Here is a 1,153,433-nt window from a genome sequence, read left to right as displayed (position 1 = left end):
GCAAACACATCAAAGAGAGGAGAGGAGAGGAGAGGAGAGGAGAGGAGAGGAGAGGAGAGGAGAGGAGAGGAGAGGAGAGGAGAGGAGAGGAGAGGAGAGGAGAGGAGAGGAGAGGAGAGGAGAGGAGAGGAGAGGAGAGGAGAGGAGAGGAGAGGAGAGGAGAGGAGAGGAGAGGAGAGGAGAGGAGAGGAGAGGAGAGGAGAGGAGAGGAGAGGAGAGGAGAGGAGAGGAGAGGTTTTTAGGGTTAGGATTATTAGTAAGTTCTTTTTTTTTACTAGATATTTTAATTTTAAGTTTAGTATCTACTTTGTAAACAAGTAGATCAATGAGTCACAGAAATCAAAAAAGCAATCTCCTTCCTCCCACAAACTTAGTGTTGAAGAGAAGGAGTCAGTTTGTTTATTCAGAAAGAGCAGTATTTCACGAGCAGATATTTCATCTGAAAGGAACAGGTTGTGCATTTTCAATTTCAGAAATCAGATCAATATTCAATGTGTACAAAGGAGTGTATCTTCGGATTTTCTATTTGAAAACATTGTGGCTTGATTCACAAGGGCCCTTGGATGCTGAGTGCTGCAGCATTTAGCTTCTAGGCAGTTTTGCCTAGTGAAGCTCTCAGCTGTGAACTAGGCAGAACCAGGTTCTTTGCAGAAAACAGTCAAACTAAAGAGTCTGGGAATGGGATTTGCAGAAACCAGCACACCACACAAGAAGCTACAGCTGCTGAGGGAGGCAATGCTGGTAGGAAGGCTATAAGTTAAGTCCTATTCCTCACAGGATTCTTGATGTTTATCTCCAGTTGGTGTTCATAACCAAGACCTTTCTCCTGAAATTCAGCACTGAGGCTTTCTTCCAAGCATTGAGGGTGGTGTAGTCCTTTCTTTCCCAACAAAGAAGTGGCAGAGCTAATATTGCAATATCCCCTTCTTCTCTGCTCCATTTCCCTTCCCTGTCTCTGTCCATTCCAGAATACTTATGGTTAAATTGTCTTCCATGATCAGTGTAAGCCAGGTTCAAGCCTCTCTTCACAGGGTTATGTCCAAGTCCAAGTTAGTTTATGTGAACCTGGCTAGCACATGAAATGAGCAGGAGGATGTCTCACTTGTAAATCTTGGTGGTATCCTGAGCACCACCAAGGAGTTTGGGGTGGCTTGTTTACCTGTGCACATCACTCACATTTCTGGTGGTGCAGAATCTGCTATTCAGCCCAAGCAGGTAATGTGATTTTAATCCCCTACCTGTTTTTCACTCTGAGCTCAGTTAATTCCAGTTTTCTTTCATCTACTTAAAGCTAAATGCAGACATGAATGTTTATGGATATATTTATGGATATTTGGCTAATGTGGTAATTTGGTCATGCAATAAATCCCCAGTCACTTGTTAATGAAAACAGTGTTTGTTCTTGTCTTCATGTTGCAGATTAGAGGAGGGTGGTTGGCTCTTGCCATACTCAGTGGTCAAACACCATACCAATGAAATCCCAACCCTTACATAAATATCTAATAATTTTTAATTTAAAAATTAAAACATAAATACATACATATATACATATATACACACACACCTTTTATAATACCAAGTAATCATGTATTTGAGGGGTTTTGGTTGAGAGTTCAACATTGTTAATTTTCAACAACTGAAACAACTCTTGGGGTGGAAGCTTCTACTTCTTAATGTAAATAGAAGACCTGCACATTTCAATTACTTCTGAACAGTTTAACAATGAAAGAAATAAATATTTCTCTTCTAAAGTTTCTTCTTTTTAAGTTGTGCTTTTTCCTTTGGGCTTGTCATGTTATGGTAGTTGTGTTGAATGATGATTTATTGATCAACACTTACGTCCAGCAATGCCTTGGAACACTCTTAGGAGTTCAGCTGGAGTCAGCAAGACTGCTTCCAGTCAGTAGAGTGACTTCAAAATTGGTGTCCTTGGTGTGATTTGCAAATCCTTATCTTCTTTCTACTTTGGCCCTAATTTTTCCTCCTATAACTCCACAAATAATCCTCATGAGAAATTGGTCCCATTTCACCAGTTATGTGTAAAGCAGTCATAGAACTGGAGAACTGGAGAACTGAAGAACTTAGCCCAATACATATTTTTTCATCATAGTAGCAAGCGAGCTTCTAAAAGAGTTAGTCTGAGTATCAGATTACTCAGCAGGTCATCTAAATCAAGATTTGGAAACAAAATATTAAGATGCTGCTTTTGAAAAAAACAAAATTAGTCTAACTAGCTTGGGTCATGTAAACATTTTATGCTATGAGGATACAGGAAAATGTGCAAAAAGGCCCTGCTCCTAATACACTTAAGACTAGGATCTATCTCCTGTGATGATCAGTAAATCCTGTTGCAATGTTCATTTTTGTTATTTGAAATATCTATTTACAGGTGTTTCCCCCTACACAAACATTTCAGTCATTACTCAAATCTGAGAAACTCTAAATATTTCCACCAATATTTAATTTTTGCATTGGATTTTTCCATGTTTTATAAGTAACCGGGTTCTATAGGCAGTGGGAGAGGCAATACTCTTCAAGCACATTAGTCCTAAATCCCTTTCCTGGCAATTGTTATGTTGATCTCAATAGACAGTCTTTGAGATCCAGACATTAGTTTTGCTGATTTTTTCTGATATTCTAAGGTCTGTGGATGGTAAACAGTGTAACACTGCTTAACACAGCCAAAAGTGGCAGATTTATGATGATAGTACTGAAAAGTTCAAGTTAGGTGTTGAACACTTGCTACCTCTACTACCTTCCTCTTTCACTCCTATATTTTCAGCAATGTCATGCTGCTTGGTATAGATCTCTCCCTTCCAACACACTCTACAATCATTTCTGTTTTATCCAACTGGTGTCTAACATAAAACATATACACTATCAAAGGAAAAGCTAGCAAATTCCAGGACTTCCTGCTTCCAGCCAGATGTCCTAACTGCCAGGGTATCAAATTTCTTCCTGCCATTCAGCTTAACCTTCTGGAAGACAATGTCCCAGCACCAATGGGAGTGGATGACTGTGCTCTACAGACATATGGGATGAAGGTCGGGGCACACTGCTGGCATGCAGAGGAGTTATAGTTACACTAGGAGATCATTTCTATCCTAGTCTGGTGCAAAAAGTAGTGGGGTTTTTGTCCCCTGGGACCATGCTTGCACTTTGGTGCTTTGGTGATTCACTGTTTTTTGAAGGTACTCAGATCAACATAGGACCAATACATCCAAATAACATCCAGGTGGTCAGTGATACAAGGCAGCTTCCATGTTTGCAGGACCAGAGCAGGGCCCATCACTCACCTAGTCCCTGGAGCTGTCTCCTCATCAAGCTTGTGTCTGCATAGCAGAGTTTGGATTCCCAAAAGTGTTAATTCTGCTGGGGCCAGGTTCTGAGAACATGCCCTTCCTTCACCGTGTGGCTTCCCTACTTAAGACATTCAGCTGGCCCATCAAGCTCTTTGCTTGAGCCTCCCTCTCTTCTGGCTTTCCCTTGAATGACTTTCAGCAGCCCAGGTGAAGAAGCAATAAGGGCTTCTGCCAAGCCATGCAGCAGCAGTTTCTTTCTTGCAGGACAGCTCAATGACTGGTGATGAAATAAGCTCCTTCCACTTCCTAAAACCTTTCATCTCCATATCTCATGACTCTGAGATGAGCACCACACCCACAGGTCTCTGTGCTGTGTGACAGGGGAGCACACCTGTTTGAGACAGAATAGAGAGAAGGAAAGTGGAGTGATGGAGTCAATGATGTAGCCCACTAGCTGTAGGGTCACATCTGGGGAAGAGGAGAGAGCTTCCATTCCTTGCTCCAGAGTTTATACATGCCATTCATGCAAGGTAGATGCAGATTAGACAGCTGATTCAGTTGTTGTAGCACAAATTAGAACCCGGTACTCGCTTTTATACATGAATGCCACATCATTCCTTTTCAGAGTCGTATGTCTCCTGGCTCAGTTAAGTCCCCGAAAAAGTCATAGAATTACAGAACAGCCCTGGTTGGAAGGGACCTTCAAAGCTCATCTAGTCCAACCTTTCAGAGGAAAGGGAGCACAGAGGAGGTTTATCTAGCACCTGACCAACTTCATCTTGAAAACCTCCAACCATGGGGACTCAACCAAACGCCTCTGCTGAAGGCAGGTCACTTTAACAGGAACCAGTTGACAACACGGGGCTGATAGCATGAGTGGGAGAACTAAATTCATGGAAGATGGAGAAGGGCAAGTGAGGGCCCCCCTGAGCTTCTGGATGGAAGGGAATGCAGCAGTATCTCCACTACCAGGCATACTCCCAAAGAAAGGACTTGCCTAGCTTGAAGGACAGTATCTGCTTTACTTTCTTGCTTTCAGTTCTTAAATTTTGTTTATTTATAAGAGCAGAATCCCACTTGCCCTTGCACTAGAGCATTTTTCAGGAGGAGAAGCTTTCATGCAGTGGGATGTGGTGGAGAGAAGAGGGGTAGGACTGACACAGGAGCCAGCACAGCAGAGGTTGGTGAAGGAAGCAGGATGCCAGCTAGGCATGTCCCAGAGACTGCCCTTTCTAGGGTGTGGAAGGGCCTGCTTGAAATTTTCTGCACTTCAGAAAGCTACCACATTGACTGAAACAAGGACTGGAGACAGAGATTGCTGCTGCAAAGACACACTGGAAATTCTTCCTCATCCTTGTATTTCTGTTCAGCTGAAACAACAGAGTAGAGAGGAGGTCCCCTGTCACCCTGTTTTTTTAAGATTTTCTAAGCCTTCTGATGTTGACATTCTTGTAGTGAACTTTCTCACACACTTTCTGTAAATAACACATTGTTTTGCATTTCTTTATGGAGGAGGAGAAAGTTGATGGACTGTTGGTTTGACCAGTGTCATTGGAGAGGTGTCACTGTCACCCTCGAATCCACTGTTACTCTTGGAAAACTATAAATGTTGGAGTCAGAAAATAAACTTCCCTTTTTTCCTTCACCTTGAAAATGGTGGTGTGCTTGTGTTCTTTTGTGTCCTATAGTGACAGTCCCCCTTCAGATGGTGTTTTAATTTAATTTCCCTCCTTGTGTAAAAAATCTATAATGCCTTGAATCATTGAGGCATTGTAACATTTCCTGGCAATATTCTAATACTTATTAGAATTAGAATTATCTATTACATAGACTTCTGGCAAGTACCTGAGTATTTAGACCTTAACAGGATTTGGGATCATTAGACTTTGCATTGGGAAGCATGGAACCCATCTTCATTTGTGATGATTTGAGAAGCAAGATCTATTAATTTTCTGCTGTGTTTCTTTTCCCATTTCTATGCTGGTGATTTACATGATGGATTTATTAATCTAAAAATGCATTTAAAACCAGCTTATAGTAAAGTAAATTGTACAACATTTCTGAGAGTGTGTTTAGTTTCAGATCTGTGATTTTTTTTATCTTCTGAAACTCATTCACATTTATTGGCCCACATTTTCAAGTCCATTTCTGACTGATGCAACTACAAATTTCCAAAAGCAGGATAACCATCAATTGATTCTGACAGTTCATTTCCTGATTCAATCCTGACTGTAATCATACTGATTTGATGCATCACTTGTTGGCAGGAACATGATTCAGTATTCAATCATAATGCAGTGTTTTGATGAAAAGTTCTCCACACATATATAAAATATAATCGTAGTACAATGTATTTAACTGCCCATTGCTGTTGCAAGCATATGTTGTCCTAGGATTTCTCCCAGGAATACTGCCTAGACATACTGAATGATAATAACTGCCACTAAATCAGGACAGAGTTAACATCACTGTCACTTAATGTGGATTAATTTTACTAGTGCTAATGCATGTAAAAAATAATTAACCAGAAGTTCAATATGTAGAAAACTTATGTTTTAGCCTTCACAACAGATCAGTTAAATAAAGATAAATTCTGTAAAGTTCACTCATTTTTCAATAGACCTTGGTGAAGAGTAAAGGATTTCTGAGGTTTACTTTACAAGGAGAGCCCATGAGCATCAGTCAGAAATTTTTTGTTCATCTTGGAAATGAAAACATTCATGAGGTTTCAAAACATTCTTCACCTGCATAGACAAATTCCTTGTCTTTTATTTTCACTATCTGTGAATATTTATTTGCAAGAGACCCTATGAGAAACAAGTAAAAAGCTGTACTCTGGGATGTTGGTTACAAAGATGCAGAGTAGCTGAGAGTGTGAAAATAGGAAATACTATTTACACAGTTCTGTTTCTGAAAAATAGTCTGTACAATAACAATATCTTCAACAATGCAGTGTCAAAGTTTATACAGCCCATGCTGAACATTTTTTTATTCTCTGGTTTTGAGGGTCTTAAATTACAGTAACATTTTCTCCAGCATAAAGAGCAAACAGACTAGATATATGTATGAAGCTAGCTTATGTCTCCTCAGTGTTGATATTGCATGTAGAAATCTTTGCCAATTAATCTTTTCTTTGGCAGTGTATGGGGCTGCATTTTCAGCTGGAGCATGCTACCCACTTTGCCTCAGTGTAAGATCAAGCCCTGAATATTTTATTTAGGAAAAAAATTATGAAGAGAATCATGTTAATAAATGTTGAAGAGACTAGAGGAAGATGTATCAAGGGTTGAAAAAGCAGAGCTAATGAGGTTTGACAGGTTAACTTTCCTGGAATTTGCCTAGGGTATCCCCTCAAGAAGTAGATGATTTCAAAATCAACATCCTTGAATGAGCTTTTGCATAAGCTTTACCTTTCTGCTGCTAAGTGTTACAGGGGGAAAAAAGTTAAGTGTCTGTAAAAGCAAATAAAGAGAAATTTTAAGGGAAGATAAAGAGATCCAACAGCATGATCCCAGGGGAGATGTGAAAGGAGAGCACAAATGAATCTTTCTGTAGGCAAATGGAAGAGAAATTTTGTCTGGTTTAACTAGCAGTGGGTATAGCTGGTACTCATAAGAATAGCATGGTGCCAGCTTGTCTATAGCTATCAGTACATATATACTGCAGCCAGTACGAATGTGACAGCCAGAGAGTGCCCTGTGGTAGAAAGAAACCTAAGCCAGCTGCAAACTAGTTAGCTTAGTAGCAGCAGGCATCTATTGTGACAGAACAGTCATGGATAGAGTCTGCAAAACCAACATTGCAGAAAGGGAAAATTACCCTGAAATCTAAAATAACCATAGAAATTAAAGCTTAATAGAAATTTAAATGGAAATTGTGCCTGCTGTTAAGGAGAACTGAACAATTCAAGGCAGCTGTTGGTCTCAAGATTCTGTGGACCCTAATAGCCTAGAAATGTTTTGGTGCTGGCCACCAGCTGTCAGCAGATGGATCTGGCTGAGAACTCCTACGTGAGAAATACATGAAGATATTTGCAGAGATATTGGGCTGGCAGAAGTTGAACAGCTTTCACATATACTTGTTCTGTATCAGTTAACTTGCAGTAGGCAAGTTAACCAGCTGTGTCCCATCTCTCAATCATTTGCATCCATTGTAGGGAGTTAATATGCAGAATACTGTTAAAATAATTCATCAACCTGAAATCAAAAGCTCAACACAGTCTCAGAAATAATAATATATACTTCAGTTTCATATAAATTGCACTTAGCTGCATTGAAAACTTCATAATCACCTAATTTAAAGCACAGCAACATAGGGAGAAAATCTTTCTAGACAGCTATTTAGACTGGTTTTTTCTGACATTAGCAGAGATGGAAACTGATGGAATGGATCTAAATGCCTCCTTCCAAGCCACTGACTCTAATGAACATCCCAAATCCACTGCCAACTAAGCACCTTCCTGTTATAATATTGAATTACATTTCAGTCATTTTTTATAAAAGATGAGAAATTTAATTGAGGCATTTTATCACTACAGTACACTATCAAAAGAAGTTATTAAAACCATAGTGCAGTCTGCTCCAGTAGAAGATTTTGAAAAATTAGAAATTTTGGAGCATCTAAAATCTGGAGAGCCCTTGAGAGCAAGTCCTCCTCCAGCACAGTATCTGCTGCTCCTAAGAGCAGCCTGGGATTGCCACTTGGGAATGCTGCTGTAGCATTAGATTTGCAAATATAAGGGGGGTTAGCAAAAGGGAAGTTTAAATGCTTTCCAAGCTGCTTTTGTGTATGATATGATTTAAAATCTTTGTCACAAGTTCAGTTTAAGAGTGGCAGCATCATTCTGAATCTACCCAGTTTTTTTAGAAAGGATTCAGCAGTAATTTTCAAGTTCTATATTTGCCCACCCAGCTTGCTGGCAACATCAGATAATTTTTTTTAAATCCTGTCACGACATTTATAGAACGTTTTTTCCCCCTTTGCTTCAGGAAACAGTCACAGAAGTAACAATTAAAGTGCATTGATTGATAAAAACTGTTTTGTGGCAAGTCAATTACAGGCCCAAACAAGTATATCTATTCCAGTCACCTTCAGATCAGCACTCAGGCTAAATCACCCAGGTAGTCACTTCAGGGGTATACACTGTGTGCAAACTGTTATCTGACTGGCAAAGACTGCTGTGCTGTGAACCCTGAAGCCCCTTTAAAAATGAGCCCTTAAAAAATCCCCACACCTGTGTTCATGGCCTGCAGTAAGACTAAAGCACAAATTAAATGCTCCTTCAAATAGAATGGCTTTTCAGCAAGCTGTATTGGTAAATCCTTTAGGGTCTGGGAAGACACAATGCTAACAGCCCTTCCATTGCTCTTGATGAGAAATAATGGAGGAAGGCATTATTTGACAACAAGTAGTCACTCTCTCCTGAAGAAAAAAAGAATGGCAGAGGAAGAAATGTAGGGGGAAAGATTTCCTGGCTGTCCAGCTTCTGTATAGCTGCTCCAAACCAAATTGTGCTGAAATCCTTTATGTTTTTGGGAGTTTTCTTGCAAGTTGGAAGGCTGGATTTGAGGGTCTGTGCAGCTTCTATTTTGTTTTGGGGTTCTGCTCTGAGGAACAATTTGCAGTCAATTTATCAAGCACATTATGCAACACAAAGGCCGGGATATTCTAGCTAATCTGCCACATAATTAGTGTCTTACTAACTATCACATGGTGGTTTTCTATCCCAAACATCACTTTCAGGCCCACTTATTTTGGCCCCAAATCCATAAGGCTGTCAGTAGCTGGGGTGGAACAAGCCAGTATTTGGGCTGTGACACTGACAGTGTAATGTATGCATTGCAATGACAGGGGGAAAAGGCTTATCTGGGATATTTTCCTGCACCAGGAAGATGTAACTGGATGTATATGTAAAGCTGGGCACACACATGTATTTCCCAAAAAATATATGTATTAGCAACATTATGCGTAAAGATAAAAAAAATATCTCTAGCAGTCACATAAAACTTTGCTGCCTATGTTCCAAAACATTGTCTGTGTGGGACAAATTATTTTTCAACTCTTTTTGTCCAGTGATTGTGTGTCATTTGAAATGAAAAAAAAACCAAACCATTATATTTCTTAGGAATGTATCTATGAAAAGTATCTAAATAAAGATTTGTACAAAAAGTAATTCTAGGAAACCTAAAACGTCTGGTTTGAATACTCCTGTGAAAGTTAATATTCCTAAAGTTAATAAAGTTAATATTCCATACGAATATTCCTATGAAAGTTATTATTTGTACCATTTTTTTCTGGCATCATTTTGTAAAGTTCTAGTGAGTGATCTGAATTGTTGTGTTGACAATATTATAAAAAGTGCATTAGAAATCTACAGCCTGTTTTTTCTTTACTTTCTGGGACTTAAAACTAAAATATAAAATGAACATTTTTGTCTTTAAAAAATTAAAACTTTAATTGCTATACATAAACATAATTCCTAAATTTAAAAAGTCAAATGAGCTACATTTAGTTCTTAGTTTATACATCTTTCAGCATATGAAGATTGTTGAATCAGTAGCATCCTTTAGCCACCATCTCCAAGATAGCTGCTCTTAAAATAAAAAAGAAAAAAAAACTAGTCTTTTTAGCCATAATGCATTTCTATTCTCCACTGGCATCGGTCAAACAGACAAAACTAGTCCTTCAACAGTCCCGCGGTTTAACACAGATACGTGTCTTGACAGCTCCTCTTTCTGCATCGGGTTGGGAGCAGTGAAATTATCATCCCCATTTCTCAAAGCAAGAGCTCCACCATTTGTTGGCCGGCAGCAGTGCATCCTCCCACATGCTTCCAAGGGCGAGCCAAGGAGAGGGAGGCCGAGGTTTGCCGAGCAGGGTGACATTTCAGAAGCGATGCACATCCTCGTTTGCTAGCCTTGCCTTTGCAATAAACAGAGAGCTGTAGAATTCCTGCTCCCAAGACGCTCTCGCTGCAGGACAGTCTCATTTTTCACTGTGCTGAGGAATGGGGGTAGAAAAGTCTGACGAAGAGGAGAAGGGCACTGAGATTTTTGCATGGCTAAGCAGCACATGGTTCAAGAAAGATTCAACACCATCCTTGCCTGGTACCAAGTGAGTGGAACCACGTTGTCAGACGGAGAGGCTGCTGGCACCGCCGTGCCTGAGGTACCATGGGGCATACATAGACCAGTGCCAATGGAAATTTCCCAAATTTATGGCACTTTGAAGTTTCCTGTTTTCAGCTAGGGTAGATTTAATTTCTTCTCAGTAGCTGTTACAGAGCTATTTTGGGGGTTTGGAATGAGAATGGGGTTGATAACACACTGATGTTTTGGTTTTTTGCTAAGTCATGTTTGTCCTATGTCAAGGACTTTTTTCCTGGTCTAATGCCAGTGAGGAGGTAAATAAATAAAAATAAAAAAACCAACCCTAACTGTGAGGGAGCATAGCTGGGACAGATGACCTGAACTGACCCAATTTACTTTATTTTCAATTATGAAACTGTTCTTATCTTAACATACAAGTTTTATTTCCATTTTCCTCCCCATGTCACTGGGGTGGGCAGAGGGGGAAGAAAGGGTGGGTTAAGCCAGTGTCTGTGTGGTGTTTTGTCTCCAGTTGGGTTTAAAACCATGACAGTTCTTTTTGGCATCCAGTGTGGGGCCTGAAGGGTTGAGATAAGGACAGAGTGTGTTAACCAGAGTGTGTTAAAGGAAAATTGTTATAAACAATCACTCTATTGGTTTAACAGCTGCTACTTACAATTTGGACTTATTTGCTCTCATACTCAGCATTTTTTCTTTATTATTCCAGTTATACCTTATTTGCATTAAATGTTCTCTGTGATGTATTTTGTAGGATGGGCTTATGACATGCCAGTGTCTCTGTTTGGGACACCAGTCTGGATCATGTATTCAGCAGTGCAGGCACCTTTGTGCTTTGGGAGTCATCTACTCAAAACAATTAATAATCACACCTTTGGTTTTTTCTCCTCAGAAGAACAGCCTACAGGGGAGACAACTTCCTATTTTTTTTCTTCTCCTTTTTTACTTCCTTGTTCTCCAGGCTGATTACTGTAGTCAAGAAGTTTAAAGATTTTCAATATCTTTTGGCTACCCTTGAAACCAAACATGTTCTTGAAACCAGAACAAGTGTCTATATAGAGCAAAAATTAAAAGCCAGCAGATGTTTCTGGTTTTTTTTTTTCTTTACAAGTCCATTCAGACTTTAATAATATGTCCAGATTACAGAAACTGAAATCTATGAGGTTTTAAGTAGAAATTAGCGTAAATATGGTGTTGCACTGTTTCCAAGGAAGAGTGAGCTCAGGATAGGATCATAGAATGGCTTGAGTTGGGAAGAACTTCAAAGATCATCTAGTTCCAGCTCTCCTGCCATGAGCTTGGACACCTTTCACTAGACCAGTTTGCTCCAAGTCCCACACACCCTGGCCTTGCATGCTTTTAGGGTTGGGGCATCCACAGGTCCTCCAGACAACCTGTTCCAGTGGCTTACCACCCACACAGTAAACAGGATCATATAATACAAAAAGAGTCTCCCTGGGGTAATAAATGTGACTGAAAAATAACATGCAAATGCCAGGTTAGGCTTTGAGCAGTTTTCCAAAGTCTTGACAATTATTATAATTACCAAACTACAGATTTTGTAAATGAAATTGTTGGTTTTGAGACATAAGGAAGAATTTCATTCCAGAATAGAGGACCCAAAGTGCACTTTCTGCCTTTCTACAATGTTTCCAGGCCTTGTGCATCTGTATTTCAGGACCCTACTTTTATAACTTTGTACTTTCATGGAAGAGCAGGAGTTGCTGCAATAATCTCCTCTGACAGCTCCAGCACCAGGCACCGTCACTGCAGTCACTCAGAAATCCAGAAATTTGACCAACCTGATGTTTTCCAGGCCTGAGCAACTCAACAGGAGTCGCAGGTTTTCATTTCCTCAGTAGCTTTTCCTTTTGTACATAAAACATACCCCTATCCATCTTATACACTGTAGGTGTGCATACAGCTCTGTCCATATTACTGTGTAAGGATGGATATCATAATCTACTTATAGATCATGCCTTACCTTAGGTATTGCATGTTATATGTAACAGGGGATGTTATACGAGTCAATCTTCAAATAAAGATCCCAAGCAACTTGAGCCATGTTTATTTATAAAGCCCTGAGTTTATTTACAGGGATAAGGGGCTGCCTGAGCCCAGCAGCACTGGTGGCTGCTGCCCCCAGGCTCCAGCTGCCTGTGGTGTCACTGAGATCATAGTGCCAAAGGAATCCCCACTCTGGCCAGGATTGTGTCCTTTTCCAGGTGACAGTCTTCCTTGAGACATGAATAAATATTTAATGTATTCATTCTTCTTATGACATAATTGAAAGCATATCTGAAGCCACATGAATGACAGATTCAAAAAGAGTATTTTCAAATTCAGAATAAAGCCCAAAAACTTATGCTGCTTTTGGAAATCTGCTCCTCCTCCAGTGAGAAGCTGAAGAAACTCCCAAGAATTGCACAAGCTTTTCAAAGAAAATTAATGAGAAAACTCCTACTGAACTATCTGCTCTATAATTTAAAAAATGAGAAATGCTTTCTTTGGGCATTGAGTTATGAAACAAAATTAAAATATCCACATAATCACAAAAGATTGTAATACATTACTAATTCAGAAACTTTAATAATACTCTATAAAGGAGACAAGTGTGATTAGCTTAAGAGTGCTTACAGGTTTCTAAATTTTTAAAATAATAGTAATTCCTGTGATAAGAATGGAAAAAACTCTTCACATTTTACAGGGCGTGCCAAGACTTCCTGGAATCCTGGAAAGGTTTCTAGATGGCATCAGCTTTTAAATCTCTGTGTGGACACCTAAATTGTTTTACCATTCTGGAGCAGGAAATACATAGCAATATCATCTCAGACTTCTCATTTGGACCTTCAAGGACAGTACTCTGCATTTTTTATACATGGTGAGGATTCAGAATTGTTCTCACAAGACTGGCAGGTTACTTAAACTTGCATAATATAATATCAGAACAATGCATCTATTATCATAACTTACTAATAAATAAATACAAATATTTCTGGAGTCAAATTTTGTTATGCTTTTTGTTCTCTTGGGAGAAGGAGAAGGGTGGAATGTCACACTGTGTGACAAATGAAAATGACCTGAGCCCTTGTGCTTTTATGATCTGTCAATATCTTTCTGGTAATAAGATGCCCATAACTGAACACAGCATTGCAAGAGCATGTTTTGCATCCTAAAACCACATAAAGAAAGATTATTAGCTTCCTGCTCCAATCCAGGATGATAGGGTGCCTGGTGGATGCAACCCAAAACCACATTGACCTTTCTTTCACAGGCACACTATATTGGAAGCTCATGTCTAATTTGTTACTTAATATCCCTTGGGATTTTTAAAATTGGACTGGAAAAAGTATAAGGAAAACTATGTCTCGCTTCAGCAAATTGATGGAATTTTTGTTTCAGAAAATAGTTTCCATTCTGGTCTCTCTTATCTTTTACTGTTGTTTCAAAGCAACAATTTTACAAATATAAATTACACTGAATAACTAATTATTCTGTTCCAGTGGATTACGTTATATGACCCAAATCATGATTGCTTTGGTAATATGAGGGGAGCCTTAGAATCAAAGTTACAAGTCCAGTGCATGGAGCAACCAGGAGCTGGCTGAAGGCTTGCAATAAATACAGAGGTAAGATGTAAGCAGTGAGTAAACAATATTTCAGTAATCACAATTTCTATTAAGTATGTAGGTTTTTTAATGACAAATTAATTAAGAAGACAAGATAATTAAAGAGACTCTATTTTTTATAAATTTAACCAGCTGAAAGCTTTTATTCAGATGAGTGTTCATCTCTATTAACTCTTCTTGCTGAACACTGAGTGTTCAAGGACACAAGACGGTCTCCTTGTTTAAAGTTAGGGGAGCCTGGTGCCCTAACTTTGTATCCCTGAAGGCAGTGTGTAATGCAGCTGGAATGCTAATGGGTGACATGTTGCAGGAAAAAGGAAGCAGGTTATCATATTTGGGACATTGACAACTCAAAGTGTTGGCTGATACTAAACAACAATAGTCACTTGACTAATATGATAGCATTAGAAAAGCCAAGTCCTGACCTGTAACTATATGTCATGTTCAGAAAGTGGATTAAGTTCAAGATGAAATGTCCTGAATAAAAAAAGAAAATCTCCCAAACAACAAGATTCAGGGTAGGCATTATAAATATGGAATTATGAACCAATCTTATCTCTGCAGTTACAAACACAGCTCTGCTGTGTCAGTCCATCTCCCTTCTTACTGGTGTCATTTTCCATACCTTCCTCTCAGGAAACAGAAAATAAAAGACACAGTTCTATAAAGTACATAAAACTGCCAGGTGTTGGTTTCAAGCATTTGTGTATAGACAAAGTAGGAGAGCAGAAGCAGAGGCAAGCCCCTGTGAGCAGCACCCGGCATGGCAGGAGTGTGGTGGGACACAGACGGGGCAGCACAGAGCAGCTGGGAGAGCTCAGTGCCCATCATCTCAGAGCTGCCACCTCCTCCGGGGAGCAATTCCCCACTGAAGGGACTAAAGAAAGCTTCCTGCCTGTGGGAAGAAAACAGCTGCAGTGACCCATCTGCACCTTGTTGTACCTGGGGATTTACAGCTCCATGACCATCTTCTGAACATATCACCGATGCACAAGAGTCTCCTAGACACACCTTAGATTGCAATTAGCTTTTTAATATTGATCATCCATAAAGAAACTGCACAAGCATTAGAACATAAAAGAATATTTATTTTAACAGAACAAAATTCCAGTTTGGGAGTTTTCTAGTATGATCTTTTTCTTTTCTTTTTTTTTTTTTTTGTGAGATAATTGATTGTACCGTAGAGTCAGACTAGTGTCACTCTGTGTATGTGTGTGTTCCCTTTTACTTGGTTTCATTTTACTCTTTTAACTACATAATAAATATAAGGAAAGGAGCAGGACACAGATAATATGAACAAAGTTCCATCAGGAACCTGTGATTTCAAGGTCTGTGCTAGTCTCACATTGCCTTAAGCTTTCATGTTTGAACAGTTAAGAACAAGAGTATTTGATCACGCACTTCAGAAGAGCATTTTGAGGCTAAATCCATTGCATCCCCTAATATTTTTGAGAAGTCTAAAAATATACATACAGAAGTTATAATTGCTCTAGGCTAATGTACTTTATATGTATAATTAGGATACAATAATTCCTTTTTCATGATACTGTAGTCCAGATTTTTAGTTGTTCTACAACAAAAGGTTTTACTTCATCATGGAACATTCACACAGCTTTTATGCTACCTATGCTAGCATTGTTCCAGACTTCAATCACACTAGCACCTGCTTCACGTCTGTCTCACAGAGCTGAAATGCATAGCAGCAATGACTACTTTGTACAATGATTAATTATCATTAGACCTCAGCAGTCATTAATGGGAAAATAGTCAAACATATACTGTTTTCCCAGTAAAGTGAAAGAAAAATCACTGCTAAGTCTGATACTAGATAACGTAGTCATATGCTTAAAAAAGAAAATCAACAATGACAAAACTGTGGTGACAGCTTGGCAGTATGATAGGTGATACTGAGGACCAGCCAGTTGCACAGTAATCCAGATTGCTTGGCAGGATCATAAAACTCAGCACTGGCAAGTTTTTCAAATTGCCTTCTAGCATGTTCCCCACTCCCAAACCAAGATTAGGGATGCCTGTGTCAAATTCATAGAATTTTGCATAGTTTGAATCTAAATACCTCCCAAGAGGGAGATTTACTGGCACACTGGGAGACTCTCTTCCACAGTTTCACCATCCTTAGGGCACAGATTCTTCTTCTGGTGTCTCAGCTGAGTCTACTGATGGACAATTGGAATGGTGGTTCCCCTGCAGTGCTCCATGTGCCTGCTATCTTCCCTGTAGCCATCTTTATCTTATTTAACGGCTTCTAGCCAAGTTTAATGCTGCATTCTTTACTTCAGGCTACCCCTCTTTGTTCAGATTTCCTTCGCTGTGCCTGCCTTCATTGTCCTCTACTCCTCACTCCATCTTCCATGCCCACAGATATATTCTTTATCCCATACTCTAGGTCACTTGTAAAAATACTGAGCAGCTGTAGACACAAAGTGGATCCTATCTGTTTTGACAGTGCTATCAGTTGTAAAAAATCTTTGAGCATACTCTTCCAAAGAATTTCCAAACTGCATTTTGTCCAGAATGTGTTTCCCTATCTCAGCTGTCATTGCATGACATGAGGCAGCAACCAACGCCACCAACTGCTGCTCATCTGTGCAAGGGATTTCTCATCTTGCTGAAGAAATTCAGCAAATTGCCACAAATTATTTCTGACAAATCTACACTGTTTGTAACTCATTTTATTGCTTTAATAGTGGAATTCACAGGTATTGGCACCAAGGCTTTTTTTTCTGTAATTCATTGCCCTGGGACAGGGAGAGGCTGTGGGGAGCTGGAGTCTGGCCTGGGCACTGATCAGGCTGGGAGAGCTGCAGGGGGCTGAGCAGGGCTGGCTATCTCTCATGTCCCTGACAGTTTCCTTACTTTGTTTGACATCAGGGAAAATCTTATCATTGGCCACATCGGTGTCTTCTCCAAGGTAAGCAACAGGACAAGACAAAAGGAACTCAAATTACATCAGGGGAGGTTTAGATTGCATATTAGGAAAATTTCTTCACTGAAAGACTTGTCAAGCACTGAAGCAGGCTGCCCAGGGAAGTGGTTAAATCACCATGACTGGAAATGCCCAAAAAGCATTTGGATGAGGCACATTTTAAGTGAATTCATAATGCAGCAAGTCACTCCAGAGCAGCTAAGTATGGTAGTGAGTAATTGTTTTTTTGGTAACTGCAGCAAACAGCCTTATGCCTAATAAATCTAGGAGAACAGAAAAAGTCACAGTGCTCAGTTACAGCAAGAGATTAGCCCTCACTCCAGAGGCACCACATCCTGCCCAGTCGCCCAGATCCAGCCCTGCTCCCCAGCTCAGTCACGCTGGGCTCTGTCATTTGGTCATGATTTATTTATCCAGAGTGTTAAGTTGTCCTGGCATTTCCACAAGAACTTGTAATGGATATGTAGCTGGCAGAGGGCATGTGTACACAGCACAGCACAGAGCATTGTCAGAGATACCCATCTGGCTGGGAGGGAGCCAGCACACCTATGTGGAACAGCAGAGCTCTCTGCAAAAATACAAACCTGAAATCCCCAGCCACATTCAAGCACAGAAGCGAATTAGCTCAGCTCAGCACTGCACATGCACAGTTTACATCTCCCAGCCAAGCAGGATCAGGGCCAGCAAAGAGATCTGTGTGTTGATCTCTGCTGTGCAAGGCTGGCATTCCCCACAGAGGTGGCTGTGCTGCCTTCTCCTCCTGGTGGCAAAACCAGCTCTTCCCTCAGCATCTTCTGTACAGCAAATGCAGGAATACCATCTGCTCTTTCCTCCCCTTGTTCTTACTGAGCACTGGCTACACCCAAGATGACCTTTGTCAGAAAATACTTATCATCCTATTTATGTCTTGAATTGTTGACATATCTTGTCAAACAATGGATTTACGTCCTGCCTAGTTGATGTATGAAGTCCAAACCTGATTTATAAGTCACACCTCTTTGCTACTGCATTCATTTAAGGGTCACTGAGCTGATCTATGGCTTGAGATTTTGAATGATAAATCACAATTGCATTCTGCATTTCCTGTAACTGATTTTTAATCCAGCACTTTTCACTTCCATTATAATCTTTGCTCTGCTAACTTGCCTGTACAAATAGTGAAAAGATGCCCTGTTTAACAAGATAGAGCTCCAGGGAATACTTTGCAATGCTCAGGCACCTTTAGCACCACCAGGCTCATCAGGCCAGGGAAAACTATTCTAGTCTCTGTATAACCACATCACACACAATCCCATGAACCATTCTGCAGCCTAACTCAAACCAACACCTTTGAGGCTGGTGTGGTCTGAACCACAGTTTTTATAGGTCTCTATTTGTGTCTGACAATGCAAACAGCCAGCATCCACTCATAAGGGCCCAATACACCTACTCTCAGATTTGGGATTATACAACAAAAAGGCTGTGAAACCATGAGTATGGGCTGGCAGGGTAGATTGCGCTGAGTGCTGAGAGTCCAGCAAAGCAGGTCTCACAGGGGAAGGCCACCAAGCCCAGCTGGGCACAGGGAAAGAATATTAACAGAATCCCAAAAAGATGGCAAGGTGCTAAATGCAGGAGTTTTCCACAAGAAGGGGGTCAGACAACTAATACTGCCTATACAACGCATCCAAACATTAAAAGTGTGAGTTACCATCTGCATATTTTGGCTGATCCTTCTGTCTATGAGCATCTCATGCTCTTAACAGAGATGGAATAGGTAGTAAAGTTAAAGAGAAAATAGAAAAAGGAGTCAGCCAACTCAGGTGCAGTTATCTTCCCTAAATTTTCTATTTAAAACAGACATAGAGTTCAGCATGTTACTGGAGGTGACAGCCTCTCATTGTTTTTGATAGTACAGTATCTCTTGTGAATTAGGATAGGAAACCCAGACATATATTTGTATATGATTATTTGTATATTATTGCTATATATAATAACAGAGATTTCTTCTGCTGTTGTACCATGAGTCTCTATACTGGTCAGGCATGTTCTTTCAGGAAAAAGAGCTTGTGTCACTAATTTGTGGCTTTGTCAACTATAATTCAGAAAAATATGGTAGATTTTAACACCTGCAGATTACAAAATCTGGTTCAACTACAACAACTTGTTCATTGAAAAGGAAACCTCTCTCTCTGGTTCCAGTAACAACTGGGTGTTTCTTCATACAAAGCAATAAAAATGTAAACACAGATGAGAACTGCCAAAGTCCTACGGGTAGGTGCCTACGCCCTGTTCCCTTGCTCCCTCTGTACTTGGCACATCACACGGCCCACAGCTATCCTCTTCTTACAGCAGGTGTTGTGACTCAGTCCTGGGGATTGACCCAGAATAGTAAGCCAAGTCACAAAAAAGTCTTTAAAGAAGAATATATATTCATCTCTTTCTTTGGATCCTACGACTAAACCAGATGTAGGGGTGCTGACCAAAAAAAAGAAGGGTCAAAGGCTTCTGTTCCAAAAAGCAAAATGACTGCTGAAAGAACATTATTGTCACCACTTACATTGTGACTGACATTTCCATTCCTGCTGGGCGTTTCTGTGAATGCTTAATTAATGTGTTGAGTGTCATAAGTTCAGAAATGAGACAGGTTGCGTGTGACACACAATAGCATTCTATATGTCTCTGTGATGCACATAAAAAAAATAAGAAGGCTGTTTTAAGAGCACTGCAGGACCAAAGGAAAAGCTGCAGAAGTTACTCCAGGGCCATACTGAGGCTTTTCAGCAGAAACCAACCAATGCATTTGAAGGTGGAGAGAGGAATCAAGGGACTTCAATACACATAAAGCCTGTGTGTGTGGCATGTTTGCATGAGGGAGTCCTCACCTAAGGCAAACATCTGTTTAACATCTTTATGGATTATTTGGACAGGGCAATTGAGTAAGTTCACAGATGAAACAAAGCTGGGTGGGAGTGTTGAAGTGTTGAAGGTAGAAGGTCTCCACAGATATATCCTAACAAACTATGGATGGGCTGAGGAAAATGGCATGAGATTCAAAAAAGTAAAATGCCAGGTCCTGCACTTTGCTCACAACAATGCCTGGCATCACTACAGGCTGCAGGAGGAACAGCTTGAGAACTGCTCAGCAGAAAGGGACTTGGGGGTGCTGGTTAACAGCCAGCTGGATATGAGCCAGATGGGAAGCCAAGAAGGCCAATGGCATCTTGGCCTGTAACAAGAATAGTGGGGCCAGCAAGACTAGGGGAGAGATTTTGCCCCTGTACTCAGCACTGATGAGGCCACACCTGGAGTACCATGTCCAGTTTTGGCCCCTCACTTCAAAAAGGATCCTGAGGTGCTGAGGTGCTAAACTGCATTCAGAGAAGGGCAGTTGAGAGGTTGAAGGGTCTGGAAAACATGTCTTATGAAGGAACTGAGCTGAGGGATCTAGGATTAGTCTGGAGAAAAGGAGGATCAGGGGGGATCTCATTGCCCTCTCTAACTACCTGCAAGGAGGTTGTAGTGAGGTGGAGGCCAGGCTCTTGTGCCATGTCTCAAGAGGAAGGATGAGAGAAAATGGCATTAAGTTGCACCAGCGGAGGTTCAGATTAGATATTAAAAAAACTTTCATGGACAGAGTGGTTAGGCATTGGAGTAGGTTGCCCAGGAAGGTAGTGGAATCACTGTCTTGGGAAGTATCCAAAAGGCACCTGGATGTGGCATTTGGGGATATAATTTATGGTGCTGCTATGCTGGCAGCTGGACTAGACGATCTTGAAGATCTCTTCCAACCCTGATGTTTCCGTGATTCTGTAATTGCCGAGGACGGGATTTCCAAACTAGAGGAAGAAGATAAAAAGCAGAAGCAGCACAGAGTTGGGCAAGTCCCTCGATTGCAGCAAACACAATATTTTATAGTTCTGTTTCTGCAACAATGTTTGGGAATTTTTCTGGTAGGTATTGACAAAAGGCTGAATGGTTTGAATGGGAAAAGTATTTTAAAGAAATCTTCCTCTCATTCACTTCTCAGCTACCATTTCAGATTTCTTTTATTTAGGTGCAGATGGCAGTACTTGTAGGCGAGGAATGGTACTGACATCAGATTAAGGGTTGTGAGAGGCTTGTAACTTACTGAAGCAGATGTCTAAAGTCTTTTAAGAGTAGTTATTCTGTCAGAATAAAAGTATTCTTTAATAATCACATTAATAAATGTTATTATCTACTCTCTATTTATACAATCACAGTTTGAGAAGTTCCAAGTAGAACTAAAGGAGTTGTTGTTCCCTGGGAAACATACATTTGCACGGATCTAAGATTTTTTTAAAGAAACCATTATCCAACATGCTGTTTAGTTACAAATAGTGCTGAGAAGGTGCTTGTGATTGAATAAATCCAGCTGCAAACAGGTTGCAAAACAACTTTTTCTTCTTTGGGCAGCTACCTGTAAGGACTTTTTTTAGGTGACACCTGACACAGAGGGAAAAAAAATAGTTTTAAGGTAATTTCCTCTGTCTCTAAAAATTCATCAGACAAAAAGTAGGAAACAGATGTTTAAAAACCAATAAATTGCAGCCATTAATATTTTCAAAACCAATAATTTAAAATTACTCTTTGCATCTATTCAGGGCTACTTGCAGCTGCTATGACCTACAGGCAGGTTAGCTCTTCTCACAGATTTGTGACAACCAGCAGAGGGAAAATGGATTATCTCTATGCTTTGACACAATTTTTTTCTGCTATATAGACATGCCTCAGAAATAAAACTGCTTGTGATGCTCTGCTGAAGATATTTAACTCTCAATGTCCAGAGACAATGACTGCTTGCATTAATAAATGTTACTGCATAGAATTTTAGGTGTTAGTTGCTAGAGCAGTGTGACGGTGTTCACAGGGGTTTTCAGGTGAGGGAAGAGATGAGAATGTTGACTCCATGTTTGGAAGGCTTGATTTATTATTTTATGATATACATTACATTAAAACTATACTAAAAAGAACAGAAGGAAAATTTCATCTCAGAAGGCTAGCTAAGCTAAGAATAGAATGGAAAAAAATGATAACAAAGGCAGCTGCCTCAGACTCTCTGTCCGAGTCAGCTGTGCTGTGATTGGCCATTAATTACAAACAAGCAGATGAGACCAATCACAGATGGACCTGTTGCATTCCACAGCAGCAGATAACCATTGTTTACATTTTGTTCCTGAAGCCTCTCAGCTTCTCAGGAAGAAAAAATCCCAAGAAAAGGATTTTCATAAAAAGATGTCTGCGACAGAGCAGAGAAATGGGCACACTTTGTAACACTCAGTTCATTTCCTTGGCAAACCAAGGTTAGTGTTCTTGTTTGGAGATACTTCATCCTCTTATGTGAATCCAGCAGGGAGCAAACTGTTGGTAGTTATACTCACACCAGTCTCCAGGCTTGCTTTTGAGTTTGCTTGCCTGCCAAAGCTGGAAGATCTCGGTTAAAATATTTTTTCTTCACTGCTGGCTGACAAGATTACAGCAGCCCTTCCTATCTACTGCTGTAGAGTGAGGTGATAATTAAAGAAACTGAAGCACTAATATTTGCCATAGAAGTTGCATCATTAGCCACAATGACACTTGTACTTCCTGAGAAGGCACCTGAACCTCTGAAAGTTAGGAAACAGTGCAGACAGTGCTGCCAGACTGAGACTTTCTATTTTCAATGTAAGAAATGGGCAAGCACTTAGCTTTCCTTGTTCCATGTGCAAATCCTTTTCTCTGCAGGCCCCAAGCTGTTTTCATTCACCTGTCCTACCCAGATGGGCAGTGTTGCTTTGCAGTTTCACCCAGTGCAGTCTGTGGTTGTTTGCCATGCTCAGTACTGATGGTGGGACTGAATCAACCAAAGCCTTGAGGTACAACTGCTCCACATAACTCTGAAGGGAGCAAACCAGAAGATACCATCTGCCTCCAGCTTTTAAAGCAGGATTTATTACAACTCAGCATATTAGTGCAGAGTAACTTGTCAGGTAGAGAAATCTTATTAAGTCAATGACGTAAATTCACAAATATTTAAACAGGTCTCTTGTTCCCTGAAGCATTGAAGGGAAGATCCCTCTCTCCACCCTGCTTCCTGCCTCACCCTGCCCCTCTGTCCACCTGCTCTACCCTTGGGGCAGAAGCCATCTCCCCTCCTTGTTTAACAGAACCACCATGGGAAGCACAGGCTGCCCCAAACTGCCCCATACAGCAGCAGCACAAGCCAAACAATGAATGCTCTGATAAGAAATGTGGTCCTCATCTCTCAGTGACACCTCACTGTTAGCTGACATTTTTATAAATAAGACCTGTCTTCTCTGGAACATAAATATTCCCAAGGCTGGATTCAAAGCAACATTTCCAACCTTGAACCTCCTCCTCCTCCAGCAGTCCTATGAGTTCACCAGGGTCTTGCTTCAGCAAAATTAATCTGCCTCAGTGAAAGTCTAAGGTGCCAGCAGCAGGACAAGAAACCTTGAGGGCAGAGCCTGCACAGGCTATGCCAAACTCCTGAAGAAGCGCATCTCCATGGGACTGCTCAGTGCCATACACATTTTTTTCCAATCAGATCAAAATGTTGCCTGGTTTTGTACTAAGCATAGCATCAGAATGCTTTTCTAACTTTTCAGTAGACAACTAAAGGACATGTTCAGCGCACTAAATTCTTTCATATATCAGATGGCTTATCTGCAGGTATCTCCTGTTCAGCTTCCATTTCTTGCTCAGTGCCAGACTTAGATAAACCTTTCCACTCATCATTGTTGCTGTTAAAAGGTTAAGTCTTTAGCTCATATCAGCCTGCTGACTGCTTGCCATCTGACTTAACGTGGCCACTGACATGGGGGCTTTAAATCCACAATTTGTCTGCAGCCTGTAAACCATGGTTAAGCTGACATATTGGTCTTCCAACAACCAAGAATTCATTAGGAGGAAATTCCACTGTTATTTAGTATGTGTGCATATCTGCAATGACAAGTGCTTCTTTAACAAGTAACAAATAACCCACTTTTTTTAATGTACAAATCAGAGGGGTTGTGACAGAGACTCTGTACCAAAGAATAAGGCAATAGTGATAAGTCATCCCAGAGACAAATAAACCATATTTGCTATATGTGAGCATGTGCAACCTCTCCTGAATGACTTCCACATCCTGTACAGTACAGGTCAGAGTGCAAGAGAGCTGAAAAGTAACAGTAACTTTACAATAACTGTAAATTGGGCATTTTCCAACCTCTGCACAGCAAGCCAGAACTATACTTCTAATCACTTTGGCATGTGAATTTATTGATTTACCCTGAAAACCTGCATTTCCCTGGGGAATGCAAGCTAGGAAAAATTCTTTTTGTACCACTTCATATCTCTGCCAAGTCTGAGTTCAATTTGGTAAGACAAAAAGAAAGCACCAAAGTTCATCAGCAGTGTAGAAGTTCTCATCATGTGTCTGTGCTCCATCTGCATGAGTTTGTGGTCTCACAACTGCAAGAATTTAGGCAATGCTTGGGCATTTGTTCTGTGTTGGGAGACTGACTGAGTAGGTGTGTGCGTTTATGTGTGGTGGCCACCTGGCTGACCATCCAGGTCTGTCTGGGAAGGGAGGGACTTTTTAATAATCTTTCTGATTAGCAAAAACCTGAGGGATGATGTATCTGTGTGGAAGTGTCCTTGCAATGATTCAGGGTTTTCATGGTACAGGAAGCTACATCAAAGCCTTCTTCATTCCTGGGTGGGCATGAGTGGGCACGACTGGGGAGAAATGGCCTTCTGCAAGAGTGGACAAAGTGTTGACAAGGAGGCATTGCCTCACTCCATGTTTGGCAGCAGATGGGCCAACATGGCTGGGTAGAGATGGGGGTGCTACTCCTCTAGCACGTGTATTCTGCACGAGGCACCAAAGAACCAGTGCCCTGGAGCAAACCAAGTAGCAAAACATGCCAGAATATGGAGCACCTAGCTGCTTGGGGGGCAACACACAGTTAGTGGGAATACAGCGTCACTGAGCTGTGGGTCAGGACCATGAAAAAGACTCTAATGTCTAAAACAAGTGACACAGGTAACACCACCACAGTCTAGATGAAGATATTTGGTTCTATCATCCAGCCACAAGAGTGCAGAGTCTTTCATAAGAAAATATACCTTTCAAATTACCTCAGGCAGTAAGACTCTGCCTGAAACACCTTGTTTTCTCTTTCAGGGTATGAGAGATCACATGTATATTTATGGATATGAAGGAGCAGGTGTATCTTTCAAATACAAGTCCTTTCTGGGGTAGGGAAATGTAGATTATAGACCACTCTTGAACTGTTATTTCTGGGTCTGGAGAAATAACCTACCCAAGCAAAACAAGTCTCACAAGACAGGAAGTAAACATACCTTCAAAAGGTGGTGTATGTGTTGCTGTAAGAAGAGGGGAAATGTGTGGATATGAAGGGGTCTTAAGGAGTGACTCAAAATAAAAATTATTTTCCTAGAAAAAGCAGACACCATACAGAATTTATCTGGGAAAACGATGTGTTTCTATCACAGCATTGGATAATCATCTGTCTTTGTTTATTACTGTTAAGTAGGGGAGAATGAACTGGCAACTAATAATGTATTCAGTGCCTGAAACTTGATCAAGCAACAGAGTTAATCCCAAGTTAAAATTTAATAATAACATTTTTCCCCAAAAATCTGAGTGAAAGTGCTTGATCAGACTCTGAGCATATGTAGGAGTGTATTTTCAAACAATCATTTGGAGATCTGGGAAGCTTGGTTGCCATGCTCTTAATGCAGGGAATATAGCAGATTCATAAGGAAGCCCTGCAGCAAAACAGTTAATAATGTCATGTAAACACTTTCCATGCAGAGGTCACACATAACTGACACACAGCACTGCCAGTTTGATAAAACACTTTTGTAGACTAAAACAACATAAGCCAGCCTGTCACTCATCTGAGCCTTAGCCTCAAGGCTTATTTAAGATATAGAAATGAAAACGAAGTGTGCTTTTCTGATACTCTCTCCTGCTTCTCTTCCACTGGTGCTGGAAGGACCAGTAGGAGTTCAGTACATGTTGGAGGAAATTGTGGTGCCTATTGGTGAATGACACTGCTATTTGTACTCTATGCCCTACATGACCCAATCAATTCTTTTTTGCAATAAACACCACTGCCTGGCTAAAAAACTTAACCTCAGAAATACTGAACCCAAAACAAATGTCATTTGAACTAAATTGGCTTTTTTTTTGTTTGTTTGTTCATTAAAATTGTTCATAAGATTCCATTTCCTGAGGCAAACAAAGGGCAATAGAAGCAGAGATACTGCTAAACATAATCCTTGATGATTTTATGTTGAAACATCAGTGCTTAGCTACACCATACATCTTAATTGTGCTGCTATACTCAAACATTCAAATTAACAATTACGACCAGGAATTCATAAATATCAAACTTTACTTAAAAAGCCTATCTTCTATTTTTATCTTTATTGTATTGTTACCTATCAGGCACTCTACACCAGCTCAGGATTTAGAACTCAAGAGTTTGTGCCCGAACTTAGAATTTTGTTCTGATGTGTTTTAAAAGACCTGTCCCTGAATATGCTATTGGTTAGTATCTGGAATTTTGCTGTGACTGTATAATCAGCTTCAGGTATTCTGTTCACTTACAAAAAAATAATAAAATTGTGGCTGACTAAAAGTATTTTTTCTGCGTATAATACTCTCCCTGATATTATCTTGCAGACTAGTTGTCTAACCTACATCAGTGAAGAAAGCCACAGAGATGGCTGGCTGATTTGTGAGCAAAATAAATATTTTGTCATCCTCCTCCAGCTGTCTGAAGGACCATGAGCCCAAAAGACAATGTCAGGTGTCAGTTCTAGAAGGCTAAAGAAGTGCCAAAACCTTCCCAGGGAGAATAAAGCATATAATGAAAACTGTTAGAAAATTGTAGCTGTATCTGGTTAATGCACAGAACCCATAATTCCATGGGAATAGCAGCAGTATTCCCAGGCACACAAGAGGGATGTGCAAGGGCCATCTGCATTGACACCACTAAGAAGGGAGCAATGCCTACACCAGAAAAAGACTCTTATAAGATTGCTGTAAGTTGAGTCAACTCCTTCTCCAGATGAACACTCAGCAATATTTGTGTCAGTGAAGGAAATCCCATCATTGGACTGCAAGAAATACCCTGAACATTTGACAGTTAGTGAAAATATTAGATTACATTGATGCAGATGAAACAGTCTCTGCACAGAGGAGGTATGTGCCATAAATGGCATGCACAAAGATTTTGGTTTTTTGGTGAAAGCTTCTAGAGAAAGTGTCTTTGTATGCTATATCAGGAGACTGTTGATTCCAAATACAGTTTTTTATTGTATGTTTCAATCTGTGCTAATTTTGCCTTGTCATCTGTTGCATTACATCATGAGGACTTTCATAATTTATTTAATGAAAATTAAGAGCAATGAGCAAGCATGCTCCATTGTAGAGCTCGGTGATTCTCAGAAAGAAACATCATTAAAAAATCTTGAAAAATGAGAAAATTGGTGCTAATGTATTTTGAAAAAGAGTATATTTGTCAGTGGTGCCAGTTACTGAAAAACAAAGGCTGGATAAACAACTTTTCTTTATAAATATAATGTTTTATTTGAGACAGACATTATATTGCTCTTATGGTGAAAGGACATCAGAATAGCAACATATGTAATCATCATTCTTTGCTAGACCAACTAATATTTGAAAATAAAGGCTAGTTTTTTGGGCACAGAGACTCCTGTGTACATAAAACCTTCTTTTTATTTTCCATCGCTTGATAACCATGAGGCTATACACATTATGAAAAACACAACAATGCAGTTTCTTCAATTTTAGGCTCTTTGAAATCTGTATGGGAAAAGTCTCAGGAAAAAAAAAAAAAAGAAAAGAGGAGGAGGTCTTTTTTGCTATCCTTATCACTGTTACAAACATTGTGATTTACTCCAGGCTGTCAGTTCATTTTGATCTTGAGGGGAAATCCAAGTGAGTGGTCTGAATCCATTTTGGAACAGGATTTGACAGCATGGTGAAAATTTGTCATGACAATGGATTAGCCTTCACTTTGGCATGCATGATGAAATCATATTTGTGTTGTGCATAGAGCAGTGTGATTTTCAGTGTGGACTTCCTTACAAAAATATAGAATCCCACACTCACAAATTTTATATCTTGATGACTCCCTTTAGGGTGAACAAATCCGATTTCAGGGACTGATGATTTCTGACAAAAAGGACAGAGAAATTAGCCTTAGACTGCCATTGCAACACATTGATTTTGTCCAATTTCAATCTGCATTGAATTTCATTATATTTTTACTAGTACTAGCATTAACTATAACTATAAAAACAAGCTTTGTCCCAAAAGATTTCTGTTTAGTAATGCACATAATTTTAAGTAAAAATATCACTAGAGAATTCATTATTCACGTTAGACTGGTTGTAAAGCCATTAAATGACAGTTGCCCAAACATAATTACTAATGAGGACTTGTTGATAATAAGCGTTTTCCTGATAAACTCCCTCAGGGATCAGCTGCCAGGATAATGTTCCTCAATACTCCTATGTCAGTTCTGAAGGAAAATACAGATGATTATAACTGGGCAGGGAGCTCAAAGATCAACCAGCAATGAAAAGGAGTGGTCATTTACACAGTGGGGACCATTGCTGGGTCAGAGGGTTGGACAAGGAGAAAAGGGCTGTGTTTGAACTGGGAATGTGTTCTCCAGCTCTGGATTTGTGTGTATCTTTTAGCCCTGATCACATATGTGGCTGCTTGGAGCTCTCCCAAGCAGAAGGCCAGGACAGATTTCTTGGCTTCCTCCTTCAGCAGTCACCATCATGGTCAGCCTGAAGGAATGGTGTGGGCAACAAGGGGAAAGGGTGGCAGCCTTGAGAGTGGCTGTGGGTATGCACCAAAGGGATGGGCTGAAGGAAAAGAAGCTGCTGCTGTGGATGTGAAACACTGATGCCTTTTTCCCTCTTTATTGTCCATTGTCCCATCTTAACATCAAGGCTCAATATTTCTAAGAGGTTTAAATTAGCAACAATTTTCCTTGCTGGTGGACTCAAAGCTCAAAGGAGGATGTATGAAGAGGACAGAGACTGTTCCAACACCCTCACACAGGGAAGTGGGGGGCCAGGTGCTGATCTGTTCACTCTTGTGACCAGTGACAGGACTCAAAGGAACAGCATGAAACTCAGTCAGGGGAAGTGTAGTTTGCATATCCGGAAAAGATTCTTCACCCAGAGGGTGGCTGGGCACTGGAACAGGCTCCGCAGGGGAGTGGTCACAGCACCAAGCCAGATAAAGTTCAAGAAGTGTTTGGACATTGCTCTCAGGCACATGGTGTGACTCTTGGGGTGTCCTGCACAGGGCCAGGAGTTGGACTAGATGCACCTGATGGGTCCCTTCCAACTCAGAATATTCTGTGATTTTAGTAAGAATTTAGGGCAGAGCTATCAGTAATGAAATGATGTCAAAACAGCAACACTCAAGTGCACCTTGAAAGAATAATGAGCCTTTAAAATCCTTAGCTGGTAATGTTATAGCATATTTTGGCTATATCACAGTGATTTAAAACATTAGAAATAGGTGTAATTATACTATACAAAGTTAACTATATATTTCTAAAAGTTAAAAAAAAAAACAAACAAAACAAACAAGCAAAACCAACCCCCCCCCAAAAAAACCACACCAAAATATTGCAATATTTTAAATAGGGGCTGTTTTAATGTATTTTTGTATGATGTTTTGGGGAAAAAAATAAAGTTATTTTACTCATGAAAATGATGAAATTCTACAATGGTTTTCCAGAAAAAGAAACCTGTAAACAAATAAAAGTTCAAAGTTAGAAGAAACAACAAATATTTTAAGGCAACAATGAAAGTAGATACAGTATAATTTTTTGTTTGTTGTTGATAATCATCAAAGATCTCTACTTTGCACAAAATCATTTCGTATCAGGGAATGGGGCTCTGAGGAGCAATTGAAATCAAGTATGCTTCACTAACAGCAATTAACAGCATCTAAGCTGTAGTAGCTGCTGCAGTGAAACAGGGTTAAGCAAGATGAAGGAACTCACTGATTACTTTGAGGAAGATTCCACTTTCTTTTAAGGCTGATGTAAATCTGTGATTACTTCTGTCACTTTTGTAAAGTCACTATGGCCACTAAAGGCAAATGACTTTTATCAGAATTCACTTCTCATGTATATTAACCTAATGCTCATTTTCAGAATTACTAATATCAAAATAAGCAGTAACTGACTGCATACAAGAAGGTTTGTGCATGTGACTGTTCCATGTATTGTTTTTCCCATGATGAACGAAAGCTAAAATCTACGGAAAAGGGGTCTTTTGCAGCCACTTATTTACATTTGTTAATAAATGTCTCCCAATGCTAAAAAACTCTTTATTTCTGAGAAAACACAAGGTCGGACATCCAATGGAAATATGTTTGCTAACAGACCACATGGAATAGGATAAACATTTAATTATGTAATTTTGAAACTCCAAGCGAATCAGCAAAGCTATAATTTGTCACGTTATTTTGGTTTTGAATACTTCACATGAAACTGTCTAATTATATAAATTAGACAGTTGACTCTCATGTTAAAGGCTTTTTTTCTTTTGAGCAAAAAAGGACAGATTTTCTCTCTAGACATTGGAGGATGGAAATTTTCCTGCGGAACCAGTACTGCTTTAGCAAAACCCACCACTTTACAAAACACTGCAGGAGACTCTACTGTGAACTAGGTTTGTTTGTCAAAAGACTAAAGTATTTCCATCTGCCTTCAGCCAGTGAGAAGCTATCCTAAGAATTATTTTATAGGAGACTGAATTGGAAATGATAGAACTGTTTGCTAAGGAACATATAACCTATAATTGATTTTACTCCCCTCAGTTTGAATAATACTTTCCTTTATCTAAAATGCATGAGTACATTTACATCTCTGGCTCATTTTGGCACAAAACTACATTAAAGCTTCTCTCTGAAAATAAGCTGGAGTCTGCCCACATTGTTTACTGTCTTATTCTCCTTCTTCAAATATTAAATCAGTACCACAATCAATTTCAAACTATTAAGTTATAGACTTTGGTATTCTTGATGGATTGTTAGGTCATCCTGCTCAAAAGTGGCACACAAAACCAAAAAAAAAAATAGACATGATAAGTAAATAAGTCACGATATAGTTATGCAAATATGCTGGTGGGAGATGTGCTCAGTTATCCATTTCCACAGGCTTTTTCAATTTTGTAATCATGGCTGACATATACAAGTCATAGAAAACTCCAATGAAGATTATAATCTGAATTATATGTACTAGTTTCTAGATTTATTTTTTTTTAGCATTTTGGAATAATTGCTCATCCAACATGTTTTTGAAGGTTCACATTTGGCGCATGAAAGACCTGACCTAACTATAATGAAGAACTGCTTCTGCTTAAAAAAAAGGTACTGTATACAATCCCCTTGAATTCCCAGCCTTATCCAAAAAGGAAGATGCCTGAAGTTTATTTGTGGAGAGAAGAATGATGTTACTGGGTCCTGTACTGCTTGCAGATCCTGTTTCTTACATACTGTGTTCCTACATGCTGAAGATGATTTGGGTTACTCTAACAAAGAAATGAAGAATTAATGCAAGTTAATGGGGGGAGCAGGGAAGAAGGGAAAACAAAACAAAGAAACCCACAAAAATAAACCCAGCAAACCCCAAACACATGAGTTCAGTACTACGGTTCTCAATAAAACATTACATGTCTTCACTCAATGGTCCTGCTCAGAACTCTGAACGCTCAAACACTGTCACAGAGCAGTGGGTCCAATACAGCCATGAGATTCATCTGTAGCATGCATGGAAGTACTGGACCTTGCAAAAAAGATGACTTGTTTGTGCTGGTGCCAACAAAGACCAGGCAGCAAGAGAACTCAAACTAAATTGAGAGCAGAAAACAAAATAAGATATTCTTAAAATGAACAGTAAAGAATCACAAGGACCACACTTCTTCTAATCAAAGAAATGCAATGAAAGTGTTGCACTGTCATTTGTAGGGCATGTGCAGATGCTTCAAAAAGGTTCAAAAAATATTCATGAGCTGCAAAATATGCCTCTAAGAATAGAGAGAGAAAGACTTTAAGACCTCAATCACTTTAACATAACAAACAGAAGACTGAGAAGCGATTACACAGTATAATCATCTCTATGAGGGAAAAATACTAATACAAGAATTAAGTTTTTGAAACCAGCAGTGTAAAGTGCACCTTTCAACAACAAGGTTGAAAGCTAAAACTTGTCATCCACATTATTAAACAGGCAGAATATTTTAAAGGGGAGGGTAGTTTACCTCTGAAAAAAGGTAATAGAGGAAGTAGCTGATTATCCATGTCTCATGGTCTTCAAATTAATTATTCAAATTAACCATATCTTGGGCTTCATCAAAAGTAGCATGGCCAGCAGGGGAAGGGAGGTGATATTCCCCCTATTCCATTCTCCTGGGATCCCACCTGAAGTACTGAGTCCAGCTCTGGGGCCCTTAGCAGAGCAAAGACATGGACCCCTTGGAGTGAGTCCAGAGGAGGATCATGAAGATGACCAGAGGGCTGGAAAACCCTGGTGATGGAGTCAGGCTGGGGCTATTCAACCTGGAGAAGGGAAGGCTTTGGGGAGACCTTATAGAACTTTTCAGTACCTATAGGTGACCTGCAAGAAAGCTGGAGACAGAGTTTTTAAAAGGGCATGGACTGATAGAACAGGAGGGAATGGTTTTATACTGGAAGGTTAAAGTTTAGATATTAGGCAAAAATCTTTACTCTGAGGGTTGTGAAGCACTGGCACAGGTTGCCCAGAGAAGCTGTGGATGCCCTATCCCTGAAAGTGTTGGGTGTCAGGCTGGATGGAGCTTTGAGCAATTGCTTGCAGTGGAGGTGTCCCTGCCCATGGCAGGGAGGCTGGAACTGAATGACCTTTAAAGTCCCTTCTAATCCAAACCCTTCTACAGTTCTATCCTGCACTGAATCACAAAGGAAGTGCAGCTTCCTAATGAAGTAATTATAAGGAAAATGTTAACAGGTACAAAACAGGCTTCTTCCTGTAATATCACTCTGGGAAATGACTGGACTGTTTCAGGTGAAAATCAAACATGCACAAACATGGAATCAGTTTGAACCAGGCTCCTTAAAGGGAAAGGTTTGCAAGGCTGTAGACAAATTAAATTAAGACTTAATTATAAGCAGTAGTAAAACATCGTTCTTTTCAAACAATCTTTGGGTCTGCCTGGTCTTCTGTACGGGATGTTAGGCAAAACCAACCTTCATATCTCAGTACTAAGCAAAATTATTAACAGTATCTAATCATTGCTAAAGTGATTGCTTTCAAATATACACAGAATTAGTGTAGTTTCATAGTCATATTCAAACATATTTCTATTTCTGCTTGGTTAAAATTTTAAAAAAAAGAATATTTTAGATTAAAGAAAACATTTTGTTTTTCATGAGGACACTAACCTTTTAAAAATGCCACATAGCATTAAGAAAACTATCTGCTGTATTTCTTAGGCCAAAAGCATTCTGAAAGATAATGCAATAATAGAGATTGAGAACATATTTTTAAATAGTAAAAATACACTTGGTTTTGAGAGCTCACAAGTTTTTGAAAACTTTTTTCCAAAATTTTTTCATAATTTTTGTATAGAGATAAAGTGCACAGTAGCCTTTACCTATAAAATACAGAAATAGTTCTTAACCATGCCAGACATATCCACATGCAGTTAGAAATGTGCACTCATACACATGGATAACATGCAATTAACGGAGTTTGGCTTCATGCTTGCAAATTCCATTTTTTCTCCTGTTCCCTCCCCTAAAATTCAACTGCTGTAATGAAAGCCTTATTAGATTTTCTACTTATTATTAACCTGGAGACCCTCCAGCCTCCTCCCTACTCTCTTTCTTATTCGTTTTTAAACTTCTGACCCGATGCAATCTGCCTGCAGGGGCAAATACAGTTATCTCCTTCTAAATTAAAATTGTAACTCATTTGGTACAGTTTACACAAGGCCTCAGCTTTGACACATGCAATTACTATGAACATAGGAGGAACATGATTGCTGAGAGCCACCAGAAATAGAGTTTAATCAGAAAACATGGAGTTGTTCCAACAGATTTGTAATTTCACCACTTGCTATTCTTTTATGTTCCTGAGTGTTCAGATAATTAGATACACTATTTTTTTGCTTCCCAAGAGGCCAGCGAAAGCAAAATTCCTTCTTTTACATTAACAAGATGAAATTATAATACACAAAATCTATAGCTTTTCTGTTGAAATGACAAATTCATACAACACTAATTTTAGTACTTACAAAATGTTACAAATAATTTGTTCTGTAGTATCAGTGTGTATCACAAAATGTAGACTTAGGTGAATTAATCACCCATTCAGATGGATTGCCCAGTCTATCAGCTTTTACTCACATAAGGACCCCTAGGTAGCTCCCTTTGCCTATCTTAAAAGGCAGTGTTTTTTAAAAGTTATTTAAAATATAAGGTTCATATTTTGTACCACTATTAGGGAAGGATCCTCTGGGGTAGTGGATCAGACTGCAGATCCATTAAAAAAAATGGAGATGTTAGGAAGCAGATTCATAGCTCTCCCTGATCTCTGTGTCTCCAACTCCTCTCTGAAAAAGGGATTTTTAGTATATTTGATCAAGTTTAGTGAAATATAGATGAATTTGCAAAGAGACATCACTCAATGTAAGTAGAAAGGAAGATGCAGACTTCAACTATATGTTGCTTTGCATGATGGAACCACATTCTTTAAAGAATAGGGCTGTTCATTACTCAATTGCTTTTACAAATAAAAGCATCTGAGCAGTAAATAGAAATGAATAGACAAGTGCAACATTGCAGGGTTTCGGGGTCCTTTAACTGGGGTCTGAACACATTCATCTTCATTATACTTTAATATCAAGTTCCCCAGGCTGATGGATGGGCCTCTGGGAGGACTGTAGGTCAAGTAGGGAGTAAGGTTACAGAAAAGGGCTACAAAAAATACTTCAGGTAAAAAAATGCATGGCTGGTGATGTGCTCTGTAGTACAAATGCAGTCCTGCAGCTCTGGCTGATTTTTCAAGAGACCACCTGCTTTCTATTTCTCCTTTTATGTTAGCCATTAATTTTGCTGCCACAGGCACAATTCATACTTACAAGGTTGGAGGCTCAGACAAAAGCAGCTGCTGTTTCAAATAGCGCTACTCCATTCCCAAGACAGCCAACTCAGCTGCAACAACATCAATGACGTGGATACACCAAATTCACCAAAAGATAGACTTTCCCATCCTTAACACACTCTTTTATGCTGCATCCATAACAGCAAAGCAAACCCATAAGGCTGGAAGGAAACAAATTGTAGATAAGGCAGGTTTACAGAAAGAAGGAGTCTGGAAGAACAACAGAGAAGCAAAGCAAAAGGAAAAAAAGGAAGAAAAGGTTTTTACAAATATTGGTGATGAGTTTTCCAGTCTATCTCAAGCAAACTTCTTGGTCTAGAAGTTTTTCTTGGTTATTGAAAACCTAACTTGTTTGATAGTAGCAGTTGCCCAATTTATAAAGAGATGGCAAAATAGAGAAATGTTGTATCATCCTGCTTGATTAAGTGTGGGATGTGCCATTGGGACATACTGCCTTTCTGGCAGCCTGTGCACCCCCAGCCTCTCCCCAGCACCCCACACTCAGCAGGCTCTGTGGGAGGAGGCAAAGCACCTGCAGATTTCTCTCAGGTCTTAAAGAGTTTCTGACCTGAAACAGCCCTGGGCAATTTGTGCTTTTTTGTTTAAAGCCCATTTGCTTTTGTCTCAGCCCATTCTGAGAAAATCCAGCCCAGGGATCCCTGCACCACACTTCCAAAGCCAAAAATGCAATCAATGCAACTCAAAGCATCCTGATACTATCACAGGCACAGCTTTTGAATTGCATCGATATTGATACAAGAAGGCAGGAGCCTGCAGCCAGGAGCAGGATCAGGGAAGAAGAGGAGGAGAGAAAAGAACCACAGTAGCCCCAAGCAGTCTGCCTTATGTTGCAGATAAGAAAACACCCCCTGAATCAGCTGGAATTTAACCATGCCATTGTGCACCAAGAAGAGTTAGAGCTTGGGAGCAGCTCTCCACTAACATGTGGGGACAGCAAGGGCTCACAGTGAGTGGTTTTGCAATATCCTGAATGGAAAAGAGGCTGATTGTTCCCTGTCTTATCCAGTAGAGAAGCAAAAGACAAAAAATTCATTTAGTAGCAGCCACACTCAAAACAAACAAAAGGAAGTGGCTCACCACACAGCAGATGGAGATGAGAAACTCCTCAACTCAGAGGCTGCAGCTTCAAGAATTGTGATGGGCCTCTAGCAGAGCCTGCAGGAGCATTTAAAATGTCCTAAGTGTTGCAAAAGAGACCACAGCAGATTCAAGAAATACCCTCAGCTGGGAAAGTTTTAAAAGGGAAGTATTTTATAGATTTGTTTTTATTGTTCCCAAGCCACAGGCTTTTGGACACTGTTGGAGACAGGATAATGGATTAGTTAGCCCATGATTTGTACCAGTCCAGCCACTCCTCTGCTCTTAAGGCTTATATGTCCTACTATCTTCCAGTTAGTAGCAGCTGGGATATTTCCAGGGCTGCAGCTAAACTGCTCAGTTTGACAGTCACATCAGCCTTATCCTCCAAAAGTATGCTTAATCCCATTTTTTAAAACTTGTTTCTGATCTCCATATTATCTTGCAACAATAATTCTAAACTCTGTTTAGAAACTATGAATAAAGGCACTTCATCTTTTTCACTTGGCACTTTCATTGAAAGTGCTCTACTAACCACATTATGAGAAAACATAAAAAATCAGGGGATCTTTATCATATTCTTTACCATACATTCATACAGCTCTTTTCCAGCCTGAAGAAGTTCATCTACTTATTTGTATTTTATCCCTCAGTGCAAAATTATTCTCATAGAGTGTTAGATAGTACATATTTTAGGAGGTAGCTTTGAGAGTTTAAGGTCGATATTTACTATGGATAAAGCATAGGAATTTAAAGGATAACTGTTTCTTTCTATAGATAATTTTCAATTCCTGTTATGGTCTTCTGTTGTGCTGATTTTTTCATGGAATACAGACTCTACCCTCATACCAGACTCTTCTGCATCCCTCTGTCACAGTTCAGATATTTAAAGGCACACGAGCTGACTCTGAGGGAACTGTGAGGACACTAAGTATTGTACATGTTTCATGTTCATGTATGAACATGAAAACACCAAATACTAAGTATAGCAATGGAGAATCCACAGCACTTAGAAAGAAAGAACTGTCTAAAGTGATATATGATGGCCACGAAAATTGATAGTAACAGTGGCTCAACAGGAATAAGGATAGAATAGAAACACTTTTGTAATTCATTTGATTTGTGATGTTAGACTTAAACTTTTCTCCTGTGCTTGTAGATAGAGACAAAAGCAAGTGTATATACTTCAAACGTAAAGACAAAATATCTCATGTCCTGTAAGAACAGGTTTATTTGCTGGAGCAGCATAGCTTTCCGCTAGATGGTGCTCCTTGCCTTGGGAAAGCCATAAAGAGGTTCATACCTGCTGCATTGCGTGGGGAGGAACAAGTTGTTCCATGACCTGGTGAACCAACAAATGCAAAGTGGCATCTTGCAGATCTCAATCCACATTTCTAGAGCCCTAGGCTGCAGTAATTTTGTCCTTTCCTCATACCTGCTAAGGACTCATAAGCACATTTTCCATTTCATTCTCATGTTCCAGTCTTCTCATCACAGAGACTGCCCCAGTCTTCACCCACAAAAATTCACAAAGCCTGTAAAGATGCCTCTAAAACATTTTCTGCAAAGCAAGTTTGTGCAGAAACCACATCTCTCAGAAAGCTGGTTTAAGAAAAAATATCTATATGCATATATTAGGCAAGTTCTTTATCTGATCATATTCATTCTTACTGCTATTCTTTTTATCTCCTCCACTATTTCCATAAAGGTTACCAGCTTCTTCATTTTTGACAGGTAAAAAAAGAAAATAAAATCCTAAATAATGCTGTTAACAGACACTCACTTTTGCTATTCCATTGGCAGATTGTATAGATCCACATCACCTCTCCTTGCCCACCAAGAGGCATTAATTCTTTTGACTTGGGCAACACTTACTGATACCTTCTCCTGTACGCTCTTCCCTCTGGTAGCAGAGCAGCTTTTTCATCAGCCCCCTCAGAATAGCAACATATGTCAAAGAATGTTGAAATACTGGAGACATTTCAGAGATGAGTTGCTGAAATGATCAAAGATAAGAAAAAAGTATCTCCCAGTGAGAGATTCAAAAAGTTCAAATCTGTCCACTTTAAAAGTGTTTAAGCACAATCACTTCCCAAGATAGGAAAAGAAAGTTAAAAATTAGTACAGAACCAAAAACACAGACATAGTTCTGTCCAAGCTAGCGCTGGTGTGCAGCATAGTTGGGTTCATGTGAGTTATAAGATGGAAAAAGCTAAAACTAAGCAGACTATGAAGTCTTCCCAAAGAGAGTTGTGGGTGGAGGTTGGTTTTGTTTTTTATTTGTTTGCCTAAGTTTTTTTCTCCTTGCAAGAACTGCCTGTCTTTGGCTCAAAACAGCTTCCTCTGGTGGGTGGAACAGCCCAGCAGCTGGCAGCACCACCATAATTTTTGTGTCAGAAAGGTACTGCCACAGTCCACTAAAGTGAGATTTCTATTCAGGATGCAAGATTTTCCTGACACCTGGAAGATCACCATTTACAATTGCTGTCACTGGAACACTGCTGATAAACCAGTTGTTGTGACAGAAGTCCACATTGCCATCATGAAGGAGCAGTCCACAGTGCTGCAATGCATTTGGAAAGACCACACGGTCATGTGGGCTGCTGGTGAGATTCATGTATCCAATACACTGAGTACACTCATGGAAAGAATATTCCTCTGTTGTTTGATAGAGTTACAGAGAAGTCTAGTTACAGTAAGACTGGTTTATCACTCTTAATAGAGAAAGACAGTTTGTTTTCCTCACTAGGCTTCAAACCCCTTTAATAATTACTTTGATAGAAGAGAGGAGTGGCTGACCATGGCCCTAGGCTGATCAACAGGGAAATCTGTACTGACAGGCAAATGAGAAATATGAGGCTGAGTCTGATAGATCCATTTAACCTATCCTGCGTGAGCAAGACAGAGAGAAGAAACAGAGAGACAGAGCTGCTGGAAGTTTGAACTGCAGATGTCCCTTCTGTGAAACACTGTGACTGATGGGGGAAGCCCACTGTTGCCTTACCATGTAGAGCCTTGACTCCACGCTACAGACTGCACACCTCTGCACCTGGTAATGATTCCTTAAAGGGAATCATCATGGACATTGAGTGCTCAGAACACTACCCAAAATAAGAATATCTACACATCCTGTCCCAGATTTATGGCCCTCACTACTGAGTGTCTCCTCCTTCGCCTGTCTTTTCCCTGCCCCATGCCCCAGTGCTACCTTGTAGAGCACCTGGTAGAGCAAGGAGAAGTGATAGCAGTGGTCAGAGGGTTCCTGATGTCCTTTCCAGCACATGACCCTCACAGAAACAGTTAGGCTGCATTCTCCTGTCCAACGGAACAGAAGTGGTATTGAAACCGCTGTTACAGTGCTGTATTTCTGATTGCAGAGATGGCAATAAAACACCTTGCATTGTGGCAAACAGAGGTGTCTTATGTTCCCCTCTTTTCAAAGGGGTTTTGACACAATTTTGGTCTCTATTCCAGAGAAGAAGTCCTTGGTAGAAGTCCTCATTACTTTCAAAAGCATCAGGCTCTCTGATGTGTCCTTTTCCACCAGACATACACTTGTTGGATTGATTGACCCTGGTTTGAAGAGCCTGTATAAAAATACAACGTAGGCCTACCACGTTTTCCTGAGGCTGAAAGTGCTCTCAAGGGCCTCTCAAGGCAGCCTCCCCCCACGACTACCAGGTCAATATAGGTGGGTTTGCAGCCTCCTTGATGACTGCTGCCAGCTCACTGGAATTGGCAGTTACTTGAAACCCATCAAAGAAGGACATATATGCACTGTGCTACCCTTTCTGGAATTTCCTCCTTTCAGGAGTTTCCACATGCAGATGTAGAATTCAGCTCCTTCATTCATTGTTACAGAATAACACTGCCCCAACTTAAATGGTAATGGATGAAAACTAGTTTTGATTTGGTTATCAAAAGCTGCACACTCCATGACTTAAGATAAAACATGGCTGAATAGAAAGACTGGCTACAAAATTTACCAATAAAATAAGTGCCTACTGCACAATTTGTCAAAATTGTATTTACTGCAAAGTACAGAGAACCTGACCCTCTTTGGATTCTTTTCTATGAGGAAAAAGCCTTAAGCAGCAGTTTTGAGTGAAGAGTAACATGCCACTGTAACAGAGGTTTGGGGATTTCACAGAAGAGCACAAGACATTGTGGGTTAATTAACCTGTATCTTTTGAAAGGAGATATGAAACGATAGGTTTTTATGTGGTCTGTGGCAATAAATTACATGCATGCAACCAGTTCCTATATGGTAAATTATGTGAGACCAAGGACTGAAAGTATGGTGCATGCATCTGTGTGCATGAATATATCTAAATTATTATTATTATTATTATTATTATTATTATTATTATTATTATTATTACATTACTGTTGAGTATCCTTATATAAATATGATGCAGTTGTAAACTTCAAGCTTCTGCTGAGCTGAGCAGAAGGATACTGAGCTATATTTCTTGAAAGTCATAAAATAAGCCAGTAACTAAAAATTTGACATTCATCACAAGAGAGAGAGCCAAGCTAGAGGGTGCCCATGGACTGTGGACTCTGGCATAGTTGTTTTGAAAAGCAGTATAAGAGATTCTCTTCATCATGTCAGACATCAGAAGGCAATGAGTTAATTGTTCAAAAGAGACATAAGTAGGGGCATAAACTTTTCTCAAGCTTTCTGAAAAATCCCAAAGAGTAGTTAAAAAGGAGGAGAAAAAATGCTTTACACAATAGCAGCAGTGTATCTGAAGAAAAAGGTGTTTTCTGAGAAACCTCCTTTTAAGTCATTGCCATTCCTGACTTTTCAAACACTTTGTGTGACAAAAAGTCTCACACATGCTACAGATAGTGAACTTGAGATTTTTAGGGCAGATGAGCCTTGAAATATATTGCAGCTTGGCTCCCTGTCACACTTTGCTTTTTGTCTCTGATACTGCAACCATTGCCCAAGTCCCTGGCTGCTGGTAGATTTTCTGTGCACTTCATTAGTTTAACTCACTAGTCAAAGAGGTGAAGTCCACCACTTCTGGAGCAATGGCCATTCAGGCAGAACACCACATGATGCCTAAATTGATCTCTGTAACTTCTGCCCCAAAATCCCAGACAGAGACTTTTGCATGAATTTCTAATTCCATTATGGAAGACTGAAAATATTTACAACAGCTAATGTGAGAAATGTAAGCATCCGAAAGGAAACCTTTGAATGTTTAATTTTTTTTTCATTAGTCTTTTCGCAAATCTGCTCTTCTCCAAATTAATTTCAATCTGGATGCTTTTAGCTTTCTTCCAGTCACTGGATCTTGTTATGATCTTGTTTTCTGCAGGGTTAGAGTCATCTACCATTGGCAATCTCCTTAAGTGCCTGTAATTATGAATCCTACAGGATACATCAGACTCCGATTTTCTCACCAGCCAGGTTTTTTTTTTCCAGACCACAGAATATTCTTTTGTTTTCTGGCAGAAATCTCACTTAAATACTAGCATCATTTATGAAGTTGTGATCCTCTGGTACCAATCTCAATCAAGTTGCAAAGGACTCTCCCCTGCTCTATCCAAACAGGAGAGCCATGTCAATGCATGCTTGTGACATGAGTTGGAGCCTGAGCATTGTGTAGGGAGGATCAGCTGATTCTGGGCTGTTGATCTTCATGCCCTCTTAATAAATTCACCATCTCTGAATATTGTTTCCCTTCTCTCTGGCTCACTGTGATGTGAGCCAGAGAATTACAGCACATGAATCAAAGGACACAGATAGGGCTGCAGGCACCACACAGGCAATGCAACTACCTCTGCCTCCTGGGGACAGCATGTGAGGAGCTCTGCATTGTTAGCAAGGCACAGGAGCAATAATCTTCCCTGTTCCCTTTGCAAATCCTCTGCTGGCTGACCTGTGATTACTGCTGGTTGTGGGTGGAGTTGTGGGAAGTCATACAGAAGAGCTTAAAGCTGGTGTAAGACATTTTGTTTAACAGGGGCTGCTCTGTGGACCATCACTATGACTATTTTTCTCTACCACTGAGTAGATTTTCTAAGATCTATCCATCCTTATCAAAGTTCTGGGAAAACTATCTGATCCAGCCAGCAATAGCATACTATGAATGAATCAAAAGTCACTAGCAGGGAGCTCCTGCAAACTGAAAACTGGATACTTAGTGCCATCTTTTTCCACTTTACACAACAGACATTAAAAAAGGAATTACCTTTTGGCAAAAGCCAATGAAAAGTGTTAAAATCTAATCTATACAAGATTATAATAGAACAGGACTGTGCAATTTACAACTGAATCATTTCAAGTGACTTTTACTACTTGACAGGGTTTACAACTTTCACATCAAATTAATGCACTCTGTATAGCCAACCTTACTGTTTGTCATCATTGCTCATTGTTGTAAAATATTTCTTTTGAAATGTTACTAACACAAAATGTTCTATTCAGATAATCATCCTTTTACTGGCTAGATTATCTTGAATTTAAGAAAAGCTGTAGAAAAGTTAGGTACAATATTAACTAACAATTCTGTTCTCCAGCACCAAGAAATTGTTCATAGCATGAAGAACAGTTAAGTAATTCTGAGCTCATAGAAGAGCCTATCTAAATTTAACTGCTGTATCATGGTAATGAGAGACAAAATGCCCTGCATCCACAAACAGATGGTGCTAGCCCACATTAATAAACTCACTGGAGAACTTAATATGCTTAGATTTAGATAGGTTATTCCACTGGATGACGCAGTCCATGACGCATCCTGAGGCAATGTATCTGCATTTGGCAGTTCTTCATCATCCTACTTGGTTCTCAAGGCTACACTGTCTGCTGTTCCTGTGTCCCTGTGTCCTGCCTCTGGGCTATCCTCACTTGCAGACATACAGGTGCAGGTCTTTGTGTTTCTTACTTGTGGAAGCCAAAAACGGTCACTGTGGCACAGCCATATTTTGTATTTTCACACAATCCCTGGATTTTACTGACCTCACGGAAGATCTGTGCATCCATCGGTATTTGGAGAGCAGTTAGTGCAGCCCGGCTCTCCCCAGCAACATCCACACAAACACACACACACACACTCCTTTCCCCAGCAGAGCAAAAGGAGTATACAGGTATGGAAGATATGGATGCCTGCCTTGCCCTGTTCCATCTGAGGGCTGCAGCTGCCAGGGAGCTGGCAGGGGCAGGGGCATGAGCTGGGCATAAGGCTGCTGGCACCACTGTGACTCCCATATGGGCTTCTTATGGCTTCAGGCTGTGATTTTGCCTCCCTAAAATCCAAGGCGACAGATTGAATCTGGACAATTTTGCCCGGGGATCTTTTGGCAGCTCATCCTATCTGCACTTCCAAAAGCATAAAATGTTTGTATATTATGCTTTGCATATTTAGCCACTGTTATTAGCTTATAGTAAATAAATATTTAAAACATATTAAATGTTTTCTATTTCTATTAAAATTTTTCTTTTCTTATTTCTATTAAATGTTTTCACTATTTCAGAAAAATTAAGAATTCATGTGATTGGAAAACAGTATTGAATGCAGTTGGATCGTGGTATTAATTTCATGAAGGCTGCTTCTGGTGATATCACATATTAATTTGATTAATCTTATCAGCAATCTTGATTACTATTTGTGATGTGAATAATGAACAAAGCTTCCAAAAATAAAACTTTGGATACCATTTTCCTCCTCTTCTGAATAATGTTAATGTAGTTCTCCCTAAATAAAGGTTGCCTAATACTAAACTTCTGTAAATAAGTACAATAACTTAGAAATGAGAAATCACAGGACGTGGGTGGAAGAGAACAAGTGCAAACTAGAGTTCAAATGTATTGGAATTCAAAAGGTATTTTCCTAAGATATTGCAATATTTGCACAAAGACACAAGTGGAGTATTCAGAAAACTTTAGATGTTCTTATTTACTTCGTATAATGTGACCTGGAAGATGGGAAGTATTTACTCTGTGTCCTAACTTGCAGAAATTATCATGACAGTCATGGAGCATATCTGGGCATGGAATTTATATGGGGGCAGAGAAATACTCCTTCTTTTGAGCACAACTGCATCTGTAGAATTTGGTGAGCATGTATAGTCTACTTGCAAATGACAGCTGTACCTGAGAAGGCACAGATAAGAAGTCAAGGATTTCATTCCCTACCTTCCAAGATTATCTTATATCAGGGGCATACTTTTTCATTTCCTGAGTATTCCACTTTCCTGAGAGAACTAGAAACATAAAATGTTTTTAGCCAAGACATTCAGAGAGAAAAGAGGGAGAAGGTATATGAACATGAGAAAGAAATGAACACATATATAGAGGGCTACAATCTTAGTGAAGCATTGAAAATATTTGCTACTTTATTTTGTACCTAGTTCCCTTTAACTGGGCTCTGTTTTCAACTTCCTACACCTTGTGTGTGTAGCTATTTACAAGGATGCGGTTTTCCAAGTAGGAACTGAGAGAAGTTCAGTCCAGATCTAAACCATCCCTAAAAACCAAATATTTTTAAATGTCTCTGAGATATTATCAGAACTAGTATGGACTCCTTTTTCTGTGTTTCAGTTTAAAAAAAAATAAGAGAGAAATAAAATACATGGGACAAACTGGGATACTATTGAACAATTGATCAAGTATGAGGCAGATCTCAAATTGCAGAGCAATTTGTTCCACAGTCTAAAATCAGCCTTTGAATGAGGTGAGCAAGGCTCCTGATGACCAAAATTTCTTTTCCTCAATGGGGAAAGGATGAAATCAGCACACACTACACCTTAAATTCCCTGACTCTCATAAGGCTAGGTATTTCCAGTAGTGTGCAGGGGTAGGGTTTGTGCACCAAGTGTGGAGAGCTCAGCACCTGGCAGAGTCTGTGACACCTAAAACATCAGCCTGCTCCTGAGAGGCCATCATTGGGGGGATCTAGAGAGTTTCTTTGCAACGCTGAAGCCAAGGTCATGTGTGAACTATAATACTGTGAATCCTGAGGTAAAATCGGTATTAAGAGAACAATTATTTCTTGGAAATTCTGAATTATGTTATGCTATATTTCCTAATAATTTCTGAATGAGGGAGGTATCTTTCTCTTTTCTAACTACAAAAGCAAGAAACTGCTCTTCTTCCCATAGACCTGCCACTAACTCCAGCCATTCCTTTTCTGATTCAAGAAAATCAGATGGATTCTGTGTTTCGTCAGAAAGCAGAAGAAAAATGTTTGTGCATTTTCATTGCAAATATTTGTACTACTTCTAGTAATTCAACATGAATTTTTCCCTTCACAAAATACTTTTTCAAACAAATATTTTTAAAACCTTTCCTAGTCTAAACACAAAATAGATTTATGATGAAAGCCGTAAGGAAAATAACAAGAAAAATACCCCTACAGAACATGTGAAATCAACTGTAGAAAAATTGTTTTAAGGGTGGAAGTGTACCAGAATCATGCTTGAATAGGTATCAGCTGATTCTACCAAATGGCCATCAAGGTCAAGGACCATCATAAAAATCAAAGCAAGGACTTTTCCAGGCAATAATTTTTTTTTTAATTTTGAAATAAAGTTCACGGCTGCGGTCAATATATTTGCTTTTTATGAACACTTCTTTGATTTATTTTTGAGAAAACCACTTCAGTTTAGCTGTTAAATATTGAATATTCCTTTTCCTACTTCAAGGTTCACAGAAGCATATTTCATAATATTTGTATGCTTTTTATGCATGAGTCCTCTTATTTATACAGCTCCCTATAAATCATATAAATGAGTGACAGAAAGGACCAATTAGAGCTTTTTCGGGGTGGAATGGCTCTTAGATGGTTGTGCAGTCTCATTTTAATGGTTTCAGGTTCCACAGTTTCCCTGAGGAGATTATTTGAGAGCTTACTGCAATTTGTTATCACGATAATCAGTTTCAACATTTCCTTTTCCAATTCACAATACACTTACATCCAACATAATGTATCACACCTCTTGCGCTGCAAGGTAGATTCCATAAATCCTGCAATAAATTCATCACCTCTCCTTATGTCCTTATAAGCCTGTATTAGCTGAGTTATGTAGCACATGGCAGCCTTGAAAGCAACAGCAGTTATGCCTCTTTAGCGATTTGCACAAAAAAGTAGCAAACTCCAATACTACAGACATACTTTATTCAAGCATCAAATTAATTCACAAAAATGATCCATGTTTTTTTAAATAATTCTATGGTTCTGTGTATTATAAGTATAAAATTCTGCCCCTTTTTTTGTGCATGCTTGCAGACTCTTAAGCCCATCTTCCTAGAGTCATATAATAAAATTCCAGGAGCAAGTTTTTTATCGTGCATCTCTGGAAGGATTCAAATAAATTTTCCAGTTCACTACAAAGTAAGCAGTGCTGTTTTGTGTGGCTGACTCTGCCCTGCCATGTAGGCTGGTCCCTTCACCCCTCTCTTTATCACGTGCCAAACTGGTTTGCTTCCAGATTCCTTGCCTGCCTTTCCCATTCGAGTCCTGCCATGGGATTGCCCCTGTTCCAGGGCTCATACTCAGTTCCTTCACTGCTCAGATTTTATTACACAAGAAACAGGGCTTACATTCATCTTTTTACAATTTCAGATTAAAGGGACTACAGAGATAGGGAAACACATTCCTGCAAGTTTAAGACTGCTAGATTGTACATTTTTTAAGTTATCTGTCTTCATTTATACTGATCACAGCAGAATTTTGAAGGAAACAAATGAGAATCAGAAACCAGGAAAGCACCCCTTAACATCCTAGTAGTTCATGTATGTACATATTCCATGAATTGTAATTTGATAACCACCTCCTAGCTTGTTTTAGAAGCTATATTATTCCTGCTGAACAAATGAGTTCTATAAAACTACAAAGTCTCCTGGAAACTCTGTCAGGTGTTAATGTGCTAATTAGAAAATAATTGACTAAACCCATGAAAGCAGTAATAAAAAGTTAGAATACTGCTCATTCACTCAGTAATACAGAACAAGCGCGCTAATAGCAAAGGTTTAAGAGCCAAAGGACCAGGCAGGTGCCTAATACTTTATTAGGTTTTATAACTGAGGAAGATGCTACAAATACCAAAAGCTCTGGTGCAAATAAGAATAATAATAATAAATCATTTTTGGAAGCTGGCTTTAGAAAACAAATAAAACACAACCAGCAACAATAAAGAAGCCTGATTACATCTCAGAGCTGAACCCATTCCAATCCCCCCATTGTGTTCTACACCTACCAGATGGGGAAGGAGGGCATGCGCTGGAGTGCTCTGACGGGCCATGTGCTGGGGAGCCGTGGCCACCACCTCCTCCTTGCTGACCTGCAGGACAGCTTTTACTGGCTGCAGAGCCTGGAAGATCCCTGAGGGAAACTGCAATGAACTCTCTGGCTGTGTGGCATGCAGGCCCTGTTAGAGAGAGTCTCTCCTTCATTCTGCAAAAAATCTGTCATTCATTACTGAAATCAGCCCCGTATGGCTGAACCAGCAATCGGCTTGAAGTCACTGGAGAGGAAAAAAAGGTGAGGGCAGCCAAATTGTTTGGAATGCAGCTAAAATACTTCAGAGAGTTTAAGGTTAAAAGGGATCATTGGATCACATACTCTGACCACAGGCCAGTAAGTCTTACTACCAATCCCAAACTGAGCCAAGGAGCTTGTTTTTGATTAAAACCACTACATTCACATTACATTATCTCAGCTCCTGACCACTGATTCTTTTTATTTTTTTGTTCTCTTCTACCATTTTAAAAAGCTTTAGCACAGCAAATCTTGCAGATCTTTTTGACAAATTGATAATGGGTTCAGAACATAATCATTATAAGAGGCTTTCTCCAGTACTATAATGTTCTGCCAGATCTTTCCTGCACCACTTGATCTTTAATGTCAAGAGCCACATGCCTTGTTCTATCAGTTCCCATCAATACACACTGTAATCCTGGTAGTACATCCAACAATCAGACTGGACACATCGTACCTTATCCAAAACAGCTCGCTTGACATGATTTTTAGACAATTTTTTTCTAAGATATAAGCTCTAATTCCAGAGTCATGGCTTGTATTCCTGAAAAATTTGGCAGTAAATTTGGCCTGCACATTTGGCTGTTTGAAAGTGTTAATTTTATTAAGCAGTCCAGATGACATTGCAGTTGCTCTCACAGCAGTTTACTAAGTTACCATTTAGCACATCCATAGATTTCATTAACAGTGAGTTGATCTTGGATCTCTGGTAAAAATCTTGAAAATGCTGAGCCTGCAGAAACTTGCACACCCCAAAACCATGAAGACTAGCCTCTGAAAACTCTGCTGATCTTTCAGAAGTTCAAAACTATTTCTCTAATTAACACATTGACCATTCAACAGCATTAGTCATTAGAAGTACATATGGTATTAACCAAAGGACTTGGAGACCACTTTGCAGTTTTAAGCCTACTAGATTAAAAACAGAAGCCATGATGTTTCTGCAATTACTTTTATCAATTTACCTGTATTACTGAATAAGTCTATCAGAGTTGTTTTATAAGACAAGGTAATTGACACTAAGGATAGTGTCTTATAGTGATAGTGGTAAGGATACTTATCTCTGTATCAAATATCTCGTTTCTTTTTCTAATGTTTTGCCTGTGGTTTATGTTAAAACAGTAAAGAACAGTACAGAACATCCAGCTTGATCTTTTGAAAATGGACAGAACACGAACGATTGTCTTTACTTCTCAGTAACTTACTTTTCATTTTAAGATTTATTAAACCCCAAACTTAGCTACTTCCTCAGCCAACTCTGTCAAGATCCCACTGTGCAAATTAGCCAGACTTCATTAAAATCTGTCTAGGTTTCCTCGGAACAGAGCTCTCCCCACAGACCTCACCAATTCCAGCCACGTGATGCCGGCACCACACCTAACTTCTCCCAGGTACGGCGGCGGTGCCCATCTAGCACCACCGACGCGCGCTCCATTACAGCTGCGGCACCTCACACCCATCTCCAGTCCGGAGCGTTCCCCTTTTTCTCTAAATTCCCCCCGCTGCCGTACGCCCGGCGGAACCCCGTTAGAGGGGTTCCAGCGAGGTGCCAGCACCTGCGCGGCGCTGCCGGCAGCTCCACGGGGGCAGCCCTGCCTCATTCCCCCTCCAGCCACGGGGGATACGGCGCCAGCGCGGCCCCCAGGCGCGGGCGGGCGGCGCCCCTCATGCGGCCGGGCGGGGCCGCGCTCCCGGCATGCCCGAGGGGGACGCTCCGAGGGGGACGCTCCGAGGGTGGGTAGGTGGGCGGAGGGAAGGAGGGCGGGAGGGTGCGTGCCCACCCCGCCGCCGCCGGCGCTTCCCATTCCCAGGCGCTTCCCATTCCCACCCGACGCGGAAACCGGCGCGCAGGGCGCATGCGCGGGCGGCCGGGAGGGCGGGGGCCGGCGTTCAGCGGGGAGCGCTTCGGCCGCCGGTGCCGCCCGCACTCCGCGCTCCCGCCCGCCGCCGCTGCTGCCGCTACCCGGGACCGGCGGCCGCCGCCTCCGCGCAGAGCCCGCGCCCTCTCCCGCGCTGCGTCCTCCCGTCGTCCTGCCCCGCCATGAAGTTGAGCAGCCGTGGCCGGGGATGCTGCGCGGGCGGCAGCCGGGAGCGCGGGCCGCCGCCGCGCGCCCCTTCGTGCACCAGCTGCGCTTCAGCCCCCTGCAGAAAGCCAAGGTAGGGGCGTGCGGCCGCCGGGCCGCTCTTCGTCGCCGCCGCCGCCTCCTTCCGCGCGTCCCCCTCGGCGCACCGGCTGCCGGGCCGCGTCCTGCGGCGGGCGGGGGCTCCGCTCCGTGCCGGCGGCGCTTTGTGAGCCCGGAGCCGGGCAGCGGGCGGTGCTGGGCGTGTGCGAGGCGGCGGCCGGGGGCGGCCGTGCCCGGGCGGGCGGGCGGCAGGGAGAGAGGGAGTCTGGGGGCGGCCGTGATGCTCTAGTGCGGAGCGTGCGCCTCAACTTGAGCTCCCATGCTTTCTTCAAAGGAAAAAAAGAAAAAACAACTGTTGGTGTTTTTTTGTTTTGTTTGTTTTGGGGTTCCTTTTATGGGTTTTCTTGGCGTTTTGAGATTTGGGAGTTTTTTTCGGTTTTTCTGGTTTTCGGGTTTTTTTTTTAAATGGGGGGCGGGGGAGCAGCCCTACGAAGCCGCTCTTTTTCAGCGTTAAGGTAGGTATTAACCTGGGCCGAGGCATCCCGATGCGGCTGAAGTTTTGCCCCTGGATAAATAGTCCCTGCGGCGTAATTTAGGTATTGTATTGTGCAGGTAGCGGTGAGACTACAGGAGGCGGTATTAAAATGCAAATTTCCAGTTGCGTGGCTTTTTATTTCATTGTTTGGTTTTAGGGTTTTTTTTCCCCCCCTCCGTGCCTCTGCCTCGCCTCGCACGGTGAGCAGTAAGTGGTTGGGTATTCAGAGGGCATGGCCCTTGTCTTAGGCTTTCGGTAAGATCTGGGTCACTGGCTGGAGGAAGAAACACCGTCAGAGGCTCACCTAATGATGGGCTGGCCATTTCTGCCACTTCCATCACTGTAATGCTTCCTAATGCTGTTGTTTTGGGTGCCTGACAGCCTTCAGTACCTGTTAACATTGGAAATTATGATTCACTAATATTGAACCTCTTGGGTCAAGGCACTTTAGATCCAGATTTGATTTGCATTTGAATGAAGTTCGTTTTTGCATTGCCCTGTTGCTGCCCAGATGCTTAATACAAGATATGTATGGCCTGACTTGAAAAACATCAGAATGTGCCTCATGTTACTTATGGGGCAGCCAAGGAGTTTATAATATACTCAAGCAGAAAAGGTTTTCACTTTTTATTAAGTTGCCCAGTGTGTATTCATTGGTTGCTCATTAATTATTGCTTGAACTGGAAAAGGGAGAGAAGGTTTGTGTCATCTGCTTCATTTAGTTTTTATCTAGAGCTTCCTCAATAAATTGCATAGTTGTAAAGATTTCCTGTCCTTTCCAAACCATACTTTGTTCCTGAAGTCATGATTAATGCAGTTAATGAGGTAGAAGTCTTTCAGGGAGCAGAGAGAAGCAAAGATAGCACATGCTCATAAGGACTAGGATTGTCTCCAGTTATAACAACTAATGTTGCTTTCTGCCTGGCTATTTATAAAAAATTTTTAAAATACTGCTGGGAGAGGAAAGCAGACTCCATTTGACAGTTTTTGCAGTATTGAGTCTCACAGGAGCTACTAGCATTGTGGATATTAGTCCTGACAGACCTTGCGATGCTGTGTCAGGGAAGTGTCTGGTTGTAGAACACACCTGCGTTCTGCGTGGGCTGCCCTGTTCCTAGGTATGACAGGTGAGCTTTGCCAATGGATTTGAAGGATCCGTTGTTTTCAGTGAAGATGAGATGTGTTGAAACCGCTGTAGTTTGTCACAGTGCACAGGCCAAAGGAGCAGCCTCCTCACCAGACTGTGTCTCAGACTTGCTTTTTAAGCGAGCAGTCTTTCACTGACATACAGCAGCACAGAATTCTTTAACCCAACCTCCCTTCAGTCTTACTGTTGGAGTTTTATGCAGGAAAAAGCCCATAAGCTGGCATACAGAACTGTGGTAGGTTTTTTTTTCTTTGCCTTAGTCATGTTTTTCCAGCCTCTTCACTGATTAAAAGTTGTGCTTGAGACAGAAGCTGTTAAAGCAGCGCTGTGGAACTGCTCCACTTGAGAAGAAATGCTCCCCAGGTGAATTACAGAAGTGAGAATTCTCCTCCGAACAGCCTTGGAGAGCTGTGGAGCACTCGGTGTGAGCTATTGCAGCTGAACTCACTTCCTGTTCAGCTGCAGGCATGCACTGTGTCACAGGCTTTTCTGTCTGTCCTGTGAATCTAACGGGGTTCCTGGGATTGCACAGGCTATCGAGGAAGGTTAGGAATGTAGCTACACGAAGTAGGGAACCCAGGGGACTGGGAGACAAGACTGCTTTGTCCCGTGGTCTGGTGTCTGTTGCTGATGGTGTGCCAGATAGATAGCCCCATTATCTTTGCTACAACCTGGTCCTGCACTCTGCAAGAGGTTAGATTAGCTTTTTTATTCATTAGTGCAGCTCAGTAGATGCTTTTTAGCATGTTCCAGCCTGAGACTGTGGGAGTGAAAGAAAGGTAGAAAGTGAGAGGGTAAAACAACCACGAGGAGAAAGAACAACAGTACAGAGAGATCCTTTTGACCGTCAAGGAACTGCTCAAGTCATCTTTCACTGACTTTATAAAAACTGGGAGATTACAAGAGCATGAAAGCAGTAAGACCGTTTCAGAGCAGTCTCATCAGTAGAAATTATGGCTATTTTACTGTGATCTGAGTGACAGTAGGGGCCATTCTTGGAGCTACCTGTTTTTTTTCAGTACTATAATAAAAATATTCTTTCTGTGAGAAAGACGGACATGATTTTATTAACCATGGATTTTGTTCATGCTAACATCTTCTGGGCACCTGTCATGTAAGTCCAAGCTCTTGATTCTTGTTACCACTGCAGAGCAGGCAAAAGCTGTCAGTAAGCATCTGTAGCTTTTTTCCATGCTGCTTCAAAACATAATACAATGCCATTTTCCTTTCTTCCAGTGTTTCTGGCCCTTTTATTTCACCAGTACTGGTGTTCATTTGGTGCCTTAGTGAGCTGATTTGGCTCATTAAACCAGCATATCATTGTGTTTTTGTGTTCTGATTATTTTCTTTTGCTGGGATGGCTGTGTTTTTTCTCACTAATGAGCTATATTGGCTCACTGGTAGCTCACATAAGTGCTAGAGCTGACTCAGGGGGAGGATTGAGGAGAGAGTGAACAGGACCACTCTTTCACAGCAGCGATCTGTTAGATTGGCTTAGCTGCACAGGAAAATATATCCGGCTGTATTTATCTCCATGGATGTGTCTGCTGGGGAACTTGCAGAGTGGGGAAGTGGGTAGTGAGACAATGGTTGAGGGATTAATTTCTAGCTCCTGCACTGCTGTCTTTGGTGAGTTGAGCTATAGGGGTGATAATACTGAGGAAGTATAATATGTAATTTCTATCTGATAAGTGTAAAAGAAAAATCAAAACTTCTACTGTGTCAAATAGTATTTCCTTTCTCAGTGTTGTGACTGCTCCTTTGTAGCAAATCATGGAAATTTTGTTGGGAATAAACTTGTTTTAGTGATGTTTCTTATGGTGTTGGTAATTTCCAAGTTGCATTTTTTTTAGCTTCCCTGTGTATGAGAGCTGTGATACTGGTTTCCAAGATGGGAAACAGACCTAGAGAAGTAGAAACAGGGGTACTCTGTGATTTTCTTGCTCAGTGCTTAGGTACGCAGGACCTGATATTTTGGAGAACTTGAAACTTGAGTTCGTATTTTATACCTTCATTGTGAGGTCATACTTAAATCTGAATGCAGTCTCTCCAAACAAGGGGAACATATGATACCTATTTAATTTAAGTGACTTGCCTTACATCAGATTTAAGCCCTTCTGACGGAACAATGGAGATCGGTTTCCCAGGGCAGCCTTCCATTACAAGCTGTCCATAGGTCTTTCACAGTATATGCTGCAGCTCCTGAAAAACTGAGTTGGATGCTGTAGACCAAGTGTTAAGTAAGCTGCAGTCACCCCTCTTGAGATTTCTTTAGTCATGAGCTGAGCCCCTCAAAGTACACCTCTGGATGAACCTTTAAGAGTTTTTAAATCTATCTCAGATCACAGGTGTTCATGCATTACTTGTTGCCAAACAGAATTCGTAATTTTAATGGAAGACATGTCTCTGTGAACATCTCAAATATGTAGGAATGTGATCACCAAAATAGTGTCCACATAAGGTCAGAGCCTGAGTGTATGTCTCCTGCATTCTGGTCTCTGGCAGTGACGAGTGGGGACAGGATCTTCTCCCTTTTTGTCTGATGCTGACACTGTTGCTGTACATAGGTTTTACAGGATAGAAGCTTTCTTACCTGAGAGGATGTCTGAACGTAGATACAGACAGAACTACTTTTCAAATGTTAGCACCTTTCTTGATTCCTAACCTTCTTCAGGAGGTAGACATACTTTTCTCTCCTGCCAAATTTTTGTGTGAGCAGGTACTGAACTACTGCCTTCTAAAAAGAGGCTGGTGTCACAGCCAGACCCTGTACATTTGGAGCATTTGCTTCTTGCTGGCCATTACTATCCCTGCTGTCTCTGGAAGACCAAGAGGCCTTTTCTGCACATTTATGCCATCTTTTATAGCATTATGGATGCAACTGCTGCTTTCATTCTGTGACGTGGCACTAAAAGGATCATTGGTACAGAGAGTCAGGGGATGGAATACCTCACTACCAGTCACCTGCCATTCAGCTTTGCCCTCCAGTAGGAGAAGACTTGCAAGAGTGGGAGGGAGGGAGGAGGTGTGAATTCCAAAGGTCTATGTCCTCACCTGCATTTTGCTTCGCTTATTTCTTAGTGACTGGTCCTTCTCATCTTAGAAACTTAGAAGGCAGCTGCTCTCATCTCCAGAATGCTCCTCTGTTTGCTGCCAGACATGGTGGTCTTGTCTGTGGATGCAGTTGTGTGAGTTGGTGTAACTTTGGTGCTCATCTGACTGTTGTAGTGTGTGAAGTTTTTACTGGGTCATCTGGGAAACAAGCCTATCTAAGAAAAAGAAATTCCTTTTTCTGTCAGTTCTGCAAACTAAGGCAGAGTCTCCATAGGGACTGGAATCCTGTTCTGGAGAGTGAGATTGTGGTTGTTATGGGATGATGGTGCCAGCACTGTAAAATCCAACTGCAGTGGGCTGGTAGCTTAGGGCTTGAAAGTGATATCTTGGAGTGGTATCTCCCGCTGTGTGTTCCCTGCACCTACCCTTGATTTACAGATTTGTGCACCTACAGAGTGTGTTGGTTGTTGAGCTGTTTTGGGAAGTGAGAGGAAGTGGAGAGTGAGCTGCATGATGACTAGATCTGCATTGGGGAAGAGAAGAATATGGATTAATCTTTCCATAACAGCCTGGAGATGCATCAGATTAAGCACAACATGAGACAGCCCCTTATGCATTGTTACTCATCCTTGCCCAGCTATTGTGATATTGAAAAGTGTGCTTTTTTTAACCTTATCTGACATATCTGGAATTGAGTGGTATTCTGCTGTTTCTACCATTAGATATTTTTAAGTTAAGAAATGGTATCAGTTTATGGGAATCACTGACTTTTTCAGTCTGAAATTGTGTTGGAATAATGGTTTTTTATTATTATTTTTATTTTGCAGATTGCCTTCATGACGTTGACTCTGTTTCCTATCCGACTCTTTTTTGCTGCTTTTATGATGTTGCTGGCCTGGCCTTTTGCATTCATTGCTTCAATGGGATCTGATGAGCAAGAGCTTGAAAAGCCCCTCTCCTGGTGGCGAAAGTGAGTCACTGGTGTGGTGAAATACTGAGAGGATCATTATAAAGTTCAGCAGTTCAGAATAGAGGAGATGGGAAATACCTTTTACCTGTCTCAGAGGTCTACTCTTCTCTTCAAAATTAAAATATAAAAATTATTAAACACTTTCCTCAGCTGGGAAATTAGAAATGCCTCAACTCTTTGATTTGCCAGGTGGTCCAAGAATTACACTGGTAATCTCTGGCTTCTTGTCTTTATTGAGGAGGTAGTGTGAAGCTTTGTTGTGGCATCTTCCATTGCATTTATTCCTGTAATGTCAACTTCTGGTTATGAAGATTGACTCTATGGAATGTGCCCAGATTTCATATTCTGAATTGTTGTTTTAAACTGCTTCACCCCACCGTCTTCTACTCTGTGATGAACTGACAAAACTTGTGTTGATTCCCCGAGGGCTTGCCCATACTTTGGCGCTTATTGAAAGTCTGTGGTTGCTTTGATATTGCAATGCTAATTAAGGTAGAATGTAAGACAGTGTCCTCCCATCCATGAAAACTGCTATTTGAGGAGCAGGAAAGGAGGAGTGTATCACCTCTTCTATAGACAACTTTAAAATTGGGAGCTGGCACTAGCATGAAGGAAGCTCATTGTGTTTTGCATCACAGGAGGGAAGGAGGTTGAGAACCACTTTACATTTCATTTGGAGTGATATCAATACAATAACTAATGGAATAATTGGCTTCCTTCAGTCTTGCATACAGTTATTTTGAATCTTTTTAGATTCTCCCTTCCTTATTTGTTCCAATTTTCAGTGTTACCCTGCTCTCCAGCCTCCTATCCGTGTAAGTGTTACAATTTGTGGCGTTCAATTTTTGTGCTCTCTTGATTCAAAGTTTCTCTTTTCATGACTGTCAGTTTAAAAAGACAAAACTCCACAAAAAAACCTTTTCCACTCAAAAAAAAAAATCCACAAGAAACAAAAATCTTTAGGAGAAGATGGGGAAAGGGAAGAACGTAAAATATTTCCAGAGCTCTCATATGTATCCTGTAGGCCTTCCTGTATTTGGGACTTTCTGCCCTATATTCATCCCGTTTTGCTTGAGTAAATGTGAAATCAAGAATCAGGGTAAGTGCATTCTGGCAATATCCTAATAGCATGTTTCAGGGCTGAATTTATTAGAGCTTTTTAGGTGTTACTAGAAAACCTTATTAGGCCTTGTGTAGAAGAAACTTAACAGTCATAGTCTGAATTAAAATTAATGATGAACTAAATGACAGTCTTGGAGACTAGAATGAATTACTGTTCAGGTATAAGTGAAGCTGAACAGCATCTTACCTAAAAAGTGGTTTAAAATCAGCTGAGAAAGAGAAGAACAAAGTATGTGCAGTGCTCCAGCTCTGTTTTAAGCATTATATCCTATCTGAACTTTCATGCACGTAATTTTTCATTTTATTATTTTAAGGTGTTCCTGTGGCAACATAACTGTTTTCCCAACTCTTTACAGGATAGTGGATATTTTGCTGAAGGCAATAATGAGAATGATGTGGCTTGCTGGTGGATTCCACTGGATAAATGTAAAAGGCAGACGGGCATTGCCAGCAGAAGCAGCGATATTAACGGTGGCTCCCCACTCTTCCTACTTTGATGCCATTCCAGTAACCATGACCTTCGCCTCCATTGTGATGAAGGCAGAAAGCAAAGATATTCCTGTTTGGGGAAGTAAGTTGGTAGATACTTCATTTTTCAAGAACAATTTAAAAAAGATTGCTTAGGAATGTTCACTGGGTGTGTATGAGAAGGATTGAAAGAGAAAGGAAATTTTGCCATAATGTATGGTGAGAATTTTTTTTTTAAACTGGTCAACTCTGAATGTCAATTAAAAAAATTGGTGGGGAGGGGAATTTTCTTTTTCCACTTTCTCAGAAGTTGAATCCTTGTATGAAGTCAAAGCAATCCTGCAGAACTCGTGGTTTAATTTGCAGTGAACTTGTAACATTTTAAGACCTGCCAGATGGAAAAGCAAATTAGGATGGGGCTATGGAAGCAAAGACTGATGCTAGACAGAAAGTCTACAGAGGCTTGGTGCAAGTTGGGGTGCCCTCCCAGAAATGTGTTTTAGGAATGTGGTCTGCTCTGAACACTACCCTGCCTTGAGGGAGTGCTGCTAATCCTTCACACATCAATAAATTTGTTTCAGGCAGAGTGTGAGAGATGAGCATAAGAGCAGATTGGTGTGCACTTGGGTTTAGTCATGACAAAAGCAGATGCCTGAGTCAGTAGTGCTTGAATACTATCTTTGGAATTATTCATATATGTTCTCACAAATATTTGAGGGACACCTGTGATTTTTGGTGTATTTGTGACAGGCAAAAAATTGTGTAAGCTTTTGGGCTTGTAGACTTCTACCCAAAGTCTGTGTGGAAGCATTTTGGAGAAGCCCACCATGTTGTGTCTAGTGACTGGCAAAGTTCAAAGAATATCCCTGTGTCTCATTATGTAGATTTTGATGGGTAATATAAAAGTGACAAAAGATTTTACTTTGGCCACGGGTAGGACTCTTAAATGTAAAAGTCTAAACAAAAGTTTTGAGCTCCTTTGCAACTAAGTGGAATCAGGCTGTTGGTGCTGACATCCTTCTAAAATTTAATTAGACAATCTGTTTTTAAGGTCACATTCAAAACCAGAAGCTGAGACATGGCCACAAAGGATGAGTGGTTAGCTATGGAAGTTTCATTTAAGGAATCTTGTCATATAAGGGTCTGCCTGTATGAGGTAAAATTCAGGCCAGATCGGTAGTTGCATCTTAATCTTGTTGAATATCTTACTAGTGGCGTTTAGAAATTTGTGGCAGTGAAAAATCTATGTAAAAATGAATAGATGCTTTGAACCAAAAGGAAGAGGGTGCAGGCAGGCAGGCACGTGTTTCTGAAAACAAGTGTATGCAAACAACACTGTGTGAAAACAACAAGAAATTGAACTCCCTTGTTCAGTACTGAAAGAAGATACTGTTGTGAGACAGTATGTTGGCAGTCTTGTACAGCACAGGTGTATCCAGGCCAACTTGGGCTTTAGGAGCAGTCCAGACGTAGAAGCAGGGGCTGATTTATCTTCTTTCTCAGGTGACTCAGTTGACTGTTTAATAATTGCTGGCTCAGCAAAATAAAAGTAGTCTGTGTGGAGCTCCCTTTGATGTCAAGGTGGTCTGTCTGGAGGACCCAAATTAAATGGGGTAACTCCAGTCCATGTTGTGCTGCTGCAATGGGATGAAATGGCAGAATGGCATTTGACAGTGCTATAATGGCTACTGAAGTATCCCACATAGTAGAGTCAGTGGGAGCCAGGAGAATCTCTAGGGATATGGAGATTGTAGTTCCCCTGAATGTAGCACAAATAATGTGTATTAAGAAGATCGAATTATTTTCTAAATATCTAATTTAATTTTGAGGTAACTTTTACAGGATTCCGTTGAAAGTCTAGACTTCCTACAATAAATTTTAAAAATTACTCACTTCATTTAATTCATATGTGAGTACAACCAGTTACAGAAAAAGAGAACGTGTAGTGATTTGATGGAATATTACTGGAATGTTCAGTGCGGTCATATAAATGAATGTTTTGTCTTGTATAGCTGCATTTGCTTTATGCTGTGCAGCCACAAAAGTTATATGGTCACTTGTGAAACATTCACAAAAATGCGACAGAAGTGAGGCATACCAAAAGTCATAACTGGGATTGAGAGTTCAAAAACCATTTTTGTTTTTAGGGGTGGACTTTTGTATGAGCAACATTAATTACAGTAGTTTGGGATCTTTAGGTAAATGGACCTTAAGAGAGAGGTAGTAATCACTGTATTGATTAGTTTGGCTTAAAAATTAATTCCGGTAAAACTGTGATTTTTTCAAAATCTCTTACTGCTTTGAGAGAAGTTTTCTGTGAAGCAGATAGTGCTGACTATCCTCTCCTTTGATTAGTATTTTAATCCCAATGTTATTTACACCTCTCTACATGCACACACATAAAAAAATACATTTCATGTTATTGGACCACTAATATTTCTCTTGTGCTCATGTGATAGTGTGCTCATGTTTTTGTTGGATTGCCTGGTGAATTGTCAACACTCTAGATATTCATCCAGAATTTATCCCAGAGAGGTCAGAATCATGTTATGTGTTCGTCAGTTTTGTAAGTCCTGCAGGCTTGGTATACCATCTTCAGTAAGGTTTTGGAGCCAGTCACTAATGTTCCTAAACTTGTTGTCTCTTGAGTCTTGAGAATGGTTATTCTGAATCTTCTGGGAAGCTTTGAATAAAGTACGTTCATTTAGGTATCTGACCAGACTTAAATATGTTAAAAAGGAAGTGGCAGAAGAAATTTAAAGAATTTCCAAGGATGGGGACTTTAGGTGAAGAGTACATCCTCATCCTGTATATTCAAGTATGATATAAATAAATGGCTTTTTGATGTAATGACAGTGTTTATTAAGACATTGTACACTGTATACCAGAGGGATCAGGTGCTTTAGCAGGCACAAAATGGTCTGATTGCTAAATGGTTACTAAGATTGGTTCTGCAAGCATTTTAATAGGTTTCTGGAGCAGCTGCCTATATTATTGTACCCTTAGTTAGTCAGTCATGGAATATTAAGCTTCTGATCCACTTGAAAGTCCAGATGATTAAAAGCCTGTTCTTTATGGGATTGGAAGTACTCCACAACTGTATTTGTGTATGAGGGTTTTATTGCTGTCTAACTTGAAGGCAGCTCTCCTGGTTTGCAAAGTCCAATTTCAGAAGCAGACTTATGTCTTGTGACTCTACAGATATCTTCATCCTTTTAAGGAAAACAAAGAAAACCAGATTTAAAAATGCTCTTTGGTTCTGGGAGAAGAGTTATGAACTCTTCAGTCAGTGGTCAGTAGTGAAGAAAATTATCCATTTGGCACACACACAAGGTTAACAAACTCTGGGGAGGAACTGCTTGCCCAAATGTAAACAGTATTTCAATGATCATTAAAAAAAACCCAGTATCTGGAAAGTAGAGAATGCCAAACAGATGGAATATGTCATGATGCTGAAGGAAGATGAATGTTTCTATGCAATGACTTGCCAGAGTTTTGGTAGGCTGGAGATGTGAACTTTGCTGGACCGCTTCAGTCTTACAGTGGGAAAATGACATGAAGGATTCTGTTATACCTTAAATGGTCTGAAGAAGTCAGATCAATTTATCAGTACAGATCCTTAAACGTCTCTGTTTTGTCTACTGAATCCCACTTCAAGTCAGGACAAGGTTTGTGTGTAAATTTTGGATAGTTACACTTCACTGTCTTATTTTTGGCTGTTGAAGCAACCTGGATAAAAGTAGTTTTTCTTTGCTGCAAAGATTGGTCCTGCTGCAGAAATGATTCAGTAAGAAGGACAAGGAATTTATCAGTAAATATGAATTGATGGGGACTTCAGACCACTTTTATGATTTGAGCATTTTCAGTGGCCTGAACTTTTAGAAACTAAATATAAGTGAAAAGTTAATTTAAACTTTAGGCAACTTCTCAATATCTCTAACACCACTCTCTGTAAGAGAGGGAGTTGGTACCTGTGAAATGTACAGGATGATATGTTACCTTAGGTTTATAAAGGGGAAGAAGGTAATTGTGTTTGGCAGAACACAGCACAGCTACAGAGAAAGGGAGAATCATATAGTGCTATAAAACTATCAGTTCTGTTGTAGATGGTTTTTTCCACACCTAGTAAACGCGTGAAATTTCGTTCAAGCTCATTTTTTGAAAGTGCGTTATGGGCCTTTCTCAAGCATCATGACTAAAAGGTGAGAATAAAAGTAATTCAGGGCAAAGCATTTATGCTTGGGTAGCTGGCTATGTTTTCATCTCAAAACTTAAAAGGTGCCAAATTACCTACCAGCTCTGTTGTGCAACCTAATCCTTTAGTCCTGCATCCGAAGTGCCTCCCCACTCTTTCCATACAACACAAGGAAGAGAACTGTAGTAACCCCACAGTACTTTTGTGAGAATCTCACATTTAAACACTTATGAGATTTACTAAAGCAGTCCTTAAACTCCTTATGGAAAAACCTGTTCTAAGGTGAAGGCATTACAGATTTCTTCTCTTTTGTACACTGTAAATCAGGGGCTTGAACACTGAGATCACCAGGATGAATGCCAGCATCCTATGCTATGTTGGCATTGTAGCGTGCCTTGAGTACACACTTGAGCTCCCCATTTCTGAGCAGCATCTTGAGGTTGTTGCCAAGCTTATCCATTTCATCTTCTCCTTTAAAACACTCTGTTTCAAAATTCAGTATTTCCTTCAGACTGTGGGCACCCAGATGGTCCTGCAAGGTTTCAGTCTCACAGAAGCTCTCTGAGAGATTTAAAATATTTGCATTGTCACCTGTGTGTTATAGGTATGTGTTTATCATTTGGCTTGCAGTCCTGGAAAATTCTGTAAAAATTACTTCTCATTTAAACTGCTACTGGAATGCTTTTAAACCACCATTGCTAGTTAGTATCATTTATTGAAGTTACAAACTGCAGTATATAGGAAACCTTCAAACCAATACTGCTGCTTGCCTTAAATACTTTTAGATTGCCAGCAGAAAACTAAAACATAAAATCATGTCCTCATACAGGTGTTGCAGGTATCTCTGAGATAAAAAAGAAGTCTTTGTCCCTCAAGAAGTCCTTAAAGGAGGTGTGTCACGTTTTGAAAGACCAACCCAAATACCACAACTTTCTTCTGTTAAAGCTAAAGAGGACACCAGTTATTTACTTCCCACTGCTGATCTTTCCTTGTCCTATAGGCTGCATTGTTTCCTGCCTTTCTCTTTGGAAGCAGGGAGAAGAACTTTCCCATTAATGCTGCCTCCCATTCATTAATGCCATGAATACTTGGCATGCCTGCAGTCAGGTGGTCCATCTGCTAAGCATTTAGTCAAACTTGAAGAAGTTTTCTTCACATACATTTATCTTCAGTGGTTGATTCAGACTTGAGTCAAATAAGTATATATATTATTTGTAAGTCTGTATAGAAAGTAAGATACTACCACCAGCTTTACAAATCTCTTTTAGAGTATCATGACTATCATAACACTTCTTTGGTAAGAACAATGTAATTCCAAGTGCAAAAGTTCCTAATTTTGGTTGAATTACATTTGTGCATTGATACACCTTTGTGTATTTGGTGTGTATGCTTCTTGAGTTTTTCCATTTTTGAGGTCTCTGTGTCTATATGCACAGGAAGTAATTGTAAGAAAGCCTTAATGGTTTTCTTCCCCTATAACTTTCAGAATACTTTTGAGCCTCTTACAGGTTTCTTTTCTTCTTTTCTCTACAGAAAAGAGCAGTTTTCGTATTAGATGTTACTTCACTAGAAAAGTTGTGAGTTCGGAACTTTGTGAGTGTGTACATTTGAGTAAGGCAACTCTTGAAAACTAAGCCCAAGATAGAGCTTTTCAACCTTTATCCTTCATGGAATTTTGTACCCCTAAATACAGAATACACAACATGGTGACTGCTGGTAGAAAAATAACTGTATTTTTTCCATACTAGAAAAAAGCTGTGGAGTAAATACTGTAAAGTGGATATCCTGCTGTACAAGGCTGCTTGTACAGCTTACCTCCTGTTAAAAGCAAGCAGAGCCAGTTGTGCTGCCTCTGAAGGATTCTCCTGGAGTGTCAGGGGAATGTAGTAGTGGGGTTTTGTGTTGTTTAGGAGAGAGATGAAGTAAAAGCCTCAACTTCAGCATTCTCTGCTTTTACAGCTGTCACTTTGTTTGTTGCTGATTCTACAGTGGTGCAAATGTAACTGCCCACTCAAAAATGTGTGTATGGATACATGTTAGAAGAACCGTGTGTAGTGCCCCGTGTCTGTTCCATAACTTTTTGTGTTCTCTGGTGCCTTGTGGAGCCAGGGGTGATGTTGCCGGTATAAGTGGTTTGCTACAATACTTTCTGCTGTTGTGTGTTATACGGCACTTTGTGTCTTGAATTGAAACAAGGTTCCCTCACACATACCTGCCTGCAAAGAGAAACGGGAAATAATTTTTTCACTGCTGTTGTCCTAAGAAGTTTAAAGACGCCAGCTGTATGTGTTCAGCCTATGAGGAAGAAAGATGGGTTTTGCTTTTGCATTGTGCTGGTGCTGAAATTGATTGCATGGGAGTTACGGTTCTGAAATCAGTTGGAGCTGCCACCCTGCTATTAATTAAAGCAATACTGAGTTTTTGCAGGCTCTTTTTAAAAAGGCTGTTTCAGGCAACTTTCAGTTGGTTAGAATGTCTGTGGCATTCTGGCTGCCCTGAGAGACAGAGGTTTTAATGATTTAGCAGCACTATTTAAATTGCATATTAAATTCCTGTCTAAGACGGTAGAATACAGCATGTCAGCTGTCCTCAGGACTCCTTGTATGATTTGAAATTGGGAATGAGAGGGACTAAATGAAATGGGACTGACACTGCTAAAGAAAAAGCTGGAATAATGACACTCACAAGATCAATTTTGTGAATTGATGGATTCTCTGTCATTGCCCACTAGATTTGATAATTCAAGGGTGGTTTTAATGGATTGAGAGGAGCTGGGCAAGCACATTTTTCAGAATCTCTGAACACTTGAGGTGTGGTCTTCACTATCTGGTTACAGCCAGTCTTGGACTGTTAAATAGCTGAGCAGAGAAGGATATGATTATGTTCTGTTTATTGAACATGTTGCAGAGTTCTACTTGTTTCCTTTAGTTGCTCAGCATGCCAGCTGTCTGAAGCATTTTATGCTTTCACTTCTGGCCTGACTTCGCCTTAGTCCTGCCTATTCCTTTTATCACACACTACCCTAGGTACTGTTTCCCTGTGTTTCAACTTAACTTCTGACCACAGTCTCATCTTGCTTACCTATTTGGTATGTTTTTCAGCTTCTCTTTACAGACCTTTGGCCCTGCTCCTGACTTTCTTGCACAGGAGGACTTGGTACAGCCTTTGAATTTTCAGATTTGTGTGTTTACTGAACATGAAAATATGTGGTGAAAGTAAAAGTCTGTGTAACCTTATGCTCTGTTTTCAGAAGTGGTTAAGAAAAGTAAAAGTTAGCCTTCCCTTGGTGTGTATTTTCAGCTTTTTACTGATGACTGAGAGTTTCAAGTTCACTTAAAGTGTTGGACTTAACCACTAAGGGCCACTGGTAGCTGATGTCTCACAGGATCTTCAGTTTCTGTTTAATATTAAAACAAGGATTCCGTCAGCCTTTTTAGTCCAATGCCTACGGAAGTGAGGCTTAATGGAACTACCCTAATAGGCTAATTCAACAGGCAGGACAAATCCATAGAAAGCTTTCCGTTGCCTCTGTCTTTCAGCATACCAGAGTAGTTTTTCTTTGCATGGGGGTGTGTTCCTGTTTGTGGTGCTGGTCATTTGTAAGACAGCTCACCTGGTGTTCCTCTGGAGCTTAGTAGCATTACAGTAGCTTGCATTTGGGGAGGTTGTAACAGTAAAGCTCCCAAGTTTACCCATCTTGCCTGTACAGTTCTCAGACACTGATGACATCAGTGTAGTCTGATGTTTTCTGTCACAGTGCCCAAAGAAAAATCTGTCTGCCTGCTTAATTTCATGCGTGATAAATAAGACCCTGCTTGCAGCATGTCCTCAGAAAAGAGCCTGGGAGTTCTGGAATTATCTTATTCATTCCTTGGCCTGAAGTAACCTAAATTCTGTCATTTGGGCCTAATGTAAAAGAAACTTCCAAGTGAAGGCTGGGGATGTTGGATCTTTTGCTTTCCTTTACTTTATAATGTTTTTGCTATGGAGCAGTAAATTGCAGCAGTGCGGCAAACTCGGGAGTGGGATCACTAAGAAGAAAACAATTATGATACCAAGTATGGTTTCCCTTGTTATTTTTATTGCTAGTTCTGTGTTTGTGGGGTTTCCCCCCCCCATTATTTGTGCGTTAGTCTTTTTGTGGTTTGTTTTGGGGCTTTTTTTTTTGTTTTTACCTCACCTTGACAGTAACCCCAGCTGGCCAGAGATGATCTTTGCTCCCCTGACAGGCATTGTTCTGTAGATATTGTCTAAGAGCAGGCATGTAGGAAAAAGTACAAGAGTAAGGTGACTTTTCTGATACACTGTCTCCTGAGCTGTGGCAACTTGTGGGATAAGAGTAATATTTCAGAGGCTGGCTGAATGTTTGGGATCTTCCTGTAAGGTTTGACAGATTAGTTTCTCAGAACCTTCAGAATTGAACGATTTTGGTGAGTTAGTGGCTAAACTTCCAGTGGGATAACACCATAACCAGCAGCTTTTGCTGAGTACAGGGCTGTAATTCCTTACACTGTTTTTTTCTTCACACTTTAAGCACTGGCTGATCCGTTAATGTAGCAAGTCTATCCCTGACAAAAAGCAGATTATACAGTGTCAGTGAGCTCTTCTCACAGTGGCTGGAAAAATGAAAACTGTATTTGAGGCAAGTAGAATAGCTGATGTTTTAGTGACTCTTGAACCTTCAAGCAAGATTACGTGATAAAAAAAATTATTGAAAGGTTTTGGAAGACAACCTGCTTAAATAAAGGCATGAAGCACTATATTTGAAGGTGCTTCTCTTGTAGTGCTTTTGGACACTGCAAAAGAGCTGTATGGGCTTCTTATTATTTTTTAAGTATTCTTTGGTGTCCTTGTGACAGACATGCATGGAGGGTATCTTGTGGATTGATTTCTGATTTTTTGCTCATCTTGATTTTGTCTGGCTACATACAAGAGGTTTCCCACTGAGCCTGAAAGAGGATGTCTGAGATCTAATTCATCTGGTATGAGGAACAGGCAAATAAGTGACAGCTGAGAAAATGAGCATGCCTTTTCTGTTGACACTGATTCTTCACAAAAAATAACATCCGTGTATATAATATATCCTGGGTGCTGTACCTTTAGTGGAGCTGAGCTGTCATAGAAGACAAAAGCTCTAAAGACAGAGACAGTTTGACTGTTAGGATGTCTTTTACAAACACTTAGGTAGCAGGGAGATTCCTGCTGCTTTGCTGGTTTGGGAGTGGCTCTAGACTTTGTGATTTTTGTGGAGGGAGGAAATGGCCTATTCACAGCCACAGCTGCATTGTTGCAGAAAACTGCATAATATGTACCATCGTGTTTCACATTATCTGTGTTGTATGTATTGATCCGTTAAAAACTGCAAAGTGCCAAAATTTTGAAAACAGTTTTCCTCACAGAAACTTATGAAAATACTTCAATAAAGCTGCAATAATTCAGCTGAGTATTCAATTCTGCAGTGTAATATAGTAAAATAGTTATGTTCTTTTAACAAAAATTGTAGTCCAGAGCACTAATTGGTGGTGGGGTGGGAATGGGGATGTATGGAGGGGGTGGGGGATCTTTTTCAAGCAAAAGAAACATAAAGGCTGGTCCTTATTTTTGTTTTCCCTCCTCTTCAGCTCTGATTAAATATATCCGACCAGTATTTGTATCTCGGTCAGACCAGGATTCTCGCAGGAAAACTGTTGAAGAGATAAAGAGGCGTGCCCAGTCTGATGGTAAATGGCCACAGGTACTGTATTCTGCTTCTCTGAAGAGATGCTATTTGGCATTTCCAGGCTTTGGATATGCGCTTTGCTTTCTTCATTGTGGGTGGTTTTAGATGGTTTGGGGTGGTGTGCATGTGTATGAAATTTCCCCCACCCCCTTCTTCTAGAAGATAAAAGGTAAGATTTTCATCTATCTCTCATTGCATTGTTTTGAGGGAAACTGGGTAAGTACATGGCTAGACAGCTTTTAGGTGGTACTAAATGGACAGACCACAGCAGGTGAGGAAGGCCTCCAAGAGGAAAGAAATTGTGTGCTCGGCAGAATACCTGGGAAAGTACCGTGTGTTCTTGCCGTTTGCAAGATTTTGGCATTGCTATTATTGGAGATGTGATGCTGGGAAAGGCAGCCCAAAAAATTTGGATGTTCCAATAACCACCTCTGTTAAAACACCTGATGAAAACATGGATAGAACAAATGGCTCAGGGCTTTTTTCTGCCCCTTAAATCTGGCTATTTATAATGTGCCTTGAAAGAGAGCAATGGGAAGGAAAGAATAATATATAAGATCTCAGATTCCTAGACGCTTGTGATTATTTTGGAAATTTGAGGCATTCCTGTGATTATTTTTTTTTTTGAGATTAGTGTTCTGTTTATTTTTTGTGAGATTATTGCTGCTAACAGTACCTCTGTGTACTGGAGGTACTGCAAAAATGTTCTAAACAGCTATAAACAATGTGATAGATGATTTATAGCTTTTGCATCATGACTTTCATCATTAGATTTCAAAGCAAGCTAGGACAGAGTGGGCAATAAAACTAGTAATGTTAGTTCCAGTCCATTGATTTGTTACCTTATAATATGGATTTGGGGCTGGGCTTTGTTTATTTGTTTTTGTACAGTCTACCCTCTTCTGCTGAATTGGTTCAACTTAATCGTTTTTGCTTTTTTTTTTTTTTTTTTTAGAATTCTGTTCAGGTATTTTCAGTCTCTGGCTGGGCATCTGTGCACATACCAAGTAACAGCAAAGAGAAAACTGTTTTTTCTTAGCCCATAAGCAGGAATTTTGTTCTGGTACACAACGGACTATGATACTTTTTCTAGGACCAAAATCTATGAGTGAAAATACTCATACTTAACAAGTGTTTCTGATCATTGTCAGTGTTCCAATAAATGGAATTATTATTAGAGGGTGAGAAAGAGGCAAAATCACAGATAAAGAAAAATATTTTTCCTATTAAGGTAGAACTTTACTTGACATCTTCAGCAGCATTTTTTTTTTTACTCTAACTGAACTGTTTTTCCCTGAGAACATTTTTGCTGTAATCAGTTAATAACAGCTTTGAAAATATGTATTTATAAATAAATTCACATTGAAATAGTTCTTAAAAGTCAACTTTTTTTTTTACTTCAAGATAATGATATTCCCAGAGGGCACTTGCACAAACCGATCCTGTCTAATTACATTCAAACCTGGTAGGTATTATGCTCATTTCTCTGTTCTCTACAGAATGTCCTTGTATCTTCATTTTCTGAAATACCAGTTGCATTTTAATTTGCTTGCTGTTGCAGAAGTTGAGTTAAAAACCTTGCAATAGGGTGAAATTAGAATATAAATTTTGATGCTACAGGAAGATTGTAATTCTACTGTTGAACAAAACAGTTTCAATAATTCAGGTTTTTTCTTGGCTTCTGAGATGCATATGAACTGAAGGAGTAATGTATCTTCCTGAGTTTGTGTCTTTTTGCTTTTTTTTTTCCCCCTTACCCCCTCCATTTCCTATTTTGGGTCTGTCATGCAGCATTTAGATACTCACTGCTACCTTAAGCTTTGTGGTATATCTATTTCAGGCTGCCCAGCATTTGTTGCTCTGTTGTATCTGGCTGATCCCTCTCTAACTCTTCTGTGGAGTTGCATTTTGGTGAAAAGTGCATGAAAATGTTTCCCATGTAACACTGTTACAGAGGCTGCCATTTTTTACAATTTTTACTTAACATCTATGTTCTAAGCTCTTTTCAGTAGGATCACCCTTTTAGTTTATCAGATTAGTAGAGGGTGTAACACTGAAAATTGATACAGCTGTAAACTGCATTTCCAGTAGGGACAAATGCCAGTACTGCAGTAAACCACTAGTCTTTAATGTAAACTTTATCACATAGGCAGGGAGATGGTCAATAAAGAAGCTTCAGTGAGCAAGGCTGCTGTGAATGTGTTTTTGGACTTAGTTTTCTGCCTAGTTTCTGGTCTTACTGTGTGTTTTGTTTGGCTTGCAATTTAAATATCACTTAGAATATCATGCAGTGAGTCAGCACTGTGGTTCCTTGCACTGATTCATTTGGCAGAAGGTATCTCAGACTTTTCTCTCAGCTCTTACCTTTCTAGATGACAGAATGGTATTAGGGAAACACCTACTTCTGTAGCTCTTTGCTCTCCTCTCTTCACCTGAATCCTGGCCATGCTTTGAAAGCTAGCCTGAATCCTTCTTGTGAAGCCCTGATTTCCTGCTCTCCCTCTGTGCCATAGACATTCCAGACACCATGTATTTCATCTTTACATTCTCACTCTGTCTTCCTCTGCTCTGCTGTAGTGCATGCTGCTGTCTACCTCTTGACTGTCTCACTTTTCCTGCTGAAACCTGCATCTGTATCCATCCACCCTTCCAGAAATCCTTTGCTTCAAAAGTCCTCAGTTGTATCATGTTACTTTAGCTCTCTGTTCAAGTTATTTCTATCAGGATGCCTTTCCCCATTCTGGTAACATGGCCTGTGCTCCTTGCTCTTACTGCACATTTTCTTGGTTTTGTGTTTGTGTTTAAATGGTAGTGTTGTCATCTACCACTCAGCTTTTGTCAGCTTTGGATTATTTCAAAAGTTGCTTAGACTGTTCTTTGAGACTGAGCAGAAGGTACTGCTGGCCTCCAAATCTCTTAAGGATTCTATACAGACCACCTTAATTTAAAGATGTTTATACTCCATAAACAATTATTCCTTTTAAGTCTCAACAGTTATTTTGTAAAGCAAATGTTATGCTGGAAATGCAGTGTATTTCAATTACTCAGTTCTTTATTTTAATTGGAATATTAGAGAGACTATAGTAAATTGTCAAGAATAACATAATTTGAGGGAAATCTTAACTTCTTAATGAGAAAAAGAGATATTAAGAGAAGTCTTGGGCAAGTTACTTACCATACTTACACAATCTTTGTATTAGAAACCAAGAAAATGCTTAGCAAATGACATAGAACTTGTGCTGCTTATTTATCAGAACTGTAATTTTCCCATGAAGTGAAGCAATGCTTCTGAATAATAGCTCTAGTTCAATTTGTAACTATTAGTTTTCCCATAGCTACAGAATAGAAGTGACATTAATTCTGTTATTTCAGAGATGACAAATTGCCTATAAATTATTGTTATTCTGATAAAAATAGAAAGCTTCTTTTATGTAAGAAAGCCCAAGGTCTTTACCAAAAATATTGTTGACCACAGGGAATAAATTAATTTAACCATCTTCTGCATGCTCATTTTTTTATATTCATTTATTGAGCTGAATTTGGTACTAAGCTTTGACTTGTGTAAGTAACAATATGTGTAAGTGGTAGAGGATAATTTAGATAATGTAAGCAAACATTTTTAATTAGCTGTCTGCTGAAGAGGAGGATATACATTGTCATTCTCCAGGGCTTGCTTTTTTGATTACTTTTGAGGCTACTTTGAGATTCTGTTTTTTCACCATCAACTACTTCCTATAAGTCTGTTAGTTATATGATTTTTTTCTTGCTGCAGTAAATTTCTTCTCGACCAAAATGCACTGTAAATCAATTATGTATTGTATGTGCCTTCTAGGAGCGTTTATTCCTGGGGTTCCTGTACAGCCAGTGGTTTTACGTTATCCAAACAAACTGGTAAGTTCAGCTTGCAGTGTCCTTGGAATTCAGGGTATTTTCATTGAAGTGCATTGGCCCTTGTGTAACCTTTTAGGTTTAAAAATTCAAAAATCATTATTAAGTTATTGTTAGTTAAGCATTTATTCATTAAGCCTCAAGCAGTATTAGGGAGTTTTAACTGAGACAGTTTAAATGTTTCTGCTTTGAAAGTTGTTCAGGTTGTTACAAGAAGTACTCGACAAATGATGAGACAAATGGCAGTTTTTGTCCAGGATCTGTGTTTCTAAGCGCTCCCTGTTCCTGCAGTGTTTGCTGGAGAGTTTTCTTAATGTCATTTATTGCTGGAAAGTGTTTCTTCATCTCCTGCCTTCGGGGGTGTTAGTCATGAATTACTGTGACTGGATGAATGGTATAGGATAATATGTTGAGGACCTCTGCACCTTTAAAAAGTATCATCTTGTCTGTTTTACATTCACCATGCCCTTGGCTAAGCAATTAGCTAATTTTGACTAGTCTTCCAATGTAAATTATATTCAGGTAAAATGCAGATTATTGCATGTTTATTTACAATATCTGAAGTTTGTCCCCTTCTGAAGTGGAAGTTACTTAGGGAGGGTATGAAGAGTGTCAGAAGTAAAATAAGGACCACCTAGTCTCTTTTACTGGTGCATGTCACATCAGAAGATCTCTGACTAGCCCATTAACACGCCCTTGTTCTAAGAAAGAATTTTGTTTCTTCTTGGTACCTGAGTAGCTTACAAATATTTCCATCCACTGTTCTTTCTGTCATTTACACGGGAAACATAAAACATAGGCTTGATTCAAAAAAGGATCCAAGCAAAGTTAATATACACAGACCACCATTTGCTCTTGTCTGAGTCGAGGTGGAATGGCAATCAAATAGTTTGCAGTAACAAACCCAAAAATTATCTTGGCAGATGCTGTGACAAGAGTAGCAGCGTGACATAGTATCAAGTGCATTGTAGCAGGCTGCCTGGGACTTTTCATTGACATAATTGTTATATTTTCAGGAAGAAAGATTCTTTTCTAAAAATAGTTTGAAGTTTTGATGGCACTGCCATTTAAAATGGCAGACGTGCTGTGACTTATGTCATATTAATATACCTTGTAACTTTTTGTAAATGTTAAGCCCATAGCAATATAAAGCTATCAAATGTTGCTTTGTAAATATCTTCAAAATCCGGGTGCATGCTGAAATGTCATGGTTGCCTGTAGTACATAATATTCGATGTTTGTAAACCAATAGTGAATGTTCCTAACACTTTACTAACAGAAATTTGTGAGCTTCTAATGTTGAAGTAAAACAATATAAATGTAAATTAAAATCTTCATAATTTTTATATTAGTGCAAAAATGTCATAAAAGAAATTCTAAGTAGTTATATAGATATCCATTGTGAGCTGGCATGAGTCTGTGTATGGGACTTAAGTTTTTCCTACTATTTTTACTTTCTGTAAAACACTTCATTTTCAGTGCCTTACTGAGTCATTTAACCTCCTATGATCTAATTCCTAGAGACCTTCCAAACATCTAAGCATTAATGACAGGAGTGATAATTTCTATTACTGCTTTATTTTTACATTAGCTTGGGGGTTGCAGAAGAGTTGCATCAGGGTTAGAAGGAGGAGAGGCAGAAGGAATATGATGTGGTACATGAAGGTGAGGTTTATTTTGGTTAGGAATACAGAGTTAGATTATTTTGTTTCAATTATTGAGCTGTTCCTATCTCAACCTACAAGTCAAGGCTTACCTTTTCTTCCCAATTCTCCTGCCCACCCTGGGGGAGGAGGGGGAAGCGAGCAAGCAGCTGTGTGGTACTTAGTTGCCAGCTGGGATTAAACCACAACACATGTAAGATCAGAGTAGGGAATGAGAATTGGTTTTCATATACTAAGATAACATTTTTAGCAAACTTTAAATGTCTCTGGCTTTCTATTTGTTGTGTTGTTTGACTGATGCATATTATAATTTTAGGTTTAGAAAGGAACTTCTTAAGATCTTCGCTTAGCCAGTGGACTCCAGATATACATTGTGTCCAGTCACCCCACTGTGTTTTGCTTGAAGTGCTTGTTCTGATCCATGCTCAGAGCTTTGAGTTCCACAGTATAGATGAGAACAGTCTTGGATTTGAGTGCACCTGGCTGTTTTGAGAGGCTTTTTGAGATCAGAGCCTGGGGTAAATGTAGTAGGTGTCTGCACTCTGGACTGTATATTTCATTGTAGTCTGTTGAGAAGCTAGGGAAAGCACTACTCTCTGCAGTGGGCTGAAACATGGCAAATGTGAAGAAGTAAATTCAGGTTTTTTCTAGCAAATAAATCTAGCTCTGGTTGCTGTGAAGAGCTCTGTGTTTTATATTTTTTATAGAGTTGCTCCCTGAATAGCAGTCATCTTGGGGCTTGTCACTATTTGTATTACATGACATCTCTGGTCCTGTATCAGTGATTTTTAATAGTAATATTTTAATATGTTTCTCTTCTTGATGCATGAGCAGAAAGAAATTTCTAAGACTTAAAATGTTGTTTACACCTGATATTCCAAATTTTGCTACTGGTTGTCTAGGTTGGTAATATTTTAGGTATTGGATGCCTGAGAGCTATTACCTATATTCTAATTTAAATAAATGCTCTAATGTCTTCACCCATAGGTTCTCTACTGCAATCCTTTTTACAAATTTTTTACTTCTTTCCCTTGTTTCTTCATTTGAAATTTCTGTCAGAGTGCTGTTACTTAGGAAATTATGAAAATATATAAACTATATACCTGTTTAAATATCATAGACCCATTTGAAATGTATTTTATGTCCATATGCCTTCCACCAGTAACTGTGTTATTTGATAAGTGGTTTGGCAGCAGCTCTTGTACACTTTTGGTATATCAGGGTTAACTGAACCTGTAAAACACAGCCAATCTCCTGTTTGAAGGTTGGCATATGATTCTCAGTATATTCTTGTGCCAAATACAAATTCTCTGGAAGATGACTCTTCTGCCTGTTTCTCCCGTGCTGAGTGGAAATAACAGAGGGGATAACATTCAAGGTCAGGTTGGATGGAGCTCTGGCCAACAGGATGTAGTTGAAGATGTCCCTGCTCGTTGCAGGGGAGTTGAAATAGATAGCCTTAAAAGGTCCCTTCCAACCAAGCTATTGTATCATTTTATGTACTTCCACACAATTTAAAGTATTCATTACTTGGATACAATCATTTCAAAGAACAGAGTCAACGAGAATGTTGTCCAGAAGCGTAAGCTGGTAACTGTAATAAATATAAAAGGTAAGTTAGTTATGTAAGGAAAATCCTACTTCCCTTTGTACGCTTGTTGCTTTTATCATAAAGATATTGGCTATGCTGGTAGGAGTCTCCTATAACATGGATCTGCCTCTTGCAGATCAGAATCCCTTTTTCCCCATGCCATTTCCCTGGCCATTATCCCTGATGCATCCTGATGTTTTGGTGAAAAAAAGCATGCCTGTCAACTATGACATTTGGATTGGGAATTTCTTGCAGGATTGTTGATGGCTTACTTGAGTTTGACTTGGCAGCTAGGCAGCATGAGGCTGGATTCTGAAAATACCTGTGCACTGTTCAATGATCCAGACACTTTCATGGAGATCACATTTTTCTTTATCTCACTCTGTGCCTTTGCAATTTAGAGAGCTGAGTTGGAGATGTGTAGTGCTTGGTGCTCCATAAGGCAGATTTAGTCTCTAGATAAGTTATCAGCTATCTACACTGGTTTCTCATGGTTTGTAATGAAAGTTCCTTGTGGGAAAAAGACAAAAACCATAATATGTTTACTTGGAGTGTTATCAGAGACATCAAAACAGCCAGAAACTGTGTAGCAGTAAAACTATGCACATTATAGTTCTAAAATACCACTACATGGAGCTGGGGTTTTTAAATGCGGGTAAATTGATTGCTACAGATAGACTCATCCTTTATCATATTTCGTTTGATTGAAAATAATTGTTAAATGTCGAGTTTTAAATTTTTAGTGTATTTTTATGACATACTGACCCTATTCCCTAAGCTGTTGTTCTATCATTAATTGCATTTTTCACCTTTTATGGATGGGTTTGCTTTCTTTTATTTTCACTTTAGGTGGCCTTTTGCTCTAAATGATAATTAAAACGTGAGATTAACTTATTTTTTCATGGTCATGGCACATGTGATCACCTGAAATCTCTAGAATGGGTTTGGATGGTAGCATAGAACTGAACTGGAACATGCTCAGTAGGTTGGAAAAAATATCTTTCTGATCAGGTCTTTCAGAAACCTGAATTCAATGAGTCCTCTTGTCTTTACATTAATGACTTGAACTCTTTTTCCCAGTTAGAACAGAACTAATTTTTAGGTTTTTAGATTCTTTTTTTGTACACTTAAATCACATCTCCAAGTGATGCAGGTTTTTTTCTGTGCTGTTTCTTAATATTAGTTTAAAATGGGATGATTTTTACCATCGTATTCCTACCTGTTATATATTGCTTTACAGGTCTCTGTTCCCTTTTTGCTATTTGCATCTTGTTCACTTCTTTTACTGTGCTTTGTCCTCTTAGTGTTTCACACAGTGTTCATTTTGGCCATAGAGCTGTATGAAAGATGGGCCGATTACTAACAGGGTTAAGAACTTTTGCAAAGAGAGCATAGAAGTTTCCATGAAAGCTTCTTAGTAATATATTGTCAGTTATGCTGTGTGCAATGTAAAAAATGAAAGCACAATAATTAATTGCAAATGTCACACTTCTTTTCTTAGGACACAATCACATGGACGTGGCAAGGGCCAGGAGCGTAAGTGGTTAATGTTTTATTGCTTTCCTCACTTAGTGTTTATTTATATGGCTTATATGCATATATAGTCAACCAGTTGCTGGTTATTTGATTATTTTTTTGTATTAATTTATCTTTTATCTATTATTCTCTAATTATACTAATAGTCATTAAGCGGAATCCAGGTGTAAATAATGTACTTCAGCTGCTATGATTCTCTTGGTTTGCAGGAAGAATTTTAGGTTTTTATTTCAAATTATTTTCTTTTAGCCAAGTGCCTGAAGTAAAACAACTTGCTTCTGCTCTACACCTGCAAGTTGATTTGGTATCTTACTGTATAAAATCTCTGGCTGTTGTTTGAAATTGGTCTACTCTCACAAATACAGTTGACCCACTCAAAGAATTTGGAGATACTGTTTCCATTATCTTGTCTGAGTATAATTTCGACCTTTTTTTAAAACAAAATGTTATTCTAGAGGTTCTTTAGCAAATTCATGTAATATAAGATATTTTAAAAAACAGTTCTTGCTTGTTTAAAAAAATGTTAAGCATTATTTTCTCATTGAGATTTGAATAAAAATTTCAAAATATTTAGATCAAGAGGAAAACAGCAAATTTTGAACCCTAGTTAAAGGAGTGTTGGCTTCTGTGTTGTTTTGATTGTCCCATGTGACATCCTATATTTCAGTAATAATGAGGAAACCATGGGGATTAGCCAAGATTCAAGTAATTTAGAATTTTGTCAATTAAGTTTTGCACTTACGAACCAGGTCTAATTAAGGACGTGATTTTGAGACTTGAGGAAATCATCAATCACTTGCAGAGGTTCAGCTTACAAATTATTTGTCACTTTGGAAGTAGATGAGTCCATGGTTGTGTATAATGTAAACAGATGCTGCAGCATTTGCTGCATAAAGAGATTTCTCATGAGCTTCTACCTCTTCCCTTGCATTTGCACTGCAATTCATGTGAAAAAGTAACTCAGCCATAGAGGAGAAAGGTGAGCAGCTTACTTCCAACTTAGTATCCTAACTGACGACTCAAGAACACAGAGGAAGACAGAAGAAACCTGTAGGTGTCTTGCCTCAGCTCACTATAGTGTCTAGAAAACCCTTATTCTGATGTGTTGATCTCTGCTAATAAAGTTAAATTAAATTAAAGCTAAATCAGAATCTGTAGCAGCATGTGATGTTATGCAAATTGACTGGGTCAGTTTAAATTACGGCTTGGCTTAATTAGGATTAATTCTCCTGGGTGACCTAAAATGTATTTGTGATGTCTTAGCAGAAAATGCTATTAAGACTGATAACAGGCTTCCTTTTCTCAGCAAACATATCTTTATGTTTTGGCTAACACTAAAACAGAAATCTGGAAATATTTCTGTATCTAGGAGTATTCTGTTTGTTTAAAAGTGCTGTAGCCTGTCAGATGGATTGAAAACTTGTCACATGCAAACTTAAACAATCATTGAAAGTAATGTTTTAACTGCTTTGGCAGTGTTCAGAACAGATAAACTGAGTCTACCTTGAAAACAAAGAATGACCATAGTTGAGTTAGATACAGATTCTATCAGTCTTAAATTTTTATTTAAATTCAGGGTTCAATCTTTGAGGATTACAGAGATGGCAGAGAGAAAAGTTTACTTGTAACTTATTGGGGGTTTTTAATGCTCTTGAACAAGGACCTAGAAACCAGACTTTCGTGTTTCTGTTGTGAACATAAACTTCAAATTACAGGCTCCATTGTTGTCCCTGATTCTTTTCTTTGCTTTGGTGTGTTGGAAGCTCAATAAGAAAGAAGTGGGAGGGAAATGTTTTGCAGCCCTACATGGGTGTATAACAAAATGAGTAGGGTTTTGCTTCTAGGAACTGCACTTTATCTGTGTAAGAGGATTTTGGCCGCCATCCCCTCACAATGATTGACTACTGTGACTACCTAGATACTGTATGAAAATGTGGCTACTTGACACTGCTCCTTAATTTAGGTTTACTAAATCCTTTCCTGGATTTGAATCTTAATGCTTTCTAAGGTTAAGTTGATTCCAGTTATCTTGTATCTTAGGCTATTAAAACACACATACTGCATTTCATTAACAGACTTTGGAAGTATAATGAACTTTGATTCCAAACTGAGGTAATGATAAAATCTCAGTGGTTGCATAATTAATCTTGCCAGCTCTGTGCTGAATACTGCATTTTTCTGAAACAGACTTACTCTTCCTTTAAACATGTTATGCATATATTACCTTTGACTGTCTTCCTGTTTTTGAGTATTTAAGATGCCAATTCAGTGTAAACTTTTGTTCCACCTTACAGAGTGTAATATATAGAAGTACTTTCAAAGGCCTTTTCTGTTAATTTTTATCTGAATATGATTATACTACAAGTAGGATGCTACGTGAAGACTTTGGAGCATAATGCATTACAGTTTCACTACATATATTTTTTTTCTCCATCCTTCCCTATCTTTTTCCCCTTTTAGGTTTGAAATTCTCTGGCTTACTTTATGTCAATTTCACAATTCTGTGGAAATCGAGGTCAGTAAAAAAAACTCCGGTGTATTCTGAGCAGTTGTAGAATACATAATATTGCACATACTTCTGCAGTAAAAGTTTGTATTCATAACTTGTATGTATGTCTGTAAAAACAGGTTAAGATGCTACTTATATTTTATACAAATGGCTTCTGCATCTGAAAATACAGTCTAAAAATGGAATAGCAAAATACAGTTTTCCAGTTGGCATGAGACTTTATTTTTTTTAGTGATTTGAATTGAGTAGATAAATTTCTGGCTCACTTTAAAAAGTCTTTTGTGAACAAATTTCTTGTCTTCTAATGGCCTGATTGCTCTTTCAAGTAGTGTACCAGCTTTGTATGTTAGACATTCAAGTGTGTGAATGCTGATGTACAAACTAAGAAATGTCTTGTAGGGAAAAATTGTAGGTGGTTTCTTATAGGCCATGTAAGTTATTTAATGTCTGGCTAATTTTCTTATTAGGCTGCACTGTTCAGAATGTGAGATTGGAAAACACAGAGAAAATCTATCTATATTCTTAGCTTTATTTTGAGGAAAGTACTGTAATTTTAAGGCTGAAGACTATTGTAGTGAAAACATGGAAACAATTATAGCCTTTCCTTTCAACTTGTTGTCCCTAATGCATTTTACACAGAGTAATTACATTTTTGTGGACAATTACAGTATTTGAAGTGTGTCATATAGGATATTTGACAGATGTTCTGCAATTCTTTTGCTTTTTGAATAATGAGGCAGCTATTTAGGTCTGACAGATGGAACTGATGGCAGGGTAAATCAGTAGGAAGACTATTGCATGTTTACGTACACTGCGTTACAATATTAACATATATTGCGCGCTGATCACTGTACTTGTCATTGCTCTATGTTTGCTTATTTTTGCAATCAGTTATTCTCAAAATTAATGAATATGCAAAATACCAGCCACTCAATTGTTGTATGTATTGTAGAAATTTATGGTTTGCATTATCAATTCAGTTGGACAAAAAACAAATGTGATTTCCAGAATAGTGACGCATGTTTTGCAGAAGGGCCAGGGAGTGACTGCTTCACTCAGGGCTAAGACAAACCAGCTGGTTGGCAGGATTTTTACCCTTTCTCAGGAACATGGTTTTCTGCCCTAAGCAAGTAAAAGGGGTTCTTTCACACAGGAGTGAACACCGCTGAGCTTTCTTGATTTTTGAGGCAGCAGCTGCTAGCAGATACTGGGTTTCTGTAGCTCTTACGTAAAAAGCTATGATCTTTGGTAGTTCTTGGGGGCGCAAAAAAGGCAAACTAACTAGTGACCTTCTGAAATACTCCATACTAAAGCAGGATTTGGCAGAGGATAGAGGAGCAGACATGTTTGCAAGGTTGCTCTCAAGTATGAGGCAGAGTAATGCCTCAAGGCAAGTATGAGGCTGTGTTAATGTGAATGGGAAAACAAATGTGTTTGGATATCAAAGTTTTGAAGTTAAAATGCAGATGGGAATGAAACAATGTTGATGCCTGGATGCAATGGATACTACCTGGATAACTGTTGACCAATTAACATCAACATAGTTAAAAATTATTTACTTCTGGCCACTTCCAGATGCCCTCTTCTTGTGTCAGTTCTCTAGACTTTCCCAGTTTATTCATGCAGCTTTTAGTACAGGAGATTCCAGCTCAAATGCTGTCAAGGCTGTTCTGGAGCTGTAGCAGTTGAATCTGTTTTTGTAAGGAAGTGCTGTGAGGACTAGCAACATATAGGAAAAATTAGTTGTTTTGTGCTCAAAGTCATATTTTTCCTCTGGTCTCTGAAGCTTGTTTGTTGATATTCCTGCTCTGTTCAATCAGCTCAGAGATACAGGCAAAAACCTGGGAGTCTGGATACTGCAGTTAGTGCTGATGATTCAATAACTCAGGAAGACACATGACAAAACATCACAACCTCAGAGTCTTTTTGATTAAATGATAGCCAGTAAGATTTAACAGCCAGCAGTCAGGATCCAAACTTAGCTAGTCTGGGCCTCTCTGCATATAATATATGTTCTGGCATGTTGTGCGTGTCATCCAGTATGTGTATCGAGAAGAGAGCACCCATGTAGGTTTTATAATAGGTTTCTGTAAATATTCGCCCATCCTGTACTTAGAAATGGCATGCTGGCAATGTTGTGAGGAAGAAAGGATGTATGATCATCTGCACATGTAGTTTGTTTTGGCTCATGTCTGTTTGTTTTACTGACCTGTCAACTTTGGTGTTTGTACATCCATGACAGTCTGCAGCAGCTGAGAGTTCTTCTCTTGGTTTCGTTAGCGATGTTGAAATGATTATGCTGTTTATGTTGAGTTAGGCACAGACATGCAGAGCACCTCTGAAATCACCTCATATTCAAACTTCTGCTGTGTTTGGACAAATTACTTAGTAGCCATTTGCAACTCAAATAAATGGAATGAGGTTTGGAAGTTGAAGAAGCAGTCTTTCCATCTCTGTTAACTGCACAGTCTTTGTGGTTTTGTATATTACATGAGGCTGGTGTACCTTGCTTGTAATGTAAACTTAGAAGACAGGAGTCATGTGTTTTCAGCTGCAGTGGTGCACGTAGGAAAAACTCCAGCAAAACTCAAAATATATTCAATATTTGTCCTTTACAGGAAACAGATGAATGTCCAACAGCAGTATTTGGGTACTGTTGATCATACAGTTATGATCAGTAACTTTAAAAACAGCTGATTTTAAAACACACTAATTTTAAAAACACAGCTAGTTTTGTGGTTATTGAAAAGTGTTTGCTGAAATTATGAACTTTAAAATAAAGACTAACAACTTTACCCAGTTGTTTGTCTCTGGTTTAAAGACCAGTGTGAAATTATTGGGTCATAATTTCCATTTTCAGTACCCATAGGTAATTATATGTACTGCAACTAAGCTTCTTGCAGCTTTTTTTCTAATACAGAAGCTTTACACAAGATTGTGAGCATTTTGCTCACTTAGTGCATAAATTATCTCACTGTGCTGCACTACTAAGAGAGTTGTCTGTCTGGTACTGACCAAGAGTGGTGATCAGAGTGATCCTCTCTTGTTCCTCCCATCTGGGAAGTTTGTCATTTGGCAGAATGAAATGTTTTGAAGGTTTTTATTGGTGAGATTGGCCATGATCTTGGGACTTACATAATTTTTCAATGGACACTTAAAAACAGCTTTAAGTACTGGAAGATATTTTAGTGTAGGCCATGCCATTTTGAAAGCTGCCCTTTCTGTTGTGGGTCTCCAGCAGTTCTGGTTTAATTTTCCACTTTCCAACATCAACTATTCTGTGGTTCTCTGATCACCTGCATTCATTTAGATTTTTTATTTCAATGGAGCATTAATGGCTGATGTCCAATTAGAAGGAAAAAAGTTTCAAAACATCTAACAGCAGAAAATAAAAACACTTTTCCTGTGCATATTAGGCAGTCGTACATTATTTCAAAATGTGCAGGGGAAACCGTAAATACCTGATGTCCTTAAAATTTGGATTCTTAATTTTTAAGTTATAAAACAATATTCCTGTAGCATGTGCTTTTTTTGGTTATCTGAAAAGAGCTGAACAATACAGAAGGTAAGTGAGGTTTGTGCAAGAAAGTACTAATACTTCTAAATTATTTTAAAATTCTGAGTCCCACTTAGGAAATGAGGATAAAACTCTGCTTGGATTCCATGTGGTGAGAAATGAGCAGTCAGTGTTATATGAATTTCCAGAAGTATGACATATACTTAAGCATTTAAAAGTTTAATTTTTAATATTTTCTGTAGTCTTAATATGATTTTCTGAGTAACAACAAACTGTATACAATTTTCACTATAGTGCTGTAAGAGATTGTTTCAAATGTTAAATATTTTTGGTATAATTCAGTTCTCTGTATGCAGTTTCTGCCTGTGTATATTCCTTCAGAAGAAGAAAGAAAAAATCCAGTGTTATATGCCAATAACGTCAGGCGTGTAATGGCAGAGTAAGTATGTTGTAATTCTGTGTAAAAATAGATGTGTGATTTTAAATTTAGACTGAAGAAAATATCACAAAATCAGGTCGGTGTGGTTGTCTGCCTACAAAGAACCTTGTAGTCTGCTGGAATGTCTGCAAGACCTTTTACATGACAGTTATGTTCCCCTCTGAGGATGCCAGGGAGCCACAAATACAGCAAGAACTGTTGGAGTTGATTGGTTTGGTATATTTATTTTTTGTTGGTTCTTTTGGGGGTTTTTAACATGCCTTCATATAACAATCCAGTTCTGCTTGCTCCAGTGGGTATTTAGTCTTTTGGGGGAAGGGTAGGTGGAATTTTAGGAAAGTTATGTAACTGAATTTTGTGCTTTTGGGATTGCATTTTAAGCTGTGACTGTTTTAATGAGGTTAAGAATAGTTTCATGTATCCATTGTTAGCCTGTAGTATTTCAAACAGTAAAGCACAGTCAAGTGGCTTTACTTCCATTGGAAACAGAATTGATACAAGGCAAATTAATTGAAGTTTAATATTAATGTGAAGACAGTTAAAACACTTGCCTATAGGGTATAATAAAGGCAACATTTAATGCTTTCCCTCTTTTGTTGCATTTTTATGAATGTCTTTTTCATTTATTTTTTGTTCTTTCAGTAAATCTTCCATTAGTCAGTAAATCTTCCATTAGTCAGTAGATAACTCTTTTCCATATTTACAGTGAACCCTCAGGCCTGTGATCATTAATAAGTCTTGAGAGATTTGTGTATCTTCCTAATCCTGATTTTGAAAGAACTTGTAAAATCATAATTTTCTTTATGTAACTTCTGTTTCCAATTTTAGCCAAAGGCCAGTTTGTAGGTAGTAACTGAGAATTCTTCTCTGCTTGAAACCAGGTCTGTGAGTTTCCTTAAGGGTGTTGAGACAATAATATAACAATAGATCCATTGTACAAAAGGACATTTCTCAAAGGAGAAAAGAACAAAAGGACCTGTTTGAATCATCCTTTCTTGGAGTCAAAAATCTTTGAGGTACTTGCCTCAAAGACTTTTGTTGTTAATTAAAGACCATCACCTGGCAAGTGCTGTCCTCGGACTTTGTGTGGAAGGCCAGGTTATTAAATCGTCATTCTGAGCTCTGCTCCAATCACATAACAAGGATTGTGTGCTATAAGGAATACTTTTGAAGGCCTACAAAAGTTTACAACAACTGGCATGTTGCAAGCCTTCCCCTCTAAGTGCGCTTAAGAGGAAAAATGTGATTATGTTTCTCCCTCCCATCCCTGAAGAATTAAGCATTTGTGATCACAGGAGTGTAGATCTAACAGGAAGACTGTGAGAATGAAAGATGTCAAAAACAGCTTTGGAATGAAGCAGGGGCTGTAGATGCTGTGTTAATGTGAATGGGGAAACAAACATGTTTGGTTATCGAAGTTTTGAAGTCAAAATGCAGATGGGAATAAACCAGAATGTAGATGCCTGGATACCATGGATAACTGTAGACCAAGTAACATTGACATAATTAAAAATTATTTACTTCTGACCACTTCCAGATACCTCCTTTTTGTGTCAGTTCTCTAGACTTACTCATGCAGCTTTTGGTACAGTAGATTCCAGCTCAAATGCTGTCAAGGCTGTTCTGGAGCTGTAGCAGTTGCAACTCAAATACCTTGGGTGCTGTTTTGTAGTAGCATTGCACTCTGCATTGCTGGATAAAGGACAATATTACTGCTTCATCTAGATTTTCTTGAGGCTTGAGTTGGTGGCAGTGTAGCATCTTATTGTCAAGAGGTCCTTTTGGGATCTCTTTAGGTGTCTTCTTACCCCTCCTCCCCACCATATTTCTCTGGCAGAAGTGCCTAATTCTACTGGATATATTACAGCATCAAAGGTGGCACTCCCAGGTAATCATGTATTTGTGAGTCTAGAACCAGTGTTGTGGAAACCTTGTGTCTTGCTCTTGGTTTCAGAGAGGTTGATAGAAGTTGGTGAGTGCAGCAATAGATACAGTTTCTGCTCTTGAAATTGTTTGCCTTCGCAATAATCTTAATTTGTGAACAGCTTCTATTTAGCATTGAACACAGCATTTGACAAGACATCTGTATCTTATGCTACTTCTGCTTGTTGACTTTCTGAAGAATTTTTGGTTTATCCATATTTGACTAGCTTTCCTGTGGGTGGCCACAGATGTGTGATGGTGGTCTCTAGATACTCAATTTATATTTATATATGTAAGTGAACACTAAATATTTTGTTAAGGAGGTGCTGTCATTCACAGAGGTTGGCTTCTTTAGGATATTAGTTCCTTGAACCTTGGATAAATTTACTTGCCCAAAAAGTGAATGCCAAAGTGTGCCTGTGTTATCAGAACTGGAATTACTCATTCAGGGTAGCCACTGCTGCTGAACATGCTTGCCATCCTTTGGGTCATTTTCCTAATTTGCACAAAAAGTATGTGCAGAATAGATCAATCTGCTGTTTAAAATATGGTCCCTACTTATATTTTAATGATATCCCTTGCATTTAATTTTCTCATAAAGCTAATTTTGAGTGAGTTTGTCTTGTTCAGTCTTTCTGGCCTTGTTCTGGCTTGTACTCAGTTCAGTCAATGCCTGTGTCACCCACCAACTGCCATCAGGAGCTGTGTTTAGAGTCACTTTCACATCACTGAAAATGTTGAGTGCTTTTAAATAGGGCATCAGTCCTGCCTGGGTCTCTTTAAAATCAATAAATAAAGTGTGGTGCTGTTCTGAGCTTTAATTCACTTCATGTGTTCTTTATTGGCTCTAACAAAATTCTGAACCCACCCTACTAGTAAGTCATGCCATGTAGGTAAACCTTCTATTGCTTTACTTCTGTATTACTTAAGCAAAATCATCATTTTGGTGTTCATGTGCATAACCTATTATCATCTTATGTTGATGGTAGTCAACATAGGTTAATTGGTCTGTTAATTTCTTGAGTTCCACAGTTTCTTCTCTATATTTTCTACTTGAGTGTCAAACATTCTGGCCCATATTGTTTTTTGGGTTTTTTTTAATCTTCAAATTAATAAGTAATAGTTTACTGGAACTATGTTAGTGTTGTAAAATTGTCAGTCACTTGAAACTTCAATCCCAGCTTTTCCAGAACTATTAGGAACAAATCACTTGACCTTGCAATCACAAGTATTTATTTCTAAAAATTTCTCAGTGGTAGAGGAAATATCTCTATCACTCTTAGAGCATTGGGAAATACTTAGTTTTATTCATAAGACTTGTTGTCTTAATTGTTTCCCATTGTAAAATATTGCACATGACAGAAGGGTTTTTTTCCCTGATGACAATTTTCCTATCCTTAGCTTGTAGTTGGTTACATTGTTTTTTGTATTTTCTCTTATGCCTTAAAAAGTCTTATGCTTCTTAGCTGCATCAACTACAACTTTTTATGCATTTTTACCTTTCTATGTTGTTTTGCTGCATCATAGTTCTTAATTTACTGATAGCTATTTAAAGAATTATTTGTTTTGTTGTTTGTTTGGAGTATTTTCCCCTAAAGAAAATGTATTAGTTGCCTCTTTTCATTGTGGGGTTGTACCCATTTGCTACTGTTCTTAAATGCCTAATTTTCATGAGCAACTGTATTCTGAAAGACATCTCTTAGTTGGACTCAAAGTATTATTTAGGGTATAGAAATTCTGTTTGAAGGAAAAAGTAGATAACTTTTACTCCCACTTTGGGGGGCAGAACGAAGCCGTTACTCTGCTGCTCTTTAGGACTCAGATATGTTTGAAAGAAGTATGTCAGTAGCTTAGCTTGTAGTTAGTTGCAAAAATTCATTTTGTACATAGATAAGCCAGTGGTAGTGAAGGCAGCTGATTGTGAAAATCTGCACTGCAGGCTCTTTGTGCAAGTCTAAAGTAACCTCAGCTGTGATTACAGATATAAGCTGACTAGATGATGATACACAGACCCACAGGTCACTTATTCACATGCAAACACAATTTGTTTTCCTTTAGTTTTAGTTTCTTTTAAAGACTGTCTTTGGAATAGGGAAGAATATGGTTAGGTGGTACAGTCAGGGGGAAAAATGGAAGACAAATTATTGCAAATTTGTTCATTTTTTTTACATGTAGCAGATGTTGAGACTGAAACTTAATGGAAACCAGAAACCTTTGGTCCTTTGTTTTTCAAAACTGTAAGCACCTCAGAACTTAAGTTCTTTCAGTACTCCTGATTTGAGCATTTTGTTTTCCTAGATCTTTTGAGTGTTAAACTCAGCACTGTAATAACATGTGTGACACTGTCCAGGAGTTCTGAAGTTTTATTTTTGGTGAGCCCAGAAAGGCAGCCGTCCTGTAGAAATAGCAAAATGTCATAGTCCAGTTTGCATTTTTCCAGTAATTTTGTTTATCTTCCTCACAGAAACATTTAAAGACATACTTTTATATTTGCAGTAGATGCTGAAATTGATTAAAGTGCAGCATGTTAGACATGGAACTTGAAACATCTGCCTTCCTGATGTTTCCTGTCAGGTGCTTGCCAGGATCACTTTCCCTGTGTTGGAGCATGTCATACAGTTAAAGCACTGACTTACCAGCTTGACATATGAGCATTACATTTTGCTTTTGAAAAATGAGTACTTTTATCCAGCATGCTGGTGAAGGTAAAAAACATTAAAAGCAGTCTTCTGTGTCCATCTTCCCTTTTGTCATCTTCTACATGTTAAAATCAAGGTTTGGTTTTTTTTTTCTTGCAGGCTCTGACAGCATCAGAATGTAATCTTTGCCAGTATATGTGATAGAGTAATGGTAGTTGCAGAAGAGTAGCCTTGAGGATGGGAGTTTACAGTAACTTGCTGGTCTGACTTGTGGCTATTTGTTGTATTCAGTGGCCTGTTGAATCTAACTTTGGAAAAACTGCTGTGTTCTGTGCCTGTGCTGTCTGAAATTTCCTTGGGTGATTCTACACAGGTACTGTTTGGATGCTCAGCATTCAACTTCAAAATCCAAACTGGGGTTTCGGCATTTTTATACCATTAAAGGCATAAGCATCAGTATAAGTGGAATTACTGTAGTGCTGGAGTTAACAAGTATCCATTTGAAGCATTGATGGTGAAGGGTCTAGAGAGTAAATCATGTGAGAAGTGGCTCAGGGACCTGGGACTGTGCAGCCTGGAGAGAAGAAGGCTCAGGGGGATCTTATTGCTCTCTATAACTGCCTGAAAGGAGGTTGTTCCAAGCTGTGGGTTGGCCTCTTGTCCAACACAGCCAGTGATAGGATGAGAGGAAATGGCCTCAAGCTGCTCCAGGGGAGGTTCAGGTTGAACATCAGGAAGAATTTCTTCATGGAAAGTGTTAAATGTCAGAATGGGCTGCCCAGGGAAATGTTCAGGAACCAACTGGATGTGACACCATGGTTTAGTTGAAAAGACAAGTGATCACTTAAAGGTTGGGCTTGACCTCATAGGTCTTTTCCCACCTAAAAGATTCTGTGCATTGTTTGGGTTTCACGCCTTAAACAAAAATGGAGATGAGAGATACACTGTGCACTCTGTTCATTTCTGTGAATACTGTGAGTGTGGCAGGTGGAGAATGTAGTCACAGAACAGGGTTAACTGTGCAGCTTCTTGCTACATTTATTTTCTCAAGGAAGAAATAAATTTTTTAAATGTTAAGTAATACTTTGCAACACTCTGGTTTGAGCTGCCACACTCTGGTTTTTGAATATTGACTACACAAGGAGAACCTCTTCTGTTTTTTACTCCTTGAAGATTTGTGATGTGCAAGTCTACAAGATCAACAGTTACAGGACCAAATTTCAAACAACACCAGGCAGAAATACAGTCATTGGCAGCTTCTTTTTCTGTCTAAAAATTAAACCATTATGAGATGATAGATTCCTTATGTGAATTTCAGACTCATGACTGGACCTTCTTTTGCTTGGAGAATGTCACAAAGTAGTAGTCTGAGGAGAGAAAAGGGACTATCTACTCTGGCCTTCCAAAACTAAATAGTTGGCAGCACTTCAGCTTGGGAAAGGATGGGAAAAAAGAGAGTGGAGGGTTGTTTTGAAGATCAGGAAAATCCCAATGTTCTGAAAGAGCATACTAAAGGAAGTCTTACTTTTCATAGCAGGAGAGATGGAAAGCACTCAACAGTAGATCAGCCAAAAGTAAATGGAGTAAGTCTTTAAAATGTGCAAAAATTGTGGCATTCATTACCAGAGAGATAAAATTACTTCATCAGAGCTGAGATATACTGTAAAAAACATGTGATTAATTAATTATTCTAAAACATTGTAGTGGTACAAAAGGTCTCTGGTTCAGGAAGTTTGTGTACTACTGATGACTAGATTAGATGCCTGCTAATAATTGGAGTTATTTGTCCACTGTGTTTTGTATGTCTTTTTGCTGAACATCCAGTAATGAAGAAAAATACCAAATTACATATTTGGTAGTTTTAGATAGAATCCTAATGTTTTCAGCACCCGATAAAGATTATAGCTGATTTATAGGAGTTTTTCTGAGCAGCCTGTGGAATGTTCTCTTGATTAGTTCACAGTTCTGCTTATGAACAATGTAAAACACTTTGAGAATCTTTTTGTTGAAATGTAGATTCCAAATGTCACAATATTGCCTGTACTATTTTTTCTTACTTTACATAATATTCCAGCAGTCACATTCTGTTTTATGTTTGGCATTTTGCATGCATAGTGGATTGGTATGCAGAAAATGAGGAAGTTAATAATTCATCTTATATTATGACTGCACAAATGTTAGATATAGAGAGCTGTTTGGTATGAGACATCAGGATATAACAGGTATAACTTGTGTTTCTGAGATTGGGTTTGCAAGAAGGCTTTTGGGGTTTTGTTTCATTTGAGTTTATTATTTTCAAGCAACTTGCTGACTTTGAAACTTCATGTAGTGTGATGTCATGATGGGTAAACAGCCAGCACCTTGGGGAGGGCAGGGAAGGAAAAAGTCTCAAGGTATGTCAAGCGAGACATTCATATCAGGGCATTTAAATCTGCTGGACTTTTTAAAAGGCTAGGTTCACATTAAGTGAGTGTGAAAGCAGAGGTAGTTTGAAGAGAAGAGGGGGAGAAATGCTTTCAAATGAAGATATGGGAAAAGTTGTTTTAGTTTTTAGTTTATTAAGAATATGGGAATGTACTTGTGATTTGCATCTCAAATTGAAATTATCTTTTTTTTCCCAATTGAAGTAGAAAAAGATTGCCCTGGAGGATAAATTAGAATAGTTTCATAACTGGTTCTGTAGAAAATCTTGTGAGTTGCACTTGTACCGAGGCCTTACAGTGAACTCTAATAAGCCAGGCTTTATTCTAAGAAATTAAAAATTTCACAATTCTTAGCATAAATAATGAACTTTTTATGTCGCTCAGCTTCGCTTTCTTCAACATTCTGAGCTGAAATCAAGGTCCTTTAAAGCTGCTAGCTCTATACAGCTTGTGATTTGTCTTCTGAACTCAAGAGCCGCTTGAACTCTATCTGGCCTTGGCTGATTCTGTGATTGAACTTTGCTTTGAGCAAAAGTGTTTCTTTCCTTCCTCACTTCTGACCTTTGTTATTGTGAAAGTCTGGATGTTTATGTACCCTCTTTAAGTTCATTTGTTTGGGATTTTTTTTAAGTCAAACAGCTTGAAAATTACAACAGGTGAACAAGACAAGAGAAGCTGCTTTTGTCTTTCTGAATCCCATTTTGTGTTTGTGTTGACATTGAACATACATGTAGGTATTAATTGTAGTGGGGATTTTCCTTCACTGATAGCAGCAATATAATTCTGGCCCAACTACCACCTCTTTTATAAGGGGGTGCACAAAGCTATCAAAAAGATGCAGGTTGTGTTTCCCCTTGTGGTTTGGCTGAGTCTGAAATGACCCTGGCTTTTGCTTGGAATTTGTTTTCTGTCTTAAGTTTGGTTTTGATTTTTGGTTGTTTGTTTTGGGCTTTTTTTAATTTCTCTTGGCTAGGCTCCTTCAACATATTCGGGGACCATTATTTAGCAGTTGTTTAAATCTGGCATTGGTGCTGGGCTGGCAGTCAGTCTGGCTTCAACCCTCCCCCCCAGGCTGAGTGCCCTGATCTTTCTTAGTCATCTTTCTTTTGATGTGTTGGAACAGCATCTTGCTTTTGGTTTTAACAAGCTATTGTTTCATGCTTTGGCTTGTCCATCCTCTCTATTTCCCTTGAGAGAATGCTTGAGTTTCTTCTGTTTCTTCAAAGTCTCTTTTTTTAATTGCCGCCTTTAATCATTTTCAATGACACGAATTATTTTCTGTCCTTTCAGAATTTAAGTGTCTTACCACTTCTCTGATTTCCTAATATGTCAAACAGAGGAACGCTTTACTCTTTCAGTTTCCTAACTTATTTTTAACATGCTTCCCCTTTTGCATCTAGTTCCCCTGTGCTTCAGCTGATCGCCTGTAAGTTCCTGTATTTCTCTTACATGCTATACCTAGTGTGGCCTGGAGAACTGATGAATTTTGGTGTAATATGCTTGGCTGGGCTAGATCTTTGTTTCATTCTTTTATGGAACTGCTCTGGGCAGTACTGTCTGTAGCATGTCCTTGCTGGACACAGTTGACATGGATGTCTGTAGGGATGATTGAGTGCAAAAGATGGGAATAGGAAGTAATCTCAACTGGCTGGGTAGACTCTGCTTCTTTCATCCACTCCTTTCTCTTCTTTTGAGGAAAATTAATTTTGTGTTGTAAAATACCAGTGATTTCATCTTGTATAATATAGATTACATATCTTAATACAGATTATTATAATACAGATTACATATATTACATCTTGTATAATACTATATGGAATACTATAAAGCAGAAATCTTGACATGCTCACAATACCTGATCTCAGGTTGAACTTGGAAATGGATTTAAATCTGCACAGCATGGGGGAGTTCTTCATCTGTATTTTACCATGAGTCTGTGGGGTGTGGTAAGGTATCACAAGAATCTTGTCCATTCCATTAAGGTGGTTTACTGATATACAAATACTGCTGGGACACTTCATAGGAGGGCTGGATTGGTGAAACAAGAACAGATCAAGCAGAGAAAATTTTAGAGGAACTGAATTTAATTGCTTAGATCACTAGTATGAGGCAATGTAATCTTCAACATTCTGCTTCTATGATGACTTTTCTATGTACCTAAATAATTTGGTTTAGTTGGCTTTGTCGTTTTGTTCCGTTCTCCTTGTTTCTTCTTAGGAAGGGGGAAGCTATTCAACCAAGATCACTACCTTCTAATTCCTTGTTTTGTGCATAAATAGCTTATAAATACTATCTATTTTTTTAAACCATATTTGGTACTTTGGAGCTTGAATATTTATTAGTGAGGTGTTCTTCCTAAATGTTTGACTTTCAGCCTCAAAGAGAAGAGAGAAGCCCTGATCAGTACCTTTAAGGTTTAGTGCATGTCCTATATGTCAGAATTCCTGAAGTTTGATAATTAATCAGTGGACAGAAGAGAACTGCCTTATGTTATTTACCTTGCTATTCAAAGGCCTTGGAGTGAGATTCTGGGGAAGAGGCTGTTTGACAGAAACTGTTTGCATAAGAGGTAACTGCCATTACAGATCAAACTACTTATAGTAAAGATGAGAATTGAATGCAGAGTTTTCATCAAAGCCAAAATTAGTGTGGCAGGCCTCAGGATTTTGCATCAATCTTGCCATGAATGTATATTAACTTCACATATGAAAAATGTGGTTAGCAGTAAGGTAGGCAAACTGTAGATGAAAAGAATGAAGGTAATTAAACAAAAAAATTTTGTGAAGATTTCATCAAGCTGGAAAATGCTGCATAAAGGAAATAATGCTTCTTACTATGATAAGTAAAATCAAGTATAATAAAAATGTGGCATATGAGTAGTTTATATGGAGCTATGTTGGCTTTCTAAATTGCATCTTATGTTTGTTCACTGAATTCTTAAAGGCCTCTTTCACACCGCACTGTCTTTCTGTCAACTTTGCCACAGCAAATGCAGGGCAGCTACAATATCAGGATTTCCATCAATTATCTTTTGGTACTACAATTACTACAGAGCATCAAGTTACAAGTGAAGCCAAAACCAGTACTGAATTGTTCGGTGTATAAAGACTTGGGAGTATTTTTTTTCTACCTTTATGTCACACATTTAAAAGTAACTTGTTTGCTTAAAGTTTAACTCTGCTTGTTTTTATATGTTGTGTTCTAGCTGTTCTTTATAGAGAAATGTTGCCTTTTGTATAATATTAATATCAGCTGAAGGTAATAGCTGTTTTGCTCAGGTGATTGCACTAACACATTTTAAATCAATAATAGTAAAAATATTAGCCACAGTTGTTAATAAATATATATTTGGGTTCTAGATTAAAAATTTTGAAACCCTAGTTATTCACTTATATGAAACTTATGTCTATGAAAGTCTGTGCACTGCCTAATTTTTGCCTTGTGTTCTTGCATATTGTCATGGACTCAGTCAAAGCAGATGCTCTGCAACAGATCAAGTACCATATTTCATTCTCTCTTTGTAAACTTACTTTTATTGGCTCTTCCTTATAGTTTTTCAGAATAGAGAGCATAATTGTTACAGGATTTCTTGCTGTGAAAAAAGTTATTATTCTGCTCAGTTTTCTTAGTGTCTTGTTTACAGTGTTTCTTTGGTTTATTCAAGGGCGTTGGGAGTTCCAGTGACAGACTACACGTTTGAAGACTGTCAGCTGGCTTTGGCTGAGGGACAGCTTCGTCTACCTTCAGATACATGTCTTTTAGAATTTGCAAAGCTTGTGAGAAGCCTTGGGTGAGCATATACAATACTTATATGTAAGGTGCATCTTCATTATATATCTGTAGTTTTTCTTTCCCATCATGTAACAATATTGCATTTATGAGTATAAATGGAGTGTTGTCATCATACAATCAGGGAAACACAAGTGTAAAATTAAAACAGTACTGTACTTCACTTGCAAGCAGTACCCCTGAATCCTAATGAGTAGAGTAGGTTGTAAAATTCCTATTTTCGATCTGACAAGTGAGCAGAGTGTGTCTGAAGCATTCATTCCTGAGCTAGAAGACAGTTTCTGAAGAGGATCAGGAATACCGTGGGATTCCTAATATTTGATACAGTTGAGAGTCAATTGCCTTTTTCTGTGACATCTGTGGAGGGAAAACAAATGCTGCCAACAGCAATCTCATGACTGGATTGACCTTGTAATGGTGAGGACAGAGGGGTGACCCTTTCCTGAGAAGGACAAGGTAGTGGTTGATCTCTGGAGCAGGTCACTGCCACATAGACTTTGTAATGCAGCTGTAGCTCAGTGCGTGCAGCGTGGGTCCTCTCTTCTTTCTTCCCATAGTGCCATTTCCTGCTAGGTTTACCTTTCAAAAAAGCCTCAGCAAACCTGAAAAAATTTACATAAACCAAATAGTAGAACTTGCTGCTGTTTTCCAAGCAGGAAGCTTCTCCAGTGATTTTATTGAGCAACTATGAACTAAATGTACAGCCTCATCCTATTAACTCTCAATATGCAAGACCTTTTTTCATTTTCTTGTCTCATCATCTGAAAGTACAGAGCACAGTTTAATGTTTCCATTGTGTATTTTATTTCCTTTCACTAATTTTCCTTCATCTTCAGCTTGTGTACATAAATGAAAATAAAGAAGAAAAAGCTCTGTTGGATAATAAGGAATGTAGGACAGCACACATCATGAATTCAGATGACAAGCATGTACTAATCTGTTGTCAGGGCTTCCATCTGAAAAACGTCCATTAGGATAGGAGAGACTTACAGGGGCAAATGAAGATTCTCACTTTGTTTAAAAAGGCTCTGAATTTACAGCACTAAGGAAGAAAAACAAGTAAAACAAAACAAACCAACCACCCACGTCTCTTATTATGCAGTTGATAATCCTGGGATTCAGTTTAATCCTCTTGTTAAGTTGTCTGGCTTCTGTCTGCTCAATTTAAAGCTGTTCTTTTAAATTGTGCTTTTGTTTTGGCCTCTGAAACAGTTACACGCATTTGTGAGGTTCACTGCAGCCCAGAAGTTCTCTCTCTGGTATGAGCAATTAATCCTTGGCAAAAGATAATCCTCTCTGAATTTGGGCATGTGCCAATAAGAAGGATATTATGCTGGTATTTTTCTGGCACAATTGGATGAAGATTGTAATATGACTTCATCTCTAATGCACATTTGATAATAATGTAGTCATTTTGCTGTTTATTCAAAGGTTTTGAGGTCAGGGAGGCATTAAGATCATCCACTAGCATCCCTAAATAACTGGAAAAGTAAATTTTATCCAATGGATTTTTCATCCAGTCTTAACATTTATTTTTGAGCAATGACATACTTTCAAGGTAACATCCAGTTTTAAGATTCCTATAGTAAGGCAAATTCAGAGTTCTTTTTGGTTTTGATTTTTTGAAATCAATTTACCTCAGTTTGCTCTACTGAAGAGTTACTTCTGTGCACATTGTGTCTACAGGATTCATTATCTTTGTCTGTAAAATTTGCTTAGCCTGTACTCAGCTGGATGGGACCCAGTCCAGAATCCATGCAGGCACAGCAGTGAGTTCTCATGCTTCATCTAAGGAAGAGCTTGGGCTCTGTTAACAGAGTTGTACAGCTGGCTTGTACCAAACTCTGTGATTAAATGACTGCTTTGTCAATGAGATCAATTGATCATAGACTTATCTTCTCAAATTGTGCATTCATTACTCCTCAAGGAGTTGTGTTTCTCTTCAGTCTGATAGTTTGTCTGATCAACAAGCTAATTGCTAAACTATGTGCAGTCTAAGTTATAGCTTTTTTTTCATACATTGCAAATCCTCTGCTTCATTTGATGACTTATTCTGTAAGTGATTGCCCCACTGTTTAAAGTGAATCTCTATTTTTACTTGCACTGAATCTATTGCCATGTTCTGGACGTTGAATCCTGTTTGGATTTTGTGCCTTACTAAAGCCTCTTTGAATATCTTCTCTTTCAGGAAGTGTTAATACAGTTAATTAAGTCTAGTCTGTCTTTTTATGAGATGCTTCTTATGAGTTGCTTTAGGGTAGTTGCCTGCAAGGAGATCCTTGAGTTCTGGTTTGAATTTATTTGCTCCTATTGTTTCAAGCTTCTGTTTGTTCTAATTTCCAATATTACCTCATCAAGTTGACCATGAGGATCCTTTCAGTCAATGCAGCTGTAAGCTACCAAGATCTGCAAGGACCTCAGGCCTGGTGCCTGTCTATTCTTGCTCAACAGCCTCTACCATCCAGACTACAATGCAGATTTCTGCTCTCCATGTGTGTCTAAAATGGTCCAGACTGTAGGTAGAACTGTGTGTCTCCAGAGTAATAACCCTCACAGCTAACTACCTGTGCTGTGACTTCAGAGTGCTCAGAGGTCATCTATAACAAGGAAAAAATCTCTGGACGGTGTTTACCTTATGCATTTGTGATAAAAGCAATGCTCTCCACTACAGGAGGTGATCATGGATCAGGCATGACAGCAAATACCGGCCATGGTAGCCCCTGCTTTTGTGGATCAAGGTAGGGTGTGCCAAAAGTATTCCAGAGGGTCAGTTTTGCAGTTTTTCAGTATACTTGCTCTATGATGGCAAGAAGTTGCACAGAAGTACATCAGCAGACATAAAGCTGAATGTATTGTGCTTTTTTGGCTTAGGGCATGTTTCTCTGTGCTTGCAGTTTCCAGTAGCTAGCTACAAGATCCAGCTGTTCTTCAGCTCTCTGAAGGTTTTTGGCAGGTTCCCAGCATGCAAGAAATAAGCTTATTTTCAAATAGTCAAATATAGCTAAAACTAGCTTACTTGCTAAAAATAGTGATAATTATGCTGTAAAATATTCTACCTTGAGGGATCTCGTTTTCCTTGTGAAGTCTGCTGTGAAAAATTTAATGTTCAGAGCTGTTAATCTTGAAAAATGTCCTTTCCATCTTCATGGACTGAGGAATACTTCCTGTTCTCTTTAGTATGCACTGACCTCAAAAATGAAGCAAAACACCACAACAGCAAATAATTTCATATATCATAAAGCTTAGATCCTGCATGGAAACTATTAAGCCAACAAACATGATTTCATGTGGGAAGACATTTGTTGTGGGCTTTCTATAATTTGTGGCCTCCATTGGGATAAAAGTAACAATTGTAAAGGAATTGGGACATTCAGACCTTTCCATATTGGTTCAGAACCTATTATGAGGTTTGCACTTGGCTTCTGAAGACTTCAGTTTAGCAGCTTATAGTCATCAACATATTAATGACTTCCTGGTTTTGAAAGGTTAGAGGGAAGTGAGCCCACCTTGCATGACCAGAAGTACAATGCTGTCATACCCAGGTTGAAGCAGTTTGCCTCACTGATCCACATGTTGCTTTTGAGATTGCCTCACACCTCTTTCTATATTTACAAAACATAAACCACAAGATGCCTGTAGGATTTATGGTGAGCTGTGTTACTTTCCATACAAGATTTTGCCTTCAAGCTTCTATAGCTGTTCAGGCTTAATTACTGGTGAAGGGGAGATCTTGCAAGTCTTGAGTGCTACTCACCAAATGAGTGCTCCCTCAGTTCTAGAAGGTGAATTTTGAGACAATTCATTGCAAACAAAATCTCTCTGATTTAGAGACAAATGTTACACTACATATTCTGCGTCAGTGGGGGCTTATCTCAAGGGAGGATTTAGATGCCAGCTGTCCTTGTGCTACAGTTGAAATCCAGTGCAGCCACTAGTCTGGGATGTATTATCAGTGGACACTTCTTTCATGTAATCCTGCATGTGAGAAGATGAGTTCTGTGTGCATCTCAAATCCTCTATGGATTTTTTTTGTTTGTTATAGTTCTTTCTACTTTTCTATTTGATCGTGGAAAATTAATGTTTGCAGAAAGGTGTCTCATTCTTTTTTTGCTGTCTAGGACTAAATCTTGAGATAAGTGCTTTAATGCTAGGATGGAGAATTTGTGAATTTTCTATAGGAGCCATGGGTTTCTGGAAGAATTTTTGCATGTTCAAATCTTATAATTCAGACATACAGGTCTTGGCATGGTGTAGTTAGTACATATTGGTAAGTCAGTATAGGTCATGACAAAAGCCATGGGAATTGTATTTTTACTTAAGAGTTGTGATGTTTAGGAAGGGTCACTACAGCAAGCAATCAAGTTCTGGAGCTGATGTATCAGATCATCTTCCTAGCAGAAATGCTCTTATCTTTTTTCAGAAGCTCCTCAGAATGCTGATATTAAGCATTTTATTCATTCTTGTTGCTGAGAGGAAGCTGCTGAAGAGTCCCAGCTGCAGTCTGGGAACACTTCTGCTGTAAGCTTCTCAGTTGTGTGAATAATGGCTTTTCCTTGTCTGCAGCAGCAGGCAGCAAAACAGGCAACTGCAGAAGGACATTGTAGGAGACTTTACTGGCATCTTTTGTCTTCAGAGTGGAAAGATGCCCAAGTTACCCTGAATCAGTTCAGAGGACACCTGATCCAGATCTGCTTGATGCTGTGTTTGGGGAAAGCTGCTTTTCTTTACATCGTACCTGCAGCACCATTTATTTTATTCATAGTAAGATAATTCAGTAGGGCTTTTTTGTTTGGTTGGTTTTGGGGTTGTTTTTTTGTTGTTGTTGTTGTTGGCTTTTATTTTGCAAAGCCAAAACAGGAAGCTGGACTTAGGCAAAAAACCAGCCAACAACCACACAATAGATAGCTATATAAGTATAAAGTTGTTCATCCATCAATGTCTGGTTTTGCAATAGGGAAGGACTACTAGCTGTAGGAAGTACAAGAATTTTGTTTGGGTTACCTCATAGTGGTGTCCAACTCAAGACTGAATGTGAAAAATGAGGACTGTTTAACAGGATTAACAGTATAATCACTATTATGTAATCCCTGATTTATTTTTTTTTTTAGGTAAGATGCATCATGTCCTTCCTGTTCAGTGACATTAGTAAATTTGGAAACGTAATTGGTTTATGTTAGTGTCCTACAATACAGCCATTTTCAGGTGACCTAAATTCCACCTAGTTCTCCATGCTTGGAATTTATTAGCTAGTTCTAGACTGTGTTTCTTCCTGCTGAACTGCTTACACATATGGCTTGTAATCAAGGTAGACTAAAGGACATGAGTTTGTCCAGGGTTCTTAAGCCCTTGCAGTAATTCCTGATACAGCTTGAGAACTAATGGGAGCTTTAAAACTACAGAAATACATTATTTGATAATAAAGTTGTGTAGTAATTCTGAAACCAGACTTTTTAATGCTTTACACCATAATCATCCATTTTTTCATTTGATATTTTGAAATACATATTGTTAAAACTGGGTTGATTTTTAAAATGTGCAAAAATAATATGCTTTATAGACTGAAGCCAGAAACACTTGAAGATGATCTTGATAAATATGCTGCCAGTGCCATGAAAATGAAGAAAGAAAAGGTTGATCTCAAAGAATTTTCAGCCTACTTGGAATTTCCAGTTTCTCAGACATTAGAAAGTATGTTTGCACTTTTTGATGAGGTAAGAAACAACATTAAGTTTTAGAATTTTACTGCTTTTGGTAAACTCCACTTTAGCCTACTTCTGTTTCAATTGAATTCACTGACATCTGCTTTCTGAGCATTATACAATAAAATTTGCTTACTGCCCTTCCCTTTCAACAAGGTAAGGGCACCTATCATCAGCTAAATCATTCCTTCAGCTAGAACTTAAAAGGAATATCAGCTGGACAAAAACTGTCTCTTTTCTAGATGCAAAACATGAAGAGGAAGAAAGGTAGGGTCAGGCTAGACCTCTGCTGCTGCCCATTGCAGATGAATGCAGTGTCTGTTAGCTGATATTTCGTTTACCTTGTAAATAAATGACTTGTTCTTCTATGAGCCTGAAACCTGAAGGATCTTGGCAAGTGAGCCAGTTTTTCATTCCTCTGGCAATGACTCAGAACAAGGAAATGACGATTATCTTTGTGTGGATGAGGTGCTGTCTGGACCAGGAGGTGGATATGTCCGCAGTGTTCTCTCTTGGAGCAGATGTCATGTATTCGGGCTTAAATTAGGGTGCGTTGTCCTCTGGTTCCCTGGTTTTTATTTCAGCCCAGTGATTCAGATGCTTTAATGGAAAAATCTTAAATATGCAAGTGAAGGGTGACAGTAGCAGTGCTGTCTTTCAAGAATATTTAAACTGTGACTTTTGACTGAGACTCTGAAAAGAATCTGCAAAGCTTTCACCCAGGTTCTTGTCCTCATGTGATTTCATTTCAGTGAGGCTTTTTTTGTCATGGTGCATGTAACAATCTTTCCGAATATTCTGCATTTTTAGCAACTGTTAGTTATTTATGAAAATTCTCAGACAAACTGCACTATTTTGATGGAAGGTTTTCCTTCACAGAACGAAGATGGTGTAATTGACATTCGGGAATTTGTCGTTGCTCTGTCAGTTGTCTGTAAGCCATCCAAAACTCTGGAAACAATTCAGCTGGCATTTCAGGTAAGCTGCATTTTCTTGGTCTATGTAGTTTACTTATTTTTAGAAATTACTAATACTGGCATTAGACTCAATAGATGTTTCCACATTTCCTTTTAATACTTGATTACGTTTAAAAACAATATTAATGGAAAGTTAGATTAAGAGTTCGTGTTAACAGGGAATGCATTACAAGTGTAAGTTGTGTAAAATTATGAATGCTTGCTGTTTGAAATTGTTCTCTGTAGAACTCTGGCAGAATCCTTTTTAGCAAATTAAGTTTCAAACCTCAAGTCCTTTGTACAGATTCCTCTAAACAAACAGTCTGTTGAGTTGTACTTACTACTCTTAGAATGTTTCTAACAAATCTGATTTTTCAAGTTAATAAAATACATTTTTTTTAAATTTCCTACATGTTAATAGAGTTTTTTTATCTCCTTTTTTCTTCTTGTTAAAATTTTCTTTCCTCTTAGTCTTACCATGTATGTGTGGTGGTCCTGCAGTCTTTGTCCAGACTTGATGCTTCCCAGAAGTGCTCCTGATCTTGCTCTAGCCTCAGTGGTTTGTTGTAGCATCACCATAGATTGTTAATGCAAGCTTTTTGGGAAAGTGACAGCAGCAATGCTTAACCAATGGGTTTCTGACACCTTGATTTCTTACTTTTCAATTAATTTCTTTAATATTACTGTTTCAACATGCAAACTCTGCTGCATCCTGCATCATCTTTTCCCTTTGCCTTGAATTCACATGGTCTTCAGTGTTACTGAAACTGAGAAGAGCTAAGTCTTGATGCTGTCTTCACTAGTGAATGCATGGAGCTCAGAGCATTCACTTGCATGGTGCTACATTGCAGCCTTATTTTCTGTGTAGTTGTATTCAGCTTCTTCAGCATGATGACTTTAAATACGTGCTGCTGAAGAAATGAGGCTCCTGTGAATGCTTAGTGTCACATGTATCATTCTTAGCCTTCAGCCAGAATCCAATAAATTTGGCAAAGGAGGATGGAGCAAAAATATTTATTTCCTACAAATATTGTGGGAAATCTGCCATTAGTAGCTGCTGTTGTTTATTGCTGCTTCTGAGGGAAAAGCAGAAAGAAAAGTCTCTGTTCTGACTCAGTCCATTTCAGCTATAAAATGGCATAGAAAAATAGATGCTGTTGGTCAGCTCTATGTCTTCATACTAAAATGAACAGATTTGAAGTAAATGTAAAGGGGGGTTTTGGGAAAATACTTTTTTTTTATTTAGCTGTCATGCTTGATAACATGCAAGATAATTTTATCATTTGAGAGGAAGAGAAGCTCAGATTGAATGGTTATTTTCTTTCTGGAAATACTTGAAGTTAATGAAACTGTTTCTTAGGAAAATTTGTTCTTCATTATCTGCTTCACTCCCTGACTCATAATACATAATTTTGAGTCACTTTGTTAATTGCAAAATATATAGTTAGTTGTAAAACTGCAAAGAAGCTTTATGCATGTATTAAGGGGAAGTACTCAGCAAGGGAAAGCAGGTATGGCTCATTTTATCCTGCTAGTGATGATTGGAAGGGTTAAGAAAAGTGTCAAGTTGAGGAAATTTTGCTTATTCTGGGATTAGAAAATAATGAAAGAGAACCTTTTTTAATCCTTTTCTACCTCCTGTCCTGACTTCACCTACAATAAGATATTCACACAGCTTACCTGGAGCCGTTGAAGGACCTTGCTAGTTCGGGTGTGTATGACTTTGAACAGGCGCTGTCCTCTGCCACGTGCTACTTCTTTCAGGAAAAGTGCAACATTTCACATAGCTACAAGTTTTCAAAGTTAAAGTGTTTAGTGTATGACTGAAGAACTTGAAAAATAGTATCATTGTATGGAGTTGTTACAAAACTGGAGGGAGAGGGAGATACACCTGAGGGCTGTGCTGCCATTGAATGAGACCTCCGTAGGCTGGAGAGTTTGATGGGGAGAAACCTGAGGAGGTTCAACAAGGGCCAGTGCAGGGTCCTGCACCTGGGGAGGAAAAGCCCCAAGTCCCAGCACAGGCTGGGCTGTGACCCACTGGAGAGCAGCTCTGCAGAGAAGGACATGGGGATCTTGCTGGGTGACAAGCTGGCCATGAGCCAGCAGTGCCCTTTTGGCCAGGATGGCCAGTGGGATCCTGGGGTGCTTTGGGAAGAGTGTGGCCAGCAGGTCAAGGGAGGTGATCCTGTCCCTCTGCTTGGCTCTAGTGAGGCACATCTGGAGTGCTGTGTCCAGTTCTGGGCTCCTCAGCCCAAGACATGGAGGTAATGGAGAGGGTCCAGCAGAGGCCACAAAGATGATTTGGGGCCTGGAGCATCTCTCTTATGAGGAGAGACTGAGGGAGCTGGGGATGTTTAGTTTGGACAAGAGAAGACTGAGGGGATCTCATTAATGCATGTACATACCTCAAAGGTTTGTGTCAGAACAATGGTGCCAAACTCTTTTCAGTGGTGCCCAATGACAGAATGAGGAGCAGTGGCCATAAACTAAATCACAAGAAGTTCCACCTCAAGATGAAGAAGAACTTATTTGTTGAGGGTGGCAGAGCACTGGAACAGGCTTCCCAGGGAGGTTGTGGAGTCTCCCTTTCTGGAGACATTCCAAACACACCTGGATGCACTCCAGTGCACCCTGCTGTAGGTTACCCTGCCTTGGCAGGAGGTTTGGACTAAGAGCAGCGCTCCAGTATAAGTGCTACACCTTCCCTTCCAAACTGCTAAAGAAATTAAAGGCTGTTGTAAATCTTGTCAATATAGTGTTTATACTGACCACCCAATATTACCTGACTACTTGTTCTGTGAAAATGTAGCAAGTTTTATTAAAGAAATGTCTTGGTCCTTGTCCTATTCCTGTGAAACAGTGTGCAGGCTAGGTGCAGGGGGGCAAAAGGCAATATTCCTGATTTGAGCATATGTTTTCTTCCATGGAATTTCAATATTTTTATTCCCCTTTTGGGGGGGCACCCCCCTAAGGTGCGCTGTCTTGTGGCAATTGCTTCTGCTTGTGTGAAAAATACATACTTATGCCTGTTTTATTCAATCTCATCAGTTCCCACTTTGTCAATGATGTAGAGAAATTAAAAGGAAGTTTCCTAAATGGCACTTTTTACATGGTTTGATATTTTCAGTGTTGTCGTGCTTGAAGAGGAGAGAGAAATATTTCAAAACTTCCTTTCTCTCGCTTCAAATTATATAGGCAAATTTAGTTTTTTAAGGAAGCTTAATGAAGCTGTATTTGCTATGATGTTTTGAGGTATTCAGGTCCATTTCTCAGGGTAAAACACCTTACATATGCAAAAATGGAATGAGACTGTGAGCAATTTTTCATAGTTATCAGTCTGTCAGTAGTAAAGCTAACTCTTTCTGAGGTAACTCTTTAGGATGTAAGAGTATGCAATTGATTGTTTTCTAGAATAAAATACTTGTAGAAAATTATATGCCCATATGTATATGCCCCATGTATATGGGTGGGGTTCTCCTGATTAAGACCATTTAGATACAGACATTCAGTGCAAGCTTGCTCTTGGATTTTGGTCAAAGGAATCTTGAGTTTTACACCTGACCAAGTAGAAATGGTATCTGATTTAGGCTGAGCTAAATATATCTCCCAATATTACAGACTGTGTTGGAGTTTGGACACATAGCTCAATGGACTGAATATTGTTCTCAGTTATATGTTTGCAAAACATGTTAGTGTTTGACAGTCTTGTTGCTGAATATCACAGTGGTTCCAGTGGTTAGACATGTAAACATAGGACTTCTTTCTGATTATAGCAAGCTTTACTTTATAAGCATACACATGTGAACTGATGATGATATTTTTTATCCAGACTAATCTGAAATCCTTAATATATCACATCAGTCTGAGAGTGACTAGAATTTCTAATACCAACCTTTTGTTTTGCTTTACTTCAGTGTAATGCTGTTTATAGGAGTCAGCGTTCAGCTTTGCAATGATTTATCTTGCTGTCTTGATTCATAGCTGTACCAGTCAGAAGGCGGAACTGTAACAGAAGAGGATTTAGCTCATATTCTGAAGACTGCCATGGGTGTGTCACAAATTGATGTTACACATCTTTTTAGAGCTGTAGATGAAGAGGAAAAAGGAAAGATTACATATGGTAAGTATTCAAACTGCATCTGAACTGTCGCAAAATGTCCAAGTTGCTTGCATTCATGTTGACAAACAAAGCAATTACATTTTTATTAAACTCTACCTTTTTTAGTTGGCTTGGTGACTTCAATACTGACAACAGCACTGCAAACAAAGTAAATTTACATTTTAAAAATGAGTTTCACCTTTGGTATCAAATGCCATGTTTTCAGTTTTCCCCTCCTCATCAAGTCACATAATATGAGGATTAGTTCCTTCAAAGTATTCTGTTCTATGATTTCCATAGAACAGAATGTGTATTTTTAAAGAAACATGCCTTAGCTCTGTCTTGTTGTTTTGTGTCTGATATATGAGAGCAGGAAATGGGGGGGTTAACCAGGCTGCCTATTCTATAGCCTGCAATGTAGGTGGAATGGAGGCGAGAAAGTTGCATTTGAAAAATTGAGACCTGGGTGAATAGATTGTGCTGGGAGTCAGAGTACTTATATGTTACTTCAGATTATTTATGTTTTATGCAGTAAGGTTCTAAATTTAGTTGTATCATTTGAGTATGAACTGAGTTGTTGATAGCCAACATATTAAGTATCTCCAGTAGAGGTGCTTATGATATACCCTGTTCTAATTGTTTTCCCTCAGGATAATCAGGATGTATTTAATTGGTAACAATCTTACAAAATAATACATTAGTGTTAGTAAATCATAGTTTCTACATTAGTAGTTCCTCTGTTTCAAGCATACAATATGTACGTGAAACTTCAAATACACAAATATTTTAGAGTTACTGAAATCAGCATCAGGAGAGTATTGCCACTGTCCTTTCCTTTTTGCCTGACTGTCTTCTCTCCTTGATTCCTACTGTACTATTCCTTTCCTTTCTGTGCCTCTATCTGTCACATCCCCAGCATTTCCAAATCCATCCTGCCCATTGCCTTTCTCCTGCCTATCACTGTTGTTCCTTGTCTTCCAACTCATAGTGTGCAGTGACTCAGCTCTTCCCCCCGCCTCCCAATCACCAGCTTCAAAAATACCAGCACAAATCTTAAGCTGGTAAGTGCAGCAGAATTTTAATTTTGGCACATTTCATTGTTTGAGAATAGCTAATTTATAGTCATGTACAAGTGAACTCCGACCAGGTCATGTGAGTTGCCAAAGAATTTATATTTTAATATTAATCTGTAATTGTTGCATTTAATCTGCACTTTTTCCCTAAGTGGTCATCATATGTTCCCCTCACAAGAAAATCTGGACTACTAAGCCACAGCAGTGGCCACTGGAGTGCTTGGCCCTCATTTTCACTATTTTATATCCTGTAGTCAAGAACAGTCTTTTGTGATGGAACACAAAGCAGATAGCAGGATGATGTTTACATAACTTCTTTGAAACTTTTCTTAGCAGTTTTTCTGAGAGAAGTGCTCATTTTATAATAGAAACATGTCATTTTAACATATCTCAAAGTTTAATGGGAGTAAATGTCCAAGTTACTAGATTACAAAATTAGAAGTTGCAAATAAACTTTTGGTATTGCATTTGTCTTGAGAGTTCCTGCCATAAATAATCAACCTCTTGCCTTCCTTGAGAATGTGTGGAACTTCACACATGCTCAATTTGTTGCACTTACTTACTAGAAAGGAGAGATGAAAAAACTTGCAGACCACACAGTTCTGAAGATACTGTCCAGACAAGTTCTGTGAAATCAAAGCATTGTATCTGATGGAACTAATGTTACTTTGGATACACACAGCAGAAATCTACTGCCAATCTCCTTTCTAGGGTGTTGGAATTTAAAGCAGGAATATTAAGTTGAGCCTTACTTGTAAGATAAAAAAGATAAAATACCTAAAGTATCAAACCTAAATTTCTGCATGCACAGCAGAGTCCTTGAAGCCACAGATCTCATCTCAAAGGTAAAGCTCAGGTTGCAAGTAAACAGAATAATCAAGAGCAAAATTGAGGTTGTGAATCTGAATTATTGGAAATCTGAATTGTTGTTGCATGGTTGAAAGCACTCTGGTTGCCAAAGATGTATGTATGACTTCTCCTATTCAGTGTGCAGTTGGCTTAGTTCTTCAGATGCACTTTCATTGCAATGCTTTTCCTTTTAGGCCTAATATAGACAGAGGCAAGATTTATCAGTCTTAAAACATGATTCTGAAGAGTTTGAATAGGTTCTCTAGGAGGGTATGTCAAATTCTAGGAAACTGTCCACCAGCTCTTGATAGACAATTCAGACTGTGAAAGTGTTCTGAAGACTGCCTGGCTTGCTGTAGCCAGAAAAAAAGGGGGAATTGGCCTTATTTAGATTATCTGTATGGATGAAGAATCAGGGAAGGAAGAATTATTTGCTTAAAATAATTCTATATTAACCACAGGATTATAATATTTAGCTTAGTGGAAACAAAAACTAGAGAAGATTAACGAGCACAGAACTTCCAGGAGGAGCATCAAGTAGTAGGAGGGAGTTTCAAGGGGAGGAGAAAAACCTCTTGAAGTTCTTGTAGTACATATGCATACTTAATGCAAAGACATAGACATGAATCTTAACTCCACTTTGGGTTCTTTATTTGTCTCTTTCTTTTAATGGAGGTGGGAAGCAAAATCACCTTCTTTCCCCAAGTTAATAACTGAGGTGATCTTTTCCTTCAGTCTAATGCTTCACAGTTGCTTTCAGTTGGAACTCCAAGATGAGACCCGTGATTAGATGCTGGAATAGTTGGTTCTTTCTACATGACCTTGTTTCACATTTCTGATGAATAAGGCAGATGGGATTCCAAGCATTTTTCATTGCACTCTGCTGAGTACGCCTTCAATAAGTATTCCTTAATACTTTCAGTACTTTTTTTTGCAGGACCCAAATTGTCAGCTTACTGAGATGTATCCAAAATGTTACTCTGTTCAACCAACATTGATGAAGTTTAGGTCATGAAAACCAACATTACCATCTATGTTGAAAAACTCTATGTACAACAAGCTCTTGGATCATATAAATGATAAAGCCTTCATGAGGAAAGGGCAATCCAAATTGAAGTTACAGAATGCTTTAGGTCCATATAGACTGTAGATAAAGGATGCCCACTTTTTGTGAGTGGAAGGATAAGGTTATGTTTATTGCCTTCTCCTCACCTATCCCTTTGCAACAGTTCAGAGGCAGGATTGCCCTACAACTTCAGTGCCTCTGTGAGCCATATGGCATTCCCTTGCCCCCTTGCCCTTTGCAGTATTGAAAAATCATGTCATCTCAAAGAGTGGCAGAGAGGGAAAGCTGCAGTGTTTCCCTTCTTCCATACCAGCCCAGTTGTAGGAGGAACTGGGCTTCACTCCTTTGAAAGGCTTCTTTGGGTGTCATCTGCTCTGCACTCCAGGGAATTCACATCATCATCTGATCATGAACTCTTCTGGGATAGCACAGTGAATTGGAGTGGGAGGTGTGTGATACACTGTAGGTGACTGAATTAGTGAAAACATTCACATCCAGATTTTTCTAGTGTCAGTTTACATTATAAGAATAGCTTCTTGTTGCTTGGTTCCTGTACAGTATATTGTGTCCAGATAATGTCTGAATAAAAGTCATATGAGCAAATTGAGACAAAGTTTCAGTGTCTGATTTTCAACACAGGATGTTACTTCTTGATATTAAAGATTCCCCGCTCCACCAACAACTAATCTGGCTTTTCTTATTATTGTGTTATTATCTGACATTAAAATTGGGAGCTCTTTCCTGTGTTATAAATTATCTCCTCAATATTATTCTCTAAAATATTGGAACTTTTACAATGCTGAAATCTTGAAAGCAGAAGGCAGCAATGACAGCTGCTGTTAGGTTGAAGCAAACTATGAGTGCAAAGCATTAAAGGGCATGTTTGTAAAAGAGTTTTAAGAATTTAACAAAATGACTGCTCTTGATGTTCAGTGATCTTCAGCTGGAGGGCTTCTGTACTTCCCCAGTGAATAGTGAAATGCTATGTCAGGGCATTGTGGTGCTCATCATGCATTTTAATGCAAATCTGAGTCTGTTTACCCCTTCATACAGCTAAGCCTGAAGTGTTTTCAGAGGGCTTAGATAACTCTTTGCAGCATCTCAGCTCTGCAGATGTGATAAAGTTAGGCTGAAAGCTAAAACAAGCACTGGGGATAGCATTATGTTAACTGCTGCTATTTTCCTCCAAAGAAATCATGTGATTATATATGTGTAAGTATTCAAATTTAGCATCCTTCTGTTTCAAAGAGCTGATTCTGTGCAACAACTATTTTTTTTAGATGACTTCTACACATTTGCTGTGTTGCACCCACACTTTGCAGAAGAATATCTCTATGCTGATCAGATGGGAGCTGAGAGTGGCTTGAAGACTTCATCTCTTTCTGCTCCTAATGGTATCTGTACTGACTTCAGCCCTGACAGCGCTGGAGATAGAAGGAGGCCCTTGCAGAAGAAACTGAATTAACACTACAACTGTTACCTTCCTCTCCTGGTGAGAGGGTTGTATTTTCTTGGGATTTTCATAAGTCACTCCAATTATACAGCAAATACCAGTTTTGTGTGTGAAAGTTCTACCTGAATACCATCCTTTGAATCATATGTGCTATGTTTAACAACATGTTCCAGGTTACTTTGGGAAAAGGTGTTTTTTTTTTTTTTTTTTGAAAAGGTCTTTGAAAGGCAAAAATGTGAATGTGCTTCATTATTAATGTTCATATTTAAAAGGAAGCGGCACAACTTATTTATATTCCATTGGCTAGTTCCATGTACCGAGTGTCGCACAAACTGTGCATGTATAAAGAAAATGTAGCTACTATGGTGTAAAGTGCACTTTGGTGATTAGTGTTTTCCCTAGTTATGGGGATGTTTATTTGGGGCCAAACTTTGCTGTCCATATCTGAATAGTCAGTCTTATTGATTTTGGTGGGAATTATTCTCTTGAGCAAGGCAAGCATACTTTGGCCCTTTGTTTTGGTTTCAGTGAACAGTTTGGAAACAGTAATACAAAAACTTGCTAAGGATTCCTTTTTTATTTTTATTGCTGAATGACAAAATTGTTTCTCTTTCCATGGTGGAATGAAAAGGAGAGGCTCCTTATCCCTCACCCCAGCACTTTTCTACTGTAATCTTCCGGATGCAATTAAATGTGAATTCTTTCCAAACTGACATGCTACATACTGTTTGAAAATACATAACTGAGCTGTTTGTGCTTTTCTCTCATAATCAATCCAAATCACATCCACACGACATTTTATGGGAGATGTATACAGAGCTATATTTGATTGAGATTTATCGGGAATCACAGGTTTCTTTTGTAGCAAGCCTGTACAGATAACATAGCGTGGAATACAGCATGGAAACTTTGGTGTATCAGCACAAGTTGGAAAAGGTTGCAGTCACCTCAGAGGCCAAGCCAGCAGCAAGTTGCAGAACATCCTGAAGAAGTGCTAGTTAAATCTCTATAGCAACATTACATATACTTCATATGTATGTGTAAACTTAGAATAGTTTAGAACTGTTTAAAAAAAACACCACACTTGTATTAGTAATATGTATGTTTCCTTTTGTAAAGCCAGATGCCTTAACTGCTACTGGAGGTCTCAGAAAAAAATCTAGATTGTTATAAAACCACAGAGTTTCATTGATTAGGAAATGTGACAGAAGCCTCAAGGAGTAGGAGGGAGGACTCTGTCACAAAATAACTGTGATGGCAACTCTGCTTCCAAACAAAAAAAATCTTTTAAGTCACTTCTGACCAGTTTTATAGGTTTAGTACATGGAAAACTCTTGAGATTATTTAGCAAAGGATGTCTGTTTCTACCAAATGCTTTTATAAGTATTTTTTAAATAGCAGGTGTTTTAAAGCTCATTAGGGTATTGGAATGTGTCCTTAGAAATCCTCAACTGTATGTGGCAGGTCTCCAAACTGGAACTGGCTTTAATAAAGAGGGTAGGAGGAAAAAATGTGAGAAATATGCTTTATGGGGGTATGTGGAGGTAATAATTAAATTTTTGATTTATCCAGGTGACAAAAGCCAAGCTCACAGGGCAGCAGCAGACTCACTGGCTTTGAGTTAAAACTGATAATGAAAAATAGGAGAAATTGATTGGAAAAAATAAGGTGTATGAGAAACTACACTTAAGTAGGAATAGTCAGCTGCACAGAGGAGGAGTGAGTTATTACTGTGCTATATCTGGAGGCAGGGATGGCACAGAATATGTCAAACCGAGCACTGTTAACTCTTTGCTGCAGAAAAGATGCTCATGATGGAGGGGTGCATCAGCATGTGGCCTGCGAGAAGCAGGGTGGTATTTCTTTGTTACTAAGATGTGATAAGGTCTTACCTGAGGTACCTGTTCATATTGGGGCACCTGAGAGAGATGGGGTTTAAATTAATAAAGTCTGGAGGACAGAAAGTACTCAAAAAGAGATCAAAAGTACCCTTTAATGCAAAGAAGAGGAGACTGAAGGAAGATGTGAACAGTCTTTGAATATGAAAAAAGTTGCTATAGAGGAAATAGGAACACTCTTCTCCACAAGGATGGTAGATGCTAGCTATTAATTGAAAAGACATGTTAAGCATTAGGAGAAGTCTCTTACAATATGCCTTATTAAGCTAAGGAGAAGGGTTTCAGGTGGGGCGAACAGCCTGCCCTCCTTCACTGGAGGAAGGAAGCTTTTGAAACTGGAGTTTTTGGAAACAAAAGGCAGAGAGCTCCAGTAGAGACACTTGATTTTGCTGATGATGCCCCAGGGTTACAGGGAGATGTCCCTGAGGTCTGTTTTCTGTAATTACACGGTATGTAAGGGAAGGCAGGTGTAGTCTGGACATATTGTATCTCTACAGGACTGTGGCACATGGCTCAAGCTGGCTATGGTAGTTATCTTTTGCTTTGTATGTGAGCTTGGGAATGTGAGAATTTCAGAATGCAGGGAATGAGAGAGAGTTCCCCAACATGTGTCTGGAAAGAAGAAAGAGGTAATCTTAGAACCCTGTGGACAACTCTGGAGTGAGAGAAGCTCCAAAGAAAGAGATACATTGACCACATCTGTGAAAAAGCAAAGAAAGCTGATTGAAGTTGGCTAAATACAAGTGTGTCTAATTTGCGTGTGTGGTGTGTGAGTAACTTGAGGATCTGTTTGATGAAAACCCATAGGTTCATTGACTTATTTTTTTTTATTTGTGAGGTGTTTTGTAATGTGGTGAGTGCAATAGCTGTACTTGTGTGCACCTAAGCTGTACAGAGTGCATTGGAGGGTGCTGCAGCCTGTAGCAGATGGGCCCTTAACCAGGCTCCACAAAGAGGCACTGAAAGTCCTGTGCACCAGTGAGCTCAGTCCAGAGCTGCTGCTGGAGAAGGCTGCTGACCAACACAAAGCATAAGCAAGTACTCTTGGGGGATTAAAACTCATTTAAAAATTGGTGGATTAAATCATTAAAAAGAAAAAGGCGTAAGACAAAACAGCAGATTCTGGAAGAAAATGTGATTCTCCCTCTTCTGAGAAATTACTGAATGAGATAAAGACATAAAGGGAGGAATGAGAGGATGAAGGATCAGCCTGCATGGAGACATTGTTAGATCACATATCATGTCACAAAAGTTGAGATAAATTAATATAATTCCATTAATTTTAGCATTTGTGGTATATCATATTAGACTGCCTTGTAGTGAGAGAGAAGCCACATCACCGCAGGGTGGTGACCTCAGGCTCTTGAGGGCAGAGGCCTGTGACACATCACATGACTGCAGCCATACTCTTGTTACAGCTCATCCATCAAACCCCAGCTGCAAAAGTGTTTCAGTAGTTCCTGATGAGAAGCCTTTTTAGAGGCATCGACTGTGGAGCAGCTGGATTGTGACAGTCAAGTTTCAGTGACCTGATGCAAAGTCAATGTAGAAATGAAAACTTCCTTTCCCCTTCACCAAACACTGACATGTAAATGCTTTCCATTAAAATACTACTGATTTTAGAGGTAGATAGGTATATTTTAACCAATCAACACCTCCTAAGTTTACAACGGGACATAAGCAGACTTAGCAACTATTTAACTTAAATGATCCTTACACAAAAAATGCAGTGATATGAAGGCATTTGACATTTCTGATGAGCATTTTTGTACTCTTATGTAACACTGCCATCCCTTGCCAGTAGAATTCTTGCATCAACCTGAATTTTTACGTATTGTATGAGATACCCAGCCAAAGCACTGGGTATCTCTTCTCATATGCCTGAACAAGTATTTAAAGTTACCCAGAAAACCACCAAATCCAAAATATCTGAAGTTTGGGGGGCGAGGCGGAGGTGTTTGGTTTTTTGTTGTTTAATTTATATTTTTTCAAACATAATGGAACCCTACTAAAACCAAACAAATGCTTGGTAGGTGCAAATAATGTTTAAACCACTGTCTCTAGCATGATATGGCAAGTGTTATTTCAGATTTTTTGGGGAGTCTGTTGCTGTAACAGATAAATTTAAAACACTTCATAGGAAATTTATAAGCCTGATAGAGAAACTAGGCTGTACTCTTAGTTTTATCTTAATTAATTATACTATATGTTTTAGATGCATTTATTGTAGCTAGAATGATCTAGGTGTGATAAATAGCAACCAGGCGTGTGTGTGTGTTTGCTAATCCCATTTTCAAGGTATAAATCCTTAGGTCACAGGAGTTGAAAAGGACACGTGTGCAGTGAGGAAGTGATGCAACCTCTTTAGTGACCCAGCTGCCAGAAGTAAATACCTAAGTGTCACACAAAGCTCTTTATTAATACCTTCATGCAAGCTGAATAACTTTGTTAGCTAGTTTAGGCATTGGGGTGGTTGGAGTATTTTTGTATTCACAAAATGCAGTGAACATTTTCCTGTAAAAGTCATTGCTGCACTTCAACATCTGTGGTTGAAAACCACATCAAAGCAGGTGTGGTTTTATATATTTATGAGTTCCCTGATAAATTTATCTTTGGTATTGCCAGTAAATTATTCTTCCTACTTTTATATTACCATGTGGTAACTATACCTTCTCATATTAACTGTTTTAGTCACCTTCTGCTCTCTGCTCCTTCAAAAATAGCATCCCCATAAAAGGACAAATTTAAGAAAAAAAAACACAACCAAAAAAAAAACCCACCTGCCATGACTTAAAAAATACTAGTTGCAGAACTCCAGTAGCATGTGCTGTAGATCCTGTGATCTCAGAAAAAAACCTGTAAGCACAGCTTTGCATATGTTATGGGACTAAACTAGTTTGGAGAGAAAACAAAATTCTGGTTTAAAGTTCTGACCAACTACGTTCAGTTTTTCTTTAGCTCAGAGCATGGGTCATAATACTTTCTGAAATGTTGCATTTTACCTAATGTGAACCCTCTGGTTTTTTTTCTCTAGCAGAGCTTTCATGAGTGTTCTAGAAACAGGAAATGACAAATGCACTAGCCAAGAGTTCTACATTAGCAAAATTCAAATTTGGCTCCTAAAGCCATATTGAGGCACAGAAGTTCCCTGTGAACCAGGGATTTCAAGTAGTTGGCTACTTTTCAGGTATCTGAACCTCAGCTGATTAGGAAGACTTAAATTAACAAATTATTCTGCATAAATCACTACAAAAAAAAACCCCAGAAGAATAGAAAATGGAAGTAAGTGTTGTCATCAGTGCCATTTATAATAGTTACTAATTAATTAAATTATTAATTGATCAGTCCAGCAAAACTGCAAGATCCGTTTCACATATGAGCAAGACAGCTTACATTCAGGTAATTTTGCTGTCCTGACTTGGTAGAATTTGAGCCAGGTGATCTTTACTCAGAGGGTGATTTCTTGAAGGTACTGCAACATCCCAGTAATGTCTTGGTCACTGACAGTGGAGATTTCGTCTTCTCACCCTGCCTTTTTTTCTTTGAGTTGTGGAGAAAAGTATTCAAACCATGACAGGAACCCTGTAGTATCTTCTTACAGGCAAAAACCCTCCAGCACCACCTCAGAGATACAAAGGTGATAGTTCTGTGTAATAGTTATGGTGGTGAACTGGATATACAGTGCTGGTCACCAACACCTTATGGTCAAACCATGTATAAATGATAATACTGAGTTAAAACTACTGAGAGAACACAACAGCAAACAGGACATCCTTTAGATGTGTTTGGAATTGGGTCTGTGAGTATTTCCTGCGTCTCATAGTGCTCAAGTTGAGACAGTTCCTTTCTCTGAGAAACATTTCAGGTTTCTTTCAAGATACTAACTCCTTGCACTTCTTCAAGTGGAAGAGTGCTTTGGTTCGTAGAAAGCAGGTTCTTTTTCAGCAGATGGTGTGATGTGCTTTATCATGTGTAACGTGATTAAACTGAAGCGGGTGATACCAAGAGAGCAGAGGATATAAGAGGCTTATAAAATAGAGGGTTTATGTTTCTGTGAGATATGCTGACACATTTCTGCACAGTAAATGTTGACACTGCCTAGATTGTCTTGCAAGTCCATTATGCAAAATCCTTTTACTAGTTGTGTGGTGGCAGTGGCTGTTTATTCCACTTTCCTTAGCAGGGTGGCAGAGCAGAATACTCCTGTGCAGACCAACTTCGGGGTAGAGATTTATTTGCAGTTTTAAAATGATCACTGTCTGGGAACAGAAACAGTAGAATCATCTTAGCACTGATTGCACCTCAGTAAGTTATTCCTGTTACATAACTTAGCTCTTTAGGGGTATTTTTTAATTATCACAGTTATCATGCTTTATTCTGAGCTAAGTTGAACAGAGCCATATGAACATCAGAGCTCACTTGAGATAGCTTGGGGATCTCAAAAAAGGTGCTGTATGATAATCTGTTGGTAGGGTGTTACATTTCAGTTTTTTCACTTTGACCAAAAATGTCAGGAGCAAGAGAAAAAAGTCATGACTTCTGTAATACTCTATTTTTATACTGTCAATGGGGTGTTTTTTAAGAGTGCCAGTTCTGAGCCAAAGTCAGCTGAAGAAAAATCAGGCTGAACTCCTGATTCCAAACCAGCAAGTAGAAAATCCCATCCGTGCCCAGCATGGCAGCTGGCCTTTTCCCACAGTAAAGAAGGATCTTTTCTGCCTCTTGGGCTGGTGAATTCAGTTTACTGTATCCCTAGTTCTTGCTTGTGCTGTCTGTTCTTTGTAGGTTTGTTGCAGCCAGAGGGAGACCCTGCTGCCTTCTAAGCTGAAGTGACATTCATGGACTTTTCTCCCTGAGCCAGCAGCAGCAGGTGAATATTTGAGTCCTGTTCTGGTATTGCTACCCAAAACTAAACTATTTTAGTTTGTGCCTGCCATTAGGTACAGAACTGCTTTTTCTTTTCATACACTTCAACCATTGCAGGTGTGTCCAGGTGACAGCAGGTCTGAAAGAGCTTATGAGATTGTCCTTGTTCCTGTGAGCAACAAGACATTAAATTTAGAAGTATTAGAAGTTTACAGTGAAACCTTAAATTGGATTGACTCCTGACTCGCTATATATATATATCACTTTCAATGTGAGCCTGCTCACTTCCATGTTCCACATGCAGGATCTATAAATGTGCTTGCAAACAAAGTCTCCTCATGGAAACCGAAGAAAGCTGACGCTCACTTTTCATCCTACCATGGTACTGGAAATGAAATTCATCTGACAATAGGTTGTTTCTAAGTCTATGAATGTATATGGGGAAAACCCAAATACATGTCTTTTATTCACTATCCAGCATGAAGACAATTTTGTATTTTAAATGCTAAAGAAATAAACTTTGAAAGATCTTTTATGGGCTAAGTATATATTTTTTGTCCTATGTTTTCTTTTATAATGAACTTCAAGCAAAATATTTCTTATATTTCAAAAAGGACATTTAGGTTAGCCAGTGCTGTATTTTCCAGACAACAAAAGCAGTTTTAAAGTCAACATCTAAAACTGAAATTGTATTTTTAAATATGTGAATTAGAATTCCTTTAAGTTAAACATGTCTCCTTAGCAACTGTATATACTTAGACAAAAAGCAAACCCATTGCAGCTGCTTGTCTCTATAGTTGTTTGTGTTTGGTGATTTGTTTATACTGCTTTTTCATATTGCTCTAAGGGTATTAAGAGTCCATGTAAATCAGCAATGTTAGAGATAGAAGTCAGAAGTAAATTTCTTTAGATGTGATAGAATTTGTTTCCTGGAAGAGGACCAAGAGTAAGCATCAGCTAACCTTGTATTATGTACTATACTACTTAAATGTTGCAGCATTGTGCTGAAAGTATTTGACATCTGTTCAATGGGACCACTTTCTAAACCTTTTTGTAATCCCCAGCATCTGTCCAGGTGTGTGAGACATTTCTAATTTGATGACAGATACTAGTTCATCTTTTTTGGAAAAATAAAATTGAGTAATCGGCAAGCTGAGAAATAACTCAGAAAAAAAAATTTTATCTCTATTGTGGAACTTGCATTGAGGATATCATTTTTATACTTTGGGAGAAAAAAAAAGATTGCTATGATTTTGAACACACTTGAAACTTTAAATGCAAAACCGAAAAAGTTAACACTGAAATGATCACATTTTGGAATTTTCTTGTACTTCTACTGAATCCAAGTTAGGCACTGCCATGAAAAGGATGCTTTTAGCTGGAAACCTGTGTTGACAGAGCAGGAAGCTGTTTTGTAGGGACTCACTTGTGAGTTGTCACGTGGTTGTTCCATCAGTGGTACAACTTCTCTTGCTGACTTCAAGGCTGCTCAAACAGAGCTGGTGTGTTTAAAGAAAAAAGGTTTTTTATTGTAAGAGCCCTTGGATGTGCAGTGTAAATCTGTAACCATATATAGTGCTACTGGATAATAATGATCTAAATGCATATTTTCTGCTGTAAATTTCCCTCATGTGGCTCCAATGATATGTGTACATAGACTATTACCTTTGCACTGAACTGACTATACTTCATAAAATGAAGAGCAAAAACAAGTATTGTACTAAAGATGACCATACCTTGTGGCTCCAATTGTGGAAATACTTTTGCAGAACAAAAGGTATAGCTTCAGTGTTATAAATTTGATTTTTATATTTTTTATTAACATGCATGGAAGACTAAGGATAATATTTTTTAAAAATGAACTTGGTTTTTGTACATTTTTTCAATGTTTAAAACTATATGATTTAACATTACCTCTGAATGCCAGTGATCAGTAAATTTTTAAAGGAAATACCTCAATTCAAGCATTCTTCTCTTGTTGCTTGTCTGATAGGTTAAAATGGACTATAGGGTTTGATGAAGTGAGCATATGATATAGGTGCTTAAACTGTGCTATAGAAGGCATATGATGATTTACTGAAAGGGACCTAAATGATACACTACAAGTGTTGAGTGCAGTTACACAATCATGGCTCATTCTGCCCAACTGGACATTTTCCTCATGAATGGCTTGTAAATTAAATTTTCAGCGTGAAGCCAAATTAAAAAATGAAACAAAAAATACTTGGTTTCCTCTGGATATTTTTTCAATTTTTTTTTAACCACAGGGTTTAAAATAAGGGAAAGAATACAAACCATAATTGTGAGTAAGACTGAGTCTGTGTATGTTTAGGCATGCTTTGTTGATGGGTGTTCTCCGTGTCAGTGTGTACAGGAAAACAGTGTTTGTTTACCTGACAATTGGGAGGATGAAATGCAGGGGTTCAAAGGGGGAGGGAGGGGAGAAATAAAAAGAGAAAAAACAATATCCCTCTGTGACAGTGACATTGTCTCCAGTTCTATTTTGTGTGCTTAAAGAAAAACACTGAAAGATCAAAAAGTATTCAAAAAAGGCACTCCAGAATTCTGGGAGAGTAAGTCTGTCTAAATTAGACTGAATTAGCTCTGGCTACATTTTTTTATTCAGGAAGCAGACAAGAAGGGACCCAGCATTCCAGACAACTATATATCTGAAAAATTGATAATAGAGGGTGGAAAAAAAGGCATCCTCTGAGGTCCAGTGGGTGTAAGCTGAACCATTAATATGAACAGTATCAAGAATAAAAGTGAACCACTGGGGAAGTTCGCCAGAGAAATAAGAGACATTCAGGATGATATGAAGATTTCAAGGGAAGACTTGTTAGTGTTTTACTTAATGTTATTCTCTAATTTCAAGTGATGGAGTTGTTGTGGTTAACCTCAGCTGGCAACTAAGTACCACGTATCCATTGCTCACTCTCCCCGCACCCCTGGTGGGAAGAGGAGGAGAACTGGGGAAAAAAAGGAAAAACCTGGGGATTGAGATGAGAACAGTTTAATAGTTGAAATAAAATAATAACAAAAAAGGTGACAACAAAGAGAGGGATAAAACCCAAGAGAAACAAGTTATGCACAACATAATGACTTACCACCCTCTGACCAGTGCCCAGCCCCTCAATGAGCAGGGACCAGCCCCTCCCACCAATTCCCCCCAGTTTATAAAGTGCTGTTTATGATGTTCTGTGGTAAAGAATATCCCTTTGGACAGTTCTGGGCAGCTGCCCTGGACATGCTCCCTTCCAGCTTATTGTGCAGAGCATGGAATTCATCCCACAAAAGGGTTTGCCCTTGCCTGAGGCAGCAGTAACCCATACTGCTTTCCTCCCAGCATATTTTTTACATGCATTACAGGAACTTTATCACTTTCCACATGAAAGTACATAGAAGTTTTGATTAGGTAGGGCCAGCCAAAGTGGCAGATCCTCTGGTCTTGATTAAACACATGACCTTTGCTAAATGTGTATCCCAGTGTTGGAAGATCCCACCTTGTTCTGCCTCTTCCTCACCTTCTTGTGATGACCTCACTTTGTTCTCCTTTACTGAACAAGGTGACTTTTGCATCCGTGTCTTCTGTACAGGAGCAGCTGCTACCATCATGGGCTGGTTCTCAGGGCCAGGTGCTGTGCCTGTCACTGGGGTCAGAGTAGCTGCAGGGCCTGTTCTCTTGTCATCACATCCAGAGACTTCTCCCCTTGAGGGTAATGAATAAGGTTGAAGAGGACCCAGCAGGCCTGGGCCAGACCCCAGCAGATTGCAATCATCTGTGTCTGGAACAGTCAGGGCACCAGCATACCTTTTCCAGATGTTTTACTAGTAAATTCCACCATCTGCACTTGTTCAAGGGTGAAGTTCCAATGCACTGGAGGTTCCCACTGTCCTGGGTACCTGCCCATGCTGTCCCACTCTCATGGGTTGGCCTGGATGGATTCCAGGCTCCCACCAAAGCCTTTCACTCACTCCCCTCCACAACTGGACAGTAACAAAAGGTTCATGAATTGAGATGAGAATGAGAGTGATCACTCATGGAATATTGTCACAGACAAAACAGGCCAGAATTAGAGATATTAATTAAAATTATCACTAACAAAGCCAGAGCAGTATGATAAGAGGTAAAATAAAACCTTAAAAACACCTTCCCCCCAACCCTCTCTCCCTCCCAGCTCTACCTCCTCCCCCAGTGGTGCAGGGAAACAGGGAACGGGTGGGATGGTCAGTTTATATACTGGGCATGACATTCTGTGGTATGGAATATCCCTTTGGAAATTTGGGTCAGCTGTCCCAGCTGTGCTCCCTCCCAGCACCTCCTCACTGGCAGACCATGGAATGCTGAAAGTCCTTGACTTGGGGTAAGCACTGCTAAGCAACAACCAAATCATCAGTGTGCTAACATTATTCTCATGCTAAACCCAAAACACAGCTCTGTACCAGCTGCTAGCTAGAAAATTAACTGTATCCTAGCTGAAACCAGGACAGACCTGAATGCCCTTCACCTACCCAGGTGTGTGTTTTCTCCCATCTGTCTCACAAGGAAACTCCTGGTTGTGCCACCGTGCTGAGCTGCTGGGGCAGTCGGCTATAACTCGTGCTTGTTCCTCTTCTGCCCAAGCCTCTCAGCTGAGTGTACTTGAGGTAAGTGCTTGCATCATCACTTTCTTCTGGCTGACCCACACACCAGCAGACAAGGAAGGACCACAAGAAATGCTCCTTTTTCAATCCACGCACAGACAATGTTTGGTAGGTCAGGCCTAGGGGAGCAGAGGAGCAGAGTGTGACTGATGGTAATAACAGTGATAATGATAATAATGATGGTTATTGTTAAAAATAGGTTAGAAACTATTGTAAAATAGTTTATAGATCATTAAGCATGTACTGTTAGTTTGGTTATTATATTGTGAAAGGAGGTTAGAAGGGTAATTATAAGAAATACGGTACTCAACGTACCATAACACATCTCAGTAAAGTGCAGCACCCCCCAGGCAAAACGAGCCAGCCTGGACAGAACTGTAATGGGCCAATCAAGCGCCTTAAACCTCCATGCAAATGAAGGATCCAAAAAGAAACCAATCCAAAGGGACAAAAAACAGGATGAAAAGGGGTTTCTGCCACTGAATCTGTGCTGCTCCATCGGGGACATCTGGGACACCGCTACATCGCTGCTCCAGAAGACCCAGTGCTGGCATTGCAGCATCCTCCACAGGAGCGCTCCTGCTGCACTGCTCGTGGGCCCCCTTGCTTTAGGCCTTTCTTTTTTTTATAATAAAAGCTGAAATCTCTTCAGTACTGGGAGCCTGCTCTCGTTTTTATCGGTTATCATGGAGTCACACACAATCCATTCAGGCCTCTGAGATCATCCAACCCACGACATCAGCTAGACCATGGCACAAAGCGCCAGGTCCTGGCTTTCCTTAAACATCTCACAGGGATCCATCATCCAACTCCACCTCGCTGGGCAGCCCATTCCAACATCGAGTCCCCCATTCTCTGAGGAAACTCCTCCTGAAGTACAGCCTAAACTCCCACGTGCAGTTGTCACAGACACATTTTATGAAAAATCCTTTTCTTAGGATTTTTTCTCCTGAGAAGCTGAGAGGCCTCGGGAACAAAATGTAAACAATGGTTATCTGCTGCTGTGGAATGCAACAGGTGGATCTGTGATTGGTCTCATGTGGTTGTTTCTAATTAATGGCCAATCACAGTCAGCTGGCTCGGACTCTCTGTCCAAGACACAAGCTTTTGTTATCATTCCTTCTTTTTCTATTCTTCTGATGAAATCCTTTCTTCTATTCTTTTAGTATAGTTTTAATATAATATATATCATAAAATAATAAATCAAGCCTTCTGAAACATGGAGTCAACATTCTCGTCTCTTCCCTCATCCTAAGACCCCTGCGAACACCGTCACATGCAGTTTAAGACTTTGTCTTCTCATCCTGTTACCTGGGAGAAGAGGCCAACCCTCACCGGTCTGCAGCCTCCTTGCAGGAGCTGTAGAGAGCGATAAAGCCCTCCCAAGACCCCATTTCTCAGGCTGAACACCCTCAGCTGCTCCACATGGGACTTGTTCTCCTGACCCTTCACCAGCCTCACTGTCCTTCTCCGGACTCGCTCCGCCAGCCCGGTGTCCTTCGCTCCGGCCCCGAGCGCGGCCCCCTCCGCCCCAAGCCCGGAGCGCTCCCGGCGGCGGGCCCGGCACACAGCGCCCCCTAGCGGCTCCCGGCGCCGGCGGCCGCGGCCGGGCGGGGCGGGCGAGGGGAGGAGGGGCGGTGCCTCCCGCGGCCGCCGGAAGTGACGGACGGGCCGGCGGGGCGGGCGGCGCGTGGGGGATGCGCGAGCGGCGGCGGCGGCGGCGGCGGCGGATCCCGAGCGGGGCTGCGGCGGGGGGCGGGGGCGGCCGCCGCCATCGCCATCGGCACTGTCACCATGCTGAGCCGCAGCTCCTTCACCAGCCTGGTGGTGGGCGTGTTCGCCGTGTACGTGGCGCACACCTGCTGGGTCATGTACGGCATCGTCTACACGCGGCCCTGCCCGGCGGCGGCGGACGGCGCGGCCGGGGGATGCGTCTGGCCCTACTTGGCTCGGAGGCCCAAGCTTCAGGTGAGCGGGGCGGGCACGGCCCGAGGCCCCTCGGCACCGCCCCTGCCCTCTGTCCCTGCTCCCTTCCGGGCCCTCTCGGCAGTGCTGGGCCTTGTGGAGAGCTCCCTTGGCTGGTGCGCGGGTAGGACTTGGCTTCGTGTGTTTTTATTGATTTCGTCTATCTGCTGTCACACACGTACTGGTTAGAGCAGCGTTGCGGAAGAAATGCTGGGCCTGTTTAATCTTGAGAAGACTGAGAAGTCTTCATTAATTCACGTAAATATGTCAGAGGATGGGTGCCAAGGGGATGGTGCCAGACTTCTAAGTGGTGCCTGGCGACACGATGAGGAGTAATGGCCGTAAACTAAAACACACTTCAATGTGAGGAAGAACTTCATTGTGTTGAGGGTTGCAGAGCACTGGAACAGGCTTCCCGGGGAGAAGGTGGAATCTCCCTGTCTGGAGACATTTCAAACCCATCTAAATGTGTTCCTGTGTTTCCTGCTCTAGGTCACCCTGCCTTGGACAGGGTGATCTCCAGAGGTCCTTTCCAGCCCTGACAGAGACCCTTTCCTTTATTGGCAGGATCTCTGGTTCTCTGAAATGGCTCCACTTCCTTCAACTTCCAGAACAGGTCATCCCATTAAAATATATTTAATGGCTGCTCCCAAAATGAGCTGAAAGACTTTTTTTGAGTACGCCATTTTCTTTCCCTGTGTGTAAAACCTTCCTGCAACTGGGAGAATTAGTGAAGCTGAAAGACAGACCTGTAGTCTAAACATAGAGATGCATGGATTTATTTCCATACTCTTAATTTCTCTGTGCTGTGTTTTGATTTCAGTTAAGCGTGTACACTACCACCCGGTCAAGCATTGGTGCAGAGAGTAATATAGATCTCGTGTTGAACGTGGAGGATTTTGATATTGAGTCCAAATTTGAAAGGTAAGAATCTGGACTAGTAGTATCCATGGTATCAGAGTTCTTTGTTGAATTCTGAAGTGTGCATCCCACCTAGGAGTTGCATGGATGGAAGTGTGCATGAAGCCAAGGTAGATTTCACTATTGGTTAGCTTGGATCAACATGCTGTTCTCAGCCGTATAGGCAGACGTTTTGCAGAAGTGCGCCTTGATCATAATAGGAAAATTTGCTTTCCATTGAGAAAATCCAAAGACAAATGTACCTGGAAGTGCTTGAGGCTTGTCTCTAATCACATGGGTAGGACAGTGGCTACACGTTTTGTTTTGTTCTTAATTGCTGTGGCTTCAGACCAGGAACAGGACTTAGATGTCAAGCCACGTTCTCCTTTCATGTATTTTAGCAACATGCTCTTTCATAACTATTTGTCTGCTAAAAATCACATGACAAAACCTTATTTTCCAATATTCTAGGGTTTGGGGATCTTCTGAAGCAATATGGGTGCCAAGACTGTGCCCTTAGAGAAATTTTTTAGTAGAACACTGACTCTGCATATGCCTCTGAACAATAAAAATGACTGGAACTGCTTGCTTTGTTCTTCAGATTTGCTGTCTCACTTTTGGTTTCTTTGTTTGTTTAAAATAACTGCCCAATTCTTGCCTCTCTTATCGTAGTCTCCAAGGTTATTTCACTCTCTTCATTTTCTATGACTAAAGAACTTGTTGGTTAGAGTTTAGGTCATATTGAACTTCTTAATCTGACAGACCTTCTTGTTTTACTGACAGGGTCTGCTAAGCTATTGAAAGTATTCAGAGCAGAATAAGCTGAGCAAGACTACAGGAATAGAGGAGGCATTATGCAGGGTCCAAGTAGGATGATTTCTTGGCTTGTACAAGGGGAGTGACTTCATGGTTTGGGGCTCCAGTTTAGAGTTCTCTATTGGCATGCCTTAGCTGAGAAGATATTTTATTAATGCAAAGTGCATGGCAAAACTTTGTGATTTTCTTTTTAAACTTTGTATTGTGTATACGATCTGTAATGCATCTTCAGCACATGAAGGCTGTTTTTTTACAAGTGCTGTCATAATTTTGGCCCTGTGACCTATCAGTAGAGGAAAGTAACAAAAGAATTGATGATGCAGTCCTATGTTATCTAGGGCAATAAAGTTGGGAGTGGACAAAGGTTAAACTATCTTAATATAATAGTAAATCTTTGGAAATGCATATATTGTGATATATTGTATAAAAATTACCCCATCCAGCCATGGAACAGGTTAGCCAGAAGTAATTGTGTCTAGTAATAGCTAAATATTTCAGCGTGTGCTATGTCATCTCATAATATATTTATTTTGTATTTTAGGACAGTGAATGTCTCTGTACCAAAGAAAACCCGAAATAATGGCACATTATATGCGTTTGTATTTCTTCACCATGCTGGCATTTTGCCTTGGCATGATGGTAAGCAGGTGCATATAGTAAGCCCTCTGACCACATACATGATCCCCAAACCAGAAGAGATTAATTTGCTCACTGGTGAATCAGCCACACAGGTAGGTGTGCATCCCATCTATGGAAGAGCATCTGCAAAATTAGTAATTTATTTTATAGACATTTCTGGTGTTAGTATCTGCTGTGCTTGCATCTTTAAACTAAGGATGGTAAAACAGAAAAAAAAACCCTCTTTGTAATTATCTTGCTAATAGCAGACCACTCAGTAGAGCAGAGGCAGAGCTCTTTAAAATGCTGGCTAGTTATTGAAACACTATCCTAGTTAACAGTAATTGCTTCAAGGATTCATTGCTTTTGGTAGAAATACGGTATTGCTCTGTAACAGCATGGTGCTGCTTTCTATAGTGAATTGAATTCATTTGAAATAATATGCTTTGCTGTTGTAAAATAGCAGAATAAGATATGAAGGAAAACAGATAGTGTTTGGTTGATCATCGTTTTGACTTTTTTGAAGGAACATCTGGTTACTGTGTAGTCCTGATTTCAAAGTCATTTCTTCTTACTAGTATCTACAACCCTAAGGTATGAAGGTTAATTAGATGAATATTCCTTCTTGATGAACAAGGCTGTGAATGGACACTGAAGTTTTTCAGTGTCAGATTGTGGTGGGCCTTTAAAATCCATTCTGTTGTGTTTGAGCAACAGACTTGATCTGGTCAAAATTAAGGTAAATTGTTTCTTAGCAGGCTTCTGGTTTATGATCTAGTTAATGACTCCCTGGATTCTGTGAGTTAGATTATTAGTTTTTTCAAAATTGTGTTGCTTAGCAGTATGTATTTTTATTCTTTTTTTTAAGCAAATTGAAGCAGAAAAGCAGCCCAATGCCCTGGATGAACCGGTCTCTCACTGGAGGTCAAGACTAACCTTAAATGTCATGGTGGAAGATTTTGTGTTTGATGGATCATCGCTCCCTGCTGATGTTCACCGCTACATGAAAATGTAAGTCGATGACTTCATTTTGTCAGATATGTTATTTATAAACTTATGTCACATTTCTTCAAAGATCTTCCTTGACCTTCTGTAGTATTTTATGTTTAAATGGGCACCTAGAGACGAGGGCAGATGCTCTTACTGCTTGCATTTTGGTAGTGACAAATTGCTGCTAAGATACCATGTACTAGAAAGCCTTACTGCAGATACCTGGTTCCTGGGCAGCTCAGAGTTTACAATACTTTTTCTGTGTGGAGTTACTATAGTAAGGCAAAGTAGGACTACAAAGACACAGGTAAAATGCTATAGCATACCTCAAACCTATTTGTTCTTCAGTTGTCCTTCTGGCCTTCAGAGCAGTTGCCGTCCCTTGACCCTTCCCAGTTTTCCTTCATCTGCAAGTTACTTGTACAAACTGCAAGTGCTGAAGTGGTACAGCTGATCTCCTAAGATACCTTTTTTCCTCCCTTTATGATTCGCTTTATATTGGTTTGACAGTGTATGTTCCTATGTTATGTCATTTTCCTCAAGAAAATTCTAACAAACAGGGTTGGGTTTTTAGGCTCCTAGGTGCAGGCAGTAGCTTCTGCTCACAGCTTGCTTCAAACACTTCCAGTATCAAGCATATAAGTAATGTTCTATAGACTTGTGCTGCTATATGTTGTTACCTTTCTCTACCAGTACCCTCTTAAATCCAGAAGTAGTTGGTTAACCAGCACATCCCAGGATTCTGTGATAGCTTTCCAGCCGGAATAGGTAGAACCATAACAGAAAGGGGTTGTTGGACTGGGATTGATGGATGAGGAAGTTTTTTCTGGTTGATTTGCAATCAGTGCTGTTTAGTTACGGCATTATACAGGAAAAGAGTTTTGATATGGAATAACTAACCTGCTGCATTTTTAGTGACAATAGCTTTAATCATAGTTATTACATAGAAATCAAGTCACTTCAGTTAAATAACCAAGCACTATTTCTGAGCCTCAATTTAGTACTTTGCTGTGTTACTGTTGCACATTGTGTGTTTAGTATGCCATCTCTTAGCATGCATAGAGACTCTTTTCTTTTGTCAACAGCTCAAGTTCAACTTTCAGGCTTTAAAAATGTCCATGATTCTACTCCATAGATTTTTACCAACATCACAGTGTAGATACCTATCTGCCTTTCCAGTGAAGACTTGAAGAATTTGTCTCTGTTAGGATATTGGGCTAAATACTTTTCAAAGATACTGACAAAGCAACTGCATGTAGGTCATAATTTACTAAATAACTTTACAGTGACCAATTTGATAGAGGACTTGAAGGCTAGGCAGTTTTTATTGGATTCATGCAGGTTGGTGAGGTGATATAGCAATCCAAATGAGAGCTTCTGTAGATGGCAGAGAAGATTTCTGCTCCTTGTACAATCCCTGCAGTAGTATTTGACCTTCTCATTTGTGCATCAGCCACCATCACATTCATGGTCCCTTGTGGGTGACAGCATGAGACTGATGTCCTGCCAGGCACCAGTGAGTGGGGGAGATGGTGGGAGGGTGTCATGGTCACAGTAGGAGGGGGATATTTGAAACAAAGGATACAAATATATGGCAGTAAACTTCAGCATATTTCTCTTCCACAGACTTTTAAATTTCCCTTGGTCATTCAAAAGCTTCAGCATCATCACAACCAGTTTCATTTGTATTTTTATTTGCTTATTCTGTCTTTCTACAGAAGGGTGAAAACAAACAAAAATTTTCAATACCTGTTACTTTCAATGAAAAATTGATTCTAGACTAGTGGCTAATTTCTTGCTGTGTGTTAAAAGAAAATGTGCTTGAAAAGATGGTGGGACATTTCTACATGGGTAGATTTGAAAGTGATGAATGAGTGCTAATTTGAATAAAAGTAGTTTTCTTTTTAGATCACTACAGTTATAAAATCCATGTTTAAATATCCTAGGGTTCAGTTGGGGAAGACAGTGCATTACCTTCCAATATTATTTATTGATCAGCTAAGCAACAGAGTGAAAGATTTGATGGTGAGTAATAGAATACCTTTAATTACATTTAACTGTTTTAACAGTAATCTTCAATGTTGTTTTAAGATTTTCTCATAAATTGTTTGCTGTAATGAAGAAGTATAAAGGCACAAAAGGATTCAATGACCATTTAACTTAATGTGACCTAATGTGGTAATTGCAGAAGCTGGATCTGGGTTTTGAGACTTCTCTGGCAGAAGTATCTGTCAGTCACTGTCTTCTATTCCACCAAAGGTGTTTGGATTCCATTGCTTCTGCCTTTTGGGTGGATATGGAGGACATCACTGTAGCAGCAGTAGTGGCAGGACCAGTCTTTTAAGTAGTTTGACTCCCTAATATGAAGAAGTTGTGCTAGCATCCCAGAGTAGATTCTCATGCCTTCTAGGCATATTGACAATATCCACAGCTGATAGTGGAGCTACACTTGAGATAAGTCAGGAGCTATTCTCTTATCTCCTCAAAATTCAGACGTGGGTAAATTTCTTGGTGCTGCTGTCTATCATGTTAGACTAACTTGAGCACCTGAAAGTTTGGTGTCACAATACGTCCAATGATTTTGTGCACTTAAATAAATCAGTACTTTGAAACGTCAGTAATGGAATTACTGAAGGATGAAGTTGGATGAGATTTCTGGAGATTTCTAGTCCAGTGTCTCTTCTTAGAGTAGGATCATGTGGAGTAAGTTTTTCAAGACCTTTTCCAGTTGAGATTTGGTTATATCCAAGGATGGAGAGGCCACAGCCTGTATGGGCAACCTGCTTTAGTATTCAGTCACTCCAGCAGTAAAAAAAAAAAATTAAATAATTTTCTGTATTCGTTTTTTGCCCTACTCTTATCTTGTAGGAAATCATGCAGTCCCTTTGCTACAGGTTAGACATGGCAGTCCCATGTAGATAAATCATGTTGATCTTAGCAGCTTTTAGTTAAGCCTTGCAGTTCTTTTCAGTTGCACTGACTGGAATTTGGTACTTGGAGTTACTGAGAACAGCAGTCTTGGGAGTGTCTCAAAACTGTTAAATGAGCACATCTGAATTATGCATCTTCTAGTTGGAAGCCTTTGTAGATGTAAACTTCCCATAAACCTTTAAGATTGTCTCTCCAATTCATTACTTTAGCTCAGAGAAAAGGTTTTGTTACGTAGTGTTCAAGAGAATCTACAAATTTGTGTCCCTTCCACCCCAGATTTGTACAGCAAAATAAACTCCTGAGCATTTGTTACAAGTCTTGACAGCAGATTGTTTTGTCCAGTATTTTTTTAGATGTGTATTTGTAATTTCTGTATTAGTGGCCATTGTCCGTTGTTTAAAGTTTTATCACAGCTCATCCAGTCCAGTTCAGTACATTCATGTGAACTTCTAACTGGTCAAGTCATGTACCCTGTTTACAAATAAATTCAGCATTCCCTTGTTACTAATGACATTCCTGCAGTTTTCATGCATGCCACAGTTAATATTGTTGTAACTCACTGCCTTAGAAAGTCATTAAAGATCCTGGGAAGTGCTGCAAAGACTATTCCACTAAAACCTGCAAACTTCCCTGTCAGCACTGGCTTATGTGGTGTCTCAGTAGTGATTGGCCAGGCTGCTCTCAAGTCCTGCAGAAAGAGTGGTCTTGTAGTAAACATTCTGTGATAGACTAATTGGTAAGTGAAGAGCAGGCATGAATAAGGAGAGAAGGTGGTACAGCTTTTGTGGAGCCAGGTTGCTATTTGACTGTGAATAGGGGCACAGACAGCATCTGTTTTCTATGCCTGACCTAAATCATGGAGCTGAAGATGCGTTTTTCCTGCTTGTGCTGGGCTGTGTAGATTGTCAACTGACTCTCATTTTCATTAAGATGTAGATCTTCTGTGGTGAGTACTGCAATCTAGAGATTATGTGTTCCTAATGTTCTTACACGTGCTTAAATGCTGTGGGTTTGGGTGTGCACAGAATAAAGAGATAATTTTAAAATTCATACCACTGAACTTATTGACAGTGTTTGCACACTGCTTTGTAGTATTGATTAAGTAGAGTGCTAGAAATAATGATGCTGTGATGCCCATACAAGAGTAGGTGTATTGCAGGGATTTGGTCATTCCTAGCTTTCAAAGGCTTAGCAACCATCACACCCACACTGAGGCTGTGAGGCACCACTTGTGGGCTTTAAGTTATTTGTTAAGAAAGAGTTCATTCTTCTAATCTTACCTTTATTTTAGTTTGCTTTTGGGGTTGGACAATTCCCATCTCTGTCTTCTATTGCAATCTGATTTCCTCCTTACACTACCCCTAATTCCTCCATAGTAATTCTTTGTCTGTGCAGAACGCATTTACCACATGCTGCTTACCCAGGCATTTGCAAAATTTTGTTTCTTGGCCATCCTCCACAGATAAAATTTCTTTTCCCTTTCTGCCATGAATGTAAACACTGTCTTTGATAGACTGAGAAATTGAAATTAGACAAACTGAATTACGGGAATCCTTTGAAAAGGAGAAGCAGTGTGGAATATGTTCGTGTGGTTTTTGGTATACGGCTGTAGAATCTTGCCAGTGTTCTCTACAGTCAGCTGTAACCACACTTGATTTTTTGTTCCATTTGGTTCAGAGATCCCTGACACTGTTCTAGTTTCTCAAGCTTTTCTCTCTGCTGTATTCATAAAATTTTCTCAGCTTCCCTTGCTCTCCTTCATGTGCCTGCATGTTCTGCCCCTGTCTGAAAAGCTTACAGGGTCTTGGGAGGGTGGTGAAATTGGGATTTGTTTGTACTCACTGGAGGGAAGAGTGAATAGGAGAATCAATGTAGCCCTCAGTTCACATGTGAGTGATAGGTGGGGAGCCTAAAACCATGTTCTGTGTCACAAGAATCAGAAGAAGCCATTCACCTCAGTTAGGTGTCAGCTAGATAATTACTGTAGAAACAGGTGCAGAGTAGAGTAGCAGGTCTGAGATGGGAATTATGATTGGGAGTAATTAGGAGCCTGGAGCAGCAGATCTTGAACTCTCGCAAAGAGTGCCCGCCAATCTGTCATCCTGAGCTGTCCTTGGAAATGTAAAACAGACTGCCTGAACTTGTTCTGGGATAGCTGCTGAGTATTCCAACATCTTAGAGGACAAGGGGGTTTTTGTGTTTTTTTTAAACCTGTTTGAGAGGTGGACAGGGACAGCTGTCATGCAGAAGGAGCTGAGGCAATTTAAGACTTTTGGTTTTCCAGCTTAAGTAACATGTAGATGATACAGAAGAATTAGCAGAGATTTAATTTTTGGGGTGCAGAAAGAAAGTTTTTGTGACACTCCAGATCCCAAAGTTATCTTACTTAGCTTTAGCTGTGGCGTTTTCATTAGTCTGAGCTAGTGGCATCATCTTGCTTCCCTGCCCTTTCAATTTCTCTCAAAATCAGCCTCAATGAAGTAAATTTCTGACTGTGGCCTTTGGGATGCAATTTGTTTGTTGGTTGGGTTTTTTGGGGTTTTTGTATAATATTCTAGTTTAGGTAATCTTAGCATATACATTCAGAGAACTGTCAAAATAGTTATCTTAAGCACGTTTCCCACTTTATGCTGCCATCTCAGAGGCATTTGTACAGGAGCAGTGAGGTTGCTATAGGAACTTGAACAGAACAAACTGCTAATTTAACATTTCCTGGAAAAAACACAAAGACTTCAAGCATGATATAGAAGTCTAAGATCTTATTCCCTTTTAAAAACAAACTGAGTTCATAAAATTGTGTGATAAAATTATAGTGTGATACAATCACTTTATTTAAAAAAAATATTAATGGAAGTAATTGTTGCCATTTTTCTGCTGTTAAAGATGAAACATCTTTTTGAAATGCAGGTTATAAATCGTTCAACAACAGAGCTACCTCTTACAGTATCTTATGACAAAATATCTCTTGGGAAACTCCGATTTTGGATCCACATGCAGGATGCTGTGTACTCCCTCCAGCAATTTGGTATGCTTACCTTTAATGACTTTAGGCTAAGAAATCACAACTAACCCCTTAATTTGTTTATTTTATGCACATAGATGATACTTTTTTTTTCTGGATCGCTGGTGAAGAGATTTAATGCTACAAATCTTGTGTTGATTCACCTTAAGTTAAAGATATATGTTGATATGTGGTAGGGAACAAGAATACAGAGGTGAATTAACCATTTAAAAAATTATTTTATTTGGATAGTACTCTGTAAAAGCATTGGAGGACATAAATAAGAAGAGCATTTTCACCATGGGTTTTCCCTATCATCCATGGAACAGAAAAGCTGGATCAGTGGTACATAGGCTTTGATATGAGGTATTCACAGCTGCTCACTGTAGCCATATATCTGCAGTGAAACACAGGCAGGCCATACTAAGTAAAATCCAGCTGTTCTCCTTAGTTCAGGCCAATCTATATTAAAGCTAGGAGTATGTCTGCTAAATATAACTCTCTTGAAAGAGTCAAGTAATTGCTTGCTCAGAGTTTGTGTAGGGCATTTGTCCACCATCACCTCCATAATTTTTTATGAGCCTCCTCAGAATTGAAATTTTCTTATTCCATGTCTTGGTTGTCGCGTGATAGACACTGATATCAAGATCTCTCATCCCAAGAGTACCTCCTGTGCCTGGAAGAAAGGCCTGTGTAAGGTGCTGCTTGTTCCCCCTAAGTATGTAGATAGTGAAACATAAGGTTTGAAATTTTCATATTGGAGTAATTTCTGGAGCAGTGAGATTAGTAGAAAAACTCCAAAATCACTTGAGAATGGCCATGTACTTGCTGTGATGGCGAAGTAATTTGGTGCTCAAATTACTCAAGCACTATTGCCATAAACGCAACATTGTGTATTTTCTGAGAACTGTGGACTTCAATCATAGCGTTGCATCTATGGCCATGTTTCTCACTGACTTTTGTTATCCTTTACTGTGTAGTCCTTTTCTTTCAGCTTTTGATGTGAAGCTCACTCTTCCTGTGTATCAAACTAATGTTTAGAGGCCAATTTGTAAAACTTCTTTTTTACTTCCTGCTCAGGCCAAAATGATTTAATGTGTCTTCCCATTTGTCTATCAGGTTGTCAGCTTAGGTTGTAATTACGCAGCACGTTAAAGGCACATTACGAAACACATTGTAGTTACATAAGTCAAAGGCTTGTAACTGATGGGTTTGGGGTTTGGGCAAGCTAAATAACTTGCCAAAATATAGGTAGATTAGATTTTTACCAATAAAGTTTCCATCATGTTTTGGATATATGGTTCCTTAACAAAACTTGTGCAGGTGACATAAGATTCCTTTCACACTGAACTTGAGCATAACAGCAATGAACTGTCAGGTACTTCTTGCACAATGACTTGTTCTTTTTTGTAGGGTTTTCAGAAAAGGATGCAGATGAAGTAAAGGGAATTTTTGTTGATACTAACTTGTACTTTCTGGCTTTGACATTCTTCGTAGCAGCATTCCATGTAAGTGGTTTTAGTTTTTAGGAAGTACATAATATGGGGGAAAAAAAAGAGGGGAGGTGTGTCTGACTCTCAGGTGTTCTATTTATTAAGAGTTATTCTTGAAAATAGTAATTTCAGTAGAGCAGTGGAAGCATTATCTGGTACAAAAGTCAACTATATTTCCAATACAGAGTTAATATAAAAACCTTAAATAAGGCAGAAATTTGAGATAATTATACAGAAATTGACTGAAATATAAAACTTTACCTTCATTATCACTTTTTTTACATTGTAGTTGAACCAAAGCCCTGAGAATTAATATGCTTGTCAACATTGGTTTAAATTTTGTTGGCTTCTCACAAGGTTTATCACTGCAATGGCATAGCTGGGGCACCTGTACTTGGGTTTCTGTCTCTGACTTGTAATCCCTGGAGAAATTTAGATCAGGTGATATTTTCTGAAATTGCTTCCAGAAATGTTCCTGTAAAATGTGGAGCACTCATGGTTACTTTTTTGTTGTTTGTCCCTTTTTTCAGCTTAAATCTGAACCTTGATTTTAATGAATAACTTCTTTTAGACACTGGGAACATTTTTGTAATCTACAGTTATACTCAACACAGTTCCCATACTCTGGGAGAGATAAGAACTTGCCTGGAATGTTACGTTTCTTTATGCTTATATTGCACACAGTTAACTTGTTTGGAAAGCCTTAGACTTCCATGGCCTATTAATTTAATTTTTCCACTCTGATCATCAGGTTGCAAGGTATCTGTAGACTAGGACAAGCTTTTCTGATAGTTCTTTCTTTTGTGTATCATTTTCCCAAATAATAAAAAAAAACAGAAAAAAAAAGCCAAACAACAACCCCCTTCCATAAACAAACAAACCCTACAAGAACAACAGAAAATTTTCTCATTGAAATCCACTGACCCAAGAATTTCTGGAATCTGTGTTTGATATTTTTTTTAGACACTGAAGTATTAAAGGAATGAAAATATGGAAGAAAATTAAAAACCTTACTACAAATTGAATTCTAAAATGTCCTGGAAGTTTAGGTCAACTTAGTGACAAAATACAGAGGAAACCTGGCTTGCTGCATTGTAGGATTTTGTTTTCTAAAGTTTTGATATTATCCAAATGTAAATTGACTATCAATCCAATACAGAGCATTTTTAGTTTATTTTACTGTGCTTTTCCTTGTGGTGTGTGGTTCCTCAAGATCCTTGTTCTTCACCCTCAATGATGAGTTATCCTGTATTGGATCTCTGGCTTGCTTTACAGGACATTAATCTGGGCAGCATTGCAGTGGTGGCGTTTGAAATTCATCCTGTCATTTTGCATTGCTTTTAGAGCCTGGGCTTCTACAACTTTTCTTTTTAGGTTTTATTTGTGAGTCTTAATTTTAATTTCTGAAGCTTCTTAAACGGGGTTTTTTTTAATGCCATGTTGAATGCATTGTTAACATTTTCAGTCTCTCATTAGTGTATGTTTCAAATGAGCAAATGAGTATGTTTCTTCCTATTTGCAGCTTCTCTTTGATTTCCTTGCATTTAAAAATGACATCAGTTTTTGGAAGAAAAAGAGGAGCATGATTGGGATGTCTACAAAAGCAGGTATGGACTAGAATGCTAAGTGTTGTCTATGTGCTGTCTGTTTTATGGTGTGTGTTTTCAGTCTTGCTCTAAGTTAACACGTTGTAGGTTTATAGAGATAGCCAAATGAGATGGTTTGTGTACGAAGATGGCTAGCAGTCTACACAGATGGTTCTAACTTTGTTAGTTCTGTGCTCATGTATCACTTGAGTTTTAGCACTTGTGTCACTACTGAGGTTTGACTGTCTTGGAATTGGGAATTAGATTAATAGTGAGACAGTTACCATGTTTTCCTTGCTGAAGGAACAGAGAAGTACTTTGAGAAAAGAATTAAGAGCAGAAAAAGTTCTGTGGGTGGAGAGAATGTGCTTTCATGAGTAATGCTGTTCTGCAAGTCCCTTGTGTTCCTTGTAGATAACTACAGGTTCCAAAACATTTGTGGGTGGAAAGTGCTGTATTGTAATGCTCTTGCTTGATTTGGGCTTTGATGTAAACAGGAGCAATAGAGGCTCCTGGGGTGGGGGGAGGGGGAGAGCATGGGAGGGTTGACTTGGTTTGTGTATAGGAAAGATGAGAGAAACATAGTGATCTGACATCCTGCCAAGCCTTCCTAGAAACAGATGAATAGCTTTTTTTCCAATCTTGATTATGAAGCAAAATTGTAAACCTGGAGTCACTTGACCTCTGAGACTATCCCTAATTCTATCATATTTATAGATAGATTACAACATCTAAGGAATATCAATACTGGGGGGGGAAGGGCATTCTAATTTATGGTGAACAACATGTTTTATTATGTGGAGAATCCATATATCATTTTTATGAGTGCATTTGTTTTTTTAAAGCAGTTGTACTGCTGTTGGCATGTGTATGCCAAAAAGTTTATAAAAATTCAAAACAGTCCATTGAATTTCAGAAATAAGAGTCACTTACCAGTTTCAAGACTCAGTAAAGTCAAATTCAAAAGACTTTAACATTTACAAACAATAAATGAGTCTCAGATACTGACATTATATTATCTCACAGCCTTTCAGCTTCCAGGAGACAAGCATCATGAATGTAGCTCCTAATTGTACTCACATATTGCTGAATTGCTTCAGTACAGAAGTCTTCATTAAATGTTCCAATTTTCTTTCGTCTCCTGTGATAAGGATTGCATAAAAAGTTCTTGTTCCCTATTTGCCCAGAGATCACTGGCTGTTTCTAGGACTACTAGATATATCAAGATGTACACAGAAGAAATTCATACTTAAATTGTGTAAGACAGAATTGTACCAAATAGACCATCAGTCTTCTGTCATCTCAACTGTTCATTTAAATATTAATAAGCCTTCCATTTTCATGTTTTCTGTCCAGTGCTTTGGCGGTGCTTTAGTACTGTGGTAATATTTCTTTTCCTTTTGGATGAACAAACAAGTTTATTGGTACTGATCCCAGCAGGCGTTGGTGCAGTGATTGAGGTGAGTTCTTGAAGCTGTAGCGCCAGATACCAGTATTTGCAGCAACATCCATAGTTTATAGTAGAAAAATAATGCTAAACTGGTTACTGGAAAATTCTGCTGTAGCTTGCACGTCCTTGGCTTTCAGTGACAGAGGAGATGGTGTCCCTTGATCAAATAACTAAACTGGAAGTATCCATTTTTTCTGGGATGGTCCAGATGATATTGTAGAAACCAAACACAGTGATGCTGAGGTTCCACGTATCACATCACCCGACAGGCCTCACTCCTGGCCAAGTAAGTGTAACCATGTCAATAAGCCTGCATGGAAGTACTGTCAGAGAGCAGGCTGAGTGCCCACAGGCAGTGCCAGGACTGAGGTGATTGGGGAAGGAGAAAAAGGAGGAGACTGCTGCCTGTGTGCATGATTCCAAAAGTCTGCATCTAGTCAGTTGCAGGTAGCACAGCTGTCTCAAAGTGACAGCAATCTCAGTGACAGTACATCTCAGAGGAATTTGTCTGCTAGGAAGAAGTTTTTCACAACTTGGACTTAACTCCTGTTTCTCGTGCAGTGCTAATAGTGACATTGATTCTATAAGAAATTATTTTCTCACTTGTACCAAAGATAATAGTAAAGGATTGTTGTTACACTATTCCCCTTTTTTTTTTTTTTTGTCTGGAATATATGGTGGGTGAGAAAAGAATATTGGTGTATCTAAAGTTAAGCAAATTAACCTTGTCCACAAAAAGCTTCAGAGAGTGCCGCTCTCCTAGGCACCTGCATTGCCTAAGTTGTCAAATCTGTTTAGCAGTGTGGGTACAGTACATGAGTAAATTTTCAGGTGAACTGAAACTTCAGGTTTACGTTAGGGTCAGGCTGTTACAGCTGTACAGTAAGTAACCAAGTTATTCAGTGCATTCACTGATTTTTGGTTGTAGTTCACTACTGAAATGTAATGACTATGTAAGTGCCAACTTAATCCCTGTTAGGAGTTCTGAGGCACCTTCATCGAAGGCATATAAAAACTTGCTTGGCAGGTGACTGCTGGAATTTTCTAAATGCCTCACCTGGGGTTCATCTTAGGCAGTGCCATTCAGATATCCTAGAATGACTACATTACTTCGCTTAAATTACATCATCTGATAAAGAGACTTAATAGTGCAGGCTCACAACGTTGTACTTGTTTGATGACATGGCATTTGGTTTGTGTAGACACAGGTAGTGTGTGCTGCAATCAGGATGCTACTGCTTTATGCAATGGGTGATTAAAATAGGTAATCTGGAATCCTTCATAAGATGTTCCTTTGTATAATAATCTTTTATGTGCATTTTTTGGTTTTGCTAATCACAGCTGTGGAAGGTGAAGAAGGCCTTGAAAATGACAATCAGGTGGCAAGGTTTGAGACCCAAATTTCAGGTATAGTAGACATTGCCCTGTTAATGATTACACGCTTGAGTCATCCATCTGTTTCCAGGTTGCTGTGCAACTTGACTTCTAGTGAAATGAAGAACCTTTTTAATTATAAAAGGTTCCTGTGTACATCTCTCTATGAATGGCTTAATCCAATAGCAGGATGAGCATTTGCAAACCTGTTTCTTTCTTTGAGTTCTTTAGAAGAAGCAGCTATTTGTATGTATTTATGGTGCAAGAAACTTCAGAACTTCTCTGTCAGTTTTTCTAAATCTTTATGGTGGGGCTGCCACTGTGTTGGAAAGGCACTCTTAAGTGACATCATGTTTTGAAATAAGAAACTGGCTTTTTCATGAACTGTAGGTGCAACTTCTCCGTTGTGGAGCTAACAGAAAATGTGGCATGTTCTGAGGACAGTACACTCTTAGATGATTTTACTTCTGGGTAAAATGAAGTGCTGAGACTGCAGAACATGCAGTGGCAAAGTGCAGTCTACACTAAAAGTTTTATCTTGCTGGTAGAAGAAACAGTTGTCTAATATTCAGTGTTTCTTCGCAAGAAGTGCTGGGGGTTTGTGCTGCCTAAAGTCTGTGTCTGGAGTGATTGGTGGCTCTGCTTGTTCCTATGTCTAGGAACTGTGTTGAAGCAGGCAGAATTTCTGGACATGTGGAAATAATCCATGATCTCTTCATGGTTACGACTTTTCATAAATGCTTCCTGTATCTGACAAATTTTTAGCTATTTGACTTTGCGTTTACTTTGTGAATTCTACTGTTTCAACGACATTTCTCTAAGCAAACAAGTCCTCGAAGTTTGGTATAAAATATTAGGTTAAAAGTTAATCTTTTTGCCTACCCTATATTTAGTAGGCTGCACAGGACTAATATATGACTCTCCTATATAGAAGCTTTTAAAAGCTTTGTTAGCTGCTCAATGTAGAGAGTTGGAGAGAAAATGCTTTCCCCTATGTTCTGATTTGTTTATGGTTTTCATATGTGTTGCAGTTTGGTGCATACAATGACTCTGAAAAGAAAACTGAGGAATATGATGCCCAGGTAAGAGGGAATCCTATGACTTCTGATCTACAAAGTCTGTATATGTCACCTGTTGATTGACTTGTTTTGCTCTTTTTTTCTACAAGCGTATTTTCCACATCTTCACAGTTGTCAAGTGGATCATCACTGTGTAGATGATCACATAGTGAAGATTCATTCTGATAATTTATGAAAGGAAACAGTGAAATAGTTCTTTTGGTTGTTGAATCTGGTTGAGGCATTGCTCTGAGAAGCATTACCACTCAAAAATCTGAAAGCTGATGTTTGTACTTGTTATTTTTACTGAAGGAAAGTTCACGTGGTTCCTGTTTTATGAAAGGAGTTGAGCATAAGTGACAACATTGGTGTTAAGTAGGAAGCTACTTTTAGAGACTGATCTTTGCGCTGTCTCTTGGTGCCAACACTATGAGGTGATTGTCTGAATTGGGCTTCGGAATTTTCACTATCACCACTAGAAGTGGAAGCATAGTGGAAGTTATTGCAGGCATTTGGGAATAGGAAAAGATTTTCAGGAAAAAATTATGTGGCTCTCTTCTTCTCATGGCTATTTAATGCCATGAAAAATCTGTCCATATAGAATGTGAACCAACAAACTGTTTTTCTTATCCATTAGGCCATGAAATACTTGTCGTATTTGCTCTATCCACTGTGTATCGGAGGTGCAGGTTACTCCTTGCTGAATGTCAAATATAAAAGGTACTGTAACTCTATGAATGATCTTACATGGAATTGAAACATTCCCCATTATTTCTATATGGTTATGGAAATCAGTTGTTAGCTTGATGCATAGGCCAGGAACTGGAAACTTCCTTGTCCTGTCTATCTAAAGCTGAAGAATATAGATGTTTTTTTAACGTAATATAAGCAGCAGGCTGTTGTTTTTCAGAGGTTACCTGATAACAACTTTAGCACAGAATTCAATAGCTTGCATGCATGTCAGTCAGAAGAGGAGGAAGAAAGCTGCCATTGATGTTCAGAGGGCCAGTTGGTGATAGGAGAGATGAAAGGAATTCAGTGGTTGAACCTGTCCAATAGCAAAAAGACGCAAAAACCTTCACAAAATTACTTGGTTTGAACAAGAGGCTTCTTTGTTCCTAGATATGATAGCTATGATGGCAAGCAAGCAAAAGCATTTTTTAGAAAGGGCTCTTTATTCCTTTAGAGCCATGAACTTCCTGCAACATAGTAATACTTCAGTAAGAGCTGGACATTCAATATTTCATGAACAAATGAAACCCTTGTCACCTTTCACTTGAAATAGCTGGTTCATTTTCTGTTGGAGATATGCAAGCGTGTAGCAATGAGACTTCGTTGTAGGAAAATCCTGCAAACACAAGCATGGTGAGGCCATGTAGGCATTTTTTAATAGTCCTTAGGCCCAGATGGGATGTGAGAAAACAAGCAGTAGTAGTTTTTCCTAATGTTATTTTAAGCTGTTGCTGCATAAATGAGCTGTAACACTCATACTAGAAACTGGGGCAATTTCTGGGCTATTAGAAAAGCATTTTTTTCAAAAGGTTCTTGTCTTAGTAAGCAGCTAACAAATATGCAGCATTTTAAAATTCTGCTTTTCTGACAAAATTCTTGAATTTGTTTAGTATTTCAAAATACTGTATTTCAGGTATTTTATGAGCTGCAGCTTAAGGAAGTGAAAGCAATTCATATAATAGAATTCTTGCCATCGTTAAATCAGTAAGGAAATGTGTCACAACAAATAATTTTAGCAGTAAATTGTCCTTTAATCTTGGAGGCATTTTCTGATTCATTCTTTAAATACTTGTGGATTACTGAAATGCTGCTACAACTGTAATGTTGCTATTAAGGTGACAGTAACACAGCAGTGCAAGTTTAATTTTAAATTACATAACCAGAGTGTGACAGTTATTAGCTGTTCTCAGAATTGCAAGCAGGAGTATGGGATTCTGTCATTGTCTGTAGCTCTACCATTATTTTGTTAGGATTGTGCTCCATTGAACATCTGGGCCAGTTATTAGATGTAAGGAGGGAAAAATCTAGATTCCTTGTATTTACTTTTTTTTTAAATACCTACTGTTGTGGTTTGCACTGAATGGTACTTGTTAAGTCCTTACTGTGCCATATTAAGTGACTCTTTAATATTTAGAAGACAGTGTTATCTTTGCAGGCCTTAATACAGTCAGAGTTCAGTGAACAGTATTACACACACAGTGCACATATCTCATGTCAGTTATCTGATTATCAACATAGATGTCTTAAAATGGTGTGTAAAAGTATAAAAACAGGTGATAAATCTGTCGAAACTTCTTGTATGGACTGGTAAGTATCGTTTGCTTAAACTGCCTTCTCTGGAGCCCCTGCAGGGAAGGAAGATGTGAGGTATTTAGTTCTTGTCATGGAGAAATTTATAACACAGCTGTTTCTTGGAGTAGTCATGTGGTGTACAGTGGTGTGTATAGGATGTGTTATCATTTTGGCTGAAGAGAAATATAACTGTACTCTCTTTGTTTGTAGCTGGTATTCCTGGTTGATTAACAGTTTTGTCAATGGTGAGTCCCTTCTGTTCTGTTTTCTATACATACATTTTCAGATGAAGGCCAGGAATCAAAAGTAGAATGTTAACTGCTGTCATTTGGATCAGTGTAATACAGATCAATAACTTATTACTAAATTATCACAGTGATTAAAAAAGGGAGAAGAATCAACCCAAAGTGAACAAAATAATTAGATGCATCTTCATTCTTCAGAAAAAAAAAAGAGTAAAATTACTAATTATGGAAGTACAGTTGTGTGATTAACATCTGTGCATTTGTTTGTTTTCCATATTTCATCTTCAGGAGTGTATGCTTTTGGATTCCTGTTTATGCTGCCCCAACTATTTGTAAATTACAAGGTAAGATTGAAAAGTGATGAAGGTCTACTTTTCTAGTCTCTTCTTCCAGACTTGATTACAATTTGATACTTTTTATTTCTAGATGAAATCTGTTGCACACTTACCATGGAAGGCTTTCACATACAAAGTAAGTAAAGCTCTAATTTAAAGTTGTGTGCAGTCATTTTGAAAATTATTTTCTATAAGAAACAGCCTAATAAGAAGTAGCTTAAGGATGGCAGTACTTTTTTTGTTTTAAGAACTAAACTTGTTTGCAACTGTCCTTAAAATAAAAAACCACACTGATTTTTGTTTTTCATAATGACTTCCATATGATGAGAATACTTGCATCCTAGTTTTTATGATAATACTGCGTTTTGTACCATCAGCTGTCTTGCATGAGTGCAGATGTTGGTCCTGCAGATAATCCATCAGTCTCAGTTAAATGCGTTATTCTAAGAACGTTTCAATGCATCACTGACAAGGAATAGTTCCCAAGAAACAGTTAGGAATGCTAAAAGACTTTATTTTGGCAGGTTGCAGGAGCTACCAGAGGCTGAAGTAATGTACACACTGTGCTGTGCCAGGGTGGTAATTGTGAGCTTCTGGGCAAATGTGAGGGGGATTGTTCCATGGGGGAAGAGGGGCTGCATGCACTGTGGTGTCCCCACTGCCTAGACTGCCCTGGTAAGACAGTGCAGTGCTGCAGCCAAGCTCAATAGCAGACCTTGGAGGGGAAGGTGAGTTTATTTAAAACCAAAATCAGCTCACTAACCCTTTGATAGCTGCATACCCACAAGCACCCAGTCGTGTGTCCAAGTGGTTTGTACAGTACTCAAACACCAAGATGATAGACCCGAGTAGCCCAGTCAGCTCTCATATGCACAGATATGGGTAACAAGGGACACCCACTGCTCAGTTCCCACGTCTCTGATGTTCTCCCTCAATTAGCAACTCTATGCTAGTTTTGTTCTTGTACCCCTAAAGAGCTGATAGTGTTTTGACTATCATTTCCCCCCAGTCCCAGTCATTAGGGTTTTTGTACTGTGCTTTGTTTTCCTGATCTTTGTGTCCTGAGAAACCCTGGCTGGATGTGCTGGGATCATCAAGGTGATGCCATCACCATCTACCCTTTTTATTTGTGCTTCCACTTATAAATGCTTTCATTTTTCCTTTGTGCTGATATTTTACAATTGCCCAGAACATCTGTACTTTAAAAGGAACAGTGTTAAAAACTGCTCAAGAAATGGTGTCCAATTCTGAACAGAGGATATGGGACAAAAGAACTAAAACATATATATCTAATGAGACTTCAAAGGCATTTCCATTTCTATGAGCCTATAGCAATTGTCCAACTTTCTGCTGCCTTACTGTTTTTAAGGAAACATGGTGCATCTAGGAAAACAGATTGAAATGTAGCTGTTAGCAGTATAGCAGCTAAGCAGTGTTTTATGTGGAAATAGAGACAAAAATAACAATAAACACAGTATTTGAGGCATATACTAGGCAAATCAGCATGTTTCTTAAGAGGAGGGAGCAAAAGGTATATTAGTGAAATAATTTCACAATTTTACTTCACCAAAGAAAATAACTGAGCAGAAGACATCAGCAGTTAAATAAACTACAGAGGGAGGTTATTCAAGCAAATAACCTTTAGATGAGTACGACCTTGCCTTTTCTTACAGAGCATTTATAGTTCCTGTTTAGACACCATAGGCTATCCACAACAAAGGCGCATGTGTGTGGAGAAAGAGGTCTATTTTTGTTTTCAATGATGTTTCATTTAGACAGCTTTGGAGGGAGTATTTTACATTTTTAATGGATATTTAAAGTTGCTTGCTCTCTTCTTCACTTGAAGTGGAAAGAAGAGTGTGAGGGCTCACCTGTAACCATTGTTTTAGAGAGCTTTGCTTTGTTTTTTCCTTAATTTGAACTCTGACTTTCCAGTTTCTGTGGGTTTTATGTTTCATTGTTAATAAAGAGTGCCTTCAAGTGAGGTAATCTCAAAAGAAAATTATCCAGGTCAAACACTATGGAATGGGCTGCCTTGGTGCATTCACTTGCAGTGCCTTATGAAGACTGCCTGTGTGCCTGAAGGATGGAGCATTTAGCTTTTTCTTCCCATTGTTATTGTAGGATCACTCACTTGGGTGTTGACTTGGAAAGGCTGTCTTTTCCAGCTTACCGAGGTTTTTATTTTTGTTCCATGACAAACCTTTACACAGGCTTGAGAAGTGCTAGCCATATTGCTCAGTCACTTCAGACTGATGGATTTGTTTTGACCTGACTGAAAGAGCTCTCCTGTTGTAACTAATCTCTTAACAGGAGAGAGAACTCTCTGCTGTCCAACACCCCCATTTTCTGCTGGTATTTTCTTCTATCATATAAGCATTGGTTCATTTTGTAGAGTGAGTTTTGTGCTTACATCACTTGCACCCTTCTTATGGTATGGATTAGCATACAGCTTGCTAAACTGAAAGGAGCCATGTTACTGACTCAGTTTGTTAACCTAACAGTGAATATTCTTTGCTGGGTTTGTTTCCTGATGTTTTCAGTGAGTTGAAACAGTTCATTGCAACATGAGTACTAGAGCTGGTGCACTGTAAGAGTTGATGTGTACATCCTTCCTGTAGCCAAGAGCCAGATCCAGAGGAGTTGCCTTTTGGTTAAATTACTTTTCATTATTGCTGCAGAAATAGAGCCTATAGTACGCCTAGTTGATTGGAAATGGTGTAGAAAATTATCCATCCATTATTCAAGACATGGTTACTTCCAGGAAAGCACTGAAAATATTTTAAAGTCTTTCCAAGGCTATTAAGTTAATCTTCTTAAAAGCAATACATTAACAAATTTTTACACAAATTTCTTCAGAAAACGAAAGTGAAGTGACATTTTGTACATCTTGTCATTTGAGTAATGGATGAACGAAAGTCTGAGGGTTTTTCCAGTTCCTTTTGAAGTTTTCTCTGAAATTGAGTGTGTGTTTTTCCCCTCCCATGACAATACTCTCACTTACCTGAAACAGTCCTACTTCCTTTTTACTTGTAACTTCTGGTCTGTAGTAGACAGTATATCTTCATTAAAAGAAGACATTTTAAAGTTTGCATTAGTTTTGCAGAATAACTTTAAGTGTTGTTACAATATGGAGGAAGTCTGTGTTCCCACAGAAAAATACAAGAAGCTTCTAACTTTGTATGACTGATGACTTCCTTTCTTCACAGCCAACTGAAGTCTACTTTTCTTTTATTTGTAGGCATTCAACACCTTTATCGATGATATATTTGCTTTTATCATCACTATGCCAACATCTCATAGGCTGGCATGCTTTAGAGATGATGTTGTGTTCCTGGTCTATCTCTACCAAAGATGGTATGACTTCCTTTAATATTTGTTACAGTTTTTACAATGCTATAGATGGTTGTAGTCTTGTTACTATAAAGAGCTGTAGATTGGGATAGACTTGGAGCAGAAGTTTTATACTATAATAATGTCTAGTAAAGTATGGGCTGGATAATACTAGATATGTATATGCCTAGTGAAGGGACTGGTGAGCAGGGCACCCTGTAAAGGAGATCTCAATACAAATAAGAGGAACTAAACCATTTCCCCATAACTGACAGTAATCCTGGACATGATACAGAGTAGTCAAAGAATTCCTCTTGTCACAGTACTCAGAATTTTTGTCAGTTACCCCTTTTCCCTCTCCACAGCATCCTTCTTTTCACCAGATTTGGAAGTCGCAAATCCTCCCACCTCCCCAAAAAGACAAAACAAAAGAAAAAACAAGCAAAAACTACAAAAAATAAAAACCAAAACTAAACAAACAAAAAAAAAACCAAACAAACAAAAAAAACTACCAAAAAAAAAAAAAAAACACAAAAAAACTCCACAAATCAAATGTGAGACATAAATACCTGAAGTTAGGGAAAGGAGAAAAATTCCTAAGCTTGTATTCACCTTAGCAGTTCTGGGCTTCTAACCCTTGCTGAGGGCCACATCTCCATATGAGGCATGTTCTCCAAGGTGCTCTGCAGGGCAGTAATGAAGCGTGTTGTGTGATGGGGGACTGCCCTGCTCTGCCTTTCTGTTTACCTGGTTTGCAAAAACAAGTTATCCGGTTCTCTTGTAAGTTGAGTACCTGTCAAGTTTTAGATTCTTTGAGTAACTAAAATCAGGTAGAGAAGAAAGCTATATGCACTACTTACGAAATAGTAGAAATGTTCACAGTGAAGTTACAGAAAGTGTATTTTTGTTCCCAAGAATAAACATTTTTGTTTATTGTTGTTTTTGTAGAAATTAAGTGGCCTGCAGCTTCTGATAGGGGCTGGGCATTGGTTTCAAGTTTGAGAGGTGTCCTGGATTGCTTGAGAAAAGACTCCAGCCAAGCTTTAAGGGAGCTAACACATCTCTTAAGAGGTTCTGTTATGAGACAGCTGGTTGAGTCATATTGTGAAAAAGCTGATATGTCTGTACAAATCTTTAAAGATGTTGGGGTTTGCCACAAATAGGAATAGAGAATATGATGACAAAGAAATTAACTTTTAAAATTAAGCATCATAGAACTACTTAAATCTTTCAGATAGGAGGCTTTAATGTAACTAAAGATTTGGGTTTTTTCTGCCAGGCTTTATCCTGTGGATAAGAGCAGAGTAAATGAGTATGGAGAATCTTATGAAGAAAAGTTAAAAAAAAAAGCTCATAGAGAATAACTAAGAACTGAAGAAAATTCTGACCCTTGGACTCTTCCTCGCTTTGTGTATTACCTGGTCTTACGGAAGGAAAAATTTATTTAACAAGACTATTTTTAAAGCTTAAGACAGAACTACATGGACAATACATCTTCTATATTGCCAAAATCTAGTTTTGATACCCTCCTCTTTCAAGACCCTCTTCGTCCTCACAAGGTCTACAGTCTGCCAGATGACATTATATAAACTTCCTGCATTTCAGCCTCTCTTCAGTGAAAACCTAAGCATCCTGACCATTGTAATTAAGATCCAAATCTGTGTTTTTAAGACAACTCATGAACTGAAACTGTGGTGCCTGTGCCACTAGGCTATGAAAACTGAAAAAACAAGACACTGTGCTACAGCAGAATCAAGGATTATTGCCAAACTGGGGGCTGTCAAAAATAAAAGGTATAATATTGGATTATATTCTACTTAAAAATCATTCTCATTTGATAATGGAGATAATTGAAATTGTAGAAATTGTGAATTCCTAGCTAAAAAAATATGTTGTTGGAAATACAGGATAAGGTAGATGGCATTGTTAAACTTCAAATTCTGCCACGTTCTTGGCCTACAATATGGCAGAGGGTTTCAGTTTTCTTAAAGTGAATGAAGGTGTGAAAAAACTGTAACATGATTTCTTTTAATATGTATGCAAGTTTATAGAAATCTTTCTGCATTGTTGACAAACCTGATTTCTTGGCATAGTGGGTATTCATGTAATGCAAATCATTGTTACATGCTGGAAAGGTCTCTTAACGCTTCTTAAATTCTTCATCATTTGGTACCACAGTGACCTACTAGGCCAATTCTGTCATGTTTCAAAGGGAATAATTCCTCAGTCTTTTCCTCCCTCCCTCCCTGCCCCATCCTATTTTTTAGATGAAACACCCATCATTCAAATATAATTATTTTGCTCAAGTACAGGTTCAACAAACTACATGATGCAGAGAAAAAAAATAACCTGGTAAGAACAATTCATACCTTTCAATTTAAAATCTGTATTCCATGGGAATGAAATTCATTAAGGGAGGCATTTTGATCTGTTTCGTTCAAATTTGTAAAAAATAATCAGGTTGAATTATTATACCAAAATACAAACCCCACAGCTATATCTAGAAACCACATCTAAAAATGATTAGAAAAATTTTTTTAATCTTCTAAGATTTTTAAAAGTAAGTTTCTTAGTAACAGTAAAGAAAATACAGAGTGTATTCCTTTCAATGGCAAAAAAAATACAATTTAAAAAATCCAAAAGGCAGAATTCTAGTTTCCAATTCTAGTTTTGCTTTGGTCAGTAAGTTTACAAGTAAACCATAATGATTCTTAAGTTTATTAAATTGCATGCTGTTTGTGCAAGGCTGTTTAACTTCAATTTGTCGTTAATTGAAAATATTCATACAGGTCAGCTCCTGTGGTCTGTAACTACTTGGTGAAGTGGATTTTATCCAGTTCTGGTACTGCAAAAGTCTGAATGTATAAATATTTGGGTCCAAAAAGATAAAGAAGTTTGCCTGACTATTGTGTTTTGCTACAGACTACAGCCTTTCCTGTACTGAAATCCTCCTTACACACCGCTGGCAATGGAAAGGAATCTTGAAGTGAATATTTATCTCCTGTTAATGTTAAAGTCTCCTTATGCTGTTAATTGTGACTACAGATTATTGACTTTAGCATTAAACACACCTAAGTAAGTCTATGCAAAACTGGGACTGCATTTGCTGTATCTTATACCTGTTTTGAATTTGTTTGGAATGAGCTCTTTACTGTTAAGCAAACTAATATTTCACATTAATTAAATGTGTGTGAAAAGTTTTCCTGATATAAAAGATGCATATAGCATGTTCCCTTTTTGTGCCATTTCAAAACAACCGAGTCACTGGTTCTTCTAGAGTAGCTTCTCAAAGTCCAGAATACCGTATTTGGGTATTTCTGATATTTCGTGGCTCATTTTTGTACACAGAAAGATTTCTCTTGCACCTTTACATATTGTGAGTTTCTTGGTCTTCTGTCTTGCATTTCTTGACACTGACCTCATGATATTCTATACAATAGTCATAAAGCATATAAAATTAGAACATTTTAAGTCTTTAAGATGAGCAAGACTTTCCTGTTCAAGTCATTGTTTTATGCATTCCATTTCCAAATAAAAGACTTGACATATAGGATAAAGAGTTACCTTTTGTTACTGGAAAGAAAGGTGGTAAAAAAACTGTAAGTAGTAACTTTGGAGATACAGAATTATATATTAACTAATTTTATATGAACTTTCTGGTTGTGGTAATGACATCAGCTCAAAATGTGGTTCTGTATGTGAGCCAGCTCATGCTGGATAATCAATATTTTAGAATCTAAGTGTCCAAGAGTAACTTAAAAACTTCCTCACTTCTAATGGGATTTATTAAGCAACTACGTGACCATCTCACATTCTTATCTTCATTAGGCTTGTAATGGCTTTGGAAATTATGAGTTTTCTGTGATTTGGGGTTGGCGCTGTTTTAGAATTAATTCAGAAAACCATCATATGCTTCTGGAAGCTGCTCTTGCCCAGGGTTTAGCACTGCACTCCTGATTCTCTAAGGACATAAGTGACAAAAGGCAGTTGGCTGGACTCTGTGGGTGTAGATGGCCCGTGGTGCAGTGCCTCCGAGCTCCATTCCTGCACAGCTCTTCACTTCCATACCCTGCTGCTTCCTGCTCATCATTTCCTGCTGTTCTTCTCCAGGAGGCGACCTTCCACCCTTTGGACTTTTTCCCCAAGAGCCACAGGACAAATGGATTTACAAAACAGCAGCAGCAGAGTCAGAAAGAGCCCTGCCTTCCCAGATGCCCAGTGACTGACTGTTCCCCATCTCCCACTAAGTGGGAGGCCCTGTGTGAGGATTGATGCACTTTTCCAGTGGTTACAGAAATATAGAAAAAAGACATTAAGCTGTTAGAGAGCATCAAAGGAGAGGAACGAGGATGTTGAAGGGACTGTAGGGGAAGCTTTATGAGGAGCAGCTTGAGGTCGCTTGGTCTGTTCATTCTGGAGAAAAGGAGACTGAGGGGAGACTTTATTGCAGTCCAGAACTTCCTTGTGAAGGGGAAGCAAAGGAGAGGGTTCTGATCACTTCACTCTCATGACCACTGACAAGACTTGAGTAAACAGCATGAAGCTGAGTTTAGATGGGGATTTTATTAGGAAAAAGTGTTTCGCCCAAAGGGTGGCTGGGCAAGGGAACACGCTCCCCAGGAAGTGGTCATATCACCAGCGTAACAGAGTTAAAGAAGTGTTTGGACAATGCTTTAGGGCACATGGTGTCAGTCTTAGAAATGGTGCTGGGTAGGGCCAGGAGTTGGATTTGATCATCCGGATGGGTCCCTTCCAACTCAACATATTCTATTTAAGATTTTTCTCTCAGTATAAAGGAAGAACTGTGATGTCTCCTTTTTAAGGATATCTGGAGCTAATCAGTTTGCTTCAGCTATTTCGTTAAGCTATTCTATTTCTTACCACTCCTTTCAATGGGTCCCTAAAAATCTTGGTTTGATTTGGATTTTTTTAATTATTCTTTTTAGAAGCCCCCATCAGAAGGAACAAAATAGATTCAAAAGGCACTTTTAACACTGGGGCATTGTGTCTCACACTGGCCTATGTTTGGTCAAAAGAGTAGAATAGCTTCTCCCCTGGTGCCTCCAGCTTTCTGTTTAGTGGTACTCTGTCCTTTTAGTTCTTGCCGTATGGTACCCCTAAAATGTCTTGCAAGCTGTTTTGAGTCTATGCATGTATTTGGGTATAGTTGCCTCTCAGTTTCTGTCCCCTAATGTTCTTCTTTTTCATCTCCAGCTCCACAATCCTTATTAAGAGAGAGCTCTTATGGTTTCTTTTATGATGATTTGTCCTCCTCTTTTTTGCACACCTGCAAAGACTGGTGGACTATCTTTCTCTTATTTGGGACTTTGAAAAGTTGATTCTGAACATTTTTACCAGGCTTTATTTGCCTGTAGCAGTCTCTAGCCTGAGGTTAGTCTGTGTCAAGCAGTCTAAAGCCAGGTAGGTGTTTCATTGATGAGGTTCATCTGCGTGCTTTGGTCCTGTTAATCACAAGCCAGATGTGACCAGGGAGCAACTGGGAATGAAAAATGCCAGTTTCCCCACTCATGAGATATTAAAGAAGAGGGGATTAGAACAGGTTGCGGGTCAGTGAAGAAAACAAAATTTCTAAAAAATTTTTAAAAAGAAAATAAAATGAGGAAAATAAAAAAATAAAAATTATGCAAATTTAAGCAATTACACTACCAACCAACTGATGTCCAGCCTCTCCCTGAGCACCTTCTCCCCCCGCCCCCAAATCTCCCCTCAGCATTTTATGCTGAGCGTGACACCATATGGTATGGAATACCCCTGGGTCAGCTTTCCCAGCTGTGTCATCTCCCAGATTCCTGTGCACCTCCAGCCTCCTCACTGGTGGAGTGTTGAAGGGAGCAGAAAGGGCTCTGACACTCTGTAAACATTGCTCAGCAGTAAAAAAAAACATCTCTATGTAATCAAGACTCTAGCACAAGTTCAAAACTGTAACTGTAATAGCTCTGTAATAACTAGTACGAAGATATTTAACTCTACTCCAGCCAAAACCAGCACATGGAAAATTAATTTCCCCTCAAACTCACTAATACTGAAAGACAGCCTGAAATCTGAGGAAGAGCTAAGTGTGATGAACTTGGGTGTGGCTGGCTACCAGCCAAGAGTCTGAGATAAGGGTCAAAGAGCTTGGGGAGGAAATACTGGGACTGATGTATGAAAAGCAGCACTGAGCATTTATTAAACAGAATAGAAAAGCTCAGTGTTTGATGGGCACAAAGTATGTCTGATGCAATTAAGACCTGACTTCAAGGAGGCAAATGTGGGAGGAAAGGAAGGGCTAATCAACTGTTTTAAGGAGTAATAGTCAAGTAGGGAGAAGCTGAATCAAACAGTAGCTCTGGGGCTAGTGAGTAGACTGATGCCATTCAGTGAGAAACACACAGTGGCCTGGAAAAAACATTTAAGAGGTGAAGGGACCACTGTGGCTCTGAGGGAGAGTCCCAATCCAGAGGATTGTAGTGGACAGACATGGGAAGAACTAGATCCATGTAAGTCTGGTAACTGTGATACTAGTGCTAAAAAGGGCTTGTTTCCCCACACCACATGCCCTCTGCACAGGGCAAGCCAGAGAACCAAATCACATCTCCATTTACCAAGACCACTGTAAAGAAAACAAAGACTGCAGATGCAAGGCAACAAAGAGAGCAAGTCACTATCACAACAGGCTTCATTCCACAGCAGATAAAATCCATGTGACAGGTGCTCTCAAAAGGGATTACACTGAGCAGCTGGTTAGGCTGAAGGGATGGCCTTGATTAAAGGCACATCACTGTATGATCTATCTCAAGCAGTAGCCTCAGGTGAGACTGGCACCAAGGTCAGCCACATTGGCTGAATATCCCTTCATCAGTGATGACTGTGATGGATGCGATGGCCCAAAAAAGGGTCTTACTCTGACAAATTGTACTGGGTCTGGCAAGGACAGTTACCTATCTTCAGAGCAGCCTGTTTGTGCTTTTCTTTGGGCCTGTGACTAGCAGACAACACGCCCACATCTTGATATTGCTAATCAGTGCTTGGAACAGCATCAGGATTTCTTTTTTCCCACTCTGCCCCCAACAAGAGCAGACTGGGGTGGGCAAGAAACTGGGAGTGGATACAGCTGGGACAACTGACCTGAACTGACCAAAGGAATGTCCCCTTGTATCATATAATGTCATCCTCAGCAAATGTAATGTTGACTGCTCTAATGTGCCATAGTTATCCACATGTCCACTAAATCCATTCTCTACTACAGAGTTAGTTAACTCTCACAGCTGAGTCTTAAGATTTACTGCTAGGTAGTCCCCATGATATCCTTCAGGAGTCTTGATGTCAGGTTACATATTTTCATAGCCTGTGATACAGAAACTTTCTGTCTTGACATGGGTAATCCCCAAGTTCCTTTAAACTCACTGGTAATTACCATCTAATTATAGAGACTCACCGATTTTTGTATTTTTCCCTCTTTCTTGAACAACATAATTCACAGTACTTTGACCTTGAGACTGTTCATGCTGTGTGCAAAGATTTGACACAGGAGCCTCCCTGAAATTCCTCAGTATTGCCACAGTTCTCCTAAGTGTTCCTTCTCCATTTTTGCATGATAAGCTTCCTGGCAAGCTGTTCCACTTCTGATGTTTCATGTTTCTTTCAACTTTGAGAAGTTATTAATCAAACTAATCTGATATTGTTTGATTTATTTTTCACTTTTCTATTTGAACACAGCTTCAGGTTTTTGAAAGACGCCTTCCTTCTTCATCTTGTGACATTTCTTCTAAGAGTTTCCTTTAGCCTTCTCAAATGGAGCTTTGAAAACAGGCACATTTGCAGAAAGCTTGCCTGTTTAAATGGCCATTACTGAAGCTGGACCCAAACATAACATCTCATTTCCTTTAACTTTGTTGCTTGACCATAAAACAGCATTTTATTTTTATCATTCCTCTATCATCATCCATTCCCAGGGTGTCGTGGGTTTACAGGAAACAGGTTTTCTGGGAATGGAGTGGCCAGAGGCCAATAGGTGTTCAGATTCTAAATTGACACCAGGCTTGGCCACTGAGGGTGGATGCGCCTCTGAGAACACAGGGGTTAGAAGCAGAGCACCCCCTTGGGCTCTCTCTTTGATTTCCGGCCAGCAAAGAGGCAAGGCCTCCCCTGCCCGGCTTCGAGCTGGGTGGGGGAGGGGAAAACCTGCACCCGGCAGAGGTAGGCCTGACCCCTCAGGATGGAAGGGTGGTGGGGGCACCAGGAGGCGTTGGGCAGCCCCCCCCCAGGAGAGACAGAGGGAGAGAGGCCCTGAGAAGATTTGGGCAGCCCCCCCCCACCCCAGCCAGAAGACGAGAGAGAGAAAGCCGGTACGGGCCTGTGGCCTTGAAGTGATATCGGCTGTGGAGAAGGAGGGGGAAGAGGGGAGTGCAGCAGGGAAGGAGCCTGGCCGTGTGCAGGAGTTTGTTAACCCCTTTCTGGACAATGAAGACCTCACAGAGCATTTGGACCTTTCCTGGAGGGGAGATGGAGTGGATGATAAAGAGGAAATGGGCAAGTGAATGACAGTTGGAGCAGTGAGTGAGGCTGGGAGAGTAAAGAAGAGGCTGGAAAGAGATGATGGAGTAGCTGGTTGCTGGACTCTTTTTGGTACAGCCATGGACAGAACCATGCTTCCTCGTGACACAGAGGCTGCATGCAGGGGGGAGGCGATGGCTCAGAACTGAGAGGGTTCAGTTTGGAGGCCCCCCGGCCCCAGGGGGTAGACAAGTATGGGGGGACAAGAGGTCCCGAAAGTGAGAGACTGTGTTCTTTTGGAACTGGGCAAAGCACCCTTAAAAAGGACAACCCTCGAAGCAGCTCTGGTCCATGTTCATGTGGTGAGAGCACTGGACATGAAAAGGAAGAGGTCACCATGGCCATCCAAGAAGGACTCCTCTCCTCTTGACAGACTGAAATTGAGTATTTACAGGGTAATGGATGGAGAGTTGAAATTTGGAAGATGTGTTGGAAATGTGGTGGGGGGAAGAGGAAATGCTTGTGTGGAGTTTTCATTTTCCAGGTGTGTGTGTGTGTGTGGTTTTTTTTTTCTTTTGTAGTTTAGTTAATAAACCTTTTTTCCTAAGCTAGAAGCCTGCTTTGCTTATTTCCTGGTCACATCTCACAGCAAACACCAGGGAAGTATATTTTCATGGGGCACTGGCATTGTGCCAGTGTTAAACCATGACACAGAGTAACCCCCTTTCACAGAAATTGGTTGTAAAGCAGGATGTGGATAAGGTTAAGTGTGCCTTGAAGCATAAATTTTGTTGAGAACTATGACTGTGTCCAAATAATCTGGACATTATTTGTCCAGATCAGGGTTCCCAGTAAAAGAGTGATATTGTAGTAAGCACAGAACTTTCCACTGAGGGTCATTAAAGTAATTAGGGAGCAGGACAATCTGACATATGAGGAGATTGTGAGGCGGCTGGAGGAAAGGCTCAGTGGGGATCATATCAAAGTGAATAAATACAAGATGGGTCCAAATTCTTCTCAATGGTATCCAATATCAGGATAAGAGGCAGTGGGCACAAATTAAAATAGAAGAAATCCCATTTAAACATGATTTTTTTTAAGTGTGATAAAGCACTGGAGCAGTGAGGTTGTGGAGTCTCCGTCCTTGAGGGTATTAAAGCCTGATTTCACATGGCACTTGGCAATCTGCTCTAAGTGACCCTGCTTTGAGCAGCAGAGTGTACTAGATACTTCTATAGAGCTCTTACACGCTCAGCTATTCTATGTCTCTGTGATCCTATTTTCTTTTTTCATCCTGCCACCCCTCCAAAAAAACCCCAAAAGCCAAAAAATCAACCATACTCTTTTTCCATGTTACTTCATTCCCCCTCCCCCTCCTGAATTCTCTCCCCAGCCCAATGGCAGACACACAGAAAAACACACGGTACCTGTGAAAAGAAAGAGGAAAGAGCCCTCCTTAACTTGGCCTCTCCCCTCCACCACTGCTGTGGTTATTGCCACCAAGCAGGCATCAGGAAGAGGCACAGGCTGGGACCTGCCAGCAGCTGGTGGAGATTAATGAATCCCTTTTTCTTCCTTTTCCTCTTACTTTCTTTCTGAGCATGCTTCTCACAGGAAATGGTGAACCTTATGTTTGCCACAGGCAATATTCTACTTTAAGGGTACTGTCACCTTTGGAGCAACAGAGATGTAGGGGGAAATACATGTCAAATACATCCTTCAGAGGTCAGACCAAGGGAACCACCTTTATCACTACCCTAGGTGCAGATGCTGATGGATTCAGACTGTCTACAAATCCCCTGCCCCTCAGTATGCAGTGGCAGTGCAGTATTTCAGGTACAGCCTCACTGAGGTGCCATGAAGCCTGGTGTTAATGCTCTGCCTCCCTTGGGAATGCCAGCTGGTGCCTGTCTCTGTTAAGGGCTAAAAGAGTCTGGCAAGCCTCAACTTGTAGGTCACAAGGTGCCAGGGAGTTGACTCCTCAGCCATGCTGATGTTAGGAGATGAGCTGCTTTGGTTCCAGGAAGAAATTAATTGTTTTAGTAGGAAAGGAGGCCAGTCCTCCATGAGCGGTGGGACGCTGACCTCACTCCCTAGTCTGTAAAGACCTCACTAGAGGAAGGGAAGGTACACGTTGTTCTGTCTCAGCAGACCCACAATTTCTATATGTCTGTCCCTGCCACTGGTGAGAATTACTCACTGCATGGCACCACCTCTACCAAGGACAAGACTGTCCATGACCACGGGGACACTAACATCTCCCTTCAACTAGTGACACACCTGAAAAAATAGCCTTCTCTACAATGGGATCTGTTGGATGATTCCTCTCAAAGATGAGGCACTCTATAATCTTTGGGAAGGAGAGAACTCTGTTATATTTCTGCAGGATACTCACAGCAACCTAACTATGGAGCCTGGGTAGAAGACAGTCAGTCACCTCATCCTCTGTGGGTAGAGTGCTAACTCCATCTTGCCCAAATATTTACGCAAAAGTCCTGGGTTTGTTGAATTTATGCGATGTGTCATGCCGCATTTTCATGCAAAGGTTTTTGGAAATTCAAGTAGCATATATCAGCCAGTTGACCAGATAATTTTCATGTCTTTCCAACACTTGACAGAACTCATGGGCAGGACTCCTTGTGGGAGCAATGTTGGCTGAGCAATTTGTATTTCTCCGCACCACCTAATTCTGTTATTGCAGAGATATTTCACATATATTGTCCTTGCCCATGGCAAGGGGGTTGGAACTAGATGACCTTTGAAGTCCCTTCCAATTCAAACCGTGCTGTAATTTGAGGATTTCTACTGATTCATCTGGAAGACACACGGGGCCTAGAGACCTGCACTTCCCCAGGACTCTCCTGCAATCTCTTCACAGTCTGGCATCAAGTATTCTATCATGAAGTCTTCAGATACCAAGGCAAATTTGGAGTAGGAAGTTACACACTATCGTGAGCGATTTGGCTTCTTCATTCATGAGTTTGATGAAAAAGTACGGGGTGAACCACTCCGGTATTTGTAGGGTTTAGTGTGTTCATCTCCACCATAATCTTTCCTACAGTTGCTCTTAGTTTAGACAGATCCTCAATGGAGGGAAAAAGCGTTCCTTGGAGAGAAGCCTTGCGGCTGTGCCCCCGCCGGCGGAGCTGGACAGCGGCCTCCGGCCCCGCCCCGGCCGCCCTGGCCCCGCCCGCCGCTGCTCCGGGCCACGCGGGGGGCACCGGTCCGCCGCACCAGCGCCGCAGCTTTAAAAGGATGCTGTGGCCCGTTCCTTTTTCTCCTGCCTCGCCAATGCTTTTATTTATTTATTAATTCATCTCTAAGCAGCCGCTCCGCGATGCCCGGCGGGCGAGCGGCGGGGTCGGAGGGGCGCCGCGGCTGCGCCAGGTGGACCCGTGCCCTCTTTGGCCGCAACATGGCGGGCAGGGAGCCCTTCACGGCCGTGTTGTCCGCGCTGCGCCGCTGCTACGCGGAGGTCTTCCCGCTGGAGACCTTCGTCCGGCGGCTGGGGGACGGCGGCGCCGGGGACGCCCAGGTGCTGCGGGCCGACGACGCGCCCGGCTACCGCAACTTCGTGGGGCAGTGCCTCGTGTGCGTGCCCCGCGGCGCCCGCGCCATCCCGCGGCCCTTCACCTTCCAGCAGGTAGGAAGGGGGCCGGGGGACGAGAGCCCTGTCGGGGCTTCCCTGGGACGGCGCTTCCCGCGCTCCGTGCGTGTCCGGGGGTGGCGCGGCGGCCCTTGGCCCCTGGTGGCTGCTGCCGGGCGGGCCCGGCCGGCTCCCATAGCCGTCCGCCGCTCCATCCTGGCTCCAGAGCCGGCGGGGAGCGGTGGGAATCACTCCCTCCTCTTGTTGGGGGTGGGAGAGCAAGGCCCAGCGGATAGCGCTGCGTGCCTGCGGCTCCCTGACTCCTTGCCTGCCCATGTGGGTAGGGATGAACGAGCCGAAAGTGGCCGGGGAGCGACTGGGGATGGAGAGTGCCCCAGTCTTGAGAGACTAAAGAAGAAGCGGGTAGAACGGGCTGCAGGTCGGTGTTTAAGCGGAGGAAAAGCTTTTCAGAGAGGGAAGACCGCTTTTTTTCTAGCGCCATATGAGCTAAACTGTGCTGTGGTAGGAAGCAGAGGTTGCGAGCCCAGGACAACTTGTTAAATGGGTTTTGGAGTTGTGTGCCGAGTCGTTCCGTTGAATTTTCTTTTACATAAAAGGAAATGGAGGCCTCAAGAAAATTAGCGTTAGTTCCCTGGAGGTTGGAGCCTGCGCGAGCACGTATGCATGCCTGCAAATGTGGATCTGCGAACACGGATTCACTGGAGCCAGTGGAGTCTGAGCTGCTGAGGGACTCAACGGGAATAATGCAGGGCGTTTCCTGGACATAAAAGCCAGGATCAAAAGGGCAGATGTTAAAAAGACTTCCTTCAAGTCGTCGGCTTACGTTGCTACATATGAACATCTTGCATTACGCTTGGAAAATCTTAATTTTTGAGTATGATGCTTGTGAATAATTAACCCTGCTTTGAAAACTGGTGTTTAGGGCTGTGTATCTTTGCATGTGTTTTTATGTAAAGGGTATATTGTGGTTTATGGAGGAGTAAGTGAAAAAAGCTAATTTTCTTTTTTCTTTGTTTTTTCAGTTATCTAGTCAAAGTGAGGTCACCGCGAGAGTCGTTCAGAGACTGTGTGAAAAAAAGAAGAAGAATGTCCTCGCATATGGATACTCTTTACCAGATGAGAACAGTTCTCAATTCCCAGTCATGCCACTTTCAAAGATACACAGCTACCTACCCAATACTGCCACGGAAACTCTTTGTATCAGCGGCTTCTGGGAGACACTGTTGAGCCGCATAGGGGATGATGTGATGATGTATTTATTGGAACACTGTGCAGTCTTTATGCTTGTTCCCCCTAGTAATTGTTACCAAGTTTGTGGGCAACCAATTTATGAACTTATTTCACACAGTGTAGACTCATCCCTGGTATTTGTTAGACAAAGGTTCTCGAAGTATAAACGTACTAGCTTGCTTAAATACATGCGAAAAAGGCTTATATTTCATAGAAATTATCTTTTAAAGTCATACAGACAAAGATGTGAAGTTAATGTCTCCAGAATGAGAAATGAAAGAAAGAACAAGAGACGAAGCCTAGTGCCCACTGACCAGTGTTCTGCAAAAGCTGTTTCTAAAGCAAGCAAACAGATCAGAGTGGTTACTGAAGATCAGGAAAAACAGAGTAGCTCCACTTCATGTGTTTCAGCCACAGCAGCTCCATCTCTAAAAAGGAAGTTTCATAGAGAACAATCTGAAATTCCAGCCAAGAGGGCAAAAATAGGGGAGAAAGTGAGAGAGGAAAAGGCTTGTAGTCTTGTTCCTGATGTAAACCAAAGTAGTTCCAAGAGATCTGAAACTGGGTATGTAGCACCACGTTCTGAAAGTGTCATTAAAACCCCCCGTATTTCTGAAAGAAGTAACAGTGCTGTGTCTGGTCCTTCTTTAGTTCACACATCTCGTGGCAGGAGAAAGTTTGTGGCAGGCTCTCTTCTGCAGAGATTTCAGAGTAACAAACCTTTAGAGTCCAACACTGAACTGCAAGCAAAATCCCGTAGGAAAAGAGTAGAGATTCGTACGTATGAATCTCAGTTGGCTTCAGGACAAACCAAACCTGTGGAGGGTACTTCAAAATGCAGAGAGCAGGAAAGTCCCCAACCTCATTTATCAAAGAAGTCACCAAATAGACTCCTGAGTTCTGCAGCATACATTGGGAGGAAGTCTCTTCTCTATTCTTGCAGGAGTTTCCAAGAATGTTTTCCTAAATCATTTGTATTGAATCGCTTGCAGGGCTCTGAGGCAGGTGGAAGACAGCTTATAGAAGCTATATTCTTAAACCAAAATCAGATGCAGCAAAGGCATAACCAAAGTCTGCCAAAGTGCAAGCGGAGAAAGAAGACGTTGCCCAAACGCTACCGGCAGATGAGGGATACATTTCAGGAACTGCTAAACAACCATGGAAAATGTGCTTACTTAGCTCTCTTGAGAAAAAATTGCCCCGTTTGGATATCTGAAATCAGTATGAAAAAAATCAAGCTGTTTTGTCAGGCAGCCTTGCCCGGGGAAGCAGAGGTTCAGAAGCAAGCAGAACAGTTTGGGAAAGAGCCTGCTAAGGCTGTGACAAGCAGCAGATGTGAATGTGGTCACACTGATGTGCCAGACAACTTAGGTGCTCCCCTTGCAGAATCTGTGCGTGAGGAGTTGCCGCCGAGTGAGGAGCAAAACCCACGAGAGGCACATGATTCAGCCCTCATGGAGCTCCTCAAGCAGCACAGCAGCCACTGGCAGGTGTACATGTTTGTGAGGGATTGCCTGGAGAAGGTTATTCCTAAAGAGCTTTGGGGTTCAAACCACAACAAGTGCCGGTTTCTAAAAAATGTCAAAGTGTTCATTTCCAGGGGGAGGTTTGCTAAGGTTTCATTGCAGGAGTTGATGTGGAGGATGAGAGTGAATGACTGCATGTGGCTTCGTCTAGGCAAAGGTACTTCTTACATTAAAGGACTAGGTGGTGGGGCTGTCAGAGGATTGGTGTTTATGGTTAAGGTGGGAAGGGGGGGATATTGAATCTGGACTCAGAATTGCTGAGTTCATTGGTAATAACCATAGGTGAGAGAGCAAACCTGGTAGTGTTTGTAACTGATGGTGGAAGGACTCTTAAGCTTGTCTTCCTTTCAAAACTTGTTTGCATTCATGCTGTTTGTATTTAATAGAGTGATGTTTTCATTAACATGAATTCAGAACCTGGGCTAAAAAAAAAAACCAAAACTCTTTCCTGTCCACTCCTACTATCCAAATTGCAGTAATTCAGAAAATCCATTGAAGTGTGACCTAAGCACGAGAGGGATAAACGCTGTCTGTTACTGTAGGAGTTCAGAAAGAACTAAAAGCAGATCAATATACTTGCAGTGGCATGGGTTCCTCTGCTATGGGAGTGAAAAAAACCAGGGTTTTTTACTCCCTCACATCAGCCCTGTGAGAAAGATATGAGTATGAGACCCATTCAATACAGGGATTGCCTACTATAGAATCACAGAATGGTTTGAATTTTAAGTGGCTTTAAGGATCTATTTCCAACCTCCCTGCCATGTGCAGGAACACTTTCCACTAGACCAGGTTGTTCAGAACCCCATTCAGCCTCTTCTTGAGTCTTCCAGGGCTGGGACATGCACAGCCTCTCTGGGCAATCTGTTCCAGTGCCTTACCATCCTCACAGTAAAGGATTTCTTCCTAACATGTAATCTAAACCTACTTTTATCAGTTTAAAATCTTTCCCCCTTGTCCTATCATTACATGTCCATGTGAAAAGGGCTGTCATCATCTGTCACCTTTTCTAGATCCCTTCTCTAGGATCAAGAGAGCCTTACTGAGCACTGCTTCAGCCTGGCTAATTGGTGGTGCAGAAGCCCCCAGGCTGAGTGGTCCCTGGCTAAAAAGCTCTCATGAGGGCAACAGCTGATTGCTCCAGATTGTGTATGAATCCATTTCTCTTTAGTCCTCTTTCCAAATGACAGGTGAATCTTCCTTTCCTTGACTTTGTTCTTCAGACTCTATCCTAAGATTTAAATCTAGGCTGAAGCCAGTGTTCTGGGGTTGATTGCTGTAGGATCTAGTGCATATTTTAATTTTTCTGTGTTTCTGTTGTTCATGTATTGCAATATGGATTGCGCTCCCTTAATTGGTATGCTTAGAGTGTTTATTCTTTCCTGGTATTGTACTTGGATCCTACAGTAATGAGAGCTGAAAATTGTATTCTTTTGTTGAAAAGTGCAATGAGTTTTGAAGCTGTTACAGGTTCTTTCAAGTGTAGGAGGAAGATCAAAAGTCTGATGTTTGAGAACTGATGTCAAAAGTAAGAGAGATTACACTTCATAAGAAACTCTTAATTCTAGGAAACAGTATTTCTTTATTCAGATACTGTGGTTCAAAAGCACACATTCCAAAATGCTGAGGATTTAAATATTTAAAAAGGCTTTATTGTAAAATATGTGTGTGATTCATGGTAATTTGGAACGTCTGATCTTTGAAAAATATAATGCTCTCTTCTCTAGTCATATTTCAGACAAAGCAATATATAGGCTTATTTTAATTTTTGTGGAAGTACTGTCATATGCTTGATGTTTAAACGTGCTTTGAATTGCTTTGCTGCACTGTAGGAGGAGTTGTTTTTTCCTCCAAAAGTAGTAGTGATTTCTTGACAATTTCCTGAATTGTAGTCATTTTTTACATTTGTTGTCAAGAACTTAGAAAAGAAATAAGCTATTTCCAGGGCAGCTACCTATCAGCATCCTGATTCAACTTTCATATTGCAACTCTTCAATCAGAAATTTTTCCAGCAGTGAAATTTTTCCCTAATGTTAACTGGCTTCTGTTGAAGTAGTACTAGTCTTTTTTTAAGTGCTGTAAATACATGAAAATGTTTGTGCCCTGGAGCATGCAAAAACAAAACAGAGTAGAAAACTGAAAATTTATTTCCATTTTATAAATTGTACTGTCAGGTCTGTTGCATCAAAATTAAGCTTTTTTAACATATTCTTGCCATAACCATGATTTGTGCTGAGCAGCTAAACTAATATTTCTGTGTAGTTTCTTTAAGAATTCTGTTGCATTTAGGCTAAATTCTACTCTTTAAATGTAATTAGAAAAATTATTACTGCAAGTTGGCCAAAACATCAGTATTGTAGCCCAGGGCCTTATTCCCTGTTTATTTGTATTTAGATGTAATTACAGATCTACATGACCCTAAATTCAGCAGTAGTTAGGAATGCTGTAGGTTCATAATTGTTGTCCCATCTAAATGGGAAGTACTGATATACTTTGGGTGATTTGTATTTTTTCTTTGTTTTTCTTTGATTGCGACAGTAAGTTTTATATAGGATGTCTGAAATAAAGCCTAACCCTATAATTAGTTAATTTTCATGTAATTGGGAAATCTGAATATCATTCTTATCCCCAAATCACCTCAGTTTACTTTTGTTAATTTTTATAGTATGTCTATGTTAGTTTCAGTCTTTTGTTTCCTTTTTTTTAAGTTTTATATTGTAGTAGATTTGTTTCTTTTCATTTTACCTCTCGTTTCACAATATTCTTGCCTTTGTGCATTACAGATCTTGCACTCTTGATATTGGGTAAGAAAGTAAGTCTTTGGGCTACTGTGGCATGTATTTGTATCCTCTATGTCAGTTTGTCACTGCAGATTAGTTCCTGTGTTAATGCTTTAAGCTTGGGTCAGTTGCATTATTTAATGCCCTGAAAATTTGGAGTGTCACCTCTGTAATTGTTTGTACTTACCTTTTTTCTTTCTCATGACCTCAAGCTAGGGCAAGAATGTTATCCAAGTTGTTTGTGTGTTCTGTTTCTTTACTCATGCTAAGAGTTGATAGTTACTATAACTACCTTTGAATTATTTATTGAAGGTGATCACTTTGTTCCTGCCGATGAACATTGTTTCCGTGAAGAACTTTTGGCCAAATTCCTGTACTGGCTGATGGGTACCTATGTTGTTGAGTTGCTCAGATCATTTTTCTATATCACCGAGACTATGTTCCAGAAAAACATGCTCTTCTACTACCGAAAGTTTATCTGGGGCAAGTTACAGAACATTGGAATTAGGTAACACTAGAAAACTAATTAACCTTTAATGGATATGGATAGAAATCATTTGTTTTGTTGTGTAAAGGTATATTTCTGCTTTAATTTATTGTCTATTTATATCAATTTTATTTACTTCATTTCCCAGAGGAAAATTCAACCTGTGATTGTAGCATGCACAGTTAGTAATTTCAGAAATAGTTTGTGTGAGAAAACTAATTCAAATTGAGACTTCTTTATTAGAAATCTTTGCAATACTAAAATCCACTATGAAGAGGATTTTGTTATAAGTCCAGTTTTTATACCTTTTAACAATGAGTAAAGCATAGTGATATAATCCCAAAGTAACCTTTTAAAATGAGAGTTCATTTTAAAAATACTCAATTTCCTTCAACTGCTTTAATTTAGAAAAAGAAAATACAAGGCTCTTCTGAAATGCTGTAATACTCTATTCATAAAAATCAGAGAGTAGCCTAGTGGGTTTAGGGTTTTTTTTTTCCAAAGGTTAAGGGTTTTAGAAGCCACAGCTCATTTTTCAGTATGGCTGGGATTCCATGCTGGTTTTTTTGGTCTTAAAAATTCATGCATTTAAGTTAGAGCATTATTTAAGACAAAATTTTAAACAATTTAAGTGAGAAAATAGGAAAGACAGTTTTAATGAACAGTGTTGGGAGATGTGAACAGCCCATCTCCTTAGTTCACATCTTTCAGTTTTTTATTATAAATTGCTGGTATCTGAGAGAGCTTTGGAACTGTGAAAAATTAGCACACTTAATGTCTTGTGTTTTAGTGGCTGTTTTGTAATGGTGAACCTTTTGCTTTTTCTCTGATCTTTTGGTCCACAGTGTTATATGTGTGATTTTTTCCCCTCCTGCCCTGTCACTCCCTGATTTCAGCATTGATATCTCAGTGCCACTCTTTGCATTTGTGTTTGCACTTAATGGGGTCTCAGTCTTGTTTGCAGTTGTAGCACAGAAAATGCTCTTTGAATAGTTAGTAGAATTTAATTTGCAGTCCCACACATTCTGTCCTGTCTTCAAACTAACAGCTGTAGTGTTGCAATTAGTGTTTTATGCAGTTTCACTGTACCTAAAGACTATTCTTTGGCACAAAACATGATCAAGTACTGACTTTCACATAGTAGAGATACAATAAAAAATAATAGAAGTAGTAAATAATGGATTTTTTGTGGGGTTTGGGGTTTAAGAGCAAGCAACTCAGGATTTAGCTTTTTTGTGTTCCCAGTTTCCTAGAAAAACGCAATGTGTAAGGTGCTTTGAACTCAAAAGACCTTAATCTAGGGTCTTGTTTCTTCTGTTTTCCTCCCCACGTATTTCCTTACCATGCAGGAAGCCCCTTCTCACCTTTTGCTTGGAAGGTCTCTAAAGTGCAGGTTGTTGGAAGCTGGAGAAACATCCCAAGGAAATGCTGCTGCGTGCTTGCCAAAGGCGTGTCCTAAGAACAGGATGTTTGCTTCTGGCTACGGGAATGATATTTTATAAGGACTTTACTCTCATTCCAACAGCTGCGGTTAAGCTTCACTGACAGGGCTTTCAGCGCTGCTTTTTCATGTGTGATGTGTTACATGAGGTCTGCCACGAGTCCAGCTTTCTGCATTCATCGAGGTGGCCAGCTGCCAGCTTCACACAGGAGGAAAGAAGTTGGAATAGGTCTTTAGAGATAGTGGGATACAAGGTGTTTAGGACAGCCTTGGCCATTTTGAGGCTGTTCAGACACTGTCTGCTCTTAACCAGCCAGGCACTGCTGGTGAAGTAGTGCCAAAGGCTGTTGAGCTGCTTCCATCTTCTCTGGAGGAGGAGTGTCTGGTGACCTCAGTTGTTGCCCTAATGGATGTTCTGTGGTTGTTCTGGTTCTCCTCAGCTGGAGCTGCTTAAAGCAGTTGCTCTGAGCTGGTTTGCAGGAAGGCATTGGTAGCCACTGATTCCTGTTGAGTTCTTCTGTATCCTCCTTTGGAGGAAGAGAATGGATGGAACAGGCTGGACTGAGTGGACCTGGACCTTACTTGTGAGCTTACCTTTGCATTGACTGCATTGTCATTAGGGAGTAAATCCTCATCTTGAAGGACTTTCCTTTTGAGTAGATCATCCTAGACAGAATCCCACTCAAGGATATGGAGCAGGGTTCTCAGAGGGGCCCTGGGTCTTTATATTAGTCTTGCTGTATTGGTGGAGATCAGTGTGTGCTGTAATTGTGAACAGACAACTTTGTATTAATTTTTGAAGCTATAACAAACTTCAGTCCCCACATTAAAAGCAGAATTTGCTAAGAAAACAGTATTTTGTGATACAGCTGCTTCAAGTTAAATAGCCTGCAGAATGTGAAGTTGTGTGTTAAAAATAATGAGCACAGTGTTGTGGTGAGAACACCTGTTTTCCTAAAGCTCATGCCGTCCCTGGCCTTGCCCCACACAGTGGCTGCTGAGGATTAAAACCTGCAGAAATTCTGAATTTTCCCCATCAGATTGAGGTGAGATATCAAAAGACAGCAGGACCATCTAGTCAAGTTACTTCAAGTTTCAGTGCTTAACAGCGTTGTGAGTGCCTGTGAGAGCAGCATGCTTCAGTGGCTGATAGATTAGTGCACATTCAAAATCATCAACACTGCTACAAATGCCACGAAATAAGCAATGAATGTTGCTGCAGGCAAAAAGACATCTCCAGCTGGCCAGAGGGAGTAATGAAGATCTGCCAATATCTGGCCTTTGTCTTCACTTTCAAAGGAAGCCATATCTTTTAATATAGTGATAGAGGTTCGTTGGGGCTTTTTTCCTTCCGGTCTTGAATGTGAGCTGTAAAGGGAGGGAGGGAAATTTGATCATTAAGTTTTTTCTGTTGAACTGGAGTGACTTGTTTTATCCTGGTTATCCATCTAATAGTATAGTAGATGTTGTGTTCAGCAAAGAACGTAATTTTATAAAGAGTAGTGATCCCTCACTGTGGAAAAGCAATCATTTCTGCTTTCCTTTGGGCAGGACCTCTACCAGGAATTTAATTTGAAAATTTGAATATTAATCCTCAAAGCTCTCTTTTCAGTAGCTCAACTCACCAGCCCTGCATGCCACTGTATCTTCTAGGTGTCATGCCCTGTATCCCTCAGATGCCAAGAGTTCCTAGCAGACAGATCATGAGCTTGTATTTGAGTTGTATAGGCATACAAAAGAAGTATTTGTGTGCCTCTCTCACCTGCATTCTTGGCTTCTCAGGTGTCTCCTAGAGCATCTTTACCAGGTTTCCACCATTCACCCACTGCCTTTTGTAATAGTGTGGCCTCCTTTTGCTAAACCAGCCTGTTGGATTGTGTGGGATGTAAAAAGTCTTCATGCAAATTTAGATTGATGCCCAGTCTTTTGTGAGGACTTGAATTGCCTCCCTTACTTCCCAGGGTAATATCATAGCCATTAGTCTGTAGGACACATTTTGTCCATCTGAACAATACAAGCAGTGCAGGAGATTTATCCAGGTCTTTTATGTTGCAGGTAGGGTACTTTAACTCTGCATCTTAAGTAAAAACAAGGGCTTTTACTCCACCGCCATTTTCCCGATTCATTGTATGGAAAAGTATTGATTTTGATATTTTCATGGAACTGTGAATCCTGAGGGGGGGGGATCTGAGAGGAAAACACATTTCCCATTAAGGTGAACTTAGGAAGCCCAGAACCTGTGGCTCTTCATTATTTTCTGCTGTTTGCTTCAACTGTGTCATCAGAGTCCTGCATACCTGAAGCCCTTATGTTGCCAGTGTATCCCAGCACCTAATAAGTAGTAGATCCCCTAACTCTTAGGAGTAGAGCAGCCATTACAGTTTGTATGTTCTTCCCAGAAGCTGTCTTAGAGTAGTTTTCAGAAGGTTCTTTTCAACTTTGTTAATGCCTTTCAAACTTCTGAAACCATGAACAATATCCAACTTCCCATTTCTTGCATTCAACATATTTCATAATGTTGATATGTACCCCACGAATCTGCGCTTAAATTTTAATTTGTGTTAAGAAGGGTTTTTATTTGCATTAAGCAGAAATATATGGTTTCTTTTTGTATTACATTGTCATTCAGATGCTGTGATACTGTTTTGAAATTCAAAATTTCATGTCACTTTCTGTAAAGGTTAGTATTTGTATTATCTTAGAAAAATACTTGGCTTTAGTTATCCTAAAGACATTAAATGTTTTCGTTTTCTGCCTTTCCTATTGCTTACACTAAGTGTATATTTGTATTTTAGAAATCATTTTGTCAAAGTACAGCTACGGCCTCTGTCTTCAGAGGAGATTGAAACTATCCGTCAAAAAAAGTTCATTCCTATGGCATCAAAGCTCCGGTTTATTCCAAAACCAAATGGGTTGAGACCCATAGTAAAAGTGAGCGGTGTTGTCGAACCACAAGCACTCAGCAAGGAAAGCAGAGAAAAGAAGGTTTTTATTTACTTCATTGTTTTATATGCATTTGATGTAGGTAACTAATAAATGGAGTAAGCATTTTTGTTCCATAAAACTAGTTTTAACATGGTGGACTGTAGCATTCTGATCAAAATGCCTGAATGGGTCTGTTGCAGCTTAGCTTCTCCCTTTCCAGTGCTTAATTACCACAAGCCTCCGGTTCCAGGATCACAAACTTCTGTTTCCAAACCTGCCTTAAGCAAATGAGCCCAATAGAATAACATGGCTTGTAAAGTAATCCTGTTTTTTTGATATGGGTGAGTCTGGCCTGTTAGGATTTGCCTTAATACTGATAGTGCGTGTTGATCCGTGAAGTTGCCTGTAGTGCCAGTGGATTGGGTGCGTTACAGAAGAGGGTCTAAGGAAGGGCAAGGAAGCTGGAACAAGCACAGTAGAGAGCTGGGAAGGAAGCTGAGAGTAATTGCGGTGTGGGAACAGACAGAACACTCAGTGCACGCAATAAGCTATTTAAAAGGGTAGTTAGCCAGAAGGAATAGTGACAGCCCAGTTTCACTATCTTGCCCGGCTGAATTAATTGCTTTTCCTTAAGGCTGAGTCTCATTCCCAAGATTGAGTGTTCCCCAAATGGGTGAGATGTCAACAGCTTCTTAGCACTAACTGTTCAGACCATGTGATCCCAAACCAGGTGAAAAGAGCATCAGCTAAAAGCTGCTCTGAGCTGTGGAGTGTTATTTCACATAATATTGCACATTATGGTGTTTACAGAGCTAATCAAACTGCATGACTTCAGTGCTGCTCTGATGTACTTGACTGTCCCCACAGCTGAGTTAAGTCTTTGCTCAGTTACTTGAATAAAGTACCTGGAGAGGCCCAGCTGATGGTGCAGCTGGAGTTAGCATAAAATCTCAGAGCACAACTTCTCTTTGCTGTTTGTGTTGCTGTCATTATCTCCAGCAGAGAGAATGAATGATATTTAAGAAGTTATTTTCAGATCAATAGTGAATTTATTTGCTGGCATTCATCTGTTTATCACTGTAACTATTACACCTTAATTTCCAAGAGTCAAGTATAGGAGCAAAAACATTTTCCATAGGATTTAACTGTACCAAAAGAAAAATCTCTGAGACTGTTTTGTTGCTTTGAAGTAGTTACTGCAGTGATAGTCAGGCTTTCTGAAAGCTTCAGTTGAACAAAAAAATATAGTAAATGCATGAATTTAATCTCAAAATTTATTTAAATTTGTAATCTTTGTATTGCAAAGAATTTAATGTGTTTCAGCATAATTTAAGGTGACTCTCTTTGGTCTCTTTAGATGAATCATTACAACACTCAACTAAAGAATCTGTTTAGTGTGTTAAATTATGAACGGACTATAAACACCAGTTTTATAGGGTCTTCAGTGTTTGGGAGAGATGATATCTACAAGATATGGAAGCAGTTTGTTACAAAGACTCTTGAATCTGGTGGTGAAATTCCTCATTTCTACTGTGTAAAGGTATGTATTTTTAGTTACATATATAAACTAGCTTTTCAAAACTAGCTTGTGCAGATATTTTGTAGCTGTATTAGCTGTAATACGACTGCATAATTTTTTTTTTTCTGAATAAAATTTTGTGCATACTTTCCAGACTGGTTAGTTTTTTGATGGGGGTGGTTGATTGCTGTTTGTGGATGGGTGACCCTGCTTCATTTGCTTGGGTGTTTTTCTGTCCATCTTTCTGTTGTGCAGGAGCTCCTGCTTCTGTGCATGCACTGAATTTTTTGCAGTTACATGTAGCTGGGTATAAAAGAGGGAAAAAGATAGAAGTTCAGATAGCCTTTTGAGCTATATGAAAACCAGAACAAAATGTTTTATGTGCCTTTGAATAAATTCAGTGTCTCTTAAAAAAATTGTTTCTTCTATCTCACTATCATTAGTTTCTGTTGAAAATGAATACATGACTTCTGGTTGGTGTCTTTCCAAGAAGTTTCTTCTCCCACTTGGAAAAAATCAGTGCTAGTGGTAGCCTATTATTTAAAGGAGTTTGAGTTTGTTCTTTATTTCACACTTTTGTCAGTTCTGTCTAGCAGGCAACATTTTGTGTTTGATTTCAATTCATAGCTTTGAATTGGGGCAATGTATACAGAAATATGTAAATTACCCAGGTTTGTATGTGTTGTAGAGGGGCTGGGTTCTCATCTCTCATGTCGCTTGTCATCCTGCCCTGAAATAACTTTCATAATTTTGCCTTGTTGTCTTTCTAGCCAAAGGGTCGAGTCATTGACATAATTTGTTTTATAATAATCCTAAGATTATTATAAAATAATAATTGTTGCTTCTACAGAAAGTTTTCTCAGTTTACTCCTGAAACTTCTACAAAAAGTTTCTCCTAGTTTACTAGGACAAGTAAAAGCAGAGGTAGATTGCCAATATGAAAAGGAAAGGAAGGGAAAGGTAAAATACGTAGGTTTGCAGCTTTCCAAAAGTTAAAATGTCATCTCCATGGCCATATGGTGAGGCAAGCTTCTTAAAATATTTGAACATAAAAATGCTAGTTATTAACCTGAATGATTGGAGATTTACTGTTAGACTTAAGGTTGCATGTGGTATACTCTTCTGTTAATAATAAGAATTGTGGTAAAACTGATGACTTGGATATTCCTTCCTAAGGGAATACTCGATGAGTGGGGAAAGGTCTTTCAGATAAGCAGTGAGGTTTTGTTTTGTCAGGAATTCAGCCTGAATGATGCAATAATTTTACTCCCATGTGATCTGTCCTTCAGCCTTTCTTACATACTACAACAATGCTTCCTCTATACTACCAGCATGTTTACAGCAATATTGCTGAATATGTAGTGGAAGATATTTCTTTTGTTTCAGGCTGATGTGTCCAGGGCTTATGATAGCATTCCTCACAACAAACTGGTGGAAGTGATTTCACGGGTCCTGAAGCCTGAGAAGAGAACCGTGTACTGCATACGGCGCTACGCTGTGATTATGATTACCCCAAGTGGAAGAGCCAAGAGGCTCTATAAGAGACATGTATGACTTCCTGATTTCTTCTCTTTGCTGTTGTAAGCATATTTTGGCCCAAGGAAAGGTTTTCCTTTATAGCTTTCTTTAGCCACCCTTTGAAGTGTTTAAGTACTTAATAAACATTTTTTTAATGCTGTTAGATATTTTCCAGGGGTAGAAAAGCTTGTTTTTATTCCATACCTTTTAAAGTTTTTACTCACTCTTAGTAAAAATAAAGATAAATGTGTTGTGGAAATAGAGATTTGTGGGTGAGACATTTCATTTTAACTGTAGAAGAATTGTTGGATTAAAATAATGCAATAAGGGTGGTTCTTTGACCTCCACTGAACAGAAGAGTCAGTTATTGAATTTTTTATTGCTTTTATCATTTGTTTCTTTACAATTTAAACAATTACGCAGGTTTCTACTTTCAAGGACTTTATGCCAGACATGAAGCAGTTTGTGTCCCAGCTTCAGGAGAATGCCTCATTGCAAAATGCAATAGTAGTTGAGCAGGTAAGTATTGTGAGGCTTCTTTTCAACTGAAAAAGAAACCTACTGAAGAATTAGAGAAAGATTGGGATTTTTACTTGTATGTACATATTATGTGGCGCCATTACTTCTCATCTAGTTAACCAGCACCTTCTTTCTTCTGTAGAAAGACTTTTGTCATCTCTTCTTTGATGTTTGTAACAGGCTCTGAGTGGGAGGAGTGCACCAGGCAAGAAATCTGACTAAAAGTCCTTCTTGACTTCTCCCAGATTTTCTCATTATTTTATCAAACTTTTATTTTAACAAGTGTTTTCTTTTCCTAATTTCATTGTTTCTTGCAACAGTCCTCAAGTGAGAAATTAACTGTCTATAAAAACGGATGTCAACACTTCCTATCTCCAAAACATAGGGAAGTAAGAATGAGCAAAATGTATTATAACCCAAGTAGCTAAGGATGTGACGACTTGCAAACTGCACAGCTTTTTGTCTGTTGTTTGTTTTAAGATCTTATTTTATGCCTAATTAAAAATTTAGAAAGCTGATTTTAAGGATTACCTGTCAAGAGAGATGAGAATAAACTCTTCTTTAGGGAGAGTTAAGTACAAAGCAAACAAGATCAGCTCTTTAAGTTTTTGTTTAAAGAGATTTCTTGCTTTCAGTGAATTAACGTGTGGTTAAAAATTACGTGTATTTTAAGTTTACTCCAGCTGATGCTTTGTTGCAAGAAGCAAGCATCCTGCAGTTTTCTTCTTGATACAAGTGTTTGTTCTCAAGACTTCCTCCTGGGCAAGGAGCATGACAAAGGCATAGAAGTAGGTGATAGCCTCAGACAGTTTCATCATGCATTTCCTTGCTTGGAATCATGGTGTTCCATAATAACAACCTACAACATTTCCTGAGCATCCAATGAGCAGACAGGTATGTTCTTTCAGGCTAGTAATTCCTCTTCAAGTTTTTCTTCTCTAAACCTGGCAGTGGAAAATGACAAGATTGGCAAAAGGTGATTTCTAACATACACATGAAATGATCTTGTCTATCTGTGGACGTAGGAGTAGAATATGTGGTGTGGCTGGTGTACAATTCCAGGATCCTACAAAAATAAGAAAGTCTAATGAGTACCTGGATGAAAATGGAAACTAGCTGGATTGCTGATGTATAAGTACGTTTTATCTTTTTCAAACTGATTTAGAGAACTATACTAGATATTGCATGAGCAGCAGTGTTCTATTTAAAAATATTTTCTGTTTGAAAACAATTTGTGTGTCATTATCTTAAAAGAACAAAGTATTTTGAGAAAAGTGTCATGTCAGAATGGGTGTCTGTACCATTGGTACATCACCTTATCTTTTCAATGCAAGTTATCATGATCTTACATCTGTCAAAGGCTGGGTGCCTTTGTCTGCTGTCTAATCTATGCAATTAGTAAGTATTTTTATTTTAATTTGAATTAAGTAATTGTTAAGGGTATTTAAATTGTTGTAAATGAATAGGGTATTTAAATTGTTGTAAATTAATTTTTTATCTTCTAATTTTTAACAAAATGTTCCATAAATATTGGGTGGACAGCAATGCATGGAAGTGTTTGTAATACCTGAAGAAGTGTGTGTTTTGCAGCAGAATGGGCAAGTGAGTGTGTCAAGACTTTGGGAATCATAAAGATCCAGATGTACAGAAATTGTCCTACAGGATAGAAAGTGGCCAAAAGAGCAGGGTCTTATACATTGTAATAATCCAATATATTATGCCAGCACTTTAAAAAGTGGGTTTAGATGTCATATTTGATTTCTCCTAACAGAAAACAAACAAACAAACAAAAAAATCAACGTCCAACAAAAATTGAATTGTTGGATGTGAGCAGCTTTTTAGTATGTATATTCAGATCTTGGGTTTGGGGTTTGTCTTTTCACTTACATAGGGGTTTGAGCTGCTACAGTCTACTTTTTTAAAGCTTTCTGTGTATCTTCAAAGTTACAATGTGTTTTTAATTTCAAATCTTGTTTTGTTTTGTCATATTTCTAGAGCTTAACTTTCTATGAGACAAGTTCCAGCCTGTTTAATTTTTTCCTTCAAATGATGCATAACAGTATTCTGGAGATTAGGAACAGGTAAAAAAGAAATTAGTTATTTTTTTATAGTATGCTTTGTTTGTTTGTTTGTTTATTTCTTGTTAAGAGGATATGTTTAATTGACTTTGGGGACTTTTGAATAGCTGTCTTTTAAAGATTTTTTAATTTCATGTTAGTGAGAAATTTGTGTATCAGTTTAAGCTCCAAAAAAGCATGAAGAGTTTGGAGTCAGCTTTATATTTAGTAAAATTTCTCTTCCCTACCTGGGTGATGTTAATTATTTACAATGCATTATTCCATAGAATGGGGAATAACCTTCATAACTTATATTATTCCATAGCATATGCAATAACTTACATTTAAAACTGCAAGTGTAATTTAAAAGGAATATACTTTAAAATAGTGGGATCCATAGTGGTGAGCAAAAGCAAGAGTAACATCCCAAGCAATCATGCAAAAGCCTTGTTAGTCATTTCCCTGAAGTGCAATGGTTTTGCTCTTTGGCAAGTTGCAATAAAAATAAAAGGCAGTAGCAATAGGAATTTAAATTATTGGCAACTCCAAAATTAAGAATCAGATGTTTCAGAAAGTATTAATGCAGATTTCTTCTTGTGTTGGTAGAGATACTGACTTGGTACGTGTATTTTGCCTCTAGATGACAAATGTGTACCATGTCTGAAAAAGGAAGTACTTACATGATCATTATTTGTAAATTCAGGGTGATTTATGTTAGAGTGAATAGCTTCTAACTCTGGAAAAAATACCTTTGTTTTAGCTCACTTATTTTAGAATCTCACAGGATTGAGGGAGAGTGAGAAATGCTCTCAAAGAGTCACATAGAAGCATGTTTATATTTTTTCTAGCATTGATGCTTACACTCCCTTTGGCAGGATCATAAGAATGCTCTTGTGGCATACTTTAATAATGACTAACCAACGTGAGTATGCTTCATGGAATTTTAATGGTTTCAGAGAAAGCACACCCTGACAAAACCACCTTCACACTTTCAAATTCAGTCACAACTTGACTGAAAAAATACTGTTTGTCCTGAAATGAACTTACTCCTTTTAAGTAGCTTGTTCTTGTTTGTCAAAAAAAAAAAAACCCTATATGTTCAGTAAATAGATAGAAATGTCTTTTTCTCATGAAAAAATCACAGTTAGTCTACATTACCTTGATGTTTTGAGAAAAATGCTGATTATTGAGCTGGGGACCTCTAAGCAATCTTTTAATACCATTTGATACATTTAACAAAAGTCTGTAAGAAAATAAAATTACTGCCAGGAGTGTTTTCAGATGACTGAAAATACAGGTAGGGTCAGTGCTCAAAAGTAGTATGTGGTCTGAATTTATTCTCTTCAGCTTCACCAAGTCATTCATGTGATAGTGGGGAAATGGACATTACAGTATCTCACTGCTTCAGAGAAGTGTTGTGAAAAGAATTCCCTTGGGTTTTGGGAGCCATACCCATTTGGTTGATGCCAGCATAGAAAATTATTCCAGTGCACTTTGTTTTGTGTATAAGAGCACTTCTCTTGAAGTTGTCACAGTAAGTTGTAACATAAAGAATTAAAAAACTTCAATGAAGGATGTGTCTGCAGCAGAAGGAGGCATTGTGATTTGAGATCAGTTAGACAATTTCTTTATTGAATGGCAGTTGTCTCCTGGAGTTTGTTAATACGAAAGAAATGTGTGAATTAGTGGGGGTTTTTTCACTGTTAAAATTAAAATTTCTGGATCTCTATGTAGATTCTTAGGACAAAAAAAAAAATTAAGGCTAACTGGCAAACATAGCATATTTCTTATGTTATACTCAGAAAAAATATTTAACAGCTATTGTGATCTTGTTACGTGATTTGATTTTTTTGTTTTCTTTTATTCTTTGGTAGGTACTACTTACAGTGCTGTGGAATTCCACAGGGCTCCATTTTGTCAACCTTACTCTGCAGCTTATTCTATGGAGATATGGAAAACAAATGGCTCTCTGGAATAAAGCAGGATGGGTAGGGATGCTTTGTTCTGTGCTCTGTAACAGTAATTCATAGTATGTAGTACATATTGTTGGAAATTTTCTCTGACATTTAGTTTTGAATTTCAAGGATTTCCAACCATTAGGAGTATGCTGCACATCTCTGCAGCTTCAGTGAAACTGTGGTTGTTTTTTGGGGACAATTTCCCCATTGCAAGACTGAGAAGAAAATGCAGAGAAGCCTTTTTGTTTCTTTGGTAGGAGATTTATTCTTAGAAAGGGCACCATAAGGAGTCTTACAAGCTGCTCTTGTGCTTCTGAGAAGTTTATGTCTCATTCCTTCCCACATCATCTGTGGTCTTTCCACCTCAGACGATATGTTTGTTACATACTTTGTGATACTGATACTCCAGGCTTCTGCCTGAGGGCTTTCCAATCCACTGTCGGTAAATCTTAACATTTTATCAAGGTCAGAGCTTTATAGTAGATTTTTATGGGGTGTGTTGGTTCTTGTTTGAAGCCCTGTGTGATTTTTGGTAAATCTTCTCAGTCTTTGTGCCCTGCATGTACTTGCTCCTTAGAAGCTTGACAGAAAGCTAGCCTGATAAAAACATTACCTCTTTTTTTAGCTGTAAAAATTTTGAAGTTCCTTTTACTTTGTATGAACAGATCCCAAACTGAATCCTGGATTAGGGCATTTAGTCATGAGCTGGACCCTGAAACTTGTGTTCAGACATCTCCCTTCATTGCAGTGAATTCTTCCCCCCCCAAAAGAAAAAAAGAACTGTGAGAATACCCCAAATAAGTACCTCTGTCTGGTGTCTCTTCTTGGGAGGCTTGTTGGGTGTCAGAATTTTAAACATTTCCCTACAAAAGTAGTACTTCTTACAGGCTTGAGGATGCTCTGATGTGAGTGTGAAAAGCTGTCTGTTGATTTCAAAGGGTGTTTAGAATGAGGAAATTATGAAACTGATTCAGAAAAATGCACTCTTTAATGTAGCAGCTGTTGTTATGTAGAGCAGATTTTAGAATGTTGTTTAAGTGTCTGTTGAATGATCTTGATAATCTAATTTGTCCTTTAAGTCACGAGAATAAGGTGGTTATTGACTTGGCTGGGCCTGGTTATTGACTTGTCTGGGCCAAGGTGCAGCTGATCTGGTCATAGTGATGGCAGTACTCTTGCTTTGAAGATGAGACTGTACATCATCATTTCCAGAGCTACTTCTCTATGATCTGATAGGCAGGATTTACCAGAAAAATATGGTCATGCTTGGGGTCTGAATTCTGTTGGAGAATTTCAGCCTTTGCAGTGCTAGATGGTATTCTGGTTTACAGTCAAGCTATAGCTTCATAAACAAATTATTACCTGGTAAACAAAGAGAGAGTTGGAGCCCATCAAGAATCTACTTGTGTACTTGGACTGACACCTCTTTCCCTTGTCTTGTCGAGAAAAATACTGCACATTCTCCCTTAGAAAAGTGTAAAGCCCTGTATCCAGGGAAGCCATTGTGGAATAGTTTGTGTGTTGTAAATTCCTTCATGTTTCATCTAGCCAGTCTCATTGCTTTTTTATTATTTTTATTTTCATTTATGTTTAGGAAAGAAACAAAACAGAGAATTTCTTGATGAGTCTCAATTTGGAGTTCATATCAGCCTCTAGCATCTTGTGAATTAAAATAGGCAGGCACATTGTTGCTCTGAAGTGTATGAAAAGACTTTGGAAAGATTACATATTAAAAAATCTAAGATTGGTTTCTTCTTGATTACAGAGTCCTAATGCGTCTCATTGATGATTTTTTGCTGCTTACGCCACACTTAATGAAGGCAAGAACTTTTCTAAGGTATGCTGTTAGAGACATAGTCTGCAAAGTAGTAAGCATTGTCTTTTATGTAGTTATTTTTCATCTTTATGCACATAGGTGTATTTGTTTTATGAGTTAGCAATCAAGGCCTATTTTGGAGTCCTTGGTAGTAGCCTGTGCTTGGGAAAAATCCTAAAACTGCATTCTTGGTAGCCAGGTAACAATCTGTTGCAATTCACATTGTGGGCAATTCCTGCTAAAGTTTGAATTAGGGACCTACCTACTAACCTTCGTGGAGCTTCAAGCAAAAATTAGTGTTGCAGCCTAACCAAAGCAGCTGACAGTTGTCTTTGAAAACCATTTTCCCTCAAATTTTTTAAGATGCCTTATTTACATTCTCAAAATGTTTTTATTGGGAACTCATGCTGCTGTTTTCTGTTTCCCAGGAAAGAAGGCAGCTCTGGTCCAGTCCAATATTGCTAAGAATTTTCTAATCATTAACATTCCATGATGAGTATCTGAAGATACCAATAGCATGGTAGTATGCAGTTCACACTGAAGTTTTAAAACAGTAATTATTTTCAGAATTATTTTCAAAATTCTTTTCAGTAATTCTTTTCAGAAATACCTTTTCTTTAAAAATTGAATCCCAGAAGCTCCTGGTTACTGCAGATAGGAGTGTACAGTCAGTCCTAGGGGAGTTCTGCTGATCAGTTTAAAGGATCCAAGGGATAGGTCTTGAAGAAAAGCTTAGCATCTGCAGTGTTGTCAGTTGCATCATGCTTTTCAGTAGTCACAAAGATGCAGCTCTGTTGTGAGCTTGAAAGGTGATGGAGCAATTAGTTAAGTACAGTTTGAAATATAAATTGTATGAAATAGTGGTAGTGTGTTTTGAAGGCTTCATTTATCCTCATTTCCTTATCAGAACAGAAAGCAATTTCTAGGGATCTGTGGGTTTACAGATAAATCAAACTAACAAGCTTCAAGCTATTAATCTCTTATAACATCTTTTCAGCACAATGTCACTTGAGTAGCAGTGCAGATATTGTCCTTCTTGCCCTTTGAAGTTGTCTGCATCTTTGTTCTAGATCAACTTCTGTACCAGCCGTGTTGATTTTCTGTAGAGAAGTAGCCTTTTCTCTGAGAGATTTCCACAGCTGTTTACAGATCAGATCCTATGAGCTCTCTCTCACAAATGGGGTAGAGCCAGGTTTTCCTAATGTATTATTAGAACTGGGGGACTCAGTACATTAGTTTTGAGGAGACTGCATTAAGACTATGACTCTCCAAGAAAAAGAGCCTACCTCTTCCTCTCTTTAAAGCCTGCACATAAGTACATTGCCAAGTAAGACGAACTGCTTCTTGTCCATGACACTGCTGATCCAGTATGTGGCAGGTAATCAGCAGGCATTCTGGCAGTGAAAACATTCTTAGGGAAAATGTTCCCCTTCAAGACTTTTCATCAGATAAGTGAGGTTCCTGTTATATGGATTCTCCTTGGTTTTGTTAACTTCCAAAAACAGGAACTTGTCATCTTTTTCCAGTGATTTTTATTTCAGAGGTTTCTGTGAGTGTGGTTCATACAGCTTGTCTCAAGTGTTGCATGGCTGATGTGCTTAATTTGCATTAATCTGTAAAATTTTTTCTCCGTTATCATCAAGTTTGTTTATATATTTATTTGCCTCTAATGTCTTCCCTTTCTTTATTTCTAGCTGTGTTCCTTAACCTGAAGAGTTAGCTGTGATTCCCTTCGTTCTTTGATTTCTGCCCTTTTGTTCAAGATTTTCTGTCTTGCAGCATGGTGCCAATTTTTGTCTGCTTTGCTGGGGGGGGCTTAGCCTAACTGTTGATATCTGTTTTAGGACTCTAGCAACAGGTATTCCTGAGTACGGCCTTTTAATAAACCCAAATAAGACAGTGGTGAATTTTCCTGTTGATGATATCCCAGGATGTTCCAAATTTAAACAGCTGCCAGATTGTCGTTTGATCCCATGGTGTGGTTTGTTATTAGATATAAAAACACTTGAGGTTTACTGCGATTACTCCAGGTAAATAGAGTTGTGCACTCCAGTGGGAGAAGCATAAGGGTGTGTTGGGAATCGTGTAGTTAAATTAATTGCAATTAATTGGGATTAATTTGGTATAGACTACAGGGACTGGCAATCCTTTCAACATCAGAGGTGTTCCCTCTGGTACACTTCAGATGGAAAGAATGTGTGGGGAAGGGAACTTCTCTTTAAACTAGCAACCTTGACCATTGACAGAAAACAGTCTGAAGTGGCATAGAACTCCAGACAGGATAATAATGTATCCTACTGAAAAGTTCTGTAGACCCTGAGCTACAGATATTTTCTAAAGATCAAAAAGAAAGAACAGTTTAAACTCAAGGATGAAGCAATATTGCTTCATTAGCTTCATTATAGACCATTTTTAGTATAAACAGCCCTTAAGCATTTAAGTGGAAAATTAGGAGGAAATTTTCCACCAATAGGGTGGTAAAGTTCCTCAGTAGTCTTCCTAAACAGAAAATCTTGGTCACTTTAGGAAAGGAATTTACATGACATGGTTTCCCATAGCAAAGGACCATACTCAACAGCCAAAGAGATTTATTCACTAGCTGAGTTCTTGAAAGAAAAAGTTTATGTTGAAAAGGATATTGATGCTACTGATCTGGGAGACACTAATCAGAATCATAAAATCATAGAATTGTTTATGCTGGAAAAAACCTTTAAGATCAAGTCTAACTATTAATCCAGCACTGCCAAGCCCAGAGTTTTTGTTTCAAGGCTTTGCTTTTGATATGCTTGACTTAGGTAGATGGAACATTAGGATTGTTCCAGTAACTAAGGTGGCTTCAAGCCTAAGCTCTTGCATTGCATGGATCATAGATATAGATAAGATAATTGTCACTGGAGTAATTGATAATGTTCTGGCTAGACAATGTGTTTAAAAATACATTTAGTTTGTTTTTGAGATTATCAGTCTAGCTTTTTTTAGCAGGCTGAATTTTTCAGCCCTGAGATATTGAAGTCAGCCCTTAGCTAAATACCCTTAATGCCACAGAGCCCAGTCTCTTTCAACATTGAATTTAATTATGGTCATCTTTTAGCTACTGGTTCATTGATTAGCAGGAAATCTCTGTAACATGGGAAGTCAAATGAGGCTTACTTTACAGAATTTAATTTAGTCTGTTAGCCCATAAAGTTTAACTACTTTTTTTACTTTTTTTTTCTAGTTACACCTGTACTTCTATCAGATCAAGTCTTTCCTTCAATTCAAGTATAACAGCTGGGAAAAACATGAAATACAAACTGAGTGCAGTCCTCAAACTGAAATGTCATAGTTTATTTCTTGATTTACAGGTGGGAGTATGAAAATGGATGTTTGGCAGTATACTGATTAGTGATGAAGAGCATTAAAACTGCTTTGAGTTCTAACATAAAAGTTTATTTTGAGAGGAAATCCACATAATCTGGAAATGTTGACATCAAATAAAGTGTAGGGTTCCAGAACTGATCCTTCACAACATTGTTAGCTTAGTTGCATAAAAGAAATCTTTTAAGTTTCGCATAAAATGTTTTTTGTCTAGATCTTCAACAAATCCATTATGACATTAAAATATTCTTATAGCTCTGTTTCTGTTCTGTTCTAGATCAACAGCCTTAGAACAGTTCTCATTAACATCTACAAGATATTTTTACTCCAGGCTTACAGGTGGGTCACTGTCTTCTGAAGTTAGTGTCAATATTTCATTACTCTTTCTTGACACATGGAGGAGCTATGAATCAGAAAACAAGTGTGCCATGTAGGTCTGCAGTGTGTGTGTGTATATATATATATATGTATTTTTATATATATATGTATAATGTGTATATATATATATGTATAATATGTGCAGTCGTAAATGTCAGTAGGTAGGTCAAGTTATTCTTGTTTCAACACTGTTCTTAAGTAATACTGTTAAGTTTAGGATACAGGAATATATTTGATGTGTGTGTTCAAGTGATACTTTGCCAAATGAATTTTCAGTGTCTTGGTTTTGACAGCTGACCTCAAGGTAACCTGTCTGTTTTGATTCAGGAGTATGATAAGAAGCCTAATTAACCATTTTATATTTAGATTAGTTAAATATTAGGCAGTTTATATTTAGAACTTTGTATCTGTTAAAGTCATACAGAACTTTGACCAGTATAACTCCAGGTAAAGAGAGGTTTCATTCTACAAAGTTAATTGTAGTTTCTTATTGCTGATAACGTTTTAGTTTCTCCTTAGCTGGTAATACCTTGGTATTTGTGATCTTGGCTTGATCAGTAGAGGAAGTGAATGTTTTAAACAAAGATAAGGGAAAGAAATCAAAACTGATAAGCAAATTGGAAGAAAATGCTAAATTATGTAAATTGAAAACTTGGAATGATTGGCAGCAGCAAGTAATTGGGTTTTTATTGTTTTAACACAAAAATGTGCAAGAAGTTCTTCACTGTTCACAGAAATCAGATGTTGTTCTTTTGCTATGCTCACACTTGTTATGAAGGGACATTTTGGTTTTGTTCTTAAATTCATCTTGGTCCACATTCAAGCTGTGTTCTTTGTCCAAGAAGTGTAATTGGGTTTGTCTGGTACAGCACTGATGTGTCCAGCTCTTAAACTTTTGGCTTGTGGTTGATTTACGATTTTTCTCTGATAGATATGATCGCATAGAATGTTACCATAAAATCAAACAGAAGTAACAAACAGTGGCCTTTGTATGTTATGTAAAAGACTGTCCACTGTGATAACTGTACGTCAGGTTAATTCAGCCAAAGACGTGTAATGCAGCATGGTACTTAGGTCTATCCTTTATATATATGAAATTGTCACTGGTTTTTAAGTGATTACTGGGTTAATTTAATAAACAAGTTTGTACATTGTTGATTAATTGAAAATCAACATTGTAATCGGCTATATTCAGCATAAGCAGGATTATAATGCCAGAGTCTGAAGGTAAAAAATAGTCAGCAGTTTCAAAATATTTTCAAACAGGTGTAAGGAAGTATACAATACAAATAACATCTGAAGAGTTGACTTCCAGATAGGCAAAGGAGTGAGTGTCCTGGGCTGTGAAATCATTTGGAAGTCTGTTTTCTTGCATACCTGAACAGAATTTTTTGTGGGGTTTTGCCTTGTTTTTCTTCCTCTCACTGTCTCTTGTGACTGTTCTCTGGTGGCATAGTCTGTGATATGGAATTGGTGACAATGGGTAGTTTAGTTTTCCCTGCTCATAACACAGTTATGCTGTCCTCAGAGGAGAAGTCTGTTACCAAGGCAGATGGCTTCAAGATCTTCTTTCAGCTTAAAATTTAGAAACAAGCATCATTTGCGTTTGACATTCCAGGCATGTGTATATATGGGAGAGGTGTCATGCAGTAGCAGCGTTGATACAGCTAAAGACTGTTGTGTGCATTTACATGCTGTATAGTGCCTAAGCTATGTAGTCATAGTTTCACTTGAAATTGCAAATTACTTTTTATTAAATAGGCTGTTTTTGTGAACAGGTTCCATGCCTGTGTTCTCCAGTTTCCATTCAGCCAGCAAGTTAGAAAAAATCCTGATTTCTTCCTAAGGATTATCTCTCAGACTGCATCATGCTGCTATGCTATCCTGAAAACAATAAATGCAGGTATAGGATGTTCATGGCAATGAAGTAGTGGGTTTGGATTTGTTTGGGGTTTTTTAGACAGATAGAACATCTTGAATGTGCAGTCCAATGGTGTAATTTTGGGATAAAGATCAGGAATTAATATTGAGAAATGCATAGTAAGAATCACAGTGCATTTTTCTTCTCAAACTCAGTTTTCTGAATATTGTGTTTCAAGCACTAATTTCTTAGTTTTCTGCTGATGCACAAGACTTCACTGACTGCGCAGGTTTCTAATAAAAAATCCTGGGGTGATTTTATAGAAAGAGAAGAGTGACCAGATATACTTCTTAATGCTCATCATTTTCAGTTACATTATTTTCCTTTTCTATCCTAGGGATTGCTAAAGATAACAAGGGTGTATCTGGCATATTCCCTATTCAGGTAGCAGAATGGCTCTGCTACCATGCCTTCACTGTCAAACTGTTAAATCACAAAGCTGTTTACAAATGTCTGCTTACATCCTTAAAAGTCTGTAAGTATTCAGCTATTTTTACAGTTTTGTCTGTGGTTCATTGTAATTAAACTTAGAAACTAATGAATTTTTAAAGTTTTCTAATCCTAAAATGTTGTTCTCAGATGTACATTAATGATCTTTCTGATTTTATTCAAATTTACTAAGTATAAGTAGGCAGATTAAAATGTTTTCCAGCACTGCATTTTCTAGAGCCTCTCACAGGACAGTTGATGCTTGGCACTCAGCAAGCTTGTACATTTCAGAAGGCTTAATAAGACTGTGTTAGTCATGTATGTATTGTCAGCAGGTTTAACTAAATGAAATACAAACGCTCAAGCTTCTATTTAAAAAAATGTAGATTAACTGGCAACTAAACAAGCTCCTCCCACAATTTAAACTTTTACCCAAAAAAGTGCCGCCAGAGTCACTTGGAAACAGAAGCACTGGCTCCACTGCATGTGTATTCTTGCAGAGTTGTGGTGTTGGTGTTTCTCTGACACTTCAGTTTGGTGAAAGATGCTGAGTGTGTCCCTGGCCCCTGAGGAGCTCTTTCCTTAAACAGTTGTGCAGTCTGCCTGCAGGCCAGCCCCAGAAATAATAGAATTTTCAGTTTTGAGACACTAGAAGTGGACAGCAAGAGGTTTTCCTGAAGCAGCCAGTGCTGTTGATGAATTTAGCTGCGGTGATGGCCAGACTCTGTAATTTGCATTCTGAATGAGTCATTGCTTGGTCAGTTTTGTTATACAAGACCAAGAGATTCCCAGGTCTCATTCCAGAGTAACACCTATTTGATTTGAAATATATCATAAGCTTCCTTTGTTAGCTGCACTGAGGTCCAGTGCCCCATAAAGAAAGCAGCTCTTCTTTTGGAAGAAAGCGTTTCCTTCCCATATCGAAGGCTTGCAGTACCGCCTGAGTGCAGAGTCTGAGTTTTGGTGGTGCAGTGTGAATGTATCAAGATGACACTTACACTTCCACAGGAAACAAACTGATGGTTGGGATCTTGCTAGCCACATTCTTGAGAGCTACGGACTTCCTGTATGGAGCAGAATTCCAACAGCCTTTCCCAGAGGAACTTCTTCTCTGAGTTACTCACTGACACCAAAACCAGAGGCCCCAAGTCTGCTCACTGCTCCTGAGAAACCAGGGCAGGGCTGCTTGCTTCACTTGGATGGGACAGGGACTGAAGAACTAAGCAGAGAATGCAGTTGATACAACCAGTAGGACAGTGGCTTCTCTGGGAGCTGCCTCACTTCTCTAAGATCCATATAGGGCACAGCTAGGTTTTCATCTCTAATGCTGAAGGTTTTGCTGTTGGGATCCTAGACTGGCAGACCACAATCTAAGCCAAAGGTCCTCCATCCTTCTCTGTGCATGCTTTGCTGTTTAATCTGACAGTACTTCCACGGTGGAGGCCCAGCCCCAGGCACCTTTACTGCTCAGCAGAATTTCACCTGCCATGGCTGTGTGCATCAGCCGTAAGAGTGGTCTCTGCTGTCCACAAAGTCACACCACCACAGATGCCAGGGAAAATGGGCTGGGAAGTAGAGGTGAAGTTCTCCTAGTTTGAATAGCAATTGTCACTGGGTTCCTTCTGCTGTACCCATAGAACTGCCTAACTTGCCTAACTGCAGTACTGACCTGAAACTTGCATGTGGTCCAGGCCTAACACTGTGCACAGTTTCTTCCCCAGGAAGAGAAAGCTGACCACCTGTCAGGTGGCTTCTCTGGCAGTGAGAATTGCCCTTTGGAAAGGGAATAACCTTTCTTCCTAAATTCCTGGTGAAGCCTATTAATGTTGTACTTCCTGAGTATTGTGGAGGTGAAGCAGGGAAAGTCCAAAGGTCTGTAGAAAGTCAGTGGTGGCGTTCTCTTGAAAAGAGTAATTTTCAGCTATTCTTTCATAAATCTTACCTTCTCTGAGGCAGAATCTGTTCTTCACATCCACAGTGTTAAGACAATCCACTTTTCTTATCTACAGAGTCCAGTTTCTTTTGGAAATATCTGAGACTTCAGGTACTCTATTGAGAGATCAAGGATTCAGAAATCTTTGCTTAACAGCTGCCTGAACAATTAGCAGGCTGTGATTTGTGACTTTACTATGAAACTTTTAAGATGGAAACTTTCACTGTGATTGGTTGACAGATCACTGGGGTCCAAGTAATTCAAATGGTATCTCTCCATTTGCTTATAACCTGCTTAAAATCTTACCTGTACTTGCACTAGCCTTGTTCCACCTGTGCAGCAAGGTTTGATACAATAATTGGTGGCGCTGTACAAAGACATCTTATGGTGACAAGTCACGTGCATACCCTTGGTGTGAACGGGCATCATTATCTCTGTATCCCCACGGTCTCTGGTCGTAGGTGAAGGCTGTTTTTCAGTCCCTGATTGTACATGGTGTTTGTATTTGTGTTTTCTTCTGAATTTGGTACTATACTAAGTGTCCCAATCCTTTAGGCATACACTGAAATCTAACAGAGATATTGATAGTTTTCTATGCAGTTACAAGTCAGTTTTGTTTGCCCTGCACGAGACCTAGTCCTGGGCAATGTTACTGAAATCAGAACATCATCTTGTAGAGAAGGTTACTAGAGAGCTAAGCATTATGTAGAGATGTCAGAGCTAATTCTAAACATGGTATTTTTAGTTTTGTCTTCTGGAAATCAGGTAGCATGTGTGGATGTTAGTAGTCATGACAGGGATGGGATCCTGGAAGTTTGCTCACTATCTCTACATGCTGCAGTAATCTCTAGCACAGAGATAAACAAGGCTGGTAAAAACCCCTAGGTCAACTTAACAGCTGCAATTCCTGTTGTCATTTTGGAGTTTGTATTGGCTGTATAAAACGTATTACCTCTGTAAGATTACGTTGTTGACAGGACTTGATATAAATATGGTTTTCTCTTGTGTCCCTGCACGTGCCTTTCTATTACTCTCCATAGGAATCTAAATCAAGCTCATAGGTTTTGGGGAGGAGATTCTCCCCACTATTGCCAAACCTATTAAATGTCAATGTCAGGGGCTTGTCATGAGTTGTCATTCTTCAGAGTTAAATACTTAAAACAGAGTTATTGTTTAACATCCCTCCGGTTATTACCAGTGGGGAAAGGAGCAAGAGTCTTTCCTTATCATGATAAGATATAAATACATCATCTGTCTCCTTTGCAGATACAGGGCAAATGTTTATTGAGTACTTCTGGCTTTCTGCATCATTGACAATTTTGCTGACTCTGTTTAGTGACAGACTTAAACTGTTGCTAGGATCTTACATGTTCTTCCTAATCTGTAAAAAGTCCTTTTTGCTGTCTGTATTTTTATTGATGGGATGTTCAGTCTTTCAAAGTAACTGTGGTTTAACAGAAGGCCTTATTTGGTGGGTAAAGTTGTTGAACAAATGGGCTTATACTTTTCAAAATGTAATGACGTTTTCAAATCTGAAAAAAAGGCACAAAAACAAAGTAGGAGGAATTTGCTCCTTGATTTTCTTTGTTAATATTTTCACACGCAGTTTTGAACCTTTTTATTTGTTAGTCTGATTTAAGTGTGGAAGAACCATAGCATATTTTATTATAGCTTTTTTTCTCCCCATAATTCAGGTGTTGCAGCTTTTTAGTTGGTTTTAGCTAGTATTGATTTCATTGCTTCATTAGCATTTTCCCTAAACCAGAATGAATAGTTATTTGCAGTTGTAATGAATTGTTTCTGATGTTTTGGTAGGTAAGAGGAAGCTAATCAGGAGGATCCCAGAGGATACTGTGGCACTACTGCAGGCAGTGACAGAGCCGTCTCTTTGTCAAGATTTCAAAGCTATCCTGGACTAACTGATTGTGGTTTATTTCATAATTTTCTCAGGTTTGAAAATAAATACTGTGTCTTTAGGTGACTTCTCTGTAGTTTATTTTGGCAGAATGGGCCAAAAGCAAGTTCACCCAGAAGTTTTATGTGTCTGTTTCTCAGGACATAAAAAGAGCAGACAATTTTGTTAATACCTTCCTGTTCGGGTTTTTTTGTTTGTGGGGGTCTTTTTTGTAAATTCACAGGCTGTTTGAAGTAATTTATGTTCCATGATTCTTATCTTCTTGATGAAGGAATCATTAAACTATGTTTTGTACAAAATTGTTAACTTTCTTGTTTCAATGAGTTGTCTTGAAGGGCTGTTTTTTACTTCTCTGTTCCAGCCAATTTTGTAATGAATTGGCTGGTTAATTACAATAACACATATTTGTTTCCAAGGCCTTTATGTTATAGTAATCTTTAATATGCTGGTTTATGTCACAAAAAAGCAGTTACCTGCACAGGGCAAATGCATTTCATGGCAAGATGTAGAGGCTAGAAATTTTATGCTTTACAGATCACAAATAATATATGTCAAAATTTCACTGTCCAAGCTGATTATTTTTGGTGTATGTTTTATTTATTTTGAATACTTAGTGATACTTTTAATACAGTGTTGTACAGAATGATACTGGTGCATTTATACCTACAAAACAAAAGTTCTTGATTAGATAATATACCAAGTATATTTCTTTTCTATTTGTATATCTTTGGCTCTCCAAAACCAGTTTTTTTACAAGGACATATAGTGGTAGAAAAAGGGAGAGTGGCTTTAAACTGGGAGTTGGTTTACGTTCAGTATAAGGAAGAAATTCTTTACTGTGATGGTGTTGAGGTTGCCCAGAGAAGTAATGGTTGCTTCATCCCTGGCAAATCCCCACCACACAGGGACTGGTGGTTGAATTGCAGTATTGCAGTCTGTCCTTTAACATCATAACTCAGTTCAAAACGTGCAGTCAGTCATACAGGCTTGGGCTTTTTCTGTCTGTGAAGTGGCACTCTTAAAATACATTCTAAAAAAGTCACAGAGCAATTGCTCCTACTAGAGATGAAGAACAACATTCTTGCTCTCCAGCCAGTAGCTCAAACATTTAAACACCCCCATGCCCCTCAGTGGTCTGAGTGATACTGGATGAGGGAGCACTATCGGGAACAACATTGCATAAGAAAGGCCTGGCAGTGCAGAAAGCTTTATTTTATGGGATCGTGTGGCAGGAAGAGACAGCAAGATGCTCCAGCATGAAGAAAGGAGGGAATGTAAACTTCACCAATGGCTTGGATTAGCCCATCTTTCTCTGTGAGAATATAAACTTATGATGTGGTCTCAGCTGAAGGTGTTAGTTTGTAATAATGAAAACAGGGTAATGGTTACAATTCTCCGAGCTGACGTTTGAGCCTTTCCCAACAATTACTGTCTGAGTCATCAGTTTTAAAGAGTAGCTGTTTGTAAACAGATACAAATACAGTGTAGAATTCACAAGAGAAGATTATTTCATTAAAAATATCCTTCCCCCAAAAAGGCAAGGGAAAGTAAAGTAAAACTGGTATGTGTTTTAATAAGTGGAGAATTTGGAGATTTGAAGAAGAGCTGGCAGTCTGTACTGGAAACTTGAAGTTGCTACTGTGGCTTATGATAATTGAAAAGAAAACACTATGAGTATATGCGTAAGGAATAGATTAACCATGTCAGAGGCATACAGTTTTTTGCTCTAAAAATAGCTGTTTATAATGTTGGGAAGGTAGAAGTATTCCATAAAGCTATTCTACCACAAAACTGTTCTAAAAGAAATAGTGTGATCCATTGTGGTGGTAAAATATATTCTACTTAATTGGTAGCAAGGCGGTGCGTTAAACAGCAACTGCTGACAGGAAACGTTTGGGTAGAGTGAATAACTTGAATCTAGAAATATTAAATGAATTACCTCAGGAGCGTTCTGAATCTGTAATGTGGATTTTCAACAATCATTGTACAGCTGGGAAAATTTCAAAATCTTTGAGTTGTGGTGAGGGTTAAGGTCTCAGTATTTAAGAGAAGGTGAGTAGAGGGATTGAGAGCTAAACCACTGAAGGTAACTCCCTGTGCTGCATGCGTTGCAAACTATTCCAGAAGTTGAGCTTGCTGGAGGGTTTAAATGGGATGGGAGAGAAAGAGGGCTGAACATTGTTTTCAGTGTGTCTACAGAGCTGTAAGGAAGGAATTCAACAGAAGCCCCTCTAGGGGAGATCACAGTATGTTGGATGCATCCATCAAACAAGTCCTTTTCTCCACTGTTTTCTTTTGGGGAGGAAATATGGACTGGGAATCCCAGGTTGAGGTAGGTGTCAAATTTCACAATGTAGGAAACTCCTCTGTGTTCCGGAAGGATTGTGCTTTTCTTTCTGCATCTGTTTTCTGTTTATTGTATTATGATAATTTGGATGTGTCCTTATTTATAGTGCTGTTCCAATGCTCCTTCTGAGCCTTTTTCCTTTAATAGGCAATTGATCTCTTGTTTTAGGGTTGTGGATTCTGGCTAAGGCTGAACATCACCATAGCTGTGTTTGTGTCTTTTACTGATTTACCCCCAAAGAACCCAGGTGGTTCTTGCAGCCTAGACAATTCTAGAAAAGTCTAGTCTGTCGGAACATTGAGTTCGCAGCAGGGTATTGGAGCAAAGAAGATTTGATGGAATATGGAGATAAAATATTGGGAAAAGAGTGAGCAGAAGGTGTTTGCATACACATGATCCCTCAAGTAACGCAGTCGAGCTATTCAGGAGAAAAATGTACCTATAGGATATCATCTTATTCTCCATGAATAAGAAGGGGAACCTGTAGCACTAAATTTTTTGGAATAAGGCTACAGTTTTGGAATTTTGGTAGAGGTAACATCAGAAGTGCACTGACAACAGAAAAGCAGTGTTCATGCAAGAGTTGCTCAACACATTTTTCTACATGCCTACTTGAGCTAAACAGTAACTTCAGCTTGTGTTTCCCAGCTATCATTTGTAGTTAGTGGAGCTGAAAATTGTCCTCCCCGAGTCTTGTCCTGGGTTGAACTGCATGTCCGGTGATCCATAAAGTCTTCCTTCTGCTGAATGGAAGGGACAGCTCAAAAGTCAAGTCTGGATACCGTGACAGTGACGCAAGATGGATTCATAGATTTAAAAGTCTTTTAGATCTAGATTAATTATTTTCTCAGCTTCTCTCTGTATTAGTTGGATGTACTTTTGTTTAAGAACAGAACTCTGACTACTTAAACCTGCTGCATATAGTTGCCTGTAGGATTTTAATGAACATTTAGCTATCTGTAGTCAGAAATGTGAATATAAAACGTATGCTTTAGTTAGTTAAAAATTCTTATTTATGTATTTACAGCTTTATAACCTTAATCCTTTCTCTTCCTTGACTCAGTTACTCAGCCTGAAGGCATTGTCATATTTTATCCTCACTTACTTTCTCAATATTTTTTCAGAGGCTGCCAATTCCTTAAGTATTGTGATAAGAGGAATCCTCATCTCCCAGCACTACAGAATGGCAAGGATCTGCAGCCAAGTATAGGAAATCCTGTTTTTCAGTAAACATTAATGTTGTTGTCATGTCCTGTAAGGTTGCAGCTCCCTGAAAGGCTGCTATACATCTGCATTTTTGTTATGCTATTCGGCTATTGTGTTTAGTATGAGAAATAAAGGGGAAAAAATGGGGACTTTTTTTTTTTTACTTTTTTTAGTGTTTTCCACTACAATAAATTCCGGAATCTGCTAAGATAAGGTATTTGTGCAGAATTAATTGCTCAAATTTACTTAACATTCTTTTATCTGCTGATGCTTTATCTTTGCTCCTTGCAATGCTTGAGAATATGAAATAACCACAAAATGACTGCTTTTTAAGTGTGTATAGGGATTTACAAAAATTAGAATGTACTGGTAAAGAGCACTCCTTATTCTTGGAAGGCTCCCATTCTGCATCTCCTGGAGCAGAGGGGCAGGGCAGTGAATGAAACTGTACATGCTTGTGTTCCAATTTTTGTTGCTGATCCTTGGGAACTGACCAGTGTTTTAAAAGTAAAGAAAGAAGCCAGCCACAATACTTAACAGGCTTTCCAAGTCCAATTTCGTTCTGGAGAGATACATGAAGCTGAAAAATTGGTTGAAATTGAAGGAAACACAGCAGCATTGTTTACAGAGTGTAGTGATTGCTGTAATCATATGAACTGTGTATCCCAGGCTGGTTGGATGATACTAAATGACAGCTAATAATGTGTAACAAAGGCTGTCTTATTTTTGCTTACAGACAGGTACAATGCATGTTTATTCTTTTGGATGAGAAAAGTTGCTGTTAGCCCCCTGACAGGAGGAGACTTCTGGTGGTACAAGGCTTGGCTCCTTGCTCCTGCGCTTTTGTTTGACCAGGTGGAAGAGCGCTACCAGAGGTACGCACACGCAAGGAAGGGCAGCTAACAGCGCACAAATGGCCTGTACCCAAGGTGGATAAACTTTCTCCTCTTTCGTGGGGAAGCCTTCCTGTGGAGATAAAAAAAGCAAGCAAAAGAAATAATTTGTAGGTCACTTAGATTTTGCTATGATTTCTGTTTTTATTTTCTTACGCTGTTTTAGTAAGGATAGCAAGTTTTACTCTGTCTACAGTAGCAGTCAGTGGCTGTGTCCTCTGCAAACCCTTCTTGTGGGTCTAGAGACAGCTGTAAATGTTTTACACTTTCAAAGATGTATAGCTGGAATTGTGACACATTCCTAGGGATATGGGGATTGCCCCAAGTGTTATCAAATCTTCACCCTCTCTTGGTTAAACTGTGTTCATTCTTCTTGTACTCAAAGCTTAACTGGTTTCAGCAATTACTGAGTATATTCTTTGTCAAATAGGGAAGTTGTATATCAGAGATTTTGAGGGAATGATGATTTCTGCAAGTCTGTGGCTATGAGTTTTATTTGGGATGATAGGTACTTGATGGCATTTGGGGATGACACTGCTGCTGTGTAATCCTCATATAGTTTTGGAACAGAATCAATCTTCAAACCCCCACACAAGGTTGTATTTGAGAGGGGTCAGAGAAACTGCTATTGATGTGTAACAGTGACATCCAGATGAAAGGTTCTCAGCATAGTCATGTCTTTGTTGCTGAATTAACCAACACTGTAGTCAGACCACTGCCTGCATGTCTGCCTGTCTAAAGTACACATTCATATATCTACCAGAGCCCCAGTGATATTGGTAGCTCTCACTGAGAAATGCCTTCATCCCTGACGTTATGCAGCTCTAAAGCTCTGCTCAGGCATTTGTTCTACCTCTGAACCCCCTGTGGGTATGGAATGTCTGCGACATGTTTCACTTCAACACTTCTGGGCATTGCACACATCCATAAGAAATACGGAGCACGGAATAAGCAGGACACCTCAAGAGGAGACATGTTCTAGTATGTGTAACCTCTTTGCACACTGGAGCCTTCTCATTCTGAGCACTACATGATTTCAAGCTATTTTCAATGGGTCAGCAGTAGATAACAATAATATTAAAGGATCTTGTAAGGGAGGAAAATAGATAATTCTTCCTTTAAGTGCTGAAAATATTTGAGCACGTACATATTTAGGGTTCCAGGCTGTGTAGCTTGGTGGCTTCTGCATCTGCAGAGTAACAAAGGCCATGAAGACAATTAGCAGGAGCAGAGGGCTAATAAACCTCCATGTGATCTGCCAGAAGAGATTGAGTTTTCTTCCGGTCATCCATTCCACATCTTCACTGAACCTTGTAAAAGAGGGCATGTTTATGATGATGTCAGAGCTAGATTGGTAATAGTTTCCCTGTTTTATAGCTTCCTGTAAGTTGGAAACACAGAGCACAGCGCTGTAAATCTTTTCTATTCCACTCCATTCTTTAATAAGACACTGCTTGCTTGAGTAAATAATAATATATCATCCAAATAGGTCTTTATTGAGGCATACCAGAGATGAATGACCAATTTACATTGTCAGTTAATTACCTGAGCATGTAGTGTAAGGTTTCTAAGCTTAAATAAGTGATGATAATATTGCAGCAGTATTCAGATATTTAAAGTAAAAAGACAAAATTGCCAAGGGAATGAACAGCATGCTAGGAAAATGTCTCAGTTACCAGCACCAAATCAAATCAGGTCAGGGTCAAAGTTACTGCAACTTGAGCTGCATTTATATCTTAGAAGAAAAAAATTCCATCTCTTCCCAACATACCTTTTAATTTTATAGATGTACACAACTCCAATCACTTCAAAAAAAGCGATGACTAGAAGAGGCACTGAACCTGCATATCTGTCAAAAATGTCAATCCAGTAACTCCCTGAACCCAGTGTAAAACACAGAGCAATGAGGAAGCTAATTAGACATATTATACCTGAGGAAAAAAAGATATCTTTGTTACTGGAGTACTGAACTTGGTAGGTGTATTTTTGTTCTAAATTGCTGTTCTTTTTCTAATAATTTTTATTGTCTCCCTCTCCGTGGGGTTACAACAAGCTGTTTTCTCATTAGAGGAGCTAATACCACTTCCCAAACTCAATTTTTCCCTGTGTGTGGGCCAAGAGCACTGCTGTTGCAGGAGGAATGCATTCATGTGACTCAGAGCATCCTTCAGTTGTTCATACTTCTTCCATCAGACAGCCTGGGCTGTGCTGTGAGCCACTGTTAGTTTTTGACTGCTGGAGTGAGTTTCAGGTGCCTCATTTCCATGCAGCCATAGGCCTAAACTGCAGGCAGGTGCCACCTTGGAAGTGTAAGGACTCCCTGGATTTCTGTCCCCATTTCCTCAAAGAGCCCAGAGCTACAAATGTGTGTGTTATGTTCCAGCATGTGTCATTTGGATTTCAGCACGCTTCTGTACACCTATTTTTCCCTTTAGTCAAGATTTAGATTTGAGGTAATTGAGAGAAAAAGTGGGAAGGACAGGAGCGAATAAAGGTATTGCTGGATGTAGACATGGGCTACAACTCAGTTTGTACGTCTGTCTAATGTGTTGCTAATTGCTTCTAACTCTGAGATGGCCTTTGGTTCAATTCTGTAAAATATTGGCTCCAGGCTCTTTTTAATTTTTAAAAGTTCACCATTGGAAAATAAATTTAAAAATAATACTGTTAACTCATCAAGTTGGGAATAAATTTGTTTTTACATGAAAAATTGTAAAATTAGGAATACAATTTAGATGCCACAGGAAGACTCTACAAAAGGCACGACAGCAATATTTCCCATAAGAATTTAAAAAAGCACATTGCAGAAATATTAATCTATTAGTTGCTACTACCATAGATTTTTCTGGACCAATTTCATAGTAGGATCTCTCAGACTCTCATTGAGTCTGGTTCTTAAGGAGTAGGTTTGTTCAATAACCATGGCTGGTTGAAAAGATTCCAGTTTTGGTGCCAGAACAGGATCACACACCTTCATTCCTCATTTTTCAAGTGGTAATTTTCTACTCTGACATGTTCACAGTAAATGTGAATGTGCAGCAGCACAAATCTGGGTGAAATAGATGTGAGTGACCTCTCTTACAGTGGTAAGTTCAAGTGCAGGTGGTTATAGCAGACCAGCTGATGTCACTGGGTGCCTTAAAGTGATTTGTATCAGTGCCAAAGGCTTAAGGGAAGGCAAGGCTCTTCCTGATGACTGCAACAGCTCAGAGTGGACTGGACTCCAGGAATAGCAATTTAACAAGCTTTCTCAGACTGGAACAGCTTAATTTGCAAACTAAGAAAAGAAAATGGCCAAGGCAATATAATATTGCCACTTGACAGCTTCTGCCATAACTACTACCTCATCTCTCTGCTTATCTTCTGCAAACACAATCCACTGCCCTTACTTACACTGTGACATTCAGCTAAATTAATACTAAAAATTATTAATTCCTCTTTGATATTAATTAAGCAGTTAATAGTTTGTGCATCTATAAGGAAGTCACCTTCTTTGAACAAAGCAAATACCTTACCAGATAATAGCTCTTTAGGCGCTGATTTAGGTATAATTTGAAGTTCTAGAAGAGGCGTGAAGACACCCTCAATGTTTCCAAACATCGAAGAAAGTCCCAAGCTGAACAACATGATGAAAAACAGGATGGCCCAGGCTTGGGAGCCTGGCATGAGTATGATAGCTTGAGTGAAAACAATGAAAGCCAAGCCAGTTCCTGAGACGCTCTGCAGCATTCACAAACAGATAAAAATACACATTGCAATGTCATTTCTTATGCATAAAGTAATTGTAACACACTGCTGTCCTTTTCTGGAGTCAAGGTTGCTGGTTGCCCTGTGCCCTCTGTGGCAGCCAGCAGTTGAGAAAATGGGCAGTGGGGAGTTTAAGTGTTCTAGGGATATCTAGACAATCATAGAGCAGAATTTTAGCCTGCACAGAGAGATGCGTTCAGAGTAAAGTAGATTGGAGAGTTGTAATTGTAATAGAAATTATTTTGCTAATACCATCTTAAATGTTCTTTTTAAAATCTATGATGTAGGTTCTTCTGGGAAAAATAGGTGTAAATAAGGATATGATTATCACTCTTAACACCAAGAGAATTCATTAATCATTGGTCACAAAACCCCCTATAATGGCCAAGGCATTATAGAAGAAAAGACCAATAGGGAAAAAGCCAATTTCAATCAAATTTCTTTTGATTTAGTCTCCCAAGGACAAGGATATTCAAATCTAAGCATTGAAAAATGCTAATGTTGTTATAACTTGGAAGTAAAATATTTCAAACTGTAAATCAGAAATGGATGCCATCAGAAGAAGTGAGACAAAAGAAACTGACTTGTACCAGGGCTGGAATGTTGTCTTTGGACTTCTCCATCATGTGAGTAAAATAGGCTAGTTTACCATTATTTTATGTTAGGGCTGTCGTGCATTAGCACACACTGACTGTGCCAGGCAGGATCCTTGGAGCAAGTGGAATGAGGTATGACAAGAAAACAGACAAGAAACATCTGTTTTAGTGGTAGGGGAAATGTTATACGAAGGTTGGAAAATAAGGAGAGGCTCATGATGTACTTTGGTGGTGAACAGTGTACATTATAATGGATTTTTTGATACTTTCCTAAATACAGATTTAGGAAATTCCCATTCAGCATTCTTTTTCTATAATCTTTCATCTAGATGTGTTCCCCCATTGTGCCTTTTTCTGCAAACCAAACTAGGACTGAATCTAGTGTCTATGGTAGACTTCTGGTGGGAGCACCCTGGAAGATCAGTTTTGTGGCAATAATGTGTAGTTTTGTTGCCATAACAGACAGCTATACATTCAGACTATCCTACAGCAGTATTGTTATTTCAAATGTTGAAAGATTGATTTGTTGCATGATTATGTGTAATATATCATTGCAGGCAGAACAGAATACATGTACTTACAAGAAAAAGGAAGATACCAATCCTTCTATGTAACTTTGTTTAAGGAATACCTGTTGTAATTATGTTATTACATACCTGATCAAGAAATTCTTGAAGATCACAGCTTTTCAGTTTGAGTCCAGCAATTTTTTCTGGATATGATGAATTCAAAAAACTAATCCAGGATGTATAGTTATGTCGCATGATGCTTTCTTCTGGAAGATCAAACTCATTGATGATATTGATAATGTTCCTGCCAGAGAAGCCAACATATTTAAACTTTAGTTTAAAAGTTTGCAGATGATATGGCTGGAAATGCTATGCTGTGTATTCAGATGCTACTCCAAAGTTGTGTTTACTTTCTGTGCTGCTATTTACAATATAAAGGAAAATATTAATTGACAGCTTATATATAAAATAGTAGAAAATACTCAGACTATTTAATGTTGTCTCAGACAGAAACTCTGAGTACTTTGTGCAGATTCAGTCTCTAAATAATTTTTGTTTTATCAGGTCTCCAGACAATTTCTACTACTTGTGTTTAATAAGTTAGTGAAATAAATTTCTAGTGAAATACAAAAAAGGAGGAGATTTTTACTACTTCTAAGGCTATCCTGAGAGTAAGGTGCAAACCTTGATGCACTACTTGAAATGGGTTGCTCTGCAATTTGTCTTTATTCTTACAAATTATCATCCTTGACTCAGTCCCATGGTACTTTATATTTTTACATTAAACTTCTCCATACAGATGCTCTTCCTTTGTAATGAAAATAAATTCTCTAAATACAAGTCTTTCAAATAACACATTATCACATTATCTATTTAGGCACTGAAACCACAGTATAACTTTGGGAACACAGCTTTCTCACCTGTCCAAGCAGTCCCAATAGGCTGTGGTTGCTTTAAACCCCAAAACAGAAAAGACTGGGATGGAAGCGTAGAGGGATGTCATGCTGTTCACAATTGCTACTGTCACAGCATCCTTTTCACAGTCATTTCTAGAGATAGCATTCAAGCAAGTGAAATGATTAAAAAAGGCAGATTTTCTTATCTGTAATGCAGTTATTTGTGCAAACATTTTTTTTTAAATTTCTTTTCTCCCTCCCTCCCCTTTCCCCTTCTGTTAGAAAATCTAGTGGGCCTTTTAGAAAGACTGCTACTTTTCTATAGATCCTTTAGAAAAATTAAGGAAAACATTTTGAAAATTTAAAGAAATTGCATAAAGTGCAGCAAGAATTCAACCAGCTAATAAAGGTTGTGGTGCTACTCACTTTGTTGGATTGTAGCTCGCAAATGCAATAAGCCCTCCAAAAGCCAAAGAGAGAGAGAAGAAAATCTGTGTAGCTGCATCAAGCCATACACGGGGATTTTTTAAAGTGTTCAGCTGAAATAAGTGGAAGAAATGCATGTATTAGGCTTAAATTAAAATTTCTTTTTCTCTTGCAGTTCTCATAGCTCACCTGTTCTTTCAATTCTGGAATTTTGAGCTGTGTTGCCATCTATGAATACTATGAAAATGGGAATAGGTACTAAACAGGTCAGTAAAACAGGTGTTTATCATGGAGGCTATTTAAATGTGTGCAAGAATTATAGAATGTTTTTTACTGTACACTTTGTCTATCTGATGATAATGTGGTTCTAAGTGATAAAAACTAGGAATAGGGAATAGGGGAAATACAATAGGGAAAATACATTTTTCCTCAATTACTTTCTTTTTTTAAAAATTCACATACTTAACCTGAAGTTAAAGAGTATTGTCTTCCTAAAACTCTATATACAAATACTAAACCTTCACTGTTTTAAGACAGAAAGTGATTCTGTATCTTCCCATATTTGCTTAAAAAATAATTTAATAGAAGTGACTAAAAGCACAAGCAGGCAAGAAGAGAATAGTTATTAAGAGCAGCGTCTGCTCTTCAAAGTGCTGTGAAAACAGCAATAAAAGATAGAAGGTCAGCATAGGTAATACAAGACAAAAGGAGAAACTGACAAGTTTGAATTTTGTTGTAAAGGCAGTATGATACAGGAAGGTAAATTAAAAAGCAATGATTGGTGGATTACAGAGAATATTAAACAGTTTTAAATAGCTCCACTAAGGAGTCCTGATGTTGAAATCTATATAAAAGAAAGAGATAGAGCATGCACAAAATGTAAATGTGATCTATGAATATTACTTTCCTGCAGAAACTACAAAGTGGTGTGTTATGCCCTACCATGTGAATTGCTCTCTGATCCATCATCAAGGAGGGGGAGTAGAAGAATGTTTTGCTGAGAATGTTTTAAAAGCCAGATAGTTCCAAAGTAATGCTGAAGCTGTAGACTATTTCACTTTGTTTTGCAACAGTCTGAGTTAAATCTGCATCCCAGTCATGCAGGACAACTTGTGTGTTTTGTGTCTGTGCGCCTGTGCTTGTGATCCAAGCCCATGGCTAGGAACATATGTAGGAGTGAGAGGTAAGTATGCCAAAAGACCCTTCATAGCATTTTGGGTTTCTCTGAAGCTGGCCTGAGCTTGAAGAGCAAGAACAATGCATCCACGTCGGTGTGGATGGATTCAAGCAATGCCGTCACTGCAGGTGCTCTCTCCACAGGGAGGCCAGTGCTTTGGCCGCAGCAGAACTGGTGTCACCTCTTGTACAACACAACACAGCCAGCAGATTCATGGAACCATTGCTGGCTGAAGTGCTTCAGCAAAGACAAACCCTTCTAGAGGTTGTTTTGAAAGATCATAGTCAAGCCCTCAAAGGCCAGAGTGCTCACTGGCAGCACCTTGTGCAGGTGCTGTTGCAGTGCAGATACTTGGCACTCACGTGGCTCTGTGGCCTTCACACTTTGATTAAGTGCTGCCAAGTCAGTTGATGCTGACAGATGCAACTCCTAAAAGTCTGGCTTTCTCACTGGGAACTTTGGCAAATGAGTGTGGAGATTGTTTACACTGGTACTAGTTGCAGTGCATTTATTGACTCTAAAAGATACCAATCAACCCCCAAACTTGAAAAGATAACGGGCAGGAAAGCATGCCATGACAATGTCATGATCTGGTCTTCAGCAAATTGTTGAAAGTGTTATTTTATATTTATATGGCATACAGGTTTTATGAGCATATGTTCAGAAATAAAAATGCGGATGCCAGAAACGTGGGTGAAGATATACAATCAGTGTTAATGAATGAACAGGGGAGTAAGGAGGAAAGGAAGTATAATTGCTCCCTCAAAAGTGGTAAGATGTTTGGATTCTTGAATATATGAAGCACGGACAGAAACTGAATTAAAAATTACTGGGGTCCCTGTGATGTGTAATTGTGCTGTAAAAACAGCTAATGGTTTTGTGAATTGAGGATTTGGGGGCCTGTGCTGCTTTTTTGTTTGGTTGGTTGGTTGGTTTTTTGTGGTGTTTTGTTGTTGTTGTTGTTGTTGTTTTGTTAAATAGCTGCTGAGTTCTGGGCACAGGCAACAGTTGCCCAACCAAGTTCTTGGAATTGTAAATTGCCAGAGAACCTCCAAATGTTTACAATCTCTAAAGTTCTTTCAAATGTGAAAGAGCCTGGAGAAGGAGACATTTGTATTCCTTAGGTGACACAGGTCTCCCCTGAAGCTGAACCATGCAGACTATTGCTGATGCATGATGGAATCTTGTTTCTTTGTTTCTGCTGCCTCTGGTTATTTATTTTCCAAAACCCTTTCCAAAAGTCTGTTCCAGCTCCTGTGTGGCTTCATCATTTTACAACTTCTGCTTTCCCCTCAGGTGTCACTTCAGGATACTTTTTTGTTTTCTTGGCATCTTCATTTTCCAAGTAACCAAGAATTTTGAGAAGGCGAGTGAATCATCAGATTCTCTGTGCCTGAAAGTCATGAAAAGAAGTATTCATTATTTATTCTGAAATTAAGGGTGGAAAGTGTGTCAGATGACAAAAACCGATTATGTATTTTTGCATGAAAATAAAAACACAGCCTCTCATAATTAAAATCCATATGCATACTTTTATTATTTGTGGTACTTATTCATAAGAGCTAAAATACAAACTTGGAAAGTGAATAAACTTTTAAAAAATGTGGTTTAGAAAAACAAGTAAATTCAGTTAAGTGGTTATTATGTTGAAACTGGGTAAGATGGGACTTTTTGTGCTAGGTGTTACTTTCACAGGCTTTCACAAACAACGAGGTGTCACAGTCATGAGATAATGGATGTAACAGCTGTTACAGAGAAACTACAATTCCTGCTGCACTGCAGAGTTGGAAAGAAGTTGGAAAATATTGCTTCCAGTCAGGGAAGAATGTCAAGAAGGTTGATTTTATGTATTTTAAAAGCAAGCTGAAACAGAGAGTAGGTGATTTAATTCTTACTTTATTTTGCTAAAACTTTTTCTGCAAAAAGACAGGAAAGGAAGCACACATTTGAGAAATATGCTTTACAGTTTTGTAAACTGATGGGGTCTGGGTGAGCGAAGTAAATCTCTGCCTAACAGCCCTCCTGTACAACTCACTTTGAGGCATCCCCTGTGGAGAAGTGTAAAAGAACAACCAGTGTTTGCTCACAGGGAGGGTGGGAATAGCCAAACAGCAAAGGCAATACTGGTGCTGCAGTTGTGGGGTAAGGGGACAAAGAGAGAAGGGCAGTGTTGAAGCTGTGTGCTTACTGTGCTTTTGAAGTCCTTGAAGTGCCACAACCCTGTGTAGCAATTGGAAGGTTAGTTTAACAAAGCCATCTGTCTTACACTAACTTTCTGTGCAATGGCAACACTGATAGCAGGTATCACTTACCAGCCTGTTCCATCAGCTTTTCCACATTTGTAGGTAAGAACATCACCAAAACCATCTTCAGATAACTTTTCAAGGATGTCCCCAGGATCTGCTTCCTCAGACCAGCTAACCATCAGCTGCAGGCTCTCTGCAGGTGGATTTTCATTCTGACTTCTGTTGCCAGTGTACAAATCCATCCAGCTCTTTTACGATGATCTGCTCCTCCTCAGCACTGCAATACCTCCAGGCTTTGTGAGTACACACAAATCTAGTTTCCTGCATTCAGTTCAGGATCATTGCAAACTAAATTCCAGAAATGCCTGAGCTCTTCCAGAGAAACCTGACAGCCTAGCTGAGACCAACTGATGACAAGCCAAGGCGTGTTTTGTTTGTGTTGTCAAAGACATTGCACCAAGCTCTTGTAGTCCTGTCTGGCCCTTCAAAAATGTAAGTGAATATCCTGATCTTCTGTAAAAACCAAGCTTGTCCTTGAGCTCTGGCAGCATTTAGATGGGTGCCTGTGCCACTGGGCATGTAGAAAGAGGGATAAAACAGTCTCATGTGAGCTTTCTCTTGCACTTATCCCTTTCCAGCCAGGCATGTAAAGTATCTCTGAACTTCTTGGCTTATGTTTTCTTTAGTCTGCGTTCTTGTTGTAGGAAAGGAAAGGAAAAATCCAGTGCTCCTGTGTTTGAAGCACTGCTGTGGCAGTGGAGGCAGCAGACGCTCGATAATGTGTCAGTGAGTGCTGCTTTTCCTCCTCTACACCCACCACTTCATGGAGCTTTTAGCCATGAAGGCAGAGTTGTGAGGAGCCTCTGGTGGATTGCAACCACTTAGTGGGACAGTTTGACTTTGCATTTGGGAATGCTGCCAAGGACAGTGTAGGGAAGGTGCTTCTGAAATGGCGAGCTTGTGCAGGGATCTGAAACTCCTGTCCGTATGAGAAGTTAAGAAAAATGGGAAAAGTTGTTCTCCAGCAATTGTATCTTTTAGGAAGAGATATGGGGGAGAGGAGAAATACTATGAAGAAACAGGGGCAGGGGAAAATTACTTTAAACCTTAAAAAAATCACTTTACAGTGTAAGTCCTCAGTTGTTCTCTTTGTGAATTCTTTAAAGATTAAAGCTGTGTAAATTCTGTAGCAGTGGCAGGGAAACCCCATCTTTCTCATGTACTTGTGAAGTACATCAGTTTCACTTACACATTAAAGACTGAGGCACCCATAACATTCTTAAACTTAATTTTCCAGTATTTTGTTACAGCCTTACTACTGAACTGTTAAATTCTTTGCTGCTTATTTTCTTGTGAAAATGTATTAAAATAATTAAGTTGCTTCATCTCAGAAGTGACTCTCATCTCAGAAAAAAGAGCTTAGCTGAGCTCTTGGATAGACATCTAAACCAGGAGTTGTTGGAAAATGGTATGAAATCTGAGGAGAAGTAAAAGGAAAATAAATACTAATACTTACATTAGGGGTGAAGAGATAAATCAGACCTTCAGTGGCTCCTGGTAGAGTGAGTCCTTGAATAAGGAATACAGTCAGGACCAAATAGGGAAATATTGCTGTGACATAAATTGCCTAAAGTAAGGAGATCAGAAGACAGAGGGTTACTGGCAGTAAATTCAGTCAATCCTATTTAAATTATTGCAACATACAATAATAATAATATTAGATCAGACAGCTACAGATCAATACAGCTATCTTTCAAATAAGCAGGGTGTACTTTTGCAGAATATATTTGTAACAAAATGGCTCTTAAAACTGTGTGAGGGAAGGCTGATAGGGCAGAAGTGTTTGCAATGGAAAAGGAGAGAAGCATCATTTTAAGCCACTTGTACTGCTGTTCTCAATTTGTTGGTCAGGGAGCATACTGAATGGTGCCAGTGTGGTAAATGGGGTAAAATGGGGTTTTCCTTGGGGTAAAAAGTATCTGGAGGGCAAGACTTCAAACTACAGGATAATCACTTCTCTACCCTTTCCATACCTTCCCTGTGGTTTCAATTCCTCGGATGGTGCAGAGATAGACAATTGCCCAGCAAGCTGCTAAGCACAAAATGAGCCACCACTGGAATGTGCCACTCTCAGCAATATCAGGCGTTATGTTCAAAGTTTTCCTGTACCAGAAATAATTTACTGCAGTGCTTTCATAACATTCTTCATTAAACCCTGAAAAAAAAAAGTGGCAAGTGTTAGAATAAATTTTGGGCTGCAAAATCTAATACTGAGATGGACTTTCTGCACTCTCTGTAATGTGCACCAAGACAAACTCTCACAGCAGGCTGAGACTATGAGACTTATGTGAGACCTTCACCAGAACATCATCAGCATTTTACACAGGGGATAACTTCCTGATTAGAAGCAGTGTTGTACTCAGTGCAAGGTAAAATCTAAACTAATTGTAGTGAAAACAATGACATTTTTTAGCTGTATAGCTACAAGCTGGTGAAGCCATAACAAACCAGCACCTGAGAATACATCTAAGTCCAGGCTCCCCTGGCCATGTCATGGCCCTGTGGTGAGGAAAGACCCAGGCATTGATCTCTTTGATTTGAGTTTCCAAGACTTCTGTGAACAGGAACTTCAGGCATCTGCATGCAGGGGAGTCAGCGTTCCCCAGCCAGGCTCTGTGCCTGAAGAAAAGGGAACTTGCAAGTGGTGTATACCACAACCTGTCATGTCTGTTTGTCTTCCTACTCTAGAACAGTCCTAAGGCCTCCAAAACAAAGTTTAATTCCACTATGTTTTGTCTTTTTTCTTAGCCTTTTACTAAGGTGGTATTTCTTGCTGTGCCCTGGAACTTGTTCCCTCTCCTGCTCCAAGAAAAAACAGAGCCTGAAAAATAGTTTCAAAAACCTGAGAGCATTCTTCCTTGTCCTGCTTATGTACACTGTCTCTCTTTAGTCTCAGTAAAGGTTTTGTAATGGATAACAGGACTTGTTCTTTATTTTGTTTCCTGCTTTAAAGTCAAGCAAAAGGACTCATGGACTTTCTGGCTATTGTTGTTCTTGTGAGGATGATGAATTTGAGCAAGCCAGCATGACTCTTGTACCTTTTTAACAGGAAATCAAACCAGGACTTGTGCACAATTCGGGGCAAAATAAAGTGTGGTTTCTTGATTAGCCCAGAGTCTGATGTTTTGCTAGCAGTGCTTATGGAGGTGTACTTACCTGTTCTGTTTTCATTTAGAGGACAAACACTCCAAGGAAGAGGTTCTTGGAAGGAGTTTATGAAATACCACATTACCCAAGTTAAAACAGTGTTGTAGTATAAGCTCACCAGAACCGACACCATCCATGAACCAACTCCTACAGAAAGCACAAAATCTCACTTCAGAAGAGTTTTGGAAAAAGTAATCAGTCAGTCACTACACTAGCTGTTACAAGCTCTCATTTCCTAGTTTTTGAAGATTTTCTTCTCCATCCCCCTGATCCTGTCCTGAGATTTTCCAATGAAAGATGGGCATTTTGTGTCCTCAGTAGCCAAACACTGGCACACAATCCCCCAGACCACCAGCCCTGCTCCAGGAATGCTGAGACTCTCTACTTACAGAGAAGGTTAGGGTTGAAATCTTTGCCCTAGCATGTAGTCCATTGTTTTCTACAATACTGGACAACTGTAATTGCAGAGAGCAAAAGAGACCAAATTTCTATAGTGTGCTGTAGCTGCATGAGGCCCCTCTTGTCCCAAATCATGTAGAGGTGCCCTAACACTATTTTACTCCTGTGATGAGGAGGGAAAAATAACCGCAGTTTCTCCTTGCTTGTATTTTTGCAAGAGATTATGAACATGCCTGGTTGTAGGAGATGGGTTTAGCTGGAAGCACCACCTGCAGCTTGGTATTTCTTTCTTGTTGCCCTGCGGCCTTTAGATGACTCCTCTTGCCCTCCCCTTCTCCTCCCACACAGCCCCACAGGCAGGGCCATCAGTGCCAAGCCCATTTCAGGCGCCTGCTTAAAGCAGGTCATGATCTAGCAGAGCTGGCTGAAGCATGCAGGAGTTTTCCCTTGCCCTGCAGGGACAAGGGTGTTAAATACCCAGTAGAGTCAATGCCCTAGCCTCCTCCTGGCGGCTATTCTGGATCACTTTTTGCAGCCTAACAGTGGTGGACACAGGGCACCAGATGTGTTTTTTCATATATTAAATAAGTAGAAAAAAGCTGGCAGCAGAGGACTGCACATCAGTCTGATGCACTATGCCATGTGGATTGTCCGTCATGTCCAGCTGTGTTGATAAAGTCCTTTCAGTAACCCCACCCTCTTGTGGAGGGAAGCCTTCCCATGTGCTTTGGGCTCATTAGGAGGTACCAGGATCCTTGATTTCCTATCTTTCTGTCCTTCCTCAAGTCTAGCTGTTCATGGATAGAGAAGACTGGGTCCTGGAGGGGCTGTGAGGGAGGAGCTAGAAGCACTGTGGGCAGGCAGCTCTTGTTGAGCACCAGGCTATGGTTGGTATGGGGCAGTGTTGAGGAGCAGAGGCCATGTTCATTATGCTCCCCACAGCAAAGGTTATTAGGTTTGCATTTTAGGCTCTCCAAATGATCCTAAAATGTGCCTGCAGTAATGCCTGGTGAGAGCAATACACAATTACAGAATCACAGAATGGTTTGGGTTGGAAGGGACATTAAAAATCATGTAGTGAGTCCCTCCTGCCATGGACGGGGACATTTCAACTTGACCAGGTTGCTCAGAACCCCATCCAACATGGCCTTGAATGTTTCTAGGGAAACCATCCCTAAATATCTCACCACCCCCATTACAAAATATTCCTTTTTAATCCTAACACTAATTTCTTTTTATATCCTAAAACACATCAGGCACAGGTCTGTAGGAAGTGAGTGCTGGGTGGGACCTGTCTGCAGTTCCTTGAGCTGGGACTGAAGGGACCTACCAACGCCTCCAAGGTAAGGAGAGATGGTGTTCCAGGCTCCAATGCTGCCTTTCCTCAGGCACTGCCCAAGGGCCAGCTCAAGGTGTAGCAGTGGGATTCCTTCAAAGAGAAGAGCGATGAAGTATGGTATCAGGAAGGCCCCTGAAAAGACATTTAAGTGTGATTAAGCCACATGATTTTTCTGCATCTCACTGAAATTACTGGTTTATAATTAATCTGCTTTATGAGCCTAACAAAGTCCTTGTAGGATGTGTTGAGAGAGGGATCATTGCTAGGGACACCTACACGTAACATCTGATGCTGGTAATTTTGGCAGTGAAGATGGAGGAGGAGGGACTGGGATGCTTAGTGCTGCAGGACACTTCCCTCAGGCATTACTACAGCCCATTATAGGTAACCTCACTATTTCATCCATTTCCCTTTCTTTTAAGCATCTCCTTTTGTCCTCCTTCTCATAAAGCACAAGGGTTTGCCTGTCCCCTATTCCATCTGTTTTCCCTTCAGTGCATTGCCTCATTTCATTTCTTAAGGGTCTCAGGCCTGTGCTCCTCCGTCCTGCTCTGGAAAAACAGGATTATGTGCTGTATACCCCCAAGAGACCAGGTTATTTTATTGCATGAAGCTCTGCTCAGACCACAGAGCCTCTAGCTAATGAAAAACTGAAAGCAAGGCTGAAGTTGTTCTCTGAGACATGTGAGCCATGAAACTTCATTTCTTCCCAGTTTGTGTCCTTTACATTTTTCTGTTTTCCTTGCAACATCTCCCTTGGGCCAGAAGCAGTGTGTCCTGTTGGTTGCCTGTGGGAAGGGACCAGTCCTACCAACAGCCTGGCTGATTCCTGGTAAACTGTGTCCAATGCCTCTCTTGCCCCACCTTCCCCCAGAAGGGACACACATTTGGGTCTCCCTTCTTTTGCACAGATGCTGATTTTCATGAGACCAGAAGTTTCATCAGTATATTTGTAGCACCTGCCCAAACGTCCAGTTAAATTGAAATGGTGGAATAGATTGAAGTTTATTGCCACTGTGACCAACAACCGCTGTGACCACAAAGTCTCTTTTCTCCAGGGAGACGAAGACAGAAATCCTGCTTCAGTCACCTCCCCATCCTCCTACAAATGTGAACAGATTCTCTGTTCCTCATAGCTTTGTCAATAAACTTGTGCCTTGTTCTATAATTTCTGATTTGCCTCCAGACTTCATAGCTGGGTCTGCTCAGCTCTGCTCTTCCAGCTCAGGAAACTTTCTTTATGCTCCATCTTCAGCCCTGAGAGAGAGGTGGGGGAATGCACAAGGATTTCTGGTCTCCACCTGGAATGGCGCCTGGGTTCTGCAATCACTGGCTATTTAGGAAGGCTGGGCAGATAAAATCTAATCTCTTGAGTTAGTGTTGTATTGCAATAACTTTGCTACCTCTTGTTACGTGCTGCACTAAATCCATACAGCGCCCAGAGAAGGTGTGTTGTTGGATGGTTTAGCCTTTTATCAAGTTATTTGTAGAAACAAAAATCACAAAGCTCTTCTCAGCAAAGAACTGTTCATAAACTGCCAAACTTGGAAATAAATGTCTCACCTTAAGATCTCTATTCTTGAAATGCTTTTAACTGGGAAGCAGGTTTGAAAAACAAATCTCACATTTAATTCCCTCTATGTTAAATCCTCAGTTTGAGGTCCCTTCAAGAAGAACCCAGTAACCTCTTGCCATGCTCAGTCCTGTGATCTGTTTCAAACCTGCTGCAGTATTCCTCTCCATAGCACATCTGAGGGTGCCAGCCCAGCCCTTCTGACAGTCTGATGCCTTGGACTGTCTCCTGAGAAGAGCAAAATATTGAGGCAAGTGACCAGAGCACTGCAGTATGGAGTGCTCTACCTCTTATCCATCCGTCTGGTTCTCCACCAGTTCTGGGCAGCAGCTGCATTCCGTGCTGCAATCCCTGCTGAGCCCTCACCAGCAGAGCACTCCATAAGAAACCAGCCTATCTCCCATATCATATCTCCTGGGAAATTACTGGGTAATACTTAGTGCAAACTGTTATCTCTCTCCCCTTTTCTGTTTGCTAGTTGAACCACTGGCAGCAGAGTGTGTTTAGACATTCTGCTGATAAAAGCATGTTTACTTTGTGCTGGCTTGTGTGTATCTTCAGGCATATTTACATGATGGCAAAACATAGTGTCGCACTTGGAAAAAAATACTGGTTTTCCATGAGAATTATATAAAATAATCTTCTATCTGCAAATATGAAAATATGGCAAAGGAATGGGTTAACAAGAAATAGTTTATGAATCTAATCTTTCTCAAACCTAATTCAAGTAACTGGCTTGTTGTGTAAAGTAAGTTTTTAGTTATTCATTCCTTTGCATTACAGTATTTTTAGTCAAAAAGAAAAGAGAAAAAGAACAGACAGTCTGCTGAAGCACTTGAAGCTTACTCTTCCACAATAAAATCCCCCACCTATAGGAAAACATGGAGAAACATTATCAGTAAGCTATCAGATACAGAATAGTGAGTAGGAACCCTCTGGCACTCTGTAGTTGAGGGCTCTGATTAATAGATAGAGGAGGATGTGCCAGAAGGCAAAAGTAAGTATTTTAAAAAATGCCATGAGAAATCTAACTGTGGAGAAAGCAAGCAGAAAATCCAAGAAGCAGAGAACCTAAGACACAGCAGGTTCCACAAACCAGAGCATTCAAACATAAGCACAGCAAAAGCTCAAGCAGAACCCATGTGATGTTAAGTCCAGGCAGAGCAGAACTCTGTAGATTTGGCTTCCATGGAGGATGGGAAAAGGAAACTATATCATAAAAATCATAAAGCACAAGCAACAAATTATCTTGTATCTGTACATTCTACCTAAAAAAAAAAAAAGTGTTTAGGGTTTTTTTTCCTCTGAAAAAGTGGAAAAGGAAAATTATAGTGGTGAAGCATTTTAAAATAGTTAAAAAGCCTGGAGAAATGCCCATCAAAAAAAAAAGTATTGTCAAAGCATGATTTAGTTGCATCCCTGGGGTGTGACTTAGGAAAATTTTAGTCTACAACATTCCTTCTGTCAGAAAGACACTGAAGATTCATAAAGCATTGATCCTGCAAGTAAAAACACGTGGTACTAAAAGAAGGTCAAGGGAAAAAAAACCCCAAAACTCTTCAGAACTTGCAAGAGTCAGAAGTTATTTTGGAAGGAATCCTGCACAAGGATATCACAAAGCCGTGGAATAATCCCCGTGCACATGAGAAGGCACAGAAGGCTACAGAAGCTTTTTCAAATCAGGCTATCAAAAACTGCAACTGCTGCACTACTGGTAAGCTGGTGTCATTTACAAGAGAGTCCCAAGTGTCGAGGTGTACCAGTGTGTAACAAGATTGCTGAAGAACCATTGGAGTGGGGACAGCTCCACAGCCACAGCAGTAGGAAAGGAAGGAGCAGGTGCACTCAGATACACAGAGGGTTTTTAAAACCTGACCTCTCGATTGCAGTGCAGGGGCAAGTCAGGTCAGGACAGCAACTGCCCGACCATAACCAGCAAAATGACACTTGAAGGGCACAACCTTTGTTGTCTCACCTGCACGTGACAGTCTGGGGGGAAAGTGCATGACTCCCCAGGCAAGGCAGCCTGGGGAAGCGGCCAGTGCTCCACAGGGCAGAGAGACCAGGAGGCTACGGAAGGAGCGCAGTCTTAGAGTTGGCTCTCAGTGGCCAGCAAAGCAGAGTGAAACAACCAAATTGGGTTTGTCACTTGGAAAGAGAGACCAACAGACTGGGCTAGTGGAAATGTAAAGCAGTTTGAAGTATCAGCTGGACAACCTCCTAATCTATGTGTACTAAGACCTGCAGAAATCAATGTGCCTCAGTGAGAAGCAGAGAAAAAGACCCAGTAGGTGTGCTTGATATTGGAATACTAAGACTTCCTAAATGGTGGAGAAAACTGATCAAAAATCAGGAAGGACTGATCCATGATTCAGTCTTGCATCTTACCAATGTCTGTGAATCAGCTAGCAGAAGAAAAGCAAGTGACTTGAAATGATGATTCAATGACACAACAGCATTTGAAGTACCAGAATATGAATAATACTTTTCCTTCAGACAGGGATTTGGGAGTAGAAAAAAGAATTATAATAAAGACTGAAATGACCTGGAAAGTGGTAAAATAGTAGTTTGGAGGAAATGCATCTGTAGAATCTGAAAAATTCAGAAAGCACATCTCAATGTGATAAAATGCAGCAAGCGTTTGGAGATCCGCTTCATTAGTTCTGTTGGTACATAGGAAGAATGGGGATGGGTGCACTTTTCCAAAAGACTAAGAACTTAATGGCAAGATAGCTGAGATAATTTATGCAATTTTATACAATAGGTGGGAGCTGCTTGTTCAGATACAGAGAAGAGGGTAGTAGCTATTTAGAGGGGATTTTCAGATCTGTCCCATTCTCTCCATGGCAGTTCAGTGGCTAAGCAGTGAGGTATAGTCAACACAGCAAGGAATTACATCAAGACATCAGATAGGAAAAAAAGCAACTTAATCACACTCAGTCCTCTCTCTAGAAAATAGCACTCCATGACCTCTTTTATGCCTTCTCACATGCCTCAATCCAGATGAAAAGTACGAGCTACTCTAAGCATTGTATTTGTGCAGCACACTTGTGATGGCACTGATAGTGCCTTGCAGGCCACATTACACACCTTACTGACTAAAACTTGGCAGGGTTGAATTTCCCACATAAATGACTGTATCTCCTTGAGAGACAGTGAGGGAGCCAAAGCCATGTCCAGAAAACCAAATGGACAGTCAATGGCCATTTCAAATGGAGATGGGTAACACCCACAGATAACTCATAAAATAAGCTTGGCGAACTCCCCTGTGAAATGTGAAGGATGCAAGCAGGCAGCTTTCAAATACAGGCATGCACTAACCTGAGATATAAAGGGCAATCAAATATAATGAATTATGAAGGGATTGACTCCACATGTCACAGCTTTTCGCCAAGGGTTTAGGCAGGATATGGCAATAAACCAGAAAATGCAGTTTGTTACTAGCTGTAACCCGATTTTTCTGTCAGACAGTGAATAGTTCTGCTCTTCCCAACATACTGTGTTTGTTTGGGCTGGTTTTGGGTTTTGCTTTTTTTTTTTTTTCTTCCCAGTATTTTTTACTTATACAATTTGTTCCTCCTAGGTTTTGTTTTCCTTTTGAGGACACAGTGAACCAGGCATCTCACAGCACGTCGTAGTTCAAATTTGAGCAAAAGGTCAAGTAGGCAATGGGTTAAGAAAGTCTGTAAATGGTTGTCCTAGAAGTAAACAGTTCTCCCTTTGTAGCATGACTGTAGTGTGTAGCAGCGTGGGGTTTAGATGGTGGTTGCTGCTACATATAGTAGTGTTTATGTGTACTTATTTTCCTAGAAAGAAACTGTATTTTATAGTACAGATATTTTTCGGTAATTTTGTAGGCTCAGGCACTATACACATTTTTAATACCCATGGGTTAAGCAAGCATGTATGTATATATACGACACACATATATATATATATATGTACACACTACCTATAGACCAAAGTAAACCACTGCAGTCAGTTCTAGCTAGAACTGAGTTGGTTTCTTTAAATGTGCTCAGATGGCTCCCTGTGTAAACATATAGATGTATGACTTGTTAGTGTCTCAGTTTTAAGTGACAAACTCTGTACTGGGCTATTTAGAGAATTCTTTTCAATGCCAGTTGCCTGGGAACGTTTGTGTTTGTCTCTACCAACTGTGGCAAACAACCTTCATATCCATTAGTCATGAAAAGTAAATAGCTAACTTAACTCAGGCAATAAACCCAAATAATCAGTAACGGCAGCAGGTGATAAATGTCAGCAGAACTGATATTATATTAGATCTGAGTTACTGAGTAACACTAATGTGCAATGAATCAGGGCCAGAGGTCTGATGGGAACAGCTGACATGAGACAAACGTACAGACACTTGTTTTCATGTCTTGTTTTTGAAAAGATGCAGAAACAATGATATCACCTGAACCAGCTGTAAAACTACCCCAGAAGCCATCCAGCCTTCAAGCATGTCTATGCCCTATCAATACCTGGCTTCTCCATGGCTGTGATTATGGCTGCATGCAGAAAGCCATGGCACCTCAGGGCTCCCAGTCAAACACAGTGCTGCTGGTCTCTCCCATGTGCACATCTTCACATGCACACATGCAGGATTTCTGCTCCAGTACCCCTGAAAATCTGTTGGGCTCTTGCACCTGAGTTGTTTGCTTTCGAAAATGCAAACCCAAACCACGTCAGTGCTTTAAATTAACAAAAGAAAAATGCAGCTACCTTACACACAGATGGAAATGCAAGAGCTCTGTCTTCTCAGTGATCATCATAACTCACTCAACTTTTCCAATGCCAGCTTTCTATGACAAATTATTCACAAACCTCACAGCATTCTGACAGGAAGTCTATCCTGCTACTGAGCTTTTTGAGCTCTTTGTTGAAGGGGCCAATAATGACCAAACACTGGCTGCCCATCCATACATTGACCTTAATTCACCACTCTCTTGTGCCACTGTTGGTGGTGATGCAAAGTGGCTGTTTGCCATTACTGAGTCTGGTGGCTATTTTAAGCTGGTTTCTCACTGGCAGCATTACTACTCAGGGAGCAAAGGAGCAACTCAGCCCTTGCCTCTGCAGCATTTCCCTGTTTTCACTCTCTTTAAACCTGCTGTACCCCCTGTCTTTTTTGTCCCTAGAAGTTCCTGTGGGAAATAGTGGGGTTCTGGAGCTGGATGCACAAGCAAGCAGACTTTCTGAGCACGGCTAAGTCCATAAGACAGGTGACTTCCTTGCAGTCAGATTCATGCTTCTCCTGGGGCAATGAGGACAGGGATGCGGAGCCTTTTTATGGGCAGTAGAACAATATTTCATCTTAATCCCGACTGTGCCCAGTTTTTGTGTAGCCTCTAGCAGCTGGTGGCTCCAGAAGCTGCTCTGTGCAATGAAATGTGTGGAGGAGCTGCATTTTGCTATGGCCCTGCCTGGGATTTTCAAACTTTCCACTGAGCACTTTGTGTTAATTATTCACTGCATTATAGAAACTTCACATTATGTTTGCTTTATTATGTTATTTGTTAATCCTGAATGCTTTTCCCCTTGCTTTCCAAGATAGAAAGATCACCTGAGATGCTGTAGAGGATGTGACCTGCAGTTCCTGCTCCATAAGAGTATTTTCCTTGCAGGTCTCATGCCATATCTGCTAGGGGATGTCTCTCTAAAGACGTTAATCATGTCTCATAAATGCCAGTGTCATTAACTGAATTGACAGGTTTTTCCCCCAGTATTTTCCATGGACAAACACAGAGAAACAATGTGTACTCCTGGCTTTGTAGCCACCCAGTGATGGCACTTTTCTGCAGGAGTTTCACTGGGATGTCGCATTTTTAAAATAAATAATAGAAGCCATCTAGTGTCCTGGGAGGAATCTGACCTACTTCTTCTTGTCTTATCTCTATTTGTGTAACTCTCAGCTGTTGCATATTCAGCCTTAAAAAGCTCCTTGCCACCAAAATAATTTCCATTTTCTTGTTTATAGGCTATGATAAACATACTCTTTAATTTTCAACTTCATTACCTAAATAGATTGAATTCTTTAGTTGTTTGTGTCACAGAAGTTTTCTAACCCTTGAATAATTACAGGGACTTTTCTCTATTTTGTCTTTAAAGATTTTGTCTAATTTTTAAAGTTGACTTTTGAAAGTGGACTTTCAGAAAAAGTCAGAGACTCAGAAGTTGTCTTACCATAAGCAGCAATATCTCTGCCTACTTCCTAGTGTTCTGCTTACATCTGCCAAGGTTCTTTCCCTTGATACAACCTGCTATAGCTGGTTCATTGAGCCACTTACCACAGTCCCTATCTAAGTGGCTCCTTCTCTCTGAAAGACCTTCCTTTACAGGCTACATCCATTTTGGTTCCTTGGTTGATTGAAATAGATGTACTTCATCAATACAGACACCTCAGTAAAACAAACTGGATGTGATAAAATTTTCTGTTACTTGACATTTTCTCCAGGTGTGAATTTTCGGTTTCTCCAGTTAATTGAAAGATAACAAATAACAGTGTGCTGAAACTATTGCTCACTCTTCTTTAGACAGTTTACAGTGGCAGATTTCAAAAGCTTCTGTGAATGGTGAGTTACCAAGTACTCTTTTCAGATCCATTTATATTTACCAAATTGTCTGCTTCCAAAGCAATTCTTTGTGGAACTGGTGCCCAGGCACAGGCTTAGGCAGCTGTCCATGACACCTGGCAGGCTCCTGTTGCTGCTCCATCAACTGAGCATTTTAAACAGCCTCACAGGCAGCCAAAAGCACAATTTAGTTTTGTGCAGGGGCAATTCCAGAGGATAAGGTAGCTCCTCAGAGCATGGGGGGGAATGGCTCCCTCACCATCCCAAAGGGAAGTTCAGTGGCCATTTGTCTAGGGGCCAGTTACCTCAGGCCTCCCCAGGGCTTCTCATTTCTCCTTCAGGTAGCCAGCTGCAGGCTCAGTTTCCTGCTTCCATTGGGACCTTAGTAGCAGTATAAAAACTTCAACATAGATTTGTTCTATCATCTCTCAGGTCAGCATCAGTCTGGTCTTCCTAACCAAACATATCATTTATAATTAAATATATTTCTATGGAAAGAGCTAGTTAACTGCTGCAAGACATTAATAACAATCAGTGTTTTTTAAAAAGGGATATAACTGATATAAATTATGTAATTTCTATGCCCATCAGAGGTTAGTATAGCTGTATGAGAATTGCAGTTCAGTATTTTGGCAAAGTCCCGTTCCAATCTTACTGCCTCCGTGTATCTGACACAAGTATGGAAACCGCCACACGTTCCCCAGGCCGACGGCAAATCCGATACAGCTCAAAATGTACTGGAACTTATTGTCCCATTTGGGTCTGCCATCTTCTTTGGGGGTTTCGGATGTTGCTGATAAATCTTGTGGCATTATAATGAAATGCCCCCTAAAAATGGGAAGATGCTTCAAAATCTGTCTCTCCTACAGGTTTTATGCAGGGTGACAGAAGGATCTTGGAAGAAAGGCGGAGCTTTCTTTTTATCTGATGCAAAGGGCTGTGTCATTGCCAAGGATGCAGTTTAAAGACAAAACCAGGAATTATTATTATATAGAGAGTTACCACTCTTGCCTTTTTTGCAGTTCCTTCTATAGTTAGACAGCTTGGGAATATGTTGTTAATGGGTAACTCAGGATCAAACAGGTTTTTATTTTCTATTCTCCTTATGTTCTCAGACTCTGTCAAAGTGTGACACTGAATATAATTAAAAAGAAACTTTTGCAGCGGACTAATTAAAATTGCAAAATACCTGTAAAAATCTGTGAATAAAACATTGGCATTTCCTTTCTTAGTTTATTAATAGAAGTAAATAAATGAAGTAATCTTTTCCAAATACAAAAACTCAATTAGGAAAAAAAGCCAAGAAAAATTAGACCTTGTATATTCAGACATTAGAATTTGATCCATTTTCACAATAGTTGCTAGAAGTTAATCACTTCCCACCTGTCAATGAATCCCCAGTGACTATTTTTATTATTCATTAATTAGTTACTGATGAATGCAAGAGCCAAATGCTTTCCTTCAACTGAAAGTATGTGAGAATATTTTTCTGTTTTCTTTCAGTCATATCAGGGTTTTGCTGGTGTGCATGCTAAATCAGTTCACACTAAACAAAGCAGCCGGTCAGCTTGCTTGCCTCAGTAAATCAACAAACAGTTCATGCCTGGATTCCCCTCTCTAAATGGGAAGAGCTTCTAAGTGAAGGTGAATTGTTTTCCTCAAAATAAAAGGTGATAAATGGGATCAGGCTGAGGATCATCCCGCCAGAAGCCAGTTTGAGATCAAGGCTGCATGATTCTCCTTGGGCTGTCACAGCTCATCTGCTTACACCTCTGCAAATATCCAGACTCACAAATGGAGCAACTCAACTTCCCACTGTCTTGCCCAGAGTTGTCTCAGAGGGCACACAGGATCTGAACACAGAGGGTGGTTTGGCAGCCCTTGCACAATGTCAGTGGCCCCAGGGCACACACCACCATCACTCCTTTTCCTGATGCTCTTCTGATCAGGAAATGCCTTGGGCTAGGTATGGGCCCTTCCAGCAACACCCCAAATCCCACACCTGGCACCACAGCCAGCCACCTCACACGTGGTGTTACTCGTTCCTGGTTGCTGAGCTTTTTATCAGCAGAAAAATCTGACAAAAAATGTTCTTCCTATTAAAGAGTAACATTTTCAAATAGTTTAAATAGTTACTTACATTAATATAATTTTAAAAAATTGAAAATGGAATGTAAATTAATTTAATCATTCAGATTCTGTGGAATGGGTTGCCCAGAGGAGCTTTGGATGCCCCATCCCTTCATGTCTTCATGTCCAGGTTGGATGGGGCTTGGAGAAACCAGGCCAAGGAAGGTGTCCCTGCCCATGGCAGAGGAGGTGGAACTGGATAATCTTCAAGTTCTTTTCCAACCCAAACCATTGATTCTATGATTCCATGAAGTACACACACAGTGTCTGCACTTTACTCTCAATTTAGAGGAGATAGACTACTCTAAAGATACCTTCTGGAGTAAATATATCCTAAGTGTACCTATTCCTTTTAGGAGAGTGTTTCGATTACAGCCAATATGAGGATCTAAATTGGATCCATTCTTGTTTCAAAAGGAGGGTGTAGGAATTGCTGCAAGGCGATACAAGTGTGTATCACTGTCCATATACACAGACAGTTGGATGAAGAGGATCACCCATCCAGAGGGGACTTGGACACTGTTCCAGGCACTCTGCCTGGGTGCTCTAACAGCGCCCCTTTCCCTCTCTGGTGGCCACATGAGGAATGGGACTCCTCACTGGGCTCCACTGTGTCACATGGAAGGAAGTTAAAAAATTCAAATAGTTGTCAGGTGTGTGTGTGTGGGTGTGGGTGTGTGGGTGTGTGTGTGTATGCATGAACCAGAGCCACCTACCTTGATGGCAACAGAGAGAGCAAGATTTGCACCTTGGTGTGCCTTGGATCTCCCATCAGCACGGATCCCCCAGGCAAGTGGTGCACCCCTTGCTCACGGGTGCCACAGAAGGCAGATTTTGCTCTGTCCTGAGCTGCTGCTGCCCCATTGCAAGATCACCTCTCCTGTCATCAGCAAATGCAGCACTATCTGCTAGGAACTTGGAAGTTATAGGCATTTTATAGAATACGTAGAATTCTAAATTAATCAGGTTGTCATTCTCATACTTAGAAATGTTTTTATTAAATATTAAACTTCTCTATGAGACAAATAATATTAGTGGCTTTGTGCAACACAGTGGCATATAAAGTAAAAACAATTTAATGTGCACGAGAGGACAGCATTAAGTTACCCTTCATACTGGCCACCCAACCAGAATGATTACACATGGAAGAGTCACTTCATGCACAGTGCATCCCCAAGCAGAGGGGATAGAAGCCAGTTTCAAAGAAGCTGGCTTCAGAACCCAAAAGAGGACAAATTATTTGGCCTGGTGCCCCAATCACTTGCAAATGTCACTTTTTTTTCTTCCAGAAGCCAGGCCATCAACTCTTCACAGTGCATTGCCTTGTTATGCAAATGTTTACCTGGAAACAAGACATGGCTACCCTTCAATGAAAATAAAATTAAGGCCAGATTCTTAAAAAAATTTTTTTACTTTCCTCATTGACAGGGCATCCTTCCACATTTGAAAAAAAAGGGGTTTATGATGAATACTTTAAGTTTCCATTAATGGAAGTCTCAGATGTAGCAATAAGGCCAGCACGATCATTTTTTTTCTGGCAGTGGTTCCTGATGGCTTTGTAGATGGCAAAGGTAGGGATGGTCAAACTGGGCACTCCAGCAAGGATTACAATGATAGCGTACACCCAGGGGGGATATTCAACCTTCTCTGTTTTGGGGAACTCCTCCTGAAAGAGCAAACAACCAAGATGCAGCAAGTCATGAGGGGCAAATACCTGGGACCATGCACACATACAATAATTCAACAGATCAAAAATGTGATCAGGACATTGGCCAGCCATAATGGCACAACAGTCTGCCAATTCCATACCAGCTTCCAGCTCAAGGGTTTCCAGCCTCAGCTGTTTTGGGCTTATTTTTATTCTAAAATGATGTAAAGAAAATGGCATGAAAGCGGTAAGAGCCAGGAAGGGAGACTGGGGGACTGGAACACTTCCTTGGCACAAAGGAATGTGGGCATGGGGAGCCTGACAGGCCATCAGGGCCTTATGGTCAATCAGCCTTTTTGTGGGAAGGCTGAAATCAAAGGGTGAGGGATGGCCGAAACATTAATAAGAGGGAAGTGATGTTGCAAAAGAGGAGAAAAGGAAGCAGTCCCATTTCCATGCCTTGTGGCAAGTTTGCCAGAAAACTGTTTCAGATGGAAGATGAATATAATTGACAATGACTCTTGCATTAAAGAAGAATACTTAAAATAATTATAAATAAATATTTGGGTTTACACACTTACATAGCTTGGGTCCCAAACACTGTAGAGCAGTTCTTGGTTGACTTTCACCACAAAATAAAAGAAAAAGATAACTAACATAATGAGAGGACTGATGAGTCTCCAGGTAACCTGCCAGAAAATGTTGGGCTTGTGTCCAGTCATGAACTCAATATCCTTGTTAAACCTAGAAACAAAAAGCAGGAGGTTCAGACTTAAAAGCTGGCCAGGATAAGAGAATGCCTGCTCATAAACAGGGAAATCCAAACTACCCCTTACTGTGGTTCCCAGGAATTTGCTAATGTCAGTTTGAGACCAGAATTTACAAGATCGGGAGTTAGACCTCACTAGTTCAAATTAAGGCACAAATCATTGCAAGTTTGGAAAATTATTTTTGGAGATGTACTATCTTGGAGATGTCTGTGAGGCATATGTGAAATAGCTTCAACAGAAAAGAGTCATTGCAGATGGATTTTCCCCAGCACATATTGCAGTATTGCTTCACAGTTTTTTTATAAGTATCTCAGTACTGCATAAATTAAAGGGAGTGATACAATATTTAAAAAGAACAAAAGCAAATAAAAGTAATTTAATAATTATATTATAATATAATGTTTGCCTAATTTGAATATTTACCAGTTTTCTCAGGCTGAATAATGAAACATTTTTAAGCTTTACGCATTATTTAAAACACCTAAATTGTGTTATTTGGATAATTCATGGAACATGCAGTAGTCAGTGGGGCAAAAATATTTCCACAAGAAGAAACAAGCCCTACATGGAGATTGTTCAGTTGGTGCTTCAACTATGAACAACACACTGAATCCACTAGAATCTCAATTACTATGCAAATTTATTTTATCTTTTCATCCCTAACTTCTGAGATCTGGGTGTCTTAAAATCATGGAGCCCCATGTCCTGACTGCAGCGCATCTGCAGGTGTAGTTCATGTGTGTCATGGATAACACACATGCTCTCCTTCAAGCAACAGAGCTATCTTTCTACCAATGACCCTTTCTCAGAAAAAGGTCACAGAAACTCATCTGGAGCAGATAACACCACTTTTGGGCAGCCCTGAAAAGCTCTGCTCTCAAAGAGGGCTACAGTGGTGTGTACTGGCCAGGAACATTAAAGTTTGGTATGAGGCTTTTTTCTGAATCAAGCACAAACACTAACACTCACCTTGCCCCCACTTTATGGATTCAACCCATGCTTGTGTCCTGGGAATTATTTTAATTTACTTTGTAAGGAGTTCAGAGATCTTAAAGGGAAGGAAAAGCAATGCACATAGCCTTTTCTGTCCTTAACAAATTAAAATAAGCCTTCTTTCTCAAGAATACACAATCTAATTTACCTAACCTGATTCATGCTTCCTTGAGTAGCATAAAAGTATGGGAAATGGGTCACAAGGGCATTCACCCCACTGCCAGGAGCAGCAGCTGAATCTGGCAGAAGTTCAAGTAAAACTTGGTGATTGAATTCCCTGCACTTTATTTCACATTTCTTCTGTATTTATTACAAACATGATGTTGAAACTTGATTTATTACACCTGTAGAAAGTTGAGAGGATAATTTCTCACTGCTCCATCTGATAAAGTCCTGGATTTATCAGCTAAGAACGTATCTCAGTAGCCTGGATTTGCAAGCTGCTGTAAACTAATATCTGCAGCCTGCCTGGAGATCCCTGTGTTGGAGAGCATCATTTAGCACTCCCTGTAAACACTCCTGGGATATAACTCTGTGTTAAACTTCCAGCTCAGTGCCAACATGTGTGTACTTTGCTTCTGCTAATTAAACATTTAATGCAATGATCCTGAAGAAGAGTTATTATAAATATCACCATATTTAAAAGGCAAATGATCTATAGTGGCTTTTATGTAACTGTTGCAAGTATCTATGTTCTGATGCCTACTTTAAAAATAAATTATTTGCATTCATATTAATGCACTCCACTGATGCCTAATATTCTCTTGCAATATCTTAGGGATATATTTATTTTAACTAGTTCTTAAAGAGCATTATTTATTATAATGTATTAATAAAATGGAAACCTTTCACATACAAATTCTTAACAAGCATTATTTCTTTTCACTGAGACCTCTTAAAAAAACCTGAAACATATAAGCAACCCTAAATTATAGCTGCATAATTTCATTGATTTCTATAACAGAAATTCTGTGCACAGAGATGCAGAGAGATTGTAGCTACACAACAATAATCACTTTATGTATAGATATCAAGTAATGGTTAAGCTGTATTTCATACCTGTCTATTCCATAAATGTAGACGACTGAAAACATCTCACAAAATGCAATTATCAGCAGGGGAATAGAGCCAGCATAACCATCAAATAGACTCAGCCAGTAATTACCAGAATTCAGCACAAAAATGAAAGCTATCAAATAACACACCAAACAAACGAGACCTGTGGGGAAAAAAAACCAAAACCAACAGCACACTTAGGTGTGAAAGTGAAAGCAAAATGGGAAAGAAAAGTATTTCCCCAGTAGCTATAAAGCTTAAAAAGTAACTCTTGCAGCCTGAAGGCCACCACTTTTTTTTTAATGGCACTCTGGGGAGGCTGGCTTCTGTTTGGGTAAAACTCTCCTAACATTACACTGGTGGCAGATGTGACAAACAGAAGGGGAGAAAGCTGAGGAGAGAAAACAGGTCCTTGTCTCCATAGATGATGGGATAATGTTGCTCTGAGAGAAATCCTGCCTGGGTGAAGGACTCAGGTCCTCCAACTTCCCAGTGGAGGAGACAGTGGTCATCATGAGTGGGCTGATGGGCAGGCCTAAGGGTTAACAGCTGCCTGCAGGCTCAGAAGGAACTTCACGTGAGCTGCCCCACTGGGGAACATGAGAAAATCTTCAGTAGGTTATCTGGGAGTCTTAAGACCATTCCAGCTCAGAGGGTAGAAGTGAGATGGGCTGCTTTTTCAGCGCACAAGCTGCTCTCTGGGGAGGGTGGAGAGGCCACTAATCTCTAAAAATGCACTTACCAGTTATAAGTTCCTTAGGCAGTCTGGGGGGTAGAATCTTGAGATCTTGTAAAGGTACAAGCACACCTTCCATATTCCCAAACATAGATGACAAACCCAAGCAGAAGAGCATGATGAAGAAGAGGATGGACCACAAAGGTGAGACAGGCATTTTGGTGATTGCTTCAGTGAAGACAATAAAGGCTAGGCCAGTTCCTTCAGCTCCCTGGGAAATATTTAGGATCATTAACATCACACAGCACTTAAATTTACATTGGTAGTCACTAGACTTGGCAATTCAATAGTTACTATGCATTGCTACCATATTTGAAGTATCAATATGTTGAGGGTGTTAAACTTACATCATTCAGGAAAGTTTCCAGATCACAGGTTTCAAACTTGAGGGTTGCAAAAGTTGCTGGATCAGTCATGTTACACAGCTGCTGCATTTGTTCAAAGTTATCTTGGGTTACATTACCTTCTGGCAAATCGAATGCATTCATCAGAGTAAGAATATTTCTGGAAAAGTGAAATGTAAGTAATTTGAAATTATTAATTTGTAAGCATCATCAGGATTCATTTACATCATCAAACACATTATTAAGAGTACAATATGAAGATCGGATTTGACATTGGAAAGTCCACCAGATGTGCATGTGTGATTTTCTTTCTTCCAAGGTGAATATAACACTGTCTTTCATGGCATAGATGACTCTAAATGGATGGACACTCTAGGAATCTGTGCAGAATTTAGGTGCCTGTGTTAGCATTGCATTGTTAGCATAAACACCAGTCCCCAGACTGGGTGGTTTATGGGAATGTCTGAGTTGTCTGCAGCTGTGAATCATACAGTTTCACAGCTGAGTGTGGAGGAACTAGACTGGAAACCACAGAGTCTGACTGCCTGGGTAAAATGAGGCACCTCTGATGAGACCTGAGCTTTTGAGCTCTCCAGGAGGAAACCTAACACATAGCTAACACAGAAACAGGGAATATTACATTTGTGCCCTATGTCAGCAGGAAGAATAACATAAAATATCTTTATGTAGAAAATAAGGTGACTTAAACAATTATTACTTTCCATGGGATTTGTTCCACAAGATTCCATATTTTTATGAGTCATTCTGATGCCATGTGAGTCAAGAGCTGCAATTATTCAGAAATTATAAATCCATGGTCAGCAGGCTAACAGAGCTGCCTCAGCCAAACACCTGCATATTCTGTGGGGTTTTTTTTCCCCAATAACTCACTTGTCAAAACAGTCATCATATCTTGCTGTGGCTCTGAATCCAATGATGGAGTATATGACAGTGGCAGCATAGATGGATGTGAAGCCATTGATCACTGAAACGATCACAGCATCCTTCTCACAGTTGTTGCTGCAATTCAAAGAGAAGAAACAATGGATGTCAATCACATTCCTAAAATAAATAGTAAAACTGGCTACCAAGACTTAAGAAAAAAGTAGTCTAGGATGCATAGGTACATCAGTGTACTCCCGAAAAGCACACAAGTAGTGCTGTTAGATTTAGTAAACTAAAACTTGGTGCCTTAAGCAATTTAATATCTATGGGTTTGGTTTCTTTTAGTGGTTTTTTTCCCCTTCAAATAACCTGTTCATAAGGCATAATTGCCTGAGCTGTTTTCATGTTTGATTCATGGGAAGTAAAGTATGAGGAGCAAAAGAGTCTCCTCCTTTTCAAGCTTGTCATGGATGTGTGCAGAAACACATTGCCATGGGCTGTGTCTTCACTGCTGGTGTATTTTTTTGTGCTGCAAGGTGAAAGGTTTGGGCTTGAATCCAATTATCAGACACGACAAGTGAGCACAAGTTCACTTTTCATAGCACTTAGGTATGGTGAAATTGCAGTAGTCAAGAGCACTTCAGAACAGTTTTGTTTGACTGTTGAACAAAAGATGGTTCAAAATGTTCCCAAGTTTTGGAAGAACAATGTAACATTATGCTGAAAAGATGGGACGAAAAACTCTTTGTAGAAATGCCTCTGCTGCAGGCACTTCTTGGTAGTGTGCTTGTGCTAACACGAAGAATTTGCAGAGCCAGAAACAGACTTTCATCTGAGGGACAACATAAAATATCAATATTAAATTAGTTAATCATTGTAAGAGAAGACTGTAAAACTGCAGATAACTCATTTGTCCTGGGCAAGAAAGGGGTATTGAGATATTGAGATAAACTTGATGTTGTCATATTTAATTTTCTGAACCTGTTCAAGAGGCGAGACAAGCTTGTCCAACCAAGACCTATCACACTGTGTCCTTTCCCCATTTATAGCATTGGAAATAGGCATCTCCTGGATGTAGGACATTGAACGGAAATTCATTGCTGTAGTCTTGTGTCAGTTTTTGCAATGTAACATGAGATTCTCAATGACAGGCTAGAAAAACATTTCTTTCTTTTAGAGAAAGTAAGATGCTCAAGCTCCTTCTCATTATGAATTAGTGCATCCTTGACAGCATTGAAACTTTATTGTATTTTCTGATGTTTTTGTACTGCCAAACCATCAGGGGCAGGCTCACTGACACCTGGCCCAGCTGGTGCTGGCTGCAGGTGGCCCAACACCACAGGGTAACACTATGGAATTTGCATGGGAATTTTTTTACTTATATTCCTTGGGAGTTTGGTGACTTTGTTCAGTTCCCCCCTAAAGTCATGAATCATTGAGCATTGAACGAACATGGCCTGAATGCAACTGCCCCATGTGTTGGGAAACCCAGAGGACACTGCTCCATTTCTTTGTGTCTTTTGGAAAGGTGGATGCTCCCAGGTCTGAACCCATGGCTGTGGGACATTGACTTGGACCTTAGGCAGGGCTTGACACCTCACATTGAGACTTGCAGACACAAAAAATTCCAGGCGATCTTTTCAAAAACACCTGAAATCAAGAGTGGCGGCAAGGAACTTCCTCAGTGACTGAAATGCTGCTGTGGATAATTGAACCCAAACCAAAACTGAAACACACCTCTCTGAATGCATGACCAAACCACATATCCAAAACTTAATTCAAAGATGTTTATCAAAAATATTAGGCTTAGCAAATGCCAGACAGTTTTCCTTTCAAGAATTCTGAAGGGATGGCAGGCACCAAGAGGCATTGGTGGTTGCTGCAATATTTTATGAGGGAGAGTGTAGAATATAGTGCTGCATCATGATTTGCAGGCTGGCTCAGTCTCTGGGAGATGGGATTTCTCACTTCCTGGCCCCAAAGCACACATATAAAGGAATTGAATTTTAATTTCAAGATTGGATATATCTCTTCATTGCAAACCTAAAGTTTTAAACTGTGTTCTGTGAATTGATTTGAAATATGTGCTTTACGACCTGCTCTGAGACCAAGGGCATCACCATACACTGAGGACTCCCAGACAGGAAACTCCTGCTAATCAGCTGGTGCTGGGCAGCCAGCCCCCTTCTCCCATCCTGCATCACCACAGCTTTCTCTAGGAAGTCAGCCAGAGCAGGGACCTGAAATCTTGGTTTGGGAGGGCTAGGAGCAGTCAGAGGAGATGCACCTTACATGTCTGAGGAGAGGCTGTCCCAGTCCCAAGTAGCACAACAGCAGGGCAAAATAGAGATGGTTTATTTGAAAGAATGAAATATTCATATAAAATTTGGGTTTTGCCTGGCTACTTACTGAACAGAGTTGTAACTGGAGAATGAAATGAGGCCTCCAAAGGCCAGGGAGAAGGAGTAAAACACCTGAGCTCCTGCATCCAGCCACGTCACTGGGTTCGCCAGCTCACTGACCTGAGGCATCAGACACACAGCTTTAAGCACATCCAACATTGCTATTTAAACTGAGTATGAGATTTAAAACAACAATTAAAACAAGAACATTAACCATGCAAGACTCACTGTTCTTGAAGAATTTCAACAAATAGGTCAATATTTTTGTCAAACTTACTTTTTTTTTTATAAAAGAAAACCTATCTGAAGTTTTTATGTACGTATTTTGAAAATTGATTAAAAAAATGCTCTGCATAGCTGACAGTTTTCATGTCTGGTTTCAGAAAAGGTGTTTATTACTAAGCATTAATAATGATCATTCAGAGATCTGCTTATGGAAAATGATCCCTCTTTTAATTTTGTTTAAATACTGTTATATTATTAAACCATTCTCTTAGTTTTTTTTTGTTTATAGGGCAATTAGGTGGGTTCTACTCCCAAATACATGATTTATGCTTTAAATTTAGGTTGGTTCTTAGGCAGAATACAAGAAAATAAATCAAGGCAAATAAATTACAACCCCACTGCTGTGTGATGATCATTCAACTCGTTAGAACAGCTTTTGATGGAGGATGGAGAGAGAGATAAAATCTTTGTGTACATGTACACCCTTTATATCCAATGCAGAGGATTTGCCTCACAGAATCAAGGTTTTTTAAGGTGCCTGAGAAAAGCACTGGAGAGGACTAATTTTCAGTCAGTTGTTAATCACAGAGAGGACTACAGCATGTTTCCCTGAGCAATGGGCCAAGCAGTGGCTTACATTAGGGGTGAAGAGATACACAATTCCGTTGGTTGATCCCTTCAGAGTCAAGCCACGGATCAGGAAAATGGTGAGCACCACGTACGGGAGAGTTGATGTCACATACACAGCCTGCACCAAAAAAAAAAATAAACAAACCACTCAAATGAAACGAAATACTTGAATTTTTTTTAAAAAGTGAAGAAAATAGTGAAATAATCGAGGTTTGGTCATTATCAATAATGGCAAGTTTCAAGGGAGTGACAATTAGCATACTACAATAATAAATGATCAATGAAATTGTATTTGTGGTACATTTGGATAATAAATACTTTTTTAGCAATAGTAGTCTATTTAAGAGAAATTGTCATTGTTGAAATTCAACTCAAATCACTCAAAAGCAGCATCAGAAATAATGTACACCCTAAGACCAGACTGATGCAAGGATGGACTCTCAGGACTTTGCTGGGAAGCAGAAGGTTGGCCACTCTTTTGTAGAGATAATATTCAGGACTTGCACAAACAAAAATAAATCTGTATAGGTATGTTTTGAAGAGAATAGCTATAATAAAAAGAGAGTCCCTTGATCTTGCATTAAAGATTAATATTAGTGTTAAAGTCATAATACCTAAAAATGTGTTACTAGGACATGTAAGGACAAGGAAGACTCACAAAAAGTTGATCACAAAAATCTCCACGTAAATCAAATCAAGCCAGATTCCATTTCATTCATCTTTGTTCTTCAAAAAGCAGACCCAGTGATGACACAAAATTTTGGACATGCTTTCACTCAAAAACCAGACAGCTTCTACAGCATTATTAATTCTGTATAAATAAGGGATCACAACAGCATGATTAACATCATCTCATTAAAAGCTCCCCCAAGACAGAGTACCTTTCCTGTTGTTTCAATGCCTCTGATTGTGCACACGTACAGCACACCCCATGCACATGTTAAACACAGCAAGAGCCACCACTGGATACTGCCAGAATCCTCAATGGAAGTGGAGATGTTCAGTGTTTCTCTGTACCAGAAGTAATCTACAGGAGAGCTCTTGGCACACTCTTCTACATAATCTGTAACCACAAAATGCTTGTCATTCTGTACGTCTTTTATTTGCTTGGGGAAAAAGAAGCTAAATAATTAATATCAGTGTTTTAAATTGTACCACTTTATGCCAATAGATTTGTTGTTGGCAAATTTTCAGATTTTTGGAGGCTAGTTTCATGGCAAAATGAGAGATTTGAAAGACAGCTGTTTAATAGGTATTTTAATACTGTGGCTCTTCTCCTCCCATACTTCCTTCAGCAATATTTCTTCTTCTGTTCTGTGGAGCATTGCTCAAGGTCTTGTCAGCTCAAGTTGAATGCCCAGCTCCCTACATTCTGCTGGCCTGTGCAATATTCTGCCCTGGCCTGCCCTTATATGAGGCTTTCCATGCCTATTCTGGGAGCAGAGGGGCAGAGCACTCTGAACTGCTGCCCACAGACCCAGCAGAAAAACCTTCTTCACACAGTGTCATGCAGGGCTGACTATGGAAAACAAAGCTGCTGCCACCAAGCAGTCTCCAAAGAGATGTAGACTTGTCATACTGAGAGGTACAGGCATTTCAAATGGATTATGCTTTTTTTTCCCCCTTTTCAATGTGCTAATGGAGAGCTGTTGAAGAGATGGAAGAAAAGCATTGCTTAAATCTGGAAAATGTTAATGTTTATACTAGATCTGCACTCAGTGAATATTCTGTATATGAACACATCTGTCAAAATCAACCATGACGTTTCATAAAAGAAACCAAAATTTCCCTCAAAGATTTTGTGCTGGCCACATTTTATTTCATGTGAATTTATACAAAACACAAGTATCAAATAGTGCAACGTGCCTGACAGGACTGCCATGCCTTACTGCAGTTTCACAGAAAGGCTCATTTAAAGTAATTTTTAGAAACAGAAATCTGTGCTGTGCAACAAAATAAAATGTTTTATAAAATATACCTGTTCTGTTGTCATTGAGAGGACAGTTACTCCATGGCAGGGGTTCTTGGAAGGAGTTGAAGAAATACCACATCACCCAGGCAATAATAGTATTATAATATAAGCCCACCAGGAAAGATACAAACATTGATGCTATGCCTGAAAAAAATATCAGAACACTCTGTAAATTGCAAAAGTCTTGTCTTCAAGATATATCAAAGTACATGGTATCAAAGCCAACCTCTCCCTCCTCCCCAGCCACATTTTGGATGTAGATTTATCAGTATGGATTTTTTGCCTGAAGGTTGGACAGGTGAGTCCTACGTAGAGTTACATCCTAAAAACTCTTTGAGACTGAAGGTGATGCCCACTTAAGAGCCAGCTCTATGAGAGGACTAATTCCCTACAGACACCACACAATCCTGTTCACAGCATTGCCTGCTGATATCCAGGGAGTCTGGGATGCTGGGCACATGTAAAGCTCAACTGACTTGGGATTTTGGTTGAATGAGACTGAAATATCTCCTCCTTCCACAACATCCCTGCAAAGTCAGCAGGGGTGGTGTTGAACAGGATGGACGGCTGCCAGGAGGCACAGTCTGTGACCAGGTACAGAATTCACACTGGTATCTGTCCTCTTCTGCCTGTTCCCAAGTAATCAACCTCTGGTGACTTCTCTGGCAGACAGTAAATGCTAATCATTAGCTCCTGAGAGCTCCTACGTTCTAAAGACTCTTGAAAAATTCCAGATGCAATGAACAATTATCTTTTGTAACTGATTTACAAATGCAGTGGGTGCCAAAGCAGTCCTGTTTCCTCCCTTTCAAGTGTGTGGTTGAGGTTGGAAGGGATCTCTGGAGGTCACCTGGTCCAACTCCCTGCTCCAGCCCGGCCACCCAAGGTTGGTTGCCCAGGACCATGTCCAGGCAGGCTTTGAGTATCTCTGAGAGACCCCAGAGCCTCCCTGGGCAGCCCATGCCAGTGTCTGCTCACCCTCACCACTTTTCCTGATGTTCAGAGGCGTTTCCTGTGTAAGGAGGCAGCTGTGGAGATTTTTATGCTGCGTGCATAATGCTGCTTGTACAACATTTTCAAATGGATTATTATACTCAGAAGTTTGGTACAGTGGTGAAGAAGAGTTTTCTGCAAAATACTGTTTCTGTGGCTTATGGAATGGCAACTCTCAGATGCAAAAAAGTAAAATTAAGTGGAGCTGAGGTCTATCAGATAAAGATTCAACTAATATTTATCCACAGAACGGTTACAGAACAATTTTTGGCACACCTAAAGATTCATCCTAATGGTAAAAACAGCCAGTATGGATAATACAGAAAATATCTCTGAGGCCAGAAATTGGTCTCAGATTAGGGAAAGGTTTTAACAGGATCCATGGTACTTGGGAAGGTGAACACAAAATTGTCATTGTGCTTTATCATTAGTTTGACCATGCCAATGGAGAGTTAGGAAGAGGAGAAAACGAACAGATCCTGAAATCTCTTACGGCACATCAAAATAAAACCCAGTAGATTTGTTTTTTAGATCACCAATTCAGAGACTTGTGCTTTCTCAGGCAGCTTTTTGACTTACCAACCCCTTTCAGGGTGGGGTGGATAGAGCTCCATACACCCACACTTCCTTTCCTCAGCCTTTGACCAATGGCAAACTCAAGATGAAGCAGGGGGATACCCTCCAGGACTAGCAAAATCAGGAAAGGGATCATGAAGGCTCCTGGAATGGATAAGAAAAATAATGATTCCAATCAGTGAGGTACTAAAACAAAACAAAACCCTTAGGTTTATAAGATTTGATAAGCAGACCTGTAAGCAACCTGTAAGAACTTTTGACATGATAAGCAACTGTAAGCACCTTTGTGGAAACCCTCCCCAGTTTTCTGAGCAATGCTTTTCCTGATTGCCCAGGCAGGGCACTCAGTTACATCTGTAGCTTCAGGCAGGAATTCTTATTCTTCCCAAGAGACACACATAAACAGAAATTACACACTCTCAAGGTTAAAATTTGAAAAAGCTACCTTTGTATTGCAAGTGGAGGAAAGATAGCTACTCTCCTGGAATGACTTCGTCTTTTTTTTTTCCCTGCAAAAAATTATGGTTTTATAGCTGTGACTCATGCAAAGTGTATGAAATAGTTGAATGAACTAAGCAAAGTACCCCTAAATATTAGGCAGGAGCCTTGGGCTGTCTGTCTGAAACAACCGGAAATTCTTGGCATCTGTGTTCAACAATGTTCAGGTTTGATTAGAAGACATCTGAAGTGCAGGGTTCAAACCCTGTTAATGATGATAAAGTTGGTTAGTATAGGACAAGTATTCTTAATTTTTTCCTGAACAAGGTGTACCTTGGATATGGGAGGTACCCCAGAGCACCACACTGCACTGTAAAAGTGCAGAGTCAAATGCTTGAATATTGCTGCACATTAGAATTATGGTTATCTGTCATCACAAAATGGCTTTATCTTCCTAATCTAAATAGGAGCAATTAATCTGGGAACAATGAAGAGAATGTAGACCAGAATGTTAAGGGTTCAGGTCTGAGTATTTACTGACTTTTTCTTCATGTGTGCAATGAAAATCAGATAGCAAGTGAAAGAGGAAATCTGAAGAATGAAAACCGTTCCAGAAACTGAAATTTACTTCCTGGAGATGCCAAGCTATCAAGAAAGCTGGTGAGCTGTGAGAACACAGCACACCTTTTTAGTTTTTTTCCTTTCTTCTTTTTGTGTCTGTGCAAAGGCAGTCATGGGACCTCTTTAGCTGACTGCTCTGTCATAGATAATGTTATGCTTAAAGACTTCTACAGCATCTTAATAAAGGGAACTCCATAAGCACATGGAGGAAATCCCCTGAGGCTGATGGAACGCTCTTGCCATGTCCACCACAGAAGATGGTTCAAGTCTGAGAGTCCTGCAGCAAATTTTACACACTGTGCTGTCAACGGGGAGAGCTGTGGTGTTGGGACTGTGCTGCTGCTGAATCTCCCTGACTTGGAGCGAAAGCCAGGTCTGCCCAGACTGCTAGAACTGTGTGAGTGGAGGTGAACTGTGCACTTTAGGGAGAAAAAATGGATCCTAAATCAGAATATCAGCCTGCCTGCTGTCTGCTGAAAGCAAAAGGTTCAGACTACCTTTGAATGCTTTCTAAAGCTGCTTAGAAACAGCCTGATCTTCCCCCTTTCTGCCAACTGAGATGACAGCTATCAAAAAAGATTTTTCTTTGATAGGTATGATAAGGAGCAACTGGTCATAGCTTGAAAAGACTATAAAGGTTGTACATTTCCTTCTTCAATAAGATCTTTGACCAAGGATATAATTTCTAATCAAGTCCTCAAGTGATCTTACTGACACCTGACCAAAAAAGGTGATGGGACTCCATTAGGAGCACCTCAGCTGAACTACCTGCCGGTCCATGCTTGGGTTTCAAGCCGTGATCCAAAATCACTGCAAGCTGAGTTTCAAAGGGTGACAAGGACTTATCCTCAGGGCAAATGGGGAGTGTTTGGATCAGGTAGCTGTACAGATCCATCTCCTGGACTTGACTGTTACTGTTGCCCAAGAAGGGCTTTACCAGAGAGAATTGAGAGTGTGGCGTAGCAGGGACCCGTATGGCATCCGAAAGAGAAAGTAACAAGAAAAGATCCAGATGAGGCATCCACACAAACTCTGCAGAGTCAGGTTTCAGACTCTTATGAGGTGTCTTGCTTGAGACAGAGAGAGAGAATACTCTGGAATTTAAAACTGCTGGTATAAACACAATGATTGTGTCCTTCCCTGATTTTACCCTCATGAGAGCTCCTGGTCAGAGTGTGGCACGAAGGAAACTGTGTCAGGCTGGCATGGGGCTGGAGCACAGGGCACATTTATGGCTGCTTGCACTTCCATGCACTGTAAGCAACTCTGTCATTGTGAAAGGCCAGACTCCATCTGTGGAGGTTGTCCCACTGAGCCTCCCATCGGGAGGGGGAGGATGGAAAGGAAGCCATCAGGACGTAAGGGGATGGAATGCAACAGTGAGGAAGATCTCATTGCATACACTGCAAAAATCTTGCTTACTACGAAAACAAAAGTAAAACAGTTATGAGAAGTGTTATTCACAGAGGGTGGAGAATCAGCAGAGAACAAACTATTTGAAGCCAAATTTGCATGCACTAATCTAATCAGATGAACAGGGGCCCTTAAGTGCACACCACTGCATGTTCCAGCACGGCTAAGGAAGTCCATAAAAACAAAATGGGACAAGCCTTTAGAAACTGAAAGGACAGTCAGTTCTTTGCAGTGACTGAGTCTGACACAGTTTCAGTGAGTCCCAGAACTTCTGCCAACATGGACAAAACCTTTGCACTGTCAGCAGTGATGCCAGGCACAGGTGGATGAGGAGTCCATTGCCATTTCTGGCTTAGATGCCTTCCAGGTGACAGTCAACAAAGCATGGAGAGAGGGCTGCCCTGTTTCATCTGACAGCAGTACCTCCTGCAGACAGTAAATTTGTAGAAGTCCCTGGAGCAATGGGAAACAGAGGAAAAAACCTTGTTTTGAAAGAGATCCTAGGTACTCAAAAATTGGAATAAGTCCTATATGTTTCACAGGTTTGTGACATGGAAATACACAGTCAGACAGACATGAGTCAGGAATTGCCTGCTTCAGCACTGACACCATTTGTAACAATATCTCCACTAAGACCACAATGCTAAATTTGAATCTGCAACTAGGGGAGTTCATTTTCCTCAAAACCAGGGTGGATCATCATAGTTCACTCTTCCCTGGCATTACAAAAGAGCCACTTTTCTCCAAAGTGCGACAGCAGCAGCCTGAGGCTCCCAGATCTACCACAGAGCTGCTCCACACTAATGCAAGGCTGTTCTTGCAAGGACTAAATGGTCTCCTGAGAAGAGGATGTAGCTGAGATGGGAGAAGTGAGGAAAAAAATAAATGAGATACTCTTCTTCTTGGAGATGACATCCACATAATCCTTTTCCTGAAGAGATAGACTGACAGAGAAGGAGAGGAACAGTCAGCATAGTTGGAAGTTTAACAAACATCTCTACAAATAAATAATAATGAGTCCTTCAGTCTTTGACTAACAAAAAGTATGTCTCAGTTTTTCTTCTGGCTTTCCTCTGAAATGTTTTCAATTTGTCAGTCTACATTTTTACAGTAGTAACTGGGTTTTAATGCAAGCAAGATGAACCACTCTGATTTTAAAAATTGATAATTTTTTAGTAAGAAGGTTTTTTGTGTGTGGCTAAATGACATGCTGTATAGAACTCTGAGAGTACTGTGTCTTTAGAGCTACCATTGGCAACCATCTTCAATAAAAATATCTTTTCTGGTGCACTAATCACTTTTCAGTGATTAGTCATTCACCCTGATGTGTGGCATGTGCATTTTGAATAGCATTTTATGCATTTGAAACTACCAATATTTAGCTGTAGGAATATTGTTATATTTTCAAGAGAAATAAAACTATAGCTCTCAATGATATATAACACTTTTCTCTTTCTTGGGTTCTTTGGTTTCTAGGGTTCGATTCTAGCAGCCAGCTCAGAAATCCATCTCTGTTGCATTTTCCTTTTCTCTCATTTTCTCCCTAACCTGTCTGAAAGAAGCTATAATGGAAAAACAATAATTTGGCTTGGCAAAGCTGCCGTATAGAATCATAGAGTCATTATGGTTGGAAAAGGCCTCTGAGATCATGGAGCCCAATCACCAATCACAGTGCCCATCACTGCATCCTGTCCCCAGATGCCACACGCACACACCTTTAGAACACTTTCAGGTTCACACAGGACACAAAAAAAAATAAACTAATACTTTTTAAGCTGCCACAATTTTATGATCCTAACAAATGAACCATTGATTTGAAAACAGACACTGTATATATGCACACAAACAATGATTGATGTTCTAGTCTGAAAACCTTGCAACTGAGCTATTAGATTCTCATCCTGTTTCAATACTGCATTTCAAAACAAATAATATTTGGTTTGAACATCTGTATAGCTGTTATTTCCTCTCTAATCTAAGAGCTTCTTTTGTCAAAATTTAAAAAATCATTACTACTTGCACACAGTTCATCACAAAGGGAAGGCAGGCAGACTTCAGATGGAGATATTTTACTATACTAACATATTCTGAGACCTCAATTATAGCAACATGTTATTTCATCAACTGCTAAGTGAGGAATTGCTGACATCATTGCTGTCCCTTCTTTCAGTGTGGCATGCAGAGAGATAAAAAAGTTCTGCCTCATGCAGTGGCAAAGTTTCCATATGCGAGCTGTAGAGTTAGAGACTTTTTTTAAAATCAATGGTTTAAACATTAAATAGGCATCTTCTTTTTTATAATGGTCATCAGGGATAAAATGAAAATGTTTAACAGTTGATTAAATGACATGTTGCTCCATAAAGATTAAACAAAAGCTATCAGCAATGTCAGAGACAGCTATCAAATGAAGGGAAATTTCAATCTCATTAAGCTGGTGAAACCACTGAGGCAAACACCACACCTTTTACATTGTGTGCATATTGAACTCTATTTTGCCTTTGGTAATGATGGATTTGACAACTTTTAAGACATTAAAAGATAAAATGTGCTTTGCTTCGCTAGATTTCACTGGAGTAAATTTTCCATTTTAAAAAATATAAACTCATTATCTATGACAACAAAAGTAAGTAAATTATGTAACTACCAATTTATTTTTGTGTATTTGGGTATCTCAATGTGAAAACGTTAACATGGTGCTGTGCTTAGGAAGAAGCAGCTCTTAAATAATTCCAGATTTAAGTTCAACATCTGAAAATAAGCATTACTTATAAATACAGTGTTCCTAACTGTCTTCACTGCAGACAATTTGCAGAGGAAAAAATCCACCTTTTTTGAAGTCCAAGTACCACAATGGGGTAAATTTTATGCTTTACTTTCCATTTATGTTTCATAAGGAATGTAACATGTACAACCACTGGTTCACAAAGTAGGTGGACATCCAGTCTCATTCAGGAGTGTCTTTGGCTGTAGTACTCTCCACACCATTGCTACCAGACCTCACCCATCCAAAATGACCCAAACATTCATCCATATAGTCAAAAAGAAAGACGTTTAGATAGCCAAGCCAATATTTAGAAATTAGAAACAATTTTCAGGAGACAGTCTATGTAACCTTGAGTGACTTTTTCACATCCACTGCAGATATTTCCAGCACAAAATATAGCTGGTTGGTTAGTGGTTTTTTTGGTTTTTTATTTAATGTCTTAATTGGCAACCATAATCCACCATCATATCCAATGTGAGCTTTAGGACTCTAAAATAATCACTCCAGGAACAATCCAAGGAGGAACATAATCCCTGTTTCCAGTGGGAGAGCAGGAACAGGGATTCCTGCTGCTCTGCACTCAGGATTCAGTGAAGACATATCTTGAAGACACAAAGTGTGAGGACAAACACCATCCAGGGTAAAGGCACTTGAACTACTGGGGCAGAACAGAGTTTCCTCAGTGAGCTCATGTTTGCCTTCTAGTGGATAATTTGGAAGAAGGTGCATAATGTTACAGTTTTACCCTGCTCTGTTATAGGGGCACATCTGTGCCCCTGAGTGGACCACACAAATCCAAAGATGAATGAATCACCTTGGCCGACATGTTGAGGGGTAAAGACTAAGGCAAAACTTGCCCAAAATGTGTAGTAAACACACACTTCCAGCTGGATGTGGGTGAAGCTGCTTAGAGGGAGCACAACTGAGGCTGGGTGTCATACACAGTGACTACCACAAGCATCCTATTCTGGAGTGGTTTTGTGGTGTCAGGGAGTTTCCTTCAGCAATCTGACAGCTGCAATCCCAGATGTTGCAGTGCTGCCTCTACTGGGTGCTTGGTATGCTGCAAACACAGCTGAATGGGAATTAGGGATGCAGGAGCCACAAAACCTCATGGGGCAGAAACTGTCTCAACACCAAAATATCTTCAGAAATAAGAACTTTGAGATCTGTTTTTACAATACAAATAATCATGTGTTCAAATTCAAAGGCATCCATCCAAAAAGCAGGCAGTCCTTTTTTTTCTTTTTTTCTGATTTAAGGGAGAAGCTCGAGAACAGAAATTGTCTTGGGAGGCGGACAGTGGTGGCAAGAGCTGGATTTAGACCTACCATGAGAGGCTGAGGTATACAGCAGAGGAGGAGGAGGAGGGATTGCACAACAGCTCTCCATCCTTACGTGTGATGAAATTAGGGAATCCTTTCTAAAAGTCACAGGAAGGCATTACTTGTGTTTCTTGATATGAGTCACAGCATTTGGTGCTGTGCAGAAGAATATTAGAGAAGGCAGCAAGTCTAGCTAGAAGGACACACATCTGTGTATTAGCTTATAATTCCTTTGCTATGTGCTCCCTTTCAAATTCTGCCTAAAATTTGAGTGAGAGAGTCCCAGGGGAAAAAGAACCCAGGGTTAACTGCTGTCAGTGTTCCTGACAGTGTTTCCTGAGAAAGAACAAGTTACAGGATGATGAGAAAGAAAGAGCATTGCTGCCAGAAGACTGACACACACACAAGAAATTCATAAATCTTCACTGACATCAGTGATAAAACCATGATCCATACCACGTTCTTTGCATTTGTTGGGTGCTTGCTTTTCAGCTGCATTTCACATGACTAGAACACAAGAGAAATAAAGACCAAAAAGCAAGGAAGTGCCTATAAATGTACCCTGGAAAACAGGGCATGTCCACTTTCTAAAACTAAGTTTAAAAACCTGGGAAGCCAATGCGTGCCATCAGTTCTGGAGATACACATCCACTTTTTTCAAATTACAAATCTCAAATATAGAAACACTTCTGATTGTGCATGTGCTGTAACTTTTTTGCTACAAGACCTGACTCTGCTGAAAATGACCTCTAGTTTGCACTGCAAACTTTAAACATCAGCCCATGTTAGAGAAATCATAATGATAAAAGCATCTCTTCTTGCAACTGTTATTGTCCCTGAGTCTGTGTGAGCAACTCCCCACAGAGCCCTCAGTTATTCCTACTCTAACAAGGAAAGCAATTTTGAAATATCTTACCATGCACATGTAAAAGAATATTACTTTGAAATACTGTTCCTTAAGCCAAAATTTTTGTTTCAAGACCAAATATTGCAAAGGAACAAATACATTTTACACATATTCCAGAGTGAAAAATGGCCAATAACCAGATAGCAGACAAAAAAGTCAGTAAGAAAATGAAAAAAAAAAAGTTGTTGTATAATATTTAAGCAATGGTTCAGCTTAAAGTTACCTTTCAAAACAAACAGCAAAAGAAAACAGAATTTCTAACATGGTCATTCAGTCCTCACCTAAACCTTCAGGAGTTTCAGTAAATGATGCAGTAAATAATATATGCTTGGATTTTAAATGACTTAATAACACCAACTAAACAAATATTTTTAATGTTGACTTCATTCATGCTGTTAATCCTAGCACAAATTATACAAACACTAACTCTACAGGTCATACATGGATCAGTCCAAGCCCAATGAAAAACCTATTCTAAAAAGATCATTCGGTATCATGAGCAGAATCATAGTCCCAAGTAGTTTATTAATGTTTTAAATACACACTCTCTCTCTATATATTTATGTATGGAAAGCAACATTGGGTTTAGATTGAGAAACTAAACTATGTACATGATGGTGGAAGACTCACTTGTTCAATCCTTTGTCCTGAAATCAAAACAGACCCTTCATTTTCTTTCATCAGTAACCTGACTTCAGTGTGTGATCATGACCTGTGAAATTACCTTCTCTGTCATACAGTCTTCTACAGAGATCATCCCTGCTCTTACAGCACCTGAACAGTTCTAAACATATTCCATTATTTGCTTGCCAAAAGAGAGATTAAACCTGGTTTATACCCAAAGTTAAGTTAGTTAAAATGTATTAAAGACATACCTCCTCCATGGCTCTGACAGAGATACGGGAACCTCCAGACATTTCCCAAGCCCACACAAAACCCTACACAGGTCAGCATATACTGTGCCTTGTTGTCCCATTTTGGTCTGGAGTCTGCCTCTTCTTTCTCCAGGACCTCAAGTTCAGCATGGGAAGGTATCCTGTCCTCCAGGCCAGGATTGGGCAGCTTCAGCTTTACCATGTTTTAAATTTCCTGCCTGAAAGTGCTGCCAGTGAGGGATAATGAGAAAGGCAGCTTGTCAGAACCCTGCTCAAAAAGAGAGCATCTATTTGCTGTCTTCAGCTATATATACTGAACCTTTGGCACTGGACTTGTAAGTGCAGGCTTGTGGTAAAAAGAAGCGTCAGCAAATCATTCAATTGACCAAGTCAGCTCTGACACTTATTAATGCTTTATCTGCCAAGGTTTTATGGAACAGTCTGTTCATCCAGTGGAATACATTGATTTCAGCTAATGTAATTCGGGAGATAATTTGGCTATAAACCCTAATCACCTGTAAGGATATGTAACACCCCTTGCCACTCCCTTGTTTAAACTCACTTAAATACAAATATAGCTCTAGCAAATGAGGAATAGTGGGATTCCACTGGCCTCAGACTAAATATGGAGATTTCATATCATTTTTTATAGGGGAGATAAACTGATTGTGACTCATCATCACGTTCCGTTTCCAATTGTGTATGCCTACAGAATTGTATGTATCATAATGAATGTTTCTCTGTAACAGATTGTAACCTACTAAATGTTCTGACCAAAAGGATGGAGTATGAAAGGGATTATAAAATCTGACCTTTAAAGTCATAAGCATAATCTGCTTACCCCAACACCTCTAATCAGTACAGAACAAGGTCTGAAGAACATGTCTTTTTTATAAATGGGCTTGAAATCAAAGGTCCCTTCACCTTTTCAGTGACCCTAGATATAGTGGTCAAAAATAAAAAAAAACCCCACTGGTTAACAAATATCAGAGATACTACTCCTATCCTCATTATTTCAGCACAATCATAACAACACTATTCCCTTTGAACCTTGTTGTTTTCAAAAGATAAGTTACTTGTCACTGAAGACTATATGTAAAATCTAACACTGTATATGTAATAAGAAATGTTGCCAGCTGCAGGCTCATTGCAGTGATACAGGGTGGTCAAAGTAAAGAACTAGGAGAGATCTTGTAAGTCCAGCCCCTGGAAAAAGAGGTGAACACATTGTAGTATCCCTTTGCAACCTTATCATGTTTGTTCAAAGTTGATTCCAGAGGCTGTTCAATATCTTTGGATAGAAGAGCTACAAAAAAAATCTTCATCCTTCACGTGAACAACTGTATACAGCAGCCTATATGGATTTCCCTGGGTCTTGCAATAGGTATTAATATTTCCCCAAAGTGACTTGAAATATGTCTCAATCTGCTTAGTGATAGCCCTTGCCTTTTTCAGGACTCTGTCAGGTCTGTGCTACCTTCCAATTAACAACTGGAGCAGCAAATTCCTTCTCCTTTACTGATTCCAGCTAAGAATTTCCTAGCTTATGGCAGAACTTCCTTTTTTTAAGTTGCTGAAAGCATATGTTCAATTTCACTCTGTTTCTGCTACTCCAGTGCATTGAGCTGCACAGCTCTTCCTGAATGATACTATTACAGCATTCCCAATCCTTCTGAGAATGTGTCAGGAACATTTAATTACCATGCTACTACTTTTTGTCCTTAGTAGAATGAGAAAACATTGTTCCTAAACTGATCCTTCAGGATCTGCCTTAGCAGCCCCCCCTTAGACCACCTTTTCTTCTTTCAAGCACAGCTTACTACCATAATTAGATTTTTACCTAGTTCTTTGTTCCCAGAGTTGTCACAGAGTCATAGAATGCTTTGGAAGGAACCTTAAGGTCATTTAGTTCCAACCTCCCAGCCATTGGCAGGGGGACATTCCACTAGACCAAGCTGCTCAAAGTCCCCACCCAGCTTGTGGATGGGTCATCCACAGCTTCTCTGTGCAAATTGTCCCAGCGCCTCGCCACCTTTGTAGTGAAGATTTTTTTCCTATTATCTAATCTAAACATACTCTCTTCAATTTTGAAGCCATTGCCGCTTTTCCTATCCCTGCATGCCCTGCCAAAAGTCCCTCTCTGGCTTCTTTGTAGTCCCTTTAGGTACTGGAAGGTGCTCTAAGGCCTCCCTGGAGCCTGCTCTTCTCCAAGCTGAACAGCCCCAACTCTCTCAGCCCGTCTTCATAGGAGAGGTGCTCCAGCTCTCTGATCATCTTTGTGGACACCTCTGGACTTGCTCCAACAGGTCCCCATCTTCCTTGTGCAGAGTGCTCCAGAGCTGGATGCAGTATTCCAGGTGGTGACTTATGAGTACAGAGTACAGAGGAGAATCACCTCCCTTGGCCTGCTGGTCACACTTTTCTTGATGCAGAATTTGGTTGATTCATCTCCTGGGCTGTAAATGCACATTGTTGGCTCACATCCAGGTTTTTGTCCATCAACATCCCTACAGTCCTCTGCGGGGATGCTCCCAGTCCATTCGCCACCCAGCCTGTATTTGTGCTTGGAACTGCCCTGATCCAGGTGCATCACCTTTCCCTTGGACTAGTTGAACCCCATTATGCTCTCATGTGCCCACTTCTCAAGCTTGTCCAGGTCCCCATGGATGACATCCCTTCCTTCTGTTGTGTCAACTGCAACACCATGTTCATGCTATATCTCCTATTTAGTTCAATTAATACATCTAGTTATGGTCACGTGGCAACTGGACTACAGAAAATTTCTCTCTTCTAAGTTTCATGAGCAAGCAGCTTCTATCAGGATCCAAAAATACAGTCCTGATTGCCTTACATTGAGGAAATCCTCTTTTCGAAGAATTTTATCTTGCTCTGCTAACGCGAGGTGCCAGTGGTTGTTAGTTATCTATCAGTTGTTAAATATTTGCAGAAGCAAATACGCTGGTCCAGCACCTAGCTCAGAAATTTTTATCAGTGTAGTAGCATGGCTAATGACCTTGGAAGGCACTGTGCCTTTTTCTGAAGGACTGACAGTACCAGCTCCAGTGTGATCCTCAGGTGCTCGAGGTGTTGTCTATATCGCCACCCTGCGGACTGGAACAGGCAAGGTGGGGTCATTTATTTATTCAACAGAGCCCGTTCCTGTGCCCTAAGGTAATCTCCTCCTTCAAGAGATGCTAGGCTTATGTTTAACAGGTCCCACAGGTCAATTAGGGCCAATAAATCTCTATGAAATTCATCCTTTCATGATATAGACTACTACACAAGAAATGTATTGCATATTGCTAATTATAAATGTAGGATAAAATGGATCATACATTTAGATTTGATTACTTGTGTTAAAATATTTCTAATGACACACTTGGTTTTTCATCTCCTACTCCCATATTTTTAATGTACTACTTTTTCAAAAGCTAAAAAGGGCTATAAAAAAAGTAAGCCAACTTGTCTATAAATAACACAATTTTACAAAAACCCAATTAAAAGGGAAATATCCCCTTTATAAAAATCCTATATTTTGCTGGAACATACACATATAGGCATTTGTGGAAGAATGTGGGCATACTCCTTTTTTAGATGAGCATGTCTTTCATCTTGCAGGATGATGATGATGATGATGATGATGATGATGTTATGAAAGAGCATGAGACAGGGTGGCAATAAAGAAAAGAAATGGTAGCAGAAAGTTATTTGGGATATAAATCAAGGCCAAAGGAAGGATGGAGCCACTGGTTTCCTTTTGTGGAGCCAGGTCTGATCATGGTGTGGTACCAGCTGGGCCAAGGGACTCCTGGCTACGGGCAGCCTTCAGAATGCCATGGCAGCCTGGCTCCACAGGGATGTTCCCAGCTGGGAGAGAAGCTGTCCTCCCCTGCAGCTCAGGTGTAGCCTGACACACTTTACCTACTGGGCAGGTGCTCCTGGTGTAACCTCCCTGGGCCAGCACAGCTTCCTTCCAGCCCCTCAGGAAGCTATCCCATATGGAGAAGTACTGAAAGGTGCTTGTAATGAGGTGGGAGGTGGTCTATTCTTCCAGGTAACAAGTGACAGGACTCAGAGGAAATGGACTCAAGTTGTGCCAGAGGAGTTTTGGATTAGATAGTAGGGAAAATTGCTTCCTGGAGAGGGTGGCCAGCCTTTGGAACAGGCTGGGAACAGGCCCTGGGAAGTGGTGGAAGTGCTCAAGAGATGTGTGGATGTGGCACGTGGGGACACAGTAAGGTGGTGAACCTGTTTGGGAAAATGATTGGACTCAATGGTCATAGAGGTCTTTTCCAACCTCAGTGATTCCACGATACTGTGATTCCAAGGATGGGTTCTTCTCTTCCATGAGAGAGTGGAGGCAGCAGGCTGAAGGACCTGGCTGAAGTGCTTGTCTGCAGTGCCTGATCCTCGCCTCCCCCACCATGGAAGGAGCCACAGCCACCTCCAGGACATGCATGGTGCCAAGGGTACCAGGGCCCCTGCAGGCGCTGGCAGAGCTGAGCCAAGCCAGACTAGGGCTGGCCAGAACTGTGGCAGCAGCTGGAATTGGTGTGGCAACTGTTTCCTGTACAGTTTCCACCTCTGGAACTTGTAGTATTTCATCGTACTGTAAAGGAGGATTTGAACAGAAAACAAGTGCCCAAGCAGCTTGTCTTCTTTTAGGTGTAAGTCCATCTGCTGACAAGGACAAAATCAGAACAGCTGACAGAATTAGCAGGATTTTGAAACATCCTGATAAACGTGGATCACCAGACGTAGCAGCAAAAATAAATTAAGCAAAAGACTGGAATCCAGTTCTAAAAACTGAAGTTTGAAGCCTTGGGTCCCAAAAGATTCAGCAGATTCCTTGTGCAACAGCTTTCAGATCAACTTCCTATGCACAGTTTCATAATAGTGTATTAATTGTTTCTATTTATTGTCACAATAAAACATTTGAGATAATTTAAAAACAAACTGGAATATTTTACAGCTATGTAAATCTGTGTGCAACTATGCTCCTGTGAGGAGCAGGGAGTTGGAACTGATTCTGTGTTCCTTCCAATTCAAGATATTCTGTGATTCTATAATTTTTCTGCCCTCCATCACAGGCTGGAGGAGACTGCCTCAGGAAGTTTTTTAATCTGGATCCTTAATAGGAAGAAGAAGGACAGGACTCTTTTGAAAAAACAATTCCTTGCATGTAAAGCCACCGAGAAAAACACAGGCCCCTGGCAATACACATTGTTTGCAACTAGGTTTCAGGTTGCATTCAACAGTTTCAGAAATGAAATGCAATATGATCCTTTCATTGTGAGTCTGTCCTGCCTACTATGACAAAGGACAAATCTGTAACTCTCCAGATATTTTCATTGTTCCTTGCAATGTACCAGGCTATTAGTATTAATTACATTATTTTCTGACCCTTTCAGTACTGCAGCAGATGCTGGAGTGAAGTCTCTTACTCTTAATTCTGTAGCAACATCTTACCAGCCTTAGTCACATTTTCTTTCCAGTCAGCTTCCACTTGGTAGTCAAAGTATCATATACAGCAATACAATTACTCTTGCTTGTGTAATGAGCCTAAATTGGGAAAGGATGGAAATGTGAAGATGGTGGAGAAGGAGAAGGAGAAGGAGAAGGAGAAGGAGAAGGAGAAGGAGAAGGAGAAGGAGAAGGAGAAGGAGAAGGAGAAGGAGAAGGAGAAGGAGAAGGAGAAGGAGAAGGAGAAGGAAGAGAAGTTAAATGAAATAGTATCTGTGACAGCCCATCCTTTAAAATAGATGGTGAAAACAAAAAATCCTTTTACAAGCTACCAATGGGAAACATCCTTGACCAGATGTGCAAAAAAGGGGCCCCAGGCTCAAGAGCAGACTCAAAATCTCCAGCGTAGGGGATGATAATGACCATTTTAGAAAGGGAGATACACAGGCAAGATATTTCAGAGCTGCTTAGTTTTAAGGGTAATAAGCAATCACAGGTGGTCATGCAGTTTATCTTGCCAATAAATTATCTGTAGATCTTTAACTGGATCTAAGTTTTATGCTCTGTTGTTCTCAAACTCTACCTGATAAGTAACCAAAAGGCACAGCTCTCACAGCTCCTCAACTGGCATGATTGGATTTCCTATGTGAGTGCTTGAAAGCTGCTGCCACCAGCCCACAGCAGTTCAAGCAGGGATACCTAAAGACTTTGGAGACTTCCAATAAACTTTGGAGCCTAAATTTCTTCCCATGAGACTGTAAACTTCTGCAGATTGGAGAGAAGTTTCAACTTGTGCCAACAAGTATCACTGCAAGGGAGAAATAAGGCAGCACTGAGCTGTTTTTGGAACTCTGTCCCAGACCACTGGGAACACAGCAAAAGTAGGATGTCACACACAGTGACTTCCACATGCATCCCATTCTGGAGTAGTTTTATGGTGTCAAGAGGTTTCCTTCGCAATCTGACATGCTGAGAAACTTTATTGTGAAAGTGGCAGTGTCCCTAGCCACAGAAAAATTAAAGGGAACAGGCTATGAACAGTAGGTCTGGTGTAGTTCATCCAGAACTGAGCTGACACTGATGCCCACATGACCTCTTTCTCCTTTTTATCTCCCAGAAAGAGGCACAATCTTTATGTCTATACTGGTAGCTTGCCTAATATTTACTTCAGTTTATATATAAATATTTAACTGAAGAAATATCAGCTCCAGCAGCAGCATGCTTTAGTGTTTTGTTCTTTTTGACATCAGGGAGATAGATGTGCTGTCTTTAATATTTCACTATATACAGTCAGAAGATCACCAAAATATTGTTTCCATCTTTGGACATGTCTCACCTTTGGAATAACTTCAGGGGGAAATACAGGTAAGGAGCAGAGGGGTAGAAATGATTCTGTGGACAGCACCAAATTGATCTCATGATCGGAGGGCTGGAATGTTTCTTCTATGAAAACAGGCTGAGAGAACTGGGGTTGTTCAGCCTGGAAAAGAAAAGATTTGGGGAGACCTTACTCTAGCCTTTCAAGGGGGCTTATTATGAATAGAAATAAATTTTTAGCGCAGCCTGTTGTGATAGGACAAGGGATAATGGTGTTAAACTAAAAGAGAGTTGGTTTAGACTAGACATAAGTTAGAATTTTTTACAACAACGGTTTTGAAACACTGGCATAGGTTGCCCAGAGAGGTAGTAGGTGCTTCATCCCTGGAAACATTCAAGGTCAGGTTGGATGGGGCTCTGAGCAACCTGATCTCTTTGGAGATGTCCTTGCTCACTGCAGGTGGGTTGCACTAGATAAGTTTTAAAGGTTGTGCTTCCAACCCAAACCATTCTGTGGTGGTCAGTTTCCCCCTAAATTTCTTAGTCAGTGAAATGCTGTTGCTTGGGATCTGTCACATCACAAGTGTCTCTCCTCCAGCAGTCAGCAGAACATGTTGACAGTTGTAGATTGCTTCTTGCCATCTTCATTAAACAATGAACAGCGTTCTTTATTCGAGTTTACGATTTAATATGATGAGGTGCTAATACGTTGCTGAGCCAACCCAATCCCCTGTGCCTGCCACCTTCACACAGAGATCTGCCGCAGCACCCATCTCAGTGGAGACAAGTTCATTCTGGTTTGGTCACCGAACACCACGGTTTTGCTCACCTTGCTTGTTATTACTCCCGGAGGTATTTGGGCCAGAGAGCTCCGAGGTGTAGCATTAGGAAATGTGCTGCTCCAGCGGAGCTCACGGGAACAGAGGATGCGGCTGCTGCTGCCGGCTGGAAGAGCCATCAGCCGCAAGGGGGAAGCAGCATCCAGCGACACGAACACCAACCACAGCAGCTGAGCATTTTGCTCTGACTGCGATAAGTTTAGAGGCGAGGTATCTCACAAATATAAACCTGTTACGAACACAAGAGTGAAGAGGCATTTTTCCAGCAGCTGGACAGCCCGGGTGACCTCAGCACAGGGCTGTTGGGGTGCATGAGCGTGAACAGCTGCCACCACTGTTCTCACAATCCATCAGCTCTCTCCAAACTCTTCCATCCACAGACTCCTTGTTTCCAGAAGCACATTTACATTCAGTTTACTTCAGTTTACTTCCAGTTTTTGTTGCAGCAATCAGTTGTTTGCTATGAAATGGCAATTGCCTCATTGCTGAGCTATGCTAAATTTCAGTGAAAAACTTCTTAGCACGTGCATTTGCTGTCTCAGAGAGGCAGTGACCAGGGGAAAGCTCCTGGACCAAACCGTAAATTAATGCCCACTAAATGTGGCCCTTGGCATGCAAACCAGCAAAGCCTTCATATCCACCTGCACCACAACTGCAACTGTAAACCTGCCTTTCATCCTCTTTTCACAGCGATAATTCAAATTCCTTTGATTTCACCCCAGTAACTGAACCCCTGACCATTGTTTCTGCCTTGTATCCTCTACAGAGGATCACTCAGTTTTCTCATCCTCACACAGGAGTGCTCAAACCCGTGCTTTGTAGAGCCAGAGGATGGTGAGGGACTGTGTCAAATACAAATAGATCGAAGATCCTTTATTACAGCAACAAGGACTTCCAGAGTGTCTGAACACTGTCTTAGAGCAGCTGGATTGCAGTTCCTCACAGAGAGCAAGAAGATGAGGGAAATGAAAAGCGGCTGACATGCAGAATGAGACATCTGAAGGATTCTGGAGGAGGGCAGAATATCCTACACAACACTCTGTTGAAGGAATGTTCCCAGTCTTTCAGAGGGATGGTCACCTTCAACCCCATATCTTTAGCTAATGCTCAGCACTTACCTGTTTAACAGTGTCCTTTCCTAAGAAAAAAACCTTATATTCTTTTCTCAGCACCAAGACCAAAACTTTTTACATGCCAATTTAAAAAATTTACCATTTGGAAAGTCTGAATAAAGTAGTAAATTCCAGTTCTCCCACCCACCTTGCCCAAGGTATAAAACAGTGCAGAAATATTTAAAGGTTTTTATTAATTGTTATTGTATAATAGCTGAGTGACAATTTTATAATAAAAATAAGTTCATTAAATACTTTGAAAACAAATTATTCTTGCATTCTACATATGTATATGGGCAGTTCCAAACAATTAATCGATTCAGAAAAGTGCTGGGCAAGACAAAACTTTCATTAGAATTTTCGGAATAACAACCTACAAAGGGGGAACATTTCAGAAGTACATTGCATACCCACAAACATGAGTTTTGGAAGAAACTAACAGGATCAATGATTCTAAATCAGTTATACACTTAAAAAGCCTTCTGAAATAACCCTTCTGTCTTGAGACGATGATTTTCAAAGTGTCCATGAACAACAGTTCAATTAGCTGTACAAATAAATAACACTTCTAAAAAGGGAAAGTGAATACCTTTACTACATTGCATCCAACCCTGTACATTCAAGTGTGTAAGGCTTGAATGTACATATTCATACTGAAAAAATAGCATTTTACCCTTGATTACATTTTCTTTAAATACTTTGAGTGATATGAATAACAAACTATGAAAAAATGAAAAAGCGTAACACCTCTGATCTTTTAAGGCCAACTTACACAAATTCAAGGCATCAATCTCAAATACACTGGCACTGATTCACTGTCTGCTCTCGGTCAGCTGAGCAGCTGAACTGCCTGCAGGAACGTACAAAGTGTGCCACAGCTGGACAGTCACTTTCCACATCCTGAAGGAATTACACAGGGGCTGTTATCCAAACTAATTTGTTCTCCTGGGCACTCAGACTGTGTGCCTATGTCCAGCTGCAGCAGCTTGCCTCAGGGTATCACACACGATTAGCAACTCAGTTGTGTTCTCATCTCCCAACCCGAATATGCTTGGCACCCTGACAAACTGTGGCCCTTCTGGTGTTTGTGATCTCTCGTTTTTCCTCCAAGTTTGTCTACTAAAACTTTATTTATTTATTTATTTATTTATTTAAAATCAGTGTGAACAAAGGATTAATAAGTCAACACAACAGTATAATTAGTACTATCAAGGTGAGCAAAATCTCAACTGGAAAACTGAGTAGTTGGGAAACGTCTATTCTGCTCAGGAATTTTGCTTCATGTTAGATATTTCTACTTAGTAACTGGATTAAGTTGTGCATATTGTTTCAAAAGATTTATCTGCTGTCTTCTGTGCTCAGACTAAAATGAAACCAGGAGAAAATAGTAAGAGAAAAACCCCACATCTGCAGGAAGATGGGCATTCACTTAGCTTGGATTGCTTCCAAACCATGGTTCTGCATGATTGCCTAGTGCAAACACATTTGTCAAGTCTAGTCCTCAGTAAATAATAAACTGCTAATTAATGAACTGACAACCTACCAGCACTAATCAAAGTCAAGTAACAGTGAAGACTAGATGTTATAAACACAAGGGTAAACACTGCCCCTTTGAGGTCTAAGGCTGTATTAGAAAGGGGGAAGAAAAAAGTTCTTAGTATTTTAAATACATGGCACGTTTGAAAAAAGGCGGTTCCTACTGCTAAAGGACCCAAAGTATACTCAAAGTTGTAAGAAACTGAAATGCACTGGGTTTTAAAGTTTTGTTTGTTGCTGGATTTTTTTAATCTAGATGTTTATTTTTTATTATTCCATTTATTATTTTATTTTTTACCACATCTTTTTTTTTACTAGCTAAATTAAAAAGCCCCCTTTCTTAAAAGTTTGCAAAGCTTGTATATCTGTAGGCTTTCATGGTCATGTGTGTGTAAAGTGGTGAACCACAAGCACAAAATTCCAGAGCTGCAGAAGAGGATATGTACCTCAGTTCTGGGAGAAGGGAGACAGGTGGAGAGAGAGCAGTGGCTACCAGTGGAAGCTGCATTTATGCTCCCATCTGCAAATAACAAACAGGACCTGTCCAAGGAGCAGAGCCAGCTGCAATGGCAAGGAGGTTCCTGCAAGCAACCCAGGAGGCAGCCAGTGCCCTGAGAGGCAGAAGCAGCAGCACGGGGACATCCATAATGGTGGCACATTGCTGGGTTACAACTAAAACCTTGACTGAGAAAAAAAAGAAATAATCTTAAAGTATCTTCAATATCTGAAAATATAACTTCCAGTTTATACATTCCCTAGAATTTGATAATGAATCCCAAGTGCCAATGAGACACCAATCTGTTTCTTTATGTGTTATTTGGATTGGCAACTTTTGGATGTTTCATTCATAAAGCACTATATGTATATTAAGCTGGAAGACAATGCAAGACTGACTAATCTGAAACAGGATCAATCTATTCCACCCTCAGAATACTTCCACACACACTTACACACGCACATACATTCACACACATAGGTATATATGTATGTATATATTCATATATATATATTTATATATTTGAACACACAGACAGGGAAGATTTACGTGTCAAGCAGCTGGCTCCAGCACCATCTCTCCCAAACACCTGCCTCAAAATCAGTCTTGCCTAAACAAATTTTTAAAAAATAATAGTAATAAAAAAAGACAATCTTGAGACACCATGTAAAATGTCAGGGATAAGGAGCACAATGTGCTACCACACCTGGGAGAGACAAACGACCATTCTCTGCTGCTGGAGTGTGACCATAAATGAGGCAAATCCCTCTAATCTGAGTTCTGTTTTGCTGCTTCTGACACCTGGGGAGTTGGCGTATCTCTACACTGCAACACACACACACCCACAGAGCTCAGGAGCATGCACAGCTCAGCAGAGCATCTGCTGTTAGTGAGAGGAAAGGCACCAGCACAGCACACATCCCATGCAAACACAAGTGCAAGGAGGAGGAGACAGCAACACAGCAGAAGAATTTAACAGCTTTGGACTACAACTGTGATTGTCCCTACCATGCATGGTGGATCCCACTGCTTCCCCTACTTAGCGTTTTCCTAACATGGCCTTTTCTACCCTCTTGTATTTCTGCAGCTCAACAGCTAGTTCCCAGTATCTCAGATACAGCCACATAAGCTTTCCATTTTGACTTCTGGTTCTGTTCAGCACATTGCCACAGTAGTTATCATGTTTGAAAATATCTTGTAAGCCACTCTCCACATGTAAAGCCACAGCAACAGGATTAGTTGCTGCTTTAACTAGCAGATTTTTCTCTATTTCTAGTCTCTGACTTCTGGGCACTATAAGACTGCAGTAGATGTCCTGTCTTTCCTTCAGTCCCTCTTCAAATTCTTTTAGTAAAATATTGGCTCTCTGTTGCCACTCTTCTTCCTTTGCCAAGCAACTCTGGTACAAGGTACCTTCTGCTCCAGAGTGCAAAAGGACTTGTTTTTCTTGCTCCAACTTCTCCTGCTCCAGTTCTAGGAGCCTCCTCTCTTCCACTAGTTTGCGGCTCTGGGACACGAGGGCTTCCCGGTAGCTCAGGGTCCTGTTGCGTTCCTTTTCCAGCTCCACCTCCAGGTGAGCGACAGCGCGGCGGTTCTCCGTGATTATATCCCGGTATTTGCCTTCCAGGTCTTTTTGTAAAGCTGACTCTTTTCTGTAGTACTCCTCTTTTTCTTTATCTATTTCTTTCTGACATTCTCTGGTCCAGATCCAACCTATTACATATAAATGATATTTCAGATACAAGTATAACATGTAACAGTGAGGGGTATGATTAATTAGCTATGCCTGAATGAAGCTACTAAGTGATAAAAAACTTTATTTCTGCCTTTCACTTCTATTTACATGTCCCCACAAAATGTATTTCTGTGGTCCTTATTTCACAGTGAGTCACTTTAAATGTTCATGCTTTCTCTGAAATAAAATACCTCTATTCTTTTACTGTCTATAGTAGCACTACTTAGATTAGAGAAGGAAAATAAAGTCATGGAGAAACAAACTGGAGGTTTCCGATGCAGATACTGCATGGAAAACTTTCTAGGCACAGTAAATAAATACATCAGCAACATCTAGCATTGTTACCTTTGGGCTCTCCAGCACACCCTGTGTCCATTTTTCTTGAGAGAGCTTTGTATATTGGAGCTCATTAAATATGGATTTGTCACCGTGTGTTGTGAAAAACGCCAATCACTTGTCTTTAAAATTTTAAAAGTTTAACAGTAATAAAATGGTTATAAAAATAGTAATACAATTAGAGTAGTAATAATTTGGACAATTTGAATTAGGACAATATGAGACAACAGAGACAAAGAGTTACGGATGTCCGGGTACCTTTTTCTGGACATCACGAGTCCAAAAAAGGACACATGTTAACAGAGGATTAACCCTTAAAAACAGTAGCCTGTTGCATATTCATACACCTCATACATGATGCATAAATTCTATTCAAATACAGGATTCTGTCTGGTCATCGTCAACTTCTTCCTCTGAATCCTAACAGCGCCTTCGAGGTGGGAAGAAGTTAATTTCTTCTGATAAGAGGGCAATAAATTCTTTTTCTCTGAAAGATTTAGGTGTCCTGTGGCTGCTATCTCTCTGCAAGTCCTTTCTTTAGAAAAAGTATCCTGCATAGCATAGTTTCTGTTTTAACATTTTTTTATAACCTAAAACTGTATTTAACACACTACTTAAGAAAATTAATACAGCATTACTTTCTAACACAACACATATCATATTCATTGTAATATTTGCAAAAAGCCAATCATAAAATACACGTTTTCCACAGTGTGAAAAGTGGTCTTAGCCTTAGCGATACCAACAGCGCTGGTTGTGCACAGCGCTATAAACAAGGAGGCCCGGGGCCGTGCCCAGGCCGGGCATGGCTCCAGGAGCCCCCTGGGGCCGGGGCCCAGCGCTACTCACGGAAGGCGGCCAGGCCCAGCATGGGCACCAGCAGGGCGTAATTCCAGCGGCTGCCGTCACCGCCGGGATCGCGCCGATTGGGCAGGATGTTCCAGTTGGGAGGGTCATTTAAGTTATTCATGAAGGCACCTGCGATGCACAGAGGGAAGACGCGGCCTCAGCAGCGCGCAGAGGGGCCGGGGCCGCTTCTGCCGCCGCCGCCACCGCCTCCTCCCGCTGGGGGACTGGGAATTCTGCCCAAGCCTCTAGAAGGGCGGCCTCGACACTTGGGGGCTTGGCCGCGTCCTGAGTGGCAGCCCGGCCGCGACACGGCCTGCCAGACCCGCTCCCATTCCCATTCCCATTCCCATTCCCATTCCGCTCCCATTCCCGCTCCCCTCACGGCGGGACCCCCACGCACGAGCCCGGGAGAGCGCGAGCCCCTGGCGCTGCCACTCACCTGCCGGCCCCGCCCCCTCCCGGCCCGGCCCATCAGCCGGGAGAAAAAGGGGGTGGACAACACCAGGGCTGGCCCGAGCCTGGAGCGCTGCCGGACGTCCGTCCCCGCCCCTGCCGGGCCCTTTTTATTCCATTAACGCCGCGGGCCAGAGGCTGCCGTGAGCTGCATCTGAATGCTGCCGTCTGGATCTGCCGAGCCTGCTTTCTGTCCTAGAGGGACAGCACGGTCTTTCCTTCACCCTTCTGTCCGAATCTCGTGTCTACGAAATGGTCTTTCCCACAACTTCAAAACATGATTCTGGCCTGTTTATTACGCAAACTTTCAGGCGGTGTCAGAGAGACAAAGAGGCTGATTCTTACAGTATTGGAGATCACCAGGGAAAAATAACGGCAGTAACATAATTCTAGTTTTCGATTTTTTAAAAATGTTCTTTACGCTCGAAACAGGAGCTGTTTAGAAATCTTCCGTCACGAAGCTCTTGGGCGGGGTGGGATCGCTCTGCGGGGCTCCCCCTCGCGGCACTGTTGGTCTGTCCCGCCGAGCCCCGCGCGTGCGCCCTTCACGCCCGCTCCCCCCTCCCCACCCCAAGTCTGCGGTGCGTGATGGCGGCGGCGGCGGCGGCGGCTGCGCGGGGGCTGGCGAAGCGCTGGCTGCGCCCGGCCGCGGCTTCCCGGGCGGTGAGTCCCTGCCCCTGCCCTCTTCCCAGTCCTTGCTCCTGTCCATGCCTTTGTCCCTGTCCATGTCCTTGTCCCTGTCCTTGCCCTTATATCTGTCCTGCTTTCCCGTCGGCGGCGGCCCGGCTCCGCTGTCTCCTCCGTGACCTTGAGTCGCCCGGTGATCTTCCCACCCCCGGCAGGTTCGGTTCCTCCGGTGCTATTTTGGAGCGGCACCGACCGCGCAACTCGTGTCCCGGGGGCAGGCAGGTTCAGGGAGTAGGTGGCTGTGGGCATGGCTGGGCCGCGCCTCCCGGCTCGGGAAGCGAGCGCCGTAGCCTGAGGCCCTGAGCAGGGTTTTGAGGGAGGCAGCGGGAATGGGATGTGCTGGGGAAGGGCCCTGCAGGAGCCTAGCAGGTGCGGCCCGAGCTCCGGGATAGAAAGCTCGCCGCAGACTTATTCTGTATGAGCAAAAGTGCGCACAGGACCAGGGAAGTGATTGTGCTCCTGTACTCGGCCGTGCTGAGGCCGCACCTCGAGTGCTGTGTTTACTTCTGGGCTTGTCACTTCACGAAGGACATTGAGGTGCTGGAGCGAGTCCGGAGAAGGGCAGTGAAGCTGGTGAAGGCTCTGAGCACGAGTCCTGTGAGGAGCAGCTGAGGGAGCTGGGGGTGTTAAGCCTGGAAGAAGGGAGGAGGTGTAGGGGGGAGTTTATCACTCTCTACAACTGCCTGAGCAAAGGTGACAGGAAGGGAGGAAATGGCCTCAAGCTGCGCCACGGGACGTTCACGTTGGACATCAGGAAGAATTTTTTCACAGCAAGTGTGACTAGACATTGGAATGGGCTGTCCAGGAAGGTGGTGGAGTTACCATTCCTGGAAGTGTCTGAGGAAAGGCTGGATGTGACAGTTAGTGTTGTGGTTTAGTTTACACGGTGGTGTTTGGTCATTGGTTGCACTTGATGGTCTCAGAGACCTTTTCCAGCCTAATGTATTCTGTGATTCTGGACATGTGTTGGAAGTATACTTCCCACTGAGTATACTCACTGTATATCTGAGTTGCTTGGAAGGGCTGCTGAGGAGTCTGGCAGGTTTGTGAGCTGTGAGTTATATGTGAAGGCTTGTTCTTCTCCATGGTGAGGTGGGAGTTTTCGGTTTCTTCCCGCTGTTCCCATTCTGCATGCCCATAACGAGCTTGGTATTACAAAAATGGGCTGTAGTTATACTTGTGTTACAGAGCAAGTGCAGAAAAGACAACTGCAGAGAGAAGGAAAGGTTTAAAGAGTGTCTCCGTATTTTGGGTGGCAGTGAGCTGGCCCTGATTGAACCTTTAGTTTCAAAAGGGCCATGATCTTCCTGGTGGCATAAAAATACAGGATTACTACAGTCAGTGTTTCTTTCAGACTTAGTGTGACATCTTTTTCTGCTTTGTGGGCTTTTGTTTGAGCTCAAAGCCTGGTAACACAGTGTGGAACAGGGAGAGAGTAGCTGCCTGGAGGGGAGTACTGGTGGAGCTCCTTATAAATAGGTGATAGGAACTGATCTCATTCCAAGATGGTTGCAGAAACCAGAGGTAGCAAGTGTAATGATGCAGTAGATTTGCTGTTATACAAGAAGATAATTTGAGGAAGTTGGTATGAGAAAGGATAAAACTAGGTCGAGGAAAGTGTACTGGAATTCATTTCAGAGGTGGGGGAAGAGGTGCACATTTGGGGAGGGAAGAGCCACTTGTTAGCATATTGTAGAGTGGTGGGACCGTGAATGTAACAGCTGCAGATATCACTCCAGTGCATTTTAGGTTATATTTCAAATATGGAAGTGCTGATGTCACTGGACAGGTCCCTGATGTGTCTTTGTGTTGCTGTTCTCAGTAATCATACATGCTGAGTTAGGCTTGATTTTTGAACTGTGTAAAGAAGGAATACCAGATTCCGATACCTTGGAGAGGTGGAGACTAATTCTTATCAAAGCAAAGACGGCATACTGAGTAGGTTTGGGTGTGGTATTTTTTTGTTGGTTTGGTTTTGAACAAGTCAGGGGCTAGGGAGTGACATTGCAGAAGGGTAAGACTTGCATCCTTGTGCTAAGTTTATGTATTAATAAATGGTTCTAAATTGGTCACTAATTTCATAAAGAATAAGAGAAATATCTCTGACTTTTGAAGCAACACTCAGCTGGAACAGCATTCCCTACAGCCTTTTTTTTCAGTACTATGACCACCTGAAATAATTGAAATTCTGAGGACTACTTGGCAGGAGAGGAATTTTCCATTACGTCCCATGGTTCCCACAAAGCTTCATCTTTGCTTAATTATGAAGGAACTGCAAGAATACTTCAGCATTAATTGCAAACATATTCTTCTGTTGGTGCAGCCTCAGACAGGTTTGAGAGGCTGGTCACTGTTGCTGGAGTCCATAATGGATAGTCTGGAATACCCTTTTAACTGCAGGCTATTCTCACATCAGTCAAACCTTTTTTGATTATATAGCATGATTATAGGAAAGCCAGAACTTCAGTACAGGTAGCTCTAGAATACATTAATACTCTTGTGTGTGTGCTACCAGTGGTGAGTGAAGATTTGTTACAAGTGTGGGGTAGCTGAGAGTCCCGTAAGTCTATCCTGTGGAAACATTCGTTCCATAATAGTTGTCTTGGCTTCTTTCCGTAGTGGCCAGCGGCGTGCCAGGCTCCTGCACGGAACTTACACTTCACAGTCTATGGAAAGAAAAACGCCTCCACGAAGGTGTCTGACTCGGTACGTCTGTACTTCTTGTGTTGTGATTCAGTCAAGCACTTAATGCTTGACAGGCGTGAAGCTTTCAGGCTTTTACTGGAGCGCTGTGTTCAGGTGCTTTGTGAGACTGAGTTGCTGAAGTGTGTGGCTCTTTTTAATGACAGTTTCCAAGCAAGAGAGTATAACAGATGTAGCAATTGCTGCAAAAGTCTGTTGAGAACATTATACCTATCCTGCTTGTGTTTTTATGAAACTTTTTTGATTTACCTTGAACTGTTTTGATCATAACAAAATGATTTATTTTTCCAGATTTCTACACAATACCCAGTAGTGGACCATGAGTTTGATGCAGTTGTTGTGGGCGCAGGAGGAGCAGGTCTGCGGGCTGCCTTTGGTTTGTCAGAAGCTGGGTTTAACACAGCCTGTGTTACCAAGCTGTTCCCCACCCGCTCCCATACTGTTGCTGCACAGGTGAGAAATGAGGCAGAACAAATGTTTAAAGAATGCCTGCTGTCAGAAAGCTGACTTGGATGTAGAATAATCATAAAATGGTTTGAGTTGGAAGGGACTTGAGGGGTTACCCAGTTCCAATGGCCTTGCCATGGGCAGGGATTCCACACATTAGATTAGGTTGCTCAGGAGCCCATCCAACCTGGCTTTAAAAACTTCTAGGAATGGGGCACTTGAACACCTTGTTTCAAGGCCATGCTTCTTATTTATAAATATCACATATTTAGTTGAAACTTTTTTAAAGGGTAGTATATAATAAATTCACAGGATCAGTAACTTTGGGAAAGATCTCTAGAATCATCAGAGCTTAACCATGAATTTGTAACTGCCAGACTTCATATTAGGTAGCAGGTACATTTCATTTTGCTTCCAAACTAATGACATTGCAAGACACATTTTTTTAATCTCACTTGCAGTTGTTCTTAAAACCCTTATTTCCCCTTATGTCTTTATTTCATCATACTGCCTCTTTTTTCTTCCCCATTTCTAAACATTATCAAAATGCAGTGCTGCTTCTCTGCCTGAAGTGTAACTGTGATTCACTGCATTACAGAAAAAAGAAGAACAAGCCATTGTGAAACTGAGGAGTTTCACAGCCTCATTAAATCTGGCTTGACTATAGTTCTTGTACACAGGTGCATATCTGGTATGTGATTTTTAATAGAAATGAGGTAAACCTACTAAAGCTGTATTTAAGTAATGTAATTCCAGGAAAATGGATTTTCATTTTCAGGGAGGTATCAATGCTGCTCTGGGGAACATGGAGGATGATAACTGGAGGTGGCATTTCTATGACACAGTGAAAGGGTCGGACTGGCTGGGTGACCAGGATGCCATACACTACATGACTGAGCAAGCCCCAGCTGCGGTGATAGAGGTGAGACTCATGGGATTTGATGTCAGCTGTAGTTATAAATAACACAGGCTGGCTTCCAAGGAGATCTCCTTAAAATAACTCGTTTGTTGTGATACACAAGAGCTTCTGATGCTTGTATTTGGGTTCAACAGCTGGAAAATTACGGGATGCCCTTCAGCAGAACTGAAGAAGGAAAAATCTATCAGCGTGCATTTGGTGGACAGAGTCTTCAGTTTGGAAAAGGAGGACAGGCCCACAGATGCTGTTGCGTTGCAGACAGGACTGGACATTCACTCTTACATACTCTGTATGGCAGGGTAAGAAGTTGTGAAGTTAACTTGGTTTGGGGTTTTGTGTTTACATTTACTAATTTTTTTTTCCTTTTTACCCCCAGAGTTTGAAAAAAGATAATCAAACCCAAACCAAACAAACATGTAACTGGTCACATACAAATGAGGATTCCAGGGGAATGGCTTATAGCAGTTCTGGGTTATCTTCTTCCTGAGGCAGTGTGGAGGGATGAAGACAATAGATGCTAATTAGTAAATTAGTACAGTGTCAGCTTTGTGGTCTGGACTAGTTCTGCACTGTTAGTACTTTTGTGTCTGTTAACTAGACCCAAAGAGAATTTATGTAAACTTTTCCCCAAAAGCCCTTTTTTTCCAAAAATTTGACACAGCAGCGTTGGGGAACTCTGAAAGAGGTACAAGCCAGCATTTTTTTTTCACTCATCTTCAAACTGGGAGGAGGGGGAAACAAGGTGTAAATGAATTAAGGCTGGTTGTGCATTCCTGAGTTTGTTCTTTGGCAAGTAAGTGACCAGTGTTCCAGCTTGTCTGCCTATTAATTCTACAAACCATAATTGAGGGAAGTGATGGCTGTTTGAAAATGGTAGTGAGCTACTTGCAACCAGAAATCCAAGTACCTGGTAGCTACTGTTTTTTATTTACTTGGTAGCCAGCTAATTGCTCTCCTCAAGGCTTGCAGTGTGTGTGCTGCTGCAATACAAATGCTCGGTGCTGCCAAACACTGCCCTGATCCCTGAGGGCATGAAAGAATGCTTGACTCAGTGCCTGCTGCTCCTGCTGGTTTATTGGGCTCCTGGAGGTGTTTCTCATTTCTCTGGGAGAGCTTAAGTGCAGCGTGCTTCTACATGTAGGGAGCACTGCAGCTGGTTAATGTGTTGCCAAGTGTAGACTGAAATGAGAAGTCCTGCTGCCTAGCTCCTGACTGCTCAGAATTCAGTGCTTTTGCCACTACTTGTGTCTTTTAAAGCTAGAATAGATTAATTAACAAATTCTTTAATAGTTATGAGGAAACGGTCTTCCCTGAGAGTTGGTGGGGATGTTTTTTATCCTGATAGAGCCCATGTGCAGTGACAGTTTTGAAGAGACTTTTCTTCAGTAAAAGTTCCTTTTGTAATTTTCCTCCAGTCTCTACGATATGATACAAGCTACTTTGTTGAATATTTTGCCTTGGACTTACTCATGGAGAATGGAGAATGCCGTGGTGTTATTGCCCTCTGCATTGAAGATGGAACCATTCATCGTTTTAGAGCAAAGAACACGGTCATTGCCACTGGGTAATGTAACATTTGTGGTGAAGGACCAAAACTTGGGAGTGTTACCAGCTGGAAGTTTGTGTGCTTGTACATGTTTTCAGATCCACAGTGTGGAGAAGATACATTGACTGAACATAATTTATAGGTTCATTCCCCCCACACTGAGAGGAATATAACTGATTTCAGTCATTCCCTCTGAAAAAGGGCACATGCTAATTCTGTGACCGAGTATAAATTTGGTATGAGGTCTAACTTTGAATTCTAGAACAATGACATAAAGTAAGAATGTGTAAGAGTAATATATATGATTCAGATGGTCTTCAGTTTTTAAAACCTGCTGTTTAAAACAGACATTTTGGCAATGCTGCCAACATGTCTGTCTGTAGAGTTCTGAGCTTCCTGTAGGAAACAGCTTTTGTCAAAATTCCAGAGATTCTATTTCATTAAGATACTACCACTGTAATTCTAACTGTTCTAGGATAAAACTATCATATTATGAGTGTAACTTAACATTACTTGGTTGCAAAGTTTGTATATGTATATTAGTATGCTATTTGCATTAGTATTTTGCTCCTTATGGCACTCTCCTATCTATTTCAATATGAAAAATATTTATAAATGTATCTGTGAAAGATACACTTGTAAATAAATTTATAAAAGGTTGCCTGCATAATTTGTCTTTCTGATGTGTTTTTCATGCTTGTGTACTTTGAGGTACATGGAATATGTACATTGCTATTTCTCCTGAGAGTTTGTCCTGAAATTGGGCTGATTGGCTGTTCTCAATAATGTTGGAGGTTAACCTAGATGTTTGCAACATAATAATTCATATTTAATATGTGGACAACCAAGTTTTTAAATCTAAGAATATAAAACCAGGGCAATATGGGCAATCTCAACCATCATTATATACTATTTTTAATAAAACTGCTATTGATTGTTCAAATGAAATGGAATGGTATGGATTGAGAGAACTTTCTGAGATCACCTTTTTTTGTCCTGGCAGAAAGGCTTCTGATATTAACCTAACCATCCTGCTTTGGAATTGGTTTTCTTTTTCTTCAACCTTCTGTCACCAGCCATTTTTCAAGTATGGTTGAGCAAAACTTGGCTAAACCAGTTTTGTTTTCTTTTGGTTGAAATAGTACAGGAGATGGTAAAACTTAAGTGCTTTTCTTATTAACCCTTTCCACTGTCTTGCAAACAGCATAGTTAGTGGTGTGTTGTAGTGTTGTTTTAATTTTTCTTCCTGTTAATTCTGTTAACTTTTGTGTTCTGCAGTGGGTACGGCCGCACTTACTTCAGCTGCACATCTGCTCATACCAGTACTGGTGACGGCACTGCCATGGTCACACGAGCTGGGCTCCCTTGCCAGGACTTAGAATTTGTGCAGTTTCACCCTACAGGTACTGAATAGGAAATAGTGCTTACAATATTATTTTTAATGAGTTGAACAGATTTTTATGTTGTTTTAAAATGTCACAGAATACACAATATGCTGAGTTGGAAGGGACCCATCAGGTGCATCGAGTCCAACTCCTGGCCCTGCACAGGACACCCCAAGAGTCACACCATGTGCCTGAGAGCAATGTCCAAACACTTCTTGAACTTTATCTGGCTTGGTGCTGTAACCACTCCCCTGAGGAGGCTGTTCCAGTGTCCAGCCACCCTCCGGATGAAGAATCTTTTTCTAATATCCAGTCTAAACCTCCCCTGACACAACTTCAGGCCATTCCCTTGGGTCCTGTCAATGGTCACCACAGAGAAGCCTGCCCCTCTTCTTCCTCTCACAAGGAAGTTGCAGACTGCATTGAGATCTCCCTTCAGTCTCCTACTGGCTGAACAGACCAAGTGACCTCAATTGCTTCTCATTCAACTTCCCCTTAAGGCCCTTTTCCATCCTTGTTGCTTTCCTTTGGATACTCTCCAATAGTTTAATGTCTTTCTTGTATTGTGGTACCCAAAACCACCCCCAGCACTTGAGGTGAGGTTGCCCCAGTGCAGAGCAGAGTGGGACAATCCCCTCCCTTCCCTGGTGATGCTGTGCCTGATGCCCTCCAGGACATGCTTGTCCCTCCTGGCTGCCAGGGCACTGCTGACTCATGGTCAATTTGCCATTCATCAGGACCCCCAGGTCCCTTTCCATGGCACTGCTTCCCAGCATCTCCTTCCCCAGTCTGTCCATGCATCCAGGGTTGTTCCATCCCAGGTGCAGAATCCAGCAGTTCCCTTTTTGTACTTCATACAGTTGGTGATTGCCCAGCACTCCTAATTTGTTGGGGTCTCCCTGCACAGCCTCCCTGCTTCTGACGGAATCAACAGCTTCTCCCAGTTTTGCATGTCTGCAAACTTGCTCAGTATCCCTTATAGTCCTGTGTCCAAGTCATTTATGAAGATGTTGAAGAGCACAGGCCCTAAGACAAAGCCTTGTGGAACCCCTGTAGTAGCAGGTCACCAGCATGAGGTCACCTCAAGCATGATGGGCTCAAGTCAGTTTCCACTTTTCTGCGGAGTTTGAGAAGTTGCTTGTGACATGGGTTTAGACTTGCCTGAAGCTGTTGTTGAATATAAATTTGAGAGTAAGACATACAATGTGAGAAAAGTCTCAGCTGTTCTAATTTAAAGAGCAGTGTTTAATATTTTGAGGTGCTGTACTTAAAATGCTAAGTAAGAAGTTTTATGAATTACAAGCTGAAACTACCTCTTAAACTTATATTTCCATTGTCCTTAATGTTTTAAGGGGTTTCATATTAGATACAAGAGCAATGGGATAGGTGCAAATGTTAGGGAATTATATACTAGCATCTTCAGTGAAGTGTGGTAGTTGAAGTTAAGGTCTATATATATATGTAGAACTGTGCTATTCTAGCATGTGATCAGTACCTGAATTGTGGATAACAATGATCACCAACTAGATTTGTAGCTAATTAAATGCTTCATTTTAATTCATGATGCGATTTATGTAAATGGTTTCTATAATTTTACAATGTTATTGTTATACCATAAAGATCCAATGTTCCTTTTACTTAAAGTTTTTCTAGTTAAAGAAGCTTCACTGCTTGTATGATAATTCTGTAGCTTTTAAGATAATTATCAAGTGAACTGCATGAGTTAGTTTGCAAGTAAGCTTTTATGTTCCACAGGATTTGAAGCCATCTTGTACTGCTTCAGCACAGAAGAGGGAACAAAAATGAGCAAATGGACCTTGAAATAATTAACTTCTGGTTTATTAAAAATCTTAAAATAATTGCTGAAGGTGTACAAGGTCTTAATAAAATTCTCCTGATGTGTTGATAGTTGCAGATCACTTCCAGTTTTAATATCTGAAACAGTGTGGATGTTTCAAATCAACTTGCTTACCTTTTGGAAAGAATGTTTAAAAGGAATAACAACACTTGAGGGACAGTTCCTAGAGGTATGATTAGGGTGGAATAAAATAAAACAGGGTCTTTGAGAAGACCTTGTTTATTCAGTGTTCATCCTGATTGTGAAGCTGTGTGGAGAAACCTCCTTTGATGGTGTTTTCATTCTTGAACAGGTATCTATGGGGCTGGCTGCCTTATCACAGAAGGATGTCGTGGAGAGGGAGGCATTCTGATCAACAGTCAAGGTGAAAGATTCATGGAGAGATATGCACCTGTTGCCAAGGATCTGGCTTCCAGGGATGTAGTGTCTCGTTCCATGACCATAGAAATCCGTGAAGGAAGGTTAGTTAAATGCTCTTCACAAAGCTGCAGAATGAACTCTTAATCATGCTAGACTGTGAAGTGCAATAGTTCATTTGATAAGCACATGGTAATTCATGAGAGTGAGCTCTAATGACTGTTAAGCTGATCTCTGTGTGTAAGGCAGAAAATCTTGTTAATTCCTAATGATACTGACAGAGAACAGATGATGTTAAGAGTCTCCTGTTTGAATTCAGTGTGTCTAGAGACACTTGCTCAAACAAGCTTAATGTATATGCTCTTACTACAGACGAAATTATTTGGTGCTGTTCTCTTGGCTGATTACCAAGTTTTACATATTTCTGCAGAGATATAATAGTTGAAAATCTTAAATAATGTGAATTACTGTGAAAAGAAAGCTGGGAGTTGGAAAATGGCCTCAATTCATCCAAGTGCCACAGTCTTATTAAATATGCTAGATATTAATTTTTGTCAGATAATATTTGAAAGAGAACCTGTTTATTTTCACAAATAGAACAAACTGGATTAGAAATGCTACTAGTGTTTGTAAATTCCTGTTATTTATTCCAGTGTTGGTTTTTTTTTTTGCTAGGGGTTGTGGTCCTGAAAAAGACCATGTGTACTTGCAGTTGCACCACTTGCCACCGCAGCAGCTGGCCACCCGTCTCCCAGGGATTTCCGAAACAGCCATGATATTTGCTGGAGTCGATGTCACTAAAGAGCCTATCCCTGTCCTGCCTACTGTGCATTATAATATGGGAGGTATTCCCACTAACTACAAGGGACAGGTGAGGAATACACGTCACTTTTGGGTTCTATTTTCATCGTCATACTAGGAAATTACTTTCCAAATAGGAAAGCATTAAGAATGTTTTTTATAAATGAACGGATGATTAATACCATTTCTAATAATAATATAATAATGATGTCAGAGTACTTAAAACACACAATCTTTTTGGTTTTTTAAAATAACTTGATAACCATGTTCCAGTCCATCTAGAGATGGGAGTTCCAAGAAACATCTAAAATGAAATTACTGACAGTAATTCTTTGTTAGTTGAGCTGAGGATAATATAATTGAACATAGCTCAAAGTAGGCCTCAGTTGCATTCTGTAGCATGAGTTAATGTGAATTATTCCTCTGTAGTTTATGTAATCTAAACACCAAAGGAGATCCTCCAACTGACACTAGTTGGAAATCAATGTGATGGTGTCAACTGAATTCTTCTCTTCATGTACTTGTTAAATTTCAGTGTAAAATTTTGCCTTAGAAGTATGTGCAGATCAGACTTTATGCCTGTGCATTTCTGACTTGCTGCAGAATTGTGGTGAAACAGAACTATGCACTCTTCATAAGAATATGTAGGGAAATCTTGGGGTTTAGCCCTGTCTGTGTTTACATACAGATGTAAATGTATGTATCTGCATACATTTCTCCTTGCCCTTTAGAGCTAAGATAATTCCGTGTTCAGAGGCAGAAGAAACTTTAGGTTGCTGTGTTGCACCCTTCCATGCACGTGGCTTTTGCAGATGAGGAGGTTAGCACTGTGTCAAAGTGTTTCCAGTGGCTGAGCATTGATGGAGTGTGTGCCGTGGCAGGTGATCACACACGTGAATGGACAGGACAAGGTGGTGCCTGGCCTGTACGCCTGCGGGGAGGCGGCCTCTGCATCCGTCCATGGCGCAAATCGACTCGGAGCAAACTCCCTTCTGGACCTGGTGGTCTTCGGTCGTGCTTGTGCCCTGACTATTGCAAGTACATGCAAGCCTGGTAAGTCTCACTTTTCTAGAGGCATTTGCCTTTATGATGTAATTTCTGCCCAATGAAGAGTTATTGCTACCTGATTCAAATTTAGAATGATACTCATAGGCTCTTACTTGTTAGAAAAGGAAGAAATCGGTGTTTATGCTTTTGGTAGGCATGTTCTATGCCAGGCAAATGTTTTGATATTGCTATTTGCTTTGTACTTGATCCTTTGAAAACTAGAATTGGGCTAATGCTATTGGCAAGAGCACTTAGGATTTTTGACAAGTTAACACAGACTATTGAATGTGAAGTCTGTATTTTCTACATGCATCATCTTCTACATCTAAGTGTAATCTGTCTTACACTTGGCACTTTTGTGTAGTGGAATTTGCTGCCACCTTGCTGATTTATTTATAAGAAGGACTGATGTGCAAGTGGTGAGAGAGAGATAGTAAAAATTGCAATATCTCATTCACTGGAGTCTCACTGCTGAATCTTACATATTTTAAAATAATCTGGTTCAGACACAGTTGTTGACCTGAGAAAACAAAGAAGCAAGCCCTCCCTTCCAACCCCCAACAAAATACTGGATGTGGCAGTTACATTGCCAGAGCAGCTGGAGTCCACAAGTAGTCATCTGTTTTCTTATTGCTTAATGTCCAAACTGCACCAACTGCTGAGACTGATGATTCCTCATGGAATCAGCCTAGATCATGTGGTGCCTATTTGGTCTGGCTTTGTGCCAACTTTTTTTTGAATCCTTCTGTGGCTCTTTAGCGTTAGAAGTTGTAGAGGAGGGTTTATTAATCTGAATGCAAAGCTACATGTGAGATGAACTGTGCTGGTAAGATGCTGTGTTTGCTTTGTTGCCCAGTATCATGTGGCTTCCAGCATTAGAGGCAAGATGCAGAGCTCATGTCTAACTGCCAGACTTATTGACTGTTCCTGTCCCTTACACATCCAAGAAAAGGTGGGAGGTTTGGGACTGAGGAGACAAGGAAGCATAGCAGTAGGTGGTAAGGACCATGGGCTTATTCCGTAGTTTAGAAGAATTTTCATCCTGCTTTGAAGGAATGAACAGCAGAATTTTGCCAAACCTATAAAATCTTTATTAATTGTTGTAGGAAAGAATGGGATTCATATTCCACTGTGAACTTTTAAGTACATGGATACAATTGGTGGAACTTCAGGAAAGTTACACTTAATGCGCACCTCAGAGGAAGAAAACAGATTATGTTTTACTTAAATCTGATTTTTAGTAATTGATAGTCTCTGAAACTGCCAGAAACCAAACCCAAGCCTGGCCACCAAACTTACTGAAATTTTCTTATTAGGAGAGCCAGTTCCCCCCATTAAACCAAATGCTGGTGAAGAGTCAGTTGCTAATCTTGACAAGTTAAGGTTTGCTAATGGAAGCATAAGGACCTCAGAAGTGCGACTGAACATGCAGAAGGTAAGCCTGGGGAAGCTCTCAGGGATAGGGTGGGACAAGCTGCAGGCAACTGTGAGGTTTGGTGACTTGGCAAAGTGCACTTCAGGATTTGCCATGCAGAAGAAAAAGTGGATGAGAAGAGTGTGTCTTAAACAAAGGTTGTATCACTTGTTAATTCCTTCTTCATGGTCATTCCCTTGTGTAGTTTACCCGCTGTATAATAGAGTGGGGTTTCAGTTGTTTGGGGTGAATGGAAGAATGTGGGGTTTTTCAGGCTGCAGACAAGTTTGAGCTCAGAACAGCTCTGTATCAAGCTCTTCTGGAGCTAAGGAAGTTACATATGCAGCACATCCAACTGATTTTGTTTTACTGTGTTGCAGGCAATGCAAAACCATGCTGCTGTATTTCGTACTGGTTCTGTACTCCAAGAAGGCTGTGAGAAGCTTAGCCAGATTTATGGTGATCTGGCTCATCTAAAGACTTTCGACAGAGGTAATTTGATAGCAAAGACCACACCTTGCCCAGAGTACTCTGGGAAGAGTGTTGGTGGGTGGCTTTGTGGTTGTTTTTTTTTTTTTTTCCTGTAAACCTAATGTGTTTCTTGACTTTTTAGTTGAAGATTTTGACCATTTTGAATCTTTCAAAATATTTTGTAGAGCCCTACTTACTAAACATAGTAATCAGGTAAATATTTGACCTTTGCAGTTGTTTTCTGGTTGAAAAATCTTTCAAAGAAGCAGAGATTGAAATTGGATTTACATGTGTAAGGTACAAACTGCCCTCAGAACATGTGAACTTATCCAAATACCAAGATGAATGAAGAACTTTGTCAGTATCTTCTGAAAGTTGGGAGTTGCAAAGAGGTAGCAAGACTATTTGTAGACTGAACACTCAGTTTTCATTCTCCAGCTGAGCAGATATCACAATGCAGACAGATACTGCCATGTCACTGTTGATCTTAAGAGAACTTGGTTATTTAAGTGCAACTGATGATGCACTTTTGTTTCACTCACACATATTTCTCTTGTTTGTAGACCATCTTCCATAGTATTTTAATATTTTACCAGGTATTGTGTGGAACACTGACTTGGTGGAGACCCTTGAACTGCAGAACCTGATGCTTTGTGCTCTACAAACCATTTACGGTGCTGAGGCTCGCAAAGAGTCCCGAGGTGCCCATGCCAGAGAGGATTATAAGGTATAAATGTTTCCTGTGACCTGAATGTAGGATTGAATCTCCTTGTTATGTGCCCTCAGATGGATTATTTAAAGTTGTAACATCTTCAAATGCAGTCTTCAGTGTTAAGATTAGTGTAGTATTTTTTGGGGTCCTATTTGTTCTGCTCTGTCTCTTCTTATTTGTTATTTATAAAAGGACCAATACATGGAACACTGGGAATGATCTTGAAAAGAGTTGCTCCATGTATACCTATGAGTGATTAGAGACCTCTAAACCAGGACTATAGTAATAATATCATGGATGCATAAGCAGGATGTAAAGATGCATAAACAGAATAATTGTCTTATGCAAGGAAAGTTACCGTAGAGCTCTTGTTAAGCCTGAGCATTTCAAATTGGACATGGGCAGTGTTAAGAGAAAGCTTGCTGTCTGTTCAGAGACATGCTGGGTTGCAGGTGTAAGTGAAATGCAGCTGATCTCGTGGTTGTGAAGTGATTTGCAGATAGAGCTTCTGGTTTGTACTAATCTCATTTTCTCCCTAGTTACGGGTGGATGAATTTGACTATTCTAAGCCGCTCCAAGGCCAAAAGCGGAAGCCATTTGAGGAGCACTGGAGAAAGCACACCCTGTCATATGTGGATATCCCGACTGGGAAGGTACTTTGAGCTTGGTGCTTGAGGATCTTTTTTGCTGTTAACAGCTGTTCTCATAAACAGCCTTGGAAATTGTGATAATCCTGCACTGTTGATCTCTGGGAAGTGACTTTGCTATTTGAGGTGGAATTGCGCTTCCCCTTGTGTCAGACTAGTTCAAAAGCTTTTTTTCTTCCAATGGTGACAAAATGTGCTGTTGGGTGTTTAGTAGAACAGCTTTATGGTATTTCAAAGATAGAACTGAATTCTGACCCAACAAAAATCTTAACTGTTGGGGTTTTTTGGATCTCATTCTCTAATCCTCTTGTCCTGAAGTTCTTTGTTCCCTTTTACTTTAGGTTACGTTGAAATACAGACCAGTGATCGACAAGACTTTGAATGAGGAAGATTGCCAGACCGTCCCACCAGCCATCCGCTCATACTAGCAGCTTCCATCTCACTTGAAGCCCTCTCTCAGAGGGGCCAGTGTACATAAGCATAGCACAAGCAAACCAAAATAGTGTTGGCACTTTGCGCTGAATGGAAAATGCTGACAAAACTTTTCTCCAGCTCGTATTCTGCTGTGGCTTACTGTACATTTATTAAAAGTGGAATGTAGAACAGCTTATGTTCTTTCACTCATCTGTCAAAAGGGCCCGCGAAAACACAAAATGTGTCTAAATAAAGTCATTACAAGTCTTGTATTTGAATATGCTGATCTGTATATAATTACAAAGCTCTTATTGTGAATGCGTAGTTATTTCCGTATTTTAAGAGCAAGAAATGTGCTCAGTGAAAGGACAAGAGGCAGCGGGCACAAACTGAAGCACAGGAACTTCCATCTAACTATGAGGAAGATGATCTTTACTTTGAAAGTGGTGGAGCACTGGAACAGGCTGTCGAAAAAGGTTGTGGAATCTCCTTCTCTGGAGATGTGCCTAGATGTGATCCTGTGCAACTTGCTGCAGGTGAACCTGCTGGCACAGGGGGATTGGACTAGATGACCTCCAGAGATGCCTTCCAAACCCAGCTATCCATTGCAAAAGTTTTAGACAAGATTTTGTGATGTAGAGACTTAAGCATCTTAGTTGCTGACTTCAAGTAATACTTGAAGAAGATGATATTATAGTAGTAGTTATAACTTTGCATTGTCATACTGTTTTATTGACTGAAAAAAGAGACTTTAACTTACTTCCTCTGATATAGAATAATCTAGATAATAATATCATTACCCAATCTGTATTGTCTCTGGAACTTCTGAAGCCATTTTAGTGGCATGCCCTGTGTATTTCCTAGAGTGTCTCTTCTCAGAGGAGCCAAGGGGCAGAAGATTTGCTTAAATGTTAAAGCTTGCAAGACTCGAATTCAGTGTGGTTTTAGTGCCAGGATGTAACTTGTAAAGCATTAATAGAGCAGCTTCTGGCAGCATTTCTGTGAATAACACAGTTCTTGTAGGACTGAAGGGTACCTAAGCAGGTTGCAACGGAATGTCATGTCAGGCAAAAAAATTGTTTTCTTAACGGGTGAATGTTGGCTGCTCTTGGAAAAAAATCATAATGTTGGAAAACCTGAACTGTTAGAATGTTGCTGCTGGTGGGCGGAAAAATGGAACATACCTTCTTTCACTCTCGAAGGCTTTCTGCACTTTGCACCAGGATGCAGCACGTCGGAGCGCTCTGCCTTCTTGGGCAGGAAGTAAGAAGGGGGCTGCGCCTTGACTTAGCTTTTTTTATTAAAGGAGCCTTGCCTGTCCTTAAGAAGGAGGGAATAAGGTTTTATAATCTTTAAGAAGACTACAGTAAACCAGAACAAGCTCATACTTCTCCCCCCCACCCCTCCCCGCTCCCTGAGGAGAAATCACTGCTTCAGCGCTTTTCCCGCTGCCCTTCGCCCGGGGCAGGCGGGTTTTCCCGGGTTTTCCCAAGCCGGGCGGACCCGCCCCGGGGCCGCTCCAGGAGCCGCCGATTGGCGCGGCGGAGCCTCCGGGGCCGGACACCGCGGGCACCGTGACGCTCGTCCGGGGCGGTCCCGCCGCACCTCCCGCCCCCGCGGTGCTCCCGGCCCCCGCCACCATGCATCGCTCACTCCGCGCCTGCCGCCGCCTCGGCCGCTCCGCCGGTCTCCTCCTCTCCTGCCCGCCGCCCCCGCTGCCTCCCGCCACCCCCGGCCGCTGGATCCCGGCGCCGCCCCGCGCCGCCATGGTGAGCCCGGGCAGGGGAGCGGGGAGCCGTGACCTCTAAGTGCCACCGCCGGCCGCCCTCGCTCCGCTCCGCCCCGCCCCGCGGGCAACGGGGAGCGGGCGGTGACAGCGGCAGCGGCGGCCGCCGGCTGCGTCCGGGCTTTGATCCCGTGTGTTGCTCCGTCGGGAGCGCACCGGCACCGGGAAGACGAGTCCGCCATTCTCTGCCGGGCTTTTGCGGCCATTTCCCGCATCCTTCCTGCGGCCCGGCCCGGCCCGGCCCGGCCCGGCTGGGCAGGCCGGGATGTGCAGCGCGCAGCTCTCCCTCTCCCGCGGCGCTGCCCCGGGTGAGATTCAGGCCCTGAGCACGGCCCTGAGCCGCCGGGCAGGAAAGGTGTTGGTGCGGGACCCGCTTCGCAGAGCCGCGCTGTGCGGTAGCTGCTTCCACGGGAATTTTAGGCGTTTTCTTGGAGCTGCTGAGGTGCAGATAATAAAAAGCTGTATCCTCACAGGAGTGGGAATATTCGTTATTGGAGTAGCTTTGGGGCTGGCTGAAAATTAGGGAGCTTTCAGCTGAGAAGTGTCCGGTGCTTCTAGCGGGCATCATCAGGAGATATTCGTGTATAATCAGTTGACTGTCCGGCTCAGACGCAAGTGGGACTTGATTGTTGCCAGCGGTTCAGCATAGAAACAGAAACACTGTTTGGATACAGAAGTTCAAGTCTCAGTTCTAACGCATTGGATGTTGCATGGAAGCCTTAGTCTCAGGTGTATCTTTGTGAGTTCACTCCTTAAAACGAGGTAATGTAGACTGTGAGAATAATATCAGCAGAAGGCGATGTGTTAAGGATTTTATCGATTCCTTAGTTTACTAAATTGACTAAATTACTAAATTAGTTAATCAATTTATCTAGAACAGCAGTTTCCAATCTGTAATATTGATGAATTTGTAAAAACTAGCATTAGATAAAACAAGCTTTCCAGTGAGTGAAAAAACTTTATGGTGGGTGACACTTAACTAAATAAGAAAACTGGTGTCAAAGCAGAATATGTAACTCAAACCACTGGCCTGTTGGATGGTTCCCTGTTTCTATTTTGCCATTTGGCATCGTCTGAGAAAAACATTGTAAATCATGGCCTTCATTGATTTGCTGAAAATCTGGTGTTTATGAGTCTGGCCTGCAGTCTTACAAGAATGAGATGTGTTTTGCATGACCAGTCCTGTGTGTGTTCTGAGTCCCTGGAGTTTGAATAACAGCACTACTTAAAACATCCCTCAGTGGACTTGGAACTCCAAGCAGCTGTTGAATTCTTACAGGAAAAGTTCTGTATGTTTTTATGTAAAAGAGGAACCACCAAAAGACGTAGTAACTAATATTTAAATTTAAAAAACCAGCTACGCAACAAACCCAAGCCATCACTTTTTGATGTTTGTAGAGATTTTCTCAGTAGCAAGAGTTGTTATAAAACACATTGTGTACATAGATACAACCAAATAGTCGTGCTGTCTTGGTATGTTTATTGTGTTGCCTTTACTTAGTGCTAAATTGCACAAGATGTTGTAAATGGAATTGTCATAGTGGTCCTTCTGTAGCTCAACATTGTAAAATGTTTGGGTTTGAGTTCTAAAGGGTAAATTTCAGAATTTGTGACTCAAATTATGTTGTAAAAGAGAGACGATGCTTAAAAATTGAAACATTCTTCATCTGCTAAAGGAGAGCAGTAAAACAAAAATTGCACATGCTGGTGGCCTGGAAAGACTGCTTTTGACATGCTAAAAATGATGGTTCTTTGAATGGAAATACTTACATCCAAAAGTTGCTGCATCCATAAATGAGTGTAATTTTCCACAGGAAGCATTACTGCAGTGGTTCTGCTGTTTGAGTATCTCTGGTGTGTAATGGTGCAATCAGTTCTGATCGGTGCCCTGCAACAAGGCAAAAGTACAGTTCTGTTTGCCTAACTGTAAGCTTTGGACTGTGTTTGGGTTCTAGGGATTTTGGAGGGCTGACCACACCTTCTCAAGCCTTCAAGGGAAAAGAAAGTTTTGTAAATGTGGTGAATAGTACTTGTGAGCAGAGCCTTGCTTGTAGCTAGGTTAGAAATTAGGTGAGCACAGGAATTTACTTTGGCTGCTGGCAGAGTTTCCAAGTCTCTTTTTGGCTTCTCCTGAGGCCCAGGGATGATGGAGTGTGCCACTGATGCACCATTTTACAGTTGGTCCTCTGGGTCAGGGGGTGACTTCAGAAACCTCTTTACATACAGGAGCTGGGACCTTCAGCTCATAAAGCTGCTCAAGGTGTTGAATTCTGGCCGAGGAGCGAGGGAATCGTGTTTGTTACAGTCACTGCTGCAGGCTGAGAGTAATGCTGCAGCTCAGTTCCTTCAGTCTGCATGAAAAACATCACTTTGCTCTCTTGCCTAACGGCACCTGTTACACTAGGAATCAGCAAATGACATTCTTCTTGAAGCACCTTGCCCTGTTAACTTCATTGGAATTTATGAGCGTGGAATTGGCTAGGAAAGTTGGTTTTGTTTTTCTTTCAATAATGATTTCATTGTACGAGGATGTACTGATCCTATTATCTTTGTTTCATCATCGTTGACATTGGAATTATGTAAGTTTGAGGAATCAGTTGGGCAACTGCTAGCTTTTTTTGTCTAAAAGGTTACAGTGGTTTAACTTTTTATATTGTTTGAGAGCGAATACTTTTCGTTATTAAACCACTGATGATATTGAGAGCTGGGCTTGGAGCTGAATGGGTTCTGCTAATCCAGCTTGTGAAAGCTTTGCATTGTGTGCATTCACAAGGTGTCCCAATGTCAAAAGCAGGGATTTTGAAGACAGTCAATGATCCCAACCGATGGAATATTAATATGCTCACATGAAGACCCACAAGCATCCTGATTAAACGTTTTTGGTAGTGATATACTAAAGAAGCATTTACTGTATTCTGTTTCTTGTTAGCATGTAAATGAATGCTAAGTGACTCAGGCAGGACAAAGAGGATTAAATAACACAGGAATTACTTACTCTTCCACAGTAAGCTTTCTATTCTTGAGGAGTCAGTGCTTGGGAGAGCATCAGCCAAAACACAAGATGTGGGGAGCAGGATAGCCATGTGAGACCTAACCCTTCTTGTGGGCTGGGCTGCAATTTCCTCCAGTTCACAGGCACCACCTCCTCTGAAGTACTCAAAGTGAGCAGGGCCGGTGTCTCTGGTATGTGACTGATGGTGCCTGATGGCAGTGTCTCCATCTGGCTGGGAATGACAGTAAAGAGGCTGGGACACTGCTCTCTCTCTGCTGCAGCTTGCCATCCATGGTGATGCAAACCTGGGCAGGCAGAAGGTCAGGGCTGCTGGAGAGGGTGTTCTGGCCAATACCCAGCTGTGCTTCTGTCCAAGAGCACTGAGGGAGTGTTCTCTAAAGTGTTCACTAAAGAAGGAGCAAGTAAAATGAGCAAAGAGAGAGGAACAGTCTGACTTCAGAAGTGGACTCCTAAGGAAGAGTAAGAACTGTGTGAACATAGATGATGCTTTCCCCATTTTCTCACTCAAACTCTTTATGTACTCAGCGCTGCTGAGGCCACACCTTGGGTCCTGTGTCCAGTTCTGAGCCTCTCAGTTCTGAAAGGACATTGAGTTGCTGGAGTGAGTCCAGAGAAGGGCAGTGAAGCTGGTGAAGGGTGAGGAGCACGAGTCCTGTGAGGAGCAGCTGAGGGTTGTTTACTCTGGAGAAAAGGGGTCTTGGGGGGGGGACCTTGTCACTCTCTACAGCTCCTGAAAGGAGGCTGTAGCTAGGTGGGGGTGGCCTCATCTCCCAAGGTGAGAGGAAGTGGCCTCAGGCTGCACCCCAGGGAAGGTTCATGTTGGACATCAGGAAGAACTTGTTCACTGGAAGGGTGATCGGACATTGGAACAGGCTGTCCAGGAAGTGGTGGAATCACTGTCCCTGGAATTGTTTATGAAATAAGTGGATGTGGCTCTTAGTGCTGTGGTTTAGTTGACATGGGAACGTTTGGTCAGAGGTTGGACTTAATGATCTTGGAGGACTTTTCCCACCTTAATGATTCTATGATTTTCACATCAGGGAGTTTCCTGAGTCTGTGGTTTGTCTGTGTAATAACCCAGTTTAGATCTTTCTTCTGAGGGCTTATCTCTTCTTCCCTGAAGTGTGATGGACTTCTTGCATCCTCAGCATCAGCTGGGAAGGAGTTTTGTCAGTCTGTGACTTGTGTGAAGAGCTGCTCCCTTTCCCTTGCCTTGAACCTGACTCCTACAAGCATGTTAGGGCTCCTATGTCTTGTATTGGAAGAGGCAGTGAGCAGTTAATACAGGTTATACCTCAGTTTTCCTTCAGTCCCCAGGTGTCACTCTGGTTTTTTAAGATTTTCTAGGCTTTCTGATATTGACATTCTTGTAGGGAACTTTCTCAGACACTTTCTGTAAACAACTGATTGTTTTGTCTTCTTTTATAAAAGAAAAGAAAGTTGATAAAACTGATAGTTTAACCAGTGTCATTGGAGAGGTGTCACTGTCACCCTCCAATCTGCTGTCACTTTTAGAAAACTATAAATGTTAGAGTCAGAGAATAAACTTCCTCTTTCTTCCTTCACCTTGAGAAAGTAGTGTGCTTGTGTTCTTTCGTGTCTTATAGTGATACCCAGGTTATCTTTTTTTTGGAACAAAAAAGTCACTTGTCTTAAGAAAGCCGTTCCCTACCTTTTGTCAACTTTATTGCTTTGAACTGTTTCCAGTAATACATGTTTTGGGGATAAGGGAACCAAATCTGCACAAAGACCTCAGACTGTCAATGAATCATGGTGGCACAGCAGTGTTTCTGTTTGTATCCTCTGCTTTTCTTGATAGTTGATAGTTCCTTGCATTTGATTTTATTCTGTCACTGCACTGCAAGACTGACTTGACTTTATTGATAAGAGGTTTGTTTCCCAAAGACTCACCCCTGAGGGTCGCGGTTAGGTCAGGAACCCAGTATTGTAAATGTATATTCCCTGCCTACAGGGCTGAGATTGTTTTACTCTATCCATGATAAAGAAATAAAAAAGACTTCTCCCCCTTCCTGAGGACTCTGAAAGAAGGTAATTTCCTCTCCTGGGAAAGGATGAATACCTTTCTCACAGAAAATTGGGACTTTGCTAACCAAGGTGTAGGAAGAGGAAGAGTGAACTGTTCTTACTTCTTGTCAGTTCCATAATCTTTGTAGAGCTGCATATGAATGTGATCACATCATCACAAATTACTGGGCTGTTCTACAAAAAGTAAAAAATTATTGTCAGCTAAAAGGAATTCAGCTGTGCCTGTGTTAGATAATAACAGATGCTAGGTGGATACATGACATAGAAATGTTACCATACATAAATATTACATAAAATACACCTAGATATATCTACTATACCTATAGGTGTAGTAGATATATATCAGGAGGGGTGATAATACAGAATACTTGAAAGACTGTTACAGGGAAGAGAAAGGGAGGAGAAAGAAGGAAAAAGAAAAGGGGGGACAGTGAGAGAGTGAGCAAAAAGGATAAGGATTTTACGAAGAATAAGGGTATTAAGTTGAGAGCAGAGAGAAGAAAGAGAAGAATTAGAACTTTAATTAAGTGTTGCATTAATTGTTATGTTAAACTTACTTTAACCTGTACCTTCTGCTCTTTACATATGTCAAAATTAGCTTCTTATGTGTGTCCCTTTCACATTTAATCTTCCCATTGAGGTTGTTTATTGTCTCAAGTTTAGCTAAAATTATCAGTTTTATAATGGTCATTGTCATGTTAATAGTGTTTTACTGTTCATTATTATGTCTCCAGGATCTCCTTTATGAGTTGTTGTAATGCCTCTCTAAGTTACCCCATAAGTATTAAGTAATTTAAGTTTAAGATTATTCTAGGGCCATTACTTAAAGATTATTCCCTGCTTCTAAAATAAATAAAAAAGGGGGAGTTGTGAAGTGTCCCTGCCCAGGAGGCGCGAATTCTCCCCAGGCTGACAGCATTGGGCAAGAGCTGTGATTTAAAGATGATTTAAAGAAGATTAAAAGAAGATTCTGTCCCTCCACCCTGTGGGGCGTGCCTCCACAAGCCCAGGAAAAAACACTCCACTCCATTCTGTCAAATAAGGAATGGCCCCAGAATGTTCTTCTTTTCCTGGACCCCCATTAGTTTAAATTCTACTGCAATGTCCCCGCCTTAGTTTTTTCCATTGGTTGTCTTCCCCGACCCACCCCTTTGGAGTGCCTTGCTCCTCTTACTATTGGACCTTGACCCTAAACTCCACCCATATAGAACCCATAGCCCTACTCTCTCGTGTCTTGGCTTGGTCCCTGGCATAATGAAGGGTCCTGGGTTTTGGTAAACCAAGACCTGTCCTGTTGCCTTCCTTTCCCTGTTGGTGGTCTGCTTGGGGTCTGAGCCTCTGGGCTCCAAGAGTTGTTGTGTCCCTCGCTGCAGCAGGACGTGACAATGGTACATGGTTTGTACTTGTGACTTCTGGTGAGACAGCTGCTCAAACTGGAACAATGTCTCAACTTTCCAGATGTAGTTAGAAACACCTGTGACTAGCTGCATGTATTTTTTTTTTTGTGTTATTTTCCATCTTTGTCTTGACTACCTGCTTTCAAAAAGAATATACTGATTGCCAGTGTTTGAATTTTTAAAATTTTTTTTCCTTTTCTATAGTCTTCTCAAGAGGCTTTCAGGACAGAATATGATACCTTTGGTGAACTGAAGGTCCCAAGTGACAAATACTATGGTGCCCAAACTGTAAGATCTACAATGAACTTCAAGATTGGAGGTGTTTCAGAAAGGATGCCAGTAAGTAATTCAAATCTGTGTTGTCTTTTTCTCTAGAGTATGTTTTGTATGTGAAAGTGAACACCTTCTAAATACTTTCTTCTCAGGCTTTTGCTGGAAGTGCGAACAACTTTGAATTTTAATTAAAGGTAGAAATTTTATGGCAATCTATTATTTTGGTGGAAGTATTTCTTGTGTTTAAATAAATTGAATATTGCTTTTGAATAATTTTATGGTGTTGCTTTATTTTTTAATAACCAGGATGAATAGAAATCTGTCTCTCATCTTTACAAAGATGAAAAAGCAGATGGAGTAATTTGATGTAGCATTTATCTAGTTTGTTATTGAAGTAGTCTAGTATAGCATGAGTTGATATAAACTTAATTCATCACATGTAGATATGCATAGGCCATTAATGTGCACCTGCTTTGTCATATACTGAGTCTCTGTGTACTGAGATGTGTCAGTTTTCCCTCAAAAGGCTGTTTTAGAAATGGAGCAAAGTTCAATTCTAATGCACATAACTTTTGATACACAGAGCATACCTGACCTTGCAAAAAGAGCTGTGTGCTTGCCCTCTGGGCTGTTTGGGTGAATGTTGCTGTTGGTGGGAGCATAATCCTAGATGCGTTGGTTGCTCTCTGGTTCGGCTGATGGACTGCTGCTGGGTTTAAGATCAGCAGCAGTTTGGTTCAGAACTAGGCGTGCACTATAAATTGATGACATGTCCTTTGGGGAAAGAAATTGTGTGTTTAAACTTACCCTTGTGTCTCAGGTCCAAGTCATAAGGGCTTTTGGCATCTTGAAGAGAGCAGCTGCTGAAGTAAATCAAGACTATGGTCTCGACCCCAAGATTGCTAAAGCCATTGTGCAGGCAGCAAATGAGGTAGGAATGAGCTGTTCAAAATACTGCAATTGACGCTGTGTTTTTGTTAAGCTTTTCTCAGGAGGGTGGGGGATTGCATTTCTCAGATTGTTAGAGGAAAGCATTTCCTATTAGTGGATCTTGTTCTCCAGAGATCATTTACTTAATATAATATTTTACTATTTTCTTTCTTGCATGTAAAGAAATGATAGAATGTTCAAATGCATGTTGATAAATGCCACCCAAGTGCAGAATTGTGAGTGACCATTATTTGAGGTGTGATAATGCCAGGTGTTTTGCTTTGAATAAATCAACAGGTTTTTTTATCTAGAAGCATTTTTACAGAGCTTTCTTGTCCTAACTAGCTTAAAAACAATCCGGTGGTGGCAGAAGCTGTATCCTTTCTTACCAGCTGTAGCACCTTAAGTCCTAAGACCCAATAGCTTTGGAGAACTCCAGAGTATATCCAGGCTTTTCTTCTGGTTTCTAGGGTTCCCCTAGTTAAAGGTGCATTAGAAGATTTGGTGGATTAAGGCTCCTTAGTTTAGATTCATAAATTCTGAAAGTTGTTTGGGGCTTTCTTTATTGTATTCTAAAAGCACGCCTGCTGTGATACACTTTCCCTCACCGCCAAAATTATTTTCTAACACAACTTAAAAAGAGGAATCAATTTACTCTTGGAGGTGGGAGTGTTGCCCCTATATAAGATGAGACATACAGAAGATCCTTTCTTGAACATGATTCCAGGAGGACTGATGTATTTTGGTAATCTGATTGTTAAGCCTCAGAGTTGTGACAACAACTCCTTTGTGACAACAGCTCCTTTTTCTGAGTCTAATATGTGCGGGTGATACTTCTGAGCACAGATTTTGATACTATTACAGACACCTTTAGAAAACTCTCTGAATGTGTCTAAGATTCAACAGGCTCCAAAAAATGTTTATCAAACACAAGAATGCCTTACAGAAAGGAGGTGTTCGAGACTGACAGCCATCTGCTGGCTTTATTGATGCAGCATGTAATGTCTGCAGGTGTAAGAGGTCTGGAACTTCCCTGCCTGAAATTTCTTTATTGAGAGGTATGGGAGTCCAGTTACACAGAGAGAAGATGTAACCTAAAGTACCTTTTAAAAATACTTTCTGTCTATGTCTGTAGAATATGAAATCAAATTCTGTATATCTCTGTATTTCACAATTCAGTCTTCAAAAAGCATAGGAAGTGGTTTTTTTTGGGTTCTAATATCTGGTATTACGTAAAAACTTCTTAATTATTCTAGTGAAATTCACTAATTTCTATATGTAAATTTAAAAATATAACAGAGAGCATAATTTTAATTACGGCAATAAAATTTTCAGGTTTTTTTTTTTTTCTAGTGGAACAATTTTTTCTGGTTTTTCCATTATAGGTAGCTGAAGGAAAATTAAATGATCACTTCCCTTTGGTGGTGTGGCAGACTGGGTCTGGAACTCAAACCAATATGAATGTCAACGAAGTCATCAGCAACAGAGCTATTGAGATAATGGGAGGGACACTGGGAAGCAAAAAGCCAGTGCATCCAAATGATCATGTTAACAAAAGCCAGGTTGTTAGACTTGTTTTATACTGCTTTTCATTTCAAAAGTTTTGTGTCTTCGAATTGTAAATTTTGAGTTTTCTTATATCCACTGTTTAGGTTAAAAAATGTTTTGTGGACTACATTGGTAACAGTTTTCTGTTTTTTTCAGTTCAAATGAACTTCATGATGTTTTTCAGTGACAGTGTGAGCTTTTCAGATTAAAAACTTCAAATTCATTCATGATTGATAAATTCATCCATAATGTATTAGACAGTGGTGGGCTTGTGACAACCACTGCTACAGTCTTAAAGATGTTAAATACAGGTCCAGTTTCTAAAAGTTGGATCATGATAGGCATTTTATTATGCTTCTCTCTTAAGCTTCACCTACCTTGAAGGAAAGATTAAGCCACTGACTTGATTGTTTCCCTTCCTGATCCTTTGTGCTTACTTAGTATTCTGTGAATGATGGATTTAACATTATCAAAGCAACACATGTGTTTTAAAGTCACCTACAACTCCTTTAAAATCATCTGTCCATTTGTTAGCCATTTCTCATAACTATGATAGTAATTCTTTTTTTTTTGTCCCAAGGTTGTTATGAACAATCTATTAAATTTAACTTTCTGTGGATGTAGTCATAAAAAGTTGATGTGTCAATAAGGAACTGACCCTGTGGAACACCCCTAAGTTGCTTACTCTTAGTTTAGTTTCTAATAGTTTATGAGATAAAGAGAATAAAGCCACTCATCTTTCAGCAGCAATGGTGAGAAAAGTTTGTAAATTAATATACTTGGATTTTTTTTCCACAGAGTTCAAATGACACTTTCCCAACAGCAATGCATATTGCTGCTGCCCAGGAGGTTAATGAGGTCTTGTTACCTGGACTAAAGAAGCTACAGAATGCACTTGAAGAGAAATCCAAAGAGTTTTCCCAAATCATTAAAATAGGGCGCACTCATACGCAAGATGCTGTTCCACTTACACTTGGGCAGGTAAAAAAAAATATTTAAAATTATGCCTTTCTTTGGAAAATTCAAACTTAAGGATGCCTAAATTAAATTGATAGTTTAGGATAAAATATAGGAAAACGGCTGAATCTCAGCCTGAGTATTTTCAGTCTGTACTGGAGTTTGCTGGATATGCTGTACGGTAATACATGCATCATAATTTTTACTAATTTTTTTCTCCATGTGTATTTTATTTCTAAGAGTAATAAAATATAAATTAGTTTTAAATGATGTTTCATTACCAGATAGCATAGCACAGTTTCTCTGTTACATTGCAGGGAAGAGGTACTTGTTGTCTGTAATCTGTAAATTTATGTAAGTTATGTTTTGCCAACACACAGAACTACTAAATACTGTGAATGAAAATTTTCAATACATAAACTTATTTGTATAAATGTGTGTATGTATATATATATATACATATATATATATATAAAGATGGCAAATGTTATCATATTGTCAGGAATGGCTTATATTACAGTAATTTAGTAATGAGTTAAACTGAATTGACAGAACAGCAGTAGAATTTATGGACTTTCTCCAAGAATGCACAGGTGGGGTTTTTACTAACTAAAATTAAGTGAGCAAAGCCCAAGATCCATTTCTCTATTTGTTGTTTGAGAACATTAATGTAATCTTGGAGCTGATTTACTATGGAATCAGATCCTGCTAAGTACGCAACTAAGATAAAAAGCGAGAGAAAGATGCATTATGTATAATTATATATATATTATGTCTTTGTATATTAAGATTGGTTTAATGTATAATTTTTTGGTGCATGGGACCAGTCCTTTAATAGATGTATACTTCCCCTCTTAATGAAAACATGCTTAGATTTAGCATTTGGGTGAAGTTCAGTGCCTTTAGGTTTTTAAAGGAATTGGTCAAATCATGTTAAAAATCTAAATAATCTGGATGCTTATTCTTGCTTGTTGCCTTTGTTCCTTAAACTTGTCCTCCTTTCTTTCGAAGGAATTTAGTGGCTATGTGCAGCAAATCAAATACGGCGTGGCCAGGATTGAATCCAGCATGCCAAGGGTGTATCAGCTGGCAGCGGGCGGCACTGCAGTCGGCACGGGGTTGAACACAAGGGTTGGCTTTGCTGAGAAAGTTGCTGCTAAAGTGGCTGAACTGACGGGTGAGAAACAATATGTGGGAGTGAGTTATCAGTAAAACAGTATATGTGACATGCAGTCAAATTCAAAGTAAATCTGTCCAGTTTCCATACTTCTCATAAGCTTGAACTCTATTTGTATTTTAATGTGAAGCTTTTGTTAATGCTGTGTGTTATATGCCTTCTACTTTGGATTTTTTGTGCAATTTATATTTAAAAGTATACTCAGTGCATTGAAAGTGATTGAAATGATGTGTTTATCCAAGCAAGGCTCTTTGGATATGGATACAGTTTCAGACTTCTATTATTAGCCCAACTATAATGCTTCTGTCTTGATCTTTGCTCCTCTGGCTCTCTTAATTTACAGCAACTTGGCACAAAAGAAGGAAAAAATGCTTCCAAAGCCACTCTGTTTTTTTCATATGAAGAAGTTAACTCTCTGATTTTTTTTTTAAATCCTGTCTTTATAGATCTTTAAACTTAATTTATAGTGTACTTGAGTTTTTTGATCTCTAAACCAGATCTTTTGTGTCACAGTATCAGTTTTCAAAATGCCCCCCCCAGCAAATGTGTACATCTGTCATTTACATTTGCTGTAAAACTGAAGTTGCTTAGTGACAGTATTTTTGTTTCAATGGATTTATTATTCAGTGTGTTTCAGAGGGTCAAGACTGTCTTGTACCCTGAAAGAGAAGTAACTTGCTGTAAACAACAGCTGCCAGGAGCAGTACAGGACACGTTTTGGTGGTGTTCAGAAGCTCTCCCATGTCAGTGGATGTTTTGCATCCTGTATGGACAAATTGTATGAGTAGGGTGGACTCCTGAAGTTCCTTACGCTCTTACAGAGGGTGGTTACTGGCAATAACAAAAGGAGAAGTTTGGATAGGCATCTCTAACAGAAGGCAGCTGTGCAGTTCACAAGTCCATGCAAATTGGGTGGGATTTGGTGTTTGTCAGGAAGTGCAAAACACTGGAAGATATGGCAATCATGCTGCTCTCCTTTGAACTGGTGCTGAAAGCTCAGATCAGTCGTTCTGGGGGACAGAAATCCAGCCCACAGTCAGTCTTTAGTGATGTCTGTAATTTTTTACAGTCCCATTCTGCTGGGACTGCCCCTTCAGGGCAAAGTCCCGAGGGAATGTTTTTCATCATGGAACCTAGGCTTACATCTCAGGCATTTAATTAACATAAACAGAGCTGTTCCTTTCATTGCTGCTGTGCTCTTGCTATTGACAGGCATCCTCCTAAGTCTGATCCAACTTTCCCATGTTCTGGCTGGTTTATTGTTCCCTTCCATTGTGATTACTTCTTACTTACCCTAATGCCTTCACTATGCTGCAGAAACATCTGTTTTTATAACTGAAAGCATCACAGCAATTAACAATCTAAAGTGTCTAACTTGATGTAATACAAGAAATGCCTAAGTTGGGCTAACTTTTGAAAGATTATTGACATTCACAAAACACTGTGGTACAGAAGCAGTGCTTAGAATGCAACACACTATGAAAGGTTGAAATTTGTACCTTTGTTGTTAGGTGGATGCTCAAATTTTATGCTCTTATGTATTTTGGTGACTTTCATTGTGTATTTTTGTATTTAATTTACTTTAAGAAATATGTTTGTGAAGAAAACTCTAGAGGAAAGAGATGATCTTACAGGGTTGTTAATTTTTAATTTTCTATTAAGCTAGTTGTGTGTTTGATTGTCTGGTTTATGTCTGCAAGGAAGTGCTTCACTGGTTTAATGTTTTCCACCCTCTCCCTGTAGGTTTGCCTTTTGTCACTGCTCCAAATAAGTTTGAAGCTCTTGCAGCTCATGATGCCTTGGTGGAGCTCAGTGGAGCCATGAACACAGTGGCGTGCAGTCTGATGAAAATTGCTAATGACATTCGCTTCCTGGGCTCTGGGCCACGCTCTGGGCTGGGAGAGCTCATCCTGCCTGAAAATGAACCAGGGAGCAGCATCATGCCAGGTACAGAGAATACACACAGAGGAAAATGACCTGTTCCTCTTTTTTTTTTGACCACTGTCTTTTAACAGATGTTTACCAAATACTGTTAAAAAAATCAGTAAGTCTGTGATTCTCTCAGGTTTTATCTGAGAGAATTACAGACTTACTGACATTTGTGAGAATCACTGCCCTATTTTACCAAAACCTCTGTTCATAAAAATGTTTGCACAGCTGTGTGCTGGCAAGTGTTTGGGGGAGTGTATATCTGTAAGAATATGGCTTTATTAACACAAACTTACTTCTCAAAGCTTTCTTCTAGAATTGCAGGATCTCTACAATTTTTAGGTAAAGGCTTTTTTGAAATAATCTTTAATCTGTGAATTGTAGCAACACTGTCAGGTAACTTTACTTTGGTCTCTGCTTCCTGGCATGATTCGTGTTATGCACTCGTATTTTCCCTTCTGCAGTGATCTCATTGTATGGGAGGATAAGAAAGAAAGGAATAATACTAGTAAGCATTCCTTTCATCTCTAAAAAAAGTATGTCCATATGAATATTGCACATTCAAAACTATTTTAAGTTGTTCCTCCTGTATAATAAACTATAAAAGAAATAGGTCATGAACATATCTGGCTCTAAAAAAGCAAACAGTGAATGTTCTTATTAGGATTATGTCTAAAAAATAAATGATAAAACCATAAAACAAACTTGCTTGGAGACCACTCTAACTTGATGTGTTTGTTGGGTTTGGCAGGGGGTTGTTTTTTGGGTTTTCTGTTTTGCTTTTTTTCTGACAGAGTGTACTAATTTTATCACAGAGTAATTCTAACACATCAGTAATACTTTCCTTGAGCTGAGTAAGATTTGGTAGGGATATCCCAGAAATGCCAACTTGCACATGTAAAGACAGGTGATAATCTCTTGACTATTAAAAACTGTGGTAATGAACAGCTCTTTAGCTCATGCACATGTTGAGCTGTTGAGCTCATCTTCAAGCTCTCAGAGTCTTGGGAGACTGCTGAAGCAGCCATAGCTGTGTTACAAATCCTTGCTGAAAATATTGGAATAGTAAATTCAATTTAATATCATTTGTGGAAATAACCTTATTTTCTGTGGTGTGCAGATCCAGATGGTTAAGACAAGTTACCTTTTACAAAACATTTTCTATTGAATGTGATTTAGTAAAAGGCTGCTGGCCTGGTTGGTTTGTTTTTTCTCCTTCCTTCTCCTTTGGTAACCTTTTTCTCTCCCTTTCACAACCAGGAAAAGTGAACCCTACCCAGTGTGAAGCTGTGACCATGGTGGCAGCCCAAGTTATGGGAAATCATGTTGCTGTTACTGTAGGAGGAAGCAATGGACACTTTGAACTGAATGTCTTTAAGCCTATGATGGTAAGTTCATAAAGTTTTACATATCTAGGACTTTTTAAGTAACTGTACAGTCAGATAGCTTAGAGACAGAAAAAACCCTCAGTGAACACTTGGACACTGCCAAGGCTGGGGCATCCGCAGCATCCCTCAGATACTGTTCCAGTATCTCACCACCCTTACAGTAAAGAATTTCTTCCTGATATCGAGCCTAAATTCCCCCTCTTCCAGTCTGTACCCATTGCTCAGTGTCCTATCACTACAGGTCCTGACAAAGTCCCTCTCTGCCTTCCCTGTAGGCCCCCTTCAGATACTGGAAGGAAAATAGCCTGTTAAATAGATTGAAATTGCACCGGTTATGAACAAAGGTGCCAGAATGTGCAACTAGTAATATCTGAATTAAATAATTGGTATTTCTTTCTTTGTCTTGTTAGATCAAGAATGTTTTAAACTCTGCAAGACTTCTAGGAGATGTGTGTGTTTCTTTCACTGACAACTGTGTAGTTGGAATCCAAGCCAATACGGATAGGATCAACAAACTGATGAATGAATCTCTGATGTTGGTAACAGCACTGAACCCACATATAGGTAGGTTTAAGGCTCAAAAACTTCTCAGAACATACCAAAATATTTTGTGGTAACATTATTTTGTACACTTCATTTGTGTTGTCACAATGGCCAAGTCAGGTCAAAAGTTAACTTACTTCAGCATCACCAGTTGCAGTTGTAAAAGCTGTGTTCTCCTTGCAGTGGCCATGCCAGGGTATTAGAAAAATAACTGATTAGAGTCAAAAGCAGATTGGAAGAATTTATGTACCTGTTTTTCTAAATTACCATTATTAGAGGTCGAGTGAAAGATTACAATATGAGGTTTTTTTAAAGGAGAAGTTCCCATAAATCTTGGATCTAAATTAATTAAGACAAGAATAACAGAATTTACTTTCAGTTCAAGTAAGGAGTAAACATTTGGTGTGCATTTCCTGCAAATTGAGTGAAGCAGTAATAGTAATGCCCAGCAAATAATTTTCCAAAGAATGTGTCCCACTTTTCTCTCACCTCTGATGAATCATCTAAAATTGCAAATGGATAATTTGTTGGTTTTGTTTTGTAACAGGATATGATAAAGCAGCCAAGATTGCCAAAACAGCGCACAAAGAAGGGACAACGTTAAAAGAAGCTGCTATAAAGCTGGGATTCCTTACATCAGAGCAGTTTGATCAGTGGGTGAAGCCTAAAGACATGTTAGGTCCTCAGTAACGTCTGTAAAAAAAAAAAAGTGTTCTTAATACAAAAAATAAATAAATATGATATAACATAATTCATTAGTTGGAAAAGTCGTCTGAGATCACTGAGCTCAACCTGTGACTGAGCACCAGCATGTCAGCTAGATGATGGCACTGAGTGCCACATCCTGTCTTTCCTTAAACACCTCCAAGGACAGTGACTGAACTGATGATGCCTAAACAGGCTCACCTGGAACAGAGGCTAGACAGAGTTAAGAAGGAATAAAGTAGGTATTTGTTAAAAGGCCTTCAAAGGATACACTTTGGGCTGTACAAGAGCCTGGCCGTGGCTCTGCCCTAGATGGACCCAGGATGGACAGAAGAGGGACGACTGGTCATGAGTTTTCACACTTTCATAAGTTTTGGTCCATTTACACATTGGGGTCAATTGTCCAGTTACACCTTGAGGTTATGAAGTCCCATCCTCCCAAATTGCTCTCCTCATTTCTCTGTTTATACTTTTTGAGCCTGAAGCTGCAATGGTGTCCTTGGGTCTTGCTGGAAAAGGATTGTTTTGTTAAACTAAGCTGTGAAGAGAACTTATTAACACACTTTATGTGATATTATGCTAAGGCAGTACAGCATCTGAAAAATACAAAAGCTAAAACTTAAGGTGTCACTACCACTCCCTGGGTGGTCCATTCCCACGTCTAAGCACCATTTCTGTGAAGAAATCATTTTAATGTCCAGCCTAAACCTCCCCTGGTGCACCTTAAGACTGTGTACTTTTGTTCCGTCACTTCTTACCTGGCAGAAGAGCCCAGCCCCCACCTGGCCACACCCTCCTTTCAGGTGGTTGCAGAGAGTGATAAAGGTCTCTCCTGAGCCTCCTTTTTGCCAGGCTCAGCACCCCCAGCTCCCTCAGCAGCTCATGGGACCTGTACTCCAGACCCTTCACCGGCTTTGTTGCCATTCTGTGGGCTTGCTCCAGCGCCTCCATGTCCGTCCTGAATTGAGCACCCCAGAACTGGACACGGCACTCCAGGTGTGGCCTCAGCAGGGCCGAGTACAGGGGGACAATCCCTGCCCTTATTCCCTGCTGGCCCCACTATTCCCCATTGATAGCGCGGTTTTGGTACACTTTATATGTTTCCCTGGCATTATTGACAGATCAGCTGAACTGACGTTATGGGGGTGATCCTACCCTGCCAGCAGGCGGTGCAGGCCCAGCAGCTGCCCACGGGCTGTGCTGAGGGAGGACAGCGTGCCCAGAGCTCCGGCTCCGTGCGGCCAAGGGCAGCGGGGCGGGCAGCTCGGTGGGGCTGCCGGGACGGCGCTTCCTGCTTCCCTCGGCCCTTCCGCCGTGGGGCGGGGCTGGCCCTGCGGTTCCGGGTCGGCCGGGAGCTCCGCCGCCGCTGTTACCGAGGCCGGGAGCGACTCGGAGACACCGCCGCCATGAACCGCTTCTTCGGCAAGGCGAAGCCGAAGGAGCCGCCGCCCAGCCTCACCGACTGCATCGGGAAGGTGAGCGCCCGCCCCGGGGCGGCCGGGCCCGCTGAGCGCTGCGCGGCCCGGCCCGGCCGCCGCCTCGGCAGCGGTGGCCTTAGGGACGGCAGCGGTGTATCGGTGTGTGTGAGTGTGTGTGGCAACACTGCCCTGCGTGGGCACAGCCTGCGTGTCCGTGTGTGGGTATGTATATCATAACCCACGGAATGGCTTGGATTGGAGGCGATCTTAACCCAGCTCCAACTCCCGTGGCATGGGCAGGGACACCTTCCCCTGGAGCAGGTCACTCACAGCCGCACCCTGCCTGTCCCTGAGCACCGTGATTCTCGGGGTGTTTTGGTGAGCGTGTTGGGGTGTTCGCACACGTACCCAGGGATGTACCTTTGTATGCACCTCCGTACAACCACCTATACCTGCGCTTGTGTCCTGTGCCTGGGAGCGCATCCCATAAACATGTAAATCCCATAAATGAGCATGTACACAGTGAGCCTGTGGAAGGCATGGCTCTCCTTACATCCTCATGGATGTTCTCAGCATTTCCATCTGAGGACTTCTCCGGTTGCACTATCTTAACTCCTGCCGTGGCAGGTTGTAGGAGGGCAGGGGCAGGAGCGAGAAGATCAGTCTCCCTGGCAATACAGGAGAGTGTTGTGTCTCTTCGGGGGGAGAAGGGTTGCTGTAGGATCGATGCCAAAGATGTGTGCAGATGGACAGATAAGCAGGCTCAGACCAAGTAAGAAATGCTCAGGAAACACATGGCAAAGCACTTTACAACTGTTGTTGTGTTGCCCTGCCTGCTAAGAGGGTTAAGAAAACGTGTTAAGATTTATGGTAATTTCATAGTCTTTTTTTGACTTTAAAGTTTATGAAGAAAACTGTAGCATGGCTTTGCAGATCGTGTTGTTGTAAGCTAATTTTAAGAAATTAAGAAAGAAAATTGAGTTTCTTGTGTATTTCTGTCAGTAAACAAAGATCAATAAATACTGTGTGACTAAGCTTTGTCATTGGAACCTGACAACAGTTTCCATGGAAAAACCACACTTTTCCTCTCAGAAGATTTATTTTGGTGCCCAGTGGAGAGACTCTCTAAATGAAATACCTAATATTTGTCAGTGCTACCTACACATCAGTCCGTTGTGTATGGCCACTGGCTGGTATGGGGAAAGAGAAGTGCTCATAATGTTTGTCTTGGTACTTTATCTCACCAACAAAAATCCGTATTGCTTTTCAGCAGTATTAAGCCCAGACATAACTCTAAATATATTTTGCTAGAACAGTGAATAAAGCATCTGATTGAAAATCAGGATTAATTTTCCCATTGTTGCCAGTAAACAACAGTAAATTTGGTGGATGACTTGAACTCCAAAATCCATCTGAGATACTAAGTGCTTAAATTTGCTATTTTGGCAATATAAGTGGAAGAGTAGGAAGCCTTGTTTCCCTCACAGCAACTGAGACTTATTAGTCTGTCAGATTCTTCATGCTGCTTTTGCCAGTTCCAAGTTAATGTCCATTTTCTAATGGGCAGGTAAATCAAAGAAAATTTAGATAGTCTGACTTCTGCTAAGAGCTTGTTCAATCCTAGAGGAGTTTTGGGATATAAAAGTGCAGTTTAAACAGATGTTTTGATTGGCAACATCAGGGATTTTTTTTTCCAAAAAATCCTGCTGAACGCAGTTTTGATCCTCTTCTAGTTGTTTGTAATTGCGCTGTCTAAAAGTTTGATTATGCAAGACAGTAGATTAACTGAAAAGAAGAATTTTGGATTTATTTTATCTATGTGATGACTTTGGCAACCGGTGATGAGTTACAGGGTGGTTACTAGTAAGCATGGGGCGAAATGCTTTCTTTTAGTAGTTTGAAGTTTATGAATTAACTTTTTGTGCCAAGGTATATGTAGTAATCTGTCTGATTTGTGAAAGACTTTTCACAATAGTGGAATTTCTAGGATAGGTCCTGCCAAAACTACAGACATAATTAGATTATTTTAAATTACGTGTGAATTATTATTGAAGAGAGTTGTGTGAGATATTAAAAAGCTTTTATTATTTTTTTTACAATGTTAAATCCAACAATATGAAGGCTCAACTACTGTTGCTTCTGGGGTGTTTTCTGTCTTAGACACATTTTGCTCTACCTTTTGAAAGAGTCAAATTGCTTTGTAAGATCTCTTAACCATGTCAGTTCAGTGGTAATTAGCTATTAAAGGGCAGTTTGGAAATTTATTAGGTGAGCAGTGATTAATGCAACATTTGTTAAAAACATAGACAACTCTTAGGCAGTAATCATGCCTGTGTTTTGGATGTTCTTTCCTGTGTAGACAAGTTTAGTTACCTAAAATTCATTGCATTTCAAGGCAGGGTTTTTATGTTTGCTGGCAGAGCACAGTGAGATGACTCAAAGCTGTGACAAGGCCTGTAGGAGGAAGGATGCACCAGGAAGTGAAGCATTAATACTGCTTTTAAATTTTCTTATTTGAAAAAACACTCTAAACTTATGTTTTTTCCGAGTAGTAAATAGGAAACATAGGGACAAAAGGCTAATAGTTGTGACAACAGTGTAAAAACTCAAATTCCCTTTCTTTTGTGTAAGTTGGGGCCCTTCTGTAGCAATGAAATGTTCCTCAGTGTGCCATATTTGTGAGTAATACAGAAGCTCTTCAAGTCCTAATGCACAATCTTGTTTTTTGGATAAATTAGATCCATTCTCCCCTCTTCTGTCCAGTCGCATTTTTAAGAGCTGAGGTCCTGTGTCATGTGTGTGTGAAATTTTTACATAGTTAGTTGATGTGGGAGGTTCTGTCTCTGTTTCCTGCTAATACTGCTTGAAAGAATCATTATATAAATAAATAAGATTATTTTTTCCCTGTTGAGGCTGACCTCAAAGATGCAGTTACCTGATAAAGATCTTGAGGAGGTGCCATGCTTTAAATGTACGGGAGTCCTAACATGGCAAATTTTTCTCTTTCTTGCTATTAGTAAAATATTTGGATAATAGAAAACTTAATACAAATTTTTCAATGCCAGCTGTGTCCAGGCACTTTAATGTCTTGTGTAGAACGTTCATATCAGATGCTCCACTCAGGATGCCTCAGGCAAATGCATATTGCTGTCATAGAGCAGGGTTTTAAAAGGGTCACGGAGACAGGGAAATCAAAATCCACATAATTGTACATGCTTAGCCACACCAGTAACAAGGCAGAACTGTAAATTTGCACTGATCTGTCTTATGCTATAATTGGAATGCCATTATAATCTAATCCCTAGGGAGTCTTCTTGGAATGAGAAGTTAATAAGCTTTATTTTGTTGTTTCCAGAGAAATGCTAGGGTAGTCAGTTCATTTTAAAAAGGCTTTTTATGAATTTGTGTATACTGTTAGAACCACCTGTGCCCATGCTTGCTTATGTAATTGTCATATTTAACCCTCTTATGGTGAAGGGTTAAAATATATCCCAAATGAGAGTTCTGTGGAATGCCAGCAGGATACAACTAGAAGTTTTCCATTCCACCTTAGTCCCTGGCACTGTGTACTACCAAAAGTTCTGGAATTGAGAACTTCCTTGAGTGGCTTTGTAAGGGAGCATCTCAAAATGATGAGAACATGTTACAATGGCAGAGCTTCCTGCAGCCTCAGAGTGTTGTTTCTTGTGCCCCTTGTAGAAGTTGTTTCACTTGATTCTGGTTCTGGATTCTAGCAAAATCTAAATTGTTTAAAAAATCAATGAGTGAAGAAACAATTCAGTTAGAAACACAACAAAACAGAGGCTGTTCTTTTTTTTTGTCCCATACCTGAATAAAACCTCAATGAATGTTGTTTTCTTTGTTTTCCCCCTCATGTATTAAAGGTGGATAGCAGAGCTGAGTCAATTGACAAGAAAATTGCTAGGCTCGATGCAGAACTAGTGAAGTATAAGGATCAAATGAAGAAAATGAGAGAGGGACCTGCAAAGGTAAGAATTGTCTATGGAATATGAACATGCTCACATGAGGATGTGACTCACACTTCTTGTCATGTGATTCAGCCAGTTCATCAGGTTCTTAAAACTGCATCTTGCCCTACGGATGAGAGATAAGATCCTGCAGGATTATTTTTATTAGACACATATCTTTGAATAGTGTTTTATTGGTTTTTATTTGTTCCAGAGTGTAATGTAATTCCTCCATGAGAAGTAACTTGTTTCCCTTCTTCCTCATTACCTGAATTAAGTCTGGCAGAGAGGCTGTTTCGTTTCTCATCCAAAATAAAAAGCTCCAAACTATGCCTAAAGGGAGCAGGGCAACCTGTTTTTTAAGGGGATAAACTTACAATATAAAATGTATCTGAAAATAAACATATATGATATAAACAGTATTGTTCAAGTACCTGTTGCAGTATGCTAATGCTGACCATTAAAATGTGTTAATGAAAGATAGTTCTGATGGACTAAGTTTGATGTTTTATTCTCCTTACTGAAAACATATATCAGAAGCTAGAAACTGAAAGTATTTTCTATGAGAAGCTTTGTGTACTCTCCTGTTTTGTTAATCATTAGTGCAGGCCAAATGCTGAATGTAACTATTGTTAAACTCTTGGCACTAGTAACTGAGGAATCTTTTGGAAAACTTAAATCCAATGCATTAGGTTTAAACAGCATAATCAAGTGTAAAGTCAGATATTTTATCTAATGTAACACTATTGTATTTTTCAGAATACAGTAAAGCAGAAAGCATTAAGAGTGTTAAAACAGAAGCGAATGTAAGTTGAAATCTTTCTCAGTTTGTGGTTAATAAAAGGTTCTTTTCTTTAGGGGGTGGTGGCACACTTTTATTTCTCTTTCCAGTACTCTCCTGAGGACTCTTTAAAGCAAAATGCTGAAGAGCCCTTACAGAAGTATCTCCTTACATATTTTGCACCAGCATATTTATGATTGATATTCAAGTATATAAATTTGGATTGGTACAAGATGACCTGAACCTGCTCGTTATTACAAATACGTTTGGCTCCTAAACTTTCTGAGAGATTGCCTTATTTTATATTATTAATTCATTACTGTAAATTTTGTATTTGATGACCTTGCTCTGGTTTACTGGAAATTTACCTGTTCCCTATGGGCACCTTTGAGGACTCGAACAGATGTAGTGCAGGTAGTTGTGTCTATGCAGAAACCTCCAGATGGACAGGATGGATGATCCTGTGATCTGCTCTTGTCTAGTGTACTGTCTTGAAAGTGTCCAGCAACAGATCCAAAGGAAAGAATATCAGAACATGGCAAGTGTGCAGGAATGTTTCATTGGAATATCTCAGAGTCTATGAACTGCAGATCTTAGAAGCTGTCTGAGCTAAAGCTCCCATCATCTTGTATTTCACATCCCTCAGATGAATTGTACCTTTATGGACTCTCTCAATTACTTGTTAAGTGTGACTTGATGCACTGTGATACATGGCAACAGTTAAGTATTAGTAAACTTTTACAATCCAAAATATCATATGGCAAGGAATGTGGTACTCGAGTTAGATGTTGTGAGGAGGACTGCTTGATTCTGGCTTGATTCTGGGAAAAACCCTAAGGTTTTTTTCCCTGTTTTTTGACTATGCTGTCTGCTAATCTTCCTTGGTGGGCCCCTCATATTAGGCTATTGTCATATCCCTCAGTCATTTCTTTTTGACCTTGTGGAACAGAAATAGATGCAGTCATTAGTTGTCCAGAAGGTTTTGCATGTGGATCCTCCTTGTCTTTCAGACCTCCTGCTTTGCATGTTAGAAGGGGACTCACGGTTAATTTTTATGCTTTATTTTGCGTAACTTGACATAGTTTACATTCTTGATTTGATACAAGTTTAGCTTTGAGAAAGATGATTTCTTAATTTTTAAAGTCTCTCTTTTCTGTTTAGTCTTAAAGGTTTCCTTTAAGGTACCCTATCTTCCTCCTCCTCCCTGCCCTGAAAAACTCCAGTGTGGAGCCATTGTGGTTTGGATAATCTGCCAACTCTTCCATTCTCTTCACAGCATTAGTGAACATGGCATGCATGTCTGCCTTATGGTGATTAAACTTTTGCTGTATCCTCACCTACTTTGTCAGTCTAGGCAAATATGGTGTTGATGTCAGTAAAAACAAAGCTTAGTTTAGGAATATCTTTGTCGGATTCAAGTGCACAGAATTGCATAATGGCTGGATTATTATGAAGCTGTTTATTCTGCAGATGTGTATAATAAGTGAAAAAAAGAAACTCAACAAATCTGTTCCTATCTTTAGAATACTGCTGCTCGTTGTTCAACTCTTTATAAATTAAGAATGTTTGTGGTAATAAATAGTGTAGTGTTTTAAAGCCATTTTTGCCTTTTCTTTAAACAGGTATGAACAACAGAGGGATAATCTGTCACAGCAGTCTTTTAATATGGAACAAGCTAATTACACTATTCAGGCACTGAAGGATACAAAGACAACGGTACCAGTTTATTTGACTCACACTTGCTTAATTTGTTTAATCTGTGCTACATCAGAAACAAGCATGATGTTTGACTCTTCTAGGTGGATGCAATGAAACTGGGGGTGAAAGAAATGAAGAAAGCTTACAAGCAAGTCAAGATTGATCAAATTGAGGTAAGCTTTTATAGTTTAATAAATAAAGAACAAAAATAATGTACTGAAATAGTGATGAGTGGGCTATGAACTTCAAGGCAAGATGACTATTTTTGTTCACATGAGTTTGTCTGCCTTGTTTATGGGACAACCATCATAATTCCTTCCTGATTTTTCTGGTACTGCACAATTAGTGGTTTGCCTTATTGTAGTGATTATTGTTTCCTTTCTGAGCTAATCTTTAATCTCTCCTTTCCTTGCACTTCAGCATAAATGTTAGTGGATACTTCCTGCTATGTCTTTTTTTGTCCTTTTTTGTTTCCTTATACTAGTAACATCCAGATTAGTCCTTTACCCCCACTCCTCCCATTCAAGGTAGTGGCTGATTAAAAAGAACAAAACCTAAAAAAAAAAAACCACCAAAAAAACCACCAAACAAACAAAAAAATAACCCCACCCCAGACAGTGGCAACAAACAACAACAACAAAACAAACAAAAAAACCAAGCCACTAACTAAACATCAGCAAGGCCTGGCTCTGACTTCAGAAAATGCATAAAAAATCTCCCATAAGATGGCTAAATATAATTTCAAGTATGCTGCACTTAAGCTCTTACCCAATGCCAGTGCTGAATTCCTTTAAGTTCTCCTTCCTATTCTGTGACCTGCATTGTAAACCTTTAGGCAAGTATTGTTTCCTTACCTGTACTCAAGTACAGTGCCAGTAAATAGGCTAAGGTATATTCTAAGTTCTGCTGTGGCACAACTCAGGTTAGTGCCTATTTTCCAGATGGTAGATTTGTCTACATTTCATAAATTGTCTGCTTTTTAAGTATTCCTGTCCTGAATGTGTGTGCTTTGACTTGTATTAATACTGCTTCAAAAAATGGTTTATTGAAAAAGAATTAAAAGAACTGAGTGCTTTGTATGTTGGAATTACTGAACTGAATTTGAGTAAATATGGACCAATTGAAAATTATTCTTGCTTCAGGATATACAAGATCAATTGGAAGATATGATGGAAGAAGCCAATGAAGTCCAGGAGGCACTGAGTCGTAGCTATGGAACACCAGAGATTGATGAAGATGATTTGGAAGCAGGTTAGGAAGGGGGAAGATGATTTTTTTATATTACTGGATATCAAAATCATCATACTGTCATACAGTGATTTTTTTATTTCCTTAGTCAAATGCTTTAAATGTGTTTTAAAAAGCTTTGATAACTTTTTTTGAAACATTAAAGCTGCATTTCCTTTAAGAGAAATAACATGAGCATAGACAAAGATGAGATTCCAGTGGAATGCTACCCTGCAATGGAAGGCAGGGAAGGTTCTCTCCAGTGTGCGTGTGTGTGTATTTCTGACTGGTGACTGATGTGAGGTGAATCTGAATGTAAGCATTCAGTCAGAATCCTGAGTTTCTGTAAGAGCATATTTTCTCTTGCAAAAGGAACTTCTTGCATAATGTTTCAGCCAACAAAATTCAATTTCAGAACTGGATGCGTTAGGTGATGAGCTTTTAGCTGATGAAGACAATTCCTACTTAGACGAAGCCGCATCCGCTCCGGCAATCCCAGAGGTCACTCCTACGGACACAAAAAACAAAGTGAGTCCTTTGCTCTTTAACAGCAAAATTTTTTTTTTTTTTTTTAGGTTAATCACATTTTTGTTGGTTGCGTGATATTTAGGATCCTTAATATTTTGAACAAAAAAGTGTGCTTAATGTTATGTATGCTATTTATGTATTGTGTGTATGGATGCTAAATACAGAGAATTTGAGAATACAGTGTACTGAATGCTCTTAACTGTGCTTAAAGTCACTAGAATGCCATTTTATCACTCCTGTCAAACACTGTTGGACTGCCAGTAGAATTTAAGTGTACCATTACAGCTCTAGTCTTAAAACCATAACAAAAGCTTCTGTATGTTTGCGTTTGGGGCTTTAATAGAGCTTCCTAGTGAGGGAGAACTGATGCTCTTGTTTTGATTCCAGCTGTCACACAGTGTCAATTGCAGGTAGAGACACTTCATAGAAGTAGTAAGGAAGCTTCTTTAAAATGTTCTGGTTGTTGGAGAGTTGCTAACCCATCACTTCTTTTTCTTTCCTACAGGATGGCGTATTGGTGGATGAGTTTGGGTTGCCAAAGATCCCTGCAACATAAACGTTTCAAAAGCACAATGGATACAATGGAACTATACTTTTCGAATTGTATTAAGAACCTTTTTTATTTTAAAATTCTGGAGGACTTGTCTTTCCAGTGTAACCTTAATATCACTACATCCTAGAATGCAATATGAGTGGCTGGTGGTGTTCTTTCTTTGGAGAAAGTTGTTTTACTACTGAATTCTGTTAATGGAAAATTCATCCCAGTCCCCTTCAGTGGAAGCAGTCAGTCTGATAGGTTTTGATTTCTGTATCTTATGGACAAAGTAAAACGTGAAGACTAGTGGTGGCTGTCGATAGCTGAGGTTTATTTTGACTTTGTATTATGTTTCTCTTTCTTGAAACTAAGACTATACGTTGCTGCTTGCTCTGTAAAATAGCTCCCTTATTACTACTACGCCTGTTTGATAAAAGAACTGAAATCAATTTTTCAACTACTGCAGTCCTGAGACTTTTATGCGATTGTACTTGTAACCTTCTTCAAAACTGCTCGGGTTAACATTAACTTTATGTATTCCATGGAGACATAAAATCACGTAGATTAGCAGATCCCTTTGTGTGGCGTTTTTGGCGATGAATTCGGTCTGGAGCACGGGGCAGGTTATCATCGTCACGTGCACGGGTTCTCCAGAGGCGGAGTCTGGTTGGGGACGGGGAAGAGCAGGTCCCGTTCACGCCTCGGCCGCGTCCGTGCTGCTGCTGCCGGGAGCCGCGGGGCGGTGCGGCCGGGAGAGCAAGCCCGGGAGAGCGGCATTCCCGTGTTCCTGCTGCGGAAGTGACGCGCTCCGGGCGCGCCCCGCCAGCGCCGCCGAGGGTTCCTGTGGCGGGGCGAGATGGCGGCGCCCGGAGCCCCGGTGACCGTCACCGTCACTTACAGTAAGCGCCCGGCGCAGGGGCAGCGGGCGGGGACGCAGCTCCGGCCGCGGGGCCGCTCCCGGCCCTTCCCCGCCCCTCCGCCCGCCATCCCGGCCCGGCCCGGAGCGGCACCGGGCGCTGAGGGCAGGCGGGCCCGGCTGCACCGGCGGTGGGGGTGGGCGGGGGCGGCCTCGGCGAGGCGCGGCCCGGGCCCGCTCAGCGCGGGGTCTGTCCCGGCTGCTGCCGTGAGGCTTCGCTCCTTACTGGGCACGGCTCGCCAGGGTCTCCTCCAGCCGGAGCGCGGGCGTAGGTGTGCTGCGAGGGTGGTGGCGGGAACAGGTGACACGCCGGCCTTCGCACAGGTCGCATCTTGGGAGGACTAGAGCATCTCTCTTAAAAGGAAGAGGTGAGGGAGCCGGGCCTGTTCAGCCTCGAGGAGAGATGACAGAGGGTACCTCATTGATGTGAATTAATATCTGAAGGGGGGATGCCGAGAAGATGGAGTCAGGCTCTTCTCAGTGATGCTCGGCAATAGCACAAGAGGTAGAAACTGATGCGCAGGAAGTTCCACCTGAATATGAGGAAGAATTTCTTTATTGTGGGAGTGACTGTGCCTTGGTACAACTTGCCCAGAAAGGTTGTGCAGTCTCCCTCACTGGAAGTATTCAGGAACTTTCTGGATACAATCCTGTGCCGCGTGCTCTAGGATGACCCTGCTTGGCAGGGAAGTTGGACCAGATGACCCACTGTGGTTCCTTTAAGCTGATCTATTCTGCTGTGATTCTGCTGTTTGGGTAATCTTCATTTAGATGAAATATATTGCTGAAGTCAGCACTGCGTGTTAAAAGCAGGTGCTACCCAATAGGCTTTCTTCTGGTTTTTTGAAGAGGTTTGGATGTTTGCAGCTAGTGAGCTGCAGGGCTGCAACAGAGAGTGGTTTCTTTGGTAGGACAGGTGGGTGCTGACCTGATGGAATGGGTCACTCAAAGGCCAGCTGAGTTGGGCTTTTTCCCCCCTCGAAAAGAAAAACCAGAGGAGGGAGAAGAAGGTGGAGGGGAAGATGTGTCTATAAACAAATATAAAACCTTACTGTAAAGGGTTGAGAATAGCTTGGACTCTCCAGTTCTTACAAATAAGATGGGAAACACTGTGGTTAAATTTTAAAGTGGACCTCAGACAGTAGGAAGAATGAAGAAGATAGTAAGGTATTAAATTAGAAATTAGCAAGATGTTTTGCTGAGTTTTGGTAGCAAAACTTAATGATTTTTTATTGTATTAAAAAAATTGAATAATAAATTCTGCCTTTGTTCCTTTTGCACTGTGTTGGTAATGTTGTTTCCATCTCTAAAGCTTATTGTTTATTTCTGATTGCTCATTCGTGTTTTCAAATCGTGTTTCAAATTGTTTTGTTAAAATGTTTCCTTTATCACCTGGTAGTTTATTTAAGAGTCTTTGGTGAGGAATTTTGTGGAATAATTTATTTGAGTCATCATGATTCATGTGCTCACTGGTGCCTTCAGAGAGTTCCATTTGATCTGAGGGGTTTTTCATTTTGCAATGTCAGCAGTTTAATGATTTGACATATTTGTAATTCCAACATCTTGCTGTTTGGCAATAGTCTGAGAATGTTTTTGTCTTTCCAATTGTTTTCTTACCTGATCATGACTTTGTCATTAACAGATAGCAAATAGAAGCCTTTGTTCATCTGTGTGGGCTTCATCTGTGTGATTTACACCTGCAGCTGTCAGATGCGGCTTGGCCACTTTGCACAGAACATTTTTTGTAAAGTTTTGTGTGCATGAGTGAAAGTGGGGAAAGATGGAAGTTAGGGCTGAGAAACAGAACTGACAGTAGACCCATATGTGTAACTTGACAATCTGCAAGTGTGGTGGGCAGACCCTGGCTGTTGATCAGATGCCCACCAAAGCCAATCTGTCACTCCCCTCCTCAACTGGGCAGGGGACAGAAAAGACAACAAAAGGCTCATGGCTTGAGAGAAGGGCAGGGAGAGAGCACTCACCAGGTCACGGGCAGAACAGACTTAACCTGGGGATGTGTAGTTTATTAACATTCAAATCAGAGTAGTACAATGAGAACTAAAAGAGAAAAAACTACTTTTTCCCCGGGCTTAACTTTCCTCCTGAATTCTCTAATTCCTCCTGCCTGAGCAGTGCAGGGGAATGGGGGCTCTGGTCAGTTCATCACACTTTGTTTCTGCTGCTCCTTCCTCCTCAGGGGGAGGGCTCCTCATGCTTTTCCCCTGCTCCAGCATGGGCTCCTCTTATGGATTGCAGTGCTTTAGGAACAGACTGCTCCAGTGTGCATCCCTCACAGAGTGACAAGTCCTGCCAGCAAACCTGCTCCAGCATGGGCTCCTTTCTCCGTGGGTCTGCAGGTCCCTGCCAGGAGCCTGCCTCAGCACAGGCTTCCACAGGGTCACAGCCTCCTTCAGGCAACCAACCTGCTCTGGTGTGGGATCCTCCATGGGTTGCAGGGGCGCAGCTGCTTCACCATGGTCTTCACTGTGGGCTGCAGGGGAATCTGAGCTCTGGCACCTGGAGCAATCCATGAGTTGTTTCTTATGGTGATTTCACTCTGCTGTGAATTTACAGTAAAATTTGTTTACAGTCTGTCCAAAGTGGTACACATAATTTGTAATTAAACTGCTTCTATTATTACACAAACTTCATGTATTTTTTCCCTCAGTTAGTGTTTGGTTTTTTTTTTCTCTCAGTTGCTTATGGGCAGAGCCCTTATACAAAGCAGTTGTATAGATCTAAATGACCTTTTGAATATATTGAGGTTGTGAGGTTTTTTTCCCCCAAAACAAACTGATAAGACGGGCTGTTTATGGAAAGTGCTTGGGTGAGAGGGGCATAATGTGATCTTAAGCTTAAAATTGTCTTGGAATAACACATTTTGTTGAAGCTTTAAAATATTTGAAGATATAGTGTCACTTGTCATGTGACTGTGGGAGGTTGGAGCATTTCAAAATCAATTTTTCTAGCACTCTCCTTTGTAAAAGATATGTGCACTTTAAATTAGAGGTGTGAGAATAGTTTTTCTTCGGGTATGTGTTAAGTTCTCTCTTCCTGCAGAGTAAAAAATGTCTGTTTTGATTTCCCTTGCAGCCAGAGGTGGTTGATTCCTGTGGCTGCTTTCAGCTTGACAGACTGTATGTGTGTGGGAGCAGAGGGTTGTAGGAAGGGTCTGTTGCAAAGCAGAGATTAATAGGGATACTTCTTTCTTCCCCTAAGAACTGCCTCCTGTTTGCATGCAAGTTAATCTTAGGGAGTCTGAATAGGAAGTGGTAGGTGACAGATAAGCTGGGACTTCTCCAAGTGGTTATGTCTGCTTATCAGTAGTATATGGGGAGAAATAGTTTTTGTACTCTGAGAATTCTCTCTGGTTGGTGGTGGAGATGAAACAGGGTAGACAATGATTGCTTGTTTCTCATGTTTGAGAAGGGAGCAAATTATCTCAGATACCAAAGACTCATGTCATTAGAAGTTCCTACAAGTAGAAAATGGAATACATCAGGAAGGTGTGAGCTTTCCTGCTTTAGCTTGTGGGATGTCTGGACACCATCTGTACTCTTAAAAAGAGATAGGGAATAATATTTAGCAGGAGCTAAATTATTCCAGTGAAATACACCCAACTGAATTCTTCAGGTTATTCCAGTGTAAACCAAAATTTTCAGCTGAGGTCAGTCACTTCAAGAGGAAGGAAGTGCGATAGAATAATTTGATTGAGAATTACGATTCTACATGAGAACCTGTCATTTGAGAACTTTCTGCACTAATGGTAATAAGTATTAGAGATGGATTCTCTCTGTAATATTTTCTAGGTTACAATTAGTGTTACTGTTAATCTGTTTTTCTACTAGGTAATGAAAAGCACAGTATTCAAGTTGCTTCCCAACGAGAAGATGGTGAACCTACACTACAAGACATGGCTGTACTTATTGAACAAGTCACTGGAGTTCCAGTTCCTTTTCAGAAACTGATATACAAAGGTAACTTATAAATCTACTATGTTTCTTATAGATGATGAGCTTTCATCAGGTGTCCACGATGACAAAAATATGCCACCAACTGTACTTAAACTGTTTTTTCCTCTCATTCTTCGCTTAGGAAAGTCTCTGAAAGAATTGGAACAACCATTATCAGCACTTGGTGTTAAAAATGGTTGCAAAGTCATGTTGATTGGGAAAAGGGTAAGCATTGCTTTGGACCTTTTTTCCCCTTAAACTATCATCATTTTTGTCATTAAGTCAGCTGCTGGACACAGAAACAAGCTGGAGCATTAACTTAATTTTGTATACCTATCCATGAAGTTGACTTCAGTCTCATGTTACACTGCAAATAACTGCAGTTTGTTCTTTTCTGAAATTACATTATTGACTGGCTTCTGCTTTACATTATTGGCAGGACTCTGCCTAATTTGTGGTCAGTGCTCATGAGCACTGATGACATTCATTATCTGCTCATCTTACTTTTCTGATTAAAAAAAAACTTTCCCAACTGTAGCTACTGAGCCTTGATCATCTATCTAAGTTATTTCTGGTGAAATGATTTGTGGCTGGTTTTGCAACTTGAGGATGAGGTAATAATCTTACGATGTAAATATTGCCTATACTTTAGAAATTATAAGTTGACAAAAAGAAAAAAAAATTGCACTTCTCCTTTTTCCTTCAAATTAATCTCATTAATTGTGTTTATATACATTGCTGATTTAAATATATTTGTAATTACGCTTTGGAAGAAGCTGATGTGGTAGTTATTGAAATATGGAAAGAATAGCCACAGCGTATTGTCTATTCTAAACCCTCAGAAGCCTTTATGTCTGTATCAGCATTGCTGCTTTTTAGCTGCATTGTATCTTTATTTGTTCCTTAGTTGTGAATGTTGTACTTTTGAATACACAGAATAGTCCAGAAGAAGAGGCTGAATTAAAGAAGTTAAAAGATTTGGAGAAGTCAGTGGAGCAAATAGCTAATAAGTTAGAGGAAGTTAATAAAGAGTTCACAAGTATCCAGAAGGTATGCCAGTTTTGTATCACTTTATATCTTTGCAAAGCAGTTTTGTAGGTATTTCTATTTAGAAAAAAAACCAAACAAAACAGTTGAGGTTTTGAGTAGTCAGTAATAGCTGCCCCTCCTAAATGTCCTAGAGTCTGTAATAATTCTTAGTGAATTCCAAATGCCATTTATGAGTTTGCACAATAGAGAGATGGCAATGTTTGGAAAAAGGTAAATACTGTTTCATATGGGATAACTTGCATTCTTTATATCTGGGAGAAGAAGGTCTATTACATGTTTATCATTTTAGTAAACCTAACAGATCTTACATTTACCATGTCAAGAATTGATAAAATACAGAAGAATACAGATTAAGATTGGAGTCCCTATCATGCTTGAAAATACAGAAATAGTAAAATATGTTTTGTGCTCTTGTGGATTGACAGATTTTCTAAGGTGAGTATTGTGTCGGGTATAGGATAATTTTGTGTTTTCTTCTTCAGGGATTTTTAGCAAAGGATCTCCAAGCAGAAGCACTAAAACAGCTGGACAAGAGGATAAAAGGAACTGCAGAGCAGTTCATGAAGACCCTTGAACAGATTGATGCCATTGTAAGTAACTAACCACAGAAGAGAGTCAAATCCCAACAGAAACTTATTTGATATTTTAATGTACTAAGAAATTTATTTTTGGCTATCCAAGTGCTTCACAGTCATTAGTGGATCATAACCTTACATTACATTTCCAGAGTACAATATACCTCTTCCCATATCATGTAGTAGCTCAGAGTTAGATGAGAATAAGGGTCTTGTACAGAGATAAATAGAAAATTTCCCCAACCAGTGTATTTACTTATTCTGTTTCTCTGTCTGCTGGTTGTTCTCTGTAAACCTCATTGTATAATTTTGTTGCATATCAAGATCATAATAGTCTGCTATGAAGGAAAAATGCTGCTTTTCTGTGGTCGTGGTGTCTTTGGGTCTCCTCCTTGGTACAGTGACCTTCTATTGGATTTTTATTTTTTTTTCAGAAATATGCCATGCAAATGATGTAACTGATGAAAGAAATGTAATTTATTTGATGGACTCTTTGTAAAAGTTCAGCAGTGGACTAAATCAGAGTAATAATTTGAACTGGCCATCATCAAATGCTATGTAATATGGATGTGTTCCTGGGAATGGTGGGAAGCTTACTAATTTCCTGCTTTTGTATTGTGAGCCTATGATGACAATGTAGTGTTTGCTGCTTGTTATAGCCAATAGTTCTAAATACTTTTTTAAAAAATTGCTGTATTCTAAGTATTTTGAAGTCTTCAAATTTCTGTTTCATTTTGTGCCTCACATAAAGGAGAGTATTGTGCTGACAGTTACTGAATGCTATTAGACATAAAGACTTCATATAACTGATTTCGTGCTTGAAGTGGCAGATTTACTACGTGTTGTCATGAAAATATCAGTAAGGTAGTAAGGTGACAACAACTGCCTCAGTTGGATGGGGTTAAAGCTTATTTCTGACCCCTTCAAGTTTTGATACCAAATCCTATTTGGAAAAATCCTCAGTACTTGTATTCTGGGTGCAGTTCTGGAACCCAGCAGGCAGCCTTGTAAAACTGTTTCACGGCTTTCTGAATAATCCAAACTCAATTTCCCAAGTTTACTTTTACTTCTGTTACTTTTTGTGGGGTTTACACAGAAAGCATGCTGTGCTGTATCTCCTTATCCAAAATACTCTAAATAGTACTGGACAAGAGATTTTAGGTCTAGTACAATGTTTTAGAAGACTTATAATCAGTGACTTGGTGTTTAGATTTGGGAAATAATGGAGTCCCTGTACTGTGTTTCTTGAGAAAGTGGAGCAGCCAGAGCTAAGACTAATTACAAGTAATTTCTTCCAAAATCTGTAGTAATTGTTTGTTACTTTATTGAATAAGAGCCTGAAATTTTACATTGAAAAGTTGGGTGGTTTTTTTTTTGTTTGTTTGTTTTTTTAATAAGTGAGGGTTTGGATTGCTGGTGATTGCAGTTACACTGCACACATTTGTTTCTTTTAATATACAAAGCTGGCTGTGAGATTTGTCATGAAAACTGGACTAATGTGCAATCTTGCAGATGAAATACATGTAGGTGGGTGGAATCTTTACATAAAATGTGGGAGTTCAGAGTGCTGGTATCACACCACGTCAAATGAACTGGGCACCAGCTTACTGAGGCAGCACTCAGCTGTACTGTGGTTGTGCACTGTGTGGAGGCATCAGTACAGACTCGTAGTGAGGGATGTATATGAGCAATACATGAGTTCCACTGGAGTAGAAAATAGCAAGTAGAAATGCAAAGCAGCAAAGTATTTTATCTTATCGTAGAATTGGTTTATACAAGTAATTAGCGTTCTTCTCAGCAGCCAAGTAAAAAGCTAGTTGTGACACATCTCTTAAATGCTATTGAACATGTAGAGGTGCTGTTGATTGAGTCAACAGCATGTTAAAAAATTCAGAGGGGGAAAAATGTGACTGACTGAGAAGAATGGATGATGCATTGTAGAAGTCAAACATACCAGCAAGCTCACACTATAAATATTCCAGCTTTTTTCTTTGGCAGAATTGTCACAACTCATTAAGGTGTCTCAGCTGCTGTGTGTTATTTGGATCACTCACATATGCAAAGTGAGATTTGGTTGGTTACAGAGAGGTAAGGGTGAGGAAGCCTGCATACTGTTTTCTTTCTATTCTAGGAGTATGACTCTCTTACTGGTAGCAGACAAGCTCATTAATTAGAGGAGCTGAGTTTGGAACTAAATACTTTTACTAGACACCATGCATTCAACAATTGTGAATTTAAAAGATGGGATTTAGAAGGTGGAGAAGTAAGTTTATAATCATACAGTAGTGGGGTGTGAGAGAAAAAATACAGTGTTGTCACTGTCAGAGGTGTGGAAGAAAAGTCCTGAAGGGATGCTTTTGGGTAGAGCATCTGTAACCTAAGCATTGTAACATAAATGTGTTTAAATAGCTACTGCTTTCATGGCATCTTAAAAAATTTTAATTTGTCTGACACAGTCAGACATTGCCATAAGCCACAGATCTTAGAAGCTTTCTTCAGGAAGAATGCAGTTGAGTCTTGTTCAATACTTGAAAATTTGTGTCTGTGCATTCACAGATGTGCTATTTATTTAATCAGTTAAAACAGTTGGTCCAGGAATAGAAGTCAAAGTACACTATTTACAAATCTCAGTGAGAAGAATACAGGAAATGCTTTACTTCGTCATCTGGATCAGTTTTTTAAATATCTGAAATGTTTTTTCAATAAAAGCAAAGTTTTTCTAAGATCTATAGGAAGATTTGAATCCACAGTCATGACAGTATGTACCTGTGAACCAGCTCTGTTTTCACCAATATTGCAGTGTGAGCACTCACTTTGTCCTCAGGATGGTCTCCTATTAAATGGCAGATTTTTTTAATCTAGAAAGACAATATTGCAGAGAACAGATTGTTCTAAGAATGGAAAAAATCTTTCTCTTCTGAAATACCAGTCACTGATTTTGTTAACATAAATTCACAACAAATCTGTCAAATTGCATCTATCAGTATTGAGGACATTGATAGCACTACTGACTCATAGTTATGCTCTGGTGGCCCATCCTCCTTTCCTGAAGAATTTTTTAAATTATAGCTCCTCTGTAGAATTTACTTAAATTAACAAGCTGTTCTGATGAAATTTAACTGCCCCCTTGTCACTGCTATACTTGTCATTGGATAAATCCATATGAAATTAACATTTCAGGGATTAAAAGAAAGAAGTGTTCTGAAAAAACCCCACCACTCTTCCTGTAACAAATATTTTCCAGACATCTGGGAAGTTTTTCCACTTACAATAAGATGAGATCCTATTACTAAACTTTTTGAATTTATCTGAATAAATAAAAATGTGATAAGCATTTCTTACTATAATACTTTAATCTCTTAGCATGAATTGTAAACATGAAATCAGATCTTCAGAGAAAGGTATTTCTAAAGCTCAAGGAGCATTGTCACATGAAAGGGGAGGTTTTCTCCAGCCCTTTGTGTTTGATTTGTGTGTCAGTGCCCCAGGTTAACTGAGACCTTGTGCCCCACCAGTCTGTGAGTGTCCTGTTACCCTTCCCTGAGCAGCCCACTTGATGTGAGGGTGGTTCAGCTGACCTGCTTGGGTCACGTGCAAACAGAGAGGCCCCTCCTGACCTTTAATTGGTCTGTTGGTGCCCCAGCCAAGATTCAGGGGCAAATTGAGGACACAACAGCATAAGAGGGACCCTCTCCTGGGTATCCACAGTCAAATATGTTATCTGCTGCCAGTGACTCTAAGTGCCCTTGAAGGACTCACTTTACCAGTTTATGGAATAGCCCTCCCTTATTAGTACAACAGAAAACTCTTGACAGGATTGCTGGTGGTAGTATCTGGCTGCAAAAATGTACTTAAAGCAATACACTAACCAGCTCTAATCCCCAGCAATGGAGTCTTCCCTATATTTATGCCATTTTTAACTTATTCTTATACTATTTTTACTTTTAGGTGGAGCTAGAGTGGCTCTAGTCATGCATCATGTTTGGGGGGGTGGTTGTACTTTGGAGGTGGGTAATGTCAGTAATACATCTGAGGTGACCTTTGAGGCTGGAGCCTTACATCAGTATTGCATCCAAGGTAAACTTTGGAATGGAGGTGGGCATCTGTGTTTTTGCCACAGTTGCTGGTTCAACAGCAGGAAATCTTTTTCCTTCCTTGGCTGACAGCTGTTATGTGGCTTATCAGCTACAAGTATCATCATGTTCCCCCTCTGCAGGATTTGGACAGACCCTGACCATGGTGTCTCCAGTCCACCCTCTCTTTAGGCCCCCATAGTGTTTATTTGTGGGAAGTTGGGCATGCTGACCTCATTCCATCCAGGGAGCAGTAAACACATTTTCTCCCTATAATTTTCCATATTGTTATATCTGGGTTGGCAACTTTCCACCCTTTTCCATCCTCCACTTCATCCCCCCTTAGCCTCTGTGCTGACTACAGTTTTTTGTTACTTTCCTACCAAGTTTCAGTAATGGAAACTAGGTTGTAGCTTTCTACTCTATCCATCATGCTGTTAGGGCTCAAGAGGGAAACACCTCTGTGGAGATAAGGAGTGTTCCCGTAGGGAGGTGACACAGCCCAGCCGAAGTGCCTCACACCAGTGCACACAGCATGGGCAGCAAACAGAGAGAGTAGAATCCATTTGTCTGAACAATAAAATAAAAAAGCACCTTTTTTTTGTTGTTGTTGTTTGTATTTTGATTTTTAGAAAAGTTTATGTATCTAAACCTCCCAGCTGTGCTCACCTTTTGGCTGAAATGAAACAGATTAGGTTAGGGAAACCTGCGTTTTGGTCTGGAGTTAGGTGGAAAATAAAAGGTAAACTAGTGAGAAACTCCCAAGATTTTTATGCATTTTCACCAGTGAGAAGACAGTGTTTTTAAGAATGTTCACATAAACTTCATATAATGATATTGATCTGTACAGGTGTTTTTACCTGTTAAGAAAAAAATCATAAACCTGAGCACCATTGCTCAGCAACACCCCAGTTTCACATAGCTCCAAAAGTACAAAGCATGTAGCACTTGCCAGGATGACATACATGAATGTAGTGGGTGGCAGGACTACAAAAAATGATGCAGTTTGAATTAAATGAAAAGCTGACATTGTGTAACACTTCACATCTGTTGCCTTCCATGAGTACATTGCAGACATGATCAGATGTACAGCTTAGACTGGCAATGGCTGCATTGCTAATGATACATTCCAGTGATGGCAAGTGATTGAGTGAATGTATTTGTAAGAAATTTGTTCATGTCATAAACTCTGAAAAAGCTCTGAAGAACAGTTAACATACACCACAGCAGAAAAAGCAGTGTGTGTAGTCTGTTGCTGTATATTCCCTAGACACGTGGTAGATTTGCTAGCTCTGTTCTTTGCAGTCAGCATGCTGCATCCCTGGCTTTTTAATACATTTTCTTATATATTCTTTCCTGTGTAATCATCCTTACTGAGCAGGCATGACATTTTCAGGATGCCTATTCAGAGGATTCTTTGATAATTCCAGTTTTTACTGTAAGTCAAATATGTTCATTTCAGCATTAACCTGCATCAACTTGTTTGCTTATTTTACTGCAGAATCTGCCAGAGAATTTCAGTGACTGCAAACTGAAAAAGAAGGGGTTAGTGAAGAGGGTCCAGGTGAGTTTTCTTTCTTTTTTTTTTTCTTCCATAAATGCTGGGCACTTGTATACCAAAAGTTTGTGAAAATGAGCTGTTTAGATTTTTTTCAGTGTTTGTTCTTACATCGGTATTTTGTATGACCTCCCTTTGAAAGGTATTTAATAGCTTTATAAAATAGCACACAAAATACAGATTTTCATAGGTCATGCTGTTTTCAGATAATGTTTGTTATTTACATTAATGGTTTGTCTTATGGCTGCCTGATGATGTGAAGTAATCCTGATAACTTGTAAAGACAACGGGATTGATCATTCCTCCTTTTTTGAATCTTGATGGATCAGAGTAATGACTGAGGTCTGGGCACAAGGATGCAGTTAACTGTAACTCCTGCTGACCTACTCCCGTCCTTGCCAGAGGTGTTCTTTGGAAAATTTAGCTTATACTGCAATGCATCAAGTTTCTTTGGAGAGTAGATCTTTGAGATCTGTACAGCAAAGTAACTGTACTGGGGATGGAGGGTTTAATTGCTTTGGTATGACGCTTGTAAATTCCTAGGCATTATTTTCTTAGAGACCTTGAACTGAAGCTTTGTTAGTAAATACTGGAGTTCAGCTCCCTCCACTCAAGCTTACATAGATGAATGGTAATGCTGCTTGTATTACTGTTTTTATTTCTATTGTGCTAACTTTAGTGCCAGGATGGGCTCCTAAAAATTGTTTGTGGAACTACCTTGCATTCATATATAGAATTTAATGATTTTGTCTTTTACTGTAACCTTATTAAATACCCCCCATTGATGTTTCACAAGTTTTTTAGAATAGCCATATATTTTAGAGGAAGGCCCACCAAGAAGTACTTTATAGGAGAAATGGTTTTAGTTACAGCTTTAGGGACAAAGCACTTGGTACTCAGTTATTGAGATAAGTTCAGGTAATGCAAATGGGAATGAAGGTGGTTGCTGGTGTGGCTGTGTTATGTGGAGGTTCTGAACGCATTCTTGATTCCATGTGCCTAACCAAGGCAGCAAAACTCATAATATACTGGTGGCTATCAACTTTGTGGAAGCTACTGGATCTCCACTCTTGGGTGAAGTTACAGCAGAAGTATGTGGGGCTTTGTTTAAGAATGCTGTTAAAGCATAAAGGGGTTCTGTTGAGCATAGATCAGAATTACTTATGTGCTTTTATAGGCACAGCATTATGCAGCTGTGGGCTATGAACCCTTTGAGGACTCCAGAAGAATCCCAAGGGGTTTTAGAGCTGTCAACAACAGTTTGTTTTTCCAGAGCAAGAACAAGAAAACAGTGGCAAGTTATGCTTATTATTCTTAAGTATCCATGAAAGCAAGGGGGAGCTATTAACTGCCTTCTAATGCTGGCAGGCACACATCTTCTAGGGTGGGAAGATAAATAGGAAAGAGTAGTAGCCCTCAATTGCAGTTTGTTACCACCTTCACTTTTTCATCACTCAAATTCTTAGAGATATGAGTTGATGACAGCTCAAGGGATTGGTTGGAAACAGATGATTCAAAGCAGTGTGATGGCTGAGGAACATTCACATGGCACAACAGTTTGCTGCTGTAGAAGGAAAGTGCTTTCTTACTGTCATCTTAATGCAAATAACATGAAATGTCTGGTTTGACTGTCAGAGTCTGGTGCAGACATAGCAAAAACAAACGGAAGACGTGAAGAGCTAATGTGAGAATCTTTCTCAGGAAGTGCACTGTACTTGCATACCTTGGAGCTGACCTAAAACAGTTTATTGGTTTAAAGTGGTTGGCGTGTTGTGCTGTGTACAGGCTGAGCAAAGTGACCAGAGGCTGCTGGCTGCCAGTTGCTCTCTGTGTGTTACTCTACTTGTGAGAACTTGTGGGCAGGTTCTAAGAAAGCGTAAGGTGCTGTGGACTCCTTTTTTTGGAATGGAGCCTTCTGTCTTTTGAGCAACACCAGCTACTGATGAAGATGAAAGTTCAATGGTGCCTTGTAGTCTTGAGAAATAGAAAAGATCTTGGTTTAATGAAAGCTTGTTTTAAATTTCACTGAGCAGGTTTGTCCCTCCCAGCCTTGGCCTCTGAAGTATGTGTTAGAAAGGAGCTTAGACGTCATGTTCCAAACTGAATGAAGCACTAACTTGTCTGAACCTTTGTGTTTCCTGTTGTTGTTTATGAACTTTGGATCAACTGAAAATATGTCAGCATCAGGACTGGTGATGGTGGGCAGCCATGCTGTTATCCTTATTAGCCTTATCCAATGTCATGTTTGTTTTGGGTTGTGGGTAAATGCAGGTGTGCATAAGCTATTACCAAAACTACTGGAAAGTGATTGTTGAGTTGACATCTTCAAATTCACTATAGAAACTGCGCTTTCAGTTCTTCAGAAACACCTCCAGGTGCCAAACTGTGTATCCAATAACATTTGTTTGTTTTTATTCTCAGGTTTTTCTTGCCCAGTGTGATACCATTGAAGGGAACATTGGCCAAGAAATGGACAAGCTGCAGTCAAAGAATTTGGCACTGGCAGAATGAGGCATCGCCTTACATCATTAGGAAACATAATTGCTCTATGAGCAAGAAGAAAAGTTTGCTCTTTGTTTTGGAGCACATATCCAGCTTCCTTTTTTTTTCCCCTCAAAGCCCAGTCTGTTAGACTGGCACCAGTCAATCATTTCTTGCTGGTTGTCTTGTTTGCCGCTTGGTTAGAACTATTATTTTGAAAAGAAATCCTTCTGAAGAATGTCTGAGCTAATCTTTGTGAATTGTGTATCTTATGGACAATAAGATAGTTTAGTTAACTAAATTATGAAGTTTTCAGTGGTGGGCAATTTTGTCTGATACATCTTTGAATTTATTTACAGCTCAAATCAAAGAAGGTCTATAATTGTACAAGTGCCATAAGTTGCAGTTGTAGGACTACAGCTAGATTGAAAAAGGCAAACTGAGACAACATCTGGGAAAGCTGAACATTCTAGTAGACAGTTCAGAGCAATAAAAAACCCCTACACATTTGTATCTACTTAATGTTTGTATGCATTTATAAATATAAGAAAGCTTGACTATAAGGGAGACGTACCTATTTTAGCCTTAAACTGTCATAATAAATGGAATGTACTGTAACATGTATGGTACTTAATTTTGAGTGGTGCTTTAAGTTGTTACTGAGCTCCTTGATACAGATGTATGTTTTTTACACAGATTTCTGATGTACTGTGGTTTTTATAGATTATTTGTATTTTTATTATTTGTGTTCTGTCTTGAGTTGAGAAATGAAATGAGATTACTCATGCTGCTCAAATACCAAGGGTTCAGTTCAAGCAAGGTATAACTGAGGAGCTATTTTGAAAGGTTTTTTTTATACTTTTTTCTGAATTTACTGAATTCATGATGCTATATTTAATGGGAAAATGCAGTGATTATTCCAGTCTGTTAAGGCGACAGTGAATTTTTATAACATATTGCAAAGAGACACAGGTTTATTTTAGCAATGCCATCTGTGTGAGGGTTATGGCTGAGTCTTGCAGTCACATATGTACCATGCTTAACCTTCTCTGCTAGGTGAGAAGTCAGCTTTTGCAGGAGACACAAACTTTGAGTGGGTGCAGCCAACTTTGCAGTGGTTGCTCAGAGGTTCTGAGGAGAGTGTGGAGCATGTCAGCCTGTAGGTAACATAAATGGACAGGAGCTGCTTTGTCACTGATGCTCCTCATTTGAGGTCAGCCTGATACACAACGACTAGCGAAGCAGGGACTGGGAAGGAGCCTCTTTCTGTGCAAGAAATAAACTCTTCATCCCAAATGAGTCAGACTGAGAATGTTTAGAATTGGCCCTTAGGTAGTGAGGCATTATCCATATGTTTTATGGTTAGCTGTCCTTTCAAGATTAAAATAGAAAATGTATGTAAAAAGATCTTAACTTGTGATAAATTATAAAGCTTAAATAATACCTGAAGTGTTATTATTACAGTATTGTCTTTGATGTTCGTAATTGGAGGAACATTTTTTTTTAGTGAAAAATGCCATTGAAAGTGAATGAAGTGATAGCTGTGCATTACAAAGGGTCACTTATATTCTAAAAATGCTGGTTGACCATACCAAGATTTGAATTGCCATGTTTTTTGCTGTTAACCAGTTACTCCAAGTTTCTATTTTTTCCTTATGAAATTCTCTTATCAGCATCTGTGGAGGATTTCATAGTCTAAACTCATAGGAACCTTATCTATCATGTTAGGGTTTGGTATGGTAGGACTGTGGAAGATTTTTCCCTAGGCTAACTAGTCTGTCATGCTGCATTTCCCCAGCACTTTAGGGTTAAGAGGAGGAAGCATCAGTTTTAGTCATTTTTGTGAAGCCCTGCCTATCCTGTGGCTGCTTCTGGACCAGATTCAGCTGACTCTTAAACCACCAGCAACACTTGCCTAATTCAAGGAATGCAAAATCAACCCCTTTCCTATGATGGAAAGGATCCTCACCCTCCCAAATGTGGGCTGTCTAACACATTGAGCTTTCACAGGTGCACGTACAATAAGCAAGAACCCCCCTGTGCCCATGGAGAGAACTGAGAGCTGTGGCCATGGCCAGGACTGTGTCCATTTCTGCTGTTCCTGTGTAGATTTCTCTCTTGGGTGAGAACATTTACAGGCAGACATTGTCTTCCCAACAGTCTTTCCCAGAAATTGCTGCTTCCTTAGATGTGCTTGTGTGCATACATCCTCAGCCTGTCTCAGAGCAAGGTGGATTAACTTCAGGATGTTCCACAGCAGATCTTTTGAGGGTCTGGTACTTTGAGGCAAAGAGAGTGATGGTGAACCTCTCCCACCAGCACATCTGTATTCAGCAGAGGGTGGGTGTCCTGAGCCACATTTACCTTGCAGGGCTAAGCGGTTTGGTCTCTAGGACAGAAGTATGTGTATGAAGACCAATTTCTGCAGTATAAATTGTTTTGTCTTCCAAATATAAAAATGAGCTGATTTGTTTTGGAAAACAGATGGTTGTATTTAGAGTTATCCAAGACATTCTAGAGTGAATTGACTTTTATACTTAGTTTTGGAGAGGGGAGTCAAAAGCATTTTTTTGTCAGAATAGCCTTAAATTCAGTAAAAGCCAGCATCTGTGCTTTTCAAAAGTGCAGCAGACTGCAATTGTGGGAGGAAGGGCAAGGAAGATGTGATTTTAAATATATTCTTCAGAGTTTGTAAATATAAATAATCAAGCTTAAGCTATATTCTCACTGATTCTGTAGTTCAGGTGTACTGTGATACCTGTTTCGCTACTGATCGTTTCCTCAGCCCAACAATCTGCCATGATTGTGTCAAAACAGAAGTTACTTCCTTTTGCCTTAGTTGCACTTATCCCATCATCTTCCTCCAGTTGCTGTGTTGCTCTGGCTGTGTTTACAGACCTTGGATTTGCCATCCTGGCAAAATGTACCATAGGATTTGTCTTTTATCAAAATGGAAATTGAATTGCACACGCCCTTGGCCCGTTTTCTCTCCCAGATCCCGTGGGCTGGTGTGAGAAGAACTAAACCCGACTCAGGGAAATGAGGAGTCTGGAGCCATGGGATGAGTTGCTCTCTGGAAACAGCACAAAATTATAGTGGCATCCTCCATGACTAAGTCCTCTGGAAGGTAATGTCACTGTAAGCCTGGAGCAACACTTTTTGACTTCTAATGGACGCTCATGGTTTGGAGTGGAGCACTTGACACCGTGGAAGTTGGCACTAGATTTTTTTTTCCTTTTTTTGGTTAACTCACGTTATTGTACTGTGATAAATGAAAAGATAAAAATAAAACATGGAAAGTTCTCTGTCATCCTTGGTCATATTGTAGTCACTAAATTCTGTACTTGGGCTGTATTTTAGTGGAGAAGGCACACAGGGCACTCTGCAGGGCAGCGAGCGGGGCCTCCCAGAGTGTGGGATTCACATTCTCTGAACAGAGAGAGACCATTCTCTCTCTCAGGGTTTTTCCTGGAGAAGCAGAGAAAAGAATGATCAAACCAATTCTTATCTCATTTGCTGCTCCCGTGTTTGTGTGCAAGTGGAATGTATTCTGGAGATTGTTTACCCGAGGTGACCAATTAGATCCACGTGTGTGGGTCAGGACACTCGAGCAGAGAGTCATGAGTTTTAAGAAGTAGTTAGAAGTAAGTTAGAAGAAGTAAGTATGATGTAGTATAGTATGTATCTCTTTAATATAGAATAGTATAATAAAGTAATTAATTAGCCTTCTGAATCCATGGAGTCAGATGCATCATTCTTCCCTGTGTCAGGGGATCTTCATAAAAACTATACCGGAGGGTGCCTGATTCGGGGCCTCCAGTGTTCCCAGGATTGGCAATGACACAGAATTTTTAAAAAGCTGGGTTGGGTTTTTTTTTTTGTTGTTTGTTGTTTGTTTTTTGGTTTTTGTTTTTTTTTTTAACCCAAACCATAAAGTACTTTACACGGTTGTGTTGCACACCGTGCACTGGAACGGGTTGTCCAAGAGAGGCTGTGGAGTTTTCCCCATTGAAGATATTAAAGAACCATCTGGACACAGTCGTGTGCCAGGCAGGTTGGACCAGATGACCCGCTGTGATGCCTTCCAACCTGACCCACCCTGTGATTCTGTTTTCTGGATCAGGACGTATGGGACGCAATGTTTATTATTTTTTACTTATCTGGGTGGTTTGGCGTGAGGGGTGGGGTACGTTTCAGGCAGCTTATTCAGAGCCGTGTCCCACAGCTGGACTGCTGTGTCTGTGGAGCTCTGTTGGTGCTCCAAGGGCTAACTTAAAAGTTCTTAACTAAAGAACATCCACGGCAGAGGAAGGAGAAGGAGTCGGATCCATTCCCGCCCCTCCCTTCCCGGCGCGCTCCCGGCAGCGTCACGGCGCGCGCCGGCCCCGCCCTTGCGCGCCGGGGGAAGATGGCGGCGGCCGGGGCGGGCGCGGGGCGGAAGCAGGTGCGGCAGGAGGAGCTGCGGCGCCTCATGAGGGAGAAGCAGCGCCAGAACGCCGGCAAGAAGCGCATCGACTCGCCCTTCGCCAAATATCCTCGGCACCGGGCTCCCTAGAGCTCGGCTGGGAGGGATGGGTGGCGGGAGGGGGTCCGCGCCCCGCACGGTGCTTCCCTTAACGCGGCCCGCACGTACAACAGCCTGGGGCACCTGAGCTGCTCCCTGTGCAACGCGCCCGTGAAGAGCGAGCTGCTGTGGCAGACCCACGTCCTGGGCAAGCAGCACCGGGAGGTGAGCGGCGCTGCGGAGGGTCTCGGCCGGGCTTTGCTGTTCAGGAGCGCCGGGACAGCGCTTGGGAATCGGTGGCGCTGGGGAGAGGCCGCGCCGCCGGAACGGGGCCTGGGGTTCGCTGCTCCGGGCTCGGCGCGGCAGCGGGAGCGGCGGGGAGCCCGCCGGGATGAGGGGGGGAGCCCGCCTGGCTGTTCCGTCTGGCTTCTGTTCTCTTAAAGTCCATGCGGGGGTTGAAAAGGCAGCCCTTGGAAAGGGGGTCCCGTGTCTTTCAGGGGTCCGCTCCTGCGGTGAAACAGTCTCCACCTTATCGACAGCATTTGGCTGACACTTGTCTGCAGCTCGGACTTGGACCCGACCCCCCGCCTCCCCGGGCTTGCTAGGGGATCTGTGAGCTGTCAAGTGACAGCTTATGCTGCGTTTAGAAAATACACTTTTTTTTCTCTTTGTAATTCAGTAGTAAAGACAGAGAAGTTGTAAAGCAAGTCAGGGAGTTTGTAACTTGGATGCGACCCTTTTTTTTTTTTTATCTTTTTAAGTTCTGCTACTTCTTAGCAAAAACTGAAAGACTGTGTTTAATTTTACAAGTACTCAGGAAAAGACCAAAGGAACAGAGGGAGTTCATTGCCTGCATTCAGATGAGATGACCGTGGCAAACCAGAGTGACGTCTTTCATGATGTTAAAATGTCATGTTTTAATTTTAAAACACTTAATATTCCAGGAGCCTTCCTGCTCTTCTCTCCAGTACCTTACTGCTGTCAGTGTCACTGCTCTGTCTTTTCTTTCTTACTGGTACAGCCTCCCTTGTGTGAGTGTCACTTCCTCTTCTCCATGTCACATCATTCCAGAGGCTGACAGAAACACTGGTCTTTGTTTTGGTACCTGTGGTGTCTATTTCAGTGATACTGTTCTAGAAAGGTATCAGCTCACGTTGGTGAGCTGTTGTAAAAGCTCTGTGTTTTAAGCTGCAATCCAGAAGTTACTGCTAGTAACGTGTCTTGAATTTTTATTTCTTTACAGAGAGTTGCAGAATTAAAAGGCACAAAGCAGACAGCCACTGCCTCAGCTGCTGGCACATCCTCTCATCCTGTCAAGAGAAAAACAGTTGAGACAGAAAATACAGACCTAAAGAGAGTAAAAGGTAATGAGAGGGAAGTTCTTGCCAGAAGCCATCCATTTTACATCTTGAATGTTTTTGGTTTGTTTTGTTCCTGTGGAAGTGAGTATGAATACACCAGACTGTTCAGTTAATGTCAGCCCATTGCTGCTGGAAAGGGGAAAAGTTTGTTTGTTCTTTCTCTGTGAGTTCTGTGTCAGGAGAAAACAGTGCTTTTGGAAGTTTACCTGGTTTTCTTCTGGGTTATTGGGTTAAATTAGGTCATGGAACTGTGGGCTTGGCCCAAATAGATCGAGAAGCAGTGTAAATTAAGCATTAGGAGCACTTGCCTAGAAGTGGTGTTACTCCTTTTCAGTGGAATCAAGTCATTGGTTTTCCTCAAACCACGCACCAAAGTTCTTGCCAAAGGAAAGGCAGTTGATTTTTTCCCTTGGTGCTACCAGACATGTAAATATGTGAGATATGTTAAATATGTATGCATTTGGGGACTTGGTGCTGTCATAGAAGCCTTAGGGATGTTTCTTTTAAAAGCATGGATTTTAAGAAGTTCTCTTGGCTGTTGTACAGGTACAGACGAAAAGCCACACACGTCTTCGTCAGGGTAAGTAGATCTTGTTATTACCTAGGAATTTTTCCTGACTACCAATGGCTGCATTCTCATCCAGCTCTTCCTTGTCTCTGCTTTCTGTACAAGGGCAAAGGGTCAGAGAGTCAGCAGATCCCTGCTTCTGCCTGTTCTCTGGCAGAGTTGTATAGTCCTGAACATGGCAGCATCTTCCTGGGTGGACATAATTGTATCAACTGTTAAGATTCTCTGAGAAAACCGGAATTATTTTACTGTCACTGACAGACTTTAAAGGATTGACCTGTGGTTCTACTACATAGCTTGAACATAGCTAGATTGTAGCGTGTACTCTAATAATGCTGACATCCTAAAAAAGAGGTGGCAGTCTGAAATTAGGAGAAATTTTCAGTGTGTAATTAAATTATATTTATTAACAAAAACTACTAACAAGTGACAGATCTTCATTAGGATGGTTTTTGTCACCTAAAATTCATGTAGGTGCATATGCTGCAGTTGAACTTGTACAAATACAGGACTGTATTTGACTTCAAGGGGTTGGGTTAAGCATCTCAACTGCCCCTAAAAATTTCTGATGGTATTCAGACATCTTTGCAGGGTGGGCAGATGTCAGGTGACACTTGTGGGTCTCCTCTACGCTTCACAGGATAAATTACTACCTTGCATAAGTACCACTTGCTGTTTCCTTGAAGGAATTTGAGTTTGTGTGCAAAATTGACATTTGAGAGGTTCGCCCATTTTTGAGCTTGTTGGTATAATTAGTTTAAAATATAATGTGGAAAAATGTTTGGCTTGCAGGCTGCAGCTACTCCAGCAAGTCTGTGTTTTCTCATTACTGAGCCTGTTTGGCTGTTCTGAATTGCAGTCCTGGACAGCGCTAGGTACCCAGAATAAGTAGCAAATTAGTTAGTAGGTGGAAAGAGGATTACTTTAACCACCATTCCAATTTGTTATGGGTTATTTTTATTAATGTGAATATGCAAATGGAAAAATGGATCTAAAATACATTTTTTAGAATTAACCTGGGCATTTCTGGGGAACTTTAATGAGAGCCCCAGGTGTGTGCTGCCTTCAGACAGTGGCTGTGTTGGCAGCTGTGCCGTTCAGGGCATTGCTCAGGATCTCACAGCCTGCATTGCTCACAGAGGGACTGGGCTGCTGCTGCTGGACTGGAGTCACTGCCATGAAGTTTCTAACAGTTGTGTTGTGGGCTCTTTACCAGGCTGCCAGCAGACTTTTTTGATGAAGCAGAGCAAGACAGTGCCAGTTTACAGCTTTCCAAGGGCCCAGGTCCCAGTTTATTGTCAGGGAATTACGATGACGACGATGATGAAGAAGAGGAGGAACAAGAACAATCAAGCAAATCTTCTGTTGTGCGTAAAACTGAAATTCCACCTCCAACTCAAGAAGTAATAGCTAATTCTCTGCCTCCAGGTAATGCTGACTGAAATAGTAATTAGTAATTCTTAGTAATTAATAGTAATTCTCTGTAAGGAGAAGCTGTGATTTAACTGATGATGAAAGGTTTTTATTTTATTTTTCTAATTATTGCCATTAGGTGATGGTGAGGGTGTGTAATACTGGAAGTAGAGATAAACTAGCAAAATATCTCCTGTTATTGTATGGTGATTGCTTATTGATTTTATGTTCTAGTTGTTTGAGGCTGCCAAGGGAAGTAACATCTGTCTGTTCTTCCCTTGATTCAGTAAGGTACTAACTGAAATTCCTGTGTAGTAGGAATTTTAGAAAATGCCTGAACAGCTGTTCTTTTTGTCATAGACTTCTATCCTTTCCTATAGACTTTTTTGACACCAAAACTCCAGCTGCTCCTATAGTTTCCCATTCAGGATCCATACAGAAAGCAGAGATGCACGAGAAGGTAATTGAAAGGTAAGCAGTCAAAACAAATATTGATAGTCTTAGCAATTGTAAACAAAGATTTATCTTCCAGGAAATAGACTGTGATCCCTTAGAACTTATTGTTGTGTTGCATTCACAATAGTTTGTATATATGTGAGCCTCAGGCATTATTTCAGACAGGTGTCTTGCACCCTAGGGACAGGAGAAGAGATGGAGCAATGTCATACAGAGTCTGTTTGACATCTCTGCAAATTTTAACATGGGGTACTGTGGGAGCTTCATGTCAGCCACTGCTTTCCACTGTTTAAAGGAAACTGCTTGTTGTGTGGTAATGGTTCAGCTCACTTGAGCACTCCTTTAGACTGTGGTTTAGTCTTTCAGAAGTAGAATCTCTGCTGTTACAATGTTGGGTGTTCAGCACACTGGAAAGAACAGTTTAAGAAGCATAAGCTACAGCTCTTTTTTTAACAGTGAGATTTAAGCCTTTCTGTGCAGTTGCTTCAAAGCAATGAGAACTCAAGCTGAAGGAGGAGATTTTGATGATTGTAGGTAAAACTAAGGGCTTAAACTTGTTGTATTTCTACATACTGACACAAAGGATTATGAATTTTGTTTTTGACTATTTTTAACTCTGCAATAAAGCAGATTCTAAAGTGTTAACTTGGGCTGATAGTAATCCAATATTTCAGGAAAGAAAACACTGCTGAAGCTTTGCCAGAAGGTTTCTTTGATGATCCTGAAGTGGATGCAAAAGTAAGTGATCTCCTTGTTTTATGCTACTAGATTTATTTCTGCCAGTTGCAATGATTTGCTGAGTAGTAAGGATGCTTTTCTAGGTAATCAGTCATACTGGAATATAAGAAAATGACTGAACTATTTAGACTAGAATAGACTATTTCAGTTAGAAGTGACCTATAATAATCATCTAGTCCAACTGCCTGAAAACTTCAGGGCTGAACAGAAGCTAAAACTTGTTCTTAAGGGCTCTGTCCAAATGCCTTTTAAGCACTGACAGGCTTGGGGCACTGGCCACCTCTCGAGGAAGGCTGTTCCAGTGTTTGCCCACCCTCTTGGTGAAGAAATGCTTCTTCCTACTGCTCAGTCTGAACCTCCCCTGGTGTAGCTTTAAACATTCATTCTGTCTGAATGAGAAAACATGAAAAGGGATGGAGGTGGGCAGGAAGAGCTCGTTAAAGCCATCTCTTGGAAAGTATTTTTGATTATGGTTCCTCTGTGACTCTTAAAGAAATGTCATTTGTTGGTTAGAATACTGAACTGAGATTTGGACAATGTACCTATATTTCTGTGAGTCATCCCAGGAAAAGCAGTTTACTTAATTTGTACGTTCAGTTTTGCTTTGGAATTGGGGATGTAACAGTCCTAGAATGTCCTTTATGAGATCCTGCTGAAAAGTGTTGAGTTGCTGTGTGACTGATGGGCTGCATCCTGTTGGAATGAAAACAGCTCCATTATGGCACACGCTGTCATCTCTAGTGCTGGTTACACCACAAGAGTGAACCTGGTCTTCAGCCCTCTCGTTTTTTACCACTTGGGGGTTTTATGATGCTCAGAAAAGAAAAGAAAGATATTCACCTGTTTCTCAAAAAAACTCCTACAACTAAAAATCTTGAAATTCAAAACCATTCATACTTCCTTCAGCTTGCACGGTGCCAAATGATGACCAAAATAAACACTGGTATTTAAAATACAAACCTTTTTTTGTTTTGTTTTGAAAAATTTGCCACAGATTTGATGGCTTTCTTGCTTTCTTTATTGAAATATAGTGCTGTAGCCTAAGTCTTTTTTATTTTCTTTGAGTATATTTCCTTGTTCACACAGTGGAAGGCTGCTGGTGTTTTTAAATGGCATTGTGAGGCCAAGCCATGATATCTAATTTGGAGACCTTCCAAATAATGCTTCTTCATGTTCAGTTAGTCCCATTGGCCAAGCTAACACGTTTAGGTGTTTTATTTGCTCTGACAAGACTCTTCTGGCACTACTCATGCCCAGGTGTTGCCATATGTGAATAGTTTTGAATAATGATATTTTGAATATTGAAATATGTAGCTGAAAAAGCCATCCTTTGGCTGTTCTTTTTGGTGGGTTGTTTTGTTTGATTTGTTTTGTTTTGTGCTTTGTGTCTAACTGAAGTAGTAAATTTTTCAAGTACTTAGTTTCATCATAAGTAGGGAATGCAGGAATGCCTAGCAGGAAAGGAGAATCTGCTTATATCTGTGAGGACACTGGTTAGTGACCTTTGTTCTGGTTATTGCCTCCACTGATAAATTTATAAGTGGTTACTTGTTCCATTGAATTGCTTGGAGAGGCTCTTCCTTTTAATCAGCCCTTTCTGAGTGTAACTAATACTCAGAGGAAGGGAAATGTTTGTGACATCACTTATATTGAGGTGGCTGCAGTGGTTCTGTGTTGGAATCATACACAAAATAATTATTTGAATAACTAACTGGGCATTTGAAAGGGAGATTGTGGGTGTGAAAAATGCTTGTTATTTGCATCAGGTACTTGTAGAGTATATAAATTCTGGATTAGATAAATATTTCAAGAAAAAATAATAACTTTAGTGTTTAAATTTATTGTAAGAAATACAAATAATTATGAATTACAAAAGACAACCACAATGCATAATAACACAGTACATACACATATGATAGAAATAATAACAGAACAGAAAAATGAAATGATGACTATTACTTCCCAGTATGAGTTTGCTTGGAAGCTTCTAATTTATTCTATAAACTTAATTCATACTACTTGATTTTGTATAATCACTCAGGAACAAAACACACCAAACTGTTGTCTTTACTAAGTTGATGACTGACATGTCACCAAAAGAGGAGTATGAATAAAGGGAAAATAAAACTAACGCAAAAAGATGGTGTCATGACTTATTATGTTCAAACTGCTTAGTTCTCCTAGCTATATAATTTCTACCCAGTCCTGAGTCAGACATAATCTGTCCTCTAAAATACATTATATGCCACATCTTCCAGTCTTGAATTGTGTAAGTTTCACTTACACAGGTAGACTACCTTGTTTATTTATTTGCATGAAAAGCACAATCTGGCTTTGATTACCTCGGCTGTAGATCTTAAACACATTCTTACCACAACTAATTTTCTGACTTCATGTCTTAGTACTAAATGCCGTCTACCACAGAATAAAAAGCTTTCCATGTCATTAAAATTGGTTTGTAGCTGTACAGTTACTTCTGTTAGCCAACAAAACTAGACTAGATTTGAAATACAGTCAGGCTATTTAACACCAGCAGACTAGTGGCTGAAAGGTTTGATATTTTATGTTATGCCAAAGGTAAACAATTCACTGCTTTTTGGCTTGTGAAATGCCTACTGTATGCAATTGTACAGGCAGCTTACAGAAGAATTTAATAGTTATCACCTGACACAGTGAAATGGCAGACCGTCAAACTCTGTAACTTCTGTTAATTCAGACATTCCACACCAGCTACTTTTAGTCAATAATTATTCTTTAATGCTGCAGTCATGGATGTTGTTTAATCCAGGAGTAGAGTCAGATTTTTCTTCCAAAACCATTGTGCAGCTGCACTCTCTCACCTATATCCATTACTTAAACTGAAATACGTCAACCAGACTTCTCTGATAACACAGCATAATTTTTCATATTTCTCCTGGTTTTTTTACAGTGTCCCAAAGAGTCATTAGACTTAAATTGTTAATTTATAAATTTTCATGTTCTTTAGGTGAGAAAAGTTGATGCTCCAAAGGATCAGATGGACAAAGAATGGGATGAATTTCAAAAGGCAATGCGACAGGTCAACACAGTAAGTAATGGAATCTATATTTATTGATTCTAAATACTATACACAGTAAGGAAAACAACAGTTTCATGCAGCTCTGCAGAATGGCTGACATCTGCATTTGTCAGCTGGTTGTTTCAATGCAGTGTGTGGTTAAATGCACTTTATAAATGAGCAAAGGGTTCTTTGTATTTTCCACTTAAATGAAATTAAGATGAAAACTTTTAATCAAGATCCAGTCATATGTATCTAGTTACATTTGTTGTACTGTATTTTATTTAAATACTATTTAGCTAGCATATACCTCAGATCAGTGTCCTGTATTCAAAGAGGACACAACTGTGGGCTCTTCTTTAGCTCTATATTCATACTCAAACTTTTAAAAACACTACCCATTTGTCTGTCTTTTTAAAAAAGTATCTATAAAGTGTAGGTAACCTGGATTTCATGTTTAATTTAAATGCACTGGAAAGGAACTCCAAAATCTGGGAAGGTGACAAAAGAGTTTTGAGACACGTAAATTGGCCAGTTTTTCTGTACTTCAATTTTTTACTGTTTACCATTGCATGGAAAGTCTTCCTGCAGCAGGTGTTTATCTGCCCTTGTGTACAATTTAAAGATTACCTGTGTTCTCAGTCTTCCCCTAGAGTATTTGCTATCCTTTTAATTATTTTAATTATTTTAATTGTAAATAGTCAACTGCTGAGAAAAGTGGTGCAGAAAAATGTATCATTGCTCATTTTAAAGCAGTCAGCACTATAAACAGAGCAAATGTTCATACAAAAGCGGTGGTGGATACATTTTGCTAGCATAAGCCATTCAGATAATTCTTCAGCTTAGGAGGAATCTTCTCAGTTATGCGTGGACCATTGATTGCATAGCATCTCCCAGACATTCAGATTTGAGAAAGTATATGCTGAAAAAAATAACAGGTTAGAAACACTTCGGGATCCAGTGGGAATATTTAAACAGTCTGTTCAATAAGTGGTGTGTATTTAAGTCCCAAGCCCTGGGATAGAGCTCTCATTTCAGCCTCAGACTGTGGGTATGTGTCGTTTGTTTATGCTCAGTTTCAAATCGTAGAGTATTGAAAATTTCCAAAGATTAACCCCAAGGCAGTCAAAATTCTTTTGAATTTAAGAAAAAGCATTTCCATTTCAAATTAAACCAGACCATTTTTTTGTCTGTATTTGCCCTTGTAAAGATGGGAATATACATAGAGGAGATTGACACTAACTTCAGGTGGAGGGGAGCAGGGGAGGACACAGACACTGTAACGGAGTGGAAGTGGAATTCAGGATGAAGGTGAATTTTCTCAGTACTTTTCTGGTTTAGATTTCAGAAGCAATAGTGGCAGAAGATGATGAGGAGGGACGACTAGATCGCCAGATTGGAGAAATTGATGAGCAGATGTAAGTAGATCAATTTTTCCTCAAATTCTCTGTTCTCTAGCGCAGTAATGGATTGCTCTTTGACTAGAGGGATAAAAACACTTTTAATCTGTGATACTACCTTTCATTAATCATCTGAGTATTTGAAGGATGGACTCCCTCAAATTGCAGAATTATACATAATAAAGACATGGATTTTGATACAAACTTTAACTTTCTCCAAAGAGAGAATGCACTTGAATCACTGAAAGTACACAAGGCAAGTTCTTGGAACAAACTGTCCCAATTCCCCTGTCAGGTGGCTTAATGTCTTCATTTGTATTTCCCTGGGAGTTTTGATTGATGTAGAATTTATGTGAACATTTTGAAGGAACATTTCCTGTACTGAAAATGTCCTGTGCTGTGGCAAACCCTCTTTAATTCTAGTAGAAGTTTACTTAAAGGTTTTGTGGAGTGATGCACTTCATTACATGAAGCGTTTTTTTTGGTTTTGTTTTGCTGAAATGGGGAATGTGGTGGTTGGATGGGCATTGGTTTAATCTCAAGTAACCTGAAACACAGCTCAGTGGAACAGTTTGTTACCATTTTCCTGTAGCTCAACACACTGATATTAACAGTGATAATGGCAATGGTAGCAACTCAAAAAGAAAGACACTAGAAATTTCACTTCAACCCTCTGGGCAGATTTACATGCTGCACATAATCAGTGTATGGTAACAACAGCATTGGGTTCAAACTGAACTTTGCTATTACAGGAATGCCTTTTAACAATGTTAGTGTAATTCTGCAGAGGGCTTGAGCTAAACCTGCCTCTCTTTGAGGATTTATTTTTCTCACTAGCTAAGGCTGCTGTAAGTACATAGAACCAAATTCAGAAGTTTGTAGAATACTTCAAGTTTTAACTGTGATTATTTTTCCCCAAAATAAAAGTTCCAAACACATTTTTAAAGAATTTTTGTAACTTTTGACTTCTGAGTGTATTCAAATGCAGGCTATTTCAAATTAAGTTGAAAATGAAATAAACTCCTTGGCCTTGAAAACTTCAGCTATGACTGCCTGTAAGTATCATATTAGGAATATGCCAGGGGAAACAGGATCCAGACAGTAACCCCTCCATGTTGACCCTTCTGAGCAAATAAGAATGAAAGGGGCAAAGGAGAATCTAAATCAGGCTGGTACTACTTGGCTTTTTCAAAAAAATATCCTGTTTGAAGTGGCTAGAATGGTTATAAAACACAGTTCAAGGACAGAACTTTTAAAGTGAATGGTGACCTGAAACTTTTGGATTGTGTTTACTTAAAATATTCTGTTACAGCAGAGAGGAAGCAGATAAAGAATCTGAACACTTTTTGCTGCTTTTTTTATTTTCAGAGATGCCACCACTAAGTTATCAAAATTGATAATTGATGTCACACCTTTCTCTCATGAAAACCATAAATGGAGCAAAGAATAGTGTTCCTTCTTGTATGGAAGTGGATATTGGTTCTGTGCTTTCAGAAAAATGGTTTGTGACTGTATTGCTGTTGTTAAGTATTTGGATTAGGTCTCATTGCTAGAGAATTGACCAAACCTCTCATCAGTCTGTTTTCATGTGATGAATACTGAGAAGGTGCACTAGCATCTTGAAAGCTTATTTCTTTTTCACTGTTGGGAAGCTGTAAAGCTTCTTTATCCAAAGCTGTAGGAGCAAAGTCTAGCACTGGAGGTGATGGCATTAATATGGAAAGGCCCCAGATGTTAACAGGTGTTTCACTTTCCAACAGTGAGTGCTACCGCCGTGTCGAGCTTTTGCGGAACCGCCAAGACGAGATAAAGGAGAAGTTAAAGGAAGCCATGAGATTAAAAGCAGCACAAGAGAAAGAGGAGGAGGATGTTGGGAGTGAAGATGAAGAAGAACTGCAGGATTTGCTGTCACAAGACTGGCGGGTGAAAGGGGCTTTGTTGTAACATTTCTGCAATGTGTTTGACACTCTTTTTATCTGTGGTCTTGATTCCATTGTTGGAAGGGAGATTCTTTTGTTAAATATTTATTTAAAGAGGATCATAAGCTAAAGAGCCAAGCTTATTAAAAAAATTTTTGTAGATCTACAGTAGTGTATTACTTGTTGTAAAAACTGTATATTGCATATGTTTTACGATACTGGATGCACCTTTCCTATTAAAATGGCTGGTTTCCTACCAGAAGTATTTTAGTGGGATTAATAAATCTGTAAAGGATCTCTAGGCTTTTGGAAGCATTAGCTCAGTTTGGTAATTTTGAGAGTTGGCTTATTGTCTATAGAAGTGCATAGTCTACAAATTTTTCCCAGATTGAGGGTTTAGGGAAAGGGAAATACTATGCACTTATGTTTTCTTAAAATTTGTAGGTGCCCTTCTGTCCATTGCCCCAGCTCCCAATAAAATATGTACATTTTTTTAGGATCTGTTACATTTTCTCTGTGTATATAAGGACTAAGCTTGGAAATGCTGAGCCACAGCTTCTCCACAGTGTATAGCCTGTAATGTGCCATAGCACTGCTGGGTATTTTTCTTTATAGGCTCCTATTTTGCTTAGTGCAGCCATCATGTAGCATATCTCACACTTCTTGAACCAGAGGGATGAGAAGGCAGTGGTTACACATCTGCATCACATAATGAAAGGGTGACAGAATGCCTGAGAGGAAGGTACTGCACTGGAAACTGAGGAGGTAAAAATAATAATTGCAAATACTGGAAATTTTCTTAAAATACTATCTTAGGCACAGAAAGCATCTAAAATTGATTCTGTTCTGATAAACACAGATTAGGTAAAATCAAGAACCAACAAACTTGACAAGACTGGGACATGGAAAGCAGAACTACCTTTGGTAAGTGTCTTTTTTTAAACTTTTGTAAATCTTCAAATACTTCAAATTTACTGAGGACTTTTTGAAAATAAGAGGGACGTGTGGCTTGACTGATATCAAAAAGTAAAGTTGTTAAGAACAGGTTAACCTTTCTTTAAAATATTCTAGATTTAAAACTAGTGAGATTTTAAAGGGAGAAAACAAGCTTTGCTCTTACGAAAGCATTCCAGTTCCTTGCCTGAGAGATGAATATCAACCAAGCAATAAAGATTAGAACAAAACTTAAATGTTTGATTTGGTTGATTTGGGGGAAATACTTGATATGGCAGAAGCCCTCTCCTTATAGTGAGATGCTTTTTTATCAGTCCCAATTTCTGTTATCCTTGGGTTCAGCTCTTCTTATTTATAAAGCTGTCAAAATTCTGGCAATGGTCCCTAGTGGTTTATTGCATGCACACTTTCCTGCTCACACATGCTGGCTTACAGCTGTTAGTAAGAGGAAGTGTAAGTAGCTGTTGCTGCTGAAATGTTTGATGTGACACTGAAGTCTTAAATGAATTAGGACTGTCACTGAGATAGCAACATTCAGAGAGTACTGAAATACAGAATAAGTGTTCAGAGAATATTGAAATAAATAATGAATGTTTGGACAAGTTGGAGAAAACTTGATTGGACCAAAACTGAAATAAAATGTCTTTGCATAGCATGAAACATTGGAACGTCAATGTCTAAGGTGCCTGTCATGCTGCAGTGAAAGATCTCTACCTCCATTTATCCCTGTAAAGAGAACTTCCAGTTGAGAGAGTGGTGCAGTATTAACAGGACAGTCTTTTTCAAAACAAACCAAAGCACAGTCCCCCAATTTCCCTCTGAGAAAAGCTAAGTTCCTGATTGTTCTGTTTATCTTTGCTTTTAACTGACCCCACTCACCAAAGCACACAAGCTTGTTAACACTTAAACTTAGAACCACTCTGCATTTGGCTTAATTTCAGGGAGACAGATGTAATGAATGTCAGGTCACACTGAACATTATGGACATGCATGTTTTGACAGTATAAAAATACTAATCTCTGAGTCTGTAAATTACACTTCTTTTTTGTACACTTTTCTGTAATTTTACTTTCATCTTGCACAGAAATCTGCGAATCATGGTTTCAGCTGTGAATGAGTAGGAAGATAACAGAGCATTAAAACAGTTCATTGTTTTACTCCAGTTGCCTTCATCTTTAGAGGTATCTTGGGGTAAGGAGCTAAAGGCAGTGAGTTTAAATGCAGTGCAGGGATCTTGAACATTCAAATCCAAACCAGTGCACCCCATTGTTGTTAGGAGAAGATGGCAGGAATAAGCACCAGATCACTCATCATTCTATTTGTTCTCCTTATATAGCTTGCTGAAAGGAAAACATGGACCAGCCAGGGGGTGTGTGCATTGCTGGGCAAGTGGCAGTATCCATCCCTCTTGGTTGTATTTTTTTAGGAGTTGGTGCTCTTTTCCTTGGAGGAATCTTACAGATCTCCAAACAGTGTTGTATCCAAGTTCTTTACACCTTACTGCATACAACTGTATCTTTCTTCAGCATTTGAAACAAAGCTTTTAGAGAGCTTTGTGAAGATGATGGGAGTGTCTTTGTCCCTTGAGACCACTGACGTACATGTGCTGTCATGTCAAGAGGGCAAGAAATCATCCTGCTTTTTAGCAATGAAAGTACCATGGCTGTAAGAGAGAAGTATCCTAACCTCATTTAGTAGTCAAGCTAATTTATTAAGGGAAATAATCTCCTGTATCCTAGAAAAACATAGGGATAATTAGTTTGTAATCTTAAATATGTCTTCAGTTTTAGATAACAATTTTATGTACTTCTGGTGAGCTGTCCTGGTAGATTATTATTCTGATAGAACCAGAGGAAATGCTTGTTTTTAAAAATATGTACTTAATTTCTTTCTCACTTCTTAACTTCCTTAAATTCTGTTTCTTAACAATAAAGATGAAAGTAATCCTAATAACTAGCTATGTCAATAAGCACTATTAAAAATGAAATTTTAATTGGAATTAGGAAGACTATTTTAATTCTCTGATCTGCAGGACTTGCAGAAAACTGAAATATCGAAGTCAGGGAGGAAGACATTTGTAATCCTTATTTACTCATATAATAATGGAAAGTTGTCCAAACTTAGGAACTGTGGAATTTCATGCCACCAAAAAGTAGTTGAGATTCCCTAGCTCAGTGGTTTTGGAACTGGGGACTTCCAGGGGCAGAATGTGTGTCTGCATGTTTGAAATGGAGTTCCAGGGAGCAGCTCACCATAGCTACAGCTGCTGCTGGTAGTGAGCTCTCCTCTGGCAAGGCAGGCATCAGTGGTAATTGCTGTGCTAACTTCTCCCCTGCCTTGAAGAAATAAGCTGCTGCTGGCATGGCTTAGATGTGGAACAAGGTCTGTGTTTGATACAGAGGAGCCCAAAAGTGACCATACAAAACCAACAAACCCAAATAACAGCAAACCAATGTTCTCATTTGCTAAGATGATTGTTTTTCCTCTACTACAGCATTTAATTTTAAAATTTGCTTCAAATTGCAAATACAGATTGAAAAGAACATTGATGTTATCTTTGGCCAGGCCCCCTGCCAATAAATTCAACTTGAAGAGAGACAAATTTTGCTTATTACATTCCACTATAATTAGATTCTCTGCATTTTATCATCTTAAAAACACTGAGCTAGAAATGAGAAAAGCCATATTACTAAAATATTTTCAGCACTTAAAAATACTTCTTTTCTTATAATCCGTAAAGGTTGCTCTAGAAAATCAGACATTCAGCCTGCATGAATCATGTTGTAGGTGTCATTAGAAACCACAGTGTGAGTATGTAATGGTACAGAAATTCCCTTTTGTTAGCTACCATCAAATGACTTTGACTCTTTAATTTCAGTTACTGTCATAAGATACGTGCCAGTCTGTAGGGGGACAGGACACATACACTGATGCAGAAACTGATTTAATCAACATTACTGCATTCCCTCCTGGAACCAAGGAATTAAGTACACTTCAGTGCCAAGAAGGGCAGTGTGTACTCACATCCCTAGAAAGTGTTGCTTGGGCCAAGAGATGGAAATTTCAGGTGTGAAGCAATTTTTCAGTGTCTGCCTTCATTTGATCTTCTGTTCGTCAGTTCGTTAGAATTATCCTGGCCCAAAAGCTAGGAAAACAAATGCGAGCAGTTCCTTTGTGTAGACATCTAAACCAGATCTTTCTTCCAAAGATGAGTGGAGGCACTAATGCCTTGCACCATTGGTGGCTGCAGAAGTTACAGGGGATAGGATAGGTCTCGGTTCAAATCCCTCCTTTTGATGCTGTCCTTTGAACACACCCTTTGTGTCACCCAGTTGAGCAGCCTGACAATGACAGTGTTCCCTGCAGAAGCTGTGCCACTGTTGAGCCACTGGATCAGTGAGCACTGTGACTTTTAGATAATCACGACCCTCGCTCCAGAAGGGGAAGGTCCTGTCCCAAGAATATAAACAGTGCTGAAATACATTCAGCTGGTGTTAAGGCTGTGGAAGAAATTGGATTTTCAGACTGTCTTGTGAAACCTGACAAACAGCACCTTGCCTGTGCAGCTCTCTGAGGCTGGGGCACTTCCCAGGTGCCTCTGTTCATGGCACCAGTGAGACTCTGCTGCTTCCTAGGACCTTGACTGGCCCAAATGTGAACCTCGGGGCCCACAGATGCCCTCTGGCTATGCCTGAGAACAGAAACCACTCTGTATTAGCAGAGGACTAACTTTGTTTATTTTCCTTCTGGTTTCAGTTAGCATTCATGCTGTCAGTGTTTTTTCACTTGAGAAACACAACAGAGCTGCTTGAATTCATTTGAGATGTTTCCAGAAACTTAATTCCAATTTGATGACGCAAAAGCTGCGGAATTTGTGCTGTCTTTCATCTGGAAACTCACACTTGTGTGGGCAGTGACCTTTTCACAACGAGTACATGCTTCCTCTTATCTACCTTTGGGCATGAGTGGTTTACTTTTCTATTTCTACTTTTCTTACTATTATTCATTACCCTTTTCCCCCCTTTTTTCTTTGCCATCTTGTCTTTTGTTTGTCTGTTTTGTATATTAGGAGCTTTTTCTTGCCATTCAGAAATATTTTCCTAATGAAATTAAAACAATCTTAGATTTTATCACATTTCTGCCTGTATTTTTGCAAAAAGCCTCTAAGAATACTTCCTTCTTAGTATATGTGTCTTCACTTTACCTCTCCTCATTCCTCACACAAATGTGCCCCTGCACTAGTTTGTTTAAATCTTTCAATTCTGCAAGCCACATGTGAATTATTAATGTGAGAGGTACTAAACACCCCAGAGCTGCTGCTACCCTTTGCCTGGCAACTTTACTGGGAGAGCAAAGCTTTGACCTACTTAGCATTGAGCTGCAATAATATATATTGTTTTTCATTTACAGTAGCCAGGCTAGCCACAGAAATAGCTTTTGCTGTTGAAGAAATGAAGACTTATGGAGGTCTCTGCTGTGAAAGCAGCTTCAGCTCTCCTTTCAAGAATGAGAAGTTAAATACATTTTAGGTAATAAAAATATATTTTAAGTTATAATAACAGAGAACTTTATCAAATTAGTATTACAGCCTATAGTTTTCCTAAGAGTTGGAATAGCTAATTGTCAACATTGGGTAATGCCTCCTGGGTGCTGGGGTGCAGTGAGCTGTTCTGTAAGGGTGCCCCTTGGCACCCTTCATCATCAGGGGTTGTTCTGTGGCTGCATCTGCATGAGAAAGCTGCTGATTTCTACAGGTCTCCAAGTCTGCGTGCATGTCCCGGTCGTGCCCTGGTTCCAGGCACTGGAGAGCTCTCTGTACCCTGGAGACCACAGAGGATAATCGTATGCCCCAAAAGCTCAGAGGGGCAGGGAGGGGAAGCAGGACCCCAAGCTCAATCCCTGAAGGCAGGCAGAGACCTTTAACAGAGTAGGGAGATGGAGGTTGTACAGTCCTGTGTCATTAAGGATGCTGCTCTTGCACTGTCACAAAAGCTGCTTTCTCATGAGGCCAGAGCAGTACGTGTGACAGCAGTGCCAGTGCCCTAAGAGCAGAGGTGGCCAGAGCACAGCCAGGGCAATGCTGTAAGGCAGCAACAGCTCGGGGCCAGCCCCTTCCTTTTGCTTGTGTGTGAAGAGAGAACTCGGGGCTGTGACTGCAGTGCTTCAGCAGATCCAAAGGAGGGTTTGAACAGCTGCAGCAGTGTCAGGGCAGCAGGAGACAGCTCCTGGGCCTGCTCAGCTCTCCATTCCCATCCTACTGCACATTGCCGGGCTCCTCTCAGGGCTGGGCTGGCTCCTGGCAGGGTGGAAGGTGCAGACTGGAAGCCTCACCACTGGGCAGTGCTGCTGGGAATGTACTGGGAATGTGTTACAAAGGGCCTCAGTAATACAGTACTCAGCATCCAAGTTCATTCTTTTGTTTCTGTTTTCCTTCCCCCAGTATCTGATCTATAGCTCAGTCTGGGAAAAGACCACAGATACAAATCAGTGGCTGCTTGTAACATGAAGCCAAATTTGTCTTTTCTATGCAGTGTGAGAAGTTCTCAATGAGCAGCTTTGTTAAAAACCGAATCAAGTTTTGTAGAAATACTGCTGACTCTACTAATTGCACAATCTGGCTCCCTCTAGTCCTGAAGAGACTCATCGTGCCTGACAATGGCCTAACATCCTTACTAAGGTTGCCAGTCTTGCACAGATGTTACACTGTTTCCCAATGAGCACTGGGACCTTAAACGTAATGATATGAAACCTTTAATCATTAATTGAAAACAAGCAATTTGTCTGTGATCTTAGTTTGACAATCCATAAAATAGTGCTTCTTCAATGACAAGTTAGCAACTCGGTTACAAAGAACAAAGTTTAAACAACACAACAGTTGTATGCACAAAGCTACCACGTCTTTTTTTTTTGTTTGTTTTTTTAATCAGGAAAAAAATTCATTTATAAAAACGTCTCATTTAACTTACTGTCGAGTCTCTAGCTGAATAATACAGTGGTTTAGAACACTAACGGCCCATGCTTTTATACAGATTAGCCAAAGCATGAACATCAATGAAAATCAACCCCCGAAAATAACTCGTCTCTGCTTTATGTTATGAGCCACAACAGTGTTAAAACTGGAACAGTAATGAAAGCAACACAAGAGTTAGGAAGCACAGTTGCTTAAAGAGTAAAGGAAGTGTTTTCTTTTGATGTCTCAGAATAATAAGAAAGTTAGAAATGGCAGAAACTCCTCTGTAGATTAGTCCATAGAAAGCATTGTCTCATGGGGCTTTGGAAAAGTCCTGTCTGGTGGCTAATGCACTAGGGCATGATGAGATACATTACAGAGCCCCCAGGCCAGTAACTTCTGAAGACAGCCTAAAATGTAGGAACAAAAACGAGGAAAAGAAAAGGAAAAAAAAGGCAAAAAAAAAGAAAAAAAAATCTTCTCACTATTAAAAAAATACCACTTGAGTACAACCAGCATAGAACAGCATTTCAGTGCAGGCAAGTTTTCTCACACAGAGGTTGGTGGATTTTTTTTTCCTAAATGTCAATTATTGAAACAGTTACAATAATCCAGAACAATTTTACAGCAGTTTTCTAGAGCTTTTAAATAGCTGTGGTACCTTGACATTATTCCCAGTTTTTCCTTCATTATATGCAACCAGAAAAAAAAGAAGAAAAAAAAAGAAAGGAAGCCACAAATGAACAAAAAAACCACAAAACAAAAAAAAAAACCAACCAAAAAAACCCAACAAAACCAACCAAAAACCCCATTTGGATAAGTGCAAATTGTAACAATGGCAGTTCTACAAATGGTTACAGTGACAAAACTTAGTGCAAAGGTGCTAAGGTGAAGAAAAGCCCACAGAATACAGAAATGACACAAAATACTGAGATAGTACTTAGCCCTATACAATAACACACTTTGAAATACCATGTTTTAAAAAGTATTGCATTTGCATTGTGTTTTTAGTTTATATTAAAATGCACTGAATACAGTTCAATTGTTAAAGCTTTGTGTCCAAGGAGTGCAGAGTGGATGAACATGGCGGGCTAATGGGATTCTGGATTTGGAAGTGGTGAGGAAAACAATATTGCATTACTGAGTTATGCAACAGAAATTAAAAAGAAGGTGGATGGACAAACATAAAATGCAGTTAAGAACTAGTTCCAACAGCTGGCAACCAGCCACTCCATTCCCCAGCTCTCTTGGCTTTGGCTGCCATTACCTGTCTCATTTTAGTTAATCTGAACATCCTGAAGTGCTTGGTAAAGGGATGGGATCTGTCCAGGCAGCAGCTTTTGAATGACCTCTAAAATGCTACATGTTTTTCATGATTACCATACAACCTGACTGCATGATTAGTGGGGAGTTAAACAGGGATGTATTTTGTAGAGAAACCTAATGAAAAATGGTCATTTTGGCTGGATAAAATATACACAAGAGGGAATACAAGATAGTGACGGCATCTGGCTTGTACTTGCTCTGAAGAACTTACAGGAATAAGTACTGTGTTGATATATGTAAAACATCTGAGTGCAAAAGGAGGAGCCTGCTCTCTCTCTCTCTCTCTCCCCCTCCCTCCCTAAAGCAGACTTCTTAATATTACATTTTTCCAAAGCAGAGAAAAATGGTTGCACCACTTAAAAGGATCATGTGGAAAGGCACAGGGTACCTGGTATTTTTTCCCTACTGTTTTACAGCCATTTAAATTTAGCAGTTTTTTTCAGACCAGAAAGCTTCATTTGTTGTATGCACAAGTACCTGAAGTTGGTACCTCCTAATCGTGATCTCCTGCTCATAGGCAGATTTTGGGATGGGGGGGTCTCCAGGCCTTTTGGGAGCAGCAGAATGACTGAGGGGGCCAGGAGCACTTCACAGGGCATTGGAGGGACACTGAAAAGTGCCAGATTTGCATGTGCTAGCAATAGAAAAAATGCATCAGAGATGCCAGTTTGCCATGAGGAATCGTTCTACAGTTGGAGGGATCCCTGCACATGGATCTAAGTGTATTTTTATGCCGGGCAGTATTGCCAGAGCAGGACCCAGCTGTCACCATTTTGCCTCATTTACATTTTTCCCCTTCTCTTCACTGTATCTCCCTTGCTGGGCTGGGGGCAGCCCTGCCTTGCTGTGGGGCTGCTGAGGGCCAGCCCTGGGATGGTGTCCGGGGAGAAGGAGCCCGGGCTGGCACCTGCTGGCTGTTGGAACTAGTTGGAAGGTGGTGCCTGGTGTTAGGTGTTATGGAGAGCGGAAGACGACTTGAGTCGGCAACAGTTAACACTAGCAATCGAACAGAAAATAAAAGATGCCGTATTGTTTCCTTGATAACTAGGATCTACCACAGACTCTTGGCAGAGCTGGCAAAGCTTGCATTGTGTCTCATCCCTTCAATATGGAGCAAACTTCTGGCGGTCAGATTTCTTAACCCCGCTCGTCGAAGGAATTTTGGCAGTGTAAGCGGACAAACTCCCCGTGGCCCCCGCGGCGGCCGCGGCATTTAGTGCCAGGAGTGGGACAGTTTTCATGCCAAGCAGACTGGAGACAGGAACGGCATAGTGGGTGGTTGGCAGAGTTGGTAGGGGAGGGGGGGTACTGACGGAGGCGGCGGAGGCGGCCGCCAGCACGGCCATGGAGGTGGGGGGTGGAGGTAGGGGTGGCAGACTGAGAGAGGTTCATGTTGAGGTCAACAGGGGTCGTGACGGAAGCGGTCTGGGTGCTGACTTTAGCCATCTCTAAGCTGCAAACGAAGAGAGGAAGAGGAACAAACAGGTTGGGAGGGTTCAGCCAGGGCGGTGGGGCCGGGAGAAGGAGGAGGAGGAGGAGGAGGAGGAGGAGGAGGAGGGAAGGAGGGAGGGAAGGACAGCAACCACGAAAGGGCAGGATCCAGGATTAGATCGGTGGACGAGGGACAGACGAGTGGGAGGGAGAAGGGGGAGAGAGAGAAAAAAAGGGAAAATGAGGGTCAAAGGAGGAACATGTTATGTGTTAAAGAAGAGAAATAACAAAAGGGTTTTCCATGATTTGATGGGGAAAACATTACTGAGACTAAAGTTCTTTCAGAACAGAAAAAAAAGAAAAAGGAAGAGGATATGGGGGTGTTGCTAGTTCATTTTACATATGAAAAAAAGAAATCTAAGGAATGCAGGTAATGGCAAAAAGATGGAAAAATGAAACTTAAAAGAAAACTTAAAATAACTATGAAGTTTACTCCCCAGCACTGGTATGGTGAATTTTGCTTTTCAAAATTAGGGTATTTTTGAAAGGGGGACGCGGGGGGTTTTGGTAATTTTTTTCAATTTGTCATTTTTTGACACAAATAGTACCCTTAATCATTTTGCTAGGATGAGAGGAGACTGAGCAACAATTTGCTGCTTCCATTTAAGGCATAAAGTTTTGGTTGTTTCGGTTTTTTGTTTTTTAAGTGAGTTAGTTTTTAATTTCATTCACTGTGAGGTCAATGTGCATTTTTCATATAAAACAAACCAGATCAGCCAGTGTGTTCACTTCACTTTATACTTTCCCCAGACTTTTTTTTTTAATATCACAACAAAATATTTATGCAATCTAATTATAAATGAATTAGTAAAAAGGAACACTGAAGAACACCCTGGCTTGCATGGCAGTGGTATCTTTTCTGAGCCTGCACAGTGGTTACAGTGAACATGACAAAGCTTTCCAGCTGACACACAAGGTACCACATGGATACAACAGACACATCCTCAGACAGACCCCACCAGCACCAGGAACTTCCAGACTGACCTGACCTCCGAGCCCAGGGCAGTTATGGGCTCTTGTGAGGGTGCAGGAATCAAACCACCTTCACTTTAATCTAACTCCACCCATCAGCAGGCAAGATGAGTTTGGCCCATATATTTCTGCTTTTCTGTACATTTTCAGACATTAAAATACAATAATTCCAAGGACACACTGTTTTCTTTGTATGCCAAAATGTTTGCCTAGATCAATCCTCCCTTTTCCCATTTGCTTGCTGCAGCTTGTGCACTGGCTTTTAGGTTGGCAAAGAACACAAATACTAATTTCAGGATGCTTTTTGCAGGTGACCAGCTGGGAGCTATGGCAGCCTAGCATAGAAATAGGACTCTGGGTTAGAAAATCTTTGCTAGCTATGGTTGCATGTGCATTCCTAGTCAGTTTGGGGTTGTCTTTTTGGCAATTTCTAACTTGTCAGGCTCCTGGGCTTTCTCCTGAGGTGAGCTGAGGAGCTGTAGCAGCTCCTTGCTTCCAGAGTGAAGTGCCAGCAAGCTGCTGGCTGGCCATGCAGAGGACTTGGTGCTTTTTTCCCACACCCCATCAGGCTCAGGAAGGCTTCCCAGCACAGGGTTTGTGCTGGTCCCTGTTGGGAACTGGGTAAGCAGGCTTGGAGAGCAGCTGTAGCCAGGCTGCAGGCTGGGAAGGAAACATGGTCATCCTCCACAGGGCTTGGAAAGGCCTCTCTTTTCCTCACCTTAGACACAGTTTTGAGAGTAACAGCCCCGTGGCCATTCATTGCCAGAGAAAGGCAATGACCAGCACACTGCCTGCCTCATGCAAGGATGCAATGATCTACCAGGATATACAGGCAATGGGGCCACTGGACTAGAGCTTCCCAAAGCACTGCTGCTGATGGCGAGTCTGAGCTGGGGAGAGGAGTGTGGAGGAGAGAGGGAAATGTTTGAGCACCGAGCTCCTCTCTTGTCCACAAAGAAAAGAGGGCTCTTGGAGCATAAACACCTCAGCAGCTTTTGCTGGGAAACTGGAAGGAGAACATCTTCTGTGAGGAGCTGGGAGGGAAGGAGGGAGAGTGTGTGAAATTCAGACTCCTTTGAGGGAGGTGAAGTTTTGATTTTCCTACCCCAAAGTCTTTATCTGTCCCCATGGATGAGAAACTCAGTTTTTCTAAGCAGAGAGAAGTGCACCCTTGTGCTGCTTGCCATCTACTCACACAGAGGGGTTTATGTCAAGACCACTGAATCAGAGACTCCAACTCCATTGTACATTCTCCACTTGGGGGTGTAGGAACTACATGTGATACCTTAGTATGTTTTGAAAAACTCAGTTTATACAGTTGGATTTTTTAGTATTAACTCAGTATTATTTTGGGATGGAGCTCCATAGAAAGGTACTGCAGGACTGTGTTTCAGTGACTCCAAAATTGTCTACTGTGCATTTAAAAAAACCAAAAAAATCCTTACTGATATGGAGGGGGGGTGTTTGAGCCTAAGCTTTTTCCTGCACCAGCAGGGAGAACAGACCCCATAGGCCAAAAAGCTGGTGCTGGTACCAGCCATTCCAATTCCCTGTCTCTGGTTTACTCTCATAGGTATGACTGTAGCAATAATTTCTCTTTCCCATTTATTACTGGTGGCAACTCATAAGGTGGGAGTTCATCAGTTTAGCTATCAGCTGTCCCATGGCAGTGGCAGTTTCCCAAACCAACAGTGGATGCAACAACGTTGCATGTGAAAGGGGGTGAGGCAGCCTTCATACAGAATTTCACAGTGACAATTTCACACTGTCCCTTTGCAGGCCTGCACCTTCTGAATATATACACTGAAGGCCACATCCTGCATTACCTGAAACTGGTGAAGAGAAGAGAGCAGGTGTGGCTTTGGCAGTCCTGTTGGGTCTGTGAATGAACTTCTCATAAAAAAATACCTTCAGGAAACTGCCCTTCAACAAGGAGCAAGTGCTGCTGGCTAAAATAATTTATAATCCAAAGTCAGATATTACACAGAAAAACTAAACTGCAGTTCAGTCTTAACAAAAGCAAGAAGATGGAATTGGGTAATGAAAATCTTGTTACTACAGTGGAGACCAGTTAAAGAGACAGAAGGCTTTACAGAAAAAAAGACATTTCAACTGCAAACAAGCTAAGACACGCTCTATTTGTACAGAGGCCAGCGCTCGGGTAAGCAATACAGAATCAAACCAATAATTTATAAGATTTAAATCTCTGTTTTGATATGATGTCAATATATTTATATATCTATAATTTAGAATATACTATGTACATATCCAACACCAGATTGCAATAAAAGTCTTAAAGCAAGCTGATAAATTATTCTATAGACAGCAACTTTGGCTGGAGGATAGCTTAAAGATACACAAATATGTTTCAGGAATACTGTGGATAGATAATTTTGGTTTTTTACATCTTATGTTGCTGAAAGACATGGGTTTATGCAGAAATACTGGCCCTGGAAACCAATTTCCATGAACAATAGATCTTGCAGGGGAGAAAAAGATCTACCTTATGCTGAATGCTTATATGGCTGTGATTTTTTGTAATTATTATTTTCACATCCCAGAGCACACTTTGGGCAGTCTGGGTGCTGTACTCGTCTCTTTCCCAAAGCTGTTTTATGCCACTGTCTTTAAAAGAGACAGCATCACCTGTGGCAGGTTTAGGAGGTGGCTCCCAGCACACAGAGGCGGCAGCGGCGGCAGCAGCAGCAGCAGCGGCAGCAGCAGCAGCAGCAGCAGCAGCCTGGCTCTGCACCTCTGTCCTGCCCCAGCACCTAAACCTCACTAGAGCAAAGCTCCCGCCTGCCTCACAGCTTCTCAGCCCTCCCCCAGTGCAACTGAACTCACACTGCTGCTGTGGTGGCACCTGGCTGGACAGCAATATCTCATGTGAAAGGACAGGTCTGGAACAGCGTCACTTTTTAAAATGAAAAAGCCACCTTAATTGCCTATGTTACCTTACAGCTTAATTTAGTACACATTTACTTTAAGAGTCTTCATTTACAAATTAAGTCACTTCATCTAAATACAGTTCCAACACATGGTACATAATAACATAAGATGGTTTATTGTAGATGATGGTAACAAATGACTTCTATCTAGAAATTTAATAGGAACAGAATACTTTGTTTCTGGTTTCACAGGGTATAGATAGAGATCCGTGGTATATGACTGCTGAGGAGTTTTCTTCTTTGCCAAAGTATGTTAAAAGACCTCATATAGATCCCATTCCACCACAAGAACCATTAAACAGTGATCAACAGAAGTGTGAGATTTCACAGATTTTTCTAAAGTGAGTCAAACAGTTTTGTTCACTAGAATTTCTGTCTCTGGTGAGCAGCTCACTGCAACTCCATTAATAAGTACATTATTTTATTTGCATGCTTTAGCTGTCTTCAAGATCCTAAATTGTTATCTTCCGAGATCCAGATGCATGCCATATGGTGTTTGTGCAACTAAAAATGAAGGGGTCTATTCTCGTCTCGATGTGTGGGGAATCCCTGAACACCAAGAGAAGAACATATCCTTAAGGGTTAAAGGAGGGAACACATTTTTATTTGATTACAGGGCTTACGGAAGTGACTTATATTTGCTACAAAGAATATAAATCAAAAGAGCTGTAGGTTGTTTTAAGATTCTGGAAATAGTTTATCTTAGTTTTCACAGTGCCACCCCTACATGTATCTTTCCCTAGGAAGCTGCTTTTGGGCTAAAATATGAAAAGTAGTGGTTTTGTCTGCTATAACACAGAGCTGCACAAACATCCCATTCCTCCACTCCAACCACTGCAGTGCTGTTCTGCAAAACTGGGATGGAGAGGAGGCTGGACCACAGGAAGCCACAGACCTGCTGTGACTGCAGCTCCCACATAAATCACATACTTTGTACTACCTTAACAGCAAACATAGTTAAACACAAAGCTTGATTCATATCACAATAATTTTGTGTGGGGGAAAAATATAAAAGAAAAAAAGCGCCATAAAATACATAGCTATTCCCCTCCCCCACCATATATTGCTTTAGTCCAGCATTTACAAGGAGATCTGTGAGACAGCACTATATCCATTGCACTTTCTTCTCTGCATAATTGCAAATAAAAGTGGGATCAATTTTAATATTTTTCTAAATAATCATATAAAAACTGTTAAGAGACCTAAGCCATCACCATGGCTTAGGTAAACAGCCAGTGCTTTCATTAATTCTGGGACCAGGAAGTGGAGAAGCAGATAGTCTCACCCTGTCTCATTAGGGAATGCTTCTTACAGATTTGTGGTGCTGTCTCTGAAGAAGTAAATCCTGTGCCTCTTCAGCAACCTAATGTCAGTTTATCAACTCTGAATGGCAATTTCCACTTGGTAAATTAAATCTGTTTTGCAATCTGTTTCACTATATTTGCCATTCAGGATAGTAAAATGGGTCTGTGAAAAGTGTCTTTCCTCTAAACAATTTATGATTTTCATTTTATTGAATTTATCCACTGATATTTTAGGTGGATGCTAATATGAGTATTCAGATTTTGCAGCTTTTTCATTCAACATGTAGCTGGAATTGCACGGGATTAAGCTCCTTTTCATGTAAGCCAACAGCAAACCCAGGTTCTAATGATACAGGCTTTACAAACCATTAGGAATTGAGTAATACTATGCAAAATGGACACTGCAAAGCAACTTTCTGGATCTACCCAGGACAGACATTTGCTGGAGAGCAGACAGAGCAATCTCGCAGAAGCATGATCACTTACAAAGCCAACTTACCTTGCATTAATGAGGTACTGTGCTAAGCTGATGTTTGCAGGGGATCCTGTGATTGTAACTTGTCGTTCTGCGGAGCCTTCTGTGGCATTAGCAATCTTGATCTGTGCTCCTGACATCTGCCTGATTTCATTTATCTTACTGCCTTGTCTGCCAATAATGCAGCCTATTAACTGGAGCGGGACAAAGACTGAGATTAGTGCCACAGACACAAGCAAAAACCACTTAACTGCAATCTGTAGTATTGCTAAAAAGATGGTTATGAGCAGCTCAGTAGCAAAACAAAAATATTTTTGCTCTGATGTTTGGAAGGAATCTCTGGTGCAGTCTATGGTCTCTATGGTCATATGCCTCTAGATCCAGTTTTGCTGCTACATGGTTTTAAGTCAGTATCTTATTTCTGGTGTTTCAAGACTATTTCACTGTCTCCATGGCAGAAAATGACAGCATGCTGTGATGTTGAGAAAACCAAACCACTTGCCAGTGGCAGCAGCAAGCCAAGAGCAGCAGCTGGAAGTCAGGCTGACCCATCCAGAGCTGCTGTGTGTGGCTCTGCACATTTCCAGAGCACTGACAGCCCTACACGTCCCTGGATACATGTGGCTCTTGCTTGGAGAGGTACTGTGCATTAAAGTCAGTGGGATTTACAGCTCTCTGACTGCAGGAAGAAGCAGGCATGGGAAGATACTGAAATTTGTCTGCCTGCCTTCACAGAAACTTACCAAAACTCTTATTTTGTGAACAGAACTGAGCCTGAGCTCTGTGCGTGTGTGCATGTGTGTCCCATGGTGTCTCTCCTCCAGCATGGGGAACCCCCAGGAGCAAGTGGGCACGGAGCCAGCAACTGAGGCTGAGATGTTTTGGTTTCTGTAAGGGTGAGGAGGGGGGTTTTGTTCTGTGTTAAGGAAGGATGGGTGCTGAGAAGCCCAGCCATGGCCAGAATGAGTAGAAAATGGAAACTTTGCTCTACAGGTCTGTTGATGCTGGGATAATGTTGCCAGTTTTGCAGAAGGATATGCCAAGATACAGAGACTGCCCTTCCCCTGCCATTCTCCCTGCTGCTTTAGGCCCTGATGTGTTACCCTTTGTGGTACTGTAGCACTTGGAGTAACTGGCCAGAAACAGATTCACGTTGTCCACATGTTTTATCAAGAGAAGAAAACCCTCCCAATGCAATCCTTGCTTCACACTCAGGGACAAACAGAAAGTCAAAGTGGATGCCCAGGAAGCTGAAGCAAAGACCAAGTTTTGACGAGCACAAGAGAAGCAACCACGAGGGGGTAAAAATGGGGTGGCAGGAAACTCACACAGGATTTCCCATCCTGCTACAACAGGAGAGCCTTGCTGAGCTCCCTGTCCTCATCCCAAGGAATCTCTCTGAGTGTGTGACTACATGTCAGTGCAGAGGACTGGTGTGTGATTCACCAGGAAGCCTCTGGCCTGTCTGTGTACACACCAATGTGCCTGCACTGGCTGTCTGTGGGCAACACAGGGATCCCTACGCCTCTGCTTCTGATGCCTCAGTCTCACCGGCCTCTATGGTCTGCAGGGAATGAAGCTGGTGCAGGAGAGGAGAGCACCAGAGCAGGCACCTGCTGGGGTCACTCAGCGGGCTGCCACTTGCATGTGCTGTGGGTCCTCAGTGATGCCCAGCTTGTCACCCAGGTGGGTCAGTGCAAAGAATGTGCCATCTCCTAGCTGAGTTTGAGTTAGGTAGTGAGGATTCAGTCCACACTGGTCAAGGACACTGGTGATGCTGGTGTCTGGAAGAGAGGTTTGGTAACCTTCAGCCTGAAGCTCTCCAAAGCCACCCTTCATTGCTGTGACAATGGAATGTCTGGACACCCTCTGCAAGCTGTGACACAGCCTGTGGCTTGGGCTCTCTCTGGGATGCCTTTCAGTGTAATAACATGTTATTACACTGAAATTTGAGCAGTATCTGAGTATTCAAGAGCTGATGTGTTCTAGAAAAAGTTCAAGGGACATTTAGTGATGGGGATTTGGTTTTACATAAAGAGACCTGCCTGAGATGCCTTGCTCTGAGATGGAATCCTGTCAAACTGCATCCAAACACCTCTGGCGCATTTGGGAGAGGAGCCAAACCTACCACAGACTATACCAAGCCTACTATACACTGTAGTCTAATAGTGTACTTACTAATAAATATAATCATCAGTGGCACAGGGTCCTGTGGAAGGCCTGTCACTTGTGGTGTCCCCCAAGGTTCACTACTAGACCCAGTATTGTTTAACTTATTCATCAGTGACTCAGAGGAAGGGGCAGAGTTCTGCTCAGCAAGTTCCCTGATGACACAGAGCTGGGAGGAGAGGGTGATACCCCAGGGGGCTGTGCAGCCCTTCAGGGGGACCTCGACAGGGTGGAGAGATGGGCAGAGGGGAACTGTCTGAAATTCAACAAATTTGGGGGCTGTGCTGCTGGAAAGCAGCTCTGTGGTGAAGGACCTGGGGGTCTTGGTGGACAACAAGCTGTCCATGACCCAGCAGTGTGTCCTGGTGGCCAAGAAGGACAATGAGATCCTGGGAAGCATTAGGAATAAATAACACTGCCCAGAATAAGTGAAGTCATCCTGCCCCTCTACTCAGCCCTGGTGAGGCCATGTCTGGAGTGCTGTGTCCAGTTCTGGGCTACTCTGGACAAGAGAGACACAGAGCTCCTGGAGCAGGTCCAGTGCAGGGCCACAAAGATGAGTAAAGGACTGAAGCACCTCTCTTATGAGGAAAGGCTGAGGGAACCCAGCCTGTTCAGCCTCGAGAAGAGACAACTGAGAGGGGACCTCATGAATATCAGAATCTGAAGGGAGGGTGCCAAGAGGGTGGATCCAAGCTTTTCTTGGTGGTGCTGAGCAATAGGACAAGAGGCAATCAATGGGCAAAAACTGATACACAGGAAGTTCCACCTGGATGTGAGGAAGAACTTTTCACTGTGTGGGTGACCAAGCACTGGGACAGGTTGTCCAGAGTGGTTGTGGAGTCTCCCTCACTGAAGATGTTCATGAACCATCTGGACACAATCCTGTGCCATGTGCTCTAAGATGACCCTGCTGGAGCTGGGAGGTTGGACCATATGACCCTGTGGTCCCTGCAACCTGACCCACTCTGTGATTCACCCACTCTGGGAATACTTGTATTTTAAGTATCTATAATATACACATATGTACACATATACATACTATATACATGTATATGCATAGATATTTTGACTCTCTCAAGACTTGGCTGGAAGAGCTCACATCAGATGTGCATCAAGCCCAGTAGTCTGTCTCTGTGGCAGTAACCCACCCTTACAAGAAAAAAAAAAAACAACCAAAAACCAGTGTGAGGTATAAAATAAAATTTCTGCTGGTATTTCAAATCCCCTCCTAAGGCCTAAGACCACCTGAGCAGTAGCTGCTATCTCTGCCTTCATGCTCCATAGTCCATCTGCCTGACAATTTCTTTTTGAACCTGTTTCTCCTTTTGCTGTCCAAGGGCCATGGCAGTGACTTGCAGAGCTTGGTGATATGTTAAGTATCACCATTTGTTTTTACACATGAAAGTTTCAGCCGGTATACCTTCCTTCTTGATCTGTAAGCATCAGGTAAAAATGGTTCTCTTTCCACTTTCTCTACACCACCTCTGTCTGTCTTCCCCAACCTCAACATATCTCATTTCTTCTTGTGCCAAAAAAACTCCAAACAAACCAACCCTACAACACACGTTCTGCTTTTTGCCTTTTTCTAGCTTTACTCTGTTCTTTGATAAAGTTCTGCTGGCACAAATGGAAACAGAACTGAGTCAGGAGTCTGGACTCTTAAAGGGTGGGATATGAAGGTCTCCTATAATTCCTCCCACCTCCAAATTACTGATGCTGATAGTTTCTCCCAATATGCTATGGCATCTCTGGTTCAGCTACCTTTCTTCCATTATTTTATTTCTCCATAATATTTTACATATATATAATCTAAAAATAAATATCTTTACATATGTAATTAATATAAAAATAAAATATCTTTACATATATATATTTAAAAATAAATTTTCTTGTAATGCTAAAGCACTGACAGAGTCTAATAAAAGAGTTCAATGCTGCAGAGCATTGACTGCCACAGGAAATGACATGAAGATTTTAAACACTGGTGAAAAAGAATCAGTTTCCTTTCTTATAATGCAGTACTTGTAAAAAGGGCCAAGAATTAGCCTCTGTAACTTGCTATCTGCTGTCAGGAGCAGAGGGGTTGACCACAGGTACTCATGGATCCCCCTGGTTCCCTGCTGCCAACACAGCCAGTCCATTTGCTTTGGCAAAGCCTCTGCATTAGTTAAGCAAGCAGGTGCTCATCATGAATGAGACTCTTCAATCTCTTTTCAGAAAGATACAGGCTGAAACTCCTGGTTTCAGGTTTGGGTTGGTCTGTTTTGAGTTTTTTAACTAGAAGGTCTGGGGCGGAGTACTCTATAGGGGGAAGTATCTCCTGAGGCAGATTATAGTTCTTTACAAACTTGCAGCTGGGCCTGGAAAAAGATGCCTAAATAATCTGTATCTCTTAAGAACAAAACAATAATAATGTTAAGAAATTTCCTTGCCACAACAATGCAAAATCTGGACCATAGTAATTGCACAGACTTTGCAATAAGCCATGTAGAAAACTGATAAAATGTGGGCTACTCCAAGAATATTTTGCACATGTGGGTCCCACTCATTGGCAGGGAAGTATTTGACATACCATAGGGAAAAAAAGGCAATTCTTCAAGTCTGCCATACCCATCTTGGATGGATTAACACTTCTGTTTCTATGGAGTAGTGATCAGATTTACAGCTGCCTTAAAATGTTCTTAGTGCTTTCTGTGGGGCAAGCTGCTTTCCTGTTGCTTGTCCCTGCCTCTCCCACATATATGCAAAATGTGCCTAATTTTTATAATACAGATTTTTAAATTGTTATTGGTCTATTCATGTACTTCCAATAGATGTTTTGGAGTACTGACTTATGAAATCTTAAGACATCTGTTATCTACACCCATGGGTGCCATCTCTTCTTTCTTTTAAGGTTAAGGACCTGTTTATGCCACTTTATTCTGGGATTTAGGTGAAACACACTTATATTGTGTAACTTGGGCAGCAGTAGAAGAACAGACAAGATCCCAGCAAGAAAATAAAGGCAAACAAATGCACCTGTAAGAGACTTTGATGATCAAAATGAGATACTATGAAGACCAAGGTGACTTCTGAGATGGACTGGGAGAAGTGTCCTCTTTGTTCTCTTTTTGGAGTTACACAGAAGTTATGAAAAAACCTAGACAGGCAGATCTTCTGAATTCATTATTTGGAGGGGAAGCCTCAGCTTTTAGCATGTGGAAAATAACTTTCTGTAAAACATATATATTTTTTATTCTCCAGTATCTCTTTGTTATTGAGCAACACATATTAACCTGCAATTGTCAGCATATTGTATGAAGAAAGCAGCATGATGTTGTTACAGAAATTATTAATAACAGAAAAATAAATTTCTGACACTGCCTAAATGCCAGAAGGAGTGAGGAAAATTTATTTTAATATGAAGCTATGCAATTTGTAAAAGGCTATTAATATCTATTTGCTGTAGACTAGGCTAAACTCTCATATCTTCATTGTCTTTATATCTGATTTTGCTCTATCATGTTCTTACTGAGATATGCTTATCATTATCTTGGTCTTTAAAAGTATGTAAAAAGTACGTAGCACATACACTGATTTCTCTGGTAGCTGCAAAGCATGTGGGTATTTGCAGGTCTCATGGTGTTCTCATGTGTGCTGGACTTTTACACAGTTAAGCACAATGATAAGAAAGCTGTGGAACTCGTGCAGAGCAGGGGATCCCTTAGCTGGAGCAGGAAGGGGACAAACCATGGGCAGCTTCAGGGCTGCACCGCAGCTCCGTGCCAGGGCCTGCAGCTTCCTTCACCTTCAGCCAGATAAACAATCCCTGTGCCATGCTGACGGCCTGCCCATCAAAATTGGGACGGGGAGATGCTTATTGGGAAAGCAAAGTCAAATTGCCCACGCAGGCTTTGTGCACAGCTGCTACTGCCTCTCCCACCCTGACCTCCCTCCACACACAGCATCTGATTGGTGATGCCTGTGCCTTCCCACCCTGCTCCCTCACTGCCTCATTTCTCTCTGTCTCCCTCATATCCTCATTTCTCTTTGAATCATTAAGGTTGTGAAAGACCTCTAAGATCATGGAGCCCAACCATTAACCCAGCACCATCATTTCACCCCTACACCAAGTCCTCAAGCGCCACATCCACAATGTCCATTTGAACACTTCCAGATGCCCTTTTGAACACTTCCAGGGATAGTGATTCCACCACTTCCCTGGGCAGCCTGTTCCAATGTATGACCACACCTCCAGCGAAGACATTTTTCCTAATATCCAGTCTAAACTTCCTCTGGTGCAACATCCTTAGACCACTTCCTCTTTTCCTATCATTCACTTGGGAGAAGAACCTCCACCCATCTACAGTCTCCTTTCAAGTAGTTACAGAGAACAATAAGATCCCTTCTGAGCCTCCTCTCTTCAGGCTAAACACCCCCAGCTCCATCAGCAGCTCCTCATGGGACTTGTGCTCAGACCCTTTACCAGCTTCACTGCCCTTCTCTGGACTTGCTCCAGCACCTCAATTTCTGAACTGTGTCTTTCCCGAACTCTGGGGCCCAAAACTGAACACAGCATTTGAGGTGTGGCTTCACCAGAGCCAAGCACAAGAGGACATTCACTGCCCTGGTCCTGCTGGTCACACCACTGCTGACAAAAACAAATACATTTTTGGCACTGGGCTGCCTGGACAGCAGCCCTAGCGCAGCTATGATGGGGACGTGGGACACCAGTATGCATGGTCACGCTGGGAGACCCCAGGGAAGGCACCTGTGAAATTCCCAAGCAGCTCCTGGCAGGACAAGAGCCAGTTCTTCCCTCTGCTCTGCAGCCCTGGGTATGCACACACAGACAGGAGCACACAGGGCTCAGGTGGGCAGCACCGACCTTCTGGTCCTCTAACATACACCTTGACACCGTACAAACATCAGAACTCCTCTCACCACCTGGAGAGCTCCTGCAGGCTCTTCCTAAGCCTCACTCCATTTTAGCCTTGGCTTTGCTCCTTTAGCAGCAACAGCAATTTGCACACTGTGCAGCCATAAAAACCTTCTATGAGAATCATTGGGCAGATTTGTGTTTACTGATCATGGACAGTGTTGAGCCTGGGGCATTTCACACCTCAGGGATGAGAAACTGATGGTTTTTAAAAATTTTGTACGGCACTACAGGACCCAGGGCCAACTCTCTCCCTCCCTTTCTCTGCCATGAACCTCAAAAGACAGTAAGTCAGAAGAGTGACCTTGGATTTACAACTCTGATGGCAAGAACAACATTTGTCTGAAAGTGAAATTAGGAAACTTGTGCTTAGGATAAAGAAGGTGCTCCTAAAAAATTCTCAACTTAATATGAATTTGGTTGCAAAGCAGGAACTGATAAATCAGCAGGGAATTTTTTACCTAACAGAAAGCTTAATGAATCACAGCACTCACACCTCCACTTTGTGGTTCTGTATCTTTTTCTTACTGTAAATCATTGCCACTGAGTTTAATAAGGCTTGCACAATATTGTAAGTATCTCTTAAGTAATATAATTGCTATGTGTGATCCCACCCATGCTTCAAAGCTTTTTCTACTGGAGGGAAATACTTCCATTTTCCAAGGGACTCATTTCTAAAGAAAATGGAAAAAAGACCCCAACCCTGTCTGCAATGAAATAGAATTAAAGGGAAGGCATTTTTATGTGATGCCCAGCATATCAGTTGGGAATTTTGAACTGTTTTAAGATTCAGCACTATGTTGCTCATGGACACTGGGCCTGTTGATCACAACCAAGCCAGAGCTGCTGGAGCAGGAATGTTCCTAGCCCTTGTTTTTTAAATAAACCCTTATACTGCACCTTGACATTTCCAAAGTAGCTTTTTGGCTCAGGAAAAATGCCATCTTGGGTAAATGTGCGGTTCAGTAGAGATGGCCATCGAAGACTCCAGCCCAACATACAGCACACGGGGCTGCACATTGTTCCACCCCCTTTGGCCCCTCTGCTGAGACCACCCGTGCCAGTGCCACCTGAGAGATGAATTTTGGAAGCCCAGGCCTTCCTGAGGCCAGTGCAGCCCCGTGGCACTGTCACCAAGGGGCACGAGAGGGGACAGTCACTCCTGCCCTGCCATCCAGCATTTCACCAACCCCTCAGGCCCCTCCCCACAGACTGAGTGCTGCACAGTTTATCCTGGGCCAGGTGTTTGCAGATCAGCCAAAGGTCAGAGGTGTCCCCTCTGGCGGCAGAGGAGCAAGAGAAGAGAAAGAGATACGGACTATTGGTCCACTTACATCATTGGGAATTGTAAGTTCATGGGAACTGGTTGGAGTAGTGGCATCCAGTCCTATTCAGGGGACAGAGGGAAAATGTTACGCCAGCTGTTTGCAAGAAGGGCAAGACACAACAAATGAAATTTTAAAGAAGGACACATACAGAAAGGAGAGGGAAAAAAAAACGAGAAAAGAAAGGAGCAAAGAAAAATAGAGAACTGATAGTGAAACAGAAAAGAAAGCAAAGGATGCAAAACTCAGAGGGCTGGGCTAATTTTAAATGAGTCTTATTTTAATTAACCTTTAACCCATCAAAGCAACAGATGTCACATGAGATTCCAGAGAGTCATCACAAAAAGCCTCTAGAAAATGAAGGGTATCCTCTAAAAACAAGTCTCCAAAGATTGCTCTAAACACATCAATTGAAAAATTAATGTATGGCTGAAATTGGACCTGTCTACTAGGAATTCTAGAATATGGAAAATTAAAGTGGATGTCAAATGAACAATTAGCTGAACAAAGTACATGTTTATGAAAAATAAAAAAAAAAAATAAAATAAGGACAAAGAAATTAACCTAAGAAAATCTGGAAATTATATGTGGGATTAGTTGCTAAAGAAATGTTGGGAAGGGTAATTTTGGAAGGGCAATGGACAAAGTACTCTAAGCTACATACATTTCTTTGTAAATTGGGTGGACAAAAGGAAAATGCTCAGAAAAAATGGAATTACTGTTCTAACACATAGTAACATTACAGAAATGTTCATCTCACAAATATAACCAGGAAAAGATTAAGGAGCAGGATGTTAATGACAAGAATAAGGAAAACACAAAGCTAGGAAAGGCCATTTAGTATTACTTGTAGGTATTTTATCAGATACATCACAAAGAAACAAAAGTATGTTTTGATGTCATGAACCTTTCTCTTATTTTCGTTTTTTTTTGGTGTTTATTATCTGTGAAGATATGCCAAAAATAGTAATTTCTAACTAGAATATACAAAAAGTAAATATTCTATAAAAAAGTGACTAATTTTGTTTGTTTATATTCAATTATGAATTGCACAAGCTTGTTTCACACTGAGTATCAAGTAGACAAGTTGCTAATAGAATTTGTGATGTATGTGATAAAATGTTATTTGCCATACAAAGCATGTACCAGTACAGATGCACTTCTGTGAAGTTTTTAGATGCCAAGCATGTATATTGTGAAGCACAGTATAAATGTTCATTTGCAGGCTTAAGTGACTTCTCATTCTTCAATCAAAAATTCAGCCTCAGCTTTATTAAGCAGGGAGCAAATTTTAAGTCCTTAACTACATTTCCATTGCATTTTGTAGCTATATCTGCGTTATCTAGTAGGAAATGAGGCACTTGTCCCAGCAGTGATGATTACAGATGCTCTCAAGGCATTTGGCTCTACAAGAATTCAACTTTCAGCATGCCATAGTTTCTTTAATTGGTGTTTCTGTGCCATGAGCACAAACTGTTTTCCCATGTTTGCTTCTCTCTGATCCATGTCACCAAAGCATGGACAAGAAGCATGCCCAAGCACTTCCCCCAGAACCAACTGGTACATACTGTATGGTCCACAATAACTTTGCAAGGACTGAACAGAAGAAACTCAGGGCTTTTAGCCAAGGGCAAAAATGAAGCAGTTGTGATTAATAAAAGTAACAAACAAAGCACGTTTTAGTAATGATGAAAGGAACAGTAACAGAGGTACAGGAGGGAAGAAGAGAGATTAATGTGTAAAAACAGAAGGATTGCTGGTCATTGACCACATTTATTATTAAAATGATGTAATGACCACGGGAAACAAAGCTGTTAAGAAGAAGGACATCCCCAGGGGGTCATGGGTACGTACCAGGGAAACCAGGGGTGGTCTGCCCAAGGGGAGTAAAGGGGGGATGCTGCATAGCCAACTGGTGAAGCTTGGTCAACTGCAGGGCAGGATGGGAAATTAGAACTAACCAATCAAATGGAATTATTTCAGAGCAGAGAAACCATCTTACGTGTTCTAAAACTGGATTAATTAAAATTATATTGAAAAATAAAAGGTTTAATCATTCATTCTAATCTACCATAGAGAAAAAAAACCAAAACAAACTGGTTATAAATGACATCTCTACTGTTATTACATGTAATGGCTATTGTTAATATTAACTAATTACTGTAGAATTACATATTAAAAGAACTCAAATATATCACATGCAAAAAGACCAAGATAACTGTCATTTGTTCCTGGGCCATTGTACTTTCTAGCAATTATTACACAAGGTAAGAGATGTAGCTGGGCTAACACTTGGCTAGAGACCATGTTGGTCAGGAAAGGTGTCCTTAGGCCGTGTCTTTATTGCTAACTGTAGAAAGCAAATGCTGCCCAGAACAAATAAGAGGGAGAGAAACAAAAAGGGAATAATTTACATGTGCTGGACTCACGTCTGGATGAGGGATGGCATACTGCCCCTGAATTGTGAACGCCTGGGAACAACAAGCACAGTTAAGACACGGGTTAGTCAGGTGGGACAAGCAGCATTCCTGTTCTCATCACAAAAGCTTCTCATGCCTGCCCCCCCAGCAAATGCCATCAGCATTGCTTTCCACACTGAGTGAGGTTTAATTGTCTTGTGCTGCTTGATAACCCTTGCACAGTACAGAAAGGTCTCTGTCAGGCTGCCCATGTACCCCTGCAAGCAGAGAACCCCAAGTGCCACTGCCCAAGCTCTGGGGCTCTTGGCCCTCAGGAGCTCTCTTTAGTCCAGCTGTCTGCTGGGAGCAGAGCTGAGAACACTGAGGGGGTTAGGGAGCACAGGGGGTACCCAGTGACACCAAGGCACCTGGGGAGATGCTGATGCCAGAGCAGCAAGAGGCACAGAGAGGAGGGGACAGGCCTGCTCAGGGGATGCCCTGCCCTGTCCCACAGCTCCTGACTGCCACGTGTGTGCAGGGCCGTGTGCCAGCCAGCTCTGAGACACCTCATCTGACAGCCACAGATACCTCATGGGGTGGGGCATCTCATGGAGTTCATGCCCAGGCTGCCATGCCAGCGGGTAGTTGAGCCTGTGTGCTGATGGCAGCCTGTCCTGCAGTGCCTGGGCACAGGGCCAGCAGGCCACTTAGGCCACTTTGGAGACAGGAGCATCATGGAGACCTCCAGCATGGTAGGTGGTCTTCCACAACAAGCCAGATATCCTCTCTCCAAATCCAGCCACTCTGCACCACAAGAACAGTGCAAGGGATGTAGTTTCTGGCATCATTTCTGGCAGCATTGGGGTGAGGTGTGGGAGTAAAAAAGCACATGAGTGAGGAGGGATATGGTGGCATGCCTGGCACAGCCCTTTGTCTCTCCTGCTGGTCCTATTCAACTCTCTGCAGTGGCCTACAGAAAAAAACTACAGAGAGTTTATGATTTTCTATTATGTATGAAAGAAATGGCATGTCAGAAAAAAATTAATGTGCTTGTGCTTAGACAGGCAGGAAAGCAGAAGGACAAATTATAACATAAATATTTGTAGTGGGAGAATTATAAACAGGAACAGAGCTGATTAGCTTAGTTTGCAAAATGCTTATTTGACAAAAGGCCTCTTAGAAAGTAATGAATCCTCTGCAAATGATAAAACAATTCATTTAATGGAGTTCGGATATTAAAACCTTTAATGCCTCAACTGCATGATGCACATTTCTGTAGCAGAATTTCCCTTCTGGAGAAGAAACATTTAATTTCGTTTTTAAATTAGTTATAAAGCCAAGCCATAGTCTGGAAAACATTATGCACATGAGCAGTTTTCAGGGAGAAAACTGTGTGTACCAGGCTCAGTGGGAGGCTCATGGGCAAACATGCATGTGCATCTCTGGGGGATGGGCATGGCTGATGAGTTATGTATCACAAGAAAAGGTTCCATTCCACAAAAAACAAGTGATCACTGTCATCAGTGGGTCTAAAGGAAACATGTATTCAAGCAAGTGAAACTTGTTTAACTGTTTTACTAAATGAGGACAATCTCAGTGGGAAGGGGTGTGGGGCGGGGCGCTCTGTGCTCAGCCAAGCCCAGCAGTAGCTTCAGTGGGGTTATAGCTGGGTCTGTGGGCAAACAGTGGATTTGGAAACCATGCTTTGGTGTCTGAGCCTCTGTGCTGAGTCACAACTGTCTTTTCTGGTCTCAGCTGTACTTCAAACCCAGCTGAGAGAACATCTTTTACATGGCTGTTTTCCAAGCAGTGGTCTGCAAACCAGGAAGAATCCATCACAAAAAGTCACCAGCAAACCTAATAGAAGCCACCCCTTCCCTCATCATTCTGCTCCCTCATACTTCCATGTGTACATAGGAGGAAGCAAAAAAACTGGAGAAGTAACAAAACCAGTGAACATTCAGCGCTCAGACCAGGATTACTTGGCTGCTTAGTAGTCCATGAAAACCATCAAACCAGAATGGACATGATGGGCCTTGAACTTTCTTCCCCAGGAAAAAAAAACCCAAAAAACCAAAAAAAACCAAAAACCCAAAAACAAACAATCAAACCCCCCCAAAACAAACAAACAAACAAAAAAAGCCACCAAAAAGAAAAACCTGCCCCCCAAAAAAAAACTGAGAAAGAAAAGTTTTAATTTCTTAGGCTGCCAAAAGGTCATTTGATTGATTTAGCTTGAGGAAACAGTTTCTGCTTTAGCCCTTGTCAGGGGAACCATGTGTTTTTGGGGCTGAGGGCTAGGGCTTGCTGAGCTCAAGCCTGATTAGAGGCTACTGAGACATCTGTCCTGGAATGTTCCACTGAGCACATGTGCTTTGGATCTGCTTCCATCACAGTCAAGGGCAACTTCTCTACTGATGTAAGTAACAGCAGGGACAAGCTGGTCTGCACATCTCCCTCAATTTAGACCACCATACTGCTGAGAGACATAAAGCAAAGCTGCACCCTCTGAGTACCACCAATGTAGCACACAGGGTAGAAATGTCCAATTTAACCATTGCTAAATAACAATAGGGGAAGAGCAGGGCAGTGCTCAGTTTCCTTTTAGTTTTGTTACTCAATGCAGTATCAAAGAAGCACAAGAGAATTAAAAACAATACTTTAGAGTGGAAGAACCCCAACCTCTTAAGGAAAACTAGAGATTATATTTTGCTAATGTTACTTATTTTACTAAGTGTTAAACAAACAAAATCCTTTCAAGATAGCCATGATGTAACTTAGAACAGAAAAATAACTTCTGATAGCTTAGCTGAAATGTTGAATGGAACTAACAGTGCTAATAAAATTTTTTTTTGGTATTAATTTCCACTTATCAAACCTGGTTAAAGTGGCTTTCCATACTGGTGTCCAAACACACCTTAAGCATTTTCTTAAAAATTTTGCTTAGTCAGAGCACACAGAAATTCAAAGCACACAGAAAGTGTCTGCCTCTTACATTCTTACATCAACAAAGTTGCATTAGAAAAGTGAAAACACTTTTTTAACTGATAAAACTGAAGAGCTAGTAGACCTGAAAATAGGATCCTTTCAATTATTTATACGAAATGCTCAGCACCCTCTAGCAAACAGTTTCAATGCTTTTGAGTAATCATATACAGCCTTTGAAGGCGGTGGCAATTACAACGCTGATAGAATGAGCTGCTGCATATATATACACACACACACACACATTTCTTAAAGGAAAGCACTGCAGTGTAAACTTACATACATGCAGGAAATTATTCTGAACTTTCAGTCAGAGACCAGTTTCTGGCACATTGTTTTACATTTCAATTCAGCTTTGGTCACTAAGGAAGCAGATTTCTTATTTTGATGACAACAAGTAACAGAAGTAGGCTCGAACATAATGAAAGCTACTACATCTAGATTATAAAAATCTGGACATACATCAGAACAAATCATTAGACAATAGAAAGTAAAACTCTGAGACAAAAACAAATCAGAGACAGTTCATGACAAAGGCTGTCAGAAGCATTTTGGCACGTGCTTGGGATGTGTATGGTCCTGTGCAGGAGCTTCCTTACACACCAGCAGATTGTGGTGGCACAGGTTGTCACACCAACAATGCCAGCAGCACCTTGAGCACTCAGCCCCACCAGGAACTCCATGTCCAGCTTCTCATATGATCTCCAAATTGCCCAAGGTGGGACATGGTCTCTGTCATCAGCCCACACCCTGCGACAGGGCGATGACCTGATGACCTCGGATGGGCTGATGGGGTGGGAGGGGGGCCCTGCCTGCAGATGTTCTACTCCGCAGGTAATTGGGTAATTGCTTAAAAAGAGACCTTGGCATCACCTTGGGGAAAAGATCTGGTTGGGTGGGGGTGCCTTGCTGCCAGAGGGGCTTTACATATGTTAATCCTGAGTAGAGAGATCTCTGCCTTCCTCTAGGCTGGGTTTATGGGGTCGATTTCTCCTTGAGTTAGGCAGGGCTTGCAGCATCTCCCTCCTTCACCACTGCTCCAAGCTTGGTGGCTACACAGGTCCCCTTGTGACCCTCCCATGGTGTTTTCAAGGGATTTATCAGCTCTGTTCATCATTGGCTCTTCAGTGAAAGCTTCATTCCCCCTGCAATGGGTGATGGCAGAGCATTCCTGCTATGCCTCTGTCACACACTGCAGACCCATTTCAGACTTTACTAAAAGACACAGAAGAACCAATTGCATGTGGGTTTTTAAATCAGGCAGATGAGATACAGCCTGATTGATACAGCTTAAGGTGAAGGAGGAATCATCAACTTCTTTACATAAAAAGGAAACAGGAATGCTGCTCTTGTGTTATCAATCAGGCTGTATCTGGCTGGGAAGGTCTACACTTCCATGTAAGTAGTTGCAGCCATCTCAGAATTCCATTGCTACTTGGTCCTGAGGGGACTACAAGCAGTGGAAATTATGTGTGTAAATCCTTACTGCAAAAAGCACTATTTGGTCCCAAAAAGTATGAAAACTATGAGAGGAAAATTACACTTTTCATTAGCAGAAATGTCCTGCTGTTTCATCATCTCTGAAAATTGACGAAACTGCTAATACTGCTAGTGAAGCTGCAAGTTAAGGAAAAAAACCCCAACCACTACAATAAGCAGGGCTACCCCACTCAATGAGCTCCCGATTTGGACACCTCTCAACCTGCAGAAGGGCAAACCTTTCTTAATTACAGAAGTCAATGTTAAATCTTGGTAAAACACCAGGTCATCACAATTTTGTGTAAAGTTTGCAATGCAGTGTTCTCCTGTCCTGCAAACGGTAAGCACACACAGTAGACAAAGCACATCAATACTATACCAGGCAAGAAAGAGTAAAAGTTGAAAACTAACAGGCGCTGGCTGAGGCTGGGCCAGGACGGTGTGGTTTCCAGCTGAAGCCAAAATGGTGTCTGCTCTTACCTGGCCACCTGCAAAAATGATAGGTGCAGAGGCAGGTTTGGGACGGTAGGGGATGGTGGCACCTTTGGGTGGGGACTGCAGACAAAAACACAAAGCGGTCAAAATGTAAAACAAAGCAGAGCTTGTATTAAAAAGATATCTCTTTTTATAAATATTGGTCACCTCAGACAACAAGGCATGCAGGTAACCCAGCCCAGCCCACCCTGCCCTCCACCCCATCGGACCAAAAGCACTCCAGAGGCCTCCCGTCTGGGCTTCAAGGGAGGAGCTGAGGACCTGAGTGCATGGCCAAAACAGGCAATGGTGACACCTGTGGTTACATTACTGCCACTGTCAGATGAAGCTATGAAGCTTCATTAAGTATATTAAGGCATTTCAGGAAACATGGGCACAATTTTGAAAATTGTCAATAATTTGAAAATTATAGGCATTTTCATCAAGGATTAAAATGGCCAGATTTTTATATAAATTTATTTTGTGTATCATTTAATCTAAGGGCTAAAAAACTGCCATCAAAATGAAACTTACTGGTCTTATGGCAATGACCTGACCCTAAGGAAACAAAAAGTCCCAGCTGGTCAGAATTACTTCTATTTTAAACAAGATCTGGATGTTTTCTGCCCTATTCTACATCAGAATAAAATGTGTTTCTTTCAGAATGACTGCAGCTCTGTTCTGGACCTGGTTATTGTTCAACAACGTCATGACAGCCTTTGACTGATAAACTTTGCTGCAAGAGGCTCTCAAACACCAGGAAAAGCTGAGTTTAACAGGGCCTCTGGAAATCCCTGGCACAGGAAGGGCAGGCAGCACCCCAGGGGAACCCATGGCAATTGACAATTATTAATAATGTGTTTGAGCATGTCCTGAGTGAGAAGGGACACGCAGGGTGCTCGCTTACCTCCAGCATCACCACGCAGATCTGTTTCACACACTGGATGATGGCGTCGGGAGTGCCGGATATGGTCACCGCGCGCTCCGTCGAGTTGGGCAGCATGTCCCCTGCCACCTGCACCTGGGCTCCTGTGGACTTGAGAAGAGACAGAGCAAAGACACTGTCACTGCCATGCAGGCAATGGCACCTCTCCAGTCATTCACTAAGACAACAGAGTGGATGCACCCCTAAACTCTTTGTCCTTTCTTTGCTGGATGTGCTGGAGCATGTTTGGAAACTCCTGGACGTGGATTTGGCTGCTCAAGCCAGCTTGCCAACACTACCGCTCCAGGGAGGTTACTCCTCAGTAGCTGAGAGCTGAACTTCAGGAGAAGCATTTTAACCCTCTCAAAGACTGATGGTTGCAATGCTGACTAAAAAGTGAAAAGGGTGAAATGAAGTGCTCTTCAATAATAAAAAAATAATAAGAAAAAACCCCAATAATTGAAGAAGCTCAGCTAATCAAACGAGTCACTCTTTATTCTACTGATAAATGCCTCTTTAATCTACTGATGGCTGACTTGTGTCTCTTGTTGAAATTCAGGCTTCCTTATGCTATATGGTACAGAAGCACTTCTAAACCATAATTAGTGTTGATTAAATTAAGTTTTAGCTCATTAATAAAACCAAGAAAGTAATGAGCACTTTTGGTTTTTTTTTTCACTGTTTTTTAAATTTCATCTTGGCACTAGTGTGTTTTAGTTTACAAAAAAAAAAAAAAGGAGGCCCAAACAACCCTTGACATTATTATGCAAACACAGAAGACCTTTTCAGCCAACAGAGAAAAACACAGGCATTTGATGTTGACTAAGCTCTTTAACATATTGCCAAAAGATCTATTCCTGAGTGTTATTGCAATGCAGCATTTGGGCTTTAAAACACAAGTATTTGCAGTAACCATTGACTCTGCATCAGTCAGCAAGGAGTTACTTTGTTTTCCTGCTAGTTAAACACAACATGTGTTATCCTTCTTTCCAAAGACTGATTAATGTACTGATTTCATCTTCTGTTCACTAGTGCTGTTTAAGGCCAAAGTATCAATTCCATGCCCCATAGCAGACTTTGGAATTTCACCATAATTTGATCAATGCCTCATGTTTTTACTTTCTTTTTTTTCATAATCTTATCTCAAAAATAGTACTGCAACCCTACATGTTGTTGACTGCATGACTGAACACAAAAGACCCCCTCCTTTTGCAACTGTTAAGTGTGTTATATGATGATGAAATTAGACCACATCTTGGGCTGGAAGCTCCTTGATCTCCCCCTCTTTCCTGGTATTTGCTGTTTAATGTACATTCCTTGGTATCTGTACATGCAGAACAAAAGACTGCCAAGTACTAGAGTCATTTATGCATTTACTCCCAATGCTACTCCTGTTTATTCTCTGGTCATTTATCAGTAGCAAAAAACAAGTAATATTTTGTCCATTATCCTTATGCTTAGGAAGATGTGCAGTGTGACTTCTTGCTATGTTAACCTTATCAAAACACCTATTTGGCCAAAAACTATCCTTTTACTTCCTTGTACCAGACTACAGGCAATTGCTTCTGAAACTGTGCTCAGCAGGATAATCACTTCAGTCACTTAATTTAGCCAACAGACAAATCTCCTTTAAAAACCTATGTCTTGGGCACATTCCCACAGTGCCCTGAGTGAAGTTACCAATATTTTTAATATAAAATCCAAAGTATGGGCAGCTGTAAAACCTAGAGCTAAGCAATCACTAGCACATAGTTCACACTCATGCCTGCTTCTATTTTAACACAACTAAGAAATCAACTTAAAAGCTCCTTAAAATCTACTGTCTTGGATCCACATTTTAGATTTTAAAAAACAGAGTTTCAACTTTGTAGAGCCTGTCAAAAGCCTTTTATTTTGACACAGGCGAATAAAAAATTGATCAATATGTTATCTTAGTATTCAACACTTCACCCCATTTTGGGATGAATTCAAATTTAGGAGGAATATTTTCACTTCCTTCAGAATAACAATCCATCTTTCTGAAATGTCCTATTCAGATTTTCTCTATATAACTGAGCGTGTACCTGATTTTCTTGTATGAGTGGTTACAAACACCAGATCCTTGGCTTGGCATGGGCTATATTGTTAACAGTCATGCATGGAAGAGCTAAAACAGGCACTCTATGGTATTTTTTGCATTTTTTGCTTAGACAAAAAAGTGGCTCCTAGCACACTGAATGAATACCTCTAGATAAAGTCTGGACTAAAAAAATTCTGCATGTGTTTGGAATGCATCAAATCAGGTCACCTATGGCTCAATGACATTAAGGAGAAACAGGGAAGGAGCATGAAAATGACACTTTTCTATAAAGTAGATCTACTACCTTGGAATCCCCAGTGCTGCTTGGGCTTTTCTCTGACTGTAAGGGCGGTAACTAATTTGGAAATGGCTGCAGCTCTTTGACTTGGGGTCCCCTGAGTATTGCTGGGCAGGATCTGTGCTGGAAAAGAAACTTGAAGAGCCATTTGTCACTGTTGCTTTGCTTAATTGTGTATGAAAGACTTTATACCCTGTAAAGCTGTTTCTCTATTTCACATGTGGTCTTTAATGCCAAGAAAAGTCCAAGTGCAGCTGTGCTCGACCCCAAGTGCAGCTGTGCTTGGTCTCTCAGCCCAAGGCTTTTCCAGGTTTTTCAGTTGACACATGCTCATGTTGGTGTGATCAGCAAAGTGCAGCGGGTAATGCTGGCAGGGCACACTGCAGTAGGATGCTGAGCTAACCAGTGTCCCCAGCACACATCCCAAGACTTACCTCCCTGATTTCTTTGATTTTGGAACCTCCTTTTCCTATGAGGGATCCACACTGACTTGCTGGGACGACGAGCCGCAGTGTTACGGGCGGTTTGCTTGTCACCGAGCTGTTTGTCATCGAAGCGTTGATGTCCTGTAATCACAGTGCCAGTGAGCATTAGCAGGGGATTTGTCACTCCTGGTGAGCACTGAAGGGCTCACAGCAAATGCCCAGGCTGTCTGTGGAGACCTGGGGAGTGTGCAACCAGCCATGAGTGGTTTTTGTGGTAAGGAAAGCCCACCACAACTCTGCTGGTGATACACTGTAAGCACGAAGCCGCTTGTGCCAGAGGAACCCTTCGGATGTCTGGCATTGCAAGATCCATGCTGGGGGACCAGAGGGCAGGACTAGGAAGAGGAGGTGGTGTCTGCCATGAAACCAGCCAAAACAGGTGGAAAAGGCAAAGCAGCTTTTGGATTCACAGGCTTCCAAAATGTGTTTCGGTCTGTTTTGGTCTCTCTTCCAGCACCTCAGTTGGAAAATTTATACTGTGTAATACATCTCTACATTTCACATCTCTTCCCAGATTGGATTCAAAGGAAAATGGTTAAAAAAAGGAATGACAAAGAACGTGAATAATCTGAAGCAGAGAAAATCAGATGATTTTGATAATTCTTCTGCCACCCTCTAGATTTAATTTCTCTTTTGTAGCAGGTCCATAAATATTTATAGAACTACAGAATTTCTAAAATATTTTCCATCAAAGATGTAACCAAAGTACAAAAAGCTCAGCAGAACAGTAATTGCCTGTTTCCAGGTAATGAAACACATCCATGTATCCCAATGTCCAATGAGACTACATTACACACTCCCATAAGCACTTTGACTTGTTGCAAGGTTTAAATTGTTTTAAATATATTTTGTTTGTTCAAAATCTTGTAGGCAAGACAAAACAATCCTTCTAAAGACTTTGTCACAGAGAAAAAGATAAATTTTATCTTTCCACTGATCAGTAGGATGCTTTGAGGGAACTTAGGATGAAAAAATAAAAAACCATGAGCTGCACTGCAGCTGCTCAACAACTCACAAGAATCTCAGAGAGTTTTGGTAACACTATGAGCTGAGAAGACTCATCCATGACGTGGCATGACACATCTATTGCACTCTCCACAAGAGAGTTACCAAAGATTAGGACAGATATGAGAAAACATGCATTTCCTATTAAGTCACTTATGATGCAACAAGAGCTCTGTCAGACAGAACTGATGTGATTTCCAACGCTTATAAAGACTATCACTTTAATAAAAATCAAAAAAACAAAACCACAAAAAACCCAACCAACCAACTAACCAAACAACCAACAAAAAGTGCCTATATTGCGCAATCAGGACTCCAAATTATTAAAAAAAAATCAACAACAAAACTACTCAGCACTTCAAGAAACTCTGCACATCTCACTGAACCAGTGGGAGCCTGGTGACACCACCACTGATTTCTACGGTATGTCCCCAGTTTTGATGGCAGCATTCTTCCATTCAAGAAAAGGCTTGGTATGACCTTACTTAGCTTAAAACAGAAGAAAATAAAATCTTGAATGGAACAAGGCATTGCTGCATGTGACAAGATAGCTACCAAATCTACTAAAATCCTCTACCAATCTACCAAATCCTCTGCCAGCCAGTAGTAACTCATATTCTGTTCAGTGGATGTGTCAGTGAGGGACTGCAATCCAAAATAAAGCCAGAGGGATAACAGAATTTTGCAGTACCCATGTATCTGAGATAAAATTAGGTCAATTTTTCAGCTGGAAGATGACATCTCGCTGCATCATGGCTGTGTCAGGTGGAGGTGAATAATCTTCTTCAGCCACACAGCACAAAAAACTTAATCATGTCTCCTACTTCCATATCATATGCAGCCTGGCCTCAAAGCCTTCACTGAAATTTCTGCCTTCAAAAGCACTTTGCAGGAACTGGAAACCACTGCTGTCTTTATTTTGTCCCTACTATTTAAGAAAAGCAATATCTAAACATGGAGGCTCAGCAGCATGGAGTGCATACAGGAATAATTCCAGCTTAAAAACATGACAAAGGAAAAATAAGCAGAAAAAATCCCCCTCAGAACTGCAGGCTTCTGAGTAGGGATGGCTCAAGACTTTCCCAAAGAACACTCATCTTTCAAACTGGGAGATTCCTACATTTAAGTTCTAACTTTTTTGTGACATTGCATCCATTTCTTCAGGGCTCTGGCAGACGCTACAGCTGGACCTTGTATGGCTTTCTCCCTGCTTGGTGGGCTGCTCTTCAGCCAAGACAGGCTAACTGGGAGCCTGGAAGTGCTGAAGAGCCAGGAGAAGCTCTTGGCATCCCTGGGTCATAGCACATAAGGCTTCCCAAAACTAACCTGGCAGCTCAGAATTCTACCAAACCTCCAAGGAAAAAAAATATACCAAAATTCTTCTTCTCTGGTTTCAAAGGAAATGTTAAACTGTCCAATTTCCACAGCAAGGGGGATACTGTGAGGTGGCTCCTCCCTTGGAAATGACCACCACAGCATTGATCACAGTTGTACTGGCAAGAATTTATGTTTGTCAGAAAGGTATCACCCTAACTGCTTTTATTACCTTCCTTTTCTCTTCTTCTTCCTAGAGCCAAACAAGTGCTTCATAGATGTTTACAGAGGAACAAGGATTCCAAAATTCCTTTTCTTAGTCATCTGAAGAAGGTCTGACTACTGAGCTGTGCCTGCTGGTTATTCCAGTGCTTACGTACCATGTGCTTTCAGAGGATTATGCAGACTTACAAGCAAAGCTAGAGCTGCCCCAGTGAAGTTACAGCTCCACCAGTGAAGTTGCAGCTGCATTTCTTGGGTCTCAGCCTCCAGTCCAAAAATGACTGAGCTAAAATGTCCCCTCTTGCAGTTCCAGGGGTCTGCCGGGGTTAGAGTCATTTTCTAACAACTCTCTTTGTCCCCTGCAGTGAACACTTTAGGTATTCATGTAAATACCTGTAGTAGACCCCATGGACACAGGTAAAGCCCCATGGAGAATTAAATAATGGGAATGCTGAGACAGCAACATTAGTTCCTGACTCCCTGACCTCCGCCCCAAAGCTTATCCCTGTAACCCTATAGGCTATGTTACTTTAACCCTTACTATTGGTCAAATCTGGATCCCCCCTAACCCTATAAAAGAGGCATTCCTTAGCCCACTCAGGAGAAGAAGAGCCTACCCGGGACCCTTCGCATCCCTTCAATAAAACCATCGCTGCAGAACCCCCAAGCGTCTCTCCTTCTCCTCTCTCGCCGTCCGCCGCAGCCTCAGCCTGGGAGCACCTCTGCCTAGCAAGCAAGAGCTGAAATCCTAAGAGCTTGTAATCACTATAAGAGCTGATAACCACATTGCTTGCTAGAGGGTAGCCCCGTGGCGTTGGCCTGAGCTAAGCCTGGCAACTCAGGCACTCGATCCCCCTGGGGACTGGGCTCCCAATATAATAAGGCCATAACCGAGGCTTTATTATTAAATACCTACTTAGCTTGTAAATTCATCATAAGACTGCTAGAAAAGCAACTTCCATTAGGAAGGTTGTCAAAGCAGAGTTATATAAGGCTACAGAACAACCACAAGACAAACCCAACCTTTCTCATTTTTTTATCTCTCTGACATATTTTAAAATTTTTACTAAAACATTACAAAAGCATTCCAGGACTTCCTACACCTGCTTATCTCTAGGTATACAGCTGTAGGGTGGAAATTAAAGGTCCAAGGTCTTCATGTGGGCATCCATGACAAATACCATAACAATCCCACAAAGCAGCAGTCTCACACATGCATGTTTTTTCTTCTGTTTCAACACAGCTGCAATAACCAGAGCTGGACTGAATCTTTTAAATGGCTGAGGAAATCTCCAGCAAAAAGATATGCATGAAAAACAGCACTTGGTAGCTAGCTAATTTGTAATTTTTGAAACAGCACTTTATTTTGTCTGCAGAGCGTTACAGTTACCTCATTTTATTGGCAGGAAGATTTATAGGAAACCTAATTGATTATATATATATATATCATGTATTATATATACAATATGTATTATATATATATGTTTCTTCAGTGCTGTTCTTTTAAATATACCACAAACCAATTATGTTAAAACTAAATACAGATATTTCAGAGCCGTACTTGATCTGCAGAGATTGCCAATGCTCCTTTGCTAATGCTCATTTGAAGGGCCCAGGCTACCCTCTAAAACCAGCAAGTGCAAAAAAGTGCAAAATCCAGCCAGAAGCCTGAATTTCAGCTTTCTTTGCCTATTGCTACCTACAGCACTTTCAAAGACTACGTGGTGTTGGTGGGCTGGGGATCTGATGCCATGCAGTGTTTGATGTTGTATGAAACATGCAGCGTTATTTCCACTGGGTACTCATTTTGGTGGGAACTGGCAGGGATTATCTGTGCTAATGATTCCCTCCGCATTTTACAGGATGTTTTTCCTGTAGAGAGCAGACACTGCTCTCTCCAGGATTCTCTGGACTGGAGGGTATGGCACTGTGCACCGAGCTACCTCTTAAACTAGAAGAAACAAGGATTGGTCCATGATGGCTAGGAGATGAAGGGGAGAAGGAGATGACAACAGGAGGTTTTGAAATTGGGTTAGATAGAATTACTTGTGGTTCTGCAGGCTTAAACCTCAAAATCATTATTATTTCATTAATAACTGGCAAAAACCTCTCCAAGCATTCTTATGAAATGTGCCATGCCACAAAACTAAGACATTTTATCAACATACTGAAAGTTTGGAATATCACGCAGGGAGATCTGAAAACCCATGAAGGATAGAAGAAATATAAATGGGATTAACACCTGCAGTATTAAAAAAAAGTCATTTGTCTGGAGCCTGACAGGAATGTTTGCCAAGACTGCAGAGGTGGAAACTCCTCAGCAGGAGCTGGGGACACCCACCAGGCAAAGCACGGGTGTGTGCAAAGAATTAAACTAGTAGGAGGTGAGGCATTTCCAGCAGCGGCAGGGATATGACAGCGTGATAAGTTGGACAGGGGACTGTTAATGCTGTTAAATAAGCCTTTGTGGAACTTCATTTGCAACCTGTCCACAATTAACACAGACATTCAAGATAGAATGTAACTGGAAAAAGGTGGAAAGGGACTACTAGAGTCATGAGAGGGGTGGGGAATGCATCCTCTGAAAGACTGTGCTTGGATCACTCTGTTTGGCAAAAGCAAAGGTGGGGATAAAATCCTCTCCAGAGTGACCAGAGTTCATGTTCTGTACTCTGCTGCCTTTCCTGTGAGGTTCTCTTTTAAAATGGTGACCATATCTAATTGTAGCTGGTCCATGAAACTGAAGGAAATCTCAGCAATTTAGATACATATCTGCCCAGAACACTTACATTCACATAGAGTGAATTGAACTCCTGCATTACTTTGAGTGCCTTTAATTGGTTTTAAAGGACAAACCTTAAATGTAGTAATTGGTAATCATATAGCTTGTTTTTAAAATAAAAAAATCTAGTTAAATTAGTTATATATTCATTTTGACATATATAACATTTACATCAATACCAACTGGATTCATACAAACAGAGTTAAAAGTTAGGCAATTATTCTTTTCAAATCAAACCCACAGTGGGAATAGAATTTTTCCAAGACATTTTTCCTACCATTAGCACACATTACTAGAAGCAATTGCTTTTCCCTGAAGCCTCCAAAAAGCAAAAGAAATGATCAAACATCTTGTAAATTGACCCATTATTTTTCTTCAGCATTGCTGCCAAAAGCATTTATAAAAATATAGCCACTTTCATTGCTATTAAATAGAACATTAAACAAATCCTATTTAACATTAAAGCAAACATGAGAAAATTCAAACAGTGTTTGTATTTCAACTTGAAGAGAGAAAAAAATTATTTGCTTACCTCTTCAAATTTTAGTGCAATCATAGAAAAAGCTTTAAAAATTGCATCTGTTGGGCCTGTTATTGTCACAATTCTCTCTGGACAAGTGCCTTCTGAAATATTGATTCGAGCACCACTCTGTCAAAAGGAACAAATATTTTTCAAAGTTATACTTCCCAGGGAGCAAACAAAGTAGGATTAGGAATATAGTTTGGGAAGGAATACCTTGAGGCATCTAATTCCCTCCCCTACAACTGCAGCCCCAACATCACATAATTTCAGCATAAATAGATCACATTCCAAAAATTCATATAACTGCGGGAAGCCGGATTCTGTCTGGGTAAATACTTCTGCAGCCTTCTTTGCAGCATGCAAATAGCACCTCTGTAACTCAAAGTTGCAAATAATTGCATAATCAAGTCTTTTTCCTTCCTTCTTTCAGGACTAACTTTAAGTAGCTCTTTCTGGAGCTGCAGAATTTAAGAGGAAGTAGTTGTCTCCAGGGAGCACCAGCATTTCCCAGGAGCGATGCACATTTCTGGTTTAGAGCCCCAAAGGTGGGGCTTGGCTTCTCTGCCTCTCTGCTGGGCCCTCATGTGAAGGCAGCCAGGCAATATATGCACTGAGCATCCCTTTAAAGGACTAGTGGTAGGACAGGACACACCAACAGTACTGAGTCCCTAGGGCAAGGAGCCTGTTGGATGGAGTTAGAAAACCAGAAGTGTCTTAGAAAAGCCAGGCTGATCTCAAGTATACTCGGTTCTCTATGTCACCGTGGCAGTGCAGAGAAAATGTCTCAACCAAGAGGTTTTATATATTTAAAAATTTATATATATTTTTAATATATACTTAAGAGGATCTTTAGTGTAGGTAATGATCAAATCCGGTTCAGGTAAGAGCCACCCTACGCATTCTCTGAGACTTCAGTCCTGGAAATGTGTTAATGCAGCTTAACAAGATTCTGGAGCCTCAACTCACCCACAGGCACTGACCTTCTTGGGGATCAGGGCCTGAGGCAAATGTGAGACAAGCTGGGTTAGTTTGGCCCTTTGCCTGCAGGGCCACCTCACAGCTGCTGATGTGCTGTGTCCCAGCCCTTAACCACCCCAATGCTGCTGCTCTACTGCAACAGACTGTGCTTCCCCAGATGACAGCACCCCAACATAGCATGAAAAAACCAAGGCTCAACACTACTGATAGAAAAATTTTCCTGCCACAGACCTGGGCACAGGACTGAGAGTTCTGTGCTTTTCTGTAGGCCTGAAGTTGTCTCTGACATTTCCTCTATGACAGAATTGTCTCTGACATTTCCCCAAAGACAGAGCTACATTTCACACCATAAAGATGGCATGCATGCTGCCACATCTGCCAGGGAAGTCAAAATAAAAGCTGCATTTTGATTTTAAAGAAGTACTGAAAAAGGTAGTCATTTAAAGAATGACCAAGTTTTCATCATGTGGAGATACAGCTTCTTAGTCCTGTGCTGATATAAAGATGCACACAATTCCATTATTTAAAAAAAAAAAAAAAAAAATAAAGTGTCTTCTGACCACATATACATGACAGCAGGGGTGCAGGATTAGAAGAAGAACATTTGATATTTATCTTGAAAGACAGACCAAGCATCATTGGTATTCTCTAAGATGTTTTACTCAGAAGTCAGGAGCACTCTTCAATGATGGCTTCCCGTCTGTGCGTACAATTTAGGTACAAAGATATCTGCTCATGATCATAATTAATAATTACACTAAAATGTGTTTAATTAAGTTTACCTAGTACACTGGAAAAAAAATTTCTTATCTTTTTTTCTTTAAGTCTTAGCAAACGTGCAAAAATATGGGTGAAAACATGTCATCAAAAAAGGAGCTCAGAACTCAGTCAGCCTGACAATGAAATCCCTATTGTGTATACTTAAAGATGGATGTCTGCAATTTTCTTTACTAAAATACTTTGACATTTCCCTGTCTCAGACCTTCTATCAGAGCAGAAAACAACGAAGCAGCTGACACAGTAATGTACTGCAGCTTTACTAGAGCCAAACTGACTTTCCTTGAGGCATCCTCTATACACTGCACTCCTAAAGTTTAAAACAGTAGGATTTCTCTTCTGACTTATACTTTTAGCGGTTGCTTCAAAGCAGAAAAATTACATGGATCTCCAGGTAGGATGTGCTACCTTGCAGGACCAGTGTGGGTCTGCAGCCTCCACCTGAGCACACTCCTCTGAAGATAGCACAGCTTGCTCTGTGGCAGAGAAAGAAGCCTGCAGACACTGGGGAGACTGAGATTTATGCAGTGCCCTGTTTTAATCCTATTTGTTTTTAGCCTTTTCAAAGGATTGGAACGGCAGGTGTGCAGGTCTACCCTGCCCACATCCTACTCACAGCTGCAAAATGAGGAAAAGCTAAGGCTTTGCCAAGATATGGCAGAGAGATGCTCTGGCTTATACATGTCCGGCTCCAGCTCTGCTGAAGCCTGTATCTACCCTCAAACTTGACGTGTGTCAGTCTAACACTTGGTTTCAGAATTTTGGAAACTCTACCAGGAAGCAAAGCCATGTGCAGGACTGATGTTGATATGCTAATGAAAGATACAGTGGGTCTGATGCACAGAACCATGCTGTGAGCTGTTCTGAGATAAGGCAGCAGCAGGCACATCACTAGGGGAATGAAAGGCTCCAGACTGCTGCAGCGATAAGGAGGTTACATTAACAACAATGTTTAATTTAGGCCAGCATATTTATACCCCACTGCTTGCAAAGAACGGGGATGTTGAACGATCGGCCCACTTGATGGCAGCATCGGTCTGCACATGCTGAACTCGCTGTTCTCTGAGCCGGAAAGGAAGCAAGTGAAGACATCAAAGCTTATCTTACCTCCTCCCTCATCTTCTTCACTGTCTCACCTTTCTGTTAAAGAAGCATAAAAAAAACCCCCGTTAGCCTGGGCTAAGAAAAGAGAAATTATATACAATAGTTTGACATGAATATAAAGTTATTTTCTGACCTTTCCGATAATGCTTCCAACCTCCTGCAACAGAAAAAAAACAGACACCGTGAATGATACGATTTGTTACAGAAGAGCATTTGTGCTGTTCCTAAGCTATTTCATTATCATTTATTTCAAACCTTCAGTGTGAAGCATAGCTCCCTTCCATTGTAGCTGTATACAAATATGCCACGTTAGATACAAAGGGATGGACTAAAAATGTAGCTCTGCAGCCAAGTGATCGTGCAAGAAAAACACTTTTAACAGAAACCGATCTCATGGTTACAGATCCATCCCGCTACTATAAACACAGACAAATCCCTATCAGGAATGAAAAGTTAAGAAATAACAGAACTGCACAATCTAGGGAATGAAAATGAGGTGTAATACAAGCATCAAAATAATTGCTGGTTTCTCCAAGGGCAGGTATTTACCCTCCTTATGCCTTGTAATAGTGAGAGCTGAATTTCCACACTACCAAGTGTTATTGTGTAAACACCTGGTGGCCTGCCTTAATCTCCCTATTAAGCACTTAGAGAACAATAATTGCTAGTCACTTTTTAGGGACTTGGGAATTGCTACTGGCCTCCTACAATCTTCCACCAAAGGAAAGAAACTACTGAGAAGCGTGGCTGTGAACATACAGTAGGGGAACAATGGCAGTTCTGGCAACATCCCAAGGGTTAAAATCTTGGTGAACAAAACCAATAGGCAGCAGAAATGAAACTATTAACACTAAAATGAATAGTCTGACATGTTACACAAATCATGCATCTGCGACACCAGACTGGAAATCTTGTGGAGAGACCAGCTAAAGGAAAATAAACTCCTCTTCTATACTAAGACTGTGAAAACTAATTCTATAGATCAAGACTGCCTCAGGTGGTTGAGCTGTCTCAGATGTATGATATACCACTTCCCCCCACCCAGTCCATATACTTCAGTGTGATCCATCCTGGAATTCAGTGTGATCCAAAGTGCAGAATTTTTGAAATTTTTTTCCTCCAACACTCTATCCAGTGATGGACTCGTGATAAAATGGTACTGACTTCACTCTGCAGGAAAGAACTACCTGCAGTGACCTTGAGTTATTTTTGCCAGCTGTTTATAAGCTCATAACACAAAGCTGTTTGTGCTTCCAACTCCTCACATCCTGCTCACAACACATTTAGACTTTCCAGCGAGACAAAGTTACCTATTTCAATGAACTCTGGCATATCGTTCCTTTATGCTCTCAGCAAGTCTGCACACAACACCTGACTTAGGGGAACAGTCAATACACTGCTGGACAGGCTGGAAAACTGGGCTGGGAGAAAGCTCAGGGAGTAGAATGAAATCAGATGAAAATCCCCATGTCTGCAACAGAAAAAGCCCATGCAGCAGGACAAGCTGGACAAAAACTCACTACCTTAAAACTGACTTTGCAGAAAAAGTCCTGAGGGTCCTAACTCAGAACTTCAACCTAAATAAATGAGTACATCAGCAGTGCACCCCTGATGAATCAAAGGCTGGACTGTATTAGCAGGAGTGTAGCCAGCAGGCTTGGGCAAATGGCTCTTTGTCATCCTGTTTGTGAGAGCATGCCTGGAGGGTTGTGGTCTCTTTTGGGCTCCTAGTACAAGACAGACAAGGATACACTAAGGTGAACTCAGTGCAGGGCCACCAAGCTGGTCAGGGGACCAGAGCACAGGACACATGAGAAGAGATGAGAGAACTATATTTGTTCTTAAGAAGAAAAGACTTGGCAGGGGAGTCTTACTGTAGTGTACAATAAAGAAAGCAAGCTACAATATCAAATTCCTACTCAATGTGAGGGAAAAAAATTACCATGGGATGGCTGGACATTGAAAGAAGCACCCAGAGAATCATCATCCTTAAAGGTGTCAGAACCCAGCCTGGGCAAGGCCCTGCATAATCTGCTCCAATGCAATCTGCTTGATTCAGGAGGTCAGACGGGAGACTTTTGTGGGTCCCTTCCAAAACTCATGGGTCTGTGATTCTTCAGCCATAGCCTTATTCCCACTGAAGTCAGTGCCTTAATAGCCACAAAGTTCCTCAATCGTGTGAGGCCCCTTCTCAGGCTTATTTTCAAACTGTGCTTTTCCCATTTCCCATTTCCCTTTTTTATTTCTCTTCCAACTGCTCTTTCAAGATGGCATTCTGCACTCTTGCACACACTGACCTGAGAACAGATATTGTCCAGACAGGAGCTGCAAATCTCCCAGTGGTATCTGCTTTACAAAACTACATTTCTGCTGGCCAGTGTAGAGTAGACCTTTTACACTTGACCCAGCTGAGTGTTTTTGGCAAAGCTGCTTGTCTCTGTTTGGGACTATGAGATATCTGCACCTCTGTACATACAATGTAGAGAAGCAGCTCTGTGAGAATGGGAATGAAAGGGCTCACTGCAGTTTTCTGTCTTGTAACTAAATTATTGTAATATTCTCTTAATATGCAGGTTTAGGTCACCCCTCTTCCTGTGGCTGAGACAGCCACACCAGCACAATGTGTAGGTAATCAAATGAGATGCAGCTTTTTTGTTAGCAGCGACACAAATCTGGGACATCCATTCCTCCAGATTTTTAAGATCTTACTGTTTTTTACATTTTCATTGTAACTGTCAATCTCACAGTAATTGCTGAATGGGCAATACAGGGAGCAAGGCTCTCACTGATGACAAGGCTTAGGAATGAATCCCCCATGTCCAGCAGTTCCTATCCGACCACTCAGCACATCTGGCAGTTTTATCTTAAAAACTTCTTCCATTCTTCTCAGTTCCAGCTTTCAGAAATAATTACTTTGATAAAACAATTTCTTAGGAGGTAGAAGAACCTTTTGCTAGGGGTAAGAGAATTCTGTTCCATTTGCTATGGGCAAGCAACTATATTTCAGTCCATTTCAGGTTTTGTATACCTGAAGTTTCATTAGAATATGTAGGCCTAGTCTTGAACCTCCAAAGCTCTGTCAGTATAAACTTAATACAAAATCCGTCCCAATCCATATTTGACCATCTTGGGTCTTAATGAGAGATGATGTTCTTTCAGAAATGAATGGATGGGTCATGGGTAATAAATGCAAAAATATCTTCCTTGGAAATAGGAGAACATACCTTGCTTAAGGAACAGAAAAGTCATGTACTGTTTGTAGCATTGGTAAAAAAGATGGTCCATTTCTAACACAGAAATTAGGAGTATTTAAACAAGCAAAGGAGAGCATAGAATAAAAAGATTCTCAAGCTGATTGTTTCACTGAATTCTCTGTGAGTTTTGCTTTGGATTTCAGTGGGGACAGGAATTTTACATGACCGATCATCACTTTGTTATTTATTAATGAAGAGCACAAGCTACCAAAGAAATGAGTGGAAGAACTGTGTGAATACCACTGAGAAAAAAGTATTTCACTAAGATTGGTGACCAATTCCTTGGAACATGCTAGCAAAAGTCACTGTAATCATATGGACTACTTAAAATCTCCCCCTCAGCAAAGGGTGACTTTAGAGCTTATTCTATAAACCAACTGCAAAACATAGAAGCCAATGCCACCTCTCCCTCTACTCTGGGAGATGGAATTCTGCTTGGCCATGTGAGGTAAGGTCACAGGGACAGAGAGAAGCACTAACTTTACATGGACATTTCAGAATTTTTTCAGAGTTTTGCTTTATACAAATTACTGGGGAAAAAAAACCAGAATGGTTTTAAATGGGTCACTTCAGACTTTTCTGGGGCCTTAGCTTTTTCTAGGAAAGCCGCTAGAAAGTACTGGCGACAACAGATCATGTCTTAAACTATGATGAGAAATCTACTACAGCCACACATTAAATCAAAAGACTCTTTTCACCTCATTCTTCAAACTAGCAAAGCTACTTCACCAAACCTTTAATGTTTCTTTATACAGTCCCGTATTTGTTTCATACAGTTTGTCATAACACCATGAAATAAGTTTACTGCTAAATGAGATACCTAACACCATTTTCATGACTCTCAAGTGTTAGCATTATTTCTAACCAAGGTTACTTTATTGGCTTTATCTTCTTCAGAAAATGTTTCTAGATCTGCCATAATATGTCTGTCATAATATGTGACAGACATATTATGCACTTAACTACAGCACATCTACTATGTGCTGTAGTTAAGTGCATAATATGTCTGTCACCTACATTGGTTCTTCACAAGTTTGGAATTCAGTGTAAGTCAGGCAACCAACCCTCACTGCAGTCCAGGGAGAGATAGTGGAAGATATTTTGAAATCCAGATGCTGATTTCAGACAACTTGAAGTTAATTCTCAAGCCTGGGGGACAGAGTTGTCATGATATTCTTAAGTAGGAAATTTCTAATCAAGTAGATAAGCAAGAGCCAGACCTCACCAACAAACCCTGGGAGACTGCCCAGCATCAGTAAAGTATATTGCTAACCAACCAGCCAATTCATTGCTAATAACTTGAGGAAAAGTAATGGTAAAAACAGGGGATGGTTTCTTTCATGGTGAAATGTAGCATATAATATTATTTGCACACCTTATTCACAAGAATGTGATGAATTTTGTTCTTAATGAACACTTGGGAACTGCTCTATTTATAGCTAAGAAGCTATTTCTGCAGATTGTGCATTATCTATGGTGAAGACAAGGCAGCACAAAAGGGGCAGCAAAAATTCCTGTGAGTCAAGGCTTTTGCAGGGCTCTTGATGGTAAGAATGACTAAACAAAGATATAAAACTGGTTGTAGAAGAAACCTATTTCCTAATCAATTATCTCGTGTGTCCTTTGAATAGCAAGAGAAAGAATTCAGTTATACTAAGAAAACAAGAGGCTTAACAAATTACAACAAACCTTGGTTTAAAGATTAACCTTTGATCTGTAAACATAAAGTGTGAAATTCCATTACTTTTTCTAGGTGTGAGGTTGGTTTAATAATTACTGAGTCCTGGAAAATCAAAACAAAAACAGGTAGCTATTGTGGGACCATGGAAACACACAGGTCTTGCTCTATTATCATGCAGCTTTTATTATCAGTGCTATGGGGAGAACGGAACAAAAACTTCATAGGATCTCTGAGATAAAGCCATGTCTAGAAGCAAAACACATTTAAGAAATAATATAGGAATATATGCTTTCACCTCAAAACATTCAACAAAGCACAGGCTCCATCCTAAAGCCTGACATTCCTTCAGGCAATGCTCTGATTGCACATGCTAACCTGCTTTCTATAAAGCAAGGACAAGGTACAACCAGTAGGGCTGGAGTCTACAAACAAAAGAGCTTTGAAAGGAAAGGAATAAAGCCTTCCATGGTGTGGAAACACCCATCATGGGACAAGGACGGGTCCTGGCAGCAGCACACAACAGCTGTGCTGATAAAGTTTTCTAAACCCAGACCAGTTGTCTTTCTCCCATCCATAAGGAGGCATAACATAACTCAACTCTCTCTCTCCTCACCTTAACCTGAGGACAGAGTTGCCAATAGTCACCTAAACTCATGAATATGCTTGCATGGAAGATCCCAAGAACACGTTCCACAAAGCCTTTCTGAACCACGTGTTTGTGTGGAGTATGTCGGGCATCAGCATTTTTCAAAGACTGGAAGAAAAGTCAGTTTTTGGAAACATGACAGCCTCAGAGAAATCTGTCAGCCTCAGAGAAAAAACGGCCACCTTGGGTAAACTGAGAATCTGATTTGTGTTCTGGGATTACATGGGATTACCCTCACTGCCATTGGAGATCTCATGTTCCTGGGTGATGCTTCAGCAGTCACTGTCTGATGCCTACAGCCCTAAATTAGAAAGGCATTGTGATCCCAGGCCTTCCTTACTGAGGCAGATCTTTTGCTAACAAATATGGTAGTGCATGAGGAAATCTAAAAATTATGGTTTTTCTGATGGAGATTCCAGTATTATGTATCTTCTGCAAGTACATCTAACATTTTTTTGGGCAGCTGTGTCAATGGGCATTTTTCCTTTGCTTTTTGATAGCAGATGGGTAGCCAGCTAACATTCAGTTTCACACCTAAGCTCCCAGTCTTCCCTGCTAAAACCAACCCAAAACTCAGTTCTGTTCCTGTGCTTGCCCCTGCATCTGTGATGCTGAAGCAGCAGCACTGAGTAGGGCGTGTACCTTCTGCAATCACAGTTCATTAGTCACGCACTGATTAGGAGATTTTGTTTGCTAAAAGTGGGAACACTCGGCTATGGAGATTGTTTTTGGGAGTAGAGAGTGCCCAGGGACTGGGGGAACTCTCTCTCTTCCTTTCTGCTGATTTTTGAGGCTAGTGAGAGTATCTTGGCTGCTCCTACAAAAACGCTGAGAAGAGGTCCATCCTGCGTTGTGCATCTGCATGCAGAGTTTTGTTCCATGACCAGGGCTCTCAGGTATCCCAGCAGTGCAAGCAAACAAAACAAGAACTATAATAGCAATAGGCAGGACAGTCAATCCTCATAATACCCTGACAGTGTTTGTGGAAACTGGAAAGACCAGAACAAACATTGGCTTGATTGGCATTTTATGGCTTGGACTGTATTACTGACAAGGTGATTCTTAAAGTTACTTTGTTGCTTTCTGCATTTCAATAAATGAAAAAGAAAAAATGGAAAAGGAGAAGGTCATTACCTTTAAGATGGGGAAAATTAATTTCTCTACTTGTTTTACAGTCTTTCAGGGAGGCAATTAAGAAGGCACCAAAAAAGTGGCCACTAACAGAAATCCCTGATGCTAAAATGGTATTATCTGTACTAATGAAAAAGGCAATTTTTCTTAATGATTTTATTCTGTATTTGAGCTGTTAAGTGTAAGCCATTACTTTATGAGTCTAAATTTTCTTTTTCTTGTAAAAATTCTGTATGTAGCATCACAAAGTAATCACCAACATGTCTGAAAGTCACCACTGAAGCTGGATGCAGGTCACTGTAACCAGTGCTTCCAGTGCCACAAGTCACCCATTGATTCTGCTGAAATAATTTCGAACTCAGATACCTTGAGTTCCTCAGGGAATTTAAAATTACGCTGTAAGTACTAAGGCACTCATAGGGTTTTGTCCAAACCCAAACATTTGACTGCAGATACATCTTTCTAATTCACTGCTGCTGAATGAGAAATGCATCACTGAGCAAATGGTATCAGGGAAAGAAAAGCTCCACTCAGTCATCATATCTTTCCTCCATCAATGCAGATTATACAATCTAATAATACATGTGCTACTCATTACTGGACATGTTTAAAATTTGCATAGGACACTTATAGAACATCACAAAAGTCTCTATACCAGATTTTTTTTTCTTGGGATTCCCTTATTAGATTTATTTTCAAAACAGTATTTTATATCATTATTTCCAGCCACAAGCACTTACGGCATTCAAAATACCATAACATTTGTATTTATAATATGTATTTATGAGAATGTTTGAAGAAAGCTAGGCATAGTCTCCTCAGTTTCCTAAAACTTTCATTATTTTTCTGTGAATTCTCCCTCTGTCAGTCTTCACCATCACTCACACACGTGGCACCTGCTGCTGAGCACAGAACTGCAGGTGTGATTCTGCCAGAAGAACAGCAAGGTAATTACCTTCTCCTTGCCCCATGATGCACCAATATCATACATCCAAAATTGCACACACTTTTGCTGAAATAGCTTTCCTCTCCAACGTAGTATATCCCAAATGTGCCACTCTCTAGACACTGACACATCTGATGCTTTTTAGCCTTTTATGCTTTCCAGATTTCCCTCTGTCAATGAACATGTATCTTCTAAATTACCTTCTCCAGTTAATTGCCTCACCTCTCCAATTTACACCTCTCAGTATTTGGCAAGAGTCCTACTTTCCTGCCAGTTTTCCCTTCATTCCTTCATCCTACCTGTAAATTATTTCCTTGTTCTTCCTAACCATCTGACTTCATTAATCCATTTTGGTTTTTATTGCTGAACTCCATTCTCTTTCTCTAAAAGATTCCTCAGGCTCAATACATTACTATATTCTACTTTGGTTTCTTGCAGACTTCACTGCACCCAATATGATTTCATCAATGCACACGTTCACACAGCACCTTTGGAAACAGTGCATTATTTCTCCTGCAGGTTTGTACTGAGGGAGGAAGCAGAGATTCTTGCGCCACCACTATGAGATGGAGGTGGATCTCATAGTGGATTTGTGACCTGCTGCCCTTTCTATGATGGCCCATTTAAACATTTTCTCCTGTTCCACCTCATGGACCTGGCTTTTAAATCTCCATTAAGCTGCTTTCCTGAGATTTAAGACCTTTCTACTGCCATAGTCTCTTCACCATCCACATCTAAAATTAAACTTTAATGCTGAGTCTCCAGAGTCTTAATCAGCCTGTTAACACTGGCTGTATACAAAACCAAACTAGTTCTAAATCATGTAATCATTATCCAGTATAGTCAAAATAGGCACTTTATCAAGTTATTTCTTCCTGGGCATGAACTGACCAAACCTAGTTCAAGACTACTGCAGATGTCAAGCGTCATTTGTTAATATGTTGGCAGATACCTGTGGGCAAGGCTACAATTTTCAGTCTTTCAACCTCATTACCTGAGGCAGTAAGCAAGGAAAAATCAGCCACAAGTCATGGGAATAGAAAATTCAGCAAAAGGTGAGCAAGGAATGGTAAAAAACATGGAGGTCTACACCTATACCCTATGACATACAAAGAGGCAAAATAATTTTTATCTTGACAAAAATTTAGAAAGGAAGAAAAAGTAAGAGATACAGTTCTTTTGGGGCCTGAGCTCTGCTTCTCCATACAGAGGGCTCTGATGGCTGGGGGGTATTTGCCGATAAATGCACATACACTTCATTCATCTTCCTTATGCCCTTCAAAACCAGTGATGTGGTCTGGGCAAATACTGCTATTCTTGCCTTTGCTGGAAGCAGAAATCTTGCAATCCTTACAGTACTCCAATCTTGTCCAGAAATTACAGTTTAGAAGTAGACAAGGATAATAAAATACCCACATTTATTCGCGTCTCTTTCCTACACAGTCATTTTACTTATTTTACTTCAAGAAACAGCAAGAATCAGATGGAAAATACAAAAGTAGGGCACTGTAAACAGCCTCTGTGACGGTTGTCACAAGGGTTCTTGGGTGAAGGAAGAGACGAGATCTTTGACTCCATTATCAGAAGGCTTGATTTATTATTTTAAGATATATATATACTACATTATAACTATACTAGAAAGAAAAAGCAGGAGAGCTTTTCAGAAGCTTGCTAAGCTAAGAATAGAAAAGTAAAGAATGAATAACAAACCCTGCTCTCCTGGACTGTGTCCGAGCGAGCTCAGTTCTGGATTGGCCATTATTTCTAAACATCCAAGCTGGGCCAATCCAGACCTGTTGCATTCCACAGCAGCAGATAACCTATTGTTTACATTTGTTTCTGAGGCCACCGCCTCTCAGAAGGAAAGAATCCTAAAAGAAGATTTTTCACGAAAGATGTCTCCGACATGCCTCAACTCATACTCTCTGTTTTTCTCTACTGAAATGTATGAAACAGCTTTATTTCTTAATGTGGTGCATCTTTCTCATTAATAAAGGATGAAAATGCGTATCTGCATTATTAAACATATTCTATATTTCTAACTGCATGCCCTTCAAAAGACCCTTCTGTTTCTGACCCCTCTGGAGCAGCATTCAGGTTAACTCAGTCAGAAAGGTGCTGAGCAGCAGAGGCTGCAGTGTCTGTGAAGCGCAGCTTTACAGGATGAATTCAGTTTTTTCTGACTAGTCCTTAGAAACCTTCAGTGATGGATGGTGCAGCACGCCCAGGCAGCCTCCATCCCTCCTCACACATCCTCGTAACAAGTTTTTCCTAATCTTGCTTTTGCGATTTCCCACAGACACTGACAGTTGCTTCTCTGTGGATGCAAGGAATGCCTAAGCACTGCCCTTGCAGCATCCTCACCAACACCTGCCCTCTAATTTGTCACAAGAAAATGTGACAAATGTTTTGTGTTGCTCATGATTTCTCTTCAGGGCTGTAACACCATCGTAGCTTTTTCACTGATGTAACATGGCAAAAGATGAAAACTAGGCCTTTCATTTTACATCATCACAAAATCTCTGAAAGTCCCAGCTCAGGAGGACACCTTTCATACCAGGCCCTGGAAACACTGAGGTTACCCTGAGGTTAACCCTTCATACCTTGCAGTGGTTGGCTTTTTGCAGGGCCTGCACAAATTCTTTTTCCACTATCACTGGTAAAAAAATTGCTGCCCTCCCTTAACACCAGGTTTCTGCCATGAGAATATCAAGGCTGTGTCTTGCCTTGCTGCCAGCTGGCTGCTCCCAAACCTTGCCATGCTGTGGCTGAGTGGCTGTGCTCCCAGGGGCTATCCCAGCCTCCTCAGCCAAAGGCTGCACAAAGCCTGGCAGGAGCTCAGCTGGATGCACAGACACTCCTTTCCCCAAAGCAAGATAAAGTAAAGGTGCTGATCAGTGGTGTCCTAACCGCACTGCGGAGACACTGGCCCTGGGTCTCCCAGAGCTTAGGACTCTTCCTATTTCTCTTCCTTTCACCACATGATAATGTCTTTTGTTTTTGCAACATAATTTGTTTGTTGTGGTGGTTTTTTTTTTCATTACCATCTTGAAGAGGTCTGGCCACTCATACAAATCCTCATTTTTCTGCAGGTATAGAATTTACCTTAATTGCCTCATTAAGGTGTCCATTCTTGACTTAAAGCCTCTATACAAATCACATTAAAAGTACATGCTGAAAATTTCCTAAGTCCGCAGGACTTACAGTCAAGATAAGCAAGCACAGTAGCACAATTTATGGATTTCCAATCAAAATGCATGCAAACAACTCAAAGCACATTGGCCTTCCCTATGCAAAGGTACACTGGTAATAATGGTTTAGACATAGAGAGTTAAAGTTAGTAGGGAGAGGTCCTCATTTTTCCATGCAATGCATTAACAAATAACATTAAAATTATTTTAGTTTAAAAATAACTGAGTCCAGCTTGCTCCTGCTATTTTAAAAACCTTTTTATTCCTCCTCTTCTCTCTCAAGTTATGACCAGTTATTTACAGATCAACTTCTGCTTCCAGACAAACTCTTTTGTCTAGGAATATTAATTAGAGATCAACAATTTCCACTGATGTCATTACCACAACAAATCTCAAGGAAGAGTCTAGAAACATGTTTCTTCTTTTCCAGAGGCACATACAGCTTTCAGAATGCTTTCTCACATTGAGTTCATATTGATTCAGACATCCTTCATTCCTCTGTACTATATCTAAATCACAGAAATGACATCAAAGAAACGGAAAGTGTCTCACTTTTATCACCAAAATAAATTCTGATTTAATGTACTCTTTCCACTACTTAGGCACAATAGGATACATGATTAGAGCATAGTGGAGCTAACAGAATACCCATCGTGCCTTGTTAACTGAGGATGCATGGTATAGATGCAGGTAAAATTTGAACTTTGTAGCTTTTGTGGGTTTAATTTAGACCCTTGGGGCTACATATGCATTGAAGGCTGGACACATAACATCCATTATTGTTAAAAGTAGTTGCACACAAAATCAATGATGTTTAACAGAGAAAATGAACTTGATCTGATTTCATTTCTGATTTAAAAAACCTCCAATAATCCTAGCCAACAGTTTAAATAAAATGTCCTGAAAATGACAGATACTTCATTTTTGCTTTAAAGGCATGATTCTGAAACAAGTAGAGCTGTCTGACAATGATTAAAAAAGCCCAAAACACCATCACTTAAGCGCATGGGAATGTGACTGCAACCAGTAGGGCTGCTTATACCCACTGGGATAAGTATGTGCTCAAATGCTTTCATGGACTGGGACCAGAAACCAGTAGAATCAACCCTGAAGACCTAATTTTGAGCACAGACACGTGTACAGATTTTAGGTGGGTTTTGTAAGAGAGAGTGTTATTAAATTTGTTTGACAGATCCCTATTTAAGATGCAGATTTACACACCAGATGCCTGCCTGAAGCTGAATATTTCAGGGGGAAAAAAATCAAAATGGTTAGATCATTTCTGAGAAAAAACATAATTTGATCTGACATAACCTAATTTCTGAGGGTTTTAATTTGCAAACTTAAGCTGTACCCCCTCACACTTCTCAACAGAATGGGAGATACCTTAGTGTCCTATTCGTGCTATGGATTTATCATATGTGTGTTCATACCATAGTTTGAAAACATCCACTAGTTTAAAATGTATAAGCATTTTAGTGATAAAATTAAATTCTAGGAGTAAAAATATATTTTTAGATTTATATATACAAATTTGATCTCCAGAATAATATGCATTATATATTCACTGTTCCCTGTTAAGGATGAGACCTAACCACCTCCTTTCTATAACATTCATTCATTAAGCCTAAAAACGCCTGGAGCTGCCTGATGCAAATAATACAAACAAACCTATGAAACGTGTTTTTTAATTAAAAGCCCACTTTATGATCTGTTGATGTGAAATAAGCAGCAGCCAGACTGTTAAATCTGACAATACTGAATTGGCACTTTGTCTGTGGCACAGATTTCCCACTTATCTGCATGCTTTAAGTGCTGCACTGGACAGAAAGGAAATGAGAGTCAGTCTTCCAACCCAAACCCGCAGGGACCTGGGCGAACCCCCACCATATCAAGGGGCTCACTGATGAGATGTTACAGCAGAATAATGAAGAACTGGACCCCATTTGCATTCAATAGAAATAGACACCAACTCCGTGGCAATTATTTCACACGAGACAATGTTCTGGTATCCTAAAAAAGCCCTGCAAAACTCAGCAAATGCTGAGAAAGGCGAGCTGTATGCAGGTCAGCCTCCTGCAAGGGTCTGCCCAATTTGGCTCACTATCAATGGAAGAACTCCTTTTTTTTTTGCCGCCAGATCCGCCAGATCCGCTCAAAATGGGTTCGTTACAGGCAGGGTTTGTTTCAATGAGCTTGGGCTGCACCGTGAACTTCAGCAGGATTCCCTGAAAGGCAGGGAGTGATTTTTTGGCCGTGGCAATGATGCTTTTGACTCAAGGTGGAGGAGGAGCAGACCCTCTGTCAATGTTAGTGCCAGGCTCTGCTGGTAGCTGCACACACACTCAACACAAAGGCAACAGGAAATGCTTCACCTTGCCATGCATGAGAAGGCGTATGGTAAGAGTGACATTGAGACCTCCTTCGGACATTTTTCCGTCCTTCGTGTTCATCCCGGCCTTGTAGCTTCAATACTTGAAAGTAGCTTCGTTTTTTTATTTTTTTCTTCTATTCACTTAATCAACCTAAAGAGAGAGAGAAAGAAAAAAAGGAAAAAGTACCATTGAGTGGCTGAAGCTACTCTGAACTGAGAATATCATGTTGTACAAACCAATTAACATTCCTTCCTTTGATTTTCTGGACTACAGTTTAGTGCTGAAAAGACTCCTTTGATTATTATCCCTCCCCATCCAACTCTTTAGCCCTTCACCAATTACAAGATAAACTCCCTTTCGAAACCTTTAAAATTTTCTTAGCTTCCTGTATTTCCAAGTTGAAAGCACAGAGCACAGCAGAGTGAAGTACAACATTTTCTTCTGAAGAGCACTTTGTTATCCCCTGCAGTGTGTATATGTTACATACATATATCTATACACACATTTTTTACACGTGCCTGGTGCTGTTTTTATTTCTCTCCTTGTTACTACATCTTTCTCTTTTTGCTCTTGCAGAAGAGATATTTTTGTTTTCTCTCCAGCTAGAGAGAAATTAATTCTGAGCCTAAACACTGATCCCTGCCAGCAACAGCGGATGACACATTATCAAAGACATCTGAATAACTAAGAGCCACTTGCTGTTGTAAATCTGGGCACTGTCTGACTTTGTTTTTGTCTATGAGGCCCAGAGGTGGCTCAGTCCCTCAAAGGCCAAAGCTGAGCCTCAGCCCTAAGTGGAAGGAAGATTTTTCTTAATTCCTAATGACAAATTGCAGATTTCCAGTCATTTACAAAGCCATAAATATCCTAAAATGCTAATGAAAGCTGCAAGGGCTGGCTTTGAAGGGATAAACAAGCTGCATTATGAGTTTATTAATGCAAGGACATTTATCAGCACAAACAAAAATGAGAGCAGGAAGGAATATTACCAAGGGCAGACAAATTCTGTAGTAGAAAAGGCTTAGTGACTCCTTGTTCAGTTTTGTCCTTTTCAGGCTTATCTTAGAAAGCATAAAACCCTTACACATTATGCCTCTCAACAACCATCCCTTTTTTGTTACCCATCCTCTGTAACAACCCTATTAGCTTTGCATCTTCGGACTTCCCAAATATTTACCTTGCACTATATATAAATAGGGCACTGGCTAATGAGCACTCCTAGGGACACCCATTTTGTGTTTTGGAGTGGCAGGATGCTCTCCCCTTGCCAAGATTGCTCAGGCATGGGCCTGAACAATTGGAAGGGCCTATGGGATCATTCTTCTAAAAACTCTGGAGGAAGTATCGTGAGGCTGTTTCACCATTTGATTAAGCTCTGTCCTAAGAGCCACTAAGCACTTTACTAGATCAAAGCGAAGCCTACATTGGCTGAACATGCTATGTGTGATTCTTAAAGAAGGGCCTAAGAAAAGCGTGGAGAGATTGCTGATGTGATTCATGGCACCCTGGGGGTCTGCCTCCAGGCCTGCATTTCCCATAGTCATTGGTGGACAGATTCATGAATTTGTTTAGTGCCTTCTTGAATCCATACATGTGGTCTCCAAAAGTGGTGGTCTCACATGTTTAATATTAGTGTGGAAAAATGTTCTCCACTCTACGTAGCTTAAATTTGCTCACTGATATTTCCCCTTGTTACACATTTTGCCCTTTCTGTGTTATCTGAAGACTGTCACACCAAGTCACTTCTCCGAAGCTGAAACTTCTCATTTCAGCCAGGGCTTGTGAGTGACCAAGCCCCTCCTGATGTTTTTGCCCCTGGGAAATACACTGGAAGAGTCTTCTCTCAAGCCTCTACAGGAATAGTAGGACCACAGAGAGTTCCTGTGCCTTCAGTGACTGCAAGAGTAAGTGGCAGACATGCCTAAGGAGAGATGAAAAGAAAGAGCGAGAAAGAGCAGCTTAAACTCCTCATTCCACCTTCCTGATTTCCCCTAACCCGGCATGGACTCAGAGTATTTAGTACCATGTCCTCCACCACCCACACCACAGCTGCTGATATAAATCCATTTATTTCACATTTCTAGGCTTATCCCTTACACTACATATTCCCTATCACACTGGAGAAAGGGAAACAAGAAGTCAGGTGCCTGGGTGAGAAGGCAGAAAACAGAAGCAGCCTGGCCATGCCTCTCATGCACCATGAGTGCAAGAAGATGACAGGAAAATGTTCCAAGGCAGATCTCAGGGAATGGCAGAGAAGGGTTTCAGCTGTACTCTATTTGTTTAAGATTAGAGCAGGACTCAGGGGAAAACCTGCAACTGGAGGACCATGACAGCCCCTTCTGAGAAGTTCAGAGCGTGGAGCAGAGGAGATCACTGAGGTTGCTCCCAGGCTGAGACAGGGAACGGTCACATGCTGCTCTGGACCTGCTCCTTGCTGACGGAAATGTCCCGGCTCTGACAGCCCAGCATTTTTTTATCTGTCAAAGATAACCCAAGCAAACCCAAAGTGCCAAACAGGAGCACTTTGGTACATAAACAGCAGCCTAGACCTTGTCATTCTGGACTGTACGAGAGCAACACTGGCTCTTTGAGACCTCCAGAAACCGATGGCAGCTTTCGGGCATGCTTGGAAGATTTCAAGAACAGCTGTGTTTCAAGTAGAAGCAAGGTACGTAAAACCTCTGTGGATCAAAATTCGGTGATGAAGGTACAGTTGTGTTTCTAATGAAATGTATTCCCATGTGGGAAAAATAATTCCAGACTAGAAACAGGTTTACAGTTGCCATGGACTTTTACTACTGGAATGCTACAGCATCACTTTGGAAAAGAAAAATGGAGGAAAATCTTTACCCCCAACAAGAAACCAATCTCTACCCAAGCCTGACCTTTTCCAGATAAAACCTGAAAAAAGTCAGTAGTAAAGGCCAACACCTTCTGGGTTCTTTTCAAAATCCCAGAGATTAGAAATGAAATTCCACCACAAATATTGTTTAAAAAGCCACAGCTATTTGATTTTATGAAGGATTTTGTCACTGTCCCTCCTCCCAACAAGCTTAAACTCTGGCACCTGGCACTGAGAATCAGAACAGATGTCTGGGGGAGGGCTGGGAGTGTGTGTGCCTGCAAGGAGTTAGGCAGCTGTGTGAGATACAAAAGGAATTAATTCAAAAAGGCAGTCTCACATGCTAAGGAAGAATATTTAAAAGCTACACATACACCATGAAGAGAGAAGACGTTTTACTATGCCAGGTCAATCACATCTGCCTCAGTTGTCCTGAGAGTGCAAGTATTCATTTACAGCTTTACAAAGTAAACCTACAGCACTGTTAATGACCTGGGTGATTTGGTTTAAAGACAGATTAAAATAAAATGTGTTGTTGTACTTAATTACTTTTAACTTTAAAGGAATTTATTTTTACTTTTAAAGCAAGTTTTTCTGCAGACAATGTTGCAAACATGCTGATCTCTGTGTGCATGCAGATGTCAGATCATCACACTCACAAGGAAGAGAATGGCTCCCTCCACAGAGCCGCCTACCAGACATTGAGACATCCATGTATTTATAAACCTACTGCTGTCATATACAAGCGCATTGTGAAAATTTAATTGGTAAAATAATTTCCCTCTCCTTTGCAAAGTCAGCATTTTGAACAATTTACTGTGCTCCTGCCTTGTGTGTGCTTCTCTGTGAGCGAACAGGAGGCTGAACACAGGCAGCTTTCCTTTCTCAAGCTCTGTGCAGTGAGGTCCCATGGCTACCCTGGGGGCTAGGAGAGCTGAGTCTCAGACTGAAAAAAAAAAAAAATCAGTGTTTCACAGTTTTCCTGATGCCAGAGGAAAGTCAGGCGACTCCACAGGTGAGCAGAGAGTACTGTGCAGGAGTGGCACAGCTAAATGTTAAGAGTGAGGGTATTTGCAATTTAGCCCGCCTTCAGCAGAGAGCTGGCAGTGACAGGAGGACACCTGGACAAGATCCTCTTCCTGACCTTGGGACTCTGGACCAGAATGCACAAAGTCCAAGATCTGGGGCTCTGCAGCTCCAGGTAACAAGTAAAAAATATCATGCCCACAGAACAAAGGAAAGTAGCTCACATCAGGTAGTTCCCAGCAAACTGCAGATCTTTACTTCCTTTGAGGCTTTTCCATTGTCCTGTGGATATTTCCACTGCTGTTTATCATGTAAAAAGTGAACATTTTTCTTCAGGTAGAAAAATACATCCAAATGCATTTCAAAAACCACAACCTTTTTAAAACATCAACAAAATGGATGTGAAGTCATATGCAAATGCCTTTTATCTGTAAGTATATGCTTCTATACATTTTTAATATTAGCTATCTCAAGCTGGCATTTACCACAGGTCCTACATGCTCAATATTTATTACACACAACTTTTTAACATGGCTTTTCTGTAATTGTGGGTAGATTAGGCGAATAAAACAACAAGTAGCTAAACCGCACGTTTATCGAACTACAACAAAACCCCAACACAGTTCTTGGGAATTTCAGTGAATTAATAAAAGCTCCAAGATGAACTATAAAATTGAAGGGCAGTGTCACAACCCCCACACATGCACACACATGGAGGTTAGGAATCCTTGTGGCTGAGTGGATAGTGTGAGATGGCTGCCTGAAGCCTGAGACATGCAAAGCCAACCTCCGACCCCCTTTCTTCCTACCCCTCAAGCCTGCTAATTCCCTCCAAGAAAATAAGCAGGCCATTGCAGAGAATATGGCTGCACAGTGCTTTATAAAAGATATCCATGTTAAGGCAACCACTTCAGGCATGCAGGGTAAGAAAGCAACAGGCAGGGATGCCAAAGATGAATAAAATCAGATAGTACCAAGGTAGACATCAGGCAACTGATCTCTGAGTTTAAAGCCCAAATAAATTATTTGACATCTGTGAATCTGCCAAGAGAGCTACTCATCTCAAAGATCCAGAGAGATGCAAGGGAGAAGTGAGAGAGAGTGTGCACAGGGTGAGGTGGGGTGGAGCTGCACAGTCACAGAGGCGTGCTGAAAGCAAAGAGATGCAGAGGGAAGGGAAGGAGAAAGAGAGAAATTTAGCTCCAGATAGCTGATACAGGGAACAGTGTGAGAAAAATCAATGTGGAAGCAAGAACCACCTGGAAATATTAAAGGAGGAAGCCTGCTCTGCTATGTTAAATCTTGATTTCACAGTTGTTAAATCTGAGCTGTTGGGAAAGAAGAAACTGGCCAGAGCACCCAGCACAGCATTCTCTGTGTTTGGGCCTCAAAACCTCTTGAACCTAATTATGATGCTTCATCACTATGAACTGAAAAATGCAATTATGAAGAAAGTAAGGAAGAATCTACTGATAAAATTGAAAATAATAAATTCCAGCTGTTCCACTGGAAGAAAAAAAAAAGATAAAAGAATGGGGAAATGATAGTGACTGACATTCAGGAGAAGCCACTTCTAATTCACATGAGGATGGTTAAACTCAGTCATATAGTTTCCATGTATGTGTAGGTTTAGAAAAAGATAACTTCTTTTTCTTAAGGGAAACATGAGAAAATCCAGTCTCTCACAGTAAACATGTAATTTTCATAATATAAGGAAATACCCCAAAGGAGGGATAACCAGGCAGATATCAAGCCATAGACATGGAGGCATGAAAAAGAAGACTAAGACATCAGCAGAGTAATGTGAAGATGAACAAAGAGATTTGTCATGACTTATGGAGAACTGAAAACTGGACAGAAACACACCACTTATGAAGAAGTAGCTCAGAGTTTCATCTGTTTAGCAAGAACTCAAAAAAACAGTATTACAAAAAAAAATATAGCAAGAGTGAATAAAAAAGAACACAGAAAACTGAAGCACAGGAAGTAATGAAAAGGTTGTAGCTAAGTCCTCTTGATCAGAAGACTCTAGGTGGAGGGAGACCTCCCAGGAATTGAAGAAACACACTGCCAGGGATCACAATGAGAAGAAACAACCTGTGCTTTCAGCAGAGCACAGTTCTTTGGAGGCAGATTTATGCTACTGACATGATTTTAGTCTTTCATTTAAACTGGAGGGAATACAGGAAGGGATAAGGAACGTAAGAAAATTGCCACAGGACAAGAACTGATGACATTATCAGTAGAGTTGACATATTTGGCCATACAGTAAGGCTTAAAATTAGAAATAAGTTGTCTGCCACAGACAGGTTGGTGCTATCAAACAAGGAGATGACTACTTTGCTTACAAGCTCTTTGATAAGCTAGGCAGCTGTTATCGATGGCTTTTCACCTGAAAGTAACATCTCTGGATGTCAAAGGACTAAACAGTGTAATTATCAAAAAAAACCCACTGGTAAAAGAAAACCACCCCATCCCCCTCACTGGCCAAAAACCAACAACCACAGCTACAGGTGAAATCCAGAGCAAAACCAGCTCAGCTGCAGTTGTCTTAAATTGTTTCAAGGAACATTTTTTCAAAAATTATTAAAAGAGATAATGATCTGACAATATTTACAGTCTCAGCTGAAGCAAAAGAAGACAACTGGGTATTTGCTAAACATACACTTCTTCACTTTCTGTGTGAACTGAAGGATAAAGACATCCACTGTTACTAAACCATATTGTTATGAGGTTACTAAAAAAGCTCAAAGGAAGCCCACAATAACATAACAGTAATAATAATGACAATTCTTCAAAGGATTTTTCTCCCAATAATAACTACTTGCAAAAGGAGAAATCAGGCTTTGGTGCACTCCAGTTTTGCACAGAAGCCTCACCAGGAGAACCTGATTAATGAACCATAGCTACAGAAGCAGGTGCAGTATCAACCTTTCTACTTTATCTCTTCCATCTCCCAAATTACTAGAGAGGACTCCACACAAAGGAATAAGATTATACATTTTATTCACATCCTTATAATTTATACCCCCAAAATAGATTTGATGCTAATCTCTAACTCTTTCATGAAGAGAACAAGATCTGCAGATCCTGGCTCCCTTAAATTGTTGTATCATGGCCCATTTTAAGTAGGGGGATAGTTGGTGTGAATCCAAAAATCCAGAAATTAGAAAATTAATTCTTTGTGTTACCAGAAAAAAGCTTACATGTGTCAGTTGGCACAATGAGTTTTTGCTAAAAAGGTAAAATAAGATAAAACAACAGCTCAAGAATGAAATTTAAACACTAGAGAGAAGAAAGATTCAGGAAATTCATAAATTACATGCTCAAGGAGATACAAAAAACACCTAATAAAAGTAAGCTGAATATGGGCTACTAAGAGAGCAGTAATTTAAGGACACAAACAGATACAGAAAATACATGTTTGTGAGGGTTTTTTTAAGTGGTAAAATATTAGCTCAAAAGTCAAAGGGGATTAAAGAGCAACACATTCTTCCACCAGCTAACAGCCACCAACAAAAAGCAGTCACACAGCTTAGCAGGCCCTGTGTTTTTACCAATTATTGTAAAAATCTCTTTATCTGTCATATGCTAAGCTGTGTAGTTACTACAGATGGTTAGAAGTAGTAGTTTTGCTAAAGATGTGAAACTGATAAGGAAAGAACAGGATGAAAAAATAATGGGACAACTTTTATAGGCAATTGAAAGTATAAAAACTGGCAGGACTCCAGGAATGCTGCCTTTTGAATGTAATTTTATGAAGTATGTGAAGTGACAGTAGTTTTTCCTTGATATGTTTGATGGTGTTTTGCCTGAGGAAGAACCTATCCTATCTACAGAAGAAGCTGCCTTGTGTTCTCCCTGCAGCTGCCTTTGTGTTCTCCCTAAAACAAGAAATGCCCTCACCCTATACCACTGACATCTCATTTGCTGAAGATCACTGCATGTCAAATAATCTTTGAAGAGAACCGCAAAAGATTAGAGACTGATTTTTTCTATTCTCAACTGATGAATGTTCAGCCACTGAACTTGATGTGTATGAGTCCTTTTCCTCATGCTAGTCAATAAGCATGAGCTTTAGGCAATTACACTGGTTGTTCCCTTTTTGATTTATTAAAGGAAGTAAACAGCAACATATTTATGGATTCTTTTACTAATAATGTTTTTTTGTAAAGCCTTTTCAATAACCAATAAGCTGTTGTGGATTTATTAGAGGAAGAAAAATCACAGAAGCACAATAAAGGCTATTGTCTTGTTCACAAATTTTCTACTATCAACATTTAATGACAAATTACTTATTTAACATAAATTAATGTCAAAATATTATTCTGTGTGTGAATAGACAGTTACACACTGCCAAAATATCGGAAGTTATCCCATTAGAAACCATCACATGCCAAACAGGTAATAAATGCTATCAAATGTCTGGAAATGAAGTATCAGGAAATCTAGAAAAGCTACATAATGATATTCAGCAAATGCCAAACAGATCTGGGATCTGACAGAACTAAATAATTTCAGGGCTATGGAAAACACAGTGATTCTTTTGCCAAAGGCATCTTCCAGCTTTCAGATTTTTCCCCCTTCTTTCTGCAATTATTCCAGAAAGAACTACCCTGGCAGAAATGCAGAGAGGAACTTTACAATTCCCCATGAACTACAAGACGAGCAGTGCAGCGAGCATGCCAATACTTTGTACAAACCCAGCAGCCAACTAGTGCTTCTGCATCAGTGCAAAAGCCAGGCAGATAAAAGCTCCTGTAGATAGAAGCTGACATGCTGGACTAATGCAACATAAATGCTTCCACAAGAAAGTTGTGGCAGCCCACTATAAATTACTCTGTACAAATATTCTCCAAAAGGATTCTCCAAAAGGATTTGAGGATGAGCAGGAGGACAGAGCAGAAGGTGCTTTCTTTCCTTTCCTAATGGCAGCAATGAAAGGAACTGTAAGCTTCATCACGAACCTGCCAGTTTGAAACATCAGGGAAGACAACTTATGCATATAGTAGACCAGCTATTCACCAGACTCTACAACTCTAATCATAGCTTTAAGCATAAAATCGGCTTTAACTGCCACTTTATCCTGTGGCTCCAAACTCTCAAGTAAAGCACCACATTTCTCAGACTTCTGGGATTTTTTATGTTGCTTGTTTCAAACGGAAATTTTGCCTTACTTGCTCATGTTTGACTAAGAAATAGTCACTCCACCTAACTTGGATTAATCATTCCATATGGTGTAAGATAATAAAACTAATAAAGAAATGTACATGTAAGCACAAGTAGCATAGTGGTCTGCCTAGCACAGAGTTGCTTACAAGAATGGCCTACCCTATAAGAAGAGACTTTTGGTCCACACCTATTCCTGAAAAAAATCTATGTTCTGATGACCTAAACATTGTGAATGTGTGGTATATTTGTTAAATAATCTCTGCCCTCTAAAGTCAAATGCACGATTCTGACATTTCCTCAATAAATAATTTCATTCTGGAATAATGTTTAAATTTTAAATTTACCTTAATATAATTTAAAACAAATAAAGCAACAACTTTGCTTGTTGATATAAAAATAAATGTACTTGCAAGAAGACAGTCAAGCCTAAGTCTCTTTCCCATTTTTTAAAATGTATAAGAGAACAGAGAAATAGACACAGTCTATTTCCAACCAATTTAAAGTAAGATTTATGTACATACATGAAAAAAAAAAAGAGATACATTTCAACTTAGTATGTATATATATACAGAATATGGTTAAATAATGACAAGCAAGCAAGGTATAATTTTTTACATGACAGATGTGGACAAATTTTAAAACATTATGCACCACATTGCTGGGGTGTAATCTAATAAGCAAATATTAAGAACAGAATGATTTTTAAATGAGGTTCTTATCTTCAATAAAAACAGTCTCACAGACATAGAGATCTATAATTTTCTTTGCCAGTACATATAGGAGTTAGGACAGCGTCTTATTGATGAAAGGCAAAAATTCCCCAAACCAGAATAGTCAAGGAATTATAGAAGCTTCTTTAATAGGAAACATTAACCTATCAAGTATGTTCCCACTGGGCACAGAACAGATATTTAAACATATCTGCAGCTCTGTATTTCTACTGGTGTTGAATTATATCTAGAATATATCTTTGTCCAACCTATTTGTAAATTAAATGCTTTCAAGACATATCTGGTTTGATAAAGTCAGTTGTTTCACTCAAACCACAAACATGGTTGTTGGTCAGTGAAATGAGGCTAATAATAATGATGATACATTTAACTTAATAAAACATAAAAATATTACATATTGATATAACTGAACCTCTGACACAAACAAGCAGAAATATCACTTTTGTCATCACCTTCATGATGTTATTTACAAGGCTGTGATTTGAAAAGCCATTCAAGCTTCCCAGATGAATAAAAGAAATACTTATTTAAAGTAAGGGAAACTCACACAGCCTCTCAGAAAGGGAAGAGGATGAGCTCCAATTCTTCAGTCGCAAGGGGATGGGTAGCAGCCTCTGGCGTGTGAGTCACAGGCTCCCTCCCGGGATGCCACACTTGTGCTTGCTTGAGGCAAAGAGGGAATTGTCTCAGAAACCAGTCCAACAGCAGCACAGCTGTAACAGCTGCAAATATGGCTGAGAGCTGCAAAGACTTCCATCGTTCATGGGGATAAAAGGGGAAAACAAAAAGCAATGTTGCAATGTCCTGCCAGGGCATTGGAATTGTTGCCTTCAAAACCCACAACCTGAATATTTAAGTTCTCAGCTGCTGATTATTAGTGAAAACACACAGCATTACACAGATTTCACTGTGAAATTAATGACTACGGAGTAGGTAAGAAAATTCAGTAAGTTCCAGAGCCTCATTTGAAAAAAGATTTAACAAAAAAAAAAACCCCACCCAATCAAAAAAAGCAAAACTCAGCCCACAATAAATGACTCTTTTATGGGCAGTCAATACTCAGACTAAAGAGCCAAACGCATCCTAAGATTTAAGCCACTTAAATCAATATTTTTGTCACTGATTTAAAGCTCAAAAGCCAGTCTAAGTAATGAAGTATTCAAAACCAAAGAAAAACATAAAATAGTTTATAAGTGACTTAAAAGTGCCAGTTGTAAAGTGAGCCACTATATCTTGCCCTAGCAATGCATCTGGCCCTAGCCATCCATTTGTTACTTCTGTGGAACCTTTAGAAAGCAGAGAGTCTCTTTTTGAAGAAACAACTCATTTTTTTCACCAAGCTGCTCAGCTGAAACAGTGCTTCATGAAAGGTGTCATTTTGTCCAACCTTCAGTCTCCTTCTGTACAAACACATGCATACACATGTACCTGTATATATGTCCATGATGTATACAAGCTTCTCCAACACTTTCAACATTTTTAAGAGTTAACAGGGATGTCAAAGTGTCAGGTTCACACAAGTTTCATTGAGACACAGACTAAGAAGGTGCAAGGTCATGGTTCCACTGCAGGCCACTGGGAGATTATTCTCTCAGCGATAGCCTTGAGTGACTAATACAATCACTCTAAAAGCTCCCAGATTCAGAGAAATTCTCAACAAGAGATGCTTTAAGCAGACACAGGACACACATTCATTTTTTTTTCCACAGCTGCTCCAGTAGCTTTGTGGCTCATACACAGTCCCACGACCTTTAACAGATTTTCACGGACATAACCAGTTGTGCCATTTGGTGCTCTGCTTTCTTTATGAAAACAAGACAGGACCTTTGCTAATGTGAATGATTTGATGGTGCCCCTACCTCCCCACCTTTGGTTTGGGACCACAAAGTTGTCCATTAGTTCATTCAAAAGAAAAATTAGAGTTCAAGAGAAGATAATTGCTGACTTATTGCAGAAACGCCAGAGATACATTGTGGATATACACCCAGGAGTGGGTTACTACTGAATAAATAAATACTTAAATAAATAACCCTCTCTAAAATAAAATTAAAAAAAAAAGCATTACTAAAGTTTTGGTACTGTCTACATCAGTAACTAGAAGAAGGTATAACCATCACATTAATGACTGTCACTTGGACAGACTGCAGACACTAAAAAGAGCTCATATAGGAGCAGAAAGATAATAATCCAAAAAGTAACACAGTGGAAAAAAGGTGACAAATCTACAATACAAGCAATAATACAAATACAACAACTGAGAAACCCAGTTCTTAAAAACGAGTCACATCTGGAAAGCCCTGATGATACAAAAGACCTGGGGATGACTCAGGCTACAAATTAAAGATTTAAAACTTGTGCTTTGAAGCAGGGGAATAGGAAGCATCTATGTTCTCACAGCCAACTCCAGTTTTATATTTGCACCAGGACAATCCATAACCAAAGCAACCCAAAAATTGTTAATCCAATGCAATCCAAAAACACAAACAAAAGAAAAAAGAAAGTGAAAAAAGAAAAAGGAGTTCATTAACAGGAGAAAAGAAAAAAAACCTACTTACTAAAACTGACAGAAAGACGGAGGTGGACCTTAGCTACTGTTCAGTCTAATGTAAAGGAAACAGAGGCAAATGAACCCCTGAAGTCTTATTAATCTCCAGTCTCCAAGACTTTGTACATTTTCTCTTTCTTTTTCATTTATACTAGAGCACTGGAATTATTTTTATTGAAGTTGGGAAGGGAAGGGATATTTTAGAAATTTTTTTACTATTATTTAGTTAATAAGCAAATTAACTTGGTAAGAGGAAAAGGAGGTCATATAGTATTCAAAAAGATACAATACTTGTTTTCTTTTTTCCCCTCCAGTGCTCTGCATTGAAATCTGAAAAGCCCGTTTCAGATTCTGCACGTTGCTATTGCACACGTAATAATAGGACACACTGGCCTTTGATACAATTCTCTTCAGGGAACAAAAGCTTCCTTTGGCACAACTACAGCCACTGCTTGTTGTAGGTTACACATGTCTTTCCAGTCAAGCATGATTAATAACTGTTAAAAAAAATGCTCATGACCCATGGCAAGTATTCTTTCAACTATAATACCAGCATTATGGGCTCTCAGTAATTTTAAAATGTGCTTCTACAATGGAACTATAATTTAATTACTTTTTCTGCAGCCTGTTCCATTTTGTTTCATCACTTTGATTGCACCATGCACTTGGCAGCTTATGGAAGACTGCATCTGCCTCCAGGATTATTTCACTGGGCTCTTTCGACATCTGTTTCTGAAAATGACTTTATTTGCAGTGGCATAAAGAATAATCAGAGACTTGTTTAATCCAGATAAATTGGAAAAGAGAGAGACACAGAGTCGGAGTTGGAGACAGGGAAGAGACCAGGGAAAAAGAGAAAGCAGATCTATGCTGCATGCTGCAGAAGACATCAAAATAATCTCTCCTCTTCCTGTGCTTCTGCAAATGTTGTTATCTGATGGATGATATGATACATGAAAAGATGAGTCACTAAGTCAGTTCCTTTTAATGTTTAGGGGAGCTCATAGATGCAATACATTCTAGCTAAAGCTTTGTGCTGTGTTTGATCAGTTTAATAAAATTTTCATGAATTACATTTGCAACCTCATCCACTGAGAATCACAACGCAGTCTGAAATGATCCGTAGCAGTTGACAAAAGTCCTTGTAATAAATGAGCTAAATCCAGGCTCCAGCCTGACCTGACATCCTTCCAAAGGCAGCTACAGCCAACACCTGTTGCCGAGTGCCACTGCACAGCTATGGGCTGAGTACACAGCTCAGCATAACTTCCCAAATATCAGCGCCCGTGAACTGGGTCACCTGTGTATCAGATGACCAAGTTCAAGGCATCTGTAACATGCCCATGCCTGCCTGAGCTTTGATTCAACACAATGGAAACCAGCACTGTTGACTCCTGTTTACTTTTGTATTATAGATGGATTTGTTAACCCACAAACCATTGAAAGCAGTTAAAGACGTGCCCTCTAAAAGATCACAGGTGTTGGCCAGGTTTTATTTCATTCTTTTGTTCTCTTTGCCTGTTTTTTTTTTGTGGAGGGTGAACATATACTTCTCAAGACACATCCACTGCTTCCCTAAGAACGCTGCAGGAAGGCAGCTCTGCCAACAGAAGCAGAATTTTAGGGACAAAGCCCACTAAAATTCTAAGTGCTAGAGTGCTAGACCATAAGGATAACAAGCAGAACAACTAACATTGTCTTATTTTTGAGAGTTTCAAATCTTGCCCGTCTCCTTTCTTTTTGGAGCTATATTGCTGCAGCAAGTACATCAGAAATTAACTGGCTTAGACACATATATTTCCTAGGAATTACTTTAAGACAACTCCAAGGGAGGCCCTACTGTTCTCAAGAAAACAATGAAGAAAAATCATCATCCCCAGAAGTAACAGGTATCATGCAAACACACAATAGCTGGACATAGTGCCCATGCTCTTTGCTGTTGTCCCTATGAGAAGGTCACAAAAGGGAAAGACAAAAAATTCCTCCTCTTTCTTCTATACTGCACTGCCTCTCCCTTCCTCAGCAAAATACAGCAGGTGAGCTGAGGACATGAAAAAAATCAAAGTTTCCACATTGTTGATCTACTTATAGGCAATACAGGAAGCAAAACTCCTCTGGCAACCAGTGTGCTAGTAACTTGGCAAGCTTGACAATCTGCATTTGGAAACCTGGTTATTTTCATAAAAGACATAATCCCCAAAGTAAACAACTCAAACTTTTGGAAGGAAACAGATCAAACCAAAATTTTGTAGTTAGAAAAAAGGAAAAGAACCATAAGTGTATTTTGCTGATGAATTACTTGAAACCCAGTAGAACAAGGTTCTCTCTGCTCCTTCCTAACCAAGGTCCCCGATACCTCTCTGATGTCTGAGGATGAGGTGAAGATTTGATAGAGGATATCAGCTATTCACAGAAGTTTTGTAATCAGCTAATCAGGTAGGGAAGCTGTCCTGAAAAGAGATGCATTCCAGTGACAGAGCATGCTGTGAAAGTCCTATTAAGAGACTATTAACAATTATTTTGTTTCTTATTTTTTTCCTTTTAATTTAGACCAATTTAATTCCTCCCCTCATGTTCCATCTAACAACCTTTGGCTGTAACACAGCAGTTGCATAGGGCCAGTGGTCATGCAAAGAAATTACTCATTGCTTTTCTAGAGCTTCAATGTAAAATGTACACAGCATAAGACACAGAGAGTCAGACAAGGCTTTGTTGTCTTGCCAGTATTACCAAAGAACAAAAGCCATCATGCTTAATTAGCAATTCTCCCTAAAGAATTTGTAAGGATGTACTGTTTAACAGCCAAGGTGAAAACTGGTTTTCTTCTGAAGCACCAGCTAGTGACCACTCCTGGACAATGAGCAGATGCCTGTGCTGCTGGTCAGATGTGGCTCGGCAGCAACTCTTCCATAAAAAATGCTCTTAAGAACAAGGTAAGTGTTTGAACACTTAGCTTAGCCACATGAACTGGGAATGAAGCTTTCAAACCACTGTTAGCAACTGAAGACAGAGAAGCCAACCTACTCCCTTAAGCACTGATAATAAAAGCAGTTTATAAGGTCAGGGTCAAGTCAGGACAGGGCAGCATGGGGGCAAGTGGCTCTTTTCTCATGTTACTTAAGAGAACAATAGAGGTGTCAGCTTATTGCCTGTGGTGATGCCAGTATGTCCTCTCAAAACCAATTTTTTAAGAGGTAAAACTTTAGTTTTGAGCAAATTTGAATAACCAGCTTGGAAAGAGTGGAAATTCAGAGGAAATAGGTTTGGGTCTTGTCACATGATCAACAGTCCTCGCTGGGGAAGAGTTCTCCTGTAACCACAGGTTCTGATCCAGAGCACTTGAGACCTATCTCAGGGAGCGGCAGGAAGAACAGCTCATGCTCTAAGACATTTCCACTGAACTCCAGCAACAAGAGGAATTCAGTTTATGCAGAAGCACAGCCTGCCTTTAACCCACCAATCCTGTCTTAGGCAGGGCACAGAAGCAATTTTTGAAAACACCATAAAGGCTACACTATAACATGGAATAGCTTCTCCAAGAGTGAAATCTTTGTGCGTCAGCAGAAACAGCAGAGATGCCTCCTGAGCGTCTTGATACTGGCAGGTCTTTAGCTACTTAGCTGACTGTAAAATGGAGTGATTGAAGCTCCTGATTTCAAGCACATAAAGGATCCTGGAGCCTGCCCAGTGTGGACACAGACACCAAATCTAGCTGTCATGAAACAAAACGTTGTCTGCAGTCATTCTATCTGAAAGATCTTATGTATAGGACAGTTATCTCCCAGCAGCTGCCCACAGACACTGTCCAAGGCTTTCAGGAATCAACTAGGTACACCCACCAATGCATCAGAAGAGATGCTCCATATTATTGCTCTTAGGTCAGCACCAAAGGAGGGCCTCTCTACAGCATACCAACTATTCCTCATCCCTTTCCCCTTGACATGCTCTATCAAAATTAACCATTTTTCTTGCGGCATTTAAGAAAATCTACTTAAGACTGCTTTCTGATGCAATGGATTTTTATCTACAAAGATCTTACTTGTACGTCCTTGAAGTGAAATCACTTAAAAGTGGTTGAAATGAAAATGGACCCTGTTTGTCACAGGCAGACCTAGTTTCTGTCTGTGGCTATTCTTCAGCTCAGGAGAGGAGAAGTTATAAGATACAAAAGGAAAATGATCTGTGTGGGAGGCTTCACGGTGCTCTGCTTAATTAGCTGCTGTTCAATATGAGAAACACAGCAGTGTGCACCCTCATGTCCACACACGTGCTTGTAGAACCAATGTGCACTGGCAACAGGGTTGATGTATCTTCTATAAATTGGAATATGGCACGAAAACATTGCCAAGAGGAACTAGTCTGCATTACTTTATAAAACAAATCACGATTTTCCCAGACTGCAACAGCCCCAAGCAGATAATCTAAGTTTTCAATTGCTTCCGTAAAGTGGAAGCTCTGCCTTTGCAACAGCATTCAGTCACGCTATCTAGAGTCTTCCCAGACTGTAGTGTAATGTAAAATCAAGATAATTGAGAGATCAGCCATGCAATACACATATACATATATATCTGTTCATTCTGACAGAGTCCTACACGCATAAATCTGCTTGTATCAGCCCCAACACTCCTCCAGCACTCAGAGATATTATTCTGATCACATAAAATGCAGCAGCAACCACTATTTCCTCACACAGTCATTCTATACACAAATGTCAGATTATGTATTGTTCTTCCCAATGCAAATGTCAGTTTGGATCGGCCATAGGCTGCAGACGTGTCCCAGATTATTCTGGGTCCCCTATGGAGCTGAGGCACAAATTCTCAGCCCCTCGCAGGATGAAAAGCCTTTGCCACAGTGACAGGCAAGGGTACACGTGTCTTGCCTTTCTGGCATGGAAGAGGCACAAATAAAATATTAAGTGCATGCACTTTTGACCCCTAAACTGCAACACCAAACAAAAGCAGGGCAGCACTGCTGCAGAAGCACAGTTTCTGTGGATATATAAAATTAATGATCCAGCTTCCCTGATCTGTGAGCACAAGTGAGTGCAGACTGAGAGGTCACAGGGATGGCTTTTCTGGGCACAAACTGGACCTTTCAGGAGGATATCAGGCATCTAAAAACCATGTAAAGGAGAACAGCACAACACTTGGTGGCTGACTTCTACAGAAAAACACTCTACAGTTTCTACAGCAACTTGTTGATAGTGAAAGGCTGATGGTAGTAATGTCTGTGAAATAAGAGGGTGAAAACCAAGATAATATAGGAAGGGGTATATCAGATATACCTGATGTATTAATTGTTTCCTTCTGTTTCCCTTGATTTCCCTGTGTTCTAAATAGGAAAGGTGGTGAACCAGTCTGAAGGGTTTACTGGGCTTTACTGATAGCCTCCACAAGGCTCTACTTCACAATTTCTCATTGTGACATATTTGGTTATTGGCAAAATTGAAGAAAAACTATGTAGACAGTCTGGAGATGTTGAACCTAATCATTTTAATAATTTTGTGTGTTTCTTGTTTTTTTTTCCCTGAAGTCTGAGAAGCATAAATTCTGTTGAAACATTAGGACCTTGGAAAAGAATTACACAGGTAGTTTGTTATTATGGCTAGCTAAACAAAAACCCCCAAAACCACATCACTGCCTCCCAGAGTATTTCTTCAAGGATGTAGTTTTAAAGCCTGAGGCACCTTGTTTTATATGAGGCAGGTATGTGTTAATAGAGGGATATCTGTGATGACATGCCCAAGTCCTAGGCAAACTCTCCTCACTCTGAGCCATGCTGCCTGCCTTCTTCCCTGCTAGAAGTCTCTGCCAGCTAGTTCAAGGGGCTCAAAGCCAAATATTCCAAATTTTTGCAAGGTGCTTTGTTAAGAATTCCTAAATGAAAATCTAGTCTAAAAGTCCTATTTCTGTTATGTAAAAATATGTCAAATATCAGTTGCAGCTGAAAAACAGTGGAAGCCAGTTCTCCAAGGAGTACAGACAACCAAGATAACAGCAATACTGAAATGTTACTGTACTCTTAATAGTAATAGCAAAAATAATAGCAAAACAACAGAGAAATGCAAAGCTGACTAAATACTTAAGAAGCTGTACCTTTCAGGTCATGCAAACACATAATCCAAGTGTTTTTATTCTCTGAATCACAGAAGCTGATGTAGAGGAATATTTACAGCTTCCATGCTCTCCTCCCTCCCCCACACACCTCCTCACATCACTCCTCTGTTGCTTGTTGACATCCTGGCACTTCTGAAAATTACTGTTTTGCCATCCAACTTTTGGAAGTAAATGCAAAACTTAATGGATCTTACCTCCTCCTTGCCAATGGACTATTAACACAACCTAGCTGGTTTGACTTTTAAGTGCAGACTGAATCCACTAACAGCTGCATTCTTTCAGAAAATGAGACCTGCGGTTATTAATTTTGTCACCAGTGTCATCAGACCAGTTTCTTACTTGTGGCTATGAAATTCCTTTCAGATGACATACTTACAAAAAAAAATTAGGAATCCATGTAGTGGAGGATAAAATGACTCACATATTCTAGGAAAATATAGGCTTGTAACTAAGACATGGAGGTTTGGCTGGAAGCAAATTTGTGCACAGTCTATTACAAAAGGCATCTTGTTGGTGTCTCCCTTAAGTAACTGAGACAGGCTGCTTGCAAGATTTTCATGAAAACAGCTCTTTCATGGAAAACTGAGTTATTCTATTGCTGTTTCCTTTATAATTTTAAACAAGAGTCTTATTTTTTGCATGAAGGACATTCAAAATCCCACTTTCCAATTTTAATCACAAAACAGTTTTGCAGCATGTATTAGAATAACAATGGCTCTTCCCAGAGAGAGGTCTTTACTGGATGAAGTGGTAGCTAGCAAATATCATGTAGCTGGTAGAATACCAAAGCAGGAACCCATGGCCATGCTCTCTCCCTTTCCTCTTTTCAGATCTTGCCCAGAGCAGTTTCAGTCTGAGCTTTGAGGGACAAGTCCCTTTCCTTGGCCTGTTCCCTCCTTGCTTGAACATAAATGCACTTCTCTGGACTGTGAGAGGAAGGAATTGTGTCTCCATGGGGAAGAGGGACACTGTCCCCTGTCCCTTCACCCCACAGCTAGCAATGACTAAAGACAGGCACAAAGCCCTGCACTGAGCACACACACTACAGAAAAAGGCAGAGTCACCCTGAAGCCAAGGTTCAGATGGCCAAAAGCCCATGCCCAGTGTTTCCTCTGCTGGGTGCAGTCCGAATATAGAGAAACCAGCCCAAACTCTCAGGTGCAGCTGAAGTCATCAACCAGCTATGCCATTTCCTACACTGCTGCTGTCCCCCAGATCCCGCAGGAATTCTGGCAAAGCCCAGGCCTGCTATTTAGACCTATACATCCTATCACTGCCACTCAAGACTCAAAAACTTGCTGCAAATTCTGCAGCCAATGAAGACAGTAACATCCCACGGACTATCTGGGAACTTACTCAGACCAAGGGCACCAAGGCCTCCACAGCTACACAGGACCGAAGCAAATGGAAACTATAGCAAGACCTACATGGAGACTTAGTGGTGAGAGCATTAGTCTGCTTTCTAGCAAGGGTTAACTAGATCAATACTGCAGGTTTCTGCCAGCATGGGTTATGGAGGGACAGGAATATGCAGCTCTTGCTAAAGCTCTGCCAATGCAGCCTTCCAGGCCAATATATGGCCAGAGCCACATATTAACCAGAAGCAGTTTACTGTGCTTACTGTGAACAAGCTATAATGTGTTCACTTGATATTCAAAGCTGTAAACACAGCAGGTGCCCTTAGTTTCACTGTGACTGAAAGTTTACAGAACTGGGTCTTACCCTTGTAATATTACCTTGAACTCTGGAAAGTGAGGAGCCATTTACATCTTTAGTAGATTAAAAGTGCTGGCTTCATTTGAGTTTGTTTTTCAAATAAATTTAATTTTGAGGATTCTGTGTCCTTTTTGTTCTTGGTATGTAAAAAGCTAATCCACTTATTTTTGTACACATCCCCGCTTTAAGGTGCTTTATGACCACACACTTTTTGTGACAGAGTTACAATTTATCATATACTGGCACCAAAGAAGATTAAATCCAAAACCTTGCAATTCTGGAGAAGTTAAGGGATCACTGTGAACAATGGATCTAGATCAACCACTGCTTGTCAGAAGTTAGACAAACACCATGTTTTTGTCCTGTTCGTAAATTGTCTGTAAAGAAAATAAAATTTTTCTAAGTGTGTTTGCCATTCTCTGGCAGGCTGGGTTTGATTTACCTAGCTCCAGGTTTATCCTGAACTGTTCACAGTGAATAACAAACTGACTGGACAACATACAGCATCTGGCATTCAAAGATGGTTGTATGTGCACCCAACTTGGTTTATCCCATCATAGGACAATTTGGCTTGAATTAAAAAAAAGTATTAATCAGTTTAATACAACCTGGTTTATAAGTACCTGAGGCACTGAGAGATCAAAATGAAAAGTTTCTAATTGAACAGTTTTTTTAGAAGTTGCTGGTTTCAAACTATGGCTTCATGCATAATGTAATTACCCTTCTAAACACTGAAGTCTTTAAATGTGGCCATGAAGCTGAATCAAAGTTTCTATAGCTAGAATAAAAAATTCAAATTAATCAAACATTCCCCCTTTATATATACATACATACATATATATATACACACATATATATATACATATACATTCATTCTCTCTCTCTCTCTCTCTCTCTCTCTCTCTCTCTCTCTCTCTCTCTCTCTCTCTCTCTCTTATATATATATATATATATATATATATTTAAAAACTGTAAGTGACCCTGAGCCACTTACAGCTCAGACTCCCAATCTCCTGGTGCCAGAGCAGGCAAGCCCACGTGCACATTGTACATCCTTATCTCCCATACACATGCTATTACCTTCACATCCTGAGCAGCCCCTTTCCATAACCTGACAGACAACACGGAATATTTCATTACAAGAAACTGCTTTGTTTCCGTATACTATTTGGGAAGTGACAGATAATGCTTTTTTTTTCTGACAATTCCCCTTTCTCTTTCATTAGAAAACTCCTAAAAAGGTGCTGTCACATTAGAACAGTGACACTGCACACCTTCACCCTGCAAAAATGAAAGCAGAGATACAGAAACATGTCATGTGATGACAAGTGTAGTTTTAAGAAGTCTTCATACTTTTTTCTTTCTTTTTCTGCTTCTTTCATGCAGTCCTCCATCCCCTCAGTCATGCTGATGCAACCATACACTGTACAAACAAACTGTACTGAACAAAACTGTACTGAAGTGAGAAAAGAAGATTAGAAAACCAAACCAAAAAATAAATCCAAAGTCTGGGTCTGGTTTGTAGCACAACCCTACAATTAATCATCCAACACATTAATCACCCACAGTGGAAGTGGGTGAAAAACAGTGCAGGAATTATTAAAATAGTTTTGCTGGCTGAGAAAACACTGGTGTAACTGCACTCGTCTATACAGAATGGACGATAGTGAAGAATCAGATGGTACATTTTTCCCTAGTCACTTTGCCCATTTCTAGCTGGCCAAGGTAAAAATGTTTTGCTGTTTTCATGTGACCACACAACAGCTTGCTATCTGCTTGTAATTCCTTCCTGGTTCTTAATCATGCTGACCCCCTCCACGAATGGGGGAGGACATTCTGGAGTTGAATGTCTCAGCAATGTGCCATGACCTGCCTTTCTGCTGGTAAAACAAGGAATGGTCATTTCTTACTATTGCCACCTTCATCACTCTTAGAGCTGCAGGGATCACCATTAACCCAATTGGAAAGATCCATCAAATCACAAGGCTAAATTAACCTGCACATTTTCTTCAGCAATTCACACATCAAAACATAGGTGTGATCTCTTTTCTTTTGAAAAGAGCAGCATACATTGTTTTCCAGTAAGCTGTGACAGCTAAATGAACAATATGGGCTGAAAAGTTAAGAAAAACATATTTACAGTGCCTTCTTATATATTAATTATAACTCTCCAAGAAAATGAAAGCTTTATTGCAAACACATTTTGATTACTGAATGAAAATGTTCTTTCACATTTCAAAAATGTTTCAAGATCCCCATAAAGAAGACAAAGTGTAAGCCTTACTGTTAAAATTACCACCTGTTCATCCTTAGAGAAATGGTACACAAAATGCTTATAGTGAATTTTAATGCAGTAGAAATGCCAAAACTATTTCTCCGAGACAACTTTTTTCCCCTATTTTAGAAAAGCACTTGGACCCAGATGTTACCAGGTGAAATTCAGCAGCAGATGTCTTGTCAAAGGCATGCCAAGTGACTTGAATTTATTTTAGTGATCTGCTGGCACTCCAGTGTAAATGGCTCAGTGTTATTAACTGAATTCTTCTGGCTCACCTGGAATGGATTTAAACCCATTTTTGTCCTGCAGGAAGAACCACACAAGAGTAATCTGATTAGTTTAGACGCTCCTGGAATGAATAAAGATGATACTTATATTGAAGTGTGTGGCAAGGAACAAGTACCAGCAGCAGGTTTCCTGCTTTTCCCAAAGACCCAAAAGCAAACTTTACCATCCTGTTTCTATGTCAGTATCCCAGCATGTCTTTGCACAACCATCTTATTTCAACAATTTTGTTACTGTGATTTTTTGAGATGGGTTGAAATAAAGACCTGAGCTGGGAATGCCAAACTCGGAAGTGTTGCTTCTTCCTAACTCTGCTGACAATTAGAAGTATTTCCACCAAAGCCCAACAGAAAGATTTAAGCTTCAAAACTGGGCCTTAACGTTATTTCTATTTCTATTCTCCATCAAACAATATAATTACCAGGATTATATGGTGATAATTTTCAGTGCCTTTCCCATTGCAAACAAGGCTCTGCAAAATGTTAGCTCCTCACTAAGCATTGCTAGATCAGGAACGGAGTGTTACTATGGCCAGTTGGAGAGTGCATGCCGGTGACCACAAAACCACAAAGATCTGAGCAGCTAAGGATTGCATGCTCCTAACATCTCCCAGTAGTCCTGCTGTCCTCAGCAGCCCTCTGATCCAACCTCATGACCCACATCCTGCCCACTCAAACAAAACCTGCATTGACACTTGTTCCTGGCTCTCGGCTCCAAACTTTCCCGTGCTGCCTCCTGCCAACACTACCTCTGGATCAACATGAATTTTTTCACATCTTCAAACCCGGACAGACACTGCCTCTCCCTGCATAACAAACCAGAGAATGATCATTATCCACCACTGGCTTGTACCCTCCAGACTTGGGACAACAAAACATCCAAAGCTCAGCCTGTCCCACAGCTGGCCCCCAACCCTTCTTGCTGCTGTCACAGTGTTGGGAACAATGCGGACCAGAGCAGTCTGGCCTGCCCGTGGCCAGTAGCCAAGACGGACAGATAAGCCTGGCTGCACTTCTCCCTTCTCACACTGCTCAGTCAGTTCCTAATCCCAGTGCTATCCTTCTCCCTGACACCCTGGGGCAGTGCCAGCAGCACAGTCTCCTGCCTCCAGTTCATCTGATTTACACACAAGACTGTAATTTCCTTTCCTGAAGCCATCCTTGCTCTTCATCACACCATTTTCAATTCCTAGATTAACTTCTTTGACAACATCCTCATTCATTAGACCAAACTGATTCATGTCCTGAACACTGCTCATCTCATGCTCAGAGGGAATGCTGGTCCTCTGGAAAAACGGCTGCAATGATGTAATTCGGGACTGTAACACAATATGTATGAATAATAAGGCCAAATCTGAGGCACAGAAGAAACCACACATCTGGCTTTTCCTAACTTCTAAGAGCTTGTTTCTGCCACTTAAAAGTTCTTTTCATGTTGGTTTTCAGTGCAATGCTACATACTCGTTGTTAAGCACGGACAGTGAGGTTAATGCCACAGTGAAAACAGATATAAAGAGAGCCTCTGTCTTGAGAAATAGCCTTTCAAGCAAAAAAAGATGCAGAAAGAAAAGAGACTGAAACCCTGTGGTCTCAAGGAACCTCATGATCACCTCCCACGACCAGCCAAGTATAATCTACAGGCATCACAACCCTGAACCACTACTAGGGGGCACACAAGAATTCCTTCATCTGGAAATAAAGCTAAACACAACTTAAGCCTATATTGTTACCAATCAGGTGTGGCAGCTCTTACAGCATAGATATTAAATCCCTAGTGTTCAACCAGCCTTCATTCATAAACACAGTCTGGATTATTTTGGTTTTCTTTCTGAGCAAAAACTTGCACTGTAAGCCTTCTCAGTATGGAGGCCATGCCCTAGCATTTACTTCATTAAGTTTCATCATTCTAATCAATAGCACATCCACTTTTGTTCCACTTTACAACTACCACCACATAACATGACACACCAAGACTTTTTAAAATGTGAGTCAGAGCTTCATGCAAAAGACCAATGCAAAAAAAAAAGCAGCACTACCTTTGGTTCTGCCCTCTTCTTCCTTGCAAGCCTTGCAACTGCTATGCTCACGGTTTCCCTTTCTAATAAGTGCAATTTAAATATGCTGAGAATTCTAGGCACTCAAAAAATTCACAGATATGTTTGAGCTTCTCAATAGAAAGGGTCACTCTATGCTAAATTAAAAAGGACTGAATAATCATTTATTTTGAACAAAGACTCTTTTTGTTTTCTGAAGTTGTTGCTATGCACATTCATGTGAGAATATAACTTGATCACAGGAAACAAGAAAGCTTTGTAGTTTGCATTTTTTGGGCTTACAACCACAGTCCTGTGCAGAGTGGTCACAAAGGCATCACTTGATTTTTCACCAATATTAGTAATGAAACAATCTTTTCTGGCTAATGTTTAGTGCTGCACAATTGATATGCAGCTGCAATACAAGTGACATATCTTTATGGGTCTGGAAGCCTGTTTTTTGTATAGTGTTTCTTGGTGTTTCAGATGCCAAGTGGTACCAGCCATAGGCAGTGGGTGAGGGTTTACATGTCGTGCAGCTGTGCCGCTTCACAGCCAGTTCACAGAGTGCAAGCCACATCCCAGACCTACCCAGGCTGTCCCCAGCAGCCTTTTACTTTGCATTTTGGACATAGCATGATGTCCTCCATAGCATAAGGCAAGGCTGCCTCAGAGAAACCATGCTCTCAGGGCAGATTTGTGCATGAGGGATACAGCTGGGGGCAGAGAAGACCTCCTCAAACCCTGGGAGACATCACAGTGTGCTGCTGCCATGCTGTGCAGTTGTGAGCATGCACCAGCAGCCAAAAGAGCTCTCTGGCCTCAGAGCAGACCTGGGACAACCCTGGGCATTTCAACAGCACAGGGTGTCTTCATCTGCAGTCATGTAGGTTTAAGTAGTCATAAATAGGCCTTAAGCTAAGGAAAGTTAGTTTACAAAGTGTACTTTGCTTAAGAAAAAATGAAACAGAGACATGGATAGGTGAAGTCACTCTAGAAGCTGAGGCAAAATCCCCCCCACATTTTTTGCTGTTGCAGGAGTTTTTATGAAGACACTCAAAACCACTGGAACAGTATTATCTGTTCTTTGACCACAATGAAACACCATCCTCATTAATGCTAGAATCAAAGAAAAACAGCTATCTCTGCTTTTATCCAGTTACTGCTGTGCAAACATGGGAATCTGAGGCTGGAGAGGCAGGAAGAATTCCCCAATCCTCTTCCCAAAGAATCTGTGCTAAGAGTCTGCTTTAAGATGCCAAGGATGTGAAGGTATTGTCTTGTTCTCTACTGGAACATGAGCATATATGACGTCAGGCACAGTGGCTCAGTAGCTCAGGAGCAGCAAGCAATGCAAATAATTGCATAAAGCAGCACATACAGAGAGAGTCTTTTTGCCATAGCACAGTATCAATCACTCTATGGATGGAGCTTTTCATCTGTCACTGATCTATAATTCACTTTTTGTCACCCTACATTATCATACAGTTTAACACTAAAAGCAAACTTCATCCATCAGTTACCCTCGTCTGACAACAGGATGTGGTAATATTGCTTTTTACATGTAAGAAAATAGGGTATCAATTAAAAACTTGGAAAGGACTGCCTGTCTGAAGGACTTTTCTAATAAAATTAGATGTGTTTTTCTGGTATTGTTAATACTAATTTTCACCGAGTATGTGTATTTAGTGATGTTGCAGATGTCAGAATGCACCTAATTTGTTCACAGTATTTCTGTAAAACCTTGAGAACATGCAGACCACAACAACCTTAGTTGGGTCATTGGCAAAGTAGCGTCCTCTCAGTTAAACCTAAAGCACAATTCCAAGTGTGTCACAGAGTTTGCTTGCGCAAGTACAAGAGAAGCCTTAACGTGATGCCTTTACCTTATGGAGACTCTCTTTCCTTCTTATTTCTTCTGCTCAGACTAAAACATGGATACAATTTCCACTACATAAAAATGCTTTGTTCACTTCCAAGCTTTGTAACAACTAGAAATAATGTCAGAAAAACTGAGGTACCTATTCCATAACATTTGGAAGCTTGAATTAAAATCAGGACCAGTATTTTCTGCCCCTCAAGCCCCCTGTTTCCAGGACAACAGGGAACTAGAATAATGTATAAAGTCAAATTCTCAGGATGTAAAAAACAACAACAAGGCCCTTGCTTGCCTGATTTTTTGGCTGTTCAGTTTGGTTCTGCTCTGTTAAGCTAGGATGAAATCACAGCAAACACTACACTAACTCTTCTGTTAATCAACAGCCTGCTTTGCAACTGCACTTTTCATTCCCACAAACAGGGCTGCATTTCCACAAAGTATCACTTGTAGTAAGGCATTCAAACATGCTAATCACAGCTTTGCCTCCCAGGGAGATATATGAGCTTACTCTGAATTAGTTATAGGCTTCTGAGTTTATTTCCTTTTATTACTGTTATTATAACTTTGAAAAAGTAGAATTTGTTTTACTTTTGCCAACTTGCACAAATCCAGCTCAAGAACGGCGATGACACTCCGATATGCTTTACCAAGTTACACATAACCCAGTTAGGTTAACAGTGTCACAAAAATGCAGAGACGAGGGGGCAGGGAAGAAAATCTCTTCAGACGTCTGTTTTTTTTCCACATTTAGGCTTGTGTGCATTGGCTATGATGGGAATGGGATACAGAAGTGACAGTGGACTGTGCAAAGCAGATGTGATTGTAAATTGCAACATATGCAAATCCTCCAGTATAGCTTCCTATAAACCATTTTTTGAAATGATCCTCACTTGTATTTTTATTGAGTATTTCAGGGTTTATTCCTCTGCTTCATTTTTATTGTGCTGCTGAGTAGTCATTCAAAGACCAAAAAGTTCAGTCACAAGACAACAGGATTCAGCACTTGGTTATTGCAAATTCCTGTTTACTGCAAACACTGACGTAAGTGAATAAAGAATCTGGGTCAAAAAAGCACAACGGAGGATGCTACCTGTCTTTTACTGAATAGCAGGCAGCTGGGAAATTGGCAAGCTTTAGCATAAAACCAGTGTGAAACTGCTTCAGTGAGATGATCTTTTTTATAAAGACGTTTTAAATGTTCAGCCAAAGTAAGGAAAGTTCATGTTTCCTATTGAATTAAGATTTCACTTTCCACAGAGCTAGGCATCTGTGGCTTGTATTTTTGTATTTCCACATAGCAGTGAAATTTATCTTGCTAGGAACAGCAGCACTGATTGTGTTGCTAAACAAATTAGCAGGGGACTGGACCCGTAGGTCTGGGAAGAAGCACTACTCAGAACAGTTGTCCACTGCTAGACAGAGAAAGAGAGAGAAAAGATGCTGTGGAGAACACATTATTAGGATACTGCCTGGGAAGAGATGCCCCAGGGACATTGCTGCTACACTGATAACATATGATAATCTGCTCGGAAGATTCTAGGGTAATGTTATAACAAGAATAAAATTGATGATGTAATTTTTGACCATATGTAAGTGGTGGGAGATTGTACAATATTAAGAAAAAGACATAAACCAGGCCACTGCATGAAGAGAATCTCTGGAGCGCATGAGTAAGTTAACAAGGCATGGAGAAAAGAACATAAAGGAAGAAGAGAGCCCCAAACCAATTTACAATGAGTCACAGTTCTCCAAAATAACACATCAACCTAAAAATATATCCAGTTGTCATCCAAACAATATGGCACTTTCTGAACCAGGTCTTGAAAGGAAAAAATTGTCTCCTGAAACTGAACATTTGGATGAGCCTTTTTCCAATGAAATATGGGATTAATACCTTTAAAACCAATTTCAATACATGAACACACACGATGACATGATGCTGCCTGTTGAAGGTGTTGCCCCCTTTGAAAATGTCACGCATCGAGAGCTGAGGGCTCTTCAGAAGTTCACATCCACAGAGCACATTATGCATTGTTAATCTGCTAGCTGTATTTGTACAAATTTGGTCAAACAAAGTCAGCAGAATTGGTTTTTACATTTCTTTCCTGAAAATACATATCCAAATTACATATACAAAGCCTTTATTACCTCAATCTCACTAGATACTGTCTTCACTGGGACTAATAAAAGTCTACAGTAAATTAATTTGTCTTATTGGTATTACTGCATAGGGATGGGAAAGGCAGATTAGGCTCCAATTTACAGTACTAAAAATAGTCAAATACACTTTCTGTAGGCATTTTAAAAATAGAATCTCATTTTAAAAGAAAATAAACATATTTTAAAAGTTCCTCTAAATCCACACCTTCTTGCAAACATGAATAGATTTTGAAAACATGGATTAAACCCCCAAGACTCCTCCAGTGGAAATCACCAGGAACTCAGCCATAAGAATAAATGGTAGCCACATCAATAGTAATGGAAATCATAGGTAAATTAATTGCCTACAAACATGCCTTTATTTTAAAAAAAGAAGTCAGGATAAAATTGATTTGTTACAATGTAGATGTTAGGTGTTACAGAGTCCATTAGTGAAATTAAAAGTTAGAGTAAATCCATCACTGTCAATTAAGATGCATTAAATATAAGACTGCTTCTGGCGTTCTTACACATGTAAAGACATTTACCTTTAGGCTACTGTTAGTCAGCCTCTGTGTATGAGCATCAGCCTGCCATCACAATGCTCAAATAAGATACACATTTTAATCAGCTGTTTTCCTCATTTAAAGATGAATTGCTAAGCAAAAAGCTATGTCCCTATTGCTGCTTTAGGATGTATTAAAGAACTCAGCAGCAGGACTGAGCATTTTTGCTTAAACATTGTGTGCTAATGTCTTTTGTCCTGATTTCTTCTCTGTTCCCTTCCCCAGCGAGCAGCTCTGAGCAATGGATCATCTCGATTTGTAAAAGTTTAATTGTTTGCTCCTTTTGAGAGGAACATGCTGCTTTGCCTTGTTCTAGATCTAGGTGTTTCCACCACCTCCAAAAAAAGGTCAATAGGTTTTGGGAACTCACAGAGAGCCTGGATGCCTGTCAGCTCCCACTCCCACACCTCGAAGAGGGGCTGTGTCAGCCCAGGCAGCCGCACTTGAAGGAGGTGCCCTCCCTGCCAGCTCGGATGGAGCGTGTGACAGCCCAGTGTGAAGAGGGACCCTGACCTGCTGCTGGGTTTGACACACTTCTGAAATTCCCTAAAACTTCTCTGGATGACCTTGTGCAGTTATTGTCCTCATGAATCCCAGGCCTACTGCTTAACCAACAGCGACAGACAGACTGTTCCCACTGCATGATTACATAGATACAGGAGCAGAAAGTAAAGACCAAGAACCCACCTTTTCCTGTAGGAAAACAGGCCCATTATCAGTACTAGCCCTGCTACTAGAGGCATCACCAAGCTTACATAGGGTAAACAACCAACACTGTGGAGAAAAAGATGTATTTCTCCAAATGCCACCCTGCTGTCCTCTCCCATTCCTGCCCACCATCTTTGAAGAGGGCACGATACAGCTCTTTGTGAATTCACTGGGCACACTTTCAGCCATCTCAATGAATGAATGGGATGGCAGAAATAAAAGAATTGTAACATTTTGTTCTATACACTGAACCTCAAAGGTCTTGATCTCAAAATGTCACTGGTCAGAGATGTCCAAATAAATATGCTTCAGAAGAATTTTAACCTTTAATAAAAAGGTACAAGTACTTTCTAAGGATATATGTCTTCAGCACTAATATAATATATATAAACAAAAACAAATCCAGCACCACAGATGGTCTTTAATGACACGTAATTTACATTACAAAAGCAGAATTGGATGTTTATGGACCTGGAAAAGGACTGAAAAAGACTGCTTTACCTTCAAACTGCTACTAAAAAAAGCCTCAATTTCCAGAGATATGTCCCAATGCACTACCTTTTCAGTAATGAGTGCTAGAAGATCTAATCAGAGACAGGTGCCTACTGAAACACAAATCCACATCCAGTAGCTCCTTCAGATAGCAAAATTCACCTCAGTAGTTTCCCTTTTTGCAGAGAGCAAGCCAACTTTAAGTCCCTCTTGAACTTTTAAACTAGGGTTTAAACGAGACTTGGGAGCGGTATTGTTGTTATGTTGACCACCTGCCTGAATGCTTAACTTAGGTATGAAGTAGATCATACAGCACACGTGTCAACAAGCCTTGTGATCAGTGGTGTCAAAGGCTGACAATACATCTAATAATAACCAGCACAGGCACCTCCATATTCAGCACTCATTGCTAGGAGTCAATTATCCACCATCTATTCAAGGGCCTTTTGAAGTCCTTCTTGTGTTACTTGAAAATGAAATTACACCAGGTCAGGTCAGTTGAAATGGCTAGATTTCTTGTTGGCTGAAGTCCACATCTCCTTTTTTCTTTCTTGGCTGTATGTCAATGCTAGCTGCAAACTTCTAGTAAAGCTGCAGTATTGTATTTAATGAATTAATTATTGATTAGAAGTAAGTTTTTTAATCCAAGCTAGCATTCACAGATCTCAGAACTCCTTGGGATCAGTCAGTTTTATTTAGTTTTGGCACCAGCGACTCTACCCAGAATTTCTCTAAGCCCAAACTTTTAAGGGCAACTGCTCCTTGAGTGCCCAGTTACAGCCCCTATTTTCAGACTGCTGAAGTCTGCCATAAACCTCAGTGAGATGGGAAGTTCAGAACCCTAACATCTGAGCTCCAGAACAGGGAGCATAGAGTGAGCTGCCTCAGAAGTGCTTTCACCCAGCTGTGATCCAGCTTTCTTCTAATCTTTTCAGTTTCAGCATCCTCCTTCTGCTATAAACTCCACATTATTCCTCTGCTTTTCTCTTCTTACCCATTTAGATTACAAAACTGGCTTTTCTTTTCAGCTACCTATAAGCTGATCTGACATCACTGTCAGAAATTCACACTCCACATAGAAAATCATCACAATTATAAGCTTTAATATTTCTTTAATGAAGAAAACAATCCTGAGAGATTAACTGCTTTGTTAGGACATGTACTTGGAAATATCTTTCTGTAAGTAATATTTCCATCAGGAGTGAAGAAGGATTTCAATTAACTAAAGAAACGATGCAGCTGAGTGGTGATATTCTATCAATGAACACAGAGGTATGTGCCCAATCCATACGTGTTGAAGAAAACATGATATCAGAAAAGGGTAGGATGGCCAACTGAAGGAAATCTGGTGCAATTTTACTCAGTCACTGATCTTGGTAATCTAAGGTGACCATTGCTCAATATTCCCTCCTGTAGACATGGCTAACAGACTTTTCTGTTCAAGGGATGGAGAAATCTCTTGGGGACACATACTAAAAGGTAAGTTAGGATAAAGATAGAGATGTTACAACAAAGGTCCAGAAAGAGAAGTGGTCAGAAATCTCAAAGCCTCTCCATGACATCAAATGATGTCTTGCTCTGCCTCCTGGTCAAGGCCATTTTGCTGTGACTAGCAGAGAAGCAGTTATATCAACACCTTTGAAATGAAGTAATAAATTTTGGGTTGATCATCTCTTTTCCATTCCTTCCAGATAGGAAGGATCAAAAATATCAATGATAACATTTGGAAGTATTTTATGTCCTTTTCGATTGTCTCCCAAGAAAGTTTAAGACTGAGTCTTAGATGGGTGGATGATGGTTCTGTTAAGAATACATTTGTATTGAAAAACAAAGCACAACCTACATTTACAGTAAGAGAAGTTACTCCACAAAGCTGTGAGAAAGTAAAACAGCAAGGCCTCATTGGGGAGCTCATTTAGAGAAAGCACAGCAGGATGTGTAGCCACAGTAAAATAATATTCAAAAAATCTGACCTAGATAACAGTATTTCTTAGTGACTAGAATTCATTAAAAATAACAGATTAAAAATGCACTGCACAGAATTCTTTGAAGCCTGAGTGTCACACTCAGATTAAATAACTGAACTTACGTAAAAATGAAAGCAACTTTTATTTTTTCCCTTAACAGAAAAATAACAACAAAGAAAGCTGTGAGTTCTGCTATTAAAAAGAAGTTAATAATAAGTCAGAATATGAAAAAGAGCTCTGACTTTGTAGGGTTTTATATAAGTGAACACTGTCTTTGGCTATGAGTGAAAGTGACAAGCTCACAGACCTAAGTGCTGTGGGATACCAAATACAAAAGCAGAACTCAGCATAAGTCTCAAAGTTTCCACACTATAAACCTAAAGTATTTCCACATCATTTTAGTGAAAAAATATGATGATTAAGTCATGTTGTCTCATGGTAGCAGTGTATCAGAATGTGCTAGGAAACGTCCTTTGCTACCTCCCTGCTTCTCCCTGAGTGCTAAAGTAAAAATCCTTAGAAAAGGAACCTTGGGTGTGTCCCCTCACAGGGAAGAAAGGAAAATCAAGCCCTTTACTCCTTGAGAAAGCTTCTAAGTTGCGCTGAATAAAGCCCCAGGTTACTGCTCCATGTCAGGAAGGTACTTTAATGCTTCTGGACTCAAAGTTCAGCATGTGCTTAAGCACTACACAAATGCCAAAATGCCTTTCCACATCAAGCCTATATTAACCTTGCAAGTAGAGATGGTTTATTTTAAATGCTTTACTTTTGTATAAGCATGAATAAGGATGAGATTCATGGACTAACACATTATTTTTTCTGTAAAAATAACATGATGCATCACAAAATACCTTGTAGTGTAAATTCAAAACTTTAGATCCCTGCAGAATGTCCTCTGGAAATCTGAAAGATACTCTCCCAAACCCACAAAAACAATAATCAGATCTCTACTTCACAATTTGCTAAAAAAAGGGGGAAGAATTACAGAACAAAAACACACCTTCATGCTTACCACATTTGACAAGTTTGACAGCTTCTAAAAAATTACTTCAGAAGCACCTTTGAATTGTAAACTCCTTCACAGCTATCGACTGCATGGTTAGTCATTTGTCATATGAGAGTATATACTTTTGCCTTGAATCAGTTACAGGAGCAAAACTAAGACATTATCTCTTAGAATCTAACACTAAAACAATGTAGGCAAATGAGTGTGCTCCATAATTGTAGTTATTTATTTACTACTTGTATTTAGTATTAGCTTTCTAATTAATCATCAAGGTTTTCTTAACAAACTCATTAAAGGAGCTCAATAAGAAGATGACTACAGTTACCAGCTAAGAGAGGGCTCCTTCATTCCCTGAAGATAGCAAAACACTGGTCAACCATGCTGCAGGAAAGGAATGGTTCACTGCAGCTTCTCCATTTGGGACTTTAAGCCCTCTGCAAAGCAATTCCTACTGGATTTAACAGTGGTGACTGAAGAGGTCGCTGGTTCTCCCATCCTATTCCCATAGCACTCCACTGCCACAGTTAAATCTGATGAGTTAGTGACTCCAAGTTCCCTGCTGCCTCAGCTCACGGCTGCTTCAATACCAAATAAAACCTGAAGGTGAATCACACTGCCCTCAAGCTGGGAGCTGCAGTGGCTGGGGAGCAGGCACACTACTTTTTGCTATTTTTACCTCAAGGATAAGAAATTCCAACAGAGGCAGGGCAAAGTAGATGGCAGTAACTTCTTAAGCTGTCTCAGCCTGAATCAATGGAGCTCTTCAATCACAGTCCACAGAGCAAAACCCAGCCTAGTTCCCCATCTGCTCCATGTAAGTCAGCTACAATAGGATTTGCTAAAGTATATTGGGATTTGCTTTCTTTTGTTGGCCAAATCACTGACAAATCTCTTGAATTAAACTATTTATAACTCAATTTCACCAAGCAGATGAAACTTCTTGGACAGAGAGTTCTGCTCAGTAAAGCAGCAAAGTGGACGGCTTTGGATCTGCCAAACTATCAGAATGAAATCTGACTGAAAGAACTTTGTGTATATTTTGTAACTGCACTCTTGCATTTTAGAGCTATTATTTTGAGGCCTCACAAACTGTCATCTTGCAGGGCCAGTAATCTAGAGAAAAACTCGGTATTTTGGAATGAGTACTCTTCCACCTGGCATTTATGCAGATTGTTTCAAAAGTCCTAACATCAACTGGCACCTGTTCAAGTGTCTCTAGTGACAGCTATTCCCTAGCAGTCATCTGCAAAATCTCCCTAGCATTTCGGTTCTTACCATCCAGAACCATACATTATTTCACTGTGTTCAGATTTTAAGCCTACATGTTAGGTAAAATTGCTACAAGGTCCTCCTGTTGCTTCGAAAATCTCTGGCAGCAGCCTTTCGCTGGATGCTGATTTTCTGTGTTTGGTATCTGGCATTTCTGCATAGTTTCCATCATCTGGAAGTTCAAAACATGGTTAACAGGCTGGATGGCTAACACAGGCTATGTTGCTTTCCTAATGTCAGAGTGCACGCTGCCTTCATCCCCCTGGCCAAGAGCAGAAAGGTAATGTTGCTCCCAGTTTTTACCTGATTTCTTTCTACTCCAGAAGCTTTGAAAAAAAACGGTCCCAAACCATTTTCCTGTTTTACTGTTCATTTAGAATTGTGATGCTTTTTTCCTAGATGGATGTTTCTTCTGGAGGTAACTCATGGATGTTTCTCCGCTGTATGGTACAGAAAAATCATTCCTCCCTTCCTGATGTTCCAAATAACTGATTTGGGCTCATTAACCTCTGTAGCTAAAACTGTCTAAACTATTTAATGCTTAATAAGGAAGTTTCTTCTTTCATGCATGAATGTGAGGGCATGAATGTGAGGTTTCCACTTTTAGACTCTCAAGCTCCAGAAAAGAGCACAGCTTGCTGTTCTTTTATAATTATTTACTTCATAATCACTTGAGGCACTTTTGTGAGGAACGCTTCAGTATGACTTAGGACCTTCAAAGCTAATTTACAGGTGAAAATGACAAGTACACTAAAAGATGGACAACTGCAATATGCCATGACACTCCAAGTAAATGGAATTATATTAGGTAAGGATAGTGCCGCTTCAGCCCTGGAACAGGAGCTTGTTCTTTGGGAAAGTGTATCTGATCTCTAATACACGAGGGGAAAATCAGGAGCAACGTGAGGATATTGGATGGAATGAATTTACATCAGTGACAGAGGAGAAGATGACTGGTTTAATAGAATGTACTTAAAAAACTGAAGCATCCTCTAGGTCTCCTCTCCCCAACCCCGAGCCCGCCCTGACCCTCAGGACATAATTCAGGGGGAAAACAAACAAACCAAAACTACGACTCTCACCCACATTTTTTTTTCCCAAAGATTTTGTTCTGGTCCTAAAATATAGTTTATTTTCACACTAAGGTCAGCAAACAGCCAAACATCATCTGCATTTCCTTGAATTCTCCTTTGTTTTTTCCATTGGGAAATACAGGAAAGTCTGTCCTTACAAAGACTTCCCAAAATCTGTACTTAGGCTGTGACTAGGTGTTTTTTGGATAATACAAGCCCCAAATTCAGTAAAACAGTTAGATTATATTTTAGGTTTTACTGCTGAGCTAAAAACTCACCTATATGTATGAGTCTCATTGAAATCAGATGGATTTAAACACATACTTACTTTTACACAAGAGAGATAGACTTAAGCATTATGTTCAACAGCTCTTAGGAGATGGGACTTAAGCAAGTCAAGGCAAGTAACATATTAATCAATAAGTACTGCCCTCTGCTTCTGTGATAGCACAATAATTAAGATATGGCTGCAGAAGTGGCAAAACATACTCTGTACCCCACAAAAAAATGTAAGTTAATGTAATTGAGGTACTTCAGACATATTGTTGGTTGCACCATGCTCCCAACCCTGTCTTTCAGGATTATTTTGTCTGATTTACTTCACCAGGAACAGATGAGTCCCAATTTCCACATGAAGAATTGCTCCTGTAACTGGGAGAGAACAGATTTTCAAGTTCAGATAAGGTAAAATTAATGTGCCAAAATGCAGGTAACTCACCTGAGGATGAGCCCCCTCAGACTACTGTCATAAATCATCATTACTTCAGTCCCTACTCCAGACACTGGAAGAGGCTGTCGTTTAAGCCATTGTCTGAAACACAATTTTGGTGACTGTAAAATCTTGTCTGATCCACAAGTATAAATCCAAATTAGCCACAGTGACTGACAGTTGTATTGTTCTCAAAATCCTTTATATTGAAAAAGTTTATGAATGCAGAATTTACCATGAGAAATAATATCTTTAAAAAAAATTAAAATCTCATTGCAGATGGAGTCAAGTAAATGACTTTCAAATGATTTTAGGAAAGCTCTTTTGCATTTACCAAAGCAATGAGTTTTAATATCCATGGCTCAGGCTTGAAAGCCCAGAAATAGGTCTTTAGCAAGGTAGAGTAGCAAGTGGAGATCAAGTAATAACCACATTTATAACCTAATTCTGTGATGATCATCACATGATGATCTCCACATACATGTATATACACACACAGATTTTTGACTTTATAACGTGTGTACTTTAAGAAGACATAAAAATACATACATGAATTATTCATAACAATATTAAAATTGAATCAATATTAAAATTGAATGTAATTGAATGTGCATCAAATTAATGGAGTTTCCAATTATACAAATCTTAGTATTTCTTCAAAAAAAAGTAGCAAGAAGGAATTACCATTTCCTTTTAATCTTATGATTTAAATTAAAAATATACTGAAATATACCTTAACACAAAAAAGCACCAGTTTAACTGGTAAAATATAAATATTTTATTTTATAAAAATACTGGTCTCTGTTTTGTTTGTGGTAGCGCTCCTCAGACTTATTACTGCAATTCTCTTGCAGTTTGGTTAAATGTCAGTGCTCCAATTACTTTAATAGTCAAACTGTGTGCTATTTTCACCACAGTCATTCAGGCTTGTCATGTTTGACAAATCCAGTAATTGAGATGAACTCTTGGAGAATACTGACATGTAACCAGTCATTTCCTACAGCAGAACATTGACCTCTGCAGCACAAATCACAGAGGATTTATTCAGCAGCTTGAAAAAACAAACAGGCTTGTTAAGTTTAAGATCATAATTTCATACATCTCCATTCATTTCCTTGTTTATTCACTTTCTGTTCCATTGGGGTGGGAATTAAAACATTAGGGGCACTTTCAATAAGCACAAAAAAAGGATTACATCAAATATTCTGAAAAACTATTGTGAATTAAAAATGGCCCAGTAGATTATTAGAGGCTGAGTATGCTGTCAAACAGTCTGAAATCCTCCCTCAGTGCTCCCTGCCCCCAAGCAGCTGCACCCCACCCTGGCTACAGCTCATTAACAGAAGAAATTATTATACTAATTACATAAAGTATTTATCAACAGTGATTATTTCAGTTGTTCCAGTACATTAACCCTTGCTGGGGCCTTTTTATTTTTACTGTACCTCCTTGATGGGGTTCTGCAGCTCTTGTGTAATAACCTCAGGACTCTCCTGATTCCCCTTGGATTCACTGAGCCAAGCACAAAGAGTGCAAAACCTACCAAGTGTGTGCTTGCTGGGCTGGCAGGTCCTTGGGTGATGCCTCTGAGACAACCATCAGTGCTTGACAGGTCTGAACAGCTACAAGCCCATCACGTTTGTATTGAAAACCAAGTATTTTGCACTGACAGCTTGTTGCAAAGGTAAAATGCAACAAAGGTCTGTGATGAGGATGTGACCCAGTTCAAATGCAATTCTGAAGCTTCCCTATGATCTACATTAACTGGAGACCTGATGCTACTTTTGTTATGAAAGACACTACAGACCTTAGTACTGGAATTCAGCCCTACTTCGGATGAAGCACTACCATTTCATAGCATGAAGTTAACTCCCTCTCAAAGCAATAAAACCCCAAAAAGAATGAATTGTGATCAAAAGCAAACTATGGATAGAAATATAAGAAGAAATAATTGACACAGACTATACCAGCTTTCAAGAAATGACCTTTGCAGTTGCTAAAATTAAGCATCCCTTTGAATGCTTCTGACTGCCTTCATCAGAGACAGTGGCTGGTCTAGGACACACATTACCAAAGCAGGATTGAAAGAAACCTTGCTTCATGTCCCCTCTCCCAAAGACTTTTTGCTTGATCTTTGTCAAATGAATTTATTTATCTAATTTACAAGCTGATAGATTGCTCTTCCCTGGAGTCTTTGAAAGAAATGTATTAACTATCACAGGTCGCTTAGCTTCTGCAGGGGATGAAGACCTCTTACATACTAAAGACAGCAAGTCCAAACAATTTTTTTAATACATTCTAATTCACAAGCAAGTGTATGGCAACTACCATGATGAAAGAACATCAGAAAACATCTCAGAAGGCAGAACTAAGAGCAAAAAAAACCTTAGTAGGAAAAGAAAAACTAGAAATTACTTGTGCAAAATTCTATTTTCAGGGAAAAAAAAGGTGTTCAAAATCCCAATAAAAGAGGAAAGTGAACAACTAAGCAGTTCTACTCTGACTAAATTACTATACACTTATTTCCATACTGATTCTTTCCAGTATAATTTTTTCCATTAGGTGTGCAGTGCCTACCTGAGAGACAGAAACCAGGAACCTACTACAAGGCTACTTGGAGTACCTGGTGGTGTACAAAGCCTTGGAGCTGGGGAGCAACAACAAGGCTCCCCCCAGCGCTGAGGTGATGTAACCCACATCAAAGGAAGGCAGTTAACTGTCCCTTCAGCTGGGCACTGCAGATTCCAGCCTTTTCCACGGGAATGCACAAGATCTTCAGGAAGATGGTGGTTAGTTATTCACACATCACGCACCCAAACAGAAATCAGCCTGTGGTACAGGGCACAGCTGACTGAAGCAATTCAGTGCATTCGCCTTGAGGAGTCTGACTCAGAGAGCAATAGGAGGATTGGCTCTCGGTACCAGTCCTTTCCAGTCTCGCAATCCTTGCCATCTCTGCTGGTCACGCATGCTGTGTCCCAGGATTGCATTTGCCGAGATCATGAATGAAATTTGTCTCTTTGTGTGACACAATTCCAGTTGAGCCTTGTAACAAGGAACAATCAGCACCAAGAAAGTCACAGGGAGGACCAGGTGCTCTCCCAAGGTACTGCAGGCCAGATAGCAGCGTTCCCTGAAGGCACCACAGTCTCTTGTACCATCTGCATACGACTGCAGCTGCCAGAGGGGTTTCCCTAAGTGTCAAAGCACCACAGAGTCCTGATCCACAGAGCACCTGCAGGCACCACCACAGTGCGGAGAGGACAACTCCTTGAGTTTAGCTACAAGCACTTATGGATAATGTGCATTAGGAGGCGGGAGGGTTGCTACCTCCCCAAAGGAGTGCCACAAAGCCTGAAGAGCAGCACATGTGCAACACAGTGGCCAGCACCCTGCCCTCCACTCCACCATACAAAAGCTCTCCACCCACCTTACCAACTGAGGGAAAACAGGTCGTGTCCAATCTGCCAATGTGTGCTGGGCATTTATGTACTTCTAGATTTATTTACTTCCTTCTTCCCCATCCACCGGCTGGTACATGACATATTACATTACTACTCCAGACAACCTCATACCCCATGCTCCTGAGCTGATGAAGCTTTTCCTTCCAGATACACCAGCCTAGCTACTCAGGCTCCATGGCTTCACCACCTCCAGCAACAGTGGGGCTCTGGCAGATACCATTTGCCTTTCTGTCAATGTGGAGAAAAGCAACATGCCGACTGAGCACACCAAACACTGGTAGTCTGCATTAGGTTGCAGGCAGAGTTTGAGATGTTGGTTATTGTATATGAAGTTATAAACAGGCATCAGACAACTGCTCAGCCCAGCTTTGGGAAATGGGGGAAAAGGTATTCTCCTGTCACAAGATGCAGTAAATCCAAATCTCATTCCCCTTCCTTCTCCAGTAACTTTGAGCCAGATGCATTCAGGTGACTGTCCCTCTTACTCTACCTTTTTGCCATAGCTACAGAGTAGAGTCTCACTGTTGTACAAAAAAATCTTAGAATTGCAATTCCCAGACTTTTCATGAGGGCAACAAACTGTAGACCACAACAGGGAGCAAATTTTTCCAACAAACTGGAACATGATGACCTTCAGGGTATGATTAAGGAAAGATGATCCTTCTAACAGAGAGGCTGCACTAGATGCCCTTTTGAGGTGCCCTGTAGCACTCTTTCCTATGACTCTGCTTGAAAAGCCCCATTTATTGGACAGCATTTGTGGCAGAGCTTGCATTCCTAGGTATTACACTCAGTATTACTGGCCTGTTAATTTGTTACTTACATAAGGTTATCTATCTCATCTGGTCACTAACACACAGTTCAGATTATTTTCTATGACTATTTAAAATTTTACTCACAGGTAAACAGGGGCAAAAAGCAACACTTATTAGCTGCTGGCTAATAAATGAGATATGCTTTCCAACATTTCACTTACATTGCCATACAAAGCAACCTACTGTACAGGAGATGGTTGCTAATGATTATATAAAAAAACATGCTGTGGAAACCTCCAGACTGACATGATTTTTTTTTCCTGCATAAACATCTGCTGCCTCATGAAGTTTATCTTTTCTTTTAATAATCAGTATTTCTCAAGGAACATTTTAAGGCCTCAGAGATGGTCAAAGCCAGTTTTTGCTGACTGATTCAAAATCAGTCATATCTCTTCTGACAGTCTGAAAACAGATTATAACATCCTGTTTGGGTTTTTCTGAGGCCACATCCTTCTCTGCAATCAAAGTTTCAGTGAGTCAGATGTTTGAACACCTAGTCTGAAAAAAAGACTTTGCTCTTGCAAAAAGAGGCAACAGTGAGGGAGGAATAAAAGGGCAGAAAGAAAGCATTATCTAGGATTTAAAATTGGGAAAGCAAGTGACTCAGAGGAGCAAAAATGCATAGGAATAAATAAGGAGGGTTGTGGTTTATGCCTTCCAAAGCTGCTACTTTGCAGGGTGGCCTGCATGACAGGCAGGCAGGTTTGTTTAATTTCAGAAGACTCCAGGATGGAAGGAGAAGAAAATATTACTTGCAATATATGTTTAGGGATATATTTTTAATGTTGTAACTCTTTGGGGACAAATACAGGACAGAAATCTGTATTTAGTTACTTTAGTTACTGTTACAGCCAAAGCTGTAACAATTTAAGGAAGTATCAACAGCCTTACATCAATAATTAGATCAACAAGCGGCAATGAAAGGCAAGTTTATTTACAGACCAGAAAACAAATGCATGTTGTGTGCTATTGATCATATTGAAATGTTTAACAACACTGTATTAAAGTGTAATTTTTTTCTCATTTACAAAATTAACACTCCTTTTCTTAAAAAGATAAAGTGTATTTTTCAGAATATTTTAGGTTAATTCACAGCGTTTTGGTTTGGTTTTTTGTTTTGTTTTTTTTTTGATTCACAGACAGTTGACGCTATACTGGCTTATAAAACAAAAGTTAAAAAATACCTGAACAGATTCTAAGTGGAATGGCTACATCTATAAAGCATATAATAAATTTGTGTTAATAATACCTAATAAAGGACTTATTAACACATCTGGAATCAAAAGCCAAAGGGCCTAACATGCCCTGAACAATAATATATTCCTTTAAAATCACAGTAACCATTTCAGTCTCAGAAAGAATTAGTTTTGATTAAGTTCTGAATACATTTGCTTATGTTAATATAAGTGATCTTTAATATTCCTTTTACATTTACTTTGCCAACAACTGTACTAAGTTCTTTACAGAAGAGATGAAATCCTTGCCTTGGCAGGCGACGGTCTTCAGAGAGAAGAGTGAGAGTGGAAAGCCAGCAGGAACACTGCACACACGTTACTGAGCACACCTGTGCAGCAGTGCTGTTACAGAGTGTGTTTTCCCCAAATGCCACTCGCAGCCTCACATGGAGGAAGGTCTGTTCACACCAGGCTGCAGCCCACAAGTTAAAGGTAAAGGGGAAGATCCTTTAGGGTTGGTCCTAACAGGATACAAAGGGCACAAAATGGGTGATTATCTACTATGAGCAGGGCAAACTGAGATGAAACACTCTCATTTACCCATAATGCTGCTTTCACAAACTCAGGGATGTAGAGGATAATAAAAGAACATTAAGTAGTCAGGGCTTTTGGTGATACTAAATGAGATCTTTTAATCATATTTGCTTTATGTGGCTCTGGCAGTTATGATGCTTTTGGCAAAATCTTTTTTGAGTTGCTAGAGCATAATATCAAAGCCCAGACTGAGATTTTTTCATTTATTCTGAGAATTTATACCATTTGGGCCATTCTAAGACAATACATCCTATGGTACTTTTTATTTTTAGCCATAAAATTTGTGGTTATTATACAGAATTTTTAACATATAAACATGCATAGATAATTGCAATATGCAGTCTATTTTTTTAAAAGTACACTTGTATATAATTTATATAGTATGTAATATATTTAATGTACATTTATACAGTATGCTGTACTATGCCCTTTCTCCTTAGGACACTGCAAAACTCTTTGTACTGGCTAAACAACAAGAAACAATAGAAGATGTTATTTATTTATTATGTATCTTGGGCTTGCTATGTAACGACTTTTTTTCCTCTTTTACATCTATTTAATTAAAGTGAGAGTGTCACACAATTCTAAAAGGGGAGAACCTGAACAATGAACTGTACAAATAGGTGTACTGCACCACGACAATCTAATACCTAACCTCAATATCATAAAAGCATTATGCAGACTTTATCTGCATATTTATCTGTTCCCCCTTCAATCTGGAAAAATGGAGTAGCTGTTGAAAATACACTGTTAATTGTTCTCAAATATCTGTTGAATAACTCTTGAGAAAATATGAAATCAAAAGGGTACCTTTAATAGATGGTTTCTTTTTATATCTCCCTCATATACACATTCATAAATGTATATTACATACATCAACCCCTAAAACTAACAGGAAACTTCAAATCACTTTGAGTAAAAACTGAATTTTATTCCTAAAGGCACAAACTTGCAGATACTGCGTACACTGAAAATGAAACTAACATAAAAGTTTCCAAATCAGAAGGAAAAAAAGAAACAAGTCTTCACACAATAAAAATAAATAATAAGGTGCAAAAACATATGCACACGCACACAGATAGAGAAAGCCTGTCTACAATACGAAATTATTTACACTAATGTTTTTGGTTGGTTTTCATCCCACCAGAACCCTATCAACAAAATTATAACCATGTATTACAGACTGCCTACTTACTGTTAACACACACTTAATCCTGCCAAGGCCAGTTCTACAGCAAACATTATCAGTGTGCAAACCACAAATGAACAAAATTACCATCTGCACACTGAAGAACAGAATTGCTAACATAATTATATCTCTTACATGTAGCAAGTACACAGTTGTTTAAAATTTGGACTTACAACCTGTTTTTCAAATAATGGCTTCAGTCTGCTTCCAAGTCACCAAGCTAATGGCTGTAATAAGTAGCTATACCTCTTAATCAGAGAATGTCACAATAAGCATAGTGCATCTATCTATCTAAGCTTTTTTGGCCATGTTATTATGGTTTATGAGCAGTTTTACCACCCATATGTTATGCTGTCATGTTCTTCTAAAAGCTGGTTATTAGGATTAAATGGAGAAAGTGAAATATGAATGCCTGTATAAATTGCAGAGATGAATGCTGCTAAAAGCAAGGTGTCCTAGGTCAGAGTTAGACATGTCATATGTTGCAGGGCATGCCACTTATTTCAGCAGGAAACCCACACAATTTGCCTGAACTCTGTCAGGCTTTCTGACTCATTGCCACAGTTTGGTTTCATATGGAAAACAACAGCTGATCCTCATTTGTTTCTACCCTAACATGTACCATGGCTCAAAACACTAGAATCAATCCTTCTTCTCACCAATTTTAAACCTGGATGCTGTAATGACTGTGTTATTCATCACATTAAGACCACTATACCTCATGAAAAATTATTGATATCCCTTTCTGACCTTAACAATACATCAAAATTCAGAGGACTACCGTCATTAGAACAAAAAGTTCACAATGAAATCTGACATCCTTAGATGCAGACACCTTCACATTTGGTACAAAATACAAGAGATGCACAATGGGGTATAACTAGAAAACAAAAGAAAACCCCAAAAACCCCAAACCCACAAAGAACCTTGGATGTGCAACCGACAATGAATTATGACTTGCATAAGAACCAATACTGTAAGGTTGTTTGGGGTGATGGAGGGACAATTCTCATTCCGTGACATTTTAGCAGGAGAAAACAGGAAGCAATTACTGTGCTCTGCTCAGCACTGAGGAGGCCACTTTTGATGTTTTGGTGCATTGCACTTGCAGGAAGTGTGGAGAAACTGAAGAGAATGTATAAGAAAGCAATGTATTTAAGAGAGTTCCTGAAGGTCTGATCAGGAAGAAGAGAATGAAATGTGGGTTTCCTTGTCTTACTAAAAGATGAGAGCTTTCCGAGAGAAAAAGGTTTTTATAAATGAGGACAGTGCTGGTTTTCTCTGTATCTGGACAAAAAACCAACTGATTTAACTGGAAATTAAAAAAAAAAAAAAGGAAAAAAAGGAATAATGTTGTAATTCTGATTAGTAAAACAGCAGACCTTCCAACTAAAAGGATCACAAAACAGAGACACAGACTACTGTATGCAATCCACTTCACTGCAGATCTTTAAGGAAAAAATTCTGTAAGAGATAAGGTAGCCATAAATAATTCATCCTAGCAGAAGTAGATGACCTTTAGAGATCCCTTCTAGCAGAAGCAGTGTAAGAAGCATGGTGGTCCTCAAGGCAAATGGGAAGAGATGAGCCCCTCTCCTCCCGTAGCATGGTTTCCATCCCAGATGAAGAAGAAGGACTGGTAGGGGTTGGTGCTCCCATCTAAGGGCCTAGAGGAGTCACTCTCACAACTTCTCTACCCTCCAGTCTTGTATTTCTGAGACTGACAAGACAGGGCAGCCTAACAGAGCTGAATGACAGAATTTCCCTTTCCCTGCACACAGCAGAGTCAAACAACGTAATTTCTTCAAAGTCCCTCTGTCAGCACATCATCCAAAAGCCATCTGCCATTTCCTAGAGCTGCCTTCCTGCAGCCCTCCTGATCATCCCTGCAGCCTTTGCTGTGACCCTCTGCCATGGCCTCCAAAGCTTTCTCAAATCTTTGCATGGACAACAGCTCCCTTTGGACTGTGGGGAGCAGTCTCCAGCTCCTGGAGGAACCAGGCTACACAGAGGAGCTAGATGACCTCTTGATGCCTATCCTGACAGCAAGACTGAGATCCACCCACGGTACACTATGGCGTATTGATCAGTAAAACACAAGCTAAAGCACTTCTGTGACATTTTTTGCTACGTCACTAGAATGGCAATGTCATAACTGGAAGTTCATTAACTTCTTCAGGGTGAGCTCTACTCTGTTACCAAGTTTTACTATCCTTCCTTTCAGATGTACACATCTTTAAATGTCTCTTCTGCTACTGTAGGAGGAAGGATTCCTTCAAAAGAACATAAAGGCTATAAATTGAGAAGAGACTTTTTTTTGTAGCTGCCTTTCAGATTGTGGAAAAGGCCTTTGGCCAAAACGGGTCATGTCCAGTTCCAGGGAGTTTTAATTCTGCACATGATGGGCAGCCCTGTACCAGAGGCAATGTGGCAATGTGTAGACAAACAGCATCCATACCAGTCTTCTGGTGACCTTATGTGCTGAATGAGCCCACAGCTGGCTGCTGAAGTAAATGGGATGCCAGCTGATGAAGCGCAGCACCGGCGCTATGTGCTCGCGGTGCTGCACCTACTAATGAGCTAGGCTGCTGTGCTCTGTGGTAGCTGAAGTTTCTATGGAGCTTTTATCTTCAGCTTCAGTGAGTTACAATAATCCAGCCTGGTAGTCCAGAACGTGTTCATCACTACCGCTAGATCGATGCCAAAGAAAAGGAAGCATAGTTTCTTGAACAGCCAGAAGCAGAATAATTAATTTCTGACTATTTCTGGCATCTTGGTATTGAAGTACCAGCTAGATTAGAATGCTGCACAGAACTCATAATACTTTGAAAAAGGAAGGTCAAGTGCTTTCCCAGAGAAAAGGGGTCAGTGCCTGTTCTACTTCCACCAAACCACTCACACTAGATACATTGCTATGCTGTGGCTTGGATACACTGCAAGCCAGTCACTCTTGCTGAGTAATTTAACAGGATATTGTGATCTACACGTCAAAACCAGTAGGAAGATCAAGTATGGATGTTAATATGATTTAAAAGGTACTTTGCAGTAGCAACAGTTAGAGACACAATTAGGTCCCTGTCTCTGCTAGTCAAGGAAATATAATGGAAGATTAGTATAAGTAATTACATTATACTGGTCAAAATAAAAGAGCTAAGCACTGCATTTTCTTTCATGTCTCTACTCATTTGCCTGCTTGAAGTGGCAGTTCCTTAATGCCTTAGCTGTGATAATACACTGTGGAAGCTTTATTGCAGGTGTACCTTTACCATTTTGTTCACTTCTTGTGGAACAAAACTAAATAATGGCAGCACAAAATGGTACTTTGCAACATATGCTGGAACAAACACCTCTCTGATACACAACAGCCAAACATTATGATGGAGATGTATGAGAGGACAGGCAACCTTCAGCACCCTGCTGGTAGCTAAGTACCTCCTTGTAGTGACGTGACAGCCTAAAATGCTCAATATAAACCATTCTGGCTGCTGAGAAAAAAAATCCCATCCCGGAAAATTGATCTTTAAAGCAGTAAAACCCCCACATTTTTCAATTTCCAGTGTTCCTCTGAAACAGCCTGCCTTGTTAGTGTGTACTAAAGCAAACAGAGGTTTAGCATCAGCCAGAGGTAGCTGCTGGCTTTTCATCCCAACTGGAGGGGAGGAAGGGAGGGAGGGAGTGAGGGAGGGAAGGACTGGCTTTTTCCTATGACAGAATCTAGAATATGTGGAGGGGCATATGTGCACAGTATTAACAACAAAACACAACTACTAGGATGGTTTCCCCTCTGATGTAGGGCAGTGAAAAAAAAGTTGCACATACAGCAGGACAAACATCTGACCATCCATGGAGACCTCAAGACCTGCACTACTTCCTGCAACAAATAATACCCTGTACTGCATCAATCTCGAGTCAGCGTATGTGACTGATGAGCACATGGTACTCATACAGCCAGATGTGGTCAGAGCATGACCCAAGCAATGTGCCAAAGGGTGCCTCTCTGCCTTACTCATTTGGGCCTTTCTGGGATACAACTGCCCCACAGTATTCAGAGAGGACACAGGACCTTTTCCTTTGTCCCCCTACCATGGCCTCCTGCTTCCTGTTACCAGCCATAACTGCAGTGCTGCTATGAAGCCACAAGCAGGCTGGCAAAGTAATGCCCTGCACAGGATGGCTGGACAAAGGTGAGCCAATATAGCATCCATACCATTCCCACTCCAGTGAAGCAGCAACTGTGACTTGCAGCCATCTGCAGGCACAGCCATCAACACCGAAGTCCCCAAGGAGCAATTCAGATTTTAGAGATCCCGGGCATGTCAGGAGAACACACACCTTCTTCTACACCTCTTGGAGCTACAACACAGAGTAGTGGGATGCAAACCTTATACCTAAGAATATCCTTTTACCCATTAAGGCTTATAAATGAGCTCAGCATAATCCAGTTCTACTGGTGATGGTCCACTGGGCATCACTTTTTTAAATACTGCCAAAGATTAAGAGTTCAGGTTGCTTCCTCAGTCCATGAATTTCATATAGCATTACCAAGTAGTACTCAGTAAATCTTCTGCTGCTGCTATAAAATGAAATAAAATGACCAATGAACACTATTTTTGACCACAAAACATCTTACTCGTTATGCAAGATATGCTTCTGCCATTCTCTGAGGGGAAAATGCCTAATTACTTACATTATATCTCACTGGAAATACAACAAATAAAACAAGAAAGGCTATTGAAGGATGAAAATAATGGTAACATGTGGTACAGGGCCTGACCTTAGGAGAGAGGGGTATTTATCCTGAAGATAGGGAGTTTTGAGAAAAGCACTGCCAATTAGGAAAACTGTCTCCCATGAAGGAATACTCATTTACCTAAATAATATTTGCTTAAGCTTAACCCATACTGTTCTGTTTGTGTGTGCAAGGATGGAGAACAGTGGCATACAAGATGGATGAAATCCTGACTTCTCCTCCCCCACTGTACTTTCTGCTGCTCTTTGGGACTATAGCTCAGTGCAACTCAGAAAGGTATTTTTCTCAGAACTTTTAGTGGCTGTCACTTATGTCTGAACATATGGTCAATTTGACAAAATCTTTAGCAGCCTTTTGGCTTAATACCTGCATACATATATATGCTGGTCTTACCTTAACAGGCAATGGCATAAACCCCTATCTTTTTTTCCTTTCTGCTGATTCCCTGTCACTTGCACACATTTACACAAAGAGGTACATACTGAGAAAAAATAATAGTAATAATAATAAGTAATGACATTACATTTCTGCAAACACAATGGACAGCCATTTCTGAGGAAACCTCTGTGTCCTCCTCCACACAAAACCTGTGATTGTCCAGAACAGCTGCTACCTACTAGTAGTAGATAAAGCTGCACACCCATAAATGCGCTGGATGTGCTTGGTTATCTATCAGATATGCATAAAGGTAGTGGTGTGGCACACATTAGAATTCATTACTGCACTTTTTGTGGTGCTGGTTTTTTTTTCCCCCAAGAGGTATATTCAGGCCAAATCAATGGCCTCCAGAAAGGGTAGATGATGCTCTGCACAGCTTGGAAATCCCATTCATGAGGGAGAGTGACATGAAAGATGTATTAGATAGCTGTACTTTCTGGGGCCACAGTTGTCATTTTTGTGGAGAGGCACCTGCTACATCAGAAGTGCTTACTAGATTTGACAAAATGGGGTGTAAGTGGACATGAAGCCTTAAAAATCTATAGTTAAAATTGAAAGAGCAATTGTTTAAAGGGCACCACAGTCATCATTACTATAGCAGCTGTACAGCACTGGGAAGAACACTGATGCACTAAGATTAGTGTGAAAGGTTCCTAGCAATGACTACCTGCTAAATACAATGCCATTAGAGAACAATTTCCTATTAATTAAATGCAAATACTTTGATATGTGACTGAGCCCATTACATTACCTAGTATTAGCATATTAAGTACAATTTAAGCCCTGTTGTCAAGCATCTGAATTTCTACCTAAAATGGCAGTCAGGCAGAATACAGTATTTCCACACTAGGGGCAGGAAGGGGGACTGGAAAACTTGGTGAGGCGTGAACAATTGAATTTCAGCAAGGCAATGGAAAGGACATTGTTGGGCAATTACAGCGCTCCAGCGTTTGCCATCCGCAAAGGCTGCAGTCATCTGCAGCGACAGCGTGGAGCAGGGCTCCCCCAAGGCACGGCACTCCAGTTAAATCAATTTGTCAGGAGCGGGGCTGCTGCCTCCCTACTGCAGAGGAGGCCCACCGGAGCGGGGGACAGCTGGGGCACACAGCTGTCTCTCTGCAGCAGATCAATTAGAACATCAAAATTCATCTGCTAATTAGCAGGCATGTACAGAGGGGAAAGAAACCTCCCTTAAATGAATCATTTCCATGTATTAATGAATTCCGTGACATCCTACATTTAGAACCCAGCCCAACAAGAAGAGACACAGCCACAAGAAGCACCAGCAAGCATGACGAGACAATTTCATTGCAAAAGGTGATCCTACTGCTGAGGTGAAAATAGAACTCCCTATAACTAAAAATTTGCACTTCCAATATCAGTGAAAGAAGACTCACATCTAGTAGAGCTAATAATGTCTGATCACATTGTAAACACTGATCACTGTAAGACTGCATTAAAAGCAAATACAAGTGGGACCAGGAAAAATACAAAGCATGGTCAGCCTGACATGCTGCTTGCTTTGGAACATGCTGAAAGTCCCTTGACTTCTGTGATGGAGAACTGGGCTTCAGGTCATCAGTTTTTATCCTTGATTTTATTTATTTTTATATTCAACCTTTGTGTTGTTATTAGAACAACACTTACTGTTTATTCACATGTTGCAATGTTGCTGAGGGTGTTTTTACAAGAGAACTTGGTCAAAGTCAGCTGCTGCTCCAATGCCATTTCAAGGCTTAGCAGGACAAGGTCAGTAATTTTTATTTTTTCTGACAGCTTTAGCTTGTTTGGCACAGATATGAAAACACAAACCAACAGTAACACTACATTTTCCATCAGACCTCAGAGCGCAGCTGTTAATTCTTGCACACAGAGCTCCCAAACCTAGGAGAAGCCAGATACATTGACTGGTAATACACAGAAAATTAATTTCTTCAGTTGGGAAGATCCCCACTAACCTCCTTTGTTACTTCCAGTGCCTTGCCCATCACAGCCCAATTGCAATGGACCTGAGCAACTCTGGATACAAAGAAGAGTGTGACCCATCAACTCTTCTTGGATACAAAGCACAAACTCTTTATTCTTGAAAGTTTGTCTAAGAATGCTTGTACAACGCGTATTATTGTTGTAAGTGCTCAAGGAAAAGAGAATAACCATGCGGAGGGGACAAAGACAAAATGACCTCCCAGAAACAGCAGCATAGTAAAGGAAACCCTAAAGCTGGCATCTGCATAACCCTACTGCTCATCTAAGCAGTTGACTCCCTAAATTCAATACATTTTCCCAAGGAGTTAACTTTTTTAAGCTCTGTTTTCCTACAACTGTATTTTGTATATGTATGAACCCACAACTGTAGATTTGATTTTCAGGCCATTTGGCATCAGATAACCAACTGCAAATCATTATTTTGAAATAGATTGCTGTAACTCGCAGCTCAATGAAGCCATAACACAGAATTCCTACTTGGAAACTATATTCTTTAACCTGACGAACTGGGGCTAACTGCTTACCTTGTTCTGAGATCTGTAGTTTCTCACCAAGATATTTCCCCTTTTACTCTTTTAAGGACACTCATTAAAACCAAAAGTGTGTTAGATGGCTGAAAACACAGAGCCACACAAGAATGTCGGTATGTGAGGAGCTGAACTCTCCAAGGGAAGGCTATGAAATGTTATTGCCAGCTCTGCTGCAGTAAGACAAACTGCCACAGAAAGCCACGTCCATTCTCATCTATTCAGGGAGGTCAGCTGAAAATAAGTCACAGAGGAAGTCAACCAAGATAGTAAAGTGCCCCCACTTGCCTTGCAATAACAAGGAGTGTGTATGAAAAATGTTTAATTATATGAGGAAGCTTTATCACCATCCTCACTTCTTTTTAAATCCTTCACTGGACTTTCATCTTGCACAATTTCCATTACTCCCAATGATGCTAATGCATGAGCTGGAAGAGTGTGACCCACCAAGTATTACAGCTTTAAGCTGCCATTTAGTATCAAATTTCTTTCTTAAGTGAGGATTGCTGAATATGTGAAGCACAGAGCTATAACATATACTCCATTAAAAGCAGTCCAGAGAATGTGACATTCTTCTTATCATATTACCTCAGTTACTGACAGAATAATATAATTATGATTCACATTGGAGTGGCCTACAGAATGGATTTAATCAAATTTTAATATAAATTATGGCCACTTAGAGCATATTCCATTCAGTGGCTTGTGCAGTCAAGCTTCTGGGTAGGGAGGGGAAGTGCAGCTATCATTCCCAGTAACAGGACAACAATTGCTTTTAAGTCAAATATGGCATCAGGATGGTTAAGCACACATTAGAGGATGCACTGGTGTCACTGCTATTGTGCTGTACTCTGTATATAATTTGGCATGGATGACTGCTGTGTCACTTTCAGTCCCTTAAGCTTACAATACAAAGACCTCAAAGAAATTGGTATCTCAGTGTGTCTAGCAAGGAATACATAATTCATTCACTGAGAAAAATTCCTAAGCTTGTACATTCATGCAGACCAAGTGGCTGGATTCTGTTCTGAAGGACACTAGTGCAAACTCAGACCATAGTCATCAAAAGCACACCAGTTCTGACTGCGTTGGTATCTCCTGATTTGATTATAAACAGATGACTTAGAAGTTCAGTGTATTCCATTGATTAGATCTTGAGGAACTCCAAATGCAAGGAGATACTGTAATAAGTGTGTAACATTCTCATCTCATGGATAAATTTTCAGAGAATCCACTTGGGAACTCTGGTTTCAAGTGATCAGATATGAAGCTAAATGCAGAAAAGGCACAAAGGATACAAGACATGAGAAGTACCAGATAGAAAAGGCATTTTGCATGAGTTTAGGCTCATTCTGCATATCTTCTGCAGCACAGAAACTCAGGTTTGCTGCTCTTCAGTTCTAAGGCTCCAGCAAGGCATTCGCACTCTGGTAACAGGAAGAGCTGTGCCAAGCTAAAATTTCAGTGCCAGTTACCTTTTACTTTACTGCATCTAAGGGTCTACCCATGCACTTTACAACTATTCACATTTTATCCATTTGACTATGATATCCTAGCTGTTTATGAGTTTTTCTTCTTGAAGGTAGCCCACGAATTCCCTGAATATCATTAATGGATTTTGTTGTTGTTTTATTTTGTTGGAGTTTGGCTTTTAGGGTTTTTTTGTTTGTTGCTTTTTTAAAAAACCCCACTCCATCTGCTACTCTCCTAGGGCTCTCATCACAACCCTTACTGCCTCAGAGCATCTGTTTCCTTTAGTCTTTCCTTACAATAGATCCAATTGCTCTTTTCCCTTTGCTTTCTTCTGTTAACTTCTTGTTGGTTTCTATCTGCTATGTCTGATCATCTTCGTTCATTCACAAAATTAGCACACAGTTTGGTTGAAAGACACATCAAAGACCATGTAGTTTCAATCCCCCTTCCATGGGCAGGGACACCTTCCATGAACCAGAACAAAACTAGAACAGGCTTCTCAAAGCACTATCCACCAGCCTGGGACGAGGCATCCACAACTTCTCTGGGTAACCTCTCTGGGCAACCACTGGAACCTGGTTTCCAGCGTGTCACCACCCTCACTGTAAAGATTTTTTTCCTTACATTTAATCTAAACTTGCTCTCCTTCAGTGTAGTATCACCACAGACCCTTGTGAGAAGTCCCACTCCAGCTCACTTGTAGTCCTTTAGGTACTGGAAGGCTTAAGTCTTCCCCAGAGCCTTCTCTTTCCCAGCCTTCTTCATCTTCTGACCTCAGCCAAAACAGAGCATCAACCCCTCCTCCCTGACATTAGAAGTCTCACTGATTTTCAGGTCATGAACCCTGAAGTCTTTTTGCCTATTAGAAATTTACTCTTGCATTCCTTTGCCCCTGTGCATGCAGTTGAAGATCATCCCTCTTTTCCACTTTTTTCACTCTTAATTCACTTGTTCTTCTCCCTCATTACAAAGTATGGCAACCTTCCAGATATCCTACTTCCCACAAGCATTTTTACAAATACTGTTTCAAATCCCCCATTTCCATTTTTAACCTCTTGCAGTCTGGCTTTTCATTGAAGGCTTTACTATCTTCTTTTTGGTGAGGTGGGTTTTTTTTGGTTTGGTTTTTTTTTTTGTGTGGTATTTTTGCTACTTTTTACAGCTCTCAGTACACTCAGGACTTCAAGAATTGATATCTTCTTGTGTTTATGACAGACCCTTCTTCAGATCTTTCACATTTCACTCCCTACCCCTACCTAAGCAGTGAAAGAGGCAGGCAGGTGAACAGGAAGGGACATATTCAGCCACTTGGACATGGGACTTTATGTCCCAGCCAAGTGCATGGGACATAAAGTCCTTTATCCCATCTAGGGGAGGAAAACATGGAAGGGAAAAAACAGAAAAGCAAAGATAAGAAAGGTATGGAAATAAAGAAAAGGACAAAGAATCTAAGAAATTCAAGCACAGTTAGAAGACAAGAATAAAGGAATGAAAAGTGTATGCAGTAAAGGCTGAAACAGAAAAAGAAAAAAAACAATAGTGGGGGAAATATTTGAAACTTAAAAGAATATTTAAAAACCCCTAAAATTAGGTAGGTAAGCTCAGTTACAATTTTAGGAAAAGAAATACAATCCCCTAATACAATGAAATGTCAATGAAAATTACCTTGTCTTAGCAGGAGGGATATAAAATTCAAAATATTTCTGAACGTTTTACTAATCTTTATCTTTTTCTTGAAAATAGGGAAGGAATGGGTTTGGTTTGATCAGCTATTCCAAGTCAGTGGTGCAGCTCTACAACCATGGCAACAAAGAGCGGACTCCCTGCTGCCAGGATCTCACATGGGAGCTGCAAAGCAGTGCAGCACTGGGATCATGATCGGCACTGAGATAAGCACTGAGGTTTTAGAGCTCTGTTACAGCAGAGCTACTTCTTGTGTTTGTTACCATGCATGTCAGTCACAGTAGGCCTCACTTGGTTTAAGATTATTTTCCAAGGAATTTACAATCATAACAGCTTTTTAAGTCTATCAGCATCATACATTAAAATAATTTTTTCTCCTCAGAGCTAGAAAAATAGCTAAGGAAAACCTGTTTTGTTTAAAAACATGTATCTTACCTCCAAACAGAATAGTTCTTTTTCCCAGGTTATTAAAAAAACAAGAAATCCACTATATTTTAACTGAAGAGTGGCTTCAAAGACCAACTCAAAAGTAGTATAGATAATTTCAAACAAAATATAACCTATTGAACTGATGTCTACATAAATTCTATTTGATTAAAATTATGCTTAGTTGTTAATATATAAACATAAAATTTATAATGAAGACAGATGTCAATATCTAAACATGATATTTATAATGAAGATGGACCATTAAACACTGTGATAATTGTCAGAAATACTTCAACAAACAACAGAAGTGTGTTTTACAAAATTAAAATATTAGATAGTCATCTTCAAAGTTAATGTAGGATATCCCAATCTCAAGATCATTCTTTTTTCAGGTAGAAGGTTGAGATTTTTGGTTTGCTTCCTAATTTACATGTTTTTGAATAATCTACAATATAACTATGGTACTTCCATCAGTTCCAGAAATATGCCCTTTCTGTACTACCCTTCCATTTATCAAAGCCATGATGAATACAAAAATCAAAACTACTATAAATTATCACAATTAAGCCATTGAATATATCAGAAGTGGAGTAAAGAAAGATGCTGAAGTAATCTGTCTTGCCAAGCGGAATGACAGAAAAGGAGCAGTGCAGGGGGCAATGCTATGCCTGGAAGAGAAATCAATGGAAGGGTCTCTGTTTCCCTGACTGCTTGGTATATTATCCTGCCCAGTTCTCTCTACTAGGTTAATACTGTGCTGTCACAACCATGAGAGCCTTGATGATTGTATTGACAAGAAATCATGATCTACAGCAGATCTGCTTTTACGGAATGGCCGGATAAGCCCTTCCATTAACAATACTAATCAGATAAAGTATTCCTAATGGATGACCCAGCATCTGGCTAGAGTGAACTGTTCTGTTTAGTATCTATATGCTGTGTTTTTCATCCAAGATCAAGATGTCACTGCTAAGAATTTATACACTAGGTTTGGAAAATTATTTATAATTTCTCTCTACATCTGCTGCAACTTTGGAAAACAGAGAGCGAGTTCTTTGTTCCTGTCATTAAATCAGATTATCCTCATGCATTGCTGAAGGTTTCCATGACCCAAAAACAAACAAGGGACCAACCTGTAAAGACTCATGAGGAATTTTTTTAAAATTTATGTATTCACATTTGTTCCTGGTGTAAAGGAGTTATCTATTAAAATATGTCCTCATAATCACACTTCTCGGTAAAACATGCAGAATGCAGCTCTACAGGACCATTATGAAAGTAAAGGCATAACAGTCATTTAACGATAAATTGCACAAAACCATAATGCTCTGAGCCCTAATCTCTCCATGTAGCTATAAAATATTTAAAGTACACAATGTTTACAGGCAGTTAAGAGATAGCAGTGATAAATCCCCTTTCAGAAAAAAAAAAAACTTGTTCTGTGAGATTTATAGAAATGAGAGAAATCTTAAGAGGTGCAGCATTCACAAAATTTACTTGCCAAGAGATTCCCCATGCTCTTCTCCATGAAAAGAATGGCATCTGTGCCAAAGTGAGGATAAAAACGGTTTTCCTTCAGTCCTGTGATGGGTTTACCACCAGCTAAAGCTTTTACAGCAGTTGTCTTCAGTCAGTGAAAATCTCCCTACTGGCAGCACAGATAACAGAACTTGCTTGGCTTTTTTCTCTTGCAGTGTAACATTGCAAAAAGAGAGCAAAACATCACAAATTTGTACCAGCATTATTTTATACCTATCTTGTGGAGTCAGTCAAAAATCCGTTATAGTCTGGACATCAACAAGAAATTGGAACTGAAGTCATATTGTTTTGATCCTTCCACTTTAGCATTTGTTTCACAGAAGTGTATCATCGTCTCTGCAGACTATAGCTGGCTTTCAATTCAAAGCAAAATTTAGGGCTCTTCCAATGTGGCCCAGAAGACAGATTTTTTGCTTCAATATTGCAAGGTTTACAGTAGAGACACAGGGGCATATCTCTCTACAGGCTAACACAGAAATTAAAGCTGAAAACTGTTCAAATGAGTTATCCCATTTCAACTTACTGGCTTGTCTCCTATAATTTCTTTATTTTTCCTATAGATCAAACATCACTTGCTACTCTATTGGGTCGATCTAGTAAGATACTCTTAAAAAGCCGTTACAGAAAAGCTAGCAGAATTCTTAAACCCCCATGCCTAGGCAAATCCCCAGTCAAAAGCTTCTTCTCTTTAATGAGGATATTGAGTACTGAGGAACAGTTTCTTACCAGCAAGGGCCTTAGAAAGTCAAAAGCTTCCCTCCACCCATGGATCTCTTATGTTTTAGATGCAACTGTGATGTGTAACACACTTATGAAAGAACAAAAACCATGCCCTAAACTTCCATTGCTTTGTTCTTAAGAACTTGAGCTGCAAAACTGGGAAGAAACTGAGCTTTTAGAATACCAGTGATTTTCAAACACATTTTACTCTGGCCCCCGCAAAGTTCTGAAACCTAAATGACTTATACCCAGCAATGCTGAATATTACAAGGCTAACTCATAGAGCACACTTGTTTACTCACATATTGTACAAAGAAGCTAAATGACATTTTCCTATCAGGTTACTAATCTTCTCTCTATAAAAAAAGAAGAGACAATGCAATTTCATCCCTTAAAAGTGCCTTTTGCCAACCTGTAAATCTCAATTTTACTTGCAATCAATGCAAACCTTGGGTTTTTTCAAGAGTTATCTCCACCTCCCACCAAAACAATGCTGTGCCAAAGCTTTTACAAGGATTACTTGATCTTTTTTAGGTGCAATAAGGTTTGGATGACCTTTCAGCTTTAATGCTTTGATCTAAATATTGTCATGCCCTAAGTAATTTTGATGCGGTCTAGCGCCACACAGAAACAATGCCTGGGGTTATTTCTGTGAATCTTTTTGCCAAATTATGCTGCCTTCCACCTGTGGTTGGAAACAGGTGCCAAGTAATTCTAAGTGAACTCTCATATGTCTTCCATAATTCATCTATTTTTCTTTAAACTTCAACAGCTTTAAGCCTTACAGAAGCTCTACAGGACCATGCCAAAAAATACAATAAAGCAGATCTTAATTCAGCACAGTTCATTTAGCTCCTTTAAGGACAGAGACAGATCCATACAGTATAAATGTTTGCCCTTAACTTTCTTTGGTACTTTTCAGCCCCAAAGCACAACAGGAGGGTGGACAATTCAAGAAACAGGAGTTTTGGTAGAAGGAGGATCTGAGCTGTCGATTTCTACAGTTTCCAAGGTTTTAAGGACTTTTTTCTCCTTAAAATATAAATAACAAAGCAACAAACATTTTACAAATAAGCCAGGCTTGCCTACCCTGCCTTTACGGAAAGCATCAAAAAGCACAGACTGTAAGAAAGCCAGAGGGCAGCTGCAGCTTGATGTCAGCTCAGCCATTCTTGCCTGGGTTTCTGCCTGAGCACTGAGCCCGGGACGAGCAGATGGCAAAGGACCAAGCAGTCCCAGGAGGACCAGGCTGGAGAGGACCAAGCAGTCCCAGATTTTTTACAGGGTGATGGGTGGAATCAGCTCCAACACACTGACTGCTGCAACCATGTTGTTCCATGAGTGCTTTTCAAAACAAGGGTCATACATACAGAAAACTATTTTTCACCTGTGTCTTGATGCTGTATATCCTTCTGTAGGGATAGGAAAGTACAGAGTTGAAGAAGTACCTCTCATAACCTACAAGCATCTTCTGACCATTGCTTAGAGGCAGGTGCTTTCATGAAAGAGCTGAAAGCAGCATTTGTTTAAATAAATTCATGGGAGTAAGTTGTCAGGAATCCCTCTGACTATTCTTACCAGTAATATGGCACCACAGTGCTACCTGGCTGCGGCTTCAGCTCTGATAGGTCTGTGATTTAACTGTGAGAAATTCTCAGCCTCAGTCATTCTGCTCTCCTGGCATCATAAGCATGTACCCCAGAGTTGAATTACTCAGCTAAAATGCCGCTGTCACCCTATACATATAATGTAAGGAAAAGGTGATTTCCACAAAGGAACTCATCTATTCATTTCCGTTCAGAACCTTTCCTTTAATTTGTTGCTTAGCTGTCGTTTTATTTTTATTAGACTCACTCGCTGTGTTAGCAATTCCAAAATGATTTGAGGTTAGCATGGCTTTTTCCACCCCACTCCCAGACAGAAAAAGACAGATTGCTGGTGGTAGTAGTGAAAGGATCTTTAGGAAAAGGGGAGAGTTTTGCTTTGAGGCTGGCATTATTTAGGTTATTTAGATAACCTGCTGGCTTCAGGCAACATCACAAAATGAAATTATATGGTTTCAGTAAAATGAAAGGAGGAAGGTCACCAATATCACAGCAGTGCTCCAGTAAAATGCAGTACAATTAAACTCCATGAGCTGCAGCTTCCTTACCTGCATTCAGAGTGGTCTGCAACACCTACAAGCCCCAGTCACCTGAACTGAAATAATGTTTTCCTGCTCAAGACTGCTGCCAAAGGCCATGATCAGACATGAGCACATTCCATGAAGATGACAGTTACTTGAGATGACAGCTACTTCTAGGGGAAACAAAGTCTGGGCTGATGTCCAGTCCAGGCAATCTCAGTGATTTCAGTGCATAATTCAGGTAACAGCAACCTCCTACGGGCTCCATGCCAAAAAAAAAGGCAGCAGGGAATCCCAATTAAAAAAAAACAACAATGCCACATCACCAAAAACACTGTGTTCTGTTAGAAAAAAGCCAAATTCCATCCTGTACACTTTTTAGTGCTGACCTCTTTCTATAAACCTTCAAGCAAAAATATCACATGTATACATAAAATAAAAGACTATAAACATATATGCATGAGCTCTGACCTTCCTTCTGGCTTGTCCATATGACTCAAATAATGACATCTGCTTAAGGTCAGAGGTCCGGAATATTCAAATGCTGTGCCTGTAGCACATGTATTCCAAAGGCAGCCTACACTGTCATGGATAATTATGACATCTAGTGTAGACACATCTGTTCCATTTACAGCGGTCAATTTTGGGTTTTTTGAGCATAAATACAAATAAACCTTGATCCCAGAACTATAAGACATCTTAATTATAATGGGAGATCTCTTTGGCAAGACTAATAATTTAAAATTAGGTGGACAACATAATTTCTTTTTAACTAACGAAACTTTTCATTTGCATTTAAATTTGCAGTACATTGGATAATTGTACAAGCAGTCTAGGAAAGCTCGGTGCTGACTTTTCAACACAGAAAGATCTCATTACAGAAGGACCATAAGAAATGAAAGGTTATACTCTAGTTACAAATCATGTGATCCATTAGTAAGATGGGGGTAGGAGGCAAAGACATCAACATCACCATAGAGAAATGTTCTGCTAACTCAGTCTCGCTGGTTTTCTGAAAACAAGGAAATATATTTTCAGGTCAGTGATTTTCAACTGTTTTCAATTCACAGATCCCTAAATATTTTCCAGTGGATGTGTAGACCTTTGAATAGCAACATTAAGCCCAAGGCAAAATGCTTGCTTTTCATCTTTACCTGCCATGGGTTTCTGATATACGGTTCACTTATGCATTGGCTGAAAAACATTTTTTCAAAGACATGTTTTTATCAGAATTTACCTGTTTTGCTTAGAATACTTCTATCACAGCCTTCCTCAAAAGGAAGGGGAAGGAAGAGACACCCTACTCGTGTTCTGCAGACAAGATTTCTTTGAACTAAAGCCACAGATGTTTACATTTTCAGGTCTCTTTGCCATGGATGGGTTTAGGTACAAACTGCATTGCAAACCTTTGTTGTGTAGTTTATCAGTTTTCCATTACACAGGACAGCACCAGTGTCTACCCGAGACTGACCTTCAGCATGTGAGATCTGCACCTGGTCTTGGTTCAGAGCCAGAATGTCCAGACTTAATTTACAGCACCAAGTGAAATCCCAATACACAATTTGGGGCCCAGGGAGGTACATACCTGCTACTCTGGAGAAGTCCTGCATATCTGAGTGTCCTGAGCACCACCTCCATTTGTCCAAGAATTACCAGACGTGGAACCAACCAACAGAACACTTATTTTTTACATATTTTAGTTGCCTGCAGAATTTTTTCCTTCCCTCAGTTCCACTGGAGCCAGGGGAGGTCCTGCTGCTCTGACAGATGTATATCCTCTCCATATTTCCTTTGGGAGAATCTCATGCACCTATTTAGCCACAGATACGACTCACAAAAAGGGCCCTGCCAGGATTATGTGGTCTATGAGGAGACTCTTCTACATGACAAATACCCCCTCAGGCACTTGGAAACAAAAGCATCTTTCTGCCCACTAAGCATTGAAGTTCCTGGAACATTTAGCTCAATCCATGTTTTGTACACATTTTGTTTTTGAAGACAAGCATCCCTACTGCTCTTTATAGAGAGTTCTTGGTGGAGGCATTTAAAAGAAACAATAATTTGAACAGGGTTCTTCCTGGCTATGTACTTCCTCTTTCCTAATCCCTTTCCAAATTCTGACTAAAGGTTTGAGCTTCAACTCTAACTCTGGTGTTTATCATAGGCATGCCATGGCTGCTGGTGATACACAGTAGAAAGAGGAAAGGACAATACAGCCACCATGCATTGGTGAAGGCCCAACCTAGATGATTATGCAGGTTCTTTAAAATAACAGAAACACCTCCCCGTAATATTTTATACAGAAAACAATAATTCCAAAAAATACTCAGAACAATTCCTATGTTGAGATAGTACAATTTGATAGAAAACATGAAAAAAACCTTGATAGGTTGATAGAACCATCAGAAAGAATTCTTATGTATTTATATGATGCAGGCAAGAATAATCTCATTTTTTCCATGGTGGTTTTCATGTTAGCCATTCCCCCATCTACAGAGTGTTAACAGTTCTTTCCCTTGTTAACACACTGTGGAAATCCCTTTCTTGGCAAATATCATCATCAAGGGGACAATTTCCCAGAGAAATCTGGCTCACATTCAAGATTCTTTGTGAGGATCAAAAATGGATCAAAAATGGGGGGAGAGGAATTCATGAGCACATCAGCCAGAAAATCTGTATGCATCGACTCTTGATCAAGAAAAATAAAACTGTTTTCTTTAAGTCTCTGTGTGACTGACTAACACTGTGGCTGAGTCAACACCTCTCATCTGCAACTGGGAGAAGCCATGACATCAGAAACATGCAGACCAAGTACATGAAATAACACCAGAAATCTTCATTAAGAACAAAAGATGCAGAACAGAGACGGTACACTTTTTTCCCCCAACAAGCTATAACATCCTAAAGCATCTAGTGTTCATATTTGTATTACTATAAATCTGCAAAGAACTCAAATAAAAACTTGACTCTAGGAATCTGGTCCAGAGTGGATTCAAAGAATAACTGACTACTTCAGAAAAAAATCCTTCTTATTTTTGGATGAAATGAAATTATGACTTTGCTTTACATGGCCATGAAAAATTATTGAGTATCTTTATTACTTGGCAATTGGGCTGCTTAGCTAGAGATCAAAAGTCATGTTAATAAAACTACTAAAAAAATAAACAAAAGAAACATGCTGTTGAAACTTGCACTAAAATTTATTACCCTTGGTTCATGATAACAAAGTTAATTTGAAATATAAAGGCTTGCCTTTGCAAAGAATACTGCCACACATAGAGTAAAATAACTCAGATCACACTAGAAAGGGCCTCCTTACCATTGCTAACTGCCTGATCAGTGGGTACAGAGGAGAAATGGAGAGTGAACCCTAGACACTCAGCCCTCCCAGCATTATGAACTAGTACACTTTCCACTGGTCTTAAACTGTGACTGTTCCACAGCACTTTGCAACTGAACTCTCCTGAGCTGGTCACTTTTTTGATATCTTAAGTGCACAAAATGATTGTTACTGATTTGTGTGTTACATTTTCTTTGGCACACAAGGTGAAAAAAAAAAAAGGTGGGGGGTAAAGGGCGGGGGCAGGGGAGGGGAAAGAGAGCACAAGGAAGGGATAGAACAGCTCCGGCCTCTGTAAGCATTCCCTGTGCCATTCCAATTTAAAGACAGACTTTCTGACCAGCACCCTGGTGGTCATGTTCATTGCAAGCCAAAGGATGAAGCAATGAAGGTGCAAGGATTACCCAGGCACAAAAAGCAGTCAGGATACAACAACTTTAAAACTTTAAGTCCACAGTGGTGCTGTGGTATCACCTTCTGATGCCCTAACTCTTCAGAAAATCATCCTTTTCCAGTTCTGATTCCCTGTCAAAATGAATTAATGCACAGTCAGTGGGTCCCAGCTGCCTTACTCCCAGCCCAGTGCCAGCATCGTTTAAGGGACTTCATGTCCCAAATGCAGCTGGGTCCTAGCTCAGTCTGGGATTCATTCCTCAGCCTGTGAATGAGAAGGCATGGCCTCAGCTCAGGGAACAAAAAGGGGAGCGCTACATGCAGCAGTCACTCATGTCCTATGCCCACCTCATCTCTGGACACTCTAATGGGTAGAGACTTCCCCCTGCTCCCAAGGAAATTCTGTGACTAGGAGCTTGTTTTCCTATTTAACCTTGCAAGGGTAGCTGAGTACAACGCAAGCGAACCTACTACAAACTACTGCTCAGATCTTGAAAATCTGGTTTGTTTGCAAAGTAATCCTCCCAAAAAAACAACTGCTGACTCAGGAGCAGATATAGTTGCATTTGCAACCTCACAGTGCCTGTGAGGTGAAGCTGTGGAATGGTCACTTCTGCTCGTCCCAGAAGGTACAGACATAAGACAACAAACAGTCCATGCAGCTCAACTGCCTGCACTCTGCAGACTAACCAAGCCATGTGGTTTTGCTGTTAAAAAAAAAAAAAAAAAAAAAAAAAAAAAAAGAGAGAAAAATGAAAAAAAGCCCCAAAATGCAGAAAAACGAAAACCCAACCCAACCAAAACCCACAAAACAAAAAGTCCCAAAATACACCCCTATTCTCTCTCTCTGGCAATTCAGCCACAAGCAGCATGGTCACATGCTCCCCGCCCATGCCTTGCCTTCTAACAGTGCTGTAAGGCGCCTATAAATACCGTGGGGACACACGCTTGTGGTGCGGAGCCCACTCACACTTTTTGTTCCCTGCCCTCATCTCCAGATGCCAGACAGATCTGCAGGGCTGGAAGGGCACTCCTAGGCTTTTGCAGCAGACCACAGTAACATGGTAGCATCATTTGTTTCGGAAACTAAACAATACAGAGAGTTTCAGCTGCACAAGTAGAAACCAAATGGCTTCTTTTGATCTGGAGAACCTGTTATCTCTACATGTCTGTCTTTCACAACACATTTTTCTTTTGCTATTTATGTACTACAGCACAAACCTCCTAGGCGGGCTATTAATCTCAAATGACGTCAAGTAAATACACTAAATAAATAACTAGCCCCTTCAATATCCCAAACTCAGGCACTCACGAACCCACTCATCCTCTGGAATGCCCCTCCCCACCCTTCTGTTAACAGCAATGTCATGGGCATTCAAAAGACCTGTTCTACAGATCAAGGAAACAAACCAGGAATAACAGTCCTGAACCCCTCGGCTCCCAGGACAGTCTGGCAAGACAAATTCCCCATCTAATGGCCCAAGACAGACTTTAGGAAGAAGCCACTCATTTACCGAGCAGATGGTAATAGAAGCCATGTCTCTACAGATTCAGTGGCAATAAGGTGTAAGACTCCAGTATGGGGGTTTAAAAACTTCCTCCAAATGGCTTAAATTTTCTCCCTAAATCCTGTTACTTTTTAATTCCAGGTCAATTTTTGCAGTACTTCCCCTTTCCTTGGGCTTCCTTTGGACTGCATTTCAACTTTTCAGTACTAACACTGCTCTCCCAGATCTCAGTGACTGCTAACTTCAAAAGGGAACACACTGGATTGATTAGACTACTTAATGACATTCATTCTGGCACTAATCTTAAAGCACTTTAAGTATTTAAAACTTTTTAAACTACTCTATGAAATAACCAGTATAACCTAGCAGTCAAAATGGATTTGCCAGAATTGGCAAGGACCTCCACCACAGGAGGAAGCAAGCACATTTTAAAGACAGCTTGCCTTACTCAACCTTCCCCTGAATTACAACAAGAGTCATCCCTGCAGCAAAATATTTCTTAAATATTACAGCAATGTTTAATTTTTTTCAACTGAAGATGATGAAACAAATTAATCTCTGGCACAGACTAGTATGAAAGAAAATAAGAAATGAGACCACTTAGGACAATGATAAATCTGGATGGGAAGAATAAGAAACCAATGGTGATATAATTGGCACATAATCTTTTAAGAGTTTACACCTGAATGGGTAGATGAATTTGATAATCAAGCAACAAACTAATTTTCTACTAGTTCTGAAATTCTAGGATTCACTCAAGCAAGTATACAAGATGCCAGTAGTGTGAGCTTTTCCACAGATAAGCAGCTCTGGAAGGAAGTAAAAGGTTCTAAATGTTACTCAAGGGAGGAGCAGCAGCAGTAGACAAAGAACTTGACAGGTAGGATAAATTTAGCTGAAAAAAGACTACTAAGTTGGAAAATGCACATTACAAATAAATTACAGCAAGCTAAAATGAAGATTTCTTAATTATAAAAGTTACTACAGATGTCATTAATAAAACCACATGACATTTCTATGTAATTTGATTTATGAATGTAATTCATTGTTGGTTCATACAAACTGAAAACATTTTGAATTCAAGATAGATAAATCAGACAGTTCAGAGGTTTGATGCACTGAGGGCATAAGTGTGGAGTGAAGAACCAAACCAACCAAGCATCTAAAAATTTTGAGGCCTCCTAAGCACAGAAACTGAAGTTGATTTTGCAGGAGTCCTACCAGCAGCTGGTCCTATGTGCAGTTCATTTCTTTCTATTTTAAAACTATTATTTTGTTGCTCTCTTGACATAAATTAAAAAAAAAAAAGACATTACACATGATAATTAACCAAAACCCAAACATATTTCCAGTAAAGATTAATTTTTTTTTAAGCATTAAGCTCTTGAACTCTGGGGGAAATATTTTCCACCTTCCCATCTGATTTGTCTTTGTCTACAAGAGAATAGTAATCCACAGACATTTGAAATGTGCTGAAGCAGAAAACAAGGGAATATTTACTCACCATAAGTAAAGCTATACTTGCTTTTGGCTGGAATATAAGCGACACCAAATGTTTAAAAGCACATGATGCCATCTGAAAAAAGGGTCAATATTTGATTGGAGATTGAAGATTATTTTGCAAATTTGATCTGTTTGCAGGAGAAGTAACGGCTGGTCTTTGATGTGCATGTATCTCATATAAATCCAAGGAGGTAATAATTCCAGAGTACAAAGTCATGATGTGACCACAAATGGAATATCACATGCAGCTCTTATCTTCACACATTGCAAAAAAAGATATAAAAATAACTAGGTATATACAAAGAAGGCTAACTTAAATGATATAGGAATTGGAGGATAAGACACTCAATATGAAGACAGACTAAGGAAGCTAAAGTTCTATAATCCAGAAAAGAGGATTGAGCAGAATATGATCATAGTCTATAAATAACTTACAGGTAACAATATAGATGAAAGAAGAGAATTATTGAGAGTCCTGGTACAGGGTAAGATGACAAGCAACTTCCTTGAGCTAAGGAAGGAAAAACTGAACTGCAGAATGTAGGCCAGACATTTGCTAAACTTAATTCCCCACAGCAGCATGCAAAATGATTGCATTTTAACCAAGGTGGAGTCACTTCACACATGTGGCAGTTTCAAGTAAAACAGGTAAGTCTTGGGCCTCTCAGGACACAACCCAGTCCTGTCGTCATCTTCCAAATGAACTGGAGTTTGTTTTGGCTTCTGAGTGCCCAACAGCAGAGATGAACTCAAAGGAGATATCGAAGTTGAGTATAAACTTAGAAAACAGGTTGTCCAAAAGAAGTAATTCTATTTCCTCCTCTACCTTATGGGAGGCAGGTGGTTAAAACTAACCACAGACAGGAAAAATGGCATTAACATGGCAAATGACCCATCATAAGACTTAAAGACTGGGTACACTGGGTGCCAGGATGTGCCTCAAACAGCAAGAAAAGACTTGCTCTCAATTATTCCAACTTGCAAATTTTCAAATAGCATCAATGTAAGACATACATTCTCATATAAATCAGAATGAGTAAGCAGAGATTTACCTCAAAACTGAAAAAAGTGGATACATGCACACAAAAGATCAGCTTCTCCTGTAAACACATCAGGCTTCCAAGATAATCTTCGATCTCCAATGTGACTTTTCTAATACATTCAACAGGCCACCAGAGATCTACAAAGCGACAAGAAGCTGGCCCTATGATTAATATGAGATCCAGAAGGCTGCTTTGAATGGGGAATGAGGGGGAAAGTCTGCCTAGAATATGATCTTTTAGTTATTTCACTGCTGAACATTCCAAGTGGTTGAAATGAAAATACACAAGTTTTGAAAAGTTTATTCCCACTGAAGCAAAGTGATGATGGACACAGTAGTGTTCCTGTACTAACCACTAAACTGTCCTATATCAATAAAAATATCATCTCCTCTCAGGGATGTGGAAAAATCCACATACCAAGGTAAGCTTTTTCTATCCACACATACTGCAAAGATTTTAACACTCCATTTCCAATCTCATGGACATACCACACTCACTTTCCACTGGTCTCACTGAGCCACTGTATCTTTGCAAACTCAATCCTTTCTCCTTTCTCCTTTTACCCCAACAGAAGGAGCCATCCAGGTTTAAAACTCAGAAGCTCTGAAGAGGGCAGTGAAAGTGAGGAGAAATGGATGGAAAAAGAAGACAAAGCCTATGAAAACACAATTTCCATGGAAACACAGAATCCATAAGGCTGGAAAAGACCCTTAAGATCATTGTGTCCAACCATTAACCCAGGACTGCCAAGACCAACAGTAAGACCATGTCCCTCAGTGCCACATCTACATGTCTTCTAAGTACCTCCAAGGGTGGTGACAAAACCCCTTCCCTGGGCAGCATGTTCCAGAGCCAGATAACCCTTTCAGTAAGTAACTTTTCTCCTAATATCTAATCTAAACCTCTCCTGGCACAACAGAAGCTGATTCCTCTGGTCCAATTACTTTTTACTTGGAGAAAAAGTTCTTATCCAGATACAAGCTGGAGCAGAATTACACATCACTTAAACAAAGAGATGCCATTTTGTAGCCAAAGTCAGTAGCAGAGTCTGGGAACATCATTGTGTCCTCACAAAAACTGGATGTAGGAGGACAGAAGATCCCAGAAATCCTGAGGGATTAGACAGCAATCTCTTCTCATTCTACTGCTTCAACAGATTAATCAAGGAGAAATTCTGCCAGGGATTTTGTGGACATCTCATCCTCAACATCTTCCTTGTTTGTTACAACTGAGCATGGCTACCCATAGCTTGGACTTTTATCACGTTTTGTCTTCCATACACATGTTAAAATCCAGGAAAGCCTTCACAGTCTGTTCCAAAGATGTAAGGCAGCAAATGAATGGAATACACTGAAATAGCTGTTTCAATTTGCAAAAACTAACCAGGTAAACCATATTAAAATAGAACTAGTTACAAGTACAAGATCATTTCTGGCTAGGAATACAGATCAATGACAGTTCAGATTGACAAGAAAAGGAAGATATTTATGTCTCAGAATCTCCTTTAATACCATTTTTGTCACAAAGTCACTATGCATATATATAAACCATAGGTAGGTATGTAAATTAGGTGCTCAGTGCTTGCACAAAGCTATTGAATTTGACCAAGTATTAACTGAACCATATAAGGTTAAAATTAATATAGATGATGTCATACCTTGTTGATTACACATCATAAATTGGAAAAGGTATTTATTTGATCAAACACATTTCTGTAAGTCCTTCTTTTGTATGAGAAGCGTAGAGAGATTTTTACAGCCAACAGCTATTCAGCACTGCATACATGAAAGCTTGCCTCAAACATGAGCTACAACCCCATTTTTGTGTATTACCATAGCCTATCCATTTGACATCTACCCTAATAAATGTTCTTATTGAAAAGCATTCAAGTATACACCCTGTTCATTGGCTTTACCCAGAGCGCTGAGGCTCATTATGCAGATTATCAGTTTTCTGCAAGAGATGTCTGTACAGTTTTCAAATTTTGACTAATAATCTCTTGAAATAAGGTTTGCAGCAGAAGACATGCTGAGCCAAACATCACTAGACTTAATCTATGCTGATGTGATTTTTAAAAAAGTCTTTGCCCTTAGCTTTAGACATATTTGCAGGGGAAAAGTGGTTTTATTCTGCGGCTATTCCCAACCGCCAAAAAACTGCAATTACTATTAGGAAAATCAAAGTCCCAATCCAAAACAACTTAAACTGAAACATTTCTGTGGTTATTCCAAGCAACAAAGTTTCTCAAACTTTTTTTCAGAAAGCACTAGTAACAGTGAAAATTAGTTTCCCTTTAAACTAGAGCAAACGTAAGCCCATATTTTGCCCAATTTGCCCACATGCTAGAAACAAAAGCATGCAAAAATTTAATGTTGTATGAACCTGAGAAAGTTGTAGTTAAAGATTCCAGTTAATTTTTTTCAATTGAGTAAGAAATAATATCTTTGAAATCAACAAAACCAAGAAAGGATTGTACAAAAAGCTCAAACTCTTCATAAAATAATCCTCTCATGTAATAAAATATATGTATCTAAAAAACGTGAATTGCATTAGGAACATATGAACTAGAAATTAAACTGATTTAAGGTGCATCCGCAATCTTTCAAGCTTGTCCTGTATATTTTAAATATATTATTTAGAAATAACATTATTTTTCTGGCAGCTCAGCTATATTCTCATTAAGAGAACTGCATTTTGATGTATTTTTAAGTATGATCTCAGAGGCATCCAGAGCTAAAATGTAGGTGACATTTTATTAGTAGCCATGGGCAACCCTAATTATGGCTACTTACATTTTTATTTATCCCTCAATATACACATGATCTGCTTTTAACTTTACTGACTAATAATAATAATAATAATAATAATAATCACTGGAGACTGCGTCATTCATGTCTAGGGATGGGAAATCAGAAAGGTCACAAGGTAAAAGAAAACTCCATTTTCATAGGAACTTTAATGCATTTCTCCTAGGGGAATTCAAGTTGCCTTAGAAAGGTTTAGACGTGTATTGATGGGCCCTTTACACTTGAGCCAAGTAAAAGCCCATCCATCTGTGCAGAATAACCTGTGTTTAATAAAAGCACAGTAAAATAGATTCCCGTACATTTTTTTTTGTAAGGCCTCTGTTGCATTTTATTGCCATCAGCCCAGGAACTCCACACACCCACTCAAAGCATGATTGGGGTTGTTTCTTAACCAGCAGTAAAACAGGCAAGGAAAGGTCACGGTGCTGGGAGATTTCTTTTCAGATGATAAACAGGATTAAAAGTGAATAGGTCCTGGTTAGCAGATCACCCTAAAAGGAAACCCAGGAATGACAAGGCACAGCCCAAAGTCCAAATTGTGTGTCAGCAATCTCCTGCTAGCAAATCTGGGGTCAAGAAGTAACTACCAACAAAACTGGATATATACATGTATATATATATGTATGTATACACATATATATGTAATCCACCACAAGTGGTGTTCATGCAATTGCCCAGTCAAAAACCAAAGTAAACAAAGAGACCCCTGTAGCTAAGGCTACCATTGACTGAAAAAGGGTAATAACAGAAAACATGGAAATATCAAGATAGGTCACTTAAATGGTCATACTTCTGCCTTTTATCATTTTTTTATTGAAACTAGAAGGCAGGAAGAGAGGAAGGATGGTTCTGAGAAATCAGAAAGTGTCATCCAAGCACAACAAAGGACATTCACACAACTGCAAGAAGCTTTTTTCACCCACTGGCTAGGAAGTACCACTGAAGGGTATCACTCTAGCTGGAACTCAGCAACTGGCCATGGATGTGATCCTACTCTGCTGCAATACAGAACAAAACAGGTGAGCTACTCTTACACTCAGTCATGACAGTCTTAATAGCTGCAGAGGGAAGCAATTTGCACTTCCAGTGTTTAAACTGATGCATTCTGCTCCACAGCCAGGAAGGAACCAGAATAGGTATCCCTGAAGTTACTATGTCACAGCTCAAGATCAGTGTCTTCTAAAAGCATGCTATTCAAGACATGGGGGAAATTACTCAGAAACACACATTAGCTACCAGTAAGAGGAGGAATACCATGATGTCACATATTAAGTTATAACAGGATGTGCCAACAGATTCGTTGGTACTGAAGCTCCTAGGGATATACTGGCAATTCAGGCTCCTGTAAGCAAACAGGAGGCCAACAGCAACACTGGTTGGAAGTGTGGGAAAGCCACACCCAGCACAAGATGGTCACCTCCAAGCAGACACCTCTAAGTGCAGCCCCATTTCTGTCAGGACTGGGGGCTGCTTGGGGATCTGCTCTAGTGAATGAAAAAATAACAGCTTTAGGAGGTTTCACTATCATGGCTCATGCTGGAGTCTTTTGTCAGAAAAGTATCATTCCTACAGAAAAAAGAGAAGCTTCCAAAATTTAAGCAGCATTTTAAAACACAAGTTCAGATTCCAAGAATCTTACTTATCTGACATTAGGAACGCTGAAGGGACACTGGACTTTGTTACAAGCCAGTTTCAATAGTGCTTATAATTTTTATTCAGCTTCATCCGCCCCACCCCAGCCACTGTGGGATGCTCTCAGTAAATTAACAGTGACAGCCTCTTCAATACCTAGCAGGCATCTCCACTTGTGCACTGTGAATGCTGATGGGGAAAGGAGGAAGGGGGAAACAAAGTGCGTCTCTCTCTTGGTGTCTGCACAGAGCCCTTGCTCTTCACGGAGAAATCTAACAGTGTAACTTCTGATGTTCCCTACTACTCAATCAAAATCCACCTATCTAAACTTCTCTGAATTAAAAGCACTTGGAACTCGAAAGCTGATTCTCATCACTGTGTGTGTCTAGTGGAACAAAGGTAGAACTCTCATGTCTTCCTATCTGCAGGAGCAAAACATTTTATTTTAATTTACTCTCATAGGTATAGCATACACTTATAAAGAAAGAAAACAGTTTTTTAAATCACTTTGATCATATGTAAGGAAACCTCCACCAGATCCATGCAGATAAAGTACCTTCAGTATTTAATCCAGTACTATATGGTAATTATTGAGCCTATATAGTAATTATTGAGTGGGTTTGCAGCATTTACAAAGGTTGCATTAGCCCGCAATGTTTCACAGCCTTTTCATGTAAAATCTCTGCTGTTACTCTATAGAATGTTTAATATTACAACACAGCCAGTGATTTTCTCTTTGCTCTTTTGGGCTGATGCTGGCATGTAGCTAGAACTATGTTAATGAGACCCTCAAGGTATGCGCACAGTTTCGTTAACTGAATGAAATCACAGAAAAGTCATTTTATGGTCTTCATGTCTCAGATTCTGTCCTTCTAGTTGTTTAGGCTCAAATGCTGAATAGGTGCTTTATTGCCCACTGACAAGTAAATATATGCCAAGAGAGGTAATACAGGACTAGATGGTATGGACATTGCACCAAACACTCCATTACCATGTAGATACATTGAAAAGTATTTGTTTTTGGGGTATGTACCCCTCTTCACTTTTCTGTAGCATGTTCTGCATGTGGGATTATATGCTTCCCTTGTTGCCACTGAGACAATCAGACTGTTCAGATTCCATTTCATAAAATCCTAAGATCAGCAATAACATCTGTATTTGTTTAGCAAAAAACATATACCTATTTGTATATAAAAGATGACAGAAGTATTTTCCTAGACCTCCACATTCCCTCGTGCAGCTGCCTATACTCCTGCTGCTGTGCCTGGGACTGCTGTTCTGACACAGCCACCCCCATTTTCTAAAAGTTGGCTGAACATTCATAAAGCCCTGCTGTAAGCATCACAGTCAAGTCCTTGTGTTGGTTTGTTTAATTTTAATGAAATCAAATTCTTTCTTTCTTTTTACAGACATGTGCCTAAACTATTCTGTACAGTGTTTTCCTAAGCATTTTCACTACTTTATTTTTAAATTATGATTTAAAAATATTTATCTTAAAATGTCTGTAAGCAGCAGCAAAAAAAAAAAAACCACACCAAAAATCCCACATTCAAGTTTTTCTCCAGATCATTTTGTAAAAGTTTTCAGGTGTCACTGCAATAAATCCTACTAAGAAATATTGCAGCACCCTCCTCACAGAATTGCATCAAGCTATAGGCTGTCTGAGCAACTAGATTATGCCAAGAACAACAGGTACATTCATTAATTTTGCAAACCTGCTGCTCATTTATTTTATACTGTTAGTCAGATCCTGCTACTGATGCCCACATCCCCCATAGGAGGAAAGTCTGCTAAGATCACTGGCTGAGTCTTGGCAGTGTGAATTGCTGCTCAGTGACTCCCAGCAGTGTTGAGATACTACGAGTCAAGCACACACCTCTGAGGAGGTGCACTGGAGAAAGAAACTTCATCTGACTCTAAATGACCATTACAGCTTTGGGGAAAACAAAGTCTGATCCAAGTGGAAGCCAGAACCAGAGAACCAGAATTAAAAAACCCAACAAACTAACTCCCTTGGGGGAAAAGATCAATCCATGTTGGTTTGCAAATTTTTTTGGGGACATATAGATAATAGCCCTTTATATTTTAAATAACAATGACTTTCTGTGCTAATTGTTTTTTGTGTCTCTGTGCTGAAGGCTTTCAGGGCTCAGAAAGCAAGTCAAGATGCTGAACAGCATGTGTGTACACAAGATGACAGCCTCTGGCAGGAGACACAAAGGCTTCAGAATACGGGTGAGCACAGCGGAGGGCCACCCGTGTGCTTAGGGGATGATGGGCTGCCTGCTAGAAATCTGGCAGAATGCTCAAAAGGGAGTTTGTTAGCCTGAATTTGACTTCTGTGCCTTGCTGATGAATATTAACATACAATTGCTCTTGCTGAATATCCCCATGGCTCTATGGCAACTTCAAGGATGTTTGCACGTATTATTATCTCCCTCTTCCCTCTCACCCAGCTGATGGGCACTACACCTTTAGGGGTAAAAACACACACCCTTAAGACCAAGTAGATGTCTGTTACAAAGATTTTCTGCTTGATTTTAATCCAGAATAGCTGGCATTGATCTGCTGTTTTTTAATTAAAACCTCCTTTGCTGAGTTGTTTTTGTCTTGTGGAGCATCTATCAATCAGGAGGAGTCACCGCAGGATGCACTCGGTGGCAGCAGGCTATTTCAACCCTTCCCCCAAGCCCAGACACTGACTTTTTCCTTCTTCCTCCCCTCCCCAACTTCATTAACTAAATGCACTGAATAAACCTTAACATCCCAGCTAAATCCTATTGGCCCTGGATTTGCTGCTTAATGCTAAAACCCAAGCGACCCATTTTTCTCCTGTTGATACTTCTATTGCTGATGGCAGCCAGCAGAGAAAAATACCCAACTATAAACTATTTTCACGTAAGGAACAAAACCAAGAGCATTCATCACTCACTCTTTCTGCTGCTCACAAACTTTACGTAAGCTTTACGTGACGTGTCAAAGCCTCCCTTGCTTTTGTGCTTCATAGGCAGCACAGTGAGCCTGTTGCTTAGCAAATGATTACAACAGAGTGCATCTGTTATTAAAAGTGCAACTAGGTCCCTTTTAAAGGAAAATGATCTGGCAAAGTCTATGAAAATTAATTTCTGTGCATTCTACAATCCCCAATCAAGATATTGTTATAAACATCAGAAGATGGAGATCCCACTAACTGAGAGAAAAACAAAGAGTAAAAAGCTTCAGTGCTACAGAATCTTTTTGGTTGCTATGCTTAACTTTTGCTTTGAACTCTAAGTTTGTCTTCCCAATTTCACATATGCCACAGAAAAGGCTAAAGATTATTCACTGTGCCCCTGTCTCCTGGCTGTCAGCCCTCGTGCTGCACCCCAGTTATAATTACTGCACGTCATCTGCCCTCAGCTCAGCTGCCCAATGCTTCCTCCTTGGTCCATGATGACAAACAGGATCCTCAATGGTTCTTCCCAGCTCCTGACTCACTCTTTCCAAAGCACCCAAATTGGGTCATCCATCCAGCTGCAAAGCCTCCCTGCGGTAGCATTAAGACCTTTGGCTGCTCGTGTCATCCGCCTGCCTTTACTACTTGTTCCATCAGCCTTCTGATCTCTCTTCCACCTTAAAAACATGACACCATGACCACCATGTGTTTTGCCACATCTGACACTCCAAAATCCTACCCTCCCACAAATACCTCTTTTCCCTTTCTGCCACAACAACTGAGGCTGCAGTCACGTCCCCCATTAACTTTGCAAGCTGCTCCACAACTTTCAACTGCATTGATATACCCTTGTCCTGCTGCAGGGTCCCTCTGGAATTGTCCCTGCCAAGCAGGCTTGGATAGGCTCCCAGCCCTCCTAAGCAGGAGGGCCACCTCACCCCTGCTTCCCCACGCCCTGTCCTTCTCCCTCGGTACTGAACATGAGGGATGTGAACCCCTGTCCTTTTACGAGGACAGCCTCTTCCCCTGGGATGGATCTGTGGAAAGCGGCTTCCCACGCAGAGAGCTGAGTGCTTTCCCTCATGGCTTGCAAAAGTCGCTCACTGCATTTTCAGTTATCTGTCAGAGTGGCTATTCCAGCTTGCTCTTGGGTACCCAACCAACACAGCAGTCTTTGGATTTGACTTATATTTTTAATACCACATTTCACTTGACTTTATTATCAGACCTCAGTGTCCTACAATACCGAGGCTGGCTTCCGAGAAGTGCTGCATCCTGAACTGCCTACCCCACAGACACCCAATTCTTTGCCCAGCAAATTCCTGCAGCATTCCAAGGCTGCGAAGGCTGAAAAGGAACAAGGAGCCTAGGCATTTGGTTAAAATGCAGCTATCCTGAATAAAAGCTGTATTTATAAACAACCTAAAAGCAAATGAAATTTAGCACTGCAGATATGTGGCACAGGTTATGATTATTAGTACACTGTCTGGTACGAGAAGGCTTTCAAATAAAAACACTTTCTTACTGACTGTGCACTCGCGTTAATGTATTTCTTACCAATACCACTAATGGAGCATTCATCATGTTTCTTGCTTCTCTGAAGTAACAAGAGAAATAGATGGAACCATGTAAGAATAAAATTAAATATGTCCATGGCGCTACACGTTATCATACTGCACACACTCTAGAAAACGTGTTTAAACAGGGTCCTTGAAGGAAGTAATGGCAACTGACTTCAATATTACAGAAATATTCAAACCAGCATAAATTGGAAGGCAGGAGAGATAAGGAATATTACCAGTAAAACAAATGCTTATATTCTTGAGGACTTGTTTTTTGCAGCAAGGACACAGATGAGAGAAAGACAGAAGGCAAGGTCTTCTGTAAGAAACCAGCTATTCCAGACTAAAGAAAGTAAAAATATTTTTGTTCACCTGATTATAGATAAGGACGGTATGGAGCAATATCCACATATTGCCAAGGTTTTCCCTTGCCTTGGATACAGGGAGTAGCATACTAGATAGAGGACATATTTCTTAAGAGGTTTATGAGGAAGCAAACCTCAGCTTTTCTGTTCATTTTTATAAACTCTTGACGGATTTCAGCAAGGCCAATTCCTGGACTCTCCTTTGAAACATTCTCAGTGATAGTTCATGAACTTTGCATCAGGAATCTTTTTAGGGATAAGCAATGGACAAATGGATTACCAGCTGCTCAACTCCACTTTTCACTACTGTTCTACTTCTAGAGCCATATACAAAAGAAACAAACAAGGACTACAAGGACTGAATGGTACGCACACATCTAACAGATATTTATTTATTTATAACACTTTAAGATGGACATGCAAAGGAATTGCCAGTTATGCCTGCATTTTGCATATAATTTATGCCTGAACTGTTAAAAAATATGTTTAGGTCATGTGCGTTAACTGAGTGTTTAGTTTTCCAGTAGCACTAGGAAAGTTATCAGAAACACAAATACAAGCTGTACACTAAACATAACCATATCCACTAACAGGACATTCTAACAGATGCATAAAGGACATTAAAACATCATTTTAGGCGCACAGGAACAATTTTTCTTTCATCTTCAAAAATAATAATATTAATGACCATAGTAATGAGGTATGAAGCCCAGACTCCTCCATTATTACTGTTAATTTAAAACTACTGTATATTTTCGAACTTTTCTTTAGGAAACACACTTTTTCGAAGTTCACTTTTCCCCCACTGCACAACTCGCTGAGCGACGACCCGGTTGTTTACTCAAGCAGTTTACACAGCAACTTAAAAACAACAGCAAGAAAAGCCTCCAGAAACATTAACACTTGAACGAAACGCGAAAACTTCCAATGCCAATACAAATTCCAAAATATGGGACAATTTTCCAAACTAGTTGCTTGTGACAGTGATGCTGGTTTACAGCACGTCAGAAATTTACTAACCTCTGCCTTCCTAATCCCTCCGCAACGCCTGTGGTCTTCCTCGGCCTCTCCGCGCTTCACGTTAAACTTGCAGGAAACCATGAACCGGGGTCACACGGGCACCCAGCGAGCAGGCTCCGGATAATATCATCGCCTTCGAGCGCCGGAGCCCCGGCTTAGGCGGGGTTACTCACCCGAGAGAAGCCCACACTCCCCGACTGACAGTCCCTGACGGATCTGCCTCAGCGCCGCTCACTCGTGCGGCGGATAACCCAATCCCATCTCCGCACGGAGCACTTCTACCGCAACTTGTTGGGTCCGCGCTTGTACAGCTGGAGTTTTCCCGACTTGGCCCGGCGCTGCCCGGCCCGGCCCGGCGGCGCGGCCCGCTCGGCTCCCGCCGCCGCCGCGGCGCACAAAGAGCCCCCCGCGCCCACCCGGGCAGCGCCGGCCCGGCGGCCCCGCGCCCCCCGCGGGGCCGGCACCCACCTGCGGAGCGGCTCCGCTCCCGCCTCCCCGGGCGCAGCTCCCGCCGTGCCGCCGTGCGCGGACAGATGGCCGGCAGCCCTGGCAGCCCTTGCAGCCCTCCGCTCTGCCGGAGCGAGGCAAAGCCCGGCTTTTTTTTTTTTTTTTTTTTTCCCCCCCTCCTTTTTTTTTTTTTTCCTTCGTCTTTCTTCCCTTCTCCCTGTTTTATCCTCTCTTCCTCCCTTGGCTTAGACCCTGGCAGATGAGCACAAGTGTGCTCACAACACCCTCTCCACCAGTCACTTCAATTAGTGCCACACGAGAGGAGCTTCTGCCCAAAATCTGCTTAAGAAAGGGCCAGAGGGCAGGGCAATCGCCTTTGCTCAACAATGACCAGAAGCTGCTATAAATATCCAAACAAAAGTACTGGCAAGGCCAGGAATGTCATATCCTAATATGATAAAAATTGTAAATATCCAATGTATACCAGAAACACAAAGCAAGAAAATTAGGTTGTTTTTTATAAAAGAGAGAAAGATTAAATGCAGTCGCCACCTCCTTACCCTCTCCCCCCAGTACGTGACCTTGCAGTATGTTATCAAAGTTGTGTATTTCTGGGTGCCAAGCTATTATGTTTTCGAGGTCCAGAGCAGCTGGTTCACAATCCCTTTGTGACAGCTGCTCGCTAATATTTATAGGTACCCAAGTCTGTGCACCTTATATAACCAAGTCCACTGACCAGGGCTGGGCAGAGGTGGACTCCAACGCCACAGATATGGTGCCTCACACAAATACTACTGGCAGTGGCTTATCTTGTTAATTAAAACATTAACAAGAAGTTCCCAATACACTAATAAGTAAACCAATATATTAATACAGTACAGACAGGGGGTGCTTTTATATGAATGCCGGAGGATTTAATGTAATTTGATTTAGACACATTTTACACTAACCTTATTCCAGTGCTGTGAGTGAGGAGAAACTACAGCCTGAGGTTTCCAACTACAGTGAACTAGCGTTGAAAACTAACAAAAAACCAACAAACAAACAAACAAACAACAAAACTCAGAGAAAGCCAACACACCCTTGATGAAGCACAGTGCCTCTACCAGCAGTGCCTGGACCTTGGGCTTGTGCATCACTTCACAAGTGTCCAGTTCACACTGTGCAAGTAGCTGGATGCCACTGGTTCTGGCGTGGGGAGGGCAGAGTGGGAGAAGGGAGTGGTTTCGGTCCCACAGGACTGCTTGTAAACTCTGCAGTGCCTCCGAGATAGTAAAGTCTGTCGATGGCCGGATGACAACAGTTAGGTTCATCTGAGGGGAAGCCAATAGCCGCTGTCACCTAATTCCCTCTCCAGACGTTCAAGAATGTAGCCATTGCAAGGGAGGGCACTCAGCTCATGTCCAAGTCTCGTGCCTCAATGTTTGTGTACAAATCTGTGTAAAAGTAGTTAATCCTATTGACCAACCACATGCTCTTTTAGAACCAAGATAATGGCCATCTCAAATTAACCCTGTAATTTCCTCTGTCAGGTTTCCATCAACTCAAAAATCAACTTCACTTCTACTACAAATACATGTTATTTTTTCAATTTCATTCCCATGCCCTCTTCTGATCACACTTGTTTGTCATGCTGCAGTGAACACTGCTTTCTCAAACTAAACCAATTCACATACAGACATATTCTCAAAGCACCTTTATCCACAAAGGATGGTCACAGAGGGTTTTTGCTGCTTTATTCATTCCCTGAATTTGAGCATGTGCCCAATGTAACAAAGAGTGTACTTTTAGAAGATCACTTGATTTAAAAGAGAGAATATTTAAGTGAAACTCATATGAAACCCTAGTCCAAAAATCTCATATGCAGGCTTGCAAGAACAAAACTGCCCACAAGATTTCCAGACTTCCTAGATTCAGCAGAGAGAGAAATATTCTTTATTTCAACAAAGAGTTGCACAGATGCAAAACAACAACACCAACACGAACAACACAGACTGAGCATTGTTGGGCCAAAGCTGCCAGCCCATGGGCTGACAAAGCCCTCCCTGATGACGGAGGACAGGGAAGCAGAGGTCCCCACTCTGGCACAGGCATGGTGCAGGTCTGTGCAGCCCAGCACAGCAGCCAGGGTTATGGAAATACATCCAGCTGAATTTCCAAGGTGTTCCATGCAATATGGCTAATTAACCCTGCCAGTTCCTCTGGCTGGTCTTTACACAGGCTCCTGCCTCTATTTCAGTCAGGGCCAACTGAGTGAGTTGCCACAGCCACAGTACAAACATGTGTTGTGCTGCAAAAGAGTGGACAGAAGTCTCACTAAAGGAATTAAAAAACCCTGACATAATCCTCAACAACAAAAACCCATCCAGGTAAGCAGGAAAAAGATATTTAGAACAATAAGCTTGCTTGGCAAAAACATGAACAATGATTTAAATAACTGCACAGTTGTGACTGAATAACAAGACAGCAAAAATAAATCACTAATGGAGTGAAATGCAAGGCTGTGTGCATGGTATAAAAATTTAGCCAGCCAGGCAGATGAACAAATTGGTGGAACTGAGTTACTGATGCTAGAAGTGACAGAAAAAGATGATTGTCTCTGAATTCTGGGTGAGTTTTGTATCTTTAATTTTTGTGTGTGCCATTCCCGAGTTCAAAAAGGGAAAATAAAAAGGGTTATAAAAATAAAAATACAAAAAATTTTCTCCTTTCACCAAAAGACTCTGTTTGTATTGATCTGTCTTAATCTGCTCCTTTCCATTTTGCATGCTGCTTTCCTACACCAGCTTTTCCAACCTATGGATAAAAATGGTGGAGGAATCTTGCAACCTCCCTTAAGGACTGGTGAAAATGTAGCGTAAGAAAAACTGCATGTATGGATATATGCCTCACAAAGGGATATTCAGAAGGGTTGTCTTTGCAAGTGTGAAAGTATTCCAAATGCCATTTGCTTTTCAGATCAAAATGCCCCATTTGATGATAAATCTAAGAGATGGATGACAGAAATCTCCCTGACTGAGCAATGTCCCAAAACTAAAATGTACAAAGATACTTTTTAGTTTATAAACAATTTAATGTATGTTTGCAATTGTAAACTGTCATAAAATATTCTACCAACAAAGCACTCATTTTATAGAGAATTATGCATTACCGGGATATGCTTTAAGTTAACTCATTATGGGAATAAAAACTTGAATCAGATACGTTGGGTCCTTGCATTTGACATAATTTCCTGGAGAAGGTAATCTGTGTCTGGAAAGCTATCCTCAAGCACTGGTTGAAGTTTTCCCTTAAATACTGTTTTATGTGATAAGTGAAAACTGACAACACCACCAAATCATCTAGTATTAGTGTTCTTTTCTTTTACATGTCCCTGCCCTTGGACAAAAAAATAATAATGGGTTATGCTATTCCTTAGCCCGAATAAAATGTTGCAGTTCCGGAGATAAAGACGTATTGAGCTGAGCAATTAAATAGCTAAATAAATGAATCAGCAGAGCAGAAGTGACAGATTTAATTACTGCTTAGAGCTAGGAAGGGGAACTAATTATGGGGTTCATGAACCTCATGCCATTCTTTTCTTTAAGCATGTGCTTCGATTCTTCTGGATCAAACTCTGCAAATGTGGTAACACTATGCACTAGATTAAAAAAAAAAAGGAAAAAAAGAGAAAGAAAGGCACAAAAAGCTATCCAAAATTTGGAAATAAAGTCTAATCTTTGAAAAAAGACTAGTCAATACTCTGTTCTAAAAGCCCATGTTCAATTGACTCCATACCATAAGTTACAAGAGCTTGCTTTCAAATAAACACTAAAAGTTTAGTTCTCTAAAAAATGAAAGCACAATCAAGTTCACTAGATGTGAATAAACCAAAGATTGCAATAGAAAGCTGTGGTAAGTGAGACATAAAGCATATAGCTCAATTGAGTGGTTAGGAGCTGTCTTCATCGGAAAATATCTGTCACTGGGAAGTCTGAGCAAGCTTTTGATCCTACTACCTCTCTCCTGCTTTGGTCAGCCCACCACACCAAGCAAAATATCTCACAAAGATGCTTTTGTGGCCACCAATTACAAAAACACTAGCAGTGGAGAAAACCTGCACCTCAGTTTCTGCCTTCTGTCTCATTTCTCTAGGTTGCATTTACTTTACCATTCTAATTCTATTCTTGCTTGATGAAACTGTCAATGCCAATTATTTGAGCTTCACATTAAACTCATGATCCTAGTGGTATAATCCCCTAAACATAGAATTCTTATCCTTATTAGTGGGAGGGAGAAAGGGGACAAAAGCCCACATATACAGCATTTGAATCACATCATTCAATTAATTGAATAATTTTGGTTTACAGCTATCTTGTACAGATAAAGAGAGATAGGTATCATTACAAGAGAAAAAAGTACCAAGCTGGGTTTTTAAAAATTAATTAGGGAAGAGAAGAGAGGAGAAGTTGTTCATTCATAGCCAGTTGTTTTCTAAAATTTTAATCTCATTATGATGTCTATTTTAGCACAATTTAAAAAAATCTACACATTTGCCTCTTTTCCTACAAGTAGTACAAAGAGAAAAATATCTCTGGACAGCTGACCTCATACACCATTCTGAAAAGAAAATCAGGCCTTTTGCTCCACTGACTTTAAGAATTCTAAAAATGCAGGGCATGATGCAAACAATAAAACATCTTATGGGTAGGAAATATCTAAATCCACGCCAGCTATAGTTGTGATCTCCTTCCACACCACGCGTAATTTTGTCAGAATGAAAATAGTTGTGTCCCAACCCAGAGCAGTAGGCTGATCCCTTGGAAGGCTCACTGAACAATCACAAATGCCATCATCATCCAAGATTACAACATCAGCTCTGCTTCAATGAAATTCTACCCTCTGAAGGCGGCCAAAACCAAGGTCTATTGCCTTAATAAAGTCCAAAATGAACTCTATGTTCAAAATCAGTGTCTGGGTTTCTGTATCAAGGGAGACTGTATCTGCAGGGAACCAGGAGCACTGTACATCCAAGATAAGATAAAACCAAGATTTTTTTTTATGGAATTATGGTATAGCTCTATACAAGTGATATTCTTTGCCTGGAATTCTCATGCAGTTAAATCAGAAGAAAATGCACTTTCTACCTAGACATACAGCAAAGCAGAGAGGAGCTGATCTTCCAAAAGGACACTATCTGAAACACTGGGTACAAGTTGCATTAACACTCATACCATATGAATTTGACAGCATCAGATATCCATGTTATTAAAGTGTGAGGTGTGTAGAACATTACTAAGGTAACAGTGATCATGAACCTTGCAGAACACACACACCACCCACAACTGATATCTCATAATAGAGGTATGATGATTGTATAAATAACCTCAGTGGAGCATGATGAGAATTAAAGGATCTCATGGGCAGGGGCAGCTTGTCAGCAGACTGACAAAGAATAAAAGGAGAATGTGCACTCTTGGTGCACAACACGTCTAATCTCAGGAGGCAAAATCAGTGGTATTTTACTAACAGTTCTCTGCCAGGCTCACATGGAAATAACCTTTAAAGTGTCTGAGGTGTCCCTCTCAAGACAGGACATGATCAGTATTTGCCTGCGCATCCAGAAGCAGAGTCCCAAAGGAATACAGGGCATGTAGGGATGGAAGCCATGCAGAAGTGAGCTCACCACCCAGGGAGAAAACTGACTATGAATCCACCATCTTCTGCCCTCACTGCAGAGCAGTGCAAAAGAAATCCCTCATGGGATACTTGGAAGTGGAGTAATGGTTAAGCATACTCTGGAAGCAAATTTGTCATTGCTTTATTTATACCCTTTTGCTCTCAATCTTGCACTTGGATGTCTGCCCTTAGGTCTTGCTTAACATAATTTTGCAGTGTCTCACCACCCAGCCAGCCTGGTGAAGTGGAGAGACAAGATGAAACAGAGTGAAACCAGAAGATTATCAGTAGAAAACTAAGAAGGGTGCACAGGGTGTCTAGAGACATGAATTTCTCTTCCAACAGGGTCATAGAAGACCAGAGCTGGCAAGTATTCCTTCCTATTTTTAAAGGGCCGCTGGCTTGGAATGACTTTACTAGCAGGGAAAGGATTATCTCTAACAGCCATGAACTAATTCTTCTCCTGCATGCTGGCAAAGCAGCACTCCACAGTTCTGGGTGAGCCCTGGGTTTTCAAACAGCCTCTCACTGTGTTTGGTTATTACAGGGAAGGTAGCAGGTCATTTTTCACATGCATGGGAGTGTGCCATTTCATGAAACCTGCCCTTGGGTTTGCTTGTGCTGATTTGCAAAAAAGTGACTAAGTATACCAGCAGGTGTAAGGGGAGTTGCTAGTTGTCTGGTACAAAGAAGAAATTACTGTTTTATTGCATCAAATAACATTTATACACTACTAATCTCAGACCTAAAAATAATTTAAAATCACCTACCACTTTCTTCTGTAAAATCTCAAAGAAGTACTCTTTTTTGGAGTGGCTTCCTAATAGTTCATTGGAACAGCAAGTATCCAGTCTTCACTGGGGACTAATATAAAAACTAATCAAGCTCTTTGACAGTAATGACAACTGAAATAATGGGAGTCACTGTCCAACTAAAAAGCTGAAGTAAGCCTCCAGCCACAGTGCTTAAAGGGTTTTCACAAAGAAGGGCAAGAATCTGTGCATACAAACATCAGAGCTTGCTTACTCTTGGAATAAGTTGCATCTGGGAAAAAAACCTGCAAATAACCAGAATTATGCCAGAAATAGGAAGAACAAGGAAGCCTGTGAACTGGCTAGAGTGCAGCCCTAGACTGAGCCTGAGCAAAACTCACAGAAAGTTTCTCCTCTCTCCTAGGGCAGTAGTATACCAAAGAGGAAGAAGCCATAAGGAGAATGAAATAAGGAGTGAGAAAACTGATCCTCATGAGCCTCATAATACAATCCTTGACTTAATAGGGATAAAAAAAGAGGTTTTATAATATGTGATAATGTGTTCACTCTGACACTTATGAACAATTATAAAAAGTAATTAATTAAATAAAAAGTTATCTTGATTTGTGAAACTAGAGAAGCAGTTACTTTCAAAAATTCTGCCACAATGAAAAACACTGGCTGCAACATGAGGGGATAGCACAAGCCCAGAATAGATCAAGAGAACAATTTGGAAATCTAAAGGAATGGTTCGCTTCCATCTTTTGAGGTCTGAGGGTCAGTTTGAAGGAACAAAGCTCCAGGGCACAAAAATCAATCAGACAGTTGTGGAAGAGACTTGGGAAGTTCTATGTACAATTTCTACTTTAGCTACCAGATTGGTAATGTCCGGAAATTCCATGGGTAGAAGGTATGGAAATTACCAAAATCTTCCAAACACAGGGAATTTTGAAAGTCAAACCTGAACCTTTGTGATTCAAATCTCAAAAGCAGACAGTGATGGTAGACCGACCATCCATCCATCCATCCATCCTGAACGAAAATTGGTTTTAATATTACACTGCTAAATTCACAAAGAACTTTGGGTAGAAAAAGAAGAAATGGAGATAGTCAGAGATGGAGAATCAAACACTGATACAGTCATCTGCATTTTGGAATGAGTAGTATGCTACACATTACATTGAGACCAAGGACGCTCCCTGGATTTCTAAATATAAGTAATGCTATGATTATACCTCATTTAAAATATTCCTCACTATAAACATTTGAAATGCCTTTTATTCTAGAGCCAGCACTAGACTTTTCAACAGCTCAGACGAACTGACAGTCAATCCTCCTAAAATAACAGATGGGACAGGGCCACCTCTGCCTGCCACAGAGAAGTGGGGAATTGCAATGGAGAGATCCAGAGGATTCATGCTGTTAATCTGGCTGCCTCCAGGGACTGAAAGCAGTCAGCTATCACAGCTGCTGGCACTGGGCATTCTACCAGTAGTTTCCACTCCTACTTTAGGGGCAGCAGCGCTTTCAGACAACCTGGTTTTCCCTGTCCTAATATGGACAAAATTAGGGTGGACAGATGTTAAGGGATGTGCACTTTGTCTTTCCAGGAGCCTGCCGTCTTAGACAATTACTGCTTTGCTTGTGCTCACAGCCAGTCCAGTTTGCTGCTGAAAGCTGAAAACACAATGTTTCTTGTGCATTCTCAGAAGATTCAGCAAAACTTATTTTCACTGGTTTCATAATGCTTCTGGAGTCAGGGGCCTTGACCCTTGTATGAAATCCACCTTCTGTCAATCTTAATTCCATCTCCAGAGTCATCAGGATAAAATTATGCTCAAAAAAGCAAATAGTCCATCTCTAATGATTAAGAATATTTTTAACATGCTGTCTGTATTGTGCTCTTCAAGTTCCTTATGAAAGTGAAATTGCAGTGAAATTCTTGATGTAAAAAGCTACTGTGAGATATTTCAATATGCTGGTGCAACATAAGAGTTATCAGACTTATCAATTATCAGGGTAGAGCATGACTAGCTTGATCAGGAAACTACTGTGGAGAGCTGTAGCATAAATGATAGATGTAAAATCAGAAACAGCTTTGAAATTTGTATTGGCAGCTTTTCATTTTACAGGGCCATTGGACCATGTGTTGCATCAATATTGGTGATAACACTCAAATTTCAGTAAATATTAGTGTTTAAAGCTGAAGTTATTAAATCCTTATGGAGGTATATTTGCTGCAGCTTTTCTGACAGATTATACTGTACCAAGGCATTTGAAAATACTGTTGTTGCCCAGTAGAGTAGCAATAACAGGAAAAAAGTTAGAACAATAATTTTGTTCAACATAAAGTCATACATTGCTACACCATAATGACTTTTTTATATCAAACCAAATATTTTAATTCCATTATATTTTTTTAATATATGAAACTTTTCTAAGGAGGAAATTATTCAGTGATGCCCAGCAAATTCAGACCCATTCTACACCTGCAGATTTCCACTGTGCCCTCTTGAGATTCACTTTTTAAGTGCTTAGCTCCAAGAACATAAAATAATAGTCTTTTCCTACCTCACAGAGCTACTATTAGTACAGCCCATTAATATTCTATAGCATTACAGCATTATGGTAGAAAAATGGTTTCTGTACCATTCTATGTGTACATTTTCCACTGGATTTTTTTTTTTTAAAAACACAAAACCTAAATTTGTCTCCTGATCATTTTTCTTTTAATTTTGTTTTCTAACTTCCATCACCTTGTTTTTCTGTGTATTGTGTTGTGTCTTCTGGTATAGTGTTCTTCTTGTTTCAGTCACTTTTCTGTCTCATCTAACTGTGATGAGGTTTCTTTCAATGTTTCTTTTCTCCACTGTTGCAATCTTCTTATTTCTCATATATTGCCAGTCTCTCTAGATTGAGCATAGGTAACTATTCTCAAACTTAGTTGGGTCTTTGTATCCCTCTTCTTCTTACTCTGAGCCTTTCCTTTCCTGCCTGTGAACCACCTTGCTTTGGCTCCTGAAGGAATTGTCTCCCTTTATAGGGGTAAAGGAGAGCACTACACCTGCAAGCATTCATTGATGAGGAGACAGGGAAATCAGAAAGAGGGAATGATCAGAGAGCTTTTATTCAGGATACATGAAGGCCTTTAGTGATGTGTAAAACACCTCAGAGATAATGAGTGCTTCAGGGTAGGGATTGTATCTGCCTGAAATAAGGGTTTCTCCAGCGCTCAGTGCACAGAGAAGTTGCTAACCTTGCAGAGGCCTTCAAATTGCTACAGCTCAAACCCCAGGAGGCTTTACAGGTTAAATTTTACATCTTGAGCTCAAATGGGAAACAAACTCAAAGCTGTTGCATGCAACAAAACACATGGTTTATGGGGTGATTGGAGCCCAGGCGCTGATGGCTCCCAGCTGCTTATTCCCTTATCCTGTGCTCTGGGTTCTCAAGCAGTGCAAGACAGAACCAACCAGTGCTGTTATTTACCTTGATTTCAATCATTTGGAGGACCTAGATCTGTCCTTAGAGATATAAATTAAAAGTCTCATTGTTAATCTAGTTAAAAAAATGCTTACAACTGCAGCTGCAACTTGGCCTTTCAAATAAGAACTCAGAATCTAGCAGAACGCTTAGAGTAAGAATGGATGTGTTATTTATACATAGAATGATATTAGTTTTTGTATTACTTCTCTTTGAGGGGTGGTAGATGCATTTCTAAAGTTTGATAATTCCTCAGTTCCAAAAGGTAAGATATCTTCTCCCTGCAAATCTGGAGAAACATTAAATTTGCCAATAAATTTCTGGAAGGCCTTACCTTAGAGCTACAACTCTAAACACACCTAGCATTTTTGTGCAGAGCAGCTGCCTCTGGGAGAAATCAGCAACTCTCCTGGAGTGGCTCATGAGGAAAAGCGTGAAGGACTCAGTCCTACAAAGGCACTGACATAATCTGGTACCAGCCTTGGCTCCTTCTGCAAGCGGGCAGTGCTGGGCTGTTGCCAGAATGTAGCCAGGAATCACATCTGTACACACCTGTTTGCAGGAGACAGATCCCACTGCTTGGAGTCTGCTGATGAAGCCTCACAGGTGCTCAAGGATGAAATTTGCCTCTAGTTTGGGGGTTCTGCTTGCTATTCAAATCCCATCAAAGCAGGTGGAAACCTTGCTGTCTCACTTCTGAGGCAGAACATGCATACACACATGCATATATCCTATATACACTTCTATCCATATGCGGGTGCAATTTTCAGAAAGCACAATTTCATCATTTCAGAATATTTCTAGGACTCATCTCACTGAACTGTAAAGCAAGCTGCACTTGAAATTCTTAGCATTTCAGATGGGATTATTTTGATATGATCACTTTTTTATTTATCTATGTAAGTTTTCCCAACTTGTTCTTTCTTCATTCTGCTCCCTTTTCTATTCATTTTTGCAAATGTTTTCTTTTTTCCCATGGCTTGAATTTTACAAGCATTCCCTGCATGTTTTAGGGCCTTTTTGATGAGGCACTAAATAGAGAGAAAGCAATTCAGAAAAAGAACAGTAAAAAATTAATTATTTTAACTACATAAAATCATAGAATCGTAGAATGGGTTGGAAGGGCCTTAAAGACCATCTGGTTCCAAACCTCCTGCTGTGGGCTGGGCCACCTTTCACTAAATCAGGTTGCTCAGAGCATGATCCAACTTATTAAACACAGCCATGGATAAGTCATCCACAGCTTCTCTGGGCAACCTGTTCCAGTGCCTCACCACCCTGACAGTAGAGAATTTTTTCTTTATATCTAATCGTAATCCTCTTTCAGTTAATGTCAGGTCATTTTGGAGGGAAAGGCAGGAAATGTGGACAGAGAAACTCCCCAGAGTTCTCATTTATTCTACACCATTTCAATACACAGCACAGTAATGGTGATTATTAGAAGCTCTTCTGAAAGTGGAAGTTTCCCAACCAGAAAAATATAAAATAATATCAACTCTGGAAAGTTAAATTTAGTAAGTCCAGCCAAAAAAGTTACTTTGAAGAGCAAGTTTCCAAAGGTATAAAACTACTAATAAAATATTTTTAAAGCACTTCCAAAACAGGAAGTATGCCAGAATGTCTGTAGGGCTGATAAGTAACTTGGATATGAAAGGGGAACCCAAATAAGATCAGGCTCTACCTCAGCAAAGTGAAAAGAATTATTTAAATAGGTGTAAAGAGCACTATGGAATAGACTTTGGAGATTCCCAGACTGAAACTTCCTTTACAGGGCACAACCTCCTTGCTGGTTAGACAGTAGGAAACATAGAGCAGAAAATCAAATGGTCACTCTTCACAGCTCAGAGAGATTTCTAGTGTAGGGAAATGCACTGTTCAGCATAGTCCTCAGTAATTTGGTTAAGGCTGAATAGTGAGGTGAGATTAAATCATACTAGATTATTTAATGTAGTAAAAGCCAAAGATGTCTGAAAAATTGCAGACTAATCTCAATTCTTTGTGATTGGTGATAAAAGTGTGGACCAAGAATAATGCTGATAAATACTCAATCTGGAATAAAGAAGCCCAAAGAATCCTAACTATACATACCCAGTGATGAGCTGTAAGTGAACTGCTACAAATCTGAAATATGGCTACTGCAACTGGTGAAACCATGTACCATTCTATAAAAACACGAGCCTAATATAAAAGGAATATTATGAATTATTAGGAAAATGAAATGGAAGAGAGATTATAAGGTCACAAAGAAAACACACCTTATCTTCTAAGCCCCAAGGGACTCAGCTGAAGTAAAATATATAAACAAGGATCTATGGATAATTAAGAGATAATTAAGATAATTAATGGTAAGGAATGGTATCTGTGTGAGGAAAAATAAGTAGGTTGGGATAACTGATATTTTTTTGTTCTACTTAATAAAAACCTACAATCTATCCTAGCATCCTGGTGTACATGATCACCCCTACAATATTTCTTAGTAGTAATGACATACATTTTTGTAATAATAATGATCTGTATTTTCACTGTTCTTTTTCTTAAAAATACAAAGTATCCCAAGAATATTGTTTGAATCATTAAAGCAGCCGTTTAAGTAAGCAAAACCAAATTCTATTTGAAGTAGCAGGTTGGAAGATGTCTTTGGGGCTCATCTGGGCCTACCCAAACAAGATTAGCTTTGACGTTACATCCGTGTTCAAAGGCTGCTCAGGAGTTTGCACAGAGAGCTTTGTCTGACCTCCAAGAATGGAAATGCCACAGAGTCTCTTGATACCTGTGCCAGTATTTCATACACATATATACACACACCTACATACACAAGAAAGGAAAGATTTTTCTGATATTTAGACAAAATTTCCTATGTTGTGACTTGGCGCTGCTGCCTTTAGTCCTGTTGTGTTGCACTACCTCGAAGTGTTTGACTTCATCTCATCTGTACATTGCCAATGGGTAGGTGAAAACAATTAGGTTCCCCCCTTATTCTCACCTTCAGCCAGGACACTTTTCCTGTCAGCTTCTCCTTGTATGTCGTGTGCTCTGGCCACCTGGTGCTGCAAGGACTCATTCCACTATGTCAATGTCCATCCTGTACAGGGGAATCCAAAACAGAGCACAGTCCTCCAGGTAGTCTAACTAGGCCAAGCAGAGGGCAAAGAATCACTTTTCTCAGCTTGCTGGTTACTCTCTTGCTACTGGAGCCTAGGGTGATGTCAGCCTTCAGGATGCACTGCTGACTCACTTTGGAGTTTTTTTGTCTGCTGGGACACCCAGGACTTTTTATGCAGTGCTGCTCTGGAGCCAGTTGGTGCCCAGCCTGTCCTGCTGCAGGATCAGGAATTTGCATTGGCCTGTGCTGAACTTAAAAAAGTTTCTGCCAGATTTATACTCCAGCTTGCTGAGAATGCTCTGAATGATAGCCCTGCACATTAATTGCTCCTGTAATCAGGTATCATCTGTGAACTTGCTCAGGGCTTTATTTCATCCCACTGGATACATCTGCAGTGAAGGCAAGAATGAATGTCCACACTAGTGTTGGTTCCTGAAAGATGTTACTAGAAATCACTCATCATTTCAACTTTTTACAGCTGATCACAACTCTTGGAGCCTCATGATATGGCCAATAGTGCCTTCACCTTGTAGCCCACTGCTCAAGTCAATGCCTCAGCAATTTGGCTGTAGGAATACCATGTAACAGGCCTTGCAGAAGCCAAGACAAATTATCTCTTCTTTCATCCATCAAGCCAGACATCTCCTCTGAGCAAGCACTCAGACTATTCAGCCACAATTTGCGATTTGTGAATCCATGCTGTTCCCAATCTCCTTCTTGTCCTCCTTGTGACTGCGCATAGTTTTCACAAGGGTTTCCTTCAAAATCCTTGTGGAAACTGAAGGGAGGTCTATCACCAAATAGTTCCCAGTTCTGTCTTCATACCATGTACATGTAACACTTGCCAGCCTTCAGGATCCTCTCCTGATTCCTAGGGACCTTTTGAAGAAGATACAAAGCAGTCTTTGCAATGGCCTTAGCTCCTTCTCTCCAGATCCTTGGATACATTCTCTCTTGTCCCATGGAGCTGGGTGTGTGTCCAGTTTGCTTACTTGGTCACTAATGAGATATTACCAGGTTCTGCTTGGGAGGTATGGGGACAGAAGGAAAGACCAAGGAGAAGACGCTGAGTTGCTCAGCCTTTTCTGTGTGCTTCAAGTCTGCTGCCTTGCTTCATAGCCCCTCATCTTCCTTACATCTCCTTTTGATTCTACTTCTAGAAATTCTTCTTGTTGTCATTTCCATTCCTCACCAATTTCAAATCCAGATGAGTTCTGACTTCCCTAATTCCCTGCCTACATGACCAACAACGCTATGCTCCTGAGTAGCCCTATTTGGCCTCCTCTACCTTTTGCACTGGAGAGAAGATGGAGCTCCCTGCCTGTCTGTTGTGCTTGTGTGACTCATGGGCTGTGGGCTGGGCTGAGCCCAGGTCTGGGAACATTGTCCTCAGAGAGCAGCATCCTCACATAATTTCCTTCCCCTTCCCCTTCCCCTTTCCCTTCCCCTTCCCCTTCCCCTTCCCTACAGTCTCCCATGGGAACTTGCTGAATAGCTCCCAGAATGAGCTGTTGAACCCTCTATTTTCATGTGCTGTTATAATTCTGAAAACTTTCAGTTTTTGATCAAAGTATTTGTTCATTTTAGACAAAAGATTCTCAAAAAAAAATAAAGTGTAAAAAAAAAATTAAACGAAACTTTTTTCTCTATCAAAGTCAATTTAGATGCAACTGAACTTTTACAAGGAGCCATAGTCACTTAATTGTGTTCATTCACTAAGGTGAAATGAAAAGTAATGGAGTAGAGATGCTTAATGCTTATTGACTATAAATAATTTAGATTATTTATAATATTAAATACTAATTGGAAAATAATGATCCATGAATAAGTCTGACAATATGGCTGGAAAATAAAATCAAGAGAGATTTCAAAGAACCCTCCCAACTCAGCATCCCATGAATTTTGCTTGCTGCCTATCAACATCTGTTTCACTTTTCAGCAACCTTGTCTTGCCTGCTTTGCAACTCACAGCAGTGCCTAATTTAAACATTCTGTAATTGTGGTTTTTAGTCCTAAATGGGGTTGTGAGATGTGCAATTACTGCTTCTTTCATTTTATTTACAAAAGACAAGCAAGAGGGAGAATACTGGTTTTTTGCTCCCACCTGTTATGCTAAGATAAGCTAAATGAGTGTTTGACAGGTAAAAATATAAACGATGAACCCTCAGATTAAAATACTATTGGAATTAAATTCATATGTGTTTGTGAGAGTCTGGGTATGTTTCAGAAACTGACAGCATTTTACTTTTCCTTCTACAAGTATAGTATGCTCAAAAAGCTTCGCTTAAAATGCCCTGTAATTAACCTAGGATACAAGAGAAAAAACGGTGAGCAGAACAACAAAGACAATTTGTCATCAGGATTTTCATTAAACCCCTCAGTATTATAGGAATTAATTTCAGTAGTGCTTTGCCCTGATTACTGCCTGTCGGATAGGATACAGGCATCCAACAGGATATTTGAATGGAGAGCTTTTGCTCCCATCCTACATCAGCATTATGAAGGTAAGTGGTTTATCTACACTGACTGTGATTCATCGTCTATATTTTAATATTGCAAAAACTAAAGACGGCTCTAATTTTAACTTCCCCTAGCACTGCTTTTTTCCAGTCAATGTTATGTTGATAATAGCTCACATTGCCATCCCCATCTTGGGCAGGGAGAAAGATCAACAGACTTTCAAATCACAATAGCCATTAATTTGTTACTTTAGTTTCCCAGACATTATAGTTCACTACATATTATATCACACAGGCACACAAACCTTATTGGGAGGGAGGGAACCAGCTCTCATTTCAGATTCTGAATTGAGCTGCAACTTGTACAGCATCTAGGCAGCGTTCTTATCTAGCCTTTCCATTTTCAGTTTTTCAAAATGCTCCCCTTGTAAAGCAGACCACTTTGGAATCTGCAACACACTTTAAAGTAATGATTAAACACTAATCCACTAACATACTGAAGTGGCACTTGAGAATTTGGCAGTATCACTTTAAATAATCTCTTAGCCTACTGATGGCTCTCTCAGTATCCTGTGTTTCCACACATAGCTGATGAATAAAATGATTTGAACTAATCTGTGCCTATACTTCTCACAGTATTTTTTGCATGAAAAGCAAACAGTACAGCATGTATGCCTTAAAGTAAGGAAACCTGTAGGGAACATAGTCAAAATTTCAGTTGCTATAACATTTTCTTCTTCAAGTTATATAAAATTATTTTTAGAAACAATCTCACCTTAAATCTGAGAGTGCCATTAAGGACTTTATTACAGAAATTACTTTGGTAATTTTGGCCAAAGCAATGCAGTTAAATGTCACACATGGGTGCAGGGGGAGGGTAGCAGACAGAGAAATCAAATTCGCCCCTACAACATAAAGGAGATATGAAACATTACTGAGGAGCAACAAGCTGCAGTATTGTACAGTGTCTCATAAAGCCATACTAAATGAACACAAGTAAATGGATGTTGCCTTAAGTTCTTTTTGCTCATTGTCAGGAATTTATGATTTTTTTCTCTGCAGAAAAAATGACTGAATAATATCTGTGCTGCACCCGGCTGCTTATAAGGTGAGTAGGCAAAGTATCCTTTATGGCTAAAAAATTATTAGAGGATCTAGATCTGCATAGCTGCTTGAGCTGAAATGTGACTAAACCCAAAGGACTATCAATTCTCCCTCTTTGAGTTGGAAGGTGAAAGGGGCTGTGTGTGTGTGCGTGTTTGTGTGTGTGCGTGCGCTGATCTTTAAGTAGTATTTCCAACAAAACAGCAGCTTTCTCAAGCATTCTGCTTTAAAAGTTGGGTATGCTCACTGACTTTCCATCTGTTCCCATCTTTCCTAAGAGCTGTCCCTATATGCTACAGATATTGGGTTCAAACCTGCTTTGCTTGCATCTTCTGTCATAATCACATTATGAGATGACACATACATTCATCTGGATATAAGGGAATGCTTAGAGAATTCAGGTTAAGAAGATGACTCAGTTGCCTTATTTAGATTAAAAATTCTTCTGAGTACCTGGCACATTAGGCCTTACATTAAATCACAAAATGTGCCATCTCTTTTTCTTCTCTGTTCTCATTTTTCCATTAACAGTTTTCTGGCCCTTCTATCATTGCATGTTTCCCTTGCCCCAGTCTGTTGATCTCTTTTCTCCTCTTTGAGGGCTACTCATATAGTTGCCCTTCCTCCTGTTCATCTTCTCTCTTTCCGTGGTCCCTGCTATGCTCCTTCTACATAACACTGCCAGTCACTCCCTGCTTCTCCTTTTCATCCCATCCAGACTCCTGTTTATGCTGTTCCTTTTGATGGTGCATATACACAAGGATGAAAAACATCAGCTTTTATATTTTCCAGTACTTCATGCTGGGAAAAATCTTTGTCATGTAAGAATCACACATGGTGGGATTCTTAGGGTGTCCTATGTAGGGCCAGGAGTGGGACTTGATGATCTTGATGGATACCATTCAACTCAGCATATTCTATTATTTCATAATTAAATATGATCTAAACACAGTCTACAGTAATGTCTGTTCAGCAGGTGCCCCAGAAGCAAAGGGCCACCATTCTTTTGATTGTCCTGTAACCTACAGAACTATTCTAGCCAAGAACACATCCTTTAAGTGACATGCACAACTGCAGCTCCATGGTAAACAGTGGGTCTTGCTCATCCCTAAAACTCTTCCAGACTGATGGATGCGTATGTGGGGTTAAACTTCACAAAAAGTGTTTTTCCCCTCCTCTGCCAGTGCTAGATTTGCTTTCAAATTATTGAAGCATCAGAACTAGTTCTACTGAGCAAGGCCTGAGGCTTCAGAATACACTTACAGCACAGGCATAAAAGCATCCCTTTTCTGCCACAATGGAGCTATAAAGTGGAATTTGAAATAAAAAGCAGAAAATCTAGAGACAGAACATTAAGTTTTTCTTTTTGATTATTCTTAGATGTAAAACCCATTAAATAGACCAGTATGTACGCAACCTCTAATTTAACTAGAATTATGGCTATTGCATCCACTCCACATGGAAATGTATAAGGTACTTACGGCTACATATTTCAGGATTCTTTTTTTCAATAAGTAATTATAACTCCCAAACATCATTTATAACCTAAATCTTTGAAAATATCAATAATTATTGCTAAAAGACCAAGTAGCTACTTAGAGTAGAAATTATACACATTACAAGAGCAGAATTATTCAAGATTATATTCCTGTTCTGCAACACAGAAAATTTATTAGCACACACAGACTAACAAGATAGTTTGTGTTTTCAGTCAGAGCACCATGACAGTCTGTGACTGGTAATCTAAAACACAAATAAAGCTATGAATTTGCTGTGCTAAAGTGGCACCACTGATGTTGTTACATTTCCCATGTCTTCCATTAATAAACCAGTCCAAGAGGAAGGTAGCTGAGTGACACTGGCTTGCATTTAGATATTATTCTTTATGTACCAGCTATCAGCCATTGTCACAGGGCCTTTATAAGAACACTAGCTTCTGCATCTAATTATTTCCTCTTAATTGACTTTAAAACTTTAGGTAACGTCTGACACAGGAATTTACATGGAAATTAGGCCATCTGAATATGACTTTCTTCCCCCAACTCATTCTCTCAGCCTCTCCTCAAGGCCAAGGAATGGGACAGGTTTTAAGAACAACCCAGCAGCTCTCTTTGTGTCCAATTAACCTTTCTTCACAAAGAGGGTAATTAAAGATTGGAATGTACTGCCCAGGGAGGTGGTGGAGTCAGTGTCCCTGAAAGTGTTTAAGGAAAGACTGGATACAGAAACCAGTGCCTTGGGCTAGTTGACATGGTGGTAGTGTTCAGCCAAAGATTGAACTCAATGATCTCAGAGGTCTTTTCCAACCTAATTGATTCTGTGATTTTGTGGATGCAGACAGCTAAGGGATATCTAATAACCTGGGTGCAGAAGACAGTTAATGATGATCATAAAATAAAATATTGAAATGACCATTTAATTCCTATTCTCTGCAGAAATTATGATATTGGTTATTGCCAGCCTTTTGTGCTTCAATAAAAGTCTTTAAAATACCATGTCTGACTTGATAGATGTGCTTTTGAAGTAGTTTCTTGAATCAGAGTACCTCCACTGCCAATGTACTGCAGAGGTGTAGTGTACTACCTTCAGACTTCCTGGATTTTTTAATAACAAGGTTTCTTTCCTGTGATGTTTTCCTCTCTCCTGGGGACAGGGTTTTTGAAATGCTACAATGAAAGTGAACAAGGTTCCTCTCAATGATTTTATATAACCTCTCTTATTTAAGATCAAAACCCAGTGGGTTTAATTAATTGTCATATGTTACTTCCAAGCTGAGAAACTACATTTCTCCTCCTGCTTCTCCTATTAATTCTACTCCTAAAGGTTATTGTCATCTATTGGTGGAGAATTTAAACAGCAATTTTGTTGATGATACACCTTAGAGCAGAGAATGGATCTTCTTGTTGTGACACTGGTGCTGCCATCCTTCCATGGTAATACCCATAAGGCAGACAATCCACTTAGATATTGCAACAACAGGCTTCTGACTGAGGTCAATCAAACTAATCAATCCCGTTCAGCAGCTGGGTTCCTCCTGAGTGTCCAGGCCATATTATCTTCTCCATATACTTAATTTTTCTTCTGGAGGAATGATCAGGGATTTCCTAGTAACTTACCAAACTGAACTCTTCAAACTCCTTAGGCCTTTCCATAGCTGGGATTATGGAGCATTAGCTGTCTGCTGCCAGGTTAACCTTCATGAGCTGCTGAGAGCACCTCCTAATCAACTTTTATGTTTCTAACTGGTTGAGATGATGTTGTGGTCTTAATCAAAATTTTGTCTCCTGCATAGCAACGGTTTGACACATCATCATTGATCTCTACTTACTTAAATAAATGAACAATCAATTAATGTGAAGTAAAGAAAACCAACCTCAAAATGAAGGCATAAGCCAACTCTAGTCTTGAGAAGATTTACTTATTGCTGCATGCTCAGCATCATGCCTGAATGCAAGTCTGCTGGACACAACCAAGCTGCAGCCACTTCTATCACCTTCTCTTGTGTTTAAAGTGATTCAGACTTAGGGAATAGCAAATTTATCAGTGGTTTGACAACATCACTTCTCCCTGTTTTTCACACCCTGCCCCACAGCTGTGCCAACAGAGGGGTTTGCATGAATGCTCTCTAAAATGCTCAAGGCAAAATGAGCCAGATTATTTTAAGCAGTGTGAACTGTGGATCTGAACTGGCTTGGCTGAGTTAGCATGTTTCAGGCCAAGGAGTAGTTATGCAAGCCACTCCACTAGCAAAACCAGAGGGGCAGCACTGCTAGCTGCTGGGTGGCTGTAACTGAGGAAAGCAGGAACATCTTTAGGCAGAACAGCTGGAACATAGAAGATGCCATCCCTCTGCAGCTGTAAAACTTCTGCCTCAGTGTCTCGTAGGTGTGGGAAAGACCAGCCACAGGAAAAATGTCTTTTAGTATTTGGGGGGAAATGTTACACTGTGTTACTTCTATCCACTTGATAGACACTGTACTTGAAAAAAAAAACCAAACAAACAAACCCAAAACCAGCTAGTAAAGCAGCAAACTCTTTTGAATATAGAAAGTATAAATTTATTGTACCCAATTCTAAGATAAACAAATTACCCTTATCTGTGGTATAAGTGCACTGACATAAGCTTTTCCCATGTCTTTGGCATTAAAAATCTCCAAACTCATAAAAACCTTCAAATTTCAAAAACTAGATCTAACCCTAAATGTTGTTTCTGTACTGGCAAAAGTTTTCAGCAAGAATTTAATTTAGAAAAAACCACCATTACTATTACTTAAGTGTGTCTGTGTAGAGTTTACAGGCTAAAGCATCAAGCAAATAGCACGTCTTAAAATCCAGTGATGGTTTGATGGGCACTTTTCCCTGGCCTGCCTGAACTGAGTCAGCTCACTTCCCCAGGATGCTTGTTCAGTTGCAGTGGAGCAATGATTTGGAGGCTACACTGCAAACCAGATGAGCACATTGCTCTGCCTTATAAAGGATCTTGAGAAAAAGAAAGGAGATGGGTAGCCTTCCAAGGTTACTAACCCAGTTCAGAGTTCAGTCCTACAAAAAATTATGCCAGTACAAAGGGAAGAAAAGGGGCAGAGACAGGTGGAAGGCAGTTGAGAGGGGTGGGAGATGCTTAAGTTGAATTTTGCCACCAAAAAATATACACAGAGAAGTCTAAAATAGCGTTCAGCGTGAGTTCTGTGCCCCACCCAGAACCATCAATTAGCAGATATTTATTTATATTAGTACTAATATACACATACATTAAATAATTATAAGTTAAAAATTAAACGTACTAAATAAATAGTATTAGAAACCTTGATTTAATAGTCCTATAAACTGTAATCAAGTAAAACTAAAATGAAGGCATTTATAATGTATTTGTATTTTAACACCTTAAAGAACTTCACCTAAAAATATATTATGCATTCTTATGCAGGAAAACAGTCACTTATGACAGTCACTGTGATTTTTCTGTTGCACTTGGGAGGAACTGTAGGGTGGCATCATGGAAATATGTTTTCTTCTCATTCCATTAGACACACAATAAGGCTTTCAGAATATTTTTATTTCAGACACAAACATCAGCATAGAAACTGCAGTTTTCTGCACAAATATGGAATATGGACTTCAAGCAATGGCTGCCAAAGCACACGATTAGTGAAAGTAAAGTAAGAGAGCACTGAAGAGCATCAGCTAGTAAATTGCTCAGGGTTACTCATGCAAGACATCATCATTTTCTGCAAACACACAAACACACAGTGCCAGTCAAAAGTCATGTTAATCTAACATTGAATTAGAAGCAGTTTAACCTTCTGGACTTCACATCATGGGCCAGAGCTCAGAGCAGAGGGCCAGATTCTGAGTGCCTAGAGTTTCACTAGGCTGCACCACAGCTTGGGTTTCTATATTAAAAGCACCTGGCAGCACTTCTGAGGATGTCTGTGGCATATTAGGGTGTAAAGGTCAGGAGAGGAACTGAAAATTATTGCCCCAAGGGCCATCCACCCCCAAAAGTGTCTGTGTGCCATGAGAAATGACATTCTAAAGGACAGTCAGTCTCATCATCAGCCTGCCATAGGGGCAAAAATCAGTGCAACTCTTTAAATGTGATTGTTAGAAAGTGCCCAAGTCTGACTTAAAGAAGGATTTACATGCTTGAAATTTGCCTGTGTCTCATAACTGCTCTGCTCCGCACCAGAAAGAACAGTGCCCCTCCCCTACAACCCAGCTCTGTCATCTCACCACCAAATAAAATTAAAAACAGCATTTGTTGTAAAGAAGAACTGTTTCTAGGTAAAAAATTACATAAAAACCTTTTTCAAACATTGAATTGAATGAGTACGAGAAAAGCATGAATCGTAATTAAAGTTCTACCTCTTACTATTTTCCATAGTGAAACATAAACTAGCTGAGTGGCTGTATTCAATTCTTCATGCAAAACTGTAAAACTGGGTCTTTGAGTCTCAGCCTTAATCAAGGAAAATTAATTCTTTAAGGGTTAAAAGTTGTAGGAAGTTGCTGTTACATTGCAGAACTACGTATCTGGCTTGACTTTTAAAAGAAGTGATTGAAAGTACAGGTGCAACAGTCTGAGATACTGTCTTTTATCATTCAGTGGGCAGTGTTGAAGAACAGAGAAGAAAAGGGTGTGTGTTCCAGTCAGCTGCAGAAGAGCAGTTGTACTGATTTTATATACCAATAAGACATTAGGACAAAGATTTTAACAGCAGAAACAGTAACTGAAATAGTACCAGGCACAATTGTATACACAGTTTTGTTTTATCAAAAAACTGCTAAACAAAGAAGTTTTGCAATTTTTCTTTTTATTCCCAAATATTTAATGAAAAGCACAGCTCCAGAAAATATCTCTTATCCTTCTAGAGTCTGATTTCTCATGCAGAATGAGTGTATCGAGGTTTTAATATTAAATTGTTTACTCACAGCACTTTCATTCAGACTCACATGCTAGCTTTCTTCCTTCATAAAAAGGCATTTTTGGATATGTGGCTGAAGAGCCAATCCACGAAGTTGCCTTCCAAATGCAGCAGCTGAGCACAACACACAGTCCCAGAGTTATCCCTCTCCGTACAGTCAGGGGAACGCATGGGGAACACTCGGCACCTCGTTCGGAGCATAACGGGAAATGCCAGCCGCACCAGCAAGGCTGGGAAAACCTTTTTCCTGATTGGCTGCTCATCCCAAACTGCCTGGCAGAGGTTTGAAATATGCAATGCAGGGAAGTGATATTCTGTGGCATTCATTCAATTTACCTGCACTACACTCCAAGGAGCCATGCTATTAAACAACAGCTCCAGTGTGTCAATAAAGTTAACTTAATTAAATTGCTTCCCCTTCCACTCTTCCAACTAGCAAGATTTAGGGCACAGGGACACAGTGTTGCTTGTAAATAAAAGGATGATTTAGCTAATCATTTGCAGAAGAAAGAAAAAATTACATCAATAATTCTATGCACAAAGCAGGGAGCTAGTTTGAATTAAAACAATCACGTAGGATAAAGGGAGAGATAATATCAACTATTGAAGGGCTGTGAATATTCTTCAAGCAGTGTCAATTAAGTCCACTATTTAAATCTCAGTGATTGCACTCTTTGCCCCATAAGACTGAAATAAAAATTGCTTAAATGTAATGTTATAAAACATACTATCATTATTACAAGCATAGTGAATACACATTCTTAATTTGCTGGGGACTCGTCCATTTTTGATCATTTTGATATATACACTTTCACTGCCTTACAAGAGTCCCATTTTAGGAGTCTCTAGTCTGTCCTTTTCTGGGGCAATACATGGAAAATATTACCAGTAATTAAGGATAAAAAAGACTACAGTTAAGCCAAAATTAACAGATTGTTTGCAACATTATCATACTTTCAAATTGTCAGTATGAAACCTCTGAAGCTCCTTGTGTGTTGGAGGTTAGATGTTTTGAAAGGCTACAATTAAACTGATGTAGCTGTTTTGCAAAACAGTATTTATCTATTCTAATTCCTTTTTCCTCAGAAACTCTTCTAATTTTGACAGGAGCTCCTTGATGTTGCATGTGCAATCTCTGCTCTGCCTCTTGAGTGTTTTCAGCTTTGCCCCAAATCTCCTTTTGCAGACGCTGAGTAAAAGCATGCCAAGCAGGTAGACTCTCTAAGATTTCTTCTGTGCTGTTTATATCCTATTCCCTCTGAGCTTTTACCTGCAGGTAATAAGTCTTTCTTGTTTCTTTTCTTCAAATATGCTTACTGTTTCCTATTAATAGCAAGATCTTGGAGCTGGTCTGAGTTTTTACAAGCAAGTGAAGAGAGAGAGAGGGATGCTTGTAAAGGCACACAGGCACAGTTTCATTTAGGAAGTATGAAAATACAAGCAGAAAAAAGTCCCTTTATGCCTTCACAGCCATTTCTTGCAGTACAGGCCATCTCTTCATAAATGTGTCTGCCAGGGGGTCTGAGACTGTGCACTCCTCCTGGAGCTCAAATCCTCCTCTAGTGTTGGGCTTGCTGCTCTTTGTTCTACTCTGGCTCAAACTGCCCGGTGCAGCCAAAGGTATCTGAACACAAACCAATGAAATCACCAAGTAGAGTCCTGTCTCCATTTCATCCTGGTCAATTAGTCTCTTATTTATTCACAGCGCAAGCTGGAATGGCAACAGCCTTCCTGTATGTCCTCTCCCAATATCACAGAAAAAAGCCCAGAGCATTATTCACATAGACTTAAGTTTCACTCAATAAGAACTCCTACTGAATACCATAAGACAAAAATAAAATGAAATGTAATTACTGTGATTAGAAATGTCAGAATTCAGTTGGAATGAACAATCCTTTGACTGCTTCAAAGGGCTACTACTTCACTGCTTAGTTGCAAGATGTGTTACTTCATCAATGCCTTGTCAAAGTCAGGATTACACAAAGAAAAATGTGTATACAAATGTTAAATGCCTAGACTAAGAAATTTAATGTAAAGTAAAGATTATGTATCTAGGGAACTATTTATCAAAAAGTCTGAATTCATTTAAATTAATGGCACAGTGCAGTGGAAGGTTTATCAGGATGCTGAGTGCTGCAGGGTCAGAGCCAGTAGGGCTGGTGGGGTTGTCCATACCTCTCCTCCCACAATTTCTGCAGCACCCAGGGGTCGCACACTTGACCTCCAGGAATGGAGGGCAATACTCAGCTGCTCCCAGTGCACCTTCCCATTGATGGATCTCAGCCTCAGAGAAACAGAGCCCTATTCACAGCATCCAGGAGTGACAGGAAAGGAAGGGAATCTCTCTGTAGGACAACAGTGATCTTTCAGCTAGGATTGAATACACTGAATAAGACCCTTCTGGAAGTAGGAGGATGAAGAAAAGGAAAAGTTTCTATTATAAAACAAATAGAATTGAAATGGAAATGGAAATCTTCTCATTTTTTTAAAAGCAGTTGAACTCCATATGGCAGCATAAAATAATTCATACTATTACACTCACATATTTTCTTTTCCCTTTCTATTCAATGTATAAATCTTGGTGAATAGTAAGAACATTAGGAAAAAAAAAGAGAGAGAGAAAGAAAAAAAAAATTACAAAGACAATTTTCTTAGGATAATTATATGGCTTAGTTCCTTCCTAATGAACTGTACTTCTGGCTTTTTGCTCATTTTTACCCTGACAAGACAGGCAAATAATGTGTCTGTATCTGCCTAATAAGTGTTGTCTTTTAACTGGTTATTGCTACTACAATATGAAAATACTGTGCATGTTGAGCATTGGACTGCATTTAGCCAAACTGTTCTTAAGCTGGACTGAACCTGCCCTGTCCTGTCAGAATGGGGGAATCAAAAGTGGCCCTCCTGCTTAAAAAGACGCTGAACAATCCCTCTCTGCCCCAGATTCTTTGGTCTGTCAGGAACTTGCAGCCCTTTGCCAGAGCCCCAGGAGGAGCTGCTGTGGGCAGGGTGTCACAGACGCATTCCATAGCCCCAGGGATCCCAGCTGCAGTGACATCAATTTCTTCTATTTTTAATGTCGCCAGTGCTGCAGTGCTGCTCTTCAGCCAAAGGGCTGGCACAGGCACGCTGACCCTGCAGACCCTTTCAGCCCAGAACCCTGTGCTCACTGGAAGGGCTGCTGCTGGGGCATCCACGATTTGTGCCCACGGGAGCAAGGCTGGGAGAGCCCAGACCTGGGAGGCTGGGCTGCCTCTGCCCACTGGAGAGCAGGAGCAGAGCAGCAGGAGCAGAGCAGCATCCTCCTCCAGTGCACTGTAAGGAGCTGAGGGCACTCTTCACTTACAGGAAGGAGGGATGAAGTTCACAGTGATCCTGCCTACGTTTAGGGACTTATCCAAAGCTCCCAGTTCTGGAGAACAGTTGCTTTTGGCCAACTACATGAAGAAACTAGACATGTTGGAAGGCTCACTCAGCCCTTGCAAGAATCCCTCAAGGTCTTGCCCTCCACCTCTGTGTGGGCTGGAAGAGTATGAGATGATGGCATGACTTAGGACCATCCATCAGATGCCAGCAGTTCGACAGACCTGTCTCCAAGGGATTTTCAAGGAATGAGAAACCATGAGGATGAGAGCAGAGACTATGGCACCCAATACCCCAGCAGGACCTGCCCACTTAACTCCTCCTGCTGCCATGAGCACCCTGCAGAGTGCCCCCTCAAAGTGGGTATTACACAAGGGTCCCCTCAAAGGGTCCCCTTGAGGGGTCAGGATCAGGCCTAGGGCCACAGACATGTTTCTGGGGAGGAAGGGAGGGCTGTGAAGAGCTTCCACTGCTGCAGGGAGGGAAGGTGCTGCCTGTGGGTTCAGCATCTGGTGGCAAAGGCAGGCAATGAATGCTCCAGAACAAAATCTTGAGGGCATAGGTAATCCCTGAATACAGTTTGAAATCTGAACTTTTGCGTTTTTTTGTGTCTGGTGCCACAGGCATTTCTTGACTGATTAGAGGCTCCCTAAAACTGATTTCCTCATTCAGACAGCCCCTCTGCTGCCCACCCTGCCCCCAACCAGGTGACTGTGACCCTTCATATTCACTCTTGCATTCAACTGCAAAAATCTGAATTAGCAAAGACAAGTGTCACAGGTGCTCAACATCTCCTGTTGAGCCAAGATCTTTATTTGTTATAGCTGTCAGCCCAGTCAATGCCTGCTCTATCTCACTGTGGGCAGGCATATTCCATCCTGCTGGTGTCAAAAGCACATCTATTTATTCAGTGTTGCTCTGTGCCGGGCAATTGCCACACTATGGGGAAAGAAGATTGTGATCAGCACCATTTGTCTACATAATTGTGCTTGTTTCTGGACAATTGTTGGGTCAGAGGCTAATGTTTTTTATTTATAGTCTTTCTACACTCATCTGAATTTTCCTGTGCCTTTTTCTGCAGCAAAGAATTTGGTCCCATTTGGCTTCTACTGCAGAAATTCTGCTAGAAAACTGAGAAAAGATATCTGAAAGTAAATCCATTACCCTCATTTGAATTTTACAGAATTTTATATTAGGGAGCTTAGGAGTAGTGCCTAAGACTCGAGGTGCATTTCTAGGAAGAAATCAAAAGATCAAATACACATTTAGCTTCTTTTTTCTTCATATTGTATAACTACCAAAGAGAACTCAAATATATTTGCCTGGATGCTATCTTTAAAAGCTGAAACAAAAAAATATATGTTCCCTTTGTATCTCAGTGTCCATTTAATCTAGTTTTGAAATTCCCTAAGTAAGAAATAATATTGGTTTTCTTTATGGTAATAATTCTGTTTATTTTCACTAAGATAATTTATTTAGTATTTTGCCTTTTTGTTATGCTTATTAAACAAACGAATCAACATCTAAGTTTAACACAGTTATTGCCTTAGGCAAGCCACTATTTCACTTCTTTAACACCAAGGGTTTCCAAATAGCCATACAAAGTAGAGCTGCTTGCTTCATTTTCCATTGTACTGCAGGCAGCCTGCAAAGGAAGTCATGCATATTTTTTAATACAAGAATGGATTTTGCTGAAACTGCTGTTTGTATTTTTTTAATAGGTGCAATTTTTCAATTTCAATATATGTTTTTATTTTAAATTATCCTTTCATTTCAAACAAGATGATTTAAAATTAAAAATTATTTTTTACCAATGTGGTTCCAAACTTGGATTTACATTAAATAACATGCAATATTCAAGTATTATGTGTCTGTTGGTAAATATTTGCTGACCATCAAACCACTGAGCTGGGAGAGTTTAAGAGACTGGAGAAAACAGCCTCTGACAGAAGTCTTTAGTCCAAGTTTGATATCTGTAGCTTTGTCTGCATGTTCAAAGGAGGTATTTTCTTCACTTTATTCAGGTTAGCTTTATGCAATATCTAGTTCATGCACAGTTATCTCTTGAGAGCTGATAAAGGCAGAAAATCTTACTTTCTACTGTAGGGAAAAGCTCCATGGCAGAGACTGAAATCTGCTAATTCTAAAATCTTTCAGGGCACAGAAGAAACCACACTGATCTGTTTACTCAGTACAAAGAATGGCCAATTTGACTAATAAATCACCTTAATATATGTAATAAATAAATAAACCTAAAAATGTGAAATGTCATTCATTGGTTTCTAAGAAAACAAAAAGCAAATACGAAGAACCTGAATAAATATATCAGGAACTTTTATGTAATTCCCTAAATGCGACAATATCTGTTCCACTTTTACTAATATATGTACCTAATGTAAACAAAGTAGCAGTCAAAATGATCTGCCCTATGATATTCTCACAGCAGTGGAACAGGACTGATTATAGTGATCAAAGGTTTTTCTCCCATCAGTATTTTGACTACAGGAATTATGCTGTCAGTCAACAATACAGTAACCAGGGAGAAGATGATGTAAAAGGAGGTTACACACTTTTTTTTGGTGGTAATACTGTACTTCCCAGTCTAGATTATCAAACTAGTGAGATCAGCCACCATATTATTTACTGCTACACTTTGGCAGAAAGCCAGAATACTTTAATAATACCAACTGAGGGGAAAAACCCTTTTCCAGAAAACTAATTACAAAGTAAATGCACAGAAGAAAGATGGAGTGATAATTTCTTCTGACCCTCTATGTTTTTTTACAGCACTCTTTCTTAAAGCAGAAGCACCAAAACACAGCCTTCTGGTATCAGTCTCACCAAAGTCAGACTTAAAACTAAAACAACAACCCCTGCTCTATATTATCAATTTTTACAGTGAACTTGCTTATCTGCTGTGATTCTTGATATATTTCCCTCAAAGACTAGGACCCCTTAGAACACAATTCCTCTTTCTCTCAATGAAGAGAGAAACTCTTCAGCCCTAAATTCAGTATGTTGCTATACAAAGATGGGCTAAGGTTACCAAGCAACCCAGGTGCTTGATAGAGCAAGTGGTCCGGACTGTTGGTGTCATTTGCAAATTTCATTGACAAGGAAATTCTGTCAGCTTCCATGGTGTCTGCGAAATATTGAAAACATCTAATTGTGAACCTTGCTGAAATTTTCGGCAAAAACTCTCCCTCAGTTACAACTCCTCTTGCCAAGTATTTTCTATGTTATTTTCATTTAGCATGTGCTCCATTGATATTGCGTAGGGATAATGTTTTATGAGAACACCGAATAGTTTGAAGTAAACTCTAATAAATACTTTGCTGGTCATACCATAGAACCAAGGAAGCTGATAGTAACTCTGATCAGAGGTGAGGGACTTGTGTTCCAATATTATTTAGTAGAAGAGGGGATGTACCCTGTGACTATTACAATATCATACTACAAAATAAAAGGAGATACCACCACTACTGCTTCACCTGTGGGTATATGCCTATCCTTCTCCTTTGCTTTTGTAGCATTTGCCTCAAAACACAATGTTTTTAATGAAAATAAATTAATTTGTCTAAGCAGAAATGGAGCCTCTTCCTTAGAACTTGCCCCCCCCCCTGTTTCATCTCAAAATTAAACCCTCCATTTTCTCCATTCAGACTGACTCACAGTTTATTATTTATTTCCTGGGTTGATGAACCGATAAATCAGTTTCGTGCACAGTCCTGACATGCTTAATGCCACAGAGATTCAGTAATTCAATTATTAAGCTTGGATTCATTGTGCCAAACAGCCTCATTTTCCTTACGGTCTGCTTTTCATGGTAAACAGGACAGAGCTTCAAAACTGCATCTCACAGGCAAATCCAAGAAGAATGGAAGCTTCTGGCTCTAGCCTGTCTGTCCTCTTAGCAAAATACAACTGAGTGATCACTAAAGTAGATATGGAAGCTTGTATTGTTATCCACATCTCTGATGTGTTCTGGCCCAAATAGGAAAGTGAACCACACAGAGGTGCAGACAGGTGGATCACTTAGTGACACGCGACATATTCAGTACTTCTGCTTCCTGGGAAGAGAGAAACAGAAGCCATGATTCTTATTTGGGACCCTTTATGACCCCAAATAAGACTCAAAACCTGGGCTGCATGCTTATAGCTAAAATGCCTGAAAAGCATGCAAACAAGCAATAAGAAAGAAGGAAGCAGATTTGTATAAATATAAATCCAAATATTTTTATTCCCATGGGCAGTTATTAAATGGTGTATATTCTTTATATCACTTTTTCTTCATTTTTAAGAAATAATACATCAGAAGACTTTTGTTTTGGAGACTGCTGGTAGCTAAACATGCTTAATTATGATATACATGGTCATAAAATATTTGATGCTGTATGAACTAAATTCAATGTTTTTTCTTTATCTTTTGTTCTTTCTTTTCTTTATCTCAGAAATATGCAGTGGCAAAAAAGAAAGAAAGTCCTAAAATTTCAATACCAATCATCCACAGAATAATAAAACATGATTGTCAAAACGGAACCAACCTGTAACCGAGAACTGCATTTCATAAAATCTGCTGGATACACAGAAGTGGAATAAGTGAAATATATTCCAAGATGTAGCAAATAACATAGTATTTATAGGAATTTTATGAAAATAGAAAGAAAGATGAAATTTAGTAGTGCTGTGAGAATCTCCATTGACATTTTTGGAGAAGTAGTCTCTGGATATGTAAGGTCTCTCACTTAAGAAGTTAGGATAAGTGAACTTCATTGTTTAGAATAACTTTTTGTTTTAAAATTCAGTCTCTTATGAAAGTTAAACTTTATGCACAGGAAAACTAAAATTTTAATAAGTTCTGAAGCTCTACTCAACAAGAGCTGAACAGAAAGGAACTTTATTTTCTAATCCTCTTAGTAAGGATCCTCTTCCTCCCGATTCCAATGCAAATTTTTTTTCCTCTCCACTTTTCTCAATCCTTACCAGTTCTTCTAACACTTTCTATCTTCCTTTCCCTAAGCCCAGCAAGAGCATACAAATATTTAATGATTTGATTTTTCCATTCTGAAAATATTTTAATGGGAAAAGGGTTTCCCAAAACATCCAGAGATGTGACCAGAGTTCCACTGGCTCTACAAGTTGGAATAAATAGGTGAGTCAATGCTTTATCTCAGCTCTATCTGTAATATTAATTGGTTTCATTCTAGCAGGGAAATTTAAGAGCAGTTCCATACTATTCCATTTGCACTCAGATTTACTTGGCCCAGAAGATGAATGTGATAGTCCATATAATAAATACAAGAATAAAATACAAGTTAGGAATATTAGAGAGAAAAAAAAATCTGGAATGGAGAACTTACTTGTCTGAAGAGCAGTGATATTTAAAAACGTGCTGTTGATGGTCAGCTTTTGCAGTCTCAAGATATCTAAAAGTGTTGAGTATGCTCTGAAAAGGAAAAGAATCAAGGATTTAGTAATTTTGTCACCCATCAAATACTAAACCAAAACTTGTCCAACACAGATTGTTTTCCCATTTTATGAGGTTATTAATTAATAAAATATGTTTTTATTTCCCCACTGGATTTGTAGGGATTTTATGGGCTTCCAGAAGTTGAACTGCTCAGATCAAACTTCCTGGAGTGCATAGGGAGTCAGAACAATGAGAAGAGCAATTATATAACTTATTATCTTGCATAGCTACATTTCTAAGCTCTTACACTTGAGAGAGAGCAGTGAAAATGAAAGACGTCTGACTCCTTTCTTGTTTGACAAAACAATATGGTGGAGTAAATTACTTTCCAAAACAAGCACAGAAAATCATGTCCCTAAATGTCTTTCAAAAAAATGACTACAAATTCATTTGCTATCTTTTGGACTAGTTAATGTATTTGGCGTCCTAATTTGTGGTCTAGTAGCTGAGACTATCCCTTTGTACTGGAACACTATTCCACATTAAAGTCTAGCTTTGTAATTTCCAATTGTCCTTAACAGACAGGGGAGTTGGCTGTACCAAGAAGACCTCTTAGCTCTCCAGATCAAAATGAAACTGAAAGACTGCGATGAGTGCTTCCATCTATGCGGGCTGTGGTGGAAGGAGTTATGGGAGTTGGGAATTAAGGAGCTGAGTTGACCCTATGAAAAAGAATGTTAGAGGGAAAGTGGATTTAGTGTTGTCTTTGTTTCTCACTTTCCAATGCTCTTTTTAATTGGCAAAAAATTAAATTAGTTTTCTCAAAGTCATGTCTGGGGATTTTTTTTGCCTATTATTATTATATTTTCAGGGAATGCCCCGACGAAAGCAGGAATGATGCATCTGACTCCATGGTCTCAGGAGGCTAAGTTATTACGTTATTATACTATATTATATTAAAGAATGCTATACTATACTAAAGAATACAGAAAGGATACTTACTGAATGCTAAAAAGCTAATAATGAAAACTCATGACTCTTTTCAGAGTCTTGACACAGCTTGGCCCCAATTGGCCAGTGAGTCAAACAACTCACAGCAGAATCCAATGAAACAATCACCTGTGGGTAAACAATCTCCAAACACATTCCCCATGAGCAAAACACAGGAGAAGCAAATGAGATAAGAATAGTTTTCCTTTTTTCTGAGGCTTATCAGCTTCCCAGGAGAAAAAACTTGGGTGAAGGAATTTTTTCAGAGACTGTAAATGCCACGTATTATGGCAATCAGGGTTTTTTTCCCCCCATTATGGTAATCAAGAATTATCTTCTTGTCTTTATTCCAATCTGTAGGATTTTCTATTTTATATATATATATATATATATAAATATATATATATATATATATATATAAAAATATATATAATATAATAAAATAATCTATATAATATAAAATATATATTATAATAAAATAATACATATATAATATAAAATATATGTATTATACATATATTTTCCCCTGTGTTCTGCTGAGAAGAGGAAGTGAGAGACTAGATGGATGGGTGCCTGGCTGCTGGCCAAAGTCAGCCCACCACAGCTATGAAATAATGTTTCCACGGTCAATCTTTCTAAGATCCCCAGGACTCTGACTGGAATGGAGATATAAAATCCATACTAATAAAACTCCGCCTATAACACATAGGAATAAACAGAATTAGTAAGGAGCAGAAATGTTGCTCTGAGAAAATTGCATTAACAGGAAAACTTCATAGATCTCTACCTTCTGTACTGTAGTGCAGCCACAAATTTGAAAATAAAAGCTTATAGTTACAAGGACAAAGTCAAATGACTACCACTCCATGAAAGGAGACAGATGAAAACCTCATTTAAAAAAGATGTCTACTTGTGATATGATACTGAGGTGTCTTTGGCCCATTAAGGAATTTTTGACAGCAATCATTGAAATATAACATAGCCATTTTTTTAAAGACAGAGACGAGACTGATCGATTTGCAGCAATATATTTATTCTGTCAGCACTCTTTAAGAAACAACTATTTAAGGTTCTTTCACAGCTAGGTTTTTTACAGTCCTGAAGTGATTTTTTTAATTTCAGATTTCATTAGGCTCCAGAACTCCATTTTAGCAATCATTATGATACTGATAGCTCATTTCAGCTATGAAAAAGTTGGAAGTGCTATGCCTCTCTACGTGATATTGAAGGCTATGGAATAAAATCTCCATCGAGTCAGTACTGCAGAGGATTATGCATTTGTTTGGATTCCCTTGGTTTTGCTCAGGATATGCCTTGCAGTGGCAAAATCAGCAAAACCCTCTCTAAAAGTCATGGAATGAACTCTTTCCTGAATGAGTTTACTGCTAGAATTAATGTTCTGTTAAAATAATCAACAGCCCATTGAAACGGTGAGATCCATGGCAAACATTTACACTGCCTCACATACATGAGAGAAACCTCTGGTATAACAAAACCTAGAAGAATAAAAGTTGCCAGCAGAACTGAGCAAGTACAAAATTCTATAAACGATCTCCCATTTGCAGCCCAACCCCTCTTGTAATTTAGTTGTGTTTTCAAGGCTAAATGACTAAGCTGTCCTACCTGTACCCTGGGAAATCTATAAACACACAGTGAAATTAACTACTAGTTGGGAAAGAGAGCTTGGAGACAGCCTTATGAAAATGTCACCTAAATCCTCATCAACTGTCAAAAAAAAATAAAGCAGTATATTAGGAAATACTAGGAATAGAACAGAAAACAGAAGAAGAAACACGATAATGCTGCCAAAGAAATCCATTGCCCACCTAGCATTTTGAATATTGAATACAGTTCCTGTCATCTCATCTCAAAAATGACAGGATAGCAATAGGAGGATAAAGAAAAAGGTGACAGGATGATCAAAGGTATTTAATGGTTTCTGTACTAGGAAAGAAAAAAGAAAGGCTTTAGGATTTTCATATGGAAGAGGGACAAATGGGGAAAAGGACTGTGACAGAGCCCCAGGACAATAATGAACAGTACTGAGAAAGTGAATAACGAATGGTTTTCACTTTATTTCATAGCAAAGGAAGCAGTCACAATAAAATGAGTAGTTAACAAGTTTAAAACATGAAATCCAAAAAAGGATGCTTTCCACAATGATCATAATTAAAGGGTGGAACTCATTGCCACAGCATGTGGTGGGAAGCTCCAAACATGTGTCGGCTTCAAAAAACAAACCACTGTAGTGGTAAAAGAAACATTGACCAGTACTAACCTGTGTTTTACCCAAAGTTGCACACTATAAACCTTCAGGTCAAGAAACTTTACAGAGTGCTGTAGGGTGATACCAAGGGAGGTTGTCCTTTGGTCTGGTTTAAATACAGCTGTTGCAATTCTTCTCATTAATTTTGCTTTTTTTCTGGATTCTTAGTCATCTCATCCAACATGCATAGGTTAGAGAGCATTAGTGCAAATATGTGATTTCAGATTTCTATAAACATATCTACACAGGGGCTTATGGACCATTTTAAGTTCAAATAGTGCAGCCTACTCAAGCAGGCAGGCTTTAGGCTAGGATTTTCTGAGGATCCTCAGGTCTGGCATCCAAGCATCCAACTACTACTGAAGACTAAAGGGATTAGTAAACAAAACTCTCATTTTATGGAAATAAGAGATGATACTGAATTTTCTCCCCTCAAAAAAGAAGAAAATGGCAATACCATTCCTGTGTAGTTAGTGGTCTTCATCTTAACTGTTTCCCTGAGATTTTCCCAGACAAACAGACAGATATAGGACGTATAGAGTTGTCACTTTCTGTTTATTGTGGTGATAAAATACTATTATTTTAGTGACTAAGCAACATTGCTTGAACTCTGTATCCATCTTCTGTTCATCTGATGCAGATCTATTAAAGACTTCCCTCTGAGACTCTTGTGCTACAAGTGAAGGGCTTGTGTCACGCTAGGCTACGCTAACTTGGTATTTTGGCTGTTTTAGGTGGGACACTGGTTTTAGACACAGACCCATCTGACCTCATGTAGTTTTTAGTTACTAATTTATGCAAAATTCCAAAACACTAAAAGGTTATCAGACCGGTACAGAGGATTATTACAATTTTCATTGTATTATTTTTTTATTTCCTAAACTATGGATGGTCTTGCAAAGAACTCTGAAAATAAGGCCCTTTGTTTATTCTAATTATCCTACAATGTGAAGTTATACAAAGGTACCTGTGAAACTTAGAATTTTCAGCCCTCAAAAATTTTCTTGCACACTAGCTGGAACAGTTCCTAAGAGCCTTGCCCAAAAAAGGGAAACCAGACTCAAGAGATATTGCAGAAAAAGATACTTCTAACTACCTGCATTGGAACAGTGACTGCTCTTAAAATTCATACTTTATACTGAGAAATAGTAGCTGTTCAAAACTGATGGGAAACAAATGAGGTTTACATACAAATCAGTGTGCCTGCATAAGTTCCTTCAAAGTTTACCTCAATTAACATGAAATTGTTATTCTGTCCAAGCAAAAAGACTTTTCTATGCAGGTATGTACTTACTCCAACACCTGTCCACTCTAAAAGGTCACAGCTCAGGTTGATTGGTATTTCAGCTGGCAAGGTTGTGTTGGTCTAGTGCAAGGGATTCAAGTCCCCGAGCTGAGTTTGTTTTCTCTATGACAGTAACTGGTAAATGATCTAATTCATTCTGAGTCATGAGATTTTTGAGTTCCTCTTCTGAGGAGAGGGATTGAGAGAGCAGCCAGATGGGTGCCTAGCTACTGGCCAAGATCAACCCACTGGATCCTTGGAGCAGGCAACATATTTATGCAACTTTGTTTTCAGTGAAAATGTCCCGACTGGGTTTTTCTGGTTCCTCACCAATTCCATACCTTCAGCTAACTAAAACTGAACTGCTCTGATCAACCCTTATATAGACAAAGAATGATTCTGTTCTCTGGGAGCACAAGGATTCAACCCTACTGTCCTACTTACATCCAGTACAGATAGTCCAAAAATGCTTGATCCAGCCCTATTTTCCACTTGGAAATTGTTAATGGGCAGATTTCTGCAGACACATTTGTTAATTATGCATTGAATTGCTTGGACAAGGCACTTTTAGCATGTGGGTGGTTTGTCAGCTGTTTTCTATTGGCCATGCATTGTTAACAATTGTTTCTACTTCTGCCTTATGTGCCTTATGGTGGAGGAAGAATGATACTGCTCACGAATGGCCAGCTCAGAGTAAGCAGAATGTTTCTTCTTGTTGAACAGATGAAAACAACTTTCTGCAAGATACAGGTGAGCAAAAAATAACTGAATAACGAACAGAAAAAATTTACCATGCTAGTTTGCACCTGGATTTGTTGTTTGTTTGATTTGTTGTGAGTACAGAACAATCAGCATAGCAAAGTACTTCCTCACACAGGTGAGTATTTCTCAATTAGCTGTTTGGATCTAACAAACATTTTTGTCAAATGTTAAACCAGAAGTGGATCAGACTTTAAGAAAACAAGTTTATTGGGACCATCATGTAATCTGTAATGCAAAGGTTGCCATATTCCTCAAGGAGTTTTGATTAAAAGCTATGGAGCTATGCAATCAATTAAAAGAATTATATTTGCTTTAAGTTTGGACAATCATATGGAATGATTTCATTTTCTTTAAGCTTGGTCAACCAAAGTGCATACATACCACCTGAAAAGATCACATCTGGTAGGGTCAATGCTTTTTCTTTGCCCTTCCAATACCACATACACAACATTTTTTAAGTCCCAAAGGCCTTTGACATTGCATTACAATGGATCTGCCACCTCTAATATGCTGAGCAAAATAAGGCATACTCCCCAAGAGAGAGGAAGCAGACAAACTGCCCTGAGGCTTCCCTATTGTTATTTCATTTAGAGAGACAGGCAATATCACAGTATCTATGACAAAAGTGCAAAAGATTCCAAGTCCTCCCAGCTGTCCCCTCCCTAATTCGATCCTGATTGTTCAGTTGGTCCCCACTGTCCATAATGCTCTGAGATTTCTTGTGACTGCTGTGCTAGAGAAATCTCCCACCTGCTTGTGATGTGCTCTTCTTCTAGAGGCAGCAGACACTGTGCTACCTTATCCAGCAGCAAGCTGTCTTTTTATTGAAGATTTCCATGGTCTGTCAAGAAGCAATACTTAAATGGTTAAACTTTTCTAATTGCCTCAGCTCAGTTTCATAAGGACACGTGCAACACAAAGATGCGTGTGTGGAGTATTCCACACCTGAATAAGCATTGCCTTGGGAGGGATGGACAAAAAAGAGTGTGGTGGTCAGTACAGTATCCTTGTTTTACAGGCTTGGACTGACACTTAGGGAAAACTGTGCAGATAGCAAAGAACAAGTGTTGTTTCCCTGCCACTCTTTCTAGGAGATAGCCTCTTCTCTATGCAGTAGACGCTGATCAGTAATGGGTAAGAACAGAGAATCTCTGAGAGACTGTCTAGTTCACGCACCATCTCAATTTGGCATGCTTATTGTGCCTTACTGCTCAGCAGTAATATTAAAGACTTCCAGAGTTATCATTCTTCTCCACAGTAGGTATCAAAATCCTTTACTAATTGAGATGCAGTGTTGTGCAAGTACAAAGAGGCTGTGCCACCGCCTCAGGTCTTGCAATGAAAGGGGTAGAACTAGAAGTAAAATTTATGTCAGATGTCCTAGGTGCTGTGCAGGCACCATCACTGCGGACTGATGGCACATCTAACAGGTGAGGGCAGAGAAATGACAGAACTTGCCACATGTCACATAGGTGAGGCTTACTCAACCTTCATTATCTGATAAATTGCTCTGCCTCTGGAATAAGCTAAGGCTAATGAAATGGTGACGCTATCAGAAGGCAACTGAAAATAAAAGTCCCACTGTGAATTGCTGAAAGTTACAGCTAGCATCACAAAAGTGACACTCATTAAAATGCCACTCTCCAGCAAAGCAAAACAGCACAATCGTAACAACTTGCAATTTGCACAGAGAACACACTGTGCAGGAGATATAGGTATACTAGGAAGAAAAAACTGTTAACATAGTATCAATTTAATCAGCTCTTTTTATTGCAGGACTAGAATAAATGAATACCTTGTTAAAAGAATCTGTGGGCACAGTCCCATTTCGTTTATATATTAAAATGGTCTTGCTTTACAGATGAATCTCATTCTGTGACATCCTTGAAATAATTCACATGATTAAGATGAGGAAGATTTCACTTAATATGATCAGCTGACATTCCTGACATACCACACATCACCAATTATATTGTTCTGTTATCCTTACTCAGCACTGCAATACTTAAAATTATATTTCATCCGTTCAAGCATCAGTATTGATCTCTGGCTACATTAAATATTTCCAGTTAAACAGTGTGAAAAATCCCACCTTTTAAGCTATGGTTTCAGTTAAATAACTTAGCTGAAAGTGACAAGAATAATGCTTATTCAAATTCCTCATTTCACATATCAGAATGATTGGCAGTAATCTTCCTCATTCAAACAGTGATCTCCCATTGCTTTCCAACATGATATAAATGGAAACAAATAATCTTGATCAATCTACAGCTTATACACATAATAAAAAGCATGTTGAAATCAGTAAGCAAATCTGTAAGGGTATAGTTTATAGCAGCAGGTCATTTGCTTGTACTGCAATTCAGATTTCAGTTTTCTCATATCTGCTTTGCAATTTTACCTGCTGTGTTTCCCAGAACACTGTTGTGATCCCGTTGTTTAAGGCAATTTGACCATGCAGAAGCACAGTGATGTTTCTCTAATTTAACTTGCACACAGAAGTCCACCTTACCCTTCCTTGTGCCAGAATGAAAGGCATGGCTCTTTCCATTGCTTAAGACCTTCTTATGGGTCCTCTTTGATCACTAAGTGTGACCTCCTGCAGAATATGTGATGCAGAGTCTCACTCAGTTTGAAAATCCCTGACTATGAGCCTAAACTACTCCCTTCCCACCTCTATCTTGTTTTCAATAGCAAAGCTGTTTTGTTTCAATGTATGAAAATAGAATTCCTCTAATAAATTGTGCTTTCCCGTCTTCTCTAAAGTGAAAACAGAAAAGAAAAAGAAAAGCTGATAGAGAAAAAATGGCTCTACAGACTGAAAGAAGGTCAGAGAAAGTGTGCTGTGGACTTACTGCTGGCCAGTTCTCCCATCCAGCTCCAGGGTAGGTTTGTCTGTAAAATAAGGAAGCAGAATCTATTCTACCTACAGCAACATCATTACCAAAAGCACTAAGTAGTTCAGGGTATTCAAAAGTTGCATATTGAATAGGGCTCAGTTGATAATTTCAGGTCCAGGCACCCCTGGGAAAATCTGCAAGATAAGTAGGGGTACAGCAAATTTGAGATAACCTAAAATATTGTCTTGGGGATTGGGCCAAGTGGTTTGCAGCACAGCAATTGGTGGGTTGAGGGTGGAAGCATAACCCAGCCCTGTGCAGATACTGGACAGTGGCTTTCATTAAGCACAGGAGCCAGGAAACACCATGCCTTGGTGTGGCAAAACACCCCCTGCCACTCCCTGCTGCTGTCCTTTGGGAGAGCAGTGTGCTGCTTTGGCACGATGAATGCTATGCAGCAGAAGGTTAAGCAATAGATCCAGTATTTCTTCTCAGCTCCCTTAGCTGTGCAGTTGGCATGCACTGAAGTTAGTTGGACCTTGCTTATGTCTAGCAGGCACGGCACGGTAATAGTTTACCTGCTGCTCTTTGTTCAACTTTTCACTGAGGGACAATGAGGCCTAAGGGAAACCTGACCCTTTCCGTACCAATCTGCCACCATTAAACCTCACGTCTTTGTGCCTACATCTGCAATAACATCACAGTCTATGGACCGAGACAGGTGCTGATTTTTTTTTTTAAATGAATAGCCATTGCAGTTATAGTGCACACTCTTCAAAAACATAAAAGTTCTTTGAAGCACTACAGTGTTTATAATGAAAAAAAGAAGTAAGCCACTATAAATATTTAAGTGTCTTAAATAAAGATTAATTAAGGACTAGGCAGGAAACTGTCTTTGCTTTTAAAGCAATAAATTTTTAATTGCAAAGTATGCATTAGTAACAAATTGGTGTTTAACGGTGATATAAAAAGAGAAATCTGAAGGTCAAGGATAAAGATCATGTACCTGTGTACGCATCTGCATGTAGAACACTGTACTATACTTGAGCAAATATTGCAAAAATATAATGAGTAAAAATATAGCAATTTGAGTAAAATTATACTTTAAAAAAAGTAATTACTATCTTTTTTACTTGTATGACTTTATATGGAAGAGCATGCCTTAAAAGAATACAAACTGCAAATACCTGCTAAAGAGTTTCATGTAGCTGACATACCACTGATCTTCTCTTTCTTACAGAAGAAAAAGAAAGATGTCAATTAAAAGCAGTGAAAACATCTACTTTTAACTGCATGGAAGAAGTCACATCTATGGAGCATGAACATAAACAAAGAGCTTCGGTTTTTAGGTATTAAGCAGCACAGTTATCCATCTGAAAATAGACACAGATATTCCATGTGTAATGTTGTGGCTTCTTTTAAGGTATTGTCAAGATAATTGAAAATAAAGGTAATTAATTACTCTCTGGTCTTTTAAAATAAATAGAGGCCAGAAAAGCACCATGAGTTCCATTATTCTCCAGTACTCAGAGAACCTGGAGAAACTGGCTCTGAAATGCAATGGGCAAGGCACACTTTTGTTCTGTTTCAGCATAGTGCCTTGGTTTGTTTTGTTGACTCACACTTCCCCTGCTGAGTGAGCTTACTTTATTTATTTGTACAACTGCACCCGTTGAGCTTTACACATAAGTGAGGATGTTGCTGTCCATCCAGGTTCACAATGCTCAGTTTTGAACGCTGGGTACTGAGCTGAAGAAGCAGCACATTACGTTCACCATGCACCAAGTGAAAGTTGATCCCTGCAGTAGCAGTGGCATAAAGGTAATTCTGAAATGCGCTTTTATGGTTGGATGAACTGAACTGAAAAAACCAACCAAACTTCAAAAAGAATCTTACCTGAACTGAAACCAGTTCTTGATACAAGAAACAAATACCAGACTGAAACCATGCAGTCTCCCTACATACAAGTGTGGCCTCCTAGCATGCAAAGAAGAAGTCTCTTTCCTATACTGTTGTTTCCCTTTGCACATTCAGAGTTAAGAACATAAGAGCTATAAAAACAAAGGGCCAGAGAAAACCTTCTTGTGTTCCTCTCAGCTGCTCTCCTGGTAGAGTGTTCATCAGAAAGCAGGTTTCATATTCTTTTCTCAACTGTTTGAGTTTCCTAAATGCAACCTTCCAAACTGAGCCCAGGCCACCTGCAGTATAGGATATTACTATGATTTTTTGGATGTTGATCAGCTGCCCCCTAATACTTTACTCTAAGTTTACAGTGGAGCAGAAGATATGAAGCAATGAAGCAGTCCCCTAAAGTGAGGGACTCAAAACCAGATGAAGTGGGCAGATAAATAAAAGAGATTTTGAACTGCATGGTCAAGACATAGCTGAACACACAGAGTCACATCTTTAATTGGCAGAAATAACCTTAAGAACATTAATCTCAGAGCTACACTGGCTGTTGCCCTGCTTGTGATGTAGCACAAGGAAAAAACATCCAGGGCTAGGCTCCCACATTGCTCAGCTTTGGTGGTTTGCATATTTTATAAAACAAATTGTGAAAACAATGATATGGGGTTGCAGCATTTTACAAGCTGCACTCTTAGAGAACCTGAGCAACTCAGCTAGTGTGTAGTCCTCTCCACAGCATGGACTATGCCCACTGGCAGGACGATCTGGGATAGCTTCCACAGCCTGTCCCCAGTTGTAAACACATTGGATCAAGGGATCAAGTGATGCCTTCAGCCTTCCCAGTATTTACCAGGGCAGCTTTTTGAGCATCAAGGAACATTGTCCCTGAGGATAGTATAAAATCTTCTAAAAAGATTATTAAAAAACATTTGAGATTAAAAACATTGAGAAAACAAAAAGATTATTAAAAACATCTTTTTGCCCCCATTAAAAACAAATGGGGGCAAAAAGAAGAATATTTTTTCAACAATTTTGAGCACTGATTTTCGTGGGAGGTGTATTGAGGTGTATAAGTCTCCAATACTTATTCAGCTCTAATGGTCTTTCCTTTAACCCTTGTCAATGTAAAATGTTCATTTAAAATTCTGTGATAGAGCTATTTTTCACTGCCTATAAATTTACTTATATCCAACAGAGGTCATTGTCTTGGTTGCACTGATGAGAAACAAAGCCAAGTGAATTTGACATCATCTGTAAGAACAGGCTCTATTTTACTGTAATAGGCTTCCTCCATTCGCTCCAATATACTTTCTCTCTCATAACATTTCAAGAAGCCACAATGCTCCTTTCTTTCCTCGGTTGTAGGTGTAAGATTTTGACAGAGGTCACATCTTAATATTAAGAAATTATTGGCACTGACAAATGTATCAAGATATATATTGATTAAAGTAAGAGCTTAATCTGTCTAGCTTTGCTAGATTTACAAGATCAAGAAAGAATTATCAGAAATGCATTTATCTATATCAAGGTACATTTAGAAATAAACACCACTGCGGGCAAATAAAACCACAATGCCTTTCAGTAGATTGTTCACAAAGACTGTTTTGGTTGCCTAGTATAGTGGTTTGATACCAGCATTTTCTACTGATGATGCCCTGCTGAAGCCATAACGTGGTGCCACACCAGCCCAGCTGAGGGCAGAACCAGGACCCACACAGGTTTTGACCACCAGAGCCATGGTCCACCCCTTGCCCACACAACTCCTAGTCACTGACATTTCCAGGAATTTCAACTAATGCTCAAATCAAATCTGGCTAACAGAAACCAAGATACAGTATTTTCTATAAACTTATAATTTGTCTACAGCACAAATGAAGCGAGCATGTCCCTTATAATGGATCTCTTTCTATAATTTGAGCAATGAATGTGTTGAAGCACTGCCGTAAACAAGGTGGGAAGACTACTCCTGTGCATCAGGAGTAAAACAAATAAGAAAAGACTGTAAAAAAATGCTTTCTTGCTTAAATGGATCAAATCACAGCGTGGAACTCTCAGAATCTGACAGCAAAGCATTAATTTTCTTCTTTAAATGATGCAGATTCAATCAATAAATCCCCAGCTATCAGAGCAAATCCTTCAGGACGGACCGGAAAATCAGAATTCACTCTTCTTTCCACAGAACATTTGAAACATTTAACTTTTTTTCTCCTGTACCTTATTTGTAAGGTATTGAATGCATATCTAAGCCATGTTTTATTTTTGTCATATAATCATATGAAAGTTTCCATGCTCACATCCCTAAAAAAAAAAAAAAACAAATAACAAATAATCAAGCTTCAGTGAAACAGTGAACCCTTTCTGCACAGCAGAGATTTTACCAGGTACTTCAAGGTACATGCCTTGCTCACTAAGGTCAGTTTCATGCCAGTGCCATGAGAGATACCCAGAGCCTGAAAAGGAATTCAGGGGGAAGCAAGGGAGGAAATGATAGCTTCTGCAAAGGAATATCAAGGGAAAATGAGCTGTTATCATACCTCTTTTCAAACAGAAGGAAATGAATTTATGTAATACACCTGAAAAGTTAGAAATTAAGTAATATGGGTCACTTTAAAAAGAAACATTTATTTTTCCAAATGGCATCACCTTAACAACAAAATATTAAATATTAATATTCCAAAGGAAAATATTTTAAAGACTTCCCATTCTATTAGTCACAAGAGCTACAGGAGGCTTCCTAGTAAGAATTTACTTCTAGAAATTATTCCCTCCTCCCAGGTCACGCTGTGCCTAGTCCAGTTTATATAGCTGGTTGTGTTAACACCCTGTGTCCCAAAGACTGCTCTTGCTGGTTGCAGAATTTTGTATAAATAAGACATTTTTAAGTAATCAATACAAATTGTTCCTGCATAAATGGTCAGGCTGGACAGTATTTTATGTGCAGGTAAGATATTTAAGAGGAGTTTCTTATGTAGTTAAGATATATAAGTAGCAATGAATTAAACAAGTGCTGCATGGTGCCTGGATTACAAGAAGTGAGCAGAGCAGGGGTTCAAGGGCTCACCCCATACAGTGGAAAATGCTGCTGCAAGAGCCCTTACAGCAGAGACTCCAGTCACCGCCAGACAAACACCAACTACTTTGCTGAGGAGATTTGATCTCCCTTGTCCTGGATGGCCAAGCAAACTCTGTTCTATTTGCCATCTGTATGGCAGTTGTCTTCTGTTAAGTGGGCAGTTTTTTTATCTCTTCCACAACCACTCCTCCCTCCGGGGAGACCTCTGCTGATAACAGGCTGTTGAATGTCACTGCATGACTGATAAGAACTACAGTATCCCATTGTGACACGCTCTGCTCAGAGGGAGGAGACAAACATTCCTACCCAGATATAATCTGGAACACCGGCACAGATTTCTCCACTGTATTTCCCAGAGGAACAGCTGCCTCTTCCACTGGATCTTCAGAGGAAGACTACACCCTTCTACAGGATCCCTGCTCCAACAGAGCCACACCTGCCACTGCAGGAGGACTGCAGCCACCATTCCAATTGGACTGCTACCAACACCCTGACCAACATGGTGTCAGGTTGTGTTCTGACTCTGACAGTGTTGTTTTGTATTACTGCATTGTTTATTTTATATTTTTAAATTTTCTTCCCTAATAAAGAACTGTTACTCCTGCTCCCATATCTTTGCCTGAGAGCCCCCCTTAATTTCAAATTTATAACAATTTGGAGGGATGGGTTTTACATTTTTCCATTTCAGGGGAGGCTCCTGCCTTCCTTAGCAGATACCTGTCTTTCCAAATCAAGACACCCCTCTATGATGAGAGCCTCACAACTTTTTAAATTTATCAACCACTCTCCCTGAGTGTCTAGGCAACAGCAGTATGGAAAACTAGTGCCTATGCAAGAAAACAATGGAAGAAGGGTGTAGGACCATAAAAGATTTTCACTCTAAGAAAAGGCAAGTTCTGTCTGGAGACACATAGCATAAGAGAAGACTGCAAGAGAAATTAAAGGATCCTTCTGCTTCTCCCAATACAGGAAGACTCAGGTGAAGGCATAAAGCAAAATCGGTTCTTCATGCCCACAACAGGCAGGACAGGAAACAATGAGCATAGGCTCATTGTTGAATCCACAAGGTGGATTCAATTTAGAAACAAAGAAAAACTTTCTTTCAAGAAAAGATCCTGGACAGGGAATTTGTCCATCAGAAATGTTGCCAAATAATCTGCAACTAACATGGGGTTCCTGATCATTTGAGTCCCTTTACAGACTGTGAAAACCTCTGTTCAGTTGCATCCCCAATGAATTCCATGATACACAAAAGTAAAGAAAGCGTTGAAATATATTTCTGTTACTAATAGAGCTTATAAGACAATTAAGTTCCCTGTTACTATGTTGTTAGAGAGTTTTAATGCCTTGAGACACCAACTAAGTAAATGGGCATTTGCACTCCTAGACACATTAACAGATGAATAATCAATCTGATAAATGTGTAATGAAGGAATAACGTGTCCCAGTCCCTGGAGGTAACACAAAGACTTGATACCATAATTTTCTCCTTTAGAAGTGCCCATTTCAAGAACAAGGCTGGGAATTTCCTGTGATATGAATTGGTACCATCATGAAGTGTTTATCTTTACATGTATCTGTTTGCAGCAGGAAGCCCCTTTTTGTTTAAATGGAGACAGCTGCCAAATGTCATGTCCCTTGTGCAACACCCAAGCACTTGTCAGCAGCAGTGGTGGCCCCTGCAGCCTGACTACTCAGAGGGGGGTGTAAGAAATGCTTTACATTGAGTCTGACATCAGGAACCTGTCAGTCCTCTTGCTCCCAGCTGGTGAGCAGCCAACAAGAGGAGGTACAGAGTACCAGCAGAGAGCTGTGGGCTAAGGCCAACTCCTTCAGCTCCTTTTCCAAAAGGGGCAGGAGCAGGGAAAGCAAAGCTGACGGGGGCAGAATAATTTGTCAGCAGAGATGACAGATAGGTGTTCCCTGTTCCCAGGAAGGCTACAGCAAAAGTGGAGGTGAAATCACACCTTTAAACACAGCCTTTAATCAAACCAGCCTGCTTGCCCATAACACAGGATTTGCTGTCATTAATGAAGACAGAGTGTGGGATACCCTGTGAAGGTGAAAATCCGCAGAAGGTCTGTGGAGTACACACTGGTGCCTGTAGAGCCATGGACTTACTGGAAGCACTGACTGCACAACCTGAGCCTTAGAAAACATCTCACACCACTGCAAGTTCTCTCCTATGGAAAGTCAGTCCCCCCATAGCTCTTCCTTACCCATCAGTTTACTGTAAAAAGATTCAGCACCATCTGTGGCAACACATTCTTTTCCACCTGCACCACAGATTTCACTATGTCCAGTATCTCCCTCCTTCAGACTCCTCTAGGCTCATGTGAACCCACGTGAACACCATTTAAATTCCTTCCCAGAGATAAACATCAGCTTTTCCCACACTGTTTGGAGGAATATAGCAAGCAGCTTACCTTTTTAAGCACAGATTCAGCTGCTGAATTCTTCTTGAATAATTATAACCAAAATTATATATTTGACTTGCAGAAAGCCATGTGAGAAAAATCAAGTGAATCTTGTGAGAGTCCAAAATTTCTGAGTGGCTCTCAAGAAGTTACTTTTATTAGCAAGTGCACATACAACCTCCCACTCATTAAAAAAAAATATATATATATAAATCCCTAAATAGTCATAAATTAACTATGTATTAAGGTTCAACACATGTAACTGTCAGGTTTAAGGAAAAATGACAGCATGCAATGCAGAAAAAGACAACTCTATCTTCAGCAACTATAATCACAAATTAATTAGCTCTGATACAACTTCAGAAACATTTTAATAACAGCCATTCTCATTTATGAGTTAAATGCTTTTGTTGATGGGAAACATTACACCTAAGATAGCACAATATAAAATAGCACCTGTCAGCTGCTGTGTCTTTTGTGGTGGTGTCCACCCACTTTACTGAGGAAAATTACCAATGAACCTCAGGGAGAAGGAAGATGTTGCATGTGGGTATTGCTGCAGAGTCTGACAGCATCAGAGCCCAGTGCTCTCATGGCACGTGAGGTACTGAGCATTCAGAAGCAGAAATTGTGTTGGGGAAGGAAGGGTTGTTTCCTTGGTTTTGTGAGTTCAGTTTTTTACCTCCTTATCCTTTTGTATTTTTCTCTAAGTCAAAGAAAATAAGTTTTGTGATGCAGGATATTTGGAGGAGAAAAAGAAACTGGTGTTATTTTGTCTATTCCTTCACTGACCTGTGTCACTCACTATTCCTTGTTTTTCAGAGCTCAGCATCAACATTAGACTCCAATTCAGCATGGCTACATTCCTATCAATCACCCTTTTCTCCTTAGGAGAAAAATACGTTTCTTGAATATAACTGCTACTTACGTTGGTTCTTCTTATTACAGGCAGATGACAAAACACAGCAGCTGAGAGTGTATGGTGTAATCTGACTGACCTACATTTCACTAAGTACCAACCTCCACAGGCTTTAAACACATTATTTCCTACTCTCAATTCATTCCAGCATTTAAGCTAAAGTTTTCCAAAAGTCTCCTTACAAATGAGGAATTTAATGAGGAATTTCATTTAACAGTCTGTGCAATCAAAAGCATTACTTTCTGTATTTATTTATAAAGTATGCTCTATGTTTGACTCCCATTCATCTAACAACTGCACCAAAATCCCATTTTTTACTCTTACACTTCATCCAAAAAAGACTAATACAAACATGTAATTTTCTTCTGAGTGGATCATGGTGAAAGGGTTGAAGGTACTAAAGTTTAGTATTTTACCGCTCTGAGGAACTAAATGGATAATACGGAATTGAAATACATTTTTTCCGATCAGAGTTTTAATAAAATATTATTGTACCATCTTCGAACTGTTGAAGTGTATTCAGAAATATCAATGAGATCTCAACCAGAATGAAATTCCATTCATCTTACATTATGGCATCTTTGGGCCAAATAAATAATTGTTATAGAATACTTACTTAGTTTAGAGGATAGATAGATAGATAGATAGATAGATAGATAGATAGATAGATAGATAGATAGATAGATAGATAGATAGATAGATAGATAAATAGGTATATATGTATATATGTACAATAGATATATGAATAGATAAATAGATATATATAATAGATATATGAATAGATAAATAGATATATATGTGCAGGCATGCATATGTGCAAAACAACATAGTAACAGCTCTAACCTATTCAAGTACAATGATTTTTATTAAGAACATCACAGAAAGGCTACAGTGTACTAGCTAAAGGGACACTGGTCCATCAATATTTCTATTTATTGATCTTCCTTTAAAATATTCTGCTGTTAGGGTATTGTTCAAGCATCTCCTTCCTCTATGAAGATGGCGCTCAAGTGGAGGCAGACAAAACCACTTTGGAGACTGGTATTGATACTACAATAATTATTCTGAGGAACAGAGGGTTTTAGATGTTTCCATTGTGTGTGCCAGTTTCCAAGTGCACTGGCAAACATGAGAACAGTGGTGGCAGAGAGCACATGCCTGGGCTGCAAACCAGGACAAAGCTGGCTCATCTCATTTGAAGCCTAAGAGGTCTGATGGCATCTTGTTGGCAGGAGCACGGAGCGGGCACAGGGTGGTGAAGGTGGTCCTGCAGGGCTGCTGGGTGCCCACCCTGGGTTACCAGCCTGCAGCCACAGCCCACAGCAGAGAGTGCAATTCTCTTGCCAGGCAGAAATACACATTTGCATTTTAATTATCTCAGAGCCACTGCAAATACTAAAACTTAGAGAAACCAAGGCCAATAGTGCACGTCTCTTACACTTCTGCAGCGACTCTCATTATTGCTTCAGCACTGTTCTCCACTGCTGTTCATTTTTTCTTTAAATTGCTGTACATTTATAGCTTCTAAAGACAGATTATTTTCTTGAACTCCTCTATAGCATACATTGATCTTCTTTCTTCTGTGTGGAAGTAATAATTATGTAGTTTTCCAATGACCTTAATTAAAAAAGGAAAGCCCCAAATCATACTCCACGGTTCTGATACCTTTATTCTAACCTGTATCTGCTCTTATTTTCAGTGACAACATTTACTACTGTTGTGAAGAGCTGCAGTTCTGTATGTGAAGCATCTTGATCTGAAAAATATTCTGTATATCCCTGACAATAAATTTTAAAGTTTCTAACTTCTCAAAACCATTTATTACATTTCAGACTCTGAAAGGCCAAAATATTATTCCAGAGCACCTTCTGTGGGCATGTATCAAGAAAGCAAAATCAGAAGACACTGCTACTACCCTAACAATTATATTTACAGGCAAGGCTGCAGAGAAGGAAAGACAGAATTACATCCTAAAATCACTCAAAGGGACCACCTATCCAAATTTTTTGGATCACTTGATCCAAATAGGTGCTGAGTACTCATTTTATCAGCATTAACTGATCACAGCAAAAGACTGTTGGTTAAAATGATCCTTCTGGTTACAACTGCATGCGCCAGTTTAATTCAGACAGGTTCTCATTTGCCCATTAACTCACATGCTGGAAGAAAAAGCTCATGGTCTTTGTTCAACGCACTTTTCAGTCACTGCTTGGCACTGTTACAGGTGTTATTTAAATACCTCTCATTTTGAAGATCCAGAATCTGACTTCCAGAATATTTTTGTCAATGAAAGCCTCAGGTCCACATGAGATATTAAAATAAGCATCCTCATGTCTCTTTAAGAACTTAGAAAGAAAAGAAAGTAAAAATATTAACTTTGGTCTGCTTCTGTGTGCCATTCCAGGGGTTGATTTAGCCTCTCTTTTGAAATATGAGGCTGACAGAGGTGCAACATGCAGCAGTTGTGTTTTCCTCCTGTCCCCATCCAGGAACACATGGGGTGCAGGAACAAAGCTGCAAACAGCTTGGGGTGCTCTCTTCCCTCAGCTCACATCATTTTGAAGGTGCTGTGGGCCAGGCTCTCTCATGCTACGGACCAAGCCCCACCATTCATCATTGTTTTTCACCCTGCCTTTGACAAGCAGCATGGCAATATTCATTTGGTCTGCCCTACCATCACAGCCTGATTTGTAACCTGGCTGCTCAGCTGTCAGCTCCACTGCAGGTTGTGTTTTATTTTAATAAAACCGTGGGAGTGAGACAACTTCTTTGTACAAGCGTGGCAGAGGCCTGGAGCTTGCCTAACTCAATCCATTAAGGATTTATATATTAGATGGCCTTCAATATCTATTTAAATATGAAGTGTTAGCGATCTGACACAATGCTCAGAATAAATTTAATTGACTTTTGTTATTTTTTCCTTTTTGGGGTCAGAAGAACTGAGTGGTGTTAATGCTTTGCTACTAGAAAGGCTCCTGTACCCATTAGTGACTGTACAAGAGAGTACAAACCTATCATACCAACACACAGGACTAAACCCCAGCCTGTTGAGGACATTCACACTTCATATTAAAACTTAAACATTGCAAAGTATTTAATTCAAACAGGTGAAGTTTAATGAGAAACAAGCTATTTGATGGACTATTTTTTTCTCAAATTTCCAAACAATTGATACAAAACACCCAAATGCTTTAAAATAGCTTCCACATCCTCAATAAATAAGGCACCTGGATTTGTCACTCCTAGAACTACACTAAACTCACAGCCCTTGCGTTTCTCAGAAGGAAAATGCAAGCTTGTGGGTTAAAAAAAGACAAGGCTCACTTAAATGGGAGTTGAGGATTGCAGAATCTTTGCAAAATTTAATTAATAAAGTAAAATAAAGTAAAAGAATTATAGCTATATATACAGAAGACAAGTAGAATTAGATTCCCAGGGTAGCAACATTACTGGTTCTGACAAGGTGAATTTATCCAAGCTTTCCAGGATGTCAAATTTACCTCAAAACATGCTTATATTTTTCTGTTCCATCTTTTCAATCTGATGACATTTCACAGACTGCTGTGCCATTAGCAAATAGGTTGCTACTTTTAAAAAGTGGCTTTGTCAAACTCAGAATTTAGCAGAGAAATACAGTTGTGATTCTGACACCTGTGTTTCAACTCACTATCAATCATCAGGTTAATTATTACTCTGGAGGTAAATGTAAACCAAGGTGCAAAATAACCTGGAACATCTTTTGCACTCTTTAATGCCCTTTTTCGTCTCACTGATGTAATCAACAGAAGAATAAGAAAAAGGCTGAGATTCTTTCCAGTATAGAAAATAACTTTGTTCAATAAAAACCTCTTCACAGGTCTTCTTTAACTTCATTAATTCTTTTAAATGACATTTTGGTCTGATTGTTGTTTTCTGTTGACTTGCATAAAACTGGAAATCATTGCCTGTCTTCTGCTTGTAACAGGATATATACACAGATATATTTAACTGGGTATTTTATCAATTTCATCTATCTGGAAGAATAGCTGTTTTTTAAAAGGTAAGAAGTAAGATACAGGTCCGATTCGCAGCCCTGACCTTGAGTTCCATTGTCTTATACTTAATATAGATAACAGTTCCAAGGAATGATACAGTCATTAATTGACTTCAAGGAAGATTTTTTTTTTGCCTTTTTAACACCATTTCAATAATTAAACATAGACCAATAAGAAAAGTATTTGGTCAACTTAAAATTATTTTGATTTGCTTGAACTTCTACCATAAATAAACACAAGAATATAACTGAAATAAACATGTTTCAAACCTCAATAGGGAGGAGTTGATTTACTGTCAAGAACTGCTTTCTGTGTCCTGCACTGCCCCTTGCTGGAGTACCTTACAAATGTGACAGTGTTAACTCTAATAGCAACACTAATTAAAATGTTTTATTAGCATCTGAATAATGAAATAATTTTAAGATACAATGATTGCACAGTTTAAAACTGTTGCTTCATCAACAATCCATACATGTGGACTTCTTTTCTGTAAAACTACTTCCCACTTGCAAATACTATTTTTTATCCATACAAAGCTGATGAACATTGATAACTTCTTGGGTTTTTTTTGCTTTTTCTTTTTTTTTTCTCATAAACAATTACTATTGATAGAAGAAAATAGTAAAATAAACCACACAGAAATATTGATGCTTTACTCCTAATGAAAAGTGGTGAGGAATCCAAGTCAGGCAGATGCTTTCCTATAAAACATAACATGTCTAAGATGTACAATAAATGTGAACATGATCCATATATAGAAATGAGAATAAGGAAAAAATAGCAATATTTCTAACAATTTCCTGTGTTAAAGTAAATTAAAGAAAATGCTACCACAATGCAGCTTCTAACAAAATTATTTGTAATATTCCTCATCTACTCATAATTTATTCAACTGTGCTGGTATTTTTAATTGGATCCTATCTGCGTATATTTGAGCTTTGAAGGAAGGCTCTTCTCTGATGCCAGATTTATGTAAGCTTGATGCAAGTTACTCTATCCTTGTCTTTCAATGGGAACAATCCTTTGTTGGTGCATGAAGCTAAGGAGTGACCTTCCTTGAGCTCTCTCTCTGAAACTACACATTCTTATTTGTCAACAATTAGTAAAATGCTCTATTGTACTGGACTGAGTGACATCACTGCCCTGAAAGATGTACACTGAAAATATTGCCTTCAATTTTAAAATGCACAGGAAAAAAACATAAAAAAGAGCCAAAGGCAGTTAGTTACTTAAATGCCTTTAAGAACTAGCAGAGAAAGACTGAGGGAAGAGCCTAGCCCTGGCCATACTGACGGCAGACTTCCTTCTGACTTTCTCAAACTTTGATTTCACCCTCAGACTTATAAAGCAACTTGGGAATTTGGCCCATAATATAAAGGGGCCAAGTGGCAACAACAGGAATTAAAATGTACCTCTTAAATAATTCTCCATGCTGACAGATCTGTGGGTGGTAAGAATACTATGGGAACAGAAATCACTAAAAAATATGAGGCACTATTGGAAAAGAGCAGCACCAAGCACTGCCATCTCTTTAAGAACTTAGAAAGAAAATAAAGTATAAAATATTAAGTCTGGTTAGTTCCTGTGTGCCATTCCAGGTGTTGATTTAGTCGCTCCTTTCTTTTGAAGTGTAAGGCTGACAGAGGTGCAACATGCAGCAGTTGCGTCTTCCTACTGTCCCCATCCAGGAACACAGTGGGTGCAGGAACAAAGCTGCAAACAGCTTGGGGTGCTCTCTCCCCTTAGCTCACACACTTCCTGCTACTCCAGGGAAGCCCAGTGTGGCCATTTAAAATGTCACCTCACTGCCACAGCTGATTACAGGTCTTCTCTAGGATGAGAAGGAACAAAAATCTATGTGTTTTTCAGAGTGGAGAGTTCTATGTGAAAGCCAGCTTTAAGGCTGCCAAACACACCAAGCCCCTTCCCAGGAAGCCTGCAGAAGAGCAGAATTTGGATGCTACCACCGACCTAGCATGACAAAAAGGATGACAGTAAGTCTCAAGGGTAAGACAGTGTCACTGTGTTTCATCTGTATAAAATGAGGCAGCCCAACTCCCAATTTACTCGTCAGGCTTGATTGAGGGGGACAGAAGGACAATATATTACTTCTGTATTTGGCACCAGTGTAACTGTGGCTGGAACACTGTGCCTATTTCAAGCATCCAAATTTCAAGAAGGATGCTGAGAAATTGGGCAAGGTTCATAGCAGAGCCTAGAGAATGATTACAGAATTAGAAGACGTGCCTTCTAGTGAAAGACTCCAGAAGGTTAATCTACTTAGCTCATCAAAGAGAAGGTGAAGGGTTGGGTCTTAATCATAGTCTCACATCTAATATGAGAAGCAGAAGTTTGACAGTGAAAGAGTATATCTTCTGCCTAATTTTCAGAGGTCCAGTGGTTGAAAGCTGAGTATAAATACATTCAGATTCAGAAAAGACAGAGGCAGGCTTGTTTACTAGTATATTTCATTTTAACCAGGAACAATAGTTAATTTCTGGGGGAAAAAAAAAAGCATGCTACATTTTGCCAGTAATGTCAAATCAAGATTGATGCTTTTCTAAAAAACTGCATTGTCGTTCAAGTACAGCTGTTGGATATAGGTTGTGTTTTTTCTTGAATTATTTAAATAACACAGAATGTACTTACAGAAACAATGTCATCAATATATTGTACTGAAGAGATTTGCCACGATTTCTGAATGCAGATCCTTTAATTCAAAACTAGTTGTGCCTAAACCTGAATTTAAAAAGATGCCTACAGAAAACTGAATTGCTACAAGGGCATAACTACCAGCAACTTGTAGGTAGAATGTGAATTTAGCCAACTGCAAAAAACGTACACAATATCCACTTCATTAAGGGTTATATTCTGAGAGATTGTTTTGCCACAATGCTCCCCAAATAATTCCCAGCTATTGATTTGCAATGTCCAAGTGGATGAATGTGACTCTGATAAGGATGATGATAAGAAGGAGTGCCTTAAAGTTGAATGATTGTCCATAGCTGTCTGACAGATAAGCTTCTGAACATGTCTGACATTACTGGGAAAATACAACATAAAAATTGAACAGCTATTGCTCTAATCCTAAAATAAAACTCCTTTGTAAATGCCTTCACCTTCACCAATTACCTGCAGGCCTAAATTTCATAAATAACAAAATGTATCCTTTACAACATATTAGCTAGTAAACAACATTTTAGTAGACCAAAGAAAACATTACAGTAACCTGACAGGCCTTAATATTAACCCGGAGGTATGCCAAAATCTGCCTGTTTCTTATTCAGATTGACTTTTGTTGTCTGCTTATCAGAACCTGAAAATATTGACTGCAGAACTGTCTATTCCTTTTGTGTGTCAAGCTTGGAGAAATGGTTGTCAGTCAGGAGTCAGATTCATACTGCTGCCTTGACATACAAAAAGTGGATTTTACTGGAGACAGCCTAGCACTTTCTTCATTCGCTGAGTGATTTGGCTTCACTCTTTGTTGCCCTGGGAAAAAAATCTAAAAATACAATACAAATACATTATCTCTCACTTTCACAGGCATATGTTGTTGAATGCCTGCAGTATTTTCAGCATTGTCTTACAGTTAAAGGTGAGAGCAAGATTCTTGTGTCCTGTCAGCCGGTATCACAGGATTAGTGAGCAGAAAGGTGCCATGAGCAGCACGATGATAACACTGCAACCCAGCACTGCCTAGGGCTGATGCTCCATTTGAGTCTCCAGAGCCTTTCCAAAAGGCAAGGGAATGGACATGATGCTCTAGGGCTCAGAAGAGGCTCATGGTGCAGGCCCATGCCCCACATGAGCTTGCAGAGATGGGCATGACCGCATGCAGTTTAAACAAACTCAGCCCATGCAATGCTTGTTGTCCAAAGCATTCAGACAGATATAAACCAACTAAAAACATGTTCAAAACCAACTAAAACACCTAAAACATGTCCATGTTCTGAAGGAGAGTCCTTTTTTTCTCTTTTCAACATATTGTGTTTCTTTTTAGGCGATTCCTGTCTATTGATTTTATCTTTTTAGGAAGGTTTAGTACTAAATCCCTTTGTTTTTCCACATACTAATAAAAGGATAGTCTTATCAAGAGAGACATTAAAGCAGCCAGTATTCTCAGAGCAATCTGCATCAATCCAGTTAGTAAAAAAAAAAAATACAGGTTACTACAGAGCTTAGGAAATGAAACATTGATCCTAGGCAGTAGCACTAAGAGCTTTACAAGTTTAATGTTTTACAGCTCTGGAGGTGTATGTTTGTATATCTCTAAACTGCTTAAATCAGCGGGATGCAATACTATAAGCCTTGAGGATCAAGCTTATTTTTGAAAGTTCAGGGGACAATAATAAATGATGACACAGATTCTCTATATTATTCTGAGCTATATTTTTGAAAACGTAAGGTGAATTCAGAATATTTTTACATTAGATAGACTCTTGCAAACTTTTAGCTTCAGGTAGGCTTAGGACAAATGCTTACATTTTCCTGTCTTGCCATATTGTGCTATTTTTTTTCTCACCAATTATTGTGGGCACAACACAGCTCCCCAGCATCATGGCAAGGTGAACAAGGCAACTTACCAAGAGTCAGGAACCTTTTTCTGATGTTTTGTTCACAGAGGGATACATACTGTACAAAGGGTGAAGCTGCAAGGTGTGTCTAAGCAGCTTTTACCAAGTTATTTTTATGCCATTTCAGTGATCTGAACTGGTTTGCTGTAGATTGCACTCAAGTTGGCAGAAGGTGGGTGGTGTGAGCAAGACATTGGGCTTTGAGGGGCAAGAATTGAAACTCTGCATCTGGGCACTAAAAACCAGATGAAGTCATACCCTGAAACTCAGTCTAGAAGAGTTGGGTTTTTTTTTCTACTGTTTAAGGGAACTGCTAAACATTAAACTGCTGTTTAATGGAAGAGTCCTCCTGAACAGTTCAAGGAACACCAGAGCCAAAGCAAAGGAATACAATCAGCTCAGAGGTGCTATGTGGCAGAGCCATAACATAAGAATGTGTTCTGGCAGATAAACAGTTAAAGAGAAATAAGCATTTCATTGCAAAGTTTTTTTAGAGGTTTCTGTTTAGCCCTACCTAGCAATAGCAACAAGAAAATCCTATTAAGCCACAGCATCAGTAATGTACACAGAGACATCTTTCTGTAGAAGGACAAATATGAAGTCAGTATGAATTAGGGCCTAGGGATGAAAATGTGTGACTGGATGACACTGCATACATTGCTATACAGCAAAGAGACATGCCCATCCAAGTTGCATAAGAAGCAACAACAACACAGGTCTTAAATTCTTTCCCCATCAAGTTACACAAATATGCAAATTTAACATCAAGTGGAGATTTTACAACTACTACCCTCAAACTAATGCTTTGAAAACCATGATTACTAGATGACAGTCAATAAAAAGCCCACGTGCAAATTTTTGTGCCAAGAGGGGCAAGCTGGGTATGTGTATGGCAGCATACCGTATTACTTGTTAAAGCCAAGGTCTCATGAATAGTGCGCTCACAGGAAGCCTCATTACAGAGAATAAACCAGCTACTACCTAGCAAAAAATGTATCTGAAAATACACTGTGAAGAAGCTGAATATTGATATACTGCATTTAAGTCCAATGGGGAAAACTGTTAAAGATTCCAATTTCAGTAATCCCCATGTTAGCTGAGTTAATTGGGAGTCTTACCTATAACCTTTTCTGAATATTTCCTCTTCTTGTAATGATCTGTTATTTCCTTGCTTGTTAATGGAACAACAGGTAGAAATTTCCCAAGTGACAGCCTGCTCTGCAGGCTGGCTTATAAACACAGAGGAGTACATTATTGCCATCCTCTGTTAAAGCTATTTTTCTGGGGATACAATTTGCAATCCTCCTAACCAACTTGAAACAACCTCAAATACCTTGTTTTGCTATTAGAAAGGCAGAAAAACAGTGGATCAATTTGTTGGTTTTTTTTTCCTTTTCTTTGAAGGAATTCTTGGATACTACAAAGAACTGTTTGAATTTTTTTAAAACTACAATAATGTAAAAATCGAACACTCGCAGATACTGCACAGTAGAGCTGTAACTGAAGGGAATATAATAATATAGTGGTACAGGGAAAATACACTGGTGGGGAGCAAAAATTATTTCATTGGGAGATTTTCTCTGTAAGGTTTCCATTCATTCCTATGCAGGAATAAAAAGTAGAAAAGATTGTAAAGGAAGAGTATACACTAATATATATAAAGAGTAGAGAGCTGCAGTCCTTTTTTTTTTTAATTAAACAGAGCAGGGTATGTAAATGCACATATATTAGCTTTCAATATATTACTGTTTGTTTTCCCTACTTTTTTGGCAGAGAGGTTCATTTTAAAAATAAGAAACATGGCAGGATGTTTTTCTTTAATTTAAAAGAAGGTCTTGGCCTTCTCAGAAATCTTACTCTATTTTAACTCACAGTAGGAGTTTTTTTTTAGCTCCTCATTACACGATTCAACAGAGGTATAATGGGATCTCTGCTTCACGAGAGGAGAGGGAACACGACACAGGAACACTCTACAAGCTCCGAGCAGCAGTAAAATCCTAGTGGAGCAGGCAGATCAAGTTTCTTTATTGGAAGTCAGTTCTGGTCCCAATTGTTTTATGTTTAAGGTGAAACTTGTAAAACAAATTAAAACTCAAGCATTGCCATCTAAATTATAAATCCTATGATTTATCATTAGACCTAAACCTACCAATATATACATCTCCAATGGCTAGAAATGATGGAAAACCTGCATTACCTGTCATGCATAATTGTTTGCTATTTAAATTTTTCCTATGCTTCCCTTCCTAGCCCTAACCCTAACCCTTTCATGTTCTTAGCTTACAATACTAATATTCTTTTAATGAAGCTTGTCTATGTGAACTAAATTGTACTTGAGATCTGAAGGATTCAGATGCTCTGTTATTTTATCCTGTTTTTCTCTCTGGATTATTTTTCCTGAAATAAAAAGGCTTCAGCAAGAAGGAGTTGCCACTAGCTCTCAGCTGCATGAAGAAAAAATGTCAGAGCAGCACTTGGAGCATCCAATTTAGATATGGGTAATTTCTATTGGGAAAATTTTTGAGAATGCTAGGATAAGAGGGTTAGCTGCTGACCAGCTGAATGACAGTCAAGAAAATGTAAGCATCCTTCACAAAGGATGGTTGTATCACAGAGAGTGCATTAACCAAATGAATAAGAACCTCCTATTCAGAATAATTTACAAAGTTATTTTACCAGATAAGAAATAGGTAGAGTTCAAGAGTGTATCTCTTATAAAACATGATTATATTCCCTAATCTTAGGAGCGATGAATATTTACTCTGGAGCTCTTGAATGTATCTGAAGATTTACATATATTTATTCCAATAATTTAAGATTTGACAAAACACTGATACAGTTTGTAAGCCTTCTCTTGTGGAGGTGCAGCTGAACTGGCAAAGCAGCCTTCTACCAGTAGAGCTGACAGTAAGTACATCAAGTCACATAAAAGAAAATGTGAGAGCATCTCTTTTTCTGCTAGAATCACTGCTGCATACCAGAACTCCTGCTCCTGGGGAAATTACCAGAGAGGCCTCCTCCTGCACTCCTTGTGCTCTTGCTGGGTGGGCCTGGTAAAACCTCGACACAGATACAAGGTCTCAGCACAAGAGGAAATGTCCTCAACAGCTCCATGAGCAAAGAGACCAGGACAATGTGGTCTCTGGACCTGAGGCACTGGGCTGGCTCAGTAAGGAAGTATGAGTTCTCATCCATGAGTTCCCATGGAATCTCCTCCCAGGGTGCAAGCACCAGAGGGGCTGCACTCATTGAGCGGTATCTCTGCTGCTTGGTAAGTTAGCAGGAGTCTATCAAATCTCCCATTTACAAAACAAGGATAAATGAAAAAGGTAACTGTAAATGAACAAAAGAATGGAAAAGTAACTGGCTGTACCAAAACCAGAGAGCAAAGAAACTGAACTCGTGACATTCCCACGGCCCTCCCTAAGCAGGGATTTGTATTACTTGCAAATTCCTACTGCTAGGACTATCCTTTCTTACTTTGATTATGATGATTGTTGGAATGTATGTATATCATAAAAAACCCCAAACCCAGTATATGATATCTAATTTACAGAGAGAAGAAAGTAAAGGAAATTCCTTAACTAAAAGTTATATCTTAGCTCTTATTCCAAACTGGCCCACTTTACCAGATAATATGATTTATTCTTAGCTCCTCTTTAAGAAGGAAATATGTGTCCAGCTGCTCCAAAGAGAGTGCATTTCTTCTAGACCTCTATGGCAAAAAATGATCAGTAGCTTGGTAGTTTTATGCAGTAGGGTCTATGCAATGAGAAAACTGCAAGTTTGCTTTGCAAACCAGAGGCTTACTTGGACCCTCCTTCATCTGTGTTACCACTTCTGGAGAGCTCAACTCCTTGCAAGCAGAACTTCTCCTTTATTCTCTAAATACCTTTTCTTCTTTATTTTATAGTGTTGGGGTTTTCTGCCTCCCAATTACTGATTTTGATGTAACACTTCTCAAAGTGTGAATGCACATCTGTGGGCATAAGAAATGCTAACACTGCAGTATCTACATTTTAGCAAATGTTACTTTCAATAAGCATGCTTCATTGGAGACAGCAAGAGTGTGTTTGTGTGGAACTAATCTTCTGGAAAAATGAAATTGAGCCATGTTGATAAGATAATTTCCGCCTAATATTTTAGACGTGTGATGAAGATGTCTACAGTCAAACTAATACCCTGCACTTTCTTTAGTGTCAATGAAGAGACGTAAAAATTTGGACGATATGATTTATGTGACCATTTTTAAACACATAATTTAGAATGGATTCATGTACATCTGACAAGTGCTTATTACTTTCTATGAACTAAAAAAAGGTGCTAACTGAGAAGCTTGGCTATGTCAACATTTACACTGTAAACATTTATTTTGTCATTGTGAATCCCATCTTCTCTAAAGTAGAACAAAAAAAAAAGGAAAAAAGAAAAGAAAAAAGCAGCTCATGAAGCAAATCTGATTGTCAGAACTGTGTCTTGAAGAACTGGAAAGTTGTTAAATTCCTTGCAGTTCTCTAGCTGTGCTGCACAACTTCATAATTTGAATCCTCCTTCCATCTACAACTAGATGCTGTTGATTTAATTTCACACAGATTATAATTCATTAACAATCAATTTAATCAACTAAGCACAATCAATGCATCTCCAACTACAAATTTGATTTGTTAATTGTACTAGTCTCTTGTAATCAGTTTTGTAAAAGAAAAAAGTTTACAGGTTAATTGATTTTTATTGTACTGGCTTGTTAAACTTCCATAAAATGCTAAAAAGAACATTGAGAGCTTCTGCCCCCAAAAAGAAACACAACTTGTAGCTCTGCAAGAATAGATATAAAGCAACTGAATCTTTTGCAACTTTGCCAAGGTACCAACTTAAAACAGTCACCTGCAGAAGTTCAATAAGTTAAAGCACTCTGAAATGATAATGAGATTCTCCCACCAACCACTGGGAACTGTTAGAGGACAGGTGAAATGTGATGCAGAAGTATTTGTCTCACAAAGAGAAGAAAAACACCTGCCTGAAAGACCTCACACAGAAATCCATTTTGTGTTTCAACTGGCAAATATATTTGAAAGTTCAGAGCTTACAGCAGAGCACTGGAGCCCTTCCTTTTTCCAGACCAGAAAATGATACTGGGAAATTATTTATCCTAGAGTTTCATGCTCTCAATTTCCACTATTTGAAATTACAGGAGGTTTTTTTCCTTTCCTAAACAACAAGTCATCTTAAGCGGACAACAGACAACAAATTAAGGAGGTCTTTTGACTATGATTGCCATATTAAGGTCATCTAGTTTTACATGTCCTGAAGTACAGAAATAAGAAAAGCCCCCAAACCACCAAACTCTATTCCTTAAAAAATGGGGAGAAATTTGAGCCTTCTGGAGGAGCAAGAACTGCTACCAAAGGATGCTGAGAAAAAGAGAGAAAATACCTTTCTTACATTTCCAGGAATGTTTCACCAATGTTTATGGCCCCTCAGCATCAAGATATTCAAGGTGAGAGATGTAAAAATGCTCTTGTGGGCAATGGCTGTAGTACCAGTTCATTGATACACAGTGTATCCATTCTGTGTGTTTTTGTGCACAATTATCAATGATGGTTTGTCAGCTGGGCATGGAGAACTTGTTTGTTGAGGTTGTCGTATGTCCAAACTGGGTGTTCAGCTGCAATTTGAACAGTATTTTCTCTGTACTGGGGATGGAAATCTGTGAAATTGGTTACTTTATGTAGTGGGTTAGCCCTGGCTGAATGCCAGGCACCCACCAAAAGCTACTCTATCACTCTGCTTTACAAGTGGACAGTGGAGAGAAAATATAACCAAGGGTTCATGAGTCTAATAGGGACAGGGAGAGATCACTCACCAAATACTGTCATGGGCAAAATGGGCTTGAACTTGGAATAGTAACTGAATTTATTATTAACAAAATCAGAGCAGGATAGCAAGAATTAAAATCTTAAAGACACCTTCCACACTCCTCCCTCCTTGCTGTACCTCCTCTTGTGTCGTGGTGCAGGAAGATGGGGAATGGGGGTTATGGTCAGTTCATCACACATTGTTTGTCCTGCTGCTCAGGGAGGGGGGTCCTTCTCTTGCTCCAGTGTAGGGCTCCTCCCAAGGGAGACAGTTCTCCATGAACTTCTCCAATGTGAGTCTATCCCACAGGCAAAGGTTCACAAACTGCTCCAATGTTGGTCACTTTTTCATGGGGTGCAGTTCCTCAGGTACAGCCTGCTCCAGGGTGGGACTCTCCAGAGGGTGACAAGTCCTACCAGGAAACCTGCTCCTGTGGGGACTCCTCTCTTCATGGGTCTGCAGGTCTATGCTGGGAGCCTGCCCCAGCACAAGCCTCCCACAGGGTCACACCCTCCTCTCAAGCATCCACTTGTTCTGGTGTGGGATCCTTCACAGGCTACAGGTGGATCTCTGCATCCCTGTGGATCCCCATGGGCTGCAGCGGCACAGCTGCCTCACCATGGGCAGCACCATGGGCTGCAGAGGAATCTCAGCTCCGGTGCCTGGAGCACCTCCTCCCTCTCCTTCTCCACTGACCTTGGTGTCTGCAGGGCTGTTCCTCTCACACATTCTCACCCTACTAGTCTCTGGCTGCAATTACTTCTGCACAGTAACTTATTTTTTTCCTTTTTAAAGCTGTCATTACAGAGGCATTACTACCGTTTCTAATTGGCCCAGCCTTGATCACCAGCATGTCCATCTTTGTGGCTACCAGGGTTTGGTTCCACTGGACATGAGGAAGCTTCTGGCAGCTTCTCACAGAAGCCACCCCTGTAGCATCCCCCACTACCAAAACCTGGCCACACAAACCCAATATACCATATCACTGCCAAAAGACAGCAGAGATTTTCATAGAATTCATCAACTAAAATAGTTATTTTATCCTCTAAATCAAGGTTCTGTTAGAACCACTCCAATACCTAACTAAGCACTAACTAGAGGAATTAAATCACAAAATGGCCAACAACAAAGTTTTTGCCTGTGTGCTAGCTCCGTACCTATAAATAGTAAGACAGAGCTGGAGGGAAATTGTAATTTTTCTATTTTCATTCTTGTGAGTTAGGACATCAAAGGTAATTCAGAGTAGAAAGGTAACCTCACACACTGGAAATTATATATAAATATGACATCACCCAAAGATCCAGCAACATAGACTCAAATATTCCTTCCAGCAAAGTAAGGTGCAAGGGGAAATACTTCTCTTGTGCTTACTGGTGCTACATCTGATTTACACATGCACAGCTGACCAAGGCTCAGCTCTGAATATTTATGATATATGATCAGCATAATAAAGGTATTTATACACATAATTGATGGTTTTACCTATTAAAGCAATTAGATCAGTGGACCAGAATACATCAGTATGAAATTGCTGAAATGACCAGCGCTGGACCTTAATGGGGTGGGCAATACATTGTGTTGGCTTTAGGGAGTTTTATATCAACATAATGTAAGAGTTTTCCAAGTAAAAATATTTTAATCCAAAAAGAAAATAAATTCTCCCGACCCCCCGCAAAAGTCCTTGTGCTCTACTTAAATAGCAGTAATAGGAAAAACCACCAGACCTTAGTAATTAGCTTTGTCTGTATTTTCTTTCTCCTAGATTTTCTACACTCACACAGGTCTGTCCCAGGTCTTTTAAAGGATATAAAATACAACGGTGGCTAGTTAATTTCTGAGAGCAATACAAAAGAAAAGAGAGAAAAAGGAAATGAAAGGCTAAGCCACCAGCTGGATTAAAGCAAGCTGTGGTCCCCATGTTGTCCCAAGCAGAGACAGAGATCATCAGTATTTCAGAAAGAAGGAAATTACTTCTGACCTTACACACGAGATAGTCTGGCTATCTAGTCATTACAAGAAAGAAGCTTATGATCCTCTCTGATCTGATGTGGAAACTTGTCCTGCCTTGAATTAAGCTGAACATGGAAATTCAACAAGGGAGATTCCCTTCTGTCCTTTTTACAGTTTATTTTAAATCTAATTTATAAAGTAGTGCTCTTAATCTGCTTGTAAACTTGTTTCTAACCATCAGAGTTGTGCAGCTATGGGGGAAAATTGTGCACATTTTAAACAACCGCATAACAGAGTATTTACTCTAGAGATATAGCTGCATCCAAAAAAGGTATTTCATCTTCACAGGCAACTATTTTTAAATTTTATAATTTCATAAATGATTTTTAAAGATAATTTAAATCTTCAACTACTACTCCTCAGTAGCCACTGAGAGAAAGAAATGGAAAGTACCACTCTGTCCTTCAGTGCCTCAGCAGCGTCCTTGTTTTGTATTTTATGGCAGTAGCTAATATCTCACTTGCTGGTTCCTCCTTTGTGTCATACACCTGTCTGTCTTTTGTCATTCCTGTGACAGCCATTCTTTTATTTAAACATATCTTTCCCTTGCATCTAATATAATCACAAGCTTATCTGCAAAGCAGAAGCTGTGTCTTTTCATTTTACTTGAGCAAAACTCGTGCGAATTTCAGTAAGAGATGGAATCCCGTTTGCTAAATTTCCAACTGTAGATGTCCTCAGCAAAAACGAGACACACAGCAAATTTCAGTGGGAACATCCTTACCAAAATCTGCCTTTGGCCAGACAGAGATAATTCCTCTCCGAGCCTGTGAAGAGGGCTGGGGGGTGCATGGAGACATGACTTTTTTTCACTGCAGAGTTATCTTTGGTTAATGTTAGTGTTGTTGATAACTCAGGTCCCATTCATGAAAAAAATACCCACCAGTATTAAAATGATAAAAAAATACCCACCAACAAACCAGTAACTCTCATTCAAGAATAGTTACGCTTTCAACAGGAGTCATCTTACCCAACAGTGGAAATCAGCTCAGGAAACTGATCTCTTGAGCTGATCAGCTCAGCCATTCTGCATTGCTATGGTGTTAATTTACAGGGTGGCTTTCCTCATTCAAGCCACATTAACTTAAGGGGCATTAGCTTGAGTATATGCCATTTAAACTAATTATTTAGTGAGAAAAAGTTCTATCAAGTAGCTTGTAGCATAACCTTATAACCTTTTTTCCAGTAGTTCCTTATCAGGATTTCATTTTAAAATGAGAGCTTTGTCCCTATTCCTGATGGAGAGCTGCACTGGGAAAAACAACCAAACATTTGCCAGGTATTTTAGCACGCTGAACTTGCTGCTGCCACCTACATCAGAATAGTCACAACAGAGTAATTTTTGTTTCACTTGTTGTTCTATGAGCTTTGACCCCCAGGTTTTGTCATTTTTACCAGTAGGACCCATTATCATGAGTGCTTTTTGCTAGCTCGTGTAAATCCTTGGCAGCCAGTCCCCTCAGCCTGACTGAAGCAATCAATCTGCCAGAAAATCACAACAGTATCATGTGCTATGAATATTTTATAGTTTACTTATTTTAATTGCCCAAGCAATAAGGTCATTCTGGTCACACATGTTAGGATATTTTGTCCCCTATGAAAAGCAGGCTGAAAAGCAGGTCAAACCCCAGAATATTCTCATAATTTGGTTAAAGAAATATGACTAGGAGTAAGAAACAGATGAATGAGCTTCTCCAGTGCTATCAAAGCACTTTCACGACACCTAACCTCATTTCACCCTGCCCACACATCTGTCAGGTGCTTTGCAAACACACTCTGAGTCTGGAGCCATGCAGTGACCATTTCATTGGTTTGTACAGTCGGTTCTGTGGTACATGCTGAAGTGGAAGGCTGATAATTAACCTCTGCTTCAATATGAGATGCTTTTAGGTCCAAAGACAAGCTTCTCTCAGGAGAAATGCTAACCATAATAAAAATTTACTTTAGCAGCTTCTTTTTTGCATCACAGGACCTGATTTGCGTACCAGTCTCTGGAGCACCAGCCAACTCCAATACACTTACTGAAAATGTAAATGTGAAGGTTGTCCTGCACTGGATTTTCCTGCATTCAGGTTATCTGAATAACCTTAAATTCCTGTGCTATATCACAGTTCCAGATTCAAAATGTTCTATGCAGCTGAAAAAGTTATGTTCCTCTCCCTTTCTGGTGGGATTGAGATAGATACCAAACATATATGGAGCATGGATGTATCATGAAGATTCTCAGGAAAACTTTAAAGAATTCCACTACAGTAGGGCATCCCCTGGAAGGCAAGCAGAAGCACAGTGTATTAGGGACACTAGGGACAAGAGCAATGCTCAAGGAAGAGAAAAAAAACTGTCTTGTCTACCACAACAGGGAAATAAACTTGATTCTAGTCCTCTTTTCCTGGAGAAATCTAAGTGGCTTTGTTTCAGCACTGCGTCTGGGTTTACTGTTTAAAGACAAAAACACCTTCACAGATACACTCAAGTTATACTTCTATATAATAGAGGTATATAGATATATATAGATAGTTCCAGCAAGAAGCACATGATGTCTGCAGCATGTACTGCTGTGGTAATGCAGCAGGTGCTCAGAGATTCACACAAACCCATCTTCCTGTGCAGGCTGTCCTGCTATTCCACAGGCTGTGATAAAAGCTGCTGGGTGGAGGTCTGCTTTGGATGTATAGCAGTGCTCTAAGCACTAAAAGCAGTTGGGAGTCCTGTTATGAACCTTTGGAATTTGGCATTGTGGTAAAATAAGATTAAGGCCCGCAGATTCAGAACAGACATGATATTCCTGCCAGAAACAGGAAACAACAACTGTGGCAGCATTCATGTTCAAGAACAGGCAGTTCTCAGCTGTCATGCATATTGAAAATTGGCAGGAATCCTGAAAACAGAACGTTTGCTAATCATTTCTGTCCAGGTCTAACCATATTTAGCACAGAAAGCAGTTTAACAAATTCATTAGCATATTACATCATACACTATCTGTCTCTCTGCACCTCAGTTTCTGCTGGGATTCATCATTAGAAATTAGAAAAAGCAGAACAGAGTAAAGAAGCCATTACAATTCAATGAATCCCATGAAACTATCACTAGAGAAGTAGCCTAAAGCAGGAATGCCATGTATTAGGTTTATTACACATGGTGGTTTATGCTTTTTATGGATTTCCTGTAAAGATTTTGGCTTGGCAAATTCATGATAAAAATAAAGCTGCATATAATGTTTTGCATTTTCTTGCTGATTCTTTTGCTGGTGAATGACTTTTGATATGTAATGCAGTAATACACCAAGGCAATTTCTTAGATTTGTTAGTTGCTGTCAGCTGCTTTTCTAGAATAAAGGTGTCATCAGAAAGTTCCCTACATGATTCCCCTATGATAAGGATTCTTGTAAGCACACATAAAGTGAAAATATGCTCCTTTTCCTAAAGAAATCCATTACCATGCTTTAGCAGCTGTTGAAATGATTTGAAAAGTTTAGTGCAAACCTGAACTGGCACTTATATATACCCAGAACAATCTGTAGAGACACTAAGGTTGTGTGTCTATAACATGTCCCCTACTGTACTGAAATAGATCTAGGATTGTTTAAGCACATCTACCTTAAAGTGAAGTGAAAGCCCTTGGCCACATCTAGAATGTAGGTAATACATTTTTTTTCCTAGGAAAATATTTTACACATTCTTCTTCTCAGGAGAAAAATGCCTTTGTGGATAAAGCATTGTAAGCTTGTTTTTCCTGTCAACAACAGGAAGCCCAGTGATAGATTTGGCTCAGTGGAGGAAGCTGCAGGCCCCATAAGCCTCACACAACTGCATGCGTAAACTCTGCTGAGATAAGACCAAGGAGGAACTGCTATCAGTCAAAATCTGTGACAAAAGCTGCTACTGATAAGAACTGTTAAAGTAAGTTAATTTCTCTGGAACTTCCAGGTCAATCTGTTGACCTGGAAATACTGGACCTGGATAAGCTGCCCCTTCTCCAGGCATACATAAGGAATGAACACCGTTTCAGGGTCTTGGCTGAACAACCTGGTAGGCTATCTCTGCAGAGAGACTAAGTCACACCACCCAGCACAAACCTGCATGAAGTCACTCTTCTGCCATTTTTCATTAGTAGCAATACCTGAAAAATGCCAGGCAATTATCATTTCCAGTTAAATCTTTTCAGCAGCAGTAATACAAACATTTTATAGCACAGCACATCTTACAGTCCTGAAAAACGTTTACATCAAAACGTTCTGCTATCAGCAGACCATCACCGTCAGCTGAAGAGTCACAACAGCATCACCATCATGGATATTGCCTATGTCCTTGTAAATCAAATTAGAACAACTTCAGCTTAAGCAGCTTGAATTAGAGGTAGCAAATTAAACAAATATGTTGAAGATGCTACTTTAGTGACAGTGTCTGTACTTGCTACAAATATGAGAGAGCCTTGGTGTAAGATTTTCAAGTGTGGCCAGTGGGGACATCTGCCTACAAGCAACACAAATCACAACACATTTTATTTCATTACTATACAGACCTTCTACATTACAATACTCAGCTTCTACACATGGGACACTTCTGATAACAAAGATATTTTGCTTTTGAGACATGCTTCATGTTTACTAAAATACTCCATTATCCTGCAGTTCTTCCATAAACAAACCACATCTTATTGCTTCAAACCAAGTCTCTTACTTTTAAGTCAATCTTACAGTAAGCAACCATGCTATTCTCTGATTTTGCTCTGAATGGGCAAACAAGACTGAGTGTCCAAGAACCCCTGCTGTCCTTATGGCAAATGGAGAGATATAAAGACAATTACTGAGATCTCTACTGTCCCTAATTCAACAGAGTAAATAAAGTAGATTAAGGGAGGAGTGGACTAAAATTTTTGTGTATTTGGTATACAAGACTTGATTTTCTCTAAATGACATGTGGTTTCTGAGAGTTAGTACTGTAAATCAAACTGAACATGACATGATAGTTACCATTCAGATTAGACAGTCTCTGCTGTGGGCACTGGGCATCTGAAAGGGAATCTGAAGCAGGGAATGTGGGATATTATGCTGAGGGTCATGAAGAGTACAAAGGCTGAACCAGCCTTGGATTTCCAGGCCTGTTGTTTCTTCTACTGTCTCTGAATACAGGGTGGTGTTCAGTGGTATGGAAAGCTAGATGCTCAAAGACAGCTACTCTCTCACCTATGATTAAAAAAACACATATACTTTTTGCTTCTGACAGCTGATTTAAGATTGAAGGCTGTGTATTGTCCCCTTGATGAACTGCACCCTTGAGTAAGATTTGAAACCTGATTTTGTGTTTGTTTAAGTGGAAGCAGTGGACCGCAAACACATCTGTCCTTTCCTTCAGCAAAGGAACAGCAAAACCTTCATTAATCAAATACAATAAATGCTAAACACAGACTCTATTAACTCAGAGTAAATGAGCTACATGATTACAGTCAACTTGGAGGTCGAGCCCAAGGGGATTTGTCAGAGTCCACTTCATAACAGGCCACCCTTCTGCCCTTCTGCCACACCCTTTCCCCTTCCCATATAAAGCACAGAAAGAAACAGGCACAGACCAAAGAAGAGCCAGAACATGGAGTCCACGAGTAATTAATCTGGATTTTGGTGAACTACTTTCTATCTGGAGGCTTGAGGGAGTAGAGGAATTCACCCTCATATGAATAAATAACTTTTTCCTCACATGTGTAATGCGTCTCCACATTTACAGAAAAAGAAGCATAAGAGCATAGTAAAAACAATGTAAGTTTTCCAAAACATAATTACTTACAGAAATTACATACTTACTTACAGAAATTCCTTTAATACATTTGCTAGCAAACTTGTATGAAATAATATGCATATTCACAAATGCAATGAGTACATTTCTCTCATTTAATTAGCATGGCAGAATTTCTGCACCGATAATTTATCTGTGAAAATTATGTTAAAGATTTTGCAGATGATATGAAGACATTACAGTAAGAAATACCTAGCAAAAAAAAAAGAACTAATTACATAATGAACCTTGAAAAATCAAGTTCTCACTTGGTACATCAGTGGTGGTATATCAGATATCTACATCAGCAGCACCCAAAAGCAGTAATCTGCTCTATAAACATTGGTGATTACACTTAATAACTAGGTCTTAATTTTGCTGAACTGACTCTCTAGGATTAGGTGTCTTCTGCAAACAATCCATACTGCAAGTCTTCCTTGCTCTTCCTTAGCCTATAGGCAGCTTTTATTGTCAATATATGCCTATATATGTCTATCTGTCCTTTATCCCAGCATATGTGGGAGTAAATAATTTTCTAATCCTCAGTGGAAATTGGGGGAAATCTCTGCCCACATATGCATGATGCACACCTGAGATCACAAGGGCTGACCCATATTAACCTGTAATGCACACCAGCAAAAGATCCCACATCTGCGATTTTCCCAATTTGCAGCTTTTCACTTCAGAGAGGCCCTGATCTGATTCCACTAGCTGAATGCTTGTTTTCAGCTGGAACATAATACAAACACCTCTGGAGAAAATCTAACAACTTTGTTGCCTTCTAAAAGAAAGCATCTCATATGTTCTGAGGCAGCTCTGCACCACAAACCAAAGCATAGTGCGTTAAGGATAGCTGAGAGAGTTGCATTGAAAAGTGCCCTCCTAATTTGAACTAAAAAGTTAATGTAGACATACCCCATCTCACCAAACCATGTTTGTGCTACAGGGTGAAATTCTCTTTCCTCCATCTCACTTTTCAGGATACAGTTACAGTGCCAGCAGTTACAGTGCCAGAGAAATTTAAATGCAATCCCCAAACTTCAGCAAATGAAAATACATCACTTCCATGTGTAGCTGCCTCTCCCATGAAACCATGGTCAGAAAATTACGGACTTTTGCTGAGTGGCCTTCCACAGAGGCAAAACCATATGCTAATCCAGGACGATGTGAGACAAGGCTTCTAAACATGCACGTCCTGCACAACTGTTTCTTTGCAATATACATTTAGTGGTAAAGATGATTTTTTTCTATTAGTCATGACTAGTTTTTGGGTCAAGGTCAAACAAATTTAGAACAGATGTCTGCATTTGCTTTTGCCTCCTTACTCTGATTGCAAACCAGCTTACACCAGGGCAAAGACTGGAGGGCCTGCTGGAAGCTCCAGCAGATGCTTGGGTCTGTGAAGCAGACATGCCTCACATGTGCAGATAGCCTGAAGCCAGTGTGAAAAAGATTCAGTGCTCTCTCTGATTGTGCATATTTTAATTTGATTTAATAGCCTTTTAAATCTAGGAATTATTTTTAAAATCATATATTCACACAACTATTCACAAATAAAATAGCAAGACCTTCTCCATGGGAGAACAAAGAAAACTATGAAAAACAATGAAAAATTTGATGTCCCTGCATGGAATTACCACTGAAAGAGGCAAAGCAGTTTGTGATTGGTTTTATGTGGCTTAAACTGTACTAAGTAGAGCTTTAAAATGAGATTCTATGTGAATTTAAGGTGTTTTAAGTTACATAAATTGATCATTGTAAATACTTCATAGAATATGGAGATGGGAAGGACTCAGTGCTCTCATTCACCTTATATCAGTGTTCCCAAAGATAAAGTGCTTCTTATTCACTGGGTTGCCTTCAAAGAAAACACGTGTACAAAAATAAACTATCTCTACACATCAGAATGAATTCACAATTGACACAGGACAGCAATATCATACCACACCTCCAGTTCTGGCTTAGTTCTGATCCTCTAAGAAGACACAGGAAAATAGGTCTAAGAGCAAAATAACTGGGAACGAGTGTGCCTCCATAAGGAGCATGTTTTGCTTTCAAGGGCTGTAAAATTTTTCTCTATCCAGATCTTGTTCTGAAAGTGACAAACACTTGTCTTCCTGTCCCTTCCAGAAAGAATAATCACTGTCATATTATAATTTTGCTGCACAGACACCAGTCATTTTTGTCTTTTAAATTATCTTAATAAACAGTAGAATTAATTTAAATCAACATAAATTGTTCCTAATCTGCACTTGGTGCTCTTGTGTCTGTTTTCAGCCCAGAAAGAAGAGTTTTTCTTCAAGTTTGTTTGTATTTTGTTGATCAGATGAAAGATGCTTACTTTCCCCTGTCTCATCTTGCCTTCCTTGTACTTGTAAAGGACATTTCCCCACCTCTGTAACAGCTCCAGCCTTCAGCTGCTTCCTCAGCATTCACATAGTTATTGATTTCTATCTGTAGCTGCTTGCCAGTATTATACATAAAAACATACCAGTAAAAGAGAACCATAAAACACTGAACAGAAAACCTGCAGCAGAAGTTAATTGGGCAAAATTCAAAGGGTGATCTAAGGAATTTCAACATACTTATATTTTTACTTCTTGCTTCTTCACTGTCTGCAATAGCCCCTTACAAAATTCTTCATTCAGACCCTAGAAAAATCCTCTGCATGGTTCTCAAGGAGATTTACTAAGTGCATGCCTGAAGTTTGGGAAGGCAGAGTCACAACTGTATGTTGCCTTTGAATGTTTTATCTCTTCCTGATACTGATAATAAATAGATTTGCATAAAATTTGAAGATTTTAAAATGTGATTTTTTATTTTGAAGTGTTTTCTTTCTACTTTTTCTCTTTCTGCTTTCTCAGTAAAATTAGGAGCTCCTTGGAAATGCCAAACCCTCCTTTAGGCATGCCTATTATGCTCTTTAAAACAGCTTCAATTCCTATTTTAGAAAAGTACAGGAAAGTAACCAAAAATGGAGTGCTGTGAGTGTAACCTCACCACTGTTCAAAGTGCTTAAGCCATCAGCATTATCTGAAGTGTAGCTCATTCTTGAAGCATTTTTTCCCATTGCTCATTCTATTTAAAACAGCAGAGGGATATGTACGGAAATTAACGTTATGCTATGCAGCCAACATTTGTAGAAAAATTAGAGAATCTGCCATGCCTTGATTTATTGTCCAGTGTCATGGATTGACAAAATCCAGGTCTCTAAACAGAGTCTAGAGCAAGACATAAGCATCTATTTCAGAAATACAACAACTCCGTAAAATTTGCCCTCTTCTCTTATTTCATCCCCATGAAGTCCAAAAGAGAATGCCAAACAGGAAAAAAGAAAAACAATATGAGCGTGTGTTACCTAGCTAGGATTCCTTATCTAAATGCAATTTCCCCATGGACTCTCTCAGTCTTCAACCTGAATGCTTGTGCTATTTTCAAAAATTATTATCTTTTAATGAAAAAGAGCCAAAGCACTACAGTCATGCAAGGGGAAATCCCACTGTGCAGGTGTTTATAAACAAAAAGACCATTTTGGCACTGAAGGCTTTATGACTGTTCCCATTGTTCTAATTCACTGAACACTTAAACTTTATTACGCATCTGGCTTTATAGAGCTTCTGAATCACCACTGCTCTTCTTACTTCTTGGCAACCATTTAAAGATTAAAGTTTGACCCTTAATCACATGTGGGAAAACAAGGACCTGCAGAGTGAGTGTCTGAAAATAATGTGTTACCAGAAGTTCAGAGACACAACCCATTAGGGCTCAGCACTGAGAAGAAGCAGGCACTGTTAAAGCAGCTGCTCTAAAGAGATAAGATAAAGATATAAAATAAAGATAATGCCAGAGGCACATTCTAGGGCTGATGGGCAGCTGCAGGAACAGAAGACAACTGTGATGGCAAGAGAAGAAACCAAAGATGGGAAGACAAACTAAGAAAAGAGGTGGTGAAGAAAGGGGCTGAAGACAATGTAGAGAAGAAGCAGCCGTGAAGCTGTGTGAGTGATCTGAGGAAAAGTGATGGAAAAGCAGATGCAACATGGTTGAGACTGAGAGGAATCAAATACTGATGGAGGTAAGCATAGCCCCTCTCAAAGAATGCAAAGGATCTTGGTGATAACTGGACCATACTGAAAAGATGCATCAGATTTCTGAACCTATAGTTCTGGAAGAGAGTGATGGAAAGAGTGCAAAAGGACTTGTGATGTATTAAATCTATCATATCTGTAGATCTAGATATGATCTGAGAAGCATTGAGCCATACCACCATGATCTCCAAAGCAGCTATCATGACAAGAAAGAATGGAATGGGCGCCTTGGAACTCCTCAATTTTTCAGAAAGCTATCTGATCAAAAGTACCAAAAACTATGCCACTGCAGTCAAGGCAAAACTCAATCCCAAGCTCAAAATGAGCCATTCTGCACCATTGTCAGACTCTTCTTTCCAGCGTGTAGAGTAGGATTTTAAAAGGAACTCATAAGAAAGTAGTTTAAACTCTTTGTTTCCTGAAATGCTGTTTCCTGCTTTTCATTTCCACTGTGGTAGTGCCTCAAAGTGTTACCTTACTGTAATAAAGATTAAAAATCATATGCTACTGATTTGTATGAGAGAGAAGAACACACCTGAATTAAGTGTTACAAGGTCGCCAAAACAGAATGTGGCAGGAACTGCAGATTTAACAGCTGTATAGTCAGAATTTTGTAAGACAGCAAAGCTCTTCATTCTCTAAGTCAGACTTAGTGTTGAATTCAAATCCATTTTACACCCGCAGTTTCAGAAGCCCTAGCAAGGTTTTATCTGCTACTTATAATTTGATTTACATAGCAAACATGTGCTAAAGATTACTGAAAAGGTTTCTCACATTGATAACCTTAGTGAAAATAATATCCAGGGAGCAAACCAGAATTTTACGATGCAGACTCACATGGATGATAGAATTTCTTTTAATGTACTTAACCAAAGTAAAGCTTGGCAGTAGTCCCCTGCCAGAATAAAACTTTATCGCATGAAAGCTGCCCACGTAGCTGAATAGATGGAAATCTTTCATACTGGTTAAATAATATATGCAGCTTCATGCAGAGCAATAAAGTGACTATCATCAGAATTTCATATTGACAATGGAGAAAAAAGGAAGTAATGGGCCTCATTTATTCCTAGTATGGTTTTATTATCTACAGTAAGGTTATAGATTACAATAGTTTGGAGGCTGCAGTATGTCAGCTTTAGTTTGACTTCTCCTTTTCCAACTATTTGGGCTTTGATTTGATAACCCATTATAATTTCATGTACTCAAAAGGATTGCCTTACAGGTCCTGAGGTCCAAGTGGTAAAGTAACATCAGGACTATGGAGTCAGAGGGATCTTTGTATCGGCTTCGAGTTCACATAGAGGTGTTAGCACTGTGCTCTCTGTTAGATCAGGCAGTTCAGATTAAGCTTATTCACATTCAACCCTCACAAAAGTTGAGTGGGGAGACTCACAACACACAGAGGCTTTGTCTCTGAATAAAATACTCTGTGAAGAAAAATGCACCCTCCTACCTTATTAAGCTAAGTGCCATACACAGAGTAACAAAACTATAATAAGATAAGCTTTAGTATACCAACTGGTCTGTGCCTACAAAAATGGAACCAGATATTTCAGCTGATACCTGACAGACTATCAGCCATTCATGTCTTCCCAACAAACACTAAAAGATCTCTGAAAGGAAGAATTTCCCACATGAAATTTTTGTCTTTTGAAAAGAGCAGTGCTTTGGTTTGATTCTTAACTTCTTTTATTTCATTGCCACAAGCCTCTCCAGCTTCATAGAGTGTCTGTTATCCTAGGCAAGAATTCAGACAAAAGGTGCATGCCAAGATTGATGTCTGAAAGGATCATGAATACTGGCAAAATGTTAATTTCAGAAGATCCCCATTTTCATCATGGAGAAAATGGAAGATAATCTTGAATTCCTGCATGATGTGAAGATAAAATTATGGATCTCTGCTTCCAAGCAAGCAGTGAAGGAAAAACAATCACAACATCTTGCACGCACACGGCTGGTGTCTAGCTGGTTCTAAAAGAATAGGATGTACTGCAGCCAGGATTTGCAAACACATTGGCATAAATCCCCCTTCTGATTTTTCCACAAAATAGAAACAATACAAAGTGGCATCACAAGCTCTTCTACAGTGCCTGTTATGTTAATTCTTGAATACTCCTCAATCCTTCTCTCTAAACACTTTCCATCTGTACTAACCCCATCCTGGTGGCTATACGTGGGATATTCCAGGAGTGCACACAGTGCTGAAATAAGGTTTCTTTGGATAACAGCTGTGCTACACAGCTCTCTCTGAGTCTAATCACAGCTGTAAATGCATTCAAGTGGAGAAAGATGCCTTAGTTCAAGGTTTAGCTCCTCTGGTGTAATCTTTGGTATAGATGTCCCTGTAGTTTCATGGTTTATTTTATCTTGCATTAACATGTAAGCCAGTAGCCATAAAAAGATCTATAACAATGGAAGCAGTTACATAAAACTAGTTGTCATTTGGCTTCATGAAACTAAATAAAGCGTGATCAGACAGTTCTGAAAGAATCACAGTCAGAGACAGCAAAGCCCAGAATCATCAACTGAAACACGTCTGAATAATTTTTGGATCGTGTTGCATTGTAGCAGGTGAGGATCTATTACACAGATTTATTGGTTCACATTTACCCCGATACAACTCAGTTAAAACAAATGGTGGAGCAAAAGGAATAGCTTTAATATATTATGTACTAAAATTTTTTATAGCTTTGCTGAGTGAATAAATTATGAAAGATAGGTTTTGTTGTCTGCTATGGCACTTATTTTCTGCATTGTATATTTGTATTCACAGCAAACATACTGCATGCGTTTTAAGAGAAAGCAATCATAGAGTTGCACACTAAATTATATATCCAGTGTGAAAATTAAAATAAAAACAAACATATCCCAAAGGATATAAATGTTTAGTCATGATCTTATAAGCAAAAGAAACAAATTGACCAATGTTTCTAAACAGAGAATATGATCTCCTGCAGTGTTCCCACAGACTTATTCTGTGGGATTAAAGTGCTGAGGTTCAAGATATTACATTCTTGGACATTCACCGTCTTAGCAATTACTGTCTTCACAGCAAGGACAGCAGGAACAGCATGCAAAAAAAGGCAATGGCTCTCTAGATACTGGAGTTCACAAGTTCAGTGAATTAGTTTAAACTACACTCAGGCTTTTGGATTTAGCTGCAGCATTTGACCAGTCCTCAGCAGGATGCTGAGGAGAGCAGAATTCCCTTCTGCCACTCCACCACGTACCTGCCGATCTCTCTCGGCTCAGGCTGTGGATACCTGGAAGCAGTAATGTCCTTACTGCTGTAGCTTAATCCAGGTCAGACCATCCCTCTGAAGCCTAGGGTCTCTGAAAACTTCCCCAGAGGAAGAATAAAGGGTTTTACAACACATTTATATTGTTCACTCTCACAGTACATACAGCTGAATTTTAACAGTCTCCAACACAAAAAAGTTTAGGCATCCAAATTTAGAGAGTTCATAGAGCTTAGAAGGTGTGAGACACTCTGAAGATCCCTTCGGCAATAACATTTTCCAGAGATTAGACAAGGAATCTTAGTACTTCTCTGCTCTCCTTACCAAGGAATAAATCCCAAGAGAGTAGTGGCAAGATTTTCTTTTACCACAGGCCACTGGGATCTTGCACCAATCCAACACTCAACATGTTAGCAGAAACTGTACCTATTTTGATTTGAAGACAAATCTTATACCCAAATAAAGTAATCTGGCCCACTGCTTTGCTCCACTACAGAGAAGCCCACTCCTTGTGGCTCCACAGAGTGAACGAGACAGTAAGAAACTCCCTTTCACTTCTACAGGAAGAAAAGTAGGGACATAGCTATGGTATGTTCACTAATGTAGTTTACCACAGGGTATCCTACAGTATTGCACAACCATGTGACTTTTATTGCACGGGGCAGACAAATGTTAGCTGTTAAAATATGATTTCAAAAGTATTACTAATTAAGCACGTAATGAAAATTTGCTCAGAGCAATTCTCCTTTGCCACAGCTAAGAATTCAATCCCTCCTGCTTCCAGTCCAATCGAGAGAGGGATGACATATTTTTTTCTTAAAGTGAATTTAATAGTTCATTGCACTAGATTAAAACAAACTCAGACAATATCATCAGTAGTACTGTATTTTCATATGTAAAGCTCTTGTGCTCAGATAACCACACACACCTCTAAAAGCACTACTCCTGAAAATACACGTTGCACCCTGGGATAACAAAAATACAAAGGTAAGGAAGGTGAAGGTGGGGGAGAGGGGACAGACAATGGAGGGACTCCAAGAAAAATTTTTCTTCCTTTTTTTACTCACACACATATACAACCCACTCTGCTGCTGGATGACATTCTGCTTTTCAAGCAGATAACCTGCAGGTTAGACACATACAAATACAGGTTGTTATTATTGTTTGAGCTGCAGTATACTCAGGAATGGACTTGCACCCTAGTGTGCTGACTGGATTACTAACAGAATTTATTTTTTTTGAAAATGTTTCTGTCTCAGTAGACCTTCACAGTCCTGTAAAATTACAGAAAGGTCAAATCTTGATAGTAAATTGAACCCAACTCCTTTCTGGTTTCAAGTCACTTGGAGTGTTTTATATTACACCCTTGGGTTCTCTGTAGTTTCTTTCAGTCACAAAAGCATTTGGCAATCGCATTATAAACAGTTCAGAGAAATTCAAAATGCAGGAGCATAAATTACTTTAGATACTCTCAACCTTTAGAGAGAGAAGCAAGAAGAGGGCAGAAAAAGGTAACATGAATGTGAAATGGGGGACAAAGTAAAAGGCCTAACAACATTTTACTGCCAAACTTTTTTCAGGCATCCAAGTAAGAAGGAAAGAATAAAAGAGAATTTCTCAGGAAGTTCAGCCTCTGAAAAATCAAATGGGAGCCATGATAGTGATGGAAATCATCTTGGGCAAAATTTGCCACCTTACCTATAGGTGCAAGGAATAGGTCCAAGATAGGTTGGGCTGCTGCATCTAAGCCTGTTTTTATCTTACTCCTGGTGAATGGTACATGCTAAACTTGTCAGCCATGTATGCCCTCCATGCAATATGTTCCTGAGAGATGCACAGGAAGGCAGAGAAAGTTCTCAAAAGTGAGACTGTGATGCAGAGGAAGAGAGAATGAACAGGATTTCTTTTCCCAGAAAACATGAAAATGCTCAAAAGTCATGAATAACAAATTCTGACACTCCCAGATGCCAGGATTACATTGATATAGGGAAGTGATCACTTCATTTTTTCAGTTATGAGCTTGAACATTTAGATTCTCTGTTTTTGACACAGCTAAGATCAAGCTATTGAAATTCCACCAGCCTTCACATACATCCTCCATAACACTGATTTTATTAATCTTATCTTGTATTTAAAAAACAATCTCACTAATGAGTCCCTCTTGAAGTAGGAGTCCCATTTTGGATTAAATTGCAAAAGTAACAGGTAGCTATCACTAAAGGAAAAATTTTCAACACCAAAAGGCAGACAAATGAAGAATAATTACTCCCACAGGCACAGAGAGATGAAGAAATGACTGCCACTGCAAAAAAGTTTTGGAAAAACATGGGTCTTGGTGAGTCATGCTTTTCTCATTCCAGCTCCATGCCCAAAACAGCATGGTTTATTTTTCTTATAATCAGATAAGTAAGCAAACCAGCTCCTTTAAACCACCTTTTCTTACAAGGTAAATCCTCATCTAGAAATTGCCATCACATTCCATCTCCCTACATCCCATATCTGAGCAGTGGTAAGTACGAAAAAATCATAGAATCACAGAATTTTCTGGATTGGAAAGGATCTAATTCCAAGCCCCTTGTCTGTGGCACGTTCTCTCCTTCTCTCCCTTTTTTTCATTTATCTCATTGAGGTACATTTATCTGAAACAAACAATGTGTTTTGTATCTTTTGAACAAAAGTAATAAAGTCACCTATCTTTACTATAAGCTCAGAGTTACAAGTGACATTGGCCACCACTAATACAGAAGAAAGAGAGATGCATAAATGTTGCCCCATCTTGGCTACTTTTGATATTTGAATGTTGAAGATGCTACCACAGAGGATCCAGTTCACATCTGTAAGTGAAACAGAGATAGTAATAATATTTCAAAGCAAGATCCAAACCCAGAAAAGTGAGGGAAACCAATCTGATACAATGCACTGGAATCTCTCTCCTGTGGCTCCGGATGTCACAGGAGCAGCAGCTCATTACCAGTATCATAACAGGAAAGCCTACAGAAGAGGATCACAAAGGAAGGACAAATTTTTTTTACAACTGTAAACCAAAGCATAAAGATGTGGCATAACAATATGTTGCTAAACTACTCAGAATGCTTGGTTTGCACACACAGAGCATATCTGAGATTAGCAGCCTCTCCCTGGATTTGTTGCGGAGATCAAAGACTTGTAAGTCAAAACACAGAGCTTTGAAAAACAGGTTGGTAGATGTGATGACATAGCACTTCAAATTCAGGCCAGGAGCCTTGACCTTGGCCCACCTTCTCTTAAATTTTGCTGGTCATATCAGGTCCTTTGGATCCAAACAACAGAGGCAGAGTACACACACACACACACACACACACACACACACACACACACACACACACACACACACACACACACACACACACACACAGAGATGCACACACAGTGGGTGTTTGAACAATAATTTACAGGTGACTGATGAGCAGCACTCATCAGAGTGAGTGAGTGAGTGAGTGAGTGAGTGAGTGAGTGAGTGAGTGAGTGATAGAAAACTATCTTGTGACTACTACCAGCTTTAGGTGCTTCACCTGAGAGACCACTGGCTGAGTTAAGAGAAGCAACAATTACTCAGCCAGCAGTGGGAAAAGTGGGAAGGAAAGGAAAGAGCAGTGTAACTACTTCATTGAGGACATGAAGAGCTAGGGCAGGGGACTTCTGGATTACACTGTGCTGGCCTTTTCAAGGATTAGTGACAACTGAGTGTCATTAGTTTTCCTAAGAGCAATAGAAAAACATCTCACCTCACAGTTATAAAGTAGGTTAGGCTTGGCTGTGGTCTGACAGTCAGCACCAATGTATGTATCACAGTTGTTGTGCATGAGATTGCTTCAGCATGTAGCTGATAATTTGTCAGATGGGACCCCAGAAGTGAGGTCAGTCTGGAAACAAGAATGCTCAAACATCACTGCTGTCAAAAGTTTAAGATTTTGCTTCCTATCTCTCCTCCCCTGCTTTCATCTGCTATTCCACAGCCAATCCCAAGACTCTTCTCCTTTCCTTGGACTCTGCCTATCTACCTTCCCTTTGCTGGGTGAATTTCCTAACAGATCAGAGAAACAAAGCATTTCCAGGAGAGGCTGACCAGGGACTAGACCTGGCCCAAGGTACTGAACAGAACTGTGTTACCAGGACAGCCAGGGAAGATAATGGGAAGAGGTACAATAACTTCCTTTCTCAGTGGCTGGGGGAAGTTGTTAGGTCAGCTCAAGGCTTATTTCTGCTCACACCTTCAAATATGCTCCCATTACAATGTAAGGGTTTGACTTGTCTCACTGAGTTGACCCCATTTGAGGACTCCAGAGCAGGTGATGCCTGGTTTTAAGCAAGTGGAAAAAGGTCAGGAGAGGGCTAGGAATTCATGTGTCTGGGCATGAATTTAACATGCAGTATAAAGAAAGGTACCCTAATTCTAGCAGGGACTACAGATACACGCAGAGCTAATGGGAGAAATTCAGACTACATATGTATATCTGTACAAGGACTGATCATATGTCATATATGTGTACAAGGACTGATCAAGAAGTGGAGGAAAGCGATGAAAGTGTAAAGGAAAATAGCAAAGAGAAAAGCATTACAACAGTGTAAATACACACAAAGGGGAAAGTAGAAGAACATCTGAAAACTAACCTTTGTGTACCATGAAGCTTTTCCCACCAAAGTAAACTTTCAGGTGCTAGTGCCCTGCCCTCCTTCTCCCCATACCAGCACCAGCAGTGTGATGAACCTGAACAATGACTGAACCAGATGAAAATTGAGGCCACCCCCCTCTTTAATTTCAGCTGGATCCCTCCCTGAATCTATCTGACCACAGGGTAGTGTGATCAGCAATGGTGTTGGTGCAGTGGCAGCTTGTACTTAGAGGAGTCCAGAGCACCAATCACTCTGCTACCCAGCACAACCCTGCAACACATCCACAGCACCAAACTGTGCCCTCTGTCCTGGGACTCCATAAGGCACGTGTTTGAGTCCAGGAGAGCTGGCCAGTTACGGAGTAGTGGCTCTCTGCCTTGTTACCACTTGCCACTGCCTCATTAAGAGATAAGGAGAAAGTTGCATTTAATTCTGTTGATTTTCATTTTCATTCAGAGCAAACTGTTCTAATTAGGAAACTGAAGCCAAAGGATGAAATGGAAAACAGTACATAGGCATGGTGTGCTTACACAGCTGTCTACTCTAGGAAATAAGAAGAAAACTAATGTCTTCCAAAATCTTATCATCTTCTACTTACCTACATGTCAATAACTGATTCCCTTTAAGGCCACAGAGACTTGGAATAAGCAAGGCTAGAGAAAAAAAAAGAAAAAAAGTATGCAAATATAAAAGGCTAACATTTCACTGGTTTTGTGAAACAGGTCTTAAATAAGTACCTTTTACATGACTTACTGGAATCTTTAATGACTACAGTAAAGGGACATACTGTTCCTGCAAGGTGTATATTGAGAGACAGGTAGTTACAGTGTACAGGAGGTATCTGAGCCACTGGTCCAGAACCATGGACTGAAGGACACCATCTCCCTTCATGTAAAACACAGCTTCAGCATCTGGTTCCTGATGGCAGCTCATTTACAGAGCAGTAGCTCTGATGTCATAATTACAACATTAACAGGTAGCAAGCTGTTAAAATGTAGAGTTAAAATAAATGTGGCTGATACCTAAGGATTATTTCTCAGCTGAAATACAAGGGAGAAATATTCATGTTTCAGTAATTACAGTGACATTGTATGAATAGCTTTCCTCAATTAATTACATACATTCTGAACCAAATAAAGCCTTAATGTGGCTGATGACAGCAAAGCTGAATATGGTCTTTTTTGCCTAAGGAATAATGGTTCTCTTCACATACTTGGCACTTCTGAAAGGAAGATGAATTCTGGCAAGCAGATCTGTTTTCCTTAACAGATGTTTCAAAATATGGTAATGAGGTGTGGGTTTCCTAGGCTGTCAGCTGAAATTCAGTAAGCAGGAAACAGGACAAAATGGATCTGACGCAATTAGTCTTTTCTCTTTAAACCTTTAAAGACTATGTTAGATTTTATATTAACTTTACAAAACACTGCTTGTAATGAATTATGTAATACTACATGCACCTCTGCTAATGCAATTTACTCTGGACCTTTCCTTCACTAATTCATAACTATGTGTGACAGACATCATATCAATTTGAAGAGTTTCACAGTGGCTCTGGCATCCAGAATACTACCCATAAAAAAAAAAAGAAAAAAAAAGAAAAAAACACCCCCACAAACCCCCACAAAAAAATAAAAAAATCAGAAGAAGCACGTTTTCTGTGATATATTCAAACTCCAATTTGAAAAATGCACCACATTTTTAGATAGCAAACAAAATTCATACTGAACTCTAATCTTAAGTAATTTCTTAAACACAGCTTTATCTTCATACTGATGAAAGCTGTACTAATGAAGGACCAGCTAGAATTACATGTCTAGCAGAGAGATGAAAGAGAATTACTCTCTTCATTAAAAGCTGAATCATGTTTAAATTTTCCACTTGCAGTAGTTGACAAACTCAGCTTTCCTGCATTTTTCTAGAATAACTCTCATGTGCATCCCAGTACAAAGAAGCAAACTATACCATGAGAGGGGATATATTAATTGTTCACATACATATAAAATAAACAGTTGAAAGACACATCAAAACCTTCAACTTCCAGCATTATTACTAATGTGAGTAACAAATTTGTGTGCCAGATGTTAAAATGTTGGGCATCATGAAGACTGATCTTTGGTTAGGAGTTAAAATACCCTACACCAAATCCTGACAACACAGAAAGAAGAGCACCAGTAATTTTTAGCCAGTGTGCCTTGCTAGAAAGCCAACAACATTGGTAGCTGTATCAATAACATTGTCACTGGCAGAGCTCATGGCTTTGCCAGTCACTAGAGCTACATGATGATTATTCTTACAAAGCCCTGAAGAGAAGGGAAAATAAATAACTGGGTTGTTATTTCCTGACAGTCTGGATTTCCTGTACATGATCACATCACCCAGTTTCAGACGCAACTGCTCAGACATTTCCATGAAAGAAGTTAAAGAGCCCAATGTTCTGCAATTTCAGACAATTCAGGTGATTGTTCCCTGAGAAATTGCAGCACCCCATGCACTGAAAGAGTAAGTTGCAATTTGGAAGATTGGTGGGTAAGATTTTTTGTCAGAAATATGCTCCTTATTCTTATCCAAATAGCCCCAAAGTTGGCCAAACTATGAAAATGGGAACTACTGTTAGGAAAATGCTTATGCACCTAGAGGAGGTTTCTCAGAGCTGCATAAAATGCCTGGAGCTCTTGTTCTTCCTAGGAAAGCTCCATTTTTTCCCTGTCCTTCTCTATGATGAAACTTACCACCAATCACCTGCCTTGCAGAACTCAGACTTCTCCACCAGGGAGAGAGAGAGAGAGAGAGGGATAAACTTCCTTCATCTCCTTGGGCTGCAGCAGTGCAGGACAGTGTAATTGAGGACTCCACCTCTTCTTCTCTACCACTCAGCCCACAGAAGCTGGTGGACTTAAATATGGGTAATGAACAAAAAGTAATGTTGTTGGAGGTTTATGTGAATCTCATTATAAAACTTACTTGTGCTCTTCATGACAATCTTTCAGGTACCCTTTTTTATGGTGTCTGGAGGGTGTTACTGCTCAATAAACTACTGAACATTAGAGATTCAAAGCAGCCCTCCCCAAATGCCAGTTGTGTTGCACAGCAGATAGTGAAGCCAAGTTACTGATTTTTTCTACTTTTCTGCTAGCTTGATGGGAGACTGGGGTAGGAGGAGAACAGTGACTGGGGCTTAGAAAAAGACTAGGACTAATATCTCTGATAGCCTTTGTCTAGCTAATTCCCACTTGTAAAGTGAAAATGTGTGTTTTTCACTATATTTAGGATCTATTGTGAAGATAAATCTGCTGAATAATTTGAGGTCACCAGATGAAAACTATATAAATAAGTAAAGCATGTTCTAGCAGACATATGAGTTCTATGGTGAATATGACTTCAGTGGAGTAGTGTTTATTTATATGCTAAAAAGAAATATTTTGCTTTCATTTTCATTTTCTATAAAAGCAAGTGTATGTGCACATGTGTACTTAAAGACAGAGGGGGATAACATATGTCATAAATTTAATTATAATAAAAAAACATTGATGTCAAGCTAGTAGTTTCCCTCAGTCTCCCATCAGCTCCTTCCACTCCCCATAGAGTTATACTTGCCCTTATAAGAAGAATCTGAAAGACACTGGCAAAACAGGTTTGTTTTTCCTCTGCTGGTACAAAAACCAGTAAAATGGCTATTGTAGTATCATAAGCAATACACAATAGCCATTTTCTGCTGAGGCATTCCTGTATTGACCTGGAACAAGCAAATAACCAAGCTTATGTCTTAAGTTTGCTGTGTATAATAAATAATGGATAACTGTAAAATACATTGATATATGCCTCATAAGCAGGTCTTTATTTTCTCTGAGTGCTTTAAAAACTATTATGTTAGTACTTTTGCTAATGGCAGAGCTTATATAAAGTAAGCTCTTTTTACATCAGTCTTTGCCACGTGTTCATACCTCACAGCCACTCTCTTTTTCAGACCATGTTAAATTGTTATTCCCAACCCAGTTTTGGATAGATAATTTTCCATGCACAACACCTCAAGCAAGCACAAGGTATTACCTACAATAACATCAAAACAGCATGGGGAGGCTAAACCAGCACACATGTCAATTCTGTCACATACGCAGGGGTCCTTCTCAAGCAAGAGAGTTCTTAGAAAAAATGTCTCATATTTCAGTGGGAATAAAAATATGCTTTTTGGACCTCATAGTCCACTGTCTCCTACTATCATCACAACATTTATGTTGAGCAGAACTGCAAAGCCTTCATGAAGAAACTAGCAGAAAACTGGGTTTTTATCACCTCCTTAAACAGCAGTCCATTCACTTACAAAACTTGTTCACATTTCACAGTTACCTAGCATTGAAAAACAGCAAAATAAAAGTAAAGCCCCTTGACTTGAGAAATTTCAACAGTTACCATCACAAGACAAATCACAGCAGGACTTGATTAAGCCCTGAAATCAAGAAATGCTAAAGGCATTAATAATTTGCACTGGTGTCACCTTTTGTTTGCTATCCCCATCCATATTTTACACATTCATCAACCCTGTTTTGCTTCAGTGGCAGCTGCAAGTTCATGAAAACACTGGAATGAGCTGACCCTGTGGTTCAGAAGCATTCCTTTTTACAGGTGTTTTACTACCATTCTGGAGTTCCACTTACACTGCTGCACTCCCCTCTTCACCATCATGAGGCTTGCAGTCCAAATATTTACTTTCACAGGCACTCACCTCAAGCTTTCCCAGCCACACTCTTTCCTTGACCATTTTAGCAATAATTAATTAAAAAACTCTCAGGATTTTCTTGCACTTGATGATCTGTGATATTTGAGACTACTGACAGCTTGTTCCATGCTGCTCTAGCTATCACAGAGCAGCCCCCTGGTGCCTAGCTCAGTGCAGAGTGGGAACTAAATCCAGATTATTTACGAAAAGTGTTCGATTTCCATCACTAATGCCACATCACAAACATCTCAAATTCAGTTTTATTGATTAATGAACAAGGAATCATAGAAGTGTCACTACCTTGCACCTCATTTTAGACAAAAGATCTGTTTGCCTCTGCCTGTCTTTAGCCTTTCTTACATCATCACTGGTCCCTGCTGTGTAAAGCAGCAGACCTCAGTGCTCTGTATCCCAAGGGGTGTAAAAGAGATGGTTCTTGTCATTCTTTCCCCAGCTGAAAGTGAGATATGATCCCTGTATTAGCACCCTACCCTTGCCGGTGGGCACCCTGCACCACTAACAGTGGTACTCTGGCAACACCAGCCAGAGGCAGTGCCACGTTATTGCAAATTTCCAGCTAACTGCCATTCCAGTGCCAGAATTCCCATGCTACCACACAGATTTGGTAACAGCCATAGCAGTCAGCATCTGGTCTGCAGGGGCTGTCTAGTCAGTGCCTTTATGTCATTTTACAGCACTGCCACTCCCATTTTCCTAGGGACGGATGAACATCCTGCCTCTCTTCTAAAAATTTGCTCCCTTCTTCCAGGTGAATTTTGATTTTTTGGCAGTTCTCAGGGACATGTCTCACACCTGTTGTCACTTCCTTTGGTTCAGTGGCAAGTATGACCTAGTATTTCTTGTCTTATATATAGTGTGTGCCATGCAAGTGCATACAACCCAGACTTTAATATCACAAGGCAAACAAGTGTAATTCTCAGGTTCAAACACTCATTGTTTCCTATAGCAAACAGAAACATCCCCATTCCACAGCTGAATTTGGCAAAAGATTTAACCATGGCAGCACAGTAGATATGAAGACTTCTGCCATACTTCTGAAATCTAAAGTTTAAAACACGATTTAAAATTAACTATTTTGTTGTTCTCATCCACAACTCTGCTAAAGACTTCCTTGCCAGTGATCATAAATATTAGATGGAGTTCAGTCAGATCATTCATTTCTGATTTCATCTGTGGATTGTAACAACCAGATTTTCATACAGAAAGAATATTTTATTTAAATTGCTACTTTATTCCTGTATGCAGGACAGAAAAAGAAAACTGGAAGTTTGGTTTCCATGTTTGACACTGCAGGCTAAGAGGGAACTTGGGTGCAAAGAGAAATAAGAGCAAACTTATAATCTTTCTTTAAAGACTCTTGCTGTGTACAATAAGATATGACACAGGTATGATCCACTACTGATTGTCAGTGATAAGCTGCTTAGTTTGTTTTTTTTTAATCAACTAAATATTTATTTTCAAATAATTTGACTTTGAAATGAATTAAAAAACATTGTAAAGCATGCTGCCAACACTTTCCAACAGTGCATTAAATAACATCTGATACATGCTTTTCATTAACTTATCATCTTCTCAGCACAAAGAGGTCCCCAGTTCAGAAACAGCTTTTCTTGCTTTAGATAATAATAATACAATAAGCATAGAATTCAATATTTTTTCATTAGCAAAAGTGGTGCCAAAGACACATGCCTGTGTCTTGAGAATGACAAGACTGTGATCATTCTCACTTCTTAAGAACAACCAGCCAAGAACTGTTTTCTTCTAAATTTTATTTCATCCATTTCATACACTTCACTCATATTGCCAAACAATGTTACTTAACCAGTGACTAAGAAGATTTTGGAAATGGGTCCAAATACTAATCAAAAACACCTTTTGGTTTTAATCAAAGATTTAAAAGCATGGAATGTGCATTCTTATTCAATAAAATAAACAAATAGAAACAGGGAAAGAAAAATAATGTAAAGCAACTTATATTTTTTTGTTGGTTTTAAATTTAGATAAATATGGCAAGTAATACACTGTTAATCTGTTGTTTTCAAAAAAATTTGTGTGGCTCTTGTATTTGTTCATGATAGGGCAAGTTATCAACTATGATTTCAAAGGAGTGAGAAATTGCACAGCAAAGAAATAGACAAAGTTTGAGACAGGTTCTTGCCCTAGGATGGAGCATCCCAAATGCCTCCAGGGCATCACTACAAGAGAAAATGATTGTAATTTTGAATTTGATTTCAAATTCTCAGCAAAGCTAGTAGAAAGCACAGTTTTAATTTGCACTTGGCATAACTTGTACCATTGAAGAATCAAATTGAAGCCCTATGTTCTATTTATTCGTTTTCAAAGAGTTCATATTTTTGTTGTAGTCTGAATTGCAATGCTGAAATAGATATTGAATTGCCACAAGCTAGTCAAAAGAGGAATCACCTAATCAGATCATTTACTAGCTATATATGTTCAATGAAAAGAACAAGGGAAAAAAACATGTTGGTTTTTTTTTTGTGAGACTACACAAAAGAGAAACTAATTCCTACAGAGACTTTTCATAACTAGATTTATTTTGCAGATTAATTTCATTAGATAAGTGACACAAAAATGGGTAGCAAAAATTTAAATTTAAATTTAAGCTTATGGTTGCCCAGTACATATTCAAGCCCCCTCAATTCACAACTTGCCTGATTCAGTATCCTCAGCTTTTTATTGATTAAAAGGGCCCAGAAAACTTCTCATTGCTCAGTCATTCTTCTATGGTCTCCTACTGTGATTCTTAGCAGAGATGCTTCCCTGAACCCAGCAGTATGAAAAACAACCATAAGAAAAGCAAATTTTAAGGAATATTGCTTCCTGTCATTAATGGTATGGTAGTAGGATTGTTCAGAAATTGATAAGTTCTTATCAGGGCTTGAACTGAAAGGAAAGAAGAGGACGGGTGTGGTTGATCAGCACAGCAGAGGAGCTGCAAGTCCTCGCTGGGTTCTTCTAGAGGTAGAATTGCCTGTCAGCTGAATGACATCTTGCATGTTCATCCATTCATGCCCACCAGGCTGCTGGTGCTGCACTAGGAAGGAGCTTTCATTGTCCTTTCCAAGCCCAGGTCCATGAACACCATGCCAATCAGAGCATATAAATCACTGTCTTGAGTAAAACTGACCCAATTCCACGATTCTTGTTCTCCAAAGTACTCCCATTGACCTTGTTATCACATTGAAACCCTAACTTTCCCATCATAGACAAAAAAGGAAAATAATAAGAATTTAGCTGAGATGAAAAGGAGAAAATCCTGTGAGATAAAGTGACTGGACTTATGACCAGCACAGAAATTTATTAATAAGGAACAAGCTGAATGCATGACTTTTTTGTCTTTGAAAGATACATAAAGAGCCCTACTCTGCAATCTTAATTCAGCTTTCAGCCTATAACAACCTGTATTCCTTAATATCTTATTTTTTTAACAGCTACAATTGTAGACTCAAATATGAGAAAATAATGCATTCTGAATACTTACATTCAGCAAGACAGTCAGGAGTGACAATGCTCTCAGCAAGATGGAATCACAGTCATTACATGGTGAATGCATCTGTCATCCTGACATCTAGCTACACTTACTTATATCTTTATGGGATGGTCCAGAAATATCCCATCTCATCCAAACTACTGACATTTTCTCAGAGTGAGCCCATACTATTACTATATGAGAAATATAAAAAAAATGACAGCATAAGAAGTATTGCTGTTATAGGATGTTACTTGTGGTATGGGTTCATTATATCTCATGGTCTGTTAATTCAAGTGACTCTTCGTATATTTAAAAGTAAGAAGAGACAACCTGAAGATATATCCAAATAATTATATTTTGAGTTGAACTAACCAATAAGCAGAATTTCTGTTCAGTAACAACACAAGGTTTTGAGATAGAAGCCAATCCCACACAATTTTAATTGAAAGATGAATTGCAGCAGCTCACTTCAGAAACAGCAAGGTGTGTTGGTGTGGTCATTTTTTCTCTTTCATTCATGAAGGGGATGGGACTGCTGGGGTCTGTTCCTTGAGCTTTAATTGCAGCATCAGCCTGATTACATGCTTGAGACAATAGGAAGATAGCAAAGCTCATGTACAGCCAGCAGCAGCCTAAGATTTCTTTGTTACAGAGCACTTTAAAAACTTTCGAGCCAATAGCATATTGCTAAATCTTACGAACAATTGTTTTAGCCAATCACTAAAAGCACACATACACCTGCTTCACACAATGCTTGCTTGTCTTCTTTTTATTAACAGTACACAATACTCCATTATTAACCTTAAAACCTTCTACTATTTTGCTAAGCATATTTTCCTGCAGTCTTAAAGTCTATCTTAGCCAAACCTAAAACTCACGCTGTTGTTTAATGTCCTCGCTTGCTATACCATCGTAACTTTTTCTACTTTCAGACTTTGCAGTTGCAGCTAGTTCTACATTTCTCTGCTCTTTCTGTTTCTAAGGCCTGATTTTCCCAGCTTTCTGGAAATCCTTTTTCCTTTACTATTTCCCACATCAAGGTATTGCCCAAACTTGGAGGCAAAGGTGCAAATGGCAATGATCACGGAAAATAGCATCATGAAAATACTTCCAGGTTTCAGACTGTCTAATCTGAAATGCATATAAAGTTTCATGAGTATAGGCATGATAGAGTAGTCAAAAAAATTTTAGCTGATTTATGCCTAATAGAAAACTGAGACCTGAGGATTACTACTTTCTGAACATGAAGTTAAAATGCTCTACAAATTTAAATGGAATGTGAGTTTCAAAACTGAGTAAGAAATGTTTGACTTTATATCTTTCCCAATAATATATTTAGAGGCTGTTTTATCTTGCGACCCTGAATGCACAACTTAGGAGAGGAAAAAAAAACAGTTTTAGAGCAAAGGCAAATTATTCTCTGTTCATTTCTTTTAGTTACATAAGACTAAACAAGACAACTGGACTTTGATTGAAGTATTTATGTGGATCCTTTTACAAGCAGAATTTGATACTCCATTACTTTAAAGACTATTCCTAGAAGTGATGTATGAGAATATTTATCAAAACAGAATCCATTATACCTTTTTTTTTTACAAGTAGGAGAAAAACAATGATATCTCAAGTAATAGGCACTTTAAATTACATGCATTAACATTTATTCAATTGCTTCAAAAATGAAAACATCAGTAAACACTTAGGAAGTGCTGTAGCCATACAGGCCAAACCATCTGAACCAGGTGAGCAGTGCTGTTCCCTCAATAATGCTGATCAGACAAGTCACTGCCTTAGAATCATGATTCCCAAAGGGATTACAGTATTGATGACAAAAACCTCTGCAAGCAGCTATGCTGCAGTGCCTTCAGAGTTTTATGATCTTTTATAAGGATCCATGTTTGGGATTCTCACACCGCACTGTGCAAAGCCCCCAGTCCTTGGAGAGCCAGTCCTGCTTACAAATGAGAGCCATGGTATGACCTGAGCCATTGAGCCCTGCCAAATGCTTCAGCCAGAGGAAGGCTCATCCCAGAGCCCAATCCTCAAGCTCTGCCTCCAGTTAATTTATGGCAAGCCCCCCTGGGACGCTGTTCTTGCATTTGTCTCATTTACCATACACCACTGGAAGTCCCCTGGGCTCTGGTTTAAACCACCTCTTCAAATATACCCTCTGTGTTTTTCTCCTTCCATTTTGACCACTCTTCACTAGATACAAACAGATTTTAGCCCAAAACCTTGGGCTAAACCAAACCAAACCACTCATTTATACCTTCTACTCATCTAGGAACCGCAAAATGTTAAGTCCTGCATGTAAGAAAACCAGAAACTTTCGAGGTTCACGCTGCCCCTCGCAACCTCTGTGCAATGAATCCAGAGTGGAAAGCTGTGAGCAGTTTGCAAAATCCTCAGCAGCAAAGATGCCATTGCTGGAGCTGGCCATGCTCCTGGCATGTGAAACCCCACAACAATCTACAAATACCACTTCTGTGGTGAGAATTTCACCACAACTGCTGCCATATAACTTAGAGGAACTCCAGGAGGACAGTTCTGTCAGCCCATTCCTCTGAATGGGAACAGCTTTGGTAAAAATGGGTAGGAAACTACATTGGACTCTACAAGTATCCAGCAACGTTAAGCTTTGCAATCAGTGGCACAGTGCATTGGTGAGAAATACTGGTGAGGAGTAAGGGAGAGAAAAGCAGGTGACATTTGCTTTATGTTTTCTCTAAAAATAACCATAAACCCTAGGGCTATTAAACTCTACATAGAGATAAATAGCTTTATAAAGAATGAGCAAGAGTTGAGTCTTCAAGGCAGGAAGGATGTTAAATGACCTCCTGGGTAATATTTCTGGCATTACTTGTGCTCATTCTAGAGGTCCAGTGAATCTCAAGAATAACTTTACAGCTCCCTGATTTTCTCCCAATCTTATACTGTCCCTTTTACTTTCATAACATTATCAGCTACTACTATGCAGAGCTTGAAGGAGGACTCTCAGAAAGCTGTCAACACCATCTTATAACCATCCAGAAAATCAGTTATATGGGGTGTCACAGGGTGCTTCTAAAGAATCTGGAACTGGACTAGGAGTAAAGCATGCTAAAGACATAATTTTCCAATGATAATGCAATTATTTGTCTCAAAAACTAAAACTTTGGTTAACAAAAGGTAATTACCATAGATAAATACACTAACAGATGTTAAATTATCTGTGATACATACCAGGATCCTAGTATTTTCTATTTAAAGCTATATTCTCCACTTGTAAGTCTGTCACTGTGGAGTTTGCTTTGGCCAGTTCAGCAAAAGGACTTTAGTGAAAACAGCAACAATTAATAATGGGGAACTGCCAAAGGACTGGAAGCAAAGCCTGAAAGCCCATGCTTGCTAACTGTTAATCAAAGTCTGCTAGAGCACGCTCTGAAACTGAGCCACCATCTGCCATGCTTGAGGACAAGAGTCAGAAAGCAGGAACTATATTTTTTGTCCAAATATTTCTGACCACACACATATGTAGGAGAGACAGGGGAAGAAATGAAACATGATGAAGTGCTGACACAACAGAGACAAAGCTCTGGCCCTGTGATGGATGCCTTCATGCCTGCAGGACAGCAGAACATGACCTTCTGGCTTTGTTTGCCATCCAGCTCTTTGAGGAAGCTACAGGGCAGAGCACGTGTGAGGAGGGAGTGCAGTGTTTGCACAGCACCTCAGAGAATTCCTGATTCCCTGGTCCATAGATCTTCAGTAGTACAGCACTGTAATATTGATTTCTCATTGCTGTTTTAATTCTGTTACTTGTCTCCTTTCTCCTGAACTCTGAGAAATCCTAAGCATGTTTAACAGTGTCTACTTCAAAGACCTTTGTGAGAGGGTGAAGGTAAATGATAAAGTCATTGAAAAGATCAGACATGAAAAATATCTTCTGCAAAACTAATTGACAGCTTGAGACAGTGAACATCATTTAAGAAAAAAAGATGCAGTATCAGATGGAATATAATTTAAAAGTCTTTTTGTGACAACTCTTCCAATATTAAAAGTATATGAAGAATAATGAAGACGATCCTGCTCAATGACACCTTTGAGAGAAAGGAATGACTAGACACATGAAGATAATGTTATTTCCCTTCTGTATACCTCTTTCTCTTTGCCTTGGTCTGGATCAGAGATTGCCTGTGACCACTGAAGAATATCAGAGCATAAAATGGCTTAACTGCCAGGGCCTTTCCGATGATGCTACATATCCCATTCAAATCAACACCTGAGCCTAAGTCTGTTTTTTCAATTATATGTGTTTAAGAAAATAGTTACAGGCTTCCTTTTTAAAATTCTGTTTAAGTTTCTGGTTCTGTGCATTGAAGACACAGATAAAATTATACCTTTCCTGCAAACAGGCTATAAATTTCAGGCATATTTTCATAACTATCAGAATTCTGTAAAATTGCACTGGGGTGCTGTTACATGCACAGGTAACACAATCATGTTATAGGTAAAATCATGTAGGGGCCCTATATGTTGAAGAGGGTATTGAAAAAAATGAAGCTATTAGAGGATGAAGTTCTGTCAGACAGAAATAAGATTGTCTTCTACCTTCACTTAAATCTTAGCCTACTAAAATGATAGAAAAAGATAAAACTAAAGCATAACACATCTTGCTAAATGCACTTATTGCTCACTCATTTGTATATTTGACATACATAAAAGACCAAGCTGCCAAAATCCTGTTCATTCTTCTGACTTTATTAGTGATTTAATGGAAGATACTAACCCTGCCTGGATACCTACCTTGCATTACTCATCTGTGCCACAAGCATACTGCTTACTTGCAGTATGAAAAAAACACAAAATGCTTAAGACCCAATGTAGCAGCCATCCCAAATTTAAATATTTAGGTATTTTGAATGGTTTCAAATATTTTGTTTCCTAGTTTCTGAGCTTACTTCAGACTTGGGGACTAAAATAATAATAGATAGAGATCATGAGCATGTTCATCCACAGAGAAAGGCCACACACATCCTGTGGTCAGAGCAGAAAATATCTCTCTTGTCTTGTCACTGCCCAGGCAGCACAAGGAGAAGAGCACCTGGGAAGAAGGAGTACTATGAAGTCCTGTAACATTTGAGCAGCTCAGAGACATCAGAAGGATGTGTGGAACCAAGGAAGATAACTTCTCCACCTACCATTCTGTTTTGCTATCTTGCTTTGATCTAGTTGTCCTTTGCTGAAAAAACATCTGAGAGACAGTGAGCCTCAGGCTGTTACCCAAATGGGAATCCACTGGAGGGACAGTCCCAGCTGATGAAGTGCTACACCACACACAGCACATGGTCCCTTTTGCCTCATTGAAGTATCAGAAAGGAAATTAGAGTTAATGAGGGTGGAGAAAGCATACAGAAGATATTAGCAGTTAAGTGCTTGCTTAACTGCTCCAAATGGATCAGGTTCTGAGGCTCAGGGAAGTGAAGTAGGACCATGGCAGGACATGCTTGAATCATCAGACTTTCCCTCTTTCTGGGCATGTATGGAGTCACATGGTGTCTTCCAGCTGCCACTTCTATGTGAGCAATGAGCATCAGTATCTTTATTCTGCTTAGTTTGTAAGCAGCTTTCAATCACATGAAAAATAGCACCAATTACAGGTATTAATGTAACATTTATTTGAGAATCTCCAATGGTAGGAAGTGGTGAGGGATGAAGAAAAGTATATGACACATCATCATTCTCACCCCTTCTATGTGCTTGCATTTCAGTATCTTTAAAATTAATTTAAAATTTAAAATTACCAGTCATATCACAAGGGTGTTTCTGCCACATACTGTGTCAGGGAAACTAAAATTAATAAAGACAGCAAGACCCATTCAAGTATATGTCTCTTAACATAGAAAGGATAGTTGAAGATGCTTTTATCACTTATGTTTTCTTATTTATGAGGCCATCTGCAGCCATTCAGTTCACCTAAGCCTGGCCACAGCTGAGAGTCCCTTTTTTGTTGTTTGTGCTGTTTCTGACGTGGAGCCTGCTTCTTAAAAAAGCCAAGATATGAAATGCACTACTCGCCCACAGCTGCACCTTCTTTATCCCCAGTAGCTGTATGATTGTTTGATGTTAATGTGATCAAGGCCTGTAGGAGGTTGCTTGTTACCACCCTTATAAAAAGCAAAAAAGCTTCTCCTGTACAGATAATTCATATTGATGGGTTGACAAAACTAGCATACTTACACTGATTTTTTTCAGTTGTTGCAATTTTTCTGGGCCTTTTATCATTTACATATCTTTCAACAGCAGGAAGTCCTCTCAATAAAATACCCAAGGAATGTATTTTAGTGACATATTAAAGTATACCAGAGCACATTTTTATAAATCAAGATCTAAGTCAATCTTCTTCATTTTAGTCTCACATCTTTCACACGAACCCAAGCAATCCACTGTCTCTGTGAAGTCTCTCTTTCCCCACCCCTCATTAGGTCAGGCCTGAACATTCCATTTGGGGACAGAAAAGCTGCCATTCCCCAAAGGTGAAAGGATTTGTATCTTTTTCCATCTGCTTTGTGAAAAGTCACTCCTTGGAAAACATGGAAAGAAGGGTAATTGCTGGACCATGATTGCCACCACAGGTAAGTCACTTCTAATGTTCTGAGGACAACATATCTCAGGTTATTGTAGCTGTCATTGCTTATTTCAAAGTTGCATTTACAGCCCCCATCTGCAGCTGAGGATCTCATTTCTGTCATCAGAACAATAATTAATAGCCAAACACAAGCTGTCTAATGATAAAATAGGAAGTTTTAAATATGATTTTGAACCTCCAAAATCAAGCAAGGCCATACCTTCCCACTTTCCCCTGCAATCATGAAGACAATCAAGTTTCTTCTATTGGCTTCTCACAAGAACTATAGATTTAAGGAAAAACTACAACTACATGTCTTGCAGTAAGCCCTCCCAGAATCAGCAGATTTAATCACTAAAAGTTTGGGTATGAGGGATGAGCAAGCCACGCCATGTCACTGTGGCTGTACAAATAGACAAAATTGTGCAAAAAATGTGTTCAGTGTTCTAAATGGTGCACCAGATACACAGATGTGGGGAATTGAAGAAAAACTAGCAGTAACCCTTCATCTATATAAGTACCCAGCACTTCCAAGGCGATGGCCTCTTTCTGAAGAGCCACAGCTTTTCCACAGCTTCTAGAGGAGATCTTATGAATGCTGGAGGCATTTCTCTGACTAGACACACCATTTTTTCAGGATCAATAAAGCCAAATGCTAACTTAGGTAAGGCTTTTCATACAGAAATTCCCTTTTAGTGTTGTTGGTTTTCTTTATTTTCTGACAGGCTTCTTGAATATTCCAACAAGTAGCACCCTGTCCTCTTTCCCTACCATCTGAAAGTTGAGGTTTCAGGCTGGACATGGACAAGTTAACTCTGCTACTGTCTAAAACATGATTTTGTCCTAAAGAAAATTAAACTGGGCAAGAGATCAGAACATATGATGACATTTATCTCCCAGAATCTTCTAGATGCATTTATAAAATTTAAGGCTGAAGAACTAATGCAAAATGTCAGATCTAATTTAGAAAGTTCAAGATCTAAAATGTTATTTTTATCGTTTCTCAGATGTTCTGTAGCTCAAGTGCATTCAGAGAGAATGGTCTCTGCTAATGCTAGTTCCCAACTGCAGTTACCAATGTCAATCTAAATGATCATCATTTTACATTTAAACTATTAATCACAAATAACGAAGCAGGACCTTCTGCTTGATTTACTAGATCAGCAACTTCAAACGTGTCCTTGCAATAAAGTATGAGCAGAAGAAGCTTGTCCTTGAAAAATGCATTCAGACACCTTGATTTGTGTCAGAGTTGGTAAAATAAGACATAAGAGTAAAGTATTTTTGCAACCTATCCTCTCTTCTCTCCAGATGAGGCATACAGGTTCCTTTTCATGTCTACGCTGGAATAAATGAACTTCTACCAATTCCATGTAAAATTATTCCACAAGGTATTGCTTTTCAAAGTTCTTGAGTTTCATCCTGAGTTCTTTCTACCCACAACCCCAAACAATATGTTTTAAATCTGAAGGCATATTCTTCTAAATTTCCATCAAGGGACAGCAGCAGATAAAATTCATGAATGTATTTTATCTCCCTGTATTCCTTTGTTGATATGTTTCTTACTTCAGAAATTGCCTTCAGGTGAATCAGCATCTTGTGGGAAACTAAGATCTGCATCTCATAAATAAAAGAAGAATCTGCTTCCATGCCTGTATCCATGCACCTTTCCTCCTTATATAATCCAAATATTAATATAACCCATCATTGGCAGGCAATAAGCATACAGAAGTGCTAACACATTTGCATCTTTCTTGCTAAGCAAAGCCCTGTATATTCTAGAGGAAAGGGGTTTTGGATGCTGGTGGTCAATCATCATATTCTGAGTGTGACAGAAATTAAAGTTTGAGGTTAGTCAATGAGTGTTCCTGCATAGTACAGTCGGCATATGTAGTGGTTGCTCTTCATCATCCCCATATTATCCTTCTAAATTTTTATCTCATTTTTGCCCTCTGCTAGAGCAACTGGTAGCCAAAAAGTAAACAACTACCCTACCCTCCAGGAGATGAAGACTCAACATACTAAAAGGATTAACTCAGTCAGTTGTTTCAGTCTGTTATATACCAAAGTATAAATGAATATATGTAGCTTATATTTTGCCCTTCCTTTTTTTTTCCCCACTGGTCTCTCTGTCCTCTCAATAATATCTATTCTGTAGTCAAGCAGGTCCCAGTACCTCCATACCGAATGAATTTCACTAGCCCTCTTCTTCAATTAGCAGTTAGTGCTTTAAAATACACGAGTTTTTAAAAAAAGTGTTTGGTGTCATCTTGCAGCTCTCCTTTTTAAAAACACTTCTCCTCTGCAATTTCTACCTGCACCTGCAGGCGATAACTTTTCTTCATTACCAGACAAACAAATTTAGCCGTTATTCCCACAGGAAGTACCATAAAATTGGTTTCAGTCTGCCTTTAAATTTCCTTACTATTTACTTCAGCTAAATCCATGAACCAATCTCCAGTTTTGCAGCATTGCTTCCTCAACTCATGTATTAATGATATGTCAAAATCTAAAGCTCCCTGAAGAAAAGAGGTTGCCATGGGATACTGAGCGCTTAGGAGCAAAGCGTAGAAAGATGTATCCTGCTAAGAAGGGCTCCAAAGACCTTGCTGTGTCAGGCAGTATTGCTTTTTATGTCTTTAGATGAAACAAAATCACTGCTTTGGGAGGAACTGGGCATCTGTCAACCCTGATTGCACCATCACACTGACCATCTCAACAGGACTATAGGAATGCATTAGTTGAATGAAAAGACCTCCAGTTCCTCAAAAGCTCTGACTCTGCTGCATGGTATTGGGGTTGCTCTCTGGAAACACAGACGAAGAATTTTTCCTCAACAGTACCTGTCTGTAATTACCCTCTTCCCTCTTAGCTTTTTAAACAACTCCAAACCCATAGGCAAAGAATTTGTGTGCTAGAGTTTAGTGATGCTTATGAGGGACAAAAGGAGAATAAAGTGTGAACAATTTGGGTGGGGCTAGCTAGCCAGGTGAACATCATTTATTCAGAGGTAAAGATGACTTTTGAAAAAGATGAGAAAAAGAAGAGGTGAAGACTAGAAGATGTGATTGCTGAAGCATAATTTCCAAGAGAAGCATAGCTTCTGTAAAAAGTGTGTGCTTAGTGAGAAGGATAGAAGTCTGAATTTTCTAAAGGGCTAAAAAGAGTGAATGCGTTTATGACAAGTCCTCTGTGTGCATCAAGGACCTTGGTCACTGATGTACTTAGCACCATGTAATCATAGATTTGTCAAGGTTGGAAGAGACCTTAAAGATCATCAAGTCCAACTTTCACCCAGCACTATCATTGTAACCCCTAAATCACTAAACCATATCACCCAGTGCCAGATCCAGATGGAACACCTTCAGGAACTCCACCACATTTCTGGAAAGCCCATTCTAATGCCTGGCCACCCTAAGGGTGACTTTTTTTTTTTTTCCTAATATCTAATCTGAATTTCCCCTGTCTCAGTTTAAGGTAATTTCTTCTTGTCCTCTCACTGCAGTCATGGCAGAAGAGACAGGCCCCACCCCAGTACAACCTCTTTTCAGGGAGTTGTAGAGGGCGATGAGGTCCCCCCTGAGCCTCCTTTTCTGAAGCTGAACAAACCCAGGTCCCTCAGCTGTTCCCCATAAATCCTTTAGTCCCTTCATCAGCCTTGTGGTGCTTTGCTGGACATGCTCCAGCTCCTCAATGTCTTTTATAAAGTGAGGGGCCCAGAGCTGAATGCAGCGCTCAATGTGCAGCCCCACCAGCGCCATGACCAGGGGCATGGACACTTCCCTGCTCCTGCTGGCCACTCTATTGCTGGTACAGGCCAGGATACCACTGGCCTTTTGGCCACTCGGGCACACTGCTGGCTCATATTGAGCTGAATGTCAACCAGCATGCCCAGGTCCCTTTCTGCCAAACTGCTCTCAAGCCACTCTTTCCCCAGCCTGTAGAAGCATTTATCTATTCCCATGGCAATTTAGCCACATTAAAATGTTTAAAATTTCGCTTTTTCAGAACACAAATTGCTGCCACAGAACTACAGTACATACCCAGAAGGGGCTTCTGACACAATCTTTAGTAACAAACAAGTTTACAGAAATGCAGTTCTGCCTGAAAATTATTCACAATAGAGAAGAAAGGCTGAATTTAAGTAAAAATTTGTGCCCTTTCCCACCTCTGGCAGCAAAGTTACTCTGTAAGGGTAGCTATAAATATTTGATTGCAAATATTGTGCACAGTGTGTTCATAGTTTCAAAAATCTGCCTAAGAAGACAGTATGCAACTGGTAAAACCAGTTGTGTGTTTACATGTCACATGTTTCTAGTGAACTTCTTTGAGGGAATACTTAACAAAATTTTACCTCTGGATCATCACTGATGTTCGACTGACATGCAGGTGATATTGGAGATTCCCATGGGCAGGTATCTAAAGACACAGAGCTGTATCTTTACAGCTATTTACACACAGCAAACATACAGATTCAGATCTTTTGCAGTCATTTGGGCAGAGAGAAGTGAGGCAAAATGATGCTCAGGGGACAGCAACACCTCCAAGAACAAGTGCAGTGTGTCTGCTTCACCAGTGGCTGATGGAGGAAAGAGAAGTTTCCCTATCACAATGGTTCACAGTTGAAGACCATGCTGGATTCTGTCAGCAGGATCTATTTTATATCATGAGCATCCAATGCTAACAAGAAAAGAAGTAACAAAATACTCATTTTAGCTGCACACTACGAATAACATTTTATAGTAGAACAAAGAACGTGGTATTATTTACCTCCAATACAACAAAACCCCAATGAGTACACCACTGAGACAACATCTAAAATATTGTGTTTCTGTTTCTGGAAAGTCAGTATCATAAAAAATACAGGGAATTTTTAGAAAAGAGGAACACATTTTTAAAGAACATGACATTGTGATTTATAGGTAAAGATTAAAAGATTAATGCATAGTTAAATTAAAGCTATGGATCTAGGGGGTATGGAAATCATGGAATGTCATGAGTAATGAAATGGGAGAGAAAATATTTTCACTTAATGCAAAAAATTAGTGACAATTGAATGATTATAACAACAAGCAAATCTGGGGTAATAATAGATTGTTGAGGAAAGATCTCTCAACAGGGCACTTGAGTGCACCACACTCCTCTTTTTCAGAAAATGTTGAGGCTCACACCTCTTAATATAAATGCACATGCTAACTCATCAAGTTACCCACGCGGGCAAAATAGCAATCTAGGAGAGCGCTCTCTGTATCAGATTTCTCCTGCAAACTTCCAAGACTAAATTAAAAACTAAGAAAAAACCAAAGTGTATTGAGTTCAGAGCAACAAATGAGGGCAGAGTCTCTAAAAAGATGAGCTAAAAATTACAGTTCTTGGTTTTATTTACACTTTTTCTCATGCTGGAAAGCACTGAGTTTCTTAAAAAACCCACAACATATTACAACAATAATACAAAAATTGCCTCTGGTGAAACATTTCTCCTTGAAAAATCTTTTTAGTTCTACATTATTTTAAGGGTAAGAGGTCTCCTAAAAATTTCAGAATCTTTAGAACCAGATTTTTTTTGTTTTGAAAGCAGCCATAGTGATTTTCTGTCAATTGTATTTCTTAATAAGCATGAAATATTATTTTTTATTTTTTTCTGTATTACCATAAATCTACTGACCCATTTATTTTTAAATATGAGAAAACAAGAATAAAAAAGCAAAAATTAGAGACAAAAATTATTAGAACAAGCAAAAAAATTATACAAGGTACAACTACTACCCAGCTCCCACTGTCCAATTTTGAAAACTTCATCCTCCCTGGTGCCCACTGGAAGCTCAATGACACAGCACATTTGGGTTGGACTGATGGTCCAGATAACCTGGGCAGTTAATTACAGCACTAACTCCTACCCATAGACCAGGACAAAACCCACACAATGAATATTTCATTTAGGCAGAAAACAGCACTGGAGTTGTTGCTCATGAAGAATGAACTGCATCCTCACATCTTTGAATTTAACTTTGCAAGTCGTCACTTTCAGGTGTGTAAGCCTGAGTGGGGCTTTGAAAAGCTCCTGTTGTAAGTCAGCGGCAAAATTTCCACTGTCTCTTGTGAGCTGCTATGAGCCTTTGTGGGAAAAAAAAGACAGCAGTCTGAGATACTGAAGATTAAACTTTCCGGAGGCACAATACTGTCCTGCTTACTCAGAGTGGTAAATGACATCTATAACTCTACAGTTCACTTGGAGAGTAGCTCATGTTTGGGCCATGTGATGCCAGCCAACTGATGTTGACATTTAATTTTTCTAGACTCATTCTATGGTCAAGTAATAGTGATACATAACAGTTGGCTACTATTGCTCTCACATTTAGCAAAATTGAGATTAAAATTTTAAAATTTCAGCCACAGTCCTGGTTCTCTGCTGTTTTTACATAACAGAGGTGCTGGCGATGGCACTTTGCTCTCCCAACAGAACTTCAGTGTTGAAACAAACCTCTGAAACATACTTCAGCTCTCTTGCAGAGTGTAGAGAGCAAAGAGCAATGCAGCAGAGATCTACCTAGATTACCACTTATTTACCCAAATACAGGTATCTTCAACCACTCAGCACTTTCAGTTGAAGACTGGCCCTTGGACATATAAAACCCACCCTTTGAGCCTGCACCAAAAGAGACACTTATTTTAATATAACCTCTGTAAGACACAGAAAGTCTGCAGCTTTAGTTCCTGCTATAGGGTTGCTGCCAGCTTGCCAGTGTACAACAAATTCAGGCTTGACTTCATGCAGATATGGGGAAACATTTCCATTTTCCATTTAATAAATAACACAGGATAGCCATTAAAACTAGGTAACCCCTAGCTCTGAAAAATTACTGAGCCTCATAAAGGTTGTCTTTGTACCTCAGCTCAAGGATGACCTCAAATAGCCCATGGAAAAGCTAAAACTACCTTACTCTTGCCCCCACTGTCATAGTAAAGCAACACCTCCACCATCTAAATTTAATGCATTGTAAAGACATCCCTTTTCTTCAGTGAAGACATGGCCTGAGGCTGCTGCTTCTCCCTTCTCTCTGTGTGGGAGCATGGATGTCTTTTGAACTTCCTGAAGTCAGCAAGATCTCCTGGGTATTATCATGTTTATTTTAGAAAAGGCCTATTGTTCTGGAGACTAAGACCATTTCTGAGGCTATTTTGAAACTGCTATTTGAAACTCTTAATTGTTCTAACCTTCAATTTTAGGGACATCAGAGGAGAAGTGATTAAAGATCCATTTCCCCAAACAGAGACACTATTTTTATTCATTTCTTATGCCCTATTTGTCTATTTATTGCCCTTATTGCTTCTTTTGCTTGTTGCTAGGGAGAGAAGATTAAAACTCAATGTGCAGCACAGCTCATTCTAGGGTATAATTTTTCTGGCATTTAAAATAATGTATGCTTGATAGTAGATATAAATTACTGTGTTGAGCTTAAAAGAGGATATTATTGTGCCATATTTAGTTTTATTTTTTCCTAGTCTTCAAAAATATGTTTCCTGAAGGATGCACAGGAAGAAGACAGATATGATAAATGCAAACAGATTTCCTCTGTGAATGCAAGAGGAGAAACATAAGCCCCCAAACAACTGCCTGTTTTCCTCTACAGAACAAAGAAGTTTCTCTCTAGACACTTTAATTATATTTTTTTGTTCTGAAGTATGTGCTGTCATGCATTATTCGGATCGTAGGACATAACTCTATGAATAAAAATTATTTCCTAATATAGCCATATTATTGATTCACCCAAATCCCAGGGTCTCTCTAGGAAAAAGCAGGAAGTTGGTTAACCATCGTGTTTTGCTTTTGGTCTCCTGTTTTTTTCTGGAGAGATCTATTTCTTCAAGAAGGTTGGTTTTTCCAAACATGATCAGCAGGGAAGCAGCAGGTTCTGAGTAGATCACGTGAGGCATCATCCTCATTGATAAAGATCATCTCATGAAACTGAAGCACGTGGTTGAGGATGAGGATTTCCATATGAGCGCTGCTAAACTGAGGTCAGTGTTCAGAAGAGGAGGAGTGATTTGCCCATTCCTGAGCATTTCTGGACTAGATTTGTGGAAACTCTGGAGGGAGAACTGTCATGTGGTGATCTGCACAGCTAAAGCCAGGGCTGAAGGAATGGCTGTGCCACCCACAATGCACGATTTGGTTTGTGCTATTTTTCACTTTAATTGAAAGAAAAGGAAACAAGTTTTATCAAGTAGGAAGAAAAACTTCTTTCAAACTGATTGACAGATTTTTAAAGCTCCTGAAACCTGGGAATGAGTAGAAACTTGTGAGTGAGTTTGGACAAAGCATTTACATTCTCTTAGAAACAATATCTGAAACAAGGTGGTTGATTCCTGTTGCTGACGCTTGTCCAGAAGAATTCAGAGAGGAAATTCTCTCTTGTATTAAAAGAGAAAACATGCCTGAGGTCACAACCTCCTCTTACCTCCTCAGGCTCAGTTTCTACATCAGACTGCCTTTGGGCACATGTCTATGTGCTGTTCACACAGTTTTTAACAATGTCCTATGAGAAGGGGAACTTGGAAAGAGCAAAGTCTCATTCCCAGCACTACCAAAGGGTTTCTTGTGAGCCCTGGAGCATCTCATTTCATCTGCACTGTTCACATAATTCAAAAATAAATACATAGCACTTACCTATTCTGCTGTAGACTAAAAAAATAAAAGCATTAATGTACACATACCACTGAAATGTTGCACTAATAAGCGTCACACAGAAGCATCCCTAAATATTCACAGTGAACAATAGTAAGTCACATCAAAGTGTTTGGCTATCTTACATGAACTTTGGATCTTTCTCTCACAGATATTACAGCATGCCTCAACTCTATGACCAGAACTTGTAAAAGTTGAGCATCAGTTACCAGCGTCACTGATTTAGGGGAAAAAAAAGCTAAAAAAAAATCCAAAACAAAACAAAACAAAACAAACTTGAAAGCATTTTGAAAGACTCCAGTTTGGCCTTCTTGACTTAGCCTGTGATAGTTTCATTCTATGACTGTTGCATTGGACATTTTCTGATCATCTAGAATTCTCATGTAATATTCAGAGTGGCAAACACTGAAGTACCAGGAAAGCTGTTTTTACAATAGAACTTTAATTCACCAATTTCTTTCAAGATCAGTGACCTTAGGAATTATATTTTAGAAGAAGTTACAAGACCCAGTGGTAATGGATGCAAGACAGTTACATAAAATACTAAGTCAGCTGCTTTCCTCATGGATCCTTTAAAATATGTGATCCCTGAAATTAAGTATTTCTAGATATTATTGAGTATTCAATTTACTAGTGCAGTTTGTATCCTCTGTCAAACACAAAATAAAAGATTCCCAAAGTTCATAAACTTGTCAAATGCAAGAGCTGGTATCGATATATGGAGGTTTCTTCTGACTATCAGGTTCTAGAGAACTTTCATTTCTGAGAATGTTTTTCCCCCTAGCTTTTTATATGCTCTTGTACATGCATGCTGCTCTGACTCAACTCTACTTTTGTTGATATAAAGCCTAAGATATATATAATAGAGCAACAAGAAGGTCAACCTCTGTATAACCTTTGTATAACCTCTGTATTACAGGTTGGAAGATGTTTCCTTTGAAGTAACTTCAATTTTATAAACATAAACATTAGGAAGCTGAAAAACATGGGGAATCAAGTGAAAATAATGATCATACAGAGGTCAAGTGATAGAAAGCTGAAAACATGACTGACGGCACAGTTCCTCGAGATAAGCAACTCAGGAGACAAAAAAAGAGGAAAAGCTTCAGAGACTGTACCTACTTGAAAGTCAAGACTTAAATTAAAACAGGAGATGTTGTGGGAAGTAGGTGAACAGAGCTGACATTTTAGGGAATTAAACAAAACCTTAAAAATGGAAATAGGGAATAAAAAAGTAATGCAAAAGTATGGTTTAACAACAGTTTTAAAAGAAAAGGAAGAAAGCACATAAGGTGAACTTTTAGTAGGTTTGAAGATCGTCTATCAAGAGAAAAAATGAAAATATTAACACTTAAGGAGATGATGAGGGCTACAAAACATGACTCCCAAATAGCATGGACAATGTTAAAAGTCATTAGGAAGATGAAAAGGATTTTCCTGAAGATGTCAAATGAAAATATCACTATACTACAGTAGCACCTTAAGTAAACAGATGGTTAGGGTCAAGTATAACAACTGCATCAGCTACACCATTTCAACATTGCCAGATAAACCATTTCTGTGTTCAGATATTACCCCAAGCTGGGACAAAACCAAACTATGCAGAACTCTGATTAGTGCACATGTATGTTACTGCCAGTTCCAAGAAGGAAGACTTAAGGAAATATTTGCAACTAAAATCTCCCCACATCACAGAGTCAGAGACTATGCTGAACTGGAAGGGATCCACAAGGATCATCAAAGTCCAAGTCCTGCCCTGCACAGGACACTCCAAGAGTCACACCATGTGCCTGAGAGCAGTGTCCAAACACTTAAGCTCTGTCAGCCTCGGTGCTGTGACCACTTCCCTGGGGAGTCTGTTCCAGTGCCCAGCCACCCTCTGGGTGAAAAGCCTTTTTCTTATATCCAACCTAAATCTCCCCTGACACAGCTTCAGGCCATTCCCTCAGGTTCTGTCACTGTCACCACAGAGAAGAGATCAGTGCCTGCCCCTCCTCCTCCCTTAGTGAGGAAGTTGCAGACTGCATTGAGATCTCTCCTCAGTCTCCTCCAGGCTGGACAGACCAAGTGACCTCAACTGCTTCTCATTCAGCTTCCTCTCCAGACCCTTCACCATCTTCGTTTCCCTCCTTTGGGCACTCTCCAATAGTTAAATATTTTTCTTATATTTTGGCACCCAAAACTGTCCCCAGCACTTGGGGTAAGGCTGCCCCATTGCAGAGCAGAGTGGGACAATCCCCTCTCTTGCCTGGCTGTGATTCTGTGCCTGATGCCCTCCAGGACATGCTTGGCTCTCCTGGCTGCCAGGGCACTGCTGACTCATGGTCAACCTTCCCTCATCCAGGGCCCCCAGGTCCCTTTCCATGGCACTGCTTCTCAGCATCTCCTTCCCCAGTCTGTCCATGCATTCAGGGTTCCTCACCACAGCTGCAGAATGCAGCATGTTCCTTTGGTAAACTTCATGAGGCTGGTGATTGCCCAGCCCTCTAATTTGGAAGGAATTATAAAGAAATATATATATATATGCAGTGTACACCCCTTGGAAAACCACAGTAGTTTCATTCACAGAAGCAGCATAAGTTTCTTTTTGCAGTCTAAGATATTAGATAACGTCTTTGATGTCAGGTATGTTCAGTCAACATTTGCAGTTTCTATGAAATATATGAAATACCAGTGTGATATCACTATGGATGCACATCTTCTGTTATGCTTTATATTTTTACTAATGTATTCCAACTTCATTTCTACCTAAGCATTCTGTTTTAATTAAGGAAAAAAGCCATATAAATAACCTTTAATAGGCTTAAGTACCAACATCCTTTGAAGGAGAAACTAATATAGAAAATTCCTGCAATGGATACTTACCATAAATTTTTTCAATAATTATTTAAATGTTTCAATCAATATGGCTTCAGAGCATCTCCCAAGTGAGATCATCATTCCATAGTGAGATCATCAGCTATTCAGCACTTCAAGCTCATCTGCAATCCTAAATGAAATCACATGATATCTAAATGGAACCAGGCCCATTTTTTTAAGCAAATAGGCACATAGAAATTTTCAAGGGAGAAGAATCAAGTCACAGCAAAAATAGTTCAGAAACATATTAAAATGAACTCCTGATTTTAAAATCAGACTATCAGAATCAGCAAATTTGAACCTGTTTAACTATAACCCCAGACTGTATTTAGACAATGCTTTAAGTTTTTAAATTTTCCTTTGTTACCATAAATTCAGATACCAAGATGAGAAAATACTCAAAATTTCTCAGGTTCATCTTAATTTTACAACCAAAACCAACCTCAAGACTCTTTTGGAGAATCTTATTACTCTAATCAACTAATGATGTCACCAACTGCAACATAGACACAGGGCCAATACTGAAACTACTTTAATTACTGTTTGAAGCTCCATGGAAGATATGATAAAGCACTAACAACCCATGGTTTCCACACCCTTAAGTGATAATCTGCAAAACTCTAAAAATTTTGTATGTAGCTAGTCGAGCATAAAAGCCAGAAAGATAACACCAAAAATTTACACAGCATCACTCTTGACTTATATAAATACAAAAAAAATCTCCTACATCTATGATTATAGGCGCAAGTTATTTTGCTTAAATTGGTAAAAAAATCCCCCAAATATGTAAATTCAGAGAATAATAGGTTAATAATAGAAGAAGGTTAATAATGATCTTTAATTGAAATTTTATTTTTTTCATTTTTCAATTATATTTTGCATGAGAAGGTATTGCTGAGAATGCCAAATAAGCAAAAAAGACATTAATCAGCTAAATAAGACTACATAGCAAGATAAACAAAAATGAAAATGAAATGCTTCTAAACTTAATTTAGGCAGAGGGCATAATCATTTTGAAACTTAATAAAAGGTAAACAGAGTTTTAAGAGTCACTTTTCAATTCAATTGACATGTAATATGCTCCATTTACATGCAAAACCTATCTTGGCTAAATAAGCTACCCACAGCTGGAAGAGGTTCAATTTTCCAGTTATAGCTAATAGACTTACTGTGAGTTGAGAGAAGAATCATGTGCAATGTATCAGCTTGTGATGACCAGGTAAGCTGGGAAGGAGCAGGTCATCAATAATAAGCAAGATCTGGAATAGAAAGAGCAGCTGCTTTTTCAAATGGGGGAAAACCATTGCAGGAGAACTGCAGGGACAGATCCTGGGAGCTGCTGGTGCACATCAGGTGTGCAGGGTGGCCATGGGAGAAAAAGGAGGAAATAAGGTGAGAATCATTTACCATTCAGCTACAGCTAGGAGTGGGATGTTTTGCTGTTGCATTCGACTCATGTAGAGGCACTGAAGCCAGAGACACCATGTCAGGATAAATGAATGGACACAGAATCATATTATGATTTTTCAGATTTTAAATGCATATTCTTGGAGAAGGCAGAAGTCAGAAGCACCTAGAAGGCATAAGATTAAATTAGCCTTTCTGGAGGATTGCTTTTCAAACTGTATGAAGACAGAAAATCATGATAATATTCAAATATATCTTTATGTACGTTATACCCTTTAACCTTCACTAAAAATACAGGTGTTATTTCAGCTCTTCTACATCATTACAGGGATTCTTCAATTAGTTTTGCTTGTCAAGGGCCCTAATTGTGTAGTCAGGAGGAGTCAGGCTGCTTCATTTGGGTGGTGTTGCAGAAGTGTTTCTGGCTCTGGCTCCAGCCACAGGCACACATTCCAGGCCTTGAAAACCCTTCCTTGTACTAGCCATCCTTATCTCCCTGTCTCAAGCTGAAGCCCCAGAGATATGTTGTGCCCAGAAAAGGCAGGAACAAACAGAGACCTGGAGCAGTCCATAGGGCATTTCAGGCTACAGTCAGCTGCTCCTGGCTGAGCAATATGCAGAGAGCTCCAGAGGAACAAAAGCCTCCTGCACACACACGCACAGTATGTTTTACAGGGAGGCCAGGCAGGATTGGCCCTGTTCTGTGATAGGATTTCATAACAGGTGAGAAATGCAGATTTTGTAGAATAACCTTAATTGTTAGCAGTGTTAATTTTGTTCTGCACTTTGTCACAAGGGAAACCTCTCCCAGCAATATCTTAAAAACAATTAATGGGAGAAAAGAAAACTTTGTTTTCCTGCTACCATTGCTGGTGCAAGTGCAGAATCTGTGTACAAAAGGAAAGAAAGGGAGAGAAGAATGGTGTTTGCAAACAGAATAAACCATTCACAACTGGCTTTATTTTGTGTAATAAGCAATTTTATATTGTTGGTTTTTGCTTGGTTGTGGATTTTTGAGGGTTTTTGGTTTTTTTTTGGGGGGGTGTTGAGGTTTAAAGAATGAAATTGAAATGTGAAAAAGATTTTGAAAAAGTTATTTTAGTAGCCTGTACAATTCATATATTCAGTCAGTGTCATGATAAAAAAATGGGAGAAGCAGCAGCAATAGAGGTAAGAAGAAACTGAAAATACATGAAGGAAAGAAAAGGTAAGTAGAATGAAATTAGGGCCAGACAGAGCACTGTATCATATTATGGTACTATCTTTTGATGTAAAGGTTTCCACTATCTGCTTCAACAAAAGACTGTCTTATACAGCCTAAGAAAAGGTTAAGTCAGAAGGCAAGGGCAAAAGTGGAATGTTAATACAGGCAAAATATATTCTTTTGTGAAAGGTGTGAAAAGCTTTCCTTCATTGTTCTAACTGAACTTTGTGAAAAGCACATTTTCATGTGAATTCAGTATTTCTTCTGCAGCCTGTCAAGTGTTTTCCCCAACATTTAACATCAAAGTGAGTGTGCAGATAGATTAGAAGGTCACCCAGCCTCAGAGCCTCAGTCAGGATTTATAACTGTTGGTAGCTAAATGACTTTCTTTTTCTATTTTTTTTTCTATTTTTTTTTTTTTTGGTAATACACCATGTATTGGAAACCTGAGGTTTCCAGTATTCAGTCTTCACTTCATCTCTGATCTCAAGGGCAAGGAAACCTTCATGCTCACATCATGGGCAGGACAGAGAAGTGATGTGGCCAAGATTAAAGGAAGTAAAATTTCAGAGTGCAATCTGAAAAGCTCACAAAGAATCCCTTCTTGCAGATACTGACAGGAGGCACTTGACTTTTTTGCTCTGCTGTTCACTCTGCACACATGGACAGGGCCCTATACTTGGGATTCTCCCAGGCTCTTGTAAGGTCCTACATCACACATGGGTGTACACATTAATATCACTGCTGCCTTTGCTTTGGCAGCTGAAACACTGATTGACTGAAGGTGTCTTGCTTTCCCTTTCCTGAACAGTGCTGTATGAGATCTTGCAGTTCTTTTTCAGAGCACTCAGAGGAGCTGAAAAACACCTGGTCCATAGGCATAGACACCTCCAGGAACAGCTTCTTCCCAGTGGCCAAAGAACACCACAAAGAAAAATACAAATACTAAGAAAATTGTTCTGAAAATCTTGCCAAAATTTGACATATTGGATTTGCAGAGTTTCGTGCAATTACTGTATTTATTGGAAAGATATTATAAACACACATACAGTGAATGTATACATGTGTGCACAAGTATTGCACACATTACTGCGTGTGTGTATCTAATTATGCCTGTTATATGCATATTTATATAAAATAAAATGAGGCTTCATTGTTGCTAAGCTATGTTGCCAGAATTTTAGGGTGCAATTTAGAGCAGAAATGACAGGAAATCATGAGGTTACCAGCACATTTGCATTATATAACTTGACCAGGTCTCTTCCAACTACTGTTGCAAATAAATAATGAGACTGACGAAACACAAATCCATTACCAAGCACTTTTCAGCCCATTCTGTCTTTCATCCTGTTTTTCCATTTTACATATTTCTACTTAAAGGCATGCCCCAGCTTATACCCTTCCAACATGGGGTGTAACTAGCATGCATTGTTTATTAAAAAAAAAATACATTAAGGGGAAAGGTGTGAAGATATGTGGAATGCTATACAGCCCTCACTACAGTTAATAAACACATCATAAAGTCCTGTTGAATTTTACTATTTTACAACGCTCCTTCTCCAAACTGTTGATTATATACAGCATGTTTTTTCTGTGTGCTACAGGTTGACACACAAGAACACACAGGAAAAAATAATTTGAGAAGCCAGTCTTGGGCTGAGATTATAACTAAATTTGAGCTGGCACCATGCTTAGCTTAATTACACAAACTGAAATGAAGGCTAGGGAGAAAACCAGAAGAGCTGTACAACCAGTGGCTGTACAACACAAAGGCAGTGCCCCTGCAGGTCAGGCAGTGGAGGAGAGGAAGTGGGCACACAAAATGTGAGGAATACCCTGGAGACAGCCAGGGCTGGTTGTGTGATCCAGAGTCCAGCTGAGACCTGGCCTGAACTGCAGCTTAAGGTTCTGGGTAATATAAATCAGTGTATTTATCTCACTTAAATAACGCTATATTACCTTACGCCTGTTGAGAATCCAGTCCAATATATTTCAGTTGATAGCAATGATAAGTTGAGAAACGGATTTAAAATCACCACTCTTTCACTTGATGAATCAGTAGTAATGAAAATGCAACCAGCTGGGGAAAATATCCCTTCAAATGAGAGCTTTACAATGCTACCATTATGTTGCACATGTTATTTAAAAAATAGTCTAACAGGTTGATTAGCCCTTTCTAATGGTGCCCATCCATTATTAATAAAGCAATCATATTCTTAAGGCCTGATTCTCAATTATTTCATTAAATGAATGAAAAATTAAACAAAGATGAAGAGAGAAACATTTTAGCCTCCTTAGCAGCCCTGGAGAGAAGAACCTTTTTCTCCCACAGAGCATTTACGGAATTGTTTGACAAATGGAATAACCAGCCATTACTGCTAAGGATTTTGGCTGGTGAGTTTGTGCCAATGAACCTACCAGGTTTGCTCATTAAGTCTGACTTATGGAAAGGCTAAAAGAGCACATCATCTCAGCAGTAGGAAAATGCAAAAAATTAGGTGCTTTGTTGGTGAAGCGGCTTCATCTAGAAATGGGGATGAACGCATCCTGTAAAAATGCTTCATCTTCTGGAAAAGGGAAAAAAAAAAGCAGCTTTCTTCTAATACAAGCTCAGTAATAGCTATGCACAAATCCATTTTTTCTTATTTATATGATACTCACAATATTTTTTTCCCATTCATCAAATCATTCAGAAACAAAAGAGAGCTGTTGAAGGCAGCTGTCTGAAATGAAATTCTTAAACAGAGCAACAGAACTTCAAAGAACAAGTCAATATTTAAAACTCAACGTGCTTCCCATTCTTCTGCTCATCTTCCCTGTGCTTATACAGACTTAACATAGTCAACACATTTCCATTTTCTGACAAATTGGTACCCACTACCCTATGTGAGAGACAGGGATTCAGTTAATGTCCTACCATATGGCAAGAGATGCATACTGATTTTTGTGGACCAAATTAATTCAGCCTATCAAATTATTTTTACATACACAGGCAGGAAGGGGCACCAGCCTATAGGTTGATACTCAAGCCTTGGCTTACAATAAAATGTGTGACTGAGCAATAGTCAAAAGGGGATGAAACCATGTTTATCTGAACTCCTTAACTCTTGTCTACTTATTCCTTTGGTGTTTCTGAAAGGCTCTGTGTACTGCAGACCTACTAAGAGCTACTCTGAAACCAAAACTGCCTGCTGAACATTGCCTGTCAGAGACTTTCACAAGACCAAGGGGCAGGACTGAAGGGGAGGCAGGCAAGAGCTGAAGCAGGGTAAAGTGCATGAGAACATTTCCCCAGCAGCTCCCCAAGCTGCACTTGCTGCATCCTGGCAGCCAATGCACTGTATCTCTACTTTAGGGAATGGGCTTATGGACATTTCCTACCCACACTCCCTGAGGCGCCTCCCAGGCTAGGGACACAGGTGATCAGCGAGGCATGCCTTTGTGTCAGAAGTGAAGTCACCTTACTCTTCCTGCTTCAACCACTTCACCCAAAGGTGAACACTTGAAAAAACAGAAAATTGAATATTTTTTTCCACACACAGAGAAAGCAGAGCATAGCATTCAAGAAATATGGTTGCAGGAATGGTCAAATAAATACTCATTTGTCTTGGTGTTCCAAATGTCTTCTTTTTTGTTTTTTTAATCTTTTTCTTTCTTTGATTTAAATGCAACTCTACAGTATTAAAGTTGTTTTTATATTCAAGGCTCATGAAAAGAGGGAATAGCTGCAAAGTGAAATGAAAGCAAAGATGCAGTGAATGGAATTTAAAAGTTTGCCCTAACAACACAAAGCAACAGAAAACAAGAGATGTTCTGGGAAAAGATGATAAAGTACATGGTGAAATTCACCTCTATGAAAAACCAGACAACAGGAATATTGTTATTATTGTTATTTTTTAAATAATAAATCATAGAATTCTTCCAAAAGAATTTTGTATCATCAGACTAAGCTTAACATAATGTTTTCTTTCTGCTGTTGTCTGAGAACAGCCTATTCAAGATTTTATACTATTTCTTCATACTATGAGTTTGTAATACATCCTCAAGCCTTTGCTGTAGCCCAGACAGTGTCTCTCCAGATGCTGAGGCACAGACCCAGGGCAGAGTAGTACATCAAAACCCTTGCCTTCTTCCAGGCTCTAAGCTGCTCTCCAGTCCAACCACATTGGCAGTGGGGAGTGCTGAACACCCCAAAGCTTATTCATCATTGTGGCTCTCCCTGAGAACTGTGTGGATGTTGGATCCATGTTTCCATACATTGTTGAGAATGGAAATGGCACAGCTCACAGTACACTGTGTACACGCGTGCTCTCCTGCAGCCTTGCACCAAATGGAAGATCAGCCAGCAGCACAGCCTAACCAGCAGCCACCTGAGCAGGCGGACAGCGAGCAGTCCCCAGGCTCTGGGAAAATGGCAGGTTTGGTCTGTTCCCTTGTGTATGATGCCTACTTCCATGGCATCCTTTGTTTACTGTTCCTGTAACTGTTACTACTAAAATTTTCTGGACTGCATGAGCCATGATGGCCACATCTTCCACACAAGATTTTTAAGCCCAAATTTTTTATATAACTTGTTTCCAGCATTGATTATAAACCAAAAATTTCTGGATCCTCACTGGCAATAATGATTCAGGCTGACTAAACAATTGTGGAGTGATCAAGATGTTAAAGTCATCAGAAGGGAGGAAAGGTTTGCTTCTACAAGCATTTTGTTAACATGATTCATATTGCTAACCCTTGACCTCAATCTGTGAATACAATATTTTCAGATTTGGAGCACTGGGATCATTTTTGAGGTCATCCATTCTGGTGCTGGAAATTAAATTTGGGCTTACAGTAAGTGACAGAATTAAAAACTGATGAGATGATAGTAAAGCATATTATAATATTAGAATACCTGATTTCTGATTTACTTTTCTCAATGCTGTAGAAACACACTAATGTGCAGAGCTCAGAGATCTGAAAAGACTGGAAGAAAATATCCATATCCAGTAAATAAGATGCTTAGTGCAACAAATACCCACCGATTACCTGTTAGCAAAAAACTAAACTAAATTAAAAAACATTCATGGTCACACAAAATGTGGCAAGAAAGGAAGTGCTGTATAACAAACATTGATAACCCTGTGAAAGTCAAAGAGATGCTGTGTGTTTATGAGCCATGCCAGTAGTGATTCCTTGTAGCCATACTTTGAATTAAGTGATATATTTGTCATTTCAGTATCTCAGAAAAGGCTGAATAAACTCACTCTCTGCTATTATGAAAGAACTGTAATCATAACTCCTGCATCATTACATTATCAGAGAACTAGATTATGAATCCTAATCTTTCCACTACAGATGAGAGAAGTTTTGTCATGAGATTTATGCAAAACAGAATCAGCTTGAATAGTACAAATCAGTATTTCAGCTTGATAAAATGGTCTTTGTGTAAATGTTGACAAGAAGAAAGTGCTAGTGCTCCTGCATGTTCAGGCAAAAAGTGGATGAATAATTATTAGGAAACATATTTAGAGAACAGGAAAATTTGAAAATTATGCAAAATTTTCTTTCCTCCATTAAAATTGCTTCTGATAAGTAATCAATATATTTCAGAATATCTTGTGTCTAAGCAGTAATAACTAAAAAAATAAAATTGAAATATGTGCAGATAAAGCCAAAGAGGCCTACAACAAACATTTGACTTAGAGTAGCAGTCCCTGTTTCCGTGTTTCAGTAAGTCTGCAGAAACTGGATGCCCTTCTTTTCTCATCTCTACCAATACCTTGCTGGGGAAGTTAGGGAAACTACATCGTTTCCCCATTTGCCCAATGTATTTCTTGGGATCTTTTACTAGCCAATGTTTCTAAGTCATTTGGGTAACATTTACAAATAATTTAAGTACCTTACTGGTGTAAAAGAAAGAATATGAATGTCTGTTTTTTATAAGTTTTTTTTGGTTAAGGTATTTTTTCCTACATCTGAGAAGAAGTTTTGTGTAAAATTTCTTAATCACAGCGAGCTTTTTGGGAATCAGACAATGGCTGAAATTTTTGAAGTAGAAAACACTCTGACATGATGGAAAGAATTCTGCATCAAGTAAAACCTTCTGAACTCCCTTGCAAAGATAAGGCTTCAAATCAATTATTCAAACTCCTTTCACTAGATCAATGTTTGCATATACAGACTTAACAGGTGAAAACTTTTTTCACATGGGAGGATTGTTTCATTGGTTCTTCTTTTCAGCTGCTGTTTAGTATGAGGGAGGGATTCTAGACTAGTTTCACTAGTTTCCAACAGTGACACCCTTGGGAAGTCAAAACCTGAGGCTTCCTCTAAATAGGTATTTTCAAGTCTAATAACTAATTAAAAATTAAAGCTTCTCCTGCCTTCTAAATAATGCATTGAGAATTCTTTGTAGCTGCGTCTGGGTTTTGAGTTTCTGTAATTGCTTTAAAAATTGCTTTTTGCAACCACCGGGGCTATAGACCAAGATCATGTAAGTTAGCACACGACTATGAGAATGTGGGAAACAGAGCTGTAGGCTGGGAAAAAAAAAAAAAAACCCACAAAAAAACCCCCAAAAAACAAACCCAAAACAAAACAGCAAAGAAAATCTTACCCAGAAGCTGATTTTTTTCTTATAAGGCCTCATCTTTTCCCTGATAGAAGAATCATGACAAAATTTTATGCTCCTTACTTCTTCCTCCCTTCTTCTTTCCTTTTCCTTCCCTTCCTTTTTTCTTCTCTTTCCTTTTTTTCTCTTTCCTTTTTTCTTTTTGTCTTTTTTCTTTTATCTACAGAAATTTTGGCTAAAGAAGAGAAGTTTATCTATGCATATGACAGGCCAAGCCACTGTTAAGAAGTGACTGACTGTCACTGGTACAAAAAATGGTAGGGTTGTAGGCAGGCACCTTCTTTATAGCACCAGGGATAGAAAGAGGCATATGAATAAAAACATCCTTCCCCCACATTCTTTTAGTGACAACAAAGAAATTTTTCCTTTTCAGAATAGAACACTGTCTTTCTCCCTCTTCCTCCCACACTGCAGCGTTCTATCCCCCTAATTTCCATTATTAAATTTTGCTTAGACATAAAAATGCCAGTGAAAGAGCACAGAGACCAACATTATAAAAAGAACTCCTTCTGGGAACTACAGACCTCCTAAGATATGGATATGAGTAAAGGGAAATTTGAATCTGTGAAAAAGAAAAGGACCTTGTCAAAAAGCACTTTAATAACTCAGGAGAATCAAGACAAAGCTACAAGAAAACAAGCAGTGCTGTAACCTCAAGAAAACTTTATGTGATGAACTTGAAGTAATAAAAGTTATACTCTTCCTAAGTGGATCTGATTGTATGCTAGAGGTTCTGTGCAGAACCTGCACTTCTAAGGTGCTGTGAGGACACAGCTTTGATTTCATAAAAAGAAATCCAAACACCCCCCACCTCAAATCCCCTGCATGGTGCATAAGGGACTGCAGGTCCCCCATAAGGGACTCCATTTCTTTATAATACAGCAGTCACAGTTGTTATTGTGGCTGGTTTAGTGTAAGGATTTTTTCAGGAAGTTACTAGTATTAGAATTTTCTCAGCCACCCATAAAAAGTGCTATAATTTCTCAACTCAGTGTCAACATGTCTTTTTTTCTAAGACATTTGACAACTCCCTCACCCCCAGATCCAAATCATCATATTTTATATTTGCTTTTTATATTTCTGCACAATTTTCCTCAGAAGCTGTTACTGTATTTCCTGATGTACTCAATTTTAAATGAATCCATCTGGTCCTCCTCTTTTGGCAAGAGCAAGGTATCCTCAATTATAATAATAGCTAAAATTTATTTGAAAGCTAATGAATTTGTTTTTCTAGTTGTGCCACATACAACTTTATTCTGTTTAAAAATGCCCATTAAAAGCCCAAAATGTCAGTTGTTTCTCAGATCCAAAATCATATAAATACTTTTCCGCACATTACAATTATATACAAGATGAAAATTTGAATATTAGGTTTTGATCTATTTCTACTACAATCAAATCTAGATTTTTTTTTCAAAGAGAACTAAGAATCAGAACCATAAATCAGAACCACATTACAAATGAAACAGCACTTTACATCATCCCACAGAAGTTTATTAAGATATGTAAATTGGAGAGCTTTCATTCTGTCTCCCACAGGAAAACTTCCTGTTTAAAGCAGTTTCTTTTAAAATCAGTCATCAGTCTGATTGTCACTAGTTCAACATCATGATATGTGGAGTTCTTCAGTTTTATAAAGCAGGAGAAAATTTTTAAACTTGTGGTGAAGTGTATAAATAATGAAGGATGTACTCTGCTAAATGCTGGTAATCCATGCTGAGACACAGCAGAGCCAGTATAATGACCAAACTGTCAACAAAAGCAGTCTCTGACAGGTCCCTTGTCTGAGGGATTCTCCAATTTCTGGTCGAGTCTGCATTTTGCATTGGTAACATCCTCCATTGAGGGGTTGTACGTTCTACCATTCTTGTCAAGAAGTCATTAATGCAGCTCAAGTAATATATTCTTCCTGTCCACACCTGAAATTTCAGTCCACATTAATTCTAATGTTATAAATTGCAGTAGTGAGTTGACTACAGTAATTAAAATCTTATCTCCTTTCACTTATATTAATATTAAATCTTGCACAAATATTTGGCATTAGAGTCTATTTGATTGTGTTCTTTCCAGTAAGATGTGGACATTCACTATTACATTCATGTCTTCATTTAGTTATGAATTCCAAATCCACCTTAATTCTTAGACTGACACAATTTCTTTGGAAGTATATATACTACTGCCCTGTTCCTTTCTTGGCAATCTCTTTAAAAGACACTCCATTTGTTTTTAATTTCCTATTCATTTGGTAAAGAAGATAACCAAGCACTCACTTAAAGAGATGAATGTTTTCTATCCTGCCTTAGAAGTAGTACCCCAAACTTCTATTCTTGAACCCAGTAGAAATGTCAGCATCTCAGTTTGTGATTGTCCTCTGGACATCCCAAGGACTACCTGGGGCAAGTCTCTGGCTATTTCTGGTTTGCTTTGCTAAAAATTGAGCAGTGTGTTTCAATGAAGGCATAATTTTTCAGCCTGGCATACTGTGTTCGCCAAATGCTACAGTTGTCGTTACTCACTGCTGTGTACATCTGAATAGGCCACACTTATGACCTGAAAAGGGTTCAGTTCTTCTGTGCTTGGTATAATTAGCAATTTTGCAAATAATCTTACACAAGTCAAACAAAGTTTGCTGCCACTGCCAGCAGTACCTGTCTAGAATACTGTGAGTAAAGGCCAAATGTATTTCTCCTAGACTCCAGTAACTCAAGGACATCCCAAGCCAAAGATATTATCTTCCATTTGGAAAATCTTGATGTTCTTCTTCCATTGATTTCCCCAAACTGAATCCATGTAAAGAAACAGCTAGCAAAATTGTAAATGCAAAAGTTTTCATCCTTTGCCTGCTCTGAGTACTCTGTCAGATTTTTATCACGAGCATCAACTTGTGCTGGAGCATCTGTGGATCTCAGTTATATATAAAAGACAAGAAGAGTTGTGTTTTATCCTTCTGATTTGACTAAATATAGAATGAGACTGAGCTGCATCCCTGCTGAAATGAAACATGGCTTTAATGTTTGTGACTATTCTATAGAGTTGAAATTTGGGAAAAGCAAAACAAAATTCTTTCTAAAATGTGATGTCACGTTCTCCTTAATAGGAGACACAACTCCACAGAAGTTCAGTGGAGTGACAGAGTTTACAGTGTCTCTCCCCAGTTTCTGCCTTCACCCTCAATGTACCGTCAGGTACAACATATACCTCAAAATTAAAGGCAAAACAAACTTTGTTGAGGTGAGAGGCTGCATAATGGAGCTTAAGATATAAAATCCATACCTTTAGGGGACGCTTAAAAAAAAAAAAAATCCACCATCTGTTTCTATATGAAAGAGAACACCAGACTGTACATTCTACTCTTTTTCAACAAGGCTACTTCAAAACAATGTGGGATGTGAGAAATGCTCGTTGCCCAAGCACATGGTCCTTGCTTAGCTCCCATGGTCTTTTGAAAGACTTCTGACCTAGCAAAGCTCAAAGGCTTGGAACTCTGTGTTGGGCATGCTCTGCAGCTATTTTAAAAGCCAGGAGGTGTATCCTGAAATAGAAACATGGTGCATTCATGAGCAGCTGTGAAGTGTTCAGCTTTCAAAAAGTGTAAGAAGCACCAGATACATTTGCCCAACTGCTTCCTCCTAATGTATAGCTTATTATTTGCTCTAGTTCAAAGCACTAAAACAATGCCTCTGAAAATGTAGATGTTATATGCATTTCAACCCAAGCTAATGCCTCAGAGTCTCATGAGAGCCTAAATTAAAGCCTAAAGCCTTGATATCAGCTGGGCTAAAGAAAGAGTAGCAGTATTTCCTTGGAGGAAGTAGAGAGAGCAAGAAAGGGAATGGAGACGTAGCTCTATCATCCTGAGGATTTCTTCAACCACATAAATCAAATTTGTATATGGATTTCAAATAAGTATAAATAAGCAGATATGCAGAGAACTATGAACAGAATCTGTTATTTATCCTGAAATTATATGAAGTAGTTTCTTTTATTGTCTGAGACAAAAGTTGCTTTCTAAATTGGCTGGCTAGCATACAATTAGCGTTGTGCCAGAACAATATCTAAAGGCAGTTAATCTCCAGAACTAGAGACTTCTCTAGTTTTATAGGAAATTGAACTTCCATCAAACTAAACAGTTTATGATTCTGTTGGAAGAATATCTATTGATGTGAGAAACAGAAAAATGTTCATTGTTCAATACAACATGGAGGGAAGAAAAATGGCTTACTTATCTATCATTTTAACATACAAACTGCTTTAGTAAAGCTCTGAGAAATGACACTCACTAGGAGACAAGTCATAAGAATTTATTGGATGTCTTCTGCTTGATAAGCTCTTTCTTAGACTTTTTCCATTGTATTTAGGTTTCTGAAGCATTTCTGTTGGAGACTTAAAAAGAAAGTCACACTGAGATATTTAGGTTCCTGCAGCACCAACTTCACTAACAATGTCTGCTTCTCTGTGTCTGAAAGCTGACCTGCCACAACAAGATTTACTTTATAAATTGAGTCACTTGTTCCCCTTCACGCCTTGGAATTCCAGGGAGGCGTTTCAGTTCACACAAAACCAGGGAAATCTAATAGAGAAAAAAACTTCACAGGAAGTGCCTTTGAAACCAGATATCCTCAAGGGAAGAACTATCTATTCTAATTTTTCCATGATGCAGAGTCCACACTGGTTTTACAACAGCCAACCTGGAGACAGTAAGTATAAGTCTCTGACAGCAGAATGCTGAGACATTTGCAGCTGGAGAAGGGATACAGCAATGTCAGCATCACATCTCCCCTGAATAGCCCTTCAGTTCTGCTGCTGCCTCAGAGGGGGAGGCTGAGTTGGAGAACATGGTCACTGTGAGAGAGGAAAGGTCCCACTAGGCAACTGCATCTGGCATCTTGCCCTTCACAGCATCAGGAGCTCTGTCTACACTTTCCCAAAGACTTGAGCTGGCTCAGAGAGAAAAGTTGATGTATTACTCACTGTTTTAAGATAATTATCTATTCTTTCCATCCCTGTACTTACTTTGTAATCAAACTTTCAGCAGATGAAATGAAACATCATTCTGATTACAAGTGCATCTTCAAAACATCACTCCTGAGCATAATTTCCCAGTGACTAGACAAAGAAAATCTCTGATTTACCAGCTGCTTTTAATTCCTATCTGAGTGAAGATTATGAGCAAACAGGCCATCTTCATGTCTCCTCAGTTAGTCTATTTAGATTCCTTGAGTCTGCCCACACATGACTTAAGGGACTACACACAGAAGCCATGATATCTGGTGATGCTGGGTGACTTCTTTTCCAAGTGCAATGCAAGACAGATACATTAATATCTCCAGCAAATACCTATGCAGCGTGGCATTATTATATCCTGCTAGGACTTAATCATAACTGCATAAGGATTCTGAAAACTGTAATTTAGTCAAAGATTATTTTCTTATAATAAGATGCATTAAAAAGGAAACACTTAAAATTGCTCTCTTTCAAACTTTTCACATTGCTTTCTACAAGAGCAAGGTTATTAAACAGATGCTTATTTTGACCCTTTGAAATGACTGCAATTTAGTAATGAAATTACAGTTCTTCACCTGTCACCATACACCAATTTGTCAAATGCTTTGAAATGAATTTCTGTGCAAATGAAAATGATTGTCACCATTGTACCAACCATAAAGAATGAGTTCACTGTTTCTTAATAGGATGCAAATTATGTGAGTTTTTTCTGATAAAATAATTCACTGCTAAAAAGTAAAGAATTTAAAAAGGTAATATGAAGATGCAGTCAGCAAGACAGCAAATGTTAGAGAAGGACAAAGATGTAAGTGTGGACACAGTAGTATGCTAAGACTACAGAGAAATATCAAAAAGTGCAAGAGTATGGGGTCTTTTTAAATCAGTATCAAGCTTCTCTGAAACAACCTTCCAAATTATCATTGCATTTTCTGTTGAGGTAGGGTAGGAGTCAGTTAATTGCTTTTTTGCAAACTTATAATTTTGTGTAACTCATAGTTTCACATTTTGGCTTACAACACATTAATAGCCAGCTAGAAAAGTGTGGTGCCAAAACTGACACCTGGTCTGTTTAATCACACTATTTGCATTTCAAACCTGATCACATCTAAAAATCCTCAGTCTGCTGACATCCCAAGTAACCAGATCCCTGTAAGGACTGGTGCACCAGTGTGCTATTCCAACGCATTACTGATATATGTTACTATGTTTGGTCCCTTTCTGTCTCAAAAGGACTGGACAGCAAGCAAGGAAGATGAATGTGACCCAAACTTTGTCTACTTCTGTCTAAATTGCCTTTAGGAAGCAGCCAGAAAATATAGGGCCTAGATCATCCAGCTTTTGTTCATATAGCTTTTGTTTAGGTGTACATTTTCAAATTTATCTGTCTACATTTTTAGATTATCTTAAATGTGGCAAGAGTAGAATATGGAAAGGGAACCCAGTTTGCCACAAGATGGCTCACAGGAGGTTTTAAGACTGTCTGCAGAAATCTTCTATTTTACAGGGTCATAGGACCAGTTAAGTTGGGAGGGATCTCAGGTGGTCTTTGGACCAATCTCCTGCTCAGAGCAGGGTCAGCCATGTCAGACTGGGTTTCTCGGGGCTTCTTCTAGGCAGGCCTTGAAATCCTCCTACAATGAACACTTCCCAGAATTGGTGTTCCCATGCTTACCTGTTTTCAAGGTGAAATAGCTTTTTGCTATATCTATCAGTCTAAATCTTCCCTTTTCAGTTCACAGTTCTTGCCCTTCATTTTCCTACCATATATCTCAGTCAAGAGCCTGGCTGTGTTTCCTTGCTAACCTCCTCAATAGGTGTTGACTGGTCAGCGTTAGCTTTCCATTCTTCCCCAGGTGAACAAATGCCTCAGCAAATGCACCAGTTTCCCAGCCATCTTGGTGATTCTTCACTGAATGTGCCCCAGTTTGTAATTTCCCTTTTATTAGCAGCCCAAGAAACACAGGAACAATCTACTCTTTTGATCTAACTGCAGTCCTGTTAATGTGTACCCACATATTACCCAACTTCATTGCTGCCAGGGCACACTGCTGACTCACAAGCAGCTTCCTCTCCCCCAAAATTTTGATCAGTCACATATTGCTTAGTCCTCCTCTATTCATTTCAATGCTAATAGTTTCTTCCAAGAACACAGGCTGAAAGTTTAGTGCTCCTGAAAGCCGTGCCAAGAATGGCATCATGGTAGCAAACCAAGTGATTTCCTAAAGGCGATCACAAATAGTTTAAATACACTATGGCACATATCTCTACTATAGCCATTCAAATCCTATACTTAAACAATGAAAGCAGGTCTCAGTCCCAGGCAGGTTAAAAAAAGACATAAATGATAGATTAATTTGATCCATATTTTCAGTGGAAGAGATGTGTAAGAAGTAAAATAACATCTACATCCAACTGTAAGAAAAATAAACTACACTAACTACTAAGGAGGGAAACAAGATAAATAGTTCCTTATTTTTAATCTTTAGTATTGATGTTCTTTTTCTACTGACAATTACTCTTAAGACCTTATAGCAAACAGTAGTTGAGTATTTCAACCGTTTCAACAGGACAAGGAGAAAAAAACCCCTCATTCACTCAGCATGCCACAGAATTATTATGCTGAAACTGGGATCTATTGACCTTTTGTTTTTCTTTTGAGAGTGCTAATAAACACAAAAAGCATTGAGAAGGGAAGGTAATAAAACTGTTTAACTTAACATCACTGATTCGGAGGTCCAGGCATCTCAAACTCCCTGGCCCTGGTCATCTTTCATGAATGCAATTTTAAGAATCCTCAGGTTGATGAAAAGCAATGCTACATAAGAGTTTTTCCTTAAATAAGAAAATTTTGTTGCTTAGACAATCACTATGTATCTGTCTGCTAGTAGTAAAGAAGACTTTGTAGGACTAGAGGGCTCAGCATTGATTTTATCATATTGTAAGGCTCAGACTCTTACTTAGATCTTTTAGGACTTCTAAAACCTTGTGATCTGCACAAAGACAGTACTGAATATTCCATTTCTGTTAGGTTAAAGCTAAGCTAAACCCAAAGTGGGTTGATGGTATCAAAGTGGGCTTTCATCTGAAAGGTCCTTGTTTAAGGTCATAGCAAACAGGCAATTTCTTATGTGGTTTTTCTTACTTACTGAACTCAAAATACCTATTTGATTGCATGGCTTTCTTCAGAGACTTCCACATTCTCCCCAGGTCTCTGCACACTCCCTTAAAAGCATGTCCATTCATTGGTTACCTCCAGTCTCGGAATTACATTAACTTCTGCAAGAAGGTCACCATTATTCAGATCTCATCCTTTTAGTGAAGACAAATTAATTCCAAATATTTTCACCTTCAGTGCACATGGCATATATTAAGTGAGTGCATCTGCACCTTTCTGTACTGTGTCAGACTTCTCTCACTTCAGAGATCTTCCTGAATTTTCTATTCTGTTCCTGTTTATCTTTTCATGGGCTCCTGAAGAATCCGTTGCTAATGGCTTCTGCATACAGGGACACAAATTTGTCTTTTTTCTATTTAATGTTTCTAATAAAGTGCATTGTGAATCATCATAATCTCAGACCAAATTGCTCTTGAGTGAAGAAGGAAATGAGCAGGGTAAATCTCCTGTCTCCTTGTGTGATTAGGTGTATGCAAGTTGCAGGAGGAGGAATATGACTTGGTTATGACAAACGTAATGAAGATTCTTTATTCAGGACATTGGAGACTGCCAAATCCCCTGCTTCTTCCTCAGTCTTATTAAACAAACTGTCCTCTCTGCTGTTACCATCCTAAGAACTCTCCATGCCCATGCATGCTGTGCAAAGCTCCAGAACAGAACTTTGTCAACAGTAAGTATAGCATTTTTTAAATTAATTGCCCCATTCAGGATAAATACCTTTAAATCTTCAGCAGCAGTGAAACCTCAGTCTGTCTTCATTAATAATTACTTATCCCTCAATTATTTTCAAAAGCTCACATAATAGATCCTATCACTCCTTTAGAAGATAGAAAGCTCTTCTGGCATTCATTTTACTGTCAATACCAGATTTCCAAATACCTATCATTTTGAATGTCACTATTCTTTAAAAATTGTTAACATTTTAAAGCTGTCCTGTTTATATGTCCTCAATTCAAAACTAATAAAAAAAAGTTTTGCCTTCATAATGTAGCTCTGCTTTGAAGATATGGGTGTATCATTTATTGCTCACAGAGTTCTAGTACAGTCTAGAAATAATCTCCAAAGCAAACACTATATCTAATGACTACTTTTCTTCAGACTTTGTGCCATACAGATAGAAAATTCCAGCTTGAATTGCATTAAAATTATTGCTGTTTATTTGACTAAAGTGCCAGGGTTAGTGGAGCTGTATTTCAGTCATATGATATGTGGAGAGCATCTCTGAGGAAATCTAGAGTTATTCTACTCAAATGTGTGTCAGTGGAATCAGAGTTTGCTGGCACTAAATCTGGAAATCCTGATTGTTAGGGTTTGCTAGAAGTCCCAACTGTAAGATAACCAAGCTGGCTTAAACATATTGGCTGGCTGGAAGCTGTACAAACATAAATTAACAACATCAACTTTCCAAATGCTATCAAGAACCATTACATCATCCACAACAGGATTCAGTGCAGCTTGGCTAAAAATGTCATTAAATAGATTTTCTAAGTACTTCAGCCTTCAAGTAATACTAGAGGTGGACTGACATAATCATGCATTATTCATGTCCAGTCAATGGCATTGTAAAAAAATCAGATACCTAGTCTGAGAGAATGACTATTCTTTTGAGAATATCAGTTGAACAGCTACTGCATTTTAAAACAAAAGCCTTTCAATGAACAAAAAATACAAAACTCTTGTAATGATATCTGTATCTGCGTAATATAAATCTATGTCTACAGGCACAAACTATCAATTTGGTATAATGAAAAGAGTATAAAGTTCATAGTCTTGAGAAAGAAGAGAATTATATGGATGTCCTGAAGTATCAGAGTGTAATAAGTCCTAAAATTCTCACAATCAAATGCAAAGGAACCACACAACCAGAGGCATTGATTTTTATATGATCAAGAAATTTAAAAAATATAAGAAAACAACCCAAATATCTTATGCTATTTAATTATATATCAGTATAAAACCAGGTTATTAACTACAACAAAGGGAATCTAACAGATACTTAAGGAGGAATAAGCACTCAGCAGACTACAAAAGCTTATATGCAGAAGTTAGTGCAGTCAACTGGTATGTCTAAGCAGCATCAGGTCCACAAGATTCACACTTTATCACAGTCAAGAATCCTAGCAATTCTGCTCTGCAGCATTACACAATAGCACTCATGAACAAAGCAAGAAAAGCAGACTATTTTTTGATCTTCATGTTCAGGTACAACTTTAATAAATATATGCCATGGCACTTCATGGTGTAAAGAGAAAAACTAATGAAATGTTAAAGATTTATTACTATGCTGAAAACAAATCTGTCGCCATGTAATAAGGTACAACTGTACCCTTCTCAACTGTAACCTCTCTGTACTCACTCAAACCAAGAACGGACAGCAATACATAATGATCTGGGGTGCTAATATCCAGCAATGCCTGCCTGACCAAAGGGCTGACAGACTTGTTCAATATGGTAAAGTGATTCATGAGTGACTGGGGCATCTCTACACCCACAGATCTAAGGGAGAGGGTGTAGTAACCTCAGCCACCCAGCTGGAATTGCAAGCACAGAATTTACTATCCCCCATACATTGTTCTGGAGAGAGAAAAAATTTTGTACAGTAGTTCCTAGGTAGTCCACTTAGGAGAAAAAGCAATATCTGGTTCTCTAAGATAAGAATCTATCTTATGTCACTTTGCTTTTATAAATCTTTTTACTAGTTGAAGAAAAGAAAGTTCTATTTTTCCCTATTGCTTCCTATCAAGTAATGAAAGATCTATTTTCCCTCCCACACAATTTTATTTTTCCATGCATTGAGAAGCAGCTCCCTTTGAAAATCTCACAGATTGCTCCCAGCTTCCCAAACCTTCCAATCCGACACCGAAAATGACGTTACCATTAAATCTTTCGAGGTCACACACAAATTGTAGTTTCCTATTTGACAGCTGGGAACAACTTACCCTTCATGTTACTAGGTAAACACAATATTGCTTTTCAGAGAAAATCATAGCAGGAGAGCAAGTGAAGTAGGTAGAAAAGGAAAAAATTAATCTATCAAAACAGTGACAATGTTTTCCAAAATAAAATCAAAATCGTCCAGCTCTTCTACAGTACTTATGTAATTTTTCAGAGACAGTTGCAAAGGAAGCTCACTATTTTAGTGGGGCTTGATTAATTGAAATTAGGAACTTACAATAATTTGGATACATGGTTTATTCAGAAGCACTGCTTTAGCAGTCTGGAAGTGAAGCCAATGTGTTACCATAAAAACCAAACAGGGACCATAGGATCTTTAGCACTTGGTTAGCACGTGTTTAATTTCTTTTAATCCTGCTGATGAAACAGTTTGTGTTTCTCTGGTCAAACTGGGAGGTGCCTAGGACAAGTGACAGTGATGGCACAATGCTCAAAGGCTCAGGAACTTATCCTGCATCTCATCAGGGTCATTCCTTGCACATTTAAGCTGTGACCACAAACAAGGCATACAGTAAATCTACTGTGACCTTGAAAAGAACCCACTGCAGATGTTTCAAATCTTGAGTGGGAATCTCTAAAATGGCGGTAAGAATTAACTACTATTGAAATGAAAACTATCTGCCTGTAGGTAATTTTGCATATAACAGGCTAAAAACTAGAGAAAAGGCAAAAACTCATCTGTTGAACAAAGGCAGTGGGGGAAATACTGCATCTGCTTTTCCCAAATAATCATCTGAGCGTTTACTGTGTCACATGAAGTGAAATACTGGGTAAGACAGAGCAAGGCATCCAGTTCAGAACACATCCCTGCTTGGTATTATATGCTTCAGCGGAAGTATGGTGTCGTGTAACAGAGAGCTAGGAAAAAGAGAGGGCAGTCTCAGCAGAATAAAAAGATGAAAAAATACATCCCTGCAATGAGGGATTCATCGTGAGAAGCCTCACAAGAGCAAAGAGAAATTATGTGCAGCTAACTCAGGAAATGGTTTGGCTCAGAAATTCTCTACAAGTGTGAGTAACAAGAGCAACCCGGTTAGATGAGAGATCAGGTTGGGGAATGGAGAGACATTTTATGTCTGAAAACTCATACTTCCAAAATGTCTTTTGGAAATTCATCCTAAGGTATCTTGTGGGAAAGGGAGCTCTATATCAAAGAGCCCACTGTAGCATCCTAGTACCACAGTCATGACTCGATAAATTGAGAATACAGCAGGCACAACTTGCAGTCCTGCTTCATCAGCCCTTCCCTCTCTGTAGCCCAAAGATTTGACCCTGCATCCTGTTGGGGAAGCCAGGCCCATCTGTTATTCCAGATTCCCAGATCCAGTCCCCAGAGTCTGAGGAATTCCTGCTCCCCAGAAATCTTTTCACATACTCAGCTCATCTGGTTGAGCATCCTCATCCACCGTCAATGCCTTTCAGAGACAAGAGATTTCCCCAGCTGCCTTCATATCAACCTGGCAGCTCCCTGGCTACCCTGAGGTGTGACACTTCAACTGCTCTCTACATAGGAAGATAATAGAAGAGACAGGAAAGGACAACAAGATAATGACAGAATGAGGAGACAACCTTACAAAATTTAGACAAAATTTAGATTTCCAAATATTTTTAGTAAATCCTAACTTGAATCTTGAAACAAAAACAAGTTTTCAGGCATCTATGTTACTACTCTATGTCTCAGAAAGGAATAGTTTAAAACAGAGTATAACATCACCCAATACAGTCAGGTTCCAACTTATTTAAACATATATTGGTGCTATTCTTAAGTTAAAAAGGAATATCTCTATCCTTAGCTCAAAATCTTGCTACTTTTAAAATAATTCCTGCTGAGCAATTATTTAAAAAACAGTCACAGGGAGTGCCACAATTATAGAACCTATGAGGTGGCATAGTTTGGAAAAAATTTACTTCCTGTAAAGAAACACCTGTAAGAAACAGCTGTGCAAGCCTGATGTGTGCAGTTTGTCAGACAGCTGCCCCAGAGGCTCAGAGGCTGCACACTCCCTGACAAGATGGAAGCTTGAACTGCAGAGCAAATATCAAGCTGTTATCCTGTGCCAGTGAAGGCAGCAGATCTGTGGAGAAGATAAACCCACTGCCTTCGTGTTGCTCTCAACATTCCCTTGACAGCCTGATTTTTCCACTGGTTTTTCCATCAGCTTCGCAGGGCTCTGTTCACCTGCTCTTGGAGTTCTAAGTGCAAGTGCTGAGCGTGACAGTGCTTGCTCCTGCATGCAGAAAAGGAGAAAAATGGTCCTGAGAGAGAAGATGAGATTGTTTCAGGCACAACAAATTGAGGAAACTGTTCTGTACATGAAAAAGGCTAGTTATTGTCTAATATTACTTTAAAGTATAAGTTTGAAATCAGTATCACTGAGATCACGTTATAGTTCGTGAATCTGTATTGTGTTTGGAGATGTAGACTGTTTGCTTCACCAGACAAGGGCATGAGATTCTCTAAAAACCACCAATCATTTTTTTGCAGGCCTTGAAATTTCTGGTTCTGCAAGAGGGATTCAACCAAAGCTATGCAAAATAACGCCCTCCCCCTTCCACACATACTGGCTGTCCTGAGTGAGGGCACAGTCCCAGAAAAGCAATGCCTCTAACTTAAGAGCTATAACACGTACAGCCAAACCCTTTCATTTCTATCTGGGGCAGCACTAATGGAAGTCACAGTCAGAAATCTTGTAAAGCAAGTCTACCACTCATTAATGCAAGAACACTGACTTCATTATTAAGTGTCATCTTGTTCAGCCAGAAACTTTAGAAACTGTTAAAAAAAACTTCAACCATAATCTTCCATTATTAAATAATTACAATTAAGAGAGATACATGCTAGAACTACTTTGTTTACTGTAGCAGATGTTCCCATGCCCTTTGATATCTTCCACATATGCTTTTCAATGAAAAAACCATGTAGCATAATTCCAACTACTCCATACTTTGACAGATATCAGACCTTCCTCAGTAAACTTGGTCCTTTTCTTCTCTCTTGTAAAATTTCACCTCATTTATAACCTTTTCATTTTGGATACTTTTAGATAGTGACTTTTTGCCCCACACAAAGCAACTGAGCAATTGCTGTGATTACTTAGATGGGAGAATTATGAGGCAAAGTGGGAGAAGTAAATTCCATGTCTAAAACACATCAAATTCTGCCCAAGTTTATACCTTTCATGCAATCTTCTGTATTACACTTTAGTTCAAGTTGCTAGAAGGTGACAAAGTCATGAAACATTTCAGGAACACACAAATCACTGTGGTTTTACATTTGCTTGTAAAACCCAACGAATATCCATGCATGCATGAACCTGCTTGCTTTCCTTGGAAAACATCTGCCATGAATCAGCTGTAAACCAGGGATGCAACAATGTTGAAAATAGAAAGATTTTTGAAGCCATTTTCAGTGTAACAAGCTTCTAATTTTTTTTCTACGAATAAGAACATTAATATTTGCTTTGCTTACTTTACCGTAAAAACAAAAAATATAGTCTTTGTGCATGCACACACAAAAAGATTTTTTAAAATTATACAAAAATAACTCAAACTGTTCCACCCACCAATCACCCAAATAGTTTGAATGTCTGTCAAGTCTCATATTTCTTTCCACAGAAACATGACTTCCTGACTCAATATACATCACTGATTAACAAGTTAAAAAAAAAAAAAAGCATATTTGAACTCTCATGCTTTTCCAGAACACTTCCTATACTTAGCATACTAGCCTGGAAATTCACACAAACAAGTTCTTACTCTTTTTAGAAATCTTGGTCCTGAAAATACTACCCCTGCCTGTATCACCACTTTTAATAAACTAGTCCTGAGGTAAAGAAATTATGTCAGATTATAATCAGCTGGAATTTAAAACCAGAGTTGTTCTTTTAGAAAAAAAAAACACTGGAGAACATTACCCAATATTAGGATTACTGCCACAGGACTGCTGCCAAAAAACAAGCCACTCAGGTCTGTCTCCATCCAGTGCCCTGAGCTGTGTTTGCAGACCAGACAGTCACAGTAGGTACCACACAACTGATGCATCTGAGATCCAGAGGATGTGCATGTGATTCTTCCCCTGCCCTTTGTTTCTAAATGTGTCTGTGCATCTTGCAGAGGGTTTTCCAGTTGGCCTGGCTGCCAGCCCCTGTCCCATTTCAAGCACCCCTCTTTTATACTGCAAATGCAGCCTGGCACACATTCCCTTGCACTAGCCAGGAGTGTCAAGAGCAGAACCCAACCACATCTAATTCTTTTCATCCTGATGGACACCACAGCAGTCAACAGACTCAGGTCGTTGAGCTGCTTGCACAGCTCTCACCTCCTTCAGTCCATGGCTGCGCATGCAGCTGCAGCTCTCAAGAGTGGTGTCAGCATGAGCAGTTTGGACGCGGCAAGGAGAGCATTAACTGTGCTCAGCAATAAGACAAAAAGAAAACAGAAACAGACTGTTGGTGAGATTGAATCCAGAGCTGGAAATCTAACAGGCAGGAATACAGCTTGGTGTGCTACTGCATGCAAACCTCCTGTTAGACATCGAGGGAGGCTCCTCCACAAAAGATCTTGGGGACATGTCTTCAGCTCCAGAGAGTCCTTTTTCAGGACAAGGAGCCCAGTGCATTGCTACAAATACAAATGGTAAATAGCAACAGTCTCTTCCTGAACACGTGTTGGTCCTGACAGGCTGCAACAGAGGAATCTTCAACTGGCTGTTCTAATGGAGCTCACCCCTATTCTTAGAGATTATTAATTACCATTCAACCTCAGCACCAACACAGTATGGAGTTCATTCTACCAGAACTACAATATAGGTTGAAACACAACAATTATTTCAGGTAAAAAGCCCTGCAAGTCTTACAAGAGTGCTCTGCTGTTCAGTACAGTCTTTACTGAATGAGAATAACTCTTCAGCAGTTTAAATGAAAGAAGGTGTAATAAATACTGCCATCCATGTAACTGTTTAGGCAGTATTTTGCTTCAGCATCTGAATGAAGAGGTTAGGGCAGTCTGTCCAAATTTAAGTGTTGGTGGTGGTTTTTTTCTTTTTTTCCAGCACTATTTTCTGTAAATATATCTATGTTATTAGCCCCATTATTTTCTTGCCAAGAGCACCTTAGTTCAGTCATTGTTACAACATCTGTCAAAGCTCTTCACATGGAACTAGACTTAAATATGGGTGGTGAAAATAAGCATTTTCTAGACAAAGCAGTTGGCCCTAGTATTGGGTAACCCAGTGAGCTCATGGAGAGCTCATTAATTTCCTTTCAGCCTGGAAACTAGAAAATTAATTAAGAGTGTCTGAAGTCACAGGGGAAATAGGATGAGTTCTCCCGATTTGGTCAGGAGACACATATACACATCTACGCATGCATATGTAAAATACTATATATGTATAACACACGCCCAAGACTGATGTAAAACTGGCAGTTTGTCTGCAACAAGAAGAAAATGTCCAATGCAATTAACAATTAAAAAAAAAATAATCAGGGGAATCACTACCAATAAGCATAGATTTCTCAAGGTGAATGTGCATTACCTAGTGTTCAATATAGATTGACCTTTTTTATTTGTTTTTACTGAGTGAGGGCACAAACATAGCCTGGCTGCCTCTTCTTGTGGCAGTCACTATTACTCAAGAGCTTTAGAAATCCACCTCTCTATCAAATTTGCCTTAAGCTGTTTTAAAAAGGAGACAGCTCTCAGACACATCTGAGAATGGTCATAAGAATCTCGTTTCCTTAGGAAATTAGGTTGAAGGAGAGGAAAAGATTATTAAAAAAAAAAAGGAAAAAAATAAAAGAAAAAAAAACATGAGATATAAACTTAGAATGAAACACTACAGAGAATTTCTGATTTTCTGACTCTGAATCCTGACTGTATATTCATAGACTCTTCAGAGGTACAAAACCGTACACAGTGACCAGACTGTTAGAAAGTGGCTACATTTCTGTAAAGCAGAAGAAAATGAATTACATATCCACACTACTGTGCTTCAGATGCATCAGTCTTTCATTTTGGAAGGGATTCAAATTTGCCCAAAGTTTGAACTTTCCCTTGAACTTACTAATTCTACATAGTGTTGCTCACTGCCTCTATTTTCAGCTGTTGTTTCACTGTCTAATTGGAAGTATTAAAATTGCTCCTAAGGGAATACTAGACTAAATAAGACCTATGTAACAAGGGGAAAAAAAAAGTTATTTTTGCTTATGTTCCATTTCTTTCAATGTATATCATTTAAGAGAAATGAAACATATTTTAATCTCAGATTTATTTTTTGTTTCCTGCTGCTTATGAAGTGAGAAAAAACTTGATTTTTAAGTGGTCAGTAAAAATAAAAAAAAAAAAAAATATTCTAGGTAAGTTTCTTAATACTCATAAAATGTTTTCAGTAGCATCATTTTTTATTACACCACATGCAACTGTGATACAGTGTAGGAGTAAATAGTTCATGGAATTCTTTGAAAAAGCCTAATAACATTGCACAGGATTATTGAGGGCTCACAGATCAATGTCCAAAGAGACAACAGATATATTAATGTATTTTTAAGAAGTAACTTATTGCATTGGTTTCAGGGAAGATACTTATCAACATCACCACTTATCACCAGTGAAAGATGTCATTGTATAAGCTGTATGATAATTATTGTGTTATAAGAGTCCTCAGAAAAATCAAAACTTTTATTTCCAACATAAATAATAGGTGATTCTAAAATATGTTTTTGTATATCCATGCAACTAAGTAAAACCAGTATTGTATGTGTGGGGAAAAGAAGGCAATCTGTCCAAACTGATTAATATATTTACGCTATATTTTAACAGGTCAGACTGAAACCATACCTTCAGAAAAAGCCCAGCTCAGAAAATGCATTTAAATGTTAATTTCATTCACTCTATAAAGTATTCAACATTCAAATTGGTAATTATGTCTGCCTCCTTTTTTTTTGTTTTAGAGCAGAAATAATTTTATGCTTTGAAAGCAGAGTATTTTGCTTGCCTTTTCACACCTAAGGAAAGCAGCATATTGTCCGTTCAGGAAAAAAATTAGTTTTCTGAGAGTATGAACTACTAATACTGATAATAGTTTCCTGTCTTAGAAGTCATTAAAAAGCCATTTTGCAAATGCCACAGAAGGAAAAATTGGAAAGAAAAGCCCATCCTAGTGTCATTAAAATTTACTTTAACAAACATTATTATGAGAAATTAGGATTCTACGTTTAATAAGCAGCATGAGCAAAGAATGGAAGCAGATTTTTGCAAGCATCCCACAGTCATAATGCCACGGTCCTAAGAGCTGGATCTGTGCACTGGTGGTTTACTCAGCAGTAGGAGCATGTTCCAAATCAGGCAGTGCTGAGGCTGCAGCACTGACTGCCCTGAAATTCACCAAGGCACACTGTGCACTGTGGATGTGTTTATGCTGGCTGCAGAAGAACAGATGATACACAATGAGGCATGAAGCCTGCTGGAACAAAGCTCCTGTCAATGTTTTGTGAGCTGATCTAACTGAGTTTAGAAAACATGTCATGTAGTTGCACTGGGCTCGATCTGGCAGAAGACTGAAAGAGATATTCTGTACCAGTTTTATTGAGCATTTCTGGCACAACTTTCAGTTCAATTTTAACTAAAGGTTTGTCCCAATTTCTAGAAAGAATTATTTACTTTGCTTTCCTTTGCACAGGAGTTCAGGTTTCCCACAGTTCTGATCTGGTATAATTGCAATCCTAAAGGGCCTACTTCTGACGTTACTTATGCTAACAAAAATCTAGGGGGTACTCCTTCCATACATCACCTTAGTTTACCTCATGACCAATCCTAAGACTACCTGACAGGCAAGTACTTTGGGACCTTTCAAGCGAATCTGTTAAATGTCTGAGATGGACCTACAATAGTGTCTTGATCTGAAACAGTAGTGCACTTCTGAAGCAAATCTTCCACTTTGTACTTGGGCTCATACCACAAAAGAACTTCAGAACTCATGAGCTGGACTCTTGGTGTTTGCATCCAAAGAAGAGCAATGAAGCTGGGGAAGGGTCAATATAACAGGGTCCAGCCTGAGAAATGGAGGCTGACAGGGGATCTTACGGCTCTCTACAACTACCTGAAAGGAGGGTGTAGTGAGGTGGAGGTCAGTCTCTTTCCCCAAGGAAGAAGACATAGAATGAGAGGAAATGGGCTAAGTCGCACGAATATATTAAGAAAGATTTCTTCACCAAAGAGATTGTCAAGTACGGGCACAGGCTGAGTGCCCATACTTGGAGATGTTTAAAGGACATGTAGATGTGGCACTTCTGGACATGGTCCATACAGGTGGACTTGGCAGTGTTAGGTTTAATGGTTGAGGGTCTTTTCCAACCTAAATTACTCTATAAACCAAAATATGTGCTCCACAAGTGTCTAGTGCATCCCCCTGCTAAGGAAGGCTCAGCCCAAGGAATGACACTCAAAGAAGACCGTAGTAAACCTACAGACAGCTGCTGTGACTGATATTCAGCATGGTCTGATAGTTGTGACCTGTCACCCTCCTGTTGAGTCACAATGCATTAAAGACTCTGGAAGAAGATTCAAGCTCAAATTTAGTGGAGTGGTAAATTGTGAGGTGAAGAAATGGATGCCAAATGCAGTAATTTTCACCAAATCTATATTTTGAGTGCATACAATACAAATTTAAATTACATAATGCAGAAGGAGAAGCAAGGTCAACGAGGATAAGGAAAAGTTTAAAATCTACAAAATTTTATGTAAGTGATAAACCTGTATTTCCAATGCATGCACAGTGAGCTGACATAGCTCAGAAAGTTAAAAACTATAAGAAAAAAAGGCCAAAATAGTCTTGGAATATATTTGGTTTGAGGGTTTATGCTTGCTTCATTCATTTTTGGGGTTTTTTTGGTTTTGTATTTTTTTCCCCATGTACAACTCTTTTTCTGAGATAGAATATAAACATTATTTTTCTGAGCACTAACATCATTTCAAAATAGGATACTAAACTCTGGCTTTGATTGCATTATAGTAAAACAATATTGCAGATGTTGTTATTTGGAACTCAGTCAAATGGTCTAGGCACTGTTCAGGAAAATATTTCCTTATTATTTTGTCTCTTGCCTAGATTTTACCTCCAAAACATATTGAGAAAGCTTGGTGTCCAGGAAAATCGCGACAAGATGATCAAGGAGTGACTCAGCTGGATGACACCATTGCTGGGATTAGTAGATGATGCCTTTGTCATCATCCAGATGATGTTAGACAAGAAATCCACCACAAATTTTGACGAAGACAGAAATAGTAGACATTTCATAGATGGCCTGAGTAACATGATGTAAGTCTGAAATTAGTCCAGCTTTGAAGTTAGCCTTGTTTAGTGCAGGTGCTGAGGGGGACAGTGGCTTGGATCAGATAACATTCAGAGGTCCCTCTTATCTTAAATAATTCTATGACTCTGTGATTTTTAATATTTGCTACCACAAAACTGCAATTACTTAATAGGAAACACACAACACAACTGAGGCCTTGTCTTGTTTCAAGGCTCACTGTTTTGTTCAAAGAGCATTTCACATCCTGGAGGAAAGAATTCCTGTGGTCAAAAGATTACAGTGCTTCACTGCAATGAAAACACATGAGTTTTTACACAAATAAGAAAGGTTTATCTCAGAACTTGAGCCTTTAATTTAAATAAACATACACTACAGGTGAACTAAAGTTATTTAACACTCACAGAGCCCTGCAATTACATGGAATAAAGAAGAAACAAATTTTGTTCCTAGACTCCTTCTGGACTGTGTAATCTTAAGCAAACTACTTAAAAAAAACCCAAAACATCAATATTTCAATAGATATGAATTTTTTGTCACTCTAAATAAATCAGTGAGCAGTTAGGAGCAAATAAAATTATGAATTACATGTATACCTAAGGCCTGAAAAAACAATTGATTCTCCTTGAAGTTTTCCTTAATTCTCCTGCTGGCGACAGAAGCCATTTAAGTACATAATAAATTATGTTCCTTCCTATTTGATGGATTGGCAACAACAGATAGAAATAGCATAATCAGGTCTCTAGTTTCATTAACAATTATTTGGATGCACATAAACACATACACACATATTTATACATATATAAACATTCGATAAAACAAAATTTACATTTTTGAAGCACTAACATTTTATCTATAAACATGTGCATTAGCTAATTCTCCTAAAACTGGTAAAGTAGGGAGATGAATATTAATATTTCTTCTTTAGCTGCAGGAAAATCAGGAGACTGTGATGAGCAGTAAGTGATTTTTTCCAAGACCACGTATCAAATTAAAATAAGAACTTAGCTGCTGCTTCAGTGCTCATTCCCTCAGTTCATGTTGCCTCTAACTTGATTAGTTTCTTATGACTAACCATTAACAATTCTGCATCATGCAATCATCCCTAGGTAAAAGAGAAGTTTATTCTTAATAAATGTCAGGGAATCAAAACAATTTTAGAGTACCACAAAATGTACAATAATCAGATTAATGAAAGTGGACTCTGTTTGATCATGGCTATTACCTGATATACCCAGCCAGTAAGTCTCTCATAGGCTCTAATTGCCAGACAAAATTACATTTCAAATGTATCAGGCAAAGATAATATTTTCCTGCATTTAGAGTAATTGTTTTTCTTCTCTGCCAAAATCACAAGTAACCCTTTCTACTTCCTAGTAAGCTGAATAAATAATAATAATAGTAATAATAAAATACAAAAATCTGTGTAATAAGCAGAAGCCTTGGTAAAAAAAAAGAGTAATAATTTTCAGTGAACAACAAAATTCCCTGTAATTTGACAGTGAAGTAGAAGGAATTCGATGTAAATACTTCTGATTACCCCACATGGCTTTTAATAAATTAGTCTAATTTAGCAAAGTACATGTATGCATGCTCAGTATTAACTTGATACTGCCTTCACAGTCAGCAGGTCACGAGGACATGAGCAGCCTCCTGAAGCTGGGAGGTGTTGCATCGTGGCTCAAACCAACCAGAGAAGCAAATACAACATGTGAGAAGGTACTGGGGCTCTGCCTGCCTTCCTATAAATGGGCAATTTCTCACTGGTTAACCCCCCACAGAGCCATATATATGGCAAGCAGCTTGAGAGTAGATGCCAGCTATAAGACTACCCACATTCTCATGAGAGATGCACATAAAGGGCATCTACAAACATAAGTTTCAAAGATGACAGAATTCCAGATTCATTTATTTCAGGCACAACCATCACTTCTGCTTCTTTGGTGGTAAGGCAAATATGTTTGCCTGTCCACTCTTGAGTTGCACTCACTTTGCTCTTTCAAAATCCTTAAGGAGTCATGGAGGAGAAAGTGTGGAAACTTCGAAAAGCTAATAAATCTTTACAAACAGCACATCATGCTGGGTAGCTTAAGAGGTTTCACATCTTAAGCTTAAAGGGTTTTGGAAATCACACAGTCACACAACAAAACACCAGTTTCTGTGTTAGCACTATGAACTCTGCTAGCTCTTAAATCTTTCTTGCCCCAAAATCTTGCAAAGCCCCCTACCCCTGGGCAATTTGTATTTGAAAAAACGCAGCAGCAGCAACCCTACAGCGCCAGGCCCTGCCCCTGCCTCTTGACCCCTCCTGATGCCACATGGCTTCTGTGCCCAGCCTTCTCTGAAGTGGAAGCAACAACCAGGTATGGAGGAGATCAGATCTGAAATTCCAGGGACTTGGAAAAACACTACAGCTTCTGTAGGATTGTCCTGTTAGGAAAGAGAGAGGACTAGTCTCACATTTGCACTCTGCCTCCCGGCCCCAGGATAAGTAATTCTCTCTGCCTTGAATGATCTGGCCTGTCACTTATGCAGATGGCAGCAGTGATGGACTGCTAGCACTGCCTGTAAATTAATTTCCAATTAACTGTACTATCCCCTTGATAGACGGCGCTAACCCCCTCCTTTCTCACTCCTGTTCCTACTGCCTGTGCCAACAGAGACTCGAGGCACCAGCTGCAGACAGAACATCAAATTAGCCCTTCAGCCTTTTCTTAATTGCATTCTCCTGAGCTTGGTCTCAGCCTCAGAAGCGGCTCCAGCCTCAGCACTTCACCTTTGATCAGTTGGGCAATCCCTTGGAGACCCCTCCACTCCATACTTGTGAGATCCCACCTGGAGAATTTCCTCCAGCTCTGAGGTCCTCAGCATAGGAGGGACATAGAATCACAGAATATTCGGAGCTGTAAGGAACCCACAAGGATCATCTAGTTGGACTCTTATGTACTAGCCCACATGGGGATTAAGCCCATGACCTTGGTGCTGTTAGCACCATGTTCTACCCAGCTGAGCTAATCTGTGGAATCCGACATGGACCTCTGGGCGTGAGTCCATGAAGAAGGCTGAGGGTAGTACCTCTTCTGTGAGGAAAGGTTGAGAGTTTGTTCATCCTGGGAAGAGCCAGCTCTGGTGAGACCTTATGGCACCTTCCAGGACATAATGGGTACTCACCTACAAGTGAGCTGTGGATGGATTTTTCACAAAGGCATGAAGTGATAGGACAAAGGGGAATGAACCTGAAGGAGGGTAGATTGAGATTACATATTATGAAGAAATTCTTTATTAGGAGTATAGTGAGACACTGGAATAGGTCACCTAGAAATGTTGTGGATGCCCTATCCCTAGAAATTTTTAAGGGATGGGGATAGGTTGGATGGGGGCTCTGAGCAACCTGTTCTAGTTAAATATGTTCATGTCCAACCAGCAGGGTTGGACTATATGACCTTTAAATGTCCCTTCCAACCCAAACTGCAGGAATTTATGCCTGCACTGTGGATCAATAAGTTGATTTTTCAGTCTAAAGGCACTGCTAGAATTGTACCTCCACTGAAATCCAAGGAAAAAATTTCTTCTGAAAGCACCCAGAAGCCAGTACACACTTTTTGCATTAGGCACATTATCAGTAGCACATATCTAGCACTTCAGCTGTACCTACAAATTCTCAAAACACTATTACACAAAGCACAAAGGAAAACCACAATTCAGAAGTTTTACTAGAAGTAAAGAACTCCCTGATTTGATGTGGTTATTGCATGAATAATCTGCGATCCTAATATGTTTACTCTTCTTCTGCCACACAAATTAGTCTCTTACTCCAAAGGCTTCTGTCCAGAGTTCCTGCATAGTTGCAGCCTTCAAACAGATACATTTTTGGATAAGCATGGAGAAAAAATTCCCATTATTTTATAGAAATCTGACTTTCCACATAACAGCAGCAAATCAAAATGAGCTTGAATCACAAAAGGGTAAATCATGTAAGACACAGGGGTATTTGACAAGAAAAATGGAATGCCTTTGTGAGAAAGGAATTTCCACGTGTTTTTGATCAAGTCTCTAAAAACCTGAATCTTTTCACCAGAAATGCCATCCCAGTAAATAGGGATTCTTGTAGTGACAGTGACTCAGGAGTATGAAAATCTATCAGCGGCTCCCTCTTCCACCCAATACCAGGACCCATCTTAATCTACACAATATTGTATAATTCTGTATTATAAATACAGAATTATATAAATTGGACATTATAAATTATAAATTGGACATCCCAAAAACTTGGTATAATCTGTGAATAAATAAGAATGTTCTTCAAAGACAATTACCATGACTGGAATGAACACATCAGACACAGCCCTTCTCCTTCCACATTTAGCTGACTCAAAGGTCTAAGCACTAATAGGAACTGAAAAAGCTTTTCCTGGAAAATGTTCAGTGTAGAAAAGATAGCGTACACTGCAGGTAACACAGTTCAAGAATAATGAAATCATATTCCAGGAATAGACACAGATTGCTCCAGGCTGAGATAATGGAAACAACTTAGGGCACCATTTAAACTAAATCTAAATTATGTCTGTGTGAGAGAGCTATAAATTCAGGCAGAAAGAGAAAGGAGTAGTTACATGACTGTGGGGTTTCAATGAAGCTCATTCGATAATTGTTGAACCTGAGTTTTTAATCTATAATTGAGGTGATTATTTAATTAGAATTTTATTAGGAACCATGCACTGTAGCAACATCCTCTTTCAGTTTACAGATATCAGCTGGGTAAGACAGGCGTGAAGACCCAGAGTGAAACAATACACCTCACTGAAAATTCAGCATGTCTAATTAGTTACCTAAAGGACTGATTAATTAAGTTTGGTGGGAGGGTTGCTTCCATCATACTAACTCCTTCCTGAAAATGTGCAGATATTCCAATAAGAGCAATCACAAGGAAACCAAATTATAGAAGATTACTACTAAAATTTCTAAGCTTGCAGAAATTCTTTTCTGGATGCTACATACCACAGTGAAAAACTGGAATTAGATCTAAAAAGCATTCCATCTCCAGTTTCATATATCAGAGGAATTTCATTAAGTCATATTGTATATCCTTATAGATAAGACTTTAACAGAAAGAAAAAATAATAATAGCTTTCAGAACTTGTGCTTTTGCTAATGCCTCCTGTTTCTAAAAAATGTGTTTGATTTTAATTGCAATTGAATATTTGCAATAAATAGAGATCCTACTATCTAGCGACCATTAAATACTTTTAATATTTTTAATGGTCTCTTACAGCACTTAGGTTTCTAATGGATTATAAAGTTCAGACACAAAACTTGATAGGTTGAGAACCAGTACTATGAAATAAATGAAATTTCCATGTACTTATTTATTCTTTCCTTAAAACAATAGGTGAAATCTCAAATGTAGCCTTTATTAGAATCATAAAAACTGCCTATTTATTTTGTTTTTGTTGCTGCTTCCCTTCTAAATCTGGCATACTCAACAGACTCCCAGACAGCCCTGCTTTTGGAAAGTAAGACTGTCAGGTTGCATCTGTGTAATTTTCAACCTACTTTGATTTTCTGAGCATCGGCCACAAAGGTCTTCCTGTAATGGCATATTATGTTTTCTCTGTTAGTATTCTGCAGAACAGGAACAGAGTTCTGATGTTCTTTCTTCCTTACTCGGGCAACACCATTCTGACTTTTCAAAGAGCCTGCCTCAGCAGGGAGAGCTGACCTCATCCATTTAACACAAAAAAGGGCAGAACTAGGAAAATATTAGCTGCACATTCATCTCTTGTTTAATATCAATAATGGGCATTGTAGTATAACCTAGCAGCCGGACAGTGCTGTGCTTTCATCTCTTCATACCACACCACAGACAGAAACAGGGAGTTTGTAACCTGCAAGGAGGCTTATAACCTTATAGGAGCCCTTACAAATACAGCTAAGGGGAACCATCTTGGACTGAATAATATACTCAGGATCAGATATCCATGTTTTTCTTATGTTGCATAAATTTATAGAATGAGTAATTCATGTCACCACATAAGCTGTAGCATTATCTGGCATACAAATATGGCTGTACCCGAAAAATGACAGCCAAAAAAGTAGATAAGCATTGGCAAAACTGCATAGGAGACATTTGTTTCCTGTAAGAATTACAAGTTGGTATTTTTCAAAATGTTGCAAGCACTTACATTTTTGGTACTAAAGTTTTATAAAGACAATTCTTATGGTATCCTTCAGAACTTCTGCCTTTAGCTTTCAGACTTAAATGTACCAAATTAGATACATTTAATTAGTTATAAGGAAGAAGGTTTTTACAAGGAGGGTAGTGAGACACTGGAACAGGTGGCCCAGAGAGGGATGGTTTCCTTGGAAACTGTCAAAATGAGACTGGAAGGCACTCTGAGCACCTTCTGATTTAGTTTCTCTTGGTCATTGCACAGGGGTGGGACTAGATGACCTTTAAATGTCCTTTTAACCCAAACTATTATATGATCCAAATTGAAAGCCTCAAATGTCTGGACAGACAGAGGCACAATTTTGAACTACTGTCCTCACACATCAGTTATCAAACTCGGCTGGGAGGGTTTTCCTTCAAAATACATTTCAACTTCCTATCAATTTTTTTTTCCAAAGGAAAAAAACCCATTAACAACTTTTCTTTCTGTCCCTTGACACCTTCCAGAGGGAAATATCCAAACATATTTTCTCAGACAAGAAATTTTTATGAAACAGTACCTTCCAGGCTGCTTTGGTTTGATCAATATTCGACTTGTTTTTCTGTCTTCCACTGCAGCTATTCCACTTGGCATAAGCCACTAAATAATCTTCCAGCCATAAGCTGAATTCTCAGAGAAGAATAATCACTACCATAAATTCTGTGTTTCTTTCCTTTTCCTCTCAAACCCAAAAAATATTTAGGATTTTTTCCACTGCAATGGAACAAAATTGCTGGAGCTACCTCCAACTTTCAACTCAAATACCATCCAACAACTTCCCAAGTAAGTAAACACCCACAGGACAAGTCATATGAGGGGATAGCTAGAGAAAATTTTTTCCTTCTGCTGCACTACACAGCACATAACTCCAAGTGGACCAAATCTGATTGGATGAAATCAAAGATATAACCAGCCCACCCATCTTGAACCTTGAAAATGATCAGTAAAAGAACAAAGTTAACTTCTGAATAGCATGCGTACCTGACAGGAGTGTGAGGAAGCAGATGCCAATCACTAAGAGAAGGTGGGACAGGTCGTCAGCAAATTCACTAGACATCAGCACCCACAGCAGAGCTCCATGATCTGCTGCCTCTCAGCTGCAGCATCATCTTTCACCAAGAGCTGTCAATCCACACCTACACTCTGGTGTAGGAGACCCACACCACACAAAATTTTAATGCATTTACTGCTCCCATTTCAGGTCAGGTCATGCACTGGAAACTTCCCTGATTATAGTGAATTATTTCAAAACAAAGAACCAGTGCTACCATATGTGACTTGCTGGCACTGTACCCCACCAAGTCCAAGATATGTATGGATGCACAGAGAAACAGAGAGACCCTTTGCTACTTGTCTAACAGAACTTTGTCACTTACTGGCAAAAACCAGCTGAAGACAGAAGGTGCCCAAACTCAAATTTTCCAACCATTTTGATATTAAAAACCTTTAAAATTTCCCCAGTGGAAGCATTGTGAGTTCAAACTCATTGACAATAACCATGCTGTTTTCATTTAGGCTTTAGTAGTAGCTCATGGATCTCCATGCAAGGTATATAACGAAACACAATCCCAGTGAATTAGAAGTATTTTTGCTTTCAAACCTTGTCACATGTGTTCTGTTTTTTATTAATATCAAGTGTACTGTAATTATACTACTAATGAAATATTTTTCTATGATACATGCAATGTCTTTATCCAAGAGCTCCCAAATCAGAATAAAACTTTAGTTACCTCACTTTGAAGCTATGAAACCATAATCATGGTTATTTGCTTTGTAGAATTAAAATAAAAAAATTTCTATCCTCTAATACTGAAAGATCTCTTTAAAACCTACTGTTTTCTTACAAGGTTGTCTCAGAGACAGTATTTCTTCAGTTAAAAATTAACAAGGCAGATAAGCCAGCAAGCAAGTTCCAAACATACACTGCTTCTACCTTGAACATGATAATTTTGCACTGCTTTTTTTTTTTTCATTTTAAGGAGGGAAAAGGCATCCTCCAGACACTGTTCTGCACCCAAGAAAGGGATGCAATTAAAAATCAGTCTTGTAAAACATTATTGTTTCTCTCAGAAAGGATAGCAATCACAGTCTTGTGCAACCTGAATGCGAATGAGCTCCTTCTGTATCCCATGCAATTTCACCCTTTTCATCAGAACTGCTGGTGCCTGTGTGCTCAAAAGGTGAAACTAGGACAGTGAAGCTGATAATAAAGAATATCAACACCTAGAATGGCAGACTAATAACAGATATTGCCTATATGTTATTGTCCAGACAATAACACATAACTTCTGTCTGGACATACACTTTCAGTGTACTTGTGATTTTAATAATTTTTAATGAGACATATACAGATATTACATTTTAAACAAAAGCATGTCCCTTCATCTACTAAATCAAGCACATAAGCACTGCAAACAGTCCTTAAAATACATTTTTTATTTTAAAAGACATATGTGCATGGGCCATGATATTGGTAGGAAAATCGTCAGTCAGATGCAATGTCTATTTTTCACCGCTCTGCCTCTGACTACCACTAAAAGCAACTGATGCCTAAGGAAAGAGCAAATAAGCGAGGGAATGGCAGCAATATTTCCTCAACAGCCAAGGGACTTCCTGAGTCAAAGTCTGTGTGTATACCTTTGCTCTGATAGCGCTTCAGGAGGATTTTGCCAAGAATTCATTAAATGATTTCACAGGCTGCTTGTGTAAGGGACTGTCCAATGGTTTTAAAATTTTTTGAAATCTTTCAGGTTGAAAAATTGTGTTTGATACCCAATTCCTTGCACCATGAGAAACAGAATAAACAGTCTGCACTCTTTTCCACACTGTTCAAGGTTATATAAAACTCTGGGATATTGTTCAGATATGTTTCTCCTAATGTGAAATCTGTCAGTGAACTTCACCTCCTCATAAATGGAAGCTGTGCTGTACTCTTCATTGCTGGCCTTTTTTTCTCTTTTTAACATACATCTTTCTCTTTTGAGAAAGAAATCCAGACCAGCATGTAAACTTCAGTAAGTGAACACACCACGGATTTTGCAAGCGGATATGGAGCACCATAAGACATTTTCATTATTCTTTCTTATTCATTATTCTTATTTTGTTATTCTTTCCATTCATTATTCTTTCTTACAGGTGCTCAATTCTGACTGTTAGTAAGTTTGAAGAGAAATTTTCAAGGAGCGATATACAGCAATGCTCCAAGACCTACTGTCTAAAGGCTAATGGCTAATTTCAGTACCATTAATGCAATATGTGTAGTCTAGGTTGGTTCAAAATACGATTTTTTTTTATTGTTTGAATCTGAAATTTCATCTGCTATTTTTCTGAAAGATCACTCTATAACATCAGGTTTTCCTAGACCTTTTTGCCACAAGAGTTAGCTCTCACTGTCCTTAATCATTTGGTGCAATCATTTGGCCAGTTCTGTGCAATCCCCATTTAAAGTACTCATTTTAATACTTCAAGGAATGTAGCAAAGAAAGAATTAATGCTTGAGCTAGAGAACTAAAAAAAAAAAGAAGTAGAGTACTAAACATTCTGATAACACATACATATGAGAATGATTTTCTTTTGTCTTTGACATGCCAGCACCTGATTTCTGCCACTCAAACTGTAGAGTAAGAAAACCACTCTCTTTTTTTAGGATTACAGTGCTTTTATAACTAAGAAAAACAGGAAAAACTGAGAATAACAGTTTCCAGTGATTTGCGTAAAATCAAAGAGTACTTAATCCTGCATAAGTAGATATGCAGAAGGTAAATTAAAATAACATTTCTAATGCTCGTGGAGCTATTAAATCAGCAGAATAGTGTACCTTTCTTTTACTGTAGGATCAGTAAAGAACATATTAAAAAACCCCTGAACATTCAATCCTTGTGCTTTATGTGCTAAGAAGAATATTGAAGAATTAACTCCATGCTGCTCTTTTCCTACTCTGAAATGTAGCATTTATCTTGTTTCTGCCATGATGGGATTGCACACCTCAGAGAATGTGGTTGTTGATTTTAGTACTAAGGAGACATCTCCTTCTATGCAGAAGTGCTAAATAACTGCAGGTGACTATTTTGAGGAGGTGAACCAACTATGCTCAACCAAAAAAAAGGAGAAAAAAAATCTAATCATAAGTCAGAAATTAAATTTAGAAGCTATATCACTCTCCACACATTTTTCCAACTTATGTTTCCAAATGAAGTCCTTGATGGCAAAAAGCAGCTGAGAAGGTAAACATGCAGTCCACTTATGTGTGAGTTACAACACACAGTAAAATCAGCTGTGAGCGTGTGGAGACCATGTGGTCTCAGTCTAAGAGCAGCTCTAGCATGCAACAGAGCAGAAAACTTAATTGATGCACACAGTAAAAGACCATGAGCTTGCAGAAGGGGCCTCACTGATTCTGCCATTTGGTCTTCCACAAATAATTCTAGAGAATGCTCCAAATTAACCCGCCAAGCAAGCACCAGGGAAGGATCAAGCTGAAACATTAGCTGGTGTTCCTGGTAAATACAGGAATGGCACTGCTGCTCAGATCACAGTGTGTAATTGCACTGGGAAATATGAAAATTCTCAATAATAATGTTTTATTACAGTTAAGTTTAAAAGCCAGAAACAGCACATTTTGGCCAGAGAAAGATGTGGTTGCAGTCCAGATCTGCAAACAGAGCTAAACACTTCACTGCTATTTTATTCACAACATGAGATTGGCTCATGAATGCTTTTGTTGGAAACAGTCTCAGTGCTCCCAGCTTCCAACACCTTCTGCTGGTCCACATCTCCTACACAGCTGGGAAATTTCATTCTACTTAGCAAAAAGACTAGAGCTAATTAAAAGCAATGTAGTCTTTTGGAAGGCAAAGAAAGGAGGGTATTCAACCTCTCCATCACTTCAAACAAAAATGCTCACATTCAGTTCTGCCAACAATTTTGGAGTATACAAAACAACACTGACTGTGAAAGGCAGGCTTTAAAAATATTTTACATGCATTGAAATAATTTATATACTTAAATGTCGCCTTTTTTTTTCCTTAGAGCAGCTCTACAGGTATTTCAAAAAAACATGCCACACACTGAAGGATCTCCAGCTTCTGCAATACCTGTGGGAGACAACTCCAGCTAAGAGAAATACTCCTGGTAAAGGCAAGCATACATTTAACTACAGTTAAGGTACAATATAACCCTTCTTCAGACAGGCAACTGCTGCTTCCCCTACACTGATCATTCCCAGATATGGGGTTTTCGCAAGTGATCCCCTGCAGGTACCCAAGTCAGAACAAAAGACACAGATATTCATACTGATGGGGAAGGGAAGGGTTATATTCTTCTTCTCCCATTGTATTCATCTTAGGTGAGTGCTACAAGCAATTAGGCTTGACTTATGCTTCCAGCATCATCCTCACCCAAAGAAGTCAGGGACTTAACTAAGGAAATCAAATAACTGCTGTCTACCACTCAATTTTATCAAACTTTACTCCAAACTTTTTCTCCTGCAAATCAAATTTATCAATGCTCTCACCCTTCCTCAAATCCTTACACTGCTGCATTACCAGTCACTGAAAAAAGATTTTTTAAGACTGCTACTGTGGTCCCACCCAAGACAATGGGTGACACTATGGGGGAGTTAAAGGACTTAGCTCTTATTCAAATGCTCAGGCAACCAGAGAGGTACATATGGAAAAGACAGTCATCAACATGTAGACATTTTACCTGGAAAATACTGAAACTATTTTTAATTGCCGACTCACAGATTTGCACTATGATATCAGTGGAGAAAACTACTACATTGCAAGTTTAAGAGACTGATTAAATGTAAACTCCTGGTACATAACAAGGGAACAGTTATGCTCTTCTCGTGCTTTACTATTTCATAAATTTTTTTGCAAAAGCTAATCTGAACAATAAAAAATAGTGAGTTCTTATTTTATAAGTAAAGGCAACATTTTCAAAATGAAGAAGCTCGTTAACATACTGACGACAATGCTAAACATTTCAAGATTTAAAAGAAACATTGGAGTAATTTAAACAATTATCCACCTTTGAATTTCCACCTTTTATTTTCATACAAAAGAAAACTAAATAAAGGCTCCTAGAGTGTTTGAGACTCCACTCATAAAATTGAGAATGCCAAAACTAGATTCTGAAAAAAATAAATCTGAAAGGATATATTTTGTAAATCAAAAAATGCTCAAGGATATTTCTTATTTGTTGGTTTTAACACATTACATAATACTGAACTAAAATGATGTCTTCAACAATGTGAAAATTGGAAGGGTGAAAAATATCCACCTTGAACGAGGCCTGACTGTGACTTTGTATTCATGTTTATTCTCTACAGAAAGAAAGAAATTGATACTTTCTTATTTTTATGAGAAAGTACATTTTTGGGAGGATGAAGCATCACAGAAGAGTAGCAAAACAGCACAGAAGAGTAGTCACTATTTAACTGAGAAATCTCTCAAAAGCTTTTTCAATTTCATACCGCTCCAGTACCCTTTTTATCTGAACATCTTGTCTGTGCATTTTACAAATTTCCAAGCTGTTATAATGCTCCCAGACTGACAGTGCCCAGCAGAGCCAGGTAGCAGTGGGGCCTCATTGTGCCAGCCACAGTACAAAACACAATGGCACACGTTTTATCTGCCCCAAATTGCTCCTGATCCGGCAGCTGGGACACGCGGCTGACGGGTGATAGCGCAATCACAGCCGTCAGCCGGGCCCTTCTCCAGTGATGTTGTCATGATTTCACACTCGGCTTTAAAGTAATATTTATCAATCCCACACATAAAGTGTTTATTCTGAAGACAATTAAGCATTTGAAATCTCTCCAGCCACAGACTTTTCAGGAAACCCTACGTTACCCAGACTCCAATTTTCAAAAGTCGGTGCGGGTTCTCTCTCCAGCACAGCACACACAGAGCCAGCATGCTCTGCAGTCCTCTGGAAGCTATCTAGGCAGAGTCCTTTTAGACACAGCTATTTCATTTTGAAAAAGCAGCTGAGGCTTTTTATTCCCTATGTGGTATTTCTGCTCCCAAATTGCAAGTGATCATAATTTCATAAGAAGCACTTTAGAAAGTGAAAAAAATAAAAACCCAAACAAAATAAAATCCCAGCTGGCTACTTTCCCTATGTAGAAAATAGTAAACTTACTACAGAAATTGCTTACTAAATATCTGAATTTAGTGCCACACTACATAAATGTCCCAGTTTTGCCTCTACTTTCCATTTTAAAAATGGTATCAGAATTTTTGAATTCCTGTTCATTTGCAAGGTTGGACTCGACTGATAATCTTCAGTTTGAATGATCTGTGAACAACAGCCTCTGATACACCACTGCTTAACCACAGGCTTGTCGTTAAATACCTTTTATCCTCCAGGCATAACTAAAAATGGATTTTAAATGGCATTGGTATAGAAGCAATACTGTTTTCACCTACACCTTTCACTCAAAGAAGGTATTTACCCCTTCAGGATTCATTCAGGATTCAGACAAAAAATGTAAGTGGTACTGCCTAGCAAGGAAGAAGCTACTCCCAAAACTGATTTGATTAGAAGGAAACTTCTGCTCTGATGATGGCTGGTCCCTTTCAGAAGATTTTTCTCCAATTACTCAATTCTATGCTTGGGCAGCTGGAGATGGTGATCGATCAAGTCTCTCTTCAAGCAGTAATAACTTTTTAGAATTTTTTTATCATGCAAAACCCAGATATATGAATAATAGGCTGCTTCTTCGCACCTGTTTAATTATTACATTCAGGCTATATCTCTTCTACAGGCCTTTTTAATTTATCTCTAAGAGGATTTATGGAATGGAGATGCTATTTAAAAAACAGATTATGAGGTCAGTGCAGCCCAAGGTATTTCATTTCAGCTTTTACAATTAACATGCACACTGAAAGTGCTGGAAAGGTCTCTGAAGAACAGTGGATTTGTCAAGTGCTCTGGCTGTCTCCCACAAGGGGGGGTAATGGAAGACCAACAGCAAGTATCAGAAAGCCATAGACAGCTTTAGGAGAGAGTGCTGGAAAAAAAAAAAAAGAGATGCCACAAATAAGCACCAGATACAGAATTTATTTATTTATTTATTGCAATAAGTTACACCACTGAAAAAGATCAGCTTTTGCTAAATGGACCTTGTGGGAATGAAGTGAGCTTCACTCTCTCTTGATAGTTAACTTGCAACCGCCACACTTTGGTGGCAGAATTCATTGGACCTGTGTCTGTTTTTAAAAGAAATGTGCCTTCAAGCATTACCCTTTGACCAGTATTATTATTTCTATCTGCCTCAGGAAACACAGAAAGAGCAGTTTAGATGCTGCTGTCTTATTAGAGATAGGGCTGTGTAGGTCGAAGAAGGAAAACACTAGGAAATGCTATTAAACCTAAACTCCATGCACTGACCTGGAACCAGGGCAATGCTGTGAGAGCTGGCCCTCTCTGGGAAAACCACTGCTTGTTTGAACTCAAGCTTGAAAAAAGTCTCTAAAGTGAACTGAAAGGATATGGATTTGAACAGAGCTGCTAAGACATATATAAGCTATACTATATAGGATGCATCCTGAAGGAAAGATGGCATTATATAAATATTGTTAAGGAAAAAGCAGCACTGAAGGGGAAAAGCAGAGAAGAAGGAGAGAAAGGAAGAAAAAAGAAATCTGGAAAGTAGAGACCCAGGGGATGAATTAGTAGAGAAGAGTCAGTGGTTTCATTTTCACTTGTCTCTCCAGGTCTTGGTACTGCCTATAGCTCAGCTTACTATATTTAGAAATGGATGTCTTCCTGCAGGTTTATTCAGTGATTTGAACTCAAAAAAATTCTCTTGTTGGGGGAAGAGAAAGGGAGAGGGTAAAATATCCTCTTGTGCCACAAAGACTGATATTATATTTCAGATTCAACTAAGTCTTCAGTAGAATAAGACACCCAATTTTGAATTGGAACTTGGAGTCAAATACACTTGCATAATTTCAGCATTAGTTGTTGGATACAAAAAAGCAGTCATTTATTTCTCCATTTGTTAGCAGCTCCAGTCTCTGAAAGATAACTTGGTTTCCCAGACACAGTTGGCAGGAAAGTCAGATTTTCAGCTTATGAGATACCAGTATTTTCCTTTCCACCAGCCCTGCCACATATTTACATCAGAAACAAACCAGCAACTCTTTGAAAATTACCAATAAACAGAAACTCAAACAAATTTTGAATTCCAGAGGAAAAACCCAATAGAGTTTCTGACATAAAATACCATTTTTCCATTATTTGGCTGGGCCATCTTTATGCCAGCTGAACAAGAGAAAATTGGGATCAAATTAAGAGGTGCTCTCAAATTCAAAATTCTCCACCCATTCTAAGGTAAAGCATGGCTGGAACAGATGACTGCCTATTAAGCCTATGGGAAGCATGATTAGGCAATCCCAACCTATGGAAAGGACAGTTGTATTCTGAGGGGGAGAGGAAGGGTTACTAACAGTAAATCTGAGGGGTCTGCTGGAAACTTTCACAGGGAGAGAGCTGAGCAGCAAATGCAGTCCAAAATGGATACAAATATGTTGTCAAGTCTCTGCGACAGATCCATTATGGGTGAGCAGCTTAGCAAAATGAACTCGATCTCAGCTGTCTCACAATATAAATGCCACAAGCTCAGAAGGACCGGAGCTTCCAGTCCCCCCATCCCTTACTCTGAGGTTTGCAAAAGTGAATTGGCATTCAAGAGAGGCAGCAGGTCAAGGAAAGCCTTATTCACAAGAACAACCACTCTGGGAAAGACCCTCCTGTTACATGCCAGATCTGCCACACTGTGAAATTACACATTTTCAAACACATATGCTCCCACAGTTGCTCTCTTCTTCCCCAGCTGCAGAAAGCAAATTTCAATGCAGTTACAGAAAACAAGTCATATATCTATTTGCATATTCTGATTTCTCAAATTACACCAAAATGTCATAGCACATGATATTTTTTTCCTACCATGAACTAATGAAAGAGCACAAGAAGGATAATTAACGATCAAGGGGTGGTAGCAACTTGTAAAATGACCTCTCCTCATGATGTATGCATGGGACATATACGTGTAAATGAATGCTAGAGCTCTTAAAATGTACTCAATTTTCAAAACCAGAATATTTAACACAAAGTTAAGTTTTATGATACAGTTAAGGCCACATTACAATCTTTGCTTGTGCTTATGTGATTTTTCAGCAAAAGACATTTCAGCACATGTTTAAGTCTCATTAAGGTCTGAAGAATGAGAGCCTTTTGGTTTGCTGAGCCATGGCATGAGCAACCAGCTGCACTCACAGGACCTTCAGAATAACCACAGTACCAAGGCAGCAGAGTGGGGAGTGAGAAAAGGTGAAATTCACTATCTCCACTATTCAGGAAGATTTCTCTAGCACTTTGGTGAATGAAGATGGAAATGAACTCTACAAGATCTGATGTTATTTCTTCCCTCTAAAATTACTGCTAGAAGAGACACCAAAGTTTCACAGAGGACCTCTTGCTAATTCAGTATAGTACAAATATTGTATTCAAATGTGACTCTTAGCTAATTCAGTAGAGTCCAAATATCTACAAGTGTTGATCTGAGTGCAGGGACACGTGTAAGAGTTTATCAGTGAAAAGCCACAGTTAAATATGTCCTCCTAGCCAACATGATGACAGACAAAAGTACTGCAGATGTCCTCATTGTAGAAAATACAGACAACTCCACTTGTTTATTAAAATCTAACCCTGGCCTTGCTCCAAAATCCATGTTTGATGCCCCAAAGTAGGAAGAATAGCAAGGAATCACTCCTGGCTGATGATCATCTAGCTTAATATGTTACTCCACAGGATGAGATACTGCTGAGAAGACACACAGAAGTTTCATGCACAAACCCAATAATGCAAGAATCACTTTATATCTTTTTCTTTCTGCTCTCCACTCTTCCTCTTTTCCAATGCTACAGCACAAGAGCAATCCAGCTGCTGGTGAGGTCTTACTGTTTTTCAGTTCTGCTCAATAAATGGACTGAGAGCTGACACCATAGCGCCTGACCTTAGCCAAGGTCTGACAGTGAGCTTCCTGCCATTGCAACTCAGCCAACACTGTGTGGCTCATTCATGGGGTAAGGATTCCTCACTTATATCCAAGAGCCAGCCAACATCTGCCGTATAAATCATATGCTTGCTCACACAGTTGCTCAAAGCCATCTGAGAATTCAGCAACCATTTCCACTTCCCATCCACCCACACATTTTCTTAAAGCATGTAGTCCAGTGTTTACTACAAAACAGCTTTTTAAGACTTACGTACCTCAATATTTGCAGCAGGGAGGATACGGGTGCCAATTATAGCTCTCCAGGTTTCTTGAGATGAAGAAGTGCTTTTGCTTTTCTTTAACTGGCCAAATCCTCACTGGTCATGATTTTTTTTGTTTGTTTTGTTTGCTTTTCTTTTTTTTTTAACAGAAACAATTATATTGTTGTCATGAACGCTGATTAGATAGCCAATCTAATAGACTTTGAATTTTGCATTTTAGTCTCAAAAGACTGCATATTATTAGTACAATTTGTTGAAAGTAAGTGATTTTCAGTTTTTCAGTGTACCCATATAAAATGAAAAGAGATATTAACTTATGTAAACATCTGCTCTAAGTTACCATTTCAAATGATGACCTTATGGGACTGGATAAAGAAACAGCCATTAACATAAACTGGTAGACTGCCATTAATCTAAAGGAGAAAGATAATGAGCTATCAAGAAGATTAGCATGAACTAAAACTGAAACAAACAACCCATATATTAAAAAAAAAAAAAAAAAAAGAAACCAGCCTCTCGTCTTCAGTATTTACTGCACATATAATGTCAGGTTGTTATTTTCACTGACATCTTTCTGAGCCTCTGCACGTTGCAGTACCCTCTATTAGAAACAACACTGTCAGAACAGAAATAGCTTCATTTTCAGCTCTCTCTCCACTGAAAGTTTATTTTTGATTTTTTTCAATTCCAAATTCATCTGTGGGGGGAATCTTATCCAATGCTGAACCATACATAATGGTATCACTGTAATAAATAATTATAATAATTAATTAAAAAACAAAGCAATATGATGACTGATTTTTAAAGGCGTTTGCTTGAGTTCTTTAACATATAGTCCATGTTCACTGCCCAGTTTACCTCTCCTGTACTTTTGAACTACATGTGGATGGTGCTCCTTCATTTTCTTTACACACCAGTTACTGGCATTAATCCTTAACAGAGAAGCAACTTTTCCCAAACACCTTCAGCAAATTCTATTCTCTTCTGCCATCCTTAGAGGAACAGTCTGAACCTGGCCATTATGACTCCAATTTCATCTCCCTTGTACTTTTCTTGTGTTCAAGCCATGCAACTGATAATTAAAGCAGAATGAATCAAGATGGGGAGTTGCCATCACAACAAGTAACTAAGCACTAGCAATGAGAGAAACCCAAGGTACTGAACCAGGGATAATGAAGGGTGATATTAACTATTTGTTCAGCTTCTCACTGTGTCTCCTCTGCTATAGCCTCTGTCACTGAACTCTCACTTTTGAGCTCTTCATTTCCCTCTCAGTTCCATATTTCTAGCTTCCAATTTCCTGAAACAGCTGCCTGTGTGCCTGCCTCTCTTTTTCAGCAAAGTGCTGTTCCTCCTGCAAGAATAAAAGTCTCACTATCCTTCTACCCACATAATGAACTGTATAAACATCAAATCCACTGGCTGCCATCTGTTTTCCTGGTGGATTTTAGTACATTAATTATGTTACTAAGAAAAAACTTTCAATGTGTTCATGGCTTGACAACATTGTGTGTGTTTTACAGACTGAGATTCTGTCACTCTGTTTCTGGTTTAAACCTGTGGTACAATCTATATTCCATTTCCTCAGGATCAGACCTTCCAGAACATTGGATACTTGTTCCTGTCACAGTCCTAGTTCTTAGATTTTTTCCCTTTTAAGGAAAGATCTTATCTATGAAATGAATTGATCTTTTATACTACATAAGAGCTACTCATACACAAACACCAGGAAGCAAATCTCTTCTGAAAAGGTGAGCTCATGCAGTTCTCTGATATGAATCCTTCTCTTTCTGCAAGGAGGGAAAGATCCACATATTTCTGCAGTGTCATTTTTCCTTTTCCTGCTTCCCACAAGCAAGAATGGATTTATCCAATCCATGATAAAAGGCAACATACCAATGGAAAAATATATCCATTTGATCCAGTGTTCTCAATCACATTTACCTACACTGATGTGTGTAACACTGATTTCTCTCAAGCACTCCTGCAGTATGAGTGCACCTCTCATTTGAGGCATTCACGCTCAGACCCCATTTAGTGCCTGCCTGTATAATAAATTGCAAGGAATTACATGCACACAAAATAAACTTCATTTTATCTAGGAAAGGACAAATTTCTGAGCTGTAAATCACAATGTACTGACATTTTAGAAGCTGCTCAATTCATGTGTGATATATAGGTCTGGGTGGCAAACTGTTCTGGTGCTAAAAATATTACCATATATTTTACCTTCCCTGTCATTTAATTTACAGTCACTTCATCATCCCAGTGTTAGTCTGGTGCTACCAGTTTGCCTTTGATGGTCTGTATCAATTTGAGTGAAAATGGACATTTTTTCCCTACCTTCATTTCTAAATCCTAACTATAAAAAAGTTAATGTAAACAACAATATGTACTGTAAATAGGACTGAAAATCCTAACAGGAATATATATATCTTGTCTAGATTACTTCAGAAAAAGTTACCTTGCAAGTTGAAAAATTACATCATTAAGCAGTCCCCTAAACTGGTTTTCAGAAATGACAAACTTATAGCTATTTATAATTTCCTTTTTTTTCTTTTATACCTAGAAATTTTTATTGCAACTTTAAGTTGCAGTCCCAACTTTTTCAGGTCAACTCTCCAGAATTAAATACATTTTTCTACAATGCATCTATTTGATTGACACAAACAGAGCAGGACACCATTTGCCTAACTGTTTCTGATTACCAAAACCCTTCCAGGGATCGCTTCCATGGTGAATGTTCCAGTGACAAAATGTTTCTAGAGCCTTATGCAACCTTAAATCAAATCGTTTTACATTTTCTTCACTATTTCTCTAGCACTGGAGCAGCCTCACATACTTCAGGGTAAGCAAAACTCCTGCTTGGTCCCACCACTGTTTCATAAGACCAAGCAGATCTGTAGATGCATGCCTCAAGTATTAAACAATTACCAGGAATAATAAAATCCAGCAAACAGCACAACCTAAGACTCTAACCCTACTTTAGTCTGACTTTAGTGACATGCATGGATCCCTTTTTTAAACACTGCACAATGATTAAATAGACAAAGAGAAAACAGTGCCATTAAGTAATTTAGTGCTGTTGATGATTACTTCATCCAAACAATTATCTATTAATATATGAGCACATGGGCTGCACATCAATTACACCAGATTTTCTGAACTGTCTTCTCATAAGCCCAAATATCCTTTTTCCCAATATATCTTAACGTCTTATTTCAAGAAATAAGGTAATAAATTGCACTTACACTAGCATAATCAAGATCAATATTTGTCTTGTGGTAATAATGTAATAAGATACATAAAATTTGACTTACCTATCACATCAGATGTCCATAAGCCACAGCTCCACCTCAATCCAAAGAAAACTTGACCTGTTGAATATGAAGCAAAACATTTTCACTCATGATAAAGTCCTGCCCTGTTTAGAACAGGCTAACAAACCATGGATTTCTGTGGGGAAGGATGAAAAGCAGTTTAGCACCACAGACAACTTAGGATCCCAAAACTTTCATTTCACTTTCTATTACAATTCAAATATGAACTGATAAATTACTGATTTCCCAATCAGTGATTTATCTCACTTTAATATTTATACAGTGCTCACTGGGGTCCAGCATTGGGCTCTAAGTATCTCAGAAAGATGTACAAAACCCCCTAGAGGTTACTGAAAAATTAGAATTGGTATGCACAAATTCTTACGATGCCCTTTGAATAAATCTTCAAAGACCAGAAAAGAAAACATGTTTTTCTTCCTTTACTTCCACTTTTGATCTTTGCTCCATTCTATATATTTTCTCTCTCAGAGAACCACCAAAAGAAGGGGGTGGAAAAGGGAAATGGAAAGAGACAATAAGGACTGTAATGGAGATGAGGGGGGTCTTTTCTGCCAACAGTACCATTATATCCATTGCATTTTTATAAAATCAGCTCTCAAAAAACCATAGCTCTCTAAAAATCATATTTATCTAAATAATAGCTCTCTAAAAATCATATTTAATCCTTGTATATTCAGCCTAAGATCTTGAAGACCTTCGCTGAAATTTCTTGAGCTATCAAGCAAGACTACCTATCAGCCTGCATTCGCTAGAAAGCAAGCAGAAATTAGAGGTGTCCAACACTCATAAATGTATGTAGAACATATTTATAGTGCTAATATTCTTGAAAAGAAAACATCTTCAACTCTCTACCACCATGACAGCAGTATAACATGAGTGTGAACTTGAGATGACAAAACACACAATCTCCACCTTTTGGTGCACAGAAATGTAAGTTCTCAAGCAAAGAACGAAACATGAATCCACCATTGCTGACTTGTATTGTTTCACTGACTCCACTTAAGCAGCACAAGAAATCTTGTTTCAGAATAGGCTATGAAAAGATACACAAGTCAGGATCATTTAACCTATGACACCTAATACTGTTTTTTAAGCAGTATCTATTAACATTGGCCTTCCTGTTTTTCTGTTGGTGATACGGATGCAGGAAACTTGACTGCATCACAATGGGATCAGTAAGCTAAGGCTTAATCCCATTTCTACTCAATTGAGTGGCAGAACTTCCATTAACTTGATAGGGAGTTATAGCAGTTACTGAAGGGCAAAAGATATCTTCCAGACCCCCTTTTCTTGCCTTGGGCTAGAATGATATCCATCAATATTTTAGGATATAAGAATGAGGGGAAAAAACTTTAAAATACAGTTGTTTGGAAGAGTTGATACAGGGGATTATTTCCATGGTTTTTTTGTTTGTTTTGTGGTGAGCCATGTTTTCATGTAGCTAAGTGCAAACAAGAAAGTAAAATCTAATACTGTTAGATGCTGCAAGGTTCAAACCAGCAGTCTGGCTTTATAATGCATCAGGAAATTTCCTCAGGAATAATTCTGTCACAGCATACTTGCAGGGTATGAAGAGGAAAGAGTTGCAGACCATCACCTTTCTGCTATGGCCTGCAAGCAAATTGATTTGTCACACGCTTACACAAGAGAAGAGTTACACATTCCTTTGTGCTGATTTGCAGCACTTGTTTGCTATTAGAACAGTTTTCTAGGGAACATTTCAGTAATTAAAAGAGATGATGTTTAAACCAGTTGGACAGTGCTCTGCAGTTCAGATTAAATGTATCCACTGCTTTCAAATGAACAACCCAAAGCTGATTCTCCACCCTCACTCCTGTGAATTACACTTCACTTTGTTTTACATTTCCTGTGCCTTGAATATCTTTGAAGTAATATTTGCATTAGTACAGCGGAAGCAATCCAATCTCTGTCTTTGAAACTATTAGGAATAGGAAATGAAACCAGCTCCTTTAGGCCCCCTCTGATCTCAGAAGGGTCTCTCTCTACAACTCCCTGAAGGCGCCCAAGTCCTGTGGGTGGTCCAGGCACTTGAGCTGGCTCTGCCGTAGGAAGAGCCATGACTGGGAAGGGCTTTCACAACCTCTTTCTATGAGGATCTGAAAACATTTTAAAGGCAAGTGGCAGGAAAAACACTGGCATATCTATCTCACCTTTATAATATATTTGCTAAAATCTGAAGGAAAATAAATAATTTTTTTTATGCTGTAAGATCCATAATTTCTTTGAGAATATTACTCTTTATATTTTAAATCTATAGTGCCTTTCTCTTTATTTGCATTTTTGATTAGAGGAAGATTTGTGAATCAAAATCTGTGTAATGGAAATATATTAGCAATATATTCAATTATTGATACATATGTTTATCTAGATTTAAAAAAATTAGCGTGAAGATTCACCAGATTTAATACACAGTGTTTACCTTTTTTCAATTTCAAACGTATTTCCTTATATGTAGAACTAAAAGCATTTCTTTTTTTACATCAGGATGGAGTTCATGTCTCAATTTTCTCTTTGCTTCCTTCTTTTAAAAGACCATCACCTTTTAGTGCACAAAACAGTTATGCAATACTAATGATGGAAAAGATCTGTGAGTGAATCCTATTAGTTGTGTTCTGTGCTGTTTGTCTGCAATATGGCTGTTTACAATAGGGAATATTTTATCTTTGGACTAACCTGTCAGAGTAGGAAACGCACTATATGAAAGCTGATACAAATACAATTGGAAAAACGTGCAAGTCACACAAATGAATATCCAATTTCTTAAAAGAGTTAAAGCTTCAAAAAAATGCAATTTTCTCGGTGAGCAAACTATTCGGCATGGTGTGTAATTCTGTTTTCCTCTCAAGGTTGTTTTACATTTACCATATATATGTTGTTATGTACTGTTTAATTCTCCCTCAAGCAACAATTTTAAGACCCTCAGCTCTAAGTTATTAGTCCCTAATGTCTGAGGCAAGACAATAATTTATTGTTTGAAGTATGGGAAAGAACAATGGCTCAGGTGTCACAGTGCCTCTAAAGACAAAGGCTTGTTTGGCTCCTGCTCTTTCCCTGTGCAGAGCTTCCCAATGAGCCAGCCATGATGGGAAAAGCAGAGCAAAACTTCATGTCCTGAAGAAAAATCTGCTCACCTTCATGGGAAGGACACACAGACAGCAGAAGTCATGCAAGACAAAGACAATGTGGGATCCCTGTGGTGAAGACTGCCATGTCTGTGGCTCCCAAGGAACCAGGCACCTTGGGAAGATGTTGCTAACACAAATTTTAAGAAAAATCCCATGATGCTGCTTCTCTTTTCTGCCATCCATAGGGTGACAAAACCCTGTGATACAGCAATTCCTGTTTCATAGCTATAGTACATCAGGAAAGAGTACCTCAAAGCCAAAACGCATGTAGAAAGATGAGCTCTTGATTTGGGGTCTAAATTCAATATTTTATAAATCATAGAAGCCTGCACACTATACTATAGTGATTAACCAAGATAAATTTTTCACATTGCACTGTTTTCTAGCCATGAAATTCTGTAAAACACTAGATAAGGATTGCTTCTTTCATCCAGAGCACCAGGAGACCACTGGCAATTTATTTTTGAGAGGACTTTAGATAGAAACAAAAAAGGCAATGTTAATTAACATAACTCAGTATTTTCCTTTAAAAACAGTTTAATGTAACTGAAAATTGAAAGTATGGGGACCTGAGTTATGCACTGCTTGTGCACTCAGAAGATACAGAATTAACATGAGCAGGGCAGCTTTTCCAAGTCTGTTTCCAGCTAATGTTCATTATCTATGGACTTCTGAAACCATGGAATACCAAAGCCATAATGCAATCCACAAACCAAGTCAACTACTTAGATTACCTAGTTAGATTGAGTAGATTTGTATAAAGAAGAGGGGAAAAAAGCAAAGGCCTTTCTATCAAACCATTGTCATAATGTTGTGAGACCATTTTACAATGGAGCCAGGGAAAACTGCTCTATGCTCCTTATGCTCTTAAGAAAATATACTTTTTTTAATGAAAAGCAAAAAAAAAAATTAGTTTTACCAAGAAACATTGAATTTTATGGCTGGTATTTTGAAATGCTTTATCTCTAAACTTTAAAAATAGTGCTACAAGAAGTTGGACCTTGTTAATTCACTAATGTGATCCTGAGAAACATTGCAAGTTAACACATTTAGATAAATGAGCAAACAGGTCAGAAGTGGGGGAAGGAAAACAGCTCTGAAGCACAACTCTATATCACAGTTACTAAAGGCTAAAACTAAGACATATTTGCTAAAGGTATCAACTGCACAATGCTTTACATGCATTCAAAACATCTATCTACAGTAACTGATACTTGAATAATTAACATTTTCCAGTATCGTAGGTGAATTGAAGTAAACTACAATTATTGTGCAGACAGGTTTCTGATCCAGCAAAGTGAAAGCCAGTGATGCAAAATGCAGTAACTTACTAAAAGGCTGACAGCCACAAGCTGCTGAGGTCAGGTACTGCATTCTGGGAACAGTGATGGAGCACCTGTATCATGGCAGAGCACTTGTGCGGTCAGAGGCATGACAAAACTCACAGGAGCCTTGCATCTGTCAGGCCCCCACAGATCACTGAGAGAAGGAACAGAAATGAAACACACTGCATGTCAGGGACACCATTAAAATGAAACATTTAAAAATTCATGTATGAAATGATTACAAATGCAAAACTCTCTTGAGCACATGAGGGCCAGACTTGGTAGTGCCAAGCTGTGCTCTCACAGGGCTGCACCCAGGGAGGTGGACTGCATGCTCTCCTTTCAAGTACTTGTCTTAGTTTTTTATACTGTTCTTTAACAACTCAGTTTAAAAATCAGATAGACTTCTAGATACTAAAAAAACACTGAGAAAATATGTAAACACCTAAATTTCATATATAGTTTATATATAGAAATATTTAAATACAACTTTATGTTACCAACTTCTGCCAGCTATTAAAAGGTTGAGTCAGACTGGACCAACACATGTGTTGTAGATCTCCTCATGGTAGGATGCTCTTAGTTCTGTGGCTTTTCTTCTTTATTAATAAGATTCTTATATGTTTACATTTTTAAACAAAACTTATTTTATATCAGGTAATAAAACTAAATTCCTTGGGATAGGAGCAACAAAATTTTTGCTTCTTAATTTTCTTCCCCATAAACTCATTCATAATTTCAGAACTACAAAATATTAAAGGGCTAAAGTAAAACCAAAATATGGATGACTTCAAGAGATCTTTGTTACCTTTCCAAACACTTTACCATCTCTATTGTCCCTGCTTGTCAGATTTCAAAATCTAAGATGACAGATGTATGTGTGTGTAGGCTCTTTTGCCTTCCAAACCAGACATACAAATAAACTCTCAGAAAAAAATGCCTCAAATAAAGGCAAAGGGCTTGGGATTGTCATATCTGCTGAAAAACCTCATTCACAATCACTGAGTAAATCCATTATAGACATTGACAGCTTTAGATCTATGCATTACATTTTGGGGAATAAATGCCACCACATAGTTAGCCTTTATAGAGCAAAGCTTTGGTTTTCTATATAAATCTGTGTTTAATGAGCCTTGAAAGAGATGATTGCTAAATAACAGCCTGCTGCATTCAAGCTCAACTGCCTCCAATTATATTGTTTATAATTATATAATTGTACAATATAATGTGTGTCCAACAATCCCTGAGTTTTATTACTGCACAACACTATGACACCAGTGTAAATCACCTTTTCACTTTCACAGTCAGCCTCTTTCACTTTGCTTAGTCAGCCAACACAAATGCACAGAGAACTGCACTTTTGACTGCTGAATGCATCAAACCAGCTTACCAGCCTCAGCAGAAATAAGAAAGTAATAGAAGTGGTCAGCTCACAAAGATGAAAGGGGAAAGAAAGGTGCTGTCTATAGAAGGAAGAAACAAAAAGCAAAAAAATTAACTAGTTAAAAACTCTATATCCTGTTTGTGAATTTTGCTTCTTAGGGTGCTTCTTGTTGGCAGATGCTTCCAGATATTGTGCCTATCCAAAATACTCACGGGAACAAGTGCAAAGCAGTTAACATGAGCAGGTAATGGTCTTTGTAATATTCTCACTCCTATATGGATACTGCAGCATTTGCTATAATGCCACTAAAATTAGTAAAAATCTTATTAGCAAGCACACCATTATGCTGTTAGATACCTGGACAAACCTCTCATCTTTCTTTAAATTCAAAGAACAAAATTTGTGCTTTTTCTTCCATCATTTGACAACTAACCCAACTTCCAATTAATACATTAGTATTCAGCATGTAATTATAACTCCTGCTGCAGAAATTTAAGCCCCAATCATTCATAAAACTCCATTTTGACTTCATAGGAATGCCTTTTCTTTGTTTTAAGAAGCTTTGTTACACACACCTTCCAAAGTAACAAAATACTTGTTTTGAAATGTGGCTCAAAGCCCTCTGTCTCCTTCCTCTCTCCAAGCACACTCCCCACACAGGAATTTCTTCTTTTCTCTTTAGTCCTTAAGTTCTTACATCCACACCACCTGGCCTTTAAATCAGAAGCTCCAATCCTGCAACCCCCTGTCAGAAGGGCTCCCATCAGCACACAACTCCCTGCTACACTCACCCTCGCTTCTCTTTGCTCTTGGCTGCCTGTAAAGCTCCAAGAATTTGGAATTGGCCTGTGCTGACTTTTGAAGCTTGCAGCTTAGTTTTACTCCAAATCAATACACTGAATTTTGACAATCTGAAACTTTGATCTTTTTAACATTTGAGTCATTCTGTGGCTAGTAGTTGAGCCCTTAAAAGGGGACTTTGCGTGTAGAGCTTCACATCTTCTAAACTACTGCTGTTTGTCCTCCTCCCTCATCTTTAGAATTACTGCACTTGCAGGCACCTGTACAGTAAATGCCTCTCCCTGTCCTTGGTGATTCAAATCACTGTCTTCTGAAATCCATTGCTACTGTTATTCTAACAACTCCAGCAATTTACTAAATTGGGGGAAGCTGTTTTAAAACTAGGATTAATTTTTTTCCGCGTTATCAATAAAATTACTGCAAACCCCTTTTCAGGTCTATTAACTTCATTATAGCTCATCAGATCCTAAGCAGTCCCTTAACTAGAGTCAATGACTACAGAAAAGCAAGGGAGCTGAACTTCAGTTTAGATGGTGTTTGGGAACTGTAGACTAAATTAAAAATCAACATGGAATTATAATTATGTAGTTATATTTAAATAATAACTGCATCACCTTCTTCAATCTTGAGGAAATGTTTCACCATTTTTTATCAAACAACACACTTTGATATGACATTCCTTAAACTGATCTTAATACAAAGGGTTGTATTGTGTTGAATAGAAAAATATCAGGTAGTGGAAAACAGGATCACTGTCTCATAGTTTTGTAAAACTGATTGTCACGGCAGGACATCCCACAAAAATGACAGACACATAAATATTAACAAGCATTTAGATTTAGCAAATAATTTCTAATAGCCAAGCAAACTTGTTAAACAGAATCCAAGCAGGAGCCAAGCAAAGGAAACATCCAAGGGAGAAGGGAAAGGTGCAGTGAAGAGCCAGCCCATGCAGTGTCCCGCAGTCACTGGTGCTCTTGGCCTATACACCACCTGGGCTGATGGTAAGGCCACGGGGAAAAGCAATGTGCTGTCAGAAGAGGACATAGCACCACTTTTGTTCCCAGCACAGAGACCTCCACAGCTTCCAGATCCCCAAAACTACTCAAATGTATTGACCCTATTTCCATCTGCTGTGCTGCCCTAACTAAAATAACCAGCAGAGTTTCTTGCTGTGTCCTTCCCAAGTGCTCAGCCTCTTCCTAGGTGAGCATCTGCACCTTGCCTTGTACACTGGCACTCATTACCACAACAGGAATGATAATGCTCATAGAAGAGGCACTTTCTTCTAAAATGTGATAACCTAAATACATCTTAAATTGTTAAAGATGTTAAATAAAATAGGGTATTTCTAAAATTCAGAGTACCTTCATTCGCCATCTGGTTTCCTCTGGGATTTACTCTTCTACATTTACAAGCTTTCCTCTGCAAAAATAATGGCTGCATGTTTTGGTTTCTTTGAACAAGTAGCAAGATTTCAAGTGTTCCCTTCATACCTTTTTGATTTTGCTGCAGGGGGAGGAAGGGTGAATCTTGCATGATCTGCAGTAAGGACAAATGACCATTCTGGGTGTGGAACCTTGAGGATGTTACCTGGGAGCAGCTCCATAAGAGCCCACTGTTCATGATCAATGCCTGCTGCATGAAATGATGATCCCCCATGTGCCTCAGTATTTTAAATAAGCAGACATCTGAACTCTTTTCACCTGGCTTGTTTTCAAGCAGAAAATTAGGTCTCAGCAAAAGGGAGAGGAAGCACTTGGTAGGAGATGGAAACATAGGGCAGGGGGAAATTTAAAACTGGTAGGGGAGGCAGAACAAAACAGGTAAAAATTTGTTACCAGCTAAGGAAAAAATAGATATGAGGAAAAAAACCCCAAACCAAAGCAGGTTACATCTTAAATTTTTGATCGGTTTTCTTTCACACATTTAAACATTACCTTTAAAAGGCTTTTTCAGTAGATATGTCTGCACTTCTGCAAATTCAGAACTGTCATAGTGATTTGGGTTTTTTCCATGTTCTTTAAAGGTTGTTTTCCTGACTGCTAGAGTTAGGCTCCTTGGACTCCAGAAGCTACTGAATTGGTGTTGTTTTGCATTTTCGGGATATCCATGTAATATAGGAAATTGTCTGCTGTAGATTAAGTGCTTCAGAAGATAAATTTTCCTTTTATTTTCTTTTTTTTTTAATGTTAATTTTTTTTCAACCCCTCTCTGGAGAATTGGCATCATTTACTGAAGTAGTCATAGCTTAAAAAGAAATAAAAATTGTTTGTAAGCAAGAATGTTTAAATAAGAATGTACACTTCAAATACAGAAGGTAAGGAAAAAAAAAGCAAACAAGTACATCAAATTTAAGAGAAAAGTATGTCTTCTTGTCCTAACCATTGATAAAGGCCATTTTCCACCACTCAAAGGTACAAATTGACAGTAGATAAGAAAGCACCTGAAAAGAATATGCCTTAGATATTAAAATTTTTGCTGAGAAATAGAAATCCTGCTACTGTGTAGATGATAGACATAGCAAACACTTCAAATAGACCTCATCTTACTATATATACATCTGTGACCTGCTGCTTCCACAGGCACTGCTACCAGACACAGCAATTTTCAGGTTGGCTTTTCCAGTTACTTCAGGAAAAAAATCTTCTTTTCAATATGCAAAAGTCCAGGAAAATGTATGTTTAGCATGCCAAACTGTATGTACTTTAAGCCCTGAATTTGCAAAAGCTTAAAAGAAGTCTGAGCAATAAAAGCTTTCTGTAATTCATTATTTTTCCTAGAATATGGGGGATAAAATGCACAATTGAAAGACTTCACACAGTTATGTACCCAGCAACTGTATTGCTGACAAAGAGCTGTTGATTACTTTGTCTTCCATCTCAAACAATCTTTGAAAAAGTGTTTTCACTCAGCTGTTACAAAACTTCATATTACGTTAGCTTAAAATGTTAGCTTCCTGCACAAAGTTGAAGTATTACAAGAGGGTAAAATACTCTTGCTTGAACAGCTTTATCAAAAGTCTATTGCTATTTAAGGAAGAAAAAAAAATTATGTTAGTGCATGTGAATTTAAGTTTCTTACTTCCCCTTTCCTTGAAACGTCTTGTTCCAAAAATTTGCACAATAGATTGTTTTAATTTATTCAGTTTTACAAAAAGAGATTTCAAACACATTTTTCCATCTCTAACTTTCAGGTGACCCAGAACAAGCGAAGGGAAAATGTGTTCTGTGTTCTTCCTCTATCTGGTGGATATACATTGATTGAAACAGAAGTGAAAATAGAAGTCTTTATTTATGGGTTCATCAAACATGGTATGCTTTAATCTGATTCAGAAAAGAGCCTGTAGATGCTACAATGTATTTGAATGCATAATGGCATAGGTGAAAGAAAAAAAAGGAAAAAAAGTAAAACCCATGAGGTACATTTTAACAGAACATGCTAAAATGTTTCCTAAAAGAAATTGAAATGAATAAAAAAAAGTCAAAGTTGGGAGTTTTTCCATTAATATTAGATTTTGTTCTGTACTGAGGTTCATGTCCTTGCTGACAGGTAAACACATTACTGCAAGTAACAAATATATATCCCTTGATCAAACACTACAAGTCCACATCAAGAATTTAAATGTTCATATCTTCTTTATGAAATAATTCTACACCTGCTGAAAATGCCCTTCTCTCCATGCTTTCTCCCCATAATCCTTTCTTTCCTTGAAAAAAAGTTTCATTACCCAGTGAAAATGTTATCAGAATAATTTTTAAGGCTATGGAGTATCAGGCAGTCATTCATGATATCACAGATATAATAATACATAGTTCATCCATTGGTCACACACATTTTGACTGTGCATGTCAGGCAGGAATAGGTTCAAATTATGTAGAACTTGAAAGTGAACAGCTTTTCCATCTCACATGTAAAATACATGGCTGATTCCAAAGCCTGAATTCCTGGGTGTTACACTGATATCAGGATTGGTTGGCTTTCCACATGGGATTCATCTGCAAGACATCTCAAAGCTTATCAGCATTGGCATTTTAGAATCTCCATTTTCCACAGTGGCATATTTTATTTCTGTTACCTAATGTTAAAAAGGGACTCTCCTGCCTCCGAAGCACTAAGAAGGGCTGTTCTTTGGCCGTGCTTTCTGAGCCTTCTGCTTGTACCATGAGCAAGGAGGATTACTTCAAAGGGCAATGATTGCTCTAAGGAGGTTTTAAGAGTAATTTCAAGCTTCATCTATGCCATCAGATCTTGCATCATCTGGCAGCTGTTCAAGAGCCCAAAATGCCAATGGCCATATGCCTGGATCCTGTGCCCAAAAGGATCTTCTGCTTTTTGGAAGAAGTGCTTGCTCTTGCAGGAACTAAGATCCACCTCTGAATGCTTCTCTCTCCCCTCATGTTATTTGTTCCACTCTAAAAGCAATTTATTGGCTCAATGGCAGAACAGGTAACTCCCTACCTGGCAGAAAGGAGAAAGGACAACTTAGTTACTTTCTGTGAATTCACATGGCCTCTTTGAACTCCTCACAAAGCTCCACTGGGAAGCTGCTCTGAAGCATTTTCAGGACTCTGGGGTGTTGCTCTCCTTTATGGAAATGCTGACATTATGGCTGTGTCTTCTTTCAAAGATTTTGTCACAGTTAAGACAGGCAGAGTTTCCCTTCTGGGCCTGCCAGTAATTCTCTGGGCTGTCAACCAGCTCTAAAAGCACAAGATAATATAAGAAAAAAGATACATTTGCCTTAACTGTCTCTTACTTTCCAGAAGTTGTTAAATTCTCATACTTATTTTTCACCAGCCTACTAAAACCATTCATCTGATGCTTTTTTTTCTTCATTTTCTCATTTTAATAGTACAGATTCAGTTTTTAGCTCTTCCCCCTCATAAAAATGCTTCCCTGCCTGAAGTCTTATGAATTCTGCTTGGACTCCTTAGCAGGCCTCCCTTGTATGAAATAGGACACATAATTTTTCTTTTTTTTTCTAACTGTGCTGCATATCCTGAGCTAACAACCAGGGGATGCAGCCTGGTTTTGCATAGGAACTGAGATGTCCCATATACCCACAGTATAACTCATTCCATGAATCAAAAAAATTAGCAAGGACCAGCAAAGCTAGGAAAGATGATGCCTGTGCACTAAAGTAGCTCTTTAGGAATAAGACTGGGTCCAGTCAGGCAGCTGGGATGGGCAAGGGCTGCATAGGACCATGGCTCTCTCCACAGAAAGCCACCTCAGCCGGTGTTGGCTTCCGAAAGCAAGCGCAGCACAGACACACCTGCCATGGATGTGCATGGAACCAGCCTGGGGCCCAGGCAGATTTATTTCCCCAGACTTCACACTGCAAGACCCACCCTAGAGTTCTTCCACCCCAGAGCTGGCCCTGGAAGCAATCTGTCCACTTCCACATATATTTGAATGTGATCTGTCCGATGGGAGCTGGCTCCTGTTGCCTGCTATGGGCAATGGTGCCAGTGGGCAGCCCTGTTACAGACATCTTTTCATTAAAATCCTTTCCTTAGGATTTTTTCCTCCTGAGAAGCTGAGAGACCTCAGGAACAAAATGTAAACAATGGTTATCTGCTGCTGTGGAATGCAACAGGTGGGTCTGTGATTGGCCCATCTTAGATGTTTATAATTAATGGCCAATCACAGCCCAGCTGGCTCAGGTTCTCTGTCCGAGCCACAAACCTTTGTTATCATTCCTTTCTATTCTTAGTTTAGCTAACCTTCTGAGAACCTTTTCTTCTATTCTTTTAGTATAGTTTTAATGTAATATATGTCATAAAATAATAAATCAAGCCTTCTGAAATATGGAGTCAGATCTCCGTCTCTTCCCTCACCATAAGACCCCTGTGAACACGGGCACACAGCACTGCCTCCTGCCCTGCACCAAAGCATTGCTGCCCTGGGAAAACACAATCCCATGCCATTGACAGACTAGCAAGAATGGGGATGTGCACTTATTCTCAGCCTTAGTGGTGGGGCAACATCATCAAAACAATTGGAAATGCAATACACCCACACTGATGCTTCAGTTCCAAGTCCCATATTTTCAGGAAGAAAGCAGGATGAGGGGGAGTTTGGTCCTTTGTATCTTGTATTTTCTCTGTGAACATTCTGAGAAAGAAAATATGAGATGAAATGGCCTGCTGAGGCCATAGTACCCATTCATTTATTACAAAATAGGGCCAGATATTCTGTGTATTGAGGCAAACTAAATGGGAAATGATGATGCAGGATAATGTAGCACAGTTATAGTATACTTAGAAATTCTAAATACAAGTACGTTTAGGGTTTTTTTTTAATGTCTTGGCTTAAGGGGATTCTGAATCCCCTAAAAACATGCTTTTTTCCCCTACACTTCATGTACCAACCTAATTAATTCTACTTTGAAACACGTAAACGGATCACATTTATTTTAGCACACAAGTTCTAAGACAAACAAGGTTTCCTGTGTCTCAAATGCTTATATATCAGGATGTTTCTTGATGGAATAGTTTTGCTGGTCCCACACCTCCTTTTTCAAGAAGATGACTATTAAGATAATCTTTAGCAAGACAAAATTTGGAAACAAGGCCTATACAACATCAGGAATTTCTTACTATCCTTTCCAAAAGAAATTCTAAGAATGAATGATGAAGAAAATCTGGCATCATTAACATAAAACTTTGTACCTTGGATTAAAAATGAAGGTGCTTTAACCTGTATGCTCACCTGCCACATGAAAGTTATTCAAAAAAAGGAAAGTTCAAGTCTTTAACATCAGAACAGAGTTTTTTGTTTGTTTTTTAAACAGAGATGACAGTGTATTCTAAACCAATTCATGAGATCAATATTGAAACTTTTAGAATAAGAGGTATCTGTTTTCTCTATCCACATAGCAATTCAGTTCCACATCCCATTGTCAAAAATTATAGTTTTGATCTCTGTTTTTTCTGAGATTGGCCAAAAAGGGAACAAAAGCTGAGAAACCATAGGCAGTATATGTAATGCAAAGATTTTTTAAAAATTTATAATATCTTAGAGGTGTGATATCCTTTTTAAGTGAAAGAGGACTTTAGATAGAATCCAAGGATGTTTCTGTTCTCAGTTTACAAAACCAAATTCTTCAAATCCACAGGGCTCTTCTCCACTATTTTCCTAATCTGATTTATGAGGTGATTAGTAATGATGATTACTATTAGTATTTATAGTGCCATAAAAATATCATTACTTTTATTTAAAGTTAGATTAGTATTTCCCTCTGTCCTATCTGTCCTCTAGTTTACATTTGCATTGTTTAGCATAGAGAAAGAAGGGAAAAATCAGTAATCTTTCCAAGCCTAAGGTCTACAACTCTATAAATTCTCTCTCAGAAGAACTACATAAATGCACTAGTAACTTATAAAGCTAATAAAGTATCCCCTGTAACAGAAACCTTCACAATAATTTTGATGTATCACAGACATGTTTGTGAAAATTAAGTGGATTTTGATCTTATCCATTTTGAAAATTGTAGGTGAAAACCTCAGTTATAGTAGCTTTGGTGACAAAAACACTATTATTTTTGGTGCAATTTTAGACAGCTACAAGATGGACATTAAAAAGACTTTCCATAGTTAAAAGTGTATGATTTTAATTCGTGTTTTCTAACCCCTTTTTTTCCCTAATACACATTTTCAAGTTTTAGCTTGTGAATGAATCCCATGTCAGTTCCTGGTAAGGGCATAACCCACCATTGCTGCAGAGCAATGAGACCACGATGATAAAACCTGAGTTGGGAACACCAAGCCATTTCACTGCTTTCTGGCAGTGTCCTGGGGGGAATTTAAACATTTTGTTTCACCTCACAGTGCTCACTTGCTTTGGGATACAGAGTTGTAGGTTTTTGTTGTCAAATCACATTCCATAAACCTGAAGATAGGCTCTCTCAGCCCAAACATGAAGATCTATCAATAAATTAAGCATGGACATGGGAGAGGTTGAAAATATGCAGTTCTTTACTTTGTCACAATTTCTGGCAGGTTTCCATTAAAACTTCAAAACATGCAGAGCTGAAGGGAAATCAAACAATGCGTGTGATGCTACTAGGAAAGGTCTGAGTTTGCAAGGATCATTCAACAAACCACAGCTTATGTTCTGTGTTGCTAAGGAGAACTCTAGAGTAATAGATCATTCATTAAAAAAACAAACAAAAAACCAACAAAAAACCCCAACAAACAAACAGACAAAGGTATTAATTGGAATGGGAGTCATCAGAATGAACACTGTGTGAACATACAGAGTAAAATCTGAAACAGGTAAATCTATTGTGGGCATTCTGGTTTAGGTGCTTAAAAATCATCACTGGGCATATATCTAGTTCTACCTCAAGCCAATAAACATTTGTTGTCCTTTGATTATGTAGCATAACTGTTCTTGTTGAAAAAACGTTATTGTTTTTCCATGTTTTCCAGTTCATGTGAAATCTACTAATTTTTCCCAAGTTCTTAATTTAAATATTTTGTACTTCAGAAAAAATAAAATAGACACACAAAAACTTCCCTGATCCCATGTAAATTCAAATTAATATTCAGAAAAATTTAAGTTATTACTAGTTTGTATTTTCTTGTGATTCCTATTAAATGAGAAAAAAAAATCACCATATCTACTTTAAAAATTCTTAAAAACATGGCAAGCAAAGCACTGACATTATTCCAAATGACTTCAGCCCCAAACCTTTTAAACCATTTGAACACTTCAGTATGGAGTCAAATTGTCCCACTGATTATGTGATAGAAGTGAGGCTTAAAATTAAAATACAGCCCCAAAGTGAAAATTTATGCATTCTGGTGGAAGAGCTTGGCACTGCACTGCAGTCACAGTCATCACCAACACCAGGTTTGACTGGGCAATGTTCTTTTCCAGTAGTCCAAGCAAAGGAGACTATTTCCAAAGAAATCACCCTGCCACAATCCATTTTGCACTTGGACTTGTCTGTCAGCCTTGCTCTGTAGCCCCAACTGCATAAAGGCAGGAAGGGAGCTATTGTGGCTTAACTCCAGACAGCAACCACCAAGCCCCTTGCAGTCACTCCTTCTCTTCCCCTGGGTGGGATGGGGGAGAGGATTGGAAGAGTGGAAGTGAGACAGCTGGTGGGTTGAAATAAAGACAGTTTTATAAGGAAAGCAAAACAAAGAATTCATTCACCACTTCCCATGGGAAGGCAGGTGATCCATCCACAGGAGAGCTGGACGCCATCACACCCAATGGAGACTTGGGAAGAAAAATGCCCTCACTCCGAACATCCCCTCCTTCCATATTCTCCCCTCAGCTCTATAGGCTGGAGCATGGTGCTGTGTATATGGAATGTCCCTTTGGTCAGCTGGGGTCAGCTGTCTCAGCTGGGTCCCCTCCCAGCTCCTTGTACACCCCCAGCCTCCCCTCTGCTGGGGTGGGGTAAGAAGCAAAAAGGGCCTTAATGCTGCAAGCACTGTGCATCAGGAACATAACTATCTCTACATTATTCTGAAAGAAATCGAAACATTTATATGCTTTTATACTATGCTGCTCTCGTATATTTTTGCTCTCGGTGCTGAAATAAAAGTACTCCAGGCAAACAAAATTAAGGAGATGATTATTTTGTTGTTTCAAGTTTCATGACTACATCTCTGGTGTAGAAGCCAAAATGTTTCAAGTCTCTTTGGATGCATAAAAGGCCCTAAATACATTTCCCATGCAAGTCACACCTTCTATCACAGGTTTTCCATTACTTAAAAAGGGTAAATGAAAATAGGAGATACATTTGTAATTTACTGTAGTTCAAAAATTGGAAGTACAAACTGGCATGTTTGAGCAAACAGAACAAAACCAGTCTGAAGGACAGTGGGCTTAAATTGTTCCTAAATGCCTTCTGAAACACTATTCTTCTGAGGTAAGAAACAGGAAACAGTAAGAATTAAATATTTTAGCCATGCCCTTCCTGAGTTATTGTAGCAGTAATTAATGCCATGGTATTACAGTATCATCTTGTAGTCAGCTAAGCAGCAACAACTAGAGTTGAATCATCACAGCACGAGTGAGCTGCAGGAGATTAACACTTTTACAAGTGGCAATGTTCAGTTCAACTTAACTCTTCAGTCCTGAAAATATCATTCACTCCTGTGTGACAACACAGAATCAAAGCTCCATAAATATCTCTTACCATCCTTAATATATTCCTGAACAGAGATGCTGAGGGTACCTCTGAGACAAATTCAGAAAAGTTTGACTGGATCCTGAGATGCTGGCAGCCCTTATTTTTAGTCCACCTGTAATTTGCTGCAGCAAATTGCTCTCACACATATGCAAGAACACAAACAAATGTGTAAGTGTGGTTTGACTGTGTCCCAAAAGAGCAAAAATCATCTATGGACACACTTAGCCTAAGTCATGTATGAGTAGCCAAACCACCACGGCAGCAAAGCTTAGAGCAAGCAGCAGAGCTCTGCCAGAAAACCCCAGCTACTTTACAGGGGACAGCAGGCACTGCTGCTGCTAGATGACAGCCCCAGCCTGCCCTAGCTGATATTCATTCCTCCATGGAGCTGGATTGTGCAGACACAGCTGGAATATCTTTGATGTGCTTCTTTTCACTGATGCTTTTTGCCTGCAGCTGAGCAGTAAGACAGGTTTGTGCTGAGCAGAGAAATGCCCACAGCTTGTATGTGTGGTTTCTCAGTTTTCATGCAGACCAGGCATCCCATTTCTATTTCCCATCAAAACTGACTGCAAAACAATCAGGAACACGGAAAAGTTTTTTGTTCACTCAGTTCCAGTTCTGAAAATTGACCATGTATCAGTGACAGATTTTGTTTAGAACCTTCTTAAAAACCAAAAGACCATTTTCTGCCTTGTGGTGGTGATGAAGCTGATAAATACAGGGGTGGGGAGAAACTTGAATCTCTCTATTTAGCAGATAATCAGGACTAAGGGGGTAAAGCTCTACCACTTACAGGAGGGACTTAGAGAACCACTGCAAGGACCCCAGTCCAGCATTCAGCTCCTTTACCTACACAGTCCCACCATCCTGACATACCAGCTCTAACACTGAAACAGCCTGCAAACACACAAATACCTTCCCCAGGACACCACTGTTTCTTCAGGCCTCATGGGAGTCCTTGCAGCATTTTTCACCTTCCATCCTAGGCTTTAACTCACAACAGTGCACTACTTCCTCACAGATCTGGTTCTTCTGACCTTGCCCCAGAATACATGTTTATTCTGAGGCCAGTGTGGATAACAGTGAGGCCTCAGCAGAGGAGTAAGCATAATGAAATGATAAATCCAATTCCTAAAATCTGGTAATTTGAATTGTAAATATAGCAGATAGGTACCACCCTTTGAATATCAAGGGTCAGTGTTAACATTGCTACACCTCAAAAAAGGTAGAAAGTGGGAGTACATATATTTGTGCTGGAAAGGGAGATGATAAAATTAAGGGAATGTATGTAAGTACCAAGGCCTAGACAGGACATATCACAGTAGGATGAGGATGGTAGGAGAGTTAACTATGAAATACACGGTTGATAAGATGGCTTGTGTTGAAGCTTATCCATTTATTTGGTTTGGGCATTCCTCCAAAAACAGAGGAAAGTCATAAACTTATTTTAAACAGTGTAGATATCTTCAGCGCTGTTTGGTGACTGCACACAGCAGCTGGACAAGTGATGGGAGTTTATTCTCTTCCCCAAGCCCTTTGAAAAAGCCTGCTTTTCATATTAACATCTCCCTGTTGCAAATGACAGGCAAATTACCAGAAGTGAGGGTTTCACGTTCTTGGCAAATTGCAAGGAGTTATTCCTTTTATGATTCCTATGCACACTCCAAACTTACAAGTAAAAGTTTCAGTGATGAAAATGACAGCATGATCCCCTCACTTCAAATGAGTAAAACAACAACAAAAAGAAAGAACTTCAGAAATGGGCAAGTATTTCACTGGAAACCCATCTGACAGCTGGCCTCCTGTAGCTCCAATAAATGATTGTTTGACATGCTGCTGTTGACTTTCATTAGCCAGCTACTCCCCCCAAGACATCATGCTAATTTAAAGATTCAATCCCGTATTTATTTTTTTATTTTTACCTAATACACTTAAAAATCATCCAAAAAATACTTTAGGACTGAACATTGATGAAGAAGCCACAATTTTACATTCAAATTATGTACTTACAAACCTTCTTCATTTGGAAACGTCATAAATAATTATATAAAATAAAAGTAATTACTCCCAATGGTTTATCATAAAGCAAGGAAAATAGAGGTCTAACCAAAGTGTTTTAATGCTTTTAATGTATGTAAAGTGTATTCTTTGCTTTTGCAGAGCTCCTTTACATGGGAATTTCTGAAAGCATTAAAAAATTAGTATTATTATATATCATGGATGAGATACTTGGCATTATAGGAAGCTAGTTATTCGTCAGCTTCATAGTCCTCTAGGGTGTATTGCACACCTACATGGTACACCTGACTGCTAGGCCTGATTTTTCTTTTTTAAGCTAGCAAATGAATAAAAAAGCCCACGTAAATCCGACAACCCTCAGTTGGATAAATTTCTCAAGGGTTTTTACAAAGAGAGTTTTATTCCCACTAAGAGCTGAAAGAAATACATATCTCATTAAATTTTTGCTAGATAAAGAGCCTGTCCCCTCTCCCATCCCTCAGATTTATCATAGAGACAACTGCTGAGTCAGGCAGAAAATGATATTTCAAAAAAATTATCCAGATTCACAAGAAGGAAAAAAAGAGTACAGAGACCTGCAGGATGTAGTAAAAAATGTATAGCTTTGAGTTTGAATGTCTTGCTCAATAGCATTAGGGAAAGCTTCTAAATATGAAAAAATAAAACATGTTATCTATACTGTCCGTCTGGGAGCCTATGCATGCAGGTCTGGTCAGAGGTTGGTATTTCTACCTCCTCATTATTATGTTTGGGTATTTTTAAAGTCCATAAGGAGGTTCTCACAAAAATTCATATCACCATAAAAGGACAGAGTAACCACAAGCTCAGTAAAAATATTCCTGCATGAAGCAGTATGAAGTCATTGTCCACTCTGAGGGACACTGGATGTGGCAATTTCCCTCAGATGGTTTTAAAGAGTTGCAAAGTGTTGGCTCAGTAACCACTTCTCAGTGGTGATGCTTTAACCATCACTGTTCTTTGAAACATCCTTTTACTAAAGGCTGTTACCGTTTGGAGATCACCAACTGGCTTTCATCTTGTTTCAAGACTGGAATGAGGCATAAAGACCACTGTTTTCTATTAATTGATGACCTTCATCTGCAGAAGGGCAAATGTGAAATGAATGAACATGAATTTCAGCCTACCAGCCAATTCTCTGGGACTGCCTCTTTTGGTTGAAGTAGCCACAAATCCAGAACAAGCTCAAGAGCACAAATGTCTCCCAGTGTGGGGTTGGCTTGCCATGTGTGGAAATTTAGGGTTATGGGAATATTTTTTTGTTTGTTTTAGAGTGTCTGGACTCTTAGGGGAGTACTGACTTTAATTCTTATTTGTGGAGAAAGTTTCTTAGACTTTAAGATAGACTAGAATTTATAAAAGTGTGAAATAGATTATAGAGAGTAGTGTAAGTGTAGTGAGAAATTTAAATCACTTAGTGAGAAATTTAATTTCAAGATTTTTAGTATGTTGTACATAAAAGTAAGATAAATGACATAGAGTGTAATTTTAAGTTTCTTTGTTATGCTTTTTTTTCTTCTTCAATCCAGACCCAAAGAAACCGATAACCATGCCCATGAGGTTTCAGGAGGGAGAACACAGCTGCCCTGACCAACTTTTTCACAAATGGCTGAGAGGGCTGGGATTTTCCCAACGAAAACACATCCATGTCAGGAAGAACTCCCAGCTAACACCAAGCCCCAAGCCAGCAAAGCAGTGCCTGTCAGCCCCCCACAGCCACCCCGTTTCGGGGGCAGCGCTGCTTCCAGCTCCTCCGTGAGGAAACATTTCACCTGGCAGCCTCTACACCATCCATGCTTCTCCTTGCACCCTGGGCACCCAGGAGGTGCCAACCTGGGGCCTCTTCCCTTGTCCCTGCCATCCCCATGCCCATGTCATCCCCTGTCCCCATGATGACTGGACACTTGGGACATGCTGTCACAGGCAGCCAAACTTATGCCTCTCTTCCACTCTGAGCAGGCCTTGGCCTTGCACGGCAGTGTGGCTTCTGGAAAGGTTGGTCCTGGAAGGATCTTGCCAACTATTTACTTATTAATTTTTTTAAATGAAACATTATGATCCTGATGTGGGGTGGAAGAATTTTGACACTGTGGGATGGGTCTATGGCACACACTCTCCCAGATTGCATGTCCCACCCCCTCTTCACTTCATCCCTGTTTTCATTTCATAGTTAACATCATCTCTTCTGATGCCTGGACAGAATGTAAATATCGGAAATAATTATAATACTTACTGCAGTTGTGCCAAGAGAATAACCTGCTGCAGTGGGATTTCTCCTACTTTAGGGAGGATATGCCAGACATTGTTTTTTAATGTCATGGAATGTGTAATGTTTCCATGTTATTTGTTTCTCTATCAGTCTTATCAATTTGAGAAAAATAGAATTCATTATTTTTATACTCAAAAAACTGATTTCTGCCCACTATCTGTACAGCAACACAAGAATACATCAGAAGGGGAGGAGGACAGAGTCACTCAGTGACAAAATAAACCAAGAATATATAAATGCAACTGTGAATTTTTGCACCTGTAAGCATCCTTTAGGATAAGTTAAATATGTGAGAAAGTGATTGACAATTTTCATCAGTCCTAACGACTGAATAATTTAAATGCAGGGCCTCTTCTCATCTAATGCAAAGTGCTGAGTACAGAATCCTAAACAAACAATGTTGAATTTAAATCTGGTTGGCACAAAATCTGACATGGAGAAAACCATTTAACCCCATGTGAGCCTGCATGCTCTGTGACTGCAGTACCATCTGGTTACTGAGAAAGTGGAAGGAAAATCTACTCTTACTGCAAGGAAAAAAGGATAGGGCATGCCAAACACATCTGGAAAAAAAAAAGCCAAGAAAATATATCCCAAACCCTGTAACTGCACTAGTGTTAGATGATGATCTCTGTTTGCCTTGTCTCTTATTACAGCTAATGTTAGTGGGAGAAAAATCCAGAAGCCTGTGCGTCCCAATAGTCACCATATTCCTGAAAAATTGAGTAAGAGCCTGATGGACCTTACTGTTATTTATAGAAAGGCCTCAGAAGGGCTTCAGAGCTACAGAAAAATAGCAGAGCAAATCCTTTAACTTGTGAAGGAGCCTAAATGCATGTGGCTAGGCCAGGAATATGTTCAGGAATTGGTTGGTGGTGAGGAAACCAAGGGAGACCTTCCTCCATTGTTGCAGACCATTCTACGCCATGTGAGCTGTTATTCCACCTCTATCAGCCTGTCCTTTCCAAAAGGCCATGCAGAAGCCAATATTTTCATCTGCTTTTCCCAGCAATATTTACAGAAATGAATTTTCATAATTTTACCTGCTAATTAATCCTAGGGGTGCCTTATATAGGCATTTTTAACATAATCACTGTCATCAGCCAGTAATGTATTAACTCCGGTGGTGGCGTGCTGTGAGAGTTGGTCATCTCGTTCTGTTTTGTAAAACTGGGGCAAACTGCTGAGGTTTCAGATTACTGTGAGTTTGTATTTTTTCCTTCTCCATCTTTTCTCCTATCTGCAAGACTCTTGCAAAGCTGACACGCTTTTCTCAGAGTCAAAACACCTCAGCCTTCATTCTTCCAGTGCACTTAGCACAGGCAGTGATAAAATTTGATTTTATTTGCCTTGTGCTGTGTTTTAACACAAAACACAGATTGATATGTCAGGTTTTTTTTTTTTAAAAAGAACCTTACTACTGTAGTGAGCAACCCAACTACTTGTTATATTAGGATTACCCTTTTAGTTTTAAACTTTATGACAGCTTGCTTAAACACGACCTATATTTTTTGCAGCTTTACACAAAAATGTATCTATTACAGGCAGCTACTACTTCTATGAATGACAAAGGTGAGAAATATGCTGTTCTGGACAAGCTGTCCAAATAACCCTAATTGCTTTTTTGCCAGATGTCATTTTGCAGAATTAACTCTGACAGTCCCATTCCTGCCCCTTTCTTTCCTCACCTCCATCAAACTGACGTTCCTTATAATCTAGCTATGATTAACTAGAAATAGCTAATTTCCACAGCTATGCTTTTGACAAATGTTCAGGAGAGGGTGTTGGCAATCATACAGTTTCTTCTAGGTTATCATTCTATTTGCGGGCACCGATGTGCTCTCTATCCTTGGTGAGAAATGGGACTGCTGATCAGACTCCATTTAGGAAAGAGAATCAATTTCAGCTGACTTAACCTCCTAAATAAAGATATGAACTTTTATTTTTCTGATTTTCTGCCCAGATTACTAATGTACACTTAAAGGACATTCAGGTTTTTTTCAGAGTAAGGCAAAAAAGGCACTGCTCAATTAAAATCATACTGCTCTAGGATGCTGCATGAGTGTCTTCTTAAGACATGATCACAAACAAAACTATTTTGTGCTTGTGACTTCCAGACAAAATAGTCTGTTCTTCCATCCTGATTTTCATATAAACACATCAAAAAGCATGAAATTCTTATGAGGATCAAAGTATTTCTAAATATGAAAAGTGATTTATGTGAACATCTCTAATACTTGAAATAGCTCCAGCAACATTAACTTTAAAGCACATATTTAATGAATATAATTACTGCTTAAATAACTATTATATCCAAAGTATGAAGCATTTATCTGATTATGAGATTTCACTGAAGCCAATAAAGCTTGTCTTTTTCTTTTCACAATGTGTCACTACATTTTTCTTCAGTTTTTAATCCAGATGCAATCTGGCATGAAAAAAACTGCTGGCTTCCCAGACACAGTCTGATAAGCCAAATTCCATGCTGATTCAAACCCTGCTTCAGTGGGAGCATGTGGGTTTCAAAGGCAGCATACAACAGTTGCTGCTGTTGAGAAACTTCTGAAGAGACATGAATCACCACAGCCAAAATAAAATTGAAGATATCTGGGATTTCTTTTATGGATCAAGGCTCTTGCCTATTTCCATCTTTGCATTAATCTACTGCGTATGTTTTTCTGCTTGTTTTCTTTCTGATAGTACATGAATTCACAGTGATCAGTTCCTGCTTTTGTTGCTGCTGCATCCAACAATTTAATTTCCATGCATACAGCAAGTTCTACTGGAAAACAAACAAGCAGACTAACAAAAAGTCTCCAAAATCACACACAATTTTTCTTCTGTATAATCCTAAATGGAACCAATGCTTTCTAATCTTCTTCCATTGCTATTAATGAACTGTGTGTGGTTTTTTTGGGGGTGGGGGGGTTGATTTTTTTTAAAATGAAATTAACATTTCTATTTTTACTGTTGTGATCTGGACTAAAGTTCTTTTCTCTATTACAAATGCAACACAACAGTAAAACAGATTAAGGTGCATAGCCTTTGTCTCTCTATTTCAACTCTGAGTCTGATATGCAGTGCCACTGACGCAAACAGAATTACACAAATTCAGACATACAAGAATAAAAGACAGAATAATCTAAATATAAATTTGGACCAAAAAGTGAGGCTTACCTTTGCATAAAAGCTTCTGATAGTATTGCAATTGGGAAATCACATTTAGCTAAATATGCATGGGTACAGATAAATATGTATATAGGCTATTCTTGTAGCTGCAAAAATGTGAATAGAAATGAAACCTATTTAACTCTGTAAGATGAGAAAGCAAGTGGGAAAATCAAATTGGAATCAGGAGCACAAAAATATTCTTTTGCATCAAAAAATACCCTTTTATAGACAGACACTCATGTAGGCAGACTTACTGAAATCTAGATAATATTGCTTCTGTCAGCACCTGCTTCAACAGCAACATGTGCCTGTTTATCAAGGAAGATTATTTTCCCCAGTAAGTTAATGTCCTCAATTACAGTTTATCATAAAACACTGATGTTAAAATTTACTCTGAGTAGAAGAATAGCTCTGATTATGTCTTCATCCATTTGATTTTTCTCTACACACATGGTTCACATTGGTTTACTTTGTTGCTGATTAACAGAGAACGAGTCTTGGAGACAGCAGTCTATTTTAAGCATATGTTTCAGAGCAACTAAACAAATCTGAAAAATAAAAGAAAAAGTCAAAACTGTGTTATTTCCAGCATCTATAGCAGAAGATCCCAACAATGCAAGCTGAATCTTCAAATTCTCTGTTCTGGAATCATGTTGCTCAGCTTATCCTTAAACACTAGGGCAGGCAAAAGACAAGGGTGAGGTGTAAAGCAACATATTGTGGGAGGGTGAGAGAGAAGGTGGGGAAAGAAGGTGACAATCCTCTGAAGTCTTAGAATAGTAATCCAACATCTGCTCAGATGAAGCAGATGATAGGACAGCAGCTGATGCACTTAGTGAGCAAACAACCCCTTGGCTAACCCCTCTTGTCTCCCACCCTTCCTCTTTGAGGAGCAACACCTTCTAACGACATTGAGAAGAAGGAATCACTAATCCATCCTTTTTCCAGTGGTCTGGGGGGACCCATAGCAGGAAGATAACTCTTACTAATCTCAGTGGGGTAAGAAGTAGCAGAAGGCATAAAATATGTCCTGGGTGCACCTTATACCAGCCTGAGAAGACGATGGGGGCAAAAACTTCAGTTTTTTTTCTTTTTGGTCTTGTCTGACTATTGCTAGGTATACATGCATGTGCTGGGAATGGAGAAGAGAAAGGAAACTTATTCAAAAGCATGTAGGGGGAAGAAGAAAACTGACAGAAATTTAAAGCCCGACTGCATTATGAGCCTTTCAGACTATGTCTAAGAACACCACACAATTTAAAAAGAACAGCCATGTCCCTCCCAAATGATAGTTCCTCTAAATTCAGAGGCTTGTCATTCTAGCTGGATACAGTTCAGCTGGACATTAGACTTCTATCTCCACCCTCTTAACCATATAAACTATTCCATTTAAATATGCTGATACCACATTATGTAGCACCCTTTGTGCTAAAATTTTCAAAGTAATTTCAAAAGCATTGTTTTCAACTCACACACAAGGAAGGCAGAGAAAAAAAAATTAAGTGGTCTGTCCAGCTCAGCTTCTCAAACTGCATCTGCTCTCAGTACAAGCCAGTCAAAGCTGGGCACATCCATATGCAAGAGAGTCAGATGCAGATAGCCAAGGTAGACTCGAACACGCCAGCAGCAGCAACACTGCCAGCATTATAAAGTTATCAGCACAACACTCAGGACTATGCTAAGAAACAAGGAATAGCAGCCCCCGGAGAACCACCGTAACATAACCAGGCTGGGAAAATGTGCAAGCAACTTTAGCAGTGGGAATGGCGCTTGCATAAACCTCCCCGCGCTTAGGCACGGCATTGATTTGACTGTAGGTGGAGCTCAAGAATCCCTATCCAGCCCTGCATTTCGTGGGATGAATGCTCACTGCACTCACTCTCATTCCCTCTCTAGAACCTTCACTAGCCTTACATCAAAAGCTAGCACAGCAGTTTTTAATTGAAATGGCTACAGACCGTCAAAGCCACTGAGGAGTATTTTCAGAATAACACATAGCTGACTGAAAAGGTGGACTATTCTCACTCCAAGTTACATCAGAGTACTTGTAACTAACCATGCTGATAATCTGCTTGCAGAAGCAACAGAATCTCCCAGGAACTCCTTTCTTTCCTTGCCCCACCTAGATTTAGGCTGTTTCCTGCAAACCACGGGGAAACAGATTACCAGGATTGCCCTCCCTCAAGACCAAACAACACAGGCACTACTAACCAAGTCTCCATTTCCATTTATCCCAACTTTACAGCAGCAATACTTTGTTCTTTAGGGGGCCATATACTATGAGCAGAACTAGATAAGCAGCCCTTGTGTTTGTTTCATTCACTGATACCAGATAGGAGTAAAACCATTAGAAATATTAGCTGCATCAAATAATATGCTCTCTCATTGAGAAGTGAGATTTTTAGTAATCTTCTTTATTGTTAATTGCTAATATTTAACTTTTCAAATCTGAACAGGCTTTCAAATAATTATTATTTTATTGTTTACACACACAAAATAAAACTCATGGTATGTTATGAAGCTTACGGATAATTTGTTAAATATTTCAAATGGCATTTATTAAAATAAGTTTCTCGGTCTTAGTCATAGTGCATCAGGTTCTGCTCCAAATTATACCCATTGTTGTCTCTCAAGAATAGATCCAAATATTGTTACAAGTTCCTCCTCTACATTGCTATCTGAGCACAGCTGGGAGCAAAATTTAGTGCGTGGGCTAAAAATGCAACTTCACAAGGTACGTAAGCTGGGATCATAGTTCCAAAGGCAGGATCAGCCTGCTGCAACCTAAAGGAATGTTGTATATTGTCAGTTTTGAAGTTCATAACACAAATGTGGCCGGAGTGTTCCCACCTGAGAAAACTGAGCACTTGTGAAATTCCTATTAATCTACTAGCACGTTTAAGACGTAAAGTCAATGTGCAACTGGCCCAATCCCAATTCCATTTAAAAAGAGGGTTAATCTATATTAAAGCCACTAATGGATATAAAGAGATTCTGGATTCCCACCAACACAAATAGGACCAGGATATGTCCCTTGATGAGGATTTTGAAGTGCAGATGACTGCAGTACTTTTTTTTTTTTTTTCCCCCGAGTGCCTGAAATGGTTCACAAAGCTTGTATCCACTAGGGATTAGTAGACACATGCATGATCCCATTTTGTTGGTGCAGATGTCCAGAAAAATTACTCTAAGAAGTACTTGGGAAAATTACGAACTACACAAAAAGTAAAAACTTGGAACTTTTGTGAGTAAAATAGAAACAGTGAGGGCCAGGGAAATCAGAACAGCAAGTGCAACAGAAGCCATCAGAGAACAGAATCAACTTAATGATTTCTCATTTCTTGCATACTTCTGAAAAGTTTCCAAACATTTCACAGAAGTTTCAGCATAATTTGTGACAGAAACAATGAACAAATCCCAGAATGAGCATAACCACAGAACCAGCAGCAGAAGAGAATGGATCCCTAGCAATCCACTGCACACTGGCTAGTGCAAAAGGGGAAAGCCACACTGAGGGAATGCACACTGCAGGGTGTTTCCTGAGCAGACAGCTTGATTAGCTCTGTAGCAGTGAGTGGGCAAGTCAATACCAGCAAAAAGGTAAAGAAAACACAGGAAAACAAATCACGGTATCTGGGAAGTGAAAAGGTGAAAGTCCTGGAGGTTCCACATAGAGTCTCAAATTTAAAAACAAAAATGCGACATTCAAAACTGGAATTGCAAAACAGCCCTCAGAGAGCAGCATCCCTCAAGCTGTACTCCCAAAATTTAGCATCCAGTCTTGTTGTTGCTGTTATTTTTTACAGGATTTTTCTGCATGCAGTTAAAATTTGTTTCAACATTACTGGCTCAAATAAACATATACAGTGCTCTTCTAAAACATGTAAAGGCCAGGTTAAAAAAGTTTCCCCTTTTGTCTACCCGTACACCATTTACAACATTGACACATTTTATGACAGAGCTGTTTTGCATAGTAATTAACTGATATTGAAACTCTCAATTTCATAGAAGACGAAATAGCTAGAAATGCAGAACAAAGTGTAGAAAAAGTCCTCAAAAGTACATCAACGCATAACATGGTTCGAGTATATAAAAGAAGATAAGCCCCTCCAGTTCAGCAATGGATGCAAGACACATATATAAAAATATTAAATTTTGGGTACACAGCAATATCACTGTTTTCCCCATTCCTAAGTGGCAAGGATTCCAGAGAATCCAGTAATCTTTATGAACTGATAGAATAAGCCTATTTTCTAGTTTCTGCATGCCAGTACCAGCACAAGGTAAACAAGAGCAAGGAAGGCCAAAGAGTGGGCTTAGACCATAGTCACTAGCAATAAAAGTCTCTGAAGCCTTCCCTGAGTGTACCAAGAGGGGAAATGGGAGAACAAACCAAGAACAGGAGCGGGAATTGGCAGGAAATGAGCCTGGCACATTAGCTGAAATGCTATCCCCTATGTAATGCTAAGTGGAGCACTTATCTGCGCAGCCCTTCAAGTCTTGCTTTTCCCACCACACAACAGTAGCAGCAGGACTTCCATTAGCACAGGACTGGATCCTCCTTAACAGCCTTCTCAAAATTGGAAACACATACTCATCATTCTGCATTTTTGTCAGGCAAGATTAAGTTTTCATGAGTCAAAATGGAGAGACTCAATTCCCAGACAAGTTGCCAGTAACGGAATTAACAAAGCATGAGTTGGCTCAAAATAAACAGCACCTCCCTCACTCTGTGCAAAAATCCCTGTTCAGCATTCACTCCATTGTAGTCTCTTTGCAAGTATTTTTATGCATTTTCTCTCTCCTGCCAACTTTAGGCACTAAGATTGATCTGTACAGTATGTCAAATATGTGCTAACTCATCAAACTCAACACGTTTCATGCAAACACTTCCATTTTGAGAATGCTTTCAGTGAAATTATTTTTTAGGAACAAGAAGAGCAAACTAAGACAAATATCACAGTCTGAGAAGTGGGAAGCCCAGCTTCAAGTGCCTGGGCTCTGTCTCAGTGAGTGATAGAGGATGCAAAACTATTTTGAACAGAGCAGAAAGAAAACCTGAGGGGAGGCACCCCAAATCATACCAAACAGCCCTTACTGCACAGACCAAGCTTCCTTTCCCAAAACAAAAGGTGCACGCTTTTTATTTGAAAAGGGAAATGCGTTGACATTCAGAAAAACAAATCTTAAAAGTGTTTCATTTTCTCTATGGTACCTGAGAGAAATGGAAATTAGAAGCCTTGGGGAATGAGGTAAAATGGCAGCAGCACCCCCCAGCCAAGCCAGTGCCTGCCCTTGCACTGCCAGCAGTGCAGATGCACAGAGATGGATTCTTTCATGGGCTTTGCCTAGCCCATGTTATGCCAAAACACACAGATATGAGATGGATGGGAAAAAACAAACAAAACCAAAACTGAAAAGATAAATCCTTGGATTTGGTTCTGCTGGTGAAGATCCATTAGCTGTTCATCAGGTTCAAGAGAAAAGAGCATTAAAAAGAATTTCCAGAGTATTCCTCAATAACTAACTGCAATAGAGCTGGAAATTCTAGCTGAACTCATTGAAGACAATGAATACATTTTCACATTGTTTAAAAGGCTAAGGAGATCTATCTGTAAGTGTCCCTCAAAGCATCCTGACAATGAACCACAATAAATCAAGTTAAATATATCAAGGGAGCTGCAGTATTTGGGGGATTGTTTTAACATCTACTGTAGTCATAATTTAAATGCCAGGAAAAACTGACCAGCAAAACAATGTGGAGTTGAATAGTCTTTAAAATAGCATTTAACTTATCAACCACATCGCTGCCATCACTTCTATTTCATCTGCAGTTCAACAGCAACAGGTTCGACAGAGTAAAAAAGAAAAAGCAAGGGAAAATTCAAATTGTATGTGTTTCTGTTCTCAATTTGGTAGAAGTCAGTTGCAGTGGGCAACACATCACATGCTATAGTCCTTAGGGAGCACAGTTTTTTATCTAAATTGAATCCAACCAGTAAAATTAGTATAACTTATTAGGCATTTAGATACTCCATATGTCAAAGTCACAATTTTTCTATTGTAAGAGTTCTATATCAAAGCATGGTGCAAGAGGCAAGTTTGCTAAGACTAAAAAGAGAAAGACATGATCCACAAAGGATATCCTCCTGCCCTGAGTTTCGAGAGGAAAAAGCTAAAAAAGACAAAATCTATTTTGCATTTTTTAAGGATATTAAGACCTATCATTGATATCTAGGGTAGAATTGAAGGGATAAGGAAATTCACAGCTTGCAATTTTTTAAGCAGGAAAAAGAGGAAGAATAAATATTTGCTAAAGAGCCTATTCTTGAAAATTCTAAGGATAACTATCACGAGCTTTGTTAGCTTCTTCATTTTACAACATTTATCAGATGAATGCTTAGTTACTACAACACGAGTCCTTAATAGGAGCTACTTGCACCAACTGTCACTTGAAACGAGGAGGAAAAGAGCATTTACTAATTACATAAAAAGACAGCACATTTAATACTTTTTAAAAACAAGGTCACAAAATTATAGAAAACTAAATATGTTTCTTGCACCAGCATGCCTACTCAGGAAGGCAAAAAACATACGGGAATTAAATCTCAATCTGGTACCTGGTCCACAAGGTTTGCTGCAAGACCTACTTAATGCTGTAAGCACACTCACCAACTTCGATGGGAATTGTGGTTCTAAGCACCACTGAACATTAAGCTATTTTTAATTAGTAATAATTTATGAAAGTGCAGTTTGCAAGAGGTACTGACTTCCTCAAATAAACTCGAGCTGAATTCAAAGTGCATCAGATATGGGAGCAGCAGGTACCTCTATCATGCATAATTTATCATAATGGGACTTCTCCAGCATCCAGTAGCAGTGCTCTGCAGGCTGCTCCTGCAGGCAGCTGAAAGAGCTGCTGAACAAGTGGCCTCTTAGAAGGTTTTTGGGTATCACAGTTCCCCCGAGCTAAAAGCTCACTGCGCAGCTGGCGAGGACAGCAGAGGGGCTTTTCATTCCTGTTTGATGTCATTTTGGCCTCTGAATTAAAGGCAGAATTTGTGGTGTGGGTGTCAGATGAATCCCCTTTGAACTCAGAGTTGAAGTAAGAAAAGGAGTAATTTAAGTAATTCCCTGGGAATATAAGCCACTTTCTGCATGAGTTATTAAGACTTTTCAAGTCACTTGTAGAACCCAGCTGGAAGTAAAATCTGTCCTTCTGGGAGATCTTTTTATTGCTAGTGATGCTAAAAAAGACACTGAAACCTTCTGGGAAAACCAAAAGTAAAAGTCTACTGGGAAAGCCAACATATAATAGAAAAAAAAAGTGTCTCATGACAACACTCACTGGCAGCTACAGATAACATTTGTGAACAAAACCACAGAGCCAAATGTTGCAGCGTAAAGCACAGATCCTTTTCATCTGTTTCATACCACTTTGGTTACAAATTTTGTCTTGGGATAGAGTAAAAAGTGTTGTAAGAACAGAGCAAAGATTCACTAGCTTTAATTATAAAGATATTAATTAAACAAATTTTGCCTTGAGATGGTTTCTTCCAGTACTACTTTCTCCTGCAGTAATTGCACTCTTTGAGCCAAATCAAAGTATGGGGTAATTAGTCCTGTAAACTAGAAACCTTATTCAGCATCACTTGCACAGTCAAAACTCCTGCTGGAGTCCCAAGGAATTCTGCATAATTAAAGTGCCAAGAGAGTGGCTCTCAAGCGGCATCTGAAGAAATCTGGCTAAGATGGGCTCTCTTGAATTATGCTAGCAGGTTCGGAAATGTTACCAGTATCCATCTCAAGGATGTGTTGCAAATCAGAATGCAAGGTTTGGTAGCTCAAACTAACAGGACAAGCAGTAGGCAAAAGAGGACTTAACAAATGTTAAAGGTCTCTTTTGGGGGAGATCAGCAAGTAGGACAGAATTTTCTGAGTTCAAGTCCTGGAAATGCTGCAGTTCCAAGGGGGATAGACCAACCCACCTGCCAGCTGTTACCCTGCATCCTCATCTCTGACATAGGCATTCATCTGAGCCAGTGCCTGGACATTTTACCTCAATAAACTGGCAAGAAACAGTTTTTGGTTTGGTTTTTGAGGAGAGAATAAAAGGCATTATTGTCTGTTTTGCTGGCAAAGCATGCTGGCTGAACAGCAAGCAGCAGAGTCAAAGCGAGAGAGAAGATAAGACCAGATAGCCAGTTTGGGATAGAAGAGTAAACAGGATTACCAGCTTAGATGACAGCCAGCTGTTAGATTAGATCAGTAAGTTTTTGCAACCTGAGAAGCTACTTCAAACAGTAGGGTCTGCTTCTTGAGTGTCACTGCTGAAATGTCACCCAGAAAAGGTTAGGAAGCTGGCTTAACCTCTGCAGGACTAGCAAAGACATAGTGATCTCTTGACCCCTCTGTGCACTTTTAAAGAACGTGCCTTCTGCTGATTTATCTTTCATTTGAAAATTGCATAGAAAAAAAAATTCTTTTAAATAATGTCCTTTGAATTTGAAAAATTTTCTTTTTAAATCTGGGAACAGAACAAGTTTGAGAAATAAAATTAATTTCAGATTAGGCACACTTCAATTCAACACTTACAGAAATGAGAAAAATAATAAAGGACATCTTTTGACTAGCCTGTAAAAAACAGGTTTATTCTTGTATCTGTAGGGAGTACACCTGTACATAAATGGAAGAGATGTCAAGCCTGCTCAAATACTCTCACAATATATCTAAATATGTATATGTATATGTATTTATATGTGTATATATATATAAAACCCCTACCAAAATCCAAACATTCCTGAAGCTGAGAGCTTCTCTATCCACTGAATTTTCAAAAGTATGAAACACAAACAATATCATTGAAACAGGTGAAAGACTGCATTTAAACAGTAAGTTTAATATTGAGATTTATATTTGCAGGAAAATTACCTGCAAAGTTTGGCCATGTATAAGGAAAATGTACAAAGGCAATTGGAAAGTGAAGAATGGTTTCAAATTGTCAGCATAGTCCTTCAGTTGTCTAAACACACTCTAATGGAATGAAACCGTGGCAGGGAAAGTTCAGATGGGACATTTGGAAAGGTTTTTCAATGAAAGGATGGTTGATCACTGGAACAGGCTCCCCAGGAAAGTGGTCAGAGCCCCAGTCCTGCCAGAGTTTGAGATGTCTAAATTATCATCTTAGATGGCTTACTTTTAGGCAGCCCTGTGAGGAGCAAGGATTTTATGATCCTTACGAATGTGTTTCGACATGAGATATTTTATGACTCTATACACATTTCAATGAAGTTCTTATGTAGAATTTTCATTATTGTCTCTAATACAGATATGCTGGAAACACAGGGAAATTAATGAAGAAGTAATTTTGATATTCAAAAAGTTGAACCCAAAAGTGATGTGTTAAAATTTTTGTTACCAAAGACATTAAAGACAACATGAAGAAAAAATCCCATCACAGTACTTCTAATGTAAAAGACACATTAAAGAGGAAACTTGTATCACAAGAAAAAGTATGACAGAAATTCAGAAGATTTAACTGCCACCTTCAACTAATCCCAAGTTTTTGAGTATTAAAAAAAGTTATATATAGATCTCACTAGACAGAAGAAATAACTAGACTGACTGGTTATTTATTTTCAACAGACAAAACAAGTTTATTTTCCATAGTATTTTTCATAGATCCGTTTCAAGTACAACTTGCTATATATCAATTTAAAATATGGGTAACTACATTTTATTTTAAAACTATAACAAAATATGTACGTATGTATACACACACTTCTGGAAAACCTACAAACAGTAGTGAGTTCTTGAGATAAAGACCTCTCAGAATGGAAGAAGGGGGTTACTGGTAATTATCAGTTTTATCATGCCTGATTACACTTACATAATAAATCACAATTGATTGGTGAAAGGCAAGTGGCAAAAATTCTTGGTGCTGAGGCTAGAAAATACAAAGGGCCAGGGGAAAACAAACTATATGTAGCAGCTTTATGAAAAATAATGCTTCCCAATATGTGTTTAATGACAGTTAAAATAGTACAAAAAGGTAAGAAAGGGTTACGGAACACAGAGAAATGGGAGGGGCTCTAACCACATTAGAAATGTGAATAGAAAGCCCACCTCTGTGCTATTTTATTCTAAAAGGCAAAGTTCCTGTCTTGCTGCCAACAGATGCACAGAATTCATTGCCTTTGAAGTTAATTATAGCTCTGCACATTACAATAGCTAGTGTTCTGCTGATGATTCTCATATCAGTTTCCAAGAGCCATCATTTTCTTCTATTTTACTCCTTTAAAAAAGAGCAAGGTTTGAAATGTTGACACAAATAGTTGACTTCTGCTGTTTGTAAATGCAATCCAGGTTCATTCCCCTTCATTTCCTCTTAGAGCAGACCATCCCCTCAGTCTAATGCTAGCAAGTCTCCTGGTTGCCTTTCAAATAGATTCAGTTTGGTCTAGTGCCATGTTCTGGTGTAAAACATTCCCGTTTAGAGCGTGGTATATATAACTTGTTGCATGCCAACTGAGCACACCCAAAAAGTATCTATCAGGGAGAGCTCCTAAAAGTGAAGATTGATTTATGCCTCTTTCCTTCATATTAAAATGCCATGCATCTCAAACAGGGTAGAAGCTTATACCTAGAGTGTTTATGGAAATGATATGTTTATTTTGCATGAGTAGATAGCAGGCATTTGCCAGTAACCCTGCATAAGCAAGTGCTTCAGCTGCTTATTTTTGGGTAAGGGAGTATATGCAGACTGACTCCACATCCAAAATTCCTACCCCACTTGATGACAAGAGCATCAACTTGACAAAGAGCTGAAGCTGTACACCCAGGAACATAAATAACTGTGATGAGCCGTGTTACTGGGGTATTTATTAATAAAAAATTAAAAATACTGGATTCCTTAATTGACATTAACAAAGCAGGTGACCTATCCAGGATGATGGATACAATATGCTAATCAAAACCAGCATGTAGTGAGTGACCATTAAATAGAGACTCTTCTTTAGGAAAAACAAATATTTGAGTAAGAAACCTCAAAATAAAAGCTTTAGATAATATTCCTATTTCCGTTAGGATAGTATAAAATGGTGCCAGTTGAAAATATCTGCTTTATTGAGTGAGTGCCTGTACTGCATGCAAGTAAGAAAAAAAATTGCACTTACCCAAAGACCTTTATATTACCATCTCAAAAATGAAAACAAATTAATCAGAGCTCCTAAAAGGGTAATGTTACAGGACAGATTTCTTCTTTGTTCAAATAGAAAGCAATAGAACAAAAGTTTGATTGGGGAATATTTTGGAAGTGACAAAAAAAAAAAAAAAATAAAAGCCCTAATGTTGCTGCTTCCGTGGAAATAAAAAGAACTGAAACAACTTTACCTCTCCTTGTATGTCCTTTTTGTCCATTTTCTCTGATTATACCAAAGAGGGTCACCAAATGCATAATGTTCCTGAATTCCCCTTAGTGTTAAAGACACCTGAAAGTTCTCTCTGGTTTGATGCATGAATTTAAGTTCCTCCTAGGACTGGTGAAGCCCTGCATCCTCTCAGGACTGCTTTCTATTCCCATTCACCGCAGGAATAGTGTGAAGTGATTTTTTTCTCCATACCTTGCAAGAGACAAGCACAGCCCCAGCAGACCCCAACAGTTTTACTAAAGGTTACTTTGAGCTCTTATGCAACCAAAAAACCTCCATCCCAGAGTGCAGGGAATGGACCAGAGGCAGCAATGCAGACCAGCCACGGTGGGACAGCAACCCTGCACGCTGCTAAATGGTGGCAACTGCTTCCACTTAGGAGCTACAAGAGCAAAATAGCTGAACTGCCTTAGAAACATATTAAGCCTTGAACAGTGCTGACCAACGTCTTGTAGCACTGCTAACCAACCTAGGAAAAGAGGTCACAAACCTGTGAGAGACTGCCTTCCTCAGAGCAGAGCTATCTCAGAGGACAGCCACCAGCCATCATGCTGTGCTCACGTGCACTGACAGCAGCAGAAGTTTTCTCTCAACCACGAGGTGACACATTGCAGGGCCTAGGGACTGGATGTAAGGACTGCTGAACTGCCTCTGACAGAAAGCTGCCATCAGACAGCCTCCAGACAAAGGCACTATGGGCAGCTAAGGCTGTAAGGATTACAACTTCTCCAGCTGTATCATTTGTTAAGTACGAGCCATTTGTTCATCACCACTGGAATTACCTGAGCCTCAAATGCTATTCACTAGCAAAGTCCCTCCAACAATCTCAGCTTAAGAAATTATCCCCAATGAACATTAATGTAGAAATAGTGTGGTTCTTTCTACCATATTAAAAATGGTCATAGACACTATGCAAAAGCAGAAAAAAAATAAAACAGTGTACCAGCAAAAGAAGAAACTGAACTAAAAAAGACTATTCTGGAGGACCCCCAAATATAGTGTTTGAGAGAAGTACAGCTCTTTGGGGACAAAAAAAAAATCAATCTCTACATTATGTTTTATTGTTGTACAGCAGATGCAATCCAATATTGAATTTATTGAAATTGTTGAGGTACAGGAAGATATAGTCAGAATCAAGCACTAGGACTTAAATTTGGTGAAAAATCTTTTTGATGTGGTATGACAAACTTACTTTAGAAAGCATAACAACTTGCCTGGTTTCTGTTTCTATTCCCTTAGCATCAAATTTGGTACTAAGACCATTACCAATGAAGGCATCCAGGAAAAGTTATTTTGGGTAGCTTTTGGCATAAAGTAAAAGAACACTCACTGGTTTTCTAAGTCTGAGTCTTATCCTTGAGAACTTAAACAAGAACAGGAAGATCCTGTCCTCTAATCTGGTGGGGGAAAAAAAGCAGTAAGATTACTGAAGAGGGAATGAAAATTAAGAAACCCAGGATGACACAGAACAATTGTATGGAAGAGAAAAAGTATAAGGATTTTGGTATCTTCTCTTGATATGAACTTTTAGGAAAAAAAGATCGGTCAGACAACAGACAAATTTAAACACTATTACTTTGAAGAGGCTGAGTCATACCCCATATTCTGCAATGCCAAACAAACATTTACCCACATTCCAAAATACAGGCTTGGAATGAAGAACTACTAGAACATTTAAAAGCCTCAAGCATTATTTCAGCATCAAACAAGGGTTTCGGGTTTTTTTTGTAATCTGAAATTGTGGTGTCCCCTGCATTTAACTTGGGGGTGGGGATACTGAGAACCAAAGTAAAAAAATCAATACTTTGTGGAAAAAATATTTTAATACTGCTTTGTAGTTTAAAAAGAAAGAAGCAATGGAATCACACAACAAATGACACATTCCTACACGTCTCTCTCAGATATTGCTGCTGAAGCTCCATGGAAAGTGAAAATAGGACAGGGTTCAAGCAGGCTGATTTCCTGCTGTCTGCCCCAGTTCTGGGGATCCCTTAATCCAGTGACTACAAATCAAACCAGCCTTTAGATACAAGCATCTGTTGGATCTGAGGTTCCTCTGCTTCCATCATTCCTGAGGTGTTAGAGAAGGCTCCTTCCCAAATCACCTTTTTCTAGGCACATCCTTGGCTCATACAGAGCCTTTGAATTTCTACCTAATCCTTCCCAAGGTTTATGATGGCCAAGCACGTGTCTTACGCACAGCAACTCTTCAGTTTTAAAATTGCAAGGAATACGAAAACAAAGTTTCCTTTTGCAAATCAGAAAGTACACATTTTGTCAAAATTATCCCAAAGTCATAACACAAAGCCTCAAGATCTAAACCCTCCTTGAAAGTCACAGGAAAAATTATCAATGATTTTAAAGATAGGAGGTCTGTTTGTCAAACTTAGTCTAAATTGCAAACACAGTTTTCACTGATCCTTGCTCATTTGTGAGCAAAATAAATGGCTTTTCAACATTATAATTACTCATCAAGTTTGTTAAAAATTACTCCCTTAGAGGATCACAAACACTCTTAATTACTGAGACAGTCAAAATTAACACCAGATAAAAAGCTCTGTATGTTAGCTCTATCTCTCCTCTACAAGTCTTCTCAATATAAATATCAATGACTTCCATCCTAAAATACTGCCATTGTATATATGACACACTAGTCATTGCATTTCTCTCCTCTGAACAGGTAGAAATAAAGGCAAAATAATCCTACCAGGATTTTTTTTATGTTCTATTTACACTTTACCATCTTCTCAGGGCTGCTGTGGTGTGAAATACTCCAAATCTGAGAGTAGCTGCATCCGTGGGAGACTTAGGCACATCACCATGCCAGAGGAACGAAGGCATGGTGTCAGCTAAATGTGCTGGGGCAAATACTTTACTCTTTCTTGACAGGCATTACAAGAGAAAAACTCCTGGCAGTGAAGGCACTGGGCACAGGAAAGGTAGATGTTGATCATATGTAAAAGAGAAAAACAATGTAAAGGGTATTATTTTTACAGGTGACAACTACATGATGGTTTGACACCTTTTTACCCTTCATAGTCTGTTACATACTTTTCTCCTTTAAATTCCTTGTTACAGTTTCATCTGAGAACCAAAATGCTGCAAACAAAACATTACAGAAATAAATCAATTTACCCTAAAATCACCTCGCCAAGAAAGCCTTGCTATGCACATTATATACGCAAGGGAACTGAGAGCATAAGGATTAAGAATCTCAAAATAACACTGATGGCAGAAGTAAGAAATGAACCTTGACTTTGAGTCAGCCTGTTGTGTCATGATTACTGAATCATCCTACTCTCCCCCAACAAATCTGAATGCTAAGAAGGGATCAGAGGACTGTTAGATCTTTCTAAAATAAAGTAAATAAAATCAGAAGCTCATTCTTCACCCCCTGTTCACTATAATATAGTCTTAGCTTCACATTTTACATTTCATGTAGCAAATAAAAAACCCCAAACCCAAGAGTCAATGGAAAATAGTCTATACCATTACTGTACATTAAACCTATTAGTGAAATCACTTCCCATGGAAGCAACAGGATGACAATTTAAACCCAAGCAGAAACTGTTTGTGCAGTGGGTACAATACAAAGCCAGATTGCAGAAGGATGATGGCATGATCTCATTTTTACTCAGAGTTACTGATGTAATACTACAAGGTTCAGTGGAGAGCTCTTGGTTTAATACTCCCAGTCAATCAAAACAGAGTTCCAGTTGCTAATAACATCAGCTCTCAGAATTGCTTTTAAACTGTTTATGAGACTGCAGAGCATCAGCAAAAAAGGTTTATTTTGGGTTGTAAAAATAAGCATATTTTCATGCAGGCTTATAGAATTTTAAAAACAAAATACTAGAGCAAATCTTCAGTTGGAACAAGTTGTTCATTCATTTCAGCAGAGCTGCCCCCTCATATTTATATATTTTCAATTGACCCTATCAGAGATGTTGGCAACTATTGCTTTTAAAAGATAAGCATCTCAACCTGACTTTATACTGAAAAGAGCCCTACCTTTCCAGTCCCCCAGCAACAAATGCCAAACAACCAAAACACAAAGAAACCAAAACCCATTATGCAACTCCCAAAACTCATAATACAGACAAAATATTAGTGTAAACCAGAATAGTTGATTTTAGTCGAAATATTTTGTGAATACATTTTTAGGTCGAGTATATTGGTAATTATTCTTCCATGACAATTGTGGAAAGAAAGGGAGCAGGGAAGAGTGGCAGACAAAAATAAATTTGAATTCATCTGATGAATAAATGAGTTAAGGTAAGCTTCCTTTTTAAACCTCTCACTTCATAAACCTCTTGCAAAAATTGAGGGCCTGCAGATTTTTCTTTTTAAGTCTATTGTCCCATTTTTAAGTCATGCCCTTTCTAGTATTAATTTAGAATTGACCAGACACAAACAAATTCCTGTTTTTCTGTCACATCCAAAGCCCATAGGAAGTGTAGAAGTCCCGTTCTGGGAAGGATAAGCTTCTAATTTTGCTGGCTTGGTAAAACTTCATTACACAAATGTCTTGCTGTACCACCTGAAGAGGCTTAGTCTGATCTTTTCACTACTGTAAGCCAGTTCTTACTTAAGTTGCACAAAAGCTTAAGGGATCATGGCTCAAATACTTTAAATTGACCATAGCAGGCCACAGGTGACATTCAATATCCCTAGGAAAGCAAAAATCCTTAATGGAACTTCTGCTAAATATTATTTTATTATTTTCTGCCTTGTGCTTTCAGATCTCTTCTGACCCCAGACTTACATGAAGGGGAACTAAACAAAAAATCCTCTGACAGCTGGGAGTCCCTGACCCATCCCAGAATTGCATGGCCAGTGAGCCTTTCTTGGTTCCAACCTGCATGTTCTCTAGAAATATATGCTGTAGTCCAAGGATAAGGATACTTTGGGATTGGGAGAGGAATTTTAGATACCATAGTCATCGTTTCTGCTGTTAACTACTGGGAGGATTTACATATATTTTTTGAAAGATGATAATTAAAAAAAATAAGATTACTATGATAAATTTAAAACAAATGGATTAATAAATAATTCATTAGTGTATAGATGGTGTAAAAGCATACTTCCACTTAAAGCAGATTAACTGGTATCTGAAATAAATTATTACAATAACATGCAAATGAGTTTTCAACTGCAAAAATATTTTATTCACATTGTTTGATATTTATAGCTGTGTTCATAGAGCAATAAATATCTTTATGAAAACAAAGGAATTGAGATTAATTCCATGCTGCTTAAGTGGACTTTAGGCTGTCTTCTAGACATATATGCAATTTTTAGAAACACTTCTCTCTGTAAAAAGAAAAAGCAAACTTGACAGGTGAAGATAAATGTCTTCATTTTCAGTTTTTCACAGGAACCTTGTCTTTGTGATGCCTACAGATAGCCTGCTAGATATAAAACTAAACAAGTTCCTGAAATTGGCTGTTAGGCATGAAGTTTTACAATATTGGATATATGTTATTTTGAAGAGATAAAAGACCCCCAAAACCAAAATAAAACCTCCATAAACACAAAGAGGACTTCTACTCCTAAGACGACTTTCCCCCACACCAAATTCCACTAGCTTAAATGAAAATGTGACTTTTAAAGAGGTTCACATCTTCCATAAAACATGACCCAATTATCAGGCAATAAAACCAAAGATCTCCCCATTTTCTTCTAATAGATAATAAAACAAAGACATGGGTTACTTTTATTGATCTCAGATATTTAACAAAAACACACATCCATTTTACATTTCCTTCTCTCTTTTCTAAAACTTCAGTATCTGAAGCTTCCCCTTCTTCCCAGTTCAGAGCCAGGGAAAAGTGCCCTTTCAGCTAAATGATCTTGTGCAAGCCTCTGTATGCAATCAGGTCAACGTGGATGTTCAGTAAAAGCTCTGACAAAAATCCCTCATCACCACAGTGAGGATTCTTTAGTCACTGGGCTCTCTGATACTGCTGCAAACTGATCTCTGTTTGTATCTGTTACTCCCATCTTCCCTATAAGCACCTGCATCTTCCTTCCCCAAAATTTAAGCTGAATTTATTGTAGCAAGTCCAGATATGAGCCAGTTCACTTTGGTGCACCTAGAAACTCAAACCCTTGTCTTCCATCATTACCTACAATTAATTCCATGCAAGATGATAGGTCAAGTGTAATAAAACTCCCAAACCTGTTGAGATCTCATTATATAATGATAGTAAAGGATTTTCAGAAGCATTCAAGATGCATACCTTCAGGAAACACAGACTCAATGCTTTTCTTATAAATGAAATTTCTGTTTATCTTTTTTTTTTTCATGGTCCCCCAATATATTTGGCTAATTCCTGAAAATGTAAGTTAAGCTTTGCACCTCCTATGTTTCCAGTGTTTCTTCATCATGTTTGACTGAAAACATAGATTGTAAAACAAATATCTGGGCATAGTAAATCTGGAATGAGGTTTACTTGGTGCTATAATGCATATTTTCAGTATAAGTTTTGACATAAATTATAGCATTATTTCATGTGCATGCTTTGTTTTATTTTGATGATTTAGTTAATTTTTTAATATAGTAAAATATTTGGTACTACTCACAAAGAATCTGTTAAACCGCATGAGCACCCACAAAGCATCACAGTTTTTGTCCCTTTCAGATTGTAGTCAAATAGATACTTTAAGAACACATGCAAGACTTTAGAGGCATTAAAAAGTTTACAGAAATTATCTTGCCCTGAACCAGTGCTCGTCATCTGAGTTCTGAAGTGGGGAGTTCACAGAAATTGAATAAGACAACAAAACCCATGACTCTCAGAAACAGAAGACTCTGCCTTGAGTAAAGAGAGCAGATTTAGCCCATCTCCTTTCCCAAAAGGACAGAAAAGTAAGAGGATATTTGTTATGATGGAGAACACAAGGACTTTTAGCCTTTCTGCACTACCTACAGTTTGCGTTCTTTGCTCAAGAGGTGGACCTTGAATAAACTCCTTGAAAATAAAACATCTGCTATCACTAATTGTATTCAAAATATATAGGAAGTTTCAGTATCTGGATGAATGCCTTTGCCTTAGAAAGAATAATAAAGAAAAGCTCTTTTCATGAATGGTGCTCTATTTGGAGCAGTGTCAGAAGTACAAAAACTCATTGACATTTGCCTCTGTTCTATGTCGAGAACATTTGGCTTCTGGTATCAGTGGCAGCAGAAATGACATCTTTAGGGCTGAGTGAAAACCTAAAATCTCTGCCAAAGCCTACATAAGAAAACAGCCTGGGATGCAATAGGCAAAGATGCTAACAGGACCAATGGCATGGTGCAAAAAAGATGCACCTCCAACACTCAAGCATGAAATAAGTTAATGTACACCCTATAATATACTATAGAAAACTACCATTAAACTGTAAAGCAAAACAAAGCTCCTTACAATACCTTTTGATTAAGCTAAAAATTCAATGTGTCACTGAAATTATCTAGTCATCCTTTCTTAATGTAATATCCGAGAATGTTATTTCCGGATATTTCTGTTCAACCTTAACTCTTGTTAAGAGTTTCTTTTGAATAAAAAGGTTCAATAGAACGAAAAGTATCTTTCCCCAAACTATCTGACACTGACCTAAAGAAGTGCCAAGAATCTAGAACTGCCAAGTTACCCACACACCTCTGCATTCTACTTGCAGCTCACCCTCACCATTGAGAAATTACACTGAATTCCCAGTCTGAAGTTTTCTCAGCTTCCAGTTGCCAGACCTTGCTTTTTCCTGATGATACAGAGCTTGGTCTCAAGTACCACCTCTTAGTGCAGCTACTCAGAGGTTTAACTTAAAAGCAATTTCCAAAGTGATTCCATTATCAAAGCACCATTTCACTTAGAGTTACCTGTGCAAGATCTTTTAAGCCAAGTTACCTATAAAGAACCATGACATCCCACAGGCCAGGCAAGCATCATTCTCAATATTATTTTATCTTTTCAGCTGCAAATAAGCTTTGGAAGAACAGTATGGAAGCAGTTAGTGTAGGCAAATTTCCTTCACTTGGCTTCAAGGATAGTGCTGCATGAGAAAAATAAACATGGTGGCCTTACTTACATTTTCATACACTTCCCAGATAGGACTCTGCAAAACATTTTTGTCCATTTATTTAGTTTCAGCAAGAATGCACAATTGAAATTATTTCAGCATTTTTCAGAAATCCGAATTTCTGTTAAGTATCAAGAGAGATGTCCTAAAAACCTACATAATGCCAGATTTTATTTTTCTGTTAAGCAGCAAAGCATTCTATATTTATGTGCATCAACATCAGGATCCCAGGGACTTTGCATAAACATCAGTTGAACAGTCATCTCTTAAATATTGACAGTAATCAAATCCCGTACTTCCAACCCTTGCATATGAGAGTGGTGAAAGTTTTCCTCTCTATCTTAGGACACCAATTTTAACATATATCAGTTGTTACTGTTAAGCGATACAGACATACAGTCTGTACTTCAGGATCACTGTTTCTCAACTAACTCAGAAACTGGAAGAGGAAAGAACTTGAAAGATCTGTCATTGAAATCTGAGAATTTTTATGACTCCCTGATAGATGTTTTCTTTTTGTCAAATATTTCTTGTCTCTCACAGAAGTTGTATGATCTTATGTATGACTGCTCTGTATTAGAGAGAAAATATGTATGTAAGAGAAAAGGCAAAATGTACTGCAACTCTACTGCAAAAACTCCAAAAAGTGCAAAGAAACAGGTTTAATCAATGGCCTAGAATAAAGCAGTAATAAGTGCCAGTCATCCCTCTCCTTCCCAAATCTATAGGGTGCTTGAATCATGCCTAGTTTTATACACCTACAAAAAAAAAAAAAATTGTCTTTTCTGCTCTCAAGAAACACAACACCCCTTCCCCACTAAAAGAAAAAAAAATTAAAAAAAAAAAAAATTGAACAATGGAAAGAGAAAAGGGTTTGAGGAAGAGTTTTTTTGTGTCGATGTTAAGGCTGACTGTACTGGTCACATCTGCATAGATGCTTTGGAAGTGATACCTTCTAACCTTTGATAACCTCCTCTAATTAAAGTTTCCCTTGAAACTTCTAGATAAACATCACTGAATGAAGTTGCGTAAACTTCTCTGGGGATTCTGTTGGGAAGTAGACATTTTACAACCAAAATGTGTCATGAAGCAGAAATAAGGCTTCCTAATTTATGTATAACTTATCTTGTATTTCCTATTCACGTTATGAAAAACTTGTTTGTTGCTTCTTTTAAGCAAAACAAGAAAAGGAAATGATCACCTAGATATTCTTCGAACAAGATGCATGATGAAGGGCCCAGGGAAAAAGCTCAGTGATCAAACAACATGATACTAGCCCAGAAAAAATGTCAAAAATACATGAGCCACACAAGTATGACTTACAGAAGATATTTCTCTAGCTGGAGTCTGTTGGTTTGAATATTACTATTTCTCGCAATCTTTTCTTGGAATATTGTTCCCCTAAGTGTTATTTCTTATGTTTTTATTCTCTCCCACAAGTTTAATTAAAACACAAAACCAAAAAAAGCAAACTCCTAATATTTTGAAACATTTTTTTTCCTCACTTCAAGCAAATCTGAATACAGGGTTCATTCATAGCTACATGTAGCAGACATTTGTTGTAGTCACTACAATTAACTTATTTTCTGCCTTTAATTTCCACAAATAGATGGTATTATGGCTAAACAGATCTAGTTTGGATGAATACTGAAAATTAATCTGTACAATACTTATTTTTCTCTCTCACTTAAGGGCTTGGTTTCAATAGGCAGCCAGTAGCATTTTCTGAACTTTAGGACAACTGTTCAGTAAGTCTTGTATCTCTACCAGCACTTTGCCTTGTTCTCATATCCCTTGGTCTGTGCAGTTAATAATGTTCCTGACTTATGCTGCAAACTTGAGATAACATTTGTGATAGGAATATACATTACAGGAAGTGGAATGCACTTCAGTCCACTAATCAAAGTGACAGCACACCCATAACAGCATCACTGCCACTGGCTGAGAACTTGATAAAGCGGCACTGGAAGTCCCATAACCCAGAAAAATCAAAATGTTTCATAGATGTGTAAAAATTCAGCTTTACAGAAAGATGCTCTTGTAGTTCAGATTGAACAACAACAGCCTTGCACATGCCATGGCTGCTTGCACCAAAATCCTGCTTATTGCAATATTTCCAAGCAGGGAGCAGGACCTGGCTCAGAGTAATTCTCTCTGAGCATCCCACATTCAGGCTGCAGTTGCACCACTCCCTAGAGGGCTGAAAATCTATTCTCTGCCTGTTTTCCACCAATGCACAAATGCAGAAGGAAAGACTATTATTATTAAAAAAAAAGGAGGAGGAAAGGAAATGGGATTAAAACTACACCTAAATGGAGAAGAGTCTGTTCCCTCTAAAAACTTACAGCACCTGCCTCCTGTCAATCTCTGTAGCAGAACAGGAACTGTTTAAACAAACCTGATTGAGGACTTACACAGTGGAGAGGCTATCAATTTACAAGCAAACAAAAAACCCCCACTGACAGAGTTCATTTTGAAAACATGTTACTTGGAGATGAAGACAGGTATTAAAACAAACAAACCAAATATTTTAATTTTGAAGCTTTAAAATTTTTCCTGAAAGGGGATTTCTTTTTCCTCAGTGTGTGTTCAGAAGGGACTGGCAAGTGTCCACCTGTTGTGAGGGCTGGCTACACTCCACTCTGTACTTAGAAAAAACCCTACAAAAAGAGAGAGTAGGCAATTGAGATAACCACCTCTATTTGCCTGTGCTTTATCTTTTCAGAATTTCCTCTCTTACACTCAACCTTGTACAGATACAAACATCACACAAGGCATTTATATCGCCCAATTTTACACAGCATGGTATCTTCAGATAACACAGATAAACATCTTTTAAATGGTTAAATGTCTGATCTGGTCATTGATAACTCAGTTGCAGATATTTCACCTCCATAAATATTTTGCAAACCTGTAAATAGTCTAAACTTATGAGGAAAAGAGAAACACCTCTCAGAATTTAATGCTTATTGTTGGGGGTGTGTCTGTAATAATACTGCTCTGTTTCTTTTATTTCAACATTCTAGTGCACTGCCGAAATGTAACCTGGAATAGAAAAGTATCAGTATGATCATAAATAGACAAGGAATTATATCCTAAACAGTACAGTACTATCCTGCCTGTAAAGAATTGCTTCCAGGGCAGTATCATCTCTGCAGAATCATTCTCAAGTGTTTCCTCTCATTAATTTATTTTTGTGACTGTTAGCAGCACACACACCAGAGCTGTCTGCCAGTAGACTCTCACAAGTGCACACACATACATCCAGATGTTGCAGATACATCTAAGAAACAAATTCAGCCAAATCCATACACAGACAAACTAAGAGGAAACTTTTTTTAGGATGAAGTTTGCTCTCATTTTTCTGATGTCAATTGGAACAACTTCCAATTACTTTTGCCCTGAATAGAGCTGGTACAAAGGAGAAGAAATTTTGCCTGACTTAGCTATGGATGAGAGACAAATAGGATTCTGTTTCTGACACTGAAAGTATTTTAAATAGTGCGAATGTGCAAATGTTTCTAGTGGATTTGGGAGATCTTCCCCAGAGTTTTCCCAATTAATTGTGGGACCCACACACACTGGGGGCACAACTGCAGCTGTCCAGCCCTGCCTGGCAATCCCACCGCATTACAGAGGGTGCCATTTTCAGCTCTGTCTCCACATATTTTCATCCACTTACCTTAACAGGGGGAAAGTAGATTTACCAATGGATTTTATAGCTTGATTTACAATGCTATTCTGGGAGAAAAAGCTGAAAATTTTCACAAACTGTTAGGAGTGTGTTAATTGCAATACATTACAATAAGCTTATTAAATAGAAGTCTGTGATTGAAAGTGATTGCACAGCTTCTGTTGTCTAGGTAATTAACAGCAGTGCATGGAGGGACCTGGTTGCAATACGTTTTAAGATTTTAAATACTCTCAAAATATTCCCCTTCTTCTTCCTTGCCCAGACCTAATCAGTTGTTATTGCTGTTCTTTATTACTTGTTAAGCACCTTCCCTGCGCTGGGTGACTGCAGGATCCTTCCTAGCAGAGCGAAAACACTATTTGAGTTTTAAGGAGTGTAAAGGGGATTCTTTATTCAGGCTGTGGGAGACAGAGGCCCTCTCACCTCCCTGGTCCTTCATATCACCGAGCAGGACCTCCATCATCCATGGTCTGACCCCTACACTCCTGGAAGGGCTGGAGGACCATACTGTGCTGGCTGCCCATCAGCAACAGGGCATCAAATGCAGACACAAGCTCCCTTCTGGCCCAGCCAGGCCACAGCTGCAATTCCCTCTTTCTGCAAGTATGTCTTGGTGGGTGCAGCCTCACCAAGACAGATGAATTTGGAATTTAGCAGATAGTTATCCCCAAAGTGATGTTCATCTCACATGCATTATAGTCCTACATATGCAGATTTTTTCTTTTCCACTTCATTACCAACACAGGTGACATAAGACTTTTAACTGGCCAGATTAAGTTCTGAGCATTCCTCTTTATAGTTTTCTTTCTACATGATCTAATGACATCTTTGTACACTTCCTGAGCTGCCCGCCCCTTTTTCCAAAGATGATACACCATGGTTTTTTTTCCTTTAATTCCTGTGAAAGCTCCCAGCTCAGCCAGTCCCATCTTCTTCTCTACCAAATTGTCTTTCAGCACATTCAAATCTTTCTGATCTCTCAGCCATTTTTTCTGGACATATATATTTCAACCCAAAAGTTAGTTAGCTTGAATGACTTCATTTTCCAAGAGAAAAAAGATTTATGGACTTCCATAAACCCCAGTACTCCTGGGTCTTTGGGCCAAGACTGAAATAGATTACTTAATTTGCTCAAATAAATAATCAATTGGACATTGATAGAGATTTTAGATTTGAATACTCCCCAAAAGGGCTATTTAAAAAATTTTTATTTCTATCTTTAAATCAGAATTATATGGAAATATATTTGCAGAAAACACATTTATTTTTAAAGTTGATTAAGGCAATAGCAAAGAAGCTTTAGTTTTGAAGTAGGAATAGAATAATCCATCAGACAACATTGTAGGAACACTGCACCATTTTGTAGGCAATGCTGCTCAGGAGAGTGGTGTCAGGGTCAGAGTTTCTGGAAAAGGAAGGAGTAGAAAAGATTCAGGCAGACAGCAGAGGAGGGTTGCCTTAGCTCTAGAAAGTATTTGCTTCCTTGACTCAGAGGCAGAGCTCAGTTTCAGTGTACTGTATGTATTCCTGCATCCATGGGTGAAAACTGGGTCTAAGCTGGCTCAAATAAATAACCTGCCTAGATGAGCTTTTTCCTAGCACAGGTGTTAATTGAAAAGGGAAAAACATCTGTCAAAAACCTAATCACTGCAAAGAGATGAATGTCACAATAAATTAACTAGTACTTAACAAAGTACTCATTCTCTGACAGTCTGTCACACACCAGTACAGGATACACACTTGACTATCATAGACTGAAAAATGCAAACCTGAAATTTTCCTTTGACACAAGAAATTCCCTAGGATTTTCACTTTTCCAAGTTTCTCAGCATAATGGAAGGAGAAATAACAAATCTGTATTACAACTTCATTAGAAGATTAAGCAATCTGCTTTGTCACAACGCAGGAACAATTTATTCATGCTGTTCCTCTTTTTGTCATATGTTGATAGAGACACAGAAATGTAAAACAAACAAAATAGGATGGATAGAATATACTTTTATATTTTCAGAACATCCATCTTCAGAACCCTTCAAAGACTCCTTCTTTGATTCATCACCTTCTGTTCCCTTCTAAAATTGCCTGGTCTTCTTCCCTCCTGTTACAATGCCTCACCTTGGCCTCAGGAAAAGTCTTCAATAAACCTTCTAACCTGTGCTCAGATGTCACACAGCAGAGCTTGCATCCTCTTTCCCTTCCCAACCTCTTCCCTCCACAACCCTTTCCCATAAAAAGAGCTGTTGTCAAACTGATGCTATTTATAGGGCTACCAGCTGTGGAGAGAGAGACAGCAGACAGGATTTCTGAGTAGTCTTTGGAGGAGACGCTGAGACTCTCACCTATCTCCTCTTCACCAAATTGCATCTCTGAGACTGTTCCCAGTCCTGGGCATAAAACAAAAGACACCTTTCTTGTACATCTGGAGGGACAGTAGATTAGTTATTAAAAGTATTACTCAGTACATTTACCGCAGGGTGTGCAAAAATAGCTTCTTCAAACACCTGACATTTGTGACTGCTACCCTTCTTGCAAATGGCTTTTCAAATAGGATTTTATCAATGCTTTCTTTTCTAAAAAAGGTTTCAAGTCTCTCACATAAGTTTCAGAGAGTAGGCACTATCTACACCTAACTACTTTTCTGTGACCTCAACATCCCCCCAAATGCCCTTTAGAAATGTTTGCACTTTGCAAACAATCAAACCTAAACCCCACAAAATTTTGGATTGAAATTCCAGAGAGCCTACAGAGTTATCCATAAAAGCTTCAGTATATCGGACATATCAGAATAAAGTTAATCTGTCTCCAACTGGAGTGTTTTCAAGTTGTGTCCTATTTCTACACATTGCATTTCTAGTCTATTTTTTTCCTCCTGTAGTTTGACATATTATGCAGCTTCTTTTTCTGGAAAGGATTGATACCAGCAATCAAGTACAACAACTGTCCCACTGTTCCTGCTGTCATAAGCATTCTGCTATTACTGTACATATCCTACCCTCTACCACAAAACATTCCTGAATCTTTCATGCATCTTTCAGTGCAGTTCAATAAAATCATCTCCAAACAGGGAGTGTGAAACAAGCTCTGCAATGTTCTGCTTCTCTACATTGCCACAAGCTGGTCATAGGTCTCAGTTGTTCCAAATCTTTCTCTCAATTTATTTCTGCCTGAAGATCAGTGCAGCCATATGGCTTCCATTACCTATTTCCTCCAAAAAACCAAGCACATACACCCATACTTGCCCTGCCTCCACGTGCCCAGTCATGTTAGAGGATTCTAGCAACCCCATACAGTTTAGCAGTCTTGGCTTCATGTGTAACACAGATTCCAGCAATTCTCCCTCTCCTTTTTCAGCACTGGAACAAACAGCAATGCTAAAGCTTATTTGCTTCTCTGTTTGTAAAACCAATGGTAGTAAACAACAGCCTACTTTAAAAAATGGAGCTCTGTTTCTAGGTTGCTGTGTAAATTAGATTGTAAGCATATCCATATTTGAAGGCAACAAACAAAGAACCGAGCAACAACAAGTGAAACAAAACAACATATCTGGCCCAAGTGCTAACCTGAATAGCATTAATGTCTGCAATACATCAGAAAACATTCAAAACTGGTTTGTTGTTGCTCAAGTGTCATTGTTCTATTGAGGCAAGGATCAATAAGTCTCCAAATGACTTGACAGCTGCACAGAAGAGACAAGCATGGGAGTTAGTTTCACTTGAAAGAAGACCACAGAAGATTAATTTGCACCAGAGACTCCTGTGCACCTTCACGTTTCAGAACAAGAGCCCAAACACAGAGTAGAGAGCAGAAAAGTATTCCCCCTCTACAGAGAACAGGAATTTCATCAAGGTAGATAAACTAACTTGACCTACAGCTAATGTTACTTGTCTGAGAGCTAACAGATGCATCAATTAAATATGTTGAGGCACTATTTTAGATGGCAGCTGTGATGCCAGTACACGAACTACCTGGGTAATTTCCTTAGTCCTTCATTAGGATCTCTCTCTCTGATTAGCAAAAATGTGCGTTGTGTCTAGCTGGGGTCTCAGAAGCAAAGTTACAGGGCTAGAATGAAATTAGCTGGCTTGGAAACTACTTCCTTATATTAATTTCTTTGCATATGTGGTTTTCCAGCAAAAATAAAGGATGAAATATTTTACAAGTTTAGGATACCTGTCCCCAAGCAAAACCCAAAAAGAAAGAAACAAACAAAAACCTAATCACCAGACTTTTCATGGCCAAGTAAGCATTCAGCTTAAAAAAGACATAAAGGGAAAAAATTAAGCCATAATGTTTTATTTAACTGGGTCCAAACTAAGAGGGAATTTCAAAATATTATGCCAACTTTTTATGCCTGAAGATATATAACTTTTACCAGGTGAAGAATTTATTTAAGTAACAGTTAAATTATTGGTAGATGCATTAAAATTTGCAAAGCTGAGCTTTTTCTGCCTGTAATTGTCAGCATTTCATGGCACAAATCATTCTTCTTTCTTTGTGTGCCACCAAACAGATGATAGCTTCAGTCTCTGCATTCTAAAAATCTGCTCTCAGTAAGAATACCAGAACACCAGTAATTCTCACAAAGCAGAAGGTCCGTGGAAAAAGGATCCAATACTCTGTGTTCAGCCTTCCAGTTTCCCTGCTGTTTTCCACTGGATTTCTGGCCCCATGACATCAGTCCTTCCAGCTACTGGACCAGTTAGAAACGTTCAACAACCATCCCTACTTGACCATGGAAGGGAGTTACAGGCTGCTTTCAAATTCCAGAGAAAGAAAGTCCTACCAGTCCTTCCGACACAAGGTACTGGAAAATAAAGTCTCCAAACATCCCACCTTAAATTTTTGCATGGGATAAACTTCCTTAAGACCCTTCCCTATTTCTTTCAGGACTTGATAGGAGCTCTAAGCAGGCTCCACATAATACAGTGTATGAACACAAAGTGTGTATGGGGTCTAAAGCAAGCAGTTTTACTGTAACCAAGTCTTGTGCTATAGCACAAGGACTGAGTGTGAACAATGCACTCACCATTCCTCACAGCATCTCTGGGCAAGGACTCTGTTGTGGGGAGAAAAATAGTAGAAACTGTTGGGTTTCACCTTTACTGTAGAATAAATTTGTGACAAAATAGATGCTTAGATGCTTTATGGATGCTTCTGTATTACCCACATGGAATACACAACACATGGGCGGCACTAGTGTAGTTGAGAGCACAGAGAGTAGCTGATTCATTTGTGGAAGACTAGTGAGACCTACAGAGGAGTACCATGGGTACACTTGGTTCAAAGGAGAACAGGAGAAGTTCTGGTGTCACTATTCGCTGCACCATTTTTGACACTGACAGGTGCCTCCCATACAGCAAGTTAAATAAGGTACATTTGTGTGCCCTGCTAAAAGAAAAAAAACTGAGAAAACAGTCCTTACAGACATTCCCTTTTCCACCGTGGTACAAGCAGTCACCAAGACATTCTGAGAGAGATACTGAACAACCACTCTCCCTCCCCCAAGACCAAGAGACTATTTTGAAATGGTGGGTACACTGTATTTTAGAAAATTAAGGTATTAGTTTCAGAATATGAATTTTCAAATTCTCTGGGTCAATTATTTACATTAGAACAGTTTGTCAAGGTTCTCTTCAATAGAAGGATCAACACTACCAGAAAGAAAGTCCCACTAGAAGTAAAACGCATCAGAAACTATTCATCTGTATTCAGAAAAATCACAAATGAAAAAGTTTAGAGAAAAATCTAGTTCTCTGAGCAGGCAAATAAGACCCAGTTCCTGCCCCTTTCCTAACTGTGACATTTCTCTCTCTCTGGCAGAGAGCACTACATGCATCTGCTGTTAGAAGTAAAAATTATTACCTTCCAGGGAAAACCATGTTCCTTTATTTTAACACATGGCTATCAGATTTCAATTTTGGAAAATGTACAGGAATACAGTATATATCGTACTGTCAGGTAGTATTTTAGTGCTGCTTTAGCATGTTAAATATTTCAGTAATGCAGATATCATCCTCTGCATTCACAGCAGACTGTTTGTTATCAAACTCAAATTTTCCCAGAAGACACTTGTCAAGTATAGACACCAAACAATAAGAAAAAGGAAAATCTAACAGACTTCAGTGTGTGCTCGGCTGTTTTTCCTCATATATATATATATATGTATTGCATATTACAGACCCGCAGCCATATGAATTTGTTCATTGACTCCTCCCTTTTGCATCTACCTAGCTTGTCCTCCCTGGATGCTTAAACAACGGGATATAGTGAAATTTTCAGTTGGAAGATTTTTTTCTTCCTATGAAGTGGTCCAAGTGGAGACCAGCAAGAGGAAGTGTTTCTCAGGGGTTGATATTGGGAACATCACTGTTCAACCTCTATTGGCAACATGAACAGTGGGACTGAGGGCTCCCTCAGCAAGTCGGCTTAAGACGCCAAGCTGTGCAGTGTAGTTGACACACTGGAGGGAAGGGATGCCATCCGGGGCAACTTTGGGAGGTGAACATCATCAAGTGCAATAAGGCCAAGGGTAAGGCCCCAAACAGGTGTCTAGGCAATTCCAAACACAAGTACAGTCTGGGCAGAGAGTGGATTAAGAGCAGCCTTGAGGAGAAGGACTTGGGAGTTGACGAGAAGCTCAGCATGACCTGGCAATGTGTTCTCACAGTCCAGAAAGCCAAGAGCATCCTGGGCTGCAGCAAAAGCAGCATGGCCAGCAAGTAAAGGGAGGGGATTCTGCCCCTCTGCTCTGCTCCACTGAGTCCCACCTGGAGGGCTGCATCCAGCTCTGAGGCTCGCAACATAAGGACTTGGCCATGTTGGAGCAAATGCAGAGGAGGTCCAAGAAGATTAGCAGAGGGCTGGAGGACCTCTCCTTTCAAGTTGTGCTGAGAGAATTGGGACTGTTCAGCCTGGAAAATAAAAGGCTGCAGAAAGACCTTCTATCAGCCTTCCAGCACCTAAGGTGAAGGAAAGCTGGAGAGCAAGCTTTGAGAAGGGCATATAATGATAGGATAAGGGGTAATGGCTTCAACCACTGAAAGCCCAGTTTTGGATTAGATATCAGGATGAAATCCTACACTGTGAGGGTGATGAAGCACAGGAGCAGGTTGCTCAGAGAAGCTGTGGATGTCCCATCTCTGGAAGCATTTGAGGCTAGGATGGATGGAGTTCTGAGCACTCTGGTTGAGTGAAAATTGTCCCTGCCTGTGGCAGGAGGTTGGAGCTAGGTGATCTTTAATGTTCCTTTTAACCTGAATCATTCTAGGGTTCTGTAAAGATTCATCATTACATTGCCAAATAATTATCAAGTCCTCTATCTGCTTTCAGACACTCTCCATCAGTTGATGGTCTTGCCCTGTACAGGCACATATGTTATCCTGTATTCTGCTGTCTTTTGAAGAACTGTCCCCCAACCCAGACCTTGCAACCATCATCACTCCAGCTCTCTGCCTGAAAGATAAAAATTTCTCCAGACTCAGCCCCAAGGTGGACAAAGATTCAAGTCCTCTCTAAGATTACATATCTATATTGTATGTATATTCTCTTATACTAGAATATTAGCTAGAGCTTTGAAATAAAATTAGCAATTCCATATTCCATACCTGCCACTTTCCCAAAAGAGACATGGTTCTCTCTCTCCTCTCGATGTGAAAAACAAAAATATTAACATAATCATCCCATTAGAACAAAATCTCTCATTGGTGAAAGTTTAGAAATTATTAGTCAGTCTATGGACACCCTATCCTACGTAAAATGCTTACATTGTTACATTCTGATCCCTACAAAATGTGCCTTTTACCCCCTCACTGGTGTACACAAAGCAGATGGAAGTTAAAAGGCGGCACATTTAGATACAAAGTATATATCAGTGCCTCTTACAAAGACTTAATGATCAATTAATATTTTATGACTTGGGACCATTTTCCAGCATGATTCACTTTTTTAATAGCTTGTATCTGCAAACAGTACTTTAAACTGCCTCATGCACATGTGCTATTCCTTTGCTTCTTTCTATAGACCAAATATATTCTTTATTGGCTACAGAGTGCAATTAAAGCCATACCTATAGGTAATTATGCAGTCGCCACAGTTCCCTAAATGAATCCTTATCTGGAAGCTACTCTTCAGTAATTTTAGCTCTGCATACAAATGAACTGATTATATTCACTTTGGCCAAACTGTGCTCTGTCTACAACGGAGTTGTGAAGCACGTGCTTACACTTGGGCTATGAATTGGGTTGTGCTGTGCTTGTTTTTCTTATCTTGACCTAAATGGGTGACATACCACAGCATACAGCAGCACAATAAGTGACACAAGTTATATGTCACAAAACTGGACCCATGAGGAGTACCAGCCTACCTGAAAAGGAGTAAAAAGCCTGCCACTTATGTGATGTCTGTTCAGGATCAAGCCTCAAGTGACTTTGGAGGTTGCAGCCCTGACCACTGCTTCATCTCTTGTAACTGGTCTTTGAAGGCAAACAAATCCCAAGGGTATGGCAGCTACATGTTCCCTATGCTATGGCCAAGAAATAGATCCTTTTCTCAAAGTATGTAATCTTATTATTTTCCCTCTACCATGAGTGTTATTCTCTCCATGCCGGAGCCAGGTAACTCCAGGGGCTGCAGCAGATGCTGTCAGAGGGCAAGGAAAGATACATGTCCCTTATACAGGAGAGTCATCAGGAATGTACAGACCACTTAAAAAAGAATCAAAACCAGAGTATTTGCTGTTACACATCATTCTCCCTGGGCTACTGAAAAACTGTCACTCCTATGTATTTTCAAAAGGCACACGACTGCCGGGGTGACATGTCACAGCTGAAAAGCTTATGGTATTCCTTTCATTTTACTTTGAGGCATGCTATGCAATGCAGCAATCCCAACTGCAAAATACCATCCCAGATCCCATACATTGATCAAGCATATAGTGTTACTGGGCTACTTACAATTGCAGCAGCCCTGAAAAGGCTGAGAAACAGGGGGAGGGAAGAATATCCATATGTCTGTACTTTTCAGGTCACACATATGGTGGATTAGCTGTGTTTGGCGTGTGAACTTTCAGCAGAAGGTTGCTTATTTCACACTTGCTGTTATGTTAAGCACACTTTTTTTCTTATGCCTACTAAAGAATTGTTTAAAATTCTTCCTCCTGATTAGGCAGACAAACTGAGACATAGGAAACCTGAGAGCTTTTATAGAAATTTTGATATCAAGCGCACTCAGGTGTTGTGCACAAGCTAAGTACAAAGAGAACAACAACAAAGCAAAGTCAGATCTCTCTTTAGAGCCACATGGAAAATCCTGGACTTGGCAAATCAGTGATGAAACTCCTGTTAGCATCACTGATGCTTTAGATGTGTTTGTGCAAGGCCTAAGCTGATGTATCCCAGCACCCAACAGGGAATGCCCTACTGCTATTAAATCCTGGCACAATTCTCTACAAAAGACGGCACTTAGCCAACACAGTTATCTGGGGCAGCAGAATAAGATGCCTCCAAAACCCAAAAAGCAGCCCACCACTCACACTGACAGCACAAAACACAGCTAGTGTTAGGCATGAGATACACTTAATACATTCACATTTGGAATTATCCATTTCCAGCCATCTGTAAAATAACAAAGGAAACATCAAGTGCAACCAGGCAAAGGAAGACTTGATGCATGCTGTGTTCCAAAAAGTGAGCAGCACAGCACTGCAGCTGGTGCTTCTGGGGCAAGGCTTAATGAATTCCCAGCCTGAGAGGTAAGAGAAAGCTGGCTAATTGTGTTAGACTTTATCCCCACTGTACAGCTCTCTTAATCCACACCTTGCCTGCTTGTTAGGAAGGAAGCCCCTCCTGGGTTTCTGCCAACATCACTTCCAGTGTGGGTACCTTCTGCTGTATCCAAGTCCTCCCAGGAAAGGAGAAGGGAAGAGAAGAAGGCAAGGTGAGAAGATTTGCAAGTCCTCAGAAAAGGGATTGCTGCAAGGAGTTTTGTAGGCAAGAAATCATACCAAACCCAAATTGGAACCAGTTTTTTACTGTGTGCCCTGTTCTGCAGCCTAATACAAAAGGAGCCAAAGTATTTTCATGTTTCTGACCCTGAAGGGACCACTTATAAGGCCAATACAAACAAGACCAGCTTTGCTTCTTACTCCTATGACATTCATATTAGAATGGGAACACATAGCAGATTCATCATACAGATGCCCCATTCTCATAAGCAAATAGCAGCTAGCTGCCAACCAGTGGAAGAAGTGATATAGATTAAATAAAGGGAAAGAAATATCACAGGCAACAATGCAGAAAAAGTCTAGACTAGAAAGTAGAAAAGAAAAAAAAGTAGAAGAGGGAGAGAGCAAAGATGTGGAAAATGTCCTCTTTTTTTTTTTTTTTCCCCACAGGACTATGCAGGTGCTGCAAGCACTGTGGGGATAGTTTCTACATGAAGTAAGGATTAAATCTTAAAGGCTGTCAGATATACTCACTTTGACACATAAACCCAAACTTTTTACAAAAATCTCACTTAAATATTGAAAACCAGCCGCTGTTCCTATGGCATATGAAAGCTTTAGATGGCTTGCATCCTCCCTGCACAGAAAATCTTCCCATGAAACACTGACAGAAGTTGCAGCAACCCTGTGTCCTCAAATAACGCCCCCAGCCACCACATCTTGCCATCAGAACCACTTCATTATCACTGAGCATATTTGGATGAATCACAGCAAAATGAAGAATTCCCTGCTCATAGAAGGACTTCTACACTTTGAATGAAACAAACCAAGTGCAAGACTGTACCATTGAATCCCTAGAACAGTATGCAGGCACAAGTCTTTGCCAAAGTCTTCAAAAGTAGGGCAGGAAAGATGTAAAGGCTTTTAAAGAGTTCATATTCATATATTTCAGCAGCTTTTCTATAAAAGTTACTAAAAACCTCAGACTCAAGCTATTAGAGAGGAAACGCCCCATCACCCAGCAGCCCTGAGAAGCAGCATGTACCACCTTTGCCTAGGAAAAAAAGGCATATGGCTCTTCCAGATACAAGAAAAAAAATTATAATTCAAGTAATCTTTTTTCTCCTAAGCTCCTCTTAAAAATACTATAACAAATATATCCTTTAAATTACAACTGTTCCCAAATATTTTCAGAGGAAAAAAAGAGATTAACAGACAGCCACTGTACATTTTTACACTAATGAACAAATATACATGACTAGTTATTTTTCTGTAATGGTAAAAATTATGTATACAGAAATCTTGTGGAGTCCACACATGCTCTTTCAAGCTTAGGAAACATGCATGAAAAAAAGGTTAAGAGCGTCTCATGCCTTACTTAAACTTTGCAATCTTTCAGCTACTGTTCCTAACCAACAAAAGCAACGTTACAACTACAAAAGTGGAGAGATTATGATATTAAATTTAAGGATTCTAACCCATAGATACAATTACTTTGAAAATTAATTTAAGCAGACATAAGCCAATCCAAAAGAAACATAGGGTGCTCTTTTTTTGGGATAACAACAGGACCAATGTGTCCCCTTGCAGGAGAGAGCCTGCCGCCAAGGCAGTCAGGGAACGGCAAGACCCCAGGAGTCTAGCCACCCACTTTCACAAGTTGTTAAGTGCCACTCAGAAGCAGAATGACAGACCCACAGAATTTCTTTGGTTTGGTGCAGCATCCTTGTTTCTTCTTGTTCTATTGCAGCAAAGTTACAGATCCTATACAGCACAGTGGGACCAGACCCACCCATAATCATTATCTATGTTGCAATAGGGACATAAATGTAAGCCCTGTTGAAGAAACAGAAATGTGTGGATGCAATAATGCTTCTCAGTTTAATTTTACATCCAAGTATCACTGACTGTGACAGTAAAGAATGAGTTTTACAGGCTCTGGTATAACATATTAAAACCAGAGCCATACTCTCCCATAAGTCTCAAGTATGAATTTAACTGCAGCATCCCAAGCCTGAATTATTCACATAAACTCTAGATCAGATTGAAAATATCCTTGAACAGAATTCTAAACATCATTAGGTATACTACTACTGTCTTGCTTTTCTTTTTTTTTTTTTTAATCAAGGAAAACCTCCCACATTTCTTAAACCAGAAAAAGTTTGTAGCACAAAGCAAAATGATCAAGTGAATGAAAACTTTAGCTATTTTCTTGTATGATGCAAAAGGCATAAAAAGCAAGTGTTGCAAGTGCCCCAGTTTTAAATTAACTGGGGTAATAATCTGAAAATACTGTCACCAGAATTAAAAAGCAACAACATAATGCAAACTGTGATGCGGTTAGTGTAGGAGGTTGCCATTAAAAGACAGCTAAAAAAAGACTAAAGGTGGACTTCTAGGACTGAATTGAATCACGGAATAGTTTGGGTTGGAGTGAGCATTTGAGGGCCATGCAGTCCAACCTTTCTGCAAAGAACAGGGACATCTTCAAGTAGATCAGGTTGCTCAGAGCCTCATCCAACCTGACCTTGAATGTTTTCTGGTTTGTGGCATCCACCACTTCTCTGGGTCATCTGTTCCAATGTCTCACTATCCTCACTGCAAAAAAAGTTCTTCATTATATCTAATCTAAAACAACCCTCTTTAAGTATGAAGGCATTCCTCCTCATCCTCACACCCTTGTAAAAAAATCCCCCTCCAGCTCTTTTGTAGCCCCCTTTAGGTATTGGAAGGACTTCCTGAAGCTCTCTCCTCTCCAGACTGAATAAACCCAGATTTCTCAGCATTAAAATATGAGGTTTTTTGCATGTAGGTGTCTCATAGTTGGTGCTTCAATAGTTTATATGTTTGTAATAGTTTTCTCCCTAGTTTTTCAAGTGTATATTTCCAATAAACAGAAACAGTGTTGTTTACTTACAACTTCAGCAGCACAAAACACAGCTGAAATTTGTCAGCACTATATGGAGATAAAGGAGAACTGATGAGATTACTTTGATGAAATAATTTTAACTACACTATTAAAAAAAAATCTCAATTCTATAGATAGATTTATTAAACCTTCCTTGGAAAAAATCTGAGCAGCTAGGAGCAGTGACAGGACACTGAATGTTACAGGCCACAAAGCTGGTCTAAATGGTCACTCATAAATCCCTGTTAAAATGACTGGTTTTTAGCTAAGGGAAATCTTACCTAAATGGTTGCTCAAATATATCTGATTTTAGCAGACTAGTGCAAAAAATAAATAGTTTTGGCAAAAGTATTCTCTACACTTTAGCCTTTGCTACTCACAAATCTCACATGTCATAAAGAGAAATCATGTTTAGCTTTAAATAATTAATGGAATACTCAAAATAGCACTTCATATACAATATTTAGTAGCTGCAAAGGGCAACCATAACAAGCCCTGTGCTCATTCTTACACACGATTTACAGACAGAAGCAAATCAGAAACTCCAAGGGGTTCTACAGCTTCGCAGTGATACAAAAGTCAAGCAAGATTCTGACAATGCATCTGGTATAAACAATCCATTGTAAATTAGTAATAGTTATTGTTTCTACATTTACAATTCCTCCTTAAGACATATTTCCTTCTTGGTTAAACTGTACATTGAGAAACCTGATACTCCTATTTTGCATCTAGTAGAAGAAATATAAGAACAAGCTCTTTGGTTATAGGGATTTGCATCTCTCTGGCAAGGTACAGACCCCAAGGCATTGAACTACAGCACTTGAAAGTATATTTAGATCTCATGTTAAATTCTGCAGGACCCTAAACAATAAGCTAGAGTTTCACGCAACATAGAAACATGTATTTCACATTACCTATTAGGTTTCCAATATGAGCCTATAAACACAAGATATCCTTAAAACAACAGCTGGAGATGCTGGAGAAAACCCGCATTATTTATTATCAATTACATTTATGGGTTGAAAAAAAGCAAAGGCAAAAGGGAGACTTTCTTGAGCAATGTTTTTTTCTTCACTCAGCAGAAAGAGAAGCAGCCTTTATTTTGGGCAATTTAGACCATTTTATCCTCCTTGTCCAGCACCAGAGCTGCAGCAGCTAGTAAGAGCCAGTTTTCCTGAAGCTCTAAGGCTGCTTTGATGTATCCCACCATGGATAAAGCTGGCATGTACCAGACAGTGTAGTGTCTTCCCATCTACAGCATATTCTCCATGAAACCCACCTCTCCTTGCTTATCCCAGCACCGAAGACATGCTGCTGTGTCTCATAGGTGCTTGCTGCTGCAAAGGCCTTTCAGAGCTCTCTGAATCCTCCCTCCAGCCATCTCTAATCTGTGTGACAGGAACAGTCTGGCACTAAGAAAGATGAGGAGCCACTAAGCACAAAATCACTTTGCACAAAACACCTCTCCCTAATCTGTTCTGAGCACTTGATCTGGTCTGCATCCATTTCTGCTCATCCTTTAATATTTTTTTTTGGTGCCCTATCAGCCTGTGGCATTTGAAGTGTATGTATGCTTCTTACATAGATGCAAAGTCTGTAATTTGATGTGCACTTCTTCTGAATAATCAATATAAATTCAGTCACCTAAGAAACATTCCTGAATATATCCTTCTAATTATACATCAGACTCCTTTTCCATGCGACTCTGACACAACGCTGACAGTATAATCTTCTCCATGGCAGCATATGGTATAATCACAGATCCTGAAAATATTAAGAGCAAGCAATACTTAAGCAGATGCTTAAGAGCATACTACACATCACAAGTATGTAAGTGACCCAGAAATAAAACATCATAAATTCCACAAGTGTGGAACCGCATATTACCAAAAGATTAAATATTTCATACAACCACTCACTATAATGAGTGTCTGGAGTCATTCATCTGCCTTTCCTAACAAGGGTAAGTATTTCTTCACTGTTCAGGAAAGCAGCACTCTATGAATAATTGATTTTTAAATAATTGGTATGATGTCCAAGTTCATGTAATTAAATCTCCTTTTGTCAAGACATACCACCAGTAAATGATTCCTAAAAGGGAATTAGAAAAGACAACATCATCAAAACTTAACCTCTTAAAATCATTGAACTAGAATATTCTCCATCACTAGGCCAGAGAGACATTTTGCTTACAAATTCCATCTTCCCTCATCTAGCCCTGATCATGCATAGATCAGTCTTTTAGACTTCCCATTAAAAAAATGTGAAAAAAAAAGGCAAACAGAAATGTTGTCATCTAAATTCTATCCCAACTGGCGTCAGTGGCAAGACTCCCATGAACTTCAAAGACAACAGGATTTGGCAAGGGTTAAGCATTCCAAATGGCCTTGAAACAACAGATGGACATTTGCTGCAGTTCAAAGGCATGAGTTCAAAGGCATTGTGCCTTACTTACGCTAAAATCTCATCCCAGTTTATCGTATTGTGGAAAGGCCATTACTTCTACAAGCGAGGGAGAGACAACTCAGAGCATCATGCACGATACCGTCCATCTGCTCCAAAACTCCGGTGGAAGTCAGCTTACTATGAGAAAAAAATGAAACAGCAAAAAGTGGATGTAGTGGTCAGAGGATGCCTATGCTTGGCAGCAATCCAGCAGTTTGCTGCAGATGCTGGGAAGCAGGGATGCATCCCCTCCATCCCACATTTCTGTTCACTTCAATCAGGAATCTATATGGAATATTTAACACTACAGAAAGACACATACTCATGATCACAGCCAATTCTTGCTTGGCCTTAGTTTATCATTAAAATACTGCTTTTGTTTTGTTCAGTTTAGAAGACTTATTCTGCTCTACTAAAATCATCTATGGAGATCTACATATTATTAATGACAATCTGTGAACAACTATGTTCACATCCAACTAAAATGGGGAATTCAGAAATTTTTTAAAAAGCAATCAATTCTTATTGATCTCATTTACTCTTCTGGCATCTCTCCAATTTATTTTATTTTATTAATTTTCCTACACAATCTGAAAACACTGTTCATGGGTTTGCTTCCTCAGTTTCCTCCAAACAGTTCTTATACACAGAATAGATCCTCATGTCTATTCAAAACTGAAATCTTAGGATTTCACCATCCTGTAGAAAGCAAAGCCATGGCATTCTTTGAAAAGCCACAAATTTCAATTCAAAGACAGGAAATCCTCTACCAAAGAAGAAGGGTTTTATAGGCTAAAGGGTGGGTTAAAAACACTCAGCTGAGGGCAAAAATATAATGCAAAAGGACCTGGTAAAGTTTGAGAAAATATATTTGCATCAAACTCAGCTAGCTGAGTTTACCACAAGCCACAGGAAGAGTACTCAGGTGCTGAACTACACAGGCTACAGGTACAGAGGCATTTGTGCTGGTGTGCTGGCTCCAGCTTGGACTCAGAACCACAGAACTGGGCTCACACGGCCAGTGTCCAACTGGCTCAAGTATTAGCTCTCCGACATCTCATCTCAGTGTAAGTAAAAGTTACACTTTTATAGCATAGTTTTCATGTGTTTTGTGTTATCTATGTTTGCTTTCCACAGCCACTTGTGTCACTGTCCTTCCCTGCTCCATCTCCTTCCACCACTGATAATTAGGAGAGTCTTGCATCAATTGAGTGGCAAATTGCAGAACAGTGGGGATGTGGTTGAAGAAAGCGCTGTAACATTTCCATTAAACAAAAGTACTTAATTGAAATTGAGAACATCATTCAGTGAGCACAAATATGAACTTTAAGTGGTTCTTTGCTCCAATACTCGCATCAGCTTTGCTGTATCCTCTTTTGTAAATCTATTTTCATACTCCCAATGCATGGAAGCCAGTTCAAAGATACTTCAGGCTTACAGGGTAGTCCAAACTGCTTCAGAGTTACCATTCAACATCTTCCCAAAAAAATAAAACAAAAGGGTCCTTTTGTCCTGGATGACTCTGACTGAGAAATGACTTGGATTTACCCATCCCACTATTCTCTCTGAGTATGCACAATTTGGAATCAGAATGATCTAAAATCAGGCAAGTTATTAAAGGCTCTTTAGCAAACTGACAAATTCAATACAACAAGCCTTGACAGCAAAACATTTCACCAGCAATTTGACAGTTGCACTTTGGAATTGAGGACTAAGGCAACTTCTCATTCACAAAGAGTTACTCTGGGCATTTCTGTTATAACAGTATATTCTAAAATGTCAAACCTGTAAACACTAATCTTCAATTATCATGAAGTCATATTTCCTGTCCTTGCAGGTAAAGTATGCCTTAGACAAGCTGTCCAATTACACATTTTTTTAAGAAGTAATAGAATTATTGTAACTGTAAATTTCATGCCTTTGTGCTTAATGTAACATGGATCTAAGCCACCTTTTGTCCCACAAGATATCCTGCCCTTGTCTGGATCCACACAAAAACAAGGGATGTGTTACAGCAGCTTAAGATGTCCTGTACCTCTAGCTGGTGGTGAAAGACTGCAGTGAGAGAGCTCTCACATTTTCCCTGTATTTCATGACTGTCCCTGCAGAGAAAGTCAAATGTAAGGATGCATAGATAACATTTCTTGACTTGACCATTGAACAAAAGCAAGCAAAAAAGCACAAACCTCACAATGTTTTTGTTTGCATTCATCTCAAATGCCAGTTCCTAACAAATCTAACAAAAATTAAATATACAGGTTTAAGCTCTTAGAAAAACATAAAGGACCCACAGAAATACAGAAGTAGAAAGCACCGAATGTTCCATTTTAACCAATATCCTATTGCACAGAGCATTTCCTTAGTCATTGTTAAGTCAAACCCTTTACATCCCAGGGGAAATCTCACTGCTCACACATCAGTTTTTCTAGAGTGGTATGAAACTTAGGACAGAATAGCTAGTTTTGCTATTATACATGCACTGGAATACATGTGGGAATCAAAACCTTCAGTCTTTCAGACGACATAAACACTTGCTTACTTGCTTGATAACAATCACAGCTTTGGGGGACAGAGCTGCAGAACTGGAAGGCTATCCCATCCTTGAAGTCCATAGACAGAAGACAGACAGAGTCACATCTTTCAGGGGAAAAATATTATTTCAGCTAATGTCTTATGCAGCTCAGAGGAAGGGAACAGTCTCATAATCCTGATATTGTTTGTAAAAACAAACAAAAAAAAAATCAAGAAACCCTGCCTCCACACTTCCACAAATAGGAGTGTCCTGGAATTTTTCTGAGCCAGAACTGAGATACATTCAGTCTGACTTTAGAGGTAACGCACAAGTCATTCAGGAAATATTCAGACTCCTGAACTCACTTTGCATCCATTAAGTCAAAGATAAGCAATATATCTTCTCTTCCCCTTTCCTTCAAGCATCGAGCAAGCAGTTAGCAGGGTATACCACTTCTTTAAAATTATAATATCACAGAAAGTTAAAGTCTTGAAGTTCAGAGATGAAGATGGCAATCACAGATCTACAAAGTCCACAATGCCATAATTGCATATTTAACATTTGTTCATGGAAGCAAATGAAACCTGAAGATTTGCAAGAGCAGAAGCATTAGCAAGCAGCTATTAAAATGGATTTTCATACTGAGAACAATAAGCTTGATAATGGGGTTTCTGCAGAGGAGCTTAAGAAGCAACTATCCTGGTTGCAGCCAGGACAGGGTTAATTTTTACAGTAGCCAGGAGGGAGCATGGCTAGGACAGAGGTTATTCTGTATCACCTCACATCATTTTCTGGGGCAGTAGCAAGGGAATGTCTTCCAGGAAGGTGGTTTCCTCCTGCCTGGGCGCTCTGGGGCAGAGGGAGTGGTCAGGTACTGTCTCTTGTTGGGGGGGTTTCTGTGTGAATCGTTCACCTCTTCCTCGCACCTTCTGCCATTAGGATTGTTGCTGTTGCAGTTTATTGTTTTTTCTCACTGCTGTTTCCAGTAAATTGTTCTTATCTCAACAATGATAGTCTTAACTTTTTGTGCCTCCAGTTCTCCTTTTTCTTCTGCCACAGGGGAGGGGAAGGGGAGAGAGTGGTTTGGAGAGCCAGTGGGAGAACTATATCATGCAGCATCACTCCTAAACCACAAGGCAAGGTAGGCAAAACTGAGCAAACCAATTTCCATCTATCAGTGATTAAACCAAGCTTTAAGGCTCAGAAGAGAGTAAAGGTTAATGTTTATGGTTTTACAGAGATACAGTACTTTTCCTATGTTCACTTCCTATTCTGTCCTCAGGAAGTGACTGTTGGAGTGCTGAAACTTCCACATACCTACTTATCCTCCATAACTTGGCCAGAACCTCAGTCCCCTCAGACCATCAGTTATAGTTGCAATACAACAAAGTAAGGCATATTCTCCTATTCAATCCCTAATCTACAATTATTCAAACATCAGATCATCATTCAAAGAGAAACAGTTTTTGCATAATTAAAACTGAACCCTCTTATGCCCTTTAGTTATTTCGAACAGCCCTTGGGAACTGAAGGATAATTAGTACGACCAATATCAAGAGGAAAGCAAGCTATAAAATTCATCTTTATACAAAGGCTTTAACTCTTCTGTACATCACAGGCACACACAAGCTTCAAACAGCAATGTCAGTACAAGGTACATAACTGTAAAAATCAGTCTACATTAACAGGTCAGTACCATTTGGCCATGCTAGAGCATGCATTGTGTTGTACATGGGAGAAAAATAGGAAATTGTGTCTGCATTGAATGATTTCTCTCCTTCAGATATCAATATTTGATCTCACGCAGTCTGCTTGTTCCCTAAAGCACTCTGGTGGTTAAGTCCTCCCTCCTCAAATCCCACCCACAATGGGAATGAAACGGATGTACTTTAATAGCAAAACTCTCTGAACAGTGAAAAGTTTACATGTGTTTGAGATGAGGCTCTAAGGGCCCTAAGGACCTCCCACTCTTGAAACTAAAAAATAAGATTTGTACTCATGAAGAAAATTACTCATTATACTGTTCTAGATTTTGCTTAATTTCTCCTGCTCCTTCTTATCATACATGAGAAATGCTGGAACAGAGATTGTACTAACAAGGGCCAAAACAGATGTAGAAATAATTTATGAAATTTTAAAAATTGAGGGTAGGGAAAGAAATGGAAGATCTTGATGACCTGCAAAAGGCCTTATACTGTCAGTAGTCAGATTCAGCATGGCAGTGATCAGGAGAAATATGTTCAGCTCTCTGCTCAACAGCAGTGGAAATGAAATGTCAGAGTATTAGAGAAAAAGCAAAGGTAATGAAAGCTAATGATAACACTGCCTTTCAGTGAAGGGGACCAATTCTACAGCAACATTCATCCCTTTGGATTAAACTGAGCAATCTGCAACTCTTGGCAATAATCACCTGCTTATGATATGCTGTGTACACTCTGCTTGGGCAGGGAAAAGCCACAGAACTGAACAGAGAAGAAGAGAATGCCAATGGAAACTCTCACTGTTTCTTCCATTTCAGCAGAAATTTCAAGCTTAAAACTGATTCTTTTCACAGACAAACTATTTTTTTCCTGATTTCAGGTTAAAAATAAATACAAAAATAAATAAATCTGGCTACCAGTTACTATGGATCTTATTTTGAAGCACCAGATTGTTTTGTTTGATGCCTGTGAAACTTCCTTCCACAAAACGAGAACTTATGGCACTAAAGTAACACACACACCTCCCATTAAAACCACTATTTTTTAGAAAGCCTGTAAATAAGCTTATTTTCAGATTATCTTCTGTATAATCAGTATAAAAATTAGATATCCCTTTTTCTGAACTACTTGCTTAACTTGGATCAACTTCCATTGAGTTGCTTTGCCAAAAAACATCTCCATAACAAGAAGCAGCTCTCCTCATTGGAGGGACACCCTGCCCCTGGAATTGTGACATGAAACACCATGCCTGCCACTCAGGATATGTGAAAGCCACGTGGCACTTCAGGAACCCTCACAATGCTTCTGACCTTGGTCATCCCACCAAAAAGGCTTGGCATCAGATGCAGCATGAAAAGAGTTCATGCAGCTGCATAGTTTGAACAGGTTGTCACCTTATTTATCCATGTACAGCCTCACAACAGCAAAACACCTGCCCCTGCAGCCACAAAGACCAGCTATTGTAATTCTCTCTGTATTGAGTTTCCTTACAGGGTTTTCCTGCAATGCACAGTAGATGTGGCATGCCACCAGTGTGTTGGCCATGGGGAAAGAGCTGCAGTGATCACATTACAGCCACCCAGCATGGTACTCCACACCCAGGCCCAAAAAGACCTTTTGAAGCAAGGTGTTGTACAGATTTGTTCACCAGTGGTTGCAAAACTGTATTTTCTTCAAGCCCCCTCATTCTTGCATTTGAATTAACACAAAGGAACACTAAGTGGCCTCTCCTCCACATAAGCAAGTGCCTTCCCTGCAAGCAGCTTCGTGCGCCTTGGCAGGTCACAGCTTCCCTATCCACAACTCCTGCATGCTCAGCCAGCCCTTCAGTCTACAAACACTTCTGCCTTTCAAAGGATTTAACTTCAGCCTTTAGAGCTTTCCCTTCAGTGTCACTCCTGGAAAAAGCCTTCTTGCAATGCTTACACATCCTCTCTTCTCCTAGGCCTCCTGCCTTCAGGACTTGGTTAGAGCAATTCTGTAGGTCTATTTGAACATGATGTACCCTCCCTAAGTGAAGAACAATATTTAAATAGGTATCAGGCCCATCCAAAGCATAATCACCATTAGTTCTGGATTTGCTGTGATTAGCTAGTTCAAGTGAGTCCAACAGTCATGCAATTAGCATCCAAGGCACACAGCAGCGAGTGCATTATCATCACACAGAAATAAAGAATTGTCAGTGCAGCACTCTTCACTCCTTTGAGGACTTAGGTTGGAGTACTTCACAAAGAAAAGTTGAATCCTGCTCCAAGGGCTCATCTACTTGAAGTAAGCTGCTTCCACAGGCCTCAGGGAAAAGCCCCGGCTCGTAGACTATGTCAAAAGCTAAACCTCCTGGCAATCTCTGTAGTGCTCCCTAGGTCTGCTCAAAGAAAATTAGTGCAAGAGGAACAGATTAGTACATTGAAGCAACTGCCATCAAAGACACAACATCTACCTGCAGCTGGTGTATTTTACTTGAGACTACATTTTGCCTGGTTCCCTGGATAGGTGCTCCCAATGCAGAAGCAGTACCAAGCTGCTGAAAGAGACCACCAGTGTCCTCCATTCCCATTAGAAGCTGAACCACACTTGGAAGGAAGTGGTTGTTGTACAGTCTTCCTTCAATTAATGGTGTTTGCATACATGAAAACTGCTTTGTAAACAATTATAAGTGAGGACAAGTAGGGATATTCAAATATCTTTTGGTGGGTCCCCAATTCCCCCTAATTTTCGCTCTGGATTGGGAACTCCCAAGCCTTGACAAATGACATCTGCCTTCCTAGACCACTGCTACATTTCTTTCAGAAACAGATGCCTGAAAAAGGCACTATTATACTTCCTCTCTTCAGCTTCAACTCACAAATCATAGGTTTCACGCTTTTTAAGTGTAAAACATCAGGCTACTGGAGGAGAGATCCAAACAGCTACCCAAACAAAGTGCTTACGTACTGTGGGAGCACAGAGATCTCATTGTGCATATAAGGAAACAGCTCTAAAAAGCAACATGGGTTTCTCCTCTGCTGGGAAAAGCCAAGCCCACTCCTAGGATTGCCTTCTGTCAAGAACCCAGGTGCACTTCGTAGAAAACACAGAAGCATGAAGGAATTCAGTGCGTGCCTGAAAGAACTCAGCAACAGAAGTTGGTAGAAAAGGAGACAAAGGGGACACACACATACATTCACAGTTGTGGTAATTTTCCTCCTGAGCAGATGCTATACATGCTGAGGCTCTGCTTCTCATGAAGTGGATGGACAGGTGCCCAGCAATGGGAAGTAGTGGATTAACTTCACCTCTTTTTATGGTTGTACACACAGCTCTCACTTTCCCTATTAAATGGCCATTTTCCACATCCAGGAGTCTTCTTGCCTTCCTTCTATTTTCTGAAGGAGTGGGAAATGAGCAGGTGGCTAGGTGGCTGTTGACTCATGTCAACCCCCCACACTTGTGTCATTTTGTGCAAACTAGAAGCACAAAGACTGTAAATAGTACATGTTCCGGGCCAACAAGTTCCAATGCTAAAGGTATTTTGAAAAAAATACTCCCATCCTGAAAAGCACATAATTTTGCTTTTTTCAATCATATAACAAAAGTCGTTAGAGACAACAGCAAGTATGAAAACCAAAGTGTGTATATATATACACACACACAGATACATGTGTGTGTGCATTCACATACATATATGAAATAAAGCAAAAGCATTAACTACTTTCCTGAGCACCTTGCCAGCAAAATTGTTCTCTCAAAATCTAGAGCTGGAAAAGCCAATTGAAATCAATGGCTGCGAGCCTGCCCCATATCACTGACTGGCCCTTCTGCACAGGGCCCCATGGTGCTCCCAGGGGGCAGAAGATGAAAGCCTGGCGTGCTTGTGGGATATTGTGAGGGCTGTGCATAGCCATCGGCTGGGTGTGGTGCTGCTGCAGTGCCTGCCCCGACTGAGCCTCTCATCTCTTCTGTCCTGGTGCTGTCTCCATGTTCAGCCTTGCTCTGGCAAATGCTGCCCCAAATCCCTACGCACGCACACCAATGTGAAACAGCAGGGAAGGGTCAGACCAGAATCCTCAGAGTCAAACATCCCTGAATATTCAGTTTCACTGGGAACAGTTTCTATGGTTTTTTCCAAAACCAGTGATATTTACTTTAGTCCACGATGTTTGCTAGTCTTTCTATCCAAATTACAAAAAACAAATATGGTCTATTATGCCGAAATTCAAATCTATTATTGGTATGAATTAATTTATTATAGAAAAAATATCCAACTGATTAAATTATAATCAGAATATGAAACTGATTTTTAAATTTTAGTCAAATATGGGTAAAGAGCAACTAGAAATTCATCACTGCAGGCAGAGATGCAAATAGATGAATTCAGATCCATGTACTTTGTTAATCTACCATCCATCTGTTAGACAATTATAGCATTATCCAATAAAGTCTTGACCATGTAGCACAGACAAACAAGACAATCACGTGTCTAATAATTAACATGCAGGAGAGTTTTTTTGCATAAAATAAGCCAGATCATTTTATTAGTGGTGCTCCTCTAAGGAAAACAAGTTTTATCATAGACTGGATGCTGTAAAATATTTATAGGTCAGGAAAAGAGCATATAAAGGCCTTAAAGAGAAAAATAATATTAATCAGTACCTTCATTAGTTGCATGAAGATCATAGATCTTCCTGATGCTAATTGTTAAAAAGTGGGGCATAACCGACTCAGTTGTAAATTCCCCAGTGCAGACACACAATTTTTACACTTGTTGGAGGATACAGAACTCATTAGATGCAATGAATCAACAATCAATTTCAAAAAAGAAATCAGACAATGATCTGGGAAAAAAGCCTGCTATTTTAATGCTAGAATTACTATCCTTATTAAACACAACTCTTTAAAAATGGAGCAACTGTGGTAACACATTAAACAATAGAATCCTGATTCTTCTCCTCTCCCTCCAATCATCAAACACTGAGGAGAAGCTTTTGTTTAAATTGCTTAGTTACTGCCAAGTTGTTTACTGACCTCTCAAATTTTATGTTACAGCATGCTGCTGTGGTAAAACTGTGAGCACAGATGAAATAGCTGCCTTTAAAAGCTTCTCCCCACCCCCACCTGCCCCTCATTGTATAAGAAGCACAATTCACCAGAAGACTATTAAATTCCATATTTTTAAGACAAGGAACAGCTGCAACGGGCTAGAAATGAATTATAATGAGGCACAATGCTCCTCCTGAAGGGAAGTTTCCTTCAAGTACATCAACCTACCAATTACAGTTGCAGAAAACATTCAACACTGAGATGTGGGAGCCAGAAACAAAGAGGAAAAAAGATACCTCACTGACCCATTGCTATCTCTGCAGCAGAGATTACCTGCATGCTTAGAGGTAACAACACATAGGGCCAGAGTGTCAGAACAACCTGCTACTGTTCTTTTCTCTTGGAAGAGGAACATGTCATAATGAAGACATGAATGGCACCTTTTATCACTGATGAAATCTGCCTGCTTCTCATACATGCTGGCAAACACTAGGAACAGCCATAATTCCCTTTGTGGAGTGCCTATCTGCTGCCAAACCAGATTGGTCTGCAGTGCTGTGTCTCAGAGCAGAATCACCTAGCTAGAAAAACATGAGTCACTACACCTAACTACTTGATGGTTATTACTATTCTTATGTCAAAACACTTGGTGTTATCTGTGCTTTGCATAGAGGAGGAAATGTTTAACACACTTGGGAGTGGACTTGGGCTCAGGCTAGTCAGCTTCACCTTAGTCCCTGGGAAGGTGACCGTGCAACATCTTGGAAACTATTTCCAAACAGACAAAGGGCAGGTAGTCAGCCTATATTTATGCAGAGGAAATTTTACTGAGCATCTCATCATCTTCTATGAGCTGACCAGTTCAGTGGATTTGGTTTGAGCAGTGGATGTTGTTTACCTTGACCTTAGTAAGGCTTTTGACACAGTCTCCCATGTCATCCTCAGACATGGTGACAAGGTGTGGGTTAAGTAAGCAGGCAGTGAGGTAGGTGGGACACTGGTGGAGCTGCCAGCGCCAGAGAGTTCTGATGAGTGGCACAAAGTCCAGCAGGAGGAATGCCACTAGTAATGTACTCCAAAGGTTTACCCCAGAGCCAATAGAGCCAACACCTTCAGTAATAGCCTGGGTAACAAAACACAGTGTACTGTCAGGAAGTCTGTGGCCAGTACAAAACTGGGAGGAGTGTCTGGCACACCATTAGTCTGTGCTATTCAGTAGGAATGTGCTGCCATTCAGCAGCACCTGGACAGAGAGGAATCTAATCAACCTCAACAAGGCAGCGCATAAAGTCCTGCATCTGCAGAGGCATAACCCCACCAGTACATGCTGGAGACAAAGTGTCTGGAAAGTGGATTTGCAGAGGACAGCCTTGGGGGTGTGGTGAACCACAAGCCAGCAGTGTACCCTCATGGCAAAAAACTCCAACAGCATCCTGTCCTGCTTTAAGGTGTGAGCAGGTCTGGTAAGCTGCTCTTACACACTTTGCTTGAGCAGGGGGATTGGAACAAAAGATCTCAAGAAGTTTCTTCCAGCCTCAACTCTTCTGTGAGGCTCTATGTGAGCAGAGATCTAACTAGCATTGACTTTAGTTTGCTGAATTACTTCAAACAATATCATGAGTCACACCTAGAGGTTTTATTCAGGTCTTAGGGCCATACTGGGTGAATAAGATGACTAAGAACACCTTATTAGCTACATTAAAGGCATCAAAGTTAGAAGCAAGTCATAGGAGTTTCCTCCAATGAGTGCCACAATACAGACCACATTGAGGTTCTTTCATTGCTCAGGTCTGCAATAAACAAGACAGGATACTCAATGTTTAATCTGTGGACCCACAACACCACAGGAGCAAAATCAAGATTGATATATTCCATTCCAGAAGGGTTTCCAAATAATTTATTTGCAACAACAGAAAAATACTTCAGCATCAGCACTATTTTGTTCTTTATAATCTAGTGGGTTTTTGTCTCCTATTCTGCAAGTACCCAAGCTACAATTTGTCAAGAGGTTTGTACTAATACATTATTATACTCCCTGAAATGGTTCAAAATTACTTTTCTGGAAATTGCAACATTGCAGCACTAAGAAACCAATATTTTTCTCCCTGTTTGAGATGGAAACAAATACTCTGCTCATCAGTGAGACTTGTTGTAGGTCCGTAAAACACCTGACATCCCATGCCAGCTAGAAGGTAGCTAAGAAGAGCAAGACAAATAGCTATTGTGATTTATAATCCCACTGAACTCCAACCCAGGCCTTGTGCTCAGAGCTGAAGGCAGAATCAGGCTGTTACTCTAGGGCTAAGCCCTTTAAGAAGAATGAGGATGGAAAGTGAGTGCATAAAAGCCAGGCTTTTTCTTGCTTTTGCGTTTGTGTGAGAAGCACACACTTGTTCTTTCACTGGCCTGTTAAATATCAAGTTCACTGGATAAGTAATTGACTGCTATGCTTATAGAGGGGTCAAAACTCTATGCAAAAATCACAGTCTGAAATCTATTTTCCCTGCAGCTTACATCAAACACCATATCTTAAAATTATTAAAACCACCTTATTATTTAAGAAATGTCCAAGTGACACAGAGCAGATGGCTCAGATCTCTGCAGGGGCAGCTGAGCTGCACATCTGGCTAGAGCAGATACAGCTACTGCTGGGGAGAACAGGGAAGAGTGTGTAATGGTAGGACTCTAGAAATTCATCCAATAAAGTGAATCAAGAATAAAATTACTCTCTTAGGGAATGACAGAATTCCACTCCACACAAAATCTGGCCTAAAAATATGCATTAGGAAAACACAAAAGGTAGTGTGTAATTACTCAGTTTGCTAATGGAACACTAAGTTGAGAAATTCAATTTAGGAAAATACTTTATTTGGTTTCAGTAATACTTGCATTACTTCTCTACAAAACAGTAAGGGTAGCTTTAAAGCTTCCTGAAATGGGGATTATTAGTAAAATAAAAGTTTCCCTTGGAGAAATTCAGCAAGTATCTTTTTTCTCAATTATAAAGGCAGAAGGGAACAGGAAAGCAAGAAAATCTGGGTGATAATACTGAATACAACTGTTCAGCTTGCCCTAAGGAGCTAAAGCATTGTAATAAAACATCTGTGAATCTGAAGATGCAGGATGAAAAAACCCAAAGCCTTAGGGACTTCAATTCAAAAAAATTAGCAAAGATGTTAATGTTTGCTAGAGACATATTTTTAGTGGACCATGCTTTTTAGGAAGATGTTTAAGTGAATAATGGGTATGCAGTGTTTGAAGATAAACCAGGACGAAGTTCCTCATCTACATCTTTATTGTACTGCTTTGAAAATCACATCTTTTGTAGTAGAATTAATGGAAGGGAAAACCTCACCAACAGAAGAGCCTTGAACTAGCATTAGATTGTTTCCTGTCTCCAAAATGTCATAATCACATGCATTGCATTATGCAGAGCAATGGGCTAGAAATAACAAGTTGCTGCGTGCTTGTGGTAGAGATGTGCTGAGTGCAAGTGCAGAACAGATCTTAGAGAGACAATAGGCTTTAAACAGCGCAACGTAGAACAAAGTCTAAGCTTAAACCAAAGCAAATAATAATTTACAAAACCAGGTACAAAACATGATAGAAAACACCTGTGCTCTAGACAAGTATCAAAATTAGCATGGAACAGCAAAGATCATATCAATTTAGTCCTATTCCAAAACCAGAAGAAAAAAAATCTGTTATGCTCTTAATTGTGCATATGTGAATCTAGAGTTAGAGCTGACATTGATGTTATTTTGTACATTGAGGATTAACAGGGAGTACTGTGGGAAAACAGAATGTGAGAATTTCTCTATACCTTTGATAGATTTTGTAGTTAAAACATGCTCTATTACGAGGCTGAAAATGTCCAGACAGGAACAGCTACTTCAGTCTTAGAAGATTTAATAGCTATGTGCTAACACTTGTTACATTTATCTCAGAGGTTGCACAGGAAATTTATTATTATAATGCCAGAAGGGAAGTTAGAAAAAGATTGCAATTGTTTTCTTGGTATTTCAAAATAGGAACAAAAGTACAAATGTGAACACTTTATTGAGGCCCTAAAGTATACTATATAGCACCTGTTAGAAAAACAAAACCAAAAGAAATAAAAAAATACCCATCCTTTCATTTCCACAACCTGTCCACACACCTGGTAAGAATTGCTGTCTTAACTAAGGTTGAAATAGATCTGCTTGTTTCTCCTTATGTCTTCTTTCAGGGTCTTACAGAAAAAAATGTAATACATTTAACATTAACATCATGTCCCAAGCTGCTCATTGAAAAGGCAAAGATGTGGCAGAATGGATGGAACTTAAATATTTTTAAAAAATAATAAAATCTTACTTGCTGAGGCCTCTCATTCCCTGAGTGGAGGGAAAGAGGCAGTAGCTAGTTTGAGAAAGGCCCTAGACTGCCTGTTTGGTCTAAAAGAGCTGGAAGCCTGCTCTCATACAAGGTCTCCTTTGCTTTAGGTCTGTTGATTGGCACTGAGCAAGTCACTCACTTTTATGACCTCAGCAGTATATGAATCACATATTTGGACTTCAGAATCTCAAGGATAAACACTTTCAATGCACCAAGCCACTAGGAATGAGGCTAAGCTACAGCCAGTTTGGGAATTTCCACTCATAGCCATTTTTGTTTATATACCACAGCATTTAGACATCCTAATCACAGGCCCAGACCCCACAATATTCGATCCTGTGCAAGCATGAAACACAGGCATTCTTAGTAGCTGAAAGAGATTTACATTTCCAGTTCTAAAAGCAAAAGGTGGTTCTACATTCTGCAATGAAGCGGAGGTATCAATGTTTCTCTTCCTCCTTGCAAAGCAATGTGAATCTATTTCTGTTCGGCAGAGACTGTTGTTTAAGAGGCATTTCTAAAAGTAAAGTTTTGAAATTAAAACCTGGTATAGGACCAGACCACACAACATAGAGGGATTTTTCATACAACAACATGTATGAACAAAAACTCTCACAGTCCCTAGGGTCACCAAGACTTGGAATTGTTGGAAAAGTCTTTTACATTAACAGTGGCATGCTGTATTTAATGTAGTGAGAGCCAGGTGCTAACTTCCCACTGCCTGGTACATACATTCTCAAGATATCACCTTTTCTTGTGAACTGATGAAAAACTGAAAACTCCATTTCCTAAGTGTGGGTTGCAGGTCTTCCAAAGGAACAGAAAAATCTTACAGCTTCTGTTCGTGCAGGTATGGCTTTGACTGATCTAGGCAAGGACATATGCAGGTTGTGAAACTTCAGAAAACACCTTCTACCTGTACTAAAAGCAAAAAATACACATTTTGAGGGCTTCTATGGCTCAAAAAATCCATATATATACATACACTATGCTGCATCAGCCTTTATAAGCTTGAAGTGAAGTCTTTTTTTGTCTCATAAATTCTCTCCTCCATCCCACTGAGGGCTAGTGAGTGGCTGGGTGGGGCTTAGTTGACAGCTGGGATTAAATCACAACAAGATTCTGGCAAAAATATTGTAATTTTACTCTGATAAAATCTGCATTTAACATTGGCAAACTTGTGATGCCTTGATTATAACAAGCAAGTAGCAGATATATATTTTAGTGAGGAAGCACTATTCTTGTTTGGAAGTTTTCACAGGTAGGTCCCATACTCCAATTCATCTTGAGAAGATAAAAAAAAGCCTTGACAATAAATAGGAAGGAAGTGTAAAACAACAGTTATACCACAATTTAGTAAGTAGTCTCCCATGTGGTGATCCCTCAGAAACTTGAGAGTACACATGGCAGTTTCATGTACTACAAATAACCCAGACCTTATCTTTTACTTTGATATTAGACTTACTTTTAGAATGTATTTTTCTTATTAATACTTAATGAACCTTTTCAGCAAGGGACTCATATTGTTCTCAGCTGATGTACAGCTTATGAATACTAAATCCATTTAAAAGTTAAATTACCTTTGATATCCAAACTAAGACTTCAAAGAATAAGTATTTTAATATATATATATTAAAACAGAGATTAACACTTATTTACATTTGTAAATCAATCAAAATAATCTGAGTAGCATGTAGTCCAATCAGCCCATACTGTTAGCAAAAGTTCTCATATTAGACAGTTCATCTTATAACCACAAGGATCTGGGTAGAAATTTTGCAATAAATACTCTGCCAAACATGTTTTATAAAAGCTGAAATACTTCAGTAATGTTATAATACTTTGACCAACATCTTCTATATTTAATCAGTGGGACTCAGGACAGAAAACAGCCCTTTTGACATGAACTAATTTTGAACTGCCCAAAGGTTTGTTTTTCTTTGAGCACAAAATTACATATTTCAAAACATCTAATGGTTTCATAGAACTCAACTAGAATCATCCACACTGTTCCTCCATAAATATCTGGAGACCTTGTTGCAAATAGGTTTTCTATTTCATCTCCTTAAACTCATGGCTTAAAAGCTTCAGTAGTCAAAATATTTTACACCTGAAGTAGCTATCTTAGTTCCTTGTCCTCATCTCTTTCAGTAAGAAATTATTACTTATATTTTATAAGAAAATGACTCTGTGGATTGGCTTCCTTCCTCTCTCATAGCTGCATTAGTTTTCACAATGTTCTTTTCTGAGTATTGCCTGAGGAGCATCAGCACCTTTCCAGCTATTCAAAGGTAAGAAAATGAGTCCACAAGAGAGAAGCAGAGCACATTGTTTGTGGGGAAGCTGCTAAAGGACTAAAGAAAGAAGCTCACATGGTCAGACTCGGGATGTCTTAGGAGACCTTCAAGTAACAGATGTACCAGTTTACATATCTAGCCTGTATTTTTACATATGTGTACACAGACACATGATTCTGAACTTACACACACATAACATGCAGAGAATATTTTAAAATTGTTTAAATCCCAAAATTCTGAAATTAGGCAGTACTACAGAACCTACATAAGTACATCCTGAAGTATGCATTTCAGCTTTGATAGTATCCAGTTCCCTTTTTCAGATATCTGCTGTGTGAATGTTTTTTTCCCCTTCAGGTGATTTTACATGGATGCATAGGATTTGTGGTGATTCCAATACGGTAAGAAGCCCAAATTGTTATATTAGTCTATGGGGTGAGAAGGAAGCCCCTTTTGTCATACCATAGGAGAAGGGATATTACAACATAACCTGCTAGGGCTTGACCTACATAATGCAAGGAAAATATTTAACCCTTGCTGCTCAAGAGAGCATCACACAAACCAGCACACAACCATAAGCTGGACTCACAATGAGTAGGATGACTCTAGCTCAGAGTCTAGAGCTTAGACTAGAACTAGTTTTAAAACACACCAAACAAGCTTACTAATAAATGCAATGTCCCTTCCCTGAGTTGTTTAAAATCCAGTAAAACAAAGTCAGTATGTTCCTAACACAGTGTTCTAGGTCTGGAAAAGGGCTTCAAGGTCAAGGCTTGTCTTATCAAAGACAAACCTCAAAGGTGGTCTTCTAAAGGGTAGATAGCGATGCTTGGACTGCAATACAGGTAACACTGGAAAAAGAGATGGATAACACCAGCATTATGACCCTGGAAGATTCCAATGCTTACAACATTCATGATTACAACAGATATTTTCCAAGGTAAAAGATAAAATAGCACTGAAATCCCACGAGTCGAAGTTATAAATGAATTAAACAGTTCTCTCTGGCAGTTGCTGAACAGTTACTCTTCAGCAACCCATAAAGCTTTCATACAGGTACAGCCAAATAAGACAAAATGACCTGTCATCATTTTTAATTGGCTTAAAAGTCTTCAAGTAAGCTACCGATAGAATGACTGTGAAAAGTGTGGTATGAAACAATAGTGAAATGTGATTTGAATGATAGTGAAAGACTCATATGAATTTGGTCCAACATCACTAGATTACATAGGTGGTGATGGTAATTAACAAGATCCTACACAGGGTCTACAAATGGAGCAGAAACAAAGTATTATATGAACCACACTACCCTAAAAATAATTCCTCAGTTCTACAATTATGGGTACAACAAGGATAAAGAAGTAGAGGAATTCAGCAGTGATATGAGAAAGCTCTGGCAGCTGCCTCTAAGTGGGAGCACAGACTCTGAATGGCATCCATCAGCTCTGACCCCACAAAAACAATTGCACAACAAAGCCCATGCATGGTGAGTTAAACAGCAGAGTGACTTGTGAGTTAGGATGACTCAATAATAAAATTGGCTTTGCCCATTCATAAGCCATCAAGATGATGTTCAGCTGTCATATAGCAGATGTAAATTAGATGAAAGTTATCATTATTTCAGAAAGTGCAACTCTGCCTCAGAAATAAACAAATCAATATTTCAAAATCTACAATGTGGCATGACAACACTTCATTTGTACCTTGGCAGACAAACCTATCAGTGGGATCTCCACTTAACAGAGGATGGTGTGAGCAAGACAAAATACCTTATCCTAAGGTCTTTCAACACTGTCCATGGAATTTCATTCCCTTTACATTTCATTGTAACAACAGCATTTGCATGCATTTTGAATGCATGTACCACAGAACAGAATTGTCTGTCCCACCTTGGCCCATAGGCTCTGGGCTGTCTCAGCTGCATTTGCTCCTCTTATCCCTCTCCCCTCTCTGTATCTGAGCAGCTCTGAACAGACATTGTCTGCAAACAAAGGAACATGCTTTCCCTTTCCCCAGCAAAGTGAAAAGTGTGTCCTAGACTGAACTGCCCTCCAGCCCTGAAGGACTAATATTTCTTGAATTAAGACCAGTCATTCATCTGGGTGAGGAATTCCACTTTGGGCAAGGGAAGAGTGGCAGGCTAGACAAATTTTAAAGTAGACTCATTAGGTCTTATGATCATCACTGACTACCAGGACACGTGCTGGAGAAGGCACTTTTCATAGCTTTGTACCAGCTTTGAGCATCTTCCCTGATATAGTGCTTACAAGGCTTGCAGACAGCTGTGAAGCATTTCCAAACAGGCTGTTACAAATAATTCTGAGTAACTGTCATTCAGTAAGACTTTACAGACATTGTTGCCTCCTTAGAAAAAAGATTGATGGAGAACATTAAATCGATACAAGTGCAAGCTTATCCTTGGTTTCAGCGAGAGATTGAAAACCAGGCTTCAAGCCTTTTGAACACCTTTGTATTTTCTTCAAGGTCTGCAGAGCACTGACCAAGCTTGAAAATTCTTGAGCTGCTCTAGATCCTCAATAATATTACTTGGATATTATCTAGTAGGTGAGATAACAGAAAGCATTTTTCTACTAAAATCATTAAAGAGAAGGTTTTATGCTGTCTGGGGCCCTCCTTCTACCTCCCTATTCCTTGACAGCAGCCAAGTCCCACTGCCCTGTCTGACATCTAGTAGATGTCATAAAAAAACCCAAATAAATTTCCAAGAGATTCCTGTTTTGCCAACATCGAACTCCCACCTTCAAGTCTCAGAGAAATTCAAAGTTCTTTACCCTTTGTAAGATTAAGAGCAGAATGAGCCCTCCAAAGCTACTGATTCAGAAATATATGAAAAATAAGTCCATTTAGTACAAGCAGGTCTTAGCTTTTGTCTTTGTCATAAATTAAGACCTGAGATGTAGTAAGATTGTATTCCAGTGGATTCCCATGCATCCATAGACATCAACAGGAATTACCACTATAAACCAGGAGCTAATCTGCCATTCAGAAGAACTACAATTATTCTGGTAAGAGACAGAAATTCCCATCAATGCAAGCTACCTCAGGCTTCAATGGTTCTGAGATTCAGGGTGCAATCCCTTTTATCTGAAATTGGATGATTAAAATAGGTTTGTTTCTCTACCTGTTTCTTTCTAGTGACAATAGAGAGAGCCCAAGGTGGCCACTTCCAACAGGGATACAGGAAGAAAGATGAAACTCCCCTTACTCAAGAAGTCTACAAGCTAACAAGCTCAAGTCTACAAGTCTAATAAGCTCTGTCTCCATAGGAGAGCCCAAGATGTACCAATAAATGTTTTTATATTAGGAAGCATCAAAAATGTAGAAACTCTTGGAAAAGTCATTTTGAAACGCTGAGTAGTAATAGTTTTACACAGCCTAAAACAAGAACAATTTAACAAATGAAGAAAGTAGACAGAACACCTAATTGAAACTGCCAAGCAACAAAACCTACCTCTCCACCTCATTTACCTGAAAAGACACATTACAAAGACCTTAGTTTGTCAAATCTCACAAAAATAAAACCTAAGAAAGTTCCACATGCAACAGAGGCAAAGCCATTTAAGATAAAAGGCAATATCAGCAGTAAAATAAATATGAATAAATTGTCTTTGAACTTGCCTTAGTAAAAAAAAATTAGAAGGTGTCCAATTTTCACAGAAACTCAACTGCAGAATAGCCAGCCTATAAAAGTGCAAATTGAAGATATACTATAACAACCTTCTCAGATATTTGTATGTTACAGGAGCTGTATTGGCAAGAGAAAAGGCAGGATTACTTAGGAGGTCCCTTCCAATCCTATGCTCCTAATTTGAGTTTCTACTAAAGAGCAGAGGTCAAACTGATCAAAGAGGAGACAGTATCTAGGACTCCAACATTCAAGTATTTCTTTAATAACTTTAAATCTCTCCTCTTTCCCCATCTCAACCCCCTCTGCCTTCACCATACCCTAAGACACTAGTGCCAGAGAGACTAAGCAGACCTGTTTACTGCAATTAAATCACCTCTGTCCTAATAGAAAAAAAAAATGCCAAAGACAGTTTCCAATTCCTCTCCCTTCATTTACCACAGAAAGAATGCTACACAACCACACAACAGAAAATAACTTAAATACATCCCAGCACTACCCTTACTAATGCACTATATGATACCTCATTTCAAAGCTGAAGGACAACACAGATAACCCTGGTAAAACATTTCCTTTAGGAAACTATACATTATTAGATATATTTACCATAAGTAACAATCAGATGTAATATAGGAAACACACACTACTTTCACTTGCAATGCAGGTTTACCTTAGCAGAAGGGTTTGCTTGTCTCCCTTGAGCAGAGCGACACAGCATAAAAAACCCCAATGCTGCCTGGTAGGCACCAGCTAAGAACTGGCTGTAATGAGAAGACACATTTCACCTGGGCCATACAGGAAAGTTCTTCTCCTCTTTGGGCGGATAATCAAGTATCAGAATTAATGAAAGCAAAGCAGCAGCACCTGTGAAGGTGGCACTGACATTCAGAAACATGGATCCTTAAGGAAATTTTCTAGGCAAGACTGTATACTATATAAGAGTATATGTTACCTAAGTTAAAACAATATATAAAACAGCTGCAATCTTTGCACTGAGGTCTGGACTACTATAAGAGTAGTAATACAAAAATGTTAAAAACCAAAAAAGGATGAATGTTGGTACAGCAACTTTTTTTTTTTAAACCCCACTAACCTCAAACCTACTCCCATATCTGAAGAGCAGACAGCACCCAGAAGCATGCCTAATCTTCAGATCCAATGTGGTTAACTTGGGAGAGGGCTGCCATGGCACTGCCACTGCTCTTGGTACTCCCTGCACTGCTCTACACTCTGCTCAGGAGGGAAGAGGAGTGGAGGTGCCTGTGGCTGCATGAAACCTGCCCAGGGAGATGCACCGGAGTGCAAGGGTTGCTGGTAACAGGAATGGAAGATGTTCTTCTATATGGCAAAATGCAGAAAATAGCTCAACTGTGATCTGGCAGGGAAGACAGCAGTGTGATGGGACCAGGGAATTGTTGGTGGCTGCTGGTGGGAATAGGAGTTTTGTGTAGTGTTAAGATGGTGGATACCACCACCAAGGGGATGCGTTTGAGCAGTGCAGCTAAATGTTTAGAGTGTTTGGAGTTCCCATTTGACTAAAGGGCAACTTTCTTCAGGCAATTGCTGGTGGGAAAAGTCATTATTCAATGGAGTAGGAAGTGACTCAGGACAGCAGTCATGTACTTTAACTATTTTGGGTGAACCCAGATTGATTTCACTGACCAAAGAAAGTCACATTACTTTTAGCTAAACTCTATGACAAAAAGCAACAATGATTCAACCCATGTTGTAGCTGAAGCCTTGATTCAGTGCTGCTGTGAGAGGATGGTGGTGGAATGTTTGCGTGAGCTGTAATTGCAGGGGAGTGTGTTTGGATAACTAACCTCTCACTAAGAGGCTCAAAATCACTGAACCCAAGAAACTTAGCAAAATAGAAAAGGTGAATAGGACTGGCTTTATATGAGCGACCCACAGCTTGAAACTAGTCCAGAACTCAAAGAAGACTGTACTAACATCATGTGAATCTCATTATGAAGAAAGAATATGATGTTATAAATAAGAAAGATATGGAAAGTATCCCCTCCAAAATGTTGCTGAGCCTGGTGAGTAGGTATATAGTGAATACATAGGTTATTTCTGAATGAATGACTTTTCAAAAATTACACATCTAATGTTTTCTGAGATGCTAAAAGGAATCATTGCTGCTCTTAGCCAAGTTCTTCCCCCAAGTTCTTCCACCCTAATTGCAATACAGCTGCTATTAGCCAATTCCCCTGGCCCCACCAGCTCTCACAGTAATCTGAACCCAGTATAATGTTTTTCATTTTGTCTTTTTCTGTAGACAAAATCAGGAGCATTTCCTTTCTGACTGTATGACACAGGCTACAGACAGCCTGGCGCCAAAGCTTTCTAAAGATCAATATATTTAACGCATTTAAAGTCAGTAAGATCTCCCAGGTTAGTCCTGGGTTGCTTGAGGAAAAAGAAAGCCAAAAGACTAGGGAACACTGAAGATACAGATTTAATATTTCATTTGCTTATTTAAGGAGCTGTTCATTTTTACAAAAAACTATTTAAATTACTTTGGGTTTCAATTTAGAGTATTTTTGTCAAAATGTTTTGGTAATCATGGAGAAAAATTTAATTTATTAAGTAGAGTCAGATACATTGAGATACAGGTTGGTGGGAGGCTTGTTTATGTGCATAAAGACAAAAGAGTTAATAAATGCCAAAGATTGTGGGAACAAAAGTATTATCAGTCCCATCATACCAATTTTCTTTCTTCCTATCTCCCATATTTATTTTTTTCACTTGAATATTGCTTCAGTCACCTTGGCCTTTCCCACTGGCTTTCGTAATTTACTTAGTTGCTTCTCATTTTCATTAACCTCCAATCTTTATTGCTCCAAATGATTATTTTTTCTTGTTTATAAGTTTTACTGCCTGTTAAATACAACAGCCAAAGGCAATCACACAAGTGAGAAAACCAGTCATTGTCCTTTGAAGTTCACCAGTATTGTTTTTCTTTCACTCAGCCTCAAAAATTCCATAGGGACTTCCATTTACCCTACCTACTTCCCACCTTCCACTCCAAACAAGTGTCTAACAGGAAAAAAAGGAGCCTCACTAAAAAAGCTGCCATCCTTTTGAGTTTCAGTTCATACATATTAAAAAAACATTATTATAGATCTTAAAACTTAAAAACATCATAGAGAAATTGCTACCTTGCTGTCAATCTTCAAAAGATAATAAACAATTGTACCCCAAGTTTACTATATGTCTTGCAAAACATAAGCATTTTTGTTGCTCACAATTGGAACAGCAACTTAATAAACTTCAGTTCTATGCACAACACTGGGCTGCCAAAACCAGTCAATGAAATCACATTTTCCACCTTAACACTCTATTAACTACAAAGCTCACGCACACACTGCTTTAAATGCAAATATTAATTATTTCATGCTAATATTTTAGCAAGAGTGAGTGCAATTATTTCATCAAAGTAGATGCAGTGGGAGGTAAGCAAGAAGAAAAAGCTGTTAGTCGTTTGTGTGAAATAAATTTAGTCTTCTCTTGTATGGATTAGGTGGTTGGAAAGAGAAAAGTTGCCTTTCTGTTACATCAAAAGGTCTGTGACCTTTTGGTAAGTTCCAGTACGCTTGGGCTTCCTCCCTAAATCCAGATTAACTCAATAATATTTGTGAAGTGTTTACAATATTTTTAATAGGGTTTTTATTGAAAATCTGGCCATGAGATTCAAGGTACTTCACACAAATGTTGAAGTTAACATCACTTATTTTGCTCTCTGAGTGCATCCCATTCTGCTAAAAGTCCTCAGCCTTGGTGCATTATAATACTACAAAAAATTTGGTCCTTGCTATGAATTCCAGGACAGTCTGACTACAGCAGCTCTTGGTAATGGCATTTTATTCCTTTGCAGCAAGTATATGCTATATATTTATTATATATATATAATGATATAAATTATATCATCGGTGTACAGAAGAGTAGAACAGGAGCAAACTAGAGGAACAGCTTCAGATTTTATGCATTGTTGTCTTGTGCTTGAAATGGCAGAAGTCAGCTGTGAATATTTCACCCTGGGACCAGGTCTGCCTGATGCCATGTCAGAGGTGTAGGGCAGCAGCCCATCTCCCTGCGTGTCTCTGCCTATCCAGTCTAATTGCACATGCTCTGCTTCATTCAGCAGCTTTATGTGATACCTATCAAAGTTCCTAAAGAACTCAGTGACCAAAAAAATGATGATCCCCTTTCAGAAAAACTGTCTGCTTTGGGCCCTGAGGCTTTTGTGCCTTGAGGCTCTTGTGATGGAGAAATCCAGCCTGGAAACAAGTAAGCAATAAAAATTTTCACATTAATTCACTTCACAATGCTAACTCTCCTCTACATAAACATCTCAGTGAATCAGCTCTTCCTAACTGCTTGCCCCCTGCTACTCAGCAATGCACAACAGAATATATGCATTTTAGAAAACAAGCACCATTTCCCTTGTGGCTATTCTTCCTTGCGACCTAGAGAAAGCAGTTTTTGCCCAAGTTTTTGGAAGGAATGGCTGTAATATAACATAACACTTCCATGCTAAAAATGCAAAAATATGTACAATGTGAATAAAAAAGGACCATTTCACCTAAACAGGACTTCAATCTGAACTACTAAGTTTGTTTTGAACTTGCATTTTCAGGGATCTCAGCTGTAATTTTTTTGCATCTACATTACAGGCCTCAAACTTCACACAGTATTTCCTAGTCAATGAAAATATCTGTTCTAGCTCTGAAGTTTAAATATGGCATATGTAACACTGCAGCACCTAGGGTGTGCAAGCAATATGGCTATAAACTCCTAAGAAGGGATAGGCAAGGCAGGAGAGGTAGCTGGGGTAGTCCTGTATGATAGCAAGTGTTTTGACTGTCTAGATCTTTATGATGGGTTGAATGTTTATGAGTGTTTAGAGGGAAAGCCAACAGGGCAGATATCCTGGTGGGATTCTGTTATAGGCCATCCAAGCACCTAAAGAATATAGCAGGGGAGGTTTACATTGTATACTAGGAACATTTTTTCCCTGAAAACACTGGTGTAAGTTGCCCAGGGAAGTCACCATCCCTGGAGGTATTTAAAAGACATGTAGATGTGGCTCTGAGGGACATGGTTTAGTGGTGGACTTGGCAGTGCCGGGTTAATGGTTGGATTTAATAACCTAAAATGTCTTTTCCAACATAAATTATTCTGTGATTCTAATACTGAGTCAGGCAGAGAGTAGAAAATATACTCTGCCTCCAAATTTTGTACTCTCTTATATGCTCATACTGTATGTAAAAACTCCAGTACATTCCACTTGCATAAGGACCAGAGGCCAATTTCCTTTCTACTCTATGTTGGAATGGCTCAACCAGTTGACTTCAAATAGCCCGTGCTGCTTCATTCCAGCAAGGAGTTTGCCCCAAGGGTCTTGCTAGCACTTTTGATTATAAACACTAAAAGGATAGTGATCCTCAAGCTCAAATGAATTTACACACTAGATTTCTATGGCTCAGAAGAAGCAAAAGCTGTTCAATCTACTGTGAAAGCAGAAATTTTTCTTAAAAATGAAAAAACCAAACAAATAGTGTTGTCAAAATATGCATGTATATGAGGGTTCCAAAATATAAATTATTCACTTCTAAGCACAGAGCTAAATATTATGGATGGTAGCCCATAGCAGTGCTTCTCTAGAAGCTTCTCATAAGGAAGGCAAGTCCTGAAATCTTTAAACAGTGACTCATGCAAAGCTAAAAATCCACTGAAGCCACCAGGACCATCCACCTGGCTGTGGGGTGACCTCTACCTCTGCTTCACAGTGCAAGACTAGAAATCTCAGGCATCATAAGGGGTAGCTGATACCACACTTATTTTTTGTACCCGTAACATGAGTTATACCAAGAGACTTTAAATAACAGCAAGATGTGAATCACAGAATCACAGAATTGTTAAAGTTGGAAGGGACCTTTGGAGACCATCCAGTCGAAGCCCTCTGCCAAGGCAGGGTCACCTAAATCAGGTTACACAGGAATGTATTCAGGTGGGTTTGGAATACCTCCAGAGAGGGCGACTTCACAACCTCCATGGGAAGTCTGTTACCTGGGCAGAGGGTGATCAGGGAACCCTCAATGTAAAGAAGTTCTTCCTCATGTTGAGGTGGATCTTCTTGTGATTTTATTTATGGCCGTTGATCCTCACCCTGTCACTGGGAACCACTGAAAAAAGGTTGGCATCATCCTCTTGACATCCACCTTTAAGATACTTATATACACTGATGAAATCCTGTCCCAGTCCTTTCTTTTCTAGATTAAACATCCCCAGCTCCCTCAGTCTCTCCTCATAAGAGAGATGCTCCAGACCCCAAATCATCTTTGTGGCCTCTGCTGGACCCTCTCCATTACCTCCATGTCTTGGGCTGAGGAGCCCAGAACTGGACACAGCACTCCAGATGTGCCTCACTAGAGCCAAGCAGAGGGACAGGATCACCTCCCTTCACCTGCTGGCCACACTCTTCCCAAAGCACCCCAGGATCCCACTGGCCATCCTGGCCAAAAGGGCACTGCTGGCTCATGGCCAGCTTGTCACCCAGCAAGATCCCCAGGTCCTTCTCTGCAGAGCTGCTCTCCAGTGGGTCACAGCCCAGCCTGTGCTGGGACTTGGGGTTTTTCCTCCCCAGGTGCAGGACCCTGCACTGGCCCTTGCTGAATCTCATCAGGTTTGTCTCTGCCAAGCTCTCCAGCCTTTGAAGGCCCTGCTGAATGGCAGCACAGCCCTCAGGTGTATCTGCCACACCCCCAAGTTTTGTATCATGAGCATAAGATGGTACAACACAGTACTTCTGTAGGCCTAGATTTATTGCACATATTTAATGATAATTCTGAAGAGGAGATAATAACCAATCACAAATTAAGTCAGATATGATGAAAGCTGTTCTGAAATTTTGAGTGACCTCTGATTCAAATGGGGATTGCAATAGCAGGGAAAAATGCCAGAGTGCCAATTAAAGGTCTGGTGATTGAGTAGGGCAACAGGAACTTCTCATTGGGATTGTCAGATCCTAAACTAGCTATTATAACTCAGGGAAATATCACAAGTTTAATGTGAACAACTTATTTCCTAAAACACACATATGCTCAAAAAACATCAATAACAGCCTCAAAAAATATTAAGAAAGGTAGTACTGGAGTTATGGCTTCTTATAACTTCCTGGAACAGCATTTTCTCACGGTTTACCTACCCCAAAAACAAAACAAACAAACCAGACAAACAAGAACGAAACCCCAAACCGAGCCAAACCAAAACCAAAAACCCAAACAAACAAACAGCAATGAAATAGAAGGAATAAGAGCTGAAAAATATTATGGCGATGAAAAATTTGCTCAAAAGACAAAGAGACATACTAAAAACAAAAGACAAAACAGAAGTCCTTTTTTTACATAACCATTTCTCAAGAAAAGTTATTTTTATACTTTTTATTCAGCTACAATTTTGTAAAGATCTCATGGAAGTTTCTACTGTAATCATTGCAGAGCATTAAAAGAAATGGCCCCGGTGTTTTCAGTGAGACAAAGAATATGAAGAAACACAATAAAATTACAAAATGGTAAGGAGAATGTAAAATACAATACTTTCAACAAAGCATAATTAAACTGTGTTAAACATTGCTGAAAGGTGCATCTATAAGTCATAGTTAGGTAAAAACAGTGAAAATGACAACATACTTCTTCTGCTCACTTTAACAGTACTAGGTGAAGTTAACATGAATGTGAGCTCAAACTCCCAACCAGAAATAAAATCTAAGCTATTTCATCCTGCCATAATCTGGAAACAGCACTTGTGTGAAGTTACTGTAAGATGGGACTCTTAGTACCATATGTTAGTAAGAGAATAAACCTTACTTTTTTAAGTTAGTACTTGAGGAAGTTAGGAGCACATCAAAATTGACATGTCTACATATGAAAACTGCCACCTCACTCTATCTTTGAAGTCCTACAAACAACTCCACCTCAGCAACCAGGTGTTCGAAGTTCAAGAGCCCTTGTGAGCCTGAAACAACACCTAAGTCCCAAAATTTCAGATCTGGCTTATTTTCTATGGTGTAGCTGGAAGAAGTAATATCCTGTACTATACAAGCGTAACTTGGAACACTCACTTGAGTGTGAGGAATCCCACTTCCAGGCTCTTCCCATATTCAGGCAGTGTGGACACCGCCTTTCCAGCAGAACTACAAGCTGTTTTGGAAAACAGGATCTGGGACTGTTTTACTAGACATACTACAGCTCTGCCAGAGTGAAGTTGCAAATTTCATGCAGCTGGAGGAAAGGGGAGAGAGGGTAGCACAGTCCAATGGCTGAGCAACTTGGAAAGGGAGGGAAGAGCCATCAGTTTCACACAAGCAACAAGGTCCCACGTATCTGTTGGGCAGCTGTGGTGAGCACAAATCCTGATGAGTCTTTTAAAAAAAATCCTGCTATGGGGACCTACCTCTGGAGAAGAGCCCGGACTCCACAGCCTGTAGGCGCTGGACTCTGGTCAGCTTCTGCTAAGGGCTATTTCAAGGCTTTTTCTGCTGCGTTTGCAGGTTTCCACCCAATTCTGGCATGCACTACCGAGGGAGATTGTGTGTCCCAGCTCCATGTCTTTATTGAGCCTTCCTGGGACTAGCTACTGAAGACACCTGTTTCAGCCCTAAATATGACAGCAGAGAAGCACAGAGGCCACATCCTGCCCTTTGTTCTCACCACTAAAGCATTGCTGGCCCAACAATGTAAACACGTCACACATCTCCCACCAGCTGCAGTGGGAACTGTATTGCATCATCTGTGCTTTGATTTAACTCTCCTCTGCATCTTGCAGCTGAGAACAAAAGTACTGTCCTTGTGACAAATTTCCTTACTGTAATAATACAGACAGTAACAACAATGAAGGGAAGAAAAAACACTAGAAAAGAAGCGCATTACTTAGACAAAATAATAAACCATAAATCACTACAGTGACAAGATTGAATGTGAAACCTCTAATTAGACATTTAATCATTTGCCAACATCTTATTTTCTTGAAGCAATGTTCATGAAGCTTCAACAAGATTTGAATTTGAGACTGATTTTATGTGTGAACTGCAAAAGCAATGCAAATAGAAATGATTTAAAGACTCAAAAAATGTATTAACTTTAATCTGCAGGTATGCTGACATCTTACTGAATGCCTTTATTGCTCTCAGTAACACTAGCCTTCATTTAGTGACATCACTGTGCCAAAACACACCAAACCCATCTCTATTGCACAGATATGATGTAAAATAAAGTAGAAAATTAAGGGGCAAATAAGTGGTTACATAAAAAGTAAGCTACTGTATTAAAACTAGAGAGTGTAATAACATTGTGGGAGAAGACACTGTTATTTGTGAAGTATGGACAAACCTGTGCCCCCAGGCTGTATCTGCTCCACTGCCTTTTCCACAAGGAGGCAAGAAGCAGCTGCTAGAGTAGAAAAGTGTCTCATCAGCATCTGAACACCTTTTCCTATGGATTTCAGAGCCCGAAAACAGAGAGCAGGGCTGGTTGTTGCTGTTGGGTTCAGAATGGCCAAGGGAATTACCTGAATTCTGTAAAAATTCTGTGCACCAAAGTCATCTTCCAGCACACTCAGAGGACTACTTACTAAAAACAAGGTAACCCAAAGCACGACAAAAATAGCAAAAATAGCAAAAGTCTCCTTCTTCTAACTGGAACATAAGGCAAAGTCCAGACAACATTTGCATTTAGACAGATGCCCTCGAAGAATGTGGAGTCAGAAAGTGCAGACTTCCCCCAAAGTCAGAATATTGCTTATATGGTAAGAAAAACAGCCCAATATACTGAACACATCACCTAACAGGAGTTGTAAAGGCACTGTTGTACTGCTAGGTTTTGCTTCCCCTGTAAGTTGAAGGAAAAACCCTGGAGTGCCTTTTGTTTTGTTTTATCATGTTGTAGGCTTTGGTAAATTGTCTTATGGTTCCTAGCCAGGGTGGATCTTCACACAGACAAAACTGTAATTCAGCTGCTTTTTTTTTCCTTTCTAAGAACAAATCTAGACTGGGCCTGGGTTGCAGGGAAGATGGGTTTGCTGTATTCATGATTTATACCCCAGCAGAGGGGACCAGAGCACATGGGGCCTGGCCAGTGTTTAGGGTGAAGAAATGTGCAGGACCAAATGCAGTGGGGAAGCATCAGCATCAGAGGAGGGCAACATTTTTATTATGTCTTTTGTGGAGACACAAACCACCAGACAAAGAACTCTGAGGTAATCTTCAGGTCATATTTTCTTCCATGTTTGTCTATTTCTATTTGCATCATCCTTTTGAAAAATAAGTCATCCTCTGTACATGTGGATCTTGATTCACTTAAACTGGTTGTTGGTACTTGACAGAACCCCTGACCCACTACTGTGAACTGGAGGAAATGCTCCAGAACCTGCTACATTCTCTGCTTCTACTACCTTTCGGAACAGGCAAAGCCAGAGGGAAAAGGGGATCATTTAATCAGGTTCTGACTATTACATAAGGCTGCTGCATGTTTGCTTCTCTGCTAGGTAATTTTTTTGTTTGTTTTTATAGTGTTTTGTAAGCAAGAAGAAGTTGCTTATGAGAAGCAGGGAACACAGGCCCACATTCGTAGCAATCCAAGTACAGTCAGCACTGGGAAAATTAGTTTTCTTCCTTTCTTTCCTTTTTTGAATCTCTTTTTGAATCATGACTAGTTTGGACTGATTCAGTAATAGATATTTCTGTTTCACCTACAACATTTGAAAATGGCTTTGACAGCACAGCACGCATTAACCCCCTCCTCCCTATATAGAACTGCCTGCCTATAAAATCCACATTCAGGGCTTAAACTGAAAATATAGGAGGTGTTTGGCTTAGTACTTCTGCATGCATGTGAGGCACCAATGTCAGAGTCCCGGAAACATGATACATTTTGATCCTCTTTTTTCCCAACAATTACTGGATAAATAATTCCTGAGGCAATGCTCAAAGCAGGCTCACTCCTTGTGTACCTGACAACACATGACTGAGATGACAGGACATTTACTCACCCTGCCAGCCAGATGATCTGTAGGTCTTAGGAGTTTTTCTCTCTGTCTCTTCTCTAGTCCACTCATGCATCAGGTTCCTTAGAGATATGGGACAGCCAAGTGAATTTACTTTTCTTGCTCTTAGTGTAAGACAGTTACCTGTGACAGAGAGGATAAAGAGGCCAAATGTGGAGTATGAAGGCACTGGAACAATAATTTCCGTAAGTTGGGTAATTATTACCTCCTGCCTTCAATAGCAGCAAATACTGAGGAATAAAAACCCCAAGAGTTGATTTAAAAATAAGCAGCCTGGAGGAATTACTATTTAGTAAGAGCCTCAATTTTTATGCTGCCTGTTTTAGTTGTAGAGAAATTATATGTGTGAGGAGAGTATTCAGTAATTTAATTAATTCTACTGGTTAACAGATCACATTTCAAATAGATACATTTAGTTAGATGCATTTACTTTTAGTTTTTATCTCACTGTTCAGATACTACAATGATCTGTTCTGAAATATTAATTCAATCTCACCATTCTACACATATTCTCTTCTCTATACTTTATCTAACCTATTTTCCTAGTGTTTTTCACTCCAGAATGTCCAGAATGAAGATTATTCAATGGTATTATGGCTTTTTTTCAATACCTATGGACCTTTCCTCTTCAAGGATGAACTGCTCAGACCTAAATATATTTCAAAACTGGGACCAAGCATTTCTGTTTCCCTCTTTTCCTCCCCATACCACCAAGTAAGCTGAGGGACACCAGTTCAAAGACAAACACGATCATCATCTATGTCACTTTCCTGCTCCATTTCCTTCAAAAATACATCTGGTAAGAGGTGGAAGAGGAGACTTTGGAACACATGCACAGATCATATCCTCTACAACCACTGGACCAAAATAGGTCAAGGTGAGAAAACCAAACATGGAAACCCCAAACATGCTGCACTTAAGAACATTCTAAAAAGCAGAAATGGGTAAATGTCTGGCTTTGTAGAGCTCCCCTGAATATTTTTTCTGTTTTGTCAACTGAATAGCCAAGACACAGAAGTAACTGAGGGAGAAAGGAATCAAGAATAGGTCATTATTTAATTGCCTCCCAAAGTCTAAAATACAAAGGACCTTCACTAGGGGTTAATTTGGAGGTAAAATTGGAAACTTCTCTTCAGAGAGTTTTCTATTAAAGGTCATGGGTATCAAAATCTATTGTCTCACTTTAGATCAGTTATAAAGCTACTATATATAAGTCTCCTATATGGCACATTGTCATTGATTCCCACTTCAGTGTAATCAGCACTGCAGACACAGGAAATTCCTAAAATAAACAGCAGTATTCTCTACTTACTGCACTTAAGTACGGAGTCAGGAGCTCTGTATTTATATTTTAAGGTATTCATTACAATAAGTAATTCATTGTAATTTAAGATATGCATCATACTTGCTGTACAGCAAATTATTTTATTATCATTTCAATGAACTAATGTACTGTATCAAAATACAGTGTAGCTATGACAACAGTAATTCATAGTTTACCACAGTCTTTACCATTAAGCAAATTAAGTAATTTTGCTGAATTGTTTCTTGATAATAAAATGTGATAATTTGCAAGCAGTAGTGTTAGCATTTAGTGTTCTTAGAGCTAGGCCAGTGTCTTCTTTGACAATTGTAAATACATCAAAATATCTTTTTGGATAAAAACAGACCACACAGCTGGAAAATATAGTGCCTATTCTACTGAAGCTACTGAAGAACTCATGTGGTAACTGCTCCAAAGTTCTGGGCAAAAAACCCCAACAAAAATAAGTTAAAAAAAATCAAAATACTGTAGTAATTTTACCGACATGCAAATGAAAAATCATGCTAAAAAATCCCTTGTGGAAATGGATTGTTTTGATATATTTCACCTAATCTTATATATCTTGCTGAAAAAGATTTGGGAGTATGAAGATGGGAGTAGGAAGAATGACATGAAAAATATAAAACATATAGTTGCATCAACTTTTTTGACAGCACCAACTGCAATGTGTCTCCTGAAACCCAAGACAGCAAAAGGGGCCCAGAAGAGGAAGCTGCTTGCTGAAAACAGCTTCCCCAGTGCACTGGGACCTCCCAGGTTGCCATTTGGGAAATCATGCAGGCACAGCAGATGGACAGCACAGGATGAAGATGTTGGGAGGGCTACCTTGGAGCAATACAGAACTTCCTTGTTCTGGACTGCTTGGATGAAACTGGGCAAGCCAGACCTCAGCTGGATTTGAAACTGGTGAGGAACATGAGAAACAACCACATGAGCTTGTAGGGGAACAAAAGGAAGTCTGAGAAATAGGTTGTTGGGAGAGGCTGGCAAACCTCCATCCTTGTAGATACTCCAAATTCAACAGAACAAGGCTGTGAGTGATGTTATCTAATTTTTTCTTGCTTAGACTAGGACATTAATGATACCCTCCAGCAGCCTCCAGAAGTCTATTCTAACAAATTGCTGTGATTCAATGACATTATTTAATTTGCCTGCAGTTTTCTTCCCTGTGAATAAAAGAAGGGTGTACATAAGATGAAAAGCCAGAGGGAATAAAAAGTAAAAATTTATCTCATCTTTAATAATTTTCTCAAAGAAATAACACTGAATTTGAACAACAAAAAAATGCAAACAAATTATTAGACTGCTACTAATGCAGATTTATTTTCTCTTTCACTCTCTATCACCTGTATGATTCTGTAAGTCATTCACCCTGTTCTGATTTTTTCTTTTCACTGAAAGTAAGTGGCAATACACAGGACATGGAGATTTTGAGCCTTCACAATAGGACTTGTAGGGGCCCTTGATTTCATCTGATATTTCCCTGAGCAGAAACCTTCCACTGTATCATGGGATGGCACCAAACTGTAGGCACTATAATTTTTCCAGGTGCATGGTCCATCTGTTTCTCCCTCTTTGCCTCTTCATGGCTACCCAAAAAAGCGCAAGAATTTAGCACCATACACTTTTCAAGCCTGAGTAAGCAGCTTAATTATTCAGATAAAATAGCATTGATTTGAAAGTGTCTGAACAAATGAAATTCAGGCTTGCCAACCTCATTGAGAAGGACAGCCAACCTGCCGGGGGAATTTCCAATTGTGTTACTTACAGTTCTTGTTTCTCTCTTTTATTTCAGGGTCATTTTATGCAATACAGAGCAAATTCTGGCAAAGCAATCACACAGCTGCTTTTGAAATCAGAGGAAACTTTGCTAAACAGGCAGACCTTCAGCTTCCTCTGAATTCAAGAGCACCCAAAGACAATACATGAATCAGGGAAGTTGACAGTTGACAGTGATAAAAAAATAAAATAGTAGGCTAAATTCAGCACCTACTAAAATGAATGGGACAATTACGTCTGTGAATGAGCTGCCCTTAAACATGGAGTAAATATCACACTCTTTTGTTGACTCCTTCTTGGACCATAAATTCAAGTCTCCTTAATGTCATTATGTCATTCCACAGGCTCATTTTTTAATAAGCCATGCCTTGTTTTCTTCAGTGTTTCCAAGGGTAAGAATTTAGACAAAAGACAGTCATCTTCCACAGTAATCACTTGTATCATAGCAGTTATGCTACAAAATAGAGGCCCTATTATACTCCATTTACTAAATGTATATAGGAATCAAGTTCTTGGGCTATAAATGGACAGTATTACTCATTATGTTATTTGCTATAGTAGTTGAACACCAGTGAGTTGCAGATCCAACAAATATCCAAAAATGGCTATGCAAAAAGCCCTAAAATTAAGTTCTTGACAGATAATAACTAATGCTGTACACTCCTACTTTTTATGTTATGAACAATATGTACACTATATTTATGCAGCAGAAACCAGTATTTAAAACTCTTACATTTATCATAAAAATAGATTTTATTACAGAAAACAGTGCCTTGCCATAAGAGATTTACAACTGATTAAAAAGGATGGCTTGTCCTAAAACACTTACATGATTGCATGCAAAGAAAACAGATGGTCTGTGTAACAGTAATTTGATTTCTTCCAGTAAACATTACTCATGATGTAGAAAATGCTTATGCTGATCTACTCCAGAGTGATGTGTGCGCTTTGCCTCTCTCTTTAAATGAAGCCTGTAATTCTGTTCAAGAAACAACACTGCAGCTCTAGTTTCCCAACAAATCAAATAAAATCAGGTTGTCTAATGCATCATTCCTCACTTAAGAGCCTGACAACACAAAGATTAATTTTAACTTTTCACTCTCCCAAAAGTGCTTAACATAATGCCATGCTCCCTACTCATTTAGTCCTTTTTGTAACACTTCTTCAGGACAAAGAAAAGAATGCTATTTCTACTTTCATCTCTGAGAATAAGCCAAAATTCAATGTTTATTCTCTTCTGCTGCATCTAACATTCTTCTCCTTTATATAACTGCAGGAATACGAGAAGGAGGGAAAAGTCTTACTGGTAAGGTTTCGTCTGTCTACCTCAAATTTTGTTCTATCTCTTGGGTCACACCAAGAATGCTGCTCAGGGAAATTCAGCACCCATATTTCCCCTACCCAAGCTTTCTGCTTCCCAAACACCAGATGAAAATCTTCTTGCCTTTGTAAGGCAGACAGTCGTCATGGGGTTCTTTAAATCACTAAAGTTCTTGGAAACCAAACCATGGATGGGAATTCTGTCATTTGTTCATACAGGATCATGGTCTGGGGTGATAAAGGGTTCATGTTGCCTTTTACGGCTCTTTTTGCATGGGATGAATACAGACAGATCTTTCTCAAAGGTACAAATTTAACCCCTAAGAATGCATCCTTATATATTTTCCTGTATTTCACAGGGACTTCACACCTGAGTATGTTTCGTCATCTGCAAGTAATAATATTCCTGCTGGAATGTAACCCTATGTGTCATTATCTTGTCTTGTTTCATTACTGTTGCTTCACCTGACTGGCCTGGACTTATCCCAGCCAAATGAAGTAAGGGCACAATCCTATTAAATGCCTGCTGGGAACACCCTAAGCTGCTGCTCTTGTCAGTGGGAATTAAGGGTTCTCGGCACATTGTAACAGGTACTCAGACCCTTGAGAAATTGGACCCTTAATTAGATATTCCCTCATGACATTGTGTGATTATTTAATGTTCTGACAAGATGCCTCAGCAATCTCACAGGCCCTGAATTAACTATCCTAGAAGAGCTCTTTGCCAACTGCAATTCTGTGAAAGCTTTGTCATGCTTGGCCATGGAAGCAAATTGCATTTCGTGGAGCATATGAAATGATTTACCCAATGAATTGGCTGAATTATATATAACATGAGCTATTCGCCAGGCTTGACATGTCCAGTTTTAAATAGCTGTTCTTTTTTTGTCCCTTTCCTCTTCCCTTGTGTGTGCCCTGTCCTCCACTCTACCATGTGCACTTTTTATTGTCCCACTTGCTGGCAGAGCTCAGCAGCAGCAGCAGTCCTTGTGGTGACATGGGATGATTCATCACACAGTCTACATGAGGCAGATTAATACTGCCAGAGCAGTCCCTTATTACAAATTTCCTTTTCTGTGTCTGGCTCATCTGCACTATAATATTTGTTACTCACATGTAAATTTTCAGTTTAAGCCTATCCATCCAGGGGCTGCTGAAGTTTTTTAATCTGCATTGAAAAGTTTAAAAAAAACTCCGACAGAGTAAACATTTCTGCCTTGCAGCTGATGCCATGTTATCAAACACATCAATAAAAGCTACAGTAAGCATGAAAAACAGAGCATAAACAGACAGAGGAAGTACGCAATAACATAGTATATCTCATACAAGTGTACAAAACAATGGTCATCTTTTCATCATTCCCTACCCAAATCAGCTTTAGGCACAATCACCTTGGGGAAAGGACATAGCTTTAAATGTTTTCCATAGGAATTTAGCATTCTGATAACTAAAGCCTGATCAAGTGTGCAAAATTATGGTGATTAGCAACCAATACTCATCTCCCATCCACTTTGTAGAAAAGGAAGATAGAGAAGTATTTGGACCACCTACCCTAAATCCTGCACCACCCAAATACTCACCTCAGAACCAAGGACTTCAGTCAGCGCATATCAGATCCCAAAACTGAAACATGTGTTGCAATAAAAAATAGGAGAAACAATGACTGCCAAGAGAGGCATTAAATTACACTCCGAAGGTTGTGTTTTTAGGAAAAGTTTTATTAAACTTTGGACTTCTCCGTCCCTGCTGACTTGCAACCCACTTTATGAGACTCCTATGAAGATATAGCAGCACTTGTATGCTCTCTGCTGTGGCTTGTAGTTTCTTTGCTTACAACTGCTTTTTAAGAGATGTATTCAAATTCACTATTTGTGGTCACAATTTCTATTAAGTCTAAATCAAATAATTTGCAGAAATGCAGTCTCTCCCAGCCCTCCTCCCAACCCAGACATGGCTCTTGCTTTACCTGTTTATACTTAAGGAGTTTTTTCATCCTCATATTGTAAGTATTCCCACCACAAACACTTTTTTTTTTAAATGAGGCTTCAACACAACCTTAAATTGTGTCTCACAAGCACAATCAAATCCACTTCCACAAGGAGGAATCAAACTTCAGATAAATCATTCTACCAATCAGTTTCCATGATAACAAAACCAGGTCCTTGAGTGCTTTATGCATTCTGGCAAGCATCTGCTTTGCCAGGAGTGGATTAAATAACACTACCTCTATTATTCTAATAGTGTGGGAGATCATATAAAATATTTATATTGTGATCTGCAGGCAAAATGCCTACTCTAAATTATGCTCCACAAGCTCAGCAAGATATTATATTGATAGAAAAATACCTCAGTTTAAATAATTGGGCAATTTTAGTTATTCCTTATTCTATGAATCTCATGTAATTTTGCTGTTTCCCCCTTGGGAACGCTATCTATTTTAGTAAGTACCATTTTCCATGTTCAAGGGTTTCCTATGTACTAGTACAAATATCTCACCCACATAATACTAAATCATAGGGCAAGCAGAGAGGTAACTAGAATAAACACAAATGCTGTCAGTGCAGGTCAGTGTTCTGCCTGAGCTTCTTTATCGCACATCTACAGGCTACCAGACACTTTTTACTACACAGCTATGAAGAAATTTGCTTAAGGCTGAATTTTCATCTGACTTCCAAATTTGCAAACAAAGAAGGATTTTTTATTTGCAAAAACTGTGCTCACGAAGGCCCTTTGTGGAACCAAACTACATTGAAGGAATAATGGTTGCATAAATACCAAATATCATCTCTCTTCAGAGTCGTGTTTCTTGCTTTACTTTGATTACTCCAATTCTCTATGTGGTTATGTTAAGACTGCTTTAGAATCACAAGCTCATTCTCAAAGAAGTCACTTGTTTCAGCTGGCTGAAGTTCTAACTTGAATTTTGAACACAAGAAGTACTATATTTTCCCCATATTTCACGACTATACACTGCAGGACAGTTAGCACCAGATGTTGCATTGAGCTAAAAGCAGTGTATGTGTGCTTGTGATGTTCTGTACAGCCCCAGGACAATATAGTGTAAGAAAGAAGGGCATGAGCCATTCCTATGCAGAGTATTCCCTGGGTAGGTGCATTTTCACTCAGTTTGGAGCCAGTAATGACAGCTCACTGAATCCACACCTCTAACCCTCATAGTGCTTTGCTGAGTGTTAGCATCCTGGAGAGGAGTGCAGAGGGAAAGCAAAAGTGGCACGCTCAGACTGCGCACTGTGCCTCCCCCTTCACTGGCAGAAGGCATCAAAAGCAATCCTACTGCAGGTCCATGCAGCCTTTCACATGCTATGGGCAGGCATGGTCTTTGAAGATTGGTATTGCCTCTAACAGCTGAGATCATCTGTAAAGGACATGTCCAAGTTAATGGCATTTTTTGTGGCCTGGGGGAATCTTCTCCACAGGCTGTCATATGTGGTCTTGTCTGAAGTTAGAGTCAATGACTGCTGTAGGCTGGTCTTGCCCAGCTCAGTTCCCACTGTGCAATTTCTCTGACAAAACCAGCCTTACAATGCTGCTGCTGCTATGTAAGGTTCACCTCCTCCAGTGAATGGACATGCCTTGTCCTTCAGCTTTACTCCCATTGCTAAGGGCAGGCATGGACAAGGGCAGCAGGAGGAAGGGAAGATAGAAGGGTTTTCCTTGGCCCTCTTGCTCTTGTCAATTCTGCCTCAGATCCAGCCACACCACTCAGGAAGGACAGAGACATGGCTGCAAAGCCCATCTTTACCAATGAGAAACAAGGAATAAAGAATTGCCTGTTTTTCTTAATGCCTCCTCACTACATGAGTCTGCTCCCTTATTTTTGTCCTAGAAGGCCTTGTGTATTCTATTTGCCATCTGTTAGAGGTGTGGCAGTTATATTCTGTTAATTGGGCAGTTTTTCTTTATCTCTTCCACAAATCCAGTCTCCCTCTGGGGACACATCTGCTGTCAATGGGCCATTGAGTGTCACTGCATGACTGACAAAATAACATCATCCCATTGTGAGATGCTCTGCCCAGGAGGAGGAGCTAAGCATTCCTAACTGGATATAATCTGAGGTTTTGGGACAGCAGAACAGCCTTTCCACTGGATTCCTAGAGGAACAGCTGCCTTTTCTACTGGATCTTCAGAAGAAGACTACACCTTTCTACAGGATCCCTGCTCCAACAGAACCACACATGCCACTGCAGGACTGCAGCCACCATTCCAATTGGACTGCTACCAATACCCTGACCAACAGGGTATCAGGTTGTGTTCTGCCTCTGTCAGTGGTGTTTTGTATTACTGCATTGTTTATTTTATTTTTTATTTTCTTCCCTAATAAAGTACTGTTATTCCTGCTCCCATATCTTTGCCTGAGAGCTCCCCTTAATTTCAAATTTATAACAATTCAGAGGGAGGGGATTTACAGTTTCCAGTTCAGGGGAGGCTCCTGCCTTCCTTAGCAGACACCTGTCTTTTCAAACCAAGAAAATTTTGTAGGCACCTCTTACTGCAGTGTCCTCCAGCACTTGCTCTCCTACCTGTACCAACATATTTGTGAGTAAATATTTGCATTTCCCCTCACTGGTCTGATTTCTTCCCACTTTTTCAACCTGCTCCTCATACTGACCCTCATATTCCTACACTCCCATCAGTCCTTTTCTCTTTTTACTGTCTCCAGTAAAGAAATACAGCTAGAAAAGAGATCAATGAACATCCATAACCCAGTAAGAACTCATTCTATGTATTAGGTTTTCAAATGATATTTCAATACAAATTTATCACCTCCCTTCCAGTGGCTAGTAAAGCACTCAGGCAAACAGCACCCTCTCTAGCCTACTGCTTTAATGAAGCTTAAAATTCTTAAATAAAACAGAATCAGTTCTCAATCATTCCAAGTATAGAAAGCAGTTTTACACTACTTCTTTTTTTCCCAGCTACCATCAACTATAAATACACAGAAATTATCAAATTAATTTTGCTTATGACTCAGTAAAGACACACAATAATACATTTCTCAGTAAATGGCTTTTATTAAAGAAAACATAATGACAATAGAATTATCCAAGTACTTAAAATAATTAATTTTAGACTTGTTACATGACTGGGACCCTAAAAGCACCTCCTTCACTATCTTGGACACATAACAAGGAACAAGAGAAAACCCTCTTGCCTGCTTAAGCAAGCACTTGCCCTACAGCGAAATGAGAAGAGCTTCTCACATTAATGAGGGAATGCTTCCCAGCAGTCCTGCAGAAGTAGGAAGGTGTTTGATTTTCACTTCCATTTTACTCTAGATATGACTTACTCCACTTGTACAGACACAACCTTAGCATCAGTCACACTGTTGACTATTTCATGCTGTTTACCCCAGACAATAAGAAACTCAGGGTGTGACTGGAGTGTCCATAAGCCTGAAGCCTATATAAGAACTGCATTAAGCATAAAATTTCAGGTAGACTCCAGTAGTCTGATATTGTGTAAGCAAAAAAACAGCTGGCCTGAGAATGTGCAGTTCCACAACAGGATTGCACTCAGATGTGAAGCTGAGCTGTATATTTTATATTCAAACAGCTTTTTTGACATTTGGATGCTTTGCAGACCAAGGGGGCAGATATGAATTCAAGTCAAGCCAGGCACTTGTTTACTTTACAGCCTGTCCCAAGACAGAAAGGATGGTTGAAATTTTGTGTCTGCTCTTTTGAAGACCTGGTCAACAAATACAAAGGAGCAGATACAAACCAACCATTTGAGTCAGGACAGGTGTGTCAGACACAAAGAAGAAAGGTATTGTGCTTTGAATGTTTTTGCTCTATGACCTTTGGTGACAAAATGTTGCCAGCAACTGGCAAAATAAGAACAAAGTTCCCCAATAATGAGTTTAATATTAAAACTTGTTCAGAGAGAGTTTTTTTCGGTTCTCACTGAATGTCGTGCTTGGCTTTATGGTTTGTCACAGCTGAGATGATTCTTAATCAGAGCTCCTTTAAAAACACAGTGAATAGATAATAATATCTGGAAAACTAGGACATTTAAACTTTGATTCACATTGCACATCTCTCTAGTCTTATCATGCATTATGCATAGCTGTACTATATTTTGAAGGAAACTGCTGTGACGTGTTTTCAGAGTGAGATATATGCATGACTACAGTCCACAGCATATCAAGAAAACAGGATTCTGATCTGTAGAAGATGTTCACATAATTAGGCAAAACTGCAATACAGGAACATTTTGCCCCAAACCAAAAATATTTTGGGTTGATAATGAAACAGTTGGATTCCATATTAACACAAGCATATTTTGTGGGAGTGATAGTTTAGGTGCCTCAGCAGCACAGTGTCAAGGAAAATTAGTTTCCCTGAAACTCCAGTTTGCCATGTGAAATCTGTCATTGGAATTAATCAAACTCCAGTTAGTATGCAATAAAGATCCAGAGTTGCCTCCTTTTATTGTGTTAGTTTTGCTTTTTAAAGCAATGGTAATTATTGACAAATTGGTATTGACTCTGATCTCTTTAGCTGTTATGTAGATAAATTTTCATCGTTTTAATTTACTTGGCAGTGCTAATATCATATCCCCACTTTAATGATGTGCCTGAATTTAAAGATTCATAAATTCATTACTACAGTACATATCAAGGTTAAAAGAGGGAGAATTCCCTTATCAGTATGAAGGACCCATACAGTTTACAGCAATACTAGATGAAATTACCCTTTTGTCTTTCAATAAGCAGAAAACTCCTGCAGTGGCAAACGTTCATAATGGACTGTTTAATCTTGACAATCATCTGAAAAGCATCTAATTCAATTAAAGCTTTAGGCCAAAGTGATCTCTCTTTTAACAATTAAATATTTATGTTAACACACATATCACTTAATTGGCATAACATATCAAAGGATATTAAATGATTCTACAATGTGCAAGGACTAAAAAAAAGGTCTAGCACAGGTTTAAAAGTCTTTTCTCTATTAAACACTAAATAAAAAATTGCAAGAGTGAGAAAGGGCATCAAAGATGCAATAACAAGCATGAATTAAGAAAACTGAGAATTTAATGATCATTAGATCTATGCTATGCTAACTGCTGGCAGTACAAGCTGTATGACAAGACACCAGAACTGCTGTGCTCACAGAAGCCACATTAGCTAATGCTGGAATTGAGGGAAGGAACAGGAGCAGAGATTAGAGAGCTCTTAGACTCAACAGTAGGTCTGTGTATCCTTGGTCATTAATCATTGCTGAACACTCGATTCCAGAGCTGTGCCAAAGAAGCTATAAGAGGCACAATGCAATCTATGTCAACATGAACGCTATAACGAAACAATATTTAACAGCTTGCATCATCTCAACAAAGATCAAAAGAATGTATCACATTTTATTCAATTATCTGGCAAAGCCACACAGAATTTAAATATGAGAAAGTCACACTAATTGGAAACATCACTTTCAGGCTTTTTTATGCTTTCTTCCTAGGGAATTAGAACATATCTGTGAAGGGGAGGAGGTGAGAATTTGTCTGAATAGTTGCTAAAATTAACTAAAATGTGCAGTTATAGGCCATCTCTTCAGTTAACAAGGATTACTGACACCATTTTATTTAGTGAGAAGTTGACTTCTACACTACCAAGCAGCTCAGTGAGGAACATTCAAGCAATTTAATGGGCAAAAATAATAAATTAACCTATTACATGCTACTTTTTTTGGTCTTACAGGGTCTTCTGTTAAAACAATTTTAAAAAATTTCTCTATCAAAGGTAAAATTTAAAAAAAAATTAACTTTTGTAGTCAGTCCCTTCAAGGGATTAGCTGTGATGTAGATATGTGTGATTACCCATTTATATAGCCATTTGGAAGTGTAAAAGCTGTTCATTGATGTTGCAAATATTAGCAAATAAAGCCTGTTTAAGCTAAAGTGTCAACACTTTAAGCTGGCATGAACAGATGCTGCTACCAAATGTAGCCCTGGATCTCTCAGCTAACATTGCTGCCTTTGTGGGTGTAACCCAGGCTGGCTCCTTCCAGAAACACTTGTGGTAACACCAGAGAAAATACAGGCTGAGAAATAAAGCTGTTGGGTGGAAGGAGGGCAGGATCTCATCCTTCAGTGGCAGTAGAAGTTCAAAGTTCTTGATCTCACGTCCACCCTCTCCCCTAGAAGCAGAAAAGCAAGCAAACCCAAAACCAGAGGATCTCTTCATTCTACATTCCAGAATTATTTGCCACAACCAACCAAGAGTGTACTTCCAATTATTTGATAGTGAAAGAAGAAAATATGACACCTTGTCAGAAATTACAGTAACAAACATTTTAGAATTAAGCCCTTCTTAGAGGAAAGCATGCCAAAGGATAAGTAAGAAATATCTGGCAAACAAGGAGGATTGTGTCTGTGAGAAGATAAGGGAATTTTAAAAATGGAGTTGTGCTGGGAAGAAACAAAAAATGGAGATACAAGGTGCAAATCTCCTAGGTGTAACATCCCAAAAATGAAACATAAAGTCACATCATCACTAGTCATTACTACTCGTTATTATATATTTTACCATATACTTTCCAGAAATACAGTCTGTGTGCTCTACCAAGGGCTTATCTTCAAAATTATGTCAATATCTAGTATTCATCTCAAACTTCAGTGAGTTTGGAAAAGCTTGCTCCTTATACACAGCCTGATCACTACTACACTCATAAGCACTTTTACAGGAGCTGCTGTTTATGAATCTTTCCAATGCATTTCTTTGCACGTTCTGTTGACTATTTGCAATGAACTTTCTCACTATTAATTACTCTAAAACAGATTATATTTTATTCACCGGGGTTCTAGGGCCATGTTTTACAGCTAAGAAAAACAATTTTTTCCTCTGGCCACCTTTAGAAACAAAAGGAAGTATACGCAAAAGATTTATTCAGGAAACTTCAATCTAAGATGTACCGGGCAGTTGGTGAAGGTTTCCTCAGAAGTATAATGTGAAATGGCTGTACTTGGTCACAATGTATGGTTCAGTACTCTGATAATAGGTAACAACAGATATTTGTGGTGATAAAACAATTATAAATCAGTCAAATAAAGAAATTTTGTAACCATCATGTTTGGGACTTTATGAGCCTGGACTATTTTATCCTTATTCAGTCTTGAGACATTACTTTAAAACATTTTTTTAAAGTAAACATTGAAAACACACTAAGTTTCAGCAGCTAAAATAGTGTAGAAATTAGAGTATTTCTATATGTTCTAAAAATTCTGCAACTTCTTTTGACGACTTCTGTTTCTTTTGTTATCAGAAACACTGAACACTTGGTTTTATTTAACAGTACCATTTCATATTCAACCATATCATATCTCGGTTTTCTTTTTTTGAAGTTGAAAAACTAGGCAATAAAATAATATATGATATTCAGTCTCAATAAATTCAAATTAATGTGTACAGAGAAGTAAATGCCTTTTTTTGCTCTTCAAATACCCTGCTAGGTTTGAACAAACTATTTTTGTTGATGAAACAGCTCTCAAAATCAGCATGGACATTTTAGTGAAAACATCTAGTCAGTTTCAGTGTTGGTCAAAAAAGCAAATATATCAGTATTGATAACCTGTGAAGGAACAAAAAACAAAACAGAAAACAGATTTTATCAACTAGTAATAAAGAAATAATAAACTAATAATAATATGAATAATATAATTATATCAAAATAATTTTGTAATATTATTAATATTGATATTAATATTATTGTTATTATTTGGTTTTGTTACTATGCTAATGTAAACAAATAGCATGGCTCCATGTCTCCACTGATTCAGAGAGTTCTGCTCTACATTCTGTGAGAAAAAACAGAGTAAGACACAATAAGGTATATGTTATACACTACAGCAAACAGGGATCACAACAAGTTGTAAGACTGGGCCAACAGGAATTGAATCATATTTAGCAAAGATATTTATAGGATCCTGCATCTGTGATGGAATAATCCTGAGTAGCAGTCCAAGGAGTGACTGGCTGAGCTGTGCATCCTTGCAGCAATGAAACCAACCTGGGGCCTTGACTGTAGCAGCCAAAGTAAACCCAGCAGATGAAAGTTTGTCACTGCTTTGTTTAGTATTTGTTGGGTCACACTTGGAATATTGTGTCCAGTTCTGTACTCCCACTTCAAAAGAGACACTGAAGAACTGGAGATGGTGCAGTGAAGGGCCTATAAGCTGATGCCCGTTGAAAGGTAAATGGAATTCAGTTTAATCAGCTGGAAAGGAGGGGGGAATCTAATCACATACTTTCAATATGTGATTAGAATACCTAGAGAGGGAGATATCTATAGAGAAAATAGAGATACTCTTTTTACAAGGACACAGCAAGAGGAAAAGAAGCAATGAGCATCACTTGTTTCAGAAGGCAATTTCATCAGACTACAGAAAATAGTTCTTCACTGTGAGAGCAGCCATATATTGGAACAGGTTGTCTAGAGAAGTTGTGGAACCTCCCTTACTGGAAGTAATTCAAGATTTGTCTTGTTGGGCCAATGGATAACTTAATCCAAACTCTTTCTGTCAGCTATAGGTGGGCTCAGATGACCTCCAGAGGCTCCTTCCAATCTAGAATTTTCCCTGCTTCTAGATGGGAGGGCAGCAGGTGCAATGAAATTTCTGAAGCAGCTTCCACAGCAGGCAAGAAGTAGCAGACCAGCACTTTTTAACAATGAAAAGACAGAGGACAGAAAGAGGGGAGACTGAGGTTTACAGGATCATGAAAGATCCAGAGAAGATAAATAGGGAACAGAAACTCAGCCTTTTCCACAGTACAGGAAGGAGGGGATATAAAATGAAATTTTCAAAAGGAAGGCTTGAAAAACACCAAAGTACTTTTACCCACAAAACATAACTGACCTGTGAAACACACTGATTTATATCTTCTGGGTATCAAAAGAATAAAGGGAATCAAAAAGGACATGCTAAAACTAGTCCATCAAGGGTTGTTAATAGGAGAGCTGCAGAATCAAACACTGCACAGGATGTCACCAAGTGCAGAAATGACAGAACACAGAGATTATATGACAAGACTCATGGGATGGTCTCAGGCCTTTTCTGAAAGGATTTCACATATTTGGAAAACAGAAGTAAATGGGAAAAACGCTTCTCATTTTACATTAAAAAAAATTCTGATGTCTTCACTGCCATGTCTGAATCAGGCCATGTTTTGGTGTTGTTGTTGTTTTTGTTGTTTGTTTTTTTCTCTGTGTTTGTTTGTTTGTTTTTGGCTTTTTTTCTCTCTCCTTTTTTTAGTTGTATTTTTTTTAAGATTTCCACTAAAAAGCTTAATTCTTTTCCTGAGGTCAAAATTAAATCCCACTAAATAAATGAAGTTTCTAAGCTCTTGGATAGCTGACTACATGACAACCACCATTTGCCCTATTTTTCTTTTTTTAACTGATGCTTGAAGCACTGAGATGGAAGAAGGATCATGCATATGATTACAGCAACAGTGGGAATTCTCCTGGCTTTATAAATGAGAACCATGGCTTACCACAGGGAAGCCACAGAATGCCTTAAGGCCCTGACAGCAGCAGCCTGTCTTAAACCTGCTGTGCAGCAGGATTTGTTTCTTAAAATCCACAATTTACATCTTTTTGCTGGAAGGGAGCTTGCACATTTTCCTATTAAAAAATAATAATAAAAAAAGCAGTAAAAGTGTAGATTTTATCAGCAACCTTTGCTAAGTGTTTGTTTCTTTCTTCTAACTGAAAGGCTCCAAGGGAAACCTGACTCGTTTAAAAGTGAAAGATGAGCTCCCATGAATTTCGTTGGGAGCAAACAGACCAGAACATGATGCTGCAATGCTGCCCCATCACAGCAGAGCTCTGGTTGGTTCACTTTCCCTGTCACACAAACTCACAAGTAGCTAAGGGTAGCTAAGTTGCTCAGCCACATCAAGGAGGGTGCAGGACAGGACAGCCATAACACATACCTTCATTGGGATCAAAGTAAGAATGTCAACTGTTTTAATTTCAGCAATAGTTTCCTATTCTAAATGTTTCTATGAACTAATGCAGGGTAGAAGTACTGATATAAAAAATTCCTTAGGTTTTGACATATTGCTAACATTAAAGACTGGCCACTAAAATCGTTACTTAAAATATAATCTGTTTCTGAGAGGCCCAGATTTCACTGCTGTGTTTTTTTTTTCTGCAATGAAGTGCCAAAATCAAATTAGGATGATACACGACTTTCTATGTTCACAGACATGCTGGCCCAACATTTTAACTGATTTTAAGGCTGTGCATTACAATCATTCTGTCAAAATATTGATAAGAAATTCAAATATCCAGATTTGAGTCATTACAGCACATGGCTCAACCACTTGCTTCCCAAAATAAATAGCAAAGAATTAAGCTTCTTTCTGGTTTGCTTTTTGAAAGTCCTTAAAAAAAATCAGAGGTCAATCAATGTGCCTGTTCATATATAAATGTCTCGTTTATCAGATCCATTGTGAAGTATCATTTCATTCTTTTGTGATCAAGTGCTGATTCTTGAAAGGATTCAATTCTGTTAATATAAAAATCTCTCTATGTTCAATGAAAAAGAAACAGATTTTTTTTGCAGATGGTTGTAAGCAATTGTCTAAGACTGCTGAAATTTGGTTTATTTCAAACCACAAAATTAATTTCCTATTGTAGTAATTTTCAAACTGTAATTTATCAATTTCTTTTCATTTGTGACAGTCAATTGTGAATTCAGCAGAGATATTCTTTGGTTTGCCTTGGTTTCATCATAGAAGGAATAAAGTTCTGTTTTCTGGTATGTTTGATTAGGCCAAGGAACTGGAACAAGAATGTACAGCAGATTATCTGGATTTTAAATACAAAGGGAAAAAAAGAGCCCTCCAACCATCCAACTCCACACACTTGAATAACAATGTTTATCTGGTGAGATTTAATGTAGAAGTAGCAAATGTCAAATTATGTAGATGACCATGAAAGATTGGTATACGGGGCAATGGATTTTACAAGATTTTTTTAAAATCTAGGAGAGAAAACCTTAGAATCAATAGATTAAATAATGTTAATTGAATGCATGCACTGTTTTAAAACGTTCTGCTCACTTAAAAAATTATGAATCAGTGATAGAATAAATAAATATACTATATCTTATATTCTTCATAAATATAAAATAGATAAATATACTCTTTAGACAAATGAAGAGAACAATTCACTAATCTGAAATGAAGATCCGTTTAAACTGACCACAAATTATTCTCTAATGAATTGCATTTTTTCAGAATAAATAAACCAGATTAGCATTATTCTAATACAGTTTCAAATACCTTTGCCCCCATTTTGTTGTTATTTGGCATACATTTGACAAAGTGGAAAAGGTTTGTTGATCTATTTCATTGAGATGATGAGCTATTATAAGCAGATAATCAATGAGTTTCAGATATAGTTGTCAGCTTCTTAAACACAAACAGAATATCAAACTTTGGAGAAGAACAGAACTGATGTTATTATACTGTGATCCTAAGTCAAGTTTTTTTTCAGTCATTATGAATATAAAAACACAAAATAAAATTACTGAGTGCTCTACAGCTGCTGCACCTAAAATACTCCAAGGTGCATTTTTTTTTGTCAAATGGCTTTTAAAATCCATCTATATTGCAGTAATGGAAGCACACAGCAATTAATCACAAGCTAATTTTTGAAATGGAAGGCCTAGAGGATAAAATACCAACTTTTCCACTAACATCAACCTTGTGTACATATTGGCAACTGGCATCCACAACATTCAACACTACAAAATGCTACATTCCCTCATCATTTTTTCTCAAGCTGGCAATCTGTGCCTAACACAAGGACATATGAGTCAGCAGTTCATTTGCATGTTGCCCCAGAAGAAAAAAAAATTGTTATTTTTGTTTGGGTTTAGAGCTGTTTGTAAGGAGACTAAAAAGGGAAAATTATAATCAGGCTTGATTACTCTAAAACAACGGGTTCATTCAGATCATACACAATCAGTTTATCAGACCTGAAATGCTAGCATATGAAAATGTATGCATGGTTAATGTGTAGTATTTCTAGCTATTTTACTTTCATATTTCAACTAGGACACTATATTGTGAATGTTGAAAGATTTTTGTATTCAAAATTGCATTATCAAAGAGATAAAATTCTGATCAGTGTAAGTTAAATGCCTTAGTACATGGATTAGGTTGGTTCCTTTATCCAGCGTAACTGCAGGAGCTAATCTCTTTTCAGGACAGATCCTACCTGCATGCATACAGAAATCTACAGCATCTAAAATTCTACCTCATCCTGGCCTGTTTGCAACTCAGCATCCTGACATTTCTTATGGGATTTCATGTTTTCAAACATGATAAGGTCAATCCCCTCACACCATAAATCAGAGGAACATACAAAGTGAAGAATCTGAGTGGGAACACTCTTACTTCCCTGTCTCCTGAGCTGGTTCTTTGCAGTTTCTAACAAAATTAAATCCAGTCTTGCTGCACAGCAAGAAATGACCGTATGAAATAATGTGGTGGCACACTGTCTGGGAGTGCAACATTTGGAAGAGAAAATAGTGCATTTTCCCAGATCTCTCAGCTATTTGTTGTTTGGCTGTGCTTTATCTTCACCACTTCCCTTCTCTGGTAACCTGAGGCTGGAGCAAGACAACAGGCTAACTTGGCCATGGCTATCAGAAATCATGCCTGGACTCAGACCACTGTCTGATATATAAGTAAATTGTTCTGATCAGATTTTCTTGCCTGACTGACCTTGCTTTGTTTTCAGATCTCAAAGTTTTGCTCTATTCCAGTTACAAATACCTTTTTGGCTACCAACACTTACAGCAGATCACTCAATGCTCTTGAGTGTAACCTCTTGCTTTTTCTCACCTCAAATCATATCATGCCATGCTCTCTTAGTCAACAAACGTGCTCCAAATTCAGTTCTACCCTTCTTCGTTGGGCTGAGCTTACTTCCTCCTCCTACAACAGAGGGAAACACCAGGGAATTGTTAATTTCCTTCCTTTTTGTGTTAAGGGACAGAAAGGAGAGCAGGATACATGCTAGCCTTTGGTCCCAGGATGTGGGATATCACAGCACAGCAGTGTTAGGTTAAATGCAGCTTCTTTCATTCTCTCTAAATATATTTTGCTGCACAAGGGAAGAAGAATACGTATAATGTGATTTAGATAGATTATTCTAAATACTGCACTGTAATTCAATTTTGCAGTCATTCTGAGCCCTTCTTCCCAGACAAGAGGTGATCCTCAGAAGCATTTGTGATTTACATGCTAAAGTCAGTGACCTCCTGCTTGTCAGAAAAGAGACCAGATCCCACTTCACTTTCAGATTCTTACAAGCTGGCAAACAAGCTCTCTTCTATGTCTATTGATAATATGCCAGCAATATCTAAAATTATTTTAATTCTAGATTAGGGAGTCACTGCACATATGTTTTAGGAAGAAAAATATATTTTAATGTAACCCAACCTGCAGAAAATGGTTTGCTTGGTTAATTTTAATAAAAACATCACTTATCTTGTCCCAAGCACCTCACACTCTACTAAGAGGTGCTCTTCTATATTGAGGAAGAGGAAAAGAGGGCTTTTTCTTCCTTTGAAGTAGATTTAAGTAGACTTACTTTTCCACAGAGAAACAAGCAACATATCAAACAAGTAGACCTGCTTCTAAAAAAGCTAAAAGATTCTAAAGGTTCTAAAAATTGCCTGAATCGCCTTCCTTTGCCATAAAATTAGCGAAAGCAAGTGCAAGGGTGAGAGATACAGACTAAGCCCTGAGAGATAAATTTATCTTTCAAAAAACAAAAAATGGGCTATATGAAGCTAGAAGCAATGGTGAACCATGAAAGTTGAGTGCAAAAAACTGACTGCCCAGCAGACATGGAAGTAAAAATATGAACTATGACAAAGGTGGAATTGTCCACTTTTCAACATTATGTGGCCACTGGTTAAACCCTTTCTGTTGCTTCCCATTCAAGTTGATGATATGCATCAAATAAGAAGAAGTTGAGTTAGGTCATAAATATTACATTGCAAAACAGAAAAAAGCAATAACATTTATTACCTCTATTTCAAAAATCAATAACCATAATTTGACCTACGAGAATGTTCAGGATTATGCTTCTAAGATTTGATATAAATGTCCTGAAACTGCCTCAAATTGCAAGTGAATTGTTACAGAGATAAAACCTCACTGAGGTTTCAAGATGGAAGTATGGCAAGAAAAGGTGTCAGAATTGAACTCCTCACAGTCATATTTAATAGGATATGGTGAAGTCAGTGTTTCTATCAATAACTTCAACCAACTTATAACAAAGACAAAATGAATAATACTTATTCATTTTCCAATGGCAGTAACACAGAAAAAAGTTTTGCTTGAGTAAATAACATCCCTGATTTTGCCTTCAATATACTACTAGAGCTTTAAGGCTTCCTATTTAACAGGATGTGTGGGTTTTTTAGTAGTGACATAAAAAACATTGGAATTTTGTGCCATTTAAAAATCTAATTTCAATTTGAATTTTATTTCCTGCTAGTAAATCCAGAATAACACTTTTAGGTTGTTTGACAAAACTATAAAACTGCCCACACATATATCAACTGCTCCTCATTAAGAGATGCTGTCACATCAGCCTTCCTCTCCCCCCACAGAACAGATGTAATGTCATTTTACAATATCTAATTCTAAGTTAGCAACATCAGTAAGGCTGAATTACGAAATCCAAGCAGTTGTTGGCAGACAATATAAACAATTTGTCTAAACTGTTTTCCCACCGATACACTTCTAATTCCTTTCTCCAAAACCCCTCACACTTAATCTGTGATTTATTCTCCAGAATACTGCTTTGAAATCAATGTATTACTCCATTTTGGGAACAGGAGGAGGTGAAGCATTGTTTATGGAGTTTCATTTAAATTTAACATTTTAGGGAATTTAGGTCTCAGTGCTGCTTCCACTGAAGTCATTGGGAGTTTCAATACTGATACTAGTAGGACTAAAAAACTACAGGATTGAGATGGGACAGGTTTAGATTTCCAGAATTACATCCTTCACTCCTGATGAATACAGGTAGAAAGTGGTCAGCTCATCAGAGCACTTCCATTGCATAGCAACATACAGGGATATTCACATACTAAAGCCAGAGATGGTCATGAACAGAAAAAGATTAAGTATTTATTTATATAAATATTTCTGTGCACCCTTTCTTCCACCAGATTTGTTTTAGGGACAGAATGACAAAATGTTGCTTGGTATTGTACTCTCTTTTGGAAATTGATATACTCGAATATATTGGAATTGCTCTGAAATGGAAACTACAATTTCCAAAGTGTTCTGGGGAGGAGTAACTGCCAAAAACACTTTGCCTTGGACTGTTACTGCCAGCCTGTAATGTTGGAGAAAGAAACTCTAATCTTTATTAGAGTGGCAGAATTTCATGTAGGAACTCCACGAAGACATTAATCTGAGAACAAACTGACATTTTTACCCAAGTTGTCCACTCAACATCAAGTTTAAAATAAAGATTCCTCTTTTGGCTTTTCCAGGCTTTGGATGACTTTCATATCCAGTACAAAAGCAGTCAAAAGTCACTGCACAATCTGATAGCGTTTGGTATCTGTCTCCCCAGGCCCTTTTCTTAAATTAATTCTCATCTGTATATGCATTAAAATAGATTTTCTTATATTGTCCCCAGATTCATGATAACTATGCAAATATGCAACATTATTGCAATGTTTTTGTTTTGGCTTCTGATTGCAATCAATTGTTTATCTTTTTCATTGTCTGTTGAAGCAGCACGTACTCGACCTAACAAATGTTTCTATCTAGTAACAGGCAACAATCCACTACAGGCAGATTTAATTTTGGCTGTCAGAAGCAATGCTGCACCAAATTAAAGCACTCTCCATGCAATTTTTAAGCATGATAAAAAATGCTATGCACTGGGTTTTCTCTTTTCACATGTAGATAATTTTTCAGTTCCAAACTTAGCAGGGGTGCAGATTGTGACCAGGGATGTGCATACATTAATTTGGAAACAGTTGTAGATCTCAGGTCCAGAAAACAGAAGAAAAGAATCTGGCCTTCTTCCTCAATAAAAGAGGAAGACTCTTTCAGTATTTCCAGAAAGGAGCAGTGACTGGGACCATAAGCACCTCCATCTAGGTAACACACAGACAGGTTTTCATATCCTTGTGCCAGGCTTCTTCTTTGGCCCATAAGTCAAATTTGATCTGTGGGAAAATGGCCACTGATTAAGATCACTGTTTATACAATGATGAACTTGGAAGAACCTATGGAGATACTCATCACAGAATCACAGAATAGTTTGGGTTGGAAGGAACCTTAAAGATCATCTTGTTCTAACCCCACTGTCATGGGAAGGGAAACCTTCTGCTAGACCAGGCTACTTAAAGTCCCATCTGACCTGGCCTTGAACACACAAACATTTCAAGGATTGGTCCCTGACCTATATAGAGCATATATTCTTTCCCATCTGCCTGTCCTCCAGAAACAGTCCTGCACTCTGAATTTCTCTTCTCACAAGTCAGCCTGCCTGTTTCAGCTCTGTTCTCCAATTGCTTTGCTACTCAAGTGCTGCCACTGTAAACTCTAGCACGAACACCGGAGTGTTGCTTACTCCCTCTGTCTGCTCCTATCTATGTCACCTCTGAATTGGACCAGTTGTATCTGTTAAGCTCTAAATGCTATTTTGGGAACATCCCCTACTTTGCTGAGTTCAAGAAGCCAACTGTAAAGTATCCACTGTAGAGAATGCTTCATTCACCTTTCAAGCAGAATTTTCCCACCGCCCCTTCACTAACACATTTTGCAGTTCCCTACAATACATGATTTCTGACACAATCAGTTCTAACCTTTAAAGGCAACTCAGTGAAGAAAGGTCTAAGAGGCACAGAAAAAAAGCAGCTCTACTATACCCTCCATGAGGAATATAGTGTGTAATAAAATGTTGAGGATTTCTGCAAGTTTTCCATGGTGGGAAAACTGGGAAACCTAACCACCACGGGAAAGGTATGGACAAATCCAGCTAATCTAGTCCAGCTTCACATGGTTCTCTTCTGTGTGACTTTGAGTCTGTAGTTTTGCTGTACTACAGGAGTAATCAATGAATAATCTACTGTAAGACTTAGTGCACCATTCCTTTGTCCTCTAGTGTTACTACCTCATATGTTGAGAAGAATGGGGAATATTTTCTTTCTGGAGCATTATTTTTAATGAGTGTCATGTTTGTGGCTTAACAGCATGTTTTGGCTAGTTGATTCAAGAGGAAAAAAAAAATCAGTTTATCGTACTTCATTACTCTTCAACCATGGCACATCACATCTGTGATTTTTTTCCCCTAATTCCCAAGGTCTACTCCTCAATTGATAATTGATTACCATTATTATAATTGATTGCTCGATTTTGTTTTCATATAGACAGCTATTGTGTTTGCACAAGTATGTGTTTGTATGTGTATGTGTGTGCATTTATATATAACAATAAATACTGTTCTTAACACTTATGTCGTTAGCCTAGATTATCAACATGTTTTTTTAATAAGGTAATATTTCATAAGTTTAAAATACTGAAAATTCTTAAAATAGAAGCTACAACAGAGGCATTTTTCTAGCTCTGTCAGTCTTGTCACTCATGTAAAGGGGCAATATCATGTTTAGTATGTCACCTGGAGGAAAGAGTTACTATTCATTAATAGGTACTTGATTAAAAAAAGTTAGAATTTTTTAAAATTATAATTTTACATATTTTAAGTCTCCTGAAGCCAAAAATATATTCATTAGAACACCATGAAAGTATTCCATGGGAACAATTACATGTAGTGAGCATTTCATATGCCCAAACCCAAGAGAAATGGTTGATGCTGCTGTCAACAAAGGTTTTTTGGGGCTACTGTTTGTCCAGTGGAGGAACTTTCTTTCACCAGAAACTGATCGATAACTTTTACTAATTTATGATTACCAAAACCATAGCAATTATGGGACCTAGTCATTTGCTTTACTTCTCCTGAAGGAACAGAATGACAATTGGGTTCATTGCACATGGTTTTGAGTGCTTTGATGTGCAGAGGTAAACCTTATGTTCTTTGTTAACCAATTCCTGGAAAAAATGGCATCCAGCATTTAATGGTCAGAACTGGTGTAAAATGCAGCTATTTCTTTCACAAAACGGTGAGATAGCACATATCAGGTTCTTTGATCCTGTGGCTCCCTGAGGTCACCTACCCAATCATTAAAAACCTTTTTTAGATACCTTAGATTCCCCTTGAAGATCTCTTGTGTAAGCTGTAGTGAAATCTGATCTTGTCTAGTTAGTAGATGGATCACAGCCCAAGGTCACGTTTAATGTTTGAAGGCCAAGATACAGATGGATAATAAGACATAACATGTAATGAGATGGACAGTGTAGGGCAATTAGGAGTTGACTGTAGAGCACAGACCTCCTCCAGGTTCCCATGAGTGCTTCTATAGAGGCTTGAAAAGCAGCAGAGACAGGGAAATGGATGAACTAAAAAATGAAAAGAAACACGTGGAAGGTTTTCAAAGACCTACAGGAAACTCAGGAGCCTATTCATTGGATACAAATCTCAGTGAAGATCAGAGAGGTCTAATTCATCCTTTTGTCTTTGAAAACCTCCCATGGTAAGCCAAAAAAATCCCAACCTGAAAGTCCTTAAGACATACTACTTGAATGAAAAAAAATTCTCCTTGGAAGAAAGAAAAGAATTCTCTGGACTTTGTCAGTACATAATTTTCCAAGGGAAATATCTTGGATTCACAACAATGAGAATAATGTCTAGCCTTCTGATCTTGTGGGAAAAAAAAGTGGCCTGTGACCAAGACCAGAAAACTGTGAGGATAAATGCCTGTAGTCACACTAGCTAGAGAACAGACTGCTACAGCTGGGCTACTTCAAAAGGCAGGCTTTAAGTGGCATCTAAAGATTTATGGAAAAGCACTGCATTACTCTGGTTTAGCAAAGAACCTGCCTTTCAAAGATTTTAGTGTTTCTCTTCTGGTGCATAACTAAACTGCTCCCTTCAAGAAGTGATATACTGACTTTAGACAGAAATACAATCTTAGAAAATAACGATTTATAAGAAATGCCATGTATCAAGCTTATATTGACAGCATCAATAGCCGAGTCACATTGGTAAAGAAGTCTGCTGTAGAGGAGTTCAACACAGAATTGCTACTGCCACATAAATTTCTTAGTCTGATTTCTTAGCAGCAGCTAAACCAGCAAAGACTTTAGTTTGAAAGACACCATGAAGAGCAATGACAAAATGGATGTTCTGCGTGAGTAGCTCTACCCCTCAAAATCCTGGGAATTGTGAAATTTCAAAGGCAGTTTTCATTACATTATCTTCCCCTTCCATCTCAAGAGAGTAATTTCTTTGAGAAGCACAGTAGTATACAGGTAAGATTCTCTGAACAAAGGCATCCCATTTCAGAAGATTTGGCTTTGAAAGAAGATGAACTGGACCAAGACTTTTGCTTAGGCTTTAAGTGTCTGTAATTGTTAGCAGGAGATCAGCTCCAAAGTTCATTAATGAATTTTACAGAAGCCAAAAAAAGGAAGAAAAAAAAAAAAAAAAGAAGATGGGAAAATTACACTTATGAGGTACTCCTCTGCTCTCTGGAGTTAATTTGTTAATTTAAAAATACAGCTGGTACATTAGATGCTAGAATAATGTATAATAAGTGGAAGAGATTCTGCAGATATATTTACCCACAGTATCCTTTCAGTCAAGTAAATACTAATAGAAACATCATAAACATGTGTTACAGATGAAAATATATAGAGAAGCCCTTTGAGAATCTTTTCTTTTTCAGGGACATTCAACAAGGTGCAGGAACTCAATGTTATCTTTTCTTTGACATGTGACAGAAAAAAAACCTGGCCATTTACTAAAGGGAACTGAAAATTTTGATACTCCAGAATTTTATACCTCCAAAAGATTCTCCTGAAAACTATGCTAAGGCACATGGAAAGCAAGATGATTTGTGACAGCCTGCATGGTTTTCTTAGGGCAAGTCAAGTCTGACCAAGCTGGTGACCTTCCCTGATGGGAATAAGTATTGGTGGAGGAGGGAAGAGCTACTGACATCATCTACCTGGAACTGTGCAAAGCATATTACTATTCCACAGGACATCCTGTTTCTAAACTGGAAAGACAGGGATTTGACAGACAGGCCACTCAGTGATAAGGAATTGGCTTACAACAAACAGCAAACTCAAAGACTTGCTGTTTGCTGTCATCTTATTGCAGGGGTTCCATACTGTTGTCTGCTATCACAAAAGTTTCTTACTTTCTTGGTGTTTTCTCACGAGCAGTTCCTCCAAGTACTGACTCTTTCTTCTTCACAAAGCAGCCAACTGACTCCAATTCCCTCTCAACCAGCCATCCCACTCTTTTATAGTGCTCTGCTTCTCATTGGTTACACCTGTGGCCTGTTAAAGTCAGGCCTGCTCCTAATCTTTGATGATTGGCCCAGCTGCAACTACTTAGGGGTGAGATTATTTTCTACACTATCTTTATTTTCTTATATTCTATCCCCCTACAGCTGCTAATATCTCGATGTCCAAGTGGAATCCAGTGATGAGTGGTATCCTCAGGGATAGGCATCAGGACCATCATTGTTCAACATCTTTTGATGATGAACAACTTGACTGCTGGCAACAGGGACAGTGGTATTGAGTGCATCCTCAGTAAGTCTGCCAGTGTCACCAAGCAGCTGATACACTGATGGGTGGCAGCCTTGACAGGCTTGGGAGGCGATGCCTTGCAAACCTCATGAAGTTCAAAGAGGCCAAGTGCAAAAAGTCTCATAAACATATCACATGATCCTGGGAGAAAGGGAGAGAGGTGTTTGCACTTTGAGCAATGCTTCAAAGATGAGACAATAGGAGAAGTTCCTAGCTCTGTGTGAATTGTGAAGGAATTTGTTAGCTGGCACACACTTGAGTCACAAGAGCTTTTCCTTGCTAAACCCTGGGGGCTTTGTAAAGCTTAAATTGCTCCTTACTTTTGAACGGAGCAAGTGAATCCACTTGGTACCACTTGACACTTCAGTAGCCAGAGATAAGTATTCACAACTCTCTGCTGTGATTTAAAACAATTATTTAGGTGTTCTTCTTGCTTTCTACCCAAAGTGACTGTACACAGTGGTATATCATTGTTGAGGGCCAAAGACTGTCCAAGAATAGACAAGAATATAGGAGACAGATTTGGTGTAATGTACTATAAGAGAAAGAATTGTCCTTTCTCTCTCAATTTGCATTCCACGGCAAAAAATTCTATTAACTTGCTAATGGTAAATTTGCCATCTCTTGTCTGTGCAATTTGACACGTTAATTTTATAAAATGAAACTTCAGATCTCACTTGAAGAAAAAGCATCCTTTAGTTGACAGTCCCATGTGGATCAAATAAAGTGTTTTTCTAAGTAATGAACTTCTCAGGTGATAAACACTGCACAATGAAGTCGGTAACAGATGCTATGTAACAGAACAAAGCTACAAATCACTTAGCCATACAGAGAGACAAAAAGAGGAAGTGAATATTGATCAAACATTCCTAGCACTGCTCTTAAACAAAGCAAAATTGATTTGGCTCCGTTTTACAATGGTCCGACGGGAAAGAAGCTACTGAATTTGAGTTGTCCTCTACCCCAGAGGAACACAACAAAAGTCAACCTGGCTCATAAGCACTGTTCTTGAACTATTCATTTTCTGTATTTGCTTTTCCAGATATCCAGTTCTACTCAATAGAAATGAACACTGTCTTTTCAGACTGTCCTCAGCCCAGCCCCACTGGATTAGTGCATCTGTGGATGGACATTTCTCTGTTTTGGCTCGTGTTTCTGAATAAAATGTAATCTGCTTGTGTTCTCCCAAGTAGACTCAATGCCCAAAGAGAACAGTTACCAGTGGTTACCCTAGCAGGATTTGAAAGAGGTCTTTTGCCACTTTACCTTATCATAACACTTCACAAGGTCCAAAGGATGTAAAAAGCCTTCCTGACCAGTCTGGAGGGCAGTGAGCTGTTAGTGAACAACTACAGAGCTCTGGATTGTTTTTTCAGATGTGTTCTGTTAATATCTGAGTATTCCTTTCAAAGTGGAGCACAATGCTTAGCACAGATCTATGCTCTAATTATTCAGAAAGATTAAAGAATATATTTAAGGCACTTAGAGTTATAAACAAATAAATATTGGGTCCTCACAGTTTCAATCTTGGCCCAAAGGCTAGCTAACTTACAATCACTGAGCAGCATCTACAGTCAGCGACATTATTTATAAGCTAACATTTTTCAGCCGAAGTTTTTCAAATGCAGCCCTTGGGGTTTAGCTATTGTATAGACATTCCTCACCTCAGAGGCATATTGTATAGACATTTCTCACCTCTAGGCTTCTCCTAGAAGGAAGAACTGGTTCCATTTTCTTCAGTAAAATTCTAATGTCATTCAATACAAGCTATTCTGATCTGATCATAAAACGTCTGATCAGATGTTCACAGATGTGCAGTGGACACAAAAATAGTACATTACCCAAAACTGGGGCCTTTATAATGCTTTATCTCCTAAAGTAAGCATTTTGGTGTGAGTGCTGCTTACATACACACAAATGGGAAAAAATTAAAAGATCAACAAATCCTGTTTCTCTGAATGGAGAAGAAAGACATGAAGAAAAACAATGAGTTGTCTTTGGTTTGATCAGGTTTTCTGTTACAACAAGCTCTGTGTCCAAGAAGTCTTCCCTCTTCCTGTTTCTGAGAGTCAGTCACAGATTCTCAGACCATTTTTTCCCATAACCTGCAACTGGCATTTCTGCTACCAAGCACGGGTCACAGTCCAAGTAGTTTCTCTCTAAAATTCATTCTGCCCAAAATGTCAGATCAAGCCTTCCACTAGCATTGTTTAGCTGCATGAGGGTCTGTTTATTCTTGTTTCCACTGAGAAATATTGCTTTGTATACCCACAGGCTAGCGCATAGGTGCACAATTGCACTGGAATCCCAGAATGCCTGCCTAATGGCTGGCAACGAATTCCCTCTGAGTTTAATCTCTGTCTTCATCTTCTTGGATCACCCAAAAGCTCGATTTTTCATGTCACACACAAGACACCTGGTACCCTGCAAAATTCTATGTATGTTTTTGTTACCAATTTCCACTTTGACATGTTCATATATGGACACAAAGAATAACATAAAATTATTGAACAAACTATTTTAAATTAAATTACATTTTCTTATTTGCTGCAAGAACAATATAGCCTATATATCTATCACAGAAAAATATTTGTGGATACTGTTAATGAACTTACAAACTCCAGAAAACATCACAAACCCATGTAAAAGTCTCAAACATCACAATGTCTATAGGAATAATGAGATAGGGAAAACTGCTTGCTATCAAAGAATTCCTTATATTTCACATATCATGTGAATTGTTTATTCACATAGTGAAAGAAATATAATATGTGAAAACCCAACATAAATACTAGGGGGAAAACCCCAAACCTTCATGCAGATAAAAAAAACCCTGTCTTATTCTAAATCCCACATTTTATTTTCAAAGAAATATTTAGAGCTGTCGTGTGTACCAGACAGAAGCAAAACCCCAGCTTCAAAACAAAAGGAAATGTGGAAAATGTGAAATAAAACAATGATCAGAAGTTCATTAGACTCTATAATATGTTTTTTGAGATCAAGTTGATGTTCAGATCTGCAGGTTTTTAGGTCTCATTTCCATCAAGTGATCTTGTATGCATTTGAAGACATTATTCCTTAAGTTTAAAAAAAGCCCTTAAAACTTATCTTCACTCTTAAGCCATAAGTTGTACTACATTATTTAACAATTGTTAGCAATGGGAATTGCTAAAACACTGGAATTGGTTGTCTAGGGAGATTGCAGCATCTCATTCTGGGGAGATATTCAAAACCCAACTAGACAGGGTCCTTGTCAGCTTGCTCCAGTTGAGCCTGCTTGAGAAGGACGGGTATACAGTTATGATCTATAAGCAAAACCCAAGACTGCTTTTTGCACTTTAGACAAGTGATTAAATAATTTGGTATATCCACTTATTTCAGTGGGGTGATTGAATCTCCTTCTCTTTGCTGATGCATGGAAAAATTCCAAGCTATAATATCCCCCTCAAAACCAAACCTCATTAGTTGCCATTAAACATGGTCAATAATTAAATAGAAATAATTAAAATTAAGAAATTTTATTCTTAAATTTACCAATAATCTCTGAATGACTACACATAGGTATAGGCTTGGATAAACACCTACTTGTAAACATGTATATATTTTGTCATAATGCAATGTGTGGATGGAACCAGTAGAAAGTAAAAGATATTCAATTAGTGAGAACTTAAGCAGCTTTGACTGAACACTGTGAAATAAAACAAAATTAACATACTGCAGTCAAGTAGTCCTTCTAAATATTTACAGAACAGGCTGTATTCTGTAACTCATATAACTGAGCTGTGGTTGTGCAACAAGACAGTTTCACTCAAGAAGCTGCCTGCATAAATTTGGGCTGCTTTATTTGGACCCCAGCACCCTGCCTTCTTCATGGAGGTGTCCAAAGGTGAAAAAATGTGCACTGTAGAGCTCAATGGAAAATGCCTTCTCACTCATGTGGACTAGCACAGGAATCAAATAATTTTCCCATCTAGCAGCACAGAAGTGGAGGGATACAGTAATATAATTATCTTTGGATTATTGTTTGTACTTGGATTATTGTTTTTACTGTAATTACTAAGGCTCTTGTTTGCTTATTTTATTAGCAGAAAACAGCATTATTAGAGTGTTTAAAAGAAAGTCTTCCCTAAATGAAAAGTCTTTCAAGCAGTAAGCCCAGTATCTTCATCAGTGCCAGTGATATGAAAAATAGAAAGAGCGACAGCTAGTCCACATGCACTCAGAAACAAAAATAAAAAGACCGGTTACATGCACTTGTCAGTGCTAGTCTCATCCAAACCTACTATCTTGCAAGACCTTCAGATAATCAGTCAGTAATGAAATGAGTAGGAGGGGGAGAAGAAGAGAGGAACAGGTCAGCTAAGAGATGGAACATCAGCCAAACATCATTCTCCATTAACATAAATGGGAACGGGACATTTTAAATTGAGTTTTACTAGGTGGCTTAAATAATTTCAGGACTAAATATATGCTTCTACCATATCAATATCTCAGAATTACTGTTTGTTGAGGTTTTTTGGAGTCTTCTATCTACTTTCCACCTACCCTTTCCTACTCCCTCATAATTGTCATAATTTCTGTCTTGGCAACATCAGAGAAAACAGAGAGGGGACTGAAACAAGAGAATCACATAGAAGAGATTTTTTTGACAGGGCTATGCAGGGCTGCCTTACTAATCCAGCACACACAAGGTATTAGCGATTGTATTCTATGAAAAAAAAATATTAGCAGAGTGAAAAGCATCTGATACCAAATACAAGGGCTGCTGAACTCCAAGTGAAGTTCTCTCTTACATCCTTCACCTTTCACTCTCACCCTGCAAATGCAATTAAAAAGGAGAAGACATAGATCTTTCTTCTTAATAGTAAGTTTAAAAGGGAAAATGCATGCAGAGCCAATGTGCTCAGTAATTTGATCAGCCATGCCTGCCTCACATATGAGTTCCAACAAAGTGTGATTTAAGTTACAGGGCATTTATGCATTAAAGAGGAGCTTTGCTCTCTTTAACAGCTATGGGGATGAAAATACTGATTGAGAATATAATTTTATACAGATAAATCAACAAAGCACTTCATTCCTTTAGACTCCTTGAAAAATCTCATCTGAACATATTCTTTGTAGGAACCTTTCCACAATTACACGTGAGGGATCTACTAATTTTTCCATTGAAGATTCTGAGTTCACTGAAGGGACGCTATATGGCCTGTAAGCTTTTCAGTCACAAAGCTTGGCAGTATTTTAGAAACAGCATTTTCACAAATCTTGTCATGATGTCAACATTCAGGAACAAAGATCAGCATGCTGGTATTCACAAAATGAAAAAAAAAATCCTGCCTTTGGTGAATTTGACAGAGAAAACATCATTACATTATCATTTTACTCAGGCAGGCTAATGCGGTGAATCTGAAGGCCAACATAAGATTTCCAGAATGGATTTTCAAATCCTGATACATTTATTGAGTAATATCACAAAGGTAAGATAAAGATTTAAGGAAATATTTAAGAAAAGCTATATTGTATCATTAACATCCGACGTTTTGTAAAAAACCTGCTGCCCAATACTATGTTATGTCCTCGGTACAATGCTTGGATTGGCAGATAGTGGAAGTATTTTACAGTATATTCACTGTAAAAATAAATTGTCACTGTATTCAGCATTATTATATAAATTCTCCTCTCTTAAAGCATAATGGACACACATATTTTCTATTGTAAAAGATCTGTTGCTTTATTATGCACTTTTCATGCTTGTGGGAATCATTGTACTTGATAGATATTACAACTGAGTTATCCCTGATGAGTGCATTTTGCAGCCTTAAAGACTATAGTTCTCCTCTAGCTATATATGAAAAAAACACAAAAGATTCTTGTGGCATTGGATTTTCTTTCTAAACAAGCAGAAGTCATGATAACCCAAAACCTGTTAGTCAGCCTTTCTTGTGCAGAAGCAAAAATAGGGAAGGAAAAAAAAAGGAAACAGGACATCAATCATACAACTAAATTTCAGCACCAGGCTTATTTTAGTCTTTGGTCTTCTACCAAAGTCTCAAGAAGAGAGGAACAACAGAGATTTAAGATGCAACCATCAACTGGTTGAACCCTCTCTCTTTTCCCACTTTCCCTGGACGTTAATCTTCCTGTAGCAAGCCAACTGTTCCTTAGAGGCTCCAGCTGACAGCGTGGAATATGAGTGCAGAGGCAGTTGAAGTAGGTGTGCTGGGCTGTGATTTGCAGTCAAGAAGCTGATACATGCTCTCTTCTGTTATTTCTGCTCCAGGGCCCTGCTCGGCTGGAGGATGGATGGCACAGCCCACAGGATGCTGTAACCTTTTACACTGATGGAGCAGGATCCAGAAGAGCTTGATCCACTCGTGACCCCATTTGATTTGTTATTTTAAGCACTAAAACCTACAGCTGGAGCAATTGTATCTTACAGTTTGTGATGGTACCCTCCAAAAAGAGGAAAGTCCCTGGCTTGAGGAAGACTTTACCTGCTGGCAAGGACTTGAGTAAGTATTGACAAATGGGTTGCACTTTGCTTTCAACTAACATTTTGAGCAAATGTACTTGCTTGAACATAGTATAGTTTGCTGCAGGCACAGATCACCATGAAATTATGACTCCTCAGACAGCAAAAAAAGAATTACAAGATAAGCTAACCAAGATGACAGGACATATCAAATTCATACTGACTGCAATTTCTCCCAAACTCTGCCAAACATACTCAGCCACTGACAACATCAATTAGTCTTAAGCTCTTATCATCTTCTTCAGTCATCCAACCTTTTCCTTAATTTTTAACAGGGTATGTGGACCTAATTTTTTTTCATATATATGCGACACGAAATACTATTTACTCATATTGAGTGAAGAAAGAAATTAATAGAAAATACTATAAACACAAGACAGACTGTGTATACACATGTGCTTTTCCTTTTTTTTTTGTTAGATAGAGAGACGAGCCTCCTGAGGAAAAGAAAGATATTCCTATGAAACAATACAGTGATTTCTCCAAGATAAAATTTTCAATGCAATGTATGAGCATCACAGATAGCCAACTGCTGTACATAGAAATGCAAAAGGGAAAAAAATGTGCTTTTATAATATGATTTGATTAGTCTCAGTGGCCCACATGATATCATATTAGAAAAATATTTGCTTTTTTTTTTCTTGCAACATGAAACAAATACTGTGTTGCAAAATTAGTCAGCATCTTTAAGCCATATTGCAGAGAAACCTACAGTAGTATAGCCATCTGTTTTAACAGAAAGGTACTGCTGGATATTACACTACTGAGAATTACTGGAACAACTGAGATTATTGAAAAGAAAAAAAAATTAGGCAAAGGATAATAACAAAAAGATTTTCTGTTTTGTTAAAATATTTACCCTCTTTGGGATACTACATCCTATTGGTTAGATAGCACTGCAAGATTTCTACATTACAATATAAGAACTATTTTCCAGCTCATTTCAGCAGGAATAAAGACATTTTTCATTCAATATTTTTTTTCTGTTAATTTCCAAAGTGGTTCAATGCCCATGTAATTAATGCCACTCATAAAACACAAGAAACAGAACATAAATCTGCTTGTCTTATTTAGTGGCTCAGAGAATAGTTGGATTTTTGATTCAAGAAAGAAAATAAAAGCATCATGGTTTATCTTCTACTTTCTTCAAAATTATTCAATACTTAAAGCATTATATTCCACTCACTGGCTCTAATCCGTTAATTTACTTTCCTTATTTTTCTTGCTTATCAGTGTGATGGTTGAGAACTAAGCCAGTAGGAAAGTCCCAGTGAAGAAAACTTGGCTTTCGTTTTGTATCAATGTTTGGTGCAACATCTCCTTTTTTATCCATACTGGACACATCAAGAGTACTGACAGCAACAGGTTGCTCCATCTCTATAACCAGTCCAAAGCCAGCAAAAACTGGATCTGTTTAATTTATGCCTTTCTCTGTCAGTTAGTAAACAATGCACTATTTATCTATGCAAAATAACGGTAAATTCTTCCTAATTATACCTTTTGCAAGCACAGATGCTTGGGTTAGATACCAGAGAATCAGATAACATCAAAGCAAGGGGAATCCAGCTCCCATCTCTGAGCAGAACGAGGATTCAGACCCCTTAGAACACTGGATGCTCATAGGTCCTAGCAAGAAGGCTAACAAGGGAACTAGTTAGTCATAATCCCTTTCCATAGTCTGGGTATCTCTATGCTAGAGACAGAAAGAACTGTGTCAGATCTCACAGGTCCACTTTACAGAAGAGTTCATTCAGCCCCTTGCATTTCATGCTCCTGGTGTCCAAAGCAAGTTCATTCTTCTGAGGGTGTGACTGTGTGAAGGACGCTTTCATTCAAGTTGTCAAACAAAGGGCTTCACTTTGCTTTCGTTACAGCCACTGTACACCCACTGAAACCTACTTCCCTATTCTGAGAGGAGAAAAGTGCTTGCTTGTTCATATTTCATCTCAGAATTATTATTTTTCTTAGTTACAGAATGTGTTTTCAAGGGCTGAGGGCAGCTATGGCATTGATCAGAGGCTATACTGAAGAAATGAAAATGTAATGCTCTTCTAGTGATGAGGGGGTGTGTACCAGAGCTGTCAGCGCCAACAGAAAGCATGCATGGTGCACGTTCAGCCCAGAAACAGCAGTGCAAAGGTTAACATTTTCAGTTATCAAACCATTAACCTTCACTACAACATTTTTACAAGCCTGTAATCTAGGTTAAATTCAGACAAGCATGCTCTCCCCAGCATTTTGCCAACACAACCAAAAGTTTGATATCTGTGAGGCTATCTAGAAATGGTTAACTTGCACATTTTTTAGAGAAAAAATATGGCTCCCTCTTCTAATTTGATTTTAAATCAAAGATTTTGTGCAGCATTACTTTACTCAAATAACATCTTAAGTGCAAATCTTTTGATACAGTATAATCTTTCTGAGAGAGAGTACTTTAAAATGTAAATGATGAAAAATCTCTTTCTGGTGTAGGTTTTCTATCAACACTTAATAGATAAATGAATTTTCAAAGTCTTCATTATTCCGATCAGATGACACATCATATTTACATTCAGATAATCCTGAATGGGAAGCTTTCTTGCATAGAAAAACAATCTGGGTCATCACAGTTTGCTGTATGCTGGCAATTTATATCCCACAGTGAACATAAATAATGCCCACAACATATTCCAGGAGAGGAACCCTAGGAAGCAGCACAATGGAAGATGGAAAAAAAGCAGTCCAGTTGTTAAAAAGATGTTCAGCAATTGTATCCTCATCTGGGTGGCAACACCTAATCTCTTCCCCTCCATTTAAATTTGAGAATGAAAAAGGGTCTGGTTTTCAAATAGAGGTCTGACAGTATTTTTGCCCATAATTTGCATTTCATATTATTTTCTGATAATGTAAGGCAAATTCACCTTGGTAAATGGCTGGACATACCATGTAATATGAAATCCTGCCTGACCAAAGATGCTGGAGTTGGTAAGGTCACCACACTGTCTCATGGAGCTGGAGTCAATAAATATCCATGTAGGAATACACATTGTGTGCAGCAGGAAAATCCTGTCTTGGTGGTCTTACACAGAGCATGAAAGAAGTAAATTAGGAGTAAGAAATGGCTGGCAGGAAAATCACCCATACAGTCTAGGAACGTACCAAGGTAGTTTTGGAAGTCTTTGCACAGGGGACAAATGAAACTAATAGCAAACTAATACAAACTGTTATATCTTCTGCAGTTGACAGTAGATGTCCTGTCTGAAAAGAGACAGCTTTTATGGATTTGCAGTCCAGGATCTCACTGAAATGAGTACTCCATGCGAGACCTGTATCACAGCAATGATGTTGAGTTCCACAATCCAACAAAAGAATTGGATTCCAAAGATGACTTAGGACCCTGAAGAGGCACACAGATGTATGCACAGATTTCTGCCACTCAAATCTGCCAACTTTTTTTTCCCTGTGCATGCAGCATGAAAGCTAATTTCAAACAAATTTGCATTAATGGCAGTTCTTTAATTAACTCAGGATGGGGAAGCTTTTACATCTCAACTGAACAAGACACAAGAGTGAAGTACAAATCCAGGGATCTCATTTCAAGCCCAGTGACTCAGTGAGTTGTAACACATTGAGCATAAAGATTTACTTCCTCTTGCATCTTTTATCAATGGGGTTCTTTTGTTCTCATCCCTGTTTTTATTTTTGTTCCCATTGTTACTAGCACTACCTTTAATGGCATGTTGAAAACTCGGCAAATGAAATGATAGACAGCATGATACATGGTGTACCCTAATGAAATAAAAGGCTGTTATTATCCAGACAGGAGAAGCTCTTCTTTCCAAGGAAAGAATTTGAACCCCTATGTCTCTCAGTACTGCCTAGCAAATAAATGACATCCTAAAAGCAAGTGCCTGTAGGATAGAAGGAAACCAAATTATATCCTATACAAGGTCTACTATCTCTCTAAACTTTCAAGATGTTGTGTGCTCAGGTATCTTGGGAAACCTTGAAAAACCCACTCCCCACCCTTCTTATAGGTCTGGCAATACAGCATGTCCCAAATATTTGTCTTTTTTGTTTGTTCATGATGAAGTCGTGGTCTAAATTTTTAACACTTCACTTCTTTTCTAAGGTCTCATTCCTGAGAATTCATTTAGAATGAAGAGGCGTCTCAAAAAACATGGAATCACAGAATGGGTAAGGTGGGAAGGGTCCATAGTGGATCATCAATCTCTGCTCAAGCATGGTAATCCTAGAGCATATGGCACAGGATTTTGTCCAGATGGTTCTTGAGTATCTCCAGTGAGGGAGACCCTACACCCTCTCTGAGAATCCTGTTCCAGTGCTCAGTCCCCTTCACAGTAAAGAAGTTCTTCCTCATGTTCAGGTGGAATTTCCTGTGCATCAGTTTCTCACTGTTACCTCTTTTCCTATTGTTCAGCACCATTGAGCAGAGCCTGGCTCCATCTTCTTGACACCCACCATCTCAGTTGTCTACGGAATGAATATTTACAAGTAGAGCAGAGCTCAAAATGCCAGAAACCTGTTATATTAAGCATCTAAAATTATCAGTAGTGTGTAAGTAAATAGCATGCATTGCTCTTTGTGTTTGACAATCTGGCAACACCTCTCTTGTGTCTGCAAAACTTTCACATATTGGTATGACAGGACCTCCATGTCAGTCTCCATCCCCAGTCACTGGGAAGTCATGGGAAGAAGTCACCATGCTTCAGTTACAGTCTGAATTTATGTCTCAGAAGTTGCAAGGAGGTCAGTAGTTATTCAAAGTCCACCCACAGGCAGACTGTAGCATAGTGAAAGAAATGTTGTAGATGCTGTATTCTTCAAGTCCATGCATATTCTGGATCCCACCCTCTCTGAAGGGAAATATCCCTCAGGAAGTATCTAGGACCTTGCCTGGAGCAACAAATAATTTGGCAATACTGTATGCTGACTCAGGACAACTTTCAAAAGATAGCACAGACTTACATATTCTTCTTTACAATGCATGAGAAACATCCATAGTAATTTAGTGGCAAGTGCAGTTCCAACACTTCTCACACAGAAGCAATCTTAGCTGCAGGCTAAGATATAAAGTACCTATTAACAGCTGAATGCAATTTTAGACTCCAGCTTTTCTGTTCCTGCTACCTGCTGCAAGATGAGACACAATGCAGAAAACAGATTAATGCCAAATGTAACCATGTCCTAATGAAAGAACTGGACAACAAATAGATCTTTTTTCATTTGTGCTCTCAGTTTTATGTGGGTTAAGGTTGCCAATGCAAACAAGATCTAATGAAATTCAAGCTTTAACATTTAATTAATCGTAGACATGTGGTATTTCTGTTAATGAAATGGTGAGCTCAAGGTTAGTAGGAGAAAAAAAATCAAAGCAATCTATCTTCTTATCAATATATAGAAACTGAATGCTAACTCTATGAATACAATGCCATGATTTCAATTCCATGACACCCTTGTGTATTTGTCTCCACAGAGGAGTCACACACATCTTTAGAGAGCAGCCCCAGGCTCCAGCTCTGTCTTGACAGTACAGTTGCTGAAATGCCATGTGAGAGTTGACCCCAAAGTTAGGGCAGCTGGCACAGAAGATAAGCTGCAGAGAGCTCCTGTGCAAAGCAGTGGATGTCTAGAAGGCCACATGAAGGACAAATTTCAGATTTTTATTGCTGAGAAAGAAGTTCAATATTCATTAGCAATAGATGTAGAAAAAACCCCTAGATATAGAATAAAATCCCCAAACAAGGACATCGTTGGCCTGAAAATAAACTAGGGAGAAAACCAGACCAAAGTTCCGGGGACTGTTTTGAAGCCTGATGTAAAATAGATTATTTTTCAATGATCCAGGATCAATCTGGATATTCTTTTGTAGATATTGTGCTAATAAATATTTTGATTGATCTTTAAATGCAAACATTAGGCTAATAGAGAAAGCAAATGTTGTTACTTCGAGTCTGGAGCAGTTTCCATTAGCTATCTGATCATTGGTGGGGACTTTATTGAGTAATAAATTGTCGACTGGCAATAGGCTTGCAAAAGCTCAATACATCCTTATTAGTGTCTCAAAATTCTGCAATACAATGATTAGACTTTGAGTGAAACAGAGACATTTTTCTGCATTCTGCAAAGTGTTGAATAATGATTTTGTGAAGTTCTGGTTGCGGTGTATTATTTGTTAAAATCCATGGGACTCACAATTGCAACTCTTGATTAATCTAAAAGGTCCACCATGGGACATAAAATAAACATAATATTAAAAAAACCCAAAAAACCTTTTTCATAAAAAATGTAGGATATTTCATACACTCTCTTTAAATTATAGTATTTCTCTTTCTCTGTCTGCCATGGAATAAAATGGGTCATTACATGTATCTTGAACAGCTCTGAAAAAATGTATTGGCCAACAGAGCGAATGGGGACCATAAATCCCATCTCTAGCTACCTCATAATTTTTAGTGAGCACTTGTCTCAAAATACCCAAATGGGCAATGCTGTGCTTGAGATTCAAGTTGTAAATAAACTTAGCACACAAAAGGAATCATTCCAGTATCACAAGCATGAAAACATAAAATCCAATGTAGTTCCAAAGTTCTACACAGTCCAGCCATAGATTACTTCTTCTTCTACAAGGACTTATTTTGGAGTTGCTGATAGATGTTGAACTAAAGTAAAATGACCAGACAGAGCTAATTTAGTGAAGAACAAATTTCCTTGAAAGACATAAAGAGCACCCAATAAGCATATTCTGGCACACACAGTCTTTTTTTCTGCTACAACTCAAACCTAAATAATTAAGACTATTTGGACTCAGACAGCAATTGGTTGCTTTTTAGGTGGAAAAATGCCTCCGGTTCCGGAATCAGTCAGATTAGGATAGTGACTGGTGATCTGATGGCATTTCCTCTAGGAATCTTGCTTGTACCTTAAATGACTACACAGTATGAAACCACAGAGGTTGTGGTCACTTCTACCTGAGGTGTTTTACTACTCCTGTGAGAAAAAAGCCACTACAAACTGGCAGTGCTATAACTAGCCACAACTAATGTCATCTGTTCATAACTTTAAATAAAAAATTCAATGCATGATGACACCACTTCCATCCCAAACTAATCTGACCTCATCCTTCCACCCTGATTCTGTACCTCCACTGAATCTTTTGCAAACTATTAAAGGTGAAGGGAGGGTGCACCTCTTCCTAATTACTCCGTAGCATCCCATTTTATCACACACAGAGGCATGCAATTCTGGGTTAGAGGATTTTTCTTCCTGAATCTTCCTCTCACCCCTTGGTTTTCACTGTTATGCAAGGTTACCATATAGTACTTAAGCAGAATGAGTGGGCAGGAAGTTTGTGCAAATTAAGACCTGAAATCTCTTGCTGCCTTTGACCTCTGTATCACGTAACTTCTCTAAGCCTTATTTTTTCTAAAGACAAAATGTCATTCTTAGTAAACTGGTGTGACAGGTACAGATGAGTCATGCTATTTAAAAAGCAAAACATAAAGAAGGAGCCATTGAAAGATGAACAAAACAGGAAAATTATGAGCAAAGGACACAAAATCTGAATAAACTGCTGCAAGATCAAAGTATATGAGAAAAACTGGTTGGTATCCAACTGAAGCTGCAGGATAACAAGGAAAAAGGTAGAAGAACATGTTATAGAGCTGGTTTTATTTATAGAGATGAAACTGTAACTGTGGCTAGGTAAAAAGCTAATTCTGATACTAAGAAAAATAAGTTAATCTTCTGAAATACATGCCATGTTGCATAAATCTAAATCAATCCTCAGGCAATGAACACTATGAAGCTATTCATTTCAGCTTTATCTTTTCCTCATTTTAGGAAAAATAGGTCAAATAGACTATGCACTACCTGCCTCATATCTGTAAGTAAAAGACTCAAATTATCATTTATTAGAAATACTCTCCCTTGCTTTTAACACAAAATTGTTTGCTAACTGTTCCCTTATCAACTTTAAAGCCTTAAAATAGTTAGGGTAATAGTAGTCTGTGTTAATATCTACAACATTAGCATCTACTCATTTATCCAGTATAAATTTCATCCCATATGAATTATCAATAATGGTAAACAATTTTGAACAAATCATGACTTTTTCTTGTGTTCTATTTGATACCAGTGCAGTAAAGAACAGTTCATAAACCGATACGCAGTGCCCACTACCTGAGAGGCAAAAAGCAAGTGATAAATCCAAATCCATCACATTTGCAGACACTAAATGATTGCAAGGCTGGATGTGCAAGGAGGGAAGGGAAGCTTTCTGAAAAACTTTTAAAATAGGATTCAAAGTCGTTCTGGATGGCTGTAAAGAAAGTGAGCAAAGAACATGTAACCAGAACTGGCATTTTTTCCTGTTTCTTTGCCTTTCTCAACAAATAAACGAGGTGAAAATGTTTTGCGTTTTCTTTTTGGTTTTGTGGTGGTGGTTTTTTTTGGTTTTTGTTTTGTTGGGTTTTGTTTTGGTTTTTTTAGTTTTATTTTTCCTTTATCTATTTTGATGAAGAAGGAGCTTTACTTTCCTACTTTTTTACACTTAAAATTCAAAGACCGCTTACCTCAGTAAACTACAATGACAAGATAATCAACAAAAAACAACAGCATGGAAAACAGGAAAGAAAAGCTGGGTAAATAAAATAATTTGTTGTTCCTGTTAGACACCAAAAATCTTTGTTTCTTTAAAATTTCTGCAACTACAGTGACTGACAGTTCACAGGACAAGAGATTTTTTGGTAACACTTTTGTCTCGGCTTAAGTGTGAGAACTCAAGATATACATCTTTAAGATATTCAGGGAGAATTCTAAAATTAAGAATCAGAACAGGTGTTTCCAACATTCCTTATTTTTAAATAGTGCGAAAATATTCAACACTTCAAAGAACTTTTCCAATCTATCTTATTCACTGCAAGACAACAAAGACAGGGAAAAGTTCAAATGGTTAAAAATCAAGTCACCTGATGGTCACCTTGTACTGTGTGAGCAATTACAGAAAAGAGATAATGCATTTGTTATGTTAGTCTAGAAATGGATTTCCAGCAAAATGCACAAAATACCTTGAATTTCATCTGACTTCTGATCCTTAGAGTAACACGGCTATAGCAGAATTAGACTCTAAATTGTCAATATCTGAATACTTTGTGAAATATAATTATTGCAGCAGGCTCTTTTAAAACAGGCAATATGTTAAGTGGAAATATAACTAAATGACCCAATTTATCCTGTTCATAACTCATCTCTAATGATACATGAATGACCACTTGAAAACAGGGGAAAATATGAAGTGATTAAGCTGAACATCAGTAAGTAATAAGAAGTATTTCTTTGACACATCCAAAAAGTACAGATGTTCTTCCCAAAGAAGAATGGTGACCAAAGAATGGTCACCCAATTAAGATCTTGCACCTACCACTCTCAAATATGAATGCAATACCTCCCTTGTGAGGCTTTTAGTCAGACCAAGGGAAACAAGTGCCTATGGTTTTATTTGTTCTGGTAATGTAGGAAAATTGACATTTTTCACACACATTATGTTTTCCAGTGAAGTCTTTAAAATATCTATGTCACATTTTAAGGGGTAAATGATGATTTTGCAAATGATCTTTTAAAATATCTTAAAAAAAAACCTTCTGGAATTGCCTACTTATCAGCAATTCCTTAAAACCACTGTAATTTACAACACAATGACAGTTCTCAAAGTGAAGGCTTTTGCACAGACCTGAAGGTCAGGACTACATAAAATCTCAGTTTTGTGGAGTATCCATATGAAATGTGATTATTCATCTCTGAATACAAATTCATATGGCAAAGTGCAAACTGAAGTAACTTCCAACAATCACTGTTATGCTGAACCTACTGAGTCATTGTTGATTCAACCGAGATTAAAGTAAACCAGACAAAATTAATTTGATATTCTGCCTTTGATTGCTCAAAATGATACCAACACCCACTGCCACCACCACAAACCAATACAAATATTCAGCAAATTTGGTGTATGCCCATTTATGCCACGGCAAAATGCCAAGCTATGTATTAAGGCAGCCTGTTATTTCCATAATGCATGTACTATCATCACACCCAATTCAGGTGGAGGAAAAACACAGTTAGCAATTCTCAACTAAATGTTTCAGTCTTTAATGATCTATTATAGGAAAGGAATGAAGGCATTTCTGGAGTTTTTTGTGGCACTAAGGCCAACCTCACAGTGAACCATGCAAGAACATTGGACAGGACTTGAAAAAAAAAAATTAAAATTCCTTATTTAATGAATGGAACTTGTTTTGAAGGGGCTAGACAATATTCTTAGATTCCAGTTGAATCGCTGAAAGCATGAAATGTCAGTGAATGCTTCTTCATTTATGCTTTCTTTTATTGCCTTGCTCCTCTCTGGTAAGAGATGCAGTAAAAGCGAAAAAGAAGTGAACAAAAGTCATCATCATTTTCAATTGGAAAAGCAAAGAAATTTAGAATCTGCAAGTTTAAAACAAATACATGAGAATGCACTACAAATCCAACTTACCAGTTTATTAACTGCTCAAGACCTTGAGTGAAAAATTCATCATCTACTTCCATACTGATAATATATTGTGACTGCAGTTAAACTTTACACTTGGCTATAGTCCCACATTTTGAAAAAATGACAAGCATTGTGGCACGTTTGAAATGCCAGGCTGTGAACACTGTTTTTGTCTGCAGGTCATTCTTCCATATCTAGCTATAACAGTTTCATCTATAAATTTAAGCCCTCCAGGTTACATATTCCCAACCTTTAAAAATTTCTTTGCCCTAAAAGTAGTTTTCTCTAAAGCCTCTGCTTCACCAGAAGGAAGATGTAAGGGTTGTATGCGTCAGGACCAAGATGCCTAGAATCAGTAAAATCACAGTTTTTCATCCTACCAGCTTACTACCGATGAAATAGATTACACAGAGCCTGCCCATGTGTGAATGCATCCATATGTATTAAAAACTGCATTCCTTGCTTGCTCTGCATCATTTTTCTTGAGAGGTTTATGTCAATATCTTTGGCAAAATTCCTCCTCTTTCACACTGTTTTGCAGTATGCTATGAAACTGTTGCCTACTGCCTGTCTGTAATGTGGCTGAATTTGAGCAAACTTGTAAGGACAGACTGAGCAACGTAAAGCAATGAGTGTGATAGAAATTTGAAAAATGGCATATAAATTAATGATATTATTCTGCATTTTAATTTACTAAGCCACATGATCCTATTTCAGCCAGAAGAGCTTAAACCTTGCTTAATGACAACAATGTTTAATTTGCTATTCAGTACTTCTTTATACTGCTGATCTTCTGCATTTACTTTGCTCTTCAGATCTGATTGAGAACATCTCCAAGTCAAATCTTCTTTTGCCTTCTGGTATACATAAAATTATAATTTTTTTTCCTATATGTCATCTATCTTCAGTTCCACAACGTTGGAGCTCTGTTATGCATCTGAAAGTCTCATAGGGAAAAGATAAAAACAAGAACTGTAATTCATGAGCTGAATGAATCAAATGTAAATATTTCAAACAGAGGTTCCCAGGCCATGCTTAAGCATCATCTCAAAAGGATTTTTTTTTAAACTTAGGTGCAATGGGCAGAGAAAGCCGTTTCAGTGACTACAGGGAACGCTGAATATATTGCAGATGGCACTGCAAAGGACCTGACCTTGTGACAGCAGGAGTCATTGTTCATAAAAGAGAATAAAAAACCAGCTTAGTGTAACCTAGCAAACATTCTGCTCCATGAGGCTTTGGCTGGTAGAGACAATTCTTCCGCAGCCTCCCACAAGTACGACCTACACTCTGTCTGATCAATACCTGTCTGAAAATATCAACCTTCTACCATTCATGCAAAAATGCTCAAGGCCACATTCCTGGCTACTAAGTACATATAGTGCTGTTTGAAACCTTTCATAGCATTACCATAGGTTTTCATAGTGTTATCTAGACATTATAAGTAATAATTTGATCCAGATACCATACCAGAGAAGAAAGTGGTGCTAGAGATCAAACTACTCCCTGGGAATAATTTTGCCCTATTCAAAGCATTTAATGATTGACTTCAGTGTCTGGGATTTCATCTGTAAGAGTGTAATGACTGCAGTGGTTAGAACACAATGGAATTTTATTTTAACAATTATTACTATTAGCCTCCAGTTATTCACTCTGCATATTTAAAAAGAGAAAATGTTCCTACCTCTGCTTTATGAGATCATGGCTTCAGACTAAAAGTAATTTATTTCACTTTTATCTCTACAATGTCACAGTCTTTTCCCCGTCCTTTGTTTGCAATGAGAACATACTACAGCTAGATATAACCAAGCAACTCTCCTCCTTCTCCTCCTCTCCCACCCCTCTACTCCACAACCACCCCCCACACCCCCCCAAAGATAAAAAAAAAAAAGGAGAAATTAACTTTTTTCAGTACTAAAATTCCTAGTAGAACCCTCTGGCCCTTGGTAAGATTTTGTTTCCATGGAAGAATATGAGTTGGAGGTTTTACAAGATTAATTTATCATTTCTCTTGCATGAATAGAAAGGAATTTACTCATGTCATTCCTTGTGACAATATTTCAACATTTATTTTCGGACCATGAACAACAGAGAACCATGTCCCTGATGTAGTAACAGATGCACTACACACAACTTAGTGAAGGTTAAACAAATGTAAATATGAATAACCTGTATTGTCTCCTACTGTAGGTATGTGATGAATTTTACAATATAGAAATGTAAGAGGTTATCAATTTCACTAAATATTTGGATAACAGAAGAATGCTTTCCAGTAAAAACATAAACCAGAATGTGGTTCATAGATTAAGAAACTACTTACAGTAGCTGCTAAAATGCACATTAGATTTGGTTAGTTTAGTAGTAAACACCCTTATAAAAAACACCTGCTAGAACTGCGTTCAATTAACTTTCCCCTGGGTTCCTCTATGAGGAAAACTCTACTAGAAGCATAAACTGTAAAAAATACAGTTTTCTCATAGGATTTGGACCACAACATGTCCTGAATTAAAGCTTCCTGTTGAACATTCCTGTATTTTTTTTTCCTCAGGGCCTCCAGGGGACCTTTTGCTGAGAGCCTCACAGTGCTCTCCAGCAGGATCCTGCTGTGGTAGTCAGCCCTGGGCAGCAATGCCCACCCACCAGGCAGCTGCAAGGCTGAGACCCTGCAAAGGACCATCCAGAAACAGGTCACATTCAGTCTCTGTCCCCCATGGTCACTCCCTGATGTTGTCATCTTCTGCAGAGGGACCTGGTACAGTCTCCTCTACAGAGAACAAGCAAACTGGCTACACACATCCAGCCCACGCTATGGTGATCCTGAGGTAAGTGTGCATATTTACATAAACAATACCTTCTCAAATATTTTTGTAACCCTAAAAGTAAAAAAGTTTTGGAAGGAATAATTCCTTCCTGTGTGGAACCTATTTTCTCTGTATTTTACACATTGATGAATATGCAATACCTAATAAACACAAGCTGATTTTGACAGCTGGGAGTATGGCATGGAACAGGAGGAAAAACAGGCATGTGTGAAAATTATTTCACATGTTTCTTTGGCTATCTATCATGCCATTACATTTATTCTCCACAGAGTCATTCTTTTTTGTCATTGTAGGTTGCTCACAGATTTCACTATTTATTTAAGATTCGGCAATGATTTTGACAGTGCACATGCACATCTGACAATTTCAATACGAACACTGAGGAAATATTATATTGCATTCTGTAGACCAATATAAAAGTAAACAAATACTTTGTTTTCATAAAACTTAAAAAAGTATTCAAGCTGAAGTACTACTGTTACATTCACAAAAATAGGCCTGTCAAATAAAATGTGGGTCGCAAAGTTACCAAAAAAATTTGTAGTATGAATGAATTACTTGAGGGAGGAAAAAAGGATTCTAAAGATCATTTAAACACACAGTTATTAGTACCATTTTTCTTTTTGATATTCAGATAATTTAAAGTCATTAAATAGTACTGCATTACATTTCTTAAGAAGAACACACCCTCTCAGCAAGGTTTTTCCATTGGTTTCAGTTTCTGGTCTTTTCAGGGTCAATTTTCAATAGTTCATATCTCCAAATCAAGTCACTATTTGGGGGTAGCATTAATACAACCAGTGATAAAACTCATTCAGAAAAGTTGGCAGGGTGGGTAAATCCATTAAGAGTGAAGGAGAGAAGCCATGGGAAACCAAGTTGCTTCAGTTATACTGCCATGAGAGCTAGGACCATACTCCAGGGAGGATCTTATATGGCCAATCCACATTAATGCAGCACTAGTGGCTAATGGACGTGGAACAGGATTAAATCCATACGGAAATAGCACTGGAAAGGTAAAAGAAAGAGTAATAAGAAAAGAAAAATAATAAAAAGGAATAGTAATCTCCTTTTAAACAATTTTATGCCTCAGTTCATCTTCTGTGGAAGTAGTCAAATATGCCATTGCAAGTTGAATATGTTGCACAACTGTGAATAATGCACTCCCAGGAAAAGTGAGTACCCCAAAAATCTGCTAAAATCATCCACTAAGGGAATGGCTTCTATTAGTGCTTAGCATACTCAGAGTCCCTGGTCCAACAACTGATCTCTCCCTTCCATTCCTCCTTTCAACCAAAAATGCTGGGGATACCCTCCCATCTGGAGGAGTTGCTGCCAAGTGAAATGAAGAATTAATAGAACCCTCCTCATGGCAATTCCATGGTCTCTTAAGTGCTTGTTCAGGCTTGATGCTCCAAAACTTTCCAATATATCTAAGTCCTAATATCCTAATATATCTAAATCCATCTATTCCTATGATTACAATTTTAGTAAATGTGGAATTATTGGTAGGACTGAGATAGTTTGGGCTCCTCCTCTTCTCCTCCCAAGTCAGGAAATTATTTTTCCCATGCCTCACAAATTCTGCCAGAATGGAGTTGCAGTGCACAGAATTTGCAGAATAATTTTTAAAGTGATTTCAAAATGTAAGGAAGGAGAAGTGCACTTGCAGTGTATTTCCAGTGAGCACAAGAGCTACTGTTTGCAACAGCACTCAAGACTGGAAGTGCCTGATATTTCACCTCCACATCCCAGTAAAATATTTGCGTGTCACCCACAAAAAACTAGAACCTTAAATCACCTGAGATCCTACTGTTTTACCACAGGAAATCTGGAGGCACAGTATTTATGACTACAGCCTCACGTCACCCTGAAATCTCACAGATAATCTATTACTACCTCTAAAGGTATTGACTTAATACAAGGAACAGGGACGTGCCTTTCCCTGTAGCACTGCACTAAATGTTATACTGAAACAGAGGGGAAGAAACAGGAGATGCTGGGGTGAAGAGGAACACTGCTGACTCAAGTTATGAAGAGCTCTCTCCAACATCCAAGGAGTTGGCTGAGTTCTCTATTGCTCCCATTTAACTAATCCCTTCACCTAACAGATAGACAGTAAGGTCTTATTTTAATGCAACTGCCTAAGATATGGTTGTTCATTTCCCTTAAGGGCTTGAGATGAGAATGTACAAAGAAGAGTCTTAGTCCTGGTCAAGGGAGCAGCTTAGGAAACAAAAATACTGGCACATAACCCCATGGTTCTTCTGTTTCCCTAGGACTAGGATCCAGCTTGTACCACTAAGCCTCACAGATGCCTGAAAAATCCCTCATTGCTCATGCAAAGAACCACAAAGTGAACATGGAAAAACAAGCTCCAGATGAAATTTAAAGATATCAGATATTTTGAAACTTGTAAATTTGAAGTCAGGAGTTTGGGTCACATCTGCTCATACTGAAGAAGAAATGTGAAAATTTTGGATCCGGGGATGACAAGTTGGCTGGACTGAAATTTGTCTTCAGCTTAGAGGTTGGAAATGACTTGCATAGTAAAATGTAAACATTATTTATAAACAATGAATACAAAAGTTGAAGCAAAGACTGGAGATCATAGAGAAAGTGTGATAGGACACCTAAATGTCAGAAACATCAGGGACTTGCCACCCCATTGAATATTGGTATTGATTGATGGCTTACAGATACAAAGCTGCTATCTCCAAATACCCTGGCAATTTGGGGGAGCTCTTCTTTTAGGATGGTTTATACAGAAAGAGCAGCAGGTTAAGCACAGTGCTGTTGATGGTGGTCACAAGGGTTTTTGGGATGAAGGAAGAGACGAGATGGGCTCTATGATCAGAAGGCTTGATTTATTATGTTATGATACATACATCTATTATAACTATACTAAAAAGAAAAAGAAAGGAGAGTTTCTAGAAGCTGCTAGCTACTTAAGAATAGAAAGTAAAAGAATGAATAACAAACTTCGCTCTCTCCGACTGTCTCTAAGAAAGCTCAGTCCTGGATTGGCTACTAACTCTAAACATCTAAACTGGGCCAATCCAGGCAGACTTGTTACATTCTACAGCAGCAGATAACTTATTGTTTATGTCTGGTTGCTGAACTTCTCAGCTTCAGCAGGAAAATCTTAAGAGAAGATTTTTCATGAAAGAAATGTCTGTGACACAGTGCTGTCTTTCTGACTTGAAGCTGTACCGTCAGCCTGGGTCCAGAAGCGCATGGCTACCTCCACTGACACGGCTAGACTCTGAGATGAACCAGGGATGATAATCTATGGCTTCTATAAATACTCTCACCTCTCTGTACTCTTGTCCAGTATATTTTACTGCTGAATCTTTTTCTTTTTACCCTCTAATGAAGGCCCAGTTTGGCACACTCTGGGAAATGTGTCCTTGGATTGCTTTTGTGATAAAAAGGTAAGGGAAAACCAACACTTCCATCTGATTCTCAACCACCAACCCAGTGTTAAATTTTCCTCAGTTGAAAGTCACACTTAGTATACTGCCACCATACCCACCATATTCTGACACCTCCTGCCAAAATCTAACTCTGATTCATAAGACCAGAACAAAAATATTTCTGTTCCTTGATTTTCATAACACACTCAAAAATGCCTTTTTTTTTTCCCCTAGATACAGTTCCATGTCCCGTTGAAGAAGCAAAAGTTTGATTTATAACAGTAAAAGATCACCATTAGGACTAGATTTATGAGTAGACCACTCCCCCATTCTATGGACACAGACAACTGCAGGAAAGGACTCTCTCAACTCTAATCAATGTGTTTGAGAGAGAAGTTCCTTGAATGGCTGTCAGCTGCTCTCCCTTTGGGCAATGGTGTCAGCAGTTGTGACACTGACTTCTACAACAAGCTCTGGTGCATCTATGTTTTTGCTTTAAATGTGCTTTTTGGGCATCAGAAGATCTTGTACTAAGCGGCAGAAACTCCACATATTCTGACAAATGGAGTTATGACTCTGAGCTCTGTGCTTTTTGTGACAAGACTGCATTGATTAATCAAGCTAGATATTTAAATATTTCACTGTAGTATCTCTGTATATCACTAAAATCTAAGGTACAGATATGCTCAGGTCTTCATACCAATCAAGCTCTCCCTTACAGGCAAAGCTGCTCAACATAAACTAACCTTTTCGACCTGTGCGTAACTAGTTAAAAACTCTAAAAAAACACCCAAGATAATAAGGCAGACATAATCTGTTTGTTTTATACAAAAGAAACTCCCAAATGAGGTAAAAAAAGGACATCAGTTTTCCTCACTTTGAAGGCAGCCAAGAAAATCTGAAAAAAACACCAATGGTGGGGACTTGAATGATTTAATGAATAATAAACAGCTTTTTTAATTATGACAGAAAAAAGTATGAACAGCAGGCAAGACATTATATCCATATAACCCTTCAGTTTACAGGCTGCTGCAATCCTAGAAATTAATCTGTTACTCCTGAGCTATGCTGGTGTGATTGAGATCAGCATCAGATGCTTAGGAAGTGAAGCCATCTATGTTCTCTATTTAAAAAAAGATAATGCAGTAGTTTTAATATTTAACAAACTCCAATCAAACCATCCTTACATTTCAACAGTATGCAATAAATACTTTGTCAGGTCAGAGCACTTTAGATGTAAAGTGGTGACAGGCTCAGCAATGAATAAAGGGAATTATATTAGAGCACTGCAGAATCACAGACTCCCAGAATGGCTGAGGTGGGAAGGGACCCCTAGAGGTTATCTCACCTAACTCTCTGCTCAAGTAGGGCCACCTAGAGCAGGCTGACTAGGACTAATTTAAACACTTTTTGAAAATCTTTATTAAAGGCTTGTTACATGTCACACTGGTTTATTAGGTAATACATATATAGCACTTTGCTAACTGACAGAAATGAGAAAAATTATCTCTGAAACTCCTAAGGAAGTAGTTGCTTATTATAATTATCACTGTGTTTGGATGGTTATCTAAAATTATACCTGTGAGTAAATATTTCAATCTGAAAAACTGTGTAAAACAGAATGACAGAGTTTATCCAACAGACAATTTAGATATTGCTTATTTTTAAACCACATCTCAACTAAGAAAATTTTGTTTAAAGTTTTTGCTATCCCAGTCAAAGCCACCACAAAGGGAAGACAAACAGAAACAACAAAATAAAACAAAAATAAACAAGTAAAAAAGCCCAGAGTCAAACATAGGTGAAACAGGACTTCCCAGTAAAATTACAAATCCAAACCATGAATGGTCAGTTTTGACCCTGTCTTGTCTAATATCTACCTCAGTATGTATGCTCCATACATGCAATGTCATGTATCAGAACATTACTGATTTTTCCATAATCTAAACATAAAATCAAAGTCTGCCCATGGAAAAGGATGCCTCTGGTTGTCACCATTCTTCTTCAGATGCAGCTCTGATATTTATATTTGCTATAGAGCATTTCTTTAAATGGTCCACTCCAGCCCAGGAAGCAATTACAGTTACTAATGATGCCTTTCTCTGCAGGATCGGCATGTCTATAAAAGGTTGCCTGATAAGGAGCTGAGGCTGAGATAAGGCTGCAAACAGATTGCTTGCCTCTCCATCACTGTGCTGCCGTATGTTGTACCCTTCACTCAAGAACTGCACTGGATCTTACACATCCTGCTGGAAGTACTTCATGCCATCATCTATATAAAACTACATGATCCCTCTATGATTATTGCTTTTGAAAGCATGTATCTCTAGTAAAGCACTTAATTCCTCTCATTTGGATAGGGAACAAATGTCCATAGCAAATTTTTGTTATCTGTGCCTCCAGGGTACCTGGCGTATGTGCAGAGGGCCAGGGTGGTGAAAGAGCACAATGAAAACCATCTCCTGAACGCACTATTTTGTTCACATGTGTATTTATAGTGGGCTATAAAGACTCGGCTAAGTCACAAATTATCCGATGCATGCAGAACTTCATGACCCAGAGCTGCAGTACTATCTCCTGAGATTAAGGGTGGGGCACAGAGCTATTTCTCAGCACAAACACTGCAGTTGCTCTGAGAAAATACCATCTCCTTTTCCCAGGCTTTTACATTTCAACGCTATCTTGTCCCAGTTACACTTGAATGTGTTAGGCAATAAGAAATATGGAATTGCTGAAACTTTTATTTCAAAGACGGGCAAGATGGCAATTCAAAGTCAAGCTCAAAAGAGAAGGCATGTTTATTCCTTCAGTGTGGAAGCATTCTTGTGACTGCAGCAGAGACTGCTCTTACTTGAACAAACCTTATTACTAAAGAGCCAGACACGCCTTTGGTTTAGAGCAGACCCTGTGGTGAGATCAATGGAGAAGGCTGCTTGAAAACCAGTGGTATGGCATGGCAAGGCAAAGATATTTATTACAATGAGTTTCCCTTCTAAGTGTAGGAAATCCCCAGTGGGGTGTTTCTGGAAAGATCCTGACGGTTTGAAATCAATGAGGTGGAGCGCTGAAGGAGAATGGGAAGATGCTGACTGGCTCAGGGAATTAATTGTTTGTGAGCAGCTGTGCTGTGGCCTTCCAGCTGTGCAGGGTGTGCTGCTAGTCCAACCTGCCTCACTTCCAGACAGAGGATCATTAGCAAATGGTGTTTTCTAGCAACTGTTGAATATAGACACAGTGGCTGTGGGTTAAACAGAAAGAAACAGCACCGTGCTAGGCTGCTTGCTACTTTGAAAACAAAATCAGTCATCTGAAGCAATTCCAAAGTCCTGAACACTCAAATTAGTGCTGGGGAAGATAAACTGGTAATATATGAAGAGATGAGGCAATTTGGTAAAAAAATAGAATCACTTACACAGGTCTGTAATTCGTCACCTAGATCAGCATGAACTTCCAAGGCAAGTAGCTAGAAATAAGGGAGGAAGGGAGATCATGATATACAACAGACTCAAGCTTCAGGTGGCTCTCTCAGCTGTCCACAGTCATCCACAGTTAATGGAGATGCACACTCTTCTTTGCAGGACAGTGCAGGCCACCTGGTTAGATTTCTGCTCTACACGATAATCCAGAAGCACAGAGCTGTGTAATATAAGCAGTATAAAATACCCTGTCCTAATTTTCTCTTGCTGCTGGAGAGGGGAAGGGAATGTGACACAGCCTTCCACACTTTCATCAGAAGCTCTGTTCTATTTCAACAGAGTTGCTATGGAAAACAGTAACTAAAAAAAGGGCAATTTACTACTGTGAATCCTCTACTTCTGATAAGACCTCTGGTTATTTTCCTGGACTATATGTCACCCCAGACTACTGCTATAACTACATAGCACAAGTTAACCAAAAAATAAGACAGGAATGCTATAGACCTTCGTCTCTCTAGATACAGAAATGTTATTACTGTGATTCACACATTATTCACCTTGACACTCCATAATGCTTCTAAAGTAGCAAAAAGCCAAAGAAAGTAATATATTTTGAGCTGTAAAGACATTTTTTACTTGCTAAAACCATATAAAAATCTAATAGATATCTAATATAATATCATAGATATAGAGGTACTTTGTGGTAATTTTAAAAAAATATATGTGGAATCAGCTTGGCAAAACTTTCTTCTGTAACAGAGATGGCCAAAAATGTGGTGCTTTTTAATAAAGAAACCTGATGTTAAAATGGGTGTCAAAGCAAAAATAATGAAACAAGGCAATACTATGTCAGTTTAGAGTACTTAAACACCACTGTTGTCAACAGGAAGGGGGAGGAGAATAAACAACGCAGTGCCTTTACACAAGCTGCAGGCAGGAAAATTGTAACACAGTGAAAATGAGGAAGAAAAAAATCAGAATAGAACAGGCAAAAATAAGATGTTTGGCAGGGACCAAAAGTATTTAAAATATCGTTAGATCCATTAAAATGAAAATATTTTTTTCTTTGCATTATGTCAATGGTAGGTTAAAAAGAAGGTGAGAAACAAAGAAATCTGCTGGGCTGAGGTGATGTTTTGCCTTTGAAATTTTCCATTGGAAACAGAACTCAAAAGAAAACCTTTCTTATCATGGCTTTCTAGCTGATGGCCATGGATGAGACCTCCAAAAGTAGCTTCTCTTGACCCTGTTGTATTTCCTCACTTCTTATCTTACACTCTTCATTGCATACAACAAAGAGAGTGTTTAGTATTCAGCCCTTACCCTGTTATAAAAGATGCTTTTTTACTTCAGCACACAGAATTCATGTCATTTTTCTCAGTGGGCTATTTACAAGATAATCTAATGATTCAGCAAGTGAAAGAATCTGTCCTACTATATGCCACAAAGAGTAATTTTAACTATTATTGTTTGTGATATGCTAGGACATGATCTTTCGGGCTGTACCTAATTCAACATCAGGCTGCTGCACCTCAGGAATTCTGCAGATCTCTTCTAAACATAATAAAGTAAGTAAGCAAGCATGTTTCCTAAATCCGTATTAATCAAGGGGTTTTTAAGATTATTCCAGAAAGCAAATATGCTCCAGACTATTATGGAGGTACATGAATGGAGGGCTAGTTGGAGTGTGGATATGTCAATCTCTTTACTCAATGGTTTTGGAAAAAAAACCTAAACCCCCAAAGAACTTCCCTCCCCCCATAATATTCACAAAAATTTTAATCATATTCCCCGAGGTTATTGTAGTGATGACTTCTCAAATTTTCATAAATTTTGGAACAATTGCTTTGAAGTCTGCATGATCAAAATACTCTTCATAGATACCAACGCTGATGCAAAGTAACCCCACTACTTTTTTTCATTCAGGACTTGTACAATGAGGGATGAAGAAAAATAACAATGGCAAGTACTCATATGCAGATGTAGAGCACTGACTTGTGTTTTCTTGGTATGCATAGTTTTACAAAATAACAGTATTGTGATTTTTAGTACTGCAAAATATTATTTTCTTCATATTTTCCCTGTTATTAATGTAGATGATTTTGGATTGTGGCTCTACCATCATGACAGCACTTCTCACTAGGTATCCAATATGTAATTTCCATTTGGTATGAACATATTCTCTTTTACTTTTTAATAAAATTATTATCTTCTCTCTGTCACAATTTGTTCACATCGGCAGGGGTTGGAACTACCAAAAGAAGTAGGTTTTTAATATAAATCACTTCAGAATTTCAGTCCTCTTTCTGAAATCATTATTTGACTGAGGACCAGTAACACAACTAAAAGATATTTCATTCCCCTTCCGAGTTATAGGTTTAAGTAAAATTGCAGTAATCTTCTTGGACTACAAAAAGAATTTTTTTATCTACCAATGATACTTGAAAGCTTGCTTATATCAACAAATCCTTTTTACTTTTGAGAAAGTAGTCAAAAACTGGGTATACAAAATGGAATGCCATTGTGTTAAGGTAGTTCCTGAGCAAGTGTTTGCTTACTTCCAAGATACGAATGAAATAGAATAAACAGCAGTGCATCCAGGAAGATGGAGGAAAAAGAAAAAAATATGGGTAAAAACCCAGAAAACCCCACAAAAATTTACTGGGGGAAGGAATCATTTAGAAACTGCAATCAACAAACTACGAGGCAAACAAGGCATATCCAAGCCATAACAGAGCGATAACCAGATAAAATTATCTGCTGGATCTCATAGCATCTTTTAGCTGATGAACAGAGCAACTTTGTTGTGTTGTACCTAAGACAACCAATGAGTACCTAACACTGGTACGTTGAGATTGCCCAACACAAAATTGCTTATTCAGTAGAGACAGCCAAGCAATGACTGGACAGATCAGTGATTAAAACACTCACAGGTCACAGATGCCACACACCAGAAGAACACACTTTGGAGGCCTGAATTACGTTTATAATTTTCCTGGCAATATGGTAGATAATCAACATGCAACAGGCAAGGATAAACCTTGTGGTCAGTAGTACTAGATCAGTTCTATCCATCTCTAGAGATTCTAGTGATGAGTACACATGCAGACATTCATCAAATCCAGAAGTACTCACTCCTCTTTAATAACTACAAATGTGATAAAACTAACATATGAAAAACTAGTTTTAGCCCCTCAGAATTTTCCTTAAAAAATACACTGGCTGAAATTTTTCACACGTTTTGATTAACCATGTTGCCTTCAAGATAATGATGATGCTGCTAATGATGATAATAATAATGATAATAACAACAACAATCCCCACCAAAACCAGGAAAAATCTTTTTTCTTAATTAAGATAGGTAGTGTTTAAGGAGAATTTTGCTAAGAACTAGCATTATTAACACACTTTAAAGTCTATAGTACAGCATGTAAAGTATTAAAAAGTCCTCAAGCATTACAGACTCTAAAGACCTTTTACTTCTCCCCTACTAGGACATCAGTTCTGCCAAGTAACACCAGATCAAGCCTTTTACAAATGCCATAGTCTTCATGTTAGAACTTGCTGGATTTTTTTCTGCCCAGATTGAAAAGCTTTTGCAGAAATACATTCCACTAATAGCTAAAAACCTTTTCATTTGTTTCGTGTTTGTGCCCACTTTTTCTTTGTGCCAATGCAGCCCCTTACTTCATTCATCTCCAATGTTTACCTACTCAGTGTTATAACAGAGAAGAATACTCTGTTAAAATAAAAACGCTCTTAGTGTTTGTTTTGCTGGAATAAGAAGCCACGATCTTTAAGTTGCTTCATATAAAATAGCTCTTTCCTGCCACTTAGCCAAATATCTCTTTAGGAAAAACTCAGAGCTTTTTTGAAGGCCTAAATGCATAACCTTCCAATTCTCACTGTAAAATTCCATTCTACCGATATTACTTCACCTCTTAAGGTGATTCCATTTTCCTCCTGTATTATAATCTTTCCCTTTCTTCTTAATCTCTGAAAATTTTGAGTATCAAACCTTTTTCTCTTTTTCTCTCTCTCATAGATGTTTAGGACATTTCTTTGTAGTTTTTGGAATTATTTTAAGAGGCATTTATTCCATGCCAAAAGAAGCATGTAGGTACTTGCTAGAATTTTTAGCATTATTTAGATACCTAACTTGGACTAAATTCTATGACTGTTGTACTTTTGGATTCTCATTATGGGCATTCCAGCTTCTCTAGGTACTTAACATATCCTTACAGTCTGACTGGTTGCAACTTGAAATTTCTTTACAAACAAATTTTTAGATGTTGATCTTCCACAGACCTAGGCTGTGAAAGCTCAGTGATCACCCACCTACCTGAAAAGTTGATCCTGAACATATAGAAAATCTTCTTTGATTACTTTCTGAAATAGTTTCTTTTTTTTTTTAATTATACATTCAATAACAATATAGCAATTTTCCCTGTCTACTGTGACCAAGTTATGAAACACACTAGTTATGAAACTAGTGTGTTTCATAACTTGGTCATCCAAGATTCCACATGTACTGTTTCCAAGTGATTAGTCTATCGCATGCAGCTTCCAAAAATACAGAAATTACTTCTCTCTCCAACAAAGTATGTATTCTGAAGGTTGCAGTATGCAAAAGGGTGGCCTACCACAGACACTGCTCAGAAGCAAGAGGAGCCCTGGTACTGCAGAGACAGAACAGTAAAGACAGTAGCATTCCACAACTCAGTGAAAGACCCTCTTCTCCCCTCCATATTCTCAGGATTTCTCTGTGAGACTAGGAATTGAGTCCTCTTAATTTTGGGCATCAGAGTGGTACATCAATCTCAGTCTTGCTAAATGGATTCTAGATTTAATATGAAATATGAATAATACCTTTTTATCCAGCAAACAGGTACTTCTGTTTTCTTAAGAAAGAAGCTGTCTAATGGCCTCTAAATAGAAATATACTTAGCCTCTTCAAAACCCAGAGGGAAAACAGTCAAAGACTGCAATAAGAGAACTTGCATTAGTATCACTACTTTTCTTGTTAGTACTATTCTTACTCTGATGGTCATATTTCCGTAAATGCTCAGTTCTACTTGAAGACTCTTAAATCTTAACTGCCACCAAAAATGCAACTGTAATAAAATACTGGCTTTTCACCTCCTTTGAATCTGCCACATGAAAAATGATTCATATAGTTTTGTTCATCTTCTCTTCTTCACTTAAAGCCAAAGTGCCCTATCAGTAATGCTGTCAAATTGCAGTCTTGAAATTATGCCAAATTTCTACCAGAGAGATTTCTTTAAAGGCTTACTAACAGGTAGGTACACATGAGGAGGTCAGACTGATGCTCTTCCTTTTGGAAAAGTGAATTTCTTTGGCTTTTTGTCTGGCTGGTAAACCAAAATGGTTTCAACATGGTTAACTCTTGGCTGCAAAGAAATATCACTACCATGGTGCTTCTTCCTGTGTCAGAGTTGTGGCATTTGTCTTTCATAAGAAGCCTTCAGCACCCTTTACAGTGGGAATGGACATTGTTTCTTCTATTTCTTCTATCTAATCCTATATCTGAGTTATTTTGTTGGCTGTGGTTTGGATTGATTGGACTTTGAGAGGTTATGATAGTGGCGGAGCGTGAGAAGCATAAATGGGAAAGATCTATTTCTTGTCTGTATTAACTACATTTGGTCTGCCACCTCATTTCAGATTTGTAATTTTTTTTTCACCATGTTAATGCTTTGGGTTTTTTTTTTTTTTTTTGATGTTGTTGTTGTTTTGGGGGTTTTTTGTTTTGGTTTTATGCTTTCTTTTTGCTATCTTTTTTTTTTCTGGTAATCCACTGCCAGTGCTCTGGATTATCAGAAGCCTATATACTTGACCTGGATTTTATTCCTCTTTCTATTGTGTCAACCCCTGAGGCTTCAAGTAATAGAGTTAAAAAAAAAAAAAAAAAAAAAAAACCCCAGTACCAACCAAGCACCCCAAACCAATCTAGGTTTTAATCTTTTCAGCTGACAAAGCGCTGGTCAGTTGTGTCTGATCAGTGCCTAAACAGAGGCCTTTAAAGGAAGAAAAATTAAAGAAGATGCATGTACCATCATTATGCATCCCAAAGGAAATGTTCTTTCTGCTCTGAAATTCTTCCCGCAGTTTTGGCAAAACTCCTTTTTCTCTGTCTCTATTTCCTCATTAAAAGAAAAAATAAACTTGGTTTGCAACTGCCTCGTTCAATTTTAGTGAAAAATGAATAGATCACATAGGTAGTGTACAGAAAAGAGCAAAAAACCAGTATCTACATTAACTCTGACTCTGCCACACTAGAGAATTGCTGCATGAATTTCAGATATCTAGTTTAGATTGACAAATGAGGTTCCCTCTGGGGCCAGTGGAAATGCACAGGCTCCTCCAAATGATTCAGAACATTTTGCACAGAGCTTCTCTCCCTCATTTTTTCCAAAGAGATAACCTAAATGTCAACAGTGGCGATGCTCTCTGTTTGTGTATGCCTCACACAGCCCTTTCCTTATCAACCAGTTCCCAGTGATCATCACCAGTCTCCTGGCATAGCTTTCATAAAGGACATCATACCCTGGTGATAAGGAGCCTTCCTCCAGTAGGTCAGCAAGGCAAGTCTGGAAAGGCAACTGGTGTTGGATATCACTGAAAGCAAAAGGATACAGACCTGCCCCTACTATGTGATTTAAAACAGAAGCAAACTAAAAACTCCTGGGCTCAATCAATCTGTTTACTCCTCTAGCTCAAAGGAGCCTGCAGCTCTGGGGAAGCCAGAAAGTTAAGAAAGATCTGATTACAGCTGCAGATTTCATGAGCTGGGGCCTAATTTTAAGATCAGTATATCTCAAGCAAATAAAGGGACTCCTGAGAGCCCAGCATTTTTTAAAATAGAGCCATTAATTTAGATGCTTAATTATGAATTTGGAATCTACCATGGGCACATGTTTCCATATCTGCCTGACTGCAAACTGCTTCAGCATCTCTAATTCCTTTTTTAGCGCTCCATAAGTGTGTGCAAAAGTGGATAACATAACAATTCTGTTATTCAAACAAAATACTGCACATATGTAAATTAGTTATGCCAAGACAGTAGGCAGATATTTGGAAAGCCAGAGCTTAAAATGCAACAGCACGAATCTGCCATTTATAAAAGGAATTTTCGTTTCCTATCATTATCCATGGTTACCTGCCAACAGTCACTTGATAAAAATCTGAGGTACTAATGTATACATGGCTTGATTTAGAAAATTCAGCAAGTCATTAACCCTAAGCAATATATGCTTATCTTTGTGGGTGATGCTGTCAATGTTTAATTTCCTGTAGATCATAAATTCAATAGGGAGTTGACAGTGCTGCTTGGAGTCAGAAGGGGAAAACTTCCCTTTTAATATCTCATCCTATTGATTATTTTCTTTCTTAGTGAAGCTCTCTTTAAACCATTGGGAGAGTAAGATCATTCCTGCAAGTTGCCAGAGACATGTGATTCATCGTGGCCCTCTGAACAATATAAACGAGTGAAAGAAGGAAAGAGGGCTTTCTTAGATTCCTTTCCAGTACTTTTTATTCTAAGTCCTACATTCTTCTGAAGGATCCATCTGTTTAGGAAATGCTTTTCTCTGAGAAATCAGTTTACTCCTTCATGATTAATTATTAATGTTGCATTATTAATGCAACACGCTGTGTTCTTTGTTTGATTCAGACTGTTACCTAAACAATCACTTATACTCTGCCCATTTTAATGGCCCCTTAAATACACAATAAGATTATGTAAGACATAATCCTATTTTCAAATAATCAGATATCTACTACCAACCTGGGGAAAAATCCAACAGATGGTGCCTGAGCAAAAGTCTATGGTGGTAAACAGAAGTCACTCCATTGACTCAACCCCCAGGAGGCATGAGCTGCAGTCTCCTATCAACCATGTGCTCCACCAAAATATTAGGGAGTGGTGCATATGTCTGATGCTCCTATGCTGGAGATCTTGAAATTGGCATATGGCTTAACTTTGACAGTGGATTCAAGTTTCACACAATGTTATTTATGGATATCCTGTAAAGTCTGGCAACTTGAACAAATAGCTTTAGAGTAACTTATTTTAGACTTTTAGACTAAGCAATATGCATCAGCCCTCTCAAATTCATATTCAACTAGGAACCGTATGGCTACTTTTAAGTTGATATATCTGTCAACAGAAGAGAAACATCAAATAAAAAATGTTGTGTTCAGAAAAGCATTGTCACATTCCTACAGAGCTATGTTTATAAACCTATGAGTAGTTTTTATTTAGCAACATATTTAACATTTATATAAAACAGCACTACTACTGCTGCAGTCTACTTCAGTGTTCAGCACACAAAAGATCTCACATATTTTGGGGAGGCTTTGCTTTGCTACAGCTCAGCATCTCTGATGTTCAAAGGCTTGCTGTTAAAGTAAAACTTCCTGGACAGCAGCAGTCAGCTGCTCTCCATGGGCAAGGTCATAACCACGTCGCCTTATTAGTTGATGTTCTGTATTCTTTTGATTGTTTGAAATGAAAATCTTAGTAGAAATTCATTGAGAGGAAATTTGGACCACTTTGTAGTTTTCTACAAAAGCCTACAATCCAATCATACTCCTGGGGAGAAAACCGTGTATTGTGAGCTTCAGTGGCAGGACAGCAGTGTTTAACCAAGAGCAGCCCTTGCTGCCTTATCCCAGTCTGATTAGCAGTTCCAAAACTTTTAGACAAGATCAAGATTTTCACTGCAGGAACTGAACTGTCATAATGATCCAGCCTGAACATGAAATCCCGCAGGGAACCCCAGATCTGCAGATTTGCCTCTGGAGGTACATTTACCATGTACTCTGCGTCTGACTAGAACCAGAGTAATTCAAAACATTTTATTCAGGTGAATGAACACCACATCATGACTATGTTTTGAATAAGTGGTTCCCACAACATCAGAGCAATCACAGGATGCATCTTGCAAATGAGCATCATCCCAGGTAGCTTTGCATGGATCTTGCATGGGTCTAGCCACTGCAGTCCTATAACTGGTACACACTAACCACATTGATTAGAAAATGTTGACAGATGACATCCATACAGACAGCTAAAAAGAAATAAAAAGCTTTTAAAATTTTACATCATTTTGTTGGGGTTTTTTTACATCAAAACTTACTGAAAAAGTGTGCAACTGATCCACAGGAACCTAAAAACCAGACAACCTGGGAGAAAAAGCGTTCATTGAAGGAGAACGTACTGAGAGGTTCTGTCCCTCAACAAAATTCAATAAGATTTACACCTATTTTTAAAAAGGGTAAGATTCTAGAGTCAGTCTAAAAAGAAAGAACAACATTTCAGATTTCCAAAAAGCTCTTGAAGTAAAAAAAGGCAAATGCTATTTATGTTACCTAGCGGTTGGAGTCAGGAAATTGACAGTATAAATACTATTGCTGTAATAGCCAGCAGTGGGGGAACTGTCTCACTTAGAAATGTCTATTGTAATCAAGCATGTGCATGTTTAGGCACTGCAGATCTAGGGTCACTGCTTTCAAAGAAATAACTGAGCAAAGGGACTGCATTCCATAGGAACTCTCCAGCTTGGAAATGGCTGGGAAGCTGCCTGGAAATGAAGGACAGGCTATGTCAGCCAGAGAAATGCCTTTCTCTGAGGATTCTTCAGGAGCAAAAAAACCATCCATACAGGACTGGGAAAAAATAATTGATTGTTTAATCCCTATTCAGCATTACTGCTGTTCACCTGCCCATGAGGACAGTGGATTGTGTGTACTGCCCTCCCCAGTGACTCACCACAGCTGGTGATGGTTGTGAAAGAGCACTGTTCACTGCACAGGCCCCACTGCCCTCTGATTCATGGGTGAAGACAACAATAAGTTTCAAAATCTCAGAAGCCATAGAAGATAACCCATAGCATGACAGATCACATGGGCAAAGATTTACTGCCACAACAATAGAAACATGTGCAGAAAGAGTGATAAAAATTAATGTAGGGGTGATGCTGCCCCTTGGTTTGTAAGAAAAGCCATATGTTTCATTTTTTTTAAAGTGGTAGGTGAGGATATATCTTACTGCATGACAATTTGTTTTGCTTGAGAGTGATTTTTTCCTCCTGCTGTTTTTAAGACAGTAAGGTATGAAAAATGGAAGTTATGTCAGGAAAAGCATCTTACCATGGCTCCTACAGCACTTCTGACAAGGGGATTTCAGTTCTGCAAATCTAGAAGGGATGATCTACATAATAGAGAACAACTGACTAGTTCTTGTCAAAACCCCCACAAATTCTACAGGATCTGTAACAGAAGGGTTTAGGAGAAAAAACCCTGGCTGACCCTAACTAAAAATAACACCACTTGGCCACACCCCATAAAAGGATTATTGTGCTCTCATTTCATCATGTCATTCCTCATTTCTCTTCATCAAGCCTATGCAAAAAAACTCCTTACAGACAGCTGTTTTGTACATTTTGTGAATGATGCAAGCTGAAATAGGTAAACATAATAATAAAATGAGGAATAGCTGTAGTCAGCTGGAAGCCACTGTATTTTAACAGAATCTGTGCGCAGTGCAATATGTTATGCACTTGGTGACCCAGTCATCCACTTGTTTTTTTCTGTATGGCTTCCAAAACTGACACTTCTGTATGTAAAAAGACAAGAATTCTCCTCACCCTGTGAAGAAGAATTGCCTCTTCATAAAACTAAAGCAAAATGATGGCTCTTGCATATTTTTTGTTAATTTTTGCAAAGGGCTTTGCAAAGCACTCAAGAGTTGCAAAACACTCAGGGAGTGTTTTTCATCACAAAATGAATGAATTAATTCAATTTTAAATTTATGATTTTTTCTGTTAATATGATTTGTTTCTATTTTATTTCTTTTGAATTTTTTTTTTGCTAAAAGCAATTGTTTGAACTCTTTACTCATTTCATATGTCCACTTATTTTAGTACCAATAAATTATATTAGTAACACACTCATTTACAAAAGAATTAATCCTCTAAGAAGAAAATGGTTCTGAACTAGTTTAAAGAGTCTGTAATTTACAGCACATATGGGTCTTGCCAACAAACCTGATCTGACCCACTACTGCTTTAAGCACTTCTGGAAAACCTAGAGCTCAACATGTCTAGGTTTTTCTCTGCTCCATAACCACCAAGAAGCAAGTGAAATAAGAACTGAATTCCATCATATCCAAGGGATGATAAGTTTGTCCCACAATTATATTAATATTGTCATTATTAATCAAATTAAAAAAAAAAAAACAATCTCATTACTGTTTCAGTAAAGAAAGCTGACTCTTCAGCCTACTAAAACTCTATTTTTTTATGTCTGAAAATTCTAGCCCTTTCAACCCACTAACAAATTGGCATTGATTCATGGACACCACTGAACATAAGCAAAAATTACTATATTTTGAACATATTAGAAAAAGAGCAAGCTATATTACTACTGTTGTGATGTTCAAATTTTTAAAAGTAGCAGAAATTATTTAAACCCTCTCCCCCTCCCATGGTTCTGTCTTCACAACATATGAGGCCTGAAGTATGTCTGATGCTCACAAAATGCAATAAAGATGACATTATGAGATATATTCCCGGGGAGTAGATACCTGTGTCACTCACAAAGATTCCAGTAAATCTATTTTTATACTTGCCTACTCTCCAAGCTGGACCACTGAGCTGGAAATGTCCCTGACAGAAATATGGGTTTCTCTCTGTATGATTAACTAAATGAGCTTATTGAAATGCAGTAAAATCTCTCCACATGTTTTGCAGGAAAAAATAGAAACAATGAATTCTGAGCACTCCTTTTAGGACTTTTCTAGTACAAAAATAGAGTGAAAGTCTATCAAGGCATTGAAAAGGAATTCTGCTTACTCAGTGCAATTTCTCTGGCTTGTCTAGGGGTACTGAAAAGAGGCAAGATATTGCAAAAATCTTTGACTTGGGGCAAACCAAGGTTTTTAGCAGAGCAGTTGGTATCTCTATTATTATAACCTCTCAGCATGCTCCCTCTGCTTATCCATGGGCTTCAGGACAGCTGCACAGCTTCAACTCACTCCACAAAGGCTCCTGTGAGGCAGCAATTAAGTGACTCATGGAAAAGATCAGCACAAGATGCAGAAGATGCAGATTCAAAAAGGAGAATCCTCAATCACTGAGAGAATGTGGGTTTTTTATGTCACCTAGAAGGTCAAAATGCCATAACTAATTGCTTTTTAAAATTTTGAGACAATACAAATTAAGAATTTATCTTCACACTGTACTTTTTGAAATGTAGGTGTGTTTGTGACTGCAGTTGTTTACAAGACTACATCTGAACAAGTATAGCTCTGAAGACCAGCCACCACGAGCAGTCAGGAGTGACACATTTGCAGAACATTTGCAAAAAACCCTGACCTCTGCCTGCCGTCATCTTATTGCAGGGATTCCATACTGTTTTCTCCTTACCACAAAAGTTTCATACTTCCTTGATGCTTTCTCATGGGCATCTCCTCAGAGCACTGACTCTTTCTTCTTCTTCACAAAGCAGCCAACTGACTCCAGGTCCTTTCTCAAGCAGCCACCCGACTCTTTTATAGCACTCTGCTTCTTGTTGGGTACACCTGTGGCCTGTTAAAGTCAGGCCTGTTCCCAATCTTTGATAATTGGCCCAGCTGCAACTCCTTAGGGGTAAGATTACTTTCTACACTATCTTTATTTTTCTTATATTCTTTCCCCCTACATCTGCCTACCTGAGTCTCATGTTTTTGATGGAGTTACCAAAATACAATTTTCAGAAAAGGCTAGGATCATTCAAGCATCATATTACTCTCAGTCACCATGGTCTAGTCCTTGAAGGGATTTTAGATTGGGACCAACTAGTACTAGAACACCAAGGGTGAGGACTTTGTTGTGTATCCCAGCAGCCCTGAGCCTTGCCACCCTGGGAGATCAGCACAGCCAGCTCCCAGCTCTGCAGTCAGATAGCAGTGGGCCTCCCCAGCATCGACAAGAAACAGTCCTTCCCACCCCAGATGGCCACCTCAGGACAGCTAAATTCTGACAAACACCCTACTGGTCAGAAGGAAGCTTAGCCATGTGTCTCCATCACTTTGAAGAGCCTCCTCTATGACTGTTTGATGAACCACAATTTTTCTGCTTTTCTGTTTCCAAAGGGCTCATCTGCACGTCCTTTAGATATTTCTACAAGCTAAGGATTGAACTAGAGCTCCTCCTTCTTACATATATTTTACAAATTCCGTATTTACATACTAAAAAAACCCATTTTCTCTCATGAATAGAAAAACATCTCAACAGGAACACACATTGCTTCCTGCTGCTATATGAAATATATCCTTAAGCATTTTAATAATACATTTGGCCTAGCCATTTAATGGCTTTAGGAAATCATAAAGGAGTAATTTTCACAGGAGCCTTGAAAGCAAACTAGCTCCAGATTTTACATCTTTCATAAATATGTGTACTTTTTATACGACATATGGCTGATAATGTTAGATAAATTTAATAAACCTTGATGCCCCTCCACTTGGTATTACACTGATCTCAGCCCTAAATGAAGAGAGCTCATAACCTGCTTTGTCATTTGATTGGCATAGATTCCTGGCTACTCCTTTGTATCTGCTATTAGAAAATCTCCTTGTCATGAACAAAGAGATCAAGTTTGACACCAAAATACACCTAAGCCATTCACTCAAAAGATATTATGTAAAGTGATTAGATGATTTTTGCGCATAATGCTTTTTATTTCATATCCAGCTTGGTCTTTTCCATTTACAAACCAAACGAAAACAAATCAAATCAAAAGAACAAACTCAAAAATCTGAACTTCTTAATGTATTATTTTGAAGAAGCTCCAGTTTTTGTGTTATTTACAGTGATAGCTCTAATTGTGACTTTGCAATGCGGCCTGTCACTTTCCCAAATTTCCATGTTATTTATGCTAATTATCTGTTAAAGACACAATAGCCCTTAAGTACATTCCTTGAATAGATATAGAAATGATAAATCTCTCTTTTCCTTTTCCACCCTAAAGTAATTAATTCAAATTTTAAAAGCACTTTATAATTCCAAAATATTTAACTCTACTAATACCATAGAATATTCTCTTTATGGATTATGACAAAAACCTTTTACCTGAACCACAGTAAATGGCAGTTAAAGCGGTACAAAGCACAAGCATGCAAGTTTTTTCTATGATAGAAAGGTGTTTCTGTTGAAAAACTGAACAGTCTCAATTTTACACATGGTATCCACAGACTTTTTGACTATCCTCCCCCAGCTGTGATACAGACGGGAGTGGCATTATCTACTGAGCAGAGCAAAGTTGGTTCCACAGAGAATGAAAAACAAGAACCAAAGGTTTAACAGGGACAAATTTACTTTCCTTTCGAGTAAGGAGTCTGCTGAAAAGATGGCTGGGTGGAACACCTAGCTCCTCCATTCTCCAAAGCAAATTAGCCACTGATCTTGAACGGACACAGAGCTCTTGAGTAGCAGTTGAAAATGCCAGATGATGTCTTTAAACCATAAAGCAATTTGTATTTGCTTGTATAAAGGTTGGCATGTCTAAAAAGGACAAACTAATAAATTAGTTTTAAAAACCACTGCTAAAGTAGCTATTTACTGCAGTTCTGCAGATCAGTGTCTTTGTAAGCACTTTAGAAAAGTCTTCTTCCCATGCTACCATACATAACCAATTATCCACAGGGGGAGCAATGTGCATGCCTGAAAGGAAAAAAGCCCCTGAACATGGATTTCACAGTAATGACAGCACTGCATCAAAGTGGGCAGAAAAGTGCTGAATGGATTGTGGCAAATTTCTCACACCAGATGAATCCAAAGGCTGCTTTGCAGGACCGGAAACAGGACGAAAATTACAGGGCTTGCTTTTTCCAGTTTCCATGCTCGATTGAGAAGCTCGTTCAATTGTTTGACTTCTAAATGAGGTCCTACCTATATGTTTCTTTAAATATCCTACCTACGAGATATAATGAAAGACAAGAAAATTTGTCTCTCAAAAAAACAAAAAAAACACCAACCAAACCAGCTTAGTGTAATGCAATAGATTTATAATAGACTGTTAAGTAGGCAGTGATGGCAACACTTTTCCAAGACACTTTTTCTGTGAATTCCCACAAGAACAATAACTTCTTCAGCACTAAATGATACCTTAAACACTCAAACACCAGATTGTATCAGAGAACCCTCCATGTACAAACACAAGAAGAATCTCTCAATGGCACACAACAATTAGTTAATAGCCAATAGCAGAACTGAGCTGTTTCTTGCAAGACATACCAGTCAGCACTTATCTCAGTCACCTCATAGTAGATTTTATGGAAAAAGGAAGGCAGAGAAACGAGAGGTTTATTAAATCTCTTATACAGTCCCCAGAAAGTGTTAATAGGAAAATCTTCCCTTAGGAAATTGTTTTGATCCTGAAAGAGATTCGGTGTAGCATGGGGGGAAAACAAGGCTTCTACTTTTCAGAGCCATGTGACAGAAGTGGCACCATTAGAGCTGGACATCAGGCATAGTGGGGTGTTGGATTGGAACCACTTGCGCATTCAATCCCTTGCATTGCAGAGTGCAAAGCAAACAAGCTCTGGTGCAGCTACTGGCAATTACTGGTGCTTCTGCCTCTCAAGAGATACCAGCTGAAGTGTGCTACAGAACAGAGTCCTTCTCAGGCCCCCTGAGAACTGAATGGATGACAGCAATTTCCAAGGATTTTATACTCTGGCTTTGCTCCAAATTACATCAAAACTGGAACACTTCAAATAATCTTGGAAGGAAAATTCCACGTCTCCTTTGATTATTTGTTTATTGTTCACACTTATTTCTAAATAAATCAAAATAGACTAAAAAAATGAATCCAAAGGATCACTTCAAAACTAAGAATTCAAAAAATGTATTCCAAAATATTAAAATGTGTTCTGTCTGACAGTCTATTTCTATTTTTTTTTAAGCAAAAGTCTACTGCAGTTGACCTGCTTTGTAAAGTATTTTGATTTCAACAGAGCTGCATTTTTCAGGAGAGCTTTCACACCCCCAAAATTTGTAGATTTCCTCCATCTGTCTCTCACTTAGCCAAGATACACATTTAAATTTTATTCATTTTTTATCTTCAGCTCATTATACAACCTCTGTCATTCCTCAACTGATTCTTACTTTTCCATTCCTCACCACCAATCTATTTATTTCCCGCTGTGTGAAAGTGCATGGGTACAGGGTCTGCTGGAGTTTTCCATGAGATACCACACCTTGGCCTAACAAATACAGCAACACATGTAGCACATTTACAGTTCTGCACATGTCTTTTCAAGCAAATATCAAGGGTCTAGGTCAAATAACTACAATGCTTTGTCAACACTGCAGCTGGCACAGTACAGGAGAAACCCCAGTGAATTAAGTTCAGTGTGTGCTGTCTACTGCTACATCCCAGCTAGGTCAAATCAATCTGATCAAACTCCACCCTCACAGATCTGGGCACAAAATGTGAAGCTTTTCAGACACCTACTGAAATAAATCTGAACACTCAGTTTCTGAGGTCTCCCCCATCACTACAAGCATGCAATGATTCTTCCATGCAGGAAAGATCAGAGCACCAGCTACAGAAGAACTCAGATTTTACTAACAGCACATGCCATCTGAATCTGGCATTTCCTGCCACTCACAGGAGTTTTTGTCTCTCTTGCAATCTCAGTCTGGTGTGGAACTGCAGGAAATGACTTCCCACTCCATCTCAAGCTCATTAAGAAGTCACAGGAAGCATATAAAGTTAAGGACACCTGTGATACACAGTAAAAAGAATGACTAATACAAGATGAACCATAGAAATAATGGTTGGAAAAAAACCTTGGACATCATCTTCTTTAGCCTCCCACTCATAACAAGGACTATCACTAACACAAGATAATGTGCAACTGTGACTGTGCTCGGCTGACTCTAGAAAAACTTCAGGGACTGGCTGAAAACAAATTTTAAAAAAGGAGTTGCCAGATGACAAAGACATCAGACATATCAAAGTTTAAAAAAGGACAAAATATAGAGCACAATAACATACATTCATGACAAATATACAATCACATTTGAAATAACACTGCCAACATTTAAAATTAGGCCACTTGATCATCAGCACACCTGAAACTCATCTGTCAAAAAAACAATATGCTTCTAAAATGTCTAAACCTAGGAAATGTCATGGAGGAAGGCGGAATGTGTTCAAGAAAATAACAAAAGCTATGAAAAGGAGACTGAGTGGCTTAGGTATGGTAAAATGACGCACACCTCTTTTTATCTGGGTCACAGTTTAAAGCCATATGAGTATAAACACATTCCTCACTGAGGAATAAAGATGTGATAATCCTGAAATAGGGTGAACAGACCTTCCTTTCTCTTTGCCTACCTTCAGAAATAATCCACCTCATGGAATTCACTTTGGTATAGCTACATCAGTGCTTTGTGAATACAGCCAAGATACTAAAAAAGTTCAATCTGGAGTTACATCTTAAATCTGCCTGGAAAATACTTCTCCTGAAAATAAAAGGAACTCTCTACCTCTGTATCTCAGTCCATAGAAAGTGACCCAGATTGGAGAAGGAATTACACCAAGAGCAGGATTTATAGCTTGCTATGTGTCTTCTCTTTGCAGTGAGATCCTGAATATACAATTGTTCTTATGCACAATTCTGCCTTCAGATGCTCATCACATTTCAGGGGTGTTTTATTTGTCCACAGGTTTTTCTGTAGGAGGGTAGTAAGCGAATAAAACCCAGAACGTAGCTGCCCAGTGGCTACTCTTAGAAAACTTGAAAGGTAATTGTTGTATATACCTTTGACAGTGAATTGTAGATCCAGTGTTGTGAAACCATTCCAGAAAACCTGCAGGTACATGTAGAAGTCGAAAGATAGAAAAAAATTATCTTTCAAAAAAAATTAAAACATACTGGTATTTTTTTTTTTTTAGAGATGGATCTAAGTATTGGATCTTGCAAAAGATGCGAACTAGAGGTCTATGCTGTAGACTGAAGGCTCTTCAATAAACATTGCAGTAGGCACTGTAATTTGCAGGATCTGCTCTGTTCCAAAGCCTTCAAAATTCCTTTTATTTAGTTGTGTTCCTCCTGTTTTGTTCATGCTCCTGATGAGAAAACTCAAACCTTTACATCAGCATTTGTCCCAGAGTCCCAGCTCTTCAGCCATATTAAAAAGAATTGGTGGCCAGCCCATTTCTTAGCAGGCAGCAGCATCTTGTCCTGGTTTGGCACTGCATGAACTTCAGGCTTATGGCTTATTTAGAGGACCACCCTTGTGAGCACATGGTGACATGTGCCTATGGGGCTGCAAGGACAATTTCTTGCACTTGGGGCCATGAGGTATCAGCAAAGACATGCCTGCACGAAAGCTTGTAAGGCAGCTGGTGATCCTACCCTACCAACAGATCAAAGATCATTGCTTTCCTGGCAAAAAAATCCCCAACAAGCCCAGAAAGTTTTTAATAAAAATCAAGTCTTTTTAAGAGAGTAAATAGAATTAACTTCCAATTAAGAAAACAGAATCTAATAATATCACGAGCAATTGTCTTGAATGTGTTAGCACATAGGGTGTTCTGTTATTTTTCACAGCATTTTTAAATGTATTCCATTTTCTTCTGGTTAGAATAGAAAGTTAAATCACAGGACTGGGAAGTGTAATGCCCCAAAACAGGGGCATTATCGTATTACATCTGCAAGAATGCAGCCATGCTCTTCTGAATCATCTCCCAGTTCGAAAAAAAAAGCTTTTGAATATATATATTAAATTATCCTTAGGAAATGCTACGAGTAACCAAGGTAAATTAAGAACTCTCTTGAAGACACTGAATCGTAATGATATTTCATTTACATCCACAAATGAAATGCTTTTCTCCTCTCTAGACTTAAGTGTTATTATGCCTGATAACATTTTCAGATTTGTCCCTCTCTTTTGTTCCCCTGTTGGACTGTCTGTTTTACAAACAGGTTTAAGCAAAACCAGTTAACATTTGCATCACATGGACACTCATCTCATTTAATTGTGTCAGGGTCATACATTTGTGGGATGACTAAAATGTATATGGCTATGCTTAGCAATGCAAACTTACTTGATCTGCTTGAGCACAGCACAAGACACAATAGTGCTTTTGTTCTGCACTTTTAATGAAGACAAAAAATTAGACAGATTTAGGTCAAAGAAAAAAGAGCGTGCTAAAATGCTGTAGAGTTAAAATTCAGCTGCAAGAGTAACAACACATTCTAATTAATTATGAACTTCATGAATACTGATTCAAAGATAATGCCAGTTGCCACAGCATTCACAGCATTTTTCTTCAAAATAGTACCTCACTATTCTTGGTGCCTAATACTGCAGTGAAATTTTCTGGTTTTTTCATTTTTTCATTTTCTCTTTGTCACAGCGAGAAGGGAAATTTTCATAGTGGAGCTGTGAATATGACCCATTTTCTGCTAGTCACAATGAAGTTGAATTCAAACATCAGGGGCTATAAACTGAAAATATTTATCCTCTTCCTGTTCCATTACTACTACTACTAAATTCCAAAGTATTTTAACAACAGTCACTGCACATGCCAACTTTTATTCTGGTTCTCTCACAAAACATTCTCCTGTTCAAAATTAGTCAACCAATGACAAGTCTCCACATTCCCCAGTATAAACTTCTGTTACAGATAACCACACAAATGATGGTGACAAAAAGTAAACTGAAAATATTTGCCTGACTTTTGGATCTGGGATTTGTTTCTGGGAGAAGGAAGTTATACCATACATATAAGAAAAACAGGTGGAAAACAAAAGAAGAGCAAAAAAACATTGATTGAGGAAAAGTGTTTATTCAGAAGTTTTTGATGGAAGATACCAGCATCATTGTTTCCAAAAAGAAAAGCAAAAAAGCCATTAGGGAAATGGAAAGGATCTTCTTATTGCTCTGTGTGATACCTGTGAATTACCCATCCTCCAGACACGTGTCTGGGCAGCTGGGTTGCCAGCAAGTGGCACACGGACCAGAACAGGAGGTCGTAAACTGCATGGCTTGTCATCTTAGAAGTAGTAAGGAGTTAGTGCCCTGCTGTGGCCACAGGCAGGTAGCAGGAGAGGCAGGAGAAAAGCACACCAAAACAAGAGGAGCCAAGGGCAAGGCTTCAGCTCTGGGGAAAATCATGGAAGAGAGGAGCTGTTGGTGAAATGTGCTGGGATGCACTGCCTTCACCAAGGCAAGGACGACTGTGCTAGAGAAGAGGAACTTTCTCTCTGCTCCTTGGGAAATGATGAGTGCAAAATCAGAACTTGCTTCTTGACCTCCTTACCCAAATGCACTGATTGATGGGCCAGACTTAGTCCAACCAGCCAAAGAAAACGTCTCCTGCAATGTTAGCCATGGCATAGATTGTATCCAACCTATAATTCCATGTTTTACAAATAGAAAATACATTGAAAATTGAAATATACTTTTTCAAATACACTGAATAATTAGAGTTAGAGAGGGAAAAAGGAAAAAAAGGGAGAATTCAATGTTGTTCTCTCTCCCAAGGTACTCTTCAGATCTCCAAAGACACTCTCTCATGTGTGACATCAAGGACTGCTGCATACTCCTAATCAATCCAGCTGAGAACATTAATTTCTGGATGAACCAAAAGAGAGATGGATTTTGTGTTATGCTGTACACCTAGCAAACTAAGTTGCTAGTGGTTACAGTGAAAGTACTAAATCCATGAGATGGAATGGTGTTGTTATTAACTACACTGCACTGTGATGCTCCTGAGTTTCAAAAGTGTCACTGATGACTTAAGAGTTTCTCAGCATGGCAGAAGAAGTGCTCCAAATTAGTAAAAAACCATAAGCAAGCAAAGAGATAGGAGATGAAGGATTAAAGGGGGGCTATGGTTAACATTTGGTCATTCATTTCAGCAGAATGTTAAGGTTTCAGAAAAAGGTATTGAAACTCCTAAATCAGTCAACACTCTATCCAATAATAAATCTCACAGAGGCTTCCTTCAAGAAAATACCATGCTTTCTATATCATTTAAAGCAGAGGACATCTGTAATAACTTGAGCACAGCAAGCAGGAAAAAAAGTTTGATACAGCTCATGTCAGAACTTCAAACATCTATTTAATAGTTAACTTTTGTACTTTTGACAAACTTGTATGAGGATACCAACTTCCTCATACAAGTCTTAGCTCCAGCATAAAATTTTCATTATTTCTCACAAGAAGGTGAAAAAAAGAAAGAAGAAAATCAAAGCAAAACCACATGAAAACAGTAACCCTACCTGGATGCATTTGTTAGGGGAGCCAGTGTGAACCAAAACAGGGGCATTATCAGCTAGCCACATTAAAGAGATTAGTGCATCAGCTCATTTATCATCAGTCTGTTCCACCCTCTGGTTCATGTGAAATACTGTTTCCAGGATAAATCATTCAACCTAAAGTATTGCTTCATAGTACTTGGATCATAATTAGCAAAAGCTGATTCTTAACCTACAAACACACCTTAGATAACTGATCCTGTCACTATATCCAATAAAACAATAAAAGCATCAATATGCATAAAAATAATTCATAAAAAGTCTTTTAAGTTGAAGACACTCTGTCTCCACACTTCATCTCAAATATACTTAGCAGGACCTGATGTCCTATTATATTAACCTGTTGTATTGTGCAAAATTTCTTCGGAGTCACCGGAATGGTATTTGGCAGCCCAAAACTAATGCAGCAGAGAGACAGGTTGTGAAAACTCAGGTGTGGTACCTGACCAGAAGTTAAATAAAACTGAGTGTTCTTCAGTACCCAAAAATCCATATCCAATAGCTCTTCTTGAACTGTCAGTAAAATCTAGCCTTAGCATCCCTATTACTGAATCATTCTCCTGAGTCAAATGTAAACCAAAAGAAAGCATGCTGGCATGAATTATTCATGGTCAAAGCAGTGTACTAATACACTCTGTAAGTAAAAATTTGGGATATGTAGTTATGAAGAACAGCTACTTCTCCTTTGAACAGAGAATGGACATAAGTTCAGGACAGAATAATATCTAGCTGGACTATAAGGAGAAAGACACTATTTTTAAGAAATAGTAGTACAGAAATGGAGGAGAAAGCCCTTGATGCAGAATTACAGAAGGGTTACTTTGGAAAGTGAAAATCCAACTTATATTTACATTCAGTCAAATTAGACTCTTCCTAGATACTAAAAACTAGAAGCTTATGAGCAGGAAAAGTGTTATTCAAGACAATGAAATATTTTTAATGTTACTTAATGAAAAAAATGTAATGATTTCCATCATCATCTTTTTTTGACAGAAGCAGTCAACACATTCTTATCAACTTGACTGACAGTTCAGGATTGGACATGCAGCTTTGGTGCCTCATAAACCTGAGCTATCTCAATTATACAGAATTGACCATGTGTAAAGTATAATGTTCTGATGTAAAGCAAAAAAAAAAAAAAAAACCAAAAAAAAAACCCACCCCAAAAAGAAAAAAAAAAACACAAAAAAAACCCCCAAACCCAAAAAAACCCTACCCAAACCAAAAAACCCCCAAAACCCAAAACCCCGCTCCCTCCAAAATGTATTTAACCAAATCTCTGCTCAGCTGTGTTCTCTATATGATCTATATTACCCTTCAAAGACTTCAAGACAAAAGCTTTAACCCTTCTTTTGAAAAAAAGTTTCAAAACTTCTAACTTTATGTATGTACACTATATCAAGGTGCAAAAGTATTCATAAGCCTTGAATTTACGATAAATTTTCTTTTTACAAAATACTATGAAAGAATAAGCAGAAGCCTTTCTAGGTAATATTAAGTATGTAATGTAGGTGCTATTTTCTTCTTACATGTTTGTTTTACCAGGTAGAATAAATTCATGGTTCTTATGACTTAAAATGAGAATAAAGTGTAAAAGCACCAAATGAGAACCAGCATGAATTTATTTGAAGATTGTTGAATAATAATGATTGAGCAATAATTTTCTGAATATACTATTTTAAATATTGTGCTGAATGTATTGGAAGATAAACTCTACAATGTTAATGTAGAACTAAGGACAGAAATACTGCCTTTCTTCATTAATTTCCCCAATCAGTTTCTTAAACTTACTATAAATAATTACATAGATTTTGATAACTACTTTATACCACATAATTTAAGCCACTCCCCCTAAAAATACATCACAGAATCACAGAAATAATTAGGTTGGAAAATTCCCTTAAGATGACAGAATCTAACCATTAACCTAATACTGCCGAAGTCCACCCCTAAGCAATGTCCCTCAGTGTCACATTAACATGACTTTCAAATACCTCCAGGGATGGTGACTCAAGAACTTCCCTGGGAAGACTGTTCCCAAGTGATTGATAACCCTTTCAGTTAAGAAAATGCAAATGACTGTTTTACTGCTAGAAAACTAAGATATGATGCTCATAAAAAAACCCCAAAAAACCAACCAAACAAAACAACCTGTGACAAGGGTAGAGCTCAGACCAGTAATCACACATGCCAAATTTCAGGGTCTGAACCATGAAACCATCTCTGTTTATTTATGACATATCCCTGATGTACCTTCCCTCCGCTAAAGAAGCAGAAGCACTGGCACTATCATAATTCACTTCCAAAGATTTCTAATGTTGAAACATAATTCATGAAGAACTTCTCTACAGGTGGAAAGATTTAATGCTCTAATGGTTAATGTTAATTAGCATTGTCAATGACCTTAATTCGGTGAATCTTGGAACTGCGGACTGAAGTGCCTCACTTGATTGAAATATTTGTATTAGTTGTTTGGTCTATAGTGAGCCTTCCCTTTGGGTGAAAACAAATCCAAAAAGGAAAGAAAAATCTAATCCTTTAAGATGCTCATTGACTTTGATCGTACTTACATACAAAGCACACATCACACACAGGTCTCAGAGGAGACTCTAGATCCCAAACCAGAGTAGGATTTGCTCAAGAACAGGGATTTTTGAATGATGGATGAACAGGTGGGCTCATTATTCAAAATGTTAGCATGCTCCTGATGTCATCTGAAAGCTTGCAATTGCTTCCATAAATGCTGAATGCCAGCAGCCCAGTTTCAGTCTTGAACCTGAATGTGGAACTCCTTGCATATGTAAAGATCAACAAGTGGCAGAGATCACTATATTTTTTTACCTGTCAGCACTTCAGTGTAGCAGCATGGCCATCCAAACATTTTTGTATGATAGAGACCTAGAGAATCATCTCACAAGTATGGAGATTTCAGAAAATTTTAGGGTAAACAATAAATTACTCCAATGAGATCCCATCATATAATCTGTAAATATAGCGATAAAGAAGAAGCGAGCCACATGAACTCTGACTTCCCTTTTCCCTTTTTATTCCAGCATTATATATTGATGCTCCAGAGAGGCTTCTGAGAACTGAGAAGGGATATTGGCCAAGAAGAGTCCACTGATTTAATAGCTAACAGAAATTACTTTCATGAAAATCTAATGGGTTGTTAAAGGGCTACCCTGGAGGGAAGTATCTGCCTCCTGAAGGTTTTCCTGTGTCTGGTTCCACAGAATCAACCTACAGAACATGATTTCATACCATGTGAGACCTGAGTTTGACTCCTTACTTTTACGTCCAGCTTTTTATAAAAGCTCACCATAGTGAGCCCTGATCTTAGCCTGTGACAAATGAAGGGGTTTTAGGTCTTAAGTTCCTTTGAAAAACTGACCACATGCACTTAAAATCTCTGACACACACACACACACACACACACACACACACACACACACACACACACACACACAGACTCCCTTGACTGATTAACAACTTGCTCAAAATTCAGGCCTACCTGATGACAAAATTTGCATGGCTAAAGGAGAGATGAAAAAAGCCACCACCAAAATGACAAATCTCCCTGTCACTCTTTATGTTAAGAAAATTCGAAGATTAGCATCATTCTTCTTACCTCCATCAAGTCATACTGCTCAGAGATAATGCAGGTTTACTCCCAGAAGTGATTTCACTGAGGAACTCAGAGTAACTGATCAACATTTAAGGGAAGAGATTAATAACCAGAAGAGACGCTGTTCCAAATAAGCAATCTCATCTTTAATATTTTTCCACATACTTTTATTCACATAACTAATTAGATTTTATAAAAAAATAACAAGACTACTCCATGGTGTTTGGTTATTATCAGATTATCATGCCCTAAGAGCATTTTATGGACAAGGCAGTATGGTCTTTTTGCATAATTTGAATGGAATTTTCATGTGCTAATAAGACAAGATACTAATTTGAAGTCTTTATTTATTTCTGTACAACTAAACAGCCACTTACACAGCCTGACTCAAAGCCTGACTCAAAGTACTATATCAAACATTTCCCATTTTCCAGTTACTAGGTGTTTGACCTCTTAAGACAATGAAAACCACATCAGAAATATTTTCATGTTCCTGAAGAAAAAAAGAGGAAAAGAAAAATCACAGACCTTTTCAAAATTAGCATTTGCCATACTCAAACACTGCAGATATTAGGTCTGGGCATGCCACCCTCCAGAGCACCTAGGAAAAGAGCCTGTGGGCCTGCCCTGGCAAAATTCACCATGAATGAATAAATTCAGTTAAAAGACTTGGGGTCTTTTGGTCTGTAAATTGTCCCTCTTACTCAGTCATGAGAACCTCAGGCAGGGTAATTTGCACAGATCTGAATGAATAAAAGTAGGAGAAAGGGAAATACTCTCCAAATGCTGCTGGGCAGTAAATAAGAGTGAATCAGTGATCCCCTCCCTGACAGTATGCCCTCAACACAAAACCTCCTCCAGCATCTGTGTAAATGTTCCTGTTGCTTTCACTGGCTGTGGTCTTTGGAGGTGAACTGCCTCTGTCTTTTTACATGGCTTTCTATTTGTGTTCTTTGCCATCAGTGTGAAGAGAAAGAGCCCAAAGAATTGAACTCTTGCAAGGTCTCACTCTTTACCTACTTATAGCAATGCTGTGACGGCCCTGACGAGGGGAGAGAATGATGCATCTGACTCCATCTTATCAGAAGGCTAATTAATTACCTTATTCTACTATATTATTCTATGCATCTAAAACTGAATCTGCCAAGCACTCAACCCTACACACAACTGCAAAACACTGCACTGAATCTTGTGACTGTCACCCAACAGTCCTGATACACACACACTCTTGGCCCTGATAGGCCAAGGCAACAAAACACCATCGCTTTGGGTAAACAATCTCCATGTTGCATTCTACTTTTGCATAAACACAGGCACAGCAAATGAGATAAGAATATTCTTGGGAAGAATCGTGCCTTGCTTTTCTCTGCGAAGAGAAATGTGGGGCTACACCTACTGGGCAAGCAGATGTTACAGACAGGCACACAGACAACCACAGTACCTCACTTCAAACATCCCTTTCTCACTCATAAATATAAGACTGGAAGAACTGACTCAGAAACACAGACCTATTTCAGGATGATTGGTTTTAGGAGAAATGAAGCTTCAGTGCATCCTGTGAAAATGCAGTCCCATGGAAAATGGAGCTCTCAGGAGGAAGTGGTGTAAGATAACTATTGTCTCTAGATGTATCGACAAAAACCCTTATGATTTTGGCATATTTAAGCAGTATCTTTGATTGTATCATAATCTGGCATGCCAAAATCATTGGGCTGTGACAAAGCAGCTGTGTTTTTCAGGGTTTTTTTTCTGTTTATATTCCCCAATAATTTTATGATGAATACATGGATGCCTAGATAACAAAATTAAAATTTTTAATAGTGAGCTCTTATTGTTAATTACCTTTCACTGATCTCTAAGGAGGAATGCCTGGGGGTCTGTAAGACCATAGCTGAAAACCATTATGATGCTTGCAACAATTATTATTTATGTTCCTACAGAAGTATTTCTTAAGTCTTTTCAGGACAAATTAAAACATATCATCTACAAGGGGGTGATTGTCCTCTTAAAACTGAGGGAACCTTGGTCCATGTAGTAACTGAATGGACCTCTGGAAACTCCCAGCTCCCTACATTGAGTAACAGGGATGCTCAAGAGAGCTGCTCAAGAGCTTAAATGGAAATGCATGGTATTTATAATCAATGGTTCTCTGAAGAGGCTTCTCACCCTAAAATGCATATCTGATTGAGACTAAAAGAGGACTTATTGTGATAGATGTGGATTCACAAAATAATATTTCAGCGCAGTAGTTGCTTCAAGGCTTAGATACATCAGGTAGGATTATCAAAAGGGCAAGACAGAGATCCTCAAAAGTACTCATGTGAAGATTCACAGAAAACACTGTGGAAGTTTGGTGCCTTTGAGAGACTGGGTCCTGTGCACATCCTTCTTAGGTCTCACTCTAAAGGGATAAATATAAGAATTTGTCACACGGGTTATGTTTAACATAGATTCACACAGATTCCTGTCAAAATTAGGTTAATCAAAAAGCAAGCATTTTATTTTGTATTAGAAGATTCAAAATTAGTCAAGAATATTGCTGCTTGGACACCAGTTTCAGAATGGCAGCTTGACTGCTCATGGCACATCCTTTGTGAACATGCTGCAAGGAGCTCTACCTGGGAGGAGCACAGGGCAAGAGCAAGGGTATGGCAGGCTACAGCATTTGTCAGTGTCCCATGTCCCAAACTACCTGTTTTTAAGCCTTAAGTTTGGGTTGAGTTTTTTAACATTTGCTTCTTTTGTAAAAGGAGAAAAGTGGTCTCTTTCTCAAAATCTTTCCCCCCCAGATTCCCAGAGATGCTGAGCACCAATACATGGCAGGAAATGGATGCTGAGCAGTACAAGCAAAGACTATGGAAAGAAGGAGACTGGGGTGCACTCATGCTTAAGTAAATAGTTATCAGTAAATCTGCTTTATGTATGTATTTGTATTGATTAGACATTTAATTGCAACTATTGTTTTAAAATGGGAATGAGAAACTGCCCTCTATCTGCAGCAAGGAAAACCTTTCCCAGCGTTTGTCAGCTCAGTAAGTATTTTCTTGTGGAACTAACAATATATACTTTGGAGTGCTAATGAGCTCTCTCAATTACTTTTCTTCCTCCTGGTTCTATTGACACTTGTATTGACAAGATTTGTGTAGCACTGCCATACCCCAACAGTCATTATGCAAATAGTTTTTTCATAGTCCCGACCTTAAAAATAGAAAGTTATCTCAAATAATATATGCAGATGTAGCTACTTTGCTAGCTATCATGCCACCTATAAAGACAATTAAAAATTTTTAAAAATTAATATGTAGCGAACTGAATTTTAGCTGCATTTTTTTTTGGTCTATATCCAGGCAAGGATTCACAATGAAAACAAGCATCAAAACAAGGTTATGTAAGCTATCAGCAGTTCTCACTTATGAACCCCCTGGCTTCTTGAAGGATTAGTTGCCAGAAATAATGCAAACAGAAATGCAGAGTCCTAACTTCAATATTTATACAACTATTGCATTATTCAAACAGAGACTGATCTTGGTAATTGTTTTAAGTTGTTGTCCTAGATTTCTTGCATTCCTATGAATTTCACAGGAATTTGGGCTGGGAAAGGCTTAAAGGATTAGGAAGACAGTTATGGAGAGGCAATATCTTCATTGAGACAGCTTACAAGGTGTTCTCTCCTTATAGTAAAGTTGACACTTTCAGTGACCAAAGAAACTGCAGTACATTAAACTGTAAAAGAGCTGTGAAAAGTTGAGCCTTCTTTATGTTCAGGTACAATTCAAAGGGAAAGGTGTAATACTCAGATTCTAACTAAATAAATAGCATAGCAAGAACATTTGCTCCTACCTATGCACTAAGAGGCAGATAAAATTGCCACCACTGCACCTGTGAAGACAGGCTTGCACATCTAGAGTCAGATTGCTGCCTCAAACAAAATCTGCAGTTGTGCTACTCAGGCACTGCAGCTAAGTGTGAAATACCTCCTTCAGGCTGATGATGGAACAGGAAGGAACGAAAGCCTGGAAGAGGAAGGAGAGAGCTATAAGTGGCTGCCCTGCTGAATAGCTTCAAAATTAAATATGAAAGGAACAGCATTTACAAAGTAGTGATTCTGAGCAGGGAGTGCCTTCTTGCAAGACTGAAATTCTGATTCACTAACACACAAAAAGCCTTATGACAAAAAGCCTTGAGCTGCCATTCTCCATGCAGGCATGACTAGGAGTTATTGGGAAACCCTAAGGGTGAGCTGCCAGGGCTCAGAGGGTGAAAAACCTCCCTTGGTGTGGAGACTTTGTGAAGCTCTTTGAAAGACTGTAGGATGAGGACAAGTGCAAACACAAGAGTACTTGTTACCCTTTCATGTCCCATTCCCTCCTTGCTCTTGTTTGTGTTGGTCAAACTTGTGGAATTTTTGACAAAAGCAGGTGTTACTGAGTTATGGGACTTGCTGTGTTCACTTTCCCTCAATTTTTTCCACAGTCTCCTCAATGCAATGAAGATCTGTTTCTTGTATTTGCTGGGGAACACCACCAAGTCTTCAACTCATCAAGTCTGAGGCAGAAACTACCTGCACAGAGTAACGGAAATGTTGCCACCAAATGTTTATATTGCACAACTGGTGCTATTCAGCAAATGTCATCTGAAGGTACTTGAAAGAAGAATTGCTGGTAAGTCAGAGGTGGCTTTTCGCATCTTACTAATCAATGGAGGAGGAATGAGACATACAGTGCTTATAGGGAAAAATTAAAAAAAAACCTGAAAAACTGAAAAAAAAAAAAAACTCTCTGAAAAGAAAAAAATAAAGGAACTTCCTAATCTATGCATCAAAACCCCCCACAAATCTATTTGATGAGAAAATTTCCCTAGTATCAAAAAGCATTGGGTAGAACTGAAGACTTAAAATATACAGACCTGAAAATTCAAACCATCTTCAGACTTGCTGTGACTTTTTTGTGTAGCAATCAAGCATATCTTTGGGACAGCAGCAGTTTCTCTGATTTATGAAGCTGAGGGTTTGGTCCACTGGTTTCAGAGGAAATTGATGGTGGCTGAGCAATGCACAACAACCTGCAAAACTGAGCTTTCAGAGAAGTGCTGAAATATACACCAACAAGGATGATTTTTCACATTGCCAAGTATCCTCTATCTGTAATCTTTGCAAGCCTGAGGCTGTTCTCATTCTGGTTACAGAAGTGCTTTCCAGTTGGCTGGAGTTCTGAAGTCAGGTTCACAGGAGAGAGAGCAAAGGTTGGTCACTGAGCCATGAATATGACTTCTAGGAATCAAATCCCACAGCATGAGCCTGAGGTTCAAAGTGCAGTTTTTCCATGGATAACTAGCTATAAAGGCTTTTTTATGAAGAGCACTTCCACTGGATCAAAGTTTGGGACCATTCCCAGTTCTAACTTATCGTCTGTTCTTAATTTCTTGAAGAACTGAAAACAGAAATGTGAAATCAAGAGGGTCCTGCAAAATCGAGTGCTTTCTAACGAGGAATAATACTTCTGTTTCATCTAAAGATATGTTGAAAGAATTAAGCAAACTGCTATAGGAAATGCATCAAGAATAGCTATACACATCTAAGAAGAATCAAGAGTTTTGATGACTTTAACTTGAATCTATATGTAAATTTTGCATAGCTTGCACATAAACAGTTATCTGTGGTCATTTTTGACAAGGACTTTCTTAAGCAACAAAATGCATCATATCCAAGACAGAACACCCCAAACAGACTACAGTTAGCTGCTGGGATTAAATGGTCACTATCTGAAACAAGCACTTAGTCTTCAGGAAGGTGTCATATTTTACTTTCTTAAAGACATTAATTCAACAAAAAATGCTATAACCTCTGACTTAACTAACAAAACCGGTGAGGTACAAAAATCAATATTTATATACTGAAACTGAAAACTCAAGGGTTTCTACTGTGCTGAACAGCAGAATATAGGTCCTTCTTATAAACAATCCCTACTGAAAAAATGACAGCTCTGGCACAACTCACAGTAGGAAGGGGAAGAGGTAAGACACATTTTTTTGTTGCAGAGAAATGTAATCTTGCTTTGAAGAATGCATGCCAGAGAGATCATCCTTTGAACCTGCTCTAACAGAGCTATTTAAAATATTTCTGTGCAGAGAGAGACCTTGTGGTGGAATATGTTAGTATTCAAAATGGTGAAATAAATAAGAGGGATTTCAACACTGAGCTTACCCACAGAGTCAGAAACTTCAGTGCTTCTGTATGTTAGCTATTGGGGTAGATTTTGAAGGAAATATAAATGCTAGACTGAATCATGTCAAATGGCAGTATCTTAGTAATGTTTTATATTTTATCCTGCAGGTTAAACTTTCAGTAAAAAGGAAGCTCAATATTACTTTAAAATTTTCAGATGAGATTAAGCAGAAACAGATGAGACTAGCAGACTACCATGACTCATAATAAAACACCAGTAAAGCTGTCTGTGAGAAGCTCTACAGTGAAAGTCAAAACCACAGAGGATTGTAACTACACTGGGCCTTAAATAAGGAAATTCAAACCTGATTCTCTACACAGAATACACAAGTGCATTCCATGCAATATCATTGCAGAAAAATAAAGCACACAGTGACTAGACACATACATGCATTTCTTGGGGTTGTGTTTTGTGGAAAATGTGAATATCTAGGCAGACAGCAGATGATTGAAAAAATCTCAGTTGTAACTAGGCACTTAGCAAATACTGGCCTGGAATGGTCTTTAGTCTTCCTCATAATAAATCTCACAAGAGCAGGCTCTGGAGGAAAAATTCCTTTAAGCATCTGTATGAGGCACTCTTATTCATTAAGTCTCCAATTCATGTGAATGTGACTGCCCAACCTACTCTCCAACCAGCAGAAAATATGCTTCAAGTATTGGAGGGACCCTGTAGGAGCCCAGGCAGGATAGCAGCTCTCCTTGAAAGAAATGATAATGAAAATATATCAAAGTGTCTCCTACACTCTTCCATACACAACTGTATTCTTATACCAAAGAAAAGGAGGTACATTGAAGATAATGATGTTTATTACACAACAAATAGTTGAGACAAGGTCATGTCTCAAATTGTACCAACTCAGTTTAGGTATAATTTGCAGCAGCATGTGCAAATAACAATAATACCAAACTAGAATAAGGCAGCTAGGTTTTTTTGAGTGATCCCCCTGCATCTCCTTCTACTATTCTTCTTAGAGATTATTTCAGTCTGTAGTGCAGCTCTGTAACCTGCAATAAGTTGCACTGCAAAAAAACGACAGAGCTTTAACAAAGGACTGTTCACTGGGCACTTTCAAAGGATTATCAAAAATCAGTAACTTCAAAATTGGTACTTGGTTAAGACAGTGTGCCTAAAAAGTAAGTATTGTAGCATACTTTCAGAGTCACCTGACAGCACTTGTATTTTTCTTCATCCAATCATTAGGTCATCTGGCATAAAAAATAATTACCTTATTTTTTTAACAAGAACTGTCTTCTTTTCTGCTTAGAACACCACATAAAATCTAAGTTCTTGTATTTTTTCCATACATCTCTCTGTATGAACACATACATAACAACTTAATGAGACTCTCATTCTGTGAGTCCCTGCTGCCTGCTGGCATATAGTTCTATTACACTCAAAATATTTAGTGCTTTTTTCCTTATTGTTTTCAAGCCTTGTATTTCGTTCAGCTCTCTGTCACAGCTACAGATAAGATCCAAGGAACTTTCGGTGTCTACTAACAGGTGCCCAAAAATATGTGTAGCTAGGGTTTTGGCTGCTCATCCTTATACTGTTCATGTAGTGCTATGACAACATTCTGCCACATCCTGCTCATGTGGTGCTGTGGCACAAGATTGAATACTTTGTTTCAGAAACTCATTGCTTTTTTTTCACCCTGTGCAGGCAGAAAAACCTGCTTCCCATGAAAATATATGACCAAAAAGCTTTTCCAGTGTTAATCAAAGCTTGTGAACTTGCACTTGGAAGGGACAGTCTTTCCCACAGGTGATGTGAAATGTATTTACTCCCATTCATTTCTCTGGCTTGACTAGATCTTCCGTGATGGTGTTTGCCATCAGATTCCCACAGTTCCCTAGATAAGGAAAAAGGCTTCTCCTTATACCAGGTTGGTCAGGACTCGTTGGTCAGGAAGTCAAGTTCATAGAAAGATGTAAGCCCCCTGAACTCCCAGCCATGGAAACGAGATACCATGGAAATATCTCTAAGCTGTCACATTTTAGATTTTAGCCACCTTTGCACTTTTTGACCATCAGCTTCTGATTCTAATTTTTTCCTTGTTTTTCTTTTTTTTTTTTTTTTTAGATTTTATTTTTGCAGAGTGATTATTTCTGAAACAAGGAAGTGATTTGAGCATGAAAACTGCCTCCTGTTATACATTTGGTCTTGTACCATTGCCTGGGGACTTGAGAAGGGCAGAAAATAAATTGCCTGTATATATGGTCTTTTGGGCTGATGAGGCAAGCAGGACAAATGAGAATGGAATGCATCTTTGCTGCTGAAATACCACTCTGTACTTAATTCAATTTTGCTTGTGTATCAAGACTGATTGAGAAAGGATATGCAAAATGTCTTGGTGTATGCCCAACATGAACAAGTCTGTAGAGTACCAGTGCATTCAAAATGTTCGTCATTCTTCCTAATGTTCTTTTGGACACTGCAATCATTGATAAAACTTGTACCAGTCCCAACATAAATAATGCATATGTCAAAAGTTAGTCCACAAATGAACACAGCACACTGCATAAAAGCCGACGACCCACTGAAAAGGAAAAATCATCTAGAAGGATAAGAAAGGAATTTTATATAGTTCTCCCTTATGAGATCCTCCCTAGAACCATATATTTCAGTTCAGCAGAAATTAAACTTTAAAACCCCCCCAAATACCCATAAATAGAACACTATAAGCATGCCTGCTAGGGAAAATAAACTTAACTTCAGCTCCAGGTCATCTAAAGTCTCTCATCATTCCAATCAGATTTCTTTGATTTTTAGGCGTTTGCTGCTGGGGGAACAAATAAATGACAACAACTTGTAGCTTCCTCTCCTTCTTTCCTTTCTAATTCCTCCCTACATTCTGGAACAAAAACACTTTCTTTTGATCATTTAGAAAATTCCTAATATTTCCTGGAAATAATATAAAGACTTTATGCTTTTTATCCACAAATTTGTGGATACATTTAAATATTCTATATACTATTCTACGATCATCACTTGTGGTCTTGAAAACAAGAAAAATACTTTTGTAGTTACACTGACCATTGAGTTAACAGCCTACATAAATTTGGATTAGGTAGAGATTAACATTGTAGAAGAAATAAATTTAAATCCAGTCAGGCTGTATGTCTATAAATGTATGTCAGCACCATAATGCCTCATCATGTCTTTGTAAAGATTTGGACAAGGAAAATTCAAAATAACCACAGATATTCTGAAGTACACATTCATCTCAGGTTGCTACATTTCTCCAATTTCTGACATTGGATTTTGCTTTCATAAACATTTCATTAGCATATCTGAAGAGCTGCTCTGCCTCTTTGCTGTTCAACAATAGCATAGTACGAACAGATAATTTGACATGTAAAATAGAGTTTCATCTGCCACAACACTTTTACCTGGCTTTAAGACACTTATCTATTCTCTGAAACATTCTGACTGGTTGATAACAGGGAATTTCATGTGCCTGACTACATTTCATTTCCTTCAAAGCATAAACATTTTTGTCATGATTTCTTTTCTTTAAATTAAATTCCACTTTGCTTTGTTTTCAGTGCCCTTAAAGTTCTTTGTACTGGAATTATTTATTAACTTAAATGAGGTCTAAGGAGAACAAGATCTCACTCTTTACACTCTCCACCAAGCCTACTAAACTTTCTTCAGAAAGCTGCAATAAATTATAGTTCCACGACACCAAACTCCTGCTGTGTGTTGTCATGGAACACACATGATATTTGTTGAAACTAATAATTTTCCAGGAAATATTCGGTGAATAGATAAATTAAAATCAGCAACAAGAAAAGCCAATCTTACTTTTACACTTTCAATTAATTCTTCCCATATCAACGGCTATTTTTTTTGAGCAGAATGCTGTTCAACTGCACGAATTCCAACCACTCCAGTAAAAAGGGTAAGGCTAGTACGGTCCTGACTGTATAAAATTTGCTGAAATGGTATCAGATTGTTCCAGCAGAAGTGAAAGAGTTAAACAGAAATCTTGTATAAATCAAATTTTGCAGGAATCACTCTGTTACAACAGATTGTGGAGCACTATTTTTTCCCACTCTTTCTGATACAAGCACCCTAGGCAAACTTTCTAATTAGAGCAGCAGATGTATGCAGTGCCATGTCTCTGTGAAGTTATTATACCCAAACCAAATTTTGTCACCAGCAGCCAATAATTCGTTTGTCTAGTAAGGGCTTGAAGTGGCCGTATCAATTATTTAAAAACATACTAAGAAGAGGAATCCATTTAAAATCTTCTGGGAAGCCCAGTTATAAAACAGTGCATGCTCAGGTTTCATTCACAATATTGTCTTTTTAAAAATACAATATTACTAATTAAGGCTTAGTGCATTAGGCCATTAGTACTTGAGTGATTCATGACAGCATAACGATCTTGCTTATAATTTGTGCCTTAATTTATGGGATACTAAGAAAAAACAGAGGAAAAAAACCTAAGCAATTTGCAAAACTGAAACTCATCCAAAAACTGCTTGCAGTAATTTCTCCTGAAAAGTGACTTTACTGTGTGTAAGTGCTATGCTGGTAAGAAAATGCTTCCTATCAATAATTAAAGGATAATGAAAGTTTCATGTGTCAGAAGACATCCTCAAAACAGGACTAGAAAGAAGAACATTCCTTTTCATTCAGACCGTCCACATTTTAAACCTCAAAATAGTACCCTTCTCAGAGAAGCATTTAAAAGAAACTATTTAGTGAAATATATGGCTATCCAAAACTCACCAGAAGCTGTAATAACAATGCAAATTAGCACAATTCTAAGAAAAGTTGCAGCAGAAAGCAAAGGTCTGCACAGTGCCAAGCATTCCTGAATGCCATGGTTAGCCATGAAGGATGTGAGTGGTTATCATGCCAGGGTTATGAACAAAAGCACTACAGAGAGGGTCTACAAGCTTCTGTTGATTGCAAGTCTCTCAGCTGTCTAAGAAGGTCCAGCCCTTGTCTGACCCCTCTAGTTGGAGTATGCCGAGGGTCTGGAGCTGTCAAGGCTTGGAGTCCATTACTGTCTGCATCTCCTCATCTGTACAGGCACACATCTGAAAGAATTTCTAGGGAGTGGACTGTATTTTGAGCTTCACATTCTCCTGGCAGATGTGGCTGGTATCAGTGAATGTACACAAGAGTTACAGGAGATAGGAGGAGGAAGGCAAGAAGCACATTGCCAACAGTGTTTCAGAAAAACTGTCTAAAAATAATAGTAATTCTGCTCTCTGATCTGAAATAAAGACATCTAGGACTGACAAAGACAGAAGCTTAGCAGGATTTTCAGAGAGGTCTTTGGTGCAAAATCCTCTTTAATACTGATGGAAGTTAGTGAGTGATGCTAGAATGGGATTTTCCAAGAAGTCAAAGTTTTTTGACAGCTTATCCTCCTGCTTCCTCAACTTTGGTTGTAATTAACTCCACTGTTGTCACACTATGTGAGAGCACTTATGCTTACAGGCAGGAGGACCAAACAAGCAGCAGCATTCCTCGGGAGAAAACCAGTTCCTCTGCTGCCAAGAAGGCACCTTCACCACAACTTTGCTGCTCTGTGAGTTTGCAAACCATCCTGCAAGTGAGATCCGGTATGTTGGATCAAAACATCAGCTAAACAGCAGAAAGCCAACCCTTGAAACACATGGGTGGGTCTGAATGAGGTTACTGTGAGCAAATTGCAGCCAGGACATTTGGAGGCAAGCCTGTCACACTGCTAAAACACTACTGAAGTGCAAACTCTGCATGATTCCAAATGGATGCTGGGCTTGGCATGAGGCCACTGACTGCCTAACTGAGGAGGCATCTGCTTAAAAAATAACTGAAGTCATTGTAGTCTGAAGAATTAACTAAACCCCTAACTAAACATATTTTTATACTTTCCATTTCAAATGGTTAAATATTACAGACCTACTCTTCTACATAGCATTTAAGTGGCAGTTTAAAGCAACATTTGGATTGATGGAACCATTCATATTAAAAAAAAACCCCTCAGTTTTATGGTGATAAACATTTAATTTGGATTAAATTCTCTTGGTCAGTCTCCCTGTTTCTGGCTATCAAAAGGGCAAGTTAGGTTGGAGTCTACTATATCCAAAGGCCATAACTCTGGAGGGGACCAGAAGCCCACTCATAGATTTTTCTCCAGTGGCTTGTTGCAAGGAATTGAAGTTAGAATAGTGGTGTGGCAAGCTCACTCTCTTCTACCACTGAATATAAGGATTCACTTTGATCTCCTGACCTTCCAATAGAGTCTGTCATCCCATGTCTTTGGCTACTCAGAGAACTTGGAGTGTCTAATCCCCTCTCCACCTCTTCTCATGCATTTAATTAATCTGTAACTACAGCTGTTATTTTATAAGTACAGCCTCATCTTGTGATAAGCTTATTTCACCCCATTTTGAAACATAGGTAGCTTCTATTCAGTAAATGCAAAACTCCCTTCAACATGCTCTCTGTTTAGCAGGCTGTGGTACACAAGTACTCCTGGTAATGGAGTTGCAGCAATAAGGTCTGGAACCATCTGAAGATGCCGCCTGTTTTTCAATACTCAACTACTTTGATCAATCTTTACTATGTAGGAGCTTGGCATGCTGTTACAGGCCACAGCTGGTATTTCCATGTTCTTGTACTCATCCAAGTCTATCATGACTTGATTACTAAAAGTAAAGTTGAGAAAACCTTGGTTTACATCATCCCTCTCTGCTCCTCCTCCCCCCATACTCCCCAGAAAAGCCGAAAATCTCTGATTTTGCTTTGCTTAGCTTCATCTCTATTGCCCTATCATACTTCCTTTTATTTTTTGGGTTTTTTTTTTTCTTTTTTCTTTTCATTTTATTTTCCCTTCTTGATTTCTGGAAGACCTAATATTTTCTAAAGAAAGTAAGAATTAATTTGTAGTTTATGTAATTTTATTGACAAAAAGGTTGAATTTCTTGATTTGCTTTGGTCATGTACAAACAATCCCTGAATAATGAAGTGCCACCCACAGTTTGAAAACTCTTTTGACAAGGCTTCAGTAATAACTCCAAACTATGGTCCCTATGTTGCCCCATGAAATACAATGCTCTTACAGGTTATTTTTTATTACATTATTTGCTATGACACCTCTCCCTCATGCGTTGATTCTTACCATAGCAACAGCATGTGGAAAAAGAAATTTGAAATCAAAAAGCATAAAAAGCATCCCCGGAAAACAGATCAGACATTGCCGTGACATGTAATTATTATATTTTCTCCAGATCTATATTTAATTCTTTAATTAAAAAATAATGTGGGCTTTTTTTTCTGTTTTTTTCTTTAATAACAGCAATGTAAACAACAGAAGTGTTGTTTACGTTGCTGTTATTGCAAAACATTGTGTGCATTGCTGCATTCTTTTAAGCCAGCATAAACATCCTGGACTGATGAACAGCATTAGTACTAAGGACTCTAGGCTCCTTCCCAGCCCCAACCTTTGTGCACACACACACTGGAAATCTATTCCCCTACATGGATTTTGAATCCCTTCCATGCCCAGGTCTGCAGGACAAATATGACTCAGAGCTGACTCCTACAAACACTCCAAACCGCAGTCCTGCTAGGTTAAATGGGACAAATCCAGCGAGGGAAGTTATTTGCTCACACAGGTATACAGAAATCTTTATGCTGTGACACACACCCTTTTCCAGGAAGAGGACATCTACACTAGGATTAAAGGGGGCTCATTACTAATGAATTAATGCCTTGCGGATAACATGCATAGTCATTCTGCAGGCAAGGCAAATGTCAACGGCCCCAGGAGAAAGCTCAAAGGAGTCTTTGGTGTTGGGCAGCTGATATGAGTTACAGTTCCAGCTGCTTCATTCACTGTGAAATTTTACTGTTTCAGATACTGCTTCTTGTTGTAGTATTATACCATTGATACAGTAAATACTACTTATTGTGGTATTTTAAAAATATCTGATAAATAAAACTGTGTCTTATCCATCCATGTTAAATTTCCAACAGAACCACAATGACAAATAATATGTAAAGAAGTAGAAAACTGCAATAATTCCATTTTAGGTAAATACTAACTACCTGTATAACATAATAATGTATACAATTGCTTAAAATATTTCACACATAGGGGATTATGACTTTAAAGCTGAAAATGATGTAAAGCTTCGATATCACAACTTTACTCCTTGATTTTTGAAAAAGAACAGAAATAGAAAACTGAGAATCTTGTATATGGACAGAATATTTCAATTGGAAGGAACATAAAATGATCATCTAGTCCAACTGCCTGACCAATTCAGGGTTGACCAAAAGTTCAAGCACGTTATTGTCAAAACACCTTTTAAACACTGACAGGCTTGGGTCATCAATCACCTCTACAAGGAGCCTGTTCCAATGTTTGACCATCCTCTCAGTAAAGAAATGTTTCTTCATCTCTAGTCTGGACCTTTGCTGGTCTGATTTAACCATTCCCGTATGTCTCATCACTGGCTACCCAGGAGAAGAGCTGAGCACCTCCTTCCTCATGTTCTCTCCTTAGGAAGCTGTAGAAAGGCCAGCCTTCAACCTCCCCTTCTCCAAATTAGACAAGCCCAAAGTCCTCAGGACAGATGTTCCAGCTTTGATGCCCTCATCTGGACACATTCAAGAACCTTCACATTCTTCTTAAACTGCAGGGCCCAGAACCCCCAGCACACAGTGCTCATGAGGGTATGCCAACATTGGTATCCACATCTTTCTGAAAGCTAGTTGAAATAAATTCTTGAAACATAAAAATGCCAGCCACTTGAACTCCCTGCCCTCTATTTACATTATACTTCAAAGATCACAAATAAAAAATACATCTTCCCTTTACCAGTAATTTTAAAACCAAAAGATGTGCTCAGAATCAAAAGTTAGTAATTTCTGGCCTCCCAAATGAAGTACTTATCAGTAACAGAGTACCAAAGCTACATGGAATCCAATGCATTCTTGATTAAGAATATTAGATAGTCCAATATTAAAATAACTTTGCTTAGAGCATAATGGCTACTTCCTATTTGAAAGACTGACTAATGCTTAGAATATTGCATCTGTGTAAATGCTAAGAACTCAACTCTCACCAACTGAAATTTAATCCAAAGGGGAAATAGGACTTTTTTTCGAACTACAAACAAAGATTCTTCTGTTTTACTTGAACTATTTATAGTGAGAAACCAGAACTAAGCCAAATGAAAAAGAGCCTGCAAAAAACCCTGTGGAGCACTGCGCACTGGAAGGTCAGACCTCCCAAAAGAGAAATGAGGGTAAGGCTCTTGACATATCATTTACGCTCTGAAGGTCAATAGTGAAATCTGGTTTAAGATTAGTCATCCATAAATGAGGAGCATGACCAGAAACCTATTGTGCCTAACTCTACACCATCATGTATCCTTCACAAGAACTCAGGAGTCATCACTATAGCTGGCCTATGTCCAGCAAGAACTTTGCTTTTTAAGTCCAGCAGTGAGCAGGACTGCTCCACACTCTGAGTCAGTAAACATCTCACATTGAAACTCAAATACAACAGCTCAAGTAGTCCAAAAACAAAGTAATAAAAGCAGGCCATGAACATATTTAAGGGGAAAAGAAACCAGAAAACTGGAACAGCCTCCAAATGGAGTATGGGAACTAAAAAACTCCCTAAATAGTTGTAAGAAGGAGTTTGATCAGTACATGAAAGGAATTATATGACATCTTGGCTGCAAAAGCAAGGGACTGAACTGCATAACCCAGAAGAATCAGTCATATCTTCTTAGGAGCGTACAACTCTCTATAGGTATGTTTAAAGGGAGAAAATAAAGTTTTAAAAAAATGTTATAAAAAGGCACCAGAACCCATAGAACACGATCAAAGCAAAATCCAAGATAATCATCAAGCACTTATGATTTCTTAGACTTTCAAATATTTTATTTAAGTAAGTTAGCTAAAATTTTTAAAAATACATCTTTTATTCCAGTCTAGACAGCATGACATCATCTGCCTGCATCTTATTTCTCACAGGGCTGGGTAAACTGCTTTTTTTTTCAACCCTCTCTTCTAAAGAATGGAATCCATAATGTGGTTTAGCATGTGTCTGTGTATTCCAGCATAATCTAATGTCTCCATTTAATATTTTAAAACAAATAATTAAAAAAATAACCAGTAAGACCTGAGAGCTTTATATTTCATTCATTAAAAAACATATTCTAGTCTTTTCCTCCTTTTCTCTGAAGGCATTTTATTCTGAATTTACTTTTATCCTTCTATATAGTTTCTTCTTATTGCAAGAGAAACTTGAATCACGCATTACCATTTAAAAGTAAGCATAACATATTCTGTACATGCATGGCAGACTGCAGGTGCAGCTCTGAGATAAAAGGGGCAGAAAAATGTTTTGTTTGGGAGCTATAAACGCTGGGTTAATAAAAAGTCACTATGGAATATGCTGGGGGCCTCTGTTGGGAGATGCACATGAAGGATGTGAGATGGAAGCCTGAAGCTTCCAGCGGGACTGCTGAGCACTGGACTCTGTCATTCATAACACAAGGAGGTGAAGCAAGCCCCAGGTCACAGGCACTGCTCTGCACATCCCTCTGCTCATGAGGGACAGGGTAGCTGCTTGTGAGGAGTAGGAAAAATGCCTTCCTTCATCATGTAATTAAAGACTGCCCAGCAGGTGTGCCCATGAATTAAATACAAAGACAACATAAATACTCTCTTTTTGTGACTTTTAAATGCTTTATTTTGCCTCTTAGATGTTTTTAACATATTTTTTCCTTTGCATGTAGCCATTTTAACTGCTCACTCTAAGTACTGTCCCAGGTGGCTTCTTCCTTCTACTGTGTTACCACTCCATGTCTTCCTAGCCAGACTCTCTTCTAAATAATTTATAACTCAGAATCTCACCAGGACTTTCAGACCAAGAGCACAGATCCATCGTCAGCCTAAGTCAATTTTATGCTGCCTTTTCCTACGCCTCCCTTCCACTGTGCCTTGAGGCAGATGTAGTGTTAATATGAGCAGTTAGTCAGATGGATCAAGGACCTGACTGGGCTAAATATTTTTTTTTTTTTTTATATTACCAGTTGCAGCACACTATTCAGAGGAAAGAAGGAGGATTGTGCAGGACTCCCTCTGCAGAAGAAGCTGGAATTTAGACCAACTTAAGCTGATCTTGAAACTATACTTTAAACTGTCAGTGTACAGCTCCCTTTCAGCCTGCAATTTTGCCTTCTAACATTAGTTGTGCTTTCTTCCAATCCAGCCTCCAATCTCTGATATTTGTTATGTGCCTTTTATCTCACATTCTGTTAAATCTTATTAATCCCATCCCAGAGCAATGCTTTTCCCTCTTCCATCCTCTCTTAAAGACTCCCTCACACTTTTTTTTTTTAATTTTTGCTTATGCAGGTACTTTATTACCTTTTTGTTTAAAAATTTCTTTGGTTCCATATATTCTACTATCCCTGATTCTGCCTCACATTGCTTACACCTCTAGACTGCACTTGTATGTGTCACACACAAGCAAAATCTGCATGACAGTGCAAATTTAGAAGCTGCTTTTAAGATTTCAGCCTTGATGATCAAGCGTGAGTTTGCCTTTGCAATACATACTGGAAAGATCTCACAGGAGTGAAGGATCTGATATTATCCATATGGCACTGCAGATTTCACCTTCAGACTCGAAAGAATCAAAATCCTCCTCTTCCCAGATTCTTCTGTATTGCCAGGCAGGAGAATTCTGCCAATCCCAAATGCTAACACATGCACCTATCCCCACTCAAAATGCAGCTTTAAAACTAAACTGGTGGCTAGGAACAGTCACATTTACAATTCTTTTCTAGTCTCTACCCTACATTACCACTGAAAACTAACTGTAAAAAGAGAAGGAAAATAAATTACCTTCTTCTGGTCTTTTATTTTACTATTATTGCTGCTTAGTATTTTGTCTGTGCACTACAAAACTCAAGGGTGGGGTTGCTGAGATGACTAATTAGTTGATGTCTGTGACACAGAAACATAGAATGGTTTGGGTTAGAAGGGATCTTTAAGATCATCTAGTTCTAATCCCTGTGCCATGGGCAGGGATGCTCAAAGACCCATCCAACCCGGCTTCAAACACTTCCAAGGGTGGGGCATCCACAACTTCTGTGCATAGCCTGTTCCAGTGCCTCACCAGTATCTCATCTCTGACATGTAAAGAGTAACCAATGAAGTATCCACCTGCTTCTATTCATAAAATATTTTTATATAGGTGAAAATCCAAATACAGACAAAATAATTTCTTGCATGTAGATGGACAACCAAAAACATAAAGCTAAAAGATTATATTTTTTTATCATATAGAATTAATATATTTAAAAGATTCCTATACTTAACATGTGCTTTATTTAGACCTCAGATTTTAGAAAGAACTCTCAATTTATTTCATCCTGTGATGGAATCAAGCAGTGTCGTGCTGCAGAAATCAAATGAAAGTGCCAAGGAATTTTGGTTTAGTTATGCAGACTGCCTGAAACACGAGCCATCTCATACAAGATAAGATTCTCTGAAGTAATAATAATAGATACTTCACACCTTCCCTGTTGTCAGTGCTCTACCAGCCTGTTTGGAGTCTCTCACTTAGGCAAGAAATCCTACTGAAGTCAAGAAATTATTTAACAGGAATAGGAATTGCTGTATTTAGCTGTAGCTCTGCTATCCCGTTTTACAGGTACGAACAGCATCACACAAACCCCATCTTCAGTGCCACTTTAGGAGATCTAAAGGAGGATCTAGGAGGATCTAAGACCTGCAATGAGAGCTCTTAAGACATGGACCATGCCTCTGTAATGGTTATGTGAAAGCTAAGCCTTAACTTTGAACTTCCATACTTTTACAGCCTCAGTTGTTCCCCATTCAATACTATAAAGGCGAAATGTATAAACCTTTTCAAAAGGCACACAAATGAAACAGAACACACTTCTCCATTGATATCACAACAGGAGAAGGAACCATTCACATCCTTATTTAAATACAAGTATTTACATCTGCTAAGTTCTACCTTTCTGTTCCTGTTACAGCCTCAGCTAGGTTATACAAATTTGAAACCTGATCTCCTCTGAGATGTGCCTGGAAGGTGGCCATCACAGGTTTGGAACCAGATGATCTTTAACATCGTTTTCAATCCCAAGTCATTCTATGGTTCCATGATTCTACAAAATTTCATTAAGTTTCTGCACTGCTGATAAACACTTGCATTTTGTCTGGCAAGGAAGTCCAAAGAAGCTTGGAAGAACATCATGGCCGAGTACTTGTCTTCACCTTCAGAAAGACAGGCTTTTTTGTTTATCCTGAAGGGTTTTCTAAGCCCACCTCAGGATCCTATTTCCTTCCCAGATCATGTTCTCTGTCTTTCACCACATTGTTTCTGAACACTGATGTGCTCAAGGTTACTGAGGCAGCCACCATGACCTAAAGATATTGCCTGAAATTGCTAAGGTTGGCTTGTAGATGTTTTACGAATTCACCAGGTGAAAGAATGGCAATGGTATGACTGGTAAGAGAATCATACAGTCAAGGCGCTTTATTCTACTAGAGCTCAAAGCACTCTACCACTTTGATTTGCACAAAATTTTCAAATTTTGATTGCAGATTAAAAAATTTTTATGGGACCTCCAGATTATTAAAGATACTAATTATAAAAGATACTGTTTTATGTAAAGCGCCAGTATGTTTGAAACAGACTATGCCACTATATACATGTGCTGGTTTTAGCTGGGATAGAACTAATTTTCTTCACAGGAGCCAGTATGGGGCTGGAGTTTGGATTTTTCCTGGAAACAGTGTTGATAACACAGGGATACTTTCGTTACTGCTGATCAGTGCTGGTGCAGTGTCAAGGCCTTTACTGCTTCTCACCCACCCCACCAGTGAGGGGCTGGGGGTTTACAAGCTGGGAGGGGACACAGCAGGGACAGCTGACATCAACTGATCCAAGAGATATTCCTTAGCCTATGGCATCATGTGCAGCATACAGAGCTGGGGGGAGGGATGTTCAGAATGATAGTGTTTTGTCTTCCCAAGTCACTGCTAGAGCAGACAGACCCAGGCTTTCTTGGGGATGACTGAACACCTGCCACATCAGAGGAAGTGATGAAAGAATTCCTCATTTTGTTTTTCTCATGTGTGTGGCTTTTTCTTTACCTGTTGAACTGTCCTTGGCTCAACCCATGAGTTTTTCCTTTTACTCTTTGGATCCTCTGTCCCATCCTGCTGGTGGGGCAGTGAGCAAGTGGCTGTGTGGGGCTTAGTTGCCATCTGGCGTTAAACCACAACAACATGTCACTTAATTAATGAAATTTTATATTAACTATTATTAAATAAGAGGACTAATTTCTCATCAGACTTCTGGGGTTGGCCCTAAGACCTTGCTATAAAACTAATTACTTTTTAAAATGCACACAAAAGAGCTTGTAAAAATTTATTAATAGTAAATCCTTCTGCAACTATTTTTAAGTAAACTAAGAGCCAAATTGTAATCAAGAAATGTATAGTCCTGAGCCATCCACACCTCAAAAGGCCAAATGAATGAACTAATTAGGTATTTTTTCTGTCATTTACAGAAGACAAGCATTTTGCTCCCTTGGATTAAGTGTTCACAGCATCTAAATATATCTAATGCATAGATGACAAAGTCAGATGTTGCAAGATCCATAATGAAAATTATTGGATTCATACTCTTTGTTAAAAGCCTTGCAGGCTAGCAGGAATCAATAGTGCATTATGTATACCACCCTATAAACAAAATTTCAGTTTTGTCACTGATACAATGGCAGTGCTGGAACAGGTACCCATCTACCAGCATGGAGCTGCAGCAGTGGATGGAGTAGGAGGAACTGCCTCACCCCACTTTAACCTGTAATTACTTGGGCTGCTCCTAGCAGATTCTTTGTGACATGAGTGATCACTGGGACTTACAGTAAAACTCATTCCAAAAAATGCATTCTCTTTGACTTATGTTTAAAAAGGTGTCTCTCTTCATGAGACATGAAATACCATATTTATATCAAGCAAATTCTGAGCATTTTAGCTCCAGTGCCACAGCTCTTCTTGCATTTGGTTAGAATTGGTGGAGCAGTTACACTGTGTTGTCTAAAGTTAACAATAACATTGTTTTCCCTTTCCTACAAACACTTTCTGCACACAAAACAACCTCCAGCCTGCGCTGGCAAGTAGGGTAGAATAACTGGATGCAAATCCATGGAAAACTGGAGTAAATAAAAACATACCACAAAGAAACACCGTATCTGGAGACCCCTCTTCAGAATTACTTTTCACTTGATCTCCTACAAACAGTTGTCATCAGAGAGCTGTGTTAGCCCTACCAGACTGTAATTAAGTCGTCCCTATCTAATAAAGGGAAAACTCAGCAGACTGATGAATGCAAACCATAAGACAGAGTAGTATATCACTGTTAAGGGCGAGGGAGGGCTTTGCTCTCTTAGCCCTGAACAACTCAGCCAGTGCAGCACCAGATCATTAGACCCCCTGCTTTGCAGAAAGCCACCCTCCTCCTGTCCCTGCCATGCCTGAGCACTTGTTACCTCTGACACTCATCCACATGCACCAAGACTAGGAAAGGAACTGCTAGTAGATCTGTTCAGCATCTGGTTCTTCAGAGTAACACATTTCTCAGGAGGAAAATACTAATTTTTTTCTATGCATAAGCAAGTACAACAGAAGAAAAATACCTATTTTATTATAAAGACTGTATTTCTAGCAGAAAAAATGCAAATAGCCATCTTTGCTTAAGGTAACATCATTCATCTAAACGCGTTAAAATTACAAATATACACTCGGATGGAAACACGTACATATATAGCACCATTTTAAATTGGTAAAGGAAGAGGTATCTAAAGAGAAAAATGGTTTAATATTTTCAGATGCTACTGATTTTTAATGTATATTGTAATTGCATTCTGCATGGATACAGATAAAACCACTGCACCCCAGCCCCAAAATTACCAGGCAGCCCTGTGATAATTCTCATTTACTATGTTAAAACTCCAAGAAAGTCCATCATCAATACAGTTTCCTTGATAAATACACCCAAATGAAACAGCAACTTTGCCCTGCAACAAAATGTCACTGAACCTGATGGGTAGTTATTATTTAGGACAAGACAAAATACATGTTTTTCTTTAGTGGAACCACCACATCCACAGAATAAAAACTCCTTTGATTAAGCATTTTAGAATCACATTGCAGAATAGCAAGGTGCAATAAGACAAGAAAATAATTTCAGTTGGTGAGCAGAGAGAAATCCCACCTTACTTTCACAGCAATAAGGTCCACAAAGTTGGAGTGACTTCTGAACACTCCATTACTTTGTTTATAGAAGTTCACAGCTTTAAAAGACTTGTTTCAAAAACAAAACAAACAAAAAGGCTTTAGAAGTGAATAAATCCAAGGTTTGATGCCATATCCAAATCTCAAAATATAAGTTAAAGAGATGTTTAATCTAGGTTAGTACATTACAGAATAAGCTAAGTGTTGGTGTGTTGTCACTCATGCCAGTGGGAACAACCCCCAGATCAAACTCAACATTAACCTTACTTCAACACTGTCATACCCAGCTGAAAGCACTCCTGTCTTTCAGTTGTCATAAAAAAACCCCAAACACATGACTTGCTCTTTTTGTGTACAAACATTCTTCTTTTTTTTCCAACAACAGCTAAGCAACCAACTAAAGGGTTCTAGTGTGTAGATTTTGAACTGAGTACTGCTTTTCCAGAAACAGTTAAAGGACACTGGGAGAATTATCTTTAAAAGCTCCTGAGAAAACCAATATTAAGAGTTTTCCATTTCCTGATATATTTTAGTGTTGCTGTGGTAAAAGACAGTGTCTACCTGTAAACACACAATATGCACCCAAAGTAAAATCTAAACAAAATGAGATCTGCTGTCAATAGCATCCTTTGGAAATATCCTAAATCCTGACATGGTGAGATAGAAAACCATGAAGAGTGCTGATCACAGGTAACTCCTGGTGACTTCAGTAGGAGTAGTGGATATTTCAGTGAATTAAAAGGAGGTGCCATGATTTTTATCTAAAGAACAAGAACTGTTCTGTGCTACATGTGATTTTAACAGCAAACTCTATCAAACCAGAAAAATTGTATCACATTGCAGTGCTTACCAAGAAAATATGTTTAGCCAGCAGTCAGGGTTCAGCAGAACTGCAGATGACAAGCTAACATGCATCACCCATATTTATTTATCTAAACTGCCAGTGCACTGTGCTCGTTTTCCATCCCTTTTTCTTACCCTGCATCCCTTCAAGAATGATGTACACAGCACATCAGGTGTCTCTCCCCTCACAGCTATCAAGCATTAGGAATGTCACATCTCACTCAAAGCATGCTTCCCACTTTCACAATCAGCCAGCCACAGCAGAAAAAAAAAAATCCAAGGCAAACTTGTGTAAAATATTTTAATTTAGGCTAACAAGAAATGATGAAAGGTCCCTCGATAGCACAAGACTATTTCCATGACTGCTCATTTTTACTGAGTGTTATCTATGCAGCATGTGGAAAGACAGGATATTTTGGAATTGCATTAACTAGACAGGCAACATTAATGTTCCTGTATCCATGAAGGCCTTTAAACACAGATTACAACAACCATTTTAGCTCATTTGTAAACTTTTAGATACAAAAATGATTCAACCTGTTAGAAAACCATGTATACCAAGTGCTCTTTCACTTTGTATTTGTATTTTATAAGTAAATTCAGGTCTCACAGCCAGACAACTGTTAATACTTTTGAGCTAATATCTGAAACCATGTACCATTGTGAAGCCAGTTTTCCTTCTAAGTTCTTAAGCAAAATAGCCGCTTGTTTTGAAACAAACAAGAGAGATGTGAAAAATCCATGAAAAAGAGATAGAGGCTGTTATTTTGCTTCATATTAAGTGACACTTTGCAAATGGCACCCTGCAAGTTATGCCTTAACACCTTGTTAAAATGCAACTAAAATCTATATTACCCCGCTTCACACACATAGGTAAAATACATAATTGAAGGCACACTAAAAGACTTGGGGGAAATTCATGAAACATATAAATTACTTGATTGCCTCTGAATAATAAATCGTTCCCCAGCAGATTTATAATAGGCTGGTTTACCGTAAAAGCACATTTCTGCCATCAATAGGCACAGTTTTCTGAAGAATGAAAAACAGTCTAAAACAACTTTGGAATTGGGAAGTGAGACGGACTCCAATGCTTCCGCTGGCTGACCAAACTGATACTGTTTCATGTCTCTTTTTCTCACTGAACACTAATATGTAACAGCAAACGATCCATTTGCTCTGGATCACAACTCTTATTTTCCCCACTCATCCCTGGAATAACACTGTCTCGGGCTGCTGGAGGAACATAAATGCTACCCCCTTCTCATTAGCTGTAAAGTTTTCCTCTTTGCACTCCTCTAGTGAGAAGCCAGGAGAGGAATGGGAGCCATCACCTTGAAGGTGCCAGTAATGATCTATGGAAAGATGTTCTGGAGCACAAGGGACTGAACTCTGTGGCTTTCCTGCATCCCTGACCAGCTTCTCCTTCAGCAGCCCCTGCTGTGCTCCTTGCTCTAGGTACAGGGACTGTTTGGTAGCTTTAACACTCATCACCCCAGGAACACGAAATACAAATGCACTTTGCACACTCACCCACACACTCACTCACTCTCAAGACACACGTGCACACACACACACACAGAGCTCCCTTGGCACTACATGCAATTCATTCCAAGTCCCCTGTGTATTGCTTCTAAACAGAAACCAAGCATACACATAGAAAGAAAAAAAAAAAAACCAAACAAAAAAAACCCACCCACTCACCACCAAATCCCAACCAAATATCCCACCAAAATAAAAAACAAAAACAACCAAATAAACGACACGGCAAGGAGGAGGGAATGAGGAAGGGAGCAGGGGGTAGGACGAAGGGAAAAGGAGAAGCTTGTTGTTTTTTTTTTCCTGCTGTTGCTGTGGCTCCCAAGCATGCAGCGCTAAGGAAGAGTAGTTCCCCACTTTCATCAGCTAGCTACATCCTTGGGATAAAAGGAAGCAGTCCGGAATGATGCTGAGGCTGCAGAAGACAAAATAAGGCTTTGCCTGACTCCCCGTGAAATTCTCTCCTCCACATCCCCTCCTCCCTAAAACCTGCCCTAAATGGGGAAAAAAAACCAAAACAAACAACAACAACCAAAAAAAAAAAAAAAAAAAAAAACCAAAATACCAAAAAAAAAAAAACCAACCAAAACCAAAAAGAAAAAACAAAACCAACACACAAGGAAAAAAGTGATGAAAAGACACAACTCACCTTAACAAGGGGTGTTGGATGGGGTCAGAGAGGAGGAAGGGTATAAAAAGATCTATTTTTAGCAGAGGTTGTGATAGTATTGAAACACACAGACACAGGGTTTGGAAGCAGGGAGAAGAGTATAAAAAATGAGGGGAAGAGAAATTATCAAGAACGTGTAAGTCAGTCTGGCAGGAGAGAGGAGAATCCCAAGAAAAAAAAATTAAAAGAAAAAATAAATTTTAAAAACCCCAAAAAAACAACCACCAAAAGCCGAGAGGAGAAGGAGGGAGAGCGTGGCGGTGCCGGGGTTATGTTTTGTTTCTCTTCGCTGGGGGCGGGCGGAGGCGGCGGGGCGGGGGTGTGGGGGGTGTTCTGTTCGCGCTTTCGGCGAGGGCCCCTCGCTGCCTCCCCGCGGGGCTCCGGCCGGCTCCGGGCGGCCGCGCTCGCTCCTCGCCCGGCTTCCGGCGGCTGCGGCGGGCGCGGCGCTCCCGCGGCTCGCTGGGGCTCTGCAGCCGCGTTCACGCCGCCGCCGCCGCCGCCGCTCCTCGGCCACCCCCGCGCCCGCGCTCCCGCCGCCGCCGCCCGCGGGCGCCCCCCGCCGCCAGCGCTGAGGGCCGGGGCGCTGAGGGCCGGGCCGGGCGGGACGGCGGCGGGCGGGGGCTCTCTCCCCGCGGCCGTGCCGAGCCGAGCCGAGCGGCTGCGCGGGGAGCAGTACCCGTGCGGGGCCGGGGGAGCCGCGGTGCCCGCCCGCGGGGTCCGTGCGGGACCCGGGCTCGCCCTCCGGGCTGCGGTGCCCCGCTCCTGAGGCCGGGCGTCCCGCGGCAGCCGGCGGGGAAAGGGAGCTCGGGGCTGGGGAGCGAAAGTTGGGCATGCTGAAAGGCAGCCGGCGTTTTGACAGCTGAACGCCGCTTATCTATCAGCGGCACATCAACGTCGCTCGGTGTCGTTGGGGAGAGCATCAGGAACGAGCCGGGAGGCTGAGGACTGCGCTTATTCGTATCAAAAGTAGTAAAACCGCGTTCAGCCCTGCCTTTAACACAGAAACGTGGCTCACAGAGAGCGGCGCCAGCAGATGGTTTTCCTTCCTGGTCCAAATGGAAGCCACTCGCAGCACTCTGCTGATGAGGACCATCGGTGGGTCACATTTATCTCAAGCAGCTGACAGAATCCAGAAAACATGTACATGTTACTGAAGGAAGATTTTTACCGGACTTGACGCCCGCAGGAGTACTTTGCAACTAAAAATAAATCCTGTTAAAGTTGGTTTTAAGCAGATAAATATAAAAAAACTTTGGACACCTTTTTACATTTTCATTGCTTAGACTGAAAGAAATAGAAAAGAACAAAAAAGAAAAAATGGAGAATTAAGTGCAGATAAGTGAATGAGCTTTAAAAAGTACTTTATTTCTATCTACAACGCTATTAGCAACTGCAAGTAAATATGTCTGTTTATGACTTGTGATTTTGAATTGGCATTGTCCCATAAATGATGAGAGCAAATGCAGACCAAGCTGTTGGATCCACAACCTGCAACTGATATACAAGCTGTGCTTCAGCACCACTGCTGCACTGAGATAAGCATATGTAGTAAATAGTAGAAGGATATGCTCCAGTATGCAAACTCTGTAAGCGTACATACTTACTCCATAAGCACATATAGTAAACAGATGTAGTAAATAGTAAAAGGGTATGTTCCAGGATGTAAACTGATGCTAAGAAAGATGCTTACTCACACTAGTGTTGGCTGTTGATAGCTGGCAGTAGATAAAGGTATCTGGAATGAGTGTTGTGGAGGTTCCAGGGTATGAAATTGTTGCTCCTAAACCCTGTCCTGGGTACCCACAGAGAGGATGTTGTGTGAACCAGCTGCCAGTGGAGGGTCTGCGGGCAGCCTTGATGAGCAGGTCACAGTGGCCAAATGGTGGGGAACCAAACCATCAGCAAGGGATGTGGAGTGCCTAGTTTTATTTGCTGTTCAGCATGGCTCTGGCCTCACAGGTGCCTTTGGAGCACTCCCACAGGAGCTCTCAGGGATACAGCAGTGACCTCTGTGCTCTGGCTTACCACTCACTATTGGCTGAAATAGAGGAGGAGGTAAAATATTTTCAACCAAAGTCTTGGTTAGAACCAGAACGTCCTTGCTAAATTAAATTAAAAAAAAATACATCCTCAGAATGAACAAAAAAATTAATTATTCTGTATTTTAACTTTTTTCCCCTCTAGATTAAGGGCGCTTGCTCTGGATTTACAGGAAGGAGGAACTGGAAGAATAATGAACTTTCCAAACCTTTCATATGAAGTAGAAATAAAATAAGAACCTATAGTTACTTAAGTGAGCTTCTCACAGGAATCAGAGGAAGCAGATCCTCTTCTGTCTTGTTGTGGCCTCAGTTTCTTCCCATTTCTTCTCCAGTTTCTTCTTGATCCAAATTGTTCAGGAGTATAAAGGATGAACCCAGGAGTTTACAGGTTTTGGATAATGTCTGCCTTTTTTAAAAAACCAAATATATACAGAATTATTCCTAGCCACACTGAAGGGAGTAGACATTGGAAATAAACTTTGTTATACTTTGGGTCTTGATTTCTGCAATAACTAAGTTGGGAAAACATTTTGTACATTAAAGTGAGGGTAATGTTTTATACATTATGCTAGTAAATATTTCCTTTAATTTCAGTTCATTTTCAAGGAACTGTATCTCAGTTAGCATGTATTTACATGAATTCTCATTGGTTTTTAATATTTATGAATAATCTTGCACTGTTACAAAAGCATCAGTTTACTGTAAACCACAGGTCCATTCAGTATGCAGTGTAAGGCTCTGACCGTTACCAGCTCCCTTAGCTGCCCTATGCCCAGCAATATCAGAGTAGTACTTACTGTCAATTATGGCTCTGTGTCCCTATTGACTTTCCCAAATTTGCACAGAGCTATTATTTTTTATTCCAATTAAAAACAAAACCAAAAACATAACAAAACCAAAACCCCCTTTTGATGAATGCCTTTATAGTTGAGTGATGAAAAGCACACACACTGGTGGTGTTCAAGAACACCCAAATACAAAATGTTCAAATGCCAGCATATCTTTGTAAAATGTGCGTTTCATTTTCCATGTCACAGGATCTGCATATTTAATGTCTGATTTGCAAGCATAACTTGGCACTCAAGCCTTTTGCATGCTGGGAAACAGTTTTACAGCTTAAACATACATTTAAGTGGATGGAAATGATGACAAAGGTTAAAATCAGGGATTTTTTTATTAGCTATAGAGCTCCTGTAGAAATTCTTTTTTCCAGAAGACAATATATCTGCATTAGCGATAATTGTCTAAATTGCTCAAATAACCCAAAGGTAGTCAGAAAGGTTATTGAGAGAACAAGACAGAACATCTAAACTGACACAAACAAAATCCTTCCTCACAGGTCATTATATTGCTTCAGGGTGTCACTATTGCTGCAAACAGTTACTGCTTTCCTCTGGTTTTCATTCATGCTGTCCAGAGGAAGACAGACTTTCTGTTTTGTTCATTATGAAACACACAAATCTTGTATGCTGACAGAGCAGCAAAGCAGAGAGATAAAAACTTCAGTTTGGGTACTGTATTTGATGTCCTTACACTGCTGAGAAGTATGAACCAGGCCAACCATGACCCCTTGTCAGTCAGTAGTACCCACTGGCAGAAATTTGATCTTCTGCAGAGTAGACCCAGCCACAAAGCGCCTTGCTTCCATTCAACCTGTTGTAGATGCCTGCAGATCTCCACTGCTGCCAGTACTGTTCCCTCAAAGCCGTGCTGCAGCCAACATGAGGTGAACCTTTGGTGCAGCATCACCTTGCCTACTGCAAGTGATTTTGGGCTCCACCTTTTAAGAAGGATGCAAAGGTCCTGGAATGCATCCATAGGAGGGCAGCAAAGCTGGTGAAGGAGCTGGAACACGTCCTGTGAGGAGCAATTGAGGATTTCAGATTTGTTTAGTTTGGAGAAAAGAAGGCTGAGGGGAAGCCTCGTTGGTCTCTAGAGCTTCCTCAGGAAGCTCTAGAAGGAACTACAGGTGCTCAGCTCTTCTTCTGGGTACCCAGTGACAGGAGACATGGCAATGGTTCAAAACTGTGTCAAGGGAGGTTTAGACTGGAAAAGAGGAATAATTTCTTTACTGAAAGGATGGTCAAACACTGGAACAGGCTTCCAGTAGGGGTGGGCAATGCTCCAAGCCTGTCGGTGCGTAAGAGGTATTTTGACAATGTCCTTAATAATATGCTTTAACTTTTGGTCATCCCTCAACTGGTTAGGCAGTTGGATTACATGGTCATTGTAGGTCCATTTAAAATGAAATATTCTCTTCTCTTCTCTTCTCTTCTCTTCTCTTCTCTTCTCTTCTCTTCTCTTCTCCTTTCTCTTCTTGATGTAATAAAAAAATTATTTCTAAATCACCAAGGATCAATTGAATGGTGCATGTTAGTGATATGTCTGAAAGAGGCATGATGCCAGTCTTTCTGTCCTTGCTGTTGGTATGTGCAGGTGCTTGTTTTATCAATGTAAGTTAGAAAGGGAATTTCAGGCCAATAAGTAGATTTTTAAAATAATATTATGGCACATAAATGGAAATATAAATATTTATTTTTTCTGTCAGTTTGGGATTCTCTGACTGTCCCTAATGTCTAGGCTTTTGTCTGCTTCACCTGAGTATGGTAAGGTCTGTCAATCATGCCCAGGTGTGATAATCACTTCACAGATTATGGACATTCTTGGGAACTTTTCACAGAGCATGTCAAAACCTTCATTTAATGGACACTCTCAAGTTTAGTGTGGATGTGCAAGCAGCAGTACTTGAAATTATTAGGAAGTCCCCAGAGACCACAGGTATGCCAGTTACTTTAGACTATGCCCTTTAAGAAATCACCTTCCCATTACCTATTATTGTGTGAGGGGCGTAGCCTTGTGACTTTACTTTCTCTTGTACAACACAATAGAAGCTTGAGTTCCTTGGGTTTTACTAGTGAGATATACTGCATTTGTGAAAGAAGGTATTTCACAAGCAAGCAATGTTAGAATTCTGAAAATGAGACCAGGAAATAAAAGCTAAAACAGGCTCTTGAATAAGATAAAATAGGAAACAATACTGGAATGAAACTAGTCTAGTCTAGTCTTCAGACTAGATCACCAACCTGAATAGTCTTACAACAGCTTATTGATTGTTTTGTTAAAATTTTTATGCACTTTGCCAATTATAATCAAAGGCTTATTTTAAAATGCTATTATTCTAGCCTACATGTCCTTGGAATTATAAACATTCCTAATACTGTGTAGTGTTGAGTGAGTTGTTTGCTATTTGATTGCAGTTTGATTCAAGTGACAGCAATTTTAAATATCTAACTACATATTAATAGAAATATGACATGCACTGTCATATTTTTGCTCTAAAATTATTAGCATTGTGATAGATCTGGATGCGATTTTACATAATTTGAATTAACATAAACCAGGCTAATAATGTGCACTTGTGAGCAAATCTTTTGTTCCAGACTGAGGCAGAGCAGTTGAGCTGGACCTCGAGCAGACAAATGATGGAGTTATGGAGGGAAATCCCTTCTCCTTCAGCAGAGAAGAAGCTGTTATCTTAAGTTTCTTACTAAAATGAAAGCTTCTACCCTCTATCAGAGAAAATGCCTGTTGTGATCACTAGTCCAGAGTCACAGCTGTATTTGAGTGTCTGCTTCCTGTCAAAACTGCTTAAACTATTAAGGATTACTTGTGATACTTTGGCTTGTGCGGGGTTTTGTGGAGGGTTGTCATACCTAAACTTTCAATATTCATTTAAACTGCTGTCCCATCAGTCCTTTCTAGGACAAATTGGTAAATATGTGTCTTCAGAGGATGACGATGAGCGCTTCCAGCCCCTATACTCCCACCAATTAATTGCTTTTTGTTATTGAGTAATAGTCTATTTCCTGCATCCCTCCAAGGATGTCACACGGACCAGTACTATTGGACTTTTGTGAAAGTTGCACTACTCCCAATCACTTTTTGTGTTTCAGCAGGTATGTCACACACTCAGTAGAAGCGATGCAAAAGGATTTGTCTCCTACCATCGAACATACTTCTTCCAGAAAACAATCAACAAGTTCTCAAAATTGCATTCCATTTCAATGATTTATTAAATGACGATTGCATTTTAGAAAGTGAGTAATAGAATCAAGAATGGCTTGGTTTGGGAGGGACCTTAAAGGTCATCCAGTTCCAACCCTCCTGCCATGAGCAGGGACTAGGCCAGGTAGCTCAGAGCCCCATCTCCAACCTGGCCTTGCTAGCACCCTGTCATTCTAACATTTTTATGCCATCCCAGAGCTTGCCAGGGACAAGCCTGGTGCAGTTCCCGTCTCCCATCACATCTAGTTTAAAGCTCTGCCAATGAGCCCCACTAGTTGTGGAGCAAAGACTCTGCTCCCTCACTGAGAAGGGTGAGTTCTGCCTGATGCCAGTGTGACCAGTGCTGAGTAGGCCATCCCATTTTCAAAACCCACAACATTTTGGTGGTGGCAACAGCTGTGGAGCCATGTATTAACAGACTCATCCACCCATTGCTTCCAATGTCTCTGCCATCAACTGGAAGTATAGAGGAAAAAATAACTTGTGTCCTAGAATCCCTTAGCAACAGTCCCAGGGCCCTGAAATCCTTTTTGATCATTCTTGGACTATGTGTTGCTACTTCATTGTCCTCTACATGGCAGAGCAGTAATGGGTAGTAGTCTGAGGGCTGCACTGGGCTAAGAAGCTTCCTGGTGATGTCCTTAACCCCAATCCTAGGGAGGCAGCAGAGCTCCCTGTGGGTTTGGCCTGGTCAGCATATTCCCTCCATTCCCTTTAGGATGGAATTGCCTACAACTATTTCAACTTATCTTTTCCTACTCTTGGAAGTGGTTGTAATGAGGTGGGTTAACCTTTCTGACTGTAGTGACCCCTCTGGTATAACTGGACCTTCATCCTCTTCCTCCTTTTGCTGGCCTTCCATGCACAGAGCCTCATGCATTTTGCGTCGAGGCACCTGGGAATGAGGTGGGTGAAGAAGAATTTCACTTGCTACCCAGAGTGAACATGGACTACCCTCCATGCACTCCTTTCTTTACAACTTCTACCTTCTCCTTGCTGGGGGATGAAGAAAGGGTCCCCTTGATCTTGAATTATTTCTGGTGTCTGCTTCTGTCTCAGGGAGGCCAGAGCTTGATTACACCAGTCGATCTCTCTTTTTGATTCTCTAATATTTCTTAACCTTTCTACCTCATACTGTAACTGATACCAGGCTGAGCAAATCGTCCACCTCGTCACATTTGACGCAACAGCCAGTCCAGTGAAAGGCTCAGGTACTCCCCACAGCCTGAAACCTGAATGGCTCCATGTTCTGGGAGCTGTGCCTGGGTCATTACATATGTCCTTTTTGGTGAGTGTAAATGTCTTGTCTCCCCTTCAAGAGGACACCATATCTGAGATCTCCTGCCAGGGGCAATGGCCTCCACCTAAACTGGCTGCTTGAGCTGCATTGCCCCAGTGCCTTTCCTGCCTGTCCTGCCAGTGTGAAGTGCTGCACCATGCCCTGGATAATGCACCATATCCTCTTTACCCATGAGTATCAGAGCATGCTGCTTATTTTGGCGCCTGGCACCATACATACAAGGCTGACCTCTACAAGCTCTTTCCAATGGATCTGAATGACACTGGCTCTTCCCCCATACTATTAGCTTATTTATTAAACTTTTGTAGGCTATCTGTTCAGACTTATCAGTAATTCTTATCTGACCAAGAAGATTACTGACAGGTTCATTCATTTTAAAAGGAGACTAGAATGGATTTCTCATTTGGCTGTCAGTCCATGTTCTTTATTTGTCAGAAAAAAAGTCAAAGCTTTCTCTTCATTTGTCAAATCTGTCTTTCCCATCATATACAGTGAGTCAGAGATTACAACTCATCTCAAGTACTTATAGCAAATACATTGTGAACAGTAAGAATGAGATTGCTTGACTTTACAGTGCATGTACGTAGCTCATAGCATGTAGCTGTGCTACAGGACGCCATTGGCAAGATCAAGACAGTAAAATAGAACAGCAACATATACAAGAGTTCTGCTCCACTCACAGCTATGGAAGCTTTGTCTGTTTGGTCTCGTTTGTCTCTGATGCTTGTGACAGAAAGACATGAAGTTTCCCTCTTCTGCCAGCATGCATGTAAAAAAGCATCAGCAGGATTCTCTTAAGGAAGCAGCTGAGTCTTTTAAATTCCAGTGAGCTTCTCAAATTTTTTGCATCCCAAGGATATTAACACTCAGAATCACAGAATCTATCACAGCATGATTGGTGTTCAAAGAGGCCTCTGGAGATCACCTAGTCCAACTTCTGCAGGTTCACATAGAACTGGTTACACAGGATCACATGCAGGTTTTGAGTATCTCCAGAAAATGAGACTTCACAACTTCTCTGGGCAGCCTGTTCCAGTGCTCTGTCACCATCACATTAGTTTTTCTTCATACTCAGATGGAACTTCCTCTATTTAAGTTTGTGGCCATTGCCCCATGGGCCCATTGTCCTGTCACTGGGCATCATTGAAAGAAAGTCTGGCCCCATCCTCTTGTCACCTGTCCTTAAGATATTTGTGTGTATTGACCAGATTGCTTCTCAGTCATCTCTTCTCCTGATTAAACAGGCCCAGCTCCTCAGCCTTTCCTCCTCATCAGAGATTCTCCAGTCCTGCAGTCTTTTCCATAGCCCTACTCTGGACGTCATCTCACAGCATCCAGGTAAGTTGAACAAAGCAAGACTAGAGTTCATTGTCAGGTTCAAGCGAAAATCCAGATCATCAGACAAGTTTGTGTGAAATCAATCCACAAGTTAGGGACAAGATTAGCTCCAGTGATTTCTGGGCATATTCATTGTGACAGAGGAGATCTGAGATTAAGCTGGAAATTCAGACTGCAAATTTTCCAAAGCATAGCCAAGAAAGAGATTAAGAGCTTAAACAAGCTGATGTGTCCATGGGCAGTGGTGTGAGTCAAGGCCCCTGATAAAGCTGGTTAGTGCCACTAAGGCTTATTAATGCATTCAGAGCCAAGAGATGTTGATGAAATGATGGTGAAAGGAACAAGGGAATTATTTCTGCTCCCTTCTTTGTCTGTTTTTATGCTGACAGGAGGGGCCACAGAAAAAGAGAGGAGATGCAAACTAAGTGTGTAGCAATAAGCCAGTATAGAAATAAGAAAAAGAGGAGGATGGAAGGGATGGTTGATTACAAACTAGAGAAAAAGGAAATAAAACCAACTTGTGTGAGAACTGGAAAGAGAAAAGAAAGGATGGAACAAAAGAGTAATGAGGAAAATTGCGGTTCCCATAAGAATAATGTAGTTATAGAATAATAACACTTCTATGGAAGTAAGGGAAAAAGCTTGAGTGTATGTGTTTATTCTATCTATTTTGGTGGCAGCTGGAGCTTTGCCCTTATGACTGTGCCAAAAAAGGGAAAACATCTTACTAAGTCATTATATTTCATCTCTTTGTTCTGTCTTTCAAGTTGCCTTTGTTTTTACTGTTACATCTTACTCTGCTCTGATGAAAGTATCTCTACTTGCCATGGGTGTCTGTAGGATTTCCTATTAAGATGTCTATTTTCCCTTTGTTTCTACTTTTTGTTTCCCAACTTCTGTCTATTACCTGACCTGTGCCATGAATTTCTTATCACCTAAGTAGCATCAGATCCATAGCTGACCACGTCTTGCGCTCTTTCCTTCAGTATGTATTTAGTTCACTGTTTACTTTATAAGGAAGGGACTACTTCCATTGTAGGGGGACAGAATAAAAGAAAATAAAGATAGTGTAGAGAGTAGTCTTACCCCTAAGGAGTTGCAGCTGGGCCAATTAGCAAAGATTAGGAACAGGCCTGACTTTAACAGGCACAGCTGTAACCAATGAGAAGAAGAGTGCTATAAAAGAGTGGGGTGGCTGGTTGAGAAGGGACCGGAAGTCAGTTGGTTGCTTTGTGAGGAAGTAAGAGTCAGTGCTCTGAGGAGCTGCCCATGAGAACCACCAAGAAGGTATGAAGCTTTTGTGATAAGGAGACAACAGTATGGAACCCCTGCAATAAGATGACAACATTCCATTAAATCAGAATTTGAATTTGTAGCAATGTGAGTGTAGGTTTACACCAGGAAAACTTAGATCAGATCATCATTATTTGTGTCTCGCGTTTTTTTCAACCCATGTCAAAAATGCTTCTTTCATCTTGATGCTACTACTTCTAGTTTCATGTATCTTCAGCCCTTCCATTATCAGTTCTTCTGATATTTCTCTGTCAGCTCAGATTTTCTTGCTGTCATTTTCCTCTTGCTTCCTAATCATAGATTTAGGCACAGTTCTCATTGTCCTTGTCAACCTTGGACTGATGAGCAATTCCACAAGATGAGAACCAAATGTAATATCATTTTATACTCTCACATTCAGAAGTATATTTGAAGATAAATGTAAATTCCTATTACTTTGTTGTGTTAAAATATTCCGCAGCCCTCCAATATTTCACAGTTTTACCTTTTTCACTTTTCATGGTCTTAATTCAATTAATGACCAGAATATAGGGAAAAAAATAGAAAACTTATCAAGTCTTTTACAACAGTTGTAGCTCTGATTCTTTTTTCAATGGATTTCACAACCTGCTTTCAAAATAAGTGAACCACAGCATGAATGAAAATGTTACTTACCAGGAAAAGTGAAGTGAAAATACAAACGAGAATAAGAAATATTTCAATGGAACATACATATTACTCCATTGTTGTATAGTTATATTGTGGACAGTAACTTCTGACTGTATTTGGAAAGAGATAGCTATCTGTGAATTAATCAGAGTCAATTCCACTGTATTAAGTGTAGTTTACCCTTATGCTTATAAATCTGGCCCGTAATCCAATTTACTCTCACTTTTATATCTAAATTCATGCGTGATCTGAAAGATTTGATAATGTCAGTTACCACAATTAATTTCTCCTTTCAGAAAATAATACATGAAGCATCAGATTTATTGAACTGACCTAAATAGTTTAAGTCTAATGTAAAAGTTGTCAGGGAAAAAACATGCCTTTTTATTTTTTAAACTGGTATGTAGAAGGTGTTTTACTATTTCTGGTATGTGATAACAGGATCAGACAAGATGTAGTCCTTTAGTATGGAAATGGGAGGCCCATACTCAAGTTACTTTAATTTTAATAAGAGGAAATTATATTTATTATTTGAAATTGTTAAATATTGAGTGTTGAACAGGGAATTTGCCAAATTAATTGAATTAGTGCATGTATTCATTTGTATTATTTGATTATGTCAACTAGGAAGAAGCAGACTCCTTCTGTGAATAATTTGATTCTTCTGTATTTTTGCTTCAATCAACAACTGAAATAGTTTGTTTCCCATTTGACATATTCTCATCAATATTTCAAGAATCTTTTCATCCCAAGCCCCATTTTACAAGAATCTTTATTCATCAATCTGACCTTCTTCAGGAGGTTTTTTACCGGCACTCGATACCAACTCTTTGGTGACTCCTGAACACAAACATGCCTCAGGCAGATGAATCCAAACTCCAGGCTCCCTTGAGACAGGGATTGTCCTGGATCATTTAGGAGTGCTTTCAAGAGTCTTGTTTGCACTAATAGTCTTCCAAACATGTCCCAGGCTTATTTCACCCTGGCCCTGAGCCTGGGGCATCTCCAGTTCAGGGTGACCGGGGATGGGCTAGGAGCCGCCGCCACCAGCAGCAGTGGTGAATGCTCCCAGTTTGCTTCAGGCTAGATCAGCTGGGTTAGTGTAAACAGTTTAAATACATTTCCTCTTCAGTGAGGTAGAGCCTGTGAATTTTTCCTCCTCCAGATTACTGGTTGTAGCAACCTCTGACAGGGAGGAATTGCCTCACAGTGAGGGTTAGTGAGGGGCAGATCCCTCCTTTTAGGCCAAAGAAGGATTTAAAATTTAAGTTTGCTAGTGAGCAAGTGAATTCATGTTGGTGCAGTGCAGTTGTGCAAACTTCTGGATAGCATAGAATGCCTCCTCTCCCCTTACCTTAAATTGTATAAGGGTTACTGAATCTGCCCTGTGGGATTTTGACATCCAGATTCAGAGAGAATAAGAAGCAGGAAGCTCAACAGTGTCTCAAAATTACTGCAGATTAAGATAAACCATAATCAGCATTTAATCTACCAAATTTGGTAAAACTTTGAAAATGGAATCACCAGTCTAGCTTGCCTTTAGTCCTTTCTCAGCAAGTAGTAGGGGTATTCTTTTCTCTTGCTCTGTGTGGGGTAATAAAAAAAGAGATGTTAGCTATCTCCTTTCTTTGGGAAAATCAATGGTGGCAAAACATCAAAAGCTTCTGAGACCATGCAATACCTCATCCTTGAATTGCAGTGTGACAATTTCTTGTGTGGAAAAACCCTTTTTGAATTTCCTGAATATATACATGAAAGCTATTACAGGAAGTGGGGGAGGGAAGCCATGAGGAAGCAATAGAGACAAACTGATTTAAAGGTTTTCTTAAGACACATTTTTCTGTGGAGTTTCCATGCCTTTCCCATAGGAAATATATTAGTGGTATCAATGGAGAGAGTAGTATTTGAGGTGAAGCTGTTTTACTACTTTAAAAAGCACCACCAAACAGGATAGAGATCAATTCAGAATAGTTTCGGGGGGAAAAAAAAGGGAGTAAAAATGCAGGAGCTCTACTACTACAGAGCTTGTAGGGACGCTTAGAAATTTCTGGTGTTAATTGGTCAAAGTGTTGTTGTTTTATATCAAAATCCATAATGTAATGTGCTGACTTGTTGGAAAATTGGATGTGATATGAAAAAATTCTTTGTTAAAATCCTTGGCTCATGATGGACCGCATGTGGTGTCAGAAATAAAAGAGGGTTTTAAAAAGTGCCCACCAGCAGTAGAAGGCAGGTAGACCGGTGGAGGTACTCTGTTTCTTGCAATAGCAGATTCTGAAGCAGCAGGTTTTTTTCAGTTTTTAGGTATCCCAGAAAGAGGAGGCTGACTATGAAACTATTTTACAGAAATCTGAGGAGTATTTTGTCCCATCTGAAAATACATGAATATATACAGAAAAAGATGCATTTTGGCAGAGCTTCTGACTGATATAAGACTGTAGCGCTAGGCTTGCAATTTTCAGTACCTACATCTTGAATAAGAGGACAGATCTTGAAAAGAGGAGACACAGAATTAAGCTATGATTAAAGCAAATAGAATTTACCAATCAAACCAAGCAATGTAATACAAGCCTTTAATTTGTGGATGGTTTGCAATCTGGACATGACAGAAAATTCAAAACATTAAAGGAACTGAGGGTTTAGCTGGAAAGGCATGAAAACCTCAAAGAGAGACTTCACAAATAAATACCACAAGAGCTGCACAAGCTGAAAGCAAATGGGACATTTCTTATTCCTAACTGCAATACAGGAGACCAATTAATGAGCTGTCAGAAACAGTTACTTCCCAACTGGAGGAAAAGCCATAGGTAGCAGAGGGTAAGGAAGCAAAATTAAAGACTTAGGGAAGGAGGATTATGACGCTAAGTGAATTTTTTTTCCTGGATGTATGGGTAAAGAATTCTCAAAGATACAGATTTTAATATTACAGGGAAAACTCAATATGCCTTCTTTAATAAAAAAGACATGATCCCTTAGCTTATGTCTGAATTTGTTATGAGCGAGATATCACACAAGAGCTCTAATGTTTTTGTACAGCAGTATTTTTTCTTCTTTTTTTGTTTGGTTGGGGTTTTTGTGGGTTTTTTTTGCTTTGTTTTTGATTTGGGTTGGTTTTGGTTTGTTTTGTTTAGGGCTTTTTTGGCAATAAAGCATCTCAGGGCCTTTTACCCTAAGCTGGTTTGATACAGACTGGTGTTTGCCACAGCCTTGGGAGTCACTGGGTAATTGCTAAAGTTGGGATAGATGTGTTCCTGCTTTGACAAGTACAAAGCCCAGGGAGGTGGCATGGGGCTGGGCAGTAAGAAACAAAAATCAAGGCCAGTAGATGAGCAAGGTCATTGCAAGGGAAACTGTGACAGCTTCTGTCACCTTTAGATCAGTAGCTTTACCTGGACGCCTTTCTTGGGTCCATGGACACAACCGGGGCTGCTTCTCCCCTTCTGCACATCATGCCATATTTCTTTCTAAGGATGGGGGATCCTAGAAAAAGAGAGCATTTACAGCTACTTCAGTGTGTAGGAAATGGCCTAAGGTCTTTGTCAAGACAAACTTTTTTAGTCAGCATAATTTTCTTTTGTAAAATTAGTGGTATATGCCTTTAATGCTGCTTTCCAGGTGTTTTGTAAACAAATGTTTTAATCAGCAATAGGGTTTTATAAACACTTTATAGTGTGACAGCAAAATCTATGGATAAATTCAAAACAGGACCAAATATTCCTTCATGTAAGCTGAAATCAAACCTCTAACCTATGGCCACCACAGGAGTCAATGCCAGGACAATCCCAAGATGGGACTGAAGGTGCGTGTGGATATCAGCTACCTGGTACTAGTCTAAATCTTCCATCCTGCATTGCTGCTACAGGATGGAGTTTATACCTTAGCAAACATGGGGGTACCACACTGGTTTGGAGAACTTGCAGTAGTCTCAGGTCAGGAGAGAGCAGACATTCCTCAGGCCTGTACACAAGAGGGATGCAGGCCACATGGCTTCCAGTTACAAATGGGCTGGTGGAAACTCAGCAGGCTTCTACTGCGCCTGTCTGTGCTCGGATGTGAGCCAGTCCTGTGGTCAATCTTTTAGTAAGTCAGTGGAGGACATAGTCATGGAGCTGAGGAGCCCAGAGGTGGCACATCTGGGACAGATCACTTTGGAGCAGTCATTGGTAGCAAACAGAGGCGTCAGACGCAAGGTTGTGGTGAGCACAGCTTGCAAGGCTAGGGCCATATATCAGGTTATTAACATCAAGAATGGCTTTAGTTAATAATTCAGTGCTGATTTAATTTAGAGAATGCCAGAAGTGCCCAGCAAACTTGAAAAAAAAAGCCTGAAATCTTGTTAGGTTGCTGCAGGATGATGGACAGATCCAGGCAGGAAGCAGGTCTCTCACTGCACAGAGCAGTACATAACTATGATTTTAACCTAAAATAGCAAACTGACTACCTGCATCATAAAAGCAATCCAAACTCCCATTCTAACTCATTGATCTTACTTTGCATTTAACCTAATTGGTAAATATGCATAATGTGAGGTGTTTTCAAGGTCTTTTTTTCTCATTTGGTTTTTCACTTTTGAATGGAAGGTGAGGTCCCACTATACTCAAGGTCCCCTTGCCTTGAGGATATGAGGCAAGGGGCACAAATTGAAACATATGAAAATCCTCCTGGACATCAGAAAATACTTTTTTTTTATTTTGGTGAAGGTGGTTGTACACTGGAACAGTGTTCAACAGAGAAGATGTGGAGTCTCCATCCTTTGAGATGTTGCAAAGCCATCTGGACACAGTCCTGGACAACCAGCTCTAGATGGCCTTGCTTGAGCCATGACATGAATCAGAAGGCTTGAGGTGAAGTTAGAAATGAAGCATCTATTTTCAGTCCATCACTTGATCTAAGCTGGGAGTAGTATTTCTTACACCACTGCTGTGCCACTGCTGTGGGTCATGGATTTTTCTTAAGCGGATTCCATCAGACTCCAGATGATTGTTATTGCTGCAATTAGTTTGGGGTTTTTTTGTCAAGATGATGATTCAAACTTTTTTTTTAATCCATGTATGTATTTTTCTGAAATTACCTCAGCTCCTTCAGTTTGTACACCTCAGTCAAGTGTAAAATTAAACAAAAGCAGTGAGAAAATTATGCTCAAAGAAAGAAAAACACATCTGGAAAAATAAGTCACTGTATTTTCTTAATGCATTGTAGTCAAAGGCTGAGAAGTGGAAAATAGAAATCCCATTTTGTGAAAGCTCTTCTGCTGGCAGAGGTGAAACTAATAAGGCTAGAAAATCTTTATGATAAATATTTAATAAAACTTCATAGGTATGATTTAATGCATTATCATTCCTCAAAGAAAGGAAATAAGTTAGACCCTCTACTTGCAAAGACTATGCATTTCCTTTAATAATTGCAAACCACAAACCTCCTCACTGGTCACAATTGTGTGGGTGTGAAATGGAATTTTCCTCTATTTTTCAGTTGTCTGTAACCCATACCTGGCCAGTACTCCCTAACCTAAGGTGCTGAAAAATGATGAAAATTTACCCAAATTGGAAGGGAATAGAAGCAGTTTCTTGGTGGAGAGGACAGCTCACTAGTAAGTCATAAATCATAGTGTTCCTCTCAAAGCAGTCAGAGTTCATGCACTCAGCATGGGTCCTCATTCTCGTTTTGATATTCTCCATACACAAGAACATCATTTGTCTAGATAACATAATGTTATTCATTCAATGTGTGTATAAACCTGCACACTTTATTGCGTGTAATTAAAGAAATCAGTGAGTGTATTTATTAAAAAAACCTACAAGGTTCTATATCTCTAAGTAAAGATGTTGGAAGTTGCTGTTTTAAGCTTCATTAAGATTTTTATGAAACAGAAAAGTGCTTCTGGCATTGTATGGTTCTGCAGAAAATCTTTGATATGCATATTAGCATCAATTTATGCATAGGTTTATGTGCCTGTTTAATTAAAGGGATATTTCATATGCTCTTTTGGGGGGAGAGCCTGTTTAAAAGACTAACTAAGGGAATTTTGAATGAAGTGAAAGATCATTTGGTACCTTCGCAAGACAGTGTACCTAAAAGAGACAGCTCTCCATAGTGACTAAACACATGAAATTGCCAAAAGTGCAGTGATTCATGGAAATAGTTTGTATTACTTTTTTACCCTGCCATGGATTTCCATGGATTGATTTACTGATGGTTTTAAGCCTGTTAATTAAGACTGAAAATTGATGCCTTCTGTGTATTCACATAGTATGTCTTAAGTAGGACTAAACTTCACCAAAAAATCATCCTCTAGTTCCCAGCAAGATTTATCCCATTCTTAAACAATCAGAATGCTGTGGGGGAAGTAGAAAATACTATAGGGAAAAAAAAAAACCCTACAAAGAAAAAAAACCCAAACTAATTAACCAACCAACCAAACAACAACAAAAAACAAAAAACCAAAAACTAAACCCAAAACCAAAAGAACCAAACCAACAGCCACTTATTGCTTTTTTTATGTCACAGTGTTGGTAAGGAATGAGATTCTATTCTGCTACAACCTCAAGACAGTGAGAGAAAAATATGAGAACTATAAACATAATTCCAAGTGACATTTTCTCCCAAATTCCACAATAAATGTGGAATGGTTGTGCAGTAAATTGTGCAGAAATATACACCTGTTGTGGAATAGCTCGGTAGGACAAGGGGGATATGTACAATAGTTGTCTGCTGTTAAAGAAAAGTCTATTTTTGTCCTATAGAATGGAGAAACTCTTCAAGAATAGTTCATCTATGTGAAAATATGACACAGGAAGGCCTAAAAAGCAAGGTCTGTGCATGCTAAAATGATTTGTTAAAAAACTTGAGCCTTAGGGAGGGTAGAGCAGAGAATGGCACAGGGCATGAGTAAGCAGCAAGTAATTTCTTTGTCTTCAACTGACAGTGACACCACCCCATCTTGTTCCAGACAGTTTTGCACATCATATTGGCACAAGAAGGAAACAGAAAAGGTGCAAAAGAAATCTTCCAAAAACCTTTCCTGGTTTAAGATATTGAAGGCCCAGGCCTAGATTTTTATGAGAATATGAGATTAACTGGACTCACAACTGGTCTTTTCCTCTTCTCCTGAAGTTTGTTAAAAAAATGTGTTCCCTTTGCTGATGCATAAATTTTGTTTCAGCTGTTAAAACTCACATTCTAATCTTTAAATGTCTGTCTATGCTGGCACTTGCAACAAGGCAGCGGTTTTGGAACAGTGATACACTGAGTCTCTTTTAGCATTGAAGCAAACCTTCCCCAAGAATTATGATGAAGTGGAGGACTGCACTCAGCAGCAGGGAGTCACTAATGACCATTTCTGTCCTCACCAGTAAATAGCACAGCAGTTAATGGAAATTACTTTTGAGTATTTCTCAAGACAGTTGAATGAAGAAACCAGCCAAAGACACATTTAAATCTCCTCTTGCTTAATTAACATGCATTTGGCAAACACATAACATTGTAAATACCATATTATCTCAGATACTGTAAAGGAAGAACAGTGAGTAGATTGATACTGACACAGATAGGGAGATAAATTAGCTTGATAGATGATCTCCTGGTGTTTGTGACTCCCAACCATTGTAATTACAGCTACATTTAAATACTTGGCAGTATGCAAATCACAATTTAAAATAAATAGTTGAAATACATGTGTCTGAAGAATTGGTTCAAACCATATTTCAAGAGAGAGATAGAAAGGAAAAGGGAGATTTGATGCATTCTCTAAAAATCAATTTGTTTTTAAAATGGGGGAAAGTGTTACCATAGGGAAAACAATCCAATATTGCCTCTTATTTTCTTTTTTTTTTTTTTTTAATAGTTTCTTCTTTTTGTAAGAGTTGATTTCTAAGGCAAATCCTCAAGAGTTTCAGAGAAAAAGAATTCTTTACGGCCTTTTTGATTAAGCACCTGTAAAACTGAAATTTCCAAAATAACATTGCTTTTGGAAGCACAGGTCTATGATTGCTTAACATAAAAACCTTCAGATGTGACCTTCAATGCAATGTAGAACTGCACTGATTTTCCTGTCCAGTTTTGCTGAAATGCCCTGGGCTTGAAGAGAGGTATGCCACAGCAAAGCTGGGATGGTGCCTTTTTTGGAAGACTGTACTGTGAGTTTCAGTCAGGCATATTGTGAGGAACTGTGTGGAAAACTTACCTCTGGCATGGCGGCTCACAGTGGTGTGACAATTAATTTTGTGTGGTTGGAAGAAGTCCTCAGAAAAGGAAGGACTTGAAAAGGTGCTGATCATTCCCAAATCACAAGAAGCATTGCCTACAGATGGGTGTAGGTGCTGACTGAGGGACTGAAACTTTGAGATGGGACTAAGCAAAACCATAGGAACAACATCATTCAGGAGAAGGAACAGACAATTTCCATAAAAGTTATTTCAAAAAGCTGTGGACCAGAAAGAACATAAAAATAGCTGGCTTCTATTTGGTGATTTTTTTTTGTGTCTACCAAACTGCTTTTGATGGAGAAATCCTTCTACCATTTATTTATGTGTAGCATCTATCAAAAGGGAGAGGTCTCGAGACCTTATTATTGTGAGATACAGAGTGTATCTGAAGAGCATGTTGGTAGTACAATGTGATGACGGTGATGGCTTTTGAGACCTGCTCCCAAGTCCCTGTCCAGGATTTCTAGGCAGTGCCTTCCTCTGGCTACAGATCCTGCAGAAACCCCTCTGACCTCCCCTTTCTCCTGTTATTCTGTAAGCACCTTGCTATTCCCACACAAATGGTGCTGCCATACTGACTGATGATCCAATGGGTGACCCCGGAGCTCCAGCCTGACTGAATAATTGTCTGGGGCATAGTGACCTTGGATAAGTGCATTAACATCCATAGGTGCTTCTGTCTGTGGCAGTAGGAATACCACTCCCACTGTATTTTCCCATCTGCAATAACACACTTCTGATATGCTGTTTTCTTCCACCTCACTACCTAAAACTCCTTTTTGTCCTGTGCTGGAATGTTTTTTCCCCTCCTCTTCCTCAGTAGAGAAGCTAGAACTTAAGTCATCTCCATTAATATGAAGTCTCCAAGGCTTCCTCTTCCTGTAGCTGATATCAGGACCTGTGTAGATGATTTGCAATATATTCACTTTCAGAGTAAGCAGTCAAAGCCCTGATGGATGAAGAAGTCCTTTTGGAAAAGGAAAGGCCAAGAATCATGGCTCTGGAGCAGTTCATGTAACTCACTGACCCATAACTGAAGACTCTGTGGCCCTTGCTTCTCCTAGCTCACTAGCAGACTTCCAGATTCCCGAGAGAGTTTGCATTGCTAAAGAGCCAGGTGCTGAGGAGTTTGCAGGCCAGGAATCTTTGAGCTTCCAAGATTCTGCCCCTCCATCATTTTGTTGGCAGGTGATGAAGGCTCTTTGACAGCTGCCTGACCAGCATGCTATAGGTGAGGGGGCAATGCAAGATCTTACAGAGGTCCTCCTCACACAGCCTTCCAGGGAGTCTTCAGAGCTAGCAAACAAACTAACAAAGGGTAAATACTTATTTCCCAGTAGGAAGATCAAGACAATTGTACAGGGTTGACCCTGGCTGGATTCCAGGCACCAAAGCCTCTCTCTCACTCCCCTCCACAGCTGAACAGAGGGGAGAAAATATAACAAAGGTTTCATGAGATACTGTCTTCACAGGCAAAACAGGCTCAAATTAGAGATATTAATTGAATTCGTTACTAACAAAATCAGAGCAGGATAATGAGAAGTAAAATAAAACCTTAAAATCACCTTCTCCCCACCTCTCTCTCCCTCCTTCCCAGCTATGCCTCCTCCCCCAGGGATGCAGGGGAACAGGGAGTGGGGATCATGGTCAGCTCATTGCGCAGTGTCTCTCCCTCTGCTCAGGGAGAGGAGTGCTTCTCCTGCTCCAACATGGGGTCCCTTCCATGGGAGACAGTTCATGAACTTCTCCAGCATAAGTGCATGCCACAGGCAACAGCTCTCCAGAAAACTGCTGCAACCTGGATCACTCTTTCATGGACTGTGGGTGGTTCTCTGCACCCTTATGGATCTCCAGGGCCTGCAGGGACACAGTGTCACCTTGGTCTTCACCATGGGCTGCAGAGGAATCCCAGTACCTTCTCCTTCTCCACTGACCTTGGTATCTGCAGGGTTGTTCTCATGTGTTCTTACTCCACTGTTCTCTTGCCAGAATTACAATTGTGCAATATCCTTCTTTTTCCTTCTTCTTAAATATCTTATCACAGAGGAGTTGCCACCAGTTCTGATTGGCCCTGCCTTGACAGCTGCCTGTCCAGCTTTGGGACTGCCAGGGATTGGCTGTGCTGGACATGGAGAAAGCTTCTGGCAGCTTCTCACAGAAGCCACCCCTATAAGTGCCCCACCTACCAAAGCTTGGCTGTGCAAACCCAATGCAACAACAAAAATCAGCTCCTGTCTAAAATACACAGTTACCTGATGTGCTGCTTTAGAACACCTCACTTAGGGAAGCAGTGAAGCAGAAGTGACCAGAGTGTTGGTAGCGTGGGAACTATCCCAGGGCCCTCATCACCGCTGTGCTTAGCCGCATCATCCCACTGCTGGAAAAGAACATTTCTGACAGACTACTTTGCCTTTCTTTCCTCAGTTAAGTGGAATAAGTCTACCACCTCCTCCTGCAGGGAGACTGCATCATTGTTGAAGTGGCATTCTGAGTTGAGCCAAGACAGAGACCAGGACTTCTATCTATAAACAATAGAGTGGCACTCTTTTCAGGGTTTCTTTTGTTCCTAGTTTACTTTAAGGTCTAATTTGCATTGTTTTTAACTCTGCTGACTAGAGGTTTTTCATCATGTTTCTGTTTCTTCCTTCTGTATCTTTCCTGTTACTCTTACTTTCTAACTTATTTATATTCATTTCATTCTGGTCACAGAGAAATGTGCCTCACTTAAAGGCTTACTTTCGCTAAGTAAATGCTTATTTCATAAATATTAAACAAGGAATGAAGAGTATTCTCATCAAAAGCTTATTATGAGCACTATGTTGAGAGTTTACCCCATGTTTATACACATTTTAAAATAATGAACCACAGTCAGAATACTTTGAACATTTATGGATAAACTCCCCATTTCATTTAAAAATATATATACATATATATATAAATTAAATATAATTTTGCTCCTGCATTTTTCCCTTATTAAGTTGCTTTTTAAGTGGTGTGGATATTTTTCCACTTTTTTAGACTTTGGATTTTGAATATAATGTGAAATAATTCCAGTCATCTCTCAGATGCTTCTGTTTATATTTTTTTTTCAACTGATTTGACTCATAGTTATTTTCAGCACTTCTAAGTTGGCCCTATTAAAGCGCAAAGTCTAGAGCACACTGGTTACACAGTTATATATTCTGTTTCCACATAAGAAATTTAAATCAGACTTCATCACTCCCACTGAATTAGGCAACACCAGCCTGAAAATCAAGGAATTTCTGTAATATACCATGTCCTCAGGGTCAAACACTGTTACAGGTCAGGAAATATTCACCTATAGTTTCACAGGTTCCAGGGGCAGAAGTGTAGTTTTTGCTGAAACATCTGTCAGATGGAGAGAAAGAACCCACAGTAATTAACTTTCCTCCCTGCATGTTTTTAAATAATACCTTTGGAGCTCACTCTGCACTCAGATTTGATGGAAGGAAGAACATAAACACTTTATCCATATTGTGATTTTTCTCTTGGAATGGTGGTACATAACGAGGGAAAACCTTTTGGTTTCAGGCATTCAATGACTTGGGAGTGCTGGATGAGCAAGAACATCCTTCCTCTCTGGCTTTTGCTGTTTAATTCCTTAGAACAAATATATTTGAACATATCAAGTTTTAAAAAAAACTATTAATTTACCCCTTCTTGCTTCAGTAAATAAATTAAATATGGAAGGAAGCAGTCTGAATATCTCTCCCCTTTTGCCCAGCATATAAAGAGTCTTTGCAGCATATAAAGAGTCTTTGTGTCTTCTGGTCTTTTGATTTATTTTTTCCTCAGCATTTAAATTTTGAACAAAATAGGACCTGATTTAATTTCTCTCTTCTTTTGCTGCCCATGTACCACCAGTGGCTGTAGCTAGACTAGTCTCTTGAAGATAGTTTCCTGTGCCAAGTAGACCATCCTGCCTGTTTGGTTACCTGTGCACATAAAAGGGAAAACAGTGCTCCACAAACCCCAAACTTTCTCCTTTCCCATATATTAAAATATCTTGAAGTAATTAGTGCTGGTTTGCCCAAAAGTCATAGATATAAAGAATGTTGGCATATATGTGTGTTATTTTTACTCATCTGCATAAATGTGTGACTTTAGATCTGTACTTATTGTGCTTCCCAAATATGCATTATAGAATCATAGAGTTGTAGAATGGCCTGGGTTGGACAGAACCTTAAGGTCATCCAGTTCCAACCCCCTGCCATGGCCAGGGACACTTTTCCCTAGACCAGGTTGCTCCAAGCCCAATCCAGCCTGGCCTTGAACGCCTCCAGGAATGAGGCATCCACAGCTTCTCTGGGCAACTTGTTCCAGTGCCTCAGCACTTTCACAGAAAAGCATTATTTCATAATATCTAATCTAAAGCTACTCTTTTTCAGTTTGAAGCCATTCCCCCAAGTCCTGTTACTACATGCCCTTGTAAAAAGTCCCTCTCTATCTTCCTTGTAGGTTCCCTTCAGGTAGTGGACTCTCTCCTTATAATTTATGTATCCAAGAAACAGGGAGATAGTTGTATGCAAAAAATGCAAATTGAGCTTCTGGAACTCAGTGAACTGAGCAAAAGGGGTCACCGTCATATTTTCTGAAAAATATCTTTGCCTAGGATTTTCTCCTGGGAAGCTGAGAAGCCTCAGAGAAAAAGGAAAACTATATTATCTCATTTGCTTCTCCTGTGTTTTGCTGCTTTGGAATGTGGTTGGAGATTGTTTATCCAACATGTGAATTGTTTTGACTTAATGACCAATCACAGTCAGGCTGTGTCAGGACTCTGGAAGGAATCATGTGTTTTCTTTAGTATCTTTTAGCCTTCTGTCTGTATTTCTCTATTCTTAGGTATAGTTTTGGTATAGCATTCTTTAATATAATATAGATCAAAAAATAATAAATTAGCCTTCTAAGAATGTGGAGTCAGATTCATCATTTCCTTCCTTCAATGGGGGTCTCAGAAAATACCACACAAAAGGGGCACACATTTAAGAGCACTAGATGGAGAACAAATTTAAGATACTAAGCTCATGTATTTCTTAGAAACCAGAATGTTTTATACTTGGGATTTTTTAATTAAAATATCCTTCAACGGTATATAAGATGTTTTCCTAAAAGCAATGAAGTCAGTGAGAATGGATAATGAAGATCTGAGACACACACAGTGTTCCTCTATGTTGACAAAATGTTAAGCTAAAACTAATTTAATTCACAATAGGATACTGTCTCTGTTCATGAAAACACCTTAATCATTTGACATTTTTTTATTTCTTCATACAATAAAAATCCTTGCAAAATTCCAATTACTTACGCTTGAAAGATTTTCATAGCTCAGCTCAGATAGATTAACATTGTTGATTTATAAAATATTAAGCATTTGTTGTGAAATTATGTAACATCTTGCAGTCTGGCGGCTTTCTTGTGGGGCATTATTTTAAAATGTGTATAAGCAGAGTAAATTCTTAACATTACTCAAAATAAGGGTTTCGTGACAATTTTACAATATATATCAATCTTAATATTTATGAAATATGCATTTACTCCATAAAAATAAGTCTCTAGGAAAAGCAGTGTGGTGCAGTGGGCAGGATGCAGACCTATGAGTCAGAAGTTTGCTTTCTATTTCTGGACGTGCCAGAAGGCTTTTCCTATAATTATCAGCATCTATATTTGTCTCTTTTTTTCTCGCTCTCTTTTGTCATATATTTGGAAACTCACAAGAAAGACAAGAAATTATTTTAGAGAGGGTGTCACCATGCATTTTGGGTTGTATGCTGACACTTGGAGAAAGTTGCACAAGTTGCCTCAGTGCTTCCAAATCTTGAAATATTTTTAATTTTTGAATCCTGTTCATTCAACTATATCCACACAGAAACACAGTATCAGTGAAGACACTCAACACACTGGCTACAGATAAATATTTTTGAAGATATTTAGCCAAAATATAGAGAATTTCCAATTTTACTCATGCAGTTCTACTGCATCGCCATTTTGGACAAAATCAATCAATTAACAAAGCAGACAGATTTCAGATGAAATTTTTCTTAAACCTGAGAGGCCTTAAAAAATTTTATGCCAGGAAGATTCTGGGAACCAGTGGTACAGTATTTCAAGTGGGAATCTAAGAAAATACTCTATTCCTAAGTCTCACATTATAAAAGAATGTTTTTACCACTAGTTTAGAGAGGGAGAAATTTGTGTCTGTTCTTATTCAGGATGGAATGAACTGCTGAAAACTCCAATGAATTCAATGAAATTCTACTAGGGATTTTTACAAGGTAGAATTCATTCATCATAAAGTAAGTAATATGATTATGATTTTTAAATGGAATATCTGGTGGCATGAGAATAAAAATCAAAAGATCAGCTAAAAGCAATAAACTGCATGGTGCTAAACTGAATGAAAAATAAAAATCTCTACGGCATTACAACAATGAAATATCTTTCCAATGATGACAACACAACAAGAAGAACATTATTACCGCTGTTGCATCAAATAACACAATTTATTGAGGCAATTTGTCTTCAATCTGTGTTGTATGAATAATATATCCATAAAAAGATAGGCATAGCCAGCATAGCTTTAGCTATATTTTAGAAATTTGTAACATCTATATTAGGACAGAAGAGCCAGAGAAGAATAATTTAATGTGAAGCATTTGAATAGCTTGCCTTACCTTTGGTATGCTAACCATCATAAGCAGCACGATTTTGAAGATATTAGTACTAAAATCAAATCTAGTTACATGGGTTAGGGCATGGAAAGGAAGACCAGAGCCAATTTATGTAATCTGTCAGAATTTTATTTCACTTAATTACCAGTTCTCAAGTGTTCCCACTAGAAGTAGGCTTTCCATTGTAAAATGTTAGATTTACCACCTGTGTTCCACATGACTACATTTTCTTTTCAGTTTTTAATAGTAAATTTGATGTGTAACTGGACTTGGTGTCTGCCATGCAATTTGAAATCAACACATGCTCCATTTATATTTGAGGTACTATTCAAGTTATTGGACCTAATTCTTCCACTAGAAATCCTTAGTGATGCTATTATAATGATCTTGATTGTTCCTGAATACTTTTCTTTCTTGAAAATACATACACAGCTGTTCTTATCAGTCCATTTTATTCTTGTTTAGTCTCTTTTGGAAAATTATTTTGTTTCTCACTAATATAGCAACTCCATTCAAAAACAAATTTCTGTTTTGGTCTGGGTTTTCTTCCACACTCTGTGTCTGTTCTGTTTTCATTTTGCATATTAAAACAAATTATCATCCTTTGCTGTGTCTGTACCCACCTCCACAAAGATCCCAAATTCTTGTTTGGACCTTTCCCTTTTTACTTCTGCAGTTTTAAGTGCTCTAAACGCATTGTATTCCTTAGTTGCGGCACTGTTTTACTGTTTTTGCTTCTGTTTTTCTGTTTCCAGGTACCAAGTGTAGTTCTCCAGTAGTAGATTCTGAACATTTTCAGTTCCTGCAGTAAACAGGTAACATCTTCCAGAGAGAGACTTGCCTTCTGCACCCATGTTTTGCTGTTCTTTTTATATTTAGTGGATATTCATTTTATGGATGAAAGAGCTTTAACTTCCTTTACCTTCCCTAACATAATCTGCTTCATTTTCTCATAGCTCGTAAGAAATATCTATACTCTCATTAGCAGTAGTGACAACCTAAGAGTTGCCAACTTCCTACTGAACTGTATGAAAACATTTCTATGCAATTATTACAACCATTCCCTGAAACTCTGTGTCATCAGGCAGGGATCTGAATTTCTTTCTAAGGCTTTTTAAGTTCTGTTTTTAAAAATATTCAGCAGAGCTTTTATAAAGGCAATTCGCTGTGGGTACACCAGACACTGGAGTGTTTAAAACCATATTCTTTAGCAGAGCATCAGAAGAACTCCTAACAAATCATATTGTGGTCCATTATTTGTCACTACCTCACTTGGTATGCCATGTTTAGCAGATATTGATTTTACATGTGAGAAGCTACTGCAACAGCACAGCAGTCGAACTCAGAGTGCTATTTCTGGATAAAGAGAATTAATTTCAAAACGATGTGTAAAATTTTCCAGTGTAAGAAAATAAATTATTGCCAGCCCTTTACACAGATCAGGTTTACTTTAATATGCTCAAATTACAAGCAGAATTTCCATCTTCAATGTCCTCCTCTCTTGAGTAATTTATCGTTACATTCTGTCAAGTTTTTTAACTGTACCACAGCACCACAGCACTTCAACTTGTTTGCTTTATGGCATTTTTGTTGTTTTCTGGGGAATTTAGTTTTTCCCGTGAATGTCTCATATTTCTTCGCTTCTCTCTTTTTATTTTTGTCTTTAACTTTTGGATACTTTAACTTTTCTCAGCCTCTTACAGTGTAAATTATTTCAGGAACACATAGTATATGTGAATGCAAATTGTTTTCATATGATGGGTACCAGTTTAGACATGCTCATTCTCTGAAAATAACCCATGCTTGGCAGTGCAAGAGTTAAGTCCATTTCTCTGTTTACAGCAGCATTTAAAAGTTGTATTTAAAAGAAAAAATATTTGCAGCAAGGGATGAATTAACATTTAAAGGTAATTACTTAGTTGTATTTTAGAGTAACCTTGATAATGAATAGATGCCACAATAAATTACATTTATTTTTTAAAAGAGTCAAACTACTCTTCATAGGGCGATAATGGATGCCTTTAATGACAAGTCATATAGCATGTGCATTCACAAATGAATATTCATGCTGCAAGTGTTCAAAGATACTGCTAATATTTCACTTATTCTATGAGGGAGCAAAGTAATAATGTACCACATCTACTGAATAATCAAAAAGCAAGTAGATCAGAGACAACTCAGGGGATAAAACTTTTTCAGATAAATCATTTGTTAAACAATTACAGCTAATGAGCATATTCATAAAAATCAGTCTATTCATCGATAATACATCAAGTGACTAAAAGTCTCTGTTTGATGGCTACATTATTTGCTATGAATAGTTCATCCATTTTCAACTGTAAAGCTTTAGTTTTTCTTTTAAAGTGTGAAAAATATGGCTGAAATTATCTCTGAAATTTGGAAAAACTGAGCTTTTTTCCCTTTTTTGTGCCAACAGGTTTCCTACTTGACTTTGAACAAATCATCTGTAGTCAGAGCCTGCTCTACTGCTTCACAATGACCAAGATATCAGCACTATTTTGACGCAATTTGTAGTTTTAAAGGAGTCCAGAGGTGTGAGATGTTCCTCTGTTGGCTGTGCAGGAAGGTAGGCTTGAGCTTCTCTGAGAGGCAATCAGTTTTTTGAGCATGGCCAGTGCCAACTTCTTGCCAGTTCAGCTGTCAGATTTGCAGCATATCCCAGCCCTGCAGCCTTCTTGGAGAGCCAGCTGACATGGGCTGGATTACAAATCAGTTGGTGTGGGTGCTCAGAAGGTTGTGGCTCTGGTGTGTGTCCTGGCCCCAAATTAAGATGCTAGCATTGGTGTGTCCTTAAATCACACATGGAAGATGCATCCTGCTGCCTTGAACTCATTTCTCAAAATCATGTTCTTGTCCTCAGTTTCATCTGGTTTCTCTTAAGTGCCAGATGGAGAAGCCACCCTAGAGGGCCAGACCTGAAAACCACATCCTTCCCAGCTGCAGTGCTGCTAGCCTGTCTGCCGCTTGCATTGAAACATCCCTGCAAGCCATTCCTTTGCACAGCAAATTAGTGATGGACTGGGTGAACCTAACTTGTTTGGAGCCCTGGAGCCAGTGTGCATGAAGGAATAACAACAGACAAGACTAGCAGGAGAGCTGGGCCATCTGGGGACACCCAGAACCTTGGACTGAGAATCTTGGGTTGAGATATATCTGCCCTTGGGAGCAGGATTCTCTCTCCTTCTGTGTGGAAATGATTGCCAGCTGGGGTCATTCCCTTCCTCAGATCCTATTGTACCCTTTTTAGCAGATGTGCTGAATATTTGGTACGGCAGGTGAACTGGTGGCTGTTGATTTTGAATATCTGCAGAGCTAGCTAATAAATATCAGCCTCTGTAAGAAGGATGGGGTGTTTAGTACAGGGTTGAAGTCAGGAAGTGTAAAAGAGGTGAGAGTTTAGAACTCCAAAAAGGCTCATCTGACTGGAGAGCACAGGGTGCTTGAGCCCCAGTGGTTAGATACACCATGTGTTGCAGAATACAGAATGGCCTGACACGTGTGTTTGAAAGGTTCATAGCAAGGAGTTTGATCAGAATTATTGTGGGTTTGGACCATATGATAAAATGGCAACAAGCACAATAGAAATATTTGAGAGGTCTTGGGTGGGGGGGGCATTATAACAGGGTCCATGTGTTTGGCCTCCTAGGCATGGTATGACTTTGCAGAAATGTTTGTGGGGAAAATAACTAAGAGCATAAGGTAAGTAAAAATGTGATAAAATATTACTTGGTTCTGTTGAAAATGTCTCACACTATACTGGTTTCACACCCTTCTTTGTTAGGGAATTGATTTTACAGACAAGAGATACTGCATATTCTTTGTCTTCTCTTTACTCTGATGTCATGTAGGAAGCTTTAGTTTAACTGTAGAAGATACAATTTTTAAAGAATTTTAAGATTAGTAAGGAAAAAATAGAGAGGGAGGTCTAGAATATGCTGAAAAAGCATTTATCTGTCTATAGAGTGATAACTCCTTGAAGATCAGCCTTGAGACAGAACTCATTAAATATTTTTATTAATGACCTTGACACCAAAAGTGGCACTGTGCTAAATGTGATAACAAGCAGTTGTGAGACACTGACAGTATTCAAGAAGAGTTACAATATAATTCAGGGTACATTTCAGAGTATCGCTGACAACTGGAGTGGCAAAAGTAGAGTTCAGTACTGTGGCTGGAAGTGGGTTTTGCAATGAATAACACAAATTTAATTGATGAATTTGGAACCTGTCAACTCTTAAAAATTGATGAGGCTAAAGCAACAGGAATTCTAAGTCTATTACTGGAATATATGAGACATCAGTCTGACAGGCACAGTCTTAAAAATGTATGTGAAAACTTAAGATGTAGCATCTCTAGTATAGAAAAGAAAGTATTAGTGCTAATGTCTAAGGCCATGTCTGCAATATTTTGCTCTCTTCTGGGTGATTCTGTTTAATGAAGAGGAATCCAGACACAAACAGGTGCAGAACAGGAGAATTAAAATCAGTGGGTAATGGAAAACTTTACCTGGAGGAAGGGGATTAGAAGAGCAGAATTTATTTAGTTTAGAGAATATATTATTTAGTTTAGTAAAAATAAAAAAGAGGACATTCTTGACATTTGTATGTAAATCAGCTAAAATGGGATGTGGAATACTGGCACAAAGGAAAAGGGTATAAACTTGTAAATTGTATCTGCTTAAATTTGGTCTGGAAGTTAAAGGAGGTCTAGAGAAGACAATATTTGATTTTTATTTTTTTTTTTGTCTGAAGTGTCTTCTGGTTTAGGAAGCAGTTTCCTACACTAAGAAAAGAATGTCATCTGGGTTGAAAGATTCCTTTCCTTTGTTCCTGTGGGAAGACACTAGATATAAAATCCTGCAGGACACCTAGTTTGGAATTGCAGAACATCAAGATTTAGTCTGGGAAGGCAAGGACTTCTCACAAGGCTTTAGGAGGGATATTTCTGGGAGGTGCTGGCAAAGTTAAATAGTGAAATACAGCACCGGTATAGATGTAACAACACATGGAAGGTCGGATCCTGGATGTATGGAGAAAAATTGAGACGACAACACTGGTTGTGTGGAATGAGGATGTCCATGAGCAACCTGAAGAAAGAAAAGAAACAAAGAACAAGACAGGGGAAGGAAACGGGGTCCAAGAGAGAATAGGCTGTGGCCAGTGTAGATCAGCTCTCCTCAGAGCCCAGAAAAGAACCAGTGATTCCTGCATCCTGCTATTCTGTCGACACAAAATGTCCATGAAACCTCGTGTTGCTTTATGCTGGGCTGAAGGTCTGCATCTAATACTCCCTTAAACCCAGAGATCTGGGCAGCAGCCCTCATTATCCTGTCCCAAGTGGTGACCACAGCTGTTACTACAATGCTTATGTTTAAAAAGATTTATCTGGTTGATACAAAATCCCAACAAAAGCTAACAGGAGACTCACATTAGAAACTGACACTAGAAAACCTGTAGTGATCCAGTGAATAGTTATTTCAGTTGCTCTAAATTCAGGAACCTCTGAAAAAATCCTAGATGTTGGGGAAAATCAGATATAAGAAAAATAATTCTCAGCTAATTTTGGTTTAAATAATTAACTGTGGAAAATATCACTTTATTCTTAACTTAATTGTAATTATGTTATTTAGGATATTTCCTATGAGACTAAGAGAGCTGGACATTCTGTTACTATTTTGTTTTCAAAGAAAAAACTCCCCTAAAATTATCTAGGTTTTAGTTGCACTATTTAATGTTTAGATTTCTTGAGCCCTACATTGTGTCCTTAGTTTGGGGTTCCAAAACCAATTTCAATTAAAATTTGCACAATTTTCATGGGGCAGTTAATTCTATAGGTGACCCAAAATTCTGGCAAAGAATAAGGTCACCTGCAGCTTAGTTCTGGCTTGTGTATAAACCTGCTGCAACACAAAATGTCCAAGATTCAGTATAAAAATGAGATAATTGGAGAGACAAAAATATGCTGTAAAAATTCTGAACATTCTCTTTTTACTGCATTTTTATTCACTGCTTTAGAAAAATTTTTAGATGTGTAAGGAAGTTGGGTTTTGTCGCCACAGGGAAGGCAATACCAGAAGGTTGGTAAATCTTCCTAAATTTCAGCATGACTAGAAATAGCCACAGGAGAATTACTGAATATCTCCAGTAAAATGATGACAGTTTATCATATGTCATCATCTACCTTCCTTATATTTTCTGTCCTGTAAAGAAACACAGAGGTTGTAGCCAGGTAAAACTGACAAGATGGCCCTTTTGTCCATGGGCACTTCACCCAGCAAGGCAATTTGTGCTGTTAGAGGGCAGAAAGAAATTACCATTTTTGAGATCTAAAGGAATTCTAGCATTTGTGCTCAGGCAGACCAGGTTCTGATATTAAGAATCAACTTTATGTATTAATTTTCCTTTGAAGTTATTTAATCCCTTTTATAATCTGACTAGGTCTTGACGTTTTACATAGAGGGTGTATTTAAAAATAATTTTATTTTACTTCTATTTCTATCTTTGCGCTGTTGCCTTCCTTTTTAATAATCTTCACATACTTATGTGAGACACTTTTAATTTTTCTAAATGATTACCTGGAGCAGAATGAGAATATCTAGTTGCCATAGGTATCCACATTACCTTTCTGTGATTAGAGAAACATTATGGGTGTCCCTGTTTTACATAAAAAAAGAGCCTATCTGTTATCCTTTTTTCTTCGAACTTATCGTTATGGAGAGAGAGACTATTTTGATACTGCTGAACACAGAGACCACACTGTACACTTTTATTTCTCCTGGACACCTACTCTCATGCAGTCTTGCTAGAAAGGTTTTTTGAGCCTTTGATTAAAGCAAAGTAAAACTCAAAGGATCAAAGGGCGGATCAAAACCACTGCTGCTTTTATGCACGCTAAACGGAGAGACAGCAGACATCTGACATCAGGGTTAGCCCAGAAAGGAATAAAGTGTAATTGTAAGTGTGGTACTAAAGGGTCACAGAATACCATAGGGGGCCCAGGGTAGTGTTATTCCTGAAGATTGTTACCAAAGGTGGGATATCAGTGATACCCTGTGAGTGGCACAAACAAGTGAGGCAAAATCCTGCAGATATGTCAATGAATTTATTACATAACGTCTTAAATATAGAGAGGAGGGGAGAGACAAGGTTAGGAAACCAAATAGACAAACGATCTGTTTTTCTTTTGGAATTATATTTTCATGCTTCATGTTGAAAATAAGTGTAGGAAATAGACGTGTAATGGCACAGCAAGTAGACATGCCCATGTGAGCTCTGGTTCATATATATTACTATTACTATTCATATACCTATATTACTATAGGTAATAGTACCAATGTACTGTAAGGGGTTGTTCTGTGGCTTGGCAAGCTAAATATAAACTTCTCACAAAACTTAGACTTGCACTTTGCTTGCTAGCCTGGATCTTCTTTAGTGTGGCCTGTGCCAAACAGATAGGATTTGTTTTGTTTAGTTGCCTTCAACCTGAAAGCTGAATGAGAAATTGAAGAAGCTTTTTTTGAAGTAGTTTTCCCTGCTCTGCCCTGTCTTGCTCTGAGTAGTTATGCCTGTGTACTAAACCCATATGCTTGGAAACACTGTATAATACAGAGTTGCTTGGGTTCCTCTCTCTCTTTATTTTGTTTCCTTATGGCTACAATATTCAGTGGTTTAAGATCAGGACATTAATTGTGTCATTGACATCACCAAGAGGCAAGACCAGTTCCTAAAATTTCTTATTCCTGGCACTGGACTGTGCTGCTTTAAACCACATCTTCCTTCTACAGTGAAATGATTAAAAAGAAAAGATATTCCTTCTGTATTTAGGTCATTAGATTCAGCATAAGTATTTACAGACAGTGCCAAAGGCACAGAAAATTGGATGGGAAGGGCATCTGGGGAATTGTCTTCTGTTCACTGTCTGTGCCTCTGGTGCTTAGTGATTTGCAAAAGCCATGATTCCTATTTTTCCTGTTTCTAGTTGTGCATTATCATTCAGGGTGAAAAAACACCATGCCAGTACTGTTCCCAAGGAAGGCCTAGGAGATCTGATCACCTCTGAAGGAGGTGGTGTGCCCTCTTTCCTGGTGCATTCCATTGCTTGCTGCACAAAATTCTACTTATGCAATGTTAAAAAAACAATAACAGAAAAAGCATATAAAAATTTCTGTGTATCTGGTGACTGATCAGAAGAAAAATGTATATCCTAACAAGGTAATTATTGGCAAAAACTTCAATTCTAGCAATATTTATTCCTCAGTTAAAAAAAAATCTGATGTTCAGCTCAACAGGTGCAAATATCTATGTAGTATTTAGACTCATCAGTTGGTGAAATCCAGTAAAAAAGAAAGCATTATAGAGACAACAGCAACAATCGTGGTTTGTGTTATCATTCCTGCTGCCTAATTTTTCAACAGTGAAGGCTTTAACAAAGCCTTTCAAAAAATTAATCACTACTTCTATTCTGCACATAGATAGGATGAGTTTGGGAAAATTAAACCCGTGAGTGTCCAACTGTTTAAAGAATTACTAATGAAAAGAATGGGATGGAATAGGTAGTCATGTCAAGGGAATACACTTATCACTATTACTCTCTTTGTAATCACATGTGGTATGGAAATGCAATTAGCCATTGTGAAATTCTGCTTTTTTTTGGTCAAAATTTTTCTTGTTTTCCAAGAAAATAGTACACATGAACCCTATTCTTAAATTCAAAATGTAAATTTCAGTGCAGTGGGTAGTGGTATTGAATGAGTATTTTTACTTCCATTTCTTTTTAATGGTCTCATTTTCTTGCTTTTAATATTGATCTACATTTTTGTTATTTCACTTGAACCTAATTTCCTAATATTATATCAGAAAAAAAAACTTTAATAACTTTAGAAATGTTGGGGCCTGTATTATGTTGGAGATCAGACTACAAATTTAGAAGAGATGACTTGGCTTTTTTCTGGAATAAACAGGGATGTGTTAAATAAACAGAGCATCACAAGCATCTGGCTGTTTTGCACAGTGATGTTGTAAAGAGACAAAAACCTTCAATAACTCAGCTGCTTTCAATGCTTCTTATTCATATGAGCAAACTCTTTAGTGCATGCCATGAACCATAAAAACCTGGAGACAGTAAGATTAATATACCTAGGGAAAGTAAGCGTTAACAAAATGTTTTATATATAAATTGCAGATTCACATGCATTCATTCTGCAGTACACATCGCCAGACACCCACTGGAGTAGGACAGACTCTCAGTATGGCCATCAGTAAAATGCCATCAGGGGCTGTTTTTTAGCAGTCAGGGATCTGTTTCACTGTTCATCCAACACACATGGCTAGGTCTGACTGGAGGGAGCAGTAGTAATTCGGGAAGTTTGTGACAGAGATGGAAGGACTCTCTCCATCCTCCTTCAGTATTTAGACAATCTCCTCTTGAAAAGTCCTGAACAGAAGCAGAGCAAGGAGTGACAGGCGTGCTCACAGACACACATTTTATAGAATCCAACTTCATCTGCAAGGGCTGAATCCTAAGCATCTGCCTCAAGACATGCCTCAGAGTTTGAAAGCCTTAACAGCATTTAGCTTGGCCCTTGGCTGGCTAAAAGACATACTTGAGAAAAAAAACTTAATCTCATTTCCATCTATGCCCTCTAAGAAACGAACTCATGAAATTAATTTCTGCTGTTTCAGACTTGAAAATAGCTTTTCAGTCCTAAAACAGTCCACAAAATAGAGAGCTGATATTTTAAAACATGAGGCTCCCTACGAGATTGCACCTTTTTTTCAGTGTAGCTGGTAAACTTTGTTGGATGCTATGTTTATAAACTAAATTACTGAGGTTCATGTAGTAACTTAGTAACTTAAAGAGCTGATTTAATGCATTTATGAATGAATGAATATAAATGCAGTGGTATAGCTCGGTAAATTCACCTCAACACTTAAACTCTATTTCTTGTTAGGCTAAATGCTTTTGAGAAAACCACATGACAAGCCAGTCTTGGATTAGTCATCTTCAGCTGAAGAACCCTGCACCTTGGCAAGACCACGATTCTCTAAGGTAAAAGGAGAAAGGAAATAATTTTCTATAAGGAAAAAGAAATACTGATCCCAAGTGAATCAGATACTCCCAGTGTAGTTGCAGCACCATGAAGTACTTCCCAGTTTCAGCTGTCCACACTAAATAGCAGTGTCCTGTGTTCGTGCAGTACAGTTGCCTTGTTCAGTTCATTCTCTGATAATCTGTATTGTCACATCTCTGTGGAAAGCCATAAGGAGCATGTTATGGTCTGAGCAGAGTCTGAAGACTCTTCCAGCTGTCACTTCTAAGAAGGTAATTATTCATTCCCAATTAATTCAAAAGAGGTGACCACTCATTTATTTTCTAATCATAAATTCTGCCACAATTTTAATTTTAGTTGAGCTCCAGGCCAGAGCTTACAAAGTTCTGTCTTAGTTTGATGGGAGTTTAGCAAAAAGCTTTTTAAGACTGCTGGAGCATTGCTTGGTTTTGGATCAGAGTCTAATTTGTTACTGAGTAACAGGTGACTGAGGGTGTCCAATTCTGTCTTGCATATATAGATTTTACCCACTTGCTTTAATTTTTGCAAAAATTGAAAAAGTAACAGACAGACAGCCCAGGTATGCTGGCGTACTTGGGTTGTGTCTCACCACAAAATCTGGAATGATGCTTTCAACCACAAGAAACTATTTTTCTGACTATCTATCTTTCTACAGAAGGACATAGCAGACAGTTCAGGAGGACAATGTGCTGCAGTTCATTGCTGAAGTGGAAATAACACTGGAAGTTCAGCAGCTAATTTAGCTTGCTACTAGTTAGGAGTAATATAAAGTTCTTGACCCCATTTTTTTAGTAATTGATGTAACATCAACAAGGTGTTTGGGCAAAATGATGGCCATCCCTACTGGAGAAAACACATAAATGACAGATGTTACTTAGATACATCATCTTTTATCTGGACAAGACAAGCTGTTAGATGAGAGACATTCCATGCTGATGCTTTGCACTGTGCTGGGCATGAGGGGCAGCTCTGAGCTCCACACAGCAATGCAATATGAACAGCAGCAGTAATACGCTGCCTCTTGGCATTGTAATTTCAGGTCTAGAATGTGAAGAAGTCCAGTTATTTTCCAAGTCTGATCCTAAAGCAGAGCATCAAGCAAGCCTTTCAAAAGTCCCAGTAAACTTAAGCCAATAGGGAGCATAGCTAAAAAAAATCTCATTCCTTATTTATGTATTTATAGCTTCTTATGACTTATGTATAAAGTAAAAGTCACTTTAAGTATAAGAAATCACATTCAGTATTAGCGAAATACAGAATCAACACACTGGTAACATACCTTCAAAGTAAGCTCTAATATGTATAGAAGTTTCAGGATAAACATCAGAGCAAGGCTGAGCTTTGCTTCACTCTGAAAAGTCATCCCTCTAATGGCTGTGTCTCTGAATCAGATATTTTAATCCTCTTAGAAGACTTAAAATGATCCACTCAGAGAGTTACTTTGCCATTTCTATATTTAACTAACAGCAAAACTTTGACAGGAAATTAATTTTTTTCACAAAATTCTGATCATGAAATCTATTGATGAGAGAAATTTGTCCATACTGGCAACCAAGGAATGAAGACTTCTAAAGTTTAGGTTAAGATCTTTGAAGATGGGTGATGGATTTCCCTACCTTTGAAAATTCCAAGTGATTTGATATGTATGTAGGACAAAAAACCATAAACCTGCATGGACTGCTCATTCAGATATGCTTGACAGAGGAGGCTCCTACTTTTATAAGCTTTTTAATTTCACTGGTATTAAAATGCAGTAATAAATATTGAATAATTATACTGGCAGCCAATTCCATGATCATCTCACTTTGGCCCCAGAGTCAAGTGATAATTACTAGACACAAGTAGTGCTATCTTGCACCAACTCACCTGGATTTTCCTCAAGTACCTGTGCACCTCTTGCCACGTCCACCTTGCTTGTGAACATTTACATGGGTATTTTTTCTTTTGCCAGAATAAATACATGGCAAGTAGGACAGATTCAACCTGCTACGCACAGGCAGCCTTGCAACTGAAATTATTCTTCAGTTACTAGTGTAATAGACCAACATTCTTCAGAAACTTTTTCCTGATTATACTGTCACCATGCAGAATTTACTACCACTTAAAATAGCAGTGAATGCCAGACTTCTGACCTACAAACCAGGACAGCGGTCCTTTGATTTTCCACCATTGATACAGTAATGTCATACTGTTATTTTTAAACACTTGGAATGTACCATGCCACCCAATCTGGTATTAGCAAATCTTGCCCAGGAGATTTCTTCTGCTGCTCCAGTGGAGCAGTTCATGCTGCTTTTTCCTGTCTGTAGGTCAGCACTAGCATTTGAGATACAATCAGGAAAAATGGGGTTTTATTTAAAAATGTGCATGGTTTCTAAATATTTTTTAAAGTGATCATGAATGATTATTAGAAATAGCAGGTATCTTTATGAAGATGAAGACATATATGAAAGAAATGAGGTCAATTGAGCTGAAATGAAAGCAATTTTACTCCATTTAAGATAGAACCATGTTATCAATGGAAACAGTATTGCATTCAAAGAAAACCCTGTAGCTTTTTTATGTCCCTCACTGAAGCCTGAAGATACTGCAGAGATTTTACATATCAGTCTTTGAAAATAAAGTCATGATCAATCAAATACAGTCCCATGATGCATTCACATAATTTGACTTAAATACTTACACAATTTCTGACTACTGATTCACAACCAGATCTGGTTAAGCTAATTTTTAGTGATTTTACCCACAGAACTATAATTGACAGCCCTACTTACCCTTCAATTAAAGAAGTCAAATAACCCCAACACCTACAACTAATGTATGACTGCTAGGGCTAATGCTACACCTGTTTAGTAAGCCTGACATCAGCCTTGTCTCTGGCACGAGCAGCACACTCAGCTTGGTTTCCTAAAGTGGCATCCTCAGACACACTGAGTCATCTCTCAACCTGTGGGTGAAGATGATAGTGATGACAGTGCTCCTGGAAACATTTCTAACTTCCCACTCAGTGAACAAAGCTCCCTGTTTTGTTTGGCATGCACTGAGTGAGGTTACACTAAACCTCAGGGGAAGAAGTCTCTGAAAGGCTGATATCTTCAGCAAAATGTGAGCTTTTCTTGCCATCTCAGAGAGTTTCAAGGCAACTCAGCTTTCTGGCCTTAAGTGACAGAAAGACTCTCTTACTTGTTCAATGAGAAGTTAGTGCTACTGGTGAAAGAACTGCTGCTGTTTGCACTAATTCATGCTCCTGTTGGTGAGCATAGCAAGTCCTGTGCAGTGGCTTTTTCTACAGCAGCAGGAGTAGTTCCGGTCCTCCTGTCTTGAATTTCTGGTGATGCTTCTGCCTGCTGGGCTCTCTAGAGGATGGCTCTCTAATGCAGCAGTCCCAGCAGCAGCAGTTCCAGTTCTATGCTTCAGGGCATTCTTGCCAGGAATATCATGGATCTACTTGTCTCTCTACAGACAAAAAATACTACAGTTTGAAAATCACCATTGTAGGTTTTAATACTGAACTCATGCCACTTACAAACATGGGATTTCTAAGTGAATCACTGGAACATGGTAAAACCTCCAGGGACTGGAGAAATCTAGGCAGGAACTGCAGGAATAAAAAAAAAATCCCATGCTCTGTCATTTTACAGTGTGTACAGTTTTTGTGACATGGCATAATTCTTTAAAAATGTTTCCCTATTTTTGTAAAGACAGACCAGCCACAGCTTTCACAGGTTTTTCTTGTAACAGAGCTCCCCAATGAGAATTTTGGAATATGAATCTCTCGCCTCAGCTTCACCTCAGCTATGTGTGACTCAGTTGTGAATCTTAAAGGATCGAGTCTCTTTTTAAACATCTTTCCAATCAAACAATTGAAGTGTATGAAAAATGCTGCAGAATTGAGGTTTAGGTCATGCATGGCTCTACCATGTCGATAGTTTCAGTACCCATCAGTGCACTTGCAATGGTTATCCAAATAAATTGATACAGAGATGTGCTCTGCTTGCTGAGACACTGAAGAAAGTATTTGAGCCTGTGCCTCCTCTCTCTAAAGCAGGGAGCTTCTCACACTTGGTCTTATATTTAGTGCAGATGGAGGATTTACACAGAACACTCAGAATAAACAGACTTATATGGCAGCAATAATCAGGGTTCCCAAAGTAAGTAAGTGCTGGTGCTTAATGTTCCATGTGAACTGCAGAAATGTAGGTTACTCCAGCCAGAGTACTCTCTGATGTTATCCACTATTTGCAGAAAACAAATGGATGACAGAATTACCACTTCACAAAGAAAAAGTGGTGGAGGACATTGTACTTAGACTCCCTTGAGAAAATACGACATGGGTGTAAAATCTCTCACTGCTTGTGCTTTACCCACAGGGCTTAATTAGGTCCGATGAAGGTTAATAACTATGAATAGGTAAATCTCAAAGTGTTCTACATCTAGATTTTTTCTGAACAAGCACCTTTTACTTCAGAGGCCAATTACTCTGTTCTCCTCAACAGAGATTAATTAGGTGACCGGCTCCCAGGGCAAGCAGCCTAGTGACCCCTCTGCTCAGCTTTGAAAAGGCTGCCTTCCAGGAGGCATCAGGAAATCCCTAACTCATATCTGCTGTTTTTAGTTCTCAGAAGAAGGATTTCACTGCATTGCTGTGTCTGGTGAGTGAGTTCTCTCACACCCCTAGAAGATTTTATGCATGTTATTTAGATGGCAAGGGCTGCTGTGTCGCTCTGCACTAGAGAGATGAAATGAACTGTCTTTTTTTTCTTGCCTTTGTGCAAGAAGCTTTGCCTTTGAGCATTTTCAGGAGTGTTTTCTTTTTCCAATCAAATTATTTCTATAAAACCTGTTTAAAGTAATTGCTTTCCCTTGCAGATATACTGCAGAATGCCAGAAAGCAGCTGGCGAGAGTAGCCTCCATTCTGGACATTTAGCATTTTCATCCATAAAACACCTCACACATAAAAGCTATTCCTCAAAATGTTCTTGGAGGTAAAGCATTAGTGCTAGGTAAAAAACTCACTACCAACAGTTAGAAAATTAGACCCCATTTTGCCTGTAAACTATTGCCAAGTCTCTTCAATGTTTGATTTTTTTCCTTCCAGTCCCCATCATTCCACTGCACTGTTTCCATGACATGTGGAAGTGGGATTTCTGGTGGTCTTCCTTAGGACATGTGGCACTAAATGATCCCTTGACCACATACAGAAATTTCATACATAAAAATGGATACTGCCAGTGGTTCTTGCTCAAGTTCTTTGGGAAAACTGCATCATCTTAAGCGTACAGCTTGGTGGATGACTTAAAGAATTGCACGATGTTCAGTGAGGGACTTCCCACTTCCCCCTCCCAGAAACCACCCTGCTCACGGCCACACATTCCCACCTCTCCTTTTGGGCTGGCTCTGGTGATTGCCAGGCCTGTCTGTGAGCTGCCATGGACCTGCCTGAGAGCAGAAAGCCAAAGCAGTGAACACCTCTGGCTGGCTAACTGCTGCGAGAGCAGGTTAAAGTGACTCCTGGAAAAGAGCGAAGAGTGCCAGAGCTGGCACAAGGGGGAATGGTTGATCTGGGCAGTCAGGAGAAAGGCCAGGGAGTAAGGAAAGCAGGGCCCATAGTGGACAAGAAGACAATGCCCCTTCTGAATGTGTCTCCCAGTCAGTTCTTTATGGTGATGGGGAAAAAATGACACTTTTCAGTTGCTTCCTTTGCACTGATGGGGGTAAGCAGTCTTAGTGTTGAAAAGAATAATGGATAAATAGGGAAATATAGTAAGGATATATAAAATAAAAAGTATTTTTATAATATTTGACCAACAGATCTCTTACCTCCTTTGTTAGAAGCAGGAAACTATGTCTTGTACTTTTTCATTTATTTAAGGAATCTTTGTCATCTGCTATTTTCCAGGACCAGTCAATGCCCTCAAGGCTTTGCAGTGCACCAACTCTGGTAGTCGTGAGGCAGAAAATTCATGAATGCAGGACAGATGGGATAATCCAGAGCTGAAGAAAGAAGTTGAAGAAGAAAGTAGTGAAGTGGATAATTTCCCAATAACTCCTCATCATATTGTGGATATAATTGAAAATCCAAAATGTGGTTATGCATAATGTGAGGCCACATAGCTATCATCTATTGCTCTCTTTAGGCTTTTGCATGAAATTTTATTTACTTTTCTAGCTTATCAGCATAAATGCATGCAGAAAATAATTTTGTAAATCCTAGAGCAATTGCATGACAGCAAAAGTACTATGTTAATTATATATTACTGGAAATATGTTGCTCCGGATTGATTGCCTTGTTTTGGAAAGCACTTGTACATGAAATATTTGATGAAGAATAACAATAGGAAGCAGGAAATCCAAAACCCAAGAGAAGAAATAAATCTGAAGGAAATAGAGTGAGGCAAATAAAGCACAGAAAAAATAAAAGAGCTTTTGTCTTCAGGAAAAAGTGGTGAATATTGTTAGTCAGTTGACTCAGATCAGGTTGTTGAGGATTTTGATTCAGAAGGTTCTTAAACATGTCCCTGTGCATCTGAATAATTCCACTGGGACTACTTAGATATTTAATTTAAATATGTATTTAAAATACTTGCCTTCTGAAAGATATAGTACATAAAGACTGAGTAACACTTCTTGGTGTGATGATAAAACAGTCACATGTTCTGTGCCAGATGCAATGCTTAGAATTGCAGCATCTGGTCACATGTATGTGTTCTGGTTTTTGTCTGCATTAGCAACATCTGCAAGTTTTGCTTCTTTTAGCTGGGAGCGAATCCAGTGCTCTATTTTGGGAATTACTCTGCTGCCAGAACACCCCTAGCAAACTACCTCCATTCATAACAGGAGAGTTCATAATCTGTTCTTCTGAACTTTTTCTTAATTATAAAGAGCTTAAAACTGTGAATGGTACTATTAAGTCATTGAATCTCACTATTTTTTAGCTAATTACTAACATTATTTCTATTTTGAGGGGGTATATTTTCATCTTTGGAATTCAATCAGATTTTCTCCTATAAAGCCAAGTTTCATCATTATTCTGTGCTAAAGGCTGAATTTTAAAGCATGCCAATACAGCTGGCATGACATTGGCCTTCCTAATTCAAGGACACAAAGGATTACCCTGAATGATAAGCAGAAAAAAAATCACATTTGTTCTATTAATCAAGGTTTTGGTAGGTTTTTTTGTCAAATATGATTCATACTTGCCTCACAGCAAGGTCTCTGAGCAACTTGGTGTTTCCTGGAAGCCCTTTGGTTAGTAAGAGCTGAGCATTGAACCATGCAGTTTGTCACCTGCCACACTATTTACAGAGCCAATGGATGGGAACAACATAGTGTAGAGCAGAAACTGTCAATAATTCACACTCAGTGACTGCTGACATATAAGGTGTCGGCAGGAAAACTTCAGCAAGTCCCATAATTTCAGTTCATAAGCAGTAACAGATTCTCTTTCTTTCAGCTCTTGATTCCTCCACAGATTTTTCTCCAGCTATACATTAAAAAAATTAAATAAAAATAAATAAGAAGACATTTTTGGAAACCAGGAAGTACTGTGTTCCCTATAAACCTTGGAATTGTAATATTTGCTGTGGCTAGAATGATGGAGCTCCTGCCTTCAGGAATAGAAGTTAACAATGGAACAAGCTGTTCCTTGGGCAGAGGAAACAAAAAGCCTGGCTTTCAACATATCTTTCTTCCACTCTCTTAACTCTTTGAGTCTCTGATTACCCAAGAAAAATAAGATTGTAATTTTATTTGTCTTCTTTCCCAGTGAGAACTAACAGCCCTTTATCTTCTCACTTTATTTTCACCAAACTCAGATAATCTTTTTCAAATCTGATTGAAATTCAGCAATGGATTAGAAATCAGCTTGTACCTACATGTGCAGAATGAGTGATGAAACAAGCTTCATTTCAGTGGGAGATCAAGCTAAAATCATCCCACTCAGTGAGATATTTCTGAAATTTTACTCTAGAAACCAAGGCAGTTCTGTCTGCCACAGAGAAAATGTCCACAATCAAAGACAAACAGAAAACATCAACTAAGGCAACTCTTCATTTCTTTAACTCAGTATGATGGGTATGAAAATTAGGGGTGAGAAGACACATTGCCACCTCACAGCACACAGAGTTTGTGCCACAAATGAGTAAGCACGACTGAGGGCAGCAGGCTCTGTCGTCTAGGGTTGCCCACAGGGGATGTCTCATACTCCATACAAGAGCCAGAGTAGAAGCACTGGGATTGTTTGAGGCTCTGTGAGAGACCACAGCCTCATATGTTCACACAAATCTTGCCCAATGTCAACCTCATTTTCTGACAGCCTTAGTTTAATAAGATTTAGACAGGGCTTGAATGAAAGACAGGGCTGAATTTTAGACAGGGCTTGAATGAAAGATGCTTTATAATATCCTGAGAAGTCCTGAGCGACTCCACTGAAGGTTTCCTTATGTCTTTGATGAAAGATCCCTGGCTATGTAAAAATCTTTCTTGATTAGTGAAGTCAGCTGCTGTTGGGATGATTTGGGTGGATTTATTTCCTCTTTTAAATTCAAATTACCTCCAAATAAGTTTTCAAGGCACTGCCTATAGATTAAAGGATAGGAGGAATGTGACACAGAATATTTCAGTAGAAGATTTTCCTCAGAAAACTAATCAGTTGGGATTCTAGTTCTGTTAAATGAGTTATCCTAACAGGCTCAGAAGTTTTAGCTGCAGTGTCTCTCTGACCCAAAAAGCTACTGAACACAGTCAACATTCCATAGAGGGCAGCTCAAAAAGGGCACCCTGTGCCTCATAAGGAGCATTTGGGATGTTAGAAATCACATCTTTTTGTGCTCTCATGCCTTATCCATGGTTCAGCTTTACTTCTGCCCCATCCAGGAAGCCTTTTCTCATTAAGACTTGGGCAACAGGATGGGTTCAGCAGGACTTGGGAGGTCTCATAGCAGGATAGTGTGGCTGACTGCCCATCAGCAGCCCTGAGTCCCTCACTCCCAAGCACCTGCTGGGGTGGGCAACTAAGTAGGTGGGCTGAGGGATGGCTAAAACCAAGAAGATCCTTGGCAGATGTAAGGAAACTGTGATGGCAGAGGAGCAGGGGAGATACACTGTTGTAATCTTACTACAAAGCCCTCATACATTCTTGATTTCTCATGGGCATCTCCTCACAGCCCTGACTCCCACAGCACAGCCAACAAACTCCAGCTCCCTCCTCACCCACCTAACCCACTATTTTGTAGCACTCATCATCATTGGACACAGCTGTGGCATGTTAAGGGCAGGTCTGTTCCTAATCTTTGGTAATTAGTGCAGTTGCAACTCCTCAGGGGTGAGATTGCCTTCTGCACTATCTTTATTTTCTTACATTCTATCTCCCCACAATACACATGTGCTACAGTGGCAAAGAAATTAAAAGAGAGAGATTGGCAGCTGGAGATCTGAGAATGAGAAGATCAGGCAGAGGAACAGCAGAGAGTCTCTGCAAGTACCTGAAAAGGAGAAAGCAGGTTTAGAGATTCACTTTTTCAAGGACCTGTATATGCAAGTCACAGGCTCATTTTGATTTTACATCTTTTGGAAATTCAGAGCTGTGAATGAATTGTTATATGACACTCTTCTAGACTCTTGATTTATTTTGTTTAAAGAACAGGCTTAAAAAGAGGCATCTATTTTGGCGGTTTGAGAATAAAGAAGGGCAGCACTTAAAATATATATTTTAACGGGAAGGAGGCAGTAAATAACAAACAAATCCATAGGTTAGTGCTCCCTTACATAATAGAAATATTGAGCACATTTTTGTATAGGTTAAGAAACAGTGAAATTTATTCTCTCGTAAAATTCTCTCATGCCACTTTGAACACGTTTTATGAACTAACTTTAGGGCTCTATGTAAATCTGTTCAGTATTCTGAGAAAGGAGAGGTTTATTAATCTGGAAAAAGTGTCTTTGCTTAGAGCTAACTTTAGAATCTGTTTAAAATAGGAATTTTTAACAAGTGAATAGTATTCCCTCAGTTGCCCTTAGATTAGCTTTCTTTCATAGGTACTGGGCAGAGCCAGTACATTTTCACTCCTGGAAAAAAGTTTTTACATCCCTGAACAGATATTAAACATGATCAGCATAGCATCAGTGAATCTGACAAGATTCAGCCCACACAGTTTGTTCTTCCAGAGCTGATAGAGCTCTTGCTAGCCCTTATATCCCAAACTAATCAAAAAGAAAGACTGAATGAGCTCCCATGACTGAAGCAAATGAAGTCAAATACTAGATAATTTTAACAAAAATAATAAGGTTTCAGTCATTGGTGAACGTACCAATTCTGCTGAAATGAAATTTCTCAGTGAGCCAAGAACAAGGCTTGTTTAATTCAATATTATTGCCAAATTTTGACTGGCTGTGGAGAGACCTATCTTCAGATCATAAAACCTAGGCTACTCCAGCCTCATGTAGGGATTCTGTCACTTGCATAATCTTGCAAATGTACCTACTTTTAAAGGGTGCTGCCATTGTCAGGTTTCAGTGAAGGATTTGTCATTAATCTGAATACATGTTTTACTGATTTGGTGATTTAAAATTCAAGCCTAAGGATATGCCTATTTCTTTTACGTTATGGCATGATTTTAAATGTTTGATTTTTTAATTTTCTTAGTGAAATTGAGTAAATTAGCTTGATACTATTTTAGTTGGACCCTGATGTTAATTGTGTAATTCATAGAAGACCAGCAAATTAGTGGCCTTTGGATCTTTGCCATTTGAGCCCACTGGTTTCCCAGTTTTGACAGTCATGCAGGTGGGTTATACAATGTTGGCTGTTGTGTAATGCTGCATTTTCCTTTTAGTCTTCCCAAGCTAAAGCTAAAGGATATTCAAGAGGCAGAACCTTACCAAGTCATAGCGCATCTCCCTGCTTTTGTCATGCCAGACCCACCCTGATCACAAAAGTCATCATGTAGTGGGAAGGCACACAGCTTTCCTATTAGTATCATATCTGCAAAATCCTGTGCAGAATCCTGACAGACTGGTTTGTGCTATGGATTTAAGCACTGGCCTTAAGCTTGATAATAACACATTTGCATAAGGCACGTGCAAGATGTTTGGGGCTGATCCCATATGAGACCCAGGTCCTTTTGTCCTTCTTCTTTATCTCTCATGGCCATGTGTGCTGGTTTTGGCTGGGGTTTTGGTCCATTTTCTTCACAGTGGATGGTATGGGGCTATGCTTTGGATTCATGCTGGACACAGGATTGATAAAATAGAGATGTTTTTGTTATTGATGAGCAGGACTTAAACAGAGCCAAGGCCCTTTTGGTTCTCCCACTGCTGATGAGGAAGTTGTGGTTGTATGGGGTGTTGAGAGGAGCCATATCCAGGACAGGTGACTCAAACTGACCAAAGGAGTATTCCAGACCATATGACATCATGCCTAGCATATACATAGGGGGGGAAGAAAGGGGAAACACAGGGATATGTTTGGAGTGATGGTGTTTGTCTTCCCAAGTAACTGTACCATGTAATGAAACCCTGCTTTCCTGGGGATGGCTGGATATCTGCCTGCCCATGGAAAACAATGAATTCCTTGTTTTGCTTTATTTGTGTCCATGGCTTTTCCTTTCTGTATTAAACTTTATCTTAAGCCACAAGTTCTTCAGCTTTTCCCCTTCCTGTTGTCTCCCCAGTCCTGCTGGTGGGGGAGTGAGTGAGCAGCTGCTCAGTGCTTGCTGGCAGGTTGACTATGACACCATGATTTTCCATGCCTTTGTAGAGCTCTCATCCTTCGTACTTCATGCTGAACCAGAGGAAGCACTATGGTTAGCCTGTGTACAGCCATCAACCTCACTTTCACATAACCATCTCACACCCATATTCAAAACTTTCCAATGCTTTCTTCTCCCAATGTTTTGGTGTCTTCTGCTATTCTAAGACATTTCATTCAAGTATCCCTTTCTGTTCCAGTACCATAGTGGTGATATCTGAGACATTTATGTATTTACTGTTTTAGCATTTAAAGAAGAGATCTTATCTTATTTTGTGTTGTGTCAACTTCAGAAAATGTAAAATCTAATTGCTTCTGCTCTATGGCCCCTCTTCCTTTATCAGATCTTTAAAAAGGCTATGACTAACGTATTCCTCCTTGCTGTCAAATATATCTGGATATGGTTAGTAACAGTGTTGTTTTTGTCTGTGCTATACTTCAGAAAAACTAATTTTAGACCGGTGCTGCATCTATTAGTGTTAGCATTTCCCTTTCTACTAAAAACCATGAGCAGGTTATCATCAAATCATTGAAGATTTGCATACTGGACATTAATTTCTTTTTTCTTCTCCTTCGTTCACAGTTGTAGTATGTCTCTTTATGAAGGCTAGGTCAGGTGCAGCCCCTTGGAGGGTAAAGCAGATGGTTCCTGTCTATCCAGCAGCTGGGCATACGTGGGTGGAAAAACTTTGCAAGACAGCTGAGTATAGAAGAGTTACAGCAGAGAACTGGGATCCTGCAGCTCAGGAGGAGCAGACAGACAGACTTCAGATGCTCATGGAAAAGACTACCTAGGATGAGAGGAGATTAGTCAAGTTTGTGACAAACTAAGAAAGACACCGAGCTGACCAAAAGCAAACCTGTAACCAGGGAAGACATGTTTAGGAAACCTTCTTTATTTTTAATCTGCTTGAATTGGTAATTTTGTGCTTTTTCTTTTCAATCTTTAGGTTTTGATTCAAGGTTCAGTAAAAAAATTGCTTTCTGAGTTTCAAAGTCTTTCAATCTTCTTTAGGGATCTCATTATAAAGAAAAGGTCTAGGCAGTTCCCTTGCAAAACCTTGGCTGACTCTGGTTTCTGTCACAGCCAGGTAGTTGAGACACTAAACATCTCCCTTGCTCACAAGCTTCAAACTGCTGATCATAATGAGTACATTCAGTGCAAAAAAAGATCAGTATTTGTACCATTTGCACAGCTTAATGACACATCTTACATGGCCCATGTGAACTGAGTTGTATTCAAAAACCTGAGAGTACCATGCTCTAGGGGAGCCTGCTTGATCAGGCAGGTTGGACTAGATGACCTCCAGTCATCCTTTCCAGTCCTTCCTGTTCTGTGATTCTGTGAACAAGCAGTAAGTACAGCAGCACTACTTTTGGACTATTTGGTCTGTTTGGGGTTTGGAAGCTTCTGCAGTTGATATCTCAAGAGGAATCTTAGTCAATATATGTTCCTATCCAGATCACTGGCTCTTTGGGGCTGGTGGTAGCAAGCCTTGGCTGTCTTCTCCCTAATAACTAAGTGTAGGTAAACCTGATCCAGGTAGGCATTGCCTAGGTGTTGCTTGTTTTGCCTTCAGACTGAAAATTTGTGCCTGACTTGGTGTTTGCTTCTTGTCCTGAATCCTGCAGTGCTGATTTAATCTCCTGGTATTTGAGTGTTGGCCACTCCTTTGCCTTTTAATTTGTTCGATATAGTTCCTAATATTAACACTCCGTGCTGACAGTCCAGCCAGCCTTCTTATTGTCATAGAGACCAGTGTCTCTGCAAGGGTGTCAGGATCTTGGCATGCAGCTCTGAGGTTTACTCCTTCCAAGGGTACTGGGTGATTTAAGTAAAAACAAATAAACAATGAAAATAAATATCACATAGTAGAAGTCTATGCTTTGTTGCACATGATAGTGAAACTTCCTCATCTGGTCCATCATGATATTTATGAAGCATTTAAAGAATATTTTCAAAAAAACCACTCATTTTATTATGTACAAGGTTTCCTCCCCTCTTTGGGGCCTAAACCTAATGTGGAGTTGCTGCTTCACTGGGAGGAAGATCACATATTGAGAAATTTCCAAGCTGACAAGCCATCCCTTATGAGCTGACTATTATCTAAAGCGCTAGAGAAACAAAGAAGTGACCAGCTCTGAAATAATGAAATCAGTTTGGTGCTCAATATGTCCGCAAATGATAAGAAAGGTGATCCACAGAGACTTTGTAAATATTTTGTAAAGAAAAAAATGCAATGACACAAAAATGGGAAATGATAACAGCAATGAAAATATCCAGGTGGCTCATCTAAAAATGATATGTTTGCAGTCGGCTTTTATGTGTAGCAAACCTTAACTGGAGGAAAAATAATCCAAGCTAGGTATTCTGAGGAATAAAAGCAGCAAATGGGCCATGACTGGAAAGAAAACAAAACTAAACAAGTAAGCTCACCTGCAGAATAAAGAGCCATAATTGGTGTTTAATGCATTCTGCACTCTGAGATTGATGCTGGTTGTGATAAACAGAGGAAGGAATACATATTTCAGAAAACAAAAGGATGGGCTAAAAATGGGTAGATAGGGAGAGAGGGAGACAGGCACATGCATACATGCATAGATATTTACTTATATGCAGATATACATGCATATATAAGTACACACAGGCACATGTGTGTACATGCAGATACATCTAGCTGGATTTCCTCACGAGACTCTGCTGCAGGGGTGTCAGTGATCTGTACTGTGGCAATAAGGTCATTCTGAGATATATTTGTGTGCTGAGAAGCATGAGACTCCCCATGTGTTTAACTTGTAAGCATCCATATCTTTGCTTTAGAAAAACAATACTTTGTAGGCCTTTCTCATTACTCAAAAGTTTATGAAGAAGAGCTATGCTGATTCAGACCAGAGTGCTGTCCTATCAGTGGACATTGGTTGATTCCTAGAACAAAGAACAGGGCAAGTACGTGATATTTACCCTCAGACATTCCCAGCAGCCAACTACTTGCAGCTCTGAACATTTCATAGCCTTCAGTGGAGTTTTATTCCAAATACTCATATAGCTTCTGTTTGTATCCATGTAAATTTTTTGGCATTCAAAATGGATTGGTCTTTTAGAAAGAGTTCGAGTGCTCTGATGCATTTTGTGGGAAGACCTATCTCCTTTGGTTTGTTTACATCAAACTTGTATCAGCCTTGTTTCATGACATCAGATATACCAGTAATACACAATACTATTATTAATGTGTCTATATATATATGCACATATATGTTACATATATGTATACATATATATACATAAATATAAAAATAAAATTAATTAATTAATTAATTAGCAGTAGCTTTATGTTTCCATTAAAAGCCTGAACTTAGTGAAATTCCCAGGAGGAAGAGGAGTTTGATACAGTGTTGTGGAGAACTGAACTTGTCTCTGGGGCTGAAATATTTGGGCCCTATCTGTGTGGCAGAAAAGAGGATGCAAGTACAGAGCTGGGAGCCAAGCTCTCCTGAAAAATATCCCAGAGACCAGGAGTTGCTAGGTGGATTTTGCTGCAATTCAGAGTCTCTGAGTTGTCATTGAAAGCAGGTTTGAGGAAATGACTCACCTGCAAGGACACAGTGGGAAGGAGGAGTTATTTATGAACCTTTTAATTTAATTGTTGATATTTAGACTCCATCTGGCAGAGTCACTTCAGATTTTTTCAGGAGTTAGGGATCTTAGTTAAAACTACAGTAAAACCTGGCTTGTCTGACTTTAAAGGCTTTTGTCTTGGAGGAAGTGTTCATTGGAGATGAAAGCCTGGACAGATCAACCTCAGAGCTGTGGTCAATATTTATTTCCTCAATTATGTTTATTAGTTGTACCTTGCTTTATCAAAGATTACCTTGTGTTCCCTACAAAGAGATCCCTAACATCTGTTGCTTATATTTATGCAGTCTCTGTAAAAATCTCCTCATAATAAACAGGTTGTAAGCATTTATAAAGGGTCAGTGATCTTTTCTCTGTGACTACTAGGATTTTCAAAAGGCTTTTTTTGTGCAGAGTAGGCTCCCTCTTGATACTGAGCATAAATTCCCTGCACTTGCATTTCTCCATCTGTGAATCTGATTGGCTGATTAAAGATTTAGAAGTTTTACCTTTTTCTGGCTTTTTTGTCTTCCCCTCTTCTTTCATAAAATAATGCAACATTTTCATGATTTGTAGGGGCTAGCAGGTCTTTTGTGTCTTTCTCATCTGTGACCTACCAATTATTAAAAATGTCACTGTTGACAGTTTAGGGCGGCACAAATATTTTAAGTGAAAAGTAACAATTAGGTGGTGCCTAACAGGAATTTTTACTGGTCAGTACCAGGCTGCTTCCAGAATTGTTGCTTGTCTCACAAATGCAGTTCCCACATTTAATCTAGGGGAAGGTCAAAGACCAGGCAAAACACGAGAATTTAAAAGTGGAAAATTTACAAAAGATGAAAAATTCAATAAAAATTCCAGAAAATGTCTGCAACAAATGATGCTTGGTTGTATAGATGGGGAAAAACAAGGGGTCTCAGTTGTACTTCTGTGTAATGGGAATATGAATTAACAAGTGGCCCACAAATGATCCAGCACTAAGAGGTTCAGACCAATCTGATACCAAGCAATATTTTTTTGTTTTATTTAGATGAATTGTATCAAAGTGATGCTGTTTTGTATATTTTTTTCATATATTTCCATAGTATTTTCTTTGTTACCATGCTTTCTGAAAGTTGAGAAAGCTTGAGAAAGTTTTCCTTTATAAGGCTAGTTGCTGAAATCATGGTTATTCTTTCCCTTTTTAAAATTTGAACATCCATGTTTGCCGCCTTATTGGCTGCCTTCCCTTCTATGAAATAAAGTGTAATTGGTAGTCAAGGTAATATACGTGTTCAACCCAACAATTTTGAAACAATTCCAACCCTTTTGTTTTGAAGAATATGTCTTCCTATATGACCCATCCACATCCACCCACTCTCAGAATAATTTCTGCAATGCATCATTGTTATATCTTTCCTTATGCCTGCATTTTCTCTCTAAATCTTTCAGTCTGACTTCAGACACCGCACTCACTTGTGAGGTCCCTGGAGTGTCAAAGCTTCTAGACAGTATTCCAGAAAATGGATATGACTCTGTTTTGAGCAATTTCTACAACCAACTAATGCAGTTCCTTAGACATGTGCTTTTTTTCCCCCTTTGGTGCTGTCAGTGAGGCTGTGTGGCAATGCCTTTATTTCTTTACAGGGAGAGTAACTCTGCCAAATGCTGGTGAGTGCTCAATTCTGTGGTTATCATTGTCCTCTTGACACTCTTTCTTCCAGCCTCTTGCAGGTTCACCTTTATTTTCCTTCCAAATATTCCTGGGTTTTATTTTGCTTTTAAACCTAGTCCGATATGGCACCAAGGAGCCTAAAAAAGAGAAATCAAAACTTGTAATCTGATCTGAGTATGTTCTGCAGGCTGGCAAATTTCAGTTTCTTATTTTGTTATATTTAATCCTATTTTCAGAAGTATTTTTTATCTCTGTTCCATGTCTCCGAGGCCCACCACAATCTGATCTTACATTAGAGATTGCACAAACCCAAAAAACAGCATGTCAGACTTGCCAAACTGAAGTCTGCTATAAATGCTTCAATTTTTTTTTTTCATTTCACATATGAAGCCAATTATCTTGCAAACAAGTTGTACTTTCTGGGAATGGAGTATTTTCTATATCTGTACCATGGTTTGTTCTCTTTCACTAACTTTTAGGCTGGTGATTGAAACGCATGCCCTGGATCCTGCAAATATAATTTGTCTGACACCCCATATATTAGAATAGATATCTCCCTATATCTCCCTATGCCTTTCCATAGTATAATCTCTTTTTAGAAGAAAAAAAGTTCTTGCCTAAATGAATCTTGCCTTCCAAGAGTTGGTTGTATCTGTAGAAAATTCTAGATGCATTAGTTCAATAATTTGCTGTTGCATTTTGTCATTTGACAGCTTTTGACTTGTTTTATTATGCTTTTCCTCCTCCATTGAGCATACTAGCTGATAAATATTGGTGGCAATTTATAAACAGCCAATATCAGAGTATACAGCTAACATTAACAGGAGCTTGGGCTGGAGGCTGGGCTGCAGCTGCTTTGTGCGTGGATTTGTGTGGAGCTCGCAAATCAGAGAGGATGGACCACTTTGTCAAAATGTACTGACATCCCAAAACAGACCACAATGATCCCAAGGGCACAGGCACTGATGACTGCATTAGTCCATAGTCAAATACTGCATTAAGAGCTATCCTAGATCTGTAATTAGCTCAGTGTGAAGAGTGAACATAAAGAACCTCACGCAAGAAACCCTAATATATCCCTGTTTCAGCCAATTTTAAAAAGAACTTCTTTTATTCTTTCTTCTTTAAAAATAAAAAGACCAAAAAAGGAATAAAAATGTTTTGGTTTTTGCTTTTTTTTTTTTCTGAACAGCTGTTAACCATTGTCTCATAGTCATGATCAGCACAATGGCTTTGATGAGACTAAGCCCACACAGTTTGTTCCTCCAGTGTACACCAAGTTTCCTGCCAGCCGTTTTGTATTCGCTACAGCCCAAGCCAATAAAATAGACTGAATGAACTCTCATGATTGATGCAAATAAAGCCAAATGCTGCCACAAAAGACATAAGATTTTTGTCACTTTTATTATGCTGAAAGGGAATATTCTCAGCAAACCTCATGCAAACTGTACCTAAGCCACAACCTTTCCCTCTTTTTTTTTTTTTTATTACTGAGGCGATACACAGTGTTGGCACCTCTTGAAGCATCTTTCATGAACTCCATCCAGATGCCATGTGACCCAAACCATTTTATAGCGTCTTCTGCTCACTGGCAGTGTCAGTATAGCCAGTTTCTTCATCTCCATGGGTGATGTTTTATCGGGATTTTCTTTATAAATTGTAACATCAATACCTAGGCATTTTAGCTGTCTCTGTACAGGTCAGTTCAGGTTGAAACAGAGCTCACATTACCACCGGAAACTTGATCATACACTTGTGTGATTTGAGTGGAAAAAGGGCAAGGTAACTTTAGAAGCTAGAATCCTCTAATTCAATCCCAAAGCATGTCGTCAACTTTTTTTTCTACTACCTTGTAGGTTTAATGTTGCACCAGAAGGATTTGACTAGAGGGAGACTAATATCTGCTAACACTGTTGCTAACATACTGCTTTACTCGTGGGTTATTTCACTTTGTATTTTATTAGCAGCGGAACAGATAGCACTGCCTGCTATTAAAACTGGTGAATGTTGCCCTTGAAACTCCCCTTAGTTTCTTGTAACTTTGTCTAAGTTTTAAACTAATGATCTTCAAAATTTCATGCTGATAAGGTGTCTGACTCTGTCTGCTTTTGTTGGGTTTATTTAGGTATATATTTTCAATACATTCCAGTTGTTTTATAGAATAATGCCTGAGAAGCTTTTTGTTTCCCCACATGTTGAAAAACAAATGATACCTGATAGTCTTTTGCTTTAAGCACCAGTAATTTTTTATTTGCTATTCCTCAGTACCTGAAGTAAGGTCAAGAAGTTTGGTGAGGAGAGACTGTTAGAACAAGGAGGTAAATCTTGTATACAAGGACAAAGTGTACAAGTCCTTGTGTACAAGGACTAAGCTGGTTAAAAAGTTTCTTAAGTATGGTCATTGCTCACAGATAAAATTCCCCAAACTTCTATCTCTGTTGAGCACAATCCAGTGTGATGCTGTATAACATCTAGCAAACACAGCTGTAAGCAGCAGCATTCTCATCTTCATTTAGCAACTGGACTATGAGTAATGAGGTTGTTTCCAAGCTCTCCATGCTGTTATGATGGAGCCCAGGAAAAGAAAAATCTGCATCCTCTGAGAGAAAGAGAAGAAGAAACAAGCCTGTGGAAAAAAAGGAGAGTTTGTCAAGGAGCTCCTTAGGAAAGAGAAATAGGAGTGGAGGTTGGTAAGCAACGGGAGAAAAAGATGCAAAGAGTGGGAAGGCAAAAAAAAACTGGGAACAAGGACCAACAGAAGTGGACAAAGAAGGTGTAGGGGGCTGGCAAATAAATACAGTGAGGAAAATGGAAATTTATGAGCAAAAAAGCAGGAAAAGCTCACACTGCCCAACTTGAAAAACAGACCATATACATGTCTTAAAGTATCTCATGACATTTGCAAGATATAGTTTTTCCAGGTTGTATAAAATTGTAGAATTTCACGATTGGGACTGGAGGGTATGTTCTGAAAGGGCAAAGGAAACCAAATACTTTAAAAAACCAACCAAACCCAAACATTTTTCAGACCAAATTGTGAAAAACAAAAAAAAGTCAGGTGACATGTTTCTTATTCATAGTGTTCAAAAAGTTGAATATAAGTTTTGACATTTATCTCTTTAAGCATTTTTACCCCATAATCTAAGAAAGTGGTTTTGAATTACAGGTATAACTGTATTATTCTAAAGCTATTATAAGCTAACATTTTGTAGTTAAGAAAAAAATAAATTCATGCCAGCACATTCCTCAAAATTATATTTTTTTTATTACATCACCAATTTAAAAAAAAAAAAATAGTCATATAGGAAAGCATCAAACTAATATATATTATATATATATTTATATATATATATATTTATATATATAAAATATATATTTTTTATATTCAATTTTCAGTTTGCTGGCGGTGTGCAATTGTTTAGGAATGAAGCTTCCTTTTCTGTGGGATAGCACTCCAGAATTTGGGAGACATGCAGGATTTGGAAGAGGTGCGGCTAATGAAAAAAGGCATTGAAAATCCTATAAAGCAGGTATTTCACTTTTGGTCTTTTTTACCATGTTTTCTTCATTTTCTGGATATCTGATTTGATACCTCAGGGTCTCATTTGCAGAAGGAGTGATAACTTTCAAATGCTGCTGAAATCCATGGAAACTGTCTTTTGATACAGTTGCTGTATACAGTAAATCCTTTGAAAAAGTAGGTTCAAGGTATTTCAAACAGAGCAACCAGAATTAGAGGGTATTTTTTACCTTAATCTCTCTGTGTTAGGATTTCCCATCTGTAAAATGGTGATACTGATACAGCGATGCTCACATGTGGCAAATGTGATGTCTACCTCTTACTGCTGGAGTGCTGAACTGTACATCTTCAGCAGTTTGCTTTCAATGCAAGTTTTCTTTTCTGGACTGAGTAGGAAAGAGTAATTGCTTTCTTTCTGTGACCATAATTCAGCAGGAGAAAGTCATGTGAACAATCTCGAACCTCTCAGAGAGGAGAATTGGAAAGTATTTTTAAACTACTGAACTCAAGTAATTTAATCTTTCCTGCTTACTGCAGTGTATTGAATTTTTGAGACCAAACAGTGTAGACTTCAGCTAGCTTTATAGCCTTGGCTGTTTATAGAGCATTTATATTTTAAAAAAATAAAAAAGCTAACACGATGTAGGCGCTTCTTAAATTTACCATAAAATGAACAAATTTACAGGAATATTAAGAATGGGTATGAGACCCTATTGCATAATGATTAATCATTCTCCATGAGTGATTAACACTTATGACCTTTATTCTTCAATTAGGTTTATAGATGCAGAAAGACAAAATTGCAGGAGACATTGCAAACAAAATATTTGACTTTAACATGAAATAAAAACCTTCCAGATGCCTAACAATGGAAGGTAAGAATCTACTCTTTGAGAATATGTAAACCTGAAACATGAAAAAACATTTCAGCATTGTATTTCCGCCCAAATAAAAGCTTTTGTGGGTTGATAAAAATAAATTATACCAAATACCATTGCCATAATTTTTCTTCTTATTCCACCTGTGTAATGCATTAAAACTATCAATTTTGACTCTAAAATTGTAAGAAGCAAGGCTAATTTGTGTTTATCAGGCTTCTCGGTTGCACAAATTGCTGAGATACAGCTTTAAGCTTTTCCAATGACAGCCCATATTTTCTACAAAAAGCAATGAAGCTGGAGGCCTGATTGCTTCTGACTTAGCTCCCAGCCCTTATCTTTTCCGTCTGCTGTATCTTTGTGGTTGCCTTTTAAAAATCTCTTTTGGATTTGTGTCAGCACTCCTGGTACCACGTAAAAGTTAGGAACAACGCAGAGCAGCTGCGTTACTGCAGCAACAGTAAGGGCCCGCTCTTCAGCTCCCATCAGCCAGGAGGGAACCATGTGGTGGCTGCACTCTGCCTTGGAAGTGTTTACCACTCCTGGGAAGTTGATGCTCAGTACTATTAAATATACTCCTCACCATCTCCAGGGCTGACTAATGCTGCGGTGCAGTCGCAGAGTTGCAGAGGCTGCTCATCCTTTCTCAGGTGATGGAGCCATCCTGATTCACTGACAAGGAGGTCAAGATCTGTCTTTGTACGTACTGTTCCCGTGAAAAAAGTGCACAGGAGAGCCTGGATGTATCCTATCCACTCCTGAGTTGCTAAGACACTTTCCAAGATACACCATTTATTACTGTTGTTTGTTTATTTATCATGTAGTTTTAGCAAGGACCCAGAGGTGCAGACTCATTTGGAAAGAAGAACATCCAAAGAACATCAAGGAAAAGGCAGCGTTTGCAGGCAGAAAATGCATAAAGTAATAAAATGACTTGCGTACAATCCCAAAATAAGTCAAGGTCAGGGACAGAATCAAGGCTGTACAAGAGCTACCACTTTTATTTATCCTCAGTCCATCACGCCACTCTACCACTGGCTAGTTTCAGAAGATTTGAACTTCTCGATGGTTTCTTATGTAAAATGATGATAGAACAGAACAAAGCTGAATACTTGTATCTGGGCACAGAATGTTAGGGCTGGCTGCTGCATTGGTAGAATACCTACTGCAATTGCTGCCTGGGGAGAGTGTGTTTGCACAGTGTGGCAGCCACAGCTTCTGCAAGACAAAGTACTGCACATTTGGCCGCTATGGTTGGCAGTTTTTCTGTCAAGTAAGCCCTGGCAGAGGATACATGGTACACCTCTGAGACCCAGACTTTAGACATTTTGTTGCAGTTTCAGCGAGGGTCTGTGTTCCTCGATGAGCTGTTCAACAGAGTTGTATTGAAATTTTCTTCCATTATGCCACCACCTGTGCCCAGTAAAAGAAAACGCAGTGTAAGTTCCAGCTGGGAGGCAGATGGGCTGTTTCAATTCATACAAGGACCCAGTGTAGCAGCCCAGCAGTGCTAGGAAGGTATGAACACATTTATTTTTTTTTCAAGTGCACTCTGATGTCCATCACACATGAAGCAGAATATTAATCAACCTCAGGGCAAATGAGAATGAGGGTCATTCCCTCTGTCTCTGACAGTCCCTTTGTGAATCTCACTTATTTGTGGGAAGTCTTCATGTACCTCATTGATTCTGGCAAAAAAAAGGGACTTCTCTTTCTGCCAAGAGAAGGCTTTGTAGTCAGCTCACTGTTAACAAGGAGAACTGGTTAAGACCAAGTGATTCTCTTTTTCCCACATATTTTGGTATGACTAATTTTTTGCAAAGGTGACTAGCAACTGAAGGGTTCTCTGTTGCTAGAACTGGGCTGGAGCCATCACCAAGGTGAATCTTTATTACAGTTACAGAGAAATCTAACAAGTGAGTGAAGCAGAGATAGGTAAGGGAGAAACAGAGGATCCAAAACTTGCCCCCTCCTTTGGCAATTTCCACTTACTGACACAAACAGTAGCTGCTTCTGACCCCAGTGCTTTGTCTCTCACATGGGGGCTGTGGAGGCAGAGAGCAGAAAAAGGAGGGTGCCTCACAAAGGCTCTGGAATCAAGGTCAATCACTTCTAAGCATGGAGCAAGTACTGTTCTGTGAGCTGAGCTTGCCCTGGCTCAGATATGGGCTCCTGGCATGCCAGGCTCTCATTTGCCCACCCAGGCACCCATTCTTGCTGTCATGGGGCTAGGCTACGTTTGGGATCCCTTTCTGAAGAGCTGCTTGTTTACAATTCCTGATGGAGCTTACTCCTTGTAAGAAGAGAAGTATTGCTCATTTCTGAGCAGCCTCCCAGTGTAGTTTAGATTCTTTGGTCTGTGGTACACGAGCTAAAGTTTCAGTCTCTGTAAGGACTAAAAAAATATGAACTTCTCTTAAATTCTTACAACATAGCTGTTGTTCTGGGCTGTTCTTAACAGAATTTCAGGGTCTGATTAGGCTTCAATGAATATATTACAAGGAGGACAGTGTTTCTAAACTGGCTATATGTATGCAAAGATCACTGAATGGTTTTTTAGCCTCTTCCAATTTTTCTGTTCTGTTACTTTAGCCCATCAAACTTCTATTTCTGCCACTGTTCTTCTGCCTCTTTCCGTCATTTTGACAATTCTAGCTACAGAAAGGAATTGAGTAGGATGCTTATCTCTGAACTAACAGCATTGCAGAGCTCTTCTAGTCAATTCTACTTTTTTACAAATGTACTTTATGGAAAACAATACAGGAAAAATAAATATGCAGGTGTATGTTTTCTGCTGCCATATGAGAAAAAATTACATTTGCATGGTATATGACTGCTGATGAATCCTTTCAGAGGAGAATACACCTGAACACAAATATTAATGATGGAGGAAAGCATCCGTATAATTCCTTTCAGATCCTTGTGGACCTCCCCTCTTTAGGTCATGCCATCTTTCTCTGTCTGCTTCTCTACATTAATACAATTAATAATCCTGATCTCTCATTTATCTTTTGTAGAAGGGAGATCTCAAGGCCATGCCTGCACAGAGGCACAGCTGATTCATTAGCAAGGTTTAGCCAAAGTACTTCCCCCTGAAAAAGTTTCCTGCAGTGGTACAACAGGAATGGCTCTGTCCCCTGACAGTAGTTGATTTCCTCAAAGTTGTTCTCATTTGAGCTTCTACACCTGGCACAGAAAAATTAAATATTCAGCTTACTAAGGGATTCAGACCTGGTCCTGTTTTTTAGCAATGTAAATTGTGGAAACCTGAGTGCCACCACCCCCCCAGTAAGGGCTTTATTTAGTTGAATACTGAGTGAAACAGTGTAGCTTTTAGAGTTAAAACAGCATCCATTGCAGCCTAGGTATTTTCATTATGTCACATGCCAGGGAGCAGTCCTGCCAGGGAAGATGACTAATGTCTCTGTGGTTGTCTATGGTATAATGGCTCACAGGTTTCAAGAGGTGGACTCAGATCCCTTCAGAGAGAGGATTGAATTTAACTGAGGTCTCCTACATTCAAATGTTTTAGCTGTAGAGCTGTTTTCCCCAAACACAGAGCTGCCTCTCATCTCCCCTCACTCTGCATGGAGCCCAGCCCATGGGGCAGCACCAGCAGGGCAGCTCCAGGCTTGCAGGCTTGCAGACTGGAGCTGCTCAGGCCATGGTTGGGGGTTTGTGGGACCCTTGCCAGTGAGAAGCTGAGCACCTCTGGGCTGGTGAGTTGTCACCTCAAGCAGAATGTGAGGAGCTTCAGTTAACAGCTATAGGGGCTTGGCAGACCCTTCTGTAGATTGAACAGCACCTAGACCTTGAGGGGCTTGCCCGCTGGTAACCCCAGTGGGATTTAGGACATGTTGTCACATTCAGGCTGTACCCTGGGGTGGGCTGTGTCCTGCTGAGGCTGTGGACAGTCATCACATCAGGGCAGAGCTTGCCCCTGGGTGAGTGTGAGGGTATGAGCTCATACCCTCTGCCCAGCTGCCCTTAGGGCTGCAACATGGTGCCTCTCCATCCAGGCAGGCTTGAAAATAGGAAGCAAATCCTGAAACCAGCCATGCAGTGCTGTCCCTTATGTTTGAGTCCTTCAAAGCTCTGCTCATTGTAGTTCAGTATATTTGAGCACCTGTATCCATGCTCCCATGCATAAACCAGCCAACATCAGCCAACATGGTAGATGCTGCTAGTGGATAGCATAACTCCAGACACAGTGGGAATTTTAATCTCCTACTGATCCTGCAGATCAAGGCCTCCAGCTTGACTGTACCATGAGTAACATGGAACAACAACAATAGTTTTCCTTTCCAGGTAATGAATGTGCAACACTTTGAACTATTTAAATCAATAATTTTATTTTCAGCTTGGTCAGATGCATCCTATCCTTCAAAGACACATCCTCACATTTTATATTTTCCAGGAAAGTTGCTCATCTGGCAAGCTGGGCCCAGCACAGGCAACCTGTGACAGGGAGACACCCATTGAGCTAACCAGAACTGCAAAAAAGTAATTGAAGACAAATCCCTGACCCAAAAGGCTCATTATGAGAGAGTAGTTAGGCAGGAACCCCCTTTTTGCACATCCCAATGCTGCAAGTGCTCTGCGGCACACAGGGAGGAACGGCTGAGCTGGGCAGCCCAACTTTATGTGACTACATCCAAAAGGATTTCAAACAAATACCCCACTTGTAAAAGTTGGACCGATTTTCACTGATCTTAATAACAGCTACACAAGAATATCAAAAGAGCAGAATTTGGCCCCATGAAAAGCAAGAAATAACCCATTTATGGGTCTTATTGTAAGGTATTAGCAGTTTAAAATTACAGTCATTGTGTGGCACAAAGAACATTCTGAACAATTCATTCCCTTATGGATGCGATTTAAAATGAATTCATTCTTCCGCCTCACTCCATTATTGCCAGCAAACCAGTGATGTGGAATTACTTACTTCTAAGCCATATGGTCTTCTGAGGACAGATACCTCCTTAGCCTACTCTAATTAAAACATTTCATGTATAAGAAGTTCACTCTGATTTTTAATTTTTCGTTAAATAACTTAACAATAGGAAAAGTGAATTTTGCAATTAGAGGTTAGGAATGCTTTCTGTTTTTCTCATTACCCATTTATTTTAAAATCAAAGAGGATGGCATCCCAGCATGTCAGTGCTCTCTAGCAAAGTATTAGAGTATTTTGGAGGGGAGATCAAATGGCTTTAAAACCCTATATTTGATTTTCACACTTCTACCTAAAAATGTAATTCTTTAACAGGATTTCTTGTAACAGAGTAATTTTAGCACATGATTGTGTGAAGAGCAAGGATCTAGACCTTGCTGACTCATTTAGCAAATATTTCTTGATTCTCTTAACAGCTCAGGTTTTGATTTTGTTTTGGTTTTTTGTTTGTTTGCTTTTTTTCTCTCTGCTGCTTTGTTTCCTGCTGTCAAGAATGGAAAGAATCTAGTTGAGTATGCTTCATCTAGCCTATAGCCAGATGAAGAATATGGAGAAAGTAGTGGTAAGAAGGTCAAAATATTACATTAGCAAGTTCATTTGTAACATTTTCAAAGAGCCAATTCAGCGTCTTGAATTTAGGAACATTTTAAAACTATTTCCTGCAATGTATTTTTATGTGAAAAAATAATAAATCTACATGATGCTTGGATGGAATTTTGTATTACAGTAATCAATCAGAAGTACATCCTGTTAAAATATCACTGGAGGTGTAAACTACATCAAATAGTCCCCACAAGAATTCACGTATTCCCTTCCAAATGTATTTTTGCTACTTTCCACAATTTTATATATTATTGATTATTATTTCCATCTTTCTTTTTCTGTGTAATTTCCCTCTATGGCAGTATATTGTTTCACAGAACACCTTTCCCTGCCACTGGGTAGAGATCCCATTTTGCAGGTTATGCCTTACAGTTAGAGGGGGAAAATGAGAGGTCCCAGTAGAACTGCACACGGACTGCAGTCAGGATTCCCTCCACTCTTTTCTTGTCTTTAAAACAAAGTTGGTTAGATGTTTGTGTGTATTAATAACAAAATAGAAACTGGAAAAAATGCCTTCCATGCAATATCTGTTGACCTTCACTGCCAGTGAGAAATAGAAGTCCTCACAGGGCACAAGAAATAAGCAGTGGTTTGAATGTGCAGACAGACATCTTGGACCTCTCCACAGTCTTGCAGCAATATTTATTTATTCACTTATTTATTTACTTATTTTAAGGCAATGACAAATTCTGCACACACAGAGAAAACCTTGAATTTGTGGCCCAAGTGAAGGCAGGGGATGTTGCTTACTGGTCATTTCCCCTAACCTTGGCAATTGCACTGAAGAGGATTAAGAGCATCCACTCAGTCTGTTAATGTAAGCCCTCCTTGCAGCTCACAGCATCCTTCTCAGGCTGCCCATATCACTCCTCCTCAACCCCCAGCAGCTCTTCTGGTTAATCTCATGCCAAAAAATTCTCTCTTGCTTCTGAATATGAATGCCTGCAGAGAGAGTTAAAGGAACAGAAATAATGCAAGTTAAATTTCATTGTACCTGATAAAGGCATGACCTCCTGACACAGACATGGCCCTGTAACACATCCACTTCTTTTCCTGCCAGCCCTGTGCAAAGATTTTACACCCCGTGCCTTTTGGCTATCATGCCTGCCTCTAATAATTCATTCTCCCACGAGGTCTAAGAGAATATGGATGAACTCAGTACTAAGAAAAAGACCTGTGAAAAAAAGCAGGGAAAGAAATCATACAGTTTAATGTTTGCATGCCCTAAATGATCGTAACTTGGTCACTCTGTTATGCTGCACAAACGTTCATGTTTATATTTGTTAAACATAATTCCCTTAGCTGTTTAAGGGTTATAGTTAGTGTTCCAGGTTTCTTTACAGAATGATTTATTTCTAGCCACAAGACAGGCTCAAGAAATAGCTGACAACTTTCTGTATATCTGCAGCACACTTAGATCATAATCCCAATTTCAGGAAGTATCTTAACCAATCTCAGTATGTTCATTATGATGAAATAATTATGTCAGTATTAAAATTCATCCTTTGCCAGTAACAAGCTGCAGAACTCTTGAATGCTCCCTAGGCTAAGGTTCACAATCTGTTTAAATTGGCCTTTCATTGCACAAGTAAACAGCTTTAATTATCTGGGCAAATAATCAAAGTATTCTTAGATCTGAGGCTGAGGTTATATTAATCATATCCTACCTCTAGAGAAGGTCCAATCCTATCAAGCACTTCATGAAAAGACAGAAGTGCTTACTCCATAACAACACTTATTAGCCTTCACAGTTTATGAAAATATTATGTGTGTCATAATGTCAGTTCTGTGAAGCTGGAGCTTCCTAATAACAAATTACTGAGGGTCAGTTTACACCACCCAGAAAAAAGAACTGAATATATATGTGTACCCCTTGCATTTTTCACAAGTAAGAGCTGCCACTGAACAAGGTGCCTACAATATATATGTCTATATGCACATCTCATGCCAGAGGAAGGTAGAGCCTCAGTATAACTGGTTAAGCAGCTTTGGACTCACCATGAGTCATTTGGAAAAGAGAGAGAGGGCATTGCAGCACTGAGATTAATGGCTGGGACTAAAACCCCTTTCTCAATTCTCTCCTTTTGACAGTAAATCTGCCCCAGAACTCATTTGCACAATACTTAAGCAGAGGAAATGACATCGGTCAACAGGTGCTATACCAGACCTTAGATTTATTGAGGACTACATTTATGGGTTTGCCTTGTCAAAGGCTTCCAAACACCTTATGCAGTGGCGTGTTTATTACATTACAAGTCTGATATAGCTTTCCAGTTCCTTCTATTATGTGAACTCAGAGGAGAAATAAGGTAGAAGTAAATATGCTGTCACTTTTCCAGATGAATTGTTCAAAATGCTAAACTTGCCATCTGAAATTTATGGCACCGGGAACTAAATTACATGATGATATAAATTTGGCAACATGGGGTCTTTAACTTTATGTATTATGATACACTGCCTTGACAACATCCCTGTGGAGTTAAAACAATGACCATGTTGTTATATTGCTTGTAACAACTTTGAAAGGAAATTAAGTGAAATATAAATTCACTGTGTTTGAATTAACTTGATTTATTAGGAGATACCTTTGTGATTGATAAAAAAATAGCTGGGTGAAACCTCTGATCCCCATCACAATTTTTCTTTATTTTTCCCATGGAGACACGGTGGGACAGTGATCCTTATTTCCTTTGCACTATATTTTTCAAAGGACTTGTATTTTTTGTTAGAAGCACATTTTTCATAGTATTTCAGAACAACTAAGAGAGAATGGCTCTTTCACAGGTGTTTTGATCTCATTGCTTTCAATTGTGGTGACAGAATAATGCGGAGATGGGAACAAGCATGGAGTTAAGAGGGTGTTGCCCAGTCCCAAGGATGCACATCTTTGCTGTGCTGAGCTCTGTAGTCTGCTGCTTTTTCCTAGATTTTCAAATACTCTCTCCCCTGGTGTGTAATAGGAGCATGCACAGCCTGTGTTCCAAGTCAGTCCAAATGGGTCAGGGGTGTTCCTGGTCCATGTGGCTGCTCATGAGCTACTTTCTGTTTGATGGACAGTCAAATCTAACAAAGAGCACCCAGACACCTTTGGGCATCTGCTTTAGCCACAGGGCAGAGAAGGAGGAAGCAAAAAGACCCAAAATGGGTCTGGGAGACTTATTCCCTCCGAGTGTGACCATCATGTGCCAGGAATTTGGTGGGATAACAGCTACTTTTGGGAAGGCTGAGCTGCATAAGTAGAAAGAATCATGTGTAGTCAGTCCCACTGCTTCTGTTTTCTTGTCTACCCCAGCCTAGGGTCTACAGCAACTCATGGACACAGAATGATATCAGTCCCTTTCATACCACTGGGGCACTGGTTGAGAATGGCCTGACTCAGATTGTCAGGGATGCCTTGTCCCCTCCTCACTTCCATGGGCTATGTCCCCGTGGAAGTGCCACAGTTGTAATGGTTTCAGTCCAGAAATAAAAGTTGGTGAAGTTCTGAAATGTCAAGTAGTCTGTCCTGTCTTCAGGTTTTCTCTGATTTTCTTCCTGGTAAATACTTTTTTTTTTTTTTAATAAACGTGTATTTTAAATATGAGCCAGAAGCCCTATTAGTTTTGAACAGAAAAACCTTAAGATCTAGCTCAAAGCCCCCAAACAGGCAGAGGGTCTTTATTTAGATAGGATTTCTCTTACAACAGGACTTGTCTTAGAACTTGAGGTGTGTTATGTGCTCATGATGTTGCCTGGGTTCATGAGATTGCTGGTGTTTTATAAAGCACCAGTGCATACAAGTGCATACAAATGCCCACTTAAATGTATTTTAATCCCCGCCCCATCTTAGTTGATTTATATTCTCACGATTTCAAAAACCATCTCATGACTAATTTGAATCCCTTGGCATTTGAATGTACAGGGCTGGAAATTACTTGGGTCCTAAGCAAGGTGTCACACAAATCAAGAGAAGATACCTGGGAGTTAGAAATAATTCTATTTCAGAATGATGAGAACATAGCTATTAAATTAGTACAAAGCGATGCCCATGTCAGACCTGGAAAACAATGACATAAAATAGACTGTTTATTATTCATCTTCTGTCTTGTTCTAATGACTTTTCCCAGTATCAATCCAACATGAACCATGCTGTTCCTTCTTAGTCTTAAACAGTGAACTGTCCTGAAGCGGAGGGAATAAAGAAATTGAGGCCATCTATATAACACATTTCAATAAAGCATGAAGGTGGTATTGGTTCTGTCACCTGCAGATTAAAGTGGCTGGTTTCATCACAATTTGACAGAATTTTGTTCTTGTTCTATTATTTCACTGTATTTTATTTAAAAGAGAATGAATTGAAGATATTTAAAAATACATTGTCATTGTAGAAAAATGCAATTACATTAGCCTTCTGCTGATGTACTTCTGAATCAATGACAGAATTTGTCAGTTTTAAAGTAGGTTTTACTCTCCGTTTAAGAAGAGAGGGTATAGACTTTCCTTAAATCACCTATGGATCCTCCTCTTTTTCCTGTGTTTGCATATCACCATAGGAAAGTAGTCTCAGAACCAATGATGAAATGCCCATTTATTTCAGTGGAACATGTCTTGTCTGGGTTTAATGTTTGCTACCTGACCTGTCACAGGTGTCTGAGTTTTGCAAAAGGACAAAGTGGAGACTAAGCTGATGATTTGGTTTGGGTACTTTAAGCCTCTTGAGAAATGCCACAAAGGGCCTCATTGAAAAGCTTGTTGAAGTAAACGGCAAGACTCTACCTCACATCAACAGATTTGAGCCCACTCCTCACGCCTCTTAGTAGCTTCAGAAACAGTACTGGACCCAAATTTACAAAACCTGGCATTTCAGAATCACTGCAGTGTATCTCTAGTTACCTGAGTTGATTTGTTTCCTGTGGGGCATATGAGAAGTTGAATCAAGCTATTGCCATTATCTATCCCTGTAAATTATTGATATCTGAAATGCTGATGATTCAGGCTGTGGTTACAGTAAGCATTAAAGCTTCCTGGAGTATTATTTTTCTTACTGGCTCTTGTCCCATATTCTGGCCTTGCTCACTTAGAGAAAAAGTAGGGATGAGCTGTGATTGACAGATCATTCTTGCTTGTGTATATATGATTAATTGCATTCCTTTCAGGAATGTCAGAGAAAATGACATTCCTAAATATTGATTTCAAGCAGGAAAAGGTAATGCTTTCTTTTAACCACAAACATCTCTGTAGCTACAGTTAAATTTTAAAGCAAAATTTTAAAGAGTGTGTGTTTACCTACCTGCACAAAGCCAGAGATGCTTTTCCTAGGGTTCAGCAGCAGCTTCCTCACTCTTTGCTTTTCTGTTGGCCATAGAAAAGCAGCAGCCATGGCATTCAGAAAGTAGGTTTAAGCTGGCTGACCATGCCCAAAAGGAAGGAGCTGGATTTTGTTTTGCTAGGAACAAAATGGATGCTGCAGACCAAGGAGGATCCACTCTCTCACCAAAAAGCAAAAAAATTATTTCAGAGCCTTTCTAAAACGAGTTGTTGACCTCATGTGCCAGCACCAGTGCTCTGATAGAGTGCATCAGTTCTCTTCCATGGTGTGGAGTACTGCATGTGCCAGAGAAGCCTGAAAGCACAGTAGTAAATTATTATGTGTAAAGCTTCTGGGACAGATTACTCAACCCTGTTTTCCCAAGGAATTTTATTATCTCCTGTCAAGGAAAACATATTATAAAAATCAAGGGCTCTGTGTGTCTGCAAACCTCTTGATAGATGCAAGTACTGAAACTTTGGGGATGGTGTAGGATACTAAGAAACCCATTTCACTGTTCACATCAAAAGTAATTAAGAGTGCTTGGATCTGAAAAGCTTTAGTTGATTTATTTGAGGTCATACTGAAGCCTGTAGGTGAATTGATCCATGATGTTTTTATGGGGCTAAAGCTGGTGTTAGGTTAGGCTGTGCTTTTCCTGGTAACCCATGCTCAGATGGCAGGGAGCACTACCCCCCACCCCAGCAAAGCATTTAAACACAGTGTGGAATATGAGCATAAAATCCATAAAGACAGTGCTTGACTTAATAATTCCATGGGGATTCAGGTTACGCGCGAGCTTTGCTGGAATGGGCATGTGATGGGATCTCTCTGCTTCCTGGTAACAAATGCAAGGAGAGATATTTTCCTCCTAGGAGAAGGCATGAAATTGGCTCCAGAGTGCTGATAATCTCCCTGGAGGTTTCAAATGTTTTGGGGGTAGCGCGTTGTCCATGTACACTCCTGAAGCACCAGCAATGTCCTTGCAAATACGGCATTGCTGACTGTCTGAGGCTCTCCATATTTTCCTTGTTTGAAGCACACTGCTGCCAGGACAGTTTGGATCCTTCCCTTGGCATCACCCTGCCTGCTGCTCTCCTGTATCTCTGTGCCATCTATCCTGATCCAGAAACCCAGTGAGCTCTATCTGTGGGCTGCGGGGGAAGGGGAACATTGCTGTGGAAGTAACAACTCTTGACATTCAACTCAAGGAGTGGGAAATCTGTCACCACACCTTCTGCTAACACAGAGAGAGCTCTGAGGCTTGAATTACACCCTCTGTCCTGAAAGCCAGGCTTAAGTGTCCCGCAGGAAGCTGACCTGGACTACCCCATGGGCGCTGTACAGGAGGATGTCTCACAAGGCAACCATATGCTGAAACTGATGTAGTGGCTTGTGAGACAGGCTTCTCACCAAGGAGAGTGGCAGATATCTTGACTATGTCTAACAGTAGCCAGATTTTAACTTATTAACCTTGCAGAACACTCATGAAGTCATGTTTTGCTTTATTTGGTGTGGTGCAGTTAGCTTTTAACTAACACTGCTGATGACAACTGTCTGTGTATGCCAGTCTACTTTTTGACCACTATTTAAAATATTCCACGCTGCTCTTTTCCTATCCTAACTCACTTTTCCTTGCTCCTGTATACGGTTATAAAAAGAATTTTCTTCATCTTCTATTAATCTTTTAACTTACAAGGGCCAAATATACTTACAAGGATCTGGGTCTTTCAGCACAGAAAAGGGGGGAAAAAGTGATTATTATTTACTGCTCTTCTGAAATCAGAATTAAACTGTGCCTTGCCAGGCTTGCTTAGCTGGCACTAGGAAGATTAATACACCCACATTTGGCTTACTCAAGTTACAGACTGTTTACGCTAACAATTTGGAGAAAATGACACCAGTGGTCTCCAAGAAGTGAAGTGCCAACACAACAGATTTTAAAATCTGCAAGAAATAAAAAAATGGGCCTCAGTAAGAAATGAAAGCCTTGCATGCTGGATTAATAAAGAGGAAACTGTTCACGGTATATAAAATACAATGTGTGTCCAGGACCTGCTTACTAATCCAAAGCTATACCGGAGCTAAAAAGTTTGGCTTTTTCTATTACTAAATATCTGGGAAAGCCAGGCACACCAGTGTATTAAAATGTTCCTTAAAAATGGCATTTCCTTCCATATATAAAGGTCTTTTCCCAATTAAATCTGCATTTAAATCCACATACTTCAAATGTTTCTGCATATATTTAATTCACCTTGTAAAAAGAAATTCTTGCAAGATGATGGTGCGAAAGTAATATTTTTTTAGCCTTTTAGTCCTAACCTTGCATGAGGAAAGAATGAGATTTCAAATGTGCTTAAGAAAGTGAGGTATGCAGTTCTCTTTGTTTTTCATATTGGGGGCCCAGTTCTTAAAGATATCTTAAAAACGCTGACCAGAATATTTCAAGGACAAAAAAGAGTGTCTACACCTGCAAGCCTGACAACACACACAGTTTTTAAAGAAAGGTAAATGTACTGAAGGAACCATCAAGAGAAAAATGGTTTAACAGTTGCAACTGCAAGACAGAGTGTACTTAAGCAAACAGCATAATTGTACATGCCAAGTACTCCAGCGCAGAACATTTATTTCTATATCCATGTGGGGAGGGGAATGTGTAGCAAATGACTCACCCTCACTACCTTACAGTCCTCACACCGTGTTTTCATCTAAATTACTGTGATTGTCAAATAGTCTGTAAAGAATATATTATTTGTACATGAGAATACAACTTCAATAGGAGAATGTAAAGCACAATTACAGAATTAAAGACCTGCAGTAAGTTTTCATCAGAGCTCCAATGGCCCCTTTGTCAGTAGTACTCATATCATCCATATTTCAACACAATTTTTTATTTCTGGCACAATCTTTAGCCCACTGGAGCAGTGAAAAGATTTTCACTGAGAAGAGCATAGGCATACTCAACTCCTAATCTTCCAAATCAGAGGCTGAGGTGTTTCTTAAAAGAATTTCTAGCTGGGGTTCTTGGAATAACATTACTCTTTCATAACTCCTAAATTCTCTCCTCAGGACCACGAAAACCATAGGAACATGCACTAACATACTGTAGCCCTGTTTCCCAAATTTCTAAAAAAGTCATGGAAGTCCATGTCTCTTCCAAAAGCCACAGAAAATTTTTCAACTGATCCAACCTGCACTGTCAGCAGGCAGAAAATTTCTCACAAAACCCTGTGACTTCCAGCTCTATCATGGTCTCAGTCATTTCTGAAAAGTGCCTTCAGTGCCCCACCACTGCGCTGACCTCAAAGCAGCTGTGCAGCCCAAACTGGGCATTAGTTGTCCTGGCAAAGTATTGCTCAGACAGAGCTACCTGGGGAAAGTGAGTCCTTAAAAAAAGAAAAATGAAAGCAAACAAAACCAGTTGCCTCAATTATAATGGCATAAGCTGTGATTTTTGGTGAATAGTAATAAGGCGGTATGAGATGCTAAGTACGGCCCCTAAAAATCTGTCTCTAATCTGAGCATGTCTAGTAAATATCAGTAAAACATTGGCATTACATACAAGAGCTGTCAGAGAAGCTCAGCAGGGATATGTTGGTTGAAGTCCTTAGCCACAGTAAAGCTCCATAGGAGACAATATTTCCCCATAGTGCATTATCTGTGACATGGTAATAGGTCATGACAAATGATCCTTAACAAGAAGCAGATATAAAAGCACAGGTCTCAATCTCTCTCTCATGTGTTGAGGCTTTCAAGAATTTTATGGAAAGATTATTTCCAATCAACTTTAATTTGAACTTTAAAAAGAGCTGCTCTTACTAATCCTCTTCTTGCTGACCCAGATAACTCATGCTGTACGAGGGAGTGGATCTCCAGGCACTGACTGTTACTGTGACTTTACCTGCAGGAGACACTAGCTGGAAACTCAATTATCTAAACATACATGGTGGAGAGCCAAAGGATCTGAGGTGTGACTCTTCATGTTGGCACACCTGAGCAGTGAGCAGAGTGCCCAGATGCTCTGACATCCACTGTGCAGTATAGAGAGTGCAAAGATGACAGAAAATGAACTCTGGTTTTGATTACCATCATCAAAAAGAAGATACTGGGTGTCTTGAACCAGCAGTAGGCATACATACCTCTCTGTTTAAACAACACCAAAGCCAAAGAGAAAACACTGTGAGAAAAATACACAGCCCCTCAATTTCAGCAGCATCTTACTGAAACACCAAGTTGGAGAGCAGAATGAGGGCTGAATACACACCGAGAAGGAGTGCAACATGTTTTGGGAATGACTTAAATACAACCTGTAAGATAAAGTAAAATGAAAGTGAAAGAAAATCTTTAAGTGTATTTTTATTTGGAAAAGAGGAGCCTAAAGTATTCTCTCTTCCCTGGATGTGAGTGCAGATCTTTGCATTGAAGTCTCTATCAGTTACCTTCACTAGCAAAAATAAAAATTGCTTTATTCCCATAATAGTCTGCTTGGGCTGGGCTACACTGCCTGTCAACAAGACTCATTGACTTAGATGCAGCTATAAATTTTGCTCAGTGTCACTGAGAACATAAATTGAAGATGATGGAAACTCTGTGGATATAACAAATATCCCAATTTATTCCACACAAGTTTAATTTCCTTGGTTGGAAACCACTTGGTTGGAAAGCTGACAGGGTTTACAGGACTGGGATTTAATACCAATAATATGAGAGCCCAAAAAATATAAATTGAGAGAAAATAAACACAGATGTCTCCCATGCCATGTTTGGGGTTTATTTTACAAGTACATGAACTGTGAACTCCACAGGAACAATCTTATTTATCTATGTAAATACATGAGTGAGAAGGGATATTGGCAAATTTGGATGGAAGTTCTGGGGAAGAACCTGTATAATTTGCATCTTCTATCCCAAATTAGACTTGCATTTTTTACCTGGCTTAGATTTATTTAAATTTTATTTTTTTTCCATTGGGTTTTACCCTTCCCTCTTCACCTGTCTTTTCTACTTCCTTCCTGACCAATCTCACAGCTAGCAGATCTCCCACACCTTCATGGTTCTTGAAGAACTGCCTTAGTTTTTCTACCACCCTTTCAGTTCCCTTATAAGACAGACACTGTGTGCTCTCTCTAGAATCAAATCCTGACTACCAGTTGCTCTAACAGCTCTACCTGCAGTGCACATTTGATACCTTTTGACTTTCAATCAGCCATAAGATATAGTGACAGGATGTTTGAGCAGTGAGGATGATAATGGATCAAAACAACACATGAATTCTTTGTCAGCATAATATGAAAGCAAGAGTGATATTACCCTACACTGTCACTTTTATAAGTAAGAACTCATTACTCATTACAGACTTCCTTGCTTGATTAAGGGTGCCACATTTTTGAAAGACAGACAAATTGAAAACAATTTAGAGATAGCAAAGTATCAATAAAGAGTAAAATAAGATTGTACAAGGAAAAAATCAGGGTTGGGTATGTCTGGTCAGGAAATTAGTGGATCAAAATATAATTTCTACATTAAGCATGTTACAGTCATGGTTGATTAATTTAGAGAGGAAGATAAGAAACCAAAGCTTCAAGCAGAGAGGGAAAATGTATCTTCAGTATTAGGGAAAACTTCACAGTACAAAGCAAAATTGACAAAGGATAAACTTCCAGGAAAGACTGCATCATATCTATCATTGCAGAAGCTCAAGGTCAGATGAGAGAGCCTGATCTATTTAGCATCAGGTAAAGAGAACTGAATCATACCTGCAGTTTAGGAGGATGACCCAAACCCTGATCTTCTACCAAAAGGTTCTCATCAATAATCCTTACCAGTAATGTATCTTAAGCTTTTGTCTTAATTGAAGCCACAAGCTCTGTTTAGCATAGGATTAAGTATCAGGATCTGTAAGGCTTAAGAAATTAGAATATTCTCTCTATAGAATGTGCAAGAGTGTGCAAGAACCTGTGACATTCCAATAAACAGAAAACTCCTAAACACTTAAAAAGAACATGCAGCAGTTAAAGGACAGGACCAATAGCAATTTCTGAAGTTGCTTAATGGTGTTTTACTACAGACAGCCTTGTTGACAGATCACACCTGACCATCTTCTGAGCTTTTATAAAATGCAGATGCCTGAAAGAGCATTATACATGCTGGTGGTGTTCTCCTTTACCTTTCCAGCTCTGTGTATCTGACATTGTTTTGTGTTATTTGGATGAAATCGCTGCTCTGTCTTTCCTTAGCACACCAGCTGCCTACCTGGATATTTGGTTTACTGCTGGGATACTGTCCTCCTTCAGAAGGTAATAATTCTCCTCCCAAATATTTTTTCCTTGTTAATTATTGCCTGACTTTAACAAACTTACAGGAAAAAGATAATAATGTCTTCATGCATGACTTCAAGTATTCTGATTCTGCTTGAACTTTGTGATCTATGTTGTGTGTTGCTGTCACACTTCTGAGTTTCAGATAAACTTTTTAAAAGAGGAATGGAGAGAAATGTGCTCTCGTGGAAGTAAAATACATAGATAAAAATATGATGCCACCATTTAAATACATGTAACAACTTAGGAGCACACAACAGAGGAACTGTTTAATAGTTTTTGCATAAATTATTGGCAGGGTTTCAGATATCTCAGATAATATTACCTCTGTGCATTGAAAGCTTATTTCCAAAAAAAAAAAAAAAAAAGCTAATGTAAACTAGCTGGGCTATGCTTTCATTTAAACTGCTGTGAACTTTTAGCTCGTTAGCACAGAGTATTTCTAGCCCTGAGGCTTATCTCCATCCATTTTTCTGAAAAAGCAGAAGTCTGGCCTATGTCAAGTTAAAGCAGAAGGCCATATGTATCCTGAATGGTGTATAATGCTGTCCTAGTGTCCTTTCTTGCCATTATGGAAAACAAGTTCCTGTCTAGCTTTTTGCTTTATATAGGCTTGAAACCCTGAGTCATACAACAAATGGTGCTTCAGGTCTGTGTAGTAACAGCCAGCTACAGCAGAGTAGAAAATAAATCCTGTAAGGACAGGAGAGAACCACAAAATGTGAATGCTCCAGAGATGTATAGGCCCCCTTGCACTGAATCCTCTTGACCTTTGGAATGAAGATAGGAAGAGCATGAGCAAGACGTTTGATACTGAGATTTGTGGTGAAGAGGAATGAATGTGGATTTTCCTAATCAGGTGGCTGTGTACTTCAGCTGCAGAGATTGTTACAAACAAGCTGTTAAAGGCTATGCAAAGACTTAACTAGGGGTAAATATTTTGTGCTGAAGGAAGCATTTTTAGATTGCAAATAAATGTTGTGTTGTACATCATGTGCTCAGCCTTGTTGCTTCTCCAGCACTCTTCCTTCCCTTTTGGTGTTCAACTATCTTGTACATAATGCTGTGTCAGAGTTCAGGGCTGTAGTAGAGGACATCTAGCTCTTTGCTGGTAAAACATGCTGCACACCTGTAGATGTACATCTATAAGTAAGGTAAAAACTTAATGTGGTAGCAACTGTATGCAAACACAAGACTCAGACCAACTATTCTATTTCTTCTCCAGAGAGAAAAAAGCATTTTCTCTTCAAAGCTCTCAGAAATTTTCTGAGAGCTTTTTTGTTGGGTTTATAGGCTGAGGTCTTTTCTTTTCCAATGCACTTTCATGAACTCCAAGGTCAAATCATGCAGGCTGAATTAGATAACAGTGTCTAGAGAGAGGATGACTCAGTTTATTTGGGTGGCACAATATGAGCTACTCACAGTCCCAAGAGTTTCTCTCAGCATGTCAGGGATTTGCAGGTGATATTTCTGTTTCTCTATTTCCTTTTGTAGCTTTTCATACTGTAAAAAAAAAAAAATCTAAGTCATATTCACCTGGTTTATTAGGGAATAATTTGTGAGATTTAAGGAGTTGCTTATAATGAAGGGGAAAGGATTTCTTTTATTTATTGTTGAATATTTTATGTACATATTTGACACATAACCCAATATTTCAACAGTCTCATAGCATCTTTTGAGGTGTATGTGATGGAGACCTTGGAGTGCTATCAAAGGTGGTGCCAGGTTGCAGGGGTGGATTGTGGCTTGTAGTGAGGCTCCCTTGGGCTCAGCCTTTCCAGGCAGGGGATGTAGCCCCAGTGGAGCACAGCCACAGAGTGCCTGTCCCACACCTCCAGCTCAGGCTCCAAACTTGCCAAGCTGCTGGAGGCTGCCTAGCTACCACAGAGCTTGAAAAGAATTCTGGCAAGCCTTCTTTGGGAGAGGTGGCACTGCCCCTCAGAAGGCACTCAGCAGCAGTCACCTTAGATAAGAAGTGCAGGCACACAGTTTGTGGTAATTGGGAGTGGGGCTGCAATGGAGCATCATCCCCAGTGGGCTGCAGCTATGCAGGACAGGTGAGCAGCATTGAAGGTAATGGGACATGGAGTGCCGAGGTGTGCTGACCAATCACAAAAGGGCACAGAGGGCACACAGGTGTAAGGCATGTAAGTTGAAGGGTATAAAAGGTTGGGCTGAAGAGCAATAAAGAGCAGATGCTTGAAGCATTCTGAAGTTGTTGGCTGTCTTAACTGCAATGTGCGATGCATGCTGTGAGAATTAAGTACATCAACTTCATTTACTGTAAGTAATGTCTCCTTAACAAATTTTGTAATCTGTGTTAAGAGTGGCTAAAGTATTTTAGTCCCATTTAGGGGACAGACATAAGGTGGTTTTTTTGGTTGTTGGTTGGTTGGTTTTTTTTGTGGCTTATTGTTGCTAAATGTAGAGCAGAATTCAGCTGCCTTCTTGCTCAGGACAACCTACAACTCTTTTTCTGCTCAACCTAATGTAATTGTAGAAGCTTGCTGATGCTTTTGTTAGGAGACAAGCCTCCCAATAAATAATCTGAAGAGTTGCTCTATGATAGACTGAGTCACTGTTTTCTGAAATAGGCCAAAGATCATCTAATTTATATGCCTGATCTTCCATCTGGATGCCTCTAAAACCCTTTAAAACTTTAAGAGAAAATATGCCTGACTTTGTCTCAGTTCTGAGCAAAGAGTTTTGATTCCTGCAACTGGTTGTGCCATCAAAAAAAGCATGTGATTTTTTTATGATGGGATCAGAAGATGTGAAAGGGAAGGGGGGGGAATAGGGCATAAGCCTATGGTCACTCTTTTTTTAAATCAAGAAATGCACAGCGATTGATTTGTATGCACATGTTATCTAGCTGTGAAAAGAGAAAGCCTGGTAATTGAATAGTTCATTTTCAACAGCTTATCAATGAGAATTCAAATCACCTTTTTCACTGCTGACAGTATTTTTTCTTGTGCCTGCAGTATGGTTTCCCTTGTGAGTTAGAGCCTCAGCCTGACTTAAAAGTTTTTCTGAGTCATCAGTTACACATCCTCTATCTCAAATATTTATTGTTGCCCTGTGACTACCTTTGTCTAAAAAGGTTTTAGAATTAGATTTTTGTCAAAGGAATATTTCATTAAAATTTCTCTGGATCTTTTCTCAGAAACTTCTTTAGCCTGCCCTGCATTTCCTGTAGGAACCTCTGTGATCTTGATAGGTTTATCATGAGGGATTACTGGTTTGGTTGGTTTTCTTAAAAAACACCCACAACAACCTGCAAGTGTCATGAGCTTTGGAAGTTTTGTGTTTGAAAAAGACATAAATAGTCTGCTGTGGTTGTAATATTTAAGGCTCTTTCCACAACAGCCACTTCACATCCTTCACATCTGACTCCCATAGGGGTTTTATAAATTTAGATATATTTTTCTTATTTTGAATTGAAACCTATAAAATAAAGAAGTGCCCTTTTTCCCACATTAGTCAACTCTGTTGTGCTTCGTCTTCCTCTTGAAGAATTTACTTTTCCCTTTTATTTCCCTGCTGCTTGTTTGTTTTTTTAGGAATGCTAATTTGAAATGTCCTTTCATGTACTTTGAAAAAAAATGTTTTACTTATAAAATTGTAAAATCAAGCTGAAAGAACCAATTCTATGAAAACAGCAGGTTGTGCAGCATTAATAATGGGTGTGCTATATTAACAGGAATTTATGCAGTGATATTTTATCGCTTCCTAGATCTTCTATGGAAAACTTTAGCCCTTTTCTGGCAAACAATTTGCACAGTTTTAGGTCATTTTGAGGGTGTTGTTCAAGTTACAAAAAAACTGCGCTTTTCTGAACTCTTTAGAAGGTAATAGGAGAATTGAATTTTCACTTCTAGAAGAAAGCTAAAAAACTTGATAGACAAGAGCTTTGAGTGATGATGGCTGTCCTATCATTTTGACTTTATAGCTTTCTCATCTGTGCAGTATAGTCAACTCCTCTCTATAGGAAACATGGAGGGATGAAACTTCTGTAATTCTGTTCACTTTAACTCCTATTTAAATGCAAATAAAAATATCGCACAGCACCTGAGAAAGCCAGCTGATGAACAGCTATTATGAAATGTGCACAAAATAAAATAAAACCCTGAAATTTAACACCTAATAGAAATAAGAAAACCTCTAGCTCTTGTTTTGTCCATTTTCTTACTACAGAAATTACACAGAATGGATTTACTGGAATGTGTGTCTGATGTATTTGCAGTCAAAACTAGGAACTCGTCTCTTAAAAAAAAAAAAAAGGGGAAATGGGGAGAAATCTCTGCTAAACCACTGTTTTAGTGGGCTACCTGTGAGCTCTGTGGCTCTTTTGGACTTCTTTCTTTCCATGAATTACTGAAGAAATGGATCCTCCATGATGGTCTATTTGTTGTGCTGGCAACACAAAATTTTTCATGTAACTTAAACAAGTGTTCTTTCTGTGTTTTAGTGGGGGTAAGGTTTGCCTCAAGGTTTATAAGCCAAATTGATATCTCTCTCCCTTGCAAAATGATTTGTAGTTTTAAAATTGGGTTTGTTTTACTCATGTGGTTAAAAATGTTATTCTCAATACTTGAACAGATAAACTGTGTTTAAAATGAATTGCAAATACAGAAAACATAAACTAAATTAAATGTACTGCCCACTTTACCTGTGAATACAATAGTCTTCTGGAAACTAGCTATTTTAAAATCTAGGTTAGGATTATGTTAGGTTTTCTTCTCTACAGTTGTCCAAGTAATGCTTCTGAATAGAAGTGGTATCCAATTATGAAGCAGCCTGTGGCAATTTGCATCATGGAACTCAAAACATTTATAATCTGGAAGAAGGAAATGAGAAAAATATCAGGAGTTTCTTCTTAAACACTGAATTCTGAAGTATGTACCATTAGCACTTTCCAAAATTGCAAAGTAGAATAAAAACAGGTTTTAAACAAACTGATTTATTATGCCAACATTACATCTGACCTAGTTTTAGAACTTTTCCTTTTTTTTTTTAGTAGTTCTGTACTGTCAGAACACCAGCACAAGCCAGTAAAATGATTAAAGCATTCTCTCTAAATTTCAGAGGATGACAGAAGAATATTGCAGCTGTGATGGACAGGAATGATTTGTACCAGCTGTGATAAGCTTGATGTGAAACTGGCAGGCCACACTTTCACTGGTTGAAATAAACCCAAAAAAAGGTCTTTGACAATACTAGTGTGGTCTTGAATGAGAGAAAAGGATGTTTTTTCACATCTTTATTAAAAAAGAAGACTATTTTCAATGAAAACTAGCAAAGATATGTGGTATCTAAAAAAAATACTTTGGCATTGAGTCTTTAAAAATTAAGATTCCTTTCCCTCATGCCATGCAGACATTTTATACACTGAGACAAAGCTTCTCTTTCCTGTTATTGGCAGAGCTGCTGCACTGTGTAACACCATCTTTTAATTCCTTTTGGTCCTCTTGGTAAGCTTAGAACTCTTTTTATGAGGGGTCCAGAATGCAGTGCAAACAAAAGTGTGCACCATAATCTTATGAGAAAATGAAACTGAGACTGAACTAAAACACATTATTGGTGTTTGTATTGCTTTGTATGTTTAGTGCAAACTTAAGCAGTTAATACTAGAATACTTCTCCTGAATTTCAGTGATAGTTTGCATCTGTGTTACATTGCTTTAAAAATTGATTTGGTCAGCTGCGTAAGCAGTGGAGACATGGACTAGCAAAATAAATAACCAGGGATATATGTTTCCATAGACTTTTTTTTTCCCCTTGAAGTGAGTTAATTGAAAACAGTATATAGGTATTGACTGGGACACCTGGCCACTATATGTTTTAACAGAACCCATAAAACCAATCATGATTAAGTTGAATAGATCAATATGAAATTTACTAAAGCTCTGTTAAACTTTAAGCAGTTAAAATCAATAGATAACCTACAGCAAACAGATACAGAGTGGCCCTTGATTGCCAACAGAGTTAAACATCTCCATGTAAAGAGGTGGGGGGTAGTGGTGGAATAGAGAGCTCTTGTATGTCAGCAGAATTGTCAGTGTCATTGCTGTTCTGGGAGTTCCTCTTAGGAAGAAATGCTTTTGGGAACTACTATGATGATCTGGTTTTACAACAAAACCATATACGGAGCTGTGGGCCCTATCTCCATTTTTGGGTTCAACTCCAAATGTTTTGTCCTGCCTACTTCTTGGCGTTCTCAGGTGTACAGATCTTCTCACACTGTGGCTGCAGGTCTCTGCTCAGCTCCACCAGGACCCACTTCTGGGTCTTTAGGCTGAACTATATCCCAAAGTGAATTTTCACCAGAATTTGAGAAGGTTGTGACTTGGATTTGAACATAGTAACTAAAGCACATATCTACAATCAGTGCTTTTGGGTTGTTTTTTTTTTTGTGATTTGTGGTTTTTTAAAATTTGTCTTGTGTGTTTTTTGTTTTTTTCTTTTGTTTTTGTGGGTTTGGTACTGTTTGGGGGGTTTTAAAATCTGTTATTATGTATTTCCAGACTCTTTTTTTATTCTTAAAGCCCTAAACACTTGGAAATGCTCACAGAATAAAGAAAGAACTGGCAGAGTTGCACTTTTTTGTGTATTTCCAGTTGCTGTACCTGGGCAATTGTGGAAGGTCCTGTGTGCCCATAACTAGTTTTAGACTAGGGTGGGTGCCTGTAACACTGCATGTCTCATCCCAGGATTTTCTGTGATCTGCAAAGAACATTCTGAACTCTGTGCTGCCACTATTACACCAGTGTTGGTGCCTGACCTCCTCAGATTGTGGTTGGGTTGGTATAAAGTCTTGAGTTTCCTCCATAGGTTGCAAACTGAATATGTCCACACTAGCAATTTAAGCTTACACTGATTACAGCCATAAATCATAGCTTGTGATTACGATTCCATAATCACAAATGCTGTCTTGGCTGCTTTTTTTTTTTCAGCATTAGTATTTTCTATGTTTCTAGATGTCTGTTTGTTAAGAAACTGCCAACCAAATGTAATTCTGTAATTCTAAAAGGTAGGCTTGGCCTAAAGTAATAAATATTCGAGTCTCTGGTTCTAAAATTTACTCAGTGTTGGTGGACCCTCTGCTCTTCATGGAGACCTGCATGTTTCCCTGTAGATACTGATCTGTGTGCAGGGTAAAGGGATTAAAATAATACTGAGGCTTTGGCTGGATCTACACAACACAGAAGGAGAATAGGAAGGCAAGAGGTGCAGTGTCTGAAATAGGTACAGTGATGATTCTGTTCATCACTGAGGAACATCTAACTCCAGTTGGATATAATAATGCATTCAGAGAATTGGCCACTTAAAGCTAGAAGGGTAATCCAGATTGGCAAAGTCAAACCAAGGGTGCAGTGCTCCTGCTTGGTGTAATCTGCCATGCTGAATAGCTTCATAATTCAAGGAAATGCTATGTGTAAGAATAAAGGTAATTTCATTTGGTGTTTCACTTGGGGCCAGCAACATTTTACGGGTTATTTTTCCTTTTAATGTTAGGTGAGTGAAGTTAAGGATACATGTTGTCTTATACCCTCCTGGAACCAATGGGTTTGCATAATTTGTTAGTCATCTTTCCAGAACTGCTTTCCCAGCATGTCCCTAGTGATGTTCACATTGGTAACACAAATACTGTTCTTTTATGTTGCATTGCTGAATGCCAACAAACTTTTCAACAATGAAGATACCATGGGTTGTAACAAAGCAATAGGACCATCCTTTCTCCCTCAGTGTTGGGTGTCTTACAGTAACTGAGAGAGAAATTCTTATTCCCAGATGTGTATTAAATCTTTATAATAAAAACATTTTTTCTGGTTAGTTACAATTTAGGTCTAAAACAAAGCTCTGACACTAATCATTTTAGCAAATTCTTCTTCTAGGGCTTGACTCAACTGCCTTTGAAGTGAGTGAAAGTCTTTGAATTTACTGAGAGTTAGTAGAGGTCCCTACATTATAAGCAGCACTTGGTTGATTGGATTTTAAAAAACCCACTTATAGTAACTGCACTTACACACAGCATTAAAACTTTCAAATAACAGCCTTCTAATAAAATCTTATTTTCTAAAACATGTGAGCCTAATTATTATTCATCTGTGCTTGCATGCTCTGCTACCTCTTGCAAAGCTTTCTGCCTCATATATCATGTTGTAATTAGTAAAGTGGGAAAACACATTCATCTCTTCTTCAAAGAAAAAGATCACACTTTAATCTTAAGTACATCATAATTGGCAAGAGAAAAAAAAAAGCGCGGGATGTATCTGAAGAGTACCTCAAGGATTTTGCATAGCCTATCTTTTTATTAGGGAATTATTGCTGTATAGCTTTTATTTCTTTATTATTACTGGCTAGAAAAATAAGGGAAGAGAGTCACAAAGGAAGAAGCACATGGACCGTTATGAGGAAGCACCAAACCAAGAAGAAGCACCCTATATTGAGAAAACCTTCTCTCCTTCCCTTTTTGGAACAAAACCCTGAAAGTTGTTCAAAAATAGTAATGCTACTTATCTTACTCATAGGACTTAAAGAGCCATCAGGCTGAGGTGGCAACTTATGGCTTTTGGAACCCTGCAGAACAGAAAAAAGTATTTTTCTAAATTATAATTCAGATGGTGCTGCATAGTGGTCTATGGGCTAATCTGAGAGTATGCAAAAGTCCAGTGGTCTAATATTTGGGAATTCCTGGTTAAAATTCCTTGCTTCTTTATGAAAACAGCCAGTAAGACTAAAATGAAATGCATATTTTCACAGCAATGAAACTGGGGGATGAACAAATCTGCCTCTGTAATAAGCTTCAATATGGTCAGTTATTCAAATTGATAAATCATTTGGGGCTGCCATTTGATGATGTTAATTTCTCTTTCAGTACTGTAAAATGATCAATGATCTAAGAAATACTCAGCTGGGCTAAATATTTAACAATAAGAGCACTGGGGATATATATTTTTAAATAGCGTTAAATGAATGAAAGGTTAAAAATTACCAAAATGGGAGTAAAGAATGATAGGATATTCTTCCCTGGAGTCAGTTTACTGAGGATCCCAGAATACTTTAAGCAATCTTTGTCTGAAGCTCACAAACTCTTTAAACATTATAATGTGCTATTTAGAAAAAACAGGCCTCGGAGCCTAGCTTAGGACCAATGTTTTGTTTCAAGTGTCTTGCCCAAACTTAAAGTAGTCTCAGGTGAAAACACAATTTCAGAATTTTTTGTCTTCCCCTTCCATCATATCAAATCCTGCAACCAAAGGTTCTGGGGTAACGCAAAATAGTACTTGTCTGTGGTTAGTGAGGTTTATTCTGGGCTTTTGCAAAGCTCAAACTGCAACAGAGACAGCTGAATGTATCTTTAGCACAGTAAATGAACTGCATTTTTCACATCACAGTGAATTGAAAAAGCCCCCAATTTAGACTTCAATTTCTCTGTATTTTAGCTCTCCAAGTCAGCAATTATAGCAAACTTCCATCCCTTATGGGTCTGGTAAAGTGTTCTCAAACTTTTAATCTTCCATCATCTTTAAATAAAAAATAAAATAAAACTTACATTTGCAGTCAGGTTCTGGAAATAAGCTGGTTTCCACTTAAATAGTCTAAGGAGCAGAAAGAATTGGGCAGAAACTTATCCAGAGGAAAAGCCTCAGCAGATGAGTCCCAAGGAATTGGCTTGCTCATCCTCTGCATGTTTAGTGTTTCTGTATCATAGTCACGACATTGCGCTTTTAGGGTTGACTTCTCCACACTGGGATTAGAATATGTTTTTGTAAATACTTTGTTTAGGCATCATGACTTTGGCTAAGCTACTGTCAAGTGTTTTGCAGCCTGTGTGGAAGTAGTGGGTGACACATTTGCCTGTACCAGAGGGCACATTGCTCTGAAGGAGCTAGGATATGGCAACTATTGGCCGTGCACTGATCCTGATAGCAAACCCATCTGCCTGACCTCTGAATATCAGTGCTCTCTTTTGTCTGGGTTCCTTTAGCTGTACTGAGCAGAATAACTCACGTTTGATGAAAGATACGTACGTGCTTTGTTGAGCAGCAGGCTGGAGATTGTTCTCCCCATGCTTTGAAATTGTTGTAGGTGAGTCTGCCTCACAGGAGCAGGGAGCCGAGGTATGCTTTAGGGTAGCAGCAGTGGCCACAAAAGGAGGCCATTTTCCATGGGAAAAATAAGTCATTTCTCCAGGATTTGTGTATCAGATTAAAGGTGGCTTTGGGGTCTCTAAGGACTTGCAGGGTCCTAGTTGCTGGCAGCTTTAGTTTTGGAAAAATCCAGCAAAATTTGCAAATTTCTAGCTTGGCACTGCCCTGTCTGCCAGCGCGAGTGGCCGCAAGTGGAGGCCCCTGTGGGGGTGGCCTGTGTGCCCTCCAGAGGGTGGTGGGCACTGCAGGGTCTCCAAGCATTCCCCCTGTACAGTCCAATTATGCCTGATAGCAATGAAAAGAGAGGGGAGGATGTCATTATTTCCTTGAAACTTGTTCCAATAGTTGACCAATTTTCAAACATCTTGGTTCAAATACAATTTTTTTAGTATCATCGTTCAGGTATTAGCAGAACCACCACCTAAACCTTTGGTTTTTCCCTGCAAAGAAGATAAGATTTTTATGAAGCCATGTCTTATGCTACTTTCTGATTGTTTAAACTGATAGTGGTCTTTCACTGAATTACATGTTTTCTGGTCTTCCAGTATTTTTTTCTGTCTTTGTCCTTCTACATTTTTCATTATGCTTTTTTAGAATTGAAGAAAGAATTTTAGATCAGGAAATTCAAGTTTTCTGGTTATAATTCAATATACAGTATGTGCTACAGTCAGGAATGTAGCTGCCAGAAAAGAGATATAAGAAAGAACACATGAAAATATGGAACACTGTTTTTCCTGCCTTACCACTCTTTGCTATCTTCACGATAGATAACTTGCTTGGATCGTATATCTGTTGTCCAAATGCTGAATTATACTGCTGCACACACAGCTTTTAGTTCTTGGCTCAGTGAGTCTTGGTTACCAGGCTTACCCTTCTAACAAAATGAGTCTTGTTGCATATGAATATCTTCGTTCAGTAAAATAAAATGAGTCAGTAAGTTTTAGCTCATTAGGCAAAATGATGCATAAATGAATAAAAATACTCCTATTTGCTGCTATAAATATGTTACGGAGAGTAAATGTTAAATTGGATCTAACACTTAATAACAGTAACATCAATTTTTTAAAACCTTACTGTATAAACATATTGATAGACAAAATTAGCAACTTGGATTTTAGTCCATCGTGGGATGTAGAAATGTAAAGCAATGTCAACAATGTACAAAAGCTAGAAATATGTAGATCTAGATGATACACCTCTCTTTCAAAACCACAGTATTTTCCAGCAGTTTACAGGAGATAACTTTTCCTAGATAATTAAAATATTTTGAAATATTTTGCAGAAAGTAAAATGCTAAATGGACCCCAAGCTGAGTTCTTCACTCAGCTGGCTTGAATCTGCCTTTTCAGAATTTTTTGTGGGTTACAACCACTGTAAACCTACCAATATTGTTTAGGCTAAAATTGTGGTGGTTCCAGCTTCTTGGGGCTTCTCTAAGTGGGTTTCAAACAGTGTCAGAATTCAACAGTCTTGGCATGCAAACCTGGAAATCCTTGAAAATGGCATTTAAGATCAGATGGGCCAGTGGGTGTGGATAGCCTTGACCTGATCATGGTTGCAGAGGAAAAACCTAAATTCTTGGTGACTTTTTCACTGGAGTACAGGCTTACTGAATGGAGTCTTTTCCTAGCAGTGAGTATGGATGTTGTGGGAGGGAAATGTTTAAGTTTCATCAGATATTGATTCCCTACCTGGAGCTGTGAGTCCAAGGAGTACAGAAACTGGAGCTATTATGAGTGCAGCCCTTCAGCTTCACAACTTTGTCAGTGGTATTTCAAACAATTTCTAGATTACAAGAGTTATCATGAAAGTGATCTGAAAGCTACAAAACAGTTCAGCACCCATGCTATTGATTTGGTTAGAGTTAATTTATCCCAGATTAAAAAAAAAACCAAAACCCAACAAATATTTGGGTGTCGCAGACATATTTTCATAAAAAATCCTTCTTTAGGATTTTTCCTTCTGAGAAGCTGAGAGGCCTCAGAAACAAAATGTAAACAATGGTTATCTGCTGCTGTGGAATGCAACAGGTGGATCTGTGATTGGTCTCATGTGGATGTTTGGAATTAATGACCAGTCACGGCAGAGCTGGCTCTCTGTCTGAGCCACAGACCTTTGTTTTCATTCTTTCTATTCTATGCTTAGCTTAGCTAGCCTTCTGAGATGAAACTTTTTCTTCTATTCTTTTTAGTATAGTTTTAATGTAATATATCACAAGATAATAAATCAAGCCTTCTGAACATGGAGTCAACATTCTCGTCTCTTCCCTCACCTGGAAACCCCTGTGAACACCGTAACATTTGGGAATTGAAACAAATATTAACATAAATTGTAATGGCATGCTAATTTCCTCCAGGAGACATAGACACTATAGATCTGTCATAGTGCAAGTCCTTTCTTAGAGTTGATAAGAAATGACAAAAATGCTATCTATCATTGTGGGAAAGTAGCATGTATTGTCAAATGATTCTATTTTTTTAGGGATTGAGAACTTTTTTGTAAGGTGATAACACAGAAATGTAACTGAACTTACGATAAAGCTCAGTGATCTTCACTTAAATCTTGACTGAGCTGTCCCATCCTCTCTCCTTGTACCTCTACTAATTAGTTTACCTTCTAAAGCATAAAATTATTTTCCCCATCCTACTTGTGTCTGAACAAGGCTTTAAGTCAGATAGGCTGGTAGTTACCACTAGTTGCAACTCCGAGGCCTGGAATCAACCTAATTCCTAAAGCACCCATATTTCTCCATATTTGCTGCTGGACATAAACACCAAACACCTCAGCAGTTAAATTCACATGAAGATCCCCAAACCAGTGGGATCCAGCTGAGTGGGAACCCAGCTGCTGACAGGAGGCTTGCACAAAGCCCAGCAAGGGCTCCCATGTCAAGTGTTCATCCACAAGAGAGAAGAGCAATCTCCTGTGCTGCCCTGCTTTTTAACCTCTCTTTGGGATGTGAATCCAAGACAAATATCTATTTACACCCCAATCATCTGGCTACAGTGCTTCAACAAGACCTTAGTGACTTGGTCACTCTCATTTTGAGCAAAGCTCAAATTCAATGGTCAGATGCCAGGAGACCAGATCTACCCCATCACCCAAAGCAGAATTAGTTTCCTTTTTCCTACTCAAGGTCATCAACATGGTGTATGAATATGGAAGACTTCTACACTGGGACCTAGAGTGCAAACTCTGTGCTCTCCCTGTTTCTTCATGGTTGAAGAGCTCCTCTCTGAATTTCAGTGCTTAGGGTGAAGACTGCTCCAAAGGAAGTCTCCCACAGGCCAGCCATAAATTTAACAGGCCAGGTGTTTAAGAATAGGTTGGGGTCAGCTGTGCCCCAAAAGTGTGCGGAGAAAGTCCAGAAAAGATGATTCAGGGCCCAATCTTATGTCCTTTACTGCAGAAATCCTAAGGATACCTGACTATATAATAGAAGCAATAACTTGGACCAGAAACACCAAAGGTAAAATTGTGACTTTAGATCGTTCCCGTAGGTCTGTCTAACATAATGGTCCCAAAGGAAGCAGTATCTAGTGAATCTGTCCCTTTCAATCCAAAAAGTCACATAACACACAGAGCAAGATGAGATGCTACTTTTCAGATGACTGACAGATCATTACACTTTTTGAAACCTAGAGTTTTAGTAACCTGTCCTTTTTTAGTCAATAACAGTGATGCGCCCCACTCCCAAGCTGCTTCCTAGAGTTCAGATTTGTTCTAGTGAGGCATAAGTCAGTTGTAACATTTTTCTTTTGTCTCAGTGAATTGCTGTCACTAAAAAGGGTGATAAATTATTATTTCTGTCGACAATAGAAAATAACTAAAGTGCTAATCAGATCCCACATTCTGAGATCAATACTGAATTTCTTGCTAGACTCTTTTACACTCCTGTGCATAGCCAACTCCCTTTTATACCAGACATCACTTGAACATACAACAACCAGTATCCCAGTAAATTAATGAAATGTGGTTTCTGGCATGTTGCTACTTTGCTCAGTGAATGCTTCTGAAATGAACACTCTTCTCCCTAATACAAACCTTCATGGAATGGGGCATCACACTTTTGCAGGCTTAATGTAGCTGGAAAGATATGATCCACTTACTGTGGAATAACCAGGAGAGAAATACTCTTACTGCATATGAAGAACTGCCAGCAGGTGAGTTTCCACTCACTCAGGGTCCTTGCTATTGTCCTGCTTCCCATACTTCTCTCTACTTTAGTTTGTCCAACATTTTTTGCTCATCTCTTTTGTGTACTCTTCTCTTAATGTATTTCCCAAGTCATTAAAACACCCAGATCTCTCAGTAAAAGGGTTCTTCCATCTCTCCCTTCACATCTTCTGGATTCTGTCTGCCCACAGTGATATTGTGGCCCTCAGCCAGCTCTGCCCTTCTCCACTGCTCATTCTCCTGATTGTAGCAACGTAGAAAAGTGTGGGTGTGCATTCATGAAAGTCCCTCCTAATGCCCATGTTTAGGAAAGCAATATGCAAGCTCCCTGTCCATGGAACTTGGCACACTGATATCCCACTTCTGGTGGACCTCCCCTTTCTGGCTCTATGCACCTTGTAGTGTTTATGCACTTGATCATTCATTTGCTTATGGATGGTTAAATTCCCAAGCATTCCAAAATGACGCTGTGTAAACCAAAATTAGAAGTTTGTGAAAAGTAATAAGAATACTGACCTGAAACCATGCTGAGCACAGGAATTAGTGGAAGTTTTTCTGGTGAGAAACAATGAGTTCATATATTTTTATCTGATGTTTTGTTGTTTATTAGTAGCTGTTTTATTAGATTCATGCTAAAAGCTGCTGTCTGCTTTGTCTCTCATTGGAGCTGTCTGCTTTAAACTTTTTCAAGCTGCCCACTGGTTGAAGCTTTCAAGAGTCAAAGTGCCTGGCTAAGGGAGTCCCTCTGTGCACAGGAGTCTGGAATGCAAATCCAAGTGGTACATGCTGAAGGGAAGCGGAATGAATAGGAAGAAAATTCCAAGTGGCTTATTTTACATATAGGTGCTTTTCTTATTCTAGCAACATTTCTTTGGTGCAGAGGAAATATGCCTAATCTGTGATAATATAGTTCTGCCACGTGACAGACTGCTGCTCATCAGACTGAGATTTTCCTTTATTATTTTTTACTTATTTTCCTTTATTTTTAAAAGAAAAAATATCTAACTTGCCAGTTGAACGTTTTTTGAATTATTATGTTTTCTGTATGTAAAGCAATAACATAGCAGCCAGGCAATAAGATAACATGTTCAGTGTGCCATAATCAGATGGTACCAAATGTATCCTTGGTACAACTCTATTAACTTTGATGGGATTACAGGAGAGAAAGGTACAGCCCATTGACATTAAGGAGGAAATTTTTCCTGGATAGAGAGCTGCAATATCTCTATAGGTAATACTGATGTGATTGTTCCGTGTCTTGGAGGCACAGTCATTACAATTAATGGAGTGAGTCTATATGATATACAGCCTTTTGTTGTGTGTCTTTTTTTCATTTAGCAAGCTTACACTACATTTTTATGTGTACCATTTCTGTTCAAGAGTAATAGCTGTGATTTCATGCTCCCACTGCTCAGTGTGCAGTCTCTGGACTGAACAGTGGATGTGTTTCTAAGGAAATAACATGACTAGGGACTAACTGCTAAGCAAATGGTACAGGTGGATGTGATTTACTGCTGACCAAGTCTCATTTGAACTCTTTGGCACACCTCTAAATTAACTGAACAGATGGTTTTTTAATTAGTTCTGTCATTTCATTTTCTGCATTCTTAATACATGTCAGGCTGTATGTCAGGGAGCATTAGCATCAATTTCAAGTGATACAAAAACATTCATAGCAAGAATAAGCTGATAATAACAATAACAAAACTTAATTAGAGAACAAATTGGGAGGTCTGCAGCTTTATAAACATGGTAAAGCTAGATTTATGAGACTTCAGAGATTTGTTCAAAATGAGAAATGCCTTAAACTTGCTGCAAGCCATTAGTTCTGTGCACACCTAGAGCATGCTTTTCTCGCTTCCTGTAGTGGGATGGGACCTGCTAATGTGAGTTGCCTGAGAAGAGCTCCTGAATTTATACATTTGATTTATCTGATTCCACCTTCCCCAATGGGCAGAATCATATGCCGGGGCACTGAAGTGTCTTTTAGCTTCAGAGATGGTAGTAAAAGATTTAGTTATTCTTTCCTTCTGACCAAAGTGGTATTTGTCCAAATGCAAAATCCTTTCTATACCATTTCCAGCCAGGCTAGTGGAACTGTTTCCAAGTGCAAGGTAGCAGCAGAATTTTTTTCAAGTATAGTAACATTGCAGCAACTGTTGCACTCCCATATGAAATTAAATTATAGTGATTTCTCATGAAAAAGCAACAGAATATGGTGTAGTTTTATTAGGAAAATATTCCAGAATACCAATGATGTTGTTTACATGATAGTAGTTAAAAAGATAAAGTGTAATCTACATAAAAACAAATTCTACATGACTGTATAGAATTAGAATGCCTCCCTGTTCATATAGTTTAAGCTGCAAAGATTGCTTTTTATGCATTTATAACTCTCCATGGCAAACTAGATAAAATACTCGTTTCCTCTAAATTTATCTCTGCAGGAAGTACCTTAGAAAGATGGCAGGCCATAGATCACAAGTAGAATCAACATCTAAGTTAAAGAAAGTAGCTTTAATCATAGACTTTCAAAATGTATTCCTCTTTGGATCTGCAGAAAACGGATAACATGTAAACAGGCCTAATCAGCGCAGTATTTCCAGCAACAGAATTCCAGAGGAATTAAACAGGAGAGTGCTCATCACAGGGACATAATTGTGCTTGGTAGGCTCTCCATCCCTTGACACTTTTTCTCCAATATTACACAATGTACACATAGTGAGAACTGCTTTATTTGATATACAGCATAAAAGTCTGGCACGTGTTTATTTAGAAGTATCTTCTTTTGATGTCTTACTAGTTAAAACACACACAGAAAAGTGGTTGGGGCTTTTTTTCCCCCAAGAATAAGGAAAGTATTTAAGCCTGAGTGACTTTATGCTAGTTATTACCTTGTTTTCTTATTCAGTCTTAGCCCACTTGCTGTCGTTTGAGCAAAATCATCTCAGTATCTCATGAAAAGCAATTGTCAGTAACAGAGCTTCTGTTCACAGACCTGGCAATATGCTGGCTGCTATGTAAATGCTGGTTAAAGTCTCCTCCCCAGTTCAGAACTGGGGCAAACGCCAAGGCCTTTGCTGTAGCCTAATCATATGGTTACTGGCCCTCCTGTGGTAGAGTATTTGGCTTTGGTCATGGACAGTATCCTGAAAGTGCTGCAGCCAGCTTTAGGTTTTTTGTGAGATTTTTAATTTCAAAAATGTTACTTTGCAGTTTTTTAAAAACTTAACCTTGGATATTTTCAGTTTCAGATTTTAAGTTGAATAACCTTATTTGATACTTTATATTGTCAGAGGATGTGTCTGGGAGTCTTCAAACATGGGAGGGGTTTGCTGACTCAGACCTGAATATATTTTGCACATATTCAGGCCCTGATAGATGAGAGCCCTGTAAAAAGCATAGCATAGCTTTCACTTCCTTGCTTGCAGAGTCCTAGAAAAGTCTTTTTGGTATCTGGACTACTTCATAGCTGATGCTTTAACTTGTAATGGCAGTGCAGGATCTGATCTTCAGATTTGCTGCCCAGAGGGTTTTACAGGTGCATCTGCGCCCATATGTAAGTGGGCTTGGGTGGCTCTGCCCTTCCTCCTCTGCAAGGAGCACAGTGTGCTCCCGCGGAGCTTTCCAGTCTGCCAGGCATCCAGAGTAACCCTGAAAGGACCTGAGATAGCCTGGTGCTTTCCTAAGCAGATAAATGAATGAGTTTTTAAATAAGGTTTGGAATTCTGTAGCTTTGAGGGGACAGGCAATCTTATGGAGACTGTCTTTGGCCATAGGCATGAGTGATGCTAGAAAGTGATGATTACAGTCCTCATGGTAGAGCAGCAGGCAGGATCTCTGCTGGAGCCCTGCTATCATTTCTGCCCAGCCTATCTGCCTTTGGATACAGAGATGACGATGATCTCATTGACAAAGTAAATTTTGATCTGATACTAGTGGGTTTTTTTGTTTATGCATATACATGTATATATTAAAATAAATATATATATATCTACAGGAATAAAAGATTTGTGTACACAAGGACTATGGGGCATCAAATAAAACCAGTATGGACTCAATTAATACCAAAGATTTGCCCGTGGCAAAGCCTGTGGCTGAGCTTGCCACAGAGTGCAATAGACAGAAAAATCCTCAAAGTTTGAAAAGGAATTGGGCATGTTGCTGGATGACACACTAATTAAGGTTATTAAATATTTAAGGCACCATCTCCGCTTCAGGAAGCTCTTAAAGCAGTTAGCACCTGAGGTTAAGGGAGGATGCTGGGTAATTGTTGCTATGTGCCTCCCTCAATTCTTCCTTGGGCATGAGTTATTAGCATATGACTGCAGGCTGGTGCTAGGCTACCTACAACTTTTATCTAACTCAGTATGGGTTTTCTTAAGGATTTTTGTATTCTTATGACCACTGATTTCCAATGCAGTTTCAGGGCAAAAAAATCTATGTTATCAAAATAAGGGATATTTTGAGGAAAGCAAAAAAAAAGTCTATATAAGAACATGTATTCTTTTCTCAAAATCTATGAACTGTGACAGCAAAAGAACCACCAGATGATGTGAAATGGAAGGTAAAATTGAAGTAGGGAGGAGACAACACGTGCTGAAGTTGCATTCCTGTGCTTTTAAGTTCCCAACACAATCAAAAGTGTTTTCATCAGCCTGCAAACCACAGCCCTTGGTTTAAACAGCACATGACTTAAATCCTAACTAGCAGCTTGCTGAGGTAGCTGCTGAACAGACTCAAAACCTCAATAAAGATACTGCATGTTTCTGGGGAGCCCTGTAACAGATTATTCATGTCTAAAAGCTGATTCTGAATAATTATGTTGTGCTAGGCATAACATTGTGTTTGTTTGTAATTGTCTGGGGCCTGAGCAAGAGTAAGGAACATATTCCAAAACTTTTTGTAGCAGTGGGGAGGAAGATCCTTATGGGGCAATAAATAGTGGATTAATGTCGTTTCATCAAGACAATCTGAATAAATAGCCTTCCTTCATTCTCCAGCTGGTTTTAGTTGTATTATTAGTTGTTTATAAGAATTATCAGATTCTTTTAAAAGAGTTAATGAGTTCTGGATGATGATTCATGATTCCTTAGTGTGGGTGATTTTTCATCAAACAGTTCTTACCAGAAATGTGGTGTTCATTATTCGTTAATTCAGTATTTCCTGTTTATTGTTGTGTCGTCTTTTGTTTAAATATATTTAAAGTATAAATATATTTAAGCAGGAAGCACAAATACCAAATACTTTCTGGTAACTTAGGACTAGTTGTGAACCATTAACAGCAAGCAGACAGAATGGAACAGTTTGACTTCAGAAATGGTATGTCCAAACTAGTTGGCAAGTGCTTTCCATTAAGGAATTTGCTAATATAAATGATTACTTGTTCACGGTCAGTTTGAAGCAAAAAACAAATTATTTTCTGGTCAACATACACTCTGTTTTAATTAAACACTTGTATGGAATGAGTCTCTTGTTAGCTGCCTTGGAAGCTGGTGTTCATGAGAGCAAACACACCCAGCCTGGGAAATAACAGAGGAGTTGTTAGAGACATGCATTACCTGCAGGGCTATGATGTTACTGGCATCACAGATGTGGTGGGATGGCCCTCAGGACCGAGGTGTTGGAATGGATGGATGTAGGCTCTTTGGGAGGAACAGTCAAGGGAGATGAGGAGGGGTTTCACTCTCTGTGTCAATGACCAGTGGGAGTGTATGGAGCTCCACCTGGGGATGAATGAGGAGCTGACTGAAAGCTTATGGGTCAGGACTGAAGGGAGGGCAGGGACCTGCGGGGTCTGCTGCAGGCCACCTGATGAGGAAGACAGAGTAGATTAATCTCTTCTTAGACAAGTAGGAGCAACTTCCTCTTCACAAGCCCAGGTCCTTATGGGGGACTTCAAACATCCTGATGTGAGCTGGAGGGGCAACACAGAAGGGCATAAGCAATGCAGTATGCTGGAATATATATATACATATATGGAATATATATTTACTCATCTATGATTTTTCCCTCCTTTCCCTCCTGGTCACCCAAGTCAGCATGTAGCAAGATCTCCTCACTTTCTTAAAATAGTCCAGTGGGAAGCATCATAACAGGATACTTCTGAGGCTATCACTAGACACGCACAGGTGAAGTCACAGACAGAAAGTGATGCACTATTAGACTTTGAAAAAACTACCAAATGACTTACAAGAACAAAAGCAATCATAGTTCTACCTCTGGCAATGAGAAGCAAGTGACCTCGGGGTTTGTTTTCTGATGCCAAATTCTCCCCTGCTGAACCATACCACACTGATGAAGTACCAAGGGTATCTAAAACGGCTTATGATAACCTGATCTTTAAGCCCTGTGATTAATCATCTCTGGAGTCTCAGGCACACACAAGTAGCAGCACAGTGGGAGGTGCTGGTAAGTATATTTTGTCTTTTTTTTTTCCCTTTGGTGATGAATGCTACAAAATTCTTTGACTTTCAGTGTATTTTTGCCATGTAAGAAAAATGGTAATGACAAGTTAAATCTTTCTTCCAGTGAAGAATCAGTCTTTCTGGGCATACTCTGAAAATCTGTTTTCTTTACTATATCTTTCATTTAGAAGCTACCTTCATGCCCTAGTAGGAAATAAGGCTGCATGTCACCTGTGGTACCTGCTCTTCAGAATGGGAAATGATCTTTCAGACATGTGCTTTAGCTTAGGTTTGCTGTGATGAAGTGGTGAAGCTCAGGTGCTGGTCAGCAGGCACTGAGACCACAAATCTAGCTGCAACACATTTGTTTGCAAATATAGAGATTTGTAGGTAGCAAAGATGCAGCAGCTATCACTGACTCTTAACTTATGCTGATAGTGCTCTTACCTGATGATAATCCAACAGTGCTGGAAATGCAACTGCTGTCAGAAACCAGAGTTCTGTGGGAAGAGAAGTAGATAAGTGTAGCTCTTAGCAGTGTGCTAAGATAGCAAAGTGGGATAAAACTTCTGGCAAGTTACCTATCAAGTGGCATCTCCTAAGGTTCCACAGTCTCACTCAGCAAGGATGCAGGATTAAAAGACGTGTGAAGATGTCACATTTCCCCATTCTCCCATATCTCCAAGCAATAAATATTCAGCTGGGTTTCATGAAACACTGCATTTGCTGCTTGTGAAAGCTCCTTCTCTCCTCTAGTAACAGAAATATGGCAGCAGCGGCCAAAATGGAATATGTGGATCTGAGATTGACAAGTCACCAGAGTATGTGCCATTCTCTTTGTGTAGGGAACATGAGCACACTTGGAGATTAGAGCGGGAAGCTAAATACTGTACTAAGTATAACTCTTCAGAAGGAATGGTCTTCAGTATGCACTGCAGAACAACATTTCAGAGGGTTCAGTTTGGAGCATTATACAGAAAAATAAACATGAAATATACTGCACTATCCATCTATGAAAATTTGCACAATAATTTTAATATTACCTCTGTTTCTAACAGCTCTTGCAGCGGAGGTCAGTAAATTTATAAAGGAAAAAAAATCTTAAAAAAAAAAAATAGATATGATTTTCCCATACTAACTGGGGTGATCAGATATCATATGTACAGTGTACAAAGCCACATTCAGGATGAATTCAAATGGTGTACAGAAAACTAAAAAGCACATTAATCTTGTATATTTTAATCATTGTTTTACTTGCTCACATTGGCAATAATGTCTTAATTCAATAAGTCTCAATTCAGTAGTTCAGTCTTAAATCTTGGACAGCTGGTAGAAATTTTAATGGAATTCAGCAATTTAGTCGACATATGAGAACGGAGATAAGCAAATTAAGATCTACCAGAGATCGGATATAAAATTAGAGACAGTATAATTTTTGATGGGCCATGACCTCAGCAGCTAGGAATTGTCATTTCTCTGTGAAATTAGATAAAGGGATAATGAAGCCATTACCTTGTGAACTTTGAAATTATAAACAAATAGTAATGCTGTAGGACAGGCAAAGTAAGTTATTTCCAGCATCTGGAGTACCTGATGCAATTTATCTTTACATTCCACATAAACGCTTTAAATTTGCATATATTAATATAAATAAGAGTAACTAAACTCAAGAATTATTTCTCTCCCAAAGGCATGCACATTTCTTAGTGATACAAATATGTATAAATAAATATAATACTTTGCTAATCACAAGTCAACCAAGCTATCTTATGATTTATGTCTTAAATTCTGCTGGCCAGGTAAATAATTTAATCAGGTTTATCCTAGTGATATCTCAAGACAAAATACACCTTTATTTTCTTTAGGCTTCAATGAAATGACTGTTTCCTTCAGCAGGAAATTAAGAGCAACAGAAAGATCTGAACACCTTTGGACAGTGACTTTGTGAATATGAAGTCTGTTTGTTTGTTTTTCTTTACCTTGGGCATAAATGGTTGGTCAGCAGGTTCATTCTGAACTTGTCTCGCTGAAATGTAAGGTGCAAACATGATGCTTTTGTAAAGCTCTGACTGACAGGACAAGGGCAAGTTCCACCCTGGAGGGCGATAGAAATATGTTTAGCAAAGGACAGAATGGGCAATTAACTGCATTTTATCCTGTGATGATTTGAATAATACAGACTTCATGAGCTTTTTGCTCTGTGCAGCAGGTGATTTTTGATTAACACACTGCTGCCAGGTTTAGGCATAATTTTATTGTGATGTAGATGATGATTTTGGATGCTGTCTCTGTAGGCATTTCTTCTGATGATTTTAAAGTCCCTTACTAAAAGTGCATGTTTATATAATCTTGTTTAGTTCATTATACATGTACCTAATGAAGTGTGATTTTTCAGGGGGTGCTTATGGCAACTATTTCTCCAAACAGGCAGTAGTGTGTTTGGGTGATCACAATTTGCTGTGTGGTTCACTCAACTCTGGAGTTACTGAGAAGGTGGAAAGACTTGCATTACCAAAGAAGTAAAAAGTAGTGTTATATAAAACCAGACTGTAAACTATAACCCAATTTTAAAATACAAGCAGATCAGGGATAGCAGGTTATTTCTTTGACTGGGAAAGATTATTAGAGTAGAAAAGATATGGACAACATTGGAAATAGTGGGGAAAAGCTGCATGTGCCTGTTCAGAAACATATTTTTACATATTATGAGCAAAACAAAACTGAAACTCAAAATGTAGGCAGACCAACCAGCATATTTTCTAAACCCCCTCAGACTTTAAAGAGCCGGATGATCTCAAGCTTTGTCAGTCTTTTTTTCTCTAAGAAAAACAAAAATATGGGGGGGAGGGGAAGTAAAGTCAGCATCCCAGAGCCTAATTAGTGTATTTGCTCCTACTGCTCACCTTAGTTTCTTGGTGCAGATACAGATGTCTAAATAGAGTAATACAGTGGTGAAGTGGGACCACAGTTTGTATACCTGGTTTGGAATGTACTTTAAGACTAGTCACAGGTGTAATTCCAGGAGCAATTCCACACAAACACAACTGTATGAATACATAGATTCTAGTATTAGAGATAAAAATCACTGTCTCCTGTGTGCTTTGACTTCATCAGAGAAACCTTTGTACTGCCATGCTGCTTCTATTTGCCTTCTCCAGACAGGAAAGCATTTAAGGCCAAAATTAACTTCAGGTACATTTCTGCATTTGGATTTGACTTTGACAGAAGCTCTGTTCTCTGGAAGCATATTAGGAAAAGACAAAGACCTGTGGAATTCCATAGCAGAATTCAAAACCTCTTATTTGAGTAAGGCCATATTGGGGATGTTAGGGATAACAGTCGTCAGGGGTTCCATCAAATACTTTTTACGCTGCTTGTGTTAAAGGAACAAATCCTTTTCCTATTTGCCCATAAAGAATCGGGAAAAGAAGGAAAACCTGCTTACACAGATTACAGACAAATGATGCTCAGAAGGGCATGCCACAGGCTCTGCCTGCATAAGCTGCTCCCAGCAGGGCCAGATGCAACATTCAGAGAACTTGCTAAAAGCTCCAGTGGAGAAACACCAAGTGGGATGGGGTGGGCCAGGGTAAGAATTTGGTGCCTCTGAGAAATAAGGACTAGACTTTTGTCAATAGTTACCTTTTAGGCATTTCTCTTGTCACCTCCCAAACAGTTAGGAACCTTACTCTCTCTTTTTGAAAGGCTTGTACATTCTTACTGACAACGCCTAGAGAAGGTGAATATAAAATGGAGAAGTTTGTAACAGCATTACTAAAACTTTTCCAAAATAACAATATCAACAAATTTTAATAATGCCTTGTACCATTGCTGTTGATTACCTTTCCTACTTGCTAACTATTTTTAATGGTTAGATGCCTCATGCAGTGAAGAGAACAGAAAAAAACCCAGTCCATTTATTTTTCTTTTACTTAGCTCTTTAGTTATTTTACCTATCATTATTATTCTGTCATAGTGCTTCATTCTGTCCTTCCTTCATTGCAAACCCTGTAAGGGATCATTTTGACGCAAATGAAGAAGTCCCTATTCATTTTCTAAGATACAGCATTACCAAAAGTATGTTCTATCTTGAAATCTCTTTAGAAAGAACTTAACTTTGAGAGCCAACCAACAGCACCACATTACTGGAAGCCATATGATGCATATACAGCAAAGGTGATAAAAATATAGAGTAGTTTAAAATATATTTATTTTAACAGTATTACCCTTTCCCTAGAGAGATTTTCAGTCACTTCCATCTGCCCATATCCATTTTTATACTTACCCCTTTTTCTAAAATAAATCTGACTCTCTTATTTAGGTTTCTTTTTATTCCAACCCCTAAATATTTTATCTATTCAGTTGCCTACACAAAAGTCCCATTTATGTGAGGAGTCCTGTATTACCCTTTTTTTAGGGGCACTATTACAGATTTTCCTCATTATTTCAAAACTCCAAGCTACAGTAGAGTGTGCCTAGTTATTCCAGGTTTTCAAAAGTAGCTACCTTCTTTTCCATGAGAAAGTGGGGTCTTTGCTTCATAATCTTCATATCCAATTGTGTTTGCATCACTATTAAAATCCTTATTTTATGGCATCATTCTGGATTTATGAGCACACAGATGATAATGAGGATAAAGAAAAAAGTGCTGTCCTAGTAATGTTTACCCAAGAATTATCTGTAGGACAGAGGATTATTTATACAATTGATGACAAAGTTTCTTCAACACTTTTCCTAAAGCTATATTTCACTTGATCTTTAGTCAGACTGGACTAAACTTTTGGCTGTATGCAGTCTTTGGTGCACAGCTTCTGATCCTTGTCCTGTGCTGCTTCCTTCTTGAATCACCTCCCTTTCCTGATTTTCCTAACTATGATGTGCTACCTATGGATCAATAACAAAATAATAGGTATTATACTAGAATCTCAGGTATCATTTTACAATGCCCACTGAGTTACTTCTTTCCTACTTAAGTGAAAGTGGAAGCTTTTACCTTCCCTTCCTGGTTACAGTGGTGGCCCCTCTGATTAGGCAGAGCCTGTTCTCATGTTCAGCTGGATATATGCGGCAAATAGAACTTCTAGTTAAAGAAACGGGGGAAGCAATCTCTGGACAACACCTTCACTAGTATAAGACGGGGAGAGCTGAGGGACCTGTGGATGACAGGAAAGGAGCCTGGCTTTCTGAGGTGTAATGGGATTGTGTTTTGCCCATGGGGAGATACAGATCTGCTCTGGACCAAAATATATGTTCTTAGAGTAGCGAGAAGAATACAGCAAAGAGCAGATATATATTTCACCCCTTTATCCTGAAGTCTACACTCCTCAAGACATCGGGCTCCACAGTATCATGGGGGCTAAAAGCTATTTTGTGCTGTTCCTAGCTGAGCTTTGATATATACTGCTTTTTCTGTTGACTCAGTTCATCGGGTGTTTTGTTTGTTTGTTTAGAGTTTTTTTTGTTGGTGGTGTGTTTTTTTGGTTGCATTTTTTTTTCTCCTATGAGGTCAGCATTTTTTCACCTTGAATGAAACTGGAATGGTCCTGTGACACTCTGGCATGTAGTTCTGAAAGGAAGAAGAAAAGCCTCACAAATGCCAAGAGCACATTTATATATACAAATTGAACATTATTCTGATTACAAGATAAGGAACAGAAGAAAAGCTGCTTCTTTTTTAAATCCATAATATTGATTCAACATCATAATTATGGAGTGGTGCTTCAGCAACTCAAACTCCACGAAGTATTGTGATTACAGATAAAGGAATACAACAGGCATTTGAAATACTGGCCTAACAAGCATGTAATACTAATAGCAGCTGGCCATTGCTACTTCAAACATTTTTAGCTTAAATAGCTTAAAATAGAGCAAGAAACAAAGGAATTAAAAACAGGTAAAAATACCTTTATCATCCACACACCAAGCTTAGCAGAAGGTAGTTGTAGAACTGAAATAATGCTGGATCAAATGTTCCTCCCTGCTTCTGCATGGTAACGGCATAAGCTCTCTGCCACACTCTGAATTCCCCTGCCCAGAACAGATGCTGAGCATCAGACCCTGTGGGTCCATTTGATACTTGCTGTAGTGGACTGAGAGATGTTACAGAGGGTAAAGGAATGCTTTGTGGCTCTAATTCTTTGACTTTGTTATATCTTTTGAAAACAGTGCAAGTAATTATTTAGACCTTTTTAACAGGAAGGTATGATTCCACTTTCATGGAAGCAAGTGGAACTTAAAAGGGGTCAAATTACTCTATTGAGACACTTTGAGGTCCTGCTTTCCCTTTTCAGGATGTATTTAATGAAAAGCATAGTGTTTTCGAATCATGTAATTCTTTCAAGAAGAATAGGAAAAGAATAGAACAGAGTAATGGTTCAAAGTTTCAATAATTGAGGCACTGTACCAGCTGCTGCCTAGTTCATTAAAATTATCTTTATTTTTGTGGAAAAATGACCAAGATTTCTCATGAAACTAAGGTTAACTGATTTTAAATGTAAATTTAAGTTATGTCATGTTTTGGATTTGTGCTGGACACAGACCTAAAAATATGGAGATGTTTTTGTTATTGGTGACCAGGGCTTACACCGAGCCAAGGCCTTTGCTGCTTTCCATGCTGCCACACTGGTAGGAAGTTGGGGTGAATGGAAAACTGGGAGGAGACACAACCAGGACAGATGACCCCAAACTGACCAAAAGGATATTCTGGGCTATATGACGTCATGCTCAGTATGTAAAGCAGGGGGAAAGAAGGAGGAAAGGGAGAACATTTGGAGTGATGGAGTTTGTCTTCCTAAGTCACTGTTATACGTGATGGGGCCCCACTCTCCTTGAGATGGCTGAACACTTGCCTGCCCATGGAAAGCAGTGAATTTATTTCTTGTTTTGCTTTGCTTGTATGCACACCTTTTGCTTTCCCTACTAAACTGTCTTTATCTCAATCCATGTGTTTTCTACCTTTTCCTATTCTCTCTTCTCTCCCTGGACCTGTTGCTATAAGAATGAGCAAGCATCTGTGCAAGGCATGGTGTCTGGCTGGGGTTAAATCACAGCAGAGATGCATTTCTAAGCTTAAGTAGAGTGACTAATTGGACTTTTCCCCCTCCATTTTGGTTTGGAGCACTGTATGGTAAAAACTTGCAGCCTTATGGCTGATAGGACATAAGGCCATCACTTTCTCAAATCTCAAAGGAGGAAAGTCAGTTCTGAAAACAGGAAGAAAAGGGAGTATTGGTATTGCTTACACTGTATATTTCCACATCTGATTAGATATATATGAAAAGAACCCATGTAATGAAAAATAGGAAGTAATGCAGGGGAAAAAAAAAAAGCTTTTTTGTAAATCCCTTCTATTTACTAAAAATTAGCAATTATATATTGCTGTGCATAAATGTTGCCTTTGGCTTTATTTCAAGCATGAACTTGAAATTTTGAAGTGGAATGAAGTAGGATTATCTTGTAGGATAACATTCTGATTAATGACAGCAATGACAAGATTGAATGATATGCTTGTTTCATGTCGGTAACAAGAGACACTGTGTAAAATTTCCATCCACAAAGAATACTTCAGAATGTATCAACTGAAACATCTGCGTTAAGTTCAATCCTGTATTTTTATGTCATCCCTAAGAGAAATAAATGAAAACTTCAAAACCAGAAATTATTTTACATTTTGAAGAGAGAATTTCTCTTTAGTGTATATTAATCCCCCCCTTTGCCTTCCTGTTAAGGGAACTTGTTCCCTGGAAAAGTGTCCAAAAGGCAGACTCAAAAAATCTGAAACTTTAAAAGAAACAAAATTTTTCTTGAACATTTTTGTGACTATTAAGAATCCCCCAGGGAAGTGGGAAAATTAAAGCTGAAGATAACTAAAGATGCTTTCAAATTTTATTCTAAAATAAGTGTTTCTGGAGCAGTCTTTACTATGCCATTTAAATGCTTTATATGTGAAAACCTTCATTCAGTCTTGCTAGAGGTGGAAATAGAGGCCATCTATATTAAGGCCTTCTTACTACCCTAGATCTACGATGAACACTCCTGTTAAAATCAGCAAGAATTCACTGAATCTAGAGCGTATTAATGAAGGTGGCAGGAATAGACACATGGTTGTTTTGCTGACTTGGGAGCTTTTCAATGATTGCTGTGAGGCACTCCTCAAGTGTTGCCTCACATGCTCCCAAAGTACGTTGGTGTTAATGTTGGAAAAATTAGATCAGTCTTGAGAGATGAAAGAAGAGTTGTCTGTTATGACAGTTCTTTCAGCTGGAAAAGAGGGAGGAGAACGCAGCCCTGTGTCCTTGACAAGAGCTGCATACAGACCATCAGCAACTGATGGCACAGCCATAGAAGTGTCGGCTGTTATGGGCCTCTGCAGGCTGTCTGCTTCAACTGCCGCCCAAAGCACCACCTACTTCAACCACTTCAGATTATGTGTTCTCCACATATTTTAGCAATGATTTTTTTCAAGCCAAGGAAGAAAATCCTTCAAAAGTCATTGTTGTCTCCAAAATTAACTCGTTCCTGTGCTGTGCTATTCTCCTTGTGAAGAAATTTTTCCTGTTGTGCCATTTGGACTCCTCAAGCTGAAGGTCTTGGCCATTTCCCCTTATTTCACACATTTCTGCCATTGCTGAGAAGAGGTTGGTTCCACTGGCATTTAACTCTTTCATGAAGTTGTGGGCTATTAGCAAATTAACCTTAGTCTTCTTTTCACCAGACTAAGCTGTGTGTTTAGGCACACAGCTTCTGAGGAGCAGCTCTAGTCCCCAGACATCATATTGTACTCTCCTTTAGTTCCTCAGCATTATTTTTTTAACAGGGATGCTGAAACCAGGACACAAAATTCCAACTGCAATCTCCATGGCAAAGAGGAAAGCTCCACCTGTTGCAGCCCAGCACCAGTTTCCTGCATTGATAAGGGAGCACAGAGTTGGCTCATGTTTCTACCTAGTGTTGACTGAAATAGCCCAGTCCAATTCCATTTTAGCAGGTCTGCTCCTCATCCAGCTGTCTTCCAGCTGGGCTGACAGATGGGATCCCCTGATCCCCAGTGCAATTCTCTGGGCTTTTTGCTGAGCTTCTTGAGGCATGTGTTGGCTCATGTTATACCTTGATATGCTCACTGGATTTAAGGAAGGTTGTTTGATTCACTCTGGGTGGTGCACAGGAGAATAATCAAAAATTCTCAGGGCTTCAATAACAAAATTTTACTTGCAAACTTTAGAAAATTAAGATAGAATAAGGTACTTAGCAAATTTTAAAACAGCATCCAAAGTAAGGTACTTCATAAGCTTTAACTTAGTGAACTTCAATTTAGCCAGACAATTTAAGGCACTTATTAAAGCAATGACTGCAATTTTTTAGTCTGGCTTACATTATATTTCAAGAAGAAGAATCTAGGAGATAAAAGAGAAAGAAAAAGGATAAGAGAGGTTCAATGTGTTAATATATACTCAGGCTATGTAGGAACACCCAGGTATCTCCGCTAGGGTAGAGTTTAACATTGTCTGATGTAGCACTGTGGATCATGCACAGTCCTCAAGTAGAAAGCACTGGAAATGAGTCTGGGGTCACTTTGGGAGTCTTTGATGGTTTATGACACCCTCCAAGACATGACAGCTGCCTCTCAGGTCACTGTAGTTAAGCCAATTGTGCCCCATCCGAAGGGATGAACAGTCTCACGCTTGTGTGTAAACAGGAGGGGGAGTTTTCACATCTGAGCCAGTTGTGTAGGGGAGGACATTGACGAGACAGAAAGCACTACCCCGCCTCACAGAAGCTTATTGGCCTCTGTATCAAATAGCCTCTTATTGGGTCATCTGTCTCAAAACCAGCTTGTTGCTAAACAAAGGTTTATTTTTCATGGTCATCTTCTGCTATGCCTGCCCTTGCACCTGGGCTGTTTCCTTGCACATCATCAGCAAAGCACCCAGCGCTTTTGCAAATGGCAGATTGCTTGAGCCATTCCCCTCGAACATTTTGGTCTCTCACAGATCAGTCCACAAGTTTGTCAGGTCTTTCTAGACTGAACCTCCCTAGAGATCTGCTGAGGTGTGCTCTTGCTATCAAATCTGCTGATGAAGGTACTGAACAAAACAGGCCTCACTGTGTACCTGTGGTGTTCTCTGCTTCTTAACCATTACCTCAGCGTCAAATTAGTGACTTTTTTTTTCTCCATGGAACTTGTGGTGCAGCCAATTTACAACCTAAGCTTGATATCAATCAGTTAAAATACTGCCTGTGTATTGTGTTTTTCTGTAGCACAACTGTGATGTGTCGATGGTATCAGATGTGTTAAATCACACAATATTAAAACCTGAAGAGTAACCAGAGTGGTTCAGAGTGTAGGTGAATATAATTCAGTTTTGCTATTTTCCTAGTTTAATACTATATAAAGATAGATTATATCTGAAATAATATTGGTTAGAATTGCTCTAGTTCAGCTTTACACATGCTTGTTACCAGACACATGTCCAGATGTCCCAGGACTGAGGTGGTGAGGCTGGAAATGAAATCAAGCATTCCATACTGATTGTAAACAACATGAAGAGGTGAGCTGCTTGCTAAAAAACTCAGTTTACCCTTCCAGGATTATCAACTGGACTATTTCTTCCTCTTAATCTATTGTTTTTAGGACAGAATTCCAATTGTTATACCAAATAAGATGTTGGTGCCATAGCCAATATAATTTTTTGCCAGTAACACTCAGATAGTGGCCCTAAATTTTTCCTCATATTGATTAAGCTTTTCAAAAAGGCAGCTATTAACTCCAGAAATACCTGGCTTTTCAGTATTCAGCAAACTCTATTCAGAGAAACTGTTTATCCATATTTCTACTTTTTTTTCTGTACTTCTACCTGTTCTAAAAAAATAGCAACCTATTAGTATAAGAGTAACTTTCACAAGCTAGAAGATAAGCCATTTAGATCTTAAACTTGCTTCTAGTGGGACAGTTATTTCTCATGGAATACAGTGCTTTCCTGAAATGAACCTATGCTAAACTGGTGGCTTTTCTCACAATATCTTGTACAGAGCACTTTCAGATTCTCATCTTCTAATTTGAGTGACACGAATACATTTTCACTGAGCTTTATTCCTGTTTGCCCTGCAGAGGTACCACTGCTGAGAAACACTTTGATTTCTTTTTCTTGTACTTTATCAACAGAATTGTTTGTTAATAACCATTCATAAAACATTTCAAAGGCAAAGGAGAGGATAACTGTCACATAAAGCACAATCAGAAACCTTTAGGCTAGGCAGGATAGCTCAGGATGAAATTTAGCAAAAAACATTTGACTAATGAATATTCTTGAAAAAGAACCCATTGGGATTATGAAGAATTAGATAAGGAAAGGCATAAGGAGAGATTATTTGCAAACCAGCCAAATCTGGGATGCATTTATGGAGATACAGTAAATTGAGTTAGTCAAAGAACAGAATAGCTTTTTTTTTTTTGAAAATGGCAGGATTTATCAAAATTTAATTCTTTCCTAGGTTAGGATGAGAAATTTAAACAATACCAATCAAAGTGAAAATGTCATCTTATAAGTGCACATTCGGCTTTTGTGTGTTTAAAAACAAGCTGTTGCAACTGTATCAAGATGCTGTGATAACTTTTTGTCAGCATTTTATAATAATATTACAAGAAACATTTAAATTTCATTGACTTGGCATCTTTCAGTAGAAAACTACTTCCCTGGAAATTTTTTAATCAACTAGCAGATGAAATAGCGCACAATAAATGTTTTCAGTTTCTTTACATCCTTCTCTGCATAGTGAGTGCTCATATCCTCAAAATCAGGGAACTTGAAACCATCTCTTTGCCTTTCCCCACCCAGCCCACCTTAGTAGCCTGTCTTACCCTCGGAGTCAAAGGAGATCAAGAAATACTAGACTTAGTAAAAATGCATCAAGAATTCTTTTTTAAGGACACCGGCAGAACTGAACCATTCCCAGAGGAAGTTAGTGTCTTCAACTTAGTTTTTAAGTGGCACTCTATTTTAACATTAAAGCTGGCCCTCAAAAGTGAAGATACAAGGAACAATTTGGGTGCTCCAGGTTTTCCTGATGGAGAGCTTGTCACTGCAGATGCATCCTGCCAGGCACTGTTTGGAGCTGGTGATAAAAATTAAATCCTCCAGCTCCTGCAGGCTCTAAAAGACACTGAAATCAGAGGCTGCAGGGATGTTCTTCCGCTGATTGAAAACCAGAAATAAACAGCAAAAGGAAAGACTTTATGCATACATCAAGGAGAAAGAGTGTTGTGGCAAGTTTAAAACCAAAATCCCTATGTTTCTAAATATACTAAAAGGGCTCATTCTCTTCAATCTAAGCCTGGAGATTCATGACTGTGCCACTGGCAAGGGTTCATATTAGCATTTCTGCTGATGTTCTTGATGCCTGGTTCAAGGAGACATTTGGCTTAATTTGGAAACCTCTTCTGCCACGGGTTTCCTGGAACCATAAATATTAATAGAGTCACTATTGTATATGATCTTCTATCCACAAAATTTCAGGAAAATATTTCTTACGGAGTAGCCTCTAAAGTGAGTTCAAAGATGAATGCTGTGCTAGATGGAATGTTAAGAGGCAGCATCAAGATGACATTTTCTAAGGGTTCTGATTGCTCATGTCTGTTTTTTCACAACCAATAAGGCTAAAGGTCTTCCTGCAGCATAAATGACACTAAGCTATATAGAGAATTTACCTGAATATCATCTCACAGTTTTTAATGGAACTTTGTATTTATGATGTTTTCATTGGAAAATCATGTTTTAGAGATATATATATATACACATATATAAATTGTATCAATTGTGTTAGGATATTAGCATTCCTGTGTGTATTTTAGAAAACAATGATAATACTTGATTATAATCTATTATGATAAAGCTGATATGTTCTTTAATTTTTAGCCATGAGGTCATTGGAAATTGGTAAAGCTTGCCTGAGATTTTTTTGGATTGTACAAAACTGGAAATTAGCGTATCAAGATTGTGGGGCCTTTTTTCCTTATTTAGACATAAATTAATTCAGGGGATTCCTGTAATATACATTGCCAGTTCCTTTTGGTCTTATGGCCTATTAATTTATAGTACATTAGATGAACCTAACAATTGACAGTATACCCACACCTCCCAAAAAGTTCCCTGGTGACTTTGAAATGTGTTGTATGGTAGCGATGTCCAATTTCTTTTACACGGCAACTGTGATGATCATAGTGCCAGCATTCACAAAACACTTAAAAATCCTTGGATTGAATTCAGCATTCTTGTAAGTAGGGCAGGGGTATAATATAGCTGGATAACAATTCAGCTTAGTTATGTGCAGTTATCAGTAGACTGAAAGCTGTTTGAGGAAAATGGGTGAGAGACAGGACACCTTGCTAACAGTCACCCCATTTCTCAGTCTCAAGGCTAAACTGGACTTGCAATCACCTTTCACTCACATTTGCTCTGTAACTATGTGAAGTGGCTAACCAGCTTTGATGCTCCAGGCTCAAGTAGGTGACACTGAAATTGTAAAATTTTCTCTGGTTTGTCTTGCTGTTGGTGTTTGAAACACGGGTTATTCCTGTGAAAAAAGAAATGAAGGAGGCCTATTCCTTTAAAAGGATATATAATAGCATTTTAGGGTAAGACAGTGGAAAGATTAAACCCTGTGTTTGCTTGTCTAAAACAAGATACAGAAATGTGTCTGTACATACACATAGACAAGTAAATAAATAGCTTAGTGTTCAAAAGTGCTGAGCACATTCAAAAGTAATTGAGCTCAGTGGGATTACAAGTGCTTGCTGCCTGCATTATTATTTTAATATCTGTTTTAAAGACTTTAGGAAAATTTAAGATCAGGCTTTTATGTCATCAAGCCGTAAACTTTCCTTGTCACACTGTGATTACACCCCTCAGTCACCTTCTGTCAGCCTAGCCAAGAACCTCAAAAGTTACTGCTATGCTGTAGTCCTAGGAACAGTCATCTTCCCTTCATCCTTAGAACACAATCCTGTTTCTTCTCAAATACTTGTGTCTCAATCTCAAATATTTGTCAGGCTTTCTGGAACAAGTTGATTTTAAAAATGTGGATGTAATTAACCTTAGTATGTAATGATTGCTCTGTGCTGACTCTACAATTAAAGCTGTTCTTTAGGTCTAAATAGGATATCTGATTTTCCCTACACCCTGATGAATTTCACAGACTAATAGTTTCACCCATTTCTGTACTTTACTGTACTTGCATTAAAAACTGGACTAATACTGATTTTTGGTGATTCCACTTTCTCCCCCACCCACCCAATACTGCAGTAAAATAGTACTTTTAATAATGTGAGGAAATGGATCCTGGCACACCATGTGTAGGCCAGTCTCAGCTGATCAGCAGGAGCATGGGTGGTGGCTGGTGGGTACAGCCGTCATGAGTCACCTGAATTCACTGTTAGGGTTTAGGCAAACCCTAAAAAGCCTGATTTCAGCCCAAGATGGGGGAGGCAATGGGAAGGCTGTGTGGAAAGACCAAGTGAGACAGAGTGTATTAATTTTTGCAAGATTTCAAGCTGCAGTACTAGTCTGAGGAATGGTAACTTCTGCTTTTGACGTTGCTTTCTCAGCAACGTTTCTATTCTCAGATGGGATGCTTCATAAATCTTGGAGGGGGCAGGAGGGGTGAAACCTACAGAAAAGTAAAAGATTTAACTTGGCACTGACTCCTTCATCTAGTGTTAAACAACAGTTCAAGGAGTTCCTTCCTGGACAAAGGGGTCCAACTTCGCAACCTGATGCTGGTGTGTTTGTTGGCAAATCCTAGGTTGCTGCATTTTGGGCAATATCAATAACAAAAATGTAATAAGTGCACAGTGCACAAGATTTCACCTTATTTAAAGTAGTTTGCATGCAGTCATAAGGAAGTGCATACTTATGTAATCTCCACCCTACGACATTTGCAGATGACTGGATGATTCCATGTTATTTCTCATGCCACATTTTGACTGCCGTTCTATTTCTGTACTAAGAGGCTTGGGTTATGGGCCTTAGTGCCTGTTAAAACTAATTACTCTTACCATTATCACCAATTAACCCCAATTATCATCAGACAGAAATGCAAAAATATTGAGACATTTTTTACAATTCAGTACAGATGAGTTCAGAGGAACTGCAAATGACATCTTCAAGCTGTGCATGAGGAACTCAGGCTACCAAAAAAAAAATAAAGGCTTTCTCCTAGGTTATATATGCACATCACTTGAGGAGGCCTAGCAATTGGTGCTTTCTGTCACCAGGTAACCAGCTGTTCTGCTGGGAAGGGATGTGGGTTAGAGCATGCAGGAGGACATGTTCTACAGCATGGCAGCATTGGCAGCCATGCCAGCAGCTTCACATGGAGGATGTACTGCATGTATGGCCTTTGTCCCTTGGCTGATTTATCTCTGTCCTCCAGAATTATTAACTGACTTTCCCAGTACATGACAGCAGGCTGTAGAATGCCGATTTTGTCAATCTTACAAATATTTAGTCTGTAAAGAAACATATGTTATTGAGGCTTTTCAGATTTGAATCTTGCACTTCCAGGCCTGAATTTTGCTTTCTGCTTCAGGCCCTGTGGGCCTTTCTAAGGACAAAGAAAGGACTAAGCCTTCTGCTTTAGACTACATCTCATTGGAAGTAATAGTGTCCTTGTCCCCAGTCTGTTCTTCATCTCTAAAGGAAAGGAACTTCAAATTAGTTGCAAGATTCTGTGTGTGCAGTGAGCATATGTGGAAGGCAGGGCAATGGCTTGCAGGTAAGGAGAGCTGTGTCTCAGGGATGTGCACACTTAAGAGTAGTAGGAGTTGTGCTTTAAAGTAAAAATGAAGAAATAACATTAAAAATAGAAAGATTATACCAGAGTTGTTCCGTCAGAAACCTAAATTAAGTAGCTTGTTCAGCAATAGGTATTATACTGTTCGTGTGTACAGTTTTGCCACATATGCTTTTCAGACATAGCTTTGCTGTTAATGAAGAACGAGGAATGGAGTCACTTTACTGTAATAAATATCATAATGTTAATTTAGCAAGTCATATGTGGTAGCACAAATATATTAATGTTGTTGGTTCATGAATGCCAAGACTTACACAAGATTTGAAGTCCTGGTTGTGGTTCTAGTGCCAGTGGATTTATGAAAGGAGTTTGTTCACAGTGTTCAAATTTTCTGCAATGTTTCCTAAATGAGTGGCTTTATCCTGGCTGCAGTACAGAGCTTAGAAACTTAGGACAAAGCTGTACATGATGGGATAAAGCTCTGTTCAAAATCCTCTGACTGTGTCTGCCAGTATAACTCCTCTGCATCCTCTTGCATTGCTCATCACTTTCTGATCCTTTCTGCTGGCACCACCTGCACTGGGATTTGGAAAGCTTTCAGGGATAACTATTGCATGTGTGCAAGCTGAAGATGATTGTTGCTCATTATTCTGTTAGGATGTAGTGTGATAGTTATGACAAATACTGTGGCAACCAAGTCTCTTGTTATTTGAAGAGATTTAATTCTCAATAGAAGTTGACAATTGTCCTTAATCGTTCACTTTCTTGCAATGAAGCAATGAACACCAGTAATTTTAAAAAAATAGTGGTTTTCTGTTTTCAGAAATTTGCATATGAAATATACTCAATTTTTTCTTTGCATCAGTTTTCTACTTTAAAAATGTAACCTCTTTCAATACACAATACAAAGAAGAACCACTAGCTATGTTGTGAAAAATTATCATAAAAGAATATCATAATATACACGTCTTTGAGGTATACATGTAGCAATACTTCATTTCTTTCTGTGTTACAAGTGGTCTTGGTTACCATATTTTAGACAACAGCTGTGAAAATGCTGAAGGCATTAGGCTCCAGGGAGCACAAGTGTGATTTACTGGTCAAAGTGTAGGACTGAGAAGGGAAAATTTATACTGCAGGTCTGTGTTTGTGGTGGTGTCTAAATCATTCTATCTGATCAACTCAAAGGCAGCTTGGTAATATACGATGGTATCTCAGCCATACCTCATGGCTTTTCTGTCTGAAAAACAGAGTAGGAACAAAAATCATTATCTTATTGACCACAACACTGTTTGGCCCTTGAGAAAGACAAGTAATATATATATATATATATATGCTCCACAGAAAGGCAAAAGGAAACTAAATCAATGATAATTTGAAATAATTTAGAGTTTTACCCTTGCTGTTCTTTTTACCTCATAGTAGGGCTGGTTTATACTATGGAGTACTGAGGCTTTAAATCCCTTGTGAATGTTAAGCTTTGTGGACTGCTTTTAATAAAAACTTGAGTTGAGAAGCACTATGTAAGCCAAAGTGTCACAGACATTTCTTTTATGAAAAATCCTCTCAGGATTTTTCCTGCTGAAGATGAGAAGTTCAGCAACAAGATGTAAACAATAGGTTATCTGCTGCTGTGGAATGCAACAGGTCCATCTGGATTGGCCCTGCTTGGATGTTTAGAAATAATGGCCAATCCAGAACTGAGCTCGCTTGGACACAGTCCAAGAGAGCGGGGTTTGTTATTCATTCTTTACTTTTCTATTCTTAGCTTAGCAAGCTTCTGAAAAGCTCTCCTGCTTTTTCTTTTTAGTATAGTTATAGCATATGTATATATCATAAAATAATAAATCAAGCCTTCTGATAATGGAGTCAAGGATCTTGTCTCTTCCTTCACTCAAGAACCCTTGTGACAACCGTCACACCAAAGAACTGTTATTATTAATGGCTTTATTATACAGTGTGCTTACATGTCAAGAAATATAAATATTGCAGGTGTAATATTTGTCAGCCATAGGCCTAGAAGGGTTTATGCAACCTGGAATGACAGGTTTGGAGTCTTTAATAATTTTTTCAAAGTGTTGTTTGAAGAAGTACAAATTCAAGAATTTCACTTTTTGAATTCTAACAGCAAGACAGATTTTATTCTCTATCCCTGAGACAAGAGCAACTCTCTCTCCTGAGTAAAAAGGGAGAAAGTATGTGAAGAAAGGAGCTGGCTTCATCTATAACTACCCTGAGGATTTCTCTGACTCTTGAAACATGTTAAAAATTTCTTGCTATTAGGATCCCAAGCTTGTGTTTTGTTATTACCAAAGTACTCTTTGATAATGAAATTACCAAAGAGTAAACTGATCTGGGAATTTCAAAATATCAGACAGGTCTTGGTCTCTCTTTAATAGAGTTTTACTTGTCTCCTTGTGTAATATTTCAAACTGTTCATAAGAAAAATGTGACATTCTGCACATTATTTTCTTCAATTTTTGGATATGTTTCCTGAGACAAAAATGTTGAGCATTACTGCAAATAAATGATTTAGTTTGCCAGTAACAGTTTTACAAACATTGACATGGTGCTTTCTCTTTTGCTGCAAGCTAGTATTTCTTTTTATTAACCACACTAAAACTGGGATGTGGACAAGTGACATTTTCTTTATTTACATGAAGTTCTAATGAACAAAAATGTAACTTGTTGTAATTTATAGGATTTGCATGGTGTTTGTTCTGACTAGGTGCAGGCAGTTGTGTATCAATGCTGTTCTTAATATTAAGTACTGTACAGTTGCTGCTAGCAAGAAATTGTTAGAGTACAAATTAGCCCAAAAAGCCTTGGTTGCATTTTATTGAGCAAAGTAGATTATCTTTCCAGTCACTACCTGGCCAGAGATTTCTGACTGAAGAATTCACATGATGTACAACAGGGTTACTTCAGATGACTTGGCTGCTGAAATTTTTGAAGGTGTATGGCAACATTTTTTCCAAAGTGAAAGTAACTTCTCATTATAAATTCAAGAATCTCTGATTTTTAGAAATGGTGAACTTTATATGTCAGCACAAGGCTGCGAGAGCACTGCTGCCAGACCCACACAGCAAATCTACCAAGATTGCCAGCAAACAGAGATTCGCCTAATCAGAATTTTGGCTAGATATAGAAAAGCTGAGATACTCTCAGTCATTCAAAGGGAAATCCCAGAAGTAACTTCTTGTTGCTGTAGGTGATAGATGTGCATTTACATTCATTATATCCATACAACAGCATTTATTAGATTGATTTCCCTTTTTTGTCTAATTTACAGAGCTTTCCTTTCCCTCTCTTTCTTCAGCTGCTACTGCCTAAGAGGCCTTGTAAAGACCAAAAAGTACCAACCCCAAATATGAGCACTTTCAGAATAACAAGTTTCTCAGACCTGCCTGTCAAGGTCTGATATTAACTCCTTTTCATTATATGACATTTGGCAGGTAAGTGTCACTTTGTTGCTTGAAAAGGTGCTTCCTTTGTTCTTCACCTGCCCTTCTGCTTTTATGCAAAATTCTCCTATTTCCTCATGGTGTTAATATTTTCTATGAATTTGACGAAATCCAGAAATCATTCCTTTTTCACTTCCTTTTCACAAATCTCCTGATTCTTTGTTGTGCACTATAAATTCTGACTTTTTCTGCTCCTCTACCCACTTATTTCAGCAAGTTTGAGAGCTGACTTAGGGCTGCTGCCTGCCAGTCAGATGCTGTAGAAGGATGTCTCCACATGCAAGATGAGGGACACTCTGGCAGGGTCAAGTGTGCATGTTCACTATGCCAAGTGTCAACTCCAATTACAGAATGCTACCTCCTAACTTTCTGAAACATGTAGTCCCTCCTAAAAGTTCATGGAGTATTTCTTAATTGCAGAAAAACTCACTCTCTTTTAATTTTTTATAAAGGGAAGCATAAAAAATTTAAGTGAGAACTTTTAAAGGGTATAGCTTGAAATTTAAGAATTGGCATGTTGCTGTAGCACAACTGACTCCAAACTCTAACCTGTAAATTGGCACAAGTTTCATTGTGCAGTAATTTAATTTCAATTCCATTATCAGCTTCTTAGACTCAATGTGATTATTCCTTTCTTTGGCTAGGCAACGTAGTTCCTGAATATTACAAACCACAGACTTGAATCGAGCTCTGAAGTCTTTAGAGTCCAAGAAAGGGCTTCTAGTGCCCCTCACTGATATCACTGGTGTTGGGAGGCAGCTCTTTTGTCATAAATGAGAGTGGTAGAACACTGGAACAGGTTGCTCAGAGAGGTAGTAAATGCCCCATCCCTGGAACTGTCCAAGGCCAGACTGGATGGGGCTCTGAGCAGTCTGATCTAGTGGACAGATGAGTGGTTCAAGATGAAGACAAGATGAGCCTTAAAGGTCCCTTCCAACCCAAACAATTCTCTGATTCAGTGAAATAGTACAGTCCTTTTTTTATCCAGAAATAGACAATAGGCTAAGTTAAAATGTGTTTGATAGTGAATACAGAGTGGGAAGAAGGTTCAGGATGCACAATACTCTGGAGCCAGACTGATCAGGTTGGATAACTCCACTGAGACTAAACATTTTTTTTGCTGCATGTACTTTCGCAACAGACTATAAGCACTAAGGGAACCTATAGTGCAGAAGACCCTGTGAACTGTGTTAATAGCATCCTTGTGCAGTAGGATTTCAAGTTCCTCTTTTGAATTAGGGATTTGGACACAGTTATGCAACCCTATAAGCACCAACTTTCAGGATTTATCACTTGTCAGTGCACTTGTTCATAACACCAGCTGCAGGAAGCAGTTTATTTTCAGCCAGACTTGAGACAAACAGATTATCTGAACAGAATGTACTTCCTTATAAACTTATTTGTCTGTGGTTTGTTTCTATTAGTTTATATTGCTTCCTGATGAGCTGATTTCTGTGGCTCATTCCTTAATCTGCTCACAGGTTAGAGGAAAGGGCCTGTGGAGATATTTGGAGATGACTGCTTCTAAGTGGCAGAAGCCTGATATGCAGCACTGCTTTGTGTTAAAATGCCCCTGGGACTCAAAGTTTTGTGCCAGCAGTAAATGAGTTGTTCTTCAATTCCATACAGCATCATGGTCAACAAAAAAACTGGGGGAGATTGGCCTGGGGGTGGCAACCCCCTGCTCATGGCCTGGCTGTGCATTGGTCAGGGAGTGGTAAGCAACTGGATTCTGCATTACTTGTTCTGTATATTCTTTTATAATAAGTATTATTTTCCTTTTCTGTCCCATGAAAATGTCTGTATCTCAACCCACCAACTTTAATTTTTTTTCCTGATTCTTTCCCCCATCCCACATGGTGGGGACCGAGCAAACATCTGCATGGTGCTCAGCTGCCTACTGGGTTAAGCCACAACAGCAACCTAAGACCTTCCTTTTTCTGGTCTTATAATTACTTTCTCAAGCCCAGGGGCCTCTCCTTTCTCTAATGGGATTTATTTCACCCTGCTGCAGAATCACAGATGCATACTAATATGATAGTTTCTTTCTCCCAGCTCAGTTTGAGCTAATAGATTGCTTTTAGGTGTGTGAAAACCTAGCTACTGGTCATTGTATCACATCTAACTTCCTGATTGTTGCTGATGGCATAATTACTCTCTTACATAAAATAAGACTCCTAAGCAATATTTCTAAAGCTATGAATGATGTCTGCAGTGCTCCTCAAAATTTAGTATAGAAGAATTTTACGTAGTTGAGACTCCATCAAATGCAAGAGTGATTTTTTTTTTAATTATTATTTTTATTTTTTAATTGCTGGCTAGTAAAAATCACTTTGAAAAAGGCCAAAATGACAAAAGACCAACAATAATTACTTAAATAAAGCTCCTAGTCCCAAACTGGAGGCAATATCTTCTTCCAATGTGTTTCCAACATTTTCAAGAAAAAAAACCCAAACCACTAGATCTAATGTCGGATTCAGTGTGTAGAAAAGGGTATTTTTACTTAGTGAACTGTCTGCTATAGCTTGAAAACCATCTGCATGCACAAAAAAGACTGTCAAAATTCATTAAGGATAAGATTATTTTAAATTAACAAAAGTAATCTTCATTTTTCCCACAACCCATTTGCACTTCAGAAAGGAAGAGCAACGGTGTCTTTGAAATGAAGGCTCTTCTGTTTGAAAATGACTATTTTTATGAGGAATATTCTGTATAGCAAAAATTTCTCATCAAAACCACTATTCACAATACCTCAGTGTGCTGCCAGAAGTGTCAAAATTGGTTTTGGCTGGGATTAAAATAATTTTCTTCATAGTAGCTAGTATGGAATTATATTTTGGATTTGTCCTGGAAACAGTATTGAACAGAGATGTTTTTGTTACTGCTGAGCAGCACTTACACCTTATCATAATATTTAGTTTGGAAAAGACCTTCAAGACCATTAACCAAACTGCAAACCCAGCACTGCCAAATCCACAACTGACTGGTATCCCTCAGTGCCATATCTACACTTTGTCTTTGTTATACCTTCAGGGATTGTGATTCAATCCCTTCCCTGGGCAGCCTGTTCCAGTATCAGATAACCTTTTATTGAAGAAATTTTTCCTAATATCCAGTCTAAACCTTCCCTGGTGCAGCTTGAGGCCATTTCTTCTTGTCCTGTAACTTGTTACCTGGGACAAGAGGCTAACCCCTCCACTTGTCCACACCCTCTTTAAGGCAGTTATGCAGAGCAGTAACATCCTTCTTGAGCCTTCTTTTTTCCAGGCTAAACAACCCCAGCCCCCTCAGCTGCTCCACTTAAAACTTGTGCTTCAGCCCCTTAACCAGCTCCATTACCTTTCTATGGATATGCTCCAGCACCTCAATGTCATTCTTGTAGTGAGTGTCCCAAAATTGAACTCGGGATTTGAGATGTGACTTCACCAGTGCCGAGTAAGGGAGGATAGTCACTTACCTGGTCCTGCTGGCCACACTACTTCTGATACAGAATGTCTTTGGTGCTTTTGGCCACCTGGGCACACTGTTGGATCATGTTCAGCCGCTATCAACAAGCACCCCCAGGTGCTTCTCCACTGGGCTGTTTTCCAGCCATTCTGTCCCCAGCCTGTAGCCCTGCATGAGGTTACCGTGACCCAAGTGCAGGACCTGGCATGTCATCTTGTTGAACCTCATTTTGTTGGCCTTGGCACATTATCCAGCCTATCCAGATTCCTCTGTAGAGCCTTCCCACCCTCCAGCAGATCAATACTCCTTCCCAGCCTGGTGTCATCTGCCAACTGATGATACCCTCACACAGATCACGGATAAAGACTTAAACAGAACTGGCCCAAGCACTGGGGAGCAGCACTGGTGACAGGCACCAGATGGATGTAACTCCAGTCACTTCCCCTCTCTAGACCTGGCCATCCAGACAGTTTTTTTGCCAAGGAGTGCACCTGTCTAAGCCACAAGTAGCCAGTTTCTCCATGAGAATACTAAAGACTGCAACATAATTTCCAAGAGCAAAGTCTAAATAGAAAACATCTACAGCCTTTTCCTCATCTTCTAGTCAGGTTACACTGTCATAGATGGAGATCCAGTTTGTCAAGTCAACCTGCCTTCTACAAACCCACACTGGCTGGGCCTGATTCCCTGATTGTCCTGTGCATGCTGTGTGATGGCATTCAGGAAGATCTGCTCTAAGGCCTCCCCTGGCACTGAGGTCAGGCTGACAGGCCTGTAGTTCTCTGGATCCTCTTTCCAACCCTTCTTGTTGTGTTGCACTTGCTAACTTCCTGTCACCTGTGACTTTCCTGGTTAGCCAAAGCTGCTAGTAAATAATTCCAGGGTTCAGGGTTCAATCTCCATATGGGTCATTCACTTAAAAAGTTGGTGATCTTTCTGCATGCCTTCCAACTCAGATTATTGTGTGATTTTGTAAGTGAAGGAAAATGGCTTGGTGAGCACTCCTGGGATCCCTTGGGTGCATCCCATACAGCCCCATAGACTTGTGCTGATGTCATGTTCAGCAGATAAGGCAGGGGGAAGACAGAAGTGGGGGATGTTCAGAGTGATGGGGTTTGTTTTCCCAAGTTACCATAAAACATGATGGAGCCCTGCTTTCCTGGAGGTGGCTGAACACTTGCCTGCTCATGGGAAGTAGTGAATGCACTCCTTGTTTTGTGTGCACTCTCCTTGTGTGCATGGATTTTGCTTTACCTGTCTTTATCTGTACCCACAACTTTTCTTGACATTCCTCTTCTGAGTCTCTTCCCCATCCCGCTGCAGAGAGGGAGGAAGAGTGGCTGTTTGAAGTTTAGTTTCTGGCCTGGATTAAACTCTGACAGTTGTTCAACAGCATAAAATATACTTTAATTTGTATTTGAAGAGAGATGGCAAATATATTACCTTACAGACACAGAGGATACCCTAAATATAAAGCAATATACTGAAAGTAATGAAGCTCAACTGGTAACAGTAGCTCATCACATATTTGTTTCATATTGCTTTTTAGTCTGCACAAAAAATTCTGAATCTTAAAAGCTGAACAATCAAATGATAATGGAAAGTTTAAAAATGGGAAGTTGCATGAGAAACATTATTGCATACTTAGGTACATTTTTAAGTCTCTAATGTTATTTCAAAGAGAGAGAGAATTAAACTTTTTACAAAGTTGCCAGTGTGTTAAAGCTAACTTGCTGGGAATGACTTTTGGTAGCTTGTGATAACAGGTATAAATTGTAAGCTTCATGGTTATAAACAACCTGTATGTGGATGTGTTGCATCTACTATGCAGTAGAGAAATCTTCTTTGCACTTCTGCATGTGTATATATTAAAGGTTTTGGATTTTGTAACTGTAAAAAGCCATTTTGCCATTTAAAGTCAGTATCACTAAGCCTCACCCAGCAAGATTATACTCTCCAATCCACATTAATAATTCAGTGTAAAATACCTTCATGAAGCTTGTAGCCCTGTCAGAGATATAAACGCTTTCTATTTTCTGGATACATTACATTAAAAGCAAAAAATATTTGTATGCTGCAAATGTGGAGTGTGCATTTGCAAATCGAGTCATGGTGGATGTGTTATGAAACAAAGACCATAATTTTGAACCCAACCCTGCATTATCACTCATGTTGATTTCTGTGGACAGTACTGTAACAGGCAACTTGTGATAAAACTGCTCTGTCTGGATAGGTGTTATGGGTGAGGACAAGTGGTAAAACCTGAATCCCAAACCATATTCACTTCTAATCTCCATGTGGGGTATGAGATTTGCAAAAAACATTAGGTTTAGTCCCTCTTGTTAAAATATGTTTTAATTTGTTTCATTTGGTCCTTCTGTTTTTCTCACATCTCTATCTAGTGTGCCCTGCCTGACTCTTAGGGTGACAAGGGGTGCATGCAGATGTGCTTCTACTGAAATCTGCTCTAGTCAGAATGACTAATGAAAGATGGCCTAGCTACTGTTTGTCAAACCCATGCAGTCATATTTGCAACACAATCAGCCTTTTAAAAGCAGAGGCTTATGTCATCAAGTCTTCCTTTGAACTTTTGGATTCTCTTTAGAAGCACAAAGCTTTGTCACGCTGTTGCAAAAATTCATATTTAGTAACTGTTAAAACCTTTGAACATAAAGTTTAATAATAATATTTGCAGGAATTAAATACTTCCATTGAGGGATGGTGCTTATGGCCTAAACCCGTTAGATGTTCAGCACCTGCTACCTAAGCTGGGACTGGGATTTGCCTCAGAACAGGGGCTGATTGCAACAAACACTGAACAGACATAGTCAGTAACAGCAGAAAAAAGAGGTCTGTTCCAGAGCTTAAAGTTTCAAAACACAGGCATGAAGAGGAGTGGGAAATGGGGCAGAATGTGCCACCTGTACTATCAAGGGGTTTTTTCCTATCTCTTAATAGTTGCTACTTTTTTCAGGAATGGGGATCTGTCTCAGGATTCACCACTGGTAGGCAAGGATTAGTCAAATTTAAAGACAACTAAAAGAGAAGGTGTGCTGCAAATAGACTGGAGGAAGAAGCAGAAGGCACATGTAGGCTGAAGCTGTGACGAAATGGTGAGCATTAGTGGAACGGGACAGAAAAAAGGGCAGGGAACTGAGAGGCAGCCCATCCTACCTGCCCCAGCAAATTATTATGGCACCTGTGTTTCTGCTCAAGCTTCTTGTATGACTTGTCCTGCTGGCTCAGGAGTCTTCTCAATCTGTTGATCTGGATTTGTTTAGAAATGCTGGCCCTCAAAGGGGAATGATTAAGGCATGTGATTGGCCACAATGGACTGGAGGATGCAGAGGCTTACAGGGTCATTATGACTGTGGCAGTGCTGTGTCCTTTCCACTGCACCCTGCAGTGGTGTGAGGGGTCGCTTCCCTGTCTGCTCTCACATTCCCTTCCTGCAGTGCTTCTCCTCAGGTACTGAGGTGGCACAAAGCACCTATGGTTGCTCTTAGTGGTAATGTTGGGGGACATGCAGCAAGCCATCAAGCAGGGACAGCTTTCTCAGTGATTATTCTGCTAATAAGTTATTTAGGAATAAACTCCAAGTCTCACAGTAATGTCTTTATGAGCCTACATCAGAGCTGGAGTTAGTCTTTTGAATGCTGAAGCATTTTCTGTTCTTCAAATCAACAGTCTCCTTCCACTTAAGCCACCAAAACTGCATTTTCATGCTTGCTTTTGCTACAACTGGAGTATAATTGCTGGGGGGGTTCTGTATGCAAGGTACTGATTTCCACTTTTTTCCCTGAGTGAAAGATTGCCACAAACCAAATGTCTAAACAGTTCACAGTGACACTAATCCTTATGAGAAATTTGGCCATTTTTATTGCCATCTGCATGCAACCATCTCCATGCCAAATGGAATACCACGTGTCTAAAGACAACCATCTACATGCATAACAGAATACCAGGTGTCAGGGAAGAAGTCTTGTATTTTTCTTGAGAATAGTTTGGTTTTGTGGTTTTGTTGGTTTGGGGTTTTTGTTTTGTTTTCTTTTTTTTTTTTTTAAAGGAATGAACTAACAGTTACAATCTTGACTCTTGCTCTGTATGCCATAGTAGCTTTTTTATAACTGGTGGTCTCAAAGAGCTATACAATAAGTGGAATTTCTGTAAATAATTGTAAGCATGTTCTGATTTAGACAAAGTTTTCCTTATAGTCAACAAAGCCAAAAATCAAACTGTTTACAGTTAGTAAGCAACAGCATCAGAGTTCTGAACCTGCACAATTTTTCAGATCAAGCAGTTAATCAGAGACTGGAACACTGAGTGCATACATTTTGCTCATCTTCTCTACAATGAGCAAAACAATATTTTATTGTTCCATGATGCAATGTGCAAAAGAATATAGCAGGGTGAACTAAATTTTGTGTATAATGAATAAATGAGAAGGATTATGTCAGTCCTGAACTTGTAACAAGTGTAATCTGGGCTGCAATGAGTTAATAATGCCTTTCCTAACCTAGAAGCACAAAGGTGAGGCTGTGCCTGTGCTGACCTCAGTGCAATCATTTAATGGCTGTAGCATTCATTTCCACTAATGCTTTCAGTGTCAGTGGAGGATCAAAGAGAGTCTGGCTTTCTGCTGGCAAAAGTTCTGCCTGAGAGCAATACCCCTCCCTCCCAAGACTCATTTTGCAGTTTTCACATATACTGCATTATGTTGGCTCTTACTATTCTGCATGCTTCCTGTTACATGGTTCCAAACTGCTGAACTATTTAATACAATATCCAATCATGCCCATAAGCTCTGACTCACAGTTTTGAAGAATTAATATCTGAGGCTACTACAATGAAGGTATACCCTCTCCTGCTCATATAGGCAGAGATCAAGGCAGAGGCAAAGCCCTAGCTCTGGGCTTTCTACAGTGTTACTCTGTGAATTTTATAGCAGCCTTATCAGAAAAGCTTTGTCAAAGCAGAATACTGTAAGATGTGCTTTGGGATAGTCCTGTTGTGGTTAGGCAAGCTGGGTGTGACCAAGTTCAGAGCTGAAACTTGTGGCTTCATGTTGAAATTCTATGAAATCTCCAGCTTTTAACCCAGAAATAGAGTTAACAGTAAAGCCTAGTTAGTTGTTTAGAAGTTATACTAATCTTCAAACACAACAACTTCTATAGTGACACTGAGCGACCTGAATGCCTCTTATTGTTTAGACTCTGGTCAGCCTTTATGATGGATTAACTAAGCACTTAATTGGAAACCCAATAATCAGTGATCATCACGAGGCTACATACAGTGTGCAAACAGAGCACATTCCCAATTAGTAGTCTCTATGTATGTGTTACTTCCAAAGGACTAATCTTCAAAAATCAGGACAAAGAAAAGAGACACAAATCAATTGTGAGGGGCCATATTTTATATAAAATGTGAACAGAAATTAAGCCTTCAAGATACATTTATTGTAAGATGAGAAAGCTGTGTTCTGTCATCTCTTTTGATGGGGGAAAACTAGTTTAAATAAGGGATTGAAAACAACTATTTGATGTAAACAATATATGTAAGTGGTGAGGAAACTATGCACAGCAATCAATATAAATAAATTGCTCTGTAAACTGATAACAGGAAGCTAGAAATACTAAGGAAAATCTATAGCCAATATTTTCTACATATGCTTGCAATAAAAAAGAAATCATTGTGATGGCCTAGGTTCTCCTAAATTGCAATGCATAAACTGTTAAAAATTTTTTTAAAAAGCTGTTTGGTGCAAGGTTTTTGTTTGGTTGTTGTTTTGTTGTTTGTTTTTTTTTTTTAAGTGACTTCAGGAGATCAGCAGGGAACATTGCTCCACTTGATAGCAACTATTCTTTTTTTGTCAGAGGTGCTTTGTTCAACTGGAAGGAAATGTTTAAGGTGTAACTTATTTGGCAATTAGTTTTGGTAAAATTATCGGCTGGCTGAAAGGTGTACAGTTTCACCTGAGGATGTCATACACTATGTATCTGCCCCAATCATGAACAGAGAGTCAGGGGCAAACACAGTTTTATAGTGTTATAGAAATATATGCCCTGAAGACAGGGCTATTTGTTTAAATTAGACAACAATTCCTATTATATAAAGCAGGGAACACATTAGCATGCTATATTTCATGTCAGGCTTGTTTTATAATTTTCTACATGTTTTTATTTCAGTACCACTTTGTAAGTGAAAATCTTTACCGCTCAGTTTGGGCTGAAGTTGGTTCTGTGTAGTTTCCCATTTCACTGACATCCCACTAGTAGCATTCAATCTAATGAGAGTCTGCCTTACCAGTTTTTGGATGTAGACCCATCCTAACATATGCAGTTTTGTTTTAGTATTAGCCTAACATTGGAGGTCATTTAATGCTCTGCAGGTTGCAGAGCTGTAAGTAGAAAAATTCATTGTGAGTAGTATGTCAGGAAAAAATTAATATCAAAACAACAAACAAAACCCAAACAAAAACCCAACAATGAGACAACAATCAAAGCAAACAAAAAAAACTTAACAAACATTCCTTTGGCTACGATTTTTTTGGATTATGTATATGGTTATAGTGTATCTGACAAAGCAGAGGATTTTTCAGGAATGGTTTTTACATGGGAGAATAGTCCTGTTCTCTCTACCCCTGATGACCAGCCCATTCCACACCTTTGGCTTTGGGCCGTGGTACTTTGCATTGGCCACACAGCATCCATAGCCAAATGAGCCAGCTCGACGTGATGAACGAGTATTGTACCCCAAGTGCAAGGTGTGAGAAAGCAACTCTGCCATTAGCAGCAATGGAAGAGGCATCGAGGGAAATCTGAGTCTGAATTGGAAAATTTTAGGGGAGAGAGATTTCCATGAATAATTTAAACAGCATGCCTCAACAGGAGGGCAACTTGTTGCTGCCACCCCCAAACCGATCTCCCAGCGCCTCGGGAAACTTCTTCCTTACGGGAAACTCCTCCCTGTGCCTGCCCCAGTGCCCGGCTCAGCGGCGGCCGGACCGGCCCCGGCTCATGTGGGGCAGGCGGGGCGGGAGGCGGGCGGAGCGGAGCAGACCGGCCGGGCCGTGCCGAGCCGAGCGGGCCCAGAGCGCAGCGCCCGCGGAGGCCGCGCTGAGGCAGGAGCCGCGCTGCTCTCCGCGCCGGGCCCTGCATGCCGGGAGCCATGGCCGGGGAGCCGCTCTCCTTCCGCGCCTTCCTCGACAGCAGCCCCGCCGGCTGCGAGTACGGCTACGGGCACGGGGACGGGCTCCGGGCGCTGCGGGACCGCGAGTTCCCCCGGCTGCGAGGTACCGCGGGCGGGCGGGCCGGGGGCGGGCCCGGGGCGGGGAGGCCCGGGCCAGTCCCGGCTCGGATCGGCGCTGGGTGGGAGGGAGCGCTCTGCTACGAGGGAGCGGCGGCAGGGGCGGGGACGCTGTCAGCAAGCGCTGGGCTCAGCTCGCTGCAGTGATTTCTGCGGCACGGCGAGGAGACAAGAGGCAGCTCTCCCTCTCCTCCTTCTCCTCCCTATCGTCTCTGTCCTCCTCCCTCCGGCATAAACGCCTCAAAGGTGCCATGGATTCAGGAACAGGATTTCGATATGGATGTGAAGAGCGGGGTTGGGCGGTGAAGGATAGACATTATAATAGTACATCACCCATTTCTAGTGAAAGCTTATAGTTAGACAGGTGTTTGTGAACTACTTTTACTTTTATAGGTTGCTATCCCCCAGCATTAAACATCCTTGTGCATACTACTTCAAATATGATCATGATGGTTGTATAATTATATGACAGTAATTTGTCCAGTTTAAAGAAGTATCAATGCTTATTGTGGTGGTGTTCACAGGGGTCTTAGGATGAGGGAAGAGATGCAAATGTTGACTCCATGTTTCAGAAAGCTTGATTTATTATTTTATGATATATATTATATTAAAACTATACTAAAAGAATAGAAGAAAGGATTTCATCAGAAGACTAGCTAAGAATAGAAAAAGAAATGATAACAAAGGCTCGTGACTGACCAAGACAGTCCAGACAGCTGGACTGTGATTGGCCATTAATTAGAAACAACCACATGATCCACCTGTTGCATTCCACAGCAGCAGATAACCATTGTTTACATTTTGTTCCTGAGGCCTCTCAGTTTCTCAGGAGAAAAAATCCTAAGGAAAGGATTTTTCACAAAACACGTCTGTGACAGCTTATGGTATTGGCACTTCAAAAATCTTATGACAAAAAGCCCCAGGTAGAGAGTGGAGTAACTAGCATCAGTTTGGATGCCCTATAACAGTTATTTAGGCCACTCTTTCTCTTGAGAGGTTTGTGTTACTGCTCTTTTTATTTTTGTAATTTCACCGAATTTTGGTGATTGAATACAAGAGTGGGCTTTCTCATGCACAGGTATTTAGATTGAACGGAGGTGTACTTGGCCTCTAGAGGAATGTGAAAAAAACTTCAGCAGCACTTTAAAGAACTTGAAGATTTAGTGAGTCGGTGTCACAGTGTGTTATTAGACAGAGTAGTTGCATCAGTGAAAGTTTGAACACCAGAAGTTGCTTCTCCAAAATTTAGGCGTGAATTCTGAAAAGTGGCTATTTTGTTACTGAAACAATGTTTAGGCCTTTAAGCAGATGAGTTTTTAAAACTCCCTAGAATCAGGCTCATTTCTCAGAGGCTCCCCAGTTTTGAAATAGAGTGTATCTGTTAATGAATAATGTCTGGTGGATTAGTCTGGTTCCCAAAGGGAGGTTACTGCAAAGGCAGAGCATTAGGAGTTTTTCTCCATTTGAAAATGGTTTTGCTAATGCAGTCTTCTGAGTTGTCCGGCCTGCTGAAATAAGATGTAGCTAACTTAGAATATTTCTAGAAAGAGATGCACAAATACAGGGTATAAAATAGAATCTTCAATAATGTTAGCTAATTGAAACTACATAATCATGTGATCACCTGTGGTAAGTTGACCTAGGTTGCAAATTCCTTCTGATTTCCCCCTTGGAATTTTAACGTGTTATCCAATTAATGAATTGTCATCCATTCATCTTGCAAGCTTGTCACCTCTGTGAGCAAACTCAGTGTCTGTGAGGAAACATAACTGCTTGCTGTGCATGCATGTGGGGTCCTGTCTGGGACTTCTTGTCTGAAAAACAGTGACACGTTTCTGGTCAGGAACTGGTGCCTTCAAGTGATGCCAGCAGTGCCAAATGAAAGGTGCCCAGGGAGAGGTTCCTAGGCCAAGTGTCCCCGGCCTAACACATCTCTTGGTCTCAAAGCTGACTAATTGGACTAGTCCAGGATAGACTCCAGGAACTGGCTGACAGCAGAGCAGTGTGGATAAGAAGCACACTGTTTTTATTTATTTATTGGCCTCCTTTTATTTAGCCGTGTATCCCTACTTGCCAAAGGTCTCAACACACTGATGCTGATGTAATGAAAAGTCTTCTAAAGCTCTCAATTTTGTTGTCTCGTGGAAACAAGGCAAAGGGTGGCTAATGTACAGGTTGGTGGCAGCAATAATAAATAAAGGAACCTTCTCTAAGTGACCTACAAAAATTAGGATTTAGCTGCTCAAGCATTTTTAGTGGCCTGCCAGAACATGCAGGTAGTAGGATGAGGTAGAAGTTTTACATCTCTGGTGGCCTTGGATCAGCTCTTTGGATAAGTCCTGATTGTACAAACAGTGATTCACTTTATGAACTTCTACCTGTTCATGGTGTTACTCTTCCTACTGCACAAAGCTGCTGTAGTTTTGTCCCTTCTAGTAAAGAGCAATCTTAACTAGTTCCACCGGGCAAAAGAGAACATGCTCTATTTTAGGGAGTTAACAGGAATCGTAGAATCATAGAATGGTTTGTGTTGGAAGGGACCTTAAAGATCATCTAGTTCCAACATCCCTCCATGGCCAGGGATACCTTCCACTAGACCAGGTCACTCAAAGCCCCACCCAGGCTGGCCCTAAACACCCCCAGGCAACCCGTTTCAGTCCCTCACTCCCCTTATAGTAAAGAATTTCTTCCAAACAGAATTCTTCCAAAAGAATTTCTTCCTAACCTTCTCTCTTCCAGTTTGAATCCATTCCCCCTTGTTCTGTGAGTACATGCCTTTGTCCTAACAGTACATGCCCTCTCTACCTCTCCTGTAATCCTCCTTTAGGTACTGGAAGAGGCTACACGGTCTCCCTGGAGCCTTCTCTTCTACAGGCTGAACAGCCTCACTCTCTCAGCCTGTGCCCTATTTATTTGGGGCATCCCTTAAAGTTCTTTTGGTCATTAAAGCTGGTTAAAAATCCAGATTTTGCTGCTCACTTCTTATGTGAACAGAATTTTTGGAGTCCCCTTCTAGATACCCATTAATTAAGCCTAATGTTTGATTTAGGAAGTGTCATCTTTTTATGAGCATCATGTGGTAATAATTACTGCATATCAATGTATTCACTTCTTCCTGATTTCTAATATTTTGTGGCATCCACTAAGGACATATTGTGCAAATGGTGTTCTCTGGGGAAGGCAGAAATCTTTTCTGTGTTACAGACTATTTCTTACGTGGTGCTGGTGCTTCTGTTGTAGCTTTAGTAGGAATAGCTGCACAGGTGCCTGTTGAGCAGAAGGTGCAACAGATGTCTGGAGGGAGCACCAGCATAGCTACCAGGCATACTGTGAAGCCAGCATTTCTCAAAGGTGGTCCACCTGTGGTTGTATCAAGTCTTGGGGAGTTTCACTCTTAGCTCCATCAGAAGGAAAGTAAGGTTCATCTCAGTGTATTGGGGATTTTCCCTTCAGGTTTTGTGAAGAGATAAAAAGAACTACTTTACTTCCTTAAATCAGCAGGGGTCTGTCTGTTTTGGTACAGAAGACTTATATTTTCCCTTTTAAGCCAAAGTTTATCTTCGCTTCTGTAATTCAAAGGCTGTTAGCTGATGACTAGAGCAGCCCTTTCTAAAAATATATGTGGAGTCTGTGAAACAGATCACTGTTTCACAGGCAGCAGCGTATGTGCAATATGTGACCTTGACTTTAATCTTGTGAGCAGTATACCCTTATCTGCAGTGTAGGATTTTAAATGGTGCTTTAGAAACGGATAAAGAAATCAGCAGGAGTTTATAGGTTCGGTTGTTAAGTAATGGGGATGAATATGCTTCTGTGATGTTTATCAGAGCAAGGAAAATACCAGCTTCAATTTGTATCATGGTTTTAAAAAAGAAAAAGCTGACATGTGATTTGGACACAGCATCTAATCACAAGATACCTTTCCATTTTAAGTTGTGAGCCAGTATTCTTGTCTAATATATCTGTGGTAGTTCAGTGAGAGCTTTCCAAGAGCACTAAGCAGTGGATATCCATCGTCCAAATAAAAACCAGGATGTAATAGGAATCAGATATTCTCTAAGGGCTACTGGCTATTTGAAGATGGTCTTTAGGTGAGCTTGAGATGGACTGTCCCATTTAATGTCAGATTGGTCACTGTCCTGTACTTCAACATCATGCCTTACCTTAGTAGAATGAACATTTGTGATATGTATGATTACATACAGCTAACAAAAATAATGAAGTTTGTCTGTTAAGAAGGAAAGGCAGACTGAGCTTTGAGTAACAGAATTGGCCTTTGTTTCTTTGAGACTCAAATGATGTCCCATGAACTGGTCACCTGTACGAGGGCTTATTGTACTGTTCAATTGAGAAACAGCTGGGTTTTGGATCTGACCTTACATAAAAATAAGTCTTTTTTACTCATATTGCTGGTAATTATTTGTGTGGTGACTTTTCCTCTGAGTACAAGAATGTGAAAAGCAGATCTCTGTGTGCTGCAGTTAAGTCTTCAGCAGCTCAGTTAGCAAAGTTCATCTCTGTCCTCTGAGAACAAAAAAGTCTGTTTTGTCACCTTTAGGGTAATCTGGGTTTTTTTTTGGTGAACTTCAGAAGTAAGAAATACATTCTGGTGTGTCAACTCAGAGTAATTTTGTTGATAGGTAGCTGATGCTCACACTTTATGAAACTTGTGAAGATGAGTGGACTGTGAGCCTTGAGAGTCGTGCTCACCTCTTGATTGCAAATGTAGGCTTGCTTTGTCAGCCAGAAATTCTACCAGTCTTGTGCCTGAGGCTTTTTCTTTATTTTGGAAAAAAAAAAAGAACATCTTTTGCATCCTAAAATGACTTCTTTTGGGGGTGTTGGTTTGCTTATTTGTTTTGTTTTGTTTTGCTTTTTGTAACACCATTCTGTTCAATCTGGTAGCTATCTTCTATATGTGTACGTGTTACTCGGCTGATTTCTTAACTATTAATAATTTTTATCTGTGAATGAATCTTTTCCTTTTAATCTCAGTTTTTTCTTATTCTTGAAGACTAAGTGACTGAGTTTTCAGCGAACCTTTGAGTTCTTTGAGCAGTATTGGGCTTTAACCAAGGAGGCAAATTTGATCTTATTCTGTAAAAACCAGTTTGATAGTGAGGAATAAGTTTATTTTAATTCATTTTTGTTTGAAGACTATCATAAACCAGAAACAAGGCATGCGCCATTTTATGGTCAGGTGCAGTGCTTACTGTGAGTTCCCTGAAGCACACCCACCCATTGCTGGCCATAGCATCTCCAGAAAGGACAAATTATTTCTCCCACATGCAGATACTGGCATATGTTAATGTTAATCCAGTGCATGCCTCTCCCACACAAAGGCAGCAAAAGCAATGTGTAGGGGAAGGAGGAGGCTGCTTTTTGTTGTTTCACTGGAAGATCCTGTGTAGCCTAGAAGAGATGCTAATTGTGCTGGAGAAAAAGTCTGTGTTTCCTTATCTCTAGCTCATTTTGAACAGAGAAAAAATCTTCTAAACCTTTCCATTTGGTGTTTATAGCGGAGAGCTCCTCTTTCTATCCCTGTTGAGGCCCTTTCACTTTCCTCAGTGAGATCTCTGGTAACCTACTCCTGTTCTCTGTAGCCTCTTCACCAGAATATGATTTGATTTTGTTAAGTGCCTATTTATTTTTATTTGGAGGGGAAAAGAAAGCAAAAAAATTATCAAAGGAAGCTGCTGTTGGACAGTCGGAAATGCTAGAAGGCATCTGGGAAGATACGTTCAGTGGGTGGAGAAGATAGTGTGAAAAGAAGCTGTAGTATGGGAAGTGTAACTGCACAACTAATGACAATTGTTTTGTAAAAATAAAACATTCCTATGCTCATGTAAAGCCTTAACGCTTCCTGGTGATTTCAGGCCAGCAGCAGTTATCTACATAAGCTCTTATCTAAAGAACTGATATCAAAGAGGAAGTATGTGTTGACCATAAAGCGTGTTTAGTCCCAAATGCAGTAACAATAGCTGTGTGTTAGTTTCAGATGTTTTCCTCTGCCTACACAGAAGTAACAAGTAGTGTTAAGGAATTCCTTATGTTGCCTTTCAGGGTTCACAACATGGTCTACTCTGTGCAGGACTGATCTTTCAGTTGCTGTTAATGATGGACATAGCTCTAAATGAAGAGTAGTTAATGATATTGACATTGTAATATTTCAACATGGAAAACAGTTTTAGTTACTTTGAAGTTTAGTCAGTGGGGAGAAAAGAAATGCGGAGCAGGAAAGCAAAATCCCAAACCCTATAAACTTGATACAGGTGACATGAACTCCAAATATTCAGTGGTATTTTAGAAATAAATAGTTAATCAATTGGGACTAGATTCTTTACAAGAAGGAATAATCATATATAGTCATTAGATTTTTTAAGTCAATATGTAGATGTGAAAAAATATTAGATTTGGGAAGATAATTTATGGAACTCCACAGATGCTGCAGGGTATCAGCCACCCATTTTCTAAAAAGTTGCACTTTTAATTAAAAGATACATTATCTTCTAAATGAATGTCTGTACAAGATGTATATTAGTATTTGAAAGTATTGAAACGGGCAGATGTTCTACTTAGAAGAGCACAAGACACTTTTTATCTCTTACTCAAAAATTGGAAAAGCACCAGTGTCTTTTTCCTACAAAATACCACATCAGTGGTGCTTTCTGCTGTAGGCACACAGTTTGTGGTAATTGGGAGTGGGGCTGCAGTGGAGCCTCATCCCCAGTGGGCTGCAGCTGTGTAGGACAGGTGAGCAGCATTGAAGGTAATGGGACATGGAGTGCCGAGGTGTGCTGACCAATCACAAAAGGCCACAGAGGGCTCACAGGTGTAAGGCATGTAAGATGAAGAGTATAAAAAGTTGGGCTAAAGAGCAATAAAGGGCTTCATGTGCTTGAAGTCTTCTTTGGTGTTGGTTGTGCCTCTATTGTTTGTACCGGCAGCTTTCTTCCTTCTGTTGCCTTTGCATCGTCTTAAATTCTTCTGATTGTCCTCTTGGGTTGTTGTGCTGTTGCTATATGTGAGATGCATATTGATTTCTTCCCAGCCTATTTCTATATGTTTCTGTGTGTTCATGGATTTATATATTTTTTTAGTGTTAAATATAAGGTTATTAATTAAAGAGTGTGTTTATGTATGTTTCCAGCAGAAGTTATCTGCTTCTGGTGTTCCTGCACTTATACTGGAATTTCTTCTTCCAAATCAGAACCTGGAATCTGATGCCCTTGAAATTTCCATTAGATGTTAGGGTAGGATTTCCCGTTTCTGCGCTGCTTGTTAGAATTCAGGGGTGCTCCCTGTGTAAGGACAAACAGACAAATGGAGATGTGAGAGGTCAGTTTTTGTTGATCAGCTTGATTCATTGCAGGCTTGTTATCAGAGAGATGCTGCAGAGGCATTGCTTGGATGTGAAGACACTGTCATTGAATTTAGGAAAGCCATACTGCAGAACACTGCATAGGAAAAAGCAGTGACATAAGATTGATAAATGCGTAGACAGCACAATATGTTTGGAGAATGGGAAGCCAGTATGATGCTTAACTTGGAGAGGATATTTTGGAAGTAGGATGAGCATCCAAATGCCTCAGGCTTTTGGAACTCCTGGTTCTTGGCCCAAGCCATCAATGCAGATGTTTTCCTTTGTGTGACAGTACACTACTTTGAAGGTGGGCTTTTTGTTTTTTTTTTTTTTTTGCTCCCTGAACTTGAAAAGGGGACTGAAATAAAATAAAATTCTTCTTAAGAATATGTCAGCTTGGGGTTGGTATAATTATTTTCTCTTCCAAAGTTAACCATGCTATTAGTGTTACCATGTCTGCATATTGAGAACCATTGACTGGTTTCTGTCACAGTTAGGAAAAGGGTGGTGTCAAGACTGAAGGTGTGGGACAGGGAGGTCAGAGTTACAGAGAAATAGGTATAGTAGGGCAGGGAGGTGTAAAGACAGGCCACAAAGCATTTAAAAGTCAGACTTAATTAGTTTAATTGCTAGTGAGTCAAGTTGTTTGGCTCCTGCCAGTATTTGTATCAGCCCAGATAGATTCTGTGCCTTTGTGCTCTTTGCCCCTTCACCTTCTGCTCTGCTGTAGAGAAGCGATGGTCTGTGAGATGCCTGCAGTGGGGATGTGACCCCAGCTAGGCAGCTCTTGAGAGACTGGCATGCAGGAAAGTGCAAAGTTTCTCTTTTTTTCCCCCAGTATGTGAAATACGTGTATTAAGCTGGGAGGTACGGCTTACTCCTCCACAGTCTTTTATTTCTCCTTCTTGCTTTCAGCATTGTCCTGACTCACTCAGGGTTCCTTGTAGCAGCCATGGGAATATGGCTTTCACAAGAGAAGCAAGAAACAGATGTTTCTATGCTCGTTCAGATTAGTCCCTGGAGCACCAGGATCTAAAATGCTTTTAAAAGAAAGCTAAGAGCATGACTGGACAGGGGTTTTGTCACGGTTTTCCTAAAAAAGAGAGATGTGATCACAAGGATGTGATATTTTGGTTACATCGTTAGCTGTGAGGGATGATTATACAACTAAGCTTATTTCTCCTACCAGTGTGCAGAATAATGTTCCAAATTAAAATCTAGAAAGGTGACAGGAAGCTTATTTGAAGAAATATTCATTAATTAAATTAATAGTGTGTGAATTATTTAATTACTGCACAATTAACCACCAAATATCACTGTGTGTACCCCTTTGCAAACTTATGAACAGGTCAGGTGAAGTTACACAGTCATCAGAAAGTTTCTCCTGTAATTTCTTCCAGAGGAAGAAATTGAAGCCCAGGATTTTTCACATGTTTATGTTTGTGCCACACAGCACATTAAAGATGTTATAATTCAGTAATTTGGAACTGATGATATCAGCAACGGGTTCCAGCATATGTTGCCTTTCTTTAGAAAAAAAGGAAGAAAAAAACTTTCTACTGCTGTTGAGTAAAATACCCTCTTCATCTGCTGTGCCATACATTTCCCAATTTATTGAGGGGTGTAGCTTATTAAATGTGTCTCTGAGTTGCATTTTTATTATTTGTATGCCTGCCTATAATTTATTTTAATGTTAAACAGTTAGAATTGTCTAGAAACAAAATGTTACTGGGCTGTTCTGGCAGAATGCAACTTTCTTTAAATCTGTCATCGTCTCTGATTCATCACACGCTAGGAAAATATTTCTTATATATTTAATCAATTTAGGCATGTGTAAGCCCAGTGAGCAGAGTGGCATTTCTTTTTGTAATACTTTCCCCAATCTCAGCTGTGATGGACAATTTGCTTTGATAATGCACCTTGCCTTCTCATGAGACTGGATAAAAAAAGATAAATGAAAGTGGATACCTAGCAAGAATTCCCTACCTAGCAGACTGAATGGCCCAAAATGAAAGACTGCATGAAAAAGAAGCTTTTACCATCCACAGACATGTTGCTTTCTCCTCCCCTCACAAACTCGCTGGTATTGCTTAGCTGGGAAGCTGACCAAACTAATGTTCAGACAAAACTGTATGTAGGTAATTGCACTCTGTTGTTGGTCATAGAGTTTGTGTTCACAAAAAATGAAGCATTTGATGAATGAGTTAATTCCTGAAGAATTGGAATTGGCTGCTCAGGGAGGTGGCAGAGTCACCATCCCTGGAGGTGTTGAAGAAATGACTGGATTGTGGCGCTGTGCTGTGCTTTAGTTCACAAAGTGGGGATTGGTCACAGTTTGGAGTCGATGACCTTGGAGGTCTTTTCCAACCTTTAAAATTCTATGGTTCTTTGATATCATGGAAGGTTGTCATGAAGTGTAGCAATATGATCATGTTCCTGTTCTTACTACCTTAGCATGGATATTTAGTGGCAGGTACAATGCTGCCAAGACAGCCTGATATCACAAATGCAGGAGGATTCTTTGCCCTTCTAAAAAGGAGATCATTTAATACCACTATAAGTGCATGAAAATACGTGTCATTTAAATTCATCAGAAGTGACTTTGAAGACTTGGACTACATAAGAAATAAACTAAAAACCATGTAAGCTATGATTTGGGTAGCATGAAATTACATGCAAGAGACATTAAAATGCAAAAATAACCTTTAAGGGATAACTCAGAAGGTGTACCTCTAAGACAGACTAAGGAAATAAGTGTGTGACACCTCTGAAGTGCACTGCAGCTCACTTTATCTGGGGACAGAGCAGCCCATGTGACTGGGACCCACAAACTCCTTTCCATTTAGTTTTTTCAATTTCTGATGTGACTGAGGTGCGTGTCCCTGACAGATTTTTTTCTGGTAATGAAATGAAGCCCTCTTTTTACAAATCATTAGCATTTTAGTCAACTTGTCATCTGTGAATTGTCTTAGTATCACTCCAAACTCACCAAGATCAGAAATACAGAAGGGAGAAAATTGTGACAGTTGTAAAAGGAAAATCACTTTCTGTATGTATTAAATATCCCCAAAAGCAATCTTAAATTGCAAAGCTGGAGTCTTAGTGAGAATCAGTCTTCCCTTCCCTATTGTCTTTGGTACAGGTCTTCTTGAAACCACAGCTATAAATCTGAGGGGTTTTTGATAAATGAGTTGTGGATTTCAGTAAAACTATTCAAAATTCATGCTCAGGTGAAACTCTCTAAACTGTAATTTTATTAAAAAGTCATAGCACCAGCAGCTTTGTCTGTCCTTTGTCCTTCAGGGTCTCTTTCAGAGTAATAGGTTAACTTGTCTAATGATCACAACATTAATGATTTGTTTTTCTTCTGCAGAAAGAGTAAAGGTTCTGATTTTGGGTTACATGGAAATTTAGTTTTTCATCAATTAGAATAGCAGCTATTGATGTACTCAAACATAGCTAATGGCTCTACAGCATGGAGGAGATTACCATGCATTGAAGTGGTTCTCCTATAACAGAACACTGCTACTGTAACTCCAACGTAAAGGAAGTCTATTCCTCAGGAAGCATCTTTGGGTTCAAGAGTTCGAGTCACTTCAGTTACATTCCTCAAAGCCTCTGTAAAAACGCTGAGCTGAAGAAAGGGATAGGGCATGAAGAAGGGGAAATGGGGCAGATGTCTTGGTCAAAAAATAAGCTTTTAAAATATTCATTATTCCTTCACAAAGAGGTGTTTCAATAGTAAGTTCAAAAGCTTATTTTAAAGTTGAGCTTTAAACTTTCCATCCTTTATTTCTGTAGAGGCCTAAGTGTATGTGTTTGGAAAATAGAATTTAAACTGATCTTTAGTCATGAACTATGGATTGGAAAAGAAACCAAGCTCCTGTGAATGAGTGAGAAAGTCAGGATGGGATTGTTAGAAGCTGCCTCATATTCAGGCTTGGTGAAGCTCATCTGCAGAGCACAGGAAACATCACTGCACCCTCAGGGCTGTGGAACCAGGGCTGCCTTCTAGGGAGCACTGACATGGCCCCAGCTTCTACTGAGCCACTGGGAGAGACTGGAGGACAGGAGAGAAACCCTTCATGTGGCACTGAGGGCAGCCTCCTTGAGATGTAGGCTGTGTAAAAACAAATCATCCCTCCATCCCTTGTTTTTCAATATCATCTTGCCCACTGGATGAGGCTACTTCAGTAAAATGCTCTCTAGGGATTGAAGCCATCTCCTTTTCTCTCTTACAACTCATCCTCTTGGTTGTCCTTAGAAGCCTGTTATAGTATGAGGCTGAGTACTTCATGAATGATGAAAAAGTATAAATTCTAATGAGTTAGTTCAATACTTTATTTTTGTGAGTTACCTTTCAGTCTGGCGTTTTTCAAGGTTTGGAGAAGTCTTCCCCTCTCAGCCTCCCCAGTGTCAAATATAAAAACACCAGCTTTTGTTGCGATATTTATATCCTGATTAGCAATAATGAAAGGCAAATCAGGGTTTTTAGATCATGGGTGCTAAAGCTACCCATTAAAAAAAAATTATGAAAACCTCCTTTCCTTTGGATGTTGAGTTCACAGTGTGTAATGCTTGTTTGAAGGCACTCAGTCGATTATCCAGGCTTTGCATCACTGAGCGTGACAGCTCCTGTGAGATTAAAGGGCTGTTACCATCAGAACTTTATTCAGTTTTTCTTTCATTTCTGCAAGTACAGAGAAGGATGGGTGTACTTGTAAAGTGTCACAAGGATTACACTGCAATGCTTTCTGGATAAACTTCAGTGCCAATGAAGTGGGGGAAACAGTACCAAATAATCTCATGACAGCTGTCATGTCTCCAAAAGTGTCTGATCAGATCTTCAAATCTGAATACTGGATACCTTGTGGATACATTCAGCCTCTAGTAGGCATCACTTCTGTTTTCATCCATTCTAGTTGTAGGAATGTGATTAGGCACTAACCTAATCAAATAGCTGTTAATTTGCAATGATTTCTCCTCAGTCTTACATGTGAAATGATTTATAAAGAGTGGGATATGCAGAAATTTTGGGGGACACCTGTCTTTGCCTAGTTCACACTTCTTCAAATGCTTCCTAAATTTTATGTTTAGAGAATGTATTGTGTATTTAAAAATTATTTGGATTGTTACATGTATTGAAATAGCATGAGAATTTCTCAAATGAGTAAAACTGATATTTATAATAAAATTATAAAAGTCTTCTAGGTATGAGGGGTGAAGCATGGAAGGGAATCTCTTGGGTCTTGTACTTTAGTATAAGACATTCTGTGTGTATGTGGTGTTTGTTTGATTGGTTGGTTTGTTTTATAATCTAGTTGCAGAACGTGGGGTCATTCTAGTCGCTACATGTCTCCTTTTTTTGTTTGGTTTGTTTGTTTGGGTATTCTTTTTTTCTTCTTTTTTTTTGGGGGGTTGGATAGGTGGTTGGTTTGGTTTTTTTGTTTTGTTTTTTTACTGTAGATTGAATTTCCCCTTATTTGTTGAACATAAATAGCTGAATCCAGAGGAGAAATTTACTGTTTAGGTTCTTAATTCAAGTGAGATATAGCCAGTGTTGCATATGTTGAGTCTGCTTCACTGCACTGTGTATTCCATGTGGAATGATTCAGAAGAAAACAGCAGTCTAGTCTAACATATAGTCTCTGGATATATGTTGGCTGGGCTTCCTGGCTTGTAGACAGTAGTATATTAGAAAAAAAAAAAGAAACACTAGAGAAAAAAAATTATATAGGGAAGAATCTATTCCTATCAAAACTGATTGTTTCTTCTTGTCTTTCCACTGAGCAGTCATTACAATATGTATATATACAAATGTAGACAAAAAATATAAATAAATGGGTGTCTCTCTCTAAACCTGTGAATTTTACTCTCACTGTGGTGAGAACACAAAGCATCATCTTTCATAGCAGAAGGAAGAAAACAGTTTCAGATTGGAAGGGGAGTAGGGGAAAAAGAGCACAGAGTAGGCGTGGGAAAAAATTTGCCCTTAATACCTTTCTTCTTGTCTCTCAGTCAGAAGAAATGGGAAAAGAGAAGCCCTGCAATTTGCTCTGTAGTAAAAAATAAAATGCCCTGTATATACTGTACAATGACTGATCTGACAAGGTTCACTTTATACTAATCTTCTGTGGAGGCAAAGTACCAGATATCTGGTGTCTGTACAAAATATTGAGGAATATTTGCTTTCCATGCGGAAACAAACTTCCTCAATGCAGTTATCTCACATGAAACCAGCATTCTGTGCAGCTGATTGCCTGGGCTTATTCTTAGTTTACTATTGGGGAACCATTAATTTTGCTACGGTGGTGATTACATAACATAATAGGGATTGTTTGTATTCCAGTATTTATGGCACAAGTTTGGAGAGGAGTTTTGGGAAGTAAGTAGATCTGGAATGAAACATGTAGAACCAATTGTTGTATGCACTGAGTTAGATGCATTCTTTGAGTTACCACTGTTTCAGAGTATTGTGACCCATATTTTTTTTCCCATCAGTTGTTTGAATTTTTAATAGTCTAATTTGAAATGTGGTGGGCAGATTGAGATATCTTACTGAACCAGATTTACAATAGTTGTGATCTTACAGTTCCTTAGCAATTGGATCTTTCTTGAGGTGGCTGTAACTAAGGACACAAGTGAGGCCATGCTAACATACTATTTTTAAAATTAACATTTTTATTTAACCAGTTTGATTTTGTTGTTCCTTTGCTTAGAGGTATACTCCTTTCCCTTACAGTTTCCAAAGCCCTGAGCCCTACCTTGGCCTTTCTGTGCTCCACTAGGAACTGACTATTTTAGAAAGCAGTGTTGATGTATTTAGGTTTTCCCTGGTGAAAAATGTTCATGCAGCTTTGCTAAAATAAACAGAATTATAAGTTTATTTCATCTTAATAAGTAATTTTAGAATGCAAGTTGTGGGAACTAAATGTGCTATTGTTGCCTTAAACATACTTGCTTTGGGGGAATATGGTAATAAAATGTCTGCAAGCACCAATTCAACAAAAAGTAGAAATTTTGAGGATACAAAAAGAACTCATTACAGAAGCTCAGTACTTTTCTGATATGTCACCTCTAGTTATAGCAACTCTATACCTCTAGTCTAGTCTGAGGATGTATTTGAAAATTAACAGTGCATAAGTTAGCTTTGAAATAATAGCAAATTACTATTACTTTTCCAATTATGGTAATACTGTTCATTATTAATTAGATAATTAATTGTCATAAATAATTCTCACCTCACTTAAAATTCCTCTCCATCCTCACTTCATGTTACGGAATCAGTTCTTGAATTTCTTCGCTTGTGTAACTCTTCATATGTCACCAGACATCCTCTGCCCATGTAACGATGAGGGTGCTCAGCCATCTGGGTTGTACAGCATCTGTAGAAATGGTCTGGAAAGAAAGAGCAGCCTTTGGCTTGCCTAAGGAATTCCAGCATCTCTAGCACTTCCATGTGACTGTGCTAGTTATGGAGGAGGCTCCACATAGGGAATTGCTACCCATACTTGGAATCCAAGCGACTGTAGTCACTTCTGGAAGCCTATATGCCATCTGTAGTTTTATCTAGGTAGCATTTTCAAGTGTCTTGTCTCAGAAATTGAGTAAGAATGTTGTGTCTGGTCTTGTCATTTATTCAAGTACTATACAGTTTGTGGGGGAAGGTCTTGATTTTTAAATACATCATGTTTTCTTAGATGCTCTGAGGCAAAATGTAATAGCTGGTGTTGGGGCAGAGTTGTAAATTTAAGCTCAGACTTCAGAGATTAGGGAGATTGGAATATTTGTATTTCCATGCATAATATTTTACTAGAGTTAATCAGGCCATTTTTATTTAGTACTTTGAATACTTTATGATGAAATTATAATTCTCTTTAATTTTGAAAGTCATTAGTATTGAAATAAGCCCTGTGATTGAGACAAATTATATTATGACCTAGTGAACCTGATAAAAACTGGGATGACGTAGTAATTGCTTTATTGCTTGGTCCATTAAAAAAATTAAAAACAAAGAATTGTGAAACTCATTTTTGTAGCCAAAGGTATCCAATGTAAGGTTGCTACCAAAAATGAAATTCTGTATATTTATATCAGTAGTGTCAGTCTGTCATTGGATTTTTATGATGCTCAGATATTTATATATCTTGGTACTAACTTAAATTGGACTAACTTCACTGGTGCCCCAAATACTACTTTCATTTAAACATAGAGCATTTCTGATAAACAAAGATGCAAAGAAGTAGTTGACTGAGTAGACTTGCATTGAGCTGAGCAGGATTTTTACTCAGTCCCCAGTACTGGAATTCTATAGTGGATGCAAATTTATTCAAATTAGAAGTATGCTGGAGTCCGCAAAGATACTCACTGGTAACTGTGGTTAGTGTATTATTACTGAAAGTTGGTTTTGTTTTTTTCGAGTGTTGATGATGTTCTGTAGATGTTGATTTTAACTGAAAGCAGATGTGATGGCTTCTAGGTTATGACTTTGCCAAAAATATCAAAATATACAATTGGAGAAGCGCTAGAGAAGAGAAAGTGGAGAAGAGCTGTAAGGGAAGAGAGTCTTCAGGCTCACATCTGCTTTTCCTTATGTTCTGCTACGAGAAGCAACAGAAAAACACTAATTATCCTCTAAAGGGGATACTTACTTGCATATATTCATATATCCATCTCAGCACTGCGTACACAGGCACATTTGTGCATAATTTTTAAATAAGATATGTACAATATGTGTACAATATGTGCTAGGAGGAAATAAAGAATCACCTGGGTGCTTAAACACACCTCTGGAGCAGTTCTTCATTTGATGTAACTGACTCTAGTAAATTGATTTGTGTGATGTTGAGATTCTGTTACTTTTGCCTGTTATTACAGTGCTCCTACTCCTCTTGCCTATGGGTTATTACAAATGTTGCACTTTTAAAATTGATACCTGGACTTTTAGAGAGTGCATGCATACCCTAGAGACTGAAAATGTTCTGTAGGTGCCAGATGAAGATACAGCTGTATAAACAGTCCAGTGCTTTTGATTAAAGAAAAGAAAATTTCACTTGTTTCAAAGGTCATTTGGCCTTCTGCGAAATGTAACCCAGGTCTTTAACTTGGCCTGGAACCAGAAAGGTGATCAGTGAAGTATCTTTAGGAAGTGCTGGTTTTAGTGTATTTGTTAATGGTTTAACTCAGATTTACTTGTAATTACTTCAAAGGCTCTGGAAACCTTGACATATGTTCTCATGTTTGAGTGGAGTTTGTTTCTCTTTGTAGAGTTGAGATCTCTGTGACCTGAAGGCAAAGTTCTGCTTCGATAATTCACTGTAGTACAGCAGAAATGCAATCAGACTCTGCATGGGGTCCTTTCGAGTCTCTGGACCTTGGGAAAGACCTTTTTTGTTGTGTTGCTATGCTTGCGAATACCCCAAAGAAATGGAAGATAACCTGTAGAAACTAATTTAGGTTGAGTAAAATAAGGTAGTACCAGAACATTTATACCAATATTTAATTGCATACCTGTTAAATTTTATTTAGAGAAACTTGTGTCTGTTAGATTTTTTTTTTTGAGTGGAAACAATTTTATTTGTCAATGAGGAGATGCTTTTTGTACTGTTGTATTACAATTTTGTGAAGGTATGAAGAAATTACAGTCAGTCCTCAAAAAATTTACAAAATAATTATTTTTAAAAAAATCCCTAAGTAAGAAATAAGGTTATTTAATGAGTTCTCTTATTGATACCTGCATATCTCATGTAGTCAATGAACTTCAATAGAGGTAAAGCAATTGAGTATAATCTTACCTTTTAGGTTGGTCTGTTTATAGTTGAATAGTTTCACCTGAGAGAGCAGTTTGGATCAAATTACTATAAAGTGTAAATTAATCTGTGGAAACTTGGAGCCAAAAGGTTAATGATTGAAAAAAGTCTATATTAACCCAATACATATGCAGAAGAAAAGCTTATACATAGTTTTTCATGCATACTTACTGTCTCCCTAATGAAATCTCAGTATTTTCTCTGCCTCATTAAAAGTAAATTGTTTGTATTAAGTCTTAAGTATTTACTCAGTAGCGATACTGAAACTCCTATGCATAACATTTTTACACACCATTCTTGCTGTCTCGTGTTGTGTTTGTGGTTTCACTTTTTGTTGACAGCTGCTCACTGGTGAAAAGGAGATACAGGAGATCTTGGTCAAGCATTATATGGGCATTTCAAGCATTTAAACCTCTCCCTGGTTGAATAATGCTATTTTTTCTGACTACACGACAATCATTTAGGAGTGTAAATCAGGAATAACAATTAGGAGTGTAACCCAAGAAATCTGGATGTGTTGGTCTAATGAGGTATTTTTCCAGTAAAGTTAGGGACACCTACTCTAGGTTTCCAAAATTCTGACATCATTTTCTGGAATGCCTGTTCTGCTCCCCCACTCCTGCTCTCCAATCCCCTGTTGCTCCCAGAGAAAGGGCTTCCAGCTGGAAGAGGTATGGCTGGGACTGAAATGAGTTTTTGGAATTACCATTTATTAGGAACAAAAGAACATGGCAGTTTTAGCCAGAGCAAGTGGAGAGATGCTACTGGGTTGTCAAGGGAGAAATACCTGTTAAAACTGAGTGGCTGAAGATAGGTATTAAAATACAACAGTGCTGATATGGGAGATAGGAGAGTACACTGGTCATGGAAAAACAGTCTAGAGGTTGAGATGTAGTTTCTTACTAGGAAGATGCAATTCTGAAGTGCTGTTCTGGTTTGAGCAAATAGACTAACAACCAACTTGCTTGTTTTTAATATGGAGGTAGCTTAGCTGAAGACTGTTGTAGCAAAGGACTGCCCATTGTGGGCCAGGAGAAAACTTTTTAGACCTCTCATCTTATAAGTGTGGCTTTTGCTAAAGTCCTCACTCACACTCTTCATTTCATAGTCTTTGAATTTATGAACAGTTTCTCTTGGTAATGTGGTCATTTGGTTTTACATATTTTTCCTGAAAGATCAAATTTATGCTGAACAGAAATTCATGCTTCACCTATTCTTACATCCCTGAAACTGATCTTCAGTATTTGTTCCTGGACTTTTTGCTGGACAGTAGAAGGAAATCAAGGGCTCTAAATGTCTGTGGGGAGCTTCGTATGAAGAACTTCCTCTGGAGAATAACTTTACCATTGGTTTGCAGTAGCAGCCTTGCTTCTTTGCCAGAAAACGCAGCAGAGAGAAGTACTGGTACATTCACCAAACAAGGCGTTAATGTGGTCTTGTCATTGGGAAGGAATGATGGCCAGGAAGTACTTCTGCAGGGCCTCAACAGCGGGGACAATCGATTTTTGCTTTCTGTCATTGAGTGTTCATTGTGTGTACCAGTTCTCATGTGGTTTTTAATTATTGCTATGGTTGGAAGTTCAACCCAAGGCTCCAGCTGCCAGAAGCTCATAAAGAATTATTTCTGTGTAATGAAATGAGTTTTAAGGGAAAAGGGTTACTCGGTTTTTGTTTTGGACTTAATTTACCTTCTAGGGCTTTTGGAAACACATAAAATAATTCAAAAGACTTTCTGTATATCTGCAAAATTAATTTTATATATTTTGGAGAGAATATTGAGTCACTGTTATGTCTCAGATTTCATGTGAAGCCCATTATTTCAGGTCACAGAGCAAGAAATAGAACTGACTAGAAAAGTCAGTTTTAAACATTTTTTACAGTCTGTGGCTGTTTCATGGGAAGAAAATGAAGGAAAAAAGAGCCGGAGTATGCTACTAGAATGTTTAGGTAATGACTGCTATTATAAACAATTATTATGATTCCTTAAACATTGTTTTTGCCATTGTGTTTTCATGTCAAGAGGGAGTTATCTTTCCTACACAAAACTGCCTCTTTCCTACACAAACATGAATGTTTCTGTGAATTTTTCTGGAAAACCAACAAAAGTATTTTCCAGTAATACAAGAATGGTGAATATGCTCTCTTTCAACTCTTCTTTCATGTGATCAATTTCATCAGAGAGAAAGGGAAAAAAGAAAGAGACTGAAAGATGATCATATCTTCTCTAGGGAGGTATGAATGCTGTTTTTTGTCTGAGCAAGTTGTAGTTGTTTGAAGAAATGCATGAATATGAATCACTTGTGATGTATATTTCATCCAAAGACAGAGAAACAGGCTGCAGTAGGTTATTTGTATGAAGCTGGGGTACCTCTGGTTCATGCCCACAAATAAGACTTCAACCAGTCTCACACAACCCATTAAAGCTGTCCGTGGAAATAACATCACTGAGTGCAGTCGATATTTAATCCTGCCCCAGTGATGCACTGAGTAAAGCTGTGCCTTACAGGTAGGCCTGTAAGGATGAAGGGGAGTGCTGATTGATCCCTTTCCTGCAGTCTTTTTTTAACACAGGAGTTGGCAAATGATGAAATTTGATGGCTTGCAGTTTTTATTTATATTTTTTTCTGTAGCTGTGAAGAATACATAGGCTTGGATGTGATTTTTTGGTAAATGTGAAATCATTGCTTTCTTTTGCGCTCCCCTCTTCCTCAGAACCAGTAGGCTGTAAACCGAAACCTGCAAGTAGGGACTCAAGTACATAGAGCAGTGTTAGTGCATAATGACACTGAATAACCTCATCCACCTGAAGTGCTTTTGTGGCATTGGTATAGCCCCTGCTGGGGAGTACAGCAAGCAAAGAGAGTGTCTGGTATTCTCTGTAAAGGGTTTTGATGTTCTGCCTACTTTGCTGTAGGTAATAATGCAGGGAGTGCAAATAATGCAAGCACATGGAAAAAATAATGGGAACTTGTTATGGATAAATGTAATTGCACATTTCATGCTTTGCTTTTTGTAATGAGTCCATCAAGTCAAACACTCAAACACATTAATTAAACAGCATTTTCCCACAGAACTCAGTAAATGGATAGCAGCCCTTAGAATATTAGTGCCGTTATCCAGGTTGGTTGGAGCCTAGTGTGGTGCAGCATTTGGCAGTCGGGTCAAGCTGTGATTTCTTGAATTGATGAATTCGGTGGACTGGCAGAATGTGCCCCATGACTGTGGGCTGACTGCTGTGTTACTTCACCAGGCCTGCAGCAATTAAGTCAAGTCATGCTGAGGAACTCCTTTAACTGCATGCTAACTATTCAGGCTTTGAGCATCTATGGCCTTGTCCATCAAGCACTATGCTTTTGTGGTCTTTTGAAGAGCTCCTTGGCCTTAAGCAAGGGAAATAAAACATTACCTTGTCTAGCAAAACAGGACTGTTTAGATGAGAGGCATGTTCTTATTGAGAAAACATACTCTGAAGTGATAGTTTTTGTCTAAATCAATGCCAAAAAGGAACTGAAAGTGCAGGTAAAAATATTAATTAAATGTTTAATCCAGAAAATATCCAGAAAAGGCAAATCTCAAACCATATTAGTAGGATTTTGTTTTGTGTTAATGCACTTTATTAATGGTTTTGTGTTATGAGGATCTTTGTCTGTCTGTCCATACAGTGTGTCGGCATATCATGCCCTGTGTCAGGAACTTCAGGCACTTTTAGAAAGGCTATATGTACTACATTACATAGTTAAAGCTACTTTGTGCTATTTAATTTAGGAGCATCCCTTGGGGGAGCTAAGTCTTACACCGTGACTGGAAAGAAGGAGCTGACTCTAAAGGGTATCTGACTTCAATTACTAAAACAACCTGGCAGCTGGATGTGACCTGGCCATGTGTGCTGACAGCCCGGAAGGCCAGCTGTATCCCAGGCTGCATCCAAAGCAGCGTGGCCAGCAGGGTGAGAGGTGATTCTTCTTTGCTGTTGAGACCGCACACCCCCACACCCTCCCCACAGTGCTGCATCCAGCTCTGGGGTCCTCAACACAGGAAGGACCTGTTAGTGCAACCTAGAGGAGGCCACCAAGATGATTAGAGGAATGGAGCGCCTCTCCCATAAGGAAAGGCTGAGAGAACTGGGATTGTTCAGCCTGGAGAAGAGAAGGCTTTGGGGTGATGTAATTGCAGCCTTCTGGTATTTGAAGCCTACAAGAAAGATGACGAGGGACTTTTTACAAGAGCATGTAGTAACAGTGTCTTGGTTTGAAAAGACAGGTGTCTGCTAAGGAAGGCAGGAGCCTCCCCTGAAATGGAAAATATAAATCCCCGTCCTCCAATTTGTTATAAATTTGAAATTAAGGGGGGCTCTCAGGCCCCCCTTAGATATGGGGGGGGCCTGAGATAGATATGGGAGCAGGAATAACAGTACTTTATTAGGGGAGAAAATAAAAAATAAAATAAGCAATGCAGTAATACAAAACAACACTGACAGAGTCAGAATACCTGACACCATGTTGGTCAGGGTGTTGGTAGCAGTCCAATTGGAATAGTGGCTGCAGTCCTCCTGCAGTGACAGATGTGGTTCTGTTGGAGCAGTGATCCTGTAGAAGGGTGTAGTCTTCCTCTGAAGGTCCAATAGTGGTGTAGATGGGCCTGGTCTTCCTCTGGGAATCCAGTGGGAAAGGCTGCTCTGGTATCCCAAAACCTAGAACTATATCCAGTTGGGAATGCTTGGCTCCTCCCTCTGGGTGGAGCTTCTCACAATGGGATGATGCAATTTTGTCTGTCATGCAGTGACACTCAGAGGCCCATTAACAGAAGATATCTCCCCTGATGGAGAATTGGTTGTGGGAGAGATAAAGAAAACTGCCCAATTAACAGACGATAACTGCCCCACCTCTAACAGATAGGAATAGAATACAGACCCCCATTTCCAACCTAAGACATACAGGACAAGAGGGAATGGCTTCAAACTGGAAGAGAGTTAGGTTTAGATTATATATTAGGAAGAAATTCTTTAATGTGGGGGTGGTGAGGCACTGAAACAGATTGTCTAGGGATGTTGTGGATGCCCCATGTTCAAAATTGGACGTCAGGCAACCTGGGCTAATGGAAGGTGTCTCTGCTCATGGCAGGGTGGTTGGAACAAGATGATCTTTAAGGTCCCGTCCAGCCCAAACTGTTCTATGATTTTAGGAGTCTGAGGTACCTGATGTGATCCTACCTGTTAAAACCTCTCTGTGTCTGTGTCCAAATGAAATCACACTTGTCTACAACCTCTGTAGAGCCCACTTCTCCCTATTTTGTCACTTGTTTTTTCTCCTGCTTATGGCTTGGTATATGTGATATTTATCTTTTGACAGATAATGTTTAATTTTGCCTTCAGCTTGTGTTTATTTCATACTGGTTTTGTTAATATTGCCATACTTAAGATATATATTCTCTCCCTAGGGCATTTTCTGTATCTGCTTTCCAAGTAATATTGTGTATGTAATCTCACTGAATAACAATTATATCCACCAATCAAAATTTATGACTCTGTAGAGTTGCTGCCTTGTAACTACACATTTCATTCTTTATTATGAGACTTTGGGCAATATAACTGGCAGCCTATAATCAGCTGGAGTGCAGGAATTTTGAATATTTCTCAGGACTCTGAGAAATAACCTGTGGAGCTCAGTTTGGCTTGTTTTGGTGGCTGCAGTAGAATCACAGAATAATGAAAGGTTAAGGAGGGGAACATAGAGTGTCCAGATGGTGCGTAGGTAAATTGGTTATTTTTGGAAGTGATACTTAGACAAAGTTCAGAAATGTGTAGCACCAAGAACAGTTTCAAGGATTACAAGAACATATTTCATAATACCAAAGTAGTAGTCATTTAGCCAGAGAGGAGCTGGGTGACTAGACATGAGTTTATGGGTGGGCTGTGAAGTAGGAGACAGCTTAGTCACTTAGTGCCATGTGGCATCAGGCCATTGTAGGAAGGGTGGCTAGCCTACCTCCAGGGTGCCTCTCTGTGCTTCCCCTCTAGACTGTCCTCTGGGTGGTAGACATTTACACAGCTTAGTGGTTACTAAAAGATTTAGTTCAAGTTTCAGTTCATCAAATGATGTCTTTCAATTTCTTCTAAGTCAGGTGGAGTCTCATTTTAGGCAAGTGTGCTTTTGTCAGAAGCAGATATATGGCTCACAGAGATTGATCTGGTAGTTTGTCTTTGCCTTGTATGTTTTGCAGGTTCTCAGGCTTTTGTGCAGTTCAGTGCTCTTGCTTCGCCTTAAACTCTAATATTGAAATGCTCCAAATTAAATTATCTTTTTTTCTTTTAAGAGATAGAAATGCTCAGTTAAACTGGCTTTTATGAGGCTGTATGTAGGTGTGCGATCAGGAAGGTTTTTTACAAGGGGCCAAGAGCACACAGATATGGTAAATGCTATGTTAACAGGTGAATTGTATGACATAAGGAGATCAGAGAGCTGGGCTAGGATATTTTCCAGAAGGACAGACTGGCTTGTATTGGTTCCCAAAGAGTTCCCCATGTAAAATTAATCTGCAAGGATATTAGCATATGAATATTGCAGCTTATGAACCGATACTCTGGCTGAATAACTCTCCATGACTAATGCCAACACATTGCATGGTTTTTGATACTTGTATTAAAAAACCCTACTTCTGAAATATGATTTTATCAAATAGTTGGTATATTATTAGACTGGTGAAGTCAGTTACACGCTCCAAACATAATAGTATGTAAATTAAACTAAAAGTTAATTTTGCGTTTTCCCTGAGCAATGAAACGATGTCCTGATGGATATTGCATTTTAATGTTCTTTTGGTTGATCATATTATATTTTCTTTTTCCTGTTATTTCCCATAAACAGTATCATTTCATAGTGCTGACAGCCTATATACTAAATACCACAGTGAAACAATGGGAACTGTATTGTTTTCTATATACTGACAAATCTCTGCTTAATGTGCACTCAATAAAGATAAAATAGCAAATATTATTAAACTAGGGGAAAAACACAATGAAAGTTACTAATATGTTTTTTTCTGTTGTGTTATACATGTGCCACTGGTTTTTTTTCTTTAAAAATACAATTTGGTTGAAATAAGACAGCAAGGAAAAACTACATCATAAAAGTGCAATAGCAATGAAGATATTTGTTTCAGTGCAGCCTCAAAATATGAGAGAGCCCATTTCTTTTTTTGAGTAGTGGGAGAGAGTATTAAATGCTGTTCTCTGTTTTCAATTAAACAGCAGCATTAAATATAAAATAAAAGTTTAAGAATTAATAATATTTCCTTCCTGAGCCAAATTTCCTCACAGATTTTAAAAGTATTATACCCAGAGGAGGAGTTTAAAAAATGACTAGCTGGTTTTTATACTTCCATTTCACAGAACTGCAATATTGTCCTTCATCATGAGCTGCATAAGGAATCAAACTTGAAAAACCACTTAAGAGGCCTTTACCTAGAGGTCTTTTTGTCCACATTGTCTCACAGGAGTGTTGGTCAGGATGGGAAGTGCCTGTCCTTTGTCAGTGGATGGTTTGTGTTTGAGGAGCTTCAGCTGGTTGCCTGTTTTTTGCTCATGCTGTAGGGCTGTGCAATGACTTCAGTGCTGTCTCCATCCTTGGGGCTGGAAAGGCCCAAACACAGAAGCTGCTCCCAGAGGAGCATCACCTGGCTGTGCTCCTGGTGCCCATGAGAGCCAAATGGTGCCCCTGTGGAGGCTTTGTTGGGAGAGTGTTAGCCAGGGTGGTTCCCTCAGGACTGCAGTTCTTCCACCTGTGTCTGGCTCAGGGCTGCCTCTTCCCATTCTCAGGCCCTATCCTGCCTTTCCCACCTCTCCCAGCTGTAGCTGGTGGCTGTGGGCTGCCTATTGCCCTGACTGCTGTTGTTGGAGCTAGTGGAAGTTGTGGCTGTTGCTCCATGCTTTAGCTCCATCTGAGGGCCTGTCTGAGCTTTTGGGGCCAAGCTGCTGGTGGCCGTGGAGAGCACGTGTCCTGCTGGAGGGAAAGCTGCTGTCCCCTTGCTGGCAGAAGCTGTGCCACAGTGCTGGGCAGGGGCCTGGCTGTGTCCTGCCATGGGTTGTGTGCTCTCTCCCTCCAAAGCCCTGCATTCCTGTGGAGAGCTGAGCAGCTGTTGGGAACGGAGCAGGACAGACCTCCATATGCATTTTGACCCCTGAGTGCTTATGTATGCTGCATCATACTGCTTGGGAGAAACTTCTAGGATTCATCTTTTTAAAATAAGTAAAAACCTGAAAAAACTGTACAGCTAATAAGTTCACCCTTATTTTTTTTTTTTGGCCCTTGGTTTTGTCCATGCACCTTAAACACTTGGCTGACTTTAAGCCATCATTAAGAATTCTGCTTCTGCTAGGTACTCTAAGTGAGAAAATCTTAAGGCAGGAGAGGACTCTTCTCTTTTCAAAATAAGGGGTGGATGTCTGGATTGATTTTATTATTAGCCCTGCCTCACAGCTTTACCCACTGGATCACTGCTACAGTGGCATAATATATAATATTATATATTTCCAAGTGTCGAGACGTCTCATTTAAAGCTTAACTCAATTTTAAATCCATGTGGAAAGGGAAGACCTTTAAAATACTTAATACATTCTAACCTTAATCATATTCATCATTAATTAAAATTTGAAATAGGTTGAAATACTTGAGGTAAGTGGAATAAGAAGACTAATAAAGAGCATGAAACACACTGGAGAAATGGAAGAATAATTGCTAAACATTAAGAAATCTAAAATGGCCAAACATGAAAAAGCCTTCATTTCCAATAAACATTTATTTAAAGTTTTGCAATAACTTAATAATATAAAAGGAGATTTTAAAAATTAATTGAATGTTAAGTGCAGTAGAGTGGAGAGACATGATTGAATACATTAAAACTTCTACTTGTCCTGTCTTTGGTCTTCAGAAACAATTTAGGTCTTGTCAGTTCTTGAGAGAGCTGCATCACCTGTCAGTAAAGAGATGTCATGTGTTGCTGTTAATAATAGTTATTAGCATTGTGGCAATAGTAGTTTTCATAATGAATAGTGCCTGGAAGTAGCAAGGTACTATGGCCGAAGACACCAGCTTGCTCAGTTTTGTACAGGCCAAACAAAAGGTATTTCTCTTCCAAGGATTGTGTAATCTAAGCATGAAAGGAAGGACCTCTTTGGTTTTGATTGAAAATTATACACAGGTAATAAAAATGTTTGCCTTCTATTGTTTCATCCTTTTTAAAAATTTTCTGCTAGTGAATGAAAAGAGGTATTTGGATGGTGCACTTCACAATGTAATCTGTGTGAGAAAACAGCATTGAATCTTTTAAAAATTGAAACTAGTAATTGTATTTGTATTTTAGGGATTACTTACCTTGACCATGCTGGTTCAGCACTTTTCCCAGAGAGTCTACTTAAAGCTTTTACTGATGACCTCAGAAACAACGTTTATGGTAAGTGCAAAGCAACGTTCCCATGAGTCTTCTCAACTTTCCATCTAAATCATTCAAAACTGAGCTTCTTGGAAGAGACCTTCTGCAGGCTTTTTAATGCTGCTAGAGAGTAGTTGGAAGACCAGTGCTTTTACAAAGGAGGCATAGTCCCTTAGTGTCACCCCTGGCTTCATTCTCTGGTGGCCAAGGACCTGTCTATATTGGTAAAGAAGAAAGATCGAAGCAAACATGGCTCTGTTGCATGACTCTGTTAGGGCACCAGGCTTGGGATAAAGAAATACATTTTTAGCTATAAGCACTGTTCATTCTTTGTGTGTTTTTTCCACACAAAAATGCAAACCTAGTTTCTTATGCAAGGACCAGAATCCAGAACCAACCTCCTTCTCAGAGTCATCACAAAGAGCTTATACTGTGACTCAGTATAAGAATTTTATTCAGAAGAAAGCATAGCTCAAAGATCCCAAGTGAATTTAGGCACAGAATAGGTGCTATTAGACTTTGCTCTGCTCTGACTATTAGACTTTGGTGCCTACTCAGAAAAGGATTGCCAAAGCAATCCTGTGCAGAGGAATGTGAGTAAAAGTATCTACAGAATTGTGTAATATCTGGGTGGACATTTGACTATTACAGTACCACCTGTAAGTACTTCATCCCCAGATCCTCTGCCTAAACCTTTCATTTCTTTCTGTGTTATTATCTAGCCGAGAAGCACACACACGAGTGATTTTATACAAAGTCAGCAGCATCCATTGTATAGTAAATATTGATACTGTGTGAGACAATTTACATTAAAGTGAGTCATGCTCAACCAGAAAAAAATATACTGCACAGTATTATGCTGTGAGAAGTCCCACTGAAGTAATCAAATTTCCTATGGTGTATTGCTATCTGTGGATCATGTGTCCTTTTTCCTAGTTTTGTGTCTTTCTTGTGCTCCCTGATACATGGAACAAAGGGATTCCTCACTTGGGAACTAGGTACCACTGCTTTACAAGAAAATGCTTGTTCACTTCAGCACTGGCACACATGTGCTTGTCACCTGGGCAAGCCACTTGAGAGCTTTGGGTAGTTTTCATTCTCCATGTGGCATTTTGTCATTTCCCCCTATTCTTTTTCCTGAATGTTGGCAAGGCTGGGATCCAGAGCACAAATTTGAGTTGCACTACAAAATAAGTGTTATTCTTTATAGAGATAGGGGCTTTTTTTTTCTGTTATAATAAAATACATTGATTTGATTACATTCAAGATCTCGTATTCAAGTGCATGCCAGTGATACAAAAATTAATGTTCTGTCACCACAGACATTGTAAAGTGAAATGTCTGCGCTGTGATCTCAGTTATTTCAAACATTGGGCTCAACCCTTTTAATAAGTACCATCTGTGTCAGAAAAAAAAATCATTTGTGAATCAATTGAGTGTTTGTGAATAGAAATAGTAGTACTGCCAGTTTGGAGCAGATTTGCATAGTACCTATAATGCTATAGGAGAAAAAATTGTATATTTTTATTGGTATTTTAATCTAAAATGATAACAAGAGCTCCAGCATGGTCAATTATTTTTTTTTCCAGTTACCTCTCATACTCTAAGGACAGTAAATGCTATCTAAGGATAATATAGGAAAAGTTAATTTAACAAAGACAAATGTGAATGAAGGGTGAGTTTGACTTGCAGCTTTTTTATTTTCTTGGTGACAATCCACAGACCTAAAGAACTGCAGTTTAGCTGTTGCATGTGTAAATGAGGGAAAGTAAAATAAGTAAGAGATAGTGTCACTTCTAAATTGAAAATATTTGAATTGGAAATTACAGAAATGCAACATCAGACATGAAAAGTCTGAGTTTTGGATTTGAGCTCCAAAGTTATTATTTTCAACACCTTCACTCAACAACTTTAAGTAGTGTAACTTTCAAATTTTGAAAAGAGTAGCTAATATTGGAGCCTACTGCAAACACTGTGTTAGTATAGCAACTTTTTCCTTATTCCCTTTCCAAACTGTTTTTACATGTTCTCTAAGTATTTGCTAATAGGAAAGTGTGCTGTGTGTGGCTGACTATTGCTTTAATCTTTTTTGCTCGAGAAGATAAAATCATACTGTCTTAATTGTTATATATGCTTGTGCTGAGCTGGGCTAAGGTGGCTACTAATTTTGCAATAAAATTTGTATTTCAATGAATTATTTGAATTTCAGACACTAAAAAACCAAGGATTAATTCTTCTATCCCATCATGATTGTCTGTTATCTCTAGATCCTGTCTTTTGCTTCTTACCTACTGCACAGGTATGTTTATGAATGTGCATTCTGTCTGTAGTTTTTCTAGTATGTTTGTGCATATGCAGTTTCATTTTCTTTTTAGGGGAACTGCCTAAATATTAGTAAGAGATCCAGCTGAAGTTTCTAGGTCTGTCATAATTGCTTTACCCTGTTGTATGTCCCTTCTCTTGCCTAAGGGGCTACAGGGAATTGCTGTGAAGTACACATTGAATCTTTATCATCTTTTGGGCTCTCTTGGTGTAATACTTTGATAAAAGAGAAATTTAATAGCAAAATTGTGATTAATGATTAATTTCTGTATCTCTATTGTCTCCTAGGCAACCCTCACAGTCAGAATATCAGCAGCAAGTTGACATATGACACAATCGAGCATGTTCGATACAGGTAGAATAATCTTTTTTTTCAGATGTTGTATGATGCACTTGATACTTTTCATTTTGGTTAGGCCTGCAATGTTTTGATGACTTTGATGTGATACCATTTTCTATGGGTCATCTGTAATGCCTAAAGGAAACACCTCACTCTTAAAACACAAGGTATTTGGATATGATCCACTCAAGTCTTGGATCATATCAATTCTTTTTCTCCCAGATGCCTAAATCCTCAAAGTCCTGTAGTTAATTTAGTGCTGTAATACAAGTCCTCAGTTTTAATTAAGATGTAGGACTTGGAATTTCAGAAGTGATTATTAGTAAGATGGTATGGTAAGATAGTAAGGTGGGACTAGATGCAAAGACATGTTAAAATTCAGATAAAATTAAATAGGGTGTAATGGCTTGTGAGAATTTGCAAAAAGCTTATGAGAATGTGTACATTGTTTTACAGCAGGTACTTATTTCCATTGGAGTAATAAAATACCTTTTAAAGCAGTTTTAGTATAACTTTTAAGAGTAAAAAGAAAAAAAGGTAAAATTGGTTGTTGGGGCTACTGGGTATGGGCAAGAAAATGAACTGAATCTCTAAACAAAGTATTCCTTTGAAAGCTCAGGATGGAGTGTGCTGAAGGTACACATCTTGCAATTGATTTGTCATGATTTACATCGTGATAAAATATACCACTTAGGCACTTGGTTATTGGTTTTAGTGATTTGTTTCAGAAAACTCTTGCTATTTTATAAAATACATTTTTATCACAGAATATGGATGCTTTGAGTTTATTTCCCTGCTTTTAATGACACACTTAAGGCAAGTAAAGAATGTAATGGATTCCTATTTTATCTTCTTCCTTGAAAGTAAATATTTCTCCAAAACACATCACAGAATTCAGATCAATAGTATTGTAGTGTTCATAGTTGTAATGAAGATAATCTGTTGCATACCTTTCAGCTGGATTTTCTTGGACTGTTTTTATGGGAGTGTAAAAAACTCAAGAATTTCTGGTTGGGTGCTGCTGCTGGCTGCAATCTGTTTCCCCCTTCCCATCACCAGCTTTCTGGAGAAAGCATTTCTTTTTGCTTCTGCCACAGCCCTCTCTTAATGCTGTGCAGGATGACAACCTATTAATGTATGGCCAAATGAAATGAAAGAGACTACCCATGAGGAGTAGCTGTCTTCAGAAGCAGACACTTATAGCCAGTTACAGCAATACCCACAGTCTGCAGAGTCTTTTGATCAGACCTGTGTGCTTACATGCAGAGTTAGCATTCTGATTTCCCTTTACTGAGTGCTGTTGCAATGTTGCTGTTTCACAGTTCTACTTGTGAAGGCACAGTAGGAAGTGCAACTGTTTTTAGAATAATTACTATTGTACTGTGTGTGCTTTGTTGTTAGAGAGTAAGGAAATAGGCTTTCACTGTGTAAAAACCTAGATCACTTGAAAACAACTTATATCTTCAGCGTGTTTTATTGTGGATGCTGCTTTAAAAGAGCTTGAGACTTTTTAAGGGCAGAATGGGAGATGACAAGAACATACTAGTGTTAGTATTGAGGGATTTTTTGTGTGTTTTGTTTTTTAAAAATGCCCTCTGCATCCGAGTGAACATTTTTTGATATTACACCTGATACAATTTTTCATCTGTCCCTAAAGAAATGCAGCCATTTTTAAACTCCCAATAAAAAATTTAAAAGCATAGTTGTCAAAAAGGCACAGTCATAAAAATTCAGGAAGAAAATGCCTCAAACCTACTGTCAATAAGTCAGCTATCCAAAATGCAATAAAAGTATATTAAAAATCTATACCTCTATGCCATTGCAGCTAATCAAAATAAGCAGTATGACAAGACAGGGAGACAGGCAGCTCTGTTCTGCATCACAGTGCATAGATTGGATTTCCTCAGTGAAATTCAGCAGGTAGTTTTAGAAATCTTAAAATTAGTTGCTAGCTTGTAATTTGCGCATTTGGCTTTTGGCACATGTTGCAGTCAGAAGTATAGTTTTTTTCAGTGTTTGACTCCAAGACAATGCTATTTTATTTTTTTAAATTATTTTTTAAATTTGATTTTCCAAAGTGATCGCACAATCAACTAATTAAAAATTACCACCAAACCTAATTTCAGATTTATATTTGCTGATATGGGTAACAGCAGCATTAGAATAGACTTTCCTAATCTGTCAGTGTACACCGTTCAATGGTACAAAGCTGAGGGATTTGGTTTTACCTTCATATCTGCTTGACAGAGAGAAACCATTCTTAGAATGTGGCTTTGCAATAGAATAACATAAATAATTACATAATTGAGTCAGTGGATGTTTTCTCTGATCTACAAAATTATAAAAAGATGCTTTACCTCTTAACCAATTCAAGTGCAATGAGATTAGAAATAACTATTTTATTCTTAAAAATATTGCTTCTCTTTTCTTAATGTGGACAACTGAGTGATTTTAAGCATTGTGCATACCTCAACATTAACCATGAGTGATGCTGAAAAGAGGAAGCAAGAAATATAATAAACCTTACAGAAATGTATTAAATGTATGTGGCAAAAGGTTATAGATCCTTTTTTATTTCTTCGCTTATGGATGCATGGCACTGCCATTGCTCCACTTCCACACAGTTGGAGAGCAGGAGTACAATATCTCCTTATGATGCTGCAGTTAATGTAACTCAGAAATTCATTATACTGAGTGTTAAATAACCCTTTTCTCATATGCAAGCATTTAAAAATACTAGATTTCTGAATATTTTAACACATTGTCCTTGTGGGTCTTGCACTTGCAATATCAAATAGTGTAGCCATGTCTTGTAACTAGAACCAGACTGAAGTTTGAAATCTGTGGTAGGTTTAAGATATATAACAGGATACTTTTTCATGTATGCACAGTGTTGTAATAGAATTTTGATATTCATCCTTGAACTTTCAGGTCCTATGAAGTGTTAAGCTGAATCATACTTTGGGAATTCAAATATATATATTTTTAAAAAGGCCAGAAATTTCAGTTATGATTTTGGTACCAAGCATCTCTTAGACCGTGGCAATATGTATATTACAGAATTTTCTCACTGAAGCTAAAAGGGTTGGGCATTGAGCTAAATGGAATGAAGTTAAAATATAGAACCAAAACATGTATTTCTATAAGGGCTTCTCTCAAAATATGCTGTCTAAGTGAACTGTGAGAGGAGATTAATCAGTACATACAATCAAAACCAGGTACAGTGGACATGCACAAAACTACTGTAAATGGCTCAGTGTTTTAAAAATATATTTGATTCTGTGGTAAAACACACAGGTGGAACCAGATTTTGCTAAGGAAGCAGTGTCATAAGTGCTCTTTATAATTTCATGTGCATTGCATTTTTAGAGAGCGTTTCATGATAGCAAGATAGAACTTTACATTCCTTCTGCAAGCATCATACCTTGCTTATGAAATAAGCTTCCCTTCCAAGTCTTTTCTTTAAGTTAATGCATTTTGAAATAGTGTTTTGTTCAAGATAGGGATTTTTTTTTTAATTCCTGGGTTTAAGCAGTTCCATGTCTGAAAACAGTTATGTTGGAACTGAAACATACATGAAAATGGCTTGACCTTTCCTGCACAGTAAGAAGCAGTAGATACAGTATTTTCTTAGTATCGATTTGGTCTTTGCAAAGGTCATTGATGGGAGACCGTATGGATGAGTGACATCTGAGCGCTGCATCCTGTCCTCCTTAATGGCACCCATCAGCTTGAAAACCTTGTTTCCAGTCTAGGGTGGTTCAGCCCTTCTGCATGCTTCTTTTCGAGCACCATTTGCAATCACTGCTTTTCCTGATCCCACTGCTCAGTGGGACAGCTCTGAAGTACTACAGTCAGTGAAGTCCAGCAAAAGGTCACTGTGCTCACTGCAGTGACACTGTGCATGTAAATGAGAGAGGCATTAGAAGATAATTAGGAATAATGGATAGGTTTTTTGGAAGAGTTTAAGCAAAAGGGCTGATCTTTTCCTCGTGGTTCATGAAATTATTTAGGTGCGCAATTAAACAATCCCAGTGTGCCCCAGTGAGTGGCTGATGACCCCACTGTGGGCTCTGTCATGTGCTGAGTGACAGCACAGCAGGGGCTTTGGTGCAGATGCTTCTTGTTTTTCCCTCAGCCACACCTAGCCTTTTGTGCAAAGGACTCCATTTTATAAACAGCTGTTTCTATGAGTCAATCTATTACTTTTGGAGGGTTTACTCTTTGCAATCTTATGCAAGGTAGTAAAAAGCTTCTGGTCAGGGTAACACGTCATTTTTGAATGAGTTAGGAGACTGTTTTAAGAACAAGTAAAATCACTTTGTTTTACTTTGGAACTTTGCTCCTGGACTTTCAGCTCTATTTTAATAAATTCATTAATCATTAACTTGATGACCTGAAGCTTTAGAAAGGAATTTGCTAGTGCCTTCTGTTAGTCTTCTGGTAGTCAGCTTTATACTTTCATATATATGGAGAGTAGCAAATAAAATTGGTACATGCACTGTCATGCTCCCTGACTAATCTTTGTTGCATAAAGAGTCAAATCTGGAATTCTTCATTTATTGAAAGAAATAAATTCTTCAGTAAAATAAATTAAAAGCTGGAGGTCAAGATTGCTAGTTTATGAGCAAAAAGGATTAAATGCTTCTGGGAAATTCTGAGTTTTATTAGTATGGGTGGCTAGAATGTTTTGGATAGAGGTCTGAAAAAGACTGGATGCAACCTTTTTTTTTTTCTCATTCAGAAAAGAACCCCTCAGGACTCTGCTTTTATAATATGTTTGTGACAAAGCAGTTATGAAGACTAAGTTTAAATGAGATCTTTCTGTGCCATTGCTCTCTAGATAACATTCAGAGTAGGGAGAGTGGTACAGGCTTACTTGGATTCAGGCCACTGGTTTAGTTCACATTTTTTTTAAATGCACACAGTCTTGATGCATCCTCAGCTGCTTTTTTGGCAGGGACCCATGGCCTCTGTGCCCACGGGAGGTCTTTGAAAGGGCATGAGCTGATGAATGAGATAGTCCAACTGGAGCAAAACACTGAAAAAAATAGTGAAATTTCTCCAATGCAAATTCCTTTTTTTTTCATTTTATCAGTCTCTTTGTCTTTTTCAGGATTTATATGGAAGCTTTTTTTCCCCTCCCAAGGGTATGCAATACTTACAGAAGAAATGAAGTGTTCCTCCCTCTTCTGGGTTTGCAGCTGCTTTTCCTAGGAAGCTGCATTGTGAGACACCAGTGGGTGACTTTTCTGGTGACGTTTGTGTTGCCTTGGATGTTCAAGGAGCAGTGACATTGTCCTTCCTGGCTGCTGGGAACACTAGCAGTTCCTTTGCCAACTCCAGGGGAGCCTGACAACTTCATTAGTGGCTTACATGATTATTTGTATTTCCAGTAAGGCTTTTGGAAGACCAGATATTTAGCACAAATATAATTTACGCCATCCCCTGTGTGCACCTGTTGTGCTTGACAACTTTGTTTTGGCTTCAGTGCATTACTGTTTCTCAGCACAAGTTATGTACCATTGGAGAGGTGCTCTATCTGACTGAAGTCAAGAAATTTGGAAATCCATCTTTAATTATGTATGTTGTTCAAAATTCAGCTGGTTTTTTTCATGTCTAATTTTTTGAAGCCTATGGACACTTTCTGTTTTGCTCCATCTGAAACTGACTCAATGATCCTGGAGCACGAAGTGCATGACTGACAAATTTTAATTTGTGCTGTTCATACCTTATTGTCATATTTAAAATCATAACTTGGGGAAATACTAATTCATCTACTTTTTTAGAAACACAGAGATAATTTATTTCTGGCCCTTTTAAAATAGTCTCTAATAATCTTTCTGTGAAGTTAGCAAACCCAGTATTGAGCTCCATTTTGAATCTTATTCATTCTGCTTGCAAAGCAATATGAGTATTTCATTTATTGTTATAATTAAGCTGTTGAGGACACAATAAAGCATTCCCAAGGGCTTCCATGGTGCCTGCCATCTCTGTCTCAATCCATCTGAAATTCCTGGTATCATTGCTGCTGCAAGACAGTGTTTTGCACACATCCTTTATTTTCTATCTGAGCCCCGCCTTCCTGCACTTTTAACTAGCAGATTTGAGACCTTAAAAAGTCATCATTTGCACTATGAGTCTTTTCGCTTCTATTCAAAATTCTGGCTGCCTGTTCTGCCTCTACTTACTGTTCTGATCCTTAGTGATCAGGATTTTTAATACTTTAAACAGTGGTATCCACTGAAGTAGTTTTATTATAAAGTCCACCTAAGTGAATAGCTATTAGTGTTGCCTATGTTTTTATTATTATGAATAGGGGTTAATTCATTACTTACTATTTAAATTTTTGAGTATATATATTTTAACTACTGGTGAACTTTCATCTCCTCAATATACCAATGTATTCAGGATCTTCTGCTATTTTTTTCTCCAGAAGCAGATATGATGTGCAAGCAGTAGTAACTTTGAGGTAGATGCCTCTGCAGTGTTTGAATGATTTCCTCACATTTCTTTTTACTCTCATTTCTGATGTAACCTTAGAATTATCTTCTGCCCCTGATACATCAAGTGTAACTGTGGCTGTCTTCTCATCTGTGATAATGCCAGTTTGCTCTGTGCATTGTTCCAGACTATCTGTAGCTCATCTGGTCTTCTTATAGGCCAACATTTACTTTGTCAAATGATGGCACAAGCCTTCAGCTCCCTTTCTGTAATGAGCAGGTTGTTTACAGCAGCCGTGCTAGATGCCATAGTCCTAACACTGTTGGATTTTTTTGTCGTTTGTTTTTGGGGGTTTTTTTGTTTTGTTTGGTTTTTTTTTTATTTTGCTGCCCTCTCCAACGTGCTGTCTTGCTGAAATTCTCAGTTAATATCCCTTGTCTCTTAGCAGTTTCTTTCCTCCCCCCAGCACTGAGACTGCACCTGGCTGCAGGCAGGTGCCAGCTAGCTGTGTTAATTAAATGTGTAACAGGTTGTTGCGGAGGTCATGGCTGCCCTGATGAAAACTTTTCTGTGGCAAAAGTCAGACGGCTACACAGCTTCCAGGCTGCCCAGGGGATGTGTTAAACACCACAGGGAGCAGAGCCAGCAAAGCACTGCTGCAGCAGAAAATCTGAGGAGGAGGAAACTGCCACGGGCAGTGGCTGTCAAGGGGTGAGGGTGTGATATAACCCAACTGTTACAGTGTGAAGCAGGAATATAATCCCAGCCATTTTAACCTGGACAGGGATGAAATGAGTCTCTGTGTGCCCAGTAGGGGTTTTAGGGTATCAGGTTTTAGAACAGCCAGGTCAGAAACATATCCCAGCTGATATGGTTAAAGAGTATGGGAATGCATGTAACCTTCAGGATTTTGTGTTCATCTCCAGCTATTATAGAGTACTTTTCATCTACTGTTGTTGATCTTTCCCCATTATAAGGAACAGAATACTCCCTCTTACACTGGATCTTGAGAAACCAGTGTCCTTTTGTTCCTACACCCAAATTTTGTGTTGCTTATAGGCTTTTGTGCTCTGTTCCACTATTAACCCCTTCTGATGTATTTAAGTAGGGGAGACCTGTTTTCATAGGCTGAACAAGATATACTCCTCTAGATACTACTTCCAAAATGCAATTTTCATCCCCCATGCCAGTCTCAATGACTCTGTCTTTGGGCTTGATCCAAATTACCTTAATCTTTCTCAAGTACGTGACCATAATAGAATGGGGTTGTTGAAGTAAATCCTGCAGCCAGGCAATTGAGGGTTTGGTAACTGAGATGGAATAAAAGATTCTTGAAATGATGGTGTGACCTCAACAAGTATTCTGGGCACTATGAGAAGACCAAAAGTGTTGTAAAGCTTAGGAAATGGCATGAGTATTTCAAACAAATAGAGGAAATCAAGTGGCACAACAGATTTCCAGAGAGAAAGAAAGAACATCTTTCTGGGAATTCTTCTAGAGTGTAATAAATTTGTTGGAACATGAGCTTTCTTGTTTGTTTTTGTTATGAAACTTCATGCTAGGCTGGAAGTGATAATGTGGTCCATAAACTGGTTGATACTTACAACAATGGAGCAAAAATCAAAGAAGATTGTGAGATTTTGTACAGAGAGATTTTGTTTACGGGTACCACAATGACTTGAAGAGAAAATAATTTGATTAAACTTGATCACTTTAAGCATTCTGTTCTTTGAAGCTACATGCACTAACTTTAATTGGTAATTTGAAATAATAGCAAATAAGTACCTAAAACTCAGATAGAACTTTGTAGTGTATGCTGGCAGTATTAGTCAGTTCCTTCTAACTTTTATTATTCTATTGTTTCTCTGCTGATTGCATTGATTCAAGTTTCTTACCTGTTTTAAACTTTATTTCTAGTTTGAAGGTTGTAAGCAAAGATGGTGTCCTTGAAATTAAAGGCTCCCTTTAAGAAGCAGCATGAGTCAAGGTAAAATACAGGAATATGAAAGATAAACAAAGCAAGACTTTTAAGAGAACTATCTCCTTTATATTAAGGTTAATAACACTTAGTGAATCCAAGTTTAATTTGCTAGGTTTTATTAGTGTATTTGGTTTGTATCAAGGCAGAAGAAAATTGCATCATTGATATTATTGAGTGCCAGCTCAGTAACGTGTTGTGAATAATTTAGAATTTATTTCAAGCTTTTGGATGGTGAGACTGTTTAGAGGAGTTTGATGTACGTACTTTGGATTTTATGGAGACTCCTTAGTCTTGTAATGAATCCAGTGATCACAGGCAATGGTTCTCAAATGAGCTTTTCAACACTCAGGTTTTCTCAGCCATCCACTCACCACTTCTTTTAATTTGTCTGTTTTTATCTTTATAAAAGGGTTTAAAGTTTCAATACTTTTTTTTGCAAATACCTGTCATGTGATAAAAAGGAGATTTTAGACACATGAAACACTTTTTTGCAAAATCTGTTAGTGGTCACAGACCAGATATTTCTGACTTATGAGTAAACTGTGTATGAAAACAGTATTGCTTTACACGAAGGAAAAAAAATGAACACAAAACTACAAAAGGATGAAAGATATGAACAATATTGAAACTGACCTCTAGAATATAAGGCTGAGGCTTCTGTACTAACAAGGGAAGCACTCTGCAGCAGAGGTGTGAGGCACAATCCTAGTTACTTTTCCCCTGCTAAAAAAATTTTTGCTGACCTGTTGGTTCCAAAATCCTGGTGCCAAAATCCTATATGTTGTTGAATTCAGTCTTCTTTTAAGAGCGTGGCTCTCAGGTAAGCTGGGTGTGAAACTTCCAGTTCAATGACTGTCCAGTTAACTTGCAACAGGAGAGAGAGATCAGCCTGCCAGTATGAACTTGTCCCAAGATGCATACAATCTTGCTGTGAATTCATAAAAGCTGAAAGTTATTTTATTTCACACATATCTGTGTTCTTGTGAAAGGTGAAAACAAGAATCCAAAATGTTCTGTTAGACAATAGCTGCCTTGCACATCTTGCAGGGCTGTAAAGCCTTTAGTCCCACACCAATACACTGCAACCCCCAAAGTCCCCATGTGCAAGCTCACTGGTCCTTCCAAGGACCAAACAGCTGGCCACATATGTAAAACTTTATGCCAAAATACTTAATGTGAACTCCATCAATGTCCTGTACACTGTATAATGGTTCAGTAACATACTTGAGGAATGATTCCTTCCCTGCAAAAGGTATTTATGGACAGTTTTGATAATTTGATTTTTATCTGCAATCATGTAACAAGATGTTTACAATAATTGTTATTACAGCCCACCTTGTTAGTAATTTAGGTGTTACCATGCTTTGAAGCTGGAATGAGACCAGTTGATGGTCCTCTGAAGTGTTGTGGCCGAGACAGTGTATGAAGGCAGTGACTAGGCAGAGCCTAGGTTGAAACAGACCTTCTGACTCTTCTTGGTCATGTTCCAGCTATGTAAAGAGTACAAGCAGGTAATTTCTGCATTATTGTCCATGACTCCAGCACAAAATGCCTGTGCTTTTGATGAGCTCAGTGTGTTGCAGGTCAACTGAAAGGAGTTTGTAAATCTGTCAGCAGCAGCTTACCTCAGTCAAGGAAGTAACCTAAACAACCATGGTTCAATAATTCAGCTAACCAGACCTGCCTGAACCAAAATAGGTACGGGCAGTGCCTCTCCTCCTTCCTACTTGGCTGACAAAGTTGCTCAGATGAAGGAGGGAGGCCTCCAGCATTCCAGGAACACTTGTCAGCTGTCTTGAGTGGCTGTCATAGTAAATGGTATGCTCTTGCTTGTTTTAAGTCTCCTTCTCTGTCCTTTGGGTGGGGGAAAGTTCTGTGCTAACCTAACATATGTATTGTCTGAAGGCAGTGACAAGGGTAACTCTCTGTCCTTGCTGTATGGGACCTAGCCACAGCGATGAGTTAATGCTGCTTCATTTCTGAGAGGAAAATAAAATAAGCTGGTTTACTTTATAGGCACACATAGAAGCAAGATAGTTTTTCAATGCCTTGAGCCATACCTGTGAAAATTTAAAATCAAAGCTACGTCATGTAGCTCGCAGTAGAGGTCCAGATACAGATGACTTCATCTGAAAAACCATAGAACATTCACAATCTGCTGTGAGTTTATCTGACCATGTTTGCCTATTTAAACATCTAAATGGGATGGGATTGCCATAGCAAATAGTACTGGCATTTAGCTTTTCTAATGAACTTCAGAATGAGTTTGATGAAGTATGCTTTTCGTATAAATTGGAGTTAAGCTGCATTGTCAAAATGTGGTACTATAGGTGGCATTCTTAACAATGAAGTGCAAATGAAATTCTATCTGCTTTTAATTAAATAAGCACACACTCCACTGAATTTTGGAAATTTAATTCTCTTAATCTGAAGTCTCAGGCGCTGAACAACTATTATAATTTGAAAGATAGTGCTGATATATTTCAAAGCTGTTTATGTTCAGACAAAATACTCATGTTGTTTTCTTTGGTAAATTTCGGGCCCTTTTGATTTCCTCAGGTATTTCTTTTTCAATTGTGTGAAAAAGAGATTAAGTAAATTTCCCCCTGGTTGTAGCCCATGAAAATCAGAACTATAAACACTTGAGTATCAACAACAGGGCTAAAGCACCTGGTATCTGCTGCTGGAATCTGGAATACTGAGAAGGATTTTGCTTGTGGCTGCACCCTGTGGACAATGCAATGAAGTGTGTTGCTGTATATGAGGAATTCATGCCTGGCAATTCAGAGCTGTCACAGGCCTTGCTAAGTGGAAAGGGATTGATCACAAATTCTGGCTGGGCGCCCTGCCATTTTTAAACTCTATGGCCATGATAAGATGCTGGAAAGCCAGTCGGCTGAAGATGTTCCTATAGAAGGATCATAAGACTTGAAGGAGGGAGAGTTCCCTGACAAAGTCTTCTACAAGATGTAATAAATTCACACTTAGCAGCGCTAATTACTTCATTTTCAGTGTTGTGAGAAGGTGTGTACACCAAATTGAATAGGAAGGGAAAAAGAGGAAAAATAACTGTCAACATTCATGTAATACTGTGGTTTGAGTTACAAGTCTTTTAGAGAAATTAGTATGTGCTTCATCCTTTTCCTCTTTCTTGACTTTCAGTATCGTATGATTCACATTGCTCCAAACAAAAAACAAAGATGGATAGTGTCCTTTAAGGATAAGAAATACAATTTTATTTGGCAAGAGTACATGATAGAAAGTAAGGTCTAATTAATTAGCGAGTATGTAAAAAAGAGTTGCTGTTTCTTGAGTTTGGAATAGTCAAATTTGAATGTTCCACTGGAGGGTTTTTTTGCACACAAAGACCTGCATTCAAACTGTTTCAGAACCATTTATAAGAGGTAGCAATCTTTTTGAATATGTTTATATGTGGTTTATGTGTTTTGGAGTCATCTCGGTTTTATTTTCACAGCCTAAAGTATTTTTTCACCTCCATTATAAGTAATTTAAAACCAGCAGCATATATATATTTGATATGTCACTTGCTTGACTTTCATTTCAAGTCTAATTGACGTTTACTTGCAATGAATTTGAGCTATCAAATCTCTAAAACCACTACTGTAGCAGAATCACTCTGCCTTTAGGGTATACTTATATTTCTACATTAGCAGATTTGTGTTTTGTACCTATATAGTGAAATTCCCTGTATAAAACTCAAATAAAAGAAATGGAAATTAAACACTCTCTTTTTGTTCCCTCTTTCTAGATGCAAGAATTTTGCTCATGTGGCTACGCTGACTTCTTATCATATACCTGAACGATATATTAACTATGGCAGTAGAACTAGCTAAATATGGAATTAAGCATTTGGGAAAACAATATTCAAAGTAACTTTTCAGGAATTCAGAGTTATAGTGCACAATTAACAGCTTAATGGACCTTTACATTTTCTGAGATGTTCATTTTAAATGAGACAGATTGCTTGGCAATGTTTAATAAAAATTTCTATTACAGTGTATAAAATGAAGACTTTGAAATTAGGCATGTTCAGAAGCAATTTCTCTGAAGCATATGTGGGTTGCTACAGAAGGAGAGCGTGTGTGAACTTGATGGCTTAGAATATAATCACTGAGGTTCACAGCATATTGTAAGTAAAAAAGTTTGTAAGTTTAAAATTTGTGAATGGCAACTGTCTGTGAAGGTTTAATCACAGCAAAATATAAGTGTTGTTAAACTTGTTCTTAGAACTACAGTGAAAGAATTGCCCTCATGATTTATTCTTTGTAGCATACAGATCAGTGTCACTTTTTAGAAGGAAAGGAAAAAAGCAGCAAAGCATTATTTGATGAACAGAGGTCAGCAGACTTACCTGATTGGGCATTCTGTGTTTGAAGACAGCTTTTAAGGGAGCTATGGGATGAGTTGTCACATAAATAATGCTCTACCAACTTTGGTCACATGCTGTTACTATCTCCCATGGGCTCCTTCCATGCCTTTTCCGGAGGTACACCTCTGGTACCAGCAGACTGGAGCTGCTGACAGTCATTTGAGCTACACCAAATGCCAAATGTGGAGCTGGAGCAGTGGAGACACACGCATGTGCACAGTACCAGCTGTGGTGAAGACAGGTCATTCTGGGCAGGCAGCAAGACAGGCCAAATGGATGTGGTCGAAACCAGACTTACAGCAGCTCATGATAATGCCTGTGGCACATGGCATGGCTTGGATCTCTGCTAGGCTGGGCTCCTGTCTCTGAGAGTGGAGTTGTAAGATGGTGAGTACTGCCCTGCAGTATGGTCTTCTGTCTGAGTGGATGTTCAAATTGCTTGAGACTTGCACAGATTTGGTGATCTGAGGCTGGAAAATCCAACATTCTGGGTATCACTTGGTAGAGATCAGCTTTCTGAAGGGTTTGCATAAGGAAATTTTGTTCTCAACTGGTCCCATAAATCATTCCCACTGTTAATGGTGTCAGAGGAGTTGTGGTAGATGGATTTTGCTATTTGTAATTTCAAAGCTTTTGGGTCTAGCACAAGAAAGTGTGTTGCCCAGGAAAAGCTACTGATAGAATGTAAAGAGGAAAATGAGAATCCTAAATTCTTCCTAGAAAATTGTGAGAAGATTATGATTGAGTTACACAACAACTTAAGGTCTGTTAGACCTATTAGAAAATGAATACATGTTCTTCCATGCATTGGTAGTCCCACTGCCACTAAACTTTCTGAACTTACGGTGTTTATAGCTTGTTGAGCACAATCTGTTATGCTAATGTTACTATATTTTCTTATTTATGTAGGTAATTTTAAATGGAGCCTCTCACCATTGTACTAGGTGTTTTGCAGAAAAATTAAAAACATAAATTGCATAAGCTACCTGCAGTGGATACAGTAAGCTAAGGCTGCTGATAAAAATGACCACAAAAGCATGTAGCTGAATTCTCTGAAACAAAACTAAAGAGAGAGAAATTGATGCAAGTCAGGAGAGAAGAACTGCTAGTCAGATGCAAAAATGAAACAGTGACTCTCTGTACTTCCTTCTGGATCCCAGCAGCAGTTTGTACTGGGCCAAATTGACTAATGGACTAGAAGTAGGATTCTAACAAATTTAATCATATATTTTCTACATTTCTTGAATGAGTGTTTCCTCCCTTTTCCTCAGGCTCTCCGCTCTAGATATTTTCTTATGGGTTTGTCTGCTGATTTCATAACAATGCAAAGAGATTATTATGTTTTCTTTCTGCTACTGTGGGCAGGTGATTTGACTACAGGAAAGAGCTTTGTAAAGTAGAGCAGCATTATATGCAGAACCCTGGTTTTGTGCTCTTTTATACCTGTGTAATGTGTGTGGTGTGCCTAGAAGGCTGGTAATATAAAGGGGGAAAAAACCCCAGCAAATTCAAATTTGTGGGTGGTAGGCTACTGAGAAATAAAACTCTTTGGGCTTTACATATGCAATTCTATTTCTGAGAGCAGAAATAGGAGCAAACTGAGATGAGAGGCCCTAAAATAATTTTGAAAACCCTGAGGGCTTCTATAGTGCTATGTGGCTGCCATGATTTTATTTTTATTGGTTATATTTTTCTCCATTTCGCTAGCACACCTTTTAAACCCAAGTTTTATAATAAATTCTGGTTGAGAAGTATTTCAGCTATTTTCACATCCTCTTAATGCTGAGCTCCGCATTTTAGGACTTTGGACATTCTTTTCTGTCCTCTTACTTCATAACATGGGATAAGACTGATCGCATACTGTTATTGCCCAGAGAAGAGTTACGCTTTAAGGAGAAAAGATGTACTGCCATTCATCACTATTTTCTATGATCTTCAGTCTTTTTCCTGCTTGTTTGGTATCCAAAGTATTATTTTCCCATTTCATAGACTGCATTGGTTTTACCTGACTGTTTTAACTCCTCGGCCCATCTTCAGTGATTTCACTGTCAGGCACTTCACAACATATTTTCCAGTTTAAAAAAAAAAACCCAAAAAAACTCTATGAGCTCACTTATATCCTCATATTGTCTATGTAAAATAGATTGGCAAATCAGCCCTGCTGCTTCTGAGGAGCTGCTAGAAATGCAGCAGGCTTCAGGTTCTTACCTGGTGCCTGCCTTGAAAAAATTTGAAAAGGATGCTTTGGACATGAGAATTGTGTCATGGCAGCAGATGTTCAAAAATACTCTGCATTTAATACTGCTCACCTACTAATAACAAGACAAACTCAAACACCAGAACAGAATTTAAGATTCCAGGTTTTTTTGCTTCCATGGGACTCTGGGGTCTTGCACCTGGCTCTGTGTCTTATGTCTGCAAAAAAACTTGTGTTCTTGTGTTCAAGAGGAATGGTGCTTGTATTGACTGTGAAATTGTGAGATTGTGGGTGTTAAAGCCCACAGCTGTGACTTCTGCTCCCAAGAGAAAAGCTGACAGTCTCTGTATATATTAGGAGACTTGTGGTATCTCCCTTTTCATTTATGAATGCTTCTGGATATACACTACTAGTAAAGAGCACTGTAGCTTGTTATTAGGCTCAAATGAGCATTTTGCTTGACTGCCTTGCTTGGCTCCTGAGAGGTGGCATATACCAGCATCCTGCTCACTTTTTCTCACTGGATGTAGTTATGTGAGTCTATTTCAACTGCAGCTGAGAAACTCAGTATTTATTTTTTCTTGTTCCAGCAGTCTCTGAGACTGAGACTCTCCCCTCAGTTGTACTGATCTGAAATTTGACAGCATCCTCAGGAAGAGCTTGAGTTAGCGATCCTACCAGAGGTTGTGACATGGCATAAAGTTCTCCCTGTCCCCCCAAAAGGCTGTAATTACCATTGGAGTTTGTCTTTATGATCCTCTGTGAGGTTTTTTTGTGCTGATTTGCTTCTAACAACAGGACAGAGAAGTTACACCAACAACAGAGAATTGAGGTTGGATAATCAGAGGCAAGGGAATGTATGAAGTAGAAAAATACAAAGTATATCCTATGCAAGTATGTCTAGGATGTAGTCCCTGAGTATATTTTCCTAAGCAGTCTTTTGCTACCTGATTTGGCCCATGGGTTTGAAGCTTCACTTTTTTTTTCCCCTGAGAATGCCACTAATCATTGGTCAAGAGACTTGGTCCCTAAACACCTCTTTTATCCAATTATTATTAGTTATATGGAAAAGAAGTACTAAGTGGAGAAGGAAGAGGCACATTGTCTTTTTCAGCTAGTTTATGTGATACTGGAGTTAGCATGAGCTTCCTGGTCTCTGTCTTGCATAATAAACAACTGTGGTTCATTTTTAATGGGGTTTTAGCTATTCTGGGGATTCCTTTTGTCTCCCCTAGGGTGTTTTGATCTTATATCCTTTGTGAAACTTGGAAACCAAAGCCACAAACACTTGTGTGTTCAAGAAAACTCATTCTCCCCAAACCTTTCCTGTTCAGCATTTGGAACAGTTACCTGTGAAGTTTTCTTACGGTAGTAATTGCACAGACTCATAATACTGTGAGGGAGTTGTACCTATTTGCAGCAATTGCAATATCAATGTCAATTTTCTTCTGCCTAAGTCGCTGGAATTGGTTTGCTGCCAAGCACAGTGCACTGTTCTGGTAGAATATTTTATCCCACAAATGTCTGTAATATCTAAAGCTGTTTTTCATAGTGGATAAATAAACTGATGTGGTGTCTGGGTTTTTATCCAGTGAGAATCGATCTGGACTTTTCTTCCTTTTATCACTGATTTTAAATTTAATTATCTACATGTAAGCATCTCCAATTGATCACACAAAATAAATGCCATGCAGCTTTGAGCACAAAGGATTGGATGGTAGCAGTTGCACTGTTTACATCATTTGATAATAGCTGTAAGTCTGTGTGTATAAATTATGAGGTATCAGCATCCTTCATGAGAAATGGTCGCTTTGGTTTTATAGTCTGTTCCACATGCACAAAGCCAGAGTGTCTGTGCTGCTGTACGTGGACTCTGATTTCTGTTGAAAGCTTCAGTTGTCAGGAAGTATTTCTACAAAGCATGTAGTTTGGACATGCTGTAAGAGGTGGACTATTCAATTAGACTTTTGCACTGAAATCTGTGCGGGTGTTATGCATTTTGGGATGCATGAAGGTATGTTGCCAGTACCAATATCCTTTTCCCCTGCTTTCCTTATCTTTTGTAAGCTCCTCATAGGACTTCTAGACCCTTACTGCCCTCTCTGGACTTGCTCCAGCACCTCAATGTCAGTCCTGACCTGAGTTTTGGTATTGTACAAGTTGGTCAGTTTAGTTACCTTATTTTAAGTATCTCAGGTTGAGATTGGTATCTAAGGTAGGTAGCATAAATCTAGTTTTTTAGGGATAACTAGTTTATGTTTCAATGTTAAACTTAGGTAAAGTGACTCTAGTCCCAGAATCCAAAAAGCATTATTTACTCTATACATATCTGATGCTATAATTCTTTCTATAGAAAGAAACAGACATTTGATTAAACACCTGGTCCAGAATGTGATAACCCTTATATTATGCAGAAATTTAGAGCAGAAGAAGAAAAAAAAGATAAGAAAGGATTTTTTTTTCAATGACAGATAGAAATGACTGAACCAAGATTGATATTGACAGCTGTTTTAACTGTTGTACCTCTAAAAGTGGCAAAAATAGTCACTGTACTATATTGCAGTAATCTGAAGGAGCAGTGACTTGTGTAAAACAGTCTGCCTCTAAGAAAAACAAGAAGATGTAGAATATTCAATGCAAAGCTTGTCTGTGTTTGTGGGACACAGTCATCTCAAGCACCATTAGTGCTTGTTAAGGATCAAAGACAATTCATTGCAATCAATGGAAACTGTAAGATGTTGGTAGATTTAGGACTACTCATGCCCCTTATGATTCATGGGGGAGCAAGGGGGAAAACCAGGCTGTTCTTTATCACTGTATTTCTTTCCCTTCCAACTCTGGGGCAGTAAGTTTCCTATAAGTACAAAGAACTGTGTTATGGTTAATTTTAATAGCTGTAGTACATGTGAGTGGAGACAAAACATAGTGTGCTCTCTGTCCTTTAAATGTTACACAATTGCCACATTATTCAATTTGGAGTCCAACCTTAAAAATCCTTTTGCTCAGAAAATTGGGAGTCCAGCCTTTTGCTTACAAAAACAGGGTGTAACAAAGAAGGTGTAAAACTAGAGTTTTGTTCCCCTTCACACCGCTACTTTGAGCTTTCTTTTGCAGAGGCTATGAAATAACAGTTTAGTCAGAGAAAATATAATTCTCAGTGCAAAGCTGATGGTTTAAGTAGTGAGGTGGGAATATATGGTGGTACCATGCATCCCTCTGCTGAATAAGTGAAAATGAGAAGAGCTCTTAGTTGCAGAAGCCTTTTCATTGTTTTTTTTTTTTGTGCTGTAGCCACTTCAGGGGAGAACAAGTGGTGATAGCAGAATATCTATCTATGTGTTAATAGGCTGTTCCTTAGCTTCTTTTAAATTTAAAGATTTTTGGAACAAAATAAAATTATTGGAGAAATAAAACTATTTATTGAATGCATATTATAAAAAGAAACTTGTTAGACAATCAGACACTGTTATTTTCATATGCAGTAACATATAGCTGTAAAGCTTTCCCACATATTAGAGTTGTGGCAAGAGTTTAGGATATTTTAAAATGTTCTTCCCTTAAGAGAATGTGCTAGACAGCTTTTTTAGTGGTGGTGTAAGATGAGGCAAAGGGCTATAATTTTGCAGTTACCCTTAGGTGTACAAGCCGTGACACAGTAAAATTTTGCCCCAGCTCTCAACAGTGCAAGATGGACTTCGGTGTTAAAGATTAAACCAAGAGATCTATCTGCTCACTGCTTATTTTCACAAAAACCTTCCTCACTACAAATGAAGTCAGTGGGTATGGGAAAGAGGAAAGATAACCTCACCTGTACTGGGGTTCTTAGGGCTACACCTCAGCCAGTGCTAATTAAAGAGACAAAGCTTCAGCTGAATATTTCATTTGCACAGGACAGTCCTCTTATCAGAAGCAAAGAAATTGATATATATATAATGAATATTTTTTCTACCTCTGTTTGGGTCTATTTAAAAAGATTTTATTTTTTGAGAAGTCTGGGAAGAAAATTAAAAGAGGGAATATATTTCTTACCTAAAACCCCCCAGTTATTAAAGGAAAGTATTTAGACATATGAGTGTGAAGGAGCCCCAGCTACCCTGGCAAAATGTAGAATAGAAAATGTTGCAAGGAATTATAGTCTCTCCAGTATTCTGCCTAATTAGCATTAGGTGTGTTTGTAGATGCAAATACAGTCTTCCCTTGTGTATACTTTGCTGTTCACACTCAGAATTAAATTCATCCTTGGGACAGCTACTAATGTGCTAGCTGCATTGTTAGTACATTTAATATACTTAAAAACATTGTAAAGCAGGAATGCACTTCAGTGAATAATAAGTACTGGAGAGGAAGGGGAATATGTTGGTTGTAGTCTCATTAACATACATCTGCCTGAGGTGTTTCTTCTAGTGGTAAAATGTGGTAGTGGCAGAGTGTTGCCCCGCTGCATTGGTGGTGATCCACCAGCCAGACTGGTCAAAATGCAGATTTAGGGCATGTGTGAAGTTAAGATACAAACCAGAAATACTGTGTTGAGTATATTATCTACAGTGATACTGTAGATAATATACTCAACACAGCAGTGCAAAAGGATCTCAATATAGAATCATAGAATCTTAGAATGGTTTGAGTTGGAAGGGCTTTTAAAGGTCACCCAGTTCCAACCCCCCTGCCATGGGCAGGGACACCTTCTAGTAAAACCGGTGATTCAAGCCCCATACAGCTTAGCTTTGAAGGGCTCTGGGGTATCCACAGCTTCTCTGGATAACCTATTTTAATTCAGCCAGTGTACACTTCAATGAGTTACTGAAATTTATTTCTGTTACATTAAATCCTCCAAACCTGTATAGCCATTGTGCTACATAATTAAAACACTATCTTGTAGTCTTAAGTGAGGTTTCTGTTTTGAAGCTGCTTTGCATTCCATAGCTTGCTAGGTCAAATTACTTTGAAGTAATCTGTTCCTTCAGACCTTTTTGAGATTTTTATGTTACATTTTCTCTTGAATGTAGCACAAGATACTCAGTTGATCATTATTGTTATTGATAATATATCTTAAAAGTTTGCAGTTTCTAGATTTTGTTATATTCCAGGTATTACAAATCTTCTGTGAGATTATTGATTAGCAACATTAAAAAATCGCTCACATTACAAGTTAGAGAGCTAATCATAGATTTGGAGTTTGCAGGAATTAGAATTCTTCTTGATAGACCAAATTATGTAGTGCTAGGGCTCTGTTTCAGCTTGTTGGAACCTTTTTCCTATGTGTAAAATGTGAAGATAATATCTCGCTGAGTTAGAGAGGTGTTTTGAAGCTTAATAAGGGGATACTTCTTATCATTGTAAGATACTTGAGTGGAAAATAATAGATTAGATTTAATTTTAAAAATATGTACAGCCAAACTATATCACGATCAGTGTTATGAAAGGAGTGTCTCTTTCATCTTTGGGCAGTTCAAGACCAAGGTTACAGATTGATGTTTTCTTATAATAAATATCTTATGCTTATACAAGTAGCCCATACTGCTTTTGATGGTTTGCTGTGAAATAAATGCTCCTAAAATTCTGTAAAGTCTGTACACAAGTGCAGTTAACAAGACCTAGGGCCTTGTCAGTACTCAGAATTGCTCTCTAAGTCATTTGAGAGTGTGATATGTCCTTGCAAAGCATGACACATACAGTTGATGTTTAAGCTCAGTTTGTATGGATGTTTCTATTGTTTGTTCTCATGAAATCTGTGGGGAAGGACGGTTCACAAGCAGTAAAGCTTTTGCCATCATAATAGCCCTTCTGAAATAACTGCCTGAAGTTACTAAGACTGTGATGCATGAGGTTTATGGAAATGAACTACTATTTTCTGAGTTTCTAACCGGTGGTTTAACTCTCAGACCTTGTTCCCCACATTTTGTCCTTTAAGCTAGCAAAGTGTATACAGGCTTTACTTATTTTTAGTTAAACCTTTAAAATAACTATATTTATACCTGTATACTTTTAGTAGGACAAGATATGCAAAGCATTGATGGTGTTGTTTTTTCTTTTTTCCTAACTGTGAAATTTGTGCCTACTGTTCTGTATATGTATAAATTATTTGACTTTATGGAGTTTGCTAGGTAACAGTGATGCTGAGGATCATTCTTGTTACTTGTGCTGCTGAATTGTATTACATCTTTTTTATAGCTGTTAAGAGGGTAAAAAACCACAGTCTGCAATAGGCCTACTTTTTAACTTTTTGTTCTCTTTTCCCCTCTTACGTGGTGGGGGGAAGAGCACACAGTTGATTGGGAAATACTTGTGAAAACTTAGGGTTATGAAGAGTGATACAAGTTAATGATTGACAACCACATTGCAAGTAACAATAGATTTTCTGTGAGCTAATTTGCACTGTCTCTGTGACCTGGGCATTTTGGTCTAGGCAATGAGACGAGATCAGCATTTTGTCACCATGACCTCATGTACCTTGATTTCACTTAGTCCACTGATTGGATATGCTTTCTTCTCCTTTCATGTTCTTACCCTTCAAAGCATTGAGGCAGCTTGCATTTGATAATTTCTAAATAATTCAAGTCTGATTGCTCACATTGTGAAAAATGATGGATTTCAAATTACACACATTAGGAACTAAGTTCTTCAACTCACAGATGGCTTGGATAGATAAACAGTGAACCTAATAACTACCTTATTGAAGAGGAAAATATGTACAGTACCATTCTACCATTATGTTTCTTGTTGGGGGACTCTAGGTGTGTCATTTGCAATGCCCAGGCTTTGTTCAAAAGTATTCTTTTCTCCTGTGAAGCTTAAGCAACTTTATACCCATGAGCTTGACATCTCTTCTGATATCAATCTGAAAGATTCAATCAGTACAGTATTAAAGGATAGCAACTTTCTTAATGTAAATCTATGTGCAAATCAAACGCATGGTAAACAAATTTTGTTTGCTTGAGACCATTTTCTGAGTTTAATTGGGAGAAAGAGCCCTTGGCGTATGAGATTTTTGATAGGCATTTGACTTAGCACTGCACAGATTTTCTTGTTTTTATTTATGTTTTAAAGGTTTTGCACCCAGACATGAAAAGCAGATTTTCTTTCTACAGAATAAAGGCCTGTAATTTGGAATGAGTGACTCAAAAAGGCTTGAGATGCAGGGATATAACTGACATATGCTGCACTTCTGCTGCTAGCATAAATAAATGGGGGATTTTAGTCAAAAGAGATTGTTCAGCCAATTGAGGAAAACTGACATGTACATGTACCAGAAAGAAAAGATGCATGTAAAAAAATTGTAGTCTACACTTTTGTTTGTTTTCAATGTAGACAATTGAATAGCAGGAAAGAACTTGAGTTTACAGGCTGAAACAGTATCTGAGAGGCAACGAACTATGGCCTAAAATAAGTTAAAACTTTTATAATAAGTAGTGAAGATACTCCCATAGAACATAGAACACATACATTTATAAAAACATGTTTTCTGAGATGGGGAGACAGCTTAGAGACCCTGACACCTGTTTTTTTACTGTTTTCTTACACTAATAGGATTTTGGTTCCCACAGAAATCAAGGAAAATGCATATGAAGAAAGATAAAGTTCAGCTGAAGCTTAATCCACACTATAAAAATGTGTCACATCAAACAGTGAAATGTGCAAAGCTTGTTTGCAACTTTACTGAAAAAGTCAAAATCTCAAATCACCTGCTTAAGCCTCTTATCAAAAAAATCTTTATAATAATTAATTTCTTCTAATATTTTTCTTTTAATTACAGTAAGTACTGTATATAGAAATATACCATAGTGCTGAAACTCAGTCCTCTGAAATTAATTGCAGAATCACAGAATCACCACATATTCTGAGTGGGAAGGGACCCACAAGGATCATCAAGTCCAACTCAGTCCTGTACAGGACCATCCCCAAGAGTCACACCATATGTCTGAAAGTGTTGTGTAAATGCTTCTTGAACTCTCTCAGGCTTGGTGCTGTGACCACTTCCCTGGGAAGCCTGTTCCAGTGCCCAGCCACCCTCTGGGTAAAGAACTTTTTACTAATATCCAACCTGAACCTCCCCTGACAAAACTTCGGGCCATTCCCTTGGGTTCTGTCATTGGTCACCACAGGGAAGGGATCAGTGCCTGCCCCTCCTCTTCCCCTCATAAGGAATTTGTAACCATGATGAGGTCTCTCCTCAGTATCCTCCAGGCTGAACAGACCAAGTGACTTCAGCTGCTCGACATTTCACTTCCTCTCAAGGCACTTCAGCCTCTTCATTGCTCTCCTTTGGATGCTCTCTGATAGCTTAAAATCTTTCTTTATATTGTGGCACCAAAACTACACACAGCACTCGAGGCCGCCCCAGTGCAGAGCAGAGCAGGACAATCCCCTCCCTTCCCTGGTGATGCTGTGCCTGATGCCCTCCAGGACATGCTTGTCCCTCCTTGCTGCCAGGGTACTGCTGACTCATGGTCAATTTGCCATTCATCAGGACCCCCAGGTCCCTTTCCATGGCACTGCTTCCCAGCATCACCTTCCCCCGTCTGTCCATACATCCAGGGTTGCTCCATCCCAGGTGCAGAATCCAGCAGTTCCCTTGTTGTACTTCATACAGTTGGTGATTGCCCAGCCCTCTTATTTTTTTGGGATCTCTCTGCAGGGTCTCCCTGCCTCTGAAGGAATCAACAGCTTCTCCCAAGTTTTGCAGTGTCTGCAAACTTGCTCAGTGTTCCTTAATTCTGTGTCCAAGTCATTTATGAAGATGCTGAAGAGCGCAGGACCTAAGCGTGTGCTCTGTGACACCCCACTAGTGAGTGACAGGTCCCCAGTCTGACATCTCCCCGTTCACTATGACCCTTTGAGCCCAACCCGTGAACCAGTTGCTCATCCATTGCATGATGTGTTTATCCAGATGTGTGCTGTGCATTTTGTCCTTGAGGATATAATGAGAGATGGTATCAAAAGCTTTGTAGAAATCCAGAAAGTTTACATCAACTGGCTTCCCTTGATCATCTAGGTTGGTTATCCTGTTATAAAAGGAAATCAGGTTTGATGAGCAGAACTTTCTTTCATGAACCCATGCTGGCTGTGACCAATGAGTAGTATTTTTCAATATGTTCCAGAATAATCCTCTCCATAACTTTAACAAGTACTGAAGTGCAACTGACAGGCCTGTAGTTTCCAGGATCCTGCTTTTTGCCCTTCTTGAGAACTGGAACAACATTTACATGGTTTTCAGTAAGCTGGGACCACTCTGGATTCCCAAGACCACTCAAAAATCATTGAGAGAGGCTTTGTGGTGCCATCAACCAGTTCCTTGAGGATTCTTGGATGAATTCCATCAGGTCCTATAGATTTGTAGGGATTCAGCTGGAAATAAATAGTTTCCATATGGCCATCAACAAAAAATCTTTTTCACCAGGAAAGATACTCTCTATCTGTTGTGGTATGATTGATATATTCTGAAAGTTAAGGAAAGCTTCTGGATTTAGTAAGACCACCTGAAGATGGCTGTTGACAGAAGAAAAAAATAAATTAGTGACCACTGAAAGCCCTGTAGCGTTCTGTGGCAACTGACAAGTTGTTTTTCTTAATGCCTTGGAGGTTATGGTCACTTTTCTACTCTAAAACAATGTACCTCTGTAAGACTTCAGGCTTGACCTGACATGCCTTTTATATAGAAAAGTCAATAAGTGGGAAAATCAGCTTCAAATGACACCCTGAAACCATTGTTTAAGATCCCAAGAATGCCATAGCTCTTCACTTTGCATGGAAGGTGACAGGTCACAGTGCATTCTTAGGAAATATTTTCCCTCTTAACCAGCTATGATCAGTAAGATTTTCTCTTATTTTTTAACAAACTGCTGGAAGTGTCTCTCTGGGTGGCATAATAGAACAATTCAGGACAAAAGGAAGACATGAGCTGAGAAAGGGGAATTGTTTGAATTTCAGTACATTTTGACTTTTAGTGTCTTTGAGTAAAAAGGTAAGAAATTATCATCTTTGCAAATGAAGATGTCCCATATCCATTAAAATGTTTCTGTTTTCTAATAAGATCTCTTTATATGAGATGGGTTTTATGATTTACACCTTATATCATGTCCAAATTACTTGTCATGAAAATCATTCTTTTTTCTATTGCATCAGGTACTGTAAGTAGTCAGTGTCTTTTGATACCTGAGAAGGATTCCTGTTAGCTCAGCTGTAATTAAAAACATCATTCAATCACTATGTGGACATGTCTGCTCAGAATGACACAGGGCTTCCATTTCCTTGAAAGAATTTTTGGTTCTGCTGTATTTGGGAACAGTGATTGTCAATTCCATGTTCAGTCATAACCGATATACATGTGATTCGTTGTCTAAGTAACAAAGAAAAGATAAAATATGTTTGAAATTTGAAGAGCTAGCTTTAAGACTTACCCATATAATGAGATTACATTTTATGTGTATCAACAGTTTTTTATTTATCTACAGCAATGCAGTGATCTCTTTCTGCAAGGAACAGATACATCTCCATCTTCATGGAACACTGAAGTCTAGTTGCTGGTGATAGGAGTACTGGATGTTGAAAAGTTCTGTATTATTTTTGCAGAGCTGTCAATAAGAGCTCAAATTTGTAGGTGGCATTTCCAGTGACTTAGTTTTGCCACATAGACTTGCAATGACTGTCAAGACACTTTGCTTACTTTTCACAATAATCCAAATAGGGATTGAGATTTTTTTTTATTTGGGGATTAATAAAAATGGCTTTTGTTAGTGCCATAAACTTTAGTAATTTTTTAATCTGGCACTTTGGCTGAACTTTGTGCCATCGTCCTTACCCATTTAACAGTTATGGTTGTCCTTGGAACTATTTATAGGACTATAGTCTTTTTCTAAAGAGAGAAGGATTGATGTGTATATCAACCTTGACCTCATTTTAACATTTACCATAATTTTCAAGCTGCAAGATGATCGTGGCCTTGTGAGAGAGTTTTGTATATTGAACAATCACAGAGAACATGGCTGAGTTTTTATCCTATTGGAATCAATACATCTAGTCTAGTTTATGTCACTTGCTACTATATAATTATCTACAAGCAAGACAAATTGATTACACAATATAAGAACCTTACAGCTTTGAAGCAAAATGACTGAGCCTTTAGATTTGGCTAGGATAGCTATCAATGCTGATGGCAAAATATAATTAATAAATTAATACTTTTGATTTGAGAGGAACAACTTTTAATAACTTTGAAGGACTTGATACAACTGTAGCCTGGAACTAAAATTCATCGTAAGAGTCAAAATCATTGTTGGAGCTTGGCTTTTTCAATCTTCCATCCCAAATTCTTGGTTATCAGAGGTGCTTGTTCACATATATATCTTCCCTCTATTTTAGATGTTAAAAACAGTCGTAACGTTTTGTCCCTTATTTCAACTTTTCTTGGTGTTGGTGGAGGAGATTCTAAGCTTGGAATAAAAACAGAGCAAAGTATGTGTAAATTTATGCCCAGGTAAAAAGTTGAGTGAGCTCTTTTGCAACAAGAAATGTACAACTTGCTTGTAGCATACGTACATGCATACCTTGCATGAAATCTCTCTAGATGCTGATAGAAATCCTTCAGCTGACTAGGGAAAAAATATAGTTCTTGCCCCATAGAAGACATTTCACAGCTCTTTCTTTACTATTTTTTAGGATGAAGGTGAAAAATAAAGTTGTGCAGGCTAAAATCTAAGCATATTGAAAGGAGAGAAAGAATAAAGGACATCTAAAATGCCAGTGCAGCAAAATTAAAGATATTTCAGAGGGAAACAGATCTAAGAAGGAAGGCAAATTCTTGGTAAGGTAACAGATGTTTTCCCTCAAGGATAGTGATGGAACAGAGGTACCAGAGGGGGCAAAAAAATGTAATGAGCAGCAAAATCTCTCATTTCTTCTTTTTCCTTCTACTCCCAATGTCAGAACAATGTCTAAAGAAGTGTGACAAGATCTGTCACCTTCTTTGATATTGCAACAGCACCCAAGAAAACAGATAGCTAATTTTTAAATTTCCATGTAGGATGAGAGGAAATGTTCCCGATAATTAGATGACTAGGTCTATCACGGGAATCTCAGCACAGCTGAGTACTGTGCGTGTAGTTGAGCTGCCTTCAAGGGGAGAGTTGTGTGTGCCAACGTTTATTGTTTTCTCCTTTCCATTGCTGCATACAAAAAAAGCAGTAGAAAAGTGCTTTGGTGCCTAGAATTCTCACTGAAATTGAATATTAGTAGAATATTCATTAGAGATTTATCAACATGTTTGTTGATAAATGGTGATGAAGGTTAGTTATGAACTTATTGTACCCTTGGTACTAGACTAGCTATGTAACGCAGATTACTTCCTTGTACAGGCTTCCTTATTGCAGTTGCTACCTAAGGTCAGGCTGTGCACTGACTTGCAAGAGAATTGAATAAATCCATTTAACATGAAATAACAGACTTTGACATTTGGCTGGGACAGAAGTTTTTTTTTAAAAAGATGTTGCCAACACATCAGTTTCCATGTGATAAATACGTTGTTTCCAGTATTTGACAGCCCAGAAATTTATCAGAATAAAAGGTCATCTCCAAGTCAGAAATGGAAAGGTATCCATGATTGTTTATGACTTTTTCCTTTTTACCTTTGTTTCCTCATTTTTATAAGAGCAACTTGGTAATGCAACAGTAAGCTGGAAGCCAAATTTGCCCTTTGACACAGATTTCCTATTGGTTATAAACAAGTGGGTGCCATATGATTGTGAAATTAAAGCATGTTTTATTATGTTTATGCTGTTTTAGTGTAGGCTATGGTCCTACAGTCATTTATGCAGTAAAAATTCCCATCAAGTTGAACAGCAGCATGAGGATCAACAGTGGCAATTTTCTCTTAGTAGGGTTTCCAGCAAGGGGCTGCCTGCTGCTTGCAGCCATGGCAGAATGCAGCCTCACGCTGCTCACGGGACCGAGTGGCTGTGATCACATTACAGCCACCCAGCGGTCCTTTCACTTGCTGCCTATAAAGTGACAATGGATCAATTTTAAACTGACCCCAATGACTTTTGAAGCCCTTACCACAGAAGGAGCTGATTTTCTGTAAGCCTCCTCAATTCCTTTGGCTCTTGAGTCTTCTCAGGTTTTTTCCTAGTTGGAGGTTGTTTGTTGGCAGGAATTCTGTTGCTGTGGCCACAGTGGTTTTGTAACTTGTTTATTCTCAAACATCTCTGCAGTTTTTATCCTGCCATTTTTTAAACAATGTTGTACAAATCCAGATTTTTGACACATCCTTCTTTCCTTCTCCCCAGCATCAGTTCAGTTTTTGTTGTTCTGCAAAGGAGCAGCAATGTCCCAACTTACAGCATTTCACAATGATTTTGACTAGTTTCCCTTATGACATGCAGATTCATACAATAATTCAGGTTAGAATTGGATCTCTGGAATGGCATATGTCACCAAACAGGGCTACCTTTCAAGCTAGGTTAGGTTGTTCAGGGCTGTGTCCAGACTAGTTTTGAGTTATCTCCAAGGATGGAGGTGACACAGCCTCTCCAAGAAACATGTTGTAGTGATTGGCTGCCCTTTTGGGGAATACTTTCTTCTTCATCTTTGATCTGAATTTTCCTTCCTGCATCTGTGATTGTTGCCTCTTAGCCTGTACTGTGTATGTCTGAGAAGAGTCTGGCTTTTTGTCTTTAACGCCTCTCTCTCTTTAATTAATGAATATGGTAATTCGATTTCTTGAAGCGTCTGTCCTCTTCTCCAGGCTAAGACAACACCATCTTTCAGTCTTTCTCTGTAGGACTAGTGCTTCAACTTCCTGGCCATTTTAGTGGGCCACTGTTGGACTCAATGCAGTTTACAAATACTGAAGACACAAAACTGAACACAGAAATCCAAACATCCTTTGAGTGCTGGGTAATAGGAATAACCACTGGACCTGTATCCATGCTGGTAATATTACTGTGGAGTAAATGTCTGGAATGCCACACAAAAGCACTGGTTGCACACACTCAGCTGGAGATTAGTGTCTTGCTTTCTATGCAAATTAGCTATCATGCACTGTCCATTCCTCTAGATGTTTGTGGAAATGGGTTGGAGAACCTCAGGGGTCTTCAGTGATTTTGATTCCCCGCTACTGGATCAGCTTTTGGTAGACAGTCCATGCCTGCTTTTCTTGTATTGCATTGTGCAGTGCTTGTCTTCAGAAGCCAGAACAAGGATGTTTGTACCAGAGAAGTGCAGCCCTACCTCCACATGATCACCCTCTCCAGTCACATCCTGTTCTTTCTCACACTGTTTTTACCAATAGTCCTTGGCTGGCTCCACAAGTATCTGGCCATTGGTGTTTGAGACATATGCATTAGCCCTCTTATCTTCTAGCCTTCTACATATGGGCAGACTGAAATTGTGGTTTGCATTTTCTTTCTTTCTTGGGAGAAATACCACTGTGAGCAGTGGGAGGATGGTATGTCCCTCTGGATGTGGACAGGGTAATGGATAGATGCCCATAGTTCTGAGCACTTTAGAGATAAGGAGATATTTTGACATGAGTTTAGATATTGCTGATGATTTGGACAAATAAAAGAGGTTTACCAGAGGATGCAGTGGGTCTCAGTGCTGGTCAGTACCATAGAGAGACAAGACCATAGCTTGTTCTTTTGGAGAAGGTGGCCTGTACATGATAAGGTATTTATTTCTCAGACTCTTAATTGTTTGGCCTGTTCGGTTGCTCTGGAGGTTTTCCATGCCTCTTGGCTACATGTACATGTGCTAAAATGGGGCTCTACAGGCACAATAGCAGAGCTTAGCATCTTTATGAACCTTTTTATTATGAACTTGAGGGAAATAAATGACTGTTTGCATTATGCATGAGCATGCTGTGGCACTGTATTACTGTGTCTTCCATTAATATGTCTTGTTCTCTTTCTTGGTCAGCTAATGCTCATGATAATTTCAGGGGTGCATCTCAACACTCAAATGAATATCATAACCCAAACAGGTGGAAGAACATGATATTAGGCCTTTGCATATTCTAATACATGAAACAGTCAGCCAGATAGTTATGTTTTAACAACATTATCAAAACAGAGATATATCTGTGTAATAAAATTTACTGTTGCTGTAACCATTACACTAAGAAGGATTATAATAAAAATGCAGTGGTTATTTGCTACATTAATTAGCTGTTGATTTAATGTTATACAAATGTGATTCCTTTCAAGTAATCATATTTCTTGCTGACATTTCTGAATAGGACTACCAATTGGTTAAACATGGGTAAATAGCAGTGCTGATTATAGGTAAGCCACAGAAGAAAACAGTGGAATAATTTTAAAATTTTTAACATGTTACTTTCCAAGCCATGTTATTGTTAATAAAAACTTTTGATGCATTAACAACACCTTTTTATATAAATGCAGACCTTTGATATCCACTATACAGCCAGTGCTGCCAAAGAAGGAAATGTTGTCTCTCTGTGCTGAACTTTTTTGTGAGATCCTGTATTTCTGTATCTCCCAGCAAGTCCAGCAGCTAAAGCCTTTTGTGAAATACTTAGTGGTTTACCCCTCTCCATCTCAAGGTGAAATCAAGGGAGACTTTTAGTGGTTTCGAATTTATTGCACTGTCAGGGTGTCTCTGTAAGTGTTGAAAAATTTTTACCTAATGAAAAGCAAATAATATGATCCAAATGTGATAATGTGTACAGCTAAACTGTCTTCTTCCTTGACTTCCTAGCTGTCAAACCTCTTTGAAACTCAGAAGACACAGCTTACCCTGTGCTAGTGGGGCTGTTTCATGCATCTTCTTCATAATGAGGATGCTTGCAGAATCCCTCTGCCTCTTGCTTACTTGTGCAAACCAAAGCCACATCCTCAAGTGATACCAGTGTCTGTTTTTGGTGCGGTTTATATCCAACAACTTGTGCTTAACTTGCTGGATCTGAGGAATGGACCTGCATGATTTCCATCAAGAGTGGTCCTGATCTTAGGCAAGATTTATGAGTCTGAAAAATTACATGTTTAATCACATGTAAATACTTCATTGGTTGAATCCCTAAAAACAAAAAGTAGATTTCTTAATCAAAATGATTTTTTCTAGTGATTGTATAACAGTCTGTAAAGTGGAGGTGGCTTGGGGATTAAGAATATGTGGTATTTGCTCTAGGCATTTAAAAAAAAATCTTTTTTGTGCTATCTCTTGTATAGTTTTTCTTCATATACCATACTATTTTCTTGGCTGCTTCCCTCCTATTTCTATGAAAAGAACGTGCAATATTTCTTGTAGAGCTCTCTTGTACATACAGATATATTTTTTGCGTAAGACATTTGCCTAATCAATAAACCATCGGTGCCATCAGATTTCAACTCAATCTTTAGTCTTTAGAAGACTAAGTCAACTTAGTCTTTAGAACTCTGCATGAGGGTTTTCTACATTTGCAAAACTATAATTGGCCAGGAGTTTTTTGAGTGGTATTAGGAGTTAAAATCAGCCAAGTTCATTCTCAGTTTGTTTAAGCAGAAACAAGCCATTTCAGTCACTCATGCCTACTGGTAGGATGTCTCACAGAAAGCTTTGCAAAGTGCAGTAAAAACATCATTTTTTTTCCTTGAAAAGACAGTTAAAAACAGTAAAAATTGTGTTTCAGAGACTGATTAGGATGTGAAATTTTAATCTTCCTACAAACTACATAAAGTGATAAATTCTTCTGGCTTTTGCAAATCTGCAATTGTCTGTGTTTAAAAATTCATTTGCTATCAGAGCTCCTTGCCTTGCACATGCAAAAGCTACCACACGCTTTTTATTTGGATTCAAATTTTTACGATACTTGCACACCAAGGTGATACAAAGAAACCTGGGAAACTAAGAAAAAAATACACTAAAGAGCTCTTGTACAAAATGTAGATTGGTAGCATATTTTCTTCACTGTTTTATTTGTTCAAAACAATCTTTCCTCTGAAGGACTGACTGAGGAAGAAATATATACTCACATATGAATCTCAGGCCATAGAAAACCCTTTACCTTGGATTTTGTGTTTGGCAGATAGAGCTGAAGCAATCAGAAGGGAAAGAGGTGAACAAAAAGTAAATTATGATTTTAAATGCTTTGGTTTGGAAAGCTAGAGCCACTGGCCTTTTTGCTGCCTTTTCTTTTCTTCTGTAGGACTTGCAGATAACTCTGGTGGTAGGTGCCAGAAGGACCCACACAGACATGGACAGATTTTAATAACCTGCTCTTAGCCAACTTAAACTTCCCTTCTGGTAAACGATGTCAGGCCTCCACTCCAGAAGATAATTCCATTTATCTCCTACTGTCTGGACTAACACATAAGCATCCATTAAAATCTTAAGTCTCTAGTGGGACACAAGCCCACGTTTAAAACTAGGTATGTGTTTAACTGCTGTTCAGAACAGGGCTTTTTTTTTTATTAGCAGGCTTTATTTTTAATTACAGGAGCACAAAGAAGATCAGCATGGGGGTGTTTGGGTCTTGGTGTTGTTTTTAATTTCTGGCTCATTTTATGTTCTTGTAAATGAAATATTTTTAGACAAGTGGTTTGCACTGTCAGCTTTGAAAAAAAACCCAACAAACAGTGGCACATCCAGTTAGAGTTAGCAGCCAGACTTCAAGTTCTTAATTATTTAAGACTTAACTATTTTTATTTTTCTTGTTGTGCGACATATATCAAACCCATTTTCACACTTGCAAAGACGAAGTTATCTACTTTGGGAGGTGTTTTTGCTCTACTTCTGGCTTTCTTGTTTCTGAAAAGTGCAAAAAAAGCCAGCCAAAGATATCAGTCATCCCTTGTGCTTTAAATGTAGAGGACCTTGGGAATGGAAGAAGAAGGTGTTTGGTCCATGGTGAAAACCATACAGTTCTTGAAAGCCACATCGATAGAAGAGGATGGTGGGCTGTGTTTCAGGTAATCCAGCCCAGGATGCTGCTTGCCTTCTTGGCTGTCAGGCCCATATTCCCTTTTGTGTACATATATCTTTATCTAAAAGGGACTGTTACTCAATTACCAAAATGTTATAGAGCTAACCAAGCTCCCCATGGCAGGAGCTGGTTAACTGCTTGCACTTGGCAGAATTGCTTGGCCTCACTCAAAGTGCTCCATTATTCTCCTACTAGATGTAGCTGATCCTGGGATCTGTAAAGGCTGTGTGCTTTGGTCTGTCATATATTTGGTGAATTGTAAATGCTCTGTGTGCACATTTTCCCAGATGTGATACCTGCTAATCCCCGGTGACAGTGACCTGCTATTTTGAGCATGGAGTTGATGCATTATTGTTTAATCCAGTTTAGACTGCACTTAAAGTGGTTGTACTCTAATTACATCTGGTGTCTAGAAATAATAGTTGAGCATTTCAGAGGCTTCTTGGAAGAGATGGGGTTTTCTGTACTGCAGAATGTTTATTCTGATGGTATTTTTGTCTTAGCAGGAAAGATAAAGTATATCTTTTAACAGAGTATTCTTTTAATCTGGTTGCTTTTATATAACAGTAATTTCTCATTAGTAAGCTTCATTTTTCTTGTGGATGTTTCATTCTAGCAGTACAATTTGTTGCTTCCAAAGAAAATAATACATCCATTGAAACCACTATACTGTAATCTCAAAAAAAAAGCTTCTTTAGTGAACCTTTTCCTTTCTGTGTGTCTGTGTGTGACTTTTTGGTCAGTTACTCATGTTTTATTAATGCTGAATTCTTGCAAAATATTTTATCTTCATAGTTTCTGGCTGTGCCCATTCGTATACTTGCTTGCTTTCTGACATTGAGAGCAGAGATGTAGCTAAGTTTCATGATTTAAAAAATAGGTCTCCAGGTAACATTCAAATAAAAATGTTTTATTTTCTTTATGGGTACTAATAAGTACCCCTTTAGCATCATGTTGATGGTGAAACATTTCAGATTGTACTGGTGATGGAAATTGGCTTTATGTAGTAATTTGAAAAGAGGAGATTTTCACACATCCTCTGTCTGATTTCTTGGATTAATAATTTCAATAAAATTATCAGCTAAAGTACAATCAGTTTAAAATACAGTCAGCTATTAATTAAAAGATAGTTAAATATGACAAACTGTTATCATCATTAGTAGATGTTGGAGGTGTGTTACTTAAGCCTTAATTTCAGAAGTGCTACCAAATCAGGCATCCAAAATCTTCATGTTTTATGTGAATTTTGGATTGCATTCAACATTTAGGATACAAATGTTTACCATGCGTCTCGTTTTATTTTGCTCTGATTGTGCATAAAATATCTGATGCATACAGTGGTGCTTGATGTGTTAAGTAGTGTCTGGGGAAGGTAGTCTCTTTCCTGAAAAAATTATTATCTAATTTTAAGAGCAGGAACTGCAGGCGGGCAAAGATGTTTAAAGGACCATAGTAGACCCAGCAGACAAGAGAGATCAACATAAGAGGTAACAGTGGTAATGCCCCACTTGTTGAAAGAAAATTTATTCTTGAGGGTAGTGAAGGTGGAAGGCAACAAGAGAGAATTGTAACCAAATACCCATAAATGGATATTCTGCTAGTGCGTGCTTGCTACAAGCTTTTGCTAGAGCAGGGATGGGGCTGTTTGAAAATGCAAAAGTGGTGAGGTTTGCGTAACAGTCAATAATCAAAACCTTGGCAATGGAGAAACAAAATTCCCTTTTTGTTTCAGTTGAGATGGGGAGAGGTACTTGGGGACAGTGAGCTGGTCAAAGTGTTAAAGAGAGAAGCTGTTTCTTGCAGTAGAATTTGAACTAGCAGGGACTGGGAGAAGGGAGTGATGTCAAAGGCAGAGAAGACGATGCTAAGGGAAATGAGTTACATTAGATATTTTTTCCTTCTGGACACATGGAAACAGGCATGCCTTGGGACATTAGAAGGTTGTGTGAATGTGGTTTAGCTAATGGTCTGAAGGATTCAAAGCAGTTAATTATTTATTTATTTCTCTTTGAAACACTTTATTGAAAGAAATGTTTGCAATTAAATAATGCTGGTAATGTGTTTGGAACACATTATCTTAGAGAAAGGTATGAGAAGCTTTACAGAAATAAATGTCCGCGCTTGTCAATATTTTCTTATCTAAGTCGCGTTTATTTGGCAAAAATTTCATGGAATTGCTAGCAAGAATGTCAGTTAGTAACATCTGAAATACAACACTTAATCATGTAAATGTCTAAATGTTATGGAGAAATGGCAAAGACTTTAGCTTGTGACAGGGCCTCAGCCTGTAGCTTTCCAAGAATAGCAGAGGATCAAAGTGCAGTGTACCTCAATTGCTCCACAAAGCAGTGGTTGCAAAAGAGCAATAGGATATGTACAAGAACATTGCAGTGCTTGTCCTTTTCTGACCTGGGTTTCTGAGCATCAGATACCAAATATTCTGCAAAAGCACAAAGGGAAAAGAGAGATCAAGGGGAGGAAAAATCTCCTAAGCTTTTGAATTCCCTGATGGCTCAGTTTTTACTCAATATAATAAGTAAAAATGCTTCTTGAGTTATTGTACAAAATAGAAACCTTTTTAGCATCTATGTATCATGACTTAAAAGCTAATTTCTCTTTGGTTTCTTGTTCAGAGTAAAATAACAGTACCTCTGTACCTCTGTTGATCATAAAGGAATGCAAGCTTGTGGCAGATGTATATTTTTTTCTTCCTTTGTAATATGGCTGAGCAATATCTGAGAATCACAAAAAGCTTAATCCGCATGAGAACAATAAGGACAATAAAGTCACAAATGGTCTCCATATGTCCATAAGAAGTCTTATGCACTGAATAAAGTAGATATCACAAGACTGTAAGGCTTTTTCTTTCTCTTAAATCGACAGTCAATTAGCTTTGTCTGGGGAGCACGCAGAAGCTCTATTCCTTTGCATAGCTTTTAAGATCTTGTAAAGCTTTACAACTATTCTGGAGTAATTTTCTTTTTATTTACATGTTTTTTTTCCCTAGCTTAAAGGGATTTTTTTTTTGTCTGTGCATATACACAGATGTGTATCTAAGCAAAACAAAATTTGTGTTTGATTTTGCTTTGTGCCGTCTGCCTGGTTGTAAAGTGTTTTTCAAGGCTGTGCTGTAAACCTTGCCAATTCTGCAGCACACACAAGCTTTTAGAAGGCAATCAGAGCCATCCTGAAGTTCCTTGGGGAATTTAGTTTGTTCTTTGTGAATACAGCATCTCTCACAGCAGCATCCTGTGGGTGAGCAGAGCTTCTTGTGTAGTAACAGAATGAAAATAATTAAACAACAATGACCAAATGTGTCTCTGTACTCCATTCTTATGGTAAGAGGAACTGAAATTCTGGGAGATGGTATTGGGGATTTTTTTAAACTCAGTCCTTATCTTTTAATCTCACCATCACATGTTAAGTGAAGCATGAAGGCAATAGAAACAGTTACAGATTTGTTAAAATTTGCACTAAAAGTGCAATAATATGAAAAATATTAATTGCAATATTTCATTACTTTTAAAACAATAATAACTTATTATAATTATCATTATTGCTTATTATGTGGAGTTATTGTAATAATAAATTAACCTTGCCACTTACATGTAAAGAAATGTGTAGGCACAGAGATCTTTGAAGACATCTGCACTGCAGCTTGATGGAATATTATAAACAAAGTAGCTTTCTTTATCTAGAATCTCTTTCTTAGAGACCTCCAGAATACAACATTCATGTGAAAAAAGAATAAAAATCCATTATGAGTCTGCTCAACATCTCCCCCTCTTCTGCCAGCCTACAAGCAGTAAGAGGGCAGAGTACTTTCATTTTGCTGCTTGACCTCGTGGTTAAACAAAAATAGTCAGTATGGCTCAACATTGAGTAGAGAACTGTTGAATAGCCTATAAAATTGTTATGACATTTATGGCATTTGAATAATTTGTGGGGGTTGAGGAAGAAGGATGGATGTGAAAAATTTACTGTGTAATGTCTCCGTTCAAGAAGGTTCTTAGGTATGTCTGTAATTGCAGACAAATTGAAAACAATGGGTAAACATGGAGAGTTAAAGACATGCTTAAATACTCTCCTTACCAAGGCTTAAGCACCCAATAAACCTGCAGTGCACTTGTAGTACAGATATGTCATGTCAACCCTCCCTTTCTAACTTTAGTGAAGTGTTATGGGTACATCTGCTGCTTCCAGTGAAAAATAGACAGGGTTTGAAGTGATAGCTGTTGCTGCAGGAGTTTTCTGTAATAGCTGCCAAATGAGAGGGAGGAGGGGAAGACAGCAGCAGAGGAAGCAGTAACCTTCCTGCTTCAAGAAAAGAAACAAATCAATCAGTAGCTCTATGCAGGGAATTGAAGAACCTGCCCAACATCTGTCAGACGAAAACTGACATGCTGCAGCAGAATCTGCTTTATTGCCAACCATTGTGGGTGTTTTGCCTTCAGAAATGTTTTCCAAGAGCTTTTTGAAGTTCTTTATATGGTATAAAGGTGGTGTATCAGTGGCACTGCACCCCTCCATGAAGCAGTAACTCAAGAGTCAGTATCAACAGAGCTTTCTATCTTTCATATTCTTCTGTAATGATCTTGATTACTACAAGCAATGTGACATTGATACAACCAGACCTCTAGCCAAAATGTTCAGCAAGTATACTAGAAGTGGTAGTGGTTGTTTCAGCAGGAGTAAATGGTTGGGAGAGAGGTCTCAGTAGAGTACAGAAATTGCACAGTTCATGACAGTGTGCAGAAACACATTTTTAACCTCAGGAGCTCCCTGGGAAGTGCAACACCCTGGAGCAGGACTGTCCACCAAGTGTATCCCACTCTATAGTTTGTGCTGTTTTTTGTAAAGGTAGCTATTGATTTTGTCTAGTGGGAAAGACAAGGTGAACAAAAATACAACCAGGATCTTTTAGGGGGCACAGAGCAAGGGCTCTTAGCTTCCTGCCTCTAACTGTAGGAACCCAATCAGAATGGATATTTCTTTAGGGACGGTGGTATAAACAAAATGGTAAGATAGGTGAATGAATCACTGAGTGCTGATGCCCAGCTCTAACATTTTGCTGGTGATCTTGATAGCAGCTCTCTAATGAGTAGCAAGAGTTGAGGACCAGAAGTAAAGTGGCCAAATCTACTCTGAGCCATACAGACTTATAGAATCACAAAAGCTTTAAGGGTGGAAGAGATTTCTAAGGTCATCAGGTCCAATCTTTGACTAAAAACCACCTTGTCAACTAAACCATAGCACTAAGTTGTATGTCCAGTCATTTCTTGAACACTTCCAGGGACAGTGACTCCACCACTTCCCTGGGCAGCCTGTTCCAATGCTTAAGCATCTTTCAGTGATTAAATTATACCTGATGTCTAACAAGAACCCCCCCTGTCACAGCCTGAGGCAATTTCCTTTTGTCCTGTTACTGGTTGCCTGGGAGAACAGACTGACCTGGCTACAACCTCCTTTCTGGTGGCTGTAGAGAGCTGTAAGGTCACCCCTGAGCTTCCTTCTCTCCAAGCTAAACAACCCCACCTCCCTCAGCTACTCTTCATGTGATTTACTCTCTAGACCCTTCACCAGCTCTCTTGCCCTTCTCTGGGCATGTTCCAGCACTTCAGTGTTTTTGGCCCACAACTGGCCACAAGACTTGAGGTGCAGCCTCAGCAGTGCTGTGTACAGGAGGACAATCACTGCCCTTGTCTTGCTGGCCACACTGATTTTGATACAGACCAGATGCCATTGGCCTTCTTGGCCAACTGGGCACATGCTGACTCATGTTCAGCTGCTGTTGACCAGCACCCCCAGATTCTTTTCAACTGGGCAGTTTTCCAGCCACTCTGTCCCCAGCCTGTAGCACTGCACAGGGTTTTTGTGACTGAAGTGCAGGACCTGGCACTTCATTTTGCTGAACCTCATGCCGTTGTCCCCAGCCCATTGACCCAGCCTGTCCAAATATGTAGCAATACATGCAGAGCCAAACATACCGTAATGACCACTGGCTTGGCAAACAACATCTGCACGTCTTGAGTAAAAACAGAGCAAGGGTTTGCTTAATAATTTGATCAAATTTGCTTTCTTGAAGTTTTTGTGCAAAAAAAGTCCCACAGGCTATAACTATACCTTTATTTTTATATAGGTATGAAAATATTGGTACACAGAGAAATGTCAGAGTTTCAAAACAATCAAACTGTAAGTTTGAAAATATCTATGCAATTCTTGCCCTTTTCTTTGTTGAAAAATTATGCATAATGAAAAAGTGCCCAATATAACTCTAATGCAAATGAGCACCAACACATAAAGTATCTTGTACCCTTCACATTTAATTGTCTTTGAATCACAAGCAAAGTATATTTGAAATGAGCCCTTCTGCTTTTTATAGCAGACCATTTACTGTTTCTGACTTCTTCTGGTAATACTCATAGGTAACTTTACTTTGATGGCGTCTCTTGACAATTCATGCATCTACCTTTGTTTTAGGAACACGCAGTTTTGAGATGCAGCCAGATGGTCTAGACAGATGATTAAAAAGTGTGAAATGATACACCAGAGCACTTACCTCCTGGTGCTCTGTCACATTGAACAAACACTTACTGAAATCTGAAATGTAATAGCTAAAAATACATCCTGCAGTACAATGGACTTTCACACATCCTTCTGGGATTTAACTGTCTTTAAGTATGGCTTCTGAAAAAAGGTTGCCTTTTGATACTATTTCTGGACAAATTCCTAGGTAGCTGATGACCATGAGCTGGGCAAAGAACATAATTATTTATTCTGTGTTGGGAATTTCATATCACTTACTCTGGCAATTGTCCATAAAAATAAGACTGTTCTTCAGCATGGTTTGTTATTCATTACATAATTTGCTGACAACCTTGTTGCTTGCCAGAAATTAATTTTGAGGTCTTTTAATTCAAAATTTGAGCCTTTTAATGAGATACAGCCTGTGTGTAAGCTTCTGCCTTTGGCCTTTAGAACATAGCTCTTAGAATCAGAGTTCTAATGTACAATTACAAGTTGAGTATTTACCTTCCTAGAACATTTTGTAATCATTTATGCTTGCTGTGCATTTGCTGGAATGTTTGAAGAAAGCAATGTACAAAGGGCACAGACATACACACCATGAGTGTCCTTAGAACTTTGAATAAATATTCATCAAATATATTCACTTTTCATTCTGCTCCTCATGATATTAGATGTTACCAAAGCTAATATCAAAGTATCAAAGGTGTGAAAAATCTTCCAAAATGGTATGGAAATTATGATAGATAGGGTTTAAAAGTACAGACCAGAAAGAGAGTAAGTTTTAACTGAATGAACTTATTAAACAACTTGTAATTCTGTTCTCCTGCTTCAAACATATGAAATGTTACTTGATTGCGTTGGATTTGAGCTGAGGGTTGTGGAGAACAGCTTTGGTAGATCTCTAAAACTCTGATCAGATCTTACTGCTCACATCCCCTCTGGTTTGTATTTGAGAAGAGATCACTTTCACAAGAACTAATTTACTGTAATGTGGTGGTGCAGGGTAGCACAGAGGCTGTTGCAATTTCTATTTGTTGTGGAATGTATTTTTTCCAGCCATTAATACAGCTTTCCAATTTTGGTGAATTTATGGAATGCCTATATTCCCTAATGCAAGAGGGTTATAGGTTAAATCTATGTCTAGTGAAAGATTTATTCGCTTAATTACATTTTTCCCAAAAGGGTTTCATCACTATATAAGATAATACATGAATGTACCCAGGCTTTTGTTTTAGCTTGAATACACTTTTGGATCCCAGTAGCAATAATTCTAGACCATAGTTTACCTTGAAATGTAATCAAGGGTAGAGGGCTTCCTTTTTTGCAGCTATGAGCATGTAACAACACACCTGGCCCTACACATGCATACATTGACAGGAATTGCATCAGTGTTGTCACAACCATTAGCTCTGCTAAAATTACCACACATTTACCAATGAAAATGAGACTAATTAACCCCTTCCCTGAACAACAAAACTAGGAGATCATGTAGTGAGGAACAGATCTTTTGTCAGCGCATGAACATGGACAGTACTGTGAAAGTATCCAAGTTTGAACGAGGCAATTTCAGTGTATCTGCATGTATTCACAAAGAATGGATATTCCTGCTTTTCTAGCACAACACGTGGTGTCAACTCAAATAGTGAAAGGCTATAATGCAGATTTCAGTTGTCAGCTGCAACTTTACTTTACTTAGGATTTTTTTAAGGTCACTGATACCTGGAATAGGAAAGAGAAAATTTTGCAGATATTCTAAACTGTTAATCATCCCATTTAAAATAACGCTTAAAAGAAGTCTAACGTGCTGAGATTTTTCCATACTGAGTTGTTGGGTTCTTTCTGCTTTTGTTCTGTAAAGAAGCTTGAACTTAAAAAGTCAACTTAATCACTATTTTGAAGGTGTGATCTGTGGCTCTTTTCCCACAAGATGCTGAGTATTTTGTTTCAGGTCAGCATGGTGTGCCATCTTGTGCATGGCAATATCCTATGCACGTGAGTAGTCCTCTGTTCATTTTGAGAATCTTTCCCTGAGCTGTTTTTTTTTTTTTTTTGTGTGTGTTTGTTTTTGTTTTTTAATTTGTTTGTTTGGTTGGGTTATTTTTGGGTTTTGGTATTTTGTGGGTTTTTTGTTTTTTTTTGTGGTTTTGTTCTGCAGGGTGGCACACTTGGAATGCCATAAATACATTCCTAAGTATTATTCCTTTTTGTAATTTGCTCTAAATTACAATTTAGATTGTAGTTCAGTGATGAATTTGCTTTCAGAATGTTTCCCAGAATATAGTTAACATAGGTGTGTATTTCCATATATGAATCATCCATCTCACATCCGGATTTCCTGGCCTCCTGAGTCAGGTTTCTACCTCCTAGAGCCTAGATAATAACAAAAAGAGAAATTCAGGGCAGCCACTACATTTTCTGACTCAAATTTTCTGCCTAGAAGCTCTACAAGATGAGATTGAAGGATTATATGAAATTGTGGCTATTAGTACATGTTTTTAGTCACCTCTTATTTCTTCAGGTTTTCGAAAAGGAAGGGTTATTTCATATGCATCTTCTGGTGTGAATTTTTCAAACAGTAGTGTCTTAAATTTATATCAGAATTAGCTAATGGGACACTTCAAACAACATTAGTTTCAGGTTATAATTGTCATGTCCATTTTGGTTTGAACAGAATGATCCTCAGAAAAGAAGGGAAGGAATGCAGCAAGTCACAAAATGCTTCTCTTAGCTCTCTCTCACATATGCAGGATCTGGTTCCTGAGTTTTATTCATATTTTGTCTTCAATTAATAAAGCAATGGCTTTTATATGGATGTTTTGTGAACCTATGGGTTTTAAGTTTCCGGTCAGCTGCTTTTATTTTATGATTCTAAAAATGTCACTTGTGAACTCCTTAAAATGCTCTTATTGTTCCTTTTTCCCTGCTGTTGTAGATTGCCACCAACTTTGTTTTAAGGCTATCCCTCAACAGCCATTTATGCCTTGTTGCATCCATCATGTGTCAAACAGTTTCTCTGTCAACTGCCAGGAGCACTGGAAGCTCAATTGTCAGAATTTAAGGTGAATGAAGAGAGCCTTGACAGGCAGAAATGATGTTTCCCCGAGTGAGGAAACATCCATTCATAGTTTCTGGGAAATCTTGGGGCTGTCTGAGCCAACACAAGAATGTGAGAACAGCATGCATCAAACAAGCAGAAAAGCGTTGCACTCTTGAGTATTTCTGTAATTATAGTCACCAAGATGGTTTCACTAAGAATTTGTGATACTGTGTTGTTTCTAACTCTCAAGCAATAAGGTAGTCCAGTGTTTTACCAAAGTATGAACCTTGCAGGTTTCAGGAGTTCATGTGCCAAGACTTACTGGCTGTTCTCTTCATACTATTGTCACTACCCTTGAGGAAGTGTCTGCAGCTTTGTGTAAAATGCTTCAATGCTCTTCCTAGGAAGCAGAATCAGAGCTATGCTGCTGAAGTGGGACATCACATCACATGAAAAACAAATGGCAAATGAATGGTGGCCAGCTGTCTTCCAGGCTTCACTTGTGGCTTTTCCCCCACAGCAAGATGAAGTACAGACTGCTATTGAGGATAAGTCCAAATTTGCTGGGATACTATGCCATGTAAAGTAAAATACTGTTGAAATACATAAATAGATTTATGTAAGTCCTCTGTATTTTGAAAGCAGACTGAGGTGATTTCAGATCAACATCTTCATCTAAAGTAATTTCCAGACAAAAGCACAATACTTGAAGAACTACCCTTGATGAAATAAGGCCTATATATTTGTAAGCATTTACCAAATGCTGTCACCATAGTAACTGAGACCCAGATTCACAAAATCATGTAATTCCCTGTTAAGCACCTAAGTACCTCCAAAGTTCTGGGCCACATTTTTCAAGTAAATGTGAACTCACTCTACAGGCCTTTTATGAAATGCAAAAATTTATCCTTTCTTCATAATTCTTTTGCCTTTTGAGCAAGAAAGCTCTGGAAGGGGGTCTGATGCTTTTTTGTAGTTAGACCATCAATCACACTGTGACAATACATTGTAGAAGTGGTTCCAAGGGTTTATACTGGAAACAATCAATTTCTGAGCTTCTGGAATTTGGAACCAGAGTACTTCATCACCACTATGGGTACATTTTATGTAGTTGACTCGTTTTGACATGAAAGCGTTTTGTCTTTGTTTCCTTTTGTGTTGTGTTTTGCAATTACTCCAGAGAAACGTATTAATATTAAAGAATTGGCAATGCATATGTGATCTCTGATGTGATCATACTTTATTTGTAGTTGATGTGTTTCAAGATTAGGATCAAGGCCTGGTTTCAGAGCAGGAATTGGAGTAGAAACTATCAAATAGATGTCAGCATTGGGAAGATGTCTTACAAGAGGCTCATCCTGTTAGCGTGCGGAGACATATAATCACACAGGCAATTATATGTAGGTGCTTTTATTAAGAGCTCTGGGAATCAGGGGCGCTTTCGCCTCAGATCTGATCCCACCATACATTCAAGAGGAACGGGTTTTTATATTCTATCATTATATAACTTACATGTTAATTATTAAACTTATATTGTTCTATTGTATACATAGATTTTTAGCTAAACATAGCTCTCTTAAGTTCCCAGTGTAGTTTCTCATGATTCTTCCTATGATTATATAATAATTATATTTAATTACTAAACAATCATCACATCTAACAATTATATCATTTATCATACTGCTTACGTGAATGCACTGATCTGAGAAAACACAAAGCCTAACATTTTCAGAATCTATCTTTAGCATTTTCCAAGGTCCCATTATCAATCCTACCAGGGAGGTCAGCAGCTATATTCTTCACAAGCTACAGATTCAAGTATATCCATTTTCTGATAAGCACAAGTCAGAGTGATTGACTCCTCAACCTTCTGATGGAAGATGGTGGAAGAAGATTGTTAGCCATGTGGGAGTGCTGGGGACCCATGCATCTTGTCACAGCTATTGTGCTTAGATCCCTGGCCCTCAGGAGGCTCAGGGATGGACTTGCTTGGAGCAGATGTAGAGAAACTCTGGTATGTGGGAGATGCACACGCTTGTCTACACACCTGCTCTCCTTCTGCATTTCAAACCTACCTTAGTCCCAGGCAACACCAGCCTAAAAAGGCTAAATAAGTAATGGCAGACTCAGTGAGCATATGCCTGTGCGTGACTCAAACACCACAGAATAAGCCAAACTGTTGCTGGAGAGTGTGAGAGCTGCTGGGTTATACTTTTGCAGCTGTGCTTCATTACTCATGGCTTACAGTCTAAAATATCAGGAAACGTGCAAGTCAAGCTTACTTGACAGCAAATCCATTTTGTAAACCAGTCATGGACTCATTGTCACATGCCCATTCTCTGGCACCTACAGGAAAAAGAGATTGGCCAGTGTCAGAATGTCTGGGGTATGTGACATATGTTTCAGGAAAAAATTGTTGTAGTTTTTTAAATGGCTACAAAACTACTACAGAAGAAAAAACAAACCATGTCTGAAGAGATCACAGATGTACACAGTTTAAAGGCCAAATCTGATCTGGAAACAATTCCACTAAATGAAAGTTAAACAAAGAATAATGTTTAAAAAAGACTGAAAACAATGGTATGTTATTTAAGGAAAAAAAGAGGCTAGCTTATAAGGTTTTTTTAGCACAGTGAAGAGTATTTAATTTCTTATCTGACATTACTTAAAAGGTTAGCCGCTGTGAAAACTTGAGAGTATGGAACCATGAGAACACCTAAGCGCGTTGGTTTTTTTTCCTGAAAAAACCTTTACAAATTCTTATTTGTTGTGCTGCTGAAAATAGCCAAGAGTTATGCTCCAGTTTCCAAGAATCAGAAAAGAAAATGTGCAGTAACTTCTGACCAGTTACCAGCAAATATCTCTGTGGCAGGTATGCAGGCCTTGTGGCAGTGATGCTTGCTGGCAGCAGGAGCATTAATTCAGCACTGCAACGCTGAGTCTCCCAGCAGGAGCTCAGAACATGTGGAAATGTCAGAGATCAGAGCTTACTAAGTAAGATTGGGAACAGGGATGTTTGCACTTCCAAAGATACTGAGGTTAAGCTGGGTGAGCATAGCTGTGTATGGTGCACAAGGTATTTTGATGCCTTTGGCATACAGTGGAAGGATTTGGAAATGTCCAAGGTGAGACACCCTAGCCTAAGGCAGACCTCTGGCTTAGGTCAGATGAGCTTCTTGATGCAGAGCCTGTGGTCTTTGGGTGGCACTAAAGAGGGATTTGCTCTGGTCTCCACAGTGTAGATGTCTTACGGTGATAAGAATTTCCATATGCACACCCTTTAATTTGTTCCTGTAGCCTGTTTATAGGATATTGCACATATTCGTGGTAGAAATGCACCTCTGGCTGGTATTGTGCTGTCTTGAATGTTCACCATTGAAGCAAATCTTGTTGTGTTTGTTTCTGTTCGGGGGATGCCTAAATATGAAATTTATGGTCTGTGCTAGGTAAGAGGAAAATACAGTGATTTCAGGTGTTTGGTGTAACTTATGAAGAAAATATTATGTTGAAAAGATCTTGTGGTGGAATTGCCTAGACCACCAGCTGAGGTGATGTGCTAGTCCATGCACAAAGCCTTCCTGTGTTTGTTTTTAACTTTGCTTCCTCCTAGTGACTCCTAAGATTTGCTGCAGAAATAGCTTGAATTCTAAGACATGAATGATTTAAAACCTGATTCATTTTAATTTTTATTTTTTCAGTTGGGCAATTAGTTTGTGCAAATACAGTTTGAAATGTTTTTTCATGACTTTTTTGATGTTTATGGCTAGTCCTCCTTAAATGGTTGCCTAAAATATGGGTTATTTTTTTACATTTCTTTCCTGGTTACTTGAATACCAGGTGGTGAATTTTCCATTAAAGAACCTATGGTTAAATTTTCAGTCATTTGTGTTGTAATTAATGAAAATACTAGGTTTTCATGGGTGTTTTTACTAATCTTTGGCACTTGTTCAAGTCCTGAAGTAAACAGATCTGGCTGGTCTTACTCAGAAAAAATAGCCACAAAGTGATTTTAAAATCATATAGCTATTGATCTTCCCTCTCTACACAGAAAAATAACAGTTAATTTCAAAGAAAACAGTTAGCCAGGGGTTTCTGCCACTTTTAGAAAGTTACAGGCATTAGAGATTTCTGTCAGTGAGAGGACATACAGTTGTGTGTTAGAACAAACTGTACCAACAGGGCACTTGCAGCATCGGATTTTGTGGATTTTATGAGTCCTTCTGACTGTTTTGCTCTTTTGATTACATGCAGAGCCATAATACCACCCTTATTTGTAGCTTACTCTGACAGGGTGCCAGGTGTGACACTGAACACCTTCTGGATGTGCACTTTGAAATGAGTAATGAGGGTCAACACCTCTCAGTCAGGGTGTGTGCTTCTCATAGGCTTTGTTCATCAAAGCATCTTTTCCTGCAGGAAGATGTTTTGTGGGCACTAAAGAGGCCCTGCTCTTCTAAAACTGTTGTGTGAGGGAAACTCCAGGCATTCTACTGAGCTGCCAGCTTGGCGCAGCTGGAGAGGGATTTGTTGGGTGAGGATTGACTATGACCCTTTGTGACCAAATTGGTGTTTCCACAGTGTGTCTCCAGTGAACTGGACAGGCAAATGAGTGTAAGGGATTATAATGCTTCAATTCAGATGGCTGGGTGTGAATGCCTACAGAAAGTAATGCTTTCCAATAGAAGGGGGGATTTTTTCATCACCTGCCCATGCCAAGTGAAACTTATGAGGTGCATTCCATCTAATAATGTTTTTTGTCTCCAGGGAGCAAATAAACAGCAGTCATGTTGATGGGTAGGATGCTAATCACTCTTCTACAAGCAGTAATGAGATGAAACTGGGTTCAGAATGAGTGCCTTTCAAGTAAAATGGTCAGAAAAGAAGTTTATGTGTATGTAACTACTGAGGATAAACAAGGCAGTGTGCCGGTATTTCACAGTTAGCATGTACTCTGAAAAATCTAAATTTGTGCACTGTCAGAATGAGAAAGAAAACTGAAACAGAAAAGGGGGCTGAGTGAGGAAACTTTGAGAGAGAACTGTAAAAGATTATTTATCCCACTGCTCATTCTCATGCTGTTGTTAATCCGTGGGGAAATCCTTCACTTTGGTGGATCTCCACTGGATTAGCTGCCCAGGTTGCAGATTATATGCTATAGATTTCTGATGAAAACATTGCTGTAAGAAGAAATAAACAAACAAACCAACCAACCAAAAAAAAAAAAACCACCAAACCTAAACCTTTAGAAGGGATTTTTTCCATTAAGTTATGTTTTGCTGAAGGGAGACAGGCTAGGTAAATTTTTTCTTACTTGAATATATTTGATTCTTTAAAGAATTTATAGATTTCAGTTTGCTTTTATTTGAATTCAGAATTGACAATAAGAATATAACTTGGTGCTGTGACATACTGGATTTAGACCTTGTCTTGATGAAATAAGATATAAAATATTTCCTACCTGCAAAGCCTGTCTTAATTCGTAAACTGGAACATTTTCTGTGGTATCCTTCTGTGATGGCTTGAATGAGGATAGCCACACTTTCTTTTCCTTTTTTCTCTGTATATGTAGAGAGGAAAATATGTACAGCTGCATGTGAAGTTAAGTCTGAAAGCAGGGGTTAAGCTTGAAAGTGCCTGTAACAGGTACAGGAGTTTACAAGACCTTAGGAGCTCTCACTGAAGTTGGTGGGAGTTTTTCCATTGACTTTGCTAGCTGCATCTGACTCTTGATTAATAAATGGGGAATGTTAAAACACTCTTACCCAGAAATATAGATTCAGCCACTGTCTATTTCAACTTGCACTTCTGTGCAGAAAGGCTTAAAATGCCAGTTACAGAATTTAAATTTAGAAAAATACATTTAAACAAAATAAAACAAAAATATTTTCTGACTTTGAAGTAATTTTTAAATTTAATTCTTACAAAACCTATTCATTAAACAATAGCACGTTACATTTTTTCAGAGTTTCCATAAAGCAGAAAACAATATGATGATATATCTAAGGCCCAAGGTAAGCATCTGTCTAAACTGGGTTTGTGAATCTGGGTAGCATGACACTGAAAAAAATGCTAAAATTAAAAAAAAAAAATAGATGTAAATGTGCAGCTGAAAAGTTTCCTTTATGAAGTACTACCTAAACTTGAATAGGTAACTATGCTTCTGTCTTTGAGTCTGAATCTCCTATTGAAATGGCCATATGTAAATTTTTATAAGGGTTTTTTATATAGATCAGCTACTGACTAGAGAATCATTGTACTCACATTTATGAAACTCATACAATATAAATAAAATTGTGAATACAAATATAAATCATATAAACTACAAACTCCTTGGCCAGATTTGATATTGCTAACTAGAGATAGAAATGTTTGCATCAATTGGAATTAAAGTATGGAGGGAAGAAAACCTAACAATGTAAGTTGTTTTTCAGCTTTTTACAGCTGTTTTCAAAAGATAGATTTGTATAGAGAGAAACTGATGTATAACATATTTTAGAAGTATTTTAAGCCTAGCAGCATGGAATAAAAGCCATGTCAATGAACTGAATTTTGGGAGGCTGTAATGGAAATGGTGTAGTATGGGAATAAGTTTGTTTGCTACTGATCTGTTGAAAGCTACAAAGAGCTGATGGCAAGGAGGAACATGGGGCTTCTTGCATGAGGGAAGGGCAGCCAGGCAGCAGTTTTGGAGAGCATCTCTTTCATCTGACTTTGGGTGTCACTGTGTCCCAAGGGTAGCTGAACAAATAGTGTTCTTTACCTTCTGCAGAGCTGCCAGTGGCACTATGGAGTGATAGTTCTAATTAAATTATTAGTTTGGGCTTTTGGATTAGATAAGTTAGATAATGTGACTATTCCATCTAAATATGTGACTTGATTATAGAAATCTTTAAGTATAAAACTCATTACTAATTTTGTGTGTATGAAGTGTATAAAATAAGACAGCAGGCTTGGTTGGGTTGAAAATTGACTTTCTTTGCCAATGTGTGCTTTGAAGAGGAAAGGCATTTTGGCTCAGCTCTTGTTGTAAAGATACAAAACTCTCCTGGCAACTTTTAGAAATGATTATACACCAGCTAGTAGAGGTCTCAGAATAGAAGCACACAGAGGGAAGTGTGGTCAAGTTGAGGGCATTTTCAGTGCCTTCTCTCTGGACAGGTTGCATGATCTATGTCACAATCTGTGCTCCTGGAGACATTGAGAAGACAAGGAGGAGAGGTGGCTGCTCATGGTGGGCCTTCAATATCCTGCAAAGATGGAGCTTGCAGCTTCCTCCCTCAGCTTTCCAGCCTGGCGGTAAGGGACTGGTTCCTCAGCCTTTCTGCCCTGTCACAAGTGATGGCACAGTAGTATCCATAGGTTTCATGAAACAATTACCCTCTTAGTCGTTTCTTCCAAAGAGTCCTTTGAAAAGTGGGAATTTGTAATACTATAAAATGTTACTGCTCTTTGCAGCTGTCAGCTGTAGTAGATCAAGTTATCAGTTTTCCACTGCAAGCATTTAGTCCTGCTGCCAACGGCGACCTTATATACGGCTATAAATCTTTCTGGAGTGTAATAAAGGTGTACTGCATTTCACTGTAATGGGGAATGTCTTGCACAAAGACAGGCAGCATTAGGAATTTTGTGTGTAATAGCCAGTGCTTCCCAATATCCATGTCAAAACAGAGGATGTAGGACTGTGGGCTGCAGAAGTCATTGAGACATACTGCAGTTTTTTATCCCTGAGTACGCTGATTTTGTCTTGGCAGTGCTGCTCTAGTTCAAGAGTTTGTGGTATTCGTTTTATAAACCTTATTCTGAGGTTCTTGCAGCTTTTCTGGTCTGCATGTCAGAAGTCATTCTGGAGAAGAAAATTCCCTGAACTTATTGCTATTGCCTTATTTTTTTTTCAAGGTTAGAAATGGTTCAATCAAAATGTAAGTCTGACCAGAAAAATTCCACCTCTTTTGCTAGTACTGGAGTCATAGCAATTTTATAAGGCATTTGGAGACTCAAAATTCAATAGGTAGCTAATTTGACTCACCAAAGCATCTATTTCCTATCTAAGTAAATTAGAAATGTAAGTTGGTTGCTTCTCTAACTCTAGGAACTGAAATAGCTTTAAAAAAAACCAAAGCCTCTAATTTATTTGGAGACTTCTAAAAATTAGCCATAAAGCTTGATTTTTTTTTCATGTGAAAGTCAATTTTTGGTACTGAACTGAATAGATAATACAACAGTGTTGTGTCAGAGATTTTATTTCAGAACTGTTCTGCTATTTCTGAATTTGAATGAACTAAAACTAAATATACTTAAAATACCAATGAGCTTTGTCTCACTCATTTATGAATTAAACATAGAGCTGTCACTATTTGTGAGCCTAAACAATCCAAAATAGTATTTATTGTTTTGTAGAATTCTGAAAATGTTTAATAAAAGTACTCACTGGCTCTGATTTTCGTGGTTGGATGACAGCATCCCGTTATTAAATCCCATTCCACCATTGTTGCATTCCAGCTATACCCATTTATAGTTTTTTGGTCAAATTAAATACTGTGGTAAGCAAGTACAATTCCAGTGGAGAACTCCAGGTGCTATCCTTATGCAAAATTTCACTTTTTACCCAGTCTGTCTCACCTTGCATTGAGCCCATGTGGCACAAAGAGGCTAGGTGGGGAGAAGAACAGAGAAATTTTGAGAGTAAAAGAGGAGCAGACTTGATAACAGCCTTCAGCTTGCTTTTTGTTGTTGCTCTTGTTAGCTGACTCTTATGAAAAGATGTTACGTATCAAGAACTTGCTCCTATCACCAAGTTTTTCACTCAAAATGTATTCTGTGTGTACACATACATGTGAACACATAATTGTCCTATAGCTCAAGAGGTAAAATTGACCAAGTTGGATACTTTGTTGTTGTTGTAGTTGATTTTTCTCAGAATTGCACAACCTTTTTGCAGTTTTGTTTATATCAGTGTGATGATTCCAAAATCTGTCCTATATGACTGTAGGGCATACAAAAATAAGCCACATCAGATAATGCATAAAAAATGATGCCCATAACCACAAAGACCTAACTTCTTTTCTAATCCACTTTCCACCATTCCTTTCCCTTAAAAACAGAAGTATAATGCTTTCCTTCTCTGTCCCTGAAGACTAAATTAGGACTTTTGCTTTTTCTGCTTTCCACCTTTTCTGTATCTGGGTAAATATAAGGAAAGAAGAATAAAGGCAGAATGATATCAGGACTGAAATTCAGGGCATGGTTCTGAGAGTTAGCCCTGGAGCCACCTGGGTTAAGGATTTCAGGTGTCCTATGTGACATACACGTGCTCCAGGCTGCAAAGCAGGAAGTGGAGGGAAAGGCTGCACAGCTCTGTGCAGGGGGAAAGGGGAGTGATTCAGGTTGCAGCAATGAATGAGGCAGGCTGTCACCTCAATACCCAATACAAAAAAGTCTGTTCCTGTCTTCAGCCCTTATGTGGTTTCTAAACTCTAGTGGAAAATTTGGTTTCTATGAAGACGGTCTTTAAAAATTATGTCCTGAGAATGCTTGCAGCAACTATCCCCTGGCACGTCTGTTTCAGGGAGATTCTTATGAATTCTTTGAATGGTTTCTTGGAATGTTTAAAGCCTAAATCCATGACCTGCTTCTTTAGAAGAGTTGCAGTTTTTTCTTCATTTCCAGAAGACATAAAATACCTACCATTTGCATCAGTTTTCAAAAATTTAAGTTCTGTAGAAAGTCAAGTCTCATTTGGGCCTATGAATCCATCTGTTGCATCCTGTACTTTGCAGTACCTTAAGAGTTTTCTTCAGCTGAGAAAAGTATTCATAATATCATTTCATTAGGCCTTTTAAGGGTAGTTTTTTTTAGTGCAAATCATCAAAGCCATCGCAATTGTTTCTTTTCCAGGGTTTAATATTTGACTGTTGCACCCACCACCCAGCTCTAAAACCATTTGCCTGTAGCATTTGTGTTTTAGACTGGATGAATAAAATTTTAACGAATTTCACCACTGTCCTATGTTTCAGGATTTTTAACTTGAATTTGTCACATAAATCTTTTGTGCAACTTATATTTAAATGCACTACAATCTTCATTTTCTTCCTCTTCTAGCAAGGGAATATCCTGTTGTATAAAACATGCAAACTTTTAATGATACACATTGGGAACCAGAGTTCATAGACTCTAAATGATGGTCTTTATCTTGGAATTCAACAGATCAAATGCCAGCTGCTTGGAAAGCATTTCTGAGCAGTAACATGTATGCTCTGGTTCAATTTTCTTTGTTTTGCTTTATTCACTAAAGTGGATGTCTCTCAGATGTTTGTTACACTTTCTGTTTATTTTTGTAGGAGTTTTATAAAGTTAATTCAGAGAAAGTCCATCAGGTGAAAAAGGTGAGAAAGATGACTGAATTGAAGCTGTTCCTCAACCTCTGAAAAGATTCATCTTGCACACTGCAAAGCTCTAGTAGATGCACAGCCTAGCATGGGTACCACATCTGTGTTAGATGGTGTTCACAAAAGGTAGTTTAGAGCCAGCAAGGTGCTGTCAAGACATCAAAGAATGTCTAGCACAGACATGCCTCCCAAGACCAGTTTGCTTTCATAGTCTGGCTCATTGGAAAACATCAGATTTCTTCTGGTTTGGGCTACCTTTGTGGAGTACAGAGATTACAGCTTTATGTGCATAAGGCCCATGGAAATGTGTGGTTGCTTCTTGCTGCCTTCTGTTTCTATTGTTAATAACACAAGCAAGGAGCAAAGCTGTTTGCTAAGGTTTCCCTGTTGAATACTGTGACCCTTAATTTGGATGTCCACTACTTAAGTAGATTATCTTAACTGAAACATATTTTGTTTGCTCTAAATATTTTGTAAACTGAAAACCCTCACAGTTTGCAAATAAAACTGGTCTCTCTGAAGGACAGTGTAATTTTAATTATATACAGGCTTGATTCTGATCCCACTGAGGGACCAGACTGGCCATTCTATTTGGAGCCAGGCAAATTGGCTTCTTAAGAACACAGCCACGTTCACTTCAGCACTGAAAAGAGTCTCTTGTGGGCAGAATGATTCAGGTACCCTTGTTGAAGTTTATTGTACTGTTTGGCAAAACTTGTCTACTTCTATTCATATCTGATGTCAGAGTAGAATTTATGGTGAGGAATGCCAAAATACATCACACAGCAATAAAAGACAAAAATCAGAAAATAAATAGATATTTTTCTTTTTATTTTTCAGAATATTGCAACACTTTCACACTACTGCTGAGGATTATACCATCATTTTCACATCTGGATGCACAGCTGCACTCAAACTGATAGCAGAATCATTCCCTTGGATACCTGAAGGCACAAAGCAGCCCAGCAGTCGATTTTGTTACCTAACTGATAGCCACACATCTGTGGTTGGTATGAGAGGCATAACTGCTTCAATGAATGTCTTGTCTGTTCCAATAAAACCAAAGGAAATTTTGGTAGCAAAAAGCAGGTTACCAGCTGAAGAACAAAACTGCACAACACCTCATCTATTCTCTTACCCAGCTCAGAGCAATTTCTCTGGTACCAAATATCCCCTTTCATGGATACAGGACATAAAATCTGGAAGACTCTGCCCCATCAAACTACCAGGGAAGTGGTTTGTTCTACTAGATGCAGCCTCGTATTTGAGCACTTCTCCATTAGACCTGGGAGTTCACCCAGCTGACTTTATCCCCATCTCATTTTATAAAATCTTTGGATTCCCAACTGGTTTAGGAGCATTATTGGTAAACAACAGGATTGCTCCGCTCTTGAGGAAAACTTATTTTGGAGGTGGAACTGCAGCTGCCTACCTTGCAGGAGAGGATTTTTATTCCCCCAGGAAATCCATAGCAGAAAGGTAAGACTTTGTTTAACAAAACAATTTTTTTGCTTTTGATTTTTTGCCGATACTATTTGCATCAGACAAATGTCTCAGGCTTGGCATATGCACTGGGCTGTGGTGCATGTTCTTTTTATGCAGTTGGATAGGTATCTCACATCTGACTCAGTTTGTCTTATTAATCTTTTTTCCTAGCTAAAGAATATAATCTGAAATATCTACCTCCCTTTCCTGATCTAGTTTGCCAAAACTGCTAAAAATATAAGGCTTCATTCTGTGACATTTTAGGCTTCATTCAGTGACATAAAGGTCAATCCATGCATTTTTTAATTGTATTTAAGGTACCTCAGTGGAAACTTGATTGGTTTTGAAGCTCCTCACGCAGAGCAGCCAGAGCAAGGTTGATCACACAGTGTAACTACCCTCAGTGAAATTGCAAAGTTAGTTCTAAGTATTTCACTGGAAATGTGCAGTGCTTTACCTTCAAGACAAGCTTTATCAGAATAACAAGTCCTGTAAAATACATTGCCCACAACGAATACTTGCGATGCTCTTATTCCTTGGCTGAGGTTCTGATGTAGCTCTGAAGCTCTGCTACAGAAAATAGAGAACACCTAAAGGGGGTCAAACATACATACATAAGAAAATGCAGGGCAATAAGGTAAGCTTCACCTTAAGTTCCTGAACACACTGAAGTAAGGTAAGCTTCACTAGTTCCTGAACATGCTGAAGTGCCACTCTTAGTGATGCTTGGTCTCTCTGCCCCTCTCCTTCATGTCAGCAACAACTTGCAGTTAAGGGTCTTCCTGTCTCACATCTGCACAAAGGAAATGCTAGAGATCAGCATTTCGTCACAGGATCATAGAAGAGTTTGTGTTGGAAGGGACCTTAAAGATTGTCTGGTTCCATGCCCCCTGCTGTGGGCCCAGACACCTTCCACTAGACCAGATTACTCAGAGGCCACTCCAGCCTGGCCTTGAACACTTGCAGGGATGAGGCATTGAGGAACTTCTCTGGGCAACCTTTTCCACTGCCTCACTACTCTCACAGTAAAAAAATTCTTTCTCATATCTAATCTAAACCTTCCCCCTTTCCATTTGAATTTCCCTTTGTCCTGTCAGTATACACCCTTGTAAAAAGTCTCTCTCCAGATCTCTTGCAGGCCTCCTTCAGGTAAGGGAGACTGCTGTAAGGTCTTCCCTGAACCTTCTCTTTTCCATGCTGAACAGCCCCAGCTCTCTCAGCCTGTCTTTGTAAGAGAGGTACTCCAGTCCTCTGAGCATTTTCATGACCCTCTTCTGGACTCACTCAAACAGGTCCATTTCCTTTCTATGTTGGGTGCCTCAGAGCTGGATCCAGCACTCCGGGTGGGGGTCTCATGAGAGCAGAGCAGAGGAGCAGTATCCCCTCCTCAACCTTCTGGCCACGCTGCTCTGGATGAATCCCAGGACATGGTTGGCTTTCTGGGCTGCCAGCACGCATGACGCATTGCTGGGTCATGTTGAGCTTCTCATCAATCAACACATCCAAGTCCTTCTCCCCAGGGCTGATGTCAGTTCACTCTCCACCCAGCTTGTATTTGTGTTTGGGATTGCCCTGACCCATGTGCAGGACCTTCTGGCATTGTTGAGATTTATGATATTCACACAGGTCCACCTCTCAAGCCTGCCAAGGGCCCTCTGGCATCCTTTTCCTCCAGTGTGTCAACTGCAACACACTGCTTGGTGACACTGGCAAACTTACGGAGACTGCACTCAATTCCACTGCCTACATCGTTGACAAAGGTGAACAGTGCCAGTCCCCATATCAACCCCTGAGGAACACCTCTTTTCACGGCTTTCCGCTAGGACATCAAGCTATTGGTGGCAGCTCTTTGCATATCATTGTCTAGCCACTGAGTGGTCAAACCCATGCCTGTTAAGTTTAGGAGCAAGGGTGTCATGCAAGACAGTGTCAAGTGCTTTCCAAAAGTCCAGGTAGGTGATGTCACTTGCTTGTCCCTTATTCACCAAAGCTGTAGCACCATCGTAATAGGCCACCAAATATGTTGGACATGGTTTGCCCTTGGTGAAACCATGTTGGCTGGCAGAAATCACCTTCTTATTTAACATGGGCCTTAGCATAATTTCCAGTGTGATTGCTCCATGATCTGGCTGAGCACCAAGGTGAGACTAACCAACATGTAGCTCCTCAGGTATTCCTTTTATCCCTTTTTAAAAGTGGGGATTCCAGTCAGTGGGAACTTCACCTGGCCTCCATGACTTCTAAAATATAATGGAAAGTGGCTTAGCCACTTCATCCACCAGTTCCTTCAGGACCCACAGATGCATCTCATTGGATGTCATGGACTTAGTCACCTTCCTTAGGTTCCTTGGATGGTCTCAAATCTGTTCTTTTCCTACAGTTTTCCTCATTCCTCCAGTTCTTGCCTTTTCATTCTGTGACTTGGGCACTGTGGCTGGAGCACTTGCTGGTCAAGACAGAGGCAAAAAAGTCATTGAATAAAAGCCTTCTCCATATCCTGGGTAACCAGGTGTCCTGATCCCTTCTGGAGAGAGCCCACAGTCTTCCTTTTACTACTAATGTACAGTTTTTCTTGCTTCCTTTGATGTCTCTGTCAAAATTTAATTCTCTCAGGGCTCTACCATTACTAGCCTGATGTATAGCGGCTCAGACAACCCCTCTGTATTCCTTCCAGGTTACCTGTTTTTGCTTCCACCCCCTGCAGGCTTCCTTTCTGCGTTTCGGTTTATTCAGAGACTCCTTGTTATCCATGCCGGCCTCCTGCCATTTTTGCCTGACTTCCTCTTTATTAAGATGCATCATTCCTAAGCTTGGAATAGATGACCCTTGAATCTTAACCAACTCTCTAGCCTCACTCTTCCTGCCAGGGCTTTATCACACAGTATTCTAACAAATATGACATATATATTGATAAATAGATATATATAAAATTATAGCCCTTGGGAAAGGCTAGAGGTGAAAAGAGGAAGTGGTAAAAAAAGCCCTTCATTCCTTTCAGTTGTTTATGGATGTGTATTCAGAAGCACGATGCCCTGCATCTCCCATGATGTGGATATCTGACCTTTCACTGTGTGCAAAATGATGATTCATGTGTTTGCACCCCTGAATGCTGCTGGGGGGTTCTGCAGAGGCTGACTGCATTCACCTGGCTCTTTTTAGATGAGACCGTGCATTATTTCTGAATTGGATGTTGGTACAGTGAATGTCCAGTTAATCTTTTAATATAGAAATAAAAAGAATAGGGAAACATTGTCATTCAGACCTCTGTTTCTGATTTTTCAAACCAAAAAGACTTTGAAGTGCAACTCTCACTGAAATTCAGGATAACAGGGCATAGAAATCATGGAATCCCAGGGTGCTCCTGCATCATCTGCGAGCCAAGGATAAAACTCCCTTTAATTTCACCTGGGCAGGCTCTAGTTTCCAAGCAGCTTTTCTAGAGGTAATTGATACATGACTCCTGAGATTGCATAGCAGATGAAAACATCTGAAATGTGTTTTAGATCTCAGTTCCGCTTTTATACTTTCTTTAATTAGGAAGGGAAAGGTATGTGGGAACCTGGAGGGGTACTCTATTTCTGATCTTTTTCAAGAGTTTTCAAAAGTTGACTAATTATAAATCTTTCATGTATCTGAGGTTCCCACTGTTTCAAGGGCTTTTTTACTGAGTTCAGAAGTAGGGCCTGCTTTAACTGTCTTCTACTACAGAGTTAGAAACAAAGGAAATTGACTTCTAAGGCTGGGTACACAATGTGGAATCTTTGGTATGAGGGATTAAAACTAAAATAATCAAAACTGACAGCTGGATACTAGCTCCCATTAAACACAAAAGTGTCATGCAGACAGTCTAAGTCATTGTTCATAGGTCAATATTTATACTTGGCATCGTCTGATTCTTTGGTTGTTATTTGAAAAGCCAATATTTAAAAGTTCATGTTTAGGGCATTACTGATGCAGTCCATAACTGTGAAGTCTTAAAGTTCTGGCTGGGGAAGCTTGATGTTTTCAAACGTAGGTCAGGAATGAGGACAAATTTCTTGAAGAGTAAAAACAATGTTTTGCATTGACATTCTCAATCAATGTGATTCAAGCTATATCACCTTTTTCTTTTTTTTTTTTCTCTTAGCTGCCATGGGTTTTGCTTTGTTGTGTTTTCCCAATAATGAAATACAGGCAGACAGAGCAGTTAGGAACAGAACTACTACGCTTCAAATGAAATGCCAGGTCACCATAGCCAGAGTTAATGTTATTACCTTATCAGTGGGCCGCATTTCCATTTCTTTGCTAGTGGCTGAAACATTTGGGTCATTATTTGTCACATGAACAGCAGCTCTAGTCAGGTTTTATCCCTGCCATATTGCAGTAAGGAACCTCTGTCCTTGTAGGCATTCAAACCCAACTGGTGCAAGCCCTGAGCATCCTGCTCCAGCTGGACATGCTTTATGCTGGAGGCTGGATTTGAGATTCCCAAGGGTCCTTTCCAGCCTGTGTACTTCTGTGATTGATTTTGTGCACTTCTCCCAAGCTCCATCTGCATTGTTTCTTTAGAGGTGTCTTTGTAATTCCAAAAGGTTCTATTTTTAATTTTCTTCTTTTTTAAAAATGTTCTTTACAGTCTGTGATTAGTATTTGGCTTGAATAAAATAAAACATGTCATTTCATGTGGTAATTCATAAGGAAACTTGAACTCTAGCAAATGTCGTTGGAAAAGAGGATTTGAATATGTGTGTCTGAGTGCCACTAGCAGAAGGTATTCCCTATTCACACATAATCCAAGAGCGGTGTACCAAGAAAATAGCTTTTTTGAAGTCAAGGTGAAACTTAAGTGGAAACATGTAAGAGGAATCCCCATCTTTCCTTCCCAAGACTGTCAAAATGGTTGACATTTTTCTTAATAGATACAGCTTTTGCTGGTGTTCCTTGTACTTTATTTTGTTGTTCCTGCTATATAAATTAATGTACTGCAGTCTCTTTTACATTTCTTTAATACCCTTAAATCACTTCCATGTTTTCCAATTTCATGTCAGTAGCCAAGCTTCCCATCTCAACTTTTAAAATCCTGTTTATTGTATTTTCATTCTTGTATCAAACAGCTTGAAAAATTACTATTATCATTCACAAATCTAGCCTCATTTCCCATGTGGTTTTTTTTTCTGCACAGCATGAGATAATAAAATAATATGATTATGGATAGCAAGAATTCAGCGATAAAATATTCATCATCTGCCCTATTTTTCTTTTGTATCTGGGAGTGCTATTCAGAATCTGATCATCCTGGAATTTATGACTAAGGGAAAAGGAGCTATTGTGTTATCTGTAAATTGGGTATCTGCATCTTAGTCTAGCAGTGTGAAATATCTAGAGCATTAGGTGTTGTATGTTGTTCATTTCCAAATGCATTTTCAAAACTTTGGAAATCCAGATGACACAACTTTGTCCCTGACAAGTTTTAGTGACTCTTGCCTCTGCTGCTTGAATAATTTAACAATCCCAAAACAGCACTCGCACTTTTGTAGTCTATTTTACATTGCACTTAGCCACAGCAGGTTTCTTTATTCTTGACGCTGTGGCTAGAGATCTCTGGGACAACTCTGTGCATGCTTATACTCTACATGCAGAGTATACTGACATGGTTTGGGTCCTCAGGTGCATTCTGGGTTTGTGTGTGCTGAGGGGAAGGGAAGGAAGCAAGGAATGGAAAATAGAGGCAGAAAGCTAGGGATGAAAGCTAGGGTCCCAAGAGCTAGAGCTGAGACAAAATCCTGAGGCTGGGTGGTGGGTATGCAGCAGCTTGAGAATCCTTTGGCAAATAAAGCCGATCTGCCTGAAGCAATCTCTTTATCATGATCGTTTCTGTCAGCCTAGAAAGAAAGAATATACTGACAAGTGCTGGCTTATTCCACCGAAGCTCTTCATAGTGCTGAGAAATCACTCAGGGCCTGGTCTGTGCTGAGAAGAGCACAGTCTTTATGTGCAAGCTCACCTTGTAGTCTGGCACATGCTCATTGGCTCCACACATGAGGACTCTGGCCATCTGCCCATGATTACTTTAATGTGGTAAGTGGACTGAAGTATCACCCTGTCAAAAACACATTTTGTTTAAACATTTTGCTATGCTGCTTCTGCATTTTTGTGATGTTTAGAGATCTCCAACCAGGGCCACTTATGGGAGAATTTCCAGGGCCACTTATGGGAGAATTTCCTGAACAAGCACTCTTTCAAATAGCAATGATGGATTTCAGATTAGGTACTTTGGAAGTGATGGGATCTTCATCTAATTCCTAATGGGTTGTTTGCACCATGAGAATGGCTTCTGCAGCTGGCATACCTGTTGCAGCTCCTGACAGGGGACTTGTAAGCCTGAACAGGGATCAAGACAGTGAACAAGTCTTTTCCTTCCTCTCAGCTCCCAGTGCCACCCTGTCCTGCAGAGGTGAGAGGTCAGAGGTCATTGAGAAGAACTGCATAGGGCTCAGCTGTTCACTGTGTCTGAAAGGCAAAGTCCTTTCATTTAAGTGATAGAAATTAATTCTGACAACTTTTATAACTGTTTTTCAAGACAACAGCTGTGGACAAATTAAAGGGTAACTGTAAGAAGGTTCAACTAACCAGTTACTCTTTCCCTTCTCTGCTGAAGTGTTAAGTGTCTGCTGGCAAGCTTCATGCAGTCTGTTTTGTTACCTCTCAGGACATCCAAGGTGGCAGCTGACATTTGCTGTGTTTTTCTGCCAGCCATCACTGCAGCCAGCCAAATTCTTCAGTATTTGATGCAAAGGGAAGTTTTGCTCATTTTTTTGACTCCCAAGTCCCACCATTAAGAAGGCATGCGTATATCATTTTGCAGTCTAATCCTCTGGGTGATTTTTTTTCAATACTGAAGTTGTTTCATTCCTCATCATAGTCAGAATAAACTGAAAATTGTGCATCAGCGATCCAAATGCTATCCTGAGGGGATCACTTTTGATCTTGATTCACCATGGGATTCACCTTAAATTGCTGAACCTGGGATAAGCTGAAAGCAGTGCACCTGATAAATGCTTGTAGAGCACAACCAGTCACTTGAAAACATGTTTGTTGACTTGGATTAGTGGATAATCACCCAAACAGAAGCAATAATATAGGTAAAACTTTGAAGAGGCAATAGAGTTGGCAGAGGTGGCTTCTGTTATACAGCCAGCCCCACCTCTATTCATTTGCACACTCCTGGAGTATCCAAATACCAGGGTGCAATATACAGTATGGAAATAAATACAGAAGGAGGTGTTTTCCTCATGCAGGGGAAGTAGTGGATCTTGCATGCTTTTGAGAAATGTTCAGCATAATGAAATGAATAAAACCCAGAAATACAAAGCATTTTGTAATTGTACCATAGATTCTCTTACTTGGAAGTAGGCTGATCCAACTAACCATGTTTCATCTTTTGTTTTGCAAGTGCCATTGGAAGCCAGTAGAAATCATGGGCCCAGTGTAGCCACATGCCTACCACAGAGAGGCACATGTAAATCACAGCAAGAACCAATCTGTATTGTTGGGAAACTCCATCCCGCTGTATGAAGAGAAACCAAATTACTGATTTATGAAATAAACCTTATAAACTGCTAGAGAGCTACAACACATTCATTTCTTAAAAAAAAATGTGGTGCTCATTGTGAAATGCATTTTTCTTAAAATATAAAGTGTTTTGGGATGATAGCAAGGAAGAAGGGAATTGTGCTCTCTGTCAGAATTTGATTTTGCTTTTGATCAAATGCAGTAAAAATTTTGCTTGAACCAGGATGTATCTTTGAAGTCATTATGGCTAACAAGGTGACATAACAGTTTTACCCTATGGAGTTCTTCTGCTCCTATTTAGAATCAAACCTTTTCCCTAATACTTCTCTAAAAGGCTTTGTGAATTTCTAACACCAGCTTTTGTGACTTTGGAGAATTGGTTTTCTGCTCATAAATTTATGGCACCTTTTTAATAATGCTTTGTAGATTTTACATTTGTGATTAATTAGCCTGTTTGATATATGAGTATATATGATGATAACTTGTTTGGCATTAAAAAAAAATCACTTTTTTTTTGCCATTTATACTGTGTACTTAAAATGTCGTGATACTGGATGTAAAAGGGTGAGACTGGCTTTTTGACCCAGACAGTATTTGCAATATACAAGTTGTATTTAATTAATGTTAAGGGATTGATTTACTTCAAAGTGCAGGAATTAATGCTTTTTCTCTCTCTCTTTACCTCAGGCAGTTCTTAGTAACAGGAATTGCTGTAAATACTCCACGGTATAGTATATAATTAGTATAATGCTCTTTATTTGACTCCTGAAGTCTCAGAGACAAAAGCATGAGCTAAGGCAGACATATGGAAGAGCTGTAACTGCTATCAGGGGGTCAATTTAGATATTTAACATTATTTTAACCTAGTTTTTATGTGCCCTGAATCCTCTGGCATCTGTGTGTGCACTTAAATACTTTCCAAGGCGATGCTGAAATTGTTCTGAATTGGCTGCTGAAACTTTTTTGGCTTCTTTGGAGTGAGTTCAGTCTCATTTTACATGATGCAGCCTGAGATGTGCAGAAAGCACCAGGTCTGGGCAGCAGCATGTGCCTGCCCACAGGTCTGGTCCTGCACAGAGCATGCCTTGGACCTCTTCAGAACCTCCCAAATGGGAAGGAATCCTTCTCACATCTTCCCTCCTACCCCAGGAAAGCCAATACTGCTTTCTTTTACTTTTTGAGGGGAACAGGAGAGGAAGGATTTTGTGTGTGTGTGTGTGCGTGTGTGTGTGTGTGTGCGCATGTTTCCATGTTCCTTCCTAAGCAGGAAGGGTCATCAGGGCAGGAAATGACTATGACAAGGTGTTTATATTTTCTATTTTGCAACTTTATAAAACATGAGATAATGTGGGCGGGAGAAAGGTGTGAGCTAATAGAAATAAGAAGAAGCAGAACAGACATGGCAGAAATGGAGGAAAAGTTGAAGCAATGTGTCTGTAAGGGTGCCAGCCCCAAGCCCCAGATATGGTGATGTGAGGTTGCTGCTGTGAGGGTGGCAGCTCTGCATGGGGAGAGGCCAATCTGCCCTGGGAGCTGACCCATCCACATGAGGGGGCTTCTTCAGGCAGGGTGGGGAGGGCTTGGGATCTTAGGAGTAGATGGGGAAAACCAAGAATTTGGCTCAATGTCTCTGTCTCCTCATGCATCTCTGACCCACAAATGAGTGATGTTGGTCTGTTGGAAGCTGTCATGAGTTTTGGATGAGGGCCTTTCCCTTCAGCATGTGCCAAACTCCTGGCATGTCTTCTGCATGGATGCTGCCATCATGAGCTTCCAAAAAGCCATTGTAATCTGTGGTTTCCCAGATTTTCTGTTTTGATGAGTAAATAAGTCCAAACTGCAGGATCCTGCTGCGCATGGCTGCCGTGCCACCCAGTCCTTCTGCCAGCTGGCTGCACTTTGCACTGCAGAATAGGACAACCAGGTCCACATGTGGATTCAAGACTCATACACGTGCATGCTCACAGCTGTGAAGATGTAGTGTAATTTCCCATGTGTGGATGAGAGCTGAATGCCACATGGCCCTCTCAGCGTCCAGGTAGAGTGAAGTAACCAAGACTGTGAGGCCCACACCAATCCATTTGCTAGGTCTGATAGTGAGCTGGTGCCTTTGCAAGTGCAGCCCTGTGACAGACCAGGGGTGCCTCTCCAGAGACACACACCCCAGAAGCAAGGTTGTCTGGCTGCACAAACCCTGCATTTTGAACCTTCTTGGTTTCAACAGTTGTGCCATTTTTCAGTTGAAACAACTCTTAGACTTAGGAGGTAGTACTGTGTTGTGTTTTAAAAAGAGTAATGCACAGCAGTGAAAATTGTGGGGAGGGGAATCTGTTCTCCAATTCAAAAAAGGACTGAAGCATATTTATTTCAGTCAGTCTCTGGTTCAAAAACTTCTTGAGCTTTAGCAGAGGTGTCAGCTTGTACTTTAAGTCAAACAAGTTTATGCTAATTGCATTGGTGTATTTCTGTATTGATCCTTTCGGAAGCAAAACTTTTAAGAAATACTTATATTCTCCCTTCTCACAGCAGTTCCTGTCCCCATGCTACTTGTATGGATTTAGTTTATTCTTTTTTGTGGACAGTGGGCAGAGGAAGGCATGGTAAAGTGCCTGGCAATTAAAATCACTGACTGAATGCCTTCCAAATTTAGTGTTTCCAAAATGGGATAGGACAAGGTAGTTTCCTTTAACATTTTGTCCTTAATGGAAATAATCATTGCATAATGAAGAAGTATGCTCCTCTAATAGAAACTGCTGCTAAACTAAGATTATGTCAGGAAATGCCTGACCATGAATGACAGAACATCTCCTCTACTATAATATACTAATACATTGTAATGTCATGAATTGATATTAATAATCATTCTTGCTTACTTTTATTTGCCCCTTTCTTGCTTGCCCAGAAGGAGGGGACTAAAAATCACTGGGTTTCAACATGATGTGCTGGATCCCTTGAGATCCATGAACTCACTGTAAAGGCTCCAGCAAAGGAGACTGAGACAACTCCATGTGGCATATCATGTGGCAATTGCAGATTTGACCTTTTGAAAGAGATCTTCACCTTCACTGATTTTTTTCTAGTTTGGTGACTTCCTTCCCCTCAGAATCATGCTTCTAAAATCTTTTTTGGAATGGTATTCATAATCAGACTTATTCTTGTCAGTATCAGCAGAGATGTCTTATCATTTAAGAAAAGGATATGTTTTTCTAGTCTAAATGACATCAGAATGCAAGACAGCAAGCTGAAATGCCATAAAGGTCTGTCCGTTTATAGCAGAAAACCTACAGAGCTATCTTGAATTTAGTGACTCAGAGTATGTGGCTTCTTATTTGATCCCCATATTGTCTTATATTTTATTTATAGCTCAGCTACAGGGAGCTACTTTTTAAAAAAAGCTTAGTGTTCACTACCTTCCTAGTGGTAAAAAAGAGATATGTAGAAACAGAGTAGTTTACTTGTTTAGGTGACACCACTCAACCTAATATTTGAAGATTACAAGTACAAGCACGGGTTTGGTCTAGGTTCTTTTTTTTCATCTTCTTAGCAGTCAAATATATGCAAGAGTGAATCTGGCAGTTGTGCTCTTGGGAACCCACGAAAGAAACATCTACAGGCTTCCCAAACAGATTTAATTGAGAAGAAAAAGGAAAATATTGATGCTCTTGAGAAAAAGGGGTTTTACAGTCTTCCTTAACTTTCACATATAAGCAATGGTTTCCAAAAATCGAAATATACAGATTTGATTAAACACTTGGCTGTCACATTTGTGTCTGTTCATGTTCAATTAAAAATTCAGAGGGATTCTCTAGCATTATAATAATCTACTTTTTTAATATCTGTGCATTTATATTATCAAGTAACATCTGCTATGGCTTAATAAGTGTGTCAAATGATTGTAACAGCTTTATTTGTAGTGAATTTAATGATAAAAACTTTTAGAGTTACAGCAGGGGAAGTTTTTATGCTGAAAGGATTGTATCTCCTATTTCATACTTTATGGCAGACATTTTACCATTATGTTTTCAGTTGTACTCTGAAGTGGCCCTTTCTTTTTTTTTTTTAATTGTTGCTGATGCCAACAGTCTTTAAGTTTAGCGATATAGATTGGATGGATTTTCTCTGTAACATTCACTTCTAAAAAGTGGTTAGTATGAATCTAACTCTTCTTATCACTCATTTTGACTTTATATTAGAACTGTCTTGATTGATCTTAAGTTAGCTACACTAATATATGACCTGTTTAAGTGGGAAAAATGGTGTGATGATTTTGTTGCTGACAGATCTGGCAAAGTCTGTCCTCTTAAGCAAATCAATAAATTGATGTCAAGTAACAGGAACCCAGTTAACTCTTCCTAGAAAATAAAGTACGTTTTTTGAGTTTTCTGCTATCAGTATATGAATGAAGGCAACTGCTTTGAAGTTTCCATCAGTATTAAAAAAGGGTGTTGTTCATGTCATACCATATTTAGGTCTTGGGTTTTCTGTATATACATTTTCCTGTGTTTTATCATGATGGGTTAGTTTAGAAGGACAGTTTCAAAATAAATAGCCATTGTTAGCCCTAGAGTTTTTGACTTTGTCTTAAGAAAGATAAATGATAAACCTTGCATGAGCTTTTATACAGTTAAGTAAAGCATGTGTATGCATATAAGAAATCACAGAATCACAGAATATGCTGAGTTGAAAGAGACCCACAAGAACCTTCAAGTCCGTCTCCTGGCCCTGTAACGTTTTCTTGGGAGCATTGTTCAGATGCTTTTTGAACTCTCTCAGGCTTGGTGCTGTGACCACTTCCCTGGGGAGCCTGTTCCAGTGGCCAGCCACCCTCTGGGTGAAGAACGTTTTTCTAATATCCGATCTAAACCTTACCTGACACAACTTCCAGCCATTCCCTCAGATTCTGTCACTGGTCACCACAGAGAAGACTTCAGTGTCTGTCCCTCCTCTTCCTCTCATGAGGAATTTGTAACCGTGATGAGGTCTCTCCTCAGTCTCCTTCAAGTGACCTCAAACCGAGTGACCTCAGCCGCTCCTCATTCAGCTTCCCCTCAAGGCCCTTCACCACCTTTGTTGCCATCCTTTGGATGGTCTCAAAAAGCTTAATATCTTTTTAATATTTTTCCCCCAAAACTGCACTCAGAATTCAGTGTGAGGCTGCCCCAGTGCAGAGCAGAGCAGGACAATCCCCTCCCTTCCGCAGTGATGCTGTGCCTGGTGCCCTCCAGGACACGCCTGGCCCTCCTGGCTGCCAGGACACTGCTGACTCATGGTCGATTTGCCATTCATCAGGACCCCCAGGTCCCTTTCCATGGCACTACTTCCCAGCATCTCCTTCCCCAGTCTGTCAATGCATTCAGAGTTGTCCCATGTCCAGTGTGGAATCTAGCACTTTCCTGGATTTTTGAACTTCATACAGTTGGTGATTGCCCAGTCCTCAGAGTTGCTGAGATCTCTCTGCAGGGCTTCCCTGCCTCCGTGGGAGTCAACAGCTCCTTCCAATTTTGTGTCATCTGTCAACTTGCTTAGTATCCCTTCCAGTCCTTTGTCCAAGTAATTTATAAAGATATTGAAGGGCACAGTGCCTAAAACAGAGCCCTGCACAACCCATCCTTCACTGCCAAATTCCCATATGTAGACACCAAGTTATCTCTAATAATTTTAATGATAAACATTTGTTACATTTTTTCTAGTATAATTCAAATCACCTCTCTGTGTGGCAAAAATCTTTCAAAATAAGGTTTTACACATCAGATACTTTAGTATTGCTCTTTGCTAGGACAGTACATGTAGCCCCAGAAAGGTTGTGCTCTGTTGCACTAAAAGCCTGAGAAGAGCCTTTGCTGGCATTCAAAAACATGACACAGTAAATGTGAATAGCATAAGCTGTCTGGAAGGAGTGACAGAACTGCTGTGTGCAGGCCTGTTGACCCAATTCAACAGGAGACCTTTGGTTACATTCCTTATGCCAAATTTATTCAATTTGAATCAAGTGAATAGATTTTTTAAAAGTACATGGATCTCTCTGATTATCTAGACATTTCTAGATGATTTTCCTAGGCAAATTGCTGCAGAATTGGTGATGAACAGAAATATCACCTCTCTAGCTGTTCATATGAATTGCAGTCCTGGCATTTAATGTGGTGTTTAAATTAGGACAAAAATAAGCAGGACCATGCACCTAATTTTTCTGAAGAATTTGTCATTTTATATATATGAGTATATATAGATCTAAGGGCATACATAACCTGAAACTATAGTAGACTCACCAGTAGACAAATAACCATGGGAACTCCAAACTTTGACTGCATGTGAGTGTACATTCTACATGTAAAAAATTCATGCAGCTGTAACTCTTCTTGTTCTCTGATACCAACTGGTGGGATTTACAATGAGTTTTACACACAGAAGTGCAAGGTGCAATTTTAAATTTTAGTGGGGACTAGATGCTGTAGTGTTGCTAAGTAAAACTTGGTAAGGGACATAGCATGCAAAATGTTTCAAACAATAAGATATAATGAAGCCTGTTTTAGCTTAATAACATGATTTCATTTTCAAGAAGATTGAGTTCCTTTGTCATTTTCTTGTTTGTATTCTTTATCTTGTGCTGCTTATGTAAGTCCACAGCAGGTTGCAGATAAACATTATGAATGAAACTGCTGTAAAATTTTACCTTCAGCCAAAATTTTACCTTCAGTCATGTGTGAAGACGTATGAATGTGTTCAGCTTCCATAAAAAATGTTAATCAAATCGTACTATTCTTCTCTTGCTAAAGGAGAATAGTCTTCAAAATTGTTTGTGTGCCAGTTTGTAGCAGACATCCTAAATATTTTCTGTAAAGAAATTATGATTAAGATTTTTCTGTAAAGAAATTAAGATTAATGTCCACAACATAAACCCACCTGCAGGTGGGTCTAAGGAACTGTTGGCTTCATTCATTTGAACTGTGCATAGGACTGTAGATTTTTTAATTTTGTGTTCCCTAAATATTTCTCTAATACCTTCACACTATCAACATTGTCACTAAATCCTAAAAGGGATACTATGCACACCTTAGTGGATGTGCACCTCTAAGATGAACTATATGGAATTTTCAGAAACTCAGATTATTTGACAAATCAAACTTAGTGTATAACTAAGGTTGAAGGATAGCAAATATAGGGTCTATTTCAGTTTTCCCTGTGCAAGAAAATGTAAATTTACATATACTTCTTTCATGCAGGGTGGATGGAATAAGTTCTCATTTAATCTCCCTTCTAGTCTGATGAACACAAATGCTTGGCAATCAGAACTGTGAGTCAAAGATAAAGATTTCTTATCCTAGACTGGTTTATTTAAATGGTCTAAAGGTGGGAATGTGAATCTTGAAGCCATTTTGTAGTTAATGAAGCAGTAATAACAACCAAGGAGATCTACCTTCAGCTGTTTAAGTGGCTTCAGGAGTGTTAGAAATTTATACAGTTATAAGAATTCTCAGGAGAACATCTTATTTACGTAAACTTATCTCTGCTGCTTTCCCAAACTAATAATTAATAATCCATTAATTTAACATTTCTGAATTATTTTTTTCCTCAGGTACACAAAGAATTTATCAAAGAAAGCCCAATCATCATTAAATATCATATGAGGCTCATTCAGAGATGTTTTTTAATCCATAGTGGGCTAACAAAAGATGTGAAAGTACTTGACAAGCCTGTGAACCTTGCTTTTGTGTGGATGTCCTGAAGGGGGTGGAGGAAGAATATTCACTATATTTATGTCTGCAAATTGCACTAACAACTCATTTTCCAGGTGCAAATGACATGTATGGAAAGGAAAGCTATATACACACAAACAAGGAGAGCACGCTGCTAGCTTTTTCATGAAACTACTTGCCAAAGAAAGTCTTAGCCATAGGGGTGGATGCAGCATATTGCACAAGTATTTCTTCCTCCATCTTACATTCAGAACTCATTCTTCTTCCAAAACTATCAGAGAGCCAATACTGTAGTTAATACTCAGAGTAACAGAGAAGTGGGACACACTGTCTCGTGACAGGTTAATTTCTCAATTCCACGCGGTTCTGTGCGTGAGCCTTGTCTGACATCCTTTGCCTTTGAATTCTGTCTGGCCAAACTGTGTCTGAGGCAGTGACCTGGCAAACAAGACTGATCAGTGTGCACCATCAGAGGATGAGCAATAGCTACAATAGTCTCTTCCTAACTATTTTTAATCTCGCGGGATGATTTGCTCTGCCTTGCTGTCAGCATGTCTGTAGGCTTGACTGTACAGAAGGTAAAAGCAGAAGCCAAGTCTCTTCTCACCTTTTCTCTAGGCTGTGCTGAGATACCTGCTGATTATAGCTACAGAATAAAGGTTTGAAAATGTCAGAAGAATTTGATGTTAAAGAAAACATCAGCATAGCAACTCTGTAAACTAGTAGTTGTTGATGCTTGATGCTTTTACAGCTCTTTGTGATCCAGAAAATCAGAGTGGTGCTGCCCTGGGAATAAATAATGTGAATCTTAACTGTATCTGTAATAATAGCTGATTAATCACTTCATTTCAAACTGCTAACTTTCCAGGCATACACTGCTATTTTTTTTAAGCATTAATACGAGATTACTTATACATTAGTGCAGGATTTTTCTTGTGTCTGTTCGGTTTTTATTCTAAAGCTAAATACATGAAAAATCCTCTAATACAATGTTTTCATTTAGGGAAAAGGGAAAACCCAAACATTGAACACGTATCTTTCCTTTTCACAAGGAGGAGCAAGTTTTAAGCCTGCTCCTGTGGTTCAGGTAGTGCATAGTGCTGTAATTAGAAGTATTCAGCCAAATTCTTGCCCCTTAGACTCCAAGGGCATGGGAGTTGTTGTAGTCACAGTGTCTAAAATGCAAGTGAGGCAAGACTCATGAATTGAAGCAACCTTATTTATGGGACCAGCCACTACAGCTGGAAAATTTGTTTACCTCTTTCTGTAAAACTTGCATTACAAACTTTAGACACCATTAAATCAGGCAGTGTTTGCTGGTTATCTACTGAAAGTACACAGACATCCCGAAGCTTATCCTCTGCTCCTTGTCCATTTCTCTCTAAGTCAAAACCAGAATTCTAACAATGTTTCATTTCTAGAGAACAGTCTTATTGGAGGGGATGAAATCTGGTCCTTAAATTTGAAAGAAAGAACAGTATAACTACATTTTTACTGGAACATATAGTTATCAATTGCAACAGAGACTTTATGGCTTTATATACCTCAGTGATTTGACAACCCTTGGTGATATAATCGCTATATGCATTACTGATCTGCAGGAAAAAGTAAAGCAATGACAGTACCATTTTTCAGATTTCCATAGGGGAAAATATCTTTGGCATCTGTTTCAGTTTGCAGAAAAAAAAAAAGAAAAAATCCTTTTAAACACTCTTTGCATGACCTAAACTAAATTACACAGTAAAAGAAAGATAATCTCCTTTATAAGATACTGCAGAATAAACCCTAATCCTAAAAGGAAGAAAAAATAGTTAGCAGTCGTATTTAGATCTATGATTTTTGGTTTTTTAATTTACATGTACTTAAATTTTTAGACACCATCTTGCATTCAAAGATGAACTTGGTTCTGTAACCTCAGGCAACTAAAAATCAGTGAGGCATGGTGTCAATCGTATTTTCTTTATTTGTTTAATGATGTATATATCTACAGCCCCAATTAGATTTGGATGCTGAGGTCCCTCTTGGGTCTTCTGGCAGTCTCTCAGCAGATCCAAGAAGACAGTGTTACCTTGTACTATTTCCAGCATTCTGTCTTAATATTTTTATTTCAATTACTTCCCTGATTGCAGGAAAAATATAGTCAATGGAGCGATAAAACCCTGAATCCTTTTGATCCTGGCAATTTGATTACCATTTAAAATGAGGATTTCTTTATGACTGAGAAGTTCAAAGTTTGTCTTCTCGCTTTCAGCATTGCCTTATAGCAGCATCCTAGGAGAATAAGACCTCCTTGGCATATATGAGATGCATCAGTAATAATCCTGTTTGCAGAAACCCTGCATGGGTAGAAAATGTCAACATTCAGACTAAGTGTGACTGTTTTGCAGGGGCTTTTTATAAATTACGTTTTTATGATCTTCCTTGTAAGATTATTCTAAGGAACTGTTGGCTCATTATTCTGTTTCATTCCATTGTTTTTTCTGGTTTTGTTTTGCAATCCCCTGATTATACTTCACTCTTAAGAAAAGCTTCAGAGAATGCTCTGTATTTACAGTGTGAATTATGATTCTGCCAGTGTGCATAACAATTACATTATAAATATTTCCTCAGCCATTTGATAAAGACTCAAATTAAGAAAAATAATTACCATTACAATTACAATTATATATAATTACAGTATATTCAATTTAGTTTATCTCTAACCTCCTCTTGCCGTAATGTGTTCATTGTTGAAGAATGAGATTTTAGCTGACTGTGTTGGAAGTAAACATGGATTTTTCTGTCATTTACAATGTATGTTCTTTGAAAGAAGAGTTTTATCACCGGAAGATAATACAGCTTAGGTGATTCCACTTCAAAGCAGCCTCCTAGATGAAAATTGTGTGTGTGTGTGGAGTTTACCCTTCATTGAGTTAGAAAAACTGTTCACTTAAATATAAATTATTTTTACCTGGGCAAGCATAGTTAATTTGTACTTGTGCAGTAAAAGAGATTTATGGCTGCTGGATTGACTAAATACAGCGGATGCTTTTCCAGAGAAGCACAGTCTTCCAGAACACTGAGTGAGGACCCATTGTCTCTGAGAGGGAACAGTGCAGAGACTTACTTAGCATTATGCCCTTATTTAGCATAAATATTAGCCTTAGGCTAATCAGTATGTACCAAGACACCTGAGGAGGTAGAACAGCTAAGATGTGCCAGCTTGCTTTGTTTGCTAAGAGCAAGTATGTACATACCTGCTGTTCACAAGAGCTGCACCTGCACCCTCTTACTTTGGAAGGATTCATTTCTGAAAAGAAAAAGAGGAGAAGCAACTAGAAAAAAGAGGATTGTTTATTTTTTCATTTTATGTCAATAAATGATCTGTGGTCCTCTGCTGCTGCTGCTTCTGACTTGAAGTACTCAAATTATATTAGCAAGACCATGTTACCTGCTCAAATGCCTCTCAAATGGTACAGTTTTGCTGACAAAAGAGGCTACATACAGCAGAATCTGTGTGGTGCTATTGTTGTTTATAATGCATTTATTTGGTATCTTCTTCATGTTGCCTTCAAATAGTCCCTTGATACTTTAAGCATTCCTCGTGTATGTTAAGCAGTCATGTTAATTTGTGCTTTTCAGAGGCTCTGAGACTAAATATTTTCATTTCTCTAGTCACTTAAGGGAATTCTTGTCCTTTTCCAGATGACATTCTGTTTTTAGACAGTTGCTCTGTGCAGCTTTGTGTCTTAGATGTACACAATACTGATTTCTTGCTCTTCATTATTCAGTCTGCAATCTGCCAGTGTACTGTGACTGTAAAGGAGTAATAGCCTATGATTCAGTGTGATTTCTCCCAGGTAACAGGCAACAGGATGAGAGGAAATAGCCTCAGGTTGCTCCGGGGGAGGTTTAGATTAATAATTGGAAAACATTTCTTCACTGAAATGTTGGCCAGGCATTGAGATAGGCTGCCCAGGGGAAATGGTGGATCACCAACCCTGGTAGTGTTCAAAATGCATCCAGTGTCACAATGGTGGATGTGAAACTTGGGGGTATATTTTAGTGGTGAACATGGCACTGCTGGGTTAGCAGTTGGACGTGATCTTAGAGGTTTTTTTCCAACCTTTATGGTTCTATCATTTTGTGTCTAAAGGAAATACTTAGAATTGATTTGTGTATATGCTCATCTCTATTTTTCAATTTCCATAAATCTTTTGTTGTACTTTAGGATATGTATCCTTGCTAGTTAACATAGATTTTGAAAGTGGACACAGATTTTTTTTTCCCCAAACTGTTATGTGTTTAATGTGTTTAACACTAATGCCTTTGTTAAACTCTGAAATCCAGCATCAGTTGGCAGAACAGTAGCTACTCCCAGCATTTGAAAACAGAACCCAAATGTAGCTCCCATTTTAGTATCTCAAAATTGAAACTGCAGCTCTTGTCTGCTTAAGCTCCAGTTCACTTTTGTAAAGCAGGAGAGCAGTATTTATTTTTGGTATGTGTATTCAAAAAGGTCAGTCAGAGCTTCACTAAGATTTGGTTTTAAATAGTGGCTGAGGAAAATGTAAATGAAGATAAATTTACAGTAGCATTTAGATTAATGTACATTGCTTGTATTTCATTAGCATTTCTTTATGGGAAAGATGTCTGTGGAAGGACACAAGGTATTAATTTATAACCTGCTCACAGTGGTTAGCACAAGAGCTGACCCACCATGCAGAGTGGTGTGAGGTTGCTAGAGGAGCTGAATGGTTGAATGTGTTCCTGAGCTGGTGCTGGTGAACAATTGTTTGGAAGGTGTCCAATTTATTCTGATCAGGATAAACATTGATGACTTACATCTCTCAGGTATATAGCAAAGAAATCTGAAATTACTCAACTCACTTTTCTTCACATCAGTGGATGACCTGCATGATTGAACTTGGTTGGAAACTGAGCTAAGTGCCACGTATCTGCCCAAAAGCAGGGAAGTCAAGATGACTCCCATAACTTTAATGAAAAAATTCATTTTTATGTTACTTTTTTAAATTAAAAAATAGCTTCAATCTTTTGGAGGAAAAAGTGCAAGTAAAGGCAGCATAACAGATGGCACCTGTTAGATCAAGGGGAAATGCACATTCTGAAGGACAGTGAACTTAGATATAGGCACCATGAGAACTTAGATATCGTATTCCATGAGAACATCTCGTGGTGGCGGCCAGCAATGTGTATCTGCCAGTCTCTCCAGAAAATTCCCCAGGCACTTTCTCCCTCTGTGGACATGGACGTTACGAGCAGAAAAAGGCAGCATGGTGCTTTTTCTCAACCTACCTGCACAAACACTCTTCTTGGTGACATCTACCTGTGTGCAGAGGGAGGAGGTAAGGGAAAAAGGAGTCACAAATTCTGATTACAGTCCTTGATAAATTTGTTCACAGAAGTTGTTGCTGCTAGCAGGAGTGTCATTAGAACAATTCAAAAGCTCAAAGGCTCAACGTAAAATTAGTGGCCAGACTCTCCAGGCTTGTGGCCACATTTCTTAAGAGTGGAATTTTACTAGGATCTCTCTTGCTAATCAATATCTATCTCTGTGGGTAGTTATCTTCACTTCCATCATTGGTATTTGTTATTATGGTAACAGAAGGTGGTAAAAAAGTTCTTTTCGCATAGCTTAAAATTTCCCAAGTTTTTTTTTTTTTATTATGAATGTGCCTATATCAAACGTTGTACCTCTCAAAAATCTTCCACTTATCTCACTAATTTATTCTGGTTTTCTCAAAGGAGTCTTTGAAATGGCTCCAGTGAGTTTGAACACCAGAATTTTAATAGATGCTATGTTGGTTAATTGAACAAATGCATTAGTCAAGTTGTATTAAACTTCATGTCTGCAGAGCTGAATTCCAATAACAAACGTAGCTTTAGAAACATTAGCAAAAGCAAAATTGCATTAGGTATAATGTTCTTAACAGTGTATTATCAGATATATCCCTTCCCCCAAAAATATAAAGTATTAGCCAGATAAAAGCCTAAAGAGCACTAGTTTGCTAGATACCATAAAAACTAGAGAATATGCTTGCTATGAAAACAGTTATTTTCATAGGCTACAAGTAAAAAGAAATTTTAGGTCTTTTGCAGTTCACATATGTCAGCAAGATATTAGTAATATTTATTTCTAGGTTTATACCAAAGCAAGGACAATTTAGATTTTTTTCTACAAGAATGGCAGCACTTTAAGCATTAGGTTTGTTTTCAGAAGAATTTGTGGACAACTGTTTTTTTTTTAATCAGAGCCTAGAATTGTGTCCCTCAAGTGTGTTTAGGTTTAGGAGGATGAGATTATAACATGTTAGTAAATTTTATATGCATTGTCATATGTGCACAGAACACTGTATGGCACAGTGAGAAACCACAACAAATAAATAAATTCTGTTGAGAAGTTTGAACTTTATATATGTTTTCAGCATGCTGCAACTTGAAAACAATATCCCCAAGTGAACTGATTTTCTGTGTACATGTACAGGTTTTCTTAAACTAGACCTTGCATCTAGATATGGACTGAATGTTTAAACTTTTTCATTTTAGCTATGCTAACTATGAAAATAATTAACATATTCTTGTTTCCCACCATGCCTGATATTTCCCTGGTAAAAACATGCAGCAGTTAGTTACCTTTGTCTAAGGTCATCACAGTCCATATATGTAAAACTACTGCTTTCCTTTTCAATCTGAGGTCATGTACAGTAGCTCTGTGCTGTGCTGGGACACAGCTCCTCAGGGCAAACGTGCACATTCATTGCCAGTGACAAGATTCACAACATTCAAGTAAATACATAATGGGGGCCCCCTGACAGTAGAAAATTCTTCGGACCATGTCTGAAGTGAAAAGAAAATTAATGTAGTGGCTACAAAGAGAAAAAAAACAAACAAACAGAAACAAACCAACAAAAAACCCCAACACAACAAACTAGGACAGCTAAGACTTACCTTAAAATACCCTGAGCTGTCTGTCTATGGCATCCAAAGTTATTAATTTTTTCTTTCCCCCAGGATCTGAGGTTTCAATCTTTTGTGTATATGTACACATTGAAAAGAAAGATATTTCTTCAGAAATTGTACCAGAAAGAACAAAGACTGTTTATTCCCTCATATGGTTAAGCTGCCCTATTAATGTCAGTTTTTAATTTTATCCTTTGGATTTCTCATTAGCTTTACAACATGTCTAGATTATTTAATTATTATGTTTCAGCTCACAGATGACATAAGATTTAAGAGCTTTTGCTGGGCTCTAGCAAGTTGTTGCTACATTTTGCCTGAAGCTGCTTTTGTATAAAATAATCTTTCCATAGTTAACATTCAGGATACTCTGCAGAGCATCTTAAGAAGACTTAAATGCTAAATAACTGTCACATAGCAAGCCTTAGTATTATTGCACTAAATTACATTGCAAGCAGTGTGATAAACAACATCATAATACTTTGACACATTCATCATTAATTATAACTGAAATCTAATCTCAACTGGATTTTTTTCAGTAATTATAACCAGTAAAGCAAACATTAACATACACGGGGAAGGGAGGGTGAAGGAAAGAAGTCTTCTGAAGGCATAGCTGATATATCAAAATACTGAATGGGCTGACAGTCTTATTAGGTTTTTATATGGGGTTTTCTACATATATTAAGAGATTAAAAATCTGAAATACATTTGGAATTCATTATGTAAATAATCATTTTGAAGGCAAAACTTTTCAGAGACCTACTGGTTGTGTGATTTTAAAGTGACATATGACATTCCAGATTTTTTCTGTCTTACACAGAAGACTAGTGTTTAACTAAATTTTAAATCAGGGATCCCTCTGACCACCAGACATACTGTCTGGGTGGTATTTCAGCCTTCATACTAATAAGTTTCATGTATTTCCCTAAAAATTGTATATTTTATTTTTGAATAGCAACTCTACCTATCTTTTCACTCTAAATTCACATTTATTTTCCACTCCAGAACTGTCTGCCTTTGGGGAGCTCCCATTCTGCTGGTGCAAACTCTTTTCCTTTGTGCTGGGCAATCTGGGAGTCTGGCAGCCAAGCTGAGGGCAGCAATGCTTTGTGCTGCTTCCCATTGTGCTCTGGTGCACTACCACAGCACCCTAATGGCCCAGTCAGAGCTCATGGCATCTCAAGAACAAATTTTTTACTCTCTTTGCTATCTTCTTAAGACTCTGTTTTAGCAAACTACTTTATTTCTTGTGTAGTACTAAGATACTTTCAAGTGTGATTATACTTTCCTCTGTATATTATGAATTCCCTGCATAGAAAGCTACCTGCTTTCTACCATTTCCAGTGGTTAGCAAGTCTGAAGAGAAGATATGTACATTTTGTCAACTGTACATACTCTATTTGTCGCAGTCACCTGGTTCTCCTACTGGATATTTCTACTCACACCAAATATCTTCACTGCCTATTATTTTACAAGCATCAGTTATTTGGCTGCATGTACCTGAACTATCTATATGCTCTATCTGAAAAATCAAACTAGTGGAAGAGGAAGTAGGTTCATTTCAGCCCTGCTTAGTCTTTGGTTGTAAATGAACTATGAGAAGGTTTTTTTACAGAAAGCATACCTATTTTTCTCTGGTGGTGGCTGCAATTTGGTGAAACTTGCGTGCAAATATTTTCTCTTACACTTACTGCAACACTGCCTATAGCATTTACAAAAACTCAATATATTTTTGTCCAGGAGAATTATAGACTCATTGAGAGCTGAATTTTAAAAGTGCTTCTATTCATAAGAAGAAATCTATGACTTGCTGTGTTGGTGCATGCTGGGTTTTTGAAATGAGTGTTTTACATTACAATGTCACTTCACGATTTTTCTTTCTTCATGAGTCTTTTGTGTCTGGTATGATTGAAGCAGAGATATTTCCTGTACTCTTAAGTGAAAAAAAACATGAATGCAGGTGGGTATTTCCATGTTTACTGTGCTATCATCTTATAAAATCATACAGCTGTCAAGATCACCTTTTACTTTGGTGATGATCAATGTAAATAAAATTATCTATTTATTCCTCAGCACCATCAGCAGAGACCCTCCTTATGGAAGCATAGGGAACTAGTCAATACACCATACTCTCAGGCTGGTAGAATCTGCACACAAATTTATAAGAAAGGAAACCCTGTCAGTACGTGCATTTCTTTTGCTCTTGTCTCAGTAGTCTCTTACACAGCTGATGTTGAGCAAGATGGTGTCACCCTAATTGCATGTCAAATGGAACTGACTTGGTCATCGGAAAATCATCAAGAGGAATGACTCCAGGGTTTTCAGGGGTTCCCACAGTAACAAACTTGTACGGTTGTTATTTTCATATGAAGTTTCAGAAAGTAAAAGGAGTCGCTATTTTGGCATTTTCTTTTTTTGGATTCTTGGAGGGGGGCAAAAGCTTTATGGGTCATGTAATCAACCTATTCGTGGGAACATACACGCACACTATATAATCCCCTCTTTATACTGAGCTTGTGTGCAGAATGAGGGGGATACCTTTGGAACAGGGGAAGGAGGATATGTTGGTTTTGGTTTGGTCCTGCTTCTTATCTTGGGAAATGATTCTATGATCTCATGTCTTGGATGTTTACAAACTTTCAATTTGCAGTCTATACTACCTTGTGGTCAGTTTGGTCATTTAACTACATTTTGTAGCTGTTTTTCCTTCCTGGTTGTTACCCACCTTTTCCATCTTTAGATCTACCAAGCAATTCTACTTAGATTTGAATTTCCATACTAAATGAACCAAACACTTCTCTAAGATGTGCTTTCCTTTTCTCTGTTCATCTTATACAGCCTGTCACAGAAAATCTTATCAAACCTTTATTAATGGTGTTCTTATTTTCTATCCATAAGTCCTAGCATGTTTTCCTGTTTGTCATCCTGATGGCTGATAGCTGATCTGATAGACTGACAAATCTAATATTTTGGATGACAGTCCTCCAGTTCATGGCAGAAGTTAATGTCAGTAATCCCTAAGTGCATAATAGGGCTTATGCATGATGCTGTACTTATCATACATTATAGCATATTATACATTTAATCTCATTTCTGTTTTTAGGGTTTTCAACATTATCTGTTTCCTACTGCACACATTATACAGCCCCATCACCAGCACTGACAGCCTCCAGATTTCACGGCAGCAGCCCAATTTATTTTCACATTCCTACCTTATGTGCCAGGATCATGACTGAGACTACTAAAAGAGATACTTGTCCCAAAGCCAGTGCTCAAGGAATTAAATGGGAAACCTTTTCCAAGCATAACAGTAGCCCTTTCAGCACAATTTCTTGGCCTACTGTTACACTCTTCTAATATTTTTTGTTCTATAATAGTTCATCATGTGACACTAGAGATAATGTTTTACTGAAATCCAGATAAATTCGTTCTGCATTTTACCTAAAAAAATCTTTACCTAGAAAAATAATGTGCTTTTAAAATGGCAGCTTCTCTGGAATTGATTTTCCATTGGCACAATCCATGATACATTTGAACGTGCTTTTATTTACTCATTTAATTGTGCTTTCATTCAGGACTTGTTTTCAGAAAGTACATAACACTGAGTTCAAGCTAACAGATATGTTGTTCCCCAGATAACTCTGCTTCCCTTTCTTCAGTAGAAATACTGTGTTTTCTGGTTTCCATTCTTGGTCTGAAAAATTTGCTTACTGGCCTGTGTTATTTGTCATAGGGAGTTTTGCATGCCAATTTCTTACAATTCTAGGACGTAGTTCATCTGTCTGCCTGTGTTCAACAACATTAAACCCTTTGAAATGAGTTCCCACACCAGTTGCAATAACTTCAGTTTTGATACTTTCCACGCACTTTCAGCCATGAGTCACCCTCTCCTGACCTGCTTTTCATCAGTCCCTCTTAAAATCTGAGTCCAAGTACTCAGGTACTTTTCAGACTTTTCTACCAGTTCTTTGCTTCTTGAATAACAATCATAATCCTTTTCTTTTTCTTTTTATTTATATTCCCTTTTTTGATGTAAAGAATAGTTCACTGTACAGTTAGATTTGCTTTTGCTGGGAATTCTCACTTTATCCCTGTTCTTTCTGTCTTTGCAACAGTAGCTTCCTTCCCTGAGCAGTACTTCTTCTGATTGCATGTCATCATTAATAAGAAATACTTACATTTCTCATAAGAGGGGGTTTTTTAGTGCAGGTTATTACTGGAGGCTTTCCCTAAAAGTTCATTTTCCTTATTTCTTTCAGACTTTTGGGATGCAAATTCCATCTCTTTTTTAACCTCAACTTCAAGTAACTTTAAGTCTCCTCTTTATCTAAGTATTTGATAATTTCAGTTTTCCTGGCCAAGTAGCTTCATTAAGGTCTCATTTTGCCTCAGTTACATTCAAAATCTCATTTGAGGTTGTTTATCCATTTGTAACATGTAAACTTGTAATTCCTCTGGCCAGGGCTTCAATCAGTCAAAGTCTCCTATTGTGTATTGTATAACTGTTTGTAAAAGCCATTTTTCAGGTAATTATTTTATTTGTAGAAGGTTTTGTTTGGGTTTGGTTCTGATATTAAGCAATAATTGAACCCAACCATTTCTGTTATCTTGGTTTCACTTGAAGAAAAATTATTTTATTTCTGTGAGAGTGATAGAAAAGTATCTGTTGGACCTAAAACCTTTTTTTTCCTACATAGCTACATAGCCTATAGCAGAATCTTAGCAACTAGCCCTTCTTGTTTTGAACATCTCACCAAAGGCATTTCAATTCAAAACATTTCAGTTTTCTTCATTGCTGTCTCTCCTATATTTATCTGTGTTTTCTTTAGCATGAATTCTGTTTGTGATTGTTTTCTACCCCATGCTAATAAGGTTGTGTCCTAGAGTGGCTCTAATCCCTCCATTTTGTAGCCCATGTACTTTGTCTTAGCATATAAACATCTCTGCCTTTTTTACTCACTCATTATCCTGTTTTCTATTTGGGTGATAGCTGGGGATGATATTGCTTGCATAACAAATGCTTCTATGAATATTAAGGTTTTTATTTCGCTATTGATGCACACACTCCTAACCCTCTGCTGTTCCTTTACCCTGTTGTTTCCTCCTCTGCATGACTCATGCCCTTTTCTATCAAAGTCAGGGACAGGATTCATCTCCCTGGGCTCCCTTCTTCAAGCATCAGCAATGCCTGGTAACATGCCAGAATTTTCCTGACTTCTTGAAGGAATTGTTAGTTCAGATGATCCTTTCTTCTAGATTGGGATGACTGGAGGATTTCCAGAACTTCCTCCAGTTACTGACCTTATCAATGCAGGTTCAGGAGAACTTTGATTACACGAGGACATGAAATTCCTGGGGTCTCCATCACTGTGCTCCTGTTGGAGGAGGGGCAGTTGCATGGAAAGAGTTCTTGGCTTTCTGCAGTATAAGCTACAAACAGCTTAAAACAGTGAGAAATTAGGAGTACTTGTAATTCAGTATCACTGCTGTGAATTCAGTTTTCTGGAAATTTGTACCTCCCAATACCCAGTCCATGCTTGGAAAATCAGTTAGAGTTGGTCCTTGGAAAGAAAAGCTGCTTACTTCAACTTCCCAGTCTTCATCATCGAGGTACTACCTGTTGACCTCACAAGGTAGCATGAAGTATTAGCAGGCCTCACAGCAATGCTGAAAAATAAAAAAAAAATTGGAAGAAATCTGTATATTATAGTCCCAAAGTGGAAAAATAGGTTGCAGTAAACCAGGTAGTTACCAGGATGCGCCTGATTTGGTGTAGCAGACCTTACTGTACAATTCTTTAATTTTTTTTCAAGCATGAAAGAGGTGCAGAAGCAGTAAGGGTATTTCCTTGTGAAAGTCTTAGTTGATTGTATCCCCTAGGCATAATAAGGCTACTCATATACCTTAGAATGTTTTATTAGCTAAAGTCTTCCTTGTATCTTTCTTGTCCTATTCTTCTTTGATAATTTCACTGTTACCACAAAGGTCTCAAAATGCAAACTAGCTAATAAGGCCTTATTCTGAACCTAAGCTGTTTCATAGCAGTAATTTAGTAATGCCAGTTCTGTCAAGCTGCCAGCCTTTCTGGATACACTGTGTTGTTTCTACACTTATCACACATTAAACTGAATTTAGCTGCTTAGTGCTCACTTGTTAGTACTTGTAGTTGCTGTATGCCACCAACTACAATAATTTCACATACCTGCATGTTCACATCAGAAGTAAAAGACGAAAACACCGATAACATTATATTCTTGCTGACACCTATGAAATATTCAGCACATTCATGAAAGCTTCTGAAATCCACTTAACTCATTCCATTTTACAAAAACAAAAATTATTTCCTCCTTGTACTTTATCTGAGTTAGTCCAGCACCTCCAAGTCCACCACTGAACCATGTCACTCTGTGCCACATCTAGACAGCTTTTAAATACCAGGGATGGTGACTCCACCACTTCCCTGAGCAGCCTGTGCCAAAGCTTGACAGCCCGTTCCGTGAAGAGATTTTTCCTAATATCCAATCAAAACCTCCCATTGTGCAACTTGAGGCTGTTTCCTCTCGTCCTATCATTTGGTACTTGGGAGAGGAGACTGACCCCCACCCGGCCACAACCTCCTTTCAGATAAGCTGCAAAGAGCAGTAGGGTTACCCCAAAACCTCCTTTTCTCCAGGCTAAACAATCCCTGATCCCTTCCTTTTCCACTGGGCAGCTTTCCAGCCACTCTGCCCCCAGCCTGTAGCACTGCCTGGGTTTGTTGTGACCCAAGCACAGGGCTCAGTGCTTCACCCTGTTAAATCTTGTACAATTGGCCTGTCCAGATCCCTCACATTCCTGAGTACACATTGGGCCTCTGTCTTACGGACAGTAACAACATCTGAAGTTCTTTAAGTTAGTTTTTGGGTTGCCACAAAAGACGAGCACATCTTTCCCAAATGTGCTCAACACAGAGTGATTTAAATTGATGGTCCTAATTCACAGCTCCCAATGCATTCTGCTAATCTTGGGCATACAGTGCCTGTGGAAATTACCTCTGGAAATTTTTTTTTTACTAGAGAAAGAAGTGGATGACATCAGAGAAGTCTTTTCACACACAGATCCACCCATACATGTTACCAATAAGTAAGGCTTTATAAAGCTTTATTTATCAGTAACACACTCCCCAACTGAGTAAATAAAATGCCCAGAAGTCTTGCTGAATTCACTTTTATCTGAAGCAGAAATAAAGTTCATGCATTGCAGCAACCTCTTCTTTGAGGCACAGACCTTTGTACAGAATGGAGACTACCCATTGGAAAGCACTCATAGGGATTTTTCTCCATTATCTGAGGATAAGTTACTGCTAACCTTATCCAAGGTCACTGCTCTGGGCCTGCCTCACTGGCACTCACCATTACACAGTCGTATTTTTAGGTGTAGGTTTTTAAGACTGAATTCATGTTCAAGTGGATCCCTTTTTGTCTGCCAATATTTAAACTGATACTTCAATTTAAATCTTTAGCAGTTAATTACAAAGTTATTCTTTATCCCAAATGTACCTGTTTAAGGATGAAAGATTACATCTCAATCTTCATGAGGAAATAAACAAATCTGTTTATACTGAACATAGAAAAATTGTTACAGCTGGTCAGATTCTTGCCTATGAAAAATTTACTTCCAGAATGTCTTTCATCCTTTCCTACCTCCTAAGGAGAAAATCAAAGAAGGGGCTTTGAATTTTTATTAATGATTCATTACTCATAGATGATCAGTGAACAGTTTATGCAAATACACTTTGCAAATTGCTCACTTTAACTATTACTTCGGGTTATATGTGGATAATACTTTCCCATGGGAAGCAGAGGTGTGAACATTTGGATTATTGATATATAATCATGGGAGTATAATGCATATCAAATGTTAAATACTCAGACAGATACAGAAATCATTTGTAATACGCCTGCTCACACTGAATTGCACCTTAATGGGGTTCATGTTGACATTAATAAGTTACAAGTCAAGATGAATGAGTATAAATTGCTAGCTAACAAGCTGATAGTTGAACATATTATTCTTTGAGCGTAGTTAACCAAAAGGCCTCATGTTCCTAAAGACTTAAATTTAATATACCTCAAGGAAATATCCCTTTGTATAATGGAGTTTAAAAGTGAAAAATTATTTTTGTTTCTCCCCATCTGCCACAGCAATGCAATGAAAATATATTGGCCCATTTTGTGAACTTGGAAGGGAACTTCTGGCCTGTGACATGCAGTGCATTGGTTGATTTGTGACCAATGACTTCTAGTAGGGAAAAAAGAAAGTAATTTTGTCATTATTTTACTTTGGAGGGTCCTTGTAGGGGTTGGCAGGGGGAGTATGTTATCCCTGAGATATAATTTATTCATTGTTTCAGAGCTCTGAGGAGCTCATAATCTACAAAATCACAGTGTATCGCTCAGACCAATTTGAGTAACAGGCTTAAGGATTGCTAATCTTTTCAGTGCAAATAAGGAAGATTTTTCTAGATATATATAGTGAGCAAAGTTACCGGCTAGGAGTTTATCAAATTGTACGTAAGGGAGAGATGCACAGAGACATGTGAAAAATAAAAATGGATTGATTTATTAATTCAATTTTCTCCTCCACAAGTGGCTGGTTTTAGGGCACTGGATCTCCTTTCATTGAATGAGAAAAAATCACTGCTCATGATTGTGTAATGTGCCACTTACAGAGGTAAAAAAGGGATTGCTGAAGTGGTGAGATAGGTGTATTATTCAGAGGTCTAACATTTATTACTGCCCTCCTACCATTTAAATTCTTGGCTTTCTATAGTACGCTCCAGTGCAGGCAATTAAACAAATGTTAGATAATTACGAAGGAATGGTTTAATGGTAGCATATGTGTCTGTAACAACAGGCTACCTCCTAATTTTATTTACTTGCTTCAGTGGCATTCACTGTGTGAAACAAAGTGAATGCCATTGAAGCAACAAGTATTTAGTCAAAATTGAGTGTGTACCTGAGGTTAGTCATCTGTTGGTCATATCATGTTCCAAAGATTTTACTAGTAGAGGATCAAAAAGCCCACAAATACTTGGTCTTGGGAGATGCTTGCCTTAAAAGTTCAGCTCTTAGAGTTAATGTGACCAGGATTTCCCCCCGTTAAGAAAGCGACTAATACAGTCAATTAGCAAATTGCTAAAAATGAAGAGTATCACCTGTGGGAGACAAAGCCAGGCAAAGGGAATCCTGTCCTCTGGAGATGCACAAATACCCTGGAAAAGTACCTGAGAACTTTGTCTCGGGATGAGTTGATAAAAGTTCTAGAGAGCAGAGCAGGGCCCTAAAGGTTTTGTAGCCTAGTAATGATATATTTTGTATTAAAGAAAAGCAAAACAAATATCGGTCCTTCTGCAAATGTTGGGTTTTGATGTTGGAAAGCAGTGAGACCAATTAAAATCTATTCCCCTTCTAATATCAGAGATGGCAATTACTAACCTAAGAACATGAATATGGCTGAAAACAGTCTGTTCCTACAGCCATGAGCTTCATACTGTATACCCTTGGTGCTGTTGTAATTCCAGAAAATGTCACTTTATAATAAACATGAAAAAATATAAAACATAAAAATTGAATTTGCTGGGACAGATGTTTTGTGTGGTGGTGATATGGAGTATCTGTTACAGCCAAAAAGTAGCATCTGAATGAACTACTTTTAAATGCATACCAAGAACCTCTCTGCATTGTTGTATTTTTTAATTAGATGAAAATAAATGAATTGAAAAGATGAAAAGAACTCATGTAACATCTCACTTCAAAGGGCAGCTCCACTCTTGAGGAGTGTTAAGAAAAAAAAAAGAAAGAATAGCAGCTTACTCAAGAAATATGCATTCTCTGTGGATTTGGTTTCTCTTTTACCTGCTTTAGAAACTTGGGAATGACTTCTGTTCATTTGACCTGAATGGAGTCATTACCCCGGTGTAAGGGAGAGTGGCAGCTGGCTGACAGTGATGTTCCCCCTGTGCTCCTTCGTTGCACTTTGTGTTGACTCAGCAATGCTCTCAAATGAGCAGGATTATTTTTGACCTTGTGATGGGATTTTTATCAAAGTTTCAGTGCTCTGGCCTGTGTTCTGGATAGGAACTGCACATATGGAAATGTTCCTTAGCTGCCTCCCAAGGTGAGAACTAGAACACCACCTACCAAGTGGATATATATCAGCCTGGGAAACAGACAGGAGGAACTGGAGCTACATGCCCAGTCAGAAAGTTATGATATCGTAGGAATAACTTAAACATGATGGGACAATTGGCATGAGCAGAGGATTGTAATAGATAGTTAAAGGTTCTTTTGTAAAGAGAGGCAGGGAGGAAGAGGAGGAGGAGTCACACTCTAAGAGAGCCTTGAATGAACAGAAGTCAAATACAGTGACTATGGAAGCCTTATCTAATGCCTCTGGTTCAAGATCACAGGGGCATCTTCAAGGCAGTAGGGCCAACAAAGCAATATTTGAGTTGCCTAAACAAGGTTCAAATCACCGAGAATCCTGTTTTTATGGGTGACTTCAACACCCTAAACTTTTATTGGAAGAACAATCAATAGCTAACATATAATTTGTCAAATTTTGGAAATGTTGGAGAAAAACTTCCTTATACATATATTAGCTGTACCTGCTGGGAAAGACATTTTTGCTGGACACAAACCAAGAAAACCTGCTTTCATTTATATCTCAGTTAGCAGTGGTTTTGTGATCACAATATTCGGAAGTTTGGGATCTTGCTGAGCCTGAAGGTGACTAGTAAGACAAACGGTTTAGATTTTAGAAGGGAAACGTTATCACCATATATCAGTATTTAAAGAGTGGCTACAAAGAAAATGGAAACTCCCTTTTATTCAAGGAATTACATGGGAAATATGGGGCATAATGAGTACAAGTTACTCCTGTGGAGGTTCTGACTGGACATTCCCAATGAAAACAATCAGCCATTGGGATAATCTCCTCAGGGAAGTGGTGGATTCCCCAACATTGTGCAGTTTTTAGATTTAGTGCACAAAATGTGCCATCTTGTCTAGACCATGCTTTTGCAAAGAAAGGTTGGACCAGATGATTCTTGAGGTTCCCTCTAACATGGTATTCTATGAATCTATGATTCTATGCATGGATAGATTGTCTCTGCATCTGAATTTATTTAATCTGCACAAATGAATTGAAAAAAGCCCAAAACCAAAAAAAAAAAAAACTCTTAAACAACTCAGTCACTCAAGTCAGCATTCCCAATCCAGAAGCAGATGCTTCCAACCAAAACACCTAAAAGCCAGCCCTTGTATACTTTTTATATGCAGAATATCTTGTATTATGAAAGCTATTTCACCACCTCAGCATTGGTTGATTGGTCTTGAGGGAATTTCTGAAGTCTTAACTCAGTGCTGTCCAACTCCAAGGTAATATTTTTGCCTTCCAACAAATTTCCTCTAAGTCCTATTTTTAAACATGAAGGGGTTTTTTAAGCCCTTCAGCACTTTATTTCCAATCACATCTGTCCAGGCCAGAATTCTTGTCATCATATTTCTGTGTAAAGGTGCTCTGGCTAAGGGCAGGATGAATTGAAACTGCCCAAAATGTCACAGTTTCCTTCTGTGTTTCAGTTGCCCTGAAGTGTGGGATGGTGACATTAGAAAGTAGCATTTATATGCAGAAGTGTAACAGAGAAGTGTCATAACAACCAGTTGAATAAAGATTCAAAGAAAGACTAGCCCATCTTCATCCCTAGGAAGATCCTAAAGGTAGGACTGCTCTCTGTAAAGCAATACTTATCTCTTGTGACTCAAAAAATTTTTTCTTCCAAAAGCAAAGTTTTTGTGTGACTTGGAAAGGAAGAGCAGCTCATCAGCTTCATAACTCCTGGACAGATGTTAGGCACACTACTCTGTTCTTTGTAATGCCACGAGTTGCTTAGTCAGTTTGTCAGATAGCAATTGGATGTGAAATGCTATTAGTGCTTCACAAACACAATCAGCTAAGCAACTGAGCTCATCCCAGGCGTGATTAAGTAAGATCAATTATAATAAGAACTAGATAAGAGAGGTAAGCTTCTTGTTCCTTGGGTTGGTATTCCACAGTATTAGCCTTTGTAAGTATCCTTTATACATCATCAGCTGCAAAATCTTGATTACTACAGGAAGTGGCTTCCAGACGAGCATTCAAATGAAATTCATCCTGAACTGATTATTCTAACACTCCAACTGCCACTGAGTGGGGAAACAGTTTATTTGAAGCATCAATTGCACCAAACAGAAGAATAGCCACTGAAGCCAGTGTTTTGCAATTCAAGGAGCATGTTTCCTCTCAATCTTAAATATGGTTAAATATTCTGAGGGAGAGCTCTTTGTGTCCCAAGAAGGGAGCAGCTGCCCTTCATAGCATCATGTTGTGCCATGGCACTACTGCTATAGCACTTAAGGCTTAATGTGTTAAATATCAGAATTTATACATTTTTCCTGAAAATTTTGACATGAAGCTGAACACCATGTATTCACTAAATCTGAAGGATATATGAGAGTCAAGTGCACTGGAAGTAGGGTAGATATACATATTATAGGAATAACAACATATTCTTGCTTTGTTAATCAGAGCAGGGAAGCTGGTAAGTAGGAACAGAGGGGGCCCTATGAACAAACAAAATAGAAGAGAGGAATGTTGCAAAATAGTCCATGTCGAAATTGTAGAAAGAGAGACTTGCCCATATCTTTGAGCAGATATGTTTAGCATTATTTTCATTTCTTTTGTGGCTTCTGGTTCTTGCCATGGAGCTCCCAGGAGATAATTTTTTTTGTGATACAGAAAGACTAAATGCAGGATGTATATCATGCCACAACAATTGGTCTGTTCTGGAGCATAAGGTTTGACAAAAAGTCCACAGCTCTGTTTACTTTCTCTTTTTTTTTCTTTCTTTCTTTTTTTTTTAATTTGAGAGAAGACGCCTAAGCTCTGAATTATTTTCATAAAAAATATGTAAGATCATAGAAGAGTGGAGTGACATGGTCCATGCATATCTCCTATTGTGTAGCATTGGATGTACTGCTTAGTTAATGATCTGATAAACAGAAATACAATTATTGCCTCCCCTTTTGCTATGGGTAGGATTCAGGTGTCTTTACCTATCTAGGTTGGCACCTTTGTTGCCCTTTCAAGTGCAGTCTCCTTGATGGGCTCAGTGGCAGTGTCTCTGCTCTGGTCCAGTTGCCAGAGTTTTGTTTGCTTTGCTGGCCACTGTGAGTAACTGAGCACAGCAGGTCAGTTCCTACTCACGGATCCTCTCTGTAATCTCTCCTTGGCAGACCTGTGGGACTGCTGTGACCTTTTCTGCAACCAGAGCAAAAGGTTTCTGTACTCGGCTCCAAAACAACTGTTAGCCTCTGCCTTATCTTTTCTTCCTCATCCTCCCACATTTTTAATGCCTTTTTTGGCAGAGTAATGCTTCCCTCAGATGCTGGTCCACAGGTCTCTGTGATAATATTCCTGGTGTTAGGTATCTTTCAAATCACAAATGGCCATTTTACATTTCATCACTGACAACTAGCAAGATTTCTTCTCTAAAGTTCAAGATCAATTATTAATAATTAGTAGGGAAGATTTAGACAATTCTAGGATGGATTCTTTGGCCTATGCTATATTAAAATAAGTGAACATAAGTGCTCTCTTTTGGACCATTCATCCTTGTAGCAGTGTACCACTTTTCCCTTATCACATGGTTTATAATTATTTGCTGCCTCTATCTTCTTTTGTTGCAGCTGAACATATTATATGTGTATATATATATAATATAGCATATTATATGTGTATATATAGATATATATAAATATATATATATACAGTACTCTTGCATTTCTTTTGTGTGGCCCTTTACCAAAGATTTTTGGAAGGTTAATATGTTCTTTATCTGCTGATGTCACTTGCAGTGTTAAAAATATTTGATAACTATAGAAAAATAAAATAGGAAGTAAGAAAAGTTATGATAGAAGTGAGAGCTATTATGCTATTCTATTGATGTTTATTTTATTAAAGAAAAAGCATTTGATATATGACATTTTTAAACTTTGAGCCTTTTCACAAGACATACTTAATTGTGGCACCAAAAGCTTTTAACATGCATTATGAAAAACTATGAATCCAGGGAAAAAAAATGTAATCCCCTATTTTCTGGTCTAAAACATGTATTTAAAGTATTTTTGCCCAAGAGTGTGTGTTTTATGTTCCACCTTGTCCATTAATTCTTCAGTGTAGATGTCATCTGATCTTTCCAAGAAAGATCCAAGGAACATCAGGTCCCTCTGGAGGTCTCATCCTCATGGTTGGAGTTTAATTTTAAACTAGAACCATGAGATTTGGGGTGGGTTCTTCTTCAGCATTAACCATGACAGTTTTGGGCATAGCTCCTTCCTGAGAGACTTGCTATGACCCCAGATTCAGCCTTGCAAAGTATTGAGTTCTGTACAGTTCTGACTTCTTCAGTTACATTATCCTGCATTCTTCTTTGTGGTGAAGCAAAATGAATGATTTCTCCTTAAAACTTCTTGTGGACTGTGGTGCCCACAAACCCTAAATGAAACAATTTGATGCTTCCCTGGTGTCCCTTCTGGTCCCTTGAATACTTTTGTGCATCAATTCTTGAGTACATTCTCACCTTGGAGCTTCACTTTCTCCTCTTGGACTGTGGGAATGGCTGCAGTAGTTCATAAAATCCAGTGGTTTTGCTATTTGGTGTTTCCTTTAAAAGATGATGGTAGGGGATGCACCCCTCCCCCCCATCCTTGTATAATGCTCTTGTTGCAGGTCAGTTAAAATTTAATTTCCAGGAGAAGCACACGGGGAGATTTGTTAGTGATCTCTTTGTCTGATTCCTCTTTGCACCAGATTCCTGGAGCCTTCTAACTCAGCTGTGTATTACATTGGGGGGTGGGGGGATGGACACAAGTCTCCACCTGTCTTCTCACCTATTCCCTAAATTCTCAGAAGGTAAATTAGGGTTGTGACATTAGCTCATGACATATAACTGTTAACCATTACTTTAATGTAGGTTAGTACATAGTTACTCTATGTAGGAGAAAATTATATATTTTTATGTGCAAGCAACTGTTTATGTGAACCCCTATTGCTTTGAAGAAAATATTTTTCTGCTACAAGACTGGCAGATGAATCCGTAAGGGAAGAGTTCCCACTCTGCAAGTTAGAATCACTGAATATAAAAATAGTAACTCTTAAAATAGATTTAAAATCGATACTATAGCTGCATGTTGTATTTACTGTGCTCATTTATTCCATTCTTTAGGTTTGAAGATGGTACAGTCTCTTTTCTTGATATCATTGCTCTGAAGCATGGATTTGATGTTCTGGAAAAACTCACAGGTCAGTTAATATAACTCTAATACTGAAGACTGCAGTTCCGGAGTTATGCTCAGGGCACAGGTCTGATCATATTTCTTATGGCTCTAGCTTAATTTTCCTTTCTAGTTTTACTATCTGTGTTCATCATTGTGAAGATGAGACTTCAATGTAACTGGCTTATTCACATGCTCCCTGTTGGATTATTCTGGCCTGGTTTAAAAGAAAAACAAAGGGTCCAGACTGTTCTGGATATGCAAGATTTGAGTACATCTCGTCTGCCTCACAATGACAAAGATGCAATAGGAAAGTAACACTAGAAAGTAGCTGAGTGACTCACGCTGGTTGAGTCAACCTTTGAAGCCCCTGGAGCTAATGCTGAAGTCCCAAATAAAACTTCAAGCCAGAACCTGCATGTGAAGGGTGATACTCATGTGCTGTGAGAAGGCACATTCCCTCCGGGACAGACTGCTGCTTGTCTGGCTCAGCACCCCAAAAGCAAAATCTCTCTGGTTTTATTGCCATGGGTCAGGGACTCTCCTGAACAGGCCAGGGAAGCTTGCACTATGGTACGTGTAGGTGTACCATGGCATGTTTCCACATGTAGAATATGCCAGGTTAACAAAGGATGTTCCTGAAATAGGTTTCTTGATCAGGTATGTGTATTACTTAATGTGTAATGTCTGAACCTTCCTTCTCCAGTGCACTCTTCGATTTCCTATTTAAAGCCATAAAGTGTATAATGATGTAAAAGATGCCTGAGTCCAGAGAGACATTGGCTAGGTACTTTTCAGGTTAGTGTAATTTCAGCTAGTGTCTGTGGAGGTTTATTGTCGTGATTTATCTGAAGGATTCTGGTTTCTTCTTCCTCCCAGTGCAAGGCTTCTGTGAGGAGTATTCTGTTAGAAGTTTCAGGTCTAGTTCATGTGGAAATCAATAGCAGTTTTCATCCACATCAATAGTCTGACTAAACCCAACAAGTAAGAATGTTTTATTTTATGTTGCTCAACATGGAGACCAGGGATCAGTAACCAGCCTTTAGTATATGTTTTTGTAGTACAGAATGCTTCTCAAAAATGTGCAATCTTAAAAAAACACGTTCGCTTGTAAAGACAGCTTTGGTTTAATGTGTAGGAGCATTGCCTGCCATGAGTGTGAGATTTTATGATAGCACCTCCTCTGTTGCATTTCTCATCCATCTTAACCTGTTATTGGTGCCTATTTTAGCTAAACAATTGAAAAATCTCTTAATACTAGACTGAGAGGAAACACTCAGCCCTGAATCTGAATAAAGTGGGTATCAGTGGATGACACGATAGAAGAGAGGCATAAAAAATAGTGTTGAGATCTTTCAGTTGTCAAAAATATGAACTGGCTCAAATTTTCATACTTAAAATTCTTTCATAAAGAATGAAAATCAAAAATTTAGGAATATTTATATTTTAAAAAATTAAAAACATTTTTTCCAACAGTGCTAAAATGTAGAAAGATAGGAAAACATCAACTGAAAGAGCAAACAAGAAGAAACCTATACTGGAGAGGAGAAAATTGAAAAATTAAATAAAAAATGGTCTTGACAAATACTGTAATTTTAAAATTTCAGCACTGCTTGTATGGTCCAGGTACTTCAGTAGTCTCTAGTCAAATTCTGGAGCGCCACATTGAAAAGCAGAAGTGCCAGCACTACTGGCAAATATATAAGAGATATAAGAGATGATATAAGAGATATAAGAGATTGGAGAAATCCATAGTGGAAGAAAAAATGGAATTCTGTAAAGGATTTTAATCACCACATGATCCAAGAATTTTCTGCAAAGTTGGGCTGGCCCTCAACCATTACCATGACCAAAGATGAATTGAGCTTTTGTTCCAGATAAGTAGGAACTTGCAACATGTTCATGTTAAAACCTTTGTGATTATGCTTACATGTATGTGCATGTAAGCATAATCACAGAAATTTCCATGTGATGTGTCTTTGTTAATTAGAATTTAATCATACAGAAGGGAAATGAAACAAGCCACTCAAAGGCAATAGTAGAACGTAGCCCAGCTATGGTCATGTTTGGACTTTTTCCATCATAAAATGCTTTTTTATGTGTCAACTTTTCAAAGCTGATGTGTGAAGGGTGGCTCAGCCACATCAGGTCTCTTGGCTCTTCTGTGCTAGCTGTGAGACAACAGTTTTGGAGGCCCTGCTCTTCAATTTGTGTAGGCATTGAATGTTCCTGGCACAACTGATGCAACAAGAGATTCAGGGATTTGCATTGCCATTTCCTCTCACCATCCTTTTCTCCCCTGAATATCGTTGACAACATGGAGTTTTACAGATGATTTAATTTCTGTCAAAGGCACAGTATTCCTTTTGAACAGAGATTATTAGCACTTGGGTGTATACAACAAAGCTGTTGCATGCTGTAGAAGCACTTTATAATCCAGAAAGACTGCTGATTTGTTTTAAGCATAAAGAAGCTTTATGCATATTTCTTCCACCTCAACTGTCAGAGTTTTCAGTGGCAAAATGCACTGTCAGATGTGAATCACTTTTGAATCTCACTTTGCTGTAGCTACTGGAGCACTTGCTTTGCACTCCCCAAACACAAACAATGATTCTCATTCTGGATTGGAAACAGCCTAGAGTAGAAGCAAGCAAAATAAACAGTGTTGATGTTATTAATCACATCCTAATGTGTAATAAAAGCACTGCTGAAGTTCTTTGGGGATGTGCTCTAGCTGGATTATTCTGGTGTAATTATTGAAGATAGGGAAGAAAATCACTAATGGAAAGTAACTCAGAGTTTTGGTGTTAGTCAGTATTGTGAAACATACAGATCAGTTTCTGACTCTGATATCATCTGAATACATCCTTGACCTGTCTCAACTTCCATTTAGAACAATTTCCTGCCAGAATTGCATAATGATGTGCATGTGTATTTAAACCATTCCCAGAGGTCTTATGTCCATATGATTTTTAAACTTATGGTTTATGGTATGTATTTTTATTAGTAAATTTTCATCTGCTTTAAAAATGAAACTAAGACACATCATTTGTGCTTTATTGTTATAAGATTTACTTTGATTATAATGTCTGTTCAGGAAACATTAATTCACTTCGGAAGAAAATATAATGTGTATGGGAAGAAATTTTAAAATGCAGTCTAAGTCTCCTAAAGATGATGAATTGAAAGTTGCTTCTAATTCAGCAGATGCTTGATTGGTTGTTACAGAGTAAAAGTTATTTTGGCTTTCATAAAGACAATTGTATCACAAAACAGCCAAAGCAAAATGTAGTGCAGGATGTTAAATGGTGATGGTAACTTAGTTTTTTAAGTTGGTCTTTGGAACTTCTGTTGTGTTTTGCTCTATTCCATCAAGGACTGGTTGCAGTCAGTGATGGGATGTTTGGCAGCCTGCATTTAATAGTACTGCACAGATTGTCAGGTGTGTTGTGTTTAAACACTTAAGGTTATATAAGTCATCCAGTTTAGGGGCCAGGAAAAAACAATGTTCTTCTAAATAAAATTGTCGGGGATTTCTGGGATTTCTTTTATGTAGCGTTTGTGGCTTCATCCTACTCTTGTCTGGTCACATCACCTGAACTTGGATCATGTTGCTTGTGTATTTTACTGCTTTCATCCTTAGTGCTGCTTTCATTCATAGTTTTAATGGATTTGGGGGTTCACTAATGTGAATACCAACTGTACAGTCTAAATATTTTGCAAGCGTGTGTATCTTTCTTTCTACATGTGGGATTATAATAAGAAAGGTGAGTTTCCTGCCTTACATCAGATGGTTGCTGTAAAACTAAGCCATGGCCTACTGATGAGTCAGAACCCCTACAGAGTAGTTACCTGCACTTGTTCCCTTCATGATTTGCAACATGAGATTGTGTTTCACTGTGAGGACTTTCACTTGTGTTTCATCTGTGTGGACACTGCTGAATGCTTCCATTGAGGTCAATGGGGCCATGAAAGTCTAATATGGGAGATAGGCGAAGAATTGAGTTCCTTTCCTTGGGCACAAAATTTACTTGACATTTATTAAATCACATAAATACTAATCTTAAGGGGAGCAGGGAATTCAGTAACCAAATATGTTTTCAGTTCTGCATTTAACCTCTGGATGACATTTACCTTATCTTGCTGTCAACAAATGATGTCTGAGCTACCATTTTGATTCCCACTGAAATCAATGGAAGACAGTGACTTCACCAGCCTGATCCCTCTAAATTCTTTGAAATTTAGAATGAGAGGAGTTAAAGCCAGCAATATCAGCTCTTTTCTTTGTCTATTAAAGGAGCTTAGATGATTATCTTAGTGTGGTGTAGGGCATTTCTTTAATTTTATATAACTTTTTCTGCTAATGATCCCTTTGGGACCAGAAAGCTGAACTACCAGATTAGTTAAGGTGGAAATAGTGTTTTGGGATTTTTTTGCGTCCCTTAGATCTGCAGCTTCTTTTGAGCAGGGCAGGTTCTACATTTCCTATGGCTGAAATAAACCAGTAAAGCATAACAGGAAATGTTCTGGAAGAACCCTGAGGGGAGGCTTTCTATTTGTAAAACCTTTATCTGTCCATTACTCTAGGAGTGATTTTTTATTTCCAACATATATTTCATGCTTCAAATCCAGGTTTATTCAGGTAGATGTTGCTTTCTCTGAGGGAGAAAGGCTCACAGTCTGACAGCAAACTATCCTGCAAAGGCAAAAAAAAATTCTGTCTCCAGGATGCAAATGTGTCTATTATGGTAAAAAAAAGATGTCTTATATGAAGAATGTGTGTGTACATCTGATTTCAGAAGTCTGTGGTGATTTTAATTTTCAAATGACTGGTTATAGCAGATTAGGAGGAAAGAAAGCTCAGTTGGTTCTTTTGCATCAAAAGATGCCATTGTTGAGACTGGGGTTAATTTATTAGGAGGAACAGGCTTAAGTGAGCACACATTTACTAATGGCTGTGGAAGAAATTAAAACAATTACAGAGGCAGTATTACAAAATGAGCAAGGAGGTGAGGCATCTTGTGCAACTGCCTGGAAGTACAGCCAAGCACATACAATGTGTTTGGAAGGCAAGTTTGGATTAATAGATGGGGGCTACTTTTTATAAATTAGATAGAAAATCTGTTCCCAGTTCTGCCTAAAGTAGCCTGGTGAAATCCATCACTTCCAGGAAATAAAGCAGGAGAAATTGCTGTACCCCCCATTGAGAGACAATAAGACTAAGTCTTCAATAAAAGCCACAGGAATATTAGCAGCAGTCAAGTGTAATGAAACAGATCTACTCATTGCAGTGCAATGATGCAGCATTGCCTACATATGGCCAAAGGATAGCTTGGATGAGAAGCACTTTCTGTCTGTAATAACTTTTTCCCAAGATCATTTTCTGTGTCAGATACAGTTAGGACCTGAAGGACTTGTCATTTCATTACAAAGTTGTCATTATCACTGCTAAGAGATAAAGTCCTATGAAACCATCTTTTTCAAAGGAGAACAGAAGTGGCAGCTTTTAGACTTGGGTGCAGATCTTCCAAAGACTTTTTGATGCCTCAAGTGATAGATTAGGTGAGGGACCTTGTTATTCTTAGAATACCCTTTTGAAATGGGGAAAAAAAAGTCTTGTTCAGCTGTATTCTTAAAACATGCATATGAAATATTCAAGAATTGTGTCAGTATAGTTCCAACTAAAACCTGGAAGGGAACGACAAATTAAATTACAAATAAATTAATTCCATTTAATTTTAAACAGGGTAATGTATTGCTAATTATTTTTTGCCACATCTTGATATACTAACAAGGAAATAAAATGTTACCTAGTGGGTGCTAATTTCCTTTACTGATAAGGTGAATGATTTCCTTACTAATATGCACCTCGAAAATGAACCTTGGCATGGTGGTGAAATAATTCAGTTTTATGAAAAATTAGAGCACATTGGGACTAGAGAAGGATCAGCGTTTTGGTGTTTGTGGAAATGGTCTGGCTGGTGTTAGTGGTGCTCAGTTCAGCCATCCCTCAGAGATCTCAGGGTCCCAATCTAGTGTGTGCTGGCTACCATGGCAAGGATACCTTATTTCATTTAGTACATTTTTAATTTCCCAGCTAACTGGATCCAGCTGTTTCAGCCCTTCATGCAACACAGAGATTTTATGCTAAATCCAAAGGGGATAAATTAAAGCGAAATGAAATTTGCATATCATGTAAAACTCCACTTGTTCAGCAGATCCAGATTATATGGTGCTAATCACAAACACTAGACAGAGCAAATCCTCTTGAAGTCACCCTGGGGTTAAGTCAAATGCTTTACACTCTTTGACACATACCCATGAAATATGTAATCAAGTCTGTTTGACGTCCTCTCCTAATTATGTGTGTGTATTTTAAGCAGATGCTTTTCCAGCTGATCTGTGCCTTTTGAGATCTTTTTTTTTTTCATTATTAATCGGAAAATCATGCTGTATGTTAGTGGCAAGTGCCAATTATGAGAAACTAATCTTAGTTTCTTTGCTTAGAAGCTCTGATTTTGCAAATAAGACCATTACCAAATAACATATAGATGTAAAGAAAATATGAGAACCTCTGAATGTTTTCCATCAGGGACATAACTATTCTACCATGCATTGCACTATTTCAGCCTAAAACTAACTTTTTTTCCATATAATGTTTTTTTAGTTTGAGGCAAAAATATTTAATAAAGGACTTCTCTGTTGGAAGTAGGAAGGACTGCTTGTTTTCACAAAAGTTAGGATTTAAATGATAAAAATATTTTTTCCAGAAGACTCTATACTCATGATTTCTGTCAAGAATGTTAATGTATAAGCTTAGCCTTTCTTAAGTCTCCTTACTCAGTGAGAGAATATCAGGAGACAAATTCAGTATTTAACTAAGTTGAGAGTCACTGAGTTTTAAGTAAATGCCATTTTTTTTGTGACTATGTAAAAGTAGTCTTCAGAAAGGACTAGTAACCTAGTTGGTCCTACCCTGCTCTTCAGCTGAAGTATACAAACTTCCACTTGCATTTCACTGGAGTTTCAAACTGAGTATTTCCCTTCAGTGTGTTTAGCAGAGACATCTACTGGCAAACAGTTAACTGGCATTCTCCTCCTCAGGTCCTACAATGCCATTTCTTACAACTCTGAAGGAGAGACTTGCTAATATGGAAATGACTACTTTGAAGCTTTTAGATGTGCTGCAGCATTAGATTTATTATTTGGGAAGAAACGTTAAGTAGTGTATCAACAGATACAAAATCAATAACAGCAAAATAAAATTTTCCAATTTTCTCACTAATGTTACTTCCTGTTGAACAGGCAAGCTACTTTTAGCAGAAATGTGCATATCAGAGAAAAGGAGTTTATGATCCATTATAGATGAACAGGACATTGCAAATCACATAATTATTGTCATCAGTCTCCATTGATTTTGATTCAGGCAATATAAAATGGAAAGAAGGAAACCACAGGGTATAATTGGGAGAGCTGTTTTGCCTACAGGGACTGGTTTCATGTCTAATGCTTGCTCTACACTCGCAGTTTATTTTTTCAATAAAGATCTGCCTCAGCTGTCACCTTTGCCCAGTTGTTAATGGCTCTCAATAGAGCCATTCTAGGTAAGGGTTCAGCTCTTGTGTGCTACCTGCTCTAGTTGTGGTTTAAACCACCTAGGGTGTCAGGGGGGAACAAGACTCACACAAAACAGAGCTACTAGCAAGTCCTCCTTGGGCTTAGGCCCTCAAGGAACCCCTGGGAATGCAGCTGGCAGCTTCTGCAGTCCAGCCTTGTTATCCCCCAGGAGACACTCACATACCTTGGGGCAGGTGTAGCCTTGCAGAGGTGCAAAAGCAGAACTGAAAAGATACAGATGATTGATTCATGGCCCCAACAAAAGGTCTTTAATATTTCAAAATTAGACTGCCTTTTTGGGTAACCTATGGATTCAAGACACTAAGTAGCATCTCATCTATCCAGTTGGAGTGGGTACATTTTCTCACAATCACTACTGGTAAAATGTATTTAAAGGTCTTATTTGAGGTGCTCAAATAAGTGAGTTTTTTCAGATTAGCTTCATTCAAGTAAAATGTCGCTATTCTCTGAACCTACTCATCCTACTGAATCTACTTTGGGCATTTGTGTGCTACACTCCTACAAACATTCCTTTTATATTACTCTAAGTTTATATACATTTGTAATGCCATTTCAGCTCTGTTATGTTTTCAGGACTCTGTGTGTACCTGCCTAATTCCAGATTTGAGATCCACGCATCTGCTTGTCCATATCACACCCCCTTTTTCCCCATTTTCATCTACATCCTAATTTCTATGAAAGGAAGATTTTACTGGGCAAAAAAAATCTCCATTTGTAAGCTGCTTTAATTGCAATTGTTACAATTCTGTAATAGCTGGGAAAATATTTTGGTATTTTTTCCCTCCTTTCTCCTTTCCATAGTTGTTTCCCCAGGCAGGCTAGGTTGACTATTGTCACAGGAGCTGGTTGAACTATCTTTATGTTAGGAGGACTTTGCTACCATAACTACACTGGCAAAACCTTTAAGGAAAAAAAGCTATATGCTTCTGAGTGTCCAGCAGCACAACTCAGTATTTCAGTCATGATGTTCAAGCATTTCAACAGGCTGCTTAAGGAAGTTTTGGAATCACTGTCCCTGGAAGTATTCAAAAAAGGCTTAGGTGTGGTGCTTAGGAACATGGTTTGGTGATGGATTTGGCAGTGATGGGTTGATGGTTGTAGTCAATCTTGAAGACCTTTTTCAACCTTAATGGTTCTTGTGGAGGGATAGAATGTAAGAGAATAGTGCAGAAGGCAATCTCACACCTGAGTAGTTGCAGCTGTACTAGTCACCAAAGATTAGGAATAGGCCTGCCCTTAACAGGCCACAGCTGTGTCCAATAAGAAGACAAGTCTACGAAAGAGTGGGTCAGCTGGGTGAGGAGACAGATGGGGTTTGTTGCTTGTGCTGTGAATAAGAAGGAGTTGGTGCTGTGAGAAGCTGCACGTGAGAGATCACTGAGAAGGTATGGGGGCTTTGCAATAAGATGATAACAAGGTTCTATGATTCTATGATATAAACTGCCATTGTTTATTGATCTCAGCTGTCATTTACAGGTGGGTTTGACAGATATCTTCAGAGTACAGACCTATAACAGCTGAACTAGTTTCACTCCTTGGACATGGCTAGTTCACACCTTAAAATAACTTCGTTCCAGAAATTAGACAGCAAGGCTGGGGATCAGAATTGTTGAGCTGGTTTTATTTATAAAAATAAGTTTTCATAACTTTTGGCAGCTCTCTACAGTGGTATGATTGTTCTCCTATACTATAGAAAAATTGGATCAAATTGATTCTAGGTGAATGAGTAGACAACAGGGTAGGTTGTGTGCTCACACATTTGTATTTGAGGCTCTTTTGGGAGAGAGGTAGAAGTCTGCCTTGGCAGAGCTTGTCTTTCAATGTAGTTCACATAATCACAAAAATAATTTATTTTCCTTCTTGTGGCTTGTCATGGTTTGACACTGGCACAATGCCAGTGCCCCATGAAAATATACTTCCCTGGTGTTTGCTGTGAGATGTGACCAGGAAATAAGCAAAGCAGGCCTCTAGCTTAGAAAAAAAGGTTTATTAACTAAACTACAAAAGGAAAAAAAACACACACACACACACACACCCGGAAAATGAAAACTCCACAAAAACATTTCCTCCTCCCCCCACCACACTTCCAATACATCTTCCAAATTTCAACTCTCCATCCATCACCCTGTAAATACTCAATTTCAGTCTGTCAAGAGGAGAGGAGTCCTTCTTGGGGCCATGGTGACCTCTTCCTTGCATGCCCAGTGCTCTCACCACATGAACATGGACCAGAGCTGCTTCGAGGGTTATCCTTTTAAGGGTGCTTTGACCAGTTCCAAAAAAAGCACAGTTTTCTCTCATCTCGGGACCTCTTGTCCCCCCCATACTTGTCTACCCCCTGGGGCCGGGGGGTCTGCAACACTGAACCCTCTCAGTTCTGAGCCATTGCCTCCCCCCTGCATGCAGCCTCTGTGTCGCGAGGAAGCATGGTTCTGTCCATGGCTGTACCAAAAAGAGTCCAGCAACCAGCTACTCCATCATCTCTTTCCAGCCTCTTCTTTACTCTCCCAGCCTCACTCACTGCTCCGACTGTCATTCACTTGCCCATTTTCTCTTTATCATCCACCATCCACCCCTCCGGAAAGGTCCAAATGCTCTGTGAGGTCTTCATCGTCCAGAAAGGGGTTAACAAACTCCTGCACGCGGCCAGGCTCCTTCCCTGCTGCACTCCCCCCTTCCCCCTCCTTCTTCACAGGCCGATATCACTTCAAGGCCACAGGCCCATACCAGCTTTCTCTCTCTCGTCTTCTGGGGGAGGGCTGCCCAAATCCTATAGGGGCCTCCCTCTCTCTCTCTCTCTCTCTGTCTCACCTGGGGGGGCTGCCCAACGCCCCCTGGTGTCCCCACCACCCTTCCATCTTGAGGGGTCAGGCCTACCTCTGCCGGGCCTCAGGTTTTCTCTCCCCCACCCAGCTCGAAGCCGGGCAGGGGAGGCCTTGCCTCTTTGCTGGCCGGAAATCAAAGAGAGAGCCCAAGGGAGTGCTCTGCTTCTAACCCCTGTGTTCTCAGAGGCGCATCCACCCTCAGTGGCCAAGCCTGGTGTCAATTTAGAATCTGAACACCTATTGGCCTCTGGCCACTCCATTCCCAGAAAACCTGTTTCCTGTAAACCCACGACAGGCTATATGTTAAGCTGTGAAACTCAGCTTCTAATTAGTAGAGGGTTGGGGACCAAGGGTGAGTAATTTACTTTCTGAAGTACACCAAAAATTGTTATATAGGCAACTGAAAATAACAGGCCTGTGCCTTCTCAGGGTGCTTCCAGGCACCCTTTTTTTAATTTTCTACATTTATTTTTCCCTTTTTCCTTCTTGACATTAGTGGAAGTTTTGTTGTTGCTCGTTTTGTAGGGTTTTGGAAATGGTATTGTGTCTTTTAATGGAGATGTCTTCAACTATTTTTTCAACCTAGTTTCAATTGGAATAAGCATCATTAGTTGGGTTTTTTTGGTCATAATTTCTTTTCCATTGTCTTTATCGTCTGCTGTGAGAATATCTACTTTTTATTTTTATTTTCAGATAAATAAGGTCTTCTAGAGAGACAGGAAACTCAGATTTTGCTGAGGCTCTCGTTTGCACAATCTGCTAATTCACTGTCATCACTGCTGATTAAGTGATTAAGAGATTTCTGTTTCCAGACACCACTCCCTCCTCCCCCAAATCTTGGCCAGATTTGATGTCTAGAGGTTGAGTAGTCAGTGTACCTACTGTGAGCTCAGACAGGTGGCAGCCCAACCTACAAACTGAAGTTTCATCCACCTCTGTCTCCACAAATAAAAATCACAAAACCCTTCAGCCAAATGCTTGAATTCACAGTCATTGTTAGGGCTGTGTGTGCCAGAGTTTGCCACTTCTGTCTTGTTTTCTGTAACCAGAGTGCTGTGTAGGCTAAAAGAGGCTGTGAGGCAGAGGTTTGAATTTTATGCCAGTAGAAGCTAAAAAACATGAGTAAGGTCCAAAGGCAGTAGAGACATAAAGCCACTGGTAATTATGTATTAACATAGTATGGGTGGAGAACAGAAGTTCCATGGAGTATCTTGGAGAATAATATGGAGGATACTTAGGTGCCACCCTATAAATCAGATGTTTCTTATAATCTAAAATGTGTAATGCAGTCCTGATTGCCTCACCACACAAGTACATCCACAGAATTGGAGGGTGCTCAGCAATAAGCAGCAGCACAAATGAGTGCTCACCTGAACAGAGACTAATAATCAATGGCATCCTTTAGGGATGTGTCTCTGCTTATTAAAAAAAAAAAAGGAAGCCTGTATGGACTTAAAACCCTGTTTAGCAGAACACAAATCTCTATGTTTTCCCACATATCTTTGGTTTCATAGCATTTGCCATGTTTGAAGCATTCCCATAATGCCTCCTGTTCCTGCTGTTCCACAAGGCATTTGGTATTCTTAGAAGAAAGTCACCACCAGATTTAGGCCAGTGTTCAAGAAACAGGGGGTGGAATTGGGAAAAGAAACTATGAGGACAATCCAATTGTTCCAATGCCACTTGATTCAATAAGAACAATAACATTAAAAGGATTTGGGGTCTGCAAGCTGCTGTTGTCTGAATAATTTACCATGTGTGCAAAAGATCGATGAGAGGGCCGTGAGCTAGCCAAAAGGCACTGTTGATCTGGGCAGTTAAACTGCTGGGTACATCCAATTATTAAGGAAAACAATGAAGTTCAAACTCCAGAATATCTTTTTCTTCATGTGGGTAATGCGTGTAGATGTTTGGATTGTGCAAGTTTAATTGTGAGAAACATAATGCAAAGATAATGATTACTCAGTTAAATGGGTTGGCATGTTTCTATTAATCACTTTCATTAAATTACTAAGCCACTTATCTGTCTTTGGCATTAATACACACTACATGACTAGTGGACGTTACATTGGTACCAAGTCTGGAAGGAATTCTTACCCTTTTCAAGAAGTATCAGCTAAGCAAACTAGATAGCTCTGTACATCCATCACATACTGACAATGCAAAAGGTTGAATCAGCCTCACTGTGACTTGAGCAACCCCATTAAGGGGTGCATGATTTGACCCAACATCATGAGATTTTGAGAAGAAACCATAACTTTTTCACTATGTTCTGAGATTTTTGCTCCTATCAAATAGCAGTTCTATATAGGTAATTTTGTTTGTCTGTATTGTGTGGGGTTTGCAATTGTATTTTATCTTTTACATTGCAACAAGCTAAAATGTAACTAGTGATTTTCAAAGCACTGGCTTTGAGTGGCCTCCAAATTATTTCACTGCCCAACATGAAAGATCTCAAGTTATGCTGTATGTTTAGCATAAGGTATTGTGAGAAGGGTATGTGGCTGGCTTCCTGATTTGTGGTTGGAGAGAGATGGGGAGGAGTGTCTCTTGTCAGCTAATTGGGGGATAAAAGCATCAGGCCAATGGCTGCATCCAGCATAGAAAGTTATCAAACTGAAAAAAGGTATAATTATTTGTCTTATATTTCTCCCTCATGTGTATAAAATGTGTATAAATAAAATAAAACCCTAAGTCTCCCCCTTTATTCCTGTATGACTATGTGAGACGCTACTGTGAGGTGATGTCTTACAAGGACCTACATCTGCCATGTGCTGTCCTGTGGTAAGGCTGAGCCTGAGGTGCTGGGTCACCGCTTGAAAATGTGCCCATAGTGTTGTGCAGTTCCTTCCTCTTCACCCTGATCACAGGCCCAACTGGTTCAGCAGAGCAGCTGTGCTTGGGGTGGGAGGCTGTGTGTTCTCCTGAGTCTCCATTCCACCACAACTTGTCTTCCTGTCTTTTCCAAGTACAGAAGATGAAGTTTCCTGCTAGTTAGTTGGTGGAAGTGCAGGCAGTAGGAATTTCAGGGCAGTATGACAGAACAGAGATTCTGAAGTGCTGCCAAAGGGCTAGGGGTTAGGAAGTACATCAGACATTCCAATTAGAAAACAGATGTTAGAAGGGGTAAAAGTAGAGGCAGCATTTTTGTTTAGTTTTATTTGTTCTATTTTTTGTTGAATTTTTTCATCAAATTCCAGAGGAAAAAAACTTGCTGTGATTTGATGCTCATAAAATCTAAAAGCAGTGGGGGACACAATTAACAGATTGCTGCAATTTGTGAGGTGAAACAAGAAATAAATTTGGCTCATGGGTTTTAGTACCCAATGATGTTTTTTTGTCATCCTTTCTTGTGCTTGTGATGTTTGATAATGGCTAGACAGAATGAGATAAAATGTGGTAAATTTTTTGCCAGTGTGGGAGCTGCTAGAAGTTTCTGGGAGAGGAGAGCATATGTAATACCACAGTAACAAAGGGCAAACAACATAAAGGGCAAAAAACTCCCTCAGACAAAACATGTGGTCTTTAGTATAAAGCATTGTAGGTAGAGCAGCTGCTGGAGAGAATGAGAAATATCAGGATGGATCTGAATAACTCCCAGAAATGAGATCTATTACTATTTTGCTGAAGTCTTATTTACAGCATAAAGTCAGATCACCAACTGATGTAAGGTGATTTATGGCCTAAATATATTAATGGAATTAGTACAGCTGAGCACCATTAGGAATTTGTCCACTGAAGTCTCCACCCACCCTTTAAAAACAAGACTGAATTCCCATTGTTGCATTAAGCTTGCCTAAGCACCCTGCACCATCCAAATGGCAAGCAGTGACTAAGCAATGTTGTATTTTAATGAATATTCAAACATAGATACATTATTTCATTTCTGTTGGCTTTTTAATTTTCTAATGCCTTTTCAAGGTCTGTACATCTGGAAAGGGGAGGGAGACGTTTGCTCTTAGAGGAAAAAAAAAAAAGGCACATTGCCATTTCATTTCTTTGTAGAGGTTCGTAATGCGATTACCAAAATGTGAATAACAATCAAATAATGCAGAGGCTTATTCCCTATGGATAGCAAAAATAAATTTCAGTCAAACATTTCCGGCAGAAATCTCAAATTTGTCATGCAAAGTACTTCTCTGCATTCAAACATAATGTATTTATGTGACTCAGAAACATCAAACATTAGGATAAATAGCCAGATTATAAGTACAGTCTGCTTATGAAATGATTGGAATAGAAGTGCAATTAATGAAACTGGCAGAATGGCTGTGAAGCAATGTTAATGCCTTGAGATTTAAAGAAAACATCCAGAGCTGCTTTACAGCATGGGGTGGAAGAGACACTTAGAGATTGCTTGCCATTCTCCTTGCTAACAATCTTTGACTACCTTTTTGTGTTTGTGACTTATAATCACATCAGAAGGAAGTTAGGAGCAATTTTTGCAAGATTTTCTTGGGCTCAAATTTTAAAGGGAACTGAGGCCTTAGAGGCCAAGGGGAAGAAAATTAAAAGATTGGCAACATCATCAATTCTTTCCTTATACTTAAAAGCCAGTGTAACACTACATACTTTAAAAAAAACCCCAAACATGAAAAACAAAACAAACAAACAAAAAAAAATCCCAAACAAAACCAGGAAAAACCAATAGACAAACCAGGAGTAGGGAAGAATGGTGAGTTCATATATCTGACAAAAGGGCTGCTTTGAACTCCTTATCCCAACTTTCCCAAAGCCATTTATCTTGCAGAATTTCTTTCACCCAGATGAACTGTTGAGTTTCTGTCTCCTCACTTGCTTTCTCTGCATCCTTGAAAAGGAATGGATATCGTCTGAGATACCTGGATTGGATCTACTGATGTTTGAGAGAGAATAGGTAGGAGTGGCATAAAGCATATAAAATGGCAGGTTTTAATAATTGTGTGGGTCCTGTGTTTCTGAGGACAAAGGGTGCATGTTTGGTTAAAACAACAGGAATAAGCATTGCCTGCTCTTCATTAGTCTGTGTGGATGTGTTTTTTTACTGGACAGATATTTTGGAGATGTGTGGAGATGTCTGTGATCAGGGGATTGATTTTTCAGCAGATTTTGTTACTTTTCTGTGTCTAGCAGCTAGTGGTGATGGAATAAGCATTTAAATTTTGTAAGGACCTTGGAGAGAATGTTCAAGCAGAGTTTGCTGAGGGCAGCACTAGCCTCTGCTACCACTGTCTGATGGCAGAGGCTGACATTACTTCTAAGTAGTGAGAAGTGCTGAGATTCGTCTTCCTATTGCTGGAACCTCTGACACTACCTGTAGGGAGAATTTGTTGTGGCCGTTCTTACTGTTGAGTTTCTTTTCCTCTGGTCTTATTAATTATTAGTATCTCAATATAACTTGATTAGGAGTAGCAGAAATTTTTGAATTTACCATACTATACTATTGCAGGTAAATTATAACAGCCTCCTCCAAATAATGTTAAATTAATTGGGTATTCAAATCTTAATTAAGCCTGCTCAACACCAAGGTTTCATGATACTTTGAATAGGTTACTGCTTATTTGAGTAAATGAATTTATAAATAACAAGCCAAATAACAAACCTCAGGATGGGTTTCATGGGCTGATGCAGGTGGAATGCAAGTCTGGATGACCTGTACTTAAAGGAACAAATGAGATTAGGACACCTTTTTTGAGACTGTGCAGGATTTATAACAACTTATATAGCCTTGGAGATAGCATAGTTTATATCCACTATCTATAGCCTGCAGATCTTTATGAGAAGATTTTACCAGAAAATAGAGATGTTACTCTATAGTTCATCATAGGGGAGGACTCCTCTGAAAAGGAAGAAATTTTATTAGTCTCAGATTTTTCTTTTCCTGGCTTTAATGGGACCTACAAATGTTTTCCTCCAGAAATCCCTTTATAAACCTTCCCCTTTAAGTCAGCAATAATGAATTTAGGTGTCCAAGCAACCTCTGTGCATTGAAGCTATACTTCCAGTAAATGTGGAAAATTCTCAAGGGCCACATGAAATGTGACCTGGTGTCTTACACTGGTGATTCCCTCCTCCCAGGAAGTTCATATGAAGTCCTTATGTGCTCACATAAGAGCTTTGTTTCTATTTGATGAGCCTCATAGCCTACAGAAATATTGACAGTAGTCTTCCTTGTCCCTCAAGCAGTGCCCATGATGGTTTGTGACAAGGCACATTCCCAAGAAATTGTAGGCCATTGCTTCAACTGTTAAATCCTGAAACTGATTTTCCTTCTGTTTGTGTGTTGAGGCCAGCTAAGAGTCTACCAAATCTCAGGAAGGTAACTCTAGAAAGAGCTGAGTCTTCTGTGAAGCTCCTTTATGACATTCATACAGCCTTTGCTTGCAGATGCATTGGACAGCGATGTATTTATTAACCAAATTATTTTCTGACATTTAATCTTTATGAAATTTGAGCCCTTTTTGGAAATGTACCATTTCTGAGCTTTTGGGTTTGTTTTTCTTTTCAAAGAAATCTCATTGATTTTGTACCTAGAACATGTGGATTGTGTACCTAGAAAATAAAAATATTTTGTTATAGATTTTCTTGTATTTTTAAAGATGATATTTTTTATACATCTTGTTAAATGCTGTCAAATAATAATGAGATGTGGAGTTTTTTAACTTTAGAACTTTTCAGAGGTCAGAACTAACCAACCTGGTGAGTTTTTCAGTTACATCACTCAGAAGGTACTTGGTGGAAAGATACCTCTAGGACAATGAGTTCTACATCTTCAGCAACTCCAGCAACTACTTCCTTAAAACCTGTTTATAAGATACCGAGAAGATGTTTGTTCATGGGCATTAACTTTGTGGTGATTTTTGAGAATTTTCACTTTACAGGAATTTCATCACTTTATATTTGCAATTCAAATCAGAACTACTTTTTAATATATTAGAGTTTCATATATAACAGGAATTTCATTTTGAACAGTTGTGTAGAAACCCTGCTTTCCCTTCAAAGAGACCGAATTTTATAATGCAATGAAGAGAGTCATAATCAAGTCTGGCTGCTCACAGGTTATTAAAACTGTTAGTCACTGTGTCCATATAAGAGAAGAATGAATACATCACTGAAAAACTAAACTAGCAGCATAAATAGGCAGGCCTTTTTGCTTGAATGAGTCCATGTGTCTCTTCTAGGCCCACAGAGGGACTAAATGTTTTACTCAATGGAATGAAGAAAAATATCTCCCAGTTCAAGGCTGAAAGCTTTCTGGCAAGTTTTTCCTGTATGTGGAATTTCCTCTTTTTCAGTTTGTGCCCATTGCCTTTTGTCCTGTCACTGGGCACCACTGAGAAGAGCCTGGCTTCATCTTTTTTACAACCTTTCCTTTGGATATTTATGCATTTTAAGAAGATCCCCACCTGAAATATCTATTGTCCAGACTGAACAGTTCCATCTCTCTCAGCTTCTCATATTAGAGATGGTGTAGTGCCTTATTCACATTTGTAATCCTTCACTAGACTCACTCCACTACACCTTGGACTGTGGAGCTGCCCCACCTGTAACAGATAGGAATAGAATACACACCCCCATTTCCAGCCTAAGACAGGAGCTCAGGACTGGACACAGCACAGCAGAGGTGACCTCACCAGCACTGAACAGAGGGGAGGGATAACCTCAATTAATGCAGCCCAGGATACCTTTAACCTCCTTTGCCACAAGGTGATCAGCTTGTTGTCCACTGGGACACACGGACCCTTTTCTAACAAAGCTGCGTTCTGGCACAATTCTGGTGCCTGGGTTTATTCCTAACCAAATGCAGGACTTTATATTTCTCTTTGTTGAGCTTCATAAATTTCTCTTTATAATTCTCCAGCTTGTTTAGATCCCTCTGGTTGGCAGTGCAATCATTAGCTGTATCATCTGGAAATTTGTTGAGTGTGCATGCTGCTCCATTGTCCAAGCCATTAATAAAGTTTTTTGATGGGAAAGGAGTCAGTATCAACACCTGGGGTGGACTTTGTGCCATTGATCACTACTCTCTAAGCTTGGAAGTTGAGCCATTTTTCAGTTCCACTTCATTGTCCACTTATCTAACCTATACTTCATCAGATTGTCTGTGAGAATTTTATGGGAGAGAGTGTCAAAAATTAATAAAGTCAAGATAAACAGCATCTGCTGTTCTTCCCTCATTTGCCAAAATGGTCATCTCATTGAAGAAGGCTATGAGGTTAGTTAAGCATGTTTCACTCTTTGTAAATCTTTGATGACTATTCCTGATCATCTTCTTGTCCTTCTTGTATGAAAATGATTTCCGGACTCATTTGCTTTATCACCTTTGCTGAGACTGAGGTGAGGCCGACCACCTGTAATTCCTTGAATCTTCCTTCTTGCCCTTCTTGAGAATAGGAATGACATTTGCTTTACTCCAGTCCCAGTCTTTAGGAAATTCTCTCAATCACCATGATCTTTCAAAGATTATCAGGATTGGCCTTGCAAGCAATAACAATCAGCTCCATTGGCACTTGTGGAAGCATCCCATCAGGGCCCATGAAGTTGTTTATGCCCAGTTTATTTTAAGGGTTCCATAAGATGATCCTATTCCACTGATGCTAAGTTGTCCTTGAACTAGGCTTTTCCTCTGAGCTGAGGGCCTGGGATTCCCAAAGGCAAGGCTCACCAGTAAAAAATGAGGCATGGAAGATGTTGAGACATTTACCCTTTTCTGTGTCCTTCCTCGATGGGGCTTCTGCTTGTAGAAATCCTTCTTGTTACCAGTTACCCTTACCAAATTCCTGATTGCATCCATGCATGTTTGAACCATGGCTCTGTGTTCCTCCTGGGTCACCTGGTCCTGTTTTCACCTTTCTACTTCTTGTGCTTTAGTCTAGTGGGGACCTCCTTGTTCATCCATGAAAGTCTGCTGCCTTAACTATGTTTCCTGCTTGCTGGGATGGACCACTTCTGAGCTTGAAGCAGGTGATCCTTGAAACCTGATTTTTGTACCTGAAGTTGAATTTTTCTTGTAAGGTTAAACCCAAATTTTTGCGGTCACTAATCATAACTGTGCTGGGGAGCATTTCTGAAAAGCTGGACAAGGACATCAGCAACTGGGTAATAACAGGCATTTGGGTATGTAGACTATGTATCTGCTTCAGGAATAATTTAAATCACAAGCAAAATTTCTCATTTATTTCCATGAGGACAAAATCAGGAAGTGGATTATTCTTGTGGTTCATGAGATCATTGTACCATTCAGAGAACAATCAATCTATGCTATACCTATGGGAATGATAGCAAGGGAAGAAGATGGAGCCTGTAAGCTCTTTATGGGTGTAGTAAAAAATGATCATTGAAACTAATCTTAAATATTTAGAGTTTAGCCCTTCCTGAAAAAGCTATCAAGGATTTAATAGAAAATAAAAGCTTTTCTATTACATTTGTAACCATGCCCTAGTAATTAGAAGAGAAAAATAAACTGGATATTGAATCTCATATGGAAGCCTGAAATGCCTCCAACCTCTAAAAAGGAAAAATTTTCTCTTAAACTATCTGGACTTTCACAGTAACTGCAGGGTAGCCAAATAGATGTGACTTTACTAGGTTTTTCTGTAAGTAGTCTCTTACAGGCATATAGCTATTAATGATGTTTAATTAATTACTGCCAGGACTGAGGTCTTAATGAAGTTTTTATTTTCAAGCAATTTAAGAGGCTAGTGCTGATGCAGTAATTTCTTAATTTTAGAGCAGAATATCTTCATTTTAGAGCAAACTTATTGAAACTTTATCTGCAATATACACCTGTTTTTCCATCAAACTTAAAATTTCTTATGTACGTCTACATAAATATGCTTATGTCCCTTTCCCAATTCTTTTTTTTAAAAAGTGTCTTGCTAACGGAAGTCCAGGAGATCTTCACAAAACAAGTGCTTTCATCTCTGTTACTGGATTTTATTGTTTCCCTCAGCAAAAAAAAAAACTTACATAGATATGTTTTATGTATTGGTTCTTAGCAAGAAGTGGTTTAGATCAATGGTAATTTTGAATTGTCAAGGTACCGAAGAGAAGCATAGCTATAACATTTTAGTAGTCGATGGCTTTTCTGTGTTCTAATAACATTAGGAAGTGGACTTCATGGGATTTTTTTTTTGTTGAAACAGCAGTTACTAGCAAACAAACAAGTTTATCAGTATATATTTTGTTCTCTCTCTGTATCATCTGTGGGCCTTCCAGATGTGCTTGCCACTTTGGCATATTTAGTGAGCTAAATTACACATAAACTAAAAGAACATTTAGTAATTAAAAAAATATTATTAAATCATTTATCTCTGGAGTTTTAAGCAGAATTCTTTGTCATCTCCAAAAAGATCATATGTTAATGTTAGTTAAAGTTTTGAGCTGAAAACTCAAATACCTGGTTTCATGTTAATAAATACAATTGTCATTTACATAGGGTCAAATTTCAGCAGTTGCAGTTACAAATACAAATTTTGAAGAGGATTAATAAAATGGGGGGAAAGTTGTTGAAGTTTACAGAGCAGAGGGCATTTTCTGCAAGGCTCTAGAGCCAGGAATTCCTATAGCTTGTATATTTCTGCCTCGCAGTGGGAGCTGAGTAATGGAGTCGTTCACCCAAAGCTGGAAGATGGGATCAACGCCTTCCAAGGGAGAGCCCCCTCTGGGGGCTACAATGGCATCAGAGAGCAGTTCTTCAGCCATTTTACATGTGGGAGGAGGCGAGGTGCTTTCCCTCAGAGATGCCCACCACATGACATGGCATTCATATTGAGCTGTGGGTGGGAGGAGTTGAGCCTAATTGAACAGTAGCTGTTGACCTGGCATGCTCCATAAACGGTCCTGACACCATTTGGTACTTAATTGTGGTCTAGCATCAAACAGCTCCCTTGAACTGCAGATCTGAGGCACAGCTCAAAGAATAATTCCATTTGCCTGCGACAAGCCAGCGACTGGCTGACAGAATGAGTAGTATTAGCGAGGGTGGAGACTGCCAGCATCAATAATGATTATATGTGCTGCTTCTGCCTGTGATGAGCTGCCAGCTTGTAAATGCTGAACAATTGAGTGACCTTGGACAAACCAGTCCCAATAATGATACAGCATTTGTTTTAATATGAAAGTGACAAGAAGGAAAAGATCACAGTGTGTCTCTCTTTCATGCAATCCCTCATCTCCAAAATGGATGCATCTCATGTGAATTTAATAATTCGTTTCATATGCAAAGCCTCTTTCTCTGGTATTAAGATCTTCATTTCAAAGCTTAGGAAATTTAAAGACGACTGAAGGCTGGAGTCAAGAAAGGAAGATAGTTCTTATACCTGCAGTGGCTGTCACCTGCTTAGAGATAATAAAAATACTTTCTGAAAGTTAAAACTGTGCTTTGTCTCAGCTTAGGTACCTGCAAGTTTTCTGTCTTTGGGAGCAGTGGCAGCCTGTCCCCTTGTGGGGATGAGGCCTGGCCATGGCTGTCCTGAGGCACTGCATGTTGCTGCTCCTGGCCCATGTATGGGAAGAGGAGGAGGAAGAGGCGTGGGATGAAAGTGGCTGCTTTGGCACAGCGTGGTCCTCAGTGCTGGCATGCCTGGCCTGAGCAACCAGAGAGCTCAGTGTGGCCCCATGGCACCGCTGGGCTCTCTTTCCTGTCCCATCCTTCTCCTGGGACCCCCTCTGAAGGCTTGGCAGCCCCTCAGCAGGCTAGGAGTTGGTGTTCGCCAAAAGGATCTCCATGGCTGTCTTTGGCAACTTCTGCCAAATGCTGCCTCCTGAGAGAGGGAGCTGGTCTCCTGGGAGCTGGGCACCCCAGGGCTCTGTGCTTCTGCAATACCCCCAGGACCAGGGTGACTGTCCTGCAATGTCATGGTGATCTCTGGGCATCTCCAAGCCCTGGCAGCAGGTCCCAGGCCCTGCTCCTAGCACAGATGTCCTGTGGCAACAGGTTCTGGTGAAATTCATTATTTTCTGTAATAATTTAGAAGAGCTGGAGGTGGGTAAAAGGAAGAGCATGGGAATAAAAAGGGTGTAAGATAGAGTCTGAGAATCTTATAAATTGTAGTTTTTAAATTGAGGGTAGTGATACCAATTCATTAATTGAATAACATTGTAGGCATTTAAAAGTAAGATATTTTTATGGCTGTGTTAAGTGGTTTTAAAGATATATTTTGCTCTCCTTCTCATAAATTAGTCTTGATAATATCTTCCTGTTCATGGAAGCAGAAATTCTCAAAATCTGTCTCTTGGCATTTTGCCATTTTGTGGCAGTAATAGATCATTCTCTTCTGATGGGAAGAGTTTTCAATAAATGTCATCTCGACAAGCAGCTGTGTGAAACAGGCTGATCCATCCTCTGTCTTTGGGTCAAATACTCACTGTCTCTGCTGCAAACAAAATACGAAAACTAAAGAGATGAAGTCCAATGGGGTGCGTTCAGTTAGCATGGAAGAAATTCAAAACACTTTGAAGGATGGATCTGCATCTCAGCATCACAGAGGATATGGAAAAATGTTCTTGCTGGTTACTGCAGGAGAGCTTTACAGCTGTGGAGGATCCTGTCAGCTTTAATAGGCTCTGAATACATTACTGACTAACCTGGCTTACAAGCAGCTGACATTAAAGTGCTTGATGCCCCTGACACCCTCCTTCATCTCTTCCCTGCCTACAGATGAAGAGACAAAGTCTGCAGGAAAGTAATACCAGCATAGCCAAAAACCCAAAATAGCTGAGCAGTGTAGTGATGTGTTTATTTTATCTGAATATTTTCAGATAAAATTACAAACATATCACACATACCCAGAATATTATCCATAAAGAGCTGTGGAAATGAGGGGAAAAAAGAACTGTATGAGATGTGGAAAACAAATTAATCCTTTGTAACAGAGCTCATCATATGTTACAAGAAAGTGTGGTATGACTTAAGTCAAAGCTTGGGAGTTTCAGAAGAAAATAAAGACTACAGTTGCTGTCTCTGGCTGTTGAACAAAGTGAGCCTTCAAGGTTCAGCTTTTAGTCAGAAATAATCAACATGCTGTCTTGCTACCAACACTTCTTGTTATCTGCTCTGATAAAGAAGGATCTAAGCTTTTATATTAGATCACATACTGAACTTGACAGCATCATTCTGATAAAGAAAGAAAAAACAGAAGAGCTGTAATGAGTGTGTTTGGCAGGACTCACATTGTCAAGTCCTCAAAAAGAAAGGTTTTCATTTTTTTGATTGATTGATTGGTCTGACCTTACAGGTGAGTCAAGTCTCTGCAGGACCATAAAACTAACTTTTCTGACCCTTCAATTTATAGTACTTTCCTTTTTTCTTTTCTGTTCTGTGTCTAAGACAGGTGAAATGATTCAACACAGCTTCTACTGATCCTAAAAGTTCTGTGATTCATCATAACTTCAGGATGTTAATCTATTTATTTCGTGCATGATCACATATAGAGAAGGAAAGAAGTGCTTGAGCCACCATTTCTTTACTTATCAATTTATTTATTTGTTCTCCAGCTCTACAAGGGATGTTTTAATCCTCTGAAACTTCTATCTTCAGATGGCATGTGAGAGAGTAGAACTCTCTGGGACATTAGAGAGTCTCTCTTTAGATCAAAATGTAGGCTTTTGTATCACTTCTCAGCACTGTGAAATTTTTGATATCAGAATAACTAGGAAAACAATTAAAGAAAATGGACAGAACACAATATTGTTACAAAGGCTTGAGAGCAAGAGATATGTCACATAAGCTTCCTCATACTCTCGAGAGCGTGGTTGTCAAAGTATGTGAGAAGACAAGAAAAAGGAAAATTGCTAACTGGTGTAAAAAAACCTCCCAGGCCAGTTCCAAACTGCTGAAGTTTCAGCAGCTTGCTGAAGGGGGACTTGCAGTGTAGCTGTCACTCCTAGTTTGTCTCTCCTGGGAGTTCAAGGTCACTGCCTCACATTGCCATAAAAGGCCAGCTCATCCTGCATCTTCTGACCTCCCTTCATAGTTTGTATTGATGCCTTCTCCTTTGAGAAGGCTTTCTGGTGAGAGTTACAACAGGTATTATAATGAAAGGGGAAAGGGTTGAGAAGTCATATCACAGTCCAAGCTAATATCATCTGATAAATGCTTCATCTGATCCTGGTGTCACTTTTGGTCACCCTAGAATAGAACAACACACTATGTTTGATGTCCTTGCAGTTGCCTATTGGTCTCACCAATTTAGTAAAATTTCACTGTTGAAAATTTGCTGCTCAGTAAATTCAAACCGTTTATAAGAAACATTGAAGATGTTCTTGAACTCTTAAAAATTATTGAGGACTTTCATGGCGGAATGCTACTGAGTACTAGTAAAAGATGTTGCAGACGGGAACCCACAAAACTGTGGAACTGTTATTGTTCTTGTGAAAGGAAACAGGGCTGACTGTTTGCATATTGTTTCCCCTTTATCCTACCATATCCAAGAGGACAGAAGGGTTTTGGAGAGGTAAATGAATATACCAGCTCTGCATGAAATGCCAGCCGCGCTAATATTTGATATGTAACAGCCTTTGAATGCATTGCCATGCATTTAAATTCGCACCTCTTAGTTATACAAGTTTTCCTTTTGGGTTTGCAGTCAAATGTTTGAACAGTTTGATTATTCACTCCACTTCTAATTGGTCTAAAGTTTGCTGTTTGAATTAGGTGTCTTCTCTCTCCTGCAAAGTACCTCAGCAGGGTGATGGAATTCTTGCAGGACTATCACCTGGGTATGTAAGGCCACCACAGGTGTAGTGGGGCCAAAAAGGTTGAGTCAATAAAATATTAGAGAGTTTGGGTCAAGAGAAGTATTAGAAGCTTGGGCAGCCTGAGACAGCCATTCTGGTTAGCTCATTTCAGATAAGAATATCTATTGCACTTAATAAATTAAATAGGCTAAATAATAATAATCTTTAATAGGTGTAATTCATTTCAACTGCAAACCAGGGCTTCTGACTGGTCAGCTAGAGACTCCAAAACAAGACAGTGTTGTCTACAAGGGTGTCTTGTGTGCCGCAGCAGCCATTCAAGTTATCTCATGTATTGAGTTAAGCATCTTTTGAGAAGGGGAAAAAAAAAAGAAAGAGATGAACATATTTCATCAAGTTTTGTAATTCAAGGCTAAGGCATGAAAAGAGATTCTGTGCTGTGAGTATGGCATTTGCATATCTTGTGTTGTGCAGCACCTCTGTGTGGCCAAAGGTCATGGAGATAAGTGTGTGCCAACTTTCTTTGCCAACAGTAGTAACACTCAGTGCCTGTTAGGCATAATGGCCATGTACATTGTGAGTCATTTCTGCGGGCTTTCTTTTCATGATGCTTTAAATAAGAAGTTCTTTTCGTGGTCATACTTTTCATTTACCATATCAAGACTGCACTTAGTGGGGCAAGAATGAAAAGGAAAGTTATGAGAATTATCTGTGTCTTTATTTCCTTAAATTGATTCTCTCCTGAATATTTCCATTTACAAATAAAGACATTGTAGATATATTTGTAAAACATAATGAATAAAGGAAAGACAGAAATGCATAATAGGTAAAACTAAATAACAAAAAAACCCACAAGAACGCTGTTGTTTCTGTTGTTTTCCTTCATTTGCCCTGATAGTCTTCTTTAACATGTTAAAATATGAAGCTCATAGAACAGTCTGCAGAGCAGTAGCTACTATTACCACTTTGGATCTAAGGAAAAGCATTACAAAAACTGAGCTCCAAAGAAACCAGGGAAGTAAAAGATATTGTTTTATTGTTATGTGTGGTGACAAACTAGAGTGTGAAGCCCCTCAAGGGAAGACATAGGTGAATCTGGGCCCCTCCACATCTCATGTGTGTTGTAGCTTCATCCCTGCCTTGTAGGAAGGGAACCTTTGCTGTTTTGCCTTTTCCTTGTTACCTAAAAATGGAATTTTGTGAACAGTGCCTTGAACTGGACCTTCATTTCTGAAGCCTTGCTTTTGTAAAAAATACTTTAAACTGAAATGATGAAGGAAATGGCTTTTTTCAAGCTATTTGTTTACAACTTAACTACATGGTCCCTCATTTGACAGAGCTGCAGCAGCCCCTACTCCTTTTCCCTTCCTTCTGCAGAGCTCATAATGTAATGGGTTGCCATGGGAAGAGGCCAGGGCTTCCTCAGTGCATGCTGCCCTGCTTCTTTTCCCTGTCAGGGGCTCCCTCTGTGTTGGCAGCACTCATCCTTCACCAGTGCCTTGCTCACATCAGTGTTTTCTTTTAACCTTGCCCAAGTCTGTCTTCAGAGGCAGTTCCCGAGGTCACTGTGGAGCTTGATTTACAGCAAGTGGCGCACGTAGGAATTGCTCATGTCTTCAATACTTCAGCTCTTCTAATCTGAATCTGAAGTACAGATTTTGACTGATTTATGGCTTTACAGCTTATTGAAGCTGATATAAGGCCAAGAGTGGTTATTTTTTTCACAAGCACACTACCTACAGTCTTTATAAGGAAGCAAATACTTCAATAAATTACTTTATAATATCAACATTTTCTACATTAGATTTCTCTTCTAGTCTTCTGTTTAGTAGATCTGCTCATTGAACTTACAATTGAGTAAATACCTATTCCGTGCTTGCAAAATTACAAATGTTCAGTCTTAATCCAGCAGACTTCCTTATTGATCATCAGCCCCTTGACAGAGACCACACAATCTTCTAGGTGCAGTGGGTTTCAGAAGCTCAGAGGAATGAACAGTGTCCAGAAGCAGGACATTCTGCTCATAAAAAGCCTGGTGCTATTTTACAGGAGTGATTGCTGAGCATCCCCCAGCAACAGCTATACTGCAAGAAGTACTGGCATCTCACTTTTATTGCATCAGCTCTTGAGAAGTGAGGCTGGAACTGTAGCATCATTGCTGAAACCTGTGTGTTGAGAGTATGTAACACTGTGCCAAAGTAGCCACTTTTTGCTCTCAGTTTTTCCTTTCACTATCTGTGGAATGTTTTGTGTGTTCACTCATCTCACAAACTCAGCAGTGAACTTCACAAGGTCTCAGCCTGCCACGTGCAGTCAGAAAAGACAGCCACAGGAGGGAAGGTGTGTTGGTGGGTCACCTTTTGGTCCTCAAAAGAGCAGTGACTGATGTAAAGCAGACTTCATGCTGTGACCTCGAGGGCAGATTATATGTTAACTATAGGTCTCTCTTGTGGTGTTAGTGTAGATAATTGTTAAAACAACATTAGCCTGGTTAAAAAGCCTGGGAGAATCCCTGGTGTGATTCAGTTTAGCATGAGGTTCCAGAATTCAGAGCACTTCTTAATATTGACTGCATGCTTCCCAATGATTAAGACATCAAATCAGAAACATTTCAAGGCAGTCTTTATAATTCATTGTATTTGCTTTATTAGCATTGCTTCATTAATGACACCCTTCCTTCCACAGTTGTTGTTGTTGTTGTTGTTATTATTATTATTTTATTACTGTACCAGCAGAAACATAGTCTGAGAATGCAAAACAAATAGCAAAGCATCCTTTAAGGCTATTAGAAATATTAATATCAATAAATCAAAAATTTCACTAAGAAAAATATTGTTCTTTTCATAAAAAAGGATATAAATTATTTTACTAACTTCCTGTATTCCTGAATGTTACAAATCGAGAATGGGGAAATTGAGTGATTTTTTTTTTCTTGTTCCATCATTATTCAGCATCATGCTTTAACATTTGTTCTCTGGAAACTTTTCTTTCAGTGTATTGGGAGTCTTGGTTTAATTAAATGAACTTGTGGTATTTTCTGTGTTGCTTTGATGGGAAAGTTCTGTGAGGTCTTAGAAAGAGCAGGATAAAAAGGCTGCACAAGAGCAGAGATGGAGCATCCCTCTACTTCATATATTGGCAGGAAAAGCCTTGGTTCAGAGATTGACAGAGAAAAAGAGGAAAGGTGTCCAACCAAAATTACAAGTAAGGAAAAAGCTGTACAGCAAATCAATATGCTGCAGTGAACACCAAAGTATTTCACTAACGGAGAGATTCCAAAAATGTTATGTTAAATGTTTTGCTAATACAAAACTTATAGGAAGGTAGAGTTAAACCAAGGGATACTGAGGTGTGAGCTCTGGGCACAGCATTAGCCATTCTTCTTCACCTAATGCAGGCAGGGTGAGCTTTGAAGCAGAACTGATTTATACCCTAGCAAGGCTTTAGATTGGGATCTGTCATCTTAGGAAGGAAAAGAAGGAAGCTGTCAGGATTTTCGGAATATTTCAAAGTTCAAAGGGTTCTCTTGATGCTGAGGGAAAAACTTCCTCCCACAACTCCCCACCCCCCCCCTTCCATCCCAAGCATTTGGATTTCTCTTTATATTCAGTCCATTAGTCCATTTTTGGTGCAAGATGTTTGCATCCATTGGTCTGCAGCTCCCCTCAAGGGAAAAAGAAACAACCCACAAAACTGTGAGGATGTTAGAAAATCATGATACTATCAACTAGCACTGGTGGCTGGGTCTTATGGGGAAGTTTTTTTTTTTTAAGAATTCAACTTAACTGCAGATCTGATGATAGTATCAGTTTAGCTGAGCAGATGACAAAGGTTCTCCTCCAGCTATGTTACAGTGATTAAAAAGTTGCTCCTGACTTGAATAAGTAAGTTAAAAATTAATAAATGAGTGTTCATGCAAAATCAGGGTCAAATTAGTCTTATTGACTTGAAAGCCTAAGACTTACTGCCTCATCTTACCTTTTCTACATCCTCATTATATAGCTGTGAGACAAAGAAAGAGCTTTATGCTCTGCCTTGTATTAGCAGGCTAATTGTGGAGAGTTAAAAATTCCCGGGAACAAGCAGCAGTTAAGCTTCCACATGCTGACTTCAAGGAATTGTGTACAGCAGGCTTCATTAAACAAAGGACAGAGACATTTCATAATAAAGCAGAAAACAGGCCTGGATGCAACATTCAGGTTTCTAACAGCTGCCAGGAGAATTCATGTGCTTTTATAGTATAAGCTTCTCTTGCATTTCGTCCTTAAGATGACAGAATCATAAGCAGAAGTTGTTCTGCTGGACTGAGAAAAACCTTGGGAGATAAAGCCTTTAGAGGTAAAATGTGAGTATCACATAAATACATACTTTTAGGGATGATTCTGCTGTTCTCACAGACATCTCTGTGGGCTCATGTCATCCAGCACTCTGGAGGTACAGTTGGAATGCTTCTTCCATGAGGTGTGCAAGGCACTCTGCATTTTTGAGAGAGACTCCCCAGTCATCTTTTATGTTGCTGGTTTTATGATTTGAAAAGTAATCTTGAAATTATTACCTCTGCTGAGAGTATGGCATGGCCACATGGAAGGAAGTAAAGGATGGACAGAAATACCCTCAAAATGTAAATTAAATTTATCTTACATGTTTAAGCTTATTTTAATTCTTAGATAGCTATTAGTCTAAGAAGCAGTTCATTGAAATTTAATTGTACCTGTAATTAAAATATTTATACTAAAATTGGGTCAGGCAGCTGGCATGTACAGCTTCCCTGCTTTCATGCAACTCCAAAAAATTTTTTTAAAAGGCAAAGTAGTCCTCATTATGATGTTTGGAAATTAGGAGCTGCTTCTTTCAGAATGCACTGCTCACTTTATTTAGAACAGAGACTTCGAACTCCCCTCACTGTGTGAAAACAGAACTTGAATTAGCTGCTCTAAAGAAGTGGGAGATGGGGCATCAAAGAGCCTTCTGTTCATTAAGATAAACACTGAATATGTGTTTCATGTTTGGTTTCAGTATAACATTCTGAATAGAGGATTAAGCAGTTGCTTCCCACAGTCTTAAACTATTGAGATGGTGTGGGAGAAGGAGGAGAATAAAGGGATTTAAGCTATTATGCAAAGAATTAGTGTTGAGAGAGTGAAAGGTCCCCCTATTACCCATTGAATTCTGCATGGATTTAGTTGTGTTGAGAGTGTAACACAGCTCTCTATGTTGGACACACAGAAAGTACATAATTAGGTTTCAGGAGTCCAGCTAAAGTTTCAATCTGGACACTGATCTTGTGATGTGGATTCTTGCCAGCTGATTATGTACTTTCAAACCATATTATGTTGTTTTCAGGAAAAAAAAAACATTGTTTCATAACTGAAATTTTCTTTTTATGTAATTCTTTTTGCTACCTCTTAACTTTAGAAAGAAGCCTGCATTATTTTTTTTGAGGTACCAATGACAACTGGGGACACAGATTTTACCCTTCTTGCTCTCAAATGCAGTCACCTTAGCTGCAGAAACAGTCATGCTCCGCCCCACTTTGTGTTCCCCAAAATAATTTTTATTACACTTGTTTTATAGATCAAGTTGATTGAACTGATCATGTGAGTCAGAGTGAAAGAGGGGTTTGCAATCTGTCCATGCCTTATGCCTTTTCTGTGGGTGTGGATGATAGATATTTTTATGAATTGGCTGGTAAGCCATTTACAGTGGTTTATTTTGGATTAAATAAATGAGATTTTGGTAACAGTTATGATATTTCAGGTCTCTTACATCAGAGGAGCTCTTTTCTGTTGACACCAATGAAATGTTAATGTATTAATTGTAATGTTCAAGTTCCCTGAATGGTTTTTCTACCCCTAGTTCTGTTTTAAAAACTGTTTCATTTTTTAATTCAGTTTGATTGCTGTTAGCCAACCCATAAGGACATTTTCATATCTTGAGGTTTTTTTAAAATATGTATATTTTGTTTACTTCATTGTAACTGATGAAAAATTACATACCTTTTTCATATTTTTTTTCCTCTAGGTATCTGTTACTCCTCACTCTGGGAAAACAGGCAGTAGCTAGATTTGGTCTTTCTTAGGGCAACTATTCTCATAATTTAGGGGAAAAAACTCCCCAGGAATGGGTATATTTAATTTTTTTTTTATAAATGTAGGAGCTCTACCAAGCTGATTGATTATATTCTCTTCATTTTCTTTTCTTGTATTCTATTTTTAACATTTCAGGGTTGCACTTTGGGGATGGGGAGTTGGATCATCTTCAGAATATTTCATTTTCATGTTTGCACCACTTTGTTTAAAACAGGAGTGCTAAAGAATAGCAGAGGTTAGAATGCATTGTTTAATGTGTTTTAAAGCTGAAACATTCAAATTCACCAAAAATTACCATTACCAAGTTCATCCTCAAGAGGTTTTTTAGTGGGAAGAATAACACTAAATGGGTGACAGACCTCAGTCAGAGACATCCAGTTCTATGCAGAAAAGAACACCAAAAAAAGCTCAGAAATCAATCTTAATGTACGCTTCTTGGAGGAAGGGAAGGAAGGACTCCAAATGTTTGACAGGATTTCCAGGTTCCATGGCTTCATTAACACATTGACTCACTGGTCCTGCATGGTGATCTGCCTCATTTGGGATTCAGTAGAAGGTGGCTACATCATGGTTTCACTCCCTGCTGATTGGTTTGCTGAGATTTCTGCTCATTATTTCTCTGCCTCTTTGCTATGTATTAGGTGATGCTGACAGGGTCTTTCTCTTATCCAAACATATATGTGAGCTTGGATTTACTGGAGTGATAGAAAATTTGTCCCCCTTAAACCTCAATTTCTGTAACTTTTTCACACTGAGTTGAAAAATAACTGTGAATTTGTTTTATATCTCTCTTCTTCCTTATCTCCAGTATTTAGCTTCTCATAATAAGAGAGACAAAAAATGTATTTGAATGCAGATCACAGAGATTTCTGAGTACAGCCTGAAAACTTTAAGCACCAGATCTTTCATTCTAGAGGCTCCTTTCCAGTCTGTGCTTCATCTTAATCTATTTATTCAAAATCTTCAAAATCTTTTATAGGTGTTGACATATGCTTATTTGTCTACAGCTCTTTCCGGAAGAGCTAACATTTGAACATTTGGGCTGCTGAAATCCTGGTTCTTTTGGAAAGGAGACAATATGCCATTATATGTGTGCCATTATGTAATGCAAAACCAGGTCCATGCTAACTCAGAATCGTTCTTTACTGAATACTTATTGGACATCTGTATATCTCAGACTTATCTGATTAGATAAATTTCCACTGGAAAAAAGTCTTACTCTATTTTGCACAGAATAAGCAGCTAACAGGACAGAGGTTATGCAAATACAAGATATTATCAGCAGGCAAGACAAGCAGTGTATTCCCTACACCATGATAACAATTGTGAATACTTTGAATGCACACAGTTTTTACCCTCTTGTAAGTGTGGCATAACTTCTCCTTCTCTTCCATATGACTTAACTGTCCCACAGTCTCTGTGGAGAGGCATATGCATACATGCAATTCCTATGGAAGAGCTGACACTAGAAATTTATCTGTGGGTTATCCAGTGCAGTGGCACTCTGAATTTTCCATACTTGAACAGTATTAGTTTCCATAACAATAGCCAGTCTGAGGTATAATTTGGGATGGCAGGTCTGAGATGGTGTTGACCTATCAGAATGCTGTAGTGTGCAAACATACATCAGCAGTATGAGATGTACCAACATCTCCACAGGTTTGCTAGAATACTTTGGCAAGGAGATTTGTACACAAAAGCAAGCAGAAGCTTGCTCTGTCAATCTCTTCTGCTCAAAAATTTTACCACAAAGTTCCTAATGAGTGCAGGTTGTGGTCTGTGAGCATTCTCTGTGCTGAATGTGCTCCTACACACTTTACACACATAAATACTGTGGATGGTATTAGATAGACTTCATCTAAAGTAATTTAGACATGGGATTAATTCTCGTCCAAATTACAGAGTGCATAAATTGTTCCTAATTTTAAAATAATTTTTAGGAGCAACTAGATGCAATTCAGCTTAATGAAATAATGCACCTGTAGGAAATAAAACCCCTAAACTGAGAAGAAGTCAGGGTACTTGAGCCCTTCCTAGCAAGTTCTTGAGGTGAAATATCGATCATTTCTCTGAACTGTAAGTCTTACAAAAGGCTTATGATGTGTTACTGTTTTTATTCTCAAACAGAGATTTGTTCTGGCTTTTATTTTCCCTTCCTTCTTACTCCTAGAAGGGAGATGAGGTAAGCACTGTATTTATATAATACACAGTACAGATAATTTTGTTGAACAAAATAAAAATAAATCACAGCTATTTTCTGAATAGATCCCTTTTTCTGTCAGAATAAATTTCAGATTGTTGGCAGTTTTTCCACAAGGTTTTCTGTGACATCAGACCTAATTACCACCTATTCTGCTACTTAAAAATATGGGACCCTGGCAACACAGCTTCCCTTCTCCAATCACAGGGCAGGAAAGAAACTGCAGGCTACTGCATTTGGATTTGTCAGAATAAATAATTGAAAGGCTCATCAGCTTTTCGCTAATGAACAAGGAAATGTGATTAAGAAACTTTAAAGGAAAATAGTTGAAAACAATATAGAAATGATAGCAGGGATGATTGCTGGGAATGAGTGTCTGAAATTTCTGAATAAGTGATTTCTTCAACCAGGCACAAGGACAGTAGTTTAATCTTCTATTAAAAGATTCCTGTCAGTTTGGAAAAGCTCTGAATCAGGAGATTAGACACATCTCAGAAGCTGACAAGGCAGTCACTTCTCTTAAGACAGCTACTTTCTGGCAAATGCTCAAAAGTAAATTCTTGTGTGTGTGTGTGTGTGTGTGTGTGTGGTTTTGGTTTCCTTTTTTGCTGTTTGAAGACTTAACTTCTACCCAGCAATGACTAGGACATTTCTGACTAGTCAATCTTTTTTCTCAGAGACTCTAAAAATACAAATCATCTTTCAGACCAAAATGTTCTAGAGATGCTTACCAAGTTTACTGTGGCTAACATCTAGAAATTGCACTGATTAGCTCCTGGCATGCTTCCTTGCAAGTACTTTGCATGTTAGTATCTCATTAAATATCATATTCCTCTTTATTATTCTTCAGCACCAAAAAAATGCTTCTACTTTATATCTAATCTGTTACTATGCTTTTAACGGATGCTCTCCCAGCTTATCTAAAGGAGATAGGACATCATAGAGAAACTCAAAAAAAAAGCAAAATAACAGATGCTTCTGCAGTTCTTCTGGGTGTCAGGAGAAAAATATCTTGTTTTTTCCTTTATATACATTCATAAATGACACAGAATTTTTATGAATAAAGGCACAAAAGTCAACAAGATTACAAATTTTCAAGTGTGTAACTTTCCAGATACTCAGATATAAAAGTAATATGCGCAGAAGTGTGAGATTCATAGTTATAAAGATTAATAAAAAAAGGTAAAATAAAATGTGAAATACGCTCGTAAGCCTCAAATAGGATACTCAGCATTACAGAAAATGCTCTGGGTCTAAAACCCAGAAAGAAAAATACTCTGCTACCTCAAGAGGTCTTTGCTGATTCTTTACCTGTTTTTATTCTTTCCACATGATGTAGACCCACCATAATGTAGTGCACAGTGTGAATAATGGAAGCTCCTTCAATAGGGACATCTAGCAAAGATATAACCTCTCCTCAAAGAGCAGAGATGTTGGAGATCTTCATCTGTCAGGAATTCTCTGCAGTTCTCTTTTCCAGACTGCACAGTGTAGCAAAAAAAAAAAAAAAAAAATTACTCTTTATGCTTTTCCCAAACCAAGTTCTGTGAAAGCTTGTCTGTAAAGTTTCTCTTGAGCCCCCAGATTGCATGGGTGTAGTCAATGAAGAATTCGCACTGCCCCTTTTTCTTCTGTAGAAGGAAGTCTTGGAAGAATAATTCTTCATTATTCAAGTAAATTCCTTGTAAAATGGCTTTTTTAATTTTGTCATTACATTTAGAATTTTATTATTTTTATCTCAGACATAACAGTTTGCTTTCTGTGATAGAGAATTTGTCTGTGCTCCCATGGTCTCCAGATTAGATCTGGAGAAAAACTTGTTTTTTCAATTAATTTGTACCAGAACATCTTAGTTTTACGTATAGACTGAAAGTATAGATCTTGTAATTCCTATAAACCATATCAGTGAAATTTTAGCTTTATACAGTAGATCACCTATAGATAAATCCCTGATGCAACACTACTTCTGAAACTCTTACGTGAGGAAAGAAACTGTTGAAAATTGTATATGTATTTAAAGAAACATGAAACTATCAATTTTGTGCTAATTGCCTCACACCATGCCATTCTGAAAAATCATCCTTTTTTTTACATTGCCATAAAAATAATGCACCTGACATGTATGTGCACTTTTCTTTTGTAGGTGGAATGGAGAAAATAAAGCAGCATACCTTTGCATTAGCTCACTACACCTACACTGTGCTGTCTAACTTGAAATATGCCAATGGGGCTCCTGTAGTCCGTATTTACAGTGACACAGATTTCAGCAATCCTGATGCTCAAGGTCCAATCATTAATTTTAATGTGCTCGATGAAAATGGACAAGTGCTCGGCTTTTCACAGGTATGTTTTTCTCTTGTCTTGAGTTTACAGTTGTACTGTAATTTAAGCATGTTCACAATGAATTCTTCATCCTAAAATAAATCTTTTATTCACAGTAGTCCTTTCTGAGGTTTTGGGTTGTTTCTTCAGAGCTCTGCACCACATATACACACCATTTTTAAAGCAGTAGAGAAGAATCCAATCAATAGTGCTAGCACAATACAAAATACGTACTAGCCAGAGGCAATATCTTACAGATTTATTACTCTACAAATGGGAAGTTTGGAAGTAGGCTGTTTTAACAGGATACATTGACTAGGCAGTTTGATATTTTGCTGCCTTCCTTCTCTAGAGTACTCAAAATTGGGAATTGAAGAGCAAGTCTGGAAAAGCTGATAAAGAGACTGCCTTGGAGCTTTGACATACAAGTGAAATTAGATCTCAGAATATTGCAGTCACCTATGAAAGAGGAGTTCTCTTTTCCCTTCAGTTGTAACAATTACATTCTTGTAATATTCCTGAGCAACCATGGAATAAAGTTGAATGATCAGTGTAAAGAATGAGATTCATGCTCAAGAAATTCTGAAATGCTGTCTTTCTCGGCAGCTTTTTGTAGCCTTTATCCATCAGGTATACCAAATATCTTTAAGATGAAGCTTCATTAGGCTTTTCTCCCTTCAGCAGAGATGGACCATAATTGTGTGCATGGCTGTGCACCGTGTAGGCAGTGGGTCACACAGGGGACAGTTGCTCACTTGCTCATCAGCAGAAGGCAGAGAAACCACAGTGTTTCTTGTTTTGCTTGCTGCTTCTTTTTTCCCTTGGCTTCCTGAGAGAATAAGATAATGAGGAGAACATGGAGATTTGTCTACAAGAATACAGGAAGAGATCAATTTCTCACTAGGGAGAACAGAAGTGAGGCACTTGTTTTGTAGCTGCAAGTGTGGAGTGTCACATTTTTGTAAGTCATTTACCTGATGAACATGGGATGGCCAAATGTAGAGTACTCAATAAGTTCTTCTTCACATACACCTTTTTTAGCCAATGCTATCAAATTGCAGCAAATGTTCACCACATTTCATTTCAAAGCAGTCCACATTTTTGGAATTAATTAGTCATTTATGTAGCCCTCAATATGTGTGACAATGTTCAGAAAAGACAGGAGATATTAACATAACTGAGTTTGTAAAACTCCCCAAACACTTCAATATTGCTTCTGTTCTTTGATTAAAATCAAAACCTTTATTCTGATTTCTGATTTTCACAACTTCTCAGTAAAATTGGCTGATCCATGTTTCACTTTTTAAAACTCAACTGTAACCCCAAATTAAAAATTCTTTCATAGTCTTATGAATCCATTGTGCCTGTTTGCTACAGTGGCTGCTCATGAAAAGCTTCTTTATTGATCTGTATCATCTGGATTGTGCTGTTCACCAGATTCTGAAGATTTCTAGCATATGTGGAATGAAGAACTATAAAATTTTCAAATGCGTCCTAGTCTCATCTGCAGTGCCTGTTAGAGTACTTTGTTTAATTAAAATAATGTACAATTTAATGACTTTTGGAAATTAACAAGCACTATTCTTTCCAAAGCTGTGACATGTGTGATATATATATAGTTGGCTTCTTTATGGAATGAAATTCTTTCATAGACACCTTATAGAAGTTATGGGGGAGAAAAAGCCTTTGCTGCTTCTTGTTTATGATTACAAAGAAAATACATACAAAAGAAAGTAAATTTCATCAAACTGACTATTTAATCTCTTTATACCTGCATGCATGTCTAAATTTATATAGGTTTATTCAAATCAAAGTTACATCCAATACTTTTGTTAATTGTTTGGAAGTGAAATAGTGGTCTCTGCTTTGGTGGTGTCTATGGTCTGCCCATTTGTGTGGATTCACAGGGCAGTCTCCACATGCAGTCCAGTGGAGTCAGCAGAACACAGTTTCAGAAGGCTCCCAGAAAACATTTTGGGGAATTTTTTATGAAGGGAAAATTGGATGGCATTTACCTACTACAAGTGGACACCAGTTAATGACTCAGGTTATCTTTGCTTATTAAAAGATAAATGACATAATGTCCTATTCCTTTATGGATGATATCCCATCTATAATTCATTACTTGTAACTAGGCATCAAACCAATTCTATTTGCCTCTCTGGCAGGCAATTGTTATGTGCCCATTGCCTATTGTAGGGCATAGTGTGACTGGGCATTACATTTGGTAGCTTGAAAAGGACAATATGGCCAACTGATTCCAGAGAAAATATTATGAGGAGGCTTGGAGCAGTTTATTTGGAACACTTGAGATTGGCAAGAAAGACTTCATAAGTAGACACTGTCTTCAGAGGATACCAAGCTTACATTTAAGCCTCAAGATTTGCATAATTGGCATGATATTCAAAACTCTGAACTAAGCCCAAGATATTTAGCATGTGAAAGGCATGTAGTGAAATACATGACATGTAATACCACTGCTGAAAAATGAAAACAGAGAAAAAATTATGTCTTTCCTCTGTGTAGCAATGGGGAAGAAAGTTATTCTTACCTGCTCATATGGTTGAAATCCATTTGTCAGTGTTATCAGCTTAATTACCAGAGTTAACAAGAGTGTACCAGTAAACACAAACACTCTTGAATTACATACATAGGGTCAATTGCACCAAGAGGAAACATCCACAATCTCAGGTTCATCTTTGAGTAAAACCTTCATTGAAGCTCTGAAGAGCAAATTAAGGCATTTCATTAAAGTGAAAAACAAATAACCACACCATGATTGCATTCTCAGAGATGGCAACAATTTCTACAACCTCCTGTCCCAATATTGATTATATAGAATATTTGGATGTTAAGGGATAGGGTAGGAGTGAAATAACTATGGAAGTTCATTGAATTGCTATTGCTTTTTCCTTTAAATGTTTCTTTGTGACTTTTGAAGGGTAATACTGTCGTAGAATATTATACTTGGAATAAACTTGTGCTGTATCCTATATGTATCATTGGTTTAATTGACAGTTTAATTACTAGTTTAGAGTTTTTTGCTCCAAATGGAATTAAAACAATTAAATAAGAGGGAGTTGTGGACCCCAAACAACAATAGTCAGTCAGAAACTTTGGTTTTGATTTAGATTTTTCATGAAACATTTCTTTATCTAGGAATTAAACTACTACCATTTTGAAATTTCCATAAACCTCTCATCTTTGAGCACTAAAACTGCATTAAATCTCCTCCTTTGAGCTGCACCACGTACTTTCCATGAAAATTATTTCCTTCAGTAAAGCTGTCTCATAGACTGCTATTGGTAGTAATTTGTTCTTGAAATCACTTGGGAGGACAACTGTATTCTTTTCACGCAAAGATGCCTGTCCTCTGCAGTAGCACCTCTCTCATTTTGTTATGTGTTTATTTGCACTAGAGCATCAAAAAGCCCCTGTTATGATCAGGGGTTGAATTATTACGAATATTTGACAGGTCCAGGACATAAAGATGGTCTTTTTGCCAAATGGCTTCTTCAAATATACCTGTCTAGTCAAGAATGGATAATTCCCCAGCATTAGAGTTTTTGCTGCTAATGAAGTGTGGACAGATGACAGACTGGCAATTTGGAAAGGTGCAAAAATCCAGGGGTAGAGATAAAGGACCTCTGCAGGATAGAAGCAGAGGAGTCAACATTAAAGCAGCAAACTGTCAATCTTCTGCCTCCTTGAGAGGCTACTAGAAAAAGAGAAGGAATCAGCCCTAGACTTTAAAGAGGGCTTGTGATGTAACAAAAGATGGTGTTACAGATATATATCTGGTGCTGAGCTAATGCAGCAAACTCTTCACACAGAGAATCATCAGTTCATTCATTAACAATGAATATCTGCAGCTTTCAGCATATATGAATGTCATGTGTTCTGTCATCCCCAAGTCTTTTCCAGCCTCTTGAACACTGACAGCAATGACTCAGCTTCAGTTTGCATCTCTTTTTATTTTCAGCAAAAACTTGCATAGGACTCTAAGAAGTCCAACCTGATTTGAATGTCAAAGAGATTGAACAGTCATAAGAGAACAACATAGATTTGAAACAACAGTCATACACACAAAAAAGTGGATTTCTTATAAACTGGGTCAAAGTGCAAATGTTGTATGTTCTCACATTTGCAGATGTGAAGAAACATCACCATCTCTGCTCGACCTTTTATGCTAATATAATTTATGAAATCTTCTCTTTGTTTTGATAGAGAGATGAGATCTGTGAAATTCTCTTTGTATATTCAGTAGATAATTTCAGAGTGATTTTATAATCCCTTCACATTTTATTCTATAAAGTCAGTTTGGAAGCCAGAAGAAGGTAAAGAGCTGGCACAGATGGCCAGATGGAAGTTTACCTGAAATATTTGTTGAATTGTATGCACTGGAGAGCTCTTACCCAGTCACAACTTTCAGTTCAGTGTTATGCTAGTAGTGAAAAATAGCCCTTCCCTTACCAAACCTTTTCTTTTTCCACTCTGATCTTCTGAGACTATATTTTTTTCTCCTCCTGTGCATAATAGAGACAGTAATGGGCTTTAAAAAGTGAGCAAACCATCATGGCTGTCTTTTGAAAAATGACCATAATTTCACATTTCAGCTGTGGATTACCAGCATCCATCCCTACTCTGCTTTTTCACACTGCGTCCTTAGCTTGGAGCCTGAACCTAAAGCACAAGTAACTTGCTGTGATAGGCTCACCTCCAAAAGTTCCCTTAGAGTACATATATACTTGCCATGTCCTCTAAAGATCCTGTCAGGAAGGGAATGAGCATCAGTCCATTAGCAGTCTCAGCCTTCTTGCCTACCACTTCACACTTGTGTGTGATAGACAAACTGCTATAACAGGAATAGCTGCCAAAGACAGAGAATGTAAACATTTTGGTTTGCCTAAGGAAGGCTCTTCTGCAGTGTTGCATATGAATGAGTTTTGCCTCTCAAGACTGAGAGCCCTGCTCACATATATTATAATGAGTTTTGCCTAGGAGCATACATTAGCATGTCCTGGCTCACCCGCATCAATCCAGATAGAGTGAAGGGAGGTCTAGACTTTGAGTTGACTTTCTTCACCCACTTCTCAATTAAAAGGAAAAAAAATCAACATTTCTCAAGAGACAACTTCTAATGTGCATCCCTTCAGTCTAAATCTATAAAACCATTTGATGACCGCTTTCCTCCATCTCAGCCACCCTTGAATTAATGTAAAGTAAGGATTGACTTGAAGACCTAATGGGCTTTTCTTTTTCTCCCTTGCTTTCTGTCATTCTGAAGTGAAGACCAGGGTCTTCCATTGGAATGTGTGGCCTCAAATCACTTACATCCAACCACTCACTGTGACACCTTCCATACTCTGGCAGCCTCTTTCTGCTAGCAGTGTATGTTAGGAGTATAATCTTTAGTTCCAGATCACAGAATATTCTGAGTTGGAAGGGACCTGCAAGGATCATCAAGTCCAACCCTAAGTAAATGGCCCATACAGGGATAAAACCCACAACCTTGGTGTTATTAGCACCTTGCTTGGAGAAGGCAGAATTAGAATAAGACTCCCTCAATAAACAAAGTTTCATTTTCCTTTTAATCCCATTTTTCCTTCTGTATCCAAAGCATTCTATGTTAGTGAATTTTCTCATAAGCAGCTTAGCAGCCGAGCTAAATTCAACCCTGTGGTTTGAGATGTAGAGCGAGAAAAATGTATCTTAGAATTGCATGGTCATCTTTACTTAAACCTTTCTTATCAGAGGCAATTTGTTCTGGGACTTCATTAAAGCAAGAAACAAATAACAACACTATAATTACACTCTCAGAGATGGCAGCAATTTTTACATTTTACATGCAGTACTATATTCACTACTGCAAAATATTTCCTAGTATTTAAACTAAATTTCTCCGACTGAAGAATGACTCCATTATTACATGTATTGGGCAAAGAGAGACACCAGTTTGGACAGAAAAGCAGAAATAAAGAGGATTTCAGACATCCAAGATGGGGGAAGAATTGGACAAGACGCATGAAGCAGTGTTGTGTGGGTGAGGTGTGACCAGGGAAGAGACAAAGCAGTATATGCAGGTAGAAATTATTCCATCTACTTGTATTTGGACAGGTCTGCAAACAAAAGTAACACAGGACAAAGTGGTGTGAGGCAGGATGGGAAATGCACAAAAAAGTATCTGCTCTAGGTAAATATCGTGGTGATAGCCAGTTCTGGAAGTGCTTTCATACTGTAAGTACACTGCTTTGGTTTCACAACATTGTCTTTTAAAAGCGTCCTTTTCCTTTAGTAATATCTTGAGGAATTGTTCAGCTGGACTTAGTTTAGTAACCAGGACCTGGCAACAGCCAGGTGAAATGCCCTCCCTCTGCTGTAGGCTTTCAGTGTCACCTTGAGGGATTCAATGCCTTATCTTCCCAATTTACTCTCACCTCACAGGAGTGGAGAGAAAATATGTTAAATACTGTCAAATCTTCAGATATCAAGTGGCGGATGCATTTGTATATACACACAGCTGGTTCAATACATATTCATATCACTGCTTATCGTTACCTGATAAAAGGGACCAGGCAATACCTGAAGTGGGTTGATTTCTCAAAGTAATTGCTGTTTGTATCTTAGACAATATTTTTAGTTTCACTAGAAGATCATCTCCAGCCCACTGTACACATGGGGTATACGTACAGAATTAGAGCAGTGGCAGCATGTGAATTACAGGAGTGAAAAAAAGAAATGAGCTACAGCATTTCCCATGCACAGGAAGTTGATACCAAGTCAATTGGATCAGACTGACCAGAGCGTGGTACTACTTGTCAGTACTTGTCTGGAAATCCATACCACATCCCTAAAGGAGATAGCAGGCAATGACGGGGGGGAAGCATCTTACTACATTTAACCTATTTGAAATAAATCTTCATAGAAAGTTATTAAGCAAGACATTTTTGTTGCTCTTCATATTTAGTCAAACTTTTTAGGGTTTTTTCCCCATCTGTTTCATTTTACTTCCATGTAAAACAATCATTCAGTTTTGGAAGTGCAGCATTTTTTCATCTGGGCCACAGAAAATGGAAATCCAGCATTTTTTAATTCCAGCTAAGAATGGCTTTGCAGCAATGGTCATATGACTCTGAGCTAGTTACACTAATGCTTTTAGAAGCATAACCACTCATTATATTAATTTTGATGACTCAGGGAAAGAAAAATGTTCTCTAACTTGCTTAATGGGATTTTTGGCCATCTTCCCAATAGCTACCTAAAAATTGCTGAGCTGATTACTTACTATTGATTTTAGCTATGGATTTAGCCATTGATTTCAGGAAGTCAGGAATGGCAGATGGACCTGCACAATAGAATGCAAACAAGATTATAAGGACAAAAAGATTGTTGTGAAGATTCCTGTTGAACATATACTGATTTCCTTGGTTCCAATTAGTTTCCAATTGTGTTGTGGCTATCTTGGACCAGAGAGATAGTAGCAATGCAGTAAACCACACTGGCATGTCAATAAATGGCACCTTGTTTCTTCAAACTGGCAAGAAATCATTACAATCTGGATCTTTGCTTTTGTGACATGGCACTGGGTGCTCAAAGACAGCCCTTGCAAAAAGGAGCTCACAATATAGGAAGCAGCTTCATTGATCTAGGTCTGAACATAATCATAATCGTTGATCACTGACTGAACATAAGGAGGTGCTGTACTTCAGAGGCTCAGTGTGAGAAATGCAAACCTGCAAAGCTCTCTTCTTGCTGAGGTAGTAGTGGCAGAGTACAGGCTGAGTTCTTTCTGTTTTATCTCATTGCAAGGGGACAAAGACACATGTGAGTTAGTGTGCCTGAAATTGCCTACTATTAAACTGCACATCAGACCTGATCAAGGTTAGAAAGCCTCACAAAAGACTAGACTGAAGGTGTTGTCTGACACACTGTTTCTCTGGAGTGTCCTTGCAGGTTGCTAAGGAAACGGAAAGAGATAAAAGAAAGATGCTCATAGTTGTTCAGATGAAAGAATCCAAGATGAATGAGGGAGGCTAAACATTTTCTGTTTGATAACAGGGCCAAACTGTGGCTCTGAACTACAGACCTTGTCACATATGAGAAATGTGGAAAAAAACCACATGGTACTAGGAGAAGAACTGCACTTTTGAGAGCTTACACTGGATTCCCTTGTCCTTGATCTTGGTAAAAGCAGATCAGCTGCCTTTGAATGCATGCAGTGTCTAGTTTCAGTCCACCATCTGAAGCCTTTCAAGACAAAAAGAGACTGGCCCCACCTTCTCTGTTACTCTGCTTCCTTGTTTGCATCTTCCTGCCCCTACATCCCTCTTCCCCACCACACCACTGTATAGGATCCTGTGACTGTAACTAAAGTAATACAGGAGTTTGACCCCACAACCTCCCTATGTTCTATTATCCTTATTTTCAGGGGTTAAATACAGACAAAAGAGGATTTAAGAACCTTAAAATAAATAGGAAATGGTGGAGAAGATTTTGACTGTGACATGAATTAAACCTATGTCACTGGACTTTCAGTAGCATGCACTGCACGTTTTTATTCCTAGGCATTGTTTCCACTTGTATTAGTCTGCTACATTCCCCTTTATCCCTCTTGATATTAGTTATAGCTTAGTCTTCTGTGTAGTTTTCCTCTAGCTTCAACATTTCTGACTAGCAGCAATTTCACCGAAAGCCTTTAGCCTACAAAATAGCTGGGGATGCTCAATGGGATGGAGAGATACAGATGTTTTTCTATGATTCACAAGAGGATGCTTTGTTGAAGTCAGTTATGAAGCCACTGAGGGCTTGAGTTCCTTTGCTTTGCTTTCTTCCTGAAATCTATCCTTTCCCTGATATCATTTTAGTGAACCAGGTTTCCATTGTCAATGAATGCAGTTAGAACTGGAGAGGAAAAAAACCCAAAAAAAACCCAGAAGAGAGGTGTCATTGGTTGGAGAGACCTATGGTCATTAAGGCACCAAATCAAAGAAAACCAAGATGTTTAGCTTACTCATCAATCTGTTCCATTTCAAATAGCTGGATTCAAATTCACTTGCATATTCAGCAGGAAAGAAAAAAAAACAGTTGAAAAAGTGTTAGATCATCCATTAACAAGACTGTGTTTCATTGTTCCATTTCATTTTTATAGCCATCTTCTAGCTTCTGGTTGTCAGAAATGTAAAATTATTGTTACTCCTTTATGCATGAAGAACCTGCAGTTCACTATGTGTATGGCATCTCCTAAGTGAGAATTCCTGCAGAGAGACAACCCACATATTTTGAATTATTTCAATATTTCCAGCTTGCTTCTCTCTCATGCAATCTTACCTGCTATTTGACTGTCTTTAAAACTCCTGAGAAAATTATCACATTGGCTGTAAAGTTCCTGATAAGACAGCATTTATACTGAAGAAGTATATTCAGGACACTGAACTTGACAATATTAATACATTTCAATATCTCTGTCTAATACTTCACTGCCTTCTACCAAAGGGGTTTTGGTCAAAGTAATGAATGGATGAAGACTAAGAAGAGATATACGTCCTCTCTTTGGTTAATTTAAACCATTGTCAACAACTAGAGAGGCAAAAAGGAGAGGATCAGATTACTCAATACTGAGAGAATCTGCCCACATAGAAATTATTTCTCTGAGATGGAAAAAAAAAGCCTTTTTTGTAGAAAACTATGCAGTTAAAACAGTTAATGATACTGTAACTCAACTAAAATTCCTCCTTCTCCCCCCTACCCCCCCTAAATGGTTTGGAAACAAGTGCTGATTTTTTTTTTCCTTCTGACCTACTTCTTATTAAATTGTATTTAACAAGATTAAGTATGCATTTGCATCAGCAACAGCATTTCACAGTCAAATGCTGGATGACAGAAAGAGCTAGCTTACTTCCTCTCCAATTCCATGTCATGAATCAGTGAATTAATTTACCAGTAGATATGGAGAACAGCATCTTGAAGCCTGTTTTATAACCAGCCATCAGTGGTGTGCAATGAAATTTTTGTAATGAGCAAATCCATCAGACAAACTGCTCTGGTACTTGGGCATTGGCATTGTAGAAAGCAGAATGAGAAGTCCTAATCCCAGTTCCTGAAGGACAGTACTTGCCAGTATTGAATTATATGATTTTTTTTTTTTTAGAACACTTCATGATGTATTATAAAAAGTTCCTTTATTCATGTGAATAATTCTTATGATATCTTACACAAATAAGTACTTGCTTGAATAAGAGCTCTAGAATTGCATCCTATGGGAATGACTTCAGCAGGGGTGTCTAAAGCATTCATCGTTCTTGGTGTAAGTCTCAGACTTAGTTGATTAGGAATAATGCAAAATTATGTGCTATTTGTAAATCTTTACTCTCATTTAGCATATACCTACCTACAGCAAGTATCATTCTCAGACTTATTTCAATGGAACCTGATGCCAGAGAAAAACTTGCAGCTTTCACTGAGTGCCTCAGAAGCCCTGAAGTGAATTGTTAGCAGAAGTCAGTCATTTAGCAAACACAGAGAAGTCACCAGTGCATTGTGTGACAGGGAATGGGAAAGCAAAACAGACAAGATTCTCATTTCTTCTCAGAGCTTTCCAGCTGATGAGTATCAACTGAAATAGCAGATTTCCAAGAGGGGACTATTGTAGGGTAATGCATTAAAGTGAAAGCTCTCCACTTCAGTATTTTTTATATTAAAAAAAATTGTATTTATCAGATAGAGCACTATGAAAAAACCCCAAATGTGAGCATTTGATCAATCTGGGAACACTAAAGAAAAGCTCATTGATGGAAAAAAATTAACCATTTTAAAAAATTGGTTTAGGCAAACTTCCTTTACGTATCTTTGTTAAATTTGAAGACCGTGACTTGGAAGTGTGAAAATCACATTTTGCTTGTCAAAAATCAAGACAATGTGACATCAGAAGTGTTGGGGTGTGAAGCAGTCTACAGGGCCAGGCCCACAATAAAGAGCTTCAGAAAAAGTAATGAATGCCAAGGGGCTCTGAGAGACAGAAGGGACTCCAAGATAGCATGATGGCTTGATTACCATGTCCTTACTAACTGAAATCAGTAAAATTCTGCAAGATTTCTGCATTTGTTTTGCAGTTTAATTGTACTCTTTAATCTCTTAAAAACCAAGGCACAATAATTCCAAGTATCAGTTCCAGGGAATCACCAAAACTGACAATCCAAGTACATGAAGCTGTGTACTTACCATTAGTACCATTCATACTTCTGTGCCTTCATTGATGAATTCATTCCTGGCTCCCAAAAGTCACTCTCTGCTGTTACAGACAGAGCTGCAAGTGACATTCTGTATTTCATAACCCTGAGCTCAATACCCATTATTGCTCCTTATGGCAATTTTAAAGATTTGTTTTATTTAAGGAAGCTTTTCTTCATCAAAATAACTGTAACAGATGTTTTATGTTCTATTTGTTTTGCTGTGTGATAGCACTGCAGAGAGAGATTAAACTAACTCCTCAAGTAGTGTATTTCTAGGGTGAAAATAAATGAGAAGAAATCAAAACATATGTCCAAGGAAAAAACCAACCATCTATTCAAGGGACGGATAATTTTGCAGTGCTGACTTTATTGGTTCTTTACACGGTGCCATTGTTTCCAGTGAAAAGTGTGCAACGCATTCCCAAGATCTGTGCATATTATCACATTGGTGATCATGAGCTTCAGTTAATACTAAAGCTATTCATAACTTACCTTTTTTCTCTTGAATCATAATTCCCATATTCCTCTAATGATCATATTTTTAGGTCTCAGTAATCCTGGTTCAGTGTACAGATTGATATATACTAGAACTAAAGTATTATTGTACGTAAGGATTGGATTGCATGACTAGAGTGAAATTACTGTTCACTAAAGAACAGTAATAATTTATTTGACAAAATTTAAAAAAATTTAAAATCCTGTTTGGAATTCCTTGAAGATGTGTTGTGGAAACTGTATTACACTACATACATTTTGATTGACAAGGCTGCCCCAGGAACATTCCTTTTAAAAAGTATGAATAGTAAAAAGATTCTATATTTTAAAGGTTTTTGTATACTGAGTAAATAAGCCCAAACACTGTACGATTTCAGCAGTGCCTTGCTTGTCATGATTAACAGAATGACAGATCCGCCCACAAGTCACTAGCACCATGACAAACCATGCTATGGCAGAATGACAACTTTTCTCATCTAAATTAAAAAAGACATCAAGAAAATGTCGCTGTTCCCATATTGTAGTCTTCTGACAAAACAAAGCTAGCGACACCACAACAGTCACTCTCAACAGATGCGTTTTACTAAAACTTCAATTTGAGAAAAAGGCTTTAAACACAAGATATTCTCCAAAGCATTAATCATCAATAGGGATCCTGGGGCTGATTGTACTCTCTGCTTTCCAAGTCTGTATATATGGAGTTATTTTGATTATGTCTGTGTTGGAGAATCAAATGATTTTGAACTGAACTAGTGGCACAGAACACATTGAAATGTGAACTTGAGAACTTGTGAGCTATAGCAATGTAGAATTTTTTTGTATACAGCACATTTTTGTGCAGAGACCCTTATGTCCCACGCAAGGAAAAAAACCAGTAACTCTTAACTGCTTTAGCAGAGCTAAATACTATTTAGATTGAATTATTTCAGCATGGACTAATTTCTAACAGAAGGCTTGGGTTTTCTAGCCACTGATATAGTGACTTTAAAGGTGCTTGGTGCACACAGTTAAACTTAGAGATCTCAAAATGTAGAAGATTGACATATCAAGATAGAAAATAGACTGAATTATACCAGAAAGTGTTTGGTATATGTACTGGGCCATTGTTCTGTACAGAGGGAATTTATGTTAAAAGTAATAAAAGCCAGTAGAGATTTAACCAGCTACAAAAGCTGGGTTGAACATTTATACTGATACCTCAGACGAAGCATGAGCTCACAGTTAGGGAAGTGGTTAGTGTGAGTCGGTTGACGCTCCATTTCCTGCCCCTTTTAGCTGAGCTGTTGCTGTGCATCCAGCTGAGCCTGAGCTTCCTGCGTGGAGGATTCTGTCCCTGGTACAGTGGAGTCTCCTGAGTCTGCAGCGTGGTCATTGGCAGGGCTCTCAGCTCTCCTTTTTAATAGAAGGAGCAAAAGGGGTTAATGCAAGTTGTGCAAGGTTGTTTCGGGAGTCTGTGGTAGAGGTGGGGGTCAGATTTCATTCATTTATTTGCCTGTCCTTTATTGCAGTCCTGACCAGGAATGCTCATCATTTTTCATCAAAGAAATAGCTGGTGGTAGCTGAGCTAATCTTATCAGCTGCTGCTCTTGCTTTTTGAGATCAATATAAAGCATTTCCAGGTCCCTGCAGTGAGGTTCCATGGTTTCTTAGCTGTACTAAGAGAATCCCTGTAGTGTTTCTTAGGTGTGCTCTGAAACCTTGACAATCTGTATCCCTTGCAGTGCTGTCCTCCCAGTGCATGCATATATATGTCCCCTTCTGAGGCACATATGGGCACGTTCTTCTGTTGTCTTTGCACATCATTTTCATTCCTTCCCATAATTTATTCATGCCAGTTCGTCATCAAGTATTGTATTTCTGCCCATTCATTATTCAGTGGATGATAAAGAAATGGTGCAACACCAAACAGCACGAGGAAGAAATGCACCAGGGACTTGGTAGATTGGGAGTTGTATGTACAAAACCCAATGAGACATTCCAGTTCATTCCCTGTCCTGGCAAATATTACTGCTTACTGAGGGACTGATCCTTCCAGCACTTGCGTGCCAAAATCCCATAGATGCCATCAGTTTCTGTAATGAGGACTTACAGTTTCAGATCCTTGGAGCACAAGGTTTTCTTTAGCTATCTGAAAAGGTGCCCCAGGCTTCTCTTCAGTCTCTTGAGAGGCTGTTGCAGGTGGTGGCTCTGTCAAGATACCAACACCTGGCTGCAGGTCTGTAATTAGGAGCACTGATGTGAATAAACCTGTTCACAGCTTTAAAATTGAGCAGATCTACTGGCATTCATAAGCTCAGGACCCTGGTTGTCTGTGTTTTTTTGTGGAGTAGTTGCTCAATGCTAAGGTAAACATCTCTGCTCCTACCACTGCTTTCTTCTGGCTAAAGTAACAAAGTTGAAAAATGCAAAATCTGTATGGGAATGGTAAAAGCTGCAGTAAGTTGCTAATTGTTTAGAGAAATAATTTACTTCCATGGATTTCTACCTTTAAAACACTGTATCTTGTTGACCACAGTTTTAAAATGTCTATTTTTCATTCTTCTCCTATGTCTTCTGCTGGACTGGGAAGGTGGACAGCATGGCAAGTCTCCACAACATACACGTTCGCACAGGCTGCTTCTGTAACACTGGAGCCTGCCAGATGCATCTGGACATAAGCAATGAGGACATCCAAAGGAACCTGCAGGTTAGTCTCTGAATGTGGTTAGAACTTAAAAGCTAAAGTGCATCACATCCCATGGTTTTAAGTCTCTGTGACTTTACTAATGAAGTTAAATTTGACTTATTTTCTTTAAGCATTCAACGGCTTTGCCTTGTTAAGGGACTAAATTGATTGAAACTCGGCTCATTGAAATGAGGGATTGAAAAAAATCATGTGATGAATGCAGAGAAGTATGTGTTGCTTGTTATTATTTCATTGGAGAATAGGAAATTAGGCCTTCTTGTTTGGTTTTGGAATTGCATGATATCAAGGCTTCCAGCAGAGCAGAATTTCCTGGACAATTCCTCTCATGTTTTTCTTTAAGTATCCTAATTAATTATTGTACATACTAATGCTCAAGAATTGTAGACCTGTTGCTGTTGGGTGTTACAATTTAAAATACATACGCAAATTGGACAGGAAACAATAAAGGCAAATACACAGTGAATCTCAGAGAATGAAGCAAATTTAGATGAAATCTACTTAGATTACTGGTGTGTTAGATTTTTAGAATATCAATGTAAATATTATTTTCAAGATTACTAAGGTTTCCCATAAGCTGTCATTAAAAGATGTATAGCACAATGTATTACACTGAAGTGGAGGAGGCTTCCTGTCTGCATATTTGTCAGTTTGAAATTACAGTAAATTAATTTGGAACAATCAAAAACTTTATTAATGGTGTCTTTTCAAAGGTAAAAAAAAAATCTTATGGCTATAATGATATTATAGCTCCCAGAGACATATAGATAATTTTGCAAGCACATTTACATACAGGACTGATAGCATTAGTTCTTAAAGGTGTCTGCAGTTCTTTAATACCTTCCTTGGGAAAATGGTGCTTTGACTTGCCATGGAAGCTCTCTCCTCTGAGAAAACAAAAAACTGTCTACCCTTTTGCTGAAGTGAAAAATGCCAAATAACCAGCTGCAATGCTCCTGGATCTCCTCATACAAGGAGGATTTTGCTAAGGAGTGAGTGACTCCTTTTAGGTCTGTCTCATTTAAATGGGGATAAGCCAAAGTTAAATTTATGGAGAGACACTTCATCGCCAAAGGTTGTATAATGAAGTGGTACAGTTACACAGTCGTTATTTGGGGACATTCCATTCCCATCAGTGCTTTGAGAAGGATCAGGATGAGTTATTGACAACATTACTGTGTAGAGGAAGGCATCTTTTATCATATTATTTGCACATATACTTCAGTTTTGTCTTTTCCCAGGGTGCTGGCTGTATTCTTCCTTCCCTGATGAAGTTGTACATGATAAAATGCCTGTGAGGGAGGACTTTCTGTCTTGAAGTGTCCCTGGAGAAGTGTGGTTAGTTTTCTTAGAATGTTATGTAGGAACTAGTTTACTTATTTGCACAGTAGGAACCTCTCTCCTCAGTCAATCAAGCAATACTTGGCAGAAGGGTTACAGAAGGGTATATTAACAGATGCAACCTAATTTTGAAAATATTGCTTCTGCTCTGTTGTCAAGGATAAAAACTACTTCACACTGCATTAAAATATTTACTACTGTGTTGCATGCTTTGACATAGATGTAGGGTTTTTATTTCTCCTTGCATAAATGGCATCTGTGTTCATTGTCCTGTGACATTTCTTGCTTTAAAAAAAAGCCCTCATGTAAATAAACTATTCACATGTCCATTTTTAATGTGACAGAAATGTGTAAATAAATTAAATTCTGAGAAAAAAACCCCAACAGCTGCTGCACTTAGGGAATAGGATGCTGCGTTTGGACTAAATCTTAAGTCCATTGGTGAGCTGCTATTAAGTGGATAAACAAAGGGGGACTCTAGCTCGCTTCACTGGTGGTGAGTGGCAGCACTCAATGACTCATTTAAAGAATGAGAAACTTTTGCCCTTAAGGGAGAGTTTTCCATAGAGCCTTGTATGAGAAACCTATCAGATGGATATCTACATGGAGGTCACTATAGGGCATTCAAAAAATTTTTCAACAAAATTTTTTCAAGTGCAAACTTGTGCTCATCAAAGGAGGAAGTGTTGAAGGAAAGACTAGTTCCCTTTATCCTGAAAGCAATGTGTTGACTGGATCAGCAAGACAGATTTTTTGGATATTCCTATGTCACTTAGGATGTTTGAGCTCTAGATTCAAGTCTCTGCTTTGCTGCTATCCCAAATGAGTTAGTTCTCTGCTGTTTGGACTATTAAACGCAAGCCATGATAAAGCCACTGGTGATATAAAATGGTGCTTTTCTGACTAGTGAATATCGAGAAAACTTCCCCCCAAAAAATCAGCCTTCTCATAGTTTGTTTTCTTATCTGAACACACATCACAGTTTGAATCCCAGTGAACTATGCAGGTGAGACTGGAATATCTCTGGAGATTATCTGAGCTGACTGTCATGAGACATAAAACCTTTAAGTGATTCTTGATATGTTTTTGGGAAGTATGTCTTCCCCTAGAATAGAATAGGACAAGCAGCTCGAAATTATCTTCATAGTCTAAGTAAATCATAAGATGATTGAGGGTATTTTCTTAATTTTCTCTTTGTATTGATGAGTTAACCTTCTATTTTTTACAACAGTTTTTCAGGTTAGAATTAAGAGACTCATTAATAACTAGGTAAAATTAGAGAGAAATAAAGCAAAGTATCATGACAGCTCTCTGATTTTCTTCCTATTTCAAACTAGGCTGGCCATGTCTGTGGAGATAACATAGACCTAGTTGATGGACATCCCACTGGTTCTGTGAGAATATCCTTTGGCTACATGTCTTCTTTTGAAGATGCACAGACTTTTTTGAATTTCATCATAGCCACCAGACTCTCCAACTCGGATGCTGAGATTCCTTTCCAGTCTGTTACAAAGCTGATGACAGAGTCTGTTCCAGATGACCACTTTTCTTTTAACAAGGAGGATAAATTGTCTCCAATATTGCAAATCTCTGACAGAGAACTCAGGAATATTCCATCTGGGGCAGAGACAACTGGCAGCTGGCAGCCACCAGAGCCTGAGGCAGAAAGCATGAGGGCAGCTGTTTCTGAGACTGCAGTGCCAACGTGTAGAAAAGGTGGCAAGCCCATCACTGTTGCCAAAATTTACCTCTACCCAATCAAATCCTGCTCTGCATTTGAGGTATGTGCTTTGAACAATTCAGAAGTACTTGTGCAGCTCAGCCTTGTGTTTTTCATCAGACCTGTGTGTATGACATACTAGGAAGCAGATTGTGGGTACCGGTGTCTCCTTTTTTCCAGGTTCTGGGATCAAGTCCCACATGTTAGGCTACCTTGAAGGATTTTGAATTCGACTGAAGTTACAGGGGAGGGGTAAATGTGTCTTCTGCTCTCCCCTCCCCCACAAAAGGCAAATCTGCACATAATGTGCTGTCTTGAAGAAAATAGTTGGATTTGCAAAACTTGACTAAAATATAATCAAATAATTAGTATGCTTTTACAGAATGACATGTGCTGGACTCGTAGGCATTGAAGGGTAGGCAGCAATTGAGAAGTAACTTGATTACCATGTTATAATTGAGAGGCGGCTGATTTACATTACAAAGAAATGTTATCATTAAAAATACATTTGCAACAGAAATATGACATTTAAGTGTTGCTGTGCTATTTGAAACTTCACTCTTTGAAGATTTTAATTGCTTTTTTACCAAGTTAATAATATCATCACCTTAGCTGTGGCTTTTTTTTTTTTTTAATAATGCATGATGAAATAGGTGTGTGGCCCACACATGACCTAGAATGTCACTCTGCTTAGTACCATACTGGGAAGTGATTTAATGAATGTCAATAATGGTATAACTTTCCCTACAAAAACTTACTGGTGTAGGTCAGTGTCTCACATCTGAGAGAAAATTGGGGTCAAATCCAGTGACGAATCTCCTGAATTTCAAATAGGGCTTCTCAGCTGATTTGATCATGTTTCGTTTTTTTTTTTTCTTTCTCAGTGCAGAGAGGTTGGGCAATTAAACACTATTAAATGATCAACCAAACAACTGTATTTTTAAATTTGGGTTGGCTTGTGATGTCTTTAATTCAGAGACACAATCCTGAGCATCAAATGAGACCTGAACAAACAATTTCCACCCCTTATTAACCTCCCACTAGATCAAACTGTTTAGAAAATCAAATTAATTGCCCATTTCATGTGAAAATTTTTTAACCTTTGTTGAAGTGTTGCAGTTTTCACAGCTGTATTAGAGAAGCCCAGTATGGAAGCTGCTGAAATACGTTGGCAGTACTCATGCACCTTTGGGGTTAAGTTCTGTTTTTGACATGCAGGCTGGTGTTGTGAGATACATGCCACAACATTCATCACTAGGAAGGCTTTGAAGTGATTGTGCCCAGGAGCAGGTAAGACATACCTCAGCATGAAAGAAAGCTTATGTTTCCCCACAAGCTGAGCCAGATTTCTCCTCTTCAAGCTCTGTGAGAGGAAACAGCTTTAGGTGATAAATTGACACAAACCCGGTACTCCCCAGCAGACAGGACTGCAGTACTATATGGAGGGGGGAAATCCCCATGCCTCATGCATATTGCTTGTGCCAAGCACGGGTTAATGGGCCCAGAGTGAAAACAGGACTCACCTTCTCCATCCACTTCTACATCTCATCCACTTCTACAGCTCATCACTGTTCTGTAAACAGTGAGAGATGGATACCTGCTTATTCAGTTCAGCATAAAATAGGCGTCTGCAATAGGAGAAATAAATTTTCCTAGATATTTCTGTTTCTTTTCATTGACTGCAAGAGGAATCTAAGGCAACTTAGATTATGCAGCTAACACTAGCTGATCTGAATAATGTAAAAACAGATATAAAAACTGCAACTATATTATGAGGTTTAATTTTGCATGTCTAGAGTAATTTTTGAAGTCTGTTTTGATTGTTTTATGACAAAGCCTCAGCCACAATAAAGGTCTGTAATCTAAGCACTGTCAGAGCCTGTATTGCCAAAGAGTAACAGAAAATTAAATAAATACTGGATTTAGTGTATGGTATTGGAAGGGACTGGAATTTTACTATAAAGAGCATTTAGCTCTTCTTCTCCTCTACTTAAACAGTAATTTTTGTGCATTTCCACATGGTTTCTATGTGGTTTATAGAAGGTACTTGAGTGCATGCAAAAGGACAGTAGAAATTGACCTAACAACTGGGAAATTGTTGTTATCCACTGGGAAAGGGCTTTCACTGCATTGGGAGAGCAGGCCAGGAGTTGAAGTCAAAAGAGTATTTTGATTTTGATGGGGTTTTTATATTGAAGTAAATCCCTGCAAAAAATATGTTTGCTTTTGTGACTTTTCCTGTCCACCAGATGTTCTCCTTGTTTTTTCTTCCTAAAAGTCTGACTGGCACTTCTAGACCTGTCATACTTTTATAACCAGCCTGTGAAAGATCTGCCAATCTCACTGTCTGCCTATAGAAGAGATAAAAATAATGTCTTACAGACCATCATTTGTAAAATGAACTTTAAAGTTCAATTATCCCATTCTAAGTCACCAAGTGGCTTAGTCTCTTCCCAATGAGAAAGAGTAGAATAGAAAGCTGTGGCTGCCAGGACCCAGACCCTGCAGAGTGCACTAACCTCCAATATGTATCTGTATATATGTTTTTATATATCATTACTGCAGCTTCAGCCTGTATCACCTTGAAACAGGAAAACAATGTATGTCACATGCACTGGAGTGTGAAGCAAGACATGCTAGAGAAGAAACCTTACCACAATTAAATGGAATCAAATCCTGGAAATCATTTTGCTTTCTAAAATATTGATTATACCAGAATCTCTAGGCTTTATCGTGAAAAGACTGAATCATAGCCAAAACTATTCTTTTTCAATTTGTTTAGTGGGTTTTTTTTCATAGACTTCACATTTAACATTGTATTATCTCCTTACTTCAGGAAATGCATAAACTTCTGAAGTCGTTCTAAAGTAATCATGTAGCTTTAGTCTTTGATTGGAATCCAAGAATTGAAAATCATCTAAAATAGCTTTAGATGCTTTGTAGTTGCTGGAAATGTAGAATAGTATTTTCCCAATTAAAAATTTGATCTCCATGTTTATCAGCTATAGGGTAACTCAGCTGATATGAAAAGGTAGAAGTGGTTCAAATGCTGAGCTGTAGTAAATTCATTCACCTTCCAATACTTTGATACTTGAGATCAGAAGCTCATGGATTTGTAGGTTCAAGTGGAGGCCTCCCACTGGTATGGGAGGTCAGACCTTCAGCATGTGCTGTAACTAGTGTTTATTGTAACTACATGATCACTTGAGTTTTCCTAAAATAATGTGTGCAGTGGAAAATTCCAGATAACTGTGAGCAGGACTCAGCCCATCTGCCACTGAAATCTGCCCACAGAGTTGCTGGTTGTAGGATAGATGATTAGTGGCAGGAGGGCAAACTTGAGGAGGATGTGAGTGCGAACTCACAGCTGTTTGATCTCCTCTTTAGAGTCACATAATCTCCTCCTCTCCTAAACTCTGATTTCTCTGTTCTATTCTAAGTGGTTTAGTATGAGAGGTTCTTGACCTCCAGAGAAAATGAGAGTGCAGAGTGCTTCGGCAGCTGGGAGGATGAAACTTGGCATGAAGATTGTCAGCTCGCTGCAGGTCAGGTGGTTTCTGCAGAATTGTATGGAGTGTTCCTGGCCACTGTTGTCCCATGGATTTTGTACACATGGTGCAGGAAGCAGAGGGCAGAGTTTTCTAGCTCAGCTTCTCAAATGTGGGGGTTTTTCCTACAATTATTTTATTAAATGAAGAAAAGCAGAGGAGTAACCTCTATCCCAGACCACTTTATTTTTTCCAACATAAAAATGTGTTTTAAACATGCATTTTTAAACAGGAATATCTCTCATGTTGATGACTTTTGCATAATATAATGCAATGTGCCCAGTGAAAGAGGTTAGGAATTTGACCTAATAACTAATTAAGAACTTTATTATTCTTACAGTAGATTTCAGAGTATAAAAATTGCATCTCAACAGAGAAGACAAACTAGCTTTTAATTTAAAATACAATGCAAATTCCTAGTGATCAGTGGATAAATTATATGTAAGACCACTAAGATTTTTAAACTTCGATAATTTAAAGCCTTTTCAGTGATTCCTTTAATGTCTTCAAAAACTGTATTGGCCTTCATGATGACATTAGTGTGAACTATGGGAGAAATGCAGCACAAAATATTTTACAGAAAAATCTGAAATAAAGAAAAAACCAAACAACACCACACGTTTTTGCAGTGGATATTTTCATTTTGCAATAGGAAAAGATGGAGTAAAGCAGATGGGACAATACCAAGTACTGGCTGTATTATGCAATGATCCTCATGACAGGTAGAGGAGACCATACATTGAATGATCCTGGGATGCATAATCACCTGCCATGCTTGGAATGAAGGTGTGTGCTGGTATCTGTCAGTAAAACCATGCACTCCCTGCTTTCCTTCTGTCCTCCCACTTCTGATTTGTCCCAGTAGCCAGAGATGCCAGGCAACTTCAGGGAATCACATTACAGGCTATATAATGCACTATTGCTCACTGCCACATATGCTAACCTGCTCTGTTTTACTTTGTTTAACAATCCTTCAGCCCCTTTGAAATAAGGGCAGGATATGCTCTGCACAGGCCTAAGTGCTGAGAGGAGAAATGGATGTGTTCTTCCTTGCTCATCTCCAGTGTCAGTATTAGCAGCAAACCAGCTCTGGCTGTTCACAGCCATCTGGGACTCTCCATCCAAGGCAGGCCACAGTTATTTTGTTGTTGCAACTTCCTTTACCAGGGTCCTAGCAATACAGTGCAATACAATGAGCTGAAAAGTGGAGAGGGAGTTGGGCACCTGACAGTGCTCAGAGAACATCCATGACAGGGCAGGGACTCACTGCAGGGCACAGTGTGTGACTCTCGCCACAATGGCAAATACCCACAGGAAGAGGGGAAAATGGGTTGAGGACCTGTAATCATGGGCTGCATCACATTTGTGGTTTGAGTGAAGCATGGTGTTAGTTGCCATATTTTCAGACCTGTCAGAGGTGCATTGAGTGGAAGGTGTTGATTATTTCCAAATATCTGCTAGCTAGTTAGCTGGGCTTACCCTTTAATGCCTGTCAGCATGCAAGAACTTCCTGAAGCTCTGATTAAAGAGAAGATTTATTTTGCTCATAAAGCCTCTTGCCTTCAGTGAAGGGTAAGAAAACACTTAAGCTGTTTCCTGAATAAGATTGCAGTCCTGAAGTGGAACCAAAACAACTGAATGTTGCAATAGGGAACTGAGAAACTTTGTGGTCTTCTTCTATTTTTCTGTTTTTTTAGTTTATTCTGCTCTCTATATCTATCAAATCCTGTAGAGATCTTTTGGATTCATGGGAGGATGTATTACCAATTAATGATCTTCTTTTTTGGAAGGAAGATTTGTTAGCAGGAAATTCTTGCAGCTCTCAGATGATCACCAGCTGTTCAAATGCATTTTGTAGTCTAATTATACAGGATAACCAAAAATGCTGGTCTCTCCAAAGAATAATTTCCACTAAGAACAAAAGTGTATTCTTCAGCTGATATTGCAGTCTTTGGGCTGATTCCTCTCCTAAAAAAGACAGGGCAAAAGTTCACATAGCTGAGGTGCTAACAGCTTGAGGTTCCTGGATAATGTGATTTCAGATGACACTGTCAGACCTAAAATTTCTATTTATCACAGAATTTTCATCCACAGTTGCATAAAAAAATGCCAAATAATATTATAAATCCAGGGGGTTGATAGAACATATTTCTTCTCCTAATTTTTATTTTTCTATTTTCTGTATTCAGTATAGTTGGTTGCACTGTGGTGAAATTGTTTTTATTTCAGCTTTGATGCTTTAAGTTTTCAGTTCTACCATGCCTGCCCTTAGCTTTCTATAGTCAGGCAGTCAGTGTCAAACTGCTGCTGCAGGCTTTTATAAAAACAGGAAAAGTTTAAAAGAATGAGATATTTTAGGTTCTGTCAAGTTTTGGGTTGATCACATGATAAACAAAAATGTGATTTTAATTAATCTAGCTAGTGCTTCCAGACATGCTGTTCTTCATAGCATCAGGCTGTGCTTGACATATCTTTTACTCAATAGGGTTTTGCTGAAATCTTTTGTCGGCTAATTCATGTGAGATGTGCTCAGCTTTTCTATAAGAATTCAACAAAGTTCAGCTGTAAACTTTTCTCCCTATTCAACTGTGACTAGAAAGCATACGTGAGCTGAAGAATATGTTGGTGGCCAGCTTTATATTACAAGAATGGTATTAATATTTTAACATTCTGGAGAAGAAAGCAGATATTAATGTCACCCAAGGGCATTACTAAAATTGCTCTCTTTTTGGATTTCAAGATTACCATCTGTGTAGCATCAGAAACAGATGTTCTTTTCACCAGAAAAATGTATGTGAAAGCAAGGACAATATTCTTGTATGGGCTATTCAATGTAAAGGCTGTTATAGACATAATGGAAGAACAGATAGCAATGAAGACAATGTGTTTTGTTGTAAGGGAATTTAAAGAAACTATTATTCTCCCAGCAAAACCAGAAGCTTCAGTGGCAGAAATTTTCTCAAATGGATTAATTGATAAAGTGGTCCCATATTATGAAAAACAAGTTTTTTCAGAATTTTGAATTTCACAGTTTTCTTGCTTTCTGTTTGTTTGGTTTTGCCTTAATTCATAAAATTCCCATAAAATTTCTGTGCTTTTTAAGTTAAATGAAAATTTCTGGAGGAATAGGTCCTAAAAATGGATAACCATAAAACTGAAGACAGTTTTCAGAGTGTTTCAGAGATAGTTTATTCTTATAGCTCTGTTAAACTGTATGATAATATGTAACAACTTTCAGTAATTTGATTTTTTTTTTGTCAGCTTTGTGCAGTGATATCTTTATCTTTGATGAATGGATTCTTTTCCCTCTCTTCTCTTTTCAGCAAGAATCTATTAATGCAGCAAACATTTTTTAAACCCTTGTACCCCCTCCTAATGCTTTCCCAGGTTACAGAATGGCCAGTAGGAAACCAAGGTTTGCTGTATGATCGCAACTGGATGGTTGTAAACCAGAATGGAGTCTGCATGACTCAGAAGCAGGAGCCAAGGTTGTGTCTTGTGAACCCCTCAATTGATCTGAAGCAAAAAATTATGGTCATTCAGGCAGAAGGTTAGTAAACAATATCCTTTCCTTCCCTTCTGTGTTGGTGTCAGATTTCTAGGCGGGGACACCTGCATGCTCCCACCTAACTACTGAATGCTGTGCATGCTTACTTGTGACTTTAGGGACAAGTTCTGTGCCTGCTGTGGGCAATGAAGCCCAACCTTTTAGATGCAGCCCTGGGGGGCTTCCTAATTTATTTTTGGGCAGGCAGAGAGTAGACAGTGACTCCCTATGTGCAATCATAAGGTGAATGCTCCAGGATGGAGAAAGGAACAGACAGATGTGGAAATTTACTGACTAGTGTCTCTCCACAGCATGAAGTCCCACAGCCTGAAGGGATTGTTAGTGCTGCAAAGGTAAAGGAATATGTCTTAACATTAAGCATCTTGGACAAAAACCTTCCCATTTTGGATCTCTCTTCCTCCTTCCATCTGTGGGATTAAAGGGATAAAGTCTTCAGTGGAAATTAGTATTAATTAAAATAAGGACCAGACATTATTTAACTCAATTAAATACTTGCACTAGCAGGCAAATATTTTATGATGCTTGAGTTTCCTGGGAATTATCAAAATCCTTTTTATTCACTGCTGAGGGGAAAATAAATGAAAAAAATATGTAAAGTGTTACAGAAAGCCCTTTACTACTCAGGGATGAAAATGATTTATTTTCATAACAGTGCCATTGCCACTGAACACTGGAACAGGTTTGAATTGACAGAAGTCATTACTAATGCTGAGTTTGCATGTGTCTGAATGGTGTTCATCATTTCCCTGGGGTCCCACATTTACTCAGCCCATAGTGTCTTAACCACTAGTAATACACGTGACCACATTTTCAGCAGCCAGAGCAAAACAAGGGAACCTATCTTCAGATTTTTCACCCTTTTTTAGAAACCATATGAGTGGATCTGTAACCACAGTCTCCTTTCTGTGTGTACATTAGGGTTGCTGTCATCTCCAACTGTCTGAGCACTCTCCATAGAATTAAGTCTGACTTGTTGATTCTTTTTGTCTGAAACTGGTTTCTCAAATGTACATTTTGATACTTAGACTAATTTTCTATTTGCTGTTTTCTGTTTCCAATCCCAAACACAAGCTAGTCTCTTCTTAGGGATTCCAGACTTGCTCACTGACACATACACTGCTGCTTTCCTCTCTTACTTCTGTACTATTTCCTTGAAAATCTATCATTAATTCATTTCAATTCTACATGGAGCACCTTGCATCTCAAATTTCTGTAGTAGACTTGCACAGACAACCTTCTCCCACAACTTTTAAATTATCAAGTGCTTCAGAACTAATTATTTCTAGAGATTATTTCCTTACCATCTCTCTTCCTTTCTGACCATTCTGAGCCTGTTCTTCTTTTTTTTCCCTGCTAGCACTTGTTCAGACAAGTGCTTATCCATTAGTATGTTCACCTGTCAATAACGCCTGTCAGTAAGACCTTTCATACTTCAGGGAGTCAGGAGGAAGTTTTCCCAGAAAAAATGACTGTCAAGGCACCCATTTCATACTGAGATTTACAACTCTTGCCAAAGTTAGTGCCAGGGTGAAATTTGCCTTTAAATTCTACATTTTGCTGTGCATCTTTTTTGGAGTTCTCACTGTCATTTGCCTTCCTTCCAATGAAAGTGAAAACCATTTCCACACTGAAGTGATTGTGCAAGTCCATTGATCATTTTTCTATCCAAAAGTAATTGATGAGTGTGCTCTAATGGGAATGTCATTGCCATTTATTTACAAGCCTGCTTTGGTACAGCCAGTGTGTAAGAATGGAGTCATTCTATTCTTTGTATAATGACCCTAGCTACCAAAGTCCTAGCCCGTGAGGTGATCTGGGGCCTCTTCTCTAGCAGTCCTGCTGGTTTTTAGTCTCATGATGGTCTTGCAACCTGTGGCATTTTTTAAAATTCTTGACAGTGAGATAATGGGAGTCTTTTCCTTGGGGAGTCTATTCTAGAGCTTACTGCTCCTAAGATGGCACAATGATGGGAGCACATACAAACCAGCAGGATAAGGCTGAGCACATAAATCTGTAGGAAGTTGTTCCAATATTTATTATGTTTTCTTTCTTCTTACCTGCAGTCTAAATCCATTATTTGTTTGTTGGTGTTAAATTTTTAATCTTTTTCTTTTATCCCTTCACAAACATGGGTCAGTGTTATATCTTCCACTTAAATAATTTCATGGGAGACAAATTTAATTTAATAAATTGACTCTTTCCTCACAAATCCCACGTTAATCCCTGCTGCTTTTGTCACCACACCTCCAGCCTGTCTGTACTTGGTTGCAAATGTAGGACCTGCAGCTGAATGCAGCATGTGAGCAGTGACCCATGTGGTGGGGAGCAGTGGAACTTGCTTGAGCCTGGTTGTTCTGAAGCTCAGAACCGTGGCTGCCTGTGTCGGTGGCCGATGCTATTTCAGATCCGTAGCTCTTAGTGACTGACAGCCACCTCCAGGTCTCCTCCTGCTCCTCTCCTTCATCCACATGGAAGGCCATCCACCTGAACCACTGCTTCATGCACATGGAAGGCCATCCACCCAAACCGCCTTTGCTCAGCCACAGCCGTCTGCATCTTTCCAAGCTGAGCTTTGTTCCCTCCATCTCTCCTCCCCCTGCCCTCACAGTCCCTGTGCTGAGTTTCTCTGTTTTTTCCATTTCTGCCATGCCCTTGCTTCGGTGACTGTGCAGGCCCAGCGCTGCAGGTGACGGTGACAGCGCAGTCCGGCGGCTGCCTCTGCTCTGCAAGGAGCCGTACCCGCGGTGCTTTCCCTGCCAGCTCCGCTGCTATCCGCGCTTTTCCCGCTGGGAGCGCAGCTTGTGACGCACGCCTCTGCCCAGGGCGCGCTTTGCTGGCTGGAGGCGCCTCTCTCCAAAAGAGAGAGCCTAAGGCAGCCGTGCTGCTGGAATGGGGGCTCTGGTAAGTGCCTGAAGCCGAGTGAGCCGGATCCCGCGAAGCTGGAGCACACAGTGGTTTTTAAGAGCGTTTTGCTGTTACACTGTTAGATTATGGTGACTACTTTATCTGTGACACTTTTAAAACATAACGAGTCTGTTCTCTCTTCCCCTCCAGGCACACGTGTTCCTCTCCCTCTAGAACTTTTCATTAGCAGAAAATTTGTTTATGGCTATTTTATTGCAATGTAGCTTAATATTCTCTGTCTTCTCTGTCCAAGAAAAATTTGTCAGCATGATTTAGTGTGACTGCAACTACTTTAACACCTTTTGCTGAATTCTCTGTGCTGAGACACCCTTTCAGGGCTGTTCTTTAACCCCTGCATGTTGGGCGTCTCTGTAGCCCCAGTTGTGGATGGGCAGACCTCGCTGTCTGACCGACCCGGCTGTGCAATCCTGCTACCCATCCACTGTGGGCAGCAAGGATGGCAGAGTGAGGCTTTACACAAGCCCAAAGCTGCCTGAAGGCTTAGGATCTTTGCCTGGCATGCCTGCAAAATTAGTTGGCTTGCATGGCAGCTGGGGAGCTCCAGGTGTTTCCCGGATCTCTGATGAAGGAGTTAAGTGAGAGTAGAGGGAGAGGAAGGGCTTGTGCGTGCTCTCTCACTGGCTGTACTTTTCTTCCTCAGAGGGTGTGAGATTTTAATTTAGAGAAACTGCATTTTTTCAGAATTATTTTCTTAGGCTATGCAGTTGTTAACAGGCATTCCCTATTTTGTTTACTGTTCAGAGTCTAACAAAGCCTTGCTATCACAGAACCCACTTTGAGAAAATCAGTGTACCTAACTCTAAATCAGACTTCATGGAGAGAAAGAATTTCACATGTCTTGAATGAAGTTATTAGAGGTTTGGTTCCCAGTAACTGAAAGGTGGGCAGGAGCAAGTGCCTTTATTTCCAGAAACCCTATTACTGGAGTGAGAATCAAGGGAAATCTCCGTGTCCTCCTCCATCAAATACGTGGGAGCACAGATTACATCACACTTGTTCCTGACCTACACAAACGTGTAGCCAAACAGAATCCAGCTGAGAATACGTTTCTGGAAAAGACTAATTTCTCTCTTTCCATTTTAGCTAACAATCAGCATTACTCTGGCAAGTTGGGCATTAGTTTGTCACTGCACAGTGGGAGAAATTCTGAGTGTCGAGGAGGCACCTTAAAATATTGGAGTAGAAAGATGCTAGCAAAACTGAGCAGCTAATTGCACTTTATGGAGTTTATTGTGCCTTCAAATAGTCATGTGTTACTGCCAATAAAAATAATGGGAATTAAGTGCATACACTGATGAAAGAATATACATGAATGGTTTATATTTCAGTCTATTGAAATAACAGATCTCTAATTTTCCTCATTGACTGAAAATAGGAGCTATAACGATAAGATTTTTTTTATATTAATACTGTCAGCACATCTGTGAATTTTATTATCAAGCAAATTACCATGGAGAACGACAGCTTTTGCACTTTAGTAACTGGCAATATTCTACTTTATTTTTTTGCCTTAAAGACAGAATAAAATTGTAATTAACAGTGTTTAACTGACCTAAACATCACTGTAAAATGTGTACTGTTCAATAAAAATGTGATACACTTGCTGGTGTATAAAAGCCTTTTTAAAGCCCTGAAATTCTATTTTAAGAAATTTTATGAGTATGCCTTTCTTAGAAAGTATTTGAAAGATGTAACAGTTAAGAGTGCTACAGTATGAAATTCTTCAAACTCATCTTTTCTAGAAGGAATGATTGTAATGTTTAGTTGTTTCAAAGCCCAAGAGTTCTAGTTGATAAGATAATAACATTGGCTTTTTTTTCAGGTTGTTACAGGGTAGTTCAAAGCATTTTTTACATGTATTATTTTCTTAAGTGAACCCAGCTTTCCCCCCTCTGTCTTCACTTATGACATATACTAACATAATTAACCAAAGAAGAAGTAGATAACTTTCTATTTTGTAAAACGGGCATGAAACAGAGTCGATAGTGGTGTTACAATGAATCTAAACTACATTTTATTACTCTTCAGAAGAAAATAAGCCAACTTGATTTCACTGTATCACAGAGCTGGTAGAGCATGATTTTTATTTGTTTTACAATATTGTATAATATCAAAATATGTAGTTATAATTCTGGGAAATGCTGGGGAGGGGGGTGTCAAAGTTTTGGTTAATATATGTTGCAGCGTAATGGAAAAGCTGGATTCCTTGCAGCCACACAGTAAAACACTTTGTTCTTCATTTAAGATGATTGTTTTCAATGAACAGAAAGAAAAGTAGTACAGCTTTTCTTTTTGGTTCTAGCAAACTGCAGTACTCTTTCCATCTCTTTGGCTCATTCTGTTCTAGATGAGAAAAATGTAGGAGAAGTTAAAATAGATCATTACCAGGGAATCCTCAGCTGGTTTAAACTTGGAGATGAATAGATGGGAATAATTGTCTCATTTGCAGTTTTCCATACATTTGTTCTTTAAATTATAATAGTTTTTTCTCACAGTATATTTCTTTTTTTGAACAGACTGTGCCTCTTTTTTTCTTCCCCCCTCCTCCATCTTTCATATCATTCAATCCCTCTACTCCAACTTGACAGTGTTTAACATCATCTCTTGACTTGTCAGAGGAGCCATCCTTCCAACAGAAACCATGACTGAGGCCATATAATTCTGTGCTAGTTTTGTTGCCTGAGATAAACAGAGAAGGAAATTACTCAAAGCTGAAATTGTGTATTTTTTAAATATGCTTTGAGTACCAAGGTCATCTGCAGCCTTTGCGCTTTGTTTTATCATTTGGAGCCACCTGCCGGCAGAGAATATAATTCTGGCAAAAAGAAAAAAGATGTTTTTATTTGCTGTTTGTGAGGCTGCTGTGACTGTGGAAAGGAGCAAAAATAGGAACTTTTTTCATGATCCTATCATTCTTCATAATTTTTTTATTTAAATATGACTTTCTGTCTTCCCACCTAGGCATGGACCCAATATCTGTGCCACTAGAAGACAATACTGTAAAAGAGGCTGTGATCTGTGAGAGTAAAGTCTGTTCACACAGGTAAGGGAGAGCAGAGAGGTACTGAAGCTGAAAATCACTGTAGTGGCACTCAGGATGTGAACACAGACAGAAGTCCTTGAAAAAATGGTGGAAAGCAATGAATGATTAGTGAACCAGGAGAGTGGTCCTATTTAAATAAGTAAGTTGGCTAGCCCAGCATGTCTGATAGAAAACAGTAAAAAATTTCAAAACATGAAGAAAGGAGAGGAAGGACAGTACAGTAAACTGGCTTTGCCCTCACTTGAATGAGTGAGATCTTTTTATTTACTTGCCCCAAGCATGAGAAAAGAAGGTGTCCCCAGTTACCTCCAAATGTCAACTGGGCGTCTCAGCAGGACTTGAATTCAGTTCCCACATTTAATAGTGATGATGTTAGCAGCTTTGCCCATTTCATACCACATGGATTTAAAATTGCTAGAACCTTCTAAAGTTATAAACAGCTTTCCATATTTACAACCCTTTTAAATTTTGTTTTGACCACCCATGTTGTTCAGTGTCCCCTTAACAATCTTAACTTGCAGGTATGTAAGTTAAATAACATTAATTCTAATCAGGAGACATACCACTTCAGTGAATATAACATTAGGAATAAAATTATTTCCTATCCATAGACTTAAGTGTTTATTCATCATATTTTCTAAGAACTTCCTGCAGTCTCATTAAGTTTTCTGAGTGGCAGTGTATCAAGTGCCTTCCTAAAGTACATTTGCATTATCTACTATGTTTCTTTTCAATGAGTCTCTTGGTAAGTCCAACTAAAAGAGGTACTTAAAGATTTATGTCTTCCTTTCACTAAGGTATACTAATTTTTTGTAGCCCTCTACATTTGCTTCTCTGAGTAACACATAAACAAACCAGCAGAAGACCTGGCAATTTCCCCATGGAGCCATGCAGAAAATTATCTTCTCCTTCTTTTCTACTAGCTATTCAGATGATAAAGAGGATCTTTTCCTCAGAAGTGTATTTTCCTCAGGTAGTGGAACCCACCCAAGAGTCATTTGTTTTAACCATCTGTCCCACTTCCCTTAGTGTTGACTCATCCCTAGCCTCCCCATGGTAAGCCCATCTATTACAGGCTATAAAACAGCCTGAGTTATCTTTCTCTCTGTGTGCATAAAATTTGTTGCCATACTGTTTATTGTAGCTTCTCTTTCATGTAACTGACTGTGTCATTTTTTTATATCAAATTGGAAGTTTTCATGGCAAACTTTCTTAGAGTTCTGTGAAGGAAGGAAAGAACAGAATGAACAAGAAAGGGGTTATGAAAGAAAATTGCAAGGAGTGGGCTGTAACTAGCAAATAAACAAGGCAAGAAGTAAAGCAGGGTGAGTGAACAACATGGATGAGGCTCTGAAACTGCTCAGAGACCCAATAGCCATTTATACCAGTTTCCAGTGTTTCAGCAGAGGAGCCTCCAGGGCCAAAAATAATGAGAAAAACAGTGCTTTGCAGGAGGACAGGAGGTGATTTGTGGTCAGGGGTCTTTTCTGCGACATGTCTAAGGTAAGCAGTTGGGCCAAAAGTCTTTGTTAAAAGGCTTTTATTCGAAAGAAATGCCTAGTGAATGTATTTTCTATTTATTAGTTCTGTGCTCTGATGCTGTTATTTCAGCCAGTTCTGTTGGCTTACCCTGAATTTAGACTGAGATAACTGAGAAAAGTACATGATGTAGAATCTGCAAGCAGTCGTGTGAGGAAGTTTAATTTTGCAGCAGCCGTGGAAGTTTAATGAGCCCAAATTTCCCTCCTGAAGCAATTCATCAACGTTAGCCTTCATCCCAGCAGGGGCTGCTCAAATCAGAGGGACCCGGCTTTCTGGTACAATGTCTACCAGTGACATAAATGATGAAAGTAGAAGCAATGTTGATAGGATTGATGCTGAAGAAGACCCTAAATGCTCAAGGTTGCTGCTCTACTGAAGTAAGCAAGGACACAACCTCCTCTTTGACAGGTTGCGGTATCAAAGAGATCAAGGGAAGTGTAGCAGTGGTAGAAGACAAGGGTTTAGTTAAGAACAAGGTGAACTGAGCCTGTTGTATTATATCCCATGGGATCAATATTCAGACTTCATCTGTCCTTGTTTCTTGTTCTGTAAATTACCCTGCTAGAGGGACCAGTTGTAATGCACTGAAGCTAAATGACATAATAGAAAGATGAGTGGGAAACTCAAGGCAAACAGCAAGTGAAATCAGAGAGAAATAGGCTCTCCTTTATAAATTGCCTGACATGTGCCAAATGAAATGTAATGCTGACAGATGTAAAGTTATACTCCACAAAAATAAACACAAGCAGAAAACAAGTAGAATTGAGCTACAACAGAATGACTTTGACTAAGACCTTGAAGAGATGATGGTACTTGCTCAGAAAATGGTCTGACAATAGGGGAAAGCAATTTGAAAACACGTGGTTTGGAATACAAAAACTACACAGTGGCATTTGATGAAATATCAAGAATGGTGTGAGTCTCTAACTCAGCCACTGTGACTCAAAACAATAAGTGTATAAAGGGAGGGCAAAACTTTCTTCCTGATTTATACAGTATTAATTTCTAACAGGCTGCCAGAGGCAATTGACTCAAGAGAGATTTTAAACACCCCTAGAACCTCTGTGAAGGTGGAAAAAAATATTGGAGGAATTTGTTTCACCTGCACTGTTATCATGGAAGATTCATGTGTTCTCATTAACAGCCTTCTCCCTAACACAGTTCAGACTGTGAAATCTCATGGGGACATTCACCTTTTGGCCTCTTTCTTGACATGGTGCCTGCATCTCATACTCATGCCAGAATACCATTTCAGTTCTAGGGCATCACTGGCTAGATGCAGCTCTGTTTGACATCTGTCCACTCTGAGTGGGGAGAGGGATGCAGAGCTGCACCATAATTCAAAATTCAGAATAAGCACTGAAGAGATACCAGTTCCATGCAGGATTATAAAATCTCCTTTGTTTCACTTCTGCTGGCTTTGTACCTGTGAAATTCAGTTGAACACAACAGAGCAGTTTGTAAAGCCAAGCCAATTTCCTCTCAATCCTGGGGTTTAGCACCTTTTGCTGTGAGTAGCTCTTTTCTTGTTTTACAAAGCACATGGTTTCCATGCAGATCAACTTCTTTGGCTGGATAGGACATCAAGGTGAGCATAGGAACACAACTACTTCACTTTCCTTGCTATAGGAATCTTTCCTAGTCAGCATAAGTCACATTCCTCTTACATTTAAAGTTAGGTATCAGTCAAATCTCTTTATGTGGTCAGTAGAGAGTTGAACATTCCCACAGTGAGAGTCATCCCATCCTGAGGTCTAATATAGATGGGAACTACTTACTTCTTTCCATTATCTGTGAGTGAAACCCAGACAACTGATTTAAACGAGATGTCTGGGAGATTTAAATGACATTAGGTTTACTCGGGGCTGAGGAATCTAATGTCAAACAGCATCAGTGGCCTTCTTGGATTGAAAGAGATTATTTCAAAGTCCCTCTAGGAATGATTACATCCAGGTAAAGAAGGCAATTCTATTGCCAGCTTGCATAACTCACTAGACATTTTAAAAGTAATGGAAATCATCTTTAGAGAGATGCTTGGCCTCTGTTAGTGGAGCCATATTTCAATATGAAATGTCAGTACAAACATGATTTAAATTAGAGAGGTAACATCATTGTACCTGATGGAATCATTAAAAATTACACACAGCAAAGCAGTCTTAAATTGAACTCAGATCATTCCTCTCTGTTTTTAGCAAGAAGTACAGACCAGAGTGTGACTATTTCATAATATTGTATTGTAATATTGTTATATGGACAACCACTTATTGTACTTCAGAGTCAGTGTCTTCAGTGTTATGACTAATTCTTTATTCCATAGTAATTTTCCAAACTAAACTAAATTAGATCTTGTGAAAGTCAGCTTCAAGAGGAAAGGAGTAAACTTGAGGACATGGGGAGTTAGAGTCATGCAGAGCTTCACATCAGACATTCATCAGACAGTATGGATTCTATACTTTGTATTGAAGGAAGCAGAATAAACATCTTCACAATTTGACTTCTGTTTTGCAAATTGATGTTTGGCCAATCAAATTTAAACTTCCTCTCTTCTTGTAATAGGGTAAAAACGTATGACTGTGGAGAAAGAATTGCTGGCTGGCTTTCTACATTCCTTGGTCGTCCGTGTCGCTTGATAAGACAAAGTTCAGACATGAAAAGCAAGTCACATCAGAAAAATACAAAAGGTATGTTGTCATCCTTAAAAATATTTGTGATTCCTTATGCAAAAATCAGGCTCATGGACTTCACACTGAGTGTATAGGTGATAAAGGCCGAAAGAGTTATCCAGTATAGATCTAGTCATTATGTTATACCCAAACTGACTTTTTGATGCCCTTCTACTTGTTAAATTTGGTGAAAATGTACAGATGCACCAGTATGGGGGGGAAGTTATTATCATGACCATGATTTTGTCTGGAAACTCAAAGAGACCATTTAGAAAAATGATTATGAATAACCAGATAATTTTTTCAGAGATTGAATTTCATTACAAAAATAATTGAAAGAGTATTGCAAATGCATAGATATTGCTCTTGTAAACTATTTTACAAATTTGGTAAAATCTCACCTCTATCTCAATTTCTAACTGCATTGCATCATAACCATTTGCAGGTTGGAGGGCATCCTTGGAATATTTCCTTAGTGCCTGGAACCAAATGAATAAACTAGCAATGAGAATGAGTAAGAGGTCAAAGGAAAGATGAGGTGAAATTACTAATTTTTATGATGATTTTAGAATGTTGGATTGATTTTTTTTTAGGTCTGTCATCTGCGACAAACATCTCACTCTCTCTTGTGAACGAAGCACAATACCTCCTGATAAATGTAGCAAGCATTCTGCAGCTGAAAGAACACATTTCTGCAAGGTAAGATGCTTCTGTCTCCAAATGTCTCTCAGTGATCTTGGATTCCAGAATCTTGCCATAAGATGCCAATACAGGTGTTTTATGTGGGAATATAGAGATAGTTACTTTTCAACATTCAAAAAATATATAGCTACTAAACTTCTGTAATTACTAATTATTTTATGTTTTCTGAAAATTTGGATCAAATGTGTGAGCATCATCTGTCTACCAGTGTTGTTTAGGAAAATTTAAATGAAATTTTTGTCAGATAATTTGGTGGAAAGATATTGAGAATTGGCCAACTTCTTTCTGTCAGAAGAACAAGGATAGAGTTTTTCTCAACATAAATTGTCTGGCAGGTAAAAATATAAAGTCTGGCTGAACTATTTCTCTCCCATGGGAATTATTAAGATTTAGAGTAAATATGCATAACAGAAATAATTTGAAAGTATTTTCAGGACTGGAATAATTGTATTTCTTAATTTAATTTGTTTTTACTTATACAAAAGTGGGAGATAGAAGCAGCAAATTAAACACTGAGTCAGTCCATAGTTCAAAGATAAACCCATTACCAAACAAATTTTCATATTCTAACTACAGAAAATTTTTGTTTCTTGACTATAACTAGGAAATATTCAAATTCTGCAAAAAATCTTCCCTCAAGTCCTCCATTATGTCTGTGTATCCCACACCCCCAGCATTTGTATCTGAGGCCTCTTTTCCTTGCTCTTAAAACTTCTCTCTTGCTTCTTCCTGGAGTCATCTTCTCTTCTCTTAGTCACCCACCAAACATATCCCCTGCATTGAAAATTCCTGCTTTCAGTAGAAGAGGATATATGTATCTGTATATCTGCAGGAGGATATGTATATAGCTTCAGGATTTAAATCCACTGACTGAATGAAGCATCACCAAGACCACTGGAGCTTGCTTTGTCCAAGGATTTTCTTTCTTCAGGAGCAGACTGTTGGGCAATTTTAGAATATCATGGGAAATTATTGTAGAAAAGGTTTGAAGCAGTCCATCTCTCAGTATTTTGACTACCCTTTCTCAGTGACAATGTCTTCTTGTGAGGCTTACTGGCTGGGTTATATCTCCTTGGGAGGGCACTTCTTGCAGACATCCCTTACTCAGGATGGGCATTTTCCATGATAAGACTCAGTGTGGAACTTTCCAGATGTGGGATTTGAGTGCAAAGATGAAGAATAAGAAGCAGCAAGTGAGGACAAAGGAGAACAATGAGCTTCAGTAAAACATTCAACATCAGATGATACACTGATTTTACACCTAATATCTTCCAGCACAACTAGGCTTGTAATCTCCTTTTCCTCAAAGGAAACTCCAGATGTGACCAGAGCTGTAATAGTGACTGAGAAACATCTGGCTTCTCACTCTGCAGTGTGAGTTGGAAGTGTCCTCGCTTCCATGCATTTTGCCATGCAGTGCCTTCTCTGGGTGCTGGAGAAATAAGTTCAGATATACAGCATCCTCATTCTGCACTGTTACTAATTCATGGAGTATGGACTTTCCAAATAACTATCCAATGTACTTTTAAGAACTGCACTTATGGGTCTTTATTAAATATTGTAGGATTTTTAGAAAGTATTATTTAGCTTCTTGGCATTTGAGTTTGGTTTTGCTAAAATGAAACCTGCTAAATTTTACGAAACTATTTCAATTTTCAATTAAGTTTTTTATAATTTCACTTTACATCTTCCATAAGTAAAAACTAGTCTTCCAGTTTGCACTTGGTTCTTGAGAGGTCATCTAAAACAGAAACAGCAATTCAATTAAAAATTAGAATCCAGTATACTGTTGGAGGGCTACATGTACCTGCAGACATTTGTCTCTCTGCTGTTTCCATTACAGGTCACCTCCATGCAAATCCCTATGGCCTGGCCTAATGCTCAAATGTTCTTGTTAGAACTGTAACCCTGAGGATATAAATATTAATTTTCAAGTTTGCCTGTTAAATATAGGCAATTCATTCTTCATTGTAGAGCCCACTGCTGTGAAAATCCAAAGCATCTAGGCTGACTTTGGCACATTACACTGATTTTCAAAACAGATCCGTGTTAGGATTTGCAGGATGAAGGTACCTGCCACTAAATAAACCAATGCACGTTTTGTGGGAGAAGAAATAATGGAAGTTTACTCAGATACATGTTGCCAAGTAATTACAAGCATTTCTAAGGGCTGGGGGAGGTGCAAGAGAGGTGAGGTATTCTGGATGTGAGCCGAAGTAGGTTGAAGGCAGAGAGGTTGGTGTAGGGGCATTGCAGTCTTTGAGCTCAGCAGCAAAGGGTAGATTAGCAGAAGCTTGAAGTTTTTTTCAGCAGCTGTCTCAGGACACTGCAGGCCTGGCTCTCAGGTTACTGGGCTTTTGATGCTCCCAGTGCAGGCTGGGGTGTCAGGCACTTAGATTTTGCAAAACACAGTCAAAACTAGAGGCTCCACTGCAGCCAAACTCCAAGAGCCCACAGCAAAGCTGGGAAGCACAGCAGCATAATTGAATGTGTTCACAGTTAACTGCTATTTTCCTTCTTGTTTGTATGAGCACTGGCATAATCTATGCTTCCTGTTGGCTCCCACCTCCTGCATTCATTGCAAATTGTGTCTCAGCCATGGGATTAACTGTGGAATCTTGAGGGAAAACCTGTAGCCTTGCAGCTTCTCATCCCACTTTCTACCCCCAGGCTACTGGAGCCCTTGTGAACACTGGGGCTTGGTGCAGCTGGGCTTCTGTGGTCTGTCTGAAAGTCTGCACAGGCAGTTTATCCTCATGCAGTTTTGTCTGCTGGAAAAGATCATCCAGACTGTTTAAAATAAAACCAAGCTCTTTTTTTTCACCTAACAGGCCACCTCTGCCAAGACTGCTTGATGTGAAGTTTTCCCTGTACTTTGATTTTGCATGTTTTTTCTCTAACTAAAATACATTTTAAGCTGTATGTCCTTACTTTTTTCTTGATTTTTTTTTCTTTTGGGACAGAAATGCCTCTCTTCACTGCTTACCCAGGTTTCTGCCTCTGCTGTAGGATGTCATATCCCTAAGTTGTCAGAGTACAGTTTATGGAGTAAAAATGGTTCATTTCCTTAACAGCTAATGCAGAAAGAAGTTTCTTCTCCATTCACTGTGGCACTGAGAGAATCCTCTGGAAAATTTGCAGTGTCTTTTTTTTTTTTCTTTTCGCTGCTGTTCAAGTTCTTCTTTAGAGGAAGAGTAAAGGATGGCAATTCAAAGATGCAGCAAGATTTCTTATATTTGTATGCAGTCTGCTCCTCTTTCTGTCTCATATACATTCTCCACACTGACACAAATCTACACTCTGGCAGCTCAAATGCTTGTAAAGAGGGGGAGATATCACCACACAGAGATTAATTTTTTTAAAACACCTATCGTTTGGTGAAATCTGCTGCCTCCCAAAGGCAAATAATAATAATATGAGGGATATATCTCTCATAAAATTATTTTACTGGCCTTTTTCACCTTCAGCAACTACTGGTTTTGTCCCTTCTGACATTGCAGCATGTGCAGAATAAAATTTTATTTGCCTTTGGCTCTAGAAGCTTCTATTTTTACAATATTTAACAAGTCAAATGATTGCTAACTGAAAAGATCTTTCTACTTGTTACCATTAGCCTTACATATGATAACAATTTGGGAATTTTCTCATATGCATGGTTCACAGTCGCCTGTCTACATGTTTTCGTACCTATAGTTCCAGGTTACACCTCTGAAGAAGCCACCTAGAGGGTTATATATTATGGCTGGGAGGTTACAAACTCTAGTTGAGTACCTTGTGCCATTTCCATAGCCTTTGTAATAAAACTTGGTCCATGTTATTCTGGAGAAGCATTTGCTAATCACATGAGCCACCAGAGTCTTACAGCACAAACATCTAGTGCAAAATTAGTTAATAATTTTAATTTTTCTTTTGCTTTGTCAACTCTGTGAGACAGATTGAAGGAGCCATTGGAAATAGCGGAATTGATCCGACGTTTCCGTGCCAACATTGTCATCAGTGCACCAGAGTCCTTTGAAGAGGAGGAGTGGGCTGAGATTTCAATAGGTGCTCTGCAATTCCAGGTGTGACCTTTTCTCTCTTGTCCGTGCCCCAGGGTATCACAAAGCATTTTGATTCCAATTTTTGGAGACAAAGCAATTTTTACAAGGCTTTGATTCCTAAATCAAAGAATATGGGCAGCACACTTTGTGCAGGTAAATTTATGAAGTGTGGGGGAAAAAAAATGATGTGTCCTGTGACAAACATACCTCAATATATTTAAGAGGCTTTGCCATATATCTCGACACTTCCATTGAATTTCATAATTCATAGTGTTTCTTACCTTTATCTATCTGAACTGAATAATAATCAGGTTTTTTAGGCAGAGTTTACAGCACATATTTAGCCAGCACGTCAGCAGAGAATACTTGTTGCTGTTCAGCACAGTAGTCCAAATATAACCTCACATCACTGCAAATCAAGCAACTGATGGCCAGAGACTGGACATGAATACGAGTGAACAGTCATGGTCTATTGCCCTCTTTTGTATACATCTTGTCCTAGTCTTCACTCAAGGAATGTTTCTAATTCTGGCCTGGTAGGGTTTTTTGGTATGCTCGTAGCTAAAAAACATAATGTCCTTTGTACTGTAAGGAAAATGCTGAAGAGTCAGACCTTGTTTGTAAATACATTCTTTCAAGAAAAGCTCTTAACAAAGAATCTGTAAAAGCTACATGACACCTAAGGGAATGATGCACACATGTATTAAATGTTCTGCTGAATTTGTCTGGCCAGGAGATATGAAATATGTATTTGAAGATGCTTTGCCTAGGATGTGAAAGTGGCTTATTTGTTGTTTTCTTAGAGATTATAATTTAAGTGTGAATGACAGGAGTACTGAGGTCAAATCTAGAAAATGTGATAGGTATCACTTTTTTTTCTAGTCAGCATGCTGTAAAAAACTTTTTCAGCAAGGGTGGAAAATATTGCTTATCTGCTCTCTTCTTACGTGTACTTTGATCAGTAAGATGCAATATAAGTTACAGAAAATTAAGGAAAAATTGCTATAAGTAAGAAATGAGGAACAAAAAGAACAAAATCCATGGTGTATAGCTTGTCGGAGGCTGGAGTTACATTGGGGAGTTCAGCCGAGGATCCTGTTGATAAGTTACTGTAAAACTACAAAATAAAAGGCATTCCTATTTCTGGCATTGATATACTTTCGGAATACAAGGCAAAAATAGAAAGGCTTATGTAACTTGCATTGTCTTTTCCCATCTCTGCTAGGTCCTTTTTCAGATATTGGTGTAGTAACAGTAGAAATTATGTTAATATTTCTTTATGCCAAAAAAATGGTAGAAGCTGTTGAACGAAGTAAAGCAGGAAAAGATATTTCCTTCTCTGTCTTGTTCTTTTGATTAAAAAATAGAGCTGTGGAAAATAATTTTCTAAAAGAGCTGATGTTTGATGTTGATGATTACGCTGAAGAGTTATACAAGCAGTCTAGATGCATCTCAAAAACCTGAAATATCACTTCAGATCAGCACATAAAATGTTCTAAGTGTACAGTTTAATTATTTGCCCTATTTGAAATTTATGGCACATTTTACAAAAGTAGAATTTGTATGCTGAGATATACTGTAAGACATAATTTCTGTAATGTACAGCTTTGCTAAAGTTAGGGATACAGTGTTAAGTGAAAGTGCAATATGTCGTCCTTTCTCCATTTTAAAGCTCTAAAAGAAATTTTTTGCAGGGTTGGGGTTTTTCCCCCTAAAAGCATACTTTAGTTCAAACAACAATTAGCTTTAAGAACAGCTACATATGATGTTAACATCATATAATAGATGATAGAAGATTAATTATTTCTTCTGATTAAGTAAACTTGTACATTTAAATATTTTACATTCTGAGTATCTAAAAGTGCATGCGTATAAGAAATATGTTGTGCATTTCCCAGTCCCAAGAAAATCCTCCTTGGGTTGGATCCTGAGGCATTGGCTTAATTTTGTTTTCAGTTCTTTGGGCAAGCAGCCCTGCTCACCCACAGAAGTGGAGCCATCAGGAAATACAAATATGTAAATGTCTGGTATTTCTCAGATTCTGTCTCTGAGAAAGTTTTCCTTAAAAAAAGAAAAAAGAGAATTAAAAATCCAGTGAGACTTTTGCCAGTAGACTTACTACATTAGGTGAACAGACTTGACCTTTTACATAATGAAAGCTTGAAAAACCACAGAAAAGGTATGCAAAAGGTATGTATTTAATATATTATGATAGTCTGAAGCTTTTACTGTTCAATGATGTACTGCTTTGATAAACAGCCATGAACTTTCTTTAACCTAACTCTAACTTTAAAATTTCAGGTTGTGGGTCCATGTAGCAGATGTCAAATAATCTGCATTGATCAACAGTCTGGGGAACGAAACAAAGAAATTCTGCAGTCCCTGTCTGCTGCCAGAGGTAGAAAGGTCAGTACAGTACTTCAAAATAGCTGTAATGAAAGATGTAGTGACTTTATTGCATGGGTAGTGAAATATCTGCTGAGCGAATATTCACAGCTAAGTTGTTACCATTTGGATTTTTTCTGCAAAAAGAGGATGCGCTTACAACCCAGATATGACATGGTTTATTTCTATAAAATGCTAAGTACATTTTTATTCAGAAATGGACTATTAATATGCATTATTTTTAACTGTGCTTGCTTTTATTCAGTATGTACTTCTTTACAGTGTGTTTATTTTGGTCTTAAAAATACAAGCTGATGCACTGATGTATTTAAGAAAATAAATAGGCTGAAAAATCAGAAAGTGTTTGAAATTATACAGTTGGCTTGTAAGACTAAACTTTATTCTTACCCTGAGAAATTAGTTAGTAGGAAAAACAGAGCAGATGTGAATATAGTCAAAGTGGAGAGTAATTGCTTAGGAAAGAGGAAAGTAAGTGTGAAAGACCAGAAAGTAAGTGTGAAATACGGATGTTTGAGGTCCTGCTTCCTTAGGTTGCATTGCTTCTTGGAATCGAGAGTGCTCAGATGATGGCCAGACAGTTCGGCATCCCATAGGCTCCACAAATCTCCTCATACGTATTTATTTAGCTGAAAATCCTTATTCAAAATTCATTGCTTCCTGTTGGTTAAGCTCCTGTTGTTAAAGTGTCTTAGGCAGTCAGGGCTTGGGAGCTTTGCCAGTACCCACCAAACACCAGAGACAGGGCACAGCACCAGCACAGAGCAATAACAAATAGGCTGAAAATCATTCGACCAGACAATGCACAAACAAGTTACAAATACTGCATTCTACGTTTGGACCAAAAAAAAAACACCAAAATTGATTCGTCTCAGTGACTCATTAAGCAGACAAAGGGCTTTCTTTTTGTTGGCTGTTGTCCTCGGTGAATAGCTCCTCTGGCTCCATGTCGGAGGCAGCCCGGTGCAGTGAGCAGGACCGGCTGTGGAGGCACAGTTTCCCACTGACCTGAGGTGACTTAGGCTTGCACAGCAGGCTCTGCTCCAGAGAGCAGAGCCTGCTGTGCAACCGTACATGAGCCTTTGTGAGATGAGCTCCTGGCCCTGGTGGATGCCTGAGGACAGGGGCCCTTTCTGAGTAATGGTGAGCCACAGCTGCTGCATCTGGGACACTGGGGACAGGGATGCTCCCTGCTGCCACATGAGGTGTACTATGCAGAGGACTTTTTCTGCCCATATGTGTTTTACTGGATTATGACTTGAAACCTCTGTAAAAAGCCCTCTGAACTCTGCAAGAAAATGGCAGCAAAACCTTACTCAGGATGCAGATTCTCAGGAGAGGCACAGCATCTTCTGCCTGTTTCCCATAGCAAAGATGAGCTCCTCTCTCATTCTGATTAACTCAGCAATGAAGAGATTTTCATGATGCACTGCTGGAACCAAGTAGCTCATTCAAACAGGGCTAAGGCAAAGAGAGCAATCCAGCCTCTCGAGAAGGAGCTGGCGCCTGATAAAGGCTGTGCTGCGAGCCGAGGCAGGCGCTGCTGATCACTGCGGGGGAGAACTCTCTCTGCCTCAGCTGCACCGATATTCACGCTGCAAAGACACAGGAATTCAGCCTTTTTTGTCTTTTCCCAGCCTTCAGCGCTGCTGGCAGATGGGATCTTGTGAGCATGCCCTGCTCTGCATGAGGGTGAGCTTAGCTGACAATTGAAAGGGAGAGTTTGAACTGGTAGCTTTGCCTGTCTGGTCTGAGAAGACCTCCGAGCCCATTCGTCCTGCAGGTCACCTCTGTGGTGATGGGCACCAGCTGATCATCAGTGAGCAGCACCCAGGAAGGACTGTGGCATTTTTACTGTGCTTAGCAGACCTAACCGAGGACACTGATCCAAACATTTCCCAGCTCACAGTGGGGAGAGAGAAGGAACATCGAGTTCATGTGACTGTGTTAAATCGCAGAGCTAATCCTTTGGTGACTCATTTCTCCACCATGTGCTTTTCTGCTAAGGAGTCATCTAATAGACTTAATTTTCTTTTTTTTTTTTTATCAGATGCAGAATCAGTGAAGGAAATCAGCAGTGTTTTCTCCCATCTGTCAATAATCTGATTCAAACTACAAAAAAAACTATTGCAGAAAAATAAGATTTAAGATAGTTTCCCAGGTTTTTGGAAAGCTGCTATAGGAAGTTGATTGCCAAAACATTAAAGATATTGCGGATAGAAAAGAGACACAGATGTCAATATTTACCATTTTAGATTGTTTTTTCCAAGAACACCAACCTGAAAAGATTACATTGAAATTTATCGAACAAGTAGCCCAAATAGCAGAACTGCCAATGAACTTCAATAATGAGCTAAATAATGTAAGGTTGGTAGGAGGTAGTTCAATATTTATTTCTAATATCCTACCTCTGGTAGGAGGTAGTTCAATATTTATTTCTAAAATCCTATTTTTCTCCATTCCTCTGAGACTCTGAGAGTCTGGTGCTTCAAATTGAAAGATGGAGCCTTTGCATAGATGGATTGCAGCTGAAACTCAGGACCAGCTACTGTAACTAGCCACCCAAGCGATTTACATCTTTCCAGATAAATGCAAAGCATGTTGCTGAAGCCTTGCCAGCTGCTTTTGATGAAACCTTTTATATCATTGTTTGACACAAAATGTAAACACCTCCATAAAGTGAAGTTGAGCTCTGGTTTCTGAAGAAACACTCATAAAGGATTCTTTCTGTAATTCTTGACTGGAAAGGAAAGATGAGCTCTCCTCCTGTGGCAGAGTGCTCTCTGTTACTGCAGGAGATTAGGAAAGACTAGACAATTCCATTAAGCAAATGGCCACATGCTGTTTCACATGCCTCACCACCTGACACAAAACACACACAGGTGGAAAAGGGAGAACACAGCATTCCTGCCTCTCTTTGGTGTTTTGCAGATGCCGTTTAGCACTAATGATAGTGGAAGCCCTGTGGGTAGATTTGCAGCAGTGCTATAAGCTGGGACTTGCTGGCAAGGTAGCAAAGGGAATTATTGCATTAGCAGTCTGCCCTGCTCTGAATGTATGGATAGCAGTACATCAAGGGAAATCCATTATGTTTGCACATGCCTTCATACACTAAAAAGCTTGTGTTTTTTTCTGGGGTCTGTTGATCCTCCTTTATGTATCTCATTGTGCCTTGGGAGAGCTTCTTTTCTTGCAGAATTAGATGCCATGCCTTTGGATTGCTTAGTGAAATGTTAGCAAGGATAGCAAATTACCTCTCATATCTGATGCATCATTATCATTATTTTCATAGTAACACAGGGCTTTACACCATGCAATGCTTTTTATTCAAATATCTGGAACATTTGAGAACAGTGATTGTAATTAATAGGCCTCTGAAATAATATGGTTCTCTTTTCTCATCAGTGACTGAACTGGAAAATGTATTTAGTTAAGGTAGAACAAAGGAATATCAGTTCTTAAGGAAGCATTCTATGGTCCAGATATTTTTAACAGAACAATATGGAGTTTTAGCTATGCCAGCTTAACATTTTGCCTTTTTCCAATATAAAAATCAGCATGTCAGAAGTGAGTACTTCCTCTTTCCTATTTTGTAAGGCTTTACATTCTAGTAAATCTAAAGCTAATAAAACATTATTACATTAAAAAAACAATTTTAATAATTGCATCTCCCAAATCTTTGGATGAGAGGGAGTTTATGTTATTGTATGAACAAATGAAAAGACCTGGACAGGTAAATTTCTCTGCTGGGATATGGCAGCTGAGAGGCAAAATCCAGAACTCATCCAAAGCTAAGTATTAGCATGCAGTATGATTTATGTACTTGTTACACATTCTTGCAGGGTATTTCTCTACCAGGTTCCAGTCTGTGTTAACTGATTCTTTAGGAGTCATAGCTTGAAGACATCCCACCTCAGGCCTTTGTCAGATGAAGCCTCTCACGTTTCTGTCTTGCAGAAGGGGATGGTGTACACAGGGTATTTGTCAGTGAATTTCTGAGTAGAACATATTACTGTTGATCCAGTAAATGAACTTGAAACAACATGCAAGAATGACAGCATTTCATAGCTCCTCCTTTAAGTGAGTGTGATGACTATCATATGATTCACTGTTGGCAAGAATATGTATGTTTTTTTCTCTTTCTCCCAGCAGTGAAGTGGTCTACTTTTTCCTAATCAAGAAGCTTTAAATTTTTTTGTTCCAGTAACATTTTACATTGATGGGAAGAGTCTTGACTGCCAGATAAAGCCATGGTGCCCATGGTCCTGCACTCCCTGCACAGTTCTTGGTGTGTTCTGGGAAGATTAGATGCAGAATAAGATGTCCTTGAAGCCAGGAAAAGGTAGCAGGTAGAGATTATGAGGTTCACTGTAATAACTCTGCAAGCTGTAATCTCTGCATCTGAAAGTATCATTTTTCATCAGAAATATGAGAATTTCTACGTTTTATCTTTCTCTTGAAAGAGAGCTGAAGCGGCAGATGAAGCTTTTGTGGTTGATTGGCAGGGGTGTGTGTGTGATTGCTGTTATCAGTACTTGCTGAGTTATTATTTGTAATTATTGAAAAAAGCAGGGAAATTTGTTTAGAAGATGTTAAATCCAGTTCTGACAATTACAGGCTAAATTTTTTTAATAACATTCACAAAAAAAAAAAGAGGTCGGCGATTCCGAACAGGCATTAGTACTAAAATATGTATGATACACCATCAGTGTATCATCACCTTGGAAACTCCTTAGGCATTACTCACTGAAAAAAACACTGAGACTTGAGATGCCCAGTCGGAGAAAGAAAATACTAAGGACCAGTATCAAAACAGCATTTGAGAACTCCTGAAAAAAAGATGCATTCAGACATGTATTTTTTAAGTAATTCTGAATGTTTTAAGGTGCATAAAAAAAACAACAACAACAACAACAAAAAAAAACCTGCTAAATGATTTTCAATAACAAAAATTGGTAAATTAAGTTCTTCACAGTGAACAATCTGCCCAGATTTATTTTAGTCTCATTTTAAGATACATCAAGATGACAATACAGTAAATATAAATAAAATACTTCTCATGCATCAAATAAGCTCATTTACCTGGATGAGTTAAGAAACTCCTTCCTGTGTGAAATGTGGTGTAGCATGAACTAGTATTAATTTTACAATATTTGTTTTACAATGGCCTGATTTAAAAAAAAAATCATGGCAACTGTCATTTTTGTATTAGGGTATAGGAGGTGAATCCAACTTATCAACCATAAAGGTGAAAAATACATCATTTATGCCAATAGAGAAACTTGTCAATGAATGAGAGAAAAGCAAAAATGGAAAAATAAGACTATGTACTTTAATATTTTACATGAAACAGTTACTGACACCATTACAGCATCACGGTTGGTCCAACAGAATCACTGTGCTAGAAGGCTGGGATCTTACAGTGCTGCAGTCATTCCTCAGCAGTAACCTTAGAACACTGACCACAAGGATGTGCCCTGTGTCCACCAAGGATTAACACCAATACAGCCCCTGGTACCCAAAAAGTACCAGCAGTAGGGTAAGCCTGAGAGGTCCAGCTCATGGCCTCTAATGTCACATGCCAGTGGGATGAAGGAATAGCAGAGGTAGCCAAGAATAGCTTAGGGCCCATTTTTCTCATTGATGTTCAGAATTACAAATGAAGCAGAAAGACCCAAATTCAGGGTCTGAGGCCATGTTAGGATAGATCTCTGCTTTACAGCACCTCGCTTACTTGGGAGTAGGTCTCAAACTTACCTCTCTCTTACCACTAAGAGCTGTTCTCTGTTACCTCATTGCTTCATCTTTATTTAATTACATGATGCAAGAATAGGAGACAACATAATGCCTTCATATTTAAACTGTGAAATATGCCCCCTTAAAGTCATCTATTTTTTTCTTTATTGCAATCCCTTTTGCCTACTATTTTTTTAACCTGCTCTAAATGTAATTCACTCAATTGCAGAATCATTGATCTGAAAAATGGCAGTAAATGTAATCAGGAAATAGAAAAGGATAATAGAATTTTGTATTTAGTTTGCTTATTTATTTACTTGCACATTTTGGCTGTAGTGTACCAAAAATATCAAAATACTTTTTTTTTTGAAACCTGCAAGAAAAGACAAGAAAATTAATATCAGGTTTCCAAGGTCCTCGGTTTAAAGCAGCAAAGACTTTTTGAAGTCTAAAAATCTGTTATCAATCTAACAAGGTCTTCAGTGTTCCTTTTTTGCCTACTTTACATATTTTTTATTAACTATTATCTAATTCTTTGGAAAATATTGTCATGAGATGACAAATCTTTTTCTTGCATGTTTCTAAATTATCCACTGCCAGAAAACAAAACCACACAACCACACCAGTCTTTTCCTATGACATTTCCAGATCACACCCACAACTGTAACACTCAACTGCTTGAGATCAAGACCTCACATAAGAATGCAGGCACTCAGATCAGGTCTTTGGTGCCTGTGAGGGTTGCATGGCCAGTGGGCAAAGTGGATATTCAGTTTTTCTTTTCTATATTACTCAGTATCCCAAAGAGATATTCTAAGTATTTCAAATATTTATGCAGGATGGATTCACAGATAATGACACTTAACAAGTGGAAGCAACAATAAAATGAATTTTCTGAATATTTTCTGTAAAACGTACTAGAATATTCATAAAAAACAAATTATGGGAAACTCACAGAGGCTAGGCAGAATAAAGTTCTGTTAACAAAGGGAATCATTCATGGTGGGAGATACAAGACTTCGTTACTGTTGGAACATACCAGTGTTCCCATGCTGCAGAGCCTTTGTTTGTGACAATAAATTAACTGCATTTGTCAAGGAGGCGAGAGCAGACATTAAATAACAGGATTATGAGGGAGTGTGAATTACATACATGATACTATGGAGCTCATGATGAAATACTGTGCTATTTATCCACTTACTTAAGTTATTCTTCTTGAATAGCATGGCATTAGCTTCTGTTTACCAGTCTATTATAATTAATGAGTTAAGAATGTTCTTAATTACATGGGCATAATACATACCTCCTTATTCTTAAAGCAATATATTTCTTCTAAACATATCTGGGTTGTGAGATCCTCTGTAGATTTGATTACTCTAACATGCATTGCATCTTAATAAATATTTTGCTTTTTTTCAGACGAACTTTGGCATATACCTGATGAACCAGCCCTTTTGCTCATCCTTTTCAGATACTTTATCAGTTGGGTCTCAAGTACTTCCAGTGCTGAAGGAGAATACAGAAATTCAACCTCCAACATCCAGTGAAGAAAAATGTTCAGGATAGATTCTCTGGTGGAGATGAAATTTTTATGCAACTACAGGGAAAAGTCAGTAGTCGGTTATGCAAAAAAAAAAGAAAAAGCTTCCACTCATTTGCTTCTGGTAATTTTCTGTTTGCTGTAAATGTTATCAGATGGCAAAACTGTTGATAATTACAGCTCACCTACATGTTTTTGCTTGTGATTAGGTTGCAGCAGCCATAACTCTATTTTGCACAATTGCTTCAGGGTGCAACAGGTTTGATCAAGTCTTACTGGTGGATGACTCCCAAAACAAGCCCAGCTTTGTTGTCAGAAAGCCACATCTCAATGAAGAAAAGTAAACACAACAATACGCTACTTCCTTCTACTACTTTGTCAAAACCCCAATTAGAAGAGGATGCAAGACATATTTTAGAAACAATGTGGGTGGGAAGAGAGCAGTGGAAGGGTGGCATGAGAGTAGCAGTGCATTCAGCTTTTCCAAAAGGAAACTGAAGGTGAGGTGTAGACAGTGTGAAAGCAATGGAAAAGAGGGAATTATTGGGAAGTCTGTGTCTCCCCCTTTGGAAGTAGTGTGTGAGAACGCCAGTATAGCACAAAGATAATGAGGATTCATTTGCAAGACACATTCCCTGTGAAGGAATTCCATCCATTTGTTCTCAACTTCTTTCTCTTCCATTTGTTACTTTTCCATCTGATTTATTTTATGTGATGTCTTCCCTGGGATTTTTTATGTAATGGTGTCCCTGCCTAGGGAAGAGGAGTTAGAGCTAAATGGTCTTTAAGGTTCCTTCCAACCCAAGCCATTTCATGGTTCTATGAGTTCCACACTCTTGTTTCCTTATACATTTGTCGATGCTGACACATTATCTCTAATTAGAGATTTCCCAGTAATACAGTCATTTTCTATACAAACTTTGTTTATCCTCAGCAATCTCTAATGGCCACTTGAGGGAACTCTTGACAGTTTGAATGCTCTCCATCACAAACAGGTCAAAGCATTCTTTTTTTCTTACCTTTTGTTAATTTCATAATGCTCTTCTTAAAGGGCTGTTGGCAGCTCCTAAACAAGACTTGTGCTTTCTGATTTATGAGAGCAAATGTCTGAAAACTTAGTCTGAAGTATCAATTATTGTGAAAATTACAAAAAAATAAATAAAGGAAGACATGGAGTAAAAAAGAAAATCCACATGGAAAGTTGATGTAAATCAAGACTGAATACATTGAGGCCAGGTGTTTTATGACCCTCAACATGTGTCCAGCTAGCTATGGGATGATTTCATGCTTCCAGGAAGTCCTTCTGGAAGACAAAATTCTCCTAGACTGCCTGCTCTATTGCCATCTGGGGAGTGAAATTTTGACCCTGCTAAAAGCACCAGCCAAACTCTCATCCAATATGATTTAGGGGCAATTTTGGCTCCAGCTGTGTGAAAGTCCTTCTGGCTGAAGCAATCCTTGAGTTGTTTGAGCATAACCCCAGAGGGAGGCAGGCAGCTAGCTTTGTGAAAGAGTTGGTCAAACAGTCATTCTGAAAGGAGAGCGACTACCACAGAGCAGCAGAGAATGGGAAAAAGGAAGCTCATCACCCAGTGCACAAATCAGAATTCAAAAATGCTCTTTCTTCTTTTTCTCTTTCCTTTTTCCCTCCCCTTTTTTTAAAGGTATGGTTTCTTTTTTTTTTTTTTTTGTTCTTTTGAAGAACTGGTTTTACTCTTTTACTCACTTCAGCTGGAACAGTCTCTCAGCAGAGCTTTGTAATGGAAATGAGAAGAAACATTATCTGTTTCTTACAATTTGCCATAAAATACATGGGAAGAGAGAGGTTTTTCATATGTATGTAAACTGAAAATCAGTTTTGAGAGTTGTACCTTCCACTTCAGAGCCCAAGGTCTGCTCCTTGATGCCTGCTTTGAAAAGCAGGGAGTTTATCTCTCTAAAAGTCAATTATCAGAGGTTGTAATGAGCAGGCTTTTTTAGAACCTTGAAAAGCAGTTTCCTGGTATCTAAATCTCTTAACTGCTTCACTTTCTGTTATGCAGAGCATTGCTTTGTTGGGTAGAAAGCCAGCATAGCTCTGGCATATTTAATATGAAGAGACCTGTTGTATGCTGACCTTTGGTGATGTCTGGTGCTCTGCTCTGTCCTCTTCGCCTCACCACCGTGTCATTTGTTTAAAATGGCACAAAAGTTAGAAAAGGAAATTGAAAGCAACCTCAAAAGGTTCTGTTTCATTCATTATTGCATTTAGTACAAAATAAGTCACTTTGGTACACAGTGGCTTGACAAATACTCTTTGTGAATATCCATAATGCAATGTATGATAACTATGGATGAGAGGATTTGAACTTTAAAAATGTCATGCTTGGTCATTTTGACCTATTATTTACGGTCAGTTACACATTCTCTCTGCTGTGGCTTGGTTATATTAGATCAAGAATAATTTTGCCTTTTTACAGGGGGAAAAGAAAGATTTTCTCTAATGTATGAACACAGTCATTAGTATAGTCTCTGCATTTCCCAGAAGGAACATCCTTGTGGTACAGTGGTAGGAAATGTCACAACACTTCAGATTGATGGAAGATACATAAGGAATCTTTCAGCTAAATAAAAGATAATATTTCCCTTCTAGTAAGTGGAGTGCTCCTGCCAGAGCTGATGTGTTTTTCCATCAATGTCGACAAATTCTTCTCAGGGACAAAACTCTGTGGAAAATCTTGAAGTACAAAAAGTCACTTTTAAATGACATGCACTGTAAATTTGCAGAAAGAACAACCCTCCCATAATGTGAAAAAATAATTCAGAGAAAGAAGAAATTTAGCATACTGCAAAACCAAGGACTGCAGATACAAAAGGGGCATAAACACTTTGAAACACTACATTAAAAAATTATATGTTCTATAAGGGTTTATTTCTTAACTTTCCAAGTATATAGAAAATAAGACCACTTCATATGAATGTAGGGGCTTTGATCTAAATACTCCAATTACTGGCAAATTAAATCTTTTAATAATTAAATAATAATTGCAGATATATGTTTGCCTTATATGGATAATAAATGTACTTAATACAGTATTTCCAGAGTGCTATATGTAGAAAGTCCTCTATATGTTTGAAAACCAAATGCTTATTTACTTGCAATGAATTATTCAGACACATTCCATTCTCTGTGAGACTTAGCCCCTTCTCAAATCTCAAGGTAAAAATGGTGATTGTTACAAGCTCTAATAATAGCCAGGAGACTGAAATCACAAAACAGAAATCAGCATTTTTAGGAGAAGTTTCTGAGCTCTGTGTTTTTTTATATAACTAAGATATTTCAGATTAGTTTATGATTTATATACTTTCAATGGTGTCCTTCAAAGTATATGAAAAATTTTAGGTCATCTTTCTGTCAAAATTACATCCAAATCAAAATAAAGGACTGCATAAAATGTGATTATTCTTCATAAATTGTAGAGGCTATGCTATGCAAATCTTCTTTCATCTGGTTTCTAACTTCCTTGGAAATTAAACCAATAAAATATATATTGTGTTTGATGTGTCTGCTGGTGATGGTTGCGTTCCTGACCTTCAAGCTCATGAGTTGCTCAGTTCTGCTTGGAGGCATGGCTGGGCACATGGATGGCGCAGCTCAGGACTGAAGGGATGCCTCATCACTGCTGGGATTCACAGGTGAGGTGTTCCCTCCATCTGTGTAGCCACATGCCAATCAGCTGCACACTCAGGCCCTGCACAAAATGAACTCATAATCACTGGTTTCCTTTAAAATATGTACAGCCAGTTGTGTTGAGTCCATCTGTTATCCAGTGGTTGGAGCTCTCACCAAGGGTGAGATGGTGAGAGAAGAGGTGGTTTATTTCCCTCTCCTTTGCCTGGAGGGATCCAACGCTGTTTTTCCTCACTGTTTAACCTGTCACTCAGTAGGGAAGACTAAACAGGAGTTGGTGTGTGTAGGAATCACAGGGAAGGCTTGTCCCTCTCTTCTCATGAGGTTTACATGGAAATGATCTGTGACTCACGGGGCCAGCAAGAGACAGACATGAGCACAGTGAGGCAGCATCCACATGTGACTTTGAGCTAATTGTTCATGCATTTTTTGATTCACTGAGTGTGGGAGGGGAAGAAGAGCAGAACTCTGCAACACAACAGGTAGGTCACTCCCATGGAGGTGAAATGTGGATACATCCCTGTGTCTCCATCATACAGGTGTCATGAGGCAGCTGCTGGGGGAAAACATAGACCTAGCGCCCAGAGAGGGGGAGGGCAGAGTGCTCCTTTCCAGTGGAAAAGGAGCACTCTGCCTTTCCAGTGGGATTTTTGAGACACTGCATTAGCAGAGGCAGCTTTATCTCCTTCCTCTGGCCACCAGCATGTAAGTAAAAGGTGGAACTTCATCAAGAATAGAGAAGAACCTCCCAAGTGTGTTTTGAAATAGGTCATTAGGGGAAATACGAGCTTAAGTCATCAAAAGATGAAATCAAAATGTACCTACATTTCTGACTTCTTGGTAGGTGTGCCAGTGGCAAGGCCAGAATGAACAGGAAAAAATGTGGGAGAGAAAGAAAAGTGGCATTTTCTACAGTCAGAGTTTAAGAGAAAGTTGTGATGCACATGCTTTCATCACCCAGTTTGTGATTTTTTTTCTCCAGAAAATAAAGGATGTAGGTATCCTTAGGCCCAGAAATCACATTCTGATAACTCAGAGTAAGTAATTGACAGAGAGGTGCCTCTAAAGCAAGGCACCATTTAAGAGGCTTCTCTTCCCTCCTTTTAATGCCAACCAGTTTGCTTTGCTACTCACTTGGTGAGGCAGTGATTGTAGGTCCTTTCCATCGAAAAAGAAAATAGGCAGTTTTCCTGCATGAGGAGTGAAGTGACTCACTCAGCACTATGGACAGGGAGAGACATTAGGGAAGTTTGAAATGGGGCATCTTCCAGCATCACTGTCATGGACAGAGTACATCCGAAACCTCCCTAATAATCCCAGAAATGTGTGTTACAGAAAAAGTTTGTCATTTTTCTGTGGGTGCTGTGAAGTCTTCCTCTAAGCATGATATTCAAGAATTGTGCTGTTGGGGAACAGATCATTGCAAAGGCAGGACGGGGAAAGGAGAGAAACAGAAAAATTTCATGTTGTAGCATTTGTCACTCAGAATTGCTGAGGGGTGTCTTAAATACCCACCAAGTAAGACAAAATATGAGAAATCAGGGAATTTGATTTAGTACAGCAGTTTCAATTTGAAAGCATACAGATCTCAAATGTAAAGCCCCTTCCCTTGCATGGCTCATACATAGCCTATAACTAGGTACATTTCTGTCTTAAACCAAATTTCTTCTGTGAACCAATCTCTTCCAAACTTGCAGCCAAAACTTCTCAACACACTTCAAATCTGGAACTCAACATTAGCTTCTCCTAGATAACCAGTACATACCATATCTGAGCCCCTTTCATGCTTTTTGCTGGCTTTCAGAGGCAAATGTCCCATCTGGATTAAAGCACTCTGGCCAGGATTGTTAATGCAGAGATGATTCCTCAGTCCAGAAGTGAAATCAGCTTTTGATTTCTAAAAGGGCTGTTTTCAATGAGGCTATGTTTTAAAAGCCAGCAGTGATCTAATATCAAGTCTGTTGTTTCCTGGTACTTATGATAGATGAATCAGATAAAGCCGTTGAAAAGTTTGTGAGTTATTATTTCCAGAAGCTACAGAAAACTAGAAGACCACAGAAGGCCCTGCACTGCTGAACCCCTTATACAAATGAAGATGAGCCTCTCCAGTATCCATCATTCTACAAATGAAGATGAGCCTCTCCAGTATCCACCATTCATGGATGTAATTCCTGTGAGTCATGTATTAAATATTTGTAATTTCACTGGTTTAGACAAATGCTTTCAATTATTTTTTATCCTTGGAACCTTTGCATTTCCTTTCAAAGTTTCTCCCAACAAACCCTTTAATACTGAAATTAAATTAAATTTTTCTTGGGTCAAATGTGTGTTTTTATTCTGCTTTAAGGAATAGGAGGAAACAGTCCCAAGCTGTGCCAGAGGAGATTTATGTTGCATATAAGGAAAAATTTCTTCATGAAAAGGGTTGTCAAGAATTGGAGTAGGCTGTCCAGGGAAGTGGCTGAGTCACCATCCCCAGAGGTATTTAAAAGACACACAGATGTGGTTCTGAGGGGCATGGTTAGTGGTGGACTTGGCTCTGCTGGGTTAACTGTTGGACTCGATG

The 1,153,433-nt window shown here is 39.2% G+C and overlaps 13 protein-coding genes across 15 annotated transcripts; 9 read left to right on the top strand and 4 right to left on the bottom strand.

The window, feature by feature from the left end:
• The first annotated feature begins 49,693 nt into the window (after positions 1-49,693).
• On the top strand, positions 49,694-108,957 carry LPCAT1 (lysophosphatidylcholine acyltransferase 1). Its single transcript, XM_030966175.1, has 14 exons — positions 49,694-49,952; positions 55,482-55,624; positions 57,103-57,317; positions 67,031-67,143; positions 68,533-68,593; positions 70,961-71,019; positions 75,773-75,807; positions 78,268-78,322; positions 82,190-82,272; positions 92,922-93,047; positions 98,604-98,757; positions 99,625-99,723; positions 103,686-103,824; positions 108,072-108,957. Exons 1-14 carry the CDS (start codon positions 49,863-49,865, stop codon positions 108,254-108,256), a joined length of 1,557 nt encoding a protein of 518 aa, XP_030822035.1. The 5' UTR covers positions 49,694-49,862; the 3' UTR covers positions 108,257-108,957.
• A 12,377-nt stretch (positions 108,958-121,334) lies between these two features.
• CLPTM1L (CLPTM1 like) lies at positions 121,335-147,599 on the top strand. Its single transcript, XM_030971275.1, has 17 exons — positions 121,335-121,620; positions 122,441-122,541; positions 123,875-124,064; positions 124,820-124,962; positions 126,888-126,966; positions 130,780-130,897; positions 132,287-132,381; positions 133,889-133,973; positions 135,309-135,412; positions 136,744-136,809; positions 137,808-137,858; positions 138,472-138,554; positions 140,349-140,383; positions 140,672-140,727; positions 140,810-140,854; positions 143,960-144,075; positions 145,331-147,599. Exons 1-17 carry the CDS (start codon positions 121,447-121,449, stop codon positions 145,413-145,415), a joined length of 1,626 nt encoding a protein of 541 aa, XP_030827135.1. The 5' UTR covers positions 121,335-121,446; the 3' UTR covers positions 145,416-147,599.
• An 8,163-nt stretch (positions 147,600-155,762) lies between these two features.
• Positions 155,763-186,076, top strand: TERT (telomerase reverse transcriptase). Its single transcript, XM_030943471.1, is given in 18 exon segments — positions 155,763-156,190; positions 157,177-159,067; positions 162,000-162,195; positions 166,411-166,600; positions 167,898-168,080; positions 169,446-169,607; positions 170,001-170,096; positions 172,092-172,177; positions 174,028-174,141; positions 175,877-175,948; positions 176,631-176,697; positions 176,699-176,736; positions 177,772-177,957; positions 179,145-179,271; positions 179,562-179,623; positions 181,441-181,565; positions 181,921-182,058; positions 185,761-186,076. Coding segments are annotated over 18 exon segments (4,143 nt in total). The 5' UTR covers positions 155,763-155,884; the 3' UTR covers positions 185,865-186,076.
• Positions 186,077-190,166: 4,090 nt separating this feature from the next.
• LOC115917539 (sodium-dependent neutral amino acid transporter B(0)AT3-like) lies at positions 190,167-213,811 on the bottom strand. Its single transcript, XM_030971662.1, has 12 exons — positions 213,655-213,811; positions 204,840-204,980; positions 203,120-203,257; positions 201,937-202,118; positions 201,420-201,530; positions 196,481-196,593; positions 196,079-196,207; positions 195,306-195,462; positions 193,822-194,026; positions 192,078-192,237; positions 191,454-191,616; positions 190,167-190,379 (listed from the first exon to the last, which is right to left on the bottom strand). Exons 1-12 carry the CDS (start codon positions 213,809-213,811, stop codon positions 190,167-190,169), a joined length of 1,869 nt encoding a protein of 622 aa, XP_030827522.1.
• A 2,746-nt stretch (positions 213,812-216,557) lies between these two features.
• Positions 216,558-236,984, bottom strand: SLC6A19 (solute carrier family 6 member 19). The gene is made up of 12 exons (XM_030971544.1): positions 236,703-236,984; positions 228,363-228,503; positions 226,797-226,934; positions 225,700-225,881; positions 224,826-224,936; positions 223,971-224,083; positions 221,568-221,696; positions 220,680-220,836; positions 220,339-220,543; positions 219,600-219,759; positions 217,359-217,521; positions 216,558-216,795 (listed from the first exon to the last, which is right to left on the bottom strand). Exons 1-12 carry the CDS (start codon positions 236,902-236,904, stop codon positions 216,589-216,591), a joined length of 1,908 nt encoding a protein of 635 aa, XP_030827404.1. The 5' UTR covers positions 236,905-236,984; the 3' UTR covers positions 216,558-216,588.
• An 8,628-nt stretch (positions 236,985-245,612) lies between these two features.
• On the bottom strand, positions 245,613-251,307 carry CCDC127 (coiled-coil domain containing 127). 2 transcript variants are annotated; one of them, XM_030944066.1, is made up of 3 exons: positions 250,825-251,307; positions 250,386-250,514; positions 245,613-249,178 (listed from the first exon to the last, which is right to left on the bottom strand). In XM_030944066.1, exons 2-3 carry the CDS (start codon positions 250,504-250,506, stop codon positions 248,505-248,507), a joined length of 795 nt encoding a protein of 264 aa, XP_030799926.1. In that variant the 5' UTR covers positions 250,507-250,514; positions 250,825-251,307; the 3' UTR covers positions 245,613-248,504. The 2 variants fall into 2 exon arrangements, with proteins under 2 accessions (XP_030799926.1, XP_030799927.1); XM_030944067.1 differs by lacking the exon at positions 250,825-251,307 and adding an exon at positions 250,768-250,782.
• A 119-nt stretch (positions 251,308-251,426) lies between these two features.
• Positions 251,427-266,524, top strand: SDHA (succinate dehydrogenase complex flavoprotein subunit A). Its single transcript, XM_030964212.1, has 15 exons — positions 251,427-251,501; positions 254,145-254,231; positions 254,520-254,681; positions 255,454-255,597; positions 255,729-255,893; positions 257,010-257,158; positions 258,419-258,543; positions 260,676-260,844; positions 261,416-261,611; positions 262,423-262,594; positions 263,905-264,023; positions 264,383-264,494; positions 265,070-265,200; positions 265,725-265,838; positions 266,174-266,524. The coding sequence occupies exons 1-15, from the start codon at positions 251,427-251,429 to the stop codon at positions 266,258-266,260; spliced, it is 2,007 nt and encodes a 668-aa protein (XP_030820072.1). The 3' UTR covers positions 266,261-266,524.
• Positions 266,525-267,840: 1,316 nt separating this feature from the next.
• On the top strand, positions 267,841-283,978 carry FH (fumarate hydratase). 2 transcript variants are annotated; one of them, XM_030969705.1, is made up of 10 exons: positions 267,841-268,015; positions 274,693-274,827; positions 275,582-275,692; positions 277,077-277,253; positions 278,038-278,220; positions 279,208-279,373; positions 281,117-281,320; positions 282,563-282,690; positions 283,101-283,254; positions 283,781-283,978. In XM_030969705.1, exons 1-10 carry the CDS (start codon positions 267,887-267,889, stop codon positions 283,921-283,923), a joined length of 1,530 nt encoding a protein of 509 aa, XP_030825565.1. In that variant the 5' UTR covers positions 267,841-267,886; the 3' UTR covers positions 283,924-283,978. The 2 variants fall into 2 exon arrangements, with proteins under 2 accessions (XP_030825565.1, XP_030825571.1); XM_030969711.1 differs by lacking the exon at positions 267,841-268,015 and adding an exon at positions 268,777-268,794.
• A 1,243-nt stretch (positions 283,979-285,221) lies between these two features.
• CHMP5 (charged multivesicular body protein 5) lies at positions 285,222-294,665 on the top strand. The gene is made up of 8 exons (XM_030969683.1): positions 285,222-285,413; positions 289,241-289,345; positions 290,084-290,130; positions 291,728-291,821; positions 291,905-291,976; positions 292,946-293,054; positions 293,446-293,558; positions 294,064-294,665. Exons 1-8 carry the CDS (start codon positions 285,345-285,347, stop codon positions 294,112-294,114), a joined length of 660 nt encoding a protein of 219 aa, XP_030825543.1. The 5' UTR covers positions 285,222-285,344; the 3' UTR covers positions 294,115-294,665.
• Positions 294,666-294,742: 77 nt separating this feature from the next.
• BAG1 (BCL2 associated athanogene 1) lies at positions 294,743-312,093 on the top strand. Its single transcript, XM_030969693.1, has 7 exons — positions 294,743-294,992; positions 298,858-298,986; positions 299,105-299,187; positions 299,899-300,012; positions 300,495-300,602; positions 306,162-306,224; positions 308,640-312,093. Exons 1-7 carry the CDS (start codon positions 294,950-294,952, stop codon positions 308,727-308,729), a joined length of 630 nt encoding a protein of 209 aa, XP_030825553.1. The 5' UTR covers positions 294,743-294,949; the 3' UTR covers positions 308,730-312,093.
• A 978-nt stretch (positions 312,094-313,071) lies between these two features.
• ZNF830 (zinc finger protein 830) lies at positions 313,072-324,586 on the top strand. Its single transcript, XM_030963510.1, has 10 exons — positions 313,072-313,229; positions 313,329-313,428; positions 314,447-314,567; positions 315,111-315,144; positions 316,349-316,560; positions 316,926-317,016; positions 317,676-317,739; positions 320,726-320,806; positions 322,118-322,194; positions 323,937-324,586. The coding sequence occupies exons 1-10, from the start codon at positions 313,108-313,110 to the stop codon at positions 324,118-324,120; spliced, it is 1,086 nt and encodes a 361-aa protein (XP_030819370.1). The 5' UTR covers positions 313,072-313,107; the 3' UTR covers positions 324,121-324,586.
• A 7,206-nt stretch (positions 324,587-331,792) lies between these two features.
• LOC115912108 (poly(rC)-binding protein 3-like) lies at positions 331,793-816,529 on the bottom strand. The gene is given in 17 exon segments (XM_030963495.1): positions 331,793-333,680; positions 333,682-333,778; positions 339,540-339,709; positions 347,940-347,992; positions 349,785-349,860; positions 350,360-350,401; positions 355,205-355,348; positions 356,175-356,303; positions 358,984-359,115; positions 364,890-365,006; positions 367,743-367,775; positions 367,873-367,896; positions 380,964-381,113; positions 490,690-490,775; positions 618,286-618,342; positions 711,679-711,816; positions 816,088-816,529. Coding segments are annotated over 13 exon segments (1,347 nt in total). The 5' UTR covers positions 381,042-381,113; positions 490,690-490,775; positions 618,286-618,342; positions 711,679-711,816; positions 816,088-816,529; the 3' UTR covers positions 331,793-333,428.
• A 124,316-nt stretch (positions 816,530-940,845) lies between these two features.
• Positions 940,846-1,147,223, top strand: MOCOS (molybdenum cofactor sulfurase). The gene is made up of 15 exons (XM_030971831.1): positions 940,846-941,071; positions 967,615-967,704; positions 970,294-970,360; positions 1,024,062-1,024,700; positions 1,062,219-1,062,295; positions 1,097,842-1,098,041; positions 1,112,313-1,112,429; positions 1,115,105-1,115,548; positions 1,122,423-1,122,585; positions 1,128,490-1,128,571; positions 1,132,670-1,132,794; positions 1,133,370-1,133,475; positions 1,137,413-1,137,539; positions 1,139,820-1,139,924; positions 1,147,077-1,147,223. The coding sequence occupies exons 1-15, from the start codon at positions 940,936-940,938 to the stop codon at positions 1,147,221-1,147,223; spliced, it is 2,625 nt and encodes an 874-aa protein (XP_030827691.1). The 5' UTR covers positions 940,846-940,935.
• The last annotated feature ends 6,210 nt before the right edge of the window (positions 1,147,224-1,153,433 follow it).

Source organism: Camarhynchus parvulus, chromosome 2 (assembly GCF_901933205.1).
Source record: "Camarhynchus parvulus chromosome 2, STF_HiC, whole genome shotgun sequence".
Taxonomy (NCBI): domain Eukaryota; kingdom Metazoa; phylum Chordata; class Aves; order Passeriformes; family Thraupidae; genus Camarhynchus; species Camarhynchus parvulus.
This window is presented reverse-complemented; position numbering and strand designations above follow the sequence as displayed.

Excerpts from the sequence above, each read along its gene's own strand:
- MOCOS (XM_030971831.1), top strand. The coding sequence starts at position 940,936 with ATGCCGGGAGCCATGGCCGGGGAGCCGCTCTCCTTCCGCGCCTTCCTC. Across the intron at positions 941,072-967,614 it reads CGAGTTCCCCCGGCTGCGAG|GGATTACTTACCTTGACCAT; the intron begins GTACCGCGGGCG and ends TTTGTATTTTAG. Across the intron at positions 1,128,572-1,132,669 it reads AGTAAAGTCTGTTCACACAG|GGTAAAAACGTATGACTGTG; the intron begins GTAAGGGAGAGC and ends TTCTTGTAATAG.
- CCDC127 (XM_030944066.1), bottom strand. The coding sequence starts at position 250,506 with ATGAATAACTTAAATGACCCTCCCAACTGGAACATCCTGCCCAATCGG. Across the intron at positions 249,179-250,385 it reads GCTGGGCCTGGCCGCCTTCC|GTTGGATCTGGACCAGAGAA; the intron begins GTGAGTAGCGCT and ends TATATGTAATAG.
- CHMP5 (XM_030969683.1), top strand. The coding sequence starts at position 285,345 with ATGAACCGCTTCTTCGGCAAGGCGAAGCCGAAGGAGCCGCCGCCCAGC. Across the intron at positions 285,414-289,240 it reads TCACCGACTGCATCGGGAAG|GTGGATAGCAGAGCTGAGTC; the intron begins GTGAGCGCCCGC and ends CATGTATTAAAG. Across the intron at positions 291,822-291,904 it reads TGAAGGATACAAAGACAACG|GTGGATGCAATGAAACTGGG; the intron begins GTACCAGTTTAT and ends TGACTCTTCTAG.
- ZNF830 (XM_030963510.1), top strand. The coding sequence starts at position 313,108 with ATGGCGGCGGCCGGGGCGGGCGCGGGGCGGAAGCAGGTGCGGCAGGAG. Across the intron at positions 314,568-315,110 it reads AGACCTAAAGAGAGTAAAAG|GTACAGACGAAAAGCCACAC; the intron begins GTAATGAGAGGG and ends GCTGTTGTACAG. Across the intron at positions 317,740-320,725 it reads ATCCTGAAGTGGATGCAAAA|GTGAGAAAAGTTGATGCTCC; the intron begins GTAAGTGATCTC and ends CATGTTCTTTAG.
- LOC115917539 (XM_030971662.1), bottom strand. The coding sequence starts at position 213,811 with ATGCCACAAGATTTATCAGCAACATCCGAAACCCCCAAAGAAGATGGC. Across the intron at positions 203,258-204,839 it reads TCCTTACCTTGGAGGCGTTG|GAGTTGGTTCATGGATGGTG; the intron begins GTAGGTCCCTTC and ends TGCTTTCTGTAG. Across the intron at positions 190,380-191,453 it reads CAGCCTGGAACCCTAAATAT|GAAGGCTTCCCCACGAAAGA; the intron begins GTACGTGCTCAA and ends TTATCTCCACAG.
- LPCAT1 (XM_030966175.1), top strand. The coding sequence starts at position 49,863 with ATGCTGCGCGGGCGGCAGCCGGGAGCGCGGGCCGCCGCCGCGCGCCCC. Across the intron at positions 93,048-98,603 it reads AAGCTTGTGAGAAGCCTTGG|ACTGAAGCCAGAAACACTTG; the intron begins GTGAGCATATAC and ends TATGCTTTATAG. Across the intron at positions 99,724-103,685 it reads CAATTCAGCTGGCATTTCAG|CTGTACCAGTCAGAAGGCGG; the intron begins GTAAGCTGCATT and ends CTTGATTCATAG.
- FH (XM_030969705.1), top strand. The coding sequence starts at position 267,887 with ATGCATCGCTCACTCCGCGCCTGCCGCCGCCTCGGCCGCTCCGCCGGT. Across the intron at positions 277,254-278,037 it reads ATCATGTTAACAAAAGCCAG|AGTTCAAATGACACTTTCCC; the intron begins GTTGTTAGACTT and ends TTTTTTCCACAG. Across the intron at positions 282,691-283,100 it reads ATGTCTTTAAGCCTATGATG|ATCAAGAATGTTTTAAACTC; the intron begins GTAAGTTCATAA and ends TTGTCTTGTTAG.
- CLPTM1L (XM_030971275.1), top strand. The coding sequence starts at position 121,447 with ATGCTGAGCCGCAGCTCCTTCACCAGCCTGGTGGTGGGCGTGTTCGCC. Across the intron at positions 124,065-124,819 it reads CTGGTGAATCAGCCACACAG|CAAATTGAAGCAGAAAAGCA; the intron begins GTAGGTGTGCAT and ends CTTTTTTTTAAG. Across the intron at positions 144,076-145,330 it reads GTCTATCTCTACCAAAGATG|GCTTTATCCTGTGGATAAGA; the intron begins GTATGACTTCCT and ends TTTTTCTGCCAG.
- SLC6A19 (XM_030971544.1), bottom strand. The coding sequence starts at position 236,904 with ATGGTAAAGCTGAAGCTGCCCAATCCTGGCCTGGAGGACAGGATACCT. Across the intron at positions 221,697-223,970 it reads TCCAGTTACAACTCTGTTCA|CAACAACTGTGAGAAGGATG; the intron begins GTAAGTAGCCAG and ends TTTGAATTGCAG. Across the intron at positions 219,760-220,338 it reads GCCTAAGGAACTTATAACTG|GTCTCGTTTGTTTGGTGTGT; the intron begins GTAAGTGCATTT and ends TTTTCCCCACAG.
- SDHA (XM_030964212.1), top strand. The coding sequence starts at position 251,427 with ATGGCGGCGGCGGCGGCGGCGGCTGCGCGGGGGCTGGCGAAGCGCTGG. Across the intron at positions 261,612-262,422 it reads CCACTAACTACAAGGGACAG|GTGATCACACACGTGAATGG; the intron begins GTGAGGAATACA and ends GTGCCGTGGCAG. Across the intron at positions 265,839-266,173 it reads TGGATATCCCGACTGGGAAG|GTTACGTTGAAATACAGACC; the intron begins GTACTTTGAGCT and ends CTTTTACTTTAG.
- BAG1 (XM_030969693.1), top strand. The coding sequence starts at position 294,950 with ATGGCGGCGCCCGGAGCCCCGGTGACCGTCACCGTCACTTACA. Across the intron at positions 298,987-299,104 it reads TCAGAAACTGATATACAAAG|GAAAGTCTCTGAAAGAATTG; the intron begins GTAACTTATAAA and ends TTCTTCGCTTAG. Across the intron at positions 299,188-299,898 it reads TCATGTTGATTGGGAAAAGG|AATAGTCCAGAAGAAGAGGC; the intron begins GTAAGCATTGCT and ends TTGAATACACAG.